This window comes from Cylas formicarius, unplaced genomic scaffold, assembly GCF_029955315.1.
Source record: "Cylas formicarius isolate icCylForm1 unplaced genomic scaffold, icCylForm1.1 PGA_scaffold_2__14_contigs__length_35257938, whole genome shotgun sequence".
Taxonomy (NCBI): Eukaryota; Metazoa; Arthropoda; class Insecta; order Coleoptera; family Brentidae; genus Cylas; species Cylas formicarius.
The window spans coordinates 15651061-16717872 of NW_026844319.1; the positions used below are offsets into that span (position 1 = coordinate 15651061).

Here is a 1066812-nt window from a genome sequence, read left to right on the forward strand (position 1 = left end):
ATATAGGCAGTTCTCTTGGCCTGAAGTTTGACTAACCATTTATATACAACCGACAAGTTTCACTAGTGTAGTCAAGATTATCCGACATTTTCTGACATGCTGAACTGATTCTCGTCAGTTCTCAATCAAATACTGGTTGGGGGTCTTTCATTATGAAGGTCGTGTGTCTATGTTTTGTTACAAATTCTTTCAATCGGCCTCACCGTATTTCCACTAAAACTTGTCAAACACTGGCTGTATTTTTGATTTAACACAATTTTGGCACTGTATTATAACCCTTAATATTACAGGTGAGATTTGCTGCAAATAATAATTTTGTTTTTAATTTAAACCAGTAAATAGATAGAAAAAAATTAACAGCTTCAACTTCTCTATAGTGGCGCTAATGATCGTCCTTACATCTAGTCCATTTGGGCAGTTCGTGCGTACTTCAGTAAACTGTCATTAAAGATGAATCAAATACGACTTTAAATTCAGTTTTCATACGCCAGACGCTTTGGAAAACCTCCTTGTTTTTTATCTTTAGTATGTATTTGGAGTGATTTCAACATCTCTGAATACACCATCCACCAACCTTATGCATTACATGAACCTCTCATTCACAGATTAACTTGGTCAGAAATAGAACTAATAACATTTTCGACTTAGTCCTGCATAACATAATCAACAATTGTATGGTAGAACGTGCCATGGATGAGTAGGCCCAGCAAGATGATGATGATCATGATCAATTTCCTTATTCCACAAATACGAAACCTTTTCAGTGTCGCTTTATAATAATTTTAATTTAAAAAAAACTTACTTTGCTCTTTATTTTATGACGACCTGTATGTGTCCTCATTTTAGAATGCCAGCTAATAAAAATTATCCTCGCTGGTTTAATTTAAATATTATATACAATATAAAAAGAAATTCGTGTGTCACAAAAGGTTCAGAAATACGGGCAGTCCCTCACAATTACAAAAGTTTAAATGTCTCAAGTTATAATACCCCAACTATGAAATTTTCGGATTTTTTATCATCAACATGGAATTCGATAAATTCAAACAAGGGCAAAAGTTCCATATGAGTTCCAAAATTGTGATTTTATATATCATTCGCTGTTTAGCGAATGATGAAAAGTTGAGTTTAATTGCAGCTGTGAGTGGCGCTTCAAAAATGAGTGGTCTTAGTGACAAAACAACTTAAAAATCCTACTCCAAGAGAATATGATTACGGTTTTAGAGTTTACTCAGACAAATTGTTCAAGATTTTTTTTTAATTTAGGTATCCAGGCATCCAGTGTTAAAAAGCTGAAATTCAAAATTGGTTGCTCGAAAAAACATTTATCAATCAAGTAATGCGATATGTGGCAATGAACTACGCCGATTTCAATACAGAACATGTTCGTTCATTAATAGAGGAAACATGTTACCGACCAAAATTAGAGCAATTATATTCAACATATGCCATAGCAACCGATAATGACATGTAGTCCTCTAATAATCTACAAGGTATCGTGGATGAACTTATTATTAGCGTAAATTCTGTCGACAATTCTGAGAGCGACATTAACATTTCCGATCTCTACCAATAATAAAACTATAATGAAAAAGAAATAATATAAAATAAATAAATATTAATAAAATGAATAAAAACTAAAAAAAAGTCACTGATGTACATAAAAATTAGATAAGCTCCATCAGATTCCACACTCAGTATAGTCAAGATAAAAGATTTTCTTCTGCTGTCTGTGGTACTGATTTATACTTTATATGTTTTATGCTTTATACTTTTGTCATCAGTCATGCTTTTTCATATTTTCATATTTTTATTTTTTAAGTTGGTTCGTTATAGCTTTTCAGTTTCCAAGGGAATCCTGACCAAGCACTGTTCAAATCTTGTCCAGGGTAAGTATTTGAGACACCCTGGCGATAATTCGAAATGGGTCAATCGCTAGAGGAATTTTCCACCGACTTCTTCAACATGGCCTCTCTGCGTGGTCCGTCTATTTCAAAACCTCGGTTTGACCGCCGTAAACAGGCGTCGTCTCGGTTTAAATAAACAAATTTCAAGCTGACAGACCGAATGGAGATGACAAATTGCCGTGCGCTTGATATAAAATGCGGTCGATATTGGGAAACGCACGTTTTGGTTCGCCGTGTCGTGCAAGGTGACGCCGCGGCGAATTAGATTAACAGCCTTAATCAAACTAATGTTTATAATAACATTTTTCGTTCAAAAATGGGCATGGCTAATGAGAGCGGCTTGTATCCCAAACGCTTCCTGTTTTTCACGCGCACGTTACAAATCGATGTTCCTTTGCGAGCTCTTAAAACGTTAAATTATTATCATAATGAATTTAAGTCCTTCAAATGTTTTTTCTTATTTAATTTGTGGATAATTATTAATTTATAAAATAGATTTTTGACAAGTTACTTAGGTCGCAGTAGTTCTGATTTTGGGGTGGCAGAGGTCTAGAGAGGCACACGAATCAAACAACAAGAGACTGTAGACAATCGAAGGTCTCGGGAAAAAAATCAAAATAACCAGGCCAGGAATGGTTGTACGTCTTATATAATCAAGAATAGAGTAAATCTGGACTTTTCTGGACTGGTTTAGTTTCCGACGAACTTTTGCAAACTCATCTTGCAACTAAGCGGTAGTGAAACTTGTTATGAGCAAAAAGCTACTTTTGGATAAGATATACAAGTTGAGGCACCTTCTTTTAAACTTTTTGGTGCTTAAAACAAATTTATATCTGCCACTCTTTGTGCAATCATTTTTGAGAGAAGCGTGTATCCTCCTCGACTGCAGACATCATCTTGTTCGAAACTGAAACAGTTCTTAGAAAATCTAAAAATAAGTCCTCTTACAATTTTTTTGAGGACTTGCCTCAAAACAACAATTCTTACAACTTAGCTCCCTATTCTCTAATAGCTTTATTAAAGGTAAAGTACCCTCGAGCTGATGCTACATTGTGTTTTTAATTCTTCACAAGGACGGAGACAGAATCGACCCTAACAATTTCCGACCAATTACTTTGGTGGATACCGTACTGAAGGTACATACGAAGGAATGAACATAGTCCTGGGGAGTCTGTTGTCGGCATTATACCAGAAGGTCGATCGAGCGTCCGTAAGGGAAGGGGTCACATTGGCTATAGCTGTACCCTTTATTCTATCGTACAATTCCACTTAAGCCCGACAGACAGAAAGGATGATTTTCGTTGAGCTCTCAACTCTCTTTGTTACAAGTTACTGTGGCACAAGCTAAACAGCTATGATGTTAGTCCCAACTATATCGATGTTATAAAAGACTTATACGAGATTTCTTCAGCCACTGATTGTAGGATAACTTATTTAATAGTTACTAAAACTTTCTAGACTCCCAAGGCAGTGTTGAACATAAAGCGAAAATTTCCGCCTGAAACACAGTGCAGTACTGACCCAGAGGGACCGACAAGCTTGATCCCGTTGTCTCGCAGTACGCTCCAGCCCCGGCCAGATCTCCCATTCTGGACCCGTCCGTGTACCAGACAAGTCCATCCCAGGAGCCGACTCTCCCCTCTCTCCAATCTTCCCTTGATGGAAAGAGAAAGGTCAATTTATCAAAGAAGGTCATCTCGGGGATCATGACGTCACTCGGCATGCCCATGACCCCGCGATCCCCGCGACAGCCCTCTAAAATGTCGTACGGACCCCGATTGAAGGTTCCCTCCCTCCAGAGCCCGCAGCTCGCCAGCCTCACAGCTGTCCTGGCCGCCTCCATCTGCACCCGATCCGCCAGAGAGGGCAGCCCCACCAGAGCCTCCAGGGCCCTCGTGGGCGCCGTTCTCATGGCGCCCGTTATGCAGTCTGTCAAGAACTAGCCTTGCTCCCCAAGCGTGAGCATAGGCACCACCATGGTACCGTAGATCCACTGCATGATCTTCGGCCCCAGGCCCCAAGTGCCCCCTACCGCTCTCCGGCACGCCCACAGAGCTCCAAAGGCCGACCTGGTCCTTGATCTTATATGTTCCTGGAAGGTCAACTTAGAGTCCAACCATACGCCCAAGTACTTGACACTTCCGCTTGCAGAAAGAGGCACCCCATCCATCGAAATATTGAGGTTGCACTCCATCTTCCTTTTCCTAGTGAAGATGACCATCTCCACCTTGCCAGGATTGACAGCCAACTTGCTGTCCAGGCACCATTGTGAGAATCTTGCCAATGCCCCGTTCAGGAGCCCCTGCATCCTCCTCACGTCCGTCCCCTGCGTCATTATCACAAGGTTGTCTGCATATGCCTGAGCATAGACCCTGTGTTCTTCCCTCAGAATATGCAATATCTCGTTCACCACTAGGCACCACAGGAACGGGGACAAGACCCCGCCCTGTGGACAACCCCGTGATGAACCGATGGAGACCTGCTCCCCACCCAGTCTTGCCTCGACCCTCCTGTCGGTTAGCATGGAGCGGATCCACCTTACAATGGCCGTCCCCACTCCAGTACTCTCCACCGCCCTGCAGATCGAGTACAGGGCCGTGTTATTGAAAGCCCCTTCGATGTCAGCGAACACGCACACCGACAGCCGTCCCGAGCCCATACCCTCCTCCAACCTGGAAGTCAGATGGTGAAGAGCTGAGCCCACAGACCCGCCACTTCGGTACGCATGCTGAGCTGGCTCTAAAGGGGCCTCCAGCTCCACCCAGTCCCTCAAATACCGGTCCACCAGTCTCTCCAGAGTCTTCATAATGAAGCTGGTGAGGCAAACAGGCCGGTACGACTTCGGGTCCGTGTAGTCACTCTTCCCTACCTTGGGAATGAACACTACCCTGCTGTGTCTCCACAGCTCGGGCACGTACCCCCTCGCAATGGAGGCCCTGAACAGGTCCATCAGCGGGCTGGTCAGGAGACCTCCGTCCCTTTGCAGCAGAGCCGGAAATACTCCATCCCCGCCCGCCGACTTGAAGGGGCCAAAGCTGTCAATAGCCCACCTCAGCCTACTATGGGTAACCACCCTCCTTGACGTGGCGTAGTCGCATCCAAGACGACCCCCGGCACTTTGCCTAACATCCTTATTGAATATTTGCTTTAGGGCTGACCTTGACTTTCCTCGAAATTCCCTCCACACGATATTCCACAACAGCTAAAAATTCATTACCTCCATTTTATATTTATAGACTTCCGAAGATAGTAATATTCTGTATTTGATAGGTGACGGTGTTCTCGCAAAAGCTGTCATACACTAATAAATACTTTGTGAAAGTCTGAACATATAAAAACATATAAAAATATATATCAACACGTTAAAGTAAAACACGTTTATCTATCGCTCCGTATAAAATGGTTAAAACAGTGGTTTAAATGTGCGGATTAATTTCGAATCTTGACGACAAAAGTATAGAAAATTACGCGGAACTTTAGTGGATTAGTTTCAAGTGAATCCTAGTTCATTATCATTAGTAATTTTACAAAAAACTTGTATAAACAACCAGAGATAGTAGTAAATTTAAATCTCTTATCGTACTTTTTAGTTTTTTTGCTGCCGTTTTTTTTTGTGCGATATCCGAGCTCGTCGAGATGACATTGAACTGTGAGATATGTGAAATGCGATTAGGCCGGTCAGCTGTGACCGTAGAATGTTTTGTTTGTAAACAACAATATCATAATACCTGTTTGGAGTCTCCCTACCCAACTGAAGTACTTAAACTTCAGGGATTTTCTCACCGGTGTAATCAATGCTTGTCCGGTGATAACACAGAATCTGATAATACTATAAAAAAGTTGCTGGTGGAAATCAATAACAAGTTCGATGTTATGCAGTCCAATATTGGTGACCTTAGATCCACCCAAACAGATCTACAGATCTCGATTGAGTTCCTTGGAGGGAAGATCGACGACTTCAATAAAAAGATGATTGAAATGGAAAATTCAGTCAAGGAGATACCAAAGATTGAGTCAAAGGTAACAGATCTAAATAAACAAGTATGTGAATTGAAAACATCCGTTAATATTCTGCAGCAGCAAGCAAGAATGAATAACCTAGAAATAAATAATATCCCAGAAAAGTGCGGAAATGATCTACGTATGGTAATTAACTCAGTCTTTGGTGCTCTTGGTACCGAAAAGGATACCTTTCAATCTTACAAGAGGGTTTCCCATCTGAATGCTGATAACAGGACTCCGCGTTCTATAATTGTTACTATGAAATCCAAAAATGATAAAGATGCTGTCATTGCTGCTATCCGGAAAAAGAAAGGTCTTAAATTAAATGAAACAGGATTATCCCGAAACAATTCGGCTATATACATCAATGAGCAGCTGAAATTTGAAAATAAAGGGTAATTCAAGAAAACCCGCGATTTTTGCAGAAAAAATCCAGGAGCCAAGTGCTGGACTTTTGCCTGCAAAATATACTTGAACCATAAGGATAAAGTGATACAAATATTATCTGAAAACATGCTGAAATGACCTTGTGTGTGAAATTTTAACGTAAATTTAATATAGTGTTTTTTCTAGTTTTTTTTTATCAATGGCGTTTAAAATTAAATATCAGAATGTGGGTGGGATGAGAACAAAATTGCAAGAGTTTTATTTATCTACATTAAGTGATCGAGCGGATGTTTTCTGTGTTACTGAGTCTTGGCTCAATAATAATATTTTTGACTCTGAGTTCATTGATACAAATTATTACGAAGTTTTTAAGTAGGATCTAACTAACCAAAACTATGGCGAAATAAACGTAGAGCTGTCACGTATTCCGTGGTTGGATCTTTTTAAAGACTTGAAAGTTGAGGACTGTGTACATATTTTCTATGAAAGGGTTTACGGGGTGGTCACGGATAGTGTTCCGAAGAAAAAAGTAAATAATAAATTTCCTACTTGGTACATTCCAAGTACGAGAGCGCTTATTAAAGAAAAATATAAACTACACCAAAGATGGAAAAAGTACAACAATCCTGTTGATTACGTCATATTCTCTAATTTGAGAAGGAAGGTCAGAGCTGCAATAAGCACAGACTACAAAAACTATGTTAAAAACACTGAGAGTAATCTGAAAGATAATGTGAAATCATTCTGGAGCTTTGTAAATAATAAAAAAAAATCAAAAAACATACCAAAATCAGTAACGTATCAAAATCGTAGTTTTTATACTAATGCGGATATCTGTGCAGCATTCTCTGATTTTTTTTCGAGTGTCTATGAACCTGATACAACTCCTTCGAGAATCCCGTTGTTAGAACCGCCATGTGACACTGTTGTTTTAAATTTCATATCCGAGGACCAAATCAGGATCCAGCTAAGTAAGCTTGATATAAATAAAGGCCCTGGACCTGATAACCTACCCCCGATATTATTCAAATCATGTGCTGAATCTGTAGTGCAGCCACTTTTTATTATTTACAATAAAAGTTTATCTGAAGGGCAGTTTCCAACTATTTGGAAGTGGGCCAAAATAATACCTGTGCACAAGAGTGGCAGCAAGGTTGACGTCACAAACTACCGACCTATATCTATTCTTTCCGTTCCAGGGAAAATGCTGGAAACTATAATTACCAATGAGTTATTTTTCAAATTAAAACATGCTCTTGGAGATACACAACATGGTTTTTTTAGGAGTAGGTCGGTTGCTACCAATCTCTCACTATATGTCCAGGATGTTTCTGAGGCGTTAGATAATAGGGTGCAGATAGATGCCGTGTACACCGACTTCTCAAAAGCTTTTGATAAGGTTCACCACCCAACAATGTTGATCAAATTAAAAAATTTCGGTGTACACGGTTGTCTTTATAAAATTCTTCAATCCTACATCAGTCCTCGGACTCAGTTTGTAGAATTGAATTCTGCAAAATCCCAAACGACCCGCATCACATCTGGAATTCCTCAAGGGTCCCATTTGGGACCACTGTTATTTTCACTGTTTATCGCAGGTGTCAGTAAATGTTTTCTTTTTGCTAAATCAGCATCATACGCAGATGATCAGAAATCATACGCGCCCGTGAAAAGCCTTAACGACTGTTATAAGTTTCAAGAAGATCTTGATCATTTTTATGAATACTGTGTGAAAAATCATCTATTTTTAAATATTGATAAATGTTAGTGTCTTAAGTTCAGCAGGCGGATAAATGATATAAACTTTGACTACACATTCAATGGTGTAAAAATAAAAAAAGTAGAGCAGATTAGGGATCTTGGAATAACTATAGATGTAAAATTAAGTTTTGATATCCACATTAAGAATATAGTAAAAAAAGCTTATAAAAATTTAGGTTTTATATTAAGAGTTAGCAAGGAATTTCAGGATCACAAATCGCTTATTATTCTATACAATTCCTACGTTCGATCTCACCTTGACTATGGCGGTGTGATATTGAGTCCTCAGTATCATAAATATATAGACAGAATCGAGAGAATACAAAAAAGTTTGTTTTCCATTTAAATTTTAGATTTAACCGTAACTTACTAACTCATTCGTATGAAGCTAGTCTTAATTTCTACCATATACTGAAGTTATCTGTTAGAAGAATTATCTCCAGTGCTATATTTTTGCATAATATTATTAATAGTAGGATTGACTGTCCTTTACTGTTGGAAAAACTATCCTTCAATGCCAGAGTCGTTATAACAAGAACTCCTTCATTATTTTACGTGCCTAGATTTAATACAAACTTAGGTAACAATTCCCCAATATCTCTTTTACATAGACATTGCAATAATTATTTTTCGCACGTTGACATCTTTGCGTAATCACTTAATTCGTTTCGAAATCAAGCAATTAGGGTTTTTCTATAAATTTTTTTTAATTTTTGATTTGTTTTCCTTATTTTTTCACATTTGTTTTTTGTAATTCACGCACTTAATATACAGTGTTAGTTTTGGTTTAGTTTGGTAAGTTTGATTGTTATTATTATTTTTTTTTTTATCTTCTGCTTATCGTAGATATAGGTAGGTACCTACTTATAAGTTTTACTTTGTTAATTAAATAATGGTATAATTGTTAGTGTGTCCTTGTAAATTGTGAAGTTAGTTCTTCATGTTAGGGCACCTTTGTAATAAATAAATAAATAAATAAATAAATAAATAAACATTGCTTGTTTTAATTTAAGTTTCAAAAATAGATTTTCATCAAGTAAACGCCACCTCCGCTCAATATTTATTATACTGTAGACTTTTGTTTATATTTTTTGCAGTAAGCAAATATTAAATTGTATTTCTCCTTATTTTCTCGTATTCTGTACGCCGGCTTTGTTATTTTAGTACCTCAACTGTTTGAATAGTAAAAATAATAATTTTGTGCTGTCGATCTCTTTAGTACCCCAGATATCCTTAGAAAAATGCATAAGAAGAATAAATCGTAAACCCGCAATTGAGAAATTGTGTAACTAAAAGTTATAGTAACGCTTGTAATATCCGTTAGAACTTAATTAACAAGGGAGGAAGTGAAGACTGTGTGAAACGGCTAATTGCTAAAGGAAATTATATATTCATGCGCTCAAGTGATGGTGAATACAATTATTATAGTTGATACCGATTGTTTGGCGAAATAGTTAAAGTCCGTCCACACTTGCTGGTCAACATTCAGTCTTATCCGACTCCAATAGACCGAAAAAATCCAAGTGTCTCAGTAAGGGAAATAGGGACGGTCCTTGGATCCTAAAAATTTGAAAAAAAAAAAGATTCAGTAAATCGGCCAAGACAAAATTATTTAAATTTTTTGAAGTGGCCACCAGGGGGCGTAATTGCTATATTGTTTTTAAAACTCGTTTTTAAAATTAATCACGGTTCACTAGATAGAACCCAACAAACCAGTAAAACCGCATCTTACAAAACATGAATAAAAGAAATTTTAATTTAAAAGAAAGTTGAATTTTGAGATGGATTTTCACTTTACAGGTTGTTATTAATGTCCAATACTCCAGCGTTCAATTTTTTATTATTATCACTTTTTATGTTTTAAAACTTCTAAGCGTACCATTTTTTTTTAGCTATTATTACTTTTTTTTTAATCAAAATTAAATTTAGTTACCTAATCAGAACTAAGTCGTCGTGGAAGTATAACTAAGTTTAGTAAATATTGAATTATTTAGTATTGTAATAATAAGTATTTTTCTTCGTTCCTAACGCGTAAATTTGTTCTGGGGTGCGATTAACTTGTCCTATTCAAACATGACATTTTGAATGTAATAAATATAACATAAATTGAAACTATTAAATCAAACTTTTCAAGCAAAAATCTAATCTAATCTAAATCCTCTATTCGATATATCTTCAGTTCATACCCTAAAGCTTAATGCCAATAAGTCGGTGGCCATATTTTTTGGGCCACAAAAACAAATAGACTCTAGATAGGCATCTAAAGATAACAATGAAGTTATTACGACGCGCTGATATGCTTTAACGGCGAGGGATGGTAGCAGACTCCAGAGATTTCAGAACGCTTGTTTCAGATTTTCTTACAATGTTAGAAAATTGAACAGTATCAATCACGTTATACGCAAACACACACCTCTGAAGCTTTATTTTTAAGGTACCATCATCCTTCTCCAACATATTTACAAAACATTAAAAACCAATCAGTAATCTTTTTTGTCTAAAATCTTTTACGAGCTTAATAGGACTGAACAAAAAACATATAAGGATCATTATTTCAAAAATATTTTTCATATAAAACTGTCGAAATGATCAATAAATTACCAGTTACTTAATTACAGACAAAAAGTAATTTTGCCTTTTATAAGGACTACGAACTTTTTTTGATTGATCAGGTTGATATTCATGGGTGTTCAAACTATCGATATTTGATGGTCGCACTTGCTGATCGTGTCGCCAATCATCCTTTTGGTTTCTTCAGAACTGGCTCGCGTTCTACTCTGTACCAGCTTATATTCTGTTTGAGGGGGTGGAGCTAAAGAAAGTACATAAACATCGTCTTGCAATTCTGATTCCCATATTGGTAAAAGGTAAAAAACCTGAGTCGCTATTAAGATTGTTTAGATATTTTTATGGATTTTATTTGGTAGATGAATTGATTATATCGCAAGCGTTCCATTACAAAATACACTTCACCACAACCTGCAAAGAAAATGTGGCGGAAAGCAACTTCACATTTGCCACTATATTCCTTCCTTCCATTGAAAACATTGCTGCCCACGTATCCTAAGTTCTTAAGAAATATAATGTTAAAACCAGATTCACCACTTGTCCAAAAATCTTTCAACATTTTCGATCCATCAAAATTCCATATAAGGTACTAGGAGTTTAATGCATATGCGGCAAAGAATACATTGGAGAAACAGGACGAAAAATATCAACCAAGCTCAAAGAACATGAAGTTGCTAAACATAATTATTAAACTAGATATCAAATATTCGATTAAACTAAAATTTTTGCATCTAATCAGTTCTTCCGTCAAAGCAAATCTCTAAACAACCAACCAAATTAACCGAATCTGTACCTTTCACAAATATGGAAATCAATCATCCGAGATAATGTTCATGTCCCCCTTCTTTACCTCCTCTTTGTTTAATAACAGTACGTATGCAGGCACAGTTAAACACTGAAGGATGCAACAGGATGATTGGTAAAACGTCAACTACTTCGATTCATCAACAACGGACACAGAATATTTGTAAAAATTAATAGTAATGTGCCATATTGAAAAGTTTCCTCGATATTGCGTCTCCATCGTATATTTTAATTGTAGTTGTTGCTCTGTTGTATATGTTTGATATTAGCTCAGTATATCTGTAGTCTATTCTACCTTTATTCAAGGCGTTTTTCACAGCCCAGTGCTTTACGGTGTCGAAAGCTTTCTTGAAGTCAACAAATACTAGGAAGAGTAGTATATGGTATTCGTTGGCATTTTCAATAAGCATTTTCATTGTTAGTAAGTGGTCTGTTCTACTGGACCCTTTTCTGAAACCGGACTGTTGTTTTTTAGATTGGTATCCCTCAAATTTGATTGTTAGTCAATTCGTTAATATTTTTGTTTGTGTTTTATATACGACGTTAAGAATTGTTATCGTTCTGTAGTTTTTTTGTCTGTTTTAACTTCTTTTTTATATGGCATTGCGATAGAGTCATCCTAATCGTATGGTATTGTTTGCTCTTGTAATATTTGGTTAAATAGTGTATGGAGGGTATAGATGACTAACTTTCCCTAATTTTCAGCCTTTCCACTGTCACTCCATCTTTTCCTAGAGTTTCATTGCACTTCGTGTCTTTTAAAGATTTCTGATTTACTCTCAGCTCTGAAGTCACGTTCTTACTTTAATTCTGAATTATTTTTTATTTCTGCTTTCGGTCTTATTTTGTGCGATATAGTTCATTGTAGTATCGTTGATTTATTTTTTAAATATCATCCTTAGTGTTCTTTTCTGTGTCTCTCTGGTGTTCCGCAATATGTGCAAGTATTGACCTCATTTTCAAAAGATGTAATGTTAACAAAATAAAAGTAACACAAAGAGCGATGGAAAGGCTTATGCTAGGCATAAAATTATAAATTGATTAGAGAAATGAAGAATAATAAACCTCCACGACCAGGGGATTTGCCTATTGAACTAATTAAACACGCTACCACAAGAATGTGCGAACTACTGTGCGACATCCTAAACAAATGCCTGAAAGTAGAGCTGGTTCCAAGAAATTGCAGAAACTCTTACATAAACTCCATTTATAAAAAAGTAAACAGAAGCTACTGTAATAGCTACCTAGGTATTAGGTAGGTATTAGGTATCGTCCATCGGAAAGCTATATGAAAGAGTTCTAACAGCCCGAATAAAAGAAGAAGTCTCAGAAATGGAAGAACAACATGCGTTTCGGCAGGGCGATTCTGCACAGATACTATATACATAATAAAACAACTAGCAGAAAAGAGACTAGCAAGAGGAATCAAGCTTCACGCTGCCTTTATTGATCTAGGACCCTAGACCCATGCCCTTACAGCAATTGCGACGTAGAGGACATTCATAAAAGGCGTCAAACAGGGCTCCCGCCTTTCACCAACACTATTTAAAGTTTATCTCATCAGCGTTGTAAGGCAGTGGATAAGAAAATGCAGTCCCATGGGGATAAATATAGAGGACGCTCACCTATATACAATCCTCTTCGGGTTGTACTGGCATAAGAGCAACATAATAACTGCCTACCTACATGATAAATAAACTCATTGAAGAATTTACAAAATGGGACCTAGAGATGAACACTGTGAAGACGAAATACATGACTATAGGAGGCACGGGACAGGATGTGAAAACGAAAATCGGGATAATTAAAAACGTTGGACAATACGAATACTTGGGAGTTACAATAGACAGGAACGGAAAAGACCATAAGGGCATACTAAAAAAATAGGAAAAGGAGAGAACATAATTAAAGCACTACATCCAATTCTGCGGAGTAATAACACTAAATTAAAAAAATATATACTAGGCTCTCAACCAGTATTGACGTATGGGTCAGAAGTGTGGGTTCCAGAGAAAAACATCACTTACAAACTTCTTTCAACCTAAATGATGTACTGGAGAAGATGTTCCGGTTTAACCTTACTTTACCATGTAAGAAATGAAACCATCAGAGAAATAATACAAGTCGACAATAAATGCCAAACAATTGAAATGGTAAGGACATTTGCACCGAATGATAGAAGAAAGGCTACCATTAAAGGTTTGGAACTGAATTCAATTACAAAGAAATAAACGCGGAAGGCCACGAAAGAAATGGATTACACACAAAACCAGAGATAGTTTTTATAAAACTTCTGGATTCCTCCTGCGTCGGTTCTTGTTGAGTCGAACTAGCCAGTCGCCAATCATGCTGTTGACTTCTTTAGAGCTTGACTGAAACTAGTTTCAGAAGTTTTATAAAAAGTATTACAGTAGCCTGTAGAAGTTTCTTAAAAAAAAAGAGATGTCGGAAGAAAAAGCTAAAATGGAAATTTCCGGGAAACAACATTAGATATAATGATGAAATGTGGAACGCAGCGATCACATAATGGATACCATGGGGAAATAAATGCGAAAGACCGCAAATGCGGGTAGATGACATTAAGAAAATTGAGACTCCGATATGGATAAACATAGCAAGGGATCAAGAAGAGGGGTGACAATTAGGGGTGGAGGGGGGGCATACGTTCAATATTGAACGGAAAGGGCCGAATAGTGCAATGAGTGCGGTAAACGGCAAAGTTTACCGAACGTGTTGCATACTATACTTTTTCCACGACCGTTAGTTTTTCAGAATTGACAAACGTCAAAATTCAAAGCCTGGGAAATATCCCCGAAAACATCCGATTGCTCCCAAATCCGTGCGGTAAAATCCCGGAAATGTCCGAAGTGGCTCGGATTCGTGGGAAAGGAAACTGACGTTTTAAAGCGACGCTTCCCGCACGCTAGATCGGTGAGTAATTAGGTATTTTACAGACGGGCATAGAAAAAATTATAATCATATTTGTCAACAAGTTTACGAAACAGTTTGCATCAACATGTCAGTCGTTAAAGGACTGTTATTTACAGTCGTTTGGGATAAAATAACACCGATTTATCGAAAAAAGTTCAATTTGCATCTCGGAGACGGACCGAAAAGAACATAAAAAACGTTAGGTGTACTTTGCGTCCGTTAAATATGCAAAATGAAAGGCGCAATGAAAATTTCAGTCGCGCATTCACGATTCTAGTTTACATTCAGAAATATGTTAATGCAAGTTTTGTATCGGGTTTGGATGGGGCGGGAGCGCGTTTCGCGAAAACGCTGCCGCAATAAGAAAAGACGTAAAGAAGGGAACGTCTTGCGTTTATAGTTCTTCCGGGCTCAATGCAAGCGGCAATAATCCGAGACTTTGAAGTTGCATAAAAATGGATTGTCACGGTTTGGCCTCTTTTTTATGTTCAAAGTGTCTAGTTATTTTAAAGTTGCACGATTCTGTACAGTTTTCTAGATTATCGTTCGTTAGAATAATACATTTTTACGCTTTACGGTTTTAAAGAAAAGTTGGCACAGCGGTCGACCTTCTGGAGTAAATCGTCGACGAACTGATAATTTTGTTCGCTATTCGGAACAATTGAGTAGTGGTTTTGGCTCAATGTTTATGTCCCTTCAGATCGCCAACGCTCTAAGAGGGCAGGGCACTTGAAGACGAAGCTAAGCCGGGAAATTCTTCTTCTTCCTTTTATATTTCCGGTCGAGATTCATTGTAGTAGCTCGTATAGTCCGATATACGATAAATGATCATGATATTTTTGGGCCAATAAATTAAAGCGTTCCAGGTTTTGTTGTATTGCGTACTGTATAATTGTAATTATAAATAATAAATGCATATTAAATGAACATTTTCAGAGAAACTTCCACCGGCTACTGTAATACTATTTACAAGACTTCTGAATGCCTTTTGCGTCGGTTCTTACTGAGTCGAACTTCCTGACGTTCCGCCAATCATGATGTTGGCCCCTTCAGAGCTTAACTGAATCTTAGTTTATATTATTGCGTCTAGTACAGGATTTTTTTTGTGACCTCGTCTATAAAAAAGCTTTATCATATGATTTGATTGTTAAAACTTCAACTAGTTTTTTTCGATAAGTATCTTCAAAATATAGGTCATGCTAACTAGGGAACTCCTGCTGTACGTCTTTTCTGCAGCTGATCTTTGGTCCGTTCTTAGCTAAAGTGCTGTGATAACCTACCTGGAAGAAGGGAGTTTTTTATCTAGTAGTCTCTTTTTTGATAAAAATAGCAATGCATTTGGCACCCAACCTTCCACCGAGGCACAGTGTAAGCTGAATATCTTTTTCTCTAGATGCAGGTACATTCAAAATTTCAAAATGCAGTTCGATGAAAACTTTTGCCACCCTTTCTTTATAATGTCATGGGTGTCGAACCATGTCTTGCGTAAATAAACATATTTCATTTTTCCGCGCGAAATTGATTAATTTCAATTAAATATGCTTGTCCTCTTTTCACTAATCGTTGGGTCTCTTTAATACAACTACGCTTGTCATGTTTTATACATCGCATACACTTCCCTACAAATCTACTCTGCATCACTATTCCTAAACAGTTTCATTATGACCCGGTCATATCGTTCCTTTCTTTCTAGGTTTCAAGGTTGACCTTGGAATGCTAACTGTCCTTCCAATGGCAGTTTCCATGTCATCTGGCGTTTTTAGAAGACCTGTCGACAAATGTTATAGTTAATGTTTTTTTTTATTTACTGATATAGAAACAGTATGTGCAATTGTCCGCTAATAAAAATTATATGTTATATACATTTTAGCTTCATATACCCATAAGATGTTTCTCTCGCAGGACATGTTCAAAAGATGCTTTTTTTTATTCGTTACTCTCCTCCATTCCGTCGAAATTTTTTTTAACCCACTATCTAAACATAAGAAATAATGACTGTAACACCGCTGTACTGAGAAACGCTTGTAAATCGGCTTTTTATTGATTTATAATAATAATAATTATAATAATAAAACGTCTCTTATTAATTACATTTTTTCAAAATTATATTACTTAAATCATTAAAGTGCTTCAATGGGGCGAAGTCTAGCTTAAAAGTTATTCTACTAACCCACTAGAAGCGAGAGAAAAATAGGTAGACGGAATAGAATACAGAAAGTTGGTATTTTTTAGATTCTATTTCAAACTTCTTTAAAGAAAATTTTTTGTTAATATTTTGCCAGCGAATTGTACAATATAATTGCTTTGTATACATAGCTTCTCCTAAACAGGGAAGTATGATATTTAGGAGACACACTATGATTTCTTAAATTGCTACGTGAACGGCTCGAACGATGTAACTGACACTTGGTTTTGAGGGGTGAAGGGGTGACTACCTGAAATAAGTCGCAATAATAATAATCCAACCTTTTTCCATTTTTAACCAGCCCAATTCTTTTATTTTTTCTGAGACATGAGTGTATTTACGAAGATTGCAAGCAAGCCTACTGCAGCCATTTTGAATTTTTTGAATGCTACTCCTAGATTCAAAATCTAGACACGGGTCATAAATGAGATCGCAATAGTTAAAATGTGATAACACTAGGTTTTCGCGTAGATTACGTTTTGGGGTTGTATTGAGAAAATGTTTGCTTAAATGTAAAAGTTTTAAGTTAATAGCTGCTTTTTAAATTAGTTAACATGTTCACGAAACCTAAAGCTTCATGTTTAAGGTGATGCCAAGATTTATAGCAGAATCGACAACATTTAAGGGAATAATATTAATTGTTATTTTTATTTACACCAAAGAACAGTGCATAATTTACTCTAATTCTCCAATTCATTGCTAATCGTTGTTTCAGTATTTTTAGCATTATTGACATCGACATGAGCATATTAGCGTTGGCCTGAGCACTGCCATCTAAATATGGTTTAGATAAATTTAGAGCTGGATTATCAAACCCATAGTATTTAAGTTTAGCTAATATTAATTTATGATCAATGGTGTCAAACGCCTTTGAAAAATCTAACTAGGTGAGTGCCATAACATCATCCAACCTTATTGCTATATTTATTGAGAGTCCGTTTGCGATAGGTCAGGAAAGTCATGACCATTTTTCGTTTCGCATTATGTGATTCAATGATTCAAGCTTACGAATTTTAACGATGTTGATAGTTCTGTGGTTTTATGCTTCTTCCTTAACACTTATAGGGTGGTAATCCTATCGGTTCATAGTATCCTTATGTACAACCATAGTTGGAAAGCTTGAGTTTCAGGTTCTATGGTTTCATGCGTTATGGAAGTCCTTAATATACATAGCATTTAGAGAGTTTTCTCTCGCGAAAACAACATTTACGTTTTAAAAGGACACGTTTACATCCGATATCGAACGAAGCACGTATGCTAAAAGTAATGTTCGCGTTTCCGGCCTGTGATCAAAGTTTAGGCTGGCCCGATCGGAATTCGACTCCGAAGTCCGAGACTTATATGGCGAAGATGACCGTCCTCTTCGCGTAACTGCGAGTGGGCGATTCGAAGAAAGGGTTACGCAACCCGAAAGAAGCAAAAGTGAAAACTAAAATTTATCTGGCGCGTATACGACTGCAAAATAAATTTCGCTGTCGTGAATCTAGAACGCGCGTTGAAATTGTTTTGTAAAATTTATGCTTCCAAATAATCAGTTAATAGAACGTCGTCGTGATTGCTTACTTTTTTCTGAAGCCAATGCTGTTTGAATTTTCTTAGACAAGAAACAACTTTCTTATTTTAAATCGAAAACACCCTATATATTATATATATTTCATATAAAAGGTGTTCCAAAACAAATGCGAAAAACGTAAAGGGGTGATTTCTTGTTTAAAATAAAAGGTAGTTTGTTATATGGGGTCAAAAGACAAGGGGAGACCTCGCGCTCTAAAACAATGATTAACGAATAAACTATAAACGCACTTAGTTGGGCGGCGAAGAATTCTTGACAGAGCTTGAGAAAGAAGCTTGTGTGTTCTTTCGTATTTATAGGAATTGCTTCCAAGTTTGCTGAGTCTCCGTCTGGGTGCGTGATAGATGGCAGGTTCTGTACGATTCGGGAAGATTCCTCAAAGTTTTGCTGCTCCCTACATTATTGTACTCAATAAGTCTTCTCCCTACATTATTGTATGCAATAAGTCTTGTTTTAGTCCTTCACGGATGGAACTATGTGTATTGGTGGTAATCCGGTTGTTCATCCGTTCGTTGTTTGACCCTAGAGTAGGATCATTCGCCCGACGTTTCGCCAAAATATCACTTGGCATCTTCAGAGGCCGCGCGTCCATGTCACTCGTACGTGTCCGCACTTAAACTGGTACTTAGGCTAGCCGATTTGAAATATTCTCCTTTGTCTACCAATCGACTCGCATCTCATTGTTCAATGTAAAATCGGAAATACGAGAGTTATGAGGCTATTTCAATTTTGTGGCGCACGCTTTTTTAGTATGTTTGTTCATGCAACTAAAAATTTTGTAAATTGTAAGTTTCCCTTTTTCTCCATTATATCCAAACAGTTCGGCATGATGCCACTAAATTAGTTATTTGGTATTAGTTAAACCAAAGTCAACTTCATTCAGCAAATGCGGTAAACGGCATTTGACTCACCAGTTTATTTGACACGAGCGAAGTTTAGTTAGTTTTTGGGTACATTTTCGCAAAACACGACATGACTGTCAGAATTGACAAACGTCAAAATTCAAAGCATGGGAAATATCTCCAGAAAACATCCGATTGCTCCCAAATCCGTGCGGTAAAATCCCGGAAATTTCCGAAATGGTTCGCATTCATGGGAAACGAAACTGACGTGGCAAAGTGACGCTTCCCGCACGCTCGATCGGTGGGTAATTAGGTATTTTACAGACGGGAGTAGAACATTAGTATATTATGCAACAAGTGCGGTACCCGTTATTTGATTCACGAGTTTATTTGACATCAGCGGAGCGCAGCGGAGCGCAGCGGAGCGAGTTTTTAATAAAACGAGTGAGTTAAAAAGTTTTCCGGACGTGATATCCTATCCAAGAAAAGAAACGATTTTAATTTTATTTTATTTTTCAGTTCTAGAGGTAGTGCGTTATAAATTTTTGAAGCAGTATAAAAGTATTTTTTTGTAAAACAGATAAATACATTTTTTGTAAAGTTGAATTTTCTCCAAGTTTGAAGCGTGTTTCATACTCGTGAGTAAGTTATTTTTTATTAAGGACGAAAGGGATGATTTATAGTATACATTTTTTATGTGAATTATTTGAAATTTAGTAAAAATTAAGTCAGATGGATATTGCAGATTTAACTTAAATATAATTTTCAAATTTTTTTTCTGTATTATGTAAAGGGGCTGAAGAGTTGTGTGATAGGCAGGACCACTACCAATTATTCCATAAGATGTAAGTGATTGTGCCAGTGAAAAATAAGTAGAAAGAAGTAATTGCTTATCAAATATTTTAGTAAGTTGCCCGAATAAATACATTAAGGATCGTAACTTTTTCACTAACTGTTGGATATTGAAGTATATATAATATACATTTTAAAATTCAATGGTATTTCAATTGCTGAGGAATATACACCAATTTTCCACTTAACTTAAAACTTATTTTTTATTTTATTTTATTATTTTTCAAGGTCATTGAAATCAGTGGAATCATTGGGAAATCTTTGAAAACTGAAATCTTTGAAATGTGTGGGAAATCTTACGATTGTGTGAAATCTGGTGTACGAATTGCCCTTTGCCTCTCAGTACCATTCATCCCAAATTGTTAAGGCTGATCGTTGGACTGTGGTATCTTTAAATGATGGGTATGTATGTTAAATATATCCAGAATGTACGACACCAAATCTGAAATAAAACGCTGGATGACTTGGTGTACAGGCCGGACAGATGGCGTTAATCCCACGATTCTTCGGATTTTCTACGCGATTTCGGGACGAGTGCTTTTTTGCTGCATAAGTTCGATCGCACCGGCACCGTAATAAGGCAAATTTATGTGGAAAAAACGCACTTAATCTTGCCTACGCGTCGTCCTTATATGGCGACGACATTTTTGGCAAGGACGTAAAAATATTTTTAAGAGTGTTTTTATGTCGTTCGTTGTCGGAGACGCCTAAAGTAACCCCGTTTTATTATGTCTTAACCGGCACGTAGTCCGCGTCTTGTACCTAAAATTTTAAAAAGAACGTTGAACTACCACGAACGTTTCGTCATTCACGCTACATCCTCAGCAACGTCAGGTCGCAGAGGGAATGCGAGGAAGAAATATTTATTGTATAGCGAACTGAAAAATACAGTCAATACATTTATATCGCAAATATCACATAACTGACATGGGTGCATGTAAAGGAGTTTGTAGTAAAATGAAAAACTTTGAAACCCTCTCGCAAGAGGAAATGAAGCCAGAGGATTGTTAAAAATGGAGTAAGGGCGCCGAACATATGATTGAAATAGAAGAAAGGATGTGGCAAGTTGATCACGAGCTATAAAACACTGAATAGCACCTTATTATTTCTCTCGACTGCAACGACTAGAATTCATCGGACTATTCGGAACATAATGGACAAAGTTTATAAATGCGTATTGTAAATAGTCGAGTTTTTTGATAATAATATTTATTACAATTTATCTACTTTCATATTCTCAGAATATCTACCCATATCTATAAGTATAATCATGTATATTTAGAACTTTTTTTATTTCTAATAAACTAGCAATAGTAACGCCACTCTTTCATTCATCAAATTTGTCTTTCTATTGTATACAAATTAGTGGGATTGTAATTTAGGAACAGTTTGAGGTGTGTAGGTTCTAAAAACTGAAATATTACCGGTAAATTGCCCGCTCTGCCGTAACCGCTCAAAACGCCAAGATTTTAAATTTTTGTGGAAACTAAACAAAGAGTACCAGAATACGCACAATTATCATGTCATACAAATGATAAAACCAAATTAGCAATTCACACGTACATATTTTACTTATATAATTATACTTATAATAATACTAATATATTATATATTAATAATAATTAAATTTATTTATACGTGATTTCACAAAGTAGGCTCTAAGAAACGATAAACCCTGATAAATAATTAAAAAAAAAAACATTTTTTTAATATTTTACAAACACCTCTGTTAGAGTCTACAATAAACTTTCCCCAGAGCTAAAAAGCACTAGTAATAACGGGTGGTTAAATTTCAAGGGCCGATGTTGATTTTGAATAAAACACAAACTATTTAGGAAATTATTGTAATTTTATTTTATTATGATATATTGGTATTACTCAATTATGTATGGAATAAAATATCGGCCAAATGGGCGCCGCGACCACCTCGGCACACCTCCATCCGATGGTCCAAATTTTCGATGACCCTGAGGCATAATGGAGGTTCTATGCCGTTAATGTGCCGAATTATCTCATCCTTTAGCTCTTGAATTGTTGCTGGCTTATAGACGTACACCTTTTCTTTCAAATAACCCTAAAGAAAAAAGTCCAACGGTGTCAAATCACATGATTTTGGCGGCCAATTGACATCGCCATTATGTGAGATAACACGACCATTGAATTTGTTGCTCAAAAGAGCCATTGTTTCGTTAGCTGTGTGGCAAGTGGCACCGTCCTGCTGAAACCACATATCGTCCACATCCATATCTTCCAATTCGGGCCATAAAAAGTTCGTTATCATCTCACGATAGCGAACACCATTCACAGTAACTGCCTGACCGGCCTCATTTTCGAAAAAATACGGCCCGATGATGCCGCCAGCCCATAAACCGCACCAAACAGTCACTCTTTGGGGGTGCATTGGTTTTTCGACAATCACTCTTGGATTCTCATTCGCCCAAATGCGGCAATTCTGTTTGTTGACGAATCCACTGAGGTGAAAATGTGCCTCATCACTGAAGATGATTTTCTTCGAAAATTGATCATCCACTGTTGCCATTTCTTGCCACCATTCTGCCCATTCACGACGTTTGGAATGGTCAAGAGGCTTTAGTTCTTGAGCCAATTGCACCTTGTAAGCGTGTAAATTCAAGTCTTTATGCATAATGTTCATCAACGACGAGCGCGAGAGGTGCAATTGTTGGGCACGACGACGAGTTGAGGTGGACGGCTCTTCAGCCACACTATCGCGAACAGCAGCAATATTTTCTGCAGTACGAGCTGTACGAACATGCACTGGTGTTCTCACATCTTCTACAGACCCGGTTTGCTCGAATTTTTTCACGATTTTTACGATTGTACGCACATTTGGACGATCAAATTGACCAAAAAAATCACGAAGTGCACGATATGCATTTTGATTTGAACGCCCATTTTCATAATAAGTCTGGATAACTTTAACACGTTGTTGGATTGTCTATCTCTCCATGGTTCAAATTGAGTAAGTCTGAAATAGAGAAATGTCAAATAAAATTCGGAAAAAAACTTGGCGTTTAGGTGTGGTTCACATTCAACATCGGCCGTTACAATTTAACCACCCGTTATAAACATTTTCAAGTCCAAACTAAAAATTTTTCTCCTGCAAAACTGTTTTTATAATTTAAAGGAATATTGTACATATTAGTGTTTGTTATCAATGTATTGTTGTGCTCCGTCACATATTTTTATTATATAAATTTTTAATGTAGTTTTCTACGTCATTTGCGGGATCTATATTGTGTATCTAATTTTCACCTACTTGACGAAATCCACTGATTGTATTCTAAATATGTGGGATAATAAAGACATTATTATGATTATTAATATAAAACCATCTCTTATTATGCCCTTAGTGTATTTTATTATCTGGCCTCATAAAATCGATATTTGCTGCATTTACCCTTGCTTTGACAATTGTTGTATTACGACTTGTTTAGATTATGATATTTAGATCCAAATTTCAAAAAAGAGGTGTTCTTTTTTTTGGTTCGATTTTTAACCACGTAATTGAAAAAATCGACCATTGCGCGCCGTTGTAAATTGCGTCGGAGATTTTATCTGCGAGATAAGGGCAAATTCCGATGCAAAGATTAACCTTGAGACCTTGGAGCCGTACTGGTATTTTGCGCCTCCTTTTCTTCGATGGGCGTCCGCTTTTCGTGCGTATACCATACCCTGCGGGTTAAATGCCCAAGACAACATCAATAATAAAAAGAAATCGTTCATACGATTTAAACATTTCTGTTTGTGGTACAATAGGTTTGTTCGACTTCTTACTTCTGAAATATTCTAGAACAGTTCTATGGGCCTCGTCGAATTGCGCAGAAACTAACATTCGGTGAATCAGATTCTCAACAACAGTGAATCAGCTTAAAAAAAAAAGTGTGGTCCGTTTATTACGTGATGGTAGCTTTTCTCAAAATCTGCAAAAAATATCAAAAAATCGTAAAGACAAAACTTGTTTTGTTTTATGTTGTAGTTTTAAAATTTTATATTGCTTTATGGACAAGTAACATTTTTCTTATCTTAAATGGAACACCCTATATATGAAGGAATGAATTTTTTAATTCCTCCGAATTCTATGGAAATACTTGATATATAATAACCTATACCTGAGTCGTTCCAACATATTTTGAGTTTTATGTCAAAAGTGACGTTTACAAATCTAAATATATGTGATATATTTGGTGGTAAAAAATAAATAAATACAGGGTGATCAAAAAGTAACATTAAAAATTTTAATAGGAAAATCGTAAAAATAATTTTATTTTTTTCATTTTTATATTCTTATTGTGTTTTGCATTTAAAAAATGGTGACTTTGTATGATGTTTTCTATTTCAGAAAGTTTTAGATTTCTTGTCAGCTGGGTGTTTCACCAAGTATCGAAATGTTTTTGATAAAAAAAAAAATGACAGTTAATAGCCGTTTGGCATTTTTACAATGGAAATGTTTAAAATTTTCCAACATCCCCATTTAAAAAAAAATGTTTCTATCCAGTTCTAATTGAAATTTTTTGATTTATTCGGTGTTCATCCTATCCACGTGTTATTTCCATTTTTTCTGATATCCTTAATTTTTTCGTTTAACTCATATGTGTTAAGTTCTATTCTGTTTTCATTTCTTGAGTCTGGATTTTGATTTATTCTTTCTTATGTGACAGTTTGGTTTTGGTTTTTAACGTCTTTATTCAGTTTTTTTTTCAAAGACACTTCCACAGGCTACTGTAGTATTTCTTACAAATCTTTTGGATTGCTCCTGCGTCCGTTTTTGCTGAGTCGAACTGCTAACGTGCCGACAATCATTCTGTTGGCTTTTTCAGAACTTGACTGAAATTGAAACATGAGTGTCTCTGTGTTCTTTGCCATTCCTTCGGTTACTTTTCCAATAAATATTCATGAGATGGAGGTGTAGTAACATGCGTCCATGTTTCCACAATTTGGTCTTGATTCCATCCATTCTCGTCGCTTTTCTATTTAGTTCAACGTTTACATCTAATTCAACAGTGCCAGTATTCGCCAATAGCATTTTCGGAAGTGGGAATTTCCATTTGAGACAATTTGTTCATCATCCCAGAGCTTTTTTATAATGTTTTATCCGTTTTTCTCTTGGATTGATTTGTACATGATTGTTTATTTCATATTTTTTTTACCTTATTCCTCATTTCTCTGTAATTCTCGACATTTTGTTTACTGTTATTGTTTAGGTACTTATTATTTCTTCTTCTTCTATTTCTGGTGTCCAAATTATTAAACTTTTTCGTTTTTTATACCTCGTTTTCTTTCCTAGTGCCTCGTTTGCTACTTTATTTACAACATTTATTATATTTCTGTCTTTCTAATATAAAATTATAAAAATTTAAGCATCTTATAAATTCTAATACCTTTTTGTTTTTTATGTCTTTTCTTGATATTTTTCCATCTAAAGTGTCTATTTCGGATACCACCAGAAAATGGTCAGATCCATTGTCTGGCCCCCTGTACACTGTACCGTGCGTTCAATTTATCTTGATAACATTTTAATTGGCTGTAACTTTTTTGTTTATAGAGATGTCAAGGTAAACAAATAAACCAAATATAGGGTTAGTAGCCAGGTTTTTTTCCAAGTGATGTATAAAACAAAACATTATCAATGTTCTGACATATAAGCGTACATCATATTTTTTTAAATGGAAGACACCTTATTTTGACAAATCGGCAAAAATAGGAAATTTTTATACCTATAATTTCAAAGAGTGTCCTGACTGACAAATAAAAATATAAAAACAACGTTGATGGTTGAATTATTGTCCAAGTTTATTGTTAAAATAGTTTTTCGCGAATTTAGCATCCGTGAAACGAGTGATTTGCTTCAGGTATATTTTCTGAATAATAAAAGTGCAACCGCAGCTCATAGTTTCTATATTAGACTTTATCCAGAGCGCCGAGCTCCTTCAAAACAAATATTTCCAAGGCTGGCAAAGAAATTTGAAAAAAACGGGAACGTATTAAATGCGAAAAATGTATGCCGGAATGATAATATGATACAATTAGAGTGTATGAGAAATGTGTACAAGAAAATGGTGATCACATACAGCAGTATTTAGAATAGTTAGAGACTTTTTTACTTCAGTGTGTTCTGTCATTTTTGGTGTTTTTGTTCTACTTTAAATTGTAAATAATTATTGTTGTTGCAGTCAGTCACGGCACTCTTTGAAATGATATAAAAATTTCCTTTTTTTTGCCGATTTGTCAAAAAGGAATGGACTAAACAATTAAGGGTGTGATATCAATATTATCGGAATAATAATGTACAGGGCGTTCCATTTAAAAATATATTAAATATGTGACATATGTCAGAAAATTGATAGTTTTGTTTTATACGTCATTTGGAAAAAACTAACCCTACATTTTGTTTTGTTGTTTACCTGATATCTCTAAAAACAAAAAAGTTACAGCCAATTTTAAATGTTATCAAGATAAATTGAACCCACGTTACACTGATGTCTCTGGCTTGCCCAGTTTTAAATCACCCCTTGGGAATATTTGATTTGTTGTATTCGATTTCTCTATAAGTTTTTGCAATTGTTCATAGAAAAAATTCGTTTCTAAAGCTACGCTTCAATTTAATAGATTTGATATGGAAACCAACAATCCGACAACGTGGATCGGGCGACATATTCGATCTATGTATCGACCCACGGGCCCTTTGTTCGTATGCAGCGGATTCCTGATGAGTGGGCACCCCGACGACCTTGGTCAAAACCGAACTTTACGACTTTGGGTGTACGGCCGCCGCAAATTATTCCTTCAGCGTTTATTTACAGTAGCGCACTTATTACTTACTCGTAACAAAAGTCCGGTAATATAAAAGCGCAACGCCTTGGTCCGAGAATTAATTAAAGTCGACAGTATAGAGAAATCAAGAAAAAAGAGTGGCTCGTTCCATGTTATTAACTTGTCACATCGTTTCACGCCATGCGACACTAGCGACTACGCTGATTGAAGCGAAAAATAATTGAGAGCGGACCATTTACATTCCTTGTTTAATTCCATTGGCTACATTTCTTATTTGAGTTGTGAAAGAAGATTTTCAGGAAAAAAAAGCCACTTTTATTTATTGATAAAAAGGATAATTTTGATCCCTAATATAAATTCGGTACTAATATTTCATCGTTAACCATCTAACCTGTTCTCTTGCCCCGCATAGTGGAAAAGAATGACACTATAATGAGAGTGTAACTAGAACGTACTAGTGCCTTAATAAGTATATTTGTTTACTTTAACGCATCAGTAATTTGTTGCTAAGCCGTGGTGTTCACAGTATTATAGCTGCGTTCACACCAACGGAAAGATGTTCCAATAATTCTCCAGTCAGAAAAAAAGTTATCATTTTAAATATAGATTTTATAAAATACGATTACCTGTCATTAGTCTCTTACGAATGGAGTTTGAAAGTCCACGTTTTTAAATTATTGTTGGAGTAAAATACAGCCTTTCAAGTGGAATCTCCTAAGGAACATTCAAACAGGCGTCTAAAATCCGTGATGAAGACACAAAAAGTGCAATTCGAAGAATAGTTTTTATATTTTAAAAAGGAAATACCCATCCTAAATATAAGATTTTCATGGAAATTGGTAAAAATTTCGTTGATAATTAGAAACATTTTATAGACCACTTTTAAAAAATATCGATTTTGCCTGGGAAACGCACAACATTAAAGCACCTTTACTGGAAAGCGATATTGTTTGTTGTCGAAGAAAATATAAATTATAAATCAGTACTGAAGAGAGCGGAAGAAAAGATTTTATCTTGATGATGTGTGGATTAATGAAGGTCTTACGGTGTACCAAAAATGTGGTGCGGTCATTAGAGGTAGATCTGTGCAAGGTTTTGCCAAGATTTCACAGTTTCACAATTGCAATTTTACGTAAGCAGAAAAGGTAAAGCCTCAGGTTCTCAGAACAAGATGCAAATGCCCAGAAAGCATTCGGTTCATTGGGGTTTGAAGTAATTTTAACTGATGAGCAGACTACAATTATTGAAAGTTTTCTCTGTAAAATATATGGCATAAAATTTTTTTGAAAACGTTTGAAAGGATTACAAAAATTGATAGAACTATGCTACCATCACTCAAAGAAGTCTTTTTATGTAAATGAAAAAGGACAAACAATTAATTAACATTAATTGAACCGGCATTTTATCCTCCGGGTGAAACATGTTTGTTCTTTAATTGGTGGCAAATTACAACCTTAATGGTTTGATAGTTCACAAACACCATATGTTTTTATCTTCAATCGAACTTAGAGCTAAATGAAGATGAAATTATCTTATCATTTAGTAGCGTTTTTTTTTCTCGTAAATTTATTTATTATGAATAAAAAATATAAATATTTGATATTTTTATCAGAGAACCTAATATTATTTTAGAATTTTTATTTATCAAATATTAGGAACGAAGAACGACAATTGTTTTGTTTATAAGTTTAATTTATTTATCTGCCTTTGATAATATGAAATTTCGGATGTTGACTGAACTGTTTGTTTTATGATTTCTAGTGGAAAGAAATTTGTTGCTTACTTTTGTAACAGTTCTTCTCTAGGCCAGATATATTTCTGATGTTTATCTTTGCTTTGATATTCTTTTTAGTTAATAAAAAAATTATTATGCGGTATGTTAGCGCTAAAGTGGTATGTAAAGCGAGTTTAACAACGTCTGGGGTCGTTATGCGACAGAATTCTGACCCTTCTGAATTCTTGAATTACAACTTCCCAACATAAATTTAAATAACTTTGCGTCTACGCTTAAATGTTGATAACAAAAAAGTTTCCGCAAATTGTTATAAATATTATTATTATGGTTTTATGTTTTTAATATAAACACGAATTTACCAATTTATTACATATGTCAAATTTATTACATATATGAAATTTATACAACAGCGCCGCGGAAGAAATTAGAGAACAACATAGCGTATCAGTGCTGCGCACACCGCCAGGTCAGTACCGAATGAATCGTATAGAATCCAAATGGGCCCCGAAAGAATTTGTAGCAAGACGCAACACAATACCGGTCCAACATGTCGTTAAGGAAGGGGAGAAAATGTGGGATCTGGATCTATCGGTCCGCCGAACCGTCAGAAAAAGATGACAGTTTCTCATATCTCGAACAATATTATGTTTTGTCCATAAACTGATTCAAACTCTGGTGGACTCGATATAAATAATGAATTTTGCTATAAAATCAATATCAAACAATGACTGTGGTTTAAGTATTCAGTGGGTCACTTTGTAGTCCTTTTGAATACCTAATACCTTACTCCACACCTTTCTGAAATAGAGTGACTAAAGGTTATTCTATATAACAACTACTAGTGAAATCTACAGAGCCCTTACGGTAGATTTTGATATTAATGTTAATTTTTCTAGTGCACCTGAGTAAGTGTACACATAAATATTTTTTATAATTTCTGAAGAATAAACCCCCACTAATTTTGTCCAATATGCGCCCTCCAAATCCACACAGTTTTGCCTCTGTTATTTCTGGTTGATTTTTCGAGATAAAGAGTTAATTTAAATGCGCGACCACGTCGCGAAAAAGTTGAAATCTGCGAGAGCGGCTGTGCCGGTCGAATTAACGTTTGTCTGGTGGGAAATGAAGGAACTAAATTGGATTCGTTGTTTTGTTGAAACCTCACCTAACTGTCTAATACGCAGTGTGACGAACGACATTTTCAAGTTATCGACGAATGTGAGTTTTTTCTCTTTCACCGTTAACCCCTACAGAATGGTTTTATACTTCGTTTTTTAATGTTAGAAAGGTATGAAATTTAGATTTGCAATGACAGGGCTCATTAAACATGGTGGATAACTTAAAGGTTATATCTTAAAGTTAAGTAATAAATTGCAATTATAGTTTTTCGTATTTCTGTTTTCAACTCCTACACATCTCGAATAGTTGCTTAGTAGATTTGTAAGTGTAATAATAATTATACATGATTATATGTATTAATAGAAATAAAAATAATTGAAAATAGATAAATTGTAACGAATATTATTATTTAAAAAAATTCTATTATTTACAATACAACTTCATCTGTAAATTTTAGTCGCCAGAGAAATAAGTAAGGGGATTAAAAAAGCTAATTAAAATTTTTCTCAGCTCATTTTCAACGTATCTTTTTGAAATATCTACTTGTTTAAAGTAAGCCAAGAAAGTAATTTTTTTCCAAGAAGACGTAGGTTTTTTTCGGATGTTCTTTAGTGGTAGCTGACATTATCCATGACTATTATCCCACTGTGTCGGTTATTGAATCAGCTTTTTCATCGCGTGTGTTTGCGCTAGCCGAATGTCGGATCCGATCAAAGCTATAAACCATGTTTGCCACTACTGTAGGTGATGGACGTGGACGAAGCTTTTGCTATGAAGTATTATTTTCAACAAACAGCAATTAAAAGAAAATTGCACCCAATTCTGAGAGAACGGTTTACATTAGAAAAATTTGAGGCCTTAATCATTCAGTTGAGAAGTGACGAACAGAACGAAACGTTTTTTAATTATTTTAGAATGTCCATAGCTACATTCAACCATCTAAAAAAAAGACTGTCGATATTTCTTATTTAGGAAAAATTTCATTCAGTTGTTGAAGCTGATAATAAAGAACGAGGTTAATATTATTATGGGGGACCTGAGTGCCAAAGTAGGAGAAGGGAGAGTCGGTAACATAATTGGAGAGTGGAGTCTGGCTGAACGAAATGAACGAGGCGATCTTCTGGTAGAATTTTGTGGCGAATACGTGGTTTACACTTATTTATTTTTATAAAAATCACGCAAGTCAGTCGTAGGTATTTTAAAAATTTTCAAAATTTACATTTGATTGATTCTTGCGAAGAACTTGAGTGTTTTGCTGCAGCAGATCTTTTCAATTGCTTACCTTTGTAATTATTTAAAGTTTTGTTGCGAAGGACAGCTCTTTAATGTACTACGTGGACACAATCTTATTTATATCTCCATTTTACAAAATTTTGTCACGTAGAAACATAGAAACTCTACACTGCGAAAGCTAGCGGCGGACGAGTAGCGGGGATGATTTCTATACCAGACATCCGACCAATGTGAGCAGCGTCATGTAAGCAAGTACGTAAGCAAGATCCGACACGATTTTTAATCGGGTGATCTGCGCAGGCAAAATACCAGACAATATTTTCCGGAGCCGACAAAAAAACGGTGTCGGATTAATGTGAACAGCTTCATATAAAATTATTAATCTTTAATCTGTTCCCGGGCGTCCTTTTCATTCCAGTGGTCCATCCTTCAATAAAAGCTTTTGAATTTTTATATCCTTAATTCCCAAAGTTCGTCCAGATAACAAATATTCCTGTTTTACCTTTCAAACTGTTTAGCTACTTTTAAATATTGTTTGTTAGAGCCAGTAAATATTTATAGGGAACAATTTAATGGTATTTTTTGGAATAAGAGGAATTTCAGTTTAAGATGCACATGTTTTTTCTAAATCCTATTCAAAAGTCGAAGTTTATGATTTTTACTGATGGTAACGATCGGCCTTGCGAACACTTGTCTATTAATTTATGACCGAAGATAAGGGTTCCTCCTAGGGCATGGTTCAAGTAGCTTTTGAAGTAGGTATTGAGTTAACCAGATGTGTTTTACTTTTTAGAAAACTGAATTTTAGGGCTTTAGTATTGTTAAGGATTTGGCAGGCATCGAAAGCCAATTTTTTCCGACTGGTTCATTTTTACGAATTCGAGGCTTTGCTTGTGGAATTTATTTTTTACGTTACTTGTTTTTTTACTAATTTGGTGAGTTCACTGAATTAAAGGGTTGTGTGTAAAAATACTGCCTTTTATTTCAACGAATCGACGTGTTGCTGAAACGGGTAGTTTTGGTGACGCGACATTGTAGTTCGTCAGCAGCTAATTTCGCCTTTCTCTATTAAAAGTGATTTTCTGTTTTGAGTTTTTTTGTAACGGAAATTCTGTTCCTTCAAATGAAATGAAATGATATTTTTTCATATAAAACATAATTTTTGGACAAAGTAAGTATTTCTTTTTTAAGTAAAACGTGTGATGACAATCTTTTCATCATCACATATTACAGTTTCTTGTTTTCCTGTACTTCCGTTTGGTGACCTGATGGGCGATCGGCAGGTTGACTAATTTCAATCATAGGTACAATAATACACTTATGGAATATGACTTAGACCACAAGTTTTCCATATATATATATATATATATATATATATATATATATATATATATATATATATATATATATATATATATATATATATATATATATATATATATATATATATATATATATATATATATATATATATATATATATATATATATATATATATATATATATATATATATATATATATATATATATATATATATATATATATATATATATGTATATATAAATATGTAATAATAATAATAAAACAATAGAAACGGAATGTAGATATAATATGACCCATTCCCAAGAATTCTGGAATCCAGGTTTTCAGGTGGATATTTGAAAAACTTTGAGCGATAGAGAAATAGCAATTTCGAGAACTAAACTTTAACGGTCGGTATCTCACAATGCATATGGGGCGCATTGATTACGAACCACCCCGTATTTTTATTTGTTTGGAGGAAATAGTCTAAAATTAATAGAATTAAATGAATGAAATGGCCAAGGAATATTCGCAAACCTCTCAGTTTTTTAGATATTTCAATAAATTTCAAATTTTGCCAAAACAAGATAGCGATCTTGTTTTGCATGCTTAGTTTTATGTTTTTCTTCAGGGCTAATTTATATTATGTCTTAATAAATGTTCCTGTTAAATACCAATTTCAAATTAAAGTTAAGTTAAATTCTGTTTTTCCTATCTCGGCTGTTGACTTCTTGACATATACTGCTAGTATTAGTCATGAATAAAAATTTAAAGCGAATCTTACTTATTCGTTTCATTACAAAAATCAAAATAGGAATTTCAAATTTTCTCGAAAACTTTTAAAGAGAGGCCATGTTTAGCAAGAGTGGTAAGCTTCTAAATCCTATATAATGAATTTCGAATATTTCTTTGTCGAATGTATATGGCATTTATTCCTACCAAATATCAACTTTTCACTAAGAAAATATGATTTTAGCCCATGGAATCGATAAGCAAAATGAACAGGGCATTCCTTTATCGTTGTGGCACCTGATACCAATTAAATTGTAATTTTTTTAACGCAAGCAAATTTAGGTCTTACACCTGAGCGCGCATAGGGCTATTAAACTAAACCAGATTGAGAAAAGCAACTTTACAAAAGATAAAGTTTGATATCAAAATATACTTGAATTATAGTTGATTGTATATAGTAAAATTAATTTATCCTATTTTTTGAAAATCGCGTTGATCATTTGATATCTTTATATCCATAAGGACATCAACCATGCTAAATAAATTTATATGGAAGTCTTTGCAAGACACTTTTGTTCAACATTGTGAGACAGAGTAATGATATTTCTAAGAATTGCAGTTTAATTTGTTGTTTGTACTGGTGAGTTGCTGCGTGCCAAAAAATTAGTTTCAATTTTTTTAGGAGAAAAAACTGAGCACCCCAAAGTACCAAAATAAAAGCAGTATTTCTTAATTTAGAAATTCCTTCTTACCATAAATTTAGCCTTACGTTGTTGCCATTTTTTGCGGTATTTTGATGGCGTTTATAGATCTCTTTAGGAAAATATCTTTATCCATAAGTGTATCCACCCTTTTTGCTTTTTTTTTATGTGGCTTAATCAGAAAAATATGCGCATTTAAACAGTTTTTATGGATTTAGAAGATTCTTTCTTATGCATATCAATTATAAATTAACTATGAAATCATGGCCGGTAAAAGATGAAACTTCCAAGGAATGAAGTAAAACAGGAAATCCAAAGAGATGTGAAAGCAGAATTGGGCTTAAATGTAAATATACCAAAGCTAGATATTGGCAACACCAATTCTACTGCAATACAACTAAACCAAACGAGTGCAGATATAACAGGTTTCCTTGGCGTCTAGATATCACATTTGTTTTGAAAATTTGAAGCAAAATTCACAAGAAACAAAAAAAATATGTTTAGATTTGTATTCCTACACAGAGAAAAATAATTAACTCCTGAAAATAAATCAAATTTGTTCTAATTAAATAATTTAATTCGTATATTTTGGTTAAGACAATTGAAGTAAAAATATAATCAATTTTGTCCCAACAAAAGCTTATTTATTGTGAACGTAATTTTATTGCTGTAGGTAATTTGTTCGTGAAGTTTGTTATTGAAATGATTTAATTCAGCTCAGGGAAATATTTCTCTTTGTGTAATATTACATGACAGTGACCGTCCACAAACTTTTAGTGCATAGTATAGATATAATTAAAAACTGTATTGTGCCAGGCGATGGAGATTGCACAGATTGAACAGACAGTTCAACACTCAGAAAAACTTCTCGGACTGATTGAAATATTCTGACCCTCTACTTAACAGTTATTAAACTCCTAACGTTTTGAAATTACTAATTTGCTCCATCAAAATTTCGTCTTTAGCTGTGGCCAGATCCAGTAATTTTTCTAATGGGAAAGATGCTTTTTCTGAGAATGAAAGTGATTAAGACACATTTTTTGATCCTCACTTATTATCTCTAATTTGGTTTTAAAATTTTGAATTTTCCGTCTCTTTTTGTTACACCTTGTATATTTTATCATGTGAACTTAGGTAAAAATGATATATTAGATATTAATTTTTGAAATCACTTACTACTATTACTTTTTGTGTAAGAACATAATATCATACGTAATATTATGTGTACTAATCTAGGATAACACTCTGTATATTGAGTACTAGTTAGACTTAAAAATATTTAACAGGAAAAACAAAAATTTTTAAATCCCAAAAGTTCATTCTAAAAAAATGTCAACCTAGTTCTTACCATCTAACCCACTATAGGGCCGCACTTATAATAATTTGATGTCGATGTGGAAAAAGGTGACTGATATTCTGTGACGTTCTAACTTCTATGTTTTGGCAGTGGCATTTAATAAAGTCGTTTTATTTTTTTTATCTAGAGCCGAGAAGCTAATATAAGGAGTTAGAAATTAGAAAGGAAATTTGAACTCTTTGAATTCTGGTTAGTTTTAAACGATACCGGACGTTATATTGAAATATTATCTTCTCACGGATGGGCGTTTCGTGACTTGGAATGATTTCTTCAGATGATAGTTTGCGTTTGTTGCTGGTCGGGTTATAAGAAAGCGAAACATATTTCGTGTTGCACGGGTGCGAGATAAAGCCGCTTATATTTTTCTGGACGTGAAAGGTAGAACATTTTTTCGCCATTAAAATTCTACAGGATGGACAAATAAGCGAATTATGGAGATTTGACAAGAAGCGAATAACTAAAACGACCAAAAGAAAATACTGGAAATAATTTTTAAGTTCATACGCTATCACCCTCTAGAAAAATGCATTTTATTAAATAATGTGAATTTGCAAAATAATCTGAGCACAGTAATTCCTATGAAATTCTGCATCTTTTTGGCTCATAAGTTTTAATTGTAATCTTGCCTATTCGGAAAAAAGTAACAAATTAAATAAAGTTTGTTATGTTTCTTTAAAATTTTATAAAACCCTTCAAACCGCAACACTTATTGCCATAAGAGCTTTTGTTAACATTTGAAAGATCAAATTATATGTCCAATTTTGATAGTCAATCCAGGACTAAGTGAATACATCTTTTATTATGACAAATAATTATCAAACTATTTACAGGACTGAATTTATACAAAACATTGCGAACATGCAATCGACGCATGTCACATAAAACAGTATTATGTCAATGATGACAATTAAAATGAGTCAAATGATAATGCCGCATCCAAAGTCATTTTCGATCTGTCAGCGGCCATGTTGCTTGTTAAATCCCTCAAGGCCTTATTGGTCGAATGAAAGAATTTGCAATAATAGATGTCACTAGTTAAAAACGATATTTTACATCTCGTACATGCGCATGTTGAATGGTCTTTCTCTTTTTTTTTCCTAGTTTACGCGGAATGCAGAAAAAACTACTTGACAAACTCGTGCAGTGGCAGGAAAAAATGCGTTTTCCTACTGCCTTCTCTAAAATACCCAATTATACACCTAGCTAGCGTGTGGAAAGTATCATTCTACGACTTTACTTTTACCACACGGATCTTTTCGGAGATGTCTTTCGAAGATGTCTGTGAGTGTATTCGTGTTATTTTGCAAAATTGTACCCACAAAATAATGGTTTTGGGAAAAAGTGTAGTATGCAACACGTTTGGCAAACTTACATGTTTTAAGAAGTAAGGGGTGTTTTTTTCGATGTATAGAACTTTAAGTGGCAATAAAACAACGATGGATTATTCGATTGACATGAATTTTATTTATCCGAAAGATAATCTTGTGGCATTACATTTTAAATATGATTTCTGGCATATGACCGCCACGGCTGGCGCGGATGTAGTCCAATTTGGACGTCCAATTTTCGATGAATTTTTCCAACATTTGTGGCCATATATCGGCAATAACACGGCGAATGTTGTCTTCCAAATGGTCAAGCGTTTGTGGCTTATCCGCATAGACCAATGACTTTACATAGTCCCACAGAAAGTAGTCTAGCGGTGTTAAATCACAAGATCTTGGAGGCCAATTCACAGGTCTAAAACGTGAAATTAGGCGGTCACCAATCGTGTCTTTCAATAAATCGATTGTGGCACGAGCTGTGTGGCATGTTGCGCCGTCTTGTTGAAACCACATCCCCTGGACGTCATGGTTATTCAATTCAGGAATGAAAGAGTTAGTAATCATAGCTATATACCGATCACCATTGGTTGTAACGTTCTGGCCATCATCGTTTTTGAAGAAGTACGCACCAATGATTCCACCAGCCCATAAAGCGCACCAAACAGTCAGTTTTTCTGGATGTAACTGTGTGTTCGACATACACTTGAGGATTAGCTTCGCGCCAAATGCGGCAGTTTTGTTTGTTGAAGTGCGCTTCATCGCTAAACAAAATTCGCTTACGAAAATCGGGAATAACGGCAATCTCGTTTTGGCCCATTCGACGAATCTACACCTTATTTGATGATCGTTTGGTTTCAATTCTTGCGCGAGTTGGATATTCTAAGCACGTAAACCAAGATCCTTCCGCAAAATCTTCCATAAAGTGGATGGACACAGATGCAATTCCTGTGCTCGATGGCGGATGGACTCATTCGGGCCTTCATCAATGCTACTCTCTACAGCAGCAATAGCTTCTTCTGTACGCAACGTACGGCGTCTCTGGGGACACGAGTTATCAATAAGAGTAAACGTGGTGGGAAAACGTTCCGTGGTTAATCGAATTAACTGCTCTGATGGACGATTTTGTCGACGATAAAATGGGCGTAGTGCGCGATACGTATTCCGCGCAGAAACATTATTTTCGAAATAAAATTGCACTATTTGCAAGCGTTGTTCAGGCGTGAGTCTATTCATGATGAATTGTCAAACCAAACTGAGAATAAATCAATTGACAGCTGTTAAATCGGTCGCCAACTTGAACAGTAATGCCAACTTAAAGTTCTATACATCGAAAATAATAACCCTGTATTTGTTCTCACAGTTCCGTCTATCACCTAGTATAGTAGATTAAAGTTTCGATGGATTTTACAATTACCTTACATTTCTTTGTGCCTTTTGTTTATCGAAGTAATTTCTGCAGGCTGTGGAACTTGTAAGTATACTTCTTCTGCATTTCTCCTTATGCAAAACATAACATCAAAACTTTCGAACTCGTAGAAAAAAAGAAATACCATTTTAAATTTGCAACAGTTACCGAGTGTTATTTTAGTTAACTAAAGTTCCACCCATTGGCCTGATTTGTGAAGTCAAGTGTTACGACTCGATTGAACGCGTGTAGCGGGCTTTATACTATTAACATAAACATTGCACAAATAGTAGTGCCCTCGCCCTTCGAAACGTTATAAACCTCTTAACTTTACAAACCCGTGATTAAATTTCGCCTAGGCGAATTACCAACACCAGCGGGAACGCAACAGAAATAAACGGTTTAAAGATCACTTTGCATACACTTCCGGCCCCGTGTTAAGTCTGTCAACGGCAAGGAGCCAATTTGGGCAATTTACTTTGCGTAGGTTTAATAATCCGCTTATCAAGTCGTTGTCGGCAAATATCGCTTCCTCGAAATTATGTCACCGCCGCCATGGGCCCCAACAACTGCCGTTCGTTGCGTATAAAGAAATCTTTGAACGTATTCCATGTAATCCGGTCAAATTAGTAATCAAAGATAATAACGGAAACTCTCATCCTCAGCGATTCCATATGCTAAAGAAATGAATCGCCATTCCTAATATTCTAAAAGTCGATAGAGTAGGCTCCATTTTATGCAGCCACAGTCTTGCCTTGACAATTAGATATATACGAGGTTATCACCAAAATTTCCCGGCCTGACATAGATGCAGCTCCAGTATCACGATAAAACTTTGTCTTCTTTTAAATATATATCTTAGTAGGCTGCGAAAAAAAAATTTAAGTCATGCGTCAAATAGTTTTTTATTGACAGCATTTTAAACAGGACGTGTCCAAAAAAATGTGGCAAATAACGCAAATTGAGTTTAGAGCAGTCATAAAGTTTTTGACAAAAGAAGAGTTAGCACCTAAAATTATTAAGGAAAGGCTGGATGGTGTGTACGGCCAAAGTTCTCCTTCGCATTCTGTAGTGAAAGAAGGTCAAAATGTTTTCGAATGGGGCAGGAGTCCCTTGAAGATGGTTCAAGAACTGGTCGACCAGTGGAGGTCATAACGGAAGATATTGTTGCGATTGTGGAAGAGGTGGTATTGAGTGATCGACGTTTAAAGGTCAAGGAAATCTTAGAAATTACTAAGCTTTCTGATACAAGTGTTCGTCGAATCATGCATGATCATTTAGGTATGCATAAGGTTAGTGCAAGATGGGTTCCTAAAAACCTTTCGGCTATTCAAAAACAACGCCGTGTCGAGTGTGCGCGGTCCTTTTTGGAACTCTGTGGGTAGGAACCGAAGCCTTTGATAAAAACTATTGTGGCGGGAGATGAAACTATGGTTCTCTATATTATGACCCCCTTTCGAAAAAAGAATCAATGGAGATGCGTCGTAAGGGTGAAGCACCTCCAAGAAAATTCAGAGTCTGCCAGTCAACAAAAAAGGTGATGGCCACGATCTTTTGCGATTGTGAAGGAATTCTTTTGATAGATTTTAAAGAAACTAATACCACTGTCAGTTTTAAATATTACGCAATATTATTACATAAATTGCTAGACTGCATACGTGTAAAACGTCGAGGAAAACTGACCAGAGACGTGCGTCTTTTGTACGATAATGCACCTGGTGTTGCACAAGCTGCCATTTTAGAGTGTGGCCCCAGCGACTATTATGTGTTTGGATATTTGAAAAAGGACTTACTTGGACGGCGGTTTAACGACCAAGTTGAGTTAAAAGAGGCTGTTTTAGCTCATTTTTCAGACAAACCAAAAGAATATATTTTTAAAGGGATTGAGTTGTTAATACAAAGATGTAATAAGTGTATTGAAGTTAAGGGAGATTATATTGAAAAATAATAAACAATTGTCACTCTACTTTCATATTCAGGCCAGGAAATTTTGGCGCTGCCCTCGTACAAAGAGACAACCCAAAACGGGGCTCCAGATAATTCGTCAGAAGAAAGATTTCGACATTTTCTGCGAAGGTCATATAATATTCAAAGAAGAAGAGAGGAGTGGAGAAGGACCTTCTAAATGTAAAACTGGAAAAAGTGCACAAAGACAAAACATATCAGAGTAGACCTACCAGTGAAGAACCTTTCCTTCAAGAAACAAAAATGCATGAAGTAAAGGAGACCGATAAGAGTGTATATATAAGCCGCTTTAGTGAGACAAGAGCAGAGCATGCTTCCTTGCTGGACTGAAACATGAAAATTGGGTAAATGATCTTTTAGATGTCATTCTGTAATGCAATACTTTTATGAAAGAGTGTATAAATATTTTTAGTGAAAACTAATAACATCTGCCAGTCCTAATATAGAGGGATCAAAAAAAGAATGTGATAAACCAAAGAAAAAAAGGAAATTATACTTTAGACAATAAAATGAAATGCATGTGAATTTGTGGGGAAATTTCCTCGCAGATCCCAAGAACAGGCAAATGACTTTAATAAGCATTTGATAACTGTAATCCGAGATCGTTCGAACTCGCAAGTTCATCTTCGTTTTCAAAACTTCAATCTTTAATCTATGATACAAAATACAAACACAAAATAGAAACTTCAATAAAATTGAAGAAAAAATTTAGTAGTGGTTACTATAATGAAATTATCAACCCCACAAATACCACAAGTGCTATTTAGTAAATACGTCCACAAAGTAAGCTGTCTTTCCATAGTAACTTTTAGATTTAATTAAACCAGTGAAAAACAGGGGAGGTTATGATTGTATGATATGGCATAATATTTTAGATCGTGCTTGTAACATACAAATACTTTTTTATTAATTTTATTTAATTTTATTATTTTATTTAATTATGTAGAGGAATGTCTAGTGTCTAATATTTATATGCAAAAATATCATACATAATAATTGATAATAATGATATAGAAACTTATTGTAAGTGCATAACCATCGATTCTGTGAAATGAATTAAAAATATAAGAAACTTCAAGAAAGCTGTCAAGGAAATTTTAGTGACATTAGAACCTTACTCACTTGAATATTTTGGTTAATTATAGGGATTAATCGTTGTTGCTGATATTTTTTCATTAGCTTGCTTTGTTACTCTTTGACTACGTTTTCTGATTATCTGGAGAACTTCAGGCTTTAGTTTGTTAAAAAAATAGATGCAGTAGTAATTTGAACGTGACCTACTCGAATTAAGAAGAAACAAATTTAGGCTTGTGAGTTATTTCTTTTTGTAAGCGCACACTATGAAAATGTTTATCTAACATCTTTTTTATATTTCAGGTTTGTAATTATTCTAATTACATTGTAGACCGAAGATTCCTGCTGTACCGGGACCCGAACCCCAGTTTATCAGACCATAAAGTAAGTGGGAACCAGTAAGAGCATGGTATGCTGTCAATAATATATCACTGTTCACATTGCCGATAAGGCTTCATACAAAAAAAAAATTTTTTTGAATTTTTTTTAGCCACTTAGTCTTAGTCTGTATGAGGACGCTAATTAAATGTAATGTCTAAATGTACGTGCGAGAGGGACTGTTTTTGATTTGTTAAGGGTTAATGCAGTGGTAGCTGCAACAAGTGGTCGAAATTTTTTTAAATTTGAAGTTTGTAGACAAAATATTGACGTCGGCAAACAGCTCCCGTCAACCATTCAGATAGATCGTAAATATACATGAAAAATAGGGCAGATCCCATTACTGAGCACTGCACTATAAATGAACTATCAACACAAAAAGTATTTCAATTAAATTACTAGAAAACAACAGGTATATAAGGGTTGTCCCGTGGACAGTAGACTTTTATCAAGGCTATTCGGCTCCAAGGAGTGTCCTCGTTTCTTTTGAAAATCCATTTCCACAATTATAGAGTTCATACTTGTAAAAGACACGTGGGATACGTGTGCGCATAACATTTGGAATCGCTATATCATAGAAATGGCGAATCAAATCAAAAAAGTATAACGATCATTTTTTAGAAAATTTTACCATCTATAATTTATGTCCGAGATATTTTTGTGGTAAAACTTGCCATTTCCGAGGAAAATCCAAAAAAACAAAAAAAATATGGACTTTTGACTTTGAATATTTTCTAAAAACAGAATTTTATTTCTACTTTCGTAACCAAGGTATATACCAAAAGCATTTGAAATGTCTATTTTGACCGGACTAACGACAATGACCTGAAATATCGCGATATATGCGAGCAGTTGCGGTTATGTTACCATAACAAAATTTTGCTACCGCAAAATCGCAAGAATTAGTATAAATTGCCACCATTTGCAATGTTTCAAAGGTCATGAAATGACCGTTTATATAGCTGTTGTCGGCCTTCGTACACATAAACCGATGGACTGTTGGAAATGAGTAAGCGATATTAATTTGGTATGTTGGTATCTGGAAATTTTCGGTATAAGCTCTTTTAACGGGTTCTTCTCCTTTAAAGATATTATAATTATTAGTTCAGCAATATGATTTATTATTATTGTTTTATCAATAAATAATTTGTTTCAATTTGTTTGAAAAAGCAGTGACAAAAGTGCCTTTTTCCATCGCTGTCAGTCGTTGATGAGCAAAAAATAAAATTCAGTGTTCGTGTGAAACAAACAGTTTCTGACTCATTGTTGAATTTCGCTATTTAAAGACATCAGAGTCACCATTAAAGAGCCTTAACATAATCAATTCTTCTATCAAAGAAAAATGCAAGAATCCATAAAAAGCCGCAAACAATCCAAACAACCTTAAGCTAGACCTGCGTTTAACTCCGCTCCCCTCAAACAGTGTATAATAAGCAGCTCTAGAGCAGAATGCAAACCAGTTCAAGTTAAACTCTAGCAGGACGCAAGTGGAATCCAGAATATTTGTTAATATTGTTGAAACTGGTCAATTGAATGTGGTCAATTGACCGACGAAAATTGACTACTTCTTAATTGACTAGTCATTTTGATCCAAATGCATAGCAATTCGGGGAATTCCAATAAAAATATGCACTCCATTTAGTTTTCAGAATGGTGCGATGGCGATGTAATGCATAATATAAATAAATATAAATGAGTAAACATAAATTTCACTGCATTTCTAAAATTATTTCTGTCAATTGACACAATCAAATTTGACCTGTCAACTCCACAATCCTATTTTTAAATATTAAAATATATTCTTTTTGGTTGGACACAATAATTTTCAGCAGCGGCCTTTAGGAATTCATTTCTCCGTGGGAATAGGTAAAGGAAATGCAAGAACCTTTCATGTCCTTTATCATTCATTCCTTTTCCCTTACACCCGGTATATAATTTCAGTACTTTTTGAATGTAATTGTCCTTTCACAGTCGTTAACTGAGTAATTTCAGAAATATTAATCTTTTAGAGTGCCTTACAAATTAAAAATAAAACTTAAGAGATGAGTTATTATCTTGGTTAGCTAAATGGATTGGTAGTAATTGTTTTCCTCACCGTCAACTTGAAATAAATTTTGCGCCAAATTAATGGAGACGGTTTTCGTGGAAATCGCTAGCCTCCGGCCGATTTTTTTTTACCACCTCGTCAAATATAGGCTGTCTTACGGTTGCTGGACGTTTTGGAAAAACAGGACATTGCAATTTGCTGAAGATTTGGTACCGTAGGTTTTTCGCTATTCTATCCCGATTTAAAACATTTTCAGTGTCGCAGCGTTGCCGCTGGCATAGAAAAGTAGCAACAATATTGACTTTTTGAAAGTGGCAACTTTTACTTTGTTATCTCTAAGACTGCATAATTATATTTTTCCAAATTGCTGTCCTGTACTTCACCATAATAAACTTACCTAAAAATACAAAACTGGCAGATATTCCTTTCTGTTTTTTGCGTTCTATATTCTAAAAAGTTACTGTAGTTGTCAAAAATTTTCCAAATTTGTTAACAAAAAGATATGGGTCCAATTCCAGATCACCAAAGATTCTAAATTTTTTAAATAAATCTGTATTTGCAAGACCTTTTGTACCGTTATTAGTGGTAGTTGATTTGCCACGCCGGTAAACAATACCTTTCCATTTTGCTCAAATATTTTGTTGTTCATTATTGATCATACAATTTTCCAATTTATCTGGGGTATTTTTCTTCAAAGTCTGTTTTTTGATATTGCCTGGTCTGGTCTGGCAGAATAAAAAAATAATTGAAAGATTTCCAAATACATATTTTATTTGGATGGGAGAATTGGAGGCATGTATGGTTTTGCAAAAGATGATCAAAACCTGGGGTTACCAAATAAATAAATAACTACGAGTATAACCCTACCACAGAGTGGACATATAATAGCAGTGGTAAAGTTCTTGGTGCAGCAATAAAATGATGAACTCACCAACCGGCATAAATACAAATTTAAAAATATACTTCATTGATAAAATGACGATAACGTCGTTCCAAAATTAGTTAAATGAATTATAATTTTTCATGCTGCATCTGATTTAAAAAAGGGTGAAATTTTGATCAGGCTCGTAACTTTCAAGTAACAAAAGCGCTACAACTTTTCTGTGCCTTTTAAACTAGGATCGATACCGCTAAGATAACTGAGTTTGACATTTATTTTGTTTTTGTTTACATTTTCTTCGAACTTTTTATTAAATTGTGTTATTTATAAATGTGGAGCGGTTTTCGAATAGAGAATTGCAATTATAATACGCTTGTCTAGGGACAAGGAAGGCTTACGGAAAATTATGATTATAAGGGTACGCTAAACAGAATTGAGGAAAATCCTTAACTAGCATTAAGACCCAGATGTTAGCAATTTTTCTAAAACAATTGCAAGATTTTTCTATAAATTACTATGAAAAGAAGACGCTTCGCCGTTATGTTCCAGTTTGGTGAACTAGGTAATGGAATGACCCAAATACATCCTTATCATTATCTAAAAGTACAGAATTTATGACCCGATGACTTTCCAAATCGTTTAGAACTTCGCCAGTAGACTGTCGACAATCTATATTTAATGGTCTAACATACTTTTAATGCTCACAACGCTTATTTTTGCAGTATTGCGAATCCGGAATTGCTTAAAGAGCTCACTTTAGACAATGTGTAAGAAACTTAGATGCAAATTTTACAAAAAATTGGATATTTCTAGATGGCCCAGTAAAATATTGCCCTGCTCGGTCGCCTGACTTAAACTCATTTATGTCCAAAAGATTTACTAATACGAATTAATATTGCTATAAATCAAATTAGGAATAATTTCGAGAACTTAATGTAAATTAGTGATTTTCCATTGTTTGCCATTCAATACAAAATTATTCATTAAATTTACTGTTTGGTTAATGTTATTTTATTTTTCATAGAAATATGGACCATTTTTCATTTTTTTGTGAATAAATAAGATTTACTTCGTTATACAGGCAGTGTATTTTTGAAATATGGTTTCCTCGAAGACGACCCATCCTAGCGACATTAATGAAGTGTACCTTTTGCTCTTAACAGAACATAACTTTTCTGATTTTATAAGAAAGTAGTCTAATAGTCAACCCATAAAAAAGTCGTTGCAGTTTTTGTTAAATGACCTGACCAAAGTTTCACATTAATAATTTTAGAATCAAGTTCTACTTGAAAGGTAGACCATTGATGAAAAATATGTTTTGTAAAGAAAAGTTAGTTTCAAGCAGTAAATTTTTAAATGGACCAATGTCTCGCGTGCGGTTAATATGTGGAAGCATCGATTTCAAGAGCACCTCAAACTGTATAAATGCCGAAATTATTTAAAAATCTTCTGGACTCCTCCTGTATCGGTTGTTGATAAGTCGAACTATCGAACGTTTCACTCCGAAGAGAAGATTGGCGAAACGTCAGCAAGCTCGATTTATCAAAAATCGACGCAGGAAAAATCCAGAAGATTTGTAAATAGTGTTAATTAATTCTGAGGAGGTTTTGTCATATACTTTGCGTTAGTGTTGAATCAAATTTATTTTACATTGCCCGCTATTTCCTTGTTCCAAATGCGTATTTCCGTTGGAACATTAATCTGGCAGGTATTCTACGTCGGTCTATTCGTATCTTGACAGAGTTATATCATCAGATAATTGCCATTGGGTTATTGGCTCCGTAACGGTATCGCTTTCAATCTGGTTATTCTAATTTTAATTTAATGGCGTTTTAATAAAGCCGAATAAAATCCGCGGTATATAACAAACGATCTTCCATAACTGTACTTTCGGTGTCAGGTACAGGGCGCAGGTATCGCAAATGCGAGTACCAGGCTCACATATACAGTGTGTCCCATCTTGGTTTCAATTGTTTGGTATTAGATTATTAGGTTTTTAAAGATAAAGATTCTGGTTTTCATAATTGCATCCTGGTTGGCTAAGAAATTATTAAACTTTTTTAAACTTTTTACGTAGAAAGTGATGTGTTGTGGTCAAGGTTTTTTATTAAATCGAACGCCCTACATATTTTGACGCAAGAATATGCTGTTAGCTAATACCTTATATCTAATCAATTTTCAAAGAAAATATCGAAACGAAACATTACTGCAGGATATTATTAGCCTCTCTTAGTTAAATCGTGTTTAAAATAATGGACATATCTTAGCCTTCTTGGTGACATTTATTATACGTTCTCTCGGCCAGGCGATTTGGCGTTCGAAGTTTTGTTTTGTAAGCTATTCGCGGCGGTGCCATTTTTATCAGCTGAACAAAAATACTAAACATATCGCTGAAAAAAGAACACTTTTAATCTCTACTGCGCATATTTCAAGTACCAATAACTGAGTTACAAAATATACAGTACACTCGCGAATTTAGAAGACCATAAGAAATATCGCCAATTTTTCTATTCATGACGTTTATCTAATTTTACGCCCTTCCCCCTTAGAGTCCCTTTGGGGGCTTTCCGTAAATTAAACAATGTTATAAAAGTGTTTTAATACACTTTATTCTTTTTATCATAAAATACAGGTTGGTTATATGTACGAAAATTATCAGTTCCACAATGCCAACTCTATTGGTCTTCAATTTTGAAAGTTTGTCCTCGTCCTCTTTGTTGAATATTCGACACGTATTGCTTTTTCTTTCCCAACTTGATGCACAAGTGTTCCCAGTGGTAATTTTCACAACCTTATGAGTTTTATCAACTTGTTTTCGAATTCTGAAACCGTTAGTGCTGCTACAGTGTACTGAATATGACATTCTTTAATTTCGATAAGTTGGTAGAGAAGACTGAGAGTTTTCTTTTGGAAAATCGCCTCATTTACGCAGTCCTGGGTGTTTGGTATTTTTACTTTTTCCTTGACTTTTAATTAATTGACTAATTAATCAGCCGCCCTGTAAGTTAGTTAAATACTCTTATCAAAATCGCTAAGCGAAATTTGACTTCTAAATTATTTTTGTCAGAAAGTACTTTTTTTACTTTAATTTAGTTTAGTTTTTAATCGTAATATAATTGCTTATAAAATAAAATATTAAGTTCTATACGTTTTTTGAAAGCGTTATCTAATTTAACTAGGTCCCGATAATAAATACGTAACGCCTTTTTACTCCGCTAGGTCAGCATTCTACAATCTCTGCTGGTGAGATAACTCCTCCCCTCTAAGCTTCAACTATACCTTCAAGAGAACATATCTTGGATCTTTGCCTTCTTCAGGTTCGTCTGGTTTTTTCTTGGTTATTTTTTTTTCTAGTAAACAAACAGACACAAATTATGGTAATGTACACGACGGTAATCCATATACTTGGATATTTGGGGAACTCCGAGCATCCTCCTTTAAATTAGTTCTTCTAATTAAATTTCCTTAAGATGAGCAATTAATTTCAACTGATTTTGGTGTATTGCTATATTTGGCAGATCAGTAAATAATTTTGACTGGAAAGTGGTATTTGTTCTAACATCATTAATTATCATTCGGAACTTTTTTAACAATGGAGATTTTGATATTCGTCTTGAGCGTTAAATTTAAATTTAACGTTTTCTTCCTCTGGAACTACTAACTTTGATTGACAATTGACTGAACGATTTTTTGTGGATTTGCGTTAATCAAGACGATTTCCCAAGTACTAATATCATTATTTTTCTTAATTTATTCCGGGTGCAAACGAATTGCATAGTTCATTGTATTCGGTTTTTGTCAATTACTTTGCACTCGGTAAAACATATCTAAACCAATTCTCATGAGAACTGAATACAGATGGAAATCTTATGACAATTGACTAGATATACAAATATTCAAAATTTGGTATTCTAAGAAGTTAATTAATTTTATTATTTAAAATAATGCAAATCAACCCTAATTATTTTTTTAGAAATGAAAATGTTTTCTAGAGTTTTTGTTATTTTACTAGTTTAGTTTGCGAAATAAAAAGTCTTTAATTTTAATTATACTTGGGTGAACAAATTTTAATTTTGAGAAAGTTATCGAATGTTCTAAATCTTGTAAAATTAATAGAATAACATCATAGGTGTATGAATCTGTATCAATATATCTTTAATAAACAGTGGGTTCTCTCTATAACCTGATTTTTGAACGAAACCTATCTTCTATTCTAAGTATTAGTCAGTTTGACACATCGGCCGCTATTTAAATAAGAGTGGTGAGTGATATTTTGTTTTAATATGCTTTCAGCGTTTTGGTTGTGCTGTAAGATTTTAATCATCTGCTCCTAGTACTCAACACCACGCGCATGATGCCATAATAGCCTTCAAAACAGATCTTTTCGATTGTTTTTGTTAAGGCAGAATATTTGATATTTTATTTTCAATCCTATTTTCCAAAATATTTAAAACTTTAATATACCATTGGTTGATTATTATTTTTGAGATATTCTCCCTTTTTAAGTAATATTTGTTTATGGCTAATAGTATTCAGTTTAGGACAGAGTAATGGCATAATTCCCGTGCTTTCGACCAGTTTTCTCAAGGTTAAGTTTTCGATTTTCAAAAATTTACTCTGCCATACACTAATCGCCAATAGATCCGTTCTCCAGTTAATCGATGATACAATGCGGTGCGATAGTCAATTTCTGGAAGATATTAGACAAAAATCTCGACCAGCAGATAAGACTCCATGTTGCGCGGTTTCATTATTACCATCAATACGATCTGGTTTGCGTAAGGGTTACAGCTGCATAAATTCATTGCTCAAAACGACCGTTGACATAATGGAGGTCACGGTCCGTGGTGAGCTGACTGCACTCGTTCTTTTAGATACTACAAAGACATTCGATCGCCTCAGTCACGATATGCTCTTAACAGGCCGATCACGGATAGTTCAACTAAAAGGTAATTTATCTTAACCGGATCCTGTCCCTTGTGAGGTGCTCGAAGGCTGCATACACATCTCAAGCACTCCAGGGCTCATCTCTATACTGATTGATACGCAACTGACATTTTATGATGAGGGTATCTGAGAGGCATTGTCTTTCTATAAATCAGTCAAAGTCTCAGATTTTACTCTTTAGGCTAGCTTACAATTCCAGCGTCTATTGCGGAAAAAAGTTATTGGAAATACTTCACAGTGCTAAGAATCTGGGTTTATTTATTCATACTGATACAATATTTTCAGAACATATAAATAATTGTGTAAAAAAATCCTTTGCTAATCCTCAATTAATCTATAATCAAAAAGTGTACTAAACATCAATCTTAAGAAAATGTTCTGAGACTCAATCGTACTCTCGTATTTTAGAGCGCGTTGCAAGACATATCCAGCTCAATCATAAGTTTTGTATTAGATTAGTTTGAGGCATTCGTTTTTAACAAAAGAGTGCTAAATTAAGGGAAATTTAATGGCCCGCGATATAAGTAAGATGTATTCTTCATACCCTAGTATATACGACTACATTGTTTGAAAGTTCGTTCAGCTTCCAGGTCTCTACATGTTTTTGGTTTAAAACTTGCATCATCATCATCATCCGTCTAGAATTATATGTAACTCCCCCGGCCCTAATCTTATTGCTTATTGTTCTATAGAATATTTCTGTGGTTATTGTTATATGTACTCTTTTGGCTATATTGTTGTATATTGGTCCATATTTTTGTAGTTAAGATACGAAGCATTCCTTCACCTTGGCCAGTTGTAATTACTGTGTAATAACTATAAAGAAAATGAAAAAATAACGTTTCTGAATGAAGAAATAGACTCCGTTGGGTCTTATTATAATAAATAATTGAAATCTACGTTGTTGAATATTGATTTTACCGATTTCGCGCTTCTCAAATGAAGAGCGTTCTTCAAACCACTTTTTTCATGTGACTTATCATCGTTGTTAAACAACAGTATTGTTACCCGATTTGATACGTTTAAAGCGACAATTGCGAAGGCGCGCGGTGCCCGCATTTTTGTCAATAAAATTGTTGGCGACACACACCGAGGGTAATCAGGTCATGGCGGGTAGCGGAAAAACTGCTTTATTTAAGGCTAAGGTGATAAACCCACAATTTGCCGTCGACTATTATAATGACTAAAATGTATTCGTAGATAGCTTTTTTAGATATTGCGTGTCAGTGAACTGAAGTATCGCAGTGTGACATAGAAAAGTAAAAGTTGCCCGAAGCGAATGTTCGGAAAACCATTGCCCAAGTAAGGGCAACGAGGTATTCAACCGCCTAAGAAATTTTTCTGGAAAAATAATAAATAAAAGCAACGATTTGAGTTTTTCATTTTAATAATAAGGGACCAACTGTCCAATGAAAATCGCATCCTAACATGTTAATCTCAACGTAAAATATGTTTTTGAGAAAAAATCCTCTTTACGGGTTGTTGTTAATGTCTAATTTATTATTTAGGATGCCAAATAAAAAGTGATTATTTATTTGTTAATATTATTACGTTTTCACTTCAAACGGCATCATAACAATTATATCTTCATAAGACTGTCCATTTTTTTTTTTTGCTAGTTATGTTCCTTTTAAGATGCAATGAAAGGATCCGAACTGAGAAGAAGTATGCGCATTAAATTCTTATTTGATGCTAACCTAGAGAATTTCCTGGTGTGAGACAATCTATGTGTTCTTACCTCCTTGTGTCTAGCTTCGAGAGCATCCTCAGAAAGTTCACCGATTGGTAATGAGAAGGCATTGATTATCAGACAGCCATGTACAAGAACTTTGTGTACAGTGTTTGGCATATTATACCAATTTTAAAGATTTAAATACATAATTCTAGTTTCTTTTAGTAATATTTTAAATTTATCTGAGTCGATTACACCACCACTGGCTCGTAATATAATTGAAAACTTTTCTATTAACATTTGGTCAACACCTGTAATTTCCGAGTTTTTGAAGAACTTTCTGGCGGTATTGCCGTCATTTGAGGAGCCATACCCTGGCTTTGGTTTGTCCACTGTAAGAGCCATTTTAGCCTTAAACTCTGCCTGGATTCGTTTTTTGTTGACTTCTATAATGGCCTTGTTTCCGATATGAATGAGGCACTCAAAAAACAAGGAATCCAGCAATGCAAAATCGACAAACGAAAGCGGTAGTTATCTGAGTTGGATGGACGATCAATTACAGTTAAAGTGTTCATTTCTTTAGGCGTGGGTCCGCAAATGACGCATTTGGTTGTCGAATTTGTTTCTGATAGAATGTTTGTGACACTACCGTCCATCATTGTTAGCCACAAATCAGCTCGGATATTACATTTTATACCATCCCAACTTTGTATTGCAAACTCTTGTAAATTTTGAATTTTTTCCTTTAAATCTATTTCTACATTGCGTACTAGATTAGCATTTTCTTTTTGAAATAAAAATTTTATGGGCCTGCAATAAAAAGTAGAGGAGGGTCTAGGATTTCGTCATCGTTCTTGCCCTGTTTCCTCATCAATGAATCTTAGAGGCACCATCGCAATAAGGAATAAAAACTCGTCTGTGCTTTCAGGGCTATTGAAATTTTGTTTATATTGGCTATGAAAATAGCTGGGAAGAAAATGTTGGGTTTTAGCATTAATGGCCGATCTAAGAATTATGTGGTTTCTGACAGATATATCCAAATCTAACATAAGTGCCAAAGCTTCAATGAGAGTAAAACTTGCAGTAGATTGAGCCTGATTACTCGTACTTCCCGAAGCTACAATTTGTGAAGCAAGCTGAAGTTCCTGTGGATTTCTGTAAGCTAATTTGATTGCGCATCTTTTTTTTGTTTTAATTGAAGCCTCCTCAAAAAGATCCCAGGGTCTTCCTCTCCGATTTAAACTGGTCTGAGCTTGTTCTAATATATAATTTGGTTCAGCAAGGTCACCTCATTTTCCAAAAGCCGCTTGCGGGAGCGCCATACTTTGTCGTATTTAGTGGCCATGTTTAACCCAAAAATCTTGCTACAGTTCATAATTTTTGGACGGTTCTTCAATATCAAGTAGGGAAAGGATTTTATCATAAACCGACTGTTTTCGATAACCTCTTGGAGTTTTTAACCAAACGTCTATTAGGTCTTTATTCTTTTATTGTAACATCTGTCACTAAAAAAAATTATAACTCCTTTAATCGCAACCCAAAGCAAGTAGGTTTTTTTAAGCAAATAGTAAATTAGTTTATGAATAGTATATTTAAAAAAAATGAATGTGATGCTAAGGGATAGTTTTAAAAATTTGGACAAAGTTTATAATGCTATAAAATCTGCACAAACTTATAAAACTCGCTTAATTTAATTTATAACAATATGAAGTACTTATAAACTTGAGAAAAGACTTAAAAAATAACTTTGAATAGCAGTTAAAATCATGCTAAATATTTAATTCTCGGCTAACGTTAACAGTTGTCAAACTTTGGAAACGTGGCTAAACAAAAGCACGGCTAACCAACATAAAATAATGTTTGTATGTTATTAAGTGACAAATGATCTGCCCAATGTTGTAACAAAAATGCTAAAAATTAAAAGTTGAAAATTAACTTTGTAGATAATTTTGTCCACGGTACATCATACTGTGCGACGGCAAGAAAACTCCGTTTATTTGCGTGGCTATAACCTTATTAAATTACACTAAGAAAAAACAATGACATTAAATATATACAATAAATTCATATCTCGGAATATGTATACCTAATTACATTTTTGTTTTAAATGTCAAAAGCTAATTCTGTTTTACTATCAGAGTCGTCAGTGAGATTAATTATAATAGGATTAATGCTGTTTTGTATATAAATGTAAGAGTCCTCAATTTTTATAATGTGCTGTACTGAATTTTTCCAGCTGTCAATTGCTATGTTATTAATTACATTTTTTATCAAATTTATAACACTGGAACTTAAAGTAGGAGTAACATTTTCTGCTCTGACCTTTGATTTTACTTGGTTCCACGAATGCTCTATGGAGTTAAGCATGCAATGACGTGGAGGAAGACGTAAAACAGTATGCCCAGCCAAATTATCGCATTGATACGGTTTTTTAATTGCATATGAATTTAGGATTTCCAAAAAGTTGCTCTTTTTTGTTACTGAATTCAAAATAAATACAATTTTCTAACAAATATTCCCGGATTTCAATTTTTGAACTTCATGAGGCTGGTGCTTTGCGTAGCAGACGGATTGCAGCTTGCGTTATCCATGACCATAATTTATTGGGAATATTTTTTAAAAGATTATATTGAAACCAATTTTCAAAGTTCAAAGTTCAGCACTTGTATCCTCAGGATAATCCAAGCTAGAATCCTTAATATTCATTGGAGGCAACAGCAAGCAGTTTGAGACAAGGTAATTAAATCTCCAAGTGCGTAATCTATGTGATTCCACTATTACTTGCCTTTTGACAAGGTAGCACGGCTTATATTTATATTGGTTTCATTTTTTTTCTATTATACAATGAGCTCGCGTCATTACTTAGACGGTTGCGCAGGTTATTCCATATATCAACGAGTAAATTAGGCAATACACTACAAATTCAACCAAGGCTCCCGCTGGGAATTGAACCCACAATCTCCGGCAAGTGGAGTTGGCAGGGGTCTAACGCTTTACCAACCGAGCCATCCTCGGTCCCGTTTTATTTTCTTCTAGTTTCGTTTTCAGTTTTTCCAAAGCAGGAACAACTTCGATTTGATAAGGACAATATATTTTCCTTCTTATTAGGTTGTGATGATTATTGTCTATATATCCTCATCCCTATCCCTATCGCTATATACAGGGTGCGGCAAAATAATAGGTACTAAAGCAAACATTTTTTAAAAATTATTTTTGAAATGTACATTTTATGCCATTTAGGAACGTTATTTTTTGAAAATGATGTCTTTTAAATGGCGGCCATTATTGTCGATGCACTCTTGTAAGTTCTCGTGGAAGCGCATCATTACCCGATGGATCATTTCTTGGGGAATTGAGACAATTTCTTGTCCTCCGCGGACGATGTGTGAAAACTCTCGCTTTCAGGTAACAAATCAGGTGAACCTGGCGGCCAGCCAAGATCACCCCGTAAAGACACCACTTTGTTTAGGAACATTTCTTGAAGAAGATTTAGTGAACGACGCGTTGTGTGCGATGTAGCACCATCCTGCTGGAACCAAAGATGTTCTCTTTGATCGTTGTTCAACTCGTTCACTTTTGGACGCAGGAAATTGTTAAGCATATCAAAATATCGATCTCCGTTGACTGTTACCGTTATTCCATCTTCTTCGAAAAAGTGAGGACCCCACATGCCGAACTCCGAGATTGCACACCAGACGGTGACTTTTGGACTGTGAAGAAGTCGCTCATGAAGTTCCTGTGGACTATTTTCTGACCAATAACGGAAATTTTGCTTATTTACGGTCCTCGAGAGGTGAAAGTGAGCTTCATCGCTAGATATGAATACAGCGCCTCTGGGAATGTTTTGAAGAATATCCCGGCATAAATTTGTACGGGTTTCAAAATCTCTTGCGCTTAATTCCTGCACTACCATCATTTTGTACTGATGCATTTGGAGTGAGTTGTCTAAAATTCTTCGAACACTTCTATCGGGAATTCCCAAAGCAGCTGCATGCTTACGAGCTGAACATCTTGGAGACTGTTGTACGGAAACTCTTACTGCATTCACATTTTCCGGTGTCCTTACTGTCCTTGGTCGTCCAGTAGACTTCCCGTTTCTCTGAAGAGTAAAACTCACCGACGAATTGTTATTCCATCCGGAACCGCTCCATGCCGACCAACATCAAACTGATTACGAAAAGCGCGCTGCGTCGCTCTTACAGATTCCCCATTTCTAATAAACTCCTCGGCACGATGCACTCCGCTCCAAGCAATTTCGATAACTGAAAATTGCATACTTTTGTCTGCCTAACGCGAGTGCGTACACAGTGTTGCCGGTTTTACAAACCAAACAACCACTATTTGAAATCCTGCCTACTTTTTTGCCGCACCCTGTATCTATCATCGACGATATTGGCGTTTTTGTAAGTAGACGGGTTTCTTTTAAAGTGTCATGTTGTAGAAGTCCTCTACTGATTAAAGTTTTATACACATTTTTCACAGCCCGTTTTGCATCAAGCGACAAATGATTTCGCCGCGATGTTGTTATATTATCGTAACATAACTTTTTCGAAACGCTAAGTAAAAACGATTATTCACCACAAATGGTCAACACTTAAGAAATATATCAGGAAGAAGGAAACATACCTGGCCCATCCCTGCCTTATCACTCAAGTGAGAATAAATTTTGTGTTAATAACAATAGTTAATAACTTCGTTAAAGTTTTACTGGGGAAATTCCGTCGAAAGCCAACACCATGTAGATTGGGACAGCCTATACTTAAGTTTTATTGTAGAGTGATTAAAACCAAGAATTGTGTCACTTGTGGTGTATATTATAATAATTGTAACTATAATTATAATAAACACGTTTTCGATGTTTTATTGTTATCTGCCTTTAATAGATGGGCTATAACCAAATGTTGAAAATCTTAACTGAACAGTTGAACTCGATTTTTTCACCAAATCGTTTTTACAAAAACCCGCACGGAGGAAAAAGTCTCTGACGTTCTAAGCATCCCGACAACATCAATCAATTACACCTGATTCGTTATCTCATTAAGTATAATATGACTGCGTTTAACCGAACTGGTTTTGTTCCGTGCAACGTCATACGTCACCTGCTTTAGTGAGTAAAGATGTAGACGTTTTTTATCGGCCAGCGACAATGATGTGTGGTCTTTACCAGGCACGTAGTTCGGTCGGTTTTAATTGGCCGTATTCGATCGACGAGCAAAAGAGTTTTCTAATGGCTAAATTTACAACTTCCTTTATCAAACAATTCGACTTTCTATGGGTATGGGGAATTAGACGAGAATCCGATTGAAAAGGAAAAAGTTAACGACCGCACTCGTAACCACGGCCATTTTGAGTTAGATTCGAACCGTCTGACCAAACTAATATAGCCTGTATATTTCTTACCGCAACAGTCCGTTAGATCCGTCCGTTTATATTTTAGGTTTATTCAAAAAATCTCCTTGAAATAAAATCGTTGCCTATTTTAAACGCTACACCATTTTATTTCCGAATCCATTATCCATTTTTTTCGTAGTATTTTTCCTTTTCATCTGAACTTTTTCTTCCCCTTCAACATTTTGTTTTTAGCTTGCTCTTTCCCGCGCATGTCAAACCAAATTTAAAGTCTTCAACAAAAGTAGCAGCATCGGTTGTTGATTAATCGAACTTGCCGAAGTTTCGCCACACATCTTGTTTAGTTCTTCAGAGGTTAACTGACACTAGCTGATGTTCTACTCTGTATAGGCTTATGTGCTGTTTGAGGGGGCGAAGCTAAACGAGGGACATGAACATTATTTCTGATGACTGATCAGCATACTGGTGACGCGCGCTAGCTTTGAGATTTCTATGGATTTCTTTCTTTGGTAGAAGAACTGATAACATGCAAGAGTGTTAGTTTGATCGAATAAGATTTGATGTCAACTGCTCATGGGTTTATTAGTCGTAATCTTAAAGCTCTTTCATGTTCTTCGAGCCTAGTTAAAATTTGTCGTTCTGTTTCTCCAATGCTCCTGGTGTCTTTTGTTTTTGGTGTTTGTTTGTTTTAACATTCTTTTTCTTAAGAACTTTTTGTATGTGGTCAGTGATGTTTTGAATTTTTGACAGAATCACAGTGGCACGTGTGGGGTTGCTTTCGAACTCATTTTCTCTGATAAGTTGTGGTAAAATGTTTGTAAAAATTATTAAATGGAAAAGAAGATGTTAGGTGTTTTAATTCTGGGTTCAGTGATTCGGGATGAGATAGTTTTACGGCTATGTAAACAAGAAAGTTGATAATCGATCATAGTATTATAGTACCCTGTGAAAGTTTCTTTGAAAAATAAAACACCGATCCGTTATGCCTGCCACTTCTTCGTTTTCGGATGGCTCCTCGGTCGCAATGAAGTGAGCTTCTATTACTCTTAATCCTCAGTGGTGCGCAGCTGGTTAGGAGTTATGAGGTGATTTGGAATTTTCTACCTCTTCTTAAGATATGATACATGAAGGTGGTTGAAATTACAAGTTTGGTCCTGAGGATTAAAGATTCCCTCAATTACGATCCTCGATCCTGTAGTGTCAATTCGTTCAATACGCTTCTTCGTCCAGTCTGTCAACTTTCTCATTGTCGTCAATACGTATTCGAGCAGGTACACAGTCGATACAGACATTCTGCCAGTCTTATCAATGTTTCTCAACAGTCAAGGATTTCGAAGCACACCTTCACGGAGGCAATTGTCTGTTTAGCTGCGCGAGTCTCGCTACAAGCTTCTCGTTGGCATATATCAATATATTACTAAAAATAAAAATCTTCGCTTGCAGTCATTGGTATAGAGCACTTACTGTCTTAGGAGAACTACCGTAAGTCATAAGAACGTAGAGAATACATCGTGGTTCCCATTTAAGACAAAGAGCCCTTCTAGCTCTACCCTACATGACGTAGTTTTCAAAGAGCCGGTCACCATTATGCAGTCAAACTTTTGCACGCCACGACATATCCAAGAGATTTTAACGACTTGTTCGGAGACTTACTCCATATTAATCGCCATTAATATAAGTGTATTATAGTTTTTAGTTATTGAATTCGAAATAGTTTTGCTCTAATTTGTTACATAAAATGAATAGTTTAGCGATATTTGGTAATGTTAAGCATTTATGTTCGATCATCGATTTCTGGTTAAAGCCTTATTTGTACTGAATATTTAAAGAATATTGATGACAATATATATTTTTGTGTTAGCGCCTGAAAGGGTAATAAACAGCAACCGTGGTTGACAGATATCATAAATCTGATGATTAAATTAAAATAAAGCTTATAAATATAAAAATAAAATACAACGCGACTAATACAAACAGATTAGAAACCAAACTAATATATATATCTTGAACACTTCATTAATGCAAATAAATCGGATTTAAAAAAATTATGGAGCAAACTAAGAGAATTAATTAAACATTGTAAACAAACGTAACGAAATTGATATTCCTGACTTTAAATAATCCTGACAAAATTAATGAAAATTTTACCATTAAACAAGAATTGAATGTCGATGGGTGTAGATAAATCGAACTGATACTTTAGATTTAAAAAGTAGTAAAGAATATCACAACAATGGATGAATTGAAACCCGTATTCTCCAATAAGCCAACAAATTAAAGGTGTCGTATTCTGTTTTATGCGTAGTTACTGTACTGACCGCTTTCAGTTTATTGCAACATCTGAAGGAGAGACAACTAATGTTACTATCCCGTGTGGGACACCCCAAGGCTCAATATTAGGGTCTCTCCCTTTTAATATCTATACACGCAACTTGAGTAGTATTTTTTCCGGAAAATTTCCAGGAGGCAATAGAAATCGTTGACAAAGATATCAAGTGCGTTGAAGACTCGAAGTAAATCCTACCAAATGTAGCTTATGTTATTTGTACAATCTAAGAAACTAATTGGCCCTTACTTTAAGGAACAACATTTAAATTAAATAATGAACATGAATTCATATTAGTAACTCTGTGGAATTCTTGATAGCAAATTTAACTGTGAAATGTGTGCTTTCAGTGGTGATATGATCAAGTTTTGTTTTGTTTTCTAAAAAAGCCATTATGGATAAAAAAAAAAGGAATGGGCTGAAAACAATCAATTGTTTAATTCTTTGTTTTAAGTCTAATTTTCCTCTGGTTCATGGGGACAACCAGAACCAAACGTCTCAGTTGATATAACAAATAGCATTGGCATGGCTTTATGCTCCAACACCACTCAGCTCCCTAGTTGTGGAACCTGTTCTGACCTGTTCGGAGTGATCCAACTGTGCCTTTCTGGAACTGTGTGCCGACCTAGAAGCAGTACCGTGAGACCGCTTTTTTTTTTTTGGTTTGCCCATCGGACGTAAAACGATAGTTGCCGTAATATATGGCGACCGCGTGTAATCGAATTATTTATAGACAGATCCGAAGCAAGAGAGTATTACAGCGCGGTGCCCGAGCGAGAGTCCTCCTCTCCCGAACAGATGCAAGTCGAGAGATCGCGCCGGGTCTTTGACACCGTGCCGATGCCGTTGCTGCTGTCGTCGTGTAGCCCGAATATTAACGGAGATTCTTGCGGCCGGGCCGCTATATACAGGCGTGGCCCGCCATTGCACCAGGTTACTCTCGACCATTACGCAACATAGTATCGATTCGAATCGATTCGGGCATTATTTCGTGTTAAACGTCGGTATATGCGTCTAGAATAGGGTAGCATCAATTATTACTTAGAGTCGGCTACAATCATGCGAAATTATTGCGGAATCTTGGAAACCACTATACAAAATTCAATGAAAATCAGCAAAATCACTTCCGAATTCGGCAAAATCTCGAACGATATTGAGCGACGGTTAACGTCATCATTGTGTAAACCAATGAAAATGCGGTACAAAGTTATCAGCCTATATGACGCTGTGTAGTGTTTAATTTTTGAAATGGTTAAATTGGAATAAATAATAAATGTAACAATATGTAGAAGTTATATTATCGAACCGTAAGCGCTAAACAAAGAGTCTTGTAGGCTTTGAGTATTCAGAACTCCGATAAACCATTTTATTTAATAGAAAATGCGAATGGCCGATCACAAATGGCTTTCAGTAGGACAAGTGGACAGCTAGATCTAGACGATAAGATTTATGTATAGGCTGTTATATATGAAATACGCCAAGAATTCAGAAATGGCTATATAACAGAGTGGTCCATTTAAAATAAGAAAGTTATTAGTTGTTCACGAAAATCCAAACAACTTCTGCTTTTAAGTTTTTTTAATATTCTGTGCAGATTCCTAGATTAGGTGTTATTCCACCCGGTGTATATTTACAAAACTTCGCTACGTAGCTACACATTCATAGAGGTTTTTTAATTTGGATAATTTATTTAATTCGGGGAGGCGAAACAAATTCTGTATCTTCTTTTACAAATTTCATCAAGTAGGCCATATAAATGTATAGTTTTTTTTGTAATCTACCTGCTTGACTAAAGCATTAGAACTAGAAAAAAAATAGTGATTTTTGATATAATTGATTTTGAGTTTTAATTTTTTTTTAAGTTGAGTTTTTTTGAGTTTTATTTTTATTTTTTTCATTTAACCTAAACCTCTTCATGAGGAAGGGCTGCTTTCAATTATTTTGTCGTAATAATTCCAAAAAGTCCATACACAGTCGGCTGAAATTCAGCTGTTTAGATTTTACATTTTTCTTATGATTTAGGACCATCTGTCAATTGTACGTTCTTATCATCATGGTATCATCTTCCCAAAACCAAAAACGTAAGGATATGTATGATAGGTAGTTTTAAATCGTAAGTAAGATATTTTAAAATCTCAATAGTTTTCTCTTAGTATACTAAGCAAACGCAAATTTTGCTAACGAGATTGAAAACTATTTATTACAATGGGAACTAATTTTTACAAACCTTATCCCAAACCTTTTGATGGTGTTTAAAGTCAAAAAGAGTTAAAATCATATAGTCAACTTTTATTTGCCTCTCTGTCTTATGGTTGAATTTGTGGAAACAATGCAATTAAATTTAGAAATTTTAGTGCAACAGGTCGAATTTTTAGGCAAAAGCACTTAAAAATTCCAAAGAAAGTTGCTAATATTTTTTATGGTTCCTACTGTGTATAATATACATTTTCTTTTTTAACTTTTCCTGTATAATATGCGTAGTAATAGAGACAGCTCCTTCGTCAGTCCTATTGCCACCAAAGAAGTTTAATTTGCAAATCTTAGTAGCTCCGAAATTATGGTAGTTATTAAAAATTATTAAAATCATGCGAAATGCCCCGAAATCATACAATATTCTGCGAAAATTCCGATAGGAATCAAAAATAATTTTATTGCACAAAATTTACGCACGCCTATGGCCGACATCGAAATGTTAAAAAGCGTATGATTTTGGGTTATTTTTTATATTTGGATTACTTCTCGTTGTTTTTACTCCTTTTGCAAAGTATCGTTCATTGTGTGTCAAAAAGCTATCAGCGGCTAAAATCCATTGAAAACATTCGTTCGATCCCAGACCCATGACTAAAATCCAGAAAACGTCCGTAGCTCCCAATTTGAAGCATTACTTAAAGAAAATGAAAGGATTTTAAGCTTTTTTTGAAACTTAAGATAATAAGTGTTTAATTTGAGCGCCTTTCCGTTAAAATTATTATAGTTAAAAGAAATTTACAAATTAGAAAAAAAATATTTTAATTTAATTTTTAGTTTTTTCATAATATTGACTTTAGATATTTTTTTTTATAAAAATAAGCTTTCTTCAAAAATTTTAATAATGAAATTTTCTTGTATCCTCACCTATTTTTTTAATAAATCTCTAAACATAATTGCATAAAACCAAAAAATGCAAAAAGTAGTCGAGTATTGTTGAAAATACATCAGTTGCATCGGCATCAAGCCAACCTTGTAATTTTAGTCTACGTCAAGTCAACAAAATAATACAACAGTTCCGGATGCATCAAACTAGTGTCAAACTATAATACCTGAAACAAGTCTTGCGTCAAATGTGGAGTCAAGTGTCGATTTAGAATCAGTTGTACCGGTATCACGTGATTTTGAAGAAGCTTTTGTGGTATCTGAATGTGATGATAATTTCGGTTCTCAAAATATTTCGCCTGAAAGTAATGTGGATATAGTCAGAAAGCAGACGTATACACTGTGACCAAAAGACTAAATGATCTAAAATGAAAAGATTACCGTTGCATGCGTGTGATAAACGCAATTTCTTAAAGAAATTGAATGATGAAAAGGTAGATTTAGTGGAATTAATTGAAAAAATCAATTAGGATATTCTTCTAAGGAGGAAGTAGGAAACTGTAAAGAAGTTGCGGGTAATTTCACTCCTCATAACTTACAGGATAAAATCAACAAGGGATTTATGAAGGACCTCAAGTTTCTAATGTGTCATAAGAAAAACCTACTTGTTCCTTGTACCGTCATTGATGAGGAGTTATTAGAAAATTTAAAAAATAGAACATTCTTAGTAGAGCTTAATAAAGCTTAATAAATTTTGAGAAAATCAGTGCTACAAACTGAGAAAAAAAGTTTTTAAATAATTTATCAATACAAGACCTTGAGGACGGTAAAGTTTCAGTGCCGGAAGACATCTCAATTTTATTTTACTCTTTTTGTTGGAAGTAACGGGAATGCTCGGAATAGTTTTATATTGCCATTGCATTAGCTATCCAGGGATTGAGGAGCTGGAAACTAAAGCTACCTATTACACAATGCAGAAGTCAACTATATGTCATGAAGCAATTAAATTAAATTCGAATCTATGTGTTGAAGTTGCGTTTTGTAAATTTGATCGGTTTGTGGAAACCAAAAGTGGGAAGGATACGTTACACGACACTCATTGGTCATCTTACACTAGCGAAGAACATAGAACTTCAGGAAAAACACGACGAAAAACAGTAGAGGTTACTGAGACCATACATCAAAAAACCTAAGATGACTGATTGTTTATACATTTCTATTCATGAAGCTGAAGAAACACTGCCTGGAAATTTGCATTTATACAAAAACATTGATACAATTTGGGTGCTCTGCCATGCTAACGATTTACCAAATCTTCCGATGTCCTATTCCAAATATACGCAGTAAATTAATTCATTTTAATATTTACTCATTATTTCCTTAATGGTGAAGTTTATTTTATCTCAGTAAGTATTCTGAGTACATTTGAATTTTTCTCTTGGAGACGCATGCACACAATGCTCTCACGCTCGTAATTTCGGCTGAATAATTTCATTCCCGTTTGTCTGACTGGTTAAATATAACTTTTTACTAGATGCAAGTGAAGTTCATTTATTTTTTGAGAAGCTTAAAAGCGTCTGGCCCATGAAAAGTGTCTGACACTTTTGATACTACTTCAAATTAATATTCTACATAATATATATAAAAATCAGCCGTATAAATTTAAGTTAAATAACTCTTATTTTGAGTTACCTTTCTCACCTGGTGCACGAGATGCTGCTGAGAACTTAAGGTTTCGTTTGTGAGAAAATAAGTTATGTCTGATCGCTATTGGATCTTAGACGATTGGGTTAAAGGTATCGAAATGCATTTAATTTTTTGAGAAAATAAATTTTATTTGTAGCTATGTCGTAAAACGCCCTGTAGCAACGATATAAGCAATCTAAATCAAGTCCCTTAACAAATATTTTCCATGAGCCGTATCAATACCACTTTGATTTCCTCTATCTTTAGGTAAATCTGTAGCCCTCGCTCTGCCCGGGTCAAAGCTGCTACCGCCACCAACACTGCTTGCGTTATTTTGGATCTCTAGCTTCTCGGGTCTCTCGTGGTAGGCGGTACCGGGGTCCTCCGCGGGTACTTCGCGTCGCAGCATCACTCTCTCCCGTATTCCACGGTCTCTCTTCCCCCCACCCCCCTCCGATCCCGCAGCACGGCACCAACACGATCAAACGTGAATTGTTACCTCAGTCAAACCGGTGTGGCGCGCAGGCAGGTCCAGCGCATTCCGTCGCGATTTTTTTTTTAACTCAGATCAGCGCAAAGACAAAGTATTGGTTATACGCGTCACCGGTGATTAACTCAAGGTATTTTATTCGGTTTCGGATTATCCTTGTGCCGTTCTTTCTGCCGGTGATCGATCGTCCAATGTGTGAAATGTGTTCGGTCCACTCGTTGAAGCAATTTAGAAGTTGCGCGCTTTGCTTGTATAGATAGATGATGTTGAAGCAAAGTTCAGAACCGGTGGCGGTGTTGCCGATCGCGTAGCTTTTCCCGCGGTTTAGGGACCTCTCGAATTGGACAGTACACCTGTCGTATCGGTTAGTTGTTCGGTGGTTTGACTTTTTGGCGGTGTTGTTCTCTCGGTTTCAGTCGCCGATTTTGTTCACGTAATAGTTTAGTTAAACGAATTCGATTCGCTTCTCGCTCTAATGAACTGGTACTCGTCGCAGAGTTCCCGACATTTGAGAGAATTGTATTTTTTCCTCCATCTTTCGTTCGGTGTACGGTTTTATCTTGACTGAGGTCTTGGTTATCGAGTGCAGCTGTTGTGACCTACTTAACTGATTCCCTGATCTGTCCTTTGAGTCTGTGGACAAGAGGAGAAACAGCTGCCATGGCATAGATGGTGAACCCGGATTTTTTGGTGTCAAACTGTGACAGCGCCTTTAAAGAAAAATGAATATGAACATATCTGAAATCCTTCATTTCCAAGATACAGGGCCTAAATGCTCTAAGTAAAAATGTCTTATTTACAAAGTTTAACTACTTTTGTATTAAACTTCGTCAAAAGATAACCAAAGTCCAGGGAGAAAAAATTGGGTTAAACATCGGTTCTGTAAAATTCCGGAATTTTAGGGGTTAAGCGATTTGACTATAGCTTTCTTACCTGCAAGTCAATTTTATATCTTTTCCATCTGTTCCCTGCACCGGGTATCCCAAATTCGAGGTGGACCATTGGGATCTCGGAAACCGTAAGACATACAAAGTCCGATAAAAAAATTAATTTAAAAATTAGGTATTTAATTCAAATTCGAGAAAATTCCGATTAGTTTCGGAGGTTTTCGGGAAAACCTGAAAAGCACTAATTTGTTTGGATTTTTTTTCTGGCGGGACACTACAAACATACATAGACTGTTCCTCCAAGTTTTAATATTTATTTTGTAAAAGAATCCGATTGGCATTATTTGCACCAATGTTTCTTTTCTCTCTTGCTTAAAGGATCCATATATTTACTTCCAAATATATAAAAATATTTTTTTGCTTTATCCAACAGGAGCTCTTCTTCAGCTTTACTAAAAATTTTCAGAATACTTTTTAGTCTACTTTGTCACTGTAACAACAGGTGGTAAAACCATAATGATAATGTTTGAAAGGACTGATCAATACAAGAAATTCTCTGTAAAATACCTACAAAACTGATTTGATTCCGACAGAACTTCGCAACTTTTTGGAACTTCTTAGAGGCCACAACCAAATTTTTTTCAACAGTGACCCAAAAAACAATGTGATACGATGTGTTCCTGCACATCTATTGTCAACTGAAGATAGCTCAAGGTTAACACAATTTTCTACAGCTTAGATCGATTTAAGCCATGGTTCAAATTTAACTATGGATTAGTAAAACTTGAGGTCATTTTCTCTCTCTACATCTGCACCATGACCGTTTTCGACTGAATGAGGTTAATAAAAGAAATGTTACGCTACTGCTTCCTCTGAAAAATCATTTGACTCGTGTCTTTTGTCGAATTTTAAACACGTGCCTCTCGGAAACAAAATTGCTTTTTTTTGACAATTCCATAAAGATTGGGGTTGCCAAAAGGAAACGAAGCAATTTCACCACCAACCCTACTATTCACACATGTCTCTATTTACCGCAAATATAATGTACGCTCCTGTACTTTTTTTTTACGCCTGAAGCTCCATTGACTTCCTCGAATGTGTTTTTGTTTGTCCGTCTTTGGAAGTATATTAAAAGTTAACGGTCGTGGACAACGCTATGATACGCACATGTGCGATTTACAAAAGCCGACAGCATTGTTTCGTTTAACGGTGCCATCATTAAAAAAAACCTCCCTCAAATTCGAAAATTTTCAATTCAGGTTTATGAGCTACTGGGGAATCTGGAAACGCAAACGAAGACGACAGGAAATTTTCCGTTCTCGCAAAAGTCCTGGATTTTGTATTGCTGGAGATGCCTGGACAGTACGGCAGCGATTGGCAGGCGTTGGAGGCAAAAAACTACAACAACTTTCCGTTTCGGTGATTTGACGCCCAAACTTCCTAAGCAAGAAGATCTCTATAATTGATTTTTGGCAGCATGTTAATACGCTTAATATTTTATAAAAAATACTTTCTATTTTACTGTCAGCAAAAAGCTGCCTAAATAAAATATAGAAAAAGACTAGTTCAATTTTTCAAATTTCTAAGAAAAGAACTTCAACAGCAGATTCTACGTCCAAAATAAGCCCTGCTTTTCTATATAAAAATATGTCAGGAAACTCCTCGTAAGGGAACCACATGCTGTACAAGGTATGGACCTAAAGTTTTGAAAGTTTATCATTTTAGTGGGTTTGATCTACTGAATTTGATTCTAAAAGTGTAGATGTCAAACTTTGATATGCTGTTGTATTTTTATAGTTTTTCGAGAATAGCCCTAGAGCAACAAGTGATGGTATAAATTAAAATAAGGATATATGTGCAATATATTTCGAAGCACATTCACATATCCGAGGTGTAGTCGCCGCGTTACTTTTCTATAATGACGTCATTTTTCGTAAACCTAATAGGATTGCTTAATCCGCCAAATTTGTCCGCAAGTGTAATGCGAAAACTCTCGCAGGCTGTGACGTAATTGAAGTCCTGTATCGGTGCGTTTACTATGTAAATGCATGGAAATAATCTGAAACTGACCCGAGTTTTGATGGACTTTGAGTATTTTGAGTAGCTAATATAGCATTTTGTTTGAATAATCACTGGTTATTTTCATTTAATGTCAACATTAAATCGGTTTAGTACTTATTTAATAATTATTGGGAAGTAGCGTAGGGTAGGGTCCCAGGTAGGGTAAAAATAATACTATTGCAATCAAGTTTGGCTTATATGTATTATCCTGAAATACATATGTTAATTAAATATTGTTACACATAAATACATAAAACTAGCGAACACATGTTTACATGTTAAACTTTTTGTTTTACGGCATTCTACCATTTTAAATATACAAAAATCAACAAACACTTAAAACTAGAAATCCCCATTTTTGGATATATTAAAGAACATTAAAAAACAAAAAATATATTAGGCATACATAATTCATTTAATAATATATTTATATCATATTTATATGTATTTAATATATTTATAATATAATAATTTATAGGTGGTAGGTAAATATTAATATGTATTTATATGTACCTTCGTATATACATGATATAAAAATACATATTACTACATATACTTAAATCTTTATTTTACAATTTTACCATACTTTCTAATGTTTTTTCTGCGGATATCATCTTGCAAAGGTTTTCTGGCCGGGGTTCTGGCATGAGTTCTGGAGATGGATTTTCCTCTAGAATTTCACTTGTGGCATTCGATGTTGTTGCTAAAAGCTCAGACAATACCAGCTGAACTTCTTCGTCTTCTTAGATAATCCTGCTTCTGTTGGTGGCTTCTGGTTAAATAATAATAGGATGGGAACAGCAGTTTTGTAAAAAAAATATTTCTTACCTTTTCCTATATTATTATGTGTAATATTTTGAGATTACCTCCTAACAATAACACCGCTAATAAGCAGCACGGACACAAAACTTTTAAGTCTTTGTTTAAGCTTAAAACTACTGTTTTTCTCAGTTCTCGCCACTCAAGCACATACAATGTTAAAGTATTTGTTAAAGCTTTAAAACACTGTTTTGTCCAAGTTTTTTTTTACAGAGATACAATTAACACAAACATAAGCGCACTACTCACTAGTTTAAATTATTTTAATTGTTCAAAGAACACAAAAATACATACGCCTTCAAATGCATTGACAGAATACACAAAAACCGTTAGAGGACTTCGCTTACGTCACAAGCGACCACGTGCGATCGATAATTTTGGCGAACGTATGTCTTATGGGATTGGGCAATCCTATTAGGTTTACGATTCTTGGTCAATGTCGACTTTGATTATATGTCTCAGAATAAATTCGTCAAAATTGATATTGATTTCTTGTGACTCTTGATAAACTTTTGCAAGATACCGCGAAGACATAATCAGCAATCACAGTTAATAGTTCTGAATGTTTTGTTTTTTTTTTTTTAAATTGGAAAAAGAACAAGCTAAAAATGGACTCCTTCTGCAAATTGATAATGGAATTGAACGAGTTTCAAATGCAACATCATTTCTAAAATATAAATAATATAAGAAATACGTTATTTGAAACCAGCGTCACGTCATTTCAGAAGGGTAATATGACTATATACTATACCGCATGAGTGTTGTTTTTAAATATTAAGAGAGCTGTTTTTTTTTTATCTCTTCTATTAATGTGCAATTTTTAAAATTATTAAAATCTTTCTTGTATGTATTTTTAACCACTAGTGTCTCAAAATACCTACGGCGAATAGGGTACACGCAAATACTGGGTGGACAAAGTTATTGGCTGTAGATTCTAACAATTGATAGGCACCTATTTTAACAAATTTTGTGCTAAAATAGTCTGTATAAGGAAATAACCAATCTTTTTCTATGGTTTGAATGTATGTCCTTAATTTGAAAGATTCACAATTGATGCTACGACATTTGGATTCCCTAGTTGATTTCGGTGATTTTGGTAGTAGTTTACTGCGCGGTGAACGGCAGAGAGCATCTCGAAGTCCTATATTTAGAAAAGACTAATTACATAATTTTCAAACAAGTATAACAAGATAAGTTATTGAACCAATTCCAATAAAAATCAGTAGCACATAACTTGGACCCGTCTATAAAATTAGATATATAGGGTTAATAGACGAGAATTTCAATTGGACTGGGCATATTGACCATTTACATAAAAAGTAGTTCCTGCTGTCAGTGCATTGTTCAGATGTCGGGAATATGTGAGTGTTTGCTCTAGAATTAATGCCTACCATGCATTTTTCTTTCCCATCTCTATTTGATTACTGTATGGTTAAGTTGTTACATCTATGAAACTCCCACAAAATAAAATAATAAACGTTCTCTTTTCATATGATATACAGAGAGCTGGAAAGAGAGAAGTTGGGTATACTTTTTTTCAAATAGTCAATGGAAGTTCAGTACGGCACTGGCAAACATTTTAAGAAATACCAAACCAATCAAATTTGATACAAAATTATGATTTGAAAACGAAGTACTTTAAAAGATATGTTTATATGGAATTTTGTTGGTGAAAAAAAGTGGTTTCTGATCAACTGATAGATATTATTTCCAAAAAGCGAGTCCATGCTGTATATAAATAAGTGGTCGCGGATCGGATTTGAGCTTTGACAACCGGTAATACGTGTGTCGCAATACTTTAATTGACTGGGGTAATTTTGTTTTTAATTTCGTGAAAGTCCGCTCCTTATTAATCGGGTCGATAGAAAACGAAAACCAAACAGATAAGCCACCGTTTCAACTAAACCAATGCAAAATTCCAGTTGATGTCTGGCGCATCATCGACCTCTAGTGGTGTACATTGAATTAGACAAACAGTGAAGTGGTTAATAATCGTGACTAAAAGGGATACCTTCATTACTACCGAAATTGTATTAAATTTGGTAAGTGCATTTTTATTGGTTACTTTATAATATTTGGTCGGATTGGTTTTTTTCGTCAACTGTCGTTCGCTCCTTATCGATAGAAATGCGAAAAATGTTATACGTCGTACGTATAAATTAGCACCGAATAAAAATGGTGATATATGTAAATAGTTTTTTCAGCCCAAATAGACTTTGATCTGTTAATTTTTGCATAATTATTTTGCATCGGTTTCAAGGCTTTTCCTAGCGCGTGCGTGTGTTTTTTTTTACATAAATGAGTTTTTGTTGTTATTTAGATAAACCGACTATTTTATCTGCAGTCTATATTTTCAAACTGGTGTCGTATATTTAGACTTTTCTGCGTTAAACTGCGTTAGCTTATGACAGAAAACATCATTTGGAAATCTTCCGGTAACTCCACCCTGGAGTCTTCGAGAGTCATATTGGGAAAGTTGGCCACCAATAAGGCGAGAAATAATCCGGTTATTGAAAACTAGCCGTTTTTGTAAAATGCAAAACTCCAAATTATTTTGGATCCTGCAGACCCTACTTTTATATTCCAAAAGTATACCGACAGAAATCGAAAGTCAACAAAAATATTGGGTTGTGGGAATACCAAAAATATGTTTAGGAATAACTTGCCAATTTAAAAAAGAAATGAGGCGTTTTTCTTCACACAATATCCTTTACTACTGTATTTTAAAAAATTGAAAAAGTCATAAACAACATATTTTAGTACAAAAGAAAAAAGTAAATATATTGCTGTAGGCGGAAAGAAATTTTGAGCTCTAGGTCATTTGCATAAATAGGCATTTGCTTGGGTAGCAATTGTACCGCTCTGTTTTTGGCTTTAATTATATGCGTGGGAAAATAATTATATCTGTGTTCCATAATGGTATTCAGCTCATTTTAAGAGCCTTTGCTATTTTTACTTTTTGCTATTAATTGATTGCCTAATTAATTAATCAACCTGACTGCAGACAAGATAGTAATCTTAGCAAATCCAATATTTGTCGAAAGTAATTTCTTGTAATAGATACTAAAAAAATATTTTTTAATTTAACTAACCTCTCTAGACATATTTCAAACCAAATTCGAAAAACTTAAGGAGCTGATTCCGTGTTTAAAATAAAGGGTAATTTGATATAGAAACGGTGGTTCAAAACCCAGTCATTGGTAGGGTTGTGGAACTGACCGATAATATTTTTTGTGTCAATTTACCAGTCCATCGACCGAAATAATTTTAAAAATACAATGAAATTTATGTTTATTTATATTGTGAGATACGTCGCCATCGTGTCGTTCTGAGAACTAAATGGAGTGGATCGAGCGTGTCGTATTCGGGTATTCCTTGAAGAGGGGGCATAATAATTTATTATAACACATTATTATTAAATAATGATGAATAACACGCTACAATTGTCATTTCAAACATTTTGATAGAATTTGACTAGTCAATTAAAAAGTAGTCAGTTGATCAGTCAATTAAGAAGTGGTCAATTGACCAGCCCTAATACTAGCCATTCTACAAATATGGCGAAAAATAATGTTTTCATTTTTTTTTTATATTACCGACGTAGTACTATTACAAAAAAACAGCTTCTGCATATTTATTTTATTATTTTTTTAAAATGAGTTGAGAGAATTGTAATGGACTACTCATATCATTCTTCTTTACACAACCATATCAGCTAAATGCGAAAAATGTTAATTACATTTTTAGTCTTTCATTCAGTTAATTTAATTTCTTTTCAGTTTCTGGAATCGTCCAGAATTATGTAGAGGAAGGCAGAAGGCCTCTTCTCGTAATAATAGTCTAAAATTCTTTTTAGGGGTCATCTTGAAAATCTACGCCTCTTTCCTCTTTCGAAGATTTGAGACAGCAAATACTTGTTTCGTATGAGACTGTACGGAATACGTCTGCATGCAATATTGATGGTACGAAATTAAGAAATTTGAGTGGCCAGTAATTTCATGAACAGTGGCGTACTATTATTTTCTTCAAAAGCATGCGGTATAAATGGCGCACTGAAGACAGTGTTAAAAATTTAAAAAAAAGGTTGTGCACCTAAAAAATGATAAACAAAACGGAGTTGCCCGAGGGGTAAACGGCTATAATGGATCTCTCACGCCTCTATTTAAGTTTCCAATTTTAGATAACTAATTCCTCGACTAATTCCTTTAATAAACATACTTCTGATGCTCAGAAATTCCTTTGCAAATACCTCTATTGGCCTCTAATTCTCTAGTACCTACTAATTTTCTTAGTCAGTCCGCTAATACTTCCGATGTTAATAAGAATAAACATTTATTTAAGAAGAACTCTAAGTGTCAAAATAGCTTGTCAAGGAAATGTATCTTGTTTATTATTTGTTTAATTACAAAAGTTATAGACGAGACTAAAAGAAACAATTTACAATTATTTTGAAATATACAGGGTGATTCATAAATATGTGTGAAATCAAATTTATACATTTTTTAAATTATTTATTTTAATATATATTATACCATTAATATGATCGTTATGGTCTGTACTGAGTGTTTTCGGAAATACTGAACATTTTCAAACCGTGTTAAAATATCACGAAATATTAAGAACAAAGTAAAAAAATGCAATGCGGAAATAATTTATTAAATCCGAGATTTAAACAAAAATAAAATTATAAACTGCGCAACTTTGGAAAAGCAGTTTAAACAGTATTTCACGCTAGGGATAATATTAAAAATGTAATATTTATATTGCTAATCGAAAAAACACTTAAAAACTAAAAACAGGACTGCAAAGTAAAAAAGAACTGTTTAATTAAGTTTCACTTTATTTATCGCTCGAAATGTCTCCCACCGACTTCGATATATACTTTAATACGGTGTTTAAAGGATTGGACACTATTCGCCAACATTTCATGACTAACACTTCGGAAGGTTTTTGTTGTGGGAGCAGTTTTATACACCTGGTCTTTAACATGCCCCCGCAGAAAATATTATTTGAAATTATTTTGTGGTTCTATAATATTTTGGGCTTTAAGAAAGGCAGAATCTCTAAATTAGTTAAGAGAAAGAAAACATTTTTTTCACAAAATTAAAAATGTACTTGTTTATTTTTTTCCACAAGTTCCATTTGATTTTTTCACTATAATTAATGTATTTCATTTTGACTCACCCTATATAAATGATTCGAACTAAATTCAAGACAAGTATAATACCACTTTATAAAATTGTTGGCACAATAAAATTTAACTCTCGGAAAGAGCGTCTCTTTTTAGACCATAACAGCCCTACAGTGAGTGATTGTTTATAATAAAAGGGAGTAACTAGCAATGCAATATACATTTAAAAAATAATAGTTGGTGTCTATGAACGCTGTATATTTGAAAATAATTTTAAATTGTTTCTTTTAGCCTCGTCTATAACTTTTGTAACTAACATTTTTCTCTAAAACAAATAATAATCAAGATATATTACTTTGACACCCTGCATAAAAATACCGAGAAAAATTCTGAAAAAGTTGTTGCTCGAAGGAGGCCATTAGTAATTCGAATCCTACAACAGTTTTGAAAATCGAAAAATATATTTATTTTTTAAACAAATACAAACATATCTTTATTTTATGTTTTTGTATTATATCAACCAAAACGTTAATATTTGAACATTTATGGTAGGCTTATAAAGTTAGTTAGATTACGAAATAACGCTTAAAGGAAAAATTAAAAATTTGTTATTAGGAAGGAGAATAATAAAGAAATATTAAACCATCGTAATAATTCAAATAAAATGATTTTTTTATAACAAACCCTCAACAATGCGCCTACATTATAAAATGTCATAAAATAATTAAGCCAGCAATATGTAAGTAGATATGTTTTTGTCACATCGGTTAATGTTCGAATCTTGGGTGTAATAATGAATTCCAGAAGCCTTAGCATTACAGTTCAATCGATTGAACATTTCCTCTTGGGTTATATTAGACAAATTGCAGTGATAACAAAAGCTAAGAATAACATTATGCCCAATTATATCATTATAATTGATGCCACTAATGGCTTGACTAATTGTAATAGTACCTGGACTAATACCACTATTCCTCGGCGATTACCGCTAGTTCCCGTAACATTTATTCCTCCCCGGTTAACCCCTCATATTTACGAAATTGCACAAATGCATTTAGAATGGTTTCCTAGATATTATAAAAAAAAGATTTTTCCCCACATATTTAGCCCACTCTACCTAAAAAGTTAAGACATTTAGCACTTACATCGGTGTTACCTAATCTCGTAATATGCAGCAACGAACAAAATTGAAAAGCGCTTGGAGTGAGCCTTTCAACCTCTTGATATCCAATTAAGAATTAATTAGCTCGTCGCCTTAGACGAGATCTTAATCCTCTATTGATTGTCAAGTGTTTATTTAACATATCGTCTGGGATATAATGTAATATCGAAACATTCTAAAAGAACTACTCCTCCATTTAACCTACAAATACGAAGCCTATTAATCAAGCCTTAAAAAACTTTCTATTGTGGTCACGTCAAGTCGTTTATTGTTCGGTCGTATTTTGCGAAACGCGCATTTTATAAACAATTTTTTTTTCGGTTTGTATCGCGCCACTTCTTTTATGTAACGCGATTTCGTTGATTTAGACCGAACGGGATTTCAGTAGTGGACCCGTGTACACTAAATCGCGACTTCTAACAAGAAACTACCTCAAGAAACGACTAGTAACTTAAAAAAATGTTTTCGGTCGATAACAAAAATAACATTCATAAGAGGTAGCAAGGTTACACATTAGAATCGAAATAAAACTTGCATCATTTCTTTCCTGCAATACATCTTAAGATTAATATTTTAAAACACTTATAAAAATAAAAACAATAAACAACTATTTGGGTGTTGCAAATGAAGCGATATTATTGTTCTTGTAATACTGTTCAACAGCCAAAATCTAACTAATTCTGAAATATGGTATTGAAAATCGATATATGGCAAAACTGGTTGTTCATATCATATTTCAGTTTTGTTAATATAGTCCACAACAAATAAATAAATCCAAGACCAAGATCAAGAGTTGTACGTCGGAGGAGACTCCTATTTTTAAGTTCACTCTTTCAAGTGAAGACTGCACACCTCTTCAAATGAGTGGTCCATAGAAAATTTAACCCCACACCACTTTCTTGGCCAGTTAAACATATCAGACTGCTTACCTAAGATAAGATGTATAGCACGATGTTCTATTTCTTCAGAAAATTTCTCAGTATCAGACGTGATTTTTCGAACCGAAAACTGAAAGTCTATTTTTATAAAACTTAATTATTCAAAATTACAGAATTTAGTAGTTTACCATAAGAGTGTATTCATCTGGCTAACTAACGAATAAACAAAACAACTGACAGCAAAATCCAACTAAACATGTTCTTCCGATGGTGAAAGGGATTGCTCATGACATTATTCTCCAGATTCAACTTCAACTTAGGTATACGAATGACTGTTGACTTAATTCGTGTTTCAACATCATATTGATTTTCAACACGAACGTCGTAAGTATTTCATTTCAACTGCTTGCACTTTAAATTTATCTTTGTTCTTTGTCAGCACTCTGATCCTTATGTCATTATTAGTTAAATATATGTTTCATAGATCTTAGTTCTTGATCTTAACGTAACTTTTGGTCTCCATGGAAGAGAGGGTTAGGCTATTGTATACATTGTCTTCTCTGTGTCAATCTATTTTTGTATATCCCTATCTTTGTTTCAAGTATGCATAACAATTTATTATTATTCCCTGCTGTAGTTGAAAATATTTTGTCCCGCATCACACGTTTAAGAATTCAGTTTTGTTTATATAAATATTCAGATCCCATTTTGTTAATTCTTGCTCAAGTTTTCTATCCATATATTTGGCATTATCTTCATCGATCGCAATAATAATTAGTTCGATTTTGATATTCTTACATTTCCTTATCAGAAAATATTTTAAATGCGTTACATAAAAGACAACAACTTTTTTCACTTTTTACTGAAGGGCTCAGATATGTTTTCCCAATTTTCGGCAAAGATGAGATTGATATTCTTTGCTGTTCTTTTTTTGTTATTTGACATATAATTAAAATAATGTTCTTACAGGATTATCGGGAAAGCTACTTCCTTCCTCTATTTCTGTCTACTATTTATTACTTTAGAATCTTACTGTACAAATTTTCCTAGACAACTGGCTACACTTTTACCGTTGTAGTTTTTACATTGCCTTTTATCCCCTTTCTTATAAATTGAGCTCACAGAGGTTCCATTTATATGATACATTTTGTGTATGTATCAGATGTTTATTATTATGTACCAGCTTTTCTAGCTGCTCTCTGACTGATTGTCTTTGTTATTTTGTTTGTCGTCGTCTTTCAACTGGATATCATGGATATGTCCCCTTTGTATTATTCCTGAGCGTCTTAACTGTTTTCCACTATTTTTAAACAGTCGTTCCTCCGATCTACCTTTCGAATTCTTCACATTTTTTTTCCTATTTTTGGTTTTTTGCTTTTGCTGCCTCATTCTTGGGTTCTCTGTTTCAACACCTATTTTATTTGTAGTTCCCATTGTCATTTGTCATCAACCATTGCTCGTTTTGCTCTTTTCTTTTCTTTGACTTTCTTTTCAAAGTTTTAGTTGTCCTAATTACCTCGTAGTTTCCTTAAATTACACAAATATTACCACGATAATTAAATTAATGACCACTATACTTTCGCTAATTACACCTCGTTTCCCTTAAATCTTCCACTAACCATAACAACGAAATCGTGAATTTTGACGGTCGGGCTTTGGCCACAACTTCTTCGTGGACTCCGACTTTTCCGCGAAACTAACGGCTTCTTAATCGTTTTTTTTTTTTTAATTTAATTTATCATCCTCGGGGCCAGGTTACAGTCGGGCCAGCGCGCGTAATGCGCGAATATCTTCAAAGACGGTAAAAGGTCGAGGAACCGCGACACTTGTTATTTCCCAGAGGAGGTAATCAAATTTTTTTCGATTCAAAACAACCTCGAATACGGCGTGGGCACGGAACCCACACTTTTCAACCTTTGTAATGTTATGTAAAGGGATTAGACTATCCACTTTCACTTATTTTACGTTTCCACAACTGGGTAATGCAAGTGTACGGGCATCGCATAAAATCATTTTTTTCTGCTTAGAACACGGTATAAATGTATGTTTCAACAAAAATCTAGAATAAATAACCTGGACGTAAGGGTATATCGGGATTTGGAATGCGGCTCAGATCATCACTTAGTATTAACAAGACTAGTAGTAAATTACAGAAGAAAAAGCAAAATAAAAAGGGAGGATGAAGGAAAAAAAAATAACACACAAGTCGAACGAAGATATAACTTACACAGTTTTCGAAATGACAAACTAAGGTTAGCGAACAAGCTACAACGAGTAAGAAGGGAACAGACAGCGAGAAAACTATACAACGACATAAAAAGATATATACACGAGGCAGCAGAAGAAGCCTTGGGCCGCAAAAGGGAAAAGCAAAACAACTAACAGGGATGAAGATAGAGAAATATATGTAGAACTAAATAAAGAAGCAAAAAGACTAGTCGAAAGAAGTAAAAATAATCGCTGGGAAAAGAAATGCGAAGAAGTAGGCAGATTCTAAGAACATCCTAAATTCTAAAGAATCTAAGAAAAAGTACAAAGCAAACTAGTAAATTAAACTTAATTGGGGTAGAAACATGGCGAAAGTATTATAAATCTGAAAATAGGCCAGAATTCCAAATGGGCGATATAGACATAAACATAGACGATCATGTACATAAAATCACAATAACTGAAATTAAAAGAGCCCTAAAGGAATCGAAAAATAAAAAAGCCTCTGGACCCGGAGACATACCCATAGATCTAATAAGGAATGCACCAGAACTATTAGAAGAACTATTCAATAAATGTATATACGGAGATCAAATACCCGAGGACTGGAATTTAGGATATATTGGTTCTATATACAAAAAAGGAGATACAAAGTTGTGTAATAATTGCAGAGGCATAACGATTATTAGCTCAACGGTCGAATACTTCGAACACTGGTGTTTTCGGAGCGCGAGCATTGAAGATGCCAAGTGAGATTTTGGCGAAACGTCTGCAAATATATATATATATATATATATATATATATATATATATATATATATATATATATATATATATATATATATATATATATATATATATATATATATATATATATATATATATATATATATATATATATATATATATATATATATATATATATATATAAATAAATGTATGTACAGGGTGGGCAAATGATCAAGGCAAGCGCCTCTATCTCTGAAATCACCAATTTTAGGGATTTGCGTTAAAAATTGTATAGGCTAAAGCGAGTAAAAGAAAACATTGAAAATAATTTTCCTTGCTTATTGCTTATTAATAAAAAAACATACCTATCACAAAACGGAACAGAATTTTCTAGAAAAGACCTTCAAGCCGCATGTCGATATCTTCAAGCGTTGACGAGTTATTGGGTCTCTCTGGAATAATATCGGATTGGCGCCACTGAACTCAATAATTCTAATTAACCAGGATTAAAAGCAACTACCTATAACATCAAGTAACACTGACAATTTTTAACGATATGAACGTGGAAATATTAATAAAAAAAACGATAAAAAAGCACTTAGAAAAATAACTTTGACACATTATGTTTATGTGACATTTTGACCTAAAATTATTACAGGAATACACCCTACCTTTAAGTAACGCCCTCTGCAATCACTTTGCTTGAATTTAAATAAATGCTAGATTTTTCACCCAGCTACGGTCGATTAGATTTACGCGAATCCGTTTCCGAAGCCAATCCATAAATTAAAATATTAATGAAGTTACCCGTAAAAATCGAGTTCTACAAAATAATTTATTATTTAAATTAGCCACTTCCTTATATATATAATCGTTGTATCGGTGTGGGAATTTGCAATTCTTATTAGTGGAGTAGTAACTCGCGACTATACAACGACGCAATCCTATTGTTCGATCTTTTTTTGTAAATAAATTACACCGTTCGCGCTAATGCGCGGATAATATGATAATATTTCGATCGTCGGCGGCATATTCGCGAATTTATTCTCCGATAGTGGCGCTCCTTACTAAAAAATAATTAAAAAAAAAACTCAACTTCAATTTCACACAAAATATTTTTACTTATTAATTTCATTGGAATTATTTGCTAATTACATTGTACCGATTGCAGCTAACTGTACATTATTTTTTCCTCATTGCTAGGTTTATTTATAACCAGTCTTTGAAAGATCTTAATTGGCTTCAATCTTTCAGGGTAGATACTTAAATATAATAATATTTTTAAATAAATCAAATCTTACCTACCAATTTAAATTCTGTATTGTAAACTGAAGTTAGCCTGGCAATAAAGACATTTGTTAATTTGTTAATGTTCTTTTAAAACTCACATTTTATATCAGTAATTGAACTGTCAAAACTTTTAAGTTAATTGTACTGTCAAAAATTATCGTTTTTCTGATTGTCTATTGATGGCGATCATCATAAAAAAATAATTTGTTGCTTTTGTGACCCTAAGAACAATGATACATTCATCATGTCATACATCGTTAAATAGTAATATTCAATATGGCGCCCATAGGAAAATTTTAAAATCTGTCCTGTATCTCCTATGATTTTTATTGTACACGCTTTCTATAGATTGGTTCATAACGTTTTTCGACGTCTTCCGTATCGGTTACGAATGTCGTCTATAATCATGTGTGTAGTACCCATAATGCTTAACTCCGCTGGTCTTGACTTTTCTCCTATTAATAGTTTCTTTAATTGACTATACTTTTCATCCATATGTTATGATGCTCTTGTCCATTGTGTTATAATACAGTTTGGTTCTCTTTTGATATGCTTTTATCACAAATGATTCCGTTTAACCATGTTATTAATCCACATCTCATCAAGATAAAATGTTTTCTTCTGCTCTCTTCTGTATTGTTTTATACTGCTCACGCTCCATCAAAATCTTATCTAGAGCGAGTATTTCTTTTTAGAAATAAAGAGTGAGCTTTTATTTTAAATACACTTTTGGGGTCTTCATCTTGCCTGAACTTTTCCTTCTCTCCCGCTATAATTTAAAAGCAGTTTCATGTACAGAAAAATTCGAGTAACCTAATTTATGGGGGCCTTGTATCAGGTGAGAAGCTAAGTGAACAAAAACGACCACAAAGCATCATAATTATCAAAAATAATTTTATTTTACCGCTGCAGTTTTACTGCTCTACACTTTTCTGAAGTTGCCTATAAATCAGTTTTTGTGATGTGTCGTTTGTCGAAATTGGTGCAAAATGAATCCTCCGATGAGATCCATTTTATCGTATTTAAATTATAATTTGGAAAGTTATGGAATATTAAGGAGGGATACCAGCGTTACCGAAAGTCGGCTAAATGCATTCAAAGATCTATTGCTTTGCATCCAATTGGTATTTATTTAATGACAAGCTTTTTCATCTGTCCGTCTCAACCTCCGTTGGTATATGTTAAGTCTTCGCTATTCTATAATTTGTAGTTCTAAACTGCTTAGTTTAGATTGCTTATTTGTGGAACATCTAATCTGCTAATTGGTATATTATGCAACAAGTGCGGTAAACGGCATTTGAGTTAATAGGTTTACCGAACGTGTTGTATACTATCCTTTTTCTACGACCGTTAGTTTTTGCGTACATTTTCGCAAAACACGAATACATTCACTGACATGACTGTCCGAATTGACAAACGTCAAAATTCAGAGCGTGGGAAATATCTCCGAAAACATCCGATTGCTGCCAAACCCGTGCGGTAAAATCTCGGGATTCGTGGGAAACGAAACTGATGTGATAAAGTGACGCTTCCCGCACGCTAGATCGGTTTTTGTATAAACACTCGCGGCTGATAAGTCCAGTAAATATTGATAAGGAGTTTCAAGTTCTAACGTTCTAGCAGGTATACCAGAACTGGCATGAAAATGGTTTTCACTTAGAACTAAAAGTTTTCCTTTCGAGTTGATGTTTGTATAGGTTTATTCTTTCTATTTCTTTCTCTGTTTACTAGGAGGGTATCTGAGGTTTCGTCGGGATTTTCTAATTCAGCATTTACTCTTTTTTCTTTTCGCGATCTTCTTACTTGTTCCTGTAGGTCCTTTTTGTTTGTCCCCACCCCGCTTTTTTAATTTCTTCTTCACCATTTTTGACATCTCTCTTGAAATCAGTGAAATTAATTTTTCAAAGAAACTTCCACAGGCTACTGTAATGCTTTATATAAAACTTCTGGATTCCTCCTGCGTCGGTTTTTGCTTAGTCGAAATTGCTGTTTCAGTTTCAGTCAAGCTCTGAAGAAGCCAACAGGATGATTGGCGAAACGTCAGCAATTTCGACTAAGCAAAAACCGACGCAGGAGGAATCCAGAAGTTTTGTAAAAAGCATCAGTGAAATTTTCCCAAACCTCGGCAATATCTGTTTCATTTTGCTAAGGCTTGAATGCAACAAAATGCAACAAATGGATATATAACAAAAATGGAGGTTATTACACTCATCAAAATAAAATTTGTATTTTCTTCTCAATACACTAGATAGCGTTCCATTTCTGTTGTCCACAGCATTTTTTTTTATATTAGAGGGCCTATTGGTACCACAAAACTATAAAAGTGCGTTTCATAAAAAGTGATTCTCTCTACCAGCCACCACATTTTGCTTGTCCGTGTGGGCAAACAATATGCATTTAAGGGTTAATTGGGTTTACTGCAAAGACTCGATGGACATTTTTGCATTGTATTTTCAATCTAGCAAAATTAAAAGCACTCCTTGTGAAATTTAGAGTCGGTTAGATATTTTAGAATGCCAAATATCGCTGGATAAACCGTGGCCGAAAATCTGTTCACTAATTAATGCCTCTGAATTTTCAATTTTTGATGACTAATTCACTTAGTACTCATCAATTCCCTTATTAATACCTCTAATACCCACTAATTCCGTTACTAATACCTCTATTACTCTATTTCCTAACAGCTACTAATTTATTTGCTTAGTAATTCCGCGAATACCAACTAATTCCGATAAAACTACTGAAAATCCGTAGCTGGGAGGATATTAGATAAGTCCTGCACTTCAAATTCTAGAACAGTTTCCGAAATTGAAAATTCCTATATTTGTGATTTATGACATTTTATAAGGAAAACTGGATGGATGCAACTAATACCAAGACTATTACTACCAACTCGTTTTAATGCCTGTAATTATTTGATTACTTCTAGCAATACCTCGACTAATAGCAATAATACTTCAACTAATACTACTAATTTCCAAGCTATGAAAGCAACGCAGTTAATTAAAATTTTACTTCCTGAGCAGTTTAACATTTTTCTGCCAGAGGCGTCATCGAATTGTAAAATCGCCAATACGGTAGAACCGCTCAATCGGAATAAGAACGATAGTGTCGGGCCCGACTCTCGAATGCCTCGTATCTGCTCATGTGGCAACGTCGGCATGCCAAACGGCCATTACTTACAGTCGCCGCGTGTCAATGCCGTTATTGATAGTAGTCTGTAGACACACACGCGACGCTGTTGACGACGTCCTCTAACATTGAGGAGAATTACTCCGTTGACTTGGTAACTAGAGACTTCGATCATATAACTCGTAGAAAAAAGATAAAAGTTGGGATATCCACCGAAGCATTAAAATGCTTGTGAGTGGAATCGCTACTAGTCTACGAAGGTAGTGATACGGATACAAATCTTGACATATTTATTTCAATATTTCTTCCACATTCCACACTAGAGAGTTAAGTATTGTCTAGGTGATATCCCTCCTCGGTAGGGAGAGTATACAAAAGAATCGTATTTCTTTTGGACTAAAAAATGTGATATAATATTTCTCTAAAGGTAGACAAAGATTGATTCTGGTCAATACCTTCGTTTCGAACTTACATTTTCTAAAAACGTTTTTAACACGGCATTTCTGCTAGTATCACTAGCCGTTATCCATTAAAAACTGACCGTTCACGGGTGGGGCAGGCCAAAGTTCATGACGCATGAGAGTAGAGGTTGCCACATCGCTAGGATTTCTACGATTGATTGACTAAAGATTTTCTTGCGCTGGGTGAATGCTGCTTCTATGAACTTTCTCTTCTTCCATTGGATTTCCTCTTGTAGGATTCTGGCGTCTGTCCATTTGATTCTGTGTTGTTCTGTCCAATTATGCTCTGCGGTACCAGGTCTATTTGTTTCTCCACATTGTTGTTTCTTGTGTTCGTTCACTTCGTTTCGCCTAGGTAAGATTTTCCACACTCGCAGAGTACTTGTTAGGAAACTCCTTTAATATAGGGTATGGTCATTATTTAGCTGGACTCTGATTTACGTGCTGCTTGGTATTGAGAATTAGTAATAACGTCTTCAGTCAGTCTCTGAATAACAGTTCTGCATTAGGTCTTTAATTCGTTCAACTTAGTCGTCAAGTAGAGCTTGGTAACCGCAGATAGTCTCTTTTTTACATAACGCCTCGTTTAGTTGTTTGTGAGTGATTGCACGATGCGTTTAGGTATTTTGCTGTATATGTGGGCGACCAAGACATCGGGAAATGGTATTGTGAATTTTATAGAGTGATGTCATTAATGTGATCCAGAAAATGTTCTAGCTTTTCCCCAGTCTTTTTTCCATATTGTGAAGGTGACATATCTCAACCTTCCTTTAGGTGTGTCAGTTGTAGCCATATTCTTATGCATAGAAATGATCTTTCAATTGAAAATTCGAATTACGTTGACAGCAGATAGTTCCATAATGCCTTCCAGAGGTAGTGTAGTTCTTTCTCACAATGTTGAATCTTCTTGAAGCGTGGTCCTAATAATCGCTAGAGATGCGCCGAAAAGTCCGTTGGTGTATATACTTTATACGTCGGAACTGACAAAATAGTCTCTAATTTAGAAAAAATCTACAAACACGTTTTTGTTGTAATTTTGTGAGCTTTATCTCAAGTTAAAGTCGAAAAGTGGAATGTCGAAAACATTCTTCTGAAGGTATAGATGTGCGCCTATTCTCTTTTCGAACTCATACTGACAGAATCAATGGAAAATACGATTTTACAAAAATCCAAATTGCTTTGGTTTTGCCGGTATCATTTTTATCCAACGTCTATTCTGAGATTGCTGTCGTGTCGCCGCGCTAATCGTTCGCTATATCCACACCCGCAACCAATCAGTTTTCAAAACTGGCTCCGCTCCGCTTAGCCATAAATGGCATGTTAAGTGTTTGACTACCATAAAATTCAGCGCACTTACTTACATTATGAGCGTACGAACCACTATTACAATTTAAATTGGATTGTCTACATTTCCATACGGCCGGTACGGGCTCGCACCACCTTTCTTAGAAAACGCCTACGAGCAATTTTTTCTTCTAGTCGTAACGAAACAATGAACGTATACACTTTTTCAATTTTGATCGATGATTTGGGACATGCGGTACTAATCAATTAACCTTGAAGCATATTCGAAGAATTTTTCTTTATCTCAAGCTGCCGCCTTCGAAACTGAACCTCGTTAATTGCTAATTAATTCATTACATCCGAATATATTGTCGCATATATGTTACTGTACAGTATGTCTCAGTTTTGATATTCTTACGGCGGTACCACCCTTAGTAACAAAGCTAGCGTGTTTCTGTTGTCTAACCAAAACTAACCAAGGCAGCTTTTCTTTTAAATGAAAGGTAGAACAAACAGAAATATCATCACAGTCTTGGATTTTTATGGTAAGTTTGAAAATTTAGCATTTTAGATACATTTTGTAGTTCTGTTGATTAAAGTTGGTTTGGATTTTTTTTTTACGTAGGATTCAGTGATTTAGTCAATTTGCTTCTGAAATTCACAATTTTGATATATACACTAAATTTTTGTGTTTAGTTTGCGCTGGTAACACATACAAATCATATATGCTGGTGATCTCGAAGTTCTTTTGAAAAGGGACAACTTTAAATTTGGCGTGAGTACTGGATATACACTGGTGAATTATTATTAATGTGATGGCGTAAGTCATTTTCTAAACTTCACATCCTTTTTTTACATGTCGTGTCGCATCCTTAGGCAATGCCTAGGACATTTTTTTTTCCTCTTCTCTCTTTTGTCTAAAATTTCAATTTCGCAGAAAAAAGAGCATCAAATATTATTTGTTATATATGTTTAGAACATTATTGTTTTGTTACTTATTCCTAAATATTTATTTGGGCTATCTTGAATTGAATATTTATTGTCTAACAACTTATTGTAATTGGTTACACATATTTCTTATTTCTTTTTAGTTGTTCAGATTTGGTATAAGGAAATTAGTTTTAACCTGTTCGCAAGAATAATCAAAAATTTTAAATGGGACACTTGAACATTCGCTCTATTTTTATACATTGTTATGACATTGTTGAGGGTAATAGTTTTGATGTAATCTTTCTGTCGGAAACTTGGCTCTCTGTTGGTGATCCCTCGGAACCTTTTTGTATTCCTGGTTTTGACTTTTTTCGAACAGATCGGGTGGGTCGAGGGGGTGGAATTGCTGCATATGTTAAAAGTCATTTAAATGTAGAAGTTATTAATCATAATTTTAATGTAAGTAGTGGATTAGAATACTTAATATATTTATGAATCAAGATCTTAACAGGATTAGTGAAGTTTCTCGTGCCCATAATTTAAAGCTAAACCCATTAAAATTGCATTTAATCATATTTGGAAATAAAAATAAAGTTAAGCTAGTTAAACAAAATATTAATATAATGTTAGATAATATTAAATTTTCCTTTGTCGATTCAGCAAAAAATTTGGGGGCGATCATAGTTTGTGATCTAAGATTTCGTGAATATTTAAAAAATATCTTTCAAAAGGCATATTTCTCACTAAAAATCGTATATAGTAATAGGCATATTTTAAATTTTAGACTAAGGAAACAATTATGTGAGTCACTTGTTCCCTCACATTTTAACTACTGAGATGTAATGTATGGTTTTTTTTATTGATAACGAGTGTATTGTGTTCGTTTTATTATGGGTCTTCGAAAATATGACCATGTATCTGTTGCATATCGTCAACTTAATTGACTTAAAATGGAACAAAGAAGAGCTCTTCATTTCCACGTATTCGTTATGAAAATTATCCATAACCTCGATTCACCTACTTTGATGAGAGAGCGGCTTACTCCTAGGAGTACTATCCATTCTGTGAAGATACAGGTACAGACTAACGATGCCACATCATCAGTGTCTTTTTTCGTACACAATTCGTGTTTATAATTCTTTGTCACAGGAATTCAGTAACTTAAATTTATATTCATTTAAAAAAAAGGTACAAAGATCATTTGTTACAATAGTATATTATGCAACAAGTGCGGTAAACGGCATTTGACTCACGAGTTTATGTGACACGAGCGGAACGAGTGTTTAATAAACGAGTGAGTTAAAAAGTTTACCGAACGTGTTGCATACTATAATTTTTCTACGACCGTTAGTTTTTGAGTACATTTTCGCAAAATAACACTAATACATTCACTGACATGACCGTCAGAATTGACAAACGTCAAAATTCAAAGCCTGAGAAATATCTCCGAAAACATCCGATTGCTCCCAAATCCGTGCGGTAAAATCCCGGAAATGTCTGAAGTGGCTCGGATTCATGGGAAACGAAATTGACGTGGTAATGTGACGCTTCCCGCACCCTAGATCGATGGGTAATTAGGTATTTTACAGACGGGAGTAGAAAAATACAGTTTTGCTAATAATCTTGTTGCTAATTGTGTTGTTAACAAGGGATTATTTTGAGTTATCAAATTGTTTATGTTCAGTTGCATTTTCTGTAGTGTGTAGCAAAGTTTTGTTGTGCTTCCCGATCTTGCAGGTATTTTTCATATTTTATTTGTTGTTCATCAATTTTTATTTCAATAAATAGTGCGCAATTTATTAATTATATAAATAGTTCTTTAGCAGTTCAGTAGAGGAGATATTTAAACCTAGGCTATTTATTATTATTATTATTATTATTATTATTATTATTATATTTTTAATTAATTAATTGCAAGCTCAGAAAAATGAGTTTGTAGATTTTTCCTAAATTTTAAAATAAATTATTGCAGGAGTTTGGGTGAATTAATAAGTTTTTACCTATTGTTATCTATTCGCCAATACTAAAGATGATGCTCCAAATGCGTCCCCCTGGGATAAAAAGGATATAAAAAATAAAGGGTAACAAAACCGTATACAGAAATTAGATTATAAAAAATCGTAATATTATTCGTGAAATGAGCAACTGTCATCCCCTTTTTACGTTATAACTGACGAGCCTTCGCCGCCATTGATCAAATAGTCAAAATGCAACATGCTTCACTGCTTTTCGCCAGGTCTCGCGTGCCACTTCATCGATGACTTAATCAAACAGTAGCTGAATTTCTTTCATTTCTAATTATGTGTTATGTTTGCTAACTTGAGCCCAGATAAGCTCTCTTTAAACTTTATTCTCTGTTTGTGTAAATTTTCTGTACGTTATCGTTCTATTTACAAATCTTCCGGATTAATTCTGCATTGCTTGTATTGTATATTGAACTTTCTGACGTTTCGCCAATCATCCTGTTGGCTTCTCCAAAACTTTACTGAAAGCCAACAAGATAATTGGCGAAACGCCAGCAAGTAGTAGTATAGTAGGCTATGGAAGTTTCTTTGAATAATATGTTACGGTTCCTTCTTTGTCAAATTATCTTAAAATTCAACATCTACTTCCATTGTCCGGAGGATATTTTTATCATTTCACAAAAATAGTCTCCGAAATCATACCCTCTTGGTATGGCACAAGTGAATGGCAAAATTTTTGTATAAAAAATGTCGTTTTTGAGCTTGTTCATGTTTAAAGTTAATTTTTTTATTCTGAATTTTCCACATACGGGCGATAGGAGTCCGCTTCTACGTGTCATAGGCCAAATGACGTAACCAATAAAATTTTCGATATCGCATTACTAACCGAAAAACATAACATGCAACCATGCATAAAGTATTACCAACTTAAAAAGAAATAATTAGTAAGTCCAATAAATGTAATTATCAAACGTATGTTATCAAATAGTTAGGCGAAATCAACAGGAGGCGTAAAGAAAACATTTTTCCATAGTCACTCAAAAAATCTGTCGCTGTTAAGTAGCTGGACTTTAAAAACAGTCGAAATTATATTTTCTAAGAACAGTGGCGTTTTCAAATTGCACCATTGAGGACAACGATGTAAATGAATTCTTCACGTTAGCAAAAAAGGCTCAGCTGAGGCACTCAAAAAAATCGAATCTACTTCGTTATATAAAAGTAAGCTTTCAGGTTCAGAAAATAAAAATCAACAATTTGCAAAGTCTTGTAAAAAGAAAAATATTGTACCATAATGTATAAACACTCTTGCAGAAAAAATCTAACAAAAATCCAAATCTTGGAACATTTGTTTTCTGTATCTCTAAAATGGTTGGTGTGTTCAAAATAAAGTTTAAAAAATTTTTCGTGGATTACGAGGTATATTTTAATAAAAGCTAAAACAAAAATACGAAATCGTATATTGTTCATTCTATCCAAAAGATTTATTCTCTATTATAAAAAATAGTTATAATTAATGCAATTTTACTAATAAGTGTGATTAAAAATTTATTAGCCTTTTTGCGTTTCAGAAAGATTTTGATTTTGCGGCCTACGCCATTGGCCTTATGGGAGGTCGATGATTTACTTTCCCTTATTTTTATCAAAAAGACCACTTTGCTCACTCTATTGAGTCGAATCAAGTCTAATTACTCGACAACAACGTTCCTTTCGTCTATTTGAAAACAGTCGTCGAAACGCCACTGCCTTTATTTTGGAAAGCGGCCTTTATAAATCACCGGCAAAGGATTACCTCTTCGATATTATCTGACTATTATGATCAGCGCCTGGCGCGTCGTCATTTCGTAATTTGGGCGCGATGTTGAATTTGTTTTAAAAGGAAGTGAACCAACAACAACACTCCCATTAGCCATTGTTTGTAATAACCGTCGTTTCACTATTTGCCATTCCTAGTTGTCTTCATTTTATCATATTTTTCAACCCAAATTAATTTAGTCTGCACTAGAATACAACTGTTCTTAATTAGTTTTTCAAACGACTGTAAGAACGTGTCGTGTTCTGTTAAACGGAGTTAATTTTTTACCAGATAACGAATTAAAATGAAATTTTCTTGTGTTTTCCAACTCAACCTCTTATTTTTCACTGGCAGAAAGTTGGTACTATGATACGTTTACCACAATATTTAGTGGTTGAGTTGGGCAAGTTCGAATCATAAACAGCCCGCGCATAAGGAATCCAGGATATCTTAATTCTTAATTCTAAAATGTTCTGTATGCTGTCCTTCAATCTTATCGTTGGTACTTAGTTTCTTAACGTGTTACCTATAACAGAAAATTCGGACAGGATGTATCTTTATTGTAATTCAGAAGGTATTGGTGTTTTATGTTTTCACTTGGTCACTGATTCCTGAGTTTCACTATCGAAGCAGAAAATTTCTAATTTATTCAAAACCAGACTTTTCACATCACCATCCAGTGCAAAAATATTTCGTTATTAATTCATTAGTTTTCAGAGTATCATACACTTAACCAGGAATTAACACACCTTACCTCAGTTCTTCTTTCAAATAAATTGAATTATCTAGATACCACACGCTCGATTAAAAAAAAACACTTTTCCAGAACCACTTACACAAACTGGCTTCGTAATTGACCCTAATAACATTCTATTTCTATTTCATTTGGGAATTGTTTATAATAATAATGATTATAATAATAATAATAATAATAATAATAATAATAATATTAATAATAATAGTAATAATAAACGAGAAATATACATTACAGTGAGGCTTATAATTAGCTACACTACTGAAAGCATGGTTATAACAAATGCATGAAAAAAAAAAACTAAAAAAAAACAGAAAAAATCTCTATAGCAAACTCTCTAGATGCAGTAGTTCTTTCTTATATTTAATTTAAAATGTTTTCCAATTTAAATTTTCCAGGTTGTTAGATATCGAATTTTACGGCGTTATACGAAAAACTCTCTGAAACATGGGGCATTTATGAAGAAGCAGTGCTAAAAATTCCCTAGCCTAACATTTCTGTCATGTATTTCGCGCCTAAACACTATTCGCCCCGAATCGAGGACGGAGTATCGAGATCGTTTATCGTCTATTAAAAAAGTAAAGAAATGTGGTCCTCTACGAGACTCCATCCTAAGCCACCCGATCTGTTTATAAAAATTAGAAATATGATCATATACAAAATTACAATAATTAAAATTTGATAAGACAAGGGACCCGCACAACTTTTTCCTTAACTTTTGGCCTAACATTTTTTTATTACTGTGTAATATTTTTAATGCCATATATGCCCTTTGAAATACGCTTTTTAAATGTTCTTCAAATACTAGTTCGCTGTCTAAACAAATGCTCACATTCTTAACATTATTAATGAAGTTAAGCACAATGCCAATTAAAATATTTGAAGAATTTTTGATCCTATTCATCTTATTTTTATTACCAAAAAGTAATAACGTACATTTTGGCTTTTGAAGAATTCATTCCAAGTTTGTAAATCGTGATTTATGTTTTGTTGTAGCTCCCAAAGATCATCATCATCAAAACAATAATGAATCGTATCGTCGGCAATGTATACACAATAAATACCAGAGGATTTAAAATGGACTCCTGTGGCACACCGAGAGTATTTGCGCCTGATCCGAAAATATGTCACTTGAGGAAATTATTTGCTTTCTATTATTCAAATATGTATGTATGTGAGAGTAAAATTAGATAATCCATAAATTTTTGGTTTTGATATTAGAAGCTGATGAATGATTTGTATCGAAAGCCTTCGAGAAATCTAATAGCACAAGAACGGTGCTAATTTTCTTATCATACTCTCGAAAAATATCATCCAATACATCAAGCAATTCTACTTGTGTCCCAGTCGTCTTTTTAAAATCACTTTGCGTAAGTGAAACAATATTGTTTGCAATAAAAAATTCGTACATTGGATTATATAATATTTTTTCGTAAATTTTTGAAATTGCCAGGAGAATTCTTATCAAACGGAAATCATTATACGTCATTGGATTACAAACTTTTGGTAGTGGTTTTCATACAACAGTTGATTATATGCGATTCATGGACTACAGTACTTTAGCATTAACAGTCATCTAGACCAGTTGCATTTGTTTTAATATCATTAAGCGCCTTATTTATCAGCGAAGGAATAAAATCCCCCCCTTATTAGATGCTTGCAGAGCAATCAACCCTCAGTTTCATACAGCACTCTAAGTTAATATTTGACGCAGGAGAAATGCAGAGGACGTGTATCTAGTTTTTCCATTTCCTGTGGAAGAACTTGGCGATAATTCCATTGAGTTTCTCTTGATATGCCATGGACGTTTCGCCAAGATTTCACTTGGCTTTTGCTGTTTGCTGTTGCTATCGCGATCGTGCCCCGTACGCTGACCGCAGCTACGTTTCCGATTGCGCAACCCTCGTATATTGCGATTCGGACTGCGGCCGGAATGATTTACAGTCGGCTGCAAAAAATATCCGCTTTCTCGTGGAACCGAGTGATCCAGCTGTCTCATTCTTGAACTGTGTTCCAGTGTTGCGGGATTTTGAATGCGAAATAACCCGGCAACTGCCCAGGAAAATAATAAATGCACTCGCCCAGTACTTGGGATAATTGCGATTTGGAGGGCGTACTGCACCGCATAGATAAACGAGCGTCCAATTAATCGTAAGGAAACAGACATTCCTGTCCGAAAATAACGGGAATTCTCCGGGAAAGCATGCAATTTTCCACCCGATCGATGATTCTTTTCCTGTAAATTTCACGGGCACGCGAACACGGACGGAAAATTCGAGGTTGTCTTAAACTACATGGTAGCGCCAGACAAGAGACAAAACATGCCGACGACTTTGATGTTAAGGATTTTGATGACCTTAAATGACGAGCATCCACAATACTGAACTGAAAGAAGTAATTTCGTATAACATGACGATACGACAAGAAGTTAATAATATTATGTACTCTAAAAATTAGGTCCCACCTCATTAAGACATAATTATTGAATAAAAAAGAGATATAATCCAGCAAGGGTTACATTAAAATTGGTAGGCGCAAACCTGAAAATACAGAAAAACAAACAAAAACAATATAAGAAAAAGAGTAAAAGAAAGAACTCAGTTACACTGTGAAAATATTTAACTCGACTTACGTGCTTGCGTAGTTTTTTTTCTTAAACTAAATCTAAATCTGTTTGGAATTAACAAAACAAGCAAAAAAAAAAACAGCAGTTTTGCGTTGTATATTTGTAAGCGTTATTAATCTACCATAAGAGATCTGAAAATATTAGAGTTTTCCAACGAACCAGCTCTCGTCATAATACACAGTAATTTTTGTATATTTTCTCCTCCGTATTCCTCTTTATAGTCGTAAATTTCGGTATCTAAACTGTCGTCATATTCTATGATTGTATTATCTTCAGAGCTATCTGAGCCATTTCTATTACTTCTCTTGCTGCACGTTGCTTTGTATTTTAATAAACTTAACTTCTAAATAACTTATCGTGTCGGGACTCTAGTGGTGACACATCCAGTATGTTTGTTCTTTGTTTTAGATCTCTCGCTATGTTTATGTAAAAATCATGGAAGGACTTAGTGGCGCTATGAATAAAGTTACTGTGTTACACTATGGGTCCTGGATGGTCCAAATTTAATACCTTCCGAGTGTGTTCTTCTTAAAAGTAAGAAAAATTTAATATTTCTATAATATTAAAATCCATTGCTTAATATTTTACCCCATACCCTTCAGGTTATTGACCCATTTGTTGAATTGGTTTAAGATCGCCTGTGCATAATTAAAAAGGAGAGTAATTAGTGAATATCGGTATTATCGAATTTGTGTAAAATTGAATTCAGCTGTTAAAAATGGAGAGTAACTGTGTTAAATTCAACATTAAACCATTTGATGGAGACAATACGATTGTATATAGACAATGAAATACTTTATCCGGGTACCGAGAAGTGGCCAGACTCATTACTTGGTTTTAGAAAAGATGAATTTATGGTTAAGAAAATTTTGCAAAATTTGAAAAAGAATAGTAAAGAAGTATGAAAATGTTTCAAGACTGTTTTACGATATCTTAAAGGTTTCTTAATTATTACATTAAATGACATACGGGGGGACTATACAGAATTTCTCGTAGGTTGCGCTGATATAAAAAACCTCAAAATTCAGGAGGTATCTCATCAACAGAAGCTTTGGTTAAAATCTTTAGCATCAAATGTTAATATTATTTTAGTCAAACCAACGATTATATTGCTTACAATTATGCAAGATCAAACATATCGATAAGTATTATTTTTCTAGATATCATATGCTAACGAAACCATTACCATTACCCAAATACTTGTAAACTAGAAATAAGTTAAGTTTCGAGTAATAATCGAAGCAACGAATTAATTTTTTGGGCGCATGTTGGAATATTTTCCACAATTAATTCGTTCTTTGTTTTATATCCCTGCTGGCTTGGTATGTTTATGATTATATAAAAATAAGGTTATGCGTCTTGCGATTATACAGAGTCTTCCACGACAAGATTGCCATAGGTTGGGAGTGTGTTGCTAGAGCGATTTCAAGTTAAAAGTTGTTAAATCAACGTATAACCGGGACCCTATTCTAACTGAGCTACAAGCATTTGAAATTTTAAAGACCATTTATTTTTTATTTTATTATTTTTTATTTATTTATATTTTATTTTATTGAATTAGTTGTTCAAAATGTCTACCCAGTTTCTGTATACATAGTCTAGGTTTTCTTGAATTGAAGTGGTGCTAACAGTCTCAAGATCAGCACGAATAGTTTCTGCGGCAACCAGTTGTTTTCTGTTTTCAATACTTGGTGCATAAACTAATGTTTCTAATCTAAAGGATTAAGTTCAGGTGACCTTGCTGGCCAAGGAACCCGTGAACCGCTTGCAAGCCACCGATGTGTACAACTTTGAGTGAGAAATTCTGTTACTTGTCGACCAAAGCGAGGAGGTGCGCCATCGTTATGAATCCATATTAGTTGTCTTACATTAGGAGGAACATCATCCAGTAATATTGGAAGATCATTTTCAATGAAACGTAAATCACGAATGACCGTGTGACGTTCTTCAATTATAAATGGACCAATGAGGCGGTCATCACTAATGCGACACCAAAAATTTATCTTGAAAGTGGGATTCGCGAGTTTGTAGATTTCCAACTTTCCTTTCATTTTTTAATATCCAGCCACTCAACTCAACTCTTGAAGCGTAGTCGGCAGATTTTAAAGCTTGTACAGGTTGGATGTGGTGCGGGTACAAACCTAACTTGTATAAAGTTCTCCATACTCATATCCGGCCTACGTTAAGTTTATTTATTATTATTTATTTTGAGCATCAATCGTATTAAGTAATGCGTCACCTTGAGCAAGTTCCTCGTGAATGGAACGTGCAGAAGTAGCTGCAGGAAAAATCGTGGACGATACTCATCAGCTACCGCTCGACCTTTTCCATTACACAATCCATATTCGTATTCTTCATTCGAAAAAGTAAACATGTACCTTGAAGAGTACTTTAATGTAACACATTAAAATAAAGAACCACAATACAAAAGATTCACAGCGATCTTTACTTTTTAATAATAATATTAACAGCAGAACGTAATACTGGAGCAATGAATTCAGTAAAGTGGTTTCTTTTTAAATGGTCTTTAAGATTTGAAATGCTTATAGCTCAGTTAGAAGCTCCCAAGCGATGGAAGTCATGATACCTTCCGAGTGTGTTCTTCTTATTAAAAAAAGAAAATAAATATTTCTATAATATCAAAAACGACTCTGTATTCATTTCCGCTATTGGTTCTTAGGTTCTTAGGCCAACTTTGTCATTGTCATCTTGTATTTTTGCTTATAGGCCCGAGGATGTTTAAACGAATCATTGGCCAAAAATAAGACGTTTGTTGTTTGTTGCCCTTAAAACCGATCACTATTATTAAAGTTCTACAATAACCTTGCACTGATGCGCAGGAAATCGCGTTCGCGCCGAAATGTCGACACGCGACTCGCTCTCATTGGTTCGAAGAACCGTCAACGAGCGACCTTGTTCATCATCACGGCTTTACCGCACCGGCGCGATAAATATTCTAGTAATTAAAAGCGCGTAATGACTCCCGCTGCATAATATTAGTAAATTCGCCGGGGAACGGAGATGCGACTGAAACGAGTTTAACGGTCGCCATTTTTACCGCTCTGCCGTTTCAACGAAGCGCACCGTTTTAATATACACGGGCGCGATATACTCTCTAATTAAATTTTCGTCTCGAATTCCGCAATTTTTTTTTGTAATTTAATTGAGGGCCGGAGAGAAGAATTAATTAGAGTGCGATAAATATATTAAAATTCTTGATAAATGTTGATAGAAAATACAACTGTTTCACTGCACCCACACGCTTTACATTTTATTTTGTAATTTGGAAACTGAAAAAAATTCAGGAGACAAAAAGCTTCTAATAAACCGATCTATCAAAATTTATCTTTTTCCATATCCTTGCTCAAGTTTGTCCCGCATTTGTTTTTGAAACACTCTATATATTTGGGGCTGATTTCCTTATAGCAGGGTAGTGGAATGTGTTCATATAGAAAAAAAAACAATATTATTACAAATTTGAATGAAATAAGCAATAAAAGCACTTGTTTAAAAATGGAAACCACCTATTTTTTATCATGTTTGTTGATTTAAAAAAATGATGATTTTGTATGAGGTTTTCTGTTTCAAAAAATTCTAGAATTCCAAATATTAGCAATTAAAGATTTTTCTTTTCTGAAAATGCCAAACGGCAATTGATTGGCCAAGAAGATCTTGCTGCGTCACTTTAGTTTGAATTGGAAAATGATGGGTCTAAGTCTATGACTCTGACTACGTCGGCGGCTGAAAACAGGATCCAGAATTTCAGTATCGCTGTTTGGCTCCGATCACTCTCCTCGAAAATTATTGGTGACTGACTATCTCACATTAAATAACTAACGTTATGTTTTCTGAAAATGATTTGAATTTAAAAATATTAAGACCATAACATGCCTTTACAACACCTGTTCTCGGTTAACCATCTTTTGGTAGCATAATTTTGAACCCACGATGCGTTGGTTCCACGGAAGGAAATAGAGCATATGCAAAACACATTTTTGAAGTTTGTTTCATTTAAAAATATATATATTTTAACTTAAGGGGTGGCGTAGTGGGTGTCAACCCTATACGGAATAAAACTCTCCCCAAAAACCAAAGCACTGTTCTATTTGACCACCTATTACAACATTGCCTTTCGGCTCTTCGGTCTATATCGTACTGCCGTTCGTTTTTGCGTAGCCGGAACAGCATGCCACTCGTCCGTCCTGACTCAGGATACGTGACTCTTGGCGGCCATAGAAAACATATCGCTAACATATATGATGTCTGCTTAATAGAAAAACAACCTCGGATATAATCATTATATAATTAATTCTTACTACAACTCCTCTCATATACCTTGATTAAGTTAAAACCTCAAATAAAGGACAAATGAGGTCCATTTCGAAGAACGAACTGTTCGCAAACCTCCCCCGGCGCAGAATGTGCATGATTACCTCTCCCTTACCTTTTGCATTTACTTTTCTAATATATTATGTAAAAACGTCATTTGTTATATTTTCTACTATGCTACATTGTGGATTCGTTGTTGGGAGCTGCAATCGAGTTATAATATCTTTGTTTCTTAATAATGAAATCTGCATCACGCGGCACAAAATCTAAATTTCAAATTTGTAAATTGAAGCGGCGGCACGAAAACGCGAATCTCCGTATTTTTTCTAATTAAAAATTCAAATGAAATTAACAGTAAACACTCTCGTTATTCGTAACGGGTTCGTTTTGTGAGCGCGACCGAAGATCGGCGGCCTTTTCATCATCAATCTGCTGTCCTACCCAATACGTTAATGTTCGTCTCTTAAAAACCGCTAAAAATATAAGTGTACCGTATTGTTCATTATTTCAAACGAGGCAGTTTACGATGGTCCTTTAGTTAATTTGTTTTTTATGCGCGCCTTTGACTGGTTTACCTTTTGCTATACGGAAGTCTTTTTTTATTGTTGTTTATTCTCTGCCTTCAGATTCAGCCTCCCCGATACGGCAAGCCGGTTTCGACAAATATTTTCTTAACAAATTCGCGAATTTTTTCTCCGATGCACAGAGGGCAATTAAACCAAACTAGGTTAACAAAAAATAGCGTTTGATATCAAAATATGGATACACGCTATACCTAAATGATATTTCATTTTAAAAAATTGAGCCTAATATTATTACTAAAATCTCGTTTACCATTTAATATTTTCTTAATTATAAAAACGTCAAACGTGCTAAAAATTTTTGAGCATCATTAAGCAATGTTATAGATCAAAGTCTTCAAATTGAATTTGATTTGATGTTTTTTATTTTATAAATGTAAGCAAGTGTTGATGATTTTCTGAATCTCTGTTAGGATAATGCCAAAGAATTAGTTCCAATTTGTTTCGCATAAGAGAACTAAGTACCAAATCATTTATAAAATCCTTCTGATAGTAAATTTAACCTGGCTTTTATTGAACTTTGTATAAAAATATCTTTAAGTAACAGGGGTTTTTGTATTTACTTTAATTTAAAAAATATATACATCGAAACAATTTTCTTATAGGAGGGGAATAGCTATTTAATAGAGATAAGCATCTATATCTCGAAAAGTAATAATCACACAACTAACGGGTCATGTTTTTCTTAATATAACTGGAGTGTGTAAAACTTCCGATAGAGGGCGTAATAACAAACACCAAGTATAACAATAGTTTTTTTTTAAATAGAATTTTGCTTGACAAAGTTACATTCATGTTTCAATTTACTACATTTTCTTATACTTTGTGGCTATGACGCTTTTTTTCTGTCTATCTTTCTATCTATAGTGTGTTTTGTTGTGGGCTAATTGGTCGATAAACCATTTCGTCCTACGAAAATTTACGGACGCACGGATGCTCTTTTGATTGCCAGTTGATTTCAGCAATGATAGATCCACTATTTTGACCATCCAACCAACTGCACCAGTTAATTTATGCGCTACGACAACGCCATTATTAAAAAAATGTTTTGACCGTGGGGAAATCACAGTCTCAAAAAAAAAATCGATAGCGCCCATTGCAAATCTGCCGTTTAACCCGCTTATGTAGTTGTCACTGCGCGACAGGGAGTTTAAAATTCCGCCCTATTTGCCGTGTCAATCGTTCATTAAACGCGGCTCCCAAATCTGAGTGCGCCAATAAAAGCCAGCGGCTCTTGGATTTTATCCGGTGCGACAAAGCTTCGACTAATCACAACTTTTTTATTGTTTCATTTACATTGTACGTTCCAAATATTAAATCATTATTTGGCCGATTGGCCGACTGGCCTGTAGTCTGTCGAAACGTATTAAGCGTACCGGGCAACGTCGTTAATATACTGAATAAATCGTCACCATGAACGACTTTTTATAATTATTATCTAACATCGCTTAGCCTTTTTAGCGGCTGTCCGTTTTTTTTTCTTATCCTTACCAACTGTGAGGAATTTAATCACATCACGGATCTTTAAGCACAATTAAGAAACTATGCAGGAATGCTCCATATATCCAATCTATATTAGTTAGTTGCTGTTGCTGATAAGAGGCATTTCTATGCCGGTAGCGTACCTGTCTGGTTCTTTCAAGAGGCAATCATTTTAAGAAGAGAGCGACTTATTAAACATTTCAAGCGGACTTTAAAGGAAACATAATAATAAGTTTTTCATGATTCCAAAGTTGAAGAACTTTGTTTAAGGGCACTAGTCTATTAACTGTTTGAAGATTGAAGTGTTCCCAACATTTTAGAAGAATGTTGTCAAAGTTTTTGAAAATCTATTGTATCAGTTTGCATCAGGCGGTTTGAAACATAGACACATTACTCAACAGCACGACTTTTAACCTTACATATTGACTGACTTTGTTTTGAGGTCATGGGCACTCAGCAGAAACTTCCGATATTAAAGGACGTGTTCTAAGCTTCAAGTTCCTTTACTCTTCAGTGTTTACGTAAACAGTATATTTTCCTATTTTCACTTTATGCTGACTATGTTGTTTGTTGACGACTTAAAAATGTATATGAAGATTCACAGCTCTACTGATTTTCAATCGATCTTTCTTCTACCTATTGTAGGGATAGTAGAATAGAGCTCAGCACAACGTCGTATCAAAAACCCTATCCGTCATGTTTAAAAATTAATTACCAGCTTTCTTATATACCTCATATATCAGCTCTTTTGCCTGCAGCTCTACAAATACAAAGTTTTAATTAATATTAGCTGTGCTGCGTTAAAAATACAGTTGCCCTCTCTCGCTCGTCCGCATCTAGACTACTGCTTCTATGCGTGACTGGGTTAGGTTCAATGTCTGCATTTCTCTTTCTGTGGTGTGAAAATTTGATTGGGCTCGTACCCGCGAGTGGATGAATAAATAAATAAACAAATAAATTCATATCGTTGATATTTTAAGTGGCTGGAACCGGCGATGTGTGCAAATTAGTCCTCATTTATGCGAATAATTTTACAATGCCTTGCAATGCGCACACAAGCAGACGGGTGAGTAGTGATACGTGCTTTGAAAATCCAAATGAAAACAGTCAATCGAAACGGATAGCTTAACAATTTCGTCAAGAAACACGGTTGTGCAGCGTAAACACTAGAATCCTCGGAGAGTTATTACTGATATTGTCTCAAATTCCCTTAACCTAGTAGATAGGGGCTCCCATTAATTATCATTTCAAAAACGTGGGATATATAAAAAGTTATGATTTTTTCGTTCATCGTTGGTCAATTTTCCTCCTTCTATCTTTTACACACACACAGTTTTTCATTGAAGGAAACCCTCAAATAGCTAAACATAGAAAATCACGCTCTAGATTTTAGTTTCAAGATTCAACTGATTCCGGTGGCCCCCTCGAGCTACATTTCTGAATATGAAATGAGCAAGTTTTTACAAATAAGTCGCTGAGCTTCTTTAAATACTATCTGCCAATATTGAGAGATGAATTCCAGCCAACGTTTCAGTTCTTTAGTATCGAAAGCAGATAATTTGTCGTGGACCCCCGAATTGTGTACCGACCTGGAGCTACTTTGGGAACTGACCTTGGTTATGAGGTTAAGTTACCTAAATTGGGTAAATGATTTTTATATTGATTTGATGTTATCAAAGTCAGTGTATTGCGTTGACTCTTCGGGAGCTGCCTAATTTTAAGAATTAATTAAGTATTAAGTGAAGCATGCCGGGGAGCTTTTCCACCGCCATTGGTTATTATATATTCATTTCGCATCGCAGATGGCATTCTGCGGCTTCGTACGTGGGAATCACATAATAATAAAGACGCCATGCAATTTCAACTGCGCCTTTGGCGACTCCTTCGCAACAGCCGGCGATTTGAGAAAGAAGTATTAAGTGAAATAAACAATTAATTTTCTCATCATATAAGAAAAAAAAAATGAATATTTTACTGCGAATGATAGGGGTGGGAGCTTGGTGTATCGTTGCTAAGATATAAACGGCAACAACGAAACGACAAAGCGATCAAGGATGGTGATCTGAAGTCAATAAATGAAGGCCTTAAATTTTCCGATTGGTGCCTCCATGAGGTTAATCTTACCCTATTAGAAAACATTGAATCGGATCACGCGAAATTGGATATCGTTTTATTTAATTGTTTATTTTCGACTTTTTTGGAACGTAACATTCGGAATGGTTACATATTATTTATTGCCTACGCATGAAGGGAAGCTTGCATCAAATCAAGATTGCGCCTTCCAACAGGATGATCTTACAACTATTCTTAGGAATGTTAAAAACTATACATTTAGATATTTTTTAAACATTTAAAAAAAATGCAAAAAGTAAAAGAGTAAGCAAGACACAACACAAAAATCAAAACGAAGTACCTTAAGCTAGTGTTTGATCAAGCCGTTGATACCAAGGAACTGTCAAAAAGCAGTCCAGAATGTCATCAAAGAAGGGGAAAATTGTAAGATATTGATTACTTGATCGATTGAACCGTCTTACAAACATTAGACCTTACAAACATTAGACCTTATTTCAATTGTTCTCAGCTTGAGGTCGCTGTCGCCACTCTGTTTTATCCCGTTTTCACATATTATACCTGCGTTGTTTACTTTCTTTCCGGGCCCTTTTGCTCACGCATGCAATGATGGAACGCACTGGACCAAGCATCTTGCTACATTAGCATCAAATATTTCCAAGATAATAAAAATATTCAATAAATTCCAAGAGGAACGTAAAGTACAATGTACTGCAAGTAATAATTGATGCTCGTATGCTCCTCTGGATGTTTACCTTCTCTGTCATTTTCCTATAACGTACGGCATTCGCCCTATGCAGTTCTAAAGGCAAGCGACGCTGATTCGGATATCGAAGAAGATATTGAAGACCCGCCAGAAGATCGTTCAGAAGATGTTCCTGCTTCAATGATAAAGTCCAGACTAATGCATTCACAGAATATAAAAACGAGTCGAATACAGTCTAAATATCTGCCAGTGGCGGGGCGAATAGGAAAGGAGCTTTTCTTGCTTCACGTATAACGGATTCCGAAATAGAAAATAGATAGAAACTTGTATAGACTCCTATTCCTGTCCTGAATTGCCGCCATCGCTTTTTTCTGTCGGATGGTATCCATGATATCCTCTGTTTCGGTAGTCTGTCTTCAGGCATTCGTTGTACATGGCCGAATGATAAAAGTTGTTTCTAACTTGTTGTATTTTTGAAATTCTTGTTTGAAGCAAGCAGGCGTTTCTCGAGATGCTTTGTGATCTCTCAAGTTTCACACTTATACAACACGATGCTCTTAAACAATAAGTTATAAATGCCTCTCTTCCGTTGATTTGAGATCTGATTGGATTTAAGGAGTTTAGTTAGAGCTTCTATGACTTGCTTACCTTTGTTAATTTTTTCTTCTATTTCGTTTTAGTTTCTACCAGTGGTGGTGTTGTCCCAAGAGTTTGTGATTTTGCGATCTTCCATAATTAGGTTATAAGGGGCTCGTCTAGTTCCATAATGATTTATAACTCCTTCATTCACTTCACTCCTTCCTTAAGAAACACAACAATAATAACATAAACCGAAGTTTCTAAGGCTCATCCATTTGGGATTCGGTGATCCGTGAAGCAATAAAATCCTCCATCTTCCATTGGCTGCCCCAGGAGGTATTTCAGGTCAATGCAGAACAATTGGTATAAATTCTCTTGGATTTGAGTCCTTAAGCTTTTGTTTTATGAATCCACAACGGTACTAAATCGCTAACGACAAGGACTATTTCTTTTAACATTGAATTGTAAAATCGTCACACAGTGGATTAAGCGTCGGTTCTAGGAAATAAAAAGTAACTTAAATTTTAAACATATTTTATATCAAAAACTTGTAAAAATGTTTAATAAATATTTATTGTGATTCTACGGGCTTTTCACCAAACCCGTTCATTAAAAGTTTGAGATGTAATGTGTAATGTAATAATATACGGAGTGTTCTATTTGAAATAAGGAAGTTGTCAGCAACTTCCGTTTAAATCGAAACTGATAGGACGTTAAAAATATTTTAACAAAGAAGTACACCTAGCACTTATCTTAACTCCAAAAATTGAAGTTACATCTCATAAAACTTTTAATAAACAGGTTGGGTGAAAAACCCTGTATATAGAGGGAGTTATCATTTATATTTCGCCACCCATATACAGCCGTAAGTACAGGCTTTAGAAAAAGAACGTTCAAATAAAACGTTCCATTTTGATGCTGATACCGCAAAAGTAATTTTATCAGCATCCTATGACAATTCTTAATTTTTTGAATTAATATGCTATTAAAATCATTTGTCAATTTCTTAATATTAAGAAATGTTAAGTATTTTTTCCAAAAAGTAAGACAAAACAACCAAATTTTCTTAATCGAAGCTCCCGTTTTGCACCATACTTCGAAAAGCTCTTTGCTTGATATAGACATATTTACTAAAACAATATGGCAAATATGGGCAATTACATTTTGATTTAAAATGTTGATAGGAAATCGATGATTATATCAAAAAAAATATCTTATATCTAGCCGGATCTGACCTTTGTGAGACTTTTAAATATTGCGTTGTATGAAAACATTACCGCAGTTCATTTTAATGAAATAATTATGTCTTTGAAAAAAATATGCAGATTCAGATTCCAGATTGTTTCAAAGGATCTATAAAGCTATAGAGCTTTATCCAGCTCCGTCTCTCTGGCCAAACTCCATAACTTCGATTCTGGTTTGGTTACGCTCAGCAGATGGAAATGCACTCTGAAATAATATGTGTACGGCTAATTCTTCCTCTTCTTGGCAGAATATGCATTCATTGTTTTCTTCCAATCCCATTAGGTTATCTCTTAAGTCAACAGTAGCCCGTCAATAGACCTACAGCCTTTCTTTTGCGGCTTAGCAGGTCTTCTGTAAATTTGGCCGATGGGCATCTGAGTCTGTCTTTGTCTAGGATTTTCTTCCCATCAATTGTGTGATGACTGATTTTGTAACGGGTTTCATGGGTTACTTCGTCGGCCCTTTCGTTATTTTTCCAACTGCTCCGTACGCTATCATTGGTCTTACTGCGTTAAGTACAACCAAAGTGACATTTTTCGGTTTAGGACCCAGTGTTTTGAATGTGACTCGTAAATACTTTGCTCCCTTATTTCATCTACTACTGGCGGTTTTCTTCGGGTTAACTGTTAGTTCTTGACCGTTGGCTTCTGTCCGACAGAGTGCTGGCAAATTTCCCTCATACTACAATGACTAAGTTCTCTGCATATCCCAAGGAATAGAAGCCCTCTACAGACAATTTTTGCAGTAGGTCGTCAACCATAGCAACCCTGCCTTCACATAGCTCCTCCTTTCTAGCCCTCTCTTAATAGAATTTACTGACGCTTGATTGAACACCTTCTTGATGTTTAAAAACATGGCCCCAGCTATCTCCTTGTCTTCTATTGCCTTGGAGAGCAGCCTGTTTAGGTCATCCAGAGCTAGATCTGTTGATTTCTCTTGTTGGTAAACGTATTGACGCTAACTTGGCGGGAATATCTGTAATGTGCTGTCTCTCAGGTACCTATCCACTAGCCTTTCTAAGATCTCCAGCATAAATGAGGATAGGCTCATGGGTCTATGGATGGATGGACTTCGGGGTGCGGTCCGACATTCTACGTACTTGTGGCAGGTGAAACAAATATGCACTTTCATATAAAATATATCGTCAAGCAGCTAAAATCAAAAATATGAAATGGAGATACCCCCCCGCCTTATCTTACCGAGTGGAACAAATTAAACTATCTAGTAGGAATATTTTATTTAAATAGAAGTTACCGGGCTTTTGTCAGAACTGACGATTATTCGACGATTCTGTATTGCTATGTTTAAGGCATGGCTTTGACAACAAAATCCCAGCCTAGTTTTGTTTGTTTTGGTCGGCGAATATTATGCAAGCCAATTTTTAAAATTGAACAATTCCGTAGTCGCGAGAGAATTATTTTAACCGAGCTGGTTGCCCCGTTTTACGAAACGATATTTCTGTCCCCGTTATACCCGGTGTCGTGTCTGTAATAGGTAAATGTATCACAAGGATAATTTAATGCAATTTCGCATTATTTATTGCGGAAACTAAGCGTCGTCTGTATAGATACGTATTTATAATAATAATGTATATACGCGAGGCAACAATTTGTTTTCATTTGTAATAAACACGCCATAATCTCGTCGCTTTTTTACGACTCTATTGTCTCCTTCGCGAGTACAGGGCGGCCCCAATCAGATAGTCTTAACGGGAAAACCCTATTTCTTTATTATAACCTTTTAAACTAGTAATAATAAAGCACAATTTGAAAGCACCGTAATATTAAACAACTAAAGTTTTACCCAGTCCTGACTGCCTCGGAGTCTCGCGTGGAGGTCGGCAGGGGATAAGAATGTGAAAGGTATAGTAAAATTGTGGTAATACATATCACCCAAAATTTTTATTTGTACCTATAACACAGTTGCCAAAATTAAAAAAAAAAACATAATCATATTAAAAAGGTTAGTAATACAATTATTTTAGTGTCCATATGCGCATATAAATAGAATATGCCTTAAACTGAAATTAAAACTAAACCAACGAAAACACAAGTAATTCAATTTTGAAGCAATTTGGTTAGCAGTATATTATAATCAATAATACGAGAAGCATTTCCACTTTAACCGCATCATAACAATTAAGAATGATACCATACCTTCCTTACTGAGACACAAGATATACTATTTTTAAAATCGATTTGGCATTTAAATTCACTTGCTTGTATATCTTTTTCTAAACCATGAGCCAAATACCACAACGGACTCGATTATCCCAAACTTCTGCAGTTACTTCTTGAACATTTATTCTTCTTTTTCCTAGCCGACATTTAGTATCTTATAGCTTTGACAAAGTATAACTAAATATTTTCCCTTATAAAAGTTTTTATACTAGATGTCGTTTCTTAAGGCTAGAGAGTAATGAATTGTAAATTCGCAACGACAGGGGTCGTTCAACAGGGTGGACAACTTAAAGGTTATATCCTAAAATTTAGATAAATTGCAATCATAGTTTCCCATAAATTTCGTACTTCAGTTTTTAAAATCTACCCACCTTGTTCCTGAATTAATTTGCCTGCAATAGAAAGGCGGGTTTAATGAATGAAAGTAGTACAAGTAGTTTATTAGCATAATAAATATAATAATGTAATTTAATGTGCTGGGCAGATAGTTGAGTAAATAAAATCTTATATAGAAGTGAGAATAATATAAAAAAATGTATTAAAAATTATTATTAAAAAAAATATTTACTACTTACAAAACATTCTATTTGTATATTTCAACGTTTTCTAGCATTTTATCGGCTTCTCACAATTTTTTATTTCAATGACATATTACTCCATTTTTCACAATCCTCACAATCGTCCCTGATTTTTAAAGTGGTGTTATTGTCTTTTGAGCAAATTTCGTAAAAAACTTCTTTTTTATTATACCTGATATTGCTTCTTATTTAAAGTAAGCCAATGAATGATATTCATTATTTTTCCAACAAGTTCAGAATCACTAACCTTTTTCAAGAACAAACTTCGCCTATTCCAACGCATTAACGAACAGAACATAAACCTAAAAGTTTACGAAAATCAAACGCTTTGCGTCGATGTGTGCAAAAAATAATAACTCGTAATATATGGAAAAATACATGCAGACATTGCAACGTGTCTACCGGGCTTAAGGTTGTATAGTTTTAATCTGCCAAAGCTGCGACCGTACGTAGATTAAAAAGAGAGAACCAGCTGCTGCTATTCACCGCATGTACGCAGTCGGTAATTTTCCACTCGAAGAGATCGGTCGAGCGTTCCAGACAGGCGGCGACTGCGTTCAACCCGAACGCTCAGTTGAAAATAAAAGTTTGGAGTCAATTTTCGACTCATTGCGGTTCGCCGAGCTTTCCCGAGGAAAGGTCAAGCAAAAAGTTTCGGACATCGCGTGGAACACCCACGTCCAGAAGGAGGAGCGACATTAGGGACAATTATTCACCTTTGTCCTTTTCTTGCTCTCTCTTCCTCTACGAAAACTCTGAAAAGCAACCAAATATCAAAATCGTATGAACATTATTATCGTTAAATATTGTTTATTGCTCCTCGTACCTTTTCATCTTTTAAGTATTTATTTAAAAAAATCATAAAATATACGTTAAACTTTTTATAAACAAATAAGTCAAATACCGACCTAACCGAGTAACCAAAATGATTATTGTTAAGTATTGTTTATTGCTCCCATCAAGTCAAAATGAATCTTTTTATAGATTTTCTATCAATATTTGAATTGGTATCATATGAACTGTGTTATGTCCTTTTGGCAAATAGATTAAATGCTAATTTTTACTTAAATTGATAACAAATGATATGGTCGAATTATTATTGCCATATATACCACAGAGAGAAACTGGTTAAATGAAAATTTTGCAAACAAATGGATAAGTCGAGGTGTCCCAGCCAGCTCGATCGCCTGATTTAAACCTACTGTAGGTTGGTAGGAATTGTTCGATAAACTTTCTTACACGTACTCCCTTGGAGTCGTTATTTGCGCATGATGTAGTACAGCTCACTTTGGGCGGAGTATAAGAAACTGATTAGATGAAAGTGTTGCAAACAAGTGGATAGGTCGATGGGGCACCGTAAATTGGATGCCTCGGTCATTATCTGTGGGGTAATATGTCACACAAGCAGCCTAAAATAGTTAAAGGAACAATCTCTTCCAGAGTAAATTAATTATTTTTCATTATTATCTTTTCAATACCTGATTAATGTTATTTGATTTTTCATAAAAATAGTCTGCATTGCAACTATAAGTTTCCTGCAACAGAACACACCTTTTCCGATATTATAAGAAAATGGTTTAGTCAACATACAAAAAAGTTTTTGCAATTTTTATGACCTGTATCCTGTAAAAGTTACGCCCTGCCAAAAATTTCGCACTTATTATTTTAGAATCAGATTTAGCATGCCAAAATTACAAAATGTTCCCTTAACCTGTTTCGGAAATATTAATAAAAAACCGTTCAAGTCCATTCCTTTCAGGGTATATTGCTCCGTAAGGGGGGCGTTTCTCCACATATCTTTATGTAGAAACGTAAGGTTAATTTTGGACGTAGAATATGTGGTTATAGTTAGATCCATTAATTTCGAGACACCCTGTATAGTTCGGTACGAACACCTGAAATTGAGCTTTATTAGTTCAAATTTATGATGCTGTTGTAGTTTGACCCGCTAATTTCGAGACAACCTGTATATTTCGGTACCAACACCGGAAATTAGGGATTATTAGATCAAATTTTGTGATGCTGCTGTAGTTTGACCCACTAATTTCGAAACATCCTGTATAGATCGGTACCAAAACCTGAAATTGGGGTTTATTAGTTAAAATTTATGATGCGGTTCGTCTTTCCGTTTTTGATTTCCAACAGCCTATGCTGTATTCGACACTTCGGTGCCTTGAACGAAAAAAACTAATGCGACCAAAGCGACACCTACCCGTCGCTCGATATATCGACCATGTATTTTATATTCTTAGGTGCGAACAAGATGATTTTCGTCATCCAGCGACTCGGCGAGATCAATTCCGGTTGCAATCGGTGACCTTGGATTTTGCGAACATAACGGCCACCATGCTGGCCCTCCTTTACAGACCGACCTTAGCACCTCTGGTGCATCCCGAAACTTAAGTTCCTCCACCTCGACCGTCGCTATGAAACCGATCACGTTCGAGAATCTTCGTCGTCTCGTCGGCGGAGGCCGGAAAAAGAAAGAAAAGGAGTCGTCGTTTAAACGTAGCGACTCTTTTAAGAGAATCTCCATACGCAAAAGTTATCTGGACAGGGGCAAAAAGAAACACGTCACCAAGCTGGAGGCGGCGACCCAGACGGTTTCTGAGGAGGAACTGGCTCGGATCCCCGAAGAGGTGGCGGTTAAGAAGGTCGACAGCTCGGTCCAAGTGAACAAATGTGATTTTAACGCGACGATACAGTCAGGCAGGGAGGTCACGTGCAATATAGTAAAGTCGAAAACGGGGAACGCGGGAAGCAGCGTGGTCGCTTACGATCACTGGCTGAAAGGCATCAGGAAGGAGGACGCGTCGGCTCCGTCGTACATAAAGGGCTCCGAACGTACTATAATCTACGTGCCTGCTTCCGACGAGCGTCCCGCGGCCCCGGTCATCCGTCAGCTGTCGTCGTCGCCGGTATTTAGGAAACACACGACTACCACCCATCTCAACAGCAACCTGCAACGTAAGGAGAGCAACGACTCTGCCGTGGAGATGTTTCCCTGGGGCGATTCCACCGAAGTGAAAAAATCTCCGCTGATCAGAAGAAGACCCGCGGCGTTGATACCTACCGACTCGGAGGAAATGTGCTCCCTGTCCATTAGCCTGGGCAGAATTTGGATGGACGCTCCCCAAGCGATGGCGCCTAGAAGTTTGGAGATGCCCAAGGCATCGGCGTCGACTACCGCTCCTCCTCCCGCTCATAACTCTTTAGATAGCGCGTTGAGGGACTTGCGCGACGACCCGTTGGTGTCGAATCGACTTCAAAAACGACCGACCCCTCCGGTCGGTAGGACGTTGTCTTCGACCAGCAACAATACCACGTCTACCGGATTATTTTCGAGCAAAGATTCGGGATTTTCGTTTTCCATTAGCGATTTCCACGCGAACTTTGCGCCCTCCTCGTCGCGGGGGTTCTTCAGGAAGAAATCGCGACCGAAACCCAAACTATCCGTAAGCCGAGACGGTTACTTCAAAAGGACAACCAGCGGCACACCAACTACCGACGCGAAACGAAATTCGATCGGACGTAGGAGCAGCCGCAAAAAGAAAACCAAATCCAAGAAGAACAAAAGAGATACGGACGGGACCGCCAAGAGCGACCTGTACCAAGTGGTTGTCAACAGATCGTCCAGATCGCTGGCCGCGCTCAAACTCGACCCGATGATATTCGTTCCTCCGGAAAAACGAAAAGCGACGGTGTCCAGGAAACCGTCGTTTCGTCGAGCCGTGCAGGAGATCAGGATTTTCAATCCGCTGGATTCTTCGATGTATTGCGCGAGGAGTAACGACAGCGCCGACGAGGGACTGTACGAGAGCTTGCCGGGGGACTACGAGTACTTTTCCGACGACCAACCGTTGAGCGGCAGATTGTCCAGATTGAGTCTCAAGGAGTTTTCCGAAGAGTCGCCGGCTGCGTCGGACGTGAGCGACGAAGGTAGCGACGTGTGTGCGAGTCCTTACGTTCCTCCGGGCGTGTCGCCGGTCCCTAAACGCAGACCGGTCAGGCGGAAGAAGTCGATCGGATTGTCGCACAAGAAGAGCATCACCTACGTGGTAAAGCCTACCATTATCAGAGCGCCGTCTACTCTCAGAAGGAGATCTACCAAAAAATTAGGTGAGTAAGAAGTACATTCGGAAAAATTGAACCAAAATAAGCATATAAGATTGAGCTTATTTTTTTTCATAGTCTTGTGGGTTTTGCCTATTATTATCCATTCACCAACACTGAAAATTATGTGCTTAAGGCGTCCCACCAAGATGGAAAAAATTTTTTTCTAAGATTATAAATAATACACCTCAGTTACAGAAAATACTTAAAATAAAACAAAACAATATATGTCAGCGCACTAGTTACATCTACTACTTGTCCAGAAACGAAAGTTGTTCATCTAAAATGAATACGGTTAAAGTTTACACACATTTGATAAGTTGGTGATCTTACCATGATATTGGTCTTGCCGTTAAAATTATAAAAAAAGTCAGCACTGCGTGAATGAGGGATTCTCTGCAGTAGATGTAGTCTAAAGCCCTAGTCCCTAAGGTGGTGTAGCCTAGGCGTCCACGGTAGACTCAACGGAGGTGTACGTCAGTGTGAAAAAAAATACATTTATATGGGGTACAGTAGAGTCCACCTGGACCAGCTAGATTTTGATCTTGGCTGGTCTATTAACGAGTTTATACAGCGGAGTGACAGGTAAACAATTCCGTCTAAACTTAACTAGTTGGAAAAACAAAAGTTGATCAAATACACTTTTTATTACATTATAAAAAATCGTAATATTCTTCGTCTATTCTATCTATCTCTCTATTAACAACCAAACAACCTTAACATCGACTCAAGTCTTTACCTGTCACCAATATAGGAATCAGTCATCGGATACGGTTTTTATGCCCCTCATTTAGATCCGCCGCCCTCAAACAATATACAAGCAGGTATAGTACAGTATAGTAGAATAAAGTGCGAGTTTCAGTCAACTTCTGAAGACGCCAACAGGATGATTGGCGAAACGTTAGCTAGTTCGAGTCAACGAAAACCGACGCAGGAGGAATCCAGAAGTTTTATAAAAAGTATTACAGTAGCCTGTGGAAGTTTCGTTGAAAAATTTAAATTGATTTTTTATTCTGTTGAGTAAATGCATGTTTTCGTATAAATTAACCTGTAATATTTTCCCAAGGCTACCTTGAATTGAAAACGGCAGATTATAATAATAATGATAAATATCATCAGGCTAATAGTAACGCGTTGCATCACACCACCGGTATAACGTAGTACATCCCACAATATTCAGAATAAACAAAAGAAAATAAAAAATTAACAAATATAAAAGCAGCCCTTAAATCAACCTAAATTCATAATCAAGGTAGCACGATTTTAAAATCGCTCAAATAAAAAATTTATAACGATGTTAAGAAAAAAAAGGAAGCCGTTTATCCTCTCTTTTATCTCACCAACTCTTTAATTTTCTTTTTGAATATAGAAATTGATGGACAAGAAATAATATCCGGGTGGAATTGATAGTTTCTATGTGGAAGGGCGGCAGTACTATGTTTGGGAATATAGAACTTGTTCTGGTGCTGGGTTACCCCGTTCCCCCAGTTCCCCGATCATTGACTACCGGATTTTTAGTATAAAATTTACACAATCCATAGCTGTACGTCAGGGAAGCATTTTGCAATTTTCGCAAACTGTATAGGGGTTTGTATTTGCCTTTGCGTTCCCAACCAGTAGATTAATATTTTTTATGCTTTCACTTTACCTTAGAACTTCTCTAGTAATTAGGAGAAGTGGAAATAGAAAAGAAACCTACTATCAAGAAAGACTGGGAGTGAGTACCATTTAAGGAACGTTTGAAATCGATCATTTCATTGCCAAGGAGAACAGCGTGCGTCTTGGAGATTTTCACAATAACTTTAAGATCCTCATGTATGCCCTCGAGAGACAAAGGTACATCATTGATCAATAATAAAAAGTATATTTGCATACTGAAGAGACTGAAAGTAAATCTTATCAATCGAGAAAAGTAAAATTCTTAGAATATTGATTTGAGAAAGAGACATCACTGATCAGATCGCTTAAAACGACACACTTTAAACAAGAATTTATTTCATAAGGTATCGACCGCCTTGCTATAATCCAACAAAATCAAACAAGTTGGTCATATATAATCATCCTCTCCAATATTTTAGACATTGTACACAGTAGGCTAGTGTGGCGAAAATGTGAGATTTCAGATGGTGAAGTCATCTTAGAAATAGGGCTTAGCTTTTTTCCACAATGAGAAAAGTTTACGGGTAATAATAAATACTCTGGATAATGATAAACGTCATCAATGGCGAGGCGTAATTGAAGAAAGTATTTAGGTCCATTATTGTTCGCTATTTTAATAGAATGGAAAAAATGGAAGCTCGTGTTCTAAATATAAGTACCCGTCGGAAATTTAATTCCGCTATATCATAGCGAACTCAACGGAACGGTTTTTTAGAACTAGGTTACACAAAAATGCACTTTGCATGCGGGCAACGGCTATGATTGGTTCATGACACTCGGTAAACTGCAACTTATTCCGACTACATGCGATAGATCGGTTTCATATACTCGCACACACATTCGCACACAAAACAGACAGAATTGGGCTCGGCACTGTTGCCTTGGTTATTACTAATACCGCGCGTCAATCACTCTTTACGTACTTTCTTCCAAACGTTCATACGGAATAGATAACGATCTGCGATTCTATCGCAATGTCTGTTCTCGCAACATGTCTTCCAATTTTGAGCTAATATATGAGCGAAAAGTTTTTTGCTATAGAAAAACAGGGGTTAAAAGAACTATGGCGTTAGTGAAGTGCTCAACATACTGTCAGCTGTCGTTTGGGAAAATTTTCGTTTTCAGTTACATATAATACAAATATTATATTTAACTTTTAGAAAAGCCTTTGCAAAAGTATTGAAATAAAAGTTTTTTTGCGGGAATGCATTTTCCGAACTTTAGAATAACCAAACCAAGGTTTCAGAATAAACATCAGCCTTAACGACCTAACCATTTGGCAACTTTTCCTCCCAATTTCGCAAACATGAGACACAAAAGACAATTTTCCATCAAACGTCAAACTTGATAGTCAAAATGAATATTCTACTTTTTTAGAGAAAATGCTACAGAGAATTTGGAGGTATTAAGGAGGAGGATAGGAGGAAGCATTTCTATAACACCAAGCTGGCGTTATCTGAAATAAGGTTCCCTTAACTCTAAACTAAGAACTATAGGGAAAGAAAATTAAATAGAAAAGTCGTATAGTTTCATCTAGATTTTTTAACTTTCACTACGTCATATATGTTGTTCCGTTCATCTAGATTAAATACCAGCTTTCTTATTTGCAATAGAACACGCTGTATTTTATTGCATTTTTTATTTTCCCTAAATTTCTATATATATTTAACCGTTTTCTACAAATCCATATAATAATTTAAAATTTTTCCTATAAGGGAGCCATAGATGAAGGCTTTGTCATATATTGAGTGGCGTGGGATGTAAATTAATATAGGGTGAGCAGAAATGAATTGCAAAAATTAAATTATAATAAAAGTAAGAAATTTTGTTCGATTTTGATATGAACAATTGAGGAGACTTGGTGTAAGGTTGTCTATTTCGGAAATTTGTATTTCAGAAATAATTGACAATTAATATACGGCTACAATACGGCTGTTAAGTTTTGTAATAACATAGTTAGCCAGAGTTAGAGTTCTCTGAAGAGGATTATCATTAAGGATCCTTTGACACATGCAGGAATATAAATTTTTACATAACATGTGTAACCAATACATTTCAAATTAGATAAATAAAATTCCAAAACTTAAAGTAAGTGTTCCACATGACATGATCTTCAGTGGTACAAGGTGTTTATATTAGTTCTAATTTTCTAACTGCATTTCCTAAAGCAACATTTCGATTTAGAAATTGAATTCCGTTCCTGTTTTTATAGTTTCACTATCATAGACAACTAATAACAAAACTTAACAGTTTTATTATAGCAATATTGCAATTGCAAAAAAAAATTATTGCCAAATCGGATAAAATTGTAAAAATAGGGTGTTTCTCTTATAGAAATTTTTTTGAAATATTATTCGGCCCACAAACGTCATTTTTGACATAAAATTCAAGATTTGTCGAAAATGGTTAGACTTAGATATAAGAAATAATACTTCAAATATAAAGTATCTAGAAGTTCTCTGGCAATGAAATGAAATAAATAATATATAGGGTATGTATTAAAAAAAAACATAAAAACTGGAATTTACCCCAGATGAACGAATCACTTCTTATATCTGGAAAATAAAAAAATCAAAAATCTAAATGAAACTAAACAACTCTTCTATTTTTCTTTTACCGTTCTTAGTTTCAAAAACACTATAGTGAAGTATTTTCAGTGGAATTTCAGTGAATTCTTAGTATAACAACATGTACGTGAAATAAAGCATGGCGAATTCACGGCGGCCTTTTTATATCTTGTAAAAATCGAATATTCCCAGCGACACGGCTGCCACCCCTTCGTGTTTTGTTGCGTTCGGTAGCAGGTGCGAAATTTTCCACTTCATATTTCCAAAAAATTTATCGGCCAGCACCTCCGCGCCCCACTTAATCATTTTTTCCCTTTTTTCTTCCTCTCACTAACGTTGAACAGAATTAATTCAAATGAGTTGAAGGGGCGGAAAATAACAGAGGCGCACGTAACTCGCCGCCTTATCTCGTCGATATTTTAGTAGTAACCGAAGGAAATATTGCCGAGGGAAAATCGTGGGTAATTACAGCCTGTTGGTGCTATATCCCGGCGCTCTGCGATTTATGGTTTATTTCCAAAAAAGCAATTGTTTTATCCACGTGCTTTACGGTATTCTATAAAATTTAATTTTATACATATTGTAAAAAAATGTTTACTTCCGCTCAATTTCGGCGTTGGTCATAGGCGTAGGTGAACTTTGTACAATAAATTATTTTTTACACCAAGATGAGATAAATTTATATATTATTTTGTAAATGCAAATTAAATGTTTTCTTTAAACTTTTATTTATCCTTGTTTATTTTAATCATTCCATAGCGACTAATGACAAGATGATTCAATAATTATTCACTATCTGTGAGTTATTATTTTAAAGTGTGCCCATTTTTTCTTGTTACTACGCTGTTTCTCAGTTTTTTTTTTAAAGATGGAGTGATGCCGTTTTGGCAGTACAGAATCTTATAGGTTTTTTTACATAAAATCCAGTGGCGTGGCCAGATTTTTTGTAAAATTTATATATACTCTTTTTACAAGTATGTAGTTATCTAAATATATTTTTTTAAAACAAAATAGTATATTATGTAACAAGCGCGGTAAACGACATTCGACTCATGAGTTTATTTGACACGAGCGGAGCGCAGCGGAGCGAGTTTTTAATAGACGAGTGAGTTAAAAAGTTTACCGAACGTGTTGCATACTATACTTTTTCTACGACCGTTAGTTTTTAGGTGCATTTTCGCAATATGTATACGAATGCATTCACTGACATGACCGTCAGAATTGACAAACGTCAAAATTCAAATCGTGAGAATATCTCCGAAAACATCCGATTGCTACCAAATCCATGCGGTAAAGTCCCGGAAATGTCCAAAGTGGCTCGGATTCGTGGGAAACGAAACTGACGTGGTAAAGTGACGCTTCCCGCACGCTAGATCGGTGGGTAATTAGGTATTTTACAGACGGAAGTAGAAAAATGATTTTGATATTTAAAAAAACGAGTTTGTTTCTGTATTAATTTTATTCCATTTTATATATTGTTATAATTTTTATTTTATTACATAAAATACGAATTATGTACAAAAAATGGAAAAGTGATTTCCAGTAGCGCTCAAATATTTTTCGAAAAATTTACGTATTCTTCTTTTTGCATTCCCTTTTTTTTAGAATAAGTTCTCAGGTAGAAACCAAAAATACATATATCAAATGAAATTCCATATTTTTTAAAAAAATTGCAAAGATGAATTCGGAATATATATTAGCTGATGGATCAGTTTGATTTTTTTTTAATACTAACTATTTTTTGTATTTTGTGGTTTTTATTTTTTTCTACTAATAAAAGTATTAAACTAAAATTAAAAATTAATGCAAAACCAAACCAAAATGCCAAAGTATATGTTTGTTTTAAAAATATATATTACGTTTAGGCAGTTACACAGTTTTAAAAAGCGCAATCAAATTTAAAAAATATATAAGGGTGGCCAACTGAATCATCCGCATATGAGGTAATTCTTTCCTTTATGTCCAACAATGTCAATCCCTTAATCTATAGATTGAAAAGTATCGATCCTAGTATTGTAACTTGCGGTATACCTATAATTTCCGATTCACCTATTGTATCTCTCATAATTGTCTTGTGCACCTTGTTTGCTAGGTAGCTTTTAAAAACTGTTACTCTAAGTCAATCATGGTATGGTGGTATGGCCAGTAATCAGAAATGATACTTAAAAAAGGTAATAAATTGAAAAAACCATCGGGGGGCCCCAGGAAGATGCGAATAGAGAATGTTTAAAATCGAAATGAAAAAAAAATGGTGACTACCAGCACCGCATCAATAACGCATATAGAAATAAAAAAAGCGAAACTTCTGGTAATGTATATTTTATCGCCATTTTAGATAACTATGGTTGGGAACCATCCCAACAACTAAGAATTTAACATAAATAAATTCTCGAAATTCGAAAACAGCATGTTCTCAACATCCTGATTGAAACCGACCCTTGTCCATACTTTTGTCCACGACAAGGACAGATATAATTCAGGTCATAAAAGTAACCATACTAACTTCCAATCAAAATTTTTCCTCTATCGTGGCGTGCTGCAAGTTTTTTCAATTCAAATTTCAAAAATCAATTTCCTACTTTCCTACTGGAGTGTGGACAGTTAATTTCGATTTTTTCAATTTTGGAAACTATTGAATTCTGCCACAACTATAATTTCGAAAACCTGGCAACAACTTTAAAACGTTCAAAAAATGACAAAATTAAATCGTCCACATTATTTTTTTTAAATAAATTATAAATTAAGTTGTATTGAATTTTAATTTTAGAAATATTTACTGGTTAATTAATTGTTTTTTCACTTATTTGTTTTATCCCAAATTTAAAAATATATCACTTTTTAGTAAAATACTAATCATTTTAAATAAACAACCGCTAGTTTGGTTGAAAGTCATTGAAAAGAAAATCGGATCTGTCTTTCTCCTTCCATTCCTTATATTGCCTATTATGCGACCATAACCCAAGTTTCCTCTTTCATTTCTGCAAGAACCCGATGGGACACCCGACAGATGGCACCGCGACAGAGTGACCTTTGTGTAAAATTAAATCAATCGACCCACGGTTCTCGACAGTATTGTTATTATTCCCGGCATTATCCGTTTTGATTTACAGTTAGAGCCGCGGCCTGGCTTAATGGTGTATCATTTTCGATACATTATCGTCGTTGCATCGTTAGGCGTATCTTTGGGTCGCCATCTTGTGGGCGATACGGCCGCGAATAGTTTTTCAACTTGTTTTTCTCCTTCGGTTAAAAGCTATACCCGGGATCATGGGCGCGTATCGTCGATATTACCAGGTCTGATATAGTCTCTATAGTGGATCAAGTTCACAAATATCACAGCTCTACAAAATTTTATTTTTTGACAGATGTTTTTATTTTGAGAACTGATTTTATATAATTTTGTTAGGATGATTTCAAAAAATCTATGCATTTATTTGTATCACGTGAGGTTTTTTTGGAAATATTAACAATTAACAATATTTATAAAATAATTTATTTTTTTGGTCAATAAAGAAGTGGGAGCCTAGTTTTAAAAAAGTGAAAAAAAACTGTACTCATACTTTTTCCAGTGAAATCTTCGTCTTTTTGCCAGGAAGCTGGGTCGTCCGGACATTGGGGTGTGCGTTTTTAGGCAAAAATCCGCCATCATCGTTATGCATGAAACCTCTCTCCCTGTTCTTCGATAACTGCTCCAAGATTTTCAGGAAGTGTGAAAACAGGAAATGCACTTTCAAACTCGTATTACAAAATAGAGTGCCCAGAAATTTATCAATTTCTCCTTTAAATGAAGCCCAGATCTTTTTCTCTATATTGGTAATTGTGTTTTGAAAATCCTTGTCTTTTCAAAATGTTCTTATCTGCGTGGCATTAAAAAATACTTTCTTTTATCTTGGCATCTGATTTGGCTCAAAATTTATCTCACAAATATTTAAAAAAACTGTCCATTTTTGTCTAGAGCTTTAAGCAGTTGCTTCATCAAGTCAAGTTTGATATGAAAAGGAGGAAGAAAAACTTTTTGGGGCCAACTAATGCATTTTTGCTACCTGGTGTAGCCTGAGGCTAGCCTGGAAGGCCATTCTATTTGTCCAATCTCTTGTCCGACTATCCGACTCACACATAAAGCATGTAAATTTTGTATGACCCTAGGAGCATGCACAGGACTTTAGGGTCACCACAAACCCTCCACTCATGTTCTTGGTAGTTTATTTTCTTCGAATGAAATCCAAAATTTTTATACGTTTCTTTTAAATGTACGGAATGTGCAACGGGAACCGAGACCATTTCGTTACCATTGTTCAATAAAACGCCTTTTAATCTACGCTTACTGGAGTCAGTAAACGGGCGCCATTCTTCTTTTATTTATATACGGCACATTTCCTAATTTTGTAACTAAGTCAGGAATATTGTTGCAATACAGTCGCGCTTCTTCCTGAGTAAAATATTGACATAACTCTCTTTCGCTATCCCGGTAAAAGCTTGATGTGAAGCCAGGTGCTAGTAAATGTCACGAAATTTCTAATTAAATCATTTAACTCGGTCTGGTTAAACATTTCGGGCTCTCTGAAATTTGGTTTGAAATCTGAGTCATCTGGGTTGAAATTAGATTCCTCTGATTCTGACGATATAACGTTTTCTAGTTATTTTGGGGCGATAGGTATCTGTACATCTGGTCCACGAGAAACTGATCGAATAGCAGAGTCAATATTGGGATACACAATTTGTTTCTTAATTTTTATGTTGAATCCTTAAATATTGCACTAACATAAATAACAATCATCATTGTGATTCCTAAACTCTCGCCATACCATAGGATCACCTAACCTTAAACATTACTTCCTAGCTTTTTGCCAGTTTCTTAACGCAAACCGAACAAACAGTATGAGAAGCATGAAGAAGTATGAGAAGAGAGAAAGACCTGTCTTGGCCGCCAATTTTCACACCAAAACAGGCGTATACATTTTTCCCAAAATAAGTTTTAGTTTGCCTTTGCATAACTACCACAGATATAACAGAAATTATTTGAATTTATTCACACATTGTCTTCTTTCCATATTTAGACGTTTTAGAACATTAGAAATACGCAGACAACAGACAGCAACCGCGAACACAGTAGCACAACGGCCAATACAGCCAAACTGCACACAAGCAGGTTACAACGCTGTATTGACGCTTCTGCGTCAACTCTGTTGCTTTGCAGAGAAATATAATACCCAATGTTGCCAAATCACATTTAATTTCATAAAAATCAATTCATTTAATAAACATGCCCAACGTGGAACAAACATATTCATGTCATAGGTATGTATATTAATAAAATAACATTTTTAAGATATAGAGCGCTATAAAAAAATGACGTGATAGAGCGAGAATATGGAATTTTTTTCAAAAAGTGCCCCCAAAATTATACAAATAAGCACACAGCTTTCAAACATCAAAATCATTGTAGACCTGTCGCATTTCTGAAGTTTTTGTTACAATGGAGATAATAATGACACCTACAAAGCAAGGCAATTTGTTTAAAATTCGGGCGCCCAAATTGAGCATAATTTAGGCTTCTATACAGGTCGGTTTGTAATATGTGGTTCATAAAGTAACCGTAGACTCTGGATGTCAATATTTCGAGTGTCAATGAAGCAATAACTCGGTTAAATTTTTTAACATAAATTTTAAATTTAGATATTTCCGATAAACATAACAAAACATAAACAAAAATTCATAAAGCGCCATTCGTCGGAAATAAAAATTGAACCTTTGAAATTATTATTGATGACGCCCATTCTTCACATTCGTGACTTATTTCAATAGAATGACTGATTTACTTCTACACTCCACTTAAAATATATTAGTTTTCAATATTGTCAGGTTCCTGATGATTTTCACTTTTCAAATGACCAAAGAAAGTGCTGCTCGCTCGACGATGGTGGAACCGGCCCGTATAAATGCGCTTCAATTTGATGTTCTCTTGTAAAATAAGGCATACTACATATTACTGCAAATACTTTAAATACTAGGTTTCAAACAATTGCAATACAAACTAACTGTCAATATTTTAAAACTATTGTCCCAGCTTCCTATTTTAAAGATTTTTTGGTGTTATGCCATTTAAATTTACATTACTAAATATTTCCGGGTTTTTGAGCCGTGGTCCCGAGATTAAACTCGACGTTTCGTCTACAACTGCGGTAGACATTTTCAAGAGCGGCGATGCGGTAACGGTCGAAGTGTTCTTCCGTAGTGCTCTCCGATGACTGGTTGGTTGACTGGAAGATCTGCCGTATTTAAGCGCGCTGTAGTGGGCGTGACCTCGGTGGCGGGCTTGGGTTGAGCTTGTCTGGGTAAACACGTTGTTTTGTTGATGACCTGAGTCCATGTTTTACTGATATTGAGACCTTCTTCTTTTCTATTGAAATTATTCTGATGTTTTTGAATTTCAATAGCTTCTCTGATAAGACGTGGATAAAAATGTGGTGTTTTGTCCAGTACTTGCGTGTCTTTGAACATGATACGATGGTCACCTTTGTAAAAAGCATGTTCTGCCACTGCTGATTTTTCCGTGTGTCCAAGCCGGCAGTTCCTTTTATGTTCCTTTAGCCTAGTTTCAATGCTTCTCTTTGTGGTACCTATATATACCGAACCACAGGAACACGGAATGCGGTATATCCCTGGTGAAGAAAAGGCGTCCCTTGTATCCTTGGCAGACCTGAGGCTTTGTCTGATTGTAGTCGTTGGTTTAAAGATGACCCGAACGTTGTGTCGTTCTAAATGTTTACCGATCCTGTCTGTGACGTTCTTAATAAAAGGAAATGATACATTCCCTTGAGGTTCCTTTGTCGTATCTCTTGTCTTAGATCTTCTATTTTTCATAGCTTTTTGTATTTCAGAGGTGGTATATCCATTATTTTTCAGGGAATCGGTCAAGTGATTAATCTCTTCACGTAGGTACTTGGGTTCGCTAATCCGATTAGCCCTTGTCATTAAGGTTTTTATTACCCCCATTTTCTGTCTCGGATGGTGATTAGATAATTTGTTCAGGTAACGTTCCGTGTGAGTGGGTTTTCGATAAACTTTATGACCCAATTTTCCATTTGGTCGCCTTTCTACCTGCACATCTAAGAATGCCAACCTGCCGTCCTTTTCTGTCTCCATGGTAAATTTTATTTTATTGTTAATGGAATTGAGATGCGCCAAGAAGATTTGTATATATATATATATATATATATATATATATATATATATATATATATATATATATATATATATATATATATATATATATATATATATATATATATACAGTTCAATATTAATCTATAACTCTCTCGCACTAAGAAACAGAGCATAACAATAATTTGCTTTTGCCTTCAAAGATCGCCATATCAGGTGTGCTTAATCTTAGTCAATACCCATCGATAACAGTGTGAATAATATCCAGATCGTTAATGATTTGCTCTACAGCCATATCAAAGCTGGCTAACTCAAACTCCTGCTGCTGCATATTTTGCTAACAGTCCGAAATAAATTGTACTGACAAATCTCTTAACTGCTCCACTCCTGTTGATTCAATTGCTAGACGGCAATTTTTTCTTTCTGATTGACTATGGCTACTAACATTTTTATCCTTAATAAAGTAAATAGAAGTAGTACATACAGTAACTTTCTCGTATCATACAATTTGGGCATGCAAATTATTTCACATCTTCGTATCATATGACTTGACTTGAAACATACGTAGTTTACAAATTTAAAGATGACCTCTCGGTTTATGGGTTAATGTCTTCTAGGTCGCAATTTACAAGTGTCACGTTTTACTGGATTCGCTTTACCTGATGCGTAATATTTCAAACCATAGCGGAATTGTTCCGTTTAGTGCCCGAAGTGAAGTGAAGCGAATATAAATTCTAAACTTCTACAACGTGATAGCTGATTTGGACCACATATAAAACAATATATTTATATACAGGGTGTTATTGAAATGTTGTCATAATCAGTTAATGAATGAATCTCATGGTCAAGGGACAAAATGGAAAAAATAGGCCGTATCATGCACCTTCGTATTCCGCCAAAATTGCTGTTTCAGCCATCTTATTATTTTGTCTACTACCACTCCAAATGATTTTCGATTAATTTCTAGCCAACAACGTTCCTAATCAAATAGATTTAAACCTCAAAAAGTTGTTTCTTTTTTATTCTTATGTATTTTCTCAACGATTAAGCGCTCTTATTACTTTATGTGCTAATACGACAAACGATTCGCATTTAATTTTTTGTACAAATCCAGGCACAAATATTGCCAATAGCATAGATTCAAACCACAAAAATAGTATAATCCATCACTAAGCAACAAATTTAACACTTTCAGACCTCCCATCCTTTCAATTCACTATTTTTTAAAACAAAGATACAGTAAAAAGTTCTACATAACTTATTCAACAAGTAACAGTCATTCCGCAGTGGTATCGCAAAAACAGTTTTTTTCTTTACCACATCAGCTACAAAAAGTTCCAATTCACCCTAGATTGAACTGCATTACCTACATTACATTGTAAGAAATTTTGATCAAAATAAAATCAAAATTTTAACTTCAACCAAAAAATACGATAATAGTATAATAGTATAATAATAATATAATGCGATATAAACAGTATATATCGTTCGATGTCAGGCACATGTTCATGTTCAACAAACAACCAATTCATTATAGATGACATATTTTTTATAGGTGTCGTTTATTGTATTTCTCAAAATTATACGAATTGTCTTGCCTTCTACCTGCAGTCTGCTAATCGTTTTCTGCATGCACGTTAATAATAAACACGAGAACTTCATCAAGATTTTCCCCGAAAAATAATGAAATGAAATCGTCCTTCTTCACTGGCACCTTAGCAGTAGTTTTGAACCTATTTAAAATATCGTTAAATTGTATGTTTTTAAATATGCAAACAAAGATCTTTTGCTTTTGCTCTTGCTTTGATCTTATAAGATTCATAAGTTCTATTGAGATTTAGAATATGTTGAAATGAATATATATGTTCTGTTCTGAACAGTGTTCGAAGTGTTTTCGGAGCGCGAGAATTGAAGATGCCAGGTGAGATTTTGGCGAAACGTTTGCAGGATTCCAGTCGGAATTCAACAAGCGAACGGATGATATCCCGGAATATAGTGTCATCATATATATATATATATATATACATATATATATATATATATATATATATATATATATATATATATATATATATATATATATATATATATATATATATATATATATATATATATATATATATATATATATATATATATATATATATATATATATATATATATATATATATGATGACACTATATTCCGGGATATCATCCGTTCGCTTGTTGAATTCCGACTGGAATCCTGCAAACGTTTCGCCAAAATCTCACCTGGCATCTTCAATTCTCGCGCTCCGAAAACACTTCGAACACTGTTCAGAACAGAACATATATATTCATTTCAACATATTCTAAATCTCAATAGAACTTATGAATCTTATAAGATCAAAGCAAGAGCAAAAGCAAAAGATCTTTGTTTGCATATTTAAAAACATACAATTTAACGATATTTTAAATAGGTTCAAAACTACTGCTAAGGTGCCAGTGAAGAAGGACGATTTCATTTCATTATTTTTCGGGGAAAATCTTGATGAAGTTCTCGTGTTTATTATTAACGTGCATGCAGAAAACGATTAGCAGACTGCAGGTAGAAGGCAAGACAATTCGTATAATTTTGAGAAATACAATAAACGACACCTATAAAAAATATGTCATCTATAATGAATTGGTTGTTTGTTGAACATGAACATGTGCCTGACATCGAACGATATATACTGTTTATATCGCATTATATTATTATTATACTATTATACTATTATCGTATTTTTTGGTTGAAGTTAAAATTTTGATTTTATTTTGATCAAAATTTCTTACAATGTAATGTAGGTAATGCAGTTCAATCTAGGGTGAATTGGAACTTTTTGTAGCTGATGTGGTAAAGAAAAAAACTGTTTTTGCGATACCACTGCGGAATGACTGTTACTTGTTGAATAAGTTATGTAGAACTTTTTACTGTATCTTTGTTTTAAAAAATAGTGAATTGAAAGGATGGGAGGTCTGAAAGTGTTAAATTTGTTGCTTAGTGATGGATTATACTATTTTTGTGGTTTGAATCTATGCTATTGGCAATATTTGTGCCTGGATTTGTACAAAAAATTAAATGCGAATCGTTTGTCGTATTAGCACATAAAGTAATAAGAGCGCTTAATCGTTGAGAAAATACATAAGAATAAAAAAGAAACAACTTTTTGAGGTTTAAATCTATTTGATTAGGAACGTTGTTGGCTAGAAATTAATCGAAAATCATTTGGAGTGGTAGTAGACAAAATAATAAGATGGCTGAAACAGCAATTTTGGCGGAATACGAAGGTGCATGATACGGCCTATTTTTTCCATTTTGTCCCTTGACCATGAGATTCATTCATTAACTGATTATGACAACATTTCAATAACACCCTGTATATAAATATATTGTTTTATATGTGGTCCAAATCAGCTATCACGTTGTAGAAGTTTAGAATTTATATTCGCTTCACTTCACTTCGGGCACTAAACGGAACAATTCCGCTATGGTTTGAAATATTACGCATCAGGTAAAGCGAATCCAGTAAAACGTGACACTTGTAAATTGCGACCTAGAAGACATTAACCCATAAACCGAGAGGTCATCTTTAAATTTGTAAACTACGTATGTTTCAAGTCAAGTCATATGATACGAAGATGTGAAATAATTTGCATGCCCAAATTGTATGATACGAGAAAGTTACTGTATGTACTACTTCTATTTACTTTATTAAGGATAAAAATGTTAGTAGCCATAGTCAATCAGAAAGAAAAAATTGCCGTCTAGCAATTGAATCAACAGGAGTGGAGCAGTTAAGAGATTTGTCAGTACAATTTATTTCGGACTGTTAGCAAAATATGCAGCAGCAGGAGTTTGAGTTAGCCAGCTTTGATATGGCTGTAGAGCAAATCATTAACGATCTGGATATTATTCACACTGTTATCGATGGGTATTGACTAAGATTAAGCACACCTGATATGGCGATCTTTGAAGGCAAAAGCAAATTATTGTTATGCTCTGTTTCTTAGTGCGAGAGAGTTATAGATTAATATTGAACTGTAAATTAGTCGTAACTCTATTGTGTTGTTCCTAAGTTCCTTCTTAAAATTAATTTTCCTAAATCAAAACCAACCAAAGTTGAAAAGAAAATCACTGCTGGCGATGACGATATTTTAGGGCAGTTATACAGTTCCGAGGAGAAAATATGAATATCTATTATCTGGAGGAAACTTGGGCAAATGAAGAATATACCGGTTATAAAACGTATTAGGATAAACATTTAACAAACGCTAGGCAAGCATTCCTGGAAGGGTAGTCCACTTACCAGCAATTCAATCAGAACAAACTGGAGACTCTCATGAAAGCTGATGCTGATGTTTTTGAAGACTGCTTCCAGCAAATGTTAGATCTTAGTCCTCCTGGATCTGTTTTAGTCCTATCCATGTCTTTTTGGAAACATAAATAGCATACTTTAAATTTTCCAACGATATGCTGAAAATGAACCGCTGGAGATTTCAATAAACCTTTTTGTACGATATTTTTGCGGACGAAGTCAAGCCCCTCTAACAAGAGAGAAAAATGACAGTGGTTTGTGCAAAATGGAGTAGGTGCGTCGAACATGTCATTGAAATCGAAGAAATAATGTGGAAAGCCGATAACACTGTAGAGCCCGTTAGTAATTTCTCTGCATTCCATCAACCACAGTTCGTCAAAATTTACAAATGAAGTTGTATTGTAAATAGTCGATTTTTAAAAAATAATAATTATTACAATTTCCGTATAATTTATTATTTACTTGATCTTAGATTAATTAACATATCAATTATCAGTGCAATTTATCTGAATCTTACGATGCAACCTTTAAGTTGTCCACCGTGCTTAATGACTCCTATCATTGCAAATTATCATTTTATAACTCTCTTGCATTAATAAACAGAGCATAGTATTGATCAACTTTTTTAAAAGGGGAAAAATTTGGTTATTCCAATCTTGCTCCTTTTTACTTACAGAAAGGGGTTTCCCTTAACACTGTCCAATTTGGCCCTGTTTTATTTATTTACTTAAAACCGGAAAAACTTTTTTCTAGACCGTGAGAAATTCTCGATATTTACGCATCTTAATTTTTTAATAATAAAGAAACAATCTTGATCGTTCTTCCGGATTGAATTGAAAGTGTAACGAAATATGTATGACCTTTGACCCGAAATATTCAAATTGCAACTTTCCATATGTTTTAGTCGTTTTAATTTTGATAGTTATATGTATTATTCAGTTTGACATTAAATTGTAATTGTTGTGTAAAGGGAAAGTTACGTACGAAATAAACGTTTTCGTAGTTATACGATTTGACGTTCTTAAAAAATTGCGTTCATATTAATTTGCTGGTTTGCTGTAATTATCAATTTACTTTACTTTCTACTTTACTATTTTCGTTCTCTACTGTATTCGTGTGTGATATAAGAATATACTATATGGTAGACTTATCTATAGCAGTTTTCGGAGAATTGGTCAAGCGTAGTTTCAAGATTCATGATTTCAATTTCGGAGAGTTACTAATTGGCCTGTAAAACGATTACAGATGCTGCTGACGGAAATAAATTACGAAAATTTATATGTTAATAATAAAAAAAATCTTACCATAATCAAAATTATTTTTTCATATTTAAGAAAGACGTTAATGCCGAAAAACTTACCAACAATAATAATCGCTCTTTTCATTTTAGATAGTATTGATGTATCATTTAATTCAATTGGTCAACTAAGTATACTAAATTTACATCGTTGGTTAGAAAACGTTATTAGCATCTGTTCCAAAGTCTATTTCTGGAGTTTCTGGCGAGGCTTTATTCTTACGGTTTTTCTATTATAGCTTATTAATTCTGGCTGTAAATTTGACCGATGGATTTCTGAGGAATTGCGTGGCATGTCGTATATGAATTCCAATTTTGCCAGTACGTACCATACGGTAGCCATTGGTACGCGATAAATATAAAAATGAAATTTCTTGGCGTCGCAATACCATTTGTTTTTAAACTTGGATGGCTGCCACAAAACAAAGCATCTCGCATCCACTGAATAATAATCACAATATGGATATTGGAGAGCTTGTGATTGCCCTCCATCTCCTATTTAGCGTTTCATTCAAGTGCAGACTGAGATGAATGACACCTAAACGTTTCACGCGAACGGTTAATTTGCCCAATTGGAATTCTAGAAACTATCCCGAGATTATAACTCTCCCGGCAGTCAAATATGCTCGACGAAATGCACCCGGGCGCATATTTACAGTTATCCCCAATGGGCGCGATAATTTAATAAGGAATTTAATAGACCCGGAGCACGACGCGGCGTCTAAAAGAAACTCGCGCTAATTAAGTACGGAATTCCAACTTCTTGAACAAACAATGCCCCCGGTGGCGGTTGCGCGTACTACGATAGATCACAAGTTTTGGTTTCCGAACTATACGGGGTGGTATTTAATATGCGGGCCATAAAGCAATTACAAATCAAATTCTCTAAAATAATGATATGGGTCAATTTTGCCATTCCTGATTGATTCGAAAACTTATGATAAGAATGTTTAACAAGTTAGTTATCGCATAATTGCATGAGCTGCAGCTTGTAATACTATCCTAGAACCTGAAGATTACACACTTTGACATTTTTCTTCAGGATTTGTATAGCTTTTTCAGGACCATAGACTCTGTCGACCAATTATTTTAAATAATTCAATCCTGACGCTTCATAATGCGCCTTCATGACAAAGCTTTAACTAAATGTAGGCGCGTAAAAATCGAGCAAAATTGGACCTCGTATAAACCGTTCCGTAATTGTATCTTCTTTTTCGTAACGAAAACAAAGCAAATTTGAATTACAATTTTAAAGTTGTTCTTGGATTCTGGAATACAAGTAAATGTCTTAACTCCAATTTTAATGCAGCTTGTGATCCAGGGCTACCTACAGTGAATATAGAATTCTCCCTTAAGCAGGAGCTAATAATATTTGTTAAATAATGTAATTTTGCAGATGACTGAATGTGTAAAAAAATTTAAGAAGTCTCAGTAAAGATGTCAGATTATAACTATGTGACTCACTCATCCTCTCATCTCTGGGTTATTGTTAAGTAGTATATTGGTCTGCCACTCATAATAGAGAAAAGTCGATTATTCCGAAACGTCAAATTTCTTGTTTGAATGCAATTTGTTACGCTTAGGCAAAGGATATGTAATACATATTTCATGCTTAATATATAAAATTAATATGTCATTTCCCTCAATATTTGTTTTCGAAACCGATTAAAGGTTCAAACCTTCACACAAAACATACTAGGTACGAGGCATGAGCATTGTTCCTAGATATCAAAGCCCATTTTTTCACTCTAGCAGATTATTTTGTAATAATAATATTTCATAAAATTGAAATAAAGGCATTATTTATTTATTTATTTATTTATTTATGGCATTAAATAGAAGAAATTTTTCCAAAAAGTTGTTTAGAGAAGCGCTAGTTTTGCACCCGTAGGATTCTTGGATAAAGAAACTAATGTTATTCTAATATAACAATAATTTAACATTATATACGTAGTATTAGGTGCGTAATAAGTGTTTAAACATTAAGTATTAAATATTTTGCAAAAAGTCATTATTCAGCAATTAAGTTACAAAAAATCATAATATTATTCATTATCTAAGGAACTGTCATCTCCTCTTGACGTTATAAATTAACAGACCCAAGCCATCAATTAGTGAACATCCCACAATTTTTTTCCTTCTTTGATGACATTCTGGACTCCTTTTTGTCAATTCGACGTTGACGACGTTTTCAATGTCGTTTTGTGTCTTGCTACCAAATACATTCTACAAGATTTACCATACCAACTTTTTTATTCCAATGCATATTAATACCGATTTAGATAGGCCTTTGAAAGATGACTTCAACGATGTATAACAGTATGGCGTTTTCGAATTTATTGACGTGTATCTTCATTATGGACCCGACATTTAAACTGATCTATCTAAAACATTTTTATCTTGTTTCAAATTCTCTTTGCGTATGACAGAAAATTCTCTCGTCGATTATTTAATTTGCAAAACCTGCTTTTTTAAATGACTGTGGTCAAACCGCTCGCATCATCAGATTGCAAATTCAAACCTTGGCATATTATGCTATATCTAGATAGACCACTGAAGAGCGAATTGAATAATATGTAATATCAGGGATCTACAAATCTTTGTTTCTGAATTTTGGTCAACATTTTTAGTTCGAAGCCTATTTTTCCAATAAATTACAAAGCAAGTTTTTAAGAAATCCCTGTAGAAAAATATACAATCTACTAACTTGAATAACGCAAACTAATTAAATAAATTAAAATTAATAAACCAAATTAACAACAATTATTTAAAATATTCTCTAAGGACTCTGTTTTGAAGTATTGCATTTTGCACCATAGGCTTTAAGAACACACCATAAAAGAAGGATAATGGAGTTAGATCTGAGCTCTTTGGGGGCTAGGGATAATCACAGTGTTGAATAATTGATTTCCAGTACCGTGTACTTACATAGTTTTCTATAGCTGGACTATAGTCATAAGGAGCACCATCTGGCTACAAAACTAAATTTGCTGTTAGTGTTGTTCCACCTTCTACAAACTATTTTCCGATTGGCGAACCTTCGTTCAGGCATGAATTAAGTATTCTATCCAAATACTGGTGAATCTCTTCCGCCAGTGGTTGTTAATACCATGTTTGCCGAGAGCAGCATAATTTCTAATATTTTTCAGGGCATTGTTTACCTCTGTTGTTCAATTTGCATTCTGTATAATCAAAACCGAGTCTTGCAATTTATAAATGATGATGACTTTCACGTTTATTTTTCTTTCATCTTGTTTAATTGTACTTTTTACACTGAACTTTTTAATATCTACTGTACATTTTTTTCTTGTAAAAATTATGTTATGTGGTTGCCACAACGCTACGTTAAAGTATAAAACCAAAACTGGTTTTCCTTTCTTCTGGTGTAATTGTACGTTCACAACATTTCGAAAGCCTCTGGGTCTTCTGATTTGACTCACATAATTATTGACTCTTGGACCGGCATGTATTTGACTATATCGGATTTACAATAGGTATCTAAAATAATTGTATTATATTAAGTTTATCCAGTAGAAAACATTTTATTTGCATTTTAACCAGAAATATCCAAACTCTTAATCATAAATCAATAATCCGCACAAAAAAAATCATGTTGAAGATTTAGCCACACTGTACGTTGTGATGTAACGTATGTTGAGGCAGTTATATTAAGCAATTAAATATTTATTGTGTGGCAGATCAATTCCTAGGAACGCTGTTATGTATATAACGGAATAATGCATACAACCATCTCAGACAAGTATCTCGCGAGAATGTAGGTCGAACTTTATTAATATATTAACCGCTATTGTAATGGCTGATAACCGCGTTCTAATTGGACGGAGTTGTCGAAGGATGTTTTGGTTTTTTCGCGAACGTTAAATAGGAAAGGAATAGAAAGACCGCCCATTTCGTGGTGACGACAACAGAACGTCGAAATTTTTTCTCAATATGGAATACTTGTGTTCATACCTACGAAAGGCACACATCACATCTCATAACATGTTTTTTGTTTTCGAGAAAAATTATCACCAAATGACACGGCAATATTGTACGATGCTGTATATATGCCATGAAGTATTCGCAAAAAATGCAACCTTTACTTTTTACGATAACCTAATACAACATCAAAGTAATACCTCTTGTAGTTCCTCGTGTATTATCACATGTTCAACTAATCTGCAATGGTAAAAAAACGTAAGTGGCATATTTTAACATAATTTTCATAGGTAAAACAAGCTATTGTACAATGCCATTTGTTATTGTCTATTTGTGCAATACAAAACAATGGTAAAAGGATGTATTGTTGAATACACTTTTTTATAATTGTAAGGGGTGTTTTTTTTCGATGTATAGAACATTAAGTTGCCATAAAACAACGATGGATTATTCTATTGACATGAATTTTATTTATCCGAAAGATAATCTTTTGGCATTACATTTTAAAAATGATTTCTGGCATATGACCGCCTTGGCTGGCGCGGATGTAGTCCAATCTGGACGTCCAATTTTCGATGACTTTTTCCAACATTTGTGGCCGTATATCGGCAGTAACACAGCGAATGTTGTCTTCCAAATGGTCAAGCGTTTGTGGCTTATCCGTATAGACCAATGACTTTACATAGCCCCACAGAAAGTAGTCTAGCGGTATTAAATCACAAGATCTTGGAGGCCAATTCACAGGTCCAAAACGTGAAATTAGGCGGTCACCAAACGTGTCTTTCAATAAATCGATTGTGGCACGAGCTTTGTGACATGTTGCGCCGTCTTGTTGAAACCACATGTCCTGGACATCATGGTTATTCAATTCAGGAATGAAAGAGTTAGTAATCATAGCTCTATACCGATCACCATTGACTGTAACGTTTTGGCCATCATCGTTTTTGGCCGTACATCGGCAATAACGCGGCGAATGTTGTCTTCCAAATGGTCAAGCGTGTGTGGCTTATCCGCATAGACCAATGACTTTACACAGCCCCACACAAAGTAGTTTAGCGGTGTTAAATTACAAGATCTGGGAGGCCAATTCACAGGTCCAAAACGTGAAATTATGCGGGCACCAAACGTGTTTTTCACTAAATCGATTGTGGCACGAGCACGAGATGTGACATGTTGCGCCGTCTTTTTGAAACCACATCTCCTGGACACTACGGTTATTCAATTCAGGAATGAAAGAGTTAGTAATCATAGCTCTATACCGATCACCATTGACTATAACGTTCTGGCCATCTTGAAGAAGTGCGGACCAATGATTCCACCAGCCCAAAAAGCGCACCAAACAGTCAGTTTTTCTGGATGTAACGGTGTTTCGACATACACTTAAGGATTAGCTTCGCTCCAAATGCAGCAGTTTTGTTTGTTGACGTAGCCATTCAACCAGAAGTGCGCTTCATCTCTAAACAAAATTCGCTTATGAAAATCGGGAACAATGGCAATCTTGTTTTGGGCCCATTCGACGAATCTACGCCTTACTTGATGATCGTTTGGCTTCAATTCTTGCACGAGTTGGATTTTGTAAGCACGTAAACCAAGATCCTTCCGCAAAATCTTCTATAAAGTGGATGGACACAGATCCAATTCCTGTGCTCGATGGCGGATGGACTCATTCGGGTCTTCCTCAATGCTACGCTCTACAGCAGCAATAGCTTCTTCTGTACGCACTGTGCGGCGTCTCTGGGGATGCGAGTCATCAATAAGAGTAAACGTGGTGCGAAAACGTTCCATGGTTAATCGAATTAACTGCTCTGATGGACGATTTTGTCGACGATAAAATGGACGTAGTGCGCCATACGTATTCCGCACAGATCCATTATTTTCGAAATAAAATTTCACTATTTGCAAGCATTGTTCAGGAGTGAGTCTATTCATGATGAATTGCCAAACCAAACTGAGAATAAACCACTTGACAGCTGTTTAATCGGTCGCCATCTTGAACAGTAATGCCAACTTAAAGTTCTATACGTCGAAAAAAAAACACCCATTAGAAATCATGTTCTGTGATATTTATTACATTTATTACAAATTATTACAATATTAGATTACTATCCCATAAAATCCGAGTCCTAAGAATAAATTTTAATAACAAATAGTATAGTAAATTGTGGTATAAAAAATAGCGATCAGGTGTATGAAGGTAAAGAGAAAAAAAATTAAGCATCATTTCTTTTCTAAGAGTTTTCTCGAATAAAATTTGGTATACTTGTCTAGATTCGGCATACACCTAGGAAATTAATTAAAGTAATGGCTGCTCTGAAGTCTGTATTCTACACCGACATTAATTACATTAAGTACATAGTTAGTACAGAAATACTTACTTTTGGTTACTTTTGGCTTTAGAAATCTACGAGGAAAAATGTAAAAAAATCAACTCGTTGATTAAAATTTTAACAATTTTTATGAACATCCGCTCAAATGAAAATTTCTGGAATCGAATAGTGTCGTAGGAGAAGCGTCATCGCTCAAAGCTCCAATAATTAAGACCTATTCTGCAAGAGCAAAGCGATTTTCACAGTATGGATTATTATTTAATTTTTTCGCGGAAACCAACTTGTCGAATTTTAAAATTTTGATTTTTCACTTTTTCCTGAATCTGTTTTAATTTGAGAATCATTGAATGAGGATATAACTTCTGGGTGATTCGGTACAAGTTATGGATAACACTAGCTATCATCACCAACTTCCAACTTTATCTTGGAGAAAACATGAAATTGTCGGATGGGTTATCACCAAAAATATTAAATTTGCAGATAATTGGATAAAAAAAGCAGTCACAAAAGTAGGCGTGGATTTCGGGGATAAACTCTGTTCTGACAAACATTCGGTAGCTCCATAGAAGACTTAAGTTTCTATTTAATTAAAAGAATCGAAGGCTTTTACGTCCTTTTTGGTATTCCCAAATAAACTAGTATAGGATAAAACGCTTTCACATATAATTTTAGCCTTTAACAAATTGTTGCCTAGGATCTTAACATAAAAATTGTCTAAATTACCAGTGATGTGCTCTAACAATTTTTTTGTCGTCAAATCGAAATTAAATTTTAAATTAAAAAAAAGAGAATTGAGAATGAACAAATCTTTTCGAAAATCTTCAGGACTTTCGACAAATGTAACAATAATTAAGAAAAAAACATTTTTGGAATATTTTTTTTGTGACACCCTCTATATTGGGTGATACCCATTTTATATGGTAGACGAAAAGCGCTACTAAAACCCGTAGAGCTATAAGCGGGCAGCGAAATATAATCGATAATAATTTATAAAAACAAGAACTATATATATATATATATATATATATATATATATATATATATATATATATATATATATATATATATATATATATATACAGTGTGTCCAAGATAAGGATGCACAGCATGGGGATCTCGGAAACTATAAGAGATACAGTGTCGGTTAAATTAGACAAAAGTTGCGCATTTTGATACCGAACAAGATCCCGTTTTACAAATTTGAAAATTCCAAGCCGTTCCGGAAATATCCGAGAAAAACCGAAATATTGCGATTTCGTTTTTATTATTTTTTAAAGCTATTTGAAAAGATATGAAAAAACGGAAAACACTTTTCCATTGGCACTTTTTAATCTCTCCAAATTGACGTTAACAAATTTTCATTACAGCGTTTCGATTCCATGGAACCACCATCAACTTTGATTTTTCTTATGGGACGGAAAAAAAGTACACACAGTGTTAGGTTGTGCTTTTCATTGCGAATTCAACGATGTACGATACAATATGGTTACTTATGTTTTTATCCAGAAAAATGGATTTTTAATACATTTCAGCATTTAAATGGAGTAGGCCATGACAAAATGACATCCAGTCAATTTCAATTTGTCTTTGTTATCAGTCGATCATAAGTTTATTCCTTTAGTTATTGTTTTTGTATTTTTATTGTTGTTGTCTTTTTCAAATTTATTTTGTTCTACAATGGAGGGAGGTAATTTTACAAACGAAGAAAAATGTGATATGCTGTCTTGCTACATCTGATGCCAAAGAAATTGTGTGGAAGCCGAGCGTATGTATTCTAACAAATACCCAGAGCGGAGACAACCTGACAAGAGTATTTTTCGGCGTTTGTTATTTAATCTGAAAGAATATGGATCATTTAAGAAGCCTGCATTATCCCGACAAAAACCTTCCAATGAAGAAAACCAATACATTGTTCTACAATCTGTTATCGAAAATCCACAAACTTCTACCAGAGAAATTGAAGACCAGAATGGGGTAGCTAAATCTACAGCTCAGTTTATTTTAAGGAAAAATGAATTTAAGCCTTACAAATTCAGAATATGTCAAGGATTAAAACCGGGTGACGACGAACGACGTAGACATTTTTGTGAGTGGTATACCAGGATGTGTGATGAGAGTTTTAATTTTCCATATAAAGTGATTTGGTCTGATGAAAGTATGGTGACCAATAACGGTATTTATAACAGGCGCAATACACACTATTGGTCGCAACAAAATCCACGTGTTAATAGACTATCCAGACATCAAGTTCGCTTTGGGTTTAATATTTGGTGTGGGATTTTTGGTAGCAAGATTATAGGCCCTATTTTCTATAATAATTCCTTAACTTCCGAGCGGTACCTTGACATCTTGAGGCACGATTTAGAAGATGCCTTAGATGATTTACCGCTAGGCGCTGTGCAAGGCTGCTGGTTCCAACAAGATGGTGCCCCAGCCCATAACTCCAGAGAAGTTCGCCAATATTTAACTGAACGGTTTGATGGAAAATACATTGGGACTTACAGTGAAACACCTTGGCCTCCAAGGTCCCCGGACTTAACTCCCTTGGACTTTTTCTTATGGGGCTACATAAAAAATGAGGTATTCAAAGAATGTTTTGACAACGAGGAACAATTACGTCAATCAGTACGAGCAGCGTTTAATAAAATTACTCCTGAAATGTTAAGTCGTGTTTTGGAGTCTACCGTGAGACGGGCGTACTTATGCCTAGAAAATGGAGGTCATTTATTCGAACATTTGTTATAGAATTTGTTTTTCATTAACTTGTTGGATTTAGTTGTTATGTTAAATGAACAGTTAGAGTTAGTAAATAAATAAACACATTAACTCGAACTTGTCAACCATTTTCTTTTGCCTTTCATCGTTCGGATCTCATGGCCTACTACAATAAAATACTAGAAATGTATTAAAAAGCCATTTTTCTGGATAAAAACATAAGTAACCGTATTGTATCGTACATCGTTGAATTCGCAATGAAAAGCACAACCTAATACTGTGTGTACTTTTTTTCCGTCCCATAAGAAAAATCAAAGTTGATGGTGGTTCCATGGAATCGAAACGCTGTAATGAAAATTTGTTAACGTCAATTTGGAGAGATTAAAAAGTGCCAATGGAAAAGTGTTTTCCGTTTTTTCATATCTTTTCAAATAGCTTTAAAAAATAATAAAAACGAAATCGCAATATTTCGGTTTTTCTCGGATATTTCCGGAACGGCTTGGAATTTTCAAATTTGTAAAACGGGATCTTGTTCGGTATCAAAATGCGCAACTTTTGTCTAATTTAACCGACACTGTATCTCTTATAGTTTCCGAGATCCCCATGCTGTGCATCCTTATCTTGGACACACTGTATATATATATATATATATATATATATATATATATATATATATATATATATATATATATATATATATATATATATATATATATATATATATATATGAGTTTGAAAAAAATGCATCTATTCGAGATGTTTGAAATGCAGATTTTCAATCAGATGCTTGAGAATCCAATTTAACCGAAATGGATCTTAAAGATTTCTATGATATCGGTTTAATAGTAATGTTGCTATTTAAAATTGTGATGTAAGTAGTGAGTACTAACGAAAATATTTTTCATGAATCTGTTTTTTAAAACCTTACAAATTAGGCCCGGATAGTTTTTTGTTTTGAATTACCGTTTATCAGTAGTCGAAAAAAGTTGTAGCAGCTCTCGAAACAACTGACTCCTCATTTTACCGACAGCGTATACGAGTTTCAATCCTGGAAAGCTCCCTAAAACCAATTAACGACTTTTAATTAAATCCCTCGCCCATATTACAAGAGCTGCCACAACTGTACGACTAGAATTCAATCATTCATTGGAAACGATATAGACACGCGAAATAATTAAGGAAACAAACTTTACCGAGATCCTAACAGTTTCCGCGCATAGTATGCTTCGCACGGCGAGAACGAACTGCAATATGCGAACGTTGATTATACAGGCCAAGCGAACAAAGCCGGAGCTGTCTTTAGATCTGAACATACAACACCACTTTCTACTTTGTGCGTAGTATACGAAAAATTTATTAGTATATTATGCCACAATTTTGATAAACGGCACTTTAGTCACGTTTAGGAACTGTGTAACAAAATTTGTATATCGCGACAACTATCAGCTGTTACATTAAATCTGTATATCCAATTTTTTTATTGAAATTACATTAAATATAACTAAGAAAGAAACAATCTTTCTTAAGATCAGTTGAATTTGTTTTTAGGACGAAAATATTAACCGTTTATAATTTTTATAGCAATTAAAACTTAAGTCATGCTACAACTAATATGTTTGCAGCTTTAATGCCAATATGTATCTAATATATTTTTATCTAAATAATATATTACATGAAAATGTTATAGCTTCAAGTATTAGTTTGCATTAAGTTCAGTATTAGTTGTAGAATAGAATAGGGCTAAGTTATTAAGATTTAATTAACTTTTTTACTGGAGTTTCCGAAATTGTTAAAATATTATATTCAGGAGGAAGTTGTTTGACTATTAGAAATATAATTTTTAAACAATTACGGTATTATTTTTTCTTTCGAATGTTGTCTATGAGGTTATTAAAAGATATTTGATGATGTTTAATTCAGTTGTAAAATCTGTAAAATTTAAAGGTACGGCGGTTGATCTATGAATAATTTATATAATTTATGTAAATATGAATGGCAAGAAGAATTTGGATTAGTAGTATAAGTATCGGAAGGTTTATGAAAAATGGGGAATGGGAAAATTATTAACTTTTTATTATATTGTAAATTTAATATTAGGAAGCAAGTTGTTAATAAGATTAATTGAATTCGATAACTGTCTATCAGTACCAGTAAAATAAGTTAAAATATCTTTTACTTGTCTGTGCCAGTAAAGCCATTATTTTTATAATAGCTGTTTAGCTTTTTTGTTTTTCATAAATAAACCATCAGCTCCCAAGGTAAAAGAAGTGTTATTTTATGCGTAATTTTTAATGAAATATTAGCAAGACATTTGGTTAATGCATATTGAATTAAGTTTCTAATTTAGATGTGCTTCTGAGTAAACACAAATATTCGTCTGTGTATAAATGTAAATAATGGTATCTGGCTTTATTGTGCATCTATTATAGTAATGCATTCTTTGATACCGATCAGAGAAGTAACTTTTCAAATGCACCTCATGTTAGTTACAAGTATTCTGGATACCTCCTGCGTCGGTTGTTGATGAATCGAACTGTAAGGTTGAAGAAGAAACGTCAGTAAGTTTGATTTATAAGCAACAGACGCAGGAGGAATCCAGAAGATTTGTAAATACTATTACAGCATCCTAAAGCAGAAAAATAACATGCCGAAAATAGACTTAAAACAATTGAAAGAAGCAAAAGTTGGAAGTAAGAACCAAGAAAAAATAAGTGGAAGTTTCGCAAACATCAGAGAAGAAAATATGAACACTGAGGATGTCTACAACAAGTGGAAGAACATAGAAGTTGCGTGACAGCAAACAGGGGAGAACACCCTAACTCCAAATAAAGTTAAGAAGAAGGAATGAATGACGAACGAAATTATGAACCTGATAGAGGAAAGACGAGACTATAAAACGAAGAATGAAGCAAAATACAAAGAACTGAATCAAAAGATGAAAAGAAAAATCAAGGAAGCTACAGAGGGATGGTTGTCCGAAAATTGTACGTAAATACAAGAATACGAAAGAAGATATGATAACTTCAATATGCATAGAAGGATCAAAAAATTGACAGGTATTAAAAGATCAAAACAAGCTTGTACACTAAAAGACAAAGAGGGGAAACTCATTATCGACATGAACAAACTAAAGTGATGGACCAAATACATGGAAGAACTGGTTAAGGATGAAAGACCAGACATTGAAATCATACCAAATGAGACAGGTCCGGAAATATTAAAAAGGTGAAGTGGAATACGCCATTAAAAATTGTAATTGCAGGACCAAATGAGGTTTCAGTAGAATTACTTACTCATACACGATAGCACAATTAACATAATGGTCAACCTCTTTAATACCATTTATAGAACAGGCATCATTCCAGAAGAGTATCTTTCATCAACGTTTGTGGCTCTCGCAAAAAAGAACAATGCAAAGGAGTGTTCCGAACTGTTGCATTAATGAATCACACATTGAAAGTATTTCTGAAGATAATTCATAAAAGAATATTTAAAAAGCTTGAGGAAAACCCAAGTGTCACACAGCTGGGATTTAGAAATGGACTAATAACAAGGGAAGCTCTATTTAGTGTGAGTGTATTGGTACAAAAATGTATAGATATAAACCAGGATCTTTGCATAGCGCAGCCATATGTCGGGAAGGTCTGATGGAACAGGATGCTGGAGTAACCGTTAACGAGCTGTTGAGACTTATCATCCAAGGAAATATCAAGGGAAAGAGAAGTGTAGGACGTAGAGGAACTGCCTGGATAAAAAATCTGATGGATCTAGCTTGCCAGAATTGTTGGGGGCCGTAGTCAATAAAGTTAGAATAGCGATGATGATTTCCAACCTGCGATAGGAGTAGGAACCTTAAGAAGAAGATGGCCTGTGGAATTTTCTTTCATAATTTTTTTTTAAATGACAGTTTGTAACTTTTTTTAATGAAGATATGAGTGGAATGTCTTTGTTATTAGTTTTCCGGAATACAGGATATACTTTCTCGAGTTTATGCGACCAGCACTTGGTTCGATTAGCCCAAAGCTCAATGTAAAATGTAAACCGCGACGGTGATTGTGTTCTTCTGCGGTCTCGGTCGGAGAGTAGAAATGGTCACTCGAGGCAACCTCCGAATTGGTAATCCGGCCGAATCGTCGCAGCGGGACCCTCGAGCGTTCGGAAAATTATCGTCCATCGCGTTTTCTTTGTTGGTCGTTTGTTTTTTTTTTTTTTTTCAAAAATTTCTTGTTTAATGGAGCCGATCCAATTTTGCGGTTACGCTATCCGTTGCCCTAATGCAGTTCCGCCTGGTATCTATTATATATAGACGGTTTCATTATGGGTGGCCACAGAACTCGAATTCTACTTTACCTAGAGCTTGAGCAACACAAATTTTATAACCACAATGGAAATGGGAAAATCCTAGAAAATAGCACCATGAATCAGATTAAGCTTTAACATTATTAGAAATAGTGTGTTATTGTTTTATCACATACACTGAATACATAATGCATGATATTTTCGAAAACTTTAAATATGTCGGGGTAAGGAAAGTGGACAATTTGAGATATCTCTACGACACACTAATTATAGCATCAAGTGTGAGAGAAATGGAATTTATTACGCATCTTCTCCAAGAATCTAGTGCCGAATTTGTTTTAAAATTACATCCCAAGAAAACGACTGACAACGCTGGATTCCCTGGACAGCCCATGATTAAATGGTCAACTAAATCTGTAAAACCAAACCGAAGTTTTCTTACATAAATGGGTCATATTGAGAGAACATAGTCACTGCATTTACTATTAGTCGCTGAAAAGCCGGGGTGACAATACTGTAGATGCTGCTACAAGAGCATCATAGTCATTAATCCCTAATTAGCAAAGTGGATCGGGAGAAATAGTGATAAGACTTTTTAGAAGAAAAAATTTTTAAAGGTTCCAAAGGTTACCTTTCCAGCGTTTTGCTCGTAAACCGTGACTTCAACGAGAAAATGTTATAGGGCTTTTCACATTCTCCATTAAAATTGTTCTGTATTATTTTGGTGTATATTTGTGCTCTTCAGATCCGTATTTCAAAAAATTTGTAAACTATATTTTTTCTTACTATCCGTCGTTTTTACGACTAACTTTTAAAGACTCATCGAAGTGTCGATTTTTGAATGTCCGAATTACTGTGTCGTCTAACCACGTTATCCGATTTTAGCAAATTCAGGTCTCTTTCGCAATAATAACAGTCTTTTTATTGTAATTAAAATATTTAAAATAATTTAATATAATAATAATAATGTAATATTTTTTTTAAGGCCAGAAAAACAATTTAAACGCGAAGTTTGATATCTTAGTCCCTTTGCCAAGTTATTATACAAAAAAGATCCACTTTTAACACTTTGGCCTCACTTTACACTTCTTAAAAAACTTCGAAAAATGTATATTTGTTGTGATGTTTTAATTTTATTGTTGATGTTTAGAAAAATTTAGACAGCTGATTACATATCTTCATTTTGGTCATTTTGATCTTGAAGTATTTCTGTTAATTGCTTAGCACTGTTTTATAAGTACACAGTATATGATGATTGTTAAAGCTAACGAAAAAGTCACGAACAGGGAGGGAAATAAAAACTTGGTAGTTGTTTTTTTTTTCTTAACAAATTAAAAAAAAACTGATATCGAGTCCAATACTAATGGCTACGGTATAAACTACACCTATTGCAAAATCGCCTATCAAAAAATTGACAGAAGCGCACTTCTGGTTGAATGGCTACGTCAACAAACAAAACTGCCGCATTTGGAGCGAAGCTAATCCTCAAGTGTATGTCTAAACACCGTTACATCCAGAAAAACTGACTGTCTGGTGCGCTTTATGGGCTGGTGGAATCATTGGTTCGTACTTCTTCAAAAACGATGATGGCCAGAACGTTACAGTCAATGCTAAAAGACAAGTTTGGTGACCGCCTAATTTCACGTTTTGGACCTGTGAATTGGCCTCCAAGATCTTGTGATTTAACACCTCTAGACTACTTTCTGTGGGGCTATGTGAAGTCATTGGTCTATGCGGATAAGCCACAAACGCTTGACCATTTGGAAGACAACATTCGCCGTGTTATTGCCGATATACGGCCACAAATGTTGGAAAAAGTCATCGAAAATTGGACGTCCAGATTGGACTACATCCGCGCCAGTTGTCGCGGTCATATGCCAGATTATCTTTCGGATAAATAAAATTCATGTCAATCGAATAATCCATCGTTGTTTTATTAAAGTTCTATACATCGAAAAAAAACACCCCTTATATTGGCAATTTTTTGCTTTAAAAGGAAATTGTATAGGGTAACTTTTGGATTCCCAAAATGTATATGCTCAATAACTTAATATGATTTTCACACAAAATTGTCATATTTCGTCTATTTTAATTTATATCAAAAATTTAGCATATAGGCAAACACGCACCTTGATGCATTGTCACAAATCATCCGGAGCAAAATCGGTTATCAACTTTCTTGTTTACAGACTCAAAGGCCTTTAGACTAATACAAATAAACTCATCACAGTTGCCGAACTTAATCACCAAACCGGACATCAAATTTTATTCGATAAAACTAAAATGCTTGCATATAATCAATTCTTCTACCAAATAATCTGTACAAATCTGTAAGCAGCCAAATAATCTAATAATCTTAACCGCGACTGAGGTCTTTACCTTTCACCAGTATGGGAATCAGTCATCGGAGACAGTGTTTCAGTTTCAGTGAAGCTCTGAAGAAGCCATCAGGATGATTGGGGAAACGTCAGCAACTTCGATTTATCGACAACCCACGCAGGAGGAACCCAGAAGATTTGTAAATAGGATACTTCCGGATTTATCTAGACTCTCCAACATATTAAATTTTTCTATTTCAATTCAAGTTCAATAAATTAATACAAATTTCACTTTTATTTTGTCAATTTTGACATGATGTGATTTTTGAGAGAAATTTATTTTACCTCCACCTGTTTGACACTTAAGCTGACATTTTTATTTTCTTGTTTTGATTACTATGTACGCTTCACTAAAATAGATTGAAGGAATTTTCTGATTCAAAGTAAAAAGGAAGGTTGCTATGCAAGAGCAGCCTCTCTCGTAAGATGACTCGAAGAGAAATCACCTCGTGAATTTAGGAACTCGATTCCAGGATGTCTCCAAATATTGTAAATCATGCGAAAAGCGCACACAGGCGCCGCACTTTTTATTTATAGGAAATAAATCCCGGTTTATGATTGAGTGGGGGACAGTTTTACGAGGCTCTCTGAAAACACCCTCGGTGCGCCGATGAATAACGACTCGTTGCCTTAAGATAAACGGCGGGGGTTGATTGTTTTACGAGATGAATTTGAAATTATTATTAGGATTTTCAGAGCAAAAAAGAGAAAGTTCTGCGTGAAACTTTGACCCTCTTTTATTATCTGAAATTTACCTCGCGGCATGTAGTAAATAAGGTTTACACAAAAGGTTTGTATTTGTTACTCGAGAATCCTCAAATATTTATATACAGGGTGGGCAAAGAAGCGAGGTAAGCGTCTGGATCCTCAAAACCACGAATTTTTGACATTTGGGATATACATTTTTTATTCAAAGTATCCAAAAAATAATACTGGAAATAATTTTCAACTTCATGTCTGTGCCACAAGGGGGCATTATAGCTATGGTTATTGTCGGGACTGGTCAATGGACCGTCAATTGGCTAGTCAAATTCAATCAAAACATTTTAAATAACATCTTGCAATAGTATTATTAATTTAATATGTGTCATAATAAATTATTATGCGCCTGTGATATCCAATTCACCTATAACTCTCTTCAAGGAATATAAATGCAATAAAAATATACATTCCACGACGCGACGGCAACGTAACACACAATATAAATAAATATAAATTTCATTGCATTGTTAAAATTATTTCGGTCAATTGACACAAAAATTTGACCAGTCAATTCCACAACGCTAGCTATGGTCAAATAGAATAACGTATTTTCGTAAATAATGTATTATTATAAGTTGATAAAAGAATACAACCACTGTAATCCTTGGAAAACTCTGCATCATTTTGACTTGTCACTTTTAATTGTATTGTATTGTAAGCGATTAGTGGAAGGGGAGATGTCTGACTGATTGAAATGCAAATGCAACATTTTTAAGGTTATTCAGAAAAAACATACCTTTGACAAACTGTTAGAGTTCGCCATTTCAAACATTTATAGTTTTTATAATGTCTCTCCAAAATTTAAAATGAATTTGTTTTCACAAAAACAGAAAATCGATGAAATTTGCATGAAAAAACCATTACACACGCGATGAAGATTTATTTTCCAATTTTTATCATCAAGCCAGGACTAAGTTAATTAATGTTTTATTATTTTTAAAATTTTAATGTTAATGGCACTTAAATAGCCACTGATGATGATCTACCGTTTCGTTGTAGTATTCGTATACAATAATAATTATTATTAATGCTATGTTATTATTAATGTAATTATACTACTGTTAGGGTTTTCTGGTCTCGCGACGTTGCCGCTTATTCAAAAAAACTAGAATCATATTTGATATTTCAAAATATGAAACGGTTTGTTTTCTAATTAATTTTGTATAACATGTTTTACTCTTATTTCTTGTGCAAAATTTAACTTTAATTTATTTCTGCCATCTTTGAATTTTTAGAAATCTGAAATTTTGGGCGCCGTCGCCATTTGGTAATGCATTTTGCGAATTTTGGGTTGCATGGATACACGCCACTGATGCAAACAATTCATTGGACTCATTAGCTCCAGCAGAATTAATATTTCTCACGTGCGCAACAACGGACCAAGGACGTATTCGTTGTCAAATTCACACGCGTTTTCCATATTGTCGAGAGCGAGTGAAAAAAAAATTGCTCCCTTGGTATTACGTCTCGAATGCAGCGTTGCCGTTTTTCAACGACTCCCACGGGGCCCTATTGTCGGATGTGTGAAGTGTGTCGTCAATTGTTCCTTGCTTATTATCTATCTCGCCAATCTATATATCGTTCCGGTTGCGTAACTTATAAAACAGTTAACAATTACATAATAATTGGAATTTGTGCGATAATTAAGAAAAGGCGCTTAAATTAACTTCGGAAGCGCCCGTTTAACGGGCTAGATAACATTGAGGGGGGACTCAAAACATGGAAACATTGATGTACCTGATGCTGCTATGACTTGCTCCGAGGTTTGCGTCATTTTCTTTATAAACCTCTGCTTTTTTTGAGCACGGTGTTACAATTAACAGTTGGCGACCCGATAAGCATTCGCGTTTAGCATATTTCGATGTTTTTTATACTTGTTGACAATATTAGCCATTAATTTTCATTAGAAATAGAGTGACGTCAGCGTTAAACCAAGCTGTGGGAATTATATCTGTTTTCAACCATTATGGTACTTGTACTGTATTTGACCTATTTTGCAGTAGAAAACTTGGTGGAGAATATCTATTATGAAAATAATTATCTGTTTTACCACCGTTTTAATTAAAACTCTGAAATTTTGTTTCTGGCTTTGTCAATATGCTGTCTACATTATGTCATAATATTTAAACTATCGCTCGCTTACAGGGTGTTCACAGAATTACACACATTTTGCAAAATTTAGAAATATATATTAAGCGTAAATTTTAAATTACACCTCCATTATTTTCTTGTGGCATTAAAAAGAATGGTTCATTATTGACCTAAAATAACATACTTTGAACCGTTAAAAAAATTGAAACACACAATTTAACAAATATAATTTTGACAATTGAATTATGTCGCGTTTACCAAATAATTTATTGTGAAATTGTATGTTATTTCAATATGGCAAATTCATATTTAAACAAAATTGAGGTTTCTGTCAATTTACACCCAAAATTTGAAATAATTTCTATTAGAAAAGTTGGATTTTTCTTGGTATTTTATCAAAATGTGAGGGAGGTTGTTGTTTTCTAGAATTTGTAGTTTAATTAACTAATTAGTTTTTACAATTCGTTCTATTGACGTATATTTATTACAAAAGTATTTATAGCACTGTTTAATGGCGCATGAGGATATGCATAAAATTTATAATAAATTCTACTTCTTCTCATTTATCCGCGGCATATTTTTATATAACTCATTGAATTTGCTACTTGTTCTGTTAATCTTATTGCATTGACCGTAAATATAAAATACACTTAATAAACAACATAAATTATTAAATAATTTAAATTATTTTATGGTGTTTTATTTTATTATTATTTTATTAGGGGTGCAGACCTTTGAAATTGAATAAAACAAAGATGATTTTTTTAAGTTGACTTGCAATGTACGTTAGTCTGGCATTATAATTCAAATATGACTTTTTCTAAAATCCCTGGCCGTATATCGGCAATAACCCGGCGAACGGTGTCCTCCAAATGGTCAATCGTTTTGGGTTTATCAGCGTGGAAAAAATCCAGCGGCTTTAAATCGCGCGGTCTCGGAGGCCAATTCACGCGTTTGAAACTCGGTTACCAAATGTTGCCTTAAATAAATCAATTGTGGCGCGAGCTTTGTAACATGTTGCTCCTTCTTGTCGTAACCACAGTTCCTTGACAACATAATTCTTCAATTTATGAACGAAAAAGTCAGCAATCATGGTTGTATAGCGGTCGCTTTTGACTGTAACGTCCGGGACAATATCGTTTTTAAAAATGTAGGGACCAATTACTCCATTAGCCCATAAAGCACGCCAGTCAGTTTTTGCGGATGGAACGGTAACTCGACATACTCTTCAGGGTTATCATCACTCCAAATACGGCAGTTCTGTTTATTAACGTACCCAATAATCCAAAGTCAACGGCAATCCTGTTTTAGGTTTATTTGCCTAATCTGGTGAGCGTGGACGAATTGCAAAATCTTGGACACATACCCAATTCCTGTGTTCACGAACATCAGCAATGATTTCTTTTGTACGCCCTGTATGACTTCTTTGTTGATGCATATTATGATTTAGAGTAAACGTGGTGCAAAAACATTCCATAGTTAATCTACTTCAAGTAGATGTTGCGACGCAGTGTCGCAAATATTTTCAAAATAGGAATCATAACCTTCTATGGCCGCCATCTAATTTTTAAGTACTTACCATTCTCCATTCTCTATATTCTTCTCATAGGCCAACGAGGTTAGGGAAGCCTGTATATATTTACATATATTCCGAGATGCGCCTTTATGTACATACTGTATATAGCTGCCTTACAATTAAATTTATTCGGGTAATTAGCCAAATTGTCTTTACCCACTTTACAATTTCCCCATTCATTTCTTTAATGAGTGATACATTATTAACTTCATTTTTATTATATATCTATATTCTCAATTTGCGGTAATGACTCCAAATTGACTGGCGCCCAAGTCATTGTTTTTTTTCTTTTAAACGAACCCATATTGTTTTCTGACCTACAGCTGCCGTTCGTGCTAGTAGTTTCTAATTCCGAGTTGCATTTGCATTGCAATATTGCACTTTTTTAGGCAATTACGAACGTTCAGAATTTTATTAAATAAATAAATTTAAATAAATTTAAATAAAAAATTTAAAATATTTAATTTAATAAAATTTAATAAATAAATTTAAATAAAAAAGCCATTTTAGTAACACGAGAATATCAAAAAACACATTTCATCTAAGTTATACGTTATACGTTAATATTTTAGCTCAAAATTCTGCAATTAATGTATTTTCGATTATTAATGAATCACCATCTAGCCTCAACCGATTAAAAGCAATAGTTGTAGTAGCAATGTAGTACCACTCTATACATTTCCGCTACTTTGGTCACGATTTCGGTAACGTAGCTTTTAAATACGTGAATATATTCGTGTGGTTTTGTAAAAATGTTACCAAAAACTAACGGTCGTAGAAGAAATACACTATGCAAACCGTTAATTTCTTAATAACTCGTTTATCAATAACTCGCTCCGATGCTTTCCACTCGTTGCATATTATATGGCATATGGTACAGAGGTTACACCATTGGTGAATGTCACCCCATTATAATTAAAATTACTTAATTAACTTGTGCTATATTGACATACACCACACTTTCCAGCAGAGCCTAGAACTGCATTGTAATTGCACAAGGTCGCCAGATAAGAATGTAGCATCCATCAGACTATTCTTTGTGTAATATATAAATATTTTCAGATTTCTTTTATATGCGGTGTCCCAAAATTAGTGGACCAAACTGTAACTGCAAATAACCAAATAATCCTCAGTTTTCTATATAAACATATATCGCGAAACGCCCCCTGGCACAGCCACAGACCCTGAAAGGAAAGGAATGGAATGGAAAATGGATTTCAAAAATACACTGTTTATCTTATCCAACTTATTTATTCATCAAAAATTGGAACCGGATTGATAAGTTTGTTATTTTTTAATTTTCATTCAACTCACTAAAACGCTATAAAAAATAAAATAGCATTTAACCAAGTTTATGATTTAATGATGATGATTTAAGGGGTTTAAGTCAGTCGACCGAGGTTTCCAATTTACGGAGCCACGTTGTGACGGTTTCATATTTCAATGGTAAAATTTAGCATTTTTAAAGTACCAGTGCTGGCACATTTGCGAAGTAACGGGTTTATTTTATTAGTACCTTGTAGAATTAATTGTACTGTCCATTTCCTTCACCTTTTGCTGTTTGGCGAGTGCTTCTTAACAATTAAAATTCTTGTTTATTAGGTTCATATCGATTTTGCGATTTGAACACACGTTCTTTTGTAGACTCGGTTCCTTTAGTTTCGGACTTGTACTCCCCGGCCGATTATGTTGCCGAACCATAAATATTTTATGCTGCAACGGCTGTGTGCGTGGCCCCTTCTTCGCTTGGTTTTCTCTTAAGTGACACCGGTTTACTGAGAGATACTAATGCAAAAAAACAGAGTATTAGTTGCGCATTAGGAGTCATAACCATTACCATCTGTCACCCTATGAGACTAGGGACCACATTTGCTTTTCATTGCTTCGGTATTCCTTAGCGAGCCTAGTAAACATTGTTTTGTTTCTTAACCTATTCTTCCTCGATTTTCTGTGACTGGCCGTAAGGTCGCCACCATAGATAGCGTTCGGGTAATTCGATCTCGTTGGCGCAACCTCGATTCTTTGGCACGGGCCATACGGCCATCACCACAGATATAGTTCGGTTGTTCTTTCTACTGGCGGCGTACCGTCGACTAGGTTGGCAAGAGTGGCGTTTTCCCTCTAATTTTTTTGTGCCCGTTTAGCCTTTTAATAAAACTGGTTGTCTGAATCGTCCGGCATTTTGTACGCTAGCTTTTGAAGCTTGGGGTTGTGGCATGTTTTCTTTTGTGTGACCGATTTCTTTTTGAGCCGGTAGTTCTTCAAGAACGGTTTGCGGAACTTATAGTCTTAAATTATAGTGTCTTACATTCTTTTGCACCGCCAAAACTTGAAGGTGAGATTTAACACTCACACCTACCACCAGGTTGAAGGAAATAAATTATTGTTCGTGATTCACTTGTTTATTTCCTTTACGAGTTGGAACCTCGGGTTGATAAGTCTACCTTTTTCGAATCACGTGGCGCCTATCTACCACCTTCCGGGACTGACCGAGGTGCCCTTCACCGCCTTCCAACTTGGCTTTGGTTTAGTTTTTTTTTTTTTTTTACTTTATTAATTTTTCTCGGTTGTTAATGAGCTAGCCTAGGCATTGTCTTACCTCACTACTAAATTACGAAATTAATTAATTAATGCGTTTCTTTTTCACGACCCTGAGATGGAGAGGTACGAACGTCGACCTATCAACTTCTTGGCAAATACCCTGCCCAAAGTGAGCTGTGCTACGTCATGCTCACAGAACATCTCCAAGCGAGTACGTGTAGGAATATTCTCTAACAATTCTTCCAAATCAATTTATATAACCATTAACATTTACAAACATTAACATATTATTTTATTAATTTATTTATTTTTATTTGGCAAAATAAAATTACCTATTAACATATTTACCTATGATACAACATTGATAAAAAATATATATGGAAAGTTGGTTCTTCGTATAACCCTCGGATTTTCATTATTGCAGAAATGCGCGTTGTGAAAATAAATATGTCTTCCCGTTTGACCATAAAATATTTTCCAAAATATCTTGATGGTTGAGAATCCACTGGCAAAATTCTAAATGATTTCGAGTCTTCTACTTTTATTTATTTACCTACTTCACAAAACTGGAATAGATTGAAACATCATATTAGTCAACTTAAAATTGTTTTAGGAATATTTTGTTTATATAATTTCCCCTTCTTTGGCCCTAATATCGATGCATGTTCAGCTCGATTTCTATGTTTGTTAAAAAATACCCTCCGATGTGGTTGTCATGTTTGCTCTTCATACTCATACTTCCCTAAATAAAATTAATTTCTACTAATCGAAAAAGGCTCCATACTTATAACAAACCAAATTAATAAAAAACTTCAGAGACAATGTGAACAACAAAATACCATAAATGTCAAATTGATAACAAAATACCATTAGCAAATTCGTATACATTGAAAACACACAAAAAATTTTTAAAAGTCCAAAAAAATCGAGTTTGCGAACATTTAGATCAAATTCACCTTCAAATTGAATTTTCTATCATTTTTTTTTATTTATTTTTTTCATAGACTCATAAATTACTACCCCCTCTATACCCTATTTTTTACACAAATTTTAAAAAAATTCTACCCAAAATTTAAAATTTACGTTCAAATAAAAAAAAAATCGCAATGTTAATTTTCTGTTTAACATAATAATTTAAATTAATAATTTTGTATCATTTGTATCCCTATATATATATATATATATATATATATATATATATATATATATATATATATATATATATATATATATATATATATATATATATATATATATATACAGGGTTTTTCACTTAAAACTCCGCACGCCAATAAGTCCAAAACGAAAAGAAATATTTAATTTATGTAAAAAGTAGTCAAAGTGTGGGGTCAAGTAGATATTTCCTAAAGTATAAAAAATTCGATGCCTGCAAAGGGCTGGGCGTCGCGACGCGTCGAAAAATTATTCGATTGCAGAGACTTTGGAAATACGCGCATACAAAAGTACATATTATTTAAAAACTTTTTTGTTATTTACTCAAACTTATTTACTTTACCTGTTTCTAAGTTATACCGATTTAAAGTAAACATTTCTTGATTAATAAAAAATGTGATTAACGCTTATTTTTACAAGTATGCCATGAATGTCAGTTATTATGGCAATCATTGTTATGGCAGTTGTTTTAAGTGCAATTACAAACGTAAGTTGTTATTGCTGTATCAAAAAATTGTCACATTTTGTCACAAGAAATATCCAAATTTGTTCGGTTAAAAAAAAACTAAGAATTATTATGTGAAAATGGTGCAATTTAGCAATGAGGAAAAAGTAGACATGTTACTGGTGTTTGGAGAATGCAGATGCAATTGTAGAAAAGCAAAAAGAGTTTACGCACGGCGTTATCCGCATAGAAGAGTCCCCGATGCAACAACCTTTTCAAGTTTACGTAAAAACTTAAGAGAATATGGCAGCTTCATAAAACCTAAAAGAGATAGGTAAATACTGCTGCTGTAATTCAGCAGGTTGATAATAACCCCAAGATATCCCTATCAGAGATAAAAGAAAATACCGGTGTTACCATAAGTTCTTCGTGGAGAATTCTACATAGAAACTCTTTTCACCCGTACAAAAGTAAACTAGTTCATAAACTAGAACCAGGCGATTATGCTAGAAGAATGTATTTCTTAGCGACATTGTCCGATTTGTATTTGTATATTTGTATTATATATATATATATATATATATATATATATATATATATATATATATATATATATATATATATATATATATATATATATATATGATGACACTATATTCCGGGATATCATCCGTTCGCTCGTTGAACTCCGACTGGAATCCTGCATCCGACTGGAATCCTGCAAATCTTGCATCCGACTGGAATCCTGCAGACGTTTCGCCAAAATCTCACTTGGCATCTTCAATGCTCGCGCTCCGAAAACACTTCGAACACTGGGAGGTTATCGGCGGTGCGTGCGGTATTTATACTCTGCGCCGGAGATGGTAACGGTGCTGCTTGTGCGTGGGGGGAGGTGGCTCCGCCCCCTGAATTGTCGCGTTGTTAATTTCGCCCGATCGTAGTTGCGATGTCCCCGTTGACTGCTGCGCATCGCTCTGCTGTTTGATTATCGTTCTCCACGTGTTGGATAAATGCAGAGCGTCGTCTCTCGTATTGAGGTGTCCGGACTTTTCTATTTCGATGGCCTCTCGTATAATCCTAGTCCTAAAATCAGGAATATTAGCTATTTGTTTACAAGTGCCGAAATCAATTTTATGGCCTGTCTGATGTTGGTGCTGAAACAAAGCAGATGTTGTTTGTTTGTTTCTTATGGCTAAACGATGTTCCTCGAGCCTGGCTGAAATCGTTTAGCCATAAGAAACAAACAAACAACATCTGCTTTGTTTCAGCACCAACATCAGACAGGCCATAAAATTGATTTCGGCACTTGTAAACAAATAGCTAATATTCCTGATTTTAGGACTAGGATTATACGAGAGGCCATCGAAATAGAAAAGTCCGGACACCTCAATACGAGAGACGACGCTCTGCATTTATCCAACACGTGGAGAACGATAATCAAACAGCAGAGCGATGCGCAGCAGTCAACGGGGACATCGCAACTACGATCGGGCGAAATTAACAACGCGACAATTCAGGGGGCGGAGCCACCTCCCCCCACGCACAAGCAGCACCGTTACCATCTCCGGCGCAGAGTATAAATACCGCACGCACCGCCGATAACCTCCCAGTGTTCGAAGTGTTTTCGGAGCGCGAGCATTGAAGATGCCAAGTGAGATTTTGGCGAAACGTCTGCAGGATTCCAGTCGGATGCAAGATTTGCAGGATTCCAGTCGGATGCAGGATTCCAGTCGGAGTTCAACGAGCGAACGGATGATATCCCGGAATATAGTGTCATCACATTTTTCCATCCGTGAATCAATACGTGAGAATATATATATATATATATATATATATATATATATATATATATATATATATATATATATATATATATATATATATATATATATATATATATATATATATATATATATATATATATATATATATATATATATATATATATATATATATATATATATATATATATATATATATATATATATATATATATATATATATATATTATATATATGTATATATATATATATATATATATATATATATATATATATATATATATATATATATATATATATATATATATATATATATATATATATATATATATATTATATATATATATATATATATATATATATATATTATTTATCACATAATAAATTTAAATATTATTATTTAAAGTAGTTTTTTTATAATATTTTAGGTATATAAAAAGTATATTCATTAATATTAAGAAAATAATTTAAAAAAAGATAAGTAAGTATTATTCATTATAGATACCTTATTGGGATATTCGACTACAATTTTAACATGAATACATGAATCTTTATGAACTGCGTATTTAGATAGTCCGACAATTTTTTTTGTTTGGATAGGGCATCGACTCGCCCTAAGCTTTCAAAATTGTTAAATCGGTATGCATAATTACGTTTTGCATATTAAAACACTACCTGTAATTATCATAAAGCCTTTTTAGTACTTTTCTAACGCGATTCCGCCATACGGCGATAACATTAGCAAAATAAGACGATCCACCGTATGCCACATTTTAATGACATTTCAGATTTAGTAGCTTTATTTTTCACATGTACTCCCGGATATATTTTATTTAATTTTAAATCAAATCATAACTTAGCTGTAAGTTTACTTAAAAATAAACAAAAAACATTTCAAAAAAAGCAAATTGAATTTATAACGAATTTAAATGTCTTAGATCAAGGCAAATTAAAAACTCGCCAATATAATGTTAATACCTATATGGAATTTTATATACCAGAAAATAAGTCTTTTTGTTAAATACCGAATGAAACACATTTTAATGGCGAAACATTTGTAGCGGATCAAGAAATTTGTAATGCCTTGTATAAGCGAAGAATATTATCATTAGCTACGTCCAAAATAATCCCACTGCGGTTGTCTTACTCACAAGGAAAAACAAGACAAGTTAAATGACTTGGATCCATCAAGAAGCTTGAGACCGGATAACATTCTTCCAATATATACATTTTTTGAATCACTGTCTCTTCCATTATCGATAATTTTTTCAGTTACAGAAGAGTTTCCAGTTGAGTCTGTGCTCGTCATGCTTTTGGAATCTCTAATTTACTACTATATTTTCAAGTCAGTAAAAGAAATACTAGAACATGGCTTTGTGGAAAATGAATCTTTAGCGCAGTGAATATGTCTAGACCGATTTTAGCACAGGACCCGATGCAAAATCGTAATTAATGATGAAAGAATAAAATTTTTGTTTCTTGTTTTGTTCAAAACTTATTTTTCTACTCACCCACCGGTCTAGCGTGCGGCAAGCGTCGCTTTACCACGAATCCGAGCCACTTCTGACATTTCCGGGATTTTAACACACGGGTTTGGGAGCAATCGGATGTTTTCGGAGATATTTTCCACGCTTTGAATTTTGACGTTTGTCAATTCTGACAGTCATGTCAGTGAATGTATTCGTGTTTCGCGAAAATGTACCCAAAAACTAACGGTCGTAGAAAAAGCACAGTATGCAATACGTTGGATAAACTTTTTGACTCACTCGTTTATTAAACACTCGTACCGCTCGTGTCAAATAAACGCGTGAGTCAAATGCCGTTTACCGCACTTGTTGCATAATATACTATTATAAGTCATGTGCCATGTAAGACCGAAACTTACATACTTAATAGAAACGAGAGTCGACACAGCACAAACAAGAAGAATACTTAGAACAACAGAAATGAGAACATTGAGATCAATAGCGGTTAAAACATTAATAAGAGACAGAATCCCCTAAAATCAAAGATGAAGATAGAGAAGACGGGAATGAAACACCTAACATTTAACATGTAACACGAATGGACTGCGATAGAATAGCCCGAATAACAGTCCACAGCTGTAGAAAAAAATCGGAGAACAGGCCCAAAAAAGAAGGAATATAGGAAAAAGGAAATTTGATGAAATTAACGACCCCCACTTAGTTTTAAACATAGTAAAATACGCTGACGACTTAAAAATCTTTGAAAAGATTGTAATATATAATATAATATTACAAGATCTAGTAGTGATGTTCGATTAAAAATTATTAATTGTTTCGCGAACACATTTATAATATACGTACAAACGCTATTAAAATTTGGGGAATTGTATTTTGAACAACTTTACTATGTCTTGCTTAACTTCGCATCCACATTATGGAGCCCTGAATATAGGTTTTATGTTGCTCGCATGCCAAAAATTCAAAATTAATTTTTAAAACTACTTTCTCATAATTCAAATTTTGCATTAGAAAATGGTTACGAACAGATTAGAACAAAAGTTAATTTTATTACCCTTGAGAATCATCGACCTTTAAATGATATTATATACCTATACAAAATAATGTAAATTGTAAAATGTAAATCAATTTTTAATGTGCCACCTCGTGACTTAAGAAATCAAAGCCTTTTTTTTGTCAGAACGAAGGACAAAAATTACTTATCTTATCTTTACTTATATTGTACCTTCCTATGAACACGATTGTGGGTTTTCCCTGTTTGTTTTCCTTAAATGTATAAATAAAATAAACCCCTCGTTCATAACTGCAAATAGTAATGTGTTTTTCTCTTTGTTTCAGGTAAGAAAGGAAACAAATCCCGAACTAACGCGCATTCGGTGGAAGAGACTAACAAAAATTCAACGTAACCCTGTACACCAAGTTCGCCACTTGCTATATAGACGGCGTTCCTTGAAAAATAATTTATAGTGATAGTTAAGCGTCGACAAATCAACTACTCTGCATTCTTGTTGTTTTTGTGTTTATGTGACCAATAAACTATTCGAAGTAGTTCGTGTTTTGATTACTAGGCGTGAAACCGATCTTATTTTTTTAATATAGAATTGACTCTTAAATTATTCGAACGTTTTTCGGGTCACCCTGTATATTATACTATTTTGTTTTTGTTTTAATTTTACATTTTAAACTTCAACAGTTGAAAAAGAAGAAAGCATTCAATTTTATTTTTGATAATCCATAAATAAACAAAACATTTCCTTATTGTTTTGGGAGCCCCAGTGCAATATTGTTTAAGTCTTCATCCATAAAACAGTTTTACAAAATGTGACACAGTTTTCTGAAAATAGCTCAAAAAAGAAGAAGCCTTGCCATTTGACCACTTGCTTATCATCCCAATGCACCAAAATTACAGTGTATATACAGAGTGGTGCTATTTATAATGGAGAAACTTTAAGAGCGTATTCAGCAGATAAAAAGCTCATATAAACTTATATCCTAACATGTGTTGAAATGTTATGAAAAAAATCCTATTTCAATTCCTATATCTTCATTTAATTTGAAACCTCAGATACTAGATGCACATGCAAACAAAAGAAAAATTTTTTTCGAAGAAAAAAACTGAAGAAATCATTTTTGTTTCGAACTGCTCAGGGTACCGATTTTTTTATTATTTAAATTAATTAAAATAGTCTCTCAAACGCCGCTTGTTGGACAAAAAAGTTTATCTATACTGAAAATTTGCTTTTAAGTGTCAACAATACCTACTAACTTTTAAAGCTAAATCTAGGAAAAGCGTTTCAAAAATAGGAAAAAATTATTTTATATATATATATATATATATATATATATATATATATATATATATATATATATATATATATATATATATATATATATATATATATATATATATATATATATATATATATATATATATATATATATATATATATATATATATATATATATATATATATATATATATTTATTTATTTATTTATTTATTATTTTTTAATTATTATTTATTATAGTTATGTACATGTAAAAGGCATGGGGGAAAAAAGAGGACACGAGAATGAGAGAACAAAACAAAAGAACGCGCAGGGCCTCAAAAGGTTATAACTAATGTGCGCGCAGTTATTACCGATATGATAAATATACATAGACTTTTATGTTTAAATTTTTTTGGACTTTGTTGGAGGTCTTAGTTTATTCGACAGAGGGGGAAGTTATAAAGATTGCAAAAATTATATCTAAAAGAATTTTCGAATAGACTGCTTCCATTAGGGAATGGAGATGTGAATGCATTAATCTGAGATTTAATCATATATGAAAAAAATACGCACCCAATATGATTGACAGTGTTTTAGAGGGTCGCTTTAGAAGTACTTGGACTGGAAGGGGCCCAAAGAACTGAGTTCTATTTTATTATTATTATTTTATCGCCTTTTCTTTCTGTAATGAAGCTTCAAGCAAAATTTTCTAACGTTACCAAAACACAATTCAAAACCTTTGTAGAGGAGAAACCAATATAGACAATTTGAGGAAAGCTCCCGTAACCCGTAATTCGACTAGACCAGATTTGACCCTTTGTATGTTTTAAACGAAACTGAATTATATTTACAAATCTTAAACACATTTTTGAACTTTGATGAGGTTGTCGAATTTCCAGTAAAATGTTGTCAAGTTGACATCTTCTTCTTCATGTGGCTTTTTGAGGTCCCCCTGACAATGGCAATTACAGTGGCCAGTTGGTCTTCAGCCATTCTGTACAACTGTTCTGCAGGGCATATTCCGATCCATTCACGGATATTTTGTTTAGTATTTGTAATGAGACATTTAATCCATGAAAACAATATTTCAGATCGAGAATATCACTTATAAAATTGTTTACAGATTGTTGCTACATTTCGTTTGAAAACTATCGGAGCGAACTGAAAATTTTCCGACCGGCCACAAAAGCAACCTACACACACAAGTTGAATAAAGATCGTTCCTTTTTAACAACTGGACGTTTACGGAAAGTAAAGCCGTATCGAAGGCTGCACTCGACCTCAATAATCGACGCGAAAGCTTACACACGCTTCCCCTTTGAAACTTTGAAAGCTTCAACTTCGCTCTTTCCGAAAGAATTGCGTCTCGACCATAAACATACCCTTTTGCGTTTTCACATCATCCCATATAACCAAACGATATTGGTTTTCCTGAACTATACGGTGTGTTATTAAAGGCAATTTTAAGTGTCGTAAAATGCATGGTTTTCAAGGTACAAGGTGTACAACTACAAAGAAAGTCAAATCGGGAGACAATAAAGTTTCATTTTTAAAGTTCAAGTGTCAATAGAAATCCGGTTTAAGAATGAAAGTAGGACTCCCTGTATCGTGAAAACCCGGCTTGTTGGGACGCAAATTTATATGAAACTTTTCTACTTAAAATTGATCCAGCAATAACGACTTTAAATTTAGTATATTTAAGTGTATTGCTTGGCTAAACTGCTTGAACCCTTCCGGGAGCTTTCTGCCTTCTGCTTAATTAAAGAATAAAACTACTAAGATTTATGACATGGTCTAAATTTCTTTAGAATTGCGATAATTATTTTTTGTTTCAAAAAATATTGTAATCCAAAAATTAGAAGTTGTTGTTTTCGTCTAGAACAAAACACCTGGGTAAAGTCTTTTTTTTTATATAAAGATGATGCAGTAAATCATATTGTAATATATGTAATATTATAATGAGTTTCGTCAAACTCGATTTCAATAAATTAGATGGGAATGCTGAATTTGTGGTTACATCTTTATACCTGTGGATATAAAGTCTGTTCATACATATAAGAAAGTGACTAACTGATACGAATTAAGGAAAGACCCGGACAAGCTGTAAGAATGAAGTATGGCCGAACAGGTCCGTACTTTGCTTAGAATTTAATTATTTGGGGTTTTGTTAGGAAAGATACTAAACAATATTTATTTATTTATGTATGTATTTATGTTTAAATCTAAAATAAAATTACAAATTATTTTTATTACCTACTTAAATTACATAAAATTCACATAATATATCAGTATCACTATCGCTATCATCGCCTGTTCTAATTATTATTTGTTCTACATTATTTACAATATGTATATACGATTGTTCTGCTTTTTCTATATGTTTAACAGAATTTGCCCAACTTTGTGGAGGGATGTTAAAAACTTCGGTTTCTATAAGTTTGAGGACATTGGATTTAACACGGGGAAATACATTGTTACGACGAATGGCAGATTTCAGTTGGTGCCAAACATGTTCAAATTTTACGCCGTATTATATCTTGATCACTTTAATCTACACTCGAGAAAATGTCAGCATCGCTTCTTTTTTTCCTCGCTGAAATGGGATTATTCACAATTTTCCATACATTTTCGTCAATGTGGCCGTTTCTTCTAAAGATGCTTGCTTGCTGGCACCACGTTCAATGAGAGTGTTTTCTACATTTGGGCGAGAGCATCTCCCGAGATACACTAGACTCGCACATATTTTGCATAATTCGCACACGATTCAACACACGCTGTATTACACACGAAATAAGAATGATTACTGATAAGCTTAAACTAAAGAATATTAAACACAGGTAGGTATACAATTATTTTCTATTACGGACCACAATTTTACCTGAATTTAAATTCCGAAACTTTAGGTAATAATCTTGTTAGATTCTATGTTAAACCCTTGGATAATCCCATTCAAAAGCAATTGGTCACTTTCTTATATATATGAACAGACCATACCTACCCAGGTATGGACTTTCTACAAAATATTGGTGGAAAACTCATTTCCTTTTTATTAACAAAAATCCTTTTAATACTTCATATAAACAGAAGAAACTTAACGATAACTTGCTTGCTTGTAAAAACTGACCTGACAACACTGTGGCATCTCTTCTTAGACGATCTCCTTAGCCAATCAGTGTCGACAGTCTCCGATTTTTGAATAGAGTAGGAATTTTCTTCGGTACAAGCGGTTTGTTGAAAGGTGTAAAGTACTAAAACCTCATTAAGTATGCAAACGGACTACAGAGTGACCCAACGAACATTGTAAAAATTATTTTTACCCATTTACATAACACTGAAAATATCGTGCTAAAGGCGTTCCGGCAGGATACTCACAAAAGGAATAGAATTTTATTATAACACAATATAATTTAGAAATTATGCATAGGGTGTCTTAAATTAAAAAAATCTTTGTATTTAATTAAATATATATATATATTTATATATATATATATATATATATATATATATATATATATATATATATATATATATATATATATATATATATATATATATATATATATATATATATATATATATATATATATATATATATATATATATATATATATATATATATATATATATATATATATATATATATATATTCAAGAAATAATATAACACACTGAGGAAAAACTAAATTAAAAATGTGTAAAAAATATCGTGAACCTTCACAAATATTTTAATTATGAATAATTTAAAAAAGTATTCAGAAAGATTTAAAGGACTAATGTGGCAGAAAATGAATAAATTTCATCAAATTAAAAAACTCTGGCATATTACAATTAGTTTTCAGTTCAGTATAATTATTTTTATTTTTGTGTAGCCTATTAAAAAAATCATCAAAATCATATTCACCTGATAAAATTTTCGAGATTTTTCCTGCAATGGAACAAAATATCTGTTGTGTTTAGTGTTCATCAAGACTCAGTGTTCATCAGGTCTCTAATAATGCGTGAAAATATATTTTACGTGGAATTCTGCTGCTGGGAAAATGTATTCCATATTTCCTGAGGTCAAGCTCTGAAATTTTATTGTTTTCAGTATGGCATTCATAAAGAAAATGTAAGAATTCAAGATATTGAAGAAATCTTTGAATAGCCTGTAAAACCATTTTATCCTGTCGTTTCAATTCATTCTTTTCACTTTACTCTTTAGATAATATTACATGATTTACAGGGCCACCTTAACCGTCGTTTTAGGTCGCCATGATTTTTAGCCGCATATTACCAAAACAGTAGACTTCCAGATAGGAAAGGATTTAGATACCTATGCCTTCCCTAGAAGATTGAAAAGTATTTAAATTTTATAGAATTTATTTATTTTCTGTATTATTTGTCTTTTAAATCTTTTCTGATGTAAAATAAAATGTTTTCTTGGATTATATACTTTGAAATTTGTCATAAAAGTGTCATTTAATTAATCTGCAATTTTCTGAAATAGCCTATAATATATTTCCCACACAGGGGGTAACTGAGGGGTAAAATTTAGTACGTTTCCTTTTTGATATTTTGAACTTATTAGTAAGATAAATTGTAACACATTATTATGCGACTTCAAAATCTTTCAGTCTATTTAATGCGACAAGATTGCTTATTGATACAGAGTAATGTTAATATCATATCCGATTTGCGTCTGGTTAATGGATTGGGTCGTAACGGTAATGGTGTTTACCTATTCCAGAAAGATTAATATGTTTAATTACGTAATAAATGGAACTGAATTAAATTAAAGATTTAGGTGTTTACGTTTTCGGTTTCAGCCTTACGTTTATGCGTTACTGAGCAATTAATGCTGTCTAGGACGTTAGGTTTTGTAATACTGAAGTTTCCGCCAGTATTTTCACAATGTTTCAATTCGACTTTCACCGTTGGAGTCTATAAAGTCGCGAAAAAAGTACAGCATAGTATAGTTGTTTAATAGTTTAAGGAAATCTTCAGTTATGTTCTCATTGTAACGTATTTTGAGCACCATGTGTGATTTTTCATTCTTCAATTGTCTGTCTTATAATGTTTTTAATATATATTCACTTTAGCAGATCTGCTGCTCTATGGGTAATATGTATGTAATATATGGGTTTATGAGACACCGTGTATATACGAGTATCGTTCCTATGCCAACAACTGTTCAACTGGAAGTAAAAAACTATCACCAACGAGCTGGTTTCCAATTGCTGAACATGATGGATATCGCAGGCGGTTTTTCAATTTTGTTCCCAATCAAGACGGTCCACCTAATCGAAAAAGCACTCAATTTGTTACGGACACTACAATCATTTACTAGTCTTCTACCAGCGCATTTGCTTTCGGCACAAGTCACGCTATATCGTTAAGTTAAAACTAATTGATATCGATTCTGTTTAACTGTAGGAATTGTCAATTTAACAAAGCATTGGTAATCTTATTCTTTAGTGCAAGTAATCAAGCAATCTCCATCACGAAGACACAAAATTCCTCTTCATTTACAAGTTAGTAAAAAAAAAGATATTTGGGAAAATGTATTATTATTATTATTAGTTTGTTCTCTAAATTTCTTTTGTTCGGCCTTTTCAATATTGATGCAAAATAGAGAAATTGAAAAACTGGTTAAGCAGACACATACAAAAAACATGCACGAATTTAATTATTCATTTAAAATAGATTAAAATCGAAATAGGCTGTACTGTACTGTATTGATAATATTAAGAAAGCAGAATACGATTTTACAGATTCATATTGTTGTCGTTTAAAATTTTACGAATATTTTAACTAAATTTCTATCGTGATAATGTTGAAACAAAATCAGTCTGATTCGAGTAGGTGCCAGATCGTTAAACATTTCTCTAACTGCAACTTGTGAACCGTCACGTTTCTATATTGCTTTCTAATATAACAAGCGCATCCACCAGATTGTCAAAAATACAGACTTAGTCAAAACTATTTTTAATTGCGCTTGGCACCAATTTCCTATTCTTAGATTACTTAGAAATATACTACAAGTAATATTTATTGATTGTCGGAATATCTCGAATATTTTTATTTGTCTTATACAGAGCTATGTTCTTAAATATATGTGTCGAAACCTCTAGTGTTTATTATTTTATTATCAAATCAAAGGGACAAAAAATTAAGGGACGAGGTACAGGTTAGCCTATTTACTGTGAAATGATCTCTTATCCCAGAACCTGCAAAAAATATGAAAAAAAATTTAGAAATTTATAGACGTATTTCTTACACTTAAATCTTACCGTTTCTGACATATTATGAATTTAGTAATTTAGTATTTTAAAAATCAGTGAGCTTCGTATGAGATGGCCTATATGAAAAGTTGTACATTTCTAAATATTCACAATAAAACCTTTTATCCATTATAAAACTGGTATGATTGCTAAAAATGGTGAAAAAAAAACTATTTTGACTTATTAACTGGGTCATTTTTATTTAAATACAAAAAAAATAACAATTTTCTAAAAAAGAGACCAGACAATGGAGACAATATTAAATAAAGTTCGTAGCAAATAAATATTCAGGAGAAAATATTTAAAAAAAGACGCGTAACGGTCCTCATATTTTCAAGGTGTTCTATTATTCGTTTAACTTCTTTTGTTAACTGTGTTAAAGTAAATAAAATCAAGAGCTTGGCAAAATCAATGCTAATTAGAAAAAAATATATATTGATAATAGAATGCATCGCACTGCACAATCACGTATTTGAAACAACTAAATTTATAAGTATACGGAAAAATACCTGAAGAAATCCAAAAGTAATGTAATAAACCAGGTGTTCTATTTAAAATAAAATTAGATGCCCTCTATCATAGCAACAAATGCATTTATATAATAATCCCGCATTATTGAGCTACGCTATATATACGGGAGTGACTATCTGGTGATATGCCCGAAAGATTTGCGATGATTTACTGAAGGTTTCCATGAATTTACTGTTATTTATAAACCCCTGACTCTGGATCAAATAGTAAATTATAGGGTATTATTGATGACTTGGAAAATTTATGATATATATTTGCCCGTCGAAGTGGCTTAAATGATTTGTTTCTTTTGCTGGCATAATGAAATTTTATTTTAGATGACAGTTTGTGTTCCTAACTAAGTTCTACAAAATGACGTGGTCATTCTTTTTTTGCTTCAATGTAATGCACTGGAGATCGGCGGTAGACAATTTCGGTAAAGTCCCCTCTTCCTTTACAGACCCATCTTGCCCGGACGGCCATAAAACGTGCACGCAGAGGCTTCATGGGGGGTTACTTATCGAGTTTAGGAAAGTTTAGCAAAACTTAAATAATCCCCCAAGAGTTTAGATTGCGGATTTTGAGCTCAAGACCTTGGAAACCCGTTTTTAAGATGTTTACAAACCGGGCGTAAGGCAGCGAATAAGATTAGCAACTTGCCCGAGATATATATGCTACGGTTCTTTCGTTTTTCCGCCACATCGCATCGCATAAAAATACGGTTTTGGGTTTCGGCGTTGATTTTCGATAAAACAAACCAAAAAAAAAAAACACGGTTCACCTACATAATTTTAAATTATAATTATGCTTACACTTATTTGACAAGACACTCAAAATTTTGGTTTTTGCATTAGAGACGACATTCGGATTGCTCAAGGACTTCAGCCTTTTTGCAAAATTGCAATTGAAGCTAGATTTAATTATTTCTCTTTATAGGCTAAAAGCTTTAACGAGTATTGCTATTTAAAATTTGGCAAATACTCACATATGTAATAGGTATTAGCCTAAGCTTAGCTGTATTTTTACAAATATTTGAAATTATCTTTATAGTCTAAGAGTCAGTGGGCTACCTGCATGTATTTGACCAGACCTGGGTTTTTGTACATTGAGGCCCTTATACCTACTATACATGAGGTGGGGACCCACTAAGCCCAAAGCGGTGGATGATGAAGAAGAGTTAACCTACGAGAAACATGACTCCGACACCTTTCAAATTTTGTTTTTTTGTTACTTGCATTATAACCCAAGATTTCATGTATCATCAGTCTTATAAAGTTTAGTATATAAAGTACAAAAAAATATTAATTTCTATACATATAGTGATGAAATTAATTATAAGTGAGTTAAATTTGTGTAAAACAGCGATCGTAATACATATACATCTGATTGGGTAATAGTAAAGATTTTGTTATCTACTGAGGAGTGTACTCAATAAAAACGTCTGCCGTTATTAATATAAGCTTTTAAGACTATAACGAATAATACATCTCAATGGCAAATCTGGTCAAATACTTTCAAAATTTTAATTTTTTGAGCATTTTCAGAACTGTCTGCCATAATGTTAACCACATGCCATTATTTTTATTTTGTTTATTTATATTTTAAGATTTCAAAACAGCAGCCGTGGTCAAATATATTTAAAATTCGCCAAAAATCAATACCTGTCTCACCTGCGCAGTACCTGGGTCCACCGCTTTGGGCTTAGTGGGTTCCCACATCATGTATAGTAGGTATAGGCGCCTCAATGTACAAGAATCCAGGTCTGGGCAAATACATGCAGGTAGCCGCCCACTGGCTCTTAGACTATTAGGCTTGATGGCAAAAAGAATAATATAATCGTAGTTAAGTATTTATTAATTTAATTTTTCTACTCCCGTCTGTAAAATACTTAATTACACACCGATCTAGCCTGTCGGAAGCTTTACTTTACCACGCCAGTTTCGTTACCCACGGATCCGAGCCGCTTCGGACATTTCCGGGATTTTACCGCAGGAGTTTGGAAGCAATCGGATGTTTTCGGAGATATTTCTCACGTCTTGAATTTGAAGTTTGTCAATTCTCACGGTCATTTCAGTGAATGTATTAGTGTTGTTTGGCGAAAATATACCCAAAAACTAACGGTCGTAGAAAAAGTATGGTATGCAACAACATTCGGTAAACTTTTTAAATCACTCGAATATTAAACACTCTCTGCTGCGCTCCGCTCGTATCAAATAAACTCAGGAGTCAAATGCCGTTTAACGCACTTGTTGCATAATATACTATTGCGACTAGTAGATTTATGTTCTAAGCCTGGCAAAAACTTTTAAATCTAATTTTCATTTCTCTTCAATGTACCGAAGAAAGAAATGAGTATAACCATTGGTATATAAAATAAATTTTTGAATTCCTAACTTCTACTGCCCTCATATAAATAATGTACTACGTAATTCATTTATTTAAAACTATGAAATTGATTTTTTTCTATTCCATGATACTTGCTTTGAATGTTCCAAGGCAGTAATAAAATTATGTCATGTAGCGCAGAAAACTCATTTTATTACTTTTGACTGATGACTGATATTAAAATAAAAGTTTTGGCCGCATAAGCCCAAAGGAACGACCCAGCATGCGTCGTAAAAGGGTTAATGTTTCGATCGGGCCGGTATCATATCGACCGAAAGAATTTATCGCCAATTTTCTTAGTACGGGTGTAATATCACATCCGTTAAAATATTTCAGTGACTCGATTCCTTGTCCCCAAGAAACGGAAGTAACCGCCAGATAAACTTTAAAATAAACAATCACTATCTGCTGGCCTACGTGTTTGATGTCGTAACAGCGACTTTAAAAAGTACTCTACAAGCACGGCCTCAATGAAAATTTCACGTCAACAGTGTTTAACCAATAAAGTACAAGCATTCCTTAACATTGCCATGACAACCTGCGCATTTTTTTTATTGCTGGGCTACCCTGTATGGTATTACAGCGGAAGTTTTTTGATATAATAAAAAGTGGCAACACGAGACTTTATAAAATGTCAACTATCAACTTTAAACTTTATAAGGAACAAAACAAAATCAAATTATTTACTTTTTAAAAACATAATTTTCAGCCGCAAAGGTTTAATGTTAAGTTGAATTTTCTTTCTATAACCTACTCTCCCTTCAATATGTATGACATATCTATGTTTTAAGTAATATACGTGATATTCGGACACGATTTCGTTTAGTTTTTTTCCACGTAGTAGTCTGTATCTTCCTAGAAATGAATGAGAAACTAGATGATATTTTGCCAATTGGTGTCTTCAGAGTGTAAGCAAATTTTAGTATTTTTATACGCGATAATTATCGAAATTTGACTTCTTAGTATTACTAGTGAAAATATGTTTTCACTTCTATTTGCAATAAATTGAAACAAATAATTAACAAATCTTCACATATTCACATTATAGCTATCCAGCACCTACCAGGTATGGGATAGCTCATTTATTATGAAGAAAATGGTTTTCAAAATTACGGACGATATCTACCGTACGGAAATTCTTTTCCCGGATTTGAAATCCCCCGGTAACTTTCCCCACCGTTACCGTAATATTAAAAATTTGAACACGGCTAAGCATGTCAAAGGGTAGTAATGTCAGATACAGGGTGATTTGGTGCTCTTCGAAGTTTTGTAAAAAATTTCGGGATAATTAAACATTAATAATAACCCGTAAAGTGGAAGTTTTTGTTAAAATGCAACTTTGTTCTGAGCGCTAACGTCTTTTACTCATATTTCAGGTTAGAATAATCTTATTTAGAAACGGCTTTCAACGCAACGCTCTATGGCAACTCACCGTCATAAATACAGTCATGTATCTTTAGGAAATCTTACCCTATTTGGTACATAGAAGTAGCTTAATAAAGCAAAACGAAAAAATTGCGAAATTATCTCGGTATTTAATATTTTATAATATGAAAACAACGTGTTCGTAATGTCGCTTCCTAAATAAACACCACCATATATTTCTTTTCCTAAATAATCAGTTAACAGTTGTTCAAAGCTTCGAGGCGAATCTGGCGCGAAACGAGATGGAAACTGTTTTGGATGAGGCATCCGAAACGTTAAATGGGTTCGCTCCTTGAAAAATAGACCACCCTATTGGCTTCGTCCCTCATCTATCAACCGTAAGATACAGACTTAAGATCTCGGCGATTGTAACGAGGAAACAAAATAAAAAGACGATTATTTAACTTGTTTCTGAATATACAAATAAAGTGTCAGTCGTTTAATTCTGTTTATAAACAGAATCTTGCATTCCGGTTCGTGTCGTGTATTTATGTTACAGTCCAAATAGAACAAAGACTTTTGTCGACAAATCGTCCCTTTTGGCCTCTCGATGGTAAACTTCCGAATCGGACCAGTTATATAGAGGAGATAAGGTTTTTCAAGGTCATTTGTGTATAATGTGTATTTTTGTAACGACTAACATTAGCTTGGTTGATGTTTTTGGTCGGTTAATTACGTGTTTGGGTGACATTTGTACGGGGTGGCTAATTAATAAGGGCAATCGCCCCTATCGGTTTTGTGAGAACTATTCTTATATTACAAATAATTAAAATGAAGTTGAGATAAATTAGATTCTTTTTTATGTACTCTATCTCTTACGGAAAAGTGGTGAGACGGTATTCGAACATTTTCAGAAGTAAATGTCAATAATTTTTCAAAGAAACTTCCACAGGCTGCTGTAATACTTTTTATAAAACTTTTTGATTCCTCCTACGTCGGTTTTTGTTGAGTCGAAGCTCTGAAGAAGCACTGACGCATACTTTTTATGAACGATCTGGTACAATTGCATTTCTGTCAGTAAAAAAAGTAAATGTAATACCCAGAGAATTGAGATTTTAATTTCTGTTGGATATGGAGACAAAGCGAGGAAAAACACAAGAAGTTCGGTATTTGTTTCATTCAAAATATTCAAAAAGATCCATTGCAAGATCCACAGTGAGTAAACTCTAGAGAAAACGTATGGAAACACGGCTTGTAAAAGATCGTCTATGACCGGGTCGTCCAAAAACTAATGAGAACATAAAATTTAATATTTTATTAGAAGCTGAAGATCATCTCCACTGTACCAGCCTCAAATAATGATGTTAGAAACCGAAAAGCTGTGTGTATTAAAAAAAGAAAAGTATCATCCGTACAAGATTACATTATTACAAGAGCTGAACTAAGATGATCCCGACTGGAAACTACAGTTATACAGTTTACAGTACAAATAATCCCCGATTGATGATGATGACACACAACATCTACCAATGTTTGGGCAGGTATTTTGAATCAAAAAATTATTAGACCTTCTTTCTTCGATCAAAATCCTACTGGAACCCGATATTTACAATTTCTTCAAAATAACTTCATTCCTTCTCTCGCAGTTTCTTTCCCCAATCCTAATCAACATATCTTGCCAGATAGACAGATTTGGTTTCAACAGGATGGTGCTCCGCATCATTTTGCTGGTCAAGTATTCCACTGGATCTTTTCCTCTGGGCATATTTAAAATGAGAAGTGTATATGGAAAAACCACAAAATTGAGTTGATTTTAAATTTAAATACGAAATAAGGCAAATTAATTAAAATACCTTGAGTAATCTTTTTGGAAGAGTATTTAACCCGATTAGTATATTGTCAAGAAGTTAAAGGTTGGCATTCTCAACCCTTAATTAAATAATTTCTATGAATGTTCTCTTAATTTTACTCGCTGTGGATCTTGTAATAGGTCTTTCTGCATCGTTTGGGTTAATCAAATTACAAACTTCCTCTTGAGTTCTCGTTTCGTCTCCATATCCAATAAAAATGAAAATTTCAATTCATTTGCATGCGCCATATTCACTTTCTTTACTCACAGGAATGTAATTGTGACAGTTTAACTAGTAGCTTATTCATTTCAAAACTAAATTTCTGCTTTTTATTCTTTTTCTCATAAAGGTCTGGGGTATGCTACGTGAATTATGTGTGATATTTGGCGGAGAATTTTGATTTAGATATCTGCTATTTAATGCAAAAAATGAGCAAGAAAAAGTTATGACGGACCTGTGCAAGCATTTTTCTTGAAACACAATATCTGAGTTTTAAATGAATTTGTTCCATATTTTCGTCGTTCACTGTATATTTTTTTGTTATTATAATAATTATTTCTTGTGCTATTCCCTTTTCGTTTGGCTTTAATTTCTGAGTACTAAAAGATTATGATAAAACGAAGGTTGCTCTCATGGGACTCATGCAGTGAATCGGTCTCGGATAGTGGAATTACAGAAAACAACCATAACGCTTCTAGCATTTTGTTAAGATTAAGCTGTCCTAGTAGGCTAGCTCTCTCAAAAATGATTAACTTTTTTGTCAACCATATATTTTGGACATTGACTTTCCAATTTAAATAACATTCAATGGTTAAACCAAGGACAGCTAAGGCTGTATGCAAATGTAGTTCATGCAAAAAGGGCTCCCATACCCAACTGTTGAGGATTCATAGATGGTATCAAGAACTGTACTACTCTGGACTAAGCGTCAGTATTGTGTCCAGTATTACGCTGTTACATGTCCTGATGGTCTTGTAGTTAGTTCAAAGGGTAGATATGAGAGTAGGAAGCATGATGCTAGGATTCTAAGGTGGTCCTAGCTCTATGACCAATAAGAAGGACAACAAGATTTCCGGAACAATATTTCATATTGTATTGTGACAAAGCTTATGGAATGCGCGAACTGCTAATGTGTCCATATTCAAATCATCGCGACATGGCTCCAAAGCAACAACTATTTAATGTTCGCATGAGCGATGAGCAATAGCTGTAGGGTGGGGATTCCGAAAAGTGATATCAAAATTTGGTTTCGTGGACTTCAAAATAAATAAATAAATAAATAAATAAAAGTTGGGTCTGCAAGAGGTTGATAAATTATACATGGTTGTTATGATTTTGACATAATATAGTAAATAACAATATAATAATGTATGTTTTTCTCTGCGTCTAAAGTGCCCATAAGTAGGTGTTCCCATGATTTTTGTATTGCCAGTTTTCATGATGCTATCTTTCTTCGCTATTTGTGTAGCTGTGAGAGAAATATTAAATATTTCTTTGTAATTGTTTGTTATAGTCTGAAACGGTTTTTCCTTTTTTTATTTCTGGAACTTGAGACTTATTGATAATTATTGTATTATTCCCGATGAAAATAATGTGCTGGTCTTTTTAAGTCTCGCTAGAGTCGAAATTTGCACCGATGCCCAACATAATGTAAATTTTATCTTTTTTCTACTCCTGTCTGTAAAATACCTAATTACACACAATACCTAATTACGTGCGGGAAGCGTCACTTTAACACGTCAGTTTCGTTTGCCACGAATCAGAGTAACCTCGGACATTTCCCGGATTTTATCGCACGCATTTGGGAGCAATCGGATGTTTTCGGAAATATTTCCCACGCTTGGAATTTTGACGTTTGCCAATTCTGACGGTCATATCAGAGAAAGTATTTGTGTTGTTCTGCGAAAATATACCCAAAAACTAACGGTCGTAGAAAAAGTATAGTATGCAACACCTTCGATAAACTTTTTAAGTCACTCTTTTATTAAAAAATCGCTCCGCTGCGCTCCGCTCTTGTTAAATAAACTCGTGAGTCAAATGCAGTTTGGCGCACTTGTTGCATAATATACTATTCTAAACACTATTTCTTAGGGGTTCATATTCTTAGGAAATCCAAGTAAATACTTGTTCTTAAAGTACTTAAAAATGCCTTTGAAAGTTGCTATATTTTTATTCATTGGACCAAATGAAAACTCTCCAATGATTAAGATACCGAGCGGTTTGGTAAATAACCACCTTCGTAAGCGAATTCCTTATGGTTCACCGTTCGGTAACGTCACAATCGTAGAAATGAAAATAGAACAATACCGTCCGGTCTGTCCCGAAACAAAAGGCTCGGGCGCAGGTCAGGCCGGGCACGGACGCCGTCGCCGTCGCTCGGGTCTCTCTCCGACGCCGTTGAACTCTCAGCTGAGCGCCGCCAGTCGACGTCACGACGCCATCGTCCCATCACGCGTCGTCCCCGAACGTCGTCGCCGCCGCGTACCCATCGTCGAATGATGACACATGTTCGCCATGATGTCGGTCAGCTGCGGTTCTTCGTCGTGTCGACCTCCCCGTGGCGGAACGACAAAGAGGTCCGTCCCCACGTAGTCGCGGTGACGGTTTTATCAGTCAGCGCGACGGCGTCGAACAGAGTGGCGGCGCGCCGATGCCGACGCGGTACTACCTGGGGATCGTCTTCGTAGACGGGGACGCGGTGGACACCGGTTAAGCGTCGATCTATCGTGACGCCGGCGTTTTCGAGTGATTTCGTTCTATCGACCTGTTGATGTTTGGATAGATTTATGATAATCGTTGTTGCTTTATACTTTTTCGTTTGTACAAATGGAGAGATTTATTGTGTTCAGTGACGTATAGGTGCTTCGGTTCGGCATCACAAAGCAGTCATTCTAAAATATAATAGTTCGTAGATTATCGCACAGTGCGGCGTAGTTCAAGGTACCTCCCCGCGAATTTGTACGACTTTGTTTCTGGTGTTGAGGGTAGAAAGTTATTTTAGTTCGAAATGTATTTTTCCAAACTATCCACTTCGAATTATCGTCGCTTTGCTCCTCACTCAATATTTGTCTACCCGGTGCACAGTCGCCTTCGAAATTGTGAAGTGGACGATAAAATTGTTGATTCAGTCTGAAAGACGATTTTGAGACCAACCCTCGGCATATTGGTTTATTGAAAGAAAAATCTATAAGTAATTCAATTGTTTTATGCTTTAATTGTGCTAGAATTTTCCCCATTTGACTAATGCGTTGCCAGAGTATGCAAACAAAAATCTATGATGTGAATGACTATGAAAGGGTAAATACAACCTTTGCGTATAGAACCCACACGAAGTTGAACTTACTAGTGTTTATTTTTTTTATCACAATATGATAGAGTTATTTTTATTATGTTGCCTATTGTAATTGCCAAATCTAACTATAGCTCATTATCAACATAATTTATTTCTGTGCGTAACTTTAGTCCTAATGCGACTTTACAATGGACACCAGTTAAAAAGCCTGTAACAAATTTCCAAAATGTTGATGACACTTTATAAATCTTGATTGGTATATTTTACTATATATTTTTTATTTATATATTGTTTTATATTTTACACAACAACAACATAAAATAAAGGCACTTCGAGTGCTAATTAATGAATTACTTTATGTAATTAGCTTCAAGGTAATTCCTATGACATAAATTTCGTCACCTACAACCACTAGCCACACGGACATTTCCGGGATATTACCCACGGGTTTTAATTTATTTACTCTTATTTTATTAAATAAGTAATCCACAGGCTTGCGCCCAATAACAGATTACAATCATAGGTTTAAAAAAAAATAAAATCAATAAATACGTGCTGAAACCACACAGTTTTAAATTAGTACTTTACAGTTAATTTAATTTTAGCGCCAATTTACCAAACTACAAGTATGTGCGAAAGCTTTGAAAACTTAATTGAAATATTTTAAGGTCTCTCAATTCTGTATTAATTAAACTAGACAGTCCATTTACTAAACTATTTTGACCTAAAGTAGAATTAACTTTTGGGAACCGTGTAAAATAAGTAGGTAAGATAGGCACAATTTATTTTGTACCAACGTTTTGACATTAATTAACCTAAAAAATATCTCACATTTGACCAAAATCAATGCTAACCAGAAAGAACTTAGCCTTTTCAATGATTTTTGATAAATAATAGAATTAAAAATAATTTTAGGGAAAGGTACATCCAATCCATACAGAAGTAAATTATTGCAAAAGTTTGATTCTGAAGATAAACCAAAATATCTAAGACACCCTTGGGATTAAATATAACGAAAGAATCTTGAAGAAACCTAACATGACATTTTCTCAGAAATCTAAAAATGACAAAACATACCAAATATGTTGTCAGACTTCTGGAAATTTTTCTTAATTTAAGTCTTACTTATAGTGGGCGCTACCAACATGTCATTTTTAAGAGCTTATGAGCTATTGAAAATACGACCAGCACAGGTACACTATTTTTTTCTGCGGTATCTTCCACGGCTTATTGGATAAAAGAATGTTTGTCTAAATTCGCTATGTGTTTATTAAATTATGTTAAAAAAATTTTGGTGACTAACCAATCGATAATGTTTTGTTTTTCTAAGATAAAATTAAGTCTTCCCCATGCATCGTGAATTCTAGATTGCGTCATCCACTACTACTACTACTGAATCAGCAGGAGGATATTTTATTATTTCACTTCGGAAAGGTTAGCAAACCTTCTTTTAAAAATTTCTCTTCGCTTCCAATATAAACGATTATTAGTTTCTTCTCTTTTCCTGAAGGCAGAGTGCGCCATCTATTCGAAATATTTACGCACCTGCAGCGTTGCCAATTCAATTTGAAAAAGGGGCCTTTGGGCACACCATATATTTTATTACGGTTTCTGGATTTGCATAATATTATGAGTAACTTTTGTTAACATTCCCTATGCCCTATCTCTTTCCTTTTCTTTTACTTCAGAAAAAAAAATATTTTTTAAATTTCAAAAAAAATTATACATATTTCTCATAAAAATTTACTAATTTATCTGTGGTACAACACTGAACCGATTAAAAAAATATGTTATTGTTTTTTTTTAATTAATATCCTTACTATTGTTAAAATTGTTATTATTATTACTTTTTAAGTTAACTCAGCTTCTGCTGGTATTCATTAGGCCTAAGCTAAGGAACTTCAGAAACTTACGGACAATATAGCATCTCCGAAGTAGTCCAATTTCCAAGTTATCCCAACGTTATGTGATAGTCGCATAGTTATGTCAATTATGATTTCAATTGTCTGTTCCTTGAAAAATGATGACAATGTCCTGTCTATTCTAGTCCACTGCTCTATCGGTATATAGAGGCCTGTCCCAGTACAGTGCCGCTCTATCTGTTTCTAGAACTGTTTGGGCGTGGCATTTGTACTAGGGTGGACATATCTGAAGAAGATAATTCTTGAAATCTAGCTGTTGGTGGAAGATTTTAACCACTTAATTGTGACGTCCTGGGTATGCGTTGTCTGCGAGCGGCCTGCAGCCTGCGATGATATAGATTCTCCCAGAGCTCCACTTTTCCGAAATTTATTCTCGCCCTTCAGCCTTAGTCAGTGTGCAATAACTCTGTACTGAATGGCCATGGGAAATCCCCTCCGTTTCTGTGTAGGGTCATGATAGATTAACTTATCGACTTTGTTCTCTTCTTAACTTCTTGGAAACTTACCATGTAAAACTTGTTCCCTCGAGGTGGTCTGATATTTCCTGAGTTGATCTTATTTCGAACACAAGATCATGGTGTACAGCCTCGGTTTTGTTGCACCACTATTTTCATCACGGAATCTTCAGGTGTCGCATGTTCTTCTCTTGGGTTCTATAGGTGTTCACCATTTCCCGACCACCATATAGGTTAAAACAGGTCTTGCCCAGGCGTTTAAAAAGCTCATCTGGTTCTTTATTTAGAGCATTCCCAAATACTAAGCGAAGCCTCTCTTGATATTGATGATGGTACACTTCTACTTTCGTGCTTTTCGATTACACTTTTCCCAGGTAAAATAACTGTCATCCTGGCCAATAATTTTATTTTACAAAGTTTACGTACGCCTATGGCCGGCATCGAGATTGAACGGAACTGGACCGAATTTCCCATTTTATTACCCTACAATTTTCTCAAATAGCCTATAGCCTCAAACTCGATGCATGTCGATGAAATATTTGCCGTTGGCATTTTCAATCAGAAACAATCCGCACATATTTCCACATTTTTCAAACAGCATTTTTCATGCTCTGGAACGGCGCGCGCGCTGTCGTTATTAACGTTGTGGCGGTTATTATTAGAACTGGAAAATTCGGCACGAACGTTGGTTAATTTTCGTTTTTGCGAACCTGCCCGCCGTATCTTTATCAACGAAATAGTCAGAAAACAGAGAGATACAAGATATTTATCGGTATGTCAACTGCGCGCCCGGAAAATATCGGTTTCGACTCGTGTTACGTAAATGACTTTACCGCAGGTCCGATTGAAAAATTTAGATTGTCTATTCCCCAAGCGACTTCGAGCGTAGGCGTTTACCTCATCGAAAACTTTGGTAAGAAACGCTCCAGTTTCAGACGTTTTATTTGGGTGACTTGGGATATTGGTTGGAAGAAATCTATTTATGAGGTATCCCATTTAATTGTTTAATATTGTAAAAAATGTAAATTTTCAACTTAAATGTTATATGCTAAAGTTCTGATGAATTGTAATGATAGTTTCCGATAAATTCCCTACAATAATAAATAGCAGCTTATACAGGTAGGTAGGTGTAAGTATAAATAAGTAATGGTACATTTCAAAATAGGACATTCTTTGGGTAAAAATATTACGATTTAACGTAAGGTTCGTTGTGTCCAAAACATGATATTAACCGAAATACAGGATGTCAAAGCTGCAATTCCTGAAATAGTTTTTTACAGAAAATTTGGGGTTTCAGAAATCCATTTACGTCAATAATTTTTGTGCACACTGTAGATGGCACTACGTATGGTACTTTTCGTGCATTTGATATTTCTTAACTTTTTTCGCCTTAGTGTAGTTAATAAAAATACCATTTCTTACACCCTTTTTACACAAAAATTTCACGCACCGTTTTTAAGAAATTTGGTTTTTCAAAATTTATTTTTTTATGCGATTAGTTTTAAAATAACCTAGACAATGCATATGACTAAATAAATATGGTAGTACAGACAGCGTGTTTAATATTAATTATTTTGAGATATTTTTAACAAGAGACCAAAAAAACTTAGAAATAGAAGTTAACTATTCATAAACAAATGATTTCTATTCGGCAATAAATATCCAAAATGAGATACAAGCTATAGATACGTTTATTGAAAGATTGTGAGTGTGAACTACTTCTTCATACACTAGCGAATGCAAATACCCTCAAACACAAAAATCAATAGTATTGAAATTGTAAAAATGGTTTTACTATGCCTTGCAAGTACCCTTTTACTTGAGGCCATGCCAAATTTAATGGGTTTAATGAGTAATATTTCTTATAAAAAGGCCTATTTAAATTTACAATCTCCTTCCTACCTCCCCTTAAAGGAAATCTTTCTGAAATTTCTTTCTTACTAAAAGCAAGCCATGGTGTCATTATTTTCCAAGAAGACGTGGTTATTTTGTCGGATTTTCTTTACTGGTTATCCACAGAAGAAATAAGTTTTAGTATTTACTGGAAGTAGTCTTCAGAAAACCACCTTTCCATGAAAGCATGCCTCGCGCTTTTTAAATGTTTATACTGTCATTTGCCTCAGTTTTGTCCAGATAATAGATATTCCTGTTTTCCCTTCGGAACTGACTAACAGCTCTCAGATAATTTAGTCTTTCTCTATTTTTCTGTTTTGGGTTTTGTTTCTTCTCTTCCTCATTTATTACGGTTTCTTTTTTTCCTGTACTTTCCTTTATGGATCTTATGAAACCGCGTTAATCGTTACGCACAAGTCAGAAGTTGAGTTTTGATGGCGTAGATCTTTGACCACATTGAGAATTATAATCTTCCGTTTTTAAAAAGGAAATTTTACTATTCCCTTTCTCAGCAACAAATTCTCTCTCACACTCTCACACTCTCCATTTTCAAGAACGAACTTTGCCAACAATTCCCGGAAAGTAACTATAATTGTAAATTTAAACACTAAGGCACAGGTAGGTCAACTAACTGCCCACACACACACATACATACATACATACATACATACTTGGATAGAGACACGGACTGTGCTTAATGCCTTTATTTATTACCTAAAACCTCATTAATCGTGTAGAATGTACTAGACAGCAACAATTCTTTCAAAATTTGTTTAGCTTCACTCAAAGCTACTATTGATCAGGCAGGCGTCTTGTCCACTGGAAGAAAGTTGCGGATTTTACATCCGCAGGAATGTGGTGAATATTTAATCTTCTCCGGATATTATGTCCATAAATATCTACTACCGTTAATAGTACCACCCGGGTTTGAGTCAATTTATGGAGCTGGTCTATTATCAGACATTCCCAAAACGCTGAAAATAGTGTATCAAAGTCGTCGAGTAGGATCCCGCGAAAAGAAAGGAATTTAGAATTAGGCACCCTTGCTTTTTATTAAGAAATTAAGATATACAAAATCATAATGTTCTTACTTGTTTGAGGAACTGTCATTTAATCTTTAAGATACATTTTCTCTTTAATTAGATGCTGGACTGCATTGTGCCATATCTTTTATTTTGAATGTCTAGCTTCATATAATTTGACCTATTCACAAGTCCTGTAAGATTTAGTTCGCAGTCATATGGCGATGTGACTAGCGCAGATCCAGTACGTTTTCTCCAAAATGGAGAGAAAGATAACCTCCATTATATAGAATTACTGCATCAGCAGAAAAATGTTTTATTATTTATTTAAAGACACCTTAATACCCGTTGACAGGCCTTCCATGAAAGCTTAGGGAGCCCTGCTTATACTTTTGTCTTGCCACATTTTTGGAATTATATTCCCGTGTAGGGTGCCTCAGAAACTATAGGGGAAAGATCCAAAAGTTAAATAAGGTATTCTTCTTCTTTGACGGCCTTATCCGTTCCGGATGTTGGCTATCATCATGGCTATTCTTATTTTGTTGGCTGCCGCGCGGAACAGATCGACGGAAGTCACGCCAAACCATTTTCTCAAGTTAGCGAGCCAGGATATTCTCCTTCTACCTGGTCCTCTTCTTCCTTCCACTTTACCTTGCAGGAACAGCTGTAGTAGGCGATATTTGACGGGGTTTCTCATAATATGGCCCAAATACTCAAGTTTGCGTTGTTTTATGGTATTCATGAGAGTTAATTGGCAGTTCATTCTTCTGAGGACCACCTCGTTGGTGACTCGGTCCATCCATGAAACTCTCAGGAGTCTTCGATAGATCCACAGCTCAAAACTCCTTATCCTTTTTTCTGTTGCTTCGGACAACGTCCAAGCCTCGGCCCCGTACAACAACACTGAGAAGACATAGCAGTTTATGATTCTCTTCTTGAGTGCCATATTGAAGTCTCGACTGCAGAGAAAGCGCCTCATTTGTGTGAATATTGTTCTGGCCTTTTCTATTCTGCACTTTATTTCTTTGGAGTGGTCCCACGATTCATTGATGTTACAGCCAAGGTAGGTGAAGCTGCTCACTCTCTCGATGGTTTCGTCTTTACAATACAGCACACCGTGTTGATTAATAGATTTACTTGTAACCATGTATTTAGTCTTTTTGATATTCAGTTCCAACCCATATTGTTCGCTTGTGTGTGTAACCCTGTTGATAAGTTCTTGCAGTCCCTCCAAGCTGTCGGCCAATAGAACCGTGTCATCTGCATATCTGATGTTGTTAATTACTTCGCCGTTTACTTTAACACCGTCTGTAGTGTCTTCTAGTGCCTCCTTGAATATTTTCTCAGAGTAGAGATTGAACAACAAGGGTGACAAAATGCAACCCTGTCGGACACCACGCTTAATTTCCAAGGCTTTTGATTCATCATTTCCAAGCCTGATGGTTGCTTTCTGGTTCCAGTAAAGATTAGAGATGATTCTTATGTCCTTTCCATCCAAGCCCGTTTCATGTAGGACTCTTACCATTGTCTCGTGTTGGCAACGATCGAAAGCCTTAGCATAGTCTATAAAGCATATGTGAACGTCGCAATTCATATCCCTACATCGCTGAATAAGGCCCTGTATTGCAAACAATGCTTCTCGAGTTCCCAAGCCATTGCGAAACCCGAACTGCGATTCGCCCATGTGTTCTTCGCATTTTTTATACAGGCGGGCATGAATTACCTTAAGAAAGATTTTTAACACGTGTGACATAAGGCTGATGGTACGGTAGCCACCGCACGATTTGGGGCTGGTTTTTTTTGGTATGGTGAGAAACGATGAAACAAGCCAGTCAGTCGGGATCGTGCCACTTTCATATATATTATTAAATAATGACGTCAAGGTGGTAATACAGTGTTGATCCATAATCTTTAGTACTTCCGATGATATATAGTCGGGACCAGGTGATTTTCTGGTTTTAGCGATTTCAATGGCAAATTTAACTTCATCCATTGATATAACTGGCCCTTCCATATTCTTTGCTTGCTCAGGTTTCACTGGACGTTGATCGTCTTTGAAGAGTTCAAGTATGTATTTCTGCCATGCTTTTAGTTTTTCGTTCACCTCACAGATAAATTTCCCCTGTTCATCCATAATGTTTTCTGGTGTTCTTTTTCGATGTCTGCCTGTAACTTGTTTGATTTTTTTGTACATATTAAACGTGTCATGCCTACGGTCAAGTTCTTCTATCTCCTGACATTGCTCAATCATCCATCTTTCTTTAGCTTCTCTAATTTCCTTTTTAATGGCGTTATGAATCTGTCGATACTCTGTGGTGTTCGTAGTTTTTACTTTCCTTCTGTCCTCCATCATCTTTAAGATCTTGTCGGTCATCCACTGTTTCTTCTTTTGCTGATTTTTGTCAGAAGTCAGATGTTGATCACAAGCTTGGGTCACTGAATCCCTGAAAGTTGTCCACGTTCTCTCTATCTGAGTATCATCTAGTGGTGTCTTTTGTAGTTTTTCACTTATTGTCTTTTCCACTGCCTGTTGTATTTCCTTGTCTTGGAGTTTGTCGATGTCATATTTTTTCTTATTCTGTGTGGTTCGGGTGATATGAGCTTTTCGTGGTTTAGCTCTTAGTACACATACTATGGGAGTGTGATCGGATGGAACGTCAGCCCCTGGGTAAGATTTGACAGAGACTAAACTGTTTCGAAATCTCTGGTTGATTAGGATAAAATCTATTTGATTTCTTACGATGTTATCTGGCTTGTCTGCTGGGGCTTTCCAAGTGTACAAACGTCTTGGTGGGAGTTTGAACCATGTGTTCGTTATTATCATACTTTCTTCTCTGCAGAACTGTACGAGTCTATCTCCTCTTTCATTTCTCTTTCCCAACCCAAAGTCACCCACTATATCATCCTCTTTTCCGCGTCCCACTTTGGCATTGAAATCCCCCATTATTAAGTTTACCTCTCTTGCTTTAACGTTCTTAAGCACTTCTTTTATTTGAGCATAGAAGTTTTCCACTACTTCTTCACTTTTGTCCGATGTGGGGGCATATATTTGAATGAGATTTATGTTAAAAGGTTCTCCTCTGAGCTTTAGCAAAATAACTCTGTCACAGTATGGCAGACAACTAATAATTGAAGACTTCAACTTTTTATTTATGATGAAACCAACACCCCCTAAATGGTGTCTCTCACTGTTTCCAGCATAGTAGACTATGTGATCTTCCATTTGACATTCTCCGTTTCCTGGCCATCTCATCTCACTGATACCCATCACGTCAATATTCAATCTGTTCATTTCGTTTATTGTGTTATAGATCTTTCCTGCCTCAAACATACTTCTGATATTCCAGGTGCAAATTTTCAGTGCTGGCCGGGAGATTTTCTCGGCCAGCACTGAAATAAGGTATTACAAGCTTTTAATTTATTTTAATTTTGTATATACAGAGTCTTTAATATCTCGTGGGCGAGTATCAACTTTCTTATTTTAAATGGCACACCTGGCACATACTTCATTGAATTCTGTATAAAATTCTAGACACATTTTATGTATGATGTCTTATACCTAAGTCTAACCGTTTTTGATATTTTTAATTTTTTATTCGAAAAATGACGTTTGCACTTGCACTTGAGAAGTTTTGTTGAAGACAAAGCACTCGAATAACGGATTTCATAAGAAATTTCCATACATATTAATACAGGGTACGCGAAAAATAAGGTATAGGACATTATACACAAAATAAAATTCAAAAATGAAGTAATATACAAGGTGTTTAAAGTAAGAAAGTTGATACTCGCCCATGAAAATTAAATACCCTGTATATACAACATTAAAATAAATTGAAGGTCTGTAATAACCCAATTAACTTTTGTATTTAACTTTTGGCTCCATCCCCTATAGTTTCTGAAATAAGGTAGCGTCCCAAGATAAACGGCCCCACATTTAAAATAATAATATAATATATGTAATACAAGATTTTAAGTTTTGTAAAAGTATCTGGCATAATCTTCATATGATTACATGTAGTGTGCGATTTTATGAAAATTATTCTTCAACAAAAGAATGAAAAATAAAATAAAAATAAAAGAAATAAATTACGATTTAATGGACGTTTCAAATGAAACATTACAGCACCTGTGATGACTTCCAAAATGAAAAGATGAGTCTCGATGCCAGTTTGAAATAAAATTCGACTGCCTTCCGAATTTTCCCAAAAATCAACATCCAACACAATGGCATTTTTACGGCTTAACGATTCTTTCTATAATGATACCGACTGCGCCAATAAATCATTCTATTTTTACGCCAGTCGGCCCCGTTCGCATTTGGTTTGACAATAATTTAAATAATGGCTCAGGTCAATCTCTCGCCTGCCTATTTATTTTTGGAGATTATGCCGATGTCCATTTCGGGATGCGGCCATTTTCCCGCTACCTAAAAAAATATTAGAAATGTCATGTAATATAAAACCTGTCCATTTTGTTTCCAACTTCCGAACAAATACGACTTGTAAAGCACCCGTTTTAGTGTTTAATTGTGATAAATTTGAAAAAGTTTTTTTTATCCTTTTAATCAACAGTCACAGGGTTCTTACATTTCAATGCCTTTTCTGGTTTTAAAAAGTGTTAATTTAAATAAAAACAAAAATCTAGGAAAAAGAGAAATTACATAAGTTTTTTTATCCGAAGAACTGTAGTTCATAAAATGTTACCTGCTGATACAAAATTTTGAATACTTTTAGAATATTCCAAAACAAATAGTACAAAAGAGCACCACCTAACAATTACGAGTCAAAACTATCGTTAAACTTTACGTAAATTGTCGGATATGAGATTCGTTACTTTCATCTCAAGTTCTTCAGGGTTTTCGAAAAATGGACGGAGATATTTTAGAGGGCGATTTCTTGTTAACAATCTATTAAAAAAAGTTTTGATAAACATGCAGAGGTTTCATAATACGTCATTGTTAAATTGAAAATTTTGAAAACTTTTATTAACATGTAACAACAAACAAATATTCACTCGATTCTGTTGAAATTTTGATCTGTTATTTGGTGCATTAGAGCAATTCACCCGTAATAGATAAACATTATTAAGTCGGGTGGAGTTGATAACATAAAGTACACTACAACAAATGTTGGAATTGTCCATCCACCTTCTTACTCGACGAATCATTGAAAGACGACGTATAATTCGAGGTCTATTTCTTACCTCTTCGCAAGCATCTTATTAATTATTTTATTGTTTATATGGGAGTAGAGTAAACCATCGTCTTAAGATGTCACCATAAATAAAAATCTACTGGATTTAAGCCAGGGGATCGAGGTCGCCATCTTTTTCATTCCAATTTTAGTGTTATTCAGATGAGTTCTGTTTCGTATACTAAAATGAGGAGGATCTCCATCTCCATGTATGAAAGTTATTTGGTTACATACACTTAAAGGCACTTCTAAGTAAGATTCGGCGTTTAATCTTAGAGTAAGAAGAAGGCACCGATTAAATCGTCGCCAACGATACCCATCCACACGTTTAAAAAAAATTGTCCCTGGTGACAACATTGCACGTAAATATCCTTATTCCATAGATTTTTGGTAATTGCATTGGCAAAATATAATATTTTAAAAATATATTTTTTATGTCATTGTATCAGTTTTTTGTTAAATTTAGCGAAAAAGATTGTTAGGGTGGTCTAATTCAATTCCCTCTAGTCATTATAAAGAAATAAAAATGTGCAGAAAGTGTATTTTTATAATGGTAATATTGTTCTGTCTGTTTTCGTTTTGAACAAACTAACCTTCATTTTAAACCAGCAATCACCGCCTTAAAATTTTCGTAAAACAACTCAGAGATCTAACATAATATGGTTTTAACCGTGGTTATATCTGTTCGTTGTTCCTTGTTTAATGCATATCGTCACTATTTTCTACTTTTTTTCCTTTCTTGTCCTTTTTTTTCTTGGGAGGTTATGTTAGAGCAACTTGGTTCATACGTTCATACATTGTTGCTGTGTAAATAAATAAAGACTGATATTTAAAGTGTAGATATTGAAATAATTTAATTTCAATTAATTATTTTCAAAATTGTAGGAAGAATCTAAAAAAACATATAAATCCTTGAAATTTTGCACCCTGTATATTAAAACATTTTCGGACCTGAATCACCCTATATATTGTTCGCAAAACACGGATTATATTTTATCGCACTCGTCCTTCCGAAAAACAAATAGTTTCTACCAATATTGACCCATTATTGACAACGGGGCCCTTATAAAAGTAACGGCGCCGTTATTTGAGGAAAACCGCCTATAACAACCACCTTTATTGAACTCTGGCCCGAAGGGCCCAATATACCGACGATATTGCAACCCCGTGTGTTTTGTAATAATAGGGGTTTTCCCTTTCTTCCACATAAACCACCAGAAACAAAGTCGTTTCCGGCGGGACCATTTTATATTACCGGCGAGTCCACACAGACGCAAAATGTAGAAATATCGAAAGAGATATAAGCATACTAGTTTTAACAAACGAAGAATAATGGAAAGCTTAGAGGAAGTGGCGGACCGCGAAGAAGCGGAAAGGCAACAAAGTCTTAGGGATCTCGAGCAACTGTACGAGTGGCTGCAACAATTCGAGGATCCCCCGCCGGCCCCCAGACCACCGCCACCATACCAGTTTCGAAACGGTCAGTATTTGTTATTCTAGTTGTGGCAGAAAAGAAATGAGATTCTTGATATACCAAAGTTTCTATTTTCCCAAACATCAAAGTAGTTTCCTTAGATAGCTACACACACCGATGGAGCCGTTATTCCTACTGTTGATAGCTCCAATCAATATGGCCTTCAGTCTGCAGTTACACTCTTTCGGATGTCTTCTAAAGTTCCAAAATGAAAACATTCTTTAGTCTAGGAAAAACTGAGGGCAGGTGACGGGGGTACTGGAGAGCCACAGGAATGCCTTTTGAGTTTAAAAAGTTTGTTTTGAAGAGGACAGAGTGAAGTAGGGCATTATCATGACGGAACCTGAATTTGTCTCACGCGCATGCCCATTTTTCTGGGCCTATCGTCTTTAGAAAATGCTTAACAGTTTGCCCTGCAGGAATTAATATTTTATGCTGTCAAAAAACAAAGCAGCATTGGTTTTATATTCGATTTGCTCATTCGAACTTTCTTTGGTCGAGGAAAATTTAATGTGTGCCACTCCATTCCTTGCCTCTTGGTCTTAGGATCATATTTATCGCCTCATCCTGTTGGCTTCTTGTAAATAGTTATAAATAGAATTACATAAGCATGTGGAAGTACTTTTGAATGAAATAAAAAAAAATCTCAAGAGAAGCCAATTGTTTCTTCGAATGTGCTGCTGCATTGTGAGGTTTTCTGAATTTGTTCATCATCGACGTTGCTCAAAATTCTACTGTTCCATTCCAACTAAAAAATTTATTACAATCATCTAACACGCGTTTTGTTAAGGACAACAACGCAGAGTTGCCGGATTGCATTCAGAGTGTCCAGTCTCATTATTTTTCTATGACCGAAAATTACGTTTACCTTGACATATGTTGCTTATTTAAAATAGCCCCAGTATCAGAGCAGCTAGCAATACAAATGATAAAAACTATTTTCAAAAACGACTGCATTATTATCGGCAAGTGTACTTTTAGAGAAAGTGGTATGTTTTCTTTTGTATAGTGGATATCTAGCAATAAGAACACCATTTCCAGATATATTGTTATTTTTAAACTATACCTCTGATGCTCTATGTTGTATTGTACAGTTAAGGAAAAGCTTTCGCAGGAATGAAGCCTTGGATGCTGTGGCAATACTAAATGAATGAATGTAATAATCAATATTTTTTTAAAAAGGGCGATCTAAGTCCTTAGGTTTGTTTTTTGGGCTAGTCATTGAAAAAATGTTCAGAACAGTAAATTCATGTATCCTGCAAGTTTTGGGATGGCATAATATGCAGGACAAACTGAAACGGCATTTAGCTTGTTTTTGGCGGAAATTTACTACTTTACCGACTTTTTGCAAAAGCAAAATATTTTCATTGCTTTGAAAAGAATGCGAACGAATGCGAAATAAAGCAAATTAAAGCAAAGTTATTTCTTCATCCAAGATTTGAGTAAAAGGTTCGGTAAAATATATTTAAAATGTTTCTAAAAGACAAAGGCGTCAAATAATATCAATATTTATCGTTCAGTGTTTAGGAATTCGTGGTTGCTACGAAACTGGAGCACATATTTAAAACATGTGTTTTTAATAACTAAAAACTGTAATTCAATTCTTAATGTGACAGAGTAAATTTGCAATGACAGGGATCATTAAACAGGGTGGACAAATTAAAGGTTATGTCGTAAAGTTCAGACAAATTGCAATGATAAATTCCGTATTTCAGTTTTTACGACCTACACACCTCGAATCGTGCCTAAACTTGCGTCTCTCGAATTTGCATTAAATAAGAAGACGAGTTTAGTCAATGCGACAGCGGTGTTACTACAGGTAGTTTATTGGAATTATAAATATAACAATAATTATGCATCATTCATATGCATATAGAGATGGACAGATTATTGGGATATTAATTATTTTTAGAATAAGTAACTAAAAACTTATATAGAAGTAAAAATATTATGAAAAAACAATAATATAAAAAAATCTACTATTACCATTTGTAAATTTTAGTCATACTGTTCGGAATCAGATGAATTGTTGATGTTGGAATCCCTAGATTTCTTTTTTTTGATTCTCATTTTCTTATTTTTAAAAAGCGTAGTTTTACTAAGTTGTATCACAGTAACAAATTCAGAATCACTAGCCATTTTCAAGAATCAACTGTGCCGACAACTGCCACTCTCGCGACCCTTGACAATCATAGGTACAATACTACGGTTAAACCCACTAAGTTTTAGAGTTCAATAATGCTTTTTAACTCTGTCGCATTAAGAAACAGAGCATAGTGGGTGCTTAAAATCTCTATCGGCATGCGCTAGAAAGTCTTTCAAGAACCAATTTTCCCGATAACTCTAATAGTAAATGAGATACGAAGCGCGTCGAAAAATGGAAACTTTTCCATTTACTCCGAATGTAAGTAAACCGTGTAAATATCTTGGACGCTGTTTTTTAATAACACCGAGATATCCAGATAACTCGTAAGCGTAAGAAAAACTGTACCTCCTGTAAAATTGGCAAGTTTTTGGAGCGCCAGTTTGTATTTTCATCTTATTTCTAGAACAAAAGATCATATGGGAACTCTTGCTTGTAGCAAATGTACAGCTGTAGCAACTATCCAAAAATACGGAGGGGCCAATGACATTGACCTGAGAGCGTACGCTGGAGGAAGTATGATTGAGCGTCATTTTCTTCGTCGCACACGTCCAAAACGTTACTATAAATACCAAAATCGGTATTTATAGAAAACAAAAACTGGCAAGAGAAAGCAGTCACCTCACCTCGACAAAATCACAAAGAACCTTGAGTACATCCATTTGCGCACTGTAAATTTTGTGGGCTACCACTATTTTTTTCATTAAGCGATGCAAAATGTGTTATAGGTTAGGTATATGTTATATATGTGACTGATACCTCAAAGACAGGGTTCAGGGAAGATATTACTTGTATTTGTATAATAGACTCCAAGTGAATTGAAGAGTGAAAAAAAATGTTTACAGTTTTTACGTACACTAGGGTCAAATGGTTGAATATGCAAAATAGGTGCAGTTTCCACTCCATAAGATACGCTTCACATTGTCACAGGTGTTTTATATCTCTACCACCAAATATAAAACATTTGTAACCAGATCACCCTCCCTCTGTCTTGGATAAACTTAAATAAATAACTTAAATCAATTTTGAAATGAACCCAAGGAAAGAAATACTTAGTCGACAAGCAAAATGCAGCTGTTTATATTCCGTCTAGAATTTATGTACTAATAATTTTTGCTCAAGCGAAGTAATAATTAAAGTATATTCCAAGAAGGAATGGAGTAATAAAACCTCATTAGGTATGCAAACGGGGCTACGAATAATTAAGCCACACAAAATAAAAAATAAAAAATCATGAACTGTGGTAATCTCCCTTATGGCATAACTGAAGGGTTAGGAACTCTTTTAAATATTCCTCTTCGCTTCTAAGACGGACGATTATTAGTTCTAATGATATTCTAATTCTAATTCTATTTGATTATAAAATGTTACAACTAATTATCCATAAATATGCCCACAACCATTGATGTCCTACATGATCGAAATGAATGTTTTTTGTTCATTTGAAAAATATCTCTTATTTCTTTAAAAAAATTAATGAAAGTCCCAATTTTTTTTTTAATATAATAGACTTGTAGTCCACTTAATTAGGAATGCTCAGTGGAGATGTTAAATATATTAATGTAAGCTACCAATATATATTTTTTCTCGTAACCCAAAAGCCGTTTACTACACTTGTTGCTTAATATACCATTTCTGCATTCTTGGTGGAACATCTCCTTTTTTTAGCGTTCTACAAACCCAGGCAAAAGCATAACATTATAATAAAACGCCGTTTAACTGTGAGCATTAATATCATTTCCCCGTTTCCTCTACTATATCAGGAGTCGCATTTGTTACTGTCCTTCCATTTTATATTACTATTTGTGTGCAAACTTAGAAGAAGTGAATAGCAAAATATTGAAAATTTTGCTAAGTTCCTTGTTAATTAATACAGGAATGTTGGTTGCACAACAAAAATGACAACGATACCTTTAAAATATTAACGATTTAATAATTTATCAGATGAATTCCAAAAAATAATCTTAATTCTATTTAATTAAATATATTTTTCAATAATATACAATAACTATGCTCTACAATTGAGACATTAATCATTCTAAGATCAAGTAAATAAAAACTTGTACAGACGTTTTTATTTACCCAAGATTATTTGGAATTTTTCTAATAAAAGTGATTTTCTTTTAGTTTTTTCAAAACGAAAATTCATTTAATTCAAAACTTTTATCCTTTTTCATTTCAGACATTATTTTCTCCAAGGTGGTAATTTTTCTTTCTTTTCTTCCTGTATTTATCTTTGGTAAGCTGATGGACGTGCGGAATATTGTTGACTGTCTAACTACAGTCCTATTCGAACTCATTTCAACGCTTTTTGCAACTCCGAATATTAAGTTTTTGTGACGAAGAGCTTTGATAATAACAATTTTCTTATTTTTCTAATTTTGAACAATAAGGAGAACCCTTAACTATTATCATAGATACAATACTTCGGAATACACCCAAAACCGTTAAGTTTTACAGTTCAATAGTTCAATATACAATTTTTATTAAGTGACCTCGTATATTATCATTAAGTAGGCACTACGGCAATCTTAATTACCCCCTACTTGGTGTAGAAGGTTTGGCGTCGTTTTTAACAGTGCCGGTATGAGTTGGGGTCACATTTAAGGTAAATCGCCTCTACAAATGACGAGCAATTACGAAACCGCGTAGCAAAAAAGGCCTAATTACGCGGCTTTGTGAGCCCTTTTTGCCTTTTCCGCAGGTAACAAAAAAGTACAAGATCCGGATGTTCCAATTTTCCGAGTGTTTTAATTTTTCTCTCGTGGTGTCCTTTCAGTGAGAATTTTTTAAAAATCCGTGTTTAGCGTTTCGAGTCCTGCTATAAAACGGCGTCGTTTCCGAATTTAATTAAAAACGACCGACGTAGTCGCAGCACCGCCGGTTTTATCTAAAATCTATAAAATTTACGACGTTTCGCGTTTCGTGTAATGCAATACAGTCTAAAGTCTAGGGATTGCTTAGTTTTAGTCTAAAAGCTAGTGGCCAGCGGGCTGCAAATATTTTACTCAAGATGAAAATTTTCTGAGTGACTCTCTTATACCTACCATACATCAGATGAAATGTCACTAAGCTCTGCGAAGGTAGCTACCACGTCATTCAGACAAAACAGGTTTCAAAATCAGACGATGCTCAAAAGTATTTGACCAAAGCTGTGATATAACTATTACTATTAAAAATACAATAGCATAGTATTTGTCCGGTTGTAACCTGACGGCAGACATTTTTCGATTGGTCAAAAGTATTTTACCCACTCTGATTTTTTATGTTACTTGTAGCAGTATAAAGAGCGTATTTTTAAAACGGTAGACATATTCTTGTTTTGTAACTTCGAGTCTTACAGTGCGAGTGCATCTACTTAATGTAATCATCATCAACCTAAAGTTATGTCCAACTGGGACTAAATTAAAAAAAAAAAGTAGAGAGAGAAGTACTATTAGGGATTTTTAAAGAATACATTTCTATCATATTTAAGTAGAAGGTGTTTAGAAGATCGTTTACCCCGCTGATATTGCTTCTTATGTCAACCTGGATTCATGGTCAACAGGAACAATTTTTTTTTGCTAAATATCGAGAAGGGCTACTTAAATCCTGTACAGGATGCTCGAAATATCACGGGCGCCTGGTTTAGACACTATTCCAATTTTAATAATTCTTTTCTTGTAATTCCTTAATGGAAAAGGATTTGTATTTGTGATCTAATAATGAAAACAACAGAAATATCGAAACTGATTTTAAAACCAAGTTTGTCATTTGGAAGCAAATATTGGACTATCAAATTGTTTTTTGTTTTCATTTACTATAATGCTTTCTACGTTCTATAATCGAACATGTTTCTCGTGTAGGTATTTACAAATGTTACCTTAAATGAAGAAAACTCCAATCAAACGAATTTTTGAACAGTTCGGGTTTATTCAAATATCTCAGACACTTACTTAGTAGTCTAAGAGAATTAGTTAGTGCCAAGATTATACTCAAAAAAATAAATGTCCTCTAAAAATATTTGAAGTTTTTTGGTCATTATTTTTAAAATTTGTACAGTTAAAATGTGTATGTAAGATCTTAAAATCATACACAAAATAGTCGTTATTTATATTATTTTTTTTATATTATATATAAATATTATTTTTCCAAAACATTAAAAACTTTGGTCATTGGTCTAAATATTTTTTAGTTTTGCTAAATACGCTGTTGTCAGTTTTAATTTGAAAAATCCCTAAATGTAATTCTTGATTTTCCACTTGAAAAAACTAAGTCAATCGATGCTATATGAAAAGAAAACTGTTTTAGTGCTTTTTAGCAAGATCTAATCAACAAAAAAAATCAAAATCCAACGGTAAACGGGGTGCACACGATATTGCAAACATCCTTTATTGAAACATGACAAATTGGTATGGTTGGGTTCTAAGTATTCCTGAATAAGAATTCGATATCAATTTATCCTTTAAAAAGTCCCCAATAGTACTACTCTTCTCTCTCTCTTTTATTAAATAGCCCCAGTTTAAGTTGACTTTAGGCTGAAGCAATAAGCAGAACAAAGTTTTTTCATTTTTTAGAGGTTTATTCAACAATTAAAAGATTTTACAAATCCGTACAATGTGTACAGATAGAGCAGGAGCTTTATCCAATCAAACTCAAGCGAAGACGTGATAACGAATCAATCACTACGTTTCTGGCATCTGAAAAACTGGGTCCCATAAAAACCTACTACTAACATTTTTTTTTTAATTTAACGAATCACGAATTTAAATTTAAAGAAACCAAAATTTTAACACAAGAAAATAATTATCAAAAATTGTCAATAAAAGAAGTGATTCATATTTTTAAAAAATGCTATAAGTGATCCAAAAGATATTAGTAATTTAAGTTAGTTATAGCACAAGAGTGTTAAAACTTAACTAGCAATTAAATAAACTCTTGGCGACTAATCAGAACAAGACAAAAGAAAGAAGTGTTTTCCACCTCGATTTGGTGGAGAACATTGAGGGTTTACTTTTAGTTCATCCTCTATTCAAATAAACTTCAAAGTCGAAATATTATCATTAATATTATTATTTGAAGTTTGTGTTTTGCTAATTCATAAAAAATATCCACCCAGCTATGTAAATAGTATTATATAAAATTTTTAATTTAAATAATATTTGTATGCATTTTAGATTGTTGATATATGTCCACATTGTGATTGTTACATCATTCCAAGAAAATGTATATAGCAGTCAATGTGACAATTCAGTTGTCAACTAGAGCAAGTCTAGTCCGAAGTTTTTCCTTCTGGTTTGACGTTCTATCAATTTCTTCATGCTGAGTTGCTTGAGAACGAGGAAGCTGCTGCATGTGGAACTATTTAAATCACACTGTTTAATACTGTAATTATTGGTCCTCCTCCGCCCTACAGAAACTATTTGTTTCAGTTTTATTTTCAATTTTTTTATCGAGCTTTTCAATATATATTTGAGCATAGAAGAAATTCAATAATGTTTTAGTTTTCTTTGTCCAAATTCAATTGTTCGTACGTAGTTGTATGCAAAAATTCGCACGCATTGTTTGGCCGTTAATAAAAACCCATTGCACGCAAAATAAGTGGCCGTTTTTGGCGTACAAAATCGGTTTGTATTGTGCAATTGACATGGGGAACGGGCAAAAAGATAGCATAATATTCCGTTTGCATTAACCCCGATTGTGTTGTGGAAATGAAATCCCGCAACGCAAAATGCGCGTTTTATTGTTTTCGAACAAAAGTGGACCATGTTTGCGAAAACCTACTATCGATGGCTTTTGTGACGAAGGACTGGTGAAACACATCGCCGATAGACATGAGTTCAGAAAATTTACGACTTTATGAACAATCTAACAGGTCAGGGTCTCAGTTATTTATAAAAAGGCGTTTCGCTCATATGGGAATCATCAGACATGTAACAGCATCAACCAGGCGTATATTATATAATATGGGGCGAATCAAGTAGAGTATTTTTGGAAATAATTTTTGAGACCTTATCTTGGTTGATTTGTTCATGAAACCCTTAATTTTGAGATATATGTTCGCAAAAAGAGCTTTTAGAATTTTTGACAAAAATAAAGATTCTGAATTCATTTTTGTCAATAATTTGTCATAGTTTTCACATAAGGGCAATTAAAAATTGCAAATTAATATCAAAAAGTTATTTTTTAATGGAATAGCTTTAATATTTTTTGTTCATATGGTTTACAAAGTCATAGTGGGGTAGTGTTAAGGGTAACATCTTAATACAAAATCAACATTCAAATCAACTGATAAGGTGTAGTAATGTTTTTAAATAATAAATAGCAAATCCGTTGTTGTCAATAACTTGTTGGCATTCGTACGGCATAATGGAACTTAAATTCTGGAAAGTATGGTATATTTGTCCAAACTTGATTATTCGATAATCTGGCACTCAGACTACACGTCCGGTGGCTGGGCAGGCCATTGACAACCTTACACTTTGTTCTCTTGAAACTACTGAAAAACGAAGCTATGCTGTTTCTTAATGCAATAAACCATTATTAAGCTGCAAAAATTAGTGGTCCTAGCGGTATTAAATAGGCGTAGTATTGCACCTATGATGATTGTCAAGGGTCCTGAAAGTGACGGAGTAGACGGACAGTTGCTTAGTGTGCCTTAGAGTTTAAAATTCGAATTATAGCAATTCTGAGGCACAACTCACACTGATAGCAAAAAAAGATTTATCGATGGTGGCTCACTAGCATGTCCATCAAAACCGACTGAGGACTACTCACAGCAAATACTGGATCTTATTGCTCCTGAGTCTGTTATAGTCGTGAATAATAATGTCAGCTACCACTCATGAATGCCCGGAACAATTCACATGCACATGCTAGAAAACACTTTAGAGTCCATTAGTATTTCCTCGGACTCCAGCGACTATAATTCATCTAATTAGTCGGAATTTACAATTGAATTGGTATTGCAAATAGATTTTTTTAAACAATATTTTTTAATACATTTCATCTATTTTCATATTTTCTTTACACGCTTTTTTATTTCCTCGATTTTATAATATAATTAATATACAAATTACCTGCCATCTCTATAACTATAATCATGTATAAATTCAATTATAATTAATATTCTAATAAATTACCTGTAGCAGTGCAGCAGGCAGTGGGCCACTGTCGCATTACTTTCATTCATCAAACTCGTCTTGTAGCTAAACTAGTGTGTAGGTTTTAAAAACTGAAATACGGAATTTAGCATAAACTATCATTGCAATTTATATGAACTCTACAATATTGCCTTTAAGTTGTCCACCCTATTTAATGGTCCCTCTTATGGCAATATGTTACTACTTTTTCGCATTAAGAAACGAAATATATATAAATATACTAGTCCTAGTGGAACACAAATAGCAGACGTTTTCTACTGAGCTTAGCCTATGCTGAAATTTTCTACTCAGATAGGGTAACAGAATGTTTTGCAGTAACGTCTGTTACGTTGAATGGACCTACTCCGATTAACAGGCACATAAAGACTACCTTTGTTCATGCTTTATATCATATCATTGTATCATACTTTGCCTGAAGTCTTGTATTAAATTATAAAAATGATTAAAAAATTTTATGGCGAGTCATATTTGTTCCCTGTACTGACATCATATGGCTACTGGATATTCTATAGAAGGTCTTACGTCATAATAAGTAATAAGATCTTGTGGCGGTCCACAATTAGCATAGCCGCTGGCAGTTTTGACAGTTTCCAGTTTGAATGTCTTCTTCCAATATGCCAGAAAAATCGTTCCCTTCTGTACGGAAACGTCACTTCCAATATTTTCTAACTGACTGAACTGAACTGTGATATGTTTTAAGTATTAAGTATTAAGTAAGAATTGATCGAGTCGATAATTAGTGCATTTTCGAAGTTCAACAGTAAGCTATACCTTTCACGCTTGTTGAATACGCATTGGACTTCTAAAAAAAGTGATTGCTAACCATGAAAGATTTTGATTTTAACATAACAAATTTCTCTCTAATGTAATTAATCTAGCTTTCATGTTTCATCGCTTTAAAACGTTAGCGTCGTTAACCACAGAACGTCACTCTCAGAATTGACAAAAAACCATGGCTAAAATCTACCGAAAACATCCGATGGCTCCCGAACCCGTGACTAAAGTACCGGAGATGTCCGAAATGGCCCACAACATCTTATAGTGACACAAAAATTGGCAAAATTGGTAATTATGTATGCTGTTACCAATATGAGCCTACATTTTAGCATTAAAATGTTGGACTGATGCGTTCGGTCGCGTCGCTGTTTTGGACTTAAGTCTCTTCTCTCTGAACACATCGACCTTGTGTCAACTCATTAACAATTTGGGTTTTTCAAGCTGAAAGACAAACTACGGAAAACGTCAGTTGACACTTGAGATTTTCCTTAGCCTGTTCTTCAGCTTGATAAACCCAAATTTTACTTTTCTTTAACACAACGCCTCTTTAAAAAATCAACTTTGCTTTATACACTGAAAAAAATTAGAGAAAAACTGACAAGGACATTGAAATCAACGTAAAAATGTCAATTAACAGTTTTTAGAGTTTTCATTTGTTATTAAAAATTAAAAGAGATTGACAAATTTGCCAGAAGTTTCATTATGTCTCCATAAGTTAATTTAAAAATGTAAAGGATTCTCTCTATAACTCCTACACCAAACGCCACACCAAAATTTGTCGCACTGCGGTGAAAATGTCTTTGTAGTTTTAGATTCTCGGACTGATTAATAATTGTTATAAGAATAAAGAATCTCCTAGAAAGTTTGTCAGACGAATAAACAGTGGCAACGCTTTCAAGTGCTCCGCCATTGTAGGTAGAGTCGAGAATAACGCCAAAATGGATTATTTCTCTCTCGCCCGTATATATATATACAAGGCATGAAATATGACCGCGCAATGTAACGAATACTACGTGCCGGATGTCGTCGAAACTTACTTCGGCGGTCCCACATGTTCGGTTCCGTTGGTTTGTGCGCCTGTTGTTTTATCATATTGTGGAGAATAATTTGTTGTAATTCACGAATGCTCATTTCTTAATTATTTCGTGTCGCCTTGAATTAACTACACCACGTTTTCTCTCATTGTCGCGTTTTGAGCGAACGGTTGGAGACAGCGGGTCGAAAGTCGCAATCCCAGAAAAGTATTTACTTCGACTTTATTAATAAAATAACTGGGTTATATGTGCTTTCCTAATTAAATTGTGGAAATGAAACGCTTCCGATTTCCCCAACAAGTCTGTTGAATATACTCGTACAAAAATACCGCACAGGTCAATTATATAGAAGTAACAGTTATATGAAAATATATAAATTTTAATGAATATTATTATTAAAAAAATTGCTATTTACAATTCAACTTTATATGTACAGTTTAGTCATATTATTCTTGCATTTTTTCTACAATCCACTATCTCTATTCCCTCTTGCAAGAGGGTTTCAACGTCCTTCATTTTAAAATTGGTGTCTCTTTTCTTTCTCTAGTGAAATTTTGAGTTTAGGTTTTCCACAATTTCTTCTTACCCTTGGGTAAAATGTTTTCAGAGATTATTTTGTCCAAGGTAGGTATTTCTTTTTTTAAGTAAAATGGCTGCTGGCAGTCTTTTTATTCTCAATTATTACAGTCTCTTCTTGTATTCCTCTCTGGCGACCTGATGGGGCGGCGTTTATCTTCGTGTACAGGCCGAACACATTGTAAATATTTTTGGTCTTCGAATATTGAGTTTTGTTGGCGAAGAGCTTTGAACGCATTTTTTAAAAAGCGACATTTTACTAATCCGTTTGTCGGTAACAAAATCAGAAACACTAGCTATTTTCAACTATAATTCTAATTTTGAACACTAAGGCAGATTTTTTAACTACCTCTCTGTCTACCTGCCACTCTCAGAACCTTTAACAATAATCATAGATGCAGTACTACGCCTAAAAAAAGTTTTGCAGGTCAATAATGATTTATAACTCTTTCGCAATATCGACCATATTGGATACGAAATATTCGTATTAATTCACGTTAACCCTAGCCTGCATGCAGCTGCCCGTAGTAACTAATTACCTCCGTTTCATTCCAGATTTGATGGTTGACTACCATACAGCCTAAATTTTAAACTACAATAGAAGACCTCTAGTTTGTTGCCACAAGATGAGTCTACTTAGTAACATGCCAAAAATATATAACTTTTTCTCACCATCTTCTTGTTATAAAAACTTAAGATTGTCCACTTAAATTTTTTATATAAAATACAGCTGTTGCTGTCTTTAATAGGCTTGCCCATCAACCCTTAATGGCGCTTACCGTTATTCAAGTTTAATGAAAGTAAATTTTTAAGATCTACCTGGTAATCGAGCAAAACATTTGAATATCTCAGTTCGTGAATTTCCATATGGTGCCATATGTAATATTTTAGAATTGTCCTCAAAATTGTGTTATTCTGAATTTAAGTGGGCAACGTAGAAACTTATTTTTGACTGCTATCTGATTTTTATTAATACGTTTTTCACAGATTGTCCTATGTATATAATTATTTTAAAATAACTTGGGTTCAGCACTCGACTAGGCTAGATGGAGTTCAGGGTTATTTGGTACTCTTTTTTGTTTATTATTTTGTCTATAATAGACTCGTTGTTGCCCTTGATACACGCTACGTGTTTTGTAATGTTAAATCCCTTTTTAACATTTTTTGTTAACGAGTTAAAGAATGAATATCACCTATATTTGTGTGTAAGGGTGATTTGAAATGTTCGGTACGACTGTGTCTGTGTGTGAGGTTTTATGATAAAAGGAAAAATCTAAAATGTTAATAGAATTATTTTGTTCTGTTTCGACTGTGAAGTTTACACGGTTGGGTATCGAATTAACATAGCTCGAAATAGTGCTTAGTTATCCATAAGTTTCAATGAAACAAGCAAAAATATCATCTACATATCTATACCATCCAAAGGATGTTCAAGGAATGTTCTTGTATAATTTTGTTGTCCAGTTGTCCATTAAAAATGTAATTTTTTTGATTCATCGGTTACTACGTCAAAAAACACGTAAATTATAATTGAAAATTTCACCAATTCGTGTCCGTTTTGCTTAGTTTCTCAACCGACCGACTTTTAACTTTTTTAGCTAGGCAGCGAGGGGGTGGGGCTTTAAATTAGCAATCTCGGGACGTTCAAAAATGTATTTTCGTTTCAGCCAATATCCCCCTTAAAGTCGTGCCATAAAACTAAAGCGTCTATAACAAAAACTGCAATTTACCGCCGACCAGTATTGCCGTCGCACATATTACGAACACAACACAATGACCGCACGATCGAACGGAATTTACGACGAGAAAATTCGGGAAATGCCCATACGTGAGAAACGCGACCGGCGTGCCAATTTTAGTGCCGTTCGAACCGTTTTTCTATGCTGAAGAAAGGTTCCACGAAGCAGATTGGCAACCACACGATCCCTAGAAATGTTTCCACCTGTAAATACTAAATATCCTCAAAATGCTCAAAATATTGATCTCATTTATTAAGGGTAACAAGCGGCCCAAGTTTCAAATCGATATTTGGAAAACTGTACTAGTTATTACTACTAGTACTAGTAAAATAACAAAAAAAATCTGTAAAACTTAGCGAACGTTTCTTTAACCATTTTTATCGTGACAAAAATTTTTACTCAATATTACATCAAGAATCGCTCCCTTGACACTTGACCTTTTTTGATATTCATTATTTAGAAAATTAATTTAAAAATATATCCTGTATACCGGGTTATTCAAATTGGAACCCCAAAATAACTAAGCTCGGTGCTTAATAATATGCCGTTTAAAAACTTGTAACATTTTTGGAAACATTTTGATAGTATTTTTTCTTCTGGCGTTATTTGTTAAGATGCTTTACCTCAACGGCGGTGAAAAAGTTCCCATAAACCAGCCCAAATATATATTTTTTTACTTTTTGACGAATATCTCCATTTTTTCCATTCTTATGGAAAAAGACTGCTTATTATAAAATTCCCTACAAAATAATATACATGAAGTTGCATTTCAAATCAGCCATTACCGTCCCACAGGGGGTTGAAGTAGATAAAAAATACAAATTTGATTAAAAAAAAGATTATGTAGGCTTATAATCACATTTAAGCAATTCAAATCAAAATTAGTAGGGGACCAGTTGTAATTGTATATTTACTATATCACAGATTATTTACAAAAATTTTTATTACTATAGAAGACTAGTAAAAACTCTTCAATAATGCAGGCCATTATTAAACCTGTATCTGCCTTCGGTTTTAGACAAATTTATTTGTTGCAAATCTTCCCTTTTTTCTAATAATTTAAAACAGGTAAACTTTGTCTTCTTAAACAAAGCGGAAGTACTGTCACATCCTGAAATGGCATGGGAGAACAATATATGCTTCGTCATTGAGCCTACCTTTTCTTGTATTTTTACAATTTTATTGCCTAATTTATGTTATTGAGTATTTCTATTACGTAATGTTGATTACGTAATGTTGTTTGTGCGTGTCTTATATTTAATATTATTTATAAAATTCCTATTTTATACTTAATTTACCTCTTTTTCAAACCCTTTGGGTTTATAGCGTCTTAAACTGAAATTATTATATTACGTATTGTTGCTTAAATCTAATTATAAATTTGTACTTTTGATCTATTTCAACCCCTTGTAGGACGGCAATGGCTTATCTGAATAGCAACTTCTTATATATCATTTTGGAGGAAATTTTATAAACTTTTAGTATGTTAAATAGTACCCCCAAACCTACTACTCCACTAATTTTCAATTATAAGGAAATTTGTTCCAGATTCACCATGTAGAGGAATTTAAAGATCCTGGAGTAATAAAAAAATTATTGATCCCGAAAATGGAAAATAAGTCGATGAATATCAGTGCCGATTTAGATCAGTAGTGGATGAAAATTTCATACTCACCTATTTAATTACTAACACCCATACTGGAGTAGTTGCGTAAATTTTGAGTTAAGAAAAGGTGTGCATCAAATAGACCTTCAGCATTGTTTAATTACCTTCTGGAATATGTCGTACGAAAAGTCATTATAAACAGAACAGGTATGATATATCGTAAACAGCAGACGGTTGCATTAGGGAGAAGAAACAAACAAGAATTAAAAGGAGTACTCATACGTCTCGAACGTAGTGCAGCGGAAATGGGAAATCGGAAATAAATAAATAATTAAATAAAAAGGAAACAAAGTACATGACATAGACTAAGAAGAAAGCTGGCCAAGTTGGGCTTTTTAAAATAAAAACAGTAAAAAGGGAAGTATACCTTTTTAAGTGCAGAATTTACCAGAAAACCAAATCTAAAGCTACAAATTTAAAGCAGGTCATTGAAATGTATATATAAATTTAAGAATATACTTAATATCAAATTGCAATCTGGAACTGCGAAACTAAGAATTTACAAGAGACTTTTGGAAGCGACATATGGACAATCGACAAAAAAGAGCAAAAGATGCTAGCAGTTTAGGAAAGAAAATGTTTGCACAAAATCTTGTAAGGAAAGGAAATCGGTGATATATGGGAAAGAAGAAAGAATAAGGAACTGTAAGAGCTATTTGACCAATCTAACATTATAGACACAAGAAAGCGTTATGAAATAAGATAAAAGAGACGGCACATAGAGCGAATGAAAAAAAAAAAGATTATCCAAAAAAATATTAGAGGGTGGAATTGGAGGATGTAGAAGGAGAAGCAGACCTAAGCCGAGATGGATTGACGATTGAAGGACATAAATAAACGACAGATTAACAACTAGAGAAGAAAAGCAAAATACAGAAAAGAGTGGAGAAACAAAATCCACGAAGCCATCGGCGTTCTAGATCTGGAGGGCTAATAATCATCATCATATCTAATATAATATATTATGTTTTGCCATTCTTGAAACCAGAAATATTTAAAAAAAAAGAAGTTTTTGACTGCGCTGTGTTTCTTAATACGAAAAAGTTATACACCATTAATGACTGTATTCCAAGGGTGTAATATTGTACCTGTGATGATTGTCAAGGGTGCCGAAAGTAGCAGTTACTCAAAAAGTTCCTTCTCGAAAAGAGCTAGTGTTTCATAATTTCTTAATGAGAAACGGATTAATAAAACTGCACAAACAAAACAAAAAAAAAGCAGTCGACATCTATCCACTACAAATACAATTCAAACGTCCATTGCTTGAAATGGTGGCCTTCTAACCAAAAAGTTTGTGGAGGGACTTTGAGGTGGAATATTGGAGGTGGTCTGATTGCTCGCTAAGGAACAATTCAGAGCGGAGCGATTAATTTCGAATCGCCTTAATAGAACGTCGTCTCTGTGGAAAGTTGATTGACAATAAAAACTAAAAATTTTATGTCCGGTTACGTGATTGTGTTGATGAGTTTGAGTTTATTTGTCTTAGTCTTAATGCTCTTAATTTTATTCAATAAAACTAAAATTCTTGCATGTAATCAATTCTTCTACCAACGAAAAATCCGAGAGTCTATAGAAATCTATAAGTGATCTAACAATCTTAACCGCGATTCAGGTCTCTACCTGTCACCCATATGGGAATCAGTCATCCGAGACGGTGTTTATGCCTCTCATTTAGCTCCGCCCCCTCAAGCAATATTAAAGCAGGTAAAATGCGAGCCAGTAGTCTGTGGAAGTTTGTTTGAAAAAAAAAATTAAAGCAGTTGGTTGGGTTTATTCAATCTTTCATCTTCCAACAAAGACATTGGGAATGTTAATTTATACACTCGGGAAAAGATAAAAGATTAATATCTACTCAAATTGACTTGAGACAATAATAAAGATATGAATGCTGGTGTTTTTGAAGACTACTTCCAGAATTCGGCGTTTTTATTTTATTTAAAAATTATCTATCCGATTATCCGATGGTGGTCAAACTTTTCAGTGTTGTCGTGTCGCCGTAATTGTAGTTATGCTGTATACCTTTACGTTGTAAGAATCTATTCAGCAACCTTTGAAAAAGTTTGATCATTATATTGATTACAGTAATTGGTTGGGTTTGTTCAATCTTTCAACTTCCAACAAAGAAATTGGGAATCAACTGTGTGTTTTAATTCATAAACTCGGGAAAAGATAAAAGATTAATATCTACTCACATTGACTTGAGATAATCATGAAGACACGAATGCTGAAGACAACTTCTAGCAAATCACTGTGAAGAAAACTTCATAGAATTTGTATGGGCGCAAGTAAAAGGGTTTATTGAAAGGCATAACGACACTTTTTACATGAAGGACGTTGAAACTCTTTTCCCAGAGGGAATAAAGATAATGGTTTGTCAAAAATGGAGTAACTGCGTCGAACATGTGGTTGAAACAGGACAATTTACTTTTACTTACATGTCGACTAAAATTTACACAACAATGATATAATGATATGTAATTAATATCTCAATGGTCTGCCCTTCTCTATAATTATAATCATGTATATAATTATGATGTCTATGATTCTAATAGAATCCCTATAGAAACGCCACTACCACATTACTTTCCTGTCATTGTAAATTTATATATTACTCTCTCGAATAAAAAAATGAAGTATAGGCTTTATTTGCTTAAATTGATTGCAATTAATTTCGCAACACCCTGTGACGACGTTGTTTTCCTTATAAAATTAATTGGAACCCAAGGGTCGAATACAAAGGATTGTTTGCGAAATAGAAACTTGATTCGCGCAGTAAGACGAGGATTACTACGGCACATCTTCCATACTGGCCCTGAGAGATTTGCGTCCCCCTCGATCCCTCTCTTCCCTACTCCTCGGCCAAACCAAATACGGAAACTTCCTAGTTGGGATGCGGGACGAGATTTCAGCGCTCGCGAACTCGGGAATAGTAAAAGAAAAGATAATTTGAACAAGATTTATTAAACTATCGCTGCGTTGGACGAATCTACAACGGACGATGAAGAAGAGCTTGAGTTAACTTAAGCCAAAGTTTTCGAGTTCATATATATACGGTTCTCCGCTTAATTAACGAAGATACTTCAAGTGTGTGCAATGATTTTCTGCTGAATTTTCCATTAATAAAGACTTTTATACACTCTTTTAAGAAACTGTAATAAGGGATTTTTTTTTCGATGTATACAACTTTAAGTTGCAATAAAACAACGATGGATTATTCGATTGACATGAATTTTATTTATCCGAAAGATAATCTTGTGGCATTACATTTTAAATATGATTTCTGGCATATGACCGCCACGGCTGGCGCGGATGTAGTCCAATCTGGAGGTCCAATTTTCGATGATGTTTTCCAACATAGACCAATGACTTTACATAGCCCCACAGAAAGTAGTCTAGCGGTGTTAAATCACAAGATCTTGGAGGCCAATTCACAGGTCCAAAATGTGAAATAAGGGGTCACCCAACGTGTCTTTCAATAAATCGATTGTGGCACGAGCTGTGTGACATGTTGCGCCGTCTTGTTGAAACCACATCTCCTGGACATAATGGTTATTCATTTCAGGAATGAAAGGGTTAGTAATCATAGCTCTATACCGATCACCATTGACTGTAACGTTCTGGCCATCATCGTTTTTGAAGAAGTACGGACCAATGATTCCACCAGCCCATAAAGCGGAAATTTTTGTAGAAATCGAGATTTAAAATCCAAGATAACAAGTCCTGGTGGTCATTTCAGAAACTCTAAAGTAATTTTCAACATTCTTTTTTCGCGGATTTACTTTTTTTTCAAATTCCTAGGACCTGAGCGGAAAAAATCTAGAACTTCTTAAAAATTATTTGACAAAGGGAAATCAATACTTTTGAGATTGGTGGTGTCATTAGTGAAACAAAAGAAATAGTGTTTTGGAATTCCCCGATGCATTGTATTTGGTGTACTTTTTCGTGTATATATAAATGACTTGTTAAAACTAAATACTGTTAATAAGTTTCGCTAATGACACTACAATATTCTGCCCGACAGTTACTTGGGGAGAAATAACTTCAGTTAGGAAGACTGATACGGCTATTAAACAAAATATACAAAATATGTGTTTTTAAAATACTAATACGTAATATTTTGTTGTTCTATCTATTTTCTTTTTTAAGATAAAAATTAAAACATTGTTTTTCGGCCATATTTGTAGCGCACTATCTCCCTAATTGTTGACCTATGACCAAACTTTTTTGCATTTGTTTTAAAACACCCATATTATAAAACAATAAAAATATTTATTTATTATTTAATTTTTTATTCCATTGAGATGTGGATTATTTTACTCAACATTAATTTTGTTCAGATAAAGAAAGATGCGCCACTGATTTCTCTAAAAATAAAAATTTTGAAGTTCAGACACCTTGTATTTCGGAAACGCCTACTTATATGGATCAATTTGCATTAAAAATTTCCCAAAATAACTCGGGAACGCGGGAATAAAGATTTGCGAACCGGAAAACCTCCAAGGCGAATTAGAACAACTAAAGACTGCATTCGAGACAAATGGCTGCAGCAAGATGGAGAAAGGTTGGTCAATGTGTTCGAGATCATTTATCTGAAGTATATCTTCTATATATTCCGAAAGTTACAGGCAAGACTGGCATCGAAAGATTCTTCAAATACACAAGTAAGATACAAGCATACAATTAGATCGGCAAAGGACAAGAGAGGCCCAGTTTCAGGAGTCAAAATGTATGTTAGAATTACAAAAAGATCGATGGGACCCAACTCAAGGAGCATAAAAGAAGCTGCCGGCTGGGACATATTGAGCCGAACAAGCACTGAGGAAGGGAGACCACACTTTGAGAATTGCACCTACAGCTGCCAGCACAACAGACGAGATGCATAAACGGGCAATTTCAACAGGAAGGAGAATACTCTCGGCATAATGTTAAATTTAATTTCCTAAAAGAATTGAGAAGTGAAGCGTTGAATAGGAAATTCATTCCATAAATACTTTTCACTCCTCCCAATTCGTGAAAATTTACTGGCGAGTTTACGAAAACCCTCGTTTCAATTTCAAATAGATCATATATAATGCAAATATATCTTCATCGGAATTTTTACTATCCGATACGCCAATCACGCCAAATACCCCCTGAGTATTTCTACCCAAAATATCGAACACTGCAAATTAACCAAATGGTAACTCTTTATTATTAACCCACTTTATTTATGAATAAAAATCTTCTTTTCAAATTTTGGCATATTGCAAAGTTCTTTCCAGGCTTGTTTTGCTTTTCATTTGACACCTCATGTGACAATTTTTCATTCAGTATCCATTTATAATTAGGCAATTTGAGTAAAAATGATTACATTAATGATGTACCCTATACTGGAAATATACAAAAAGTGGTTATACTTTGACGTTAAAATTGAAATAAAAATACATTTTCTACCCCCATCTGTAAAAGGCCTAATTACACACCGATCTAGAGTAGGAAAGCGTCACTTCACCACGTCAGTTTCGGTTCCCACGTATCCGGGTCCCTTCGTACATTTCCGGAATTTTACCGCGCGGGTTTGGGAGCGATCGGATGTTTTCGGAGTTTATTCGTATTCCTTGAATTTTGACGTTTGTCAATTCTGACGGTGATGTCAGTAAATGTATTCTCGTTGTTTTGCGAAAATGTACCCAAAAACTAACGGTCGTAGAAAAAGTATAGTATGCAACCCGTTCGGCAAACTTTTTAAGTCACTCGTTTATTAAACACTCGTTTCGCTCGTGTCAAATTCCGTTTACCGCACTTGTTGTATAATATAGTATTATTAGGAAAATTTGGAGAATCTGCGACCCAGTAAACATTATTTCAGACAGAGCTGGACAAGTAAAGAAAAAAACGGAGGCGATATATCGTTTTTATGGTGAAGAGTAGACGCAAATTTATTTTGAAACAAAAACGATATTTACTGTCCACTCCTCAACTCTTCACTCTGCACCCCTCGCTCATCAACTCTTCATTTTTATAAAACAGGTCCCTCGAGCAGGGGCCTTATTTATTTAAATCATTTCGCTAGAACAAAGCAAATTTCGCATTCTAGGGATTGACGTTCCACTCTCCCGAAAACTAAATGATAAATAAATCGGGTGGGGTCGAGGAACTTGATTTGGCACGACGTTCGTACATGTAAAATCCATTCGGGTGACATTTATTCTCTAACCAACCCGTCCGCTGGAAGACGGTAGACGTTTTGTGACGAGTTTAAATTTATGCTCCTAATCATCCGCATTTTTAGGTACCGTACCACTTTATTTTTCATTCCTTCTGAAACAAGGCCCGTGAGATCCCTTATTAACAATTGGATGGCTCGAATATGTACCATAATATATAGGGTGTCATTTAATAAGCATTTAGATATTTCACAATATGATTTCTCAAGTATTTTTAATATAAAAAGGATCAACGCGGTGCAAAAGATTTCTTATATTGGCTTAATCTTTTCAGTCTATGCCAATCGAAGACTTCCTCATCACAACTTCTTTACCCGGCTTCATCAAAGGCTATGTGAATCTGGAAGTTTGAAAAAAAGGAATTTCGATTCAAAGTTGCTGTGCTAAATATTACCGAAGGCCAACGAGAGACAAATACCAGGAAAATTACAGCAGAATTAAATACTGATGCGTCAAGTGTTCAAGCTATTTTACCAAGAGGTTTCGAAGAATGGATGATTTTTTCCCTATGGATTTTCTGGACTAATACCGATGGTTCTGTTTTTTTTTTTGTTCACAAATTCTCATTTCGGACAAAGCTTGTTTCTCAAAGATGCTATTCAAACTTTCACAACAGGCTTGTATGGGCTGAAGATAATTCGCATTCAATAACAGAATGTGGATATAAACATCAGTTTCCGGTTAACGTTTGGTTAGGAATTATCGATGATCGTTTAATTGGGCTACATTTGCTACCTTTAAGGTTATGATATGGTGAGTCCTCTTTTCGTTTTCAATAAGGAAAGCGACGAAGAGGCATGTATTGCATGCATTACATTTCAGCTCGATCCCCAGATTTAAATCCTTTGGGTAATTGTGTCTATAGATATCTAACAGAATTAGTCCACACTACCTCAATACAGGAGATCGAAGACCTAAGAAATCGGATAATTGCGTCTCCTATAAAGATAAAAAATCTTCAGGAGGGACAATTTTATAAGGTAAATGAATATTTTAATTCCGGTTTCTATCTAATTTTGGCGTCGGACTATTTTAATGAAATTTCCAACAAAAACTTCCTTTGATGTTGTTTTAACGTCAATATTTACCGGAGGTGCACTTTAAAGTAAAGTTTAAAGTTCTTTAGAGCCTACGCCTCAAGAATGTCTAAGTTTTTTAAGGAAACTATGAATCGAAAATTCTTATTCGAACATAACCTTGTTTGTGGCTTCCCATCAAGCTCTAAAGCGCGGTTTCAATACTGACATATTAAAAAATGATTATTTTTTTATACTCCCTAGTCTAACATACAATACATTGATCAGACCCACGAAAATTGTGATTTTAACACGTCATTGTCGTTACACACTATCGCAAACCACTTCGCAAGTTTTAGGCATTGGGAGCGATCGGATGTTTTGCGTGAATGTTAACCACTGCATTTTGACTAAATAATTTATTAAGTCTTATCTTTCGCGAATCAAAAAATGTTCTTAACAACTGGTTCGAATATATACAAAAATTGATTCAAGGGTTCTTTGGTGAAATCGCGAAGGAAGTGCCTACGTTATGAATGAATGCAATTATTGCGTGGTACCAATGTCTTCTTCACAAGTATCTTAAAATATGTTTATTACACATTCCATATTTAGGTTGGGTTGATACCTTCCGAGTGTGTTCTTCTTAAAAAAAGGGAAATTAGGCGATCAACTCAAGATATCAAGTAATAAACAAACCTGATCAATACGCGATACTCAATACCTGTATATTCTCTATATTGTGCCTCGCGCTATTTAAATTTTTATCCTGCCATGTTTTACCAACCAAAGATATTGCGAATCGCGCATCCAAGTCTCCATCGTCTTGTATATTTCCAGTCACGGTCGATCGATATGCCTATCTTCTACAGCCTAAAACACACCATCTTTTCACGAAGAATGTTATACTGCCCACTATTGCGTTATATATTCTCCTTTTTACATTATTTGCCATATTCTTATTCCACAGTATTGAATGTAGTTGTTTTATTATCACCCTTCCCTTGGTTATCCTTTGTTGAATGGTAGTTACTTCCACCTTAATTTGAGACGAGTGTTTCTTATCTATGGGTATAATCATTTTTCATTTCAGATATTATTTGGTCCAAGATACTTGTTTTTAAATAAAATCAATATATTATTCTTCGGATTCATCCTCATTTATTGCACTTTCTTTTCTTTCTGTACTTCTCTTTGGTGACCTGATGGAGCCGCGTTTATCCTCGAGTATAAGTCGGTATATTGTTGACCGTCCAACTCCGGTCATATTCGAACAGGGTGGGTTAATTTTTGTATGTGCTTTGTTTTATTTTATTTTCATGGTGACTCGTTTCACCGTGATCACTACTAACTTTTTATTTCAAATGTATATATATTAATAATTGATTTAGGGTTTAAATACAACGTTTCGGAATTATTGACATTCATGTTCATTATTGGTCCTTTTTTTAAACTGATTTATCCAAGATATTTCAACCTCGTTTCAAATTCTCTTTGCATATAAAAAAAATGTTGTTGTCTTTTATTTATTTTGCGAAACTTGCATTTTTAAATGAAAAAAAAATCTTACGGTGTTGCCATACTTCCCGCATCATCAGTTTTCGCATAATATGAGAGGCATACAAATCACCGTTTGTGAATTATCATCATCTTCACTACGAAGCCTATTTTCCAAACAACTTACAAAGCACGTTTTCAAGAAAGTCCCGCAACCTAATTAATTAAGAATTTGGATAAAGCATTAGTATTATTGTGAAAAACAATAAATGAAAAATAAAATGGAATTTACAAACGGTAAAGATATCTATTGCAGATTATCGAATGTATTATAACAAAAGTAATATAAACGAAATTTATTAACACGAATAATGCTCACTAAAACAAATTCACAACAATTATTTAAAACGATATTCTTTATTTCCTTCATTTTGGACAATACATGTAATATATGCAGGCTCTAAATGAACTATTCCATTTCGAACTCAGTTTCATTCAAGTACTGTATACATTCACGTATTTGGTTTCTTTATTTTTATACACTAGGAATTTAAGAGTACCCCATAAAAAAAGTCCAGTTTAATTAGATCTGTGCTCCTTGGGTGTCAAGTATAGTCAGCGTGTTGACTAATGCATTTCCTATACCGTGTACTTAAATAGTTTTCCATGGCAGAACTATAGTGGTAAGGAGCACAATCTTGCGCACAAAATAAATTTGCTCATTCTTCCGGTATTTAAATTACCTTTAAAAAACACTGGTCCTACAATTGTGTTTTTCCCACCACACCTACACTGAAATTCAACTCGACTTATTAATTCAATCCCCATTTTCTTGTATTCCGGGCTCTAGTAATGAGTGTTTTTCGGTTGAATATGTTAACTGAAATAGTGAATATATAGAATAGATTCGTAATTCCAAATTTGTGTCCATAAAAATATTCCAGTTCTCTAACCTGACATTAAAAGCCCGTTGTTCAAGTTCCTGTAGGGCTTCCATTTATTAATCCGAAGGTAAGACTGCGTTGTTTTTTAATGTTGAGATACAAAGATGCTTGCCGGGTGGATGTGCAATAGAATGTGTAGCTGCTTTTCTTCAGTGAGTATCTGACTACGTCTTTTCTTTTTGTAATGCAGGTTTCCCCCCTCCTAGACTGACGATAGATTTTGCAAAATTTTGTTGGTCGCTGGAGTTTGCTTAGTTTCTCACAGCTTCGCCTTTAGTACTGAATAAATAACATTCTACGATATTAATTTTCTCTTAAATAGTAACACTTCCCCGAAAACATCCGATTGCTCCCAAACTGTTATACATAGCTCAACTCCCCTTTCAAGGGTCAGTATTAATATACATTATATATATATATATATATATATATATATATATATATATATATATATATATATATATACCCAACCTAACTATGGAATGTGTAATAAACATATTTTAAGGTACTTGTGAAGAAGACATTGGGACCACGCAATAATTGCATTCATTCATAACGCAGGCACTTCCTTCGCGATTTCACCAAAGAACCCTTGAATTAATTTTTGTATATATTCGAATAAATTGGTAAGAACATTATTTTTTGATTCGCGAAAGATAAGACTCAATAAATTATTTAGTCAAAATGCAGTGGTTAACATTCACGCAAAACATCCGATCGCTCCCAATGCCTAAAACTTGAGAAGTGGTTTGCGATAGTGTGTAACGACAATGACGTGTTAAAATCACAATTTTCGTGGGTCTGATTAGTGTATTGTATGTTAGACTAGGGAGTATAAAAAAATAATCATTTTTTAATATGTCAGTATTGAAACCGCGCTTTAGAGCTTGATAGGAAGCCACAAACAAGGTTATGTTCGAATAAGAATTTTCGATTCATAGTTTCCTTAAAAAACTTAGACATTCTTGAGGCGTAAGCTCTAAAGAACTTTAAACTTTACTTTAAAGTGCACCTCCGGTAAATATTGACGTTAAAACAACATCAAAGGCAGTTTTTGTTGGAAATTTCATTAAAATAGTCCGACGCCAAAATAAGATAGAAACCGGAATTAAAATATTCATTTACCTTATAAAATTGTTCCTCCTGAAGATTTTTTATCTTTATAGAAGACGCAATTATCCGATTTCTTAGGTCTTCGATATCCTGTATTGAGGTAGTGTGGACTAATTCTGTTAGATATCTATAGACACAATTACCCAAAGGATTTAAATCTGGGGATCGAGCTGAAATGTGCTGAGGCAACTGCATGCATGTAATACATGCTCTTCGTCGCTCTCCTTATTGAAAACGAAAAGAGGACTCACCATACCATAATCTTAAAGGTAGGAAATGTAGCCCAATTAAACGATCATCGATAATTCCTAACCAAACATTAACCGGAAACTGATGTTCACCTCCACATTCTGTTATTGAATGCGAATTATCTTCAGCCCATACAAGCCTGTTGTGAAAGTTTGAATAGCATCCTTGAGAAACAAGCTTTGTCCGAAATAAGAATTTTTGGACAAAAAAAAAACAGAACTATCGGTATTAATCCAGAAAATCGATCTGGAAAAAATCATCCTTTCTTCGAAACCTCTTGGTAAAATAGCTTGAATACTTGACGCATCAGTATTTAATTCTGCTGTAATTTTCCTGGTATTTGTCTCTCGTTGGCCTTCAATAATATTTAGCGCAGCAACTTTGAACTTTGAACGTTTGAAGAGAGTTTGTCATTCTTATTTTGACTTTTGCCGCCAAAATATAAATAATTTTTGGTAATTTTGTGGACTGACGAATCAAAATTTTCAAATTCTAGAATTTATAATCCAAAAATCAGGATTATTGGGCAAGACAAAATTTATTGTTAGTTCCTCAGGTTCGTTTCAGTTTTAACGTTCGGTGCGGTATAAATGTTTATCGCTTTATTGGTCCATATTTTTACGATGGCACACCCACCGGTGAGCAGTACATTGCAATTATTACTGAAATGCTGGATGGTTTTCTAGATGAACTTGACCTCATAAGTAGGCAGAGTCTCCAGTTCTGGCCAGCTCAACTTCTGAGGTACATAGCTATATTTGACAACTATTTTCAACAAGTATATTGTTACCTATTCTATGGTCTCGCATGGTCCCCTGAGTAACTAAATATAACCCCACTTGATCTCTACTTCTACTTTTTAAGGAAATATACCAACACGTTGGTAAAGGCTTCAATAAGAGAAAAACTAAACCAAATAGATGGTAGAACAATAATAAGGCAATTCGCTCTATAGAAAAACGTACTCAAAAAAGTATTGAATTGCGAGGTGCTGTTTTTGAAGACCTCTTAGTGTTTTTTTTTCTATTTTCTTATTTCCATGTTTCTTACGGTCAAATAAAACAATAAAAGGAAAATGGAGTTTTATTTCGAAACAACGCATAGCCATCAAGTCTAAAATAAAAATGTGCTGATAATTCGGTTACTTTCAATTTTGGGGTAATATTGCATATGACGTTTTTTGTTCTGTTGGCGATTGGCGAAGGTTAGAGTAAAAAATATACAGGATGTTCCATTTAAAAAGAATATATCTCCTCATTTTTTCCTAAACCTTACAATCAATTGTTTTTCTGTTTTCTGTTTTGTGTTAGTTTGCTAATTTAGCCTACTTCGTTTCTCTGCTCATAACAAAGTTACCAATACCGTACAATTCAACCCAAATTTGTCTTCCTTAAGCTGGTCATCAGTCAAGAACTGTTTTTTTTAACCCATAACTTCGTCTCTGTTATGGCGGCATTTTTTTAGCAGACCGTTGAACTCGATATTATAACATATAACATGCAATACAGCACACAAGCATATAATAGTCTAAATGTTACGAGAGTAAAGCACAGTTGGGTCAACTACCTGTCCGTTTACTTGCCACTCTCGGGACCCTCGACAATCATGGTTGGCATACTTCGCCATTAAGCCGAACACTCATTTCGGAGTTGGGGTTTGAAGTTTTTTTTTATCAATAACGGAACTCGCAGTTTCAAAATCGTCGGGGTTCAGAGAAGTTACGTGACGCATGGCTCGTGTAATTTCCACACGGCTTCGTCGCTAACTAGTAGAATATATCGCGTCGGCTTTAAGCCGAAATGGAAATTTAATCGTTCGCTCTATCGAGGACGAACCCGCTTTTACTTGGAAAAGCTCCCCCGCGTCGCGAGACGAATTTTCCGGGAAACATTCGAATGTCAATCTAAATTCTCTCCCCGCTAGAGAATATATATCGGTCGCGATGTTCGCTTTTAATGCCGTGGCGTTTTTGAGGACTCCGTATGCGAGCGAACATTTAACTTTTAAACAACAGACGTCCAATTAAAAGAGAACGCATTCATAAAATTCCCTTTGTTGTGACGCTTAAACGGAGAAAAATAAAGCCACTTGGTTTCGTTTTCCTCTGGCTTAAATATTAATCGTTGCTATGGGTAGTGTCGGCTCTAGGATTTTAACGAAGTTTGTAAAGAACTTGGTGGTTTGAATTGGAAGTGTCATTTGACATTTAACAAATCGAGTCGTTTGTCGTAGGCGGGTGTACTTAATTTCTTGTTTTGTGCATTTGCGCTTAGTATTATTTATTGTATACTTGAAGCTTTTACATTTTTATATATTGTCCTGTCCGGACTCAGTGGATAGTCAAAAATTCTGAAAGTGGACGGTAGTTTTTATTTTTGAAGAGACAGTTCTTAAAACGCGTAGAGCGTCTCTCAATTTTGCTGAGGAACTCTCGATCTTTCTTTGATTTGCGAAGGATGAGGGATGTAGAAAACAAGAAACCTTGTAGCACTAGTAAAACGACCTAAAAGAAAGGCACTCGATTTACCAATATAACATGGCGTTGGGAACGGAATCCAAAAACTGTTGATTGGTCGATGCTGACACTTAGGTCGACATGTATCGGTCGCCTTTTCTGTGTTCCGATTGCTTAAAAGTCAAATTAATTCTTGACATTGCATTACGCTAAGGCGAAAAACGAGGTAATGGAGTAGGAATATTTGGAAAATAAGTTTATGGATAAACATTTAAAGTTTAGTTGCTACCCCAAACTATATACAAAATAGATTAACTCAACACAAAAAGACCTCCTGGAAGAAGATCATGTAAGAGCTCTACTTGTGCCTCATAGTTAAGACGTTAAGAAAACCAGATAGAAACAAGACTGGAAGAATAAAGAAAAAGTTTAATGATTTATTTAATTGTTGATGATATGGGTTCGTTTTTCTCTGGCTTAAATATGAATCATTGCTATATGACGGTTCTAAGATTTTAACGCTCCTCAAATAAGCATCAGAAAAAAATTGATTTTGTTTTTTTTTATCGATTTGATATTGATATTTTATTGATAGATATTTATCTTACTTTTAAAATATATTTTACAGTTATTGCACTAAATGACTATTCCTGATAACTACAATAATTATTTTTAATATTAAGATGGAATTTCTTTTTCTTTTATTGACACGAATTCCTCAAGAATTTTGCTTAAGTCAATTTTGTTACATATTTCGATAAAAAAGGAGCTTTCGCTACTAGATACGAAGGGCAAGCAAAATTTTTATAGCAATATAAATATAAATTGAAGAATATTCCCCGCAAATATGTTAAGTTGTGTTTTTCTAAAGATCCTAATTTTACCAAGCAATCGTGCTCCAGAAATAGCCATTTTTTCTTCAGGAAATTTAAAAAACATTGCAATTCCTTCTTAAACTGTCGCCATCTATACATAAATATGTTTTATAATAATATTTTTTGTAACGGGTTCAATTTGTCATTAGCTACTTCGACTTATGTTTCTCACAGGTAGGTTAATAATGCTCGGAGACTAATTATCGAATGTTTTATTCTCACAATTACACACTGTCTTGATCCTCAAAGCTACTGGTATTGCTAATTATTCTTCACTACTTCATTCTGTTCGAACACACTGTAACTGCTTAATTGCTTGGTGTCGTTTGCCTGCCCTAAAATAAATGTAAATAAGTGTAAGCCCTTGCATTTTTGCTGCAATTTAGGATGTTACTGCGGAATGCGGTTGGATTGCATGAGACGATCGCTCTGTATTCCTTCTTATTTCCTAACTAACGGCAATTTCTATTCTTGTCCCTTGTTTTCATTTATTTACACTTGTTGCTTTTTGGAGAGGTTCTTTCTTCTTTCTTCTTTACTTCTAATGGCCACGACTGCATAAGGTCATTCGGCCAGCTTACACAATTTTTCACATTATTCAGATATCCTTAGGAATGCCTTTTTAAGAGAAGGGTCTGGACCAATCCATCATCCTCCAGGTTTTTGTTTTTTACGTATACAACAACGGAAACTTCTAAATAAATTGTCATAAAATGACGACCGATTCTTCAAACAGCTCCAGCCGTTATACGGGATATCCGATCCCATCCGGCCAGGTTAACAGCGTGAATATAGGACATTCGGAAACCGTATTTACATACACCTCATGGAATTACACATCACAAATCCGTGTACATCCACGTAAGACGAACACTATTTATTTTATAGGCACTACGTCTCTATCACTTCAGATAACGACTATACGTAACAATATTTTCTTTAAACGACACTAATTTCGACCGATTTCTATAAATTTTTTGGAACCGGGCAGGAGCAACGTCCGCCATGTGCAATGGTTCCATCGAAAGTCCTTTGGAGAGGTTATATTTCAATCCTATGTCAACGCGAATGCACCCGGCCATTAGTACAGTTAAGCACTCGGCCTTTGGCCCACGTTCGTCTTCGATTTCCTAAGACGTGACTCTGTAATCTCGTTCAAGTGTGTGTAATAATTGGTTATTATTGATAATAGCGGGTAGTAGTTAGGTAATATTTGGTCTCCTTGCGTTAATTAACTCCTGTCCCATTGATCCTAGTGATGTCGCAACCGAACATCGTCTCCATCGACCTTTTTTTTTGGAACTTTGTGAAACTTCATCGGTCTTTCTTTTTTTTTGGCTTTACGATTTCCGCCGGTGCAAGTGGTTGCAAGATTTCAATCCGAATAAGTTTGTGGCATCTCGCAGTTTTCGAGGATTAAACCGGATTGAAATCGTATAGAAGTTGCGGATCGTCGTTTTGTTGGTAGTATTTTGCTTCGACGTCCCCAACATTACAGCTTAGGCTGGATTAAAGCTAACCAACCTAGCACCTGGCACTCTTCACCGCCGCCCACTATCTTCAGGCGTAAGTTTCACAATTTATTTCACGCGTTGCAAGTAACTATGATCACCGCAACTCATTATTTTGTTTTGTAGAGTTTTGGATTTTCTTTTGGTACCGGTTTTTGATTGTTGGTCTGGTTTTGGTTTCCCATCTGGTACCGGGTTCCCTAGTTCCGGTTCATTTGGATTTGGTGCCTCTTTCCCTTCGTGGACGGCACGTGTTTTGAATTCTGCAACCCAAAAATTACCGAGTCTTCAAGTTAGCTCGGTTCCGGACGTTGCAGTGCATATTTCCTCGTCCAAGAGTGATAAGCATTCGTGCCTATCCCACTGACTGGTGAATCCGTAGACAGTATACAGAACAGCTGTCCTAGAGCTTGCCCCACTCGTTCGTTGCTGGTAACTGGAGGATCACAGATAAGCCATTTTATTTATGTTCCGGTTAATTTTCTGACTATTAAATATAAATTTGAACTTTTTAAACATCAATATAAATTAGAGAGCTCAGTTAGGGTAAACATTTTTATTGTGATAATTATTTGTAAACGATCGATCATAACCAAGCTTCCTGAGTTTATTGTATACTTAAGTATTTGACGTATACTCAGTTTCCTAGCTTGGAGCTCCTGGTCTAATGTATTTTGCTTATATTCTGTGATTGAGAATCTTTTCCAGTAGCCAATATATGGAGATTTAAACTGGCGTGCCTGTCTTATTTATTTATTATTTATTTGCCTAGAACTTTGTTAACTTTGTGAGTTTGTTTGGTGGCTAGTGAGCAAGGACACTAGTCATTATCACTAAATTATAGTATACGTTGGGGTATTGTCCTAGCTGGCGCCCCGGTTTCCAACCAACCAACCAAACTGAGCTGCTTGGGCCCTATACTTACTGCTTTCAATCGGTATCAAAGTGAGCAAAGTATAGTGGGATTGCTTTGGTCTCCCCTCCACCTTCAGTAGAAAAGAGACGTGGCATTTTATCGTTGATGACGGCGATCCCCATTAGATCGTTTCCACTATCGAATTCGCATTACCATCAATGCCTCTTGTTGAAGATAAAGGCTGTAATCTTTTGCTTAAGTTGAAAGTTACTATCTCGTAATGCGTCATTTATGTAAATGCCAATTTGGCATTGCTTGAAATTATCATCCCGTCAGTCTTCTCTTTGCGAAGATACAATTTGTTTTGAATAAAACATTTAAAGCTTAGTTAGACACGTTTCTTAAAAGTAAAAAAGTAGAAATTTAGTAACTTTATTTTTTGATTTTTTTTTTGAAAAAACAACTTAATTTTAGTTTTGACTCTTGAGGTTTTTCTATTACTTTCATATTTAGGTATATATTTAAATAAGGGTCAGAATTAACCTTTTTAAAAATACTTTAATTAAATCATAGTAATGGTTACTGAGTTACCTTTACAATTACCCATATAATCGGTAGTATACTATGTTATACTTATAAAAAATACCTGTTTTTTTTACATTAAAAAATGTTAAAAACTTCTTATGCAGTGAAATTATGTTTGAATCCTCGTCTTAAATACGGTGCATATTTTTTACAGAGCTTTACAAACACATACATTTTCACGCAAATAACTTAAATTCCAGCAATTTTATCAAGAGAAAGAAAGAAATTTCACAATAGTTTTACAAAAAAACTACAGCTCGTTGACAGAAATCCTGGAATTTTTACGAGATTATTTGTCTAGGAATAATCCAAACATTATCACAAGAATTACAGCAATTTTGGGAAAATAACTAAATTTCACAGCAGTTCTACCGAAAAATATTTCCAGAGGTTCCCTAGATTGTCAGCTTACAGATTTACATTATTATTAACATTATTATTAAAACTCATCTCGTTTTGCAAAAGACGAAAAAGCATTGTGATTTTTCTGTAATACCCTGTATACGTAATGACGACATATATTTTCCGCGCAAGTCGGGCATTATCTCGTTCTATTCAGACAACAAACTCACGCCAAGCGAGGAGATTGTTTTAAAACTGATTAAAGTGATTAAAGGACCGTCGCGGAGTTGGCAAGTCTGGGAAGTTATCGTTGTATGCGACTCGTCTGGACGCATTACCCCATTAACTTATTTTATTAATCGAGGTATTCCGCGTTCTAATTTTAAAGCTCTTGATTTCTAAAATGAAACGGAGAAAATTTCTATCTGTGTAAGCGGAAAACAATGGCTAAATTTTGAGATTATATCAATGTCGTACTTAAATGCACGAATTGAGTGTCAACTTTCCTAGTTTAAATAAAATAGACTATTAAATTAAATAATTGCTATGTTATCATATCTTTCAAAATAAACAGAAGTGGTATACCAACAATGTCAAACTGTGTTAAAATAAACCAATAATTTGAACAAAAATATTGGACGGTTTTGTAGCCCAAAATGTGTGTATGGAAATCCGATAAATTGTTAATTCCAATTTCATATTGTTGATCTCTCGATTATTCGTCACTCACGGACAAATATATCGAATCAATTAAATGCATTTTGTCGAAATTACAATGTGTCGTAATTAGATTTCCCTGGAATTTCAGGTATTGACGGTTACACGCCGAGTAAACATTTCCCAATTTCCTTTGCCAATTACATAACAAAATAATAACCATTTACATTAGCAAACGTTTTCTGCAGTCATAACTGCGTTATTCGGATTATCGTTAAGGTAAAAATGAAAAATTAAGTAAACCAAGGATCACCGACAACATAGGTAGAATACAACCTTGCCGATCTGAGTCTTCAATGGCACGTATTAGTACTTGGCGTATAGTGCTTTCACAGATAGTTTTGATTCAATGATTGAATAAAAAGGGTTACCACCTTTTATCGCCAAATTTACATTACATATTACATTAAAGAAAAGGATGTAAATACTATTTATTATTATTTTCTCTTAATAATAAATTGTATGATTTGACCAAGATACCCTTCGCTTCTCTGTTAATACCATTACAAAAACAAGAAGATTTGGACCGAGGAAGGGTTTGTCTATGAGCAATTTGGAAACTATAGTTACTTTCTGGCAGTTCTTGGAAAAATTAGTTCTTGAAAATGGCTAGAGTTAGAAAAAAATATTTTTCTTAATGTGTTCTGCTACACCAAAACTCAACATTCGGAATTGCAAAAATAGTTGAAATGTGTTCGAGTATGACTAAAGTTGGACTATCAACAAAATGCCAAAGCCCCATCAGATCACCAAACAGAAGTACAGGAAGAAAGAAAAGTGTAATAAATAAGGAGGATAATACACTCGTTTTAATTAAAAAAAATGATCATATCTTAGATAACATCTGAAATGAGAAAGGATTGTTCCACCCACGGGTAAGAAGAAAGTATGAGAAACTTTGAACTAAATGAATATCTGCTTGCAACGACTACAAATTCGAAGGGACGAAATAGAATAAGTGAGCGTTAATAAGTATGGCAGGACAAACCTTATAATGTGCGAGGCAAGTTGTCATTGAAATAACCACTGGAATCAAAGCATCATCGGAAAAATGGGAAAGATTAAGAATTACTCACATTAGTAACAAAAATGGATTTGTCGGTGGTGACTTATTAGCATTTTAATCAAATCAGATTATAGACTAGATTAACAAATGCAACATCTTACTATTATTCTTATTCCATTCAAGAAAATTATGATTTATTGAGTTACTTTAAATAAGATCTCTATAATTATAGTCATGTATAATAAACTAATACCTGTCTTCGCAATTTATCTAAACGTTACGACATAACCTTTAAGTTGACCTGATGATACCTGCCATTGCAAATTTACATTTTGTTACACTCTCGCATTAAGAAACATAGTATAGATTCTAAAATTATAACAATCAATCTCGAAAAAGCGTTTCGAGGTGCGAAGAAACCGAGACAAGATTGATAATTATGATATATAAATCTGAAAGCAAAAATTCATTTGTCATTTTTTCCTTCCCGGCAGATATCGTGTATTCCCTGAAGCATACCCGGACCATTTCAATATCAATCGCATAATATATCAAATCCGTCAGTCTTGGCCGTTTTGCCGTTTGTTGCGCCTTTAATTCAAAACGTATTGACGCAAAAGTTGCCTCTTCTGGGTTGCACATAAAGAGTCGACGGGAAAATCGATATTGTTTAGGATGATGCAACTTTCTGCAACAAAATTCATCATTCAATCATTTTATTTTGCTTTGGGTGCATTTATTAAATTTATTTTAATTAAATTTATTTTTCATTCATTCATCTCGTTTCTTAAAATCTGGTGGTTTTGTTCACATTGTGATCATGTTTTCTGCGATTTATTTGTTTATAACAGAATATATTACTATAAAAATGGGCATTTTTATTTTATTTTCAAAATATTTCACATATAAGAGCGTTACTACATCTACTCAAGCTACTCACCAAATTCGTTTTTTAAAATGGGATGTATGTTTAGATTATATGAAATTGTAAAACTTTCTATGTAACAAACTCTATAGCTCTCTGGAGCTATTTTAAAGATACAAATTATTTTTTAGGAAAGTCGAAAATTATAAAAATAAGAATCTTTTAACTGATTTAGATAAAAATTTTGTATTTTGGTTACATCTTATGGATATATTATGACACTGGTTATATCTCGAAAACTGTAGAGCCTAGAGCTACCAGGAAAAAATTGTGAGTCGAATTGGCATTGGGGAAAATTCCGGGAATTATTTTTATCCTCCGATTTTGACCGGAAGCGGTCGGAATTGAGCAATTCGCTGCAACTGTAATATTTTTAGAAAGTCTCAAAAACTTTTGTTTTGTCTGAGGCTTATTGTAAGAACTCGGGAAGCTCCTTAATGTCTAAGGTTTAAATTAACGTATCTTCTAAACGATTTATTCGATATTAACAAACTCTTTGTTTGAAAGAAATAACTAACTGGTATTCGATATTTCTTTGATTGAGGGAGAAGATGTTTCAGTATTGAAACAAAAAGATTTTCGAACTTCCATTATGTTTTCTTTTACTTAATTACACAAAGTTTCCGTTCCCAAGTATAAACTGAACTAATTCCAAAGACTACTTACTAGTGCCTATCACTATTGCCTGATTCGTTTATATCTTCGTAATCGTTTATTTTATCGAGAAAGTTTAAACCATTGGTTCTGGGAGCACTTATTTTTTTTATCGAATCAAGTTGCTTGTGCCCTTTTATCTGGGCTTGGACCCGACTGGAATATTACTTCAACTTTGGAAAATGTCGTAGTAGGTTCACCTATACTTAATGTTGATGGTTTCGTAGATGTTTTGATTGATTTAAACATTTTGAATAATGTAAAATGGTTTTGAGCCCTACACCTTGTTGTATAAATAAAGCCGAGATCATGTCAAACTTGTTCAAAATCTATGCTAACTAGAAATAACTTTGGGGTTTGATTGAGTTTTGGTAGAAAATATTGACGTAGCGTACTGGCCATGACCGGGTGGCTAGTTTCCGGAGGTAGAGCTCTCGATAAACACTCGCTTTATAAGATACTAACTTTATTGGCTACTTAACTTCACAACGATAACACTCGTAGGGGCACCCTTTTAAATTACACAACTGTATGCTAATATAAAATAACAAGATAACACATCAAAAGAGGAATAGGAAAGGGCACAGTTAATAATCAACTCAATAATACATAGAGTGTCGTCTTCGAAAAAAACGAAATTTTACAAATTCTCAAATTTTGGACACCCGTAAGTGATAAATCAAATGTTAATGGCAATTTTGAAAGGAGAATTCTTTTGTTTCCATGCACCACACATACGATTTCCTGGAATTAAAAATGGATAAAAGTCCCATCCTTCATTTCTTTTTATTAATCACGATATCTAAGAAACTATGGAGATTAAGTATAGGAAAACCTGAGGGAACCTACCATATAACTTTAAAAGTGTAAACATATTTTTCCGTGATCGTTCTTGAATATATTGCTTTTATAAATTATATGTCTTTTATTAGGTCTAACTACATCTTGAACGGCACCACTTAAAAAAAATTTCGTTTTTAATTCTTAACTGAGTTTTATGAAGTGATTTGTTAGTTATTGATAGTTAATTTAATAGTAAATTTTTAATTAAATTTTGTTTAGCAAGCAAGCCAAAGCCATGAGAGAAATGAATTTAAACCATAGACCACTGGGTACAAGACGTGCCATTTCCAGTCTGCAAGGTGTGATCCAAAGATGCACAGGTATGAATACGGGCAAGCATCTGTGCTTCATAAAGTTCGCCAAGGCTTTTGCCACTTCAAACATGGACATTGATATTAAGGATATACAAGAGCGCATCCTATCGCCGCTCTTGCTTAACATTTACTCTGAACAAATCTTTAGCGATGCTTATGGCACCGTTACCATCGCAAATGACTACAGTTAACTACCAAGACTTAGGCAAAGAATGAAATGCAGCAAGTCAAACTTCAACACAGCCAAGTATAAAAGCAAGGCACGAAGACCTCCGATGCAACTCGTAATAAAAAACCGAGCCATGGAACCGATAGACACATATACATACTTGGAAAACGGAGTGAACTGAAAATGAGAATAATCAATAGAAATAAGGATACGAATCGAAAAAGCCCGAACCGCAAAAAAGGTTTACAAGCAAAATCTTATTGTTAAATCTTAGAGTTGTTAAATGTTATGTCTTTGTTCTATTCTATAGAGTACATGCCTACACGACAGCAGAGACCACCCTAATGAAACTGGGTCATTCCAGCTATGTATATATCGTTTTATAATGGGTGTTTTTTCGATGTATATAACTTTAAGTTGGCATTACTGTTCAAGATGGCGACCAATTTAACAGCTGTCAAGTGATTTATTCTCAGTTTAGTTTGGCAATTCATCATGAATAGACTCACGCCTGAACAACGCTTGCAAATAGTGCAATTTTATTTCGAAAATAATGGTTCTGTGCGGGATACGTATCGCGCACTACGTCCATTTTATCGGCGACAAAATCGTCCATCAGAGCAGTTAATTCGATTAACCATGGAGCGTTTTCGCACCACATTTACTCTTATTGATAACTCGCATCCCCAGAGAGGCCGTACAGAAGAAGCTATTGCTGCTGTAGAGCGTAGCATTGAGGAAGACCCGAATGAATCCATCCGCCATCGAGCACAGGAATGGGATCTGTGTCCATCCACTTTATGGAAGATTTTGCGGAAGGATCTTGGTTTACGTGCTTACAGAATCCAACTCGTGCAAAAATTGAAGCCAAACGATCATCAAGTAAGGCGTAGATTCTTCGAATGGGCCCAAAACGAGTTCCGTTTTTCCCGATTTTCATAAGCGAATTTTATTTAGCGATGAAGCGCACTTCTGGTTGAATGACTACGTCAACAAACAAAGCTGCCGCATTTATGAGCTGGTGAAATCATTGGTCCGTACTTCTTCAAAAACGATGATGGCCAGATGGTTACAGTCAATGGTGATCCGTATAGAGCTACGATTACTAACTCTTTCATTCCTAAATTGAATAACCATGATGTCCAGGAGATATGGTTTCAACAAGACGGCGCAACATGTCACACAGCTCGTGCCACAATCGATTTATTGAAAGACACGTTTGGTGACCGCCTAATTTCACGTTTTGGACCTGTGAATTGGCCTCCAAGATCTTGTGATTTAACACCGCTAGACTACTTTCTGTGGGACTATGTAAAGTCATTGGTCTATGCGGATAAGCCACAAACGCTTGACCATTTGGAAGACAACATTCGCCGTGTTATTGCCGATATATGGCCACAAATGTTGGAAAAAGTCATCGAAAATTGGACGTCCAGATTGGACTACATCCGCGCCAGCCGTGGCGGTTATATGCCAGAAATCATATTTAAAATGTAATGCCACAAGATTATCTTTCGGATAAATAAAATTCATGTCAATCGAATAATCAATCCATCGTTGTTTTATTGCAACTTAAAGTTCTATACATCGAAAAAAACACCCCTTACTTCGGATATCCTACATTGCCTACATTACAAATGCAGAAGTGACGCAGAGAATTAGAAAAAGTATAGAGTATATAGAGAGGATAGGGGAAGGAGAAGACACTCGTGAATACATAACTTACGCCAGTGGTTAGGACTAACATCGATCGTATTATGCGCTGAGAACAAAGTGAAAATAGCGGATATGGTAACTTAAAAAGAAGAAGGATCCAACATTTATTCTCTCATAAATACATAGCGATACACTGAACAAAACTGTAAGAACTAATTTATCGTTTTTGGTGTTACTAATAATGAACATCAGTTTACCGAACGCATTGTCCTCGAGGAGGGCGATAAAAACGGCAGTAAATGCGGGTCGCTTTGTCCTCCTCTGATTAGAATAGGGCTCTCGTTAAGAGATTGGATCTGAATTGTAAGTAGAGGCAAGTTATTGTTTTGTGTACGTCAAACTAATTTTTAATCAACCCTTATCTTTAACAGTTCTTCACTCCTCGTCCTCTCAATGAAACCTTAAACAATCAACTCTGTTACTAAATGAAATGGGTTAAAAGTGCGGGCAATCAGCATCAGGTCGACAGGTTAATTTGGTTTGGCGTTCGCGGGATTTCAATAGGACCGAATTTTAATCAAAACTTTTCGCTCCACCAAGTTAATTTTTCGAAACAAACATTCGGCCGAGTGTTTGCGCGCGTTTTTTTTCTTGGTTACCTCCCTTCCGCGGTAAAAAGTTTTCATCACAAAAGAGTGGAAATAAAATTACCCAGGACTGCCGTCGTCGTCTCCTGCAAATCGAGTTTGTTCAGCGTCAGATGTTAATGGAAAACTTTTAATTTAACGAGTTTTAAGCTTTCAACCAGCTCGCAACCCTTAATGATAACAAGGTTTCAGATTGGAAACATCTATGATTTTTCTTAAAAAAATTTACACCAACTTATCAAATATTACGACTATTCCCTATGAACACAATACGAACGCTACTAGCAAATTTTATTACTTAGTCCTTGTTCTTTAATATAAAACGGTTGCAAAATACTAAAGGTTTCTAATGTCAGATGTAGTAAATTATGTATTTACTAAGAGCAGTTTTGCTGTTAGATAATCCGCTGGTTTGACAGTTCCTTAAATGGTCTCGTCGAAATTTCATATACTGGCAATTATTGTTCTAACCAGGAATCAATTATTACTGTCCTTTCAGCTGCCCGCATTACCAGCACTTTCGTTACCTTTTTGTCCGATGCATCCCAAGTCGCCTTACTATCGCTTCCAAAAAAATATTTGTTAGATTATTTGTTAACAAAATTTGGCTACGTCCAAATATGAAAAAAAATGATTAAGCGATCTTATTACTTTGTCCGCTCAGATGACAAAAGGTCCCGGTTAATTTTTGATCGAAACCCTGCTGAAATTCAACATCGTTAGTTCACCAATAGTTTAGATTTAAATTACAAAAGAGTGGAGTCACAGGGCAACTTTTCTTTCAGCACTGCAAAAGGTTTTTGCTTTTATCAAAGTCACTAACTCAACCCGCGACTATCCCAATTTAAAAAAAGGATACATTAAAAAATTATTTAACAAGTCACAACTTAATTATTTAGTCATTTCGTTTGGTTCTGATTTTCTCAAATTTAGCACACCAGCCACCAAAAACTTGCAGTTTATGATTTTAGATTGAACTGTATTTCTTACATTACATTGTATGAAATTTCGAGAAAATAGTACAGTGTAGTTGACATTCTTAAACAAACTCTGATTGAGTCACACTTTGTTATGTGTCAGTAAATAATTTTTCTGATCTAATTTCTCTATCGACGTCTATCTAGGCATGCGCATAAGCTTTCTGCAATTAAACTGTACTTCTTCCCCTGGCAGACTTAACACAAGTTTTAAACCTATTAGTACGTAATTTTTACTAAATTTTTTAAACGCATAACCGAAGATCGTTAAACTTCATTCGTTTGACAGATTTTGAGTACGGGTCACAGCCCACAAATGTGTATTCTATTTGTTTACTAGTTCTTAGTCCTAACTACCACTTTTAGAGTGTTATAAGTGTAGATTGAAAACTTACCTACTTCTTTAAGCAATATTTGGAATGTATACGTTATAAAATTACATCGGGTGCATTAAAAAATGTGAAGCTATTGAAAATAATTTTTTCCGTCCAACCTAATAACCATTTAAGGTTTTTGATCCTCGAATGTGAAAAAAACATAACTCGAATGATAACAACAACACACATAAACGGTACAGTTGGTTAGTTGTGCATAACGTTTGCTTGAAGGTGGTAGACACTGATTCAGTAGAAATACTAAAAGGATGTCGAACTTCCATTGTCTTTATTTTTAACTTACACAACGTTTCGGATAGTTGTATCCGTTAGGTGGAAACTAAACTAAATTCTAAGACTACAAGGTTTATATACTAGGCGACGGCGCTCATCCATGACGATTGAGAAAAGAGTCTAGCTGTCTATCGGTTCCACTCCAGATAATGAAGGTATCGTCAACATATCGAAGCCAGATCTTAGGTTTAATAGTTGCAGTGTTTATGGCATGACGATTTGAAGGAGAAATCTACTTAAGCTGCTGGTTGCAGTTGAGTAGTTGAGACAGGGAGATACTCGGTTGCGGCCATAGTCGTCCTATTGGAGCGCATTAATTATAAATTATTAATTTGGCATCAGGGGTGGGGTACAACGTTCACTTATCAGATTATGTGATGTCATTTCCATAACACGCTACTCCATCACCTGCAACCCTATGTTTCATAATTTTTTAAAATTGAGTTCCCTGTATTTCATTTTATTGATGGGTTCTATGTGTTATTAAACATTTTTGTTAGATAATAGATATTTTCAATTTGATAATTTTTGAATTATTCACTATTAAGTCATTTAATATGAAAAAATAAAAAATATATTTATTAACCCAGTTGCAGATACGACACCAGTTCATATTTCCATCAAATATCATCGGTGTCGATTCCTTCGTTCTTTGGTTAGTTAGCTTGATTACATGCAAAAATTTCAGTCTTATAAGATTTGATGTGTTTGGTAACTGCTTGTAAGTTGATTTATCGTAGTCGTTAGGCTCTTTCATGTTCTTTTATAGTTAGTTTTGGTTATTTATATATATATATATATATATATATATATATATATATATATATATATATATATATATATATATATATATATATATATATATATATATATATATATATATATATATATATATATATATATATATATATATATATATATATATATATATATATATATATATATATATATATATATATATATATATATATATATATATATATATATATATATATATATATATATATATATATATTTATTTATTTTAAGTTGCGATAAATAATTCGAGTTGTGACATCCGGCTATTCCTTTTAAACGACACCAAACGCCCGGGAATGATCGTGACGTCATACCGCTGCTTTTTGATCGATATGGCGACATGTTATAGTGTTATTCTCAGGTTATAAACCAAGAATTATATTATTTACGTTTATTTTCCGGTGTTTGTATTTAATCTACGCTAGTTTGTATTTGTGCTTAGTGTGCTTTACATGATAAAAATAGAAGCAACACAAAAACAATATTACAAATCATGCCATAGTGTTTGAGTACAACCCGTAAAACGCTAGATAAACTTTTTATTTGTCTACCAGAAAATAAACGTCGTTTTAAGTTAATATTATATTCAGGTGTCCCTTACCATTTACCCTTAACCGTGCAAACATTTGTAACTCTTCGAACTTGCACTCATCCTATTGCAGTTTCCTGACTTCCTGATCTATATAAAATAAAGAACACTTTAAGTTATCAATGCCAATATACTTTCAAATCAGTATTTAGATTTCCATAAAAAAAATCCTATTTGTTTTTTCTTTCGTTGAATGGTGTACATCTGATTTGATATACCGTTTGAATTTTAAAAAAAATTAAAGACTAGAAAAAGTTAAGCGAGTTACAATATTATATTGGTTTAAAACTAGTGGCTAAATTTTCTATGAACAGCAAAAGAAAAACTTTCGGTGTTTTGTATGCGAAATGTCACCATAAACATATCCACTAAAGGTAAATTGTCAGATTGCCCTTTTCAAAAATCGACTTCGGTCATTTTCAAAACTTTCTTTTTGGTACTAAACACCAAGATCATGACTGAAATTAAAATTAAAACCACCAACATGAACGCGTTGTCGTTAAGTTCTTTACGCCACCGTCCGGCTGGCGCGTAAGTAGTCTAACCAGCGAATTGACGTCACAACCGGTCACAGCCAATAACAGCGCGTTGCAAATATTATTTAAATTTTGCACTTATTAATTGCTTATATTTGTTAAAACGTTTATATTTGTTACACAATAATTGTTGTGTGAATTGTGGTTCTTTTAATAGTACAACTTACTTTTATAAGCAATATTTTTGAAATTAAAATTATCGCAATATACTTTAATGAATTCATAAAAAAAAATTGGCCTAAACTTCCACATATCGACGTTTGGTGACAAAATGAAAACCTTATTTGTTTTCGAAGCACTCGTTTCACGAAACAGCAGCTTACGGAACAGCGCAATTTTGGTTAGGGTCAAGTAGAAAAAGCGAAAGCATACTTACTGTAACTTAACTGACTTACTGCTTCGGGTTTTAATACGATACTCCTCATTGTAGATAGAGTTTACCTCCACTCCAACTTTCAAACACTTAATTACCTACTTAGTCAGTGCTTCTTCTTCTAAAAGACAACTTAAACCAAACTATTTTATTACGTTGAAATCAAACTACGTTGATTAAGTAAAGTCAGATGAATACATAACAAAACAAACACTTCTGAATTCAAATTCTAATTATTTCTCCAATTGCAAAATATTTCTGCCCATAAAATTTTTAATAATTTTTCTTTTCGTATTTCGAGCGACTTTAATCGAAATTGATTTCCAAGACGCAAAAGCCCGAAGTCTCAGAGCTCCGGACTTATTGCGGGCCAATCCCGGTTCGTGCCCGATTACCCACGGGGTGGAATTATTGTTTGATCGGTGCTCCGTTTCGTTTATTTTTGTTGCCCCGCTTCAAATAAGTGGTTATCGCCCCGGAAACTTGTGCCACTTTGTATAGTATCGTGTCGCGATACCAAAATAAACAACCGCCCGTTCGGCAAAATTCGTCTCGTTTTCTGAGCGAACGTTTTAAATGTCGAAGCCAATTTCGGGCACAATCCGGTCAAACGTCAGAATTGGTAACCTGAGAATTTCAAGCAAAGCCCGTTATAGTTAAAATCGGTCTTATGGTGCGGTTTTTGCGATTATTTCTTTTATCTTGTTGAATTGTACCCTCCAAATAGAATTCCTAAAATAAATAGAACGTATCTGAACATGAAAAAAGCGCATGATTTTAAGCTGTTTTCTAAAGTTTTGATTTACAACTGTCAGTTTTTAGACGTAGAAAATTTTAAATGACAAGTATCAAAGGCAATTTTTGTGTTTTTTTGGAATTACCAAGGAAAAGCAATAGTTTTGAATTTTGAAAATGAAAAAGAAAGCGAAAAATCGCCAATAAATACTCAGGAAACAGCAGCGAAAGCACTGCATGAAAACGACCGCAATATAATACCGAACAAGACTAAAAAATGGAATGTGTAAGTGTCTACAAATACATTTAAAATAAAATGTTAATTTTACAACCATACACAATGTCAATGTTACAAAACAAGTTCTCCACAAAACGAAAAAAAGAGGTGGGGGGGGGGGTGAGTATTATCGTACCATTAAAAACGTTTAAAAATACAGTGGGTTGTCGCATATTATTATCTAAAAAGGTCTTTACGTTTTAGTTTTGCACAATTTTGGCGAAATTTAAAATGCTTACCACTCTTGTAAAATCGAAATGCATGTCGATATAAATTCTAATAAAGTATACAAACACAAATATGACAAGAAAAAGTCAAAACATCATTAAAAACAAAGTCGACATACCCCGTCGGGACCGACGAGATACAAACTAAACGGAATAAAAATAATGCGAGGTACGATCGTTTTTTTTTTTTTTTGGTGAGACTCGAAGGAAGGGCAACGGTGATACGGGTTGTTCGTTTAGAAAAGACAAAAATTCATTCTTAATTCAACCGTTAATAAACTTATTAAAATGATTGTTTCAGGAGATTGCAATATTTTTTGTTGTCGGTTTTTGAGTTTACAGCATTTTTGTTTTTTTCGTATTTCGATCATTTTCAATATTTTCCGTTTTTTTGTGTTGTTTTCGCTTTTTAAGATCTTAACCCTATCAAAATTAAAGGAATGTTTCATCTCCGTACAGTGACTCTTCAGCGCAGTAGTATTTTTTTTATCATATTTCTGACCATTTATTCTGTTTTTGAGGTATTGGCTTGTCTGACCGACATACACACCCTCGCAGTCGTTACATGGAATCTTGTAAACAACATGACTTTTTTTCCCATCCGGTATTTTGTCTTTTAGTTTGCTATAGTTGTTCTTCATTAGATTAAAACGCTTGTGAGCAACAGTAATGTTGTGGTTTGCGAAAATTTTGCTAAAATCTTCTGGTTTATAGGGAAGAGACAAATAGGTATTTTTTTGTTTTTCCTGTTTTCTAGAATTTTTTTGGTTTTTGTTGTAAAAAAAATAGACCCGTTTTTTGAAGATATTGTTGACTAGTGTTTCGGGATAATTATTTAGTTTCAGTGCCAGTTTGGCTTTTTCGATTGCTGTTTTTCTGAAATCCAAATCAGAGAGCTTGATAGAACGGTCAGCCAGGCCAATAATAACAGATTTTTTTGGTGGAAAGGGTGGTTGGAGTAAAAATTGACATATCTGGAAGATCAGGTTTCTTTGGTGTACCATTCTGTTCTGATTTGTTTATTTATTTTGCAGTGTCAAGTTTAGAAAATTTATTTTGTTTTCGGATTCTATTTCTAGTGTAAATTGGATTTTAGGATGATACCTGTTAAACAGTTGAAGGAATTCGTTTTGTTTGTTTTTGGGAATTGCTGCAATGCAATCGTCTACGTATCTATAGAAAAATGTAATATTAAAATTGGCATTATCTAGGACCGATTCTTCCAAATCTTCCATGACAATTTGAGCTATGGCGCTGGAAATTGATGCGCCCATAGCACAGCCGTCTGCTTTTTGGTGAAACTTGTTATTGTATAAAAAATATGTTGAATTTAATGTCATTTCAATTGCTTCTAAAAAGTCACTGAGCGGAATGTCTGTAAAAGTTTTGATTTTGTCCCATTTTTTGGCGACAGCTTCTTTGGCAGTGTTTACTGGAAAGTTTGTATATAGGGAAATGACATCCAGTGAAATTAGGGTGTAATTTTTTGAAATGGCAATATTTTTAATTTTAGTTTTAAAGTCGGAAGAGTCTTTAATATAATATTTGTTTTTTTTATAACGTTTTGAAGAATGTCTTTTAAATATTTAGATATTTTTTCAAAAAGATACAGGACACCATCGGCCTGAGGGGGATCGATTTCTTGTGGAGTTTGGGCAGCCCATAGGTTCTGGGGGGTTGAGCGTTTTTAAGCTTTGCGCGGTGTTCTGTGAGATGTATAGTTTCTTTACCCAGGAGGAAATCAAGTCATTATTTTTTTTTGTAGAAAATTTCCGTTGGATCATTTTTCATTTCTCTATAAGTGTTTTTGTCTTGAAGTAAATTGGACATTTTTTGATCGTACTCATCCTCAGTATATATATTTTCATGTATTGATTCACGGATGGAAAAATGTGATGACACTATATTCCGGGATATCATCCGTTCGGGAACTCCGACTGGAATCCTGCAGACGTTTCGCCAAAATCTCACTTGCCATCTTCAGTGCTCGCGCTCCGAAGTTCGAAGTGTTTTCCTGCATCGTTCAGCCATAAGAAACAAACAAACAACATCTGCTTTGTTTCAGCACCAACATTAGACAGGCCATAAAATTGATTTCGGCACTTGCAAACAAATAGCTAATATTCCTGATTTTAAGACTAGGATTATACGAGAGGCCATCGAAATAGAGAGGCCATAGATTGCACTATCAAGTGAAACAACAGTGAAAAAGTGAAAACTTTTTGAAAGTGTAGGATTATTCATTATATACATTTCTCCGTGTTTTACCATTTTTTTTATTTGGCCTTTTGGCCAAGATTTATACCACATTCTCCTAGGTAGTCGTCTTAATTCACTCTGCATGAAATAATCGCAAAAACTTTTGTCGAAGGCTCCTCTATATTTTATTCAAACGGTTTTCATCGATCCCTTAGGATAAACTGGGTCGGGAAAAGAAAACAGAACGGCTGCGTTTCATAAACTCGCTATAACTACAATAAAGGAGAGCGATTGTGATCGGTGAAGCAATCAAATTTTGCCTAGAGTGGTGTTTAGATCTCGTATAATAAGTGTTTGTACAAACTTCGTTGTCACAGAACAGCAATGTGATTCCCACACTACACACTTCCGGTTTTTGCGGAATTACGGTAGAAATGGCTTTTTAACAGGAAACTTGCCGTAAAGGAAATTTGTAGAGTTGTAGTACTCATCTAAAGGATTCAGTTTACATACAAACTTTGATCGTGATATTTGCAACTAAATTTGCACCTATTTTAGTGTTGGCCATAGAGGTCGGTAAACCTCGTGTAATAGTTTTCTGGCGATTAAAATACTTGAGAAGTATTGCCGAAAAGCTCAGAGGAAAATCTTGAGAATATGTTGATGAGACTTGGATTATTGAAAGTTATATAGAGTGTTCCGAAATTATATTAAATTTCTGTATAAATATGTATGTCAGAAAATACTCTCCGATATAGTTGTTGTATTTTGTGGAAACCGTCTTTCCTACTCCCGTACAGCAGCTCGCGTGAACAAAAAAACATCGTAAATATGAAACTGACAACAAAATGACAATCTTATTCTATTTCAAGGTCTACTTATCAATGTTTGGTGGATATATGAGATGGCATGTGAAACAATGCATTTTTGAAATTGACTTTCCTCGAAAACAAAACACAACTTTTCCGAATTTCTGAGAAAAAAGTCTAAAAGTCAAAGTTATTGAAGTTTTTGTTACCTGTACTTAGCGTTATGGAATTGAGCGGTAATTTTCTTTTGTCAATTGGCCAGTCAAATGACCGAAATAATTTTAAAAATACAATTAAATTTATATTTATTTATTTATATTGTGCGTTACAACGCCGTCGTGTCGTTCTGAGAACTAAATGGAAAGGATATTTTTCTTGGGATTCCCCGAATCGTTTACTATCACATTCTGGTATTTCTTGAAGAGGGTTATGGATAAATTGAACATCACAAACATATTATCATTAAATAATGATAGATAACATTCTACACTTGACCACTACAAATTGACCAGCCCCAATGCTACCTGTACCCCTCAAAGCTAGGGTTTGTTTTGGATATAGAATATTCTGTTGCAGTTTGGAGCACCAATTTCGGAACACCCTGTATAACAAGGATCTTTATGAAAATCTATTAGGTCGCCTGGTGACTATGTTGGAAAATAAAGGAAAACAAAAAGTAAGAAACTTGTTTTTATTGTCATCTCATGGACATTGTCAGCCCACGCTTGGAACAAATGTTATTGATTGTGAAAAGTAGTTTTCGCTGAGTGGATTTTTCGTTTATTTCCAAGTGTTGTTTTTATTTTATTTTATTGAATAAACACTATTGTTTGTATATTATTATACTGACTGTTAAATTAAATATTTGAAAATGAACGTCGGTTAACAAAGCGTGCATGACTCAGTTTTAAAGCTGAGCATTACATCAACGAGATTAGAACTTTTAATTTTACAAAGAAACTTCCATAGGCTACCGTAATAACTATTTCAAAAACTTTTGGATTCCTCCTGCGTCAGTTGTTGTTGAGTCGAACTTGCTAACGTTTCGCCAATCATCCTGTTGGCTTCTTCAGAGCTTTGCTATTTCACTACTTATATATTGTTTGAGGCGGGCGGAGCTAAACATCATTTTGGTTTTATCGAATAAAATTTTATGTCCGGTTTCGTGATTGTATTCGGCAACTGCTTATTTGCCTTAGGCTTAAGGCTTTTTCGTGTTCTTTGAGCCTAGTTGATATTTTTCGTCCTGTCTCTCCAATACATTCTTTGCCGCATATGCATGGAATGCTCCTGCTCCTGGCATCTCACATGGAATTTTGTCCTAGACGGATCGAAGATATTGAGAGAATTTTCGACAGATGGTAAATCTGGCTTTGACGTTATATTAGTTTAGAATTCTTCAATGGTCAGTGATATTTTGAATGTAAGGAAAGACAAGAGTGGCAAATGTGAGGTTGCTTTCAGGCCCATTGCTATTGAAAAGTTGTGGTGAAGGGTGTTTTGTTATGGAACGCTTAATATCTTTAATGTGGCTATGTATTAGAGAGAAGGTGTTTTAATTCGGTATTCAGTGGCTCGGGCTCTGATAGTTGTACGGCTCTGTAAACTAGACTGTTGATAACCGATGATTATTAGTTTCTAATTCAATAGTAAAATGTATGTTAAGGTATATAGAGTTTAAATGTCTAAGAAGATCTGCTAGGGATTTTTGACGATGAGGCCAAATAACGAAAGTTCATCGACTTAGCGTTTCCATAATTTTGGTTTTAGATGGAAGGTATCGGGAGTTTTTTTTCAAAGGCTTCCGTAAATATATTCGCGATGACTGGTGATAATGGAAAGTCCATAGCTGTTCCCGGCGTTTGTTCAAAAATTTGACAATTATAATTTTAATATATCTGAAATGATGTTACGAATTTCAGGAATAGGAACTTTAGTAAAGATGGATTCTACGTCGAAACTAACCAGAATATCTTATGGATCCAATGCAATGCTTTTTAATTGTTCAATGGAGTGAAGGGACTAATTTCATCTAAGTAAGTGTCTAGCGAATCAACTTCTGTGCAGCCGCCAGTTCGTTCGGCTTTCGTCGCTCGCATTAATAAATTAGGAAACGGTGCCGTCGAAATTCGGACGAATTCACGTCAAATACGGTCCAGTCCGGTTTCTGATAAATGATTTCGGTTGGATTCCGCGTACCTTAATAATTCATACCAACATGCGTTAATGCTAAACGTCGGGATAATCGTTCATTTTGCGAAGCAGGACGATGAAGCGTTAGGCTGGAATCGGGGAGGCATAAATTCTTTCTCGAAACGTCGCAGTGGCGTGCTGGGTTAATTCGTCGCGGGTGTAGTGCATTTTTCTAAACAACGGTCGTATTCAGCGCTTCCGATGTAGAGGTTGTGGTTTCTTATTTTTGTTTGGGTGTTGTTGATTTTGAGAATTAGATTTTTTCGAAGGTGTTTGTGTGTAGTGCTGCTGACTGAACAAGTGTTAATAAAGAGGAAACATCTTTGTACTAAAGGACCTACCACATCAGAAATCAGTAGAAACGGACGTTATGGACATTTTAATTCAAAACGAAATGACGGAGGATAATATAAATATAAATGCGGTTGGTCAAATGGCTTGGGAATTAACAGAACCAATTCGAATATTTGAGGATAATGAAGGTGGTAGGTATCCAATATCTAATATGAGAAGTATTACGAAATGATTAAAAACCGTTATGATGGGAACTTATTCTTAGAATATTTTCGAGGCCTGCATTTGTAATATTATTGTAGGAGATCTATTTTAGAATTTTTCGCATCTAGCATGTTTCGGAGCAGCGAGGCATGTGTAAATGGGTTGCTAGAAGAGGAGCTACCACACCTGGAAGTAGATATTGCAGATGCGATTGGAAATGAGAAAAGAAACCAAATAGCAAATATACTTTTATAACAAATAAAATATATTTTTGAATTATGGCTCTTTTTTTGTAATTTACATAATTAGTGTTCCTTTCCTCCTGAATTTTCTTACTTCTCTCAATGTCGTTTTGACCTTTTAATTTCTTATACTCAAGCTTCCTGAACATTTGTCAGCCTTGTTCGTAGATAAAACATTCCAATCTTTGAGCTCTTGGTCTTGGAACTCTTAAAATGAAAACATGTTATAAGCCTTTAATTTTTTTAATTATTCCAAAAAATGTTGAAATTTGTTTGCAAGTGGCTTTTTTTCCTTATAACAGGAGTTGCTGTCGACGTTATTAGGTTAGGGAGGTTAACTGTTTTGTCCTCCCCATGTTTTCATCAAACTGGTGATAATATTCCCAGTAAATTCTACCCCTCCCAGTTTTCCGTATATTGTCTTTGATGCCTGTGTAGTTTTTTTTCAGTTTTCTCCATTTCCTATCCAATATTTCTTCCGCTCAGTGAAAATGCATTCCGCAAATAACTTAAAATTGCAAATCTATTTCATGTGAGTGTAATTTGCGTTTAAAAAAGATTACCGTTTCTTTGAAAAAACACATACCTCGATGGGATCTGCGAAAACTCTAAGGGTTTTCGAGAAAATTTTCCTGTTGGGACCCTAAAAATTTTTTTATTGAAAAATTCTAATAATATAAATAACAACAAATAAAATATTTTGATTTTGCTGGAAATTTATACTCACCATCACTGTCCAATACATCTTAATCAAATTCACCACTTTCAAAACCAAATTCTGTCAATGCAGATCGCTTCGCTACCGCACCTAACATAAGATAATGCCGCTACTAAAACCCACGTGTTGGGTTTGTAGCGCATGTGTCACTGAACGTTTTCTCTTCGGTTTTGTAAGCTCAACTGTTCAACACGTTCGCAATCGCAGTCCATTCTGTTTTAAGGGTAGGACCATAGAGATTCACGCCATTCACGTTCTATGTAATGTCATATGATGTTCCCGTCTAAAGAAATAAAAGTTTATTTCGAAGTGTCTATTCTAATTATTTAAAAGTATGTTGTTGTTCTATGGTGTTCTGTTTTAAGTTTAGGACCATAGAGATTCGCTCCATTCACGTTCTATATAATGTCATAAAATGTCTAAAGAAATAAAGGTTTATTTCGAATTGTCTATTCTAATTATTTAAAATTATTCTTAATACATTATATCGGGCAATAAGGGTTCCTTTCTGCGCCTTCGATAACTGTCCAAGTAGTACGCATAACACAAACAATGCGAGTCACAAACATAACGGTCACTTTTCGATATCATATGGAAGGTGGAAGACTGAAATACTGATGTTTTTGATTTGGATATTGTCCAAAATTTTGTAGTATATTTAAATCTATAAATTCGTCAGTCCACTGCAAAGGCAATAAAAAGTTTAATCTAGAAGAGGTTTAAAAAGACCTTCAATGTCCTTTATTCAAGTATTAGAGAAAATCTCAGTTTTCAATGACTTACGTAGTTCTACGAAAAGTTTTACAGAATGACTGCGTTAAGTAGGGGCCTTGGGTAACTGATAATATAAAACTATTACAAAAACTAAGAAACAAAACATAAAAAAAAGAAATAAAGAATTCGTTATAATTACTATAAACTTATTAGGAACTACAAAACGAAGGCAGTTCGGAAAGAAAAAAATAGATATTTGCAAAGAAATTTTGAAAATGTGAACCTAAAGAACTTAATATTATAGAATGCAAGCAAAGAGAGAGAGAGAGAGATTTCAAAAGCTGCTTTTAGATTTTACATGAATAAGGTAAGGTTAAGTTAAATACTGTGTGTTTTTCTAAATTTATAAGAAAAAAGTCTAAAAGTCAACCCACCAGAATGTTATTGCAGTTTTTGATACTTGTGTTACACTCCTGACCAAAACTTGACTTTTAAAGCATGCGAAACTTACTAAAAAGCAAAAATTTCAAAATATTCTCTCAACCTCTTCCGGAAATATTGATATAAAACCATTCATTCCTTTTAGGGCATGGGGCGCCACAGAGGGGTCGGGGGTGTTTTGCGACATATGTTTATATGGATAACTAGGGTTTGTCCCACTAATTTCGGGACACCTTGCTTATTATTCTATAAGGTAACACATTGATTCATGTTAACACATTGTTAAAATTCAGAAAATGGAGCTGTAGTTATTGGTGGCACGCTACTGAATTCCTTTCATTCAAACACTCCAAAATCCGACGATACGGGCGATTTTTTTCGGGATCATTTCGAAATTAAATTCGATACATTCTACTTGATACGCGGACGTCGAGAACATATATCGATAGTAGAAAAGTATCATCGATTACGACCCTCGGTCTTGTGTGTGCTTTGACTCTTCTTTCGACAGCGATTGAACAGTCGGCGGGATTATTTTCGATGTACAACACCCCAGTAAATTACGATATTGAATATCGCCGCGCGAAACGACATCGCGATAAATTAAGGGATATGGGGGAGAAATTCCGCATCGAGCACAATCAATTCTCATAAACGTCTCGCGCAGATTATTGTTGTTACACCGGGGCTACATTACGGTGCCCGGTTTGTACCTCCCGCCCCCACATGAAACAACCACGCATATTCCTAATAATTAAAATGCAATGGTGGTTACGTCGACATTCTCCGGGAAAGCGTATATGTAGCCCCCGTAGATGAAATAAAGTTCAAACTCCTCACGCATTTCTCGAGGCATATCGAAATAGAATTATTTTTATTTCCATCGACATTACGATGTATAGAAAAAAGTCAAAGAAACGAGGAGAATAACAATAACGATAATATACACCACGTAACTAATAAGATATAAAAGCAGACGAACAACATTTTATTTAAACAAACGATACTTTAGACAAATTAGAACAGCCGTTTATTAGAAACCTTAGTTTGATTTTAAAACTCTTAGGCGTCTCTTGGTTTTTTATTTCAGTAGGCAAAAGGTTCAGAACTTTTATTCTCATTGGGTCAGGGGACTTCTGTCCACAGTCTAGACTATTAAGAGGATTGCGTCCGCTATATTACGGCAGCATAGAGCATATGACCCGAAAGCTCGTCGAAGAGTATAAGAAATATGGATTGGAGGTGAACAAATCAAAAATGGAGTACACGTGTATGTTAGCGATGTGTATCAAAACCTCTTTTTGGAGACGAACAGATCATCATCGTGCTCGTGCTCAACTTATAAATATCTGAAAAAATACATGTACAGGGTGGTCCGTTTAAAAGGGACCTATACCTTATCTCGAAACCTACAGGGGTTACAAAAAAAATTAAATACAAAAGTTGTTTCTATTAAAATGACCTTTTTTTCATTTTCCTAATCGTCATTCTTTGATATACAGGGTGGTAAAACAAAGTTAAATTTTTTTAAATATAACACCCTACATTTTATTGCATTTTTGGATAGTCCTTTCAACGGCATTTCGAACTTTTTAACGATCATCTTCAGAATTCAGGTTATGTTTAAACCATCATTGCTGGATTGGTTATTAACTTTTTAAAGTTTGTTCCATCTATTATTTTTACAAAAATAATGCTTTTCTTTAGGCAATAATCAAATTTAAAATATTTTCTTACAATACGCGGTGTTGTCACATTTCGCAAAATGATACTTTTCTCATATTTCTTAAATGAGACCTTCTGTATATTATTGGATTTTCGAATAACCACAACAATTTCATACCAGTAGAAACACTACAACAAGCAGATTTTAACTTAACACACGAATTTTGATTTTGATGAATCAATATTTACAACGTTTGCCGTGTTATTTAAAAAAAAATACTCATTATTGAAATTCAGAAAATAAAAAATGTGTTTTTAAAGCAAGGGCGAAGAACTGTGAAAGTATGGTGCGCAATCTGGAGGTCTAGAATTTTAGGACCCCTATTTTACCAACACAATTTAGCATCCGTACGGTATTTAAACTTATTAATGAACGAAATTCGCTCCTGAAATGAAAATTTCAGAGAGTGGATTTGCCAAATCGGAACCATCTCCTGGCCAGTGAGAAGTCCAGATTTGACTCCGATGGACTTTTTTTTATGGGGCACATAGAAAGATATGGTTTACAAAGATAAGCCGTCAACAGTTTTGGAAGTGAAGTATCTGAATGAATCGAATTACATCTCAAATTCCATATACAATTTAGAAATACTACTTGTATTCTTCAAAACGGCGGATATATTGAAAAAATTATTTAATTAATTATACTTGTAATATGCATTAGTAGTGTTAATTTTTTGTAATCATTTCACGTAAAAATTTAAATGTAGAAATAGAATTGGCGGCATTGTGCAAAGCTTAATATTCTGTTTTTAATATGACTTCTTAACAATGCCCCAAAAACGGTTGTGAACAAGTTGATAAGGAACTAATTCCTAGTTTCATATCTTAATCATTTAAATCTTATACCCAGTTTTTAATTTTATCTGTCAATTAAGCCAAAACGGTAAGTCAGAGACACGTACTATGTTATATAATTGAAATTGCTATTATAGTGACTATTCGAAAATCCAATAATATACAGGATGTCTCATTTAATACAATAGAAAAAGTATCATTTTGCGAAGATAATATTTTAAATTTAATCTTTGCCTAAAGAAAAGCATTATTTTTTAAAAAATAGATGGAAAAAAGTTTAAAAAATCAAAAAGCAATCCACTATGATGGTTTAAACATAACCCGAATTCTGAAGATCATCGCTAATAAGTTCGAAACGGTGCATACTCATATATATCGTTAAATTTGTCTTTGAAAGGACTATCCAAAAATGCAATCAAATGTAGGATGTTATATTTAAAAAATATAACTTTGTTTTACCTCCCTGTATATAAAAAAGTCACCATTAGGAAAATAAAAAAAATAAAGGTCATTTTAATAGAAACACCTTTTGTATTTAATCTTTTTTTGTTACCTCCATAGGTTTCGAGATAAGCCCCTCTTAAACGGGCCGCCCTGTACAACATTAAATCCAACAACGACAAGAATTCCCAAGGCAGGCAAAAAATTACAAGACGAAACAAACAGCTAATTTATAACACTATCATAAAAAGCATTTTTACATGTAAGCTGAAAGAAAGACCCATGAGAATGCTGGTGGCAACAGAGTTCTGGAGAAGAACGGCAGGGAAACAATGCAAAATCAACAACAAAAAACTAGGGTGGTACAAAGAATAAAGAATAGAGAGCGGCCAGGGAAGGGGTTGGAATGACGACATTAACAGGGAGATCACTGGCGATTGGGAATCGGAAGACGTCGAAAAAATGTGAATAATAAGTTCTAGAATAAAAAACCAGCGAATGAGATCTACATGATTCTTTTTTCTACGAAGAAAGACCACCAGAAGCAAACATCTCAGGAGACATGCTATTGCTTGCTTTATTGTTAAAATTTGTCTTAAATTTCGTAAAGGAAAACAGGATGAGCTGATTTTTGAAAATACATTGGTATTGGTATTGGCCCTCGCGGGCGTCCAAGCACTTAGGCCACCAGATGGGCCCGTTGTGCCCCCAGACGTCCAGAATGCCGCCCCTCCTATAGAAGGTCAGCAATTCCTTTAGCCCAATACCGTGCACTGAGTCCAGATCGATCAGGGCCGTTCCGAAGACTCCCAATCTTGCCCAGGTCAAAGCAGGGCACTCGGTGAGCAGATGATACTCCCCTCCATGCACCACCTGCACTCCGGGTCGTCTCCAATGCCTAGCAAGCAAAGATGCCTCCTAAGCCTGAAGATACATTGTCACAGCGGTTTTTCCAATTTAGAATGTAGAAGTTCATTGTTTTGTTGGGTGTTTTGAAAAGTTTATCAAGATTTGTATTTATTTTTGCTTTCAGATGTTTACAGAGAAGACGTTACTGCCATCGTCTGCGAAATTCACAGCCACGCAATCATTTCTTTAAGTGATGTTTCATTTCTCGTGCAACCTAATAACCATCTAAGATTGACGTAAAAACGACCACTGATAGACATGTTTTGAGTCCTGAACATGTCGGTTTATATCAAAAATAATAAACCGAGTATTTCAAAGATACATTTCTTCTTCACGAAAAAAAATCTCATTTTAGTAATTGGAGTTTTTTTTGTTGCAGGCGACATAACTCAGAAGGGATACGAAAAGAAACGGACAAGGCTGCTGTCTCCTTATGTACCGAAACAAAATTCCAGTAAGTTTATCCCAGTCCGGGAGGGAATTGTCAAAGTATTAGAATTAATGTTTCGACGGGAAATTTGTTTGATAGCCCGAAACGGTCGCATTAAGCCAAACCGCAATTTATATGTAGGGTTACTTTTTTTTCCTCGTTTCTTTTATCGAATGTTAAGTACGCCGATGTCTTTGTCTTTCTATTCGGTGGTGGGAAAAAGGGGTCACTGCTTATGTACGAAAGAATTTGAAACTAAAAAGGCCGCCTTAAATATTAGCTTTTAAAAGCTAGCTTCTTATGTAAACAGCAACTCAATTTCATACGGTACCTTACGTGCAAACTATTCCGAACCTGTTCTTTGTAGCTTAGAGACATTGGGCGATATTGTAAACGCTACATATTGCACCTCCAAGTGTCAACAGAACTTACATCTCACCCAGAGAAGATGTTGTCCTCTTAATTTTGTAGCCGAAAAAAATGAGGATGGTAGGGGAGAAAATTTGCCTAGAAGTGATGCAATTGTTTCTCAAAATTTGCAGTTGAATGTTAGTGGAAAAAATTCCGTAATTTTAAAGTAAGCTATGTAAACATATAATCAAATTATAAAAAAAACTCCTTTCAATATATGCCTTAGATGAAATATTGTGTTGTGTGCCAGTTTAAATTATGTTATTACGAGAAAGATGTAGGTCTTAAATCCGATCAAGTTGAAATAGTTTGACAAGATGCGTTGATTCATATTACCTACGAGTACTGGAACATCCGGAACAGACAGAAATATTAATAAGGGACGGGTGGGATCAAGAACGAGTATTGGATGTCGAAGTAATACGGATGATTATTCTTCCACAACTTAGAAGACGAGGAGTGTTCGGATTTTATAAGTGACGATGACAGTTTTTAATTTTTTTATCTATAACATTAAACAGTTTTTTTCGTTATCAGTTTTTAGTATTCTTGTCATGTCATGTACAGTTTTTAATTAACCGGATTAAATACCAAATAATCAATATAATTTAGTTAACACCTACTGTAACATAATTTTTGTAAAAATAATGTTACGTGGCTGTCACAAAACTATGTACAATAATTGACTCTTTGGCCTATTGAACTTTGTTAATATTGTCTTTTAATGTAAAATCAAAGGTATAGGTTATTAGAGATAATTATTAATTTTGTGATTTTGTGATAGTGCTATATTGTTGTCGCCTATGAAATTGTAAGTAATTCGGTTTACTGTCTAACCAGAATTTAAATATTTCGATTTTGAGTGATGATAGTTTAGGTTACAAATTATTTCAAAACAAAAAAGACAGGAATAGCCACGAACAAGGATAGTATAAGTAAAAACGTCAAAAAAATAAACTTTGATCTTGAAAGTTTGAGTTCATAGAAACAGCCAATCCAATTGGTTTATATAATTTAACAACAAACAAAGTTGCTATGTCAGTTTGCACGTAAGGACCGCCTTAAGTATCAGTGGAGAATAATTGGGTTTTACAGTTGCTGTTCTCGTTAATGAACGCCAAATGCGCTTACGCTTGTTCTAACTTGAATGTTGTATGCGAGTGCGCATACGTGGCATATTTATCGGGTAAATATTTGAGTTAGTTAATGAAGGCGGTGGCGTCATTGAGCCAAGTTGAATTGGCAGCATGAAAACTAGAGGCGGAACGATTGAGTGTGAACTTTTATTTCTTTTCAGCGTCCAAATTAACCCCCCCACTTACTCCAATAATTACCTACTCGTAACTTCTTGCGTTGGTGCAAACGTTTTCAGTTTTCTTTGGGTGGATATTGTAGGAATTTATGAAGAATTCATTATGTATTCTGTGAAAAAATGACGTAATGTCAGAATAAAAATAATAAATAATAATATAAATATAGTCATAAAATAATAATAAATCTTTTTTTCTTGAGGCCAGAAACTCATCACGGCGAAAGGAGGTATACAATATGTCTCTCATAATTTCCTTTTATGCAAATTTTAGTTACATAAAAACATTATACTCTAACACCACAGGCTTATTTGCGTAACCATCTCCATCAGAAATAATTATCTTATATGTTTTCTAAATATAAAACTCAAAGATTTTTCAGTTAGTTTATTTTTTTGGTTAACAATTCTGACGTAGAACTTTTTATATTTATTACCTTTGCATTTATTGGCAACACCACTGGAAGTGATGGTCTGTGGTTTTTGTTTTTTCTTGCGAAAATGTCTTCGATTAGAGTCTATTTCTTGTATAACTGTAAATTCCATTCAAAATATCGAACATCTCGAAAGTAATTGTAGTAAAAACTTGGGGCCAAGAGAAAATTTTCAATCGTACTTTTTTGGAACATAATCTCATATTACTAAAGGTACAAATGGACGGATAGAAGGATGAATTCGGGTTTTTTTTTTGTTAAATGGTTTTGGCTTATCTCTTAAGGGGGAGGTGATGGCCGGTGTTCGAAAATACATGACAATGACCAGATTGGGTGAATGCATTTTGTCAAACTTGCAGTATTGAAAGGGCTCATTTTGATCTATCAACGCTGCCCTGAGCAGATTGATTTAGATTGCTTGTTTCGCCGCTAGATGATCACTATAAATAAAATTTATTTTTTCAAAAAAATTGTACAAAATATTAAATAAGGGTTTAACATGCTAATGAAAACCGTATTCCAATATCTTTTTCCTAACCCATAAAATCAGTAAAACAAATTAAAAAAAAATGTTGCAATCTTTGGGAATATTTTAAGGTTACCTACTACCAGGCAAAAGCTATTCTACCATTATTAACAATTAATATTCGTGAAATATATATAAATTTTCTGTTAAAACGCCAACATTAAATTTAAATTCCCAATAACAATAAAATACAATATATTGCAATAATGAAAAACATTAACCGAATAACATCTAACAAAAAGTACTGTTTTTACAAATAAAGCCACCAAAAATAAATAGTTGTTTAATCATAATAAGATTGACACTTAAACACCGCCATCATCGTTAGTCATAATTTTGTCACCCTAAGTTTTTACGACAATTATTGTTGGAGATAGAACTGAGTGATCTTAATTGCCCCCCACCTCCCGCTAGAGATACTCGTTGCTGTAAAGGGATGCGCTCGACATTTAAAAAATAATTGCGGCTCCAATCTAAGTATCAAAAAACACGCTTTATCTAAATAATTAAAGATTGATATTCTAACGGTGCTCACCAGTCAGAAAGTGTCGACTAGTTCCGATCATGGCGCCAAATTTAAACTGAATCGAGAACGATTGTAATCGTTTAGTTTGCTTTATTTTTGATGAATAAAGACAAACTTAAATTTTAATTTTAAATTTCCTCATCAGACATGCTAAAGCTCCTCTCGTTGCAAGTTTTTTTCTCTCTAATTTATCATTGTGAATTTTTGGTGAATCTTCAATTATCCTTTGGTTCGAAACTACTTCAGTTAATTTTTGAGCAATTATCTCAACATACAAACATACTAAAAAAAATATTAAATAAAGGAAATAAATTTACTTTTCCATTTCCATATTAAAGGCTTAACAGCCTAAATAAGTCGCTTTTGATACTCGATCAACAAAAATCAAATGGATTCTGGACTCGCGCGAAAAGAAAAATTTCGGTTTTGAAAGAACCCGATTCGATTCAGCTGAGGATATCGTGATGCCTTGACGCATTTGAACTCAATTGCTGTAGCAACTGGTCTTAGTGCTATGACTCTAGATTGACTTTGTTATCATTTCCAGTTAGTTAAATTAATTAATGATTCATGCAAAGCAGTTGGAGTGACTTTTATATTTTCTGGCGGAGAAGCGCCTACTTTAATTTTACCCCTTTCTTATTCTGTTGGAAAAGTAATTTGTATCGGGACTAACTAACAGCCGTAACTAGCCGAATGAATTTATGTGCTTTATATTGAACCGTGCAAAAAGTATACTCCTTGCCTCCCTGTTATGACCCTGTAGCAGAAAAACTTTGTCGTCTTAAGGCTCGTCTTTTTCTTAAAATTCTATTTTTTTGTAAGCTTCTCAGAATTCGACACCCGGAAACCTTTTTTGTTCAACAAATCATAAAAGTGATCCAAGGTTTTAAGGTTAAAGCTCTTTTTATCGATCGATATACGCGAGCCCAAGTCACTGCCTCTATCATACGACAAGGTAATAGCAATCGAGCCGTTTTGATTGAGTGGATTGCTCTACAGACTGATGATACTGCCTTGTGGTTGGCTCGGCAATGCTAGAAAATTAACGTATACTCTACGTGTACGTACCTTTTTTGTAGCCGCTGGTGGTGACGGCGAGATCGGCGGCAGTAACGGCCACGGTGGCGGCAGCAGTGTTAGCGGTGGAGGCGGCAGGCAACATCACCATCAACAGCACACGCGTAGGCGTACGCAACGCAGGGTCACGCACAACGAGAAGCGCTACCACTCAGGTAGACCGCCTCTCGGCGTTGTCAGCTGAGCCGAGGACTTCGGCGTTGTGCCCTTAAAAGTCAAAAATAAATTACTATAAAACTAGAGGATGAGGAGAACGCGATATATTCATTCCCGATATTGGCAGCCTGTAACGAATTGAAACGAAACTAACCGAAAGTTTTGGCGGATAGACCCTGTTATGTCAAGATTGTTTTGAAGGTTATGCCCGTGGTTATGATTTGATATTTTTTGATACCTATAATTTTATTTCGGCTTTTGACTCTTTTGACTGTAATTCCTTGTATTGTTGCGGTTTCTGGCGTTTTCGTTTTATTTGCGTTTGATTTATTGAAAATGGATAGCGTTAAATGCTCTCACTGTGATCAAACCTTTAGTGCTCGTTTTAATTTGAGAAAACATGCAAAAAAGTTTCATCCAGGTAAGAAAAGTCAAAGCTAAAATAATTGTCTTTAAGCACAGTAATCAATTTTTAGATTCAGTTGAGAGTTAGGCCCAAGAAAACAATATAAACATTAGAGTAAACAGTGTAATAAGAATTTTAATATACTGAAAGACTTTGCATACCATTCAAAAACATATCATCCATCTTCAGTCAACACTTTGCCAAGTAGTTCTATACCACACTAAATATAAAGCCCCTATCAAATTGCTCTTCCCAGTATAATAGGCGGCAACCAAATCTATCAAGGAATATATTTTTCATATTTCGCCAATTGCATAATATTGATGTTTGGATGTTACATTTCACGGCCTCGACGGGAATGCATATATCGCGTTCTCCCCATCCGCTAGTTACTATAAAGCGCAACACCGAAGTCTGACCAGCTCGCGAAGATGTCGTTGCTGCCTGCCTTGGGTTGAGTTTCGTAGCGCTTTGAACAGCTTGTATGTGGTTAATCGTGCACGTTTCGTCTATTTGTTGTGTACTTTTTTTTACGTTTATCACGCTATATTTATAGTGAAGAACACGTGACGACAAAGCGATTTGCACCGGTCTTGAATTAAGGCCTTCAACGAAATAACTCCCCTAATACGTTTGACAACATTAGATACATATATATTTTATTAGTACTGCACATACATAAGTATTTTCATATGTCAACAGGACAAAGCGAAGGTACTGAATCTTCTTCTTAGTTGGTTAATAGCGGTGCCAAACGTTGCAGTTCCATCCCTGTTCACTCCCTGATATTTTTCAACCATAAATGTTTCTTCTAACCGGTTCACGGTTTGTCTTTTTGTGACTACGTGTACTAATTTTCTCTCACACTGCGCTCGCCTCAACACCTCCTCGTTAGTGACATTCCATTCTGTTAATAAGGTTGAACGTGGCTCTTGCGTGTTCGATCTTTAATCTAATTTCTGTTATATTTTTCTGTCACTTCTATTCGTCTCCCAAATATATTAATATCAACAATACATTCGCAGTAAGTAAATAACATTGCGGATAAAATACAATCCTGTCTGACTCCTTCTTGTATGGTTACTGGTTCGCTTGTTATTTTGTTATACTTTACTGCAACTGTTTGATTCCAGTATAAGTCCTCTGATTATGCGTCCTACATTGCGAGTTTCAGTTATTTGCGTTTGTAATTTTAAAAATTGGTGAGATAAATGTGTTATTGGACATGTTTCAAATTTCTGATGTGTTTATTGTTACATAAAGTGCATTGAATAATGTTGCTACAAATAAAATAAACTTAAAAACAGTGACACTATTTCAAATTTAACAGAACAGCAAATATTGCTGATTCTAAAACTGCAACGAAGAGCATGCCTATCTTATTTTCTCACAGAAGCAAGTGCAAAAAGTATTTAATCTTTTCGTAAACAACACGACTTAATAACGGTGTATTGAAAAAAAGCTGTAGCGACAAACTCCGCTTCGGAACTAATCGAAGTATGGGCTTAAAAAACATTAAATATCTTCAAATTCCTTTTATTTTATTTATTAAACAGCATCAGGTACCATTTATGAGTCAATTCGAAGGAACATTTCCATTGCACTGTCTTAAATGTTTTGGAAAATCAAATATAATCTATTTTTTTAAATACAATCTGACCAAATTTATCTCATAATCTGTAGGTCTTAAATGCTTGCTGCAAATTAACAATTTTCCCGCCTAATGTGATTACCAATTGAGAACCATAAAATAATGAGGTATTGATGATTCTTTAAAGAAAACAAACTACAAGTTAAAAGTAACTTACCCGTGAAAAAATTGACCGCTAAAATCAAAAAAAGCCCAAACCACAATTTTCAACATAATTAGCTCATTCTCGCTATCTTTCTTTTGTCACCGCCATGCATTAGTTACTAGAACTACAACTGAAGTATGTATACAGTGTTTTTGGGTAAGCTTTGCAAACGTCATAAATTTATCACTAACATAAATCAACAAATCAAAGAGAAGAGAAGCACAATGTGAGCCCTGAGGTACACCTGCAAGAACGACAATGTTTCGTGATCTCAAATCATTAATTCTTACTCCCTACATTTTTTGCGAAAAGGAGCTAAACTGCCCATTTAGAAGCCTTCCACCCAAACCAGATGCATTAAATCATGAATGAATAAAATATACATTTAATAAACGTTCGCAGCAGCTTATACATCACTATAATTATATCCAAGGGGAAAAAACAATTAAATCCGTATAAGGATAATTCGCAGGGGCTGATATTGTTCATTATGGTGACATATGCGACCATTATCCCATTAAAAGCACGGAGAGCACCCAAAGCTAATTCAAAAAGAATTCTTTCACATTGAAACCGTAATTTTGAAAACCATCGCATTGACTAACACCAAAATAAAATGTTGAAACGAGAGTACCTATTTCATTATTTTGTTTTATTTTTTGCTCTAATATTTTAAAATACCAAAACAGGCACACAATAACCCCGCTAGGGCCCAACAAATTGGAATCGGATATAATCATCGATTTAAAAGGTTGTACAATTTTATTACAAATATTTGATCCCGATGCAAATTAAATTTACTCGTCCTGCGTGTAATATGCAAAACAAAAACTGAAACATTTTAAAAAAATAACGCTATAAATTCAGGGCAAAGTTTTTAATTACTTGCACGAATGGTAAATTGTACAGTTTATAACTTTACAAAAAGATTCGAATTTTTGGTTGCGATTGCAAAACTATTTACTACAACTTACCTTAAAAGTAAAAACTTTAAAATAAAAACTTTAAAAAACCCACATATCGGAGGCATCGATATCTAAATAAGAGGATAAAATATTTGGTCGCACACTACAACTCAGAAGACGAAGAAGTTGACAGTATGTATGAAGACATTTCAAGAGCGAAAAACGAAAAATCCGAAGTGATTTCATCAACGGAGGAAATTTTGAGCTATGGTGGTCAAATGAAAGAGGAGATAAATTGATTAAGTATATACAACAAAGTTTATATTGCATTGCCAAAAATAAAATTGATCTGTCAATATTCAACAGATTCAACATGGTAAGTGACCATAGAATGATAAGGGTAAAAGTGGAAATCAATGCAGAGTTGGAATGAAGGAAATTGTGTAACGGCTAAAAGATTCCCAACCATAAATGAAATCATAAATAACAAGGATAAATACCAGAGGGCAGTACGAAAGAAACTAGCACCCAAAGAACACCTAACTTTAGAGAAAAGAATAGGGGCAGCTATACAAATAGCATCCAAGAAAATATATTCAAAAGCATAGCCCAAAAAGAACATATTGAACACGTTACGATAAACTTGATAAGGGAAAGAAGTAGATTATATAGGAACTCTCTATAATACAAAGAAGTAAATAAGAAAATAAGATATAAAGTAAGACAAAATATTAGAAACTACAAACCGAAAGGATCGAGTAAATAATAGAAAGAAGTAAAAATATGAAAATACTTAGGACACTAGAAAGTCGGGACCGAAAAGAAACAAATAACAGACATCGTTGAATACTCTATTCTGAACTATATTCTTTTGGGACGCCTAAACCCAATATTTTAAATGTCGGTTACAAGGAAATACGGGAAATTGCTATGAAAAAATCCACAAAACCGTATCTCAAACGAGAAACTGCATCACAAAAGAAATCTAAGCAAGGTATGGCCGCTCTTGAAGCAATTAAAATTCTAAATAAATTTAACAACTCACTGTCATCCCAGAAAAATGACAAAACGCACAGGTCGTCCTAATCCACACCTAGAAAACTACTGGCCAATTAGTCTCCCCACCCCTATAAAGACTCCAGAGATCTCCTCAATCTACCATCCAAATAAATATAGAAGAAGATCAAGCCACTCAAAAAATGAAAATAAAAGGAGGAGTTAAACAGACAATATCTCCCCACCTAAAATTCGCCAACGATATAATACTCATACGCAGCACAGGGAAAGAACTCCAGGATATGTTAAAACAGTTGAAAATAGAATCAGAGAAAGTCTACTTTAAAAAAGAACCTAAGTAAAATCAAGGTAGTAACTGAGCAAAATCTTAAAACCGAAATATGTGATAATGAAATCAAGAAAATCATGTCTACCTAAGACACAATAACGCTAGGCAAGAAAGAGTAAGAAAACTTGAAAACGTTCTAGTAATTGCAGACATTCGAATAAGCCTAAAAGAAGGCCCGCACAATGCACTCAGCAAACCGAATGAGATTGGATCAGAAGTTTTCAAAGTTGGGAATCCTCTTGAGGGATCATGTTCGAAATGAAAAAATCATAAGAAGGTATGGATGGGACATATTGCTTGCCAGGACAGTGACCCATGGATTAAAAGAATTGTACAATGAAAACCGCTGGAGCGTAAAAGAAACACGAGAAGACAACCAAAACGCTGGTTAGATGATATCAAGGCAATAGTTGCTTGATGTTGGCATCAGTTAGCCAAAGATCGAACAAACACAAGAAGGAGACACATACAACCTTTGTAATCACTTCTGTTACACTCATATACATTTTTTTGCTGCACCTTGCGGGTATTTTCTTCCTGTAAAGCGAGCATAATTTACTGCTTTATTCTCCTGATCATTCAAAAGTACATATTTAAATGTTTATAAGTCCGTCATCATCATCTAGCTTATTGAGTTCACTGCTAAACGTAGTCTTTCCCGAAACGTTTCCTTTCAATTCCAGTGTCTCGCTATCCCTTTGATGTCATCAATCCAACGTGTTGAATGCCTACTTCTGCTTCTTGTATCAATTTAGTCTGAGTCCATCTATGATCTCTGAATCTCGCAATATATCCTGCCCATTTTCACTAAGTGTGGCGACTCGACCGATTATGAACTCGATTGTTGTTGAGTTTGTATACGACATTTTTAATTAGAGCGCGTGTTACTGCTCCATATGTGTTAACCTATAGACTGATTGTAGATCTTAGTTTTTAGGCTTATTAATAGGCCGCTATTAAAAACACCCCCCCCCCCCCCCATGCGCTGCCAAACCCAATCCTATTCTTCTCGCAAATTCCCGCGTTTGATTATTTCTTCTAATTGTTATTTCGTCGCCCAAATATTTATACTCGCCAACTTCCTCCACAATATGATTATCCATGTTTGTCGTAAAGTTTGTTTTTTGATGGTTTATTTTTTCCAACCTTCCCCATGGCCTGTTTTAGTTGTTCAGTCTCCCCAAGATGACCTGTGATTAACAGAAGATCATCTGCAAATCGCAGAATTGCAGGTTGTTTAGCTTTTTGCCATCGATCTTAGGGCCAACATTCCCCAAGTCTTGTAAAGGCATATTCTAAAATGGCGGTGAAAGGCTTTGGCGACATTGTACCGTCCTGTGTAACTCCTCTTTCAATCATGTCGAATGCTTTTTATCCACAAACATAAGAACTAGGGGTTCGTTTTTCTGTTAGTAATTTAAGTGCAAGTAGGTGATCGTAACCTGACCGAAATCCCGCTTACTCTTCAGGTTAATAAGTTTGTTTTCTAATCTTTTGTTAATTATTTTAGTAAATAGCTTGCACAACTGGGAGAGCGAGCTTATGGGCTTTAAGGGTTCTACATTTGATGAATTTCCCTTTTTGCATGTTAATACCATCAATGTGCCATCAATATATTGTACCAACTCGCTAGAATAGAACTGTTAGAAAGGCGGAGATTAAAAATTTTAATATGACTCTCTCATTAACTGGTCTTCTCCCGGCACTTTGTCACTTTTCATACCCTTAAGGGACATTTCTATTTATTTCACAGTGATCTCATGTGGCTCCTCCAACCCTCGAATCACAACGCTAGTGTCTTTCCTTCTGTTCTTTCAATTCTTGGCTGCTCCGTTATAGTGCTGATCAGCAACGATCCAAAGTAGTTCTATTGGTTGAAGCCTCCATATTTTTGTCCTTTAGTTTTAAAATTTAATTTTTGCTGGTATTTACCTTTCTTCTTAGGACCTTCAAGCTTTTATTCCCTCGATAGTATTCTAGATTTCGTTGGTACGAAATGCAAATTATACAAAAATGTATTCCCGAAAAAATCATAACCTAAAAATAATAAATAGGAGGCATAAACTTACTTTTTCTACTCCCGTCTGTAAAATGCCTAATTACACACCGATTTAGTGTGCGGGAAGCGTCACTTTACCACGTCAGTCCCATGAACCCGAGCCACTTGGAACATTTCTGGGATTTTACCGCACGGGTTTGGGAGCAATCGGATGTTTTCGGAGATATTTCCTATGCTTTGAATTTTGACGTTTGTCAATTCTGACAGTCATGTCAGTGAATGTATTCGTATTTTCCGAAAATGTACCGAAAAACTAACGGTCGTAGAAAAAGTATAGTTTGCAACACGTCGGTAAAATTTTTAACTCACTCGTTTATTAAACACTCGCTCCGCTCTTGTCAAATAAATTCGTGAGTCAAATGCCGTTTACCGCACTTGTTGCATAATATACTATTTTCTGTTCTATATTCAAAGCTGAAGGGCCTGAAATTGCTTTAACAGACGCACTTTTTTTGCTGACTATTTAAATTTAACAAAAAATAACAATGGCAAATTTCTGCGTCATTATCCAAATAACGCAACGGCCGAAAAAAAGGGTTAGACTGTGCAAAACGGCAGTTTCTACTTTGTTGCGTTAAATACAGGGAACGCGGACACGCGGACAAACCCGTAGAATAAAAAAAAACGCCATCTGATTGCGGCGTCACGCTTCGTTTGCCAAATGTCACAGCGCCGCACCTGTTTTAACGAATATTGCTCAAAACGCTTTTTTTTAAGTAAAGAGCGAAAATATCATACGGAGCCAATTTGTCGATCGAACGATTTGTTTTGTTTTCGTCATCGTCGCGTTTTCCGTATTTAACCGTAACCGCGCCAATTTGTTTGTTTACGTGTCACGCTTTTTATTTTTCGCTGTTTTTTTTTTATTGGGGTACGTTCGCATGGCTCAGTGTGTCCTTGTTTTGCATGTAGATGTCGCTAGTGAGGGGCAACAGGAGCAGAAAGGGGGCGTCAGTCCCGCGACGAGGGCTTTGCGCAGGGGCAACAGGCGTCTCACACGCAACGAGAGTCGCTACCATTCAGGTAAGCATCGCAGGCGAAACGACTGCACAAAAACAAGTCCGTCAAAGCGTAAGATAGTACAGAATAAAGCGGATATTACCTACTAAAGGTAGGCTCAGCTAACAAATGAAGAGCTGAAATGAAGTTGGAGTAGTTTTTTGTCATGTCAGTTTGGAGTTGAAATTAATATTCACTCCTGAACACTCCCGGACTTTTGGAGCAGAATATGAAACAGCTGAATAAATAATAGCTTAGTACATATGCCTCTGGTTAGTTTTTCGGTTCGGAGATGCAGCGCGTTTAAAGTTTCAATTTTATTCAAAGTTTTCTTATTTATTGAAAACATTTTTATAGTATAATAATAAAAATTGGTGCAGGTAATAAAAAAACCCATGTTTGAAAATAACAATTTTGGTTGCAATAAGTTGCAATAAAAAAAATTCAACTCAAATGCTGGAATTGTCCACCTCAATACATTTTACAATACTCTATTATTCCTAAGGGCATTCGCGGCTGTAACTCATCATTATTATTGAATAATCAAATGTTTAGATAATAAATGTTTGATTAAATTAGTCTTTTTTTGTATTCAAACTCACTAAGCAATGTCAAATAAAGCGATAATAAGAAAGACCCCATGAAATGAAATTTAGTTAATACAAATGTTAGGGGTTGTCCAATTCAATCCCATCCACTCATTAAAAATAATTATGTTTTTATAATAGTATATATTTTATTGTTATATCTATTTTCGTTTCTAAAATAAATAAAAACATTATTTTTCCGCCGTATTTGCAGCGCGATACCTCCCTAATAGTTGACTTTTGACCCAATGTTTATATAAGAACCACTCTTATCATTTTAATCACCTTAAGGTTTCCGCATTAGTTTTGAAACACCTTGTATTCAAATTAACCAAAAACTTACAGATTTCAGGAGTTTTGCTTATTTCATTCAATTAGTCAATTATAAATCACCCATATACAGGGTGGGCGATTTATTGGAATCTCGAAAATTATGAAGAGTAGAAAAACTGGCATAAAGGGCAACAATGTTTATCAGTTTAACTTAAGATTACCAGCTTTAGATTGTTTGTTCCGCGATATAAATATATAATATAAAAATATTCGGTTTATCGCTAGATAAAGTTGACAATAGGAAAACGCTCGTGCCTAAACAAACATGTGGCTAAAATATCGTTAATTAAACCTGTTGCACTATTAAATGTCAGATATCGCTCGTTTATGAATAATAAAAGTTCTTGAATTTTCATCTTGACCAAATTCTTCTGATCTTTAAAACCTTACAGAAATATAAAAAGTCGAACTTTTCAATTTTTTGCTGCAAAACAAAAGAAAAACAATACGTTTGGAAAATATTGGAAATTCAAATCCGAATAAAATAACAGACATAAATCGGGTTAGTAAGGAGAACCGGAAAGTTTAAATGTCTCCAAAACTGCCAAAGCTGGAACGATAAAATTCATTACCTGAGGGCTTTGAACATGTAGAATTCAGAAAAGCTAACATCAATGTTGTCAGATTTGCTATTGTTTACGTTACACTTCATATTTGGGTATTTAAGGTTGAATGCCCCATTTATTTTTGATGATGATTAACATTTCCGAATTATGGAAATTTTTTAACATAGGAAACTTTAGAAGGATATCAGTGAAAGGTTACTAGAATTTACGAAATGTCGCGATAACATTTATAATTCTTGTAACCTTTCACTGATACACTTCTAAAATTTCCTATGTTCAAAAACCTCCATAATTCGGAAATTTTAAGAAATTTTCTATTGACAGTGGTAAATCTGACTGCTGGTCGCATTTTTGAATTGTGCATGTTCCAATACCCCCACGTATTGAATTTTATCGTTGCACCTTTGGCAGTTTTCGATAGAATTAAGCGTTCTGGTCCTTTTAATTAACCCGGTATATAGAGATATAGAAAACGGCCTAAGGAGGTGCAATGGGTCTTATGAAGAACAACGGTGGTATAAAAACAATTAATTTTTCTTCCAATATATTCCTAAGATAACGTGTTTCTTAATCGACAGTTCTACCATAGCAGCCCATAGCAAAACAGCAAGTATTCGTGCAATTTGAAGTAAATAAAATGTTTATTGCATTCAATAAAATATATTTAATAAATTTGCTCGCTCTGTATATCGCCATTTTTTGCGACGGCAACTATGGGATAATTTGAATTCTAGTAAAATCTTCAGAGTTCGTCGACACGGCGCATTAAATTTTATGCAGGCGTGTTTATTGTCGACTCGTATGCATATCTTGATCGAACGTTCGACGTTATTAAAAAAGAAAAAAATTAACGCCATTGTTACCAAATGACAGTGGTGATATTTAGTAACAATCGATGTTTCGTGCCGAGGTGAGAACCGAAAAACAGCCTTAAAATGTTAACCCTCGCGTCACGTTCCCTCCGAACGAGGTAAATGCATCTTTGGACTTCCTTTTTGGTATTCCGCATGCGTCCACTTGCTTGGGTGTTTCGGTCCGTGCGATTCCCGGCACGTGTCCAAATCGGTCGCGAAGCATTTTACCGCAGAAAACGAACGAACTCGATTATCGCATGCTGCGCGTTGCTTTCGGTGCTGTTACGTAAATTGTTTTTGCATTGTTGTCCGCAGAAGTGCGTCAGGAAGCTGTGCAGCAGGCTTTGGCGCAGGCGCTTCAGAACCGACACAAACCCTCGATGCCGATGCCGTCCAAAAGGACATCGGTCATGGCGAAAAGTCCCGACAGGGATCGGCGCGATTCCGGTAAGATTTCGTCTCGAGATACACGACGCACGTTGGTACAAGAAGGCTATGCGGAAAATATTAGGTTGCTTACAGAACATAACACATTTTTACAAAAACTTCTTAAATTATCTGTGTATAATGTGCAAGCTGGGGCACAGATGCGCATTTGATGTACTAATACTTCTTTATTACAAATTTCATACATATACCTGGTGTCCCAGTAAGGGCAACGAGTTACTGTGCTGGGGAACCAAATGTTCCTAAACATTTGAAAAACATTATCTGGTAAATTTGGCAAATTGTTTTTGAGGGTACGAAATGGCTACCAGAGGGCGTAATTGCCTTTTTGAATTTTAAAACCCATTTTCTGCAATTTTTTCTTATATTAATGATATTTGGATTGAACCTGAGACAAATTCAAATATTTTTTCTTAGATGCTTTTTACTCTATCTCTAAAAGGATAGTCGTACTCATTTCCGCATATAAATATAAAAAAATTGAGAGCAACGATATGAATGTATTTTATAATATTTTATATATGATATATTATACTTATATTATATTTTATATTTCATAATATGTCATTAGATAGTCAAACAAGAGCTTTTTTTTCTAAAGAATGAATGCAACGATATCGCTTTTGTAATGTAACTACATCCCAATATCTTTATGCTAACCCAAAATATGAATAAAAGACTTTAAAACTCAAAAGAAGTTGAATATTGGTAAGCATCTCTCTCTACAGGTTGCTATTTAAATAAAAGTTCTTTATCTATCCTAGTTTATATTAGTTTTTTTACAATACTATAAACATTATTATACGTTGTGATATCCTTATCTGTTTTGACATATCACATTTTCTTTTTTTTAAATAGGTTTTGTCACTAATCGATATTGTTAAAGACTGAGTTCATTAATTACTAAAGTTTTAAGTCCTAAATAGAAAACCATGAAAAAATAAAGCATCTCCATTGAGAAATGCTTTAATTGTTGATTATGGAGATTTTCATAAAAACATTTTTTTGTCCCCAGTTGTTATTATAATAGTTTGCTTTTTTAGTAGACGATGAAATTTGACAAATCGGAAAATGTACCGAACTAAATTAATCTTCGAATTTTCTTATCGTTTGTGTTTATTGCATTAAGAAATGTCTTTCTTATTCGACTGCCGAAACATGCGACATGTTAGTAGAATCGTACGGATATTTTGTTGTTTTAATAAATGTTTATCCTAATCCAGTCCACAATATCCCATTTAAATTTAAGAAGAATAAGTTTGGACTTGGATATTAATAAAACATCGGTACATCGAATTCTAAAACACCGCTGTCTACATCCTTATCAAATTGAATTATTTCAGGCTCTTATAGAAAGTGTTTTTGATAGAAGATAACTGTAATTAGCTAAAAGTAGATGAGGATCCCAATTTTTTATCTCGAATATTAGTTAATCACGATTTTATTAGAGAACGTTCCTTACAAACGGGAAAATGTATGTGCCTGCAATACGTTGGATATCCAGCCCACTTTTCCCTGGAATTTACGATTTTTTTAGACTAGACATGATAGGAAGGGGCAGTTTGTTTCCATTGCCTGCCAGATCTCCAGACCTTACTGTCCTGGACTTTTACCTTCAGGGTAGAATAAAAGATATTGTTTATCAAACTAATTGTACTACCCCTGAAAATATGGTTGAACGTACCTGTAGCTAACCTTTCAAAAGCTGAAATTAATACAGCTGTATTGAATACACGACGCAGAATAAATTACTGCATAAAAAATGGCGGAAGGCACTTTGAATATTTATAACATTTTCCTTTCAATCAATTTTGTTGTATTTGATCATTATCATTGTTTAGTTTCAGTATTGTTCGGGTAGAGTTATTAGTTTAAAAGCGCTGTGTTAGGTGAGGATAAAGATATTCAGATACCGAATTCCCAGGGTTGTGAAAATTATGTTTTTTGCCATTGTGTCAGGAAACGCCATCTCTGGACGGAGTACTCAATCGCAATCATCACACTCATAGCCTAAGAAAAGCCCTTCTTAACCACTATAAATTATTAAAATCCATTTAGCGCTTTTGGAGTTACCGGCATTTATTTCCTGAAATGTTGGAGCACCCCCCACGACTTCCATTTTAGAAATAGAGTAAAGAGCATTTAACAAAAAAGATTTGAATTTGTCTAAACTTTGAAACAGAATTCATTAATATTTTCAGCATTTTCCCTCGGCCGATTTACTTAATAGTTTTTTTTTTCCAAATTTTTAGGAACATCCGAAACAAATTATATTTGGTACGCGTTCACAAATGTGCGATAACGTCGTAAAAGAAAACAACTCTAGAACGTTTAAATTGGCAATCAAAACTTCATTGATGTAATACAATTCAATATTAATCAACATACATTTTTTTCATCTGGAATAATTTTAAGGAAGTGATACCTTTCAGGGAGAGCTTTTCTCTGTAAGCGTTAATCGCTGCATCGGATAAGAAAAGTTTACATTTCTGGTACTGTAATCATGTACATAAGATATATCATCAAATTTGTCATTGTTTTTGTTAATAACTGGTAGACACTTTTGAAAAACTCATCTACAATTTTCTAAGTAATTTTATCCATAGTGTCCCTCTTTTAAATAACGTAAACTCTCTCATTTTTGCTTGAATATTTGTAAGATGAAGTATTTTGAAATGTAAAACAACATTTGAATTTAAGATTTTGTGTGTAAGCTATAAAAAATAAATTCCAGTCAGAGCAGTTGTGCAGTTACGTCACGTATAATGACGTAATCTAAAATGATCCGTATGTCTTAGCTATATTGCTTAGTTTCAAGTAGGTAGGTTCGGATATATAATCCTAAAAACTAAATTAAAATTCTATTTTGTCAACCCATAACATCATAACATAACATCGGAAAAAATATCTTCTTCCAAAACTGATTCGCACAACTGGGAGACTATTAGATGCATCGATCAAGTTTTCCCTTCCCCAAGCCTCACTTATCAGGCGGTCTGTGTGCGTACAATAATTCTTCCATTTTTCGGGTGAAACCTGAAACAAAGTGATATGAATACTCCCTCAGAAGTATTATTATTATTTTACTTGAGCAAGTGATTACAGGATTACAATCTGATCGAACTATCTGTATCGCATTAAACTGGCAATGCTAACTTGTACATTCTTAACAGATTATATTTTGAAATAGTTTCATATTCAAAGAAAAATACTTAGGAACTACCTATGCAGTTTTTCTGGCAAGTGTTGCTTCACTTGCCGAGAGACAGCTTGATCCAACTTTGATTAGGCATTGGCTTAGGAAGTCCGCAGTGATACGATACATGATACATACCTTTTAAAGTAAAATAAATAAATAAATTAGTTTTTTCCCAAAGCATATTAGTATTGAGGAAATGAGAGTTTTGGTTAGTTTAGTACCTAACTGCCCGATTTAAACATTACACTGGCATACCCCACAAGGCTATTTTTACAGCCAGCATGTAAAATTATATAGCGAACTCCTTCACAAAGTTTTGTCCGAACTGTTTGTACGTCTTGTCAGCTTTTTCTAGACGCTGCTTTACTCAATATCTAAATTTCGTTCAAAAATACTGTATAGAAACAATGAAGAAGCATCATTCTAGTTTTTCATGTATTTCTCAAAAATATCAGTCGTTTGCGAACAATGCATAGTTGTTTCATCAGATGTTTTTAACCTTTTTAATCCGTCAATTAATAAACCATGTGAAATATCAATATCATCGTTTTGCGTAGCGATTCTGATGTGACATGTTCTCCTATCAGGGAAGTAATTATTAAAAGGAATGAATTTTTTCTACCCAAAAACCACGAAAAAGTTATATAGATTTTCGATTTTACGCACCAAATGCCACAAACTGTTAGAAAAGCCAGAAAACACTGAATGAATGGCAAAAAGCACACGGAATATCTTTAACAAGGTAACAAGAATAAATGTACAAACTTATTGGTCTCAGGTTATTAAACGCGGCTTATAAAATATATGTCAAAATTCTAATTAATAGAGTAAACGTAATATTTGAACACATAATGGGAGAACAGGTGGTGTTTCGAAAAGGACGATGAACATGATGGAGTTTTCACACTATAACAAGCAATAGAAAAGCGTCCTGAGTTCAAGAGAGAAACCCATTCAGCATTTATCGATTTTGAAAGAGCTTTCGATCATTTAAATGGAGCAAAGCCATGGAAAATTATGTTTCGGCAAGGATATCCTCCTCACTTAATTATCGCTATAAAAAAATAACTAACTCCACAAAAACAAATAGAGGCACAAGGCATAATATTTACATTGACGATATTATTACAAATGTAAATCGAGACACAAAACTGGAATCCCACATAGACAGAAATACCACAATCAATATAATTTTCTGACGCTTATACCAGAAAGTAAAGATTGGTTACCAAGAGCTATAAAACCTTTCAATATCTCTGATGCAACATCTCTTGTGATTATAAGATATTTTCGCAATTATTATTTTTATGTTTGCATCAGCTGGCGGGAAAGCCAGTCTAGAAATATGCGTCGAAGACGAAACAACTTTTTTTGAGATTTGTTTTTACGTGTGTAAGTAAAATACATAAATCTCAAGAACTTAAAATAACAAAACTATGATAGATGAAATTTTTATGAAAAGTTAAAAGCTGTACAAAAAGAGATAAAAGAAGAAATGAAAAGAACTTAACATATAAGAGCTAAACGAAAGATTAAAGATCGAAACAACGTGTAATCAGGATGAGCACCCAACGAATACCTCAAACGATGTTGAATTATAAAGTGGAGATAATGATGATATCGGCTAAATGAAATTTGAGCTTAAAAATCGCTAATTTTCAAGCAGTATTGGTAATTGCCGATAATAGGTAACACGATTCCAATCGCGTACAGCAGGTAAATAAGGAGAAAAAGCTTTGGTGAGCGCAACGACAAAAAAATCGCGCTATTCTGGTATATCCTGTGCCGATAGTCTCTCGGAGTCAATATAAATAAACAAATGGTCGGGCGTCTGTGGGTATCGCGTTCTCCGTCTTTCTTCGATGTCGAGATAACGCCAGATACGAGAGAAATGAAATGCAGTTTGGTGCACGGTGCCGAGCAAAAAGGTCAAACGTTGGTACCGCACTGTCGTTCGATTGTCGTGCGTAATGGAACGTTTCTCCGACATTGTTTAGGGTTCTGCGTTGAGGTATGTAATGTTGTGTTGGTGTTATTGCGAAACCTATACACTATGTCTCACGGTTAATGAACCATTATACTCTTGGAATAGGTTCGGTTTGCTGAAAATTTGGTCACATTAGGTTCCTGACTCTCCTCTATCAAACTAAAGTAATTTCGATATCGCAATGTTGCCGGTTGTATCGGGCTTAGTATATGTTAATTTTCTAACGATGCCGAGCCAATCAGAAAGCTGCGGATAGTTTGGATCGTGGCGCCAAATTTAAAATAATTCAGTCACTTGGTATGATTGATTTAGGTACTTTTTTTAATTTGATTATTTCTGTTGAGTCATTATTAATTTATTTGTATATATAGGATTCTGTTTATACTACTTTTATTCGTGTTTTCTGGGCGAATAGCGGTATAAATAAATAATATTATGCATTTTATATTTTACAATTTAAGTTTTAAATAAATAAATTAAATTAAATTAAATAATAAATACAACATAAACACAAACACTTATGGAAGTAAGCAGATATTTTACAGCTAAGAAAATATTATACCTATACACATTAAAAATCTAAAAATCATAGTATCTTCTATTTCTAATGTGGATAATAGGTTTCCTTCTCAGTCTTCGTCTCTTAGAATTTGCTGCAGTGTTTCGTTGTTCTATCTTTGCTTTAAAAGTTCTGAATGTCCTATATACTAACTAAATGATTATGCAAACATTGATTTAGTTTGCTAAGTACTGCGAACGAATACAAAAAATGCATAATTATTAAGTTGACTTTAATTCAACCTATTTTTTTGTTTTACATTTCATTTAGTGCATTTTATATGTAAAAAAAATGTATACCATGATAATATAATTGCTTAGCTTTAATATTATCAATAATTATTAATAAAAAAAACCTAGTCACCTCCGATCCGATTAATTCAATATCCAAGTTAGTAATTCAACTTCAATTGTATTTGCTTAATGTACTACACTGATACTATTTATTTCAAGTAAACAATACTTTCCTTGAATTCACACTTTTCTCTCAACCCTTTTATCGGATAAGTTTTAAAGCACCCTGTATAATAATTAGTTTGAGGTCCAGCATGCGGATTTTCCCAGAAAATCAAAATCTAACTCAATCTGTAGGCACACTGTATACTAAAATGAGGAGAGTTTTGAGCAAAAGCAATTAAATCACCTACTGAAGGTATACGGTCATTGAAAAATAAATACCTAATTTTTAATACGAGCATCTCAGTAGTATTCCGTTTAGTGGTTTATCAGATGATCTATTTTTTACAGTATAATAAATGTTCAATAATGCTGATATATGAACGAAAAAAGACGTGGTTTGAGAGATAGTCTGCTAAAACCAAATATCCAACGCTTTTCAAAGGCTCTGTATTAGGAAAACCAAAGATCCTATAATTTTCAAAAATACAATCGTTGTGTAAAGATAAAATACTTGAAATAGTTAAAGTGGGTACAATTTTAGAGCTGCGACAACATCAAAGTAATCGGGGCTCTTCGTACATTTTCGGAAATAAATTTTAATAACTCTTAATGTATTTTAATAAATTCGGGCTTGTTAAAAAAGGCTTTAGATGTTATGGGAATAAATAATACACAGTGGATTTTGATATTATTAGGAATATCCAATTTCTCTCTCTTTTAACACAACACAACTCACGGTCATCGTTTGAAATGCTTTTAATGAAAAGATTTGGACAATCCGACATACAAACATACTAAGTCGACAGCGATTTAAAACAAAGAACCCCTGAATTAATTATTTTAACACAACCCCTGAAAAATTAATTTTGAATCCTTAAACTTAATATAAAAATTTTTTCACCAATCTCAAGGTAATACAATTATTCATGGTCTATTTTGCAATCAAATACCTTCTTTAAAAACTGAAAAAGTGTCTGATTTATTTTTAAGCCGATAGTTATACAGTAATGAGTGAAATAATCCTCAAATAAAATAAAATATATTTTTTCATTGACAGTTAACTGCCACAAACATTAGAGTGCACTATAAATAACTTACTCTACACAATTTATATCTTTGTCTATTAAAATCTTGTTTGACACTTATTCAAGACTCACTATAACTCATCGGTAGGTGTAATATATTAGGGAAATATGTTTATTTTTATTTTTTTCTTTAGTATTATCACTTATTTTTTCATTAATAATTAGAGTTAATCACTAATGGATTGTTGGACTAATTTTATTAACTATTTCATTAGTAGAAACCATTTAAGATATAGATAAAACATTTGCCTTAACAATTTTATTTCTAAATATCAACATTGCTAATGAATTATCAACAAATTTTGTTTTTATCTTACAAAACGATATACGCATATTTCATGTTGTTAATGCTTATCAAATTCTCTTAGTTGTCTATCGCAATATTTTGATTTTGAAAAAAATTTGGAATGCCAGATAATAAATTAGCATTTCTGGATCATCAAATTAGAATATACTTCCCGAAATTCAACTTTTTTTAGTTTTAAGTTCTTTTATTCATATTTCAGGTTAGTATAAAAATATTAAGATGTGGGTTTCACTAGACACTTACTTAATTATAAAAAATTATGGTTGCATTAATCCTTTAAAAAAAAGCAATATCAAATAACTAATATTCATTCAAAATTATTGAATACTGTCCAGTATAACAAAAATTGTAATGGTGGCGTTTAAGTGTCAATCATATTCAGAAAACATAAAAAATGCCTATAGTGCAATTAATCTGAGAGCTAATCACAAATTATTCAAATTCTACAGATTAAATCACTCCAAGGGAAGATGTTTTTAACATCCCTTTGCTTGCTTTCGATCCTGTAGTTAGTAGAGACAGGTCTACAACGTCTTGTCCTACGACCTTGTATTATAATAAATGTTAAAAATTAAAACAATATTGTATAAACATTATTTGATTATCAGAGAGTTATATTGTGTTTATATTTTTAATGTGTTTATTGTTCGTTGTCGAAACATGTTACCTTTTTAATATTTTTCATGAATTTTGTTTAGTTTCAAAAGATGATATATGTTTCGTTCCGCTGTGCGCCGTAAGTAGCGTTGAACTTTATCGGTTAACAAGGTAAACCGTTATTTCCCATCAAGTGCGCACGCTTTAAATAAGGGCTGAAGTAAAACAGCGCCAATAGGTGCAAAAACCAATAATCAATAGATACCCAACTTTTTGTCTTTTTTTAACTATCGCAGTCACTTTATGTATGGTACTTCGATTCTCATTTAATTCGTCACTCTCCTTTCATTCGTTTTCTCTATGTTATCAACGTATACATTGTTTTGGCGTTAGTTAAATTCAAACCTCTCGTAAGCTATTTCATGCTACAACCGTTGACTCACACTTCGAACAACTTATTTTTAGATTAAAAAAAATCAAGCACTAAAATAACTCTACGGAGTACCCAAATCGGGCGCGATATTTGTTATGACTTCTCTAAATAGGGGCTTCAAACGTTTGACGGTTAGAAGGCGAATTCCGTGCGAATGAATCACGTCATATACGCGCTCCACCTGAAGGCAATAGCCTCCGGTCAACTTTAGTTTTTGTTCTCAGTTGTTCCCGATGATTTCGGAACCAGTTCTCTTGACTCGCGTTCGAAACGGAACGGGAGGGCTACCCGCGGTGCATCGTCAAATCGCAAACAGTTTTCAATTGCCAATTTGCCTGCGCGATTATTTCAGGTTATAAGTGTTAATTGACCATCGCCGCGTTTATTTATTGATAGTTCAAATGTGCGTCTGATGTGGCGTGGGTTTGTGATTATTTCGTCGTTGACGGGTGTGACGTGCGAAAGCGAAGAGAAAGTGCATCGAGTGGTATTTTTGTAATTAATCGTAAGGCGGTTATAATGCGACAACTTCGCAGCACATACAAAGTTAAAACTGCCGGATCGGACTAATATAGATTTTCAACAGGTAAAGTCGCCTGTCTATGCCAACACAAAATCCTAACATAATGTTAAGAAACAAAATTGCAATCAAAATTTCAAAATGCTAATTCTAGAAAGAAGTGGCCTGAACAATAAAACACACAAACAACTCTCCTTAATTGTTTTGACAACTCCACTGCCTCTAATACCCTGCCCAACCCAGAACTTTTAGCTTTTATAAAAATAACGTTATTGACGGAATTCATAAACAGTTTTACTGTCGTGTAACTGTTGAAGTTGAAGTGCTTAGTATAATAAACAGTATTAAGACTAATGCTACGAGAACCGACAGTATGCATGTATTTTGCCGTAATATTTTCCTGAACTGTAGAAACGACCACAAGTCATACCGCTGGTTAAAATTAAAAAAAAACCTACCGAGTTTTGATTATTTGTGTTCTATCAGTATTCATTCTGCTTACACTCTAAGATTCTGGAGAAAATAGACCATAAGCAAATAAGACAATTTCTCAGCATTTATAGTATTTGCCCCCGAACCAGATCTGGTTATAGTTGTGAGAGCGCTTTTGCAGATGTGATTGATGATATTTTTTAGGGTTATTATTATAACAAAATTACTGTCTTTACTGAATTTTAGCAAAGTGTTTGACAATTCTTCACCAAATCCGATTCAGCCTTTGGCTGTTAGAGATAGTAGTTTTGTTTAGTTTAGATCCAGTCCTGTTTTTGATTTGTGATTATCATCTTTATGAATATGAAACTGTACTTTTCTTCCCAAGAATTGGGTTAACGAAACAATCAAGCATTAATTGACGATATAAAAACTTCTGTTTTGCCTTTTTGTAACAGTTGCAAAAGTTTAGAATTTATTCTAGATTTTCGCCTAAAATTTACAAGCAAGTTAAAGTATACTAAAAGGCTTCTCTGTGCTGCTCGAGTTCTAGCAAGTTTTAATCAATGTAAAGGCGTATTCATGCCTTGTCTAGATAATATAGAGAAATATTGCATTAAAAAAGTTCAAAACTTCTGTCTTAGGTTAGTATCACAGGTCACGTCACATTAACTTCACGTCCTGCCATTCTGTTACAAAATTATTCAATGTGCGACATCGCCCTATCGGTACAGGGTGTCCGAAATAAGGTTCCCTACCCCCTCAACACGTCGAACGAATTTTATATTTTTTATGTATGGCTTTCCGTTCATCTGAGGTAAATGCGAGCGTTCTTGTTTTAAATAAAACACCCTGTATATTATCTATATATTTTCGTTTCGCGGCAAATTCTCTGTATAGCGAATAGGTTTGCTATTCGTTAATTTTCATTTGATGGCTCACTAGCACGATATTTTTATAAACATTAATCAGTAAGTTGTAATGCATAATTCGGCATTGAATGGTTAACAATGAAAAACCACTAATATTTTGTTATGTTTCCATTATTGCACATTGCGATTGTTCCTAAATTGATTTCCAACAACATTAATTCGCCTCAGTGCCTCCTCTGAAACTATCTGCTCCTGTGGCATAAATAGAATTACTACCCCACATGGATTTAAGTCACTGGTCAATTTATTGGACCACCTCGACACATCCACTTGTTTGCAAAATTTTCATCTAACCAGTTTCCTACATGCAGGTGCCCATTTTCTGAATTTCTCCTGTGTCGGGTGTTGACTCTGTCTCTCTGAAGTTTCGCTAAACGTGCTGCTAGCTTCTTCAAGGCCGTATCGAAAACTGACTTTATGATAAATCCACACATCTCTTAAATATCTGCCTGGAACGGGGAATGGTAGGGGAAACTTTAATTCTTTTAGTCTGATTGATATTTTTCGACCTGTTTCTGCGATGTATTCTTTGCCACAGGTGCACGGTATATTGTAAACGTTCAATTGAATTCGGCAAGGTTATTGGTAATTGGTATTGATAATGCATTACCCAAACATTGATAGAAAACGTATGTTGAAAGTTGGTTCCCATTACTCCAGAAATGCGCTTTATGAATTTTAAAAGCTTTATTTCCAATAATCTTGGTGACTGAAAGTCGACTGGCAACCATTTGAAAACTTTCTCTCAACCTGATATAAAAAACTAATAAAAAACCATGTTCAGGTGTATTCCTTTTAGGGTCTGTGACTCCATTTCTCGACAAATGTTTGTAATCTAGATTTTATTTTTTACTAGATTAGCGAAACTTTAGGCTACCAAAACCAAGTGACGCTCCATCTAGATTAAGAAACCAAAAAGTACTATAAAAGTAGAGAGAGTAGAATGTTGTTAGACGTTTTTCCTTCGTTTTAAGTTTTTTCGCTAAGGTAAATATCGATCATCTTCGTACGCTCCGCAGAATATTCATCGGACGAGGACAGCTTGGCGAATGAGGACGACGCGATCGGCAGTACGCCGGAGCGGGAAAAAATGAGGGGCGGCGGGGGCGGAACACCGCAAATGTTTCCGCCGCCGCCGCCCTTGAGCGACACATCAAGTACCGGTTCGCCGCCGCCCCTTCACCATCGACCACGTCTGCCGCCGCCCAATTGGAACGAGCAGAGGTCGGCGTCTGGCAGGCAACAGGACATCACAGACATCAGCGACGTGTTACAAAATTTCAAGCCGTGTAAGTAAGCCGCCGAACGAAGAACGGAAAATCATCCATTTCAAGCATATTCTGTTGACAACTAGTACGTCGTAACGCGAAAATATTTATCGAGAGTCCCAGAATCTGGGACTTAGGAATTTGGGCCCTTGGAGTTTGCTTCCAAGTCGTTTTTTGTTCCAGAGTATCTGTCCCCGGAGATTTTCTCTAATTTGTTTGTGTACCCAAAGTTTACGTGCCCAGAGTGTGTGTGTCCGGGCAGTCCGGAGTTCTGAGTCCAAGCATTTTGCATCGCCAGAGTTTGATTGTAAACATTTTCTGTTCATGGAGCTTAAGATGAGTTCTCGCTTGAGTCCTCGCCCGGTCGTGTGCAACATTTTACTGTTTTTGTAGTTTGGTTCCCTAGAATTTAGGAAATTGTTTTTTGAAACGTGAAGTAAATAAAAAAAAATAAAATTGCAGGAGTATAACATAAGTAGAGACAATTAGGCAAAGCAATACATTCAGTACGCTCATAGCAACAATAAAAAAAGGAAAGAAAAAAGCTTATTATTTAGTAACCAAATTAACCAAATTTTCAACAGCGATATGCCCTTTGGTACACAATTAAGACAGTTCGCAATCGACGTGGAACTTGTACACATACATTTACAGGAGAACGTTTTAACAGGTTTGTTCTAGCCCTAACCCAGTGAAAAGTGTCTTTAGTGCTGGAATTTAACCGTGATATACGAACATCCAAGTACGCTAACAAAGTGGGACAGTTTGTAACGTTATGTAACAATTTATAAATGAAGATAACTGACACGCGCTTGCGTCTTCGTTCCAGACTATTTATATTAAATCTATTTAAATAAAATTCATAGTCTTAACCTCTCGGCGAATATGCACCATCAGCTTTGAACACTAGGTTATTCAAAAAAAAAAAAAAAATCTGTACACTATCAACAGCCCAGCTTTGGCAAGAGTATATCGGGCTTCACACAAGCGACGCGTACTCAAGTTTAGATCGAACAAAGCTAAAGTAAACATCTACCACATCTACATGTCCTTGATTATCTAGTACTCCTGTTGTAGACTCTGTAAACGGTACTAGATTAGTGATTCTCACATTGGCCACAGGTAAAGACCTGAGTCGCGGTTAAGATTGTTAGGTTGTTTATAGATTTCTATAGACTCTCGGATTTTTAGTTGGTAAAAGAATTGATTACATGCAAGACTTTTAGTTTTATCGAATAAAATTTTATGTCCGGTTTCGTCATTGTGTTAGGCAACTGCTGATGAGTTTATTTGTCTTAGTCTTAAGGCTCTTTCATGTTCTTTGAGCCTAGTTCATATTTGCAATCTGCAATGTATTCTTTGCCGCATATGCATTGACGGATCGAAGATGATGAGAGATTTTTGGACAAGTCGTAAATCTGGTTTTGAGGTTCTATTTTTTTAGAACTTTGGATATGTGGTCAGTGATGTTTGGAATTTAAGGAAGGACCGTAGTGGCAACTGTAGGATTGCTTTCGGCCTCCTTGCTATTGGAAGGTTGTGGTGAAGTGTACTTAATATCTTTAATGTGGAAATTATTAGAGAGAAGAGCAGAAATTATTAGAGAGAAGAGCAAAGGTAAGGTGTTTTACTTCTGGGTTCATGACTCGGGGTAAGATAGTTTTATGGCTCTGTCAACGAAAGAGTTGATAACTGATAATTTTTGGGCCGGAGGGTGATGTTACCATGCATTAAGGTACCGGTCTGTGTGCGTAGGTTTTCTGTAAACACAATGACCCAATGTTAGGTCTGATTTTCTATTGATAAGAATATCTAAGAATGGGAGGTTATTATTAGTTTCGATCTCAATGGTAATGCGTATGTTAGGGCGTATAGAGTTTAAATGTGTAAGAAAATCTACCATGAGGCCAAATAACAACGTAGCGTTTCCATAATTTTGGTTTTAGATGAAAGGTGTCGAGAGCTTTCTTCTCCATAAATATATTCGCGATGATTGGTGATAGTGGAGAACCCATAGCCGTTCCCGACGTTTGTTCAAAAATTTGACCATTATAAGAAAAATATGTTCCAGAAAAGCATTTTTCAATTAAGGTGGAAAGGTTTAGTTCCAGACTCTGGGATTTTAATATATCTGAAATGATGGTGAGAGTTTCAGGAATAGGAACTGTAGTAAAGAGCGATTTTCTACATCGAAACTCACTAGAATATCTTGTTATCTAATGCTTTTTAATAGTTCGTTGAAGTGAAAGGAATTAAGTACGAAACTATCAGTTTTTCCAGGAGAACCAATGGTGCTGATAATAGGTCGAAGGGATTTTGTGAATCTTTTGTTTGTTTGTTGTTGTTGTTTTGTGTTTTGTGAATCTTCGGGGGTCTGTAGAGACTAGGAATTTTAGAGTCATGAGGGTTGGCAGATTTTTTCATGGAGTCTGATAGAGAAGAAGTCTTAATAACAGATTTGACAATATGATCCGTCTGTAAGAATATCTTGAATTTTTTCCTGATATTCATTTGTATTCATAACCACCGTAGTATTTTCTTTATCTGCTTTTAGGATTATGATGTCGGGATTAGATTTTAGAGATTTCAGTGCAATGCGTTCAGGCTTTGCAAAATTAGATTTAGGACGTTTTGATTTTTTAAGAATTTTGCGTTTTCAAATCGAATTTCACTAGCTGTTTGAGACGACAGTTTGTTTAGGATAGACTCGACATTTGAAATGATTTCCTCTTTAGGGATAATACGGCGGGCAAGGACGAAGAACTGATCTTTCCGTTTCCGAAAGTTGGTGCGATGATACATTTATTGCAGTGGTTGGTAGTTAAAAAGAGTTTAATTGCTTTCCTAGTGTTGACTTTGGTTTTTCAAATTTCTGAATGTGATTTTGTGTAGAAGATAATCGAAAATTTAAAACTTTGTCGTGAATCATGTTTGAAAGATGGAAGCAATTTCAAGGTGTAGAAACAGAAGAGCCTTATTGATTTGGTCTATTTCTTTACGGGAATGATGGATTCTTTTTCAAAGTAAAGCGAAACTAGATTTTCGGAGAAATTTTATAAGCGGATGAGGTTTTTACGTGATGGGATATTTTAAGAAAATTGATTACTTACGTGACTTTTTAAATTAGGGCAAACTCTTGATTCCTTCCAATATCCAGTATAAATTCCAAAAAAAAAGCTCTAGATTAAATACCACCAGTAAAGATTTAAAGAAGACAATAATACAATTTGAGGTCATTTTCTTTTTTAATTTGCTTGAAGCTTTTACTATTTCATTTTCCGCAATTGGATAGAAATGAATGGTACGAGTTCAAATGATTATTGTGAGTTTGTTTAAATAATAATACAATTGTCAAGTCATTTTCCACAGCTAAATACATAAAGTATAAAATGTAAAAGAGTGATAGTGACATACAGAACAGTAAGAAAAATAACCAAAAACGAGACTGTTACAGAATTACATAAAAAATACCACAGATTAAGGCAAAAAAATACATATAAGTAATGATGGTTCAAATTTTTTATTACTCAGTGCCTTCGCGTTTGATGGTATACTTTAGTATATTTAAATTTCTTGTTGCGAAGGAAGTCACTTTTTCGAGTAGGATAGTCATGATACAAGGAGTTTAGCCTAAATATGTCTTTGCTCTAAAGATAAGCTTACAATGATCTAGATAACCTGCACACGCTATTACTCTAACTACCTTCTTTTGAAGTTTAAAAGCTCGATCAACAGCAAAAAGTTATCCCACAGGACAACATCATAGCCTAAAAGAATGGAAGAGGGAATAATATCATTAATGTTTCCATAGCGATTAATTTTTTTAATTCGTGAACTACAAAAATACTGTGTTTTACATAATGAATTGACATACTAAACCCAGCCCAAACTATCATCTATTGTAATCCCCAAAAGTTCCACACTAGCACCCACTCCACCAATCTATTATTTGTCGAGAACGACCATCTAGAGGTTTTATCCACAGACCATGAATGATGATCTCTAGCGAGTCTTAATTTTCGTGATCTGTGTAGCCGTTTCTGTTTCGTAATACCTGTTGTCAGAGAAGGCGTTCCTCAGTTTGACATGTATCCCTTTTCCTGTCTTGGCCACGTTTTTTTTGGGTGTTCCGCTTTCAAAAAATCTAACCGTTGAATGACTAATACGTACTAAATAGATCACATAGGGCCTAATTATTTCTTTCTTTCCTCTGGCAAAGTTGAAGCTCTTAGCCATTTATCATTGCTTCAATGACGTACGTACTTGTGAATTAGTGACCTTACGAATTAACACAGTACTTTATTTGATTAGCTTAATTAAATGCCATCCAGTTATAAAAACAGTACGATAACAAAAGTACCCAATGTTTATGTGTAATATTTTGCTAGACTTGTAGTTTGTTTCCATCTAGTTGAGGAATTTGTTTCCTAAAACTTTGAATACCCGTGGTTTCTTGGAAGGTCAAAGAAATTTGATAGTCGAGTTGATTTCGACTACCTGAATGGGCAATGGGTAATTATCTTATTAGACGAAGTACGTATGGAAATTAAAGTAAAAAATTGATGATGGTTTCTATAGTATATGCAGTACTGGGAGCATATATGTCACTACGATACGATTTTTTCCGATAGACTCTCAACCGCCTGACATCACAAGCAACATGGTCCAAGGCGGCAGAAGGGGAGCGGACAGAGTAAATCGGTATACGTCGTCCGCTTCGGATGAGGCGATCGGCACGGGGACGGGTCGGTGGAAGGTGTCCGCGAAAATTCAACAGTTGCTCAATACTTTAAAGAGGCCTAAGCGGAGACCGCTCCCAGAATTCTACGAGGACGACGACATCGAGCTCGAGCTAGCGGCCAACCCCAAGGACCCTAACGCGCCCAAACCGGAAGGCAGCTCCATGAGTCCGGCGGTGGGCGAGCAACTGGTGGTACCGTCCGGGTTGCCCCGGAGTCTGGAAGCGGCTGTCACGAGATATGGAAACGCGACGTTTAAAGCGCCGGTCGCCACCGTTCTAGATCCCAATGGTAAACTCTCAACGACATTGACGTACGGTAAGTCCTTTTCATACTGGTTTAGCAGTTACAATCGGCAAATCCAGCAGTTTAATAGAGGTGCCTCTATTAGAAGGAAACCAATTATCACACAGCTAGATATGAGTTGAAGAATTGAAGTTTAAGCTGGCGCTTGATTGGCGACCACTGGCATTAGACCTCGTGTTGGTTTTTCTTCATCGCTGGTATTAAAAGTTCAACAATTCGTGAATACATTAGCTGCAATCTTAACGAAAAACCCGTTGTTATTGGGCAGGGATCCATTTGTTTACACCGATTATCGGTCTTTCTCCGCCGGACAAAGACTTGGTCCGTTGAATCCAATGCCAAGCTGAGAGAGAAGAAATTTACACTTTCCTGCTCAATCGAAAGAATATGAGACTACAGATCAATGAGTGGAAACGATAGATACTTATACCTCGAAACCCTGATAAACCCAAGTAATGACGATAGCAAAGAAATAAAAACTCGTATGATACTTGCCAATCCTTGTTATTTCGGACTGTCAAAAATAAATCGAGTCTCTCATGGTTCGGCTCGGAAACCTAGCCAAAGCAGATGAGACGTAACTATTGACCTTAGAGAGAAAAATACTGAAAATAATTGATGAGGCTGTCCAAGAGAATAACGTCTGAAGACGTAAATATAACTTTGAGCTCTACAATTAATACAGACGATCAGGAAACCGAAACATAATCCTGTCCATCAAGATTGGCCGGTTTAGAGACGGGCTCTTTGAAGATACTGTAACGATTGGTGCAGCAAACTGAATGGTCCTAGCAAAAGACAGGAAGGGATATCGTTCGAAGCTGGGGAAAGTCGAGACCCTACTGTAGAGCTGGTGTCGCGTTTTTGATCAGGTTAATTGGTGACGAGAAAAAATTTTAATTACAAGTGAATTTGGCACATTCTAAGTGGTTACGATTCAAGCGCCAGCTCCAACTTCAGTTTTTTTAACATATATCACGCTTTTGTAAAAAAATATGTGGAAAGCAATGTGCGTGAATGTTGGTTTGGAGATGCACAACAATGTGCTATGTATTTGGGTTCCTGCTGGGAGTATCAAATTTTCTATGCTTTATGAATTAAATAATTTTGATTATGGTTAGATTTTTTTTAATTATTAAAATATAAATTTTCTTTAATGTAATACCAACAAAAAGTCTCATGATGTTTGAGCTTTAAATAAACTTAGGTTGATAGTTAAAGTCCGCCTGGTAAGGATTCTTTTTAAACTTATTAAAGAGATAAGAGGAAACGATAATGTAACGGAATGAACAGAAAAAGAAAAACTAGGCCATTTAAAGCAGTTCTGCAGCAATTTCTTGTCTAGATTTATTGCGTGCTATCAGAATTATAATGAATTTACAAAATAGTATTTTTGTTGGTTAAAAAAAACCTGTTTCATAATTTAAGCGATCATGGCCGCTATAAATGTTGACCGTCCAATAAAATAATTTTCTGAAAGTAGTTTTGGTTGGTGTTGGTTAGAGAGACATAAAGAGTCAAAAAGAAATGCGGTGGCAAATTTGGTTGAGTCGAAAACTGTTGCAGAAATTAGTTTTAGATCGGCGCGAAACAGTAATTCCTAAAACATGTTCGTCGGATCAGATGTTGACACCATATTATTTAGTAAACTATAAATCCCTTCGGTTTATCCATAAAATATAAGAATTTCCAAAGGTAGTGCTAAGTTAAAATTACAAGATTTATTAGGTCATACTAGTCAGCGTTTGCCTGAAATTTAAGGTAAAGTATTAGTACAGATACTAAACAGATAAAAACTTAATTCATCTTGACTATAAATTTCCTTCAGACGGCAGCCGTCACTCATTATACAAACAAAAATTAGTGCCTCTACCTCCGGCATTATTTTATTAATAATTCTAATTCATTTCAAAAAAAATATTTGGAAAGATCCAAGAAGTTCGTCGACCGACCAGATTTTACAGATGTCTTTATTTTGTATTTACCAAAGAGACAACCGAAATTATGCAATTAGAAGTAACTAGAGAAATTTTAATTAGGAGTAAATTTAAATGTAAATTAGGTCTTCTGTTTGATATTGTAAAGCAAAGTTATGGAAAAACTAAAGACCGTTGAACAGCCCGTAGATTTTTTGACAATTCCAAGATCCAATTTATAAATTTTCAATTGTACTTTGGTTTTGGTTTTGGTTTGGTTGATTCGTTTGAAACCTATGCCAGCTTTTGTACATAAAATTCTACGGTGCTGATATCATAAAGTCTTTGGATTCACGATTAGGGCAACTATCTCAGAATGTCCAAGAAGCTCATTCGGTTCGCTCTTTTCGGTGGTTAACAAAAGAATTCTTCCTCAAAAAATCGCGACTGTTTATAAAGAATTCTTTCTTTAAATTGGTCCAGTACGTACATCAATAAAAAAATTGTCAGTTATTTGAAAAACTGACGACAACTTTGCTTTGTTAAATGAGAACCAATTTTTGACGATTGTAAATTGAAAATATTTTTGCACATGACCGCAAACCCATTTGTATTATTTAAAAGATATGTAGTAATAAGATGTTTTTTTATAGGCAAACTGTTGAGCCGATCGCACAAGATAGCTTACTCGCTTTTAACGAAATCCTTCAGCAAAAATGGTGATACTAGTTTAAAGTCCGGTGATCGAGTAGCTCTAGTCTATCCAAACAATGACCCCATCAATTTTTTGTGTGCTTTTTATGGATGCCTTCAGGCCGGCATCGTCCCTGTGCCCATAGAAGTTCCGATCACCCGTCGCGATGCCGGATCTCTGCAAATCGGATTCCTCCTAGGCAGCTGTATGGTTCAGGTACCGCGTCTTATATACCTACAAGTCACGTAAACCTATATCGTGACAACTATAGGTGGCGTTAACGTCTGAGGCATGCCTTAAAGGCCTTCCGAAGACAACGTCGGGCGAGGTGATTCAGTTCAAAGGTTGGCCCCGACTTAACTGGTTCGTTACCGAACATTTGAGCAAAACTCCCAAGGATTGGAGCCCGACGCCCAGATTAACCGACGACACGCCCTCCTATATCGAGTACACGACTGATAGGGACGGTTCGGTGATGGGCGTGACAGTCACCAGAGCTGCGATGGTTCAACATTGCCGGATGGTGACCATGGCGTGCAACTACAGCGAAGGCGAGAACATGGTTTGCGTTTTGGACTTCAAACGCGAAGTCGGCCTCTGGCATTCAGTATTAACCAGCGTCTTAAACGGCATGCACGTGATCTACATTCCCTACGCCCTCATGAAGGTCAACCCGGCCAGCTGGATGCAAATGATCACCAAGTATCGGGCTTGCGTCGCCGTAGTCAAGTCCAGGGACCTCCATTGGGGTTTGTTGGCCACCAAAGACCACAAGGACATCAATCTAGGCTCTTTAAGGATGTTACTCGTCGCCGACGGGGCTAATCCCTGGTCTCTTAGCTCGTGCGATCAGTTTTTGTCCGTTTTCCAAAGCAAAGGCCTCAGGGCCGACGCCATTTGTCCTTGCGCCAGTTCAAGCGAATGTTTAACGGTGAGTCCAATTTTTTGTCTAGCGCATAAAACACTGTAACAATGCAGTAACTTACACTTTAAGCCTAGTTACTGCAGCTTAGTAACTTATAAACATAAAAAATAATATATAAAATGGTTTTGCCTCCTCCCTCTCTAGAGACCTACCGTTCTACAGGGTGAGTCGAAAAAATGATTTTCCCGCAAATAACAAAGGGCAAAAATATCGATGCCTTCCATGGCCATGGCTTTAAGAATTATTTCGTTTTGTCCTCTTGTATATTTTCATTAATTAATAAATTTAACATTAAAAAATACAAAAAAATCTCAAGTGTAATCAAATGTTCTTTTTCCACCGATTACATTTTGTTTAAATGGTGCCTTACACTCATTTTTTTTTACTCATCAAAAGGGCGAGCAATGAAATTATTATTAAAATACCAAATTTTCGTACTACCGTTATTATTATTTTTGTACTAATACCTTCTTATTGTTAACTAAAATACTAGAATATGTTATTGTTATTTGGTTTGTTATGTTCATTTTTTAACTTTTAATTTATTAATTGGACAATTTCTCAAACTTTCATCAAAAATACACAAAAGAGCAAAAATATGCAGAGCAATAGTTCTACTAATATGCTGTTTTTATTTACAAAGTTAACACGAAAGGTGTAATCTAACAGAACAATGAATGAGGTCTCTCCAAAATATGTAAAAAGTTGGGGAAACATTTTTAGCACAGTATTATGAGGACCCATAAATGCCATATTTGAAAATAATTATGGAATCTATAGGGTGACCCAAAAAAGGTTCATATTAAATTTATATTTTTTCTTATAGAATACCTTATTTTTTATACCTTTAGTTACTATAAACCAAATAAAGGTAAGTTACTGATGGGACTCCTATACTTAAACCTGATCGTTTCGGAATAATTTTAAGAAATTAAATACTACAGACTGTAATTTGAAAACTGTTTAGACCCTGTAAAAAGTAACGAGCTGCTTATAATTGAATTTACTGCTTAGCTAAGATAACTATCGTACAAAAGTTTTACTTATTATTATTACTTAATATTATACTGAGCGGTGGGAAAATTACCCCAAAGTTTGAGCACACTTTTTATTAAATAAATTCTTAAAGTGAAATTTAAAATCCCATGTTTATTTTATATTTTACTTATGACTAATTTCTCTATCCTGAGAGGCATTTTTGAACTCATTTACTGACCAATTAACAAAATTAAATGATAAAAGAAGTATTACTTTAAAAAATGCTCAAATGTTTATTTTGCTCTATGCATAAGCGAACCCTTTCTTGAAATAAGTGCTAAACTCCGGATATAGAAGGAAACGTTGTTATTTGTACTTTCGTAACCTGAGGTGTCGTTGACGGTATATTATAAACAATATTTTGAATATATCCCTATAAAAAATAGTTAGGACTTGACAGGTCTGAAAACTTGGCTAGCCAGTTTTGCGGATCTCGCCTGTCTATGTGGATATTGTCGATCTAACTCGTTTCAAACAATTCTATCAAAGTATGCAGAAACACCATCTGGCTACATCCACATCCACAGTACAACATGGCGCCGTTTAAACGACCATCAAAAAAATATGGACCTACCATTCGGTTTCCCATTATTACACCCCACACATGCTGGTGATCAATGGTTCTAAATATATTAGGATTTTCTATAATAGCAAAAGTTATGTCTACTATGTAATCCGTTATTATGAAAAGTTGTCACATCGGGAAAAAGTACATATTATCGCCAAATATTTTCTAAAACCCATAAACAAAAATTAAATCATCGAACATAATGTTTAAAAATCTGTTCACGGAGTTGAATATGATGTGGGTAAAATTTGTGACTTTTAATTATTCGTTGGATGCAATGTCTCCTTATTCAAGTCGAAGCTGCAGTTCGCGGAATTTTCTTTCTTAACAGCGATTTTCGCAGAATCAACTAGTTTTTCCAAACATTTATCGAAATCTAGGCATACAAACTTTGTGACGATCTGCCATCGGTCATATTGCTTGTTGAATGCCGCAAGGTCATTGGTTAAAAACTACTTCTAGCAGCAATATGGGGCAGACACTCTTGACGCTAATTAATTTTCTCTTGACACTCACCGATTACCAAAATCATATTAATTCGTCCTTCCTGAGGGTAAGTTCCGATTTTAGCTAATTAAAATATCTTTCTCAACGATAATAATTTTAAACTAAGTTAAACAATGATAATGGTTTAATTAATTAATAGTGCCACTGTTAAATAAATTTTGCTTCAAAATAATAATTAACGTCATCTAGGCCAATGCCTACTACATAAGTGAAATATAAAAATTTTGTTTAAAAATCAGAGGAAATATTTATAGGGAGCCCTAATATGGTTTTGGGAATCTAACTCTGCTTCAAAACAGGTCACTAAATATGGGATGTTAAATTCAACTTTATTTAATGAAATGTGTGCCCCAACTTTGGAGCAATAGTTTTCACCTAATTTGTATAATAATAAGTAAAATTTTTATGTGGTAGTTAACTTTAGCTTTTTGGATTTGACATGTTCATTAATTATTTCAAAGCAACTTCCACAGGCTACTATAATACTTTTTACAAGACTTCTGGATTCCTCCTGCGTCGGTTTTTGCTAAGTCGAAATTGCTGACGTTTCGCCAATCATCCTGTTGGCTTCTTCAGAGCTTGACTCAAACTGGCTCGTATTTTACTCTGTACCTGCTTACATATTGTTTGAAGGGGCGCTATTGCGAGCTGATTGTAGAGACCGGACGAATAATATCAACTATGCTCAAAGAACATGAAAGAGCATTACGACTAAGACAAATAAACTCATCAGCTGTTGCCGAACACACTCATGAAACCGGACATAAAATTTTATTCGATAAAACTAAAATTCTTGCATGTGATTCTACCATCGAAAAATCCGATAGTCTATAGAAATCTATAAACAACCTAACAATCTTAACCGCGACCCAGGTCTTTATCTGTCACCGATATGGGAATCAGTCATCCGAGACGGTGTTTATGCCCCTCATTAGCGCACCCATCAAACAATATATAAGCAGGTACAGAGTAAAATACGAGCCAGTTTCAGTCAAGCTCTGAAGAAGCCAACAGGATGATTGGTGAAACGTCAGCAATTTTGACTCAGCAAAAACCGACGCAGGAGGAATCCAGTTTTGTAAAAAGTATGAAATGTTCATTTTTTGGCTCACCCTCTATATTTCAATTTTAATTAGGAAAATTAATATAAGAAAAAATGATTTAAAACTATCTTCAAGAATAATCCAGGTACCATACAATAGTATCGAAAAGTAGACACCACGGAAATATTTTTCTAAACTATTCATTTTACAATTTTTGTTGGTAATTTTGATTGCCTGCCTGCTAGAAATTAAAAAAATTATCCGAAGAATCCTTTGATTAAACGTGGGCGACGTCTATACTTTATTTGAATTTTTTAGGTATCTGTCAGGAGACCCGGACGGGGCGGGGTCAACGCGACCGGTCGGGGAGTCTTATCGATGCAAGGTCTAAGCTTCGGGGTGGTGAGGGTAGATCAAGAGAACAGCCTCACCTCTCTCACTTTACAAGACTGCGGGCAGGTAATGCCCGGATGCGTCATAGTGGTAGTAAAAATGGAAGGACCCTCGTATCTGTGCAAAACGGACGAAGTTGGTGAGATCTGCATCAACTCTGGCGCAACCGGAACCCAATACTGGGGCCTTCCCGGACTAAGCAATACCACGTTCAAGGTCCAATTAGGTTTCCTGTTGAGCGTCAGGTTTTGCAAATGTTTGTTTCAATTTCAGATTCAGCCTTTAGGTGCAGATGGTAAACCGGTATCGGAAACTGAGTACACCCGTAGCGGATTGTTGGGTTTCCTCGGTCCCGGGGGTTTGGTGTTCGTTTGTGGTTCACGGGACGGCCTGATGACAGTTACTGGACGAAAACACAATGCCGACGACATAATCGCTACTGTATTAGCGGTTGAGCCCATGAAATTTATTTACCGAGGCAGAATAGCAGTATTTAGCATCAGGGTATTGCGGGACGAAAGGATCTGCGTCATTGCAGAACAGAGGCCAGATTGCAGTGAAGAAGAGGTATATTAATATAATAATAATGATCTTTATTGTCTAGCAGACTAACATCCGTTTGCAAGACAATTTTATCCTAACATCTATAAACTATTACTAATCAACACATAATAATAATACACATTATATTCACTGTAACAAAAATATGTTTTCTATTAATGTGGTAAACTGTGAGACAGAAATCGTCAGTATCATTACAGAAGTGATTAAATAATTTCATCAACTGGTAGAAAGGATCTTTGATCAAAAAATTATTTTTTGGGGTTACTACTTAAAATACAGGCGATGCCTACAATCCTTGAAGGTACATGAAAATTCAGTTGGCGTAGCAACTCAAGGTAGTTCACTAATAAGCTCCATAGTTTCTACGATTTACCAGTAAAGGAACCTTAAACATTCCTCATAGATCACTTTGTTTTCAGTTTTGGTGATATTAAATATTTGCCATTTTGTGAAACCATCCTCTATATTCCAGCATACATAAGAATTTTAAAGTATGTTGGAAAGTTTCGCTAAAAAACGCTAGATATTTTTACTAAAGGATAACTTTGTGTCATAAGTTATAACCAAGTCTTTAAAAGTGTCACAAGTTCTTAATATTACCAGTTATATTTGAAAATGACATTGCAAAGCATTTATCTGTATTCAGGGGTAAATTACTGGAAGCCCACCAAGAACCAACTGCCTCCAAATAATCACTATCAGCAAAGACCATAATTTGAATTTGAAATCAATGTTAGCAACTATATCATTAATGAAAAGTGAGTAAGAAAATCAATTGCGCCTCTACTAGCCATAAACCTAAAGGATGCGTGACCGTGGACCTATCTCTACACTCTATTCTGTTATATGATTTTATTAATTCCACAAGGTACAGTGTGGTATATCCGGCCAAAAGCCCTCGAGAAGTCTGTATACTACATCTATTTGCCTTTTGTCGTTTAGCAGTGAATTCTACAAAGCAAGCTAAGTTATCAAGTGTTTCACTTGGCTGAAAATACGGTCATGCAACAACATCTCAAATGCGCTCGCAAAACGTGATATCGATACAGGGATATAATTGCTAATTCTCTACCGTCAGTAATAAATGTCTTAGAAAATTAATTCAACTGAGGGACATTGTTGGAATCTTTGTCAATTCCGTATTTAAAGGAAAGTTCTTGAGTTACATGTAAAAAACGCCTACGTTTTTATTCTAGTCTTTTCAATGGATGTCAAGAGTTCTACAGGCGGTGGATTCGATCCATCAAGTGGGCATTTACTGTTTAGCCCTAGTTCCGCCCAATTACCTACCCAAAACGCCATTGGGCGGCATACATCTCTCCGAGACAAAACGACGGTTCCTGGAAGGTAACCTCCATCCCGCCAATGTGCTGATGTGTCCCCATACCTGTGTGACGAATTTGCCCAAACCCAGAGAAGTGCACGCAGGTAAATACATAATGGACATATTTTTCACTCAAACAAGCATGGCGAATACTAACATTGAGATAATTTGGGGGCACTTGCCATATTTTAGAATGACACCACAGCATACTAATTTATAGGCCAAAAATTAAAACGAGGTAATCCCGCGATTTAGATGTATAGTAGATGGGGAAATTTTAACTGTAATTGCCAAATTTCATACAAATGAGCCGCGTTGCCAAACTGTTGTGTTTCTTCGATTCTGCCAGGAAATTACATAAAACGTTGTCGTTATGTAATACTACGTGTTCCATAATGCAAGTTGCAAGTCAATAGAGATATAAACTAAATTGAGTTTGTTCAAAAAATTTTGCAATGGGTTACAGTAGACAACCAAACTTAAAAAGATTTTACAAAAAAATGTAATGTAATTTGTAGAAATATGAGGATTTGAAAATTGCTACGAAAACATCATCACTTATTGTTAAACCATATAGCTACTAGACATATGGTAGCTGTAATTGCAAATTCTGACGTTGGACCCAAAAGACCTTGACGCTTTCTTTCAACAAGCAATATGGCCCGTGGCACATCTTTAATGTTTGAAAGCGGCATTTTTTCGGCAGTATTTTCTCAAAATATGTCGAAATCCTATTAAATTTTCAGGCAAAAAAGGAGTTAAGGTGTGAAAAAGCAGTGCAGTGCAGTGCACTCACGTCATAATTCTGTAATTAATTATGTATGTGTAATGTATTTTTTCATGATTTTTTCCGATTTTTTTTGCTTGTAAATCGGCGCAAAGCGTTAGTCTTCATAAACTCATAGATTTAAGCTCTATTGGAAATGTAACCAAAGTGGAAATCACCAAAGATGGCTGTTAAAAGTCTATATATAACTTAGAGATGCTAGATATCGCACAAGAAACATCTAAGTAGAAAAAATGTTCAAGAAGCAACTCCTATAGACAGAACGCTCATTCCTTCACCGCAAGTTTAGTAAAGATATAAATATAAAATGTGCCAATGGACAAATTGTTTAACAAATTGTAGGTATTAGAAAACATAACCAAGAAAATTAAAGACTATTATAAAACAAGTTAGTTTCGGAGAATTAATTAATTAATAGAATTAGTATAATTTATTTATCTCTTCAAAGAAACATCCTCATTTCTCTCGTTTCTAATATAGTGATTACAAAACATTTTTGCAGAAAGTTTAGCCATATTGTTTATTTTATCACGAATTAAAAAACGAAATTCCATTGAAATAAATTAGCGTATTTTGCTGGAAAAAAATGCATCGTGTCCGTCATCAAAAACTGCCAATTAAAAATTGTTATATGCTAAAAATCCATGCAGAAATTTAGTTATACTTTGGCACAGGGCACAGACTATTCTGTGACAATAGTAATAACTTAACTCGGCGTTGCCAATTATGTTAGGATTTCAAACATTGATGTTGCGTTCTTATCAAAATCAATCAATTATCCAACAAAAATACGGCAATGTCACAACTTAGTCAGTTGAGGGGTGACGCATGTGCAAAATATCCATACCTTCTACCGAGGTAGGGCCACTGTATTATCTAATTAGCTATATGTGTTAAACGCTTGTTTGAATAGTACTGCAGAGAATTTAGGAAAACATATTGTTGGTTAGTTAACTAGGTATGTTTGTTAATGCGTATTCATTATGCATTCAAACACATTTTCAACTGTTTTTGCGACTCTGAATGATGAAGTTTGGTGGCAAATAGCTTTGACCACATTCAGAACCAAATTCAGAAACACTGGCCATTTTCAAGATCTAATTTTACCAATAACTGCCGCAAAGCGGATTGTATCATTCTAATTTTAAATACTGCGGCAGGTGAAGTACCTGTCCGTCTACCTGCCAGTCTCGGAAGCGTTGACAATCATCATAAAACTAACTCTCTGACATTAAGCACACAAACTTGTTGAGATAAGGGCTACCAAATTCACTGCGCCTCTTCATTTGTTCATTTCTTATTAACGTTATTCCCTATGATGCCTGAACTAACATTGAAGGCCCCTCAGATTGTCATTACTCCAGAAACGCGCGTTGTGAGTATAAAAAGACAATAAAATTTGGTCCAAAATATCTTAATGGTTAAGAATCCACTGGCACAATTCTAATGATTTGGAAAGTCTTGGGTCTTAAATCCTGTAGTTTTAGAAAATGGTAAAGATGTAATCCTTGCATTTGGGTCATTCTACTACGCTTAAAATTTATTTACCTACGTCACAAAACTGGGAATAACGGCTAAACTTTTTCTTTTCATAGAAAAATGTCGATCTGAAAAGATTAAAATATCATATCGGTAAACCTACAAGGGGATGCTATTTGAGGATTTTCATCAACTCTGTTTTACCTTCCCTCGATTCTCAATCCTGCGAATCAAGTCTTGCTGACCTATGTATATTAGAAGAGACTCTCCGATGTGGTTGCCGTCTTTCTTACTCCCATACAGCGGCTCACGTGTTATCATTGCGAAAACCGCAAATACAGTGAATCTCTACTAAATCTCTATTCGAAAAACTCTCCATACCAAATTTCACATTTTATAATTTTAGAATCAGATTCAGCATGCCAGAACTACTAAATCCCCAAAATTTCAAAATTCCTTTTAGGACATGCAACTCCATTAGGGGGTGTTTCTCGACATATTTATACGTAAAACTAAGGCTTATATTGGACAAATATTTGGAATATTCTGTTATAGTTTGGCCCACGAATTTCGGGACACCCGGGGTGCCCTTTATTTAAATTTAATCGCAAAAATAGAAAAAATGTATTAAGGAAAATTCATTGACGCTCTTTAATTGCATTGTTTTTGAGCTTCTGACAGAATTTAGCTAGTAAAATCAGTCCTTTTTTGCTCATCATTTTGGGACAGCCTGTATATAAATACAGTGATACGCACAACAGCCTCTACGAGGCGAATGCTAATAAGTACTCTTGATGAGTGCCGAAAGGTGAGGAGTGAGACGGGCAATGTTTTCTGCATCATAATGTTCGGTGACTTTACTCTATGGAACGCCGTATTACCCTTTAATAAAAACAAAAAATTATGCAACATAAAAATTGAATCATTTTAATGTAAATGTTTAGTATGTTATTTTAAATAGCATTCTTTATTTAATTTATTGAAAGGTATTGGACAATTTGTAAGCAAACTTTTTAAATATAACAAATAACATGTTTCTGTATGGAATGCTGTTTTGCTACTTAATGCAATAACTTTTGATATGAAACAATTTTGTTGTTTATCAGTGAACCGATTGAAATATAATTTGTGGGACAAAATTATTTGTTAATTTAAAATATTAAACCGAAACTTCCGCAACGTACTCCATGAAATATAAAATAAAGAAAGAATCTAATTCGCCATCTTAAATATTTGTAACGTTCAAACACCAGAATTCCATGTTTTGCCAATCATTTTATTTGTCATATAAAATAATTGGGATGAAAGATATTTTTGGAATCAAATGTTTGTTAAACGTTTTGAAACTGAATTTAAATAATTTCTATTTCTATGATTGATGAATAAAAATGTTTCAATTTAAATTGTCAGCAAACATTTTAAGTAATGTATGTAAGTATGTAATTATGTAAGTTTCGAATTCTTCTTCTTTTTTGGCAGCTCCAAGTCAGTGCATGTAACCTATATAATTTTGTAATCAATTCAAGTTAGTGAAATAGTTATAATGGGCACTCTGTTGGAATATAAGCATTTTAGGTAATGACAAACATGTGTTATACCTAGGAAAGGGAGTGGGTGTATTTATTGTTTCCAAATCTCGTCGTCTGCGCGATTAAGTAGCAAATCCTACGACTTCCGAGGATGACAATAATTTTGAGTCAATTATCTATACTACTAGAAGGTATTTTCCTATTTTGCAAAAAAGCGCATCCTTCTCAGTTAGGCAAATTCGGACTACTTTCCAATAAATGGCGAAAACTGATTTAAGTTAAATAATCAACTTCATAAAGTATTATAGCATGGTAGCTAATTTATACACTTTGTTTAGCCGATTAGATTGTCAACATTTAATCATAGGATATTCAAGTGAAGCAGCAAAGTGTTGTTTGTTTACATTGAAATATTAGATCTAAGCCTTAATTGAGCGGCCAAAAAAAAGAAGATTTCTAGTTGTGGCATCATGACGTCACAAAACTTATATAAACCGCCGTAATATACAGCGCAAAATTAAAATTTAATACGTCGCTCATAAAAATAATAAATATTTAAATTTCGTAATAAAAGTGTTCATAAAACAAATAAACTTGAAATTCTGATGTCTATATAAAACTATCTTACCAAAATTTAAGTTTGTCAATTAAATTGTTTTTTATTTTATGTTTCCACGAATTAAAATGGTTCATGAATAAGATTGTTTGTTGAAAATGTGAATTGTTCTTGTTCAACATATTAAATTTCAATCGGTTCAATTTAAACACTGAAATTATACACAATAATAATATTAATAATAATAAAGCATTGTTTTCTCGTAATTGTTGTACGAAAATATTTTCATTAAATATTAAAACGGCGTTCCATAATATTGGCTTATTGATCGCTTCTGAGTGATTTGCTATAGCATGTCGTTTTTCCTCTTGCGTTTCAGCAACGGACTGTGTTTCAGACGTGGGTCCTGCGTCTGTTATCGTCGGCAATCTCGTGCAGGGCAACCGTTTGGCCAGCGCCCAAGGTCGCGATATCGGCGGTCTTTTAGACGAAGACAGCGACTCATCCAAAAAGGTAAGGTTCACCTTCTTACATCTATAGTTTCGAGACGCGCTTATCGTAATTTTCGCCTTTCCAGCAACAGTTCATCGCGGAAATCCTAAGGTGGAGGGCGCAGAGCACCTCGGACCACGTCCTGTTTACGCTGTTGAACAGTAAGGGCGCTGCTGCCAAAGTGCTGTCCTGCGCCGAGTTGCACAAGAAAGCTGAACGCATAGGCAATCTCCTTGTCGAAAAAGGACACGTCAACACAGGGGATCACGTCGCGCTGATCTTCCCTCCCGGACTGGATTTGATTTGCGCATTTTACGGGTGTCTGTACGTTGGGGTGGTAAGTATACGAATACCTGGTACATTATAATTGAAATACAAATATTCATCAAAAGAATAAAAATGCTGATTAATTAAAAATCGTCTGACTGTTTGTTTATACATTTCAAATGGTATATTACGAATAGCATTTGGAAGCGCATTAAAAAAATTAATGGACCAATAATTTGAATTAGTTTGACACATCTCCGAGCGGTAGTAGGTAATAACCACATTGTGTCCACCTCTGGTTTGATGGTCATGCAATTCCTTATAAGTGGTAAATAGATTTTTCTTTATAAATAATAGATTCTCTAAGATTTTTAAGTCTTGAAAGGCATTTTTACAGCCCTCCCGACAATCAAGTCCACTAATAATTTGAATTGCTTTTCGTTATAATCTATACAAACGGTGCCTGCCAGCAACATGGCCCCATATTAAGATCGCAGAAAAAGTGCAAAATATGCAGTCCGTAACACACCGGAAGAGACATTTTCGGTCAAGCGTCGAAGCAAATACAAATTTTTGGTCAGTTTCTGAGCAACAAAATCTATATGGGAGTCCCACTCAAGTTTTGGGTCAATATGGATACCAAGAAATCTGGTATTTATTTTACTAAAATTAACTTAACTTAAATTTGGCATGGAAAAACCACTGTCCCTGTTTTATCATTATTTAAAGCTAATTTATTGGCACTAAACCAATGTTCAGCCTATTCCTGTGCGATCCTGGAACTCTGCAACATGTCTTCTAATGAATCCCACATCACAGTGGTGTCATCAGCCAAAAATGTGTAAGGATCCACAAGGGGAAGGTCATTTATATATATTAAAAATAATATGGGGCCCAAAATTGACCCTTGGGGCACTCCAATGTTCGCCTAACTCTTTACTGATGTCACTTCAGAGTACTTAATCACCTGGCATCTATTGCTAAAGTAAGATTGCATCAAACCAAGGCTGCTATTTGAAAAATTATAAGCCTCTAACTTACGCAGAAGAATTCCATCGACACAGTCGAAGGCCTTAGTGAGATGACAAAATAATACAGTGTTGCCAATTCTGGAATGCATCTGTAATGTGTGAAACTAAATTGAGAATGCCTGAGTGTTTTTATTTCTTCTAAAACCACACTGATTATTATTACAAATGCCATTAATTTCAAAATATTGAACTAATTGTTTAGCTATACATTTCTCTACAATCTACAATATAAGCAGATTCCAAGACATCCATAAAATTACTAAATCTATCACTTACGTTTAAATCGTTATCTAAAATAAAACTCCAAGATGTATCTGATATGATACCGTGAAATTGGTTCAGTCCCATCTGTGTGATCGGCCTGCACATTTTTTTGGATCGTTGCATAGTGTCAGGTAATAACTGCAATCTGATCCTTATGATCCGAGATCGCCAGATCTAATACACTGATATATGCTGAAATTTTAACTCAGTACTTATGAAAATGTTATCTAAACACGCATCTCCTCTGGTCGCCACATACACCATCTGTTTTAGACCAAAGCAAGCTAAAAACTCGATAAGTCAACGTGTGTTTGTTTCGTTGGTGTTAACATGCACATGCAAAGTCTCCTGCTATCATAAGGTTCTTTCTGGCGTCATGAAAATTCAAAACTTTGTCTATTGCTTCCAAACAGGCGTCAAACTGGCCTACCGGCGACCTATATACAATTAAGAGGAATATATTGAAACCTTTCAAATACACACAGCAAAATTCAAAACATTTTTCAATATTGTAGTTAACTTCAAAGTTCTTCAGATCACTCTTAAAAAAAATAACTGTACCTCCACCTGTAACTGTCTGTCTTGCGCAACCCATTATTACAGAATGAAGATATTTCAGCTTCACTTAGCCAAAGTTCTGTGATGCATAAAATGTCAAAATTCTGTCTGTCATTTAACAGTTTTAACAGTTTTTTTTTGTACCTTCTTCCAAGTTGTTTTCTTTTCTTTTTAAATGATCTATTGAGCCCTCTTATAAAAAAGAGTTAAGTCTAATAATTGTGTTTTTGTTATTATTTGCAGATTCGGGTAGATTTTCTAGAAAGTGTTGTCCTAATCTAAAGTCGAATCGATTAAATAAAATTTGTTTTGGCCAGAAGCTTTCTTCATACACCTGTTGCTATAATGTTGGTTCAACTCCGCCCATGAAAGATTGGTTATCTTGGCTTTTCTTTTTGGTCTACAATTTTTTCACAATAGTGTCAGTAGAGTTCGTACGTTTTTCTATATAGTTTTGCATTAATTCTGAGGTGACATCACTCGGTACCCGTGTCACAAAAAGCCATATTTTCTTACCCTCATTTTCCTTTATGGCGTGAAACCTTTCAAACCTTTCAAAGGGGTTCCTCTTTTATGATTTCTATAATTTCCTCTTCGCGATTTAACTTTTTGAAATCCATCCTCTGTGGTCTCCTGTATATTTCCATTATCCAAGTTGATTATTTCTTCAAACTTGTTTGTAGTTTGTGTTCTGACGAGTTCCGATGAAACAGTTTTCGAGTCTAACAATTGTTTTGGTTCACTCTGAACTTGCCGATGTATATTTGTTTTCATACTAGAGTTTTTGTTTGTTGTGTCTGAAGTGTCAGGTTTTTGTGAGAGGTTCTTTTTTGTGGCGTCATACTTCGGTTTACTGTTTGAAAGAAATTCGAGTTTATTTTGGTATTTGTTTTTCAGCTTTTCTTCCAGCGTCGTAATTTTTTCATTTAGTAACATAATGAGATTTTCTTTTACCGCTATGATAGTTTCCTTATCATTAATAATTTTTCGAAGTAGTTTATTTTCATCTTTCAGGAACGCTTCATCTGTCAATGCATGTTTTAAACATGCTGGATAAAACAGCCCTGTACACTTAACACATTTGACCTTAGAAACCACTTTCATTAAACAATGTTTGCAATTTATTTCACGAGTTTTCTTTAGGCGACGACAGAGAACTAATTGTAGTCGGCGCCATCTTAGAGGGTTCTAGTGTTCCCAACGATATACCGTTTTTACGTTATAATACGGTATTTAACTTCGGTAAATTTTTATGAAAGTCTAAGCGCAGACCTACCTCCCTTGGGTTTCTCTTTGTAACCCTCAATAAATAGATTCGCAATTTCACAATGATGTTCGATACTGCGTGCATACAAATGATGAAAGTTAATGGATTTTTGTACAGTTTCATCGATGAAATTACTCGATTAGTATTAGTATTAGTAAAATTGAATAATGTTGGTATTAGTAGTACCTCAATAAAAATGGCACATTGAGTCTTGAAAAACAATTGAATCACAGCAAGTTGGTAATTACTAATTACAAACACAAGACGGAATAGAGATAACTTCATATAACTGACAGCATACTCCGATTTCACCAACCCCCACAAATCAGCCAATAACAAACTGGGACAACATCCATTATAAATCAATTATCTACATAAGATATTGTATTACTTTCCTAGGAAAATATTTGTTAATATTTTCCTATTTGTTAAACCCTCAAATTGAAAATCAGTTTAAGCTTTCTAAAGTATTTTTAATATAGGAGATCAATCTATCTAATGGGAAAATTCAATTTAAAATCGAGCGACCTAAAGCAGGGACTGTTTTAGGAAGATTTATAAAAAGCACACTAATATGAATTAATATAACAGTTTAATCAAAGTAAATTTCCCTACTCTTAAAATATAACGGTCCGCACGACACAGTTCTTGTCGGCTAACATCTTAAATACAGCCCTGGCTTGTGGTACATGTGCTGAAAAGAATGGTCCCTTCCACTTTACAACAGGCGGATCTGAGCTTTAGGGTAGAATTCGTAGTCATTAGTTGTGAAAGCACTGTTGAAGATGTAATAGATGATAATTTTAACGCTTACGATGATAAGCAGCCTATTGCCTTGGTAAATCATAAAATCCTTATGTCAATTTTCCTTTAAATAGGATTCAGTGAAGTGTCTTGTAAATTCGTATCATCCTTTTTAACCACAAAAAGTAATACTTGAAGGAACTTCTGGGCCTTTGACTATTAATAAGGGAATATTTTACTTGCGATTTTTACATTCATGTTTACAATGTCATTACTGTTTTGTGATTATCATTTTTATGCGAACAACAATTTACTGTACTTTATTTTTTCTGAGAAATGCCTTAACGGGACAAGCGACAGTATTAATTTTGATGTGAATAGAGTCTACAATTCTGTCACTGAACAGAAGCTCGTAGTTGATCCTAATTAATCCTTAGCGATGATATTTACAAATGACAATCTAATTGCCAATATTAAAAGGATCAAAAGCATGTAAAGAACTCTGCATTGCCTTTTTGTAGGCAGTTGCAAAAGTTCGGGAATTTATAAAAGTCATCACTGTCGCCAACAAGATTCTAAAACCCTCCTATGGGATACTCTAGTACTATCACGTTTAATCATTGTAACAGCATCAAAACTGATGTATATCTTATTGCTAACTTTATTTTCTAGAGCTTCCCATTGAAAATCACAAACAAAGCAAATAAAAACACTTGTCCCTATGCATATCTTTAGCTTTTTTGTAGATATATGTTAGGTTTCGTAGTGACAATTGTATTGGGACTTTGCCGGTATTGTCAACCTGTTGCGGTTGTGTTTTTCTAAGGTTGTTTGCCATTTTGCAACATTCTTTCTTAGACCTATAAACTAAACTAGAAAATGTATACCGGAAATACCGTTCGAGTAATTTAACATAAAAAAAATAAGAATATTTTTCATATGAACATGAATCCTGCAATGCACAGTTTTCAAAATGACACAATTTTTTAAAAAAGTGCAGTGCCGTCCGCGGAGGTGTCCTATCGAATATTTGTCACAAAAAAATGTGCGCCACTGACATTTTTACCAATTTTTTTTTCAATTTAAGTAATTAAAAATGCTGCGTATGCCTTTAAAGTTCAGAAAAGTCCGAAAGACTAAAGCACTTATCCTTATTAAGATGAAGAAGATTTAACATTTTAAAAGATCATTTGAAACCAAACCGAAGAATAAGTACTTTCATTAATTTCGTTAATAAATAAATTAACCGCTAGGTTCCGGTTACCATCCGCCCGCCTCACCCGCAAAACCTTCAAACGACTCTGCCCACGGTCCGCATGATCGTGGACGTTTCGATGTCGGTATTGGTGCTGTCAACTCAGGCTGTGATCAAATTGCTCAGGTCCAAGGAGGCCAGCAATGTAGTAGATATCAAGTCGTGGCCGATCATATTGGACACGGACGATATGCCCAAGAAGAAGCTACCCGTAGTTTATAGGTATATACCCAGTATGCAACTCACAGGTCCGCGATAGAGCAGAGTTATTTTTCAGAGCTCCTACTGCCGAAATGTTAGCGTATTTAGACTTTAGTGTATCGACCACCGGCATGCTCGCCGGTATCAAGATGTCGCACGCCGCCGTCACCAATCTCTGCAAAAGCATGAAGCTGGCTTGCGAACTCTATCCCAGTCGACACATTGCGTTGTGTTTAGACCCGTATTGCGGACTGGGATTTTCTCTTTGGTGAGTTGGGTTGGATATAACGACAAATAATCGTGCCAAGTTTGTTGAAAATAAGCTAAAAGGTTTTTGAGTACTTAATAAAAATCTGATTTTTTAATATACTATAATATAATATTCTTGTCTCATAAATATGATGCCCTTAATATTTTGGTACTGAATTCGGAAACACCCTGTATGCTTTTTTTCTCTGAAAGAGTTGTTATAAACGAGAATAATTTCGTTTATAGACGACTCAAAGATTTGCAATTTTGGGGTTATTTCTAAGCAAATACAAATGGTAGGAAATAACAAAAAAACTAAATTATGTTTTAGTGTTTTGTCTAGGGGCGTTTTGTCTAACTAGAAGTATTAGAAGGGTACTTCTAAAAACTTTAAAGACTATTTACGTATAATCTAGTGACATACTTCAAATATGGACGTTTTAATTTTCTTAAATAGGACGATGTACATATCTAACAAAAAAATAATTTTTTCCTGATGTTGCAAGTGAATATGTTTTGCTTCGTTGTAAATAGTTTAAATACCGGAAAAAGTTGATTATGGAAACATTATTGCTTTATGTATAGTAGGTATGTTAAAAACCTAGTTTATAACAATTAACATGTGTTTAATCATAACTGGTGCTCAAAATAACTCTCGTTCTGCTCTATGCATGCATCGTTCGGCTCTGCTTGGGTGTCAAGTGCGGGAGGCTATCTGGTTGGTACATGTGTACCAAGCCAATTTTCACCAAAATTGAGAGTCTTCGTTAGACCTTTAGTTTCTTTAGTCCCTGAGCACCGTCTTGTTGAAACAACGTTATGTTGTAACCTCTCCCTCAAGGAACATTAAACAACTAGGATTCAAACTAGTGGGATCTTTATTGCCTTGACGTAAACGTATAATTACTGATCCAAACGCCGTGCAAACGCAGAAAGTACCTTAACCGACGTTGCTGCTAATCGTCCGCTCCTTCACTTATGAAAACATACCTTACCTCCCCTGTCCTTCCCTACACTACCGCACGGGCACAGACTCATCACATGCATCGACAACAAAAATTCATAAAGCACCTAACAGGCGGGTTGATTACGGTCTCTTATTACACATCGTTCCAAAATATATGTGTAACCTTTCAAATTAAAAATCAATCGTACTTGTTATGTACCCCGGCGACAGTTTAAAGAATATTTATGTTTGGCCAATATCGATCATAAATTTCCGACCCATATTACAGTCTCAAAGAAATTAGAACCTCTATTAAGCTTTTGCATGATATCATTATTGAGCTGGCAATATAAGTTTTTATTTTTCTTGTATTGTATTGTTTATAATAGTAGTTTCGATGGTATCTCGGCTATCCAAAACTTTTAATTTAATTGGTCTGTCAAAACTTTTGTATTTTCCAATATCTTCTATACCAAGTATAGTATATATAATATACTATACAAAATCATATTTTGCATTTGTGAATCTTAAGAGGCATGCATGCATGTGACGCATCATTTAAAAGCGTTTTTTATGCAATTTAACTATGCTGTTCAATATATAAAAATGTTATTCGGTGTTATCGGTAAAAAACTTCGAGGATGTCCAACACTGGAAACATTCCCTCAGCCCTTCAATGCTATCTCTCTTGATCTATGAGTTGATCAATACTTATGCTCTAAAGCACCGATGATCTTGCTCTTCCAGGTGTTTAAGTAGTATATATTCCGGTCACCATTCCATCCTTATACCGCCTTCAGAAGTCGAAGTGAATCCATCATTGTGGTTGTCAGCAGTAAGCCAGTATAAAGTACGCGACACTTTCTGCTCGTACGGCGTAATGGAGCTGTGCACGAAAGGCCTAGGCACTTCGGTCGGCCAGCTCAAAGCTAGAGGCGTGAGTCTGAGCTGCGTCAGGACGTGTGTCGTCGTTGCCGAGGAACGACCGCGGATCAATTTAACCACGAGCTTTTCGAAGCTTTTTAGTGCCATCGGTTTGAGTCCCAGAGCCGTGTCGACCTCATTCGGCTGTAGGGTGAACGTAGCCATTTGTCTTCAAGGCGCTTCGAGTCCCGAACCGTCGACCGTCTACGTGGATCTGCGTGCATTAAGAAACGACCGAGTCAGTTTGGTGGAGCGAGGCAGCCCGCACAGTTTGTGTTTGATGGAGAGCGGGAAACTTTTGCCTGGAGTTAAGGTCATCATAGCGAATCCGGAAACGAAAGGCCAATGCGGCGATTCTCATCTCGGCGAAATCTGGGTGCAGAGCGGTCACAACGCTAGCGGTTATTTTACGATCTACGGAGACGAGTCGGAATACGGGGATCATTTTCACGCCAAACTGGTGACCGGAAACACGGGAGAGATCTACGCGAGGACGGGCTATTTGGGATTCCTAAGGAGGACGGAAGGCACAGAAAGGTAAGACATTTATTTTTCAAATAAACTTGAACTGTGGGTGGGGGCGGGGAGTAAGCTAGAGGAGACCTGTTCAAACCAGCCATCGGTTATTAATTCTCTCACAGCCGTAAAATTATCTCAACCCGAACCGAACCGAAAATTTAAACACCTTACATCTGCTCTTCTTTCTTCTAATTTCCACATTATACACTTCACCACAACCTTCCACAGAAAATGTGTCCATAAGCAACCCCACACTTGCCACTGTGATCCTTACACTCAAAATATCACTGACCTCATATTAAAAGTTAAAACAAGATTTATCACTTGTCGAAAAATCTCTCAACTTTTCGAAGGTAATGTTCATATCCCTCCTTTAGCTCCGCCCTCCAACAGTATATAAGCAGATACAGAGTAAAATCGGACCTAGTTTCAGTTAAGCTCTGACGAAGGCATCAGAATAATTGGCGAAACGTCAGCAAGTAAATAATTGGGTATTATTTCGCACACATATTTGAAATTTATAAAAAAAAAACAAGTTGTAAGTGGAATGACTTTTTGTCAATTTTGCTTAAGAAGGTAAATTCGCAAACTTACATCTCGTCATATATAAATTTGCTCCATCTTTTCTTATGTCATTCCTCTTTCTCTTAGTATATTCGCTATGTTCTGATCCCATGTTAGTTGCGGTCTTCCTCAGTATTGGCGGCTGGATCTTCTCGCTTCCCCGTTGGTCTCTTGTTGTCCATTCTTATTACCAGCGTAGTTATCTTTTCTCAGTATGTTTCAGAAATGGTTGTACTTTCAATCACTCTCTAATCGCGTCATTTTTGGGAAATTGGGATGAATATTCACTTGTATATAATTATTTTGGTTTTAGTTGATATTTCCGTCTTTCCTATGAAGCTCGATTTTAAAGTGTGAAATGGTCTTGAGGCACTCTCTATTCTCGCATTTAGTTTCTGTTTGGTGACACCCATTGCTAGTTAGCTGTACCCCCAGATATTTAAAATCGTCAACTTTCTTCATACGTTTCTTATTTAATTCAATGTTCAGAATTCCATTTGTTTTGGACGTAACCATAATTTTCGTTTTTTCTTCATTGATTTTATGTTTTTTCTCATTTAGCCTGTTGTTAGAGATTTCCAGGTTCTTCTTAATTTCCCTTTCATTTCTTGCAAACACAACCACATCATCGGCAAACGCACACTCGCGTATCCAAACGGGTTCCACATCTTTATACCATACTAAGAAACCGGATGTACTGGTTATTAATTATTAATTATTAATTAGTATTACTGTTTTCCACCTTTTCCATAATTTGCTATAGATAGGGTCGTGTATATTTCTTCCCTTTGCTGAATCCGCTTTGAGGTTGCTCTAGTTGTGGTTCCAGGATTTTAAAAAGTTTTTATTGTAACACTCGCTCCTATACTTTCGATGGTATACTCAATAATGTTACACCATCCTAACTAACCAAAACTAACCCAGCAGTAAGAATTTAAATCGGCGTCTTTTCATTCGAGAAATAGTTTAGTTGTCCCATTTAAAAAATCGAAGTTGTCGCTTCTTTTCGAAGGAAGCGGCAACACTGCGACACTGAAATATTTGAGATCGATAGAGGAGATTCAGAAACCTCTGGGATTAAATTTCATCACCATATAAGACATTCTGTATACAGAGTGTCCAGAAATTAGTAGACCAAACTATAAAGCATTTTCTTCGTTTTTATCATAACAGAAGACAACTTTTCCAGTTTGATAAAAAAAAATTACTTTCAACCTGTTTCAAAAATATTAGTAAAAAACCATTTTCAGGTTAGTTCTTTTTAGGACGTGTGGTTCCGTTAGCGGACGTTTCTCGTTTATATAGAGAACGAGCTTATTTTGGACGTGGAATATGCTGCTATAGTTTGGTCCACTAATTTTGGGACACCCTGTATATTCTATTTTCCAATGGTATATAGTAATTAATTAAACTTCCTCATATATATTTAAAAGAACAACAATGATTTATAAGAATCTGTCCCTTTTTCATTCAGGGTTTGTACTGAGGAAACCGTGCTGAGCCGAGAAAGTGATAATGAATCAGTTGGATCTTCTCATCATCTAGTTCCAACAGAGTCCTCTGAACTTCACGACGCCGTCTTCGTCGTAGGCGCCCTGGACGAAACAATCATGCTTAGAGGCATGAGATATCATCCCATAGATATTGAGAATAGCGTCCTTCGATGTCACAAAAAAATTGCGGAATGGTACGTCTAATTATTTCCCTTTGTTAATTTTTAATTTGATCATTTATTTTTAGCGCTGTCTTTACGTGGACAAACCTCCTAGTGGTCGTTGTAGAATTAGACGGTAACGAAAACGAAGCGTTGGATTTAGTACCCCTGGTCACCAACACGGTCCTCGAAGAGCACCATCTTATAGTGGGCGTAGTTGTGGTTGTCGATCCGGGAGTGGTTCCCATCAACTCGCGGGGCGAGAAGCAGAGAATGCACTTGCGCGACGGCTTTCTAGCCGATCAACTGGACCCCATTTACGTCGCCTACAACATGTAGAAGGCGATAAACTTCCCAACCAAATGTTAGGAATCGATATACCTATATGGCCATGTTGGTGAATTGTGTTCTTAGAACAAAAAAAATGGTAAAATGCGACATATGCAATATTCTGTACGGTAAAAACCAACCATTTTGTGCACAATAAGCCATAATTAAAATGTAAATTTACTTTTTCAATATGCTTCTATTTTAATAAGTAGTAACAACCATCAGGAGAATGTTCTTGCAAACTGACTTGATAAGTCACAATTGTAGAGGCTTTCTAACGTGACGCCCATTGAAATCATTCATACTTTTTAAGAAAATCGGCTCAACAGGATATAAGGCAAGGTCATTATGACGATATACTTGAACATGTATATTTAGGCCCGTTGTGGCGCCCCCTAGAATGTATAGTACCGTTTTGACGATTGTACAGGTATTGTTTTATGTTTGGCTTTCCACATCTCTCGTGCAATACTTAGTGCTGGACGAAATTATAATTTAAGTTGTAATGTATACCGAGTAGAGTTAACAAGTGAAAACGTCAAGTCGAAATGGCAGTTCAAATTGCCCGAGGTAGCGTTCATTTAAACAATACCAATTTTTAACCGTGCGACGTTTAAAATTCAGACATAGCCTCCATTAATTGCTAAACTCGCTTTTAAATTAAAGAATTTCATTGCTCTCTAACGTTAAAATTCATTGTGTAAAAAGTGCCTTCAAAATACGAGAGCGCACCAAATGTTCACTTATTCACTCTGCTACCGTATCATTCTTTTTGATATACCTATATACAGGGTGATTTGCCGTGGATGGTAAAATGAGATACATGAAAATGTGGACGTTTACATAACCTGCTTAAAAAACGTAGCTACATCTTGGATAGTTTGCTTTGTCAGCTCTGTTATTCTCATTTTTATATATTTTTTTCTCGTCGTTTAGGCAGTGTTTGGGAAGAGCTGAAATTTATTATTGCATAGTCTGCAGTTATAGTCTACATATTGGACCCGATGAGGTCATGAAAAAATAGCCTTTTTATCCGATTTGAATGGAACAAAATATCGATTCATCAGCGTGGGCTCCACACCCACTTGTTTGATTGTGTGCATTTCGATAACACCCCGTATAAAATAAAGTTGAAATAACATTTACACTTTTTACACTCATTACTCTAAACCGTATTACCACTAAATGATAATATAGCAAAATAATATTCCTGCAAATTCTCAGATTATACATATTCCAGAAATATGCATGTGATATTGTGAATATCCATGGGATTTTCCACAAACAGACATTTAAGTGTGACTCCAGCGTATCTACATTTAGCTCCAAGAACATTCATTAGCATTAGGTGGATACAAAATAGTCTCACCCCAAATATGCGTAATATTCCTATTATCAACTTTTAGGGACCAAAAACAAATTTAATTTTGAAATATATTCTTGCATCGTCAGAATGGCAGTGTAAAAAATATTTTTTATTAATTGAATGATTTTGCAAATAAATTGATATTGCACTATTTTAAACTTTGTAATGAGGTGTAAGTTGATCTGAAAGAGTTGTAATTCAGTTCTCTATCTTATAGTTGAAGAAGTATCAGAAAAGTTACAATTGCAAAACTTTTGTTTGAGGAGCTATTCTGAAACAATATTCCAGTATCAATATATCAATATATAATAAATGCAAGTGAATTGGAAGGGTCATACTTCTAGTGGCACATCATTGAGTACTATAGATAAGATACTTGGGCAATGAGATGTGGTAAAAAAATCCATATTTACTTAGCTATATAATTTAATGACTTAACTAAAATTTGTTCATTTTTATCTACTTTAAATAAAAACGAGCGAACTAAAATTCTAAAGTTTGTTCTGTGTATTTTTAGATGCCACACACTTCTTTGCTGTACCGATTCCGAAACAAAAGCAAGTTTCAATTTTTTGCATATTTGCCTTTTTTGCATATAGCCGCGAAATTTATCAGATATGTTGCTACTTAAAAAAAAAAAAGGAAAATTTTTGTGCTTATTTAAACGCAAAATTTTGCAGGTTTCGTTTTTCATAATGGTCCATTCTGTTATCCACCTTGAATCACCCTATATATTCATAGATACACCCAAGGGTCTAACTTTAATGGTCTGCATTCATCTGAAAAAGAAAAAAAGTTCTAGTCTTGTTAACACTTTATTCTCGGGCCACTCTAGCTGTTTTTAAATAGAACTTGTCACTTTTCTTATAGGTAGCGTTTTATTCTTCAACATATTCTACCGCATTATGCGCAATCAGGATAGTGGCAACTTTTTCAATCTCGAAACTACTGTATGGATATATTAGTCGACATACAAGTTTAATTTGTTTACTTAGTTCTGCACAAAATTCTCTCAACCAGAGTGTGACAATAGTTTTTTATTTTGTACATATTAGTTAAATTAATGTAGGCTTTTTAGTAGGATGTATTTGAATTATATATTTTTTTTGTTATAGTACTTTTAAAAAACTATCTACGTACTTGTGGACAACACGTTGCAAATAATAAATGTATCTTTATAAAACTTCTTTGTTTCTCTCATTCCCGAAAGCGGAAATAATATATATCGCTCCCTTAATGTGATGACTCATACTTTACCCATGCATCAACTATAACTCAACTAAACAAAACAGAAACTAAAAATTTTCATGTACAAATATACAAGATTTTGGTTAATTTCTGTTATTCTTTTGTTAAGTTGAAATAGAACCTAGAAGACAAATGGATGTAAGTCAAACATTTCGCACTTTCTGTTTTTCTTGCCTGTTTTGGGATCGCAGAAGCCGCTTAGACCTTCGAAACTTCGATATTTTTTTTCATTTCTGTTGTTTACTCACTATTTTCACTTTTTGTTTGGATGGGGCAATAGGGCAAGCTATCATGAAAAACTTCTTCCTACCCGTTTAATTAGCCAAGGACACTCGCCCATTACGGTAATAATATGATTCTACTGCTGATACAGGGAGGTTTCTTCGAATCTCGAAGAAGGCTTGTCGTATGCGATATATGTCAGTGTGACACAGAAACAGCGTAATAGTCTGATCTGCTCAAAATTCCACGATACGTAACATTCCGCTAACGAATTATATTAAGAAATATAATGACAAAGACTTCATGAAAACAATGCCACAATAACGATATTATGAAAAACAAATTTGTCGGTATTAGAGAGTTTGGATAAATATGCTGCAGGCTATATAAAAATTCTCGGTGGATATCGGTAATGAGCAAATGTCCCTTACTGATTTTCCCCACTTTAAAAAAAAGAAGAAGGAGATTTACCATGGAACACGACAAGAAGATGAAGAAATTTTACCCTAACTGTTAAATTTACGTCAAATCAGTGATTTATCATCATATTTTGCGTTATAAACATTGTAAGAAAACTAATACGAAGTGTTTAATAAATCAACCCTACGCTACTTTCATTAATGAAAAGCGATGGTTGCTATTCTCGGTCCCGGTAGCTTTTGTATTTCTAACAGTTAATAAACATTTGTGGGTGTGTTAAATTGCGATATGACCAGTTGAAGTTTGCAATGGATACTAACAAAATTAGCCCTTCCAAAATTGGCCCAGGTACAGTAGATTTACTTCCTATTTGCATTTGGTGCTGTAATGTGTTTGGTCAGTGAATTTAGTTGCTGAGAATGAGGAGCCCTACCCGAGTCTGTCGGACTATCACGATTATGAACCGAACCTTGAATTTGATGATTCAGAGTTACACCAAAGCCCTAATGCTGTGGTTACTACAGGTACACACTTATTGTTATATGTTATATGATATTTATTGTTGTCCCATTATTGTTTTTAGCTGAATTCATACAAATAGAATCAAATGGGATGGGCTCACCAGTATCAGATTTTACTGAGGATAATTTTGAGGAAGAATTGGCAGAAGCGATTGATGAAAATTTTGATAGCTTGATGTTTCTGTCATCATATCCCGCAGTGGGAGAGGCAACGGGACCCGAACAGTACTCAGAAATTGCCAAATATGGTATTGTGGATGTAAAAGGTGATGACTCAGTCGGTAGGAAAATTATTGTGGTTTATGCTTGCAAATTGCCACCAATTAAGCAGATCGATCACACGTTATTTCTAAGGTATTACAACAAATTTTCATGTAGTTGTCACAGTGTCGCTAGACGGGGCACAAATGGGATTTACTTATGCTTATCATTCATATAAGGGAACTCTGATTTATGTCTTTGTAACAATTGTTTGTTTTAGCTACCTTAAGTACACATTAGAGAATTATGTAAAGCAAGATTACAGCCTTATATACTTCCACTTTGGTCTCAACAGTAAAAATAAACCATCATTAGGATGGTTAGTACAAGCTTACAAAGCTTTTGACCGCAATTACAAGAAGAATTTGAAAGCCCTGTATCTAGTCCATCCTACCAGCTTCTTAAAGTTTGTGTCCCAAATATTCAGACCTCTTATTAGTGCCAAGTTTGGCAAAAAGCTAAATTATATCAATTCCCTTAAAGAGTTGAATGATTTTGTGCCTGTTGATAAATTGGATATTCCAAGCGCTATCATCGAGTAAGGAAGCCACAGTCAATCCGGGTATGAAGCATAAATAACTGATAATTTTAGGCATGACAAAAAGCTTGGGGGCACATTGCAACCTTTACCGGTGGTAAATAACCTTCTTGGACCCGTGTTGCCAACACAACAGTTTGGTGTAACTTTGCAATTTATTAGGGATCATTACAATGTTTTAATACCTCCAGTGGTTAGCCAGTGTGTGGAATATTTGGATCAACCTGATGGTAAGCTAATATAAAGTAAGATCCAAGTGCGGTACCAGTTTTGATTTTAGCACTGGAAACTGAGGGTATATTCAGGAGATCAGCGAATGCCAACAAAGTAAGATCTTTAAAGGAAATTGCCAATGCTGGACAGTCCTTGACCTTTGAAGACCCCCATGAGGCGGCAGTTCTGCTAAAGAAGTTTCTAAGAGATCTGAAAGAACCATTATTAACATATGAGCTTTACGATGAAATTGTGCAGTTTCAAAGTTGGAATAAAGATGAGCAGTTGAGGCAGGTTTCAATACTAGTCATGGAGAAATTGCCCGAAGACAATTATAAGTTGCTTAAGTATATAATCAGTTTCTTATCAAGGGTAATGGAACGGTCAGACCTTAATAAAATGAATGCCCAAAATTTGGCTGTAGTCTTTGGTCCAAATTTGGTTTGGTCAGAGCTGGTTTCCATGTCCCTGGCGGCAATAGGGCCAATTAACATGTTCACTCAGTTTTTATTGCAGCATCACAACGAAATATTTATGATTTAGTTTTTCTAAGGCTGATAGTTCTTTTGCAACAGGGGAAATGTTTAAAAATCTTGGGTTGTAGGCGACCATATACCGGGTGGCCAATTAAGGACACTCGGCCTTGTTTTTATAACTAATTATATCTATATTTTATTATATAAATAAAAGATTCAAGAGAAAATGCTTTAAAAATTTTTAATTTCTAGAATCGCATTTTTGAAATTTTTTTAGAAATATTATATTTGTGAATTGTTTTTGCCCTCCCATTTAAAAGAAAGGACGTTTTTGGAAATAAATATCAATAACTTTAGAATGACTGAATGTATTTATCAAACTTAGAGTTGTTGACTCTTTCTTGATTGATTTTAGTTTTTTTGCCTTCTGTAACACAAAATTATTTCTCAAAAACTGGGGTTTAAAATTCAAGAAAGCATGCATTATGCCCCCTAGCGGCTATTCTGGAAATTTAAAAATACTTTCCAGCATTTTCACTTAGCTGCTTTAGTTATAAGTTTGTTCACCCCAAGTCTTTAATTGGCCATATATATAACTCGGAATGCAGGAGAGTAAAATGTCGCATTGTACATATGTATACATATTAAAATAGAAATGTAGGATTGTGATTCTCTTTTTTTGTAGAAAAGCTTATTGAAATGTGATTATTTCAAAAGAAGTGTTGGTAGATGTATCCTTCATTTTCATCGTAAAGTTTCTATTTCACGTTAAGCTATACAGGGTTATTAAATGCATATTAATTCAAAATTAATCGCATATATTAGTTGCTACAGAGACTTGGTCCGCGATTGTTCTTCCCACAAAATGATTTAAAATTCCAATGAATTGAAAAAGATCAAAGTTTAGTACCACTGTATTATATTGTTTACAGCTTTGATTTGTACGAAATGATACATAATAAATTTGTGATAGATGATTTATTCCTTTTAAAGGTACAGGGAATTATACATAAGTTCATTATAACACATGGTGTATCCAGATTTATCAAATAATTATACTCATAATTGAAAATTAACAATTGGTAATTTTAGCTAATTTGGTTAGTATTGTTGGTTTTTTCCATATCTTCCATTCTTTCAGTATTAGTTATTCAACCATAATGCCACTATTTTATTAATGTTTTACAATCCTTGAAGGTCTATTTTTATTACAGAAGATTTATTTATAGCCTATTTATACCAGTACCAAATACATTTTTTCACATTACCAAAGCCGAATTATAATTTACCTTCTTGATTGTTGATTTGTAAAACATCGAGCTTTTCCCCAATCTGTTCAACCTACAAACAAAGCACCTAGCATATAAGTGGCTTAACTAAGGTGCATTTACCGAAGCAAACCACCAAGTGTTTGGCTTAAAAATGACCCTACTGAGAATGGACATCTGGGATGCGGGAGAAATCACATGCAGATGTAAATGGCTTACTGAGTTGAAAGGTGGCAAGTGGAAACCCAAGCGTAAATCTTGAACATCTCCTCCCGAGTCCCCCACTGTCCTTTTGCCGTGTTCTATTAAACGGTTAACTGAAAAGATTTCAACTCTGTCACTTGCACAGAACTCTATGCTGATTGTTATATTATACTGCCACATCGCCTTTTCTTTGCCCCGAGCAAATAGATCAGAATTTGAGTATAAAAAAATTGGTGGAACTAATAACATAGTTCAAGAAAATGTTGAAATAAAATATTTGGGAATAATTATTGATTCATATCTGAGGTAGAAAAATCAGGTATGTCTAAGAAAATAAGAAAGTTGGTTTATATTTTTTATCAGAAAAGTCAGGTCATGTGTAAGTCTTTACTTCTTTTAATGTTATCGTATCTTAGTGTGCCTTGTAGAAACTAAATATCATTCAAAACCACATTTTAAAAATCATAAAATCCAGGAGAAAATTATGTCTTCTCACTACTATATGACAAAGACATTGTTCCGAATAGCCAACTATACAAGATTTACTGTAAATCCGCAGAAATTTAATAGATTATTGATGTAGCTGTTAGTATATTATAAATTGGCTATTCCTCCAATTTATATTTAAAAAAAAACAATTTTTTGCAAAATAAAATATTCATTATTTGCACATTATAGGTCTTTTATCACCTAGGTGCTGTATAACTTCTCTTTTTAAATTCAAATTGTAATTGAAAATTGTAGGTGTGTGTAAAAATGTGAAGTGTGGATGCTTGTGTAATGCCTGATTTGTACTGAGAAGTTCAACATTAGACAAATAAGTTAAAAACTTATAAGGCTGCAACGCAACGCTAACTGGCCTCTTCTATAAAAGCCTAAAAAACTACTTGCTGAGGAATTGGAATGTTGAACCCAGAAAAATGGCAACCTCCCTATATCACTTTGGTGATATGACCAAATATATCTTGTATATCTTTAGTGTTTGGCCTTCTTCTCTGCATTATGTTCCTCTACCAACAAGGCTATGAAGCAAAAGAATAATCTGAGAAAGATGGGGTTTCCAAATAAACAAAACACAAGTTGTTGGTTATTGAATTCTACAAATGCTACCTTTAAATTTAACCTTGCTATGAAATACGGCTAACCATACTTACGGAGGTTTTTATGGTCCTTAGTTGAAAGGCTATTTACGTTTACTATATGCTCTTTGGGCACCGATAAGAAATGGTGCTTTGCCGCCGGTTTAATATCCTTAAATACTATAACTTCCTCGTTTTCGAATTGAATGTCTGCAGGTGACTCGCGGTTTATTATTTTGCAAAATATACAGTTGGGCGACATCAAAAACTCGTCTACTTTTGCTTTTAATTTTGACGCACAATTTTTTAAAGGAAGATAGCACTTTTCGGAACACCTGATTGTGACATTCGGTTGTCAAAAACATGAAAATGTAAAATATCTCCTATTTTTCACACTTGTCTGAAGTTGAAGTTTGGGCTTCAACTATTGTAGGACAACTGCAAAATAGTGAAAATGGACAACTACGACCACTGTCACAGTTTCATATAGGTTAAGAAACGGATTAACAGAGATGGACGCAGAGCAGGATTATTACTTGGAATTGACGCCAGATCCTATTCGTTTTGAACCGGTCAATCAGTTGACGAACGTATTTTTCGATGACTCCAACAAAGACATCTTCGCAGTCCGATCAGGTGGTGTGATGGGGGTGGTAGTCAAAGGCCCTTCAAAAAATGAGCCACCATTGAATTTTCGAATGGAAGACAGTGGTCCAGTTTTGTCTATTAAGTTCTCACCAGACCATAAAGTACTAGCTGTGCAGCGAGCGACTAATTCCATAGAGTTTATGAATTTTAACAATACTCTGGTGGATACTGAATATGCAATCAACTGCAAAAAAAATTCTGCCATTCTTGGTTTTGTGTGGTCTACTCTAAGGGAAGTAGCGATTGTAACAGATCATGGCATTGAATTATATTTAGTTATTCCCGAAAAAAGATCCTTAAAACAAATCAAAACTACATCTGTTACGGTGCAATGGTTTGTTTGGTGTCCTACCAACAAAATCACTCTTTTAGCATCTGCACATGGCTCTCAATTGCAGCCAGTTGTCTTAAAGCCGGGAGCCACCAACAAATTGCCTAAAGTTGAAAGTGAGTAAATTTACAGTGCACGGTAGGGACTCGAGGAACGGTAATTTAAGCTGAACCAGGTCGAATGGCACTTGAACGTGATGTAACACTTGCCACCCTTTATGGTGTTGCGGCCGTGTTGATTTTACGACATCAGAATGGACCACATATGGCTGAAGTTCATGTACATTTATTAAATGGACCAGGACAAGCTCCCCTTAAGTCGCATGTACTGAGATTAGGTTTGTCAGGAAGATTTGCTATTAATGTTGTCGACGATTTAATATTGGTGCATCATCAGGTATAGAAGAAAATTTGTTATTATTATTATTGAAAGCCATGACAAATTGCCCATAGTTCATGTTATCCAGTGGGGTTTTGTTTAGAAAGAAGATAATGTTACAACAATAAACATAAATTTCCTGTTCAAGTCTGTTTTTAAACTGATCAATAGAAGTTGATATAGTTTCCTTACCAAGACAATTCCAATTATAAACCACTTTATTTGAAAAGAAATTGCTTCATAAGGATCTGGCACATTTCTTCTTTAAAAAGACTTCTGTTATCGCCTCTGCTCTGATTCTTTTCAAAAACTGGAATATGTCAAGATTACATTTGTCTTACTTGCCCTCTACCCTGATTCACTTATTAAATTTTGATTTTTAATATTAATCGAGATAATAATAATAAATGGGCTTCATTGATTATCAATTTTAATCAAGTTTATTAATTTAAAATATTTATTAAACAAGTTTCTCAAAAACTTGGAGAAAAAGGTTATATTTTTTGTTGAAGGAAACTGTTTCAGTATAAGGGGCTTAGTGGAGAAGCCTTTTAGATACAGACTGCATCCTTTTAGGACCATTTTTGGTGTTTTATGGTTATAGACTGAATTCTTTGCAAGATTTTTGCACGGAAACTAGCAGAACTAAATTAAAAAATTTAATCGCAGGCTTCGAGAAGCTCACAGGTGTTTGATATCGCCCTTCCCGGGGAACATGACGGCCATGTTAGATATCACGGGAATGTCGCACCAGCTAAATCCATGAAACCTACTAGTTTAACATTGCCCGGGATTGTTGAGCCACAAATGCACATTTGTGAATTATGTATCCTTTTATAGCCATTATTCGTTCTAGTTTAGAAAATGAGTTACTAGAATTGAACGATGTATGTTTGTCTCTCATGGAAATTATTAGATTCTCCGAATTGGGTAGTTTTTCAGCCAAATATCGTGATCGACGCAAAATTGGGTTGCTTGTGGTATATTAAATTGAACCTGACAGTGTTTTGCAACTATATCAAAAGTTTTACTCTGCGCACACAGGTTGTGCTAAATAGGACAGACGGGAAGGCTGTCATACTGAATTTGTTATTGGAAGCTCTGGCTCAGGAGAAGCCACCATTACAAGATTTGCGAGAATCATTCGACCACATAAATCGGGTATACAGCAACTGGCTGGAGAGGGAGATGCAATCTCAAGTGGCTTCCCCAGTAAATGCACCATATCCATCGCCCAAAAATGAATTGTGCCCGCGGGTGTTGATTGATCAGGACACAGTTTATAATGATGTGTTTGAAAAATTGATCTCTGATCAAGATCTACAGAAACTCGAACGGGTATTGATAATTTACTTGACTAGCTTGTCTGAGAGTGGGCTAACCCTTCAGCAAAACCTAAACGAACTTTTGATTAGAATATTGGCACGACAAAGGAAATTTACCGCACTGCAACAATTGCTTCAGTATGGTGTTATCTCAGACTCTAAACCAGCAGCTTGCTTATTGTTATCGTTGGGTAACATGCACCCGTCGGCCATTCAAATGGCATTGGATATGCTTGGTAGATTAGGGGCCCATGAAGAAATTCAGGAAATACTCTTAAGCGCAGGGCAAGTGCTGCCTGCGCTAAAACTTGCCAATGATAGTGCCAATCCTAGAAAGTTCCTGACAGCAGCGAAAAGCTGTGACGATGCAGTATTGTTTCACAGCGTGCTCTGTTACTTCCAGAACAATCCAGAAGTTGCTGGTGCTTTCAAAAAAGGTCCGTTATTTTAATGAAATTCATTGGGGTAAAGTTTTTACTTTCAGATGAAAGGCTTCAAAGCTTTGTCCGTGATTATGGGGACATGTTTAACGGACATGGTAAAGTTTTCAAGTGACAATTTTGACAATGGATCGAGTTGTAGAAGACTCTATTGTATTATTTTATTCTTATTTGAAGTAACAATTAATCTGCTAATATTTTTATTAAAGAATTTTTCTGTTGCATTCTGTTACTTCTTTACTTTTAGTAAGTTTCCTCCCTGGCATTTTTAAAAAGATGTAAACAACACAGGACAATTAGTTAACATATATTAGGAAAAGTCTACAGCCCTATAAACTAGTCATTTTATCGTATATACAATGCTACTGTTTATTCGCTCGAATTTGTACTGCTTTCTTGATTGTAAATGAATTCAGCATAAGATTCAGCTTCTCGAAATTTCCTTCTCATTGACCATGGTTTAAAAGTGTATTTATAAACCCCATATGCGCCTGCACCACCCATCACAATACCAACTAGCAACCAAATTGGGTTACCTCGTTGTTTGGTAACCCAACGTCTAAGTAGTGACATGCTTTAGTCTTTAGGGGTTTCTTCTGTAATTTTTTCAGGTTTCTTGAATTTTTGTTCGTTCGCTACCTTCACCAATAACGGTTTCCAAATATAGTAACCTCCAATAGCTCCGATGAATATTACTCCGCCTAGTTCCAAGCCAGTTAAACCCGCCACTTTTCTAATTCTCATAATAATTTTACAATTTATGCATTTAGTAGATGAGGTTATAGTTGTCAAAATTGTAAGTTGGCGCAACCATAGTTCTTTATAACATTTTTAGTCTATTGCCATAAATTCAATTATCATTTCTTGGTTCGTGTTTCTTCTTGTCATTCATTCTGCTAGCAACTCGTGCATATTTTGGTCTTTTATTTTCAAAAAAATTATAATGCTTAGTAGACTGGTACCTCTAATTAAAATTCTCGAACTAAACACGGCTTTAACTTTGGTTAAATTTTCAATAGAAAGGGAAATGTTAACTATGGTCGCCAAATGACATTCAGCTACACAGTGTTGTCAAAGTGCTATATTAACCAGAAAATTATGTAAAAACAGTAAATTATCAGTTATATAAAAATGCTTGATTCATGAAAAACTGGAACATTTCCATTCCAAAAAAATTTCGCAATGATTTTATATAATTTTGTATTTTTATATTTATATTATTATATCTCCTTTTTGAGTTTAACGCATAAACCCACCATCATACTGTGTAAAAAATGAAATCAAATTTTCTAAGATGTAGGCGAGATACTTTATACCTAGCAAAAATTTGAGGGATACAACAGCGATTTTTTTAGTAGTAGTATCGTATTTAAGTATTGTAACAATGTACAGAAACAACAATATTACATGCCGTGTTTACTTTAGAGTACATCAGATGGCGCTTCAAAATTATGAAAACTGCAAAACTGAATAGAAATACCAGTTTGGCAACACCGTGCAGCTGATGTCAATTGGGCGACTACAGTTAAAATTTCACCATATCCCCAATACATACACTGCAGAATTACAGAAGATCTTTAGTTGACACTGTAAATTTTGCCCATCTGATACATGGAAGCAAAATTCAGCATAAATAAACAGAAAAACACTATACTATTGTCTCTTTGGTTTGTGTGCAAAAATGAAATCAAATTTTCAAATATGTTGGAGAGATACTTTATACCTAGCAAAAATTTAAGGGATACAACAGCGATTTTTTTAGTAGTAATAGTGAAATGACTGAATTACCTAGTACACGGATCATATGGCTACTTTTCAATCAAACTAGAATTCATTAAAATCAAAACTATTTTATTCTCCTATGCAAAAAACAAAGTAACTATAAGCGAGTTAGTGTGAGGTAGTTTATGGTATGCTGTGCCTGAAGATTGTGCCCAGGTATATAACTGATGAGCACGACAACCTGCAGCACATGACGCATCTGACACCGATTATCACGTGTATACGTATCCAAAGAATGAAACTTTTAAAAAACTTTTATTTAATTAAATAATTATGTATTGACGGGCGACCACATTGGTTTTATTGGTTGGGAGCGAGCCTTCTACGGCTTGGCATCACCAAGGCAATAACCAACACTAACCAAAAACAACCAACCAACCAGATTGCATTAATAAGGCAATTACCAAAACCAACCATTTGAAAAAAATTAACTGCCTCCAGGGTAGACCGCCGTTTTGCATGACTAAGGCGGTTACCAAAACTAACCAAAGTTAAAAAAATATTTACGGTGGACCGCCTGGTTGAAAATAGGATTTGAAATGAGCGCGCATGCGCATATAAAATGACATCTTTTTCATGGTTGCTTCAGAATGTTCTGTATTATCAGCGTAAGTAGAGCCTCTATATATCTATTTTATATTTGCTAAGTGACATCGCTGGCATCGACACATGCTCACGCTAAACTGACTGTTTCTTCTTTCGTGATGTTTTATCGCCGACCTGTAGATAGCACTTCCAACACAGAGAAAAAAATGCAAGGTAAAACAAAATTTCCATCTATTTAATAAAAACCATCTAGTTCGGCGTTTCTTTTCGCAACACCAAAGACTTCAACAGGGACGCGCACAGGAAACGTATGGGAGGCAGGGTTTGCAATGGCGACTCTAAATACTATAAAAAAAAATAACTACCACACCATCTGATATAAATTAAGTCGCAATTACCTCGTGAAGGTTCTTCCTGGCCGGGTCCTCCAAGAAAGCGTGACGTTTGGGCGCCGCCAGCCCGAGTCCTGCGCTTCTGGTCGTGGGCAACGTTTTCCTGAAAAACGACGGTTCTTCGTCATTAATCGCCTCCTCTTTCTCCTCCTCGTCATATTCGAACGCCTCCTCGTTCATGCTTACGTTGTACAATTCCTAAAAGGGAATCGCGTTAGAAAGGGATTCCGCAACGATCGATACCGACAGCACCTTTCGTGACGTCACGAAATATAGGTTCGATCTTTCGTACCACGACAGGCGCGTGTCGTTGCCGAATCTGCCGGGAACGAAGGCGGCCGCGATTACGGTGTCCTTGTCCGCCAAAAGATGGCGACTCGCGTACACAGGTTTCGGCGACGCCGGCTCGAACACGTACACTGAAAGAAGACGGCACCGTCAACACCATTCGAGAAAAAATAAAATTGTCCAATTTGAATGTTGTTTGGGCAGTTTCTTATTATATGATAGGTGGATTTTGGCAATTTGCACGATTTATTAAAAATAAGCATGCACTACTTAGTAACAGTCTCTCAAACGTGGGTTTTTAAGGTGGATTGAAATTTCGTGTTTCTGGGATATATTTGAACCTTTTGCTATAATACAGCGCAAATAGTGCAAGTTAATTGCGTCATCATTTTTTATACAAATACAAAAAAAAATGTTTTTTTTTACCTAATCGTCACTTTTAATAAACAGGGTGATAAAACAAAGTTTTTTTTTTTTTTTAATAGAACACATTGCATTTTTGGATAGTCCTTTCAAAGATATATAGAGTATGGGTCTGTGATGCACCGTTTTGAACTTATTAGCGATCATCTTCACAATTCGGGTTATGTTTAATCCATCATTGTTTGATGGCTTATTAACTTTTTTCCATCTATTATTTTTACGAAAATAATGCATTTTTTTAGGCAACAACCAAATTTAAAATATTTTCTTAAAATACGCGGTATTGCCACGTTTCCCAAAATGATACTTTTCTCAATTTTCTTAAATGAGACCTGTATATTATTGGATTTTCGAATAGCCATTTTAATAGCAATTTCAATTATATAACAGTACGGGTCTCTGACTTACCATTTTGGCTTAATTGGCAATTATTTTCCAATAATACACAAATTCTTTTACATTCATAATCTAAGAATCTTGTAAATAAGGTCCTTAAACGGAAAAAAACTTTTAAAAAATATTCATATTCTTAATAATATAGACCACAAGTCTTTAAAAAATATATGGAAACCTGCCTGTTGAAAGACACAAAACACAAAATTGATATTAATTTTGACCTTTTTGACATAATCAAATTACTGATTTTTTGACATGTATCAATGTTATATAATATTTTAGCGTTTTTTTTCGCACTTCCACTATTTTCTATTTATTTTATTAAGTTGCATTTTCGATTAGTCTATTTTGTATAATGTATACGAAGGAGGAAAAAGTTGACCTATTAGAATGAAGCTCGGCTCTTGCTCTCAGACAATATAGAGTCAAATTTCCCCAGTCACACCAGTACAAAAACTACAAGAAACAGATTTTAACTAAAGACTCGAATTTTTCAATATACTGATGGATAGGCATTTTTTAGATAACAGTTCACAATATAATTTGGACGGATGAATCAATATTTACCATGTCTGCGGTGTTATTTAGTAGAAAAAATACGCAGTGTTGGAGTTCAGAAAATAAAAAATGTCTTTTTGAAGTAAACCAGTAGGGGCGAAATCCGTGAAAGTATGGTGCGCAATCTGGAGATCTAGAATTTTAGGACCCATATTTTACCAACGCAGGAGCAATCCAGAAGTTTTATAAAAAGTATTACAGTAGCCTGTGTCGGCTGTTGTTGAGTCGATTTAGCTAACGTTTCACCAATCCTGTTAGGTTCTTCAAAGCTTTTTCCAGTTTCAGTCAAGCTATGAAAAAGCCAACAAGATGATCGGAGACACGTTAGCTAGTTCGACTCAACAAAAACCGACGCAGGAGGAATCCAGAAGTTTTATAAAAACTAAAGGTCATTTTAATTGCAACAACTTTTGTATCTAAATTTTTTTGTAACCCTTGTAGGTTTCGAGATAAGGTATAGGCACCTCTCAAACGAGCCACCCTGTACATAGAAAAAAAATGTCCAAATGACCAAAAAAAGCAGCAATATCCATTACCGATACCAAATAGCTATTTTTTGCCGAGTATCGCTTCCAACAGATATTTGTAGAAAAAGTATCGCTACCATTACGTATAGTATCGAAAGTTTTTTTACATCACAATTATCTTATAATCACTAAATTACCTGTTTTATATCATTAAGTAGGATGGGTTATACGATACATTAGCGTTGCAATGATGTGTTTTGTGATTCTCAGCTCGCAGCTCCGATTAGGCTTAAAACAAAAAACTATGTAGAAAACGTTCAGTTTATCATTCAACATGATATAAAATGGAGTTTTATCGAAGTATCGTTAAAATTAAATTGTTTGAGGAGAATATTTACTCCTCATTTAGTTGGTAGGTTATATTCTCCCTGCTCAAGCCTTAACAGTGTTTGTGCCCTAATTCACAGGGTTATGGAGTCGCTTTTAATAAGAACTATCTACTTTGCTTGTGTCCAGTTTAGCATTCCATATGAGAAACTGTTCTGAAGTCTTCCAAGCATGCAATCAACGTTTTCAAGATCCAGAAAAGAATTATTAGGAGCATTCTCAAGTTGTATCCCAGCACTATCTGTATTTTGACACTCTGAACATACTTACTGTTCCTTATATATATTATTTGTCTATATATGTTCGAGAAGAAAAATCCTAGTCTCTTTAACAACTCTGACTTTTATACTAAGTCAATAACGACTGTTACCAGGAACAATATCCCTGTACACAACTCAAGTTTTTTTGAAAGAGGTTCATCCATATTATCGGGCAGTCAATTTCAATGGTAGGCATATTGTCAATTGTCCTGTTTATTATTTAAATATTTTGAATTACGCTAGGCTGGTGAATATAATTTTGTTGGAAATAAAGGATATTATTATTATTATCCCTACCTTTATTGTCGGCCGTGATGACGGCCATATGCGTCGACAATGGGTCGGCCAACAAAAGGGATACGTGCTTGAGGGCAACAACCCAAACCATGGATAAGGTCAGCAGGTTCCAAACGGCGACTTGAGCGAGCCCAGCGGCGGCCACCAGATGGCACTGGTTACCTCTGCCGAACTGGACGCGAGTGATTTTTGCCTTGTGAATCGGATGCACGAGCGAGCACTTCAGATCGCCCGAATCCGGTGACCAGACAGTTAGTATGGGCCCGAAACCGACCGCCATTAACGACCCGTCGATCGAGAAGCACAGACCTTTGCAGTCGAGGTCGCGGTACCGACCGACATAGTAGCACTTCCACACGAGACTGTCCTCTAAACGAAACGTCGTGACTTTAGCGCCATGCGGCCCCGCCCCCATCGCGACTCACTATACGTTGTCGTAACTCGGTCCACCTGCCACGCCTTAAATTTGGCGTCCCCGCCGACGGTAACACAAGTCGTGGCATCGTCGCGACGCCGTAAGTCGGGCCGGAACGCGACATCCATTATGGATGTATCGTGCGGGTACTCGATGGACGTGTTTAACCCGTAAGTCTGTTTTTCCGCGTCGAATCGCCAGTACTTCAACCGGATTTCTTGACAATCATTCCCGTCACGTCTCTCCTCCACCGTCGCCATCCAACAACGGTCATCGCTCAAGGCGACCTTCCGCACGTCGGTGTTCTCCATCCTGCAGCCGCGCTCGTCGGTTATTTTGTTTTGCTGCACTATATCGATCTAAAATTAAAACGGGTAGTATAGGCAATTTGCATCTGCAACAAATAAAGGAAGCCTGTATACGTCTTACCGTTAACATAATATCACGAATGGACTGGGCCGCACGGGTAAAGATTGATTCCAGAGTGAAACAGAAGAAAAGACGTGCTAGTCAGTGCAAAAGATAAACGATTTTATTTACCATTTATGTGATTGTGTTATTTAGTGTAAAATGATTAGTTGTACTAATTTAGGTAATAGTACCTTTTATCTTAATTAGTAATGCAACAATGGTTGCGTCTTGTTTAACAGTAAATTGTACCTCCACAAGAATATTATAGTAAAACTATTTTCTGCTGCATAGAGAAATTTAAATATGACAGAATTATTTTCATCCATGACCAGATGAAACACCATGGATCAAGATCAGCTTCATGGATATTAAATTTGATTAATTTGTCTTTACTATTCAATACTTTCCGAATTTTAGTTTAGATAGATAAAGATACTATTTTTTTTAATCATCCAGATTGAGCGTTTGTCAGAGCAGGCAGTATTTTTTTGTGTTCGAAACTACTTTTTTTCGTTTAAATGTTTAATAATAACGTATATTAAAAAAATTGTTTTTATCATGTAAAACTATTTATTTCTATTTTATTTTTAATGTATATAACTATCCACAATATTCCTAAGTGTTAAATATTTATATTTAAGTTTTAAAATAAAAAACATGAGCGATTTTGAATTCGTTTAGCTTTTGCGTTTTTGTTAGAGACCTTTCTAATCGCAAGCAGCGATGACTGCTGGTATAAAACAAAGAGATATCATAACCAGAAACAGCAAACCCGCACAGCATTAAAGGTTCTGGAAACATATTTTGTTTAAAACAAAATCACCTCAAAGCAAAACTAAAAATTTCAAATAAATATATTAAACTGAGTTTCTAGATTTTCAATTTTAGACACCAATAATTTATCGATGGATCAAATAACAGATTCTAGAGATTAATAGTAATAAACAAATTCATTTGCACTAAATCTCGGTCTTTTAACGGCATCAATAACATCTGTTTAGACAAGATTATGTTTCAAAACATGTATAAGCTATTATAGTGATGAAGAAGCATCGGCCAGTTCGATTTGCAACGGTCCATGTTTCGGATCCAAACAAACTGATTGGTGATTTCGCGGGTGATTCAGTTTGTGTATATTTTCTAATTATTGGAATCTATTTACCATTGTTTGTGATTATTTATCAATGGTAGGCTAATCAATTAATACTTTGTAAATATTAGAATTTGAAATGAAACGAATTAGACTATTTTGTTGAAAATAAATAGTGTAAATATTTTTCTTAGGCTTTCTCCTTCTCTTTAACTCTGACTAGCTGATATTTCACCAAACAAGTTAGCTTCTTCAGAGCTTCTGTTTCAGATAGAGTTTTTCATTATACGTAGGATTAATTGTAGGATCATTTAATTAACCCATTTTGTCCCAGTGGTGCGTTAATGCACCACCTATTCTATGATTTTTTCGTCACATCCGGGAAATATATTTGCACATCCATTTAGAAATTTTATTATTATCACTACTAAAGGACATAAAACCGCAGAAATCGCTAATTTATGTGTAAAGGAAAGATCTTATATATGACTTCAAAAGTTAACAAAAGTGGTACATAAATTTGTATCACATTTTCCAAAATAGTAAAAAAATATATTTTGGATTTGTATTGCCATTTTTGTTAAGTCTATAGCATGTAGATTACATGGCATATACATTGGAAATACTATATTGATTATGCTTTATTTTTAGAAAATATTTACTGGTGCGTGAATGCAAAACTCGTTTTAACTGTGAAACAAAACTTTGTTATTGCAAGTCTAGACAAGTCAGCCCATGTAGAATAAACATACAACAGTTAGCGTATTCTTTAGTATTAGTTTGTGCCTCGTGCAGCGAACGTTACAGTTCGTAAAATAAGGCATTTCCGAGGTATTTGACTCAAAAGGAATTAGAGGCGGCTATGGAGATCATGATGGATGAGGCCAATAACAATGAAAGTCGTAAGTATTATTTGGATTTACATATTCTTATGTATTGTAGCATTAAATTCTTTGTAAATTTATGCTATAAATAACGTGAAAAAATATTTACAGAACATTTTGACGAGGTCTATTTTCCACCCGACGTGGATACCTTGACTGACAAAGAAGATATGAACGATAACATAAATCTACAAGAGTTTGGGGAACCAACTGGATATAGTTAGAACTTTCGAGTTACATACACCAAATGATACAGCTGTCCTTCAACAGTCCTGTAATTCATCAACTACTGAACCTGCATGGGACTCATCAGATGATGAAAGCCTGGAATTCAAAAGAAGACGTATGCTTTCTACAAACGACAGACTTGCTTCTACTGTCAAATGAATTTAGATCATGTGAGGAACTAAAAAATAGGCTTTCTGGAAAAACTCTGAAATATTTTTTATAATGATGAAGTGATTGATTTGAGTTTAAATCTTACATTGCTTTGCGACTTTTATAAACTGATAAAACAATTACTCAAAGAAATCTTGCACCTGCCATAGATGAAGTGCGTTATGTTAATCAAGATCACCTAATGATTGTTCATGCTAATAAAGCCCGAAGGATATGTAGAATCTGCCACAGCCACACAATTTACGTTTGTAATAAGTGTAATGTGCGTTTACTTACTTCATGCTTTGTAAAATATCACCAAAAATGAAACGGGTGTTACCAGTGGTGCGCTCACGCATCATAAAATATTATGCGTTTTTTGTATCCAATCAGGTTCTATTTGGAAAACAATCTACTTTTAGTTGTTTTCTATCAAATTTCAACTTTCTGTTGTATATTTATGTATAAATTATATGTTACATCTTATGTGCCCCAAAACATTATATAATTTTGGTATGTTTGGAGTTTTATTTTTTTTTTGACACATGTAATGTATTCTTAAGTGCAACAAAATAAACAATTTCAGAGCAAAAAAGTATTTTTTTTATGCTTGGGATAATATGGATTAAAATGAAACTATCAAATCAAATTAAATCAAATGTGGCAACCTCAAATAATCAGTTCAGATAATTAATGTACTGAAAACGTAAATTTAACCCACTAACTTGCATTTTGCACACGCTTAACTCATTTTCCCAGAATATTTAACGAGATCTGGGCATGTCTCGAGAAAATACCACCGCAAAAATTCTACATCTAAACTGGGCGAGTCTAGTTGGTTATAAACGAGACTTCAAATTAACGCATATTAAATAGTCCATCTCAATATTTTTTTCACTGTTTCAAACAGGCCTTTATTATCTATACACCCTATTTAACTTCAAAGCAAAACGAGACCCATAACCTCAAACATTAAACTCCCTCCCCAAAATCTTCTTATCGACACCGTAATTTATATTCGAGTACTTACATTATATAAAAGCGTCATATCTTCGGGTGAGTAAAATTGGACACAGCCCACATTACCGTTCATAACTAGGGCTCTCGTGACCTGGTCGTATACGATGCCGCACTCAAACTGCGTCCCCAAAACTAACTGCTGAATTAGAGCTACCTCGTTCATGGCAGAGTCTACAATCCTGACAGCATTATCGGAAGTAGCGACCGCCACAAACGCGCCATTGTCAGACGGTGCTATCTGGGTAATCCCGGCGGGGAGACGCGGCAGAAACGATCTGTTGTGGATATTGTTAAAATCCCACTTTACCAGGACACATTCGTCTGCGCCGCTGTAAAAGTAACTGCCCTGCGGCGAGAACCCAACACAGTTGACAGCTAAGGTATGCCAGTGAAAGACCGCCTGCGTTTTTTGGTTGGAAAATATGTTTTGCCAGACGACAACGCGGCCTGTATCGTCACCTGTCAAAACAACCTCCTCCGTGGGGTGACATGTTACGCACATGAATTTTCGGTTGTGTTCCGCCATATTGTACCTGAAAATAGACACTCTCAACCACAACGAAATGGCGAACCGCAGCTGAATACCATTTATGTGTTAAGGTAGAGAGACTGACAAAATACACCGTCCCTCCTTGAACGAGAGCAAAATACTTTCCTGCACATATGTCCACATCATAAGGCTGCGATATCTTTAATTTGAAATTCAACAACTTTCTCTCGCCCGTTGTAATATTGATTAGTTTGAACCGAACATAATAACCAAGTGAGCCATTATTAGAGTCCGAATAAGATATGAGAACCTGTATATCTTTATTTAAACGATTAGACATTAGGTGGAACCTTTGAATCTCATTCCCTTTAGTTTTAATTTGCTGCAAGGCAAAAGAAAATTTAGTCGCGATTCACAATTAAGTAAAAAACGCTTACTGTTTCAAAAATCTTTGTTTTATTGGTAGTATCGGCTTTCCACATAATCAACTGTTTGGTTTTAGAACAAGCCAATATACAATCGAAATTGTCGACGGTAATACGATCGAAACCGACGATGTCATCTTTGATACCTTGATATTTGTACAATAAACTGCCCGTTTTGGTACTGTATTCGAATATTGCATTTTTGGATGCCAAAAAAAGGTGCCTGAAATATGTGATGTGCAGTCAAGGCACAGTTACTATGAAATAGACTTACTCTGCGTTGGACGAAAATACCGGACGGATATGGACAAACGATCCGCCGCCTTTAAAGTTTACCGTGAGATCCATTTCAAAGCGTTGAATTTTTGAGGTTAATTTGTTTTGCGGTTGGATAGGATCTTACTTCTAATGGCCACGACTGCAATAGGTCACTCGGCCAGCTTACGACAAGTATATATATATATATATATATATATATATATATATATATATATATATATATATAAATGCTTGAAGAATGCCTTCCTTAAAGAAAAGTCAGGACTTCAATCAAAGAAGAATTTACCACTGTAACCTCTGTTCCCTGGCCGAATTGCCTTAGCAGCAGAGGCCAAATAAAGCGTAATTAAAAAAAAAAAAACCTCTGTTCCCCTTGACGACGTAAGAATTTGGGCGTCGAGAATTTCGGTGAAATCTTGTCGCCGGGTGTCTACGGGATAACTTTCAAAATCAAAACACGGTGCGTGACTATTTATCGTTTATTTATTTAAGTTTTTTATACTGTCACTCGGTATGCGTTACGTTATTGTATGGACTAATTTGTGCGTCGTTGGGAAGTTTCACGTCTTCGAATATCAGTGATTTCCTTCGCAGTCGGTATTCCGTCGGGGTCAGCATTCCCCTGAGGATCGTGTTGTATGACACCGCGATACCCTTGTCCATCATCTTGCGATACATGTCCCAGCACTGTTTCTCTTTGGCCGTCTCGCCGACATCGTCCCTCGCAGTTCCTTTTTGTGAGCCTGTGTTTGCGACCAACGCCTCCCCATCAGTTTCTGATGTTGCGACGACTTCTTCGTGGGTCTTTGTTTCTATATTGATCGAAAAAGCCACGTCCGACTCGGGAAGCAATTTGCCTTTATCCTTTTGGTTCGACGCCGCGCTGCCGATATTAAACGTGCGTGAGAGATGAGAATTTCGATTATATTTAAAAAAGATTTAAACGGCATTTGTTTGCCATTCTTCCGTGCCTCTTTTAAATCGATAACGGTTTGGGTATAATACGCAAAGGTTTATCAGGAAATTCGCGGACAGCGCCCGAACGAATTGATTCCTTGTCCCATTTACCTAGTTTTCGCGAAACTACTTCCGATTATGATGCTCGCATGCGACACGAGTCCATTAAAAATTGCTAGTTTGTAAACTAGTCTGGCGGTTAAGCTTTGATGTAATCCAAATTTAATGCCAGCTTCAAGAAAGTTAAACGCGATTACCATTTGAAGTTTGTAAAATGGCAATCAATGCATTCAACGTAAATTTCATTAATTTCTGATCCTTGAATGAAGTTAGGAAGGTAAATGACAGTGTATTTGCGCATGCGCGTGGCGATATATCCGTATTTTGTGACTGAGCAAACAGATTAAAAAAGATTTAATTGGTAAGGACCCTTCATTTTTCTTCTGCTTCTAGTTACGGTCAATTAGAAAAAAGTGAGTTGTATTCTTTGACGTTCTGAACAAAGTTGGACAAAGAAGAATTTTAGTAGTTTTCTTTAAATTTTAACAATAGCCTATACATTATAAATAAAAACTTTACTTTTTTATTAAATTTGGTATGAGAGAATTTTTGCTTATTATGTGGTCTTCAAAAAATGAAATCATTCCTTATAAAGAGTGAACCAAAATATTTATATAGGGGTTTATTTTATTACAATTCAAAAATATGCAAAATTCTCGAACCTAATTTTGAACCGATATCTTGGCACAAACGACCACATTTTCAAAAAACTGAATTTTCTTAGATATCGTTAGCCAAAGAAAAATGACGTAATATATTGTTCGCACGGTAGAACAATGGGTATTATGGGTTGCAATTTCCTCAAAATTATGCATAGTTCCAGACCATACTGGTTTTTCAATCTGGGGTGTTTTAAATGACAGGGAAATCTCTGGACTAAAAAGCAAAGTATAAGTTGACAAGTAAAATGTTACGGAGTGTAAAAAAATCAATCTAAAACTTCAAAACTTTTTAAAATAATTTGAGTGAGATAACACATCCGATATCAATTTTGTCCATATGTGTAGAAGGCCGCTATGTTCAGAATTATTTTTAGTTAACGTTCTAAAATATATTTTGTACCTTGCTATATACCAATGATTAAAAAATTTTATTCTACTGAATTTTTCAACAAAAAATGCATTATTGTTAAATCTATTGGTGGTTTTTAAAATATTGTGTTTCATCAACATTTGCATACAACATTTGTTTATAGTGTATGTCTGTGAAATAAACTGTAATCATGAACTTACTCATATTTTATTTAATTGTAAGGTATACTAATACTTATACTTATCGGTCCAAAATGTCTTGGTTCGCCCTTCATAAAAAATCAATTTCATGTTTAACAGACCTTACAATAAGCAAAATTAAATTATAATTATCTTCAAAAAAGTAAGATTTTTATTATTAAAATTCTCCTTTGTGTGACTTTCAGCACGGATATTTCGAATGTCATATGATAGAATGATCGAATTCCCATGAAGACATTTGTTCGGAAGCCTACTATTTTACTTAATATTACTTTTTTTTTAATGGGTCATTTTGCTTAAGGAAAGTGAGGGGAAATGTAAATGTTAAAGTCGCCTAAACCGATTATTTACAAATTTTTGGTACCGTAAAAGGGTTTCTTTCTGATATCTGGATAATCTGGCAAACTTAAGCTTTGACGAAATGAAGGCGGTACCTGCGTTCGGCATCGTCTGTACCGCCACCGACCAGACGCCTCTTGGGCACTGTCTCGTCACCGGGCGGGCTCGAGTTTGTGCCCCGTTTTTCGTGGGTCTTGACCGGCGCAGTCGGTACGGATCGGTCGTTCCCCAAGCAGAGCGACGCCATGGAAGCCCTCCGCGCTGGAAAACTCGCCGAGAAGCTCCGAATCGCGTGTATGCTGGACTGCTGGAACGTCACTATGGAAAAAAACGTTTGCTTGTAAATGGCGCTTCGTGGAGCGCCCGTTTCGTGATCTCTGGAGGACTCTATTTATTTTTATTGGCGAACGGGCTTCACATGTGATTTAGGCGCGGGTCGATGCGGCGACGACGACGACGTCCCTTTTCGCGTTTCCGGCACTCGGTCGTCCCGCAAAAATCCCTTTTTGTATCGACGAGTTACCCCTTCGAGAGATGGGCGGAACGAAGTTCAAGGTCTCGGCGAAGGAGGCGGCCAAAACTGCGAATTCGTACGCGAAACCGGGAGCCATTGTCTGCCCCCGAATGCAAAATTAATTTCGGATAATAAATCACGGAAACACCACTCGAGCGAATTGTCTCCCAAGGTCGTTATCGGGGACGGGTGTGACGCGGGGTGCGAAAATTGGCGGCCAGTTACGATGATAAAGTTGTCAAAATTTCAAACTCCTATAGTAGTTCAAAGTTTTCGATCTAGATGGAGTCGACAAAAAAACTGACGGGAGAAATCAAACAGGGCGAGTCGAAAAAAACGTTTTGCTTATAAATCTCGCAGTTTTTTTCATATTTTGGCGAAACTCTACTATAATAGTATAATTGTCCTGTTAAAAACGGTAAACTATCGGTACCTCATTAACACCCATCCCCATAATTTTCTCCCATGGTGTTAAAACTAATCTTGAATTTAAGTTTATTTTACACAGCTTATTTTAATAAATTTACTAAACCTTATCCCTATCCTAATATTTACGTAAGCCTTATTTAAATCTATTTTGTCCCAGAATCTAGTATTACCACATTGGGTTTTTTGTGTTTTATTCAAGATTCCATTCATAAGCTTGCCCTGCATTTCCATTTAAGACAGTTTGCATGTTTCTCTATTTTGTGTGTTGTGGGTTGAGATCGATGAAATTGAATATGTCGAAAGTATATAGGCCCACATCAAAATCTTCTATCTCTTTGGCAGTTAGTCCTATGGGAGGTTAATTTTTTTCAAAGAAACTTCCACAGGCTACCGTAATACTTTTTACAAAACTTCTGGATTCCTCCTGCGTCGGTTTTTGCCGAGTCGAACTCTCTAACGTTTCGCCAATTATCCTGTTGGCTTCTTCGGAGCTTGACTGAAACTGGCTCGCAGTTTACTCTGTACCTGCTTATATATTGTTTGAGGGGGACGGAGCTAAATGAGGGGCATAAACACCGTCTCGGATGACTGATTCCCATATTGGTGACAGACCTGAGTCGCGGTTAAGATTGCTAGGTTGTTTATAGATTTCTATATAGATTTTTCTCGGGTAGAAGAATTGATTACATGCAAGCATTTTAGTTTTATAAAATACAATTTGTGTAAAAAGGCTGTAAACTCCTGACATCTCAAATGGAAATTTGTCTTTGGCAGACCGAAGATGTTGAGAGATTTTTGGACAAGCGGTAAACATCAACTAGGCTCAAAGAACACGAAAGAGCCTCACGACTAAGACAAATAAACTCTTCAGCTGTTGTTGAACACAATCACGGAACCGGACATAAAATTTTATTCGATAAAACTAAAATTTTTGCATTTAATCAATTCTTCTACTAACGAAAAATCTATAAACAACCTAACAATCTTAACCGCGACTCAGGTCTTTGCCTGTCACCAATATGGGAATCAGTCATCCGAGACGTTTATGCCCCCTCAAACAATATATAAGCAGCAGGTACGGAGTAAAATGCGAGCTAGTTTCGATCAAGCTCTGAAGAAGCCAACACAAGCGAGGGCTGCGAAACGTCAGCAAATTAAAACTTCACCGAAATATCGAGTTTGCTCCTCTGACGGAACCCATTGAAGCTAGTGGAAGGAATACAAGCAGAAAATGAAACATTTCTCTAAAACAGTTTTGTGCGATTTAGAGCAAAAATTATAAATAAAAGTGACAGTGTATTTTAGTGTAGGGGGTAGAAAAATATGTTATTTGTTGTTATTTTTAGTAATTAATGCACATTATCTCAACAAACAAAACAAAACTACAAAAGTGTAATTTAACAGGTCAATTATGCCTACCACATTTCAACGAACTATATGAAAAATTGCCAGATTGCGAAATACAAATTTTATTTCTTAAATTAATTTTCCCACTGTATTATATAAAGGCAGTTTGAAACGGAAAAATGTTATCATAAATGTCCCACAAAGAACCTGTCGTTAAGAGTGTTACACGTGATACTGAGTTTGTATAATCTCCCTAAAGGACGGCACTATCAGACTAACAATTTCTGCTGTATCTAAGTTCATTTTTTTTGACTAGTCAATTGGCCGAAATAATTTTAAAAATACAATAAAATTTATATTGTGCGTTACGTCGAGGTCGCGTCGTTGTGAGATCTAAATGGAATCGCTTAGTATCATTTTCGGGTATTCCTTGAAAAGGCTAAGTCCCCCACATAATTATAAACTGGTATCAGTTTAAATTCATTTAATAAATTAAGGTGGTTAATGATTCTTCTTGTTTTCTTTTTTCTTTTGCTTAAAACAGCCGCTACTGTTGGAGTTTGGCGATTCAAAACCAACCGAAGTCCGTGGGGCGCTTTATACGCTCAGAGAAAAAACGTTAAGATATTTAAAAAAAACGGTAACAATTTTATTAAAATTAAATATAATTTTGCTTCATTGGTGCTTTTTAATAAATCCATAAGACACTATATGATTCTATGTCTTCTTGATAATTTCATGATAATTTTTATTACTTATTCTTATTAAAACACAAGAATTAATTCATAGATAATAAAATAAGCATCATAAAATATTATTTTATATGTTCAAAATAACAATTTAAATATCCTTTTGTAATAAGCCAGTAATAATTTGTTTCGAACATAATTCCGTTTAAAACAAATACGCAATACATTTAATATTGGAAAAAAAATCGTTGATGTTTTAAAGTGACCAAACTGATAATTTGCAAATAAATCAATATCAAAATATTTTCAAACGTGCCCAAAATGTTTTATTTTGATTAGTTAAATTGTACAAAAGAATTGATTTATTACAAGGAGTGTCGGTAAATTGGACATCACCATCGCATAATAATTTATTAGAAAATTGCAAGATGTTATTTAAAACATTTTGATTGAATTTGACTAGTCAATTGACTAGTTCCAAAACTAGCTGCATCTAATCTGAAAAGTTCATATAAGCATAGTTCCGGAAATGAAGCATTTCCAAGAAACGGCGTGTAAAATATTCTTACAAAAAAAATATGGTGGTCATTTTAATCATTTTGTTAGGTATTAATTTTTTAGAACTTTTTATTGTGTATCGAGGAGTTCAGAAAATACATGTTGATAATTTTCGGGATTTTTTCTTTGCCGTAAACTTAGGCAAAATACGAAAACAACTCGAGAGTCCAAAAAGATTTTACTTTTAGCGATTTATGCAAAGCAATAACAAAAATTGCGAAAAAGTCGCGTAGTTCTCTTTGACAATACCATTCGTTAAGATAGCTCTCGAGCCAGCACTGAACTTCACAATTTTGATCTAGTTAAGTCAAAATTAGTCCCTTATCATTACAAATGGCGTAGCCTTATTTCAACAAAATCTTGCAAAAAATATTTAACATATTGTAAAAAAGGTTTTTTTAAATGTTAATAATCCAAGCCGCGCGTTCGCGCATGATTTTTGAAACACCTTTCTTCTTTAAAGTATTCCAAATGGTAGGTTTCTTCGGGATTTCCTATACTTAATCTCAATAATTTCTTAGATTTCTTGAATAATTAAATTGTCAAAGATAAAATGATCAACTAATAAAACTAACCAAAACTCTTATGGAGATATAAAAGAATCCCGTAATACTGAGCTGGCCTGAATGTTTTATGTAATCTTCGTAAATCCAGAACCCGCAATTAATTAATAGTTGGGGGAAGAGGGCGACCTTTTCGTGAGGAGGGGAGAAACGCAATAACCTCTTCGATTATTAACCCGTCAAACGTTTTCGACCCGACGGAAGTCATCGCCGCCCCCCGCCGCCGCCTCCCGGAAAACTTCGAGCATTTACTTGGGCCGACACCCTGGGTGCGGCGCCCGGAACGCGAAAACTTAAGTTTTCCGGGACACGTTAATTGCCCGGAGTTTAATTGAAGTAGAGAAGGCGAAGTTTCGGTCACGCCACCGTCAGCAGGTCGAACGTGTAACCTTCGCGAACGCCGAGAAAGTGAGAACGCCGCGCGAGCAGTATCATATAGGGTGACCCTAAAACCGTCAAAAAAATCGTAAAAAATAAAAACTTACAAAGAAAAGAAATCGCTGAAAGTGATAAAAGCCATGTAGAACTTTTAATTATTAATTATACAGGATGGGCCAAATTGATAAGTCACCTTTTCAAAGAAGATAGAACAAAATTATTTATATGAGTCTGGATATATCAAGCAAACAAGCATTTTGTACTACTAGCAATATCTTGAGAGAACACAACCACTTAAATGCATTTTCGCATTTGGGAGAATTTGATTATCCGCTCCGTCACTACGATTTGTCTCTCTAATTAGACTTCACAGCTTCGGTAGTCGCTTCTTGGTGTCGCTCGTTTCCTCCGGCTTGGTTACGTGCAACAGATGGAAACACATTCTCGGTAGAACTTCACATTGACATAGTACTGTTTCCACCCTTTCTGAATTCAGTGTTTTTTCCCTACCCACCAGGCTTAGATGCCTCTTAAGCCGGCAGTAAACCTATCATTATTCATAAGACATTTCTTTTGTAGCTTAGCAGGTGTGCTGTTAATTGAGTCGATGGACCTCTGAGCAACTCCGCCCGTCTTTGACCCGGCATGTCTCTCCCCTTTCCATGTATTTTTTGATGATCAGCTTTCGCGTTCTACTTGGGCGCTTTAATTACATTTGTGGCCTTCATGCTCTGGTACTTATGACAGCGTGACTTGCTATCTTGTTTAATGCTTTATGACAATCAAGAAGTAACTTGGATGTTATTTTGCTGGATTGCATAGCTTTTGTTGTCGGTTGACTATTGGTGCAGATTGCAATTGTGTTATAACGAATCTTTTTGGTCTTGATTTTTCTTGCACATCGTTTTGGGGGCTACAATCTATGGTTGGAACACTGTTGCTAACTTGCTCAGTTGGAATAATCTGTATCTTTTGTTTTCGTCCCGGGCGCATATATTCCAGTTGTTTCCTACTCTTTCAGTTTTTGAGCCGTCTTCTGTGTACCAGATTATTTCTGCCTTTATTCAGCTCAAAACTTCTGTTTTTGCCAAGAAATCTAGAGCTAAATATCAAGTCGTGCTATATTTGTGGAAAGGTAATTTTAAGTTCTCTTCAGTGATATAAGAATGTACAGGGTATGAAAAATGTCATTCTGTACTGGCAAAAATCTGCAGGAGTGAAAATGATGTTTTTTTTTTAATGATCTGTTCATATATATAATTTGCCGTATCTAGAAATGATCTCTCGGGATTTCCCAGAAAATAAAAGCCAATACTTTTTTGACCTGTTAAAGTAAAATATATCTTTAAAATACAGCAGCGTGTTTCATTTCTTCTCGTGATTTTCAACCGTAGTTTTATTAATCTTTTTTGTCTCATCAAATCGTCGGACAATATTCTTTATCGTCTTTGTTTAAGGTTATCCGGAAAACGTTGGTGATATCCACGTCGAACTTGCGATATATTTCCAGGGTTTGAATAAAAAAGTTAAATTATTTCATGTGTAGGATGTTCCGAATAAACCATATTATAAACAAATAGTGATTTTAGAAATTATAGGAATTAAACTATTACCTAACAATTATTAAATAACTAAACGATTATTAAATTCTATTATTGACTAATGAATTCAAGTTATATCAAAAACGGAGAAACCAAATGCGATAAACTATAAATTTTTGAAATCGGGTAAAGAAGAGAAGAAGTATTTATTCACTACCAATATAACAAAGGGAATTTTCGTCATGAACAGCACAACAATAACAATAAACAAAGTCGCAGAATACAAACTTTTTTAATTTTATCTATTGTGCATATGATTTTCGTATTCAAACGCGTTATGAAAATCATTGCCAGGAAAGATTTTAAGTATTTTTTTGAATTTCCTTTAGTCCACGTCTCCAATTTCAGCGGAATGAGGTCATTTTTCATAGTAATAATTGTTAAACTTTTTTATATAGTAGTTTTTTTTTTGATGGAGTATGAATAAATATCAAATCTTGTCCGAAAGCTACATACAACTTTTATGTAAAAATCTTTTGCCTATTCCTCTTAATAGTCAAATTATAAACAAAAACGCTGTACACTATCGTTTTGGTTAGTTTAGTTTTAGATACCCTGCAAAAAACGATTGTTTACCCGATTTGACTGCCTTCCTCAGACTGGCGCACTTAACCGCGGCCTTCTTCTCTTCCGGCGCCCTTTTTGACGCCGGTCTCGCCTCCTCTTCCTCGTCGGGCCGCTCCTCCGCGTCGCTTCCCATCGGGCTGATCAACTCGACCATCGTTTCGACGTCGGCCGGCGCCGCGTTCTTCCATTCCACGTTCGGCAATCTCCCGCCTTCATCCGACCTCTTCGTCACCTTCAATCTCCTCTTAGTGGCCGGGAATTTCGGCCTCGCTGACGGCGCCGACGACGACCTGACTAGCGGCGCTCTCGGCTCATCGACGATGGTCGCGTGGAACGCCGAGCCGGCTCGTTTCTTGAACTTCTCCCGCCTCGAGGACGCGGTCGCCGGCCTCACGAAAACGTCTATTTCCTGGGGGGCGACAGGCACGACGACCACTGACACACCCCGTTTGCCGCCCTTGCGGATTTGAAACGCGTTCTTGTCGACGACCGGCGTCGTTAACGGTTGCATCAGCTTGGGCGGTTCGCAAGACCTCTCTACGTTGGGCGCCAAAAAGATCTTCAGGTTCGGTTTCTCGTCCTTGGGCGTTTCCGTCACCGCCGGTTCTTGCTTGGAACACAGTATGGAGTCCTTCTCGAGCGACGCGTGCCTCGTCAGGCGGCAGCCGGGCTGCCTTCTCACCTCCCTGCACTTTTTGACGACGACCGCGTCGTCGACGTCGTCGTCCTTCGCGCCCCAGGCTAGCCGGACGGCTCCCGGCGCGTCCAAGGATACCTTTATCGCGTGGCGCGGATCCGTCGCCTTCTTGGGCGACTTTTTCCTGCCTAGGGGCGACGCGTCGCCGCCTTCCAGCGACAGCTGCCGGAAATGGGCCAACCTCCTCACGGTCGACATGAGTGGGCAATTTTCGAGCGCCCGGTATATAAAAAGCGTGAAAACGAGTCGCGCTCGGTTTGTTTACGGTGGCGGTTGGCAACGCCGCCCCCGGCGTGGTTCGCCCCTCGCGAACAAAACTTTGACTGAGTCGCTACGTCGTTATACGTTCCGCCGGTCGACGTTCATTTTATTATCGATCACGATACTTTCGCTTCCGAATGTTTTGATTTTTTGCACGCGTTCTCGTACGGGGGGGGGGGGAGACGCCCCAGCGATTACGCCCGCTCGCCGCCGCCGCGGCGGAACATCGCGGTTGACACGCGACGCCAATATTTATTAAATCGTTTTTCCGAAAACGTTTAGGTGTAGGAGTTTTGGCCGGTCGCCATGAATTGGCCCGACAAGAAACGCTACACGCTGATGGAGAACGTCCTCAATGGCATCAACTCGAAGCACATTTCGCTGCCCGAGAGCGAAACCAAACGGAACACGAAAATCCTCGAGAAGGTGAGTGAGTGCGGTCGCGCAGATATATGGTTTGTTCATGCAGCCAATTTTTTATTTTATTTTACAATTTAAAAATTGACTTTTTCTTCTATCACATATGCACAAATTATTGGAGGGCATCTAGCTGGTTTAATAATTACCAAGTCTTTGAGCTGGAATAAAATACAATATTTGTGTGCAAGTTTGTTAAATCTTACTAAATATCAAATAATACACACATAGCCATATGCATACATACGAGGTGTGTTCAAAAAGTATTTATTTTTTTATCAAAATTAATGTTGTCCCCTTCAAGAAAAAATCTCCCCCAGACATTATACACTTGTGCCAACGTTTCTTCCAATCCTCGAAGCCCGTCCGGTAAGAACTTTCTAGCGAATTCTTTATCTCCTCAATCGATCCAAACCTTTCATGAGTTTGAGTTTTGGGAACAGGAAAAACAAGAAAACAGTAAGCAAAACCTCAACATTTGATCGAACTTGACGTGTTTTTTTCGGTCCTGGCGATTCTGGGTTCTTCCATTGGGACGACTGGGCTTTGGTTTCGACGTCAGAACCATATACCCATGATTCGTCACCAGTTATGACCTTTTCGAGCATATCAGGATCATCATTGACGTCGTTTAACAGCTCTTGAACGTTGCTCCTTCGACGGTCCGTTTGAACAACATTAAGCAGTTTCGGAACAAATTGTGCTGGTACACGTTTCATGTCCAAACATTCAGAAAAAAATGCATGACACGAGGCAATGCAGATGCCTACATTTTCAGCCACATCTCTAATGGTGATTTGACGATATTTCAACACCATTTGGTTCAGTTCTTCAACACTTTCATTAGCTATTGACGTGCTGGGGCATACAAAGCCAGGTTCGTCATCGGCGTCTTGTCGGCCATCTCGGAACAGCTTGTACCACTTATAAACATTTTTTTGCTTAGATTAGATTCCCCATATCCAGTTGTCAACAGTTCAAGTGTGAATAGACATACAAAGTCGAGTGAATTAGCAAGCTAGTAGCATTTTTTCTACTGATTACGATGGTGAAAACAGAACAACAATTGAATGTACTTCTGTCGCCCATGCTTCGAGAGCTTCCCACCTCACACACGGGGCGATCCCCAAGCGGGGCTCTGGTCCCATATGCCTATGCGAGGGGTCCTCCCTGGCTAAAGTGTCCGCTGCTTCATTGCTCCGGATCCCGGTGTGACCCGAGACCCAGACCAACGTGGCATTCCTCTCCTGGGCCACTCTCCTCAGTACCCCTTTGCAGTCCTTTATCAACAAGAAGCGCGTGCGCACTGACTTCAGCGCCATAAGTGCAGCCCTACTATCCAAGCAGAAGAATACCCTCCTGTTTCCGTGATTGAGCCAAAACACCTCTCTGACCGCTACCAGAGGGACCGACAAACTCGATCCCGTTGTTCCGCAGTACGCTCCAGCTCCGGCCAAATATCCCATTCTGGACCCGTCCGTGTACCAGACAAGTCCATCCCAGGAGCCAACTCTGCTCTCTCTCCACTCTTCCCTTGATGAGAAGAGAAAGGTCCATTTGTCAAAGAAGGTCATCTCGGGGATCATGGCGTCACTCGGCATGCCCAACCTATTTTGATCCCCGGGCCAGCCCTCTAAAATGTCGTACGGGCCCCGATTGAAGCTTCCCTCCCTCCAGAGCCCGCAGCTCGCCAGCCTGACAGCAGTCCTGGCTGCCTCCATCCGCACCCAATCCGCCAGAGAGGGCAAACCCACCAGAGCCTCTTGGGCCCTCGTGGGTGCCGTCCTCATGGCGCCCGTTATGCAGAGGCAAGCCAATCTCTGCAATTTGTCAAGAACTAGCCTTGCTCCTGCTCTTTTGGTCCCCGGCCACCATGCCACCGCCTCATGCGTGAGCATAGGTACCACCATGGTACCGTAGATCCACTGCATGATCTTTGGCCCCAGGCCCCAAATGCCACCTACCGCTCTCCGGCACGCCGACAGAGCTCCAAATGCCGACCTGGTCCTTGGTCTTATATGTTCCTGGAACGTCAACTTGGAGTCCAACCATACCCCCAAGTACTTGACGCTTCCGCTTGCAAAAAGAAGCACTCCATCTATCGAAATGTTGAGGTTACGCTCCAACTTCCTTTTCGTGGTGAAGATGACCATCTCCACTTTGCCAGGATTGACAGCCAACTTCCTGTCTCGGCACCATTGTGAGTATCTTGCCAATGCTCTGTTCAGGAGCCTCTGCATCCTTCTCACGTCCGTCCCCTGTGTCATTATCACTAGGTCGTCTGCATGTGCCTGAGCATAGACTCCGTGTTCTTCCCTCAGAATATGCAATATCTCGTTCACCACTAAACACCACAGGAAGGGGGACATTTTACAATGACCGTCCCCACTCCAGTACGCTTCACCGCCCTGCAGATCGAATACAGGGCCGTGTTGTTGAAGGCCTCTTCGATGTCAGCGAACACGCACACCGACAACCGTCCCGAGCTCATACCCTACTCCAACCTGGAAGTCAGTCTGTCCAGAGTCTTCATAATGAAGCTGGTGAGGCAAACGGGCCGATATGACTTCGGGTCCGTGTAGTAGCTCTTCCCTACCTTGGGGATGAACACTACCCTGTCGTGTCTCCACAGCTCCGGCACGTATCCCCTCGCAATGGAGGCTCTGAACAGATCCATCAGCGGACTGGTCAGGAGACCTCCGTCCCTTTGGTTCACAGCCGGAAATACTCCATTCCCGCCCACTGACTTGAAGGGGCCAAAGCTGTCAATAGCCCACCTCAGCCCATTATGGGTAACCACCCTCCTTGCCGTGGCGTAGTCGCGTATAAGACGACCCCCAGCTTCAACATTCCCCCCTGTGTCCGGATCGGCGGACCCTGGGAAGTGCGTGGTCAGCAACTGTTGTGGTGTGTCCGCTGGTTCCGCTGTGTAGCCAACGCCGGTCCTGCGGACCACTCCCGGTCTTCCCGCAGGGTCGCAAGGTCACTTTTGAGTACACTAAGGAGCCTAACCGCGTCCGGGGTATTCATTACTCCGTCGCAGTAGCCCCTCCAGGCCTTCCTCTGTGATGCCCGTAGTTCTTTTTTGCACTGTCTGCGGACGTCCCTATAGAAATCCCAGTCCGTACCTAGGCCGCTGCTCTTCGCTGTATTGAACAGCCTCCGCACCCTCCTCCTGAGACGCTCCAAGGAAGAGCTCCACCAAAGAGTCCTCCCCGCCCTATGTTCTTCTGTGTCAGGGCAGCTCTTCTCGAAAGTCCGTATCATAGCGGAGCTGACGCGGTCGGCGGCCTCGTCAATGAATGTCCGGTGTTTTCTTGGAAATCCCCTAGGCGCCAAGGGAGCTCCTCCCTATAGAGTTCCCAGTTTGTTGCCCGGGGGTTCCTAAATCTAACGGGTTCCCGAACACCCATTTCCAACCCAAAGGTGATGTATCTATGGTCCGACATAGAGTCCTCCCCACAGACACACCACCCAGTTATTTCTGGGAGCAGAGCCCTGGTACAGAGTGTCAAATCTATAGCCGAGCTCCGACCCGTCGTGAAAAACGTGGGTTCTACCCCTCTGTTGGCTACCTGCAGCCCTGCCATGAAGTCCACGAGGTCTCCCCCCCTTCGATTAGTCGCCGAGCTGCTCACAGAACGTGGTGAACATTGCTATCGCAGCCAATCAAAAGAGAAAGATTCGCCTCCTCACAGTAGGAGACCAAGTCACTGATCTCCTCCGGAGGACAGCTGCAGTCGCTTGGAAAGTACGCGGATGCGACTACTACCTATCTCCCGCCGTTCCGAGTGGGGGATCTGACCAGAATTGGAACCAGGTCTCTGAACGCCTTGTCCCTTAGGAAAAAGGCCTCCGCCCCCATGGTTAGTATGCAGGCCCTGGGACCGCCCCTGAGGACTCGAGACACTATGCAGCATCGACCCTCACAAAGATAAACCCCTAACCCTTGATTTTACAAACCAGAGCTCTTGAATCAGTGCAATGGATGTACCGCCCTCCGAAATTTTCCTGCATGAATGAACCGTTGCAGCCCTGCTGTCCTCCAGGCACGGCAATCTAGGCTATTCTGAGCTGCCAGGCAGCGCGGACTAGTGCCTCGTTCAAGACACCTGCCCACAGGTTCGGAATTCAAATCGCCGCCCTTCTGGATCGACCTCCACCAGGTTTGCGAGCCCCCAGGGCTTGACGTTTATCAGCTCTTGCGAACCCACTCCCTGGTTTCTTCATCCATCATCTTGATCAGGATGTGGCTCCTCCACAGCCTAACCGAGCGTATCCGGGGAGTGGTGTTTTGCCTCCCCTGCATGATATACATGCTTACGCCGAGATTAAGAGACCCTATGAACCGCAGTAGGTCCTCGGAAGACAGGTCAGTTTCCTGGCCTCTGAGACCCACCAGTTCAGGCCCCCCGACACGGCCCGCCTTTCCCGGGCCCAGCTTTCGCCGGGCCGCGTGTCAACCGCCGACCCCCGGCAGGTGCCCCGACCTGGGTGATCTCTCCCGTCTTCCTTTTCCGCTTCCCGCCTGCCGTTTCCGGTGAGCCCTTCCGTTAATGGCGTGCCGGATTCCTGGGCGCCAGAAGAGAGCCCGTCCGCGGTTCCGGAACCGTCACCGCGAGTCTCTTCTTCTTCGCCCTCCTTTTTTCCGCCCCACTCCTGTGTCTGGGGCGGTGTGTCGACGCGTTGGTGTTCCCGGTTTGTACCGACCCTCTACCCCGCTCGCGACCTGGGGATCCTCCTCAGATCGCCTTTGTAGGGGACCTTCCTCAAAACGCCCCTGCTTGCTGGAGCCCTTCTAGGGCCCATTCTCCTTCTCCTTCTTAACTTTTTTAGGGTCCATATAGGTCCCACGAGAAGCTAAGGAAAAAAACAGTCTACCTCTGCAGAGGTAAGGCTTTCTTCCCCGAGGTGCGCCCGGTGCCTCGGGGTTGGGATCGGTAGAGACTGATTTTTTATCCGGCCATGCATCCCCTAGGCCCGAACCCCACCGTAGGATTTAGGATTTTGATTGAGGTTTACTCCTCTTGGTCCGAGTGCTGAAGCTCAGACCCCCCGCGTCGCGTGCCCACCCGTAGAGACGACACCCGACGCATGGTATATCAACCAACTAAAAGCCAGTTGGCACCGTAATACCCTGTGCAAGCCCTTAGCCACGACATGATAGCTGGGCAGGGTGAGCTGGTCCACGACTGGTTATTTGTTAGTCCTATTGGATTTTTACCTCTTCATGCCTCCTTATTCCCAGCCACCCAGGCCCGTGAGAGCCTGGGCTCCCCTATCCGCCACCCGGGGACGCGCCTCATGGATTGCTCAACCACAGAGGCTTCGTGCATTTAAAAATCTGCCTATTACTGCCTTTAATCTAAAAATTTTTGGTCCTAGGTAGTTAATAGATCTGAGATGAAACGTGCTGTTATTAGGAGTTATGTTTTCTTTGCCCTAATGTCCTATATACCACGATAAGCAATTTTTTGACAAAAACTCACTCAGTACATAAAATTTATGTATAAACCCCTTAATTACAAATTTTGAACATGCTTATTTTAAATCTGTCAAATAGTCGCAAAAATAAAAAGTCAAAAGACGAAAATTCTCACGGGAGCTGGATTTTGGCATAGACCTTGGGTAGAAATAAACCGTCAAATGTCCCATTGATAATGCGCGAAAAAAGTTATTCGACGTGAAAAGTCAAAATGTTCAGTTTTTTGCATTTTGCTCGAAACGGTGTTTTATCAAAAGACCAAGGGGTCCTTGTACTTGTATTTGTATGTTTCATGAGAAAATACTCTATTTACTTCATGTTGATTATTGATTGATATATGGTATTGATTTAAACTATTGCTTTTATAGCTGTTGATATTTTAATTTTATCTGAATCTTTAAGTTTCACCTTCAATCAAAAGTGTGTTGCAATTAAAATACGCTTTTAAGGAAAATGTTAATCTGTACAAACTGCGGATACAAGGAACTGTCTAAGCGACTTCTTTTCTTTCATGTATTTCTTACATGTGAAACACAAAAATAGGAATTTTGTCTTACGCCGAACTATGTATACTTATATACTTATATTTTGTACATTAACTTGTTGTTCTTTCCGGAATATTGAATAGAAATGGCATCTGGGAGAGAATCCTGTTGAGAAATTCCGCCTATAAGCTGAAAACTTTTGAATTGAAGAACTGTCAACCGCAATGTTGGTTGTTATTGGTCTAACGCGAGATTTAAAATGGATCTTATTGGTGAAAAACGATTTTCTAGTGACTGACGCATACGCATATAGAATGTCCCTCCTCAACACTTTTTGATGTCGAATTTAAAAGTGTTTAAGCATGCACTATCCAGTATCTAACTGTTGGTGTTCAGCCTAAGTACAGTACCGCTGAACTAGACCCAAGAAGTCTTCTAATATTATGTTTTCTTGATTCGTACAGTGTGATGCGTTTGCATTATGAGCAGTAAAATATATTTTTTGTACAGTCAAGCCAAAAATTAATACTTTTAGCACTGCGTTGACCATCCCAATAGTTTTACTTTTCTCACCAGTACCAAAAATACATCGACATTTTATTGATTACATATGGCGCCTGACAATGAGAAGTTCAAAAACATAATTTCACAAAGTCCAGTCGCTTATTGTCTCTGGACATTTATTAGGGGACTCGGAATATTTAGCATTTGGTCTTGGCTACGGCGATCGGGATCCTGCGCTCAGCAAGCATTTGTTCGGCCTTCTCCAAATCGGAGATGGTGTGCGACGGCATCATCTTCACGGGCGACGGGAACGGGTCCGCCAGCTTCGACGCCTTGAGCGGCAACATTACATTTTTATACGTGGTGGATGCCTCGAACGTCCTGTATCCGTTTCCTGGAAGTGTAGGCGGTGCGCCGTCGCCGGCTTGCTGGGCCGCGTCCCCTGCACCACTTCCATTATGGTCATTTTGGTCGCTCAGTTGCTTTGGGAACACGTACTTTTGGTTGTCGGCCATTTTGTCCCTGCAGACGTTGTACCTGACTCCGGCTTGGACCGACGTCGGTTCCGTCGCCTCGATTTCCTCAGTTACTTCTTCGGGGACGAATCGACTCTGCTGGTCGAGCTTGTGGGTCAATGGTCTCGAATGGTTCATCAGAAATTTCCAACTCAATTTTGGTTTGATGCTGCGCGACATGGTGCAATTTTTTTGGAATTTGGTAAATTCACTGACGTGCGTATGACGTGAGGCGAGCTATTGTTTTTTGTTTGGTATCCACGGAAACCTGGTCCGACGTTATTTTGATTTCATTTTTTGAACCCAATGTTTTTACCTTGCGTTATCACTTATTATAACGTGCAAGTTGTAATTAGTAGAGTCCCGGGTGGGCCATTTATTATGGGATGACATATCTGAGAATATGTAAAAAATATCAAAATAGTATATTATGCAACAAGTGCAGTGAAAAGCATTTGACTCACGCATTCATTTGGCACGAGCGGAGCGAGTATTTAATAAACGAGTGACTTACTTTTTCTACGACCGTTAGTTTTTGGGTACATTTTCGCAAACCAACACGAATTCATTTACTGACATGACCGTCAGAATTGATAAACGTCAAAATTCAAGGCGTTGGAAATATCTCCGATAATATCTGATTGCTCCCAAATCTGTGCTGTAAATTCCCGGAAATCTCCGAAGTAGCACGGAACCGTGGGCAACGAAACTGATGTGGTAAAGTAACGCTTCCCGCACACTAGATCGGTGTGGAATGAGGTATTTTATAGACGAGAGTAGAAAAAAAAAATAACATAATAGATAAAAGTAAAACATGTTTATTTTAACTAGAACTTTGAAAGATATACTTCATGACTGTGTCATCAAACTTGGACCTGATTAAGAATGTGGCGCAATAGCAGATACTAACTTAAATAATACATTATGCGCCAACTGCGGTAAACGGCATTTGACTCACGAGTTTATTTGACACGAGCGGAGCGCAGCAGAGCGTAACGAAGCGTGTGTTTAATAAACGAGTGACTTATAAAGTTTACCGAACGTGTTGCATACTATACTTTTTGTACGACCGTTAGTTTTTGGGATTCATTTTCTCAAAACAACACGAATACATTCACTGACATGACCGTCAGAATTGATAAACGTCAAAATTCAAGGCGTTGGAAATATCTCCGAAAACATCCGATTGCTCCCAAATCTGTGCGGTAAAATCCCGGAAATCTCCGAAGTAGCACGGAACCGTGGGAAACGAAACTGATGTGGTAAAGTGACGCTTCCCGTGCGGTAGCTGGGAGTGTAATTAGATTTTTTACAGACGGGAGTAGAAAAAACATCATTACGAGGTATTTATAATCTGGGTCTTTATTATCTGTTTCTGTGAGAAGAGCTTTCAAAAGTAGCTTATACTCGTCTTGCAAAATTTTAGAAGTCAACAAAATTTTAGAAGTTATTTTATTTTTCTTGAAACTGGAATTAATAATTATAAATCAGGCAAACGTGCCCAATAAGGTTTTTTCTTTTTCAAGTTGACGTCGACCATTCTCGACCATATGAAGCAAAAGGACGTGTTGTTCGGTGCGATGTTCGAGAAAAACTTCTACGGCGGCAGCTACTACGACAACCTCAAGGTCGGCAACCCGAACGAATTCGACTTGGACTTTGTGATGAACGTGCCGCTCGTGGTGGAGCCGAAGCTGAGTTGCAGCGTGCACCCGGGCTTCGTGAAGGTGCAGATAAGCGCGTTCAAAAAGCTCGAGACTAGGGCGGAGAAACCAAAATACGAGTAAGGACTGCCGATTAACCCTTGCTTAAAGGACTTAGATTTTTTACATTAACCCAAGTATGCCTGAGTTATATATTTTTTAGAGGAGATTCCGCATCCAAAAAAAAAAGAAAAAAAAGGCACCGAGTTAGTTCGTCTTGTTTATCCGCTATAAATGATCCTGGTATCAAATTTTGCAACTTATGTCAATAACTGACAAAGAAATATTGTCCTCATCGTCACATCGATGATAAAATTTCAGTTGCAGCCAAAGTTGAGTGCCTTATGGTAGATTGTTGTTTATAGACAGAGAGACTTCATCTACGAAATTGTTAACTGTAACGCTTATGGTTATATCCATTGTGGTGTTATCGCCATTACCACCCTCTTCAACTTTAACAAGTCTTTGTTTTTTTCTACATTGGCAACATTCTTCTACACGAACCAAGTACCTACGTCTTGTTAATATCCAGTATACAGAGACTTATCTTTGTAAAATTAAATTATTAAATTAATTAAATTAAATTATTCGAATAATACGCAGCGCGGTTTATGGATACTTTGGCTTCTAGAATATTTAATTTGACATTAAATTTCTTAATTATTTTTTTCATATACGCTTAATTGGGTACATCTCAAATTAGGATATTCAACCATTTTCCGGCATCCGCTAAGGAAAATTTAACGATAACAATTTTTCACGCACACAACACCCAAGGCTCTCACAACCTCCGTCAAGTCGAGTTGGTAGGTCTAATGCCTTACCAATCGAGCCATCCTCGGCCCCTTCGCAGCTATTACTTTTAATTTTCTTAGTTTGAAGGCATGTTATCGGTCTCTACAATAAACCCAAGTAAAACTACATTTTTGTATTTAATAATACTGCAAAATTGCAATAATAATACTACAAAATATAAAAATATTGTTCTTTTTCCACAATCTGCGACGAGCTCTTACAACCCGTCGTGTCCAACTCTTTCTTCCTTTCTTGTTCTTTGGTTATTGTTCAGTAGTGTTCAGTTTTGTAGTATAAATATTAATTAAATTAAATAATTGTATTTAAAGAGCAGAGCTCTGAAATAGGGTTATTTTCGCGACGTTGTCAGACGGTGCTTATTATCGTCGTTACTGACCCGGAAGTGTGAGCGTGTGTGGCTCAGCATTTTAGACTTAAATAAATTGGCTTTGCGTGCTATCATATTTTTCGGCGTAGAAAGTTGCCGACCCTGCTAGACCAAGGCAACTACCTGTGCATAAACAAGGTGCTGGTTTGGATCGAGCGCGTGCTAATATTGGCGCTTAAGGAGTTGCCGCAGGACGAGACCGGTCACTATGTCGAAGTCGTCGTCGGCGAAGACGAAACCATCAAAGTTTACGTGAGGTTTTTCCGGGGAATAATAGGAACAAAATTGCGACGTCGCCGTTCCAGGCCAAGATGTCCAAGGGACCGCCCGCCTTCACAATGAAGATGTTCGGCAAGGACCGAAACGGCGACATCCAACTGGACATCGATCTCGTGCCATGCTTTCAGTTTACCGACGACAAATGGCCGGACCCCTCGCAGGGCTACCGGAAAAACCCCAGTCAGACTAAGGTGGGCCTGGTGGGATGTCGGATTTTTTTATCCTTAACTTCCGTTATAACGTATTACAAATTTTTTAATTTAAAATCTGACGACTTGATCTTAACCCCATTCGAGAAATTCTATCATCTTTGAAGTCATATGCAGAGTGGGCCAAATTAGATATTTTTAAACGGAAACTTCCCTTTTTAAGGGGAGATAGACGAAAACTAATGTGGTTGTCTGGGACCCCATTTTCATAAACATCAAAATGGCAAACACCACACTGGGATATCTATTACTCTGCCGGAGTTATAGGGTGTTTTTTTTCTTGTACATTTGTAAATCATTACACATTACAATTAAGCATGTTTCATTTAAGATTGAGCAAATAACGAAACGAAGATAAAAGTACACGATGTATAGTGATTCATGTTGGGCGGTTTTCAAAAAAATGTAAGAGTTATTTAGGATAGGGAATTTCAGCTTTTGATTGAGCTGGCACGCCGCATATTTCTATTATAACTGAACACCTCCCACTCGTACACATGAAAACGTTTCTTTTTTTTTGTTCTCTCAATTTTTGAATTGTATTCTCCACTCACTCTGTGTATCATTCGGCTATGTTTTTTCTTTTCAGAAAAAATTTTTGATAGTGCCGAAAAAGCCCAAAGTCGAAGGCAGGGAAAATGACGCCAAGCTGGAACGGTACTGGCGGCTGTCGTTCCAGGAGCAGGAACGCGAGCTCATATCCGGATCGCACCTCAAAGTGCTGAAACCTACAATAAGGCTGCTGAAAGTGAGTTCGAAGCTCGACCGATTGACGTTTTGCCTTTTTTTTTCTAATATGATTATTTTCGAAATTTGAGAACATCTCTAAAGCCCCAAAAGTGTGAAATATAAATTTCTAGTTAAAATTATGTACGTTTTAAGGCTACATTTACATTCAAGTCCGAATGTGTTTAAAGTGCTTTCAAATTGACGTTTTCTGCATTTTCAGTTTCTGAGACTAATTTTTACAGCTGTGTTCTATTTGATTTTTGATTTTATAAACTTTTAATCATGGCCTACGAAGCTTGTCGTTTTCTACTGATTTTGCTTCGACAAAAGTTAGGTTTGTTGAGGAACAAACCCAGGCGATACTCAAAATTTCCAACTTCATTCTCTAATGCTTTTGCTCATAGACACACCCTAAAATCCAAAATTTCAAATCGATGGTCATCTCTCAAAAAGTAACATAATACAGATCTGTTCTGTGGCATGTTTAAAAAAAGACGACACGAGCGGACGAGAGAAAGGAAAAAAATATGGACGTGTTGAAAGTAAATATAATTCCGCTTAATGTAGTTATATGCCCAAATGAAAAGTATGTAATGTATTATTCACATTGCCTAGCATTTATGCAACTTTTAATGCAGATACAATTCAGTAACTCAATTTTGTATATTGAAACTCTAAACGACTACCTTTTTAGAAACTCAGAGACCGGCAGTTGCACAAAATCGCAAGCTATTACATCAAAACGTTGTTCCTGTGGGCGCTCGAAACGGAGCCGCCGGTTTTGTGGGCGCAGCCCTTGAGCTATGTTTTCATGATGGTGAGAATCTTTCGCGTTCCGCCGTCAGCGAACCGTACCACGAAAAGTGCGTTTTTAGATGTTGAAAATCTACGCGGCCAAGATGAAGGACGGCGTGATCCCGTATTACTGGAATCGGAAACACAATTTAATTGACAGCTTGAAAGAGCCCACCAGAAATGACATAGCGAACGCTTTAAGAAATATCATCGACGAAGTAGAGTGGCAGTTGGGAGAGCCGCACCTGAATCCCTTCATCATCGGGAAATATTTGCGTGAGAACGATTATTCGGTGGTTTCCTTTCCGTATATAGGCAACTTGATCTAAATACGCAGGCGCGTTTAGGAAGTGATAGCGGTAGTCTGGGCCAAATAAACTTTTAGTTATAGCCGTCGAAGCTTGTCAGGTTCTAGTAATTTTATTTCTACAAAGGTTAGGTTTGTTACATGAAAAAGTTAGTAGGTCCAAACTATACAACAGGTAATTGAATGAATGAATCTCATGATCGGGGGAGAAACGGCAAAAATACTCGTTTTAACGGTTGCCGCCTGGTATTCTGAAAAAATTCCGCCCAAAAATTTTATATAAAATGCTTGTCGATAAGTCCAGCAATAAAATTTGCAATTGTGCTGGTTTGCCAAATCGTGCCGCTTTGCGTTTAATAAACTCAAATATGAAAAAAAACTGTTTAAGTAGACTTATTATTTTGTCTATTAACACAACGAAGCCTTTCCGCTTGATTTTTAATATGAACATTGATGACAACATTTGCGCACCAATCGTTTAAGTTATCCAAACATGAAAAAAAACTGATAAATAGATATTAATATTTAGTCCACAAACATTGCAGTGGATTCCCGGTTCATTATCAGCAAGGAAATTGCTAATGATAATTGTAACCCCAAATAATAATTGTTTTCCTTTTTAGTATTAACACAATTTGACCACCATTATTTTAATATGTCCAAAAAAGGTTAAGCGGTCTTATTTCTGTTCTACAAACACAAATTACAAAAAAATATATACAACACATTAATGCAACTATTTTGTCTTTAAGCACCCAAAAGGTTCTTGCCTCTACCCTTACTTTTAACAAAATCACTAACCCACTCGCGAATGCTCTGTTTTCAACCAAGGCTACATGAAAAACCAGTCACATTTAACAATCATTTTTTATGATTTTCTCTACACTGGTTAAGAAAACCTTCAGTCCATTCTAATTTATTCTATTATTATTATTATTATTATTTATTCCATTATTATTCTAGTTTATTACATTAAAATCTCTATCAAAATAGCAGTGTTGCTGATAATCCCAAATCGATTTTATTTGTTGTGCTCTCACAAACCAATTCTCTCACACAACTTTCATATGCAAAAAATAATCAGAATATTCATCTAAACATGTATTCTTGATCGGGATTCCTTTCCTTATTGATGATTCGCCCTTAATGACATAGATGGCGCGGCAAGTATCCCTCCAACATCAATTAAACTGTACTTTTTCACTGGTAATGCTCTTTTAATTGTATTCGTTAGACAGATTTAAACTAACCTACATTATTCCGAGTGCTATGTAATTAGGTCAAGTGTGAGTCACTGTCGTGGTCAATGCAAAAAAAATAACATGATATGGAATGAGTTGTAAAATGCCAAGCTATGGAACCACGCAATTTTTAGATAAAACATAGACCAACACATATAAACGGTATTATTGGTTAATTTGTACTAGATGAATTAATAGCCTAAATAAGTTTTGCATCGTATTTTTTTTTAATTGACAAGAGATATTTGCCGCAAACATGCCAAATGCGATTATTTGGCAACGTTGGCTTATTTGATAGGCATCGTAATTGTCAGTATGATAGTGAGGTACCCTGTTGCGGTCATAGTCATCGTGTTGAGCTGGATAAAGTTACGAAAACAAGTATTTTTTTATCCAGTTATCAGGGTGGAGTCCAGATTCCAGATATGTCAGTAAAATAACACCCTTTATGTGTTAAAATCACAGATTAGAAAGCCTCTAGTTGGTGCTTCGGGGATGAGTTTAGAACCTATTTTTTCTTTTATACCTGAAAAAAATAACTTCGAAGATACTGATATAAAATTGAACCCGTCTTACAATTATAGTCTCAGCGGTGGACTACGAGCAATTACCGTCAAGCGTGATTGTGAGTAAAAAGCTCGCGAAGTCGAAAGTGAACGCGTCATCGGACTCCCCCGACTCGTCCCGAACAAAAATCAAGCTAACTGCGGAAGAAGCAGAGCAAGTGAAACTATGTTCGGAGCAGTACGACAAAGCAAGAAACGAGCTGAGAGAATTAAGCGCGCAGCCTGCTGAAGACGGTTTCCAAATTGCTTTGTTGCAACGTCTGGCCAAGATGGACGAAAAAATGGAGGACATGAAAGGCGAAATCGAAGACTTGCGTAACGAGAATATCAAACTCGCGGACCGGTGCGATGCGTTGACAGATAAAACGATACTCCTCGAGTCGATGCTCAACAACCTTGGCAGTTAGGACCAGAAATGCAATTAAAAATTTCTCTAACTCTGCTCTGTTTTGTATGTGATATTAGCCTTCTTATACTATTATGTTTTAAACAGTAGATTTTTATTATCCCCATGCGGTTGTATCGTAATGTATTTGTATTGTATTTGATAATAAAGGCCGTAAATACGGTAAAATTGTTACATTTCACATGCAATATTTTTTATCCAGTATGAAATTATCTTGATAGCCACATATTGTAGACGCTATGCTGCACTCACATGCAAAGACTGATTTTCCATTCTCCGCATTTTAAGTAAATATCTTTTTGTACTCGCTACGCTAAAATACCCACCATGTGGTGGTCGCGACCCACTTCGGACATTTCCGGTACTTTAGTCACAAGTTTGGGAGCGACCGTATACTTCTAGTAAATTTTAGGTACGTAAACTTATTCAGTCTCTCGTTTAATAGGCATTCGCTCCGATCGTGACTAAAATGGCATTTACCAAACTTGTTGCGTAATATACTATTATATCATGTAGCTCTGTAGATTTTGTAAAACAAAAAATCGACCGTAAATATTCAGGTATTTAATCCGCTAACGTCAAGGTCAAAAAATCGCATGAAGATCGTTTTTTTATAGGGTTTCTATAGTTACATGAAGTTATTTAATTCTACCCATTAAAGGGCGAGCAGTGACGTGGTTATTAACGCTGAAACAAGCTTTCTTGCCTTATTTGTACAGGACGATCGAATATTAATGCCGCCACCTTATGTTTTAATGCAATAAATTTCGCGGCAAAAAAATTTACATTAAGAATGACGTAGTAAACGGCACTTTTGATTGCCTTGGGTACTTCCCCGAACTTTTCAATTCTTTTATGTTCGTTACCGAAGACGATAGCGTGGGTTATTTGAAGTTCGTTATCTTATATATAAGTGGGCACTTTATACGTACATCGTGCAATATCGTTTGGTATCAGTGTGTGAATGTTGAATATAGGTTTTTAACATTGGATTGAGCCGATTTTTAAATCGAGATCGTGTCAAATAAAATAATACCCTACTTATTAAGCACCCGCACCAAGACATTAATTGTAAAGTATGTTCAAAAGGGAAGTTCTCCAATACTTGAAAAAAAATGAGGAGAAACTGGATGAGATAAAGTACACCGTAAAGAAACTACGAAAAGAAAATGATGCCCTAATCAGCCAGTGTAACTTCATCGCAAATAGAATTGCCGACGTAGATGACAAAATAGTTAAATGGCGGCTTTCAAACAAAGTAGAGTCCAAAGTACGCTGAGATAATATGTCGCATTTGGCGTAATGTCGATCGTTGTAATATAAATTTAAAAAAACTGCGGATTCCGTTCATTTGTTGGAAACCCATCACCCTCAATACGGAATTGCCGGGAATGAACGGAATACTAGCTTTAAAAAACTGAAGTATAATTTATAATTAATAAAGTAACCAAGAAAACATTACAATAATAAATAAGAGACGGCGCGCCGGCCCCTAAAACAAACACGCTTGTTTTTTTTTTTCATATTTTAACAGACAATTTAACACATACCGTTGCGAAAATCCATGTATTTTTCTATACCTGCAACAATTAAGCCTCGTTAAAAATATTTTCCTGTAACCCAAAAAATAATCAGAAGTGCGCCTCCAAGTTGTATTTGCACAGAGAGGAATAGTTTTTTTTATGGCGGATGAAAGACCTACTGCTGTTTCTCTCGATTTCGTTGTCCATTTCAGTTTTTTTCGCCGTAGACCCACGCACCGAAACTTTCAAAATCTTGAACGCAGAGTCAGACTTGAACATCGGTGCGTCCGACGTCACCTCGCACTTGTACTCCCCCGTGGAGGAAGCCGTCAAACCCGTCAAAGTTACGGGGCAGGTACCCTTGGCAACGTAATTCGAATAGTAGATGGATACCTGTAAAATCACATTAAATTTTAAACACATTTTGCGGCTAAAAACTTTAGTGTCAGGGTTAGCAATGGATAAAAAACGAACGTTAAGTTGGTTGCATACTGACGCGGACCGAACAAATGTGCTGCAGGGCAGATTTTTTTTGTTCACCAGTGGCACGTACCCCGTCGACAAAAAATTCTTGGACAGTTCCGTCAGCAATACATCTGAAGAACTGCTTGTCGTCTTTGTACCATTTGACGTCGTAGAGCGTGTCCCCTTCAAGATCATAATGACAGTCCAGGTGTGCGTCGTGAGCCGCATTCCTTGGCACGTAAAGGTTCGTAATTTTCAGACAATCGACTCTTGCAAACAAAGCACCTGAAAAATATACCAAATGATAGTTAACGCCAGTCGTTTTTGTTTCTGGGGAAACGTTCCCTCGAGGGTGCGGGAAACAATAACCTAGAGGTGCTGGTCAGAGTCGAATATTAATCAAACGAGTAGTCTAACACGCTGTTTGGTAGTTTATCTCCCTAGTTTATCGCCCGTTATCGTGCCGACGCCTGTTTTCCGGGGTTGGCACGCGAGGCGAAAGTTCTCGCGGGCAGCGGAAGTTATTCCTTTGAAAGGCTTTTAGCATTGGCGCGTCTAATGGCCGGAGGGCGACGCATACGTTTTTATGACAGTATGTAACGTCGAATTGGTGGTCGTAATCTAGTAATTTTCAATTCGTTATTACATTTACACGGGGGCGTTTAGCGCGGACGCTTTAGGTACTACCGCTACATTTCATGGCGTTATTATAAACATCTCTGTGCGCCACTGGTTCCCAGGACCGCACCTCCCATTTTCCGTAATTTGTTTTGATTACTTGGAAAGTGCTATACTCAGTTATTTCGGTTTTTGTAATTAAATGTATCCCTACATTCGCACCTAATTCTAAGAGAATCGATTCTCATGACATTGCTTTATATCATTATTGTATTAATCAGTGTTTCTTCTTTTAAAACGTCGGAACGACAATAAGAATTAATATGGCATCACCGCAAAACAGCATTACAGACAATACAATTTTATGATTATTCAAATCTCTTGTTGCGTTGGTTAATCTGTGGTTCGTTCGTTAATTAAATTTAACTCGTCCGCTAATTCCGTTCAGACCAATTTGACATAAATCTTTAACTGATTAGAAAGTATAATTGTGAAGTTTGCTTATGCTTGTCCGAAATTGAAATGATATTGAGGTATACAAATTTGATGTGATGATACAGCCGACTTATAATCAAATTTGAATGCCGAACGCAGCTTCTGGGGCATTTAGGGCGGAATAAAACGGAATTGCGTTAACATCGGTCAGTTTCTATAAGTTGGTGCCATTATATAACCCTAAAATAATCCGTATTGCCTCTTAAAGCCTAATTTTGTTCGAGCTTAAATTTTTTTACGTGTTTAAATGTGACTTTGTGAATATTTTCGGTCTATATAATTATCAAAAGAAACATGAAAACTTAATACTTTTAGTAACTAGTTACGAACTTTATTAAAGTGCATTCATTGTGATCAATATATAATCGCGAAACGATTCAAGTAGTACAAAAGATCCCATTAAACAATGTTTTCGTTATTCGGTATGCCTATAAATTTTACCATTTCAAATTCGTGTATTGGCGCAACAATTTTATCATCGACTGCCCATTAGTATCAATTTAATCGGACGGCCGCTGACCGACTTATCTCTGGGGAAATCTTTAGAGTAATTCGTTTAATTTTAATTCACCAGTGGTTGATGCTTTTTTTTCATGCATTGCAAAAGTCACCTCAAACACGTGTACACGAGCTATCCCAATTTAATTACTTATTTCCGTTTGCATATTATATGCTTTGTGTATGAAAAATTATTTGGCTATTACATTAGCACATTACACAATTTCAGACACCCGTCTTACCTATGAAAACCAACAAGACTCCGTTTCGAGCCATTTTCGTTCACCTTCAGGTCCGAGCGACGCGCGTTATTCACTTATTACGATCGCGAAATTCAACTACGAGCGAAACAGACATCGCGTTTTGTCGTCAAACGGCACACGAAATTAATCGCAGAGAAATACTTGCGCCGTCTTCGAGCTTCCCGGCCGTTTTTAATTGAAACGATCAGCGCGGTTTAAACGACTCCGGCGAAGGTTAGAGAGTCAATTGGTTTAAAGTGATTGGCGCGCCCGCGTATATATATATACTTTATCTAGGAAAACTTGGGAACGTTTCGACCCTTAATATTGGCCCTTAACCCGTCGACGGCGTCGCGACGTTAATGGAAACCGAGTGGCGACTTAAACTTTTCCCTCGGGAGCTTTTACGAAGAAAAATATTTGAACAGAGCGCGGTCGCGCAGCGCTCCCCGGATTAATTAGGTGACCGAGGTTTGCTATCCGTCCGTGCGTTCGCTTCGCGTCTCGCATATAATCTTGAAAACCGGCTCGTGGTCTTTATATCTCGGAGAGATCGAAATAGTTTCGATCGCCGCTGCCACAAATGTTTTGTTTTCGAAGGTTCGGGATGTTTTTTTTTCATCCGGAACTCGATACCTGCGTTTAGACGTCTTCCCGTTGAAATTTATTACCTCCCGGGTCCCGAGATATCGCTCGGTATTTTTAAATATTTAGGCAAACTAGCAGTGGTAGACAAATTTTCGATGAAAAGACCGACGCACATGTTACCTTATCTGTTCTTGCTTGAATTCAAGCCTGTTCGGACTTGTACGCGCGTACATGCATGCCTGTGTTTAGACAAACTTTTCTATATTGAAATGCCTTTGGCAGTGTCGCGGCTATAATATTTTGTTTTTCTTTATTCAAGTCTTTTTTGTGAACATGGCAGATTTAAGAAGTTTCACAAAAGAATTTCTCACAGAGTTCATTGAATTGTACAAATCCTATCCCTGTTTGTGGAAAATAGATCCTACAATGTGTTAATGGTGGAACTTCAAGAAGTAGAGAAAAATGTGACTAAGGAAATGGTTAAAACCAAAATTAACAGCCTTCGATCAGATTATATACTGAGAAACCCATAAATGACCTACTGTTTGAAGCTGAAATAGAATATATTATGGGAGCTTGTACTTATTTGACTATGTTAATATAGTTATTGTATCAGTGTAACCAACTCTAAGAGTGTTACATATAGCTATCTTCATCCATGCGGAGATAGTTGCGCCAATCGTCAGGTTCTAACCGCAGCTCTTCAAGTAAATTAATATGAGAATATTGATTTCGATTCAATAGAGCTTTTTCTTCAGTTGATGTTCCTTTCTTTTTCTAACACAAATGCACGCCAATGCTACTAAATATAACTCATCATCTTGGCTCGACAAGGTTGACAAAACTAAAATCGCGAACAATACTGACACACAACTCTGTACATGTGGATATAAAAATAGTCAACCTACATCAATGTACGGAACATCATGTTTTCATGTCTTAATACATGTGCAACTGTCTATAGGCAAGCGCCTTTAGACACAAGAAATCAAATGTTTCTAAAAATTTCCTAATGCCTGTTCTTGAAGTTCCGGAATTCTCGACGATAATAAGCATCATCTGACAACGCCGCCACGTATGTGTGTATGGTGTAATAATAGAAATTAATTGATATATAATATAAAAATTTGTTTTGACAGCGAGGTGTTTAAATTATTATTATTAAAGGTAAGCCGGGCAATTATTTTTTTTTTAAGTCTTGCCCGAGTTCATAACGGACAGCGTTGACAGCAATGACCTTGGCCTTGTTTTGGAGCAACAGATTGTAATGTTTTTTTATGCAAACAAAGGCGGAAAACGAGGGGCAACGCGAAATGGAAAACGAGGAATGCAGAATATGCTTGACTGTGGTGGACGGGCCGTCGGTCAGTGTGCAGAAAGGGTTTATGGACGAAAAGACTGTTCTGGATGCTCTCTTTGAGTGTGCCTCCTTGCAGGTAGAAATGCCCCGTGTTTGCAGTGACATTTCTGAACGTGTGCCGCTTTTTAGATATCCGAGTACGAATGTAACTTGCCGCAACACCTTTGCGATCGCTGCTACTCTCAGTTGCGAGAACTTTACGAGTTTCGCCAGTTGATTATTCGTACCAACAAGGCCCTCGGGAAAAAATATAATGAATCTTGCTCAGAGAAACGATGTTCCGACAACATCGAGTGCAGGACCCGAAGTGACTCGGAAGTGTCAGGTGGTTGTTGCCGCGAGGAAACAGTTGAGAAGCAGGGCTTGGGTTCTCGAAAGAAAAACAGCTGCTCGGAGTGCGGCAAAAATTTTAGAAAACCCAGCCTGTTAAAAATGCATTATGATTCTCATCACCTTGAAAAAAAGTTCAATTGCGAGCAATGCCCCAAGAGGTTTGGAACGGATTATTTGCTTCAGCAGCATCGCAGGATCCACACTGGAGAACGCCCATTCCGGTGCGAAATATGCGGAAAGGCATTTACGTAAGCCGTGCCTTTGGACCTGGACTACTAACTGCCAAAATAAACGCTTTTAGTTCACGCAGTACACTTTGCACCCACCGGAAAATACATGGGACTGAGAAAACCTACATGTGCGAATTTTGCAGCGGTGCGTTTTTGACCACTGAACGTCTAAAATCTCACATAAAACGGAAACACACTGGACCAAGGGAGCGGTTTTTGTGCGAAATATGCAGCGGCAGTTTCAGCGAGATGGGCGCGCTGGCGAGACACAAAAAAGACGTGCACGATGAGGTACTCCTTGCTCTGGTTTGGTTAAAAGTTAAGAAACTATTATATTTTTTAGAAAGAAATGTGCCCAATATGCAACAAAAGTTTTGGTCCTAGGATACTGAAAGAGCACCTCCGCAGGCACAGGGAGAAGGAACTGGGCATTGTACCCCCAAAACCTTACGTCTGCGAGGTGTGCGGGCAGAAATTTCAGTATGAAGCAAGTCGGAAGAGACACATGACAATTCACGAAGGGGCGAAACCTTATAAGTGCGGGGTACGTGGATTCGCAATATCTCCAGTTATCCTCGTAATTATGTTCGTTTTTCAGGTGTGCGGCAAATCCTTTAACCAGCAATCGACGCTGACGAATCACAATAGGATACATTCTCAGGAAGTGCAGTTTGGCTGCAATCACTGCGCCAAACGCTTTCGATATAAACATCATCTCAAGATGCATGTTCTGAATCACCATAAGATTGTAAATCCACCCGTGAAAAAAAATAATTGAAAAAAATCAATAATCGCATGTCAAAAAACCAAGAAACAGTTGCCTCATTTCATATATTTCATATAAACACCGACTTGGAGTGCTCCATAGATTAAAATTTAGTCTTCATGATGCATCATTAAAACATAAATTTCGATAGTTTTCTGCAAAAGTGGGCCCTTCGGTAAATTACGAATAATTATTTTAGGTGACGACATAAACAATGCCTATTTTGCTACATACTTTAAAGGGTGAATTGATTACTAACAAAATTTAAGAAAACTGGGATTGCTCATTGACATCGTCAAATACTGGGTTCTGTGCGGTACTAAAGACGAAGTTCCTCTGTTCTGTTTCACCAAATTTGAAATCATAGACCACGGAAATTGACCTCAGATGACGTAAACGCGAACCGACCAAATTCGAGGAGCAAACATGGATCGTCGCATGTTTCGTTGTCATAAAAACAAAAAAAAAGTAAATAGCCAAATCTGTCAGTTCAAACGTCGCAAACAAATCTTTGCCGGCACAATTCGGAAGCCGTTGATCCGATGACGCGAAAAAACTAAACAATGATCGACGAAGATGATTTTATGTACGACGATTCCGGCAACGAAACGAGCGGTGACGATGTTGATTTTGCTATTGACGCGGACAACGGCTCAAACAGGGATTTTTCCAGTTTCGATGACGAATACCAGTACGAGGTGTTTTCCACCGAGGAAATCGTACAGAACATGGTGGACAGCATCAAGGAAGTCAACACGGTCGTTCAAATACCGTCAACGGTAACCAGAATTCTCTTGAACCATTTCAACTGGGATAAGGAAAAGTTGATGGAGAGGTTCTTCGACGGCAACCAGGACGAGTTGTTTAGGAACGCAAAGGTCGTGAACCCATTCAAAAAGGTGCGCACCGTTAAGCCAAAGTTTGCCAGCAGAGCGGCGGGAAATGAAGAATGCGAAATTTGTTTCACGATTTGCCCGTCGGCCCAAATGACGGGACTCGAATGCGGCCACCGGTTCTGTCTGCAGTGCTGGAACGAATATCTGACTACGAAAATCATAGAGGAAGGCGTGGGACAGACGATTGCGTGTCCCGCGCACGACTGCCCCATCCTTGTTGACGATCAGACGGCGACCGCGCTAGTCCGGGACCCCCGCGTCAAACTCAAGTACCAACACCTGATCACCAACAGTTACGTCAAGTGCAACAGGCTGTTGAGGTGGTGCCCCAGTCCAGACTGCAGTTACGCCATAAAAGTGAGGAGACCCGCCCACCAAAAAAAAAACGCGTTCATGGATTTTTTTTTAAGGTAACCTATATCGACTCGAAACCAGTGACGTGCCGGTGCGGGCATCAGTTTTGCTTCAGCTGCGGCGAGAACTGGCACGATCCAGTTCGATGCGCGTTGCTGCGCAGATGGCAAAAAAAGTGTGACGACGACTCAGAAACGTCCAATTGGATCGCGGCCAACACGAAGGAGTGCCCTAGGTGTAACGCGACTATCGAGAAGGACGGAGGCTGCAACCACATGGTCTGCAAAAATCAAAACTGCAAGGCAGACTTTTGCTGGGTGTGTTTGGGACCGTGGGAACCTCATGGCAGCTCTTGGTACAACTGTAACCGTTATGATGAGGATGAAGCGAAGGCTGCGAGAGACGCGCAGGAGCTGTCTAGGGCCGCACTGCAACGGTACCTCTTCTATTACAACCGCTATGTGAATCACATGCAGTCGCTCAAGTTCGAGCACAAGCTGTACGCAGCAGTCAAAGACAAGATGGAGGAGATGCAGCAGCACAACATGAGCTGGATCGAGGTGCAGTTCCTGCGAAAGGCGGTCGACATCTTGTGTCGGTGCCGGCAGACGCTGATGTATACTTATGTGTTCGCCTATTACTTAAAAAAGACGAACCAGTCTGTGATATTTGAAGACAACCAGAAGGACTTGGAGGGCGCGACTGAACTGCTCAGCGAGTACCTCGAGCGCGACATCACACAGGAAAATTTGATCGACATCAAGCAGAAGGTGCAGGATAAGTACCGGTACTGCGATGGCAGGCAGAAGGTCCTGCTGAGGCACGTGCACGAAGGTTACGAGAAGGACTGGTGGCAGTACGGCGACTAGGACATATATTTTTTTGGAAATAGACGTCTTTATTAAAGTGCGTGGTTTATTGAACTGATGCTCGCCCTAAATTCTTTGTGAATTGAACCCCCTATGGCAAGCAAGGTGCCAACCTTCAACTTTATTAGAAACAAGGCTCGCGCTCTGACCCCTCAGATTAAATTTTTTTGAAATAAACTTCCTTAAAGTGTTTGTCGTTTATTGAACCAATGGTCGCCCTAAATACTTTTTTGAATTATAATTTTTTTGGACCGCTTATGACAAGCAATGTGCCAACCTTCAGCTTTATTAAAAACAAGGCTTCACCATGACACCTCAGATTTAATTTTCTTGAAATAAACTTCCTTAAAGTGTTTGTGGTTTATTGAACCAATGCTTGCCCTAAATTCTTTGTGAATTGGACCCCCTATGGCAAGTAAGGTGCCAACCTTCAACTTTATTAAAAACAAGGCTCCGCCATGACCCCTCAGATTTAATTTTCTTGAAATAAACTTCCTTAAAGTGTTTGTGGTTTATTGAAAACATCCATTAATTACAATTACACAGGCTTATAATCTAATTTACTCTCTAGTTTTTTATTGTCGGCGACTTTCCTCACCGCCTTCATGAAGTCTTCCTGTATTACATACTCCCTCTCGGATCGAATCGCAAAGAGCCCAGCCTCCGTGCATACGTTCCTGAAACGACACGTCAAGGTTGAAGTTTCATGAGAAGCGCAATTCCACGACCAGGCTGGCACAAATTTTGACCAGAGATATTTACCTGAGATCAGCGCCATTGAAATTATCAGACAATTTTACTATGGCTTCGTAATCGATTTCTCCGTGCTTGGCGATGGGGGCAGCATGAATTTTGAGGATTTCCAGGCGGGCCTGCTCATTTGGCAATGGTATTTCGATTTTGCGATCCAAGCGTCCGGGACGAAGCAAAGCGGGATCCAAAGTATCGGGTCTGTTGGTGGCCATTATCATTTTTACTTGGCCGAGAGAATCGAACCCGTCCATCTGGTTCAGGAGTTCCATCAAAGTACGCTGGATTTCTCGATCGGCCGACGTGCCTTCCGAAAACCTTCGGCCACCTGCCAACAAGCAACAAGTAACCCGAATCCATAAAAAAAAAACAATACCTATGGCATCAATTTCATCCATGAAGATGATGCAAGGTTGGTGGTCCTTGGCATAATTGAACATTTCTCTGATCAACCGTGCAGATTCGCCAATATATTTGTCCACAATTGCACTCGAAACAACTTTTAAAAAATTGGCATCCAACTGAGAAGCCACTGCCCTAGCCAGCAAAGTTTTCCCAGTTCCAGGAGGACCATATAATAAACAACCTATTCTCGCGAAATTAAAATCAACCTTGATGTGATTAGCATATTGTATTGTTACTACCTTTAGGGGGTGTTATTCCAACCCTCATAAATAACTCCGGGTTAAGTAGCGGTAATTCGATAACTTCTCTTAGCTCTCGAATCTGTTCAGACAAACCGCCGATGGCTGCATATGTGACATCGCCCGGGTCTTCGTGGCTCATGTTGTAAACCAGAGGGTCAACCTCTCTTGGCAAATACCTCATTATGGTTAAAGTGGTCATGTCCAGTGCAACTCTAGTGCCGGCTCGCAGTTTAGACTTGTCCAATTGCCGCCGGCAACCCACGACGTATCGCGGGCCGTTCGTGGCTTTGACGATAACTGAAAGTGTACAACTTATCAATTGAAATATTAGAAAACTTGAAACACCTCACATTTTTCTTCAGTCAGTTGCTTTAAAACTTCGCCGACAATCTGACCCATACTCTGCAAAGCTTTCAGGTCGTTTTCAGACTTGTCGTATTGCTTAGTTAGATCTTTCAGCTGTTCGCGCACTAGGAATCAAGCCATCGCTATTACACAAAATTAGGAATGTCGTCGTATTACTTACTTTCTTTTAACCGCGATTCGACTTCTTTGTGCTCCAAAAGTTTTTTTCGGTACTCTTGAAGAGCTTTCTCGCGTTCGGCATCCATTTGGGTCATTTTTTCAAAAAATGCAAACCCCAGTAATGTTTGGATCAGGAGAATGACTATTGGAACTACAGAACCACAGATAAATATAATTCACAAAATGAACACTGAATAGGTGGTAATTCAATTGGAACTACAGAATCACAGATAAATATAATTTACAAAATGAACACTGAATTGATGGCAATTCAATCTGTTAGTCCAAATACTTATTACTTTGACTCATAAAAAGAAGAAGAATGACGTTAAATCTCTAACTAACCAAGTATTTTAATTTACAAGTAAATAAATAAGCCCTGAGAGATTATAAGGAGGCCTAACCATGAAGAAAATAACTTTTGGAAAAATAAGCGCTAATTTTAGCGAAAAATCGGATAAAATAGAGGCGACTGGAACAATAGGTACCTTCGGGGAACCCAAAGCGATGGAAATATTAGAGGACGACAAAGAAGCACAACAAATGAAAGAAGTTATGGGAATAATGGGATTCGGTAAAAAGGCCAAATCATTTGATATTAACGTAAGGCATGGTGTATTGTTTTAGAGTGTTTCATACTAAGTATATTTTTATAGGAAATGATGAATCAAGTAAAGGCTACAGCACGTGAATTAACAAAGAAACAAGTTGAGGATAAGTTTGAAGAACCTAACAAAGACTTTAGCGACGATGACCACTCTGATGATTTTATCGGACCGCCTATTCCGGATAATTTGTCTTTGGAGAATAAAAACGAAATTGCAGATCCACAGGATGCAGTTAGCAGTGAAGACGAGAATGATGACGAAGAAAGCAATGAATACTTTATTCCCTGTCGTCAAGGGATTTCAATGCGTCATGGCAACAAGGCTGTGACTGCTGTAACTGTTGACCCCAGTGGGGCAAGGTTAGCTTCTGGTATTGACTTGTTATTAGTAGTTAGTGAGTAAACTAATATTTTGCTTACATTTTAGGATCAGTGGACTATGATGTGAGCTTTTGGGATTTTGCGGGCATGGACTTGAACATGAGAAGCTTCAGGACCTTACAACCAGCTGATAACCATCCCATAAGAGGCCTACACTACTCAAGCACTGGCGATCTATTGCTGGTAATATCCGGCGCTAGTCAAGCCAAAGTCATTGACAGGGACGGCTTTGAGAAACTCGAAACGGTCAAGGGCGATATGTATATTACCGATCAGGCTAAAACAAAGGGTCACACAGCCGCCCTTTTGGCAGGTTCCTTTAGCCCAATCACAAAAGAAGAATTTTTAACTACCAGCGCAGATGGTACAGTGAGGACCTGGGATTTTTACTCTGGTGGGAAACAGCACAAGCAGTTGATCAAGTGCCGAGCTCAGAATGGTCTCAAGGTATCTCCGACCGCCGTTAATTACAGCCGCGATGGGAAAGTCATAGCGTGCGGCTGCGCGGATGGTTCCATCCAGCTGTGGGATTTTCGGTAAGTATATTTTGATGGGTTTTACTGAATTAAGGTGATTTGACTGTGATAAAAAGATTTAATTACTGAACATGTCATGTCAGCCATGTCATTCGCTGAGAACTACGTTAGTGATATACCACTACAAAACTAAAATTACTCGTCAACGCAATGATGTGCTAACGCCCGGGAGACACGATGCAATTTCTATATGTAAATTACAAGAAATTTGGCAGATAAAATTACGCGATTTTTTCCTCTAGTTGTGGGTGTGAATTTGCTCAAAGCGTTTGTTTTCATAAAAGTATTGGTTTAGCCTCTATAAAAAATAAATCATGAAAGATGACTCTTAAAAGTGTAAATAAAACTATGTGGGATACTAGAAAAAATTTTCAACAACCAACAGTAGAACCTCTTATACACAGAAGGGTCGTTTCTTCTTCGCAAGTAATGGCAATTTATTAAAAAAACTGTGTGTATTGCAAAATTTAACCGGGAAAATTAAGAAAAATTATAAAATATGCCAATAAACAAGTTTTTTAAAAAAACTGTATTTCAATATGTAATCTAAATTAGCCTAAATGTAAGAGGATTGCATAGAAGTTAGTTTTAGGAAACATATAAATTAATATAATTTTTTTCTTTTTCTTTTTTATACCCAAAAGTTAATTTAGTGTGGTAACACTAACAAACAATAAAAAGTATCGTTTATTGTGTCGAAATACAAAAGACGTACCAAAAAATACCACCAAAAACTCGAAAGAATTGCATCCTGTCTACCATCAAAAAATTTCCTCGTGTCACTCGTGACCTTAAGGTTTACTTGAGCTTACTACATAATACAGTGAAGTAAACTAATATGGCGTGATATAAAAGCGAGTCAAATTTAGGGATTGTTGTCTTTCTTATGACTTGACATGACATTCAATAAATATTTTTAATTTCCTGAATAAGGGAAAAAATTATGTTTTTTTTGTGACTAAATAGGCAAAATAATAGGTTATTCAGGTTCGCGCGGGCTGGTTACCGGCGTGATTGAAGAAACGGGCATTCAAAATACACACCCACACAACATTTGTTACGAAACTTTGAACAAATTTGGAACCCAGGAGCAAAGTCCTTTTATATATATATATGGCCTATATTGCTGCGTTTTTTTGTAATGGATTTCGTTTGTTGCGCAGCAAAAGTTCGGTCGCTCCGGCGAGCCAGATACGGAAGGCGCATCAGCCGGCAGAAATCTCGAGTGTGTATTATTCGCACATCGGCGACAGTTTGGTGACGCGTAGCCTTGATGAAACAGTCAAGCTGTGGGACTTGAGGCGGTTTAAGGCGCCCGTGCATGAGGCCAGCGGATTGTTCTCGCGATACGACACCACCGACGCGATATTCAGCCCCAATGACGCCGTCGTTGTTACCGCAACATCACTAAAAAAGGGTAACTGAAAAACATGTCATCCTGTCGTCTATTGACAAGGTAAATGTTTAAACTATTGTGTAGTACATTGAAACATATCTTGACTAAATATTTTCAATTGCAATTATTGTTTATGGTGTAAAAGAAGGAAGAAAATGGGAGAAAGAAGAAAAAACTCATATAGGGTTTGTTTTTGCGTTGCCGCAAAAATTCAATTATTTCATATACAAAATTTTTTGGCAGATTCAAGATATTTGAATTTATTTTTGGTTATTATTTCACCTTTCGGACACACACATATTAGAGAAGTTTTTAATGCTGTGCATATTATTTTGCACGGTAAAAAAAACTAACAAAAACTATAGAAAAAATGATGATTTCAACTTTCAGCTCTGGATGTCATTATCAAAACCAAACTGTACATACAAATACGCCAAAAATATTACCATTTACTTTCCACCACCTGCAAAGAACAAAGTGCGCAAAAATTAGATTAAAATGAGATAGTTTTTTAAGTCCAAGACTTACAACACCTTCGCTACAACAATAATAAATCAATAACCCCAATGTACTACCGAATAGTTTAACATTTGGCCGTTAGGTGGCACATCGTTTATCTTGAACTCTCAATTACTGGGTAGTTTTTATATATTTAAGGCGAAAAATGCGGCTACATACACTTTTTCGATGCAAACACGTTCAGGCTGCTCAAAAAGCAAGCGGTGACGGAGTCGCACGCGATTAAAGTGACGTGGCACGAGAAACTCAACCAGATATTCGTGGGCACCGGCAATGGACTAGTCAAATGTTTCTACGACGAGAGGAAGAGTCTGAGAGGCGCGACGCTGTGCGCGGCCAAGGTGCACAGGAAGGCACAACACTCGGAGGTCGTTAGCGCACAGCAGGTGATCACACCCCACGCGCTACCGTTATTCCGACAGGAGAGGAGGAAGACCAGCCGCAAACAGATGGAGAAAGACAGGCTTGATCCCATTAAGTCCAAGAGGCCCGATCTGCCGATTACTTCTGGCCAAGGTGAGTGCCATATACTTTCTAAGATTTAGTTTTCTGCCTTGTTCTCGTCTCCTCTGTGTTGATAGGTGTGACGTCATAGACTACACAGACCTAGAGTTTCACTCTAAGACTAAAAATTTACTGCCCCTATCACCTGCCATACATAATTCTCTTATTTGATATAGAGCCACGTTGCCAAACTTCAAAATAATGAATTTTAAAGAATATTTTGATCTGGTATTAGCTGAAAAGTTATTTACACGTTTTCCACACGTGTATGTAATTAAACAGAAAAACAATACGAGTATCTGGCAGCAACCAAATGTTTTGTCGGAAGGATATCAAATTATAAACTTGTTTTTACAATCTTCACAGAGCAGGTCAAAACTTAATATTTGACTAGTCAGCTGATATTTAGACCCGTCACTGTCAATTTAATCCACCCTTAGTGTACTAATTAATTTATAAATATACATAAAATAAAACAATTACATATAACACAATATGTACTGGTACTAGTACATATTGTTATACTGTATAATCCGCGTTAAACTAAATCAACTACAGTCCATTTATATCAAGTATCTCAATTAAACCTTCAAAAACCATTACTAGGTTTACATGGTCTACCGCGATTATTCAGTCGTTAATAATTCACATTCCACGTGATACTAAAAATGGTCTTTTGGTGGTGTTTACATTTAAAATGCAAAGGAAAAACATTTACTTATTTAATGGGGTAAATAGTTTACGATACTATAAACAAGTACAAAGTAAAAAGAAAAGCAGATGCAAATACTATCAAAAATATAATACCACAAAAAGCAATAAAAATTTTACTATAACCGAAGTTTTTTTTTTGAACACATTGTATTAAAAGAGCGAAACTTGCCAACGAAGCGATCAAGTTGTTACTGGCGAAATGTGAAAGTTATTATATTATGTTTCTACTCCCTCATGTAAATAACCGAGTTACATCTAGCGTGCGGGAAGCATCACTTTACCACGTCAGTTTCGTTTCCCACGAATCCGCGCGAGCCACTTCGGACATTTCTGGGATTTTACCGCACTAGTTTGGGAGCAATCGGATGTTTTCGGAGATATTTCCCACGCTTTGAATTTTGACGTTTGTCAATTCTGACGGTCATGTCAGTGAATATATTCGTGTTCTTTTGAGAAAATGTACCCAAAAACTAACCGTCGTAGAAAAAGTATAGTATACAATACGTTCGGTAAACTTTTTAAGTCACTCGTTTATTAAACACTCCCACAGCTGCGCTCGGCTCCTGTCAAATCAACTTGTGAGTCAAATGCCGTTTACCGCACTTGTTGCATAATATACAATTGACAAATTAAAACAAAATCATACGAACCATTTAACATTCTTAAGGTAATACTTAAAATGAGACTTGTATAGGAAGTGCGCAAAAATTAGATTAAAATAAGATAGTTTTTTAAGTTCAAGTTTATCCCATACCTTATTCCATACCTATCGTATATTATATATAGTATTATATATTTACACACTATTATTACACGTTTTTAAGCACATTCTGAGAAGAACTGTTGGTGTCACACATATAATAGCTATATATAATAATATATACTATAATAATCTCCAGTAAAAAAGTCCGTATCATTTTGCCCTAAAATTATTTATTTTCTACCCACTGGCATTAAAATTACCAACTCCTTGAATAAATTTAGAGAAAGATCGGAATAAAGACTGCTCTAGTGAGAGCATTTTTGTTTGCATAGATAAGGCGCCTTTTAATTTTTGTTCAACTTACAGATTGTGTTACAAACAACAATAATATTAATAATAATAAATAGCTGTATTGCTTCAACCAGTAATAACAATAACATAAATGTTTTTTTTAAGCACTATTGTTGTTTTAATTGCAATTTTTTTATAAAAAAACATTACACTAAACTATCTATCCCTCAATCTATTGGAATAGTAAAAAATCAGTTTAGCAATTATGGTCTTGGATTTCCCTGGCAGCAAACTACAAGCTCATTTTTCGTCTGTTTCTTTGTAAATGGGGCGAGGAAAGGTATTCTGTATGGGGGAGTCAGTCTAGGTCTATTTAGTCTGTATTGATTTGACGACGAAAAAATTACGTCCTTACTCACTCAACGAATTTGACAAGTCAATCGGTAAAAACCGCGGTTAAACTATCGTTTCTAATTACTACTGACAAAATTGATGCGACTCAGGCGGCTAGGATATTTTCGTAAAGGTGGTAATGATCTTCCGCGTAAGCTATATTTTACCCACTAATATGCAGTGTGTGCCATTTTCGTTCTATCCAACAGTATCCACACACCTAACTTCTTTTTGTGTTAAAATTTAATGGGATACGGATATACTTTTAGCTAATACTGCCCTAAAAATACTGCATCCAAACTTATTGACAAGCTGTCAGCGGTCATGTTGGTTGTTGCATGTCGCAATGTCATTGGTTAAGAACAAGATTTTAAATCTGGCTAATGCACATGTTGAATGGACCTTTACTTTTTAATTTGGATTTCCGCGGGTTTAAAACCACTTATTGTTTAGGCGGAAGGGTGGCGTCTAGCGGCGGCACGCTCAGCAGCTACGTTATCCGGAACCTGGGGCTCAGCAAGCGCGTCGACGATGATCAGGACCCGCGCGAGGCCATCCTCAAGTACGCCAAGGACGCCGAGGAAAACCCGTACTGGATAACCCCGGCATATCAAAAGACGCAACCGAAGCCCGTACTCGACATGCCCGAGGCGGAGCCGCCTCGCTCAAAAAAAACCAAGACGGAATAGATGAAGCTAACCTTTAATGTACAAACGTTCACGAAAATAAAACAGTAATCGTATTTATCGCGTCGAAAGCGCGTTTTCCAGTTTCTGCAAGTGATGCCTGAGCGTCTTGTCAAAACCGACTCCCCTGATCCTCTCGACGTTCGCGATCTGTGCCTCGACGTCAGGCAGCAGCTCGTCAATGTAGGAGGGCGCCAAACGCGCAAGACAAGTCATCAGTTGGAAGTAGTTGACGGTGTTGAGGCCCAGGTAGCGCTCGGTGACTCCCGCCACCGCCGTTCTGAACTCTGATTTCGCGAAACCGGGCGACTCAGTCACCGCCTTGATCGCCGCGACTGCCGCGTTTTTATGCGACGCGTGGCCGACGACGACGACGTCGAACATACTGCGCAGCATTTTGACGGCGACAAGACGCGCCGCGTCCGGCCTATCTCGCACCAAATCCGACACCATTTGCAGGACTTTCGAAACGTTCGCGTCGAACTCTTTAAACGGGGAGGTGAAATACGCGACGCCCATTTTGTCGAGAATCGTCGACGCGATGCCGCCCACGTCTCGCAGACCGTCGGCGACGGGCGAGTCGCCGGCGGGGAAATATGGCACGTACCTGACGACGAGGTCGCGCAGCGTCCGCTCTAGGTAATCGTCTCTGGGGAAGGCGATGACTGCTTCGAAAAATACGCACCAGGTGCGTCTTACGGCGTTCAGGACGAACGCGTGCGGCGGTCTCCTACTCGTAGGCAGGACGAGGGTTTGGACGAGTCGCGTGAATGCCGATACGGACCTGTTGGGGCAATAAAGCCACATGCCACAGCGTTTGAAAGCGAGCGCGACGCAATCGAACACCCTGAACACGACGTCCTCGTTGTCCGGTTTGGCGAGGTAACGCGCGATGCTCTCGTCCAATTGCCCGAAACACAATTCACACAATTCAAGGGCTTCGGCTGATTCCGGATGACGGGTCGGCTCGCTACCCAAATATTCGATAAAGGCGTGGACGGGATCGCGAGGCGGCGGCACTCGTCTCAGTAGACGTTTGAAGGCGGCCGGGAAAACATCTAACCGCGTCGCCGCGAGGGTGATCGCGAGCTGCGGTTCTGACGTCAACAGACAAATTTTCATCCAAGAACGCGCGACCAAACGTTCATGCTCGGGCGCGATCACGCAACCGTGCGAAAACTGATCCAAGACGGCGCGCAGGAATTCGGACGCGACGCCAGGCGAAACGGCGTCGCCGCAAAAGAACGCGAACGCGTCGCCCGCCAGGCCGACGTAGGCGAGCGCGAGTTTGGCGGCGATCGCGCCTACGCTAGGTGGTGGGATGGGACCGGACGCCAATTGCTTCAGACTCGGGTAAATGACTTCTTTGAATGTGGTTTCCCACGACGCTCGAGAGTCTACGTCGCAACATTTGTCGGCTAGCGCTGCGGCGATGCCCAGCGCCTTCTCCAAATCACAGTAGTAACACGTCGAGAGGTATTTCGGCCACCACGGACCGAAGATGGACCATTGGCCAAGCGACATACTCGCGCTATTGGCGACGACGTGCTCCAAACAGTCGATGAAACCCTTGATCAACGTAAACGCGCCTTGATTTGCTGCCTCGTGAAGCATAAGCACGGTAGGCGTCGCGACTGTCTCCACGCCGCGGCCCTCTCTTGCATATTTTAATATCTAACGAAAAAAATATATACCGGAAGAACGTTTGTTTATTAATGAGTTTTTTCGGGCTGTTAGGCCGTGGTCTATTGGTTTTGCTACCAAAGCTTTCAACTGCTACTGCGGCCGCCATCCTCAGTGTCGTACCTGTGTTGTAACGCTCGGACGGACGGTGGACTGAACGTGTGTAGTTTTGGTAGCAAAACCAATAGACCACGGCCTAACAGCCGGGGAAAACTTATTAATTACGATACCGGCGTAAAAGCCTACGAAAGTATGAATGTTTGTTTGTTTTGATGATCATTTATACAATAAATTCAGGAAAAACATCTGAGATGGTTGAAAGTATAGAAATCCAACAGAAAGGGGGTGGCAAAGTATTATATATCTCCCTTGTTTATCACTGTTTTCAAATAATGTTTAATGTTGCGTAACACCCTATATATTTTTGCAGGTTACGAATCCTTTAAGAAATATTTGTTTGAAGGTTGTAGACAATTGTTGAAATTATTTGTTTGGACTTTATTTAAATTAGACCTTATTATACTAACAAACATTTCTCGAAGGAATCGTCATATTAAAAAAAAAAAGTAGAGTGTTATGCAACATCTACCCACTTTTTAATGGGAAAACGCAGCATTACATTTTACTGTTTTGCAATTATTATATAACAGAACTGTAAAAAAAATCCAAAAATGATATAGAAAGAAATGTTTGTGACGACATCGCTAGTGTCTTACAATTTTAATGCGACGTTGCCAGCTGATTGGAAAAAAATAGATAATGTTTTTCTATTACCTCTGTATATTTATTCAATCCGCTGTCTTTATATTAATAAAAATTAACCCTAATATTTTCGATGCCTAATAAGGTGCCTAAATGATTATTTCATATAGGGAATTTTCTAAACTGTTGCAAACTTGACGATATTTAAACTTTTCCCGATGCTTTTTTTAAATGAAACATCCTCTGTCGAACTACTACTACTTCATTTTTTCCTTAATATATTCGTTTTTATTGACTATATCTATACTTTTGACTTTTTAATCTTTTTAGTGTTCGTGAATTATTTCTACCAATATCTATCATTAAGTACATTTTTTCTAATAATTTATTATACCAAATGCTTGTTATTCCGCGATAGTATTACGAACCCTGTTTCGACGTGTTTTAATTTCGATTTGTTAATGTAAATGTATACTATTACTCCATCCACGGCTTCCAAAACGGGGAAGTTCAGGAAACATTGAGCCCTAAATATTAAATAAAAGTAGTGCATTTATATTATACACAAATTTAAATAATCAATTTAGTACGCTCTTTGCTCAAAAATTCATTTTTCCAATCTTGTAGTCTTTTTTTTTTATTTTAAAAATCCATAAAAAATAAAACGAAAAAAAAACTCAAGTTCTTTTCACGACGGTTGATACATATTTACCTCTCAATTTTTCAAGAAAACTTCCACAGACTACTTACTACTATTACTTATTACTGCTTATTACTATTACTTACTACTATAATAGATAGAAAGATAAATAGATAGATTTGCAACAAAGGAAGAAATAAGAATTACATTCAGATTTTTTTTTTAAGATTATTATTATCTCATAGTGTATCTTGAGTAACTAACGAATCAAGTTCTTTAACGCCTTATTTTTAGCAAATAAACACAATTAATGAAATAAAGGAAGCAGATTTAAAAATGCAGCAAATCACAAGAGGTACTTTAAAAAACAAGTTTTTTTCAATAAGTTGACCGCATTCAAATTCAAAAACACTCACGATGTCATTTGAAAACGAATTGTAATATTCAAAAACATATTTTTGTGTTGTCGAGCTTTTGGGAAGCAGGATATTTAAAATTTTTATCTTTTAATTTTATGGAACACATAATCCAGATTAGTTATAAATAAAAAGAATATAGTATTTTCTCACACTTTGCGGCACCCTGTAATCCAGTGTATTTATGTTTCCTTACCAGCGCACCATGTATCGTCCACACGACCTCCGTATTTTTCTTTTCCTGTGGAATATTTTCCAGAAATGTCATGATCTTTTTTTCAATTTCTTCAAAATGAACTGCGCTTAAGGCCAAAAAGAGCAATGCAACTTGTGTAATCCCAACATCAGAGAGTTCACGCACTTTATTGGGGCCCAATTGTGAGTAAATGCGTCCCTTCACCTTCGCCCAATGATAAGGATACTGCCGCAAGTGTGCCACCAATAACCCACTAAACATTTCAAAATCGTCCGCACAGCCTGTCGGGTTCCACAGGATAGTGTCCAAATTTTCAATTAGTTGCAGAGCTGAAGTAACAGAATATTTTTTTGACAAGTTCAGTCTTTTACTGTAAAAATCCCATATTGTTTGATAAATTTCGATCCTGCCAACTTTTATCCACAAACTTAACAAAAGAGGTTCAATTATTTTTAAACATTTCAAGAGCACCTCTGAATCTGCTTGATCCAGGAGCTCCTTCACCTTAAGCTCCAAGAGCACGTGGTTTGCTTCAATCCTGTCACTTGCTAGACCTATATCTTTAAATTCTGAATTGAAACAATGCAGAAATGCAACATCTTTCAACATAGCAAGTGCGAACAAAGGATCCTCCTGTTCTAAGACATTATTGAAAATTTTCCAGAAAAGAGGGGTAGGAGAAATTTTTTCCACAAGCAGTTCCAACATCAACCATAAGTGCTTCATACAGTTACACACAAAAATATTTGAAAACCTTTCTTTTTTATAGAAATTTGCTTTGCAGAAACATAAAAAATCACTCATTATCTTTGCGAATTTTGTTTCGGCATCTGCCACAGAAAGCTCGCATATGTAATATAAGGCCATTTTGTAATATTGAATTTCCAAGAGAGCATGGAAATATTCATTGAACTGGCAACTCACATTCTGGGAACTGACAATCTTGATCTTAACAATATCCTCTAAAGAATTTGGTGAGACCACGCTACTTAAAAATCCTTTTAAACTTTTCAAAGTATCTTCAACAAAGTTTTCCTTACGAGACGAATTATTACACAATAGCAAGCACTTCAGGGTTGCTTGTAGAGCTTGGTTGATAAAACTTCTTGCGCTGATAATTTCGTCGATTGAAAACGAATTATCGCTGAAAATTACGTTCTGAATGACGCACCATTTGGTTCTAACTAAACGCATAATAACATAAATTTCCTCAATAACGTGTATGGCTTCATAAAGATGAGTTCCGATGTACAATTCGCCATTTGTGACGTCGCTTAAATTTAAAGAAAACACCATGTGAATATTGCTGATCAATTCATCCGGATTTTCGAGAGAACAACGTAAGATATTATTTAACATTTTGTTACATTTCACACCTTTATAAAGGCCTCTTCTTGTTGTTACTATACGCGCCAAAACTTAAAAAAAAAAACGGTTAGTGGCAACGCTTGTTCTTTTTACCGAGAGAACATTCTTCTTCTTTCTATGCTTTTGCTTAACCGAGAGAACATAGGGTTTTAATGAATGTATTAAATGGTCTGTACCTTTTATTGGCGAAGACCACAGAAAACTTTCCAGTTTCCGATGGGATCTAATTTTTTCCCGTAATGATACCGTTGAAACAATATGGACTGTATTACTGTTTTCGAAAATTACTGAAAGCCGTACTTTTTTCGTCAGCAGTCGAAACCGCTCTGCCAACCGGCAGTACTGCACGTTAGTTAGTGCAGGTTAGACAACACTCTATACATTTAATTTTCTAATTTACCAAACACTCAGTTTAATCTGAATACCCCAAATAAAGATTTAAGAAAAATAAAAACAAGTCAATTGACATATATTTCGATGCCGAACCAAACTGATAGAAAAAAATGTGTTTATATATTAATTCTTGTCTACAACTTGGCACTTTATAATTCTTATAAAGGAAACATTTTAAAAATTTACAAAAGTCGTGCATCGCGCAATATAATTTTATTTATCAATCCATCATTGTCCATTTTCAAATTGTCCCAACACTCTTCAAAATGGTTTTTGAAAGCATCAACTAAATATGGATTGCAGCTGAAAACCATAGATTCGTAATTGTTGAAAAAACTGCTGCCAGTTAAATTCATGGAGCCAGTACATAAACATTTAGTCTGGCTGACCGCATCTTTTACCATAAATTTATGGTGCATAATCGTATCCATTGCAGAGGTTGGTGCGACAAAAAACTGGAATTTGACACCTGAAAGGCCATCAGTTAATTTTAGTTTTGACCAAAAATTTGGTTGTACCTTCGTTCAACAGTTTTTTAATATCTTCATTGCAGCTTTCCGTATGCTGAAAATTGTTTATGATTCGAATACACACGCCTCTTCTCCTAGCCTTTATTAGTTCATCGTAAATTACCTTTATATTTATCACCATAAAAGCAATGCACAATGATTCTTTAGCAGTTCTTATGAAATAGGTAAATGGTTCGCATAAATGTATCATTCGGCTGTTTATGTCCGGCGTCTTTTCGTCGTTGTGTCGGGGCCACCCGGATAAACCTGTTTTGGGTTGGTAAATGACCACGCAATTGTGCCTTTTATGAAACAACAGTATTTCGTCGTTTTCTTTTTGAAGTGTGCGCCACAGCTGCCACAGCGACTTCCACATATAGAACGGTATAACGATGCAAGTTACGGACGAAATTAAGAAAAACCCATTCCTGGGGATCTGACCCCACATATTGGTCAGCTGTAACGAATGTGAGGTTATGTTAATGTCGCCGAAATTAAACGTCAAGCGGTTGTGTGTATGTATTGTGTATCGCAATTCCATTCATTTGTCGTAGATAAGACGAAAAATATGAAAAACTGGAATTTGTATCGGAGGGGCTTGAACTTTTAGATATACAGGCGGCGCGGCGGTACGCGATGACGCGTTTTCGAGACACACCGAATGCAAGCTAGTGTTGTAACGAACGAGTGGCTGCGGAGGTGTGTTTCAGCGACGTATTTTGTTGTTTTTGCCCGCAGGTGATTTATTACGTCTTTTCCACTATTTTTATGTTTGAACCGCGACTATAAATATATTTCATGGTCGCGAATATGTAAACGAATAAATTATACAAATGTGCTTGAACTTTCATTCAAAAACGTTCAATTTGACAATTTATTTAATCGCCGCGCTATTATATATGCGTTGATTTTTGCGTTTCAGTTGAATAATGAGCGAACTGCAGGACAACGGGCGTGAGGCTTTGGTTGGGGTGGTAGACGCAAGCACGAGGACTGTAAAATTTTGCGTATTTGTCAGTCAACACGTAAAAGAAATAGCGGAGCACGCGGTAGACTTGGAACCCATAACCCCGCAAGAGGGTTGGTCTGAGCAAGACCCGTTAAAAATACTGGCGGCGGTTAAGGGGTGTATACAAAAGGTGATAAAATCTTTAGGACCCAAAGGTATGTGGAAAATGTCGTTTTCAAAACCGGTCGCGCTTGTTTTATTATATAATTAGCAAAGTATGATTTGGGGGAATTATAACTGCAACGATAATCCTAAGGATCCTAGCACCAAAACGTTGCTGTTGAACTTTATTAGATGTTCAATTAAATGCTAAAAATATTACAAAAAACGCATTTTCCAAAAAAAAAAACAAAAATATCGGATTTATTATTGGGAATAAAATCGTAAATAGTTCGCGTGTTCAAATATTTACTATCCTCAGCTTAAGTTTGAATTATTTTATTTGCCGCGGTATTAGATGTGGCGCTTTATAAATTTACTATATACTTTATGAATTTACAGTGTACTTAATTTTTCGTAAAAACGCCCGGGACCGAATTAATTTATTATACCGAAAAACCGCTTTGATAAAATCTGCCTATATGTGGCCGCTATAAATATATGTTAACGCAAAAATTGTGCGAGGTCGCGTTTTTTTTTTTAATTGATATTAAGCAGATAGGAATAAATTAACGGGTCAACTTACAGGGTGGCCCGAAATAACACTTGACGCGCGTCGGAATTAAACTTTTAGACGTTTCGTATCGCACCAATGTTATTCTGCGGGTACAATAGTTGTTCGAATCACGGCGCTACCAACCCGATAAGGTGAAATAAAAGAGTAATTAGTTGTCTTATCATTTTATGAACCACGCCGGGGCCAAATTATCTGGCCCGTGCAAAATTATTGGCGCCCAAACACCGTCAAATTCAAGGATTTTTTTTGCCGGGTTAATCTTAATGTCGTTGGATAAGCGTCCCTTATCAGTCTGCCGAGGATTACGTTCCACGATATATAATAATCGGAAATTTTGAATAAGTGTCTAACTTTGTTTTTGTTTATTTCAAGCGAATAACATTGTGACAATCGGGATTACGAATCAGAGGGAAACCACGATAGTATGGGATAAGACTACGGGAAACCCCCTTTATAACGCTTTGGGTAGGTGCATATAGCTGCTGGATAAATTGAATAATATGTGCTCATATCAGAGAGATACTTTCGTAACCAACATCAAAATACATCAATATCGTGTGTATGTATGTCTAATCGCATACATGGTACACTTTAATAAAGTGGTTGTCCAGATTACGCCAAATACGGAAGAGTAAAAAAAGTTTCAGTAATTGTTATTACATCGTTAGCTACCTGATGATATATTTAATATTTTTATAATTGTCCTAGTCTTTGTGAATAGAAATTTTACATCTGTCATGCCCGAATACGTTATAAAATATTACAATAAATTTAATTCAATTACTAAAGTTTTTTATGTTGAACATAAATATCTAAATAAATGAAAAAAAAAAACAGTAAGCGTCTTATATTATTTTATCTAGTTCAATATCGTCATAAATGTAAATTCTGTAATAGTACAGCAACGTTGTTCTGTAAATAATCTTAAGAGGTATGCTGATGCATAACCGTATATAATTTTTTTTTAGATAGTAATGGCCTTTGGTTAAATATGGTGTTATTGCATTGAAATCTTAATACTTGCCCAGCATGGAAAACTAATAAAAAAACTATAAGACAAAAATCTAGAAACGACTTTTTTTATTAGCATTTACCTGACAATAATATAATAATATGGTATTAACAAGTTAGAATAAACAAGGTGATAAATAGCTCGGTGAACTTTTTTCATTATTTTTTTTATGAACATACCTAGATGTTTTTTTTTTAATTTATGTAGAACAGTTTTTAAACTTTGAGTGCGTCGTGAAGATTAATAAATTTTCGTATATAAATTTCTAAAATATTTGGTTCAAACTTTCCTCCTCAATTCTTTACTCGCGTTTTATATTGATGGTGACCACACAAAGTTGAGTCTCTTCATTTAATATTCTCTTGTGTGGGACTGACCATATATAAAAAGCTAGTTACTAAATGGTCATCATCAAAAATTTCCATTCCATCGAAAGAATCTTGTTCGGGATCTTTCACATATCTTAAAAATGAAATACAATACGAGGTGTGTTCAAAAATTAAGGCGACTTTGAAGTTTTATCAAAAAGTATTTATTTATTCATGAAATTAATGTTGCCCGCTTCAAAGTACTCCCCGTATCAGGATCATCGTTGACATCATTTAACAGCTGTTGACGGTCCTGTTATTCAAAATTAAGCAGTTTCGGAACAAATTTTGCAGCTTCATGTTTTATGCCCAAAACTTTTGAAAAAAATACTTCGCAACAGTCAATAGAGATGCCGACGTCTTCAGCCACTTCTCTAATATTGATTCGACAATTTTTCACTTCTTGAACGCCTTCATCAGCTATTGACTTGCTAGTAGGTTCAGAGACGAGGTTCGTTATCGGCGTCTTTTCAGCCATCTTGGAACAACTAAACATTTTTTTTGCTCAGAGTAGATTCACCATATGCCGTTGTCAACATGTCCAGTGTTTTGCAGCACTGTATTGCATTTTTACACAAAATTTTATGCAAATTCTTTGTTCTATTTTTTTGTGGCAGCAGGAAATCACCAAGTACACAAAACACGTCTAACGCTTCTGTCTCACAAAAAAAGTAAACCTGCAAACTGGCTGAAACTATGCACATATGTTAGAGACATCTGTACCAAAATAACAAAAAAAATGTCGTAGCCCGCCCAATTACAAAAGGCGCCTTACTTTTTGAACACACCTCGTACATGGGGTCAGATTGCTAAAAAAATAGTAGTCTACGTTTTGCTGAGACAAAAGAAAAAAGCAATTTTACTTTAAAAGATTATAAAATACACTAAAATAAAATTGAGTACTCTGGTGAACTCTAAATTTGCGACCTCTATATTCAATTTATCCAGCGCCTACGAAGATATAAATTCGTTTCGTTTATGAAACGGCGTCTAGTTTTTAATTGGCGGGCAGCCCTCTATTTCACCAAAAAACAAAAAAAAAACATGGTTTTTAGTGTGGAACGATATACGAACAGACGCCACGGTCGACGTGATACTGGCGAAAGTACCTGAGAACAACAAGAACCATTTTAAGCAAATTTGTGGTCTTCCCGTTTCGCCGTACTTTAGCGCGTTCAAATTAAAATGGCTCATGCACCATGTACCTGCCGTCAGGAAAGCGATCAAGGAAAAAAAATGCCTCTTCGGTACGGTCGACACGTGGCTGTTATGGGTATAAGCATCCAAATCCGCGAGCGTAACCTTGGTGATAGCGTAATTTTACAGAACTTAACGGGCGGCATCAACGGCGGTAAACACGTCACGGACGTCACCAACGCTTCCAGAACCTTTCTCATGAACATCGAAACACTCCACTGGGATCCGTTCCTGTTAAATACGTTCAAAATCCCGCCCGAGATCCTGCCGGAAATTCGGAGCAGTTCCGAAATTTATGGACGTGTTTTCAAGGGGTTGCCGCTGGAGGACGTGCCCATTTCGGGAGTAAGTACGCCGCATCACAGGCCGTATAGAAAACTTTAAAAAAGAGAGGGACTCGTTCCATGTAATTACTTGTCACAGCGTTTGACGTCACGCGACACTAGCGACTACACCGATTTGAGAAACAAATTTATACGTAAATTTGGAAAAAGTGGTCCATTTACACTGCAAGATTGGGCTGGTTCTTGAAAAGTTTGACGCCGCGAATTGCTTATCTCTCGCAACTTTATGCGCAAGTGTAGTGGTAAGTTTACCGTTTGTATTTTCCTGCTTGCACATTTATTTTATTGACTGAAGATGAAATTCTTTAATTTCGAAACGTGTCGATAAAAAATGGTTTCATAATATATACTTTTATAAGTTGGTAAAAAAGACTGAGTTTCCTTTTGACTTATCTTTACGCTTCACTCCTAGAGCTTATATTTGAATGCTTTGTTTCATTCCAGTGCCAATTATTCGCATTCCTTTGAGTTGTCGAGGTTTTAGGGAAAAAAACTGTTAGTTATTGAGAAATAGCTACAATTCATAGCCAACACAACAATATCGAAGCATAAGTTTAAATAATAGGAACCAAAAGCAAAAACACTACAAATACAAACAAAATATTGACAAATTTGATAATAAAAGATATAGTCTACTCTATATGTTGCAATTTTAGGTTATTTGCATGCTTCTCTTGTGCAAAAATTTGGTAATAGCATCTATGACATTAGTTTCTGTATTTTTCCTTTGCGGTTTCACTAGCTTCTGATTTTCTGGGTGACTTATTCTCATTGTAGGTTTAAGCATTTTTGAAAATTGTCGCAATTTTGAAAGCCCGATTTTGTTAAGGATATTAATCAGAATCGCTGAAAATTACCTTTACCATTTCATTTAATATGTTTTTACACACATTGCCGACGAAACATTATTGTTTTTCTTTGTACTACTCTACAATGAAAAATATCTAATGTATCTTGCTCATAGCTGGTGTAATCGAGAGCCCTGACCTACAAGACTGACAGAAAAACAGGCTGAAACAGTCAAATGCACAGACTAGAAAATTTGGTTCCCGTCAAACTTGGTCGTTTACAATGGGAAACATTTGTATCTAAAAAGATAAACTTCTTTCCCTTAGTAGAACCATTCTGAATTTTATTCCGTTTTACAAAAACAGTTATCTCCACATTTTTTTTCGGAAATCTTAGTTTCTAGGCATGGCATGACACTCGAATTTTATACTTTTTGTACAAGGCAAGAAAGAAAGTTAAAGTAAACTTCCCAAAAGAATTTATAGTCACAGACCTAACTTTTTGCGATTGCTGTATGTTTGTTATATTAGCAAATTTAAATCTGAATCAAACGGAATGAATTTTGGACGGTTGAATTTCAATTCACAGCTGAACCGAAAACGAAGTCGTTGACATTTAAAATTTTTAGTTCTAGCAACTCCATGGGCTCCAATGCGCATAAATAAAATGCTTGTTTTGTGCTATGCTTGAATCCCTCTCTTTTTTACTTCTTTACTTTCAGTATGATTTATTGTCGTATCACCGTGTCCAACTTACGCGCCCCCGTCGTTAAATACCCTTAAATCATCTTCGTTTAGATTTTAGGCAACCAACAGTCTGCTCTCATCGGCCAGAGTTGTTTCAAGGAGGGCCAGGCAAAAAACACGTACAGGAGCGGGTGTTTTTTGCTCTACAACACGGGCACGACGGTGAGTAGAAAAACAAACTTCGGGAAAGGGTGGTTTTGCATCGATGCTTTTACGCTTCCAGAGGGTCCAGTCGTCGCATGGGTTGGTGACAACGGTTGCGTACAAATTCGGCGACTCGCCCGCCATCTATGCCTTAGAAGGTGAGTAAAAGAACGACCAACCTGCTGCTAAAGCACGAACTGACAACGTTGCGAAAAAAATTCCCGACCCTGTAGCGACGCTCTGCACCTTAAACTAATAATTCAAGGACAAGACAAAGAGAGTTTCCGTTTTTTATACATTAAGCGATTGGATCGAACAGTTCGATACATCGCAGATGTTCCACCAAATTGGTTAAATTGATATTGATATATGCTCCAATGATGGCGTTGCTCACCATAAACAAAAGTGGTGGTAAGGAAGTATTTCGTAATGATATTTTTTATATACACAGGCAATTGTTCTTTGTGGAATATTTATCCTGTGCACTTTTATTCGATTCTGTCTGTTCCTCAACAGAATAAACGTCTTAACAATTCCAGAAGAATGAAAGTAACTGGGAAAAATCATAAGTTACTATGTATGTGTACAAAACTCCAAAGGAAGAATATAAAAAACGCTGCCAAGGAAGTTAATAATTATGAAAATAAGAGACACTTTAGATTTCTTTTTGTCCCCAAGTACCGAGTGTCACTAAGACGTTCCCTGATATTAGCCATATTCAAGCATACATTTGCAACACACACAAACCTGGCACTTCGAAACGAGAAATTTACTTCTTTGCGCATGCGGACTATGAGGCGTTCAAGTTGGAGTGTCGTTTGCACGTTCATGCATTTGCTCCAACCACATGCATATATATATCTGACTGCTCCAGATTTACTGAAGTCAAGCTTTTTGTTTTGCGCAAGCAAACGATTTTGGTTTTGACGTTCATGCAATAATTCAAGATAATCCTAAAAAACCATCTCCCCTCCGAAAAATCGTTTTCTCACACAATTTTGAGGTTAGGTTTAGTTAGCTGTGCGTTAGGTAGCCAGGTGACTTAGGGACCACTTTCGTAGTATATAAAACGAATGTCCAGTATTCTAACCACATAGGTGGTCCCTAAAAATGTTGGTGGCAACTCTTGTTGCAGGCAGTGTGGCGGTGGCCGGCGCGGCGATGAACTGGCTAAGGGACAACATGGGTTTCATTAAGAACATTTCCGAGGACACGGAGTCGCTGGCCAAGGAGGTGTTCAGTACCGGCGACGTGTACTTCGTGCCCGCGTTCAAGGGGCTCTACGCCCCCTATTGGCGAAAAGACGCGAGAGGGTGTGTAAGTTTGCGTTGCGTTTGTCGATGCGATGCGAGTTGCGTTTCGCTCGTCGACGCCCACATCACGCTTCGATCGTTGCGTTTTAGGATAATCTGCGGTTTGACGGCATTCTCGACCAAACAGCACATCATCAGGGCCGCGTTGGAAGCCGTCTGTTTTCAGACGCGCGACATTTTGGAAGCGATGAACAAGGACTGCGGTATCAGTCTGACAAAGTTGCACGTCGACGGCATCATGACGACGAATAATCTGTTGATGCAATTGCAAGTGTGTTTTTTGATATCTAATATTGAAGGGGTCGAGTTAAAAGCCACTCGAGTTTCGTAATCGCGAATTGTTTTGATGTAACTTTTGAGAAGAGATAAACGCAGTTATCAGTTTTTGGTTAGTTTACAGTTTAATTTTTACAGTATTTGCGTCCTCCTTTTTAAAAAAGACTTTTTTAAATTTTGAAATTGTTATTTTCGTATCAAACGATAATCGACGATAGTAAATTTCTTTTAAAATTGTTATCACCCAAAATTAGTTCCGGTTTAAAGAGGCAAAACACGGAATGGGAAAAAAGTCCATAGACAAAACATTAACCACACAATAAAGGGGTTCTTAATATTTAAAAAAAGTAAGTAATCTATACCTCTACAAAAAATATATATATATTTTTTAACGAAGTTCAATTTATACGGGACAAACTTTATACTAATACAAACATTAAAGAAATAATTTTGCTTATAAAATTAGTTTATTATGATAATTTTTACAGTATTTGCGTCCTCCTTTTTAAAAAAGACTTTTTCAAATTTTGAAATTGTCATTTTCGTATCAAACGATAATCGACGATAGTAAATTTCTTTTAAAATTGTTATCACCCAAAATTAGTTCCGGTTTAAAGAGGCAAAACACGGATTAAGAAAAAAAGTCCATAGACAAAACGTTAACCGCACAATAAATGGGTTCTTAATAGTTAAAAAAGTAAGTATACCTCTACAAAAAAAATTAAATGTTTTTTTTTTAATGAAGTTCAATTTAAACAGGACAAACTTTATATTAATACAAACATTAAAGAAAAAATTTTGCTTATAAAATTAGTTTATTAAGATAATTTTTACAGAATTTGCATCGTCATATTCTAAAAAGATTTTTTAAAATTTTGAAATTGTCATTTTCCTATCAAACGATACCAGACCATAGTAAATTTCTTTTAAAATTTTTATCACCCAAAATTAGTTCCGGTTTAAAGAGGCAAAACACGGAATGGGAAAAAGGTCCATAGACAAAACATAAACCACACAATGAAGGGGTTCGTAATAGTTAAAAAAAAGTAAGTAATCTACCTCTACAAAAAAAATTAATGTTTTTTTTAACGAAGTTCAATTTATAAGGACAAACTTTATATTAATACCAACATTAAAGATAATTTTTACAGTATTTGCATCGTCCTTTTCTAAAAAGATTTTTTCAAATTTTGAAATTGTCATTTTCCTATCAAACGATAATAGACGATAGTAAATTTCTTTTAAAATTGTTATCACCCAAAATTAGTTCCGGTTTAAAGAGGCAAAACACGGAATTGGAAAAAGGTCCATAGACAAAACATAAACCACACAATGAAGGGGTTCTTAATAGTTAAAAAAAGTAAGTAATCTACCTCTACAAAAAAAATAAATGTTTTTTTTTAACGAAGTTCAATTTATACAGGGCAAACTTTATATTAATACCAACATTAAAGAAATAATTTTGCTTATAAAATTAGTTTATTAAGATCATGTTTACAGTATTTGCATGGTCCTTTTCTAAAAAGATTTTTTCAAATTTTGAAATTGTCATTTTCCTATCAAACGATAATAGACGATAGTAAATTTCTTTTAAAATTGTTATCACCCAAAATTAGTTCCGGTTTAAAGAGGCAAAACACGGAATGAGAAAAAAGTCCATAGACAAAACATAAACCACACAATGAAGGGGTTCTTAATAGTTAAAAAAAGGAATGGCGTAAAACAATATTGTTTTGCATAATTTTAAAAATTTATTTTCAACGCATCAGAATAAATCTAATGGTTAGTGAGCAAAAAAAAAGTGAATTGGCATACTGCATAACCGATTGCCAACAAGGTCGAGTGTGCGGTGCGGCAAGACCCCGAAATTCTACAAAAAATTCACGGAGTTTTTTTAGGCGGATATAAGTGGGATCCCGGTGATAAGGGCGCACTCGCACGACATCACGGCCTTGGGAGCGGCGATTGCGGCGGGTTCTGCGCGCGGGATCGACGCTTGGGACGTGAACGCGGAGGAGCGTGAACTGGTGCCCCACGACACGTTCCTGCCGACGTCGACGGAAAACGGTAACCGGCGCGATGCGTTTGCGTCGTCCCTTACGTAGGACTTTTATTTCCGTTTGCAGAGCGCGATGCGAGGTACACCAAGTGGAAAATGGCGGTGCAGAGGTCGCTCGGTTGGGTGTCGCCCAAGAAATCGGCCGTCATGACAGGTACGCGCGTCATGCGCTACTTACAGGGTGTTATAAATTAATGTTTGCAGAGGAACGGTACCAGATGTTGGCCAGCATACCCGGCAGCCTTTACGCAATAGTCAGTTTCGCCTTGTTGGTTCTCTCGCAACATTTGGCAACGTCGCAGCAATAATTTGGACTATATATTTTTTTCTCTAGTCGCGTCGAAGTAGGGCGGGGGACACTTTTTTCGCGTCAAAATGGACGCCCAATATTTTATTTTCGCGGTTTTAGATATTTTACCTTGTAAGTACTTAAAGATGTTCTGTTTTTTTTTAATTGTTGATTTTATGGTTAATACATTTTGTTTTCGCGTTTTCGAGTCTTATTCATGCCACCGTAAATTAATCACTCCCATATCGATAATTTGATTTATTTATTTACACCTATGATTCGGTTGCGCGGCGACATATTTACATCGATAAAAAACATATATCTTATGAAATATACATACAGACTTTGGTAACCACTTCCTGAGGACAACAAAAAGGAAAATAAAGTATTTACAGGTAACGCCGCCTGAGGGCCGCTAACGCGGCTCGGCTTCAGACTTCTTTTTTTTATCTTCGTTTATGCATAAATAAAGCGTATAATTTTCCTAAAAATACTAGCTTCCACCTTAATTAAACTTTTTCCGGTCGTTTCTTTCGCAGACCACTAAAAATATATAAAGATGGATCTGCTATTGACGCGGGTGGACGTTTGGCAACTACGTATTTACTTTCGCACATTTTCTTTCAAGAGTAACGGAGACGTTGACGGCAGTAGTAATTCCGTAGTAGTTTACATTTGACTGTGAACTGGCTAAAAGTAATGCGATATATTGACGACGTTGTATGTCCCCACTATAATTATGAACATGATTTATTTTTTGTATCCTGTTTTCTATAGTTCTGCGGTCTGTGATATCACTAAAATCACGTTTTTGATAAGGTATTTTTAAATGTTTATAAAAGGTGCGAGAATTAGTTAACGTCCCTGTTGCCTATTCGATCGCGGCAAAAGTCGTGTCTTTTCGTTTACTACGAGTTCGGCTAGCCGAGCTTCGTGCCGAACTCGTGCAGTATGTCGCATGCCATGTCGACGTTATTGCGCGTGATGCCGAGCGCCTTAATCACGGCGTCTCTAGGGTACCCTTCTCCTACCAGCTTTTTGATGTGGTCCACATTGACGTTCTCGTACGAAACATTCGTCTCCCTGTCTAACGGGTTCGGGCGCCTTTTCGCTTCTACCAGGTGGACGTTCTCGTAGCGTGGCGGCGCCACCGTTCTGCTAATATTGGGTGACGTGTTCGACTTGACCGGTAACGCCCCCTTCGGTGCGCTCCGGTTCGATGGACAACTCAGGTGGCGCGTTTGCGTTTTTCCTGCGTCGATAACGTTGTCGCAGTTTGACGTCACGAGGCCCACGATCGTTTCGGGAGCGCTCAGTTCGACGTCGTCGTCCTGATGCATTTCCAACGTAGACGCGCTCTTTAGCACCCGCGGCGTCTCGACGGGGGCGCTTTCGGACGTAGTGGGATGGACGGGCGTCTCGTGGGTGGGCGAACTTTTGCGTGGAGGCAGCGGAGGCGGCGCGGCCGCCGGCACGATGATGGTGCCCGGCGGGTTGCGTCTCGTCAATCGAGGACTGTTACCGGGCGAGATCAACGGACTCGCTGAATGCTTGAAAAGCGAGACGTTGAATAAATGCTCTTAAGGTGAGCAAAACGATAGGCACTGCTGTCGCCGACCAAATATGCAAATATGTTTTCTTATGCAGATAAATGTAATAGGACCTTGTTTTATATTATTTCTGATTTTTTCTACCTGTAGCTTTGTTCGGAGTAAATAGTTCGCTAACGGATACTTTGTAAAATGATTTTAATCGTTCATTCTTCTTCGAACTGGTTTGATATTTGACATTTGTTAAAATGGTCAATTCTTGTGTTGCAGTAACATGGTTGCAGTAACGTATGTATAACTAGCAGAAGCTAGTTTATTTTTTTGGGCAAGTAAAGCATTTACGCTTATCTCATATGCTTCAGTTTTTTATAAGTAAATAATAATTCAGCGGAGAATATATAAATAAAATATATCGTATTGTATAACAAGTGTTTCGCTAAATGACATGACTCACAAAAGGAAAGAAGCGACAGCAGCGCCGCGCGACACGAAGACTCACTTACCGAGAGGTGATTTCTCGGAGAGACAGCAAGCGCGTGCAAACTGCTACCCGCGCAGTTCCACAGTTCGCCGCCATCCTGCAATCGAAAAGAAGTATCTGAACGCAATGAAGGCGCCATTTCACCGACCTCCCCACCCCAAAATCAATTTCGAGACGTGTCACGCCTTTTAGCCTGTCTCACCTTTGAAGACTTTTGACAAAAAATATATATATCGCCAAAAGAATACACAAAAAGCAAAAATCATGACAAAAAATAAGGTAAGAAACAAATTGGAAAATCTACGAATATAAAGAGATGAGCTGCAAAAAATTGACGAAAAAAAATGAAGGTCTTTTTTTACTACATAATTTACATACTGTTAATGTTTACTATGTATAGATAACTAACTTGTTCTGCAATTCATATAGTTACTATATATATTGGCTATATAGCTAAAATTTAAAATGTTGAGAAGACATATTCAATGTGCGCATGCGCATGTCATTTCAATCTCAAAGACCTAACACCGTTCTGCAATCAATATGACCGCTGACAGTTCGCAGATTCCTCAGTCTCCAGTTTCAAAATCGCATAAAGTGCAGATTTTAGTGTAAGAAATTTAGGGGTATGCGCCGTTAATCCAGTATTTGTGGCCCCTATATTATCTCCAACCTATTACTATTATTATTAAGTTTTTATTAATTATAATTACAGCAGTAGTAAAGCTGCTCTTTTTGATGACATGTATTAATAATCCTAAAACATAATCAAAACAAAAACCCGTCAGCATGCATATTCATCCGACGTCTTTTGTCACTGATGCTATGTCAAATGCGCAATTTTTGTCATAATGCATCAGAACAACTTGTTTCCGGCTTTGACCATTTTCACCGGCTACTCTTCTACAGTTTTTTTTGTTTGTGTTTGGCATTTTATTGACAACTGGTCGATTCTTCTAATGTCCTTATTTTTACGTCGTAACGAGCATTTGGGACGAAGCGTTAGTGCAAGCAAACATCACATTCCAGGATTATGGAGTACCTCTTAAATCTTCCACATTGTCCCGACAAAAAGCGTGCAACATCCTTTACTTACCTTTTGCTACTCAAAACTAACAATCAAAGCAATGCAACACACTGCGTGACACAAAATGAGAAACGAGGGACCATCCGATGATGATGATGATTATGGTGGTGGTGGTGGTAAACAAAAATGCACAACAAATAAAACGAGCAAAACGGTTAATAAAATAAGATATATATTTTTTTCATAGTTGCAAATATTGCGTTACACGAGACTTTGGGCGGCTACAAAAAATAAATACTAAATTATACCGTTACAGATAAAATCGGAGGTTGGCCGAGGAACTGAGCGTTATTTACATTATCTACACGTCCATCCTCGTCAATGTCCCGGACAACCGCCGATTGTGGGTGCGGGGAACGCAAAACATTAAAAAACAAAAGCTGACACAAAGCCGTACAGAACAAGCGCATTCCCATTCTCGAACCTTCGACTGATCCGCCCATTTTACGTCGTCGCTCGCGCTAGAGGTGTAAAGTTGGCAGCAAAAATTGCGGTCGTATACACGGCCCAAAAAAATAATTTCGAAACTAACCACTGTAGCTTTTTAATTGTTGAGGGAATTAATACAACCGAGAAAAACAGTTTCCCGCATTTTATTATTCATTGAAAACATTGAATTGAAATACTCATAGTTGATTTGATGATAGATTTTTTTTTGTCGAAAAAATCGACTTTTTCATTCCTGCAGGTTGACCATGTCGCTGAGAAAAATTAGGAAAATTTTGAGTTTCAGATTTATTCTGGTTATTTTCAGTCGTTATAAACTCCATGAAAATGTCCCACTTTTCATAGCAAATAGTTCTGGTTACCCATTTCCTCAGTTCTTCGGTTTTGATTTGTTTCGGAAAGTCACCGGAAATGCAGGTGACGACACTTATTCTCATTATTCAACGTTTTCTATTGGCCTGCTAAAGTTTGATATACCGGTGTCATTGTATTTAATAAATATTTATTGGTGAGGTATTTTACACGCTACTCTATATAAGTTATAGGTTATGTGTTTTAACCTCGTTCGCGTGACAGTAGTGCATTGTGACATCACATCGATTTGCGCAGACTCCAAATTTAGAATGTGTGTAACATTGTTCTGAGTTAGTGCATTTAAAAAATATTTGTCAGGTATGTTAAAGCAAAACTGCATAAAGCAGAACATGATCTGCTAATCCTAAAGTTTCTTAATTTCTCTAAGAGATAGATACAGTTTAACTTTTAAGTCGACCTGAAGAATTGAAAATATTAATTCGGTAGCTCGTACCAATTTCCTTCAAAATTAGATTCAATACTTTATTGTGTTCGATGTTTTCAATGAATCTCAAAATATTGGTTTTTTCTGTTATACTTAATCCCACAGCAATAAAAAAGCAAAAAGCCTGTGCTTAAATAGGTTTTTTTGGGTAATGTATACCACCGAGAGGACTGCGGGAGGCGTTCGGGTATTTTCGGAAATTTCAGCTGTCAATTTCATACCGGTGCTTGCTCTGACTTTTATGCAACGCGTTTTCCCGAAATATTTAATGAAAATATTGTCACGGGAGTTTCCCCAGTGATGAACAAAAACCGATGAAGCAGGTGATATAGAAATTTGGGGGATGCGCCGGAGCATTCCGCAACCGATTAACGGCAGAGAGCGCGTTACGCAATCGTCCCGTGTCATTCCGAGTAATCGTTTCCCCGATTAGAATCTGTATCGTGCGGTACCTCGAGCTCGTCCTCGTCATCGTGCATTGGAAGCGCTGCACAGTTTTTCGGCCGGTGGTGCGATTTTTTCGGATCGAACGGGTCCACGACGATCTGCTCGGTGCCCTTGATCTCAGCCCGACAAAATGGGCAGCCCTGACTGCCCTGGCCCTCAGACCCCTGAAAAAAGGAAGCGCGAATGTTGTGCTCCCATCAATGAAAAAACGGGCTGCCCTGCTAAGAATAAACGCTAGTCGCAAACTGAAATATTCGCCTCGAAGTTTTTCCAATGATGTTTCAATTTCATAATTTGTTTTATTAATTTGTAGATTTATAGGCCAAGGAACTCATTAGCCCCCCAAAAAAATATCACCACAATTTTTTCACAATTTATATTATAACACCCCTATTTTGAACCCACATTTATACGTATGCAATGATCTTTCTTTTTTTTGGAAGATGAATTTCCATAATCGGTAGATTCACAAACAATGTTTTACATTATCCGAAAGGAATGGACTCAATAAAGATAACAAATTCTGCTGTTTCTGTTTTTACAATAGCAAGATATTCTACAGCGGCCATTGGAAGTTTGTTGGAATATAGTTGACAATAAAACACACCTACCTATAGACCGTTTCAGACAAATGTGTACTTTCGTTATCATTCCTCGTGGTTGCATCTCATGCTTTTGTATGTAATGTAATACTTGTAATAAATTATTCCTATTCACTGCTCTTTGAACTTAACAAACTGACTACAGTTTTGTTATTTTTCTTTTTGCGAACAAAAATATAAAGAAATAAAGCATAATAAGTATATTTTTTCGGATCAGTCTTGAATTTGCGGGCACCGCGTCAACGATCTTCAAAAAATTCTTAAAAAGTCACTTAATTTGGAAAAAAAGTAAATAATTATAAACTGGTACCAGGTAAAAAAAAATTGTAAGTTGTTAAGTGAAGCCAACATTGATATATTCGTTTATGCAACTAAAATTGAAAGGGTAAATGAAATGAAATATTTAGGAATAAATTATTAACTCTCAAGGGAGATTCTCTCTTTTCTTTCTTTTTATGCATAAAGGTTGGTAAAAAATAGGATTTTTTGCGAGTAATTCTAGGATGTAACAACTCATTAACTTAATGGTAGTCCTTTATGTTGGCCCTGGGTAAGTCAAAGTATTGGAGTTTAAAATATTGTGATAGTTTCTAAAGTTAAGAATAATTTAATGCAATCTTATCTGAATGGCTATTTGGTTACCTCATCATTGTAAACTATTCGCTCAGGAAATAATTTTGATATTCACTTTTTAAGAACCACATATTTATATGCATAAACAGCCGTTTGGCGATGGTCTTGGTTTGTATAACGCTCTGCCAGCTGAATTAAAAAATGTACAAATGTTTTAGCTATAGATGGGGTCTCTGTAACTATCGTAAGTGCTAAATAAATATGTATTTATTTATTTATTGATTTAATGTGAGACTTACTGCGCGCTTTCTTTTCGATGAACAGTTAACTGCATCTCTTTTAAGGAGATGGAAATACTTTTTCGCAAATAACTGATTTTGTTGTTGGCGCCAAAACATCTATTTTTTTTAAAGATAGGCCTATTCTTTGCAGAGCAGTGTGAGTGAGCGGCCCCAAAACTCACCGCTTGCCATGCGGTGAGACACGGCGTGCACAGTAAGTGGCCACATGGCTCTATCCTGACGTCCTTGTCGTTTTCCGCACATATCTTGCACAGCTGAAACGTGCTGCCCATCTCGCAGTATAGCTCGTACTGTTCTTGCGTGACGGCGATATGGTCCTCCTGGCTCGGCTGTACCGCCCACGAAAGGTCCGGATTTACGGGCCGCCCGTCAGGGAACAAATAACTGTCCAAAAAAACGTTTAACGGGACCGTCCCCGTGCCCCTTTACCGAACACTTACAATCCCTCCCGGTAGCCGTCGAGCAGCGCCTGGATCAAGCTCTTGTTCTGCGGTATGGTCTGTAGGATCTCTCCGTCGGGCGTGACGTAGCCGATCGCCCACTGGCCTAACCTGGTGCACGATAGCCTGAAGACATACGAGCCAGCCTTGTTGATGTACCGCTGCAGCCTGGCCTTGACCTCGTCGTACGTCAGAAACGCGACGTAGCCGGGATGCGTCACGGCCAGGATCTGCCAGTTGCGCAGCAGCGTCGCCCACGGTTGAAACAGTCTGCGACGAGGCGCGAAGTTAAACAACAATAATCAGATTGCGCGAGTAGCCACCTCACAAAAGAAGAATTTTGTGTTTACTTCAGTTTGATACAAGATGGACTGTTTGCTCGCAGAACGTAGTCGGTAATTTACAAATAAACATTTAACAGATGAAATAATTTAACATTGCTTTCGAAAAATCGTCGGTGAGTGGGGCGAGTTCGAAGCGCGGAGCAGTTTTTTATTTTAACGAAGTCGCTTCGGGGCTTCTTGCCTAGAGGGACGCATTGTTTTTCTATCGTGCTCCTGCGGACCAGTACGGAACTTTTGCAAAATCGATGTACTTTTGGTTTGCATGCACCCAGTATAAAGTGACTTTCACGTCTCACCGAATTTGAAAGTCACGGGAAAATTTGATAAATTCGACAGCCTGTACATAACTGAAAAAATGCCGGAAATATAACCCCGAATCTCCCACGTTTCCTGGTAGAAGAATTTTTCCAATAGCGTGAATGGTTTTCGAGAAAATATTTTCTTTCTGAAGCTACGCAGTATGCCGTCATAGTCAATGACGTCATCGCGTGTAGACTGAGCCCGAGGAATAGTTATTTTCATATGCATTTTTTCAAATATCTCGAGCAACGTACGTGATTGACGAAAACCGTAAATACATGATGCGTTCTATAATACCATCTAAACCAATTAGTCATATTTTTTTACGAATTTTGATTTACGGATAATAATTTTACTCTAGAAAAGGACAGTTTTCAGGGTCTTTTAGATTTAATCGAATATAATCGAAAAAATGTCTGAAATAAATGTTATAGCATTGGATCTTCCGAGTCTGCTGGTTATCGATCGAATTAATAGTTTTAGAAACAAACACAAAAAAAATTCAAAATTTGTTAAAAAACTTTAAGAGTTTAAGAGTTTAAGCGTGGCTGGGACTTCTACCTCTGTGCCAAATCTGCAGTCGGTAGCTGCAAAATTTAGGGCATCTATTACGTTTTTTAATATTGCAGAGAAACGGGGAACGGACATACAAAAAAAATCCGACCCTGATCATTTCAGCGCGTATGCTTTCGAAAAATTCGATTTCATCGGTTTTTCGAAAGCAACAAGCAGTTACAAACTTGTTCAATTACAAATTAAAACTAGTTTTAAATGTTATTTAAAAAAAAAACTTTCACAGCCTACTGTAATATTATCTACAAATCTTCTGGTTGTCCGTTCTTTCCGATCGAGCCCTGAAGAAGTTTATTAAATCAAAATTCCTACATATTTTTCGTTGACGCTTCAATGCAGTTAACATTAGTGCATTCGTCTGTCAGTTTTGAATGTGATCATTGAGATAACGGCCACAAGTATTAGCAATGTTTTTTTTTTTAATTTAACAAAAAGTTTCTTTGTTGCTGTGAAAACATGACAAGAACGGGTAATGTGAAAAGAGCGTCATGTGACTGTGAAAGGAAAACCTGTTAAATTACTGTTGGATCCATTACGAACTGTTAAGTCATTAACTCAAATTAACATATTCATGTGAACATGGTTGGAGGTACTTGATCAGTTGAAGCGCCCTGAGAAAAATTAATGAAGTCAATGGAGCTTCAAAATAACTGGCATTTCATCAAAAGTTATTATTTAATTTCAGACGTATGATAGACAAGACAGTAGAAAGATATCATTTTAAAATGGACGATTAGTACTTGCTGACAAAATAGGTAAGAAATTAGTCTTGATATTGAGCTTTTTATAGTATCCACCAGAGGCCCCTGTTCGCAATGAATCTTCATATTTATGGAATCGAGTTCTAACTGGATGTAAACGTTTTCGTATCAGCGTAAATTGAAATTATTTTTGCGTGGAGAGTAATATTGGTATTTATTTATTATAATGTTTTGGCTTCTAGGTCGCGCAAGGTACGGATCTGCTTTTTTACCTTGTAAACACGTCAAACTCGAAATTTGATATGTAGTCGTTGCAGGTGAGGTCGATGGTTGACTTCAGCGCCATCGCTTCCAAGCCGGAACTGATAGGATGGACGTTGTTCAGTTCCTGCCTGAAAATCTTCCATGGGACCAACGTGCTGAAAAGAAAAACACTTGCAAACCGTTAAATCGCCTGAAGCCGGACCTGCGTTTGGCGCCCGAAAAGTTATGAATGAAAATGGGAAGGCTTCCGAATTAGAACGCTGAAGGTTCCGTTGCTAAAAATAACGCGAGTTTTTTTTTAATTTCCGTTAATTTGCTACTCAAAACCCGTGACGTTGACGTCGGATCGGCAATAAACAGAAACAGAGGTGTATTAGACGGATCTCCGGTAATTAAAATAACTTTTTTCGGGTCCGCTATTTCGTTGCTGACGCTGGCAACGTGGCATACCTCCCTCAAAACTACCGGGAACGTGGCAACTCCGCCCGATCGATATTTCATTCATAAAACGTTACCGCCAAAATCTCCCTGCTGCGGGGGAGCAGACAAATCGGCAAATAAGTGTTTCGTTTGCCCGATGGAGACGTCTCCTGGTGAAAACAGGACCGGATCAGGAACCGGGCCCCCGATCGATATGACTTGATACTTGTTACCGGGAATAAAGGTCAGCTTAATAAACGTGGGTCAATTAAAAACGACGAGACGCCTCGCATGACTAAGACCAAAATATCGCGATAATAATATAAAAAGAGAATGAATACTTTTCGACTTAAAAATCGTATGCTACAGTTTTAGAGGAAAAAGGTATAATAATGAATTAGCAACTAACTACCAATACGTATTGAACTGGTAAATGAGTGCTGCGAAAATATACTTTATTCAAAGCAATTCAATATGGCGGGTGTTTTTTAACACTGGCATTCATTATTAGTTTGCAAGTTTACGTAAAACTACACCTCTTGGTCGCCGTATCATCCATCAAAGACATATTCAGTAGATAACGCAACTCATTCATAAAAGTGTAAATTTTCCATCGCAAATATGCAAATAGCAAATAACTATATTTGGATATAATGTTCTTAGTAAATTTGTACAATCTTTCTTATATAATGTAAATCTGTTGTAAAAAATGCACATAAATATTAAGTTGATCCCATATTATTAATAACCATCGCTTTTATTGTCAAATTTTGTGATAAATTCTATCTAAGTTTGTCCTTCCGCTTTCTATTATTTAGAGTATCATCTATTATGTCTATGTAATGTTAGCTTGTGTTATTTTAAAACAACTGCGAATCTTGTGAGTAATACTTTATAATTTAAGACTGGATTTTGTAATTAATGAAATATTGCGGCATATTTTTAGTATTCACAAGAAAGCCTAGACTTTTTGGACCAAAGTTGAGTGAAATTAGTGGAGGACGAAAGTTTCTGTCAATTGAAAATAGCCAGAAGCGAGCTAAGATAAAATAAATTCTCTGGTTAGTTACTACAGATCCGAGCAATTCGACATTAATTTTAGCTCGCATATCCCACACGCGAAACACTTCGTGGCAATCCGAAAGGATATGATTCACCGCATCAAGCCCAAACGAAAGAGACAATGGGCACACATACATAAATTTTAAATTCGATTCCTGCTAAAGGTCAGGGCCGGCATGGAAAGTTTTTAAAGTTAGATCCTGATTGTAAATCTTTGGCTCCAATAACCTTCCTTTAGTCTAGCCGGAAGATCTGCCATACTCCATAATTAAAAAAATGTATGTTGCCAACTAAAATTTGTAAAATACTAAAATAAAACAATCACGAAATATTCAAGATCTCTCTAAATCTGGACCTGCAACGCAAAAATCGCATTGGAACCTTGGAATATAATCCAAACGAGGGGATATGTATACCTACGACAAATAAGTGTTTTGACCTGAATATATGTAACAATTAAATTAGCATAACAGAATGCGTTACATCGAGACACAGAACGCTATTGAATAATTGAAAACTAATTCACTTTGCGTGGCAGTGAATGAAAACGGAAACGCCTTTATGAGCGTCTGTGTAAAACAATCCCAAAAAAAAGCTTACTACTTTTATATGCAGTTTAAAAATATATAAATGACAGGACGGATTCATATAAGTCATAACTTGCATTCAAATTGTCATGGATTGAGAATAATATAAGAGAAGGTGGCTGAAATAGGGGTTTAGGGAAGGAGCTCCCATGAGCCAGGCAGCCCTGACTGCATTTTTTTTCATTCAACAAGCTCGACAAAATTGTTGTCATGGTTTTCAGTGATTATCCACTTATTCATATATCTAATCAGATAGTCATATGCACAAAATAAACAACAAATCATGTCAGATAACAATTCAAATCTGACGTTAAGTAATCTCCCAAGTGGATAAATGGTTTTAACTTAAGTTACATAATAACATCATTAATCTTCAAGGGGGTGTTGAAAATACCAAGAATTTATGAAATTATACAAATCTTAATTTGATGCAAAGCGGTAATCTCTTCCCTGGGTGCACAGGCACCAGAGCTTACCTGTTTCCGAAATTGTTTTTCCAAAACTCTGCGGCATCTGACTTTGTTACACGAAACTGATCACCCGCGAACACACCATTAGGAAACAGAGCTTTGAGTTCACTTAACATATGGCTAAACACTAAACTGAGTTTAGTCAAGTTCCTTCGGTAATGTGAGTTCTCATCGAACATCTTGTCCTTACCTTCTTTAAAAAGTTTAATGGCTTGTTTGCACTTTCTCATTAAATTAATAATAAATATGTTAAAATACTCGATACTATGTAAAGCGGACATGTTGTCTTCGTACTTTGAATAAATAAGTCTTAATCTTTGATAAGTGTCAGGTAAAATGTCTAAAATAAAAGGGGGCGAATTTTTCAGGTTCATCTTCTGGTGTTGGCAGAGCTTCACCACTTTATCCATTAACTTCCATGTCTTGTCCAAAGTTCTTTTGTCGGTGGCGTATTTCGGGTGCGTAACCACGTCAGAAAACGCGCCTTGCAATTTTGAAAATATCGTCGACAAATTTTTGTGTTGGACAGGACGATTCCGACCTGCCATTTTGAAGTGCGCCTTTTTACCCGTCGGCCGACCAAAAATCACATCACGGAACGGAACTTATCACAAAACGTACACCGATTTACATCGTTACTCGAATTTTTTTTGATTAATCGTCCTAGCAGTAAACATCCATTGACGAAATTGCTACAAACGCGGATGTCATTTTCTTTCTCGCCTTGAAATTTCAATGCATTCAAAGGACGCGTTTCCAGGGCCGCATTATAACGGTACTCGGGTCTCGTTTCTCGCACATTTATTGTCGGAAAACTCGTCGAAATTAGAAAGGCGAATTCAAATGATATTTACATGACTCTACTTTATCGCTCCCAATATTGTTATACATGTCAACGCCGCGAATGGCTTATTAAATCAATCTCAAACAAACGTTGGTTAAGTTGAAAATGCTCTAGAGCCTATGCCGTCTCTGAGTCAAGTGGTTGTTATTGGGAGTTCGATATAGGCCACCAGACCCGCACGACATCGTATTTCTGGTTTCTTGCACTTTGGATGAGGAAAGAATAAACATTAACATTCTGCAATTTGTTGCAGTGCATAGTGCAATAGAAGCGTGGTGCAAATTAATAGCGTTCTGTAGGGTTCATTCCTAATGAAGAGCAACGGTACGCGAATAAAATAGCACAGAACTATTCAATTTTTTATTAGCTTATATATAAAAATTTAAAAAATCATCCCATTATCAATTAGAACAGTTATCCTGAGTAATTTATATAATATGACACAAGTTTTGGTGGTAAATTGACCATTGGGGCTATAAAAAAATTGCCATCTCTTATTGCAGTAATTAAAAACTTATCCATCGCGACATCTCAGAAAGTAATCCCGTATAGATCTGCGCTGTATTTTGCCGGTAGGGGTCCTCGGTATCCTATCTATGACTATAACACCGCCTCTCAATTTGTTTTTATCAGATACCCTCGCCGAAACAAATTCTGCAACTTCTTGGACGTCCACGCTTGAGTCCTTTTTGAGCACGATACACGCCGCAGGATGAAACCTGTCGACCTCGTGTGGCACCCCAAAGACGACCGCCTCCTTGATGGCCGGGTGTTCTGCGAGAACCCTCTCGATTGCAACGGGGGACACCTGTGACGTTTGATACTTGAACACCTCGTGGATGCGATCGGTAACGTAGAGGTATTCGTCTTCATCGAAGTACCCGATGTCGCCTGTCTTGAGGAAACCCTGGTCGTCGAAGGCGTCAGGCTTTTCCATGTTGTAGTAACCCTTCATGAGATAAGGACTTCGGACCAGTATTTCCCCTTGGTGATTGGGGCCTAGAACTGCACGCTTTTCGATATCGACAATCTGCAAAGTCCAGTGGGATTTTATTTAGGAGCTATTATGAAATTTTTTCGTACCTAATTAGACGTTGTGATTGTAAAGTATTCATTGTTTATGATTTTATTGCAATGCGAATTGTGCGGTAGTTTTTAAAAAGCATTTAATAAGTTAAATGCAATAAAAACAGTTTTTTTTTAGTTTATTTCAATTATTGAAATTGAAGTTGTTGTGTTTTGTTGTAATCCCTGCAATTTTGAAATTTGAGTTTTTAATTATCGTCAGCAGAACTAGGGACCACTATCACGGACATTGGCAGTATTCACATTTTTCTCATGCTGACAGATTTTAATTTCAGTTATGAATTTTCAAGATAAACGGTTAGGAACGCTGTGGTTTGGAATATTGGTCTTTATTTTCAGTTTGGACCGCCGTTTAGCTTTATTTTGTTGTGTGGTGCGCTGCATTATAACAGCTTATGCGTTACAAAGAAGGTGCAAAAGCTGACCAAAGCTGACCAAAACTGTCGTAATATTTAATTTTCGCGCAGGCAAAACTAGTTTTTGGTTAGTATTTGCTCTTTCCTAATTAAACCGGAATGCTAAGTCAAAAATCCCGGTCTATTTAGCCGGATAAGCATATTAACCAACCCTGCCTTGCTCAAAGTAGGCAACCAAAAATACGCGCGATATATTTTTGCTCTGCACATTGGCGCATGTGGACGAAACCTCGATCAAAAACCAAGCGGCAATAATTCGAATTAAAAATTGTAGATAATGCATTTTTTTCAAAAAAATTTCACTTTTATTTTAATCGGTAGTGTAATTAATCTGTGGTGGATCGTGAAGACGTTTCTTTAGTTGTTACAACAAATACCGCAAAGATTGGGAAAAATAGCACACTTCGTGACACATATCACCGTCCCCGATCAAACTAAAAAAATTCAATTTTTATTTCTGTGGTATTTAATATTTCAATTCGACTTCGACACTACGCAGATATAAATAACAAATCTTGCCATCTATCTCCATAATGAAAACAAAAGTTTTAAATTACAATTAAAAAGCAGTTATTTTATAAAAAACTTATCGATAAGGAAATTTTACTGATACCTCCAATAGCAGCTGAACATAGTAGTAGTACATATATTTAAGATAAACTAAAACTACCTACTGAAGCTAATCAAAAATATTCTCGTCGCTGCCACATTTGTATTTATTGTTCCTCGAGCAAAACTTCTGTTGTATACTGTCATATTTTTTTGGCAGAATTCTTTTTCTTATTTGAAATTAGAGCATCTCAAGAAGGTTATTAAAAATGCCCTCCATATTTTGTTTCATAGAAAATTCTCTAGCATTGAATTGTGAAAAAATGAAAAACAACTTTTTGAAAAATTCTGTAACCATATTAAAATAAAATTGCCCGTTTCTGCACTACTGTACAAAGCGGGTTATTCTAGATAGATTTATAAAATTTACTTAGAGGTCCCATTGCAGTTTTCAAGATCAGTCAGAAAAAAATATTGAAAAACACACAAAAACACAATTTTCAGGATCTTTTGACCATTACCGACACTCCCTGTATATAATTGAAAAACTGCCAGAAGGAGAGGTTGTAGCCCTGGACCTCCCACACTTCCTGGTTCAACAATTTTTCCAATGGAGTAAACGGTTTTCGAGAAAATATTTTTACTGAAACCATGTAGTATGTAGTAAATGACGTGATTGCGTCTAGATTGAGTGCGAGATATACCGACCCTCAATTGAATTTTTTCAAATATCTCGAGAAGTGTGTATATTAGGCGAACACCGTAAATACAAAAATTTTAGTTTTTGATGCGGCCTATAACTGAAACACTAAAAAAATCGCCTATAGGGTAGATGGTTTTGAAGCAAAACGTGTTTTTCTGAAAGTCAAAAGTTCAATTTTTTTTAAAAATACCTGGTCGTATTTGATTGCACACAATTTTTGCTGGTTTAATTTGGGCATGGACTTTTATTTCTCTGGTAAAATTGAAATCCATATCCGCAAATTTACGGCACTTAATATTAACATTCTTTATAATAGGTGAAAAATTTAAATACAAAAGTTATTTTTCGACGCTGATCATTTCTGTCGCAATGGGAGTCTTGCAGGACCTCCCGATTTCATCGATTTTTCGAAAGCAACAAGAAATTTCAATCCTCAACTATTTATAAAAATATTCAGAATCATCATCAGTAACTAGGCAAGGGTATAATAACCAAGTAATTAAATGAATTCGCCTCCTTGCTCAGGATGACATTAAATAGTTACGAACTTTAAAAACGCAGATTTGGGCAAAAATGTTCTATTTTAAGCCAATCTCGAGTATACTTTATTTCGTAATTATCGTAACCTAAGTTGCACTTGATGAAAAAGCCACCCCTTAAACTATAGGCAACCAGAATCGCCGACGTATGTGCGATATGTAAAATAAATAAGTTATTTTTGAATTTCGTGTGGTTTTCGAAGGGGTTTACCTTCACTTCGACGTCGCTTAGAACCTTGCCGGAAGACAAGACCTTTTTCTCGTACGCTTCCGCGTCTCGCAAGTCGAACGAAGAGACCGCTGCGGTCTCGCTGGACCCGTAGCCTACAGTCACCTTGGTGTGCACCAGGGTATTTCTAATTCTCTTAAGCTGGGTCGGGTTCATTGTCGACCCGCCGATGATAATCGAGTACAACGACGATGTGTCGTACCGGTTTACCACTTCCTGCTTGAGGTCGGTTATTTCGTACGTGTACGTGTTGGACATGAATATAAACGACACCTGGGAAATCAAATGTTTGAAAACGAGCACCGAGTTGGAAGATCGGGATTTGCCTTGTATCGTTCGATGACGCGCAGCAAATCGGCAGCCGAAATTCGTGGGGCGATCACTTTGGTGCCGCCGGTGACCAAAGTGATGCCGGTCAGCAGCACTGCCGAGATCCAGAAGAGCGAAGCGAAATGGACCATCACATCCGGTCGACAGTTGTCTATTTCGCTGGAAAGGAAACGCACCAGTTCAAAACAACTTTAACAACAACAATAACTTTTAAAGGCTCGAGATGGCGATTTGAATTTTGGAACGGTTAATATAGGATGAATGTACAATTTTTTGACAATGTGTAGTAAACGGTTGCACTCCCGGTTTGAGCGGAAACGACAGTAAGTTTCGAATTTTAAATGACAGAACCTATATTTTTTTTGATTTTTGGATTCAGCAGATCATTCTACATAGGATTGGACGTTTTTCTCTTTTTTTTTTAAATTTTTATTTAATTTTTGAAAATTGTGTCTAGGAGGCTGTGATCATCATAAATACTATTTAATGAGTCACCTGATCACGAGAAAAATTGTAAATGAAACTTTTCTTGTCTAATGGCAAATAGCATTTAATGTAATGAACTTTTAATTTGCTAGGATAACCTAGTTTTTTCAAATAGCACCCTAGTGGGAACGAAAACTTTTTAAAACCGGTACTTTTTTTTCAACAGTTTGACACCAAAATTTTTAAAATCTATTAAAAAATAAACTCACAGGAAGGAAAAAATCGGTTAAGTAAAAACATTTTTATAAAAACCATATATTTATTATTAATCATATATTAATTGTCAAGTCGGTAAGATTAAAAGAAGAAACTCTCGAAAAGCTCATACAGTGGAAAGTGTTTTATTATACAGTCAAAAACTAACGTAAGTATGGTATGTATATGTACGTCATAAGCTACAGCTTATTTTTTAACGGATTTTGAAAATTTTGCAAAAGGGATCTATTTGAAAAAACTAGGTTATCCTAAAAAAATAACAGTTTATTACATTAAATGCTATTTGCCATTAGACAAGTAAAGGAAAGTTTCATTTTCAATTTGTCCCATGACCAGCTAAATAGTACATATGAAGGTCACAGCCTCCTAGACAGAATTTTAAAAATTAAATAAAAATTTAACAAAAGGAGAAAACCCGTCCTATTTTACGTATCTTACATATCTCCTGAATCCAAAAATGCAAAAAAATATGGGTTTTGCCATTTAAAATTCGAAAGTTACTGTCGTTTGCGTTCAAACAGGAAGCGCAACGTACATATTGTCAAAAAATTGGGACATTTTGCCTATATTAACCCTTCCAAATTTCAAAATTGGACGTCCAGATTGGATTACATCCGCGCCAGCCGTGGCGGTCATATGCCAGAAATCATATTTAAAACGTAATGCCACAAGATTATCTTTCGGATAAATAAAATTCATGTCAATCGAATAATCCATCGTTGTTTTAATGCAACTTAAAGTTCTATGCATCGAAAAAAAACACCCCTTATGTGGAGATATAGTAAAATAGAACGTAAGACTTAATACTACTTTGTACTGATTTGCTGTACTAGTTTACGAGAAGCGTGGCGTCTGCTGTGTGTTGCTACTGACGTCACGTGACCTAGCCTCGCGCAAAGGATTCGTTTTCTAGCTTCGCGCCGACCTTTGATTTTAAAATGTTTACAGTGGGTGTAAATATCAATATTTTGCGCTATTTTTTTTGTCGTTTTTCAATAAGAAACTCTCTAGATTTTAGTTAAAATAAAAGTCATACGAAACAATGTCGAACCGATCTATTCTCCGTTTATGGGTACGGTGCCCATACTAGGGCATGCAGAACAACAGAATATTAGAAGTTTTCCGCCTTAACACTCTATACACCTAACGTTCCGAATAACAGCGAAATTAACTAACTAACTAACGGTCAAACTACAACAAAATCCTCACCGAACCAACGCCAAGAACCCGTGCAACATGCCGTAGTGCGAGATCGCTATGCCTTTCGGCAACGACGTGGTGCCGCTGCTGAAGACGATGACCGCGATGTCATCGACGTTTTTCCTCAGCGGCCTGAAAGTCTGCTCGTTTTCGGCCGGCGTCTCCATATCCGCCATGTTCCGGTACTTGGTGGAAGACCCGATGACGATGATCGTTGGTGGATTCACGACGTCACCGGCGCTCTGCTCGATCAGCGCGACAGAATCCTCTTCGACGAAGACGTATCGAGGTGCGACGACTGCGAAGGCATGTTTCACGTCGTCGACGGTTTCCTTGGGGTCGATGGAGGAAACGCAGCCGCCGACGAAGAGGGTGGCGAGTACTGGGATCATGTCGTCCAGGTTGTTCCGGCAGCAAACCATTGCGACGTCGTTTTCACGTAGGCCGATCTCCTTCAGGCGGATCGCCACTCTTACGGCGCGCGTTTTGACCTCCTGATACGTTTCGGACTTGCCCGTGTCCGCGTCGATCTGAGGACGGTCGAATTCGAAATTATGCCGTCGTCGTCATATGATGACGTCCGAATTAAAACCAAATTGTCACTGACGCGATTTAAACATAACTACGCCATTTTTGCGTCTTTTAGATGCAAAACGCGTTTGTAAAAAGATTTAAATTAAAATTTAAGAAAGCAACGTGTAAAAACAAGGGGCACCTAAGTATAGGTAATACCTAAACTTAGGTTCGTTGCTATTAAACTTGTCTCTAAAGGTCCTTATAGGCGGACGTTTATGTCACATTCAAAAACGTGCATCCCCAAACTTTCACTATGACTGCCTACGGACGTACGTGCAAAATCCGCCGTTTTGTTTATTGTCTAAACGATGTCGAAGAAAGTGATGAGTAAAATTGGCTTTTGTAACGGCAAAGGTTTTCTCACATTTTCTATTTCTATTAGTAGAACTGACCATTGAACCTGATGATTGGATCTTAGGATGGCCGAAGATGTTTACTGACTACTGTTAAACATGATAAATCCATTGATGATGCAACATCAAAATACACTCACGAGACCGACAATAAGGGTACACGCACGATTAATTGCAATCCTAAGACATTTAGCAATACTTATCTAAAATAATTTCGGAATCATATTATATATTAGGTGCTGCATAAGGAATACATGAAGGTAAGAAAAACATTTAAAGTAACAGAAGCATGATTGTGGATCATGTGGGATTAAACCAAAAAGAGACGCCAATGATGAACGTCGCACGTCGTTCTTTTTGAGTGTACACTGAAACGTGTGATCTCCTGCACATACACATTAATGTTTTTGTATATACGTTTCCAAATGCTCGGAGATAAACGTGCGCCTTAGGTCACATTAGTAACTACCCAAATTTAATTGCCCGATTTCGGCTTCTAAACGCACGCCGAACTAAGTCGAACCTCAAAATTCGATTTTGAAGATTTCTCGAATTGTTGATACTCTAGAAAAAGTTCCGTTCTATTCGAACTGTTTACCAGGGAAACACTCAAATGACACGGAAAGTTTCACTTTTATTAATTTGTTTTGCTTATTACTTCAAATTATCACTATATTAATTAAGTTAAATAATTACAGTTGGCCACGACTTTAAGTTGAAGCAATAAGCAAAACAATATTTTATTGCATTATTCCGAGACCTATTCAAAAAATCTTTAAGCGGGCGCAAACGATATTTCAAACATTGTAATTTTAGATTATAAAAATTGGTATAGTTTTTAAAAAATTCCTAATAGTACTCCTCTCTTCTCTCTCTTTTAATCAATAGTCTTTTTTTCAAATAAAGATTTTACAAGTGTGTACAGTTCTGTATATGTGATGATTGTAAATGCATCCTTTAATATGGCCTAATGTTAGCGAATGTGTTATTAACACTGATGATCTTTAGGGCACATAAAAAATTCTAGAGAAATTGCAATTAAGTGGGAGTCTTTTAAGCTTTGATGCATGCTTCTTTTGACTTCAAACTGTCTCTGATGTTTGTATTAATTTGGAGTTTTTACAACTTACGATTTTTGTGGGTAATTTTCATTCGTCTTGAATTATTTTACTTTAAGCAGGCTTATTTTTGTCGAAGGAAGCCCAGAATTGACAAAAAGATAAACACAATTGCCGGTTTGTATCAGGGATAACTCTAATACGTATAAAAAACAAGTCACGAGAACGTTAATTTTATTTGATATTTTTCAGCAATTTCTTCTGATTTTTTGAAATGTTACCGTCATAATATTATTCTTTTTAGTTACTATTCCTACTTTACAATGAAAAGACAAAATGTGGTTCTCTGACCTGCAATGGAAATACGAACGAAGCAAAAAATAACAAATAATTAATTTATGGTTAAACACATAAAGTTTTAGGCAAAACTAAAATTACTGGACATATGACGAAATACATTTTAATTTCAAATTTCCAAACAACAAAATGCAACTCTGTTTTAAACATTTTCTGTTTTTATCTTTGTTAACTCTTGATTTACTCACTAAACTTTCCGGCTACAACCAAAATGTGACATTGCATCTGAGAATATATCGTAGATTAGAATTTGGTGTTTAAAATATATAATTAATATACAGAGTTGCCGTCATGTTCCTCTAAGGGGACCCTCGGTGCAAAAAACTATAGCCCGTCTCTAAAACTTAGTTTTTCGCTATAAGCATTCCAGCTTCACGGGCAGTTTTGTTATCAACGACTGACAGTAATTAAATAAATTATATCTTAAATATTAATAATTAATTAACAATAATAATAAAAATCCGTCAACTACGGGAGTGCTAATTTTTTAAAGTTAATCATGATGATTTGAATATAAAAGAACCAAATAAAAATATCAGCTGACGATCTCAACAATTTTTTTATTAACACGGCAAAAAAGACGGTCTCAGTAACAGCAGACACGGATCGTAATTATTTATGTACCCCACAAATGAGACGGAGTTGTACAGGGTGATCCGAAACTTAAAAAGCTCAAGTAATGGGTTATATGGGTTAAATGTTAAGGTTATTAAAAATACATGGCTGAGTCTGTATTACTTGTATCGACTCTTAATTGTAATAAATGTTTTAAACACAATGTATTTACTGACTCGTTAAAGTTTGCTAAAGATAGTTCCCATACCGAAAAATTGAAATGACGAGACTACAGACCCATTTCGTCCTATTATTGTCCTGCCTGTATTTTCCAAAATCTTTGAGGCTTTGGTAAAAGAAAGAATTGTATTGTATTTTGATAAAAATACAGTTTTTGTGGAGAGTCAAGTGGGTACCCGGCAAATCAACATTTAAAGCAATTATAGGGATTCTTGAAAAGGTTTTGAAAGCTATTGATGGTAAGCTTGTGTCCTGTATGACGTTGGTATAATCTTACCTCAACAACAGACAACAAATGGTTACGGTACCTGACGGTGATATTTCTGAACCACAATTTCTTTCGTTTGGTGTGTCACAAGGCTCAATACTGGGTCCAATTCTTTTCCTAATATTTATTAACGACTTACCAGCGAATATAGGATCAAATATAATTTCTCTATATACAGATAACACAACAATACTTAATTTGGGCAGAAGTGATGCAGTATCTGCAAGTACTCAGGCGATTGTTGAGACAGAAGAGTGGTTTCACCCGAATCGCCTTAAATTAAATCAAAATAAATCAAAGGTTGTCTTTTTTTTTGAGACGACTTTAAAGTTTTGTTTTAGTAACTTCATTAAGGTGATATCATATAGCATATTGTTGTGGGGAGACTCTTCAGAGGCAGATAGACTCTTGAAATTTCAAAAAAAAAGATTGTTCGTGCACAAATGATCACTGTAAGCCACTGTTTAAAAAAATGACAATACTAACGCTCTATTCAATTGCATAATAATAATATTCAGTGCATAATAAAGAATTCCGACTTCCACGTTTATGATACCAGACATAAAAATGATCTGTGTGTTCCCTATCAGCGTGTAAATAAAATTTAATCGTCCATTAACTTCATTGGCATTAAACGGGATAACAAATTACCAGCAACTCTCAAAAACAACTGTACCCCGATTGAATTTAAAAAAGCTATTAACCGCATTTTAACAGAACTATGCTATTATAACTATAAAGATTTTTTTATGCAACTTTGAAATTGTTTATTGTTTAAGACTAATTCTTGCAAGCAAAACTCCGATGGGGTCATAAGTTTGATCTTACGAAGCGATTTGCTGGTAAAAAGAAATTATTTACAATAGGAATACTGCCGCAAAACTGCTACATCCAACGTCCAACTGTCAGCGGCCATGTTTTTTCTTGAACGCCGCTAGGTCTTGAGAGCGAGATTCGGAATGACAGATTGATTAAAATGAATGAAACTTCTCAACTTTATTTCATGATGGCTTCAAAAGTTACTATATCATCAGCATAAGTAGGGTCTCTATATTTAAAAGTCAAGCTAACAAATTTACCGGCGCACCAAATCACGTTAAATGGCTAAGCCGGTTAAACTGCTATTAAGTGGAGTATCCATTTGCTGATTAATGTCTGTTAACATGTAGGAAAATATTTACCGATTTTCTAGCGTTTTCGTGTTTATATGCGAAACACGCAACCTATTTTTAAGGTTGCCAATAAACAAATCCAGAAGAGAAAAAATTTGAAATCGGTTTTGCCAAAGGCCATCGTTATATTTGGGCTCAGGCAAATGCCCGCGTTTTACGAATTTTTTCGTAAAGGATACGAGGCGTCGAAAAGCCCAGGAGATAATAAAATACACAACGGCGGGTTCGAAATTTGATAAAGTTTGTTGCCACCGCCTCATGTGACTTTTATTTATCTCATGCGTTATCAGCATCATAATTCGCCCTCCTTAATCGCAGAGAAAAAAGATAAGAGAGATGAAAATTTCAATTAACTATTACGCATGATTAAAAAATAAGCTCAAATAACCGCTATTTCAACAGATATGGTAAGAATTCAAATTTTGCTGATCCACTGTGTCGCAAGAAATTTTAGATGAAGGCTAAACTATGTATATATCAGCTACCACATGCAGGGTGTTTCAGAATTCAGTATAATGATTTTAAGGGCATATTTATTAGCCTGTAAGTCTGTTTTTCGTGTCCGAACTTGTTTCCTTTTCAAGATCCAGGGTGTCAAACCTTTTATTTTATTATTACCTCAATATGTCAAAATTTGGTACACTTATTTGTCGTGATAAGGCCATTTTTTTGTAAAAGCGCTTTTTTTTTCTGCAAAAGAGCTGGGTAGCCCTAAGATATGGCGATATCCAGGAGGTTTTGAAGCTAATTGAAACGGGACACTCAAACTTTTAAGAATTTAGAAACTCGCTTTCGGCCAAGCAGACCCGTCATTTTAAACATTTTAAACAAAACAACAACCAACATGGCCCCTGACAATTCTATAACTACGTGGGAACAACTATGAGGAGATGCTCACCTGGCAATTTTTCTCGCCCAATTTCTCGACCTGATCGAAAAATAGTTCGCCGACACTTTTCGTGATTTTCGGGTACTTGCTTCGGGGACCTTTCAAAATGCCGCACTCGGCCGCCATTGCCCGGTCTCTTCGATTTTACGACTGCCGTCCTAGAAGTGCGTTTGGCTCGCCTGGAGAAATTTGCATTTTATATTAATATGTAGGTACACAAGAATCACAAGATAGCGAGTTGTTTGCCTTTACGGGACTAGACTAGAATGCTTGGACGTTCGTTAATATCGGGGTCATTTATATTATAATATGGGGATATTGTAATATCGTTTTTGAAATGTTTAAACAAACCTAGAATTTTCTGAAAATTTTAAGTTTGAACACGCGCTAAAAAGAATTGAGCATAGGGATGTTCCGATACCATTAAAGTATCGATACCTACTCATTTCGATAGTCCTCAAATCTTTTTTCGATACTACTCAAATAAATACTCCTACTTACTCTTATCGATTCTTTTAGCACTTTATTAATTTTTTTATTTATTTTAAGGAAACTAACAATGAACATTGAAGGGCAATAATTGAAACAAAATTATGAAGGAAAAGAAAACTTTTATTATAAAGGTTTGCGTCACGTTAAAAGTATCGATACTTACTCTTATCGATACTTTAAGCATTTTATTATTATTTTTTATTTATTTTAAGGAAACTAACAATGAACGTTGAAGGACAATAATTAAAACAAAATTAAGAAGGAAAAGAATAAAGGTTTGCGTCACGTTAAGCACGTACTTTAAACAAAAAACTCCATGATAACATTGGAAGAATAAGCCGATGATTACAATAAATAAAATTATTCGTAAGCAATCTCTTGTATGTTTGACAATTTAGGGCGGACGCCTTTCTCGCTTTTGGCTCGGGCTCGGTCGAGTGAAGTCGGACGAGTTCGGCTTCGCTGGCGCGAGACAAGGCGTCCCCATAGATCAGATAGAGATTATGTTTGTCTGATGCGTTCGGTTTCTTCTTTTTTTAAATGGTGAGGCAGATTCGATTTGATACCAAGTACTTTTGTTTCCATACCGAGTAAATATGGCCAGAATGCTATAAATACTTGGTATCGAATCAAAAGTATCGAGTACCTACTCGTATTTACTAGTATCGGAATATCCCTAATTGAGCAGTAAATGTCAAGGTAATGGTTGAATCTGAAGGAGGGTTCCTATGTTAACCTATTTCAAATTATCTTAATTTTATTGATTGGAAAGTATTGTTGATAATTTGGAAGCTGGCTAATATTGTTTATAAAATATATTTACGTCGTTTGCTAAAGATTAAGTGAAAATGGTTTGTAAATTATAAAAATATCGAAATATCAGCAAAAACATTACAGAAACGTCAGAAAAAATTGCTTTTTTTTAGCTAAAACACTGTTCCAGCAGAACATATAATTTCAGATTTATTTGGAATTAATTGATAAGTCGCCACTTGCTCAATTCCAAATCATAAATTAGTTAAAAAACAGTTGGAACAAACCTAGAGTAATAATGACAAAATACTACTGAAACAATTGCACATGTAAACAAAGAATTTACGAGGAACTGTCAAGGACCATGTTGATTGTTCAACGCCGCAAGATCCTTTTAGTTGAATGCGAGTTTCAAAATGACTTGCGCATGAGCATATTGAATGTTTAATAAGGGTCCAGTATTTCAGAGAGTGTCACAATGTATCTCGAAGAAATCAAATTGATGTGAAATATTGAACACTTTTTAAATAACACCATATCTCGTTGGTATAGTGATTTGACTGTTCCACTCTCTATCTAATAATACCGGGTGTCTCCAAAAAGCTGAAACGGTCGAACATTTAGAAATTGATTTAAAAATAATATTTGTTTACCATGATATCAAAATTTAATCCCCCCTTAATTTCTGTAAATGTAAAAAATGCATTGCATTGCAAACATGCATTTGAAAAAGTTAAGGACCACAACGTTGTCAATGCTATTTTCAGAATAGGCACTACTATTTCATAACTCTGTGTCGTCCGTTGTGGTTCTTTTGGAAACACTGGTAGGTATAATTAAATAAATTTAAGTGAGAGGTGTTTTTTAAAATTTGGCAATCTCTCCTTTAGTCTTAGGTAGATTATCTTAGAAAAGAGACCTTGGAACTCTGTATCTTGAAAACCTTTAGGTCACACGTCAACTGAACTTTTGTCTATTTTTTTTTTCATCTAGAAGAGAAAAAACAGTATTTTGTCAAAAATGTTTTTTTTAGTTAGTTAGGAAATACTTTCATACCTTTGTTTCATTTTTGGCTTAAAAATAACTTAAAGAATCATCGCAGGGACGGTTTTCGATTTGTTTTGAAACCCATTGACAGTATCCACAATTCCCCAGAGTGATTTGATAAATGCAGGGATTAAACCGCAACGTAATGAACATTTTCGCGGTCATTCGACACTCCCCTACCTGCTTTAATGCACGTCGCGTGCTCAAATATAACCACTTATTATTCAAACAAACGTAAACAATAACATGCACGCACACACACACGCTCGTCGCAACGAGACTTTTGTATTCCTACTATAAGACGATAACGCGCAAGACTGGTGCTTTCCGTGGAGTTCGATTTCTGCTGCTTCCCTCGCCAGGGACGGGTTGGGTCAATAGCGACGCGCCAATGGTCGAAGAACAGATATCGAAAGAGTCGAGTAGAACATGTTAATCCGAAACGTAAATATAGAGACGAAAGACGCGACATCGTAGTTCTATTTGTATCCCGATAAAACGAACATTTATCACAAAGTCGCGGATCTATTTTTAAACGGCGGGGAAAAAAATATATGAAAGCGACATGTGCGTTCTCCGACCTAGATTATGGGCAATTTTCCCAATTAAGAAACAACCAGCGACGCCTACGCGAACGCTTATACAGGGCGGTCCATATTGTAGTGCACATGAACGGGAATGGGACGCCAATGGTAACAACCATATAGGTATTGGCAGCTTTACAATTCACGTCTGGCGGAAGAATGTTAATCTACTTGGGAAATAAAATTTTAATAGTTAGTTAATAAGTTTTCATGTATGAACAATTCGTTTGGTATCGTTCGCGATTCAGTACTTGTGTGGATTCAAACGAAAGGAAAAAACTTACCGGTTCCAAATTCAAACACAACACCAAATGCTCGTTTATTTTTAAGGAATTTCCACGGGCTACTGTGATGCTATTTACAAAACTTCTGGATTATTGTCGATACATCAAACAGCTTCAGTTAACCTCTGAAGAAGCCAACATGATGATTTGTAAATGTCAATGGCTCTGTTGGTAGATATCACTCAAGGAACAGTATCCTAGTAATAGCTTTCGATGCAAAAATTTTGTTCTTTAAACCGACTTAGCACAGTTTAGGAGAACTGCAGCAACATACTTGCAATTTCGCGAAAAACCAGCTTTGCAAATGCAAGCAACTTGATTTTTAATTTTAGAGAGAATACCTTCAAATTTGCTCGTTTGAATGCATAATGCAAAAATCTTTTTCGAATTATCGGCCTGCGGAAATAGACTTTGTTAAAATGACATGTTTTGCTTAGCTTTTTTTTGCCAAGTCAAAAGTCAAAACGAAAATAACCAATTTCAACTCGTAAAAAATTATAGCCTAATATTATTTTTTTTTAAATATCAAAAGTCAGTCGTCAGTTTTTGCACAGGTTAGTATACACAATACATTATCGCTTGCAAATGAAATATCTTGTAAATAAGAGAGAAATTTATTAGCGTGCGCCATGTTTTCAGTTTCTCTTTGATAATATTACTAATTTGGAAAAATTTCGTGGCTTTGTCTTGTGCAATCCTAACATGATACAAATAAACAATTTAAACTTGTTTTAAAGAAGAAAATATGACACTACCTTTTTGGGGTGAATCGTTTTTAAACGCTGCACTATTTTGCGCGATAAACGTAACTTTCGCCATCTAGCGGTTATTGAGTGACTGAAATACAGGGTTCTATGACATCTTATTGTAAGCAAAGCCAAAAAATTAAAGCATATTTAATTAACCGTATCTGTTGACACATTTTTGAAAGCAAGGCAACCATAAAACATACTAAATACACACTAAAAATAAACTATTATACAAATATTCAAGATTTGTCAGGTTCGATGGGAAGCTGCACTATCTCTAATTTATGCCTATCATAACGGTCGGTAATTAAAAGAAAAATAAACAAAATAATATGATTTAATATTCCCCACTTATCAATACATATTCTCCCTTAGAAGACCGCACATTAATAAATGCCGGATGCGCCGGAAGAATAAAAATTTCCCATATTGGTAGTACTTGCAGTACTGCCTTTCGCCGTAGATATGGTGCAAGAGCTTACAAGCTTGTGATTAATTAACGTAGAGAGCGCTTATTGGATTCACTTCCCCTTAGCTAGTAAAAACCTTACCATATTACTTCACTTTAATCAGGATGTTGTGCTGTTGTGTGTTGGGTTGACTTTCTTGTCCCCATGTAGTTACTAGAGTTGTAGAGGAACTGCCTATTCCGATAATACAAAAACTTATGGAGCAACTTAGAAAACAAAATTGAAAAGACATTCCGGCATTCAACAACCAATATGGCCACCGACAGATCGTCAATAAGTTTGGATGTGGCATCATTCCCTTCTCTACGAAAATGTCAATTTCGCCTGCGACGCATCGACTTTTACGGGGCCACTATATTATCTAATAGCTACATGGTTGTCCTATAACCTTTTAAGGTTAGGGTTAGTTTCAACATTCTTGAAAATTTGGAAAATTGTCGAAATAGAAATGGAAAACATACACAACCTACTTTGTACGAAAACGTGTGGTGTTTACAAAACTTTTTCTTCGTTTTACTAATGCTATAAATGACAACTCGATTGCGCAAAAGACTCGGAAGCAACAAGCAACACAATTCTTTACTTCTTCTTTCGTTCTCAATGTCGCGCGCGTTAACCTGCTGGTATTGCATATACAAACCCGGTACTGGCATTTTGCTTTTGGAATGGTTACTGCGATCAAATTGGGTACTCGCGATGTATTAAAATGACATGAACTTTTGGGCGAAAGTGATCAAGGATGTTAATAATAATTCTTTTACCATTGTTGTTGTGGTTGCTATTTGCCAATAACACCCTTTTGCATTTTTTACATGCCACTTTCCTGCTTTAAGTTGCATCTGAATGTTCACACTTTTGCCATCGATATACTAATTAATCAGTTAATTTTGCTCTGTTTATTAGTTATTTATAAGTTTTTTCTAACGGGTTGACAAAAAGGTATAGCTAAAACTTTTTTAATAAAAATATTTTTTTGTATTGACAAGAACAAAAATGTAAATATAACAAAAATTGAAGAGAACCATTTGATGTAAGGACTAGCATGAAACGAAAACTAATTTTGGATAACATGAAACAAAAATATACTGGGTGGTGCACAGTGGTTGGTCCATTAGAAGTATCTGGCGAACGAATAAACAGATTAATTTATATTATACAGGGCGACGTATGAGGTGATGCTTTACTTTAAAAGCCACTCTCTGTACATCATTTGATTTTTAGATTCTCCGCAAAACATAGAGTTTCTCGTCTTACCGTTATCGAAATAATAATAATTTCCTATATTTTTTAGCTATCTGATGAAATCTTAATAGTTCTGCGTGTTAATTAAATAAAAACCCAACTATTAAAGAGATAAGGCATACAATTTTGGATGGAACATTCAGGGACTGTCAAAAATAAAAGTTAGGGAGAAATTAACTTAACTTTGTTCACGTTTTTCTATACCTATCTCTTACCGTCTTTGAAATAACCATTAATTTTCATTATTTCTAAATGATAACAACATTGAACACCGTCATTTCAACATCCGCTTAAATTATAGTAATCTAAAAATCTAATAAAATATGACCTTTTAAATTGTTACCTTGTTCATAAAAGAGGCTTCACTGGAATTAATCTTCTCTCTAGATTGATGATTGACTTTGGAGAAAGGGCAATATAGTTTTAAAGAAACTAGAATTAAATGAAAATTAGGTTTGGCGAAGTCTGTCTGATATTATTATGTAAAATCATGAAAATTAATTTTTATTTCAAAAACGGTAAGAAATAGGTCTAGGAAAACATAAAAAAAAAGAATTAGTTTTTCTCCTAGAATTCGAACATGAAAAACGCAAAAAAATTGCAATAAACCCGGTTTCTTTCGAACAAAATGTTATTCTTGAAACGCCCTGTATCTGTGCGGATTTTTGTTTAATTAAAACAAGGAACTATTAAGATTTCTTAAAAACCTAGAAAAAAATTATTACGCAATAACAAGTTTAATAAATGACACTTTAGTCACAAGTTTGCATTGACGCAAGAGGAGCGCAGCGGAACTAGTGTTGCATGTTATGATTTGGCACAAACGAATTTTTAATAAACGAATGTGAAAAAGATTATCGATGTGTTCTGTACTATACTTTTTCTGCGACCATTACTTTTGCAATAAATAGATTCGAAGTGACCAAGTATAGCAAATAGTCGAAGTGACTCTCGAACGTAGCTAACGAAGCTGACGTCTTAAAGTGACACTTTCCGCACGCTTGATCTGTGCATAATTGTGTATTTTAAAGTAGGAAGTAGTCAAAACATCTTGTAATGCACGGATCAAGCGTGCGCAAAGTGTCACTTTAAGATGTCAGCTTCCTTAGAATACTTAACATGTTACAAAACGAAAGTTTGAATCATCTTTTACTTTATAATAATTTTTCCAATAAACTAAAGAAGCTAAACCGAAAGTAGTTTAAAATGAAATACAACAATTATGGAGTGGACACTTTTCTTTATATCTACGCATGTCTTCTTTTCTTTTTCATTAACTAAAATAAAAATTTGCTCACTATGAATACTTTAGATACCACAAAGGTCAGAACGAGGATTACCTGTAACGTTTTCTGATCCTTTTTGCAACATAAAGTTTTTGCTATATTCATTCCAATGGTATATACAAATATATAGCAAATTAAGTGATTTATTTAGCCACGATCGCGAGTCACTTCGGACGTTTTCGATTAAGTCACATGTTTGAGAGCGATCGCGGATGGTATTTTGGTCACATGTATCACGGACCTGCGCAACTTTCGCTTAAAATTTGCAAGATACGACGCACTATTGGGACACCCTCTATATCTCTTTTGTAAATCTTACGGAAGACGTTCTCAATCCAAATTTACATTCGACCGATATGGCGCCCGCGTTAGCGAAACCTCCTCTAATTATCCCATTGCCAAATCCGAAGATGGTATCGACATCGCGATGGACACGCGGAATAATTCCCGAACAATGGGCGCTACACGAGAGGCCATCGCCGTCGAGGATGTCCGGTCGATGGGCCTCGCGCTCTCTCTTCTTCGCGGCGTCTCCCGCTGCAACCGCGGCGTGGTGGTGGCGACGACGGCGGCTGCGACGACGACGACGGGTCACGTGACCGCCATTTCGTTCCTCGGCCTTTCTTCTTTCTTCATTTCTTGGCGAGCGGTGCCGTCGCCCGGACTCCGCCATTCGCTGTACCGTTATCGTCTGATCGGCGCGTTGCGTTTCTTGATCGTGCGTCGTCGGTGTTCAGTTTGGCAGTTGGATTTTGGTGCCGGTTTGGTGTCTCGGGTTTGTTTGATACGTCCCTGAGTGATTGGATTATTACCCTAGTGATTGGTGATTCGAACGGGGGTAAGGTGATCTTTGCCATTCGTACTCTTGCAGTTTAATTAACTTGTTCCGAGTTAGAAACGGTTAAATATGGGGCAGAGAAGGTATATAGATGGATAGGTATTATTTATTTGCAAAGGTTTAACATTTAACATGCGACTAGTACAGAGAAGGGTGGTTAAATAAATAAGAAAGATAATAGGATGATTGGCGCAACGTCAGCAAGTTTGACTCCAGAAGTTTTGTAAAAAGTATTGCAGCAGCCTGTGGAAGTTTCTTTGAAAAATTAATGTTACAATTGTTTCGCCAGCACCGTTTCATTTTACTAACAAATGCAATAAGAAATGTTGAGATTAAAAAATAAAAAATATAAAAACACCTAACGGCGTTACACCGGAGACCTGCAGTTTATATTACGCAGACTAGCATTCTCAAAATAAAACCAGCACAAAACGATAAGGTTTCAATTCACTCCAAAATCAATGTCTCAAAAATTATAATTCGTGTTGTATTAGATTTTTAGAAAAGCCACATCTACTGACAGTGTGATATGATTTTCCTTAAACTCTCCATACAGGCTTTGTAACATTCCACTTTCAAAGGAAGCATTTAGTAAGGAATTGACGACGATTAGACAAATTGTCACTTTGTTTAATCAAGAAATTATTTTACAAATTTGGCAAGAAATATCAATTATCGTGTTATATAATTAAATCAGCTTGTTACTTTTTTACTCACATTTTTACTACATTACTCATGTTGACGGAATCATACTTAACTAACCGCAGGCAGTACGTTTTTGCAAATGGTTTCAGTTCGAGCGTATATAATGTAACTTCGGGTGTGCCACAGGGGTCCGTCATAGGGCCCTTATTGTTCATTCTATTTATGAATGACATAGGGCTGGACCTTTCCTTCAAATACCTTCTGTCATAAATCATTTTCTTGATTGCATTCGACTGCAACATGATCTGAAGATTCTAAATCTGTGGTGTAACAACAATATGATGCCTCTTAACATTAACAAATGTAGTGTCATGACTTACTCTTTGAAATCGTCCCCAACTCTCTTTGACTACAGCAATGGCTCAACATCTCTCGCTAGACCGGACTCAGTGCGAGACCTAGGTGTAATATTCGATAAAAGGTTGTAGTTTGTCGATCACATCGAGTCAATAGTGGCAAGCTAATCTAAAACTTAAGGCTTTTTGATCAGATGCGGTAGGGATTTTGCTTCACATAATTCGATAAGCGATTACTGTATGATAAAACTCATGGATCTTAGCCTGAACAGGGTGTTCCTCAGACTGGGGTTCTTGAATTTGTTTTCGATGGACTCTCTACAGACCAAGCGCGAGTATTTGTCACAAGTTTTGTTATACAAGCTGATTCATAATTCGGTAAATTGTCCTGACTTACTTCAGCAGCTGAATGTCATGGTTCCGTGGTTCGCATCGCGATACTCTGCTACCTTTTACCTTCCCATCGCGAGGACTAATGTCTTGAAGTTCTCTCCCTTATATAATATGTGCAACTTTTACAACCGTACCAGCGATTTAGACATTTTTAATTGCAGTTTGAGTAGCATTAGCCCAAAATTCTGTTGTGCCTAGTCTTATTGCAATTTCGTTGCGTTCGCAGTTGAGTAATTTCCTTTATTAGTATTTTTCTTATGTTCATTTTGTTGCGGATCATCTTTTTTGCAATATTAGTGCATTTGCGTGGTTATGTTTATTCTTTGTAAATAATTTTGTAATTTTGATTAAATGTAGTTGATGTTCTCCTGCTCTATAATTGGGTTTAATCCTGTTGAGCAGTGTATGTAAATAAATAAATCAAAACCTCCAGAATGTAAGTTACAATGCTTGACCTACGTCGGTAATATTTCGTTACACCTAGCTAAATTGTTCAAGAGCAGGAATTAAATTAAAACAATTTATAATAAAAGTTAAAGAATAAATAGATTATTTTTTTGGATCAGCAGTATATTCTTGAACTGTAAGGATTGTAATGCAATTTATATCAGACAGTCTGTCAAGAAGATCTCCATCGGGGTTCACGTCTCAATTTGGTGAAAAACACTGAGGTGACAGGGACTAAGTCTGCTTTCGGTACTCATCTTTTGTCCACGGGTCATAACTTTTTTCCGAATAAAAATGTCATTGTTTTACACGAGTAGCCCAAAAAGTATAAAACTGTATCTTCTGGAGAAATCAGTAAAGCCAGAGTCCTATCCTTGATTGCATCAGTGACGTTTTTAATTTTGAGCCGACATAAATTTTTAATAATATAAACTTCAGATCTCCTGTGTAACCCTGTTAGGTGTTTTTTATATTTTCATATTTATTACTTCTTCGGATTTGGTCTCGTTCCAATTTATGTTTGTGTGCGTTTTAGTTGATGTCTTTGTATGTGCGTATTTTTAATTTATAAGTAAGTTAAGTTATTTTGTTATTTCAAAAAATTGCTTTTAATAATGATTTTTGAGACATCGACTTTGGAGATTAATTGAATCCTTATAATTATAATAATACGGGATGGTCGTAACTGGGCTAGCTAACCAGAAAAACGGTACTTTTGAACTAGATAGAGCAAACTAGATTTTTCAGAAATGGTAATTTTGCATTTCCATATCTTCTTAAGTTTTTTATTTATGAAAATTTCTGATTCGGATAAAAACACTATCAGTGAAAATTTTTGTGTCAAACGATGTGGCGTATTCAGACTTCTTCTGTAACGTCCCGTTAAATTGAATTGAATACAATTTTCTTATTTTATATCGAAATCATTAGAAAAATGCTCTCGTTGAGTCATTTTCAATAATAATATGTCAATATGCGGTTTGCGAGATTTTGCTCTATCTATTTTGGATATGTGTTTTTCAATTAAAACACTCCATTTACGACAACCCTGTACAGCGCACTCAAAATTAATCAACAATTTTTTTTATGACAAAATAAAACGGTTTTTGATGGATGTGTTTATGGCGTATACAAAAAATTGTTTAGTGTATGGTATAATCTGTTGTATATGTATATAAGTTTTGCACCTAAGAAAAGCTTTTTTTTTCAATTTTAGTTTTTTTTAGATTAATTTTCGAGTTATAACGTAAAAACGTCATTACAAATAGCCACGTTCAAGATTTGTCAGAAAAATTGCTTTGTTTCCACCTGAAAAATATGAAAACAATCTTTTTTTTTTAAATTTTACTGTTGCTAATAATTGCTCAAATTGGGACGCGCTATAGATAAAACAAGTGAATTCATTTGTTGAAAAAGCTAATAGCAGATTCAGATTCATACAGCGCACAGAAATACCTAGAAATTTCAAGTTTGTACTCTTTTATCGTAGAACTTGTATTAGTGATGTATAATTATTGTGCTCGTCAGCTAAGTTGTTCTTGAAGGTTTTAAACATGAAAAATACGAAAAAACTTTTTATTTAATTAATACACCAGGTGTTGGCGCCTTCGTTTTGTATACCTCAGAATATTTCAAGCTCTAAAATAAATAGTTCCCCAGTAGTTTCAGGAGAAAAACATTATTTTGTTGCAAAAGGGAAATCTGGCAACGCAATACAGATTTTAATTATTGAAAAATCGATACAGCGGACAGCTAAAAGCTGATAATAAGTTAGAACTTACAGTTCCCATTGCTATAAAGAAAAGGTGTTGTCGACCGAATATCGAAATAATTTTTTTAAAAACGTTTGTCATTCATCGTAACAACTCTAGTTTATTAACAATAGTACCACTTAAAATTTGAAAAACCCAACATTTCGTGAATCTGTCTTGCCGCGTTTCGTAAAAATACCGCAAATGGAAAAACGCTTTAACAACTTAACAAGTTCTTCAACCGGATGAGTCATCATGCAAATTTACAAAAGTTCATGGTATCGCAGTCTTCGCAGTTTGCCAAGATATACTTAAAACGTAAACCACACTCGCGCAGACCAGTTTCATTTAAGTGCGTTATTGAGGTTATTACCCATTATCGTGAAAACAAGCGTTGTTTAAATTTGAATTCTGCAGTATTTTACTCTCCGTTTTGGCTACGAGTGGGCGTGGAATTTACAAATGCGTTTTTGTAATCATATCGATTATTTTAAAACTTCTCGACTACAAAACACAATTAAAATGATAATCTCAACATTTTTTGTCCTAATTTAATTGTATTAAAGGGATTTTCATCAAGCAAAAGTCGCTTTAGTTCAGTTTTCTGCCAAACGTCACACACATTCAAAGAAGCACATTGAATTGTATAACTGGATTAAAATTAACTGAATTTAATGAAAACTATGAAGCAGCTATCATTGTCAAAGCCATAATTTTTCCCACTAAGGACGGCTCTGCGATTAGTTTCTTTTAGGCGCCAATGAAATGACCACTGTAGGTAGCTTTGCAAAACCAAAACGAATAATCGTCTAACCAAGCTTTATTTAGCTAAGAATATTGTAATTTGTTGTTTCCTAAATATTTTGCTAGGTTGATTGGTTTAGTTTGTACATATTGAGTTAAGTAAATCTTTGGGTATTTTAAAACAAACCCAAACAATAATATTCGAGGTTCAACTGAGAGAAGGCCGGGAGGGAAATTGGAATTGTATGTGTCAAACAATGCAAACAATAAGTTTTTTATTACTACGGATAATTTTCATAGCACTTATGGTGTCACCCTTAACAAATTGCAAAAAAAAGTGACAGATGCTTCACAGTTCGCTAAAATCAGCTAAAATTCTACAAAAACAAGTTGAGAAAGAGCTATTAGATTATCCAGGGGCCTTAAACAGAGTAAAATTGCTGCAATCATCAGCTAAATATGAGACAACACATTTTGAGCCAATTTCTTAATCACTGAAAATTTAATTCGATAAAATACTATGGAAAAACTGCCACATCCCAACTGAAAACTATCGAATTGCCTAAATGTCATCGGATATTGTTTGAAAACGGCATTTCAAATTACGGGTCTTATTGTTTGGAAGCGAGTTTTAAAATGGCTTGCGCATGCGCACTTTAAATATTCCTTCCCTTTTTTTATGTTGGCTTTTATAGTGCAAAAATGTCCAGTAGCGGTATTTAGAAAGCTAGAATTTAAGCAACTAGGGATTGTGGAATTTTATGTACAGTAAAATAAATAGTTTAGTTACATTTTTTGGAGAATGATAAAATTAGAATCGTCATTAGCTTGATATAACTAATCGTTACACGATGAACAATTATAGGTACAGAAGTTGCAAAGAGCATTTTCCTCACCTAAAGCAAAAGAAGCCCGTTAAGAAAATGTACCAAGTTAGATATGGTTGTGGTGCGATTTAAATTTATTCGTTTTGATGGATCGATCTCAACCGGTATTATTATTTTATAACCAGCCGACGAATTAACCAGCTAACCATTTCAAAAGCCGAAGGTTTGGACCGAATACCTTGACATTTACAGAAGATTAGAAAAGTTTCGATCGTGCGAGCCTTACAAGTCCGCTGCGACTCTTGAAGAATGTATTTTGTAAAAGCCGAACGTAATTGCACTCTTTCACTGCTTAAAGTGGTTACCATAGCAACAGATGCACGATTTAAAAAATTACGTACTAACTGATGGTTTGTCAATGCACAGAATTAGCTGATGGATGAATATTTACATCTGACTTTTAGGCCCCAGCTTATAGCTATAAATCATCTTAAGCCTTCAATAAACCGAACCTAAGGGTCGGTTCGTATTCCTATCAGAATGGCTTTGGTAAACGAAATTTGAGGTAAAAATCACATTCACTGATCACTACTGATGAAATTTAGGGAAAATTTTTGTTTCCTAGACCACCAAATTTCTTCCTAAGAATAGTCTAAATTTAGGTGTCTGTCATTAACGCACACCTAACTAATTCAAACCTTGACACTTTTGTGATTGGTTTGCCAGAGAACCACTTTTCTCAACACCTTCATTGGTATTCGACCTATAATGGTTTTTAAACCTAATGAGTCATGTGAAATGCGAATATCGAGAAGAAAAACATTCATCGCAGCGTTTTCTGTATTTTACGCTGAGAATTGAATGAAAGTGTTGAGAAAAAAGCAAGGACTGCCAATATATACCATATCCAACTTTTTCATTCTCCATGAAAAATTAATGAACCATCGACAATGTTTGCTAACTGTATCTAACCACAAAAAGAGTTTTTGTTTTTCTTGCAGAGAGCTTTTACAATTAATAAATACGAAATTAATAATTAATAAATTTAAAACTAATAAATAATAATAAAAATGAATCGTCAATTTATGACACGATCGTTCGCTGATGTTCTGTTCCGTCTCTTTTCTTATCGTTTGTCTTTTGTTACGCTATTCATGTTAATATTTTAAGGTTAGCTACTGAACCCTACCTAGATTAAGAACATGTAGTAGGGAAAGTAGGGATAGAAATTTTCACACACGACGTTAACTCAGTCCTCCGTTAGTCTAGTCCAAAAGTTTGCGAAAAATAGTTGCCCGTCTCCTAAAAATATGGTTGATGGTTCATTCGATCGGGAATATCATATATAAAAATTCCTTTTTTGGATTTGTTCCGCCGATAAAAAATACAATTGTTATTAACAAAAAACTAAAAAAATATAGGCGTTCAGCTTTTTAACAAAATCTCGAAAACTATAAGTGATAGTTCAAATATTACAAAAGATTCTGAAAGAGCAAGAAATTCCAGTTAGGAAGTTCTGGAATCCCGAAACTGTAGGACCAATATTAATATTTTTTATTTAAATAATCTTTTTTTGCAATTAAATATTAATAATTAATTGAGATGAAACTAGAAATAGTTTAAAATTATTAAAAAAATATTATTTAAGCGACACAATCTTAATTAATCATAATTTTTTTCATTTAAAAGTTAATAATTTTTGTACTAAAAGGTTTTTTAAAAGTTTCATGATTAAAGTAGATTAATAAAAAGGGCTTCAAGAAAGGAGAAATCTATAGAAAAATTGTATAAATTTTGATACGATCTTTTATGACAATAGAAACCCCACAAAAAAACGTTGATTAACAATTGAAAAACAATGATGCAACTTTTATTACCACGGAATCATTTTCTTACAAGTTATTAGATAACACCTGAATTTCTGAAATTCCTTACTGAAATTTCTTGCTCTTTCAGAATCTTTTGTAATATTTGAGCTATCACTTATAGTTTTTGAGATTTTGTTAAAAATCTGAACGTCTATTTTTTTCAGTTTTTTGTTAATAACAATTGTAATTTTTATTGGCGGAAAAAATCCAAAAAATCGAATCGAACCATACATTTAGGAGGCGGGCAACTATTTTTCGCAGGAAATGAACTTCTCGACTAGAGTACCGTAGTCAGTCCAGTATTTAACTGAGTCTTTCTGTGTTAGGCATTAAATTTAATCAAACTTGTTCCACACTACTCGTCTCCTATTACTTTGAAGATTTCAAACAACAAAGCGAAACTCAATGTTAAGTATTTTATGTTTTTGATTCGTTAACTTCCACATAATTCTCAAAAAATTTTAGCGGCAATCAAAAAGTGATTTTACATCTGAGAATACGAGCAGACCGGAAACTCAAATTTGGTATATGAAAAAATTATTCGATTCGCAATGTTGTCGTCATGTTCCGATGTCGTGCGTTTCCTAGTTATTCTAACTTTAGGAACAGGTTGCTGGGAGCATGTGACAAGGAAATTTCATGTTGCATATAGTAATCTAAAATAAATTTATACTTGCCTCTACTATCATTTGCCTTGCCTAGATAATAAAGAAAAGTTTCGTATTCAAAATGTTCAACTCTTGTCTTAGGCTGGTATATGGAGTTAGACGTAGAACTCATATTTCATCACATATTTATCTTCATCATATGGTTAGTCCAGACTGGTTGAATATGTTGAAGATTTCATTTTCGTTTCTTCTTTCTCATACCAATTGTAAATATAAATAATAATGGCTCCTTAATAAACTTTTCTCGGACGCTATTGCCACTGAAAAATAAGTTTATAAATTGCCTTTTGGACGGATACTAGCAAGATCTTATTTTCCTTTCTAGCTAATTAAACTTTTACTTATTTATTTCCTTGTAATTAATTGTCTTCTACACCCACTTCAAGTGTTGTCTGTTCTCTTCTGGTAATTTAATGCTAAGTTTTGGACTCTAATAGTATCTGACTGTCCCGACTTTCTTGGCCCTTTGCGAAAAAAATAATTTTGGGATATATTTGGGATAATTGTTAAAGCAATAAAGCTATTTATTATTATTATTATGTTTAGCGAGAGCTGGTTGCAAAAAAATAACAATCTTTATTGGCTGTCGCACTGGCGTATACACAAAGGAAGTACGATGCCAAAAATATGTTAGCTTCTTTGTCATAAAACGCAAACACACTTGTAACCCGGTTTTGCAAAATTAGCTGATGCTCCACACTAATCGAAAACAATCTCAAACCGGCGAGTGTGAAAATCATTGTTGAAATCTGTAACAGGACGTGGCGACAAAAGTTAAACAAACGTTTTAAATGCCCCGTTTGTTTTCGGTCAGTTTTGTTGATATAACGGTACGAGAGTGAAGAAAAAACGTTAAATTGTTTCTAACAATGGGTTAAGAATTTGCCGAGATTACCGGGTGTTTACATGAAGAAGAAGCCGTGCGTGAACGACGAAAGCGGCAAATTGACAAAAATTTTATACTTTTCGAGCAGTCTCATCTCATTAAGCGCGTAATGTGGAGCTTCCGTTTTTAATATTCGTCCGCGAATGTTCAAAATTACATATGGACTTTACCGAAAGTGGGTCATTTCGGTCGTCAAAATAATAAATGATACGTTATCGGAGGAAAATTATTGTCCTATCGGCTATTCCTCGAGGAACTAAATTTGAATAAGTATGGACCTAGCGTTTTGCTTGGCCCACTTTACTTCTTTTTTATTTCGTTGTTGCTAAATTAGGCAATTATATGGACCTTTCCATCATACGAAAGCGTAGAAGGATTCTACTTTTTCTTTTTAATTCGCGCTTGTTTTTTTACAAAATTCGGAGAAAAGTATTTCTTTTATAGGAATTTGTTAGTCTTAGTTTGTGAAAACTTGTTTAAAAACTGACAAGGTTTTTTCTACGAAAAAAAAATATTTTCACAGATTGAAAATTTTAAAATTTTCGCGATCTAAATTTTCAAAATTTATTTTACAAAATTAAGAAAGACAATTTTTTAAACATTGTTTTTGTTATACTATTTATACTACTACCCTTAGATTCCTTCTGCGTATGATTCCCATATTGGTGACAGCTAAAGACCTGACTCGCGGTTAAGAATTGATTATATGCAAAAATTTTAGTTTCATCGAATAAAATTTCTTAGTCTTAAGTCACTGAGCCTAGTTGATATCTCAAACGGAATTTTGTCCTTGACGGAAATCTAAAATGCAATTGTAAATCCAAAACTTGTATAAAAAGAAGTTTGAACCCATAACCTTTTAACATATTTTTTACTCTTTTTTACAAAACTATTAGTTAGTCTTGTAAACGGGTGTAAATGCATATATGTACTTCTCTACTATATTTTAGTAAAAAGCCGGAATTTCCTAGACAAATTTTTAATTTATACTAAGTTACCAAATTTATCAAAAAATTTAGTTTAGTTAGTTTTGTAAAAAAAATGTGAATTTTGTAAAAATTTTATAAATTTCCTTACACCTTTTTTAAAAAAAATCACACTTTACGAAGTTTCATCAAAAAACTCTAAAATAAATGTGTTTGTAAAAGGTATGAAATTCTTGGGGAATTATTGAATGATAGTTCCACAGTAGCAATCTCAGCTCACTGCTCTATACTCCATTATACCGGTAGCGAGGCACAGTGTCTCGGGAACTAACAGGAAAATTTTAGGAAATGCATTTGAAGATTTTATCTCCCTCTAGTGTGGAGGAGAAGTTTCATATTTATTGCTTAGAGTGTCTATAATTTTGTTTCGAGTTGATTGGCATTGCCACGTCAAATTGGTTTTTGTTTGATAACGTATTCGGCTATTTTGCAGGACACTAGATAAGGAGTGATTAACAAATAGTAGTCTCTCTACTTTTTGCCAGGTTAACGTACCATGCGTTTGATTTCCTAGTAGTCTGATTGTATAACGAGACCTCGTAGTTATAGCTATTAATTATTACAAATCAATAGGAATAAAAAAATTCACACCGTAACCGGTATCGTGTAAATAATAAAATAGCCGTAGTATTTAGTAAGCATGAGAACGAAAATAATTATTATCACACAAGGTACCCCCCTTTAAAAATGATAACGGGATATATAATAAGAGAACGATTACGATTGTATTATTTCATTCGCAGCGTATGACCTTTTACTGCCGTTCGCGGCTTCGTAAAAAATATAAACAACAATACGAGCTTATGCAACACATTTGCATTCAAAACGTGGCGTTGAATTTCTGCTTCCCTATCGCACCGGGAAAGCTCAGCTTCGGAAACGTCAGTCCTATGATTTCCTCGTATCTAGCGAGCATGTGACACCGAAATCTAAAACCTCCGGTGACGCCGACTATCCTTGTCTGCAAATTGTTGCAAATTGGCCGGATTCAATTAGCGAATATAAGCAAAGTATTTATTCAACCGGATTATTTTTGGCGCGCGCTCTTTTTCTGCCATGTTGGAGTAGGTGATTTGCCTTGGCCTCCATATATCACGCCAAACTAGAATGTAACCGATAGCAACGGAAAATTGTTGTAAGGCAGTACGATTGTAATTGGGTTGCACCTTTAAACATATGAAATATTGGGCAATATCGAAGCAATAACAAAAAGATGTGATGGACGTGTGTTTATAGTAAAATGTGGTTTTTGAAAGATGATTGAACCAAATCTAAGACAGTTGGGAATAAAAATAACTTGAAAAGCTTTATCTTTTTTTTAAATAAATAAGAACTAAAAGTTCAGATTTTCACGAAATTATATATTTTGACATGACAATTCTTTCGACAACACCGTGTAATTATCAAATGTTTTTGATAAAGACAATTGTCATGTCAAAATATATAATTTCGTGAAAATCTGAACCTTCAGTTCTTATTTATTTTGATAAATGGATTTTCAACAAATAAAAGCCACCTCAGTTCAATTTATTTTTTTTACGCGCGCATTTCTTTTTGTTTACATTTTTGTGAAACACTACTAATACAAACTCAAAAGAAACTTGGAAAATGCCCAAGGTGACTCGCGACACTACGTAACAAAGCCGACATAAAAAATTCCAAACGTTAATAACGGCAATTATACTTCTAGAAAAGTTCATTGTTCAGGAGATGTTCTCTTGGAAGATATTTTTTGGTGGAAGGCTGTGTTCTAGAATACATTAAACAATACATTTCCAAAAGGTGTACTAATGATAAAGAGGGTAGTTCTTATATATATTTAAAGAAAATACTTCCTATTAGCGTTTGTCCTAAACGTCTGAGCTTTTGATTTTCACACACATAACATCTAAGAAAGAAAGATTTCTAAATATAGTACAGTAGTACAGTCATTCTGGATTTCTCCTGCGGCAATGACTACAAGTTCCGTATCCTGCTGAAGTTTCCATGAAAGATTCTAGATATCTCAGGCTAATTTGGTAAATATATTTTGTAGAAGTCTCATTTTCAGCTACGCAACGTTTTTTTACATCTGTCAGTGGTGTATTGCATAATTTTGAAGAAACCCTTATGACTCACTGACATTTTTTATGTAAACATTTTTTTCTGATAGTTTAGCAACTTCTAGTCGGACGTGTCGTTAGGAAAAACACAATTTTATTAATTTTCCCAAAAACTAGAACGTAGTACAGGTAATATGAAAGGTAGATAGTAGGTAATTTTTCCACCTTTCAATTTCAATATCAGAGATTTTTCAAATTTGATTGTATAGCCTTGTGTGTGACCTGTTTAATCTATATGGTTATTAGAAATATACTCGCTCTCTCTATGCTGATAATTAAGGCCATTTAATATCCTCATGTACGGTCGATTCAAATCTTGTTTTCAACGAATTGGCGATTTCACAATTCAGTGAGATCTCTAGAAGAAAAATATTACTATGGTGTGAATGTGAAATTGGAAATGGTTGCATTCTTTTCAAATAAGGTTTATGTTTGCGAGTTTTTATGTTGTTTTGTTTATAGTCCGTTTGGTATAGTTCGCGGTTATAGGCTAATTATTCAATATTAAAGGAAAAACTTACTGATTTTAAATCCACAAGTGCACGGAACACCATTCTTTTAGATACGAATTTAAGATTTTCTTAACTTTATTAACCATCGCTAACTTCATACAATTCACCTTCTCTAGCGATACGTTGAAAATTTTATTTTTGTCATCTAATTCTTTATCCGCAACAACTTTGATCATCAATTGAGTATAATTTGAGTTAATATTTCCTTATTACGTGAATTTTACTCGGCTCAGAACGCAGAAATCATACACCAGGGCAACAGTCCATTACGCTAATCCTTTTCGCACGATTTCTGTTTATAGAGTAAATCACGCGATGATTTTGTTGACCTGAGAGTACAGTTAAGTCTTGCGCTAAACATCTGCCGGAAGGCGGCCATATTTTTACGAAAAAATAAAATTATTGTTACGCAACATCAAACTTGAACAACGAAATCCAAAGCTTCGGACCAAAACGGGCTTAATAGAGTGTTATAATTTATTTACTAAAAAAAAACAATGATATAATTTAAATTTAAAATGCTGTTAAGTAAGAGGGTCCGGTTACGCTGGTTGAATTGTTATTCAAGAAGTGAAACTTGCTGCAGCGCCGCCGACATTTTGCGCTCAACGTAAACGCGAATTGTAAATAAACTTCATACATTATTGTGATGTATGTTTTGTTTCTGTTGGATATTAGTTTAATTTGGTTCATATTGGCAAATTGATTCATTGCCAAATTTCTTTATTGCTTTAATGCTGCATATATTTCATTTGTAAGTTAAACAAAATCTAGAAATAAGTTGGATAATTGTTATTTTCGAGCCCTCTCATTTTACGTACTATTCCCATATATAATCTATACAGGGTGTTTTAAAACAAAAAAGTTGGTTGTGCAAAAATCCTTACGTCGCAGGCATGATAGTCTATATGTTATATGTCTATTCATACAAGATGTCGTCTGTAGGTAGACTGAACTTGTGGACTTGGATATTTTGCTGTAAAAAAATATTCAACATAGTTTTCGAATATAATAAACTTATTTTATTAGTAGGTAAATATTTTATGTCTTTATTTTGCAGGTTTTTAAAGAAATTAGGACAATATTTACACAGAATCGAAAAGGTAAAAGCCAGTACCATTAGACATTTTAAAATAATTATGCCTACTCAAAACACTAAAAAATCCTAATCACACCATCAAATAACTTATAAAGTACAGCAGGAATTTTAATAATTAATTGTTTCACTTGAACTCTAAACAAATTCAGAGGCTTGCTCAAAATGTAAGTTTGTAGTTTTTATTGGTTTATAATGATCACTCTTTTATTGTCTCGTGGGACATTCTAGTAGTTTAGAAGAATCTGAGCACTTAGTCTTTTCTGGAAGCTTCAAAGTACTTTTATATCACGGGAAAATTTCTTGAGATGAAAAATACCTGTCCTTTTTTAATTGTATATTTATATATTTAAAGCTTATTATGTGTCAAACAGTTCAAAAGCTTATTCAAAATAAGTAAAAAAAAAAGCCAAAATGTTAATGGCGTACATCTATTTGACAACACTGTCCATTAGGGTACCTTTATGGAGTTCACAATTTTGATCTAGCTGTCATTATAAATAAAGTATTAAAATTTCAGCAAAAGGGGAAAAAATGTTTATCATATTCTAAAAACTCGTTTTTTTTTAATATTTAACACCATATTTCTTAGATTTAATATTTTCAACCCTCCGTTTGCATCAACTTTTTTTTATTTTCTTTGGATGACGACTCTAAAGTCGAGTGTTAATTGATACATCCTGTATATTAATTTGTGTTCTGGTATACTTAATTTACTCATATAAAAAAATGTGTTTATTTGTTTTTCCGGCTTAGCGTTCGTGTTGCTAACAAATATTTGCTCGCGTGATATTCATAGCAAAGTTTTCTTCGGTTTCTGTTTAAGCGAATGGAAAATTAATAAACCCATAAACATCTTCCACAATAAACCGCAATTATTGTCATTTCAAAATTGATATGAACTTGAAATAATTTTATTTCTTACCCGCGCTTTCTCCCAATTATAATATCAAAAAGTGAGAAAGGAGACCCAAATCGCTGGTATTAGCGTGCGTGTTCTATGAGATTTTAAATGTCCGTCGTGAATCTTCCAAAGAGGATATAACAATTAGAAAATATTTAACCTTAAACTCTTATTTGAGTCGACAATTACGATGGAAGGCAGTTTTCACCGCATTTCACGTCGCAATTCTTTTCCGAGTTTAAATCAGCTTTCAGGTCATCTTATTTTTAACAACATTTCATATTTTCGTTGCTTTTCAAAGCTCCCAGTAGTTTCAATTAATTGCTTCGTAAGGATGATTTGAATATCCTATTATGTTTTGAAGAGTAACAAGTGTAGTTCCTATACTTGGATGTTGAAAAGAATTGGAGATAATCTGGCTTGTTCCGGTGATATCGAAGATAATTGAATATACCTTGCAAGTTTCAGACCAGACCAAGTGCTCAGAACTGTCTAACGTGACAGAGTAGAGGACTCCTTTAAGTTTGTTTAGAGTTAAGGTGAAACAATTAATTATGAAAATACCTTTTGCAGTTTATGAGTACGAAGAGTAGGAAGAGGAACCGATTAGTAATGTACTTTTGCTTACTTTTTAGTTTCTGTGAAAATATTGTACTAGTTTCTTTCAAAATCTGCAGAACTAAAGCAGAAAATGTTTATTATATGGTACATTATCTTGGACGTTTTATTTATAACAAATAGAGACCACTATAGATAAAAAATCCAAATCGACATGTTTGATATTTGAACATTTATTCAGTTTACCTCGAGATGGCATATACTCTGACTGGGTTTCCTTTTATGCTTTCTGACAACAGACCCAGCAACGCAGAAATGAAGCCTACCTTAATAAAAACGAAACTATGTCCAAGATACTTAACGTTCTGCTACAGTTTCCTTTATTTATCTACTTAAATAGAATTTTTGCGGTCTTCTCCATATTTGTGTGGTTGTCAAGTTTTCAGACTATGGCCGTTATGTTTTCTCTCTAAAAGATGATAAACAACTGATAGCAAAAATAAATGCAAATTTTACTATACTATTCATAGCTAAAACAAGTTATATTCTGTTTCATAACACCTAACAAAGAAAACCGACTACCTCTCAATATAAAAGCAGCTCTAGAGAGTGGATAGTAAATCACAAAGTTCATTGGATTTATAGTGGATCAGAATTTAGATTGGAAAACCACTGCGACCATTTATCGTCAAAAATAAAATATTCGTGATTTGTTTCACTTAATATTATAACAGAATAACCTATTAATACGTAACATCTGCGACAGAAGATGTCTTCAAAAGCCAGAAGAGAGCCAAGAGGATGATCGGCCTGAGACAGAATGAGACATGTTGACTTTGACCCGTATTCTTATTTTCAAACTTAGTTTACTCATTTTCAGAAATAAACACCGTTTAATATTTATTGGTGAAACAAGTAATGATAATACCGGCAATGTAGAGCCCGCTATAATCGTTTATACCGTGGACAGAAGTCTCCTGACTCAAAAGCAATAAACGTCTTCAACCTAACGATTGCTTGAGGGTGGTAGGCAATCATTTAGGAGAAATACTAAGATATACGTTGAACTTCCATTATCTTTATTTAATTTTATTGTTTTTTTACCACAACTCTGTGTTACATACGATCATAAATTCTATCAACGTTATGTCTAACAAAAATAAAAGTAATTCCATTCTATTTTTTTCTAATTTTTGATATGCTTCTTTTCCATATCGCTCAGATGCACCTGTAATGTGCTATTTATTTAATTTTTACAAATAGAAGTTTTCAAAGAAAAAGCCTTATTTATATATACCACTTTTTTGGTTTCCTCGTTGCAAATTGCAACTCTGTGAATAATTTGCTTGAAATTGTTGATTTTAGTTAAGTTGTCATTTTATTAATATTTAAATAACAAATGCATGGATCCGAATTGTTAATTCCTAGTAGGAAAATTAGACTTCTGGCTATATTCTAAAAGAAATTGAAGAGTTTTTTATATATTGCGGATAAGCACAGACCACAAACCGACATTCAATCAAACCTTCCTTCCTTCTTAACATCTACTTTAACGGATGAAGATCATATAATATAAACTGAGCGGTTATCATGACGAACTCATGTCATATTTAACGTAGATGTTCTATATCAAGGGTAAATTTTTTGTGCCTTTCGCCACTGGGGTCCTAAAAAAAAATGAGACAAGATGTTTTTTAAATTTGTACGAGAAATACTAAAAACGCTATAGGTAATATGATTACAAAACGATTCAATTTTATCGTTCAACTAGGAAGTATGGCATGACGTAATATAATGTCTATAGTTTGCAAAAACTCGTAGTTCACAAATTCCGCTTTGCGAGCTTTCGCAAATAATAATTTCCACATGACCGCAAACATTTAAAAACTACATTTTAAAACGCCGCTAACTTTCGTTCATTTATTTCTAGGTCCAAGAAATCACTGGAACAGAACCAATCGAAAATAGGTAAGTCTCTTTTTTTGGTTTCGTTTTCTGCTGTAGGCCCGCTGTAACCAATTGTAAACGTAAAATATGTTTGCAACTCTGTGAGCGGAAGTTATCGGCAGGTGCAACATTCACCTGCGCAGAAGCCATTCTGGTTTCGCCAACGAAATTTATTCGTGTCAACAAAGAAATGGACTAAAGATGCAGTACTTGCGTATCTGTTATATTCGTTGCCTTGTTCGAGGAAACTGCCCGGCACTCTCGCCAGATATATCTAGCTCCTGGTATACGAACATCAAGAATTTTAAGATTTTCAGAAGTTCAAAAAGGCGCTGGCATTCTAATTTGACTTTGTAATACTCTAACCGACAATGGCTGCTAACAGAACTGGGTTTCCGCCTATTTTTTTGGGACTTTCAGCTGCTTTTCGAACGTCACTGTGAAACAAAGTAAATGGCCGAAGCTATTGCTTTGATATTTTGCAGACCATTATAGAGTTTGGCAGTTATCGGAACTGGGGTCGCCCAGTATTTTAAAAATTTCATAGAAATTTTGTTCACGAGTTTAAAGAAATATTAATTTTGGAAACCATTTGTCCTATCCGAAAAACTTTATAACTAGAAGTAGTAAGAGTCATAATAAAAGAAATAATTGACAAAGAAACTGAAAAATATTTTTTCTGTAGTAAAAATGCTTGTAGCTTCATAAATACCCAACACTTTTAAACCAGTCAAAGTTGCAAAATAAAAATTTGCTTTTTACTTATTCATTGCTGCATATAAAAAACAAACTACCTACCAACCAATAGTAAGAAGATGTCGGCAATAAATTTGGTGTTATTACATCGATAAAATATTAAAATAATGTCCCTAGCAAATCATCGTTAGTAAAAGTAACGGAACATTTTTTTATTAGATAATGGCATGCAATTTATGCTTATTAATGTTACCCATCATCTAATCAATATATGTATTTATAAAACTAATAAATTAATAAAAACATAACGGAGATCTACGCGACATAAAAGGCTATGGACATTTTTCAAAAAAAAAAAAAAGTACAAGCAGATAGTAGAAATTTTAAGGAATTGCTGCGATATATTGCAGTTTGCTGTATAGGGTAATTTACGACATAGGAATGTTTACCATAAAGTTTCGGTGTTATAACTGAGCCACCGAAAACAACCTACGAAATGTAGTCCAATTAAGTCGCCATAAAACGGAATATTGCCTATTAGTTTCAAAGTGGGTTGGGAATTAAATAAAACTAATCGCGCCATTCAAAGTCCTTCGGACACAGCCGATAAGGTAGTGAATAGCATTGCCCAACATCGTCTAAAATTGAACCTAGTTCGACAATCGCAGTTCTATATCGGGAATTGGATTTAATTTTTTTTATTTGGTTTAAAACCAAAGCACCCACATTCAAAGGAAAATGGAAACGTAATTTATAGATCTTTGGATTGGTTTCTGGAAGTTGATAATATTTTGCGAATATAATAAAAATAATATAATTTATTCTCAGTACGTATGGTAATTCTGGGAGAGGTAGGTTATTTTCACTATCTTCAATTTTTTTTTTTAGATGTCATATTCTGAATGTTAATGATAGACTATAAGTACTGGAAATGTCAAATGTCATAACTTGCATAATCTCTAGCGGATTTTTGTCCACATACAAGTCAAGGCAAGAAAGTACAGCACTTTAGTTTAAAAAGTTTAGTAAAAAAATCTAAAATAAGAAACGAAGGCTTATCAACAGACGATCAGAGGACACACTGGATCAAAGAGCATAAAGGCAATAAATATGAGTGATATTTCACAAAAAACATTAAGCTGTTTGTTGTGTTGGTAAATAAACATTCTGCGTTCAATTATCCGCTTGAGTTTTGATTTTATTTAAAAATAATGCTAGGAAAGTAAGGGAATAATATCGAACAGGGTAGTCCTGAAATAGAAAGTCTTTGACATTCTTTTAACGCCGTCGGCGGGAATGTGATAGCGAAACTATCCCACGTTTCCTCATACACGATACACCAATTGATAATTAAAATATTTTCTTAAACGCAGGCCACAAAACGTAAGTAGTTACGCAATAGAAATTCTAATAAAACCGGGCAAAGTAATGAATTTAATTGGACTCGTCGTATACGCTGCTGTTAATTAATACTAATACTAGGTACTATACCTCAATTAAACTAAATGTAAAAGCCGTACTATGCGTCGGTATTTACCCGAAGCCATTATTTAACCGTTTACACAGACTGAGACTCTTCGGCTATTTTCTGGCTTTATGTCGTGTCAAATTAAGGCCATATTTTCCGCGATTCCTCGATTTTTATTTTGCGACGATATTAAAACGCGCATCAGATATTTATCCACTGCTGATATTTATTGTATAGTATATCTCAAAGTATATCATCTTGCCTTTTGACGACAATGATCGAAATAACCAGCCGACGGCGACACCTGAAGGGCGGATTATTATGGACGAACTTTTAAGGTGTTTTGATCATATAAATATTAAATAATATATTATGTTAGTTTAAGTACAATAAAATGAAATTTGTACTAATCGATCACTAAATCTCACATCACACTAAATTAATTACTTTATTTAAAATGGGCTCTGTGTTTTTTTGTATGCAAATTTATAACTATATATATATATATATATATATATATATATATATATATATATATATATATATATATATATATATATATATGCAGGATTCCAGTCGGATGCACGATTTGCAGGATTCCAGTCGGATGCAGGATTCCAGTCGGAGTTCAACGAGCGAACGGATGATATCCCGGAATATAGTGTCATCATATATATATATATATATATATATATATATATATATATATATATATATATATATATATATATATATATATATTCTTTCCTGTACTGATGAATTTGCTTCTTTTTCAAGTAGGTGGATGGTAAACGAGTTATCTGTCACTGCCACTATCTTGTCTCTTGCTTATGAATTGGTTGTTGGGTTTGCCCAGTAATAATAAGTATAAAGATCGTAATTACTTTTTGGCAGAGGGTCTGTCAAAATCCAAGGCGATATACTTTGAAACACACCATATATAGTGCTGGCTTTAACCTTTGACAAAAAAAATGGAGACTTAATTGTCTCTTTTATTATTATGATCGGATTGGTAAAAAAAAACTTGCGCACTTTTCTAATTTGACACATGTACATGAAAGATGAGAGTTATTTCTCAGATTATGCGAAGAATATCTTTTTTACACAAGCCTTTTTTATGTTTTTTTGGTTAGTTAGAAACGCAGTGTTTATAATCAATTTTGTGCGAAGGTAAACAGAGTTTGGTACAAAAATGAACGAAAGTGAATGAATCAATTTTAGAGATTAAATAAAATAAAAAAATAACTTAATACTATATAATAATTTACTTCAAGCAACTAGGCAACAATATTTTATATCATTAAGCAATAGTTAAAAATCGAAAATATTGGTTGACACAACATTAATTATTTTTGAAATAAATGATATGAAACTAAATGTCGATTATCACAGAGTCTTGTTCTTCTGAAACGACACTGTTCCTTAATAATTGGTAGGTACCTTGTTTTTCGTAGGCCATTCAGGAATGTCTTTGAACTACTATATCAATGAATAAACATAAATTAATCAAAACAATTATTTATACTTATCATGAAGTAAAAAACAAATTAAAAAAAAAGGGAAAAAGAGACTAAGTAAAAATCTCTATTTGTCTTAAAATATTATTCATTATTAAATAAACGTAACATAACCCAAAACTTAACAAATAAACAAAACAAAAACACATTGGCGCTGCTGACAGTAAACAAACGTGGACGTAAGGAAAAATGTTTTTCCTGTTATCAGTGTTTGGGTGTATGGGTTGTGGGAAATGGCGCTAGAAAAATATTTTACGATTGAATCCATTTTATCGTATTAAAATTGTAATCTGGAATGTCGGCATTTTTAGATGCAAAATTTTTAAGTTCAATCAGGTCTACTGGCATGGTCCAATTGTGTTGTTTTTGGATTTGGAACCAGTAAGCTTTTTCTTTGATGTTCATGATATTCTGGATGAATAGATGAATGGGGAACGATACATAAAACTCATATTAAAGAAACGGAACCCTTCCAAATTTTACTTCCAAAACAGTTTAACGGTTAATGTGCCGGAGGTTCAAATGAATTGTAATATCGTAACATTTTGCGTCATTTGACAGCATTCAAATACGTCTCAAACGAAAACAGATACAGTTCTGCAACCACACGTCAATGGTTTGGTAATCTTGATATTTCTTACACTTTTTTTTTCGTTTCCTTTGTCGGCAGTTTTGTGTGTTCTTCGCCTCCCCAAAAACATTCCTTTGTTCGAGAGTTTGCTCGTGTTTTACCTCTCCGTGCGAAACTGTACTCTGTTGGCGATTCTGCTTCTGGGCGAACGTAACAGTAAAATCCTTTTAAATCTTTTCCTGTTCTCGAAATGTTCTCACGACTACCTTCGATTTTAAATGCCACGACTGTGCTAATTATAATTTTCCTACGGAGACGAGTTTTTGTTTGGTGAGGCTTTCCTAACTCGTTCGCCTAGATGGTTTTTTGTGGTATTATCCGTTATAGATGAAAATAGAAGTGGCGAAGTATTAACAAACTGCTGGATCCCCAAATGTTTTTGGACTGTTTTCGGAGTTTTTGCAATACTAAAAATTATATTAGGCAAAGGTTCCAGTTTTTTATTTAAGTCTTTCCGTGTGGTACGGTAAATCTTATTTTTGAAAATTTTTGATTTTTGATATATTTATAAATTTGAATTTTGGAAACTCAATCATTTTTCACTCTTTTTGGTGATTTAAAATTAGTGAAAAACGGGTTTCGATATGATTTTCATTGTTATAATGACAAGTCATAATTGACGCAACGTCAGCAAAATTTTTATATACATATATATTTGGATCTTATATACGGATTGATTCTTAGAATTTGTGCGATGCTAGTAGATTTGAAAAAATGAGTTTGCATTTTTGCTTAGAAACTTTTTGGTCGGTTTGAATGTAATTTGTTCGTGTCTCTGACCAACCAACCACAAAATTTTTCACGAAAAAATGTGCTTGGACTGTTATTTTCGTTTTAGCTGTTAGATTTCATTTTAAGCAATCATTAGTAACTCTTCGTATTATTTTAAGGTTGGGTTATATGCAATCATCTGTTTCTTTTTTTTTGTTTTTCATTGAGTGAGCATTAAAATTGAAAATAACCATAATCTAGACATTTTAACATTCTCTGAGGGAAGCTGCTGCGGACAAGCGTTTGCATGAAAAACTCTTCCTACAAATTGAAAAATATATCCCTTATAATCTTTATACGTACTGAATTAGGCTTTAGCAATATAGGACAAATTAGAAAAAAAAATTGTTCTTAAAAGTGGGTTTTTTAAATATACACATCCTTAAAATGTGAATGCAAAATATGTACTTTCAAAATTAGAAAGAAAGCGAAAAAGCTCCATATAAATAATTTTTGAGATTATGAAATATTTCTTGTGCATGTCGATAATGGTAATAATAAAAGTACAAATTTCAATATTAGTGATTACGTGATATTAGCAAACCTATTGAGGGGATCATCCATTTGCTCAATTACTGCAAATTAGTCTACCCCAAAATCATTTAATCCTAATTTCTTGCGCATTTTCTCTAAAAATATTTCACGAACTGCTGCGTCCAGAATATCATGTCAAAGGAAGTCGCCGCATCAACTGCGGGATTAAAATTCATTACGTTCCACTAGATAAGAAGAGATATTAAATTTCTGTGGGAACTGAGAGATCAGCACGTTCTGGGAAACTGCACCGGCGTTGCGTTTCAAGAAAAAGTTTTGGTCGTACCTTTCCCGGCGTATCCGAGTTATTCGATTTCAGGCAGATAATCATGAAAGTTTTAATTCGAAAACGCTAGTGTACATTTCTTAGGCAAATGACACGGAATTCGCTAATGACCCTTGCGCAAATATACCGGAGAGATTTTTATTCGTATTTATAGCGGCAGTTTAGCCATTATCGACCGAGAATTGAATTATTTGTTTTCGCGCTGACCGGCTTGTCAATTAAGCTGATGTTGAAAATGAAACGAATTATTATTAATGCAAAACATTCTGCAATTAAGCCAACCGACATGTTGTCCGTTGCATAATTTAATTTAGGTAAAAATCAGGGTTACCACGCAAACGTGGAAAAAATTGATTGACCGTAAGTAGGTACAGGGTGGGATATTTCTATAGATCTCGACAACCGTACGATATACTGAGGAAACTATTGTATTTTGTTTTTCTTGTTTTCCGACTTACAAAAAGGATATTTATTCATTGGCAAATTTTTTTTTAGCTGAATGGAGTAGGTTAAACAGATTTTGTATATTGGATATATGGATTTTGGTTATAACTTAAAGTTGTATTTCTATAAACTAATTAAATTCGAGGTGACTTTCAAGTTTTATCGCAAAGTATTTATTTATTTATCAAAATTAATGTTGTCTCCTTCAAAGTAATCTCCTCCAGATATAATACACTTGTACCAACGTTTTTTTCAATCCTCGAAGCACTTCTGACAAGCACTGGCAGCCCAGCGATTTTTTCTTTACCTCCTCAATCGTTCCAAACCTCCTTCCTTTTCTGGGTTTCTTGCATTTTGGGACCAGGAAAAAGTCGCAGGAGGCCATATCCCGTAAATATGGTGGCTGAGGCATGATTGTGGTTTTGTTCTTGACCAAAAAGTTGGACACAAGCAACGACGAGTGCACAGGTGCATTATCGTGATGCAGTTTTGTTTTCCCATAATTCCAGACGTTTTCTTCGTATTGCTTCTCGCAAACGGTGCATAACTTTAAGGTAATACTCTTTGTTGACCACACGACTCTTGATGTACTACGCCACGATAATCAAAGAAAACAGTAAGCAAAAACTTGACATTTCATCGAACTCAACGTGCTTTTTACGGTTTTAGCGATTCTGGTTCTTTTATTGGGGCTACTGGACTTTGGTCTCGACATCATAACCATATACCCTTGATTCGTCACCACGTGCAGCTGAGCATATTAGGATCATCGTGGATGTCGATTAGCAACTCTTGGGCGATGCTCCTTCGACGGTCCTTTTGTTCAAAAATAAGCAGTTTCGGAACAAATTTTGCTGCTACACGTTTCACTTCTAAAACTTCGAAAAAAATTGCTTGGCACTAGCCAATAGAGATGCCGACGTCTTCAGCCACTCCTCTAATAGCGATTCGACGAATTTTCAATACCATTTGTTTCACTTCTTCAACGCTTTCATCAGTTATTGACTTGCTGGGGCGTTAAGAGCGAGATTCATCACCGGCGTCTTCTCGGCCATCTTGGAACAGCTTGTACCATTTATAAACATTTTTGTTTGCTCAAAGTAGATCGACCGTATGCCGTTGTCCACATTTCTAGTGGTTTGCAGTGTTTTGTTCCATTTTTTTTTTGAAAGCAGAAAATCGCCGAGCACACAAAACACGCCTTTTAAAAAAAAGCAAACCTGCAAACTGACTGTAACTGTGAACATATATTGTAGACATGTGCACCAACATAACAAAAAAAAATCTAAGATCAAATGTACATAGCACGCTAAATTATAAAAGTCATCTTCCTTTTTGAACACACCTCGTACAAGTTTTTTTTCTTTTTTTAAGGATATGTGCTGAAAAAATACGAAAATTTCAGTTTTTCCAAATAAACGGTTTTATTTGTTATGGTTACGCGAGATATTACGTTGATTATTCTTCGTGTAAATGTCATTTAACATAATGTGCGAAAACGTCAGTCAAACTCGTAACACTGTTACGCTGGAAAGTGAAAAACACTTTCAAAATATAATTGATTAGATTTGGCAGGTGTTTCAAAAAATTCAAAATATGCTGTTCCTTTTTCCATAGCCCCAATGGCTATCGCGATCTCCCAATTAAGAACTGTAATTTCATATAGAGGAAGGCAAACTAAACTAACTATTTCAGAAACCAAATTAATACATTCAAGTATTTTTCTAAAGCACCGTCCCAATTCTTCAAACATTACCGTTGATATCAATATTAAGAATTATGTAACGTATTTGTGAGTGAAACGTATTGTTCGGCAGCAGGAATCCCTTCTTGGTCGGTGTGTTTACACTGTTTAGATTCTCCGAGATATTGTGCCATAAAGAGTAAACAGGGCAATAAAATTTTATCAAAAATTCTTTATTGTATGGAGCGGTTTTTCGTCCTTTCGTTCGCGTTAGAGCAAATAAAAATTAGGACACTTATCAAATAACGCCTTATCACTAGTTATTCCAACTATGTCGACGACCATAATCTTGAAACAATGTACGTGCCTCAACTAGGGAAAAATTTCCAGTAAAGTCAACTAAGGATTTCTTGTTTTTCTTTGCATATTTATATAAATTATGAAATGAGAACGGCACAGACTATTTTTAGGTTTAAAAATAAAATACGTCGTGTTTCAGAATTCAGTATACAGATTTAAGGGTGTATATTTCAGCCACGAATAAGTGTTGCTTCATTTTCAAGAGACAAGGTGTCAAAGTATATAACAGAATTGGATTTTTATTAGTTAATTAAAATCCATTAAGCTAATTTTGGAAAAATTTGTGGTTATAAGGGTCTTTATTTTGTTTCATTAAAATAAAATTATTGATTTCAGTGGCATTCAGGAGGGACATTTATAGGATGAATGAATGTAGAAGACCAGGCTTAGTTTTGAAGATACAAGGTGTCACAGTATATAGCAAAAATTGGATTTTTATTAATTAATCAAAAAAAATTGGCAGGTTTATTGGTCGCCCTAAGGGTCTTTATTTTGTTTAATTCAGATAAAATTATTTATATTTATCGGTTAAATCATGGCACGCTACTGATTTTGTGAAGACTTAATAAATTTTTTAGACCATCCAAACTAAAATAAAACTTTGACTTTCATAACAAAGTAAATTAGGATACCCAGTATATGCCAATGAATGAATAACTCCGAAACTACTCGGAATTTTAAGTTTCTAAGTGGAATATTGACAATCACTGATGTTTTTTCCGATTTAATGATCCTCGTGTCTCCCATAGTCTCGAAGATCCCTGGAGTGTGGGCTGAATTTGAATTATATCTTCCTCCCTACAATCCCGCAAGTTTATTTATTGAGACCATCCGAAGTGTCTGCAAACTGTAACCTTAATATTGTCGAGTTGTTGAATAGGCACTCAGCTGACACAGTTAATGAATATTTGATTAGCGAGATAATCTACGAGCGTTGAGCAATGTGTAGAGAGCGCATAGTTTAACACAATTTTAAGCAACGCTATACGTTCTGCGGAACAATTCCGCGTTACGAAAAGTACTTAGTTACTTGCTTAATTACCGGTTATATTTAAATAATAAAACAAAGACAAAAAAAGATGAAAAATCAAAGTACTAAAACGGTAATATAAGAAGTAATTGTATGCGAGGTTGAAACGCTTTGTCAAATATTGAAATATTGCAGAAACTAATATGATATACCATGCAATTCAAAAATATGCTAATTGCTTAAACTTGTTTCCATATTCGTGATAAATATTTATGATTTCTTGATTACTAGCGTCTGCCGTCGATTGCGAAGTATACATATATTTATGTATATTACAATCTACGCACATCACATTAATATACATATTTTCGGAGTTTTCCACTAAAGTTTGTAAACCGAGTTTTGCAAAACTATTTACATTTTCATCACAGTCGATTGTGAAAAACTTCCAACAAATGGGTGTTATATATTGTTTATTTCAGGGAGAAGATAAATGAGAATCACTACTTTGAAATGTAAAAAGAATGTTTCACTCAAAGAGTTAAAAAATATATTTCTGAAAAAATAACTAAAAATTTGAGAAACTTTCAATGTCAGATAGTGCTGCATAACATTGATTATTAATTTATATTAATTCCTACATTCTCTAAAACAAATATTTTTTTTATTATAATAATATTTAACAGACTGGGGATGATTAAAAGGGACACAATGAGTCTGTCGATGGTTAAGTGGTGTAGTGAAAACAAACTTTATTTATTTACAGATAAGGAACTACAATACACAATTTTCCAACACACTATTTCATTTTTTCTTGTATTTTCTTAAATACTAAAGCACAATTCGAAAACGATTTCCTTATCGCAAAATTCTACAGTTTGGTTTTAAGATCTTCTGATAAGAATTTAGAATTGGAACCAATAAGCACATTAAAATTGTTTTTTTATTTATTTATCTTGTTATTATTATTTTTATTAGGAGACAAAATTAATTTCTTGTAGGAACATTATTCTGTACTATTTTGAATATGAAAATATTTTAATATGTTAAATTTCTTAAATGTATTTTCTTAAAAAAATACATTAAGGTGGTATTTTCAATGAATATTGAAATCTGCATTTTCTGCCACCGACATTGTCAGTTTCCCTTATTTTTGTTGTGAGAGATCTTGAACAAAATCGTGTACCGGGGTATTCTTAATCGGAGTTACCTTATACGCGCGCGGAGCACAATTAACATTCTCCAAAAAGCCGATGCAACGCCGTATTTTTAACGTAATTACTTCTTAATTGTGTTTTGATTGTTAACTTTCACGCATGAGAAGGTAAACAATTTTTTTCCTACTAACAGCGAAAGTGATCCTCTTGATCATCTCGCCAAATAAATTAAATCTGATAACATGGCGACAGTCGGTGCTAAAGAACTTTCTATTCGGAAATTTCGATATAGTTATTCGGTTGTTTGTTTATTGCTTTTCGACAATAAGCTAAGGATTAGCAAATTTGACGAAATGTCACGCGCGTAGGCAGGCCATAGTTTCGATAATATGGTAAACGTTTGTTTTTCTGAGGCCTTTTTTATTTTGATAAAATGGTTTTTTTTTTAGTTGTCTTTGCAGAAATACAAAACGAAAGTGAAATTATGACTATTTAAACCCTTAAACAAATTTTTTCTCTATACAGGGTGTTCGAACTTGTCTAGTATTTTATGCATTCGGTAGATTGTAGCCACTATTCGTTTGTTAAGCAGCAGCTCCTCTGAGCTGCGCTCGTGCCATATCAAACTAGTGACTAAAGTGGCGGTAAACAATTTTATTGGATCATTACAAGGTAAAAATATTTATGGTACACATCAAAACAAATCAAACAAAACAAATAGATTTCAATTTCTAACATTAAAATATTATCTAAATTTAAAGTAAATTTGCGAAAGTAGTTGAGGATTGACAATTTTAAAATTCAATTGTACAAAAAATTAATTCGATGGGTCAATTTTTTTTGTATTAATTGACCCGTAATTGACAGGTCAATTGACTGGCCATTTGACCGAAATAATTTTTTAAATTTCATGAAATTTCTATTTATTTTTTTATATTTTGCGTTACATCGCCGTCGCGTCGTTCTGGGAACCAAATGGATATCCCTTGAAGTGGGTTATAGGTAAATTAGTCATCACAATCACATAGTAATTTATTATCAAATACATATTATCATTAAATAATGATAGATAACACTCTACACTTGCAGGATGTTATTTAAAACATTGTTTGACTGGTCAATTAAGAAGTGGTCAATTGACAGTCTCAACACTAATTATAGGATATAAAGGTAAGTCTGATAACAGATTAATCCTAACAAATTGTGGCAAAGAATCAAAAGATAAAATTTTAGAAATGCACTCTTTTATTCTATTTTTAATATTTTAAGGCAGCAGGATTGAAATATATATATATATATATATATATATATATATATATATATATATATATATATATATATATATATATATATATATATATATATATATATATATATATATATATATATATATATATATATATATATGATGACACTATACTCCGGGATATCATCCGTTCGCTCGTTGAACTCCGACTGGAATCCTGCAAATCCTGCATCCGACTGGAATCCTGCAGACGTTCCGCCAAAATCTCACTTGGCATCTTCAATGCTCGCGCTCCGAAAACACTTCGAACACTCGGAGCGCGAGCATTGAAGATGCCAAGTGAGATTTTGGCGAAACGTCTGCAGGATTCCAGTCGGATGCAGGATTTGCAGGATTCCAGTCGGATGCAGGATTCCAGTCGGAGTTCAACGAGCGAACGGATGATATCCCGGAGTATAGTGTCATCACATTTTTCCATCCGTGAATCAATACGTGAAGATATATATATATATATATATATATATATATATATATATATATATATATATATATATATATATATATATATATATATATATATATATATATATATATATATATATATATATATATATATATATATATATATATATATATTATTCATTTATATGTATATATATATATATATATATATATATATATATATATATATATATATATATATAGTATATATATATATATATATATATATATATATATATATATATATATATATATATATATATATATATATATATATATATATATATATGCACCAAAATGCGCACCACTTTTTGAGGATGCATTGCTTTTTGAACAATCTCTCTTGGATTTTCTAATCCCCAAATACGAGCATTGTGTTTGTTTACAAAGCCACCAACGTGAAAATGTGCATCATCGCTAAAGATGATTTTCGTTGAAAAATGAACCCCTTGTTCTCGTATCCATTCTGCAAACACGCGGCGCTGTTGATGATCTCGAGGTGTGTTATTTGGACTTTATATGGCTCTAGATGCAAGTCTTTTGTTAAAATTCGCTGTGTGGTTGAATATGTAAGGCCCACTTGCTGCGATCGATGACGAATCGATGTATTTGGATCTTCGGCTACACTTTCGCGAACAATGGCAATATTTTGATCTGACCGACCTGCACGAGCACGTTGAGGGACTTTGAGGTTAGTTACAGATCCAGTTTGCTCAAATTTCTTCGAACTTCGAACACTCGGAGCGCGAGCATTGAAGATGCCAAGTGAGATTTTGGCGAAACGTCTGCAGGATTCCAGTCGGATGCAGGATTTGCAGGATTCCAGTCGGATGCAGGATTCCAGTCGGAGTTCAACGAGCGAACGGATGATATCCCGGAGTATAGTGTCATCACATTTTTCCATCCGTGAATCAATACGTGAAGATATATATATATATATATATATATATATATATATATATATATATATATATATATATATATATATTTATTCATTTATATGTATATATATATATATATATATATATATATATATATATATATATATATATATATATATATATATATATATATATATATATATATATATATATATATATATATATATATATATATATATATATATATATATATATATATATATATATATATATATATATATATATATATGCACCAAAATGCGCACCACTTTTTGAGGATGCATTGCTTTTTGAACAATCTCTCTTGGATTTTCTAATCCCCAAATACGAGCATTGTGTTTGTTTACAAAGCCACCAACGTGAAAATGTGCATCATCGCTAAAGATGATTTTCGTTGAAAAATGAACCCCTTGTTCTCGTATCCGTTCTGCAAACACGCGGCGCTGTTGATGATCTCGAGGTGTGTTATTTGGACTTTATATGGCTCTAGATGCAAGTCTTTTGTTAAAATTCGCTGTGTGGTTGAATACGTAAGGCCCACTTGCTGCGATCGATGACGAATCGATGTATTTGGATCTTCGGCTACACTTTCGCGAACAATGGCAATATTTTGATCTGACCGACCTGCACGAGCACGTTGAGGGACTTTGAGGTTAGTTACAGATCCAGTTTGCTCAAATTTTTGAACCACATTCCAAATTGTCCTCTCAGAAGGTCGATTTTGCGCGCCGAAAAATTCACGTAGAGCCCGAAATGCATTTTTTCTTGATCGACCATTTTCATAATAGGCTTGCACAATTTTTACACATTGTTCAGTCGTATATTGCTCCATGACTAATTTTGTTTATGTTTTGACGTTAGAAATCTCATATGATAATAAACAAATAGAGTGGCGTTTCAAAAATATTTCAGATTGTAATGTGGAAACTTATTGAATCACCCGTTATTTATCCGAGCCAATTTGACCATATGTGAGTATTTCAATGCCAGCGTATCTACTAGCGTAAATTTGAAGAGGTATCCATTATCTTCCCGGGTACAGAATTTGCATTCCAAACCAGCGCCGCGCATATGCCATTGACAATGGGTCAAACCGGCAAGAAAAAGGTTAACAAACTCCGTATAAACTGTACACGCGTCCCTGCCGTAAACTCTTCTTTGTCTCGACTCTTATTTGTTTACGTACCCTTTTATCTACTTCAGAGACAGAGTCTCTTGTTTGAACTTCTTCGTCATATCTTTAGGTCGTCTACTATAAATGTCACCGTTATTTATGGCGATACCACGCGAGACAGACGAGGCAGTGGGTGAGTCCGCACGTATATGAGCTGAATAGAAATCATGTCAGCACAAAATCTTCATCTGGAATGTCATATTGTTCAGTGTTGGTGGGTTTTCTTGTGAATTTATATTTCTTGTTTGATGAAATAAAAACATACATACATTTTTTGACTACCGAAATATACTAGAAATGTCATTAAAATTTTGAAATAAATAGAATTTCTAAAATGACGAGGCTTGTATACTTGAGTGTTAATATAATGAAATTTAGAAATTGGATTTTTAACATTAAAAAATGATCTAATTCCTTTCACCAGTGAGTCAGGTTTAAGCTGGAAAAGAGATTTCAGAATAATCATTGCTGGAGATTTTAAGTGGGGATTTGCTAAAAAACTAACAGCGTGATATCCAAAGTTGGTATGTGCTCAGAGTATCTGGATTCGATGCCAAGCATAAGAAAGGTTATGGACAAAGGCCACAAAACTTCCTCCAAGATTAAAAAGATTTGCACGGTTTAAAAACTAAACTTGTGCACCCTTTACAAGACAACTACTAAGAACGAATTTTTTCTCCAATACAATGGTTTATAATTGGTATCGTTTTCGTGAGAAAACTATATCATTAATCTCTATTAATCAGTTTAAAAATAATGTTGATTAGGAAATAGGGATAATAATTGCGACTGTGATCGCATAAACATAACATAACAACATAAACTAATCCAATAGTCCTATTTGTTTACCTTTTACCTATTGCTTTCAACAATATAATAACTCCCTAGACAAAGTGTCTAGTGCATAAATAAAGGGCATATTAATAGAGGTCATTTGCAGTTGTCATGGCCAAACATGCGTTACATGGATGTGAAGTATTGTTGAGATAATCCGATGTAAGGAAATTCAACCTTTTTCAGTTTTTCAGCCTCTCTCATCAAATTACACATTGGCAGACATTTTCTTTAAAAAAATATGTTAATTACTCCGATCGAATTAAATTAACTAAAACCTGTAACAATCATTTGTAAAAGGTAACTTCGAACAACTTGTCCTTTTTCAAAATTTTCGTTGTCCATTCCTATAATGCATGTTTGGCTAAAACCACTGCAATGACCTCTATTACAACCACCCTGTATATTTCGTTATTTTCTCATTCGTCTTTTCGAAAATATATATAAGACGATTCAAAACGAGAAGGAGATCCAGAAACTGGAGAGACTATATATGGCGCTTAAGCCAACCTTCTATTATACAAATGTTGCGAGTTTACGAGATACAGGGTGTGAAACTATTTCAACAAAAATTTGACGTGTAATGATAATGATAGTATGAAAATTAACATCCTTGTGTTTTTCAGGTGGGAAGTCGGAATATGTAACCTATTTTAATGTAGCTCCTAGAGTTCTTTTTTGTTAGAAAATGTATATACGAGGTGTTTTCAAAAAGTAAGGTGACTTTTAAGTTTTAAGTATTTATTTATTAATCAAAATTAATGTTGTTTTCTTCAAAGTAATCCTCCCCCCCCTTCCTGATATAATACACTTATGTCAAAGTTTTTTCGAATGCTCGAAGCATTTCTAATTAGTACTTTCTGGTTTTTTTACTTCCTCAATCGTTCCAAACCTGTTTCCTTTCATGGGTTTCTTGAGTTCTAGGAACAGGAAAAAGTCGGCGGGGGCCATATCCGGTGAATATGGTGGCTGAGGCATGATTGTGGTTTTGTTTTTGGCCAAAAAGCTGGGCACATGAGTGAATAGGTGTAGATGAATTGTTTTTCCAGAATCCCTGACGTTTTCTTTGTATTGCCTCTAGCAAATGGCGAAATAACTTCAAAGTAATACTGTTTATTGACCGTACGACCTTGTGGTAAGATCTCTTGATGTACTAGGCCACGATAATCAAAGAAAAGCGTAAGCATTTGATAATTTGATTGATTGATCGAATTTGAAGTGCTTTCTTTGGTCTTGGCGATTCTGGCTTCTTCCATTGGGACGACTGGGCTTTGATTTCGACGTCATAACCATATACTCATAATTTCTTCACCAGTAATGACCTCTTTACGCATTTACGTATATCAGGATCATCATTAACTTCGTTTATCAGCTTTTGAGCGACGCTCCTTCGACGGTTGTTTTGTTCAAAAGTAAGCAGTTTCTGAACAAATTTTTTACGTTTTACTTACAAAAATTCGGCAAAAATTGCTTGGAATGAGCAAATAAAGATGCCGACGTCTTCAGCCACTTCTCTAATAGCGATTCGACGATTTTTCAACACCATTTCTTTCACTTCTTCATCGCTTTCATCAGTTATCGACGTGCTGGAGCGCACACCTCGTATGTAGGTTGAGATGGCTTTAGTTTTCTTTTTGCAAGAAACTATTTCTATAAGGAAAGTTTGAGTTAATCCTCATATAATTGCATGTAGTATATCCACCTCTTTTGCATCATCATGTTCGCCAATTTACGGTAACGAATGACATAATATCGTCCCGTAACACGTGCACTTCTAATTTGCTAAAGTTTTGAATTACCGCCGCCATTTGGAAAACCAATATCCGCCACATTTCGTTTTGTAGTGGCGTTAGGAAGTTGTTATGGCAACGGTACGTACGCAGCCTGACGCAGTTTTGCGTTCGCGTTATTAATGGACAAGTTCATCCCGCCGTATCGCAGTTTACATCATCAGGCACCATTGGCGCGTAGACGCGTCACGTACGCTTCCATTACTTGAAATGCGTTCTTATCCAATTAATTTATGGCGGCTGATTAATCATTTCATGCTTCAATTATGGTACATTAGGCCGTGCGGTGCGATAGGTACTGACTAAACACTGATGCCACGAGTTATTAGTTATTAGAAAACGACCAAAACTACTTCGCTGCCTCCGCACTGCAATTTTTTAAATTTACTGAAATAATAGTAATAAGAAATTATAAAAATTATAATTTATAACACATAATCGAAATAATACGCCGCAACAAGGCAAACTGTGACACAGTACCATAAATTTAAATTATTTTAGAAAAGATAGAAATTTTTTTATTTAGGTTAGTTATAAATATATATATATATATATATATATATATATATATATATATATATATATATATATATATATATATATATATATATATATATATATATATATATTGTAGGTATTCTTAATTCTGGAAATGTGGTTTTTCAGATTAAATTTAATGTTAAACACGGTGACACTAAGTAGAGAAATCAGTTCGGACGACTGACCATAGACACATATTATGGACGGAGTTTCTGCCCCTACTTTTATAGCAGTTCAAGTTCTCCCTCTAGCTTAGATGGAGCGTCGGTCGGTTTTGGTTGGTAGTCTGACAAGCCTGATAAACTTTAACTAAACGCGAATATATTTCGAGGACATTGGTCGCTAATATTAAAAAATGGTTGATATTATATTTGTATTTAGATAGAGCTTTTTCTACCTAATCTATATAGAACCCCCCAATTAGTTCCTGAAAAAGGATTTGTTCTAAGGCGTTATTCATATTGTCATCTACAAAAAGACGTAGTAAACATAATTATTAGTTAAAACACTTTTTCCACCATCGTGGAAAAGTGAGATTGTCACCATGTTAAACAAACTAAAGATAGCATTTTACTTTATTTTATCATTAAGAAACTAAATAAATTATTCGGTTAAGTTTTACTTTACTTTACTTTTAAAGTTACTCTTAAATATATATACTACTAGATTTGAATATTATTAAAACTGAAAACCGATATTGAAATACAATAGTTTCGCCAAATATAGTTCTTCAATATCATATTTCAGGATGTCTTAAATTTTGACCAAAGAATTGTTTAGAATGCTTGTTTCTATGTTCATTTTAGATTGATTTAGATTGTCCTCCAATTGTCCTGTTGGCATTTATTTCATACAAGCAATCTCATTGCAATTGTAATAGCAGTGGGAATTAGTGGAAATTGCTGCTAATTTAAGCGGCAATTTCTGATGAAAGTGATACTTTAGTGTACACACATCAAATACTGGACCCCCGTCGTTTTATACTCAAGGATAAATTCGAAACTCATAACGAGCGTTCCACGAACTTCATGTTGATATAGACTTCGACGAAACTAAAGCGATTGAATACCAGGTACTCCCAATTTGCTGTCGCCATAAATCATCAATCGCGGAATTAAACAAATATAACGATGTTTACGTGCTTTTATGAAAACCGGACGCACAAGGCGCTAAAATGCATTTTAATCTCAGCAAGTCATTAATTCGATTACACAATTATTCCGGTGATCGTGGAGTAAACGATATTTCCTTTTAATAAGGCGTCCGTACCAGGAAACTTGACACCTGAATGACAATGACCCTTTTCACGACTGAACGCTGCAAGAAGTGACGGTGAACTGGGGAATCTTGCCATGGGATTATTGTCGTTCCTGTTTAATAGCAACGAGCAGCACAAATATACTTCAATTTAAAAATATATAACATTTAATATGAAGTGGAATAATTTACTATTGTAGATGTTACTTTTGTACATACCACCTTCTGAGCGCTGTTGAAGAAGTGATTCAACAGTACCATCTTGCGGTTTAACATTTGATGTTCGTTTAATAAACCTCTGCTTAATATTTTCTCTCTTGTGTATTTTTGATGAAAATCACAGTTACATTAATTAATAAATTAAAAATTTAAAATGACCGTTAGTTGGCTTATCAAAGAAAAGAATAGAGATCGTAAATTAAATTATTCATCAAATTATATTTAGTGATTAAGCATAATTGACAGAAAATAAATGCTAAATGCCTTTATATATGCGGCGCATCACGTAGTTCCGTAGATCGCGCCAAATCTCATTTTGGAATAAATGTTGCTGTTGAATTGAAACAAAAAAGAATATTTTCAAGAAAAGTAAAAATTAACGGAAAAGAAACGTGGAACATTAAATTTTAATTTGTTTAATTATCATTAAGTTATCTAATCTTTGCAGTGCATAATTTTATATTATTGTCGATTAAAATAAAAAATGTGTTATTTAATAACAAGAAATTACACAGAATAGAAAAAATTATCTCCCAATATTTCCACACAAAAAACCTGCTGTTATCGGGTTGATCCATCTTTTCGACTCACGCTGTATATTGGTCTGCATAAGTCATTAACTTTGTCATACCATTTAATTATTGAAGTGGACATAACTCTTTGGGATTTAATATGAACATTTTACGTTTTCTAAAATGTATTCTTCTGTCTTTTATAACGTTACGTAATTATTCAAACACGTGTTATGCAACGGGAGGCTTGTAAAAAAGCACATTGTGGCAGTTGAAGGTCAAAAACCTCCGGTCACACTATTTTGAGTGTTCTACAACGCTCATTAACCGGCTGTTTTTTCTAATGGTAATTGCTGAACGGCGAAAAAGCTGAGCGTGAATTAAAATACCACTTTAATTGAGTTCGGTAAAATTGAAAAAAATGTTCGTGTTTTACGTGACGTGCGTGTCTCGTTTTTTTTGTTTTTCACTTCATTTTGTCGCAGAGGTTTTCGTTAATTTTTGTAGTGCTGTTCATTTGTCAAGACTTGCAAAGGAATCGCAGTTAATGGATATTTTATAAATTACGCTGAATAAAGAGACGCTGAAATGCAGTGAAAAAATAGTATTCTTTCGAATTTCATTTAAAAGCTATTTACACGAATGAGATATTCTTTACGACATTTTATATATGACTATAATGGAAAATAATCATTATTTTAGTAAAATATTGACACAGGAATCTTTGCCAGATTCATCTGCTCGTAACTGGAACATTTCAATTTGCAAAACATTATACTATATTTAACTTTTATTTAGTTAACTGTTTGTTAAGCATATGTTAAAAAATTTCAGAATTAATTTTCATATAATTAAATTTATATGTAATCGCAAAAATCTTAGGTGCTCCATTTCAGCGAATTGTTATTGTTATTATTAACATATTGTTATAATACATGAAATTGCATGACACGAGTAAACATCATAAAAGATTCAAAAATAGCATGGCACATGCATTATATCTACCGCCCAAAAAAATTCCCACGAGATACCATAACGTGCGAACAACGCATGCAAGACGGATCCATGCACAATACCAACAAAGTTCAAAAAGTTCAAAAGCATGCGCCTTTTTTAAAATAGGAAATTGATGGAGCTTGTGCTGGCTGGTTCTTTTTTTTCAAGGTTCTTGTTCTCAGTACAGTGGGGGACCAGCCCGATCTTGAGTTAGCAAATGATAACTGCATTTGTCTTCTGTGCTTTCACGAAAGTTCGGTTTTTGTCTGAGAGAAGTGAGGAAAATTTTGCATTAGAAAGAGGGCCGTTGTTCAATTTATTTTATTTATCGATATTGATGGTCAAACAATATTTTCTTTAAATATTTGAAAAGAAAAATAAATTTTTAACAATCCAATACTAAAAGATCTAAAAATTTCAGTCTTTTCTTACAAATAACAGTGTCAATTTTAGAATTATTATTTTAAAAATATATGTACATATGTTTAATCAATATTTTTTATTTATTGATAAAAAATACTAATTCATTTTAAATAAACAATTTTTGTTAATACATAAAAACGATTTATTCTTTATAATTTATAAAAAAAAATCAAAACAAATTGCAAAAGATTTACGTTTAAAAAATCTAGACAGTTACATTCTCTTATTGCACTAATCTGCTGTTAGTACTAACGTATGTTTTGTATTTTATAACTTGAAGTTAAATATAATTAATTGTTAATTGTTAATTCATAGTTTAGTTTATTTTGGTTTTGGAATTTATGAATGTTTGGTTAAGCAAACAGCTATACTGCCTTATGCCGTGTTAAAAATAAAGGCGCCTCCATTCTATTATATTCTATTCTATCTATCTATCTATACTATCTCTGACTTTCACAATACAATTTGCCTCATAAAATATTGGCGCCAATTCCAGATTAGATCGAGTGCATTGTGCACAACTTGTGCGCACATTACACAATTTTTTTAATTTGCTTTAAGTGATTGTTTTAGTGAGATATCTAGACAATCTAGAGAATGAGATTTTTAATTGCATCGAATTTTCTAATGTAACTTAAAAATTCAGTCCGCCTCTGGCGATGCAATTGGTTTATGAAGTACCCTGTCGTGCGCAGCCGAGTAAATTGCTTTTCTATATTTTGCTGAGAAATTTATTGATGATGAACATTGAGTTTACTAAGATATACCGCGGTGTATATTCTGCAAGTCCAGAATACTTAAAAATGGCCAACGTGGTGGGAATATGAATATAGTTATAAAAACTAAGCGCAGCATGTTAAATTGATAATATTTTACATTTTTGGTATTCAGAGAGCAACGTGCCCATAATATTTATATTATCGCAGCAATTGGACACTATTACGACCTATATAGTTGTTCTTATTACTGTATTATGCGATTATGTATAATAATAAGATTACACACATCATTTGCCGCAGAGGGGTATTTCTGAATTTTCGTATGAATTGTCATAGGTAAAAGGTTTGTAATCTCATCTCATGTCGATCTCTCTGAATATAGCGACGCGAAATAACTCATAAATTCAATAACACTCAAAGGAATTTTTTTCTTATAAATTATAAATTTTTTCGAACACGTACTTATTTTTTTATTGATAGCTATCAAATATATAATCTTTTTTTAAGTTACAACATATTACTTATCACACAATCACACATAAATTGAAAGTTCTTGTTTCACGCAGTATGTTCCTAAATTTTCCAAATTTTGAATGGTGGCCATTTGAAAATGGCTAGTCATATATATATATATATATATATATATATATATATATATATATATATATATATATATATATATGTATATATATATATATATATATATATATATATATATATATATATATATATATATATATATATATATATATATATATATATATATATATATATATATATATATATTCTCACGTATTGATTCACGGATGGAAAAATGTGATGACACTATACTCCGGGATATCATCCGTTCGCTCGTTGAACTCCGACTGGAATCCTGCATCCGACTGGAATTCTGCAAATCCTGCATCCGACTGGAATCCTGCAGACGTTTCGCCAAAATCTCACTTGGCATCTTCAATGCTCGCGCTCCGAAAACACTTCGAACACTTCGAACAGTGTTTTCGGAGCGCGAGCATTGAAGATGCCAAGTGAGATTTTGGCGAAACGTCTGCAGGATTCCAGTCGGATGCAGGATTCCAGTCGGAGTTCAACGAGCGAACGGATGATATCCCGGAATATAGTGTCATCATATTTTTCCATCCGTGAATCAATACGTGAGAATATATATATATATATATATATATATATATATATATATATATATATATATATATATATATATATATATATATATATATATATATATATATATATTCTCACGTATTGATTCACGGATGGAAAAATGTGATGACACTACAATCCGGGATATCATCCGTTCACTCGTTGAACTCCGACTGGAATCCTGCAGACGTTCGAGTGTTCGAAGTGTTTTCGGAGCGCGAGCATTGAAGATGCCAAGTGAGATTTTGGCGAAACGTCTGCAGGATTCCAGTCGGATGCAGGATTTGCAGGATTCCAGTCGGATGCAGGATTCCAGTCGGAGTTCAACGAGCGAACGGATGATATCCCGGAATATAGTGTCATCATATATATATATATATATATATATATATATATATATATATATATATATATATATATATATATATATATATATATATATATATATATATATATATATATATATATATATATATATATATATATATATATATATATATAATATATTGAACAACGATCCACTTATATAAGCCAGCAAGAGACAACAATCCGTATTATTACCCGTATCTTTATAATGCAAAATTTTCCTCACTTCTCTCAAACAAAAACCAAACTTTCGTGAAAGCACAGAAGACGAATGCAGTTATCATATGTTAACTGAAGATCGAGCTGGTCTCCCACTATACTGGGAACAAGAACCTTAAAAAAAAAAGAACCGGCCAGCACAAGCTTCATGAATTTCCTATTTTAAAAAAGGCGCATGCTTTTGAACTTTTTGAACATTGTTGGTATTGTACATGGATCCGTCTTGCGTGCGTTGTTCGCACGTTATGGTATCTCGTGCGAATTTTTTTGGGCCGGAGAAATAATGCATTTGCCATGCCATTTTCGGATCGTTTATGATATTTACTCGTGTCATGTAATTTCATATGAACTGAATGTATTCTAACAATATGTTAATAATAACAATAACAATTTGCTGAAATTGAGCACCCCAGATTTTGGCGATTACATATAAATTTAATTATATGAAAATTAATTCTGGAATTTTTTAACATATGCTTAACAAACAGTTAACTTAACAATGGATATATTATCAAAAACCCAAATTTAAACGCAATCTCACCGAATACCACTCGAGGCTAAACTAAATCCAGGAGTTCTTCTCCCACTCATGAATATTTTTAAATATTTACGAGTTCAAAAAAATTTCCGGCAATTATTTAAACTGTAGAGGTGTGAGGCGTCATTTAGTTTGGGTATGTGCACATGACGTTTTCTAACCGTATCTGGCCGACAGTGGTGCGAACTACCTCTAGCAGTGACTCTACGAAAACAACAGTAAACGTCTGCAACGATCATCGACTTGTATACCGAATTTCTGTTCTTCCGTGTTTCAAAAAGAACAACAAACGATTGTTCTGGTACTTTAATTCTCTAAAGAAAGCACCGTTGTAAAATTTCCGTTGCTAGTTAAATTTGACAACGCGGCGCGCGTTGAAGAAAACCAATTGCGTCATAGGAGGTATCGCCGCGTTTGACCTGGACGAGACCATCATAGGTCAACTTGTCGAGGTTATGCGGTGCTCGACGATGCGAGATTTTATTTAAATGGCGGCGACGGGTTTCTTGCAAAATGTCTTGCGACGGCCCCAGTTCGGGCGCGCGTGTTTATCTGCGTTTCAGTCAAATTTCGTGAGCTTTACGTAACGTCAAGAAAAATAATAGTTGTCACTTGAACTGGTTCAAGGCGGTTGTTATTGTTTTTCTTATTTTGTTTTTTTTTTAATGATCCGCAGTGTAACTATTTTTTTGTTTGTGTACACGAAAGTCCATATCGAATTCATGGAACAAGTAAAAAAAATCGAAAAAGATAAATCGTTTGGTAGGGTAGTGTGATACCGAATGTCCCATAAAGAGTGACTCTGGACTGTATCTGGGGAAGTATTACCTGTATGAATGGCGGAAAGAAAATTTCCATGAGAATTATTTTAAAGTTTCTAAAACTGGATTTTTACAAAATTTTCAATATGGAAGAGGTATTAGAAATCATAATCTTCAGAAAATTTCGGATTTTTTTTCTACGAACCGTTTCGCTCTGTCTCCTGAAGTAAAGTGGTGGCAAGACCGAGCTTCTTGTTTACACTAGTATTCCCCACTCTATATTGTACTATAGTCTACACAATAATAATAATATGCACTTCGCAGATGATACTACAACTTAATAAACCATAGCGTGTACTCACTAATTTTATATGCAACGATATGTGCAATTTTAGTCAATAGTAAATAGGAACAAAGTCAGCGCAAACCGCAGCTTGATATCGCAAACGATCATCTTTTAAAAACGAATGTATTGGAAGAAATATTAATAAATAACAGAAAAGCTCATAATTATATGATTTTTAAGACAGTACCAACAGGGCTCTTGTCCTCTAGCGTCTAGTTTCAAATGATAACCCCTCTAATAGAGAAAAAATATGATAGTAAAAAGAGCACATGGACATCTCTTCTAAAAAGCTTCTAAAAATATGATATTTATACAATTAAATTCCACTAAATGTTGTCCAGGAACTTTTCACCAAAATAATGTAAACTATGAATAACAACATTCGTCGACATAGCTCGAAACGCGTTTGCTTCAGTCAAGAAGAAAGACTCTGTGCCAGAATGCTTTCTAATCTACACGTTCTGAAGAATATCCGATACTCAGGCAGAAGATGTTTTTTTTTTAATTTTTATAAGTGCCAAACTTCAATTTTTTTGGGTAAATTTTGATGGTGTAAAATATAAGAAAGAATTAAATGGCGCTTATTACTATCTGCCTACGAGTTTTTGCTAGTAAAGGGAGCGTCTTTCTTATTTTTATCTTATCTTATTTACCTATTGTATAGAGGTTGTGGTGTTAAATTCTAGTTTGGTAAATAATAGGATTCTTCAACCAATAAAGTTCGTGAACTTAATTTTAAAAATCATTTCTATTCTAAGAAAAAGCATCGTGCACATCCCTGGAAAATTAAAAAAAATTATGATAAAAAACAATTTTTCTCATAAAATTGTGCCTCAAAATTTAAGCCCCGTGTTCTATGACTCATTCAGTAGTACCGCTTTAGTTTTTACAGGCCAGTGGCGGCCTTCCTTTAACATCAACAAACAACATCAAATTTTGTTAAAACGTGACCTTGTTTGAATCGTTATTCGGTGGACTTTCGCCATGTTGCAACTTACTTTCAATGATCTTTTTGTTCTCAAAAGCAAGTTTTGGCGTGTGTCCGACTCACAAGGACAAAACAAAAACAAAACCAAATTCGCACCGCGTTATCTACCTAGTTATTTATTCGTGGACGTGTTTTTTCGGCAACTGACGTAATTTCAATAGGCCTGGTATAATGCTGAAACTGTTTGTTATTGCTTTTGCAAGACTTATTTTACAATTAAAGGGAAACTAAACTGTTAGCTAACACAATTAAATTATAATAAGCTATAGTTAAAGCAAAAGGGTGACGTAACATATCATATCCTACAAAAAGTAAATTTGTACGCCGAAATTATTTTGCATTTCAAATAATTTAAACATTATCGTTTAGCATTAGGTTTGAGGCTTCAAAAACTTTTGTACAGTTCTCCATATCTAAATATTTGTAAATTGCAGGGTGATTTGAAGATTAATTCCATTTTTGAGGGAACTTTGTATGTCAGTGGCTTGTGTAAAACTTTGTTAGTTTACAATTTTTGAATCATAACCCCAACATGCTTTTTTTTTTAAGGAATGCACTGTATTCGTTTGTCTTTAATATATCATTATCGTTATTTTTTTGTTTTTCATGGGTGCTTAATACCACATATGCAGGGTGTTTCAAAAAGTAGGTCAATCTTTTGCGTAAAATAATGATGATTTCCGTTTTTACTCTTTATTTAAAGGGTTTGTTGTCAATATACAAGGTGTCAGAGTTAACTTTTTAAAATTGATATTTGTTAACATCTGAATATGGAGATACTTTTTTGAAATTTGGTTTATATCATGCTGTTATCTAACAGTTTCTTTGTTCTTCTAGTCTAATTTTATTTAGTAAAAAACTTAAAGAAGCAATAAAAAGTGAGGAGAGGTCTTTAGCTTTCCATTTTCCTGAAGAATGTCTATGAATTTAAATTTTTCTAGTAATGATGGTTTTAATAACCTTATGTACATTGCAAAATTTTGGTTTGGAGAATTTTTCGCGAGATATTTTTACTTATATCAGATTAACTCCTAAGGCCTCAAGAGCTACCTCCATCCTTTCAGGTACTGAAAAATGTTGGAATCACTTTCGAACTTCTAAAGTTGTGGAAATATCCAAATTTTATTATGGGATTAAATGTCATAGTTGAAATGTGTATCTGAAATTGTTTTCAGGATATCATATGATTAGCCTCTAATCCAAATTCAGACACCTCCACTTCTAATGTTATTAAGATTTTATCGATTCAACAACAATATCCAAATTTAAAATGATTTTTAGCGAACCGGTCAAAACTAGATTTTCATGCTAGATTAGACAAGTCGATACCAAATAAGCTGTGTTCTTTATTTTTTTAAAATATGAGTATACATTCCTACTAAGCTCTATCTATTTGTTCTTAAATGAAGTAACTTTAAACTAACCTTGCCTCTTAAGGAACTCTTTTCTACTGGATGTTGCGTCAGATCGGAGCTCCAAATGCAAAAGGTTAGGTCGAGTATCTGCGCTGTGACATTTTCCACACGACGGATAACTTTTTCATTTAGGAGAAATGCACGCAAACAGCGCAACAACTGCGGGTAAATTCCAGTTGAGTCATTCACTTTTGCTTTTATTGCTTTCAGCTTTGAAAGTTCTGAAACCCGCCCACCAAACCGTAAATTTATGTTGTCATGATTGGACCATTGTACGGACAAACGCGTTACATTTTTGTTATTACCAAATACCGCCGGGCAATGTTATCGCAGAAGCAAAAATAAATTCGATTAAGGCGGGAATGTAGAAAGTGAAATGAAATTTTTACACTGCCAACTACTAGAGAGAAAACCTAATCTGAGCGCGATATTCTTATGTCTACTTTATCTCCTTGAAATTAGTAATTTTTTTATAAAATATATTCAAAATTAGGGTATTCGTGAAAACATCGAAAAGTTTTAATTTATTTTAATGAGAAACACTGGGGTGAAGTTAATATTTTTAACATTTTAAAATACCAATCACATAAAGTTCAACTGATAACTGCCTAATTGGTTACAGATTATAAAAAATAGTTGTATCCTTTTTGATTTTGAAAAATTTATGCTTATATGCTCCTATAAGTTTTTTTTTAATTTATGAACTATGGACTTATTTGTGATTTTAAAATTATAAAATTTTATCATTAAATTTTGACAAAAAAATATAAAAATAAATGCCGGTGTAAATGATAAATAAACTTTTTTACATCGATATTTTGGGCTAGGAATAAAATGTCGAGATAAGGTTTTCACTATCCTAGTTCGCTGTCTCACTATCTTTATATGTAAAAGGCCATAGGGCTGTTTAGGGAGTTTATCAATTTTCTGTTATTTTACCAATAACCGCGCTGTAGCGACATTGAGTTTGTTAGAAATGGGCGATAATTTTGGAGGTTTGAAAATATTGGGTAATAAATTTTTTTACCACAAATCTCTACGATGAATAGTTTCCGAGATGAAACAATTTGCATTCTTATCTTGTCACCCTATCATAAAAATTTTAATGTTACTGTTTTGTTATATGAACATTAGACAACATTTTATATTGTGCGAATCGCAATTGATTCAAATTGCAATACTACTAAGAACACAATTTACAAGTTGAAAAAGCCTTAATAGATATACTACTTACATTGCTATAATAAGTAGTAAAACAAAAGATATAAATTTACTCAAAACAATAAATTTATTAACGCTCAGAACAAACAAGCAAAGGAAAATTTAATATTATCAACAAGAATATGCCAATACTAGACCATCATACCGAGAGTGGGTAATTTTTAACCGTTTGTTTCAAGGAGGGAATTTTTAAAATAAGTACACAGGCGGTAAACGTTATATGTATATAGTTTAATCAAAAAGATTCAATCAAGAGAATTCTGAGTCATTAAGACCTTTTGGAAACAATCAAGTAAAAGTAATTTCCTTCTACAATACATAGTCAATAATTCCCCCTCCTCCTTCAGTTTTATATTTACAAATGCCGAAAATTTGAACTTTAGTATATTAAATATGACTTTTGCACCGTCTCTATTCTATTAATATCGATACTGTCTAAACACCGATTATACACCTTCTCCGCATAGTTAAAATAATTAATGATAATTTATGACCACTTGAGCATAATTTTGTTCGTCAGGCTTAAATGACAAATATTTGAAAATGAAAATTAATTAGCCTAGAAGCCCATAAGAAAACCTGTCACTTTGCATGCGCAATTTGTACGTAGTTTGGAACAATTTTGTTTTAGAAGAGCGATGTGTTCGTGTTTGCGAAGTAACATCACTGGTAATAAAACAGATAGGGACTATTAAAGTCTCGATCGGATTTTTACAGTTCCTCGAACAAATGTATTCCCATCTGCCAATCAATTACTGATAGCCTATACAACGGTAAAATCAGTTATTTAGTTGTATATCACCGGCCGTTAAGTTAGCAGCACTCACCGGATCAAATGATGTCCGTGAAACCGACTTTATTGCGGATTTGAGAAAAAAATCCTTAATGGAGTGCGGCAATTTTGATATAAGCCTGCATCGTTACGAAAGACGCAATTTTAGCGAAAGAGAAGCCAATAGTATATTATGCAACAAATTTGATAAACACTACTTTAGTTAAGAGCTTCATTTGGCACAAGCGTAGCGATTTTTTATAAACGAATGTCTGAAAGCATGATAACTTTGGAAAAGGTAAGTTACCAATAGAAGCTTATTATATTATTACATTAGCATTTTTCTCACTTAATTTTACAATAATATAATTTTTCAACTAAAGCTCCAAGGGTGTAAGAAATAGTTCAACTGGACACTCTCATTAGGTTCCTGCAAAAATCCATCCAGGAACTCTTACTAACCAGAAAAGGCATTTTAATAATTAATTGTTTTATTTAATTCTAAACAAGAGGTAATATGTGAATGTGTGAGTTTTCATTGAATTACACAGGTCTACAGTGATTTTGATGTTTGAAAGCTGTTTGCTTATTTGTATATTATTGTTAGCACTTTTTCCAAGAAACGCCATAATTTTGCTCAATCACGTAATTTTTTTTATGGCGCTCTATATCTTAAATACCTTATTTTATTAATATACATACCTGGGACATGAAAATGTTTGTTCCATGTTATACATGATCTTTAAATGAATTGATTTTTATGAAATTAAATGTGATTTGGCAATACTGGATAATATTAGGTTTCTCTGTAAAGGCAACAGAGTTGGCACAGAAGCGTTAATAGAGCGCTGTAACCTGCTTTGGCAAAAATGGTAAAATGTATACCACGCTTATTTTGCTGTAAAAATTGGCGACCAAGACAAGTCCTGGGCTTCCAAGTTTAAGATTTGGCGTTCCTATGGTATGGCGAGAGCCTAGGAATCAGTGATAATTGTTATTTTCGTTCGTGTAATGTTCAGGGATTCAAAAGAAAAAATGAGAAACAGATTTTGTATCCCAATGTTGACTCTGCTTTTCGACCAGTTCCTCAGATGTACCTATACCTACCGCCCCAAAAGAACTGGAAAACATCATATCGTCAGAATCAGAGAAATCTAATTTCCACAGAGAGCCCGAAGTGTTTAACGAGAGAGAATTAATTGATTTAATTAATTTTACTCAGGGAGGACCTTAAGTGCATTGACTTAGTTTCAATATTAGGAAATGTGCTGGATATGCAAGAAGAATGGCACCTGTTTATTGACTTAAATAAGCTTAGTTTAGTTAGTTAGTTTAGTTGAAGAATGATAACGAACTGGCCTCGGTTCCTGGTACTTTCAAAGGAAATGTATGAAAATTTAGGACCTCTATTGAAGAGAATAAACTACCAAAAACATCGGTGGAGGGGTTTTATACAAAATTTCCAGGCTTTACTTGTGAGTGGGATAGCTGGGCAAGAGATAGATATTGGACTCAAATTGAATGGCCCTCTAAAACAAGCCTTTCACTTGGTAGCAAAAATAAAAAACTAGCCAAAAAAGTTTTTCTGACTCCTCTTCATATCAAACTTGGCTTGATAAAGCAGTTTGTTAAAGTCCTAGGCAAAAATGGACAGGTTTTCAAATATTTGTGCGAGAAATTTCCAGCCATATCTGATGCCAAGATAAAAGAAAGTATTTTTGTCGATAAAAACGTCTGGGCTTCATTTAAAGAAGTATTTGATAAGTTTCTTGGGAACTCTAAGGACGAAAACTACGAAAGTATTGTTCAAAATATAGTCTAGGTGGTAATATAAGCTTGAAAGTGCATTTTCTGTTTTCACACTTGAACTATTTTCCTGAAAATCTTGGAGCAGTTATTGAAGAGCAGAGAGAGAGGTTTCACCAAGACATTAAGGAAATAGAACGGCGATACCAAGGCAGATGGAGCATAACGATGATGGCGGACTACTGGATGTTAAAACGAGATATGGCCACTTAGCCGAATGTCCGGACAACGCAGCTTAAAAAACATTACGTACATTCATGCATACAAATAAATGTTTTGAATTAAAAAAAGTTTAATTTTGTAGACCTGTGTTATTAATTGGCCTCTTAAATGTCTCGGTATACATCCTAGAAGTTCGAGAATAGTCTGAGCCTTTGGGCTTTTCTGGAGTAAGGTATCAGCAAATTTGTTTCTAGAGCACGGATATTTGATATCATTGCAATGAGCCACAAAATCTCTAGGAGTAAAATAGGTTAAACGCCTTGGTCGCCGTTTGGAAGTTGCTAAGCGACGGCGTAAATAACACAATGCAAAACAAATTCCATTGTACTTTTTTTAGCTGTCAGCTCCCCAGAGAAAATTTGTATAAAAAATTTATTACTTTTTCGTTAAATGGTATAAAGAAACGGTTTTACTTTCTATACCCTATTATTTCGCCATATAAACCAGTGAAATCACGTATGTACGCAATGCGTATTTTTACCCGCGTGTGAGCCCTAGAAAAGTTAGAATTTTTATTTCACACTCACAATTATTGTTTTGAATGGTTTGAGAAATATTTCAAAAGTCTTCGGTGACATTTTAATGACTCCCGTGATAGTTGGACGTTCTTCACTTTCAATTTGTAAGTTAAAATAGTGCAATTTGCACCTATAAAACCTAAGTTGTTGATTATTAATAACACTTTTGAATATTTGAATCCTGACGACGCTATTTGCAGACTAACAAGAAAATCGAAAATACAAATAACCGTGTTATACGTTGTATTTTAAAATTCAATATACAAATTTTAAGGGCATTTGTAAACAAAGAATAATAATATACAAACATATAAACATGTGGCATATCTTGCTTCATTTTCGAGATACAAGGTGTAGAAAAATCTGGTTTTAATTAATTACATAAAAAATATTTTTTTCATGACTAGTTTGAGTTTTCCTTTACCTGTAAATGAGTAACTTCCAAAAATTTATTAAAACTAACAAACGAATAGAAAAACAGAAATTAAGTTGTTGAGTAATTAATAAAAAAATGATTTTCTCGAATATTTCAGCATCATGCAAGCAATGGCAAGAACAAAACTCTAATTATTGATTGTTTGATCTTACAAAATTAATAAATCTTCAAAAAAAAGTTAGTAGATTCCATGATTTTATCAAGACACTGAAATGAATATTTTTAACTTAGTTACATTGATAAAGCCCCTCTAAGCGTACCAATTTTTGTCGAAATTAGAAAAAAAAAATTCAGTAATTAATAAAAAATCGATTTTTCCTATAAACTTTAACAACGTGTGTCTTGAAAACGATGCAACAAAGACTTATTTTTAACAGTTGAATATGTTTTTCGTGCTGAATTCTTAAACCATATTAACACTTTCAAACGGCACAAAAAAACGGAAAATTCAGCAATGGAGGCACAACCAGGGCGTCCCAGTCAACTCAGATCATAATTAGGAATTTAATAGGTAATAAATTGCGGTTGCTGATTATAGTACCCACAAGATCGCAAACCAGTTTCGTATGGGTTTCGATTTTTCAGCAACGTTTGATTTATACCACCGGGTGATACTTAATCTTTTGCACTACTGATACATATAGATCGATTTTCATTTCCTTTCACCGCTAACCCAAAAACATCGGTATACGTCCCGACCGCAAAACGTATACGAGCGGCAACAACGCCGCCATCGATCCCCTTTCATTTCCAAGTATCGATTTCTTCTATCGATAAAACGCGAACTTTACAGATCATTTCCTTATACGTAAAACGAAACCGCAGGGCAAAAAATATCATCACGCGATTGCACAAGTAGGCAACGTCGCTTGCACCGGGAACGCAATAATTTAGCTGCTCATTGTTTGGTCATTTGGAATTCTAACGAAAACACGAATTTTGCTTCCATCTCAGCATTTGAGGTTTTCTCGTTTACCCCTAATAAACTTCCTTTACGTCCCTTGTTCATCAAATTTACGAAGACTTTCAACTGCGTAATTAAAATAAAAATAAGTTAGCCGAACGGCACCAGATTATATGGCTCATTTGAACAGAAATGTGATGGAAGCCTTAGTCGCAAGTCACAAGTTTGTTTAGAAAAATAGAATACCACTTTTCTTCATTTTGTTTCAACCACGTTTTTTCATGCTTCGTGTATAGTTCGAAGCAACAGTTAAGTGGTTAGGGACATTTATGTGAAATAAAAAAGTTGGCTTAACTTTATTTGGGCATGATCTAATAATTTTTGAGAAGCTTGGACAATATGTTTTCTCCTTATTTATGTTTTTATCCATTTATTCAATGTTTTTTTTTTAGCTTGAAATATATATTCTACACCTCAGGTTGTTCAATAGTTTTTTCTGAAAATTTAATTTTATGATGTAGATAGTTAAATAAAATAAAAATTTAAAAAAATTAAAATTGGCCTTGATGTTGTTTGGACATCACCCCATAATTTTTTGAAAACTATAAACAATAATTTTTTGTCCATTTTGAATTTTTTTATTAATAAAGCCAACGTTATTTGTTAATATTCTATTTACCCTAGAAATTAGCGTTCTTTTTTTAAATGTTAAGCGAAAAGTTCGCCGTCTAATCGCTTATCGAAGTCTCCGAGAATGTTGGACCCTAAAATTTGCAATTGAAATTGGGGTTATTTGGACCTTATCCAATAAAGTTTGAAACGTTTAAGCTCACTTTTGTTTTTATCAAATTTTCTTGTCTTTTATCTATTATTTCCGATTTTAACTTGAAGCATATATTCTTCAAAATAAGGTATTTATTTTTTTTTTCAAATTTAATTTAAATGGATATATGTCTTTTTATTAGGTATCTAGGTATCCGAAATCAAATCGTATGTGAAATTATCAGATATTCTCGCTTAGATGAACGTATAGGCTAGTTGAGACAATACACTACAAAGCTACTTAAAATATTGACCTAGTTTTTTTTTTAGTACAATTTCAATTTTTGACATATATTTTGATATTAGAATTAAATTAAATTGATTAAAATTATTCAGCCCGGACATGAGCGGAACGTTTTTAAAAACATGTATTACATTTCAAAGGGTTAGTCGTCTAACCGCTTATCGAAGTCTTCGGACAGGTTATAGGTTATAGAAATACCTATACAATTGAAAATCACGCAACGTCATGACTTATTATTCACTAATGCCATTCAAAAGTCATCACGGAAAATCTCTCTTGCAATTTTTCAGTTAATATATAATCAATAAATCTCTTCCGTTTACTATTTTCCCATTAATCGTTTTGATCTGTCCACGCTGGAAACGTACTTTAACCGTTTGAAGAGACGTGATTAAAATATAATAGTCTTTCAAAGTCAACAAGAATAAGAAAACATTCTAGGCCAAATAAACAACTTTTTCTTGTCGAGCGCGCGACTTTCCTATAGGCATCAAACAGAAGCTGCACGCCGTTATTTCCAAGAAGCGCGTGCCATTGTATATACAGGGAGGGCATTTTACAATGGTACCTAATAATTCTCATAATTCTGCCGAGGGTCCCAGATATTTTCTAGATTCACTTATGTGGTAAATAGGGATGTTTCAAAATAAAAGAGCTGCACACCAAAATCCTTGTAGTTTTCTTAAGGCACAAGTAATGATAAAGTAATGGCAATGGTAACTGTATATTAATTCGTGAAATGCTAGAGATGTTCTAGTGCCAAGTCGTTCAAAATAAATGTCGAATTGTTAAAAAGATTCTGCTGCTACAACTTCTACTGCTGCTGACTACTGCTAGTACTAATAATAATAATCAGAATAATACACGAACCATATAAGAAAATACCAATTTTTGCTTGCTTTTAGCATCTGTACTTTTTATTGGGGAGTTACTTAACTAATAAAATTTAGTCGTTTATGAGGCATTGTTTATTAAAAAAAAAGCATAAGACCTAATGGCAGCCTATTATGGGTAGCACAACTCTGTAATATTTTATTAATTATTATGGCAAAGGAAGGGAAAAACGAGAGGGTAATAAGAAGGCATAGAATTTATTGAGACGCTGAAAGTGGCGGCTTAATTTTTTACTTACATGTAAAATCAACTGATCAAAATCAAAAATGTTATATTTATTAATAAATAAACGAGACAGGTAAAAAATATGTCCTTAGATATAGTTTCTTATGCTTTCGAATTCTAATTAATTATTTTACAAATAAAGCTCTGGCGCCTATGTATACCAAAAATAAATCTCGAATACGAGTTCTGGTTTTTTCTGTAGTTAATTTATTGAAAATACTCAGAAACTGTAGAATACCTAATAAAAACATTTCCATTAAATTGAGTATCAAATAAAATTAAATTGCGCATAGGAATGAATTGTAAAAACAATACATATTTTTAGATGTTGTGCGCTGGCAGAAAAAAAATACATTTACTCAAGCAACATCAACGACTATCCCAATGCAATACATCATAAAATCTAAAATTTTATTGACATAAACTCAGCAGATTATGAGCGTATCAATAAAAACGCGTAAATCACATAAAGTTCTCTTAAAAGAATCCGAATAACCGCAGAGCGAAAAGGTTAATAAAATTTTCTTTACGAGGTTTTTACTTGAACTATGATTTATCTAGATTCTCTTTTAACCATATTCAGCGTGAAACCAAACAATGGATCTATGTTTTTCTGATATTCGAGAAAGTGTTGGTCAGTGCCTTACCCAGAATGTTTTTTGGAGGACTGAGTTGATGGTTACGAAGTTAATATATAGGTTGTATCATTTAAAAAACAGCTTTGGTCATATCTCATGGAGAAGATACAGATTTTACAAGCGTACTTATTAGTCGGAGTCTTTATTTCGTATAATTAAAATAAAATTATTCATTTCAGTGGCTTCCCAGAAAGTGAACAAATCGATATTTTTTCGTAAAATCGTAGTACGCTACTGATTTTTTGAAAATTTAGTGTTTATTTAGAACAAGAAGAAATAAATTCGGTTTTAATTTTATCTAGCTCTACCCGAGATAAAAATTAACTGAATGGTACATGGTTATACGGTTCCCAAAATTGAAAATTGTCAAAATTACCCAATATCTCAAAAACATGAAAAATTTTGTTGACGACATGTTGTTACATGAAAAAGGAAAACCCGACCTTAATATTTAAAAATAACTGATGTACTCCGCGAATTTATGCTGGGACAATTCGTATAAACGCCGACGTCTTTTTTTTGCCTTCAATAAATTTCCCAAAATGAATGATGATCGAGGTGTCACAGTTTAATGATTTAATGGGGACCTATTTGGTATGCTAAACGGGCGACTTTATACGAAGTACGGTTTAAATAATTTCGCAATTTTTTTATTGCAATATTGTGAAATTAAAAACTGTTACAATGTTGCGCGGTTAAACATGCGAAGACCGTATGCGGTAAACGCTTAATTTAAATGCAAATCGACCGAATAGTACGGATAATATTCAGCAAAACAGCAAAACGTATAATTTTTTTAGCGAGAGAAAGGAGTAACGGACGTCTGAATTGATAATTTATCTCCGTATCCAGATGATTCAGATTTTTAAGATATTATTATTTTTTTCAGATCCTTGAAGACGGACATCATAGCACTGGTAAGAGTTATTTATTTAATGAAGCTTCAGTTCTAGTTTTTTAAGAATCCTTAATCCTTAAGAATTTTTCAGTGAATATTTTCGTAGCAGTAGTTTATCTATCGCAATTGATTTTCTTGACGGAGTGTTATGACAACTCCTGTGTTTCAAAGGAAATTCCTATTTCTAGGGTAGGTAACCAATATCGAATTATAATAGAAGTTCTTCTATATGTAATACTGCTTTGTAGAGAATTAAGCGTATTTGCAAAATGTAAAACAATATTTTATTTATCGTTTTGGTTAGTTTCACATAATTTAGAAAAAGCTTTTGCTACGAAACAAACTCGAAATAATTTTTACGTATGTTTTACTTGCAAGTTATCACGGCACCATCACAAATTCAATCAACTACTGGTGTTTTGTCAAAAAACTAAATTAAACATTGTCAAAAACTGATTTTTTTTTTCACCGAATATCATTCGTTAAATTAAATACCGAAATTTCTTCTAACTCTTGCTAATTAAAAAAAATATTCAAAGAATATGTTATGTTTATATTTTAACAATTTTTTCACTCGGCGTTAGACGTCACAAAACTTTTATTCACACAAACCCAATAAAAAATTTACATACAAAAACCGACAAAACGTTTGGCGTCGGAACAGTTCCGATCTATTAACTTTCCATTGATGTGCCTCGTAATGCAATTTGCCGGTAACGCTCGCACATCATTCAAAACACCTCTAACAATGGCTCGTAATAAGTCATAAATCCATAATGATAATGGTAATTAAAATACCCCGTATGTTACGCTATAATTAAAAATGAACTTTTCCTTTCTGCTCTGACTAATTAAAGTTGGCGCGAAAAATTAGGTCTTCTCCCACAATCGTCCGATCCGATTCATTAAGTTGTGATTACTTTCGCTTGGTCGGTTAATTTAACGCTAGAAAACAAAAACCGAAAATTATCCTATTAGTCTTCAACATCATTAAATGCATGAAGAAACCCTCGCGAAATTGTAAAAAAATGATTAAGATAAGTGGGGAGTTATGATTTTCTAAAAAATATATCTGTTAAACAAGCATCATCAGCAGTAAATTGTGGAACGTTTTATGTTTTATAAATATATTATTACATTTGCACACAGTAATAAAATTGTAAACATTCCATATAGAGTAAGTTTTTTTAATAAGTATCCTATGGCAAATTATATGTATATAGAGAGACACCCTTGAAACTGTTTGCAAATTACGACTAACAGATTTTTAGATTTTATCTTACGTTGCTTACTGTTTCATAGTTTTTTGGTCTGCTTTATTCAGAATTCAGAATGCTTGCCTCAGATTTGTTTATGGAGTATGAAAATTTGATCATATCACACAGTTTTCGCAACTGTCTGGATGGCTCACTTTAAGCAAGAGATACACTTTGCAATTGGCAACTCTTTAAAGGTCGATATAGCGGGTTTCCTGAATATCTTGCATTGCATTATAATGTGCTGACTGTTACCAGTGTTCTAAGAAGAAAACATGTTTATATCATAATTTTATATATTTTTGTAGGAGTTGTACATACGTTTGTTGGCAAAATATTATTTCGAACTTTTATCAGTGGCATCCGTAAAGAATTTCGACCCAAGATTTGGACGAAAATAAGAACTTTTTTCATAGGTGGCAAAATACGCTTACGGCGATATGAATATAAAACATATATAAGTAAAGTAAATTAAGTAAATATACTAAGAATTATTAAAAGGTTTTTAATATCTTTCTCTCTTTTTGTTCTCTCCTTTTGTTTGAATAATATAATTTCCAACGATCTTGTGGATATGGGCTTAAAGTTATATTTGTTTAATCGAAACATGTCGAGTGATTATTGCTAACATTTTAAATAAGGGTATCCGATGCTAAGTGAAATATATCAAATTATGTGAAGTGAGTAATAAAAATTGACAAATTTTTGATAGCTTTTATGAAGAAATAGATCAGATGTTCCAATAATCAAAAATAAATAATTCACAAAGTTTGTTAAAATGTATTCTGCAAAAATATACTTTTCTTAATTTTTCACTTGTATCAAGTGAACTCCATCTACATAACTGGAATACTTCCGCTTATGCCAATATGGATTTTGTGAGGCTGGTAGTGATGGGGATTCTTGTACACGTTAATGCTTACGGCAGATAACCTAAATAAGATATTGTTTAATATTATTTCTCAATATTTCTACTACTACTAATAAAAACTGGTGTTAATTAACAAAAGGATGTTTATTTGGTGGAAATTATTTGCATCTGCGGGCCTAATTATTAATTAGATTTTGTCATTTGTGTAAGTAAATAAAAAATAAATCAGTACCAAAAATAATTTAAGAAATGTAAGTTAAATGTACATATGGCAGTATGAATTACAAATAAATTTTTTTATTATCTTAAAAAAGGCATAATTGTTTTGAGTTTTTAGGTATATTAATTTTATGCGCTCTTTTCGAAGGGTTTCTGGTGAACATTGTATTTGTTTTTTCCTCTGCATTATATTAACCTCCACTGAGATGTACGATGGTCTTAAATTGAAATTTCGGGAAATAATATCACATTACACACACACAGAAAGCGGTCGGTTTTAATTTATAATTTTAGGTATTTTCGCACAATGGGAGATAAATTCAGTGATCTGTAGCGCTAAAAGACACCGAACAATCCCAGACTGAAGGTTTCGAAAAATTTTTTGCTTTTTTTATACCTAAGAGTTTTGATTTTCTATAAAGCCGCGAAAGAGATCGGCTTCGGATATTTCCATTTCCAGGAAAAACTTGCGCGATGCAGGAACTGCTAAAAGTAAGCCGATTTCGTAATTTGAATAAATTAATGCGGTTACTAAATATAACGCACATATTTTTTACCGACGGCTGAAAGCCGTTATTACTGGCCTAACGGGTGTAATTATGTTTTTAGATTATCATTCTTTGTTTCCTTCGCAGACTTCCTGGGCAAAAATTGGGTTAGTGGCGTAGATAATAAGAAATGTTTCGTACAGGTACGGGTACGTTACTTAATCCTTTCAGAAGCGTTGTTTTACAATAATTTAATTTAAAAAATAACACATTGTTTATGCGGTACAATATCGAATAGTGAATAAATTTCTGCTCAATGTGTTCGACTCACCAAGTCGGTTCTTTCCCTCTTTGTTATGGATAGGCTTAAGTGAAATTGGCTTTTGCAATTTGTTTATTTCCTTTTCATTTTCAGGCTTCTTCCCTTTTAAAGTTCTTTCAAGCAAAGAACTACAAAGTAAGTAGTCTCAACAATACACAACTGGAACTAGTTGTATCACAGCCTACGGCAAAACAGATGATACAAAAATTAGACGAACTATATTTGGTAAAGAGCAGTGCTATTAAGCTGTTCTGTAAAAGAAAGCTGTTATATTTAACAATATAACCCAACGAAATTTTTCAATCAATTCGAGAAACTATGTAACGAACTCAAAAATACAGGAGAAGGCATAACCCACGAAGACAAACTAAACTATTTACTGCTTGCGCTGCCAGAAAGTCTTTCTCATATATTAGACATTGTAGATGGTTTACCTGAAAAAGAAAAATCAGACGAGTACGTCAAATGAAAACTAAATATAGAATTTCAAAAACGAGAGAGTAAGAGTGGAAATAAAATGTCACAAGTGTTCAATGTTTCACGTGGAAGACATCAGAGAGGCACCTCAAAAGGAGCAACAATTTATTCAAATCCAAGTCAGCAATCAAGAAGTCAAGGAACTTCTGCAAATTACAGACAGAGTGAGAATCTACCAAAATGTTACAAGTGCAATCGGATAGGGCACATTCAAAAATATTGCAGAAGTTATTCACGAGGCCGAGGTAATTATCAACGAAGTCAGTCGACATGTCGCAAATACATCAAAAGTAGAAGATATCGACAGCAATTGCACATTCCATGTGGAGGTTATGATGACAAAAACTGAAGATTCCCCAGCAAAAGAAGATCACATTGCATGGCCGTTGGACTGGCTGTTCAGACCACATAGTAAGCACTGATAAGTATTTTTCAGAATTCATAAATCTTACAAAACCAGTAAATGTCAAGGTAGGTGGCGGTTTTTTTCTAACATCGGAAAAGATAGGTAATATTAATGAATGCTTTGAAGTTTGTGGCAGAATCATAAAAATAAATATTAAAAATGTATATTTTGTGTCAAATATGAAACATAATTTGTTAAGTGTGTCTGTATTAAGCAGAATAATTTTATTACATATTAAAAGTATAATGCTAAAATTTTTGATTGCAAAGGTACATTAATTGCCATAGCCACAAAAAGAAATAAGTTATATGAACTAACTACTAATGTTTATGATTATGAAAATGCAGAATCTTATCATACAAATGTGTTAGAAATTACACAAATTTTGAAAGTTTAAAATTGATGTGTAATTTACAATTGGTTGAGGGTTTACCAAATAGATTAGAAAATGAATTTTCAAAATGTGAGACTTGTTTAGAAAACAAAATGTCGAATCTAAAATTTGAAAACAATAGAAGTAAAGCAAATGATATACTAGAGATTATTTATACAGATGTGCACGGTCCAATAAAACAGGAAGGTTATGAAGGTGAAAAATATTTTGTAAATTTTATTGACGATTTTAGTAAAATTGCGGTGGTTTATTGAATTAAACACCAAAAAAAACGGGAATAAAGGTTTTTATCAGTTCATTAACTACGAAGGAATATATCTACCACCAGGACCTCCTTATACTCATGAGTTAAATGGCGCAGCGCAACGACACAACAGAACAATTATGAATCGTGCTAGATGTTTATTAGCTGAAGCAAAACTTGATAAATCTTATTGGCCAGAATGTATTCGGACGGCTGCCTATATTGGGAATCGTTTGTTAGCAAACACAAAAGTTCAAAAAACACCTTATGAAATTTTTTTTAATACAAAACCCAATGAATCTAATTTACGCTTGTATGGAAGCACCGCATATGTTAGAATTCCAGAAGAATGTAGACATTCAAAATTAAATTCAAAAACTGTCAAAGGAATCTTAGTAGGATACACCGACCTGGGCTACAAAATTCTAGTTAACGGTAAAGTAATAATTAGTAGAAATGTACAAATTATTGAAAATGACACAAAACATATAAGCTTGAGGGAGAGTATCTCCTATGAAAGTGACAATTGAGAAGAAAATGGAGAAGTTAAAGAAACTAACAGGGATAAGGTTCAGAATGTAGAAAGCTCACCGAAGAAAAAAGACAATGAAGAAAGCACAGAAAAATTAGATTCAAGTCGACCAAAGAGACAAATTAATCTACCAAAACGATATGATGGTTATGATGTTTATGTTAATTTTATTAACGTTTTAGTTCCAGAAAGTTATGAAGACGCAATAAATGGTGCAGAAGCTGGAAGATACCAATGAATGAAGAAGTTTAGAGGAGAATGAAACATGGACGATAGTTGATATACCCGAAAATAAGAAAATTGTCGAAAGTAAATGAATATATAGAATTGAAACAAATGGACAATATGAAGATCGAAAAGTCGCAAAAGGATTTCAACAAGTATACCAAGAAGAAGAAGAAATATACTCACCGGTAGCAAGAATGTGTACTTTCAAAGTTTTATTATCAGAAGCATACAATCAAGGATAGAATATAGAATAAATGGACGTGCAAACAGCCTTTTTAAATAGAAAAATCAACTCAGAAGCTTTTATTTATCCACCAAACGGCTACAAAGTGGAATCCAATAAGGTATGTTTATTAAAGAAAGCTCTTTATGGTCTGAGAGAAACTCCACGCTTTTATAATTTCATGTTAAGTTTTAACTTTGTTCGCTCAAATTATGACTATTGTTTATATATGAGAAAAACTGATCAAAAAGCAATATATGTAATTTTGTATGTTGATGACGTATTAATTTTTACTCGAGATTTAAATGCAATAAACGAGGTTGAGGGTAAATTAAATAAAAAATTTAAAATGACAGAATTAGGTAAGATAACATAGTACTTAGATATTTTGGAGGAGTTAGGTATTGAAATTAAGAGTCCAATTAAAATTTATGAAGACAACACAGGAGCAATAAGTCTGGCAAAACATGGCAAATTTTCAAAAAATTCAAAGCACATTTACGTAAGTTATCATTTTATTATCGATTTTTACAAAAAATGTCTAATTGATGTCGTCAAAGTAAACACTGATGTTCAACTCGCGGATATACTTATAAAATCACTCGGAAAAGAAAAATTTCAAAAACTGCGCACTCAGATATCGCTAATATCAGTGAACAACATATAAAATGACAAATGTGTTTGGCAATTAATGAATCCCTTTTTTTACGATACAAAATCAAGGAGGTATGTTAAATTATGATTTTATATCTTAGGGTTAAGTTGGCAATGTCTATTTTGTATTCTGTGCCTTTTGGTTGTGGTCTGTGTTTTGTTTGACCAGAAACTAAAAGGAAAACAGAACAATAGAACTGTGGTAGTGCACATGTTTGTAATAAAGTTCAGTTAGAAGAATTCAGTATATAATTTTAACATTGCATGATATAACATCAGAAAATTCAAGTTTACAAAACAAACAAGGAACTACCAAATCGCATATCGAGAACAATTTATATGACTTAATTAACATTCAACTGTGTTTAAAAAATGGATGGTGGTCTCACTAATGACTAAAGTGAATTTTATCAAACTTGTTTGCATAATATACTATTTAGACCGCAAAAATCATATAGTTTACAGGTACAAGTACTTTCTTCCCACGAATTTTATGTTAATACCTGCTTGGGATGTCAATAACTTGCGGACAAATTTATTTAATTTATATTAGAGATTTAACGTTTCACGAAAAATTTGGAATTTCATATATCGCTAAAAATGTTTGCATAGTGAAACAGAATTGTGGCAGGAAAATTTCCTGCTTTATCTTGCTGCATATTCATCTCGTTCAGTGATTAGCGTTCTTAGTAGCGATTTCGTGTTATATTGATCAGAAGTTCTTCATATACCCCCGTTATATCCCCGACTTAACGATACCCGGTTTTCCGAAAAATAAATAGACTATTACCTCCGCTTCCGCGAGTAGCCGGTGGGAAAATAAAGTCAGGGCTATAAATTTTATAAAAGAAACGCACTAGAAATACATAAGCATCTCGTCCGGACAATTTATCGAGAATATTACTTCACCGGCCGTTAACACATTTAATAAAAGTCACTACAAGCTGTTTTGGCTTGCTGGCGATCTCCATTTATTATGTGCCATGCTTGGCCGTTGAGGATTTATGGCGGGATCGCATGCTAGGCCGCCGCAAAAATCAATTCTTCAAAATAAGAAGACTAATCCAAACACCTACAACGTTCTCCGCCTCTAGAATATTATCTAATACGTGACTTATGGCGTTGTTCGTGGTGCGCTTTGCTGAATCGCGCGTAGGCGAGGTCACTGAAGCAAATCATTTTTGAAAAAGGTTAGGCAAATCCGCAAAGTGCAAATTGCGAAACGAACGATAAATTACATCACATTGAGCATCGAAGCAAAGGGTATTCAGTTTATATTCGAACCAAAATATTAACATAAAAGCGCGAAGCAACAAAATTGTTATCAAAAAAGCAGTAAGACAAGGTTGCAACTTGTCACCCCACCACAACTACTCATACAAAGTAACCCTTTATCTGCGTTTGCCACATTATATAACCTGCGAGTCTAGATTTAGTCTTTTTGCTTCTGACCGGTTTAAGGCACCCCCAAACCAACGCGAAAAATTCTCTCCCTTATAATTTAATGGCGGCTTATGGAAACACAAAGACGTGCGCTTCAGTTTGCCGTTGTAACTGCGATTGTGCAGCGTTTTTTTCGTCGCGTACGATTTAAAACATGATGATTGATTTGATGATTGGTTTTCCAATTAAAATTTTAGTTTCCACCTTTGTTTCCATTGGTCTATAAAATATACGAAATTTTTGAGGTAATATGCAAAAGGCATTTTCTGCCACCTTTCTTGCAGAACAGAGTCTTTCATTATATTTCTCTTTCAAAATGTCTGTCCTAGATTGTCTATATGGAAAGGGCCTCATTAAATATGACCTCGCTTCAGTGCAAGAGCTTCGTCGCCAATTAAAATATGCGCACAGGGTTCGTTTTATCCAACCAGATTTTGAGGTCCAGGAACATTCATTGTATTTTCTTCTAACCGCTGTTTTTAGCAAATCCGCCGATATCTACACCTAAAAATTTATAATCAGGTCTCACAATAGCCATCAATACTATTGGAAATTTGTGTAAATAGCACCAATAATTGGATCCAGTTTTATCCGGACATTTTACGGTAACATGGTTGCTTGTAGTTTTGTACAAATAGCTTTACAAACTTCTGTCAGGATTGCACTTACTGTTGAAAGACCAACTCTAAAACTGGGGCCTATTGAGAAATGGAAAAATCTGCAAGATACATATGCAAAATATATCAGGTCTGCCAAAACTAAAACGGGACAAGCAGTAATTAAAAAAAATGGTTGTGGGCTGAAAAAATTACAGCTTTTCGGCCCTGCTTGACTTTCGCCAAAATTTGCAATAATCCTACAAATATCGATCTTGCGGAACCTGAATTAGAACCCGTTTCAGAAAATTTTGACACTGAAATAGATAGTTCCGAAAATGCAGATAGAGTTCCGACTGAAAAAAATACGGAACTTCGAGAAACAAACAAACAAATTAAATGTGACTCAGCCATCTAAATTAATAATGGTAACAAATACCACTTCAACTAGTTCTTCAACTATATATAATTAAACCAGCGGAAAGCGTAATAACTCTACACCAGCGTCTTCTGTAGGAGAGATGGTCAAATATTTTGAACTTTTGCATCATGAGGAACTCAACACAAATGTGATGCCTAACCCTGAAACTGGAATAGTTCTCTTTACAGCACTTTATCTGGATTTTTACATGATGATAGCTCTAATGTTGCACCAGTGGTGGAGATCCCAGTTCTTCATCTAAATTTTCACAGAACGATAATACTTATACTTCACTGACACATGTGTCTGTTACTTCCTTTTCCCCTCAGTGACAATAATATGTATTAATAATAATTCCTACTTATCTCGTTTAAAAACACATTAGCTAATTTTTCTTAACTTGTTTTTTTTTACCTTAATGTAATGGCAAGTCGTTCTTCAGGTGAAATAGCTTCACGATAATTTGTGTCAAATTTTCGAAGGTCATTTGTGATTTCATCGAAACACTCACTAGTCGTTCTGAAATATATATATATATATATATATATATATATATATATATATATATATATATATATATATATAAAAGCGTTTTTGAATCAGTGAATGAAATTCTCCATACCTGTTTCCTTCCAAGTTCATACCATGAAACGGCCTTCTTTCCTAAAATCAAAAATCAGCACCAATCGTGTACTAATAAATAAATACTGTGTAGATAAAAATATACCTACTTCACATTTTCTTCAACTTCTAAGACAAGTAACAAAAGTGCCTCTTCTTCATCAGATGAGGACATTGTCTTCTGGTTGAAAATAATAATAAAAAAAATAATATCGATTGAACAATTCATTAAACCTCTGCACAGAATTTCCCGTAGTTAATGGATGAGGAATGACGACTGACAGTGATTTGAGACATTTTGGAATCATATATTGTACCATTTTCCTGATTCTTGACGATTTTTATAGACGAAGCAGATCGAGAACAGGAAATACACGGCATTGTGATTATTTTATTTAAAAAAGTAAATTTTGATTTCTTTTTTGATTTCTACTCTATTATTGTTTTACCAAGTTTATTTGCCAATGATTCCTTAGAAATTTATCGGACAGTTGAAAAATTGTTAAATTGGCAGACACCATTTAATGTTTATACAATCCTCAAACACGGCGATTTGCTAAGGACATTTTTTTGCTGACTGTATATAGCCTGTGGGGTGGCACCGCCCGAAATATCTCAGAAATATATCTAAATGAAATTTAGACCACAAATAGGTACCTCATTGGGTTCTAAAAGTTATTGCTGAAAAAATTCATTATTCTGGAACTTGAAATTGACTTCAAATAATTTTTTAATTTGGTCAAATATTTTCTTACTTTATTCTTTGCTTAATTGAATATCTGTTTTATGTTGTTTGTTGTTATGTTTAAAAAATATCATTTTGTTAAAAAAATCAAAAGTATCCCCAAAATGGTGTTCAAAATATGAGGCTATTAGACTTGAATACTGTTATGGGAAATATTCCATAACTACATTGGTATTAATTCTATTGATATTTAAAACGCTTGCCTTTCATTTTAGATTGCACCATTAGCTGAAGTACCTAAAACAAGACAACGTTTTGTATTTTTTTCCGTCTATAGTTAATTGCGCTAGAAAGCTGTTGCACAGCGAACGTATAAAATTGTCATGCCGAATTATTCGCCACTTTAACCGCATTTCAATTACGGTTTTTTGCAAAGTCCAATTGCTAAAGAATTTGTTGCGTGTTAACTATAGTATGTGTATATTTGTTTATTAAAGCATTCGGAATACCGAATCGCGATACTAATTGTGATGTTTTGTTTAAATTCGGGTACCTAGCTGTTCCGTCAAACTGCGTGACCTTTGTAACTCGTTTCGAAAGGAAATAAAGATAGCGTTACTTTGTTTATTTAATTCTTTCTCAACGCCCAACGACAAGATATCGTTTTTCGGAGGCGGGTGTATCTGACACCACGAAACCTTGAGACCATATTTATACCGGTTGTAAAACCTTGCTTTAGACCACCATCCATTTTTTAAAACACAGTTGAAAGTTAATTAAATCTTACTAGATACAGTTTCTTGATCGACATTTAAACGTTCTCGATTTGGGTTTGGGTTCTGTTTGTTCTATATAAAGAATTTTCTTATGGTATATTATGCAACAAGTTTTATGAACGACACTATAGTCTTGAGTTTGTTTTTGTAAACGTGTTTCATATTATTCTTTTCTTATGACCATTACTTTTCGTTTTGTTTTGGTTAGTCTGGATTAGTTTCAGAAGGTTTAGTTAGTTTTCTGCGACCATTACTTTCTGGGTATATTTTAGACAGCACAAATGTATTCATCAAAATTATCATCACTGACAAATGTCAAAATATGAAAATATGCAGTTATCAATGTTTTCACAGCTGCATTGCACCTTATTGTCTGTTTGATTTTTGGCAGTGCAGCAAAGGTCTAAGGTGTTCTTAGTCTGGGTCGATCTCTTTGGTATGTTCAACGAAAAACTGTAAAGTTTCTTAGTTTTAGTGTGAGTGTTTTAGTTAGAGTGTCTACAACGAAAAGTAAATATTATGTTTAATGAAAAACAAGTGAAAAGAAGTCATTTGAAACTATAGTAATAATGTCAGCTACTATTTCGTCAGTTAGGGACAAATTCGCATTAATAGCAGCTCGTAAATAACAGCTCGTATGAAGTGCTTCCCAAAATTCAATATTTTTAGGTTAGGATGCAGATATCGAGGTGTAGTTTTAAATAATAAAAAAACGCAATATTTTGTTTTTTTTTTCATAAAATTATTTTGTTTGAGGTTCTGTCAAAAAACGCTTTCTGGTACCAATCTATAGCCTAGGAAAAATCGATCTTAACTACTCCAACTTCATTAAAATGCGTTAAGCCCCTTCAGACTACGTTATTTACGTTTACGTTTATTCAAATTTGCAGGATTACCCGTTTCCCTAACACGGGCATCCGACATATTTTTATTGAATTGTTTTATTATTCTGTAATTGGTGAATACCGCGGTGCAGTTGATCCCATTAATACTATTATAAATAAAGAATTTTTCCCGTAGATCTCGAACGTCACGAGGAAAGTAAAGGGTTTCGCGTTCAGGCAGCCATGAATTTGCAATTTGCACCATGCCACGGCTGGAATTCTCTACAATCTATGACAAAGTACAGAATGAAGATCATTGGACCGGAAATAATGACCATCACGGTTGGCCGGTCGAACGTCCAGATATGATATCAGTGGAATCTTGCCTATGGCACGCAAGGCACAGACATATATATACGGGGTTCGTTAATGCTATTTCAAGACTGAAGAGGATAATTCTTGACCTCACTTTAACAAAAAAAATGTGATCTACTGAGCTTCTTAACATTTGAAATACAGGATTATTAAGTTTCTTTTTTTTATTACCTAAAAAACCTAGTAAAACTTGGTAAATGAATAATAAATTTTCAGGTGTACATTTTTTAAAATTCCTACCAGGGGCGTCAGTCAGCAATATCGCATATTTTTGAACAAATACATGGTACTACGTCAAGTGAATATTTTCTTACGTTCTACGTCGCATGCAGCGTTTTTGATTAAAATAATAAAATCAAACCTCTAGCCTGGAATTGTCTGACAATTGTTTTGGTTAAAAAAAAGTTAAAAATCATTTTATCATTGCGTTCTTGTTGAATAATGCAATACAATTGAAAGCTAAGCTATTATCTTGGTACGGGTTTAAAGGCCGTCGTCGATTGGAATTACTTGATACAGATAATAGCTTATCAACGGGCCGCGAAAGCCTTAACCAATTTATCACAATTGAAAGCTGTTTTTTTCTGCAACAACTAAACGAATCCACAGATTTGGATGTTTGTATTTTATTTTGTAGGTTTTGTTGGATTTTTCGGAAAAAGTAGTTTGTATTCTGTTATTTTAATTGCAACCAGAAAAAACTTATCTCCCGTGTCCGTTCTCGAACTAGCGTTTTTTTAAGGATCCATATACTCCTGATATCACTTATCAGTGCATTCTAATCTGACTTAGATGATGCAAAAATGGAATTGCCAAGTTTCACAAAGATATCTAAAATATGCGTGCATATTAAGTTTTTTTTTTGAAAATGAGCTTAAAAATTTGTATTGACACATCAAGAAGGAACACCTCGTATAAGTTTCCGATTTTATGATGATAAAGCGGAGAAAAATTATCGCTTCAGAAAGTTTCGAGAAGCAAATATAGGTCGGTTTCTCTCGTACAAAACGTCGAAAAAAGATCGTCGAGGAAGTTTAGAAATGCGTATCGTCGCCGTAGGCTTGGGTATCGCGAAAAAAGAGAAAACTTCGCGGACCACGTCGGCGCGTGGGCGTCCGTCCAAGGCCGGGACACTTTTTGTATCCAAATGCCCTCCATTCTGCCGTGCGGCCCCATTCTTCGCGCGTAAGGCAATTATAAAAACAAACCGAACCTTAGTGGTGACATAAACGCGGAGCATAGCTGAGATTCTTGTCGGCGCATCGCGCCAATAGTAAATAGCTTCGATTTGATATGCGCGAGCACGAGCTATCTCGAAAAAGTTCCAATGAAATGGAGTCAGTGGCGCGTATGCTGTGTATGAGCTTTCAAGTCCGACAAGAAATGTTTTCGTCGTAAATAAATCTATCTGGACCTGTGTTGATATCAAATCATCAAATGATTCGAAACAGGAAGTCAACATAAACAAATCACTTGGAAATGTCAAAGCTTCCAGTTTGTGATTACTGCGGCTTAATTTTGAAAACTGAGGTTTCCATACAGTGAAAAGCCCAAAATCACCTTAAATAACAATTTAATTACCATCTAGACACAAATCTATTATTAAATCGCTAAATCACCAAGAGACTAAGTGCTAAAAACCATCTTTTTCTCCTCTGATGAATCAGAAATATTAAGGGTGTTTTGGTTAGTCTTTGCTTCGTTGTCATTTTCTTTACTAATGCTACAGATTCATTTTTTGCTCGAACGTTCAACTGAATTAGTTTAACCAATCCACTATTCTCAAAAAGGAAATACTAAAAAGCTCTCTAGACTTCTATTCCCATTATTTTCATTTCCGTTATTTGTTACTTGTGATTATTGGTACTCCATTGTCCTATAGAACATCTGATCAGCAGAATAACGTTTGTTCGCGATCTAATACTTTACGGCTCTACTGTAATAACTACTGAATTGGCGTACTGTACTGTTTCATTTGCACCATGACAGTGGTATTAATTACAAATTGAAGACCGTTAATTTTTGGGATTGTCTGTGTTCCATAGATTCCTGTTCCGATTAAAGAGCAAAATGGATTATTGTTGTTTCATTATTTCGTCACTGCACCTTATCTTCTGATTATATGGGACTCAATATTAAGAATAAACTGATAAGTTGCAGTTTTTAATTTCTCTTAATTCTTACTATGTGGTTACTATACTGTATAACATAGGAGTGGCAACACCCTTCTTCTTAAATGTTCCTTCAGCACACTGGTCACTTTTGCCTTGCATTATGTTTTGTAATAGACGATAGCTTCGGCTTCTCATCACATACTTAACATTCTCTTTTTTCCGTTGCGATAATCTCTTTAACACCATGACTCAGAGACAGCCTTAAATCATTGCGGCATAAGATTTTACTCATATTTTTCAAAGCAACACGTGATATTATTTCTTATTCCCTGTCTGCATTTTTTATTAGAGTGCAGGTAAGATATTTCATTCGATTGTTTCACTTGCAGAACTTGCTTCTTCTCTACTAATTGCTAAAACTTTCGTCTTCTATATATCAAACTCAAGACCAGCTCCGGCACATATCTCGACTTTGTTCGGGATACCTTGAGATCTTCATCACTGGATGCTAGGAGTACCGTGCCATCTCGCCATACTGCCGAAAGTGCTTCTCTAAAATTTCTATCGGAGTAAACATTAAAGAGTAGAATTGATAATGTCCAATCCCATTTTATTCCTGGCTTAATCTCGATTTGCGTTGAGTTTAATCCGTCTATTCTTAAAGCAGATGTGTGATCCCAATAAGTAAATGTTTAGTTGAGATAAATATGAACAACTATAGATAGCACTTCTTCTACGTATTCGTAGGACCTTTTTACGACCATCTTCAGACCACAATCACAAATATATGACCAAAACATTATCGTCATCTCACAGTCATGATCTTGATGATGGTGATCATAGTCGGACCATCCGTTCATCATTATTTTGTATGCTATCATTTTACGTTTATACCGGGTATTAGTATAAGTCAACGTAACATTAACCACCTCTTAATAAACACATTTAAACTCAAAACACTCCATTTGAGGTAAAAATATTGTAAAATTGCTCCATGTTATTGTATTATTGTATTGAAGAATCGAGTGTCCGCTCATGACTAAACATCGTTCAGATGCCAGACGCGCGTTGGTGTGCCACACCTCTTTTGCTGTTTTACACGTATCGACTTGCCCTACTGACATTACATAACTGTTCTTAATATCCTACCTCAGGCATTGTTTATGACATATATTTCTAGCACCTATAGGCCGGCCCGATTCAATCACGTCGTCACATCTGGTCTATAATTCTAAACCCGATTGTTCAGGCGAAACGCGAATATTTTTTACGTCGCCATCAGAAACGGGAAATGTCTCCAAGCGCGTAGTCGGGGCGTTAGCGGTAACTCGGAATTGCAATCAATCGAACTTGATTGATTGGAAGATTGATAAAACGCTTTTCAATGTCTCGAGGACATAAAAGTTAAATAACGGAAGAGACCGCCTCCCATTTCATTAAATCGAAATCCTGCTATTATACTCCCACACGACACATGTATGTTAATGGTAAACAAAATACTTAGGTCTTCAGTTTGGCCCGCATTTAATATGGAGATGCCATGTGAACCAATTATTTAATAGAGTTACTAGCGTCATATTTTTAATTAGGTCAGTGAAGAGATTCGTGCAAATGTTCGTACGGCCTACTAATTTGACACATTCTGCTCATACATATAGAGTATTTTCGCTACAGAGGAGATTGGTGAAAGTATTGTCAGGAATAGTACAGAAAAATATTCGTCTTGACATATTTTGGGACCCTCGTTATAAACCAATGGAATTAAAATAAGCGAGTATCGTAAACGAGAATATCTTGAATTTGGCAATTGATGCCGTGTTATGTATAAAGACTTTGTCTTTCTATGTGTGTGTGTCTGTTTAAATAAATGAATAAATTAATCATCTGCGTAGACCTTGCTGGAATTGAGAATCTAGTAATATGTAATAGGATGTATTAGGGTCTGTTCTCTCCCTCCTTCTTCTTATTTCTATTCTTCCAATCGGAGTTTTACTTTTTGACTTTTAGTCGCTAGGCGTTGGAGAAGGGTAGTTTAGGTGCTGAGTTTCATTTCTGAAATTCGGCCTGTCAGAATTAAAATATGGTCTGCTGCATCGGACGAACAGACATACTAACGCAATCATATGTGGCAAATATTAACAAAATCTTATATTTTCTAATTCGTGTACGGAAAAAGCTCCGTTAATATCAAGACGAGCCAAGCATTGAAGAATTAACTAGTGTGTTTAGATTTTATCGTTTATTGTCATTTTATTTATTGTTATTTTACCCTTTTTAAACGTTATTTATCTTTGGAGCATAACCTCTGATTTTTCATTTTAAGCTAATTTCGTATCAATGTAATACGTTAGGATATTTAACTATAAATTTGAGAATTTGAAATGAAAAATTTTCTGTTACATGGATCTACCTAAACGCAGTTAAATTTCAGAAAAACATGTACTTAATCGATAACAGAAATGTTCCAACCTAGGGGCAAATCGGGCAATTTCCTGCGCGTTATGTTACATAACGTACGGGCCAATATGAATAGTAATGTTCGGTGAGGCACCGACGGTACAAGTTCAAGAACAGAAACGGCCGTCTTTTTTCCCACTGTCGGCAAAAACTGGAGTCAGTGACATTCCAAACGTGGATATATGCATTTATGTACGTCTTCAAGTCGCTAGCTTGTTTTTCTCTTAATAGACAACTTTAATTTAGATCACCCGATAAGCTTTCGAGAGAATTTCGCAAGCGATGAGACGTTTACGTTTGGAATTCGTCCGCCTTTTCATTTTACTCGCATCGATACGAGGAAATTTGAGTAGTCGATATGTGTATGCTGAATTGCCATATCTGACTGAAATTATCAGAAATTACCAGAAATTAGAACAAATTGTGAGTAATTACCTCTTGAATTACCACTAACTTTCACTAATAACAACTAAATGCCAATGAAATCACCACTACATTGAAGGAATTTATGTTATTTATATTTAGAACTAAATAAAATGATAGATGTATAACGATGTAAAAGTTGTACACTAGGTTAAGGATATTAAGTGATGTGACTTTCTATCAACATTAAACTATAGGTAAGTATTACTCAAGTTATTATTTGATTTGGCTTCTATTAAATATATAACGATAGATAACCAAAAAAAAATGCAACGACAAGAAGAAAAATAATATTGAGCTTAATATTTTAATACAGAAATCATACCAAATTACTGTTTATTGTCACTGTTTAAAAAAGGATTGAGTGTAATGTTTTATTTTATTTTAATATTATTTTTAAATTTTTAATACGAATATGATATTGAAAACGTACATCTGGCAAAATTATTCTATTTCAATCTCATTTTGCAGTTTCAATGCTATTATCTAAAAGAAAAATTAAAAAAATATAAAATCTCTGTGAGTAGGCAGCATAATATTTTTTATTATAAAAAACCACAAAATTTCCCCAAAAACTGCTTTCTTTACCAAGAATTATCCTATATTTCGTTTCAGTACGCCTATGGTTTTACTAATTACCCCAATATTTCCACTAATTGCAAATAGATGCCAATCATTTTCCCTAAAATTTTGCCAATTACTACTACACTAAATTACTATTGTGGAATCCATCTGGGATCCATATTTCTGCGGCACCGAAAGAAAATTTTCGATTTTGTACGGTTGCGTCCGCGTCCAAAGTCGCCAATCAAATTAGTCGTGCCGTTAATAGCTTTCCGTTCCATCTTATCGGGATTATTATTACAAGGATTACGATTAATCCCGAAGTGGACTATAAAATCAGCGGCATCTTTTGTATTTTGTCGTTATGAAAATGTTGGTCGGTAAAATTTATAAATTATTATAAATTTTGATCGGACATTTAGTGTCTCGCGTTTTTATATAGCTTGTGCGCACATTGACTTTGAAAATCCCAAGAAACGTTTTGTTATTAGTTATTAGTGTTTACTAAAGAGCCTGCCTCCGTTTTTAAAATTTTTATTTTTATTCTTTATTTAGAACGTTGTGAAGTTTGCCAAGAATTTACTCGTTATCCTCTTTAAGTGTCGCACTTAAAACTGTATACCCTTGTAAAATCTTTGTTTATGGTTCGAATTTTTTTTTGTTGGATAAGTCTCTGAAAATTGCACTAAAACCTTGTGAGAGAGAGAGAGAGAGGTAGAGGTAGAGCGAGAAAAGAGATGTACTATTAGGGATAAAAAAAATAAATGGGCAACGAATTCTTATTCAAGAGTACTTAGAACCCAACTAACCAATTTGTATAATGTTTTAGTATAGGGTGTTTGAGATATCGCTTGCGCCCCGCTTAAGGCAGTTGTAAATCTTGAATTATGTGGGTTTAATAACACACACTGAAGCGTTTTATTTTAAAAAGGATGTATTAAATATTGGAATTTATAAGAAAACTAACAAAATCATTCTACACTTGGTCCGCCATTCCACCGCGTTCTTCTCTCTAGTCACGTAGGCCAAAAAAAGGTTATTTCAAAAACAATACATGTAATGCCATCTATGTGACAATAACTGCGTTCTGCACTAATACATTCAACAGTAAAATCTTTGATTACGGTTTGATTCTCATAACTTTTTTGTTGTTGGATAGATCTTTCAACAACGCAGTAAAACCGTATGTTTCTTTTTACATCAACCTAAAGTCATGCCCAACTGGGACTAATTTTTGATGACTAATGTCGAGAAGGGCTATTGGGGATTTATTTAAGTGCCAACGAATTCTTATTCACTACTACATAATTTTCTAAAGAAAGCTTTTTTCACATAGCGTAGAGTAAAGTCATTTCTAACTGACACAGTTGAAATATAGAGATTTTTTCAAATTGAAAACAGATTCGTATTCGGGACTACCTAAAAATAACTGGACCAATGACCAATGTTTAAAATAAATAAAGGGACATTTATTTTTTAGTATCTTCTTAAAACAACAGCATTAATAAATCATAGCATTTGAAATATATAATCTAAGCAAAATTAAAATATAGATTAGCGAGTGATTCAGTCGAATATTTGCTTCTCCATGGCAAGCTTGGTTTTACAAAGCAAACAGTATTCGGACGTCAATTTATTTTGATATTTGTGTTATTTTCATTATTAGATGAAAATTGAAAATCCTTTTTAATTAAAAAAATACGGCGTTGTAAGGTCTGTTCAGTTCATATCTAACCCTCTCTAGTCATATTTAGTTTAAAGAAAATCGTTAGTATCTTTCAGTGAAATTCATCTAACAAAAAATTATTATTATTAAAATTGAGTCATAAACAAACATTAAGCGCGATATTTCGAGCACCCTGTATTCGAACTTTATGGAAATTACTATAGTTAGGTTTTAAGTGGTCCTGAATAAGACTTCGTTGACACTTAATTCTTAAAGAAATCCCTAATATCCCTTCTCGATATTTGACATCAAAAATTATTCTCAACAAAAAAAATATAAATAAATATAAAAATTGGTATAGCTGGGTTCTAAGTACTCGTTGTCAATTTATTTTTAAAAAAATCTCTAATAGCACTTCTCTCTTCTCTCTCTTTTGATAAATAGTCTCAGTTGGCGATGACTTTAAGTTGAAGCAATAAGCAAATTAAGGTTTTTGTGCAATTTTCAGAGACTTATCCAACAACAAAATTTATCAAAATCGAACCATAAACAAAGATTTTAAAAGGGTGTGCACTGTACACTTCTTAAGTGGGACACACTGTACTAATATTCGTACTGTCAGTGTTAACACACTATTTGCTCTTTGCTTTTGTTAAGGAAATATGTAGTTTATAGAAAAAAGTTTATTTCTATTTTATTTATTTACCACCATTAGTTTTTTATTGAATAATTGTATATTGGTTGTCAGTATTTTATCTATATCAGAATGCCACAATTTTGGTACAAAGTCAATAACCGAATACACTGAACATTGAAAAGTTCTTAAAATCTTGTGTAATACTTTAAAAATTTGGTTTGGTTATATTAGGCTATCATCACTAAAAAGGTTTGTACATTAAAACTTGATGCTTAACTAATAACTACTCGCGGACACTTTGCATGCTATTTATGCTGAAAATTAAAATTAAAAAAAATCGCCCACGTGATGTATACAAGAGCACAGTCCTGCTTTAAATCTGAAATGTCAAGATTTATCGCCGTAATGCAACAACCTACGCTGTGATATCAAATACGTAATTAAGTAGTATAGGTGTTAAAATTATTTTCCATACTTGTTTTTCTGTTCAATTAAAATCCGACAGATAACTTTTCGATTAAAATTCGTATACCTGTTTGAATGAACTGTCTAATTACTAACTATTGGCGTAAAAAAATGTATTCGGCGCAAACGAGTGAAAGTGGTAAGAAAATCCCATGCAAATCAGATACTCTTGTTATCCTAATATGTCATCGCGATAAAATTAATAGTTTTATTCGATTTTTTTAATACATCAACGCATTACATTTCCTAATGGACTAGGAGGTTGCTAAAAGTTTTGCGGTGTCAAAAAAAGTTGTAGTGTTACGGGTTAATGTCGATCACGATTACTTTTGCTCGACATTGTGGAAATTTAATGAACACTGTCGTGGTAATTCTCAAAACTATAATGATAATCAATGGTCATTAGAAGAATTCTAGTCGTACCATTCATTTCTTTAACAAAACATGCCGTGGAAAATAGTATATTACGCAACAAGTGCGGTAAACATCATTTTGAATCACGAGTTTATCTGGTAAGAGCGGAGCGCAGCCTAAACGAGTTAATTTTTCAAAGAAACTTCCACAGGCTACTGTAATACATTTTTGCTGAGACAAATTTTGCAAGTTTGACTCAGCAAAAACCGACGCAGGCGGAATCCAGAAGTTTTGTAAAAAGTAATAAACGAGTTACTTAAAAAGTTTATCAAATGTATTGCATACTATACTTTTTCTAGTCCCGTCTGTAAAATACCTAATTACATACCGATCTAGCGTGCGGGAAGCGTCACTTTACCATGTAAGTTTCGTTTCCCACGGATCCGAGCCACTTCGGCCATTTCTGGGATTTGAATTTGAATTTTAACGTTTGTCAATTCTGACGGTCACGTCAGTGAATGTATTCGTGTTGTTATACGAAAATTTACCCAAAAACAAACGGACGTAGAAAAACTATAGTATGCAACACGTTCGGTAAATTTTTTAAATCACTCGATTATTAAGCACTCGCTCCGCTGAGCTCCGTTCGTGTCAAATAAACTCGTGAGTCAAATGCGATTTACCGCACTTCAAGCCGTGCGGTAAAATCTCCAAATCTCCCGGAAATGCCCGAAGTGGCTCGAATCTATCTATCTATGGGACAAGAAATTCACGTGGTAAAGTGACGCTGTCCGCTAGATCGGTGTAAGGAAGGAAGGTGAAGGAAGTAGAAAAAGTTAAAACAGCCAATTTACAACTTAAAATCTCTCTTTCAAATGTTATTTCTGAGTCAAGGAAATCGCAACAACAAACAGTTCACACAAAGGTTTCGGTAGGTGCTGTTCTTTCTTTAGTGGGAATCGGAAATTTGCTCTTGCTTTATCAATCTAGGATAGGAAAAAAATAAATAAACAATATTTGAAAGTCAGGAGATGAGCAGCCGCTATCGATGATGACCTGATGACAATGTTTGCTGTTCACTTATGCTTCGTTCACGCTCTCAAATGCATTTCGTCCGCAGAAGAAACATCGACTTCTATAACTTTTACGTGCGTTAGGTCTTAGCTTCTCATTCACAGGAAGTGATTAATTTTTATTTTTTTCGACATTCACAATATCTAAACTCTGGGTATGCGTGACTCTGAACAAATGTTTTGGTTTTTAATTCACTACACGCACCGTGTAAAAAAGCGAAATTGTCACTATATTGTTTTAGAATTTATTATCATGACTAGAACGTAGACCATTAAACTAAAACAATATAGCCCAGATGCCCATCAATTTTTATTCGACCGCTGCTAGTCCGTATAACATGATTTATGTGATTTAAACCTACATTCTCTGCTCTCCATATAAATATAATGTCTGGAAAAATGTCCCTTCTGCTGAGCGCCTACGCGTACTTGTAAAATATATATATAGAACAAAACAGGATCTCAAAACGCCAGACAAATCTGATAAAGGTCTACAGCCTCTGAATAAATTATTGTCAGCGTCGTTTAGCACCGTGTAAAGCAAGCTGTCTAAAATTGATTCGAACGGACAACAAATCATTTGAAAACGTAGTTCTAGCTTCACTCTCCCTTGAATCAGTTGTTGTTTTTGTCAATTGTGATTCCCGCAACTGTATTAAGCATGTCCGTTTGTTCAAAACTTTTTTAAATTGATTTACCGCGCCTAACTTCAACCGTTGTTTATTAGGTTTTCTTTATAATTGTGAAGATGAACGTTTACTGATATGTTTTTATAGTGTAATGGCACTGTACTTTTAATTATATGATAATTCTAAACTTTTGAAAGATTACATTTCGACCAAAGCTTTATTGTCTTACGCTAGATTGTGAATATATTATATATATATATATATATATATATATATATATATATATATATATATATATATATATATATATATATATATATATATATATATATATATATATATATATATATATATATATATATATATATATATATATATATATTCTCACGTATTGATTCACGGATGGAAAAATGTGATGACACTATATTCCGGGATATCATCCGTTCGCTCGTTGAACTCCGACTGGATTCCTGCATCCGACTGGAATCCTGCAAATCTTGCATCCGACTGGAATCCTGCAGACGTCTCGCCAAAATCTCACTTGGCATCTTCAATGCTCGCGCTCCGAAAACACTTCGAACACTCACAGTGTTTTCGAAGTGTTTTCGGAGCGCGAGCATTGAAGATGCCAAGTGAGATTTTGGCGAAACGTCTGCAGGATTCCAGTCGGATGCAAGATTTGCAGGATTCCAGTCGGATGCAGGATTCCAGTCGGAGTTCAACGAGCGAACGGATGATATCCCGGAATATAGTGTCATCATATATATATATATATATATATATATATATATATATATATATATATATATATATATATATATATATATATATTCTCACGTATTGATTCACCGAAGGAAAAATGTGATGACACTATATTCCGGGATATCATCCGTTCGTTGAACTCCGACAGTGTTCGAAGTGTTTTCGGAGCGCGAGCATTGAAGATGCCAAGTGAGATTTTGACGAAACGTCTGCAGGATTCCAGTCGGATGCAGGATTATTCCAGTCGGATGCAGGATTCCAGTCGGAGTTCAACGAGCGAACGGATGATATCCCGGAATATAGTGTCATCATATATATATATATATATATATATATATATATATATATATATATATATATATATATATATATATATATATATATATATATAACATATATATTTTTTTATTCGTAAATCTAGAAAACCACTAGTTACGTTATGAGTATCTGTTTGCACAAAATGCTCTTAAACTGAATTTGTTTATTTCTCTTCTCTTCCACTGATTACTATCACTATTACATGAAGTTACATGTGTCTCTATCTACATTTGCGCACTATCATACATAACACATTTATTTAATCATTATTTTGCTATTGTTTTTCTATTGATCAATAATAATAACAAAATAAAATGATTCGGACCTAGCACTACTGGTAATCTTCTTCAGAGATTCTTCGATATTGGACGTAGATGTCTACGCAAATGTCTGGAGTTCATGAATTATGTCAAAATAAAATAAATTAAATACTAGACAAAAAATAAATAAAAATTCATGTAGCACAAACATAATTAGGTGCCAAATGGCATACCAACACAATCAGACAGATTATTGTTTGTGCTTATTATAGTTATTTTCGGTTAAAGAAACTATACCCATAAAATTCACATCGCGTTCCTAAAAATAAAGTAGCTAATAAATTTCAAAGAGTTAGTTTTTTAAACCACTCAGAGAAAATTATTGCTATTTTTTAACATAAATCCACGCAGATCATATCTGCAAGCATTTCATATCGGTGTCAGACTTTAGGTACTTGGCAATTAACCCGATTCGCCAATGAAGGCCTCTCGTGAAATTGAAAGGTCAATCTTATCTTTATTGTTTTATTTTTTAATGTATATTACGCAAAAAAGATATTTGCGAAAGCACAGAAAACAGTTAGGTTTGGTACATCAGTGAGCTGGTAATTTATTTAGCAAAGAGTATTTAATAAATACCAAATAACAAGCAAACCGATAAAATAATTGAAATGTTGACTTAATTGAATTAATGTTTCAGCTAACATTTTCAACGGAATATACCGCAATTATATATTCAATTAATTTGTGCAAACGTGCTGCTTATAACCTTTGTATCGTTGAATCGATCATTGAAATTGGTAAATAATTACATTCTTCATTATTTAGAATCATTGAACACTATTCTTTATAATAATTAAGCTATTTTATTAACTGGTATTACTCCATTATATTTAAAAATAAAATATGTATACCGCCTGAACAAATTTAAGTGGACATGTAGTCTGAAAAAAAAAGAGTTAACTAACATTGAGCACTTAAACTTATAGTGCGCAACGAAAGTGAGTATACCAACAATATTTCCAAAAAACATCTGATTATATAGAGTGAACAAAGTGAATATTTCCAAAATCGTTGTTGGATTGTCTAGAAAATGTTTTGATTATATTTTATTGTATGAATCAAAAATCCGAAAAACTGTAACAGGAAATTCATAAAAAAACATAAAAAAAGAATAAAGTGATATACATCTAAACATTACTTTCGTTTCTACAGGTAACTTTCTAAACTGTGTTGGTTTTAGATATAGGGAAATTAAATTACATATTTTTGGAGCACCGGAGCATTTTTATGAAAATTTCTTTTTTGCATGGTTTCTCAAATTGAAACGAGCATTGAAGGTTGGTTCACAATGAGAGCACTTAACGCTATTCATTTTATAATACAATGGGAATTTTAGCAATCGCCTGCAATAGCAATAGCAATCCGTTTTTTAGCCATGTTTACTACACCACCTAAGTTGCGGTTTTTGTACAGATGAAGTAGAATTTTCTAGGAATAAACATAAATTCCCAATACTTAATAATATTTATTTATATATTGAACTGAGGTGGTTTTTACTTGATGAAAATCCATTTAACAATAAATAAGAACTAACAGTTCAGTTCAGATTTTCACAAGACAACTGTTTCCACAATCATTATCATTATTATTATCATTATCAAATGTAATATTTACAAACTGCCTGCTACTATATATACCGAAAAATGACAACAAAATCTTAATTAATGTTGGTTGTGAGAATTTAAGTTTAATAATGGAGAGCTATTTAAATGTAATTGATCGATAAGCAATTCATTTGAATGTCTCATTTTGTTAATTTTCATAGCTCCAAATAAATTTAATTTTCTGCTTTTTGTTGCTGTATGTGAAATATTAAAATTGTCGTCCAAAACGTGTTTTTCTGTGTTTAAGCGTGTAGCATAATTAGAATCTAGGCTATTGTTTCCAAACACTCTTTTATGTTCGTTAATGCGTTTCTTGAAGGCTCAACCTGTTTGTCCAATATAAATTTTTAAAAATTAAAACATTTCGTTTTATTGTTTTTTTTAAAAATTTCCTATTGCGTTGCTAGTTCTGAAAGCTATTTTTAAAGCACATTTTGACAAATGTTTCAACACTTTTTCACTGGTTTCTCCTATGTATGTAATTGTTTTAAAATATTCGTCTTCTGTATTAGTTTTCGAATGAATAGAGTTTACTGTTGTCTGGATTTGTTTTTTATTTATAATTTTATCGCTAATAGACGGATTGTAGCCGTTGTTCATTGCAATTTGTTTAATGATATTAAGCTCCTTGTTGTAATTTTCTGTTGAGAGTGGCGTATTAAGAAGTCTGTGTCTGTGATTTGAGCTGTTATGTATGATTGTGTCCGTGTGTGAAGGTTTATGGTAAATGGGAAAATCTAATGTGTTTTGCGTTTTCGTAAATAAAAAAAAATCTTTTGTATTATTCAACAAAAATAAAGATATCAAAATCCCTTCTAACGCAACACTATTGTTTTTTCGGAAACAGGTTTACCCATTTGTGAAACAAGATTTAATAGATTGCTTAATAGTATATTTAGACCAAAATTATTTTGTATTTAATGGACAGATTTACATCTCTAATGCCTTACATTTACATCTCTAACACCTTAGTCCTTTGTTGGCAGAGAGCTTTATGTATAATTTATAAAATATCATACTAGAACATCCTTTAAGTAAAAGTTTTCGATGGTGGTATAGCAACGTGGACGATGTCTTTGCTTGCTTTGTTGGAACGGACAGACAATTGAATTCTTTTTTAAATTACATTAACTCATTACATAATCGTATAAAATTCACTATCGAGATTGAACAGGATAACTCTATTAATTTTTTTGAATTAATTATTACGAAAACGCAAAACAAATTAGATTTTTCCGTTTACCATAAACCTTCACACAAGGACACAGTCATACATAACAGTTCAACTCAATACATCTCTTTTATACACAAGACTTCTTAATACTCCACTCTCAACAGAAAATTACTTAATAAAAAATAAAATAATATAGTAAATAATAAAATAAAAAACAAATCCAGGCAACAGTAAACTCTATTTATCCGAAACCTAATACAGAACACGAACAATTTAAAACAATTACATACATAGGAGAACGCAGTGAAAAAGTTTCAAAACATTTGTCTAAATGTGCTTTAAAAATAGCTTTCAGAACTAACAACACAACAGGAGAATTTTTAAAAAACAATAAAAGGAAATGTCCAAAATCTCAAAAATCAGGTCTCTACAGGTTCAAATACGGATCTTGTCCTAAAATTTATATTGGACAAACAGGTAGATCCTTCAAGAAACGCATTAACGAACATAAAAGAGCGTTTAAAAACAATAGTTTAGATTCTAATTATGCCACACATTTAAACACAGGAAAACACATTTTTGACGACAATTTTGATATTTTACATACAGCAACAAAGAGTAGAAAATTAAATTTATTTGGAGCCATGGAGATTAACAAAATGAGACATTCAAATGTATTGCTTAACGATTAATTAGTTTCAAATAGCTCTCCATTATTAAACTTAAATTCTCACGACATTAATTACGGTTTTATTGGCATTTTTCGGTATATATAGTAGCAGGTAGTTTGTAAATATTACATTTGATAAAGACACGGTGTTGTCGAAACAATTGTCGTACAATACAATACAATATTTATTTGGTTCCGTTAAATTACCGAAATGATAGGATTATTTTTTTCTTCGTGTATAGAACACGCAACGTGATTATTTTTACTTATAATTTAAAAGTTTCTAAAATCTTTTCCCAAATGTTTAGTCCATTTTTCGCTCTTGTTAACTTTTTTTATTATTGAAGCCACAACCTTGGTTAAAAGTTATAGTTTTCCCGCTGATTAAGTGACATCGCGTTTGAACCACAAATCGATTAGAGTGTCTTTTTTCGACTTAGAGGAGACGTCGGGTAAAACTACCGTAAAAGTTAAGGATATAGTAAAATCGGATTCATAATTTCAGATATAGTCTTTTTTATAATTGTTTCATTTATGACCTCCAGTTAGTGTGAAGATTATATCATAATGGAAATAGAGCATATTGTTGTTGGAGAATAACAAGTTTCGCTTGTAACTGATATTACACAAGAGCAAATAAGCGTTCCATGGCCATTTTTCCTTTGCTCGAAAATGCGACGCGTTTGCTGCAGTGCGATCGATCAAATTCTCATTCGCCTTTTTAAATCTTATTCTTCTTCTAGTGTTGGTATTCCGTTACGGTACGTGATCCAGGACTAATCAATAAAAAACCAATACCAAACGCCGTCCATTAGTTTAATAAGCGAATGTTCTCTGTTTTCTATCCGTCATATTTAATTTAATTAACCAACTAGTCTACATTTAGTCGTCTGGTGACATGGAAATGACCAGCCTTTAAATAAATACCAATTAAAAACGTTGACATTGTTTACTTGGTATACATGTTCTCACGCACCGACGACGCAGCGGCGCACGTCCGACTTCAAAATTCCCTCCATTAACGCAATACTTACGTGGTACACCACTGCACGTTAACAACCGCTTCCTTCATTACAATGAGGTCAATAAGTTTTATCTTGTCTATGCATGCGTCCGACGTTACGTATCTCGTCTGGTTTCGCGTGTATTTCCTCGGAAATTGATAATAATGACAAATAACATATGGCCGAGCGATTACTTCGTGTACCTTTGGAGGTCTTTTGTTTGTTGTGAGAGAAACATAAATTCACATAGATGTTTTTTATCGTCCGGTTGAATATATATTTTTTTCTATATAAATTTCTGAGGAATATGAATGATTTTTGAACTGTTTTGGAGATTTGGTCCTTAAATCTAAGGTTAGCATCAAACAATCCGAGGTTCTTATATTCCAAGGGTTAGAAGCATTGCGCAATGTAAATTGAATATTTTACCTAGGAGACACTAGTCCATAATCATACCAGCGGATTTAAATGGTTTAATTTTTAGACCGTTTTTAAAATAATAATAATAATAATATACTCGGGATATTCGTTTACTTTCTCTGAAAAGCTTTTGAGTAATTGTGTGTCGTCAGCAAAGCTACAATTGGGTGCAATAGTGGCATATCGACAAAATAACAGTTCCAATAAAATCAGTGGTTTAGGAAAATAAAAACTGAAATATTGAGATAACTCTTAGCAACTCTCCTACTTATTACAAAATTTATAGTCTCTATAATTATATATTGATTTGTGTTATTCTCTTTTTAAAACAAAAAATATTTTTTGAGGTTCTTTTTTTATATGTTTCTAACTTTTGTACCGTTATTGATTTTTTTTGTACACATCAGTTCCACAAATAAAGTGCAATATTTTGATAAAAACGTTGTCAATAAAATAATAGATCAAAGTTTTAACATCATTTTATTATAAAAATACGTATAAAAATATAATACCGCATGTTCATTTGCAAGATAGGTACATAGTAATAACTTACACTAGTAAAACACTAAAAAATGTGCCCTCATAAAATAAAATAAAAGGAGCAACTATCAGATTAGTAGTCTTTGGATAATAAAAAAGAACGGACCTATAGCTTTTGGTAGAGAGCTATTGTTAAAATTACAAGAAACAAGAATTATAATGGCACGTAAACAAAAGTTAAGCTGTGTTGTGCTTAACAACACCACCTGAACTGTCCCAATGAAAGTTAATAGAAGTTACTAGTTTTTTAAAATCAAAAAATCATCGTAACTCATCTCTACGACTTTATAAGGAGTTCTCGTCTTCTTCGCATTTTTTACCAACATTACGTACTCTGTGGCGATCTCGGACACACTGCGCTATGTGCCGGTTTTGCGCGTAAAATCGTTAAAAAACGCGGGAAATGGCACTAACTAGCGGAACTGAACTAAGATAACTCTGTGCCGATATTGTTTGTTGTTAAAATACAAATGTGCGAGTCTTATGGTACAATTAGCTAAAAATAGCTATTTTTTGATATGTGCCATTATTGCATCCAGTGAGCGATATGTAGCGGACGATGATGGAAGAACATTAAAGGCTTCATTAAAAACGTCTTATTAGAGAAATTCCAATTCAGCAGGATATTTGTGCTTCAGAAAAAGCCTGTAAGAATTTCAGCAGGATTGAGATGTGGAGACGATAACAACATTTATAATTATAATGCCATGCATAGCACGCCCATTCCCAGTTTTTACTTTTTATTAATTTATTTTTTCCAGAAATTTTTCCATAGCAAGGGTACTGCAATTTAAGTACAATAGAATAATTTATATATTATATATAGTTTAATACAGAGTTAAACAAAATGAAGGTAGGAACTGCGGTTTTAATAAAAATAACAAAAAAACAAAAATCACACATCTCACACACAATCACAATTCTATTTTGTAATAAAGGAAAACAGGGAAAAATCTGAGATTAACAAGACTTTAGCATTTTTAGGTGTTAAATTAAGTAGAGGCGATTTAAAGATTGTACCGACTGTAAAATTGCAAGAAGGCATATGAAGCACTTACGGCCAAAAGTTTAGAGATAATGTCTATTAAAAACGGAAAAATTTACTTGAGAATTTTAAATTTTAATTTTAAAATGATTATCGGTGTGGGTTAAGTAAAAACAAACAATACAAAGATGGTGCTTCTTGTGCTCAGTCAATGTACATATGGTTACAACATTTAAAGTATTCTTCCGTTGAGGTTGTGCGATAGTAAGTAAAAATTCACGTATGTTGAAATTTTCGCAATGACAATATCCAATTCGAATAGTTTTATAGTTCCATTTTGTAAATTTTAATGAGAAAATATCGGACTATTTTGAGGACACTAAAAGATAAATTAGAGACAGAGGCGGTTAAAAAGTGAAAAAACTCTTTTAAAAATTGGATTAGATTTCTGTCACCTCTCTAAAAATTGAAAAGGAAGTGGAGAGAATGCCTAGATAAGTTTATTTAGACACTATGTCAACAGGACAGGATTGTTCAGTTTGGAAGGAAAATGAAAAAATGATCCAAAAAAGTTAGATTTCGCTAGACATTAATTTTCGAGGTAGTTGTTCAGAATAGGCGTCAAATAAATGAAAGTGATGTTACAGTAGATAGGCCAATGTTAATCGGTTTAGGAATTTTTTCTATATCTTTAATGAATAATTGGAAGAGCAATGGGCCCCCCATCTAGGACGTCTGACGGTAAAAGGGCACTTTCTTAGTGGTGCGTTCAGTACGATTGCACCAAACTTCACGCTTCCTGCACCCAATATACTTTTCTCGCGCTTTTACATGCATTTTTGGTCGTTTAAAATCTCGCTTATAAATAGTATTCGACAGTTCAAACATTCGTTCAAAGTAATTCCATGTTGTAATTAAATAATTCCGCATTCAACGTACATATTAAATGCCGATTGTACACCGGGCGTTTTACAAGACACGCACACATATATGATCCGATATTCCAATTTTAAACAGCAACGAGTGTTGAATAATTGAAACAACTTTCGCGATATATGTGTCATAATTTTTAAATTAGCCATTATGCTATGTGTGTTAAACTTGTCTCTAATTAAAATGGCAAGGGCAAGATTTTGCATATGAAAGACAACGCTTTTCTCAACAAAAAAATTCAGAATTGGAAATCAAGTGGCTAGAATCGATCACACTTTACTCAGCCTAATATCTTCCGCCATAATCTAAAAAACAAATTAACTGCCATAGTAAACGGAATATTTATTATGATAAAAATGGCGAATCGAGCTAGTTTTTGTACACGGAGGCCCAATCAGAACTCAATTTAATCACGCCTATCTTGATTGTAGTGAGTTATAAATCCATCAACGGCGATAATTTATGGGTCATAAGCTTGAATTAATAGTAATTGCGATTTTCAATATTACACTTTTAATATGCAATTAGTTTTCGATTAAAGGCTTACTATTATCAAATATATAATAATTAAACGATGTAAAAGGTAAACAGCAGCGTAAGAACAAAGATTGCTTCTATTTAACAACAGAGAATTGCTTCAATTTTTAGTTTAGAAACTAATTTATTTAATTTTTTTTTTCAGAACCGGAGAGAAGAAAATCGCATTGGTGCAAGGTAAGAGTTGGCGACTAAACCCAGTTTATGTCACATTAACACGTCAAATTTAATACTCTTTTTTTGCGAATATAGTTTAGTTTTTTAGTGTATTGGTATTATTGTATTCGTCTAACTCAAAGTAAATCTGATACAATGTTTTTGCACAACGAGTTATATAAGATGATCATCACACATCAACATCTTCCTGTTTGGTGGTTTGTGGTAATCCTTTCGAGCATACTGATGAATTCTACAGGATCCCACACATACGCAATAAATAACTAATAAAGTCTTGAATTCATAATATATGTTTTACCAATTTCTTGTATGGTTTTATTAATTTAATTATTTATAAATAATTTAACACAAAGAAAAATTTTAGGTTAGATAGCGACATTTCATTGCTGACAATATGGAAAATTTGAGAGTAAATCATCACTTGCCCGACATTGTTGATAGGCATAATATTTTAGCCAGTTAATTTATAAAGTGTCCCCAAATGACCGAAAAAAGTCTAATAAAAATATGTCATCCGGTGATATTCGTCTATCAACGTCTCCTATTTTGAAAATATAATAACTGTGGTATTTTAATTGGGCTATTTTTAAACCTGACACAGTCGATTTATGCGAAACACTATCGTTAGCACATTATATTTTCGCCAAATTTCTCTCGAGAATATGTAAATGCTTCTTTAACAACAACATTTTTAACAGCATGCATCTCAACGGTTTTGGAACTTGAAAACCATAAGGGGTGCGTTAACATATTCCATTGTGTTCAGAACACCTCTTAAAACTAATTTCCAAAATGCATTCTTGCCAATCTTGACAAGGACCTCTCCTTTTAAATCGTGTTTTTATTTTGCTGCGAGAAAAATGTACTCGCTTTGTTCATTTCGAATAGCATTTACATCATCATATTGAGCCGGAAAGGCTCTGTCAACAACAAAATAAAAATACAGGGTGATACTTGTGAAAACAACATTATAAAAATAATTCAAAAACAAAAAAGATCAACGGAGTAGTCTCATATGCCATTATGATTGATGATGATGTTCGGGACATACATAATCAGCAGATATCAGTAGTGGATCTGTGCACAGTAAATTATAACTTATACTAGAAATAAATTCAAGAATTACAACTAAATATTACTATTAAATTAATAACTATCGGGAAGCAAAAAAAACTTTTTAAATAATTATCAACCTAACAAAATTTTCATAAATTCGGGAATATAGTCTGGATATGTTAAAATACATCTAATAAAGATTGATAAAAAAAAAACAATCATCTAAACAACTTTTGCTTTAACAACAAATTCAAAAAAATCTATGCAATCCTGAAAAGTGATGTTTTGTCACTCTTCAGTTTTAATAATATGAACTCTTTTAAATGAAAAAGGTCCATCTTCTATCCAATTAAGAGGTGCATAGCAAGTATACTAATTATTTACTTTAGCCAAGTAAAAAAGGTGTCTAAGTTTCTTCAGAATCAGAAAGAAGTTTTTTGAACGACTGTCTACCACCAAGTTTCCCCTACATACCTCCAAATTTCCTTGAAGGATCTAATATTACCACTATAATTTCACTAGATACCAGTAAAGCTACTATGTATTATAAATTACCACAACAAATACCCCTCCATTTTCAACTATATGGTTTTCTTTTTTTCAGCATTTTTTCTTCTTGTTCTACGGGATTGGCTTTATTCCACGGTAATGTGCCAGAAATGCGGAAAGGGAGGGTTCCTACCTCTTTGTAAAAATAAATAATCATTTATTAGTAACTTCATTAAGAGAGCTCGAACGGAAGATAGATGTGCACTGTCATGTGTGGGGAATGCATGACGGTCAATATGAATCTGAAGCGAAAATTCTTCTTTTAAAATTTGGTTTTATTTCGCGTCTAATAATTTTGGGATTTCGGAGAGAACCAAACTGATACCGAATGGTGACTTAATTCCTATTTTAATTAACTCTGTGCCTATGTCAAAATTATCTATTTCGGACATTCAAAAGACAAGATGAATTCAAAACTTCGGCACTCACGAAAAGGGCTTTGTCGGCACGTTAATAATTAGTCTACCGCGATTTCTTTTTCTGTTGCCATGTGTTCTCTAATCTCAGTTCTTACTTAAGCTATTTTCTATGATCTCAGTTATTCCGTTTCGTTTTAACAAGCAAACAAGTACGAGAAGACGGCATAATTATTTTTAATGATAATCCGCAACACACGTACTTTTAGACTGTATGCGAACCTGTTATACAAAAGTTGCATAACGCACTATTTATAGACACGAAAATAAATGCTGTGGTTTATCGAAAATTATGAAAATTAACTCCGCACCGTCGGATAGATTAATGGCGGCTCAGGTGAGAAATATTTTGAAATATCGCGATTATACGGTAATGTGGCGTATACGTCTAATAGGATTAGATATTTATCCAATTAAATGAGTTTTCATCAATTACGCGTTACCGACTAGCGACCAAATAAGTTAAATATATTCCAAGTTACATTCCAAACATTAAGTTGGCACGATATAGATCACCCCATCAAAGTTGTTGTGGAGATAGATCATCAGGGGTTGGAATGTTGCACTTCAGGACTTGGATCGTGAAAAGTCTACCAGAATAACAGTTTACAAAAGTTTTCTCAACTGTGAACTAATATGTTTCTAGCTTATTGGGAGAGCATTAATTTGGTGGGTGATTTCCCGTTAAATGTAAGTCTATCTGTGAACTTTGTAGTATAGCCCTCTTTAGCCTTATAATCAGACAGATTCTTACTCTTAAATTTTAAACACTATTAAATCACTTTTAAAAATTTTAAATATAGATCTACAACACTTATTGCACGCTTCACCTATTTTGTGGAAGTCGCCGCATTGCACCCATTGGTGATTACCTCTTTACGAACCTCCTTTCTTCCATTCTGCTTATATTTATTTCCCTGTCTAGCACCCAGTATAATTTTTTTCCGCATACAACTATTTCTTATGGTATTACTTCTTTCCCTATAGAGTGACGTTTTCTCGACTATTCAGTATTCGTTGTTTGCAGTCTAGATACTTTTTTTTGTGTTGCAAAATTATTTTGTATTAAGTTGTCTCTTCCCGAATATATGATCATGGCATATCTAAAGACATATTTGAAGTTTGTGTAGGTTTCTAAATGCTTGCTGATTCGTGTGCCAAATAAAACTATCCAAATAAAACTATCCATTATACGATCTGGAAGCAATAGGAGATACGAAAAAAGTTTCGTGCAAAATTTTCTAGAATTCTTCTAAAGATTTAAGATATTATAATTTATAATTATAGTGTATTGCAACGAAAATTTAACCACAGACTAAGAAGATGATGCTCTACTCAATCAGTTTGACAGATGCTCCTCAGCTTATACAGGGTGTCTCCAATAGGTGGTGCCGTTTTGGCGAATTTAATGAACAAAATCTCAATAGATTTTCAAATGTAACTCCGTATATTTTTATTCAAATTCAATTTTAGGACAATAAATAAGTTTCTAATTTATTTTTATTTAAATTTTACTTATCTTTTGAGATATTCGATATTTAAGATAACGCCCGTATAAATTCTTGTTGAATTTTAAGCTGCCCACATTAGGTCACTTTTTGGCAATATTAGGCATTTTTTAAATGGCAAAGACATGATACTACTTCTTTTAAAGATATAATACTCAAGATACGCTAATAAAACCTATTGCTAACAATACAGGGTGTCAATTAATACGTAGAAATTAAAAAAAAAAAACGAGTGTATACTACACACTATTACAGATTTGATAAAACTTCAAAACTCATATTTAAAGAAACATAAAGTAGTTAATTATCTAGCTTGATTGAAAATACCTAATAACAAAAATAAATAATTAAAGTTTATAGGCTAACTAACAAGGTAACAAATTTGAGTAAATAAATCTATAAAACAAAAAGTTAACTTAAAAGGGTTCAACAATTCCATAAAGTTTAGATAAAAATGTTCCTCTCAAAATGTTCGTTTTATCTGGCATCAAAACAACAAAGAAATATCAAAATATTTAAAAATGTAGTTGGCTGTGACATCACAAGCCTTTTTTTTGACGCATTGGGGTAAAAAACAAACTTTGACATTTCAGTTGTTTGAAATAGAAATATTTGAATATCTTGAGATTTTGTTAATCGAATTCGCCAAAATCGCACCACCTATTTGGGACACCCTGTATAACCTGATTGAGTAGTGCATCATCTCCTTAGTTATAACACAATTTTATATGTGGCAATCAAAATATGAAAAAAAAACACATAACCCCATTTTCTGCCTAAACTATGCAAACTTTGAATAGGAATTTCTTAAGAAAGTGATCTTTATTTTAACCAAGGAATCCAAAAATGTCGAAATATATAGGATGTTTCGTTCAAGGTAACAAATTTGATGTCGTGAGGGATACTGTTGGAACACCCTGTATCAACAAAATTATAATATTTTAATCTTCAGGAGAGTCCAAGAAACCTTTCCACCAGTCCGTTTAGTGGATCGTTTTATTTGGCACAAGGACTACCTGGCAGTAATGCGAATAGAGTTGTTTTTTGTGAAGTTGTTTATATTGTATGACCAATCAAGGCATTCGTTAATATGAGTTCGTCTATGATTTCAATTTGTCTTGAAACTCCATGTGTAATGGTGTGATTTCGATCAATTGCTTTGTCCTAAAAACAAGTATCTGGATCTTATTTTTATTGATAATTGATTTATTTGGTAACGCTTTACTTAAAATAATTAATTTGGTATCATCTGTATGTTTAACAATGTGTTTGTTCTCATCATTAAAGAAACAGGTTTAAATCGGTAACAAACAATATAAAAATGGTTGACGTCAATTTGCTCGCTTGCGCAATAGGTACATTCATGTGTTATCTATTGTTACTGTTACAACCTGCTTCCTAATCCTCAAATGCGATATTAACCTTTTTTGCATTGTTCCTTGTACCATGCTACTTCAATTGTTGTATAATAAGTTTCATTTCCAGGACAGAGTCACCATTTTCTGGTATTTGATAACTTTGTGAAAAATATTGCGGCTTGCGTTGACTTTTCCTAAAAAAACCATGCCGGTTTTTTACGGTTAGAAAGTTCACCAGTGCACTACTTATTGCTAAATGAAATATTTTTGAAGATCCAGATAACAGATGAGTTTATATTTTTTGGTAATACTGTTTGAAATTCCGCGAATCCTACTGTTATGTATATTCTTGATTTTTATTTTCTTGCTATTTGACCAATATTTTCCAGACCGATCGGTTTTATAAATGATGTACTTACATTTTTACTAATATTACAGCTAAATGAAATATGATCCAATTTACTTAACAAATCTGGTACAGTTCTACGTAAAACAGTTCTTATATTCCTTGATAAAGTTAAGAAAGAATTAAATCTACTTTTAAACATTCTAGAATATTTACATTTCTTTTTAATAGCAGTCTATACATCTACTAATTTAGACAGAAACTAATAATGAATAAGCAAAAAAAAACAAAAAAAAAATTGTAAGTAATAATGTTTTTTCTAATTTCTGTCATTGATCTTAATCAAATATATTTCTCCACAATATTTCTATCCGCAATAGATAAAGAGATAGATAAATAAATACGGAGAACAGAAGAGAATAAGGAGAACAATAATAATTGTTAATAATAATAGTTAATAGAATAATAAAAATAAGTCTTAAAAAAGGGAAAAAATGCAGAGCATCTGTAAACGGTCATCTGTATATAAGGGGTGTTTTTTTTCGATGTATAGAACTTTAAGTTGCAATAAAACAACGACGGATTATTCGATTGACATGAATTTTATTTATCCGAAAGATAATCTTGTGGCATTACATTTTAAATATGATTTCTGGCATATGACCGTCACGGCTGACATGGATGTAGTCCAATCTGGACGTTCAATTTTCGATGACTTTTTCTAACATTTGTGGCCGTATATCGGCAATAACACGGCGAATGTTGTTTTCCAAATGGTCAAGCATTTGTGGCTTATCCGTATAGACTAATGACTTTATATAGCCCCACAGAAAGTAGTCTAACGGTGTTAAAGATTTCGGAGGCCAATTCACAGGTCCAAAATGTGAAATTAGGCGGTCACCAAACGTGTCTTTCAATAAATCGATTGTGGCACGAGCTGTGTGACATGTTGCGCCGTCTTGTTGAAACCACATCTCCTGGACATCATGGTCATTCAATTCAGGAACGAAAGAGTTAGTAATGATAGTTCTATACCGATCACCATTGACTGTAACGTTCTGGCCATCATCGTTTTTAAAGAAGTACGGACCAATGGTTCCACCAGCCCATAAAGCGCACCAAACAGTCAGTTTTTCTGGATGCAACTGTGTTTCGACATACACTTGAGGATTAGCTTCGCGCCAAATGCGGCAGTTTTGTTTGTTGATGTAGCCATTCAACCAGAAGTGCGCTTCATCGCTAAACAAAATTCGCTTATGAAAATCGGGAACAACGGCAATCTCGTTTTAGGCCCATTCGACAAATCTACGCCTAACTTGATGATCGTTTGGCTTCAATTTTTGCACGAGTTGGATTTTGTAAGCACGTAAACCAAGATCCTTCCGCAAAATCTTCCATAAAGTGGATGGACACAGATCCAATTCCTGTGTTCGATCGCGGATGGACTCATTCGGGTCTTCCTCAATGCTACGCTCTACAGCAGCAATAGCTTCTTCTGTACGCACCGTAGGGCGTCTCTGGGGATGCGAGTTATCAATAAGAGTAAACGTGGCGCAAAAACGTTCCATGGTTAATCGAATTAAGTGCTCTGATGGGCGATTTTATCGACGATAAAATGGTCGTGGTGCGCGATACGTATTCCGCACAGAACCATTATTTTCGAAATAAAATTGCACTATTTGCAAGCGTTGTTCAGGCTTGAGTCTATTCATGATGAATTGCCAAACCATACTGAGAATAAATCACTTGACAGCTGTTAAATCGGTCGCCATCTTGAACAGTAATTCCAACTTAAATTTCTATACATCGAAAAAAAACACCCTTTACAACAACATGCACGTATATACACATTAAAAAAATGCAATATATTATCTTAAATTTGATATATCGTTTTATTCACGGAGAATTTCTGGGAAATTATTGTACTTTGTAATCCTGCAACAGTCTTGAGATCTGGGTTTTTAAAGACATACATTAGAGCAGTGTTAAAATACAATTTTCCATAAAAACAGGTCTACAGCTGTCGCACTAGCTCATTTGAAAGATAAGACGTATACAGTTGTTTTGTACAAGGAAAACCCTGCCAAAATCGGAGGAGTTACCCCAAAACAGAAGTTCATATCGAAGTCTAGATTAAACGAAAAACGAAAGGAACCAGCCGACAAAAAATCACTACAAAACTGCTCACATTCCTAGCAATTACCCTCAGTGCATAGCAGTATTTACTTAAGCTTTTATCTATTTTAAGCACAAGAGAGGAAATATACTTTGTTGTATTAATTTGTACTCCATTATATGTAAATATTATTGACTGGTCCGTTCGGTTCCCCGCATATTTAAAAGGAACCCATGATGACTGGAGGAGTACCGATCGAGAACATTAAAAGATTTTATTACGTTTGCTTATATTTTACTATATACAGTTCCACTACAGAGTGCATAACATACAAGATATCATTTATTGATATATCTTCCGAGAAAAATATTCTTCAGACAGCACACCCGTCACTGGCCACCTATTGTTAACAATAACCCTGCAGGACGCGACGACTGCTTCTTTTGTGTTAGGTTTCGTTTAGACTTTAGATTGCACTTAATTCAAGTAATGATAAGCTAGGTTTCAGATTTCGAGCGCAAATAATCGATGATTGCTACGAGCGTTGCCGGCTGCGTATCGTGCCTTGTAATTAATACAATTCGTTGCCGTAACAATTGGGCATCCGCCTAACACACTTATTATACAAAGAAGTGAATGTTTTACTCGCGTTTTTGTCGAAGCATTTGCGTGGATGCATGCGAAACTATGCGAGGTGTCTGGTCTGCCGGCACCGTGCAACGTGAATACATGAAAAGATCACACACACCTGAAACTATGATTTAACGTTAGAAATATCTTCCTCTTTAAGGTCAATGCGAACATTAAATATAGAGATGCATACTCCAGAAAATGTCTTTATTCGTTTATATGGGACCTCTGTCAATATTTTAATTTTGAAACATCGCGATGACGCATAGAAGAAATTTAAAAACAAGAACCTATGTCCCCTGTAAACCGGTAAAATTGGAAATAGAAATAGTAACCAAATAAAAAAGTCCGACAGAGCTGGATTTTGATAGAGATCAATAAAAGTAATTTGCCAAAAGTCTCGACAGTGTGGTAAAAATTTTTGGTTTTTTGAATTTAGTCAGTTACTTATACGCGCATAGCGTTGATTGTCCATTTGGCAACGTAGAGTCAAATTTGAAATAGTTAGCAATTGGTCTCTCCGGCACTGCGACTCAAACGCTCTATTGTGACTTTCTCCTTAGTTATTCACCTTGGTGTAGTTGGTTATTTCTGGTCTGGTTATGTCTAGCAGATTAAAACGCACTCTGGGTATTTGTCCATATGGAGATAGCACGTGTGCGGTTGTTTCCTCCTCTTCTTGACAGAATCTGCATTCATTGTGTTCCTCCGCATCCATTAGGCTAAGATGTCTCTTGACGTTATCACTATGCTTATGGTATTTCTTTTATTGATTAGTTTGCTGTAACTTATCTAAAATAATATTTCTAAAAATAGTCACCATTATGCTTCATTTGAAATGAACCTTTGACTGAAATTATCCCAGTTAGTTGTGAAATGAAACCTCTAATTAATGCGAACATTAAAAGATGCGATGCAATGGCAAATGGCTGAAGAAAAAGAGTTCGCTCGAATGTTCATGAAGATACTGCTGTTGATTCATTTTCATTTAAAGGATTTATGAACATCCGGCACGAAAAAGAGGAAGAAAAAATAAAAAATCGAAGCAGACATGGCTATTGAATTCAACTTTGAACAGTATGCCCACCAGGAAAGCCATTAAATGACGCTCCAAGTACACTCCTTACTGGCGACTTTTAGACAAGAATGATGATGACTTTTTCAGCAATTGGATGGATGGGCAGTTTTGACAATTTATTTCTACTGACACTCAACAGAATTCAACATGGTCGGAATTTTTGTTATTTGAAATACCTATTTTCACCGGACTATTTCCAGGAAAAAAAAGACATAAGATAATGGACTAGAAAGAAAAAGAAGATCTCTTGGATAGTGAGAATTTGTTCACCACCACACAGAATAATGTGCAGAGGAGAACCCATTGTGCGCATAAACAGTGGTATAATAATGTCACACAGTATTTAATTAATGCTGTTAAGCAAAACTGCTGTCCAAGAGACGTTTAAACAGAGACAATTTCACAAATTTCACAAAAATCGAGATATTTGGCATCGCTAATTAGCGTGGAGAGTAATTATTGTCTCTATACATTTCTATAACAACAAATACGCGTTATCGTTCCCTCGCTGGTAGATTTAAATAATTTAATATTAATAATTTGCACTGGTCCGCGGAATGTGGGGTAACATTAACCATCGCTCGTTAAGCCGTTACACATTTGGTTATGCAATGGTTGTTTATAAAAATTCTTGTAGGAATGCGCTGAAAAAAAAGTGTCACACTGGTTGTTTTTTTGTAGCGGTAACCTATAAAAATCAATTACAGTAAGCTAGATATCAAATTCCTTACCTCTCAGGCATGTCAACCGGACAAGGCCGTTCCAAATTGTTATGTTTTGCCTGTTCAAGACACTTTATCGATATGAGCGGCGGCATTATTATAGATTATTTCCGCTGAACGCGAACACTAGACAAAATACGATCAAATTAGGCATTACAAGAAAGGAGTTAACAGTCCCCACCGATCCCATGTAAGCTTCAAATAGTAAATCAAGGTCATGACTCAAATTTTTCGGACTTTTGAATTTTTCTCGAAAACCGTAAGCTTTTTTAAAAAAAATATTTTGAATATAAATTGTAAATAGAATTATGTACATAGAGAGTTCTCATATTTTCTTCTACATCCTGCATTTTCCATACTTTGTTATTAATTATTTTACTTTTTTAACAGTTTTTAGCTACTGTAATACAATCTACGCACATAATATTATTATGCTGCCAAGTGAGTCTGTAATAAATAGTAAAAACCATAAAAAGTGTGAAAAGAAGGTTACAAATTGATCGCCCATCCAAAGGTCTAACGTAAAGTCTAAGTGTTTTTTTTTAGAGAACCACCTGAAATTATGAGCAAATCCATATTTGAGATGCAGTATTCAGTCGTCAGCATCTGAAAAGTGTTATTGGTGTCGCCGAACAAAATAATAAATAAGTTTAATATTCTGGAGCTGCCAAATTAAATGGCCTTAGTGCTAATATCTCACCACGTTTTGATCGTCCCATGTTATAAGGTTATAAAACACGTTCATAGTTCAATTAAATCTTGGGTTATTGAGTTAAGATTTTCTTTGTAAGAATAGGAGTAGTTACCTATTAGTTACTGAAAGAAAAATTACTTCAAATTGAAAACCGCATCGCGTATGGATCTAGTTATAATTTACTGTACATTTTCCTCAATGTTACGTCCGCTTTAGCTGTTCATATTTCCTACTATGTACAGTACAACAAAGACTAGGAAACGTTACAGGAGTCGAGAGTAGGTGCGGTCGATTTAGCAGAAATACTGACGAACAATCACAGAATTTACGCGTTACTATTAATAGACTGACAATGTTCCGGCCTCTTAAACAATTTGTAACTGAGATGTGGGTGAGGCAGCAGTGGAACTGTTCTAAGATCACTTTCAAGAAATAATCAACTATTGCCGATCCAATCCATTTAAGTAAAGCCAAGCCCATATATGGAGTGACCCGGAGTAATGGTCGACTTGGACATGTCGTGCAACCTTTTTCCTGAAACCCATATAGTTACGAATTTAATTTAATATATGGAGATTCTTACAGGAATTATGTCATTAGTCATGTCATTAGTTTTCATCTAGCACATACCAGTAACACGAACTTAAATAATGGTTATTTTCGCAGTAGATTGAGAGCAAAACTGGAGTTCAATCAGTTCTTCGATATCAAGAAATCCAAAAAAATTAAGCATTTGTTCTATATTTAATGCAAATATGTCAAGATCTCGTTAAATATTTTGGCAGTGGAGATGACTGTTTAAAAATAAGGTGGCGCAAAATTCAGGTTAATGTGTGAAATTTACTGGCAAATCATTGCCGTCTAAGGCACTCCAATTTTTACAATCCTTATATTTTAGATGTGAAAATCATTTTGTTGTATCGCGACTAAAATTATTATCTATCTATCTTACACTGAGCAATTCGTTAAAGTTATTAGGCAATTGAAGTTTTAAATTTTTAATTCATTAAATGTATTACAGACGATAATGTTTATCGTAAGTAAAGCCTTTGAACTGAACTGTAAGCTCTATAACCCTAGGAAGGAGTAGTGTGTTCCGGGTTATCTAATAACTTTGTACTATTCAGGCAACATTATTTGACGTCTTTGTGTCTATATGCAATTGCGCAAACAATATTTAATATACAAAACTTTTCCATTATGTTTCATTGCAATCGAGAGCAGCGCGATGACGACAGCAGTGCGTCTATATACGGGGGCGTCTCTGACCTTAGACATTTCGCCGATCAAGGATAATCCCGTGTGGGATCGTTACAGTTACGTTCACTCACTCCGCCTCACTTTGAATGCGGACAATAATATTGAAGAGGGGATGACGTCACTTACCAATTGGACCAAATTTGTTGTTTTTCGAGTAACTAGTTCATCCCATAATTTTGATTAATTTTTTCGTACAAACCAATCTACGTACAATTGACTGCATACTCTGCATACTGGGACCAATATCCTCCTTTTTGTGAGTCAAATTTTACTTATGGGGAAACGGGTAGTAATGAGTATTATTTTTATTTATCATTAACGTTAATGCTAATGGCAAATAAGTACTAGGATATTATTTTTCATTATTTCTCAATTTTTGTACCTGGATTTTGCTGGAAAATAGTTTTCTTTTAACTAAGTGGTTGTGATATATTTTTATTATTTTTTACGGTGACTTGTATTTATAGAATACTGTGTGTTTGTATACAGGATAATATATAATAATATAATTTGTATAGTAACTGAACGAGTCACTGATGGTAATAAGGCCCACGCAGGTAATAAGGCCCATTGTAAAAATTTATAAGTATTATGGCGCCATCTATGTGTTGGTCTGTTACTCAAATTAAATACGCAAACCGGCATACTCGATTAAGTCCGACAGTTTTCGACAGATAGCATTCAGTGTTTTGCCATGTTGGGATTATAAAAATCTATGATTGAACGGTGGCGTTTTTTCAAAAAAAAAAGGGTCAGTTCAAGAATTCTAAGATAAATAAGTTTTAGTTTACACCTTGATACAGTTACTAAGCCATTTTTTTTATTTAACATATCCTCAACATGAATTCGTAGCAATTTGGGTACTAAGGCCCAGACAGATATCAGTGGCGCCTTGTTGCCCACCACTTATTTCTTTATACATTTTTTTTTTAACCAAGTCGTACCCTGAGAAACCATTTGGAAGTCGGAGCTGCAAAAAGAATTCTAAGGGTAAGGCCTACCTTGACTGAAGTACAAGAAACTGATTTAGTTCGGAAAATCATTAAATTTTCTGACATAGGATTCCTCTTGACACCAAATGGACTACTACGAAATGTATTCAAGTATGTTGAAAATGAATGCATTTCTGGCCGTTTCAGCATTGAGACAACAATTGCTGGATGTGACTGGTATAAAGTATTTATGAAGCGACATCCTTCAACCAAGGGTACAGTCGATGAATTCTGCTAGGGCGACGAAGATTAATCCCTTCATTGTTAATGACTATTTTCAAAAACTTGATAATGTTCTCGAAAAATATGGCTTCAAATATCAACCGGTAAAGGTTTACACTATGAATGAAAAGGGATGCAGACTAACCCTGTAGCAACAGACAGTCATTGCCAAAAAAGGAACAAGTGACTCCACCTGGCTGCTTCAGAACACGCTGAAAATCGTACGATTGTTACCTACGCAAACGCATTAGAAAATGATATCCCACCCATGATATTGTTTAAAGAGCAGAGGCTGAAACCAGCTTTTGGTGACCGAAAGAAAGATTTTCAAAAGTTTTTACGCCAGTTTGAGGGAGATGTATGACTATCCATGATATTACACATGGATTTGCCCATTGTAATTCTTGGATGCATGATGATTGTATGGGGCTCACTTAGGGTGATCCGGAAGCTGTTACATGTCTGTAATGCAATGAGGGGCTCTTATTACCCTCTATGGTTGGAAGTAAGGGCCAATAACAAGTTTACGTTTAAATTTTTTTTAAGGAAAACCTGTTTCCTATTTTGTAAATTTTATTTTTCTGTGTTCTTACAAGAGAACTGTTGTAAATAAAAATACCAGTTTATGGTGGTCCTTAATACCCCCGGGGCCCTTAATCATTTATAAGACATGATATTTTTGGGTATTATTTAGAAATAAATAATAAATCACTATTTTGGTAGATATTCTTTACCTACCTATTGATTTCATTGGCACAAAAATATAAAATTTTTACCTTTTTTATGTTAGAAAGACTTAAATATGTTGAATATATTTTTTTAAGGTATTAAATTACCAAAAATTTTATTTTATGTTTAGAGAAAATATAGCTTTGTGTCTAATAATAACATGTAAATCATTTCAGTAGAAATATATCCGTAACCAAGCTAATTAAATAACACACAATTTATATAAACTAGCAAGACAAAGAATCTTCATCACCACTTGCCTTTTCCCGGGTGTAAAATTTGCCTCACTTTTCTATCACGTGGGTGCCAGTTCACTGGCTTTTCGTCATCTAACCTATTAATACTAACCAAAACTAAGAAAAATAAATAAGCATAAATAACGAAATTGTAACTAAAATGTAACATAACCGTACAATGTATCGATTTATTCCATAACACGCTTGCACACATAATTAGGTATCCTGGTCGGCCGCAAAATCTGCTTTAAATTAATCCAAAGTTCACGACAAAATGTTGCATGGAAGACATCCTAATTAAAACCGGTACGATGAATTGAAATTCATTACCTTTCGAGCATGGAACCAATTAACTAATAACCGAGATCGTTAAAAAATCCATCTCTCTCTCGGTACAGCGAGCGATAAGAAAAATGAGCGACGTGGAGATGAAAAATCGCTAGTTAGAGATCGCTAGCGCCATCAGCTTGGTCGTAATAAATCTTATTACAATATGAATAGCAAAAAATCGGTGTTTAGGAATAATGGCGAGGTCTCAGTTACGTACGTAATTGGCCCACCATTATCCAAATTGTATCATTTGAACGGTAGCAAAGCGGCGAAATTTGTATTCATTTAGCGAATTTAATACTTGCAAAATTGGTAGCTGCGTCTACATTCCAATTATATTAATAACGTAGATCATGCGAGAGGTCTATAGAAATCCAATTCCTCTTTCTACATTCCTTATGATATATTTAATGTCTGGTGTGTGATTGATTATAGACGTAAAAAGATGAAAAAAAAGGAAAAAGCCGCTGCTATATTTCCCATTTTTTATAATATTTATGTATAATTTATGTAATTTAAATAATATTATGAGCAGATGATGCAGCTTCCAGTAGCGCAACGCCGTCATTACGCAGCCGGTACCATTAATGTAACACCATACATTATAGAGAATGGAGGTTATTGTCTAACGACATTCGTGTCAAAATTATTACTTCTTGCATTCTAATGCATGCTGCAGACTAATGAGTTCATTTATGGAGAAATCTCTAGCTGTGTGCACTTATAATGGATTAAGATTTTGTTGTTTTTGTTTGTGCTCGCTGCGAGTTTTAATAATTTTGCACGCTTCAAGTGGTCTTTCAAAAAGTCTTTTTTCTTTACTTGGTACACTTCTACAATACGAAAATATATCTTCTTAAATGCTTCAATTGCGATTATTCCTTTGTATAGCTTTATATAACTTGGCATGTACCTTGTGTTCAGTTTATCTTGATAACATTTTAATTGGCTGTAACTTTTTTGTTTTTAGAGATATGAAGGTAAACAAAAAAAACAAAATGAAGGGTTAGTAGCAAAGTTTTTTTCCAAGTGACGTATTAAACAAAACACTATCAATTTTCTGACATATAAGCCTACATCATATTTTTTTTAAGGGGACGCCCTATATATTATATATGTGTTTAATAGAAAATCTTATTCCGATTACAATGATGTAACATACTTTATATTTTAGTCCAGTCGTTTTTGACAACTCGGCAAAAATAGGAAATTTTTATACCATTTCAAAGAGTGCCGTGACAGACTGCAACAACAATAATTATTTACAAATTAAAGTAGAACAAAAACACTAAAAATGACGAGACGCACTAAAGTAAAAAATTCTTTTCTAAATACTGCTGTGTGTGACCACCATTTTTTTGGACACATTTCTCATACACTCTAATTGTATGATGTCTTGCATTTAGTAACGCGTCCGGATTGCCTCTTAACTGATTGGTTGCCTCTGAAATGATTTGCCGAAGTTCCACGACATTATTACGAGAAGTTCTGTGCACTTGATTTTTTTATGTGACTCAAAAGAAAAAATTGAATTAAGTTAAGTCGGGACTGTTGGCTGGCCAATGCATAGTTTCGCCGTTCCCTACTCAACCCAAAAGTTGCACAACATTGTGAGGAGGGGCACCGTCCTGCTGCCATATAATCAGCGCTGATATATTTAGGGGTAAATATTCTATGTATTGTTCTATTTGGTGCTCCAAGAGTTACAAATAATGATCTCCAGTTAACTTTTGATCCATAAATATAGGACCCAAAATATGCCCATTATGACACCACCCCATACATTAATCGACTGGTACCCCCGGGTTTCTATTTCGTGTATTTGTCTAGGATTATTTAAAGACCAATATCGCGTATTTGGTCTATTAAAACCCTTTTTTGTAGTGATCGAACTTTCATCGATATTTAAAAGGTTTTAAAAAATATGTTATTCTCATTATGTATATTTAAAATATCCAAACAAAACTGCATCCTTCTTTGACATTGTTCCGCACTTTTGAGTTTTGCAAAATTTAAATGCCTTATATTTATATTCTTGCAAAACTGAGTGGGTTGGTCCCCGAGAAATACCTGTCTCTTCATATACAATTATACATATCATGTGTTTCATAGAATCCTAATATGTTTGCCTTATTTTCTTCATTTAAAGCATTATGATTCCTGCATACTTTTTTAGCCTTTAATAATTTACCGTTTTCTGCAAATTTCTGTGCCAGCCTTGGAAATATCTGTTTTGAAAGAGCTCCACGCTCTGGATAAAGTCTAATGAACTTGGCTACTACTAACCATACATTTCTTTTTTTTGTTTACCCTGATATCTCTAAAAACAAAAAAGTTACAGCCAATTAAAATGTTATCAAGATAAATTGAACGCATGGTACATACTATAATTTGGAATAATAATAATAATAATATCAATAATAATGATAATAATAATAATAATAACAATAATAATAATAATGATAATAATAATAATAATAATAATAATAATAATAATAATAATAATAATAATAATAATAGACTTAAGAATTTAGACTTTATTGGAAATTAAATACATTACAAGAACAACAAATGGCAAGTCACATCTGTGAATGAAAATGAATTAGCAGAATACCAAACACAGTCTAATAACATTCATAGAGAGAAACATAATTATCAGATAGACAAACAACAAACATTGAAACAAAAATTAGGTAAAAAAAAATAAGTAAATGCGTTCTCCAATAGAAATTGTTTTATTACCTTACAAAATTTAGTGAATGGCAGAATTAATGTACAATTTATTTAACTCGGATGTGCGCAGCCTAGAATGGCCCTGGACAATTAATTCAGATATATAATATAATACAATAAATATAATAATAATAATAATAATAATTTTATTATTATTATTTTTATATTTCAAGGAGTATTTCAGTGGTCTCCACTAAATTACCACTTCTATCAGAAATTGCCCCTAATTGCAGCAAGAATTGCCACTAAATATCACAACAATTACCACTAAGTTCCGCTGGTATTGCCATGAAATGATGTTGTTTCTATTAAATAAATAATGACAGGTAAGTATAGGAAACTTTTTAAATATTCTATGAATTTCGAGAATAACAACAAAAATATCATGAACATATTAAAATGCAATCGTAAGAAAACTTATATCATTTCTTTCTTTAAAAAAATTATACTTGTTTAAAAAATATAAAAACAAGCAATCTAAGCAAATATTTGCACAAATTTAAACACAAATGAACATAAGAATAGAGTCCAACAGCCAGTATCTACCTGTTACTACCACAGCCTAAATCTAAATTTTATTTTATTTTATATTATTTCTATTGAATAAGTCGCAAAATAGCTAATACATTTTTAGGTTCTTATAATAATTCCTTAAAAAAAAATTAGTACTGAACGCTTTAAAAGCGGTCCATATTTTACCCAGTCAAGAGGACCATAGAAAATATGCTCTTTACTTACTTCAGTCACTTGACTTATTAAGTAGGTAAGAGAAGATATTCAAATTCAAACTCATCCTCCCATCATCGTCCCTTAGAGTATGGCATATTTTTATATTTTAATCGAAAATAAGTTCAGAGTGTTTCTACACGTATCTTCAAAATCAGACATGTTTGGAACGACTTATTGCCACAATGACCGCTATAATTTAAACCGATCATTGATTATCCGTATACTTGCACTAATTGTCAATAATTATCACTCATGGTCCAAAAATTTCACAGTAAAATGCTTATCGGTATATTTGTAAGAGACAACACTGCTGACTACTTTTTCTACAGTATAGGAAAAAAAAGATAAAGTGGTATTTAAATGAGCGATAAATAACTTGAACGCTTCAATTGAATAAAATGTCTATATCTTGATTGAAATTAATAGTAAGAGAGCAAATCAATCGGTTTTCTACATATTTCTGATAGAATAAAAGCAAAAATTAAAGAGAATTGCACAGATTATTTAAGCAACTTGAACTTGGAGTGGAGTGGAGTGATAATAGTTTAAGCTACGCGTTTTTGTTACTTGAACTTGAAACATAGGGTTAAAAATTTGAGTCTTTTTGTAACCTGCACAAAGATGACATCAATTTAAGAGAGCATTCTTGTCCAAATTGTAGTTAATGATCCGTTGTTCTTACCCAAAGCGGAGCATTATTTTTACTAACATGCTCACAGCCAGTATAACTGATCAGGTTCAAAGTTATTCCAAGGAGTGACCTAAAATATTTCTATCGAAAACTAAGAAGTTTTCTTGCCGTACAACCAATTATTCTTTGACATATAAATGAAGGTGTTAAACAAAGAAGGCGTGATATGTTGTTCTGATAAATTATACGCTACTTGACAGCGGACCTCACCCATATCGGTATACCAGCGCAGCTTCCTTACTGTCGCTTGTCGAGTTGCCGCATTCTTTTTGTACAGTTATGGTAACGTTTATCGAGATATGTACGATCGCCAAGGCACCAAAGGGCAAATTGGCAAAAACGGCAGCGTGAAAAGAAATTACAGACTCGCTCATTTGTTAGGAAAATTAATTTTGCTGGGATATTGAATGAGAAATATTATTTCTCGTCGGCGAAACAATTTTTTTAATGAGTAGATTTAGTGTCACTACAATCACTACTAGTTCTTTTATATTCGCGAACCATAATATAAGAATAAAATTTAGGAGCATATTTTACTTAAATATCATAGTGTCCCAGCGCATTCGCCATAAACAAAATCCGAGTTTGATAAGATGCTTAGAAAGTTGCAGTTGATACAATTGCCTTGGACTAACAATAATTATTGTCTCCTTTTCCATAAATGTCTTGTACTTGCTCAACACAAATCGCTTCTTTGGGACCTGGGCAAATGCGTTTAGAAGCGGTTAAACTTTATTTCTGTCCGAAGGAGGCGGTAAACGAATCATCCCCGAGGCAAAGTGAAACCTGATCATATGCGTAATAAGCTGCGCCCTGACGACAGACGCTTAAAGAAATAAAACCAAAAGTGTGGCTCGTGTAAACTTGACCCAGAGAAAGTGATTGTGAGCAGGTGCGCCTCGAAACTAAACATTTTGTTATTAAATAGGCGCATTTACATAGAGGAAACGTAAAAGAACTTAATAGTTTTTTTGTGTTGAGGTGGACAGTAATAAACAATTACATTGACCTACAAAAAATCGCGGTTCCTAATATAATTTAACGCCCTATTGAATTGGCGACAAAGAAAGCCAACTCGTTAATAGAAAGTACATTTATGGCAATTTGCATCTCTTCGAGTATGAAAAGTTAAAATAAATAAATAAAATTTTTAATATGCAATTAATCTGGACTGAAGCGCAATTTCTATCATCAAGCAAATATTAATTAGTTTTTAGTTTGTTCTGCATTTGATAAACGCACTTTTCTGTCATTCTACAAGTATTTCGAAGCCGACGAGGGGAAATAATAACTATTTCAAGTTATTTTCAACTTACTGTTTTCAAGTTATTTGTGGATTGCGTCTAAGTGACGTTTGGTTGCACCAAACTAACCAATTTTGACAGATAGCAGGTTCATGTTGTGGCATTTTAAGTTATAGTAATAATTATTACAATTCTTAAATAGATGTGTAAAAGAGAAGAATAAAGAAATTGAGAAAAAAATAAACAAAATAGTAAAAACATAATTTATTATAATATATTTATAATTTATAGTATATAAGTTATTTGGAAATCCGTGAAATATGAAATCAATTTTTTGATTTTTCGAGTGCAAAGTATCATGTTCCTGTAAAAAATAAATATGTTCCTTTGAATTAGCCCAATCCAAGCAATAAATCATGGTATTATTAACCTATTTTTCGGCAGTTTACTACTAAAACAGTTTTCACATTTCTTTCGACGTCAGGTGTGAAGCGATACGTCAACTTGAAGAATGGGCGTCCCATGCATGGATTGTTTAGCGACTGGGAAAGTACTTTATAGATTTTTTCCTGTTGGTCGCGGAGAACGGAAGTTTTAACTCAAATACTTCACATTTTGATTGACATAATTTTCTGCGTTTAAATTAATTAATGGATTAGAACAATTTCACTCTCGACTCAGAAAATTATATATTTTTTCTCCTCCTACATGACTGAATCATATTATTTCAAGATTTTTACTTACTTAATATTTCTAAATATGTTAATTTAAAATAATAAATTTTTCGATTTGACTTTCGTGTTCAGTTGAATTGTTTTTCACCAAAAATTAGAAAATTAGCCCATTGTTCTCAAAAACTACTTCGTTCGGGGACTGTATTTGATAAGTAATTAGTGGGGAGCGGTTTTACAGTGTATATACAGGTTGCCTCAAATTTCATTTCTGTATTTTCAAAATTGTCAGGAGCAAACTTAAAAAAATAAATAAATTTTTAAAATATTAATGTGCAAAAAAAAGCAAAAATGTATTTTTTTTGCACTGAATAAAGTGTAACTTTAAGATATCAGGTTCGTTAGTATGTTTTCCGTAAATTTTAATCACTGACGACATTTGTCAGTTGTAATGGTCCTGTCACACGTCACTTAATATATTCGTATTTTTTCACAAAAAAACTTTTTTAGTCACACGTGGCTAAAGTTGCAAACTTATTGCATAATACAATATTATCACCAATAAAAAAAATTATGATTATAAAACTACAAATGATAGAAATGGCGTTCATCCGGTTTCCTTCACTTACAATAAATTCATTTTCTTTCTGGAGTTATTGGAATGTTCTAGATGAGATTTTTGTCTTGGTTTTCTTAACAATAAGTCATAAACCGGATCTGAATCGCATGGTTCTACAATTGCTTCCTGAACATTTTCCCAATTATTTTTTTCTTTCCGATATTTTGTATCCTATTGAATCTAAATTACTGTCTTTATAACTTTTAAATATCAATTGGACCACCCCTTGGGCGCCACCGAAACGAATAATTTTATTTTAATTACACAGAATATAGGCCGTTATGATGAAAAATAAGAGTGCCAAGTTTTGTGAAAATCATCGTTTTGGGTTGTAGTTAATTAATAAAAAGCTGAATTATTTAAATAAATATGAGAAAATGGATAAATGGATTTATTTTTAGTTTATATATTATTATATTCTCTATAAAAAGCGCTTTGCGATGTGGGGTAAAGTTCACTTATGGGCAAAAATAAATGATTAAAACACCACTTTCTTGAAAAAAAGGGACACAAACATGCAGATTATGGTAGTATGATCCTGCACGATTATGGGTATAATAATGATCGATATCCGTGTGTTTTTTGTACATCTTTTTAGTGATATGCGATCAATAAAATATATTTCAAAGGCAGAATATCACTATAACAATCGCATGCTCAGGACGTTTCCGGTTAACGAACATTAATTTTAAGTAACGGCTGCCAAAAATCCGTTGGCAATCCGTTCGCCGGCTGCTCCTTTAGCTTTCTCGAGATGAAAGAAGTGATAGGGCGTTGACACTCGCCGGTATCGAGAAAGCTTTTCTCATTTCACTGCCAATGTCGCACGGGCGATTTAAAAAAGTTACACGACGTTTCTCGACCTTACCCAACTAAACGAATCGAATTAGCTTTAATGGCGTGAGATCGTCTTTTTGTTGTCGCCTTATCTCGATTTGAATAAAAGTGAATTTTTCTATTATAAACGTCGGAACAATAACTATTTTAAACCATTCAAGTCTGTCAGATTTCTACTATGAGAATATTTCGTTTTTTTTTTAAATATAAATGTTTAGATATCACTTTTATTTTGCAATTACGTTAAGCGCTTTCTGAATATGTGATATTTTCATATGCCAAAAAATATATAAGTTGACGAAAATCAATCTGAACGCGGATCAAGTAGGATTTCAAAGAAACACCAGTAATAATAACAAGGATATTAAAAAGCTCCAGTTTCAAAAGGCACAGTCTTTATTTTAAAATTTTATTACAAACTGGACAAATTTTTAATAAAAAAATTCCCATATATTGCACTTATAAGTGACTACACCGTACATCTGGTAGCTACGTGAAAATAAAATGAACGGCAGATGAAGTGGGACACCCAAGAAGGGGCCTTACTTTGACTACCTAGAGCTTCGAAAAATTTCACTTTGTTGACGAAGAATATGGACAGGATTGAAAGTCCTGTAATGATCTTTATTATATTGGTTGGATCATTTTTGAACACATTGCATTGCTATGGAAATCTGCCTATTTGTTGAAAATGAGTTTTTACTTTTAAATTATTACTAAACAAGCACAATAAACTGTGTCGGGGAATAACGTGAAAATGATCAAAAGCAGCGGTGTGCAAAACGGAGTTTATGAAATGCGGTTCTTCATGGTAGACAACAGTCAAACAAAAGAAATTGATAAAACAATATTTTTTAATGTATTCACTAAGTACGCCAAAAAACATAAAATGTCAAAATTGAGAAAAACTGCTTTCTTATAACTTTCTAGAGAATGGACTCATTTAACCTCATAGACCCCTTTGTGAACGCCATTTTCTTTTCCAGTTATTCCTTCACACACACACACACACACACACACACACACACACACACACACACACACACACACACACACACACACATACACACACGCGCACACACACACACACAGACACTATTCCTGTGGCTACTAGTTTACTTAGTGGTCACTTATGTGTGCACCATATTGGAATTTTTTTATTAATTCTTTGTCGAATTTTTAAATGAGCCTATTATTATTACTGACGTAACTTGTTAAGAAGAAATGTTTCTAAATTTTACAGTTGGGTTTAATATAGTTAAAATCTATGGCAAATTTTTAAATAAGCGTGAATTTTAACAAAATTGAGTCAGATTCATTTGATTTTCAGTAATTTATAAAATTGTTTGCGGTAAATATTAAAAAATCGAAATCACTAACGTTCTTTTTTAAGGAAAAATTTGGCTTGGAAAGTACGACTTCCAACTCTAAACCATTTTTTGTAATAGCATTTTGTTGGATCTTATCAAATGATTGCCGTAATATTCTAAATTGGGAAAGGTTAATATAAGCTGAACGTCCTTGTAGTATAGGACGGTTTTTCTCTTTTGTTTTTGTTTTTTAAAATTTTTATTTTATTTTTGAAAATTGTTTCTAGGAGGCTGTGACCATCACAAACACTATTTACCGGGTCACCTGATCATGGAAAAAATTGTAAATTAAACTTTCCTTGTCTTGTCTAATGGCATTTTTTTTAGGATAATCTAGTTTTTTCAAAAATTGAACTGAGGAGGCTTTTAATTGATGAAAATCCATTTATCAAAATAAATAAGAACCAAAAGTTCAGATTTTCACGAAATTATATATTTTGACATGACAATTTCGACAACATCGTGTCTTTTTCAAATGTTTGGGAACAAAAACTTTTTAAAACCGATGCTTTTTTTGCAACATTTTGATATCAAGATTTTAAAAAGCCCTTAAAAAATAAGCCCACAGAAAGGAAAAAAACAGATAAGTAAATACATTTTTATAGGAACAAAATATTAGGACGTTCCGGATAGCGGGCTGCATATAATGCACGGACCTGTCGAGAGTTTTTTCTGCATTCCCCGTATGTCAGAAACATATCAACTCTTTCTCCATTTGTAAATTGATAATTTTTTTCCATGATAATCGAAATCGATAACACGACAAAATCGATAATCAGATAAAAATGTACAAACTGTCAGAATTTTCAATCATGCCGACTAAACCACCTAAGTAATATTTTCTTTTTATAAAAATGCATTTACTTACCTTTTTTTTTACTTCCTGTGAGCTTATTTTTTAACGGATTTTGAAAATTTTTGTGTCAAAATGTACCGGTTTAGGGTGCTATTTGAAAAACTAGGTTATCCTAAAAATTAATTGTTCATTACATTAAATACTATTTGGCATTAGACAAGTAAAGAAGGGTTTGATTTACAATTTTTCCCATGATCAGGTGACCCGGTAAATAGTATTTATGATGGTCACAGCCTCCTAGATGCATTTTTCAAAAATTAAATAAAAAAAAAAACAACAACAAACTGTTGTTGCCGCTCAAACCGGAAGTGCAACCATCGACTACATATTGTCAAAAAATTGGACATTCAGCCTATATTAATCCTTCCAAAATTCAAATTCCTATATCAAGCCGTCGAAAAGTTATAGAGTGTTCTCCCTTTCTTGTGTCACCCAGTATAAATAAAAAATAAGTGATAAAGCATCATTTAGTACAGTTGGTCTGTCATGCAGACAGAAACGCCTTGGATATTTATTATTAAGATTTTGGTTGTGTGTTTAAAATGCATTTTACGACCAGCACCTTTTATCCTAGAGCGATTTAGCAAACAAAATGAAGTTTTACTTTCGCCACTGCGATCTAGTGCTTGGGCGTTGCCAAATGTACTTTAAACTGTTTTTTTTTATTTCTGCCGATGTGATTGTGCCACTGATAAAAATTTTTTGCATTAAAAGCTTACTACAACCAACCTATTTAAATTTGTCCACAAAAACGAAAAAGAAAAGTTATACTTTCGTCAATAGTGTACCTTTAAAAATCGAAACTTGTTAGAATGTGACCTACATATAAACACGTTTACTTTCATAAAGCATAATTGGTGGTAGTTGTTAAGTTCGCGGTTATATTATCGAATATTACGAGTCACTTTTTTTACCTGGGAAAATTACTTGAACCAAACAAAATATTTGTTTTGCTTTAGTTACATGTTACTGCAAATATAAAATAAATGTTTTTTCGAGGTAAATTTTTAATAAGCTCGTGACATTAGGGTTATGTAATTCGTCCGCTCACAATAATATAATAATTTTCATGACGTGGCCATGGTACTTTTTTGGCTAAAGGAATCACCGTTAAGCAGCAATTACAGCAGGACTTAGTTTTGTTTGGTCTACGTCATGGTTATAGAGATGCCCAATAAAATAAAAATCCAAATTCTGCTCAATGTTTAATTTCGACTAAGTATGCTGTATATGTAGGAAAGGAGCAAATAGTAACCAAGAATAACATATGAGTTGCTTCACTCGAGGCAACGCGCTAGTCTACTTAGCCCCTTCCCCGCACCTCTGCTGCTGCTGTTGAGAAGCGAAATCCGTACACGTGTGTGTGTTTGTGTTTCGTGAATCCATTTGATAAACTACAATTATGCCATTGCTTTACTGCAGTGTTGTTGACTGCATTACAAAACGATATAGTGGTTTATCGTTTTCTCGGCACTTTTAAAAGACAATTAGAAATATTAAAACCCCCGAGGGCATTGCTGTCGTGTATGTAACTGGCTACTTCGTTAAACGCGTTCGAAAAATATTTCTAAACAGTTCCTTTTGTTAATCCTTTAGAAAGTTTTTTTGTCGATTGTTTCATGTCGTTATATAAAAAGGATTGAATTTACTTTCCTTTGAATTCTGCCAATTAATATTTCAAAATTTTTAAATTACAATAATGCAATACAATATTTAATGTTATATTTTAAATATAAAAAAAAACACAAATTAAGGATATGATTATAATGGGATTCTTATTTTATTCATATATCCCCATAAGAAATATTTATTTTTTCAACATAATTTTTCACTACTCGCATTTGTTTTGCGAACTTGAAAGTGTCCACGCCTGCTGCTAGTGCATCTTGTATCCGTGTTAATAGGTCAAGTAAGAGTCGAGTAAAAATGGTTTACAAATTTTTGGCAAAAGCAACTAATCAACAAACACCGAATATTTGAAATATGTTATTTTACCTTCTGCACTATTTTTATATGCCTCGTATCAGAGCCGTCCAAATAATATATATATGATACAAATATATTTAAATTGCTGAATTTAATATATTCTGCTATTCTGCTCTTTTTCTTCTCACATATATCGCTCCAAGATTAAAATTTATCTCACATTACACAAAACACTGAATAATATAACAAATATAAAACAGCTAAAATTGTTTCTACGTTGATAATTCGTACCTGAAACATGAACAAATTGAATACAAGCAGCGTTACCGGTAGTGACTCTTCGTTCTATAGAAATAAGGTTTCTGTTATAGAATCCCCAGAATTTGTCTACTAAACTAAATTTTTAAGAGTAAGGAAAGACAACTTAAAACTGTGTTGTCGGCCGAGAATCGGGATATATTTTTCTACGTTTTTGCTGTAAAAATTGGGAAGTTTAGCAACCATGACTACAATTAGAATTTTCGGGGCTATCTAAAGATGTAAAATAGCTTTTAAAGAAAACCGTACAACTCTTGTGAACAAAGGGTTCAATTTTATTAGCGCATTTATCTGCTACTACATAAAAAGTTTAATTATGGCTATTATCGTACGCAAATTCCGGTGTGGTACTAAAATTCAACTGTTTATAGTGAAAGCTGCGGATAACATACGTTTGATGGAGTTTCATTTCTTTAATTGATCATTCATCATTCCCGAAAGGAAATTGCTATCGAGCTTCATACGGCCTACGCGTATTGGAACTTGCAGTGGGTAACTTAACCATCTTTTTTTCACATTTTTTGATTTAGCACCGTCAAGTATGTGTACGATGTTTTAACTATCTGGAATAAAATCACCATTAAAACAAAATGGATTATTTTTGTTACAGAGTTGTTGCTATTTTCAAGAAATACGCCAATTACTGGCTACAATGTACATTTTCATTGTTGTACTCTTTGTTGAACAAAAATACTCAACTGGACAGTGTCTGACTAAATGTCCAAAATTTCTACTAGTATGTATTGGAATTTCTAAGCACCTTGCATCCTGCGAAGCACAGGTTGAGTTTGTGACTTTTTAATCGCATGGAACACCTACGTGCCTAAATTTGAATTGAAATTTGATTGAAAATCTATTTCAATTTGAATTCATCTAGGTAGATAAAAGTACATGTAAGTAGATTCTTAAATAACTGACACTTAACATTTCGATCCTAACTAAACTAACCAAAACTAAAAAACCTTATCACCTTATAACTTCGAAGCATCAGTAGAGAATGTCATGACGTTTCAACAGTCAAATTGAATGTTTTGGTTCCGATTCCTGTTATATAGCGTTTCAATAGAATTATTCTTTTTATAAGTTTTTTACGTTACTGATTTTGTGAGGATTTAATCATTTTTGTCGATCAAGCAACCATAAATAAAAATTTTCTCCGTTTCTTCATTTTGTTTTGTACCTAGATTCGTCTTTAAAAATTAAACACGTTCCTAACAAATCGATTTGTTAGTAATTACTTTTATTTAAAACAATAAAATTGATTTTCATAAGACTAGACATTTTTTATTTTACTTTACAAACATCCTGTATTTAGTTCGTTAGCGATAACTGCGTTCGAAATAAATTCGTGTAAAAATATTGTTTCATTCCATGAGACCAGAGAAGTAAACAGTAAACTCTAAAATACAGATTATCTTAAAATATTGCAGGAGTGCAGGTGGACATATATTAGCAAAAAATGTTTTTGTTCGCCATTTTACTATATGGCGTGAAGTAAAAGGCCAAGATGCGAGGCGCTAAAGTCGAAATTCCAAACGGGTACATTCGAATTTATAAAAATTACCTATTTTTCAGGACTTCCCCGGTAAAATTAGCAACTGGCTGTATAAACTCTCCATTAAAATTTTATCGCCTTTATCAACTTAATATACTTACCAACAAGTAAAGTGCATAATCGAAAGCTCCAAACGGAATTGTTTCCAGACGCACAGGCTTTTGCGTGCGCATAATTATAAAAAGGACAGCCTTTTGAATTTTGACGTCGCATTTAAACCAGCTGACACCGTATGCGGTATAACTAACACCCAAAGTCTGCAACGCAACGCTAACAAGTCTAGAACAGTCGTCTGAGGAAGGCCACAAACCTCATCAACTATGCTTTGACCCGCGTGGCACACTACGAAGCATCCGACCAAGACTCCCATTATAAATATGATAGATTTTGGAATTCCTTCCTGTAAATATAAGCTACAGAGAAAATAAATTGTAAATATTTAGAAACGAGTGATTGAAGAAGTTTATTTACATGTTGCATACTATACCTTTTCTATTACTATTAGTTTTGCATTTCGGAAAAACAGAAAGAATTCATTCAATGAGTGACGTGAGTGAATAAACGTCAAAATACCATAGCAAACCTGCGGAAAACATCCGATCGCTCCTAAACCCGTGACTAAAATAGCGGAATTTTCAGAAACTGACTTTTTAATGTGGCACTTGAGGTACGATCATGTTCAGTGTTTTGGAGTAGGTAGTAGAAATGAAATGACGAAACTTTTTTTGTGAATGCAGTAACTACAACGCTGGAATATCGACCAGTGTTTTCTGAACAGCCTAATAATGTAGACTGCACAGTCTAACCCATGAAGAATTTTCAGTAAAATATTTGAAATACTTATATAGATAGGTAACGCAGCGTTGTTCTCTTATTCATCTGGAACATTTAAAAAAACCTACCCTTAAAGCTTGTGTCCCAAGGCATCCAATGATAATGCCTGCGATTATTGACATATGTCCAATGGTCAGTTTAGTTGCTGCGCTCAGTGCGGCGGATACCCTACGATATTTTGGTTACAGTCCAGGTTGAATAGATAATCAGCGGTTACCGTAATATTTCCTGGTGGTGTTCAATCCACAACCTCAACTTCGTGTATTTGATTTCGTCGCTGTTGATCTTGAAAACGTTGAGGTAATCGGTTCTAAGGTGCTCTAGTCGCGCGACTGCGTGACTTGCAGCTTCCCACGGCAAGCAGAAGAAGAGCAAACTGGGAGACAAGAGGACAAACACCGTGGTGACTTGGTAAATGAACCACATTCTTGTAACCGCTGAGGAAGCTCTATATTTCGCAGGCCACCATGCCGGGTTAAATAAGCCACACACTTCATCGAGGTTATTTACTTCGTTAACTTGAAGGCAGGTGTTTACAGTACTAGGAAGCTGAGACAGCACGGTGTAGAATATTATTCCTACAGTTAATTAAACAATTTTAATCACTCTTATTTATTTATGTTTATTAAAAGATATAAAAGGTTTCGCAATAGTGTGTCAAACTAATATACCTCCCTACTTTATCACAATTCTGAAAAAAATGTTTTATCGATGCCTTCCGGTTCCTAGTCAGGCTTTAAATTCTGTTTTGAAATTGCTCTTCCACACCTTTTTCCTACGTTATTTTTGGTTTTTTTTTGTGTCCATGAGATTTTCAATTCAATATTTTTTTGGCAATTCACTCAACATTCATTAGTTGTTGTTTCTGAATGTTGTCGATAATGGTTCGTTTTATTTTCATGATTTCTCTAACCCGCTCATTTGAAATTCTGCCTGATACGGATATTTCCGCCGAGCGATGCCAAAAGTCCCTTTTCGTAGATTCGTTCTCTTATTTATTTGCCAAGTTTCACAGAAGTGAGGGAGCGTTTGAGGATAGTATGATGTATTTAATATGTCCGTTCTCGACTCCTGGCCCATAGGGTGGAGTTCAATGGTCCAATAATTCTCTTCTGTTTTTTTACTCTTTCCTCTATTTCAGGTTGTATATTCTCTAGAATGGACAATGGTTCCCATTGTTGACATGGTTCAATTCTCTTTCCGTTGCCTAAGTTAAACTTATTTTGTGGTCCGCTCACAGTGAAATATTTGGTGTTTTGTAAATATTCAGTTAAACGCAAATTTCCGATAAACATCGGGTCTGTAAAATTTAATGGTTTCGTCATTACGTGCCCATTACTTGACAGCTTCTTCCTTATGTTAGTGCTTTATTTAAATATATTGTAAATAATGTAGGAGAGAGATAGCATCCTTGTGTTAAATCTTTCGTGACTGTTGTCAATTTGAAGTCTTGTTTTTGCACAGTTCGTTTAAAGCTTTTATTATTGTGTATTGTATTCACAATTTTGTTATTACTTCCCATAGTTTATTGATAAGTATAGTTCGTTGTATCGTTGCTAGACTATAAATTCAAAACACAAAAAAGTACTTCCAATTAGACTTAAAATCGTGGCAATACACAAGTATATTTTTTGTTTGTGAATGGAACACCATATATAGGTCTACATATTAATCCGATTTTGTCAAGTTATTCGAAAACTATAATATTATTTTTTATATATTTCAATTTGCTGCTTTCATTCTATTAAAAATGGATATTGATACAGATAAAGAGTTGCTAAGTGTGCCTAAATAATTATGTCATACAGGGTAGATTCAAGATTCTTGGCTAACTTGATAAAGTTTAAATAAATTTTTTTGCTCCGTTTTTTAAAATTGAAAACCTAACCTAACTATTTTATTGACCAAGTGAAGTAAGTACTTTATTGTTTACGATGACTGCATCCCTACCGTTTGTTAAGGTTCCCTATATCTATATACCTATAACGAATAATTATATTTTGAAGTTATATAATCAACTTAATATCCTGCTAATTTAAAAATGTGTTTTGATGATTAAGTAAAGTAAAGATACCACCTCGATATGCGAAATAAACTTAAAATACTAACTTAAAACGACGAGTAAATAAGTTTTTCATTAATTCTACCATTATTATTTTGAATACATTACACACAGTTCAACAATTGTCTCGAAAGAAAAAAAACTGTTATTCTAATTATTGTTTCTTCCTTTACGTAGGCGGTAGGTTTAGCTTTATTTAACATTTAAGTTGCTATATAAAAAACAAGCAAGAACAAGAAATACCAACATTTGTGATTTATTAATAATAAAAACATTTTTCGAAAAATAGTGCATTATAACGAATATCATGAAACGAATATAAGGTAACCTTAACAAAAATCGTACAGAAGCAGTAGCTGAACACGATATGGTAGTTAGATTTAAAAAATCAGAGAAAAATTTCGTCAAGTCGGCAAGACTTTGAATAACCCCCTGGATGAAACAGTTGCTAGGGCGCTTTACTACTATTTAAAAATATAGATTTTTGTATTCCGACGCTTTTATAAAACACCCCGCATAATTGAAAATTTTAAATATTCAGCTTGTGTTTTTATGTAACATCCGCGAACATTTTTTCAAAACCGTGGTAATTGGGGGAGAAATAGTAGACTGGAATTGAAATATTTGATAATTTCGGGACATCCTGTAGTCGTAAAACATAGCTTACCGATAATGGCATACAAAACGGCCAGAGCAACGATGACGGAGCAACGATGACGTTGCCACGTTCGGTGACTTTCTTGTAGTTTGCCGGTTTACCGAACTTTTCGTGGTTGGTTAGAGATTCAAAAACATGAGCCCATTTTTTGTGGTGAATCGTGAAACAAACGCAGGTCATCGTGCAGCCTAGATTCCCGGTGATGTCTCCGAAGTCGACGGAGTTTTTCTTTTCTTTTTACAAAGGAAAATAGTATTGTTATGCCATCTAACCAAATCACCGACTAGTGTTTAATATCTATTAGCAAGCGGAGAAACCCACCTCCCATATTAATTGTTGTGTGTATTAACAAATCCGTAATATTTATCATTAGAAATAGAACCCAAATGAAGGCTCGCAGAAAAAACTTTCTCTCGTCGTATTTGGAGGCGCTTGGATAAAATTGGAGCCGCTTCAGAAATGAAACGGCCGAATCCTTTACCGGCTGGTACATGTTTGCTGCAATACATAAACGAATGAATTAAAAAAAAGGTATTTTTAAGCAAATTAACGTTTTGACAGGAAAAACTTGTTCAAGGAGATAACAGTATTCTTATCTATTTATTAAATAAATCAATAAAGTTTAGGTAGCATTAACCAGATTTTTACCTGGAAATTCTTTGGCCGTAAAATTCGTTGGAAAGGACTTTTACGGTTTATATTAAAACTTTATGTTACACGTTTTTATACCCGAGCACACGAATTGGTTATTTCTAACTGCGATTTCTGCTTATTTATTACGCGATTTGAAATATTAAATGAAACGTTTTGCTAGTAATCATTTGATTTGAATGCGTACGTAGTAATGAGATTGGTAATGAAAAGGTGTTTGTCATGAAAATGCGACATACATTTTCACGAGAATTTACCAATGCATGGGCGTGCTCAGTCAGAGGCAGTATGTGACTATTTCGAAATTTATAATAAAACAAAAAAAAAAAAGATCTTTTATGTCTGCCACTCCATATTACTTAACTCAGACAATATTAGGTAAATACAACATTAATCTGCGCCAATTTATTTCCACACACTTATTTAGTCTCCTCTTTAAAAAATTAATGAAAACGGGTCATATTTTCACTGCCTATTCTAGAGAATATTTTGTGATTGGTTAGTTGATTGAAAGCGGAATTTTGTTGTTGACTTCTAACGTGTATCAGGCAAGATTGACTTAATTTCCCATGGCTCTGGAGCAGTATGTTTTGCGTAACTATAACCGAAATTGCCAAAATTCTATTAACCAATATATTTTTTGTTCCAGTGAGATGCTGAAGTCGCATTGTTTCCATTTCCATGGCTGCATTGGTTAGCCATGCGATGCATCGGTTCCCAACGTCACCTACGAACGCAGTTTATTCTTCCTATGGTCTAAAAGTAAGTAATTGCAAACTGCACGTTTTTAAGAAATAAAATTACTAGCAGTCCCCAGCAAACGACTGCCAAATAAAGAGTTATACTAAATCTCTATGTCTAATAGTTTATAAGGTAAGGTAAGGTCACACACTACTCTCCGTATTCTGCTTGCGAATGACTGCTAAATAAATTATTTGATGTAAGGCTACAAAATTATCTTCCAGCAAGGCAACCTAATGCTTCTAAATTTAACATATGAAATATTGAACAGCTGGCACACACAATTAGTAATCTGCATGAATCGATGTAATTAGGAGTCCGCAAACAGTTTGAGTGAAATCCTTATTTTGGTCGGAGATAGAAACTAACTAAAAGGCACACTTTCTGTCGTAAAATAGCAATTTACTGTATGTACACATCATTTGAGGAGACCGTCAATGACTTAGCTAGACTCAAATCTTAAATTCCTCCCGAACAACAATAAATAGTTAAAATTTATCAGAGATTACTTAAAGCTCTAAGCTTTGTAATCAAATCGACTGTGAGTTTCATTAATCCTAAATGCTTATATAAATAACATGTTCTGCGCTGCTTCCTCAAATATCTACCATATACAACTCATGGCACATGCCGACGAGATTGAACTTGAACTGCGAAATATTCAGGTTATGGACGGTTATGAACTATTTGAACAGAATTTCCATTTTTTGTTTGCCAAAAAGCACTATTAATGCTGCAATGGAAATCATACTTCTATTCCTGAAATATAGATGAAAGTAAGCACGTTAAAATCTCCGAAGACCAGCGATTCTTAGCTGGAGATAAAGATGACTGAAGCTACATGATGCGAAAGGTCCAACAAGAATATGAAAACTGGGGTCCTAGGTACTGTGTGATAAAAATGCTGCCTTTCTTTTAAATATCCTGACGTAACAATTTACCCAAGTAGAGCTATTTTGGAGCAAATAAATTACACAAAAAAAAGAATATAGTACATCCTCGTCTACATAATAACAATGTATGGCTCACAAACATTAAGCAAAAGATATCAGAATAAATTATTGGCTGTGGACATGAACTACTGGACAAGAAGCAATGGAGCATTCAGGCTGGACGATGTTAGAAATGAAACAGTAAGACGATCTATGGGAGTAAATAGAACTACAATAGAAGCTATAGAATCTAAAATACTTACATGATACGGCCATCTCGAAAGAATGAGAGAGAGAGGGAGAGAGTTCCAGACCACTCGCAGATATATATATATATATATATATATATATATATATATATATATATATATATATATATATATATATATATATATATATATATATATATATATATATATATATATATATATATATATATATATATATATATATATATATATATATATATATATATATATATATATATATATATATATATATATATATATATATATATATATATATATATATATATATATATATATATATATATATATATATATATATATATATATATATATATATATATATATACATATTTTCTAAAACAATGCAATTTGAGAGGAGGTGAAACTTACTTTTCTGCAGTTAAGATTTTATAGTCATCAGATTATCAATGTTTTATTTTAAAGAGAATTTAATATTATATTGTAATAACAAATTTGTCATTTTATTTGTTTTTATCAATAGGTCTTTTTCTGTTAGACAATAAATATTTACGTTTAGGTCTTATATGATAAATATTATTCAAGGCGTTATTCTTATGATTATTCCGTGATTTCTGTCTTTTTTTAGAGCGATTCTAGTTCTTCTCGCAGCACAGGCGTAGGCGGAAGCGGAACCGAAGGCGCTCTATCGCGCTCGATGCGCTACGCAGACCCGTGGCTTTACGGGAGCGTCCGAGGAAACCCTGGTGGTTTCCTGCTCGCTCCTGCACTCGTGTTGTGCACCTGTCCCGATTATATCAACGGCACAAGAAGACCTTCGAAAAAATCTCCTCACACGTGCAAAAAATGCAAAGGGACCAGATTGCCCTTAAACTCCGAATCAAAATTTGGAACCGTACGTATCATTTAAATTTTTATATCGATATTAAGTATTGGTTAAGCAGAATTCTTAAAAGGCTAATGCTAATGCTAATAATTTGTACATACGCTAAAAATGTGACCAAGGGCGACGTAGTTTCATTCATTTATTTTAGTATTAAGTATGTAGTTTTATGCACATACGTCTTGGTGCTTGCAGCTGGATTCTTATTTACTTTGAAGATTATTTGCTCGTTCAGCAACTATGTAAAAATTTTGAAATACAGGTACGATGTTACTCCAAAACTCATTCGTCATCATCGACGCCCTTAAGAGCGGGCACAGTCCACATTACATCGTCACCTGCAAGGCCATCGATTCTACCTGCCGCTCCGGATCCGTACGATCTGATGCGGCGGTCCAGACTTTCCGTACCGGAGCGAACCGGGTCGCCCTATCGCGGCAGATCTATATCCCCAAGCAGCAGAAACGTCGCAATCGATGTCAAACGCGAAAACGGTACCAGATCGAAAAGTAAGCTCTTAACTTGCGAAACCGAAATGTTAATATCGATTTTTAGGCATCAAAAAGGATTCTCTCAACTCTACCGTCGGGCGTCGATCCATACTGGAATGCAACATTAATCCATACGAGTTGATGGCTGGTGATAAGCCGCAGCAATCCAATGAAACGAAAAGTGTTACTGTATTAAACGGTCAGAGGATCAGAGTGAGACCGACGTGCCTGAATATTCATCAAGATTATGAAGACGTTTTGGACTCCAAGGCATCTGCCGCGCAATATCCGTTTCCCAAGTACAAGCCGAAAAGTCCTGTCGCCGGCTTGAGTGCAAAAATCAAACCTTCAGAAGAAGATTACGAACGTAACACTATACCGCGAAATCAGTTCAAGTCTATTTTGAAGAAACGATCGACGTTGCACAGCGGCACAGACTCGGCTACGGATTACGAAGATGCGACACCGTCCCCGTCGAGAAAATCTGGATCTCAGTTTTACATTCCTACTCCGCTTCCTATGACACCTCGCAAGAAAGTACAGTTTCTAGACGCAAGCGAAAGCGATGGTAGTCTTCAGTCCAGCTCCAGCGATCTCGAAGAAGAACTAAAGCCTGATACGAAAGTTGTAATTAAGAACGAGATTGAAGATGAGGAAGAAGTTTTTGAGGATGCATCGGAAGAACCAGCACCTCCAGATAAAAACCAAGAACTTTCTGAAGCCGTGGAAGGTGCGTGTGCAATTGCGTCACTCCAAATGTTTTACAATCGTTTTCTTGTTTCAGCTAAAAAGAAGAATAATAAGTTGTTGAAACTGAAGCGCAGTTATAGTGACCGGTTAAACAATAAACAGAATCACGTTGTTTTCCACGACACGATGGCTCTGCGTAGCAAAAAACGGCCCAACGTCAAGATCACTTTTTCAAGCGAAGACCTTGAAAAGCTGGATGGAATAACTTCCAGAACGAGGAAAATAAGTCCGCGACCCCATCGGCCGCCCCCGCCTCCACCTCCAGTTCAGCTTTGTGACAAAGAGAAAAAAGAGGATTCCGAATGCCAACAACTGATTTTGCCTAAACCAGCGCCGATCGAAAAGGCCGATGAAATAGAGATATCAAAAATTCAAGAGGTTCCGCCAATCGATGGAGTGGAAGCTTTAACTCCTCCGTCTGCGCCACCAAGGAAGCGAAGCAACAACAAGCAACCTGCACTAAATGTCATCTGCAAGACACCAGAAACGCAAGCGTTCCTCGTTGGGCCTCAAATATCGGAGGATAGCAATAAGACGGTGGTTCAAATTAGTTCGTCACCCATCGTGTCACCTACTGTACATAAAATTCAGATTAAAAACGAATACCCCGATTTAAATATAAAAACCATATCGGTTAGCGAAAGTCCGCAAAGGAAAACATCGATTCTTATAAATGGAGACAACTGCTACTCTACGGTGAACGTCAACGACAACATTCCCTTATACCAATCTTCGGTTATCGTTAAAGATGACACTACCACGATGAGATCGCCGAATAGAAGCAGCAGCAAAATTTATATTACGGGCACTTTTATAAGTTCTACTGATACCGCCAACGAATCAGAGGCAATCAAAGATAAACTGTCGGAAACAAAAGATGATATACTCATTGTACCGGACATACGTGAGGGTACTTCTTGGTCTAAAGCTGAACATGCACTTGACGACGACCAGAGTTCGTCTTCGTATCACTCTGCATCGTCCCACTGCATAAAAGACGAAAAGGACTCGACAACACATCTTCACGAAATTCTTCGAGATCCGGTGGAAGCGGTGCGTCAAAACTTAGTCCCTCATGTCTGTGGAAAGTCAGACATGTCTAGGAGATCACATGTAAACAAACCATCAAAAACTCTCGACAAGAACGCATCACTTTTCGAGTCACCACTGGAAGATACCAATCTCTCGTCATCTTTAGAAGAGTCTTTTCTCAGGCTGCGATGCTATGAATCACTTGGGGACGATTTCAGCTCAGAACACAGTTCTTCAACGCAGTACGAGCTCATGGATCCCGGATCAGATAGCTACACAGATCACAGCAATCGCAGTTCAGTCACCGAGGAGGAGCTTTCGAACAGGACGAAATTCTACGAGCTGCTGGCGGATGCTGATCACGTCGAAGTATCGGAGAACGAGGATCACCATTATGAAAGCATCAAGATCAATAACGATCCTATTTATGAGGAAATTGAGATTCCACCGCCATTGCCAGCGAATCCGCCGCCATTGTGTCTTCTGGACGACCTCCATTTGGATAAAGAGTATACGACGAGGTAAGTTCGTTCTGGATCAAATCATTATGGATTCAATCAGGAAAAAAGTTGACTAAACTTGCTTTACAGGTCAATATTTGAAGGGGCTTCCAAGTACGACATACTAAGCTACCTGGTGGACGCAAAAGAGCGCGGAATAGTACAAGAAGATGGCTACGCTTATAGCCTCGCTAACAACCAACCGAACGACGAAGAAACCAAAGAGTCTTACAACCGAACGTCCCACATGAGCACCGTCAGCGATTCGAGTGAAGACAATTCTCTGATCATATCCGGAGCTATCATAGACGAGAAGGCGACTTCCCAAAAACCAGCCGAAGTTGAAAGAAACGACTCGGGCGTCGGTTCTGAGACCAGTAAAAGTTCGCTGAGCAAGTATAGGAGTAAGCAGGAAATTTTGGTATCATGCGAAGACTGCGAATTCGCTTTAGATTCAAAAACCGAAAGCGAGCCGTTGTTATGCAGGAAGTGCAGTAAGAAACGATCTGAACGCAAGGAAATTATTACCGAGATAGTGGAAACGGAGGAGAAATACAGCAAAGACTTGCAAATCATTTTGGAAGAGTTCTATCAACCGATGCTCGTTGCCGGTCTACTTACTCCAGATCAGCTCGCAACTATTTTCTTAAACGTCGAAGAGTTGTTGGAAAACAGCCAGGCGCTAGCCGAAAGGCTTAGGGATGCCGTGGAAATTGCTCTCGAGCAAGGAGACGACGACCTGTTGACTGTAAATATTGGTAAACTGTTCCTAGAAGCGGCTCCAATGCTTCACGGATTTGAAACTTATTGCGTTCGACAAGGAACTGCGAGTTTGCTACTGGCCAGTTTGGAAAAAGAAAAGGAATTGCTAAGGATTTTTCTTCGGGTCTCCCAAATGGAAAATACGCTGCTGAGGAGGATGAATTTAAATTCTTTCCTAATGGTTCCGGTACAAAGGGTAACCAAGTATCCGTTGCTTCTCGCGCGGTTGTACAAAGTTACCCCTGTACACCACCATACTAGGGAGATACTGAAGGAAGCGCAACACAAGATCGAACTTCATTTGAACCACATGAACTCGGAAACTAAAGATGTGCCAAGCAAATTGTGGAGACGGATAGGGAGTAACTCCGGTAGGCGGCCTAGCACGGAAATGGACTTGGCCAATATAAAACTAAGGAAAATCGCTGTGGATGTGTTGGAATGGAACCATGACGAGGCCAAATTCATCTTAGAGGGGAAGCTGTTGTTCACGCAACCCACGGACAACAACTGGAGGAAGGGGAGAACTATCAAGTTAACTCCGATTAACGCGCTACTTGTGACTAACGGAAAGGTAGTTGCTTTGTTTTTAACTGAGATGTGTTTGTTGATGTTATCTTCTTTAGCTACCCGTAACGAAGCAATCGGAAAAGCTGGAGGACAATTGTCTCGTGTTTTCCAAACATTCGGGCGTGAGGGAGGCCGCTTTGTTGCTGGTCAGGGACAAAAATGGAAGATATTCCCTACTACGGGAACCGCTGTATCTGGACCGGTGTGTGGTTGCTGCTGATCCGGCTTGGCAGAGCTACTTTGAGGTCCAGGAGCTTATGGGAAAAGACACTTTCATCTTTAAGGTAAAATTTCGGATTTCAGGTTTGTCCGAGAAGATATTAATGCAATAATATCAACAAGAATAAATACGTCTCTACTAAGGCAGACAAGTTTTGACAGTTTCAAATTCCGATCTTGATCTTGGTTATGTTGTAATACATTAAAATTCACTTTAAGCTTTGTTAAACTCATAAAATAGGCTTAGGGTGGTAGTCGTGTGCAATATTGCCTTTGCTGCCATTCTGTCATTGATATAGATTCGTACTTCAGAGATTCTAAAGGTTTCTACATATAGTTTCCAGACAGACCAAGGCAGCATCACAATATTTGCATATACTAATCTAAATGTTACTTTTTCGAAGTGCAACATCTTAAGTTTTGTCCTTATTGTCCTATATCTATTTTGGTGAATAAAAAAATTTCATTGATTTTTGTAGGCTGATGAAGAGAAGCAGACGCACTTATGGTACAAACAGCTCCAGTATCATTCTCAAGGTCTCGGAGCATGGAGAAAGAGGAGAAACGCCCTAGCCAATATCATGATAAACGGAATGGGCCTGCGCACGTAGCACATCAGGAACCTTTGAATTAAGTTTACAGCTTTAAATAAAGAAATTATTTATATCGAACAACGATTCTTTTTCCTACTAATAATTATAATTGTAAAACTTAATGAGGTATTTTAATTATTATAAGTATTTTAGTAATTTAGCTGTGATATTTCTTCGGTCTGGTAATGGGTATATTTTAATATTATTATTGTAGTGCATAGTAGCGATGTTTAACTTAACCTAGTGTAATAATGAAAAAGTTGTATGAAATTGTAATAAAGATTTACCCGACACTTCTTTGAAACTGACCCATTTAAATTAATGATTCTTATAAAAAATTTAATGAATTCAAATGTTAAGAGTTATTATGTTGAGGCGAATTTACTTCAAGAGACTCATAGCAGCGTCATAATTCTTCTAGGACCATTCGTTTTCGAGTACAATTGGTACAAAATACTATCCGTGGCAAAAATTTACCTAAAACATCCTATCGCTCTCACACTAAAAAATCCGAAAGGTCTGAAATGGCTCGCGACCGTGGTTAATGAAGCTGACTTCTTAAAATGACCCTCTTCGCACGCTTGATGTTTGGATATTTCAGAATAGGATGTTGAAATAAATTAGAGTGCTGACAGTGTAGGTTTTGGTATTTTCTTAACTCTACCCAATATTCCAAAGTGATTATTGTTTCACTCAATAAGAATTTTATTGGGAGAAAATAAACCCAAATCATAAATACTATAGGGAATCTGTACGGAAAGTGCCCCACTATGTTTGCAAGGTTCAACAGCACAGTACTACACCGCTCATAAAAAACAGCCTTTTGAGACAACTTTCTTTCTTTTAAAAGAGATTACGAAAATGGAAAATACTATAATACTATACCATAATACTATAAATTTTTACAATCTTTACAATGCCAACAACTGATTTTGCCTAAACCAGCGCCGATCGAAAAGGCCGATGAAATAGAGATACCAAAAATTCGAGAGGTTCCGCCAATCGATGGAGTGGAAGCTTTAACTCCTCGGTCTGCGCCACCAAGGAAGCGAAGCAACAACAAGCAACCTGCACTAAATGTCATCTGCAAGACACCAGAAACGCAAGCGCTCCTCGTTGGGCCTCAAATATCGGAGGATAGCAATAAGACGGTGGTTCAAATTAGTTCGTCACCCATCGTGTCACCTACTGTACATAACATTCAGATTAAAAACGAATACCCCGATTTAAATATAAAAACCATATCGGCTAGCGAAAGTCCGCAAAGGAAAACATCGATCCTTATAAATGGAGACAACTGCTACTCTACGGTGAACGTCAACGACAACATTCCCCTATACCAATCTTCGGTTATCGTTAAAGATGACACTACCACGATGAGATCGCCGAATAGAAGCAGCAGCAAAATTTATATTACGGGCACTTTTATAAGTTCTACTGATACCGCCAACGAATCAGAGGCAATCAAAGATAAACTGTCGGAAACAAAAGATGATATACTCATTGTTCCGGACATACGTGAGGGTACTTCCTGGTCTAAAGCTGAACATGCACTTGACGACGACCAGAGTTCGTCTTCGTATCACTCTGCATCGTCCCACTGCATAAAAGACGAAAAGGACTCGACAACACATCTTCACGAAATTCTTCGAGATCCGGTGGAAGCGGTGCGTCAAAACTTAGTCCATCATGTCTGTGGAAAGTCAGACATGTCTTGGAGATCACATGTAAACAAATCATCAAAAACTCTCGACAAGAACGCATCACTTTTCGAGTCACCACTGGAAGATACCAATCTCTCGTCATCTTTAGAAGAGTCTTTTCTCAGGCTGCGATGCTATGAATCACTTGGGGACGATTTCAGCTCAGAACACAGTTCTTCAACGCAGTACGAGCTCATGGATCCCGGATCAGATAGCTACACAGATCACAGCAATCGCAGTTCAGTCACCGAGGAGGAGCTTCGAACAGGACGAAATTCTACGAGCTGCTGGCGGATGCTGATCACGTCGAAGTATCGGAGAACGAGGATCACCATTATGAAAGCATCAAGATTAATAACGATCCTATTTTTGAGGAAATTGAGATTCCACCGCCATTGCCAGCGAATCCGCCGTCATTGTGTCTTCTGGACGACCTCCATTTGGATAAAGAGTATACGACGAGGTAAGTTAGTTCTGGATCAAATCATTATGGATTCAATCAGGAAAAAAGTTGACTAAACTTGCTTTACAGGTCAATATTTGAAGGGGTTTCCAAGTACGACATACTAATAGGATGTTGAAATAAATTAGAGTGCTGACAGTGTAGGTTTTGGTATTTTCTTAACTCTACCCAATATTCCAAACTGACTATTGTTTCACTCAATAAGAATTTTATTGGGAGAAAATAAACCCAAATCATAAATACTATAGGCAATCTGTACGGAAAGTGCCCCACTATGTTTGCAAGGTTCAACAGCACAGTACTAAACCGCTCATAAAAAACAGCCTTTTGAGACAACTTTCTTTTAAAAGAGATTACGAAAATGGAAAATGCTATAATACTATACCATAATACTATAAATTTTTACAATTTTTACAATGCCAACAACTGATTTTGCCTAAACCAGCGCCGATCGAAAAGGCCGATGAAATAGAGATACCAAAAATTCGAGAGGTTCCGCCAATCGATGGAGTGGAAGCTTTAACTCCTCCGTCTGCGCCACCAAGGAAGCGAAGCAACAACAAGCAACCTGCACTAAATGTCATCTGCAAGACACCAGAAACGCAAGCGTTCCTCGTTGGGCCTCAAATATCGGAGGATAGCAATAAGACGGTGGTTCAAATTAGTTCGTCACCCATCGTGTCACCTACTGTACATAAAATTCAGATTAAAAACGAATGCCCCGATTTAAATATAAAAACCAGATCGGTTAGCCAAAGTCCGCAAAGGAAAACATCGATTCTTATAAATGGAGACAACTGCTACTCTACGGTGAACGTCAACGACAACATTCCCCTATGCCAATCTTCGGTTATCGTTAAAGATGACACTTCCACGATGAGATCGCCGAATAGAAGCAGCAGCAAAATTTATATTACGGGCACTTTTATAAGTTCCACTGATACCGCCAACAAATCAGAGGCAACCAAAGATAAACTGTCGGAAACAAAAGATGATATACTCATGGTACCGGACATACGTGAGGGTACTTCCTGGTCTAAAGCTGAACATGCACTTGACGACGACCAGAGTTCGTCTTCGTATCACTCTGCATCGTCCCACTGCATAAAAGACGAAAAGGACTCGACAACACATCTTCACGAAATTCTTCGAGATCCGGTGGAAGCGGTGCGTCATAACTTAGTCCATCATGTCTGTGGAAAGTCAGACATGTCTAGGAGATCACATGTAAACAAACCATCAAAAACTCTCGACAAGAACGCATCACTTTTCGAGTCACCACTGGAAGATACCAATCTCTCGTCATCTTTAGAAGAGTCTTTTCTCAGGCTGCGATGGTATGAATCACTTGGGGACGATTTCAGCTCAGAACACAGTTCTTCAACGCAGTACGAGCTCATGGATCCCGGATCAGATAGCTACACAGATCACAGCAATCGCAGTTCAGTCACCGAGGAGGAGCTTCGAACAGGACGAAATTCTACGAGCTGCTGGCGGATGCTGATCACGTCGAAGTATCGGAGAACGAGGATCACCATTATGAAAGCATCAAGATCAATAACGATCCTATTTATGAGGAAATTGAGATTCCACCGCCATTGCCAGCGAATCCGCCGCCATTGTGTCTTCTGGACGATCTCCATTTGGATAAAGAGTATACGACGAGGTAAGCTCGCTCTGGATCAAATCATTATGGATTCAATCAGGAAAAAAGTTGACTAAACTTGCTTTACAGGTCAATATTTGAAGGGGTTTCCAAGTACGACATACTAATAGGATGTTGAAATAAATTAGAGTGCTGACAGTGTAGGTTTTGGTATTTTCTTAACTCTACCCAATATTCCAAACTGATTATTGTTTCACTCAATAAGAATTTTATTAAAGAGAGAGTGGAAAATTGATTTGATTGAATGAAATTGAATATCAAGTAAATGGTAATTAAAGCACATGATATAGGTATAGATCAAAAACCAATGTAATTCTGCCAGTTTTGAAGTGTTTTTAACACATAATGAAATATAATTTTTGTAAAAATAATATCATGTGGCCACCAGCCCGCAAAATAATATATTATATATGTAATAATATAGTACAATATACATATTTTCTTTAGGTACGTTTGTAATTGCTCAACATTTTGGTTAGTTAGTATCTGTGTCTTCTGATTTGACTTATATGGCCTTTCTAATGCCTTTTCGATTGATTCTCGACACATTGGTGGATGAGTGCTGATATTAATAAACTAACAATATTATGTCAAAATATATCTAGATCTCACTAAATATTTTTTTGAAGAATTGAGTTGTGGGGGAATCGGTGCTTAGAGAGAAAATATCCGAAGGTACTAGTTAAATATGAAAACTATGGGCATGCGCACCTTTAAATGTTACTATAGTCAGATAGCTTTATTATCTAATAAAGGGCGATTTTTTAAGCTTTTGTTTGATAATTAAAAAAAAAAGACAACAGGAAAATTGCAGCAAATAATACACCATCTAAGTTTGTCAGCACAAGCAAATGATTTAACATAAACTCCCACAAAATAATCTCATAGCGTCAAATCACGCGATCTAGGCAACCAATTTACTCTTCCACATAAAGAGATAAATTGCTCACCAAATTCAGTACCCAATACCAATAGCACCATCTTGTTGAAACCACTTGTTAATCAGTTCGTGCAGTCTGGGAAAGAAAACCCACGTGAAATTGCTGCAAAATTTGTTCACTATGGCTAGAATAACCTGTTTAGTAAGGCGATTATGACGACCATAAAATTGTCGAAGTGGGTGAAACTTATTTGTTACAGAGCACATGATAAAATTTTTTCTTTATTTGTAAGACTTTCCTTTGGCTTTGACACACAGAAAGAAAAAGTGTAAGTCACTCGTTTATGAAGTAACTATCACTTTCAAGTCGTGCCGAATCAAACTAGTGGTTAAAATGGCGTTTATTAAGAGTGTTACAAATTATACTATTATATTTAAAAATATCCACATAGGAAAAGTTACTTGAATTGTCGATTGAAATAAAAAGTTATATTATTATTTTCATTTCGAAAGTGACTTAACTATTTAAAAAATGATAAGGACTTAATTACTTAATTCCATGTCATTACAAAAAAGCTCATTCTACAATTAAGGTCACTGAATATTTCCGGCTAAAATTGCCTTTTAATTTTCTAAGTCGATAAATCGACATCATCGGTGCCCAGCTTGACATAACTGGTATATAATCATGGGCAACGTCTCTGCTTCGATTTACACGAAGAGGTGTAAAAAATAATGAAGTATAGCGACGGCGTTACTGATTTATGTAATCATCCCCTCGATAATTATTCAAATAAAATGCTAACGCCCCTTTATTGACTTAACTACTATACGATGGTTCCTATCTCATTTATATTATATTTAAATGAGTTGTTGACTGAGGTTCATCGGACCACACGTGGAGCATTGTAGAGACGAATCAAATTATCGATTGCAGTCTCGATATAAAGTATGAAAAAGCTCGTTTATAAGAAGAACAGAAGGCGTTGGCGACAATGTTCTAGTGAAAAGGCATCTAGTAGCAATCCGTCCGATCCCCAAACAACATGGTCTTAATATCAAGAAGATGTATTAAATTTTCAAGCCCAGCCAAGAGAGCCATGCAGCTAAATAGGACGGCGAGTAGACGGGGAAGTCGAAAATGAATATGTAAATTTTGCAGGAGTTTCCGACCAATTTAAAATTCAAATTTTCTGTATGCGTTGTTATGTGGTTTTAGGGCGGAATATAGGATTGTATGGTGGAAATTAAAACTAGAAACTAATTAGGGGAGTATTCGTGATACTTACCCATGTAAATGTGCTTCAGTCTGTTTTACGGTTATTGAAAGCTCAATGTGACCTTGTTAAGAATAAAAAGAACGGCTATAAATTGAACTGCCAGCTGAAGAACATGTGCACTAATAGAACAGAACATTGTTCATTAGTTCTGCCTAGAGAGAGAGAGGGGGGAAGAGAGTGAGTGAGGGGGGAAGAGTGAGGGGGGAAGAGAGAGAGGGGAGAGAGAGAAAGAGAGAGAGGGGGGGGAGAGCGGGGAGAGAGAGAGAAAGTTTTGGTGAGGGGGTGATGGAGAGAGAGAAGGGAGAGAGGGGGGAGAGGAGGAAGAAAGAGAGAGAGAAAAGAGAAGAGAAAGAGAGAGAAGAAAAAGAGAGAGAAGAGGGATAAAAGCGAGAGAGAAAGTGAAGCGAGAAGACCGAAGAGAAGAAAGAGGCTTTTGAATGGCCATGTATCAATAAATCGAATGTCCAACCAAAACTATATAAAATAACACACTAATAACTTAAAAAAATGAATTTTAAAAAATACTTCCGAGAGGATGACCCAGCTGGTATGATATCACTATATCACCTATTATCAACCACCTATTTTATTCGTGTCGTTTGTAATTTTTCTCGACATCTATGATAAACTTGCTTCTTTGAGACTGCTTATGATTTGTGCTAATCTAAATTTTATGATTTTTGATATTATGTTGACGTACCAAAGGCTGCAATGAACTTTTGCGGCCTTGAGTCTGCTATCTCTCCCAGGTTTAAGGATAAACTAAACTAACTCAAAAAAAGGAAGAACGGATGGTCATTAGCAGATGATGATATTTCAGATGAGTTATTGTATATATTTAAGTATAGTATTATTTCTATAGGTCATAAAAATTATTGAAAATATGTGTCCTATTTGTCAAAATATGTAGATGGTTGTATAAAAAATATTTTTTTTTGTCAAAACGTTATTTATAACCTAAAATTTTATGAGTTATTATGTTTATATTATGTTATACGACAAGTTTGATAAACACCATTTTAGTTTGACATTTGCCAATACCTGGAGCTTTTGAAGTCCGGTATTTAGGACAATTAGTTTTCCTGTACATTTTTTTAAAAATAGTTCTCATGGATTCACCAAGTGACGTACATGGAACGTGACTCTCAGTCAAAATAGGTGGCTAAAATCTACCGAAAACATCCGATCTCCTCCAAATCAGTGACTAAAGTTTTAGAAATGTCAAGAATGACTCGCGGTCGTGAGTGACGAATGTGGCATCTTAAAGTAACATTTTTTGCACGTTTAATTGTTGCGTAAATGCGTGTGTTAGAGTAGGGAGTAGAGAAATAAAAAATATTTTGTTTTAATTTTATGCCATATAAAGAAAGCTGGGACAATTCTACCAGACTTATGTATAAAAGAAAAAATGATGGATTTGAGCAGGGAATATTTTTTTAATTTAATTTTAATTCTAATATAGGCGTATCCGTGAGTGAACTAATGATAATAATAATGATATAAACTGCCACAGCTACTTCTTTGTGTGTCTACTATTTGATAAGAATTGTAAACTGAACAACAGGAAGCTTTTTCAAGTCGCCAGGCAGCGAATTCCATATAAACATGACGACAAACTCCAGGCTTTCTGAATAAGAGTTATGTGCCAGGGAATCCTGGAATTATTGTATACCTGACTTTATGGAAAGTGAAATAATTTCCTAAACCTAAGTCCTCTAAAACAATCTCCAGAATGAGTAAGAATTAGCAAAAAGTTTTTGCAATAGCTAAGTCTTTTAGGAAATGGAAAAAGAAAGAAAAAAAAGAAAAAATAAGTACACCCTATTAAAATGTTTTCCATTTGTTTACATACGCGTGAAATGAAAGTTGCGGCCATAGCAAAAACACCTTTTCGCTTTCAAAAAATCACTTTTCTCATAAAAAGCCAAAGCAGACGTAGACGCACATAAAATCGAGGCCTAAGTTTTTACTTGTTGTACCACTATTGGTAAAAAAGAAATATTGAAATGTTTAACGAAATATAAGAAAGATATTTTATTAAAGTAAAACGAATTAAATTTCTTATTTTGAATACATAAAAATATTATTCTCTATCAATAAAAATCCAAGAGATTTTCAATACTGTCTCACATATCTATGGTCATATCTAAATTGAAATTAAATTAATTATTCGCGAACCAATCACAGTCCTTCGCCACTTTTAGCAGTTGAGGTAAAAGATGTACCAGCAGCAGCAGTAATTAAGAGTCAAGGACTATCTGCATCTGCAAGTGGTGGAGGGTAGCCTTCACTACAGCATTTAGCCATCAGCCAGGCCCATTGTGCTTCCTCCTGTATAGAGCAGTCCGCTTTACATCAATCGCAGGCGATGACAGCTCCCAGAGTAGTCCCCCCAGTCAAAAACTATAGGGCTTGTTTAAATTGAAAAAAAAAAAAGACCAAATCGGGAAGAAAAAAAGAGATTTGATGTATGGAAATGTATAGAATTTAAGTATGAAGAAATATATAGGCGGGGGTCCAAAAGAAAGTTCATAACTTTTGCTTCGTCTCTCTTTTACTTACTCTCTCAATTCACAATTCAATTTTCTATTTTTGTTTCTCCAACTATTCAAGATATCAATTGTCGATGCTATATTCAATTTTATGTATATCGTTAAGTGTATACCAGAATACAATTCTCGTTATGCTTACAAATTTGAGGTCTATACACTAAAATATGGTCACCGGGACTAGCTAGCTAGCGAATCGAAGCGTACAAACTTTCTAAATAAATAAATTTTTATATAAATAAATAATTTTCATATAAATAAATAGTATCTTTTATGTTTGCTTTATTTTTCAAAGGACGGAAATTGATATATTAATCTGTCAATTTTAGTTTTATCTATCCCCATACAGAAAATTAGGCTCTACAGGAGGTGTTGCATACAATGCATTTAAAGTCTGATCTCACTGTATATACAAAATACAAACAGGCCGAAGTGGCGGCATAATAAGACGCTAGAAAATAAACATCGTAATTGAACAGTCACGAGAAAATTTCTTCGCTTAAGATAACACCAGATCTTATTTGCTTTTGGTGTTCCGCGTGAGTTGATAACTATATTCAGCCGCAGAACTATACGTTGGCGTTTTATAATTGGTCTGAAATTGTTTTTAGCCTGGCGATCTGATATAGTACAATATGCCGTATAATTTAATATCGCTTAAGAAGTTAACAAAGTAAGGCTATAAATTTGTTATTTCTTATTCGACGTGAATCAATTTATATACTTTTTGCCTGCCTGCACCTTGGATAAAGCCTCCTGGAAACGTTCTCGCTGAAACCCCTCCGTGCGTTATTAGTCACGTTTACCCCGTAGCCTATTGTTCCTAATTTTTCGCTATAATTACGAGTGGCCCCATTAATCAACCGTCATCGCTGCTGTTTGTCTTTGTATTCTTTATATTTGGCGCTTATTTACAAAGAAAATAGTCTTTTGTGACGAAGTGAAGCGATAGTCGAGAAATAATGGGGAACTCTTTTGTTTAGGAGGATCGGTAGGAAGAAAGAAAAAATATAGTAGGAAAGTGGCGTATTATTTAACAACAAAAGCTGAATTGAACTTCTCCCCCAGTTGTCGGATTGCGTTGTTTTTTTTTTATCTTAAATGCCGAAAGTGATGGAGTTGATTGAGTTAAAGATGGGGTTACAAAATAGATTTGATAATTTATTTACTTTTTATAAACCTTTATAAATAAAGAAGAGCTGCCCTAATAGAAATTTTGTAACGTAGATGAGAACAAATTAAAAATTAAGTAGTTAATCATCGACATTTTACATTGGGAAGAGCATGTCTTTTTACGGCATTGAAAGGTTGTTAAAAATTCCAAAGTACAAACATAATTTCTTTTTGCTTTTAATAAACCTAAACCTCGGGATCTCTAATGCATCCAGTTCGAAGTTCAAGTTACAAATGTTATGTTATCATAATGCTCTGAAAAGTGTAAAATATAATTGGCAATTAATCAATTGAACACACCAAAAAGGAATAATAATCTTAAAACTGTCTCCAATAGACAGTTTAATTTTCCATAAGACGTTTATCCAACCACAAGAAGAGATTGAACTGGTTATGTACACCCAAAATAAACAGTCATAAAAAATCATTAATAAAAAACACTTAATAATAGTAGATTAGTTCTTTGGGGTGCATCACTATAAGAATGAAATCAATTGGCAAGACAAGTTAGTTAGTTAAGGTTTTGGTGGTTATGCTTAATGGGATTCTTACAATACCGTTACGTTTATGAAATAGTTTCTGCCATCACAGATAAAAATCAATATTGTTATAATGAATTTAGTGCTTCTTCTGAAGCACACGTCCTTTAGAACTAATTTTGGACATCGGTGGTTAAGATTCGGTTATATCCACAGACATAACGGCAATGCTTTAAAGGCATTTTACTTTAGGTGAAGCAATCTTTTTTCTCTGAGATGGACAAGATCCCACTGTGTCAAAATGAACAATTTGCAAAGTTTTTGAAGTGACATGCTTACGTAATATTGACTTATCAACTTCAGGATTACAAAAAGTAGTTTGAACTAGTCCAAGTATCGGTTTTAAATAATTCTCATGTGGGCGGCATTCTGAAGAAGTCCAGCAATAGGATTGCAATCGATATGAGAAATCACAGAACATTGAATGTACTGACAAAACATTTTCGTAGCAAATCGATCCGAAAGTATTTCGCATCTAATTCCGAATCCGATATACTAATGAATTCCCGCGAAATACTGAAATAACATCCTCCGTGTTATTCCAAGCCGTCAATGTCAGCGACGGCAGAAAGCTCTCGTTCTATTCAACATTACACGGATGAGACTGACAAATATCATAATAGGCGTGTTACTGATGTTTAATTTGACCCCAATTCGAATCGGACATTTTTAACATTGTTATAAGGACTTCTCGTTAGTGTATAACGCGTGTGTATAACGTCCTCTATTAAATCCAACGAAAAGTACTAATATTTCTGCCTTTATTTATTCGGTACATTTCTAATAATTAGATTAATGGTTGTGATGTCAAAGTTAAAAAATTTTATACAGTTAAACTAGGACCTTTAGAATCCTTTCATTCATTAATCTATACTTTATTAAGTTTTTACACAGTTTGTCGCAATGTTTCATTTTACTAGCATGTTAGTAAACTAAACACATTTATAATATAATATTATACAAACATAATTTCTTTTTGCTTGTACAATGGAACATATAATATAATATTAATATTGTTTAATTTAACTTAAATGCAAAGTGCAAAATTAATTGGGAATGTAAATATGCTGATATGCTTTTTTTTTTGTTTATTTGTTTCGGTTATCCTTTATCTGGATTCATATTGATCTGAGATTTCTTTTTTCTTATTAGTTATTTCAAATAATAATAACTTAAAATCTTTTAAAAAATCTATACGTCTATAATTACTTTCTGTTTGGTCATAATAATAACTGAGAACTGCAATAGTCCTAATCGCCATACAAAACCAGGTTGTTAAAACAAGCAACCATAGTTAATATATATTAATAGTCAACATGCTAGGTGACAAAAGAAAAAAACACAAAAAATTTTGTACCATTGAAACAAAATATTTACAAGTTGCCATAAAAACGATTTGTTTGTCGTTCCAATCGGTTCTGCTATTGTTGTCTCTTTTTAACTGTGTACTTTATACAAAGAGAGATGTATTATTGGATATGTCATATAAAGAACGGAATGACTACAATTTTAAGACGTTATGTTGTTTATTTAACTTTTACAGTTGGACCCTAAGTAATTTATTTCAAGAAAAAGGCAGCAATTGGAAGAACAATCATCCAAGGATAGAGCTTTTAAGGGGATTAAATTTTTAAGATTAAGAAAAAGCAGGTCCTAATCATAAATTTTGCTTTGTCTGTACTGATGAGACACGGATATTTGAAAACAGTACATGCCAACGGTATGTAAAATTACTTACCGACTAGTCCACAAAATTTTAATTGTAGCTCACAGCACCTAATATTTAAATTTTCGGATACATTGCATAACAATTTGCTGTGTATTCGTTTTTGGGTACATTTTTGCAAAAGCAACACTAATACATTCACTGACATGACGGTCAGAATTGACAAACGTCAAAATTGAAATAGTGTAGTAAAATCTCCGAAAACATCCGATTGCTCCGAAACCCGTGCGGTAAAATCCCGGAAATGTCAGAGGTGGCTCAGATCTGGACGTGGTGGTTAAGTGACTATTCCCGCACGCTACATCGGTGCGTAATTGGGTATTTTACAGACGGGAGTAGAAAGTAGTATATTATGCAACAAGTGCGATAAACGGCATTTGGCTCACGAGTTTATTTGACACGAGCGGAGCGAGTTTTGAATAAACGAGTGAGTTAAAAAGTTTATCGAACGTGTTGCATACAATACGTTTTCTACGACCGTTAGTTTTTGGGTACATTTTCGCAAAACAACACGAATACATTCACTGACATGACCGTCAGAATTGACAAACATCAAAATTCAAAGCGTGCGAAATATCTCCGAAAACATCCGATTGCTCCCAAATCCCTGCGGTAAAATCCCGGAAATGTCTGAACGAAATTGACGTGGTAATGTGACGCTTCCCGCACGCTAGATCGGTGAGTAATTAAGTATTTTACAGACGGGATTAGAAAAAGAATATTTCATAACCTTACATATACTACCAAACTTTCTCTAAGCCTAAAAGAATTGGGCAAAGCTGTTCTGTATTATTTGATATCTAGTTTTATCAGCACCGGTTAGGACTGGCCAGTCCAATGGAAGAGAAACACTGAGACGTACGTTATATCAAAATGGTATAATATGGAAATAAACAAATATTTAATTTTCATATTTTAAAATAATTCTTTCAGGAATCACATTTTGTTTATGAAATAAAAAGTTAACAATCACAGAGTCGAGAATAAAGAAAAATAACCATAACTCTTTAAAAGCGAAATCGATTGTCCCTTTTACAATTTAATAGTTTTGATGTTAGTCAAATTTGACATTGATATGCTTGTCACTTAGCTCAAATGTCCTACGAAAAAATCCCATTGAAAAGAGACCAGAATTCGATATCACTTTTCGTTTAAGAGTTAGGGGAGGTCTATTTACGGCTGCGCTGTGCATCCATAGAACGGCTATGTCTGCAGCGAGTTATTTTCGTACTTTAACATTTAATATATGTTTATTTGCACCCTGGAAACTGTTTCCACAACATTTTCTAATATTAACCTTAGAATGAGGACTGAGATAAAATCAAATCTTTTGTTATTCAATGAAAGGTACTTCAAAGTTCTTATATCATATACTCTATAAAATTATTACGAAAACAACAGTCGCAATAGAGACGAACAAAACCACCATTTCGTATTTTTATAAACACCTCATTATAACTGCTACTGCTGGTTTTCGCTTATTACATCGTAAAGAAAATAGAATATTTTTTTATCGGCGTATCTGCCGCCGAACAACTGCCAGGACAAAGCAAACATTTATCTTAATAAACTCAACTGGCACGGCCAGCCTTGTCTAAAACTAAAAGGACACCAATTTCTTTATCCCTTTCGAATCTGTCGGTTGTTTTAAACTGCACATCGTCGAATTCCTTTGTTCTTTTTGCATCTTCGAGCATGTCCTCCGTTAACAAAGGGGTTCTCTTGTTTCAAGGCAATTGTTTCTGGGACACAATACTTAGCCGCCCGAGATTTATTTCGTTATGTTCTGTGTTTAAATAATCTGCGTCGTCTTTTGTCTACTTGAGACAAATATTTTAATCTTTGCATGAATCGGAAACTTGCGCCCGTACGGGAACGTCTTCCGAAATTCGTAAATTTCTAGACATTTCTCTTCATATATTTCGATAGACAATGTAAATGCATATTCAGGTATAGGAAACGGAAAACATAAACGAAAGTGTTATTTCGTTTAATTTAGGTTTATCGAACTGTTGTGTCAGGATTTGTTTCTATAAACGTATTCGCGATGGCAGAGCAAAGTGGGCAGCCCAGAATATTTTTATGCTACGCTTTCAAAAAACTGGGAAAGACATGTAAATAATATTTTTTGTTATCTGACCACATCATCAGGAATATTCTCTCCTTTCTAAACATTCTTATTAATCGAAAACCAAGACTCAACCTTAACCATGATGATATATACCTAAATACATGATGACATCAACATCCAGCCTAAAAATCTTCCGTGATTACTTTCTTTGTTTTTCTAACCCAAATCTGTTGACAAGGAATTAATTAATACATTTCATGTCATTTTTTCTCTCAAATAATTTCTCTTATCAAGATATTATATCTTCGATTAAAAAATACACACACCAAGCATTTACACAAAGTAGCTCCGCAATTGATCCTCAGTTTGCCACTGTAGTATTTGCACACGTTGAAAATGTGACCATCAAATATCAAAAATTAAAAAAAAAACAAAATCTAAATTCCCTACATGTCATAAAATCTTCTCACATCTATGTTCGGTTAGCAATTAATTGGTAGCAAATGTTTTATTTTAAAAGTTGAGAAACTATTGGTATTGGTTGGTTATTAACTTTTTTTTACTTGTAGCTGAAGCTAGAGTTATGGATAGTTTTGGTTAGTTAGATAGTTTTCTCGGAAAGAAAAGTGTCATGCAAAAGTTGTACGAATTGAAAATGCAGCCACAGTGATTTTTTGAAAACCTTTATTTCCACTATCGTATCTATTTTTTTTTTTTCACTTATTTTCATTATTATCCAATGATTTATTTCATTTTAACTAAAAAAATTACCCGAATTTTGAAATATGATTTAAACAATTTGTCGATATTTCATTTTTTTATGTTACTAGAATAATTTGAATTTAAAATGAACAACTTATTAACAAATTAATTGTGACAAAAGAATTTAATATTCTTACTTGAAATTTTAAGGGCTTCTTTTATCGAGCTAGTTCAATATGATTTGCGCTTGGTTATTAACAATATAAAAAACAACATCGCATAACTCTTTTGTCTATAAAACGATTCGTTTGAAACTCTTCTTCGAAAAAACTATAGCTTCAGCTGCAAGTCAAGAAACTGATTTTTTCGCACCTTAATAAAATCATCAGCCTAATAATATAAACCACTATACAAATTTCTGTCTCGCTTCCATCTGGGATTCAGTCATCTGTGACAGACAACGCTCTAAAGAAGCCAGTACCATGCTTGGCGAATCGTCAGCGAGACAGAGGTAATACCCGACACAGGAGCTATATAAATATAAATAAACTCAGTATAGTTCGGACGAAGTAAACATTTAATCAAGGCCGATAAAGCTTTTTATTTTCTGATTATTTTTCATTCCCAAAGTTAATGTTTCTTAGCTGGCAGATTCAAAAATTTCAATACTGACATATGTAACAAACATTAATAACAAGCATTTTACCGCTCCGAAAGACCATTGGAAAAAATAGGCATCTGTTTTTCACATATGATTAAAAAAGGCGATGTGAACCGGTAAGGAAAAGGAAATAGATATGGATAATTACATCGACAAGAGGAAAAATAATATGGAAACAAACAAAATACCAGAATACTACTTTTGATAAAACGTATATTTTAAAACCATTAATCCTAAAAGAATTAAAAACAAGGAACCTAAACAATTCTTAGGCAAAATTTAACAACATATTAATGGCATATTCGTATTCGTAGGGCCAAGAGTAAGACGATAGGAGAAAACTCTAAATAAATTCAATGGGAAACATCTCTGTCTAGATATAACTTATTAACCTAAATAGTTTATGTGAAAGACTATCTTAGAACTTTGTATATTCTCTTAGTTCAAATTTATTAAATTAAACTTTTTAAGTGAAAATCGTCCATTTTCTATTCAATCAAAAAGACCATAGTAAACATAGTCATTTTTTTAGCCATGTCACATTGTTTCCGACAATTAAGCATAGAGTGCTGACTTGAAAAAGGGATTAAATTTGCCCTAATTACATTAAAATTTACCTTAAATCACCACACTATCACAAACCCCAAATGTTACCACTAAAATTTCGGTAATGACAATTACCATTATTAGTAGTAATTGCCACTTATTTTTCCTAAACTTTACACGAGAAATCTCAACCTATTAATCCCTATTATACCGATAATAGAGGGTACTTATGAAGCAACTATAAACAAAAGTTGAGAAGGTTCATTCAACATGGGTCTGAGCGAGATTTAAAATCTCGCTGGTAACCAATGACCTTGTTGAATTCAACAACCAACATGGACGCTAACAGATCGTCAATAAATTTGGATACGGCATTTTTTAAGGCAGTATTTTCTCAAAATATGCGTAGATCTCGTTAAAAGTTCTGGGAAAAAGATTTAAGTGTGTAAGAACCGCTATTTCGAAAGAAAGTGGGGCAAACTGCGGGTTAGTTGCGTGACCTGCAAAGACATGCATGAAAATTCATTTCATTCTTTACGAAAACATAAAGCTACTATATTATATGTGCTCTAAAATATACATTTCGTTTAATACTTGTATATCGTCGAATACAGAGCCAGAGTGTGTTATGCTGGGTGCTACGCAGAGTCAAGGGATGAGTTTCCGTTTAATCTTAAAAAAATTACGAAACTAGATTAAAGGGCAACATGAAACCGGGGCCACTATCTACTATCTTTAAAAAATCCTAGCTTAACGATTTTCCTGCTGAAGCGGAATAGCCCCATTTAAAAAAAAAAAAAAACGTAAAAATGCATTATTTTTATAACAGCCGTCCCATCGACCGAATCCCTTCTGGTGGAAACCCTTAAAAGGCGGCCCACGGGAGGGGGCGTAGGATTACGCGCACATTAAACGCCCATATCGAATTACTCATCGGCAGCAATGCGGAATTGAAAAAAAAAAGAACGGAAGGAAAACAATTATTTGTGTAAACAAAAGTGGATCCGTGTTTCCCGAGGTGGTGTCTTTTGTTACCGAAGATGTCCGACTACAGTCTGTGAACGCGATATTTAGAAATCTCGCCGGCAGTTCTGTCTCGTCCGCTGTCGAGGAGTTCTCTGTAAAAGTTTATCGCGGGAAGCCGGTCGCACGTGCGTGGCGTAAACAAACGACGATCGCGGGAGCATGGTGGCTGTGTTGTGTCTGTGACGCGCATAGGGATGATCTAGCCGGGCAGCGAGGGCAGAGGCAACATGATTTGCAGGTGAGTTACGGTGGCGAAAGTGACACACGTGGCTGGTTTTGGAAGGGTCGATAACCCTCGCGTTCCCGCAGGAAAACAAGCAGGAGTGTTTTTACTGCAGTTCTATACTGGCCAATTGGAAAAAGAAATTGTGCTGGGAGGAATGAATTAGTTTGAGTTGGTTGTTCTGTGTGGGCGCTGCTTGAGTTAATTTTTTTAAATTTTATCCGAATGCGCATTTTTTTTTACATCCTTTGTTCATTTGCAATATACAATATACTCTTAATTTTTATGAGCAAAAGAATAACGAACCGAAATTTAATTTGGTAAGTAGGCAGTACCAGTAAAGTTTCTTAAATTGTTACAATTACATTTCAGTCTATAAACAAAGTGAATATGGAGCTATACGGGACACAGAGAATTGAAATTTTAATTTCTGTTTTGTATGGAGACAAAATGAGAACTCAAGTTTGTATTTTGTTTAACGCAAAATATCCAGAAGGACACATAAGAAGTTTCACACTGAGTAAAATTGAGAGAAAATTTATAACAGGGCATATAATAGATCATATAGTTCCAGGTCGTCCAGGACACAAGGTTAAACATTTTATTGCAGGTTGAGGATACTACCCAGCGTGTATCTTCTGAAGCAGCGTCAAATAATGATGTTACAAAAGTATCATCCGTATAAAATTACATTACTAGATGAGCTGAATATTTAAATACTGTATTTTCCGGATAGTGGATTGGTAGAAGGTATATATAATTCTCCACTGGAATTTTTCGAGGGATATTTAACATTAAAAATGTATAAGGAAATACAAAACAGTTATATTATTTAAAATTTGGAATTGGATGCGAAACAAGACAAATTAAAAGAATATCCTCAGTAAGTTTTTGTAAACGTTTTTAAAGCGATTCGCGTATTGTCTCAATTTCTTTGACATGCCCTGTTTCTATAAGTTTTCTCTCAATTTTACTCACTTCTATCACTTGGATCTTGCAATGGGTCTTTCTGAATATTTTGCCTGAAACAAATTACAAACTTCTTCTTGACTTTTAGTTATATCTCCATTCAAAAAAAATAAAAATTTTAACTCTCCGAGTTTAATTTAGAAGCGCCATGTTCACTTTCTTTGCTGACAAAAATGTAATTATAATAATGTAAGAACTTTACTGTTACTAGCTACTTACGTGTTCATTTCAAAATTAAATTTCTGCTTTGTATTCTTTTCGTCATAAAAAGTAAATTTAAAGTAAAAGAAATTTGACGCAGAATTCGAAAATGGATTTAAAATAATGGTATATATCTAATTTTTGACCTGCCCTCTATATTTTTAAAAATGCTCAAGCAAAATAATGATGGACTCTCTTTTTTCATTTTTCTTGAAATCCAATAACTGATTTTAAAATAAACTTCTTCCTTATTTTTGCCGTTCAACATATATTGTCTTCTTATGAGTACCTAAATCGCTAAATAGTTTACTAAAGAAGTTTATCAAGGAAATATCTTAAAATTACGCTTAACTAACTAATAAGAACTGTACATAATTTTTCTTTAGATATAAGATATAAGTATTAAATATCGAAAAAAGAAAGTTTTGTTGATGAGATATGTTTTATATTTATAAATATTTGGAATTATTATATTGTTTCTGTTACTTATCTATCTCATTTTTTCTACTTAGTGATTTGTCCATAACAAGACCAATATATTTTAAAAACTTTTTTTTATTCTGTATCATCAATTTATATTTCAATATTATCTGGTTGTTTATGTTTTTGTATTTTTTTACTTTTTTACTTGGTTAATTAGTTAGTACCTACTATAAATTTCATCCTTATCCCTACCCTTAGAAACAAGAGCTCTATCACCAGCAAACGCATAAGATCTGGCAATAATATTATTTATGCCACACGCCACTGAATATTGTAACTATTTTCAAGTTTTCCTATGAACATAAAATTGAAAGAGAAAGGATTTTGATGAAATTCTCCAATGATAAAAATGATCTCGAACAACACCAGAAGAATAACGATCAAAACTTTAACAATTACATAAAATTATAGTGCTACGGTAAAACGGAGAGCCTAAGGAAATTATCTGATATTTTACTGATCATCATCTGATTTGATAAATTTACTCATATATTAAAAACACCTCGGAACTAAGTGTTAAGTGAACTTATACAGTTTGACAGAATTTAAATTCAAAAATACTAAAGGACGCACGAGGTCACATTAGAAAAATAACTGTAATACTTTTAACATTTTAAAAGCCAAGCAACGTGCCTTTTAAATAAAACTTTTTGAAGTCCTTGTATTAATATTGTAGTACGAAAAATAAACCACCTATTTTACCATTTTGGTCTTTAAGTAGGTAGACAGGAGATTTATAGTGTTGGGGAACTTTTGGTAAGCATTCTATTTTAGGTGTAAGTTCTTTAATGCTTTACTGCTAAAATTTTTATAAAAATTCTTATTTATTTATTTTCATTGTTGATTAAGGATTTGCAATTCATTCATATCATAAAATTAATTTTTCGACCCCATTGGAAGGCCATATTCTTCGTTATTATTCTAAATTTACTGCTTAGTTAGTTAAGTTAAATATATAATATTTTGTCGATAATCAAAAATGTAGTTAAAGTATGTAGGAATAAAAAAAATAATAAAATGATAATTTCAGTTTTTATTCTAGAGTTTGTTCAAAAGGTAATCCCAGGGCCCATTCAAAGTCCTGATAAAAAATGTCAGTACTTATTGACTTTTTTGAAAAAGCAGTCAATCCATGCAACTCAAAAAGATTTCTGATATTGCTTTCATTTGATAGAAAAAACTCGTGTTGTGGGAACTAGAATCTTCCATCTCTCACTTCCTCTCGTATGCCTAATTCAACGATATAGCAGAGGAATTCCATAACGACTTTTTCTCTTTAGATTTTAGCGGATCTTAATGTAAAGTTAATGAATATAGAGTACCACTTTGATTTTAAATTAAAATGAGCAATGCTTTTTTGTATATCGTTCGTTTGCATACGAATGGTTTACGTGGACAAACTGTAAATAAAGCATGGTTTTTAGTAGTCCATTCTGTTGATCAAGTTATTGGATCTATGCCATTGAAATGAAAAAGTGTCTATTGTGAACGTGTATTCAACGATATTGATCAATCATTTTTCGTTTCAATCTTCATTCATTCAATTAAATTGAACTGTGGTTGACGGCGAGGACAGGTTTAAAAATTGACAAATTATTCGAAAACTAGCGCCCACAATTTTGTGAATTTGAATATTCAATATTATTGAAACGTGTCCGTTCCGTTTAATGTCCAATGGTATAGATTCAATGTTACTTATCAATCGAACTGACTAAAGGCATATCACATTTCATTCAAGATAAATAAGAACGTGGTCTCTATTCAGCTATTTCTCTTTTAAATTTCATAGTTGCTTTTATTGAAACCGCGAGCAATAGTTTTCAACGGACCACCCGGCGGTCTCGGGTGTGGATAATGAGTGCAAGCGCTACGATAAAGGAAAAAATACGTTTTAAATGAGCATCGCAAGTTTAAATCAGGTGCAAAGGCGAGTATTGCGTTTATTACGCCGTTTTATGCCTTCGGGCTTTCGCGGCAAATGAAACGGAGTGCAGATTTGAGAACTAGTCTTGATTCTCGCCGCAGGGCAGCGTTGCAGTATACTTGTGTCGAGAATATTAAAAACGAAGAGTCCATTATGTTTCAGCAAGTGCAGATGAGATGAGTATGTGAATGGGATGAAAAACTTTGCTAGACTAGCTGCGACCTTACAGGGCGGCTCGAACATGGCAAACAGCAAGAATCAATCAATCATTCAATAAGTCAAGAACGTGCTTTATCATCAAGGAAGGTTATATTTTACAAAACTGACGTAATACCAATGGTAAAATTATAAGCGTAATGAAAATAGATGATAGATCAGCTTCAGCACAACTTTGCAATTCCTTATATGGTGGACAGTGTAGACCACGAAAAGAGAGTGAAAATGTTATGGTTAAGGAATGGACTATAGTCCTTTTATATGGTTAATACCACAGAATGTTAGAGAAATATTAAATGTGGCGTTTGATAGGGTTCTGCTTAGCTTAGCTGCATTTATGGGATAGGAATATACCAGCCATGCGCATGATGCTAATCTGATCAAGAGAGTGTACAAACCGGAGATAGTTGATATTTAACAAATTTAGGAAGCCCATGAATTGAATATTAATTTCACTTCATCATTTCAAAACGAGGACATAAATAAAATATTTCTAGAAAATAAACTAATCAATTCAAGTTCTAAAGTGTTGAGCTCGCTAGTTATAAATTTTTATTATGCCCACAACATAAAATATTTTACGATAAAACTGGCTCCATTAATTACGATAATGCATCAGATGTTCCGCGGAATGGGACGCCGAATTCGAATATTTCATAATCGTAAAATCCCCAAACAACTTCTGAAACGAACGCCTTTCCCGATCACCATTTAGTACGTTAAGTAGCAAGGACTGTAAGAATATTTACTGTTAGACGACAATAGTTTCAGTTAGTTTCATTATTATTGTCTGACGATGCCTGGTTAAGTAAACTATTTAATTATCTTGGTAAGCAATAAAAGTAAAATAGCGTGAAGTTGAGTAGAAATAGAAGCTGTAATAATTTTCCAAATCAGTGAACGAAGTAGCTTTATAGGTGTATGCAAAGATGCAAAAGGTTCGATTCGAAGAAAAGTTCACTCTTTCTATTTTGAAAATACCCACTCTAGACAGAATCTTGAGGAGACGATAGTATGTCTTTACTTGAGACCCATGAAATTGTTTGTTGACAAAAACAATACTTGAAAAATATAAAGCACTACCGCATGGAGTAGAAGAATATTTTTTCATGTTAATGAGACGGATAGAAAAAACTTCAACTCCAGAATTAGGAAACAAGAGACTATCGACTAGCTTACGAGCAAAGATATTATATTTGAAGAGAACGTGATAAAGAAAGATCTATTAGCTACAGTGAATTTTCACAAACATCGTATTGCGAATGTGGATATGTCATGGATGTATAGCGAATGTTAATAAATGAAATCAAGCAATGAATATGATTAATGAAATAACCGTAATTGCAGCTTTTTACAAGAACTCTTTGATACAGCCTCAAAAAAAATAGGAAAATGCTATTTCAACAACAATTACTACGATAAAAATATAAATATGCAGAAGAGATGGACGAATAAGAAAGAAAAATGGATATGAATAAGGAACAGGTATATACTATGATGTGGTCAATAATAGTGAAACAAACTTGCCTGCAGCATAAATATGTCATCAATGTGAATTAAATCCAATAAAACACATTTGAAGTGAAACGATTGAGCTAGAAGAAATGCATTTAAAATAAAAGATGTAAAGATGTTGTTCGAGTCAGCTATTATGGAAGAGAACCTAGAGATCTGAGAAAAAGAAAAAATGTGGGACCTTGATGAGGAAGATAATCGAAAGGTGCACCCTTAATAATATCAAGAGAGACTGATCGTATTTGCAAAACGTAATGGCAGAATCCATCAAGGCGTTTTTGTTGTTATTGGAGTTGCTTGATATAGGTAAGTAGTAGTTTAGGAAAGTTTAAGATTCCATCCACTATTGAAATTGAAAATTCTTTTTCTGAATTACGTATATTCGTGGCCTGCAATAAGATTGCGTAAACCGTAAAATGGACAACACGGACGGCCTTTTCGTTCCTTTTCAATACAGTAAACATTAACGTTACAATAATAAGCCACTAACGAGCAAAAATATCCGCTTGATGGTGAAAGATGCCTTCGTTAAATCATAGCATGCGTTCATGGTACATAATTTAGTAGTCCTAACGAAGCGGTAGGTAGATTACCACAACAAGGCGCTACTGCAAAAAAAGTAGCTGAGTTTCACTTCATAGCAATTATTTCGTCCGTGTTGCAATTGCATTTTTTTCCTCTATCAATGCTTATAGTTGGGATTAGCAACCATGAAGGTTTTAGTGTCCCCCAACGTATGTTATTTTGTCTTCCAAGCATTAAAATGCGCTGCGGTAGGTCAAAGCGATGCTCGTGCGTGAGTGAGCGTAGTGTCGAACTTATGACAAAACTAGCATTTTGATATAGACGACTGAACGTCGGTATCCGACTATATTAGTGTATATGACGATCAACAATTAGACCTAAATGTTCATGTTGATAAAACTTAAATTTAATGTCGAAAGTACTTTATCAAAAATTTTTAGGTAATATTATTTTACCTATAACGTTTTTTCATAAGGGAGACTGTTTTCTGAAAGATGTTGACTTCTCAAACAAATTCATGAATATCCTTTCGATGGAAGTTTTACTGATAAAATTAATAAACATGATTAGAAAGCTAATATAATGTGTTTTTTATTTATTTTGAAAAGATAACAACTTTGACAGAAGCTAACGTCTTGGTTTCTGTTTTTTCTCAGGTAGTAAAACATAACGCAAGAAAATCGCAAAAAGTTGATAACTGATTAAAAATAATCGTAAGAATCTACACCACAGAAGTTGTCACCTCGATAATCACTAAATGCACTTCATTTTCACTAATTCGGACCGCCCGTGCAAAAGGGAAACGTCGACTTATTTGGATTATGTCTACAGTCGGAGTATTTCATATTGTAGCATAATGCGTTTAAACGGCGCACATTGTCAGATTTGGGGAATCTAGCGGGATAAAATTCATGCACATATCATGCCATTTAAATATAAAATTTTAAAAATCATGGTAGCACGAGCGTCATGCCCTCAACTGTTACGCAGCGGATAATTTACTTGTGACATTTCTTTCGAAATTGTTTGGTTTTCAAATCTTTTGTAGTTCTAGATAGTTCTAACACGGGTAAACACTAATTATTACTAGATATCAAGCACCGTTTATATTATTTGGAAATTTGAAAACGCATTTGATATTGCAGCCTAGCATTGTTGACAATTTAAATCAAAATATTTGATAAGGGGCTGCTTGAAAATTTGCAGAAATTTGTTCATCTTTTTTCGTCAACATTGGTATTGTTTGAAACTTATGTATAGTAATCAACTTCATTTGCAACTTCTTGTCATTTTGAAAGTTATAAGTGGAAGATCATATTTGCTATTAAAATTAAATTTACCAAAATGGGCGTTTTTAAATATCGTATAATTTCGAAATTCCTGGTGCTTGTGAGACCTCATTTTAAAGGCCTTGACGATTTCAAAATATTCCAGTCCTGCTGTTGTCCTAAACAAAATAACATTGTTGTTTAAATGTTTTAAAAATTTAAATACGATATATGTATTTAAATATGATATGATAGAAGAGTCTTTGAAAAATATAATGAGAGCGAACATTAATACTGTGACAATTATTAATAAATATATATATATATATATATATATATATATATATATATATATATATATATATATATATATATATATATATATATATATATATATATATATATACATTGCTTTTCCTGAAAATGAAATTTTGTCTTGCTATATTGACAAACTCAGGGTTAGTGTTGATGGTTTGTGCAAAATGGCATATGAACAATTGTGGCATTGAAATTTGTATAATGTTATTTAAATTGTGGAACGCTAGGAGCTATTAAATTCGAAGCATGCAATTTTAATTTGCAGAGATGGATATGCTGAAAGTAAAACGAAATACAGTCGCATCTATAGGCGAAGCAATTTACGTTGTATAGATTTGTATATTGAATTAGCAGGATCGCGAACAATTTGAAGAGTTTCAATTGAAAGGTTTTCTTCTGTCGTTTCTCTAAATTAAGACAAGCATTGATTCTGGTCAGACCAGGCATTTCGAACTTCATTGTTTAAAACAGTATATTATGCAATAAGTGTGGTAAACGGCATTTGAGTCACGAGTTTATTTGGCACGAGCGGAGCGAGTGTTTTATAAACGAGTTTACTAAACGTGTTGCATACTATCACATCACGAATACATTCACTGACATGACCGTTAGAATAAACAAACGTCAAAATTCAAGCTGTGCGGTCAAATCTCCGAAAACATCCGATTGCTATCAAACCCGTGCGGTAATATCCCGGAAATGTCCGAATGGGCTAGGATCTCACGTGACGCTTCCCGAACGCTAGATCGGTGCATAATTAGGCATTTCACAGAAGGAAGTAAAATAGAGTTCTTAACACGACGTTTCATCTAGAAAGTATCACTAGCCGTTCTCGAGTTAAAACTCGTTTTCAAGGACCAAATATTCAGTCAGTTCTGCCAAAAGTGTTCAAAGTGATACGAAAATCTCTGATGATTGCTGTAAGAAAGCTACATGTTGAGATTATAAACTACTGACTGAAAATCATGGGGTTAGAAGAGAGATCTCCATAAAGGGAGATTGTGCTAAGAAACCATAAGCCAATTACCATAGTACCTATTTGATAAACGACGAACAATGCCGTGTAAATCTAATAGATAGCCTTAAAATAAGAGAAAGGATCACGCTAGAATATTTTCGTAAACGCGATGAAAGAATGTTAAATTGCATCTTACAGAGGATCCTATTCATCAATTCGATTGCGATTGCTGCTGGGTGTTTAATGTGGTCATTCCCCGTGGACTGTACAAATGAATCAACGCTCAAGTAGATTTTATCGTAGCAAGATATTAAATCCCTGTCGCTTTATTTAGTGGATACTTGATTTTATAATAAGTTACCCGCGACGGTATACCTACCCACCTCTACGGATAATATCAATTTAGTGACGTCGTCATTTGTTGTCGTAAGTAATCGTAAATCGTAAGTAATTCAAGCTTGGGAAAAACAACCTCACTGACGTTCGTACAGATTTCCAAAATTATTTTTCTCTGTTTATATGTATACAGTGGGCTAAACAGTGTCTCTTGTGGGAACACATCTTATTTGAAAATAGAAAATTCTCGACTGCCGATTCTGGGGTTAGAGTTTTATGGGCCTAAACGAAAATTATCTAACTTTGTTATTTTTAAGAACTAGCCAAATCAAAACACGCTTCTTAAAGATTTTTTTAGCGAAAGACAAAATGTTTCCCTTTCCGTTTACGAAGAAGTGATTATAATAATAACAATTTTTAGTGTTTAATATATTAATAAACAAATAGAAGGCAGTTTAATCCGTTAGTACCTGTCTTCGACAAAACGGATACCAAAGGCGCACCATCGGCAAGGCAATCAGTAAACAACAACAGCCGCAGCAGAGAGTGCAGGACGAGACCCAACGAAGATCGATCGCTGTCCTGCCATACACCAAGGGGGTTACTGACAAAATCGGCCGAATATTACGGAAACACGACATATCAACGGCATACAAACCTGACCATACCATCGGAGCAATGCTAAGAAACCCAAAACAAAAAATTACTCTGGAAAACCAAGGAGTATACAGTGTAGCATGCGGATCGTGCAGCCTGACGTATGTGGGACAGACCAACAGAAGGATTTCAGCCAAGCTCGAGGAACATCGTTTAGCCATAAGAAACAAACAAACAACATCTGCTTTGTTTCAGCACCAACATCAGACAGGCCATAAAATTGATTTCGGCACTTGCAAACAAATAGCTAATATTCCTGATTTTAGGATTATACGAGAGGCCATCGAAATAGAAAAGTCCGGACACCTCAATACGAGAGACGACGCTCTGCATTTATCCAACACGTGGAGAACGATAATCAAACAGCAGAGCGATGCGCAGCAGCCAACGGGGACATCGCAACTACGATCGGGCGAAATTAACAACGCGACAATTCAGGGGGCGGAGCCACCTCCCCCCACGCACAAGCAGCACCGTTACCATCTCCGGCGCAGAGTATAAATACCGCACGCACCGCCGATAACCTCCCAGTGTTTCGAAGTGTTTTCGGAGCGCGAGCATTGAAGATGCCAAGTGAGATTTTGGCGAAACGTCTGCAGGATTCCAGTCGGATGCAGGATTTGCAGGATTCCAGTCGGATGCAGGATTCCAGTCGGAGTTCAACGAGCGAACGGATGATATCCCGGAATATAGTGTCATCATATATATATATATATATATATATATATATATATATATATATATATATATATATATATATATATATATATATATATATATATATGTATATATATATATATATATATATATATATATATATATATATATATATATATATATATATATATATATATATATATATATATATATATATATATATATATATATATATATATATATATATATATATATATGTATAATATATATATATATATAATATATATATATATATATATATATATATATATATATATATATATATATATATATATATATATATATATATATATATATATATATATATATATATATATATATATATATATATATATATATATATATATATATATATATATTATACATTTAATTAGTCAGAACTTCCCTCTTAAATTATTAAAAAAAAGGTAAAAAAGACTAAAACAAATTCTGAACTTGAAAAAATTAAACAAAGATTCGAACACAGTGATACCTATAAAGACGAATAAATATATACAAAAAAAAAAGAACACGACAAACAAGTTAAAAAAAGTAAAAACTTATCAAGGCCAAATTATAAAATCTGACAAGAAATTGCAGGAAAAACCAAAAATAAAGACATAATGAATATAATAAATATGTAAAATCAACGCACGCTTTAAACATCTTTGAATGTTTAATGTTTAGTAGCATCAAGGAATTACCAGAGCAACAGGAGCTGACAATCTCCACTCTGCACATCGTCTTCAAATTACTGAAACAGGACCAGAATATATGTGTATCAAATTTTACAATACTCAACGTTTGTTCAAGGTAGAAATTAAAAAAACTATTAATTCAGTTGGATCTTCGTTGTCTTAATGACTATTTTAATATGCGATAGGTGAGTTAAGTTTTCTATTTGAAGTCGATTCACTTTGTTATATTATGTAACAAATTTGAAATTATTATTATTATTATTAATCAGAGAGACGAACCTAGATAAAGATATGGAGAGAGTCTGTCTGCTCACTCTCTCAATAAATATCAACCTGATTCTAAATTTTGCCCAATGCTGTGTCATTACTTCTTCCGTGCATATAAATATTGAGATTGATTTTCAGATTTCAATAATTTTTTGTTTGTTTGATAGTTTGCGTCATTAGTATGCTGTTAAGTAAATGAATTGAATGAAAATTTTATTGTATAGAAGTATTGAGTGCTCTGGTTGTATTTCTTTTCGTAGCCCCACGTTTACTTGCAATGTCTACATAATTAAATTAATTGTCGCAAGCGACGAATTAATCGGAAATTTTCACACTCGCCAGCACTCCAATAATCGAATTACAAACAGGATATCCAATTTTATTACACGATACTACACACGTCCACTTCAAGTAGGGCTTCGCGCGTATTATAAGCGTCGGGAGGTCAAATGTATATATTTATTTATAACTTAAGTAGTTCTTTAACGATTCTTTCCAACGGATAGTACAGTCCATAAACATTTTTACATTCGAATTCATCGAAACATGCGCCGATACATCTACGTAAATTATTCTCGGAACATATTTGATTTGAGATTATTAATAGAGTTGGCTTTTATTCGCGACTCACTTAGATCTTCAAAATTTTGTGAAGCGGAAACCGTGTGCAATGATGTATTTTCTTCAAAGGAAATTCCGTAAAGACTTCGAGATCCATTTTCAAAAGTTTAAGGGGAACAACAGGCTTGCCTAAGAACTGCACACACGATAACTGGGTGAATCAAGGTGTTCAGTTTGTGTGTATTTGTTTGAGTTTTCGCCATTATAATAACGCTCGAAGTTGTGTTGAATAGTATGTGATTATGCAAGGAGTTGATAAGAAGTTACTTCTTCTACGACAATTTGTTTCTGGTTAGATTTTTGGAATTGTCAATCGTCAAAATACCATCCGTGGCTAAAATATACCGTCTCGTGGCCATGGCTAACGGACGTTTTTAAGTGACACGCTTGATTGGTGTATAAATTGTTGTTTCAGAGTATAGGTACAAAAAAAAAACCTTTTCCCAGTTCTCCGGAAACTTATAATCGCACCTTTCCGTTAGGGTCAATAAAGCTTATATTTTTCTGAAAGAGAGGTTGTGAAAATTGACGGGTAACAGAAAAAAAAGTAGAATGGTAATGTTGTTATTTCGATAATTTCCAGTTTACTTTTGAACGAATAGAATATTCTTTTGTATGGAAAGATAACTCTGACACCTAAAATAGCGACGACAAAGGTAAAATAGAGTGAAAATTTATTTATAAAGGGAATCATAAAAAATCATTAAGTGAATGCAAATATCTTCGTTTAATATTAGTATGGCAATTTACTCCTCCTTATAGTCATATACAGGGTGTTTTAAAAATTATCCCCTAATTTCAGCCGTATATAAAACAAAAGGAAAGTTTATTTTAGTTTGGTTAAAAATGTGTCCGAAAATGCCTGGTTCAAATTTTAATATATTTTGTACAGGAGCGTTACTAAAGGGGATGGGGGGGCTACGGATTTTGCCACAGACTTATTTTTATAAGGATGTTTATAGTTTTTTGGATAACAATAGTATTTTTTTAAACAATTTGTCATCGCTATTGTTTAAAGTAGCTAAAATTACTGTAATGCTAATAATGCTAATACGAATTAATAAATTATTTTAAGTAATTTTCATTCGCGAGAAGAAACTATCTCAGGGGATAATGATTGTATCAGAAAAAAAATCTCGATGAAAGATCTTTGTAGTCCAAATTTTATTTAGGTTACAAACCGTTTCATTAACAATATAAGGACTATTTTTAGGGGTCCTTTTATAGGGAACTTCTGAAGGTCATTTTTGTAGAAATAATCAAACTAACTTTAGTTGGTAATGTTTTTTTAGTTCGTAATATCCTAGAAATTCAAGTATTCAAGTTTCTTCAAACACCCAGTACAATACGGGATTTCTGCCCAAAACTATTAACACTCACCACGTTAGTTGAGATAAATGAGAAGTAAGTGAACATTCTCTAGTAAAAAAAAAACTGCTTGAATGTTTATTCTTATTTTATATTAGTGAGCTAATAAAAATAGTCGTAAAAACATAATAAATCCTATAAATTCGGATTTAAATCACAAATTAAAAAAGAAAATGTCCGGGACATGCTTCTGGCTTAAAAGGCTTTAATAGGCATAATCAATTCGAAGTATCTGCTATATAATTTTGCTGAGGAGATTACCTTTAATGAGGTTTTCAGAAACCGTATAACTACTAGCCGGTAGGTTCTTGTTTTGATGACTTTGCCCTGATCGAAAATATCAATTTTCAACCTATCTCAAATTATGGTAATGAAATAGGAAAAATCGAGTTACTTTTGCTTAGTTATTTTGGTTCTCAAAGCAAACGAAAAGTGTGATTATTAACTGTAATTACTTTTACATTTCAATACGACGATGGCAACTTATTAGATGTAAATAGGAAATATTTCATATTATAAAATACATGTTTTCTTATTATCTTTTATAACTCTCCATCCGCATTAAGATAACCACATACAACAAGAATTCAGTCAGAGCTAATAATTTCATTTTAACGATTAATTATAGTTTCAATAATACATTAATTTATCACTATCTAGTGAGTCCTGATTGTAAAATAAAGCTATACATTGCACTTTTAAACTTAATAGATTTAATTCCCTGCTCACTTAAAAATAGGTTTTTCTACTCCCGTCTGTAAAATACCTAATTACACACCGATCTAGCGTGCGGGAAGCGTCACTTTACCACGTCAGTTCCGTTTCCCATGAATCCGAGCCAATTCGGACATTTCTGGGATTTTACCGCACGGATTTGGAGCAATCGGATGTTTTCGGAGATATTTTCCACGGTTTGAATTTTGACGTTTGTCCATTCAAATATATGTCAATGTATTCGTGTTGTTTTACGAAAATGTACCCAAAAACTAACGGTCGTAGTATAGTATGCAACACGTTCGGTAAACTTTTTAACTCATTCGTTTATTAAAAATTCGCTCAATGCCGTTTACCCCACTTGTTCCATAATATACTATTTTGCATTCCCTTGTGTAAAACACTTCATTATCCACCGATCTTGCATGCGGGAAGCGTCACTTTAACACGTGAGTTTTTTGTCCCACGGATCCGACCTCTTCGGACATTTCCGCAATATTACCGCACGGGTTTGGTTAGTTGGGAGCAATCGGATGTTTTCGGAGATTTTACCCCAAGACTTCAATTTTGACGTGATGATTTTAGGTTTTATCACACTTATTGCATAATATACTATTCTGTTACTCTGAAATTGTTTTGGTAAACTAAAACTTATAAATTGATTTATTATTGCTTTTATTTGCCTCAACCAAATTTTGAAAAAAGTTTCTTATGATAATTCTTAGTTCTTCCTTTGTTGTGCAGGGTAGGTTTATCCATATTTAATATAAATTTTTGAGCAAATAGCCAGTTAAATCGATTATTTAAATTTAAATTATAAATGTAACACTTTCATTTTATATTTACATTTCGTTAAATAGCGGTAGGTTATGGTATTTTAGTAAATGACCAATAAAAACGAATCGAAATATTTTCTATATTTAACGAATCATAATATGCCCAATTATATAGGGCGTTTAATTTTAAAAAGATATTTATTCATTGCGCCGCTTTTACACCACACCACTCCAAATAATTTAAAATATTATTATGCATGATTTTATGCACGTTTTTTTTTAAGTGAGACAATGTACTTTATCTCGCAACCCTTACAAATTTTCAGGAAATCGGAATCTCACATACTTAATAAAAAAGTTACGGGGTTTGCGGAAAAACGTGCCAAACTTTTTATTGTAATTTTTAAATAGTTTAAACTGCTTAAACTCATTTTTAAGAAAAACGTAAACAATTTTGTTTATTTTTTTAGCTTCTCTAGAAATGGGTGTCCGTTCTTACAATAGGTAGGCAGGAAGGAGCTATAAATACGAGCAGAGATTACTTAGCCTTTCAAAAAACTGACTGTCGGCAAATATCAAACGTACTCAAATCACTATATCCACACGTCGTGTTCTTTCTTAATCATGTTTCGGGTCTCGTCTTTACCAAAAAGCGTCACGTCCTTGCAATATACAACTTTCAAAAGCCCACTTTGTGTGAGATATTACCTGCGATATTGTCACCTGAAAACGTGTGCTTTATGTGTATAAGCGCGTATATCCACCAAATGAAATAGGATACTGAATGTAAATAACCGCTAAGCAGATTATCTGTGTAAAACATATCCTAAGGATTTATTATGAGGTGAGAACTGAACGAATCCTATTTTATAGAACTTTTGACATCGGTAAAGAATTTCACATTCCGATCGTGCAGTTTCAAACTGCATAGCACGTTTTTAAAAAAATAATAATTCTAAATAAAAATTTATAAATAAAGAAATAAGTAAGACATTAATTCTTAATAAAATCTAAAATTTTTAAGTACGAAAAGGACTAGCCTGAATAGGGGCCTGCATAGTTTAAATTACTTCTTGGTAAAGTATTCAGAAAATTTTCAGGTCGGAAAATTAAGTTATAAAGCAATTTGTAATGCGCTTAAAACAAGTATTAAAAGATGAAACAATAACATTTTGTCGCTTCTAAATATAACTAAAACAGTAATGTCCTTATACGCCATTGTAATTTTTCTCTGATTAAGACTTTTAGCTGCGGTTTGCTAATTTATTTATCATTCACCAAGCCTTTTTCCTCTTAATCAGCAGTTGACTCTAATTCCTTGATGGCCTCGAATTAGATAATCGGGGCTAATTAACGAGTGAGGTTGGGTTTGTTTATATTTTAATCATTTCTCTAAGAGACATGAAATTTTGTAAAATTGTTTTGTGTGGATATTAGTACTTGGTGATAATAGAAATGGAAGATATGATGCAACAATTGAGAGGTATTTTTTTAGGATGCGTAAATAGCGTCTAATGACATGGTAGCTAATGTGTTTTCAATGCATTGGAACCGGAGATTTGATTATTTTCGAACAACGGTAGAATTCAGCGAACGTAGCAAAACGCTCGCGATACGTAGCGGTAGCGACTAGCAACGTGTATGTATGTGGAGGTTATGGTGTCTTATTTTTGATTAGGTTTTGTTGATTTTGAGATCTAGATTTTTTCGAAAGTATATCTTTTTCAGTGTTTGTGTGTAGTGTTGCTGATTTAACATGTGTTAATAAAGTAGAAACGTCTTTGTACTCTAGGACCTACTACATCAGAAATTACTAGAAAGGACTAGAAAGGATTATGACGTTAATTGAAAACGAAATGACGGAGGATAATTTAGTGTAATGGCTTTGGAATTAGCAGAACCAATTCGAATATTTGAGGATAATGAAGGTGAAAATACCAAAGAATTGCAAGACTGTAAGGAATTATGGAAGGAAAGAGGTCTATTTTAGAATTTATCACATCCAACAAGTTTCAGAGCAGCGAGACATTTGATATGTTTAGAAGAGGATCCACCACACATGAAAGTCAATATTGCATATGAGGTTGGAAATGAGGTAAGGAATCAAATAGCAAATATGCTCTTATAACAAATAAAAATATGTTTTCGAGTAATTGCTCACTTTTCTCTTTGTAATTCACATAATAAGTGCAAAATTTTATTTCTTTCCTCCTGGATTTTCTTACTTCTTTCAATGGAATTTCGTAACAGGTTAATTTCTTGTAGTCTTCTTTGTAGATAAAACATTAAACTCTTTCACTTCCTAGCCTTGGTACTTCTAAAATAAAAACATGTTATAAGCCTTTAATTAATTTAATTATACCAATAAAAAAATTATTGAAACAACCTACGGGGGGATACACATATTGGTCTGATTGGAGTGATTTCCATCTGTGAAGTCACCGGGATAGCGGGTGGGTCTTATTTTTTTTTATTATTTTTGGCAAGGGGTATTGGGTTAGGAAGGTTAACTGTTTTGTCCTCACTATGTATTTCATCAATCTGGTGATAATATTAGTAGTAAATTGTACCCCTTCCAGTTTTCCCTATCTTGTTTTTGATGCCTGTGTAGATTCTTTTCAGGTTTTTCTATATCCTGTCCAATATTTCTTCGGTTTAGTGAAAATACATTCTGCAAATAACTAACTTAAAATTGCATCTCTATTTCATGTGTGTAATTTGCGTTTAAAAAAGATTACCGTTTGTTTGAAAAAAAGACATACCTTCATACGATCTTCGAAAATTCTTGGGGTTTTCGAGAAAACTTTCCCCGTTGGGACCCTGAATTTTTTTTTTTTGTAAATTTTGTAAATACGAATAATAACATAAATTTAACAAATAACATAAATTTATTATGTTGGAATTTTTGTACTCACCATCACTGTCCAATACTCCCTAACCAAATTCCTCTTTCAAGACCAAATTCTGCCAATACCGATAGTTTCGCTACCGCTATCTAGCAAAAATAAACTCGCTACTAAAAATGGCGTCCACCCCACAACAACAACAACGGAATTTTTCGAAAGTATACGCGCTTGGCAGCGAAACTCATATCTCGGAAACGGTGCGTCGTACTTTGGTACGGATGGAATCAGCGTCTGTTGTCTGTTTGTCCGTTTCTCTGTTCTCCGCTTCTCTGTAGACAGGGCATTAATTGGTTGTAACTTTCAAACGGTTTGCCATACGAGCTTCAAATTTGGCTCCTTTTAAGAAATCCACGAGACACATAAGCCAGTAAAAAATGGCCGCGGTCGAACCCCGGCGACCATCTTCTTTTTTTCGATTTTCTGTTGTTTTTTGGACATTGGTATGAAAGATGATAAGTGTCCCAAATTTGAAGTTATCGTTATCGACTTCAAATTTGTCGAACAAATAGCTTTTAGTCCCCTGACGAAACCTATTGAAATAAAAACATACAGGATGTAACCGGTATTCGCAAAAAACTGGAAATTGGATTCCCCTTATAATAATAATAGAAGATAACTAGCTAGAGACAGCTAAGACTTTTACATTTAAGGCTTTTACATATTGTATAGGGTGTTCGAGATATTCGGTGCTATTTTCAAAAATGTAATGGGTGTGTCAAATTTGCAGCTATCGACTTTAAATTTAGCAGAGACGTAGAAGTCCATACCGATATTTAAACCAAAGAAATTGAGCACAGTGAAATCCTACCGAGTATTTTTTTATTTTGAAAATTTATTTTGGGTTGTTTTGACTTCCAGACAAAAATTATTTTCTCGAAAACTACTCACACAATCGGAAAAATTATGTAACCAAGAGTCGCGGAAGATCCGGTACTATAGCTTTTATTTGAAGCATTTTTTCGATTATATGCAGGGATTTCCAATTATGGACAAAAATCTGAAAGATCCTGACAATTGTCTTTTTCCATAGTAAGTTATTAAGCGTAAATCAAAATTCGTAAAAAATATGGCTAATTGGTTCAAATAGTGTTATAGGCCGCATATTTCCTCGAAAACCATTTACTCCATTAGAAAAATGCTTTGACTAGGAAACGTGGGAGATCCAGGGCTATAACAACTATTTTTTCAATGACGTACAGTTTGTGTCGAAGAAAAAAAGCAAAAAGAGAGAGAGGGAGAGAGAGATTCAGGTTTCGTCTACCTATCTATTTCATCTATCTGCGCCAGATACTTAGAATAATATAATTGGAAATCGTTATTACTTGTACAATTTTTTATATTTATCAAAGTTTGTCGTGACTTGGAAATTTGGCGATCAGTAAAAAAAACACGCTTTATATATGGTGTATGCACAATAAAATTACATCGATTTTGCGAAAGTTTCATTGTGGTCCGCAGGAGCACCATAGAAATACAATGCGTCCCTCTAGGACAAAAAGCCCTTAAAATACAAAGCAGACGCTGCGCACAACCGCGATTTTTCGAAATCGATCTTCTGTTTTGAATGTGCAAAATATTTTCAGAAACTCTTTCAACAAAACTTTGTTTGCTCGAAAGGTTAAAGTATAAAATCTGATAAATCCATTGACGAACAAAAGGAAGATATCAAATAGACGTTGCTGGCCATCAAATCACAATTAACAAACAAGCTAAAGAGCTTTTTGGTTGCGATTAGCTCATTATTAAAATACGTGCAATTGGTGGATGCAGATGCCGTAAAATGTCACTTACTCGAATCAGTCAAAAAGAACGAAGATCCACGAACACTACAGGCGCAACAGTCTCAGAGATCATTAATATTTTCATTGTTAAAGCGCCATTTTTACGAAATTAAAACGGGAATTGACACCATGTACCTTTAAACGGAAGACTTTCATTTAGGTTAATCTATTGAAACAAAATATTTGCTTAAAATTAAAAATCTCTCATCCGGATCGGAACCCATCTCAGAACATTTTCACAGGTGCGGCTCGTTGATAACACGTTTCCTTGACACCTCGTATGATTAAACAAACATTAAAAATGCATCGGCGCATGAGTCGTAAATCTCGGGGAGTTTTAACTTCTTGCATCTGAAAAATTACGCGCGGGCTGCAAGTTATTGTGATAAAGTAGTTAGCGCCAGTGGCGTGCGATATTATTACATCTACAAAACTATGTTACTATGTTTACGGTTAATTAATTAATATTTTACTTATTTAATATATCGTTTCTAAATGAAGATTCACCCTGCTTTGTATGGTGAATATTGTAAAAATATTGAATGAATCAATTTTATAACGAAGAAGATCCGAAGATCAAGCAAACACAAAACATAGAAATACATTAATTTTATATTTTTATAAAAATTAAACTATAATTGATAAACATTTAAGAAAAAAGTATTCATGAGATTAGCACAATTTTAGCTGATTTCTTTAAAATGATTCAAATTCCTATAAGGAATAAAGAGCTTTTTGAATTGACAATGGCATAATTTTTTTAGTTCTTTGGCCACGCCTTATTCTGAATATTGCCAACGTAATGAGGGGATTTTTGGTAGAATGTACGATTTCATGACATATTGTTTTACTGCTGCCATTTTATGATACTCATCATAGGCAAACCTTGTAATACTAGTTCACAATAAAAGCAATAATTGTTATATTTATTTGAAGACCTCTCAACAATAAACTCATTTTATATGGAGTAGAGACTGATAATATTAGACTTCCGCACAAGGATAAATAAGAATAGCGTTAAACTGACTTTTAATTTATGATTGTTTGTTATTTTTATTTAAACATGATGAAGAGTTCATTCTAAATCATTCATTGATGCCGGGTCATGCACTGATAATTTTTTATTAGATCAAATAATATATTACAATTTTGCAAATATAAAATTCTAGACTAACAAACATTATGAAAAGTGTAGGCCATCAGTAAAACCTTATTGTAAAAACTAGACAGTTTTAATGCATCACAAACAGGAGAAATACTAGTGTGTTGAAAAAATCATCAAAGTTAATCATTCCCACTTTTTACTGTAAATTTTGCATTCAAGAATACTTTAATGACCTAATAAACCTTACGTATGAAATTAATCATTTTGAATTAAAAAATGTCAAATATTTATTTAGGTTGTTTACATTTTTATCGGAAAAAGGGATTAGATTTTTAACTTCGACAGTCGTGAGATAAAAAATGCTTAAAGATAAAGGACCTGAAGGTTTTTGGGTTATCTTCGATTTCACGAATTCCTTGGCCTCGAATCTTTCGGGATCCCCGTCACGCGCTACTGATTAAAGCGTTCGACTGTCGTACATCCAGTCGAATGTAAATACCGGTTAAAGTTGGTAAAGATCCTCGCCGAATATAAATCCATCCAACCCCGCTAATATAAACAACCATAAAACGAAATAGATTTACGTAGGAAAGTTCGTTTTATACGTGCGCCTTTTTGGAGTTCGCGTTTTATGATGTAGTGGTTTTTAATAGGCACTTGGGTTTTAATGATTTTATGATAGATGATAAATCCTAGGTATCTGTGAGTTTATTAGGGGAGCGTATCGTATTTCAAAGGCAATGGGGTTGCGTTATTACCGGGTATTAAATTGAAAGTGAAAATGCGGACGGTCCTTTATTGTTGGTCCAATAAAAAAACTATACAGTGAGGATGCAAGATAACTTATAAATTCAAGTAAATTTTCTTATTTATAGATCAATTGAATTTTTCATTTTACAAAGCTTTTGCAAGAAACTATCTCACTCAGTATGGTTTGAAATTTTGGAGTGATTCGATTAAAAGCATTTTTAAATGGCGACGTTTCAAAATTGAGCGCTTCTAAAGCGACTGGAAATATTAGAAATAGTTCCGGAATGAGCTTATTTATCAAAAAATTCTAAGAATTTAAGATCGACCACTTCGAAAAAATACGGTTACTAGAGAACTAATGCCGTTCGTACAGAATGTGACTTTTGATCACTGCACATGTCTAAAGTTGTGACATAATTATTAACAAACAAATAATAGTTCGGGAGTAAGCAATAACTGCTAATACACGTTTTGTCAATTTGTAGATCTAAATAACTGCAGAAACTGTATCCTGCAAAATTTCCATTGCTTTAAGAGATTTTTAAACTTTAGGTAGTCGATGTTTAAACATGACCTGATAGATTCGCTCTAAAATTTAAAGCACACGTCAGAAAAAAATGATGACGCCACATCTGGGATACTTGTGGATAAAAAATTAATAAATTGTGTCAAAATTTTGACAAATGAAAAATTGATTTCACCTGTCCGGGCGACTTATATATCTTGTATTGACGGTATATAATATATTTTATATATCAAAATTTGATTTGAAACTAAGTCGCGGGATTGACAAATGTTATGTTGTATGGTCAGTTGTTTGCTTTTGCAACATCTTATTTTGGCGATTCTAAGTTGACAAAAATATGTTTTGTAAAATAACAATTACTAAAGCTAGTACGTCGAGTTTATGACTATATTTTCTTGCCGATCTGGTATGTGGTTTGGTATATACGGAGGTGTCATTTTATTTTTCAGTTTATGTTCGAAAAACGATATTTCCAAGATCGAAATTTTACTACAATGTAAAATGCTGCAACTCTGTCCCGTTTTATTGCGCCCAACTATCCCAGTTTAGGTTACGGCCGTTTTATTGCTGTTAAAGTTTCTGGTTTTACTGCGAATGAAATGGAAATTTTCTAAAGTACGCCGAATTTTCTGCCGTTTCGAGGCGTTCAATGAACTAATTAGATTTTTCTTTTACGACCATACTCGCTAAATGGTCAAATTTTATAAATAAAATTAAAGCAGCGAATCAGAGACTTTTCATTTTAATTGCAAATTACTACTTTACAGAGCAACTTGTAGTTGCATCGCCTGATACCAAGCAAAAATGAGAAACGATAGTTTATAACATCAGCTTAAGAGGTGACACCTTGAAATGGTACAGCATAAATAACACTTTTCGTATTTCAATTTTCAGTTTGATGCTTGTTTCTTTTAATATACAGGGTATCGAAATTATTTTTCTTAAGTGCATATAAATTAATATCTTTATTAATTATATTTATTGTAACGTTTTTATTTAACTCATAATTTTTCAAGCATTAGTTGTGTGTGGCTTCTTTTAATTGAATCGAATAAAAATTGCAAAATATATAAACTTGTGTTGATTTATTAAATTATTAATCTGATGATAAATAAAGTCAAACTCTGAACTTTTTTAAGTACACACACGTCTGTCAGAAAAAATAGGTATTAAAAGTTAATTTAATTTTAATTAATTTTATTAATTAATAATATCAGGCCCTACTTTGTTTCATTACATGTTTGAGTTTTCAGTAAAAGTCACACAGAAACTGTGTTTAGGTAAGAGTGTGATACGTACCAAAGATGTTATTGCAAAAAAATATAGGGTTAACGAATTGACACAATTTTGTAGAGCATCATACATATTATATGTATATTAGCAATATTGGAAATTAATTATTTAAATACATGATTTCAGAAAAATATTTTTGTAATTTACTGGTTTCGCATTCGTCTATTTTTGTGCGAGCTTTGGCCTTCTTTAAAACAAATAAATACTTTTTTTTATAATCCGTAGCAAAATCGATAAAACTCAACGCAAAACATTTTGCCTCAGTATAATACTGTCTGAGTATAGTACTCCTAAACATATCCGGGGGGAACTTAGCAAACTTTATTCGGTGCGTCAAATGGTTAATTAATTTTTTTATCAAAATAGGAAATAGTGCAGAGTGCAAAAAAATGAATCTTTCAAATTTAAACTGATTAATTAATTTAATTTTTAATTTAAGCACCACTCTCTATGAACTTCGCAACAGTGTGTTAAATGGGAATTAAAAAAGCATTTTAAATAGCATTGATGTATTTTAGTGTATACAGTCCCGGTAATTAGTAAAATTTTAATGGAAAGTGAGAATGTAATTATTGCTATGAGTGTAGGTATAGCGTTTATCAGTAGATATTAGTATAATTATGTTGATAATATTAGCTAATTTAAGAAAACTTTGGAAGTAAATAAAGAGGATATTTTCTCTGAACTTCTAAATTGGATAGAAAATGTGCTGCCTGTACTTACGAAATAAATATGGAAAAGTTCTAAATGAATCTTTATAAGAACCTAAAATAATATATTATGCAACAAGTGCAGTAAACGGTATTTGACTCACGAGTTTATGGACAAGAGCGGAGCGAGTGTTTAATAAACGAGTGACTTAAAAAGTTTACCGAACGTGTTGCGTACTATACTTTTTCTACTACCGTTAGGTTTTGGATACAAATGTCAAAATTCAAGGCGTAGGAAGTATCTCCGAAAACATCCGATTGCTCCCTAATGCGTGCGGTAAAATCCCGGAAATGTCCGAAGCGCCTCGGATTCATGGGAAGCGAAACTGACGTGGTAAAGTGACTCTTCCCGCAAGCTAGATCGGTGTGTAATTAGGCATTTTACAGACGGGAGTTGAAAAATGTATTTATGTATAAACAAATAGTTTTTTTTTTAATAATTTAAGTTAATAAGTTACATTTGACAGACATTTTGTCTGCTGAATTTGTATTCTATATAACGAGTGTCCTGCGACTGCCCTACTCTTGGTCTTATTAGAATTGTAAATTATATTGGACTATATTATTAAAAGTGAAATCGTGTATTGAAATAATATTTTAGAGTGAGATTATGTTGCTTTGTTCAATTTCGAGATTTCTTTAGATTGCTTTATGTAGCATGTTTTTTAATTTTGCAGTTGTTTAAGAAGTCGTATTAAAACACAGCGAAGACGCGGGTTTTCTTTAATTATTGTGAATGTGTCAATTTTGATATTATTTTTCCCTTTCAGTTTTGTTATTGTTCTTGAAGCTGGGAAATCGAATATAAGTTTTCTTTACTTTGCTGCGTAAATTATTTAATAGAAGCAACGTCATTACAATGGTAATCTCAGTGGAAATTTGCTTAAGTGGAATTTAGTGGTAATTTTTGAGGTAACTAGGAGTAGTTCTGATAGAAGGGGTAATTTTTATGCACCGACCCACTACTGAAATTCCACTCCTGATTCGCTTTTTAATATTTTTAAGTGTCCAAAACCAATTTACCAAATAGCGAAAGCTAAAAAGGCAATCGAAAACTCTCGGGTAACCTGAAGACCAAACCGAAGCGGTCCAATTTTGCGAATATGCATGAGCATGCAGATTTTGTCAAGTCGTCTCAACCCAGTCAGGTGTGTCGTGCGCAGTCTGCAAGCTCAACGTTTAAATAGTTGTCCCGACGTTTCGATTTTTATCTTACCTCTTATCGGATGTTGTAATCGGCATGTCTGGGCGATGTTAGTATACCGAAAATAAAGGCGTCTCAAATGTTTACCGTCTTTTTCGGGTTTGGAATTCACGTACACCCCTATCTGAGAGTTTTCGAGTGCCCAGAGATAATTTTGTAGATACAGCAAATATAATAAAATGGCGGGTATTTGTAAGAAAAAGTCTTATTTCTCGGAATACCGAAGTGTAGTAACCGCGTGGTGTTAACATCCATTAACACATGCTTTTTTGTAATTTTTTTTGTTGCTACATTGAGAAAAACATATTTAAATTAGTATCCCGGTTTACAGATCGGTACATTAAATTTAGTACCTTACTATCTGAAGTCAACCACAAGATCATTTTGAGATCTGCAGCACATTACACAGATTAAAAAAATGTATTATCAAATGCAAGGACACAGATTTTCAATAATAAGATTTTTATATAGTTTTGGTTTCTTCATCGGCACCAGTCGTCCTGCCACTTGAGAACACTGAAGTCTCTCTTACAATATTAAATGCAACAGTCGAGATAAAAATGGTTGTTCGTTATTCCTTTCTTTGTAAAATATTGAGTTTTTTTTTACCCTACAAGAGGTTAAACCAATTAGAATTTCAGAAAAGTGCTTCCAAAACATCTGCAAGAAACAGAATTTCAAAATGAGGAGATCTTTTGTAAATAAGTTTTCCTTCCATACGTTTTATAAAACTTTTGCATTCCTGCTGCGTCGGTTTTTGTCGAGTCGAACACGCTAACGTTTCGCCAATCATTCTGTTGGCTTCTTCAGAGCTTGACTGAAACTGAAGAAGCCAACAGGATGATTGGCGAAACTTTAGCAAGTTCGACTAACAAAAACCGACGCAGGAGGACTCCAAAAGTTTTATAAAAAGTATTACAGTAGCCTGTGGAATTTTCTTTGAAAAATTAAGTTTTCCTTCCGTTTTTAGTTTTATCAAAAAGTATTTATTTATTCATCAAAATTAATGTTTAAAGTGTCCCCCACCCCTATATATAATACACTTGTGCCAACCTTTTTTCCAATCCTGCTTCCATTCATGGGTTTCTTGTTTTGTGAGAACAGGAAAATGTCGCAGGTGCCATATGCGGTAAATATGGTGGCTGAGTGGTTTTGTTTTTCAAAAAGTTATGCACAACAGTAAGCAAAACCTTGACATTTGATGGAACTTGACCTGCTTTTTTCGGTCTTGGTGATTCTGACTTCTTCCATTGAGTTTCCTTTGGTTTCGAAGTCATAACCATATACCCATGATTAGTGACCAGTTATGGGCATGATAGGATCATCATTGACGTCGTTTAACAGTTCTTGAGCGATGCTCCTTCGACGGTCCTTTCGTTCAAAATTAAGCAGTTTCGGAACAAATTTTGGAGCTACACGTTTCATGCTGAAAACTTCGATAAAAATTGCAGCCACTTCTCTAATAGTGATTCGACGATTTTTTAACACTATTTGTTTCACTTCTTCAACGCTTTTATCAGTTACTGACGTGCTGGGGCGTACAGAGCGAGGTTCCTCTTCTCCGCCATCTTGGAACAGCTTGCACCACATATAAACTTTTTTTTCTCAAAGTAGATTCGGCATATACCGTTGTCAACATTTCAAGTGTTTTGTAGTACTGTATTCCATTATATAAACTGAATTTTATGCAAATTCTTTGATCCATTTTTTTTAAAGCAGAAAATCGCCGAACACACAAAACACGTCTAACGCTTCTGTCTGACAATAAAAAAGTAAACGCGCAAACTGAACATATGTTAGGAATATGTGTACTAACGTAACAAAAAAAAAATCGAAGATCGAATATACTTATTCCGTCCAATTACAAAACTCACCTTACTTTTTGAACACACCTCGTATGTATCTACTTTTGCATCTAATATCAAGTCGAACAGATAATTTGAGTTGTGAGAGTGTTTAGCAGAGTATGTATATTTAATTATGTTATTTTTGTATTAATAGCATTTATTTGCAAAGTTCTCAACATGATCTGGGTAATTTTTTTTTTGAAATGTTGTTTATGTTTTCATACGTTTCGATTTTATGTTTTTAAGTCAGCTTACAGTTTTTGGTTTTACCCATTTCAAAGAATTTCTCCTATATTACTTATGTATATTTAAGAATTTAGGTCTCTCCTTGTAATTATTACTCCATGGCTAACACCACTAAAGATTGTTGTGCTGCAATTTTTGAAGATTCAGCTCATAGCTTAAGCATTTTTAGACCCGAAAACGTAAAAATTTCAATTCACTTAGGATTGGTAACTAAATAAATCAGTAAACTTTGTTTAACAACTACCCAAACCGCGTTACGTACTTAATAAAAAATTACTATTGCTGACTTTAAGCTTATGTAAAATCACTATGGCACGTGGTCGGCTTTGTTTCGTTCGAAAGCCTGTCCACTTTCGATTCTACTACGCGTTAGTAGCCATTCATATCGTCCGGTTATTGAATGAGGTTGCCGAACAACTCCGACATTAAGAAGAATTATTTATTGCCCGTTACTACCAACGTCCCGATAAAATATTCTCGAAAATAACGGACCCGCGAAATGAATGTAAACATTTTTCCGTTTATCTGTTTCAGCGCTTCGTGAGTAAATGTGACAGGCACTTAATCTGTCGTCGTTGCATTGCCAACGGATTTAGAAAGTAATGTTGTTTTAAGATGGAAAAATAAATATTCTGATGCATATAAAATACGGTGCCCCAAAATCTTCTGCCCTGCCTATAATTTCATCGCATACGAACAGTAGTCTGTACAAGAAGACTACAAGTGAAATTGCTGTTAAAGCGATTATCGAAAAACCCAATAATATACAGGGTGTATATTATGTCGAATGTATGTATATATGTGTATACACTGCTGACAAAGGTAGATTCTAAGTATATAATAATAATAAAGAATTTTATTGCCTAACAGATCAACATAAGTATACGATTTTGATATCTTTAGTTAAAACTCATCAATAGGATTGAAGAAGTAAGTGCTTTTTTAACTCTTTAATTTTCAATTTATCTATTTTTGGGTACTCAACGGTACTTATCTCAACTCTACATGTTTCTAACTAATTCTGGTACACGCCGTATAACTAGACTGCAACTGCCCATTGTGTTTCCGGCGACATTTACAGAAAAATTTCGCTAATTTTTAATATCGTTGTTATTGAAATTAGTGAAGTATCTGAAGTAAATGAAGTGCCCTAGGTTAGTTTTTGCATTTACGTTTACTTTTAACAGTTCATCATAGGAGTTTAGATGTATACTTAGAATGAAGTCAATATTTTTCTGTTTCGAAATGGTAAATATATTTTGGTAGTTTTATTGTCATTACCCACTAAATTAACGCAGAATTTTTCATTAAGGGATTCAAAGATTTGAAATTGTCGAGATGTGAATTTGCGCTGTCATACTAGTACACAAAACCGCAAAACTAAATCGTACCTAAGTTATATTTGTAAATAATAATAATTGAAAAATCCGATTGTATTTAGGCGTAAAACCACAAAATACTTGAGTCAAATGTCAAATAGAAAATATCAAGGTAAATATTTTTCTAAAATTACTTATTTTCATTTCTATATTATGTATTTGGAGACATATAAGATTTCTATACCAAAGGAATTATTGCCTTCAGATCAACTAATTAATAATTCTGGTTATATTTATTCAAGTTAATGGCTAGAAAAAATATAAAAATAAAAATATTAATAGACTAAATCAAAGGATTTGGTATTAAAGAACGCCTCATACAAGTGTGCATTGAAAAGAAGAAAGAGAACTTTCCTTATCACTGAAGCTAATTTAATTAAAAAATTCTATATTAGCATTATTTAGTCTATAATTTTTGCTAAGATAGTATTGATTTTATGTTTTACCCTGCGTCAAGATACAGTGTCGCTAAAAATAAGGGATGTTCTAGAGGTAAATGAAATTTCTTAGTATTCCTCGATTGCGTAACATAAAACATCGAGGCAATTCAGCAAAATAACGGGAAAAATAAGAAGCAAATCATCCGAAACCTGTCACTTGTTTGCGATGTCCGCAAAAATGCCCGCACAAAGAACCAATTTGCCATTCCTATCCGATCCGCAAACACGACTCCAAAGATGCAACGGGAATACAAAAATGGCAACCGCATTTCCATCAATCACAGTTGTTAGGGCCGATTGGTGTAAACGTGTACAGAAGTCTGGTATTGTTTAAGTGGCCCCAAACGTTAGTTTCGGTGGGACGTGATTGTAATGCGAATTTGGCGAATCGGTGTTTACAGTTTTAGGCGAACGTTGAAGCTTTTAATGCAGTTTGATTGAATAATTTATGAGGATTTAGTGGATTTTGTTTGGTAGCGTTAATTTTCATTATCACAGAGTTGGCGGCTATGAATTTTCTGCGGCACTAATCTAAGTTTAATTCGTATCAGTGGGACTAGTTATCGAAGATGTTCTACCGCATGAGACGTTTTTTGGTGTGCAACAGTTTTTTTTTATTGATAATCATATCTAAATTGATGCAGCAAGAGCAAATTGGTATATCGAGATTCCAATTGTTATCTTGATGTTTATTGTTTTAAACATTGATATGATGTTTTCACTGGGTTGTTGGATTCTTATTAGATTACCAAATAATGTATAAAAATCACTTTTTTTCATTTTTTTGTCATTAGGTAAGGAGAGTACACGATGATAGCCTTTGATATCCTGTTTTCCGACTCCAAGCTTATAAAAATTCGTTTATGTTGCTATGTTTATTTGCGAAAATGTTGGAACACCTCCTCCATTTTCCTTCAAAAGATAGAGTAAGGAGCATTAAACAGAAAGATTTTAATTGATCTCAGCTTCTTTAACTTCGCGTAAGCAAACAATCCTAATATTTTTGCTATACGATATTCGATGTTCTATATTTCATATTCTATATTCAATCTAGGCTTGAGAAGATGGTTAGATAATTATGAGAAAATCTTATCAGTATTCACCCTGAGAGTAACGTTATTGAGACCTTATGTTATATGTAATGTACACCGTGTGTTAAATAAAACGACCCAATATATGATCTTGAAACCCATAGGAGACACGAAAAAAGTTTCGTAGAAAAGTTTCTTGGACTTTCCTATATATTTAAAATATTCAAATTTTGTTGATACAGGATGTCCCAAAAGTGTCTCCTCCGATATCAACTTTGTTATTTTGAATAAAACACCCTGTATATATCGAAATTTTTGGAAGCCTTCGTTTAAATAAAGGTCACTTTCTTAAGAAATTCCTATTCGATTTTTGCATAGTTTAGACAGAAATTGAGGTTATGTGTTTTTTTCATATTTTGATTTCCCCATATAAAATTGTGTTGTGACGCTACTAATCCAAGTATTGCAACTAAAACATAATCACAAACTAAGGAGATAATACACTACTCAATCAGTTTGACAGATGCGCCTCAGCTTATACAGGGTGTCTCAAATAGGTGGTGCCGTTTTGGCGAATTCAATTAACAAAATCTCAAGATTTTCAAATGGAACCCGCCCATATTTTTATTCAGATATAAATTCTAGGATAAAAAATAAGGTAAATTTGTAATTTTTCTCATATTTACATTTTTCTTACTCTTTGAGGTATTCGAAGTTTAAGAAAACACCCGTATAAATTCTTGTTGAATTTAAAGCTGCCCACATTAGGTCACTTGTTGGCAATATTAAGTATTTTTTAAATTGTAAAGACGCGATACTACTTCCTTTAAAGGTATAATACTCCAGATACAGTAATAAAACCTATTGCTAACAATACGTTGAGATATAAATGATTATTTTTGCACTTCTCGCCCAAAAAATTATTTAGAAATTAAAATGAATGAAAAACGGTCTTGTGGGCATTTGCATGAAATAATTAAAATTTAAATTAAAATATAGCCGGCAAACAAAATTTTGTCGTTTAATGGTTTTCTACAATCTGTCGTTGCCCAACGTACCGCAAAATAGCCCAATGAGCAGCGTAACGTAATAACAAAATAACTTCCTGAATTGAAAATTTTAAATCATTTATTTTGAGTAATTTATTAAAAATCGAGGAATACGCGAAATCAAAAATGTTCCATAAATTGCAGAGTTGTGTTGTTGCCGGTTTATTGCCAATTGAGCAAAAATAAATTCTATTCTATTAACTCCAGTTTCTGCCCCATGAAATTTAAAATTTTAAAGCTCCGATTTTATTTTTATACCATAAATTAGAAAAGGTAGCAGCGATGCAACTGCGACTGCTAAATCGCTTCTGCAGCATAAATGACTCGCGTTTAATATAGTTATTCGTTGTCCTCACTTGAAGTCCAGTCGCCATAACAATCCAACCTCTAAAGAATACATTATTTGTAAATAACTTTGCTATATGTACAGGATGTTTGGTTAGTTATCTCGGAAGTGAGACTGGCATAACGAGTTATATGGTGACATAAATTGAAAATAATCCCAATTAATAGACTGTCAAAATGAAACTTTCCTTGTATCGTGTTCCATTTAAACGCTTTGTTATCGATAGACAGAATTTAATTTAGAGCATCTACGCAACATACTACATAACACTCGTAATAGTTTAATGTCGAAGTAATAAGGGGAAAGAAGGAGAAGTGGAGAATAGTGAACTGCCAAGAAAAATAAAAGTGAAATCTTCCTAATGAGCTATTTACCCATCTTTTTAAATTTCATTTTCAATTAATGAATTATAGGTACTCATTAACCAATGACGCAGTTTGGTATAAAAAACCCTTTGCCCCGCCTGCAGAGGTATAAATTTTGAACAGCCGTTCGAAATTCAATTTTATGATACAGATAGGGTGGTGTCTGAATTTAATGATGACCTCTTGAAGTATGGTGTAATGTAGTTTCTACGTCAAACTCCACATATTTTTCTACAATTCCTCGATATTGTTTAAGGAACCTATACAAACATTTTTGCAGTGACAAAGTTAAGATAAAACTAGCATGTTGTCACAAAGAGGTTTCCTAGTGTCTTTTGATTATGTAGTTAGGTTGATGGTTTGTCTAGATTTTTACGATTTTTAAAAAATTATAAGATGATATATTTTACTGAATTTCTCTTTGATTCGATTAACAGCTTATTATCATTAAACGATATATTAGTAAAAATGCGTTTTGAAAAATTTAACACTCCGCATATCGAAAACGCAGCGTTCAAATATACTTAATTTAACACAACGCATATAATTTTTTTAATATTCGCCTAGACGTCAATTAACTAGTTAAATTACTTTATTTATCTGATTCGATATTCCGAATTGTACGTTGTAATAATATGTCATAATGTTTCCATGTTGAAATATTTCCATCAGCCCGCCGTTACAGATAAAGGATCTAGGTCGATTCATTATAACACAATGCCTCAGTAGCGGATTAATAAAAAATCCACATAGAAAACGCAAGTAACAGTATCCCGTTTTCCATTAGGTAAAATCTTTATCTGTTGAAACGTCAAAGCCTTACAAAACGCACCCAATAATTATTATTACTGGAGCTATATCGACGGGGCAACGGTTTCGAGTCCAGACAAGTGCCAGTCAAGCCTTGATATCGCTTTTGTTGTTGCAAGAACTACTCTCCAATATCCCACTCCTTAATATGTAACTTTTCACTGAAAACATGTATCAAAACTAGATAAGAATCAATTTTTTTATATTTTAATGATAACGGTTCGGAAAAAATGCCATCGGAAATTCCTGACCGTAGAAAAAGACTCACGGCAGTGGATATAGATTGTTGGAAGTTCAAGTTGGTTTTAATTTTTTATGAATAATTTTTGGTATACCTTTTATGAAACACGCAAATGCACCTTTTTTATATAAAAGTCACATCAGAAAAAAGTTATTTAACATGAAGATAAATGAAGGTTTTACTTTTTCACCCCACAAAACTCCCCTAAACGGACATTACGAATGCACCCATTAAACAAAAATTGATTTTGAAAATCTAAAACCAAATTGACACTTAGTAAGTTGAGTTATATCGTCATATTTTGCCGCCGGGAACTTGAGATACCTACATTTCAGAGACCCAAGACAACTTGGGATGTTCCAAAATTCTGCTAAAAAAATCTTATGCTTTAGGTTTTGTTTCGAGATAAAATTGCATATTAAAAGGATAGAAAAACGGGACTGGAAATTAAAAGAAACAGCTTCGCGTTTTTCGCACTGTCTTTTTTTAATTAGTGCGAAATCGCTCCCCCGATCCTTAACGCCATTGTGACAGAAACATTTAATTTTAATTTAATTTCAGCGGAGACAAAAGAATCCGGATTAAAGTAGAAAGGTTTTTTTCAAAAAGACGGAATAGAATAATTGCTTTTTATTTTTTTGTGTGTCTTTTTGTGCGATAAGAGACATAATTAGAAAACGGGATTTTATGAAAGTAATGTTTACATATGAAGATTGGTGGTTGGGGCAATTAACGACAAAAGTGATTGTACCTTTTTTGAGCTTCTCCTATGCTTAGTTTTGGTTAGTTAGTTTAGTTAGATAGCTAGGACTCAATCTTGCGTTAGAATCTTCCTTTAGACTTATCTAGTAAAATTGGTTTAAGAACGCAGTAAGTTTTGCTAGATGAAAGATTATAACTTTGCAGTCTATACTTATTGTATGCCAATAAATAATTTTGTGCCATTTGTAATATTTTAAGAAATAGAGAATTAATACAACTTTCATAAACTTTAGGATAAGGAATCTGAGCTTCTGATGATCTGCAATTTAATATCTTTTTTCTACTCCCAAATTAAAATGCACTCGGAATGTGTTAATTTAAGACATTTTTATTATGGTCGTGAAACACTTTGAACATTTCCAGTACTTTTCCGGAGATTCGGTTAGCTCAGCGTTAGACGTCATTCAAGACAATCGTGCCAAATCAAACTCATGACTAAAGTTGCGTTTATCAAACTTGTTGCATAATATAGCATTTGATTACCAAATGAAACAACACAGTCCTGCCTCATTTGCGCTTGATATCCGATATCCTGCAAAGCTCCTGCGTTTAATTAGATATTGCACTGTGCCTAATTGAGGCACCATCAAATTAGAGTTCATTTTGCGTATTCGCGCGCTATCCGCGATTCGCGAAATGACTGGATTTTATCAAATAATTGCCGGGCATTATGAAATCACTGAATCTTATAATTCCATTTGCCCCGTAGGTGTAGCAAAGCGTAGAGATAATTGAATAGTCTATATATAATTTTGTAATTTGCAGTTTTGCATGGAAAATTTGCGAGACGCGCTTGTCAATATAAGGTTTATTTTTAATTTTCGTTCAGTTTGCTTTCTTTAAGTAAAATGTAATCTAATATCGGAAGTGAAATGCCGTTTGTTAGGTTCAATGAACAAATTTTACATTAATTCAGGGTTTTTTCGTATGTTTTTACATAAAAATGAGAGAAGCTAGTTAAAAAATTACTCTCAAGGATACTTTTATAATAATCCCTTAATCATTTTGATCACTTTCCACACACTTTCCACACACGAAATGGTTTAAAATGGAGTTCCTCAGGGCCGACTTTATTTGACATGTTCACTTGTGAATTGTCAGATGTTCTTGGATTCTCTTCTGTGCATTTGTGCCCAGATGATACTTAATTATATTATAATTTTGACTCAAACAACTACCACCAAACCAATCAGGCCCTTGACAAAATTTTCAATTTCTCCTAGATACATTAACTGGAAATAAATGCAGAGAAGTCATGTCGCATATATTTTGTTTTTTGTTTATCTCATTTCAGTTTTGCTGATATAATTTATGGGCCCTGTTTAGACAAAGAAGATATCACAAGTATTTAAAAAAATCAAAGCGAAACGAGTATGATCCTGTTTCTACCAAGGTGAAAGATACAAATTGGCGTATCATTAACAAATAATATCCACCATATTTATTCAAAAAAGTTGCTTATCTAGCTTATTTCTTCTTTATTTCACCATCAGGTTACAATAAAAAAAAGTTTGCAGGATGTAATGAATAAACTTAACAAGCAAGAGACAAAACAGTTTAAATTAAAATACAAACGTGACCTCGCTCAACAAATAATACACTTAATGTTAGAATCTATCTACTGTATTGTCTCTTTTATTCATTATCTTAAAGATTCGCTTTTGATTCATAATATAAATGATAATATTTTTTGATTAGTTAGGCAATATAAAATTTTTACTATATTCATTCCAATTTATTTATTTATTTGTTAGAGGGGAGAATCGAAAATAGAATTGTAACCAGCAAATAAGAAACAACCACTCTGTGTAATAACCAGAAATGTTCTCTAGAGTGAAGGTAAGTAAGTACTTATTTCACTCGCACTCACGGATTCGTAGTTTTTTTAATTATTGAGAACCATGTGCGGGGTATTTTTCGAATGACCACAACACCACAGCAATCATTCCTTTATTGTCGCCAGTGTTTGTTTCTCATACACCTCGGTTGGATATGTGATTGCACCATAAAAACTACAAAAACCATTCGTTTTTACGAACTTATAAATTTGTTGGTTTTTGTGATCGAACTTGTAGCGATCTGGCACAGCAAGGGTTTTATCAAGATGCATAAGTACCTTATTTTAGAGAAAAGATCTATGATCTTCTTGGGATGTCGCTTGCTACGTGGTAGTGTTATTCCAACTTAATTTGAAATTTTCGACTTTCGAAAATGACTTCGGAATAAAGAAATTAAGGAAATTTAGTTATTTTCGTTATCGTCTTCGATACTCATCTATTTATCAAATTTCGGTTCTGCGCTTTGCAAATTTTGAATATAGTGTAACATCAAATTTAAAAAAATTTTTCAATTTAAAAAAAATTGTATTCTAGCGAAAATTTGAAGCATAGACAAAATCAAATGGGTTTCCATGCCCATAAAGGGAAACATTGATGTCTGAAGGGATTTAACTAATACAAATATTTATTAAACATGATTTTTTGCGAACAAATTAACTAAGTTTCTAAGTCTCATGCTTAACATTGTTAAATCGTCTTGAAATAATGTTCAATACAATACTCTATTTCACGGGATATTTGATTCTTCCAGATACTCGATATTTCTTATTCACTTGTGAACAAAATACTTGAATAACGAATGTAGGATTAGGATTTCTGGTGTATTGTGTATGCGCTGTGCTGTTTCCTCATCCCCCAAGCTGTGTTCGGTGTAAATAATGTAATTTTGCAAATAAATATAATCAATAGAAAATATTGCAATAAACTCATTTTGACAATTCTGGTGTAGTGTAACTTAACAGCTACTCTACTGAACCAGACATTGCATGTTTAACAAAAAAGATTTATATTAATAATAGCATTCGAGGATATGGACGAACTAAAAAATATTAAATATTAGGGCCAGTATTTACAGACTAATTTACCTAATTCAGTTCCTCATATGAAAATAGTTTTGGTTAGTTGCAAAATATATATAGAATTTTTTATATTTAAAGGACTTAACACTAAGGCTCAAATAAGACATACGTATTGAATTAAGAACTCCCTAACATTATGCACATTGTTACCAAGTTGTATGCTCTCGCGAACAGAGCCAGGATGAGAGGGTTCATTAATGATAAGGATGTGATATATTTTTAAACTTCCTCAGCCCATAAACAAAGCGGATATATGAATTTTGAACTCTTTGTGTTCAACTCTCTTAAAACTTAAATTTCTAGTCAAAATCTTACCTAATATATTTCTGTTATTGTAGAGCTTTTTTAGTGAATAGTCTATTTAAAAAAAAAATAATTTCAAATGTTCCCTATAGTGAAACTGAGTATCCAATATCTCTCCTAAATTATTTGCTGCAGGCCCAAATTTCAATGATGTATTACTAATTTTTGTGTTTAGCCTATCGATTAAAGCAGTAGTTTTATTCTAACGTCGAACAATCATTAAGCATGAATTATTAGAGTTTAATCTGAAGCTATGAGTACTCGATTCACGAATTACATTAGCTTCAGCTTCACTACAGTCATCAGCATCAAAGGATTAACAAAACTGCAGATATAAGATATAATTTTCAGATTTAGTGTGTTCATTGCTAATAGGATACGTTTCTCTGTAGAACGTTCTATTGTTTGAATAAATCAACACCGTTAATAGGTAGATTTTCCTCTGCTGTCCAGGTTTAGTAACGAAAATTAACCAATCTTCAGTCAGATTTTGGTTATGTACCGGCTGATATTGCAAAAAGTGTGAGTGACTTGGGTTGAACCGAGTTTCTCGCTATTGTGCATATTTCTGACCCTACGAGACTGTTATGGCTGCGGGGGGAATGAACCTATCACTTGTGTAGTGCTTATGCAATGGAAAATGGTCACCTGTCACCTGTAAAATCAAGAAGTTTTGACTTTTCAAATTGCAATTGCGGCAAATTTGAACTTACGAAACAAAACATAAATTAATCATAATTGATTTTCGGAATGTCTTGTGTTCGCCCAACACGGGAACTTCCAAAATTTAACTCCACACACGCTCTCCTAAGTGAATAAACCCGATCCGGTACGGACTGGGAAGTTTAGAGGACTTCTTCAGGCCGCAGATAAATCTCGAGAGTTTTCCCGTTAACGTGCTACATAATGGAGTCACTCGAGAGTATAATGTCTCCTGGAAAGATGTCCTTTGGCCAGGATAAGGGAGTTATGATGAGATTACGCTCCAGGTTAAGGCGAAACTTTGTTAGTAATTCGACGCTGGTGCGGGAACTTGTAACATCAGGTGTCCGTTCAGAGAAAAGTTTCGGCTTCTAGATAATCGTTCCGAATTAATATGAACGTTAAAAATGCTAAATCGTTCTGGGCGCAATAAACTAAGTGCTTGGTATATTTTTAGAGCACGCGGTTATTAATTTCGCGGGCGGATATGCTTTATTTTATCGGTGCGGCGCCTTTGTATCGAAGCGATTTACTACGCTTCGTGGAGCCTTATTTTTAACGTTAAAGGCTCTTTTATCAATTTTATCGAAAACGCAGCTGACGAACGTTACACGCAATTTTTTGTATTCGATGACCTTCGCAAAACACACAGTACTCGTCTTCAGAAGTGCGATCAAAATCATAGCCACCACATCCTAAGACGCAATTTAAAAAAAACATGGTTTATCGAATGTAGTAATATTTTCATCACAATCGTTTAATAATAATCTAGTCTCTCTTTTAAAATAAAGGTTTGAATTTTTCACAGCTTGCTGTATTTTTTTTTATAATGCCAACTCCATACAAGTTGGCTTAAATAGATTAGGTTGGTCTGGTCTAACTTGACTGATGGATTGTGGTAAGACTCCTTCCTCTCTCCTGTCGATTTCGCTTTCAATTCCAAACCTGAAAAATACTTATCTCCGACCCATGGATTTCCTCGCCCTTTGCACTCCCGTCTCCTCCTTTGCCTTAAGTGTAAGTACAGTTCGCGCGAACGATATACCGTTTTTACGACATAATCCGGTATTTAACTTTGGTAAATTTTTATGAAGGTCTAACCGCTCTCCTACGTTGCTTGGGTCTCTCTTTATAACTCTAGACAAATAGATTTTCAATGACTTTCCAGAACCGTAGCTCGGTACTTCGTGCATACAAATGCTGAAACCTGATGGATTTGTGTAAATTTCATCGGTGATATTTCTCTATTATTATTAGTTCATGCAATGAAAAATCCATTCTTACTTTAAAACGTTTATTATAAATATAAATGAAGGAGTAAATTTAGCTATAGGACAATGTTAAATTATTTATAAAAAAAGCTATTCTACATCAAAATAACCACTATCGTCACTGGACTCGTCCCCCACACTAGTCGGCTTCTGTAAACATTTTCTTCTTCCTTGGCATGTTCTACTCATTTCTTCTAACTAGAAGTAGATATTTTTTCTACTTCACTTCTAATTAATTTTATTGCCCCAGAAGTAAATCTCGGCAAGGAGTTGTTCCTTCTATCGGATTAAAATTGGAGTGATATGGTGGAAGACGGACAACTGGTCCACATTATACTTCTTATCAAGCGTTCCCGTCGTAAGAACTTCCAATAACTGGCTCTTTGTTCCCGTCGTAAGAACTTCCAATAACTGGCTCTTTGTGTAGGAATTTTGAAAATATATTTTCAAGCAAAATATTTTGAATGACTTGTTAAGCCGATGATGAATTCGATATTTTTTTGCGCTTGTGGAGAATAGTAGTTGGCGTTGTCCCTCACGACAACACTGTTTGGTGGAATATTGGGAAGCAATTTTTCAAAAAAACAATTTTTCAAAGATGTCTGCTGTCATGTGTTCTTGGTAGTCAACCTTTGCTTCTTTGACATCTTTTGCACAAAGCAACAAAGCGTTAACTACCCAAGCAGCTTCAGAGCCCGCATGAAGTATGATAATTCGTTTGCCCCGCGAAACTAGCAAATCCAACGAACATTTTTTGCTGTTAGCATCAGTCCATCCTTTCTTGGCGGTATCATGGCTATCAAACCAGGTCTAAATATAAGAGGTGTTTTTTTTCGATGTATAGAACTTTAAGTTGCAATAAAACAATGATGGATTATTCGATTGACATGAATTTTATTTATCCGAAAGAGAATCTTGAGGCATTACATTTTAAATATGATTTCTGGCATATGACCGCCACGGCTGGCGCGGATGTAGTCCAATCTGGACGTCCAATTTTCGATGACTTTTTCCAACATTTCTGGCCGTATATCGGCAATAACACGGCGAATGTTGTCTTCCAAATGGTCAAGCGTTTGTGGCTTATCCGCATAGACCAATGACTTTACATAGCCCCAAGGAAAGTAGTCTAGCGGCGTTAAATCACATGATCTTGGAGGCCAATTCACAGGTATAAAACTTGAAATTAGGCGGTCACCAAACGTGTCTTTCAATAAATTGATTGTGGCACGAGCTGTCTTGTTGAAACCACATCTCCTGGACATCATGGTTATTCAATTCATTCATTCATTTACTGTAACGTTCTGGCCATCATCGTTTTTGAAGAAGTACGGACCAATGATTCCACCAACCCATAAAGCGCACCAAACAGTCAGTTTTTCTGGATGTAACGGTGTTTCGACATATAATTGAGGATTAGCTTCGCTCCAAATGGGGCAGTTTTGTTTGTTGACGTAGCCATTCAACCAGAAGTGCGCTTCATCGCTAAACAAAATTCGCTTATGAAAATCGGGAACAACGGCAATCTCGTTTTGGGCCCATTCGACGAATCTACGCCTTACTTGATGATCGTTTGGCTTCAATTCTTGCACGAGTTGGATTTTGTAAGCACATAAACCAAGATCCTTCCGCAAAATCTTCCATAAAGTGTATGGACACAGATCCAATTCCTGTGCTCGATAGCGGATGGACTCATTCCGGTCTTCCTCAATGCTACGCTCTACAGCAGCAATAGCTTCTTCTGTACGCACCGTACGCCGTCTCTGGGGATGCGAGTTATCAATAAGAGTAAACGTGGTGTGAAAACGTTTAGCAGTTAATCGAATTAACTGCTCTGATGGACGATTTTGGCGACGTAGTGCGCGATACGTATTCCGCACAGAACCATTATTTTCGAAATAAAATTGCACAATTTGCAAGCGTTGTTCAGGCGTGAGTCTATTCATGATGAATTGCCAAACCAAACTGAGAATAAATCACTTGACAGCTGTTAAATCGGTCGCCATCTTGAACAGTAATGCCAACTTAAATTTCTATACATAAAAAAAATACCCATTATAATCTGGAAGTTTTTAGCACGAGTTTCTTGGATTTCTCTCAAATGTCTCGTCCTCCATTGTCTCTTATTGATGATTTGGTAATAAAAACAAATTTTTCGTACGAACGCACGCAAAGTCTCTTGGCAACAGTCAATGTTCAAAACACTACGAAACTCTTCATGTAAAGTTATAATTTTTGAAACAATAGGCTTCTGATATGCATCATATATCAACGGTCCCACTATCCTGCCGCGTTTTTCTTTCTTGGATACCATTCACAACTATGTCCTGTACTGTTTTAGTAATCTCGGACGTTAATTTTATGGCTCCTCTTTACCTAGATGCCGATTTCAGAACAAAAACACATTTAAAATTATGATTTTGGCAGCAACCGGCAAATGTGTCCGCGTCTTTGATCCATTTGAATTTGACGGATGTTCATCGTGTTCATCATGTTCATCGACCACATTCTCAACTTCTTCGTCGCTGGACATCGCAAGTGACTAACAAAATTGAAAGTTAGTATTTGGTAAAAAATAAATTGTAATAAAATATATATGGTACCTCAAAATAAAAATGGCACACCGAGTCTTGAAAAACAATTGAATAACTGTGATTATGGTATTATGGTAATTATGGTAATTACTAATTATAAACACAAAAGGGAATAGGAGGGAATATATATATATATATATATATATATATATATATATATATATATATATATACATGAGATTTTGTATTACTTTCCTAGGAAAAAATTTAGTATCATTATCTTAATTATTATTATTAACTAATGTGTTTTTTAATATATGAGATCAACCTATCTAATCGGCAAATTCAACTTGAAATTGAGCTACTTCATGTAATATGAATTCTAATATGAATTAATATACAGTTTAATCAAAGAAATTTTCCCTACTCTTAAAATACAACAGTCCGCATGGCATAGTTAACATAACCCATTAAATACGGCCCGGGCTTGTGGTACGCGTGCTGAATATAATCGTCCCTTCCGTTTTGCAATTCTGAAGTCAAAAACCATAAAAGGTCGTTAAAACGGCATATCCTGAGGCGAACTAGACCAATAGGTTGTACGCGTACCTAAAGGTATTGTTGTGTATCAAGTGTTTTGTAAAAGCGAGATATTGTATTAAAGTCTAATTAAGTTCGCTAATTCAACCCAAGGTTTTATTAGAGAGTCATCCAGTCAAATATTTAAATGTAACACGAATATTAAGATAACTACAAATTCACAAAACATTCGATAACAATTTCCGTTATATGATGGGGTGTGGTCCCTTAAAACGCGATTCGCTGCGCGATGGGCATTAAATAAAAGTCTAACTTCAAGAGGTAGATTTTGGATTTAGAATCTAATCAATAGCATTTACCCACTTAAAATTAGTAGCGGATAAGTTCATAAATTTTAAAAAAAATCGATTTAATGATTGCATTGCTTAGAGAATGTCCTGATATCCAATAGCTTGAGCCAAGACCAGTTTTTTTTATTCTAAATAGAGTCCGAAGCATTATTTTTACTTATGCATTGCTCATTAGAATTTGCTCTACGCTACTACAGATAGGTCAGATAATATATTCTATAAAACTTCTAAAATCCTCCAGTTTCAGTCAAGCTCTGAAGAAGCCAACAGGATGATTGGCGAAACGTTAGCTGCTTCGACTCAACAAAAATTGACGCAGGAGGAACCGAGAAGTTTTATCAAAAATATTACAAAAGTCTTTGGAAGTCTCTTTGAAAAAATAAGGTCAGATAATATCTTTTTGCATCAATATATTGAAATAGTTAAAGATAATGAAGCAACTTAATACACGTTTCTTCAAATAGTAATGAAAATAATCAGTTATAACTTTTTAAATGTTACATTATATTAACATTTACATTTTTATAAAAAACTGTAATACCAAAATAATTACAAAAATACATAAACAGTTAAAATAGAAAACACTTTATGCTAGTTATATACAACAGTTCCTTAATATTCTTAAAAAAAGGAGCCACAATATGAGCAAAGCTCAAGTATATTTGAAACAATGAATTTGATACATTACGATACACAAATGATACTATTGTTTTTATTAAATATACAATCTGAATTACACTAACCTGCAAATTCAGATTTCTTGCCCGAAAAAACCGCCCGAAATGCCAAAATGTCAAGTAAAAATAGTGGTTCAAAATAAAATTGAATACAGGGAAATAATTTAATCTTAGGAACTCTGCGTTTCGGTAATTTCTTCAAAGATTTGGAAACTCTGCGAGTCAAGCAGGATTTTATGCACGTGTAGTGCAATTTGTTTTGATTTTTTTTTGTAGGGCATTTATATTAAACTATTAAAATTATCGCTGCAAATGGAGCGTACTAAAAATTGTGCGTAGTGTCTTTCATATTACCTATGTGTAGAATGCCCGTGTAAATGATGGGACCCCCCTTTATTTTTTGTACCCTTGTATATTTTACCATTTTTTAAACAACTGGTTTTAATATTGTTTGCGATCTGTTATTTTTTTATGTGTGTTGTTAATACTTCTTTAAAAGCAGAACATTGTTTTTGATAAATGGTCTATTCGATAACTAAACAAATAAATAAGTATAAACTTAGTCCGAAAAAACACTTTTTGAAATGTCTGATGAGATATTTTATAATTTTTTGAAAGAATTGTTTGTAATTTTGTTATATTTCAGGGAAATAATGATAGCGAAGATATATCAAGAAGTAATTTTGAAATTCCTTGGCATTCCTAGAACGTTTAAGAGACTGAATTTCACAATAGGGAAATTTAACACCACAAAGCAGTATAAAGTTTTACATTTAAAATTAAAGACTGCCTCGTTAATCCTCTACGCCAGCTTTCAATCTTTTGTCACAATCCTGAAAAATGTTTCTTTTAGAGCGCGCAATCGCACCGGCACTCGGAATTACTTGTCGACTTAAATTACTTCATTGGAAAATGTTCCAGTCGTTTATTTTTTCGAAGCGGAACAAAACGGGAGAGGTAAAAACGAATTAAACAGCAATAAAAACGTGACGACTCTAAATTGACTTCATTACCGTTCGACAATCTGCCAATTCGTTTCTAGTTGTAATTTGCGATTGATTTCTGGCTCTCCGGCTGTTGCGTTTTTGCAGCCGGCATAAAATATACATCTAATTAATTAACTTAAACACGACGAATTTTATGTCTGCCGAATGTGGGGGTTGCCGCTATATCGTCCTGCCTGAGTTCGACGAGAACATGCATTTAGTACAAAGATTTATTATTTGTTAGGTAAAAATAGGTCTGTTTTTTCATATAAACATGTGTCCTAACGTGCGTTTTTTTCGAGAGTGTCAAATTTAATAGAGAAAATCAGTTTCTTGTTAAGAAATCGATTTTAATAAATTTCTCAACAAATTTGGAAATTATTTTATGTTTTTCTATTTTTTCTTTAGGGAATTACTTTTTTTTAGCCCAGGTACATAAACGAAAATACTGTTTTTAATTTTTTTTTAACGTATCTAGAAACGAAAAAAGCAAAATAACAATTAGATCTCCCCCGCCACTTTTTTGATGTTTACACATAAACATTATACTAATATATCGTTTATTTAGATATGATTGTGCAGGTTGTAATTAGGAAACATATTAAATTTTGCCATTGGGAGTAGAGTATTCTTATGAGTTCGACTGAGTTCCAAAGCACTTGTTCACAAGAATTGTTTATATACCTCTACAGCACTTAACTTTGATAATTTAATTAAATCACCCTGAATATTATTTTATTTTTCACATTCCTCTCTCTCTGTCAGAGGTAGCGATACGTGGATTGAGTAGCCTTTTATCTGCTTCTGCCGGTCCCAAGCCCGGATAAAACGAGGAGGATTGAGAGGTGATGCTAGCAAAATACCTCTTGTAAAAAGTTCACTTGCTCATGGCCCTAGCAGTGCCTCGGAAAACTAACAATTACCAAGGAAAAATGACCCGGCAAAGAAATATATACCACAAATTGGGATCAGGATTATCACATCATGCTACAACAAAGACGAGAAATCATTATGGAGATGAATAAAGACATATGCACAGTATCAGAAACGAAGAAAAAGGGTAAACGCAACAAGAGAATACAAAATTATATATTGTTTTATAGTGGGGTTGAGAAAGACGCAAGAGCGCAAGCCAGCGTAGGAATCCTAGTACATGGATAGTTTGAGAGTACAGTAGAAGAAGTAAAGTGCGTAAATCACAATTTAATGTACCTTACATTTGAAGACGAGAAAATCCACTTTGTAAGTGTATATACACCGGATGCAAGCAAAATAATTGAGGAGAGAGAACACTTCTTCGAAAACGTGCAAGAGACTATAGAGAACCTACTAGAGAAAAATAAAATATTTGTAATGGGGAATTTCAATTCTCGGATTGGAAATTCATCCATTTCTGGTATCATGTATAAATTCAACGAAATAAATACCAATGATAATGGAGATGTCCTGCTTTCCCTATGCGCCTAGAATTAACAACACATATATCGATCACAAAAATCAGTACAAATATACATTTGCGAATACAAGGGGACAAAAATCATTGATCGACTAAGTCATCACAAATAGAGCAGTACATCACAGCCAGATAATTGATGTGAGAATTCTTACGTGCACAAACTCAGGAACACAGCACGAGCTGCTACTATTTAAATTAAACATTACACAAAGCGGAACGGGAGTGATAGGTGTAAAAACAATTGACACTAATGGATGAAAAAAACAATAAACCCTGCTTTACAAATAAAATAAAGGATCTGGCCAAAGAAAAGAAAACCGCTATTGTAAGATATAACCGAAATACAGCTGAATATGAGAAGTACAAGGACACTAGAAATAGAACAACCCATGCAATCAAACAACTGAAGTAGGAATATTGGGAAAGATTTTCTAAACATATGGAAAACGACGTATATGGCAGACAAAAGAAGATATAGGGTCGGTCTGCTGCGGAATACTAAAAGGCAGGTAGATGAAGATGAACTAATAAATAATGTCAGAATGGAGAAATGGATAAACCACTTTAGAAATATATACCAGCACGTCGAAGGTCAGAGAGAACTATCGTACGCAAACAATATCAATACCGATTGCGTAAATAGTACAATAGAAGATGTACAATCAGCTATAAGGCAGTTTAAAAAGCAAAAATCTCTGGGCACCGATAATATACTAAATGAGTTACTAAAATATTTGGTAGTAGAAGAAATCACAAGCATGTACCAAATCATAATCCGCACAGCACAGATCCCTTTTGAGTGGAAAACAGGCATAACCATTCCGGTATTCAAGAAAGGGTTAACTATAGAGGAATAATTCTATTGTGCTCTCCATTGAAGCTATTTACACAGATCTTAAAGCAAAAGATTACGGGAACTATAGAGACTTCTAAGAATCAACAAGGTTTTAGAAAAAAAGATCCACAGTGGATGCCATATTTATTCTTAGGTAACTAATTGAGATGTCAATAAAATTTAATCAATAAATTTAATATCAAAATATACAAAACGTGTGTGAGATCGGTGCTATCATATGCCGCAGAGACAATAGCCGACAACTCAACAACAAAATGAGTGCTCCGAACCGCGGAAATGCGAATACTGAGGAATATAAGAGGGTCACTCTAAGAGATCGGATGCGCAGCAAAACTATTAGAAAAAGAAGAAGACATTCTGAGAAAATTCATGGCAGGTTCCTCTAGACTTCCCTATGATTTCTTACATAATATGTTTATTATTGTCGAAATGTTGATAGATGAAATTTTCAACACTACGACTTTTAATAATTTTCGCCTGCGAACACACGAATGGTCCTCTTCAAATTGATATTCACTTACAAGATGTTCAAAGTTTCCCAATGAATTACGTCATTCTCAAAGCTTAAAAAAAAATTTTTTTATTCGATAATTTAATTCTACATCAATCTTTCTCAACACCTATCTAGTTTCAGATTTTTTTTAATCCTCATCTTCGGTTAAAGGTAAATTAAAATCTCAAAGTTCTTTTAGTAAGGATTGATCTTAGAAAGTTTGCAGTGTTGGTTATATTTACTTAGAAGTTAAAGACTGGAACTGACCACCCATATTACCCTATCTGACTTTCTTGGATGTGTTCGTGGATGTCAGTAGTTATGATTGGAATCGCCCCTTAACTGGCAACTTAGCGAAATGCATCAACAAAATGACCCACTATTGTGAATGGTTATCATCCAGTAACATTGTCAAACATTTTTCATTTGAAAACATTAGGAAAAAATTATTTTCATAAAATCCAAAACTTAGCGTTGAATTTCATCATCTCATACGGCGGACTCATATAGATATGTTACTTATACTTAAAGAAATTCTTCGGTCAATCTAGAGAGTAGCTCTAAATCTTGCCACGTGTAATTTAAAATCAACAACCGATCGCGCCGTTACCCACGATAAGTCAAACAATTATATACTCGGTTAAGTTCTATTGTGAACCGTGAATGGCATTGACGTTGATTTGTTATAGCCATTATCCGCGTGTAATTATTGCCTGCAACTATTATGCGCGGCTAAAGTGCAAGCTGATCCTAAGCATACAAACTGAACTCGTCTTTTTTCCCTTTCACGTGTACAGAATGTTCTCGACTTCGGTGCGACAGCCTTTTGTTTTAGCTTGATTCTAACATCTGAAGCAATCGTGGTGGTCAGTAATTTATTTGTCTTTTACAATATAAAACCAAATAAATAAATAAAAGTTTACAAGACCTAGGTAAGTTTTTCCAAAAACTGTGCAATAACATTTAAACAAAAAGTAGAGAAACAATGCTTAGGCAAAACCATCTATCAATGATTAATGTTAGTATTATATTGTTACGGTGATCCAAGACTGGAGTTAAGCCCTTCATATTTTAGCCGTCCTCCACTTCAATTTTTGCTTTGTGGTTTCCGAGGGTAAACTACATGAGGATTTGTAGGGTACGCATAAAATGGTTTACGAGGATTCCCTGAGGATGTACTTTAAATAAACCTGGGATCTTAGGGGATGTATAATAGAGATTTTGGATTTAGAAGATTTGGAACGGGGAAGTAACCAAAGTTTTATCATTATATATCATTTATTTAGTTTATATTTTGCAAGCGTTTTCGATACCGAAAGGCTCTCTCAAAGTATTTCTTTAAACTCGCAGGAAATATTTCGTGAAATACTATATCTTGACATTAAAAAGGGAGCTAGCCGAGCCTGATAGGCTGTATCCAATTTTTCCTTAAAAAAAAGCTTCACTATGAACTGATGGTATTGTGACGTTTGTCCAGAAGCTCGTAACTAAAAGTGTCGTTTATCAATTTTTTTGCATAATATACTATTATCGAAATGTTCGAGAATACCTTCTTGGTGGATGCAAAACTAGATAATTTTGTCCCATGTACTTATTTTCTTTGTGTTCTTGTTAATTGTGATTACATAAGTTCATTTTTCACAATTTTTTTAGGTAGAGCTGTGTTGTGTTCGATCTGCAATCATTTTTCCGTTACATTATTTTCAAAAAATGTTTCTGCATTATTTCCAGTTTTTTAGTTTATTCGCAACAAATAAATCATTCGCTATAAACTCGCATTAAAAACGTATACCGAACACACAGACATCGTTCCTAATGAAGCTAACTGTTGGCAACAACCGTAACCGCAGGCAAATAAAGAATTCAGATGACAAGGCGGGATAAGCGTATCTTAATATACAATCGGAATAAGGAGACGACATTAGTGTCTTCGCCAATCGGCGTAATTGCTTATTGAAGGATGAATGGAAGAGGGATATAGGGAAACTAAAATTTTTTTCGTATAAAACCCATTGCCAATTCTGATTATATTGATTTGGATAATTTCCATTCAGATTCATTTAAATTTAAAACTCTGCAAGGTCATTCATTAAAAATATTCACATATCTTCGGTACGCAGGCATTTAGTTAATGGCGTTTTTTGGTTCAAATTTCAGTTTTAATAAATTTGAACGGTTGAACTTTCTGTACTAATTATCCCTGTATCACCGGTTGTGGGTTACAGAAGTTAGTTCTGTTTAAACTGAAGTTTCATTTATTATTTTTATACGGGTTTTTTTCGGAACCACTGTGAGCAGATGACACTCAACTACTTGTTCTTGCCAATCAAATATTTGATAGAAAATTTAGAATTGATAACAAAAGTTTAAATCCTCATAAGTCATCAGGCGTTAATGTTGGTGCCAGAAGGAGTTAAAATTATTGAAAGTGATTATTTAAATCTTGCTATAAATAATGTTGGACTAAGTTTTTGTAATATAATAAAACATAGGAAACCTCAGTAAGATACTGATCTTCGATTCGAAAGACTTCTTTGAATGTATTAAAAAAATCAATATTTAAATTAAAGCTATTGAATTGCGCTAAAATTGTCAACTCTATTCTAAAAGAAACACTGTTCCGTCTGGTTTTCACTTCTTTCCATAGAAGAAATTATAAAATAATCTGTACTAACCATCCAAAACTGAACTATTATTCAAGGTGTTTCTAATTGAATGTCAATAATTAAGGTAGCGATCTTTGAGTCCATTTGAAAAAGGAAACTTTATATATATGTTCTAAACGTCTTTTGAGATGCAGGGTGGTAAAGTTTTCAAAAATAAAATATATTTGTCTAATACCTGTAATACCAATTTAAATATTTTATTGAAACTTGGCACACATATACCTGTAATTTATGTACGATATTCTTATGGCCATGCAGAGAAGAGGTTTTTATTTTTTTTAAGCGAGAAACGTACATCCGATTGAAAAAAATCGAGAAATTAAATTTCTTTAGAAATGAATTGAGTTTGTAAGAAACATTTTTATTACAAGAGAAATCAGTGCCAATGTCAAAATATATATATTTTTTTGTCACTCTGTATCTCAAAAGTTAAAACGTTCAGGGCATATGTTCATATCAAGTTTTCTTTTTAAAATGCATCCAAAAATCGCACTCTTAATTATTGACATTCAATTAGAAAACATTCTGTATATCTATAGAAAGATAGCCATTTGCAATTATAATTTGAATATAAGTTATAAAGGAAGTATAACACTTCCTTCTATTTACATAACAACAATTTGTGAAAAAAGCTTTTCCTGTAATGTATGTGCATTGTATAATCAATAATTATGTGTATTGATAAATTACTATGATACTGCGTATAATATTAACCTAGTTAAGTTGAAGATGAATTCCACTTTTCTCGGAGAGATAAAGATGAACTTAATCACTTCAGATGAGTCATGAAATTGCAGAATTAACAATTGTTTGCTTTTTTTAAGATCTTGAACACTACATTTTTGGAACATGAATTAGATCTGTACATGCTCCACTATAAACAAATTGTGTTTCGAGGAAAATTTCATTAACTTTCTCTGCTTTTCCTAGGTTTCTATCCATATTGTCACCATTTTTGTTGATTAAACCATATCTGGCTAGTTATTTAACTTAACATAATGTGAGATTGACAATCAAATTCATTCATTTTTATAAATATTTACACCCGTTAATTCTCCTTATTCAAATAAAAATTTCGTAACGACTAATAAACCTTCCCTATTTTGATTGAACTAAGTAGGATATAGCTTAGTGTCTGCTTAGTGTCAGATGATGCATTTTCGGCATTGTCCAGATAAGCGTCCGTATCATCGAGGTTTGCGGCAAAAAATAATGAATTACTGAACTAGGCAAAGGAATACCATGGAAAATATTTTTAGGTCTCCAGTGGCCGTAAGCCCCATTTTAAATTTTATTTTGTTTTTTTTTGCAAATTAAGGTACCTTTGTCTGGTTTGTTTCGGATATAAACCCATTAGGCCAAAAGCTACAAGCTTGTGCATTTTCTACACACAAATGCAAGCCAATTACGCTGAACATTCCTACTAAAGTTACACATTCACGACGTTAGCACCTCGTTAAACACCAAGCCATTGTTGCAGCGTTCACTAACATAATTTAGCAAACAAACTTTTCCTATATCCGCAATTAGTTACAGTCAAAACTGAGCAGTCATTAATACGGGGGCTATCCTCACGCCGTAGTTTCGAGCAAACTGCTTTAAGACGGCTCTATTATTAAAGCGAGGTTACATGCCGGGGTAATACGTTTCAGACGGTGGCACAATAATAATTGTAATTTGTTTACCTTTACGTATACATTAGCCCATTTCCTTTCTGAGATGAAACCGCAGTGGGGCACATATACGTTGACATAAATCCGTTAGGGTCTTAGAGGGCGGTAGAAAAAGTGTTTTTGATATTTTTACTCATACATTATGGAGGATTATGAATGAATGAATAAATTATATCCTGAGTGGGCGTATTTTACACGATAATAGTATATTATGCAACAAGTTTGATAAACACTACTTAGCTAAAGCTTGATTTGGCATCGGCGGAACGCGGAGGAGCAAGTGACTAATGAAGTTTAGACAGTTTTGGGTTCATTGTTGCCAAAACAATATGAATGCATACAGTGAGTGACGAGTGAGATGACGCCAGAATTGACAAACATCAAAATACAATCAGTGACTAAAATTTACAGAAAACATTTTATCTCTCCCAAACTCTAGACTAAAGTGCCGGGAATTTTAACGAAAATTTGCCTTTTGCTAATTGGTGGTTAAAGGACCCCTAATTTTTTATCGTCCATTTTTTACACACTACCATCTTTCTTCTCATGCCGATATAAATAATAAAAATAATAAACCTTTCCTATTTGGTTTAGCTAAAATAACTTCATCGATAGATGTAGCCAAAACTTAGGCTAAACAGTTGATCAGCTATCCATTAAGATAAAACAGTGGGGAATAGACTCGTTGGGAATTAGTATATTATACAATCACGAGCGGAACGCAGCGGAGGGATTGCTTAATACACGAGCGACCTTAAATATTTATAAAACATTGCTTTGCATACTATTCTTCGTCTACGGCCATTAGTTTTTGGGTACATTTTTGCAAAACCACACGAATACATTCACTGACATGTGGTAATATCACAGATGTAGCTCGCAGCTCTAGGAAACATCGGAAAATGACACTTTCCGTACGCTAATTATATGTGAAAGAAGTAGAAACATGCATTTATTGCTAACAAAAATGCATAAATTCCCTAACCAATTAAATGCCGCAATATAATTTTTTTAAATAAAAATGGTGACCCCCTCATCAGGTATAAATTCCACAATTTTATTGCCTTATTTTTTCTCAAAAATTACCACATTTTGGACATGCTTATTTAAATGCAAATAGACGAGTGAAGCAATGATCTATTAAAAGCAATCTAGGAGAGTCGTTTTGTAAATAAAAGACACTGTATAAATTTCAGTTCAACACACACTGTCCGCGTACTAATTGCTCTACTACGGTAAGGCATATTAAGGCAGATAATTCTGCATAATTCATAGATACTTGTAAAAGCAGTTGTCGTTACCCGAGTGCTCGAAACATAATATTCACGTCTCAGATAGTGCCTGAGATATGATACGCCGTCTGGTGAAGTGCCCCGATGGAAAGACCGTGTGTCACGCAGCAATGAAATAGGCAAAGGATAGAAACTCCGCACGTTTAATTATATTTACAAGTTCATTTTGTTGCCATTTAAATACACCGGAAATATGCAAAGCGGCACGACTACTAATCTGGTTAAACGTTTAGTTTAGTTTTGGAAGATACTTGCAGAACTTGCAGTTTTGCTAATGAATACCTGCCTTTCTCGAAAATAGAAATACCTGCTTCGAACATACAAATTGTTTCATTTTAGTTGGCTCTTTCCATATACTGACAAATATCTGCCATTGTACTGGATACAATATTGTTGTTTCTTAGCGTCTGAACCGTCTTATTCCTGGAGATAATTTAATAATTCAGTCAGAATTACTTGCTTGAATCTCAATTAATAAGTGGCACCATAACAATAGTGACTCTCCTGTACCGGGTGGCCCGTTTACTCTTACACCTTTTCTCAGAACCTGCAACAAATATAAAAAAAAACTTAAAGACAAAAGATGTTTAGTTTCGCTCATTCATTTAAAATATTATATTCTTATATGCATAGAATATTTGTTGTTGCATAGATAAGTATCAACTGTCTCATTTTAAATAGAATACCCTGTACATACTAAATATGTTTACGATAGCGGATATCAAAGTGGACATTCAACAGCTTAGTCGTTAACAAAATTTCTCCTATATTAAAAGGTTAAATCTAATAAAAATACGTTTTTGCCTGCCACGCTCTTGCTTTGTCTCCTGGACAGACAAAAAATTCAAATGGAAGCTTTTCAATTTAATAACGCATTTTTGTCAATTTATTTATGAAATAGCAAAGACATGTTATGGGACAACCGTTGTTCTTGAAAGCTTATTGAAGCCTATTGAGATGAATGATTGAATTATGCACTTTCGTTTCTAAGCTTGGGTTCAAGTTTTTAGAGACCTAAAAAAGGGAACTTTTTTAGAATTTCACACACGATCAGATTTATGCGAAACCAATTATTATGTGAGCTTCATTAAGAAATCAAATAGAAAACCTTATGCAAAGTCCTTTTTGAAATGCTAAATAAAAATTGGGTGTTTCGATTTGAAAAAAATGCATTTGAACTATTTTTTCATTTCAATTTTTAACTACACTGAGCACTATTTTATACACCCTTTTTTACGCAAGGTTTGTTTATTGCATTTATGTACGTTTGTTCGAAAACGGACATCTGGACTTCTACTGAATGTAATGTGTAGTTCTAGTTAAAACATTAAAGTTAAAAATTTTTTCAAGGTGTGTTATGATCTGTTAAAAAACTGGTCAGTCTTCTTGAAGTTACTAAAGCAAGCCGATATCGGGGCGATGCTGTATTGAACAAAACTACTTTCCTAAAAGTTGCAAATCCAAAATTGGAATTCCCCCACCCACATCTAAAGCACCAACTATACGACTTCACGGTGGTTACTGATGATATTATTGAAGTCTGTGATCGCGGTTTAGAACGTATTCTTATATTGCGTGATTACTTCAAGGAATTTAATACTATTGACCACCGTCTCCTGTTCTCTAAATTTATAGGATCGAGGATGGATCATTAAATGTTGTCTAATCTTATTTTAATGGAAGGATACAAAAATTTATGGTGGCTGGTGTTTTTTAAGGATAATGTGCTTTCTGGCATGCCCCAAGGCTCTATACTTGATCCTATAGAGCTTCCTAAGGCAAGGTGCAAGCTTTTGCTGATGACATACGGCTTTATTATCACTTTCCTTCCACTGATTGTAATACTTACACGGATGCATTAGTTCTGATTTAAATCTATTAATGGAGCTTTCTGATACACACGTACTTGAACTGAACCAAATTACTGCTATTTGGGAAGAAGACAAATAGAGATTCCTCAATGTAAAATTTGAGAATCACACCTTGGTGTCTTGCTTGATTCAACTACTGTTTACCGAACATATAAAAATACTTACCCCAAGTGGGCATATCTCACGTAAGGAACTTTACTGCAGTCGTCATTTTCTAAGTACCAAAATGAAAGTTACGTTGTGCGAGGCATTCGTACTCTCTCACTTTAATTATGCAAGCTTTATCTAGGGTCCATGTCTTCGGCAGTCGGAGCAATATGACATTCAAAAGGCGCAAAAGAGTTGCTGTCGTTTGATATTTAACATAAGGAAATTGGATCATATAACACATAAAATTAATGAACTTCAGTGGTTGACCATGTTTTGTGGAAGGACTTATCATTTCGATTGTGTTATACATGGTTTAGCAGAAAGCTCTTTTCTTATTATTATTATTATTTATTATTTTTGGGACATTTATATTTTGATTATTATGATTAATTATGAATAAATCTACTATTCGTCTTTTACATATTAAAATCTTGTAATCAATATAAGTGAATCACCCCATATAGAATGTATAGAGTTCGAGAATAATTATGAATGGTCCTCACAGTTAAACACACGCGCATAGGTCTACACAAATTTAATTACACTTGCTTGCGACGAAAAACCAATATTTGTAAAAGCCTCTGGATAATCAGCTGAGGCCTAACTGTTTACAATTTATGTCTTTTAAAGAACAGTAATCCCGTTTGCCTTTTTCCCAGTGGCGCACCGACAGGTTAATAAGAGGACTGCTACCGAAAATGAATGAAGCTACTACATTTTGAAAATCGGTCTTTAAGCGGATGTTTATTTCTAATCCGATTCCTTTCTTTAAACCCGCGCCGAAACCACTTCCATAACTAATCACTACAATTCATCCAATCTGTTACGTCCTCGACGACGCACTGTTTGGACCGTTAATAAAATTTTAACCGTAATTAGGAAAAAATGTGTCGACGATTAAGCCTCAACGAGGTTCTGAATTTTTCGAATATCCGTCCGTCTGTTTGGTTTCTTTTGAATAATTTTCAGATTTAAAAACCAATCACGAATATCCACTAAGCATATTTGGAGCTACATAATTAGTAAAATTAATGGTTATCACGCTGTCAGTTGGTCTAAATATTTTTCATCCGTTTTAAAGATAGAAAGCGACATTTAGAAATGACTCCGCGATGCCTGATCAAACTGCAGTTCTAAAAAAGATGGTTGCAAAGTATGCGGGCACTTTCTCATATGAATTTTTTGGATTATATCAACACGGAAAGGTGTCTATGACCCATAACACAAGGTAAGTTGATATCTGTAAGTTTTGTGTAGTGTTGGGTACAATATGTGGCAGAAAAGCGGATTTTTATTGGAATCTGAATGAAATTGACAGCTATTCGACCCGAAAAGTGACGTTTTAACTTGAGATCTGCTCATTTGATGGAGTTCTAGGTATAATAAGAAGTGGAAAAGTGATCGAAGTCGACAAGAACAATATTCTGTTCAAAACAAGAAAATAATGTCTGAAGTAGATATATTGATGTTTTTATCATAAGAAGTGGCGGAAAATCCGTTTTTGACAGACATTTTTTCGAAATCAACAAAAAGTGAAGTTTTAAATGAATATCTGCAGGTTTGATTCAATTTTCGGCACAATAAGCGGCGAAAAGTCGACATTATATTTCAGAAATGCAGACAGGGTTATTATTTAAAACTTCTTACAGCAAAAATATAATATACATTAAAAATGTTGTTTATATTTGTTTATATAAGTATTGCCGATTTAGGTTGTGAAGGTTGGTACGGAGTACTAAAAAGCATAGTTTTGCATGAATTAAAAAACGAGGCACTCGTTGCGAATTTAATCTATTTTCTTTTATAACATTAATGTTTTAATAACGCCAAATTTACCGACTGTGAAGGGCGAAAATACTTTTATTCCCTTAATGTAAGTGTTAAAGTCATTCTGCAGTGTGTTCTGACATTGTGTGCCAAATGTTTGTGGTATTTTCTACGTCGGAAATGAGCCGTGATTTCCTATATAAATATATGTTATTTTTTATGATAATTTTCAAACCACTTACACATTTTGTTTTCATTTCACCCAGTAGAAGATATTTTCTGCTGGCAAATATTTTTTAAGTAAATTACCAGATTTTTATAAAATATTTTTTAAAGATTGGTAAGAGGCCACTATTTTTCCCAAAATAGTAATTATGTTATTAAGTTATTTTTGAGATCCCCCATTCTGTTTGCAAGAGATCTGATTGTCTTGAGTGTTTTTCGAACGATGTTTCAAGAGAAAAATGAAAATCGCCAAAGTGATGCCAAAAATGTTAAAAACCTAACGGTTTAAGTTATTTTCGTGAAGTACAAGTAAATTTTTTGAAATATATTTTGCATCAAAAAATATCTTTTTCTGATTGAATGCAGAGAACAAAATGTCGAAAAAATATCTATAGTGATTTGAACATTATAATAAAAGAAAATAACAAAACAAAAATTTGCTGCAATCATTTCGGAACACACTATATAGTCATATAGTCTTAGTAGTGACTCTCCTGTCACGATTTCCACAGTACAATTGAAAAATCAAAATAAATTACGAATTAATCGCCACACCGTCCCCCGTAATACTAGTATAACGTATTCCGGCAGTATTATTCATGAAACCCTCGCTGCATTGTAACGTAATACTTAGGGATAATTTAATTCATTCAATTTCCCCGGTCCGTGTGCAACAACTGCCTGGACGCGAAACTGGTGGGCCGAAAGTTCATTTCGCTCATACAGTTTTATATGAACGCGATATGCATAAAACTTGCATAATTGCGTACGTGGGATGCGGAGGAGGACCATATCGTTTATTCGCAATCTCGCACTTACCCAAGACGCGCATATAAAGGTTCGTTTTCATTTCAACCTTTTTGAAAAACAGTTTGTTAACATTTATCGGTAATCGTACGAATGCTTGGAAAAATGTTCGTTTTCACATACAGGGTGACCCATCTGAAACTTCATCGATAGCGGGGATAATTTGGGCCAATTCTTGATGCTGAAGTACATCTTTCAGATTTTTGTGTGAGGAAAAATGTTTTTTCTACTCCTGTTTGTAAAATACCTATTTTCTACCCCCTTCTGTAAAATACCTAATTATACGCCGATTTACCATGCGTAAAATGTCATTTCCCACGAATCTGACGGATGCGTTGGAAGATTTTACCGCACGGCTTGAATTTTGACGTTTGTCAATTTTGACGGTCTTGTCAGTGAATGTATTCGTGTTGTTCTGAAAAAATGTTCCCAAAAACTAACGGTCGTAGAAAAATTATAGTATGCAACAAGTGCGTTAACCGGTACCCGTTTATTAAACACTCGTTCCGCTCGTGCCAAATAAACTCATGACTCAAAAAGCTCACCAAACTATTTTCGACGGTTTTTTCAATTTAATTTTACTTAGTTTATAAATAAAGTCGACTTTGAGAATGGTGTCGAGTAATGAAACCTTATTAATGACTACAGAGTGACTCAACAAATGCTTCAACGGCTTTCATTGTTTGGTATTGATTTTATTGCAAAATTCTTCCTTTTTATTGAGTGCAGGTAGTATCACACGGATTTAGGATTAATTTTGCTTATTAAAATCAATTCACCAACACTGAAAATGCTATGCCAAAGGAGTCTCCTGGAAAGGAAAGAATTTTATTTTAAGAGAACAAAAATTTGGCATTATGCATATAGCATTAGCTTACCCTTATTTTTTACTAACCATTGTACAAAAATTATAAGAATTCATAATATTCTGCATTAGCTGAGAAACTGTCATCTCTTAACTTTATAAATTACCAACTGGTTAAGAAACTGGACTACTTTTCTCCAATTCTTGGGTCTCACTTCTTCAATGGCTTGATCAAAGAGTAGCTTTCTTTAATATGTGGTTTGGTTAGTTTCACTTGCACCTATAGAATTTCTATAGGATTTAGGTCCCAAGTATATGGTGGTATGTTGGTTTGCTATATCTTCCACAATTTCATAATGTATTTTGTTGTTTCCTTACGACTGAGAGGTTGGCAAACTTTTTTTTTAATCCCTCTGCACTTCTGATGTGGACGATTATTAATCTCCTCCTTTTTTCTGAAGATACTTTACACAGGCATTGAAAATTTTGCATCACTGGTTATATGTTTATTTTCCCAAAATTTTGTTCTATATAACCTTCAATCAACGTTTCACTAAGATAAAATATGACCTTGTGCTCTCTTTGGCATTGTTTCATATTTTTTCTTGTAAGTATTTTCGTCACCAGCAAACAATTTCATCGCATTGCAGTAAAAATGGACGCAGCTTACCTACGCAGCAGAGCTGTACGGATTTTCCCATTTTAAAATACAATTTTTTGAAACACTTCTTCCACTGGGAAAGTTTTCTAATTAAAGTTATTGTAAGTATAGGATAAATTTACACATATTTATCCATCTCTACAATTCATTTTTGAAAAAAAAGTAAAATATCTCAAAAAGGGCAACATTCAGACGTTATACACAAATACATCCAGACTTTTCCAAGGCATTGGTCAAACTAGTAAAATAAGTTGGCATTTATTTTCGCCATAACCGGAAGCAGCGTCAACATGAATTTTCAAATTTTTAGTAATTACAGTTTTCTCATAACATAAGTTCTCAGTGTACTTTTTTATAAACAAAACCCATAATATGAAGTTAATAAAATGAAAACGCTCTCAAATGCTCTAGAATTGGTCTTTCATCATCCTGTCTTCAGGAACCGGATATTTTTGATATAAAAGCAGTTGACGGTAACCCGAAAGAGAGCGCAAGGAGCTTCGTAACGATCTATTTTACTTGAAGTTTAGTTAATTGGTAAATATTATTGCTCGTTATCAATATTATTATGTGCAAGTGTATCGTTTGTATGAAACACTCTTAAATGGTGTGCATTTAAATTAACTTCGTTATCTATTAAAACTGGAATAATTTACTAAATATGTCAGTGTTATTAATGCGGTGTGACTTTTTCTCTCTTTATATGGGAACGACCGTGCTTATCGCAAGTGTTACAGTTTGTCGTCGTCTTTGCTCTTAAAAGGCGAACGTTTGCATGCAAATTCGACAATTATTTCTAATTTACTGCCTACTTTTTTGCGAAAACGAGTAGTGCATGAGAATTGCGTTGAACTACTGATATGTGATGGATGAGTAATAGAAACAACATTTTTATTTCTTAAAATGTTAATATTATATATCATCTCAAATGATAATAATAAGTATTTTCAACTGCGAAATTAAAGATAATTGAATAATCCTAATTAATATGCCTGCATTCGCGTTCCTGTCTGACATATTTCTATAAGTATCATGGGTGTGACCTTACGATTTATTGTGCATTATATGCAAACCAGGATAATAACAACAAAACTAAAAACAAATACGGTAACAATGCGAATGTTATCGCAAGTGTAAGACGCGTCTAGTAGCATTTGACCTCGAATCCTGAAATAACAATTACTTATGAGAGATTTATATTCCTACAAGGCGATAACGATGGTTAAAGTTTTATTTCGTCGGATATGTGTCACATTACTTAATCACGATATTGTTCTAAAATATGGAAAACAATTTCCATATCTCAGATATTCTTCTATTCCCTAGAAAAAAACCTATAATGCAAAAGCACTCAACAAACGAGTGACGAGTACAATACTACACATAGCACTAATCACATTAGTACTAATAGAAAACGCGATGACGCTAAATAAATACAAATCATCAATAGTTTCCAAAATAAGTCCGTTTTTATTTAATATCTAATTCTCATTAAGTTTAATTACGATGTGCTCTATGTTATTTCCAAATTTCAAAAGGTATAGCATTAATTACATCTTTAATTAATACCCGGACCTAAAGTTTGGGTAACATTTTCTGCCCTCATATTTGATTTTCCTTGGTTCTACAAATGTTCTAGGTCGTTGAATACACAATGATATGGAGGCATTGTTCTAAAATATGGAAAACAATTTCCATAGCTCAGATATTCTTCTATTCCTTAGAAAAAAGCGTATATTGCAAAAGCACTTAATAAACGAGTGACTGAAGAAGATAATCAACGTGTTGGCACACTCTATAATTTTACTACGTCCATTAGTTCTTGACTACAATACTACACATAGTACTAATCACATTAGTACTAATAGAAAATGGCATGACGCTAAATATATACAAATCATCAATAGTTTCCAAAATAAGTGCGTTTTTATTTAATATCTAATTCTCATTAAGATTAATTACGATGCGCTCTATGTTATTTCCATATCTCAAAATGTATAGAGTTAATTACATCTTTAATTAAAACCCGGACTTAAAGTTGGGGCAACATTTTCTGCCCTCACATTTGATTTTCCTTGGTTCTGCAAATGTTCTAGGTCGTTGAATACACAATGATATGGAGGAAGACTTTAATTAAACTACCACAAATATTTTGTTTTTAAATAGTTTTGGTTAGTTGCCCTTTTTTGTAACTGGATTCAAAATTAATATCATTTTGAACAAACATTCTTGTTTTTTGTCAATTTTCCGGTATTTACTTCTCGAAGTAAGAACAATGCAAGTAATATATTTCCTTTCCTATATTTTGCTTTCTATTGTTCAGATAAGATTTTTTTTCTTTCATTCAATTATTCACTTTTAACAGCGTCCATATCCTTTATGAAGGATATTAGAGGTTTTGTAAGCAGACAGGTTTCTTTTAAAACTTCTTTAATGAATTCTTTAGTTAATTTTTCAATGAAACTTTCACAGGCTACTGTAATGCTTCTTACAAAACTTCTGGATTCCTCCTGCGTCGGTTTTTGCTTAGATTGGCGAAACGTCAGCAATTTCGACTAAGCAAAAACCGACGCAGGGGAAATCCAGGAAGTTTTGTAAAAAGCAATCCTTTAGTTATTAAACATTCATACAAATTTTTTACAATTTGTTAGCTGATTTCGACGAAATATAACGAAAAATTTAGTGATATTTCTAAAGGCACGATAAATCGGGTTATTCAACACTCCCGCTGATATCAACTGACATCTCTGACTCGACGCTGTCTTGTCTCTTGTCTATAATTGAATTATTGGTTGTTGGGTTTATCCTCTAACACACTTTACTTTACGCCGGTTGGATCCATTGGTATTTTCGAGTGGGGAATACGAAAAGGTGTTCTAATAATAGGAACCTCCTTACCTCCACATTTCTGGCGGAAAGACGGACCCACACCAACCATCAATCTCCGCGTTTATGAAACCCGACTCGTCTGTCTATTTAGCGGTTAATTTTCCGCCATATTATACACACACGCGCAATGGCCAGACGGCACACCTTACAGCACAATTATTTTTGACATATTCGACACCTCGTTCATACATTTGCATCCCGGCGGATCACAGGGCGGGAAATGAATGATCTTTTAATTATCTTTCAAATTATTCATGCTGTCTCTACAAATAGTTATCATTAACCGAATCATCATTGATGCGTGAGCGGCGAATGGGAAACTCTGCGGGTGTCAGATCGTTGCCAACTGCATGGAACTTGATTAGAATTATTATTTGAATTTAATCCGTGGAACAATTTTTGGAACTGTATCTAACGTTGTATTTTCAAATCGGTATGTATCTAACTATGATATGTAACAAGTAACTGCATTTTTTTACCCTAACCCTAATTTTAAACGCCATTAGTAAGCACAAAGAATATAGTAAATTTTAAAAAAGTAATAAAAAAAAATGTATGATTGTTTTTAAGAAAAAATATGTATTTTTAAGAAATTCAACACCCTGTATTTTGGAATCCAAGCGATGTTCGACTTACAAGGAATTTAATTGTTATTACCTGCTTGAAAAGCACGGAGCCTTTACATCAGGGCCAAAGCGTAAAGGATATTCTATTAGAACATTGATTTAATCTAAAATTAAAAATCTACATGGCGCCGGTCCGTGTTACGAACAAAGAGCGCAGAGATAAAGAGGCAAAACGTTAATGGTTCACTTTGAAGATGCTCTTATCTATAATAAACTTTAATTACGGCTCGTGTAGAGAGAAAGTGAACTCTACCTTTATGCGTTCTTTTAATAAAATTCTATCCGAGCGACTTCACGTTTTCTCTGATGAGTGAAATCAATAAACGGTAGCAACACCCAGTACATATTGATGACAGTGTCAAACAAATGTATTGAAGGAATTCTTACGAATTTAATAACTGGGAAATGGAAACACGTATATTACCAATCTCTTTCAAATTCACTTAATTTGCGATCCGTGGCATGTCTTATTAAAGGAAGCATTGCTTAGGAATGTTTTCAATACTCCAAACTGAATATTCTACTCAGGTTATTAAAGTATTATTAGAAACGCTGGGATGGACATGTTACCGTTTATTACAAACCATCTTTTAAACTATGTCTTTCAAAATTCTTTGTTCTAGGTAAATTAAAATAAATCATTACTCAATTAACACGTAGACAAAAATTTTCACAGGAACTTCCTCCGTCCACGAGTGTTTTACATCTTACCCTGTTATGTCATAAATTTAGCAATAATTTGTAACAGCGGAAAGCTCATTGAAACTGGCCAAATGTCGAACTTTACTTTGATGATCGTTTTTTAATTATTTTGCTGAGCTTATTAACCTCGCAGAGTATACTGTCCGCTCACTCGTAATTCAACCATTTTAATATTACGCCAGACCTAAAAACGATGCCTAATATGGAAACAGGTTTACTTTAGGTTCAAAAATAGAAACGAGAGAATTCACATTTTCCGATGATATTCCATTAATTTTGTGCATGAAATTTGAATATAAAATACGTTTAAAGAATGGCCTGTATCCGCAAGCTTATAAATTATTCCTTTTAACGTTTCGACAAACAACTTTTGACGGGTCAACTTTATAAGCGTGTACAGCTGTAACAGCCCGTAACACCTTGTCCAACGCATCTGTTCGAAATCATTTTGTTTTTAAGGTATACTTCCTTTTATTGCCAAGTTGCCCCTAGTTTTCCAATGATGTTAACTTGTTATAAACCAAATAATATAACTGGACGATAGCTGTTGGAGTTTCTAAGAACCAAATGTTTCAGTATCAACTGAATGATTACCATTAGTAAGCTTGAAAGCATCATTATTTCGTACCTTTTTACCTCTACCTTCGTACCCTTTTTAGTTTTGGAAATTACATTTTTCCCCAACAATTTTTTACGTTCCCTTTAAATATGTGTGTTATATTAAATTCATATTCATATTAGTTCATAGCTCTGAGCCCTGAAAAACATTCATTATATGAAATTTAATAAGAAAAATTTGGGCTACTACTTTCTTATTAGCCTATATTGCATATTTTTTTGTAATATGTCTTACGCAATAATAATATGGGTTACTCTCCAAATTTTGCTCAAATATTCAAGCTCGAGTATTTTTGTCATAAATAGTTTTATGATGTACATATATACTGATAATTTGTTTCCCAGCTACCACAGAGTTTATAAGACAAGACGAGTAATGACTACCTAATAAAATTTTACAATATTCTTCCTCGAGTCATCAAGAGGCTGAATGCGTTCTGTTCCTCTGAGGTGTACCTTAGCAATAATTATGTTGTGTTTTAAATGTTACTTGAATATGCATTGCAATGCATATATTATTGGTATCCTGGGATATTTCATTTGAAATAAAGTTATTATAAGATTTTAGAAGCGATATAGAAAATGTTGCCTCGTTGCCGACTCTTTAATACGTCGCAAGGCGAGAACCTTTGACAAATAGGACCACAATATATCAATTGTCGTCACTCAATTTCATTCCAATAGCCTCTGTTCATCTGTGTTATACTGGAGATTTGTCCTATGCACTGCAAGTAGGTACATTTCTTTGGTATAGTAAACTCCCACGCGTAGACAAAAGCAGTGTGAACAGACCGGCACGTATCTCAGACCCACCTTGTCGTGGGCTTCGGAGTATGCTGAGTACCATGATTTAATACCATTCAAATATTGTGCGAGTCTCGTGGGTGCGGATAAACATGTACGTTCTGGAACAATGCACTCACTGTATTGTGCGGTTTACATGCATTTTCCGCAAAGCATTTTTCGCGTCGGCTCACTGAGGAAAAAATGTCCCCAAACTGACGTAATTTTATGCGAAAACTTATGGCAGCAAAAAACGGTACGCACTGAACGGACCGACGTACCTGCTGAGAATATTAAAAATGAATTACACGTTTTAAATGTATATCGAGAGAATATGAGTCGCTTTTGCCGAATATGGAAGGCGATCTTGGCGCACTGATCGTCAAATGAATCTTTTAAACGGCACCGTTCATCAATCAAAAACTTTTATAAGATACATTATTTATCGAATTTTAGTGAGCAGAACGTACTGATGTATTTTCAAACACGTTTTCGCAGTTAAGAATAAGAAAATAAGTAATGTGGTTTAAGAAGTGAATAGGATAAATTAGGAAAAATTTGCCGTCGTTTTTTTAATGTTTCCTAAACTCAGTAGGGGCTTGGTAGGGTCATTTCGCGGCAATAAATGAAAATTTGCATTACCAAAGTCGCTAGCCAAAGCAATTATACAAGGGACCCTATTGATTGGATTGGATCTCTTTGTGGTTTAAATATCAATTTATTTAAGTGATGAATAGAATCGCCTTAAAGATGGTTGTTTTTATTCAATTGAATAAGTTGAATTCCAGCTCTTCGCGCTTGTTTTTCTATCACTCAGACCTCAGACAGTTTGTAAGGAATGTACATTTCCTAATAAGTCGGACAATATCGAGTAATGGAATTTCTATGTCCCCGAATGTATGAACAACGATGCCCAGAGCATATCGTTTGATTAATTTAATTTTGTAATAAAGCGGCGTACATAGTAATGAAGAAATAGCTGACCTATTTGTCTACTTGGAATGCCCGAACGAATCGCTTTATTTTCGCAAAAAAAAATCACTATTAAATTAAATAAGTCTTCATAAATTGATTAGGCTCTGGTTGCAACATTAATAAATCAAGATAAATCACTTTCGCCCCGTTTGGAATAGATGATATTAAATCGTAATGCCAGTAGTTGGTTACGCAATAATTTGCCATAATGTGAGTTTAAAATACATTTCAACAATATTAAAATAGAATGGAAATTCCTTATGTTCTGTATAAGGAACATTTTTTTAAGAAATAAATGATATACGATTTGTTTGAAAATATATTTTTCTTATATTCAAATCCTTCCTACTTTCTTGCTTAAATAAGGCAGAATACATGACGGGCATGTTAAGATTTCACGGTGCATACTTGAAGGTCCCGATAGGTGGGGTATCACACCGATTAAAATCGACTTTTTTTACGCCCTGACAATCATAGTAATTGTCACATCAGAGACGGTTGTTGCAAGATTGGATAACCATACGGCATTTCTGAGGGCTCACCTTTTGATAAAAAGCGAAGATAGAGGCTTCTTTGTTTCTTTTTATGATGCTTATTACATTTGACGTCTTCGGGCGTTGAAAATGAACAAAACGTGGAGCTTTACCGGCGAAGGTTTTAGGAATGTAAATTATCTCGAGGTTAGTCTAAAACAGCTCTTTACTAATTTTTTTACTGAATCTTAACATTGACAACAAACGTTTTGAAAATTGCTCGTGTATTATCATCAATGGGTTATTTTAGTATACAACTTGAATCTCAAGAGAACTAAAGAAGATTTTTGGTCATCATCATCACAACTGTTGTAGGTTTGTGAATGGCTTAAGAAAATATGATCACTTGTCCCCTAAAATTAAATTGTTGCAGTAGTTGAGAATGGACAATTTATTTGACTACCTATTCGCTGTGTTAATATACAAGATCTTAAAGTCATCTGGTCCTCCCTATTTAAAAGATAAGCTAGTTTTTAGCCCACAATGTAAATGTTAGGGAGAATACGCTAACTGTGCCTCAACACAAATCTGCTCATTATGGTTTACCTGTAATGCGGCAAAAACTTTTAATTGGCATAAATATTTCTTTGCATTGTCATCTTTAAAACTGCTTCGAAAAAACATGAAAGGTGGGTTATTAGAAAGTAAAGTGCTGATTGGATTTTTCGTCTTTTAATTAATCACAGAATTTTTTCTATAATTACTTACTTTCGTTTTCTTTTGTTTATATATTTATAATTTTTTACTACGGGTATTCTTGTTATAAATTGTATTGTCGAATTGGTATATAATATATTAATTATTAATATTATTAAGATTAATTGTGTTGAGTTAATATTGAGTAGTTGACTTAGTACTTTAGTATTAAATACCGCGTATTATGTATATTATGCGTCTTAATTCTCAATAAAGACTATTATTATTATGATTATGGTGATTATTATTTTATGATATGCGGAATTTCAAGGTACTTGAGGGATTCTCCAGGATTTGCTAGAATTTTTTTTATTATTTTTAAGAAATTTAAAGGTATTACTGGTAAATTTCAATGAAATTAAATCGAGAGAACAATAAAAACATGTAAGGGCAATTTGCTAGAAAAAGTACCAGAAAAATTTTAATTCATTTTTAGAATGGAAAATGAATAAAAGTTTCTATGGCCCGAGAAAGAGGATATGCTAATGTGGGTGGGTAGATTTTGAGTTAAATTAAAACCTATAAAAAAGCTACTTTGCCACCCAAAAATAGCTATTTTACATTCCGGAAATAAAGCAAAAAGCATTCAACATCGACAATAGATTGGGTTTTTGGGCTCGTTCGCTATGCCAATTCAATTCTTCCTAAAATAGCTATTTTTTAAAATTTTTGCTTTGACATTTATTTCTTCTCTTAAGACATCACATCATCATCATTGGAACGGAGATGAACATTTTTGCTGTCGATGAAAACTGGCCCTACCTGCATTCTGAAACGTAATCTTCTTGCTCTTCGAGTTAATTTAATTATTTTACAGACTCTTTAACATACCATCGACATTTTTGTCGAGTGACAAGAAAATTAACGGCTCAATCAAGTGCTCGGGCGTAATTGCGGCCATTTCTTCTCAGGTTTTGTTTGCATAAGAGTTAATAAACCATTAATTTTGTATTTACGTGCGAATTATTTCATTAAGACGTCCACAACGCATAAATATTAACGTGCCTTTTCGAATTTTACGCGGTTCGTTAACAAGTTGCTTCATCGAGTCGAAAGTGATTGCCCCCCTGCGGCCGGTCAACGTTTATTATTTATTTTCGGTGATTGCATTCACAAAAAAATTGCAGTCGCTTTTCAAAAATGGATTACAGTATCTGATGTTCCGCTTCGTTCTTTTTTTTCACTGTAATAATTAGTGGAAATTTTAGGGGAAATTAGTGATGATTACTAGTAATTTGTGGAAGTCTAATGGCAATTGGAGGTGTAATTATAGTAGTAATATTAAGTAATTTTAGTAAGTGCTGGAGGTATTTAAGGGAAATTTTGTGATAATAATTCGTTGAAAACGCGTCTAATTCTAAAGATTCGTAGAAAAATATTCGGAGCTTGGTTTCTATAGAAATAAAAAATACGTTTTAATACCTCATATCCGATATATTTAATTGACCAAGAAATAATCACTAAACAGAGAGTATATTACTTGCTTTCTTACTGTCAGTTACATTTTGGCAGAGATTTTAGCTGTTGAATTTGGGTTCTACCAAGTTGCGCCATGGCATTATGTCGATTTATTGTAATATTTAACAACTGATTTGTTTATATAGCATGTATATGTTTCAGAAGAAAGAATTGATATGATTTTTGTTTTGAGTTTTTCATCTTGTTACTGTTATTTTTTATATTGCTCTTGAAAAGCTTTACTTGATGAATAGGATAATAAAAAAAATTGTGCCTTTGTTTATTGAATAGTAATGATAATGGCAGTGGTAATTAGTGGAAATTAGTTGTAATTTAAGAGGTAATTTTTTCCGTATACACTCGTAGAACACCAATCCAGAAACAGTAATGGGAAGTACACGTAAATTAGGAAAATTTAAAGTGTTTAAAACTTGGAGCCTCTCCGCGGGGAACAATAACTTCAAACTTTTATCGCTTTCTGAAAGTCGAAGTCGAGGCTTTATGCGACTTTAAAAGTTTTTAAGCGTTCGCAAAAAACGCAAATGCAGTTTTCGTCGTAGATTCACTGAAAGTTCGCTCTAAGCCACCATTTTGTTTTGCGCAAATCGAAGATTTTATTTTTGCATCATTCGACGGTTTTAAGTATAGCCTAAAGATTCAAAACGGCTTAAATTACCTTCGTTAAGTCGTCTGGAATTTGTTTCCAAATGTGGAGCGAATAAGAATGGTTCTAGACCCGCCAGTTGTTGATTCTACAAGCTGAACAGCCTAAATATATATCAAAAAATATTTTTTTCTACTTATTGGTATTAGAAACATATTTAATCAGTACAAAAATTGAATCAACAATATTTCAGTGTCGAAATTTGCTTTTTCGATACCGGCAAATGTTAACAAACTTTAACAGGGTTATCAATTTTAAGAATCGCAATTCCGGTTATAATTTTGTAATCTTCCCACCAACTAACCAACGCGATTGCTGTGTGGATTGGTCCATAACCGATTTTTTAAAAATATAATTATTTTATACAGCCACAAATATTTTATGGCCTCGACATTGTTTACCACGCCGTGGATGTAAAACGTGATGACTGGTGGACAGAAATAAGTAATTGTAATTATATAGGATTGAGAGCTATAATTTTCTCTTGTAATATATGGGCATTATCGCGAAAGTATCACTTCTGTTGTTTGCCTTGCAGAAAATTAATTATTAATACGTGAGAAATAAAGTCGGGATTGGGAATTGCGCTTGTTTGATTCTATTTATAGAGTTAAAACGAGTGACAGTAACTAAAAATATCCGTGACTGGAACAACAGATGATCTCTGAATATAGGTCGAGAGTGTTAAGTTTATTGGCGCAATTTGATATGGAATTGCCTATAAATTCGTTAGCCGTAATTATTATTTTTAAAATATTACGGCGAGTCTCGCGGGAGAAACATTTCGATTTTAGATCTACATAATGGATCAGTTTAGCGACTGAGCAGAACAATGGACTTTAAGCATTAAATTTTAAAAAGTTAGAAATGTCCCAAAATATACACTGAAAAACTTACAAAAAAAAAAAACACAACACAACAATGATCATTAAACTAAATTTATTTATTATTAGCTTGGGCAATGCCTAAAATATGTAAGTATAATAATCATCATTGTGTTTTGTATTTTATGTTTATATTGTATAGTGTAAACGTATTAACATTTTACAAGAATACGTGACTTTACATTAAAATTTTTAAATCCGTTTTCGTTCCAACAGCTTTAATTTTTGTATTTGGCAACCGCAATATGTCGACACGCCTTGTATGTTGCTATATATATACGTGTAACTATCATAAAGTTTAAGTAACTATTTGTTTATCTCTTCTGTTGTTAGGTTAATTTTGGTTAGTTTTGTTATTGCATTGAACGAATAAACAGTTGAATTCTCGTAACGTAAAGCTTCTTTACTTGAGACTTTATGTAAAATTACAAAATTTGAATTTAAATTAACAAGTTATAATAACATAACTGAAGTTTACAAAATTTGCTAACAAACAAAACAATTTTAATGACGTCAGTGCTTTTAGAGACCTCCCTACAGCAGTATATTTTAACCACTTATTATTATTAAATTTTATTAATAATTATTATTAATTATTATAAGACATTTTCTTTCTATGGAAAGTAGTAATTGCAGTGTAAATTATTAAAGGATTACGTTTGGTCCAAATCTTTCCTGTCTATGTTTCTTTACCTCTAGGCTGTAAACTTATAATAAAACAAGTTTAATAATAGTTATTTAAAAAATTGTAGACATACAAAATAAGTCAGCTATAAATATATTCGTTTATCTTTCTTAATTTTCCACTGGTTCACTGCTATTACACGATCATATCTATCTACATCGATCTATATTTCCTCAAAAAATTTGTCAATCTTCATTTTGCGATGCATTAAAAATTTGCTATTTCTATGTTCCTTTTTAGTTCTGTTTTGAACTGCTATATGATTGCTCCTCTGATGCTGACGATGTTTCCATAATTGGTAAGGCTCCTGCAGATTCAGAAAAACGGAATAGATACTGTTCCTTATTACGCTTGAGGGTCAGAAATAAAGAATGGCTTGACTAATTTTCCATCAATCATCAGTTTTCACTTTCAGTGATTTTTCCTCATCTTATTACCCTGCCCGGTTGACAGTTGAAATTATCTGAGACTACATCGGACCTCATTCGAACTACTCAGTTTTTTTTTGTAAACATTTTGTTGCAGCAAAACCATTCCCGTGCTATTCTACGGGCTCGGTGATACTATTTCCAAATCCTATCCTATTTCAACTCTTTTTCTTCTTCAAAGCATAACTGAAACTAAAGAAAAATCCGAAAATCTCTAGAAACCTAAATAACCAAACAATCTTAACTGCGACCCAGGGATTTACCATTCTCCAATATGGGAAACAATCATTAGAGACAATAATCATTCGAACAGTAAATAAGCAGGTACAGAGTAAAATTGAAACTAGTTTAAGTTAACCTCTGAAGAAGCCAACAAAGTAATTAGCGAAACGTCAACATCAACAACCGACACAAGAAGTATCCGGGAGATTTGTAAATAGTATCTACTGATTTTTATAAAATCTGATAAATAGTTTTTGTTTAAACTAATTTGATAATAAAAGCAGAAAATTTATGTGTAAACCAAATCAATATGACTTGTTTAGACTTCAAGAAGTGCCCACATTTGTGCTTTCATTTTTTTTCTGCTTCAGTGCTACCGAAAGGCTGTTGATTCTCATAGTGTCTCGCAAATTTCGGTGTTACGTACCGTACAGTAATTCTAAACTGACACGACTGTCGTAAAATTTACTCGACGTAGTAAAACGCGATATACCGAGAAATTGAAAAAACATGTTAATTGCAAATAGAATCGTGTTGTGCAGCAATTGTTGGCAGCGTCGTAAAAACGACGCGATTCTCTATGCATAGTAAACTTGAAGATTTAATTACAACTGTGAGGCATACTCGTATATATGAGGTGCCATTGAGAGGACGTTTCACGTTAATCAGACTCGGTGACAGCTCTCGAATAACTTTGATCGATTGTTATTAATCGTGAAGTGTTTGGCAGAAAGCGGTTGATGGTGTGAATAGAGGCAGATAATTTGTTCAACTCGTTTCAGTTGCTCTCTATTGGACTAAACAAAAATCAGTCCAGCTGACGTCGAAAATTAATCTAGCAATTAAGAGGTTTTTAAAACATTCTATTAAAAGATTCCATATTAACTAAACAAATAAAATTAAACGATTTTTAAGCGAGGGTCAAAGCTCTATCCTATCGCATATTTAGTTCAAACTACACTTAAGAATATATTCTAAAAATTGCCTCGCCCAAAACAAAACACAAAAGATAATTAAATGAAAGTCATTTCTGCTAATGGACGAAAACGCATAAATGCCAGCAGAGTCAATATTAGAAGCTTTTAAAATACGATCGCCCGAGGTAAGTTTTAGCTAATGCTCGATCAGTTTGTAGCAGAACTACGTACACAAAATCACGTGAACACCATGGGTAAGTTTTAGCTAATGCTCGATCAGTTTGTAGCAGAACTACGTACACAAAATCACGTGAACACCATGCCCATAATTGTTAACACAGACTTTCTTTGCCTGTTTTAATATCAGATCAGATCAACTCATATCACGTGCAGTGGGAGGTGTTATTGAAAGTGAACTCCAAAATCTATGAAAGAAAAATAACATATGACATAAATACTGTCACTTACAAAAAATGTATAAACTTATTTAAAATAGACATAGCAAATAGAATCAGTGGATACTGTTTTAAAATGTAACAGCACAACAGAGTTATAAGACGCCATATGAAAATAATAGGCAGCAAAACATCAAAAATGCAATTGAAAATCATAAATACTTACTTAATGAATAATAAGCTAAAAGAACTAACATTTAATGTCTCTGTATTAATAATGGTTATCCGAACGGTAATGTCAACGTTCTGAATAGACGTTTTCCAGAAGTTAGTGGAAAACTAGTGGAATTGTAGCATAGTCAGCAAGGTGGGGAGTTGACGAATGAGCTAAAACTTAAAGATACTATTTCTAATTCGAAAATATTTACTATTTTCAATCCCGGTAACGACTATCAAAAAGAGAATGAGATCTTTAGTTAGCAAGTATCATTGATTACCGTAAGCGCAGCTGTAAATTTTGAGAATAAAATACTAGCAAAAACAAAATATATATTCTGCTGTCTTCATAAATCTTAGGAAGTGATCCACATCCTATTAATGAAGTTGTACAAAATTGAATATTTTTAGGTAATATATATATATATATATATATATATATATATATATATATATATATATATATATATATATATATATATATATATATATATATATATATATATATATATATATATATATATATATATATATATATATATATATATATATATATATTCTCACGTATTGATTCACGGATGGAAAAATGTGATGACACTATATTCCGGGATATCATCCGTTCGCTCGTTGAACTCCGACTGGAATCCTGCAAATCTTGCATCCGACTGGGATCCTGCAGACGTTTCGCCAAAATCTCACTTGGCATCTTCAATGCTCGCGCTCCGAAAACACTTCGAACACTTCGAAGTGTTTTATATATATATATATATATATATATATATATATATATATATATATATATATATATATATATATATATATATATATATATATATATTATATATTATAATATATATATATATATATATATATATATATATATATATATATATAATATATATATATATATATATATATATATATATATATATATATATATATATATATATATATATATATATATATATATATATATATAGACTTATAGCAAGGAATCACAGCAGAGTCACAAGTGAAATGGAAAGAAATATGTTCGGGATTCCACAAGGCTCAGTATTTGTACCTTTACTATAGTAGTTTACAACGCGGAGAATGGGAGGGAGCTCGAAGTTTTTGTAAATAAAAAAAAATTGCTGATTATTGAATAACAAATTAAAGATTAATATAGAAAAGGCGAAATAAATACTTTTTAAAAAAGACGTACAAATAAATACAGAACTTAAGCAGATCTATAAGATTAGATAGTTAATAGTTCAAAATTTAAATTGGACTGAGCATATTGCCAATTTACATAAAAAGTAGTCCCTGCTATACAGCACTGTACAAATGTCGGAATTATTTTAGTGTTCGCTCTATATTAAGGTATCTGATTCCTCTATGGAGAAATTGTGGAGATCAATCAAATTTTGTCTTTGCGAGGGATATTAACCTCCACCTAGCGCACAGTGCAATATTAATGAAGCCAAAAACTAATGAGGGTCTTTGTAATCTAGTTTTCTGCGTTTCTTTGGAGTTTAATGAATTACTAAGCAATATAAAAAATGCATCTCGGCATAGTAAATGTATTAAGAAGTTGACATCACATCTTATTTTATTAATTTTATAAAAGTTTTAAAAATTTAAATTTAAAAATCGGTTAAGTGTTGGTTTAGGCTAATTATAAATATTTTACTAATTTTGGGTTGTGAAAGTTCGTGTGAACTAAGTTTTACTGGTTACGGCTTGATTAACACCAAGATTATGTTACTGATAGAAATTTATGTTTAGCATTAATTTAGAATATCCTCGAGACCCGTGCTAACTGTACTATTTATAGGATTATTTAACACTGTAAATAATATCTTGCAAAAAATAAAGAATATTAAAAAACTTGTATAATATATTAATAATTAATTTTTAAGATCACAAATTGCTAAACTCATGGGACGCATATCAGCCAACGGTTTAGTTCTTTCCGCCTAAAGGCACTAATTATAGTATTTGCTTAACGAAAAAATCTCCATGTCGGAGAGATCGTTTACGAAAATTAAAACGGGAAAATTAAGCCTATGGGCGCAGTGTGTGATAAATGAACACACAAAGAGGTAGTTTTATTCTGCACGTTTCAAAATAATTTATCCTCTTAATTGTAATTTACGACTCGGTGCCTTGGACGCGATTAAAATATATACGTGCATATAGTCGCAGGGTATAAATTTAGATAACTTCTCCGGATATTTTACATACTCGCGTATCGGCGCAGCTCTTTTGATTTCGTGATTTGTAGATCTGATTATCGGTGTTTTGCCAACGATACTTAAAACGCGCGAAAGCGATTTACCTTCGGATTTTAGTTCTAACTGGACATTATGTTAAATATTACGCTGAGTCAGGCGCGTAAATGATAATAACAATTAGTATTTAATTTAGCATGACTTAGGTAATCTGGCGAGAAAATGTGTAATCAGTTAATAATTGTTCATCTTAAGAAAGTAAAATCTATTTCAGAAAGGAAAATCTCACTAGATATGCAAAAGAATTGATCTAGAGAGTGATCTAACGAATACTAAATACACTTTCATGTTCGGCATTGATTTCATTGCATACTTCTAAAAAGAATTGAAATTTATTTTAACAGAATCAAAATGGAACATTATGTTCACATAAGGTAGTCTTATTTTTTATTAAACATTATACAAAAAATACATTTTACATTTAAATTATAAATAATCAAAATATTTTATAAGGAACGGGTTAACGATCCGATCTATCAAAATCCCACATTTTCTACTCTTTAATGACTGATTTTTTTTCGTTAGTTCTCTGCTTTTACTACCTCAATGGCTTGATCAAACAGTAGCTTAAGGTCTTTAATTTTGGGTGTCGTGTCGTGTTTTGATAGAATTTAGGAATTACGCTTTCCGTGTTTTCGTCAAGGACTTTTACTGATCTGCCTGAACCTGGGAGCTTCCATTTGGAGCTGCCTTTCTCTCCCGCAATAATTTTAAAACGATGGACACTCCTACTCCAATCATTCGGGAACATCGGTTGGCAGTTTCTCCTACACTAATGTTATGGTATTCGTATTTTATGAAAAGGTGTACATCTAAAGTAGCAAATTATTTGAACATCCTTTGGTAGGTGTGAATGTCGCCATTTCATTAGGAATCTTATAATACCACCCACACAACACCTTATCACCAAATTCTGATGTGTTAACCTACTACCTTAAGTATGTTTTAATTATTCCGTCATTAAAGTGTCTTCCATTTTCCCTTACGCCGTCATAAATTAATAATGAGGGACATTATCAGGTAAGCTGTCAAAAATGACAACAACAGATGTTTTTTAGTATCAGTAGGGTTCAAAATGATTGTATTAAATAAATCCCTACATGAATGTTTACGTGATGAATACTGCGGCTGGTACCCGCTTCTTTCCGAATGAGCTTATGCTTGTCATTGACAGATGTCACCTCGTGTTCTACGCTAGTTGTTTTATTTGAGGTGGCTAGAGCCGCGTTGTCTTCAAATTGTGAGGTTAGAAATTTTAGGTGTGCGTCTAATTTCATAATTTTCTTATTTTGGTCATTAATTACCCTATGTTGCACATCTGCAGTTGTCTTTAATTGACCGATGTCGTCCCGAAGTTTCATAAACATCGTAGAAATTACACTAGTGCTAACATTACAGCTGTCGCAGAACCACTTGAGATTTGGTGTTTCTAGCAATAATTTCACTTTATCTCGCGATAAATTGATACATTGTTTGTGAAAAAGTGCGTTGCACACACCACTACAATTAATTTTTTTATATATATATTTTTATTAATATATATATTGCCAAAATTTCCTGCGAACAGGATCCGCACTTTAGCGGTACGTCTGAACTCGCCGCCGCCATCACAACTATATACTTTTCTGAAATGCTCTATTAACATATAATAATCAATTTAACTTCATCGTTAATTAAATAAATGGTGTATTTACGTTAATGTCAACTAATGTAAATAATTAAAATTGGTTATAGAACTATCCTTATAACACTTACTTACAATTAAACATTAGAATTAATTCTGCGTACGAATCATTGTCCAAATTACCATTAACTATATTAATTATCATCAAGAATAATTTGAACTATTAATTTTGATTAATAATCAAATATTACAAATAATTTCGAATAAAAATTAATAAAATTATAAAGTAGTACATAATCAATTCTTCAGTGTGTGCATTAACACAACATTATCTTCAAGATTTTTATCGCCTCAAAAGTGGTCACGACCTTTCGAATTTATTAATTTGTTATTAAATTGGTTATTAAATGCTTATTTTAATTATGTCGCAAATGCATCGCGAGTCTAGCAAAAGTTAGATTTAAATCGGTTGATATATTCTGGAACAAATAATCTTTTAAACGTGACAGATTGAGCTTGTCTTTTTTTTTTCTTTCTTTATACATCAATAGCAAAAAAACGCAGATGTGCACTATGAAGATATTATGAGGAATTCCGAGGGATTTTAGCAGAATTAAGAGGAATTCCTACGAGTTATGAGTAATTAAAGGAATTACCGTGTTACGGTTACCGTCACCAGCCGGTTAGGTTAAGAAAAGAGATGAAGTAACGAATGGGTTGAGAAAGGGGCTCGTAATTAAATGCAGCAAATGAAAGTAAGTGTTTCTATTTATATAATTCAAGTTACCAAATTTGGCTTTAAAATTTAGCACAACAAACATCGAAGCATTAAAAGTTTCGTTGGTCTAAACTACATATATCATACAAATTGCTCTCATTTATTTCCCTTGATAGGAGAATCTATTTTTAGGTACCGAAAAACATTCTTAAGTCATCAACTTTATAAAATCAACAATATAACATGGAGAGTTATAAATATTGGATCGTCGGTCACATTAATTAGTTTATGATTACAAAAAGTCGTTCCGAAAAACACTGCATTTGGGACCACATTTGTCCCTATCTTTATTATTCGCGGTTTGGTCTTGTGCGCCTTGTAATTTGAATTTTCCTACATCAGAATTACCGCACTGTCCTGATACACGGTGCACGCCCCGTGTTTACAATTACTATAATCGCCATTATTACTATCATGTAAATGTTGGAAACAAAAGCAGTTTTCCACAGACGTGACGTCATGCGCGGCGAATGATGTCACAGAGTTTATACTTATGCGACCATCGATACGTGACAACATTTTAGGTGTTGTTTTTTCGGACGACCGGCAATCGTAAAAATTGAAAGGTTTATTTCGTGCATGCAAAGTATCGATAATCCGTGATTTTCGTGGTAGCACGCATGTATTGTTGATTTATTACCATCGAAATATTCAAATGCAGCCATAAATATTATTATGTAGTCGCGATATTTTCGCATATCCTGTCTATATGGCAATAAACGCGGACCGGACGTCATACGTGGTTAAATGATTTTAATTACTATTATTTCCAATGAAATATAGACATATCAAGTTAAAAATAATGCGATTTTTTGTGTTAAGTTAAACGTAAAATGACTTTAAAAATCATGTATTCCAGCATACTTGCTTTTCCTCTTTTTTTACGAGTAATATATGGTTGTATATGATGTTACAAATAGCTAGATTATACAAGGTCAGTTATATTTATAATTATTTATTTTCTAAGTTTAATTTAATTAAAATAAAAATAAATTAATGCATAATTATTTTCGAAAAAAAAACATTCTTTAAAAGTGAACATCACAAACAAGTTCTACCGTAACTTTGTGGACTTTAGCATGCAAAGACATAATTGTATATTCTATACGCCGCTATATTCAGTTTTATGTTCATTTTTACCATGTATTTTGACATTTTTCACGAATTTACGCTTTGCCGGATATAAATAAATGTTATTTTAATTTTATTGTTTCTCTTTTCTCCGAGGTCTCCGAGTTCCCTTTAACAGGGTCGACAAAAATTTGCAGATTATGTGGCATGCTTGCAGAATGGCTCCTTTCTGCATAAGAAATCCGAGGCCTTTTGGCAGTTCTATTTGTACCAGTTTCTCAAGAAGCCTCATATTCATATGATATGCAAACAGTAAAATTTTACAAATAAAGGAAATTTTAAGACTGACCAATAATAAAACATCTGTTAGAACTAGCGCCAACTTCTTCAAAACTTAAAAGAAACAAACTTTTCAATCTGAAAAAACCTAGTAACCTGAGATGTAGCCAAAAATGGCAATTCTTTTTTTTTGTTTAATAATAATAATAAAGTATGTATATATATTGTATTTTTAAATGAGTATTACAGGTGTCGAGACTAATGCTCTCTAATGTTCAGGTTCAGGTTCAGGGTTATTATTATTATTAGAAGTTTGCAGCCCTACCACAAAACCTACGATGCGTCCAAAAAGGTTGCCAATATTAAAAATTTTAATTAATTAAATTAAAAAATTATTAAAAACTTTTATTTTTGCTACCAAGCGTGTATCAAAAATTATATGGATACGGATTATGTTCATTATTCAAAATAAATTTAAACGGTGCCACTAATATAATCTAATTTCCTTGCATACGCAATAATTTAATGTGGTCTAATAAATGCACCAAAACAGTCGCACCAATTAGGATTTATTACACGAAAGAAGGAAACACGCAAAAAGTTTACACGAGTTTCCTGGTTTTCATTATATATTATCAGGCTTAACGGCGACAAATAGCTGTCAAAAATCAAAATAACGCTGTGGATATTTAAAAAAATTTGCTTTATTTATTCCTGCCTTGTATTTCTGACTTGTGCAACATATTTATTTTGTCCCTTATATGGATGAACGACATTTATTAAACCTATTAATCTCTAATAATTGTAAATAATTTATTATAATTAATAACCTACTGACGAATAACAAATTGTATTGACAAAGCACGCCAAGGATTAAAATTGTTAAAGTTAGGTTCGTCGTTGTTGTTCTCTGCTGTTTATTTTACTCTACTTACATTATAGTACAAATTTTTTTGAACGTGGTTTTATGGGTAACTGATAAAACATTAAAGATATATTCAGTACCATAATGGCCCGAAGTTACCCAAATTAAAAAGGCAAATAAAAGCGCATATACTTCGCATAGTAGAGGTTTAAAATTCTTATCCCAGTGAAAATATAGCCACTTTGTATATACTTAACTTAAATTGATATTAATATTGTATATTAATATTGATATTAATAGGTAAAGAAGCTGACGTTTCAAAAGTGGCACTTTAAGCACGCTTGCACTAGTCTTGTGAACAGATCTGAGTGGTGTTTTGGTTGGTTTTGATTAGTTTTGTTTAATTTTGTTAGTTTTTTGCTAAAAAATTGATTTAAATAGCGAATAAAAAAATCTTTGATTTATTCATTAGCTATCTGAATCAATGTTTCTAGAAAAAACGAACAACAACTAAGTAAAATCCTGAAATTCAAGCCTTTTCACTAGTCAAGTCCAACGCGATGGGTGTATAACTGGGTATTCTAGAGTAGAGAATGGAAAAATATTTAAAAACCTAGGGCCCAGGTCTTTTCTTGTAGTATTTAAGAAGGAACATTGTCGCTTAACTGCTTACAAAATTTACAAATCGTCACGTCCTAAAGAGATTCGCACTTAATTTGTCGAGTCTAGACGAACAAAATTTCCCGCTCTTCGTCACCCGCGCAACCTAAAATACTGGACTATAAATATTTCACACATTCCTAAAAGTTTCAGGAAGTATTTACAACGATTTATCCGCATATATGTCCCGCGATACGCGCTTTAGCGCGGTTATAAATACGCAGTCAAAATAGAACGGCCCGGTGTAGCAGCAACGTAAAAAGAAATGCTAAAACCTCTAGGTTTATTGCTCCCTCTCGCAGCTCGAAAGATATATTTTATAACTTTTTTGGATGCGTTTTTATCTAGGGGAAAGACGGACTTAACGGGCAATTGCGGATTGCTCATGGCATAGGTATAACGAGAACTGCTAATCATACAAAAATTACTTCTGGGGAACTTTATTTCAACCACCTTTTATGATTGCGGATTCCCTTTCAAAAAAACCCACATGGAGAGTCGCAAATAACCTCAAAAATCCAAGCAACCTCCTAAACTTATATCCTGAAAATCCCTAGTTGCCTGCCCTCTGGCGTTACACCTTAAAATTAACAAAAATAATGCAATAAAGGTTTAGACGTGTGCACGCTAGATGGAGCTATTCAAAAATTAGTTTAAAATTGATACTACAACACAGGGTAAGCTGCAAAGAGTATAAGGCTCCCATTAGTGGCAATATTAAAAAGCGTACACGAGTGTCAACTCCTCTGTTGATTGTGTCCAGTCATGAAAATTTAAAGCGCGCTGGACCTACGGTTCAATTCGATTTAAAATTTGAAAGGTAAAATGTGAAAAAAAAATTATGTCTTAATAGTTTTAAACATTTTTTTTATTAAAATATAAATAAAGTGCTGTTATCCGTTACAAGTTATTGTAGTATTTGTGACGCGTTACTTTAAACCGCGATGACAGTACTTTAGTAGTTGGACACAAATATTAGATGGTGTTGGTAAGCTGGCAATACCCCGTTCCTATCGCAACGCCATCTCTGATTCTAAGCGTCATGACGTGATGACGAATATAATTTTTTTTTTACTTAGCACCCTAAAATACCAAAGTGTACACTGCTCAGGCGTGTGTTTTTGGTACTTTAATCACTGGTTAGGAGCATTAGGACGTTATCGGTAGATTTAAAACGCTGATGATGGTTTGACGTTAGTCACTAAATCACTAAATGTATTAGTGCTATTTTGCAAAAAATTACAAAAAACTAATGGCCGTAGAAAAAGTATATCATACCAACACGTTGAAAGACTTCTTAAGTCACTCAAAACTTGTTGCTCTGTTCAAACCAAGGTAAGTCATGATTGTGCTTGGTAATTATGTAAGAAAATATAGTTTCGCTTCTAAATTCAAGTAGATTAAGGTTAAAATCCATTTTTTTGTTCTAGTTTTCACAGCTAGACTGAAATGGGGAAGGAATTGTCTAACATCTAAAGTTGATGGTTATTTATTTATTTACTCCTGTCCAACAAAGGAAAACACAAAAGGTCACAAAAAAAAGATACTTTGTCAGTGGACCAGTTTAAATTATTTTTTACGAGCTATTACTATCAGTATTATTGATTTTTGACAACTGCAAACGCTTTACAAGTATAAACCTAAAATCAGACACAAGATAAATTTGTGTGCCTGCCTTTTAAAAAATAATATCAGAGGCTGTTTTATGGGTGACACCTTATAAAAATTCAATATTAGTAGTGTTTGTATTATGTTACATGGATTGCATTTTGTGTTATTATCCATTGAAGCTACTATGTTGTTTTCATTTACAAAATTTAAATTAAAATCGTAAGAGGGCAACTATATACATAGTGTTGGGGCAATTGACCATTTCTTAACAATTAACAATGGAGCACTTCTTAATTGACTACTTAGAATCATCGTCAATATCGTTAAATTACTCACAATTTGTAACATATGCTTGATTTAAAAACGTCACATTTTCTTCTGATCTTTATGTACATGGGAAACTTGATAAACATAAATAAATACTCCATATATGTCAAAGTCCTTGGTTCAAATTGCAGCTATTTCTTATTCGGCAACTTGAAAATCATTGCTGCCTGCTTGCCTTGTTTCGGTAATTTACAGGTTGCATTTACAGACCTCGGCTTAGTTTAGAAAAACTTGAACTCTAAGGTCCTCCGACATTTTTTCTTGCGTCTTCTTTATTGTGAACCTACGTTACTTTCGGGATGGCTGTTCATTATCTTGCATGTTTTTAAGTTTATAATATAATGATTCGCGCACATTCCTCCGCAAGTATTGTGTTTTATTTATTTAGTTGTTAAATTGCTCAAAATATATTCTCTACGTCCAGATGGTGTTTAAATACAGGCTTTTCAGAGTTGGTCAATAAAAAATATAGAAAAAGCTATCAAAACTATAATTTTGCTAAAGGTGAAATTGGATATTATCTATGTATGCTTAAGCGTTAGGTGAAAAACAAAGATCTCAGAACAACAGTTGTGCTGTTCTGACCTCCACCCGCTCCACCCGCTTGTGAGAAAATATCATAAAAGCAGAACCTCATAGCCTTCATAAAAAGAAAGGTGCTGAACACAAGACAGAGAAAACTTGCGAAAAAACTGCGAACAAAGACAAAATAAAAAAAGACCTTAAACCTTCAAGTGACAGCGAAGATAGCGAAAATGTTTTCTGGTCGATTACATATCAGTTATACCTGCGACAGGCACCCATTTCATGTGCTGTAATAGACTATTATACTTCGACCAGAAGTATAGCGCTTTTACAACCGATCCCGTGATTAACTTTGCCTACTGTTTATTACTACAAAACCGCAGCCCCTTATAGAAAACCCTGTCTAGCCTACACCTACCCGTAACCATTCCAATACCGCCCTATCAATTTATCTACCTACACTAGCAAGCGGGATTTAAGTATGTTTCCAATCTCTTTCGCCAAGCAATCCTTGAAACATGTATATAAAAAAATTAGTACAAAGTAACAATTTATTACTTTCTATTTCATTACATTTCTACATAGTATCATTATTAATATACAAAATATTAAATATAATAATAATAAAGAATCAGTCACTTAATGACTCGTTACTATCGCTACCGTTAGTTCAATGATCAACTCCGCTACTAATAGTTCTCGATAAATATTTTCTTCTTTTATTACTTGCATTTATGGTACTATCACTAAATTTTGGTGCAGTGTTATTTCTTCTTATACGCGCTTCCACCTCAGGCCAAATCATCTCAATCGGGTTAAATATACAATGATACCAAGGGTAATCTTAAGATTTCATGTTCGTTTTTATTGTGCTATCCAATCGATTTTGTAGTCTTTATTAAAATGTTTTGTTTTTAATAATTGTAGAAGTTGTTATTTCGTGCAGCTCTCTTCAAAATATAAATCATTCTCGTATAGAAATTCTTTAATTTCTTCTTTATTTAAAGAAGTATTTGGAATTTTCGTAATTTGGGCTGAATGATACGAGACGTTATCGAATAACAGTATTTGGCGATAATTAATAAAATATTTCCGCGGTCATGTTTTCATGGTAATCCACACTTGAATCGTTGGCAGACAAAAATAAGGCTCTTCCACCCAACTTAATGCAGAATAAACATATGTTGGGATAGGTTTCACCACGGTCCTACGAAGTCCGGCGGTTAAGGTACTGAAAAATACTAAAATCGTCAAAGCGGTAATTGCACTATATTTTTGGTCGTATTATTCTGTCTCGTATATCTTGTTCTATGGCCATACATTCTTGAAAAATTGGTTGACACATATTTTTCTATTCCGCAGGTGGCTAGTGTTATTATCGACAACGCTATGGACGCATCTTACAACTTCGTATGCAGACGATTCCTTTGCGTTACCTCCATCGTTCGCAGACAGTCCTGTACTAGGAGGTAAGTACCTACAACATAGGTACAACACAACAAGCACAGCACAGCGCCATGTTCCCAGCAGGTGTGTTTATATTTGGATAAACTTCATATTTAACCTAGAAAAGCATCCTAATTCCGCGCGGTTTGTTTTGACAATGGCGTATCTCCGATTTAATCAGTCTAAGAAAACACCACTGAGCCAGGCGATATTCAGATTCGTTTAATTTGCATATAACCGGGTAAAGCAATTGTTATTACAGTGTTAATTGAATATATATTTTACCGGGGCCGAATAGAACGTTGATGTCTCTTAAATTTACCCCCACGATTTAGAGGATAACACCAGTATGCAGGTTCGAAAATACCTCTTTTATCTTTTACCTTATTTTTAATATCGCTAACAAAACCAATAAAGAGTAACTGCAGTTTGCAGGTTCTAAACCTTCCTTTAATTTTAATAATAAATAATAATAAAATCAAAACTGGGCAGCACCAGTTTTTGCAGACTCTAAAATATTTCTTTATTTTTTATATCGCCGACCAAACTAAAATATAATCAGTCAACATATTCAACATTTATTTTTGACGACAATTGACGACTTCTTAATTGACCCGTCAATTGACCGACAATGGACCACTTCCTAATTGACTAGTTAAAATCGATAAAAATGTTTTAAATAACAATTTTCGAGTGATATTATTTATTTATGTACAAACAAGTCTTTCCTCCAGACAGACGCAGCTGTCTAATAAAAGGCAAGCGCAAAATGCCACATAAATAAGATACTTTGGCAATGGAGTAGTTTAAATTATTAAATTATTAGAAGCTAAATCTAATTAAGCTTTTTTTGACAGTATGTTAATTGGTATACCGTCTTAAGTGTCGTTTAAAGGCTTCAGAGCTCAGAGCAAGTCAATATCCGGAAACGCGTTCTCTACTTTGTTATAAGTCCGTGTGCATCTGATTATTAGAGAGTTAGGAGAGTAGTTTCGTATTAGTTATACACAGCATATTCCTACACCGATCTGACAACACTGTAAAAATGTATTATTAAAGATTTTTTATTATTAAACCCATTAGTCACCCGTAAAATAAATCCAAGACTCTTTAGAGCCTTTTGAACAATGTTTCCTACGTGCGTCTCAAAAAGAAGCCCTAATACCAAAGTTCAGTTTGTAGTTACCTAGGTAGAGATCACTTTTAATTTGCAGTTGTGGTAATTTTTTTGTAAACAAAAGATAGTGAAATTTCCCAGGGTTTTAACAAACAATCTGTTCAGAGGACAATATTCCTCAAAATTAATTAATTTACTTTTATTTATTTATTTGTATATTATTATTTAACAATAATATGTATTTTATAATTAAATTAATAAATAATTATGCGTTTGTGATGTTCAATTTACCTAAAACCCCCTTCACCCACTCCCTTTAGTTCTGAGAAGGACCCGATGGCGATGTAACGCACAATATATATAAATAAACATATAAATAAACATACATATCATTGAATTTTTAAATTTTTTATTTTAGTCAATTCCACAACCCTATATATACATGTATTAAGTTTCAACAGAATTCGTAAAAACATGCCAGAAATATAAATAAAAATTTTAAGTAAACTTTTACGCCCGTGAAATTGAAAAATGTAATAAAAGTCCCAGATTTATACACAGAAAAACAGTGTGAACAACCCTTTAATGTTTTTTTGTCGTTATTTATTATTTTATCTACTTGTTCTATAACGAAAGTACTTGGTTTTGTTTCGTCGACAATACACATTGGATAAATTACCATTTTACATCATAGTCAAGCAGGCACTCTAGACGATCAATCCGACATTAGCGAAACAATGGGGCTCGGTGTCGTAGAGAACTTCACGATGCGGCGGAGCGTGCAGCGGTTAAAAAATCATCAATCTTGCAGTGCGTCCAATTATGTCAATAAATTTACTGTGTAATCCCGGTCATTAAGAAAGTCAGAGTTTGATTGTTTCTTTCATGTAGATAAATGAGCGTAGGAAAGCAATGCTACATGGTGAATATTTTCGTACTTCATTACCTCAAATCCCTTTCTAAAAAAGAACACGAATGATAGAGACCTAGCAAAGATTAGATAATAAAATCGAGAAATGCGAGGAATATATCTTGGAACAGTACTAGAAATAATAGACGTTCTTTCGAAATTTCGAAAAGACAAGTAACAAGAAAGAAAGTAGATATCAAAGAAACAACCATAGAAGACCTAAGGAAAAAACAATTAATATATGCCAGAGGCAAGACTGCCAAAGATAGTATTAATATGTGTCGTCATTGAACAGAGGAAGGGAAGCAGATTAAGAATGACGTGCGTCAAAGGTGTCAGGAAAGCTGAGCCAGAAAATTTTCCCAGATGCAGATTGCCAAAATTGTTTGCAATGGCGCAAGAGTCTGGAAGTCGGCATAACGGTCATACTATATACAGTTGCCGATATTTTTACTAAAGATTTCAAATGGTATTTGCCAACTAAGAAACTAACCAAATTGAACAATTTTCATTGCTTACGTTACTTATGGCAATACGTGGTTTCCGTTTTCTGAAATATTTATTTAGCAATCAACACTTTATCAAAACCATATGAAAGCGAAGCCAAAAAGTACATTAACAAAATTATGAGTGAGCAATGTCAATTTCAAAAAACTTAAAAAAAAAATAGTTTGCGGAATAAAAACTATAAACAATAAAAACTTCGTTATAGACACTGTATTTTCAACTGGGACAAACAACAGTTCTTTTGATTATTTTACCCTTGATTGAAATAAAAATTAGTTGTTAACCAATTTTTGCTCTTTTGTATTCTGATAATACGAGCCCTAACAAGTAAATGTTCGGACAATGTAAAAAATGATAAAAAAGACATTTTTATATCTATTTTAATTTTTTTTTTGCTTTGTCGATTGGATAATCAATTTACGCACATTACGGTATCACAGAAAGTGCTATCGTAATGAATTACTTTTTATTTCGCATGAATTACATAGCAAAATAACGGAAACATACCAAATTTGCTGACAAATAAAAATTCGGACGCGAATGTTTATTGACCAAGAAATCAATGCTACGCATTGATGGTAAAATGTAGTGTGCTTAGATAAATTAAATGTCAGTTCGGGTTGTATCTTTCAAGTTTGTATAATAGTTGATAAGAATATGACACGTGGTGTTTCAACAAATAAAAAAGTGCTAGAAATTATCATATCTCAGTGCTGCAGAGGTAAATCAATGCAAAAAATTTCCAATGACTTGAGTATTGAGAAATCAACAGTCGGCGATATTATAAAAAAGTATGGAGAGACAGCTAGTGTTAGCGTTCGTGGTAAAAGTTCAGGCCGATCCCGTAAAATCACTGAAAGAGATCGTCGTATTCTGGTCAAGATTTCCAAAACTAGCAGATAAAGCGTCTTACGACAAATTCAAGCCCAATGGAATCACGAGGCAAACTTAAATGTCTCCAGGGAATGTTGTAGACAATGGATGCATAAGTCTGGTTTGAGTTTTTATAAGGTAAGTTTACAATTTTTCCTGTTTCAATATAAAAATTATTAATATTCTATGATCTACTTTTGTTAAAGGCAAAGGAAAAACCATTATTAACGTCTATTCAGAAGAAAAAACGTTTGGATTGGGCAAAATCTAAAATATCCTGGACAACGGAAACGTGGAGTAACGTTATCTTCAGCGACGAATCAAATGTGTGATGTGTGTAGGCGATTTTCGTAAAGGGGTGATTTGTACAAAATCAGAAGCCTTTCACAAAGATTGTCTAAAGCACACGGTAAAATTTCCTCAGGATGTTATGATATGGGGGTGTATGAATGGTAAAGGGGTTGGCAACTACGAGTTCATTGATGGTACTGTAAATGCAGAAAGATACCAACAAATTTTATCAAGAAGTTTGATTCCATCAATAGAATGAACTTTTGGAAATGAAAATTTTATATTTCAATAAGACTGCGAAACAACAAAAAAGTGGTATGGGAACCATAATATGAAAATTTTATCGTGGCCATCAAGTAGCCCCGACTTGAATATTATTGAAACTTTATGGCATCGGATGAAAGAGACTTTGCGTAACAATCCTCAGCGTACAGTTCCAGCATTAAAGGCAAAAATCACCGAAATTTGAAACACTTTCACCCCCGAATATTGCAAGACTTTGGGGTAGATTCCATACCAAAACGCATAAAAGTTGTTCTGGCCGCGAAAGGTGATGTTACTTCTTATTAATGTTTGATTTAAAGTAAAAGATTTAAATGCGTCCGAATATTTATTTGTCAGCAAATTCGGTATAGTTTTGATATTTTGTTATGTAATTTATGTGAAATAAAAAAATAATTGATTACGATAGCACTTTTTTATTTAAAAATAAGTGCGTGATTTCATTTTCCAATCGAAAATGCAAAAAAAATGAATTTAAAATAAATTATGTGATAGAATATGCTGATGAAATGCTAGCTTCAGTATTCTAAGTATTTGCGACGCGACGCTTGCATAAAAACTTTATATATATGAGAACTTTGTACTTTGTGTTCAGTTCTCCTTGTAACGGGTTAAATAAAACCTCGTAGTTCTGTTTGTAAAACAAAAAGGTGTTTTTTAAAAACGAGATCCTTCGTTCGAAAACCTTAACTGGCGCAGTCGTGACGGATTTGGGGTAGTTTTCGCTCAAAGCCACGTCATCGGGACGATTTGATCGCGAAATGTGGGTTTCACCCATAGAACCAGTGATAGACTGTCTGACAAACCCAACGTGATTGAGTTCGACTGAGGGCAAGGAAGGCAAGAAATCACCCTTGCAAGCAGTTCTACGCAAGGAAAATTCCAATAGGAAGAATAGGCTGACGACTAAGAGAAATCAAGGTTAGTGCCCAAAATTCCTATTGTTCTCCTTTCATCTTCCCTGGTTAGAACGGTGGAAATAATTTTAGGATTCTTAGTTTTAAGTTCAATTTTAAGAAATTTCAAAATCAATTAAATTTATGAACGAAGATAAAGACGTCGACAATTTAAGTGCGTTTTTTACTACGTTAAATTTAGTGGAAAAGAAAGTAGAGAATAGTCAAGTCAATTTGAAGATGAATTCCAATCAATCGTCGAATTCAGGTGTAAATTACACTTTGTTAAAAATGTTTATAGATAGTATTCTGCCATATAATGGTGATCCCAACACATTAAATAGTTTTCTATCAGCTGGAGATTTCCTTTTTGATACATATGGCCAAGGAAACGACGAAATTTGAAAACAATATTTGTTAAGAATGAAACTTGTTGATCGCACACAAATTCTAGTAGGCTGTAGAATGGAGTTAGTAACGTGGGACAATATTAAAGTAGCTTTGTTAAATTGTTTTGGCGATAGACGAAACTTAAAATGTTTAGAACAGGATTTGTTTATGGCCACCCCCTTTAAAAATGAACATCCTTTAGATTTTGGGAAAAGATTACAAGTTTTAAGAAGCATCCTTGCTCAAAAAATTAATGCATTTCCTGCCGATACTATGGATAATGCAAGCAAAGTAATTCATTTACGACAATACGATCAAATTTGTTTAAGGACGTTTATTAGAGGATTACCTGGACAATTACAAAGTATTATAAGACTTAAAAATCCAAGCTGTATAGAATTAGCTATGACCCAAATTCTTGAAGAGGAAAATTTTCAATATACACAAAATATCTTCAGAACTCCAATTCAATCAAAAGTTTTGCCTAATACTTCTATCGAACCCGTCAAACAATTTTCACAAAATCCAAATTATTTTAGTAACCACAATTTTAATTATGTACAACCGATTCGCCCTACAAATTATTTTCAAAACAACAATCACCATAACCAAAATTTTAGAATTAGGCATGATCAAAATCAGTTTACTCCCCAGACTAATAGTTTTCCCAGAGGTCCAATTAATATGCCTCAACCACGCGAAGTTCCAAGAAATTTTCCTACAAATAGGCAAGTTTTTGGCCCACCTAAAAACGTATTTAAACCGACAGGTCAGGTACCTAACAATAAACCCGAACCTATGTCAACAAGAACAAACTATACTATACCACGTCAAAATAATCAAATTAACCATTGCAAACCTACTGGCCCTAGAAATTTTATTTCGCAAGAATTATACCAAATCGACGAACGTAACGCGGTACAAACAGATGAAACATCTGCGGTATTTCAAAATGAAAATATTCACCAAGAGGAATACTCTGAAATTGAATTTTCAAATCAAATTGAATACTTTAATGACACTCAAAATTTTGACGAACACCCTGAAATTGAAAATCAAATCTCTCAAAATTTTACAATAACGAGCCAATGCGACTCAACGAAATGACATTAGAAATGTATACCGAAATTAATAATAGTTTACCGTACATCCAGATTAAAGAACCCGCAATTAAACTTTTAATTGATACTGGTTGTTTTCACTCGATTCTTCGACCTTCCATTGCAGAAAAATTTTATTATGAAAAAATGTATCATTCCCCAATTATTATTAAAACAGGAACTGGTGAAAAGGAAACTCTATTTAAAGCAGATATTCCGGCTTTCCCAGAATTAGAGGCTGATATCAACCTACCTTTTATTCTTTTTGACTTTCATAAATTTTTTGACGGTATAATACTATTAAACGACCTAAAACGTTTTAATTTTTTTATCGATCTTGTCAATAAACAATTAAGGAATAATACAACTAATATATCAATTTTATTTAGACAACCACAAAACGAAATATATTGTATTACTGTGAATGCACACGAAATTGTTAACGTAAGAATTCCAGTAACACAAAACAATGATGTTATTATTCCCGAGCAAGTCATTGAAGGTCTCTATTTTCCAGAAACACTTACTACTGCAAAAAACGGTTTTGCGCAAACAGAAGCTTTTAATTACACTGAGAAAAATATAACGTTAAATTTCTCACAACCTCTAAATGCTTTATCTTTTCCGGACTTTCATAAAGAAAATTTTGAACTTTTTAATTTAGAACACATCTTACCAAAACATAAAGAACAATTTAGTAAATGCGACATTTCCAAAATAATTCGTTGCGAACATTTAAATTTAGAAGAAAAATCTGTTATAATAAGGCTTTGTAAAGAATATAACGATATTTTCCATCATGAAAACAAAAAGTTAACATTCACCAATAAAATCAAACATTGTATAAGAACAACGGATGAATTGCCTGTATACACTAAATCATATAGATACCCCTTTATCCATAAAGAGGAAGTTCAACGGCAAATTAACAAAATGTTAGACGACGGAATCATTAGACACAGCCAAAGCGCTTGGAGCAGCCCCATTTGGGTAGTATCGAAGAACTTGACGCCAGCGGCAAGCACAAATGGAGGATTGTCTGTGACTTTCGTAAGGTAAATGAGAAAACGATAGACGACCGCTATCCATTGCCTAATATAAATGATATACTCGATAAATTGGGACGGTGTAATTATTTTTCAACTATCGATCTTTCGTCTGGTTTTCATCAGATCGAAATGGATCCAGAATCAATTGAAAAAACAGCTTTTAGTGTTGAGAATGGTCATTTTGAGTTTGTTAGAAAGGAGCGACCAACAAACACACGCCAGAATTTCTAGAAGCATTCGATCTTTGTAAAAATATCTTGTGCAGTGATCCAATACTACAATATCCAGATTTCGAAAAACCTTTTATATTGACAACGGACGCCTCTAATGTTTCTATAGGAGCGGTTCTCAGCCAAGGAAAAATTGGTAGTGATCTTCCCATAGCCTTTGCGTCTAGGACATTGAACCCGCCTGAAAGCAATTACTCAACCATAGAGAAAGAATTATTAGCAATCGTGTGGTCAACAAAATATTTCCGACCATATTTATTTGGCCGAAAATTTGTGATAGTTACCGATCACAAACCTCTACAATACCTGTTTAATATGAAAGAACCAAATTCTAGATTGCTAAGATGGCGACTAAAACTGGAAGAGTTTGTTTACACAGTTCATTATAAGAAGGGCAAACTGAACACCAACGCTGATGCCCTGTCACGCATCGAACTAAATATGATAGATAAAGAGTCACTTTTCGGAAATCCTGGAGATATTAATGAAGACATCGATAAATACATACAGACAATACAAGAAGACAAAATATAAGCCTTGAACAATTGGAACAAATTGAAGACGTGTTTAACCCTCTAGAAAATGTAAACACTCCAAAAATTAATATCATCTCGGACATTCAAATTAAACCGCCAAATATTCCTAATACTGGTGAGACAGTACACTCAGCAGCTGAAGATTCAATATTAAATATACCAATTACCGAAAATATTTCAAATATTTACTCTAATCAAATAATATTTAACCAAAAAACAAACGGTCGTTATCACGTGATTAGGAGTTACCCATTTCAAAATAAATCTAGATTTTCTGTTTGTGTAAGTCAAAACTATCAAAATGAAATAATTAAATTCTTTTTAGATTATTTGGATCCAACAAAAATGTACTGTCTTTATGTACAAAACACCGAAATAGATTTAAATCGAGAACTATCTGTTTTGTTACCAAATACATTTAAAAACCATGCTTACAAATTGGAAATATCGAAAACTCTTTTAACTGACATCACTGACAGGACAAAACAAAAAGACCTAATTGCATATCATCATGAAAAAACCTGTCATCGTGGAATTAATGAAAGCCTAATAGCATTAAAAAGGCTCTATTATTGGCCAAATATGAAAACTGACCTAACTGAATATATTAATAATTGTGACACGTGCCAACAAACAAAATATGATAGACATCCGCCAAAATTAAAGTTTATGTTGACACCGACCCCTTCTGAACCATTAGAATCCATCCATATGGATACTTTTCAAATATGTAACTTAAAATTTCTTACAATTATAGACGTATTTTCACGGTACGCCCAAGCTTATCCGTTAGAACCCGCTTGCACAGCAATTGCTATCTTAGACGGTTTAGCGACTTTTATAAGTCATCACGGCCCACCTCAACAAATAACGTGTGATAATGGTACGGAATTTAAAACGTCTTTGCTTTTAGATTTCTGCAAATTGCATAAAATTGCAATTCATTTTACAACTCCCGGCAATTCTAATAGTAATAGTCCAATAGAGAGATTTCACTCTACTCTTGTTGAATTATATAGGGTACTAAAATTTAAAGAACCTAAAGAAGCCCCTAAAAATTTAATAAAATACGCAATTATAGGTTAAAATTCATCAATGCATAGCGTAACAAAACAAAAACCTTTTGACGTTATTAATAGAAAAGTTAACGGTTTAGATCCCTTTGATTTAACGGATGAAATCATTGTAAATATTTATATCGCAGATAGACGTGAAAGACTAAAAACTATCTATCAACAAATCTACGAAACATCGTTAGAAACAGAAATACGTTTAAATGAAAAACAAAACGAAAAACGAGAAAATCCACCTGAAATGAAACAAAATACAAAGGTTTACGTTACTGACAAAACAGCAAAACATAGTAAGGACAAACCCCGAAGGAAACCTGTTATTATAGATCAAGATATTGGGAATAAAATTATCACAAAAAATAAAAAAATAATTCATAAATCTCAGATCCAAAAACCTAAAGCTTTTTCTTCTTCGCAGGTTAATGAACCGGACAACGCTGTTCCTTCTTGCAGCTACTCTGTTATTAGTGATAGCGAATAATGATATTGAAGTTATCCCAATTAAAACACCACTTCTCCCCTTCCGCTTAGGAAATGCTCGAATAATTCAACATCAACATACATTTTTGCATTTTGTAGAAACATCTCAACTTTTTGATCAATTACGTAATTTAGAATACACTTACGTTGTAAACTCAAAATCATTAAACTATACAAATAAACATAATTATCAGAATGTACACTATATTAATGGAAATAATGTACTTAATAATGTTCGATATTTAATTACACAAGTAAAATTTAAACTTGGTAACATAAAACCTAATAACCGTACAAAAAGAGGTTTAATAAATGTTGTAGGTAAATTATCGAAATGGCTTTTTGGCACTCTCGATTCAAAGGATGGACAAAAATATGATAAAATTATCACAGAACTTGTGCGTAGTAAACATTCATCTGACATCCAACTAAAAAAGCAAACCTCGTTGATTCAACAGCTGATTGACAACTATAATGATACTATAACACTTCTACAGAAAAATCAAGAAGCTATTAAAAAACATATAGACATTTTTGAATATAATTCAAATAAAACTATTACTGACATTACTACTTTCATTAAAGCTCAAAATACACTAATGCAAATAATTCTAAATTGCCAAAGTTTTATAACTTTTTTGGATAATTTAGAAAATGCCATTACATTCGCGAAATTAAACACATTACATCCTGTAGTAATATCGGCGCCTGAATTAGAACAAATAATTTTTAAATTGACTATTCTCTATGGTGATAATCAAATTCTAATTTTTGAAAATCAAAATAATTATTATCAGTTAGCAAACTTACAAGTTAAATTTACAAAAGATAAAATAATTTTTGCCGTCCATATTCCGATTTTTCTTAAAGATATTTTTGAAATATTCCACCTGTTCCCATTACCTGTGAATCACCCCTTAATTATACCTAATTTACCCTACATAATATTGGGCACTGACATGCAACAATATCAAGAATCAATCTGCCCAATCATTGAAGACACTTACGTTTGCGAAAATCAACTTACCCAGCCCATCGGTGATTGTGTGACAATCCTCATTAAATATGCCGAAAACAAAAATTGCCACGTAGGCAATGTAAATGTTTCAACGCATATAATAAGACCAATCACTAGTAGATTTGCTATTATCTTCATTCGGGTTTAAAGGCCGTCGTCGATTGGAATTACTTCCTAACGTTTCGCTAGCACGAGTGGCGAGCTTCTTCAGAGGTCCTTCCATCTCCGATGTTGGACGTAGACAGTCTACGTCCAACGTCGGAGATGGAAGGACCTCTGAAGAAGCTCGCCACTCGTGCTAGCGAAACGTTAGGAAGTAATTCCAATCGACGACGGCCTTTAAACCCGAATGAAGATAATAGCTTATCAACGGGCCGCGAAAGCCTTAACCAATTTATCACTAGTAGATTTGTTTTGATAATACCATCGGAACAGAAACTTAAATTACAAATGAATTTTCGAAACAAAGAAATAGCGTTTATTGAAGAAGCCTGCCTAATCAATGTTCCATATAATTGCGGTATAAGTACCCAAAATACTGAACTTTGGAATAGAGAAGAAATTTTTAAAGCAAACCCATTCTCACTGCCACCCATTAAAATTGGAAATATGGAACATCACGATGTGAAGGACCAGCCACTACAACTACAATCGATTGATCTCAATACGATCAAAAAACTACGAGAAGCTGCGAAATCATCGATCCCCGACATTGGTTATGAAATCCATCCAGTCACTTGGAGTCTCGCCACTTCAACAGGAATGATGTTTATTTTAATCTTGTTAATAGTTATAGCATGGAAAATCTACAACAGCCATTTGCTGCAAGATTCCAAGAAAACCAAGAACGACCGAAAACAACCCTTCGTCTGTGTCGTTTTCCACTTCGGAGAGAGGAATTATGTGATAGAATATGCCGATGAAATGCTAGCTTCAGTATTCTAAGTATTTGCGACGCGACGTTTGCATAAAAACTTTATATATATGAGAACTTTGTACTTTGTGTTCAGTTCTCCTTGTAACGAGTTAAATAAAACCTCGCAGTTCTGTTTGTAAAACAAAAAGGTGTTTTTTAAAAACGAGATCCTTCGTTCGAAAACCTTAACTAATAAGTATAAATATGTTTTCTTATTATTTCGTACATCGTCCGAACAATTAGTTGTTAGGGCTATGAACAATAACAATTTTATAGGGTAACCTTTTTTTTAAATAAGGCAAAAAATGAAACGTTTTATCAGTTTCTTTTGATTGAAACAAAATAGACCTTGCATTATAATAATTTTATATTATGTACTATTATTTGCTTTCAGTTTTGTATTATTTGGGCAAAATAATTGCTTTGACTACCAAAAAACATTTCGGAAAATGTAAGTCACACAAAAATTAAAAAATAATTATTATTAATAATAGATCCATCAAATAACTGTTACTCCGAAAACATCACCCAGTAGAACTTTTGTGTCGATATTCAAAACACCGCCAAGTCGAAAGTTTCTATTAACTTAAGTGTACCGTTACTTTCAAACTCAAAAACAATTTATCCAATTCGATTAAGTCTCAAGCAAGGAGCGTTAGATGCTTGGAAATATAAAATTCGAAAATGTTGTTCACCGAATACTTCTATAAAGTTGACATGTCGTCGCCTTGATACACCGCGCCGTGAATTAGGAGATATTAGGGTTATGGTTAATCTACATGAGTTTCCTATATATACTCAACTCGGGGTTATTGAATAAGTTTCTAAACTTGCACAGCACGCACCTGAAATTTTCATTTAAGATCCGCGTCTCAAAGTATATACAGACTTTTTTCATTAATATGTAACAGGTTCTATGCAAATCACGCGCTGTTCCGTGCATTTATACCACTGGCGTATCTGTCAACTTCTTAAATTTGTTTTCCATGAGTAAAACTCATTTGCATATTTCGCTTTTCTCGAAGAGAGTAGCAACGGAGTTGCCGAAGTGTGATAATTTTCGGGGACCGTGATTGATACTGATCGATCGCGATGATTTATCGCCTTTGGTGGAGAAGAAACTTTGTTGAAAGGTTTGAGGCACACGGCGGATACCTTGAGAAATTAAAAAGCTTTTTCACGCTTTGGAATAAGAATTATCTGTATATTCGTCCGACAGGGAACTAAAACTAAACAACGAAAAGCTTTTTCTAAGAAAAGTATCTATAAACAGCTCATTATTTATGAAAAACCCGCATCAGGCGTTCAACAATATTTTTAAAGCACGCCAATATGTTTTCAAAATAAAGTTAACCATTATCGTAGACGTGTATGTAGGTAGAGGTAGAATGTTGGTAACTATAGTAAAATTATTCTAATATGTATCATAGATAACATTTATTTTTACATATAAAACAATTACCAAAATTGTCAATAAAGTTGAATGCTCTTTAATTTAGAAAAAAAAAAGGATGGTATTTAAAATAACTTAGTATCCAAACTAATTAAAATTACGGTTTTTCACATTTAAGTAATGTATAAAGTCACAAAATTGAAATTCAGATCAGAACAACGAAAACACAGGTAATTTAATTTTTATATCAATAATCTAGTCCCTTTCTACCCATAGGGTGTAAGGGTGATTTAAAAATATAGTCCAAATTCCACATGTTTCACATGTGAAATAATTTTTTTACATTTTAAAACTTTTGGTTTACCTCACTACTTCTCTTTCTACTTGTGCCCATACCAGCTCAACTGGATTAACTTCGCTATGATAAGGAGAAAGCCGGAGCATGTTCACACTATTTCATCAACGACGTCTCTTTTTAATTCGTGTTTGGCAAGTTGGCAGGTTGGCAAGCAGAAACAGCTCTTTAAAAAAAAAATTGAACTTAATTTCTTTGCTTAATTTTATTCTAGCACGCAAAATTTGCAGTAATTTGGTATTAGAAGTCTAGAATGGTATGGGACAACGTCAGATTCCATGCTTCCATTCGGGGTAATCCCCAAATTTGTTAAAAAGGAGACCAGATTCTTCAAGTAAATACTAAGGTTTTATTACAGACGGATTATGATAATTATATGGTCATTACTTTATAATTCTGCTATAAAATTAACAATTTCTAATCATCTTGCACGTCTATTGCGGCAACCGTTTTCAATGATTTGTTGCTATTTACCTTTAATAGATAGGCTGTAGTGCAAAACCAAAAACGTAATTTAAATCATAGGGAAGCAAAAAAAAAACGTGTATACAAAATCCAACGCAAGTACTAAGAAGAACTGGATTATAATAAACTCAAATTTAAGATTTTTATGTGTCCGACGAAATACAGCAACAGAAACTTCTGCGATATCCGCCGAGAGCAAAGTGTGACAATGCAAAACTTGGCAGAACGCGACCACATTTTACAAGACGTAAATTTCCCTGGAGACCTTTTGCAATAAATTCTAATTAGGATGAAACTAATAAAGAAAATTATAAAGGGTGCTTTCCGGAACAGAACCTTTTTTTGCGCCGATGGAAATATCGGATGATATTCGGTATTTCGCCCCGGAAAAATGTAATTCCGTGTTTCGAAAGATCAAAGCCGGCCAAACGGTGCATTTTCCCATTTGATAGAATCAAATCCTAGCGACCTGCTACAATTTACGTAAAAATATAACAATTTCCAAATTTTTTGTATAATTATGTAATAATTTTACTTACATACGTAAGATTATAAAGTCACTTAGTAAATAATTTTATTATTATTTATGTCTTGATTAATTATAATAACAGTTTCTTATACATTTTTAATAATTTGCTCTAATAATCTCTTGTATTTAGTTAGTTTGTGTTAGTTAGTCAAAAACTTATTTTAGATACGAAACGACAATATCCAAATTTTAGCCATTGCGTCAAGCATGAAAATGGTTTCTATTTTTCGCCGCGAAAACTGTACCCGGTACCAAAAAAAAAAGCAAGAGATAGCGTTTACTCGAAATTGAATGGTAACTTCGAAAACATTTTTTATTTTAGAAGAAGTTGTAGCCAACCTTTTTTTCTTTGAAAAATATTCACTCTAAACCTCTTACGGATACCATTGGTACAATTAAAGAAAAATATGTTGCATCGAAAGAGGCCCATTGATAATTAAAAAAATGTGTAGTAAATTTGATTTTAAAAAAAGTAAGGTAATTTTAAAATTTTGAAAAAAAAACATTTTTTTTCCTGACGAATGTCCATCGGACACTTATTTCGTAGAAAATAAACTGCACATCAAAATTAATGCACCATTAAAATTTGGGTCAACTTCAAGTTTAATTTTCTTGGGAACTGCTGACTAGATTTATATGCATATATATTTTTTTAAATTGTAGCTCAGTTATTCAAAAATGTTCTTGTTAAAAACAATCTTATTTAAATTAAAGTTTTAGGCATGCAGAGACTGTTTTAACAAAAACCAGTTTTATGCTCAACGGTTGGCTTGAAATTTCTGTCAACACTGTTAGGTGTTTGTCAACCTATATCCCATCTTTTCTCAGTCTTTTGTTTTTTTTATTTTCGTCTCTTCTTGGTTATTAAATGAAATACAGACTTTAATGTGTTAAGTGGTGCGTTAATTTCGATGCAAAGTGTATTATTTTATTATTATAAAATTCAAGATACATTAAAACACCATTTATTATTATATTACGATATAACCACAAAACCCGATAAAATTATTCTGATTTTATACGCTGTCGGTTAACACAAGATTCGTCGTAGGAACATCGGCTATTCATTCGCTAACACAACTGGAACACAAAACGTTCCAAATAAATTTTCCAATATCAATTCAAAGAAAATTAAAAGTGCCAGAGATCCTGAGAATCTCGTTTATTTTATTGATCTTTCTTGTAGGAGATCCCGTTGGAGTTGAAGTGCTCGCAGGTGATTTATACCGATAAAAGCCGTTACAATCATTTTTATTTATTTGGAGGTTGCGAACGGAATCACATAAACTTTTTAATTTGTGTTCTAGCTTGATAATTATTGAGAGTTCACCGTGAAAGTTGCCGAGGTATCAGAAACAAACCGATTTTTTCTCCTCTAAAAGTCATAAATTAAGTTTCCATGGATCCTATTAATGAAAATTGTTAAGTGGGGATCCATAATTAAAGGAAATCTTTCAATTAGAGAGCTTCCTGAAAGTGATTTGATGATTGCTTTGCAAGCACCTTAACTTCCTGCCGGGGAGGAACGAATAGTAGAGAGACCTTGAATTGTTTCACGTATGACCGAATCCCAGGTGCAAGACATGTTGAAATCTGTGCCGTGTTCATCCACGAAGTAATTAACGTTGACTTTTACCGGAAGGTATTTGAAGAAGCCAGCAGCATGTTTGACGAAACGTCAGCGAGGCAGAATCAACATCCGACACAGGAGAAATCCAGAAGATGTGTGTTAATAAAAATAAATTAACAAATTAAATACATAATAAAATATATCTTAGTAATTCCTTCAAAGACTTGGGAAGGCTATGGTTGATGCAGGATTTTATAGAATTGCATTAAATTAGTCGCTCATCTGCCGCTCCGCAAATTGGATAAATAATCTTAGCAAAACAGAGAAGCGGCACTTAAACTGCAGGTATTAAAACATTATATTGAACATATCTTCGCTCCATCCTCTAAAAGAGCACTGTACTCTTAAGGAAGTATAGTATGTCTTTCATGGATTGTTTAGATAATTTCTCGGGCTCAATGAATTAGTGCGAATCTGGTTAGAAAATGAATATACTCCTCTTTTATATATAGCCGTCGTCGTCCACCCCCATGATATGCCATATTGTTTTTATTTAATAAGTCCCTTAATCTAAGCATATTCCCAGAGAGATGGAAACATTCATTTGTAGCTCCTATATGCAAAAATGGTAATAACTGCGATATCACCAACTACTATTTGTGGTTGACGGAGTCTGACGAACTTTTTTACTTATACTAACTTCGTCGCTGGGGCTCTGGATAATGACTGGTGCATTCCATATATACGGACTTCAGCAAGGCCTTCGATTTGGTAAACCAAGAAGTATTACAGAACAAACTGCAAAAGTTTGGTATTAGAGGTGCGTTTCTATCGTGGCTATCAAGCTATCCCCAGGGCCGTACTCAACAGGTCAAGGTAACCTGTTTTCTCTCCCCCAATATAGATGTAATATCCGGCGTGTCTCAGGGGTCTGGTCCCATCTGGGTCCAAAATTGTTTCTTTTTCTGATGAATGATATAGGCCATCATTTGGAGTCAGATTATTCTCTTTTTGACTATTCAAAATTTACCGCTGTATACGGTCAGTTGATGATCGTGAAGTGCTACGAAGGATTATTAATTCGCTAGTGGAGTAAAATTAAATACTGCAAATATGCCTCTATGGTTTTCTGTGGACGCTAATTGCTCATATAGAATATCCATTCTCTCTTCAACACACACTCATCCCGTGTGTGTTGAAGAGAGTGCAAGTAATAAGGGATTTAGGTATCATTATGGATGAATCATTAAGTTTTCAGTGTCACTTTGAGAATGTCATTAGCCGGGCTAACGGCATATTGGGTCTGGTGCGAAGAATATCTAGAGAATTTGAGAATTTGGGACGTATTGTCATGCTTTACAGTTCATGTGTTTGTTCTATCTTGGAGTATGGGTCAACAATCTGGTCTTCTTTTGATGAAATTCACGAGCAGAGAATTGAGCCTGGCTACTCTCGAGGAGAGTAGCGCATTTATGTTTTGTCTTTCGAGTGATAAATTGTGATTCGCCCTGTATTTTGTAAAGTTCTAATTTTCATGTCCCCTCTAGAGAATTGAGAGGAACCCACGTTTTGTCTCCTATACTGAGTAATACTCGACCGGCTCAGAATATGCCTTTAAATAGGCTGGTCTCCTTTGTAAATTAATAATATATCATTGATTACCTCGGTGTTCCTTTGAATAGCTCTAAAATTAAATTAAGACAAATTTTGTTAAATTGATTTGTAGTACTGCCATCTGAATGATATGTAGTTTTTTACTGTCCATAGTTTATTATTTTATTGTTGTTATTATATTGAGTGACCATAAGGTTCTCAATATTTAAGATTTTTTTTCTACTCCGGCCTGTAAAATACCTAATTACGCACCGATCTAGCGTGCGGGAAGCGTCTCTTTACCTAGTCAGTTTCGCTTCTCACTAATCCGAGCCACTTCGGATATTTCCGAGATTTTACCGCACGGGTTTGGGAGCAATCGGATGTTTTCGGAGATATTTCCGACGCTTTGAATTTTGACGTTTTTCAATTCTGGCAGTCATGTCAGTGAATGTTTTCGTGTTTTGCAAAAATATACGTATAGTATAGTATGCAACACGTTCGGTAAACTTTTTAACTCACTCATTTATTAAACACTCACTCCGCTCGTGTCAAATAAACTCGTGAGTCAAATGCCGTTTACCGCACTTGTTGCCTAATATACTAAATATGGTGTAACCGTTGAAAGAATAAATAAATAACAACCTTCAACTGTTTGAGTCTCAGTAAACTCTACTAATACAGACAGAACTGCCTCCCAAGCCATCTGTTCGTCTCACTTTTCAGCACATTGTCTACCATTCTAGAGAAGGTTCTGATACTCAGCCAGACTGTCATCTCGTTATCCGCAATACACACAGATGAGATTGAATCATATTCCGCCGGTTTTGTCCATGTTTAGCGGCAGTCAATTAACAATACCAAGCTTACCCTCACAGAAGTAAGAGCTTGGATGGCCGCTCGACTGTCGTTGCAAGTTGGGCTTATTCGAGTACCCTCTGCTAATTTTGTCTTGGGCACGTAACAATTTGGCATAAATCTCTGCTTGTAATATATTGGGAAAGATCCCTGAGGCACGGATATCTGTACCATAGGATAGCTGCCATAGAGACCAGCTCCTGTCCCTGTGGCTGTTTCGGACGGTTCCGTGTACCATCAGCCCGCGAGACAAAACAATATTTTCTGCCATACGTCTTTTGTAGGGATCCTTATTCTGTATGTGTATGGAAGCACAAAGTAGCATCAATCCTGTCCTCCTCATAGAAAGGACATCTTGATTTGTTCCTCAGACTGATTGCAGTTTATGCCCCCCTGGTGTCCCGGGCTCTCCGGTCCTCGAGGCCCACGCTAAGATGTAAGGACTATAGTCCTACTATTGCTTAATTAATATTATATTTTTGTATTTGACGTTGTGTTAATATATTAAAAATAAAAATAATTTGTCAGCGAATATTTTATACGGATTGGAATGGCATGCAAAACAGGTACGGATGTTTTTTATTATTTTTTATTATATTGGATAATTTAATTTTGTTAGTTTAAAATTGAATGATATATTTTGTTAAGGTTTTTAGAATCGGTTTTGTAATTAATTGAATTTTTGTTGTTTTGGATTTCTATACTTTCATAAAGTTCTCTTTTTTTGGTGTTAGGTTCTGTTAGTAGGACTTTAACTTTTTGAAAATTAAATGTGTGTTTGGTGTTTTCGCAATGGGTATGAAGAGCTGTTTTGTTTTGTTTGTCAAACTTATGTCCGTTGATACTATTTTTTAAATATTGGCTTGTTTGTCCATATATATATATATATATATATATATATATATATATATATATATATATATATATATATATATATATATATATATATATATATATATATATATATATATATATATATATATATATATATATATATATATATATATATATATATATATATATATATATATATATATATATATATATATATATATATATATATATATATATATATATATATATATATATATATATATATATATATAAATTATAACTTTTGTGTCCTATTTGAATTTTGTGTTCCTTGAAAATGGTTTGGAGTTTTTCTGATAATCCAGGTATAGCGATATAGATTTTCTTTGAGGATTTTGATGTTGATTTTTGTTTACGTTATTATAAAATTTGTTGGTACGTTTATTAAACATATTATTAATTAAGTTTATGGGATAATTATGTTCTACAAGTGTGTGTTTTGCTTTTCAAGGAAAATATACACGCGACGGTCCAAGAAACTACATCCAATAAAAATTCACACACACACACACACATATATATATATATATATATATATATATATATATATATATATATATATATATATATATATATATATATATATATATATATATATATATATATATTCTCACGGATTCACGGATGGAAAAATGTGATGACACTATATTCCGGGATATCATCCGTTCGCTCGTTGAACTCCGACTGGAATCCTGCAGACGTTTCGCCAAAATCTCACTTGGCATCTTCAATGCTCGCGCTCCGAAAACACTTCGAACACTGGACAGGATTCCAGTCGGAGGTCAACGAGCGAACGGATGAAATCCCGGAATATAGTGTCATCATATATATATATATATATATATATATATATATATATATATATATATATATATATATATATATATATATATATATATATATATATATATATATATATATATATATATATATATATATATATATATATATAGGTATTCTTCGGTCATCCATTCTTTGGACATGGCCAAACCATCTTAATTGGCGCTCTTTACTTAATTTTTGTAGATTACAGAGGAAAAATAAGAACGAAGTCATATGCAGACCTAATTTTGAACGGCTTTCTAAAACCTATTTTTGGCGTCATTATAAACTTAGATATTTCCTTTGGGCTACAAAATTGGCGAGATTGGTGAGCGACACCCGCAAAATGGTCCGGACATATATTTTGCGTACCCCGTATGGTGTTTGCTAATTCGGAACCGCAAGGCGCCAGCAATTCTTTACGGATTATAAATTTAACCCAACGTTTATATACCTCGCAGAACGTTACAAATTGCTTTAACCCTCTATTTTCACACTTAGGGTGAATATTTCAGACAGTTCTCTCACCTAGGCCGTTATAAATTAAGCCACTGGTTTAAACTGGATGCGCAAGACGCGAGGTAAACTAGCAGATATTTTTGGAGGACGGTGCTAACGGACCATTTCGAAATATTCTTCTTAATTAAATCTTCTAGATAATTTATTAGGAAATTAACGTTCTTTTGATTAATACAGAAAATGTTCCTTTTTGATGCGTCAATACTGAAAGGTTAATTCCCGAACTCATTTTGAAAAAAAACAATTATATGAAAAAAATTATTGAGATTATCTACTAAAAGATTCAAGATAACTTTGTGTAATTTGGTAAATACATTCTAGGTGTAGCAACAGGCGTTTGCGGGTCCATTTTTTTTTTTAATTTCCACCCGTTGTGCGTCTATCGCGTATGAATAGTGACTAATTTCTAAAGATAAAAATCTAGTTGGGCTCGAATAAATTACTTTTCACTTTCTTTTTTTGTTGATTTTTATAACATTCAATGATGACGAGTTTGTATAATTGTTGCTGGAATTCCAAATCCACACACCAACTAAATACGACTTCAAGTCGTCTATTGACCTTAATTATTTATTAACAATATTTTATGATCCAATGCCTCATGGGGGTTTGTCAATTACGGTTTAAAAGAACAACGAATGACTTATTTTCATTTTTTATGCCACCATTAAGCCAATTAATATAGTCGTAAACTTCCGCGCGGACAATGATATAGGGTAATGCAAGTTTTATGTTTTTGTAATCAAATAAAACGGGTCATATGAATGCTGAAACGTGGTACACATTTTTCAAATTTTTAGGGCTTGAGGCATTATTTATTTTTAATATTATATGGGGTGTGTTCAAAAAGTAAAGTGACTTTTGTAATTGGCAGGGCTGCGTACATTCGATCTTCGATATTTTTTTGTGTTATGTTGGTACACATGTCCCTAACATATTTTTACAGTTTCAGGCAGTTTGCAAGTTTACTTTTTTTTATGAGGCAGGAGCGTTAGTTTTGGTTAGTTCGATATGCTCAAAAATGTCGTAACTGGTGACGACTCATGAGTATGTGGTTATGACGTCGAAACGAAAGCCCGCTATTCCCAATAGAAGAAGCCACAATCGCCAAGACCGAAAAAAAACGGTCAGGTTCGATAAAATGTCAAGGTTTTGCTTACTGTTTTCTTTTATTATCGTGGTGTAGTACATCAAGAGTTATTACCATAAGGTCGTAGTATTACCTTGAAGTTAAGCACCGCTTGCGAGAAGCAATACGAAGAAAACGTGGGAAAACAATTCATGGATTTTGCATCACGATAATGCACCTGCTCACTGATCGTTGCTTGTGTCTAACTTTTTCACCAAAAACAAAACCACAATTATGCCTCAGCTACCATATTCACTGGATATGGCCCCCTCCGACTTTTCCTGTTCCAAAAACTCAAGAAATCCATGCAAGGAAGGGGGTTTGGAACGATTGAGGAGATAAAGAAAAAATCGCTCGAGGCTATACCAGAAAGTATTTACCGAAAGGGCTCCAAGGATTGGAAAAATTGGCACAAGTGTATTATATTTTGGGGGGGGGGGGATTACTTTGAAGGTTACAAAATTAATCTTGATAAATAAATAAATACTTTTTGATAAACCTTAAAAGTCACCTTACTTTTTCAACACACCTCGTATTATCCAATAAGTTTGATTAACGCCATTTTAGTCATGTTGCTTAATTAACGAGTGGCTAAAGAAGCTTATCAAAGTGTTGCGGACTATACAGCATGCAAAATCTACCGAAAACTTCAATTCGCTCCCAAATCCGTGACTGAATGACCGAAAATGTGACTCACGACCGTGGCTAATGAAGCTGATGCCGCTCCCTTGACTGATGGATATTTTAGAGTAGGGAGCAGAAAAACATTTTCTTCTAATTTTGACATCTAAAGTGGTGCTTTTCAAAACTCGTTGAATTATTTTGCCTTTTCATAAACATATCTGGTAATAAAAAGTAAATTTCGGCAAACTTATATTATTTCCATAGGAAATAAGGAACTAGATTTAGAAATTTTTAAAATTACTATTTTTTAATTTTTCGCAGTTCTAAAGCTGCAGACTACAATATCATTACACCATTTTTGTAGAAAGTAGAACAGCCTATAGAACAACCTATACAAGTAGTAGTAGAAGTAGTCAGCATCAACGATTAAACTATAAGGGTTGACAATTGTAATAGTTAGCAGGAGTGCGATTATTAAGAAGCATCGGACATCAATTATGGACTTAAACCGAAATCACCCTAATCATTCAAAATGTGAATGAAACATTTCATTGCATAATCTCAAAGCAAACACCATCGCACCCTGTAACCAGAAAAAGCAACACCATGTACGACGTTTGTGCAGATTTATACGCTTACAAACACACGCTGTGTTTTAATAAGAAAAAATGACTACGTAGATGCAAAGAATGTTGGTAATTTTAATTTAATTGTTAAAATTACCATCTTAGAAATACTCGGAATCGCGGCGCGGCCCCGCCTGAATTTATTTGGTAATAACGGGTTCCAAGCTTATAATATCCAATTATAAATTATTGTTATGGTGAATATCTTGCGCTACGCCGCCGCCGACGGTACTGCGACATGGGAGGTAGTAATAATTATAAGAATTTAGTGTGGGCATGTAGGATGCGTTTTCCTGCCAATTTGCGTAACGTGTTTGGAGGTTGATACTATAACTTTTTTTACGTTTCGTGAGTAGTCCGAGAGGTTTTTGGGACCCCCGATTAAAACAACCATCCAGTTAATTATTTTTAAATAAGTATTGCCGCTGCAAGGGGTTTACAGCAGCGGCAATAATTAGTTCATAACATATTGTTACTGCTATACTGATTACGAATGAAGTTGACTTTTCACCTTCACTTTTTTGAAATTTTAAATTTTTATGAAAATTCTTTCTTGTGTGTTTTGTTTATTGATTTTTTTCTCATCCCTTAGTTTAAATTTTTTCTTCTTTTTTAAAGAAAAAAAGAGCGATTTGTAGAAGACAAGCTAGTAAGAAGAATAAAAAAATATATTTAAAAACTCCGGAAATCGGAATAACTGTAGATAAGTTAAAACTTAGAATATATTTGCCTGAGCATCAAACTATTCCTTAAATGTTTTGAAACTGCTGTTTTTGTTGAAGAAGGTACGAAATATTGTTGCAAACCTTGTCTTTGGGGCATGAAACTGCAAAATTCTACACAGAACTCTCATTGGTAGATTAGAAGTAATAATATAATTTCAAACCAAACAGGTTAGTTACAGACGAGCCACAAGAAGTAAAAAACAGAGTTTAACTATATTTTAAACTGATGTTTAAACATGTGAAGTATCTTTGTTCAAATCTTCCAAGAAGTGTGTTTATTTTTCGTAAATTAACACTTACACACAACTATGATTTGCAGTGACAGTTATGGGCAACAGTTTTGAAAATAGATCTTCATTTGTGGTTAATTATATATCAACGTTTTCTGAGATTTATAATTCCACTAAATAGAAAAATAATTTTTTGACATTTTGTGTTTTGAATTTTCCATCAGATATAAAAAAATTAATATTAAAATTGTCTCTCCAAACCAGTTTTAGAAAAACGCACTATAACTTGTTTGCAGAAATGATTAATAAAGTCCTCAATGTAATACAATATTCAACAAAAAATCTCGAATTTTGAAATTCATGAATTTGTAAGGAACATAATGCTTTTTCTAGAAACCATCAATAAAAATTCCTAATGTACTATAAAACAAAAAAATTATACCTCGATTTATACCCAAATGTTTAATAATTTTATTTTTCATAGGGGTCTGACATTATTAACCTGTTATTACGAAATCTTCTAGTTTTAGACACAATTTTATTTACCAAAATTTGCGCCACGTTTTGGTGGAAATCGATCGGCGTAGAACGTCTATCCAAAGAAAAATCCCATCTTACGTCACCCTGTTCGTAAACAACGTCGTTTATTTTCCTTTATAAAAAAAGCTTATCGCCAGAACGCCCACCACTTCGTTTTAACTTTATTACATCAAGCAGAGAAAAAAAAAGATAAACGCAAATTGCACATCAAGAAGAAGAAACCTGCGAAATAAAACTTAAACGCACTTCATAAAGAATTATTACTGCGTGAGGCGCGTAAAGTGTACAATAAAGACAAATTGCTCGAAATGCGGGAGAAGCTTCTCTTGGTTGTGTTTGCCGAAGACTTTTTCTGCGTCCCCTAGAATTGTCATAAATTGCTATTAGCCGAAATGGAGGACCAAACACTATGTCTTTTGCATTTTTTGTATTGTTTTCGTCTAAATTTAACATGTATCATGTGAATAATATTTATAAATTATTTAATTTATTATCATAGAAATGATGGGATGGTGATGCAATTTTCTTATTTGAAAGTTACTATGAAGATATTTTCTGGATTTGATTCATTTTCAAGAAACATTCATTAATTGGAGGGGTCGGGGTTGCTTTTAACTTGGAAAGAGATTTTACCCACGGATAGGATATATATATATATATATATATATATATATATATATATATATATATATATATATATATATATATATATATATATATATATATATATATATATATATATATATATATATATATATATATATATGATGACACTATATTCCGAGATATCATCCATTCGTTTTTTGAACTCCGACTGGAATCCTGCAGACGTTTCGCCAAGATCTCACTTGGCATCTTCAATGCTCGCGCTCCGAAAACACTTCGAACATTGTTAAGGGGGAGTTGCGTAATGGTGCTCAGCGGGTCATCGTGCCCACCAAACGGTGATTGTTCAACAAATTTTCATAAATCTTATAAATTAATACAAACAAGGCTGCGGCAAGTCCATTTTTTTCTCAATAATTTGAATTAAGATATCTTCCTAAAATCTAATAATCTAATAAATAAATTGATAGTTTTTGTCATATCAAGAATTTGTAAAACGTAAACAAAAAGGTGTAATCGTGCTCATCCATATCAAAAACTAAAATGCCCTTACCTGACACCAGGTCCAAAAGCTGACGCCGGATACTGATGCCAATATAACAAATTACCAAGGGAGTTAAACAATCCAAGGAAAAAAATACTTACAAGCACATCTGTCACGAAAGAATTTGAAATAAGTCAAAGCAAGAAAAGAGTAAGTGAAGACAACCTAAAGAGGAAAAGAAAAAACACTCAAATCGAAAATTGTAAAAAAATGTTTTGATGAAGAAATGTAAGACAGAAAAAAACTTGAAAGTAAACAAAAAATGAAGAGAGAAGCAACAATTCACACATCTGATGACTTGTTGGACAGGGATTTGTCTGACATACGACGATGATGAAGATGTCGACTTAAATTTCATACCTCCAAAAACACCCTCCAACCCTAACGAAAATTATAATACCGCTGTGTGTTAAATGTTTCTTGCAGACAGTACAAGGGGTAGACTCGTGCGCATCATTGCCCGGTAATTGTACCCAAAGCATTTTTTTATTTTTTAAATGCGATGCGTGTGTAGCAATATTCTCGTTAAATGTTATTTTACAAACAGAAAAAAGAATAATTGGTGCATCTTATAGAGTTCTTGAAATCTTTATCTGAGTCTGGCCACAAATCAAATTTTCGCTTAAGTGAGCAAGTCTTTCTTTCCTTTATATATCATAGGTATTGTTTTGGTTAGTTAAATCTGAAATTCTTTTACCAACACAACAACAAATTAAATTTCATTAACATATTTGCATAACAACTTCATAACTATATAATTTACCGAATGTCCACGTCCATCAATCAAACTAAAATTCAATTCGAATAATAAATATTAAATAATCGGAATTTGGCCATACATTTTCACGTACTTACGTATACGTGTGTTTATTTCAGGGATTCGGGGATCAGGGGAAATGTATTACAGTGAATATTTATTCGTTTCCTGGTAGAATTAAAAGCATTGACCGTTGCATACGAATTTATTCGGGCGTCCCGGGAAAATTGTGGGTCGACTACGGTATGGCCGGTTGCTGTAATGTATAAATTTTAACTGAAACGGCCCCTTGACGTATCGCAAATGTATTATTAAAACGTTCGTTGGTCACGTTGAAAAATATCTCGACGTGTTGCGCAGTGATTAAAATTGCGAAAAATGTGACACGGTATTCTAGGGAAATCTGTACCCACCGTGAAAGCATCCTTCATGGATTGTTTATAGTTTAGCTTCAAATGTAGTAGGTATTTCTTTTTTGCATTAGTCTTCTGACGGCAGTCTTTTCATTCTCATTAATTACAATTTCTTTTCTTCCTGCGCTTTGGTATATCGTTGACTGTCCAAATCCATGTCATATTCGAAAACATTTTTGTAACCACGAATGTTGATTTTTTTTGGCGAAGACTTGATCACATTGAGAATAATAATTTTCTCATTTTTAGAAAGCGCAGTTTTGAGTAATTCGTTTCCCGGTAACAAATTCAGGCAGACTAGTCATTTTCAAAAACATTGCTCATATTGTTAGACAATAAAATCATGATTTTGTAAACACCCTTTACATCGCAGAAGGATACTGGCAAACTGCAATCAAAAATTCAGCTAGCTAAATATTCAACTGACGTGGTAATAAAAATTTAAATAGGGATCTGTTTCAGTCGAAAAATATGGAAATTAATTAATTTCTAAAATACCTACAGAAATTGGCATCGGAGAGAAAAATAAGCTGCAACACGGCAACAAAGAAAATGTTGTATAGTTCGCTTATCAATATACCGTTTTTACGACATAATCCGGTATTTAACTTTGGTAAATTTTTATCAGCAGGCCTAACTCTTTAGTTTATCTTTGTAACCCTCGATAAATAAATTCGCAATTCCACAATGACGTTCCAGAACCGTACTTCTGTACTTCGTGCATACAAATGCTGAAAGCTGACAAATTTTGGGTAGACTTTCATCCGTGAGATTATTATTAGTCCATGCAGTGGACTAAAATGAACGAGTAAATTTAGCTATAAAACAATGTTGGAATATTTGTAAAAAAATAGTTATTCTACATCAAAATAATCACTATCGTCACTGGACTTGTAACCCACATTAATAATTCATTCTTGCACTAGTCGAATTCTGTAAATATTTACTTCTTCGATGACATGTTCTACACATTTTTTCCAACTAGAAGAAGATATTTTTTCTACTTCACTTCTAATTAATTCCATTGCTCCAGAACTAAATTTCGACGAGGTGTTTCTTGTTAAACTGGGTTTCAGCGGTCACCATATCTGCTATACTTCTTCTTCGTTCCCTTCTTAAGAACTTCCAATAACTACTTCTCTGTGTATGAATTTTCAAGCAAAAAATTTTGGTATTTTTTCCGCTTGTACAGAATTGTAGCTGGCATTGTCCATAACGACAAAACTGTTTGGTGGAATATGTGAAATTTTTCAGAAAACCATTTTTCAAAAATGTCTGCTGTCATGTTTTCGTGGTAGTCAACCTTTGCTTCTTTGACATCTTTTGTAGAAAGCAACAAAGCGTTATCTACCCAACCAGCTTCAGAGCCCGCATGTAGTATGATAATTCGTTTGCCCCGCGAAACTGGCACATCCAACGAACATTTCCTCCTGTTACCATCAGTCCATCCTTTCTTGACGTTATCGTGGCTATCAAACCAGGTCTAAGAACGTCCCCATCTAAATATATGATGGGGAAGTTTTTAGCACGAGTTTCTTGGATTTCTCTCAAATGTCTTGCCCCCACTCCGAAATTCTTCTTGATTCCTTTTGTCATTTGTCTCTTATTGATGGTTTTGTAACAAAAACCAATTCTTTTTACGAACGCACTCAAAGTCTCTTGGCAACAGTCAATGTTCAAACCACTACGTAACTCTTCATGTAAAGTTTTAATTGTTAACCAACCGCCTCACTATTCCAGCATGGTGCATGTCAAGTAGACTTTTTGCGATCCCACCATCTTTCCGCGTATTTCTTTCTTGGACATCATTAATAACTAGTTCACGTACTGTGGCATATGGCGTTCTAGTAATCTCGGACGTTAATTTTATGTCTCCACTTTCCATAGATGTCGATTTCATAAACAGAAACACATTTAAAATTATGATTTTGGCAGCAACGATTATTACGTCATCGACCACAATCTCAACTTCTTCATTGCTGGACATCGCGAGTGACTTACAATAAATAAAATGTATATGGAACCTCAATAAAAATGGCACACTGAGTCTGGTAAATCAATTGAATATCTGTAAGTTGGCAATTACTAATTACAAACAAAAGAAGGAATAACTCCAAAGCTTCCACGGCTAAGAAAATACTGTTTCAAAAAACTGACAGCATGCCCCGATTTCAGCAAACTCCTAGGAAAATATTTTAGAGTCATTATGTTATACCCTTAAATTGGAAATCAGTTTAAACTTTGTAATGTGTTTTTAATATAGGAGATCAAGCTAGCTAATGGGCAAGTTCAACTTGAAATCGAGCTACCTCAAGTAGGGACCGTTTTAGGAAGATTTATAAAAACCACACTAATATGTATTAATAATTGGTGTTTTTTTTTCGATGTATAGAACTTTAAGTTGGCATTACTGTTCAAGATGGCGACCGATTTAACAGCTGTCAAGTGATTTATTCTCAGTTTGGTTTAGCAATTCATCATGAATAGACTCACGCCTGAACAACGCTTGCAAATAGTGCAATTTTATTTCGAAAATAATGGTTCTGTGCGGAATACGTATCGCGCACTACGTCCATTTAATCGTCGACAAAATCGTCCATCAGAGCAGTTAATTTGATTAACCACCACGTTTACTTTTATTGATAACTCGCATCCCCAGAGACGCCGTACGGTGCGTACAGAAGAAGCTATTGTAGAGCGTAGCATTGAGGAAGACCCGAATGAGTCCATCCGCCATCGAGCACAGGAATTGGATCTGTGTCCATCCACTTTATGGAAGATTTTGCGGAAGGATCTTGGTTTACGTGCTTACAAAATCCAACTCGTGCAAGAATTGAAGCCAAACGATCATCAAGTAAGGCGTAGATTCGTCGAATGGGCCCAAAACGAGATTGTTGTTGTTGCTGATTTTCATAAGCGAATTTTGTTTAGCGATGAAGCGCACTTCTGGTTCAATGGCTACGTCAACAAACAAAAGTGCCGCATTTGGAGCGAAGCTAATCTTCAAGTGTATGTCGAAACACCTTTACATCCAGAAAAACTGACTGTTTGGTGCGCTTTATGGGCTGGTGGAATCATTGGTCCGTACTTCTTCAAAAACGATGATGGCCAGAACGTTACAGTCAATGGTGATCGATATAGAGCTATGATTACTAACTCTTTCATTCCTGAATTGAATAACCATGATGTCCAGGAGATGTGGTTTCAACAAGACGGCGCAACATGTCACACAGCTCGTGCCACAATCGATTTATTGAAAGACACGTTTTTGACCGCCTAATTTCACGTTTTGGACCTGTGAATTGGCCTTCAAGATCTTGTGATTTAACACCGCGAGACTACTTTCTGTGGGGCTATGTAAAGTCATTGGTCTATGCGGATAAGCCACAAACGCTTGACCATTTGGAAGACAACATTCGCCGTGTTATTGCCGATATACGGCCACAAATGTTGGAAAAAGTCATCGAAAATTGGATGTCCAGATTGGACTACATCCGCCATATACCAGAAATCATATTTCAAATGTAATGCCACAAGATTATCTTTCGGATAAATAAAATTCATGTCAATCGAATAATCCATCGTTGTTTTATTGCAACTTAAAGTTCTATACGTCGAAAAAAAACACCCTATATAACAGTTTAATCAAGGAAGTCCGCATGGCACAATTTTTGACGGCGAACGTCCTACAACTGGCGGGTCTAAAACTAATTGCGAAGTCAAAACCATAAAAGATTGTAAAAGCTGTATATTGTTGGTTAAAAAACATCTAATGTCCCATCAACCGTGAGATATCTTTTATACAGGGAGCAAAATTACAGTGCACGTAGAATGCGACACGCGTTCTGCGGAAAACGCAGCAAAAACGTCGTCATGTTTCCAATTATTTTTCCGACGAGCTCTACTGTTCTTACTCGAATGTGCAAACATTCTTCGGTTCACTACTTTGATACACAAACACAACGCAAAGAAAACAAAACGGATCAAGGGGATTTTCGAACAATATGTACCCAGATATCAGGAAAAGAACTCGCAATCGGATACTCGAGATGAATACGACAACCGAAGAACTCCGAGCAAATCCGTTTTACATTAAACGGTTTTAAAGGAGAATTTCAATGTGGGCTTTTTTCTTAGTTTGGAGGTGAAATTTTAGTGGGAAAAAATTAAAAACTCTTTATGTCCAACTAATGCACTTAGTTATTAATTGTAGTGAGCTTATATGCATTTTTTCGCCTTAAATAGGGAATCAAAATAAGTAAAAAAGACTAACGCAAATTATGATGATGAATGTTTTTTTATTATTTTTCTTTAAGTGGGCCCCAAACCCTCATTCAAATTTTTCTTTAAATTTTTCAGTAAACGAATGCTTTAAGTCAACACATTTTTGCTAGTTTACCACCTTACCTTTCATATATTCTTTCCAAATTGTAACGTTACAATAGAGCATAAAATTTTTCCTTTCTTCCAGCCAATTTATATATGTGAACTTCATTTCGTCTTGATTTGATAATGGTTGGAATACGCTACTGTTTTCTGGGACTTTCTCAATGCGGTACACTGAAACTACCTTGAAAGAGTTCAAAGGCGTTTCTCAAATTACTCCCATTTAAACTAGATCAAGCCTATCATCCGAGGGTAATGTTAGAGAGATTCGGCTTGTCACCTTTACAAATTCGTTTGCAAAATACTGGGAAAATTCTTCTTTATAAACTTGTTAACTATTTTTGTCACTACTTTACAGAATATTCGTGTACATTGTGGGAATTAATAAATAAATCAATAAAATCAAATAAGTTACCTAGTTGTACTATGCTCATGGTATTTGTTAATTTTAGGTCCTCCACCATTTTATGAACAATGCACGATAAACAACATTACGGTTGGAATGTTCCTATAATGTTCAACAATAACAAAAAAATGTGTTTTCTGATTCAACGACGTGCGTTATTATACATTGAACGCCAGATTTTATGTTTGTTAAACAATCGCATATATAGTTGAATCCTCAAATAGCAAGCGTATACACGGAACATTGTTGCGACTATCTCGCTAGAGCCGTGGAGTTATAATAATAACGAGAAAACATAGAGACAATTTAGTTAGATGCGACAAAAGGTAGCGGCGGAATGCATTCCGTGCTTCAAACTTCTCCTTTCGCAGTCAAAAACTTGTTTTGGTTTCAGGTTCGCGCAGCGTCATAATTGAAATGACACCCCAAGGAACAGTTACTGTTAGTTTTCCAAATTAGTTAGTTTTTTGGCGCGGGATGCAATGATTACCACAGATATTTTGAAATAAAGAGTTTGAACTTTTTTGTATCTAACTTTCCGAATGACGGAGTATAGAAAATTTTCCAAAAATGGTTACCGTACTTTTTGATGTCAACATAATTTATTTATGTATAGATAATACACTACAGAGAAAAAAGTGCTCTCTAAATGATACATTACAACAATTAACTTAACAAAAACTGATTTAACCTTTAAATTTTAACATTTAAATCAAACAACCAATTTAGGCCAACCTAATAGTTTTAATGTTATTTAACTTTTTTTGAAGCTGTTGGTGTTGGTTAATGGGATTGATTAGTATTAAAACTAACGCTCATGGCTCAGACAATATCAATATAAAAAGGATTCCTTTGACTACTCCGTAATTAATTGATCCTTGTTGACAAGTGTTTTATCTTTAGGGTTTTTCCGGACACTGGGAAGCAAGCTCAAGTTATACTCGTTCCAAAGCAAGAGTGTCCAAGTGGCATTAACGATTTTAGGCCAATTAATTTGTTGTCAGCCATCTGTTGAAAAAATTGCAGTTAAACAACTTCGTCAGTTCCTACGCGATAACAAATTCCTCCCAGACACTCAATCTGGTTTTCGACATCTTCAGTGCTTCATGTTATTGATGATTAATTGATTATAAATTAAACTCTTGCCTCTTACTCTTGAATTGTAGCAAATCGTTCGACACCTTGGATCATTTCCTTTTCTTAGCTAAACTGAAATATTTGGTGATATAAAGTACTGCTCTTTCATTTTCTTTTAATTTTCTTTGTCAGAGACACCAAAGAGTGGTCATAGGAAATACTAATTCAGCTGCTTTGGAAAGCGATGTTCCGCGGGGAGTATTCTAGGACCTATTTTGTTTTCAGTGTATACAGCTGACATCTCTACTTTTCTTAAATTTTGTAAACCTCACGATGATACTTATTATATTTATCTTTTGTTGCTAGTGAAGTTTTAAATGCTGCCACTAAATTAAATTTGGATCTAGAAATAATTTCGGAGGTGCCTGCAGCTCATAACCTCTTATTGAATACTAACAAAACGCAGATGTTATTGTTTGGAAATAAAAGGGAAGAAATTATAAGAAACGTATCTTTTAAGATGACGCAAAATAATGAGATCATCTCTCTCTCTTCGGACGAGTGTAAAAATTTAGCTAGACTAAATCGAGACAAGGAGAGACTCCAACAACTCCAGAATGTTATAATCTGAGAAAGTATGACTATATTTCCCAGTGCCTCTATGATTCGGGTTGGCTCAAGCTGGTGGAACGTTATAAAGTGCAGTTAGCCACCTTTGTTTTTTACTAAACTCCAATAAGACTATGCGAGAGATATGTACGGGTGTGTATTTTGGTGAAAACAATGGTGTTGGTGCTGGCGTCTTGGTCCTTGCGTTTACATGGAAGAGCGGAAATTGCGAATGTCGCCACTCATGTATTATAACTTATATTGTAATATTTTGATTTTTAATAAACAGAGTTTATTATTATCATTATTATTATTTCATCTATCTACTAAGGAGTCTTGGCTATAATTTGTCCTATGAATGCTTTCATGAAATAGTTTGTGGGTTTAGATAAAGGCTTTTCTCTCTACTTTCAAAGTGTTTAGACCACTTAAAAGAATTTTTCCTTCCTCCTTCGTCATTTCTCCTGCATTGAGTATTAACTTCGTCTTGCTGAAGTTCTGAAGAAGTCTGCAAGAGAGAATCAATACCCGACTCAGGAAAAACCCTCAGTACACATAAAAGAAATCATTAAGTACGCTAAATCTTTATGCCGAAGGAGCTATTTACTAATTTATTTTAAGTCGTAGGATGTGACAACTTGAATATAAAGGCCAGCATATACAGTTTGTAGAACCCTTGTATCACACATAAACTTCATATAACATCATTGACAAGGACCCAAACCAATACTGGTCTAATGCGTGACCCTCGAGGCGCACCAGACCAGACTAAAATCTATCTTGCTATATGACGTAGCCAACATCACATGCGTTTTCTCCAAGATATAAAAGTCAATAACAGATAAGAAGTTTCCAGAGGCGTCGCCGGTGTCAAAGACTGGAAAAATTCCAAGAAACCGATAAAATTTCGGTATTGCCGGCAGAGAATATTCTCGCGAGCCCATAACATTAACGGGGACCTAATTTAAATTCAAACGTTGTCTATCCCGCGCACTTTATACTCATATCCATCCACCAATTTAATACCTAGTCACCGGATGGTGTTTTACACATCCCCTTGGGAATTTACCCTTGTTCCAGGTGTGGGCAAATACGCGCCTATTCGCAGTGATGGAATAGACGTGTTTTACGCGTTACAACGTTGCGTTTATGTTCGGGGTGATTCAGAGATTAAATGCGAGCAAATATAGTAGACGAGATGGAACTAATACCGAAATCCCATCACAACTCGTTGTTAAAGTAGGAACACGTATTAATAAAATTTGGTCCCTTCTGGTGTGCTTATACCTCATTTTGCGCAACCACGAAATTGCTACTTGGATTTGAATCAGTTGCGGCAAATGTTTTATTTATTAGAACATTAAATTAGAATTGTCACCTAGTTCATTTGCCGCCAACTAATGTTTTTATTCATTCTTGAATCTGTAATGACAACGAAAATATGTTGAAAAAATTTTTATATTTTATTTTCTAAATTTGCTTGCAAATACTTCAAAAAATAATCCAGTTTTTGCTGTACCTCGAAATTTAGTGCATAAGAAAAAAACTGCTGCAGGAAGAAATTTCAAAACTATGATTGATGGAAAGCCACCCGAGTACCTATTTTCATTATTCCTAATCCTAAAGGGTAACTAAAAACAGTATCTACTGTCTAATTCTGAACCTTCAGAAGCCTTATCGAACATGAAAACATCCTCAAAAATAGAAAACCAATCATTGGACTCGTTAGGCAAATCCAGCAGTGAGGTAGTGAAGCAGTTCAGAAATAACCAAAAAGGCGCATCTCAATATCAAATCTTCAATGCAATGCAAAAGAAAAATTAAAAAATTATGTTAACTTTGAAGATAAGAAAAGTCAACAAATTTTGTTTTGGTGCATATTTTGTAAACAGGTATTCATGGCTGTACCATTGAAGCCTTTCAGAAAAGTGACTTTTGACCTTTCAGACAAATAACTGGTACTAAACTTGTTTTATTGCTAAATTATGACCCGCGGGCAGACAAGCATAGAAAGTGAAGCTTTGGAAGAAGATTATTTAAGACTGGGAGTTTTTTTATAAATTAACCCAATTACACTGCTATTACTAAATTCTTTGGTAAGAAACTGTCAGTAAAAGATTTGGTGGTGACGCCATGATCAGCATTTTAAGTTGGACTTACAACTACTCTCAGTACTTTTCTCAACTGTGATTTTATGAATGTTTGGGTTAGTAGCATAGCATTGCTATTGAATACCACGTAATCATTAACTAAATTCAGCAAAACTCGATCAGTATTTGTCTAGTCACTTAATAGGAATTTTGTAAATGTGAAAATGACAGATAAGCAAATAACTTACCTCACTGAAATCCAGAACCACTCTTACAATATACTAAAGCCTAACCTAATTTATTTCTTGCCGGAACCTCCCAATGAAGGAAACCTCATTCAATTTAATGTGTTGTCTTTGTCAGTAACAGGTATTGGCAATATAGACTGGTTGACTTAGATTTAAGCTGATGACGTAAGAGCGTTTTTGATTCAAAGGCTCGGCGGAATAATAGCCAAAAACATCCCTTAATTATCCAATCCCGATTAAGGTTTAAAGGACTGGAATATCACTCTAATTAGCTTTCCAATTCCAGCCCGAAACTTTGATGGTATTATCCTAATCTCTGCCTTTCAATTATTGAAATCTAAGAGACAAAAGGAATAATGATAATTTAATTGTTGCCGAACTTAAATATTTTTTTATCACAAGCAATCCCTTCTTTATAAAGATGACCACTGAACTTGTTTTTAAGGCTTAGCGTCTCACCGTCTAATATAAGTTCCCTTCGGGATTCGTTGCATGTAAACTTGTCGGTCCTTATAAATATTTGATGACCGGTATTTTTGATCAGGGAATTTTCTCAAACTCGTTTAGACCATTTTAATAATAAATGTAGTAGAAGGAAGGAGAACCGGCTGAGTTTCTCTCCAAAACAATATAACAAAATTAAATTCCTATTTTTGTCACTCTAGATTCAAGTGTATCATTTATTTCGGTGTCTCTATTTAACTTTCGGAGTTTGAAATAATTCCAAATTTCAAGATTTAATTTTAATGTTCTACCTTTTTTTTTTCATTTAATTCTGTTATTTTAATAAATTGTATTATATTAACAATATCGTATTATTTGGAGTCTGATATCTATGGATAAAAATTATTAATAGTATACTTTTAAACACGTTTCGCGAATGTATTTTGGAGAACTGGCTGCCATTCGCTACATAATGTGACAGGTAATAATTCATATTTTTAAACAAATGTTGTAGGTAGTTCTAAATAACAATCTGCTGCCACATTACTAAAAAATCCTGCTTAAATTCGAAAGAAACATTACTTCCCGTCCTACTAAATAGACATGGATTATAGGAAAGTGTGCAGGGTTTTCATTTTCAACAGACATCTATTTTACGTCCGCCAGAGAATGACATCGTCATTTCTGGTCAATTTCCTGCTTGTGGCCGGCTTGCTGCGTTCAATATACTCGGTCTGCGTGAAATAGCTTTCCATTCTTAAAAAATCCGACTTCCCTATCTTTACTAAAATTTCAGCTGGCGATCTACTTTTTCTTGTATTTTATTTTTCGCGTTAGACGGTCATATTTTCTAGTGAAACCAAAACGTTATTATCTCAATAGCCTTACGGAACGAAATGGTGGCAGGTCAAAGCGGAAAAAGTAAAACTGCTGCCTCCGATAAGGTGTGCTGACTTATGCCTTTTAGGGACGACCGGAATTGCTTGCAGTTAGAGTGTGTTTTTCGGCGAATCTAGGACGAGATTGATCGAGATAAAGTTTGCAATTTATATAAATGCAAAAGGCCAATGGGGCCAGTGAAATGCGTCAATTCGTTTACACGATTTCTGGAATGATTCCTTACGGTAGAAAACCTATTCTAACCAATTTTGGGAAAAGTATATCTTTGATGATCCCTTATAAATATATTTAATTTAAGATTAAAGTCGATAACAGCAAATGCGGTTCCTACCTTTATTTTGTAATGTTTGAAAAAAAAATTCCGAATATTTCCTAGAAATTTTCTCGCTTGCAGTGTTTTCGTTCCATTTAAAATATCAAAGTCACAATAATCGCGCATTTACCATAATTAACTTAAATTTAATGCTCCTGTCTGTCTTAAGTTCGTTCTCTAAATCAATAATACAAATCTACAGTAATTTTGATATTTGACGGCTGTGTGTTTATTTTTGAAGGCCCTTCTTCCTAAAAAACGCATTATTTTTGATGTATCACATCATTTTTTTATAGCGCTCTATATCTTAAAAATGTTTTTTTATTAATATACATACCCATGACATAAATATGTTTATTCCATGTTAGGCATGATTTTTAATTGAAATGATTTGATTGCACATTCGGTATATTTAAAAGAAACGTATGAAAAATTAAAACTTCTTTTGAAGAAAATAAACTACCAAAAATATCCGTGGATGCTTTGTAGTGACCTTAATTTATTTATTTGTGAGTGGGATAGTCGGGCAAAAGACTCGACGGCCTCTAGAACAAAGTTTTACACTTGATGGCAAAAATGTATTAGTTCACCTCAAAAAAGTTTTACTACCTCCTCTTCATATCAAACTTGGCTGGATGAAACAGTTTGTTAAAGCCCTAGACAATAATGGACAGTATTTCACATATTTGTGCAAGAAATTGCCCGCCATATCTGTTGCAAAGATAAAAGAAGGTATTTTTGTTGGGCCGCAGATGAGAACTTAATGCAAAAACAAGGGTTTTCAAAACACAATGAGCAATATTTTTCAAATAAACTTTCACAAGCCACTGTAATACTTTTTACAAAACTTCTGGATTCCTGCTGCGTCGATTTTTGCTGAGTCGAACTTGCTTACGTTTTGCCAATCATCCTCTTGGCTTCTTCAGAGTTTACCTGAAACTGGCTCGCATTTTACTCTGTACCTGCTTATATATTGTTTGAGGGGGGCGGAGCTAAATGAGGGGCATTGAGTTGAAACTAATAATAACTTTCCATTTTTAGATATTTTTATCAATAGAAAATCAGACCTAACTTTGGGTCATTGTGCTTACAGAAAACCTACGCACACCGACCGATAACTTAATGCATGGTCACACCACCATCCGGCCCAAAAATAATCGGTTATCAACTCTTTTATTTACAAACCCAGAATTAAAACACCCTATCTTAGCTGTTCTCTCTGATAATTTCCACATTAAAGATATTAAGCGTTCGATCAAAAAATATCATCTTCATCACAAACTTCCAATAGCAATGGGAGCGAAAGCAATCCTACACTTGCCATGGTGGTCCTTCCTTACATTCAAAATATCACTGACGATATATCAAAAGTTCTAAAGAAGTACAACTTCCAAACCAGATTTACCACATGTCCAAAAATCTCTCAACACCTTCAGTTCGTCAAAGATAAAATTCCATTTGAGATGCCTGGAGTTTACAATTCCATGCATATGCGCGAAAGAATGCATTGGAGAAACCTGACGAAAAATATCAACTAGGCTCAAAGAAAACGAAAGAGCCTTAAGGCTTAGACAAATAAACTCATCAGCTATTGCCGAACACAATCACCAAAACGGACATAAAATTTTCTTCTATAAAACTAAAATTCTTGCATGTAATCAATTCTTCTACCGCGAATTAACCGTGACTCAGCGCTCTCTCTGTCGCCAATATGGAAATCAGTCATCCGAGATGGTGTTTATGCCCCTCATTTAGCTCCGCCCCCCTGAAACAATATAAGCAGGTACAGAGTAAAATACGAGTCAGTTTCAGTCAAGCTCTGAAGAAGCCAACAGGATGATTGGCGAAGTGTGAGTAAGTTCGACTCAACAAGAACCGACGCAGGAGGAATCCAGAAGTTTTCTAAAAATTATTACAATTACCAATGTCGAGAAAAACGCCTAGGTTTCATTTAAAGAAGCAATTGATAATTTCTTGGGAACTCTTAAAGATATATATATATATATATATATATATATATATATATATATATATATATATATATATATATATATATATATATATATATATATATATATATATATATATATATATATATATATATATATATATATATATATATATATATATATATATATATAAAATATTTCCCATTTACGCATTTGAACTATTTTCCTGAAAATCTTGGAGTAGCCCCTCATTTAGTTCCGCCCCCCTGAAACAATATAAGCAGGTACAGAGTAAAATGCGAGTAAGTTTCAGTCAAGCTCTGAAGAAGCCAACACGATGATTGGCGAAGCATGAGTAAGTTCGACTCAGCAAGAACCGACTCAGGAAGAATCCAGAAGTTTTGTAAAAATTGTTACAATGACCAATGTCAAGAAAAACGCCTGAGTTTCATTTAAAGAAGCAATTGATAATTTCTTGGCAACTCTTAAAGATGAAAATATGAATGTAGTGTTCAAAATATTTCCCATTTACACATTTGAACTATTTTCCTGAAAATCTTGGAGTAGCCCCTCATTTAGTTCCGCCCCCCTGAAACAATATAAGCAGGTACAGAGTAAAATGCGAGTAAGTTTCAGTCAAGCTCTGAAGAAGCCAACAGGATGATTGGCGAAGCATGAGTAAGTTCGACTCAGCAAGAACCGACTCAGGAAGAATCCAGAAGTTTTGTAAAAATTGTTACAATGACCAATGTCAAGAAAAACGCCTGAGTTTCATTTAAAGAAGCAGTTGATAATTTCTTGGCAACTCTTAAAGATGAAAACTATGAATGTAGTGTTCAAAATATTTCCCATTTACACATTTGAACTATTTTCCTGAAAATCTTGGAGTAGCCCCTCATTTAGTTCCGCCCCCCTGAAACAATATAAGCAGGTACAGAGTAAAATGCGAGTAAGTTTCAGTCAAGCTCTGAAGAAGCCAACAGGATGATTGGCGAAGCATGAGTAAGTTCGACTCAGCAAGAACCGACTCAGGAAGAATCCAGAAGTTTTGTAAAAATTGTTACAATGACCAATGTCAAGAAAAACGCCTGAGTTTCATTTAAAGAAGCAATTGATAATTTCTTGGCAACTCTTAAAGATGAAAACTATGAATGTAGTGTTCAAAATATTTCCCATTTACACATTTGAACTATTTTCCTGAAAATCTTGGAGTAGCCCCTCATTTAGTTCCGCCCCCCTGAAACAATATAAGCAGGTACAGAGTAAAATGCGAGTCAGTTTCAGTCAAGCTCTGAAGAAGCCAACAGGATGGTTGGCGAAGCATGAGTAAGTTCGACGCAAGAACCGACTCAGGAAGAATCCAGAAGTTTTGTAAAAATTGTTACAATGACCAATGTCAAGAAAAACGCCTGAGTTTCATTTAAAGAAGCAATTGATAATTTCTTGGCAACTCTTAAGGATGAAAACTATGAATGTAGTGTTCAAAATATGTCACATTTTGAACTATTTTCCTAAAAATCTTGGAGCAGTTAGCGAAGAACAGGGAAAGAAGTTTCACCAAAGCACTAGGGAAATGGAACGGCGATACCAAGGCAGATGGAGCATAACGATGATGGCGGAACACTGCTGTATGATAAACCGGGATATACCCTTAAAAACACACAGCCGACTGTCCGAAGAACACAGTTTTCTAGCAAAAAAAACAAGATTTCACTCAAAAAAAGTCTGAGTAACGTTTAAAAAAATATAAATATTTTAGAAATATCGTTTTTTTTTCTTTCATATTTGATACGTGATACAAATAAATGCATAGAATTTTTGAAATCAGCCTACCAAAATTATATAAAATCAGTTTTAAAAGTAAAAACATGGGTTAAAAAGTTTAAGTTTGTAGACCGGGTAATCAGAGAAATTCTATGCTTAATTAAACCGGTGAGTGAAGATAATCGCCAAACAGTCTGGAAGAAATCTTGTCAACACAGAGAGAATTTTTTTTTCGAGGTTACTTAATGCCTTAATGTAGAGAAAAATCATACACATCATTTAGTAACGAGTAATTCTTCACTCACCGGTGCTATCTATAGGTGAGTTGAGAAACTAAATTTCAATTTTTTGGTTAGAAATTTGCAATTTCTTTCTCAGCCTAGGACTATGTAATATTAATATCTCAAGATTTACATCGGGGGACGGGAGTCCAGAGTAATCGAAAAATACTACTTCAGTAGGAAACCTATTTTGTTATTTTATTAATCAATCAATAAATTTTATTAATAATTTCACTGATTTGCTTAGGTTTTGTTATGCTGAGTATGCTAGTGTGTCTGAAATATTTGCTATACCTAGTTATATTCATTGCAACCTGTTTGGTTCCATTTTGTTCGTGTTCATTCTGTGTTTTATTAAAACGAGGTAAACATTATTTCATTCCTTGAATGCATACGGATGACGAACTGAATATAAACGCGGGTTTGTGTCGGGCCACACGTTTTAGATTTATCGGATACCAAAAATTTAATTAAATAGCCTTCCAACCGTATATCAGAATCACCTAACAGACCAAACCACAATGCAATGTAGTTTTAATTTGATTGACACGCGTTATTGCCGATATTGAAATTTTGTGCTTGGCAGACATTACACGTGTCGCCATGTTCGACATATGCCCCCGAAAATCCCCGTGGGTTTGTAGAATTACGCATAAAATTTCGAAACCTAATTTGCCGTGTAGGTAGGTACTCTGATTAAACGCAGCGATATTATATACGTGGACTTTAATTAAGGAACGAAATTATGAAAAAGTCTTAATACAATCCGGTGTGATTAGCAAAGTCATATTGTAGAATTTATAGGAGAGAAGGTAAGCTTAAGAATGCGATAACAAAAACCCAATAAGCGAAACACTTATGGGGCAATCACGAATGAGTTGGCTATAGACAGCATTAGATTCGATTTGCACACCACGGGAATTCAGTGTAACCCCCAAATAATGACTAAGAAACTTGGAAACAGGTAATGCTGGTAACCAAATCCCAACTTGAGATGTAGTTAATATACCTCCCACTTAAGAAGTCTGATCAACTCAGTATATCCGATTTTAATCTAATTTCAAATTTTAATATTTAATGATAGGTGCAGCGTCAGGGTACATTATTTTACAAAAAATTAATTAAGCTTTAGTTAGAAAAAAATGCCCATAGTCAAGGGTTCACTTCAGAGAACTTCAAGCACATTTAAAACTTTTCATTGTCAGCTTGACGTTTATGTCCCAGCCGCCATTTGGATCTCGCCTTAAACCAACACACAATACCAGCTGTCCGTCAATAAAGTATCACAATATAACAATTCATAATTTGCAAATCAGAAAAGATGCTCATGTAGTTTTCACTGACTTTGTTAGATTATCTCTTAGTCTCAATTTATTTTTGGAATTAGAAAAGAAAATCCATAGCGTTTGCAGAAAATTTTATTCACCTACCTAATACACCAAAAACAACTTTTTCTCGTTACGTTATAATAATATTCTAATTCTGTTTAAGGAAACTTCCGCACGCTGTGGAACTTGTAAGTAAAAGTGTACCTACAATATTCTAAGTCGTAGGTCGAGCGTTTCTCTAGTAATGTCAGATGAAGCAGTAATTACTGGCTCTTCCGTTTGAAATACGGTCGTAATCTGCACCGGAAAAAGTACATATTTTTTAAACACCTAATCGAAAAAATATAAAACATAGAAATCTAAACAAATATATGCTGAAATTTGACTAAAAATCAACATGATATTGTAACCAGCACTTAACTCATCATGGAATATCGTATTGAAAAAACATATTTCGCAAAACTCAAAATTACTTCTCAGTTTCAAAACTAACCAAAAAAATAAGTTTTATAGGTATATAACTAGGCTTTTCCTATGTATTATCTCTTAGTACGGTACATTTATAGCACAATTTATGTATCTACATCACCTGATCACTGATTACCACTATTCTTCTACTAATTAACCGCAATTAACTACCCATTTCCTTTAATTATTAACACTGTTTACACTTAATTGCCACGATGAAATTCCATTCGATGGACACAAAAGGGGATACTACAATTCATATGAAATAAGTCAAAAACATAAACAAACATTATGGTTTGGTTCACGTCCTCCCCCTGAAAATGTCAAAATATTCCATTTATGCTGTGCGATGTCACCATAGTAATAGCTTACATATGAAAACTGAAGTTAGGATGATGGTAAATGGGTTTTTCAATCACTAAACACCGCATATAACCGTATAAATTATACACAATACTGCCCAAATCGCAAAATCTCCAACAGCTAACAACCAAATTCGGTGTCCAAACTCAAATATCCCAAAGCGTACATCTCCTTTGCTAGATCAAAAATTTTGCTCATCTTAATAATATGAGCAAATGGTAATCGTGTACTTTTAAAATATGATTGGTGTGTCGACCGTGAAATATAATTTTTAATATAGACTAACAGACAATATCTGGTATGTGTGCTTGATGCTTCACTTTTGAGAAACTTACTGCTCAAACTTATCGACGAAATATTAATATTTGAAAAACCCGATAAACCGATTTTCATCACTTGTACATGTAGGTGACTACGATTTTACTACCATTTTAATATGTCGAATTTTGAAATGGCGCACGCGAGCTTCTTTGTTCGGATCCGTTTCGATAAGTAAAAATGTCAGTTGGCGGGTCGAATAAGACAGCGGCGCGCATGATATTTACGTCATTAACGTTTCGTGGCACTTGAAAACGCAATACCAACAACGAACATCACGGAACTCTGTCATATCGAGAATCAGCGTCTTTAAACCGCGGAATCAGCGTCTTTAAACTTGCCTGGCAGGAAGCCATTATTTACGCCGGATCGATTGTCAAAATTAAATCCGTCCAACCGACTGACAGATGAAACTTTGCAGTAATTTAGGGAAACACCGTCTTCCCTTGCAACAGAAAACTTTCCGCCGAACTTGTGTTGTACCTCTCAACTGATTAATGTTCCCTGAGTTGTTCCGGTTTGGGATTCATTGATTTTGTTACTCCTCGCCCGTATCAAAATGAATTTGAGAAATTTGTCGCGACGTCACTAACAAGCTTGGGTTGCACTTGGAAAGGACCACGTTTCATCACATAGCGTGTCCATGTAGTGTCTACCACAGTTACAGAGTCAAGAAATGCTTCAAATGTACTACATTTGCGGAGAATGCTTATATACCTATTTTTGCATATATATATATATATATATATATATATATATATATATATATATATATATATATATATATATATATATATATATATATATATATATATATATATATATATATATATATATATATATATATATATATATATATATATATATATGATGACACTATATTCCGGGATATCATCCGTTCGCTCGTTGAACTCCGACTGGAATCCTGCAGACGTTTCGCCAAAATCTCATTTGGCATCTTCAATGCTCGCGTTCCGAAGACACTTCGAACACTGGCTTCGGAGCGCGAGCATTGAAGATGCCAAGTGAGATTTTGGCGAAACGTCTGCAGGATTCCAGTCGGATGCAGGATTCCAGTCGGAGTTCAACGAGCGAACGGATGATATCCCGGAATATAGTGTCATCACATTTTTCCATAGGTGAATCAATACGTGAGAATATATATATATATATATATATATATATATATATATATATATATATATATATATATATATATATATATATATATATATATATATATATATATATATATTCCAAGCTTGTAAACTAATGTTAAATAGAGGAACCTTCAATATACCATAGATAAAACACAACTCCAGAACGCATCACCATTGTTAAAAGTCGTCAACTTGAATACCGGGATCACATAATGAAAAACAAAGACATGTACGAGCTGCTACAATGTATTTGGCACGAAAAGAGCCCCTGGACGAAGAAGGATTTGTTGGCTTGCCAACCTTAGGGCTTGTTTCGGGAATACGACCATCCAATTGTCAAAATCATCATAGCCCGAATGATCACCATCGTTCGAAATTTATTTTATAGAAGCACGTTGAAAATATAGCAGAATATGTGCCAGCAAAAGTGTCGTTCAGCAAGTATTTTCGTTTTTATTTCTGAAATACGAATTTTCTACACCCTAAGGTCTTATCATCGGTAAAAATATGTCACAAGTTAATTAAAAGCAAATATATAAAAATTGTTCTCCTTTTTCAATCTCCAATATTATTTAGGGATTTTCTTTTCCAATTCTTGTTAAGAAAAATGTGAATTTTGAGTTTTGATAGTGCAAGTTTCATGAGTTTTTGTCATCTTGCAAAAAATGTCTGAATTTCGTTAAAAATTAAGAATATTTTTACGAAATCGGGTAAAAAAAGTGCCAACTCACAAATCTCTTACGAAATTTTACAAAAGTGTAAATATAAGGAAAAGTAGGATGTGACCTTTCTATCTGTTTGGTATGGATATACAGTGCGAATTACAGCGAGTGAATGGTCTTTTCGGAAGGAAACAGCAGAACGTAACGTATCGATTGCAATTAAGATTTGAAGAATTTGTATTCTGTATCTCTTAACAGTATTTTTTGAAAAAATTAAAAATTTTGAAATATCGACGTACTAACTTGACTGTGTTTCTTATGAGAGTAAAGATTTTTGATTCATAATTCTATCTATCTAATCTAAATAGTAATCAAATTCGGATAGAGCTGAATTTTGGGTGGAGACTTTGGGTATACAATGGAAAAAAAGTGCTATCCCACCTAATGTGAGCTAAAAAAAATATTCAAATTCAAAAGTCAACGTTTTTGTTTTTTTTAGTTTTCTTGAAGATGGGATGGGTCTAAATTTTTATTATTTCCAAAAATTAATGGATATTTATCGATAGCTAATGTTACTTTTTTGTCTTGATGTTTTGGTTTTGCCCTTCCGCACCAAGTAATTTTTTGATAATATAATTTTATGACTGCCGTTAGCTTTTCTCTTGACGTAAAATAATAACGTAAAATAATAATTATTGTTGCAATTATTATTATTTCCTAGACCGGTTTGAGGTAACTCGAACAATAGCAGGTAAATATGACGGATTAAGCGGATTAGTCTGCCATTTCACTTTGTCTGCCATTGATGGAAATTAATTACCGATGATCTATTATCCAGTTTGCGGCTTCCCACGAACCGCGAGTAATCCAACTACTAAGTAATCGAATACAAATCCGAACATAATTTTGTGTTGTTGTTGCAGACACTAGTTACAACGTGTCGGATAATCTCGCCGCTTTGTTTGACGTTAAACCCCGCTCATGTCCAGGTGCAGATTAATAAGAACAGTGCCAGTTGATTGGTTTCCCGTGTTGTGACTGATTCGATATGCCGATATGATATAACGGTCCAGTTTGTAAACTAAATTACAATGTTAATTGCACATTAACTGCGCACAAGGTGTATCGACTCGATAATTTAAGCGAATATCTAAGTCAGATTAGGTTCGTCGATGCTTTTATACAAGCTTTGAAACAACATACCATCTTACACAAACAGAAAAAAATTCGTGGAAATCTTAGAACCAGCGATAGAATGGATTTTAATTATTATGCAATCGCTTGTAATTGAGCTCTTTAATATTGCCGCTATGGGCGGTGTCTTCCCTAATAATGTGGCCATAATTCTTCCCATTGGCACTTTTTTAACTGGTGCTTTGAATAATTGTATGGTGGCCCTTGAAAACTTGGTCCGAAAATTCTTGAACAATGAATGTTTTTTTAAACAAACTCTAAACATTTTAAATGTCCAGATACCGAGTGTTAAAATGTTAAAAACAATTCCAAACATTCTTGTTGAATTTGGAAATGCATTCTGCAGTCTAATCATTTCGGTTATAAATTTTACTCCTGCGTTTCCTTGTCAGATGCACCGTTCTTGACGAAACAAAATTAAATTATGCCAAATGCCAAATGCCAAATTATTAGGCCTACCTTGTTCACTTCACTATATATATATATATATATATATATATATATATATATATATATATATATATATATATATATATATATATATATATATATATATATATATATATATATATATATATATATATATATATATATATATATATATATATATATATATATATATATATATATATATATATATATATATATTCTCACGTATTGATTCACGGATGGAAAAATGTGATGACACTATATTCCGGGATATCATCCGTTCGCTCGTTGAACTCCGACTGGAATCCTGCAAATCTTGCATCCGACTGGAATCCTGCAGACGTTTCGCCAAAATCTCACTTGGCATCTTCAATGCTCGCGCTCCGAAAACACTTCGAACACTCACAGTGTTCGAAGTGTTTTCGGAGCGCGAGCATTGAAGATGCCAAGTGAGATTTTGGCGAAACGTCTGCAGGATTCCAGTCGGATGCAAGATTTGCAGGATTCCAGTCGGATGCAGGATTCCAGTCGGAGTTCAACGAGCGAACGGATGATATCCCGGAATATAGTGTCATCATATATATATATATATATATATATATATATATATATATATATATATATATATATATATATATATATATATATATATATATATATATATATATATATATATATATATATATATATATATATATATATATGGTGTATTGCTAATTGAGTGAATTTGAACAAGGTAGGCCTAATAATTTGGCATTTGGCATTTGGCATAATTTAATTTTGTTTCGTCAAGAACGGTGCATCTGACAAGGAAACGCAGGAGTAAAATTTATAACCGAAATGATTAGACTGCAGAATGCATTTCCAAATTCAACAAGAATGTTTGGAATTGTTTTTAACATTTTAACACTCGGTATCTGGACATTTAAAATGTTTAGAGTTTGTTTAAAAAAACATTCATTGTTCAAGAATTTTCGGACCAAGTTTTCAAGGGCCACCATACAATTATTCAAAGCACCAGTTAAAAAAGTGCCAATGGGAAGAATTATGGCCACATTATTAGGGAAGACACCGCCCATAGCGGCAATATTAAAGAGCTCAATTACAAGCGATTGCATAATAATTAAAATCCATTCTATCGCTGGTTCTAAGATTTCCACGAATTTTTTTCTGTTTGTGTAAGATGGTATGTTGTTTCAAAGCTTGTATAAAAGCATCGACGAACCTAATCTGACTTAGATATTCGCTTAAATTATCGAGTCGATACACCTTGTGCGCAGTTAATGTGCAATTAACATTGTAATTTAGTTTACAAACTGGACCGTTATATCATATCGGCATATCGAATCAGTCACAACACGGGAAACCAATCAACTGGCACTGTTCTTATTAATCTGCACCTGGACATGAGCGGGGTTTAACGTCAAACAAAGCGGCGAGATTATCCGACACGTTGTAACTAGTGTCTGCAACAACAACACAAAATTATGTTCGGATTTGTATTCGATTACTTAGTAGTTGGATTACTCGCGGTTCGTGGGAAGCCGCAAACTGGATAATAGATCATCGGTAATTAATTTCCATCAATGGCAGACAAAGTGAAATGGCAGACTAATCCGCTTAATCCGTCATATTTACCTGCTATTGTTCGAGTTACCTCAAACCGGTCTAGGAAATAATAATAATTGCAACAATAATTATTATTTTACGTTATTATTTTACGTCAAGAGAAAAGCTAACGGCAGTCATAAAATTATATTATCAAAAAATTACTTGGTGCGGAAGGGCAAAACCAAAACATCAAGACAAAAAAGTAACATTAGCTATCGATAAATATCCATTAATTTTTGGAAATAATAAAAATTTAGACCCATCCCATCTTCAAGAAAACTAAAAAAAACAAAAACGTTGACTTTTGAATTTGAATATTTTTTTTAGCTCACATTAGGTGGGATAGCACTTTTTTTCCATTGTATACCCAAAGTCTCCACCCAAAATTCAGCTCTATCCGAATTTGATTACTATTTAGATTAGATAGATAGAATTATGAATCAAAAATCTTTACTCTCATAAGAAACACAGTCAAGTTAGTACGTCGATATTTCAAAATTTTTAATTTTTTCAAAAAATACTGTTAAGAGATACAGAATACAAATTCTTCAAATCTTAATTGCAATCGATACGTTACGTTCTGCTGTTTCCTTCCGAAAAGACCATTCACTCGCTGTAATTCGCACTGTATATCCATACCAAACAGATAGAAAGGTCACATCCTACTTTTCCTTATATTTACACTTTTGTAAAATTTCGTAAGAGATTTGTGAGTTGGCACTTTTTTTACCCGATTTCGTAAAAATATTCTTAATTTTTAACGAAATTCAGACATTTTTTGCAAGATGACAAAAACTTATGAAACTTGCACTATCAAAACTCAAAATTCACATTTTTCTTAACAAGAATTGGAAAAGAAAATCCCTAAATAATATTGGAGATTGAAAAAGGAGAACAATTTTTATATATTTGCTTTTAATTAACTTGTGACATATTTTTACCGATGATAAGACCTTAGGGTGTAGAAAATTCGTATTTCAGAAATAAAAACGAAAATACTTGCTGAACGACACTTTTGCTGGCACATATTCTGCTATATTTTCAACGTGCTTCTATAAAATAAATTTCGAACGATGGTAATCATTCGGGCTATGATGATTTTGACAATTGGATGGTCGTATTCCCGAAACAAGCCCTAAGGTTGGCAAGCCAACAAATCCTTCTTCGTCCAGGGGCTCTTTTCGTGCCAAATACATTGTAGCAGCTCGTACATGTCTTTGTTTTTCATTATGTGATCCCGGTATTCAAGTTGACGACTTTTAACAATGGTGATGCGTTCTGGAGTTGTGTTTTATCTATGGTATATTGAAGGTTCCTCTATTTAACATTAGTTTACAAGCTTGGAATTTCGATATGCATTCTTTTTTCAGGATCTATCTTTCTATGCTGAGTACACATAGCATATGGGAAGTCCATCTTCGAGAAGGCACTTTTAACACTTCCAATTCGACACCGAATCTCCTGAGAATTATCCTACGATTCATTTACCATAGTTCCCAAGTAACTAGCTCGATTATCGTCTAATTTATGTATAGATTTGCTCTCCTGATGTTTTCTTTTCTAACGATCGTGTGCTTAGTTTTACTAGTGTTAATGTCAAATCCTTTTCCTTTATTCCATTTATCGAGATACCTTCATCTATGTCTCATAGTGCCTCTCCAAAAATGTGCTTCGAGTGCAGATTGAATATAATAATTCAAGTTTTTCTCAGTACATCTATTGTTTATTCATATCTAACGCGACCAAACGCTTTTTGATAATCAATTAAGCATTATTTGGCTAAAAATATTTTTTTGCAATTCCAATTTATAGATGCCTACCAAAATACACAATGAAACATTTAATAAGTATAAAAAGTGCAACATGTGTGGATTGCGATATCCTAAATATTCTGCGCAGCTATTGGCAAGATGTCAACGGAAATTAGAACATCAGTTCCGAGCCTCCTAATCGCAAATTAGTATCTTTTAAATAACAAAAGTTTGACGGCGTTTTCCAGACAATGCACCTACACTCCGGCCACCATCAGAAGTTGGAAAGCAGTTTCAATTAAACTTTTCTTATCGGAAATGAAATCTGAGCGTTACATTGTCTAGCGTTGTTATTCCCTCAGGTCTAGGATTTCCAATGGCAATTAACTAGGGTCGAAAGCTTTGAAACGTGAGTTCCATAAATCATATTAGCGATAATGATGACAGTTATACGGCCGAATATGCATTTGAATAAACTTATTATTAAAGGACTAGGACTGTAAATTTGAATCTCACTGTGCTGTTTTCACAGTTTGGTTAGTGTATTCATTTTCTTTCATTTTTTTGCACCCGGAAGAATTACCAATAAATTCTCACGAAATAGGGTACTCTGTTTAGGAAAACAGATTTGTCCTATAGCTTGTCGGAGGAAGTTTTTTGTGCAGCGTTCAAATTATTATGGCATCCGAAACCATAACGCACCGAATAAGCGCAGTCTCACGCTTTGCAGAAAATTTAAGCTGGCGCCTTTTTCCATGTCTTCAACCGCACTCTTTTACGACCACCGTGTGCCTACAAAACTCGTCATTGAAATCGACCTGATTACATTCAATGAGCATGTCAAATATAACTGTTTATCTGTGAAAGGCAATATCAAACTAGAACAATTTGACCGTAACCCATAAGTAAGAATTCTTTGATAAATCGATCTCATGGAGATCTGTTGGTTTTAGCTAACCTTCATCTTACCAGCCTCGTTATCACTGCTTTTTTCTACATTTTTCTAAATATCTATACGTCTATGACGTATATGGCGAAGATGTCCAGACCACTCTGTCCAACTCTAATCACCCTTGCACTATTCCAATCCTGTTTCCAAATTCTCATGGGCTTACTATCCTATCTCGTTTAAATTTAATTGAAGACGAAGGGAAAGTTGTCTAACAGTGTTGACTAACTAGTGTTTTCAACAGTAAAATTGAATATCTTTAAGCGAGTTAAAGAAACGGTATTAATCTAAATCCTTTAAAGTCATTAATTTTTTTGGTTCAAGAGCTGCTATAAAATGTGTGTGTAAAATTGGTTAAAATATTCTAAAAAATATTTCGAATATCAAAGGGTTAGGACTTACATCCGAAGCCTTCACTTTTCTAATCATATTGAATGTGCTATTAATAAAGCATTACAGATTCCTGGTTCATTAGAAAAAGTACCAAGGACTTCACAAGTGTAAATGCATTAAAAGGATTGTGTTCTTTTCTTGTGTGTCCTTATCTCGAATACGCCTCTTGCGCCTGGTCTCCCTTTCATCTTGTGCATCCCATCCCTTTCATCTCTTCAGTTGCTGTTGCTCTTGGAATTCTTATATACAATTAACCAGAACAACTGGCGGAGCTCATGGTTTTCAAATATCCAATTCGCCGTACAAATGATGACATTAGTAGTTTAATATTTAGGGCTGCTATTTCACTGATTATTTTTCAGCTTTCCACATTGTAACTTGGGCCGGTTGATAAATAAATAATATAAAATTTTTTAAAAAGTGTGGTAAATGAAATAGGATAATAATATTAGGGTTTACTACAATATTAAAGGTTTGTCGAATTTGCTTCGCACATATAATGACTGTTGTATCCATAAATCGTTTTTAATTTTTTTGCAGCTCCTGATGACTACAATATCCTGGATTCGGTAAAAATTCCACTTCAAGATGCCAAGACGCAATACGTAGACGAAAGCGACGACGGATTCCCTGCTTTCGGATTTCGAGTAGGATCCGACATTAAAATAGCGCACAGGCAAATACTCCCGGAAAAGCTGAGCAGCGAATTCTCCATTTCCATCAACGCTAAACCGAAATCTAAACGGGGTGGGTTCATCTTTGCCGTCGTCAATCCGTACGATACGGTCGTCGAATTGGGTGAGTGTATTATGCATAGTTTGTGCTCACCGTTTGTTCACACGATGCAACGTAAATATTTAAATTAATCAACTACACTTTCGATCAACGGCAACTTGCTGCGTTAGCGGATAGACTAAACTATCCGAGACTTACATCTGATGCTTCAAATTTACCATATTTGCTTGGGCTGTATTCGAATAGAATAGAATCGTTATAGAATTACACTATGATATAAAATAACCTATAAATAACATGCTAAGTGTATATGACCAAAGAGGTGTTCACTAAAAAGAATAATTTTATGGCATTCATAATATCTTCTTAATAATAAATAACATTGATGCGTCGCTTTATCGAAAAAACCTATCAATTTAGTAAATACAGCGAAAATTATTTTATTTATATTTTTATATAATAATTCCGAAATTACTGACTATTCATCTCTGCCCCTTGTTTCTGAACCAGCAATAAAACAAATTTAGTACTAGATATTTCAGAAATTCCAAAATAAAGTAATTCATAAGTTACATTAGTTGTCAGCATTCCGAAAGACTCATTTGTTTTTTAACTGCATTAAAACTTAAATGTTATATATATATTGTTAATTTAAATTTTTGAAATAAAATAAGAAAAGATGAAATAAATCAAATTAAATAGTTCTACAGCTCACAAATAAATAAGAAATAAAATATTTACTCTTTATTCCAAAATGGAACAAGTTCCAAACATTCGATTTATTTACTTCCTTATCTTGCACTAGTTCACGGCTATACTAATGCAGTATATTTGCACACTATGGAACCGAATACATTTTTAAATCTTTCTATGCTCCCTTTTTTCTGTCTGTCTGAACTGTTTTACCGCGATAATTTTCTGTATTTCTCTGATTGAGTCGAACCCTGATTCTTATTTCTGAGAATGTTTCCATTTTCAGATAAAAAATAAGGAATGTTTTGCATATTTGAAACTTTTAATTAAATATTTAAGGTTTTTAATTTGAACATTTTTAGTATTTTGATATGATTTTATCGATGGATTTTCACCTGGTTTTCTTTCCAAATGACTGAAATTTGGAATATATCCAAAATTGGTACTTCGCCTTTCTATTTTACGACGACGTAGACATTTTCAAGCGACAAAAGGACCCTCCGCGCGAAACGGAAATGAAACGGTGTTATTCCACGCAGAAGGATTAAGATTTTGTGTCGGAAGTGTTTCTTTCCCTTCACCTTATTTAGTCACTCGAATTCTTTGAAACGTATAAGATGACAATTTAAAACCTCCGCTATAACACATTTCATACGTTGTTTTGGGCAAAAATGTTGGAGAAATTATTTACAGGTTGCACATAACGACAAATATTAGCAAATTAACAATATGTATAAGCTATTTTCTCATCCATTTAGTACAATACGATAGCATACTGCTAACAAAACTTTAGGAGGCATTAGACCAGACAAACCTAAGCGTCAACATAATAAGATCAGTGAAAGAACTATATAGAAACTGTCACATTAAAGTCAAGGTCGGCCAAAAAATATCCAATGGATTTACATCCAACAAGGGACTCAAACAAGGGTGTTCTGTATCCCCCACCTTGTTCAAGATATATCTTGAACAAGCGTTAAGGATAACAATGCAAACATATACACCCTAAGCTTTGCAGATGACCAAGTCATAATGGCCCAAGATTACGATCGAAGAATACAAGAAATGGGGGTTGGAAGTAAACTTACCATCGGTGGAGCACAACGCGACCTCCTCTTAGAGGATAGTCAGGCTATCAAAAGCTGCGAAACCTACAAATACCTGAGAATGTACATATCCAGCAGTGGGACGTTAGACTACGCCATCAAAGAACGAAATACGAAATAATCAATGCAGAAAGGCCATTACTATGCTGAACACCTTCTTGTGGGACCAAAAAATTACGAGACGAAACAAACACCTAATATACTATACGATCATTAAAAGCATAGTCGCATACAGCAGTGAATTCTGGCCACTAAAAGAAAGAACCATGAGAACGCTGGAGGCAGCAGAGATGGACTTTTGGAGAAGAGCGGCAGGAAGGTCAAGAACTGAAAGAGTTCCAAACGAAGCAATTCGCACAACCATGAAGGTGGGCCACACGATTTCAGACGAAATAAGAACAAAACAGTTAAAGTGGTACGGTCACGTCCAGAGAATGGAACAACAGCGACTGGCTAAACAAATACTCACCTGGACACCTACAGGAAGAAGGAAGAGGGGAAGACCGAAAAAGAGCTGGAGAGAGGGCATCGATAGTGAAATACAATGGAGAGGACTGGAAGGACAGAAATAGATGGAGATTGGGATTCGGACGACGTTGGAGGACGTTTTAAAAACCGATACATATATATAGTACAATTTGTTTTTTGCTATTTATTTGTTTTTTTTTTGGTTAACAGTCCACAGTGACAGAATAATCTTAAAAACCCTCTGTTCTATTTGTTCGTAAGTATTCTTATCTGAAGAACCTTGCACTTACTGTTGTGCTTTAAAATGTTTTTAAAAGTACCATCCAAGTCTAGACTAAAATGTGTTTGTTTTGTCTTGCAGGTGTTAGGATAGCTCCAGAGAATGGCTCCACTACGGTCATATCTTTATTGTACACCGACCCTACCGAAGCTGTCTCACACAGCATCGCGAATTTCACCGTGCCTAGATTCTACGGCAGATGGACCAGGTTCGCCTTCAGGGTAACTACAGAAAATGTAACTCTTTTCTTCAACTGTAGCGAAACAGACACCGTAGTGTTACAAAGGAAACCTTTAGAGTTGGTTTTCGATTCGGCGTCCACTTTGTATGTGGCACAGGCCGGGCCTAATATTCAGGAGTCCTTCGAGGTAAGTAAAGTTTTCCTAAATTTTCGCAATATCGAAGAATTCCTTCAAGAGTGGCACCAAGTCTCCCAAATTCTCGAAAAATGTTTAGTAGGCAACATTTTGGAGGGACAAAATAAAACTACCACAGTGCTGAGAAGCAGAGAGTTCTATGTAGTTTTCTCCATAGTGTAGAAACGGCCGTGAAAGGAAAGGAACGGAAAACGGACATCATCAAAATTTCAGTTAGCAAAAATTGTTACGTCACCAAAAACCCATCGAGTTTAGTTTTTGACTTTTAAAAAATGTAAAATCCACGCGATGGCCAACAAAGAACCTCACGATGAATAAAGATGCGTTTTTGGTCCAAATAGATCCGCAGTTCTCGAAAATCGGAAATTTAAATTGTAAAATTTCGTTTTGCCGCGGGATAAAAATATTCCCTTGAAAATTGAATTATGGGGGGGAAATGCTTAACTGATATCCATGCGCGGTGGTTTTGACACGTTTCATAAAAATTTGCCCAGATCCGAATTATTTTTCCTGTTTTCCTATGCTCTGCCTTCGTTGTCGCCTGAATTGATAAAAAAATTATCACGAATTATTGCGAATTGTATGGAACGGGCTAAAGTCCAGAAGTAAGAAACTAAAATGTTATTTCATTCTTATTTCGTTTGGATTTTAATATTTCTGCATTTACTTTAACTTTAACTACAAAATTTAACTTGTGGGAAGATCACTCTAAAATATATCTCATAGGCGAAACGTTATTTCTTCATACAGATCTCCACACAAATAACTCGTATTTTCCTGTAAAATTTTATGAAATCTGGACACATGTTGACGAAATACTGCAGACAAAATGCCATATCCAAATTGAAATTTAAAATTTGCGCTTATCGGTGGAAAATGAGTTTTTCAATTACTTGCACATGTGCACATTTAATGTATCTTCACATTTATCATGTTGGCATGAAAAATCCCTTTATTATCAATATTATTTATTATACTATATCTAGCAGATGGACCGGGAGACATTTACAGAGAGCGAAAAAAATTTTCTTTTTGCAACATATATGATACTAATAAAAATTTTAATTAGCTTAGCTTAACTTAGCTGCTATTTAAACTCACACAAGGCTGAGAGGTTGCAGTTGGCGAACTGCATTTGTTTTATCTATATCAATTTATTATATACTATACGTTTAAAACCTTAACACACAAAAAATGATCAAAAATTCATGTTTTAAAATCGATATATTAGTTAAAATTCTAAATGGTAATTAAATATCCCTGAAGTTTATCTTGAATGGTGATATTCGTAAGTAGTATCAGTGCTTGGATATGTACTGGAACTGTTGAACATATTGTGACAGTTCGTTGTATCACAAAATGTTTGTTTATATCGAACCAGCAATCAGCTTTCTTTCGTGGTCCACACCATATTTCCGAAGCGTCTTCAGAACTTTGCGATTTACAAGATATGATATTGACATCGGCAAAAGGAGTGCGATTGGCTACGAAATCTCTGTATGCATATTAGAAAGAGCAAGGACCCCAAATGAACACCCAGTACGGCTACAGCAAACAGCAATTCTCCTCAGTCAGGTTGGAGTATTGAAAATAACGGGACTTATTTGATATCCGTTTCATTATGGCAAATTTCGAATACAGATAAAGTTACGACAAAACCGGAACGGGTTTCAGCCTAACTACGCAATAAAAGGGCATTTGTAAACTTCTACTGGTCAAAACTCGGAACAACGGGACGCAGAGATAAATGGTCTGCTTTGAACTCCCGATAAAAATGTTCCGGTTCGGGAAATTCGGGAAAACGATCCCGAGATATGCAGATTTTTTTTTCAATTCGTTCGGCTTACGAATAACGTATTATTGGGAAAGCTTGTGTTTCTCGAGGACGAGGCATTCTGTCTCTATGTACAAGGTGCCCAAAATTCGCGGTTAACACACCTTTAAGTCTGGAATAGAGTTTTAACCGCGCTTCGGAATAATTGAATAGATGACAATTGTGCTTGTATGAAAATTATAGGCAACGGGTTGTTAAAAATGCTTGTGTGGACATTGACTACATTTGAGTTATATCTCAACGATTCAGTTGGTGTGTTTCTCCAACCATTATTAAAAGAATAATAACAAATCTGAAAAATTACGAGGTTATATCTAGTCCTGGTTGTAACAGGTGTCACCGCTGGTCACTGATTTGTGAAGAAATTTTGCGTGCATCAGGCGTGCTTGCTCTCCTGATTGAGTACTGCATCCATGAACTGTTTTTTGTAAAAACATTGCATTTGGAGTTGATTTTCTCTGTACAGTGTTCCTATGTTCCTTAATGGGAGTTTCCGCATAACGTTGTCCGCATTGACATGGCTTTCATATAAGCTGTCTACTTACTGGTCATGTTTTTGATCTATGTAAACTTTAGTTGATAACATTTCGTAGTTTTGCAAAATCTTCATTATCTTTTCAGTAAGAAATCAATCACAAATCTTTTGATTATTCGGAAATCTGACTGTTGTTTTAATATTGTTAATGTGTGCCAAGAAATAATTTAATTCTTTTTCGTCATAGTTTCGACGTACCTCGGGTAGGTTTTGAGTTTTGAACGACTTGAAACAACTGGTGTCCACTGGTGTGAAATACAAGTGCGGTAAACGGCATTTGACTCACGAGTTTATTTGACACGAGCGGAGCGGGTGTTTAATAAATGAGTGACTTAAAAAGTTTACTCAAAAAAAAAAACGACTACATTCACTGACCCGTGCGGTAAAATCCCGGAAATGTCCGAAGTGGCTCGGATCGGTGCGAAATAAAATTCACGTGGTATAGTGACGCTTCCCGCACGCTAGATCGGTGTGTAATTAGGTATTTTACAGACGGGAGTAGAAAAACGTATTTACTTGCAAATTTTAATTGTGGATACAAAATTCAAGTGGATCCATGATACTCTGAATCATAAGTCCAGCCTGAAAGAGACCATTTCTTATTCTTCTTATAACTTCAATAACTCCATTATATTCGGAGAATACACCGATAGATTCGTGTTTCGAAAGCTTCGGATTGTTTACAACTCTGAGAGACATTTTTGATAAGTAGTTTTTTCATCTTTTTAAATGTAGTTCAAGCATTTTCTATTCTCCAAACCACTGTTCTTGGCGAACCCCAGTTAGACTTCACAGTGGTACTATAATATGGTCCATGTGTTGAAAGTTTACTATTAAATTTATTGTTTGAGGCTGAAAGTTTGTTGATACGAGACGGAAGTTAATTTTTCGAAGCTTATAGGGACTAATATTATTTTTCTACTTCCTCATCTATTATGTAGGTGTTTAACATATGGAAAGGGTCACTTTAAGACGTCAGCGTCGTCAATCACTGTCGTCAACCAGTTTGGACGTTTCCGGTCCATTTTAATCATTGATGATATTTTCTCGTTTGTTCCTCAAACCTGGATCCAAAAACTTATGGTTGTGGAAAAATTATACTATGTTAATAAACTTCTTCAGTCACTCGTTTCTTAAACACTCCTTAGGCGGAGCCCCTCTCGTGTGACAACAATGTGGTGAGTAAAGTGGTGTTTGTTATATATGTTGTATAATAGATTATTTTAGAAACATACACCCATTTAACTGGAACACGTAACAAAGCACACGTTTAATTATTTTGCTCTACATACGTAGTTGTGTCACCTAAATACCTTGACGTTATCTCCGGCGTATTTTGCGTAGCGCTCCCGCATACGTCACAGTCTTGTTTTCGCAGAGCCTAGCAACGGAAAAACTTGTCCTGAACAAAGACCCCTTGTACACCACGAAATGTAATTCCATAAATATCCCCCTTTCGATAAAACGAGAGCCGAGAGATATTTCGCCAACTTTCCGGTAAACTGGTTAATTAAATTGTAATTAAGAGCGGGCGTTTTGAATAATAAGCTCGGAAGGCTTTCTACAAGCCGATAACGAGAGACGCGATGCGACGGTTTAATTCGAGGGTCCACCGCGAGGCGTTTAATCGTTTGTGTAAAATAAAACGCATTAGCTATCAACGAAATGATAATACACTCATGTACAGGGTGGCCCGTTTAAGAGGGGCCTATACCTTATCTCGAAACCTACGGGGATTACAAAAAAAAATTAAATGCAAAAGTTGTTTCTATTAAAATGACCTTTGTTTTTTTTTTTAATTTCCTAATCGTCACTTTTTTATATACAGGGTGGTAAAACAAAGTTAATTTTTTAAAAATAGAACACCCTACATTTTATTGCATTTTGGATAGTCCTTTTAAAGACAAATTCGACGATATATATGAGTATGGGTCTGTGATGCACCGTTTCGAATTTATTAGCGATCATCTTCAGAATTCAGGTTATGTTTAAACCATCATTGTTGGGTTGCTTATTATCTTTTTAAACTGTTGTCCATCTATTATTTTTACGAAAATGATGACTGATTCCCATATTGGTGACAGCTAGAGACCTGAGTCCCAGTTAAGATTGTTAGGTTGTTTATAGATTTCTATAGACTCTCGGATTTTTCGTTGGTAGAAGAATTGATTACATGCAAGAATTTTACTTTTATCGAATACAATTTTATGTCTGGTTTCGTGATTGTGTTCGGCAACAGCTGATAAGTTTATTTGTCTTAGTCGTAAGGCTCTTTCGCGTTCTTCAAATGGAATTTTGTTTTTGACGGATCGAAGATGTTGAGAGATTTTTGGACAAGTGGTAAATCTGGTTTAGATGTTATGCTTCTGGAATGGCATTCGTATTCTCTCGCGAACTCATTGCTCTACTCCAAAACTGTTGACGGTTTATCTTTGTAAACCATATCTTTCTATCGATGTCAAATCTGTACTCCTCGCTGACCAGGAGATGGTTCCGTTTTTTTTAATCCACTATCTGAAATTTTCGTCTAAAAAACAAATTATTGCAGCACTTCGATTATTATGTATAAGTGATCGAATTCCGTTCCTTAATAAGTTTAAATATCGTACGGATGTTAAATTTTGTTGGTAAAATATGGGTCCTAAAATTCTAGATCTCTACATTGCGCACCATACTTTCACCGATCTTCGCAAATTAATAACATAAATAGACAATTGTCCGAAAAAATACGCTTAAAATCTTATAATACATTGAGACCTGACAAAAAATATGACCACCTACAAAGAACTACTATTGTTTTCAAGCAAAAGCAATAGTTTCGCAAAAATAATGGATGGCAAAAGTTGAAAAAGTTAATAAGCAAACCAACAATGATGGTTTAAACATAATCCGCATTCTGAAGAGGATCGCTAATAAGTTCGAAACGGTGCATCACATACCAATATACATCGTTCATTTTGTGTTTGAAAGGGCTATGTACATTTGAAACGACTCTTATAAAGAACATTCTGTTTGATTTATTGTGATCATTGAAACCAATATATTGGTTAACCCTTGGGTAATTTTTTTTTCATTTCAAAGTAGCAAACGCAAAAATTAAGGTTAAAAGATATGTATATGTAAGTTAATTAAATGAGGGAATAGGGAAAGGTTAAAAAAAGTTACTCAGACTTTTGCGCGAACCCAGAAAACTTTCATACATCGCCTTTTGTTTAAATCTCCAATTTTCAATTGGCGGCGCTACAGGTGCGTAAATATTCCAAAAAGATCATGGCCCATGGCGGTAGAATATATTGTTCTAATATTGTAATATATTGTAATGTAATATGTTGTAGTATATTGTAACTAAATGGATTTGTTCTACTCCCTACTCTGATCAACAGTGCTCAAAGTGTCACTTTAAAATATAAGCTTCGTTAATCACTGTGGCGAGCCACTTCGGACGTTTCCGGTTCTTTAGTCACAAAGTCTTGTAGCGAACGGATGTGTTAGTTATATTGCAGTCACTGATTGTGACATTTGTCGGTTTCACAGGTCACTCACTGAATGTAAGTTTATGAAACTGCTATGCAATAAACTTCTTGAGCCACTCGTTTATTAAGCACTTGCTACACTAGGGTTTAAAAAACTCGCATTGAAGTGTCTTTTAATGAAATTTGTGCATAATATATCACTAATTCCAAAATTTATAATATTTTTTAAGTACATTAGGTGTTTTGAAGGACCTGGTACTTTTAACAATTTTTTTACCGCGCTTTCAACTATTAATGACCAATATGATCGAAACTTATCCAACTGTTACTCCGCCTGAATCGAGTATATCCCAGCCGGCCCTGTTCTGTTTTAAACGTAAAACTTTCGCATGGCGAGCTTTTTTTTTAATAAGGCTCGGATAAATGTGCTCAATCAGTCCTCGTTGGTCCTTGGTGTAAGTCACATTTTCACAATTTCACACACCGATCAGACAGAACGATGAAAAACTCGCAATTGGTGGAAATAACGATTACTTCTCCGAATCCGTATATCCGAATATAGTAATACAATTATTACGTGATTGATGGACGAATAACCTATACAATATTAACGGTTGCGTTGCCAATTCGGCTATAAGTCATATTCGGCCGTCAAGCCGGGAAGCGTTGACGGCCGAATTTACTAAACGAAACGAAACGACTTTTCGAATCGAACGACACTAATTGCTAAAAGGGAACTGATTTGGAAAACGTCCATTGTTAAATTTGTCACCTGGTGATTTACGTCCACAACCATTAATAGTTTGTTTCTAAAACATGCGACGATGACATTTTCCATTGGATTTTTAAAGTTCTTTTGTTATTTGCTGAGGTTTAAGGTTCTCAAAACCAATTTGGTTTTAAGAACACGTTACTATAGGCTCATTATGCCCAGGCATATATGTACCCTCATAATGACACTTTTAAGGTATTATATTATCACTTAAGGCTCAACTACGATATAGACATTAGGTGATATGAATCAAATTAAGTACCTACTTCTTACTTAAAATTATGGAGTAGGTTCTTCATTTGGTACGAATAAAATGAACAAGGAGATGCTTAATTACAGAGTACGTGCTATTTTTCGAAGTACGTACTTAACAGCGAGTAAAGTCTGTTGGTAGATATAAGAAAGTGACTAACTGATACGAATTAAGGAAAAACCCGGGCAAGCTGTAAGAATGAAATATGGCCGAACAAGTCCGTACTTTGCTTAGAATTTAATTATTTGGGGTTTTGTTAGGAAATATACTAAACAATATTTATTTATTTATGTATGTATTTATGTTTAAATCTAAAATAAAATTACAAATTATTTTTATTACCTACCTAAATTACATTAACAGAATTTGCCCAACTTTGTGGAGGGATGTTAAAAACTTCGGTTTCTATAAGGTGAAAGCCTTAAAACTGTATGCCTTAGATTTTTTGCATAATTATCACAGACGTATTCCTCTTGTAGGTTCAAGCTTTGTAGAACCTCAATTAATTGCTTTTTGGTATAATCGTCGTGAAAATAAATGTCGTTATTATACATGTAGTTTTGGATTGTTGCTTTCGTGTCACATGAGGAAGAGGTTTTGGTCAACTGTGTACTGTGATAACTTGCATTGTCCATTACAATTACGCTATTAGGAAAAATGTTTGGAACTAGTTTTTAAACATCTTTCAAATAAATCAGCAGTGGTGTCTTCATGGTAATCCAGAGAAGAATCTTTAATATTTTTTGCAGACAGAGAAAGTCCATTTGGAAGCCAACCATCTTTAGAGCCAGCATGCAAAATAGTTATTCTTTTACCTCTTTTTGATGGCGTGTTTGCTTTACACTTATCAGTTGAGTCAACCCAACCCTTTTCGGACCAGGTTTCATCGAAATAAATAATTGGCCTTTGTTGTTCGCTGTAAATCCTAATTTTTTCTAATAATTGCATTGTATGTTAATGACCACCCTTGGATAATTCCATTCAAAAGCAATTGGTCACTTTCTTATATCTATGAACAGACCATACCTACTTCAGTTTTGGTATGAAGAAAATACTCAAATGGCCGAATTTATGCATGTTGCTCGTGCAGGAAAGAATTATAGAGTTCAGAGAGCCTGTCGAGATGTTGATTATCGAGTTTTGTATATATTTAATAAGAATGAAAGAAATTTTTGGTGACCCGGGATTCCAGTGAGGGGTGGGTAAGGATATAAGAGTGCACCAAACAACAGTTTCGTCAACAGTTGCAAAAGTAATGGACGCTATAATAAGAAAATCAAAATTTGTACAATAGATGTTTGACTCGAGAATAGAAAGATTTTGGCCAACTGAAGCAGAGCTTTCCTGTACTTCAACAGAAAAAGTGCCATCTCGTGTATTGAACTGCTTTATTTTGCGTGATTTTGCAAAACAACTCAACGACGAAAATTTTCCTATTTTGTAAAATGTGAACAGATTGTAGATTAGGGTGAGGCAGTTGTGCGCCAGACAGGACAGCTAAGAAGAGACGTGTTAGCAAGAAGAATTCACGGTTTGAGGCAGGACTAAGTAAGTGAATCAAAATACACAACAAATATTACATTAAAAAACTCCATTAGATTTCTCATTTCATGTGTTTCGGAGATTTTTTTTTTAAACTTTAGTACTCTTTTCCAAATTTGAAGAAGAGTAAAAAAAATGTTTTTTTGGGTCCAGCTTTAGGAAAAAACGGCTGCTACCATTCGAAAGAGCGGTGTTTGTAAATATTCTGGTAGAAACAATGTTTTAATTCCAAATTTATTTCAATCAAATGCTTACTGTACCTATGTTCTTAAATAACAAATTATTCATTCATAAGAATGAGAAATATTTTTTTCGAAAAGTTACCTACTGCTGCACCTGTCACATATTTTTGAATATTAGAGATGGACTGGTATTAATATTTCTTTTGCAAGTCTAAAGACTTGCAACTGTTCCAAAAAAACTAAACATTGAAGTTCTAGGGTAGTAAGTTTGTTTTTTTTTTATATTTATGCTTCCTTCATCTTTATTCCAATTCACTTCCTAGGCATCCTTTTTTTTTCAGAAATGGCATTTTGGGAGAAATTGTAAGTATGGAAAATTTTTCAATAAGAATAACATTTTAGATAATTCCTCGAATGTGTCCTCTCATACCCTCATATCCATTATTCTATTGCAATTTATTTGTATGACATATACAAGGCAACACTATCGCAATGCGACACATACTATCATTGATTAAAGCTGTATGTAAAAAAATATGGCGTTCATTGTGATTCGGAGTACGTACTTAAAAAGCTAAAGTACGTGCTCGTTTCCATACGAAAAGTTTATTCATACCAAACTTAAGTATGTGCTCAATTCTTTAGCATTTACTCCGATTTTCTTTGAGCACCTGCTACGAATATGTACTCTGTTTTTTTTAATACCACCCATTATCCCAATTTTGCCGTGTTGAATTACCCAAATACACATCAGTAGACCAGATATTGCATGGCTAAAGGACTAAATATCTGAATCTTTTTGGGCGAAATCCTTGAATGAAGCGTAAGGGAGGTAGTCCTAATAATTGGTATTCTAGAAGCTATGAGGTATAACATACCGGCCCAAATGAATAAGGACGAAGGATGAATGCAGAAGTTTTTTTTACATTTAATATAAAAAGTTAGAAAAAACGATATACGGTACATAATGCCATACGTGGTTAACATATTTAATTAAGTTTTATCGCAAGCTAATTAATATTTCTGACAACTAAACAAAAATTTTCTCTCTTAATTATTAGCCGTTACAAGCAATTATTCATAATTTGTTTTAACTCCGAAAATCAATCCATTGCATTTGGCCACGAAAATAATCATCAACATTATTATCGTTGGTTTACGTTGCAATCTAATCGTTTCTGATTAAATTTAACTCAGACAAGATTTTAGTAATTTTTAAAAGAATATTTGGATCGCTACAAACGATTAAATTTAATCTTTTTGGCTTTAATATGCTGTTATTATTATCTGCCCACGACATATGTAGTTCGATTTTGCTTCATCTACTTTAGAAATAAGTTTTTACTGTTAAAACTTTCCAATTAGGAGAACCATCTACACAGGTCCCTTAAGGTGAGAGTTTTCATTGTAATACGAACGATGTCCCTTACAGTTAAAAGTTCAACAGATATTTGGCAATTTCTTAACAGCTCTAAAAGAATGATTTCCGCACATTATCATCACGCAGAAGGCAACGAACATTATTAAATTTGTATCCAGCAGAAAAGGATCGGGAACGTACTATTCGGAGTTCTGCAAGGGTCAGTCTCTGGGCCAAATTATTTTAAGTTGCACATAAACGATACTGAAATAGGACCTTCTAACGTCGTGACTCTGTTCTAGGATGATACATCAGGAATAAAAAGAGATAAAGATTTTCAAAACTTAAGGACTAGTGTAATTGATGCCGAAGAAATTGAACAAACAAATCAAATAAATTAAAATAAAAATAAAATAAAACCAAAAATTTTTTCCACACATAAATATCTGACAACGTGAATAATAAAACCATTAAATTTTTAGTCGTAACCTTGGATCAGGACCTGGCATGGCAGTGTCGAGCGATTATCCAAAAGGCTTGCTTCAAATATTTTTGTTATAAAATCACTAATAAATATTGCTACGAGAGACTGCAGACTTCTATATCTTCGTATATGTTAATGCATAAAATTTTTGAAAATTAGACAACAAATAGTGAATTTCACTCGTATAACAGGTAGAGCAAAACAGGTAAAGCAAAAATTATTATCTATAGCTAGGAGCTACCTGACCTGGTAAATTCTTGATTTTCTATAAGATTAAAAAAATTAAAAACTTTTTACCATATCACTCAGTTCATTGAAAGAAATATAACGATTAATGACTTGGCCATTTAGTTAAACGTTTTTGCAAGTAAGGCAAACAGGCTTTATGTTGATATGTAGGATTAAACATAACAAAATTTCAAATATAAATCGTAACTATTTCAAATGATAGGAATTTTTCGAAAAAACTAGTTATTATAATACCGTGCTGAGCTTCTACCATTTTATCCACATTGCCATTTGCATAATCAATGAAAAAAAAACGATCATCAATGACATTGCTTCGTGGTATTTCACAAAATTTAATGGCGTTGCTCGGTTGTCGCACAGGATCATATATATCTAGGGCGAACGTAATGTCGTATTGTCGGCACACAATTTGTATAATTGAAAAACTTTGCCGCGAGCAACAGGTCTTTCGCGAAATCATTTCGAACCCGAGGTGGTTGGCAACATATATTTCGGTTGCTAAGCATATGGGCAATGTTATTAAATTGTTGGCTTATGTTTGTCGCTATATGGAAAAAATATGCTTAGATACAACTTTTCCCTTTGTTGTTTTGGTACTTCATAGTACAATTGTTTTTCACATTCCTCGATCAACAGCCTCTTTTTTCTCGTTCTCCTCCTTTTTCTAAAAAAAGGTTCCTGGAAACGACAAATTTTTGTTTTTTTGTAACCCTGCGGATATGTATTCGACCTAAAATTGTGTCATGATTCCAGTTTTAAAACGGAACACCCTTCATAAAAATCCATTGAATATTAAAAATTTGTTTAAAAAACCACTCATATAAAAAAAATTATATATTGATTGGCTGGACCATTTTGTGTGAAGTCTGAGAGCCCTGGACCTTTTTTCAATATGATAAGCAACAAGCTAATTCTTTGGAAATCGTTTCATTTCATCAAGACGCCCAACCTTTTCCTCTACGAAAATTGTTGTATCAAGTAGCTAACTATACACGCAGGTATAAAATCATGTCAATTTAGTTACCATACCAAAATGATCAGCAATAGTTTAGGTTTTAGCTAAATCTATAGATATTGAAATATATAATTTGAAATTAAATTTGGCCTACAAACAAATAGGTTTGGTATAGGGTGGCCCCCTCAAAGTTGTATCTATTATTTATTTATAAAAAGTGATGAGCAATATGCTAAATTTTTCACTGTAGTTGGCTAATAATGTATATAAACAAATGATCACATTTTCCTAAAAATAAACTGGTAGGATTATTCAGTCCTACACTTTAAAGTTGTTGACCTCACGATAATACGTTATTCATCAGCAACTGTAGGACACCAAAATTAAATGAAACTTTATGACCTTTTCTATCTAGATCAATTAATGTCCTACATAAAAATAGGTAGATTTCGCTAGTCCGACCAAAAATAGTTTGCAATTTTGGCTCTTGAACATTATTCCCGCTTAACCTCTAAATTACGGTCTAACCTATAAATTTAGTTGAGCGATTAACTTTTTTTTTGTTCTTAAAATATTCCTACAGCCATTATCTATGATGCTGTTTTATATATAAGTTGTTTCATTATTATTTATAATTTAATAAATCAACATTTATTTTTCTTCATATTTTTTTCACGCCCGATTTTGTTTATACATGTATTTAACTCATGACAGTATTAGATCGATAAACTTTTGAAAAAGTAAGTGGGTGATTATATGGGTGAAGTGAAAGAGGAGAGGGTAAATAAATCAAAAATTTTTTCTGTTGACTTTAATCGATAACAAATAATGCGGTACACCCATTCATTATAATACAAGTAATAAGTAAGTGGGAAAGGTAAATAAAATTGATAATTTTTATTTTTTCCAATGGCTTAGATTAATTTTGTTGTTAACGTGAAATATTTACAGAATACAATGAAAAACAAAATTGATAAAATAACTTTTATTAATTAATTAAAATATATTTCATGACAAGTCGTCATCATCAGTTTCACTGGTTAATTCATCGTCTTCTCCGATGCTAATATCATCCTCGTCATCTTCATCACTTTCGACGGTATCGATTACATTAAATTACACATTGAATAAAAAATTATTTGTTTATATATTTTTTATGAATATTAATTGTCATTATCAAAAATTTTTAATCCATGAAAATTATGAAAAAAATATGTCGTTATTCATAAAACAATCACTCATTTTACTATTTTTTTTCTTTTCACTTAAACGGCAAAACAAAAATAAACTCCTTGTAACAACAATAGTGGTAGCGTACTACATCGTCATCCCAATGGTCAGGCAATTCAGCATCATTATATTTGTGATTATGATGCTTTCGAGCTTTTAGATAATTTTTACACGCGGGATAAGTGTCTTTAGTAATTTTTTTTATCGTCTCTCTTTTTCCACGAAAATTACAATTGACTTTGACAATTAAATGTTATAAAACAAAATTAATTACCACGTGTTGACAAGCCAAGTAAACAAAACTTTTTAATGCACAATGTATGTATGTTGTATACGTGTGCTAGATACTACGATGGTATGATACGCGCATGCGCGTTGATGCGAATATATACTGCCGATTTGATATAAGTATGTGTATACACTTATATACGAATAGACACGTATGTACACGTAACCACGTTTAAATTAGGGGCAATTTTCGAAATTTTCCAGTGTAGGACTGAAAGAACCTACAATTTTATTTGTAGGACAAATGTTGTTTTAGATTACTTATCTGATTATCTCAAAACTTAGTTAAAAATAAGCTGTTGTTGATCACTTTTACATAATAATCAATTTGACATGATTTGATACCTGTTCATTCTTTCAGCTACCTGTTTTGCAACTTTTCGCAAAATAATAGCTGGGCGTCTTATTAAAATCTAGGCGGTTGCGGATGGTTTTTAAAAATAGTTTTGTATAACAACTTTAAAGTGTAGGATTGAAAAATCCTACCAGTTTATTTGTAGGTCAATGTAATTATTTGTTTATAAAAATTATTAGCAAGCTACAGTAAAAAATTTAGCATGTTGCTCATCACTTTTTATAAATAAATAATAGATACAACATTGAGAGGGTGGCCACCCTATACCAAACCTATTTGTTTGTAGGCCAAATTTAATTTCAAATTATATATTTCAATATCTACAGATTTAGCTAAAAACTAAACTGTTGCTGATCATTTTGGTATGGTAACTACATTGGCATGATTTTATACCTGCGTGTATACCTGATACAACAATTTTCGTAAAGGAAAAGGTTGGGCGTCCCGATGAAATGAAACAATTTCCAAACAATTAGCTCGTTGCTTATCATTTTGAAAAAAGGTCCAGGGCTCCCGGACAATAAGAGAATTACTACTCAAAATATCTCGGCCTTAAAAGAAATATATTGATGATACCACATCTTTGAGAGAAGGCGATAACGATGCTATATTATGCAACAAGTGTGGTAAACGGCATTTGAGTCACGGGTTTATTTGGGACGAGCGGAGCGCTGCACAGCGAGTGTTTAATAAACGAGTAAGTGAAGGATCCCGCCTGCTAGATCCGTATATATTTAGGTATTTTACAGAAGGAAGTAAAATTGAATTGACGTGCCCAAGCGATTTACAGATAATAAGTTCTGTTTTACAAATACAACGCTTAAAATAACTCAGAAAATCTAACAATGTATATGTACACACGAAAAATCAATTGACTACCATTTTTATTAATCATATACAGATACAACGAGGGCACAAAATATCGCTTAGACTTCTCACATGAATTGTTCATTTGTCAAAATGCACAAATGAAAAACTCATTTGACCAAATGTACGAACCAAAATTTCATTTCACGAAAATTTTACTCGTCAAGAAGGACAAATGAAAACTACAATTGACCACAATTTTTATGATACGAATACAACGTGGGCATAAAATAATTAATAAAGTCAAAGGACATATTTTTCATTTTTCAAAATGTACAAAGGAAAAATTCATTTTTCAAAGTTCCAGGGGCTACTGTAATACAATTTACAAATTTTCCGTATTTCTCCTGTGTTGAGCTTAACTGAAACTGAAGTTTCTCTGAAGAAGACAACAGGGTGATTGGCAAAATGTTAGCAATTGATTTATAAACAACCGACGACTTGTTAATTGGATTTTTCGCTTGCAGACTTTGACCAATGAAAAATTCAAATTGAAAAGTCCGAGCGATATTTATGATTTATAAAAAAATATATATTCTTTGACTTTATGTTATTTATGTTTTCTTAAAACAACTTATAAATTTACAGAACATATTTCTTTTATAAATCATTTGTACTCGTCAAATGAATTCTTCATTTGTACATGTGAATGTGTGTGTTTATAGAATAACTAAGCATCGTAAAGGAAATATACAGTAACTCGTGCATTAAGCCTGATAACTAAAGTGGCGTTTATTAAACTTGTTTCATAATATACTGTTTTAATTAATATATTTATTTATTTATTTAATATATTTATATTAATATTATATAAATATTTAATATATTTATTTATTTGACAATTTGCAATAAACATTTCACTTCAAATTAGAGTTCACTAGTTATTAGGAAGATTTTTTTTTGAAATTTTAAAGTTGTGTTTAACAACGTTGCATTTTGCTGAATTTTATGAAATAAAAACACTTGACCCCTATTCACGTATTGACTAACGGAATACAAATGGATTATTACAAGATACTTATGCTAAACTAAATAATCAACAAGCAAAAGCAACCTCAGACCAATACTACTTCTAACTAGAAAATTGTATACGAATGTGCAACAACTTTTTGCAATAATTACTGTAATGTGATGGAGCAATTAATAGTAAAATTTTCCAAATATTGCTAATTTAAATTACTACATTGTATTCTGTTCAAACTTGTAACGGGCTTACAGCTTTATGCTCGTTCTCTGTAAATATTGACTACGTAGGAACACTAACGCATTCGTCTAGAAGCACTTAGCAAAATCTCCAATTTAGGACCAAAGATAATCCGTGCATTAAGGAACGCATATAAAATTTTCTCCTAGTTACCAAACTATAATCCTTCCAATCTGGCTGGGGCCGCGTCCAAATTAGTGGACGCTTTGAGCCAGATGCGTTCGGACTTCTGGAAATACTTATCATGCAATGCTCGTCTCGTTAACGATGAATCTCCAATTTCCCGGATTTGCGCCGTTACAGTAATGGTCTGCTAATCTAAAGTGAAGATTATTCCATATATTTCACTCTGTTGTGGCTAGAAATATTTTCAACTATCTATCTTGCATGATGTTAATCTTTTTCGCACTGTTTACAGCGCGAAACATTTTACATTTCGCACTAGTGATTTTTTTATGTGAAATACTGTAGAGGGCGTTTTTTAATAAATGGCCGATATTTCACAGGGCTATTTCCCAAGCATTTTAAAGAAAAAAGTGCATGTGAAAATCGGTCCTAATTTTAATTCGTTTTTACTAAATGTCTTATCTCTAACTTTTCAAAGAAACTTTCACGGGCTACTTTAATACTTTTTATAAATCTTCTGCATTCCTCATGCGTTGGTTTTTGTTGGATCGAAATTGCTAACGTTATGCCAATCATCCTGTGGGCTTCTTCAGAGTTTGACTTAAACTGACTCGCATTTTACTTTGTACCTGCTTTTATATTGTCCCGGCATCTCAAAGGTAATTTTGTCTTTGACGGATCGAATATGTTGAGATTTATGGACAAGTGAGTAAGAAAGGACAACAGTGGCAAGTGTAGGGTTGCTTTCGGTTTCATTGCTATTGGAAGGGTGTGGTGAACTGTCGTGTATTCTGTGATGGAATATCTTATGGAAATTATAAGAGGGAAGAGCAAAGGTAAGGTGTTTTTTATTCTGGATTCGGTGACTTGGACTGACATAGTTTTACGGCTATGCAAACAAGAGAGTTGATAACCGATGATTTTTGGCCCGAATGTTGATGTGACATTGCATTAAGGTATCGGTCTGTTTACCTAGGTTTTTTATAAGCACAATGATCCAATGTTAGGTTTAATTTTCTATAGATAAGAATGTCCAAGAATGGGAGGACTATGAGGTCAAATAAAAAATATCATCGACGTAGCGTTTCCATAATTTCGGTTTTAGATGGAAAGTGTCTAGAGATTTCTTCTCAAAGGCTTCCATAAATATATTCGCGATGACTGGTGAAAGCTGTTCCCGACGTTTGTTCAAAAATTTTACTGTTATAAGAAAAATGTTACACACACATACACACACACACACACACACATCACCATCAGGCCCAAAAGTCATCGGTTGTCAACTCTCTTGTTCACAGAGCCGTAAAACTTTCTCAGCTCGAGTCACTGAACCCGTAATTAAAACACCTTACCTTTTCTCGTCTCTCTAATAATTTCCACATTAACGATATTAAGCGTTCCGCCACAACCTTCCAATCACAATGAAGATGAAAGCAATCCCACACTTGCCACTGCTGCCCTTCCTTACATTCAAAACCTCACTGACCACATATCAAAAGTTCTAACGTCAAAACCAGATTGTCCAAAAATCTCTCAACATCTTCGACCCATCAAAGACAAATGTCAATTTGAGATGCAAGGAGTTTACAGCATTCCATGCATATGCGGCAAACAATACATTGGAGAGACCGGACGAAACATATCAACTAAATTCAAAGAACATGAAAGAGGCTTAAGTTTAAAATAAATAAACTCATTAGCAGTTGCCGAACACAATCACGAAACCGGACATAAAATTTTATTTATATATTTATTTATCCCTCTCGCCACACCAAACCATATAAAAGCAGGTACAGAGTGAAAATCGAGCCAGTTTCATTTAAGCTCGGAAGAAGCTAGCGGGATGATTGGCGAAGCATTAGCTAACTAGTTTTTCTCCAATTCGAATTTGATATTAGTTTAACATTTTATTGTTTCCATGTTTATCTTTTTTTAAAAAAGACTTGAGCAATGGCCCTGTGAAATATCTGTGACTTAATAAAAAGAACCCTGTAGAATGATATTCAGTTTCCTGTTGTTTTAAAAGCAACCATCTTATATCCATTTTTTATGTTTTCTTACTAAACTAATATATTTTGGTTAGTTTTCGCACATTGTTATATAATTTTCAAAATTATCATAATTTCTTAGAATATTTGTAACAATAATAGGATCTTATGCAAAAAGTTTGATAAACACCATTTTAGTCTCGCATTTCATTTGCCAAGAAGCGAGTTCTTAAAGAACGAGTGACTGAAGAAGTTTATCAACGAGTTGCATACCAAACGTATTCCAGGACTATTAGGTTTTTGCACGAATGCGTTTACTGAGGGATGTCTGACGTGACCATCAAAACTGAGAAACGCCAAAATACCATGACCATATTCTATCGAAAACGTGCGATCACTCCCAAGACCGTGACTCGTAATGCCCGGAAACACCGGAAGTGAATAGTGACAGCGAAAAGCTGACGTCATAAAATGACACTTCGCAACCTGATGTTTTAAGTTTTATTAAAAAGTTTAATTGGACCCAATTTCGTCATTTTTATTTAAATTGGTTTAACTAATTAAAAAAGTGTCTCCACCTGAATAATAGAATTACTTGAAACCACATAAAGCCGCTCAGAAATTCGTGCGAATTGGGCGATATTCATTTTCATTTCCTGTCACCTTATTCGTAATACATTTCAAAAACATCAATTTATTCCCTAACCGGGTTTAAGCGTCGCGTATAAAACAAATTGATAAATCTGCGATGAAAATCCGATGACATATTGGGAAATAAAATTTCTGCCACGATCTCGCCGAAACGGTCGTGAAAGTAAATTATTTGTTCGAAAATGTTTAAGGAAAATTCCATTCCATAATATCTTCCATATATGTGGAAACCGTTGCGGCAACTTTGGCGAATAAGAATGTGTAATTTGTTTCTGTGATTTCAATATTCGAAACGAAACAGAAAATCGTTTACTTTTCTAATAACGCGAGTGCTACGCAAAAGAAATGCGTCGCAAAAATATTGACGATCTGGCGGATGCGCGAATTATTGAATTTGCGAATCATTTTTGTTTTCGGAACGTTCTAGACGAAAGCAAGAAAAACAACTGTTAGCAGATGCATGCCATAAAGCTCATAAATACCTACCAAGTCGTTGACCGAGGGGGATTTGCCACCAAGTACTACTTACATTTTGTAGACACAACTTGTTAAATATTCTATTTAGTAACTTATATATCAAAAACAGCATCAAATAAGTGCAATCAAAACAAAACTCGCATTTCTTTCCTGCAATACGATTTCTAAAAATAAAAAATTTAAAAAAATATAAAAATTTTTGAAAATATTCAGGACATAATAAAACGCATTTAAAAACATTTAATTCGAATTGTAAATTAACAAATTTTATATTTGGCAAATGGCAATATGAATTTATGATTTTAATAATGCAGTTCAAAAAATAATATATATATATATATATATATATATATATATATATATATATATATATATATATATATATATATATATATATATATATATATATATTAAGACCAGGAGGCAATCGGAGTTTCCTTAAAATGCCTAATATTATGTGTTATTGAATATTATGAATTACCAGTAATTGCCACTAATTTCCAATTTCCATTGCAATTCTGCTCTAAACACATGTAGGCTTACCTTCTATTACTAAAAATTTTCATTTCCTGATGTGGAAACAAATGCAACGTATCAGTAGTCAGATGCGGACAAGTAACAGTAAGAAATCGTAACATACGAATTTCCAACCTAACGATACAAGACATTTTTACTCAATTTTTTTCATTTTTCTAAATAGTCTAATTGTAACTCTATACACTTCCCCGTTGCCCATCTCTCTAACTCGTACAAGTGCTACCCAATGTCTTCCTCCTCAAAATAATTGTTCACGAAGGTGATTGCCACGTCATGTGACGAAAATCTTTGTCCTCCGGGCGCAGTTTTCAGATGAAGGAACAAAGAGAAGTCGCTTTGGGCTAGATCTGGCGAGTAAGGTGGATGATCAAGCAGTTCAAACCGTAAGTCGTAGATTTTTACCATAACAACCGTTGAGGGATGCGCGATGTCTTGATGAAACAGAATTTGTTTTGCAAATATGGCCGTTTTTCCGCACTTTCTGCACTTTCTGTTCTCAACTTGTCAACTAATGATCCGTAGTATGATCCCGTAAAGATTTTTCCTTTGTAAAGCTAATCAATTAAGATGACTCCTTGGCTATTCCAAAAAACTGCCACCATCATTTTCCCAGGTCTTTTAGAAATCGATTCCCCCTTCACAGTCCACTGTTTTGACTGTGCCTATTTGTTAATCGATTTTTATTAACCTAAGTAATGCCTAAATCTTGATTTAATATGTGACAAACACGTTATTCGGGTATTTTCATATACTCTGCTATCTCTCTCACTTTAATTCGACGGGGGTTTAACACCATTTGATGAGCTTTGACAATTTTTTTTCAAAGAAACTTTGAAAGGCTATTGTAATACTTACAAAACTTCTGGTTTACTCCTGCGTCGGATGTTGATGAATTGTACTTGCTGACGTTTCACCAATCATCCTGTTGGCTTCTTCAGAGCTTAACTCTTAACTGGTTCGCATGATATTCTATACCTATTATATATTGTTTGAGGGGGGAGAAGGTAAAGCAGTGATATGAACATTGTCTCGGATGACTGATTCTCATATTAGAGGCAGATAAATATCTGAGTTCTCGGTTAAGATTGTTTGCCTATATATTTCTTTCTCTAGAATTAATTACATTGAAGAATTTTAGTTTTTTATCGAATAAAATGTTCTGCCTGGTTTCGTGATTATGTTCGGCAACTGTTGAAGAGTTTTTATTTGTCTTAAACTAAGGCCCTTTCATGTTCTTTGAATCTTGTTGATATGTTTCGTCCGGTCTCTCCATTGTATTTTTTGTCGCATATGCATGGTATCTAAACCGGAATTTTGTCTTTGACGGATCGAAAATGTCAGATTTTTGGACAAGTGATTGCTAAATCTGGATTTGAAGAATTTAAGAACTTTTGATATGTGGTTGGTGATGTTTTGAATTTAAGGAAGGACAACAGTGGCAATTGTTGGAAGGTTATGGCGAAGTAAACATATTTTTATCAATAGAAAATCTGTCTGTGGTTTACAGAAAACCTATGCCCACAGACTGATACCTTAATGTTTTGTCACATCGCCATACGGCCCAAAAATCATCGGCTATTAACTCTCTTGTTTACAGAGTCGTAAAACTATCTCAGCACGAAGAACTGAACCCAGAATTAAAGCAGCTTACATCTGCTCTTCTCTCCGGTACCTTCCACATTAAAGATATAAAACGTTCCATCATAAAATGCATTTCACGATCTTGGAAAGAAATGAGTCCGAGAGCAACTCTGCCACTGTTGCCCAAAAGATATCTTTAGGAAAAATGGTCGACTTATGTTTAATGCAAGTATTTCTGCTAATCTACAACGTAGAGTCAGAGCGACACAGAGAGTAAGGTCGGCCGTCTTCGTCCAAAATGCATTAGTCAGAAATCGTACGAAAAAGTAAGAACGAATACCATCGACAATCGTCCACTGAATCCAAAAAAATTGGATTTTTCTCGTGGCAGTTGAATTCTGTTAATAATTAAGGTCAAAGCTATTGCTCCGCAAAATAAGAAGTGTTCTAAAACCTGAAATTGACTTAATTTACGATATATCAGTTAAGGCTACTGCAGAATGTGTCTAACTCCATAAGATTCTTGAGCTGATAAATAAGTTTTCCTGATGCTGTAGGAAGCTATTGGTTTAGTTCAATATAACCTTAATACTTTTTGCCCTTTAACATTCACGGTCTTGAATATGTATGGTCAGAGATACCAAAGGATAGTTATAGCAAATAGTCATTCAGATGCTATTGCTTTGGAAAGGGGTGTTCCTCAAGGGAGTATTCTGCGACCTATTCTGTTCTCAGTTTGTAAAGCTGACTTCTCTACTTTTCTTAAATTTTGTAAATCTCATAAATCCACCGATGATACTCAGTTATATTTATCTTTTGTTTGTTATCTGTTGTTCTAAATTTAGATCTAAAACTAATTTCGGAGGAATCTACGGCTCACAACCTCTTATTGAATATTAACAAAATGTAATTATTTGGAAATGAAAGGGAAGATATTGCAAAACACGCCTATTTGAAGATTACGCTAAATGATGAGATTAACTCTCCCTTTTTACGGTGACTTGCGGTTTTCTAAGCAAGTTGACTCCGTCTTACAAAAATCCTTCTATAAGTTGAGGACATTGTATATTCATAAACATTTTCTCAGTATAGAAGTAAAAAGTTAAACTCTGTGATATGTTAGTTTTATCCCATGTCGCTTATTGGATTATCGTCTATTGGCCAGCTATACTTAATAGAGATAAGGAGGTACTCCGACGACTTCAGAATGCTTGTATTCGTTTTAGTTAAAATCGCAGAAAGTATGACCATATTTCACAGTGCCCCTCAGATTCGAGTTATCTCAAGGTTGAAGATAAATATAAAATTCACTTAGCCAGTTTTGTTTTCTTTTACTAAACTCCAATAAGAAAGAGGAAATAATATTCATAATCGAGACACCCTTTATTGTTTATGATATTGCGTTCCTAGACACACTTCGGTAACTTTCCAGAGATATTTTAGCTATAACGCAGTTAAAATATTCAATGAAATACTTTATGCTATAATGTCCCTCCCCGCAACCAAGTCCTTCAAAAAAGCGGTAATATTGTTTATTACGCCCGCCAGTATCTAGCAACAGCGTATAAGTTTATGATGTCTTATATTTATGATGTATATACGGGTGTGTATTTTGTTGACAGTTATGGTGTTAATGCTGTTGTTTTTGTGGCTATATGGAAAACCGCAAATTACGAATGTCTCGGCTCTTGTATTATTACTTATATTGTAATATTTTGATTTTCAATAAAGGCAGTTTTTTTTTCGAAAAGATTGACTAGTAGAGTTCAATGCAATGCAAAAACTTGTCCATATGTGAGATATGTCGAGATTATTTTTCTGCTTTGTGATAATTCGGATGATAACGCATCCAAAGAACAACCCTTTCGAAGAAGTGATCAGGTTGGGAAAAAATCTTTCGAGAGATCTAAATTATTACCTAAATAGAAGAAGTGACACTCCAAGAAAATATAAATATAATAAATAACATACCCCATTTTCCAAAAAAAATTCCACAGATCATTGTAATACGAGCCCTAACAACTAAATGTTCGGACGATGTAACAAATGATAAAAAAGACATTTTTATATCTATTTCTTTTTTTTTGCTTTGTCGATTGAATAACCAATTTTTTATTTCTCATGAGTTACATAGCAAAACAACGGATGGTAAAATGTAGTGTGCTTAGATAAATGAGATGTCAGTTCGGGTTGTATCTTTCAAGTTTGTATAATAGTAGATAAGAAAATGACGCCTTGTGTTGCAACAAACAAAAAAGTGCGAGAAATTATCATATCTCAGTACTGCAGAGGTAAATCAATGCAAAAAATTTCAAATGACTTGAGTATTGCAAAATCAACAGTCGGAGATATTATAAAAAGGTACGCAGAGACAGCTAGTGTTAGCGTTCGTGGTAAAAGTTCAGGCCGATCCCGTAAAATCACTGAAAGAGATCGTCGTATTCTAGTCAAGATTTGTAAAACTAGCAGACGAAGCGTCTTACGACAAATTCAAGGCCAATGGAATCATGAGACAAACTTAAATGTCTCCAGGAAATGTTGTAGACAATGGATGCATAAGTCTGGTTTGAGTTTTTATACGGTAAATTTACAATTTTTCCTGTTTTAATATAAAAATTATTAATATTCTATGATCTACTTTTGTTAAAGGCAAAGGAAAAACCATTATTGACGTCCATTCAGAAGAAAAAACGTTTGAATTAAGCAAAATCTGAAATATCCTGGACAACGGAAACGTGGAGTAACGTTATCTTCAGCGACGAATCAAAATTTGATGTGTGTGTCGGCGATTTTCGAAAAAAGGTGATTCGTACAAAATCGGAAGCCTGTCACAAAGATTGTCTAAAGCGCACGGTAAAATTTCCCAAGGTCTTATGATATGGAAGTGTATGAGTGGTAAAGGGGTTGGCAACTACGAGTTCATTGATGGTACTGTAAATGCAGAAAAATACCAACAAACTTTATCAAGAAGTTTGATTCCATCAATAGAACGAACTTTTGGAAATGAAAATTTTATATTTCAACAAGACGGTGCATCCTGCCATACTGCGAAAACAACAAAAAAGTGGTTTGGGGACCGTTATATGAAAGTTTTATCATGGCCATCAAGTAGCACCGACTTGAATATTATTGAAACTTTATGGCATCGAATGAAAAAGACTGCGTAACAATCCTCAGCGTACAGTTCCAGCATTAAAAGCAAAAATCATTAAAATTTGGAACACTTTCACCCCCGAATATTGCAAGACTGGTAGATTCCATGCCAAAACGCATAGAAGCTGTTATTGCCGCGAAAGGTGATGTTACTTCTTATTAATGTTCGATTTAAAGTAAAAGATTTAAATGCGTCCGAATATTTATTTGTCAGCAAATTCGGTATGTTTTTGATATTTTGTTATGTAATTTATGTGAAATAAAAAAATAATTCATTACGACATCACTTTTTGATATTAAAATAAGTGCGTGATTTCATTTTTCAATCGAAAAGGCAAAAAAAATCAATTTAAAATAAATATGTTTTCTTATTATTTCGTACATCGCCCGAACAATTAGTTGCTAGGGTTCGTACTATTTACAAATCTTGCGAACTTGCTGAAGTTTCGCCAATTACGCAAGGGGATATATAAATAAAATAAATAGTAATATTGCACATGTGAAAATTTTTAGCTTACGAGGTTGCCAGCGGGCGGGAAGATATCGATACGAGTACTGAGGTCATGAGCAATGAGAACGCGTATAAGGAATTTAAACAGATAAGCACATTTCTTGCCTGTTTTCTTGGCTTGTTTTATTACTTGAAACATGTTATTAATTATTATTATTATGTATCATATGACGAAATTAATTTTACTATGAACATCACCGCCTGGATCATAATCATAGGAAGGGATTTCGAGCAAGTGTAGATTAAGATATCTTGAATAGTGTAAGTAAAAAGTAGCGGAAATGAAATATTATAATAAATTAAAGATAGAATGAAGCTGATGAACCAAAAGCCGACTCCGGGGCCGATCCGACAGATAAAATCAACGGGCCAATCGTAAATCATCAGAGTTACCCGGAATTAGCTTATTCCGCGTCACATTGGGAAAACTTTCCAGAAATCATTAACGAGCAATCAGTCGGATTGGGGCGATTTGAAAAGGAAAAAGTAAAGCAATAAAAATTAATGGAGGAATTATAAGAGGTTTAAAAACTGGCGCCGATTTTCAAAGTTTCCTGACCAAAAGTGTCCGATGAGGATCGTCCAAAACTTTCGCTCTAGAGCCCGATCGTAAAGTTTTATGTTTCGGCAAGAGAATTAAATATCCGATGTTTGAGATTTTCGTACTTTCCTTTCTGCGTTTATTTGACTTTAAATCCTTCCGTAATGCCAAAAGTTCTGTTTGGGAATGTCCTACTTAATGAAAATGGCGCGGATATTCAGAAAAGCAAATGAGTTGGGTATTTTCACTTTAAATATAAGATCGAGGATAAATGAAGATAAATAAACCCGTTTTTTCTACTCCCTATTATCCAATAGTGCAGGATCAATCGAACATAAAATGTCACTTTAAGAAGCTTCATTATAAACTGTTACAAGCCACTTTGTTGGTATGAGGAAAATATGCTAAGGAAAAGTTTTAGGAATTTGACATTTTCGGTCAGTTAATAGAAGTGTATGTTGTATTTATATTCTGCGTTGGAAGTCGTAACGGTTCTGACTGGTCGGGACCGCGTCTTTAACCCATTTTGTCCCAGTGGTGCGTTAATGTACCACCTATTCTATGATTTTTTGTCACATCCAGGAAATATTTTTGCACATCCATGTAAAAATTTTATTATTATCACTACTAAAGGATATAAAGAAATCGCTAATTTACGTGTAAAGGAAAGATCTTATACATACATAAATAAATACGGTACATAAATTTGTATCACATTTTCAAGTAAATCTAAAATAGTAAAAAAAAATATTTTGGATTTGTATTGCCATTTTTGTTAAGTCTATAGCGTGTAGATTACATCGCAGATAACACGCATTGGAAATACTATATTGATTATGCTTTATTTTTTGAAAATATTTACTGGTGCGTGAATGCACCACTCATTTTATCTGAGAAAGAAAACTTTGTTATTGCAATTCTCGACAAGTCAGCGCATGTAGAATAAACATACAACAATTAGCGTATTCTTTAGTATTAGTTTTTGCCTTGTGCAGTGAACGTTACAGTTCATAAAATATGGCATTTCCGAGGTATTTGACTCAAAAGGAATTAGAGGCGGCTATGGAGGAGATCGTGATGGATGAGGACAATAACAATGAAAGTCCTAACTATTATTTGGATTTACGTATTCTTATGTATTCCATTCCGACGTGGATACATTGACTGACGATGAAAATATGAACGATAACTGACTGGTTGGAACTCTCGAGTTGCATACACCAAATGATACAGCTGTCCTTCAACAGTACTGTAATTCATCAACTACTGAACCTGAATGGGACTCATCAGATGATGAAACCCTGGAATTCAAAAGAAGACGTATGCTTTCTGCAAACGACAGGCTTGCTTTTACTGCCAAATAGAAGAACGGTCAGATTGAGTACACTTACACACCTATATCCGATGAATTTAGATCATGTGAGGAACTAAAAAAATAAGCTTTCTGGAAAAACTCCGCTTGAAATATTTTTTATGTTTTTTGATGACGAAGTGATTGATTTTATTTTTAATCTTACATTGCTTTGCGACTTTTCAAAACTGATAAAACAATTACTCAAAGAAATCTTGCACTTGCTATAGATGAAGTGCGTTATGATACCTAATCAAGGTCAACGCTAATAAAGCCCGAAGGAGATGTAGAATCTGCCACTGTCACACAATCTACGTTTGTAATAAGTGTAATGTGCATTTACATTCTTCATGCTTTGTAAAATATCACCAAAAATGAAACCGGGTATTACCAATGGTGCGCTCACGCACCATAAAATATTATACGTTTTTTTCTATCAAATCAGGTTTTATTTGGAAAACAATCTACTTTGAGTTGTTTTCTGTCGAATTTGAACTTTGTTTTGTATATTTATGTATAAATTATATGTTACATCTTATGTGCCCCAAAACATCATTTAATGTTTTTTCTCAATATGGGTTAAGTATTGAAATTTTGGTCAACATTTAACAGTCCCCCCAAACCGACAGATGACACTCTTTTTGATGAAATCTTGGATAAAAATTGGTTGTCGCATGTTATTTGCGAACTCACTGCAATGTAATCAGTCATTTTCAATTTATGTTGGCTACGTCTTGTAATTTATGATGGCGTGTTTATTAATTAGTGAACATTATGTGTGCATACCTTGGACAGATTTGTTTATGTGATAAAACATTGTTATTCCATCTGCCTCCTGTTGGGGAAAGAAATAATAGCATCTGCCAAGTTTCCAGGTTTGTTTACAAAGCATGATTAACTCTAACAATATAAACCTACTTAATGTTTATAATTTTTGTTTATTTTTAAAACCATTAAAGTCTGCTGCTACTGCTGGGTCTAATATTGTTCTTTGCCTTGAAGATATGAGATGAGAGATGAGCTAACCAAACTTATAAAACTTAGAGGTGGAAACAGTATGCTCTAACTTAAAATCTGTTGTAAAAATTTATTAACACTGACACACTAACATTGTTAATGTTAAAAATTGTGGTATACGGCTAATACATGGTTCAGCGGAGTGCTTTGCATTCAGCATGCCTCTTTTATAAGATAATTAAATTACAATGTCCACCATATCATCATAACAAACTAATGGTACGCATGTTCATGATATAAATATGTGTCTACAAAATTTGTGAGCTGTACCTAAACATAAAAAAGAGTTTTTAAAAACTGTTTTTGGGTGGTGGGTCACTAACATTCATAACAAAACATTTGTCTTCACTTCCTTTTTTAGCACTTCTCGTTTTCTTCTTTTCTCCCTATTTATAATTCATGTTTGTTTCATTCATTTTTGAATTAGTAATATCAATTTTTAGTCTTAGGTGCCTTCAACGGCACCTTCCCTTGGAATTTATTCTTCTATTTGCTCTTGTATGTATAATTCTTGCTTTGAAATAGTAAAACTTATTGAATCAATATTTGTTCAAAAAGTAAACGTCCACTTTATCGATGCGTAATATGTATATGCGTATATTTGAATATCTGAATAAATTACTTTTTTATATCTTTGGAGAAAATTGAAACTTTTACACAGCTTCCACGCTTCTTCTTATTCAACGTTAAATACCACAAGAACTCCGAGGGCTCGTAAATTTACCATTTTTGTACTTTTGTGATACCCTAAATTAATTCATTAGACCTCCTAAATCGGGAGATGTATGAACTGAGCCGATGTGACAGTATTGTAGATAAAATATCTTATCCTTTAGTTTAGTTTTCGCCAGCACAGTATTCCTTTCTTTGGTATTTCTACGTGCAATTATAGAAGGCTATGTTTACATTATTTCTTTTAACGGACGTGAGTAGAAATCAAAAGAAAGCCGCTTGGATGGACTAATTATTATTGTCCAGATACCAAGTGTCGACGAAGTTTTTGTACGAGGTGCAGTGTGAATAAAAGAAAATATAGTTTTGTTTAATTTGCCACAACGTCGGACTGTATTTATTTGTGAATTTTAAGTATTATCGTGAAGAATGTTATGGATAGGTTTCGTTGACTTCGCCTAATACTTCTCCAACAGTCGGGAGATGGCGTCACATTTGTTGGCCATCATTGGCCAACACGGGAGTTACCATTCATTGTCAATTGAAGTTATTTATCTATGGTCTTATGATCATTGCTTTGTAACCATTGCCTGCCGTCCATTGCAATGATGTTGTGTACTTACTTGCCAGTACGTAGAGAAGGATAATCAAACTGGAAAATAATTTTTATAACATTATAACTTTTTGATGACAATTTACTGATATTATGTTGGTAATTGTACGGACAAACCACACGAAAGTAAGTTTTTATCTCTTCTCTAATACGAAATCTCTAAACATTTCATATCCTTTCCATAGGATATTTTTATACATTCTATGTATATGTTATCTACAGTAGGGTCTAGTGCATTAAGTATTTGGGTTAAAGTACAATTTAAGAAATTAAGTGTGAATTTCATTTCGTTGTTAATGTTCACTGCGCGTAAGTAAATAATACAGAGAAGTTATACGGACCGCGTAGTTTTGCTACAACCCGCATCATCCCATTTTTTTCATCCACAGCCGTAGCACACAAAGTGTACCACTTTAAATGATTATCTGCCGGCCGCACAATATGCGAACATTCATTCCGCTTCGAAACCGAAACAATTCGGAATTAGTCTCGGAATCGCCGAAACCATTAAACCCCCGCCCAAGTCTGTCGTTTCTGCCCCCGTCGTCGCCCGTCGTAGCCGAAACGCAATTTACAACTTTAATGTAAATGCCCCGATACAATGGCGCCTTGTGATGTGGAACGATTTGATGGGTACATAGAGAAACTGACTACTCTGTATCGCGTTATTCGCGAAACTTTGAATTGGAATACATGGCCGATTATACGGATAATTATTTGGTTAGACAAAACAAAGGAAATTACGTTTTTAACAGTTGTTAAGAATGACTCCAGAGAGGATATGAAAAATTACCCAAAACTATGTTCAAGTTCCTAGGATTCCTGTGCCATATAAGAAAATGAGGATTTTTACAAAGTTTTGTCTGGGGAAGAGGTTTTGCAAATGATGGCATCTTAATCTTCAGCAATCTGCGAAAATAACGTTGTTTTTATTACATGATAATGACTCAAAAGTGGGCCAGAATCAAATGAGCAAAGTGTCGCTTAAGAGTGCGTTGCTTACTCCATATCATATATACAATAATAATTTGCAGTTAACAGTAGACGCTATGGTACGCTGTCTTATAACTTAAGGAACATTGCGCGTTGTTTCAACTATGTGTAGTTTTAGCTCGTGCTTAATCAACCCACTAAAACCAACTAAAACTAACCAAAACTAAATGGAAATGAAAGCTCAAACAGTCATGGAAAGCCACAGCTCAACATCTTTTAATAAATACAAAAAAATAATTTAATTTTAATAAATGTTTAATTTAAGTAAAGCTTTATTTTTAAAACGGGTTAACAGAAGTCTCCTATTTCTTCATCTCCCATTCTAAGAAAATATAAAAAGACGAGCATCATAACGCCATATGGACTATGGAGTAATAAGTAAATTGTCAGCACGGGTAGTTCGAAACAAGTTACTTTTACTGTCCATATGCAATGGAAAAACGTAATTTTTAATGCTCATTCCCAAAGGCGTTTTTTTGTGACGTCACAAAATTGTCGGAATGGAGCAAATTTTGATATTTGGGATATTTTTGAGGTGTTCGAGGAAATTTTATTTAAATTTAAGTTTCAGAAATGCGAGGAGTGTTTTAAGAAAAGAAAGTTGTATTCCCAATGTTTGTCACATTCTATGGGAATTTTCGTCAATACGCTTAGTTGGCTGTCATCTTTTCTCAGCATCTTCTTTTTTTATTCTCGTCTTTATCTCAGTTAATAAATGAATTACGGAATCTGATATCAAACGAAGAATTTTGCCAGACTAAAAACCACATACTACAAGAATAGCACAAAATTATTTAAAGTAGGTAAATATTGAGAGCTTGAACTAATCTCCACATAGTCCAGACCTCAACCCAACAAAATATTTATGGGATAAAATGGGTAGGTAGCCTAGAGACCATCAGTTCCCACCTACCTTATTGGATGTTAAAGAAAACATTATAAAGGAAATATTCAAAATATGATTCGTCAATTTCAATCGGTTATAAAGAGTAGAAGAGGAATCATCCGATATTGGCTTATGTTTACTTAATGTGTATAATATTATTCAAAAGAATTGCACAACAAACTGCAACCTTATAAAAGGCTAACCAAACATGGGGCTATGGAACTTACAGACTTAATAGTGTTGTCGGCAATTTCCGTAGAATGTACCTAAAACTTAAATTTGAATAAAAATGGATTTTTGCAAAATCATCTCTGAAGATTTAAGCTACAGTTTAAAAAAGTATATCCAAACCGAGTCAGCAGTTCGCCAGAAAATTGAGTTTGAAGTCGACCTCAATCTTAGTGGTACGTTAATTTTGTTGCGAAGCGAAATCCTTTTTTCCTGTGTAGTTGCCATGTGACCTTCAAGTCGGGGTAATTTTGTGGCACGTAGTCAGGAAGGTAAACCAAAACCACCCCACCACAATGGGGCTAAGAATTTACCGCGTCGCCCACGGTTCGAACGATAGTATTTCTTTTTGTTTCTGCGATACCGTGACGGCCCCTCCAAAACTCGCTGTTTGTTGCATTGCGCAGTCGGACTGTTGTAGGCACACGCTTTTATATCGCGGCGTCGGCATCATCGGCGTCTCGACGCCCGCAAGAGCGTCTTCGAAACAGTAGCTTTCGGAGCAACGGTCGGTTTAGTACGGCCGGCGCTCGCCAGTTAGCGCTACGTCGCCGCCGTTACGAAGTATTTTTCGATGTCGATGAGATGCGTTTCTGTGGATAAAACCGATTGTTGTATAAACTTTTGCCCGATCTGGGAATGAGGTGTGCGGGTGGGAGGGTTTGATAGCTTTAAATTTTTTTGAGGTGCGTTTGTGTCGAGGCTTGACATGAATTCGACATAACTCAGGCATGTGAAAAATATGTAGAATTATTCGCGCTCGTGGGTGCTGCCAATAGCATTTTGGGTCCGCCGTCAGTCTCATGCATTCAAGAAAATTTAGTTTACAATTGAGCAAACTTTAGTTAAATTCATTAAAAAGAAACAGAACAACAATTAATTTTGTAATTGTTTAAAATTTTAAATCGATTTAAAAAATATATTTCGCTATATCTTGAACTTGATTTTGGTTGAAATTTGGAAGTAGCACATATATGAGTAATAATACAGCAGAAATTGTATTAATTCGAAATCAGAATCGTAAATAATAAACCGAGATAAATTTCTTATGAATTTTCGTATTAGAAAGGGAAGGAGTACTTAACTACGAGAGATAGAATTATTCATAGGTATGAAGATTCGAGCTTAGATCATTTGAGTTTCTTGGAATAGATACATAAAAATCAAGTAGTTTCTTTGATAATTAAGTGATGCTGAGGTTTCCGAGAATCTCAATATTTTTAATAATTTTGTCATGACCTGATTAAATTTGGTGATGGTCGATTGGTGGTTAAAAAAAGGAAGCAACAATAAATTGCTTTTAAAAATGTTTGTTTATGCATCTATTTTACTTTTTATTGTTGCTCCTTGAAAATATCGTTATATTTGACCAAATGTCAGCGATTTGTTGTTTCCAATCCATCAAATACCACCAAATTTGCAATCCTAATGTTATTAAAGAAGCAAATAATTAAAAATGTCTTAAATTAATGAATTAAATTCAGTTAATTAAATAGAGCAATAATTCAAATATGTCTAAATTTGTTTGTAATTTTATGATGGCTGTTTCAAAGGTAAATCATATAAAAATGTTTTTTATATACATTGTCGCAGTTAATATTGGCCACATATGGGATTTTCTTTAACTCTATGAGATGGTAATTTTTTTCATGGGGGATCGGTTCACATTTTCAACAATTTCTTGAAATTTTTGTCACTTAATATTATGTATGTATTTTTTTGCAAAATTTCCCATATATAGCGAAGATTTTACATTGTTCCCGATATAACTGGGTCAATTTCGTGTATTTCGATGTTTTTGTTTATTCACAAAAATCCATTGGCAATGGAGTTTTTGTCAATATGGGGTTTATGTTTATAGGCTGCCGAATAACCGGGACATTTTGCACGTACATTTAATTATTATTCATGTAATTGAATTTAATTCAATATTAAACCCATTTGGATTTCCGAATAAAATACAATGGTAGTATGCTTTTCAATTTTACATTATTTTCAACAATTTACACAACTTTTGTAATTTACTTTTGCAATGTTAAATGTTATTCAATTTTAATATGTGGTGCCTTTAATTATTATATTATGCTGATGGTGAAAAAAGTTGTATCGCCTTTAGTCGGTTACGTGTAATACAATTTATAGGTTTAATCTATAAATTTTCCAAACTGAATCCGGCTCTTGGATAACCGATCATTTCTCTACCCATTTAATAGGTTTAAGTAAGAGTGTGTGTGCACGTGTTCCTATTTTTAAACATCAAATATTTAGCCCATCGATTCGAATTCTGATTTGAAGCAGGTACGATTTCAAACGATTCTTGCGTAATGCCAATATTCGAGTTATGGGTTCGAAAACTAAATCAAATATTTTAATTTAAACTATAATAGATGGCAAAGAAAGAAACTCGATGGAGATCATATGTTGATAATGATTTTTGTTATAGTTGCCTTACTTTTATTCAAAATTAATAGCTTAGGTACTCGATTTTAAAAGAATTTGAAGAAATGTAAACATTAAAAATATTGTTTTTGAATAAAAAATAAACTAAAATAATTTAATATAATTTAATAATTCTAAATTTCTAAAAAAAAGTACGTTTCTTCTAGCAGGAAGTCAAAACTCAGCTTTACAGAGATAAACGTCATTAACTACGAAACTTCAAACTAATACCAGCCTTCGAAAACATAAGAACATTAATTTTGAATTGAATATTCTGTATCCATTTTGAAAGTATTGCAGTTTTTCGACGTTTTACTTTAAGAATTGAAAATTTTCTTATTTGTCATTATTAATGTTTTTTTTTGGTTTTATGCCCAAAATGAACCAAACATAATGTCCTGAAAAAAGCTGTATTATATCAGAAATTTTAGTCAGCGGTTTTTCTAAATTTTCTAAAATATTTTGTTTTTCTTTTACTTGCTGCTCGATTACACTAACAGTTACAGCTAACTTTTAATAATCAATCACTTTCACTTCACTTTTTCGAAGTAGGTGAAGGTTTCATATATTTGAACCAGTTTTCGGATCTAACTGTAAAAAACGAATCACACTTTTACTTTCAAATCAATACATAAAATACAATTTCTTGGGTATTTATAGAAATTTTCTCTATATTTTTTGATAAATTGGTTAAGGCTTTCGCGGCCCGTTGATAAGCTATTATCTTGATTCGGGTTTAAAGGCAGTCGTCGATTAGAATTACTTCCTAACGTTTCGCTAGCACGAGTAGCGAGCTTCTTCAGAGGTCCTTCCATCTCCGATGTTGGACGTAGACTGACGATTTCTCCTGCACAGGTTGTATTTACCAACCGAAGCGGAACAAGCCCCGCCCACCACCAATCGGCATAAATACAACCTGCGCAGGAGAAATCGTCAGTCTACGTCCAACATCGGAGATGGAAGGACCTCTGAAGAAGCTCGCCACTCGTGCTAGCGAAACGTTAGGAAGTAATTCCAATCGACGACGCCCTTGAAACCCGAATCAAGATAATAGTCTATATTTTTTCTCGAATAGTTTTCCGTTGAAAAATATAATCCGAAATTTTTGCAGCTGATCTATGCCAGTGAACCGGTTGTTTAAATTAAATCAGTGTGTTCCTATATTCGACCCCTTATTTACGTTGCCTTAAGTTAAACTTGCATACTTAATCAAGAAAGTAGAAGAAACAATAACATTGAATGAACATTTGAAAAGGACAATTTCTACAATAAACAAATGAAAATAAATCAAATAAAGAATGAATATTTAGTGTTTAGATTTATAAAATCATACATTTCGAAGATAACAGCTAGCATCGCGCTTATTCATTCAAATATTACGGTGGTATAGAAGGGGGTTCAATATAGGCGACCTTCCCCTAGTTGAAAAATGGCACCAAAAGCATTAAAAACTGAACAGGGGACCCAAATTTCCCGCGCGCAGCAGAAATTACATTATAACACAAAATAAAATTGAAATATAGGAATCCGATTGGATTGGATTTGGATTCTTTCCGCGCAATGTCTCCGGGATAACTTCGAAGACTCCTAGATTTCCCTATATTAGAAATAAAACTTCGCCCCGAGCGGAAAATTCGATATCAGCGTCGAAATCACTAAAGCCTCCCTTTCGAAACCAAGAAAACACAATCGACAAACAACATAAGTAATCGAATCCCACGAAAATGGACAAGTTTCACGGGTACCGCATCTCATTCGCAAACTATTGGACGAACGGCCTGGTGATTTATAGATTCGCAATTAAAAATGACTCCCGTTAAATTTTCGGACTTGAACTTTTCCGGTACTAGTTGCGGTGGTATGGTGATGTGATTTGCGAACGACCGCAGCAGGAAATCCACTACCGTCACCATGGCCATGGTGTTATCGAGCCAAAGCAAGCTACTGGTAGCTCTATGTTTTACCCTACTCGTGCTAGCCGGCGCCCTGGCTATTGGTTCCTTGGCCGGATGGTTCGATCCTAGATTCGGCGAACCTGTTCCAGCGAAGCTTAGACAGGTAATTGCTTTGTTAAATTATATATTATATCCATGCATAAAATGCGAAATGGCTTTCCACCAAGTTTTTAATAAGTTTGGTATGCTATCCTTGACGGGTCATTGACTAAGTTTAAAGCTATGACTTCAATTAATGCAATCGATTATTTTGGTTCCTCCTCCCTTCTTTTGGTCAGTTTCTTTTTTTAGGTATTTTGTCTGGGTTATTTGTAAAATAGGTAACACTTAAGGTAGCAGACGGGTTCTGGAACTCAAGCTTAATTAAGTGCTATGAATTCTATCACAAATGATGTATTTTTTCTTGTTGATCCCACATTCAACTTTAAATTTAATATGCTATTAAAATAAAGCGTCCTGTACTCAGTAGAATCTAGCGTTATGTTGAGGTAAACGCTTGTATCTTGTGGACAATAAACAATTTAGTATTATTATTATTATTATTATTATTAATTTGATCCTATGTCCACTTTTACAGTTTGACATTATAAATAAATCCCTTACTTTTTTTACAAAATTGTTATAGGATTTATATAAAGAACGGCCAAATATGGAACAAATTTATTTAAAAATCAGGTATTGGAGTTCAAGAAAAATGGCAGCACACGTCCATCACATTTTTTGTGCATTTTTTGCAGTAAACAAAAAATATGCAGGGCGGCCCAGAAAGCAGATGTCGATACCAGGTTCCCCTTTACCGTTTTTTAAATCCATTTTTGAATTACCTGTCAAATTTCACGCATAATTTACGTAGCATACACATACCTATAACTTACCTTTTATGAGCAAAAGAATAAGAAATAGAGATTTTATTTTGAAATAAACGCGTCAGTAACTAGTACTAGTAAAGTTCTTAAATTGTCAAAATCTCAATGAAACTCAGACACTTTAAATTTTAATTTTTGTTGGAGACAAAACGAGAACTTTTGTCTTGAAATTGAACAACGAAAAGCTTTGAGTGTATTAAAGAAAGGAAAGTATCATTTATACAAGATGACATTATTAAAGGAGCTGAACGAAGATGATCCCTCCAGTTTTTTGAAACTATGATTGAAATGTGCAATCCCCGATAAGAGAAAGAATAAATGGATGTTTGGGCAGGGCTTTAGCATAAAAAGATTATTAACCCTTTTTTATTCCATCAAAATCTTACTGGAGTCTAATATTTACAATTTCTTTAAACTGACTTAATTCCTACTCTCTCAGTTTCTTTCCTAAATCGGTCCTGCAAGAGCGTGAATTATTAAGTACGGTATTTCCCGGACAGTGGATTTGTATAATAGAATCAAAAGGATGGCCTGCAAGATCTCCAGATATTAATCCAATGGATTTTTTTCTCTGAGGATATTTAAGATCAAAAGTGTATGAGGAAAAACCACAAAATTTAGATGATTGAAAATTTAGAATTAGATACCAAATAAGGCAACTTAATGAAAATGTCTTGAGTAATGTTTTGGAAGTGTTTTTAAACGGATTAGCATATTGTCAAGACATGCGTTGTTTATATAAATTTTCTCTCAATTTTACTCACTGTGTAGTGGATCTTTCTAAATATTTTGTCCAGAGATTTCCCTGTAATTTTAAACACCCGCCATTGTAAACCGATACCGTCTGGAATTACGTATACTTCACAATTTTGAGACCATGTTACGTTGCACCCTCCGAACAATATATTGCGCTATTGTTTTTTGGCTATTAATATATAAAAAATTTCAGAGTTTTGTGATAATGTGGCAAATATATGATACAGAACATCGGACGAAAATGAATGCGACAATTTTGCACACTTTTGAATTGTAATAAAATAAAATTTCCTATTGAAAAGACGTTAAGATTTGTATTTGTAATGGACTTTGTTAAAATTAGAGAAAAATTATTAACATTCCTCTTTGTAAATTAGGCGTATGAAACTTTTGTTCAAAACATCAAGGACTACAACGTACTTGTTTTAATTGGAAGAAAGCTATTTAGCATAAGAAAAGTGCGGGATCCTTGAATTTGCTGTATTGATGCCAGATTCATTGACCAATGGCCCTTGAAATCAGTGATAAAGCGGCGTTGGCGCTTGTAATTTTATTTCGGTTTTAATACTGTTCCGATTTCGTTTATGCCTTTCTTTCTAGTGTGGACAGGTTCGGCTTAATTTCCAAAATTTATCGAATTACTGATTTAAAAAATATATTGTTATGCTTTTATTAAAAACCATATCCATATCAAAAATGGGTTTTATATTTTAAAAGGGACTTCGTAATTATTTATCACAAAAATAGGATTTACAAAATCATATATAATTTAAAAATTAACGATCTGATTTTAACTTCGGGTTTTAATATTCTATTATCTGGAAATTTTCCAGAAAATGCAAAAGATTTGGGAGTTTATGTCTCCATTTTATAAATACAAATATTTGCATTTTCCTTCTAAATCACCAAGATCACCACTCAACAGAAAAATACGAAAAACTTTTAATTTCGCCTCATTCACGGGCACAAAACGGCACGGCACCGTTTTAGAAGATCGATTGATTTTATTCCTCAATTGAGGAGTATCAATTTCCGCATATAAATAAGTGGTGTTTAATGCGACTATAATAGTTTGTGCAGGCTGATCAGTTAATGATAATACCGCAAATTTTTTGTTTAAGGGCGGGGGAGAGGTCTTACATTTCCTGATTAAAGTGTCTATAACTTTGGTTTGAGTCGCCGAAATGTTTTTAATTAAAAAAAAACAGCATTTACCAGGAGGCGCTATTTAGCAAGTTCGCCATTTTTTGATTTAACTTTTTGATTTAATTTAATTATATGAAAAAATATATTTAATTGCATCAAATTCGAAAAGTTGAAACAATTTTCAGGCAACTTCATGTTGATATGCTAGAAATATCCTAAAAATGAATTCACAACATTCAAACAATTTAAGATTAATAAATTTTCTGAATTGGTTCATTTGGGATGTAATATATCGATGGGCAAATTTTACTGTCAAATATCTTCGTGGTTCATTACATAAAGATACAAAATATTAGATTGGAAAGTGTTTACAAGTATGTGTGAATGTTGTAACTTTTTTGTTTCAATATTACTTTGCTATTTCATTTTTATTACAATCTTTTAACTCGGTATTTGCGTGTTTTATTAAAGAAAATTATAAATTGCAAATTCTGATACGAACATTATATTATTCCGGGATTTAATTTCCATATAGAGATAATGAAATATTAGTTAATGAAACATTAGTTAATTAACAGATTATCGATACGCGATACCCACTACAGCATATAAGGAAGATCGACAATGCTATGGTCACTGACTTCTTGTGTTTAATGTTCAATTGCGACTTTTAAAAGACAAATGTTTTGTCCACGTTTGCGTAGCTACAAATTAGATAATAAAAATTAAAAAAATTGTTATTTTTCTTTTCCTATTTCCGGACAATGAAACAAAAAACACTGCGTTGACGTGTTTATACAAAATCACACCCTTCGGGCGCCGCTCGTTCAATAAATAGTAACGCATAAATAAAAAATGGCACCGGCAAACAAAACCCCCAACGCATATTCAGCTGTAATTGTACATTTTATAAATGTGACAGAATTTATCGTGGGGTTTTGTGGTGGCGCCCATTTTATGCCCTTTATCGTTGCTCGTATATACATTCAAAAAAGTTGTAGCTTTCTAAAAATGTTACGCAGCGGATGCGTTATTGGTCAGCGCGAACTTTTTTATGACTCGTACTTACATAAGTGGCAACGCCATGTTGCTAACATGATTGTTGTATCGACTGGAAAAACAACACGGGAATGGAATTTTAAAATTTGGTGTAACGAAATACAGGGATCGTAGATTATTTTTAAACACTTTTCGGACTTTACTCAATTTAAATTTTTCCTACCAATCGTAATATAAAAAACATAAAAAATGGTGATAAAATTGTTTGAAATTTCAACATTTTTTAATTGATTGTGATTGTTTTTAAAGTTGTTAGAATTTAATTAATAAATTTAATTTAATTTAATTAAAAATTCCTTTAAAATTTTTCATATTTTTTGAATTTTCTAGAATTTACTTAACTTTTTGGAATTCTTGATTGCCTTTAAGCTTTTTAGAATTTAATTAGATTTGTAATATTTTAACATAATAATACTTGGAGCATAATAATTGGGGGAGAGAACCAGCTCGAATGTTATATTGCACAAGGTTGTAGAATTTTTAGAATCTCTAAAATTACTCACAATTTTTTGACATTTTTTAGAAATTTTTAGAATTTTTTAAACCTTTCTAAAATTATCTAAATTCTTGTGAATCGACTAGAAAAGAAAGATATGTCAGAGGAGTGCCCTACTGGAAGGTTGAAGGTTTTTAGAGTATTACAATTTTCGGAGTTCAAAACTGTATCATTAGAACCACATCAGCTTTGCTGGGAGCAGATAAACACTGTTTACGCCCTATCCTTACCCTTCACAGAATTAACTACTCTTTATCTAATTCGATTCATTAAGTTATAATTTAAAATTTAATTTTCTCGGTAAGTTTGAAATAGTAAAATTAATTACAGACTTCGGAGTCTCAAGTTCCGCTATCCAGAAAGTTAGAAAGTTGCTAAGAAAGAGGTTTAATTAATAAGTTCCATCGATGTCTCAAAATGTAATAGTAGCACTAAAGACTTCCACCACCCTTTAGACAATTTAACTCTCATCGCATAAAAATTTAAGGTCCTCTTAATTGATTTTCTAGTGAGGCAGCGGCGGTGTAGCAAACTCTCGTGAAAACTTTAAATATTCTTTTTAAGTTTCAAGACGCTTAAAACAGCAAATGCTCACGGGAAATAATCTTCAATAAATTATTTTTAAATAGACAAGAAAATATGTCAGGAATTCTTAGTTTAAACGATCGTGGCTACGTACGGTAACAACAATTTTTTGCAATATTAATCTGCACTTTCCAGTAGCATAGTAGTGTCGATTCTAAGCCACTTTTGAGTAATACATAATATTCAACTTTTTCTAAAAACTTCTGTCACATAATACCAGGGACGAGATCTAATTTCTCATTTAATAATATCTAATATGGTTTTCCATCGGAAGGAATCTTCAAGTTTCCACGCCGAAAATTTAATTACTTCATCTTATATGCAGCGCTTCCAGTTTCCTCGGCAACAGTAATTGGAATTAAAAACTCCTCCTATCTAATACGATATATTTCCACCTAAATTTCAAGCAACCAAAGTTTATCCATTCTTTCTAACCTCCGTTAATCTTGGGCGAGGGGTTTAAAAAACTCAACAGTCCGCATCTAACAAAGCAAACTCAACACAAAACCCTCGAGGTGAACAACAGAGCATTCTGGGAGATTTACGAGCACGTGGAATATTTAATTTATTTCTTGGAGGCATGCTAGAAGTATGTGCTCAAGCCGTAATCCGTTAAAGTACACATCTGGGAATAGAATAATGTTTTTCCCAGCGATTTCTAATTAAAAGATGTGTTTTTAACGGAGCGCCCTTGGATTTCGCTTACTAAAGTGGATAAAGAATTAAAGCGAATGATGGCCAACCCCATATTCGTTGTGTTTCGTAAAAGTTTAACATCTATGCTCTCCTCCGCTGTCGAGAATCTTAATTAACTGTACCAGAATAATATTTTTCGTTTCATATACAAATTATAATCATTCATCGTGTCAAAAGTTAAATTGCTTTTTTTTGCTGCTAATATGGTATTTCTCGTATAAAGCTGTTCTAAATTTCCATTTTTCTTTGGATATCTCCGAAGGGAATTAAATTTTTTAGAATCCTAAAACGGGGGCTTCAAATCAATCGCACGGATGTTAGAAAAATACAAAAAGGGACAAACAAAAAGTTTTGTAGACGGTCTGCCAGACCCATCTTGTTGTGTTGTTTCCAAATTTATTCCCGAAATTCCGATCGGAATTACATTCCCTCGGGATGTAAACTACGGTCGGGATGGTCCTCGATCTTTCATGCTTTTTTGCAACAAACGACGATCATGTTCAATTAGATTTGCAAGATGTCATTCGCCATTGTTTTGAGCACTAAATAAATAGCCATGGCTAACACAAAATATTCACCAGATATGAAATCATGAAAGTAGATGACCTATGCTGATTCAGCGACAATTTATATGTAACTGCCCATAAGAAAATTTAAAGACCTTTTTGAGTCTTAGTAACACAAATTTCGTCATCATAATTAAACACGAAAAGATATTCTAGATAAATATAAAAAATTACTTCTTTGTAAATACTTTACTAATTTAGTTTTAGAGAATTTTAAGGAGTAGGTATTAAATTTTAAAATTTGAATGATCCGGACATCATCTGTGGAGTTTATTTTTACATATCCCGGTAAGCAAAACGCTGCCTCTTCTCTGGATTATATATCTTGTTAAACTCAAGGGAGAATTTCATTTCAGCAGTGGAGAGGATGACGAATCAAATGCAGCGCGATAACTCCGAGGTCATATTATACCCGTAGCAATTTAATTGCAGGTGGTTTAATGTTTGTAAACCGCCTTATAATCGAGTCGTAACTCTCGAATAAAAATGAGAACCAAGTAAGCGAACGTGACACTATTCACTCATTACAACACAGCTGAAGGAAAACAAGCTATTGATTCAGTGAAGGATTTAATTACCAAGCTCACCCAGATTTATGTTTCTATCGCCTATAATCCATTCGCTTTTAAATTAAATTACCAGGCATTTGTGGGCCCGCAAAATGGGTTTTTATAGGCTTCGTATTATCTCTTGTGGTTGCGTTGATGCCTCGCTAAATTAGTTAATTAACAGGAACTTGGTAGCTAATAAATGAGGTGTTTTTATATTCGACTCAGTTTAATTACCCCCATACAACTTACGACAAAGGTAATCCGTTGTATCACACTCAGGGTCACTAGTGAACAATCAATCAATACAATACAAAGTAACGGCTTATTTACACTTGAATAAGTGCTGAAAATTTATAAGTGGCTTCAACTTTCAAAATTTTAATTGTTTCGAGGGAAAACGTATTCTTTAAATCCTCGTTCGTATCGTTCGTTGCAGCCAGAAAAAAATGCTTCGATTCTTCACTTAAGAGACGTCTCGAAAAAAACACGCAACATTAAATACAAAGTATGTCGATAAACTTGTTCTTTCGGGCAGCCAATATAAATTTAACTGTTTGGAAGGAAAGCTGTTTCAATTTACTTAGAATTTTATTGGAAGCTTTTTGCGAATTAGGTTGTTTATAAAGTGTCGACAGATTGTTTTGCTGCGAGACCAAATCGATTAAAATAAACCCGGTTCCGCTTTCTCATTCTAATTTTCACCTTTCACTTTTAGAAGGCCGGACGATATATATTTTTTAAGTTAAAATATGGAATAAGAAATAAGTGGTTTTTCATTAAGATTTATGTTGATTCAACCCGTTGTGAATCACTTATAGCATGGAGAAAATAATTTATTATTACTTTTAAACGTACCTTTAAAAACGTTTGTCAATCTTATCTTGCTAAATAGAGTAAGGGAGAGATGACGACCCGATTTTTATCAATGGTTAATTTAGAAATGAAAACGTTTAAATCATTTATCGACGACAAGGGTCATCCGCCTAACCATTTCTAAAATTAGACATTGCCTTAATTTTCTAATTGCCAATTGTAAAGTTAACCCGACAATTAGGAAAATGTTTTTGGCAGATTTTCCATCGAAGCAAATGCGTCTATTTTCACCCTTCCTTTATTTCCATAATTACGCTTTATTTGATTTACGGTGAGTTTCAGATTTTACGGAAATTAAACGCACCTCGAAATTTAATGTAATATCTATTAGAAAGTTAGGAAATGCTAAGAAAATTGTGTGCGTGTACGCGCTGTTAAACTGAAACAAAATACTTAAATTTCTAAAAAAATTTAATTCCGAGATGACTCAAAATGACAAAAATGTAGTACACTAAGGTCGATATTTATAATTCATGCTCAGGGTTAAGATGCATGCCGAGAAAAAGTTTGAGGATTGTGAGTTCAAAAAGCGAAATTCGCAAAGATGCTGTAACTCAGCCTCTGTTTCTCCTTGCAATCGAAGAGTAACAAGTCATCCGATCGTGGTTGCATTTTGCACCTAGTAAAGCCGGCTGATCAGGCAATTACAATCATTAAAGGAGGAAGGAAGATGATCTAGATTGAATATCAGATTTCATGATTTCGATCAAAAAAGCGTTTTCCATATCTTTAGCAATTAAATGTGCTATAGACAATCGAAACGAATTTGAGGACAATATTCATGATGTTTTTTGACTCCTAAGGAATGTTAATATAAATATATTCTTAACGTGTGACTGCTATAAGAAATACACCTTAGACAAGGCTGAAATACTTTTTACTCATACACATTGATACGCACGGGTACAGGTAATGACACTAGAATTTATGTCTTGTTAAATCGGTCAGTGCAAAAGAACTTACTTTATACTTAAGTTATTGCTTTATTTCCAGATACTTGAGGGACAAGTGTTGCATATTGTCACATAAGCGAAAAGAAAAAACGGAATGTCATTGAACGAATTTGGAATACTAATCGAGAAACACAATTAACAATTTATTTCTAAAATACTTTTGAATTTCGACATACCAAGCAACTGTTTCCATTCATAATCAATGTATTATAAGTTTTCACATTCAAAACAAACTGTACGAAAAACGAACATTCTGAAAAACCTTTCATTTGCTCGACAGTTGTTAAAATTTCATTTCTCAAAGTCTCAGACAATGCTTAAGAAAGAGTAGACACAGCATCATTTGCAAAATGCAAAACGTAAGCATGAGGAATAAAAGAGAAAAAGAATTTAGAAACAGACTTACCACCAAGATATAAATAATTTCTATGCGACACCACAGAAGCTTCTTTTGTTACGTCGAATCGTATCATTGGATGCATAATTTTTGACGTCCGGACTCGCTTCGTTCGAAGAACTATTATTATTTGTTGCGCGCCTGCATTTTAACATCGCATCATTGTGCGAAATTCATAAACTGCTTTTGTGTACGCCAAGATAAATTATATTCTCTGGCATTCACGGAGAAAGCGAATTCGAAATTAAAACGAATCGAATTTCTATTGAAGTCTCCGAACCTTTGCCGAAACTACCCAACTTCGGCATAAAAGCAAGGACGTAAACATCAAAAAATGTTCGAAGCTCAAAGCTCGTAAACAATTACATCGTTTTATTTTTTTGTCCTATTGAAAGGGACCCTTAATGGAAGCGTCCGTTCTGTGGAGCGCAGCGATCTGATGCTTTCCACAACGGTGGTTATAACGAGCTCGTTTGCATTGTGTAATTTCCGAATCGGACTCTTTGTAATTTGTTAATTCTTAACAATTTAGCTATTGGCAATTGTTGATTTTCGCCCATGGCTGTTAACAAACAATACTATGCTGGTTACTTTATTATACCACACGCAGTCACAGATTTTTTAAATACACCGGTATAGAAAAAAAAATGTTTTACGTATCTCTAAAAATTGGCACCCCTTCGCTAACAAAGGACCCTCTCATGAGTTTTGGTTAGTTTATTTGGAGTGTAAAGAGTGAAGAATATTTCGATTTGAGTAGCGGCTGCCTAAAACATAGAGCAGGTATTGATAAAATGGCCTTATTTTCATGTGTGTGCAATCGATTACACCAGCGGCACAGAAAATATGCTTGATTTGCAGCCGGTGTGCGAAGAACTGTTATCTACCATCCACATTTTTATATCATCTGGTCAGCAACTTGCGTCACAACTTTAAAAACAGAAGGTGACCACCAATATCTCCTCTCAATCCTATTGGTTGCTTCCGATTCTACACTCAAAGAGTTATTTGATAGCCTCTCGATATTTTCTACACTAAATAGATATAATGCATTAAAATCACCATCACCACGTACTTCTACGTAGATAATATTCTTTGGAACACGAACTGAGCCATAGCGGCGAAACTGAAGTATGTTGGCTATCAGAGTCGAATATGTTGTAGTAGGTTCTAAACAGCGTAAACACATTTTTATTCATATCAAAAATGTGAATATACTCACAACAAATTGCATATAAGCCATAAATTGTATCCAAGCGACGTATCTAATTCTTTTATTTATTCATAACTTTTGAATAGATACTAAATGTTCATTCATATGCCAGATTATGTTTCCACGCTAATTTATTTAGCAAAATTTACCATGATGTTCTTATTCACTATGGGCGAACTAACTGTTTTTATTTTAGCTAACTATGTAGTAGCCCACTTTCAGTATGTTCCTTCAATAGGAGTCGTATTTGCTATTATTGCTGGATTTATCCACTGATACCCATTATTTACAGGGTTAACTCTTAATAATAATCTTTTAAAAAGACATTCTATTATAACATTTATTGGAGTAAACTTAACTTTTTTCCTGGATTAAGAGGAATACCCCGACGTTATTCTGATTATCCAGATTCTTTTACTAAGTGAAATATTATCTCCTCTATTGGTAGATTAATTTCAACTGTAAAATTAATATTCTTCATTTATATTATTTGAGAAAGTTTATTACTTAAACAAAGATTAGTTTCTCCTTTTCCTTCTATTGAATGATTAAGATTTTCTGTGAACATTAAATTTTTTGCAACAGTTCGAACAACTTTTTAAGATTGTGATGAGAAAAGATACGATATGTTTTGATAACTAGAAATACAGAAAAATATGATAATTTTCTAATGGGATGAATGTCCCGATAATGTCGAATGAAAGAACTGTCACAGAAAAACGCGGAACGCTTCTGGAATCTTGATTTATTTGAGAAGACAGAACGCCGTACATAACGCTGGCTTATTCAGGAAACGATGTCGGGTGCCGCTTAGCATGAGTGATGTTGAGTAGTTGCTCCTTGCATAAATAAATTCTTGCGCCCCGTGAACGATGTTTATATTTCCGAATATTTGCATAATACAGGTGTACATATGCATCCACAATGAACAAAGTGTACGGAAGCGAAAACTTTATAAAAAGCTATTTTTGACCTGGCGATAATATGGGAGACGGTAATTTGAACTCCTACGAGGAATTTGAATTACGTTTCGTGTAGATAGTGGATAAATATGTATTTTTAGTTTTTAACCAACTCTTTTGGAGTTACACATATATATCAAATAAAAGAAATTCTAATGTACCTGGACTGATGTTAGATTCCATATTCTTTCGAATCTTGACATTCCAGCGGATCTTCGCCAGAAGTCAATTTCCAATATCAACAGGCGACGTTCTAGATTACTGTTGATTTGCCAAACTGTGTAATATATGAGATGCTTTCTATCTCGAGAGATTTGTTTAAACAGAACAGTATTTAGGTACCCTATTATCTGTTTTCCTTTTATAATTCTCTGCTCTATTGCTCTATCTGTAGGACCTTCTTCTTCTTAAAGTGCCTTCTCCATTCAATGAAGATCGGCCTAGACTCTTGTCGCAGAGAACTGCCCAAATATCTGTGTGTCAAATTGTTCAACAATCTACTATTTACCATTATGTCGTCCTCTGCTCCCTCGAGTGCACACACCCTTGTTGAACTCCTCGTTTAATGGGTATCGTTGTTGTTTCAAAGCCTTCTAGTCTTACTAACGCCATTTAATGTTCATAGACCATTTGTATAATTTTGAATTCTTGGGCCACGACTTTTAAGGATTCTCAGTAATTTCTTTTGTTTGACGCAATCAAAGGCTTTTGTGTAATTTATGAAACACATGTACACTGTCTGCACTTCTGCAGAAGTAGTGACAGGGAAAACAAGGCTTCTCTAGTCCCTAGTCCCTGAGGAAATCCCATTTGTTGTTCCCTTCTTGTACGACCACTACTTTTAATTCTCGTACCCAAGTAGGTATATTCTGTACAATCCATAAGCTTAACCTCTCGGTCTACGTCGACATCTTCGAGATCTTCCTCCATTCCGATGCACAAATACTTTTTTTTTTCTCGATTGACTGAAATAGCCTCCGGCCATGAACTCTAGACCATCTTTATCCTGCGATACGTATATATAGTTGTGTTTTCATTTATTTCTATGCCTATTCCAATGTTTATTTTAATTCGTGATGTTGGTGTGTCATATAATTGCTTTGTTAAGGGTTCCAATAGGGTCGAATGGTTTACGGTTGGCTTAACCCTTTTGGGATGCGAAATGGTAAAAAAAAGCGAACACGATAGGCAACGACCCACAGTGAAGACTTACCGCAGGCTATCGTGTCGTCGGTTCTGGACATGGCCCCGTTTATTGCACTCGCGCTTGAAACTCGCGGACTTGCGGAATCGACTCTGTTTCTGGCGCCGGACCATGCGGAAGTGTCTTTTTTGAATCTCAAATGTCAAAAAACTTCCTCCTTTTCCTGTGCGGTTGCGCACAAGCTGACACATGGGTTACGCGGGTTTGAGAAACTGGGCGAACGCGCAAATTTAAATTAGCGATCCCAAAAGGTCTCCCGACTTTTGAAAATAGAAACAATGGATTCTCAACATGCTTAACAGCTGTTATTCCGGTGTTATTTTGCCTTAGCTTCTGTACTTGTGTGTTAAATAAGTTTTAAATTAGTGGTACTTTGCAAACTCTATGGAGCATAATGTTGCCAAATGTAAATTTTTATGTTTTTACCGAATTAATAATATTGTTCGACTAAGCACTCAACGGTGTGCCCTTGGAGAAGGTTCCAAGATCTGGGGGTTTGACACTGGTTTTACTTTCATTTAGAATATATCTAGACTAACAGGCAACCTCATCCAAATTACTGGACTCATGTGTGAGAAAGTGTGAAGTCTGTCCAACATCTCTAACCTTAAACTTATTTGTAAAACGTTTACAAGTAGTTAATTGGAACATTCAACTGTAATATAGTCACCTATCTACAAAAATCAAGGTAAATTTTTTAAAGATTTGCATTTTATGTGATATGGATTGGTTGGAAGATTTGATCAACCTATTTGAACTATTTGACATGGAGTCTCTTAAGCTTGTCATCTATCTATCACCTGTCCTTACTGGAGAGAATTCCTTTTTTATAAATCCAATGTGTCTAAACTTTTACCAAATTGCAGACTTGTGTGAATCAAGTTAATAGATTCACTGTGCACTGTCGTTCCTCAATGTAAAGAAAGCCTGAAGGATAATTAAATCAATTTCTGCTTTCTTTTCATCTTATTGTTTTTTTTTTTATTAATATGAACATTTTTCAATTTTGGGCCGGTAAAAGATGTAATTGGTGCTTTTCCATTTATTCTGTTATTGTTTTGTTTCTTTTATGTATTTTCTGTAAACCTGTTGCAAATAAAGTAGTAATATTATTATTATTAGTAAATTTTGCATCTATGGTACTAGCGCAATTATCTTTCCTCTCATCTAACCTTCCGACACTTCATATCTCCTTCTATTCCCACTAAGGCTCGTGTCGTCTTCCTTTAAACATGCGGCAAGTACAATCCATATTATGTTCGATTCTCTTTTTGAATGGAGACATTCGAATTAAGTTTTTCGAATTTGTTTTGTTGTCAATGTGGGTCTGTGAGACGATGTGATTTTTCAAAAATATTAGCGTATTGTACATTGTATATTTTGAGTAACGTGTAAATCCGCTCCTTCACAAACCTAACCTTTGTAAAAAAGATAAACACTAAAAAATAGTTTCCTTGGTCAAGATTAAAAGTTTATTGGGTCCAGTCTATATCACGGTTAGCTGTATTTTTGATTTTAAAAATAAGGATAACCCAAAACGGCTACATATAACTCTATGCATATTCCTAAATTTGGAGCTGCAACTCAGTCTACGAGAGCTGAAGTTTTTGAATCGTCTGAGTTAATCTAACTGCCGGAGCCTTTATCAATGAACGCAGACAAAGGACAAAGGCTCTCAAACCGAAAGGGTAAATTAATGCTCTTTGAGTTCCCTCCTGCAAATAATCAATCACCCGGCAATATAATCGAACCGCCATTTTTACAACATTCCGCCATTATCCGACGTGGAAAGCGCCACCCCTTTATACGTCGAAAATTAAAAGTAAATATTAAACCGTTTATACAAGTCTGAATAAAAACAGCAAGTTGGGATTTTAATTTTGTCGAAATAACAAAGGAAGTTAACGCAACATCGAATACTACCACACCTCTGATACACTTAATTAGCATATTTTATGGGTTATATATGTTTCTAATTACCTGGGAAACATAAGCTGTCAAATATTAATCAATTTTACTATGAAAGAATTTTTAGTGAAACAATGAAACCTATACCTATATTCTGATTGAGGCGGACTTGTAAAACGCCATTATTCGGGCGACCCAGAAATTACGAGGGTCGCTCAATAAGTTTTCTATTAAATAACACTCCTAACTAGTCAGCTGTTAAAGTTTCAGCAGCATCCATCACTTAATGTAGTTGCAACTTTAACTTGTCTATAGTTAGACAACCTTCATGGCATATCTGCTTTTGTGTCTGTAACTGTTTGTAATTGCACTAAAAATTGTGCGTGAAAAAAAATCTGGACAATATAAGTGCCGCGTTTGCGCACAGTAGAGAATAAACACAATCGTGTGGGTTACTCTGATGCTGTATTGGTGCCTTTGCATCGCAATTCTGCTGAGTTTCTGCATCGATATATAAATTTTGATGAAACAAAGAACGAGGCAAAGAAATAGTTAAATCACCGAATTTTTAAGGCCGAACAAGCTCCAAGGAAGGCGAAGACGGCCGGTAAAGTTAGTAAAGTCCTCTTCTGAAAAAGAAACACATCCTTTCTTGTTTGCAGATTTGAAGTGCTTGGCCGACACCCAAACAAATGCCTAAGTAAGTTCCAAAATTCTATCTTTTAGGTAGCTTAACTCTAAACTATTACACAAATGTATGTAGTTCACGTTGAAAAAAATCACGAAAAAAAGATTTTTTTTGTTCTTTTATTTATTTTACATTTATTGAACGACTCTCGCATTTTTGCGGGTTAAATAGTTGGGTAAGAAGCATTGATATTTGGCTCTCAGTTTTAGGTCTAAAAGAAATTAAACCAAATTTTATTTTAAGAACTAAAATGTACTACAATAAATTGAAAATGTTTGATATTTTGATATTTGGCTCTCAGTTTTAGGTCTAAAAGAAATTAAACCAAATTTTATTTTAAGAACCAAAATGTACTACAATAAGTTGAAAATTAATCTACATTTCATCGAGATAAAAACTGTTCATGCGTTTCGTACGGTACTGCTTTACACTTATCAAGTATGTTCTTCGCTAAAAACAATCAAAAGCACTAGGTTGTTAAACTATTCCCATGAAAAAATCATATCCTTCGATATTTTCTAATTATTAAAGGAATGCTGCCTTCTGGATAGGCTAGGTTTGTCTTTTTTAAAATTGCAATCAAAAAAACGACTTGCATATCTTGCGTTGTCAAGAATTCCCTTTGATTTTTCCGAATTTTTTTTAGATTCCATTTGAGTTGTTCCAATTCCAATCATACTGCGACATCTTTCCAGATTTTCTTATATCGTCATCGTAGCATTATTATGTCTAAGGTGAAAATTACTTTTTCGTTCACTGATGTGTATGGACGACCTTTATATATGGCGGTACTGGATGGAATTCCTCTTAGCATTTAGAAATAGACTTTAAGGCCCGGAACCAGCATTCATTTATATTTTATGCTGATCAAACATTCAAGTAACTTTACCAACCCAGTTACTCTAATCAACGAAAAGTTCCTTTCTCTGCGGTTATACCATAATCTTCCCTTGTTTCGCGATTTATTTCCAAGCGGTTAATAAACGATGAGGTCGAAGGCATTCAAGGTGATTAAGAGAACATTCTCATCCCCAACTTAATTACAAAAGAAACGGAAGATCGTCCCTAAGTGTAATTTAATTTTGATCGGATAGAAATTAGGAGTCAATTTAAATATGTAATATTTAAGAAGTAGCGGAAAGTATTGTGGCTGGTGAATGACATAGCCAATATAGAATAACAAGTATATAGGAGCAAGTAAATAGGTCTATAAGTCAAATCAAGGTAAATATAAGTCATCAAAGAATGGAGAGCAATACACAACACCCTGATTCCATCCTTCGTACAAAAAATTATGTTTGTTTCAAGTATACATTTTTTGACTCTGTTTTTTGAAGCTGTTTGTTTTAACTTGAGGATGTCGGGTAGTACATTAAACAATTTGGGAATTTAATATTCAAAATTTATCTGACCCATACTTAAATAGTACTTACACTAATGCATGTTTCCTTATGTCTGTTTTTTGTTGTGTTGTTGTTAATAGTAAGTATGTTTTATATCGAAAACTTGACACTCTTGAAATTAGTTTTATGAAGGATATCCTCGATTTCCGTTATTTATTGTATTTTTTGCACATATTTCGTTTTTGCGCAGTTTTTTAGAAATGTCTAAGTGTCTAGGCACATTTCCCTATTATTCATTTTTACCAGTACATTCATCTATATGGTAAAAAGTATCCGATCCAATTCTATTTCTTGTGGAACACCGCATTTACGAAATCTCTGACATTTTCGTTCAAACTTACAACATGCTGTCCTGACTAAAAAAGTTTAGGTCTGTTTTTCTTTAACTTTCACGACTTTTTCTTAATTCGAAATATATTTGTGTGACATAGAAATTGCAACCACCCCGTAAATGTAAATACTTGTCTGGTGGACCAAAAATGTTGTCGATGTCCATTAACCAACAAAACTTTATAAATATTGCTAAGGCTATAGCAGATGTTACAATTTATATGACGATATCCTAGACATTTAATTGCCATGAAAAACCAACCAAAATTAATTTTCTTGTCGTATTTAATAATTTGATGTCGTTTGAACGTGATATTTATTTCAGCCTCATCTGTAATTCTCAAATCTGTGTATAAATATCGGTTAGTCAAGGGCTCCGCCGCGCTAATGAAACTGTGTTATATTTTTGCCATGGCGGCGTAATTTATGTCGACAAATTATCCAAACGGCAAACGCAAATAATAATTTAAAATTATTAATAAATTAAATTAAAATTTATCACTTCATCTAATGGACGTGGCGTAATTAATATTTGTATCCAAAAATAAATGTACATATAAAGACAAATTAATGTCCACCTTTGTGCAATAAAATACTATCAGATATTGTTGAAAATATTAGTATTTGCTCTGCATGTCAAAAAGACAAATCATAAAATGTTAAAAAAATCGCAATAAACTATATTCTGGTGATATAGCAGCAAGTATGTAATAAACGAGTTACTAAAGCATATTATAATTCTTCTACCGACGTCAGTTATTAGATACATTTTTAGCAAAACAGCACGAATAAATGCGCTGAGGATTGTATCTAAATAAGAGGTATTTCTCATTGGTCTCCCTTTTAAAAAGTACCTAATTGAATAAGCTCACTCACTTAAACAAAGGGTCTGCAAAATAATAAATAAAGATAGCCAACGCGCAATATCTACAAAAGTCGACGAATATGTTAGCAAAACCAAATTGAAACAGCGAGCAGAATAATAAAATAAACCTTCAGCGAAGGGTACACGAATGTCGGTACTGCGAAAAACCATTAGAAGGCAGCGAAACCCAATTGACGCTCCACCGCCAGCACCCATTTCATTTCGAAGACTTGTGATACCAGAAAACGACGAAACAGTACATTTTAATAATTTAGAACTGCTTCTTCATGAACATGAAGAAAGTTATGTATAGAAACTTAATTATAGTTATCCTAGATATGAAACCAGGAGTAAATTGCAAGAACAATTTATCGAAACCACAATTTTTGGGTGTTTCTTTGACTTGTTAAAATGTGCAAAAACAAATTTTAACTATGGAACTAAGGAAACGATATAACGGAAATAAGTTTAAGTTTTGCTAGGCTGTACGAATTTCACCAGACTAGCTGTCTCGAAACTATTAACTTGCCTTGAACTATTAAATTGTCTTAAGGAGAACTACATTAACCGATTGGTAATAGAAGATGGCAGGGTTTCTGGACATGACTGGTCCAAGCAACTTCAGAAATATATACAGTCTTCAATCATTAGTTTATACAACTTATACCGTATATTTCTAGGTGCCCAAAGGCTCCCCTGTACATTTTATAGCAAAGTTGTAACATAACTTTCCAAAGAAACTTCCATAGGCTACTGTAATACTTTTTATTTCTGGATTCCTCGTGCGTCGGTTTTTGCTGAATCGAAATTGCTGACATGAAGGGTATAAACACCGTCTCGGATGACTGATTCCCAAATTGGTGACAGAAACTATCTCAGCCCGAGTCACTGAAAACAAAATTAAAACACCTTACCTCCACTCTTCTCTCTAATAATTTCCATATTAAAGATATTAAGCGTTCCATCAAAAAATACAGTTCACCACAACCTTCCAATAGCAATGAGGCCGAAACTAATCCTACACTTGCCACTGTGGTCCTTCCTTACATTCAGAACATCACTGACCACATATCAAAAGTTCTAAAGAAGTATAACGTCAAAACCAGATTTACCACTTGTCCAAATATCTCTCAACATCTGCGGTCTGTCAAAGACAAAATTCCATTTGAGATGCCAGGAGAGACCGGGCGAAAATTATCAACTAGGCTCAAAGAACGTAAAAGAGCCTTACGACTAAGACAAATAAACTCATCAGCTGTTGCCGAACAGACTCATGAAACCGGGCATAAAATTTTATTCGATAGAACAAAAATTCTTGCATGTAATCAGTTCTTCTACCAACGAAAACCTAACAATCTTAACCGCGACTCAGGTCTCTACCTGTCATCAATTTGGGAATCAGTAATCCGAGACGGTGTTTATAACCCTTAGTGCCCCCCACCCCCCTTCAAACAATATATAAGCAGGTACAGAGTAAAATACGAGCCAGTTTCAGTCAAGCTCTGAAGAAGCCAACAGGATGATTGGCGAAACGTCAGCAAGTTCGACTCAGCAAAAAAGTATTGTAATATAACTTTTTGTGCTGAGTTTGAACAATTTTTTATAAGCCTATCTTCGGTTATTGAATTAAATGTGATAGCAAAATTGAAAATGTTTATAGTTTGAGGTAATAAATCAAACACCAGTAAAATATATTTTGACAATGGTAACACGAAAATTCGTGGCAAAAACAATAGTTTTATTTGTTATTGTAATGCGTTATTAAACGCGCTTTAATTGAAGCTAAGTATGCATTATTCAATTGAAAACTATAATTAAGTGGTTTTATACAGGAAAGGGTCTTAGAGCAGTGAACCTTCGATTTCAACAATTAAAGATATTACTACCCAATCCAAAAGCATCGTAATAAATGATTGCAAATATTCAGCTAAAAATGTTGATAATAGAGCAGAAGAAAGAGAAGATAGAGATTGGAACATTTTACTGCATGTGGAGGAAAACAAAATTATTAGTACGAGGATTCTTGGACAACCACAATGTTGCGCACATGAAAAAACACAAATATTTTTCCTATCAATAAGAAAATCACCAAGGGCTCCGGGCAGACGCCGAAGAAAGAAGAGTAGCATTTTCTTTTGAAATAATTGAAAAAGCAAATAATGGTATGCATTAAAAAAAAATTGTTTCACTGATGAATGTTCATTCACACTCAACAACGAACCAAAGGTTCAAAACAGTCGTTATTGGAACCAAGACAGTGAATATCGTTCATACTCGAATACCCTTCCCTCCAAAAATAAATGTTGTGCTGCGACATCATATTATTGGGCCATTTTTTATCGACTATAACCTCACTGCAGAGACATATTTCGACTTACTACAAAATCAAATTGAACCCGTTGTTGTTCGCGAAGATCAGGAAATCTGATACCAGATGTATGATTGTCCGGCCCATAATAACCGTATGGTTAGGGAGTATTTGGTAAATACTCTTAACGGGAATATTATTAGCCCAAGGTGCCGAATCCTTGGACCGACTTCTTTCTGAGTTTTCTAAAAAAATCTTAACCAGTTACAAAACGCTATTACTTAGAATGTGTTGTGGTTTCGCTGTTAATGGAGCAATGTTTTGTAGCCTTATTTTCATTATAATTATTTTTAATAAAAGACTTGAGGATCAAATTTATAGTCCTTCCTTGAAGCTTCCTTGCTGCTTAAACCGTCCTTTAAATAAAATTAATTCCAAGAACGTTTTAAGGGAGAAAGAGGTATTAAGAACCGAGTATGGGTTTGATTCCAAGAAAAACATAATGTGCATGTCTTTATTGTAAACTAACATTTATTTGACGTTGTTCAATTTTGGAAATTGCATCATGGAAAATATTCGCTGGTGTTTGGTGTATTGACCTTTTGCAACTTTGCCTTGATATTATTCAGTAACTGAAGACGAGTTAACCATACCAGTCCCTTCAAAAAGTTATATTACAACTTTGCTATAAAATGTACAGGGGAGTCACTATTTGGGCACCTAAAAATTTACATCGGATTTCCTATGTTCCATTCGGCAACGCATCACCCGGTATATTTGGTAAGAATATATATTTTTTTGTTGTAAATATATTATTTTCATATCAACTTTATGATTCTCCGAAATATCTCGTTGCAGCTATCTGGATAGAGGCACTTTGGGTACGGCACCTACACAAATGAGACAATAAAACATGGCGGCACAGACATAAACTTTCGCAACGATTCTTGTTTTGTTCCGGTAACAAATCTTCTTAATGAATACTAAAACCCAACTGGATGTTGTGGCGCCATCTGCCGACAAAACGGTAGCGAAAAAAACTTGAACATCTGTATCGCTGGGAATTTAAACGATCTTTAGCACGGCATTATTTCACGTTTATCTGTATACAATCGTCGTGAATTTGAAGTGAAGTTCCAATCACTAATTGGATAAGCACTGAAAATTTACTTGGTTTGCCACGTTCAGATGGGCCAACTGCTAATTATTTCGTATCAGTCATCTTGTAAATTTCCGCTGCGAAAAGTCATTAGGGCTAGGTATTAAAACTTTAAAGAAGGAAATTACGGGCATCTACTCCAATGTTTATTTCTTTTTTTAGGCAATTTAACGGTTAACTCTGAAAAATTATTCTCTCGCCTCATTAAGATAAGAGTTGAATTGAATATTTATAAAAGTATGTAAATGAATGTGGCACTATCCGTTTAAAGCATAAATGGTGTCTCTGGGATTGAAATATAACAGAAAAGGACTAAAAGGTGCCATTGGAAATTCGTTTTTCTTGAACAATTTTTAAAGTTAATACTGTTCGTATGTCTGTGTGCATCAAACGTTACTGTTAATCGTTGGATTGTGACTGCTGGTGACGACTTTGTTGGTTTTTTGATTTAACCGCTGAATGCTTGAGCCTTTTTAATAAAAAAATTATTAACATATTCTAAATTTATTTTTGCTGACAATCAGTTATTTTCTTTTTTCAATATAAGTTGCTAGATACATATTCATGATTTTTAAAACTAACCATAAATCAATATTTGTACCATACAGAACCAGACGAAGCAATTCTTCAGAGACTTATTAATTTTTCAAAGAAACTTCCTCAGGCTACTGTAATACTATTTATAAAATCTTCTGGATTCTTCCTGCGTCGGTTTTTAATGAATCGAACTTGCTGACGTTTCGCCAATCATGCAGTTTCAGTTTAGCTCTGAAGAAGCCAACAAAATGATTGCCAAAACGTCTGCAAGTTCGATTCATCATCAACCGAAGCTGGAGGAATCCAAAAGATTTTTAAATAAAATTCCTCAAATGTCCATCGGACAAATTTACAGCAGACCTGCCAAGTTACAAAAGAAACACCGTAAGAATACGGTAGGCCTATTGACGTGACGGGCCACTGTCGGCCTAAGAGACATCTCAAAGTAATGGAAGTAGACGATAACCAAGAATGCATATTCTGCCAACGAGAGAAGGAAACAGACACATGCGTACTATGCAAGTTTGACGGCCTATCGAGAGTGCGTTTCCATCTACTGGGCGTAACCAAGCTAGAATGAGCTACAGCAACGAGCCATTATCGAAACTGTGGAGTCTGATCAGAGAGACTAACCTAGGTAAAACTGATATTTAATTAATCGGTAAAGATCATAGGGTCTCTGTTTTGCTTGCATCTTTTACAAGAACTTATTGACTCAGTAATGTGGGCACACAAATTTTGTTTTGTTGTGTTGTACTAGTACTAGTACTAAATTCCTTATTATAAATGTCTGGAGAAAATAGTTGAACACAGAAAATATTTGTCAATTAATACAATTGTAAGGAGAGCACACATGAGATATATTAACACAAAAAACAATTACAGAATAATATATACCTTTACATAACCATTAAGAATATGAGTTCACGTGAGTTTCACATACTCCAGGTGTTATTACAGATGTTGACTACTTTAATACTATTGAAAGATGATAGTTGTTGTTGATGGAAATCTTGAAGTAACTCCTGACCTTTCTGCTTACATTTATAGGATTTCTGCAGTTAGTAAATCTTTGCACAATTATGGAACTAGGATCCATAAGGCTTATCAGAATATTAAAACCGTCAGACATTTTTTGGAAATTCTTTAAACTGGAGCCAATCCCTTCATGCACTACAATTTTACCATTTTTATGAAATAATATCTTAGTTATAGAATAATCTTCTCTCTCTTTTAACTTGGTCTTGGATGAATAGGAGAGATATGATAATACAACAAATTTTCTTAATAGTGGGAGGATAAAAAACTAATTCGCAATAAGTGAATTTTGCTGCACATTTCTCCTTGATGGTGTGGACAATTAATCCTAATTTTGTTTTTTCTAGATATCTAAAACATTGTGCCAATTTTGCCTCAAAATCGTTTTCACTTTATCTCTGCTCTGTCTGGGCACAACAGCGTTGCAACGTTTTGGAATTCTTTCCAACTTTAGGGCCTCATATCTCGGAAACGACAAAAGACTAACATATTATTTTATCCAATAATTTTAGTTTTCAAAAAACGAGACCAATTTCTGACCCACTCTTGTTTCTATTTTAATATTTACCACGACACTATGAAATAAAGTTCACCAACTTACCTAATAATCATTAATTTTAAGGTCGAAGCTGTTAACATCACGCTGAGCTTAGCAAAAACGCCGCGAAACTTTAGTTTTATTTGGCGAATTCTGAAAGCGTAATGACCTGTAAATTATAATGCCCCGAAATCCGAGACTCGTTATCCATTTTATCAGTTCGGCTATAAATTGGGGTATTAATAATATAGGGAAAAACTATGGAACTTCCTGAACCGCGTTTATTACACCGAACTTTATTATTATTGCTTTTACGAATTTTAAAAAATGTTTTGTTTCCTATTTGGCAATGTATATAAAGCGGAAACATGAATAGAAATTTCAGTGGTCTATCGAATAACACGTCAACTCGATTTTTGCATACATTATTACGGGATAGGCAATTTGAGACGAAAAGTGTAAAATTTTCCTGCATGCATACGTAACGATACAGTTTTGCGGTATTGCCAATTTACCCGTTATCATGATGTCATTGTCATAATCAACCTTTTAACCTATGAAGTATCTCTCAGGTAAATACTAAATAAAAACACTTGGGATTCTGATGATTGTTGCTGCTGTTATTATCCTGATTTCCAAATGTTCCAAACAGTTCTGCCTGTAACTCTGATCGGCACATATGTTCCTGGTAAGTTGGTGTTTATGTTGTATTGTTTTTCTAGACTGAGACCCTTGATGATGTTGTGGTGGTTAGGCCAATGGTTCCAGTGAGTGTAGGTTTGCGCTATACTGAAGTCAGATTGCGGTTCTCGCCTTTGTGGACTAAATCATCCATCCAAAGAAGCCGGCGGTTTTCGTCTTTCTCCATGGTAAATTTAATTGAAGGTCCTAAATTGTTGATGTGGAACGGAAAATCTTGCAGTTCTTCATTGATGCTATTCCAGCTTCCTCTGTACATTTCTTATCAGCCAAGTTATTCCGTGTAAATGTTGAAAACTACTGGACATAGTGGGGATCCCATCGTATCGACTTGGCCTTAAGAATTGATCTTTTTTCATGCAGCATTCCAGTGCCTCCATTATAGTTATTTTAGATAGAGGCGTCCTTTCAAGTAGACTGAGAACTTCTTTCAGCTTGTTCTTTATGACTTTCAGAGCTTCCTTTGTTGGTTAGTTTTGGTAATTAACTTTTCACGTCAAAGTTTACAAACAGTTTAAACGTCTAATTATTTCAGCACTATGGTACGAATTATTCACGAATGTCGTAAATCATTTCTGGAGCAGTTTATTTAGTATTCACCTATTGAGGACTGGAGATACTTGACAGCTTGCAATTTCGTGAATGTTAGCAATAAAAAGAATTGAAGTTCAAAATGTCTGGGTTGTTGTGCTTTAAAATATCCAACGTTCGGTGGTTCTTTATTTTTCTATTATCGCCTAATTTTAATCTGTGGTTTTTCAACTCCGACTGGCTTTGTAAATTCATACGTACGGCTTCTCTGCGTTGGGTAAATAACATAAAACGTCCGCCGCACAAAGTGCTCGTTATGAGAAATGCCTCTGCAAACGTTACCGTTTTAAAAGTATTACAAATAGGCTAATGTTAAGCTCAATTACACAATAGCAGTGGTTTTAACTTCGCTGGTTTCCAGAGTCCCTATATTCAAGATGGATTTAAGGTCACGATTATTAATATACTGCTGGACATTTAGCTTGTAGCAAAAAATGTCCCTGTACTTTTTCTACGTTCTGAATTTTAGCACCCAAGAGGAGTGCGAACAAGGTTACGGCAGAGAAGTTAAATAGATGAAAAAAAAAAAGATAAAACTAAACGTTTTTGATGGATTTTGATATTGCACCGCAAATATAAAATCAGACTTATAAAACCAATTGTGGTATCAAGAATAACTCCCAAGTCTTGATTTTTCTTATTTCAACAAGACAAAAAAGAATCTGTACCAGAAAATTCACGTTGTTGCTATGTTGTGGCAGATTCAAACATATCTTCTTTTTTTTCCAATAAAGCATTATAGATATTATTTTATAAGATCAATAATACAACAGTTGACTGTATAAATCAACGTTCCTTTCGGAAGAAAATTTAATCAGAAATTGGAAGAAGTTAATTGATGTCATACTTTATGATAACATCAGACTGTATTTATTTATTTACCAATGATTTTTAATCGATGTCATAATTGATATTTTACATACTTTTTTCATTTATTTGCTTACTTGCTTTGCATTACCGTTTCCCAGTACACTAATAGTCCTGCTCCTGAGACCATTGAGGCTATGAACGTACTATGTAGTGCCTTACTTAGTATTATTATGAAATACTTAAAAATAAAATTTTATTTATTTTTCAACTTGCTAAGCATTACATGATAAAATCTGATTTTATTTATTACAATCAACGCTTTACAGTAAATTGGTTTTTAATCTGACTCAGAAATAAAATTATTATTCTGTTATGATTAAACCTTAACACCAGCATTTGGTAGTATTTCCTGCCTATTAAATAATTGTTTTCTTTCTGGAGCTACAACTCACTAACACATTAAATAACAATATAGAATCAATTTCCTATATCTCCCGTGCAATAATACTGAATAATTGACCTTCAGTATATACTTAATTCGCCGAATCCCCATGTGTTTCTACAACAGCAAGGAACGCATATACGTATAGACAGAAAAATCTCTGGGTTTGTGTAACATAAAACAAGGCAAGCAAAGATTACGCGGTTTTACAATTCAATGAGACTTCCGGCGGAAAAAATGTTAATCTACTTGAGAAGCAACATTTGAAAAGCACTCGTTGTTTTCCTCTGAATTTATGTTTGTGTTGCATGGTTTATATTGATTTTGCTTTAAAAAATGTCCCCTTGGTATCCTTCGCGATTCAGTGCCTTTATGGAACCTTTCGAGTCAACATTAAAGGAAAAACTTACGAGTTCCAAACGCAAACACAAACAGAGATTTCTCGGTCAATGGATAATCGCTTGTGATGTAAAAATTTTGTACTTTAAAACAACCTAATAGACTTTAGCAAAACTGCAGCAATATACTTGCAACTTCTCTCCAAAGCAACTCTACAACTGCAAGCAATAAAATTTATGGCTGGTCCTGTACAATATTTAATTGTGCTTTAATTTCATATAAAACGCTTTTAATTTTCATGGTTTGAAAGAACAATGTGAAAATGTCCGTTGAGTTGGCAGTTTCTACAGTAGATCCAATTAAAATTCCATGTCTTTCATTTAAAGATATTTCGCCTTCTACAAACCACGGTTCATCGCACGTTACGTCACGTTATGTACGATAAAATTTATATTATTGTAAGATATTGCAGCATTTTTCACTAACCACGAGAAAAAATATTGCAAGCAGAACATATATAATGCAGGTCCAAATACCGTTATCAAAATCCTTAGAATGTGTCTAGCAAAACAAAAATCCGATTGTCTATAACAAAATGATATTTTACTACAGTTTCAGTTTAGCATAGAAAAAATACCACTATGGCAGTTAATGTCATGCATAGTTTTTGCTTTATAGTTAAACCGCAGTAAAAATGTCATTCACCTTTTTCTCACCACCGACGAAAACGTTTAACGATAATCAGGGCAAAATATTTATCTCAGTCATGTCAGCATAAATCATTTGCCAATAACGCCACCTTTTGTTAAATCGTTTTTTTTTTTAAAAAAAAAGGTATGAAAGAGCTCCTGTAATAATCTAGCCATCCATTGTTAATATTTGATTCGGCCTCAATTTAAAAAAAAATCGGACAATTTGAAACGTCGGAAATGGCGGTTTGGGAAAAAATGATTAATGGACTGCCGCGTAAACTACCGGTTGGTAATTAATCACGGGGGTTTTGGTATAACAATTTAAACCTAAAAGTTATTTTAAAAATGTTTGGTTTGTTTAGAGAAAATTTTTATTTGAATGATATTTTTTCGCCTACGTTTTATTTCACTTCTGTTGTTTTGAGATGTTGTTGGAACCACCATCTTGCATCGTAGGCAATCAACTGACCTACAACAACGTTGAACCGGCTTTGCTACTTCATTTAAAAATTATTTCAATTTTTTAATTGCATGTCGCCTTAGGTTTTACCTTGTTATTTTTGCCTTTCCATCGATATGAACTACTGCGCTTCTAGCTATTCTGGTAGTCTTAGTTTCAGTTGTAACATTATTAAAAAATTAATACATTTCATATAAGAATTTATGTAACATATAACGGTAATAATAATAATAATAATAATAATAATAATAATCTTTATTTTCCGAATCGACAAATACACCGTTTCTATAGGAAATTGTCAAAAAGTAAATAAATAAAACAAAATTATGCGTAATCCAAGACTACAAACAGTAATTTATAAATAAGAAGGAAAAAAACTAAATAAAGTGCTATTCTACTGAGTACAGGCATTAATCACAAGATATTCCTTTAATAAAATTTTAAATGCACATAAACTGTCACACATTTTTATGTCTTTTATAAAAACTATTACATTTTGCATAAGGATCTCTAAAGTCCTCTTTAGATTTTATATTCACTGAGTGAAAATTACAGTTTAACGCAAAACCCGATTTATTTTGAAACACATAAACACACATTTCACACACATATGACATGACTATACAAAGTTAAAATATTAATATTTTTAAAATAAGAAGTAGATTTGGAAATACTGGTTTCATGGCTCTTTTTTGAACCACGAACACATTTGCGAATCAGTCGACCATCCCCACAAAATGATTCCATACCCAATCCTTCAGGCTATGCAATAAATAGATGTTTTTATCTTTGTATATTCAAAGAAACTTTACATCATGTACCGATCGCAAATCTCCAGTATGTATGTGAAGCGACAAATCTCCACATAGCTTTTGACTATGATGGACTTGTATAAAAGATATTTTTAGTGGATTAAGGTAGTAAGTTATTATTAAACCAAGAGTTCAACTCACTCAAAACAACGTTACATTTGTCTTCCGGACATCAATCACACCTACTCGTCATAGATATCGTAAAGTCATCAGCAAACTCTGTAAACGCTGTTTTCCGGAAGTCGTCCGAGCCAAGCAAACTCTCTAAAGGGTCAATTTACAAGAGAAAAAAAGTGCTGGTACTAATACATTGTCACCATGAATGACTTCGACGTTATTTTTTTTAATGTAAAGCAATAATGTTTCCAATTTTTTCGCTTAATCAAAAAATTCGGGAACTCACCACATCCAGCAGAACGATTGTTTTTAAGCTTTTTAATAAGTAAACTGTATTAAAAAATTAGTATACCATTTCGACGTTCTGGAAATTTGCGTTATTTTTTAGGATTGTTTGGGAATGTTTCTGGTTATTTCCAAGTTTTTTTTATTATTACCCTCAAGTTGAATATAATTGAGTTGTCTATTTCTATTAGTTGCTTCTGCTTCCACATTCCAAGTGGATTATGTTATATTTTCAGAATTAACTTTTTTTTTCCTGGTGAAAGCTTTTCTTTCTATTCCTTACTAGACTGTTACGCTCTATTTTAGCCAATATATTACCTGTCTAGTACATTTTCACGATTTTTTATTGTTAGACAAATAAAATGGACGTTTAGGAAAATACATTTTAAAATTTGATAAAAACACCGAGTACAAATAGTCAAACTCACAATCTACACACTATACATGTTAGACCAATTTTCATGTTGTTCAAAAGACCATATCGCCTCCTCCGAGAAAGATCTTCGGAACGTAACACAGATCTTATTGAATATAAAATTGATCTGTGGTCTTATATTGTATTGTCAATAACACATGAAAAATTCGAAAATACATGATCAATTATCTAGGCAGTAGGTGATGTGACTCAAGTTGGCCACTGAACTCTGCTTGTTAAACCAAATTTCCCTGTACTCTGCAGGGTTCCTTTGTGGGTCATAGTTGAAGTCACCATATAATATAACTTTCTCAGTTCAAGTCAAAGTGAGGTTGTTTTCTGACGACTTCTGTGCATCACTGTAACTAGCAAAAAACTCAGGATCTTTAGGTCTATCACTCAGACCACACAGTAACACAACAACAAGTTTCTGAATGTCTAATTATTTAAATCACTGTATCTTCTAAACGACTCACCTGACGTCAACAATCTTAATCTTGTTTGGATGTGGATTGTTTCAAATAAATATTGTTAGCAACAGTTTTTTGTGAAGCATCATGTAAAACTGACTTTGACACAATATCCATATGCAAGCTTCCTGGCCAACACGATGTGGTCGCATAGGGAATTCCGGAATCAATCAATTAGCGATTCTCTTTTCATGTGCCACATCGACGTTATCTATTAACCGAAAATGCGCATTTCAATCGTCAACAAAAGGTCCCCCAAATCGAATGCAATTGCCGGTCCGTTGAGCATTTCTGTGCGCTTCTTGCCCCAAGTACAAAAGTGATCACCCGTTATCATGCAACGTTGTTCCGACTATTGGGTAGATTGATCGAGAGATACCTTTGTAAATTATCGGCGTCGAAATTGAGAATCTGTTTTTAGGGTTGCTATCGGTCGTATGTGATTGTCGCGGGCAAAATTTTATTAAAAAGGATGGTTAATGAAAAATTCCATGGCTTGGTAAATTGGATTTTTTGCAAACGGGACGATTATAAAGGAAAATACCTTTTTTGCTCCGATTTTGCCACCACTGTCGCGAGTGATTTGGGGAATTTCTAATGCTTTGGCCACGGGTTTGGGAGCGATCGGATGTTTTCAGTAGATTCGAAATACTGATGGTATGTCGACGTTTCTCTTCTTCTTCAGATATTCGTGACTAAAGTGTAGTTAATTAAATTTTAATTTGAATATTCTTTCTTATATTTTAACTTAATGTAACCAAGATTTTAGATGCAAACCAAGTTTGTATCTAATGCAATTTATATTTTGAAATCAAGCAATTGTTTAACAAAAGTGGCAAACAGTAATCCCGCAACTGAACAATCTTAGGCTTCAAATAAAACAGAAAGTGCTGTTAATTTGACAAAGTACTAAAATGCGAAGATAATAAATATTTAGAAAAAAAATGACAAAATTGACAACATTTTTTTCTAAATTAAATTAAAAGAGGTGAGCTACATTTATGAATTTCTTATTAATCAATATTGAAAAAAAAAAGATTTTAGGCCTTTAACACACATGTCATTTTATTTAAAAATTAATCAATATTGATATCGTCCTTCCATAAAAAACAAATACAAATACAAATTCTATTAGCATATTATATTGAAGGATATTAAGAGATCTAATAGAGGCAGAGTTCATAGAAGAAGAGCAAGGTGGATTTAGAGCCGGAAGATCATGCGCTGACAACATATTCAGTATGAAGCGGATAATAGAGAAAAATTCAGCAGTTAATTTAGAAACACATATCTTATTCATTGTTATATATATACCCACTAGCATGCTCTGCAAACTCTAATAATAAATGCTATCAAAAACCTTTATAATAACTCAAAAATAAAACCGGAAACAAACTGGCCATAGATTTCTACGTAACAAAGGCGGTGCTGGCAGTAATCGCAGCGGATAAAGATCTAGAATATATGGGATGTAAACTAAAAGAAAGCTATGAAGATTGGGGACTGACTGAATCTTGAAATATCTATGTATAGGAAGGAAACGTGGTAACCTACAAATAGTACAAATACCTAGCGGTTACACTTGACAAAACGGATTCAAATGACAAAAAAATAAGAAAAAGTGATACAGGAGGGAAAAGCCTCTGGAGTAAATATATATATATATATATATATATATATATATATATATATATATATATATATATATATATATATATCTCGCCTGTGATTGCCAACCTCTTCATAGTTTACTTCGAAAAGAAAGCAATAGAGAAGGCAAATCTGAAGCCAAAACTATGGACAAGATACGTTGATGACGTATTTGTTGTATGGCCTTTTGCCAAGGAGGAGCTTTTGAAATTCCTAGATCATCTGAATTCCATTCACCCAAGGATTCAATTTACAATAGAACTTGAAGAGGATAACAGTCTAGTCCTTTTTAGATGTGCACATCACAAGGGCCGAAGATGGACATTTGGAACACACTGTCTATAGAAAACCAACACACACTAATAGATATCTGAACGCTAAATCTCATCACCACCCATCACAGATACAGGCAGTGGCAAATACATTAATTGCTCGGTCCTTCAGGCTTGCAAACGAGAAGAACAGAGATGAAGAACTGAAAAAAATTAGTACCTGTCTTCGACAAAACGGATACCAAAGGCGCATCATCAGCAAGGCAATCAGTAAACAACAACAGCCGCAGCAGAGAGTGCAGGACGAGACCCAACAAAGATCGATCGCTGTCCTGCCATACATCAAGGGGGTTACTGACAAAATCGGCCGAATATTATGGAAACACGACATATCAACGGCATACAAACCTGATCATATCATCGGAGCAATCCTAAGAAACCCAAAACAAAAAATTACTCTGGAAAACCGAGGAGTATACAGTGTAGCATGCGGATCGTGCAGCCTGACGTATGTGGGACAGACCAACAGAAGGATTTCAGCCAGGCTCGAGGAACATCGTTTAGCCATAAGAAACAAACAAACAACATCTGCTTTGTTTCAGCACCAACATCAGACAGGCCATAAAATTGATTTCGGCACTTGCAAACAAATAGCTAATATTCCTGATTTTAGGACTAGGATTATATATATATATATATATATATATATATATATATATATATATATATATATATATATATATATATATATATATATATATATATATATATATATATATATATATATATGTTTTGTTTTAGTCCTTCACGGATGGAACTATGTGTATTGGTGGTAATCCAGGTGTTCATCCGTTCGTTGTTTGACCCTGGAGTAGGATCATTCGCCTGACGTTTCGCCAAAATATCACTTGGCATCTTCAGAGGCCGCGCGTCCATGTCACTCGTACGTGTCCGCACTTAAACTCAGAATCGAAAGATTTAGAAATGAAAGTATTGAGAACAAATGGGACTTGAAGGTACAATTATAACTGACATCTAAAGAAATGAACTGATCTAGTACGGGCATGTACAGGGTATAAAAAAAGACAGATGTAAACAAACAATGAATTGGATAGCACACCACCGAGAAAATGGTAAATGGTAAATGAGAGCACCGAAGCAAATGGAGGCTAGATGTACGACTGAAAGTATACAAGTCACACTATCTAACAATCTTGAGTAACCAAAACTAACTTTGCATGGCAACTTTGAATTTCAAAAAACACGCTCTCTTTTTAATTTACCAACCAGAAAGGCAAAAAAAAATCAATTTGATTTATCGATGTAAAATTTTTCTATGCTGGATTTAATTATAGGACGAGGCCTACGTTTCTAGACAAAGATCAAGTGCCCTCTATACTCAGATGTCGATATTAAAGGCAGCTGAAATATCTACGTCACCGCGCACACTGCAGGCAACACAAAATAATCTAAAAAGCCTTTCAAAGATATGTTATTTAATTAAAGCTACAAACATAGTGCAAGCTAAATGGAACACGTATACATTCGTTTCGGAACTAAGTGATTAATATTTTGTTAGCATGTCCCGAAAAACTTCGAAAGTGTCGTGCCGTCTCGAGTTGCAAAGTTACGGATGCACAGTGTCGCGATTGCTTTAATTAGAGAGCGTAGAGCACGAAATGAAACCTCTCTTAAGCTCGAAGCAATAACTCGACTGCTAGAATCGATTCAGACATTATGTATTAAGAAGATATTATACGTGACGCACCAAAACGAAAATAGGAATCGAAAATTTGTTGCAATTTTGGATACAGGAAATTACTCTAGCCACGATATGTCCAGATGGTAGACAATTACATATTTTTTAGCAGACTCAAAAACAATATTGTTATACACTTATTGTTGCCAAAATATCAAAAAAGGTGGCAAATCAAAAGAATTTTCAGTAAGCATTAATAACATATTTCTCCAATTACAATTACAGGAAATATTGAATATATATGATATCGTATCATAATTGCAGGGGAAGTAAAAACTAATCTAAATATACTAATTTTATTACTTGCGAAGCACAGTGCGATGATAACTTGTTGAAGTTAAGACAGATATTGCAAATAGGGTCTTTAAAATGGATATTGAGGCTGATAACTGCTGTAAGAAAGTTGATTGATGTCTGCGTCTGTCTAGAGAAATGATACAGGTTGCAAGTCTCTGCATAAGCTCAGAAGCAGTACAGCGAATAGTCTGAGTAGAAGATCATTATTAACTCCGCTCTTCCCTGAATATTAAATACTTACTGCACACTCTCAGTAGACTGATATACATTGGTGACCATACCACCTAGTCGTAGCCAAGCTTGGACCTTACTTAACAGCAAATAATATTTTAATATTATAAGGGTCGCAAAAATCCTAAAATATGCATTGCATTGCAAACCGTTTTAGTAATATAAAGTGCAAAAAAGAACGTCTGGTCAATATCACATATTCTTAAAAGACCTTATTCTGCTTTAAAAACCATCTATACCCACGTGTTATCTTGATCTAAATATCGATTATTTACCTAGATGGTCAAGATGCAGAGCGAATGCAGAATTTGGTATAAAAAGAAAGAGCCAAATATCTCACAAGTTAAAGAACGCGATCGAATTAACATGTCCAGCAGAAGAAAATTGCACTCGAACCTGTTATTTGACAAGATTATTAAACACCGATCTGCTTATTTAGATAACAAAATTACTTTTCGTGCAGGTGTTCTTGTAAATCTGCGGCAAATAGTTCGTTCTCGTCTAATATTTGTCATAATATTAATCATTATCTTTTGATTTAACGGTCTAATTAAAAAGAATCTCCAATTTTTGAAATCTCCGGTTTGAGGCTTGTAATGATGAATTTAGTTTTACATTTTGCTTTAGCAATGGAACCAGAAAATAAGATCCCATATTTTCTCTCTTATTATCTTCGATCTTTTTCTGTAGAAATTCACGTTGTTGGCTTTCCAACTTTCCCTTATATAAATTATTTTCTTTACGGTCCTTGTGTAGCGATTTGAACTATTAAAGTAAACTTCCATAAACTCAAGCTTTTAATTTATTTTGCTCAAATATTCATGTTAAAGTAAGTTAAGTACTTTCGCCACGTACCAGTTTTTATTTTATCCCAGTTTCAAAATTTTCACCATGTATTACATATTTTATTGATAAATAATAAACGTTATTATAATTATAATTATTGTTATTATTGCTATAGATAGTACATAGTCAGGTCCTTCTTTGTTTTTTTATCCTTTATGAATTTTTAAAAATAAAAAAAGCTTTTATTTTTAGTATTCGGCAACTGCTGGTGAATTTATTTGTAGTAGTCTTAACGCTCTTTCATGTTGTTTTAGCTTAGCTGATCCGATGTATTCATAGCCACATATACGTGGAATGACCTTTGACCTCATGAAACCGGATATTCTACAAATTCTTGCATTTAATAAACTCTTCTACCAAAGCAAAATCCGAGAATCCATAGAACTCTATGAGCAATCTAACAATCTCAACCGCGACTCAGGCCTTTACCTTTGACAACAGCAGCCAAATTAAGAACTAGGAACAACATAATCCACAAATTATGCGGAACAACATGGGGTTCAAATGCTTCCACACTGCGATGCTCGGCCCTGGGGCTTGTCTACTCAACTGCTGAATACTGTGCGCCAGTGTGGCTGAATAGTGCTCACACAAGACTTGTTGACACACAATCAAACACAACAATGCGGTTATTATCTGGTACAATAAAATCCACTCCTACCCAATGGCTTCCGCTACTAAGTTTTATACCACCTCCAGAACTACGACGGCAAAATGCCTTACTGAAAACCTTTAAGAAGATACAGAACAACCCTAACCTGCCAATCCAGAATGAAATTGCTGATGCCAACCGCAATCGCTTGCGTTCGAGAAACCCGCCAACGAGAACAGCCGAAGAACTGAGGGCAAACGACTTCCAGTTAAAGAATCAGTGGAGCAACATACAGAATGAAGCCATCCCAGCTATCAGAGACATGCCCGGTATAAATACTACCCCTCCGGAATTTGGCCTACCACGGAAGGTCCGGTCCACTCTAAACAGAATAAGAACTGGGCATGGAAACTGTGCAGACTTCCGGTATAAATGGGACCAAACCCAAAGTCCCGAATGTGACTGTGGTGCATAGAGGCAAACAATCCAGCACATTACAACCGAATGTCCTATAAGAAGATACGACGGTGATCCAGAGGACTTCCTGTACGCGACTCCAGCATCGATTGAATACATCTATAATTTAGATATTAAATTGTGACTTAATTATGTACTGTGTATATTTATGCCATACGCTAAATAAACAAATAAAAAACCTTTGACAACTATGGAGACATTGTTCATGTCCATCCTTTAGCATCGTCTCCCTCAAACAATATATAAGCAGGTACAGATTGAAATGCGAGCCAGTTTTAGTTAACCTCTGAAGAAGTCAACAGGACCATTGGCGAAATGTGACCAAGTTTCATTGATCAACAAATGACGCAGGTGGAATCTAGAAGATGTGTAAAAAATATTACTGTAGCCTGTGGAAGTTTCTTTGAAAGATTATACCTTGTGTTTCCTAACCCCTCTGACAAAAAGAAGACTAAAATTTGGTAAAGTCCAGTTAGAGCAATTGTGCAGTTACATCACATCATGTTATCTTTATCTAGTTCATTAGTGGATGTCGTAGATCGACACAAGAACTTTATTTATCAGTTTTGATATCCGTGCCAAAAGCCTCGTCAAGATCAAATTTTTTAACTAAGATATACGGATTATTTTTAATTATGTCACTATAGGTGACATAACTGCACAACTGCTCTGACTGGACTATATAATAGTATATTATGTGTGGTAAACGGCATTTAATTTCATAAACGTATAAACGACACGAATACAGTCACTGGCATGACTGTCAGAATTGACAAACGTCAAAATTCAAGCCGTGCGGTAAAATCTCCGAAAACATCCAATTACTCCCAAACACGTGGGGTAATATCCCGGAAACGGACCACTAATTAAATTTTGCGCCAACCTGTATACCGCAAACTTACGACTGCTTAAAAGACATTTTTTGGGTCGGACTTTTTGAAAAACAATATTTTTCGTAGATCCATTAAAATTACTTCAACCACATGAGTGCCGATATTTTCAAAATAAACTAACGAGAACCAATTAGGGGTAAAAATAAAGTGCTTGTTTTTGACCTCTTTCAAAATATATGCTCGAGAGACGCGATAATACGACCCGGTCAGAAAGCTTTTAAACGACATCCATTTTGCAAATTAAATCGGCCTGCGTGTTGGTATTACGCAGAAATTTACCGAGTAATGGTTCATTCAAAAAAAAAATGCGATTTTATGGTTACGTGAAAATCCCTCTGGCATTTAAAAATAAATTTTAATTAATTAAAAAAAAAAAGAAAAATAGAGATCCAGTGGAACGTGCAACCCGAATTTGAGCCACAATTGTTGCATACGCAGGGTGCCGTGTCGCGTTCATCCAAAACTACCTCATATTAAAATAGGAGATGAAGTACCCGATGACATTTATAAAGTCTATAACTTTGAAACCTTCAGACCAGACCCAATGGTCAGGCGGATCTAAAACTATTGGGATATATAGCGAGACAATTTAGAAAGGAATTACTATGATTACTACACACTCACATTATTAAAATTTAGTTCCTTGACGGTGGTTATGATTTTTCAATGTTTTGTGTATACATGTATACAAATATGGCATTAATTTTTAAAAAGCGTGTGAAATGAAAAAACGCACTAATAAAATAAGTTTGTTATTCGGAAATTATCTGAGACATTTTATTCACAGCAAATAAATACTACTAATTTTTTTTAATCCGTAGTATTGAATATCTATTCTATTTTCAGTCTATCTAGAGACAACGCCTTGTAAGCCTCTATTCGGCTAAGCAGACTCCATAAGAACATTTTTACCTATTTCATTGTTACTGAGGATAAAAATTTAAGTAAGCTACTGACAAATTTAAGACGGTGTTTTTAAATGGCATCTTTTTCAAGTTTATTTCCCAATCCTACGCGTTTCCTATCATACACATCGATGGGAAAGGATGTTGAGCGTAGATTAGTTCCTTTTCAGCAGTTTCTACTCGTTCCGTCTGGTTTTTATGTATCTCTTTCTATGAGATTTACTGGATACTTAACAGAAATGTCCCATCGTTGGATTAACTAACATTACTATTATGCCGATTTTTGGGGTACAAGCCTAATAACAAACTTAGCTAAGAAAACTTGATAATCGCTTCAATAAGCTTAACATAAGTGGAACGACTATGTCCAAGTTTGCGTAGCGGGAAGTGATTGTAGGAAGGCATCATCAAATGAAACGCTTGAAATATCATTAAACTGTATTACGTCTAAACTACTGCGCTTGTGAAAAAGTTCTCTCAAATATAAATGTTCCTAAACTCTGACTTAACGGGCCTTTTAGAACTTAGAACTTTTAGAGATAACAAATAATAACAAGATAATTGCGTAAACAATGAATTATTATTCGCTGACTTTATTAAGAGGTTTCCTGCCTTGCCGAAGTAATATTTTTAACATCTAGTAAGACATTCGACATTTTAGCAAACGAAAGGAAGATTACGAGAAATTATTTATTTGATGAGTTCCAGTTCGCTTCGTGAAAGGCGTTTGTTTGCCGCTTGCAGTGAAATACGTTTTGCATAAATTGATATATTTCTTTCCGCCGCGTTGTGGCAATAAATAATCCGGGAAGGCCTGTTTGCGACGGAAAAATTACTCATAAAAGCGATTTGGGATTATACGCCGAAGCTGTAAATAATTTTTTCCACGAGGAATGGATGACGTAGGTTGTGTGTACAACATTTGAAGCTTTGGAACTTGAATGTTTTATGTTGACATATAATACGAGAATTAGTAGACTGATGTCTGTTCGGTCGACACTGATTAATCGGTTATAGTGAAATCGATCTAAAATGGAATAACGGTACGGCCTGATAAAAAATGAAGCTAATTTTACAACAGAAAAAGACTTTATTTCCCTATATATGTTTACTGCACTTATTTATACAAACTAAGCCTTGATAAAACGCAACATTTGACGTTTTCGAGTAATGAAGCTACTACGAATGGTAGTGTGTTGTCATCGATGACAGATTAAATTGGTCCGAGAATTTTTGGGACTTGAAAGTAAAACTTAATACAGGATTGTCCGTTGTGATGCGACTTGAAATGCTGATCGATGATAAGTACTTAATTGAAGTGTATCATGCTCTATTGCCTTCTCATTTAAGTTATAGCGCAGCACTGAAAGATATTTTTTGAAATTTTTAAATTGCAGACACAAGCAAGCAGTGTTTGATTGTATCAACAGCTGCTTCATATTTCTGAGAATTCCGAGGATCGTAGTTATCGTTTCCGATTTGGCAATAATTTACCAAAACTTTGTCTTAAATTTCTATCGGCAATAGTTTTCATTTTAACTTATAAGGGGTGTTTTCTTTCGATGTATAGAACTTTAAGTTGCAATAAAACAACGATGGATTATTCGATTGACATGAATTTTATTTATCCGAAAGATAATCTTGTGGCATTACATTTTAAATATGATTTCTGGCATATGGCGGATGTAGTCCAATCTGGACGTCCAATTTTCGATTACTTTTTCCAACATTTGTGGCCGTATATCGACAATAGCACGGCGAATGTTGTCTTCCAAATGGTCAAGCGTTTGTGATTTATCCGCATAGACCAATGACTTTACATAGCCCCACAGAAAGTAGTCTAGCGGTGTTAAATCCCAAGATCTTGGAGGCCAATTCACAGGTCCAAACATGTCTTTCAATAAATCGATTGTGGCACGAGCTGTGTGACATGTTGCGCCGTCTTGTTGAAACCACATCTCCTGAACATCATGGTTATTCGATTCAGGAATGAAAGAGTTAGTAATTATAGCTCTATACCGATCACCATTGAAGTTGTTGCATAATACACAATTTTCAATTTTTGTAGCAAATAGATCAATAAGTAAAGAATAAAAAAATACTTTTTGCTATTTTTAAATAAGATAGGAATACAATCTTCGTTAGTACATAAAAATACTTTAAAATAATTTATACAAAATCACATTTTGTAATATATATTAGGTGTAAAATCTATACTTACCAAAAAAATAAAATTTCTATTGGCGGTTATTAAATACACTATTACAACTGCATCCACTGCACATGTCAATTACATTGACAACTTCATTGTAATTTAATAAATTCTCAACCAAAATATTCCTGTATGATTTACTGACACGTTCGCTAATATCAGCAATATTACCGCATGCATTTCCCACCCTCATTTGGCTGGCACTTGGCAGGGCTCAATTGGATTTATACACTATGTGGGTCATAGGAGAGTAAAGGAGAAAATCCTTGTATAGTTTCAATAAGTCCCAGCTCCATATACTGTACTCTATTTTGAGGTTGGATCTTAAAATCTATATATCAATAAGAGTGACTGAGGCACTCCCTTATCAGTAGTCTAGCAAATGAGCTACTCTTGCTCTAATCCAAAAATATTGGGTGGCTATGTTTTGACGGCCAATTGTACATTTGGTAGAGTAACATGGGACTAACACAAATTTGATACAAAATACGAAATACTATCCGATTCATACAACACAACGTTACACAAAGTCTGTAATAGAAATCTACTTCTGTGAGTACATGCATTTCCATTGCCTGAATTAAATTTGGCATATTGTTTATGAATATTTTCACAACTATCACGAAATTCGGGATGAGGCGTTTAATTATTTTCCACGCTGAAACGAAATCCGGTTATCGAAACACGTACATTATAACAGGTTATATACGTATATTTGGGATTAATCAGTTCAAATACAGTAGAATATTTATGAAATGCTTATTTTAGCACAAACGCTTGGTGCCACTCTCAATATTGACGAGCAATATTATTAAACAATGTTCTTTCCAAGGGCGCCCTGTCACAGGTTAAAATCTATCTGGACCCCAACATGGCTGCCGAGCAATGTAAAACGGATTTCCAGGTTAGTATCCCATTTGCAAAATACGTTTGAATATAGCACGGGTCAACGATCTACGTATTTCATTTTTTCAGTAACGCCGTTAAGGAAAACCAAATCCTCGGATCTTTCCCACCGGAAAGTTTCCTGCTAGTCGCGAAGTTTTATTTTTATATTCCCCACACTGGGTTATTACGACTATACTAGATGTGTTCAAAAAGCAAGATGACTGTTTTATCAAAAAGGATTTATTTATTTATCAAAATTAATGTTGTCCCCTTCAAAGTAACCCCCCCCCCAGATATAATACATTTGTACCAACGTTTCTTCCAATCTTTGAAGCACTTCTGGTAAGCAGTTCCTGGTTGAGTTCTTCCAGCGATTTTTTCATTATCTCTTCATTCGTTCCAAACCTCCTTCCTTTTGTGGGTTTTATGAGTTTCGAGGACAGGAAAAAGTCGCAGGGGGCCATATCCGGTGAATATGGTGGCTGAGGCATGATTGTAGTTTTATTTCTGGCCAAAAAGTTAAGACAAAAGCAACGATGAGTGAGCAGGTGCATTATAAATGAATTGTTTTCCCACAATTCTGGACGTTTTCTTCGTATTACTTATCGCAAACTGCGCATAACTTCAAGATAATAGTGTTTATTGAACGTACGACCCTCTAGTAAGAACTTTTGATGTACAGCGGCGCGATAATCAAAGAAAACAGTAAGCAAAACCTTGAGTTAGTTCAAAATTAATCAGTTTCACAACAAATTTTGCTGCTGCACGTTTCATGCCCAAAACTTTTGAAAAAATTGCATGTCACGAGCCAATAGAGATGCCGACGTCTTCAGCACTTCTCTAATAGTGATTCGACGATTTTTTAACACACTTTTTCAACACTTTCATCAGTTATTGAGATGCTGGGGCGTCCAGAGCGAGGTGCAACTGGCTGAAACTGTGAAAATATGTTAGGGACATGTGTAACAACATAACACAAAAAAATGTCCAAGATCGAATGTATCTGGCCCGCCAAATTACAAAAGTCACCTTACTTTTTGAATACACCTACAAAATAGTTGTCATAAATGGCATATCCTCTATGTTATTATTAAATTCACACATCTATTAATTTTTTGCATAATAGCTTCCTATATCTATCTGGTGCGGTTTTCGACGTACAAATTATTTTCCATTCTTTTCCCTATAATATGATATCACCAAAACCTTAACTTATCTAGGTACAAATTTTTCCTAGCCTAGGCCATAATTCTTAAAAAATCCAATTTTCTTGACATATTTTTACAAGTAATCCATGGAACGTCATGTTTTTACAATATTTACTTAAAAATAAACTAAAATGATGCAAAACAATTACTCTAACGAAATTTTTATGATTCTTTTTATTATGGACGGAAAATCTCAAACAAGAATTCAGAAGATAACCGTGAATCTAAAACTGTAATAAAATATAGGGTATGCTATTTAAGATAGCGACCTTGACGAATGAACAATCTGTTTGCAGTAAACTTCTAACCTACCCGTCATAGATAAATGATAAAACAAAATATTAATCACATCACCGGAATTACATGGATAATTTTGATCCTCCAACTTTTGAATGGACAAAAACATCGCCAGTTGGTATTATTCTATTTATTATTAATGATTATGCGGAGTGCTATTAATACTACTCAACTTTTGGTCCCACTTTAAGTGAATCTTTGGTTTTTTAAAGCAATTTTCGATGCCTAAATGCAAGTTAAAAATTTGCACCATGTTCATTTTTGTAAAGGAATAAATGGCTGATATCAAATATCAAAAAATGTGCGTCATCATACCCTACTAATCTGGATTAATTTTTATTTTTTCCTTTAGTATTCCCATTACTATTGTTTTATTGCTTTGTGTTTTATGTGCTTTAGTTTTTTTTTCTTTTTGCTAGGACATTTTGCCTACGGAGGATTATTCCGACAATGAGATAAGTCAGTTCGTAGATACCTTAGTAAGTTTTTTTGGTTTTTATTTATTTTTTAGTTTTTGTTTAATCTTTTGGTTAATCGAACATTAACTGCTTGGTGGTTTCTATATCTTTTATTAATACTGTAAAAGGCTGCGCTGAATTTCAAAACGATCGATCCTATGTGGATTTTGATTTTCTATCAATGGTGTTAAGCAAGAAATCTAACACCATTTAACCGTAAATAGCGCACACGGTATATTCTTCTTCTTTCGAATTCACCCCTTGCCTCTTTCTTATCCGTTTTGAAATATAATTTGTTTCCATGATTTTTATTTTTGAATACGTAACTTGAGAAATGCATACCCGACATTTAAATTCGAGAGATTTCTCACGTTTTTTCGTGAACAGTTAGAAGTCAGTGACACCGGAAAAGAAAAGATAAAAGGGTATATATAATAAAAGTTATGAAAATTGAACGAAAACAAAAAACTCGCTGAATAATATTTCTAAAATTTCTCAAATTAAGATGATGTGGATAAAGGGGCGGAATGCCTCAGCTTCATCGGGGTATAAAACATAAAGCATTGTTTCGCGCGGCCACTACCATGAGCCGCCCGGTATGTGTCCAATGCTGGGAAGCTAACACGAAAAAGTTTTACATTCGAAAGGTGTTTTCTAATTATCGCTTTTATTGATTTTTTTCAGGTCGAGCGCACTGATTACGACAATTCTTTTCGGGAAGGAAGTGGCGCCGACGAATTGGGGGCGTTCCCGCCGCCCCCGCCACCCCCAGACGGTAAGACGTGTTTGTGCAACTTTAACGAAAACTGCTGTAACGTGGTATTTAACAATAAACAAGCTGCCGGTGGTGGAATGAGGGGAGAGAAGGGCGAAAGGGGGCTCCGGGTAAGTACCTTAAATATATGTGTGTTTCAATCAGACGCACGCCGCTGATTTGGCTAACTTGTCTTAAACTAAAAAAATGTTTTACAAATTCTTGTCTACCTATAAAAAGAAATAAAATAAATGAACAAAAATACATTTGAGGCAAAAATACGTGCATACCAAATTTCATAATATTAAAAACACTTTCCAAAAATGGTTTCCTCAAATATCAGAGTCGAAATAATAGGTCCAATGTTATTATTATAAATCGATTCTTGCGAAATTTTTAGAAAAAGAATACAATTACAAAACAAGGTAAAACTAAACCTACAACTTGATTTGTAAATAATTGTTTTTTTGAAAATAGTTTCCTTCAATAACCGTTGATTCTACAAACTTCAAAATTATTTTTTGTATTTAATTAATTCTTACTATGCAATGCAGGGCCATTATTATCCATCCGGTAGAAGTCCATGCAGTTGTGAGTTTGCTGCTCTATTTGTTTCTGTGTCAATAAAAAAAGAAAAATAAGCGCCATAACGGCAAAGCGGCTAGCGTTTCCCCATAGACTTGGAAAATTTAACTTCACTTGTGTTTTAGTTTGTAGTACAATTTCGAATGTGGCAAGGCTTCCAATGTACTGAAATTTTCACCGAAAAGTTCCGCGACTTTCGATCCTCCCGCGTGTATAAAGAATAAAACCGATGCCGGTACTTTTTTATTTGCTTTAGACATTTTAAAGTTTTTTTAGCGTTCGAGGATATTTTTTGTAATACATTAACTTCTTCGGTTAATTTCGAAGCTTATACAGTGAAAACTCTCATAACTGGATAGCCACCGTTCCTTTAGTTTTGTCCGCTTATTAGAGATGCATGAAGAAAAAAAACAAACTAAAACCTTGAATAGGTATTACGTTTATTTCTTTAAAAATATGCAAAAAACTATAGAAAAAATGTAGGCGAATGAACTTTAATTATTTAGTTACAAATTCTATTGTTTTTGCTTTACCAAACTTGACTGAAAATGCTATTCTAAATTTTTAAGGTGTTAAAAAGCAAAAACTTTTAGATCAGTAATTATTTTTAAGGCTTCATTGTAGGTGTTAATTGTGATAGCTTTAATGTTCAAACTAGTCTCCTCAGTCGCTGTAATATTGTCGATTTCAACATAGTTTCCAAAAGTTTCTTCCGTTATGTTCATTTCTCTAACACATCGTTCTATTTCAAGGAGTAGGATATTATCTTCTGGATCACATTCCATTGATGTAGAAAAATCATATTTTTTTGAAAACCAGCTTTGTTGTAACAATTTTATATGGTTTCTGACAAAACTTTATTCCAGGCTGATCTAATAAAATAAAATGTTTCTAAAATATTTAAGAACTGACATGACAATTGTTTCGAAAACACCGTGTCTTTATAAGATAAAGACACGGTGTTGTCGAAACAATTGTCATGTGAAAATATATAATTTCGTGAAAATGTGAACTTTTAGTTCTTATTTATTTTGTTAAATGGATTTTCATCAAGTAAAAGCCACCTCAGTTCAATTTCTAAAATATTTACAGACCTTACTAAATCCCACGCGGATAGTTGATCCATCTTTGATAAAATGTGCTTCACTATAATTCCACAATAATAGAATTTAACATTCTCTATGACACCCTGATCTAGAGGTTGACATACTGATGTCGTATTTGGAGGCAAGAAGATAATATTTATGTTTTGTAATTTTACCTTACGGGGGTGCGATGGTGCGGTATCCAAGAATAATAAAATTTTTCACTTTTGTAGGGTAATTTTTCTATCCAATTGTAACAACCATTGATTCATAACGTCTCTTGTCATCCAGTCTTTTTAAATGCCCTAGGTCAGGCAGCTTTTCCATATTAGCACAAAATAAAATTGTAAGCCTCTCCTTGGAAAGGTAAGACTCGAAAGAAAAGGTCAATTTCATCTGCACTGTAAACATCTTAAACTGATTTACGTCTTCTTGACTCACATCTGCTGATTCTCCGGAGATACACTTAAAACTTATCGCATGTAAGTATTTTTCCAGCTATCCATTGGAAGCTTTAAAATTTTGAACATTAAATTTTTCGGCTATTTCTTGAGTCTGGGCCTTTACTAAGTGTCCTGGTATTGGAATGTTTTAACCTCGCAACCGAGGAAACTAATCAAAACACACTTTGACAATTTGAAGTCCCTCAGTTTTTGCAAAATTTATTTTTTATTTAATTTTTAGTTTTGTACTTTCTGCATAATTTCCTAAATGATGCGGATTTCCGAACGAAAATTGGTAGCTATTTAATTGTAGATGACGCTACCTACGTGCATTTTGTCCTTCTTATGCTTCTTAGTCTCATAACTATTTATACAATTCTGGAATATATGTTTAGTAGAAAAAAATAATTTTAATCATTTTTATTTGGAAAAGTTCCTTTCATTAGATGTCGCTAGGATGAGCGAGTTTCAAAATGTTTTATCTTTTGAAAATTGTGTATGTGTTTTTACAATAGTGAAACAGTTTTATAAAATATATTTCTCTTAATCAACAAAAATTATTTTGGAATAACATCAAACGAACGAACAGTAAATCAAAACCTACTCAAAATCACCATCACAAAACTAATGCTCACCACAGGAAAACAAAGGTAAAACACCCGGTTTATTTAGAACGAAACATTTTAAATCACAGGATTGTATGAATTCAAATTAAAAATAATTAAGAAATATCGGATACTTATTAAATAATCCCCTGTATATTTTCTTTGTTTACAGGGTCCTCCGGGAGATTCAATTAGGGGACCGCCCGGTCCACCCGGTCCACCAGGACTTCCCGGTCCTGCCGCTCCTGAGGTGAGTGTGCGAGAAATAAACCATTTATGGTATTGCAATGCCCACAAATTCGTACTATATTATTTCACTAATGTATCTACAGGGTGTGTGCAGCTGTAACCTCACATCTATTATAAGTTCTCTTGGAGGCAATCAGCCATATTCACCAGCATATTCGACCATACCGGGTAAAGAAGGAAACCCCGGAATGCCTGGTGAACGAGGTCTTCCCGGAGAGAAGGGCGCGTCTGGTCCAAGAGGTGATAAAGGCGAACGAGGTGAGTATACGATAAATAGCTATCGAAATGATATTGAAACTGAAATCGCCTTGAGTAATAGAGTAATAGGAACCTTCTTCGATATTAGGTGAAAGAGGTCCTCCAGGTCCTAGTGGACCTCCCGGTGCGAAGGGTGAACCCGGCGTTGACGGTGCTGCGGGTCAGCCTGGCCCGCCTGGTCCTGCCGGGCCTCCAGGTCCGATCGAGTTCGAAAATGTTGACGTAAGTATTGCAATTATTCTAGTTGTTTATGAATGCATGTGAAACGTTTGTTAAGTTTTTTTTCGTTGTTATTGCGAGGTACCTCAATCATTAATAGAGATAGCGCGGTGCGGTTTTTCGCAGTAGTGGGTTCTATTTTCGTAAAAAAAACATGCTGTTGCCGACGTAAAGCAAGCTTTATCTGCAGATCTTTTTACAAAGAATCCAGTACTCTCTTCTTCAAAAAAAATTAAAATAATGAAGTTAATGTTTTTTTAAATGGCAATTTGAATTTTAGAAAATATCCTAACTTTATTCCACGTAACATATTATTACTGATATTATTATTATTATCATTATTATTATCAGAAAAAGATACTAGGTACAGCATACAAAATATACTAAACTAAAAATTTTTATTTCCGTCCGCTTGCAGATGTTTTTGGCATACTCAATCAAATTCTTAAAAAAATATGCAAATCTTTCTGGTTGTGTCTGAAAACTTATCTTTTATAAAAAAATCTGAGGTACGCAACTGAATTATGGATTCTGCGTTCTAAACCAATCTTCGTAAATGCCCATAGAAGAATTCGTAAATTATGATAAAAACTTCTGGCAACTTCTGGAAATCATTGTAAGCAGTTTTCCATTTTGTGTATTCAATTCGTATTTTTGTAATAAAACAACAATAATTATAACAATAATAATAACAATTGATTTGAAATTAAGATAGAACACGCATATTTTCTTAAAATGTCAAAATATTTCTGTATTTAAAAAGTATTTAAACTACTATCGCTTTTCAAAATACGCACAAAAAGAGCAATCAAATATCGAAGATATATACAGGGTGTTCCATGTAAAAATATAACATTACCGCGTGTCTTAAAAATAATATATTTTACTAAATTTTGAGTAAGCGAATAGATTCTATATTAAAAGACAAAAAACGACGGTATCGGTTTTCATCATGTCATGGCGGGACAATGTGTTTAAAATACATCCCTAATAATAACTGAGCAATAACAACAAAAAATGGACACACTGTGCTTGTAAAAACTAGTTAAATAAAAAATGCCATGGAGTATTAATAATATATAGATTATTTGCTATTCCTTTTTTTTCATGCCTCCTTAGCCGAGCTGGAAAACTCGTAGCCCTTTCAAGGTAAATATTAGATCAATATAAGTTATTGCTGCTTGTTTAGAACATGAAACTTGAAATTCAATAAAGCCCGTATGGAAAAAGATATATTACACCCTTAAATGAGCTCTACTATTATATTAGTGCGAGCGATAATATAATAATAATAATTTGATTCGACTTTCAATGCACAAGTTAGCAATCGACAAATAAATTACCATATTTGGGAGACATGGTCAAAAATTCTGCGGATTATTTGTACAATTGACAGAAATGTTTCATAGGTTAGTCAGCTTTCAATCGTCTATGCTCTTTATTCAAATTTGATCCTGAATCCCTTTTGTTTTATGGTTTCAATGTGTTTATTCATGTTTTGAGTCAATTGAGATTTTTTTTTAGATTTAGATTAGATTACTATGGTTTTGGATTTGAAAATATTTATAATCTTAGCTCATGAAACTATTATTTATTATTCAAGTCAAGCAAGCGAAAATTTCAACAATACATAAGATGAAATGCGTTTTCCTGTTTTGAAAGTAAAAACGTATTTAATAAGAAAAATGTTCGAGCGACTTAAAATTGTTACTCCCTTCGAATCGAGGAAATAAACTATACTCGGTATTAGGTATCTTCAATACTTCCCATTAACTTATAAACAAAAAGAATGCGAATATGAGTTCACAGAAGACGCGAACACACGAATAACACAGGAAACTGTTTTGGAACGAACTTAATATATTGTATGGTAGCTAACTGTCAATGCGAGCTTAATTATTCTATAGTTATATGTATATAAAACTGACAATATAAAAATATCAACTTGGTTTGTATATAGCGGATGATTTAAACTATCAGTTTTCAAACAAATTATTTCTTTTCTACAGCAGGCAGGTGATAATTTTTACAGTGACACTGTGAGTGTCCTAAGTTTAGCTCCCAATGGGGAAAAGCAAACTTTCTGTGCCACAGCTGGTGAACCAATAGAAGCAGAGAATTACATTTTATATAAAAGATCTGGATGACGTCACGTTCGCCATTTAAAAACAAGTAAAGTGATTATACACAAAAAAAAATTCCCTTAACCAGCGTCTTTTATTCACCATCCGCCAAATTTGCATTTGTGTTTTTTGTTTTATGTACATAAACGTGGTACTGATATCGTCGCGCTCGTCAAAAACACTGCAGTGCAAAAGTTGCCTTTGCAAACTTTATTATTTGCCGCAATAATTACATGTTCCGTTGCGAGAACGATATCAGCTTCGTTCCGAGTTTGGGGACCATGTGATTAAAATTTTCCGCTGCAGTTGATCCGGAGCCGGCACAGCGGAAAATGAATATTAAATACTGAGCGAATTACGTGATTAGAGTCATGAGCGAAGGCTTTATTTTACTATAATTGTTAGAAACGGCACAATATTTATTTACCATGCAGAAACGTTATGTGCTTATTGTTATTCCAAATTAGCGGCATTAAAATCTAAATGCTGACAAAAATTTCCGAAAATGCTATTCGTTATCAACTGGACATTTGGCATTTGATAATTAAACATAAATAAATATCCTACTTCATGTATTCTCTAAAAAATCTTCGGACTATTACATATTTGACTCAAAGAAATATCATCGGATTGCCAATATTTCGAGTATACACATATTAATGAAGCAGATAGCCACCAAATAAATTTCGTCCCATTATCATAAAATGATCGTGAATCGTATTAATAATATTTTCCGAATAGTAAAAGAAGTTTAATGAGTCCATTTGAGCGATAAAAAAAGAAATGTGCGTACCTATCTTTTCAAGCAGTTAAACATTTTCATATCTATAATATTAGTCATGACTTTTACAAGTATAATAAATCTTTATTGACGCTTCTCTCTATAGTAATAGTACTGTAAATTCTTTTATTTATATAATAACTTCGAGCTTTAAAAGATTACGTTTCTTCTAAAGCTTTACTGTCCTGTCTGTTCGCCCCTTGGTAGTAAAGTTAAGTATTTCTTAGAAATACTGAGAAATTCGTAAGTGTTGTTGTCGACCTTTCAAACATGTCAGCCAATTTTTCGAATGAATCGTTGACTTTAATAATAATAAAACATAAAAATGTTATATATATATATATATATATATATATATATATATATATATATATATATATATATATATATATATATATATATATATATATATATATATATATATATATATATATATATATATATATATATATATATATATATATATATATATATATATATATATATATATATATATATATATATATATATATACATATATATATATATATATATATATATATATATATATATATATATATATATATATATATATATATATATATATGATGACACTATATTCCGGGATATCATCCGTTCGCTCGTTGAACTCCGACTGGAATCCTGCATCCGACTGGAATCCTGCAAATCTTGCATCCGACTGGAATCCTGCAGACGTTTCGCCAAAATCTCACTTGGCATCTTCAATGCTCGCGCTCCGAAAACACTTCGAACACTCTATATATATATACTGTTTTCGGAGCGCGAGCATTGAAGATGCCAAGTGAGATTTTGGCGAAACGTCTGCAGGATTCCAGTCGGATGCAAGATTTGCAGGATTCCAGTCGGATGCAGGATTCCAGTCGGAGTTCAACGAGCGAACGGATGATATCCCGGAATATAGTGTCATCACATTTTTCCATCCGTGAATCAATACGTGAGAATATATATATATATATATATATATATATATATATATATATATATATATATATATATATATATATATATATATATATATATATATCTCGATAGTTTCCAGTTTACCCTTTTTCTGTATTATGTAAGATATCAAAATTATCTCCAAACTTGTGCATTTCTGAATTTGATTGAATGGCATGGTTAGAATCCAAACTTTTATTTTTATGCGCTTTTTTATGTTCGCTATACATACATTATAAATTTTAAGACATGATCCACATTTTAACTTGTAGACTTGAATTTTTAGAAAATTTCCTATGGCGTTTTAATTTCATTTAAATATATGTTTCGAAACTTGCCTGCTAGGTTCTCCTATGTCTTTTATTGCTTTATAAATTTTGGGTTCGCAATTTAATATCGGATGGATAGAGTTTAGAACTGTTTGAAACTGTTTTAGTTATTGTCTTCTTTATCAAAAACAGACCGTATCCCTTCTTAAAAGCTATTTGTTTTATAATATCTATTCCTTTTTTAAAATGTTCTTGAGTTTGTCCATGTGTGAGGGTTTATGGTAAATCGAGAAATCAAATTTGTTCTGCAATTTGGTTCTAATTAAGTCCAGAAACTTTAATAAAGAGTTACGTAGTTCCCTCTCTGTGGTAAATTTTATACTATTATGTATGGGGTTTATATGATTCAAAAAGGACTGTAGTTGTCTTTCCGTTCCAGTGAAAAACATCATCCACATATCTGTACTATCAAAGAAAACTATCTCTCACAATATGTTCAAATTTTTCATGAAAATTTCTACAGCTGGTGGACTAAGTCGATTTCCCATAATGAATCCTTCTTTAGCAATATAAAATTGACCATTAAATTCAAAATAATTTTGGTCTAAATGAATTATTAAACTATCTAATAAATATTATTTTATGACAGCGTTAACTTTTCACTGAGTAAGAATATTGTCTATTGCTTATTACGTCGATCGGTGGAACGCGATAAAATGGATTTTGGGCCTCAAAAAAAAAACTAGAATTGCATTAGGAGGAATTTCATTGTATTTAACATTGTTGACTAGTTCGAGTCAATTTCTAATAACCTATCGAGGTTTAAAGGCAATATGAGATTCTAAAATTTTTATTAATCTTGTTGAAGTTTAACTGATGGTGCAGTTACAAAAAAAGACTACAAGGCCTAATATTAAACAGTTATACCAAAATTCATGAAACAAGAACATACATAGGAGAACCTAGCAAGAAAAATTCTAGCTAAATTTGGTTTCAAGACTGCTTTTAAAACTGAAAACACCGTAGGAATTTTTTTAAAAAACAATGAAACTAAATTTATTTTGAATACACGGGTAGAACATTTAAAAAACACATTAACTAACATAAAAGAGCGCATACAAATATAAGGTTGGATTCTCTAACTTTGTCATTCACCTAAATTCAGAAATGCACAAATTTGGCGATAATTTTGATATTTTACACAATGCGTCAAAAAGCAAAAAAACTAAATTTGTTAGAAGCTATGAGCGTTAGATTTCTACAGGTTCAGAACTAGATAGTTGGTGCTGTTTTTTATTACTCTTCAGGATCAATAATAAAAATGTACTTTGCTGGTTTTCCATCAACCATAGTTTTCACTTTTAATGATTAAAAATGAAATTTTCATGTTCTTGGCCGTATCTGACTACTTAATCCAATCATGCTTATTCTCTTATCTGGTTGAAAAAGGATAAAATTTTGGAGCTACATCTAGCTACACCTAGTTTCCAATTTTAAACTTCTTGCTGTAGTAAAATATTTTCGAAGTATTTAAACTCTATTTGCAGTTACTGTTTTTGAGTGACGTCCGACAAACTTCAAAATGCCATGGCTAAGATCTACCGAAAACATGCGATCGCTCCCAAACTCGTGACTCATGGACCGGACGTTTTAGTCACTTTCCTAGTGTTGGGACTGGTCAAATGACCGTGGTCAATTGACCACTTCTTAATTGGCCGGTCAATTGATCGACAATTGACTGGTCAAATTTGATCAAAATGTTTTAAATAACAATTTTATAATAAATTGTTATGCGTTTTTGATGTCCAATTTACCCATAACCCTCTTCAAGGACTACCCGAATGCGATACTTAGCAATTCCGGGAATCCCAATAAAAATGTCCATTCGATTTAATTATCAAAACGACGCAATGAAGACGTAACGCACAATATAAATAAATAAATATAAATTTCGTTCCATTTTTAAAATTATTTCGGTCAATTGACATACAAAAATTTCACCGGTCAATTCCACAACCCTAGCGGAAAATGCACCGCACTGCACTTTAGAGAGAGTAGAAAACTAAATACATCTGATCAACCAAAGCAATTTATTAGACTCGAATTTGATAAATTCCATTTAATACGATTGCCGCGGAATCTCGTTTACGAAAAAATATATCTTATAGCCTGTTTTCGAGAAAAACTTTTCCCATTTATGCGTACATGTTGTGTGAAGTTTGTAAACAGCGGATTAAATATATATCTCACTGAAAATAATATATCGCAGTTGTGTAAACTTGGATCTGAACACGAAAAGGCTGTAACGCGTATTCGCCATAAAGTTATCAACCGGGCAACCGAAACTATTTAATCCAACCTAAGCCTAACGAGGTAGCGTGTATGCCGTAATTCCATTCATTCGAACAAATATTCAGCTATTCAAAATATACACCAAACAAAACGTTAATGCAGAAACCAGGAGTCGCTGAATGCGAGAAAGGGCTAATAATTCCGTCAGCATTTGGATTTTGTCGGATTTTAGAATTCGCTTCTATTAATTTGTCGCATTTTCTGGCACAATGTTGTGTTTCTAAATGCACATTCGGTATCCGCAAACTTTTTTTAATCGACACGAATTTTGTTCTTGAGCTCGAATTAAAAGAATGATTTTTATTAACAACTAATCAAAATAGCTGTTGTGGATACAACGCCAATACTGTTAAGTCTAACGGTATAAAGCTATAAATAGATAGCTAACCAAAGTCTGGCTAGAAGAATTTATTTTATAGCCTTCTAAACTAAAAATCAATTATATATCTTTTACGTGTCTTACTACGCCAAAGACCGTTACCTATTGCTTTTCAACAAATGTCGCAATTATGTGAAGATATTTTCAAATATAATCGTTTCAAAAATTAGATTTTTTTTTTTCACATTAATACCCCCAAGATACAGCAGAGAGCCATTCTTAGTTTGAACCCCTGGTACTAAATCTTTAATTCTAATAAATTTTCACACAGATTAAGTTGAGTAATACCATAACAATTAACGTTATATGAATGCTATTCTTTAAAGCTTAAAACCTTCTCATTTTTTTTAAATTCTGTTTCAATACTGGCTTAAGAAAAATAATATGCTGTAAGATCCATTGCTTCCTGTAGATAGCTTAAGGTTTGTACAACTCATATCGAGTTGTACTTTGCTTTAAATTTGACTATAGGTTAATAAAATTCGAGTTAATTTACTCCTAACACAGCTGGGCCTTAGAAAGTGTTTTCAAATAAAATGAAATATCATGTTCAAGCTGAATAGGTGTGGAATTGTTGCTTATTAATTAACTTAAATTATAAATTTTAACTAGCAGGTATAAAAAATTTTATCTGCCTTCCTAGACGTCAAAATATTACGAAATATCCGGCAAAAGACCCGACGCTCTTCACGGTTAAATTATTTTAAATCAATCTTTATATTCTGAAGCATGATCGAGATAGAGGTTGGAAAGCTCTTTGAATTTTGACATTAAATTCGTCGAAGTGATTTTCACTCTCTGTTGTGTTGTAATCAATCCAAAAGCGAACTGATAAAATAAAATTGCTTACTTAGATACGATTTAATTTTATGAGAGTTAGAATGCGCTGCATAAAATAAGACAGTTCGAAAAAATAGAAATACGTAAACATGATTTTAGTCGTTTGTTCAGATAAATGTATATGCTTTATATACATATATTTATTAGATTAAATGTCAAACTACAATTTAATTTTTAATTCGTAATTGATTAATAAATTAATTACTTAACTCATGAAAACATGATATATATACAGTTGCAATTATCTACGGGCAGGTTTTTTCTTTTTTCTGATATGTCTTCTGGCGTAGATCTAAATATGTATCCTTCCTTTCATTCATATTTCGATTTTATTAAAGGATACACTAGGTGGTTCCATGGTTCGACCTGGAGTACCAGGAGCAAAAGGGGAACCGGGAAAACAAGGACCGCAAGGTGTGAAAGGCGATAGAGGTGTGGCGGGTGCTAAGGGAAGTAAGGGAGATCTGGGTCCTAAAGGAGATAGAGGAGATCGGGGATTACCGGGCGAAAAAGGACCACCAGGTCCAAAAGGTACGCTTTTTTTGCGGCATAGGAAATCCAAAATTATCATATTTTCTGACAGGCGATGATGGCGCGCCGGGATTGGACGGCATTCCTGGAAACCCTGGGGTTACTGGAAAGGAAGGCCCCAAAGGAGAGCCTGGTCCGCCAGGTTTGCCTGGGATATCTATATCCAGCGATGGGAGTACCGATTTCATACCTGGTCCGCCAGGACTCAAGGGAGAGCCTGGAACTCAGGGCCCTAAAGGTAACACGTTAAGTTAGACACGATATTAATTCCTCCTTTTGATTGCGCCAACATACTGTCTTAAGCGTAATAAGTATGCACTACATGCTTTGGTAAGAAACTTCAAACTAATTAATATATTTTTCAGATCATCTTTTCCCGCAACATTGCGTGTTTATTTTGAACGTTTTCCAATACCGATAGAAAATTATTAATGATGATATTGTTTGTTTAACTACGATATACTGGAAACCAAGGCATTAAATAAATTATGATATTTACCGCTTGTATTTCACTTCTGTTCGATAGAAAAACGTATTTCGTAAATGTTATTCCATATTAAGTAAACAAGTGATAGTCCAAAACAAATATCCTTGTTATTGCCCAAGAATATAATATGTAATGTGCTCAAGAATGATGTGAAAAACTTCAAAAACCAACTGCCCTTCAGTTTTCAAAACAGTATTTCAATAGCTGAGATCAGCTGGAATACGTTCTAAAATGGACTAAAATCTTTCGGGTTCGTCAAACGCTAAATTAAAATTAACGCTTAAAATGTATTTCGTCCAAAATAACAAAGTCACTAACAACGTCTATTTATTATCAGTTCGTTATTTATATTTGCGCGCTCAATATCTTTAGTTTTCCACTGACTGACCAAGCAGCGGCGCTTCGTTTTTATAGAACTTCTACCAGAAGTTCCTGGAACGAAGACAGAACCGGGTTCAGCCCATTCAATTATCTCGTCACAAGATTTAGCGACAATTTAGAAATGGTTCAAATTATGTTCATTTGTTTCAGGTGATAGAGGCGTCGATGGTGAACCTGGCACACCCGGTGCTACAGGGTTACCAGGTTCAGTTGGAACCACCGGAAAAAAAGGCGAACCTGGAGTGGACGGAGCGGTGGGTCCCGTGGGACCTCCGGGTTCCAAAGGCGAAAAAGGCGAAAGAGGACCGCCTGGTGCTATTATAATGGCGGACGGAACAGAAAAAATAATTACTTTAAAGGTAAGCAGAAAATAGGTAAGACGGACACCGAGTTTTATGTGAAATGGGTTTAATCGACCGCGAATATATAGCGGTTTAAATTTTTTAGTATTGACATTTGCCTGTATGTTGATACCACTGCAATTTTAAGGGGTCCGCCTCACATCGATAAATGCAACGCTCGTATCGTATCGTATCGTAAAATTAGGACAGCGTTTTATTATCAGTATAGAACCCACTTTTGTTTTTGCAAAATTTGTTTATTATTGTTATTAAATTAATTTTTATTAAATTAATATATTCGAATAATTTTCCTATTTTATTTATTTATTTGTTGCTAATGTCCCGTTGAACCACGAGAGAAAAATTGAACAGAAATTTCCCATTATGTGACTCGCAATAAAGTTACCTAGGATTACGAATAAAAATTTTGCATTAATAAAAATCAATAAAATTTCAATTGCCACTCTAGATCGTTAAACAGTTAAATGGTTTCCTTAAATTTGAGGTCTATATGGTTTCCTAACTGATGTGGCACTTAAATGATAAAAGTTCGTGTAATAAGTGAAATAAAAAGGAAAAGTTCCGATGTTCACAAAAAATATTTCTTACTGCATGACTGTCAGACAAGTTTTTCTTTTGTTGTCTCATCCTCAAATTATTCACCGGTTCGGTAAAATACAAACAGAAAAACAACACTAAAACAAAAGCAGATAAATGAAAAGAATATTTGAAAAGTTTTCTGTACTTATTTGTTGTTATTTATTTAATAGAAGTAAGATCATTGCGGTGGAAGTGACAGCAGTAATGAAGTAATGCTTAGTGACAATTCGTGAGATAATTAGGGGTACTTTATAAGAAAAGTGCTAATTTCACAGATTCACTACTGGAATCCTTGCCTGGTTTTTCGGAGGTTTGCCCTTTTGCCCTTAATTGGTAATAAAGAGTTGTTTACTAGCGACAGACTCATATTTAATGCCTCTCAAAATATCCAGCATACAAATTACACAACCAGGCTAGAAACACTCATGTTCGAATTGAAGAAATGGCCCTCCCTCATCCTTTTCATTGGGAAAATATTGAAATAACAACATAACAAATTGTTGTGAACCAAGCCCTAATGGTTTAAGCCTGTTTAAGCTGGAAAAATGGAAATCTGTGTAATTTATAAAATTTTACGCAAATTCTTCGGCATCATATAACGAGACAAGCGGTCTACTTGAATTGGTACCAACTTGTAATAGTAAGAAGTAAATCTCTGTGCTGTGCGAATTTTTTTTTCTCGATGATGTCACTTTAAACTATCGTAAAAACCCGATAGTAGAGAATAATTCATTCCTATTTTAATTCCATTTTAGCCACACTGAGTACATAGGAAAGCCCTTGATTTATTAAACTTTTTTTAATTTAAATGGGTCACGCGCGCCGCTGGCGACACACGAAAAACAAAACAAGGTCATCTGACCGGGAAATTTAATTCGAACCGGAAATAAATAATCGCCGCATCTGTCGTTGCGCTATCGGGAAAAATTCATAACGGACGGGAATGAAAACCGGAAATGAAGTCAAACGGTAAAAATCGCGACGTGTCGTGGTTGGGGGCGCGGGTGGGGGCTGGAAGCACTCGCGCCGCCTGAAATTGACGTTTTCGAGGGAAATCGTTGTTATCTTCACACCTGCGTTGGTTTGTGTTTTGCGGCGGCGGCGAAATTGATCGCGTGCAATAGTTTTGTCGGGCAGTTTACACTCGAACAAAGAATTCTTCGTGAGGTGATAGATATAGTTGGACGTTCTGCTTGATGAAACGGCAACTAAATCAGCAACTCAAAATTGTATACTATAATATTCCGGGAATGGGTGGATGTCAGCGAGGGGTTGACAATTTGGCACAGTAAAAATTCTAAACATACAAACTTTGGTTGAATTTATTTCTAAATAATCCGAACACTAGCACACCCGAAGATCGCTGTAATTTTCCTGCTAAAAGTGGCTTAGATCCGACTATACTACTTCACCAGAACCTTCATATCACTTTGTGTTTCTTCTTAAGATCTTACTTTGTTGTTTCTCGTTATTTTTTAGTTATTTTTATTACCGGCCCAAGAAACCAGAGGGTAATATTTTTTGGTTAATTATTTTAATAGATTTGCAATAGTATCCCTCTTTTCGTCAAAGGGTTCTGCACTTTTTTATTCATTAGTCAGAGTCAGCATTACAATAACGTATAGATAAATTTGCTGATGATGACAGATGTTCTACATTTACCATTTTTCAAAAGGCTTTTTATGAAATCTCTACTAACCTTGTAATAGCAGAAAAGTTCTAAAATGTTCAAAAACAAACACAAAAAATTCTAGTAAATTCTAAAAAATTCTAGATAGTTCTAAAACATTATAGAAAATGCAAATAATGGAAAAAAAATTCTAAAATTCTAGGTGGTTCTTCCCTCAAGTGTAAACTTGCTTATTTCAAATGGAACCTTCTATATATTATTGTATTTTACGGTTCCTCTCCTAGAAGTAATTCCTACAGCTAAACCTTGCATATGCGGTACCTCTAAAATTTCAATTAAATAACATCTGTACGATCTTCTTCACCAAATCTAGCCAGTTATTTCGATAGTTACTAATACAGGATAATTATAAAAAACGACATAAAGCAAAACTTCTAATTAAATGGAAAAAATTATGGAAAATTAAATTCTAAAAAATTAATTTAAAACATTTATTTGAACTGTAAAAGAGCACAAAATGTATAAATATTTCATTTTTGCATAAATAATGCACACAAAATAAAAATTTCATAAACTTTACAGCGGCTTTGCATAGTTCCTGCTGACTACCCCTTAAAAATGAGAAAGGGGACAGTTAAGTAGGTTACGTCACAGTTAAAGTGTCGACATTGTGGAAGTCTGGGACAACCAATTTCGCCCCGTTTCGCGGTTAAGTTTGTCGCCACATTGAAATTTATAGTGCTTAAGTGGAACTCCCATTTTGCTCAAACCGAATTAGGGAAAAATGATGTACGCACATCGCTAACGGTGAAATTTGGCGTTACAGTTACAGTAAACATGTCGTCTATAATAAACATGTCTATAATAATATCTGCCCGATTAGACACAACTCAAACATAATCGATGGATTGTTGAGGTCGTAATGCAAATAGCGCTTAAGTTAGTTTGACGTTGAATGTTGCAAAAGTATTTAAGCAACTATTCAATAATTTATAGTTAAATGTTGATTGTGAAAATTCATCAATCAATTAATCAAAACTTAAGCGGAAATTATGTCTATATTTTTAAATTTAGAAATGGCAATTGCGACTGTTTGAATGGGTGTGGGAGTTCGCGCAGCTACTGATTTATTTTACAAAAGCTCAAAATTTTTCAAAATTCATTAGCACCTCCTTATTTTCAGTGGAAACAGTAATTTTTGCTTCAATTAATTTAATATTAAAGAAAATTGATATTTAATTTTTTATCAGTCTGGAGTGTAATAAAATGTATGTAGATGATTTTCCCTGCCTTAGCAACAGAAACATTTTAATTCGATTTCACTAAAATTATTTTGTGCAAATTTATTCCATAACTGTCTAAAACATTATTATTTTCTTTAAATGTCAATTATTCTTTGCTTATTGTATCATCACCCTGTTATATGTCATATGTTAAACCATCATTTCCAATTAAATCAAAAATCCCATTATCTACGCGCATCAAAATTTAAATTCGTATAAATTAACCCCCACGCCGTAATCAAACATCAAACCCCAAACTGGCAAATCGAACAACAAGGTTGTGAATGACAGCAAGGGTGGCTTTCCTTTAATGTCCCGCTAGAATAATTGCTTTCGGTTCGAAAATTTGTCCGTCCCGCTGTATCCATGCCCGTCAAAACCTAATCTAATTTTCCCTACCCATTGAACTATTTTCTGTGTCGAGGGGTCAACGCGCCGACACTGTTCCGGCATTGTAAATTGCAAATTCGGTAGATCCGGTCGCTGGCCGCGAGAATGGCAATTTTTGCCTTGCGCCAACTTTGTCAGCTCTAGTCTCCACATTCTTTTTTGGAAAAGAGTGTTTTGCCACCAACCGTTGGCGAAATTGATTAAAATTCAATTCAAAACGGCGAGCAGCGGCATTTTTCTTTACAATATTAATAATAAATAAGTAAAACTTGACTGTCCTTTCTATAAGTTATTGAACTTCACCATGGAGAGAGAAATCATATACTAAAAATAGCTATTTTCAGTTGCCAGTTAAAAGATTATAGTCTTGATAATAAATGCAACTTTAAAGTGAAGGTAAAGTTCGATTCTGAACCTCAAAATTTTGCTACTATTTTATTTACATCCTAAAAATTAATTTTTAACCGAACTGAACCGAAATGAAATGAACTAAAATATGACTTTTCCTACCCTAAATGGAGAATTTTCTGAAACTAACCTAGCAAAATAATTACCTAAGCTGAGTTTAATTGCCAAATCGTATTATTAACTTGTAGTCAACCAAAAAGTGGCTTTTATTATCTTGAATTTTAACTTCGCATTGAATTGAACAAATTCAATAGTAATAAGTCCCTCTAGAACCCCTTAAAAATTTGTTGTTGGATGATTTATTTTATTAAATAAATTTCTCGTTTCTCATGATTGCATTGCTGCAAAGGTTCCTGTTATGCTCTAAAAACAATTCAAAAAATAGTCACAAAAAACAAATTCAAATGTAATAAGTCCCTCTAGAATCCTTAAAAAATTTGTTGTTGAATGATTTATTTTATGAAACAAATTTCTCTAGATTTATTCTGGAAAAAATAAATTTTTATTCAAGACCGACAAAGCTTGTTTCTAATGATTTTATTGCCACAAAGGTTTATGTTGTTAAGGAACCTACTAAGGCAATCTCGCAAATTCCCAATGCACTAAAAATAATTCAAAAAATAGTGGCAAAAATCTCTTAAAATCTAAAGACGAAGTAAAGGAACACACTATAGAAGTGTCGAATGGTTAGATAAAAAAGTAAATATAAATGCGCTGGTACTTAGCAGTGAGTATAATTAGTGTTGTCATTTAGCAACTTTTAGTTGGCATGTGGACTGAAAAATTTAGTAGAAGAAACTTTAATGCAAAAGTTTAGTTGACAAAAACTAGCTAGATCTTTTACACTGTCTAATGAACCCTTGACAGTTGCTATCAATATCTCCACTTATATGAAACCCCACATCAACTTCAAAATTCAAGCCCAATAATAGTACCTAATGAACGTCACAGCTTCGAGGTATACGCTTGACTAGGTACGTTACAGGGCTAAACGCGAATACATTCCGTTTAATAACGAAGTAAATTGAAACCAGAGGGACTGTTAAACGATAAATTCCCTTTGTTAGCCCGGTGGAATTTGGCCGAAATATACCACAATCTGCGGCGTTACGACAGCCACAATCTAGTCGATCGCTGAAATTCTCTTGTATTGTCACCGCCTATGTTGAGGTGCGAGAGATGATGATTTTCCAATTTTATAAGGCTTGTAGCTCTATTTATTACGAATTATTTATAGGAAATTTATATAATGTTTATTAGGAGTTTGTGGAATCATGTAAATTTTGATGTGTTGAAATAATTGGAAATGATCCAATGCTCCTTTGATAACTTATTTAGCAAATATACTCATACAGCCTAATAAGGGGACATTCATAAAATTGCCTTATAGGTTTGTAATACTACTACCATGCATCTAATTCTTCTTGTCGAAAATAGACATTGTACTGGCGAAAAATCGCTACAACCTTGACGAATAGTACTTTTACAGCACTATTATGTGCCTCTTCTTTTTTGCAGGGTGAAAAAGGTGATTCTGGGAAACGAGGTCGTCGTGGTCGACCAGGTCCGCAAGGACCGCCAGGACCCCCAGGAAAAATTGGAGAAATTGGTCTTCCGGGATGGATGGTAATATATCAGTTATTTTTGTGGTTTTAAAATGTGAGGTAACTAATAATTAAGAAGAGATAGAGAGCAAGCGACTTCCAATGTTGCTTGCTCCTCGTTAAGCAATACGCATCTTCTATCTCTAGCGGACATATACAAGCAAAATTATTTGTCTTATAAAATCAGTCAGTTTACTATTTCTTTCAGTTTTTTTTTAATATATACTTGAATCAAAAACGTATTGAGTGAAAGAAAAATTCAATATTTTATTTTATTTTGTATATACTCTTAAATATATATAGGGAAATAGAAAAAAATGCACAATCTGTTGAGATGCGCTGTGCAGTTTTTTTTATATTCATTGAAAATCTTTTATATAATACTTCGTACTTCAAAATAATTCTAATATTTAAAATTGTTCGTTGTACTTTTCTCTACTTTCCATGCAATCGCCGACTCAGAATGGAAAGGTATTAATTTTGTAACTTTCGGAAGTAAGGCGCCCACCCTTATCACCGAAAATGTTATTACAGGGCAGACAAGGTCCACCAGGTATACCAGGCCAAGCCGGGCCGAAGGGAGAAAAAGGGGATTCTTGGGGAGCGGGATCGGTAAGCAGCACAACCTTCGTAAGTTTTTTGCACATCTAGCGCGTGTATTTTGTCAATTTAATTTGGGTAAAAGTTTTTTAATCTTTCGACGTCCAAAAGCGGCGTCTAGACGCCGAAACCTTAAGAGGGTTTGTTTTCTCAAAGTTTCTTTCGATTTGCGGCAACGTGATTGCTTGTTTTATTAATATTCGCCAGCAAAAAAGCTCTTATTTTTGCCCTCTTTCAATTAAATTTGCATTCGTTCGAGTTCATGAATTTTTTGTTGATTTCTCATTGCGACATAAAGGCAATATAAATAGAAATACCTAATTGGAGAAACACAAAATTGACTCCGCGACTTCGGTTTTTCTTCCTTAACGTTGCAAATGCATTTGTGGACAATAAATACGAGCGACGTTTCATTAATATTAATAAAATGGCGACCAAGCAAATTACTTCCAAAGAGAAGTAAATTGATGATGATACGAAGTAAATCGTCAGTCAGTTTTCATTCGGCGCTCCCCATTTGAGATAATTAGTTAGACTGCTGTCGTTGTTATTTAATTTCAAATTCGGATATATAGAGAGAGAATGAGAGTTGGTAAAAATATTTTGCAATTCGTTCATGCTTGTTGCAGGAACAGAAAGGTGAAAAAGGAGATAAAGGTGAACGCGGCACCGATGGTATCCCCGGCAAAGACGGTATACCGGGTACTCCGGGAATACCGAATTCGCGTTCATCCGATGACGCATTAAGATACATTCCTGTACCAGGACCTCCCGGTCCACCGGGACCACCTGGTATGCCCGGTTTGTCAATAACCGGACCAAAAGGTGAACCCGGTGCTCCAGCTTATGGAGAACCAATGTTTAATTCTAGACCCGGTGAGAATTTAGCAAATATATATTCGCTTTTTGGCTTTAATTTATGCATCTGCCGCCGCAAAAATACGTATGTGGTCACTTCAGTGTGTCAAAATTAATTTTTTAAAATACATATTTAATAATATGTATGATATCGTATGTAAATGGTAAGATTATTTTTTTTTATAAGGGGTGTTCGGAAATTGAGTTCGGAAACTTCGAGGAAAGATTCAACGTGGTAAAATAATAGTAGTAAGTTATGTAACAAAAATTCGAAGTCGTAATATTTTCCGAGTTATAGCTTGCCTGAGCTATACCAGCCTTGATTTAGTAAAGTCATCGTTACAAAATAAAAGTGTTTCAGAAATATGTCACTAGAGGGCAGTTTACCTAGAACATTTTTTTTTTGTTTTCACTGTATTTTATTTATTTAGATTCATATTGAAAAACAGGACAGATTGCCTGAAGCAGAATCACAAATCCACAAAAATTGTTACTCTTGTTTCAAGTCGATAAGCGTTATTATCATTTAACCACAAATCGACTTTTTATTCTCGGCTCAAATTTTACCGATTTGTGGCTAAACGATAACACTTACCTACTTAAACAAGAGTAGCAATTTTTGAGGATTTGTGATTCTGCTTAAGGCAATCTGTTCTATAAACTACAATGAAAATTTAAAAAAATGTTCTAGGTAAAGCGCCCTCTACTGACAGTTTTCTGAAACACTTTTATTTTGTAACAATGACTTTTACTAAATTAGGACTGTGTGTAAAATACCAGCTTGTTCCGTTGAGCCCACTGTGTTAAAAATAAAATTTAAAAAAATGAATTTTGAAAAGTTATGACTCAGGAAATATTACGATTTCGAATTTTTGTTACATGACTTACTACTATTATTTTACCACGTTGAATCTTTAGTCGAAGTTTCCGAACACCCTGTAGTAAAGTTGTTTTGTTAAAAAATCTTAGGTTAAAAAACCTCCGCTACAATTACTCCGAATAAATTAATTAATTTGCATATTCAAATGTTAGTTTTGACTCCTTTATTAAAATCAAACCGATATTCTTCATTTTGCTTCAGGCAATTCCAAGTTGGACTCATTCATTAACTTTTCATGGGTTATATCTTTAAATTACCTGAATATTAAAAGATTTTGCAGCCAAAATAGTCGCCCTAAAAAGCTACACTTTCTGCCTATAAGAAATAGATCAATATAGATTGAATTTAATATTACGTTCGATGTCGAAAAATCTGGATTTTAGGAGAATAGGTCATGAAAACCATATCTTATGTAGCTGTCGTTTTTTGTGATAGGTATAATAAGATATTGAATAACATCTGAAATTTCTAAACTACGACAAAAAATTGAAAACTAGCAGAATTTAATAATTTTTTTAATGCCTTATTTTAACAGAAACAAAATGGCGCATTTGAAAAGTTAATTAAAATTGTTGTTATTTCAGGACCATCAGCAGGATCAGAATCTTAAATCCAGACCTAATGATCAGACATATTTTAGTTGCTTTTATTGATATCCTTATCACATAAATATGATATATTAACGATTAAAATTACAATTCATTATGAAGAAACTGTTCTTTCTACTGCTTAGTCTAAAGTAACCAATTTTAAGTGCGCCAAGTGTCATTTTAAGACGTTAGTTTCGCTAGTCACTTCGGGCATTGCCGGTACTTCAGTCTCTTGGGAGAGATCGGATGTTTTCGGCAAGACTGAAGGGTTGATACCCAAAAACTAATGGTCATAAGTTTAGTATAAAAAACGTTAATGTCGTTTATAAAACTTTTTGCATAATATACTTTCATTATAGCAATGTCAAAACACAAAGTATTAAAAAGCGATTACCAAAAATTAAAAAGATAATAATTTTGGTAGTTAAAGGATGGCGAGAGAGAAACTTCGTTTGACGTATCATATCTGTATTTAAGATTTTGATTCAGATGACATCCTCAAGAAACAAAGCCGTGAATTCCAATTTTCAATGCTCGATATTATTTCTTGTAATGTGTTGCCATCAAAAAGTGTTTAGATATCACGAAAGATATTTCAAGAGGTTCAAAAAAGTAGGTAGTAATGTGCGAATGGCATCTTTCTTCAATAATAATGGAGCGTTCCATAAGTCGCATTGTGCTGCACGGAATGTATATCCTAACTTTTACACTCCTAACCTCCAACTGTGAAAAACAAAAGGCTCGGTTATCGTGCTCTATACCACGCCAAAGGAAAAGTTCCTCTGAATCGTTTAAATTTTCATTACCATTTTCATCGTCTCAACTTTTAGCGTTTCAAAAATAGGGCGCCTAGGCCTTTCCGTTTTTGTCTTTTTTGCTTTCCATTTTTCGCTTCGTTAAACCCAAAGTGTTTGGGAGTCCGAATTATGAAAGGACGTTTATTTAAAGGCGCCCTTTTAAAGATTTCATGGCACTTAGCATTTCAACGCGTTATTATTAATGAGAAAATGCAGTCCTCGGCGTAACGGCGGAAAAACACCGGCCGGGCTTTGCGAGAATCTCGCCAGACGGTCCCGACCTCGGGCCACCGTGTTCATTAATTACCCCCCTAACGGACGACCTCTCGAATAGAAAGAAAGTGTTTTATTTTTAATTCGTAATTGTTCGTTCTGTGAGATAATTTTTTTTGGGTTTCCATTCATCAATCACTGGAGTCTGCAAAAATGAATGATCGGGGAAATTCGGCTCAAGTTAGGACAAACGTTTATTTGACTAATTATTAAACGTATATTTCTGAAATAAGCATAACATTTTTTATTTCCAAATTAATTTTGTTCTAATTACTTCTGAATGAAGAATAATATGCTTCGAATAATAAAACAACTTAAGTACGTCACTTTTAGCAAAAAAAAAAGAAACGCGCTCTAATATTTACACAAACACGTCACCCCATTCCATCTGACCTGAAAGTCTCTTAAACATCTCAAAAGTGACCAACCTGGAAATTATGGTGAAATTAAGAGGACAACTTGTTTATTTTTTAAATTGTATTTCATTTTTAATTATAAAAATGGTAAAAATCCGTAAAGTGTGTATCATTTTCAATGTTTTGAGCTACGAGGAATTTCAGACTGGGAGGAGGCTAGGATATTTTATTTATGAAATTTTTGTATTATGTTAATTGTATTTTCATGGGGTTCTTTAGTATAGTAGATTGTTTTATACTACGCAAATTCATCGAGATTGATTTAAAAAACGACATTTTTAATACGAAAATGTGAACGAACCTAAACAAGATCTGTAAGAAAAGTATTTTTTTAACCACAGATCAAAGTATCGGTCAGCTGAGATTTAATTCATTGAGTCTAATCTGCAGAGATTGCTTTGAGTTTGGATTAAAGACAGTATTAAGTCTCGTTTTTAAAGTTTTACAGCAGAGCAATTTTCAAGTTAAAAAATTACTCATTTAACAAGAGTAACTAGGTAAATATGGTTTTCTAAATGTTGATGCTAGCTATACAATAATTAGTTTTCCCAAAATATAAGTGAAATCTTCTTTTTTTTTAGTTAATAAAAATAACAAAGTTTTCAGTAGGTATGTTGTTCAATCAACTGTGAAATTTAAATCTAAATATTTAATACAAATTTGTGCAGATGTATTTTTATTGGAATATGATAGAAAAGGATACAATGTGACTTGATACTTATTTGTAATTAAAGAAACGGCAAATCAGAAATAGGATTCATTCATAAAACTATAATAATATTAATACTGCTTCCCTTAGAGAAAGAAAGTTCGAGTACTTAAATCCATAACTTGTCTTGACATTGATACTACTTTAAGAATTTTATTGACCCTCACCTTAACTGCAGCAATGCTTAAAAACAAGCTTAAAACAAAAAATTTCTCCACTCTACCGCATACCACGGGTTACCTGACATATGTATATTTTTTGTTAATTAAACCATGTTTTTTTTTTAAATTATATTTGGCCACACAGGTCATATATCTTTAAATATTTTCATAGCCTCTAGTATTGCAGTCAATCATCGTGATAACATTTTATCACTATTATCAACAACTCACTTTTTTTTTAATTCTTTCTTTTTTCTTAATATAGCCGAAAGTACGTCAACATAATCGCAAATTCCATAAAATTAAAATTATCAACAGTTACGTCCAAATCAAAAAATCAAATTTTGTTATAAGCGTTAAATGTTTCTCACGCCCGTTAAATAATGTTTTTAGGGATAAACTTATTTATTGCACAAAAATGTAAGGAAAATTTGAAACGATATCTACGACATCGATAAAACAGGTGGTTAAAGTAACAGTGACGTAGATTTAAAATTTTTGGAGTTATTAATAATAGCGATCTCACCCTGGTGGGACAAGCCCGAAATTACCCAAAGAAAATCCCTATACCTAGGCTAGTATTTAGTTGCCCAGACCATCATAGCCATCAAAGAGAAACGACAACTAATTGCTCGTAAAAGAATACTTGGCTAATCTACACGTTGGAAAACCTCCGCCGTCAATATCCTATTGCTTCTCACCCGGAAAATCAATTCCCATTTAATTATTCAGACTGACGTGAGGCGTTGCCCCCGTCAAGTTTATATATTCATCGACGTGAAATGCCCGATGCACCGCTTCGTATTCCCCATTATCCCGGAAACTAAACAATAGAGCGACCGAATAGTGCGAAGGTCGTAATATGTGTCGTAACCAATAGGAAATCCCGCTCGCTCCGATGAAGTATGGGACAAATATGGGTTTTTATTCGCAAAACGGACAATTATTGGCCACACAAAAATAAAAGGACACTCAAATTTGCTTAACTCTGTCTAGCCAGAGGTATAAATCACCCTTATTTCTTATAAGTGTAGTACTTGCCAGAAATTAATTTTCTCCCATATGTCATTCCTTTGTTCCTTAGAAATCATTAATATTCTAGTGGTGACATAGTGGTGTCTAAAGTTAAGTGGTTTTTATAGTCAAATTTTGAATTTTCTTTAAATGTCAGAGAAATGCGAAGAGCGTCCGTCAGATTATCCTGTTTGTAGCCTCAAATATTTATATATATTACTACTAATCGATTAACTTCGAAGTTTTAAAGCTAATTTTTGACATTAGCACTTTGTGCTCAATAAAAAGTAAACCTGACACAACTAGAAATCGACATTTTGAAATTCGCAGCCCAAACAGTTCGCTTTTGCTCCGGTTTTTAAAGACGATTTGGAAAAATGGTGGCCTTGAATTCAATTAAAAAGTAAATTCGAACCATCATCGACGCTGCAGCAAAGCGAGGACATATTTAAAGTTTATCAAACCGATTTACAAAACATGATAATTTTTTGCACGCACCCAATACACAGAAATCGACGAAGAACAAAAGCCACCGTGTACAGATTACGCTTCTCAACTGCAGCAACAGAGGTGCAGTGTAGGGAAGGACGTAGGTCGCTACAACTCAAGCGACTTTTATATTATTCTGTAAAGTTTAATATTATGCAGGTAATCGGACCCAAAACTAACAAAAACTGGTTAGTTACTTTTGAAAATTATAAATCAGGCACTGCGTTACCGCTTCTGGAAAACCTTTCGAAAACTACATGCATTTGCATTTCATATTTTGTGGCTTAAAATCCGTTAATCCCAAGTAACCCAAGTAATACAATTTAATAAATTTATCTCGGATAAATTTTTTATGCCCATTATCCTCTTAGAGCTCTTAACTCGTCTGGAATGTTTACAATATTTGTGTATTTCTTTGTCAACGGATTAGAATGTTTTCCTCTGATTGAGTTGGTTTTCCTAGCGAAATATTTTAATTTCCTTTGAAACAACTAAATAATTTATGCTGTGAAAGTTTACAGATTTAGATTAGATTTGGTTTATTTGAATTTTGTATTCTATTTTTCGAAAAGAAATATAGGTAACGTAATGATGTCCTTTCCTCTTTTTTTTTTCTCTGTAAATAGATTGTCCTACCCTAAAAACAAACATCATTGTTATTTCTCTTCTTTATTATTTTGTTATTTGTGAAGGATATATGAAATGTACAATATTTTCGCATCAATCGTCTGATACTCCATGTGAAGGGTTTAAGAAGCATTTTAGGTCTTTTTTGCAAGAACTCAGCTTTTCCTGTTGAGTTATATTCCTTAAGACAAATACACTACGCGCACCGGCACTATGAACTGCGTACTTGAAATTTGTATACATAAAAAGGAGATTTAATGTTTTGTGATATTTTATTGTTTTAATAATTTACAAAGAAACGAAACAACATGTTTTAAGTGATATTTAACAACAACTATCGTATATCTGAAATAGAAAACTCTTCTGTTACAACAGCACAAAAAAACCAAATTTATATTGTGTTAATGTGAAATTTAAATTAACGAAAATTGAGGCGTATCCCTAACAAAACCTAAAACCTGCCCTAATTGTTATCTGGCGTAAAACCCGATGGGAAATTTAAGAGATAAATTCTCATTCCTCCTTGTTCTAATTTATTTAAAGTTAAAGGATTAGAAGCACAACGTCATATTCTTCGTCCAAGCATGACCCAAATATGTTGAATTGGGTTCACATCTGAACTTAACACTAGTCAAGACAGGAATGTGCACATTGCTTCATTATTGTTGAGTATTTCTTGCGGTGTGCTTACTGCAATTATCACTCATCCAAATAAAAACATCTTCATCCAATACAATCAACACAAGAAACAACAAAATCTCCCAGAATTCCTTCAACGTACCTAACAACAGTTAACGACCCTGTTGTAACGAGGTGCAGAGAAATTGCAGCCAACAGCATAGGTAAACCACATTGGGAGCTTACGACAAGCGTGAGTTCTTCTTTGGGGACCAGTTTGAGTCAGCTGGTGTAACTTTCAGTTTCCAAAAACCGTCTATAAAGATGGGTGATTTATGAAGCAACAGATCGCTAGTGTTTGCTGTCTTGAATCAACGCAACCACTGCAGCCGATGTTTCAGAACTAACAGTATTTTTGGCTGAGAAATCTTTAAAAGACTTGCTCAGCATAAGACTTTAACAAAGATCCGTTAAATTTGTCATAAAAAAAGACCACCGCTAACCATGCAATTTTTTATTTTCGCACACATTACACTATATTTTTATTGAAACTCCATTCAAATAAGCCGTCGATTCTTGTTAGAAATTACTTAAAATATGTTCCATTTTTGTGTAAGAACAAAATATTACAAAACAATACATTTATTTTTTAGGTATACATTTTTGTAACTGCATTTCTTTTTCATATAATATTTGCCCATAATAACTGGTAGTATATTAATGAAATCCGTATTAGACAGAACAATAGTAAAAAAATTCGGATAGGGCTGAATTTTGGTTGATCACTAGTGTCTGCTGTCTCGAATCAACGCAACCACTGCAGCCGATGTTTCAGAACTAACAGTATTTTTGGCTGAGGAATCTTTAAAAGACTTGCTCAGCACAAGACTTTAACAAAGATCCGTTAAATTTGTTATAAAAAAAGACCACCGCTAACCATGCAATTTTTTATTTTCACATTACACTATATTTTTATTGAAACTCCATTCAAATAAGCCGTCGATTCTTGTTAGAAATTACTTAAAATATGTTCCATTTTTGTGTAAGAACAAAATATTACAAAACAATAGATTAATTTTTTAGGAATAAATTTTTATAATTGCATTTCTTTTTCATATAATATTTGCCCATAATAACTGGTAGTATTTTAATGAAATCCGTATTAGACAGAACAATAGTAAAAAAATTCGGATAGGGCTGAATTTTGGTTGATCACTAGTGTCTGCTGTCTTGAATCAACGCAACCACTGCAGCCGATGTTTCAGAACTAACAGTATTTTTGGCTGAGGAATCTTTAAAAGACTTGCTCAACACAACCATGCAATTTTTTATTTTCACACACATTGCACTATATTTTTATTGAAGCTCCATTCAAATAAGCCGTCGATTCTTGTTGATTTTTGTGTAAGAACAAAATATTACAAAACAATAAATTTATTTTTTAGGTATAAATTTTTGTAACTGCATTTATTTTTCATATAATATTTGCCCATAATAACTGGTAGTATATTAATGAAATCCTTATTAGACAGAACAATAGTAAAAAATTCGGATAGGGTTGAATTTTGGTGGATACCTAGTGTCTGCTGTCTCGAATCAACGCAACCACTGCAGCCGATGTTTCAGAACTAACAGTATTTTTGGCTGAGAAATCTTTAAAAGACTTGCTCAGCACAAGACTTTAACAAAGATCCGTTAAATTTGTCATAAAAAAAGACCACCGCTAACCATGCAATTTTTTATTTTCACATTACACTATATTTTTATTGAAACTCCATTCAAATAAGCCGTCGATTCTTGTTAGAAATTACTTAAAATATGTTTCATTTTTGTGTAAGAACAAAATATTACAAAACAATAGATTAATTTTTTAGGAATAAATTTTTATAACTGCATTTCTTTTTCATATAATATTTGCCCATAATAACTGGTAGTATTTTAATGAAATCCGTATTAGACAGAACAATAGTAAAAAAATTCGGATAGGGCTGAATTTTGGTTAGTGTCTGCTATCTTGAATCAACGCAACCACTGCAGCCGATGTTTCAGAACTAACAGTATTTTTGGCTGAGGAATCTTTAAAAGACTTGCTCAACACAACCATGCAATTTTTTATTTTCAAACACATTACACTATATTTTTATTGAAACTCCATTCAAATAAGCCGTCGATTCTTGTTAGAAATTACTTAAAATATGTTCCATTTTTGTGTAAGAACAAAATATTACAAAACAATAAATTTATTTTTTAGGAATAAATTTTTATAACTGCATTTCTTTTTCATATAATATTTGCCCATAATAACTGGTAGTATATTAATGAAATCCGTATTAGACAGACAATAGTAAAAAATTCGGATAGGGTTGAATTTTGGTGGATACATAGCTAGAAATAAAGTGCCAAAAGAAACCAACTATCTATTAAAAATCGAAATTTTCGTTTTTTTTTTGCTCGAAAACGGCAGGCCTTATTAAAAAATATCTCAGACATAAATTGTATACTATAAAATTATCTACAAAATGGTTTATATAGTTTTTTAAAAAATTGAACTGAGGTGGCTTTTACTGGATGAAAATCCATTTGTCAAAATAAATAAGAAATAGAAGTTCAGATTTTCACGAAATTATATATTTTTACGTGACAATTGTTTCGACAACATTTGATAAAGACACGGTGTTGTCGAAACAATTGCCATGTAAAAATATACAATTTCGTGAAAATCTGAACTTTTAGTTCTTATTTATTTTGATTTTTATAGTTTTTTTCCTAAGAATCACCATTCCTGTGAGCTATCTCTGTAGGAATTTTTATTTGAAATGTCTGTTTTGACCGGACTAGTAATGAAAATTTAATAATTCAGTTGCCGAAAGCAACACTGATAAAACCTATCTCGCGCGATTGAATCGTCTGCCTTTTTCTTGCACTTTTCACATTAAACAAAAGTCCGCGACCTGTTCGACCCGAGGACATTGGACAACGAAATGCATTTGTGTAGGTAACTGCAAAGCCGGAAACTCGGTTCTCCGGCAGCAACTTTTTCCGTTTAATATTTATGAAATAGGTCAATAATCTCGCATTCTTTGGTCCTAAGACGGTGGTAGCTGTTGGGTCGCCGCGCTGGCGAAAATTTGATTACGTCGAAATTCGTTTTAGTTTTAGATTTGATCGGCCATGGCTTACGTTCAATTTGAAAGAGTGAAATTATTATTTAAGTCGTATTAACGAGAGAACGACTCAGCAAAGGCTTGTCTAATATGCCCCTAATAGGGCTCTACTTGATAAGTATCTAAATTTACAGAAAACAATTTAGCGTGAACTTGAAAATCATGATTTATCATGATCATCATGAAATATGAAATTAAACAAACATTAAAAATTAAATTAAAATAAATTAAAAATTTAAAAAAATAAGAGTTGCCATCCAGCTGAACTATAATTAAAAATAAATAAACAAAAACTTAAAATTAAAAAAATATAGATAAGATTTAAATTAATTTTCCATTTTAACTTTTTTGATTCAAATACTAGAAAACGAATGACACATTTTCAATTCTACGAGAAGATCGATAAAGTTTTGTAATACTTTTGAAGCCTCATTTCACGAAATTCCACGAACCGAACCAATTTATTTCCACTGAAAAAAATATTTGCTGGAATCTTAAAAAAGTAAATTTCCAAATTGAATAGCCGGGAAATCGCTCGAAACGGTTACCAGTTCGGTGGCCATTTTTATTTCACACCGACGCGTTGCAGATTTTTGAATACATATATAAATTTCTGCTCTGTCAGAAGCTTAGATAAGATGTTATATTGCGAGAAAGCCTTTTGTGTCGCGAGACCGTATATCATAAAGTCCCTGGATTTTACGGACTAACTTTTGGGGAGAATTTCTTGATTTGTGTCTTTCGAAAAGGAAAACGTAAAATCGCCTGTTAGCAAAAATTATTTATTGGCGATCGGCTAGACGTGAAGCCAAAATGAAGTGTCTTATATTGAATCTACAATAGACAAAGCCCTAAATCCATTTTCTCCAAACTTATTGGCAATTTTGCACTAATCACCGCTCGTGTGCTACTATACCGTCTGGCCCGTTTATTATTAGTATGATACGTTATCTCACAACTTGTAATAAATAACTGCAGGACTACCAAAATGTAACATTACAATTAAAATAAAGAAATTGCTAACTTATTTTTTTCAAATGGAAGGTTTTTATAATTTTAGCGTATTTAATATTTTAAAAAAGGATGACTTTGTATAAGGTTGCCTATTTGAAAAACTTGTAGATCTATAAATATTAGCATTTAATGGATTTATAATTATATAAATTCTGCAAAATAAACCTAAAAGGAAGCGTTGCTAACTAGTGAGGGTCTAAATAAATCATCGTTTCATGTCAGCATAATATCTAATTGTATCTAATGTATCTAATTTTGGTTGTAAAAGCAATCTCATCTCCGTTATTAGCAAACTGAGAGCCATGCGGTTTTCACAACACCACGCTACTTTTTATCTATCTTTATCTTTCAACTCATTGAAAAGTAGAAAATTGCTACTTATATAACTTTTCGATAGAACCCCGATATATGTTTAAAAGTCCTATTCAGCTTGTTTTTAGCTTTTTAAAAATGTAAATAGTTGTGTACAAATATTAAAAAAAAACTTCAATTCAAAATTTTGGAAATATTATATTCGCATTATAATTATCACAATTCATAAAAAAAACACTTTTTAAATTTAAAATAATTATAAACCAAAATAATGCCATGTTTCCTCTTTTTAGAAAACAAGCTACATGTGTATCGTAAAGAAAATATAAATTTTGTGGCTTTACTATTGAAAAAAAGGAATGTATATTTTGAAGTTAGAATTAATAATTGAAACTAATATTACAACTATTCATTGCACTAAGCTACATATTATATAACTAAGTAAAACTGATGCATACTGCATATTCATAAAGCATTTAATGCAAAATAAAATGTGTGCCTCCTTGTGCGCCTGCTAGCTGGTAAAGTAAAGTATTTCTATACAGGCGCTGACGTCATTCCCATTGTGAGCGCATTTGTCGAATTTAAACCGATAAGCACGTTTCTTTTCGTTTTTTTGCTGAAACGGATGCATTAAAGTTATTTTAATATTCGGAACTTATCAGTTTGGACCAAATTTATTTTTTGTGGAAAAATTGCCAGAAATGTGAAAGACTGTGGGACCAATACGCCCATTTCAAATAATCTACAAATTATTTAGGAAAAATATGTTATATTATCGGATGGTAGATATCTTGGAAGAACTATTTGAAGAAGAAAGTTACAGTTAGGTCGCTAAAATGTGAATTAGGAGAAGAGGGTCTAAGTAAATAAGTAAATAAGTAAATATAGCAATGGTCCTTTTAAAATACTCAAAGAAAGAACATTTTAAGAAGGATTTAAATTTCAAAGAAATAGTTTTGTACTAAAAAGGGGTTTCAAGTTTTTACATAGATAAATAGATAAGTAGTGTACATCTTCATGTAAAAGTTTAAAACAAATATTTTAGAATAATTAAAATAAAATAAACTAAAACATTCACGATTTATACATTGCACACTTCTTTCAATAGTCGTTAATATTTCATTCTTATTATTATAGAAGACTTTGTGTTGCAACTTCGGATTTGTTATCTCTATATTGACTCACAACATCTGCGTTGGAAAATTTTGTTTTCACAATAATGAAAATCTGGCAAATTCGAATGTTGTTAAAAATATCACATCCAAGCAACCGCTCGTAGCGTCTGCAGCGCGAGCAAATTTTCAATTTTCTTTTAAATTAAACCGTAAATCAGTTCGATCTGTAATTTGCATTCAAATCAGATTTGAGATAGCCGAGGACTCTTAAAACAACGAATTAAATGAAAATCTCGTCCTCTTACCTTAATTGGAAGAAAGCAAGAAAATGTTTTAACTTGCATTATTGCGTGCCTACGATGTTATCTGATTTTATTCTTCCATGAAACCTTCCGTTAGTTTTTTGAAGCGAAATATATCATTTGCCGTATGTATTTAAACAGATTAATTTTTTTTTCTTTCAAACTGGCTAAGGAGTGAAAGGAAGTCTAGAGGAATTGCGAGCTGTTAAGGAATTGAAGGATTTGAAAAACGTCAGGATCGTACCAGGTAGTTGAACATCTCTTAAATGCTTTTGCATGCTTTTCGATGTTTAGTCCAATGTTCAATGTTTTCCCGATATATTTAGACGCCAATGTCCTTGAATTTGTGCAGGTAAGTTTGATGATAATGTTTGCATCTGGGCCATAGAAATAAATAACTTCTTATTATATAACAAAACAGGTTTTGTTAACGTTTGTTAGTACGGTTATACATTTAATTCCATAGACAATCCGTAATATGAAAAAGTCAATGGAACGCTACATGTAAAATCTTACAGTAGGAAAATGAGCACTGATTAGGTATCTATAGGGTGATTCATAACGAGAGGAGCATCCAGAAACAAAAAGCCTAAAAGCATTCTCAAAAAAGCACAACTTGGAACGCAATGTTTCTAAGTCTTCCGTTGCAAGGATTGGTAGCGGCACTGCAGAAATTTAGGTATAGAACTGGATAATTTTTCCATCCATAATGTGCATCGAAAAATCGTGACTTGCACACGCTTAATAACAATATTAATGATGATTGCTTTTTACAAAACTTCTGGATTCCTCCTGCGTCGGTTTTTGCTTAGTCGAAATTGCTGACGTTTCGCTAATCATCCTGTTGGCTTCTTCAGAGCTTGACTTCTAACTAAATTTTATTTAGTTAGAACTAAATCAGCCTCTCTCACTCTGTATATTCCTTGGTATTATTCTAAAATCACAGACTAGAATGTTACTTTCCTTTATTGGATATATTAAGCAAATCGAGTTCTATAAGCTTGTGGGATGCTTGACTATGCCGACATGTGACCACGTGCTCTATACCACATTGATTAAAATTTAATAAAATAAGAGTCGCATAGCTGTTGTTTGATACTTCGATCGATTTAACGTGGAGATAAATGAAGCTCAACTAACAGGTAAGTTGTAGTACAAAGTATTAAATAGTTACAGAGGCATTGCAAGTAATGACGATATAACGAACCTAAAGTCTAGCCTAACATAAACATTAACTCAAGAAAATGAGAAACCTTCTATGGGGAACCTTAGTAATAGATTGCGAAAATATGTTCAAATCGGGTCGAGCATTGTATGTGGAGCACATTGAGGGAATAAGTGGAAATATTATTTCTGGGTGTGAGCAGAAAGAATGTGTTACTATGTCTAGAGTTACAGGGAATCAGAAAATTTGGTCCATATAATAGGTCAGAGTAATCAAACAAAATATTTAAAATTTTAGGTAAAGTGATTAAATAATGGTAACCATGGCGATCACTAAGGAAACGAAATCTATTTAATAATATTGTAAGCGAACAGCCTTGTGGGGGATATACTCCGTTTAACTTATACAATACATACTTCAAAAACTTACGCTCAATTCTTCCAGCCTATTAATTATTATTAATTATGACAATTGTACCCAGGAGACCAAACTACTGATGCATACTCCAACATAGACCTGACGCATGAGTTATATAATATTTTTATAACTTCTGCACAGGGTGCGGCAAAACGATAGGTACTATTTGGGACATTAATATAAACCAAACTACATAAAGCAAACATTTTTTTAAATTATTTTTGGAACGGTTTTTTTTTAAAATGATGTCTTTTAATTGACGGCCATTATTGTCGTTGCACTCTTATGGCTGCCTTTAATTCTTCCAAAGTCCGCGGACGATGTCTAAAAACTATAACAAGTAACCCCATAGAAAAAAATCGCAAGGCGACAGCCAAGATCACCCCGTAAAGACACCACTTTGTTTAGGAACATCTCTTGAAGAAGATTTAGTGAACGACGCGTTGTGTGCGATGTAGCACCATCCTGCTGGAACCAAAGATGTTCTCTTTGATCGTTGTTCAACTCGTTCACTTTTGGACGCAGGAAATTGTTAAGCATATCAAAATATCGATCTCCGTTGACTGTTACCGTTATTCCATCTTCTTCGAGAAAGTAAGGATCCCACACGCCGAACCCCGAGACTGCACACCACACGGTGACTTTTGGACTGTGAAGAGGTCGCTCATGAAGTTCCTGTGGACTATTTGCTGACCAATAAGGGAAATTTTGCTTATTTACGGTACCCGAGAAAGTGAAAATGAGATTCATCACTAGACATGAACACAGCGCCTCTGAGAATGTTTTGAAGAATATCCCGGCATAAATTTGTGCGGGTTTCAAAATCTCTGGCGCTTAATTCCTGCACTACCATCATCTTGTACGGATGCATTTGGAGTGAGTTGTGTAAAATTCTTCGAACACTTCTATCGGGAATTCCCAAAGCAGCTTCATGCTTACGAGCTGAACGCCTTGGAGACTGTTGTACGGAAACTCTTACTGCGTTCACATTTTCCGGTGTTCTTACTGTCCTTGGTCGGCCAGTAGATCTTCGGTTAAGCGCAGAACCTGTTTCCCTGAAGTGTAAAACCCACCGACGAATTGTTCTTCCATCCGGAACCGCGCCGTGCCGACCAACATCAAACTGATTACGAAAAGCGCGCTGCGTCGCTATTACAGAATCCCCATTTCTAATAAATTCCTCGACAACCACCAAGCATGATGCACTCCACGCCAAGCCATGTCGATAACTTAAAATTGTATACTCTTGTTTGCCTAACGCGAGTGCGTACACAGTGTTGCCGGTTTTACAAACCGAACAACCACTATTTGAAATCCTGCCTACCTTTTTGCCGCACCCTGTATTTATAAACTCTCTATTGGAACTTACGATAAACCTATGTCTTTTTGAGGCTTCTGCCAGTACATTATTATTATTACCTTATTAATATTACTCCCAAGTTAGAAAAAGTGTTAGAACGGGAGAGAGTTTTATCAAAAAGATGATATAGATAAGATAAGATATATTTCACAGATGCGCCCATGGTGGTGGAAGAAACTACATTACACTTGGCTGTATTAAGTTGCAAGTTATTATTTAGGGTCCAATTGTGGATTTGCTGCACACTACGCTAGAGGGTGAGACACCGGATTTAAAAAAAATAATTTAGGTCGTCCGCATATATCAAAAACTGACATCGAGGTCCTTACCAATGTCATTAACGAAAATGTTGAATAATAATGGCCCCAATATTGAGCCTTGAGGAACGCCTAAGGAAGCAATTAACAAGCGATTCGGAAAATCCAAAGGCACGAAACTTGTGGATTAAAATTACTTCGTTTACAGTATAACGCGTTCGTTTACAGTATAACCAATTACTCTCTGATTTTAATATTTTAGACATTCATAACTTTCAACTAAACTGTCCTGTTGGCGTTGCGATGGTATAGTATTAGCATATCCTAGTAATTCCTGGTTATATTAAACTGCAACTAGTTTTGTCTCTCATTTTTTATCTGGTTTATCGGTATTTAATCGTGTAATTAGGGGTAGTATAGGCAGTTCTGGATTTCTCTTTCGTTAAATATAGTAACTATATCACACTACATTTAAGTCGGTTAGAAGAGGAGGATATTTTGCACGTCCATAGTTTAAGATCGTTCGATAGAAAATTGGAGAATAAATAATGGTATGGCGATACAGGTCTCGGGAAAACCGGTCATAGGCTCATTGTCCCATTGTATTCGTCTGCGACACGATATATGAAATATCGGGAGATGCCGTCTGGTTACCAGGACGATTTATGCCGAACAAAAAACGCCACCCCGGAGGAGATTATGGAATCCGGGCCAAATTTTTTGATCGCCTTCAGTTTCCGCAACGAAGTGTTGATGGATGCTGGAATGGCATTTTAAATGCTTAAAAATGCGCCGATAATGGCGCAAAATATCTCTAAAGCTCTAGAAATTTACGACAGTTTAAAGGCGAACGACCAAGAATGTGTCTATTAAGCTTATGAAAAATGGACACAACCGAGCGAGAAACTTTTCTATCTCTAGACCGGGATGAGATCGCGGCGAGACAAAAGTGTCCTTATTCTCGAAGCCTCGGCTGTCGGATTTTATACCTTTCATTTTTCTCCTAAACGTTGTTTTGCGAAACTGCGAAGCAGCGTTCATCCGATTTGGTCCCTCAATTTGGTAATGAGTAAGGGTTTGACTCGCCGTAGCTCCCACAACTGACAACTGAATTACACAGACATCCAAACATTTTATCAAACTCGATTAAAGTACAGCAGCAAAAGGTCGAGGGAGGAGGCAACCGTAAAAGAAATGAAACATGAAAACCTTTTTCAATTTCGAAGATATTTTCCCTCCACTGTTGTCATTGTCGTCTATGGGGTGCAGACAAATTAAAACAAGCAACTTTTGAAATTTTTTTACAAGGAAAGGTACAGTTTTGTTCACAAAAAAACCCGTTCAAGTCTTATAATTAGTTAACATTTAACACTGATTGTTTCCTCATTAGATTCATGGTTGGTTATATTTAACAAACAACTTTTTTTCCATAGAAAAGAGACCAAACAATGCCAGCATATTTTCATTTTGCCGCAACTAAAGTATAATACAATAATAAACTGAAGTTTCTTAAGAAAAGAAAAAAAGGACGATATTGTCAATACTAAATATGAAATTAATTGGAGATTTCAAATATATGCTTGCATTTGCAAATACTGTTGGTCTTGTAACAACTCACAATCATTTACACATTTTATTTTCCTGAATAGTTTTATTTAGTCCTGAACATCAATGATCCCAATGGCTCTCCAGAACAAGCTGTATAAAAATTAGTAACGTAAAGTTTTTTTATCGAAGAAGAAGAATAAGAAGTTTTTATAGAAAAAATGTCAAATTGAAACCGATCAAAGGCTTTGACAAAATCGGTGTATATGGTAACATTATTCGCAATATGTTCGATTTTTCTTGAAACAAAAGATTCTGTTTTGAAAACAGTGCTATATAGATTTGTTTGTTGTTGTTTGTTTGTTTTAAATGACACAATGTATTTTTTAAATCGATTGATCTCTTTGTATGCTCTCTAAAAATGTATAATAGTTAGACACCCAACATTCTTATAGCCTACTCTAATTTATTTTCTTAACACAATTTATAATGTAACTATGGACAGTAATATTAATAATAATAGCAATAATAATATGTTACGTGGAATAAAATTAGGATAGAATGGAAATATATTTTCCAAAATGTCAAAATATATGTTTTATAATACCGTTAGGCAATTATACACTTTTGAAAAGCGCAATCACGTCAGAAATTAACTTGGTGTACTGTTTAACAACCATAAACTTAGCTTGTATCTTAAAAGTGATATACTTTACGTAAACAGATCTACAAGACAAGTTTTCATGATGTTATTGCGATGGGGGGTGTTTAAAATAGGAAGGATAACTGAAATGACCATTCTTTTGTTTCTCCCTGTATCCCGAAAACAAAGCCAGCTAGGATTGTTTGCAAAACAACGTCTTTTGTTTAGTAGCGACTAAGCTAGCCCGAAATAAGAACGTAATTCGGATAACAACATTTTCAGAAAATATACAAAATAAAAAATGTCCACGATGGCCTGTATAAAAAATTGTACTGATATTATTCGGTTGGCAAACATTATTATACAGAAGGCATTGTACACTAGAAAATGACTAGAATATTTGGAGAAATTGTTAAAAATTCAATAGTAGGTGTAATTTTTTTTTTTAAATAATTATCTGTACAATTTCTCGCAACAAAATGCAAAATTTCCACTCATTTTTACGCCGACACAAAGCTTTTATATATAGCGACGAAAATACTCTCTCGGGCATGTCATTAAAAAACGCTTTTCATGCGGATTAGCTAAGTATTCTGCTTTCCACAAAAATAATTTCTGTTGTTACTCGGTCGGGAACAATTCATTTTTCCGGCTCTAGTCACGAAAACCGAAAGAAAGCTCGATTAGTCATTTCGTTTAGAACGAGTGAAAAAATTCTTATCTTATCCTTAAAAAGTAAGTCAAAACTTTTCCATAGGCCAAAAAAAAAATCAGTTCCCATTTATTCGAGAAAAAAAAACCCTTTTAACGGTCCGTTAAAGGTAAATTACATCACCATTTTTTGTTCGTAACAAATATCCTTATTTCCGCCATTGGGACTGGAGGGTCGAGTGTTTCGAAACTTATCTCTCTTAACGCTGACTCTTGAGCCTTTTGGGGGCGCGGCTTTGCAGAACTGCGATTATTAAGTTGCCCTCAAAACGTTGGGAATTTGTTGTAACTCTAATATATTTCTTCTAATGAAAGTTTGATAATCGGTTAAAATTTATATCATGGCAAATAAATTGTCTACATTCTGAATTTAAGTTTAAAAAAGCTCTGTGTGAATGTTTTTATTAAATTTAAATCCCAAACGAATAGATCACGTAAGTTACAAATTTCACTAGAAATATCTCGAGTTGGGAACATAAATTATTTAAAACTGGAAAAAAACTACTTGTAGGATTATCGTTCATTTCAATATTCAAAATTAACGAGGCCTCCGACTAACCAAAACTATCGAATGAGAGAATATCTATCCATCTCTCTTTGTTTGTAATTCAGTTTCTTCAAAAAACATATTTTGCGGAAAAATATTTAGGTAATTAAGAAATTTCCTTTATACGATATTATAGTTATGTTGCTTAATTTTACATTCTATTTGTATACACACATTTTGTATTTATGTTTAATTTAAGTTTCTAATTAAGAGCGTTATGGAAAAATGGTAGACATTTTATTTTTATTTATTTTATTTATTTACTTCTTAATTTAAACACCTCCATGGTTTCCTGAAAGTTGCTGACATTTCGCCTTAGTCCGGGAAAAAGTGCTTCGAAATGTGGGCTTTGAAAATGTTGATACACATTCGGACAACTGTCAAAATAAAGCGTCAGTTAGTGGAACATCGTGTGTTTTCAAATTTATTCAGTTAAATTCAGTTGTCGTTTCTTAAACACAATTTTATCGTAGAGAGAGCCCAGTTCAGTTTTGGACAGGAACCAAGAACTGATTGCAATAATCATGTACCGTAATCTTAATTGTCGGGCCGCATTTCTTTGAAACGAGTGATGAAGCAGTAGCCGTGACATCTGAGAGAATCTTGATTACATTATGTTGCGCAAGTATTAGTATGGATATTTTTAGATGAATTTCAAGAATTCTTACTGTAAGGTTTTTTACAATAGGAATGTAAGGCAAGGCTAACTTAAGAAATAATGTAAATGTTATCCCATTCTTACCGCTGTATGCAAAAATTTATCAGACAGACACCTTGAAAAACTGAAAGCTAAATTAAGAAATTAAAAATTATTATTATTATAAAAATGAATTTAAAAAATTAAGAATTGCTTGGTCCAGACTCTATTTTTAAGAACAAAGAACCTCCCGCACCTTTTCATATAAAATTTGTATTGTTATTTAATGTTATTAAGGTTAAAGTAAAAAAGTTAAAGTTATTAGAACATAACAACTCTTTTAAAATATGTTTTTCTAGGCTCTGTAGATTTTTGAAATTCCGCTTAACAAGATATTTCCTTTCTTTCTTTGAATTTTTCAACTAAAATTACATGCGTGAAAGCACCACTTCGCGAGACTTATTACCAGGAATTTTTGAATTTTTAACATCAAGCTTACAGCAATAAAGCTTACGATTTTAGAGAAACCGTACTGGTAATGCGTGCATAATGCATAGATATTCCGATACCAATCACGCGAAACTTTATAAGCGTGTTGCAAATCGCGCTTAGCAAAGGCAGTCTGTTTCATATTAATTCGAAAAAAGTGAAAACCTGAAATGTCCTTTGGTTAGGTCGGTCTGTGATGAAATGGAATCCAGAAGCCTCTCAGAAGCACTCACTGAATATTTTATAAAAGTGTTATTCCCTCGCTGACGTATATCTCTTACGTTCTGAATTGCGCGAACCTAAACCGATCATGGATATTTTTCGACTGGGTAAACTTAAGCTGCCGCACGTAAACGGATTAGGATGAGATTTTTTTTTCTTGACTAGTCAATCGTTACGGTTTTATTTTTATAGGTGCTTATTTTGTGTAGCCCTTCAGGTGAGGATTTTCACCCTTCAAATCTGAACAAAAATTTTCAAAACTAACTTTGGTTTAACAAAATATTTATTTCCAGTCCATACTATTCAGTTATTCTCTACCACAAATAATGGATATAGTCGGTACCATTTGTGATGGCATAGTCGGTAATAAAATGCCAGGCAGAATAAAATTATACTTCAAGAGATGCTGTTATTACTTGGGAGTACGAGAGACAGAAACAGTTGTACTTGGCATTTATTAATTTAACTAGTACATCCATACTCAGAGATCGATTCATGTTTTATCCATGTATTAATAGATCAGGGTGTTCCTTAATGCGAATGAGAAGGTTTAAGTACTTGAAAAAATGATATTTTGTTAAATATTGTCCAAAAACTCTGTCCATGAGGTAAAAATTAAAATATCAAAAAGTCTTAAAATAAAGAAATATATGTCATACCGTATAAAATATAATTTGCCAAGTAAACCATCTTTAGTTTGTATTTAGGTCTTCATTACCGGTTTTAACGTTATACTAAGTATATTCTCTCTCTTCGACTATCATCGTGCCTTGCCTCACTTACAATATTTTCATTAAGAAAAAATAAAAAATGTTTTGCACTAAACCCACACCAATCCTATGACATTAAATAAACAATAATAAGGAGGCAATCTGAAAACGTCATGATCCATTTCAGAAATTATTTCATCTCTAGCATACTGCAAGTTTGTTGCGTAATTTTTGTCAATTTTTACCAACTCACATTTTAGACCATTTTCTGGGAAATTAATCGGCTTACTGCGCAGCTAATTGACAATTTACTCTATTCCTGTCGATGCTTTGGTACACTTTCACTAATTCTAAGCCCATAATAATTAAAGACGGCCTTTCGAGTTTCGGCAGCAGTTGAAACTACTGTAATTATTCGGTAATTGGTACTATTTCTGAGGAGTGTAGTAGACCGGAGCGTAAAAGATACAGGGAGAACACTAGCCAGGTAAATGAATTCGTTTTGCCATTCTTAGTGTACGAGTAGAAGCAGGTAAAATACTGAGGCACCTTCTCTCTTGGTTTTACGATCGACTATGCCATCGCAAATCGTACTGACTATAGTTAATGAAAAGCTGTCCTTTAATAGACAAACGACAACTTTTTCAATATGAAGTTTTCGGCCACTGTATCAAGAATCAAGAGAATTTACCCATTAATTTAAAAAAAACAACCGCTCTTTTGTCTGATTTTTTTGTATCCAGAATGAATAAAAATGTAACCAGTAATGAATAAAAATGAAGATCTGCGGATTTTCTTAGCCCTGATATTGCTAAAGGAAATGTATTAGCTGGACAAAAATGCTTTTTTAACCTTTTAAGAAACGCCGAAATTAGTTTTTTATACACTAATTACCTGCGTAATCCAGAAAATATTTTACTTTTTGCAGACAACATCTCTAGTTTTATTTTGCACTATCATTGTCCTACAGAGAAGCTTGAAATCATCTGCGCAGAGATTATGAGGAAATGAAAATATTTATTTTAAAAAATGTACATATAGATTAAACTGTTCTACTCTTCGCTGCCGTACTGGGTTATATAAATATTACAAATAATAGTGAAGTACCGTTCCTGACAGAATCGCGTTCTAACAAGTATATAAAAATTAGAAGGTAAAAGTTAAAGACTTAGCGCAGATGGAGCAGGCGTGGCGGCGGCGTTGTGGGTGGATGTGGTTGATCTGTCGCCGTCCCAGCGCGACAGATCAACTGCTAAATGCGCGATGTATAATAGATCCTTCCTTGAGGACGCATGACAAGGGACAATAAGATCTGGCCGGTGCAAACGCCCAACAGAATCCCTGATGGAGGGCTCTACCTCGACCTCCCAACCCTTCAGGCGGCATGCCCTGGTCAGAATATATACAGCAATCTTTGGATGATGGGTAGCAGGGCAACGCTAATGGACGTGGGATAAGGTCTCGATCCCATTACAACCAGCACGGCAAAGTTTCATGTGTTGGGTGAGACGGGCATTGTGAAGCCTTCCTGTGGTGGGTATGGTGTTTGTCCTAAGTTGGATTGCTCGGACGTAATCCTCACCGGACCAGCTCGGTGACCAATCAGAAATCCATCGATTGACCGCACAATGGTCGTAAGTTCCCTGACGTATTCAGTCTCAAGGGCAGCCCGGAGCTGCGAGTTTTCCTCACTTAAAAGACGCCCGAGCCCCCTCCAGATCTCCTTCGTGCGTATAATAGCGCATTCGGTGTCTGTACTGGAAGGTGTAACGCACCCTTGACAAGGGCGCGAACGGTCTTGTCTGCGCGGTACAGCGTTGGTTCTGGGGTTTTATAGAGCGAAGAGCTACTTCGGTAAGATGTACTCATGAAGCAGTCCCCACTTTTGGTGCGGCTTCAGTGGCGCGCGATGCAGATTACCCAAGCCGAGCTCTTTTCGGTATGAAGCGAAAGTCAAGAAACCGTCGTACCAATCGTAGTGCAACCTGGGATTCTCGCGCTGAGGGAGTAAGAAGGAATAGATCATCTGCGTAAGCCAAACAGGATACCGTAGTGTCCTCAATTCTCGACCCGTTTGGGAGCTGGGATAGCTGGGATATGACTTCATCCGACACTAGGTTGAAGAGGACCGGGGACAGAGGATCGCCCTGTTTGACGCCCCTCTTAATTGATAGTACCTTAATCTTGAGATTGCTAACAGTAATGTTGTTAGTATATCACGTAAGTCCGTCAAGGATGAAACGAGTGACGCGCCAGTCTACCGAAAAGCGGCGCAGGCATCGTGCGATGGCAAAAGAACTGTGCAAATCGAGGGCGGTGATGGAGTATGGCCTGTTGCGCGTTCTACACTTTTTGACTGCTGCCTGGAGGATTATAGTGTTAGCCACTGTTCCGTCGAGATTTCGGAACCCTCTCTGCGCTGGGTGAATAAGTAGCACAGACCAGCGTGCGGCTAATAAACGTTGAAAGGTCCGAACGAAGACGTTATTGGGCGCCATGAACTAACGTTTTTATGGTCGCTGCTACCCTTGAAGATGAGGGTAGTACGGCAACCTTTTAGCCAAGTAGAATGACGCCGGCGAAAAACGTGGCGTTGAAAAATATTACCACACTCCTTACCGGCAGTCTACGCAGGTCGACAGAGATCATGCCGTCGGGTCCTGCGGCGTTGGAAGCTCTCAGGCACGAATTGCCGTTGCTCTGCTACCTGAGGAAAAGAAGTGGAAGTGCATAAACTGCAATGCGGCACTTATTTAACTCTGGTCGCAGCAGTGGTAAAAAAAAAACTAAAAGTAACTCAAGCTCGAAATGGATTTTTTTAAAATAATCCAAAAACTCACCACACTATGTAGAGACCGGTGATTATCAAGCCATACACCCTGAGATGCTGAAACTGGATGATAGAGTGCTCACAGAGGGTGGGAGACACCTCAAGTCGACGATTTCCGTAGTTGTTGATAAATAATGACAACTAAAAGCGGCACTCGGGCTGTCGCGTTCGAACAGGGAAAACCGTACTTTTTTTACAATATTTACAAACACTTAATGAGGTTTTCTGTGTACAACAGCGTACAAAACTTTACTAAATCACTAAATTAAGATGGGTACTTCCGTCCACTTTTCATTACAGTGTAATGTGTATTTAACCCGAAATAGTTTTAATTAGCCAATCGATAACCTATTTCTCTATAACTCAAAAGTTATTGATTAAAAGTATTATTTCGTTTAAATCCGTTTTTGAACTTAGTATTACACATGTTGTCTTTACTTGCCCTCGGAATCAGCGTCCATTTTAAAAATCTTCGTCCAAGTAGAAATTAACCCAAATGTACGACTAATCTACCACAAAAAGAATATAATTGTTTTCTTTACTATGCCTTGTTTGAGGATCAGACATGCCCTAATTTCATTTTCAGTCATTTATTTTAAGGATATGAGTTTATTGAATTTCACCGCAATGTGCACTGTTAACAATAATTGTGCAATCTGACATGGTGTTTATGGACCAGAGATATTAAAGATCAAATTTAGGTTGCGGTTGACAAATTTCATTTGGAAATTGAGCGGTTTTATGTTGTGATTGTATTGACGTATGTGCCATTGTTAGTATGTATAATATGTAATACGTAGATAGTAGCGCGGTGGATCATTTTAAATTCGCTTAGTGATTTTCGTATGGAATAAACTTCAATGTTCTTTTTATCGTTTCAGGACGATCAACGGCTAGTCCCCCGGTATTCACGACGTCTCCGGATCAGCAAGCTGCCGCCATCGTTCCCGGAGCGGTAGCGTTCCGGGACAGAGATGCAATGACGAGAATGTCCCAAGACAGTCCCGTCGGAACACTGGCATACGTCGTGGAAGAAGAAGCCCTACTTGTCAGGGTGAACGGGGGATGGCAATACATAGCTGTAAGTTATTTTAACGAGTGTATTTTTGTGGAAATTTTTCCTCTACGCCTGAAACAAAAAACAATAGATTAGGTTTTTAGCGTTTTACAAATCGTACAAACTACGTTAAAATAACAATACCACAAAACCATCAAGGTATGAAAAGAATCCAACAGACTATAGGGTGTTCTACACTAATATAATGATCGGCACTATTATGGTAGAGGTGGGAGAGTTCATCCATTTATCACCTGTCTGATGAAGTGCACGACATTAATTAATCACAGCTGCGTGACCATGACACGAAGACGAGAAAAAAGGTTAATTGAAACGATCGCGAGAGTGAAGAAGTAGTTCAACTTCTGGGTGACATGAATTCACGGCTGCGTAAACCCGAGAAGAAAATTATGTCTCCGTTACTTTAGCGCCATCTATCGCATCAGTCAATTGTATCCCGGCAAATGTACCCGAAACGCCTATACCATACTACTACCAGTTGTTCAAAAAATACCTAAAATACCTAATCTTTTATGCTACTATTAACTGAGTGTTATGAAGTGGGTGTTTATATGATAATGACTGTGTTAAAATCTTAACATAAAAAAAATTGAATTAGAAAAAAAATGGATTTCAACCCAAAAGTACTTGACGTTCTAGTGTTCTATACTTTACGTATGGTTGTATAATACTCCATTTTAAGAACTGCACATTTAGGACTAACTCTCGCCTCAAAATATCTAAATATATGTAAAAGTAGGAACTAAGCAACAATGTAACATAACCCACTTTCATGACATCTCGTGTTTGTCCTCTGGCGGTCGTCCCTATTGACAATTTTACTGAGAACTTCGCAAAGAGCGCCTCAAACGGGCTGATATTTACATCTCTACAAACACAAGCCCTCCCACCCTTCCCCCCATTTCCTAATCATCCTGTTTTGTTTCCAGTTGGGCTCGTTGCTGCCAGTTACCACCCCCGCGCCCCCGACTACCAGCGCGCCACAGCTTCATCCCCCGTTCGAGGCAAGCAACTTGATTAATCACATATCCAAGCCCGCGGAAGTTGCGAGTGTAAGTAGATACGAATTATAAATAATTCGATAATTAATCGAGATAAGTTTATACGTCCTTGGTCCACCGTTTAAAGTCCAAAACATGTTTTCGCTTGTTTTCCAACCTAATGAGCGAATCGGTTTAAAAGCAAACGCTCGTTCGGCTAATATTCCCACATTATTTTTGTCACGTGAGGCATTAGATCTTCCGATATTTTGCTATTTAAAATGCCGTTACCGTTTATGGCCTGATCCCAGGTGACTTACTGGCGTGGCTGGAAAATAAACGACCCAAAAAGTGCAACAAATTTGAAAATGTCGTCTTTTTAACAACTCTGTTAGCTGTCGCGTTGCTATAATAGTTTATATCATTACTCCAGTGAGATAAAACAACAGCTCGATATATATTTTTTTATTTTGTTATTATATAAATGCAAGATTGGGTCTTCTGGTGGTTTATTAATTACTTTTTACAGATACAATTCTTATTTGAAATCATTTACATACTATAAATTGGTGATAAAACAAGATTTATAAATTATAAAAAACCTTCGGAAAAAGCGCATACAAACTGATATTCAAATGTTTCAGACGTTCGAACGTTTTGAAAAAATACGTTTCACAGAAGGATTTTCTCTCGGAAATATTTTATTTACATAATCATATATTTCCATATTTTATTTATGCAAATACAGTGATTCAAAAAACATACGCCAACATTCGGGTGGAGATGCGTTGTTTAAAAAAATATCAAAGAAATGATACCCATTCTCGCACAACCGGTTTTATTTTGAAATATTAAACACCGGAACTTCGAAAGTAGTTCTAGACCGACGACTTAAGGTTTTTAAAGGTTTTTAAAAAACACCTTTTATTGTTTCACAAACAGAACTACGCGTTTTTGAGTAGGCCGTTACAAGGTGAATTAATTGCAAAGCACATGTATTTATGTATATATTTATAATGTTTCTATGGAACGTCCCGTCGCAGATACTGAAAATGCTTTCTTGTAATCATCAGCATATTCTATCACATAATTTGCGTTGAAATGTCTTTTTTCTTTTTCTTCTTTTTTTAATGACGCATCTCCACCAGAGCTTTGGCGCATATTTTTTGAAACACCGAATTACTGCAAGCATATTCAACATATGCATTTACAATTTTACAATATGTTTATTAATTAACAACAGCACGAAGTTTTTAGTACATACACAAATTGTAGACAGGTAGAAAAAATGATCACTGCCCATCTCACGCAACAAGAAAATTTCTTTCTATAATTTTGAAAATTAATGAAAAAAAAAGTGCATAAAATTTTGTGTAAACAATGAAATATAGTACAGTAAAACACTTGAAAAAAAGTGCATAAAATTTTGTGTAAACAATGAAATATAGTACAGTAAAACACTTGAAATGTTGACAACGGCATATGGTGAATCTACTTTAAGCAAAAAAAAAAAAGTTTATAAAAGCGTTGAAGAAGTAAAACAAATTATGTTAAAAAATCGTCGAATCGCTATTAGGGAAGTGGATGAAGACGTTGGCTTCTGTATTGAACAAAAGGCCATAACTGGTGACGAATCATGGGTATATGGTTATGACGTCGAAACCAAAGCCTAGTCGTCCCAATAGAAGAACCCGGAATTGCCAAGATCGAAAAAAGCACGTCAAGTTTTTTTCGTTTTCTTTGATTATCGTGGAGTGGTACATCCAGAGTTTTTACCATTTACCACAAGGTCGTACGACCAATAAAGAGTATCGCCTTGAAGTTATGCGCGTTTGCGAGAAGAAATACCAAGAAAACGTCCGGAATTGTGAGAAAACAATTCATGGATTTTGCATCACGCTAATGCACCTGCCCATTCATCGTTGATTGTGTCTAACTTTTTGGCCAAAAACAAAACCATAATCATGCCTTAACCACCATGTTCACCGGATATGGCCCCTGCGATTTTCTCCTGTTCCCAAAACTCAAGAAACCCATGAAAGGAAAGAGGTTTGGAACAATTGAGGAGATAAAGAAGAAATCACTGGAAGAACTCAACACTTACCAGGAGTGCTTCGAGGATTGGATAAAAACTTGGCACAACTGTAATATATCTGAGAGGGTTTACTTTGAATGGGACAACATTAATTTCGATGAATAAATAAATACTTTTTAATAAAACTTAAGAGACTTCGTACCTTTTGAACACACCTCGTATATTATTATTTTTTCTGAAAGATCTTCTGTCTTATAGTTAATACTTAGCGATTTCTTCTTTATGTATAACGCTATAATATTAGTTGGCCATGACAAAACAATTTGTCAACAAGGCTCGGTTAAGATTAAGAAATGAACTGAAGAAAGCACTTTGTTCGAGCCGCAGATAATACAACAGACAGCAATGCAGCAATTTTGGTGAAAATATCGGCCAAATCTTAAATTCACAGAATATGTCAATAATATTAAATACTTATTACTATAAATTTAACTTACCTTATTTTTAATTTTTATTAAAATATGCCCATATGTTTGTTTGTATTTTTCGTATATTTTCTTGGACGTTCCTTAGCATCAACGGTGTTATTAACCTGCACGCGTCCGTCCTATACCTTCTGGTGTTGTAGAAAGCTTCACATAAACACGAACTTTAATAAATTCCCAGCAAAGGCAATCTATTGGTATCAAGTCACATGATCCAGGAGGCCATCCAATAAATATCCTTCTACCGATCCATTTTTGTGGGTTTATTATTTAAAAATTTTCGAACTTCTGGAAAGTAATGCGGACGAGCTCCATCTTGTTTAAACCACATTTATTGGATCTCAATATTCTCAATTTCTTGATGAAGTTGAGGTAAATCATTTTGCAAAAAATTGAAATATCTAGACCCGTTTAGTTGTCCAATAACTTTAAAGTATTTTATCCCACAACACACATTACTTATCACTTAATATTACAAAATAAATTACGTATGCGAACGACTTGCGGCTTTGTCGAAATACAGGCCAGGAAATACTGAAGGCCACTTACCAATGGCCAAGGTTGAACAATACCCTTTGTTCAAAATGACAATCTAAAACTTCTTGGTGTAGTTCCATATGGAAGCGATGATATTAGTGTTTTCTAGATTGTACCACATAAGCTAAATACTTGACGGCTACTGAACTGGGGATTATCTTGAACTTCAAGTGAAATTCTTTTTACTCATTACTCAATAATACAATTAGCATCAAACGGTTCCATTAAACACTGAAGAGATTGTCTAGTTGGTATTCTTAGTATTAGGGTACTTTATCTTGTAAAACCTTACTGCTGAAAAATGAATGAACTAATTCATCTTTAGGAAAATCGATACTTAATTTCTTTTTAATTTACTTTACACCACAAAAAATTTTATGAATTTATTTACTTAGTTGTCAGGTAAAAACTTTATGTCATTTTGTCATAATATGAATGTTGTGCCAGTTAAGAAAATCCACAGTTTTCAGTTTAAAATGATGCAATTATATTTGTTTATTTTGAACACCCTGTAGCATCTAATTCAGATTCCGTTGAATATATAAATAATACTGTAAGTTTTGGAAATAAAAAAAGTCGTTAAGAATGAAAGCTGGCAAATTAATTGTAAGATATCTGGTAAGATTCTTATATATATATATATATATATATATATATATATATATATATATATATATATATATATATATATATATATATATATATATATATATATATATATATATATATATATATATATATATATATATATATATATATATATATATATATATATACATATATATATATATATATATATATATATATATATATATATATATATATATATATATATATATATATATTATTTTTTTTTGAAAAATTAAAATATTGGAAAAACTATTAGGTTAGGCATATATTATTATTAATTAAAAAAAATAAAAAATTAAAAAGTTATATGTTTTATTCGTCACTCTTTTTTGAGTCACCAAAATAATTTTAAATTGTGCATCCTAACAAGTTTTCCAACTTTTGTATTTACCATTTTCTAATAACTTTTTTTTAAAACCAATGAGATAATAAACCTTACTCTATCCTTGCCTCACCTTGCATGTATTTTCTCAAGTGAAGAAATAAATGTCAGAGATATAATTTCTATCCCTTTTTTGTATTTACCTGTTCTTATAAAAAATCACTGATTGTCGTCCACTTATATAATAATACCTTCCACCATATGATTACGTCGTTACATTTGAAAATCGGTTAGAAGGTTAATTTGCTGAATGAAAAACAAAGAAATGAAATAGAAGCAAGTAGCCGTTGGCGGACGCAGAAAGCGAAAATTTAATTACAAATTTGTTTGTTCACAATTTTCCTGGAAATATTTTAATTTTATTAATAGGAAAAGCCTGGGAAGATTACTTTGTTAAAGTTTTTGTCGATGTGGTGAAAAGCTGAACATCATGAAATAATCACGACAAGATGGCGGGGGCACCGAGCAAGAAGAAAACAATAGCCACAATAATTATTAATTCACACGTCTGCACTTAACATTAATGCAAAATTTATAAGGAACAAATTAATTAATATTTGGGCCATCCCGGTCATGCCGACTCGAAAAGACCTTTGAACGCTTAAACGCTAATTAAAATATTTAATTCACGAACTAAATTTGTTCTAGTGCAAACTGCAGTTAAATTTATTACGGCCTAGAAATTACTATTCCGAAATGCGCCGTTGCAGTCCCTTTCTCGGATCTTTACCTAAACCGCTAATTTGTAATTTATGTAATAATTTCAATTATGTTGTGGTTAAAACTAACCGAAAAATTCGATGGCGCGAACTATTCGAAAAAATTGTAATCTGCCATTGGCGTCGAGATTTACAATCAACCAGCATTAAATGTTTAAGTCAGGTTTGGCTTGATGACCGTCGTGTCGCTGATTTCAGGCTATCGTATTCTAGAACTGACCTTCAGATAATATCCGTAATGTTGGGACTGCTCAAGTGACCGTGGTCAATTGGCGGGTCAATTAACCGTCAATTGACGAGTTCCTATTTGACCGGTCAGTTGACCTCTTCTTAATTTTCTAGTCAAAAAATGTTTTAAATAACATCCTGCAATTGTAGAGTGTTATCTATCATTATTTAATAATATGCATTTTATAATAAATTATTATGTGTCTGTGATGTCCAATTTGCCTATTCAAGAAATACTTCAATACTCTATTTAGCGATTCGGAAAATCCCAATAAAAATATCCATTTAGTTCCCAGAACGACACAACGGCAATACAAAGCACTATATTAATAAATAAATATAAATTTCATGGTATTTTTAAAATTATTTCGGTCAATTGACCGGCCAATTGACTGGTCAACTGTCACAAAAAACTTGACCGGTCAATTCCACAACCCTAACTATACGAACTGTCGAATCATCCGTTATTCGAAATAATTCCGAAGTTCTGTAACGCAATTCACATCATAGATATAGTTTAACGTATCTCAGAATGCAGAATCTATTCACAAATATTGAGGGATGAAAATAAAGTGACAAATCATATCACATGGGACAACCCGTATATATTTTACCGCGTTCTGGTTACTTTTGTACAGGCTGTCCCGGGAAGGATGTGGAATGCTGTAACTCGAAACATTAATAAAATGTATTACTAAGGTCTCCCAGGGAGGAGTACCGCAATCTTAAGAATAATAATAATAATAATAATAATAATAATAAATAGTATTTATTTAAAAAACAAGAAACAGCACAGCTATCAACAGCATTTTACAACAAGCGAAACTAACCAGAGAGCTCAATAGTGGCGCAGCCTAGCTTTCTATAGCTGCTCTACTAAACCACTATATAGAACTCTTAATGTATAATATACATACAAAGTTATATAGATTTATTACTGATACTATGGAAAATACCTGAAAAATCGGAAGAGAAAAGAAAAAGAAAAAAAAACATTCACTAGAAAAAGTAAGAAAGATAAAGAATTTGAAAAGGCGATATGACATCATAACAATATCCACTCAGGCAGAACCACATTTTAGGAAAACATTTTTTTAAATGCATTTAAATTTAAGTTAGTGAATTCCTTTGACAGAATTGTAGAAACGAATCGCGTTGAATTTAAAGGATATCTGAAACATTGCACTCTGATGATGTGTCATCATTAGTTTGTTTCTGTACCTTACGTTTACAGGATGGATGGTACTTCTAGGAATAAATCATAAGGCATATGTTGATGTTATGATTTGTAACATTTTTTGAGACCTATAATAAAATGTACACAAGCATTCTGCAACCTCTGAATACGACGTCTAGACTCACCATCGATAAAAAAAACGTAAATCACATCACAGTAGTTGAAATTTGAGAGAACACGTGACTCAAATAATTGTTTTCTTATTTTAAAATATACCTGTTATTATATACTTTTTTTCCTTGCTGATTCAATAACGGAAAGTTTAGTATTATCTAACATTATATTAATATTTTGTTTTAGAAGCTTAATCTTATTTAAATTTCCAAATATCATTAAATGAAATGTTAACTTTTAATGTGATTTTTGTCTGAAATCCACCTGCTAATGTAATTCTTATTTAGCACTTTCTTATGTATCTATTTAAACAAATTGGTGGGGAGTCAATAAACAGCTGAAACTCCTAAACAATTGAATGGATTTTAACAAACTTGCTTTCCTTGAAAAAAATATTGCCCAATCAATGCTATCTTATCTGTGATATGACTAATTCTTACTGATGCAGGCTAGTGAAGCCCTCACCCCAATAACTTATTTGTAGCTTGAAAGATTAAAGAAACGCAATTTAAATAACACGCGATTTGAAAAAGACTCTGCTATTTATTCTGTTTTATTTATAAAATTTATTTGCAAAATATAAAATTTCATAATACTGTAAGTTTAATTATTATTAAATTTAATTATTTAATAAATATTTATTTATTTATATTGTTATATTTATATTATTTATTTATTTATATTGAATTAAATTTAGTTATTAATACTTAACAGAAGTGGTCAGCATCGTATCTGTTTAATTGCAACACGGTTCACAACTCTATACTGCATCAATTCAGATTTAAATGTTAAAATTTATATACTCGTAGATACATTTTTTTACTTTCTTGTGCTACTTCTTGATAGCAATTAACAACTACCTGGACAAAGTCTTGTATATCCGTGTTTTCGAACTTGAACTATTGCAAAAATATAAACAGAAATTTTGATGCAAAACGTCATCCTTTTAGCTATTCGTATTCACAAGAACCTTCAATAGCAAACAATACAGATATCGTGAATGAATACAATTTCGAGCCACCCAAGCGGACATAGATTTAAAGCCAAAACGTTATACTTAATAGAAGCGAGAGAATTATTACCGGTAATCCGAGATAACAGTCATTATCTATAACAATTTACTTTACCGTAGGTGATTGGGTTTAGATTACGCTTGGCCAATTCGAAATTGTAAATCGCTTCGCCCGCCATAAAATCCCTTTTCAAATACCGAATACTAATCAAAATATTTGACACATTGTGTAGCAACTAACCGATCAATCCTGTGAGCCACATTGAAGCCGAGGTTACTGCAAACCGAGTTATGTAGGGCGCCTCTAACCACCTTGCGATTAGCAGCGTATGAAACAAAAATTTAGGGAATAAATATCTAGAATTCCAGAATTAGAAATTTTATCTAGAACTGCATAGACTTATCAAGGTCAACGGGTAACAATGAATATAACAGGAAGGAAAATTATCGTAATTAAAGAAGTCCTGCTTCTACTATTAGAAAACCCCGTCTAACAGTAGTTTGAAGGAATTATTTATATTTTTTAGCCAATAAACAAATATTGCCAAAGCTTACAGAATCAACAAAACCTAATTCTACAAAAACAACACTTTTAAGAAACCCGTTTCTTACAGTTGACAGAACCCATTTAGATTTTGATATTTTAAAAATTTTTATCATAGAGGCTTCGTTCAAACAAATGTTGCTAGACAAGTATGTCGGCCCTCTCAGTGGTCGATACTCCATATTTCGGGTTGGGTGTTATATGTTGTGAATTATTTATTTTTGAGTCGAATTATTTATCGGTCTAGATTATACCGTTATAATTCTGTTATTTGTAATATTGTGGACCCATGAGAAAGCCATTTTGGTATTTTTTCCGAAGTGGACACGAACCAGCGAAAATAGTGTGACTTTATAGAAGCACTGGTAAGGTCGGATTTAGTAATTTAATAATCATTTAAGTGATTAAATTATTCATTTGTTTAAGCATTGTGTTGTGCATTCTTTTAATATGTCCGAGAAGTCTAAGCCTATGTCGCCTCGCTCGCCATCAGAACCCGCCACTCGGGGTTTTTATTTCTATTTTATTATTTTTATTTAAAGTATTTAAATTGCTTTATTCTGATTCCCGTCGAGAAAACTAGGTTTTGCGTGCAGGTATTCTTAGTGATATATAATGGGCATGAGAAAATTCTGTAAGTTATTTTTAATTTCCACATTCCACCGCATTGATAGCCTAGCGATCTTAGTGAGAGTTAAGGAAGCTCCTGGACGTCCTAATTATTGATTCATTTCCATTGTTTATCCATTTCAAATATAATTGCTGGCGGACGCATTCCGAAATAAAAACATTCTTTTCAATTTTGTCACGAATCGGAAAGTAAGTTAAATTGGCAACAAAATAATACTTCACCCAGTTTCATATAACTTTATGGGTGCTTTAGAATGAAAAACACCCATTAGCATTTTTTAAAGAAAACATGGTTCTGCTGATGCCAGGAAAGAAATTCGACAAGTTTCGATCCAGTCTAATAAAGTTGTTTTACAAATCTGGGACAAATGTTGAGAAATTCGGAACTTGGTGTGTTTTTATGTTCATTTTAGAAATAAATTTCTTTTCCTGAAGCTTTTGGTCCACTAATTTTCAGAATATGGCCGATGGCCACGCGTGATGAAACAGTGAGTACATTCGAGTAGACATCAGTCCTTTGGCCTTCGCCGTAATCTCATAATTTTACGGCAGCTTTTGAAATCCCGTCCAATTTTTAATACATTCGCCAGAGTTGTGCTTTTGTTCGCCAATGCCAGTACGATTTACGTTGTTACGTCCCATTTCGTTCCTTAAATATGGAAAATGTAGGAAATGCAAATTTAAGCTACATTAAATTTAAAATGAAATACGCGTTACTGCGGATTCGGAGCGCACGAAGCCTGTGGAAATGATTTTGCGCACACTTTCGACCGGAAGGCAAAAGATTTGCTACTTGGCTGCCGGTCCACTTCATTGCACGCGTGTGCTGGAAAATTTTATAATTTTCAAGGTGTTTGTATAGGAATTAATTTGAAAATATTGCGACCATGAGCCGGTTACAGATTTACAGAGCTTGGGGTCGGTTGCACAAAGTCACAGTAAAGTAGCTTTATAATTGTAATTAAACGATATCAAACTTACATTTTATTAATCATTCGATTCCTGTTCACAGTTAACCAAAGCAGTTTTCAAAAAGTTGCCAATGTTAAAGTACCCGTAGATATTCATAAACGAACGTGGAGACCTTCGAAAAATTCGATTTAATCGATTTTTCGAAAGTAACAAGTAATATTTTTGCATATTGACTTTTTTTTACAGTCGTAGCAAATTGCAATTTATTATTTGAAAATTGTATTAGGAAACTGAAAAACGACCAAAAAATTGAAATTTTGACACCCTGCATCTCAGTGACAAAGTGTTTTCAGACTATTGTTGACTATTGAAAGATGTGATTTTTTATCTAAACTTGACTCCGTGTATCTCGAAAATGAATCAAGTTAGGATATATGCTATATGATGAATTCTTAGCTGATAAATATTTCATTAAAATCTGTGTAATGAAGTCTGAAACATCTTGTGTACAACCTTCTGCACAAATAAGTTGATTTACGTAGCGACAAGACAATCGTGAAAGATATTTTATTTTAACTTAGAGATATGATTTTTTCCATTTCGAGAAACGGCAGAACAAATACGAAACCGAGTAAATTCCTTTCTCAAAAGCCTAAGCTATCCCATATATCCCGCTTAAAAAGAACCTTAAACTACTCTTTGTCTCGAAAGTCGCGCTAGAACTCGAAATATTTGTCCTTAAAAATCCGTCCACGTACAACCTTCAGAGTATTTTATTTTATTATTGCCCCCCCGATTTTGTATTCGAATAATAAATTTCCTTACCGATTCAATTTTATTTTTCCCCCGGCGGATACGATAGAGCTTATAACTTTACCCGACTACTGAATCTGCTTTTCGTTAAACCATGTACCTCGAAAGTTTAATTTATTGAAATACGATCGAACTTTGATTTAACCTGGGGGCCGTTTGCTCTATTGTTTCCGGATTTGTGCGGCGACTCTAAAAGGTTTGAAAATGTCGCGCTCAATTCATCGGCTTGTTCGTTTTAGGAAATCGAATAGGTTAAGGGGATTAAATTGAAGTGGTTGACGAAGCTTTAGCCATTTAACGCTAACTTCGTTTAACAGTGGCCCAAAAGCCCGTCCCACACAAGACGGCACTGGGCGAAATCTCAATAAATTTGAATTAGCCCTTGACTTTATCTATAAAATAAATTAAATCACTACAATAATAAAGTGTCGACAGTATAATGAACAGTTTAATAGGTATCTTCCATCATCAATTACAATACTACTACTAATACAGTTTCAGTCAAGCTCTGAAGAAGCCAACAAGATGATTGGCGAAACGTCAGCAATTTCGACTAAGCCAATACCGAAGCAGGAGTACCAATGATTTGGCATTTAAATTGCTTGAAAAAAATCTTGGAACAAGCATTGGCTGCGTTTCCCTTTAGTTAAAAAAAATAAGCTTACATTTCTAGTTCACTGGCTTAATGAAAGAGTATCAAAATTAAATAAAAAATACAAAAAAGGGGAGTATATAAACTATCGACGTTCATCCAAAATGAAGAGCAAACAGACGATCTCAACATATTTTTTATTACAATGGCTCACGAAATATTACATACCTTAGATGAAACTCCTGCTAGGCCATCAGAGTTCATTTAACCTAAATGCTCATTAAAATTTTTCATGGTTTGTCCTTGAATAATTTAAAATCTCTACACTTTTATTTTTTTAATAACAAGATCCTTAAAGAGTGCTGCAATGCAATTGTTTTACCATTGACTAAGTGTTTTCTTACTGGAGTATGTCTCAAGATTTTTAAAGTATCTTAAGTTCCACCACTATTGCGAATAGAGCCTGACAAAGCTGGGGGCTTTAAGAGAGGACAGCACTTCAACACTGTGACATCTCTGAGGACTTCGAATGTGTCGGTCATCCATTACGGTTCCATTATGATTTTTTGTATGCATCAATAATGTTTTTGCAAACGGCTCTACATTTAAAACATCAAACCCAAATATAGATACTCTTAAGTACAATAACATTCCAATGAGTGGTTTACAACCAATCATCTAAAATTAAATGAGGATAAGTTTTATCTTCGTTAATGTTTTAAACAAATATCGTTTTCGGAGCATAAATCTGCGAGTGGGGTGCACTTCTGGATGAGAGGCTCGCTTGGAAGGTTGTTTTCTTAGTAAAGCACTTCTCTAGTGCCACATTTTTGCTACGACCACTAAAAAATTTATTTAAAAGATTGCTTAATCCCAGGTTCAATTTTGGCCTATGCTGACATACTGTAGAGAAACCCAACGGATTCCATTGACAACCGTTATTACATGTATCACACAGTTATAAAAATTCGTAACTCCAAAAATCTGTTACCACTCACCTAAAATAATCATAGATATCCCACTTGCTCTAAAAGCTACTCTTGATCTAAGCTTATATTCCAAATCATGTCATAAATTTGATATTTAAAAAAATAAAATCATTTTTGTTTAGAGCATTGTTTTTATTCATTAGATATTAGCTGATTCTTGATAGCACTATTTTATTGTGTTCAACATCTTCCATGTTTTCCATTTTTGGTTCAGTTTTTATTCCTATTACATCTAATAGTATACATTTTTTTATTTCGACGTGCTCTGAATATACACTTTTCGTTGTCGTTGTTATTTGTTATTAACCGATTTATATCTTATAAATAACATATTTATGAGTTAGGTAGTACGTGAGTTAATGCATTTTTCTTCTGTTTAAATTAAAAAATATTTTTTGTTGCATATGTACAAACTAACCCAAAATACCATGCTTTTGTAAGCATTTGATACTGCTGAATTTCCTAATAAATTTTGTGAATGTGCTATTGCGGACAAAAAAGTGAATAGAATAGACGTTAGTTCATGCAGAACGTGAAAAACTAATGGTCCTCGAAAAAGTATAGTATGCAACACGTTGGGTAAACTTATTAAATCACTTCTTTATTAAACACTCGCTCCGGTCGTGCCAAATAAACTCGTAACTCAAATGCCGTTTACCAGACTTGTTGCTTACTATATCATTCTCTACTTCCTTCTGCAAATAGCTCATTAGCGTGTGGAAAGTGTCATTTTATCTATTTCATCTCCCACGGATTTAAGCCACTTCGGACATTTCAAGGATATTATCACACGGCTTGCATTTTCACGTTTGTCAATTCTGACGGTCATATCAGTGAATGTAATTGTGATGTTTTGTAAAAATGTACTCAAAAACTAACGTTCGTAAAAAAGTGTAGTATGCAACAGGTTTAGTAAACGTTTTAAGTCACTCGTTAAGAAAACACTCGCTTCACTGTGCTCTGCTCGTGCCAAATAATTGCCACAATTGTTGCATAATAAACTATAAAATACATAATTTCGAGCCATACCCTGGATACATTCGCGAAACATTTAATAAATAGGGTCGAGCAAACAGCTTTACATTGGTGGACGTTTTTAATATGAGGTTGTTGTCTTATTCACTCTCAAACGTCAGTCATTTTGTAAGTACTAATTATGCATAAAAGCGAAACTGACAAAAAGATCTACATGATCGATTCGATTGGTGGGTGTTCCGGAATCAAATTATTTATCTACGCAATTACTCATCCGCTATTTTCTTTGCTTATACGCCAGACGCTCGAGTATGCACATTCATGGCGAAAGAAATTCCGGAAATCTTCTTGGAATAAATAGGGCGCAATATTTTCATTTTTACAGGCACTTTATCTTTATTCCGTCTGTGACACATGCGAGATATACAAGAGCATTGCGAATATATAGGGTTCGCGATCACAACACACGTTCAAGATTTACTACATATTGAATTGTAACGTCCTTTGAATATGGCAAGGGTCGGTTAGACTTGAGGACACAAAATTTGAGTATAATTAGTACTCATTCTAACTAGATTTCGAACTTCCATTCCAATTGTGTACAAAGCAAAGCTTGAATTACCGGTACTAGAACTGAAAAACAGAAAGCTGAACAGCTACTTAAATATGGTGGCAACGAATTAGTAAATGAAATATATCATATGATACATTTAGGAAAGGAATGGAACTAAAGCAGAAACAAAGAAACAAAAATCATTGCATAGAATATCCTTGAAGAACCATAAGGATTTAGACAAAATATATGCATTCCAAGATATAATGACACGATGTCTTCAATCTACTAAAGGATCGATATATACCAAATAAATATTTATATAATAGTAAACAATAAATTCTTCACGAATATCCTGTGTCAAAAGAGATTAAACTCTACCCTTTACGTACGTAGACGCAGTCATTAGAGTTGTAAAGATTTGAAGAAGTTGTAACATCGGACGATGAAGACAATCTACACATATTTAAAGCAGTCTAAAAATACGACATATGTAACAATAAACAAAATTCCTGGCAATATCTAAAGAATCCAGTACCTGTAAATTGGCGATTTATTTGAAACGCGTAAAAACAATATTGCGTAGGAACCCTAAACAGTAGTAAAATTCCTATCAGCAGCGGCTAAGATATAATATGGAGAAATATATTTGTTGAATGCGAATCGCGAATATATAAAATGTGCGTTGTGACATAAGCATTAGAGACTGGTCGAGTCAGCTGGGACTAAACTCTTTGCAATCATCGAGATAAAAATATATATTAAAATATATTCAGTTACATACCACTAGAACTTAACTACTTAGATCGCCTGAAAAAACAAAACATAGTCTTAAGGTAAGCGGTGGAATACGATGTTTGGTTTGGTTGAAAATTAAGATGCTTTCACGTATTGGTTGGTTTCCTCTGATACAACTGATCTAAACGCTGAACTGACTTTCAAAAAAACATCAATTAATAATATTAATAATCAGTTAGTTAATCAAAATTTTATGTTACAGTCGTGAGACGTTGAAACTAAAAATTCAGACCAATGCGCTACAGGTCTGAATTTTTAGTTTTTCACCAATAAAATCTTTAGAGAGAAACTTTTTGCCTGCTCCAATGGAATCTATAAGCCAAAGTTACAGGCAAATCCACGCTAAACAATAAATTTAAACTTGCCTGACGTATCGGATTATGAGAATAAGTTTTATTCAAGTTTAAGTTGAATAAGTTTTCTTATTCTCGACTTCCGTCTATAACGAATTCCTAAGCCGGGTGCTTTGAAATTTAATAATAAATTCGAAAATCGAACTTTTCACGCACATTTATTCGATTCGGTGGATCAATAGATTTCAACATGTCGACTTGCCGTTTTTAAACGAATTGTAATTAATCTATTTGTTTTTGTTACAGTGGCTTCCCAAAATGGTAAGTGTTGGATAGTACCAAGTAAAACTACTGAGATTGCTAAAGCTCTTGTAAGAAATTAGACTGTGAGGAACTGTCTTTTTCCTCAAATTTTTACCTCAAATTACACAAATGTGATAATTGGTTACTTATCGATGATTCGACTTAATTCAAAAACTTTTCACGTAGTAGGTATATGCGAGGCTCAAAGCTAAATTTTTTTAAAAGTTCTTTCTTCAAAAATGTGAATCATATTTAATGACCTAACCTAAATTGGAGTTTCTTTGTTTAAAGTCATGTATCATGTTAAAGCAATGATTATGAAGCTGTTTCAAAATCATGCAATCAATAATTTTTTTTCATTTTTCAAAGAAACTTCCTCAGGCTACTGTAATACTATTTACAAAACTCCTGGATTGCTCCTGCGCCAATCATCTTGTTGGCTTCTTCAGAACTTAACTGAAACTGCTCGCTTTTTACTCTGTACCTGCTTATATATTATTTGAACGAGGCGGAGTTAAATGAGGATTATCAGATGACTGATTCCCAAATTGGTGATGGGTAAAGACCTAATTCGATGTAAAGATTATTAGGTTGCTTATAGATTTTTACAGACTCTCGGATTTTTAGTTTTATCGAATAAAATTTTATGTTCCGTGTCGTGATTTTGTGATTGCATCTGCTGATGAGTTTATTTGTCTTAGTCTCAAGTCTTCTTTTAGCGTAGTTGATATTTTTCGTCTGGTGTCTCCAATATATTCTTTAACGCATATGCATAGCATGCTGTCAACTCGAAGATGTTGAGAGATTTTTGACCAAGTGGTAAATCTGGTTTTGACTTTATATTTCTTTAGAATTTTTGATATGTGGTCAGTGATGTTTGGAATGTAAGGAATCACAACAGTGGCAAGTGTGTGATTGCTTCTAGGCTGTTGGAAGGTTTGGGGTGAAGTATATTTTGCAATGGATGCTTAATATCCTTAATGTGGAAATTATTAGAGACAAGAGCAGAGGTAAGGTGTTTTAATTCTGGGTTTATAACCGATGATTTTTGGGCGGGATGGAGATGTGAGAGTGGTGTCTAAAAATAATTTATAGCAAACAAAAAACTTACCCATGGACCTACTGTTTTGTGGAGAATGGAATTCTCGATATACGTCAGTTATACTGCTTTAATATATAAAAGACATCCAAAGAGGAAAAATTCTTGTTCTTAAGGCTAATCACACTTATCATACCCGGAACAGACAAAACAAAGACGTCTATCCCACAGTTAGAACAAAAACACACGGACAACGATTATATACGTATTTCTCACCTAGGTTACATAATATGCTACCAGCATATATAAGAGAACAAACCATCTTTACGAAATTTAAAAAAGATGTCAAAATATGGACGTTTCAGACAGGCAGACGACTTTTTTATGACCTCGTTAACTTAAAATATAGGTAAATAAGATTTGAATTATATTTAATCAAGCATAGTTTATTTTTACCTAAATCCTAAATTATGTATATTCACATGCCTAGTGAGTTACTGTCTTTCTCCTCGTTTTATTTTTATTTTTATTTTTGCTTACATGTATGAGTAGATATTATATTACTATAAACATAACAAGCAGATTCTTTGCCTCGTTGTTATTATTGTAATTATTATTGCTTTGGTTTAATATTGGTGTGTCACGCATAAGCATTTCGCAATGCTTCAGTGAAACAAAACATTAAATTGAATAAATGTTATTATCATTATTACTATTATTAAGGCATCGCTCTGTGTGTGTAGGTTTTCTATAAATACATTTTCTATTGATAAGAATATCTAGACTGGGAGGTTATTATTAGTTTTTAATTCAATGGTAAAACGTATGTTAGGGATTATAGAGTTTAAATGTCTAAGAAAATCTACTAGTGATTCTTGCCCATGTGGCCAAATAGCTGTTCCCGACGTTTATTCAAAAAATTTATTCGGTAAAACTAAAATTCTTTCATGTAATCAATTCTTCTACCAACGAAATATCCGAGAGTCATAGAATCAGCCGCCTGAGACAATTTTTATGCTCCTCCTTTAGCTCCGCCCCCGCAAACAATATATAAGCAGGTGCAGAGTAAAACGCGAGCCAGTTTCTCTGTTAAGCTCTGGAGAAGCCAACAGGATTATTGGCGAAACGTTATTAAGTTCGACTAAACAACAACCGATGCAGGAGGAATCCAGAAGATTTGTAAATAGTAAAATCTTTGGACTTTATTTACTTCAGCCTGAAGCGACTCATGTATTACTTAGAGGGCGGAAAATTTGACCCGATTTAATAATAGCCCGACCATTTATAAAAGACACCCGTTTCTTCGATCGGGAATAACGAACGCCGACTAAACCTTTCGAAATTGAAAATCTGGCACCGTATCGTAAAGTTTGGAAACACGCTGCCAAATAGTTTCGCATCAACCACAAACATATCGACGACAGATTTCTCCACTGCTCAGCTGGCAAACTCATTTGGAAGTTTGCGGCATGGAGACGTAACTGTTCCGACCATTTTACGATCCACAATAACGTGTAGCGAGTGGTCCTCGAGGAAAATACCGTCAAATCCATAAATGGAAACCTGAAAATATTAACTTCACGACACCAAATTATTCAAAACGGGAATATCCGACACGAGAACTTCGACTTATGACTGGGGCTTTAAATTGCATTAATACTGTTGCGAAATTATTTTGTATAATACCAAATATCTCAACATGTTACACTTATTGGAATCCAATATTTTTGAAACTATTGATTTTTAAGATGTCTATGGTTGTGTCAATAAAATGTTATAGCTTCGCATGGCAGCACTCAACGAACCCTACACTGGTGACGTCCATGGTGTCCGAGGAGCAGATTACGCGTGTTACAGAGAGTCGCGAAGAGCTGGACTCAAAGGCACTTTCAGGTAAGTCAACCTGTCAATTCCTATGAGATTCCATCAATCCTCAAGTCACCGGACTGGAGCATTTAACCAACGACGTTCAATGCGCACATCTGTGAGATTGTTTGTGTACGAAAACATTTGTGGAAATAATTGACACAAATGACCCATAATTTTGCATATTTACGCGTAATAGTGTAAAAATTGCTAGATGGTTTGTAACAGTTGGAAGAAATGTTTCATACGTTAATTGGTTATCGATCCTCTATGATCTTTATCCAGATTCCCTCATGGCGTCGCTTCTTTTTTATGGAAATTTCTTGGGTTTAAATACATCGACATCGAAATAACAAAATGGATAAAAGTGATTTTGGTCTTGATAACACTGGTTTTAATCTTGGCTCATTTAGTTATGGTGTTAAGTCATCCTCACCGTAAGTTTTCAATGAAGATATTAACTTCTATTATTTTCATTGTAATGCTGCTCATATTTATGTAGATATTGATAAAATAGACTTACTGAATAAACAAATAATTAAGCGGGAAATGGAAATGGTATTGTATAGGTAACTTTCAGGGGATAAACCATACAGACTTTATTACGGAATAGCTAAAGAATTCCAAAGAACTAAACCAAACATAAAAAGAAATATAATGTAAACTTTTCCCCCTAGCGCATTTATTTAAAATTTGACAAAAGAAAAGTTACCCGAAGAAGTATTTTTGCACACCTTTAGATTTTTTAATTTCTATAAAAATATAGCATCTATTGAAAAAGTTTCAATGGCCGTAGTAGACAAAACAACTCAATTCTGAAGAACTCCTACCAGTTTAGTATAACCTTTTTTTGTAAAATCGTTAATAAATGTGCTAGCAATTTGGTTTTTCTAAAATATTTCTTAGCCCACGTCTGATAATTAATTTTGGCAGGTTTAAGTCATTATCCACACAATTTAAAAAATATAGGAGTTTTCTAACCCATAAAATACCTAAAATAGCGAAAATTTGTAAAACACAAGATCAAATAGATTTGCATGTCTCAATGTATTTATGCAATAAAAATATTTATCAAATCTGATGTGTTTGTAAACAAATTAAAAAGTTGGTTTGGTAAAGAGGCTTTAAAGAAATCTTATACTTAAAACTGTTACTTTCTTCATATTGTGAAAATAAACTAAGCTCAATACTTGGTATAAAATATAATACTTAATTCCTTAGTTGTAGATATAGCTTTGTATATAAATTCTTTAAAATACTGGAGACCTACTATTCACAAGAACAAAATGAACGCTAATCTCAGGTGGATACAAAAACGCCAACAGACGAATAGTCAGTTTTATTATAATATTCGACTTGAAGGGAATGAATGAATGAATGTATAGTATGGTTAAGACGAAGCAAATCCTATATTATGGTATTAAATATTACTAGGATCTATTCAAAATTAAATAAAATTTTTACAAATCAATATTTTCTAAATGTAGCCGAAACCTGGAGAAATATCTAACATCCTCCATTTTTAAAACATCTTCACGCTCAACTAGAAATTTTACGAAGCCCAAACCTGTTTTGCATTCCTTGAGTCCTTAAATTACAACGTCAAATTGTCGATGAATTTAATCTGCATCGAATAAAATCGCTCCCGACAGTGGATTTTTACCTAAACAAGCGCCGACTTCCAAAAACTAGGAGACGGCATCCGCTTGCTAATCTTATTCGAAACTAAACGAGTTTTGGAACAAAGCAAGACCTCTCAAAGAAGCTGGAACGAATTATTTGCCAACCCTAATGCGATCGGTTTGAGTTTAAACAAACACTCCCGCTAATTGGCCGGTTTGAACTGTGACTGAATTTAAAATAAATAAACCGGGTGCATAAACATCTCTTTCAGTATTAACGCAATTTCGCTCTGCAGAGGTTAAAGCAAATCCGTTAATTAAAATTGATAATATTCCCATCCGGGGGTTTTGATAATCGATATTTTTCAATTGTCTGCGGTCGAGTAGTTTGGACATAAAAAAAATAATTTGGTAATCATTTTTAATAGGGTTTAACATATTCCTGGAAAATTATTGATCAGTACAATTTGTATTAGAAACCTTTGGACCTTATGGTAGAGTAGCGTTTAAAAACTTACAAACTTACCAATTTATTAGATTCATAGTTTTTTTATTAGATATTTCAAGGCTTTAATTTTGCTTGTGGACTACAGGAAAGTAAACGTACATATGGATTATTTATTATAATCGTTCAAATAGGAATTAGCATCTAGGAAAATGTAGTTAAGCTTCAAGCTCTAAGTAGAACCCTATTTGAACATTACACACCTTACATTACATTACATTACATTACATAACTAAGGCTCCACACCATAAGCACAGTCTCGAACACCTTGCAAAATTGAAGATGGCACTTTTATCCAAGTCTCCGGCGTACTCTTCTGCAACCATCGCTTGCTCACAATCACAAACGTGACTCCGCTCTTGACACCATGATAGAGTTCATTTTGATTCAAACTCTACGGACAGCCCTTTTTAAAAATTTAATGTCAAACATGATTCAAGCTATACGTACATACGCATTGGTCAAATGCCAAAAAAATGCTGCTAAAGAGAAGTCAAAAGTGAGAACGTTATTAATACTTATACAAACGAATACAACACATTAAGAAAAATTTTGAAATAATGAACTATTTAAGTAACAAACAAAAGAAAATTAGACAAAAGCTATTAAAGGTATTATTTTCTTAGACAGGTACAACTGCTGCCATTTTTAAAACAAAAACATCCCTCTTAGTATCGCACCGATTCTTACCTGGTTTACATTGGTATTTCCTAATGTCTTGTCCGTTAAACGAAGTTATTTGATTCGCGGCTTCTCGCACTGTTTACGTCTTAAGTTAATTCAATTTCTGTAGCATTTGTCAAATGGTAAATGGTAAATGTTGAGGCAAATAACAACTGTCTCAATCTGATCTGGGCATTTGTTAAATGATGGTTGCAGGGATAAGCAACATTCCGAGGCAAGTAGTTAATATTTAACTGCTTAGCTATTTGCTGCGGCACTTAGTTTGTCCACATTACTACGACAAATAATAAAAGCGATGATTTCTCCATGCTTTCTATAATTAACAGCAAATATAGTACGTACCCAAATCATTGCGGTTTAAATCTATAGTACACATTTTGTACTCTGACCGTTTTAGCCTAGCCATAAATGCAACAGAACTAAATATATAGAGAGCCATCCCTATAGAAAGTGATTCTGAAAGAGCCATTAAATTTTTATCTTGTCGTAAATGTGTATTAGTTAGTGTTTTACGGCACTCGAATGGTTATGGATGCGATACGCCGCGGAAAGTATGTAACAGAAACATACATTAAGGCTACCGGAATTCCGGTAATATAGCTGCTTTAAAATCGTTTAGAATTTACTATCGAGATCATAAACGTAAAGAGTTAAAATACCAAACTGCGCATTCATGCCGCATGAACGGTATCGACTTTGGAATTTAAAAGAACAAATGGAAGCTTATTTTGCAGATTTATAAATAATGCGGCACCAGGAAGAAGTTCAACGGCATAAAAACTTTATTTTTTGGCTGATCAGTGGATCTTGCTGGTAATGGACACTTTTATTTTTTATTTCCAAAACTAACGAAAAATATTGTTGGTAAAATAGGTAGAAAATAATGAAAACACTAAAAAAGCAGACAAAACTTACCAATTCTAGTAGTGCAAGCTATATGTTTGGTTAGTGAACTTAAAGATATAAAGAATTGAAAAATATAAATATTTAGCTAATAAATAAAAATAATGTTGAAGCAATCTTATTTTATTTTATCTAAATCATTAATTGAATTTTCGAACTCCAGGGTAGTCCAAACTCCTTAAAAATGAGTTGAAAATTCAGGGATGTCAAATCGGGTAATCTAGTCCCTTAAGTCCTTTGACATATTATTACAAATAAAATCTCTCTAAAATATCTTAAATTAGTTTGATGTCAAATGCTGACTAGACAGAATTACTTTTCATTAAAGAAAAATCCGATTTTTTAATAATATACATTGTTTTATCGAGGTCTACACCTTGTATATTATTGAAAAATCGGATTTTTCTTTAATGAAAAGTAATTCAATACCCAAGATCCTGTCTAGTCAGCATTTGACATGCAGCTCTGAAAATGTTGTAATTTGTTGGTTAGTTTTTGTCAAACTCTTGACTGGAACCTTCGGCACTGTACTAACACACAATAACGCGTTTTACCACAAATCTAAACTCAATTTTACATACTCGACGCGCGTTTCAGCAACCAGGTTGGCATCTTCAGGAGAAGATTGAAACTGTTAGTTTTAACTAACCAAAACTGGCAGTTTTAATCTTCTCCTGAAGATGCCAACTTGGTTGGCGAAACGCGCGTCGAGTACATAAAATTGAGTTTCGGTTTGTGGTAAAACACGTTATTGTGGGTTAGTTTTTGGACAAGCTGCAAGCCATAAATCAAGTTTCAATATCAATTTCAAAAGTATCATTCTCATATTCCTATTTCCCAAACTAAAGCTTGCCAAACCGTTCAAAAAATTGTTACAAAGCGCAGTCTTTAAAATAAGGATTCGTCTGGGAAAAGGTTTAAATCATTCAAGATATTTAAGAAAGTATTGAAATTACGTATTGATTTGCCATTTAAAATAAGGAAGTGGTACAATGTTTAAACTTTCTTTAAAATAAAGAGAATCTTCAACAAGCGTTTATTCAAAAATTGAGAAGTTTTTCCAACTTCAAACCGCTGCCGGGAAACATCCCAACATTAAAATAACTTGTTTCTTTTTTTTTCAAAGAAACTTCCACACGCTGCTGTTCGAAAATCTGAACTTTTAGTTCTTATTTATTTTGGTAAATGGATTTTCATCAAGTAAAAGCCACCTCAGTTCAATTTTTAAACTCCTGCCATCTCAAATGGAATTTTGTTTTTGACGGATCGAAGATGTTGAGTTTTAGGTTGCTCAAACTATGCAGGTAATTTTTATATATGGAACATGATATTTAGTTTTTTCAACGTTGTGCATTAAATTATTTATTTAAAACCAGCGTTAGATATTATTGGTTATTAAATAATTAGTTTGTTTATATTTACATTTTCTTAAACCTTTCTTGTTGAAATAAACAAATGAATGCTTCGGATGAAACAGATACGTCAAGTTTAAAAATAACACCGTTGAACGACAGAAGCGATTCCATTAATTTTCTCCAGTTTCTGCGAAAAAAGGATATTGCGACGTATTGACACGTGACCCCGCTGCAGGAAGTCGTTACCTTGCAGGCTTCATTTGTCGTCCACGTTCCGACTCTAGGAAATTTGAAATAAAGAGCGAATTCCTCCTCTATATAAACGCGTCGAAATCGCATTTTTAATTTCAAAGCTGCCTCCTGCGAGTTTCGATTTAGCACGTAACTACTGAACGGGAAGTGTTTTAAAATGCTCTAATTACTGGCTGAATTTTAAATGGTAGTGCCGTAATGGAAGCGTATTTAAATGTGCCGAAAAATAGAGTAAAGGATTGCGTTATGCCCGTCCCACTAAGAAAGAAATAAATTTTGTAAAAAAAAAGCTTTTTTTGTTTCCATCAGGCAAGTTCAAAATTTTGTTGTATAAATGCAAGAAAATTAACCTTTGGCAATTAAATGACATACTTTAATTAGTTTTTCATTTCCTTAAACATCAAACTACGTTTGCTAGCAAATCGATTTGAAATAGATCTTTAGTTAGAAACGTTAATTGTCAGTTTCGCTTTTTTACTGCTCGAAATATTTTTTTCCCAATTGTTTTACTGACTATTACCAGTCTTTTTCTTATATTTAGGTATTACTTTCTGTCCAAATATTTCTATTATGGTTCTTTTCCATCTATTTTAAAACAATTTTGAATTATTTCTTGGAAAAAGAACCTGCTTCTGCAATTTTATGCAATTTTTAGTAAGGGTTTATCTTATTTTTTGACTAAGCACACTAGCGGGCATGTATTCCCTTGATACCCGTTTTCATGTAAAAATAGTTTTTCAATCTCGAATCGATCTGGATCGAATCCAAAAATATTTCGTGATGGGATCTAGATTGACATCGTGTCAAATAATCCAAAAACGGAAGCTTTCTTGGACGGCATTGCAAAAAATATCCAATTATTAATTTTTAGAAACTTCCACAGGCTACTGTGATAATTTTTACAAAACTTCTGGATTCCTCGTGCGTCTTCTTATATATTCTTATCAATAGGAAATCAGACCTAACATTGGGTCACTGTGTTTACAGAAAACCTACGCACACAGACCGAGGCCATCCGGTCCAAAAATCGTCGGTTATCAACTCTCTTGTTTACAGAGCCATAGAACTATCACAGCCCTAGTCACTGAACCCAGAATTAAAACATCTAACCTGTGCTCTTCTCTCTAATCATTTCCGCATTAAAGATAATAAGCCTTCTATCACAAAATACACTTCACCACAACCTTCCAATAGCAATGAGGCCGAAAGCAATCCTACACCTCCTTACATTCAAAACATCACTGACGACATATCAAAAGTCCTAAAGAAATATAAGGTCAAAACCAGGTTTACCACTTGTCCAAAAATATATCATCATCTTGAGATGCCAAGAGTTTACCGCATTCCATGCATATGCGACAAATAATACATTGGAGTGACCGGACGATAAATATCAACTAGACTCAAAAAACATGAAATAGCCATAAGACAAAGACAAATAAACTCATCAGCACTTGCCGAACACAATCATGAAACCGGACAAATTTTATTTGATAAAACTAAAACTCTTGCAATTAATCAATTCTTCTACCAAACGAAAAATCCGAGAGTCTGTAGAAATCTATAAACCACCTAACAATCTTAACTGCGACTCAGCTCTTTACCTGGCACCAATATGGGAATCAGTCAGTCATATAGCTCCGTCCCCCTTAAACAATATATAAGCAGGTACAGAGTAAAATGCGAGCCAGTTTCAGTGAAGCTCTGAAAAAGCCAACAGGATGATTGGCGAAACGTCAGCAAGTTCGACTCAGCAAAAACCGACGCAGGAGGAATCCACAAATTATTTATTACTTATAATTTCCCAAAAATATTAGAACAAATTTTATTGTTATCTTGGGGTCAGAATGTGGTGTGTTCGCAGGCGAAATAAGTACATAATAAAATATATTAATTAGGACCAGTATGTACCAAATAATTACCTACTTTAATTGCTTTTAGACTCCTGTTAGTTGCGAAATGGGAAAATACTTAATTTCTTTTTATGTAAAGGTTCTATCAGTAAGGCTTAAATAATGCATTTTATCTGACATTGTGATTGTTGTGACGAAAAATTTAACGTCCTGCAGTAAGATAATTTCATTAATGACAACAATCACAAGCATGTCCGTTTAAAGATGAAAAATATAATCAAGCTCCCGCATTCCGCAATCGGAGACATGAGTTTTGAACTCAGAAACTGATCTTTCAATGTAAAGGCGAAACGCTGGGTTAAAATTGAAATCAAATTTCTGTAGTGGTTTTAAGAAAGTTCGTCGACGACTGGCCAAAATGAATCTGAAACGCTACACGACTGTGACGTTCATCTAGTTTTAAATAATTTCATTACACCCGTAGCAAATTGAACACCGAGAGCTAACATTTGCCCCCATTTACGTCGAATCCCCCCGATTAATTAGGCCCCTTGCAGAGCTTTCCTGTCTTCGAGGGTACAGAACGTTGACTCCATCGTAAGGCAGGCAGACCGCAGGTTGCCGGTTTCAAACCTGAGGGGCGAGGTGCTGTTCAATTCATGGTCAGAAATGTTCAACGGGGACGGAGCGCCGTTCCCTCATCCTCCGAGAATATACTCCTTTAACGGTAAGTCTCACTCGAAAATGTTATTTACTACAAGGGTATAATTAGTCTACATTTGTAGGTCGACTGTAGAAGCGATTATTATAATTTTATTATAAGGATATCCGAAAACATAAATTAATTTAAAAAAAAAACATAAGAAGACCATCTTACCAAAAATCTGAAATATATATATTTTTTAAATTAACATTATATCGGAAGCATGTAAAATGAAAAATTAAGTATGCATGAAAATATCAAAACATCTTCCACATCCTTCAATTTTCTCTCGTAGCTCGGAAACTACAGCCGGTAAATCAGATTTTTTCATTTTTCGAATCTCAAAAAACTAGGGAGTAATGTGTAAACGACATCCTTGTCTGTACAATAATAACGGATTGTTCTATGAGGATACATCGAAAAACTAACCAAAATGAAAGTAAAGTGTTTTTAGGTTAAGTGTCAAAATGTGCAACGTTGGAAGTACGTAGTCGTTCTCAAAGAGCTAACACATTTTTAGTTCTAAATGTTCATTTTTAGAACAAAAATTCGTACACACTTTACGGATTTACAAATAACATTGAAATAGTTAAGTAAAGATAGTACCTCGATGACTTCGCATTAAAAGCCGCTTGTTATATTGTAAAAGTGCCCTTGCCTCTGCATCGGCTAATCCAAATAAAACTTTATTTTGCCTTCTGTGTTAATAAATGTTTTTAAAAACGCTCTCCCAAAGTCGGAACATTTAAGTAAATTTACAGTTTTAGGGAAAAATATAAAAAACAAATGTCAAAATTTTTGTTAGAAATATTAGTTCATTTCGAGATATTGAATCATCTTTACTCGCCAGATATAGGAAAAATAAGTAAACCATTTGTACATCGTGTTCGTGAAAGACTTGGCTGCGGTAAATCAATTGCTCTAAAATGAGTAACATAAAAAGCAAAAAATGTTTCGTGGAATTAAGGTAGCTTTACCTGATATTTGTTTGAGTTGAATTTTTTGTCAAAGAAAACTTCCATCTGATATAAACCGTTTCATATTTGCAAACGAGCAAAAAGTTTCTGAACTGTTTTCAAACATACATGTAAATACATATTTAAGGAATTTCTTTATGTAAGCCGCTATGTTTCTGCTGAAATATTTTTTCATTTTAAAATTATGTTAATAATAATTTGACATATTTTGAATAGGTTTAGTTTAGTTTAAATAGTTTTAAACCTATGCGATCCAAATATAGCAGACCGGCGGTTTGTGAAATCTTATGTACGCCACGAGTCAAAAAAGGGAGTTTTCCAAATTGCCGCCTTGACGAATTAAGAAGCAAAACTTCAGCTGAAAAATTCATATCGCACCTTCACTCCAATTTTATTAGAATATATTATACGCCACGTTTTATGCAAAAATGCAAGGAATTTGTCGTGGGATTTTGCAGTAGGAATGTTAACGCGACCAAAGTACAATTTTATTTTGTGCCATGTAGTTACAATTGCCATACAGGTATTTTTTATTGGGGGCCTGAATATAGATACGGATCCAACTGCCGGCGCTGTTGCGATAAACAAAACGAAACATTTATGTAGATAACTCGATTAAAATGCCCAGACTAAAATTTTTAAATACTTGTTGGTTTAGGCCTTAACAGGAAAGCAGCGGTAAAGCTTTTTCAGAAAAAAACATAATCTTGGGAACGAAAATTAAAAACACACGCTAGAAATATAGCGGTTCAAATTTCATGATTATTTTACCCTTCACAGGTTCGCATTATAGAATGAGATTAGTGTAAATATTTTGTTTCCACGCCCTCCGGCCTCCGAAGGAAATCTTAAGATGTCAAAATCATAAGTTAGCCAAAGAATTATGATTTAACTTCCCACATGACCTACAGCCAACAGCACAGACCACAGAATTATCATCTATTATATAGGAATCTGTAATTTTGATATCTTAAGATCTCACCCCGAGAATAGAAGGCGTAGATTAAAAATATACTACTAATAATATTGTTAAAATTCTACTCTATAATTGTCTGTAAATTATTTTTTAGAAGTCTTTAAACCTACTAAAAAAAATTCAAAATAATGATGATGACGCACTATGTTTGATTCTAGGAAAAAACGTCTTAACAGACATGTCGTGGCCCGTTAAAGCGGCATGGCATGGAGCGTTACCGGATGGCACTCGCGCCCTGGACACATCCTGTGACGGATGGCACACTGCGTCGAAGGATAAGTTTGGCCTCGCTGGCAGTCTCAAGGGGCCAAGGCTGCTGGAACAAGCTTCACATTCCTGCGAAAACAGACTAGTCCTGTTGTGCATCGAAGCTACGAGCGAAATATTCGTACAGAGGCGGAAAAGGGATGCAATAGATGGGTGAGTTACAGCCCAACAATACTGATTGATCAATCGGGTCAATTTTAAAAATAAAAATGTTTAAGTACGAATTGTTCAAAACACTTCTTTTGTCTGGAGCTTTCATCTGTCATCCACATCAAACGACACCGATTAATTTTGACGATTAAAAAGCCCTCATTTTTGTTCTGCTTAATGTCCTTTCTACACAACGATACAGCTTTCCCGAGGGATACGTGTTGCGGTAAACAAAATTCAAGCGAAGAAGGTTAATCACTCGGCCCTTGCTTGCATTATTCGCAAGCTCTCCCTCAAAGAAAGCTTTATTCTAGACGTCGTTCATAAACAGTTCGGTTGAACAAATGGAACGGAATTACTAATAAGCTGCTTCTCTGTAAATCTGAAAATCCCTCTCTTTCTCTCTCTTACTCTATCTCCCTCCTTCTTAAAAGTTTTCCAGAAACAAGTTTGTAATTGAGTTAAAAGCCAGCCACTGGACGTTTAATAGATATTTTTCGCAAGAACTTTTGATACGCTCATTTCTTTATACAGGCAAGTTTTTTATACCGACAAGACGATTAAAATGCTTACTTACATGAAAGCAATTATATACAAAGAGTCTCATTTTAAATGTCAAACCTTAACCAATCCCAAATAGAGCAACAACAAACTAAAGGCTTTTGTAATAGACATAGAAATAGAACAGCGCGTGAAAACAGATCAAAGGCAAAAAACGTCACTTCATTTTGTGGAAGTTAATTTTTTTTCTACTACCTACTCTAAAGTACCCAATTATGCACTCATTAAGCATGGGAAAAGGTTCATTTTAAAATGTCAGTTTCATTATTCACTTTCATGAACAACTTCGGGCGTTTCCGGTACATGAGTCACGGGTTTGAGACAATAAAATGTTTTCAGTAGAGTAGTAGAGTATAGTAGACAATTGTTCATTAACACCAATATTGTAGTCTATTGCTATTAATGTGTTTATCTGCTCGTAAGCATCTTTGAGTCAATAAATCAAACCGGTTCAGGACAGTAGTTAAGTTTGTTTAAAATAAAGGTCATGCTAACTAAGGAGCTCATGCAATGCATGTTGCTGACCGTTGGTACTTTTTTAGCTACAGTGCTGTGATAATCAGCATTATCATAAATTGTTACGCTGCCTAGTGGGATATTGAAAGAAGAGAATTTCTTACCAAATTTTTAAAAAAATTAGTCATGTCTTCGTGGTAGTCTAATGAGCAGCCTTTAATGCGTTTGTTAAAATTACCAAATCCTTTGCCAACCAAACTTCCCTCAAGCCAAAGTGTAAAATGGATATTATTTTTCCTCTAGATGCAGGTACATTCAAAATGCAGTTCGATGTCTCAATAATATATATTTCTTTTATTTTCTTTTCTAGGCGAAACTGATGAATTTAAGTTAAATGTTTTGGTCTGTTTTCCAAAACTTGTTGGGTCTCTTTAATGCACTACGCTTGTTCCATATTTTTAAATCTAAGTCCTTCCGTTTTTGATAGTAAAGGTAAGTCATGGCCATTTATGGAGTGCTGGACCACACAAAGGAAAGTTTCGTAAAAGAAACTAGCAACATGCCTAAATATTTTTAAAAATTATAAACAGCAAAATATTATATAAAACAAACAAATAAAAAATATATTATGTTAGAAGACCAACAAAAAAAGATTCACAAAATGCAAACTTTTTGAATTTTATAATTAATAACAATATATCGAAATCTGAACTAATAAGAAATAAAAAAAAGCCATTAGCACTATTTTGGGATAGAGTAGTACCGCTTAGGTAGACGCGTCTTGGATTCAGCGAGCCACCGACCATGAGTCACCCTGTATATCGTCGTTGCGGTTGTGGAAAGGTAGACTGGTTTGGGGAGGGGGTAATTCTCCAACTAAATTTCCAGGACTCGGCGAGCGGTCATTAGTGTTATCCCACAGTAAGAGCCAAACCTAAGTTAACAATTGAATTGAAGTTTCCGCGACGAAAATGGACAAAATTAACGCTTTCGAATATAAAGTCGAACTGGTACCGCTATACGGTTTGTATTGATTTTATCTCAAGGACCATAATAATAATTATTAAACAAAATCAAAATGGGCTTTGGTTAGTTTTATATTAGCCACCCTGTACAGAAGTCAGATTATTAAGTACGGAAATGGTTGGATAGGACCTTTTGATATAATAATATATACTGCAATAATAATATATACTACAATAAAAATATATATTATAAACGTGTGGACTTGAATACTTTTCTTACATACATACACATTTATTGTGATTATGATCTGGTTTTTCACCCATAATTTATGTTGATTCAAAAAGTTATTTTACAAAATTGTCCCTTTTTTTGAAAAACACGTGCATCGAAAACGAGTGACTTGTACTTTGAAAGTGAGAAAGGACATGTAGGTAGCACCCCTATAAGTAAGACCTAAATTAAGGAAAAAATATTTCAAAAAAGAAGTATTTACAAATTTGTAATAATTTAACTGTGAAATATTGAAAATTTATTAAATAACACCCTGTATACTTGTAATAAGTCGAAAAAAAAACAATGTTATATGTCCCATGGTCATAGTTTTATATTTGCTATTTATATTTCCAACGTTTAAATATTCTGTTGCCTTGTTAGTATTTTCATGTATTGTTTAAATGATTTTTTTAAACATTACCTTTAAAAGACAAACTTTAATATGAGAAAACTCAGGTGAATGTTTTAAAAGCATATAGTAAAACGGCCAAGTGAAAATGCTGGACATTATTTTCGAGTGAAATGGTCACCAGGGAGTGAGATTGTCATCTCGAAAATTTTAAAACTGAGTTTTTATAAAAATTTCTAATGTTAACCATAGTTAAAGTGAATATTTTTGGGTAAGTTCTTAAAGCTGAGACCAATTCAAATCTTTTTTGTTTAATCCAGTTTGCTCTATTTTTGCAAGGAAAGTGGTGGGGTGTATTCGAACTCTTTCTTAAATAAATGTTCATATCTCCTAAAAGGTTTAACGCATTTTAATAAGAATAGAGTAGTTAAAAGAATAAATGCAAAAAGTTATGACTTTGTATGTCATTTGATAATAATACAAAGGTTCAACAAACCCAGTGAAAACCGCATCTCAATATCTTTATCCTAATCTAAAATATTAACTATTAAAAAGATCATAATTCTTTTCGATAGCAGTAGACATAAAAAACTCTTCTTTTTAGTTTAGTGGAGATCTTACATTTAATTAAAGAAATAAAAATTTTGCTCTCGTAAAATTTGTGTGTACACCTCCCTAAGTAAATTGAAAGGGAGAAGATACGAGTTTCGTATTTTTGTACCCGAAAAGTAAATTTAAAAAGTTTTAATGAAAAGCAACCAGTTTTAGTCAGATTTACTTTAGGAATCTAATTTTACAAACTTCGCCCAAAGCACATTACTAATATTACGCGATTTCACTAAAAATATTTGTTTCAGCGTGGATGACGTTCCGTACTTAAGCGAAGATCAATACCAGGAGCTATTGATTACGATACGCTGAAGTCGTGCGATAGTCAAGCCGAATGTTCGACCCCAGAAAAATCCGCAGCCAATTAAATCAGCGTCTATTCGTATAAGGAATCGGTGTCAAGTTATAATACAAACAAATACGATTTTTCAATGTTTTACGCATAACCAAATACCTGTACATACATTTAATGAAAGTGTTATCGTTTTAGGCGGAACGCAGTGACAAATTTTGGCGGCCCTTGACATTAACGATAATGATTGGCAAACAACATATAAATTCGAAAAGGTTTTCATTCTTGAAAAAGCACGAGTCGTCGTAGCTTAGTATTTATTATTAAAAAACGGTAACAAATAAAACTACCATTCTGCCAATAGATTTAAGAAGGGTTTTAATAGACTTAAATGACCGACCGCAGTCAGAATTTGCCATCTAATTTTTAGTTTCATTTTTGTATAGATCATTGCATATCTGATTAACATATCTCTCTAGTCGTCGATGATGAGGGTTGCATTTTTCGGTTCTTATTTAAATTGCTATAGATATTGTATTGTATTGTAAAAAGAGCGTGAAAAAGGAGATGGAACCACCATGAAACCACCATTTTTAGTGCTTTAAAACTTATTCACAACAAGATGTGGTTACTTTTTTTTCGCTTTAAACTTGTTGATTATTTAATGTTGATCGACTGCAAAAAGTGCAATTTTGACGTATTTACTTACGGTTTAACCGGTTACTGCCAGGTAATAAGGTATTTTTTTGATAAATGTTTAATTAGAAGTGGATGTTTCCATTTAAGTAATATAATAATAAAATGATTTAGTAACGAATTCGTTCATACTTTGGTTTTGGAAAATTTGGCGACCATCTTGGCTAGAAATGTTAACATTAAGTATTTCACGTAGATTTCAAACACTAAAGCAAAATAGGGAGTTTCCATTTAGTTGCTCTCAAAGTTGTTTGTGCCACTTGGTACGATGTGAATTAATTTTAAAAACTGCCACTTTTTTCTTTATTTATTTACTTGCCCTTGGGCATAATATTTACTCAACGATCACGAAATCTTGATAATGCGTTTAATTGCTGCGCTAAAATTAAATTTTAAAATGAGTTCTCGCTGATTATTTCGCCCAAAACATCTCGCTAGAAAATGCAAAACTTTTCATCAGCACGGCAAATGAATATTTAATGTCTAGTTAATTAGTGAAATTTAGTTTATATTTTATATACTTTTTGTATATTGTGCGACTTTCACATTTCGATTAGACTTTTTATTAGGAACTTTCTGGATGCTGACATTCTGCCTATCCCACAATAATTGTCGCTAAATATGATAATAATTAGAACCGATCATCCAGAAATTTCCTAGCTCCGTATTAGTGTATTATGAATGTTCGACGAACTGAATGTAAATATCCACAGATCGTTAATGGGAGATTCGGTGTAAATGTGTCAAATAGCGTACTGAAGTATAGTGTATTTCTATTAAATTATTTATAGATGTTCAAATATAACGATATGTGAATAAAATTTATGTATTTTTTCTGTACCTTCTACATCTGGGGCTTAGTTTCGTCTTTTTCTACAAGGTGTTCCATAACTTACCCCCCATAAGGGACAATGAAACTAACTAAACACAACTAAAACATTTTTATATTAATTAAATTCATTCGCGAGTGCATAATACCAGTTGAATGAATATTGAAAGTCCAAAGGGTTAAGGTATCAAAAGAACGTTGTTTGCATAGAGGACATTAGATATTTTTCTGCTATTGAAGTCAATCTTTGTGATGAGAAAGATGAAAAAAATCATTATTAACTGTGAAAGCGCCCTTTAGATTCAAAGTTTAAAGCTTCACTTCAAAACTTCATTTTTAACAGCCCATATTTTTGTCACGACTAGTGACACTTTCGCAACCACATTTTGATTTTGTCTTTCTTTAAATGTAATTAGTTTTACTTCTAAGTTAAGCTCTGTTTTAGAAGAATTGATTACATGCAAGAACTTTATTTTTTGTTACTTTTGGTTCGGCAACCGCTGATGAGTTGATTTTTCGTAATCTTGAGGCTCTTTCATGTTTTTTGAGTCTACTTCAAATTTTTTGTTCGCTCCTCTCCAATGTATTCTTTGCCGCATATGCATGGAATCCTGTAAAAAATGTTGAGAGATTTTAAGACAAGTAGTTTTGACTTTATTTTTCTTAAGAACTTTCCTTATGTGATCACCGATGTTTTGAATGAAAGGAAAGACAAGTGTAGGGTTGCTTTCGGACTCGTGTTTGGAAGGTTGTGGCGAACAGATGTAAGGTGTTTTAATTCTGGCTTCAATGACTCGGGTTGAGTTAATTTTATGACTCTGTAAACAAGAGAGTTAATAACCGATGATTTTTGGGTCGGATGGTGATGTGATAATGCACTAAGTTATGTCTAAATCTCTAAAATATAATCACGACATCGTAGTTCTAAAAGCAGATAAAGGAAATTAACACAAATGAATATCAGGAAAAGATGCAGGATATTCTTAAAAACGGTTCCCTATCGTCCACTTAGAAACGATCCTACGTCATCTATGGTGAAAACCACTTGTAAAAAGATTTTCAACATCTGTCAAGGGCAAAATTCCGCCTGCATATGCGGCAAAGAATACATTCGAAAGAGCGGACGAAAAATATCAACTATGCTTAAAAAACATGCAAGAGCCTTATGACTACGACAAATAAACTCATCCGCAGTTGTCGAACACAATCACGAAACCGGAGATAACATTTTTTTCGATACTACTAAAATTCATGCGTATATTCAATTCTTCTACCAACGAAGCTATAGAAATCTATAGAATCTAGAGCAAGCAAACAATCTTACGCGCGACTCAGGTCTTTCCTTTCACCAACATATGGATCAGTCATCTGAAACAATGCTCATGTCCGCTCCTTCAGTGCCGCCCTCCTCAAACAATATATAAGCAGGTACAGAGCAAAATGCGAGCCAGTTTAATATCCTATACCTAGGTCTTACCGTTTCTGATACATTTTGAAATTTGGATATTATGTTTCCGAAGCCTTTATTATATATTTAAATGACGTCGCTATTTTGGCTTACTCCTTTTGGAAATAAAATATTTGACAGTTTTTCGCCACATTTTAGTTATTTCTATTACTATTGGTAGTTTAATTCAAAAACAATGGTTTATTATCTGTAGCATTTAGAAAAAATCAATTAAAAGGAGATTTTTTATAACACGGCTCTACTAATTGCATAACCCTAACGGTCCTACAATTTTTAAATCTTTCACATCTTTCTTGCAGGTTTTTGTTCATCTGAATATTTTTCTGCAAATGTCAGGATTTTTTCTTTATTTGTGCCATTTCTGTAGGGTCGATAGTTAATATCTGTATAGCATATTTAGGATGCAAAAAACCTTTATTGGCGACCTTATACAAAGCCAGCCTTGTTCATATATTTAATACAGTAAAATTATAAAAATAGGGTTTTTCCATTTGAACAAAATTGCTTTTAACGATTTTTTCATTAAAATTTCTAAAGTTAATTTTACAGCCTTCTGTATTTATTTATTATTAAAATATCATTTTACAGACCACCACACTATAAAGAAATGAACACCAAAAATACATTACAAAGGCTTGCAAAATTGCAAAAATTCCCATAATCGATAGATCCATTAAGTTGTACAAAGTTTTAACATAAAATTCAAAATATATCGGAAACTCTATGAAATATGTCTAGAAAGTTAGGAGGAAGTCAAAAAGATGTTCTTATTTTAATTTGTTTTTATTCAAAATAAGAAAGTTGTTACTTGTCCACCAAAATACAAACATCATGTTTATATAACAACAAAATATCTTAACTTAATATTTTTTACAGGCTATAAGGTGTCATCCCCGGGCTACCCGGTGCACTCACTTATTACTAAATCCAAACTTAAACTTAAATTTTTTTCTTGCAAGAAATTTCAGTCGCAAATGAAGTCAGTTGTCGAATCCGATTTCATCATTATTTTAATTTGTGAAAACTTTACGCTTTTTAATCAATGGAGCAACGAAATGAAAGTTGCGTATTTTATATTACGGTCTGCTAATTTATTTTTAACCTTTTTTCTGTAATGCGATCAAACAAATCTCCGTGGAAACAGTGCATAAAATTTAGAAAAAGGTAAACGAACTCGAGCGTGTTGCTAAATATTGTGACTAATCTGCAATTACCTACTGAGAACAAACTACACAGTAAATTTATGTCGCTTAAAAGTCTGAAACTAGAAAAAGCATTTTTTCTACTCCTTTCTGTAAAATATCTAATTATACACCGAGCTCGTGTCATTTTAGCACGTCAGTTTCGTTTCCCACGGATCCGAGCCCCTTCGGACATTTTCGGAATTTACCGCACGGCTTTGCAAGCAATCGTATGTTTTCGGAAATTTTACCGCACGGATTAGATTTTGACGTTTGTCAATTCTGACAGCTATGTCATTTAGTGTATTTGTGTTGTTTTGCAAAAATGTACCTAAAAACTAACAGTCGTAGAAAAAGTATAGTATGTAACAAGTTGGATAAACTATTTTAGTCACTCGTTTATTAAACATTCTCTCCTCTCTCGTGCCACATAAACTCGAATGCCGTTTACCGTACTTGTTGAATAATATATTATTATTTTAACTGCTTTTATGATCTTATTAGCTTCAAAACTTGAACTTGAAAACACTAGTTTTCTCTAATTGTAAGACACTTGTCACACCGTGTATGTATTCTCCACGATGCTTGTACAAAGTTCATGGGATAGAAATTTCATCCTGCACCCTGCATCCTTTCGTGCAGATTGTTGATTCCCAAACGAGCATGGGTTTAGGCAGGATAGCCTTCAAGCACATGTGGAAACAGCGGCGTTGCCAAGTCGAATTAATGCCCCCACACTAAAAGCTCAACACAATCACAAACCTTATATTGACTAAGGGCGCAAAAAAAAATCCTACCACGTGAACTCTGCGGCTGACTACACCACCTACGGAATTCAGTCGATGTGCTTAAAATTAATGTAGACGAAAGGTCATAACGTCGTCTCTCCAAGAAACGGCGACGAAAGAGAAAGGCGGCAGCGCCGCCTGCCGCGTCGAAAGCGCAAGCGCAAGAGCTTTCGTTCCATCCGCCGAGTGAATGTTTATATCGCGCATCAGCTGTTTTATGTTTTGCAGGAACGCAATTTAAAGCAGCATGCCGTTTATTTCCAAAGATTGGCGATCGCCGGGAGAAGCATGGGTCAAAACCGACGAGGGATGGGAAAAGAAAAAAGTGCTGGAACACTGCAAGTCCCTGAAGTGAGTATTTTCCGCTTTTTCTGTAATTTTCGTCGCTTCCCGATCGATTTTTTCGGAACTCGATTGCCGATTTCTTTGTTCTTTTGGCGTTCCGCTTGTCTTGTGCAGTAGATTTTCTCGCGCGCTCTTGAGTTTTCACCGTGATTTTTTGGTTTTGGAATTGTGATCGAGCCGTTGGCAATAACGGGTGTGTTTATAAGTTAATTACTGCGTTCTCGATCTATTTTCGAGCGAATGTTTGTTTCAATATGGACTGACATTTAGCGGACCTTAAGGTCTTTTATTTTTAGATACGTTTTTGAAATAGGACATTCTGGAGTGGCATAAAATAATAATGCCACGTTGCGTATAAATTGCTGCAGTTATTTATGCGTGTCATTGCAATTATGCGTTTTAATAATATGATAATTGAGATATAGGTATTTAGGTACTGCTTGTTTCAATTTTTTTCCCACTAGCAAATGAAATGGAAGTGATTGCATTCGTAACGGGGGGCGGTAACACTTTTTTTTTCGTTAATATTTCCTTCATATTTTGATGAAAAATAGGTTCTTAATGGTTCTTAAAAAAGAATGCGGATAAACAACATATTCCGAGAACTTTCTTATCAGCTTTATAGATACAATCTAAGAATTTAATGCTGCCACCCAGTCACCTTAAAAAAAAACTGTTATCGGTTAACCCAAAATGGTTTTAATTTTATTGTATTTGGGTTGTTAGTTAATATTGTTTTAAAGGAAGCAATGTTAGATATTGCAACTTTTTTTTTAACGCAACTTCCCTAAACTGTGAGATTTAATGGGCACGGCCGGTTACAACGAACAAAGGTATAAAGTATGTCAATCTATTTTAAAAAGAATATATATTGTGTTTGGCAACATTCCAGCCATACAAAATATATTGCTTAAATAATTATCACGACTTTCCTACGAAATGCAATATATAACTTCAGAAATACAGGGTGTTATTGAAATGACGTTAAAAAAGTGAATGAAAGTATCTCAGGGTTGTGGGGCACAAGGAAGAATACTCGTACAATGTTTGCAGCTTAGCATGATTGTCGTGCTACTGAATCTTTCCGTGTGATATAATAAACGAGCCAAACCTTTTTACCGCTGCTTATTTAATTACTTAATTATTATAAACATGAAAATAAACTCATTCGTAATTACTTACTTTTGAACTAATGACTTCAAAGGCTCCTTCCTGTCCTTATCAAAATCACTAATTCACTATTTATGAAAAAAGGAACAGTAAAAAATCTCTTCCCCTGCATATTTGTCCCAATATTTATGATACTATACGTTTGGTTGTATTTCTTACAATAAATAGGGTCCTGTTCATTAAAAACCCCTACGCCTAATTTTTCATGGTGTATTTGTTTTTTATTTTTGGCATTTAATTTTGTGTCAATTGTCAACACTAGTCGAAAAGACACAAATAGTTGAAAAATAGAAGAAGGAGGGTTATTAAATGAAAAAGCGTTACATTTAACGCGAACCTGAATATTGGAACTGGATAAAAAACTTTTCAATCTAGTTATAACGGGCAAATTCGGATGTATCCACCGGACGGAACAAAATTTGAAGGGCGTTATACTAACAACCTCGCATTTATATCTGGGGGTTTTTCTGTCAATATGTAGAGCTGGATAAGTGCCCATGAGCTTGATGTATGCTGGCAATTGGAGAAAAGATTTTATTCTAAAAACTATCTTAATGTTCCGGAGCACATTATACTTCCATCCATATCTATTAGGTCCATATATCCCAAATTTTTTTTTATTTATCAATACAATTGTCCCGTGCCTATTGCAAATTCAATTAAGGACTGTTTTCAAAATAATAATGTAGAAGTGTAACCGTGATCTTCATTAAGTCTGGACTTTAATCTGTTGGAAAATGGGTGGACTATAATGGTAAGAAAAATTATAACTGTAATTTTGTAACATTTTGTGAAAGTGTCGGAAACAATTCATGAATGCTTGGAAGAGCTTAATAACCAAATTTTTGTTTTTGTACCTACCACTTTATTATTGTTCTTGTTTAATATAACATTCAATTTGTTGGCATTGTTACAAAATTCATATAAATAAAAAATATTACTTAGTATATAGTAAACGCCAATGATTTGCATTTATTAAATATAACTTTAAACATATGTCTCGCTAACCAAAACATATGTCTGTGATAGCCTTAAAGAAATAATCACAAAAGCTTGTTTTAAACTGCTTAAATAATACGAACACAACTGTACATTCTAGTTGGTAATCCCAAACAAAGTCTTATTAAAGTGTCAACAGCTTTTTTTGTATGACCTATTATTCCAGTTTTATGAGTTACGGTTTCCCCAAAATGGACGTCATCGCGCCCACAAAATTTCACCGACAAAAACAGCTAAAGAAATTAGGTGGCCGTACAGTATAACAAAAAAAGCGAACGTGAGATCTTCAAAACGAAACACAAACAAATCGTCGTCTTTGACGTTTAGTGGCGACGAGATAACAATCCTAAAGTCCCTGCGCCATTTTAATACCAATCCGGCTTCGATAAATTTCGATAGGTAATGGTTAAATGTCGACAAATAAGGGGACCCCTTCGGGACAATGAACGCCAAATAAAACGATTTGGGACATTCTGGAACCACGTGTAGCAGATTTTGTTCGTGATGACGTTGGATGGTTTGTATCAACTGTTTAATTTCTTTAAATCGACCGGTCGTCGCGCAGTTTCTGGCAGTAGCGACGAGTTTTAACCTGTTATATATATCATCAACTTTAGCGTCTTCGACGACCTTTTCGTTTGATATCCTTTGATACACCGCACTGGGAATGGAACTGAAGATGTTGAAGGCCGACTTAATCGTGAGATTTGACTTGTCCAATTCGTCGATGGTGTTTATGTCTGGATAAAACGTGTGGTTGCTGAAGGAATACAGCACGTGCGCGAAATATATTACAGATAAGTTTAAGATGAATAACATTAGACCGAGTAAAAATATTTTTCTCGATGTCGATTGGTAAAGGACACTTTGAGATGACTGCGACAACATTACCGCAATTATTTCCATGATGGAATCGTACCTTTTCGTTAGCTTGTAATTAAGATATGCACACAAGGCCAGCGCAATGAAAAAATATAAGAAAAATTTGCCTTTAAAAACCCGCAACGCTAGTTTCCACCTCGGAAACGGCAAGGCTTTCGGCACCACAACGCACATTTGGTCTCGGTCGTACTGTAGGCCAAACTCAAAATCCTCATTTCCAGTATCTTCGACATATCTTCCGTTAGCTTGCAAGTCGATTTCCCTTCTTAAGATTTGCCCTAACGTTCCGGTAGCTGTGCCGTTGTCTAGAACTTTACCATAGATCTGTGCGTTGGGATCATCGATAAATGTGATCGTGAAATTCATTATTTCCGACAATCCCGACAGTATCATCCCATCTTCACCGAAGAACCTCTTGTTTTTGTAAATGCTAATGCCCTGAAGCCCTAACGGTAAATGTCTTAAAGCTGTGGGTTGTCTTTCTAGCATACTGACCCTTATCGGATATCCATTTAAACGTTTTACGTCGTTAATAATTGTATTCGTATTTGTTTGGATCCCTGCCGTTTGATACGTTTCCGCCTTTCCAAAATGGCCACGTGTGTTACGAAAGGGTTTATAGACCACTATCTTCGAGTCAATAAAGATGATGACATTTAAAACTCCAAATCGCTCCCAAAACTTCTCGAGAATTTCTTCAATTGCAGCACTTGAATTGTTGGAGCAGAATATTACTAAGAACAAATGCCCCGCTTTCGTCCCAATGTTTTGATCATGGTGCAGGAATTGTTCGAAAATATTTTTATCCGGTACAATCATTACATTGGCCTGATTCGCAAATATTCTATTGCCCGGGGATTTCATTTTCTTTTTATTCTGCCGCAACTCGGCGTAGTTTGCGCTTGCTCTAAAAAAATTATTTTCCACTGAATAGGTTTTCCTGTTAAAGTAGTTTACCAAAGTAAACAGGAGCATGTCACAATTGTTGTAACGATCGGTGGAGATATATCGCAGTACCATATAATGTATATGATTTGAAGATCTGATAAGATTCGCATATATGTTAAGTAAATCTTCGGGATACTGCCCATCTTCGGATACATTGTCAAGTTTACATTCGCCTCCGGTAATGCAATGCATCACGAAAACTAACGGGTACAGACTAAAAACGGTTTTCATAGTTGAAATGGTTCTTAACACCCTTTGCGTTCAGGTTTTATAATTTTCCTTTTGTTGTGATTAGACTGATAGTGTGTCTGTTGTCAAATAATTAGCGTAGGTAATTTGATTTATTATGTCGAAGTAAGGACATCAAAGGCGTGCTTTCAATTTATCATTAACTTCGCCGAGACACTTTTTGAAATAACAAAACTTGAAAGTAAGTTATAGAAATATTAAAAAGTCTTTAGTTTCATCGTAACTACTAATATGGACCAGACAGTTTAACTTAGCTTCCAATTATTTTATCCATTCTTTCGTAAAATAAAAATTTCTTGAAGCAATTTAATATTTGTAAATTTAATTCTTGTATCGATTATGAAAATAGCAATAAACATCAAATATATTATACGTGTATATAAAAAACTAAACTTTTTAATTAAAGCAGATCTACATTTGGTAATTGCGTTAACGTACAAAAACCTTAGGACATCCTTGCAAAAATCTTTATTAAAAATTAAAAATCTTGCAAGGATCTTTGAAGCAAAATAGGATCGCCAGGGACGGCCAATTCTTATGAAACGTCATGTACAAGTATACGAATGCTGCAAATTTTGAGATAAGACACATCTGTGGATTGACTTTTAGTACATCTAACTTGTTTTGACTGACTAATATCTCCCTTGGTAACTCAACTCAAGGAAAATTAATTTGATATCTTTGTTGTTGGCAGATATGGTCAAAAAAACGATCCGTGCGACGAACAAAAGGAGTATATAGACTCACAGACTTCTAGTCAGCCACACTGTCAAATTACCGTGAAATGTACGAAAGAAGTAAGAGCTTGATATGATAACCCGAGTCTTTAGAAAAAGAACTAATTACGTTGTCACGATCGAACAGATTGCCGGTTTTAATAAGCTGGACGAAGTTGTGAAACGACTAGACTTTCACAGTGCCGTCCACGACGTACGTAGATTCAACTACATATGCGCATTGCTGGATCTACTGATCGGTCAACATACGACTGGACTCTCCGGCTGTACCCAAAAAGCGTTACTCGCCATGCTGGAAGAAGTTGCTAATTACGCTACAGCCAGTCAGCACAATCCCAGAGGATTCCGACGACTGTTAAACAAACTGAAAGCGCTGAGCACTGCTGAAAGATCTGCCTGCTGGGGAGGTATGTATACGCGGCTTCAGTCCTTCCGTAATTTTCATTATAACATATCCTCTGTAGGTCCTTTAGGTTCGCAACTTCTCTGGCACCAACACACGGCTAAAATAGACAGGATACTCAACATGGCATCTCAGTTTCAAGTCAGGGAACCTCATCCCGACACACATCCGACGCTTCTACAGCTCCCCGAGGAGTGCATCAGAGAGATTATATTAAGACTGTCAGATCCCAAGGACTTGACCGCCGGAGAACAAGCCTGTGATCAAATTTCGTCGATCGTTAACGAACAAAGGGTGTGGAGAGAACTTACGAAATTTCACTTCAACCAGCAGCAGATTGATCTGATTTTACCAAAAGACGACGCGGACGTCGATTGGAAAGCTGCGTTCCATTCATGCAAAAAGTGAGTAAAAAAGTGATTTTTGGCTCCTAAATAAAGCTTAGATTTTATTATCAAAGTCTACAATGATTTGGAAAACCCAAACCCCAATCATATGTTTGTCTTAAAGGCAGTATCAACATAGGTCAGGTCTTTATATTTCTAGACCCATTTTTCTGCCTCATGACTTAAGTATTGTTTATCAAACTGCTAACTACTATTGTGTTAACATGATGATGATGATGCTAATTTTTTAAGACTTTATTGGTCTGAAGTAAGCACCATATATGAATTTTATGCTTTCAAATTTTGCAAATTGATGTTTGAAACTGGCAATATAACTGGTCAGTTGGAAAAAGCCAATTTAAAAGGAAATGAAGCACTTTTAAAATTGAAAGTAAATGTGGCTTTAACCCCTACTAAACATCCGTTCTTTTCCGAACCTGTGATCAATTATGGTTTTCGGAATATATCTAAAAAATTTCCTATTTGAATTGTATACTAGTATATGTCTATTAAACTTTGTGACCTTTCATGTGTCGCCTGCATCTTCTCGTTTACAAACATAACCTTTGTAATAAAAAAATTATTTGGGCGTCTAATATTCTATACAATAATTCATATAGCCATTAGGTAATAAAAATAAATAATAAAAGATCAGATTTTCACGAAATTATATATTATGACATGACAATTGTTTCGACAACACCGTGTCTTTATCAAATTTTATCACATTTGATAAAGACACGGTGTTGTCGAAACCCATTGTCATGTCATGATATATAATTTCGTGAAAATCTGAACTTTTAGTTCTTATTTATTTTGATAAATGGATTTTCATCAAGTAAAAGCCACCTCAGTTCAACATTAGGTAATAGTGGGTTTATTACCTTAAAAACTGATGCGCCGCAGGCGGCAGGAATTTTCGCATGCCCCACTAACCTGCACTTTGCACCATTTTCTCTCTATACACTCAACTCGTTTTCCCAGAACATTTCGCGAGATCTAGGCATATTTTGACAAAATACTGCCGCAAACATGCCACATCCAGAGTCATCGATAATCTATCTGTCAGCGGTCATGTTAATTGTACTTTGATGGCGCAAGGTAATTGATTAAAAACAAAGTTGTAAATTTCGCGCATGCGCATGTTGAATGAACCTTCTTAAAATTTTCTTTTATACTTGCTTTATAAATTCCTTTATTATTTTCATAGGCAGTACCTCTTTGTCTCTAGTAGCTATTTGGAATAGTTTAATAGAAATATATTTTTTTGCAGAACGTTCGGGCTAAACGAAGACAGACAGTACGCGGAAATGTTGTCGTTGTGCAAATATTGCCGCTGTCTATTCTGGAAATCGTTGGGTCATCCGTGCATCGCCGATCAGTGTCCAGATTATATGGCTCGATTGCAAGAGGCGGGAGGAATTACGCCTCCAAGCCCAGTGCCACCTTCCGCTTTCCTTAAATTTTTCTCTTTGTAGATGCCTTACTAACTGTTGTTGACAGAGTTTTCAGCTTTTCCAACTGATCGCTGGCTGAGAACTCTGTTCTAGTCTCGAGCCACTAAGAATGGCAGAAATATTTTTATTACAGGATGTTGAGCGTAGTTTTTTGTTTTCATTTGAAAAACTGAATATGCTAAGGAGCAATATGAGGTTGTGCGTTGCTGCACTCTTGTTTCGCGCGTACAAAGTTGTTACTTATTTGCTCAGTTTTTTTAGATGGTTGAGCACTGAAGTCCGATCTCAGTTTTTCAGAGTGTTCAACATTTTGCAATTGATTTGATGTTAACCAAACGTGTTTTGTTCCTTATTTTCATAGAAAAAAAATGTGGATTTGATTCCTTAACTTTTGCTTGTATTGATTGAAATGTGATATGTTTACTTTTTTCAATTTAAGTGTTAGGCAGGTCAAAAAAATTATATTAGCAGTGATTGGGTATTGGGAAGATGTGATAGAAAAAAAATTTTTTGACATGCTTTGATAGGCTGCTATATTATCTTTCTCTTATGCTTGGCGAGTCTCGGCAGATTGGAACAGAAATTGCTAAATTAAGAATTCAAAATCAACCGTGACTCGCTTTTTAAATTAACTATACTACATTAATATATCAAAAGAATGGTATTATAACAAATTAAAATATTTTTACTTACAGTCATAAATGGTAGTTTTTTTTTTCAAGAATTAAATATGCAATACTTTTAAGAATATTCACTTTACCAGCATTGGTAAAATTAACTGACATGTACAGCAAACAGGTTTAAAAATTGTTGAAGTCGACATAAATAATTGAAAAAAATCAAAAATACCTAGAAAATGAACAACAGATATGGAAAACATTCAACTCATTTTTCTAATGGTGCATAATTGAGCAATTTTTCAATCAGGTCTACATGGCCCAAAAGCATTCTGCGGCAGCAATATCTTTTGAGCCCCAAAGCGTCTAGAGCATCTCCTTCTGTATATTCTGCTTGCAAAAGACCCAAGTAGGCTTCCCATTTGTTTCCGATTACTTTCCCACATGTAAAGCAACGTACTGGGATAATCATCTAAAAAATATAGAAATGATTGATTGCAGCCCTGAATAGGCATCAAACTTACTGTTCGTCCTTTATTACAGATTGATAAAACGTATTTTTTCAATTAATTAGTTGTTTAAGATTTATTTGTACTATTTTTGACCAGAAATCATTCCACAGATTGAGAGGTTAACTGCAAAGATCAAATGTCGGTAATTTATATCGCAGAAGAGCAACATGTTTCCTATTAAAAATTAGTACTTAGGACAGCAATCCCTTAAACCTAGTTTATTATATTCTGATAATTTTTAAGCTTATGCAAATGAAATACATCCATGAAATTTCAATTTTGAATAATTAAAAAAAGTAGAATCTTTAGGATAACAAACATTACAGTTTTATCATGTTATTTTGAAATTCTCATTTTGGAATCCACTGAGAAATTTCAGTGATATATGAATGAATATAACTCTATTTGAAGAAATATGTTCTTAAAATATTTTTGGACTAATTTATTTATACTGTTAATCTTCGCACAGAATTCATATTTTAAAATTCCCGCCAATATAAATGTCTGAGTTTAATCTTTTTTATTTAATTACACTAACTTCATATACATCGCTGGTACACAATTTTAATTCTACAAAAACATATTTGCTTTTTTTTTAATGTAAACGGTTTTATATGGATTTCTGGAGTGTATTTATTTGCTAGAATGGTCAAGTTTTCAAATTAACACCGGAAGTAGCCATTTTGACTAGTGTGGTAGCTTCCCATGCCCACTTTGCCGCTACTTTAACAAGCCGGCCATTATTTTGTAAAGAAGTCGTCATTGTTAGTGTTTGGCGGAAAATTTAGCTTTTATAACTTTAGTTCGACGTATTTGTGTTAAACAGCCTCAATTAGTTGCGCGAATAAGTTTTATTTATTTTCAAACAATGGGAGACGAAAAAAAGGTAGGCATTTTGCAAACCTTTGTTGAAGTACCGCATTGACATTTTCTGGGACGTTTGAGGAGTGCTAACGCTTATGTTTTTTTGGATTTTAGGGTAACGAAACCGAGCACATTAACTTGAAAGTGTTGGGTCAAGATAATGCAGTGGTACAATTTAAAATCAAAAGGCAAACGCCTTTAAGAAAATTGATGACTGCCTACTGTGAACGTGCTGTAAGTTGTGTTTGGTTTATAAAAACCCTTGATCATTATTTTAATTACAATTATAAATTGAAAAATTAATCACCTAGGACAGAACATATATATTAATTTTGCTGTGCATTTAAGCCCCAATCTCTTAGCATTTCGGCATGTCTTGCATTACATTACATTTCTTCTCTTTGATTCTTTTACACTTTCCGTAACACTAGTAACAACCTATATTTCTTTCAGTCACCCTGAGATACAAGACATTAACAATTCAAATTTATATTCCACTATCATGGTGTTCTGAAAATCTTCTAGAGTGGTGAAATTGCATAAGTGACCTAATAAAATCACAAAATTCAAATTTAAACATTTAGCTGGACATGTGAAACAAATGTAAATTGGCTGAGAGTCTTTTATCTTATCAGATTTATTGTCATTTTAGTTTTGTGGTTGAAAGGCAGTTTTGATTTTACGGGTCATTGTATTTCAGGGTTTAAGTACAAATGTTGTCCGGTTTCGTTTTGACGGCAATCCAATAAGCGAAGCAGATACCCCAACAACCTTAGACATGGAAGAGGGTGACACTATTGAAGTATACCAGCAACAGACGGGAGGGTATTGTTAAGTTCACATTAATTTTTATTCATTTAATGTATTCCTACCTTAACCACATTCACAACTACTCTAAAAAGCAAAAGGGCAAATTGGAAGTAGAATAATGTTCAATTAGACCTTAAGTCAACTTTTTTTTTTATTAATTTGTCCTGTTGCATAGTTCATTTCCAAAATTGAAACTATTCTGTTTGCTAACAGTAGGTCTGATTTTTGTAATTAAAGAAAATGCTCTAGAATAAATACCAGTTTTTCAGATGTAGTCATTTTTATTGTCCAATTCATTGACAACAAATTTTTTGAAAATTATCAATGACATACTACAAGAACTTGTACTCAAATGAAACAACAATCGTCCAGTGATTTTATTTTTGTTTTTTCTTTTGTTTTGTTATAAGTGATTTCTGAATGTTAGGAGAAAACACTGCGTCACCGAATGAGCTAAAATGTAAATTATAAAATACAACGGCCGCTATAAAGCTTATTAATGAAATGATGGTAATGTATTCTGCTCGGTTTTTAAACGGTACTCCGCATGTTGTATACCAAACAGATCCGTTCCGTGGCGGATTTTTGTTCTTCAAACAACTCCAGTTGAAATACTGTTCATCGTAATCTGTTGCACACAGATATTTTCTTTTGGGCAAAGACTGAAAGTAAAGTTTACTTACTAAATAAAAATTTATAATGGGCGCGTGGTTTTTTTACTGCTGAATTTGAAAAATTTCTTAATATATATTGTTGATAAAATTGCGATAAGTTAATATAAGGAAGCTGAAAAGTAACAACCTGGAACTCAAGTGTTTGTCCAAAATTATACAGCCAGGATTTTTTCCAATTATTTTTTTTTTTTTTGTAATTTTATTAAACCTATCTTCTGCCAATTACCTGTGTTATATAAAGAGTTTAAAAAAAAAGCGCTATTTCCTAGGATGAACATAATATTTAAAAAATAATGTTTGGTTAAGAAACGTGTCTCCAAATGGCCTCCATCGGTTTTTTAAATTTTTCATTGTTTTAAGGTACCTAAATGGAAATTGGTGGTGCCACAAATTATCTTTAGGGTTCTTTTTTGGACAGAAATATTTGTTTAAAGTAAAAGAAAAAATAGTCATTTTGGAGTTATTTGATTTAATGCTGACCTAAGTAATACATTTTGTTTAGTAATTTTCATGCGGGGGATCGAACTATTTCAGCAAATAGTGATTGTTTTAGAATCAACTAAGAAGTTAAAATATTGTATATAATTTTGAACCTGTTTTTTTTTTGTGGACCCCTTTTACAGAGCGGGTATCTTCTGGAGACATTTTCGGACACATGTTTATTAACCAAACTAAGGGTTATTTTTAACATTGTATTTATCCTAAACACACGCAGTGTATATTTTTTTTGAATCAGTATGTGTTGTAAAAAATCCGTTCCACATACATACAATGGCTTTAAATAACTTGGACACTACACAAAAAGAAGCAAGAATTGCAAGAGTTGGTAACCCCTTCCTCATGCGAATATTTTAAAATTCCTTCATCTCCCGTAAAACTACCCCGTGTGGTAAGAGTTGGTCATATTTGAACTCGTTTTCTGCTTTCTCTTAAAAATATAGAAAACTTCCAAAAATCATCGAACTTGCCGCACCCTGTATATTTTTATTTAGTACACTCACTGTTCCGGTAGCAGTCCGTATGAACACATATTCGTCGCAAGGCCCAATCTGCTCTTTAATCCCAGTTGAGACCTCGTCCTCCGGATTGAAGAACAAAGTCATGGACAAAAAGACCGCGTAGTGAAGTACCAAATGGACGACCAATAGGACAGTGGTCCAATGAACCACGTGAGACTTCTTATTTAAATTATCGTCATTCCTTGGTTTTCTGTCTGCTGACCATATTATTAAGAGAAATATCGTGAACAAGATGAAGAACGTGACTTCGCTGTGAATTTTATAGTTGTCGTGCAGTGGATGATAAATCGGGATGAAAAGTAATATGCCACCAATTGGTCCGACAAATCCCGTTATTACTGTGGTCACTAGTTCCAAAAAGCACCTGCAACAATAGGGCATAAAAACATTTCTTAGCGGGATAGGGTCACAAAAACAGATGACCCAGTAGAATCATAGTTCTGATTAGTTTACCACGAAACTAATTATTTAATTTCAAATATAGTTTGTGAATATCGAATGGATTTGTTAAAACTGATAGCCCTAGGTTTAGTCCTATATTCATGTCCATGATTATTATTTCGCGAACATAACTTCAATGAGCTTTGAAAAAGGGTTATGTATTTTAATTACTTTATTTGGATATAAAAGGAGCAGATATGGGACTTGAAAAACGCAATATTTGACATTTCAAAAATACTATCAAACAGGCGTAATTTAGAAAAAAACTTATAATGCATTTTTCTTTTCATAAATTCGACTCCATGCGTTGTAAAATAGGTAGACACCTATTCGTATTTTTTTTGTGGCAAAAATTAATTGTCGACTTTCACAGGTGACGCCTAAATCGTGATACAAAACTTTTTTTTAGTTTTGGCTCCATTTAGTGGAAAAATGAGAGATTTGTCACATACACAGGATGTATTTTTATTTATTTTATTATTACTGTTATTTACCTGTTTTTCTGCGCAAATTGTAAATTTTGATTTTCGTCCTAATGCATTCCAACGTTTGCTATTGTTACCAAACTAATAGTTCAAGTGTACATACATTTTCCTAACTCTTTATACAAAAATGGACACCCTGAAATTTATAATAAGTAAATAAATACTTAAAATCACAAAAGGGAAATTTCACACCCTTAAATTCGTTGCTCACTTGGCATTTGTTCATAAACTTGTTGCAATTTATATTTCGGGCATGTGCATAGACAGTGTTTCAATCACCTGATGCAATTTTTATTGCGTTGTCCAAGTTCCTGGATAAGTTCTAATTTTATTGAATAAATACATGCTATTACTGGGCATAATAGAGCTAATTTTAGAATTGTTCTCTTTTTTCGAGTATTTTTTTTATCACTTTCATCACTCCCGATGTAATCTAACCAAAAATGAGGATAGATAATACCTGTTGCTTTTGACCCATTTCCCTTCGCTGGGACAAAACGTCCGCTTCAAAAAATCAAACCAAAATGTAAAACTAGCTGCAAATGCTGCGTGGAAATAGTACGAGTTCCAAGGCACCCAGTAGTGTTTGTCATATATATTTGGATCGGTATCGTGCCAGAACCAATGCATGAACCTTACGCTTACGATATCGTAGGGTATGTCTATCAGGACTACCACTAAACCTACTGCGAATGGTTCGGCCCATTTGGGCAAACGCATTTTTGATACCGCGATGATCGCGTTATACAAAAAGCAAGCGTCTAGAAATTTAAAGGATTAGTACTAAGAAAATTGCAAAACGCGTCTGCTCACAAAGCAGCGTTATGTGTAGAGGAAGTCGTCTCCCCAGAAATATGATGGGTGTTTGGGAATGCCAAAAATTATCCACGTCGGGGCTGACATAGGAGATGCTCTCAACGGCAAACCCGTGAATGAATATGGCCAAATAAAGGTGGAGAAATCGGCTACCTCGGACCAACGCTGCAAACAGACGTACTAAAATGAGGTAATTATCTATACAGGGTGTTTTATAAGTTATCCGCAAATCAAATTGACTTGATACTAGAAAAGACTAGAGCTGTATGTTTGCGACTTGGCGTTTTACTTGATTTTCAAAAGTGTCTTAATGGCGTCTTGTATGATGACGTCGTTACTTCATATTTTTTATAAATAAATATAAGATTTTAGTATTAGCTTATTAAATATCTTTTCGTGTTATGGAATAAACTGTTGCTTTATGGCGGATAATTTATGGGGACACCCTGTGGGTAATATCGCTTGCCATGGATCAACGTCGCTAAACCCCCGAAGAGGAAGACGGCTTGAGACAAAAGGTACGAGGGTTGGTAGTTCCAATGCACTTTCAAATCCGAAACGTTTATCAACCAATCCCAAAACTGCAAAAAGGTAATATAGATGTACGTGTAAATTCATAGGTGATTTTAATTTTGAATTTCGCGCTTACATGTCAGAAATACAGATTGCGGTAATGTTACAATTACATTTTAGCCATCCTAATTTGTGATATAATAGTTCAGGTTGTTCTAAAATTCTTAACTTTCAAGCTGTAGGGGCCTTAAAGTTTTATGTCATAACTTAAATAACTCGGTAGAGATTTTAAAAAATTTTTGATAGCTCTAATTATCACCGACCATTTACTGATTTAGAAGATTTTTTAACATACAAAACAACACCGTGACTAAAGGAGCGGAAATGTTATAAGTGACTCGAAACTGTGAATAATGAATCTGGCGACTTAAGATGATACTTTCGGCACGCGTTGATCGGTGAATAATTAGGTACTTTAGACTATTAATTATAATTATAATAAAAAATATTTATTTGTGTTAAAGCTTAAACACCTTGTAAGTTCAAAAGTTAAGAGATATAGGGCATAAGAAATTTGTGTAGTTGAGCTTTGAACTAACCAATCAAATAACTATACTTGACGTCCACTAGACAACTTGCAAAAGTTTTGTTGCTATGATAAATTAAGGACTTACGTCATTAAATTTCATTTCTTTCAGTTCCGTACCGGGTACGAGCAATTCCTCGTAGGCCATATTGTTCGGTTGTCAGCTAGGAGATTGTTTACCGAAAAATGAGTTAAAGATCGTTGTGAAAGTCGATTTGTCCGCTCGCTATTTGTCGAAATTCCCATTATCTTATCATTTTTAAAAAGTACTTAATATGTACTCCGAGATGTACAAACAACTTGTCTTCTGCTAATGCTGCATAACGTATATTTAAAGGTCTATATCGTTTTTTGGGTGTAAAATTTATTTAATTGCAAATTGAAAAGTGTACACTAAAAAATAATTATCAATACAAGCTGTTTTAGTATGATGTTTATGACGTATATAGCAAACCTAAAGCGTTATACTGTATTTGTTAATATGTACTTTTTTTGCGAAATTTGACTTGGAAAAACTACTGTTTTTTATTTCTCGCGTTTTCATTTTATTTCCGATAACGTTATAAATAATATACTACTTCCAACAGCAAACAATCAAGCAAATTTTATAGATTAATCATCAGCTTATTTTATTAAAAAAAAGAAGATAACCTTTTGCCGGTTTATTATTAGGCTCTGTGTCAATGTTGTGTTGAATTTGAATAGTTGATGCTTATACATCATAATATTGTATTTTGCAAATGAAAAAAATCAACACATTAATATGTAATCAGTAATATTCATTAAGAAAGCTGGAAATCCACCATCCCTTGGTACTAGATAATTAATAACTAGGGTTTTTGCAACAACAGTTGCGCATGCGCGAATTGGCAGCTATTTCAAAACCAATCCGGAATTTAATTCTTTCTCTGAAGAGTGTTTCAGTTAAAAAATGGAAAGAATCAGTAACCTAAACTTTTCTCAAAGTATGTGGTGTCTGAGGTTTTGTTATTTTTATCATTTACCTACCTATCATAAATTTAAACTTCAGCAAAACTTTGTAATCAATATAAGCAACAAGAGTTTCTCTACAATTTTCAGAATACTGATACTTACGTACTTACCTCATATGCTTCCTTTTATAAAATACCATTCATATTATAATCATAATAACACAACAGAACAACATTTTTTTTCTAATCAAACTTTATTGTTGCAAGATCTCAACACTATCTTAACTCCCCTATACCCAAAAAGAATACCTCAAATGGACCCTACATAGATATACAAACTTCTAGCCAACAACCTGATAAACAGCCACTGACGCAACAACCAAAAAACTCGACAAAACCAGCATCCAGTATTTTCGAAAAAGCGTCTTCTCTTCATTTTCCTCGTGTTTCTTCCTCTCCTTCGTTTTCCTCTTGCCAGCAAAGATCTTCTCGTACTTCTCTAATTCCCTTTGGTTCTTAATCTCTTCTTGCAGTTTCCGCACTTTATCTAACTCGTCCTGCTTTTGCTGTTCTTCTTTTTGTTTTTGCGCGCATCCGTCGTCGCAGTCGATTGTGGCGACACCTCTGCGCACGCTCTCGCATGAAAATTCCTTCTTTATCCTCTTGCACTTACAAGTTACTTTCAGCTTCTTCTTACACGAGTCGGAATTGGGACATTTGCCGGAATGACAGTTTGCTTTGCACCGGTGACCGCAAGCGTACTAAAACGTTTAAAGTTGTAACATTGTTCCTTAATGGCGTGTCGACAATGGAGGTTATTCTTGAGTTCATTTTAATAAAAAAAAAAACTCATGAACGTATGTCCTAAATGCCTTAAATTTTGAGATACACGGTAGTAAACGTTTTATTACCGTAGAAGAGATTCTAGATTTCTTTGTGAAATTCGGTAGGTTGATTATCTGCATCAAGAGACATTTTTAGCAGTAGCAGAAAAAAATTGGTACTGCACTGACATTTTTTCAAGTCCTACTAATAATATTCACTCATTACAATTTTTTTTTCGAAATGGCCACCTTCACTAATATGGTGTCCTGGTAAAAAATATACCTTACTAATAATCTGTGCCCATCATTCAGAGTAGGTTAACAATAAAACTAGGTCAAATATAAACTAAATTAAGTTAAATCACAAAATAAAGAGAGTAAAGAGAATAAAAAAAAGGGATACTCAGCAAATAGGTACTAATAAACAAAAAATAATGACCGCTAATGTCTAAATAAGTCTGCTTGAACCTATGGAGAACCTGACGCAGGAGCAAAAAAGTCAAAGTGGCGGTTGCTCAGGTTTTATTAACATTTTCTAGAATTGAAACTTTGCCGTGTAGAATATTATTACAGACGGTTAAAAGATCTTGTCTCTTACAGCGCACTGTGATGGGAAGAAATGACTAGCCTATCCAAAGAATGAAACTGTGCGTGGTAGGTTAAAATATTTTTACAAAATACCACCTACCTGTCGACGGCATATAGGAAATGCGTTTATATTATATTAGCGCAAGAATTACCCCGTTCAACACTGACATAAACTAAGCGTGGTTACATTTTTAGGACACTGATTGCCGCAACTCTGCAACTCCTCCCTTTTAACCAAATCCAGCCAATCGCTGCACTTGATATAAGGCTGGTTTAGGCCGCAGTGGCATTTGATCCTGAGCATTTGCTTGCAAGGAGGGCACTCGCCCGGATGACACGGGTTAAGGCAGCTATGCTGACATCCGTCAGGTCTAGCTTTCATACAAGGATTTTCGCACTTTTCACAATTGGTTCCTGCCTAAATGGTTATCACCTCAAATATCTCTAAAAAGTTATTAAAATACAAAAGAGATACCTTAACTTTGTTGTCTTCAACACTGTCGACAACGTGACAAGGTACCGAGCAGAAGTGGTTACTGCACGCTAACATTCTGCCACAGGGACGACCGCAACAAGAGGGTTTCGCCAAATGGCATGGCCAGCTGGATGTTTCATGTTCTCCTATAATAACACGTAAAGTATAACGTGTGGTCCAGCAAAATACTAGTATTGTCAAAAGTTGTTGCACATTCATTAGCCATTTTAGTTGCAGTTAGACTAGTTCCGAGTCAAACGTCCACAGGATAGGTCACCAAATAAAAATATTGCACAATAGTAAAAAAACCCTTATTGTTTAGCATGAAAAGTTAACAAATACCTAAGTATTTTTTTCCTTTTAAAATAAAAACGTTGGTATTTTTTTTTATTTAATCTAAACATGTTTATAACCAACAACTATATTTGAAAAAATAATTCAGATTTTAATATATTAGGCATTTGCAAGCTTCATGTTTGTGGCAAACTTTAAAATAAAAAAAACGCCTCTTAGCAAGTTAACACGTCAGTAATAATAATATAAAATGTAACTCAAAGAGCAAGAGCAAAAAGTTTATTTGTAATGTTTAATACAAAGAGCAATTTTTTCATGTATTGCACTCTTAAGTGACTACACTGTGGTGCCTCGTTTCTTGTATAGGAGTAAGCCTATCTCTCGTTTTAAACCTCTCTATGTTTACCTCCTCACCCTCCTATAACTAAACTTTGGTAAAGAGAAAAATGATCAGAGATCCTAATCCAGAACTGACTAAAAACCAAAAAATATTTGGTATGTTGGCGTAAAAGTCTATTAACCCTTAGTATATTATTAATTTCATTACTGCTCATACTCATTAGTGCTCACAATCTATATATGATCGATCATCAGATGTCAATACACACGGGAGAGAATAGACGAAAATTCAAAAAACACTGTTCATTTAAGTCCAAGGGTTATTTTGTACCATAGGTTGAACTGCTCAGGCAATTTAATTTTGTCTTCAGCAACTTAATGTTCATGTACCCTCTTTTAACACACAGAAGAATATGCGCTTTCGCCAGCTAACAAGCTCCACCAATGTCCCAACTAGGGCGCCAGACTAGCGTGGATTTAGTTAACACCAGCTTGGCTTTGTTTAAAGACTTTCTGAATACTTGAAAGATCAGTGTTATATGTTGCTTTATCCTAACTTACAGTCATGTTTATATTATGTAGTTTTTTTATTATATTTTTTTTACTGTTTTAACATATTTAAATGTTTGCACTGTTTTCTAATTAAGCAGAATCTGGGAATAAAGCGTTATTATTATTTTCATTGTAAATAGATTAATTTTAATGGCTTTTGTCTCACCTAGGGAGAAGTTATAAGAGGATATGTCTACAACGTCGTATGTAAAAATTTCTGTCCCTACTTTCCAGATCTAGTTCCTAGTTCCTAATTGCTAGTTCCAGATCTGGATCTAAGTGGAGCGCCGGTGGAGTTTGGTCGTTTCGACATTTGCAAATCATACACAAACCAGAGAGATTTCACTAAATTTGTCTATAATCCGAGACCCATTTTTCAGTCCCTCATAGTCTCACCTAAACATGTCACCATAACCGGAACAATACAGTCCGGACACTGCAGTTCTCGCTTTTCCAATTGTGGTTTACTTTGTTCCCAAGGCATCGAAGCTCTCTCAGTTTCCAACTTGACTAGCACTGCAGAATGACACTGTGCTAAACAGAGATGCTCGCAGGTACTCCTTCGTTTATTACATACTTGCTTACAAGCGGGACAATCGCCGAAATGACACCTGTGGCTTTCCCGAGTTTCGTGGTGACAATCCGGTGGAATTCTGTAATCCACAATTGTCAACATGCTTCTGTACCCTAATTTCTGTACTTACAGGCACAATTTCGAACATCTTGGAGGTTTGGTTTTGTGTTTTTTGCCACAAGGCACCGTGATTTTCGTAGCACCACATCTGCAAGTCACTATGTTGGTTTGCTGACACGGATAGCATAGGCCCCGGTGACAAACCGAGGCGCACTTGTGATTCCCACACTGCAAAGTGTGCCCGCAAACTTTTTCGCATGGCGGGCAATTACCGTCACAGCACTAAAAGCAAAATAATAGCAAACAATTAGGGTCCATTTACATGGCCTTACTTTTCTATTGCACGGATGTTTATTACAATCCCTTATCCTCTTGCACTTTGTATCACACAAGTACTGCTTGCTGCACTGTATCTCTTTGGAGTACTGACCGCATCTGCAAGCTTTTATAACCGTCTCCAAACACTAAAATTCGCAAGGTTAGAATTTTACTTGTTCCGCGCTGTGCTACAACTAACCAATCCACATTTTTCTTTGTGACACCTTTGGTTACAAAAATGAATGCCGCATTCCAACAATTTACCACACGTGTCTTTGCAAGTGGGTGTTTCGTCAGTGCACGGCAATATATATTTTTCTTTTCCACAGGGGCAGGTTCTAGGTTTGCTCAGAGCACAAGATTCGCACACCCCCCCATGGCAAACTTCTTGGCACCTGTGATTACCACAGTCCAATAGTTTACCACAGATCTGGAACATCATTTGTATTGTTACTCATTTTAATTTAAAATTATTTACTTTCTCATATTACTACTGGATTAATTGAATACAGAGACTCACATCTCAAGCGGCTGCGACATTTTAGGGTTTCAAGATTTTTGTATGTAATTAATTATTCAGTACAAATATTTACTAGTTAATTTACAAAAGTCTACAAGAACCTAGGTAACCTAAAATGATTTTTAGATAAAGTAAAACTATATAGGTATATTATATTGTAAACGTAAATTCCTCTACTCCCTCCCATGTCTGTACAGCCCTGTGGACTTATGCATATAAATATTAGAAGAATTTATATTTACAATATAATCTACCTACATAGTTTTACTTTATCTAAAAGATCATTTTAGGTTACCTATGTTCTTGCAGATTTTTGTAAATAAATTAGTCAATACATAGTAATCTAATGGATAAATAATATTCTACAGTTCCCTTAAAGGGGTCATTTGTTTGAGAATTATATTTTTTAATTGTAATTATGTTAAAGTAATTTTTTTCAACTAGCGACTTAGTCTGGGCACTTAGTGTGTTGAATGTTTTTGATGCTGGAACAACCAAAAAGTAATACAAATTGGTTAATACTCATTGGCAATTGAATGTAAATGCAGCTTAACGATAGAAAACAATATATGTAATATGTATATGTAATTCAAAACGGCAACTTAAAAATAAATTCACTAACCTTGTCACATTGCCAGACAGGTGATGCGCAATCTCTTAGCTTCTGCTGTGACTGACACATGCATTTCTGAATGCTTTTTTTCGAACAAGGTTTACACTCGCCTGGGTGACATAGCTCAGGGCAGTTGTGTTTGCCGCATGACAACGTTTTATCGCATCGATTACCACAGGACCAACCTTTGTGACTACAACGTTGGGTCACTGGTGGTTGGGAGCCACAAAAGCAAGAGACACTGACAGTTACTGGGCATGGGGGACAGGGCCCTAAAATAAAACTCTTAAAGGGGTTCAAATAAATGTAATAATCCTGCCAAAATGTAGGATATTCTGTTTTCAAAAAATAATATCGACCTATCCTCATTTAATATATGATGAAGCCAGGAATCTGATGTTGTACGTCGATAGAAGTCTTTTGGAAAGTTTATTACCGTATACACCTGCTTATATTAATATTGTATATGCTCCTTTTCTTCCAAATTTTCATGCCTATAGAGTACTTGTGTTCGATATATAAAGGATATATCAAGGAGAGAACAAGTAAGTCAAGTAAGTCATCAGAAATTTTGGGACCTAACATAGCTCAGAGAAGTTATGTTCAGATGCAATGTCAGGTGCATTAACTTAAAAATCAAAAGAACTCAAGTACTTAGCAGAACTAATATGTCAAAAAAGTACTGCATGCATCATTTTAATTATACCATATGGATACCACCGCACCGCACCGAAGAGTTTTTAAACATTGTTTTCTATATACTTCTCCCCTAATTTATAACTAAGTCCCTCATTCCTATAACTACTAAGGTATATATTTATTTTAAAATCGCCTAAATTTTTTTGTGTGGGGTATAGCATTGACACATTTAGTGATATGTGAAATTTATGATATTTTTTTGTACCACTTTTTTAAAGTTGTGTTACTGAGGGTAGTATTAAAATATGCTTAGTGGTACTCTCCACCCTTGTCTGTAACATTTTGTTGTAATAGTTTTATTTGTAATGCAATAAAAATTGTTTTAATTTTTATTTTAAAAATGTTTGTCTTACCTGGATGACAAAGCAACAGACATTTATGTCCACAAGTGGGGACCAAACCTTTCTTGCAAATTGCCCCGCATGAATGAGGAATTAAAAATGGATCATACTTTGGTTTCTGGATTTTTCCGCAAAAGCATAAATATTGTGATGGAATATTCTCTGGTTCATATTCAAATCGACATTTCGGACAACACCAAGACAGAGGCTTTCTGTGGGAAAACGATTGCTCTTCTAATGATTGCTTTTGTTGAGTTATGGTATCTTTTGACCATCTCTGGATGCATAACAAGTGAAATGAGCCATAACAATTGGAACAACTCCATATCTTAAATTGCAGATGAATATATTAGATTAACATATCTAAGGATTTTGGTAAATATTACTTCATCATCTCGTTTAATTCTAGAGATGCAAATCAAACAAGTGTGTGTTCCTGATAAAAATGCCTCTTCAATAAATGTTTCAGTTTTGGTTACTTGATCATTGCTTCCTCTTCCTTGCCTATAATTTTTTAAAATCACATCTAAAACATTTAAGTAGCTATGGAAATTATATACTTATATCACACAAGATTACCAATAACATCTGTGGGGTCTACATATTCCTCTTCTGAAGAAGAGTCATAGTCCTTTAAATGCTTTTGCACAGAATCTTGAAATTTCTGATGTGCTTCCTTAAATTTTCTTTCTGAAGCTTTTAATAATGGTTTGGGACCTGGATCAAACACATTTTTTGGAATTTTTCTGTTGCTTTGTGAGGAGTTATTTTTAATCCATGGATTAGACTTTGATCTGGAGTTCATTTCCATTCGTTAATTTGCGCTCACCTAAAATTGCAGAAATATGTATCAAAATTACTTCAACTAATAGAATGCAAAAAACAAACTAATCACATTTACCAAAAAGTTGTGATAAATTCAAATTAAGATGTTGATCAAATTTGTTACCCAATTCAAAAATCGGATGACGCAAAACGTCTGACAGTGACAGTCAGTCACAAAATTTAGGGGATGTTTTCCACAGTCAGGTGATAGTTATCCGACGACACCATAAAATAGCACATAAAATACACGACACCAAATAAGAGACTATCTATTGTGTGGTCACGGTCTAAAATCAGATTTGGTTATTTGATAATTTGTAGAAAAACGGAGAATTCCAAAGTGTCCAAAACTCAAGCACTCAAAAAGCAAAAAATGTCTAGTTAGAGGTGTCAATCGGTAAGATCAAAAGTTATTATCTATGGGTTACCAGGGAGACATTTCTGGAATCTCGAACAGGGCATGTCCTCTGCGAGATTCAAGAAATCGCTCCTTGGTTACCCATAGTAAAGTTGTGTCAATCGCGATTGATTCGGTCACTTTGATTCATAATTATTCGATAGTACTGAGTTGCGACATCGATGGTAGATTTGCTTATGTGTTGAATTGAAATGTCTATTTCCATATAGATATTTCATTTAAACAAATTGATGTATTACTGGTACAACCCAATACGTAGCACCTAACCCATAGTAAGTAATCCTTTTATCAAATGCCTACAAATTACAACCGGAACATTGAAAATTTTAAGTAAACATTTTTTATTAGAATGTGAAAGTTTTTTGTTGCTCATAGATGGCGACACGCACTACTTACATCTTGCTCGATCCTGTATCGTTGTGTAGACCTTAACGTAGAAATCAAAATATCTGATCCTTCTGATTGGTCAGATGGGAAATGATGACTGGGTTACATCAGGAAGTATTTCTGAAGTCTGCTCCGTTTGTTACGAGTTTGCAGACAAAATCGTTCTGATCCCATTTCACTTATGAAGGTTCACTAGCAATTTATAATCTTTTTTTAACCGATGACAATGTCGGTAACAGATCCTTGTTAAGAATGCTACATTTTTACAGCAGTTGTCTATGTTACGTTGGTCTTGTTGTATTGACGAGGAAGATTTCCCATTATAATTTTGCAGTTTACAGACACGTCGGGTTGTTTGTAAATGTCAATCTCAGGTTTTTGTTTAGTGTATGAGAGGGTTTTGCTTGCGTTGCACCGCTCGGGTTTCTGTGTATATTACAGAGGCGCACTACCAACAGCTACCTGTGAAACGCATCATTGAATTGAATTGAGAGGCGCACTTCCTTTTTAATTGATTTTTTTTATTTCTTTATTTTTTAAACCGAACCGGCCGGATGACAGTTCCGAATATTCCAAGTATTATGAACAAAAAAAAATCACAAAACTGACGAAACAAAGTAATCGAATACGAAATAACGTTCAATTTCGATGCTGCGGAAAGTCGCCAGGTAATGGCCGAGTGCTCCTAGTTGTTGTTCAATAGGTTCAGATATTAGAAGATTATAATTGGATTATGATCTGTGGTTTGTCGGTTTCCGTTAAATTTTTGAGCGGATTTGCTTTGGTGTCATCGTTTTTAATTATTTTAAAATGGCCCGGACGAGAAGAGTGAAAGCTCCCAAACCTAAAAACGTAATTAGTGAACAAATGCAACTGGTGAAACAGCTGAATGAACAAACCAATCGAGAGGGTAAAATGAGCAGCATCATTTCAAGCTTTTTGCTCGATAAACAAAATTTCAACCCTTTACAGAAAAAGCGGTGGTGGCGGAACTTGAATCAATGAAACAACAAGAATTAGAGGACTGGCGCATGTTGCAGTTGATGTACCGGGCCAAGTTCCCTTCCTCTGTTTTAAAAAGGACAATCCGTGAAATAGTAACTGCCCCTTTTGCTTTTAATAATTGTCTCTGTTTACGAGTTTTGTTTTTAGAAAAGCGGTGCTGTAGGTGACAGCGTTTCATCAATCATGTTTTCCACCATGAACTCTACCCGCTCGCAGAGACAAAGCAGAAGTCAATCCGAGGCTAGGAAAAGACAAACTTACAAAGTTAACGAAGATGAAGGTAGGTTCAATAATCGACTGTCCTTTTAAGTAACGTTATTTCTCGCATCTTAACAAGTCTTCATTATGCATGCCGCGGTCTAATCTCGCAACACATCATCTGGGTTCTTTGGAATCATCACAGGTTATTTGACTGCTGAAAGTAGTGGTGGCACTTCAGGTGAACACACGCGGGGCAACAAAAAAGCCACCAAAACGCTCAGAATATCGCGTTCATTATCACGGACCGCCAAGGCCAACAGCTACAAAACTCCTGTTCATACTCAAGCGCCATTCAATTGCCTGGGCACCATCACCCCTAAGGTCAAACAGAATACCCCTCAGGTGATTCTGCGCCGCCCTAAGCAAGGCGAGATGGCACTGTCTTATCAGGGCAGTCCTTTGCTAACGGGGCCCGTCGTTCAAGAAAACGCGGCCAATGTAAATATTCCATTGTCGGACGGCAACATGTTGTCGTTGATGCCTCAGCGTGGTCTGCGGACGTCCCAACTTCCAGAGGTCGACGTCGACGTGAAACGGCAATTGGAAATTCTGCGGGACAACCTGATCAAAGTCTGCAAGGACCTTTAAAAATAGCATTAGATCATTTTATACTTATGCAAATAAAAACCATTTATTTTGATTACTTTGTATTTTTTCCTTTATATAAAAACGTGTTTTATGAACCAGATATTTAAGTAATTATATAAAATTAATGAGCTGTGGTAGCATAACTCTTACCATGTAATTTTGAAAGAGGAGCCAGAGCATTTGTCGACAATAAGCTTCTAAGCAATCAGGGTTAGCAGCGTTTTTTTGAACCTGGTACTTGAAGTACAGAGCGTAATTTTTCATTTGTAAGTTAAAATAGTAATTGAACGCCCTTTTCTTGAATATTAATATTCATATTCAATTACAAGACCCAATCAGCAATAAATAGGTTTCCGGTTTACGCTTGATTTTTGTAGTATACAGAGTGAAATCTGAGCCGACGAGGATGTACCGGGTGGCTAAGTAAGGACACTATTTCGAAAAATAATTGTTGCAACGACTTGGGGTGAATAAACTTAAACCAAAACGGTCATAAGAAAATCCTGGAAATTGTTTTTACATTTCCAGAACGGTTGTTAGGGAGCACAATCTTATTCTTGAATTTTGGGATAAATTCGATTATTTTTCGCTAAATGGTTTTTATTCTCTTTTAAGGAAAAGTGGTGAAGAGTGTTTGAATATTTTCGGAAATAAATGTCACGAACTTGAAAATCACTGAAGGCATTTTGTCAAACTTGAAGTTGTTGAAAAGGGCTCGTTTTAGACTATCCACGTTGCCCTGAACAGATAGTCTTTGATTGCTTGTATCGCCGCAAGAGGGAGTAAATATAAATAAAATTTATTTTCTCAAAAAAATTAAATGCAGCGATGTCATTTTTATTTCGACAAAAGATAGTGAAATAAGAGTCTAACAGGCTAGTGAAACCCGCATTTTGATATCTTTTTCCTATGTAATTTACTGTTAAATTATAAAAACTATATTAACATTTACTCATCTGTCAACACGACATTCGAAATTTATTAATTTAATTGTAGTTTGAAAAACAAAATTGCAAAAATTATAAAGGTGATGTTTAAGTGTCAATCATATTAATATTGCAGCTATTTATATTGAATTTCGGGTGGCCTTAATTGTAATGCTTTTTCCACCTGCAGAAGTGCTTTGATGTATTTCCTGTTTATTTTCAAAACATTGAAAACGCAACTGTATCTGTAGAACCTATGAACATCCTGCATTACAACACAAGAGTTTTAGTGTTTTATCTGTGTTATTGTTTTTCATTATTCTAATATATTGTATTGCAATATTCAATCATATGGGAATGAGTATTAATAATTATTGACATTTTAAATATAATGCAGTAACTATAATAATTATAGTAGTAAGTATATAGTAGTAAGTGATGCATTGCCGAACGGAACATAGGAAATCCCATGTAAATTTTTGAGCGGCCCAATATTGACTCCCCTGTACATTTTGTTTGTAATATAACTTTTTGAAGGGGCCAATCTTCAGTTATTGAATTAAATATGAAATACAGTTTTTATAGTTTAGGTAATAATTCAAACACGAGTAAAATACATTTTGATAATGACAAACAGAAAAATTCGTGACAATAACAATATCTTTATTTGTGATTGTTATACGTCGTTAAAGGCGCTTTAATTAAAATTAAATATGTCTTATTCAATTGAAGAAAAAGTAACTATAATTAAGTATTATTGTGCAGTGCCTGAAATTATTTCAGTTTATTTTCCTGCTAAACAATATCTTCTATTTTAACAATTAAACGTATTATTTCCCAATTCAAGTTCAAAGGCACCGTAAAAAATAACTGCAAACGTTCAGATGAAAATGTCGATAATAGAACAGGAGAAAGGGACAATAGAGATTTGAACATTTTACTGCACGTGGAGGAAAACAAAATGATTAGTACGAAGATTCTTGCGCACATTAAAAAAAAACACAAATATTTTTCTCATAAATACGGTCGAACTTCGATAAGTCGAACTGCGATTTGACACATGAAAATTTCGAGTTATCAAGATTTCGAGTTACCAATAAAAACTACAAATGCATGTACTTTTTTGTTAATGAACATTTATTCATTCATTTTTAAAAATGGGTTATAAGTTACATAAATACCCTAATATCTATAATTTTTGAACAAAAAACGAAAATTATGTGTTAGTAGGACATATGTATGTATCTATTTACATAATATATGTACATACAAATGTATTGTATATGTACCCAGTATATATAAACAGAGTATGTATGCACATATACATACATATGTATGTACATATTAAAGTTTACTCTTTCACTCTTTCTTATTTTGGTTTTCAACAAAAGCTTCAATTTTATTTAAACAATCATAGAGGGAATCGGTTGTGTATTCACTGGTTTTTAAATAGGAACGCAAGACAATCAACGAATTTTCAACCAATTCATTTGAAGGTTGTTGCTGAGAATCATCTTCCAATTCCTCCTCTATCGTGTCACTTTCGCAGACATCTTCGATGTTTAACTGTACCGGTTCAGATCTGCAGGATTCGATAATATCTTCATCAGTAGGAAACTCTGAAGTAACAATATCCTCATCCACATGTATAAAATCGTTGATGGTGCTACCTTTTGCTATGCCTCTAATGTTTGTCCAAGCTTTAAACTCGTTTTCTATTTGGATTTCGTCTTCACTCTTTTCTTTCAGGCGTACACCTAGGAAAATCAAGGGAATCTCATCTTCTTCTTTCCATTCAGAATACTGACCAAAACCGGCTTTTTTAAAACAATTGGAAATTGTTTCAGGCTTAACGTCGATATTCCATGCGGTAGTTACGTCGTCAACACAATCCATTAGTGTAATGTTATTGTTTCTGTTTTCGTCGAAACAAACAAACTGTAACTTTAAAAAAATACCGAACGTGTTGCATACTATACTTTTTCTACGACCCTTAGTTTTTGGGTTCATTTTCGCCAAACAACACGAATATATTCACTGACATGGGCGTCAGAATTGACAAACGTCAAATTGAAGGCGTGGGAAATATCTCCGAAATCATCTGATTGCTCCCAAACTTGTGCGGTAAAACCCCGGAAATGTTCGAAGTGGCTCGGATCCGTGGGAAATTAAACTGACGTGGTAAAGTGACGCTTCTCGCACGCATTTACAGTAACAGCACGCGGGCTAGGAACTTCCGTTTAAGTTCGGATCCGCGAAATTGTTATCAGTAACAGCACTTGTGCTAGAAAGAAAAATGCACAACAGCACGCCTTCTAGAAACTCCCTTCTTTCTTTGATTAAGTGTGTTTTGTGGTGTTTGTTTTTGAGTTTTATATACATACTGTTGCGTAAAAATATAAATATGGATGGGGAAAAACTTCTTAAGACGTTTAAGACTAAAATAATTAGTGATAAGATTCTAAGGCTTCAATTAAAAGACAAAGCCGATGTTGATAAATTTGTTTCCTAACCTTAAAATAACGGATCAGTTGCTGGATAAAGTCTTTTGGTTCTTGGTTGTCTGGTATATTCAGGGTTGCCAATGCCCCAAGGGGAATCGACCCTTAAATTTTCGATGATACTGGGTGTCTCAAGAAAGTATTATAACCAAAACTATTTTTTTTTAATGAGATCCTATATAACATTGCATTTTGATTTGAAATTTGGTACAGAGGTAGTATTTAGGAAGGGGCAGCGACCCTTGAATTTTTGATTATACAGGATGTCTCAAAAAAGTGCCATTACCTAAAGTTCTATTTTTTTATTGGGACATACCCCGTATCATTGCATTTCAATTTAAAATTTGGTAAGTACATATGCAGTATTTAGAAACGGGAAGCGATCCTTAAATTTTGAAATATACAGGGCGTGTTATAAATTCCTCTTTATTCTTTACTAAATTTCTCTAACATATTATGTATAATATCCTATACCTAACATATCTTCAACTGTTTTCGAATTACAAACAATTGAAAATCGACATTTTCTGAAGTTTATTCAATTTATTGTAATAAAACGGTTAAAGAGAGAGGAAAACAAATTGGTACCATCATTAATTAGCAAAAGAATAAGAAAGAATAGGAAAGTAAAATAAATACCTTCTCTTTTGGTGCATACACTACACGTAATCCCTCGTGTTATCCTATTTAAAATATAAAATAGGCTTTATTTTATTTAAATTTTAGCATTAATACTTTAACCTTAAGTACAAAACTTCAGTTGTTATTACCATTACAGCGTACTGTCAGTGAGCAGGAGATGGAGATGGATCCAGTTACTGTAGAGAATTCGTATAACAAAAGCAAAATGGAAAGCAATGAAGGTTCCAACAACATCGATATAAATTCAGAATCTATTAAAAATATGCCCTCCCCACAGGAAATTACAGTCCCTAAAAATGAATGGCAAAGTTTTTGCACTGACATTTTACTTTTTATCCAGCTGTAAAGCAATGTCTGGTTAATAAAAACAAGTGTAATAATAGTGACAATAATTTGAGTAGCGGTTTATACCACTGTTTTAAATATAGTGGTGTTCGTAGCGTAAGGAGACAAACTAATTTGCGTCATGGCAAAAAAATACCCGCGCAGCCAACTAACATTTCAAGAAGAAAGTCATTGTCGTGTGGAAGAAGAGCTCAAACAGCATGGAGAAGTACTAAAAGGATTTCAAATAGCACAACAAAAAATCCGCATTCGCTTGCCAAATGTGTTAGAGAAAATAAGGGTCTTGGATGAAATAAATTTAAAAACTAATTAACACCTTTTTTTTTATATGATAGACATAGGTCGCAATAATGTTTAAAATATACTTCTTTTTTTACATTAAGTAACAAAAATGTAATTCTTCTCCCTTAAAAAATTCAGTTCAGTTACATTTTTGTAAGTATTTTTATGCTACCTTGATAAGAATGTATTCTTTCTACCGTTCTGTTTTTTTTGAAATATAACACTGCTTCTATGTGTACTGGTATGTGTTTTAGTTTTGTTGATCTATACTTATCCATAGAAAAAGTGCTGTTTTGATTATCGCTCGTGCATGAGTGCTATTACTATAGCCAACATTTTAGTAACATTTTCTAGCCCGCGTGTTATTTCTGGTAACTGCTGTTAGCTCGAGTGTTGTTACTAGCCACGGCATGGTTGGCTTATTAAAATTTATTCAAACTCGGCATATGAGTTAATCCTACTTCAAAAGTCATATTACAACTTTGCTATAAAATGTACACAAAAAAACAAGACCTAGTTTTACTAACCATAGTAGTTTACATGCATTATGTGAACCAGCTTGACCGGTTCGTAGATAGTATTAGTAAATTAATTTCCTGAATTTAGATCCTGTAAATATATATGCAAATTTAGCCTGCTAGACACTGCAACAGAGAGCTCATATCTGTATCGTACATTACCCATATAGGAATAATGCATTTATAAGCTGAGCCAACATAGGTCGTCTATTAGTTTTTGGTAGCGTCAAACAGTTTTAGCGGCGGTTTTTGGCCGAAGTTCGCATTCTCTAGGAACTACGCAAAATATGTCATGTTCCTGTGGGGTCAAACTACTAAATCATTAGGACCCCCAAGACGGCATATTCAACACATTTTCGGGACTCCTGCCTTTCTTTGTCGGCGTCCGTTACCCAGGTGTAAACTGCTGTTGGCACGGGCCATGTCGAGACGATCAGGATGTGCTAATTTGACACACCGACATGAATGACACAAGTTCGTTAGTCGAATTATTTTAATAAACCCTCAGTGATTTTCGGCTTTCTCTGTTGTACTTGGCGTAACTCCGACCAAATTGAAAAATTCCAAAAATTGTGTATTTATGCTTTGAAATTCGAAAGTTGTAGTTGATAGCTTCTTTTTAATTTGTCTAGTTAAAATTTCTAGATTTATAGCGACGTACTGAAAATAACAGAAGACACACAAAGTGAAAAAGTTTTTCATAGGAACAAATTTGTTATAAAGTTCCAATTTTTTAGTTTTTCGTATTTTCAATTGACGAAAGTTTCGGTGCAAAAAAAAGTTGGTAATTCATTACACGGTGAAAAGTTTGTTATAAAATTCATAATATAAAATTTCTATGAAAATATAGGCTTGAAAAAAAAAGATCATCATACAGGATTGGAGAAAATGAAAGGTTAAAAAACAGTTTCTTTAAATTTATCTATATAGGCTTCTCTCTTTCTATAGCGCTCTAGACTGGTATTTTTGATCAAACATTTTCGTTTTCGTACTAAATGGTTGAGATATATTTTGACTAATTTTGACGGTACAATCTTGCGTATGTATGTTTGTGTTAATTCTTAAACATTTTTGAAAATGGTAAATTCTTGTATTGCATATAGCTGAAGTAATGTGTATATCGGCAAAATATGTTTATTTTATAGTAAAGGATCTGACATGCTATCAGTATTTCTTTATCAATTGAATTAGTTCATCAATTTTTTTTTAATTTCATTCCTTTTTTTAAGAAATGAAAAATGTTGGTTAAATGTACATATTTGGGTAAATACGTATATATCTCAAAACGTTTTTTTAATACTACTGAAAAAATACATATTGCAATTTTAAAATCTTAGAAAGTTTTAACTATTATAAATTTTTAAGTATACAATTTGTATCCGTTTTTTTTTGTCGACGATTTTTAGAAGGGCATAATAATAAAATGATAATGTGTAAATAATAGTTGTTGTATATTTAATAATAACAAATTAACAAAATAACGAGAACATCCCATTCTCCCATTTATATAAACAGGCGAGAGGAAGACAATATAATTATTATCCGCCTTTTTCTACCCTAAAATTTGCCTCACTTTTCTATCACGATTTTTGCCTTGTCATACAAAGGTTCGGTTTGTCAAGGTGAGGACTCAGAATTTAAAATATTGAATAATATTTGCAGAAATCTCTTAAGATCTCAATCGTCACTGCTTAAAAAGAGAATCGGACATAATACGGATAATACAAAGTGGTGGGGGAGTGTCGCCACGGACACTCCCCCACCACCCTGTCGCTCAAGAAGAAGCAACTCCAATTGGTAGTTCGTGACTCCTAGACCCCAGTAAGGGTGAGGCCAAGTTTTGGTGCATAATGTATATGCACAGTGTATTCTTATTACTTTTACTTCTAATAATCCTAATAAAAAAACTCCAATAACCATGGATACATCATCGAGGACAATCTGAATTACCTTATATCGTTGGCGTAAAACTATATTAAATAGAACACGACCCGAGAAAAAGAGAAATATTCGTAAAGGAAGAAGTAATCTTTCTGCACATTCTGAGTTCGTTCATAGATTAAGTGCTGGTAAGACTGGTGGAGAAAATGAGAAACAATCAGCACTATATGTTTTTTTGTTTTTCCAATTAGTTTAAAAAAAGATATTAAAAAAAAATACCAAAAGTTCCGGATAAAATCCAAAGTCCGACAGAAAAAAAATATAAACGAATATCTCAAGCGACAGCCATAAAAAAATAAAATAAATTCAACTCCGATGGTGGGGAATACAAAACCTTTTTGCTCTGTGGAATTGAAAATGAGTTCTACAAAACGACTAGGTTGGAATCCGCTAACATTAATGTTCTATATTTCATTGTGCTGGAAAAAGTTAATATTAAGCTTAAAGGGGTTAGTTTCCTGATTTAATTGATTACGGATGGTAAACAGCATAGCTTCTATAAATATGGATTATGCTTTTTAATTGTTGGCAGTAGCAGTTATCCACAGTGGCTTCAAATTTCATAATTGTATTTTTCCAAATAGTTGCAATACTTGCTGAAGTAAACATTTTAAAAACATGTTTGTTTTCAACAAAAATTTTGGTCTTTTTGGGTTTGGGTTTTAACCAAAATAATAAAAGCATTTGGAAGGCCTGTCAGAAAAAGTTTTTACTTATAATAAAATTTTGGTGTATCTTCCATCCCTAATTATATCTTGCTAGTTTCGGTTAGTTTAATTAGTTAATAATTTAGGAAATGTTACCCTCCTTCTTTTAGATTTATTTTTTGTATATTTAGCTTGTATAGAATTAATATTTTATTTCATTGTTATTCTACGTTGCATATTTGTTGCATTGTAACATATTTTTCTGAGACGAACTTAGGCATTAATAAATACATTAATTTTTCAAAGAAACTTCCACAGGCTACTGTAATGCTTTTTACAAAACTTCTGGATTCCTCCTGCGTCGGTTTTTGCTTGCTTTGCGAAATGGCTGACGTTTCGCCATCCTGTTGGCTTCTTCAGAGCTTGACTGAAACTGATAAAATACATAATAAATACATTATTATTATTTTTGAGTTATTTCATTTGTTGTGCCTTATTTATTTTGCATCTTGCCATTTGCATCCTTAGCATAATATTTATTGCCTAATAAACTCTAAACTGGAAGATTTAGGCTCGGAAAGAGGGATGAGAGAGGTAACAGACTGGTGAAATTCTGTCAAGAGGAAAACTTGGTTATCGTCAATACTCTATATAAACAGCCAAAAAGATGCCTCTATACATGGACATCACCACGTGACGTGAGTGCTGGTGCAGGCACCGACCATAATCTGCTTGCTTCTAAAATACAACTTAAATTAAAATCTGCTGGAACTAGAAACAAACTCACCCAAACGATGAATCACAAAATACGAGACAACCTCACACAAACATCTAATGTGTTAATCATGGAAGAAAGGTGGAACAACATTTTGAATCACTAGGGCAAATTCTTACCCACAGTAACAACAAAAAACAACAATGGATGACGGATGAAATAATTGAAGTAATGGAACAAAGAAGAAAACACAAAAACAAGAGTAAAACTGAATATAAAAGAATAGAACAACAAATAAAACGAGCTAAAGAAATATGGATGGGAACAAAATGCAACGAGATGGAAGAGCTTCAAAAAAAAACATGGTGAGTTCAATCTACACAGAAAAGTTAAAGAAGTCACTGGATTACGCATGCGAAATAAAAACTGCACTCTTGTGAATAACGAAGGGCATGCGCTATCAGATTTAGAAGTAGTGGAAGAATGGGAAAAGTACATCAAAAACCTATTTGAAGATAACAGACCAACCATGGCAAATTTGAAGGCAGAGACAGTGAAAAAAAGGTATAAATCAACCCAAAAACAATAAGGCAAGTGGACCAGATCCAATACATAGTGAATTGCTGAAATTACTCACAGACTGGCGAAAATCTGTATTCATCCCAATAACAAAAAAGTCGAATGCATAAAAATGTTCGGATCATAGGCGTATCAGTTTGATGAGTCATGCGCTTAAGCTACTTCGATACATTCTGCAAAAAAGAATTAGCAACAAATGCGACGAAGCTATGAGTTCGGAGCAATTTGGTTTCAGAAGATGCATGGGAACTAGGGAAGCACTATTTATCATGGAAATGCTTCTGCAAAGCTCTTGGGAGGTGGGAAAGCCTGTTTACTTGTGCTTTATTGATTTTGAAAAAGCTTTCGACCGCATTGAGACCCTATACAACGTTGAACTAGATGACATAGACATTTCAGACCATTACCGTGAACGACAGTAAATCGAAGACAGTTACTATTGAGCGTGCCGTGAGGCAGGGTTGCATACTCTCCCCCACCCTCTTCAACCTCTTTCATTCATTTCAGAAGTTCAGGTCGTTGCTTTCAAATAATACACTAAACGGTAAAACACAAAATCAAAAATGTTACATATGGTCGATTCTGAATGCGAAACATGGACGTTTAATAAAGAAATGCCCAATAAGATAAAAACATTTGAAATATGGCCATACAGTAGAATGCTTAAAATATCCTGGAGCACAAGAACCAAAAATGAAGAAGTTCTTCGAAGAATGGGACACGACAGACTACTTCCGAATATTATCAAGCGACGAAAACTTGAATGCCTAGGGCATATAATTAGAGGACCTCGATATGACTTTCTTCGACTTATCCTTATCGGAAAAATAGAAGGAAAAAAGTGGATTGAGACTTTCATGGCTAAGAAATCTGAGACAATGGACAGGGCTTAACGCAGATGACTTACTCCATGTAACACATGATTGGGAAATATATAGACATCGTGAATTTTCAATAAAGACATGACACTTGAAGAAGAGAAAGTCTAAAATCATTTGATGTAGACCAAGTTATTGGATAACAAATTCCTTTAAAAATGTTTCTAAATTTATTTACCTTATTTATCAAGGTGCGATAAAAACATAATTTCCTAATTTGGACACTTCCAAATAGAAATTATGTTTAAATTGAATTGAAATTAATGTTTGAAGTATAATATATGGAAATAAATATTTAAACGGAGCGGATGTTTCAGGAATTTCTTTTATCGATTTACCCCAATTTCACCACCCATCTAAAAATAGTTTTCCAAGCCACGGTATGGTGGCGCTGTTTTTATATTTCTCAGTTTTTATACTGAGTTTGCACTTCTTAAACTTAGTATTATGTGATTCTCATTAGTTACCGCAGTCGTCATTACAGTCTGCTATCAGGCAGGAAAATTTAGTTCGAGGTTACTTGGTTTTACTTGATTCAAAGTATGTAAATTTCAAATCGGAAATTTTCTGCTGTGGTAAATATTACTAAAACGATTTTTCGACTATTGAAAATTGCCTAAGTTAATTAAAAAAAAATTGTCACGGTGTATAAATATTGCACGTGACTCTCACGCGGTAAATGATCGGCATCGTTGGCATGTCGGTGCCGATGCCGGCGGCGCATCTGCGGCGTCTATGGTCCGTGAAGCGTTGCGCCGCGACGCATGTCGTCGCTACTCTTTATCTACCTGGATCAGCTGGCACGCCGCTAACGGGTGTCGGAATGATGATACACGGTGAAACAATCAAAATGTTTCAAAACTTATTATATACATTATGATGTCGAAATGAGATCATTAAATTTAATAAATGAATCTGCACACTTCCCTGGACGCAAAATCCATCTTTTTTAAACAAATTTTTATTTTCCTTGCGTTGGTGATTCATTTCTTTTTTTTTTCATATAAATAAATTATTATTTTTTAATTAAACTGAAAATTTTTAGGTCCTCGGTTTGGCTAACAAAAATTACCTATGTGCCAAGTTATTGAATTGTTCCAAAAGGTATTAACAATTACTTGAATACTCAACAAAATTTGAATTGTATCTTTTAAATAAATCATTGAAAATGAAATGGAAGTCATGTGTTTTAATCATGCATAATTATCATAAATTAATATAGCAGCCCTAATACGGAAAAAAATGATGCCTCTCAGATGACTATGATATTTTCATACATATTTTGAAACCCTGTCCTGTGGGGAAGTGAAATATCGATCCAAACAAAACTTAGAATTTATAAAGCAATCGTAGAACCGATCCTAACATGGTCGAGGCAGTGTAGATGGACTTTCAGAGTACAACGTGCCAAGGATCACTGATGGAGCATGAGGAGATCAGACGAAGAACATGACGGGCGTATAAAAGCATCGAAAACATTAAATCAAGATGGTAGTTATGGATGGACCACGTAAAAAGAATGGCGGAGAAGAGATAACCAAAATAGGGCAATGTAATATATTCCCAAAACAGAAGGAAAAGAGGCAGGCCTACAATTGCGCGGTGAGCTGGAATACACCAACATATGATGGCGATATTAAAAATAAAATACTTCTGCAAAAGTATCACATCCAAACTTATTGTCGATGTTGTTCGTTAAATGTTCCAAGGTCATTTCTTAAAAACGAGATTTAAATCATGCGCATGTTGAATAGACCTTCTCCATTTTTTTTCATAGTTGCTTCATAAATTTCTCTATAGGCAAGCCCTTTATTTATCTTTGGTTTGAGCCCCAAACAATATATAGCCTGTAATAAAGAAGGGACTTAAAAAGTTTACCAAACGTGTTGCATACTATACTTTTTCTACAATCGTTATACCCCAATTTGACCTCCCATCTAAAAATAGTTTTCCAAGCCACGGTATGGTGGTGCTGTTTTTATATTTCTCAGTTTTTATATTGAGTTTGCACTTTTTAAGCTTAGTATTATGTGATTTTCAATAGTTACCGAAGTAGTCACTAGAGTTTCTCAAAACACACGAATGCATTCACTAACATGACCGTCAGAATTGACAAACGTCAAAATTCAAGCCGTGCAGCAAGATATCCGAAAACATTAGAATGTAGAATGTAGAATTCGTGTGAACCGAAACTGTCGTGTTAAAATGACACTATCTGCATGCTAGTTCGGTGTGTTTTTCGTGACAGCTTGGTAATAACAATAATAATATAATCTTTATTTAGCATTATGCTACATAAAAAACACAAATTCAAAATATAAAATATAACATTCCAGATAATCGGAAACCAAAAGCCAAATACATAAATCAGAATTTTGACAATACATGGCGTCTTAAAAGTCTTTTAAAATCATTAAGTGTATCACAGTTTTTAATATCATGCGGTAAATTGTTAAAATGGTTTAGGCCTTTATGTAATATAGAGTTTTGCACATGACTAGAATAACATTCTCTTAACATAAAATTACCACAATTTTTTGTATTGTAAGAACGAATCTCTGAAATAGGTAACTTTTTCACAAACATAATTGGGAACACACTGTTGTTTAATTTTAAAAATAAATACATAAACATTAAACATTACTTTTTGTTTTACAGACAAGAAATTAAGAACACTCGGCGTATATCTGTTACACTCTAGTATATTTCTCATGGCTCTATTTTGAACAATCTGCAATTGCTCTAATTTGTAATTCGGCAAATTGAACAAAAGTGTGGAACAAAATTCGAAATGGGGAGCAACTAGGCTGTTATACAATACGATTTTGGTGTCGATTGACAAATTTTTGATGATATATTTAATGATATTTTGTATTTAGTATCGCTTGAACGAAGATTTTTTTTAATTGAACAAAAACAAATATAGTTCATACCACTTTACATGTTTATATAAATAAAACATTGTTAAAAGTTTCTTAAAATATTGATATTTTAATACAATTGAACTTGTTGTGAAAATTTGTTTATAACTGATTAATACCAAAATAATATTTTAAATGTCACCTAACAACAAAAACTGTAGAATGTATAATTGTGGGGACGAGATTACAATAGGACGCATTCTAAAAGATTTGCTTATCATATATTTTAGAAGATTTCAGTCAACAACTGCAGAGTTATGTCGTCATACATAATGATGTACATTCAATTTACTACAAACTTTGTCGATGTCTTGATTCCCCTCCCACTTAAAAAAAGGGGCGCGTAGTAAAGCAAAAATTCTTCAATTGTAGACACTGTTATGTATTAAAAGTATACAGAAATCATTTTTAGAGATTTTTAAATTTTACTTACATTCTTGATGTTATTACAGTAGCTTCTCTAAAATTAGTCAGTTTATTTAAGTACTTATCCGTTAGAAACCTTAAGATACTGCCAGCAACTATGACCTATTTAATAGACCTGATCCATTGACTTCAAGTTTGTAGTCCAGATTAAAACTAGAGCTTGGCTAGCTATGGATAGCGTAATTATAATAATTGTATAGGAAATAAATGTGAATTCCTTTTTGTTAAATACTGTTCTCCACTTAACTTGATTTGATTTCAGGTTTTCTTAAAAGGAATTAAAAAATCATTTTTTGATAGGTTTAAAAAAATGTTTTGAGTTATTGTTATCATTATTGTTACTAATTTATATTTCTTCAAAATTTTAGACAAGCTGTGGTAATTAATTAAATAATACAGTCCTTTACATTAATTTTACATTAATTTACATTAATTTAAAGTCCTTTTGTTGAATTTTTTTGTTGTTGTTTTAAAAACTAACTACTTAATTCCGGTTTAAAAAACCGCACGTAAACCGCCTATTTATGGTCAACATTTCTAATTTCATGCATATAACTTTTATTTTGTAATTATCATTATTATATTATTACGTTATCTATTTATTATATGGTCCAGTTACCTAATGAAACGTAAGTTTTAGAAACTCAGTTGCAATTTAATAAATAAATATTTTGTGTTAACCAACCTTATTGTTAAAGTAGGTACATTATTCGTATTAATTTACCACATTATTAAATTCGCAGAGCCATAAACTTTTAAAATACTTGCACATCAATTCGTCTCCATTGCGCCAACGCCCGTCTGCCTGCGACCATATCTTATAAAGATCTCATTGCGATCTTAATGGTTGCCAAATTAGCGCGGCAATATTAATTAGGAAGATGGAAGATATGATTTCATAAATAATAAGTTTGTCTCTACATCGCGTCAAAAATAGACTCATACAGGGCAGTCGCCTCACAATAAATTTCTTTTACAATTTGCTCCTATATATATATATATATATATATATATATATATATATATATATATATACAGTGTGTCCAAGATAAGGATGCACAGCATGGGGATCTCGGAAACTATAAGAGATACAGTGTCGGTTAAATTAGACAAAAGTTGCGCATTTTGATACCGAACAAGATCCCGTTTTACAAATTTGAAAATTCCAAGCCGTTCCGGAAATATCCGAGAAAAACCGAAATATTGCGATTTCGTTTTTATTATTTTTTAAAGCTATTTGAAAAGATATGAAAAAACGGAAAACACTTTTCCATTGGCACTTTTTAATCTCTCCAAATTGACGTTAACAAATTTTCATTACAGCGTTTCGATTCCATGGAACCACCATCAACTTTGATTTTTCTTATGGGACGGAAAAAAAATACACACAGTATTAGGTTGTGCTTTTCATTGCGAATTCAACGATGTACGATACAATATGGTTACTTATGTTTTTATCCAGAAAAATGGATTTTTAATACATTTCAGCATTTAAATGGAGTAGGCCATGACAAAATGACATCCAGTCAATTTCAATGACACATTAATGTTATTTGTCTTTGTTATCAGTCGATCATAAGTTTATTCCTTTAGTTATTGTTTTTGTATTTTTATTGTTGTTGTCTTTTTCTAATTTATTTTGTTCTACAATGGAGGGAGGTAATTTTACAAACGAAGAAAAATGTGATATGCTGTCTTGCTACATCTGATGCCAAAGAAATTGTGTGGAAGCCGAGCGTATGTATTCTAACAAATACCCAGAGCGGAGACAACCTGACAAGAGTATTTTTCGGCGTTTGTTATTTAATCTGAAAGAATATGGATCATTTAAGAAGCCTGCATTATCCCGACAAAAACCTTCCAATGAAGAAAACCAATACATGGTTCTACAATCTGTTATCGAAAATCCACAAACTTCTACCAGAGAAATTGAAGACCAGAATGGGGTAGCTAAATCTACAGCTCAGTTTATTTTAAGGAAAAATGAATTTAAGCCTTACAAATTCAGAATATGTCAAGGATTAAAACCGGGTGACGACGAACGACGTAGACATTTTTGTGAGTGGTATACCAGGATGTGTGATGAGAGTTTTAATTTTCCATATAAAGTGATTTGGTCTGATGAAAGTATGGTGACCAATAACGGTATTTATAACAGGCGCAATACACACTATTGGTCGCAACAAAATCCACGTGCCAGACATCAAGTTCGCTTTGGGTTTAATATTTGGTGTGGGATTTTTGGTAGCAAGATTATAGGCCCTATTTTCTATAATAATTCCTTAACTTCCGAGCGGTACCTTGACATCTTGAGGCACGATTTAGAAGATGCCTTAGATGATTTACCGCTAGGCGCTGTGCAAGGCTGCTGGTTCCAACAAGATGGTGCCCCAGCCCATAACTCCAGAGAAGTTCGTCAATATTTAACTGAACGGTTTGATGGAAAATACATTGGGACTTACAGTGAAACACCTTGGCCTCCAAGATCCCCGGACTTAACTCCCTTGGACTTTTTCTTATGGGGCTACATAAAAAATGAGGTATTCAAAGAATGTTTTGACAACGAGGAACAATTACGTCAATCAGTACGAGCAGCGTTTAATAAAATTACTCCTGAAATGTTAAGTCGTGTTTTGGAGTCTACCGTGAGACGGGCGTACTTATGCCTAGAAAATGGAGGTCATTTATTCGAACATTTGTTATAGAATTTGTTTTTCATTAACTTGTTGGATTTAGTTGTTATGTTAAATGAACAGTTAGAGTTAGTAAATAAATAAACACATTAACTCGAACTTGTCAACCATTTTCTTTTGCCTTTCATCGTTCGGATCTCATGGCCTACTACAATAAAATACTAGAAATGTATTAAAAAGCCATTTTTCTGGATAAAAACATAAGTAACCGTATTGTATCGTACATCGTTGGATTCGCAATGAAAAGCACAACCTAATACTGTGTGTACTTTTTTTCCGTCCCATAAGAAAAATCAAAGTTGATGGTGGTTCCATGGAATCGAAACGCTGTAATGAAAATTTGTTAACGTCAATTTGGAGAGATTAAAAAGTGCCAATGGAAAAGTGTTTTCCGTTTTTTCATATCTTTTCAAATAGCTTTAAAAAATAATAAAAACGAAATCGCAATATTTCGGTTTTTCTCGGATATTTCCGGAACGGCTTGGAATGTTCAAATTTGTAAAACGGGATCTTGTTCGGTATTAAAATGCGCAACTTTTGTCTAATTTAACCGACACTGTATCTCTTATAGTTTCCGAGATCCCCATGCTGTGCATCCTTATCTTGGACACACTGTATATATATATATATATATATATATAAAAGATGACACTATATTCCGGGATATCATCCGTTCGCTTGTTGAACTGGAATCCTGCAGACGTTTCGCCAAAATCTCACTTGGCATCTTGGCATATATATATATATATATATATATATATATATATATATATATATATATATATATATATATATATATATATATATATATATATATATATATATATGTATATATATATATATATATATATATATATATATATATATATATATATATATATATATATATATATATATATATATATGTATATATATATATATATGTATATATATATATATGTATATATATATATATATATATATATATATATATATATATATATATATATATATATATATATATATATATATATATATATATATATATATATATATATATATATATATATATATATATATATATATATATATATATATATATATATATATATATATATATATATATATATATATATATATATATATATATATATATATATATATATATATATATATATATATATATATATATATATATATATATATATATATATATATATATATATATATATATATATATATATATATATATATATATGTTGGGTTACTATTTGACAGCCTTCTTTAATTATTAGCATAAATTATAAAAAAAAGTAATACCTACGTGGCAAAAAATATTTGCAGTTAAAGTATCTTACATACAAATTAAAATGACTAGTAAAATTACACTAATTTCACCTGAATTAGGCGTGCAATTTATTATAATTTTATTATTATAATATAATAATTATAAATTTCGCACTTATTTGACAATTCACTCAAAGTTAATGTCTTTCTCGACAACACTATACGGTTAAATGATAATTTGAGAATTTGTTTTCCAAGTTTCTAGTAGATGTCAATTTTTATAAAAACCAATTAAAAAAATTAAGAAAAGAAATTTATTGTTCATTTCAACTATATGTATTTCTTTGTGTGTAATTTTCGCTTGAAGTCGCTGTTTATGTAGAAACGATTTAAAATGTTATTGTTCATTACGAAAAATTTAAATTAAAAATTACTATTGTAACCCATACCATCGGGGTAATATTATGATAAACAGGTAAAAAACGAAACGTTTTTATAATAATGACTGTGTAAATATTTAGATGTATTCCTGGAGCGGTGGTTTGGTTTAAAAAAAAATTCGGTTTTAATAAATTTTGTGTGGTGAATTTAGTATCCTTTAAAACACACTTTTTACAAATTTTAGTAGTGTTATTATATCTACTTTTAGAATATGATTAAAGGAAATGTTTGTAAAATATAAAATAATTTTTATCAAAAAAAATCTCCTCAAATCGTTTTAGTATAATTTCAAATTTTTAAAATTTTTCCATAACAGGGTACATTGTATATTGATGTTTGAGCCGCCGATACTAAAGTCACATATAAAATAAGAAAAATTCTAATTAAAAAATGTATAAAAAAGGGTGTTGCAGTTTCAAGTCAAACCCGAGGTACACAAATATGGCATTGTGGCTTGAAGCTATGCCAGGTACAAAAAAAAACGCTTAATAAACTTCAAATACTTATCAAAATTATTTAGATAAGTTTTTATTACGTGCTCTATTTGTTTAACAAAAGAATCAAAAGTTTTTCGCTTTTGACTGAAAACAAATTGAAATATGAAAAAATTTCATGATTATGATTTTTCAGATTGTGAAACCTGTACGTCACATCGGAGGTATAAGATAGAAGATTGAATAGAACATAGAATAGAATAAATCGTTTTGTTCATAGGGGCCAATACAATGAAAGTTTCGACATAATATAATAAATTAACACGATTAGGTAAAATAACCTTATAACTAATATAATATAGGTATAATTATAAGTATATATAACAATCAACTGAACGACATTTATTTTGCAAACACTAATTATACACAGATTAATTTAAACAACATGGACACAATAAATTTAAATTTTTAAGTCAATATGATTTCATAATTGCTTCGCATTCATCTGAAATGTAGAAAGCATTGGAATATAGAAGTCTCTCGAGGAAGTTTGTATATATTTTTTCCTGAAAGCTTTTTTTCATTTGAAGGGAGAAAATTAAAAAGTGTGATTGAAGCTTTACAAGATGTTGTCTATTGCCTCTATAATAACGATGAATATCGGTATGTTTTTTGTGAATCTTTACTTTGATACGTGACGAAAATGGTATTAAATACGTATATGCAGGACACTGTTAACATTTTATATCTTTTATCTATATCTATCGGCATGATTTGAAAAATCACCTTATGTAACTGTTTCCTTTTTGCTGTATAAATACTACTAGCTTCAATAAATCGTGCTCAGTTTAAAATATTGTGGGTAAATGGAAGGGAATGACGAGGTGTAATAAAAACATTCAGTGATATTTAAGATGTAAGCATCCGGTCGTCCAGCATGTTTCTTTAAGTGTTTCTCTCTTCCGCTTGTAATTACAAGGTATCCAATACATAATTATCTGATTCTATCATATATCATCTTTTGTTTTGTCTGCTATTTTGATGTCCAGCATGCCTCTTTGTATCTTCGCAATTTTTTTCATATTTTCTTTTATAAATGTCTAGGTTTGAGCTCCATAAGTGAGGACAGGGAGTTTACACTGGTCGAATACTTTAGTTTTTAATTATTAATTAAACCTTATCCTTCTCTTTATTCCTATATTCTGATTTTCTTTATTTTATTTGATGGTTTGTCCCAAGAATATATTCATTTTCTTGTTCTATTTTTAGGCTGCTCTAATTATTATTCCTTCTTACTAGTTGGTCATTGGTCAAACCAAACCATTGCAAAAAAATACTCTATCCAATTTACTACATACGCTGTCTAACCCTTAAAGGGGAATCATTATTGGCCTGTAAAATAAAACCACAAGACCTTTTTTTTAAATTTATGGTTAAGTGATTTTGTTTACAAATACTAATAAATTGTCCAATATTAAGAGAAACAGTATTTATTACTTCTTGTGCTTTAGTTTCAGAGACAAAGGCAAAATATATCATGAAAATAGATGCGACTAGCGTTCTCTATGCCCGAGCAACTTTAAGAATGTTGGAAAAACTATGTCGGAGCTACCTAGTACCTTCGATCGCCCATCAAAACTGGTTTCAAACACCCTTGACATTTTTTGCACCTATCGGAGCTGTCTTAGTAACGTCTCCTCGCGCAAGTATCGAGATATCCTTGCTGCTCGCCACGATCCTGTCGAAACTGACAATTAAGTAACGACGACAAAAATTCGCTGACCAATCGCCGTCCAAAGGCGGACTTAGCGTTATTTCGACGGATCCGATTGGCGCCTCCACTCGTTTACGCACTTAACTTATTTTTGTCTCGTCTCGCTCTTTCTCGTTCGACCATACCCAAGAACGTGGAGTACCCCGAAGTGATTGTCAAAGCGTTCTTTCATTCCGACCCGAATCGTAGACGGCGTCGGTGTGCGCGTTGCCAAGCAACAATCTGTCAATTGTTCTTTGCACAACAGGTGATTTTGTTTTCATTCATAAACGCCACAATATAGGCGAAGATTCGACAAAATGATGTCGCGTACGGTAAACGTGGCCGTAGCTCAGGTCGCGTCTTCCAGCGGCGTCTCGGACGTCGTTTCGCAGGAGCAACCGGTGAAACCGACGGTGGCCGTCGCGTCGACCAAGGGTGCGACGACGCCGGGTGCTCAACAGTGCCAACAGTTGGACAAAAGTGAAATCAATAACGCGGTGACTAAAGTTTTGCAGGGCTACGACTGGACCTTGGTGCCTATTGCTTCCAAGTGAGTACCTGTTGTTTGGTTCTCATGGTTGCGCTAGACATAAAGCGTGTCTCTGCATAACAAACTTCAGGGGACGATTTTTAGTTGATTATAATCCTAAAACACAAACAAACAAAAAACATTTTTGACTTTTAGATCTTTTTAGATCTTTTTTTACTAGTTAGTTTTGGTTGGTTTAGTTAGTTTAATCGTTTTCACCTGAGTGAGACTAACTTACACGGTTATTTATGATTATTTTGACACCCTGAAAAAGTTTCATGCCCAAATAACTCAGGTTTCGAAATGGTAGTTTTGTTAATTATATTAGATGCAAAACTGCATTCTGGGGGCAAATTTTCATAATTTCATTTTACTTCTCGAGGCGCCGTATGATTTTTTTTCGGAATCAAACGGTCTCAACATTTTATAAAAACTAATGGTTAGGTTATAAAAATTTACAAGTGAACGCCCTGTATGAAAATAACATTTCTAATTGATTGTAACAATACACAGCTGGATAAACAAAATATTTAAAATATGATCAATTTAATATTTACACGCAATTAACTACATAGTAAAGATGAATAATTTGACAAACTTAACTTGATAATTATTCAATATTTTAACCTTAATTTTAAATTTAAATTTTTATTCTAGTTTCATCTAACATCTACTTAGTAGATTAAGTAACAAATAACTTATTGCTTTTCAATTGAATTTCAATAAGATGTCAAAAAATTATTGAGCTTTACTGTATTTCAAGATTGGATGAATGGAATTATTTAAAGAAAAAGCATTTTTGAAAATCCTTAATTTAATTTTTTCCTTTTGCATGCCAAAATTACTCAACAAGCAGAAGTGGAAATGTATTAATACGAAAATAACAAATACTTCACCGTTGTGAAATGTTTTCTTTTATCGTAAGGACATCCTAAAAATTGTCAATCAGTGTATGATCTCAATATTACTGAATGAGACAGACCTTCAGCTATTTTGAAAACAAGCAAAATGAATAAACAAGTTGTTTTTGGCGTTTTTCAAAGGAAAAGGAAACCTCTTAAAGCACGCACTTTGCTTCCCTAACCACATCATCTTTTGGCCGACACGAGATTAATTGAAGCCCTATCCGGAAGAAGAGCCCAATTGTTGGTAACTTTAAACCCTTTCTCAGTGTATTTGTCGGAAGAATTATTGTCATATGAGACATGGAAATTCAACAATAAAACAAAGCTTAATGTCTAATATCCACGAAATAATCCAAAAGTGAGGATTCCCACACCTTGGATGCGATAAACCAAACAAATGGTAACAATCCGGGGCAAACAAGTAAAATTGCAACCCCTCTAATTTCGGTGACATTTATCTAAAACGAGCCAGGTAGTATTTTCTATTTGGAAAGGAACCTGGTGTTTGAATTTCACAGCTTAATTGGAGGTGTCATATCAGTCGACCGCATTTGGTTCCGGTTAAGAATTGGGTAAACACATAGAAACGTAAACACAGTTAATAATATTTTTCTCTCATTTCGCACATTAACGAACTACATTTACTTTGTTAAAATCGTACAATCCTATTCAACCATACTTTGTGACAATTGTCAAAACTTTTGTTTTTTGGTAAAATAAATTATTATTTGCAAAAAAGTGATTTCACCTACGGTATTTCAATCCTCACAAACTCTTCAAGTAAAATGCCGCTTTTTTAAACTTTGTACAGTACCTATAGGGGATAATAATAATAAATGTAAATACTATAGGATAATTTTAGCAAATAACGATTTGATAATGATAATGGCACCCTGGCACTTATTAGGACGAAATGTCTAACATGTGTACAATGTCAAAAGTGTATTGACATTGTAGGTACTGTCCTGGATTTATTTTGCATCGGGTATTGACCTGCTGAGGTTTCGCCAAACATGCTGGTGGCTGCTTCAGGCCGCTGTATGAAACTGTTTGTGAGTTAGGAAAATGCAGAAGAAGTGTACTTTTTATTCTACATCCTGTGGATGTTTTCTTCAAGATTAAATTTATTGATAGTTTAAATAGTTCACTTGTATATGCCATATTACAAGATTTCTAGTTTCAAAGTCTTACGGGCGAGGATGCTACGATCATATGCTCGGACTGCTGGCCGCGCATGGAAATTTTTAATAGATTCAAAACTAATATTTTTTCTGGGAAAAAATAATTATTTTAAACAGTCTGCGGTACAACAAAGTAAGTGAAAAAAAAAAGTTTTTGTTAGTGCATCCCTAAATATATAGATTATTTTGAAGGAAAGTATTATAGGGTCTGTGTTCGCAATAATATCATAATCAAAATATACGACATAGCCTTGCTTTGACTTTAGAGAATGTTAAAAATTAAATATTGTACAGCTTCTCATATTTGGCCTTACGGCCTTATTAACTTCTGTTGAGTGTGTCACTTCATTGCGAATCATTTAAATCACGCTTCTGAAGATAAACTTTATCTATACCAAATTTTATAAATTATTGTTATGTAGTAAATAGTAAAATGCAGTAATTAAAGTTTTGGGTGGTCTTGAACATACACTAACTAGAAACACAATATTAAGCAGCGTATAGCAAGTACTCGGAACCTATCAAAACGAAGTTTAACAGTTCTAAACAGATTTTTTTTGATGATTTCAAATTTTCCATAATTGCTCCTCTTTCTGAGCTAAAACAAAATACAACAAATAGGCATTCCATCATGTTGACCCACCCGACAATTTGCGTAGCGGACATTTTGGTATAATTTTCGAATCAGTGATCGCATTTCAAATTCATCAAAACGAAAGAGCAATCCGCAATCAAGGCGAAAACAAATTTTAATCGGAAAAAAGACGTTTGGTTCATTGCTTCCGGAATTTACTAAATTCTAACGCAATATAAGTAAGCGTTTGCGGTCTTAAAATCGGTTACTTTTTCCACTCAAAGATAAAACGCGTACCGTTAGTGGCGTTAAGACTAATTAACAGCTCCACCTTAATTAACAGATTTTAAAATCTTTTTGTATTAGCGGCGGCCACTCTCAAACGTTTTTAAATGGAGAAAATTGCGTATATAAATACATTTTAACTTTGTTCTATTTGAAATTAAGCGGCCGAGCTAGCACGTTTGTGTAGAGTGTTAAATCCTCACAAATTATCGGGGAGTTGTTTAAGTAGATGGTCAACCGACTCTTAGTTAAAGAACATTGTCGTTCGGGCTGTAACGTCAATCCTTTGTGGATGGGTTTCGTCAAATCTGTCCCATAATTAACTAGACATATAATAGCGTCTGAAAATTGATATCTCTGTAGAATAGTTCGGCGAAAATTGCGGTATCCAATCGGCACGCTCTTGGGACATGTCAGTTTAAAATACTTAAAAAAGTTTATATTGATATCTGTCAACAAATGTGTAGTTTTAGAGTTAGACTGTTAAGCAAAGATAACACACTGTATACAGAGTGTTACAAACTCGACTCGCACCATAGGGATCTCGGAAATGGTATAACAGTTTATTTTTATATTTATACAGAATCTACATGTCATTTTCATTTGGATTTATTGAACTTCATCTTTTATCAAAGTCGAGAGTCTTAAATCATCATAAACTTCAATTTTTTTTCAATTTTGCAGTTTTGAACAGCCTCTTTTATTGTCTTTTTAATAAAGTATTACAAGTTACCCTTGTAATTCCAAAAATACGAAAAAATAAAGAAAGTATCTTTTAAACTATCACATGTAATTTGACAGCTTGGTAATCACTCAGTGGACACGACCTAAACTGGAATTGTAATAACTGATAGAAAAGTAAGGAAAATTTTATATATATCTATATATAACAATCTAACTTCTTAAAAAATACAAATACTTATTGAATAGTCAATATATCCAACGATTTAAGGAAATATTGATTAGAAAAAAGCAGTATGTACAGTTTAAGAATATTATTTTTTTACTCCCTTCTGTAAAATACCTAAGTATACATTGATCTACCTTGCGTAAAGTGTCATTTTATCACGTCAGTTCCATTCCTCACGGATCCGAGCCGCTTCGAACATTTCCGTAATATTACCACACGGGTTTGGAAGCAATCGGATGTTTGTCAATTCTGTTGTGTTGTTTTGCGAAAATGTACCCAAAAACTAACGGTAGTAGAAATAGTATATTATGCAACAAGTGCGGTAAACGGCATTTGACTCACGAGTTTATTTGACACGAGCGTAGCGAGTGTTTATTAAACGAGTGAGTTAAAAAGTTTACCGAACCTGTTGCATAATATACTTTTTCTACGACCGTTAGATTTTGCGTACTTTTCCGCAAAACACGAATACATTCACTGACATGACTGTCACAATTGAAAAACGTCAAAATTCAAAGCGTGGGAAATATCTCCGAAAACATCCGATTGCTCCCAAACCCGTGCGGTAAAATCCCGGAAATGTCCGAAGTGGCTCGGATTCGTGGGAAACGGATCTGACGTGATAAACTGACGCTTTCCGCATGTTAGATCGGTGCGTAATTAGGTATTTTACAGACGGGAGTAGAAAAAAGTATAGTATGCGACACGTTCGGTAAACTTTCGTTTATTAAACACTCGCTCCGTTCATGCCAAATAGACCGTTTCACCAGACTTCTTCCGTAATATACTATTGTATTAAATTTGTCTAACAATTATTTAAATTTAACCAATGTTTATTATATCTTGAAAAAGAGAAAAATTTTGAATTTTCTTTTTACATTTTTATGACTAACTAAATCAACAGGAAAGGAATACCAACATGTAATGATTTATCTATTATTTGTAAATAATAAGCACAAGTATACGGTATTCGGTAACATGTTACAGATTAATAATTTTCTATATCACATTTAAATTTTTTTATTTATGTAACCAGATTTTATTTGTGGAATAATTCGATAAAATTATTATTTATTTATAAAATCAAAAACAACAATAAAAGAAACTTTATTTTGCCTGTTATATACACGTGAAACTGCTTTTCAGCAAAAGCCGATCTCCGATGGTTATTTAGTATATTAGCAATCTTTATTAAGGAAGATAGCATTATTTACGTATATTTGGCATGTAAATACCAAATAATTCATTGTTTTAATATTGTTGGAGTCCTTCCTATGCTGTTTCCATCTGTGGAGTTCGTGTGTAATGGAAAAAGTAAATTCTTTTATTTCTGTATTCTAAAATAAAACATATTTTGAACGAAAATATATTTTTTAAGCCAAAACTATTTTTTTTAAATAAAACTAGGTAGTTGTTAAAGAGATTTCCCACCTACCACTTTGATGACATCTAGAGTTGCCCTGTAATTTTGCTTTGTAACATTGGCAGCTGTTGTTTCTACGTCGAATTTTAGAAGGTTGACATTGACATTTAAATAAGTAAATTCCTAGACTCTTCTTAAAATAAAGCATAACAGACAAGAACTTACAGTTTTGGAAAATATCTCTTAAATAACACCAACATGAAACTTTTTAGTAGGTATTCTACGTAGACAAGACCATCTGTCGAAAATATTAAAACTGTATCGCAACCATTTAGTTCAAAGTGGGATAAACCACTAAAATGATTTTACAAAGTACCCCTAAAATAACGCGAACTAGTAGAAAATTTGAGAAATAATTAGTACTAATCAGTACTAACTCTTATCGATAAGAAAATCATCCTCATATCCACCAGTCTCGCTCTAAATATAATTTGTCACTACTCTGCTATGCTAAGCTGTCCAGACGATTGACTGATTTTGAAATTTGTTTCAACTTTATTTTTATTATTTGTTATTATTACTCGGGTCGTATGTTAATTAGTCTTTTGTTCTGTCTTTTAGGGCTGCTTCAGATAAAAAGAAGCACGTCAAAAGACCGATGAACGCTTTCATGGTGTGGGCCCAGGCTGCTCGACGAAAGTTAGCCGACCAATACCCACAGCTCCACAACGCGGAATTGTCGAAAACTCTCGGGAAATTGTGGAGGTAATAGCAGCGTAGAAGCTAGATAAAAAATCCTTCGCCAGGACGGGAAACCTAAGAATACAGCTTTAGCTCATATTTTTTATTCGTCAAGGGGTTGAAAACAGAACAGAGCGACGATATAATTGCAATCTTAAAATAGAACCCCTTCATTCTTTGCTTGCCCGTATCACAGAAATTACTAAACAATTTCCTGTTTGTTTAAAATTATTGGTCTTATATCCGTCATTTGAGTCTCTTTTCTTTATCCGTGCCGATAAGGAATATAATAAATACGAAATAAACTTAATCTTATTTGTTTAACGCTTGTTGCTGATCGGCTTTTTAATATTTACTCACGTGGAACCAACTGTTGTTCACCAAACACGAGGGACGAACGAGTTCCTAAAAATTTGGGATATTATCAGAAGCGGCAGCTTTCGGTTTTATTTCCGCTTTTTAGGGATTTCGTTTCGGATTTGACATACCGGCGTCTCGCATATTTTGTGTCATCATTTGGTTGAATAGTATGTAGAAAGTTAGGGTCGAAGTGTATTCGTTATTAGCTGCGTCGGTTTTTGTTGAGTCGCTATTGGCGAAACGTCAGAAAATTCGACTCAACAAAAACCGACGCAGGAGGAATCCAGAAGTTTTGTAAAAAGTATTACGGTGGCCTGTGGAAGTTACTTTCAAAAATTAATTCGTTATCTACTAAACAATTGAAAATGTCGGAACTTGTTTGGATTCACTTATACTTTGTATATAATATTGTAATATTGATGTTGGGTCAAAAGTTATTCCTTTAAACGAGACTTTGACGTCATGCTGTACATTTACATTTTGTTTGTATTTTTAATTATATTTCGCTGCAAAAAAGTAAAACAAACTCAGTGTCTCTGAAAATATTATAGTTGAAATCGGTAGACATTTTTGGCTAGAACAGGAGGTTAAAAATCTTTTTATAAAATTTAAAAGAGTTTAAACTATTTGATGGTATTTTGCACCCACTGACAGAGAAAATAAAATAATTATCGTTATTAATATTTTGTCATGTTCTAGCGGTAGGTGTAGGATATATAAATGAAATGAAATATGTCTAGAAAATTCCGAGTAATTCAAGAATGCCTCAATATACAGCGTGTTCCATTTAAAATAAGAAAGTTGTTACTTGTACAGAAAAGTACAAACATCCTATGCATAAAACTATATAATACTTTAAAGTCATCAATGAACCCAAACAAATGTAACCTTTTTTGATCATTTTGATACTTTTTACTCCAGAAAATTACAATTTTATAATTTAAATTAAAGAAAAAATCTCTGGTGTGTCATTCAAAACTTGAAAAATTGTGATTTCAAAAGAAACCCAGGTTAAGAAAAATATTGTTGTCTTTGCTTTTGCACACAGTCTTTCTAAAAATTTGTTGTACAATATACATCATACATCATATATATCATTCCTTTAAAAAATCTTCCCGAGTCCTGGATTGTTGAAATGTCCCTGTATCTTCAATGCGAAGCAGATGGCGATTTGATTATGGCGTATTGTACGTTTATTATTCACCATAAAGGGTACAAGCAAAGCTCCTAAATCCCGATAAGATAAAAGTTATTTTTTCTTTTTCCGTAGGAAACACCTTTTCCTATGACAAAGAAAAGCAATAGTAAGCAATACTACGTCGATATATTGTTCAGTTTTCACTAAATTCTGCAACCATCATCGAAAATTCTCCGGGAAAAAAATTCTCGCTTATCTTTTTCAAGCTGCTTTTTTGTCCAGGAAATATCAAATCGTAATTAGCTTGGCTCCTTCAAATAAATTTTTTCTACTCCCGTCTGTAAAATACTTAATTACACACCGATCTAGCGTGCGGAAAGCGTCACTTCACCACGTCAGTTTCGTTTCCCACGAATCCGAGCCACTTCGGACATTTCCGGGATTTTACCGCACGGGATTGGGAGCAATCAGATGTTTAAATTTTGACGTTTGTCAATTCTGACGGTCATGTCAGGGAATGTATTCGTATTGTTTTACCAAAATATACCCAAAAACTAAAGGTCGTAGCAAAAGTATAGTATGCAACACGTTCGGTAAACTTTTTCAGTCACTCGTATATTAAACACTCTCTCCGAAGCGCTCCGCTTGTTGCATAATATACAATTATACTCAGTTCCAATTTAAAACAACACTTTAATCCGAAATAAAAATGGGATTTTTAAAATTTTATGTACTTTTTGTTGTTTTGAGAAACCTGAACCTTTTCACTGTGGCGTCAAAAAAAAACACTGGGATAAAAGCTATGACCATTTGAAACCATCAGCAGCCAGTTCTCACATTCGCGTTGCGCTTACCAAAAAACCCACGGTTACCGAATTTTAAAGTCATATGTTAAAAAATGTATGTACATGAAACTGAAAAAAAAGATTTTTCTCTTGAACTTGTACTCTGGGAAACAAAGCAATTTCATAATAAGGTAAGTTACTTTTAGTAGACTTATTTTGACGTCATTATGTGAAGAGAATATTCAACCACGTTACCTGCAATTAGATTGTAAAATAAGTTTAATAAAACAAAAATCGGCTAAAAAACGTATTTATAGGTATGCGGGCAATTAGGACTGCCAAAAGTAATTAATAATGCTGTAAACCGTTATGGCTGCTGCAATATTTAATGGCCTTTAGGAAACGTCTTTGCCAAGCCAAGAACTATATTATTTATAACCGGCAAAAAGCAAGTGTACGGAGCAAGAAAATGTAAATATTGTCGGAAAACTTATACGATGGTGCCTTGACGATTTTCATGAAACGTAGATTGTATCTTACACTTTGTAAGTTTTAAAGGCGTTCGTTTCGACGTCGTTAATCCGAAAGTGTTTTGTATGTTATATCAGCGATTCAAGGCTTTAAAAAATCCATTTAATTTTAGATTTATTAAGAAATAATAATGCAGATAAAAGGTCACTACGGGGTTATACAGATGCGCCCTTATCAAGGTCATTGATCGCGATGGAACAGAATCTACAACGCTGCCAATATTAACTGCATATCGATTTGATATAACGAGTACTGCGAAACTGGTGACAACATTTACTGGATGTAGAATGTATTCTACTTAGAATTCTGTATTCTAGATATGCGAAGCATCATCTCTCGTAAACTGGTTTTGCTGGTATATTTCTTTTTCGTTTCTAAGCCTGCAAGTGCTTGAAATGTCTATAAGTAATTCTACTCGTGTGCCGTTTTGAAATTGATGTCCAAAATGAATTTTACATAACATAAGAGAAGATGAAAGTTGCATGTCTTATTTAAATTGTTCGCACTCAACTTAGCTAGCAATTTTTATTTATGTACTAACCAATTCCTCTTTAGTACTAAAAAAAAGTAGAAGCACCCAAACAACATAGGTTAAACGTTATATTAAGTTTTACTTGACCTTAAGTCAAGTACATTTTTTAATCGTGATTCAATGTCTGATGATTAGAAAATCTTTCTGAATGCCAAATTTTAATTTTAAATGTTATAATTTCAACCTCGATATAAAGGCAAGTATTTACTGCATAGTTCTGCAGCTAACCACAAAAATGATAATCCCCAACAACTCGGGACGGAACACTGTTTTAAATTCCCCCGTATAACATCGTGTTGACTGGACAATTTATTAGTTTGGAACATTGGCAAATTTTCAAAGTAGGTTACATGTATTTATCTCGGCCTCTTATCTCGGATCACCGGACTTGCAGACTGCTGAATATAATTAATGAAGGAAAAAAATTAACGTGCATTTCGCATCGATAAGAGGGAACGTATAATTATGTCCTAATGCGCTCCAGATCTCAATTTTTAATTTGATTACGAATACCCATTCCGAGAAGCGCGCATCTAGCAGACAACGTAAACATGTGGCGCGGATAAACATTTGAAATGACATTTTTCTCGTATACATATATGATACAAAGAGTTTTTAAAAAATCTTTATTCTATCGCCAAAAATACCCCTTTTGCAGCAAATTTTATGGCAAAATTAAAGATTTAAATTAATTTAAAAACGACCAAGTGCTTATGAAAATTTTGGATCGAGGTGGATATTAACCGATCCGGCTGAAATTTGGCACGAAGATAGGGGGTCGCGAAGATATTAAAAAAAGAAATAGTAGGTTATTTAATTCTAAGTTTCTTAACTCCTCCAGGAGACAAAATATTGGTCAAAAAATGCAAATTTTTCAATAAATTGTCGAAAAGTTATGCAGAATTTTACTCACTTTTCGGAAATCACCTCGAAATCAAATTTTGGGGTAAAAAATCGGCCCGAAAATCGATGATTAATATTGAAAGTTTTATATCTCGCTCATTTATAACTTTGAGAATTTTAAATTTTTATCGTTATATCGTTTGGTCTTTTCTCTATCTGACAATATCAAATAGTCTTATCCAAGTTTTACCGTTTGCTGTCGAGAACTGTTTTTGTGGGACGCAGCAAATTTTTAAATAATGCTTAATTACAATTAAATGGAGCGGGCTGGGGGACTTTATGGTATTGGCGGGAATACATCATTAACCTCCATCTTTCATAAAAATTTCAACCTTCTCGGAGCAACGTAGATATTTTAAAAAATAAAAAATATAAATTATTGAGAAAAATCATGACAATTTTGGATCGAGTTCTATATTAACCGATCCGGCTGAAATTTGGCACGAAGATAGGGGGTCGGGAAGATATTAAAAAAATATAGATGGACATCAATGAGGTCTCTAAGTAAATACTATAATGTCCACCCCAGCCCTATATTTTCGGTTAATATTTTCTATTTATTATTTTCATGTTTATCATGTTTTTCCTCAAAAATTTTAGATTTTTAATTTTTTAAAATATTTACGTTTCTTCGAGAAATTTTTATCGAAGATGGAGGTCTATCGGCAGATACCATAAAGTTCTCCCCAGCCCCTTCTATTTAAATATAATTAATTACTTCTTATAAATTTACAGCCTCACACAAAAACCGTTCCCGACAGCAAACGGTATAACTTGTGTAAATATCTTTGTTATCATTGGATAGAGGATAGACCAAAGTATTTAAATTAAAAATTTCAATTTCTCAAAATTATTAATAAATAATATATAAAACTTTGCCATTCCAATAATAATAAATAATGAATAAATAAAATATTTTTCGCCGCTTGTGATTTTATTATTAAATAAGGCTTAAATAAGCTTTTATATTTTTTTTATAATTTTATAAGAAAACCATTGGTGTTGCAAGATTTGTAACATGTTCAACAAACACCTTAAGATTTATAATATTGCATCCAAAATGTTTCCCCTTTTTTGTTGAGTACTTCAGATTATTTAAAAGGGTTTTATAACGTTCTTAAAACTATATTATAAAACTTTTGCCCTTGTTGTTTTATAACTCAAAATTTAAAGCACCTAATAACGATTCTACAGCAACTATGAAAGCAGGACTTTTTTCCAAAATTATTCCGTTTGCACAATTATAAAAGACACGTTTGGTTGAATTCTAAACCTTATTTAGACATTTATAGAAAACTAACACACTTCTTTCAATAACAAATAACTAGAAAACAACTGAAAAGTGAGCGTATAATTGCACACTTGACATTCAATATTTGTGCAACAGTTTTGGTTAGTTTTCCTCTTGCTTTTGGTTTTATAATGGTTTACAAAGGTTTTATAAATACCTTTTTAGTAATTTATAAAACTGTAAGTAAATTCCTAAACCACCCTAGATTTTATTGCAGGAGCAATATTTCTGTAGGGTATTTAATATTGCTTGAGAGTCCCTGTAAAACTTTACATTTTTAAAAACCGAACGTAATACTAACAAAGTTAATTTGAACAAAATAAACTCTAACTTAAAAATTATCAATGTATGGCAGTTTGATCAATAATTTAAATAGCTATGCAATATGAATTACAGGAAAATTATGAGAGAAGATCATAAAAAAAGATTATCTTATTTTCTAATTGACAGAGATAAAAAATCAACTAAATCGAGTAATAGTGGTTTTTATGTTTAGTTATTGTTAAGAAATGGGTAATATATTTACTGGGATATCATCTCTACTTAGAGCTGATGTTGCCAAAATTTTAGAAAATGTTATTTTTAATATTCTACCCTGGAAATTAGCTTAAGGTTCTTTAAGGAATTCTTTTGAGGAATTCTCAAAAATGCAATAATGGAGTTGCGCCTCCGCTTAAGTTTTTGCATTCTAGTAACTCTCCTACGCAGCACGTATTCCATCATATTTCACTTTGCTTGTTCACCACTGCTTTTCAAGGAATCAAAGTAAAGAAAGGCACGTATGTAAGCGATAACATTATGTTTAAATTTTCAATTTAGAAATTATTGGTATTTATTTATAACGCTATCACAAAATGGGCTTAGCCTTATTTTGCTATTTTTGTAAAATTTTACTGAAACAATTTATTTTTTAGTTCAATACATATTACCAAAAATACAAGTAGAAATTTTTTGCACGATTTTAGAAAAAACAATTTCAATCAATGAGTAAAATAAATGTAATAAATTTCTAAAAAGCATTTAGTTCTTAGTTTTCTAGGGTGCTATATACATTTTTCCAACCTACCTTACAGATTTACATCCATATCACGGCCTATGCAAATGCAATATCTATTTGAGCGTCGTTTTTTAAGTGTTTCAAAATATTTTCTGTAGCAAAACCTCTTTTTGATTTTTCAATCTTCACATCAGAATTCAGAAAAGGAAAACACGGGGTTGACTATAGTACAACTCAAAACTGCAATGAATGTTAATTTTTTTTTAAAAATAAAGTTTCGTTTTTGTATTTCGACAAATATTAAATCAGAATGTGTCCTTATTTTTGTTATTTGTTCAAAAAAATTGTACAAAAGAATAAGATGTTTTAATTATTTATAGTACTTTTAGCAATTTTAATGCAATGTTCATGAGCTTCTGAAACACCAAACGAGATTGATAGTTTATTGGTTTGAATATCACGCTTAACTTTGCCGTAGATTCTGGCAATGGTGAGAAATCGGTAATAGTATATTATGCAACGAGTTTATTTGACACGAGAGGAGCGAGTGTTTAATAAGCGAGTGACTTAAAAAGTTTACCGAACGTGTTATATAGTGTTCTTATTCTACGACCGTTGATTTTTGGATACATTTTTGAAAAACAATACGAATACATTTACTGACATGGCCGTCAGAATAAACAAACGTCAAAATTCATGACGTGGAAAATATCTCCGAAAACATCCGGTTGCTCCCAAACTCGTGCGGCAAAATCCCGGAAATGTCCGAAGTGGCTCGGATCCGTGGGAAACGAAACTGACGTGACGCTTCCCGCACGCTAGATCGGTGTGTAATTAGGTATTTTACCGACGGGAGTAGAAAAACTTGTATTCCAGAACAAAAATATTTGGTGATTATATAACACATTTTCTCGAATTTCATTTTTCGAAGCTCAAAAATAGTCATAGTCGCGCTTTCTATTGGTTTTCCGGTCCCAGAAGAACCCGGCAGAGGTCTCATTCGAGGCGTCTTTGACGTCCGGTAAGCCCCCCGCGTCGAGCGTGTCGTGTGCAAGCGCAATCAGCCCGCCAGGGGGCGCAGTCAAAGGCACCGCCGCCGGTGCTGCGTAATGCGGCTCGCACTTTAATTTGGTCCTGCTGCAATGCCGGTAATCATTACGGACCATGACTGTGGGGTTGACGCCGATACTTCGCATATGGTTCGCGTTTTAAGTCAAAAATACGACTCGCTCAAATCACATTTGGACAACTACGGTATATCTTATCTTACAAGAAAATTATTTACATTTTACTAGTATATGAAATATCCTGAGGACTAAATAAAAACAAATGCTATATTTATATCCAATAACTCGTGCTTTAATATAAATAAAAAAAACATTTTACATTTTGAACCCACAGTTTATTAACGAACAAATATTTTATTAGTTGTTTATTGAACAAAATTATATCAAAAAAGTCTCTATACATGTTAATTATTAAAACGAATTTAATATATTCTGGCATAACCGTTATAGCTCTAAGATTATTAGCCGAAGTACGAACGAGTTTTTTGTTTCTTCTGTTTTTTTCTGTAACCCGGATCTTAAAGTTTCCCCGCATGTTTTGGAGCATTATATTGATCAAACATTGATCAAAATATCCTGCACCAGATGCTGATATGCTAAATAAGGAAAGACATTGCCACCACCATGCTTTATCGTTGGACACAGATGCTCAAGTTTAAATGTTGTTTTCGTTTTTCTCCACATTCTCCTTCGCCTATTAGATCCAAAATATTATGTTGTGAATATCACATTTTTGCAAAACTCTATATGTTTTGTAACATATGCTTTTGCAAAATTCAGTTGTTTCTTGCGGATTTATTCCGAAATTAAAGCTTTTCTTCTTGCTGTTCGTCATGTTTTAGTGTCGTGGATAACTGATACGCACTTAACGTCGGGTTATTCGATATTTTCCTAACTGGATGCTTCTCCATGAACAGTCAACTTTGTTGGACGACTTTATTTTGCATGAACTGGTAGTCCTAATTTGCCGTACTGTACGCCTATAACAATTTTTATAATTTTTGATAAAATGGCGGACCGATAAATATACTACTTGATAAATGGTTAGGTGCAGTACTATTAAAATAATTATATAGTGTATGGAGATTTTTTTATACATTTTTGTTCAATAATTAACTAACAATATGTATACACACAACAATATTAAAGTATATTATGTGTATCAAAAAATATTTAGTGTATGGAGACTTTTTTTATGTTTGTTTCTGTCTATAATACTTTGTGTGTCACATATTACATTATTGGGTAATACGATTTCCATCCATATATTAGTATTAAAAAATTAGTAAACTAAATTTCGAAGGATGAGCAAATCTCAAAAACAAATGAAAATAGAAAAACTACATTTTAATTTTATTTGACAAAATGATTTCTAAGCTAAATATGCATATACCGGTCTAGCCCAATAAATACGAAAATAAATCCACTTGAAAAAGGCAAGGCAACTTCGTTTGTTGTGTTGTTCAACTAAGCTTAATATCAGGGAAGTGAGCACAAAATTTCTAATAAAATAATCACTGTTGCGTATGATAACCAACATCTATCGACAATATCCAATCGCTCGCAAACCCGTGTCTAAAATATAGTCCAACACACGATAAATGGCCATGATCGTAATAATGATATTAATGTTTGAAATCAAACCCGTCCAGGGTTCGAATAAACATAATTGTAATTATATTAGCAATAAGTACATATTAAATAAAATTAGTCGCCAGAATAGTTTGAATCTGTGCTATTACTATTATCCGAAGATATAATTCATGCTTTTACGTTGTTCCATATTTTTTATAATTATTTTTCACTTTAAGTATTTAAGTAACACATTATCTCCAACTACTCTTTGATATTAATTCGCACATGATTTTAATTCATCAATTACACGGCGGACATTGTTGGGTTTATATTATTGCATCTAACTTCGTGTGTTAATTCAGCCTATATCATTGCTTTAGAACTAAAAACGCAGTGATATCGTAGTAATGTAAGAGTTATATTGCCGGATTTTTTTATGACCTCGTGTAGGAAATAAGTTTGATCATACGATTTGATTCTTTTTCAACTTGTATAAGTATATTCAAAATAAAGGTCATGCTTGCAATGCCTCTTTTTTAGTGCCGATCGTTGGTACTTTTTTTGCTAAAATCCTGTGATAACTAGCATTATCATAAAGTAATAATCTGCCTGGTGGAATTCTGTGCCCATTTTTCAATAAGTTCAGGTGTCATGTCCTGTTGGTAGTCTAATGAGCAGTCTTTAATGTTGTTAATATATATTTGGATTTTCTCAATTCCACCAATCGTTATGCAAATGTGAGAAGTACTGCGCATTTCTAAGGTATTTTAGAGGAGGGAGAAGAAAAAAATTTTTTCCAATTGTCGTCCCTCGCTAAAAATGGGTTTATAGCCAGTATTGCCTAAATCCAGGAAGTTAAAATGTAAATAAAGGGTTGTACGAGTACTATCAATAAAATTAAAATTGTAATTTTATCGGTGCCAGGGGGAGATAACCGTGAATTCCGTTACTTGCAACGTACCTCGAATAATTTGTTTTATTTACTTTTCTTTGTGTTATATTTTATTTAACTGAATTACAATTTGTATCGAAGTAGAGTTCTTTCAATATCGGGGTAACTCGGGCCATCCGGATAATTTTCGCGATAAATTTTAGACATTTTTCCTAATGAACGTATAATTTTTTCTGAAAATTAACTGTGACAAGGTACTCTTACTAACCAAGAAAAGTCCAGTTTTAAGTAGCGTTTCAAATAAATATTAAAGACCGCGTTCAAGAATTTGGAAACTGGGGAACAGCAAAAGAGGAATGGCTATAATTATTGCATTTAAAAATGATAAAAAAATATTTACCCAGTGTTCTACGAAATATTTTTTCTAATTCGATATACATTAAATAAAATTATTGGCTATTAAGAGAAGATCAACTCAAAACTAAGCAACCATACATCTACAAATACTGAGCTTGTATGATATAGGAAAAATACATCATATCACATCAATATTAAACAATCATACAAAGAAACTTTTAGGACATAGGGAAAAACTTACTATTACTACAATCATCTTGTAAAATGATCTATTTTCCAGTTGCTTTAATTCTTTGGTATTGAAACATATTCAATACAATCTCATCACTAATTGCCGTAGTTTCTTTATTCAGAGAGGAAAAATTTCTGACACAAAAAATATAACATTGTTCCAAATTCAATAGGAAAAATGTGAGCAGTGTTTAACAACAATCAAATAAGTTTCTTTTTTTATAGGGCAATTATTTTCAATTTCGATTTAACAAGTCAACAGGTATGTTAGCATATTTCAGAAATTCTTTTGAATCCTTCCAATATGGATAGAGTACAACGGTGGCAAACAAAAGTTAACTGTGTGCAAATTCAAATTATTAAGTCAGCTAATTTGTTAAATTCTACATGGTCTCCAAAGGTCTATTTTTCATCACCCTGCCGCGCATTAGCACGCCATGGTATAGACAAATTTTGCAGGGCAACTTCTTTTAGAAAAAAAAAGTTTTAAAACATTTTGATGCATTTATGAAAAAACTGTTTTTCCTGAGGTCGTCTTGAGGTTTTTCTATTATGAATCTCGAGTAAACTATAAACAGAAAGCAAAAAAAAGAAAACATTCACTGCTTCGTAGCTATTATCTGCAATTGATATTTATTTATTACAGAGTTCTCAGCGACAACGACAAGAAGCCGTTCATCGAGGAGGCGGAACGACTTCGCGTCAACCACAAACGAGAATACCCGGACTACAAATACCAACCGCGTCGAAGAAAACAGAACAAAGCCGCCGACTCGATTCACCAGCTGCCCCACGGCCAAAACGTAACATTTTCCAGGACTCTGAAGCAAGAAGATTCACCCTGCAGCCCCAGGAGTCACAGCTCGGCATCGCCGTCGACGTGTTCTTCGCAACCGAATAGTCCGCAGCTTTCCTCGCAACTATTGAAGAGCGGCGAACAGCACCCTATAGACCTGGACTGCCATAGAATACCCGAACTAGATGGAAGCTACGCGCTTTACGGCCCTGAGGACGCTCTCGATTGTAGCGACCTTGATCAGTACCTACCTTCCGATTCAGGGTACCACTCGTACCCTGCATATTCGAAGCACGGCCAGCAAGAACAAGAGAGCAACAACAATTACAAGTCCAAAATGGTGTCGTCGTCTCAGGATGCATTCGAAGACGGCTCCTTCGGCAGGTATCACGAGTTGCAACCGAGCGCTGTCAAATCAGAAAGATATGGGCATACCAACTCTTCCGGATTGTACACCTACCAACCCAGTATTCAAAACTCCGCGTACTATTCGAACAACAGCCAGTATTTGCCCTCGTATCAGTATATGCAGCAGAGATCGATGTTCAATGGAGCTTCTTCTGCTGGTAACTTTAGCGCCGTCGAAGGCAGTGCTGACACGTGGGGCCCTTACGCGATGTGAACGTGCGCGGTCACTTTATCTTGTAAATATGTTTGGTTTTGCATTAAGACCTTGTAGGTATTACCTTCGCCCGATCTTGTGATATCGTCCAAGCCATAGAGATGCGCGTACGGATTGATTTTTTTGTTGTTAATGCCAAGAACATTGTTTTTATTTCGCAGAATTTTACCTTTTTTCATCCCATGATCTATCGCTTTAAGCCCCATATTTAAGTACGAATTAGTATTACAGACATTTCGGTTACGAAGACTTGATACCGTTTTAAATGACGTCACTTGTTGAGTTGTAGATCTGATACGTTTAGTTTTTTTTTGTAGTAACACGGAACTTTTTTATATCAATAAATATTTTTTTATATCATAGGTGATTAATTATTTATTTTTGATCGTACACGTACAATACAACCCACCGTAACGACGAATTGTGTCTACAATATCCTTATACATAGATTCTAGAGTTCCAAATAAAGTTGCTTTTAATTAAATTTGTCGCCAACCGTCAGCTACGACTCATGAGAGTTATCATTTGGCTTTAAACCCAGGTCAGTGTTGCAACGTCGAAATATATTTATCATTGATGTTATAACTTCAGCGTGTGTCATATCTTAGCGTCTCTCTAGCGTGAAGTTAAAGACGTTACCAAAGATATTTCGGATATGTTTCTGGAGCGAAATTTTGTGCGATATATTCCCCTCTACCTCTGAGAACACCTAGGACGTTCCCAAGGTTAGCTATCTGTCCTATCAGTTTCATAGGCTACTAGATTGTTATCAACTACGCTTTTGGAACTGTCAAAGCTTAGTTACTCCACCTGGTTTTGTGAAGCTATAACAGTGGGCAAGTTTAATTCATCGATTGATTGTTTGGTTAATTTGCGCGAATAAGGTAATAGTATATTATGCAACAAGTGCGGTAAACGGCATTTGACTGGCGAGTTTATTTGACACGAGCCCGTATACACAAATTTTTGTGTATACGGGTTTTTTCGAAGACCAGTTTTTATTATCTATGACTAAGTAGTCAAATTTCATCTTTCTAAATGCTGTTAGGTATAGGAAAATATTTTACAAACAAAATGAAACAATAACAAAAATCAATGTCGTCTCTACTTTTTGATCCCAGGGGCAACTGCAACAATGAAGAGTCAAAAACCTATTTGACCAAATTTTTAGCAAATTGCTAAGTACATCAACACCTTTATATATATATATATATATATATATATATATATATATATATATATATATATATATATATATATATATATATATATATATATATATATATATATATATATATATATATATATATATATATATATATATATATATATATATATATATATATATATATATATATATATATATATATATATATATATATATGATGACACTATATTCCGGGATATCATCCGTTCGCTCGTTGAACTCCGACTGGAATCCTGCAGACGTTTCGCCAAAATCTCACTTGGCATCTTCAATGCTCGCGCTCCGAAAACACTTCGAAGTATTTTCGGAGCGCGAGCATTGAAGATGCCAAGTGAGATTTTGGCGAAACGTCTGCAGGATTCCAGTCGGAGTTCAACGAGCGAACGGATGATATCCCGGAATATAGTGTCATCACATTTTTCCATCCGTGAATCAATACGTGAATATATATATATATATATATATATATATATATATATATATATATATATATATATATATATATATATATATATATATATATATATATATATATATATATATATATATATATATATATATATATATATATATATATATATATATGATGACACTACATTCCGGGATATCATCCGTTCGCTCGTCGCCAAAATCTCACTTGGCATCTTCAATGCTCGCGCTCCGAAAACACTTCGAGTGTTCGAAGTGTTTTCGGAGCGCGAGCATTGAAGATGCCAAGTAAGATTTTGGCGAAACGTCTGCAGGATTCCAGTCGGAGTTCAACGAGCGAACGGATGATATTCCGGAATGTAGTGTCATCACATTTTTCCATCCGTGAATCAATACGTGAGAATATATATATACATATATATATATATATATATATATATATATATATATATATATATATATATATATATATATATATATATATATATATATATATATATATATATATATATATATATATATATATATATATATGTATGTATATAAAACTAATATTTTAGCATTGAGATTTCCCCATTTTTATGTTCTTCTTCTGTGCTGCTTTTGCCACACTTCAACATCGCAAAGAAATATGCATGGGTTAATGAGCAATATAATATACGTATGTATGCCTACGTATTCTCCATTTTAAATTTACTGGGTTTTTCGATTTAAATTACAAAGTTGATGCAAATAATGTCGCTTATCGGTGTGTATATATTTCTCCCCATTTGTTGATTTAATAATTATTATCGCTTGGGAGATACAATCGAGAAATAATCCCATAGGATATTTGCGATGTAACCGCCAGAATGAAAAAATAAATAAATAAATTTCAAAATTTTCTTATATTTTTCAGTTCACCTTTTATTATTATTGACATTTTTGTTACGGAGAATATCAATATTATGCTCATAGATGGAGATAATGAGACCGTTAGATTGTGATGTTGAAAAGTATTACTGATCTCATCTAAGATACTTCATATACTAAAGTACTATCGTTTCTGATATATTTTAAATTTGATCAAAAATTAATGTCAAAAATTTAAATGAAATATTCTTTAACACTCTTTTTTTTCAAATATAAGTTTTATCGCATTTACCATTTTAGGATAAGGTGACTTTGTATTTTAAAAAGTCGTAGATTTGGAAATATTAGCAATAAAAGGTTTTTCCATTATATAAATCTGAATCGAGCACTACAGGATCGCCACTATTTTAGCTTGCTGTGAGTAATTTTAATTATTATTGTTAAATTAATACAAAAAAAAGATCTTTCTAAAAAAACTAAAGAATGGAGCAAAAACTAATTGTAAATAAAACAACTTATAAAGATAATTTACTTGCAAAATTTAAAAAAAAATACCTGTCCAAAAAGTGCAGAAACGGTAAAATATCTTAAAAATTACACAGTTGATCAAGAAACAAAAAAAATGCATTTTAATATTGAATAAAAAACTATTCAATTACACCATGCACTCAGCGGTGGTGGGGAAGAACCAACGTTGAAGTCTTAAAAGGAAACCCCCATTTCTTATTACAGGTCCGGACTCTAGCTCAGGGTTTCGCCCAGCGCTTACATTTCAAAATCTACAATATTCAAATTGAAAGTTAGTGTTTAATCACCCTTTGTTTATCTATTTTTAAAAAAATGAAAATTAAAATAGATCCCTTTCTGTAAAGAAATCAATTCCAAATATAATAACAAAGGCTCTTCGGTTTGATAAATTGATAAATATATTAATTATAAAGTGTACAACCGTTTAAAAAAACATTTGATATGACAGGTATGGATTTTTGAAAACAACCCCTAATTATTGTTAATCCCTTTCGGGTGTCGAGCAGTTTCGCTTCGATATTCCAAATATTTTTCATAACGCCGCTATGGCGCACGGAACGTGCGTGACATTATCCAAATCGGCCTATTGTTACGTTTCAATATGTTTTCGCCTTTCGGAGCGACAACAACGCGTCATCGCTCGATGACAACAGGAAAAATCGAAAAGGTCCGTATCGAATCGCGGCGATGGTTTTTTAACCCGACGTCAATTACTCCTCGAACGAAACGTAGATTTTAATTTGTGAAAGTCATCGATGAGCATTTCCAATAACCAATACAGGAGGTCAGTGGCGTCGTCGCGGTGCCTTTCCGTTCCGGTCGTGCAGTTATTTATAATTCGCCAACGTTTAGGTTTTATTTGCGACGCATGTTCGCGCAGCCCGTTTGCGTTTTGACGATAAAAAATGTCACCCGCGACTGATAGAATACCGCTCGGCTGCGACACTCGCGAAGGGACGTCACTGGGACTTGCCGAGATCGGGTCGTGTCGGGCCCACACACTTGACCCTCTGTCTGTGGCAGGTCGGCTTTCTGTCACTTCGTCAAGTATCATTACTTCTTTTAAAGGCGAATAGTTGGTCAATAGGTTGATTAGCGCTTGTTGGGTATTCGAAAATTGCATTTTTGACGTTGAAGTTTGCTTCATTTTTTTTTATCTTAAGGGAACTCGACAAAAATTTAAACAAGAAAAATTGCCAGCGATCATAACAGTGTATACAGTTCAATGGTCAATGGTCAAATTTCTTGTTGACGAGTTGATTTTAGGTAATGGGGTAGTTAAAAATTTTTGTTGTTTCTTTAATTCATTTGTTTGTGTCTAGAAATAGCGTATAACAAATATCAACACTCAAAACCCAATATTGAAGTTGCACTAAATAATTGAAGTTGTGACAGTCAGCTATTCCTTTTAAACGACGCTAAACGCTCGGGAATGATCGTGACGTCATACCGCTGCTTTTCGATCGATACGGCTGCAAGTTATATTGTTATTCTCAGGTTATAAGCAGGTTATACATTTATCTTTGCAAGCAACACAAAAAAACGAATCGAGGCATCGTGTTGAGTACATTTAGTCGTCTACAATAAAATAAAGCCGTCGTTTTTTGGTAACATTATGTTCAGGTGTCACTTTAGCCTAAGCCGTGCAGGTTTCCACTAAATTAAAAAAAATCCTTTTTTTAAGACTAATTTACATTTTATTTGATATACCATTTGTTTGTTAAAAACCAAAAAACTGTTGACACACTATTATTATATTGGTTTAAAATTAATGACTACATTTTCTATGAACATACCTTTTAGTTTTAACACCGCAAACCTCAGCAAATGAAAAACTTTCGGTGTTTTGTATGTAAGATGTCAACATAATATTCACTAAAGGTCAACTATCAGATTGACCTTTTAAAAAATCGGCTTCGGTTATTTTCAAAACATTCTTTTGACACCAAAAACAAGATCACAAGAGATAAACTAACCAAAACGAACGAGTTGTCGTTCCCTATGCTACCGTTCGGCTACTGGTTGGCGCGTGGTGTAACGAGCGAATTGACGTCACAACCGATAACAGCCAATGACAGCGGGTTTCAAAGCGGATTTAAATTTTACACTTTTTAATTGCTTATATTTGTTACATAGAACTGCGACTTTTTTTGTGATCTGTGGTTCTTTTAATAGTATATATATATATACGATATTTTTCAAATTAAAATTTCATTCAAGTTTCCTATTGTCTAAGTTTTTTTAAATGTTGCAGGTGTTAAAATAATATATAATGCAACAAGTGCGGTAAACGGCATTTGACTCACGAGTTTTTAATAAACCAGTGAGTTCAAAAGTTTACCGAACGTGATTCATACTATACTTTTTCTACAACCGTTACTTTTTGGGTACATTTTCGCAAAACAAGAATACATTCACTGACATGACCGTTAGGATTGACAAACGTCAAACTTCAAAGCGTGGGAAATATCATTTCATACATTTCCGGGATTTTACCGCACTGATTTGGGAGCGATCGGATGTTTTTGGAGATATTTCCCACGCTTTGAATTTTGACGTTTGTCAATTCTAACGGTCATGTCAGTGAATGTATTTGTGTTGTTTTGCGAAAATGTACCCAAAAACTAAAGGTCGTAGAAAAAGTATTGTATGCAATACGTTCGGTAAATTTTTAACTCACTCGTTTATTAAAAACTAGCTCCGCTGCGCTCTGCTGCGCTCCGCTGGTGTCAAATAAACTCATGAGTCAAATGCCGTTTACCGCACTTGTTACATAATATGCTATTTTCTACTCCCTGCCCTTAAAATACCCAATTATCTACCGATAATGCGTGCGGAAAGTGTCACTTCAAGACGTCAGTTTCGTTTCCTATGGCTGCGAGCCGCTTCGGAGATTTTCGGAAATTGAGTCATTTTGACGCTTGTCAATTCTTACCGTGACGTCACACGTCCTCAGTTGATGTATTCGTGCTATTTTTCAAAAATGTACCCAAACATGAATGGTTGTAGGAAAAATGTAGTATGCAACACGTCAATAAACTTTTTTAATTAGTCTTATTAAGCACTAGCTTCGCTCAGATTCACATGGCATCCATCAAACTTAATAACGGTACTTTATTATTGAATCTTCTTTTTAAAATTTTGTTATAACTAAGTTTTCTTCCTTATGAATAATATATTGAGATACCGTTTTCACTAACTTATTTAAGTATAATTTTGACATAATATTATTACGTCAAGTTTCTTGTTGACAAGTTGATTTTTACCCATTGTTTTTCATTGCTCCATAGCCAGCCCTTTTGAGTTTGATTAAACATGTTTTCAGAACTCGCGAAACTTTAAACTTTAAAAAATGATACTTGAGCAATAACTCTTTTTATCAATGCAAATGCATACACACTAATTCAGGATATTCGGATTCCGTAAAAGGATAGCGTCATTTTACGAATCTGGATATACGAACTTTCCAAATATAGAACCGCCTATTAACTAATTATGGATAACTTAGAATTATATAACTTCTAGATATATAGAATCACTGATTATGTCGATAATAGAGGAACTTTTGAAGCCATTGTAAATCTGGTTCTTAATCGATAAGACCTACGCGTTTAACAACTAACATGACCGCTGACAGTTCGTCAATTCGATAGTTTTCAATTTCGATATTGCATTTTTACAGCAGTATTTCCAGAGCCTATTAAATATTCTGGATCAATTTTTACCTTCCTATATTATCTACCGGTTATGGATTTACCTTCTAAGCATGAAATGATTAAAACAAGGAAAGGTGATTCATTAATCTAATGACTTTCATTTGATTAAATGTTGTGGTTGATCAATTTAGAGTATTATTACATGATATTTTACAATTCAAGAGAATGTATTCTTTGAATTAAGAAATTCCGCATTTTTACATTGAGTAAATAAAATTAATACATTATTTTAAAGTACTTTTCCTAAATAATTAAGACATATTGATATACAAGTATCCTGGTGGCCGCTACCTGGAAAGTGTAGGAGATTGAAACATTATTAAATGGGAAAAGTTTTAGGGAACTTCATTGACCAACATTGGGTCAAAACTTAATTTATTTCTTTCAGTTTGATTGAAAGCAAAATAAAACTTTATTTTTATTTGTCGGCGGAAACGATATTTCATTAAAGAAGTATTAAAAAGAAAGCCAATTATTATTACAGTAGTAGACTAATTAAAATAACAAAAATGTAAAAAAAATAGCTCAAAAGAGGGGAAAAATAAACAGGAAATAATATTAAAACCTTCTTATTTCTTTAATAAACACTACAATAAAAGTCAAAATAATTCATAATCGGAATTCATTAATATTAGGATACTTTTTACTGTATTTTAATTCATTCAAATAAGGTTATTGAGATGAAGAAATAATTCATTGAATCAATATCTTTTTAACATTCAACATTCATTAATATTGTGTACAAAGAGCTTTCAGTCATGTTAGCTTCATTAAACACTGCTTCTAGCCACTTTGAGCGTATTCTGATGGTATTTTGAATTTTTTGAGTTCCAATGGTCATGTCCTATTAAACTCGTGACTAAAACGGCTCTTATCACATTTGTTGCATAATATACTATAACGAATGCAACAAAAATCAAATATGATTGATGTTAATTAGAATTTAATCGACCAAAGTTATAATAATTATAATCTTTGTTGAATCCAGTTCTGACAATTAGGTCTCCTATATTTAAATAAACATGCTCGCTGCTGGCAAAGTGGAGCTTCGAGCGAAGACCGGCGGACACGCGGAGTAACGTTAGGCATTAGTAGGATCGTCACAGAAGCGTTTTCGGCACGGGTCATTGGCAAAAAACAAATTAACATCTGCGACGAGCTTTATTTTTTGGGCCGTTTGTCATTTTTGCCTCGTGAGCGACGGTTTGTTATTTTCGCGGAATTCACGTGCCGCCGACCATCAGCCACGAGACGATTGGCAGTTTTAATTGGAAACAAATTTCGCCGCGACATATTTCGTTCACTATTTTCCTTCGCGTAGACAGACGACGGGTAGGTAGTCCAAATGAGGTTATCCTCAAATCTCGTTAATTGAGTGGTTGTTGTTATGGTTCGTGGACAAGTTAATTTAAAGCTAAAACTTACTTTATTTTTCAGATATTAAGGAAATCAATAGATTTTGATTGATTTAAATAATTGACGAGGCTAGAAGAAGCACCAGGCGGCAGATTAACTGATGACGTCGGCGTGCGCAACATCTCGTCGTGCATGCGTCAAATAAAAGATCCGAATTTCATCTAAAACTGAAGTAATAATAACTGAAAGTGAAAACTATGCTTGATGGAAAGTCAGTCAACTACATTCCATATTCCCTGATTCTCAAGAGTACCGAGAAACAGTACCTATTTGAACCTGCATAACAGAAATTTAAAAAAGTGTTAGGTTTAATAGTGTCGAAACATAGAGATAGACAGATGGTGTAATAGTCATAGCAGTAGATCAGATCAGTGAACAATAGTTGCGTTTTCAAGAAATCATCATCAATATGCACCTATGCTTTTTACAAAACTTCTGGATTCCTCTGGATTCGCCAATCATCCTGTTGGCTTCTTCAGAGCTTGACTGAAACAGTTTCAGAAGTTTCGTAAAAAGCATTACAGCAGCCTGTGGAAGTTTCTTTGAAAAATTAATGTGCACCTATATTTTTTCACGTTTGTGTTTTCTTTCGGTATCCTATTTATAACAGTCTATTACATTTTTTTGGGAATATACAAAATCAGCTCCTCATGATAACATGCAAACGAGACGTAGGAATTCAAATTTATTACCAGCATCTTGTAGAGGAGAAAAAGTTTATCGATAATAATACTTATTCAAGAGTGTTCTCTAATTTCAAATATTTTATTTGAAAAATGTTGATAACGCACAAAGAAATTTCGAAACGGCGAAATGTAAAAAATTTCTTTCGCCAATCCTTTAAACTGAAATTTTCATTAATGAAATTTTATCTAGTGATTTTATCATTGAGAGAGAACAGTTTTCCGTTTAAAAATTTTAACACCATACAATACAGAATGACTCATTTTCGAGACATTTGCGGAATATTTCACTTATTTAAAAATAAAGAAAGATGCAATTTTCGCGATACTAATTTCCCCAGCTCTTTTCGTTTTCGCATTTAGAAAATGGTGCAGTTTTAATAAATAAATTATGAGACCAACATTATTTTTAATTTTTGGCCCTGATGCTCTCTCAATCTCTAAGTTTTCGAGTTTTTGCCAAGTTTTATACAAAATAAGGTATAAAAGCACTATGGTGGGAATGACAACAGCTTTTCAAAATTATTCCCTCAATATTTTTCGAAATTAAAAATTAGTATAATGGACCTTTCGGCATCATTCTCTCTTTAAAGATAAGTGAGATACTTTCCGCGAGACACCCTGTGTAAAACGCAATAAATCAAAACTGGGTTTTATTTGACCGAGTAGTCATAACACGCAGCACATTAAATTGCGATGCACTGATACGGACCGCAGGCAGACATTTCTACTATGGCGTTTTTGACCGGAAGTGCGTCAGATAAGGCATTCTCTGAAGTATTACCGAAGCGACGCAACTGCAATGTTGCATTTGCATTTTTGCGCCGCATGATTTACCAGTTTTTAATTATCAGCGCGTTGAAAATTGATGTTAGGACGGAGATAAATTAATGCACCGTACCCTTTTATCCTCTTAGGCGACGACAGTGAAAAAAAATCGATTCGACGGTCGTAATTATCGATACAATAATACAAAAATAATGTGTCTCTTATTATCATTGTTTTTGTTTTTATTAAAATTGAACTTTTTAACTTACACACAAAAAAACAGATACTGCAATAATAAAGCAGAATTGGTTTAACATATCAAATAATATAAATAAAGTAAATATACGGATTACAATTATTTAGGTACGTTAAATGTTTTTTTTTCTATACCCAATTATCCAATGATCATATTTGAGGGTATGTATACTATGAATATGGCGAATACGAAACGATTTGTCCTGCATTATGACAATTTAATTTTAGGTAAAGGGTTAATTAAATTTAATTGTAGCAATATCAAAATATTAATAACGTCAGATGCGCAATAAACAATAACAATTATACGAAGCAGCCATTATTGCAATAAAATCGATAGTTTATCGATAATAGTATCGATATTTTTTTTAACATGCGTTTCCTGCGCCGAATTAAGTGTTTTTGTTTACGTCTGCGCGTTCGACTGCATCAATGTACTTTATCGTAAAAGTGTGTCGTCGCTTTTAATCGTTTTTTGTGTTGTTGTTAGCGTCGTTAGCGGGTGCTTCGACGCGGGCAATGATTGTTTGTGAATGGAAGTCGTAAAATTCGAAACTTCTTCGTATTTGAAAGCACCCCAATGAATCGCTATGAAACATTTCTCCTCGGGGAGGTCCTTACCTTTTTCACTCCATCGCAATTTTAACAGACATGTGAATCTTTTTTCTACAGCTGTCAAAAAATGGTGACACTTGTTAATGGGTGTCAAAGTAACAAATACGTCATTTTTACATGCATTGCCCGAAGTATTTCGCGCACCGTGCGAGAAATATTACCCGCATTGTTTATATTAGGTTAGGTTCTTCCTTAACGGTATAAGTTATAAGGTAACGGTTTCCATTGTCATTATTTTCCAAATAATTTGTTAAGTTGCCAGAAAACGGTAATGGTATTTCCATAGAAATATAAATATAGAGATTATTTGGCAACATGGCGTTTTAATGGATAACAACGTGTGTTTAATAAACTGAAACACATACTCAATATATTTTTCAATACGGCTGTAGAAAAAATATTGTATATAATGAAACAAATTTCTTTTTTTGCCCTAGTTGTATTAATAACTATCTTGGTGTGCGGTGGGGTGTATTTAAAACAACTTATTATAGTCAGTATTTTAAATTTAAAATCATAACAAAAAATGAAGTTAAGCTGAACTCAACAATGGTCAACTGTCAATCAACGACATCTTACCTTTTCAAAACTGTGCAAGTTTTTGTTGTTTATAATAAAAAGATTCAACAAAGTTAAACAAAATCTTAGTGCAGTTTATTAAAACAAAATTAGTGAAAAATATGATAGGGTAAAATAAATGCAGATCAATGGAACAACGCAGTTGCTTCGATGAGAGATCTTACAAACTACCTAAAAACGGTCCTAAAATGCATCATAGACTAAATAGCAAAATGAGTCTACATAAATCTCAACAAAAACATCTTGGGCATATCTTAAGGATCGATTTGACCTGTTATGAACAGTTATAGAAACCCTACCAAAGTGCAATAAAAAACCTGCGAAAACTTTATGAATATCTTATAAACTATACAATAAAGTGCAAAAAACATTAAAACATGACATTAGACCGAAGTGAGATGGCGAAATTTTAAAATGTTTTTTATTGGTTTGCAGGCGTTCAGACTGGGTAAGAATGAAACGTTAAAACCTTACAACTGCCAAGTTGGAAAAACCTAAGACTTAACCAAGAAGCATCGACGCCACATTCCTGAAAAGTCGATGGTGAAACGCGACCTGCCTAATACAAATAACCGTGGACCTATTTACGACCTTTTGGGCTTTCATCAAAGCTCGACACGTTCCACTGCGACGTTAATATCCAAAAGTCGTTCGCTTGCAAATGATTTACGTTCATTCTTCCCAACGTAAATCACAAGCGAAGAAACTGAATGAAGAAAAAATGTAACGCGTTTCGATTTTCGTATATTTTTCTTGGCCGTTCGGGCAGGTGGTTGCGAGACAAGCCGGCGCACGTGTGAATTATGTAAATATATAAACAAATTTATCGTTTCTATAACTTTGCTCAGCTTTACTTGATAAAACAAACACCCGCGGAAGTGAAATTATTTTGAAATTTATTTGGTATCTCGGGGATCGGGGCGCTTCGCAGTGGACTGAATAAAAATCCCCTCATATAAATGCTTAAGTAATTGTTAAACACAATTAATCACTCGCTCCGCTCGTCCCAAATCAATCTCATAACTAAAGTGTCGTTCATCAATCTTGATGTATTATTTAGACTATGTTGGTGCATTATTATGTAGTTCATTTCACGATTTAACAATTATAACGGTTCAAAAGTAGAGTGACACAAAATTATGAGTTTATAAAGGCTTGTATCAAAATATAGAAATGATGCTCTTTCCACGGCTGTTTTTAGAGCTGAAGTACCACACGCTAGCTCGTAGGAAATAGTATATTATGCAACAAGTGCGGTAAACGGCATTTAACTCACGAGTTTATTTGACACGAGCGGAACGAGTTTTTAATAAACGACTGAGTTAAAAAGTTTGCCGAACGTGTTGCAAACTATAATTTTTCTACGACTGTTAGTTTTTGGGTACATTTTCGCAAAACAACACAACATTCAAACGTCAAAATTCAAAGCGTGAGAAATATCTCCGAATACATACGATTGCTCCCAATTCCGTGTAGTAAAATCCCGGAAATGTCCGAAGTGGCTCGCATTCGTGGGAAACGCTGTGTGCTAACAACAGGTATGTAGGAAATCGCATAGCCTATCGATGTAGAATCAAATTTTGAATCACACAATGCAATGCAATACTTTGTAAGAAACAGGTTTTGCATCTTCGAAAATTATGGAATTGATCGGTAAATTTTAGACACCCTGTAAGGCAATAAATTAAGTTTCAATATCAATTTCGAAAGAACGATCATTGTGGTTCGCCTACCATACAGGTGATTGCCAGTAGCCAAAAATTATTCAAAGGCGCTTCTTTCAAAATAAATTAATCGACATGTCGAAGGAACTATTGGAACTAAGTATGATCCATTTAAAAAAAGGAAGGTGGTTGTCGTGAGATACTTATGAGATGCCCTGTATAACGGCAACTATTTTCGTCGCACGAAGCACATTAAAACAAACAATTTATGTGTTTAAAATTTTTCGATAAAAAATTATTATGGAGTATACTTTGCTGATTATGTATACGTCATGCACTGTCACTGTCATTGTCACATGCGTCAAATTGGCAGTATTATTACTGGAAGTTTTGATTTTTGGTGAATTAAGAAGACGATTTAACACCAAACTAGGTTATTTGATTTATGTAATTTTTTTGGTTAAAATTCTAATTCCACGTAGTCTGAAACGCCTTGGACGTGTCTGTTCATTCTGGGTATGCGCAAAATTATCACGATATACCGGTGGTTTCTCGTATATCGGTGTCGGTGTTTGTTTCGTGTTATTAAGATGGCAGTTTTATATTTCAATTATGGCATTTTGACGCCAATGATTGACAGATTTTTTACCTACTGGCCGGAATCGTTGAGCAGTTCCAGGGTCGCCCCTAAAACCCGATACGTTTTTAGTATGATTGACACATGCAGCTCGAACGTCGAACGTTCTTCAGTCACTAATTTTATGGCCGTTTTATGCATTTTTGAGAACCATTTTTATTTTGTTTGGGTTCCGATCTTAACTCGCTTTTTATTACCGGCTGATGATTCAATCTAACTATTGACCGGATAGGTAGAGATGAGAACTTTTTTTTTTGAGAAAATTGGAGTTTGTACTACTCATTTTATTTGTAAAGTAAAAAAAAATTGACATTAAGGTAATATTGTGACGTCAACAGCAGTATAAGGATTTATTGTAAAACTTACTTTGTAGGTCTGTGAGGAGGCTGCTGCAATTTTCATCATTTTTTTATATTCGGTTAATATATGTTTGTTTTTTGTAACTATCCTATCAAAGTTTGGACTATGAAATTAAATGCTAATCTACACACATTATAAGGCAAATATTATTATTTGTAAACAGATTTTAGATTTGTCATGAGTCAAATTCACGAAAAATTAAGCATTGTTTTTTCAGCATAGTTGGTTTACGTCATCCCTTTTGTGTGATCTTTACGTTTAGTGTAAATGTGATAATTAATGACAACGCTCAATACACCAAGGAAATACGGTATTTAGGTTAATTTCTAAAAATGCTTTTACTCGCTGTTTGTAAAACAGTGCTCAATTAACACTAATTAAATTCACAATCGAAACGCGGAGCCCATTAGGATATTTAGTTGAAATTCTGTTTCTCAATTCTCTTTCCAAAGTATGACCTTCTGTAAATATGACTCCTGATTTCCACTTTACAGGTATACTTTGAATACTGGTGATTCATCTTCTGTCGTTATGTTAACGATAATAACTTGCATAATATTAAAACAGATTTGCTCCAGAATTATAACCACAGATTCAATTGACAGACTGACGAAGACGCACTCTCACTCTCGACGATTTCATATGTAAAAGTTATTTCAAAAATCGAGAGATCAAACGTCTTCTAAAAAATAAACACGGAAGGATCAATTATTCAGATTTGGGATAACAAAACATGTTTGGTAGAAGGAACACGCTATAAAATGTCCGTATTGTCCACAGAGTACCTCACTAGAAGAAGCGCAACTTTAAAGAAGCAAATACTAACAACCCAGGAATAAAGCCTAACAAACCCAGTAGTTTTGTAATGTTGCCAGAAAAACGAGGAGTAAACCGCAGAAGAATTTTGGTGTACAGTATGAAGCAATTCCGCGAGGAATTCAAAGCAATTGTAGAATTCTGAGGAATTTCATAGAATTACAAGTAATTATGGTGTACACTCTTCCCTCTGCAGTTTGCCCATCAGAAAAAAAATCACAAACTCTGGAAACGAGTGACTTAAGGACGTTACCTTCACTGAATGACGTGTGACGTGACACTGCGCATTCTTGATCAGTGCATAAGTCGGTATTTTATATTTTGATCATATGTTCATCAATCCTGTGATCGTACATGCTCGCAAAACCACCCACGCAACGTCTTGGTAATCGGTGCTTTTTCTCTGATATTTTCAGACGTCAAACGTGATGTTTTCCCTAAAATATACCACCCCCAAGAACGCATTCGATAGGACGCACAAACAAATCATATTTTATGGCCCAATAAAAATGCAGTTTAATGCCAATGCGGGATAATAAGTTCGGGTTCTGGAAATTGTTTACATTCAGGTCGAAGGAAGTCAAGTGCGTAAACCTTTGGTCATAAAACCTATTTAACTTGACAAGTGTCGCCTGCCTTTTATGGTTTCGTACGATGATTGAAAGGGAAATTCTTAAAGCTTTATTATTGGAAGGCTGGACCATTACTCCGAAGAATTGCGAGGGCAACTTCATATGAGGCTGACATTCTTAATGGCGTCACATTCACGATTTCGCCATTTCTTGGCTGTTTTATAAATCAATGAGGCCCCTGGCGGGAAAAAATGTTGTAAGCAAATTATGAAATGGTTAATGTATGATGTTACATAAAAAAATTGTTCGTTTGATTTGTAAATGAATATCTCTCAAGGAATATTAATTAATTATTATCCGATTAACAGCCTTTGATGTAGAAATTTTATCTTTAAAGCTACCTAGTAGACTTTATGAGAACTGCGGCAATATTACATTACAACTTACTGCAAGCAATGAGATTAATGAACACTTCTAAGATATTTAATTGCAGACTGCTTTTAATTTTACCTATCTGAAAAAATATCAATCATACGAAATTCGAGTTCATTTTGCTCATATGCAATTAGGAAATATCGAGTATTTTTAAGAATCAAATTTTAAGGAATCGAATATTGTATTAAATTGTATTAAATATCAGGTACTCAGTACATCTCAGTCTGTTTTAAGTATGTTAAAGTTGTTCTAACTAAACTAAATATTTTTATTACATAAACACATTGAGACATCTTGGTTTGTTTTAAGAATACCAAAACATATTTGATTTTGCTCATTCTTCAAAGTTTCGCCTGATTTTATATTATTTCGAAAACATTTTTTTAAATTCAAGAATAATTGTAATTTTGCTTAATGTCACCTGTAGCGCATAATATTCAATTTTGTGTCTTATACATAGAGTTATTAGGTAATATAGTGGCCCTACTATGGTAAAAATTGATGCGTCGTTTTCGCAGAACATTTAACGAGATCTTGGTGTATTTTGACAAAATATTCCCGCAAAAATGCTGCATACAAAATTATTGACGATCTGTCAGCGGTGTTGTCGAATGGACTTTCTCAATAGTATGTTATACAACAAGTGTGGTAAACGGCATTTGAGTCAGGATTTTACTTGCCACGAGCAGGGCGAGTGTTTAATAAACGAGTGACTTAAAAAGTTTACATTTACATGGGTACATTTTTGCAAAACGACACGAATACATTGACTGACATGAACGTCAGAATTGAAAAAGTTTAAAACTCAAGCCGTGTGCGGTAATATCCCGGAAATATCTGAACGGAGTCGGATCCGTGGGACAAGAAATTCACGTGCTAAAGAGATGCTATTTTACAGAAGGGAATGGAAAAAATTTGTTTCATAGTTGCTTCATACGTTGCCTGTATTTTAAGCATAGGCAGGTCCTTTATATCTCTAGTGGCCATATATTCGTATATATGTGAGACCAAAAAATCCAAAAGACTATTCGAATCATCGGATATTAATCGAATCGAACACAGGATCAGTATATTTAATTTTGCTTGTACCAGTACCAGTGAAAATGTCAACTATTACACAAAAATATTATTAAATCAAAACTATCCCAGAGGATGACACAGGTAAAAGTTGGAAAGAAAACGTTATTTTGTGAAGGTTTATAATTTCTTTATTATTTTACTTCATTGTCACGGAATTATAAGGGCTCTCAAGCCAAAAGCCAGGCATGGGAACTGGGGCTGGTATTATTAGCCATATTCCTGCAGCCACTTTAATGAGATGCTAATCTATTTTTCAAGATTTGGGACTTTTGACAAATATACACCCGTTCATACTGACCACATTATATTCTTGGAGATTGCCAGTTCTTTTTTTAACGAGTTTCTACAGAAATAGACAAAAACTAATGCCGGTGTCAGGACCTCCATTTGCTTTGGTTCAAACTGCACGTAGGTATCTAGTACCGCGTCAGAGTTGCATGTGTAATGTGCATTTAAAAAAAATCCCTGTAACTTTTTTGTTATGGTATAAACCAGAAATTGATTTTTTATATGAGATATCCTGTATACTTTTAAATAATTCAAACGTACTTAAAAATACCTTCCCAAAAATGTAGCATACTTGATATTTTGCACCAGAGTTTTGAACCAGTAGGCTTTGGACTGAAGGGTTATACAAATAAATGGGATATTCTAGTTTCTTTATGAAAGCCTAGAAGAATGCAGCCACAGCAAGCAATTTGCATTACGACCAATATTGTAAAACAGAACAACCTCTATCTGTCTGTCTGGCTTTAACTTTTTCGGAATATTGCGACACACACTAATTAATAGTAATCATGGCGTTGAAAACGTCAACATGAAAGTTATAGATACCTCCAAGACCGGCAAGAACTAACGTTAGATGAACTTAAAGAAAAAACACATACACGCCAAACAGTACAAAACAGGGTAATGGAATAGTTTTTGGAAAAATGTAACTGAGCAGGCATTTCCCTTTGCTTCTTTGAAATTTATAAAGAATACAACCAAAATCACAATTTGGGATTGAATTATTTGTCTTCTCTATTATGGTGGCATTGTTCCATATTCAAAGTTCAAAACTTTTATTTTTTCCAAGAAAAATTCATTAAATGTTAATTAAATTAAAAGTATGCTGTTCTTTTGGAGATATAATTTTAAGTTCTTTTCAATGATTTAAGCCATTAAATTCCTCGAATTCAATTTCATCGAAACACAAAATTTGTACTCTGGAACGGAGAGAGATATCTATATGCTATTATATTTTTTTTATCAAAATCGTGCTTCAGATGCCTTCATTAGTTTTCCTCTACCTCGTATAGGAAATGGAGTTTTTCTTTACAATTGTCAAATTTAGCCCATCCTGTACGTCATTACAATTGGAGATTTTTTTTTAATAAGTATTCTGGTTGGTTGGTTTTTGGTTTGGTTTAATTTTTTTTTTAATAGGGTTGGATGACAGATTCTAGCCACTATATTTTTTCAGGCTAGAATGGTGTTAATTTTCTGTTTAAAAGGGTGGTACGAGATAAAGGGATGTAGCTACCGGAAATCGAAGTTCTTCAAAAGGAGTATGAAGTGTTACTATAGTACTGATTCCTGTAGTGCTGTATACCTCTTACAATCACAATCACAGATTTTCTGTTGCTCAAATAAATTTACATATTCCAAAATTCCGATTTGCAACAATGTTTCAAACCATTCTGTGATTTGAAATTAAGAAATGTAATCCATTTCTTTAAAAATGGTAACATAAATAGCATAAAAATTAGGTTAGTCTAAAAATATCGCCTTTTTTTTTCTTTTTATGCTTGTGCGACTATTCTTAAATTCTTTTGCAAACAAGACAATATTTGTTCTGCTCAACCGTTACGCAAGCTTTACACGCTCTTCGAAAATCTAGAATTTGGGCGGCTACAGTCAGGGTATGAGTTGAATAAAGCCTGGCGAGTCGACAAATTCTTTGCCAAAGGTTCAAGAAATAGAAACCGATTAACCTATACGTGAACCCTCGTGAACTTTTATGGCGTACCTACTTGACTTTATTGCATCTTTAATGCCACAACCTGTAAGATTTACTGCTCCTCGCCTTTATTCCTGTATTACTTTATTACGATTACCTCAACCCAAAATACACTCATAGCGGCGGATAAGATTACCGTAGTCGGTAGTCGAGTGCACCGAGTGCTTTAAAAAGTATTCGAGTTCGACGTTTGCGTTTGCGATAAACACATTCCACCACCCATGTAGATACAATGTTATTAATTTGTTCGTTCAGCGGTTAAATTAGAAGCTTAATTGAAGTCCTTGTTACAAAAGGTGACACTTTAACTAGTGTCACGAATTAATTCCGGTAATTTTTACGTGGGATTGAAAGGAAGATATTTTAGCGTTTGTCAGTTTGTACAAAATGTACCCAATAACTGATGATCGCACAAAAGGTATTGCTTACTACATTTATTGGTAAACGTCTTTTTTCTACTCCCGTTTGTAAAATACCTAATTTCCCACCGATCTAGCGTGCGGGAAACATCACTTTACCACGTCAGTTTCGTTCCCACTTCGGACATTTCCGGGATTTTCTAGCACGGATTTGTGAGCAATCGGATGTTTTCGGAGATATTTCCCACGCTTTCAATTTTGACGTTTGTCAATTCTGACGGTCATGTCAGTGAATATATTCGTGTTGTTTTGCGAAAAGTAACCAAAAACTAAGGGTCGTAGAAAAAGTTTAGTATGCAACACGTTCGGTAAACTTTTTAACTCACTCGTTTTTTAAAGACTCGCTCCGCTGGTGTCAAATAAACTCGTGAGTCAAATGACGTTTACCGCACTTGTTGCATAATATACTATTTCTATTCTCTTCTATAAAATACTTATTGTATAATTATCTTATGTTGCTAAAGACCATCTACCATTTCACAAATCTTTTCAAGGTTGGATGCCTTATTTAAGTAGTGTTTTTTTGTCAACCTGTCAGCAATTGTAGACACAACAATTTATTGCAATTTGAATTACAACTAATAGAATATTGGTCTCATAAATGTTAGTTCCACAAGGCCTGCATAACTCAATCCTCTGCTAGTTTAATACCGTTAATGTTAACTTAAATTAATATACAATTTAAAAAGTTAAACCAACTTTTGAAGGCGTCATTGCAACAAGTGTGCTAAATGGCACTTGAAGCACGAATTTATTTGGCGCGATCGAAGCGAGCGTTTAATAAATGAGTGACTTATAAAGTTTGCGAAACGTGTTGCATACTATACTTTTTCTACGACCGTTAGTTTTTGGGTACATTTTTGCAAAACAAGACGAATACATTCATTGATATGACCGTAAGAATTGACAAATGTCAAAATTCAAGCCGTACGGTAAAATCTCCGAAAAGATCAGATTGCTCCAAAACTTGTGGGACAAGCAATTCACCTGGTAAAGTGACGCTTTCCGCACGCTACATCGGTGTATACTGAAGTATTTTACAGAAGGGAGTGAAAAAATATATTTGTTTCTGCTCCCTTCTATATTATACTCAGATCTAGCGTGCAGAAAGTATCATTTTACGATGTCAGTTTCTTTCCCGCGGGTGCGAGTCACTTCGGACATTTCCGGGATATTACCGTACTGCTTGAGTTTTGACGTTTGTCATTTCTGACGTTTGTTATGTCAACTCGTGACTCAAATGCCGTAAATAAGTTTAGTTATTAAATAAAATTTTATAGATTCTTTTAAAATAATTTTAATAATAATTTTATAAATAAAAATTCTACGATATGACTGGCCGTTTTCCATATTGACCATATTTACCTCTTAGATTTTATATTATGTTCTTTCAAACTTTTGAATTTCATATATGAGATTCAGACTCCCCCTGTTTCTATTCATTGGAACCAAAATCAAAGTAATTTTTAATTGAATTAGCGACCTTATAGTTGCTGGGCATCCAGGAATTAATGTTTCATGCACTGAACCTAATCATTACTTAAGTCAATGGATGATATTTTCTGACACAATTACTCATTTTGACAATATTTTAGACGATTTTCCATCGAAATGAGCTTCATTTACAAGACGGAGCGCTAGCTAATTACGGTGTTAATGTTAGAAACTGGCGGAACGAGCGAATGCGGGATAGATGGATTGGAAGAGGTGGTCCTATTCCGTGGCCTCCTCGTTCGCCGGATTTGAATAAGAGATATAGTATATGAAACCGAAGTCGACAGCGAAGAGGTATTGTGCGAAAGGATATGTTTGGCAGGAAATCAAATTCGACAAAACATCATATGCGATTAACCGCAAAGTCCGACTTCGCCTTCGTGAGCACCTTCTTTAAAATGTAAAGTTTATAATTTTAATTACCATAATTAGCTTTACAGTTGTTAGTTTCATTTGTCTTCCATTAATAAAACGATTTATAAGAACAATCCAAGTAAAAACAATTTTTGACCAACAATGAACTAAATTGAAAACTGCCGAATAATTGCCATTTAATTATTTACCCAGCAACACATACAAATAAAACGCGTCATTAACTTCCAAAGCTTACTAATGATTATCTGCACCTCCATTGTAAACATTAAAATAAAAAAAAATGTAATTAAATTTTCAAAAGCATTTTTCTCGATAACGGTGTGTTCTAGTGAAGTGCGACAAGGGTACCTTATTTACGTAGAATACTTCAGATTTTCAAATTTTGCAGTCCAAATTACGAAAATTCGACAAACAAAAAATTTGGGGCAAATTTTTCCCACGTGTTACTCATCTCTAAACACAATCCAATACTAAGTTTTAGTTCGTTAAATAGAGCCTAAAAAGTTTAGTAACTGTACCAAAATTTATTTAAAAATATTTACAAAAAGTCGCCTTCACCTCTTTAAATTTAACAGTATGTTAAAAAGTAAGATGTTTTGGGTCCTAGTTTATATGAACTTTTATCCTTATTTTGGGCCACAGAATACGTGGTTAAAATATTGACGTCTAATTTCGGGACACCCTGTATAAGACAAAGGTACACTGCAAAACGCGCAGAGGAAAAGGAAACATTAGAACGACGAAAATTATGAAGAAAATGTTAAAAAATAACATTGGAGAAATTTAAGATGTCTTTTTTTTACTAAAAAAACAGTGTATATCTTTGTTAACAAGGGTGCCGTGAAAAACATCAACACGAAAGCAGTGCCCGTATATCATTTAAGCGGTTCTTATGAAGTGGATGGATATCTTGACCGCTTATGCTGCTCCTACATGCGGCGCTTTTTGAAACCGGATATAATCCGAATCCTTTTATACTGTGCAGACAACCCGGACGAACCGATTCGATAGAAAGCATATGACGCTTAAAACTAATTAATTCGACATCCGTTGGTCGTTCCATATCCACGTTTAACTTTTCGAAAAAATCGGCGGCCCGTCCAGTTATTTTTTTGCCGTTACATACGCGTGACGACACAGGCGCGAGTAAATTTCAATTAGTCATCGTAGTATTTATCGAATGGAAAAAGGCCGATAATAAAGCCCTGAAGGGTTATTGTGGGCGTCTGGCGAGTGGCTTTTAAATGTCAGCTTTTTGTCAATGGAACTTGGCTCGGGTATGTCAGCGGTCCTCGAGAATATCATTTCAAGAGACTTAAGCTGCACCTTCTCTCGATCGCCCGCATATATTAAATTAACGGCACTTCACTTGTCAAAGGTCCGACACCATTTTCACAAACATGGTTGTTTGTCGCAAAAACTAGATTTTAAAATTTCAAAAGTGCGAAGTGATTTTGAGGCACAACATTTTTTTGTCATTAAAAGTATTTAAAATTTTATAATAATGTTAAAAATAATTATAATTATAATAATAATAATAATAATAATAACAATAATAATAATCTTTATTGTCTAACAGATTAACATTTATTTAGAGAACAATTTAATCTTAAGAACTACCTATAAACTAATAATAATAAGTATTCAACCATATTCACTCCAGCAAACTAATAGTGAAACATACAATCTATTATAGTATTTAAAATTTATGTTTAATTAATGTGGTAAACTGTGAGCGACTAAAAAAAAATATTCTTTTAATGTCCGCACGTATTATATTGGATTAAAACTGACTTTGATCTGTCGTATTTGTGTTTTTTGAGTAACATATGCTTTGGCATAATTGCTTTAATTATTTCGGATTTGAACCATACCGGAAATGATCTTTTATGGATAATTGATAAAGGGACGCGGTCGTTAAAAATAATATGCAATGTTAGGTAAAACATGTCACAAACTTCATTAACATTTTCATTACTTAGGAAATTTGACCAATCTGCATGAAGTATGTTGGTGCAAAATTTGTGGTAATATTCTTCAGTAACTAATGGCAAAGACTCTTTTGCGACTATACACTCGATATTTGACACAACTAAATCAAGTAGTCTGTTATGGCTGGCTATTTAAAACGCTGTTAAGTTGATAGAAGCTAAGGAAATTCATAAAATTATTAATTAATTCTACCCTATAATCACTTTCACTATCTGTACTAAATCGCGGAACCTGTTATTTTCAAATTGTTCAAAAAAACTCAACAAGTCAGGTTTAGGTTTGCTAGGAGGTAGGTAAATAACTAAAACATAAATTCTTGTATGATCCAGACTAAATGTACAACCAACCAAGTACTAGTATGATTCCTAATCATATTTAAATTTACAGGAGCCCTCTTAAAACTAGTCCTAACTGCTAACATGACGCCCCCACCATGCGAAAAACCAACACTTCGAACGTCTCTGTCACATACATCTGAAAACTGTGTATCTGTTTTCAAACACATAAGTGTTCAGAGTCCCCTCCCGCAACCAACTTTCTGTGATCGAATTAATATCCAGATTCGTACTACACAGTTCATTGTTTTCCTATTGAGAGCCTGCTCATTTTGATAAACACACTGTGCTTCCCTCTCCCGAAGACCAAGAGATCTATTAGACAAGTTTGCTAGTTTAAATTATTGCGAATAGTAACTATTCTCGGCAATCTATTGATATATTTAATCCTCAGGCTTGTCTCACCTTTGCGAATTCCCTCACTTGGTTCCATCACAGTTGTTTCATATTCTTCAAGCTGTTTAGGTGTTCTCTTTGGATTGCCTGATTTTAATTATTTCAATTTCATTCTGTAAGTGAGTATTGATCTTAATTTGTTCAATCATACTTCCTCAGCGGTGAACTGTACTGTGCCTCCATTGCTGTCAACTTATCCATGATCTTCCTCGATGTGATGCTATCCTTCGCGTCATCCTTGCATTGGGCGATATTATCAGTCAGAGACACGTCACTGTTGTCACCATAATAAATCATAAAACTGGGAATAAAGGTAAATTATAATAAATATTGAATCTTGTACGTTTTCTTTGTTGAAAAGCGACAAGTTTCGCCTAAATTGGGACGATTGGTAACAATAATTGGTTCAAGGCAAAACTGTGGTTGATGGCAACAAGTACAGCTACCCTGAAAAACATAATACTTGGGCGCCCCAGTAAGGGTAGCAAGTTACGGTATCCGAGAAACTTATTTAGAAATGTTGGAAATGATTTTCGAGTTTCTAAAATGGCGAACCTAACCAATTTAGTATCTGAAAACCGTTTATTGTAATATTTTCTTATACAAAAAGAAACGCATGTTTCTCTTGAAAGTTGTGCATCACTCTAAAAATGATTCGATACCTTTGACGAATGGCAATTTTTGGTTTCTCTATAGTGCGGAGAAGCTTAGAGTACAGTTTACTCTTACTGCAAATTCACCATTATTTAGTGTTAGTGTAGGTTTGGTGAAACAAATTGAAAGTGATGGGATTCCGTTTGTTTACCTTAACACGAGATGACGTTTTCTTTTCTGTTTAATATTGTGAAAAAAAAAAGGACTTTTTCTTACAAACAAGGATCCAACAACTCAGTGCAAACCGCTTCTCATTACAAACAAAAGAACTTACAACTCAAGAAAAAGTTTAATTTTGGGAAACATTTATAAGTTACTACTTGTTTTTAATTTTTCAAATATTTGGTATTATCACTTGTTTTTTCATTATTGGAGACTAATGATTGATTCAGGCAAGCATCCGTTGACATTAACACCAATTTAAAATGTATAGTAAAAAGTCCTATTCTATTCTATTCTCTCTGCGGTGAATCCATGTCCTTTATGACCAGGGTGCTACATTCAGACCTTTCGCACGTCTTTAGTAAAAAGTTAAACGACTCTTTAATGATTCCACATGCATATACAACTTCACTAAACTATTAATATTAACATTAACATTAAAAAGTTAACCAATCGCTAACCAATCGCGGAGCGAGTGTTTAATAACCGAGTGAGTTAAAAAGTTTATCGAACGTGTTGCATACTATACTTGTTCTATGACCGTAAATTTTTGGGTACATTTTCGCAAAACAACACGACATGACTGTCAGAATTGACAAACGTCAAAATTGAAAGCGTGGGAAATATCTCCGAAAACATCCGATTGCTCCCAAATCCGTGCGGTAAAATGTCGGAAATGTCCAAAGTGGCTCGGATTCATGGGAAACGAAACTGACGTGGTAAAATGACGCTTCCCGCACGCTAGATCGGTAGGTAATTAGGTATTTTACAGACGGGAGTATAAAAACTACTTTTCACATTAATTTCGTAAGTGAAATCTAATGTGTGCATGTACTTAACTAACTCAAACCTTTTGAATTTATAAACCTAAGTCGATAAAGAACAACTGAAAAAGATTTTTTGGATTATTTGCTATTTTCCGTAAAGGAGGTTCAAGCCCCAATTATTTGCCATAAAGAAGAATACATAACTATGCGCTATTAATTTACAATTAATTAACGGAATGTCACAGTGAACCGTTATTTTCTTAATTGTATTGTTAATGTTAAATCAGTGTTAAATTAATATTAATGGGTGTTTGCTTATTGGGACATCTAGTATATTTAAGTAAAATACAAAAGCGTATTAATATAAACTTCTTATATATACTTGATATCATCGAAGGTGTAACAGGCAAAAATCGTTAGAACTACACACTGACCTAATTAAAAATAATAAATAAGTAGGTAAACTTTTGAACAAAAATACAAGACACTACACACGTAGGTGATAAGTGAAACACACAAATTCTGCCAACATGAGGTTTAAGTATAAATAACTAGAAAATTTCAAATTCTAAAAAAAAACCGTAAATAAGACATCAAAAGTGGAAGATTTAATGAATCTCAGACGCGAACATGTCTACTTAATTATACTATTGCCAAAAAAAGAAGCTGCAAATAACCCATTTTCGTTTTTACGATACTTTACTAAATAGAAGCTCGATTAAAAAATAACTCTCCATATATTGAAAGTCTACTAGCACAAGTTTATATGAATTAGTCTATACCTAACACGCCCTTAGTTTCACTTCAAGTAACACCCGGTACACATAACTACATTTCGGAAATTATTTTTTCAATTTTTCTGCGCATTTCGAGTATCTGGCAGTTACATCGAAACTATGTGGTGGACATTAGACAAAATAACGTGGACAAGACGAAATTACAATTAAATATTATGACCTGGCAAAAATATTTAAAACAAGTCCTTCGATATTGACAATTAATGAAAGTCGAATCGGGACTACGGTGCGCCGTAGTCGCGAAAGAATAATCGAATGCCGAATCGAATCGTATTGATTAAGTTTAATGAAATATGACATAATGTATGCACTTAAATATTATTGTATCGAGTTTCACCCGATGACTTGCGAGACACGATCGAGCCGACGCATTGCTTTGTGAGGCGACGGATATAAAATTTAACGAAATATTTTTGTTCGTTGCAGTATTCTGTAATTGTTTTTAGGGCTACTGCCTCAGGTATGCGAGGCATTTAAAAACCTAGGAAATTAGTTTTTATATTAATGATAATTTAATTAATATTGGGCGCCATCAAGTATACAATAAGCCAAAGGACGATTAAAACGCTGCCGATGCGATCAATAGTTTTTACAATTATTGTTTACATTTTATCATAACATTCAAAAACACTCAAAAATATTATATTAAAAATTTCTTAAATTTAATAATAGTTTTTTCAATATCCTGGCACTGGTTAATCTGATGAAAAACTACTTTTCTCTTTAATACGTGAAGAAATTAAGTTCATTAAAACAAGGTTTCGCACTAACTAACCAAAATAGGCTTTGATGCAGCTTCGTGAAAACCATTACAAATGTAAAAGAAATGTTTTCTTCACACTTCTGGATTTCACCTGTATCGGGTATTCGCATAGTCAATTTAATAAAATTAATCTTTTAATTAATTAATTAAAAAATGCATTGTTTTCGTTGTTTTATTATATAATATATCTGTTGGAGATACAGATTATTTTTTCACCCACAAATTACCTATAAGTTATAGCTTTTGCCGTTCCCAAACTTCATATTTATTAAAGTTCGGAATTTTTTTTATTACAATCTCCAAAATTTTTAAAATTTGATCTTTCCCCATTCCATAACAAATCAACAACAAAAGCAACTCGTCAGAGATAATTAATTTTATTACATAGTGTTGATCTATTACTGTTTCTGATTTTCAACTTTTTGTTTTGTTTATTATCCCCTTTTCCTTACTTTTTGACATATTTATTGATGGATACACACACAATACTTAAAATAGAAAAACAATTTTTGAAAACTAGTCAATATCTCGGAATCACACTTGCCATTCCAGCGAATCCACCCACTTTTCTATAATCAATTATACTAAAATTTCAACTAGCACAAGTTATAGTTATAGTTATATGTTTGTTGGCGAGCGCCTTGTACTTGTAAACATTTGGAATATATAAATGATACAAATAAAAGTTAGACATTTCTTACTTAATATGTAATAGATATTCTTTTTTAAATATTTTATGCTGTTAAAATTCCTTGCGTTGTACAGATTCAATAATTCATTTTAGTAAGACATAAATATATATTTTTTTTAAATACTTGAAGGTGTAACTTTTTAAAATCTTTTTGAATACATTATTACTAGTGTGTCTATTGGCGTTGGACAAAATCAAATAACGGAAATTCCGGTATATAATTTTGTTACGTTACAATAGATACCTAATTACTGGTCGAAAAAGTCTTGGTTCTTCAGTGAAGCATTTTTGTGTTGCCGATATTATCGCATATCGGAAAGATCGCTATTTGGTTAGGTACTAGAAAAGACTGTTTCTCCTGGGTTAAGTTAAACTATATGGCTACTGTTATTTTTAATTATTGAATTAAATTCCAAAAGAAATGGTTCTTTAACAGAGTAAGTACCCTGGATATGTTAGCAAAATTTGGTACACATCTTTTAAGCAAATGGTTCGCAATATTTTTTAAAATTTTAAGGAATAATGGTTCCAAATGTTTGTTTTTTTTTTAATTTTTACTAACCAATGTTTGGAGAAAACAAGACACGTGAGTAATTCTTCGAAGAATTCTTTTTTTTTTTAAGACGTAACATTTTTTTTTATTTCGATAAAATAATAATTCACGCAACATATTTTTGCTGATTTCTGGTTTTGTGTGTATAATTCGTTTTTGATTGGATATTATTTTCATGAATTGGATAAAACAAGGGTACAGGAATCGAATTTTCTTCTTTGAACTTAAGGCCCTAGTAACAAAATAAATTAGAGGATGAATATATTTAGACGGACAAAACAAAAAAAACTCAACTCAACTCAACTGTTAACTAGTTGAGGAAAATTTAATGCCCGCTGTAGATAGTTGGGTGCTTTAGACGTCCTTCATTTTTTTTTACATTTAAAAAATTTGGACAGTGGAACTTCTGCAATTTAAGTCTATTTCTGAGCAACACTGCTTTATTTCATTTGCTAGCATTTATTTTGACGATTTATTGTCTTACATTTAAATTCTTTCGGTTTTTATGATATTTTGCTGAATTAAAATTTCCCCAAAATTCTACGGTGACATTAGTAAATTACTGCCACGTAGGTAAAGCTACACAAATGTGGGTCATTTTTTTGTAATTATAGGTCCAATCTGAAACGGGCAACACAATATACCCCGCATACCGGGTATGACCAATAGAAAAGTATGTTTTTTATTTACACAAAGCTTTACAAACTGCATAAGTAAATCTAATACATCGAAAAGGTGGCCAGTTCTTCTATCCCAATGGTTAATTCATTCCGATACTCCGTGGTGGTATACAATATAAAGTGGCATGCAGTGTCCCTCGATGAGAAGCTGACAAAATCAGCTTTCACAATGATCTCAGAGTCAAACGCATCTGTCAAATCACTGTGAAAACCAGTTTCGTCCCACTTTAATCTGAATCCAATAAAGCCATAGCAGATGCACGTCAATGTCAATTCTTCTCCCGAGCTAAAAAATATAAATTACCATTATTAGCATTTTTTACTCACCAAAAAATAAAACAAAAACTTTGATCATGTGGTATGCGTAGGATTTATTATTAATAGATGGTGCAAATATAAAAAAGACGCTGCACGAACCTCGTATCTATTTACATCGAGGTACAAACTGGGACTACCTGAACGGACGTTAATTTTATCAACAATCCCGAAATACCATGGCATCGATAAGATAGGGAACAGAAAAAAGTGCCTAACGGTTTTTTTGTCGAGTTCGTTTTGCTATTTTTACCAGATTTCCGCGAAAAACGCCGGAATTCCGTAAAAAGAACTCACTACACTGGAGATCAAACAAATGTAATCGGGACGACTCTATAACGTGTCTCAAAATTTTTATTTTCAAAAAATATAAAAAAGATTACCAACTTTCGCAAACTCGGTAATTATCGACGTTTTTACCGTTTTTTTTAAAAGCGCCACCGAATGAATCGAGAATCCGATAGTGTAACATGAGTTCGCTTAGAACTACGTCATCGACGATATAAACGTCGAAAACAAGCTCTAAATCCAGTTGAGTTTAAAAATCCCATTCACGGACAATATTATTTTATCTGATCTCGTAACCCTAGATTCAGACAGAATGTAAGATAACAATTTAAAAGGACTCGGTTTATTAATCCACCAAAAGTAGATCGATTTTTAAATTTTTCGAAAACAAAGAAAAAAATGTTATTTTTCATGGTATTTTGAATTATTTTTCCAGTGGGTGGACGACTTTCTAACTATTTGTGGAAAAAACAAAAAAATGTAGTTCAACGCTTCTGAAAAAAAAATCTTACCCGTGAAAAACACCCGACACTATTTTCGAAATCGACCCGAACAAAATCCGAAGAATTGCGAAAACGAAAAAACATCGTTTCGAGAGCTGGGTACAGGCGCCAGCCGCACAATTCTGACACACAAAACGTAATGATGATAAAATTCGCAAGTTTGATAAAACGAACGTGATACAGGAGCAATAACACTTTTGCTGAAACTTAAAGGAGCTGATAAGGAATGCAGGATCACCGCCTATCTTTATTCGTAAAAATCCATTTTACCGAATAGAGGTGATCTCAAAAAAAAATAATTTCGTCACATTATCATAAAATTACCAAAAATAGTATTAATAATTATGTTTCGAATAATAAAACAACATTTACAAAAAAAACTGTAAGAAATGTGCTTATCGGTTCCAATTCGCTAAACGCGCTCTCATTGTCCATGACGTCATTGCTTATTTGACAGCCGCACTGGCAGCCAGACATTTTCATTCGTGTAATATGAGTTATAACCTTTACTAGATATTAATCATTATTTTTCGACTAGAAAATGTTTACTCACATGTGACAACTTTTTCGAAGCAAATAAATAATACTAGGCAAGAGCCTTGACTACGTCCAAAGCTTGACTATTTCATCTGTACTGTCGCGTTTTATTTAATTTTTGTTTTATAACTTCTACCATTCTGTATCTCTATTTGCAAACTATCGAACCTAACCCAATTTTCTTTTGAATTGCATTGAAAATTTATTCTCTTGTATGGTTGGTAGATGTGAAACTACGTAGGTCGTCATTCAAGAAGTAACAATACTCAGGTTGCATTTGTAATCTGCCTCTTACGCTAAATTTCGGGGTACAACAACGTTTGGATTAGTTTTCGAGGTATTTGAATACTTTTTTCAACACAATTTTTAGGCGACACTCGGATTTTTTATATTATATGTATTTTCTAGTGACGCCAGTTCACAATTTTTAATTTACGACCACTTTATATCAATTTTATATCAATATATTTTATATTAGTATACTTAATTTTTATGTGCATCCCAAGACACGTGGGGCATCGCACGCAGCAAAATGGCGTGCTGTAGGAATACTTCACCTGCAACAGAGTAGAAAAAATTAATCACCTTCTTCCATATGAATTGCATAAATGGCTCGTTAGACTGCCCAATTTTTATAAATAAAGATTAAAAAGTTATTTTGATTATCTTTAATCTTTCACCTTTCACGAGGCTGTTCGAAAACGCCGCGTCAATAGTTTAAACCGGCATGTGTCGGTACATTTTTATATTGACGTAAGACAAATATTAATCGATTCAGTTACCGTTGAATTTTTATGCAGTCATTCGTAGAAAAAATATTAATTTATTTAATTAATTTTCATTTAGCTTTATTTTTTTTAAATTTTACTATTATTCAATCTTGGTCCTCAAAATTGCGCAAAGTGCGCACAAATTTGGGTTTTGTTAAAAGAAAGCCGCAATTGTAGAAAAGTAAATAGCCGTTACATTAACTCTTTCTTACAACAAGTATGAAATTTTCATGTGATGCGTACCTTAACCATTTTACCAACTATAAAAAGGTACTGAGATGATTTTTTTCTTATTATGAATGTGATTGCACAGACGAGAACGTTTTATTAATATAACATTTTATAGTGTTGGGAAGAAACATTTGACACATTTGACAGAATACACTTAATCAAAAAAAGTTTTATTTTCTGAAAATTTTTAGAGAATAAATCAAGTTACAAGTGCACGCCAAATTTCAAATGTTCATTTCATATGATTTAAATGAATAGACGCACGCAGCGCGTTGATTGAATATTAGTTTATATTAGTCACTGCTCTCATTTGGTGACCATTTTTCAACGTTTGTCGAAAAATTAAAACAAAATAGTTATAAGAAATACGGTTGCCAAAAATAGTCGATGACGTCATATCTCAAATTTGGGACGTGCTGCGTCGGAGTATATTTCCGAAAAAACTTTGATTTATTGAATTTATTTCGAGATAGAGACTCACACTATATATTGTACTCTACATAATTTTTTATCTCGACCGGTATGCCAGAAATCCTATTACACATTAAAATAATGTATGTCATACAAAATACATATGAAATGATATATTTCGCATGTGGCAAGTTCCAATTTACGGATTACACGAACATTACACGAAATTTTTTTTCCACACATTAATTGTAATAATTAACTGTAAGAAGCACTGTCGCGCGCATCACCGATCACAGAAGCACTGAATACTATGAATGAATCTGACGCGAAAAAAATGAATGAAATTGTTATTATAACGCCAATCATTATCGGACGCACTTATTATTCTTAAGTATAATGACCACTAATTATAAACGGGCAATTACAAAACATATATTGGCCAAACTAAAATCACGATTTCATTTTTGGCCTCGAAAAATATATCACGAATCGCGGCGCTGACTTTCTGAACTTGCGATTGGGTTTCTTCGGGAGTCTTGTTAGAATCGACTATAACAAGCAATTAATATGTAGATAAAAATTTTTTTTGAACGTTGTTAATTATACGAAATGTCGAATCGATAGATTTTTATAGTCGACCGACAATGTGGCAATTGCAAAACATTTAAATTGTAACCAAAAGACAGTAATAACATCAATTATTTTCGAATAACATTTTCCATTCTGGGTGGGTGCTGAGTGAATTTTAGAAATAGTGATTAAAAACGTTAAAATGCTCTTCCTCGAAAACGAAAATTTTGAACATATTCGAATTTTATGTTGAGAGAGACAGAGAGAGAGGGAATCCGATTAAGATGACCGGGGTCATCAATTATTTATCTCACCCGTTTCCTGTTTTATATTTTGAAGAACGCTGTACAATTTTCTTGGAATTTTGAGGTTACTGAACGATGACCCTTTCTATTTGAAACAATCGTTTTCGTCTATACAGGGTGATAGTGAAATTACTATTTTGCTGTCATAATTTTAGGTAGGCTGATAGGCACTTTTGCCGACCCCGAGATTCACTCACTTTCTCAAATTTCCGTAACGCCCTGTATGTTATAATAATGTAAACAATTAAATTATAGGAACTCGACAGTAAATCTGTAATATATGTTCTCAAGGAACGGAAGTGCAAATACTTGACTTTATTAATAATAATAATTAACGAAACAGTCAATATACCGGCGACAACGTGGCGCCACCTACACACAGATACCGCATCGAATGACGTCCCGACCGAGAATTCATTTATGGAGAAATGCACAGAACGCCGGAAATTTCAGCGCTCCACACTAGATGGCCACAAAGTCGTCTGTCGAGTACGACCCGCACCAATTTATGTTTCACGTTACAGACGTTTCGGAAATATCTGCATTTTGTGATGTAATTTCGTAGTAACTTTAACGGAAGCAAATACACTTAGTTTCTTTTTACAACTGTAGGAATTAGTATCATAAAATTAGATCAGCGTAGTTGAAAGCAGACCTCAACATTAGGACTTTGGTAAACATGCTTGTCTGCGCTTCAGAAAATTACACTGAATACAAAAAATTATTGGTAAGAATTGAGTGGCGAACACTCCATACCACAAAAAAAAGAAACCTTCGGGAACAGATTTATAAATGACGCGTTTTATGTAAAAAAATATCGTTCTATGGTGTATTTTAAAATGATTAAAAAATACCATGTGTAAGTCTATAATTTACACCTAGGCCAAGTAAAAGTGCGAACTTGTTTTAATATCACAGCTGTCAAATTTTACAACATTTGTGGGCTTCCCAGTGTATTAAATATTACGTGTATCAAATACAGAAATAACACTAATTATTAATATTGTTGGAAATAATTTTTTGCAGTAGCGGTGGGTGTTGCATATAAATATGAAATATATTTCGATTTTTGAAACAGGACATGGCGAATTTCATGCCTGAAGTAGACGGAAATGCTTTTTGGATGAGTGCTATTTGGTTTGGCATTTTCAAAAACTTCTTAGCTTCTAATTAGTGTAAACGCGGACCTACTTATTTTTTTAAAACTTCGCGCATAATATACGATTTCGACGATAAGCATAGCCGGTCTGCCAAAGAAACTAATATTTTGTTTGACAGATTTAAGGTAAGTTTCGTTTTTGTTTTATTGGTATAATATATAAGAACTATACAGGATGTCTTCGAAACTAAGCATTTGCGGACCTGCCCGTGCATGAACTTTTTTGTTTTTTTATGAGGAATTGAAACACCTTGTATATAACTGTTTTGGACAATTATATTCATCTACTTAAAATTTATTGCCACAATTTCCAATTTTAGATGTTGTTACTTTTTCGCACTAATGCTAACCAATACAGACACTAACCAAAACTAAGTAACAAACCACTTTGCGGGGTAAGGGGAAAAAAACAAAAATTATAAATTTCCAACTTTTAGGGATGTTCAGGCCAATTTGGCAACCAAGTATCGTGTCAATGCGAGGCGGTCCATAATATTGCTGGCCTCGTTGTTGTTGTTGGTATTGTTGTTGTGTAAGCGGATTGTTGATGCGGTTGTTTACATTTTACGCATTCCAATGCGCGGATGGCGAATGGACTTTCTCACGGCACGGTGTGTCTCCCCCCCACACCCTCCGCCAAAGTCCACCACGGTTTACACCAAGCGTTCTCCGAAAAACCGTTTCGGCGTCGTATTATGGGCAGTAAAACGGAAAAACTGCATTTAAAGAATAATTTTATTGCTTTTTGTTTACGGGCGGCGCTGGGCAGCGCTCAGTGTTGTAAATATTATCAGCCGTGCGCGCCTTTAAAGGGAAATTGTGTGATGAATGCTCAAGTATATTGTAAGGTACGCGCATTTTGTTACAACTTTTAACGTCAGGTATAGGGTCGCAGATAATTGAATGCGTATACGCGGAACAATGAATATGCGACGTGTTTTTAGTATTGAACACAAAGGACCCAATTGTTTTTGACGGCCAACGGAAAGGTGGTGGTATTATTTCTCTTCCCGTTCGTGTTTTCGTTCTGATACGAACTTCGATGCCGTGACGATAACTTCGGATAAAATAAATGAAAAAAATATTTTGAAAATCTTGGGCTTATTTATTTTAAATCTTTAGTGTAAGCTTACAAAAGGCGAAGTCTAGCCTTACGACTACTCACACTTAACCATATATGATATCTTAGGATAAACAGATATTACAAATAAAAAATTAAAACTGCAATTTTAACAACAACCCAGATTTTTATTAATTTAACACTTATTAAATAAAAGGAGAAGCCTACTAGCGCACTACGGATAACCGAGCAGCGAGCAAAGAGCGTTTAAGATCCCCACGAAAGCTGTTAAGGGTTTGATGTTTAAATAACGGCGAAACAAGGTTAATCGATAACGAGGAATGAAAAATTTTTTAAGTTCCGTACAGCGCGGTGATTCCTATGACCTGTTATCCACAAGCGATGTATTAGTTGAAGCGTTAAAGTAAAAAGTAATTTATGGACACACAGCACCAGATGATAGTGATAAATGTTTTGAATTCGAAGCCAAGCAATGCTTATTTTGGGGTCATATTTTCCAAGTCTGAAAATAAACCTACAACAAGCATTTTCAACATTTTGTAACCGATTCTTACAACCACATCAAGGCTCGCTTTGGTATTTGAGCATAACTTTTAGAACAATTTTTAGTAATAGCATTTTGATGAATTTTTTGAAATAAGAGTTCTTATTTGCAAACATTTAAAGTGCACATAAAATAGTCGTCTAACTTTCGACACTAATTGTATTTTGGTAAAGCTTGTAATAAAAAAATCACCGTATTTTGCACACTCAAGTGATCGCACTCTATAGTAGTAACTAAATTAAAGTGTTATTCTAAAGAGTGGCGAGTAATAAAATGGCGGGTGCCGTTCAGTACGACCAAACTTGCGAGTCGTAGGTACGCGTACGTAGAACCATATAACATAAAACAACATGTAAGGTAGGTAACGAATGTGGATTAATACTCCTAATGGCGTATTAAAAATAATGCCGGCCCTCATTCACACCCACTAAAAAACACCAGAAGAACATTTAATTAAAATGAAAGATGGAAAGTTGCTGATCGACCAATCTATTATGGAAGTGACTCCAGAGAAATGCGAAAATACGAAATGCTTGCTAAGGTGGCTGATTGAACTACGCAGGTGAGGAAAATTAAGCCCTCATTAATTCGTAATAAATTGTATATCATTGTATCGTCGGGATCTTTCGTTCCAACTAGAATGTTTTTTAAGTTGAAAAACTAACCTTCTACGGGATGATTCACAATTTTTTTTATTAGCCGAGTAGCGCCATTCCCTAAAATTTAGATGATCCGGAGGTCGAGACACTAAAAGTTTGATTAACCAAATATTAAGAGGTGTCATGTAAAGTCCATGCCAATCACTCTGTAAATTTCTTTATTTATTAAAAAGCCCTATATTCTAAAGCACCTTCATTCTTCAACAGGAATCGCTTTTAAAAGGGATCAGTTTTATTTATAACTTACTTTTTACCCAAACTTACTGCGAAATATTTAATTATCCGCCCTTGTTTCCAATCAACGCTGCGTACCGCATTGCGCCCGGACTTTAACCAAATACTACGTCGTCACGTTATTAAAAAAAAGCGGTCAAATTAACAATTAACTAATACCGGTCGACATCGTATTACGAACTGTTTAACTAACCGACGAACAATAAATAATCGTTTCGCAATGTCACCAACCGGCGCCGGGCCGAGTATGACCCGGGTTTCCGGGAAAGCGTAGGCGACGTGGCAACGTTGCGCGTGAGCGCATTCCCGCACTTGACCTTAACGTGTGTTTTTCGCGACGAATAGGAAGAAAAAAGGAAAACGCATCCGCAGCGCAACGGTGACGTAACGAGCGCAAATGCGCCATTGTTCTATTTAAGGAAAAATATTTCGCGATCGCGCCGCAACCGGCCACCGCGAATTTGGCGAATAAAAAAATGGCACGGTGTTGCCGGATCAGCTCCTTAAGGTCGCTAATGAAACCGGTCAGTTGGGAATACCAGAAATGTTTTCCCTATTATCGTTTGATTATTGTTAGCGCATTCAAATTTTACCATAGATTTTCTTCTTTCTATTCACTTTTCGATTTAATATATTTAAGAACATTATTTTATATTTTAGTTTAGAATTTTTATTTTAATAAACTTCAACATTTTTCTCTTAATTTGCATATTACGATTTTTTGCCTTTTTTTACACTTTGTAAAATATAGTTTTAAATAGGTTTGGTTGCAAATATAATGCAAAAAACCCCAGGAAGATTATAGACAGGATTTACACCTTCAGTAAAAAGCAGAGACCGGTTTAATGTCAATAAGTTCAAACTGAGTGTCCGATTTGGACCTCAACAACTTTACTAATTCGCGCCATTTCAATTTTCCTTTCTCGCTATTAAAATCACTTAATGCGTTGTTTACTAAAAAAGCTTGCAATACCTTAGAATAAATTGGAAACAACTTAACAACGTAAATGTCCAACTTATAACTGGTTGTAAGAAAACAAATCTTCTCGCAGTACGATTTTATAATGATGGAAATGAGAGTTTTCGTAAAACTAACCTAAGTCATTGATACTTTGAACTCCACTATTAATAATTCATAGGGTTTCTAAAATAAGTCGCGTATTATAGTTTCTCCGGAGAAGTTTCGATCACCCGTAGTTTGCTTGCTTCCATTGTCTAACGCACCAAGACACCTGATAACCGTTAGTGATACAATTACCCGAAACGTGCGAATTAAAATGAAATAAAGGCAATGAATGTTCGACGATCTCTTAATACTTCTATCGAATTATCAAATTCCAGTATTATACGTATGCAGGGTGTACAAATGTGAATGGACAAATCCCTTGCTAATTTCATTTCATTTATTTTTTTTTCTCGATAATAGGAGTTTGGGTTAGTTTATAATTGCCTTTTTTAATTGAATTTCGAACTATTTGGCATATCAAAGCCACATTCCAAATTTAGAGCTAATATCCTACAAATTGCGAGGGTTATAAAGTAAAAACCAACAAATCTCGAAACATCCTGTACTTCGATCGCTATCGAAAATTTTGCGTCATGTCATAGGTCAAGGAATTTCTCCGTTATTTAGGGACACCATGTAGGTACTTATAACTATATCTATTATCACAACGATTAATAATGTATCAGAATGCAATACAAATGAATCACCAAAAAAGTTCTTGGAATTGGCTATCGAGATGAGTGAATCATTGCAAATATGTTGCGAAAGGCTGGGCAATCTGACCTATTTTTTAATTTCCCGGAGCACCGACGGCAACATTGCTCAGTATCGACGCGTCACGGTGATGCAGAAAGTTACAATTTTAGCGAAACCGACGCGGGCGATATACATATACGGCCAATTAAAAATACCCACGTATTTACCAAGGTACATGATCGACGTAAACAGTTTGATATGGAGTGCAATTATTATCGCAGTTACTATGCTGAAATTTGTTGCGCTCAAGTAGTAGTCAAAGACACACCACCACCGTCAATTGGTCATTACAATAAAGTATTTTGATAAAATGGAAAAAAAAGATAAACATTTTAAGGAACTATAGGCTTCCGGCTATTGGGAACTAAGACGATCTTAAATCATATTCTTTTTAAGAAGCACACATTATTTGGATCACAGACGTCCAATTAAAATTACAGTTGTGATGCAAAGCCAATCAATCATTGTATACTGATCACGTTAAAATAGAAACAGTGCCGTCTCCGTTGATCATATGACTTTGATTTGGATCCTATAATCCGGATCAAACATCGCAAGGAGTATTCAACCAATTGTACCCTCGCATGACATGATTTTTCTTTTCTGCATTTTCGTTTTGATGTACTTACTGCTTTGAGGCGAATTATAATTTTTTCTAACGATTGTAAAAAAAAGGGCTTTTATTTAAGGGATAACGAATGGAGATAGATTTATTTAGTGGCAGATGTTGGGGAAAATCTAGTTTAATAAATAGGGTTATGCGCCGACAGACTGTATTGTTCTTTAACTGCGTGAAGTAATGACTGAAAAGTAACATTTAAACCTGCACCATAAGCTATTACGCTTATAAAAATGGCAACGTCCAGGACTTGTTCGTTTTGTTCGTATTTGATTATACAGTGACATAGAAACCGTCGTTAGGTTATTTATTTATGTATTTACATCGACCGGAAATTTTGGGCAATAATATATCTAGAAAAAAAATACGCAGTAACGCATGACCGTTGCCGGTTTTAAAGTTGTTAGGGAAATATGCGCGAACGCAATGCGTTCGTTACATAAAGAGCAATCCGGACACTAATTACCCGTACGTAACACATTTTACATTCTGTATGGGATATTGGACATTAAAGTAATTGGGAAAAATGCTTGTGGAATTCTATCCGTTTATTAACATCGTTACATTCATTAAATTGCTTGAAATACCTCGAAATAATTTCCGTGCCTTGACCAGCAAACAGTTGTTGGAAACACAGAACGCCTTCAATTGCGCGGATTAGGCCGTTACAGATTTTTTTTTTATTAATATTACAATGTTATCGGACCCAACTTTGTTATTAAGTAATGGGAATGTAGATTAGTAGTCTTTATGATTGCATATTGCAGTTGTAAAAATAAAATAAAATTTATATTTTTGAAAAAATCCAAGCATATTGGTTGGAACATTTTTGCTGCTTTGACAGTTATGCAAACTTTCATTAAAGATATGTGAGATACCGGCCAAAATGTTCGAAAATTTGACACCTTGTAGACTAACATTATATCTAAAATAAAATTTAAATCTTTTAAATCCACAAATTTGGTTGGTTAAAAATAATTCTACCACCTCCAGTTTCAGCGAAACGTCTTGTCAATACGCCACTTTAGAGGACCAAAGTGCAGTCCACGTGAAATTAAATTTTAAATCAATATTGAAAATGGAAAAAATAGTATCGAAAAGAATTCGTTAAACGCTCTAATCAAGGCAAAATAGGAACAAGTTTTGAGGTTAGGAATCCGTTCGAGCGCTTTTAACACACAAGGCCAGAAGTTTGGTGCGTCCAAAAATGCAATTTAATATAAAAAAAACACATTTAGATGTTTAAATACAAAATAACATTTGACACTATTTTCCATTTCTTTTTGATAACAGAAAAATGTAAGAATATTTAATGAAAATTTATCACGAAAATTGCCATCACTTGGAGAAATATTAACCAGAATAATTTGCTTTTGAATATTTGGTATGCTTAAAATATTACCTGTCATTACAGAAACAAATGCACAATATTTGAAATTTTCGAAAAACTCTTATTACTGAGTTATTATCAGTTTTAAAAAAATACATCATTTTCAATTTATAAGTCAAATTCGTTTATTTTCATGTTTTTTTCATTATTATTTATTACCTTTTTCATTTGCAACAAATATAAATCTTGAATCTACCACATTTAACACTAAAATATTGAAATAGCAAAACGGTGGCCTAAATACGATGCAAGGTTTGTTGAGCTGCCCAAAACACTGTAAAATTTACTCTTTCAGTTTTGTTTACTAAAATAAAACGAATTATTCTTTCTCAGGACGATAAAAAAGTCATGCGTATATTAACTTCTTAATATTGGCGGTACACTTACATATCGAGTCGCGTTGGAAATCTTCTTCCGCAAAAGTGGATCCACACACGTCGCCCACCAAAGTAACAACGCCGTTAAATTGAAAACGTGCGGAAAATCGTCGCCGTTATAAACCAACACCGGCCGGCCTAATCGTTCGAATGGCAGCCCATTCACTGAAATACCGATGACGTCACGAAACCTAATCAAAATATGCATTTATTACGCCATTGTCGATAGTCAAAGTCGATTCACTTAAATACGCAAATAAATAGCGCGGTGGCTCAAACGTATTGCGTTCCTTTTTCGGAGTAAGTATTTGTTGTTTGTTCGTCGCAGGAAACGGTGAAAGCTTTAATAAAGCCCGATAACAGAATTAGAAGAAATGTAAAAATAGAATCTCCCGGTACCGCCAGAAGGACGCTAATATAAGGTTTTAATACGCCCACTCATTGTTACGGCCTTAATTGAATGTCGACTGGGAAAGCTTTTTCGAAACAATGCGAAATATACGGTTATTTTTGTATGGTTGCGTTCTCGTCCGTTCCAAGTTTTAAAACCGATAATTCGTGTGTTTGTTGGAACACAACTTAAATAAAACAGATGTTAAATATTTCGCGCATCCACCATTTTGTCATGATTATACGTGATTGTCATCAATGTAGTGTTTTACCAATAAAAAATTATTTCTAATTTAGACGGGTTCGATGTTTGAGAATGTTCAAATTTTTCAGATAAAAGCATTTCTTTCAGTCAAATATGGTGGTTTACTCAGCTTTTTTCTTTTTTCACAAATGAATATAACTTTATTATTTTATACGGCTTATGATCATTAAAAAGAAAGTCCGCGTTGAGCCCTTTTCAATCATGGCTTTTTTTTGTTTATGGGTAAAGAGATCGTTCGGGATTAAATAAGGGACTAGCTCGTTTATGACGGCCGAGAACACTTACGGCAATTATCACAATCTTCAAAATGGAAACTAAAAATTGAAATACAGTTTCTCGCAAGACGACAGAAAACGTAAATTTAAATTTTGGGGCTGTCCAGAAAATACTACCTTTATGCTTTATTGCATGTTATGAACGCACGGCCCATACTTTTACATAAAGACAATGTTTTTTATCTCCGCCATTTTTCATGATGCCAAGAAGATGAATGAAAAGGGCTCACCAAAGAACAGCCAACTAGGATCGACAAACGAAATATTAGTTACAAATTAATTTTAAATTTTTGTAAATAAACAAGTTAAAGGCAATTTCCAAAATTGCCGAAAATTCAAAAACCCTTGGCTGTTAGGTAATGTAAATCGATTTTTCTCTATGTAAAATGAACCGCAGATGTAATATGATATCTAGGAAGTTGCCTAATTTTGACTAGCTGTAACTTCCGACATTTCTTTGCTGATGTTGATGCTGAAGAAATTTCGAAATTATCGTTAGTCAACAGTAGGCAAACTTCATGGGTGTCCCACTTCATCTGTCATTTAATTTAGTTAAAAAATAGGTCTTTCGTGGTAAAGCACTTCAATTACGACCACACGGTACACAGAAAGCGTCAGACTTTGATAGGAGTAGTAATTCTGAGGTAGGCGTACTATGTTGATAACGTAAAATTTTATTGCTCCATAATTCAAACCTCCAGTGTAACAAACAATTATAATCAAAAAGAGGCACGTAGGAATGACACAGTGTTGCCATATATAAGTAAAGGTGCAATGTTAAAAGGAAGGATTTTTTTAAAGCATAAACTAACTATAAAACTCTCGGTCTGACATTTCACAAAAACAATTCTTGATAAAAAAATCTCTGCGCGACTTTTAAAATCTATAATCAAAAATTTACTGAGATATAAAGAGAATTATTTCTTTAAAATCTCGAAGTAATTCTGTGAGTCTTTAAACGCGTGTGAATACCACAAAACCTTTAATAGATTATTTTCCGCGATGAAACAAAATTCCTATGCCCTTAATCATGAGCTTCACTATCGGTACGGCTAATAAAAAAAATGGGAAGGATTAATGCAAATCACAATTAATAAGGCGACGTGTTCGGTCAGTGAGTAATACTCTAAAAATAATTAATATAATATTGCGATCATCGGGTTCAAATTATATGGCTCGGTAATCCCGTAAACGTATATGAATACATTTTTTTTTAAATAAAATTTTCACGATTTCGGTCGCAAAATCTTCGCCACGTTCAAATCAAATTTAAAGTCCACAAAATTACGATGACATCAATTTTAGGTCGGTGAGCAAAATATATAACATGTGTCATCTTTAAACAATTTGTTAAGGGGCGTTGAATGGGAGGTATAATAGTTGTTTAATTTTATAAGTGATGTAACGTGACACTACCCATACGACAGTCACTCTCAATGATCCGGCTATACAGGGCGTCCTAATGGTACGCGGTACAACTACAGATTCCTTGGGTGGAAATATGAACATTTGGCTAAATTGGCTAAGTAAAGCAAAGATTTATTTTCAAAAAATTATATAACATAAGGAAAGAAGCCACGTTTGTTGGAATAACTGTAAAATGGACAATTTAACATAAAAACAATGTTGTTTTTCCCAATAAGCATGTATTAACAATAAACATAAATTTAAAAAATAATAATATATATATACATGGGTAATATGAAATGCAATAAATTTATTTTTCAATAATAAGTAAAATAATTGTGGAAATTGACTTACCAACAAGGAAATCAATAAATTACACTCTATTAATAGAAATTTTTGAAAATCATTCTTCTTCTTACAGCTCAGTTACTTATTTTTTTTTAATTTAACTTTCAATTTAATGTACCAGCTTGTCGGACATATTCCCAAATATAGAAATAGAACATTTTTACTTTTGCAATTAGATTAGTAAAATATGGTTCTGATGATTCAAACAAATGCCATAAATGCGTTATGAAACTAATCAAAATTTCAGGAAAACGAAGTTACGTAAATATAAAAAAAAGATACACGCTGTAATTCGGGGAATCGAATGTGTTAAGTGCACCCTTAATTATGGAACGCGCTGTATAAAAGTTGTTGATAAGGGAATTATACTTACGTTCATTGAATGCTTATTTCTCCTAATGACGTATTCAAGGCGGGTTACAGGATCTGCAACAAGAAGACACTAAGTAACGAATTTATATGAGCGCCAATGTTATATATAATTAGTTTTAATTTGCTAATATTGTGCTACAGATTTACTTTTCTTAACTGGAAAAAAATTGGTTGAAGTAGTTGGGATTTCGACCACCAATTTTAACAGGTTTATACAATTTTTTGGTAATCAATTTGCTCACAAACCAAACAATTTGTTTCGTTGTTCTTTCAATATTGTGAAAAAGAAATTGATAAGACGATAGTTTTTTCAATAACTTCTATGAAAAACCAAATAAATTGAATCTCATCACGAATACAGGATGTATAATATAAAATGATTTTACAAAAAAAAAAAGGATAAAAAACCTATACTTAGCCTGCTTAGGATTGTAGGATTGTTTTACCAAATACTTTTTTTTTGGACAATTTTGGCAATCGATGCTGGTTTTTCTTACAAGGCGCAAGTTATATGGTTTTGCACAAATAGAAAAAGTAACTGCTCGTTTAGAGCTATTTTTCCAAACTAATTAACCCTAACCAAACCATCATAGTTTAAGGTTTAGTAAACACGCCAAGGCGAGGTCTCTAAAAATCGTCAAATTTTAGATCCATTTGGCAACATGGCGGGCTCTACCGCACTTTTGCCCAGGCTCTTTGCCGCTGACTCGTTTAGATGAATGAACTTTCTACATACCGATGCTGCACAGGACCGAACCGAAAGAATTCAATCCAATTTTAACTTAACGCAGAAATCGAATAAAAGCGGTCGCCGAAGGCAACTGAAATACAATTTACAAAAGAATCCACAAAAATATTTATACTGTGGTATAGAATATTACAACCCGACTGGGGGTTAACCGGTGAATCGCGACAGTTTATACCAAAACGCACCGGATTCTGTTTTTGGCGATAAACCGACGAATTCTTCGAATGCTTCCCATACAATTTTACACAAATATTTACCCCAGGGCAGAAATCAAATAGAGACTGCACCAAACCGGAAATTGAGCAAGAACGCCTCTCATAGGCGGGGTCTTGGTGGGTTTAATTTAATTGTTTCTCCCCATCATGGAATAAGACGAATTATTTCGTGATAACAGTAAATTTGAGAGAGAGTGACTTTTAATATTATGAGTTTGCCATTCTTTACTCGAATTTTTTCCGTTTTTGAAATACGTACAAATTTCAACTATCTAATGCTGTTTTTCTACCAGGTGGCACCATCAAGTTAGTTTCAATTGCTTTCCTTATCTTTATAAAAAAACGTATGTAAATTGCAAAATCGGGTTTAGAGCTGGAATAATTTGTAAATTTGTTAGAAAAATATACAGAAGTGAAATAGCGAACTTTACATAATTCTGACATCTTGATTGATGGTTTGAAATTTATTTACTCTCTCATGATGTCATGTTTTTTTTAATTAGTAGTAATAAATTAGTAAATAATAAGAAAATAATTCACTCAAAAATACGCGCATTAATTTAAGTTCCAGAAATTTGCCAAATAGCCCATAGGACTACACAACGTGAGCCAAAAAGGAACACCAGTCGATTTTCTTCTAAATAAATTACTATAACGCGGCAACTTTAAATCCATGGTTTTAAGTACTTCCTGCCGGTTTAGATTAATAATAGAACATAATACGTTTTGGTTATAAATTATAAACGGGCTTATTATTAGCAGCACTGTTAAATTTTAATTGGCTCTTAATTTTACTACGGGTGGCGTTCGTTTTTTTTTTCCTAGGGGAGACTATTATAATTACAGCGAAACAGTTATCTTTCGATGCAGCGCGGTGGCATTACGAGTTAAACACTAAACCGAAAAATTTTCATAATTACAGGCACGAGAATTTTTAATAGCACGAATACCTCTACTACTTTCAGTATCCAGTCATCCGCACCAAATTTGGAATAAATGTACTAATAAGAAGAGCTCTAAAAAAATCTAGAGCCAATTAAATTACGATCGAAAAATAATTTTGTTTTATCCAGTGGCGTTGTCAGTCAATTTTTAAACCTAGCCGTGGTAACTAGTGGAAATCAGTTCATTAGTAGACTTATTTATAGTGGTGATGGTCTTCAAATAACTATTTTTTTATCTACGTGATCATTTTTTTTTAACTGACTAGTCAAAAAATGTTTTACAAAGCATCGTGCAATTTTAGGATGCTATCTATCAATATTTAATAATATGTATTTCATATTAATCTATTATGCGTTTGTGATGTCCAATTTAACTATAACCCTCGGAGAATCTCAACAGTAATATCGACTCCCTGAAAAACGCGACGGCGATAAATAAATATAAATAAATAAATATTAATTTAATGGTATTTTTAAAATTATTTCGGTCAGTTGGCACAAAAAAAATTGACCGGCCACAACCCTAATCTACCATACAAGGTTATAAGGCTATAAGGTTAAATTAGATTGGGAAGGTAGGTTAAGATATGAAGCTAAGTTTTGATTTAGCATTTTATCATATTAAAATGAAATAAAGTCCTTACTATTATTACTATTATTAGTAGGTAATTTCAAGAATTTTGGCTTAAAACAGGTCGCAACTTAGGTTTTGTTGAAATAGAAAAATATGTTGTACCAAAACACCAAAACTAATCCAAACTATACAAAACTTATCTAAAGATGAAAAATAAATGGTATGCTACTTAAATTATTAATCTACCGAGATGACAAGGGCAAACTATATGTATAGAAAAAAGAGGAAAAGATGAAACTAGCATAAAATGATCGTATACCTAAAGCACACTACTAGCTTACTCTTTGGGCAAATATTTTTAGGTTAGAGAACTTGCATGCCAAGCGTGTAGCAAATTTATAGTTATCGTACTTGTCATAGAAAGGACCAAACAAATTATAGTTTGTTATTTACTTAGTTTGATATGTGTTGCAAATTTATACTTTTGTGTTTTCTTATGGAACTATAAACATTCTAATTTTTGGTATACTCTCTTTATATTATATATACAACTCTTAATATATACAATTTTCAATGTAGTAGTTCGAGCGCGCGAACTATAGCGTATTGCAAAATAGATTCAACCAATGCTTTATAGATCAACAATTTTTTGTTCATAAATTTCATAAATTTATAGACAAGTCTTCTTGCTAAACAACCTGACTATAAGTTGAGAAATTGATAATGAAATTAGAATCTTATAGAAGTGGTAATTCAATATAAACTGAAACTGAAAATTACAATATGTATACTCGATGTCGGTTAAACTGGACTCTTCACAAAACCCCTTCCAATTAATTGGAAAATGCAATAAATTTTAATGCAGTTCAACTAAAAGGCGGTAGAATATTAGAAAAAAAGTTTGATTTTTGTCGGAAAGAAAGATAAAACAGAATGGCTTTCGAATAAATTTACCAATTTTATCGAATACGCGCGGTCGATCGTGGAACAAAAGACCTTCCGTTCTATGCCGCGATCGTTAAACCACATTTTGGGTCGTGGAAGAAGGCCAAAAAAAGCGTGATTGATTTTCTTTCGTTCGGCGATGAGGCGGTTTTTTCGTAACCGCCCGTATACTATTTAACCTAGATAATTAAAATTCCTGAATTGGTTGTTTGAACTTTTCCAAACAAAAATAGATAATTACATAACAACAATGCGGCACATCCGGCTCGGCGGAAAAAGTTTTTATCGATTTCATGAATGAATTTAGGTTTACGACCGGTCTTAACCTAAGCGCGGGGCGCGGGGAACGTGACGAACTTCGATTCACTTTGTGGGGCAGACGTGCAGCGTTGCCGATACGCTCAGATCGTCCAAAGTTTCAGGACTTCGCGCGGTACGGAGCCATTGACTTCTTTTATACAGGGTGGTCCGAATTATAATGGAGAAAGTTTGATAGCGTATTCGGCAGGTAAAAATAAGTAAAAAAGTTCCCGAATTAAACAAAAACAAGTTTACCTACGCTCTAAATTTGTTGGCAATAATACCTACCACGTTTGAAAGAAAAACTAGAAGAGATAAAACATAGAAATGAACGAATATTTATGAACTTTTTTATATATTTTTTATCTGCTGATTTCCCTGTTAAAGTTGCTCCAGTCTAATTCTGACCTCTCTCTATGGAACTAATAGATTTATGGACAAACATATAAACTTAAATTAGGAACGCCTTTCTTTTGGTATATAAAACCTATGCTTCGGTAATTCCTACATTTTAATTTTGTCTATAAAGCCGCACCACCATACCTAACCTAAAATTAAAGTGAAAAATATGAAACTTTCCGTGGAAACGTTCTAGAAATAAGAAATATTTTGCTACATGTGATCACCGAAATACGGTTGAAAGATTCGTATAGCAACTTGGAAATGAAAACTTCAAATTCTGGCATACCAAATGAGATTAAACCATCTGTCAGATCTGTTAGAACTGGGCGATAATGGTCGACATTACGTAGTTAATTTTTTTTCAAATAATACCTCTTAGATATGCGCGTAATAAAACATTAAAAAACATATCATTTATTTGAAAGTACTTTATTTTGTATCCAGCTTAGCATCTATCCCAAATCCTCAAGAGAGGAAGGTAAACTTATTGGGAATATTTTAAAATCCAATAAAACATAACTTAGATTGTGATTCAGGCAAAACCGTTTCTCTCTCATAGAACCGGTAACATTCATAATCGAAAATTTGATTTCGTAACAGTTACTCGTACGTAACAGAAACTAGTCTGACTTACAAGCATAAGCAAAAAAAATTACATGTATATTTCAATAATAATTTTGATTTCTTCTCTCTACTCTAAAACACCCAATTATTTAAGACGTTTCTGTTGAGTACTTATATCTAAAAACTAATGGTCGCAGACAAAGTATAAATATTGAGCTTGTTGCATAATATACTTTTTTTTAATCTTTAGTGTGTTTTATGAACCACCCCGTATAGCATCGGCGGCACCGCTACAATGGGAATAATCGACCGGAGGCCATCATCATCGGTCGTCTCTCCGCGATGCTAAAAACTTATTCCATCATATTTTCAGGCGACGTGACGTCGTTAGCGGCGGCGGTTTTTGCGAAACGCGAGACCGCCATTCGGACCGCCTCTCTATAAAAGAAGTCGGTTAACGTTATCGTCGCCGGCAGGACTGCATCGGGAGCAATAATAAGGTCGAGACCCCTGAAATCGGCCTCAGCCGCATACCGAATGCATTCCTGGCGATGCCGATGACAGACCGGTGTTGCCATATTTCGGGTTCCTCTAAGGTAAACTATGCCGGGTGAATGTTTAACAACTGGACACCTTGAAGAAAGTATAATTTTTTTGTTTGTCTGATAGCAAAATGGCATTTAGGAAAATACACACTACACTCCAAACTATGTACATGGCTTATGACTAAAGGTACTTAATAAATGACATATATTTTAAAGGAAGATGGTTACAAGTCAAAGCATTTAGCGATAGGCGAAATCATACGCCGTGAGGTCACTCAACTTCAGTTCTTCAGTCTTTTTTACCGTATAATCGACTAACCTTAAAAATACCGCCTACCGCCTGCTTTATTTATTATCGATATAAAAAAACAATTGGAAAGTACCCCATAAGTGACGTAATCGCCGTTCCCGAACCGGAAGAAACCGATCCCAGTCAATAATAACCGCACGGGTTCTCTGAAAACTGTCCGAAAGCGATATTCGCAAGAACCAATATGGGTACCGGGAAAAAAAACTACCGCAACATTCTTCGGACTGAACATGCACGGTACGCGCGGCAAGCATATCTCCGTTTGATTAACTTCGCTGACATTCTTTCAAAGTCGACTCGCATAGTCACGCGTATCGAGTGACAGAAGGTTGATATCCCCACCCATTTTTTTCCACAGAAAACTTATAATAAGAATCCCCAATTCTGTTACTATTTTCGAAATCTACGTTAAATTGATCTATGGCATATTAAAGTTTCTTTCTAAGATGACAAATGTTAACCCTCCTCCTTCTTATTAAATATTTCTTCTTAAAGCAAACTATTAATTGCAAAATAAAAAAGTCGATATGCTGCTGAACGATTTTATATATATTGTAATGTATCTAGAATGCCAAGAGTGCCATCCCAGCAGGCAATATTTTAGAAAAATTAAAATAAAGTTTATTAGGAACAGAAGCAAGAAAATCGAAAATCGGTAGGAAAATTTTGGCGGGTGGTTTCCTCTTTCATACCTCGGACGGTGCAAACCTATATAAACGAAAGATTTGAAGACCATGGTATTAATCCACAGTAATATGGATAGCAGTAAAATGGAAGGCTGGTTCCGAGGACCTAACTCACATTTCCCTTGGGACATATATTAAAAACCCTGTTTATCCAACACAATCAACACCTTGGAAGAACTTCAAAACAAAATTCGCAATGCTTAATACAGCGGGCAGTGCCAAAAAATGCATTCGATTAAATTGTACAATTATTGCATTAGTGCTAGGTTACCAAAAAAGCTGAAAAAAAAGTATAACATAATTATTCAATAAGATATCTCAATCAAATGATTTTTTTTATAATCTACACCTTAAATTGAATTGATTGACTACAATTGAATTACCACGTTCAAAACGAAATATTTAATAAAAGATAGAGGTTTTCATTCGAGGGAGGCAATAAAAAAGTAAAATAACCCCGCAGTAAAGTAAATAATATAAAAAGAGACTGAATTTAGTGAGACCTAATTAGCCACTAAAATTAATTTAGTAGCATAATCATGACCAACTACCGTTTAGCATTTAGGGGCCATCTTTGAAAGAAATGTTAACATGTCATAGATCACTTCGTAACAAAACTGGGGATTTCTATTTGAAAATATAAGGTTGACATCACTTCCCATTAAACCCAAAGTGGTTCTAGGAAACTAAATTTGTCAAAAATTGGGTTTCATGTACTTCTTACGGTATTAAATAATTAATTCAACATGCCATAGAAAAAAATATGGACAACGAAGTTTGGTATCACTTGGTTGCATGGAATTATTTGCCTATTTTATTATAGTTGCAATAAATTCGAAATTTTAACATTATTTTAATTATAAGAAAATATACCGGTATCTACAGAATTTGTTATTAATAATTAATTATTCAATTAATATAATTTTATGCAAAATCAACAGCAAAGGAAAAAAATGTGTTGACAAAATGGTGGATGTCCGACAAAACTTAAAATATATGGACTTATTCCACGAAAAGTTTAAAACGTTTGATATATTTTCTTTTCTCTATAGCCGTTTAAGTGATAATCCCTGATCATGCACAAAAAGGAAACACACGTAAATGTAATCTATAAAAATAATATATAATGCTACAAGTGCGGTAAACGGCATTTGACTCACGAGTTTATTTGACACGAGCGAAGCGAGTTTTTAATAAACGAGTGAGTTAAAAAGTTTACCGAACGTGTTGCATACTATACTTTTTCTACGAGGATTAATTTTTGGGTCAATTTTCGTAAAACAACACGAATACTGACATGACCGTCAGAAATTTGTGTCTTCACATTATAACACTTTTTCATCAGAGCCATGAAACTAGTGTGAAAAATCATTATATGTGTTCTGATCATTTTAAGGTATTGCCATAGTAAAAAATATATTTTGACAATGATTGCAGTTAATGATAGTTCACAATGTAAAGCCAGTTCTTTTTTCTGTGTGTTGTAGCCACAACGCGTGGTAATATCGTTGCAAGTTTGCATTTAAATAACAACACTATTTTAAATTATCAAAAACTAGCTTCGTGGATGAACGCGTAACACTTTAAGACTTAACCACCGCAATTCTTGCAAAAACCAAAACATCAATAAACTATTTACCTAATGCGTTTTTTAAAACACATCCTCTAAATGTGATTCCCCTAGATAATTGTCAATGTTGCAACGCGCTAATGTATAATTCTTGTAGACTTTTTATATGCGTGTCCGTTTCTGGAAAATATTTCAGTTACAATAGAATGGCGCGGCTTATTTGAAAATAGTTTGAAATATCGACCCGCTTTTATTACATATTACCTTGTCTTTTGTTCGAATAAAAAGGGAGCAATGATTTGCATTTAACGCTCCGGTCAATAGAATCTACAGGCCGTGTCGCACTGTTTATTTGCATTTAAAATATTCCCTCATTGTTCGATCGGGTTTCTTAAAAGACGCGGAACCGAAACCATTTGTTTTATAGGATCGTAACCATTCTGTAGTTTTATCATCACACAATAATTTAAGTATATAACAGTAACACTAACAGTATCAATAACAATACCACCATAAGATCCACTATGACTCACGCAGAAGGATTGTCACATTGTGAGGCGTTTCCTAAGATCGAGAAAAGAACACCATTCAAAAACGAAAACAGAAAAATATAAAAAATAATAAGGCATATAATAATATAATACTATATAACAAAGTAGACTGATCCAAACGTCTGCAATATTAAAAAAAAATATGTATAATCTACACCAAGGAAGAAGTAGCAATACATAAGGCAATATGTAAATCAACTAATACTAGATTGAAGCCGACCCTGGATGCGAAGAACTTAATTCCCCTCTAGTTTGGAAGAAGGATCGTGTACACGTATTAGATCAGCTTCAGGTTGTTTTAACTCGCAAGCGCTGCGAATAAGGAAAGAACCTGTGCAATTAACAACTTACTATACAATAACGAATGACCCATCGCGGCGACAAATTTGAACGTCTCGTCGACTCCGAGATCTAATGACCTGACTAATAGTTGTAATTGGCAACACGTCATGAATAACGAATGACCCATCTCTCCGCATACCTCGACCCGTAGGTATTCCGCATTCGACCTAACGAGACACCACCTCACATATCGAGTTCGATTTTTGTCCAGGTGGAATTCGATATGGCTGTGTTTTAGTGTCTATTTGTTGGGTGTTGCTCAATCTTTCAGTGGGAAGGGATACATAACGGACATGAGAAATTAGCCTACTGGAAAATGTTTAAAAAAGAACTGGCTAAAATAATAGTAATAAAATTGCTCTACACTGGTGCACCAGCTGTAGAAGAAAACACGGATCTTAATAGTGATTAAAAACGTTAGAATAGGCGTAACGAATTTTTCCAACTATTTGAAAACACTAATTGGAATGAATCGTCTTTTGGAAGTAAGAAAACGAAAGGAATAAGGGACTTCTTAGAAGAAAACAATCGCTGGACTCAGCAAATTATACACCTGTTAGATACTGTTACTTGAGAGAGAATCTTAAAAATGTAGTACTTCATTTGAGCGTTATGGGCAAGCGATGCGATACTTTAACGATAAACCAACCAATAATCTAGAATATTTCAAATACGGGTAAACAGGGAGCCGGTAGAGTCTTATACCAGACTCAGGCTCAGTTCCAGGAACATGCCTGCTTCATGAAATATGCGGGGGTGGGCGAAACACTGGACATACTACTTGGTGAAGGGCGACTCTGCGCGTACTCTTTTTGACTGCAACAGATGGGTAAAATTACACAGAAAAACTGGACTCAATTGAATCCTGTTAACATGGAACCCTGTGGAGACCAGAAAAAAGGGCATTTCGCATATAAATTCTGGAGGAAGATATTAAAGACTGTGTGTCTCGACTGTTATGACTAAACACATTCAAAAGCTTGGACAGTGAACTAATGCAAAAAGTAGTTCCATTGTAGGCAGTAGAGTTCTTGGTTGGTAAGTACTCTCAGAAGAGTTTAAATCTAGCATCAGCAGTGGTGCGCTGCTGAAGAATTTTTGCTCTCGGTAGAAAAAAAGCTGCAACTAATGTTCGCATAGCAATTTCTCCAGTTCTTTTAATTTATACAAGTGCGGACAAGAACCGAACATTATATTATATTTCGAGTAAAAACGCATCGATTTGGCAACGGCGCAACGCCCGGCAGCTGACCGTGGGACAGGCGCCCGTGAAAAAGTCGCACGGTTCGCGCGCACGCGCAGTCCGACGCTTTTCCAAATATCCGCGGAGGTCCGCCGGGCCACACAAGCGCCAAGAGACCGCGTTGCCACGTGTTAAAGAAGTAATTAATGATTCCATCACCGGGGAATAAAGAAGGTGGCGTGGAGGCTCGAAAAGCATTAGGAAGTTTTTCCGGCGCCGCGAGAAACGCTACGATCGTTAAGGGATTTGACTGATGGAGCTGAAGACGGCTCGCTAAAGCAAGAGAAATAAAATTTAGAGATAAACAGAGAGGTAAACCGCAGATGGAAAAGTGAGCACCGAAACTGCTTTTACACTCACAATTTCTTGGAATTCTTTTGAAATTAGTTCAAATTCCATAGCTACTCTACGCTTTCACCATTGCGATAAATTAACCAATTTCCTAATCTGCCGAAGTATCGCTTACACAACCCACAGTGCCTAGGAAACCATATCCAGCAAGTTCTCTTGGAGATCGCAAGTACTTAAAGTAAACTTCCACTTAAAAGTGGTTTAAGGTCATGTCGGTCCTAGTCACTCAAGACAGCGGCTGTCGGACTCAAACTTATCTGTCGGTGAGCTGCCCCAACTGAGGGTTTTAAGCTTCCGATCATCAATAGCCAATCGGTAACACAGTCTCAAAGCGCATTTTGTGGCGGTCGATCTGGACGATACGTGATCATTGCAGATGAGAGCCTCTCTTCTTGCGTGTCTACTCCTTTTTTCGGATTCCCAGATACTGGGTCCCTCTCCCCCGCGACCGCCGAACTGGCGCGAAATTCCATTCCATATCCGGCAATGACGTCTCCACCGTCACTCCGCTGTGTACTCCTTTTCTCTTCTACTTTTCATCTTTCTTTGCGTGCCGATCCGATCAGCTGCATGCCGCATTCCATCGGTCCTCTCCTTGCTTTATTTTCAGCAGCGCGGCGGCGCTGTTGCCGCTGTTCGTCTACGCGATTCCTGCATCCGTCGCGTGTGCTGCATATGTACCGGGTGGCCAGACAACAAGAATGCAGAGTGCTCTAGATTTCCAAGATGGTCGCCAGGGGGCGTCATGGCCACCCTTCTAGTAAATGTAAATGTGTAAAAGCTAAACTTTATTCCAGTAAAATTCGTTATAATATTTTTTGACGTACCTAACAAACTAAACTAGGGGAAGAGGGGGTGACTCAATGTATTTGTTAAATAACTGTAATTCGGAAATGACGAATTTTATATTTAAATTTTCTTTCTTGGACAGTTACGACTAGAAATAAGATATCAAGAGAATTTTGCAATTTTCTGTTATAATATCAAAGAAGTTTGTTAAAATCCGTTGTTTTGGAGTTACAGCTGTTTATTTAAAAAAAAACCTTGAATCACCCCCAAGTTCACCCCCAGTTGATGTATTTAAAAATAACAAAATCCAAAAAAGGTTAGCGAGTACTAATTACAAAACTTGCTGACGTTTCGGAAATCATCCTGTTGGCTTCTTTAGAGCTTAACTAAAACTGACTCGCATTTTACTCGGTACCTGCTTATATATTGTTTGGGGGGACGGAGCTAAATGAGGGGCATAAACATGGTCTCGAATGACTGATGACTGATTCCCATATTGGTGGAAGGTCCGAGTTGCAGTTAAGATTGTATGGTTGCTTACAGATTTCTATAATTCTCGGATTTGTCGTTGGTACAAGAATTAAGGTTGAGAATTTTAGTTTTATCGAATAAAATTGTATGTGCGGTTTCGTGATTGTGTTCGGCAACTACTTATGAGTTTATTTGTCTTAGTATTAAGGCACTTTCATGTTCTTTGAGCCCAGTTGATATTTTTCGTCTGGTCACTCTAATGTATTCTTTCATCTCAAATGGAATTTTGTCTTTGACGGATCGAAGATGTTAAGAGATTTTTGGACAAGTGGTAAATCTGGTTTTGGTTAGTTAGAGTTAGAGATCATCTCCATCGGTCCGCCGGTTTTGAATGATGGATCGCGATCTTGATATTATTTATATTGATAACAGAGATATTTTGGATTTGGAATTAATAAACATACCACGTCGGTGAGTAATATAAAATTTTCAAAAGTCTTGTGTTAGTAGCTAGTAGAAATGAATTATAAAGGAATTGATACTTTTAGTTATATTAGACATGGAAAATTCGATGGAAAAATATAGTGACGGTGAATTCAAAAAGCGATTTCGCTTCTCTAAAGCCATCATTCAACACGTTTTATTACCTATGATTGAAAATCGAGAACATACGACCAATAGGGGGCTACCTGTTCCAACAGTAATAGGTTTACTGGTAACTATGCGATTTTATGCTACTGGAAGTTTCCAGGTAAGTAGATATTTTTACATTAGTATGAATAGTCATTTACCAAAATAAATATAAAATAAACACATGTACGAATTATTTTTAGATTGTTTGTGGAGATCTAAGAGGAGTCCACCAGGCAACAGTAAGCTGTGTAATAACGAAATTTACTAGAAGAATCTCAGCTCACAGTCGGCAATATATAAAATTCCCAGACAATTTGCAACCAGCTCAAACGCGTTTCCAAAGAACTGCAAACTTTCCAAATATCACGGGTTGCATTGATTGTACTCATATTCCTATCGTTAATCCAGGAGGGCCAAATGCAGAACTATTTAGGAATAGAAAAAGGAAGTTTTCGATTAATGTACAGGTAGTTGCTGGGCCTGGCTTAGAAATTTACGATATCGTTGAGAGATATCCAGCTATGATAGTTACATTTTTAACAGAAGCTTCGTTAAAAGCAGATTTGAAAGAAATCAGCTACCTGAATATTTGCTAGGTGATGCCGGATATCCGGGCGTTTGATATATCTTTTAACTCCCTTAAAACCCGAGGAGAGCGAAGGTACAACGAATCTCACATAAAAACTAGAAATGTTGTAGAACGCTTGTTCGGAGTTTTAAAGCGAATGTTTCCTTGTTTGCAAAGAGGGCTCGCAAATAAAATTTCTACAAGTTGCTATATCATTGTTGCCTGTTCCGTTCTTCATAACGTAGCACTTGCACATCGTGAAATAATGGAAACAGAAGAAGAAATTCTTAACGATGTACCTGTAGTAATACCATTTCAAGCTGGAAGCGATAATCGTTTAGGTCAATTAATGAGGGCCACCGTAGTACGCAATCATTTTGAGCAGTATTAAAGAATTTAATGATTTTTATTTACATTTTTACATTTCCCTAGATATTTAATTATTATTGCTACAAAAATAAAGTTATTTTCTGTATTATTTTTTATAATAATTACATTAATTAAAGTTATAATTAATTTGTTCAAATCTAGTTTAAGCTGTTCTTGAACTTTTTTAATAAATGGGTTTTAGTTTTAGATTTTTTTATTCTTCTTACAATCCATTGAAAAATACGTCACATGCCAGCGTCTGCTAGATATATATTTAGCATAAATAAAATTTTAAGTTCTTATAAACATATAAACAAAAACGGTGATTAATAGAGACCCTTTTTATTTATAGGCTCTTTACATAAACAAAACGAAATCATATTTACTGAGTGATAGAAAAATGAACAAATAATTATATTAGAATATTTAATAATACGAAAAATTAATTAATAATAATGACGATTAACACATTTTGTTATTTTCATTTTGTAACTGTTTTAATTTAAATTCTTCCTGCAGCAACTGCAACAAATCCGAGACCCAACTATCTAATAAAAATCTTAAAACTTGTATCGGTCGTTCCTTCATGGAACCTAATATTTTTCTTTATTTTGCCTGATACATAATGCGTTCTTAGAGTGAGAAGTGTCGAGACGTCATTAAATAGTCAATGATTTTAGTGCACGTGTCGTCAACAAAAAAGGCTTTACTTTGGAATATTTATTGCATTTATGACTGATAAACTCAACACTATCCAAAGAAATGAATTACCTAGAGCCGATATAGAAAGTGAATGACCAAACGGATAGAAAGATTACAGTGAACCAAAACCGTTCCGATCTTCTTAGCGCTCGAAAATGCCGAATTTTACGTATGGGCTACTTTAAAAAAACGTTTAGAGAACTCCGGGCGCGTTGCCGGCGAGTATGTGTAGGAGAGTACAACTATGCAACGCAAAAGCGTCAATGGCGACTCGCTGCTGGCGATTCTCTCGTCGCCACGCCAGGCGCGTTCTCCGGCGACTCGCTGGCGAATGACTATGCATGGCGGCCTTATTAGCGTTTCCACAATTTTGGTTTTAGATAAAAAGTGTTGAGAGCTTTCTTCTCAGAGGCTTCCATAAATATATTTGCGGGAACTGGTGGTTGTCAAAAATTTGACCGTTATAAACAAAATATGTTTCAGACAAGCATTTTTCAATTAAGGTGAGAAGGAACTAACCAGAATATCTTGTGGATCTAAACTAATGCTTTTTAGTTGTTCAATGAAATGAAATGAATTAAGTACGAAACTCAGTTTACCCTGAAAACAGCTTTAATATTAGATATTTTGCTGGAGAATATGTTGGAGACCTAACAGTGCTGACAATAGTCGCTAAAGGTGACATCATTGGTGACCGACTTTTTCACGGAGTCTGAGTTAGCGAGTATTATTTCCAAGTAACAATTATTTATAAACCTAATTATTTGAACAATATGGCGGGCTGAATCCTGCCACAATCACGCGCCTATGCAAGCAACCAACAGCAAATTCCAGCAAAAACTCAGCGGACCATTTAATAAAGTTAACCAAATTTAAGCTCTCTTGATATAATTGTCTTATGTACCTACTGCATGTTTATACGCGGGAAGCTGACGGGTTACAACGGTTACAACTATATGCAATATGATTAACATGTTTTCGCTCTCTTGATATTGTTTTTTTTTTAAATAATTATTGTGCGTGTGTGGGTGGCCGCCGCTGCTACATCCACCATAACAGCTGACGATCATTTAGTTTACTATCAATATGAGATGAACCAAAGTAGAAACCTCAGCTTTCTTTCGCTGATTACCTAAAAATGGCAGCTGCAGAAACCGTATCGGTACCGTTCTCGAGCAGTTAATAAGATCGGTTTTAATTATTTAATCTAATTTACCGAACCTTTATTAAAACAAACTAAAAGGAGTGACCGTGGTGGTAATACGACCGGCTAAAATTCTATGACATCCAATTACGGCATTCTACCGCATTGTTGTTGTTGTCGTTGCAGTCGGTGCCATATAGTTATACGACGTGCGGCCACGTTCCTGCACTGGCGAAATCTTCCGGCGAACCCGGAGCGATTTTCAACGAACACGATTGATTCTTACTAATTGGAGTCGCGCCATCATTCGTATTAAGCTGACATCACACGTGCGGCGTTGGCAAATTGCGAATATTAACAACAAATTTTCAATAAACAATCAACATGTTACGTTTTGGAAAAAAAAATTAACCAAGCTGTTGCGATATTTAAAATGTTGCGCAATACCCTAATTGTGTTCGAAATGGCATTACTACCGTGACCTTTGTTGTTGTCATCGTGAACATGAACATGTTTGATGACTAATAAGGAAGGAAAATCCTAAATGCTCTTAAATTTTCAATTAATTCTTCTGCTTGAAATGCATCTGTCACTTTAACAAGTCTTTTGCTATTAACTGATCAAGAAAGTACCTAATACTGATTCTATTCGTGATTTGTGCTTATAATACAGTACCAAATGGAAAACTGTACCTACACCATAGATAAACCTAATTAAAGAACGTGATAAAAAAAAATAATGCAAATTTGAACAAATTGAATTACTTCTTTTGTATGCGTTTGCGCCTCTCTACATCAGCTGGATAGTTATTTATTATCGCGTTTAGTTTATACCCAAAATTTCAAAATAGTGAAATTGGGAGTGAGTATATTATTAAAATTATAAATTAAATTAACTAAAAAGTTTTTTATTCTTCTCGGATTTCTTTTCATGTAATTAGGATTTCGTTTCTCTTAATTCAAATCACTTTTTGTTCCCATTACGTGGGAAGAGTAGATATCATATATATGATTATTTCATATTTGAACTTCTTAATTTATTCAAAATATCACCAACGTTGAATAAAATTGAAAAAAATGTAAAGTATATATAGTAGTATTCGTTGAAATTGTAACAGAAAAGAAGGAAAACTTTGTTTTTATAATCTGTTACCATTATTATTTATTTTCAGTTATGGTATGCTACCTACCTATTTCTGCAAACAACCACCCGCAAGCCACTTATAGATGTTTCGCTGATGCGTGATTTATAAAATATTATCTATTACCAGTTTCGTTTGGCATACAATTTTTTTAAAAAAAGAAAACTTCATGGAAGTGTGTCGTCTTTTTCTAAGGATCAAATGGGATTCCGTATTTTAAATCTTCCATTCGAATATTCCAGTCAATCCGCCTCTGGACCGCGATAGCGCGTATTACTGTAATATAACATTTGCCTAGTTAGTGGTTTCGTTTGGGTGATTTTACTATATCTAGCGGAACAACGTGCCCAAATTTGGCCTCCGCCGCACCAGGCTTTAAACCTGCACTTCCTTCGTCGACTAAAACGGCTACGTGTAACGAAATTTATCTAGGCGGTGTTGCCGCCTCCGCTCGATACAACTGCAGCGATTCGAAAGGGCACCCACCAACGGAAATTCCAGCATTTCAGGATATTTCGGCAAATTAAATTGTTTTGGTTATTTACTATCTAAGTTCAACTTAATATCAACCAGTGAAACGAGTAGTAATGGAGAATGTTGTCATTGTCATGCACATTAATATCAGAGGTAGTAAAGTGTAATAAGAGACTGTTTTATATTATTTCTAAATTTTTCTGTTTTGATTTTTTTGAAGGTAAATTGTTGGCTAAAAAGTATTTTGTAAAATCGCTTTGATCGCTTATTATCTTTTAAACTGTGTTGTAAACTTTAAGTGGCTGTGATATCCTTTGGTTATGTTTGATGGTGACAGTCTTGTGTATGTAGAATACCTATAATAATTCCATCCTGGATTTTATTAATAAACATTTTATAAACTGGAAAATTATCGCGTTCTATATAGCTCCAGCAATGTATCCGGCAAAGGAAAGCTCATTTTTTGGTTAAGAAAAGCATATAATAAGCAATAAGTATGACTGCTTTGGTACGGTTTTCTTTTAGAAATAAATAATAAAACAACGAGCCATTAAATAAATAAAATATATCCATTTGATTATATGCATTAATTAATTATTTCCATGTAATAACGGAACTTACTCAAAAATAAAAAATAATCGATAATTTGCTATTTTTTACCTATCGATGTGGTCTTCACAATTAACAATTAACAATTAAAATGTAATCAAAAATATTGGTCAAATCAGCCTATTTAGGTGGATACCGCTTCTTTGACCGATGTTTTTTAAAACGCTCAGGAAAGAAATTCCAAAAGCATTTTCACAGACCAAAGAAACAATCTTGTCTTACTCAGTACTCGTTTCGAGGATTGAATTGCTCATCATCAGCAATTGCCTAAAATAACATAGAAAAAACATAAACAATTTGAATTTCTGAACGCATGAAATTGTATGTGCCTTTTTTTAGATGTTTTTTAATAAATCAGATGATAATAAATTTTATTTTTTACAAATATTTTTATATGATGTTTAAAATATTGTTTAACCCATATTATCCCAAGCATAAAAAAAATTGAAAATACTTTTTTGCTCTGAAATTATTTATTTTGTTGCACTTAAACATTGCATGTGTCAACAAAAAAAAAACTCGAAACATACAAAAAAATACTGGCGCGTAAACTGGTAAACTAGGAAAAAACATTAAATAATGTTTTGGGGCACATAAGATGTAACATATAATTTATACATCAATATATAAAAGAAAGTTCAAATTCGAAAGAAAACAACTAAAAGTAGATTGTTTTCCAAATAGAACCTGATTTGATACAAAAAAACGCATAATATTTTATGGTGCGTGAGCCGGTTTCATTTTTGGTGATATTTTACAAAGCATGAAGTATGTAAATGCACATTACACTTATTAAAAAAGTAAATTCTGTGGCTGTGGCAGATTCTACCTCTCCTTCGGGCTTTATTAGCACGAACAATCATGAGGTGACCTTGATTATCATAACGCACTTCATCCATGGCAGGTGCGAGGTTTCTTTGAGTAAAAGTCGCAAAGCAACCTAAGATTTAAAATCAAATCAATCACTTCGTCATCAAAAAACAAAAAAACATTTCATGCGGAGTTTTTCCAGAAAGTTTATTTTTTAGTCCCTCACATGATCCTAAATTCATCGGATATATGTGTGGGAGTGTACTCAATCTGACCTTTCTTCCATTTGACAGTACAAGCAAGCCTGTCGTTTGCAGAAAGCATACGTCTTCTTTTGAATTCCAGGGTTTCGTCATCTGATGGGTACTATTCAGGTTCAGTAGTTAATGAATTACACTACTCTTGAAAGACAACTGTATCATTCGGTCTATGTAACTCGAAAGTTCCAACTATATCAGTTGGTTCTCCAAACTCTTGTAGATTTATGTTATCGTTCATATCTTCTTCGTCAGTCAAGGTATCCACGTCGGGTGGAATATAGATCGGGTCAATATGTTCTGTAAATATTTTTTTACTTTATTTTGAGCATAAATTTACAAGGAATGGAATGCTACATTACATAAGAATACGTATATCCTCCATACGATATATACGATCTCCCCCATAGCCGCCTCTAATTCCTTTGAGTCAAATACCTCGGAAATGCCATATTTTACATCCTGTAACGTTCACTGCACAAGGCAAAAACTAATACTAAAGAACACACTAATTGTTGGATGTTCATTCTACATGCGCTGACATGTCTAGACTCGCAACAACAAAGTTTTATTTCACAGATAAAACCAGTGGTGCATTCACGCACCAGTAAATATTTTCAAAAAATAAAGCATAATCAATATAGTATTTCCAATGTATATTTTCTGCGATGTAATCTACATGCTATAGACTTAATAAAAATGGCAATACAGATCCAAAATATTTTTTTCAACTATTTTGGATTTAGTTGAAAATGTGATACAAATTTATGTACCGCTTTTTTTAACTTTTGAAGTCATATATAAGATCTTTCCTTTACACATAAATTAGCGATTTCTACGGTTTCATGTTCGTTAGTAGTGATAATAATAAAATTTCTAAATGGATGTGCAAAAATATTTACTGGATGTGACAAAAAAATCATGCATTAACACGCCACTGGGACAAAATGAGTTAATAATAAATTAATAAATAAAACAAAAATAATAAATTTAGAGGCAAATAAAATAATTAAACAGAGAAGACACATTCTCCAGTTCATATAAAATAGCAAAACAAGGACAATAATTACTAGCCGTTATTTTCTATTGTAAACTTCCAGTTTAGAGCGAGTTCATTAATATCGAGATTAACTGATAATAAATTCCGAAAAGAAACTGCCAGGGTTTACTAAACGCTATGCCCGCGATAACGTCGCACGTTCGAGAATTTTATTCGTGTGAATCGGCGACCCGGCGAAATTTGGCAACACCGCATCCTGCGGAAGAACAGTTTTGTTACTTCCGTCAATTTGCAGATAAACAAATATACCTACTTGGCTTCGTTCCCAGCTGGAAATTTAATTTGACAAATTGCTTGAAGCGGCACCGTTTCTTAACGTGCGAATTAAGTTGAATACGTTATATTGTTACGCTGTATTGCGACGACCGATGCGGATATTAATAAACGTTCAGTAATTATATACAGGGTGCTATAAAAAGTGGGTGTCAATTCGTTGAAGCTTAGAACGCTTTTTACGCGTTTTAAATGCATTTTCTGTATGATTTTTAGCAAAAGGCGCACGCAAAACCCTTTGACTACTTTTTTCCAGACGGACGTCTACAGATTTCAAGTTAATTTTTGTAGCAAGGTTTATGGAAAGTCTAACTTTTTGCTTCCTGTAAAATTTTGGCTTGAAGCTTCTTTTATTATTAACGTTAAGATGTTCATAACACTCTGTATTATTGAAATCTAGGAAAATTCAATAGCGGATGTGCAATAGGCATCCAAGAACTGAGATTCGATTACTCATTTATAGTTCCAGGGTCCCGCTAAGGTTTTAAAAGCTAGTAGACCAGTCAGATTAAAGAAAACAACTTGCGATATCTGTCACTTAGCTTGTTTTGGTATTGACGACAGTTATTGTAGAAAATGTACCAACCAAGGTGTCGCCCACCCCTCAATAGTATATTACGAAGGAACTTCAGAAAAGTGCAATTTTCCATCACAAGGATTCAAATATTATTACCAGTAAAATCACTTTTTTGGCCCCTATTTTTGCGTCTTTTGTAAATAATTATTTATTTTACCTAAAAAACAACAACAAAATTCAGGCTTTTGATAACTAACTTATACTAGATGGGAATTATTGCATTGGCTTCCAGTCCTTGAAGAACGTAACATTAGAAACACTAGGATATAGTCATATAATGCAACATGTCTGATGAACGCCACTTTAGTAACTAATCACGCAAGCTCGGATATTTTAAAACAGGCAGTATAAAAAAAATTATTACACTGACTTTTTTAAATAACATAACAAAATCGAGATTTTGAGATATTACATTTACTAGCTTCCAATTCGAAGGAACCACACTGTGGTTTAACAAAAACTGCTATGGAGATTCAAATAAAGGTTTTCGTATACTGTGTTTTAGATCGACGAAATCCTAACAGGCACGTGCTTTCGATTCGAAACGACAAACGAGTGAGTTGCAGTTCGGCCGCACCCTGTACATGAAATACCTTAACAAATAATAAATGCGGGTACAAAGCACCGAGTGTATACGTCGGCCATGGTTAGTTCTTAGAATCCGAGAAATTTTAAGCTTGTACAAGCAGAAAACTTATAGCCGGGAATGTCAGTGTATTGACGTCTGACTAGTTCAACTGTTATAACTCGGCGCGTTTCCCAGAACTGTGGTTTCTCGAAAAGAACTTGCACACGAAAAAATACAGATCTATGTAACATTTTCAAGGCGATTAGATCGACGTTGCAGTCGGGTTTGATTTATATAGGCCGCTTCTTGCGAATCGGAACAAAGGCCCTGCCGGCATTTTTAAGGGTCGCCTGTCTCTTAAGCGGCATCTTATGGACTTGAAAAGCTTGGAAAAGCATCACTATAACCCTCGGATAAATTATTTGCAAACAAAAGAGGCTAATTAATTTTTTAACCTTCCTGAAAACTAGTTTTAAAAGCGAGCAAGTTAGGTGACATATATATTACACGTTTTTTTTACCCAAACGTTTGAATAGTTAACCCTAAAGAACCTGGTATAACTATGGTGTGTTCCAGTTTGAGTATTTTTCAAGATACAAACAACGGTTTCGGCGACAGTGTGCTACTACACCCGCTATGTTGTGAAATACCTTCCTCTTCTTATAGATTTTTTCCGTCAAATGCAGTGGTGTAACATATTTACCGTTATTGAATTATAAACCAAACTTGTTCTTTTTTAATGAGATCAAGTTTAGATATTGAGAAAAACAAAAAATTAATGGCGAAAATTCAATGCGAAATAATTAAACTTTTACGTTTTTTAAAAATATAATTTTTTTAGACGATATAAAATCAAATTATTTGTTGCATCCCAAGTACTATAAGACTCCATAGGAGATTTTACAAAGGTCATTAATATATTTAGCCTTTCGAAATCTGAGAAGGAGGCTAATAGTTCTTAATACAATTGAAAGAATTCAAAAAATGCATCAATGCATCACTCATTTAGTTTTGAGTAATTCTATTTTTTAATGTTTGTTAGATTGATACTGTATGTTAATGTACCTTGCTACTCGTGATGTTAACAAAGGCAATTATTACTGAGTAATATGTAACTGTCAATTCTTTATTGTTGTTATTTATCGCATATTATTAAATTGTGCATTTTATTTTAGAATATTGTAATATATTAGCGTATTTCTGCTATTGTGCATACTAAGGAAGAGTGTTCTTATATGGAATGTTCAAGTTCAATACTCATAAACCTGGTTTATAACTCAATTGATAAAAACATAAGTTTGACTTGCTATAAAGTGCTTTGCTGGGCTTTAAAGGAATCTCGCTGACTTGAGCTTGGGTTGCTTGAAGTGTTTTTGATCTTTTTTACGGCGCTAATTCACAAAAGGTAAAACGCTACTATAAGTTCAAATAACATAAAAATCGAATACGAAAAATCTTCACTTATAAATATGAACACGAAACGAATCGAAGACCTTTCACACTTAAATCCTTTTTATGCTACGCGAAATAAACGTAAGGCTTCGACTATCAACTTCCGACGCGGTCGTCCAACAACAAACGAAACAACATGAATATTCAGCGTAGTATTTCAATATTTTATTATTTAAGCTGCCTTTGAAAAAAAGAAACGCATAGCGCGCAAAACAACACAAAGGTATCCTTGGATTTTATGAGCCGGGTCCCAATTACAATGGAAACTAAAAAAGTTAACGGCCATTTTGACCTATTTTCCATCGGTTTGGTTTCTGCGTGTGCCAGGCCTACGTCGATTGCTAATAAAGAATTTATCGTACTACCAAACAATAATATATAGTAAGTTGCGTACTATTACAACTTGCGTCCGATACCAATTCAAGTGAAAAAAATGTTTTGCTAATATTAATTCTAGTAGTAGTGCTCATTTCATGCTGAAATTAGCATTAGCACTTCCTAAATACTTTATTTACGAATGATTTTTAAAAAAATGGTCGTAATTAACTTAATAGGATATTTCACAACCCCCTTAAAAACTTATTAATTAATTCATGATAAATTTATTACTTCTGTTATATTCTTTTTCATACGACAAATCCCCGAAACATTGCAACTTAAAAGATTTTATAACTAAGGTTTGCTTAATTTACTTTCGATACTCATGAATACGAATGAAATGGTTAATTTATGACAATTTAGAAAATAACTCAAAGCAAATTATGTCAATTATTTTAAAAGCGAAAATGTTGAATAAAAGCTGCCTCCAAAGTCAGCATCAGAATTAAAAGTACGAAAGAAGTTCTGAAATTTCCTATGAAGTTAATATCATTGTGAACGGAATTTTGTGTTATAAAATACGAACGCGGCAATGTTTTTCTTTTACGACAAAAAAGTTACACCTAACCCCTAAACAAAATATTCAGAACGTGTAAGTTTTAACGGCAGTAAAGCTAACTTTAGCTGGATTTTGGGACATCAAAAATTTGCAAGTGGTAATGCTACCCTCCTATACATAAATTATTTCGGTCGGAAGTGAAAAACTTACTAGTAAGCGCGTCCTTAACGAAAGTAGCGAACGCCATCGGCACACACACAAACTCGCGAACTAGACAATTCAAAATCATCAGCCTACGAGCGGGGCGGCGCGTCGAGCTGGGTCTACTACTAACCTGTGTTTAATCGTATTAATAAGAGTCAATTAAAAGCCCGACATACCTTTAAAGGCACATGCTTCGGCATTTACTTCCTGTGTGACGTATTTTAATTCTTGTTTCGTAACGGATTTTCTTAAAACCCACACCGCCATGGACTGTGTTTTTCTTACGACGATGTAAATAGCACGTTTGAATGTAAAATTTAATCAATTTCGTGATTCAGTTAATAATTAAATGGAATTAAGTCCATTTTAAAATCCTTTCCGAACACAATAAAACTCTTATCTACCGAATCATTCATAATCTTTGAAGGGAGTACAAGGGATACGCCAAAAAACGCAATACCTAATCTTAACATTTTACCTCAAACGTTCGTATCTTATCTCTAAATGTTAAATTTTCGGATTCTAACTCGAAATTTGAGGAATGGTTTCGACTTTAACTGGAACTGAAGTGAACTGAACTGAACCCGAAATTTTATATTATAACTTGGGGGATATCATAGTGAAAATTTCAGGGGAAATGTGTGGTAATTAGTAAGCAATGTTCATTCTCAAACAAACTTTATAATAACCCAAAAATATGTGACGTATTTTGTACACATAAACTTTATATTTAAAGAATTTAGTTTATTAAGTTACATTTTGCTGTAAAAATTATTGACAGATAATTGACTGTTTCGCTGATTACTAATTGAAACTAGGCAAACGTTACCAAGCATCGAGGACAGAGCTAGACTCAAAAAAAAAAATAAAATAAAAACTTACCAGTGAATCGGCACTGTTTTAGACTATTCTTCGAGCACTTTGCACCAGAGCTACCCGCTAGCCGTGTACGCGATGATGCTTCGTTACCGAATTTCGGAAGCAGCTCCAGACACTGTGGGGCGCGATGTTGGCCCCCTTCGGTAGTCGAGGTTCAGGTGGCAGGTGAGGACAATTCTGGGCAGCTGCAATTGAAAACGGGCCTTTAAGACGGGGTCCTTGATTTCTTATTAAAAAAAAACTCTTCGTTATAACGTCGGCCTTGTTAAAATCGGATTTCTTATTGTCATCGGCGTAAAGAATCGAAAAAAAAAAACGGCGGACAATTGAAATAATGGCGCAAATTCTTCTCTGAAAATACTGTTTTTTAAATGCGATAAAATAGATGACCGTTTTGGCAAGGGGCGGGAAAAACGAGTTTACAACGGCACATTCAATTACGACGGCGCTAATTTTTCACTAACCATACCTATATACAGGGTGTAAACGCTGTGTGGACTGTAACTGGGGCAATGTAACTCCTACAATGAGTTCTTCCAAAAAAAATATTTGAAAGTTTTTCCTCCATTTAATTTGTTCAAATTTTAGCATTTTACCAATCCACACTTTTTCTCAGATAAAACAAAAATCATTTATTTCAGGCAATTTCCAGGTGCGTTCCACAAAAAAAAATTGGAGCGACTAAATGGCCTAAAAGATCTTCAAAAATATACCGTTGTGTACACGTAGACAAATAACAAGTTTACCACATATCTATCAACTGTTTTTCTCCGAAATGTTGGCAAATAAATTGTAGAAAAAAACAAAAAAATATCTTTGATAATCTGTATCTTGGTAACAAAGCTTTTACTTACATCACTTGAAAAAACTTGAAAAAAAAAACCGAAACACCGTCTATTAAATATTGGATACAAAATGTTATTTTAACAAATGGCAACGTGATGGAAAATCGTAGTAATTTTCGACGTAGAAATAAAAATTTCTTTAATATCCGACATTGCCGTTCCACTGGTCAACAAACTACCGGTGCATCAGCTGGCGTGGATAATTACATTAATTTTTGTCCCGTGCCACTGTTTAATCTCGGTACTTGCGGGATTTGTTGAATACGAAATAGGTAATTTTTTTTGTATTAAAATTTCTGTGCTCCAGACGTATGTTCAGTCACAAACGAAAGGAAGCAGTGCATTACATCTGTATAACGAAGAAAGGGTTCACAGAGACTTCATTGCAGAATGTGAATGATGTATAACGAAAGCCAGGAGTGCATCCACCATCATCAAGAACTCCTGAACGTTCTGAATCTGCGTACAGGTTTTTGATTCTGAACCTTTTGGACATTTATGTAGTATAATTTTTGAAGACTGAGTATCATTCATTGAAAAAATGCATATATATATTTATTTTATTTTTTCTGTTTTTAGCAATAATAATAATAAAAGGTATAAGATTCATTAAGCGATATTTTTTTATACTGACACGATCCTTAATTAACATTACCTTACTAGCTACTTACTAACATTACCCTTAATAAGGTTCTTAAATAGGAAAGTTAATTTATAAAAAAACTATATAAGAAGAATGAAACAAAACATTTAAAAAGCAATATAGTATTAATAATCATTAGGTTGTACATTTATTAATAAAAAGTTCGATAAGTGGACCAACATTTAAATTAAGAAATGTTGATTATAAAGGCTTTACTATAAACACTACGATTGCACAACTATACATTCTCAATACTAGCAGGTATGAAACTAAATGTTTTATTGTTTTTCTAAGTTTGCAAACTAAAAAAGTAGCACTGTTTGATTTTCTGATTAATTGATTTTGTTCTCTTCCCACATGAGCCACACGTACCACACTGTGCGTAAAAGCGTAAAAATCTCGATGAACATTATCCTAAGGTCCAAAAGATCGAACAGCTAAGAAACAGTTAGAAATCATTGGCTGATATTAATTAAGTGAATATTTATTTGGTTAATTCAGTAAAAAACATTTTGAACACATTTCCTATTTTGCGATCAAATTAGTTTTCCTTAGAAAGATCGAACAATGTTCCTGTGAAGACAAACCTAGTTCTGGTGGTGATGAAATAAGGCATCAACCATGGTAATTCGTCAGATTATGTCAGATATTAAGCCAGTATATAAAAATGAGGCTTCGAAATGCGAGTGGATATTATATACCGAACACGTGGAATACCATTCATCCGTAAGAAAAGAGTTTTTAAAAACCTCGGCTACCTAATAAAACATGACAAATTCTATTTATTGCAGCTAATAGTCCAAAGAAAGCCAGACAGCAGATAAGGACCAAGAGGAAGACATTCGTGGTTCCACAACTTATGCCAGTGGTTTGGAATGGCATCAATCCAATTATACAGCAGTGTAGCAAATAAAATTAGAATTGTCGTGATAATGATTCATAACGAACAAGGCACAGGACGAAGAAGGAGAAGAAAAAAATGTATACGAAAATAACTATTTCGATAATTATAGGTTGATAAGTTTACTCTCGGGATTCTCAAAACTGTTTGGAATTGTCTTGTGCGCAATACTACTGGATTTCTTGACAAAATGTAATCTAAACAGACGTTATCAAGCATCTATGTTTATGGCTCTTTCAATACAGAAATATTCAATGTCGGGAAATTTTATTACAGTCGATTGTTTTAAAAGGAAATTTACCGCCAAACGGTACAGTTTTTGCTCCCCAGGTGGATAGGTTCGACTTAATCGTAATTTCGTTGGGTGAAAATAAAAAGCGGACACGTGGAGATTTTAATTCGCCATCGTTGTCGAAATGACGAAATAATGGCCTTATTCCGGGGAACAGGTGGAACGACGGGTGAATCTTCCGTTGTTATATTCTGGTGCAGTTATTAAGTTAGTCAAGGTGGCAGGCGAGGAAGACACGTGCTAGACGCAGTGGCGCGACCGCTGATACAGCAAGAGTTATTAACAACGGAGATATAATATTTATTCACGATCTAAGAAAGTGACTTGGATTTTACCCTGGTACTTGCCTATTACACGGGCTACGTCAGTTTATCTCCATCCTTAAAACAATGCGCAATAAATTTTTCAAAGAAACTTCCACAGGATGCTGTAACACTTTTTACAAAACTTCCAGTTTGTAAAGGTCTGAAGAAGCCAACAGGATGATTGACGAAATGTCAGCAAGTTCGACTCAGCAAAAACCGACGCCGGAGGAATGTAAAAAGTAGTGCCTAATAAAATTTTCGAAGGTGTCTTTTAAAATACTCACCCAAAAGTTTTACCTAAATTTCGTAGAACGAGATCGGGAATAATCGGATAAAACCTTAACAAATACGAAAAGGCAATGGTGTACCATGTGCTCACAATGTACACCTGCTTCAAACAGCAGCGGAAGCTGGAAAAATTGTATTCAGCACATGAAAAAAATTGAGGATTTATATAGATGTATAAATATATAAAAATACTTTAGAACCTCTAAAAATCTGGTTATTAATTTGGAAGAGAGTAACGATAACGAAATTGAACTAGATAATGTTTAATAATAATCAGAATGTATATTAATACGTATGGTAAATTTAAAATTAAATTAAAATTCCAAAACATCAGATATCGTAATAGTGCGGCACAATGCCCTTCCATTCGGTTGACATAAATTTACCAGTTTCGGGTCTTATCAAATTCCATATGGGTTTAGGTAGTCAACTCACTTTCTTAGATCGTGAAAAATACTATAAAAGTCAGTCCACAGCTATGGTACTTATTACAGTGACAAGAACTTTTACTGTGTTAGACTTTTTAATAAACTTTGCGTAGGCTCCAGAAATGCATAATTGGATATTTTAGAGCTAGGACTATAAAACTAACAATCGTACAGTATTTTTAGGTTATTATATTTGCCAGCTTTACCAGCAGCCGCGTGGCACTGACGGAAACTAGCAGACGTCTCGACAGGTGTTTTGGGGGGGTTTGACTTTAAGCAAATCCTTTAATGATTTTATTTTTATTTCAATTTTACGAGTTGAATCTGCGTTCTTACGTAAAATTATATTTTCATCATAGAATCACTTTTAATCTTCAAAGAAAATTGTTCTTTGAATTATCGTTAATTACGCAAATACGCAAATCATATGATGAAGTTACCGATGTCGGGGTCTAACAATATATCTGATGTTTTAAACTTAAAATTGCGACTAGCTTCATAAATTTGAAAGAAAAATCGAAAATTGTACTTCTCTCTCTCTCTCCCTCTCTCTCTTAAACTGCGTCGATTGTCGATATATTAATATATCGATAGCTCGCAGTGATATGTAGCATTGTTGGATTAAATCTGGTATACTTTTGAAAACTTTTTTACCATAAGAACAAATTTCGTCAAATAAAAAAACGTTTTTTCACATGGTTTGATGTAAACAAACCAATTTAAAATATATTGTTGCTCTTTTTTAACACCTGCATAAATAGAATGTCCACAATCTTTAATCAAACAGAAATTCGTGATAAAAATAACCTTGCCTCCTTGCGTTGCAGTTGCACATCTTACGCTTTCATTCAGATTTGTTTGGAACGCAGTTTGATATAGGCGACGCAAAAGGTTTGTTTGTTGTCAGAAAATGCTCAAGATTACTTTGCAAATACGTTGTTCGTTTCGATTTTGCCGTATATCTACGGCCGCCTTATTACAATTTCGTGTGTGCAATTAGGTCGGGCAACAAATGCAAATAAACGCGGACAAGAAAACCGCCTCATCTATCATGTAAATACTAATTTGCAACGGAGTAGATTGGAATCTGAGTTAAAAATCGTTAAAATTTGTGTTCGAGTTAACAAAGACACAGAAAGATTGCGCCGTATACGTTGTTCCAAAGGAAGATGTTAATGAACACTTAAGAACTGTTACGGAATGTCAACTTTATGACTAATTGCCGTTTTAATGAATTCGCCTCTAGTGCATGTCGAGATGATTACATACAGTTCAACTGTAAATGCGTTTGGAAGGAAGTTTAGGTTCTACATAAATTGTATGCGGTCATTTGCAGAATGTTTAACGTCTACGATATAAGGGAAATCATGACAGTTCATATAACCCTCCACCATCTTTATGAGACACGTTTTTAGCATACAAATTTCCGTTCCGGTCCGTTCATTATTAAAAATTGGCGTTTAAATAATTTCGAATTCGACTAAGTTTATAACATCAGTGATTTCCAAAAAGTTGATTTCATTTATTTTACTTTATAATAATTTATAATATAGAATAGTAATGTCAGTAACAAAGTTAAATCTTTATTTTAGGGGTTTTGGGAGCGGTGGATTTTAGAAAGTGATGCTCGCGTCACACGTCACTTGTTCTGCTTGTGCCAAATCAAATTCGTGACTAATATACCGTTAATCATTGGTAAATATACCTGGTAATATAATTTACGAACTAATACTTTTTGTTTTGCAGCGTTTCTGCAATAAATGCAAATAAGGCTGCGGCCTATATGATTTCTTATTGCCGCCATATTAAATTGTTATAGGTCCCTCCTAAAAATAGTTCGTTTTGTTCTGATGTCACTAATGAATAATTCATATTATTTTGCTTTCTTGAAAAACCACAAAGATAAAAATTAAGTGCGGGTGCAGTTTTAATTTGTTTTTGGTTTTTAGCTGCCTGGTCAAATATATTCAATATTTTGTTTTTTTGTTCTTTCGAGATAGATTCGCAGAGGATCTTAAGTAGGACGCGCTGTAGATAAAGCATATTCATGGTATTTAAAAGTGGGAATACAGAGACGCAGTTATTGCACCTGAGGTGATCATAGTCCTAGATGGCACCTCTGTGTCCGTCTATGACTAATCTTGTTTTTCGACTGGAAAATCGCCTAGAATTGTCGGCGTAACTACTTTATCATGTTAACGCCCCCTCGACCCGATATAAATACAATTTGGACGAGAAATAATAGCCAACGGGTGATTCACCGCATTTAACGGCGCTCATTATTCTCATTGTCTGGTTTTAAACCGCGAAAATAGGTTAGGTGTAACTGAAAATAGTGTTTCATTAAATCCAGACATTATTTTCCGCGTGTCGCGCCGAGGCCGTACCACTTCACAAGTTTGAGCGAATGGACCTGCGAAAGGCACCTGATTATAAATATTGTTTCTGGAGTAATCCGTTGAAAGTAAATAGGAGTGGTAAGGATCGAACATATTATGAGCTATTTACTCACCAAGTAAATGGATAATTGATGTTAGAACCCTCAAGGGTAAAAAGCCGGATAACTGAGCAGGGCAGGTATCATCTTTTTCCACTCGCAATAGAAAAGTGACCAAGAAACAGCGCAAGTTTGCTTTTTATTACCCAGCGATCTAGCGTGCGGGAAGCGTCACTTTACCACGTCAGTTTCGTTTCCCATGAATTCGAGTCACTTCGGACATTTCCGAGATTTTACCGCACGGATTTGGGAGCAATTTTGACGTTTTTCAATTCTGATAGTCATGTCAGTGAATGTATTCGTGTTGTTTTGCGAAAATGTACCCAGAAACTAACGGTCGTAGAAAAGGTATAGTATGCAACACGTTCGGTTAACTTTTTAACTCACTCGTTTATTAAACACTCGCTCCGCTGCGCTCCGCTCGTGTCAAATAAACTCGTGAGTCAAATGCCGTTTACCGCACTTGTTGCATAATATGCTATTAAGATTGGTTAACTTTTTAATATTAATATTAATAGTTTAGTGAAGTTGTATATCCATGTGGAATCACTAAAGAGTCGTTTAACTTTTTACTAGAGACGTGCGAATAGGACCTTTTAAATTTTAAATTAGTCTCCAATAATGAAAAAATAAGTGATAATACGAAATATTTGAAAATTTGAAAAATTAAAAACAAATAGTAACGTATAAATGTTTCCCAAAATTAAACTTTTTCTTGAGTTGTAAGTTCCTTTGTTTATAATGAGAAGCGGTTTGCACTGAGCTGTTGGACCCTTGTTTGTAAGAAAAAGTCCCTTCTTTTTTTTTACAATATTAAACACAAAAGAAAACGTCATCTCGTGTTAAGGTAAACAAACGCAATCCCCTCACTTTCAATTTCAATTTGTTTGACCAGAGCTACACTAACACTAAATAATGGTGAATTTGCAGTAAGTGTAAACTGTACTCTAAGCTTCTCCGCGCTCTAAAGAAACCAAAAATTGCCATTCGTCAAAGGTATCGAATCATTCTTAGAGTGATGCACAACTTTCAAGAGAAACATGCGTTTCTTTTTGTATAAGAAAGTATTACAATAAACGCTTTTCAGAAACTAAATTGGTTAGGTTCGCCATTTCAGAAACTCGAAAATCATTTCCAACATTTCTAAATAAGTTTCTCTGATACCGTAACTTGCTACACTTACTGGGACACCCAAGTTTTATGTTTTTCTTGGTTGCTGTACTTGTTGCCAACGACTACAGTTTTGCCTCGAACCAATTAGGGTTACCAATAGTCCCAATTTAGGCGGAACCTCTCGCTTTTCAACAAAGAAAAAATACAACCTTCAATATTTATTAAACTTTACCTTTATTCCCAGTTTTATGATTTATTATGGTGACAACAGTGACGTGTCTCTGACTGATTATATCGCCCAATGCAAGGATGACGCGAAGGATAGCATCACATCGAGGAAGATCATGGATAAGTTGACAGCAATGGAGGCTCAGTACAGTTCACTGCTGAGGAAGTATGAGGAACAAATTAAGATCGATACTCACTTGCAGAAAGAAATTGAAATAATGAAAATCAGGCAAATCAAAGAGTTGACTTGTATGAAAATATTACACAAAATTTCGATAGAACACCTAAACAGCTTGAAGACTATGAAACAACTGTGATGGAACCAAGTGAGGGAATTCACAAAGGTGAGACAAGCCTTAGCATTAAATATATCAATAGATTGCCGAGAATAGTTACTATTCGCAACCAACAAGTACCTACTACTGAGACGAATATAATATTTTGATGAAAAAATCTGTTTTCGAATGGTATGTATGAGTATTTATGGTTTTTAAAACATTGCTATTTAAACATTTTCTCTCGCAAATAATAAACTTTAATGACAATAACCAAAATTAACATTTTCATATCGAATAATTAAATATATCAAAAATGGCAAAATTTTAACAGGAAAAATCAATAATACATGACATTGACCGATCGTCGATGGTAGGTCAGATGTTTACGGAAAACCGTGAATAGATTTCGTTTGAATTTGGATGTTCAGCTTTTCGAAATGCGACTTCTGTTTTTTTCAGATTATTTTTGCCTGATTCTTTCCTACCTACCTAACAAGCGCGGGAGTTTTCGAAATATTAATTATTTTAATATTTTCTTTTCAAAATGTGTTATCACTAAAACTTTAATTTAGCTTTTTGAACAAACAACAAAGAAAACTGAGTATATAGCTACAGGTGACAACGATCAGAGTGGAAAACAGTAGCAACAATTAAGCTCAACTCGCTGCTTTGATATATGATATGATATATGATATACGTGCCAATCTTTGGGTCGATATGCACTTATATTTGTTGATTTATTGGTTCTATAAACGGGTTACTGGAAAACAAGTAATAGAACTAGAAATAATAGAACAGAAGAGGATATTTTTATATTATGCAGGTTAGACTTTGTTTTTATAAATTATGTAGCAATTCCTTTAAACATTTGTTAACATCACTTTCTACAATATGCGGCAGGGTAAATTTATGATAGTGATCCCGCACAACTTAATGGTTTTAGGCAGAATGTTCATTTGTTTATTTTGTGTTATATACAAAATGTGATGCATTATTTGTAATTTAAATTGCTACAGAATAAGCATATTATTATTATTAAATGGGTTTAACTAGCAGTATTCTGGATACCATTCAAACTCAAATGCTCATTTAGTATTAAAATTTACAGAAAATGGAAAGGAGAATATAACCAAAGAAAATCTGAAATCTTAAAAAAAAAAGAAAACAGATCATCACGATTTAAGAAACTTAACCAAAGGAGATTAGTGAAAACATCGTGAATGGAAATCAAGAAGCGAGAAACCTCAGCCGTAGAAAATATGTAATAATAATATATAATGCGTAAAGTTTATTTCGCAGTATACACGCCCGTTTAAAATTAAATATTTTGACGTAATACAAAAATGGTCGAAACTTTACTTCTTTCAAATGGGAGACCCTCTATATTATTCAAAATTATAAATGATAATTAAAGTGAGCCTGTTTAAGGAGGCAGATGATAATGACGAGGACTGTCTTTCTTCGATTTAGCGTGATAAAATTCGGTATACCGGAAAAGCGTCATCCGACTCGCGACGTCTCGACGCTATGGTCGTCGTTCTTTTTGCAGCATTCCTGTGTCGGGGAAGCAATAAAATAGCTGTTACGTATTCGACGGCGCGTGACGTAACGGCGCGACGGTCTATTTTCGGTGAGTGTAACCTATAAATGACGCCAACGAGCGGCCGACATCCCAAGGATCCGAGAGGGAATAACGCGGCGAACACCTTTTTATTCTTCCGCTTAATTTATCAGCTCGTTGCTACCGAGTAGAAACGAAATTCTAGAGAACGCTAGTTTTTCTCCGAAAGTCATTATACACGCAGCATTCATTTGTTTCCAAGCGAAACTGATACCGTAGTAACCCTAGCGGACATTTCCGGGATTTTACCACACAAGTTTGGAAGCAGTCGGATGTTTTCGGAGATATTTCCCATGTCTTGAATTTTAACGTTTGTTAATTCTGACGGTCATGTCAGTGAATGTATTGGTATTGTTTTGCGAAAATGTACTCAAAAACTAGCGGTTGTAGATAAAGTATAGTACGCAAAACGTTCGGTAATTTTTTTAAGTCACTCGTTCATTAAACACTCACTCCGCTGCGCTTCGCTCGTGTCAAATAAACTCGTGAGTCAAATGCCGTTTATCACACTTGCTGCATAATATACTATTACACATTTTTGTGAATTTGTGTCTGAAATTATTTTTGGCCCTAACAAACTCAGAAATCTTACCTATTTAAAAGTGTCTAATAATTTTTTTTGTACATCTTTAACCATAGAAAGCTGTGGAGATTACTTATTAATTAATCAATTATATTTTTAATTTAATTTTTCAATCATTTTTTTTTATATAGAGGTTTTTGAGAACGACAAACTGAAGGCAATTAATTTAAAAATTTTAAAAATTAACTATAAATTTTAATACCGAATTTTCAACAATCAAAAAAGAATACACTCCAGGAAGTACTATACCGAGTGATGCATTGCCGAAATATTATAAATATATATAATATAAATATTTGGGTGTATATTTTATAGCAAAGTTGCAATATAGCTTTTTGAAGGGGCCGGTATGATTAACTCATGTGTCGAGTTTCTAAGAAGTGTTAAAAGCAAATCTTCAGTTATTGAATTAAATATGATGGCAAAATTAGACAATTTTTATAGTTTAGGTTATAAATAAATATTTATATTCGTAATTGTTATACTTTATTAAACGCGATTTAATTAAAGCCAACATGTGTTATTCAATTGAAGAAAAAGTAACCATAATAAAGTGGGATTATGCATGAAACATGGTCTGAAATGTTTTCAGTTTATTTTCCTGCTATATCTTCGATTTCAACAAACGTGTTATTACTCAACTCGAGAACAAATGCACCGTGATAAATCACTGCAAATGTTAGAGCAGAAGAAAGGGACAATAGAGATTCTTGGACAAGTTGGAAATAAACATCAAATCACAGTGTTGCGCATATTAAAAAACCACAAATATTTTTCCTACAAAAACGAAAAGCACCGAGAGCTCCGGGAAGGCGATAAATAAAGAAGATCATTTTGTTTTGAAATGATGGAAAAACCAAATACTGATAAGGATTTTTTGAAAACATTTGTTTCATTGATGAATGTTTACACTCAACTCAACAACATGTTCAAAACTGTCTTTATTGGAGCAAAGACTCGAACCCAATATCCTCAAAAAATAAATGTGGGTGGGAATTTGTGGACTTCAAACTATTGGACCACTTTTTACAGGCTATAACCTCACCTAGAAACCTATTTGACTTATTACAAAATCAAATTGAACCCGCACTAGAAGTAGTTCCTTGCGAAGATCAGGAGATCTGGTACTAGTTGGATGGATGTCCAGCCCACAATTCCCTTGTGGTTAGGGAGAATTTGGGAAATTGGGAATATTATTGGCCCAACGTAACGCATCCTTTGACCACCTAGGTCACCTGACTTCGGGCCGAATGACTTCTTTCTGTGGGGTCACTTGAATAGTGTTATTTATAAAAATTCTAGCAGATGCTAACAAACGCTTAGATTATGACAGGATTTCACAATATCAACTAAGCAACATTATAATTGAATTTTGTGTTCGCTTAGGATATTGTTTAATTGTTATTGCAGGGTTGAACATTTACTAAAAAATAATGTTTTTTTTAAATATAATAAATATTTTTTAAATTAAAGATTTCTTGTTGCTTAAACAGTCCTTTAAATTAAACTCATTATTTGCTGGTCATATTTAATTCAATAACTGAAGATTGACTTATTAACATTTCTTCAAACTCGATACATGAGTTAATCATACCGTCCCCTTCAAAAAGTTATATTACCACTTTGCTATAAAATACACAGGGGAGCCAATATTTGGGCACCTAAATAAAAATGTACACGAGATCTCCTATATTCCGTTCGGTGATGCATCACCCGGTATATTATTCCTGGTGTCTATGAAATTACTAATCAAACGATAACTCTATTTTCACTTTTTTTAAAAACACTTCAAAACAAAATATTTCGAACACGAAAAAAATAGGACTCTTTCCAGGTAAACATGAGTGAGGATTTTTTTAGACAAAAATATAACACAAGCACGTATTAAAATTCGGAATTGAGAAAAAGACAAATTTAAAAACAACCGCAAGTACAAAAGCAGAACAACCAAAAATAAAATTTTAGACCAAGTGTTTGTAACTTTTCATCTTAAAAATAGTTACTTAAGTACTTAAATCATCGCTATACTAATATTTATTTCTGTAGTTACAATTTTCGTACAATATAATTGAAGTGCGATGGTATTTGAAAAGCAAATAAATTTTTAAATAATCGCAAATTCTTTTGTTTTTAATATTTTTCAATATAACAAATGACATTTAAATTTGAAATAACAAAAAATCATGCTTTAATAATATATCTGTCGAATTATATGTTATATAGATGTTCTATAAATAATTAATGGCAACATTTGGACATATAAAACAATTGAATAGCATTTCCGGTTTTATTGGAGTTATTCTGTATGATTTCCTATTTTTGTGTTCTATTTTTTTTCAATTTTTTAAACAAGCCATCGTTCCTAATTTCAAAAGTTGAATTGTTTTTTTCGGTGTTTTTACGAAGTTTTCTCCAAAAATTATTACAGCTATGGAAAACGATAGACATGTGCTAATTAAATTTTTCAGTAGAATACAAAACCGTAAAAATATATATAAAAATTTAAGGCAAGAAAGTTGATGTCACTTCCCGTAGAATACAAAAATAGAAAAACGTAGAGTAATTCCAGTAAAACCAGAGATGCTATTCAGTTGTTCTATCTGCCAAAATGTAGCCACCATCCTTTATATATTATTGAAAAATGTCTTTTTCTGTTGTAAAAAATGAAAAAAAAAATGTTTTTTTTATTTAAATATTATTTTTTGTATTGAAAAATATGAGAAAAAAAACCTGTTAATTAAACACTTCATTGCCTATTCGCTTTGCTGAAAAATTACAAACAAAAAGCTACAAACGCTTGGTGTAAGATTTCGAGATACAGGGAGCCACAATTTATATATTTTTGTTTCTTCTGCGTAATTTGCCGATTTCTTAACGAAAGTTGGTACTTGCGGCTTTCATAAAATTTGCTTCAATTTAGCTTTTACATGTTGACTGCTACGTGTCTTTTTCTCAATCTCAAAGGCTTCATGTACGGGCGTATATTATATTTTTGTGGCCCTCGAAAAGTCATTAGGTTGAAAACGCTTAAAGCTCGTCGGGACAAAGCCGACCTGATGTGGCTTTTCAAACTTATTAATTCCAGTTGTTTTTGTCCCTCCATTCTGTCAAAGATTTGGCACCAATACGAATAAGTCGTCTAAATAGCATATTTTTTGTACCGTACCACACCGTGGACGTAATACATTCATCGCAAGGGCGGCCCGGCTGGCCAATGAGAACGAGCATTTGGACTTTTTCACTACTGAGGATAGATTTAGGAATCAGATTCAAGCAAGCATAACATAACATAACATATAACATAGCTGACAATAGTTATTTATTTTTCTCTCCTTAATTTGTGAGAGTCTAGACTATCCTTTTACTCTTAGTTTTTTACTTTTGTAAACCTTTAATTTAACTGTGCATTTTTCCTAAACTTTATATATAAATGGACCGCCCGTAAAATTAATAATAAATAAATTAATATTGGCTTTGGTATAAAAAGAGTATTAATTAATAATTATTTTACAAAACTTTTACCCATACAAACTTTTGTGCTAAAAAGGGTGAAGTGAAATCATAAACTTTTTACAAGATTCACACAGTCTACTACAAAATTTTGTAAATACGTTTGTCAATTCACTTTGCTTTTTCAGAAAAATATGAATTTTGTAATTGATAAATCTTTCGAAATAGTAGGTAAGAGTTCGGCAATGGCAAAAGTGAAATTGAAGACAGCCTTCGGGACGAGGTTTAATGTCAAAAAATGTTAAAAATATAGGTATACATAATTGACGAAATTAGTATCTCATTATTTCTAACATATGTAGAATATCCAAGGATTTGCCATTTGTTTAAGTGTAACCTTGTTAAAAATTACAGGAGATCTAATAAAAATAATATAACATTAAAATCTTCTGCAAAAATGTACCTTGATGGCAAATTTTTGCATACTCATTACGAGTGCCCGGCGCTTTCCTATTTATGCAACAGTTATCCCAAAGTTCTTCCGACGTGTGAATGAGGCTTAAGGCAACGTGCAAATAAAAACAAACGACCGGATGGAAGACAGACAGCTGTTTATGATGCCACGATAAACATTGATTCTTCTATCCTTCATTTCTGTTTGGACCGTGGTACTATCGCGTCGATAAAATCGTAGGATGATTTTTATTTCTAAATATTCTAGATGTTGTTGCTTCTTGGGGCTGCACACGTACTGTTGGCATTGTATGTAGTAATGCTCTTACGGACCACTATGGAACTTTCGCAAAATCGATGTTAATTTTATTCTGCATGCACCCCGTATAAAGTGTCTTTCACGTTTCACCGAACTTCAAAGTCAAACTTTGGCAAACACAAAAATTTGTACAAATAATAGCGATTTCCAATGATATTTTTTAAAGTGTCTGACAGCTGATATGAATTATTTTAGTTAAAGTGAATTTTTCATAAAAGAAGAACATGTTTTTCGGTTTTTTTGAAAACGCGGCGCACCCTTTGCGTTTTTCAAAAATTGTCTCAAAGTTTTTACGATTCCGAATGCAATTTTCGAGATATATTTTTTTTATTAGACCCTTGCAAAATCAAATTTTATTTTTTTAAAAATACTTCCCGATCCCCCAGCCCCCCAATGTCAATCGTTTCCGTCACGGAACCAAAACCAAAAATTTGAAGTTTCGGACGCTTATCGTGTTTCATAGCCGCATTCGAAAAACAGCGCATATCTTATCCCGTGGGCTGTTTAAAAGGAGCTATATTTTAGCTCTGTTGCTCAAAACCGTTGAGAAGTTATTCGCGTTTTTACGGAGCATCGACAGAGAACAGATACTAAAAAAAAATTCCGACAAAGGAAGACAAGCATTGCGCTAATGCTCTTTTATCGACCAACGGCGTCCCGACGACTTCTTTGTCTCCGCGGTACGACCATTCGGTGAGGCGAACTTTATGAATGAAACCATAACGAGAGTAAACGGAACTGAGTAGGTCGCGTCGCAGGGTGGGAAAAAGATTTGCCACGCAACTAATATTATCGAACGACCCACGGTTTCGCCACTACACATGTTGTTAGCTTAAGTAAATTGAAATTAGTTTCCGGTTCTGTTAAAGATAAATTTCCCCACTTATTTAATACTGAAGATACATTCAACAGATGCTACTCGACGAAACGGATTGTGTGAATGTGTGCGTGCCTGTAACGAGTGGTTAACGTGTTTCTGATTAAAAGTTCAAAAATTGCGAAATAAATGAACTGGATGCTGTATCACAACAACGACCTTGAACTTGGACTGGTGATTCACACTCAAGTTCTCTTGTACCCGGGCGCGAGCCATTCATTGTTCTGTTAGAATTTGAGTGATTCTAATACTGGCAGACAAAAACATTTTTTTATGGTAGAATGTACTTATCTAAATATGGAAATGACAAAAAGAAAATTGTAACACGTAATGATCTCTTGTTAACTTTATAGAACCACATCAAATGCTACAATTCAACAAACACTAAAAAAAATTTCTTAAAAAAAAATAAATTGTATTTATTTCTTTTATTGATTGGTAATATCTTTAAACCAACAATAACAACTTATCATGGATGGATTCCATAGTTCTTGATATCCTCTTGGGACCGATCTTTCACTTTGTTAGTCACTGATTTCACACAAATTCTTAGGAAAAAATGAGATGGAAATGGAGGAAGTGAATTTTTAATGGCATTAAGACAGAAAGCATCTACAATATCATTAAGTAATTGTAGTTTGTAAGCATACTGATGTCCAAACGAGTTAGCTTTTGTTTAAAATTAATATCGTAGAGGAATTTTGGGGAAAAACTTGTCTTCGGTATTTAAACTCATCACCGACAATCACAAAGGCTTTTATCAGTCCAAGTTTAATGTGAAGAGGTCGGAGCTCAAGAAGTATAACCTTAACATTTTGAAATTCTGGTTGAAATTGGTATAGGAACTATTTTGAGTATTGTATTCTTTTTGGAATAACCATCACAGGGATTGTAATTACTAAAGCTTTTTTTCTTCCCCTTCATTCGCTGCAACACTAATACGTTAAAACTGAAAAATATGCTTTCTCTGTATTTTACAATAAGGACAATTTTTCATTTATTCACATAAAACAACTCAGCATCCATTATAACGCTCTCCTCATAAAGCTGACTACCTGTCAATGCAAAAGGCTTAAATTAGGCAAATGAAAAATAGTGGGTTACAAAAGTTTTATCCCCCGATGTAATTATTATTAGTGAAGCGGTGCATCGGTCGGTTTCAAGTAAACATTTCAAAATGACATTAAAGCACCAGAAATATCTACTCGCTATGACAACAATACAACAAAACGTCATTATGCTATTGTCTACGCGTACACAATTCGAAATACGAAATGAATGAATGTAACATATATACTGCGGGAGCAATGAATGAAGCCTACATACACACACACACATACGATGCGGTGTCACTTGCTTTTGTTGCTAACCCGACGCAGAGCAGACGACCTCGTTATTGGCAATTTAACTTTTAAAAAGCACCAGAGGCATTCCGGAAGTTGACTTGTGAACAATTTTACTTCATCTTGGCCAAAGTTTTTACAGATAACTCTCGATATAATAGACTTTTTTTTAATCAACCCAATAAACTTTTTCTAGACAACAAAATCTAGTCTCTCAATAGTCGTTTAGAATAATCCTTAAACAATATTTTTTAAAAAGCCTAAAGTAAAAGAACGTATATTTTAATACAATACCTCACATTTTTTTAGACACGGAAATAAGTCCAAACTGGAAAACCAGACATGAACAATTTTTACAGGAGTTGTGTCATAAGCATCATCTGAGAAATATCCATCGGTTAGTTTATTTACAGGTAATTCATTAACAAAAAGGGATAGAACTTCTACTGCCCAACTGCGCAAATTCTGGGAGATGTACGTATTATTTTAGAGGTCGTCTTGAAATCCTTAAAATTTATCTACGAAATTGTAGATGCGATGCCAGTTTCTACAATGTATGTTAGTTGCTTCTAAAAAATATACAGGGTGTTCCTGAATTTTGGTTTTTCCAATAGATATTATCGGAACTATTTGGTCACTTCATATGGTTCGTATGATCACTCTAGGTTAACTTATCATCAACCATCAGATCTAAGTGTTTTATATAATCAACCTCTTCCAGCGGCACATTACTTCTGTGGTTATTGATAATTAATTTTTTTTATTTACTAACAATAAATTTTGTGTTTTCTACGTTTATTTTTATTTTGTTGTTATACCACAATAATACTTTTTTAGGTGACTGTTAGTTTCTCCATCACAGACATCATTTCGCGCCTGTGTAAACAAAAGCGTTGCCATTTGCAAAAGACTCATAACGGATTGTAACAGTGGTTCTTAATTTTCATACCATTCGACTGAACAAATTTGCATCTACAATATACAGAAACTCCCATAATTTGCAACTTATTTAGTAAGACATCAAAGCTTGCAACGCCTTTTTACTTTTTTTATAAAATAAGGTACACCACAACAGGTATAATTTCATTTTCTAATGCTTTAGAGATATGATTCGTGAAATCTGCGATTCAAATGCAAACAACTTCTCGATAGTTACCTCAAAGACGTGATACAAAAAAATAAATGCTTTTGATTTAAAATTTTTAAATAGTCAGTTGAAGTAAAAAATATTTGACTTAAATGAATTCATGGTGTTACATACCATTTAAAATTAATAACTGTTTTATATACTATTTAAAATTTAGAACTTAGTTGATACTATATGTCATGTTTTTCGTTGTGGTAATATTGTTGGGACTGGTCAATTGACCACTTCTTAACTGACTAGTCAAAAAATGTTTTAAATAACATCTTCCAATTGTAGAGTGTTATCTACCATTATTTAATAATAACATGTATTTTATAATAAATTATTTCGCGCTTGTGATGTCCAATTTATCTATCTCTTCAAGGGATATCCGAATGCGATACTTAGCGATTAGAGGAATCACAATAATGATATCGACTCCATTTGGTTCCCAGAAATTATTTCAGTCAATTAACACAAAAAAAATTTGACAGTCAATTCCACAACCCTTGTAGTATGGTACACATTTTTCACCATTTTTATCTTGTTTATTAAATAACAAAAAAATAACATAATATAGGAATGAAAAACAGCAAAATTGTTACAAAAGAAGAAAAAATATTCTAGGGCAATGAGATAACATCAAATCAAATCAAAACAATCACTTATTCAGAAAAGGGAGACTTTGGACTCCATGAGATTATTGGTCATCTGGTAAAATAATCTGCTCTCCAGTTGCTTTGTGTATTTAGTGTTGTATCATAGTGATATAGTCCGACCTTCTGTTGTCTAAATCGCCTTGGTGTCTTGGATTTCTTTTGAATTACTTATCCATTATTTATTTTGACCAGATCGTTTTACTCGACTCGAATCGGTCGTTGCTGGTCGCTCAAATGCAAGATCTTGTCGTTATTGATAAATAAAACGCAATATACAAGGATACTTGCAACAAAAACACGCGCGGCAAGTCCGGTTTAAAATATCTGTCGCATTGTCGTAGAAACTGCAAAGCATAACAAAAGCATCGCGTAACGCCCATGGTTGGATGATTAGGCGACGTCGGTCGCGACTATCGAGCACGAGAGAGATCAGTTCGCACGGTTTCGGTCCCACGGAACTTTCCCACAGGCGACGTCGGTTCCTGAGGGAACGCAATACCGTTCCCAGAAGCTAGGTCGGCAATTTCAAAGCGCTTTTTTGTGACGCACACGATCAAATCTTCTTGCATTCGTTCGTCTGTAGCCTAAACTCCGGGTTGGGGCGTAAATACTTTCGGATTATACGCGCATCCGATCTGTCCTTGACCTAATTTGTCAGACAATAATGAGGGTAATATTCTTTGTTTTAATCATCTGTGTTGTTTAATTTAACATTTGTGTCTTTAGTCAATGTGTCAATAGTCACCTCCAGAAATTTATGAAGCGGTCATATAACTTTATAGTTAGTAAACAAGAATCTAAAATTATAAAAAAACATCAACATGCACGGAAATAGTGTACACTAGAACCACTGCCACTAGAACAGATTACTAAAGTAGGTCTTATTGTTGATAATAAGTTAATCTAGAGTGAACATATAACATTTAGAATATAGTCTTTACCATACCTTTAGTATAGCAAAAGACTCGAAAATTAAATAATTTGTAAAAACTGACATCGATGGTACAATTATTGTTTTTACCGGATCGTGATGATTTATTAGGACAGATAAACTCTCAGAACACGGACAGTAGGGTATCAGAAATTGCGACTCCGTTTATTAATGAATTTATACTTTGAAAGTAATATTTTGAATAACAACAAATCCAATTGAACTTATTCATGTAGGTTCGTTTATCATTAGGAAATCAAGAATCAGGAAATAAAAACAGTCCGTTGTGGCAAATTAAACAAAACTATATTTTCTTATATTTACACAGCACCTCGTACAAATCTTTCGACACTATGTATATGGACAATAACTATTAATTTATGATCTGTCTTTCGTATTTTTGAAGAAAGTAAGCGGCACGGCTTTCCGCGTTACCCATGCCTTGTAAATCTTTTTCGTCTAATGGTCTAACACCTAATGCCCGTGGTCAAGCGTGTGACCTACCTTTAACCCTTCGCAGGTACGCAACAAAAAACTAGTCGCGAACTCTTTTCATTTCGTCCCGCGTCCTTTAAAAGAAATATTGCCTTCTATAATTGCATGTAGAAATAAAAACAAATTCCGTGTTGGCGAAAACTAAACGATATTTTATGTGTATTAAGCCTTATTTATGCATAAAAAATAATTGTTTTATTTACAAGTCATGAATTTTTCGATTTTTCTGATTTTAATTGTTTTTTCTTTTATTTATAAAATATTTTAAAGCCACTATGAACAATATAGTACAATATACACACTAAGTATTCGTCACAACGCGCTTTTTGCAAGAAAATTTCTGTCGTGACCAGTGCGGAACTAGTGGAAAATGGAGCATTAGCATTTCAATGGCTGGAAGAAAAGAAAATAGCATGTGGCAGGTTTTACATTAAAACAACAGATCCAAATAAATCTGGGCCTAAATTCAAGGGACAGTTCAAAGACTTAAAGCACACCATGATGTTTGTGATAATAAGCAGCAAGAAACCGATACAGGTAGATAATAGTATATTATGCAACAAGTGCGGTAAATGGCATTTGTCACGAGTTTATTTACTTATTTCATTTTTTTTAAGTTCCATCTCTGAAAAGGTAGAAGTATGGTATTCAAAAAAACGTTTTCAAAAGAATCAAGTCATTTATTATTTTAAATAGTTTATTCATGTTAATGTTTATAATTTTTAGATACTTACCTTTTTTTCATTTTTTACGATACATAAAAAAAGTATTTCGTATTCATATCGTATAATTTCTTTATCTTAGGGAATAATGTACACGATTTTCAACGTACTAAAGAAAAGTAATTTTTCAAAGGAAAATTTGTAGGTGTATTGGTTTATCATTTATTAACAATGGTATAAATTTATAAATCATGTTTTTCATGTTTATATTTTCTTTTAGGAACTCGAATGGCGCTTGACAGTTCTGTAGATATTGCTACTACATCCGCCTCTAATTCCACGACACTCACCGACAGATTTGTCAACCCTTTGGAAATCTCCGCAAAGTCCAAACAAAGAAGAGCTACAAAAAAGAAAATGAAAAAAACTGAAAATGAGCCTAATTTCAGTAGTTTCGTAATGTGAACATTAACAGCTGAAAAAGAAAAGAAGAAAAAAAACTCTGAATTAAAGGAACTGATTATACGCTGCCATTAAGCAAAGCGTTATCAACAAGCCTTTTAGAGGACATCTCTGAGGAGGAAAAGGCAAAATGTTTATCTTGACGGGTGGTCAAAGGTACACAATGAGCAACAATACGAATCGAGGATGGACGAGAAATATTGGCCTTAAACACGCAGCCCAAGAATATTCATTTTAAAACCAATATCAGTTGCTATTGATATTTTGCAGAGAAAAAATGTTACTATTTCAGATGCTTTAGAGCAGTGGAAATATTTAAAATTACCTTTATCAATAGTATATTATGCAACAAGTGCGGAAAACGGCATTTGAATCGTGAGTTTATTTAACACGAGCGGAGCGCAGCGGATATCACAAAACGTAGGTATAATTTAAATATAAGATAAATTTAAAACTTGCCTTACTTTATGTCCTAGAATTGATATCTGAATAAAAATATAGTGTGTTCCATTCGAATATCTTGAGATTTTGTTAATTGAATTGGATTGATTGGGTTGTGCACCATCTCCTTAATTTGTGGTTAAATTTTCGTTGCAACGCCTGGATCAGTAGCCTCACAACACAGTTTTATATGGGGCTATCAAAAAATTAAAAAAAGAGGCATAACCTCAATTTCTGCCTAAACTATGCAAAATTTGAATAGGAATTTCTTAACAAAGTGACCTTTATTTTATCAAGGATTCCAAAAATGTTGAAATATGTAGCGTGTTCCATTTAAAATAACAAAGGGGGGTGACACTTTTGGTTAGTTGGGACACCCCGTATCAATAAAATTATAATATTTTAAATCTTCAGGAGAGTCCAAGAAACTTTTGTACGAAACTTTTTTTCGTATCTCCTATGGGTTTCTAGCGGGTAGTTTTCTTTGGCACACGATATACACTCAGATATACGAAAGAGGATGGTGATAGAAAAAAGAGGAAAATTAGTATTTTATATAAGTATATAAGTTCACACATTTTTATTTGATAAAAAAGTCGTTCCTTCAAAATTTGTATTGATATATAAATACACATGTTTTTTGGAATGTTTATCGTTAACACCTGGAGCAAAAAAGTGCGACAAGTTCCACATGATCGGTCTGATGAGCCAGATGTAAAAATTATTCCTAAAAGTCCTGCACAATCGTATAAAAAGAAAATGCGATCAAGATATAAGAGAGCTTTTCGGGAAGGGCTTGGAACCCGTGAAGCGTTGTCTGCCGATCTTACTGCAAAAATGTAGGGACCAACGGAAGGATATATATTTGTGCTTTATAGATTACACAAAAGCCTGTATCAAGCACAAAGTAAAGACATTGACTCACAAGATATGAAGATCATACAGAACTTGTACGAACACCAAGTAGCCTCAATAAAACTCGACAACCACGAAACGGAATCAGTGCCTATTAAACGTGGAGTAAGACAGGGATGCATGCTTAGCCCAATGTTGTTTAATATGTACTCCGAAGCAATATTTCAGCAAGCATTGAGAGAAATGGAAGACGGCATTAGAGTTAACGGAAGACTAATAAATAACTTAAGGTATGCGGACGACACCGTTATAATTGCTGACAGTCCCGAAGGTCTTCAAAATCTAATAAATAAAGTAACAACCGTAAGTGACCGCATGGGGCTAGAAATAAATACAAGAAAGACAAAAACGATGGTAATAAGCCGAACCCCGAACCAGCCTCTGGACATAAGAATACGCGGGACAGTTATATCAAAAGTGCAGAAATTTAGATATTTGGGTTGCTGGATTGGAGATCTAAATCCTGATGTGGAGATAAGAACAAGAATAGAAATGGCCAGAGCAACATTTTTGAAAATGCGAAACTTGCTAAGTGACAAAAGCCTTAACACCCAAATCCGGTATAATTTCGTTAAATGCTATGTGTTTTCTGTGCTATTGTATGGGGTCGAGTCGTGGACGCTAAAGACTAAACAAATTAGAGGCGTTAGAAATGTGGGTTTATCGACGTATGCTGAGAATACCCTGGACTGGCCATGTAAATAACGAAGAGGTATTACTAAGAATGAACAAAGAACGGGACCTCATAAACATCATTAAGAAAAGGAAAACGGCCTACCTCGGACACATCATGCATGCATTTCTAAAACTTATAATAGAAGGCAAAATTGAGGGCAGACGAGGGCCGGGGCGGAGACAAGGCTCATGGTTAAAGAACGTGAGGGATTGGACGGGGCTAGACTCCAATACATTGCTGAGGAGTGCCAGGATAGTTGCCGATCTTCATTGAATGGAGTTGGTACCTTAAGAAGATCGTTAACACAAACAATAAATAATAAGGAGCCCATGACACTGCCCTCAGGCACACTTCATTCACTACATCTGCAATCAGGAAACACACCGCTACTTTTATGGTTACTGTTCATCGAAGAATTTGTCCCCCACTCTAGTACCCGATTCTCTAATCATTATAATGATATTTTTTTATATGAATATTCATGTTATTCGTGTTTAGGTTATTTTTTCTTCAAACTGGGAAAACATATAACTGAATTCACAATTGCAGAAGTTTATTGTGACAAAAATATCATCAGTTCACATATTATTTTTCCCAGGATATTGTCTACTACTGGCAATAAAGTAATTGGTCGAAAGTCATTAGGGGTGCTTGGCTAAGGATTTTTTTTTTGATAGGTCAAATCTAAACACAAATTTAAAAAACCCTAAATAATGAATTAATTTTGCAATCGTATGATAAACAAACTATCTACCTATATTACCAAAATTTAATAAGGGGAGGTACTGCTATAAACACTAAAAATTACAATGCAAATTGATGTTGACTTACGATATCTTTACTTACTTACTTGCTAACAATCTGAAAATAAATCGCAGAAGGAAGAGTGTAACCCGTAATGCTTTTTATATGCACAATTCCTTAGAATTGCTCTGTGAGTAGTTGAAATTCTTCTGCAATTCTTTTATACTGTACACCACAATCCCTCTGAGGTGGGCCTCTCGAATAGAGCGATTTATATTAAACAGAGTTTATTTTAGGTTTTATTTGCAGAGGCTCTTCTCACGACAACAAGGTAAAAAACCCCGGATCATGAAATTGTTTTAACTGTCTTTAGATAAAACAAAGTTGCATGTGAGTAGTTGAAATTCTTCTTCAATTCTTTTATACTGTACACCACAATTCCTCTGAGGTGGGCCTCTCGAATAGAGCGATTTATATTAAACAGAGTTTATTTTAGGTTTTATTTGCAGAGGCTCTTCTCACGACAACAAGGTAAAAAACCCCGGATCATGAAATTGTTTTAACTGTCTTTAGATAAAACAAAGTTGCATATTTTACGTGAATAAATTGTGTACATATATCGGTGTTAATATATATTTTTTTGTATTTCAGCTATCTTGTATCTAGGTTGACTTGCGACCTTAAATTCCAACCCACTATACAAAGTTACGTCCTGTAATCAGCACACGTGCAAATTTTTTGCTGCCACTTAAATTATAAGAAATTGACAATTATTAGATAAAGGTCGTTCGATATAGAATATCGCTACACACGCGGCGGAAATATTTTTTAAAACAAACCACTCGCTTGGGAAAAGTTGTTGCTGCACGAAGAATTTTGCGAAACGACCGATTTGCCTAATTGACGGGATTAATAAGTAATATAGGCACATACATTACAAAATGGTTTACAGGGTGATCACTTTTTCGATGGGATTGTTGGGGTAATTTTTAAACTTTTGAATAATCAGGGTCGTTTAAATGAAATAAACGTTTGAAACTACCTGAATTAAATTATGAGAGGTGTTTGTTTTTTAGCACAAAAGTGTGGGGTACTGTAGGGTGTTCAAATTTTGAACTACTATAAAACTAAGCTGATGTCACTCTTAGTACTTCATGTCTATTGTCAGCCGTTCTCTAAAAAAAGCAAGTGAGTAGTTGGTCGAAAGGAAAGTCAAAGTGTGGAAAGTGGAATTTTCTCAATTTTGAGTAAAAACCAATCGAAATGGTTTGAGATTGGAGAAATACAGTTTGTACTTTTCTATCTTATTTTTTATGGACTATTAGAATGCGTCAAACAATCCAAAAATTTGTTTATTTAAAATATCGTCAGTAAAGTGCCAAATTAGGACACCCTGTAAATAAAACTTTTGTATAACGGTTTTTTTGAAAAATTGTGTGCAAATGTTGGAAGGAAATACTAAAATCAAAGAATTGGGAATTTCTAAAATGCTTTTTTGCTCCACTTCTGATCAAGTTTGCTTCAGTACAGTATTGATCTAAATAAACTTCTCGTTTTCAATAATAATTCAATAAAAGCTAGACAAATTAGGTATAACTTCCAAAAACTATATAATGCGATAATTACTTGATGCGAATATCGAAGATAATGATTTGATATTTTACGACTTTATGTACTTATTTTGAAATATTTCTTAATTTTTTTTTGTTTGTGACATATAATGGCATAAGAATAGTAATTAAACGTAAATAATACATTTAAGCGATTTTTGATCTGTTCAATTTTGTTGGTTTGGTTAGTTTTATTCAGTAAACATATTAAAACCAAAAAGAAAAATATCTATGTTTAAAATAAATAGATCGACATTGCAGATACACTTAAAAAAATGCAAATTTTACTGATTAGATTGAATTTTGCTTTTAACAAATGAAAGCCAATTTTTACAAAGTTTAAAAAGTGTGAAATTAATAGAAACTAAATATAAACGACGGAAAAAAAATTCGTATACCGAAATCCAAAGATAGGATGGTTCAGGATGGTGAGATCGCCTTTGTTAAATATCTCACGTTATCACTTCAGGCCTTTGTTTTCGTTTTTAATTTTCCGTATTTTTTGTGCAAGTTATTTTCGAAATAATAATTGAGTTTTTGATTCACAATTGAAAATTTTCGTCTCAATTACTGATAATCATTATTTGATGGCTTAAGTGAAGAAAAAAATATAAAAAAAACGAAAAAAGAAGTCATCAAGAGAAGATGACATTTCAGATGCTCTTGATGACGTGATGATAAAATACTAGAGACACTGAAAATAATTCAAAATATAACTGATAAAATGACAAATGACAAAGACATCGCAAACAAAACGGTTTGGGTAATTCATTTTACAATAAAATATATTACAAAATTGAATGTTTTACATTTTGTCGAAATATGATCTATTAGCTAAAGCTTGTTCTGATGTTATAAATCATATAGTGCGCTTTGGGCTTGCATTTTATGCTAAAAAAAAAAAGGTAGGCCAACTTCGCAGTTCACGATTTTTGTTGACCCCCGTTTCCCGCAGTTTTGGTTTCTTTTTCATTGATTCTAATGTATTACCACGCTCCATTTATCGTTCACATATTTTGCAAATTTATTATACCGCGCTCGTTACTCTGATTACCAATTAATTAGCGATATAAACTTGACGAAATCCGGCCCTGCACGTTGATACTGGCGCGTACCCCAAACCCAGTTATTAACACAACAACGCCACATCAATTACTTACACAGCTCGTATAATTATACCTGGACAAATTACCGTAGTTAATTAGAATTCTTCGAGAAGTGTCTCTGAAGTCAATGTTTACTGTAAAGTCACAACAATTTGCGGAATGTGTGGCTCGATGGTAATTGGCAAGTTTTGCAGGTCCGGCCGGTGACATGTGCTTGGGGTGTTTTTTTTTGGAAATCTTTACAAAGTTAGCGTAACCACGCTCATATAAAGTGCTCCAGGAACACTCCACTGAAGAGCGTATACGTTCAGCATTAAAACGATTCAGAAACCTATTACCAAATTTATGGGACAACATGCAGATATGTATGTATATGTTCCAACACTAAAATTTGTATTTCCTAACCAAAACTAACAGATTAATTAATAGGCAATTTCAATCCAACTACATACTATCAAAAAACACCAAAAGTGTTAGAATAGTATATTATGCAACAAGTGCGGCAAACCGCATTTGACTCACGAGTTTATTAATGAACGAGTGACTTAAAAAGTTTACCGAACGTGTTGCATACTATACTTTTTCTAAGACCTTTAGTTCTTGGGTACATTTTCGCAAAACAAAGCGAATATATTCACTGACATGACCGTCAGAACTGACAAACGTCAAAATTCAAGGCGTGGGAAATATCTCCGAAAACATCCGATTGCTTCCAAATCCGTTCGGTAAAATCCCCGAAATGTCCTCGGATCCATGGGAAACGAAACTGACGTGGTAAAGTGACGCTTCCCGCACGATAGATTAGAGATCGGTGTGTAATTAGGTATTTTACAGACGAGAGTAGAAAAACTAACTTACGGAATGAATATTCTGCATTGGCTGTTGTGGGAAGTCCATTTAACGAAATAAAAAATTCATGGTACGCTTTTCGTCGTTCACAACACTAAGTTGAATATACACAATTAAGGACATTTTGATTACTAACACACATGTTAAGATTACACTAATTTGTTTTCATAATTTGGAACTTAAAAATTAGGAGATATCCCAAAATTTTGAATTAGTGATTGATTAGTGATATGTGCTCATTTTTATCACGATTATGCTTCTTGATCTCTTTTGTAAAAAAAATAAAACTAAAACTAACTTACGTTACGCTGTTTTTTAATGACAGAGGTGGTATTATAAAGGGTTTGGTTTAAAAAAGCTTTGCCGCCCCGTATCTCAAGACGTTTACATGGAGTGAAGGTATCTTTCCCAAATGATACAAAAACAAATTACGTACACATGGTATGAAAGTTTCTTTTTCTAGTGGATCCACAAAAAAATTTCTTAAATATAAAAATATTAAAAAACTCTCAGTACAAGTCGTTAGTTGCTTTGACCACGAAAGTTATCAATACCAACAGCTAGCTTCACGAAAGTATGTAACAAAACTTAACAACCAACAATTAATATCATAATAACATAAAATTACAATCAATTACATCACAATGAGTCATGGGATTATTCAGCCCTATTTTTGATCTAGAATAGATAAGATAGATCTAGGTAAATGTTATTAAAAACTATTGTTTCATAATTATGTATCTGAATAAAAATGAAATTTTTGGGCAGTAATATTTGGCAAATCTGCCATATACCTAGCTGCAAGCTCGGAGTTGTTGTATGGGTTCGTTCATAAGGTATAGTTATAAAAGCTCGTAGAGAAATACACCTCAAACAGAGAGTGGGTATCTGAAATTACTCAACATACTATCTCGATCAATTAACGCCCTGTATATCGCCGTGCAAGTAAGTTATTCCCTATTTGGGTATATTAAAACAGATTTTCACACGATGACAACAGACACACATACACTCGCATTCTTCAATAAATTATCATAGTTATCCAATGTAAATGTACGAAAACATTCCCACCGCCTATTGGGTGGGCGACACCATCCAGCCCTTGAATAAAAAACAACCTCGTTCCGAGAATAGATTCGAAAGGGACCGTTTCGCGGAATTTTTCGGCACTCCGGGCCCTTTTAAACTTAATCCAATAGGAGCGGCGTATTTTTGAGGACGATGACAAACATCTCTAAGCGATGGTGTTGACAAAAACGGGCCGAGCTTCGGTTTAAACGTAGTCTGCGTGAGAGGCGTCGCAAGATTTTTATTAATTAACGCAAATTATCCGAGGTGATTTCTAAGTAAAAATTAAAACGCGAAATTTACCCTATAGGAAAGTTATAAAAAAAATATTCGCCCAATTTTCGAACAGCGAATAGAATTTGGTCAATGGTACCGCAAAAACAAAAATAAGGGCAAAATTTTACCCTACAAATAGAAATCTTAATATTTCGAGTTCAAACAAGTATTTTTTTTATTTCATATTACAAGTCTGGATTTTATTCCAAAATTAAAACAATAAATCGTAGAGTAAAAGTTAGTGTTTTGTCCAGGAATTTCTAAAAATAGAAAATCGAAATTTTACCCTTAACTTTCGAGTAACAAATTGAAATTTTTAGTCAAACAGGAATTCATTTAGAGATAAAACACTAAATTCTAAGATGAAATTTCGAAATTTCTTGAAAAAGTACAATTAATAAAAAAAAAACTATTAAAACATTAAATTGCAATTACTACTACTGATTGTAATATTACATTTGTATCTCAAATATTAAAACTATCTCCATAAATTTGTAACCTCTCTCGTTAATTTTATTTGTAAACGCAAAAAAAGAGATCAGAAGATTAGCAAAATTAAAATATCACCAAGCAAGTTCCGGTAGCCACAGTAAACAAAGTTTAGTGACTGAACGTAATAATTTTAACCAACGATCTTAACATTTCGCAGAAACACATATTTACAAGGTCGTCAGGTCGTCCTTTAAGCACACTTATATTAAAAATGAAGAACTGAACTTTTATCCCTATTATGGTGGTCACGTAGTTACGATATATATACGCCACATTTCGGGGACACCCTGTATATTAGATCCTGCCTTACTCACTCAGAAGTACGACAACATCGAAATAACTAACACTCTCTCCCGTTTTTATTTTTTATCTAAATAAACAGAAAAATTACGTTATCATTCACTAAACAAGGGGCCAACTCATATCAGCGACGGCACCATTGAAAAATATTGTGGGGATTTCGTTATTTAGCGTTGTTTACATAATAATGCGCGTATTTGTTAACTTTTCTAACGATTTCCTGTTTGAAAATTACATTCCTCTTCTGCTGAGCAAATAAACCGGGTACGTTTGAGCGCGTATAACTTTTCTTAGCCGCAAATTTTGCCACTAAAAGTTAACAAATACCCGTAAACTTTCCAGAAACGTAATAAATAAAGTTATTGACGAGGCTGAGCAGTTGTCAACGACTAACGTTCGAGAGGCAATTCTAAAATCGGGCAATAAATAACGAGACCAGGTCGAAAAATTATAAATTAAATGAACTGGTAAAATTAAAGTACAGCCAGTAAGCAAAACCGTTTAAATTTCTGGTAAACGCTAATTTATTGACCTACCGATTTACAACTTAAACAATGATTCCGATTCGATTAGAGTTTTGATGCCTCGTTCACGCCTCCAAAAGAATCAATCCGCAAAATAAAGCAATCGTCACAACAGGCCTAATATTAAATACTCACGATAGATCTGAGCAGCTCAAATACGAATCGCATCTGAAAGCAAAGAAAAAGAGCATTTTAATAGATGACATGATGATGATGACTCATGTAGTCTTTATTATTAGCTTTCTTCAGTATCTGGTGAAGAAGAATACCGAAAGAAACGCTGAAAAATGCTACAGTAAAAGAAACTAACCGTTTGTTAAATGTCATTGCGGCGCGAAAGCTTAATGTAAATGTTAAACTAACTTGTGACTGTATGTCCTGTTCATAACATTGATCAGTTTCTTCATAACATTTTTATACACTTCTCAAATCATTAATCTCAATTATATATATATATATATATATATATATATATATATATATATATATATATATATATATATATATATATATATATATATATATATATATATATATATATATATATATATATATATATATATATATATATATATATATATATTTACACTCATAGCTTATTTTACATTCACAAGTTTAATATTATCTTACACTTAACAAACGTATGACTGAAGAAGTTTATCAACGTGCTGCATACTATACTTTTTACGATTATTAGTTTTTCGTATGACGTATCCGTCAGAACTGACAAAAGTCAAAATAACATTTTATCTATACTTCCCATTCTAGAAAAATACCCATCCAATCAAATGTGACCAAAGTGTCACTTGGTTAACCACGGTCGCGAGCCATTTCGAACCTTTCCGGTGCTGTGCGTTTACGATATATTTTAGCCACTGATGTTATTTTTTTATAAACTTCTTTACTTCTTTTCCTTTATTAAACACTTGCTCCGCTAGTGGCAAATCAAATGCATAACTAAAGTTACATTTACCAAACCTGTTGCGTAATAAACTTAGTTGAAGAGTCTTTGCCATTGTTTTTTTTTCTTGATTATGAGCTCGGGTCTGTTTTTTAGACGGCCGCCCAAGCACGTTCGTATTTTCGTTAAAATCGGACAAACACAATTACACCCAAGGCTCCCGGTGGGAATCGAATCCACAACCTCCGGCAAGTCGAGTTGGCAGGTCTAACGCCTTACCAACCGAGCCATCCTCAGTCCCATTTCCATTGTTAATGAAAAATCTCGTAGACGGCGCAATAAAATACAGATCAAAGCACGATATTTCAGCTAATAGTCATAATCTAATTAAAATATGGTCGATTAGCATAAACATTTGGCTATAACGTTGTATTTAGTGCCGGCAAATATGGGCCGCCGTAAATGGAAAACTAATAGTTGTACTTATATGCACATGCGGATGACGACGGCATCTCGCAAGCCCATTAAGAGAATAAACTTAGATAATCGGTAGGAAATGGACAATATTAAAATAAGACAAGCGGGAGACGTGCGGATGCAAATTGCAACGAAAAAAGATTCAAATTGACGTTACGAGTGATGTCTTTTTCCTTGTATCCACTGGCGTCACAATAAAATATAATTCGGTCCAGAATTCGGTTAGTTAGTATAGATTGAAAACTAATTTTACCTATTATATTATTAAGGAAACCGGAAGTTATGGACATATTATTTGCATTTTTGTTGTTATTTAATAATGAAAATAATAATAATAAGGACTTTCTCAAAATTTTGAGAGATAAAGAAAAGAGGAAGGAAAAGGAATGAGGAAAGCTTCTAGCGCACAAATCACATACTTATAGCATACTATATTACATTATTACTATTATTATTATTTATATAATTTGCTAATGAGGAATAAATAGGATATTCCCTAACGGAACAAATACAGAATTGTTCTTAAACACAAATTTTCTCATTTTTTTAACAGTTTACTGTCGATCGCTAAACTGATGAACTACAGTTTGATTTCAGCAGTGCAACCAAAATAAAACTCACGTCATAACTCAGTTCAAAACTAACCATAAAAATAAACAACTCTTATAGGTATATAAGTGAGACCTGTAACGGGATATTTGGAAAACATTCACAAGATCAGCCAAAATCTCTACCACTTGATCCATTAAACAAAATTGTTTTAAAAAATGTTCATTTTTACGTATGTAATAGATAACATATTTTTAGTTTTTTTTTTCAGAACTTTGTAGTTATTGTTTATATTTAATAAGTTTCATCTTATTCAGTGAAAATAATTAATTAAGAAGTCAATAGAAAATACAAAAACACACTCCTTATTTCATAAGTTCATAAGTTTTTTGTTTTGGCCATTTAAACGTATGTAGACTGCAGACTTTCATTATTAATTTTCTTATTAACTTTTTCAATACATCATCTCACATCTTACAGTACAGCATAGTTTTCTATTTCTACAGAACCCAAGGTCTGGATATTTCTCCCAGAAAATTTTCTCTAATTACATTCGAATTTTTCACTAATTAGACTTTCAATAACCACTACGACGTGTGAGCTAAATTATCACAATAAACTTCTTTGCGGTAATATCTGGAAAATTTGGCGAGCGTTCATACGAACGGTATACTTTCAGTGGTCGGTCTACATTTGGCAATACCATCGGGATTAATCCCATTAGTTTAACAAAGTCCGCGATAAATCTCTGGGCGCGAAAGAGCCACAAATCAACCGGCTTCACATCAGGTGCTCACGCTGCTACGCAATATGTCATCGGCTAGGTCGAGGGCAGGTCTGTAGCTGCAGCCTTGCCGAGAGTATGCTGGGATATGGCGGCGAACTTGTGGGTGCGAGCCTGTGTATGACCCCCGCGGACCTTTCATTTTCGATCACACGGTATGGTGCACCTTTTAAGGTGTAGCGCCGCCGATTGCGACGTTGTCGCACTTATATTTACGCAATATATATAGATTTAAGTAAAACCTCAATTTAGATATCGCAGAAAATGGGAAGCAATAATGTAATAAGTATTCTATGCCTAGTACAATTTTAGACTAAGATTTGAGATACAAATTTAGAGGATAACTTGCAAAGCTTTAAAAAAGTTTGGTTCATTTGGGACTAGGGTTTGGGACACAACTATAGACGAAGCTTTCAAGGATATAATTTCAGAAGACAATTTGAAAAACTTTGAACCAGGTCTAAGAATACAACTTTAGACCAAGGTTTGGGATACAAGTTTAGAGACAGCTTCGGGGATACAACTTTAGTGGACAACTTGAGTACAACTTCCAGTTAGTTAGATCAACGTCAGATGAAGATTTAGGACACAACTTTAGACGAAGCCTCAGGAATACAATTTTGGAAGACAAGTTGCAAAATTTTGAACCTGGTCTAAGGATACAACTTTAGACCAAGGTTTGAGAAACAGTTTTAGAGGTAGCTTCTGAGATACAATTTTAGAGGTCAACTTGAAAAATTTTAAATCATCTTTAAGTCAACTTTAGACTAGGGTTTGGGACACAACTTCAGACGAAGCTTTCGGGACATAATTTTAGAAGACAATTTGCAAAATCTTGAAGCAGGGGTAGCTTAATAGTACCTTATTTTGATAAGTGCCACTTTAGTCAGGGGTTTGATTTGGAACGAGCGGAGCAAGTGTTTATAACCAATAAGTGACTGAAAAAATACGTGTAACGTGTCGCTTGCTATACGTTTTCTAGAACTCTTCACTGAGTAAGGTGTAATGTGACAAACTGCCAAACGTCATAATACCATCAAAAGCTAAAGTAATGGCAACGCCCGAAGTAGCTCGCAACAATGTTTAATGAAGCTAACATCTAAAGTAGCACTTTAAGCATGGTTAACCAGGGCAAAATTGTGTTTATTTAAGTTATAGGGAGCAGAAAATAGTATAATATACAAGTCCGGTAAACCGCATTAAAAAATTTACCAATCGTGTTGTATACTGTACTTTTTCTACGACAGTTAGTTTTTGGGTACATTTTTGCAAAATCACACGAACGCAGTCACTGACATGACCCTCAGAATTGACAAACGTCAAAATTCGAGCCGTGCGGTAAAATCTCCATCCAATTGCTCACAAAGCCGAGCGGTAATATCCCGGTAATGGCCGAAGGGGCTCGGATCCAGGGGACAAGAAACTCACGTGGTAAAGTGACGCTTTCCGCCCGCTAGATCGGCCAATAATTAGCTATTTTACAGAAGCGAGCAGAAAAAACCTTATTCTGCACTATTGTAGAACCGCATATAACCGCGAGTCCGAAGACCCGTAAATAAAATACACATTCAGTCACGACATCGTACGAGAAGCATGACCAAAAACCCATACGAGTTACCTAATTGGTTAGCTGGATTTAATTGCATTTCTAACAGGCGTAACTAAGAAAATGATCGGTATCAACTCTGAGCATTTTTAAATCAGTAATAATCTTGCAGGCGCCTTTAACTTGTCAGGCGTACATTAATTTGCGTCAACTATGTAACAGCGCCAACATTGGCACGATGGGCGTCACGATAAGATGTATTAATTTTCACGACATATTAAGCTTCTGAATTTTAGCTGAGTTCCGTTTCGATCAACTGGCAAAAGATTGATGATTTCGAAACGTCCAATATAAAATCGACGCAATTTTGTGAAAAAAAAAACCGGTAGCACCACTTTTGGGTAGATTTGCGATTTCCTTACGACGAAGCAGATCCCGGCCAGATGTACTGAAGAAATATACGCAGAATAACGTAATGAGCCAGATGAGCACTTTTAGTTTGCTTGGTTTAGATTTGATATGCAACTTTGTATTGGTATATTCCTTGGCCCTCTTACCAATTCCTACTACGTAGTGTAAGGTCAGCCGCTCGGATGCTTACTAGACTAATCAAAGCAATTTTTGATGAAATAACATGAAACCGAATTCAAAACACAGCCCTTTTCTTTGAAAACGACTACTTGCCATTCTAAGAAAATGTAAAGCCCACCCTACATGTTATTTACATTAAAGTTACAAAAGTATAATCGGACTTGTACTTGGACGTAAACTTGATATATTAAATTGTGCTTTGCTTGAAACTATCTTTTTTTACGGCTTAATGTGTAAAACGAACAAACTGAAATATATGAATTACGCAAAATGGTCCAAAGGTGTCAATTTAACACATCTCGAAGCTTCATTAGTAAGGGGTGTTTTTTTTCGATGTACAGAACTTTAAGTTGGCATTACTGTACAAGATGGCGACCGATTTAACAGCTATCAAGTGATTTATTCTCAGTTTGGTTTGGCAATTCATCATGAATAGACTCACGCCTGAACAACGCTTGCAAATAGTGCAATTTTATTTCGAAAATAATAGTTCTGTGGGGAATACGTATCGCGCACTACGCCCATTTTATCGTCGACAAAATCGTCCATCAGAGCAGTTAATTCGATTAACCATGGAACGTTTTCGCACCACGTTTACTCCTCGCATCCCCAGAGACACCGTACGGTGCGTACAGAAGAAGCTATTGCTGCTGTAGAGCGTAGCATTGAGAAAGACCCGAATGAGTCTATCCGCCATCGAGCACAGGAATTGGATCTGTGTCCATCCACTTTATGGAAGATTTTGCGGAAGGATCTTGGTTTACGTGCTTACAAAATCCAACTCGTGCAAGAATTGAAGCCAAACGATCATCAAGTAAGGCGTAGATTCGTCGAATGGGCCCAAAACGAAATTGCCGTTGTTCCCGATGTTCATAAGCGAATTTTGTTTAGCGATGAAGCGCACTTCTGGTTGAATAGCTACGTCAACAAACAAAACTGCGTAGATTCGTCGAATGGGCCTAAAACGAGATTGCCGTTGTTCCCGATTTTCATAAGCGAATTTTGTTTAGCGATGAAGCACACTTCTGGTTGAATGGCTACGTCAACAAACAAAACTACCGCATTTGGAGCGAACCTAATCCTCAAATGTATGTCGAAACACTGTTACATCCAGAAAAACTGACTGTTTGATGCGCTTTATGGGCTGGTGGAATCATTGGTCCGTACTTCTTCAAAAACGATGATGGCCAGAACGTTACAGTTAATGGTGATCGGTATAGAGCTATGATTACTAACTTTTTCATTCCTGAATTGAATAACCATGATGTCCAGGAGATGTGGTTTCAACAAGACCGCGCAACATGTCACGCAGCTCGTGCCACAATCGATTTATTGAAAGACACGTTTGGTGACCGCCTAATTTCACGTTTTGGACCTGTGAATTGGCCTCCAAGATCTTGTGATTTAACACCGCTAGACTACTTTCTGTGGGGCTATGTAAAGTCATTAGTCTATGCGGATAAGCCACAAACGCTTGACCATTTGGAAGACAACATTCGCCGTGTTATTGCCGATATACGGCCACAAATGTTAGAAAAAGTCATCGAAAATTGGACGTCCAGATTGGACTACATCCGCGCCAGCCGTGGGGGTCATATACCAGAAATCATATTTAAGATGTAATGCCGCAAGATTATCTTTCGGATAAATAAAATTCATGTCAATCGAATAATCCATCGTTGTTTTATTGCAACTTAAAGTTCTATACGTCGAAAAAAAAACACCCTATAGAAAGATTATAGCGTTTTTAAGTATACGATTAAGTTTAACCAACTCCTTTTTTAAACCACGACATAATAGCAGGCGTGGGAAATATCTCCGAAAATATCCGATTGTTCCCAAACCTGCGCAGTAAAATCCCGGAAATGTCCGAAGTGGCTCGGATCAGTGGGAAACGAAACTGACGTGCAAGTGACGCTTCCCGCACACTAGATGTGTAATTAGGCAATTTACAGACGGGAGTAGAAAAACTAATTTATTTACTGTAAAATTATCCTACTTCGATTTCCGGTAAAAAAAAATTGAGGTCCATTTGTCGCAATTACTTCATTGAAGTAAACAAACTTTTGTTCTACCAATAATCAAATTTAGACTCTAGCTTGTTGATTTATTTTTACTATTAACATTTACAAACATGGTTCTAGTCTAATAACTCAAAATTAATATATATTATTATTACGTAAGAAATAGAAATTACTATAAGTGACACTTCAAACCTATTGTAAAAACGCTATAACAATAATGTCGCACTATATAGTGGGTGATCTAAAAGCCCTTCCGCTAGTTTGAAGTGAATGTAATAACTTTAGTTTGGTTGATAAATATGTGGCTGAAAATGCCTACTTCATAAACAGTAAAGCAGGACCACCAAAAATTGTTTTTTTTTAATTATTTCTGAATTAGTTTAAGATACCTAAAAACTATTTCTAACAAAATATTAACATTTTCTTACAGAAGCGACCCTTTTTGTGGAAACACGATATTTTTTAAACAACTTAACTTGAAAAAGTTTCTCTTGCAAAAAGTTAGAGGTTTTGGAGTTATTTGAGGTTTTAGCAACTATAATAGTCTGATGCTGATAAATGAAGCATTTAAAATGCAAAAAAAAACCCGCGGTGCAGTAAAACGCTTCTTTTTCGTCTTAGAATTTGCCGTTTCTGCAGACGCGGCCTAATCTATATTCAGCAAAATGTTAATGGTACCATTAAAATTCGGCCGGCCGGGTTGGCACGAAACAATCGGAAAAGGAGGAATTACAGGCGATGGTCGAAGGCGCCGTGGTTTAACAGCCCCGGCTTCCAAGAAAACAAATCGGCACCGTTTATAAGCTGGTGCAGCTTTTGTGGTTTATATCCATCGTTATTTTGGTGGTAAGCGCCGCGTCACCGCCCCGGGTCCTATAGGTAACGCGGACGTTGCCAGATTGTACTTACGTTCGTGCGTTAAAAATCAGTGAGATGCCAAGATGAATCATTAACATGCAAAATATTTTTTACGGCAAATTTTATTTAGAGGTTAATCGGTACTAATGGAAAATTTTTATAATATTTCTCGGTTCGGTTTTATTTATTTGGTAGAGGATACTTTCTTCAAGTAATTTTAATCGTTTATCTTTTTCGGAATTAAGTGGTATTCATATGATTGCACTACTTTTGAAGATGTATGTAGAATATCAACTAATAATTAATGAATGAATTAATTAATTAATGGTAAGTTTGCATAGTTATGTCTACTGCAAATTGCTGGATCTGATTTTACCTTATCCCGTCTGTAAAATACCTAATTACCCACCGATCTAGCGTGCGGGAAGCGTCACTTTACCACGTCAGTTTAGTTTTCCATGATCCGAGCCACTTCGGACATTTCCGGGATTTTACCCCACGGATTTGGGAGCAATCGAATGTTTTCGGAAATATCTCCCTCGCTTTGAATTTTGACGTTTGTCAATTCTGACGGTTATGTCAGTCAATGTATTCGTGCTGTTTTGTGAATATGTACCCAAAAACTATCGGTCGTAGAAAAAGTATAGTATGCAACACGTTCCGTAAACTTTATTAAAAACTCGTGAGTCAAATGACGTTTACCGCACTTGTTGCATAATATACTATTATCACACATGATATTATTGTATAAGCAAATTAAAAAATAACGTTTGAATTAGCGAGAGCAGCTTTAAATATGCCACATAACCTAAAATTGCTCTCTTCAAAATGTTAAAACAAACTAAAAACATGCATGAAGAAAATGAAGGCCAATTTCGGATAGCAGCAGATAATGATAACTCTTATTAACTAACCAAAACTGTAGCTTCACCTGTACAGTGTAATCATGCGTCAAATCACAGACGTGTTGCAATTTGGGATGAAAGAAAATACAAACTCATGTTCGATCGAGTTTCGAGGTATAGAGCATAATCCTGGCGGGAACAAACTGTTTCCGACTGCGGTTTTAACGAGCCAGTTTCAGTTGCGTTGCCTCTATTTTCACAAGTCATATATACAAACCTGTGAATTGAATTGATAGGGGGGTGTATTTTAACAGACCTTAAAAAAGTTAAGCAGTATGGCAGGTGAAATCAATTTTAGTCTCTTCACAGTATATATACTCAATGTAAGTAAAAAACTGTGCAAAAAAACTCATTTCAATTTTAAAAACATATTATTTCATGTAAATTGAAGCCTACGCGTTTTCTGCTAAAAATAGCAATTAGGGGAATTACCTATAATGTTCAAAGAAAAATTACGACGTTTTGGATTGAAAATTTCCTTAAACTAAAATTGTGGCATAATTCGAACAACATCGGTACGCGGTGAGTTTCGATTGGACTTTGTACCTCCACTTACATGAAAATGCAATAAAAGTTCGTAACATTAGATGCCATTAAAGAAGGCAAATGACGGTATTACCTGTCGAACGCAATGATGATGATAATTATTAATTACGTTTTGAAATAATTGCTTGTCCTTATTTCGGTTGAATCCGCTATATTTGCTATAAAGTGCAGCCATGTAAAACAAAACTTTTCCGAATTTCAAAAAATTTTGTAAATTTGTACAAAGCAATGAGATTGAGTCACTCAAAATTATTATTCAAATTGCATTCCTATAGCGGTTACTTTGCGCACACCCACTATATATATTTCCTATCATTCGCGACTGACATTTACTTGTAGAACGATGGAATGCTTAATAGAAAATTGCTTTTTAGAAATCACAATCATCGTACGTAATGGATTTTCCTGAAACAAAATCTATTTTATACCATTGGAAGGTCATTGCGAATTATTCTAGAATCACATAACAGGAGACGCAATCAGTCATGTTTTCGAGAAATAAAAATTGCAGTGCGCGAGGGAGGACATTGAAATACAGAAGCTTAAAAATATTGGACAAATAACTTTTGCTTTTATTTGAAAATTTTGTGTGACAGCGCTTTGTTTTAACCTTATTTCTTACCCAGCACTTTTCACATTTTTTCAATCAAAATCGAAGCCTCAATCACTGTTAAAAACAAAACGTATATTTAAGAAGCGAGTAAAATTATGCATGGGATATTAATAAAACATTTTTTTTGTTCGAACAGTGACAGAAAAGCCAAGTTATAGTTATCAGGGTAGAAAACAAGAGTTGGATTTTCCTGGGTTGGTGGTGGCATTTTGCAGATAGGTTCGATAAGTAAAATACAGAATATAAGCGCAAAATTTTCATTTTTCCAGCAACAGTATTCCAAATAGATATTAACTCGTTAGAACACAGTGGAAGAGACATAAACACGAAAGAGATTCGTAATAAATCATATCATCCAAGTTAGTTTGGCATCGTCATTAAGCAATCAACGAGACAATAAGTCAGAATAAAGTGACGCCAGCTTGAGTACCACAGCAAAACGAGTCTTCAAAAAAATGATGGAAACAGGCTCCCGGTAACGGTGGCGAGGATGAAGACAGGTCAACGTAATCTGCATAATAAAGATCGCAAAAATAATGCTAACTCTACTAACGATCGGTCACCAAGCTTAATGTAAATGAAAAAAAAAAAGAATAAAAACAGACTCATAAGAGCTCGGAACGGTCTGAGGACTTATGCGTTTCACCTGCTGGGCGTAACTAAACTAGCGGCAACGAGCTACATCACTCAGAGAAATGAATCCAGATACAGCTAGGAGGAATCGCAGTAGATCGTTTGGATCACAGACAGGAACTGTACTTTACAGAATGCTTTCTAAGCAGATTGGGCTACTGTATAACTATTTACAAATCTTGTAGATTTCTCCTGGGTATCAAACTCACTAACGTTTCGATCATCCTGTTGACATCTTTAGAGCTTGAATGGCTTCTTCAGAGTTTAACCTAAACGGTTTCGGTGAAGTTCTGGAGAAGCCAACAGGACGATTGGCGAAATGTCAGCGAGTTTTATTTATAAACAACGCTGGAAGAATCCAGAAGATTTGTAAATAGTGAAACGATGTTATTCTATACAAATAAATTGATTATATGATGAGAATGAGATTTTTTTCGTATTGCAGGATTTTTTAAAAGAATTAATAACAGATAAAGGCATTTTTATTAGGTGTTTTTCTAAATAAAATATAAGTTCCATTTGTAGTCGGAAACAATTTGTCACGGGCAGACGCATTAGAACTGTGTTCGAAGTTTGCTTACCGACAAGCGGGACTACATTAGTTATTTGTCTGTCAACTGAGATTCACGTTAATTTTGTTCATATGCGAATGGGACGTATATAGTGTCTTTAAGAGCCGAAGTCTAAGGAATCGAATACTTAATATACTGAGCACTTCCTAATTTCTTCAGAAAATATCATACCAAATATTTTTGTTACGTAAAATACATTGAGACACTTGACTTATGATACGACTATTAAATAAAGTTGACTTTTTCCGGAATATCCTGTCCTTTCCTAAATTCGCTCACGACCCTGTTGAAAAGATGTAATTGTTGAAATTTGGTACTGGCAAAACGGATAGACAGTGAAGAATGTTATTTTAACTCTTGACGATGATTTTATCTTTAACGAATCGAAACTTCGCTGAAGGCATTGAAACCTTTGATCAACGCACCGGAAGAAACAATAAATCGTGAAATAAATTAATAGTAGTGCGCAATTAGTGACTTAAATTGTTATTTTAGACGAAATAAGTTTTCAATTACTTTAAGTTTTACGCTGATTTTAGTAGACATTTTAGTAGATATATCTATATTGGCTTTGCAATATTCAATCAGATTATATTTGTATATAAAAAGGCAGTTGTTTAGCACCTCGCGCACCAGTGTGGATTATTGGCAAACTTATTTCCGGAGATGATAAGGAAAACGTTGAGGATAATTGTACCCTTTGTTTGACGTTTATTGCTGGCGTCAGCAATAATTCCCCTATCGACGGTAGTTAAAGTTTTATGTCCCCAGATATAACGTTCACACACTATATATTATACGCGCACTTTTACTCATAAACAGCGTTGGACTTTTAACATTTTAAAATACGCGCTCGCACGTCACGAACCTGCGTCGCCGATAAGAACGACCATTGTTTCGCAAGTCGGGTGCCATTTTTAATACGATTACGTAGGTGTAGGAAACCAATATATACACGACATGCCATCGGAAACTTCGTCGATCTGTTATGGAAAAACCATTTGAAATGTGGGGATCACAGTAAAATTTTAATAAATAGCTGTTTAACGGTTTGAGTTGGTAATTTCGCCAATTACTAAACACAACTTAATGAAAAAATACTTAACAATTAAAGGCAAATTAAAAAAAAATCAAATTAAACACGTAGGGCTATAAGTTTTTTTTAATTTTTATTGAATTTTGACAAAAAATGTGTGTCACTAAAAAAATAATAATATAAAAGGTTGCATTTGCTTTAATTTTTAAAATAATAAAATTGTAAAAGATTTCGTGTCAAACGTCACTTATGATAAAGTATTTCAAAAAGGGTGTACTCTAACTCTACAGGGTGTTTAAGATAACATGCCCCAATATTTAAAAAACTATTTTATTACAATTTTCTTGCAATTTTGTCCTTTATAACAATGACTACGGGATGTTTTTGCTTCAACGTGGCGTCTCGGGTCGTACCCTAACGAATAGAGATATATGACGCTGTTTTTTTTGCAATTTTTGTTATTTACTTTAAATAAACTAGTAAAAGTACAACTTTTTTACTGTTCAGGTTTTTCACATCTTGTCTCGTTTACGAACGTAAAAATAACACCCCATCCATATCGTAGAAACTAAGTATTTCATGACCTACGTTTTTAGGAATTGACCGGGATTCTCCAACCGACAGTGGACGCATTTATTTTGAAACGCCCTGTATATTAGGACGTTGCACACGAAACATATCTCAAATTATCTGAAAAATTTGAAACAAACAAGTCGGTGGGCGTCGACCTTTTTATAGTAATTTTTAACGTCTATAGTATTCCGATTGCGCCGCCCTGTATATGCGAGTGCCTAGTTTTATTACTGCCCTCTATGTACGCACGCTATTAATGCGATTATGTTAATACGTATGCACATACTTTACGTATTACCGGGGAGGGTTCAACGAACTGGCGGCCCGCCAATGAACGTCTAGATCTAATAGACCAAACTTGCGATAGCTGAAATTGTATATATATAGAGAGAGGCGGTTCATACTTTCGTTATGAATAATTTCGCAGGCTCTCACATCTGACCGTGTTTAAGGTGAGATGTCTGGGAATGTTCCTCCGCGGCTACCTAATTCGGTCTGACGTCTACGGCCGGGCGGCATTCCATCGATTAAGCTCATTTCACACTTTGATCTCGCGCGCAGACGCGCGTCCCGTATCGCTTTCGTCGACCGTAAGGCCTCCGAGATCCCCACGCCCACCAATACGGGGTGTTTTCTAATTAATATTTGCGTGAAAGTTCCCATAAACGGACACTCGCGGTCCCACAAATTTAGGGAGTACTTCTAAGAAATATATGCATCTACATTTGTGTTTTAATTATTTATTATTATATTATTATTATTTATATTAAAAACCTCTGCCAGATCACGAACTAATTTTTTTTCTTTATCTAACAAATTAACATCTCTTCAATCCTTTTCATTCAATTTAAGTACCTATTTTTTTTTCCGTACCTTTGCCTTATGTTCGCTTCTGGGAGATTTTTAATCACATCGAGGGCTAATTTATTATAGGCATCTATTCATAAGAGCACCCGCTTATCGAAAATGGGTTCCAGCAAAATTTGTCCAGTTTAAGAAGAAAATTTCAAGCACTTGCGACAATCTTTGAACTCTAGTTGATTTGAGGTCAAATTAGATACTTTACCCAAGCAATAAATCGCAGAGGAAAGATGAAAGAATTCCAAGAAAGGAACCCATAAATGGAGTTAAAACGTATCCTTCTAACTCTCAGAACGACATTTTTTTTTAATTTGTAATACCGAAGCGCACATACGTAGCGAAAGCTGTATAGAAGTCTCCATCCATTTCGTCATTGCAATTTTTTTTTGATAGGTTAAAGTTTATCCAGAAGGCGCCCTTTTGAACTAAACGGAAAACTTTCGAAAGGGTCGCAAAATTTACGTCATCGCCTAAAAATACTTGAGCGGTGACGGTCGAAAAATATTTTTAGCGACTTTTTCGCCGACAACTTTCTAAATATACATTCGTCTGCGTAAAATTATTTGCCAAATAGTTTCGCGGAGGCCGATAGTTCTCACGAGGTCGACGACCTTCCAGACGAAACTGTTAGGACCAACTTTTTTTTCTTCGGGTCTAGCGCGAAAACGGTCCGAAAAAATCCGCCCCCTCGTATAACGCGACGAGACCGCTCGCGTAAAACAAATAGCGGTCCGCCATTAGAGACAACCGAAAAAAAAATCACGAATGACTGTGTATATTTTGGCTGTTTGACTTCTCCTAAACGGAGCCCCCTATATCGGGCCAGACACAGACACATACACACGAGTCCCCCACATTCTAATACAATTAGATTCCAGCCGGGCCAAGTATGAATTTGGGCCGTGCCTCCTGTCGCGAAAAATCCGCAACGAAATCGAATCGTCGTCGGGTACCACGCAGTATCGGTCAGCGATTCGCTGCGTGTCGAATTGAAAAAAAAAATAAACCCTTGGACGACAAACCCGACCCGACATGCCGAAAAACTTACTTAAATCTACGTCGCCGGTCGGACACGACGTCACGTCCAAATCCTCTTTCGAAAAAACGTTCGCACCACAACGTATCCGCACAGAGAACGGCGACGGCAAAAATATTCGCGAAACATACGTGACGACTGTGTCCGGACTAATGTTTTCTTCCTTCTCATATTATCGCTTGGTAACCAACCGAGGATCGTCTGAAATTCTTAACCGGGCTTTGGGACGGGTGCGAGAGAGACGGCGATATCGGCGCGCACGTCATCGCACACGCGCAGAACGCTCGCGCCGATTCGCGGAAGGGGAATCGCGTTTAAGGGTGATTTCGCCCTCGACACGCACGGAAACCATCCCCGAACGTGGCAGGGTAGCGTCGGTCCCGCGTAGGCAAATTTCGAGTGCGAAAACGGCCACTTTTGGGGTTGCGAAGTGGCCGAAATTTCGCGATGAAAGTCGCCGAGTCGGCGGTCGCGCGACGTGAGAGGAGACGTCGCAAAATGGCCGCTCCTCGCCCGGTTGATATTAATTGCGCGTTATGACCCAAAATTTGGAGCTATTGCAAATTTTTCAGAACTTTTTCGCGTTGATTTTATCGAAAAAATGCGTTTTGAGTCTGCGGGAACACTTCCGAGAGCAAATCCCGCGGCGATACGTTCACGAAGCGAATGTTTAATTGAGCGATCCCTTAAAACGGCCCGTATTTCAACCCCTGCGAGCCGGCACTAATTATTTTGATAGCGACTGTCTGGTAAATCATTTTGTGCGTCGTTTGACACATTTTAAGTGGGTTTTAATCAAAACCCGAACTTATCAACGCGACGAGGAGGTTTCCTTACCCGCGGGATCCAGAACTACCCTCTTTTTGTGGCATTTTATGTGCCGACATATGAAAATAAAGCCTAGCGACACTTTCCGCCCGCTGAATGTCAATATATTCGCGTCGGGTAACTTCTTGTCGCCCAAACAACGAAATTGTCCCGATTTCACCCCCAAATTACCATTGCGAGAAGATTAACATCACAATAAATGATTTTAAATCAATCGGGTCGATCCAGGGGGACCGTTTTGCGTGAAAAAGTTATAATTTTAAATCCGAAAATATTTTTTTTTATCCGTGAAAATGGGGTTTTCAGCGGAAGTGAAACATGCGTGTCTCCCACCAGCCGGAGTATATTTTTTTTAAATAAAACCACACATAAAACCCTAGATAAGTGATTTATTTGAATTATACAGGCGTTTCCGCCCCCGAAAACCCCAACAGTGCGTTGATTTTTATTAATTAATGACAAAATTAATTAAGACTTTCAAATAAAACATTCCTGCAAAAAAAATGGGAAGTGAAACCGAAAAAAAGAGTTATTTTGTGAAAAATTTTGTGTGGAAATGGTAAGAAATTTGGGCCAAAAGTCTATTTTTAGTAATTTAAATCCTTCTCCCCCACACAGTTCCTAATATAGGGACGCAAGAAAGCTGTCCAGGCTTCTTATGAAGTAAAATGTAAAATGGTTGTACTGTAGAGCGGCATTTATACCAAATACACACACATACCTATGTGCGCGATGCTTAAGGAAAAATCAGATTTATTTTAGTTATAAACTCAACGAGGACTTCAAAAAATTAATGTTAAATTTATTTTTGATTATAATATACTCAATTCATACATTATACCTACGATGCCGGTATTAGGAGTTGTTTTAAATAATTTAAATCAACAGCTGGCAGATGCCAAGCATTCCCTTGTATAAAGGGATTTTATCCTTAAACTTATTGTTAATTTTTCTTTACTCAAAGAACGATAAATAATTTTTATTACTTAAACCCAACAATACGTTAGAGTTGGAATATATATAGGTATACTCGGTATATATAAGGAAACTAAACGACAGGGAGCGTTATTTGGTTAATAACTTTCTAAATTTAATAAAAAGGCATCGAATTCCTCGCTAAAACTAATGAAAAATGTACCATTTAATTTTTGAAATCATAAAAATTCACATGATTGGGGCGCAAGCCGTTGAAAACTTAAGGTTTGTTTAGTTAAGTCGGCACTGGCGGGGACAGATCTTATTTGCGTTATTTCGACCACAGAAAAGCACAACATTTTTAAAAAAATTCTTGCTCTCTAAAATCTCCCAAACTTAGGTACTGGCATTTAAAAAAAAATCCAAGAAACGATATTTTAGTAAATCAAAAAACACCCCGTATATATTATATATTCGCAAAGTGGTGATTTATATTTTGCATTTACTTCAAATTGTTTAGATACTTCAAAAACGGCGCCGGCTATATAAGAACTGAATAATAAATGAGAAAATATTAGATAAAATTAGCACCATATAAAGGAAAAATGAATAAATATTAAATAATACTTTCTGGCATTATTAACCCTCAATTCCTCAAAGCCTTCTTTGGGAAGTGTCGCTTTAACCAATCTAAAATCCACAGGGTTAAAAATAGACCTGCCTTCAGGGATAAGGGGTGCCCCCAATAAGGGTTGGTGGCATTGAACTTTCGAGGCCGTAGAACGAGGAAAGCATTAGAGGGCAAGGACCGGTGGCATCCGAAACTAGGTTAAACGCATGTTCCGACGCAATAAAAGTGTACTTAAAACCCTTCGTAGTTATGATGTAGATATACTAGTATAATGACAATTAATTCAAAAAAAATAACTGACCTCATATTAATGATTACATGGAGTAAGCACAATGTTTTTTTTTATTATAGCAATGTCTGAGAAAGGCCAAGACGCTGTTCTACAACCCTAAGCTGATAAATATGTCGGTGTTTAATACTAATATGCATCTCCCCAATTACTCATTATCATTATATTGATATAAAAATGGAGCCATTAGATTATGTCAATGACTAGAGAGTATTACTTATATTATATATATTATTATAATTGACTTCCTAATATATAATAAAAAAATTAACCAATTACTTTTATTTTCAATAATAGGTTTTAGAAACACCAATATCGAAACGAATCGGTTACCCCACTGAATCAATACGTGGCACAATAGTTCAAAACAAATTGAAGAAAGTAATAATTGCTTAAGTCCTTATAATAAATTTTGAACATTCAATTTAGTTTTAAAAATGTTCAACAATTGGTTATGCATTGATTTGTAATATTGGAATATGCTAGTCCAATTCTCTATCTTTTTCATACCTAACATTAGTCGCTCCCGAATCGTCATTGCCCAAGCAGAACCCATACACAAGGCCACAATAATTAAAATTTGACAAGGCACGCATTAAGTGTTTTCTTAATTTGCATATTGTCTAATATCTTCATGCAGTATACGTCCGTTGTCATTTACTATCTAGATATATACCCAAAATTTTTGTAATACTAACACTAACAAAACAAACTTAAGGCTGCTTCAATCTAATAAAATTATGAAAAGCATTTTTTATAACATTTGAAAAGTAATAATGAAGATTTTCTAAGGGGTTTATATTGAGATTTTAAAGCAAATCCTGGTTTGATTTGGTTTGGAAAATAAGTCAATTTATTCACTACGGAATTTGTTCATCAGGTATTTATTTGATTAGTTAATATCCAAGAGACATTAAAATTTTTATAACAGTTTTGTATCTGGTCACTGTATTAATGCTTAAATTATTAATTCAATCTGGTTTATAACCACAAAAAATTTAATCCAATGTATTTACAACATTAATATTAGTTGATCGCAGTGGTATATTATATTAATAATTTCGGTCATCGAAGTAACATTAATTACGCAAAACAGTTGCCATTTTTTAAAAATTATATTTATTGCTTTTCTTTTAATGTAGAAATTTTAGACAGGTAATTAAACTATATTAATAAAGCAATGAAACATAACACAGTAAATTAATCAGTAAAAACTATTACTGTTTGCCTGATCTTTCTTGGGTGAAACAGCGGATTTACCTTTGGGTTGGAATTTAAATGTCCCAAACTAAATGCACCGAACCAGTATCTAAATTCGGCCTTATCACAATTAGGTCTCGACGATGTACATTTAGATAAGACGAAACGTGACACACTTTTTCAAGAAATGGTGCCCAATATTAAAGAAAACAAAAACACTGTTTTTAGGTTTTTACGAAACGCCAGAGGTGATAAGGATTCGTTTTATCTAACGGAATTTGATAGTCGCGCCATCAGATCCATAACAGTTTATTAAAGAAAAATCAATTTATAATTAAACCATTTAAATGTGTGGAAACCCTGACGACTACTTTCACAATTAACTATTGATCTTGCCCGAAATTTTAAAAATTCAAAATTCACGAACAAATATTTTTTGAGTTACTTTTTTCAATCCCAAAAACGTGCCATAGAAAAACTCAAAAACGTAGGTAATCGCAAATAGAAAATCAGCCAAAGATCCCTGCGCAAAAGCTTTGAAGTCGGTATATTCTCAAGTAGGTAACTGACAATCCTATCAATACAAGAAGGTTTTGGTCAGCCCTTCAAAAACAGAAACAAATTTCTGTACTCGTCTCGTCGCTATGTAACGAGTTTGTACTTTGCCCTATTCCTAAAGTAACCCAGTGTATCCAGTAGACACTCCTCAGGGTGTTTAATTTTTAATACAGTTTAGCCACTAATGACTGTACTTATAAAATAAAATTATAAATTATATAAATTATAAAATAAATTTGATTGAATAAAGCAAAATAAAAAGTATGAATCTTTTGATTAAACGTTTAGCGTATAATTCTAATTTTACTCCTTCATTTCACCAGGTGAAAAGCAAAGAGTAAAATCCAACAGTCGAACAAGATACAGTGGATGCATGCATATGTTCTATTCTATGGTACACAATTAAGACAGTTTGCAATCGACGCTGAGGTTGTACAAAGCTTACGTGGACCAGACCACAACCTTTCTCAATCCATTCAGTCTGCAGTTAAATATATCACATACATTTTACAAATTATTATGATTAGTTTATATTAGTTATAATAAGTCTTCTGCCCTTAGCACAAGAAGATTTATAAATGAAGATAACTGATACGCTCTTGCGTTTCGGTTCAAGGCTATTTATATTACATCTATTTAAATGAAATTCACAATCTAAACCTTTCGTTGGATAGGCAACATCAGCTTTGAATACAAGGTATTTCAAAAATGTTTTCTGTACACCACCCAGCTATGACAGGAAAAGATAGGGATCAACACAAATAATGCGTACTGAGATCTTTAGTCTCTGTAAGACAATCGAGAATTACATTTGCAATTCGTTATGGAAAACCAGTAATTTTATCTTTTCGACTGAAACTCAGACCGTTACAGTTCCCCATGTTAAAGTGTAAGTTGTTTGAGGTATACGCAAATAATAGAGTTTGAGTATTGCTGAGAACTGAAATAACGTCATCAATAAATATTAGAAACAAGAGTGGGCCTAAATTATAACCCTGTGGTAGCCCTGATGTGACGTATTGGTTATATTTGTACCCATTGTAGTACACTACCTACCACTCAGGTAGCAAACCTCTTAAGTTTTTGAAGTAAAGCTGCGTGACTAATTTTGTCAAAAGCCTTACTAAAATCTGTATATATGGCATCTACCTTTCGTTGATTATCTAGTATTTTTTCGTATAGAGTAAACTGTACTAGATTAGTTAGCTGTGCTGATAGTGAGATAATATTCTTGACAGAGTTACTATACTAGTATTTTTGAAAAATTGCATAGGATTTTGATTGGTATATAATTACTTACGTGACTTTTTTAAAAATAAGACAAAGATGGAATTCAGGCCCTAAAGTCATTTTTTCGTCGTTTCACCGGATTTTTGTATTTTTTGTGAATTTTTGCTTTGTTTTTTTTTTTCAAATCGGTTATATTTTACGTAATGTGCCTTTCTGAAATTGTAACATTTTTGAAATCTATTAGTTGCTCATTGAGGGACGCGAATATTCAATTCAGGATGATCTCGACTTTCGTTAACAAGAGGTAAAGTATGTTCATAGATATAAGGAAAGAAATTAAGGAAAAACCCGGGCAAGCTGTAGGAATGAAATATGGAACAGGTCCGTACTTTGCTTAGAATTTAATTATTTGGGGTTTTGTTAGGAAAGATACTAAACAATATTTATTTATTTATGTACGTATTTATGTTTAAATCTAAAATAAAATTACAAATTGTTTTTATTACCTCCATAAATTACTTAAAATTATTCACATAACATATCAGTATCACTATCGCTATCATCGCCTGTTCTAATTATTATCTGTTCTATATTATTTGCAATATGGATATACGATTGTTCTGCTTTTTCTATATGTTTAACAGAATTTGCCCAACTTTGTGAAGGGATGTTAAAAACTTCGGTTTCTATAAGTTTGAGGACATTGGAGTTAACACGGATAAAAATATTGTTACGACGAATGGCAGATTTCAGTTGGTGCCAATGGGATTAAATATACAGTGGTAAGGTGGAAGCCTTAAAACCGTATGCCCTAGATTTTTTGCATAATTATCACAGACATATTCCTTTTGTAGGTTCAAGCTTTGTAGAACCTCAATTAATTGCTTTTTTTTTTTTTGGTATTTTGGTATAATCTTCGTGGAAATAAATGTCGTTGTCGTAAGGAAGGGGTTTTGGTCAACGGTGTACTGTGATAACTTGCATTGTCCATTACCACGACGCTATTAGGAGGAATGTTTGGAAATAGTTTGTTTTTCAACCAACTTTCAAATAAATCAGAGGTGGTGTCTTGATGGTAATCTAAAGAAGAATCTTTAATATTTTTCGCAGACAGAGAAAGTCCATTTGGAATCCAACCATCTTTAGAGCCATCATGCAAAATTGTTATTCTTTTACCTCTTTTTGATGGCGCGTTTGTTTTACACTTATCAGTTGAGTCAACCCAACCCTTTTCCGGGATATCATAAGTGTCGAACCAGGTTTCATCCAAGTAAATAATTGGCCTTTGTTGTTCTCTGTAAATAATATTTTTTTCTAGATATTCCAGTCGCCATTTCCGAATTCTAAAAGATTCCTTTAAAACTTGCCTTTTGTAAAATTTTTAAAATCTAAAACCCATAAGGTAGTTCCGCCTCATTTAACACCGGTTTCATCTTTTTCAAGCCTCCTAATTAAGATATCTAATGTAGGCACGCTTTGTTCCTCGTATAACTGGTAAATTTTACGCCGTATTATATCTTGATCACATCGCTTTTTTTTTTCCTCGCTGAAATGGGATTATTCACAATTTTCCATACAGCTGATGTTGGAATTTTCATCATTGTGACCGTTTATTCTAAAGATGCTTGCTTGCTGGCACCACGTTCAATGAGAGTCAAATATACATTGCTTATAACTTCCTTAGTCTCGATAGAATAGTGTTTTCTACATTTGGGCGGGAGCATCTCCTGACATACACTAGACTCGCACATATTTTGCATAATTCGAACACGATTGAACGCACGCTGTATTACACACGAAATAAGAATGGTTACTAATAAACTTAAACTTAGTAGTATACCAAACCAAAGAATGTTAAACACAGGTAGGTATAAAATTATTTTCTATTACAGACCGCAATTTTACCTGAATTTAAATTCGGAAACTTTAGGTAACAATCTTGTTGCATTGTATGTTAATGGCCACCCTTAAAAGCAATTGGTCATTTTCTTATATCTATAACAGACCATACAATATCGCGGGCTTCCGCGGATACCATTAATTCAAGAAGCTTTCCCGTACGATTTAGTACAGAATTGTATAGTTTCATGATAAAAAAATCTAGCATGCAATTGATAGTCAAAGTTTTTTCATCATTGTCACCCAAGACTATAACATTATTGTTATAAAGAGTTTCAATGCGCTGAACTGCTTCTAAAAATGATACCTAATAATTCATGAATACGGAAGGGGATATGTACCATATTGCGTAGTTTCTCATATAATTCACAAAACAGTTTACAAAAGCTGCAAAATCAACATAGTTTCTCATATAATTATTATTCATACAATTACGCAATGTACCATATTGCGTAATTGCATGAATAACACCCAATTATATGAGAAACTATGTTGATTTTGCTGCTTTTGTAAACTGTTTTGTGAGATATATAAGTAACACTTTTCAAACTTTGTAACTATCCAAAATAAGCCTCTTGTTTTTTAGTTTAATTAATATCGCAAGGAGATAATTCATAAAATTAATGTGTTATTAATTTTATCAATAGGGCACATTTTCCCCTATTTTCTTGAATATGACAAGATAAGAAAAGAAATATCACATGTGCGTCTAAGTTACGAACCAACGGGGAAGGCATTGCTTATGATTATAAGGCACCTATCAGACTGCAATTGGACTATGGGCGACACGATGTCGAATCGCGGCCTCCATTTATACCAACAGAAATAAATTTCGGGCGATGTTTTTACGGAGACAACTATATATTAATAATCAATTTGGTGTCGTCGAATTGCACAATTATTGGTAATGACAGTGGTGTCAAATTGGCTAATAAACGCGCTGTACGCGCAGCTATATCTGCAGACGTCTGCATTTAACTACGACTTATGTTAATGCAATCAATGTACCTTATGTTAGCAATTGCAGGTTCTGTGGTGTCTAATGAAACATTACTGTAATTGCTTAATTTAATGCTCCGTTTTATGTATACTTTGTTGCTCAGCGTATACTGAGAAAAAGGCAAATGCCCGAGAGCAACAAGGACAAAATTGGGTGCCTAGAAAAGTCGGACAGTGTTTTCCACAGGGTAAAACAATGGCTTTAATTTTACAAAAGGAAATTATTATAGTTTATAGTTTTAAATCAACAACCTATGTTTTTAAGTGCTAACAAAGACAATTTTTCGAATTTTTTTTTTTAATTATTTCTTTTAAATATTTTTTATTAGAAATGATTTTAAAAAATTATACCGGATTGATGTCAAAGATTGGTTTGATTTGAGGCAAATATGACAAATATATGACTAATTATTATTATATCCGAATACAGTGTATGTATATCCGATAACAGTGTAGACATTTTTTTAATACTAAAAATCATTTCCATTTTTGTTTTTTCATTTTATAATAATTGTATAAATTACAGTTTCTTTTCTTTCTTTTGCATATCAGTTTATTTGACATTATAATATACAATAATATAGATTTTAATATCATTAGTAATTAATCTTGATATTCAAGTTGTGTCAACAGTCAGAATTTTGAAGTAACACTTTTTAAACTTTGTATATATCGAAAATAAGAATCTTGTTTTTTAGTTTAATTTGAATTATAAAATATCAAAAAAAGTCATTGATATTTTTATATATGCGTTTTTCACAAAAAAAATGTGAAAAAATAGAAAAAAGAATAGAAAAATTCTATACTCGTTTTAATTTAATTTTAATTATTTAATAGGAAATAATTTTCATAAGAATGCCCTCGCATTTTTATTTAATATTGCACTTATAATGCTCTCTTAAACGCTTTAATAATAATATAATAATAATAATCTTTATTGTCTAACAGATTAACATTCATTTAGAAGAAAATTTCATCTTGAGAACTATAACTCTAACTATAATAAGTAGTCAACTATATTCACTCCAGCAAAGTAATAGTGAATCATACAATCCATTGTAATATTCCAAATTTACTTTTAATTAATGTGGTAAACGGTGGGCGACTAAGACAAAAAACGTCAATAAAAAATTGGTCCTTGGAGTTACTAGGTGAAATACTAGGTGATGCAACTCAGGGCAATCCACTAATGAATTGCAAAGTTTATATAAAAACTGAAATGAAAGATGGCTCCTACGATTCAACATTGAGGAAATCTTAAATATGAGTAATAAATCACTCTGTGGTAGTCCCCTAGCCGGGTAGAACTATTTACATGAAAGTGAAGAAATTTCAGAAAACTTCTCTGTACGTTTTCAATTTGAGTGATGTACCGTACTCTAGTTTCGAGAGCGCATAACTATAGTTTTAAAGTATTTTCCCTTGCAAAACCTCTAGAGTTTCTCACTATGAATCCCAGCATTTTGAGTGCAATGTTTTCTTAATAATAATAATAATGATCCAGATGGTAATTAAAAGTTATAGTATTAGTTTTGTTTCAAAATGTCGTTGCGAAACATTTATTTTAGGGGTAGGTTATTAGAAGCACACCGAGAACCAATAATCTCCAAATCATTCTGCAGAGAAACATCGTCGCCCACACTATCCATTATTCTAAACAATTTCACGTCATCAGCATAGAGCAAAATTTGACTATCAACATTAGCTACTATATCATTAATGAAAAGCAAGAATATCAGTGGCGCTAAATTGGTACCCCGGGGAACGCCGTTACTAGCCATGAACCTAAGCGATGAGTGACCGCGGAGCTCCACATACTGTATTCTGTTATGCATGCCACAAGATCATCACAAAATCCAAGCATTCTCAGTTTAAAGAGCAGTACAGTGTGGTCCACCCGGTCAAGGGCTTTTGAAAAGTCCGTGTATAGCAACATCCACCCGTCTCGTCGTCGTCGAAAACCTTAGCTGTGAATTCTTCAAAGCAAGCCAAATTACTGATGGTGCTTCGACCTTTAAGGAAACCATGTTGTTTGTGGGTTTGTGTGTTTCATTTGGTTACAAATACTATCATGCAGCGACATATCGAAGGCCTTCGCAAAAGGCGATATTATCGATACAGGCCTGTAGTTGGATATTTCAGATGCTTTTCCTTTTGTTAGGGCGGGAATAATTTTGGCCTCCTCTCAGATATTGTTGCTAGGGCTAAGTTAAAAATAAGAGAAATGGGTTTAACCAAAGCATGTGCACAATCTCGCACAGCGAAAAAAGGAACTTTATTAGAGCCACAAGATATTGTTAACTCGTGCTAATGCTCTTAATATAGTGTCATCAGTTAAGTAATAAATGCGTTAGAAAATCCATTCAACTGAGCGATCTGTTGTTGAGGAGCAAAAAAAAAACTTTACAAAACCATGAACAATCTCTTCAGTGCTTCAGGCCCTGTAAGTGAAAATCTCTGGCAAGATAGAAGTCGGATCCTCTGTGACCGCATTTTCGGCCTTAAGGATGTAGTTTCTATATGACATCAATCATTCTTTTAATGTCCTCACTCAATTGTTGTATATTGGATTAAAACTGTCTCTGATCTGATCTGTGATTTGTTTTTTTTTTGAATAACCTAGGTTTTCGCTTAATTGTTGATCTATAAATGTATTTTTAAATACGGGCTGGGTATATAAAGCTAACCTAAGCCTCTGCTAAAATGTAAATATAACAATAAAAACACTGTACTGCATTGAGGAAATAGTATATTATCGAACACATTATAGTCGAAAATTTGTTTTGGCACAAATAGACCGAGTGTTTAATAAAAGAGTGACTGGAAAGGTTTATAAACATGTTACTATATTTTTTTTTGCAAAACAACATGAATACATTGACAGAGGGACGTGAGACATGACCATCTGAACTAGCAAACGCCAAAAAAATATACCAGTTCCTTTTTACACCTCTTTATAGGCTTTTGTGACGGATACGAACAAATTCATTGCAGTATGACGATATTATTGTGAAATTAATATTAATTTTTTTATACACAGCGTATTCCGAATGTCCATTGCCCTCCCACTCTTAACTATAACCAAACTAAAGAGGGTGCGCGCAAACCCCTTCAAAATGCAAACACTCAAATTTTATTTTCACTTTACTTTTTACTCTTGTAAATAAATAAATTTGTGTTTATTTACTACTTTATAAAAAATAAAAGTTTACGAAAAGTAATTTTAAAATTATTATAGATAAACAAAAAATTATCGCAGAGGCAAAAAATATTTAGAACTTAGTTTAAAGTTTACTAAAAGTCCTTTATCATTTTCTACACAAATTTCTGGAATTTTTTAAAAAAATTAACAAAGACATATTGTTTTATTTAGATGTCAATGGAAAATTGGTTAATTAATTATTTTTATATATAAGATTTCTGATTTGAAATTTTTATTTTAGTTTTTTTTTAGCTGTTAAGCAGAACGTTAGGAGCACTCGGACAGAGCTACTGATTTTGTGGTGTAGGGGTGACTAGCTGGTTCAATTTTAAAGTTTAAAATTGGATATTTTCTAAGAATTTCAGTTACCAAATTAGCGTAAAGATCCAATTTTAAATGGCAATCCAGAGTTATACTTAGTAACCGAATGGATGACGATATCTCTGTAAAGTAACGTAACAACTTTAACGACAAATAGGATAGAGTTTGATAAAAGCGAGGCCAGTGTTTTAAAAGTGTTGCATACTATATATTTTCTACTGTATCAACAAAAGCAGAATCATCAAAAGGCACAAATTCATAATACTATAGTGTGTAATGAAACTAACACGATTGGTGCATAAATGGGTATCTTAGAAAAGTAATTTTTACTCCCTCAATTGGATACAGTTTCGATATCAGAACAAAAGAAAAAGGGTAACTTGTAGTTTTCAATTAGGACGGATCACAGATGTCTAACTGAAGAACGGTGACGACAGCCAAGTAATAGGGTAAATATCCCTGATACATTGAGAGATGGTCGCCTCGTCCCGATCTAAATTTCCCGTCGAAACCCAACCGTTTATAACTCCACACGGTTGGCAACTCCGCGGCAGCCATCGGACATGTCATCTATAAATAAAGCGCTGCGCTTTTGGTTTCCTCATTCCACGGCGGTGATAATAAAAAGCAGTGTTACATTAACTAGACGGGAATGTTCGTAACACAAAACGAAAATAGGTGCTACGAAGAGCCTTTCTAGACCCCCAGACTGTGACGGTGCCGCTGACGGTGTCCCGTTGACGATCCTCCAAGGCCGGCGTATGCATTATTTGGGCAGCCTTATCTTTGATTCATCGGATAGGCGAATTAATAATTTCGGTTGCCGTGCGACGAGCAACCAAGCAGACAACCTTAGCAATGTTAATTTGTCGCATATGGCGAATCTGAACGTCTTAGAACGGTATTCATTTTTTGGAGAATACTATCCAAATTTCAGGAGTAGATTGCTTTTGTAGATACCAAGTAAACTTCGCTTCGCAGTTTCTTGTCGTAGAGAGACACATTGTTCTTCTACCGTGCTCCTGCGGACTACTATAGAACTTTCGCAAAATCGATGTAATTTTATTGTTCCCCACCCTGTATAATATCTTCCACGTCTCGCTGGACTCCAAAGTTACAACAAACTTTGACGAATAGTAAAATATTTTACAAATAATGACGCCATCACGTCTAGATGGCGAGAAATGGTGATTTTCATTTGAATTTTTTCAAATATCTCGAACAGCGCATGTGATAGACAAAAACGGTAAATACAAAAATTATGCATATATTCTACAAATTTTGATTTACGGTAGATAATTTATTCTGGAAAAGAACAATTTTCAGGGTCTTTTATATTTTTGGCTATAATTAATAAATCTTAAAAAAGTTATAGTACTGGATATTCCGCTTCTTTTGGTTCAAGAATTTTGTCGATCGGGTTTTCGAGGAAATATTTTTTTTCTGGACGACAAAATGACTAAAAAAAAAATTCTAAAAAAAGATAGTTGGTGAAATTTGATTGAACCCCATTTCTACAGTTTAAATGCCAACACGGATCCTTACTTCGCTGGTAAACCTGAACTTGATATCTGCAAACTTAGGACACTTAACACATTTCTTATATAGCGCGGACTATCGGGAACACCCTGTACAATAAGTGGAAACTTTAAATACAAAGGTTTTAGCTGTCTATACGTGCTATATCGCAACGTAAAGGAAAGTTACATCTGAATCACAATCTTTCAGTTGCAGCCAATTTTCTATAATAAGGGGACCCATTTTTCAGTTTTTCTGAATTTTCGGTCTCGTAAACGATATTCGAAAAATGATCTTTTTTGTGGACCCTTGCACACGCGATTTTTGTTTTTTTTTAAATACTTAACGCCCCCCCCCCCCCCCAACTGCCTTTTTCAATAGGTTTTGTCACGGGGAAGCGGCATGTCCAAAAAACAGTCGAAAATATCGCAAAAAAAAGGATGCCGGCGTCGGATCGAGGCCATTTCTTAAAAGGTTATGTGTCTCGAGGAGGGTCAAAAAGGAGGCAATTTCAATTTTGCAGCTCCAACGGTTCGAAAGTTATTCAGATACGATAACGGAGAACGCAGAACGGAGAACGGACAGACACAAATATATAAATATATTTTTTTTTGGACGCTGATCATTTCTGTACCAATGACGATCCCATAGGACCGTTAGCGGCATATAAAATTTGTATACGAGCGTCGATACTTTCGAAAAATCGAATTTTTCCAAAGTAACAAGGTTAAGTGTCATTTTAATGGGTTATATACCGTTTTCCATTCTTTAAAAAAGCTTACTAAATTAAGAAACATTTTTTTTGTTTGGGGAATTGAAAAAGCATACATTGTCATTTTACTACAAGCTTAACCGAAGTGGCGGAACATTGTATATGATGAAAATGTCTCAAGAATTAATCAGATGTATTTCAATAAATATATTACAGTAAATTAGAACAAAATACTTACTTTTATTGAATTTTACTTTTAAAAAAAGATTTTTCATTAAGTATTCCTTACAAAAAAATATTATAATTTTAATATAATGTTTGATATCTGCTTTTAAATTTGATATGCATCTTTTAATGGCATCCATAAAATAAAAACCTCAACCAAAATTAAAAATTACTTTAGAAGTTTCCATATCATCCCGAGAAAATTTGCTATGCTATTTTTTTATAACGCTCCGTTTTTGAAGATAAAAACTGTTTTCATCCAAAATATTTTGAAATTGTTGTAAACCCTTCAGACAGTTAACATTGATTACAAGAAAACTATTAGTAAGAATTATCAAATATTTTGTCATTTCTCCCTTTTTTGTATCTCCTTTTCTTCGAATTAAGCACACATCTCAGAAACGAGGCGGATCGATGTTTTAAAAAAATATGTTCTTAAAAATACAACTTTAAAATATCAGTCACCGATTAAAAACAATATTTTTTCAGTTTTCGTGCAAAATTTTTATTACATAAATTTATTAGAAATATTCAAACATTGAACTAAATTATAAACTAGAACGGAAAATAGAAAAATTCGGATTTGTGAAACTTCAAATATTATAAATTATTAATAATTACTTTCTGGCAGTTGTTGGCAACCTTTGTTCGTGAAAATGGCTAATATGTCTAAATTTGTTGCTGATAATTAAAAGAGTTTGGTAAAACGAGGGACGTTGAAACCCTCTTGCAAGAGGTGATGTGCATGAAATAGAAGAAAGAATGACGTTACAAAACACTCTAAAGCAAGTTAATATTTCTCTGGACTCAACGACAATAGTTCATCAGAAAACTCGGTACATGACGCTAAATAGTAATAGTAAGTGATAATTTTCATATTATCCCAACTACTAATATACGTTTTTATTCACTTGATCCTAGAATAATTAATATCTTAATTATCTGCCTATCTCTATAATTGTAATCACGTTTAAAAAAAACTGAAATACTGAAATTATCAGAAACTATAATTGCAATTTAACTAAATTTTTGTGATATAACCTTTAAGTTGTGATCCTGTTTAATGATCACTGTCATTGCAAATTTACGGTTTATAACTCTCTCGCATTAAGAAACAGAGCATAGCAGCTACTTCAGTTTAAGTCAAGGTAAGAAATTTGAGAAAAAGCAAGTGAAGTGAGGCCAAACAGAGATTTTTTTGTTAGATATAGGAAATCTCCTAATTATACAAAAATATTAACAGTATGTTATTAGAAAATTTTGAAATTATATCAGAAATTCGGTTCGTTTAGCTGGTTTTAGCTGATTCAGACAATTAATTCAGTCACTTAATTTCTTTCGATTCTAAAACTCCAATTCATTAAATTCCCTTATATCAACTGAATGATTGCCGACTTGGCAACGGCGTACGTGCCAGTCCTCTCGATGCTAAATGACGGTGCCGCCTCAAGAGTTATGCGTTGATTATGTTTGATTAATTTTATACAATAATGTTTTAATTCCGTGGAGATAGAGTATCCTGTTTCTCGACTATCTGTAGGGATATATTTATGGTATTTATGTTACGAGAATGCGCTTAATGTAAAGCTGCGATCTTCAAGAATGTAGAAAGTGCGCTGGCAACTTCGCTGTCCGAAGTCAATACCGCGTTCAATGGAATTTATCGAAATATGGCTGATGTAGTAGGTATACAGGAAATAAGCATTATTGGGTTCTCTAATTGTCTATAGCATCAAACCAAATACGTTTTGTTATCTGGCAGAGACTTGGTAGGACGATTTAGAATCAATTATCAAGGCGAGCTAATATTTTGTTTAAACGACTATCGTACTTTAAGTATCACAAATAAAGCAGATTTTTTTGAAAATTTCTAAAAAATTTTTAAGGATCGACAGGAACGAACGCTGGTTTGGTTATACATCATTAACGTATTGGAAAACGTCATAAACCCAAATGAGGAAAAATCATTTCTATAGAATTTCCAACATGATAATGATCCTAAGCATTCTTTTAGGAGAGCTACTACCTGGGTAGAGGATAACCATCTAGTTGTTTTACAATGGCCATCTTGTAGCCCAGAAATAGAAAATGTTTAGATGATTGAAGCATAGGTTCCAAAATCTCGAAGTCGATGCTATATGAGAAGCTATATGCTATATGCTATATGTGAAGCACTATTCCGCTACAAACTTGTAGTTTAGTGTAGATTCCACGCCAAAGGTGTTTCAGTCTAATAGATACCCAAGTAAACAGTAGTTATTCACATATTTTGTTTTATGTCAAAATGGCCATCTTGTAGTCCAGAAATAGAAAATCTTTAGATGATTGAAGCATATGTTACAAAATCTCGACATCGATGCTATATGAGAAGCTATTTGCTATATGTTATATGATTCCGCTACAAATTTGTAGTAGATTCCATGCCAAAGGTCCAAACGTCCAATAGATACCCAACTAAATAGTAGTTATTAACATGTTTTGTTTTGTCAAAATAATACTATACTCTCTGATAATAACGATATAATATTCGAAATATACTGAACTAATTTCTTAGTAGCAGTAATTGTGAATATTTCAAATGAAACATTTCGAATATTTTTGTTAAATTCGAATTTTGCGATTTTTTTTGTTGAGTGCCGCTACTTAACGGTGTGAATCCTCGGGTGATAGAAAATTAAAGTTTAGAGAATTAATGTTTCCGGAAACGATGACTTCAACATATTATCGAACAAAAGAACAAAAATCATTTTTATTCCGAATAATTCAAAATTACGTAATATACATTCAGGGGTATCGAAACTAATGCGTTAGAACACCTCATCAGCTTCCAGGATACTTGTACGTAGCTCATCCATTGAGAGGTGTTCTTGGATATAAATTAGGGTTTAGTAGAATCGGCTAGCTTATTGCTGTTATTAAAATTCTGTGTCCCGCTTGAATAATCTCCAAAGAACCGGAAATCGTTTGGCTGTTAACGAAATTGAACTTTGCCCCGTCGACATTACTTATTTCCTCTAGACAGTCGAATTTACTTGAACAAATGAATCAGACCGTTTCCGACGACAGAAAACAACTGAAATTTATTAAACTACGAAAAGCAATATGTTTATCGCTTGAAATGGCCGATGAATCAGGACTGGGGTGACAGAGCGAGGTATAGTGTTAAGTTAAAAGTCAATATACATTTCCATACGAATCGCGTATGTGTCGAAACAAAACATTAATTAATAATTAAATTATACAGGGTGTTTGGCGGATTATTAGTCGTGGTGGGTTAATAGACCTGTGTCCTCCTGTTAGATTTGTGGTCGGTAAGGTATCGTTGTTCTAATGAAAACGTAATCAAATACTACGGATATAACGAGTTGGTAGCTGACAGTGCCAACAATTACCAAATATATTTTAGTCTGCCCACCAAGTTTATCTGAAGCTGTGCCAAACGCCCTATATATAGTAGAGACGCAAGTCATTCATAATGTCAATCAAAGAGTTTAGGTCGTCCCCAGTTATGTTTGAAATATCCGCATACTGCCATTTATGGGATACCCATATATAGGACCAGTTGCAGTCAAATTAAATAATGTTCTTAACCGGGAGTCAAATGTGAAGCAAAAGTCAAATGCTTAAACCAGTTCTTGTTCTTATAAATTTTGGAATTTTAGTTTCTTATTTTCATGTTTATTTCAAATTTGAATTTAAAACATTAAAAAATTAGTTTATAGTTGTAGTTTTTTAGACACTTGGGTAGAAATGTCATGGTAGAAGGAAAAAAGTTACGATCTGTAGTAATTGTTTGTACCTAAGTTCTATAGCGCCCAATTACGGCCGATAACGCAGGTGCGTCTGCCAGTAATAGTAATTAGACAAGATTTTTCCGTTCGCTTACGGTATACCGTTAAATGGTTGGGAGGGGTGGGGGCGAACTTGCATTTACAACTAAAGGCACGGAAAAGGCAGACGGGCCGGCATAGATGAGCGACCATGCGAAGATTCCGAACGAGGGTCGCCCTCAGACCGAGAGACGGCGACGTACATACGAGGGCCGATCCAAAACTACAAGCCATCACAACACTTTTTACGCAATTTGACCGATATCGATTGGAAAATGTGGAGTTCCACCCAGAAAGCGAGTTCTTTGATGATGAATGCAGGTTTGAGGCACTTTTCTCTACAAAAGTGGTCCAAATGCTTCCTTTGACTGAAATTTGATCAAAATCGATGATCACGCTTTAAATTTATTATTTGTGCTTATTAGAACGTACTTTCAGCAACACGCAAGTATTTATATTGCTTTTATGTTAAGGTTGAACTGACATATCTAGAAAGGGTCATTCCCGGTCCGTTGGTTTCTAAAGTCTTTTGTACTTTTAATTTGTTAAAACAAAACAGCACTAAATGTAACCAAAACTCTCTTCGTAGAAAAGGTTCATCAAATCCAATCACAGTCATTTTCCTTTCGCAATTCTTTCATTTTTTAGGCAAAAACTTTTAAATTTTGTACAAAACTGCAGTTAACGCTGTATTTAATCGGAATTCGGAATGAGAGTTTTAGTTATTCGTTAATAAACTCCATTTTTAAAATTATTGTGTGTCGAAGCAACGGAAAATTGCCAACGTTGCTATCCATTTTTCTTTGTAAAACCCTAAGTATATCAAAAATATGATTTCAATCACTCGTTTTGCGATCACGAAGGTCAAAATATCATGGTATTGTTGCTGATTCTGTGATTTTTACTCTTCTCGATGTTATTTATCATATAATATACATGTATACAAAATATGAAGAATCACATTGTGTCGGTTCTATCAATCAAAAACTTTGGTAATGTTACCACTCCATTCACCTATCATTTGCATGTTATTATCTTAACCCCTTAAGAAAATTTTTGAACAACAAAAACCAGAATGCTTTTTTTTTAATGTTTCCCAGAAAAAGAGTATCTTCAGGGCTAGATTTGTTCGGAATCTTTTTGGGATCGTTCTTTGGGATATGAATTAGAATTATTTTTTCATTGTGTCAGCCAACTGATTTCCTTTTATGCAATTTGGCCGTTATAGCAAAGCATATTTCAGCATTTAGGTTGGAATACTTACCACGAGAACTGTTGTCACTACCAACTAGAATATTCAGTGAGCACGTACCAAGTCTCACAATAACAAAAAAATCGAAATTTTCTCCCCACGTGTTCGCACAGTCATCGAAAGTCACAACAATACATCGAGACGCATATAATAATAATAATAACACAGACACTTTCCCGATGTAAATGACAACAATGCGCTGCGTAGCAACTACTTCTCCAACAACAACAAATGCATTGACAGCGCGGTGAAGAACAAACGACTGTGTCGCCAGAGCCTGCTGAAAACATGGCACTCTGTAAATGCACATGCCGCTGCACTGTATGCGACTGTTACGGCCAAGTTGCCCATTGAAGAATGTTATGCAGGCCTGCCGCCATACTAGCTCGGGTAGGGGGAAGCAAGGCAAAAGAAGTAGAGTCCGGGACATTTCTCATTCATACCGGAATTGACTTTGCTCCCGACGAGAGGTTTTTCGCCGTATTATAAGCGTAGAAATGTTAAATACGAATAAGAAAAAATATTAAAACAATATCTCAAATGTTTTCGAAGTATCATTCTGATCTGATTCTGAAGTTGTTAAAGTTCAAATGAGCACTAATGAACACAAAGTAATTGTTCTTGATAACAATCGAAGTAAAATCATATTTTTTAATTTATTTAGAGTTAATACTGACCAGGTCTAAAAAGTTAATTCTGTTTGGTTCTAGCAAGAAAAAAAAACCTAAGCAATATTGAATATGCTGAAATCTTGAAGCTTTTTTATGAACAAACTTCCATAAAAAAGCAGAAGAAATAAAAAGATCCATTTTTACAGGGTCAATCAGTATTAATATATCATTATAAATAAAATGGGTATGTTACCGAATACTCATTTGAAATAGAGAATGTATAGATTACTATATTCTATTTCTAAGTGGAACGGAGTAATAAGACCTGATTCTAAGCATTCAGCAGGACAAAAGTTTTTTATTAAATGCATTCAGTTTTAGGCCAAGGTAGTTTTGGCATTCTTAAATTCAACTACTTTTTTGAGGTAAGGAGTTGTTGAGATAGTCTAATTTTGAATTTCAAAGTCCTTCATTCTTGCTTTAGCCGATGGTGCTTTAATCGCGACCAGCCCTCAAAAAGCAGAGAGAGAGAGAGATAAAAATGAGTAAGTGTAATAGTGATAGCAGTGCACTAGTGGAAGATAGGGAAACTAAAATATGTAGTTTAGGAAAAAATGTAAATTAGAAATATATTTCAATTTTAATTCAGTTTTAATCAACGAGCCTTTCGGAAAAATGGCTGACTTGTTTGGAATGTCATAATCTTAATTAGTAATTAATACCATATTTTTTTTAGCTACTTTACAACCTAGAGGTAGAGAGACATAATGGACAAAGGTGATATTCCAGAATTATATTTAAATAGAAGAATGAACGTCTCTTGGTACGAGTGCTGACGTCATGGCCATGACCGTTTTTTTTTTCATAAAACTGAAACACTAACGTTGTTTTATTATTGTGAGCATACTATTAATACTATTTTTTATAATTTTGTGATAATGCGAAGAAATTTAATTTGACTAATGTCGTTATTACTGTTGCCAACTAAGCAACTAAGCAAAACAAAATCTCCCCCAAGAGCGCTAATTAGAAAAATAACGCTAACGAACGGAAAAAATAGCCATTAAAAATTGGCGATGGCGAAAATCTGACAGCGACATTGTAGCCTCCCGAGACATCCTGCCCGGTATTGTTTTTTTTTCGACTTAATTCAGGATGGAGCTTTAATAATAATCTTTACGGTCTGGGCCCCTACGAAAATTAATAATAACGCCGCAGTGCATGAATTAAACAAGGGCTGTTTAATATATTCGGTCTAATTTAACCTCCTTAAACATGCTAATTACACCAGCAACAATATTTTTCGACTTATAGCGCAGAGGTGTGAAACCTGTACAGGGCGTTTTATTCCGTTAAACCCGAGAACATTTCGCTCGCCAGCGCATACGGGGTGTTCCTTAATGATATCTTAATACTGAGCGGAGCTCGTTTTAAGAAAAGACTTCAAATGAACGCATGTCATGGATTTCACGGGCGAATCCCGATGAACCGTCAGTTGTGGTTATGGCTAAGTACAAAGATGAATATAAATATAAATTTGAATACCACGAAAATATAATTTTCTCATTGTATTTATGACTTTGGATCTTTAACTTGACACTAATTTATGATTCAACATATTGCAAGCTGCCTATAGAAAGCTTATCTGTAATTAAAAACATTGTATTCGCACCGACATTTACTATGTGGAAACTTTGAAATCAAATTAGCAGTCGTCTCTCTCATATTAAGCCATTTCAATTATTGTTACATGTGTATCGCCGTTGTCACTGAGGAGAGTGGCTGAGGAGAGGAAGGTCACGTTGGTCTGGGTCCCGGGTCACGCCGGTATCCGGGGCAATGAGGCAGCGGACGCCTTAGCTAGAGAGGGATCCTCGCATAGGCATATAGGGCCAGAACCCCGCTTGGGGATCGCCCCGTGTGTGAGGCGTGGAGCTCTAGAACCCTGGGCGATAGACCGTGCCGCGGGGGGGGGGGGGGGGGGGTGTAGAGTTGCTCCGGCAATGACGCAGGCGAGGCTTATGATAGATGGGCCTGCCCTCCCTCGGACCAGGGAGACCGACCAGAAGCGAGTGAAGAGCACTAACAGGGGCCTACACAGGACATTGCAGGCTTAGGAGGCATCTTTGCTTGCTAGGCATTGGAGACGACCCGGAGTGCAGGTGGTGCATGGAAGTCGAGGAGTCTCCGTATCATCTGCTCATCGATTGTCCTGCCTTGACATGGGCAAGATTGGGAGTCTTCGGAACGGCCCTGATCGATCCGGACTCAGTGCACGATATTGGGCTAAAGGAGTTGTTGACCTTCTATAGGAGGGGCGGCACTCTGGACGCCCTCTAGAGCGGCCTTTAATACCAATACCAATCGCCGTTGTCTAGATAAAATTGATAAAAACTGGAAAAAGAAATCATAGAAAAGTTTCCTAAGATTTATTTAAAAGAAATTTGAACCAGTCTCTTATTAACTAAAAGCTGCGAATTTGCTTAATATGTGCAATTTTTTCGCAAAATTCTGTTTTATAACTGGTTCCCATATCTGACGAAGTGAAATCTTATAGGACAAATTCCCATTCTTTACACAGGAGAGCACTTCTCAAAACAGAGTTTTTATTTTATATTTTTATGCTTTATAAGATTTTCAACTTAACAAGAAAAGAATAAAAAATGTTTGGATTCAAATTTTAAATTTTCAAAATCCATGAAAACGATAGTTTTTTGCAATAGCATCATTTTTTTACATCAAGTTTTGGTGAATTTAATTTTTACATGTTCATGCTTCTACTGCGATGGAAACTAGAAAATATTCAGAAAACGAAGTATATTCCGATTTTTTTTTAATCTTGCCTGGTATCATTTAATGCGTTTTTTGAATTTTTGAAAACGGATGAAAAAATAGTGGAACTCCTTGAAACCACAATGAAAGTGTGGAAAACTATCGAGCTGTTTCAACAATAGAAGTGTCAAATTTTGGTTAAATATTTAATATAACATTTAATTACAGTAAGCATTTTGCACCAAGAGTTATTTTATTTGTTTGGAGTTTAGCAGGCAACGATTGCAACAGATTCATCATCTGGAAGGTATAATTTTCCAGGTAAAATAATAATAATACTTTATTACCCTGTTAACATGGCAAAATTAAATTTGTAAATATAGCAATAAATAGCTACATAAGAGATTACTTAACTGACAAAAAAGTAACAAATATAATTTTAAAAAATATATGGAAAAACCAAAAATCACCAAAAGAAATGGCGGTTAATTAAGCGGTAATTTTTTTCTTAATTATAAAACTAACTTCATTGAAATTTAACACAAATTCTAAGCTATAATGTTAAATCCGGGTGTGGGGCCTCCATAAGGAAATCTTCCATCGATTTTATATACGTTTTCAATATTTACCTACATAGTAATGATACCAATTTACAAAGGAATCGTTTTTAAATTAAAAGAAAATGTACTGGGTCTGTCCGACAAACACAAATTTGCAATCATTACGTGATACATGTCAAGACAAATTCAAGGTCTCTCTATCGTTTTCAAGTTTCTTTCTATTATCTTAATCAGAAACTGAGTAATTGTAAGAAATATTCAAGTGACTCGAAGGATATCGACCCTATGGATAGCATCAACTATTCCAACCCTGTATGATGAAATAACGATAAAAGTTGCACGCAATAGTAATTGCCAATTGTAATAAATTGTAATAAATAAATCAATACGCTTAAACCAGTGAAAAAATGTGCTCCAAGAAGGATTCGCTTTCGAATACTAAGTAATACACAATTTTATTTCATATGTATATGTGCGTAATCTGTACAAACAGACCTGCGCGACCCACATTTCCACAATATACCACTACTTCTCCGTAAACAATAATAAAAGATGGTATCGTTTCGGCAAAGATAGATAAAAGCCGAAATTGCTACGGCGATGCTTGACGACAGTAGCCACGTGACGGAATTCATGCACCGTAGACTGTCTTCACTCTTTGGGTCATTGCTTCCTCCTTTATCTCTCGCGAAACTAAAAATTTTCTTCGTTACTATACGGGACGGACTGGCAGCACACATATAACCAATAAAATAAGTGTTTTGATTGAATTAACGCATATAAATATCAGAAATTGGGCGGGCGTCAGAAAGCACACTAGCTCATAGAAGAAAGAAGAATAATAACATAAATATTGGTGTTCTAATAAAGTTTTGACATTGTAGTTTATTAACCGGTGTTGACAAAAAGCCATATTATGTAGAAGATGCGTATTTCAAAGACGTTCAGATGATTACTGGAGATAAGTTTCCAACAATTTTACTATGCAATAATCCGGTTCAGTTATTTCCGAAGTTTTAAGGTAGGGAAGGTAGAGGGACAACGAACTCCCAAGGTAGTGCAACGGGTGTGAGATGTAAATAGAAATGGACAAAATGAGGAAACCTCAAAAACTTCAGTTTCTCGGTTACAACGACTGGTTAATTAGTTTAATAGATCTTATGGCACGACCTTACGAAACGATGTTCGTTATTATCCATACTTTTATTTATTTTTCAGGATATGTCAACTCCCAAAATTGAGTAGGTCGGCAAGATCAAAGAATTTAAAGAAACAAGGGTTTGTCCCCACAAAATTGGAGAGTGGATTTGGATTTCGACTAATGAAATATCTTTAAATATTGATTTTGCAGCTTAGCCTTATATCAGTTACTTAGTTTTTAAGACTTCAATTTCAATTGGAAAATGCAGGAAAATCTACAAATCTGATGTCGCATAATATTCAATAAGTGCGGGAACTACTGGCTTTATATCGGTATTGAAGGAGCGCATTTCATTATTTATTCTAACATTGTCATGGTATTTCAGAGACAGTCAGAAAGGAAATTAGCCGTCTCTAGCACCCTTTTTTCCAGGCCTCCCTATCCATCCATCCCCTTCTCTCTACTTCCTTCCGAACTCGTTGTTTTAATACGTGATAACCTAGAATTTCTTCTTCTTCGTTTTGTTAGTTGCCATGTCTTCGACCCACCCAACAATATACTTTGTACAATAGAATAAGAAGTTCAATTTACTGATGGCTTGTTTAATTTGGTCCGATATTTCTTTTGTCACAATTCAATGCCTTGTCCACCAACATTTAAATTGTACTGGGGAGACTCCACTCACAGATATATTTTTTTTTGCTAAAATTTATTTTTAAAACGGCCTCACGGATGTTTTCCGGATTTTATAGACAATCATATATTCGCGATTCACTCGCGATAAGGATTCCGTCATCGACAGCCTTGCTGGAGCCCTTTCGTCGGTCTCTTTTGAAATATATTAAATCTTGTCCCTTATTGGTGTTTTATTTATTTACAGTTATGACATCTGGCAAGCTATAAAATTATATTAAATTCTTAGATGTATGTATCAAAGATCACCTATAGGTTTATTTTTGCTTTAATCCATTTCAAATGTAACCGAACATTTGTCACATCATATTGAGTGTTCCATCGTGTTATATTTTCTTGACGCTCTATAGACGTCAACATAACGCTATCGCTTTACAATCTAAAATTGCCGTAAGACTATTCAAGCGTAACTAGATTGCGAATGTCATTTGATACACCTACATTCATGGGAATATTCTCTTTTGCGGAATGTCGGTACTTGCTCTTTTTTTCTGTTAGCGTGTGTGCGATAAGAGTCTGAAGGAAACGGTATACAACAGAAACTTTAAATTCCGTCGATAAAGTCAACACTTTTGAATCCGCTAAGGCGTTATAAATCGTCATAAATACGTAGCGGGTGTTTCAAATTCGATTCTCGATTTTATTTGTTCATTTGTCAATCGTAATAAAAAAACATAACAATTACGTTCAGTGCCTCGAAATTTAATAATTAGACTTTTGGCAACCATCGAGAAAGTCTTCCTAGTTTTCCTTGTACATGATAGTCAATGCGTTGGGATTTTGATGAAAATATAAGCGATCTTCAAAGAATCCATTTTTTTTGCCAGCATTTTATTTGGACATACAATACAACAATAATCACAAGCGGGAAATTTAAACTCCAATTCAGTCAGTCCAGCACCGAATATTTCCATTCGTCCACAATACTGGTTTTTTCCAGGCCTCTCTATTCATCCATCATCTTTTTTCTATTTCCTTCTGAACTCGTTTTATTAATCCGTGATATTCTAGAATTTCTTCTTTTTCGTTTTGTTAGTTCCCATGTCTTCGACCCACCCACTTTGTACAATACAATAAAAAGTTCAATTTACTGATGACTTATTTAGCTTGTTTAATTTGGTACGATACGTCTTTTGTCACAATTAAATTCCGTGTCCATCAACATTTAAATTGTACTGGGGAGACTCCACTCAGATATAATTTTTTTGCTAAAATTTATTTTTAAACTAAACTATATGTTTCGGATGTTTTCCGGATAATATAGACAATCATATATTCGCGATAGACTCGCGATGAGGATTCCGTCATCAGCGAATAAGAAGCGTGTGCCGAAAACCGCCATCTATATCCAAGCCCGTACAGGCGCATTTATTCCGCAAATCTGTATCTCGAATCTTTTGATAGTGTTAAGTGTTAAGTTCAGCAGTGCATCAGCCTTGCTGGAGTCCTTTCGTCGGTCTCTTTTGAAATATGCTATTATTGGTGTTTAATTTCTTTACAGTTATGACCTATAAGTTTCTTTTTGCTTTAATCCATTTCAAATGTAACCGAACAATTGTCACATCATACTGAGTGTTCCATCGTGTTATATTTTCTTGACACTTTATAGACGTCAACATAACGCTATGCGAATACGATTTTGAAACTTGGTTATTTTTTACTACAAAGTCGGCAAGTATAAAAACATTTTTTGGAGTAGTACTACCAACCGAATTGCGAGCGGGAAATTTAAACTCGAATTCAGTCAGTCCAGCACCGAATATTTCTAGTCGTCCACAATACTGGTTTTTAAAAATCACGTAATCGATGACGTGACTAAAAGCTTATTTGGTACGAGCTGCGTCTTTATAAAAGTAATAAAAGATGGCTATTCAAAAATTATTTTTTTTTTGGTATTAGTACTGGACCACAATTTTTCTCGAAAAATATTCAGATCAATGCCGGTACGGACTTCACTGGTAAAGTGAACTTACGTTAATAAGGCTCCTTAATGATTGGAAGGTGTGTACAAAATCTTATATATAGTGCTAGAGTGATAAGAATGGTTATTTTGTTCTTAAAAGCTGTAGCTCAAAAATTAAGAGGTTTGTGGCATATATCGATTTTACTTCTCTTCTTAAATTCATCCAATGATTCACACCCTTAAGAGCACAATTAATAAACGAAAACCATAGTCAAACACTCGCGCCAAATCGCAACACTTTGCAGCCTTGATTTTAATTAGCCTTAAACTTATTATTTATTATTCCTTATAAACGAAAAACTCTCATCGCATGGGAGTAATCACCTGGACTATTAATCGGTTAATTTGGTAAAGCACAATGGAATTTACATCGGCGACAAGGCGCCGTCCTGCCGTTACTAATGATCTCAAGCAGGCAGTTGACACATCTGATTAATCGCCATTCGGGAAAGAATAGAATTGTCAATAGTGAAATTGGTAGTTCATTCGTGGTGTATATTTCCTGAACGCGGCAGAGAGGGACTGGGCATATAACTTTTCATAAATATTCGAAATTGAATTGAAAGTACAATAAAAATTATACTGTATAGATAATAATTTACTACGATATACTTATCCGTATTATACTGACTTATATGGTCAAAAAATATGAATTTTTAAAAAAGTTCACCCTTCTAAATGTTTAACTAAAATGCTTCTTAGATATCTAGGTTAATAGTGACTAAAGTGGTATTTTCCAAAATTGATACCTACTATACTATTTTCAGTGTTTTACTATTAATTTACCTTTAAATTTAGGTATGATGTATCAGACCCGACTTGCATTGTTTATTATACAGGGTGTTATTTAATAAGTGTCCAATATATTTTGTGTATTGTTTAATAAAAAATAAATTGTATCGAAAATGGTGTAGTTTGCCTCAATCTTCATCGTGTTGACTTTTGATGGACCCTCCCCAACAAAATTTTGAATATGTCATTACGCCTATTCTTATTAATAAAAAAATTATTCTTACTTGAGTGACAGGGGTGTGCCACGTATATTTCTTTCTTTCTAATATATGCAGAGGGAAGCAGTGTAAATCTTTTGCGTCTCAGTTTGGATGACAAATTATCGTGGTCACAACTGATGAAATCTCTAGAACTATATCTAGTTTAATATTTTTGATACGAAGACTTCGATCCTACATAAACTTTGACACCCTTAACATTTGTTATTTTGAACTCCTTCATTCAAAAATTTCTTATGCAATTGCATTATGGGGACACAGTACGGCAGCACAGACCATTTTTAGATTGCAAAAGAGAGCAGTTAGGGTTATGTGTGGTGTGTATTATCGTGCCCACTGCGGGCCCCTCTTTCGGAGACACAGAATTATGCCCTTGCTGTGCACGTTTATTTTACTGTAATAGAAATTCATCATAAAAAATCAAATTTGTCATCCACCAGTAAAAACCACTCTTATAATTTAAGATTTGATTTGGTCACTATCCCGCTACATAAGTTAACGAAATCTGTTTCTAATTCCTTGAATTACGCTCTGTATAATAAACTGCCTATCTATCAAAATGCTCTCCAACAAAAAATTTAAAACAACAATGAAAGAATACCTGTTTGGTCATTGTTTTTATTCCGTTCAAAAATACCTGATAGCAATTTTTGTTTTCGACAAAAGAGGAATTAAACGTACTTTATGAAATATATATTACCTTTTTAGTGTTTTTATCTTTGCCTTTTTTTTTTGTATTTAAAATGTATTGCTACTTATATTTGTTGTTATATTGTAACGTGTTTATATTTAATTGTTTTACTTCTTATACTTAAACTGTATTTTTAATATTATGCAATATTATTACTCTGATCTGCTATAATGTACTTTGCACAAAAATAGTTAACAATAAATCAATAAATCTATCATCTATCTATACTTCTTGTGTTGAATAATCGTGTTGAAAATCATTTGTCGGTTGATGCTGAACAGGTTGTGGAAAATGTTTATGAATTTTTCAAAGAAACTTCCACAGGCTACTGCGTACTATTTTCAAAACTTCTGGATTCCTCCTGCGACGTTGCCGACTCAGCGAAAACCGACGCAGGAGGAATCCAGAAGTTTTAAATGTATGTATATGAATCTTTAATCAATAGAGGACTTATTAAACAAGCAGCTTTAAAAGAAACCAATCTACTTACAAAAACGATAATATCGTCGATAAGGGCTATTATTAATAGTGGAGAATTGAAAAAAAGGTATAAAAGTAGCGATTTTCAAACTCTCTGTATAGACAATAGTGATCAGAAATTAGAAGAAGATGAAACCAATATAAGTATAAGCTGTGCTGCCCACCATAGAGTTTTTTGTGAAGTGGGATTTAATTCCCACAAAAAAGATATAGATTGGACAAGTCCATAATTTACCTTGATGAAACATGGTTCGATACAGCGGACACTGTATCCAAAGGAAGGATTGATTCCTATCAAAACTGTCAGACGAAAGCACCTTCAAATAAAGAAAAACGCATCACCATAATACAGAAGATGGATTTGTCCCAAACTGCTTGCTGCGATCTGCAAAGAATATTAAAGATTCCAACTCGGATTATCATGAGGATACAAATGCTGAACTTTTTGAAAGTTGGTTTCAACAATCTTTAAAAAGAACTCCCAATGATAGTGCTGCTGTCATGGATCACGCAAGCTAAAATGTGGGATATGTCGTTCAAATAAACACCGGATTCGTTGTTAAGTGTTCTCTAATGTTTAAATATAAAATGTAATGGTGGAAAACGGAAAATAACACGTAATTCACAAAAAAAACTTCAAAAGTGACACATAAAAGTTGTCAAACTTTGGCAACTGATCGACAGAAAATATTTCGCCTTGGATAGGATCCTTGAACCACAAAAAGCGGTGATAATCTCGATCGTCGTTACATAAAGAGATCTGCAAGAAGGTCTTCTCGATATCGGCTACCAACGCAATAATACCAATTCGAAAGTTTATCAACATTTTTAGTAAGTCTGGAACTAAATTTTCACCCGTTATTAGTTTGTCATTTAACGAAGGCATTCCCGGGTTTCGGCACCAGCTGCTACGCAAAGCACCAGCCTCATCAAGTTGAAAAACAGAACTCCAGGAATATTTGTTAGAAATTTAGTTACAAAAAAGCTCAACTATTGGAAGTGCTAAATTCATATGCAATTAAAAAAGGGTATGTATGCGATAATTTGACTGAACAGACTGGGCGTAGAGCATTTGTAGAACCAAGTAAAATCAAAGGTCAGAGCGGAAAATGATGATGATGTTGATTGAGAGCTGGAAAAATTCAATAAAGCACATTATAAAAATTGAGGACTTTTACATTTCTATACAAAACAACATAAATCCTATTATAATGAATCTCAGTGACGCTTCTGATAGTGAAACAGATTTTGACATTTAGAATAAGTATATTCTTAGCTAGGAATTTATTGTATATGTTGTTTTTTCTTACTGTAATTTAATAACATTATAGTCACCTAAATAAACAAAAAAACATGTTATTGTTACCAAAACCTTTAAGAGTCCGTCCCTAATAATCTGTCCTGTAATACCTACCGGACCCGAGTTTTATTACCGTCCACAGATAACTTCCATAATTGTGGGCAAAAGCAAGCGAAATGAATATTGAGACAGATTATACCTGTGGGTTTTTGACATGAGAAATTTGAATTCACATAGCTTTTGTCACTTGCATAGGCACTTTTTGTATTATATATTTGGTAAAAAATAACTTCAATCATCCTTACGTGAAAAAGATTGTGTTATTTCAAGTAGCTAGGAGTATTCGATTCCGTAATATTTTAGTGTAAAGAAATGGATAAACAATTTGACAACCAATTATGGAATGAACGCACGTTCCCGATGATGGAATTTTGAGCGAAACCGGGACCACGATATTATTGAAATTCGATAAAATGATCGGCGCGTAAACATTTTAATCTCGTATAAAGGAAGCACGTAAAATCGTGGAAATCCCCTTTTGACGACAATACGAGTATGTCATTTGAGTATTAAGTAGGCAACTGTCGCTCGATTACATGGGTCTCTGACTCCTTTGGACTTTGGATTACGAGCCCCGTTTGTAAATTATCCGTGTACGGAAGCCCCCGAATGCGGAAAAAATGACGATCCTTTGAAGGGTTACATCCCCCCGTTTTGAACCGTTGTACACCTTCATGCGACATGTATGTACATTTTCACACGCTTGCTTTTTTTCCCTTTTGAGATACGCATAATGCGTGCCTCCTCCCCCACATTCTACACGCACACACGCACACACATACACACACCTGAGGATGTTATTGTGGCGCTCCTCGTACAGAGGATATATCATTTGCTACAAAACTATACAGAATAAAAAGATAACTTGTCGAATAGGGAAAAATGTTCTGTAAAAAAATATGCGTAATTTTACATAATTTTATTTTAATATTTTTTAGTCATGAGCGGTGCGCAGAATAGCGACTGTTTAATAAACAAGTAACTGAAGAACTTGTTGAAGACTGTACTTGCCGTAAGACCAATAGTTTTTGGGTACATTTTTGCAAAATAATAATAGTTTAGAGCCACTTGACAAACGTCAAAATACCATCCGTGACTAAAGACATATTTTTTTACTTCCTGCTGCTCCAAACAAGCTCGTGGAAAGTGTCACTTTCAAGAGGTTAACTTCATTATACACTGAGCGAGTAACTCGGGCGGGTTTGTATGCATATATAATATATAGTATATGCCACACTTTCTCCACTGAGCTCCGCTAGTAACAAATATTGACATACATGCTTTCCAGGAAAATGTTTTCTGCAAAATGGTTGGTAAAATCCTCTGATTGCGGCGCTTTACTGTGGTCAATGTTTAAAATGCGATGAGCTTAACCGACGCCAAAAACCCCACAGACTTTGGAATAGTTGCTAAGAATGGTTTATATATTATATATATATCGAAGGTAGTTGCGAAGTTAGTGTTTTTTTATTGACAAATTAGATTAAGTTATGCCGTTATTCGCACATGACTTTATAATTTGGAAAAAAACAATTATTGTTTTGGTAAGTTTTTCGACAAAAATATCCTTCTGTCAAAGGGTAAATATGAAAAAAAAGAATTTTGATATGGTTACATTTTTTTAAAATCATTGAAATATACATTTTCTTTTCTTCACCTCGAAAATTGTAGGTTGTTTTTAGGAGGTAATGAAAATGTTAAATGCTCGAAGCTGGCAGACTTTAATGGTTATAGCACCAGGCTATTAGGATCTGCTCCTATTATATGTATATTATTAGAACTAAATAATGTTTACTAATATTTTTTTCCGCTTAATTTAGCAAAATTTACCACAGCGAGTGGGCCAAGCAGACATGAGAAAACTGAAAAATGGGCGATTAATTCTAACTGATTTGGTCTCCCTTTTAATTTAGGCGGTAACGAAGTTAAGTTTCGTTCTTTTAAACTACCGTTTCCAGTCAATTTTGTTTTTGTTTTCGATCCTTCTTTATTGATTGTTGCGATGAAGTAACAACGCCTTTTTTTCAGACATCTACCGACAGGTTTAGAGAAAAAAAATCTTATTCTTAGTTGTGGCTGGATTATACTGATGCATTTTCCAATGACTTCTTTAGGCGATGATGAATTTGGTATTTTTTCCGGTTGTGCAGAATCGAAGCAATTTTTCAGAAAACCATTTTTCAAAGATGTGTGCCGTCTCATATTTTCATGGTAGTCAACATTTGCTTCTTTGACATCTTTTGCACAAAGCAACAAAGCAATAGCTTCAAAGCCCGTTTGTAGTATGATAATTCGTTTGCCCCGCGAAACCGGCATATTCAAAGAACATTTTCTGGTGTTATCATCAGTCTATCCTTTCTTGACGTTACCGTGGCTATCAAACCAGGTCTCATCTAAATATATGGTGGGGACATTTTTAGCACGAATTTTTTGGATTTCCGACAAACATCTTGTCCTCCACTCCGAAGTTCTTCCCGATTATATCAAAACTTGCCTCTTACTGATGGTTGTGTAATAAAAAATAAAATACTTCGTACGAACGCGAGCAAAATCTCTTGGCAACAGTCAATCTTCAAAACACTATGCAACTCTTCAAGTAAAGTTTTAATTGTTAAAACAATATTGTTCTGATCCGCATCCTATTTCAACCGTCTCACTATACCGCATGTGCATGTCAACAGACTTTTTAGGACCCCGCGATGCGCGTTTTTCTTTCTTGGACACCATTGACAACTATGTCCCGTACTGTGGCATACCATGTTTTAGTCATCTCGGACGTTAATTTTATGGCTTCACTTTCCGCAGATGTTGATTTCAGAAACAGAAACATATTTAAAATTACAATTTTGGCAGCCACCGGTAAATGTGTCCAAGTCTTTGATCCATTTGAATTTGACGGATGTTCATCAACGATTATTACTTCATCGACCACAATCTCAACTTCTTCGTCGCTGCTTATAGCAAGTGATAAACAAAATTGAATAATGTTAGTATTTGGTATATGCATGTACCATGTACCATGTACCTCAATAAAAATGGAAAGTCTTGAGTATGGTAATCATGGTAATTATTAATTACAAACAAAAGTCGGAATAGAAATAACTCCAAAGCTTTGACGGCTAACAAAATACTCTTTCATAAAACTGACAGCATACTCCGATTTCGCCAATAGCAAACTGGGAAAACATCCATTATCCATATAAGAAAAATATTTTAGAGTCATTATTATTATTATTATTATTACTCTTAAATTGGAAATCAGTTTAAGTTTTCGAATGCGTTTTTTGATATAGATCAACCTATCCAAAGAGCAAATTTAACTTGAAACCGAGCTACCTCAAGTAGGGACTATTTTAGGAAGATTTATAAAGAGTACACTAAAATATGTACTCTTAAAATACAACAGTCCGCACGAGATTGGCTAACATCTTAAATACGGCTCTGGCTTGTGGTGTACGTGCTGAATAGAATGGTCCCTTCTGCTTTACAACAGGCCGATCTTAAACTCATTCTGAAGTCAAAACCATAAAAAGTTGTAAAAACCTTATCTACCGATATGGCAAAAATTCTTAACCAAATTAAAAAACTCAAATACAAAGAAAAAAATACCGTTTCCACTAACCAAACTCTAGTGTCAATACAAGTTGAAACCTTTTGATTTTACCGAGTAGAACCCGGCTTTAGAAGACAAAATCCCCACCTCCAACTAACACCACCGCATCTGGACGTAGGATTGGTGGACAAACCGTTCTATATTGGAAGTCGATTTTCAGGAAAACTTAAAAAACCATTACTAGGCGGAAATACGTAGTTAACGTCGCGCCTAGTATAAATGCGTCGCGGCGACGATCTATTTTTGGCACGCCAAAAGACGGGCGCCGCATCGAGACGCTATGCGCCGCTCCCCTGCGAAGAAACGCTCTTCGGCCATTCTCATTTGATTCGTTTCAGTTGGGGCGTAGAATTGAGACGACAAGACTGGGAATTACGCTTCAGCTTTAGTCCTTTTTATTATGTCTGGTCGATTATGTTTCATTTTCTTATCTATGCATGAGCGAAAGCCATTAAGGATTCTCCAGCATATGATAACGTGCATAACCCTCCAAAAGAATTTTGAGTATTTCCGTCAGAAATCAATAAAATGTCTGCATTCAAGACTCAAATATTTAGTTCGGATGTGTGGCACATTTTTGACATTAATTTCCATGAGGTACTTAAACCTAATCTCTACGTTAACTCGAGCCCCCATAAGGTACTCTGTAATAAGGCTCATTTCGCGCCATTTGGCGACAGAAAACATTACAATTACACATTTATGTATACTAACGCCTCAAACGACAAGACTGGACAAAATCTGGTTTTCACATAAGCAGTTTTTTCTGTATTTGCAGAGCGGAAATGTGGCTATTAGTTATGCCTTGGATCTGATACTTGACCATATCCTACTACTAGTGAGATGTCGGTCCGGATTGGATGCTAAGCCTAAACTACTTTACCTTACTGGGATTAAAGATTGATTCGTGCAAAAATGAGATTGCGGATACAGTAGCCAAAGAATTTTCATCCCTTCCCATACTGGCCATGAAAATAGGTTATCAAGAATTTTACCTTTATGTCAGTCAGAATCGTTTTAGTTCATGAAGTCGATGGAAAACGATCAGATAGTGTAATATACAAGGATATCTAATTTTCCCCATCCAAGTCATAGTTTCACAGGCGATGAAGTGACAACAATGTGTGGATTAAGGAGTAGCCATTGCCGCATTTCGGTTCATTTGTATATCTGTGTTCTTTCACTCACGACTCACAACGAAAAACTAGTGTCGAGCAAATTCTCCAGTCCTAAGGGCGCGGGAATGTAGTCCCCGAGCTATATGTTAGTTTCAGCCATGGGTGTGCGTCACTGCGTATTGTGTGTTGTCTAGTTTGAGATAATAAGAAAGCATGTGATGTCAGTTATTCTTAAGGGAGTTTGCAAGGCTTTGCTTTTGTTTGTAACAAATTTGAATTGAAATGACATCATATAATCTATGGAGTGTAAAGAGCATTTAATTATTTCTATCTAGGTCATGTACATTTGCTTTGATTTTGTTTAACATTACGCGACATTTGCGGAAAATAATTCATTAATTTTCGTAAAGCTTGGGTGGATGTCGGAAATTGTAATCATTGGTTCGGTGTATAGATCACCTAACGGCGATATAGATGTGTTTTTTAAATTTTTTGAAGAGATTCTGGAGGACGAACTTATCTATTTCAATCGTACCATAATAATAGGAGATTTTAATGTTCATTTCGAAAATGATAACCCAAGGAAAACAAGACTAAATAGGATTGCTGCTGATGCTGGTTTTACGCAGATTGTTCACAACTGTACACGAATAAATAATTTATCATCTTCCTTAATCGACTTGATTTTTACAAATGATTATCAGTTGACAGAAGTGCCAAGGGATTTTCCCCAAATATCTGATCACATGTTAATTGGATGCTTTATAGAGACAGTTTCCTCTGACAGTATGCATGAAGTTGTGCATAAGCGCAGTCTCGATGCAGATAATATGGATAAAATAATCGTAGAATTGTATGGCAAGACTTGGAATTATAGTTCTACTAATGTTGACATGATCTATGAGAATTTAATAAAGAATATTACTGAAGCCGTTGATAAAATCGCACCAGTCAAAAAGGTGAATTTTCGTAGATCTCTGTGGTGGTCTCCAAAATTATCGCACGCACGCAGGGAGCGTAATGAAGCTTATAAGAAATTTAGGTTGACTAGCCTCTAATCTCAGACTGGGATACTTACAAACTTAAAAGGAATAAATGTGTACAGGTGTCAAGGAGAGAGGTAACAAAATTTTATCACAGAAAAATTGAGCAGTGCATAGGCGACAGCAAGAAAATGTGGAAAATATTAAAAGAACTGGTTGGGCACAAAAAAAGCAAATAAGTTAATATGAATAACATTGATTTTGAAAATGGCCACCAAAAAGTAGAGGAGAAGTTCAATAATTTTTATTCCAAGAGCGTCAATGATATTGCCGATAGTATACCACCTGCAACATCCAAATTAAACGCCCACATAGATTGCTCCGAAACGTTAGTTGGATTCGATAAATTAAATATTTGCGAGCTAAAGAAGATAGTCATGAACCTTAAGAATAAATCAACCTCGGATGATATTTGCGATGCGAAATTTTTGAAATCGACTTTTTGTGCGATTGGATACCCGCTGTTGCACCTTGTGAATACTTCCCTGACAACAGGGAAACTCCCCAGGGTTTTAAAAACTAGTGTTATAGTTCCGATATCTAAGGTGTCGATACCAACTAAGCCAGAGGAATTCCGACCCATCAATTTTCTTTCGGTTATAGACAAAATACTAGAGACTGTCGTCTGCAATCAGCTTCAAAGGTATCTCGAACAGCACAACATGATCTTCAAGAGTCAATCGGGCTTTTGGGCGAAGCACTCATGTGAAACAGCTTTGCAATATGTGTGCTCCAAGTGGAGGTCTGACATTCACGAAGGAAATGTCATACTTAGTGTATTTATTGATTTACAGAGGGCTTTCGAGACCATTGATAGAAAACGGCTTATTGAGAAACTTCAGAAGTATGGTGTGATGGAAATTGTTCTATTAAGGTTTAGGGACTATCTTTGAGATCGGGTTCACGTGACTAAGGTGAATGGCTTCGTCTCATGGGAGACTAGCATCAAGATAGGCGTACCTCAAGGTAATGTTCTAGGGCCCCTACTATTCGTGTTGTACATTAATGACTTTGACCAAATTGTAAAAAATTGTTTTGTGAGTCTTTTCGCGGATGACACCCTTCTATCAGTGTCCGGAAAGAATTTCAATCAACTTGCTGAAACAATAAATTTCGAACTCAGCCTTTTGCACAACTGGCTTTGCATCAATAAACGTAACTAAGACTAAATACATGATATTTGGTACTAAATACAACTGCAAATTACTCCTGGAAAGTAATTATCCAATCTACATTGATAATCAGCCAGTGGAGCATACTAATCAAATGAAATATCTAGGCGTAATGCTTGATTCGCAACTTAATTTCTTCAAGCATGTTGATTTCATGTTTGCAAAGATTGACAAGAAGATAGGTTTTCTCAGAAGAGTCTCTCAAAATCTTAGCCATTGGACTCGACTTCTTATATTCAATACTATTGTAGATAAAATATAGCCTTTCGTTTAGTTTTCGCCAACGCGGTATTTCTTTGTTTATTATTTCTGAATGCAATTATAAAGGGTTATGTTTACATTATTTCTTTTAACGGACGTGAGCCGATCACAAAAGGAAGCCGCTTTTCGGCGTTTCCTGAGAGTTCGGGTCTACTGTTGATGCGTACCGACGAAAGGTTTAAAAGCAGGTCACGACACTTGACCACGGGCATTATGTATTTAGGGATGTTCTGATACCATTAAAGTATCGATATCTATTCATTTCGATAGTACTCAAACCTTTTTTCGATACTACTGAAATAAATACTCTTAAAGTATCGATACTTACTCATATCGATACTTTTAGCACTTTATTATTTTTTTATTTATTTTAAGGAAACTAACAACGAACTTTGAAAGACAATAATTAAAACAAAATTAACATTGGAATAATAAGCCGATTATTACAATAAATAAAATTATTCGTAAGCAATCTCTTGTATGTTTGACAATTTATGTTGGTCAACAATGAAAAAAAAAATGACGGGTGGACGTCTTTCTCGCATTTGGCTCGTGCTCCGTCGAGTAAAGTCGGACGAGTTCGGCTTGACTGGCGCGAGAAAACGCGTCACCACAGATCAGGTAGAGATTATGTTTGTCTGATGCGTTCGGTTTTTTTATAATGGTGAGACTGATTCAATTTGATACCAAGTACTTTTGTTTCGATACCGAGTAAGTATCGCAAGATTGATTCGATGCTATAAATACTTGGTATCGAATCAAAAGTATCGAGTACCTATTCGTATTTACTAGTATCGGAATATCCCTGTATGTATTAGACGATTGAACTAAAAAAACGTAAAAGACGTGGGACGTGTGGAAAGCCGTGCTGCTTACTCTTTTTCTTTAATAAAACGAAAGACAAGTAGACGAATTGCAAGACGAAAGACGGTTAGACGAATT

At 34.5% G+C, this 1066812-nt stretch overlaps 29 protein-coding genes, 1 long non-coding RNA gene and 1 pseudogene across 68 annotated transcripts; 15 read left to right on the forward strand and 16 right to left on the reverse strand.

Annotated features, from left to right (window-relative positions):
- Positions 1–63073: 63073 nt before the first annotated feature.
- Positions 63074–299372, forward strand: LOC132698775 (disco-interacting protein 2). 15 transcript variants are annotated; one of them, XM_060665018.1, is made up of 20 exons: positions 63074–63833; positions 69006–69209; positions 107511–109377; positions 240684–240758; positions 245023–245175; positions 252600–252710; positions 255342–255473; positions 266942–267211; positions 271822–272247; positions 274805–275061; positions 275117–275776; positions 279245–279886; positions 281080–281311; positions 285938–286071; positions 286136–286387; positions 291435–291658; positions 291714–291905; positions 293580–294293; positions 296314–296526; positions 296580–299372. In XM_060665018.1, exons 3-20 carry the CDS (start codon positions 107685–107687, stop codon positions 296830–296832), a joined length of 6633 nt encoding a protein of 2210 aa, XP_060521001.1. In that variant the 5' UTR covers positions 63074–63833; positions 69006–69209; positions 107511–107684; the 3' UTR covers positions 296833–299372. The 15 variants fall into 15 exon arrangements, with proteins under 15 accessions (XP_060521001.1, XP_060521003.1, XP_060521002.1 ...); XM_060665020.1 differs by having other exon boundaries at positions 69090–69209; XM_060665019.1 differs by having other exon boundaries at positions 63074–63764.
- Positions 299373–300177: 805 nt separating this feature from the next.
- On the forward strand, positions 300178–302918 carry LOC132698779 (rho GTPase-activating protein 8). 2 transcript variants are annotated; one of them, XM_060665036.1, is made up of 6 exons: positions 300178–300427; positions 300481–300603; positions 300663–300954; positions 301082–301399; positions 301454–301629; positions 301680–302918. In XM_060665036.1, exons 1-6 carry the CDS (start codon positions 300388–300390, stop codon positions 302153–302155), a joined length of 1425 nt encoding a protein of 474 aa, XP_060521019.1. In that variant the 5' UTR covers positions 300178–300387; the 3' UTR covers positions 302156–302918. The 2 variants fall into 2 exon arrangements, with proteins under 2 accessions (XP_060521019.1, XP_060521020.1); XM_060665037.1 differs by having other exon boundaries at positions 300490–300603.
- A 133-nt stretch (positions 302919–303051) lies between these two features.
- On the reverse strand, positions 303052–304912 carry LOC132698780 (adenosine 5'-monophosphoramidase HINT3-like). The gene is made up of 3 exons (XM_060665039.1): positions 304715–304912; positions 303480–303673; positions 303052–303429 (listed from the first exon to the last, which is right to left on the reverse strand). The coding sequence occupies exons 1-3, from the start codon at positions 304899–304901 to the stop codon at positions 303367–303369; spliced, it is 444 nt and encodes a 147-aa protein (XP_060521022.1). The 5' UTR covers positions 304902–304912; the 3' UTR covers positions 303052–303366.
- A 224-nt stretch (positions 304913–305136) lies between these two features.
- LOC132698778 (regulator of MON1-CCZ1 complex) lies at positions 305137–307985 on the forward strand. 2 transcript variants are annotated; one of them, XM_060665034.1, is made up of 5 exons: positions 305137–305734; positions 305785–306014; positions 306666–306822; positions 306913–307758; positions 307806–307985. In XM_060665034.1, the coding sequence occupies exons 1-5, from the start codon at positions 305152–305154 to the stop codon at positions 307874–307876; spliced, it is 1887 nt and encodes a 628-aa protein (XP_060521017.1). In that variant the 5' UTR covers positions 305137–305151; the 3' UTR covers positions 307877–307985. The 2 variants fall into 2 exon arrangements, with proteins under 2 accessions (XP_060521017.1, XP_060521018.1); XM_060665035.1 differs by having other exon boundaries at positions 305794–306014.
- A 72-nt stretch (positions 307986–308057) lies between these two features.
- LOC132698781 (uncharacterized) lies at positions 308058–308795 on the reverse strand. The gene is given in 1 exon segment (XM_060665040.1): positions 308058–308795. A coding segment is annotated over 1 exon segment (375 nt). The 5' UTR covers positions 308506–308795; the 3' UTR covers positions 308058–308130.
- Positions 308796–309626: 831 nt separating this feature from the next.
- Positions 309627–319067, reverse strand: LOC132698777 (WD repeat-containing protein 75). Its single transcript, XM_060665033.1, has 9 exons — positions 318945–319067; positions 318683–318893; positions 318341–318627; positions 317766–318288; positions 313983–314331; positions 313558–313926; positions 310734–310900; positions 310488–310679; positions 309627–310434 (listed from the first exon to the last, which is right to left on the reverse strand). Exons 1-9 carry the CDS (start codon positions 319016–319018, stop codon positions 310339–310341), a joined length of 2268 nt encoding a protein of 755 aa, XP_060521016.1. The 5' UTR covers positions 319019–319067; the 3' UTR covers positions 309627–310338.
- A 216-nt stretch (positions 319068–319283) lies between these two features.
- LOC132698731 (cyclic GMP-AMP synthase-like receptor) lies at positions 319284–344391 on the forward strand. The gene is made up of 9 exons (XM_060664950.1): positions 319284–319409; positions 329424–329567; positions 338074–338330; positions 339523–339685; positions 339739–339903; positions 340511–340669; positions 341345–341467; positions 341526–341721; positions 343578–344391. The coding sequence occupies exons 2-9, from the start codon at positions 329448–329450 to the stop codon at positions 343964–343966; spliced, it is 1572 nt and encodes a 523-aa protein (XP_060520933.1). The 5' UTR covers positions 319284–319409; positions 329424–329447; the 3' UTR covers positions 343967–344391.
- LOC132698733 (uncharacterized) lies at positions 319426–329413 on the reverse strand. Its single transcript, XM_060664954.1, has 3 exons — positions 328193–329413; positions 321633–321855; positions 319426–319832 (listed from the first exon to the last, which is right to left on the reverse strand). Exons 1-3 carry the CDS (start codon positions 329076–329078, stop codon positions 319454–319456), a joined length of 1488 nt encoding a protein of 495 aa, XP_060520937.1. The 5' UTR covers positions 329079–329413; the 3' UTR covers positions 319426–319453.
- A 277-nt stretch (positions 344392–344668) lies between the features above and the next one.
- Positions 344669–348190, reverse strand: LOC132698736 (uncharacterized). Of its 2 annotated transcripts, XM_060664959.1 has the most exons (5): positions 347807–348190; positions 346042–346238; positions 345668–345881; positions 345516–345545; positions 344669–345457 (listed from the first exon to the last, which is right to left on the reverse strand). In XM_060664959.1, the coding sequence occupies exons 1-5, from the start codon at positions 347838–347840 to the stop codon at positions 345375–345377; spliced, it is 558 nt and encodes a 185-aa protein (XP_060520942.1). In that variant the 5' UTR covers positions 347841–348190; the 3' UTR covers positions 344669–345374. The 2 variants fall into 2 exon arrangements, with proteins under 2 accessions (XP_060520942.1, XP_060520943.1); XM_060664960.1 differs by lacking the exons at positions 344669–345457; positions 345516–345545 and adding an exon at positions 345550–345578 and having other exon boundaries at positions 347807–348181.
- A 60-nt stretch (positions 348191–348250) lies between these two features.
- LOC132698734 (zinc finger protein 501-like) lies at positions 348251–351100 on the forward strand. Of its 3 annotated transcripts, none has more exons than XM_060664957.1 (6): positions 348251–348268; positions 349591–349830; positions 349884–350335; positions 350389–350608; positions 350661–350861; positions 350916–351100. In XM_060664957.1, exons 2-6 carry the CDS (start codon positions 349672–349674, stop codon positions 351093–351095), a joined length of 1212 nt encoding a protein of 403 aa, XP_060520940.1. In that variant the 5' UTR covers positions 348251–348268; positions 349591–349671; the 3' UTR covers positions 351096–351100. The 3 variants fall into 3 exon arrangements, with proteins under 3 accessions (XP_060520940.1, XP_060520939.1, XP_060520938.1); XM_060664956.1 differs by lacking the exon at positions 348251–348268 and adding an exon at positions 348945–349537; XM_060664955.1 differs by lacking the exon at positions 348251–348268 and adding an exon at positions 348945–349469.
- Positions 351101–351557: 457 nt separating this feature from the next.
- On the forward strand, positions 351558–353561 carry LOC132698732 (E3 ubiquitin-protein ligase arih1-like). 2 transcript variants are annotated; one of them, XM_060664952.1, is made up of 3 exons: positions 351558–351698; positions 351757–352336; positions 352390–353561. In XM_060664952.1, exons 2-3 carry the CDS (start codon positions 351812–351814, stop codon positions 353200–353202), a joined length of 1338 nt encoding a protein of 445 aa, XP_060520935.1. In that variant the 5' UTR covers positions 351558–351698; positions 351757–351811; the 3' UTR covers positions 353203–353561. The 2 variants fall into 2 exon arrangements, with proteins under 2 accessions (XP_060520935.1, XP_060520934.1); XM_060664951.1 differs by having other exon boundaries at positions 351639–352336.
- A 123-nt stretch (positions 353562–353684) lies between these two features.
- Positions 353685–355289, reverse strand: LOC132698735 (26S proteasome regulatory subunit 10B). The gene is made up of 6 exons (XM_060664958.1): positions 355126–355289; positions 354950–355069; positions 354597–354896; positions 354329–354538; positions 353965–354280; positions 353685–353879 (listed from the first exon to the last, which is right to left on the reverse strand). Exons 1-6 carry the CDS (start codon positions 355217–355219, stop codon positions 353741–353743), a joined length of 1179 nt encoding a protein of 392 aa, XP_060520941.1. The 5' UTR covers positions 355220–355289; the 3' UTR covers positions 353685–353740.
- A 167-nt stretch (positions 355290–355456) lies between these two features.
- On the forward strand, positions 355457–361996 carry LOC132698341 (gastrulation defective protein 1 homolog). The gene is made up of 6 exons (XM_060664342.1): positions 355457–355727; positions 355781–356102; positions 356159–356648; positions 357812–358065; positions 358702–359079; positions 361622–361996. Exons 1-6 carry the CDS (start codon positions 355530–355532, stop codon positions 361855–361857), a joined length of 1878 nt encoding a protein of 625 aa, XP_060520325.1. The 5' UTR covers positions 355457–355529; the 3' UTR covers positions 361858–361996.
- Positions 361912–366889, reverse strand: LOC132698340 (protein MMS22-like). The gene is made up of 2 exons (XM_060664341.1): positions 365492–366889; positions 361912–363528 (listed from the first exon to the last, which is right to left on the reverse strand). Exons 1-2 carry the CDS (start codon positions 366848–366850, stop codon positions 361912–361914), a joined length of 2976 nt encoding a protein of 991 aa, XP_060520324.1. The 5' UTR covers positions 366851–366889.
- Positions 366890–367319: 430 nt separating this feature from the next.
- Positions 367320–368302, reverse strand: LOC132697780 (uncharacterized). 2 transcript variants are annotated; one of them, XM_060663416.1, is made up of 3 exons: positions 367886–368302; positions 367771–367816; positions 367320–367721 (listed from the first exon to the last, which is right to left on the reverse strand). In XM_060663416.1, the coding sequence occupies exons 1-3, from the start codon at positions 368300–368302 to the stop codon at positions 367435–367437; spliced, it is 750 nt and encodes a 249-aa protein (XP_060519399.1). In that variant the 3' UTR covers positions 367320–367434. The 2 variants fall into 2 exon arrangements, with proteins under 2 accessions (XP_060519399.1, XP_060519398.1); XM_060663415.1 differs by having other exon boundaries at positions 367771–368302.
- Positions 368303–368320: 18 nt separating this feature from the next.
- Positions 368321–378182, forward strand: LOC132697779 (glycerol kinase-like). 2 transcript variants are annotated; one of them, XM_060663414.1, is made up of 12 exons: positions 368321–368460; positions 368684–368925; positions 369819–369911; positions 371882–372099; positions 372153–372368; positions 373954–374064; positions 374126–374204; positions 375182–375359; positions 375450–375630; positions 377534–377702; positions 377762–377848; positions 377899–378182. In XM_060663414.1, the coding sequence occupies exons 2-12, from the start codon at positions 368691–368693 to the stop codon at positions 378000–378002; spliced, it is 1671 nt and encodes a 556-aa protein (XP_060519397.1). In that variant the 5' UTR covers positions 368321–368460; positions 368684–368690; the 3' UTR covers positions 378003–378182. The 2 variants fall into 2 exon arrangements, with proteins under 2 accessions (XP_060519397.1, XP_060519396.1); XM_060663413.1 differs by having other exon boundaries at positions 368361–368499.
- Positions 378183–378242: 60 nt separating this feature from the next.
- Positions 378243–390148, reverse strand: LOC132697778 (E3 ubiquitin-protein ligase CBL-B). Its single transcript, XM_060663412.1, has 7 exons — positions 389439–390148; positions 386902–387048; positions 384712–384981; positions 384433–384655; positions 382800–382958; positions 380037–380111; positions 378243–379533 (listed from the first exon to the last, which is right to left on the reverse strand). The coding sequence occupies exons 1-7, from the start codon at positions 389978–389980 to the stop codon at positions 378904–378906; spliced, it is 2046 nt and encodes a 681-aa protein (XP_060519395.1). The 5' UTR covers positions 389981–390148; the 3' UTR covers positions 378243–378903.
- A 501-nt stretch (positions 390149–390649) lies between these two features.
- On the reverse strand, positions 390650–405982 carry LOC132698586 (luciferin 4-monooxygenase-like). Of its 3 annotated transcripts, none has more exons than XM_060664765.1 (6): positions 405959–405982; positions 401508–401677; positions 396040–396560; positions 394125–394287; positions 393781–394071; positions 390650–391306 (listed from the first exon to the last, which is right to left on the reverse strand). In XM_060664765.1, exons 2-6 carry the CDS (start codon positions 401622–401624, stop codon positions 390791–390793), a joined length of 1608 nt encoding a protein of 535 aa, XP_060520748.1. In that variant the 5' UTR covers positions 401625–401677; positions 405959–405982; the 3' UTR covers positions 390650–390790. The 3 variants fall into 3 exon arrangements, with proteins under 3 accessions (XP_060520748.1, XP_060520747.1, XP_060520749.1); XM_060664764.1 differs by lacking the exon at positions 405959–405982 and adding an exon at positions 403971–404523; XM_060664766.1 differs by lacking the exons at positions 401508–401677; positions 405959–405982 and adding an exon at positions 403971–404523.
- Positions 405983–409061: 3079 nt separating this feature from the next.
- LOC132698404 (uncharacterized) lies at positions 409062–534842 on the forward strand. 4 transcript variants are annotated; one of them, XM_060664441.1, is made up of 12 exons: positions 409062–409326; positions 425917–425954; positions 462968–462995; positions 494829–494860; positions 527506–527618; positions 529385–529651; positions 529902–530148; positions 530195–530860; positions 530915–532433; positions 532503–533748; positions 533801–534028; positions 534443–534842. In XM_060664441.1, the coding sequence occupies exons 5-12, from the start codon at positions 527538–527540 to the stop codon at positions 534572–534574; spliced, it is 4386 nt and encodes a 1461-aa protein (XP_060520424.1). In that variant the 5' UTR covers positions 409062–409326; positions 425917–425954; positions 462968–462995; positions 494829–494860; positions 527506–527537; the 3' UTR covers positions 534575–534842. The 4 variants fall into 4 exon arrangements, with proteins under 4 accessions (XP_060520424.1, XP_060520422.1, XP_060520426.1 ...); XM_060664439.1 differs by having other exon boundaries at positions 409062–409243; XM_060664443.1 differs by having other exon boundaries at positions 409062–409243; positions 529902–530133.
- Positions 521392–526254, reverse strand: LOC132698170 (odorant receptor 85b-like). Its single transcript, XM_060664101.1, has 6 exons — positions 526215–526254; positions 523703–524063; positions 523554–523653; positions 522962–523051; positions 522753–522908; positions 521392–521659 (listed from the first exon to the last, which is right to left on the reverse strand). Exons 2-6 carry the CDS (start codon positions 523909–523911, stop codon positions 521609–521611), a joined length of 606 nt encoding a protein of 201 aa, XP_060520084.1. The 5' UTR covers positions 523912–524063; positions 526215–526254; the 3' UTR covers positions 521392–521608.
- Positions 534843–551633: 16791 nt separating the features above from the next.
- LOC132697946 (collagen alpha-1(IX) chain-like) lies at positions 551634–848350 on the forward strand. 9 transcript variants are annotated; one of them, XM_060663731.1, is made up of 26 exons: positions 551636–551779; positions 635134–635240; positions 687690–687947; positions 690513–690799; positions 766306–766377; positions 768286–768345; positions 769009–769099; positions 769163–769209; positions 771969–772046; positions 772129–772303; positions 772392–772525; positions 773642–773671; positions 780565–780757; positions 780810–780995; positions 781776–781984; positions 787796–787903; positions 788416–788511; positions 789111–789357; positions 801996–802070; positions 814238–814437; positions 815364–815486; positions 830199–830213; positions 833015–833127; positions 840832–841001; positions 843089–843350; positions 846810–848350. In XM_060663731.1, the coding sequence occupies exons 1-26, from the start codon at positions 551769–551771 to the stop codon at positions 846871–846873; spliced, it is 3411 nt and encodes a 1136-aa protein (XP_060519714.1). In that variant the 5' UTR covers positions 551636–551768; the 3' UTR covers positions 846874–848350. The 9 variants fall into 9 exon arrangements, with proteins under 9 accessions (XP_060519715.1, XP_060519712.1, XP_060519714.1 ...); XM_060663727.1 differs by having other exon boundaries at positions 769009–769209; XM_060663728.1 differs by having other exon boundaries at positions 769009–769209; positions 788416–788493.
- A 3658-nt stretch (positions 848351–852008) lies between these two features.
- Positions 852009–859768, forward strand: LOC132698829 (F-box only protein 25). Its single transcript, XM_060665157.1, has 5 exons — positions 852009–852166; positions 857103–857205; positions 857273–857552; positions 857610–857952; positions 859208–859768. The coding sequence occupies exons 1-5, from the start codon at positions 852063–852065 to the stop codon at positions 859410–859412; spliced, it is 1035 nt and encodes a 344-aa protein (XP_060521140.1). The 5' UTR covers positions 852009–852062; the 3' UTR covers positions 859413–859768.
- On the reverse strand, positions 852206–857096 carry LOC132698826 (uncharacterized). Its single transcript, XM_060665155.1, has one exon. The coding sequence runs from the start codon at positions 856388–856390 to the stop codon at positions 854528–854530; it is 1863 nt and encodes a 620-aa protein (XP_060521138.1). The 5' UTR covers positions 856391–857096; the 3' UTR covers positions 852206–854527.
- A 139-nt stretch (positions 859769–859907) lies between the features above and the next one.
- LOC132698832 (DNA-directed RNA polymerases I, II, and III subunit RPABC5) lies at positions 859908–860828 on the reverse strand. Its single transcript, XM_060665162.1, has 2 exons — positions 860533–860828; positions 859908–860480 (listed from the first exon to the last, which is right to left on the reverse strand). The coding sequence occupies exon 2, from the start codon at positions 860478–860480 to the stop codon at positions 860277–860279; it is 204 nt and encodes a 67-aa protein (XP_060521145.1). The 5' UTR covers positions 860533–860828; the 3' UTR covers positions 859908–860276.
- A 244-nt stretch (positions 860829–861072) lies between these two features.
- LOC132698831 (small ubiquitin-related modifier 3) lies at positions 861073–862464 on the forward strand. The gene is made up of 3 exons (XM_060665161.1): positions 861073–861406; positions 861499–861618; positions 862085–862464. The coding sequence occupies exons 1-3, from the start codon at positions 861389–861391 to the stop codon at positions 862217–862219; spliced, it is 273 nt and encodes a 90-aa protein (XP_060521144.1). The 5' UTR covers positions 861073–861388; the 3' UTR covers positions 862220–862464.
- A 97-nt stretch (positions 862465–862561) lies between these two features.
- On the reverse strand, positions 862562–867297 carry LOC132698828 (uncharacterized). The gene is made up of 6 exons (XM_060665156.1): positions 866817–867297; positions 866096–866210; positions 865627–865794; positions 865274–865574; positions 863870–864251; positions 862562–862856 (listed from the first exon to the last, which is right to left on the reverse strand). The coding sequence occupies exons 1-6, from the start codon at positions 866874–866876 to the stop codon at positions 862572–862574; spliced, it is 1311 nt and encodes a 436-aa protein (XP_060521139.1). The 5' UTR covers positions 866877–867297; the 3' UTR covers positions 862562–862571.
- Positions 867298–867885: 588 nt separating this feature from the next.
- Positions 867886–875385, reverse strand: LOC132698825 (NF-X1-type zinc finger protein NFXL1). 2 transcript variants are annotated; one of them, XM_060665153.1, is made up of 12 exons: positions 874807–875385; positions 874437–874686; positions 874244–874383; positions 873870–874185; positions 872827–873089; positions 871884–872114; positions 871699–871830; positions 871437–871648; positions 871129–871385; positions 869548–869693; positions 869260–869490; positions 867886–868421 (listed from the first exon to the last, which is right to left on the reverse strand). In XM_060665153.1, the coding sequence occupies exons 2-12, from the start codon at positions 874666–874668 to the stop codon at positions 868002–868004; spliced, it is 2580 nt and encodes an 859-aa protein (XP_060521136.1). In that variant the 5' UTR covers positions 874669–874686; positions 874807–875385; the 3' UTR covers positions 867886–868001. The 2 variants fall into 2 exon arrangements, with proteins under 2 accessions (XP_060521136.1, XP_060521137.1); XM_060665154.1 differs by having other exon boundaries at positions 874759–875385.
- Positions 875386–875639: 254 nt separating this feature from the next.
- Positions 875640–877375, forward strand: LOC132698830 (borealin-like). Of its 2 annotated transcripts, none has more exons than XM_060665158.1 (4): positions 875640–876397; positions 876460–876584; positions 876640–876772; positions 876896–877375. In XM_060665158.1, exons 1-4 carry the CDS (start codon positions 876298–876300, stop codon positions 877339–877341), a joined length of 804 nt encoding a protein of 267 aa, XP_060521141.1. In that variant the 5' UTR covers positions 875640–876297; the 3' UTR covers positions 877342–877375. The 2 variants fall into 2 exon arrangements, with proteins under 2 accessions (XP_060521141.1, XP_060521143.1); XM_060665160.1 differs by having other exon boundaries at positions 876025–876397; positions 876932–877375.
- A 20083-nt stretch (positions 877376–897458) lies between these two features.
- LOC132698219 (transcription factor SOX-10-like) lies at positions 897459–916136 on the forward strand. Its single transcript, XM_060664174.1, has 3 exons — positions 897459–897802; positions 903621–903764; positions 915046–916136. Exons 1-3 carry the CDS (start codon positions 897570–897572, stop codon positions 915815–915817), a joined length of 1149 nt encoding a protein of 382 aa, XP_060520157.1. The 5' UTR covers positions 897459–897569; the 3' UTR covers positions 915818–916136.
- Positions 916137–943979: 27843 nt separating this feature from the next.
- Positions 943980–1027921, reverse strand: LOC132698102 (uncharacterized). Of its 2 annotated transcripts, XR_009618335.1 has the most exons (7): positions 1027786–1027921; positions 1013404–1013436; positions 983472–983653; positions 959323–959375; positions 956275–956455; positions 945625–946709; positions 943980–944795 (listed from the first exon to the last, which is right to left on the reverse strand). It is a non-coding gene; the product is annotated as an uncharacterized LOC132698102 (long non-coding RNA). The 2 variants fall into 2 exon arrangements; XR_009618334.1 differs by having other exon boundaries at positions 943980–946709.
- Positions 971266–972463, forward strand: LOC132697953 (putative nuclease HARBI1; annotated as a pseudogene).
- Positions 1027922–1066812: the final 38891 nt, after the last annotated feature.

What these genes read in the sequence shown, in the direction of transcription:
- LOC132698731 (XM_060664950.1), top strand. Translation starts at nt 329,448, where the DNA reads ATGAATTGGCCCGACAAGAAACGCTACACGCTGATGGAGAACGTCCTC. An exon ending in ACGAAACCATCAAAGTTTAC is followed by an intron (nt 339,686 to 339,738) that starts GTGAGGTTTTTC and finishes TCGCCGTTCCAG; the next exon opens with GCCAAGATGTCCAAGGGACC. An exon ending in CATCATCGGGAAATATTTGC is followed by an intron (nt 341,722 to 343,577) that starts GTGAGAACGATT and finishes TTACAATTATAG; the next exon opens with TCTCAGCGGTGGACTACGAG.
- LOC132698778 (XM_060665034.1), top strand. Translation starts at nt 305,152, where the DNA reads ATGGACGCAGAGCAGGATTATTACTTGGAATTGACGCCAGATCCTATT. An exon ending in AATGCACATTTGTGAATTAT is followed by an intron (nt 306,823 to 306,912) that starts GTATCCTTTTAT and finishes GGAAATTATTAG; the next exon opens with ATTCTCCGAATTGGGTAGTT. An exon ending in TGCTGGTGCTTTCAAAAAAG is followed by an intron (nt 307,759 to 307,805) that starts GTCCGTTATTTT and finishes TTTTACTTTCAG; the next exon opens with ATGAAAGGCTTCAAAGCTTT.
- LOC132698830 (XM_060665158.1), top strand. Translation starts at nt 876,298, where the DNA reads ATGGCCCGGACGAGAAGAGTGAAAGCTCCCAAACCTAAAAACGTAATT. An exon ending in AAAGGACAATCCGTGAAATA is followed by an intron (nt 876,585 to 876,639) that starts GTAACTGCCCCT and finishes TTTTGTTTTTAG; the next exon opens with AAAAGCGGTGCTGTAGGTGA. An exon ending in CAAAGTTAACGAAGATGAAG is followed by an intron (nt 876,773 to 876,895) that starts GTAGGTTCAATA and finishes GAATCATCACAG; the next exon opens with GTTATTTGACTGCTGAAAGT.
- LOC132698826 (XM_060665155.1), bottom strand. Translation starts at nt 856,390, where the DNA reads ATGAAAACCGTTTTTAGTCTGTACCCGTTAGTTTTCGTGATGCATTGC.
- LOC132697778 (XM_060663412.1), bottom strand. Translation starts at nt 389,980, where the DNA reads ATGGCAGGTCGGAATCGTCCTGTCCAACACAAAAATTTGTCGACGATA. An exon ending in AAAAACAATTTCGGAAACAG is followed by an intron (nt 387,049 to 389,438) that starts GTAAGCTCTGGT and finishes TTTTCTTTTCAG; the next exon opens with CACGTTGGTCCCATGGAAGA. An exon ending in GAGTTTGACGTGTTTACAAG is followed by an intron (nt 384,982 to 386,901) that starts GTAAAAAAGCAG and finishes GCCTCGTCGCAG; the next exon opens with ACTGTTTCAACCGTGGGCGA.
- LOC132698219 (XM_060664174.1), top strand. Translation starts at nt 897,570, where the DNA reads ATGATGTCGCGTACGGTAAACGTGGCCGTAGCTCAGGTCGCGTCTTCC. An exon ending in TTGGTGCCTATTGCTTCCAA is followed by an intron (nt 897,803 to 903,620) that starts GTGAGTACCTGT and finishes TCTGTCTTTTAG; the next exon opens with GGCTGCTTCAGATAAAAAGA. An exon ending in ACTCTCGGGAAATTGTGGAG is followed by an intron (nt 903,765 to 915,045) that starts GTAATAGCAGCG and finishes TATTTATTACAG; the next exon opens with AGTTCTCAGCGACAACGACA.
- LOC132698341 (XM_060664342.1), top strand. Translation starts at nt 355,530, where the DNA reads ATGAAGAAAATAACTTTTGGAAAAATAAGCGCTAATTTTAGCGAAAAA. An exon ending in ATCCAGCTGTGGGATTTTCG is followed by an intron (nt 356,649 to 357,811) that starts GTAAGTATATTT and finishes TTTGTTGCGCAG; the next exon opens with CAAAAGTTCGGTCGCTCCGG. An exon ending in CGCAACATCACTAAAAAAGG is followed by an intron (nt 358,066 to 358,701) that starts GTAACTGAAAAA and finishes TATATATTTAAG; the next exon opens with GCGAAAAATGCGGCTACATA.
- LOC132698777 (XM_060665033.1), bottom strand. Translation starts at nt 319,018, where the DNA reads ATGGATCTCACGGTAAACTTTAAAGGCGGCGGATCGTTTGTCCATATC. An exon ending in TCTACCTTAACACATAAATG is followed by an intron (nt 318,289 to 318,340) that starts GTATTCAGCTGC and finishes GTCTATTTTCAG; the next exon opens with GTACAATATGGCGGAACACA. An exon ending in CCGAGTTACGACAACGTATA is followed by an intron (nt 313,927 to 313,982) that starts GTGAGTCGCGAT and finishes CGTTTCGTTTAG; the next exon opens with AGGACAGTCTCGTGTGGAAG.
- LOC132698780 (XM_060665039.1), bottom strand. Translation starts at nt 304,901, where the DNA reads ATGTCGCCCAACTGTATATTTTGCAAAATAATAAACCGCGAGTCACCT. An exon ending in TAAGGACCATAAAAACCTCC is followed by an intron (nt 303,674 to 304,714) that starts GTAAGTATGGTT and finishes AAATCTTTTCAG; the next exon opens with TTAACCGTTTAATAGAACAC. An exon ending in ACACTTGGTGGTTTGCTTCG is followed by an intron (nt 303,430 to 303,479) that starts GTAAATGCACCT and finishes CTTTGTTTGTAG; the next exon opens with GTTGAACAGATTGGGGAAAA.
- LOC132698404 (XM_060664441.1), top strand. Translation starts at nt 527,538, where the DNA reads ATGGCTGCATTGGTTAGCCATGCGATGCATCGGTTCCCAACGTCACCT. An exon ending in ACTTTCTGAAGCCGTGGAAG is followed by an intron (nt 530,861 to 530,914) that starts GTGCGTGTGCAA and finishes TTCTTGTTTCAG; the next exon opens with CTAAAAAGAAGAATAATAAG. An exon ending in GATAAAGAGTATACGACGAG is followed by an intron (nt 532,434 to 532,502) that starts GTAAGTTCGTTC and finishes CTTGCTTTACAG; the next exon opens with GTCAATATTTGAAGGGGCTT.
- LOC132698734 (XM_060664957.1), top strand. Translation starts at nt 349,672, where the DNA reads ATGCAAACAAAGGCGGAAAACGAGGGGCAACGCGAAATGGAAAACGAG. An exon ending in TTGAGTGTGCCTCCTTGCAG is followed by an intron (nt 349,831 to 349,883) that starts GTAGAAATGCCC and finishes GCCGCTTTTTAG; the next exon opens with ATATCCGAGTACGAATGTAA. An exon ending in AAAAAGACGTGCACGATGAG is followed by an intron (nt 350,609 to 350,660) that starts GTACTCCTTGCT and finishes TATATTTTTTAG; the next exon opens with AAAGAAATGTGCCCAATATG.
- LOC132698735 (XM_060664958.1), bottom strand. Translation starts at nt 355,219, where the DNA reads ATGACCCAAATGGATGCCGAACGCGAGAAAGCTCTTCAAGAGTACCGA. An exon ending in CGAATCGCGGTTAAAAGAAA is followed by an intron (nt 355,070 to 355,125) that starts GTAAGTAATACG and finishes CTTGATTCCTAG; the next exon opens with TGCGCGAACAGCTGAAAGAT. An exon ending in TGGAATAACACCCCCTAAAG is followed by an intron (nt 354,539 to 354,596) that starts GTAGTAACAATA and finishes TCGCGAGAATAG; the next exon opens with GTTGTTTATTATATGGTCCT.
- LOC132698340 (XM_060664341.1), bottom strand. Translation starts at nt 366,850, where the DNA reads ATGTTAAATAATATCTTACGTTGTTCTCTCGAAAATCCGGATGAATTG. An exon ending in GGACGATACATGGTGCGCTG is followed by an intron (nt 363,529 to 365,491) that starts GTAAGGAAACAT and finishes TTTTTTCGTTAG; the next exon opens with ATATTAAAATATGCAAGAGA.
- LOC132698586 (XM_060664765.1), bottom strand. Translation starts at nt 401,624, where the DNA reads ATGGCGGCCGAGTGCGGCATTTTGAAAGGTCCCCGAAGCAAGTACCCG. An exon ending in GGGTTCTTGGCGTTGGTTCG is followed by an intron (nt 394,288 to 396,039) that starts GTGAGGATTTTG and finishes TTTCCTTTCCAG; the next exon opens with CGAAATAGACAACTGTCGAC. An exon ending in GCGTCATCGAACGATACAAG is followed by an intron (nt 394,072 to 394,124) that starts GCAAATCCCGAT and finishes TTGATTTCCCAG; the next exon opens with GTGTCGTTTATATTCATGTC.
- LOC132697780 (XM_060663415.1), bottom strand. Translation starts at nt 368,302, where the DNA reads ATGGAATTGCGATACACAATACATACACACAACCGCTTGACGTTTAAT. An exon ending in TAAAAAACTGTTGAACGAAG is followed by an intron (nt 367,722 to 367,770) that starts GTACAACCAAAT and finishes ATGGCCTTTCAG; the next exon opens with GTGTCAAATTCCAGTTTTTT.
- LOC132697946 (XM_060663727.1), top strand. An exon ending in AGACAGTCCTGTACTAGGAG is followed by an intron (nt 635,241 to 687,689) that starts GTAAGTACCTAC and finishes ATTTTTTTGCAG; the next exon opens with CTCCTGATGACTACAATATC. An exon ending in AATGTAAAACGGATTTCCAG is followed by an intron (nt 766,378 to 768,285) that starts GTTAGTATCCCA and finishes TCTTTTTGCTAG; the next exon opens with GACATTTTGCCTACGGAGGA.
- LOC132698779 (XM_060665036.1), top strand. Translation starts at nt 300,388, where the DNA reads ATGGATACTAACAAAATTAGCCCTTCCAAAATTGGCCCAG. An exon ending in GATCACACGTTATTTCTAAG is followed by an intron (nt 300,955 to 301,081) that starts GTATTACAACAA and finishes TGTTTGTTTTAG; the next exon opens with CTACCTTAAGTACACATTAG. An exon ending in ATATTTGGATCAACCTGATG is followed by an intron (nt 301,630 to 301,679) that starts GTAAGCTAATAT and finishes TTTTGATTTTAG; the next exon opens with CACTGGAAACTGAGGGTATA.
- LOC132698733 (XM_060664954.1), bottom strand. Translation starts at nt 329,078, where the DNA reads ATGTCGACCGTGAGGAGGTTGGCCCATTTCCGGCAGCTGTCGCTGGAA. An exon ending in GAGGAAGGCAGTCAAATCGG is followed by an intron (nt 321,856 to 328,192) that starts GTAAACAATCGT and finishes TTTTTTCCATAG; the next exon opens with TGACGTTCCAGCAGTCCAGC. An exon ending in ACAGACGATGCCGAACGCAG is followed by an intron (nt 319,833 to 321,632) that starts GTACCGCCTTCA and finishes TAATATCGGCAG; the next exon opens with CGCGGCGTCGAACCAAAAGG.
- LOC132698732 (XM_060664951.1), top strand. Translation starts at nt 351,647, where the DNA reads ATGATCGACGAAGATGATTTTATGTACGACGATTCCGGCAACGAAACG. An exon ending in ACTGCAGTTACGCCATAAAA is followed by an intron (nt 352,337 to 352,389) that starts GTGAGGAGACCC and finishes TTTTTTTTTAAG; the next exon opens with GTAACCTATATCGACTCGAA.
- LOC132698736 (XM_060664959.1), bottom strand. Translation starts at nt 347,840, where the DNA reads ATGGCTCGAAACGGAGTCTTGTTGGTTTTCATAG. An exon ending in AGTCTTGTTGGTTTTCATAG is followed by an intron (nt 346,239 to 347,806) that starts GTAAGACGGGTG and finishes TATATTTTTCAG; the next exon opens with GTGCTTTGTTTGCAAGAGTC. An exon ending in ATACATGGATTTTCGCAACG is followed by an intron (nt 345,458 to 345,515) that starts GTATGTGTTAAA and finishes TGTTTGTTTTAG; the next exon opens with GGGCCGGCGCGCCGTCTCTT.
- LOC132698831 (XM_060665161.1), top strand. An exon ending in CTGCCTACTGTGAACGTGCT is followed by an intron (nt 861,619 to 862,084) that starts GTAAGTTGTGTT and finishes ATTGTATTTCAG; the next exon opens with GGTTTAAGTACAAATGTTGT.
- LOC132698832 (XM_060665162.1), bottom strand. Translation starts at nt 860,480, where the DNA reads ATGATTATCCCAGTACGTTGCTTTACATGTGGGAAAGTAATCGGAAAC.
- LOC132698775 (XM_060665018.1), top strand. Translation starts at nt 107,685, where the DNA reads ATGAAACCGATCACGTTCGAGAATCTTCGTCGTCTCGTCGGCGGAGGC. An exon ending in GAGATCTACCAAAAAATTAG is followed by an intron (nt 109,378 to 240,683) that starts GTGAGTAAGAAG and finishes TTTTTGTTGCAG; the next exon opens with GCGACATAACTCAGAAGGGA. An exon ending in CTCAACGACATTGACGTACG is followed by an intron (nt 272,248 to 274,804) that starts GTAAGTCCTTTT and finishes GTTTTTTTATAG; the next exon opens with GCAAACTGTTGAGCCGATCG.
- LOC132698828 (XM_060665156.1), bottom strand. Translation starts at nt 866,876, where the DNA reads ATGGCCTACGAGGAATTGCTCGTACCCGGTACGGAACTGAAAGAAATG. An exon ending in AAGAAATGAAATTTAATGAC is followed by an intron (nt 866,211 to 866,816) that starts GTAAGTCCTTAA and finishes ACCTTTTTGCAG; the next exon opens with TTTTGGGATTGGTTGATAAA. An exon ending in TACGGACTGCTACCGGAACA is followed by an intron (nt 862,857 to 863,869) that starts GTGAGTGTACTA and finishes CTTTACTTTCAG; the next exon opens with TCTTTGCCCAAAAGAAAATA.
- LOC132697779 (XM_060663414.1), top strand. Translation starts at nt 368,691, where the DNA reads ATGAGCGAACTGCAGGACAACGGGCGTGAGGCTTTGGTTGGGGTGGTA. An exon ending in TGGCGAAAAGACGCGAGAGG is followed by an intron (nt 375,360 to 375,449) that starts GTGTGTAAGTTT and finishes GTTGCGTTTTAG; the next exon opens with GATAATCTGCGGTTTGACGG. An exon ending in ATCTGTTGATGCAATTGCAA is followed by an intron (nt 375,631 to 377,533) that starts GTGTGTTTTTTG and finishes GAGTTTTTTTAG; the next exon opens with GCGGATATAAGTGGGATCCC.
- LOC132698825 (XM_060665153.1), bottom strand. Translation starts at nt 874,668, where the DNA reads ATGGAAATGAACTCCAGATCAAAGTCTAATCCATGGATTAAAAATAAC. An exon ending in AGACCCCACAGATGTTATTG is followed by an intron (nt 874,384 to 874,436) that starts GTAATCTTGTGT and finishes TAAATGTTTTAG; the next exon opens with ATGTGATTTTAAAAAATTAT. An exon ending in AACATCCGTGCAATAGAAAA is followed by an intron (nt 871,649 to 871,698) that starts GTAAGGCCATGT and finishes TTTTGCTTTTAG; the next exon opens with TGCTGTGACGGTAATTGCCC.
- LOC132698829 (XM_060665157.1), top strand. Translation starts at nt 852,063, where the DNA reads ATGCCGTTTATTTCCAAAGATTGGCGATCGCCGGGAGAAGCATGGGTC. An exon ending in AAGATCTGCCTGCTGGGGAG is followed by an intron (nt 857,553 to 857,609) that starts GTATGTATACGC and finishes TATCCTCTGTAG; the next exon opens with GTCCTTTAGGTTCGCAACTT. An exon ending in GCGTTCCATTCATGCAAAAA is followed by an intron (nt 857,953 to 859,207) that starts GTGAGTAAAAAA and finishes ATTTTTTTGCAG; the next exon opens with AACGTTCGGGCTAAACGAAG.
- LOC132698170 (XM_060664101.1), bottom strand. Translation starts at nt 523,911, where the DNA reads ATGTGGTTCATTTACCAAGTCACCACGGTGTTTGTCCTCTTGTCTCCC. An exon ending in TTGGGACACAAGCTTTAAGG is followed by an intron (nt 523,052 to 523,553) that starts GTAGGTTTTTTT and finishes TTATATTTACAG; the next exon opens with GAAGGAATTCCAAAATCTAT. An exon ending in ATTATGCACTTTACTTGTTG is followed by an intron (nt 521,660 to 522,752) that starts GTAAGTATATTA and finishes ATTTTATTCCAG; the next exon opens with ATAGTTAAAACATCGTACAC.